The 1,088,413-nt window shown below is 43.5% G+C and overlaps 3 protein-coding genes across 6 annotated transcripts; 1 reads left to right on the top strand and 2 right to left on the bottom strand.

Annotated features, from left to right (window-relative positions):
• Nucleotides 1-69,750: 69,750 nt before the first annotated feature.
• Nucleotides 69,751-210,118, bottom strand: sec22a (SEC22 homolog A, vesicle trafficking protein). 2 transcript variants are annotated; one of them, XM_072260945.1, is made up of 7 exons: nt 209,840-210,118; nt 197,028-197,221; nt 146,157-146,320; nt 142,825-143,004; nt 123,810-123,928; nt 99,504-99,569; nt 69,751-73,065 (listed from the first exon to the last, which is right to left on the bottom strand). In XM_072260945.1, exons 2-7 carry the CDS (start codon nt 197,207-197,209, stop codon nt 72,865-72,867), a joined length of 912 nt encoding a protein of 303 aa, XP_072117046.1. In that variant the 5' UTR covers nt 197,210-197,221; nt 209,840-210,118; the 3' UTR covers nt 69,751-72,864. The 2 variants fall into 2 exon arrangements, with proteins under 2 accessions (XP_072117046.1, XP_072117047.1); XM_072260946.1 differs by lacking the exon at nt 99,504-99,569.
• Nucleotides 210,119-246,822: 36,704 nt separating this feature from the next.
• On the bottom strand, nt 246,823-466,298 carry pdia5 (protein disulfide isomerase family A, member 5). Of its 2 annotated transcripts, XM_072260944.1 has the most exons (18): nt 466,222-466,292; nt 446,451-446,667; nt 438,021-438,147; nt 434,948-435,035; nt 418,899-418,982; nt 407,497-407,542; nt 400,260-400,352; nt 390,307-390,367; nt 386,201-386,268; nt 383,092-383,183; nt 367,272-367,343; nt 359,575-359,711; nt 351,545-351,615; nt 351,152-351,315; nt 347,899-348,029; nt 271,517-271,587; nt 258,273-258,407; nt 246,823-247,526 (listed from the first exon to the last, which is right to left on the bottom strand). In XM_072260944.1, exons 2-18 carry the CDS (start codon nt 446,478-446,480, stop codon nt 247,455-247,457), a joined length of 1,542 nt encoding a protein of 513 aa, XP_072117045.1. In that variant the 5' UTR covers nt 446,481-446,667; nt 466,222-466,292; the 3' UTR covers nt 246,823-247,454. The 2 variants fall into 2 exon arrangements, with proteins under 2 accessions (XP_072117045.1, XP_072117044.1); XM_072260943.1 differs by lacking the exon at nt 446,451-446,667 and having other exon boundaries at nt 466,222-466,298.
• Nucleotides 466,299-466,753: 455 nt separating this feature from the next.
• On the top strand, nt 466,754-1,006,345 carry sema5ba (sema domain, seven thrombospondin repeats (type 1 and type 1-like), transmembrane domain (TM) and short cytoplasmic domain, (semaphorin) 5Ba). Of its 2 annotated transcripts, XM_072260942.1 has the most exons (24): nt 466,754-466,896; nt 604,266-604,318; nt 648,410-648,475; nt 652,912-653,105; nt 754,031-754,130; nt 764,213-764,258; nt 824,788-824,850; nt 833,444-833,542; nt 836,016-836,229; nt 838,638-838,923; nt 861,544-861,679; nt 863,627-863,834; nt 864,922-865,129; nt 885,247-885,364; nt 901,704-901,885; nt 925,059-925,202; nt 939,906-940,053; nt 965,498-965,723; nt 970,149-970,367; nt 971,099-971,269; nt 996,273-996,422; nt 997,704-997,742; nt 1,000,028-1,000,236; nt 1,005,209-1,006,345. In XM_072260942.1, exons 4-24 carry the CDS (start codon nt 652,964-652,966, stop codon nt 1,005,359-1,005,361), a joined length of 3,261 nt encoding a protein of 1,086 aa, XP_072117043.1. In that variant the 5' UTR covers nt 466,754-466,896; nt 604,266-604,318; nt 648,410-648,475; nt 652,912-652,963; the 3' UTR covers nt 1,005,362-1,006,345. The 2 variants fall into 2 exon arrangements, with proteins under 2 accessions (XP_072117043.1, XP_072117042.1); XM_072260941.1 differs by lacking the exon at nt 648,410-648,475.
• Nucleotides 1,006,346-1,088,413: the final 82,068 nt, after the last annotated feature.

The raw sequence follows: 1,088,413 nt of genomic DNA, 5'->3' as shown, positions 1-1,088,413 counted from the left end.
TGTGCTGTGTCGTATGACATGGACAGTCATGGTCAAATCCATGTCCATGATTGTTTTTGGCAAATTTTTCTACAGAAGTGGTTTGCCATTGCCTTCTTCTGGGGAGAGTCTTCACAAGATGGCTGAGTCCAGCTGTTATCAACACTCTTCAGAGATTGTCTGCCTGGCATCAGTGGTTGCATAACCAGGACTTGTGATATGCACCAGCTGCTCATATGACCATTCACCACTTGCTGCCATGGCTTCACATGACCCCTTGATCAAGGGGCTAAGCAAGTGCCACACCTTGTCCAAGGGTGACCTGCAAGCTAGCGGAGGGAAGAAGCAGCTTACACCTCCTTTGGTAGAGACATACCTCCACTCTGCCACCCAAGACTTAATAGAAGTATACAGAATGATGAGGGGTATAGGTAGAGTAAAAATGCAAGCAGCCTTTTTTTTACTAGGTTGAGTGAGACAATAACAAGAGGTCATAGGTTAAGGGTGAAAAGTGAAAGGGGAACCTGAGTGGGAACTTCTTTTCTCAGAAAGTGGTGCAAATGTGGATCGAGCTGCCAGCAGAAGAGGTGGATGCAGGTTCAATTATACCATTTAGATTATGAAGACACGTAGTCCTCTTTTAGATTTTCGGAGAAGTTTTGATAAGTAAGTGGATGGGAGGGGTATGGTCCAGGTGCAGGTCAATGGGACTAGGCAGAATCATAGTTTGGCACAGACTAGATGGGCTGAAGGGCCTGTTTCTGTGCTGCAGTGCTCCATAACTATAGGCAGAACACAGCATGGATTCCTTAAAGGAAAATCCTGCCTGACAAACCTATTACAATTTTTTGAGGAAACTACAAGTAGGCTAGACAAGGGAGATGTAGTGGATGTTGTATATTTGGATTTTCAGAAGGCCTTTGACAAGGTGCCACACATGAGGCTACTTAACAAGATAAGAGCCCATGGAATTACGGGAAAGTTACATACGTGGATAGAGCGTTGGCTGATTGGCAGGAAACAGAGAGTGGGAATAAAGGGATCCTATTCTGGTTGGCTGCCGGTTACCAGTGGTGTTCCACAGGGGTCCATGTTGGGGCCGCTTCTTTTTACATTGTACATCAATGATTTGGATTATGGAATAGATGGCTTTGTGGCTAAGTTTGCTGACGATACAAAGATAGGTAGAGGGGCTGGTAGTGCTGAGGAAACAGAGAGTCTGCAGAGAGACTTGGATGGATTGGAAGAATGGGCAAAGAAGTGGCAAATGAAGTACAATGTTGGAAAGTGTATGGTTATGCACTTCGGCAGAAGAAATAAACAGGCAGACTATTATTTAAATGGGGAAGGAATTCAAAGCTCTGAGATGCAACCAGACGTGGGAGTCCTCGTACAGGATACCCTTAAGGTTAACCTCCAGGTTGAGTCCGTGGTGAAGAAGGCGAATGCAATGTTGGCATTCATTTCTAAAGGAATAGAGTATAGGAGCAGGGATGTGATGTTGAGGCTCTATAAGGCGCTGGTGAGACCTCACTTGGAGTACTTGTGGGCAGTTTTGGTCTCCTTATTTAAGAAAGGATGTGCTGACGTTGGAGAGGGTACAGAGAAGGTTCACTAGAATGATTCCAGGAATGAGAGGGTTAACATATGAGGAACGTTTGTCTGCTCTTGGACTGTATTCCTTGGAGTTTAGAAGAATGAGGGGAGACCTCATAGAAACATTTCGAATGTTGAAAGGCATGGACAGAGTGGATGTGGCAAAGTTGTTTCCCATGAGTTACATCTGAATCCTCGGGGGACCAATATCCTGGCGGGGAGATTTGCGAGGGCTACTGAGGTGACTTTAAACTAGAATGGTTGGGGGGTGAGAATCAAATTAAAGAGACTAGGAGAGAGGAGGTCAGTTCACAAGAGGGGGATGGGAACAAGTGCAGAGAGACAGAGGGGTGTAAAATGAGGGTAGAAGCAAAAAGTAGTAAGGTGAAAAGTAAAAGTGGCAGGCCGGCAAATCCAGGGCAAAAATCAAAAAGGGCCACTTTTCAACATAATTGTATAAAGGCTAAAAGTGTTGTAAAAGCGAGCCTGAAGGCTTTGTGTGTCAATGCAAAGAACATTCGTAACAAGGTGGATGAATTAAAAGTGCAGATTGTTATTAATGAATATGATATAGTTGGGATCACAGAGACATGGCTCCAGGGTGACCAAGGATGGGAGCTCAACATTCAGGGATATTCAATATTCAGGAGAGATAGACATGAAAGAAAAGGAGGTGGGGTAGCATTGCTGGTTAGAGAGGAGATTAACGCAATAGAAAGGAAGGACATTAGCCGGGAGGATGTGGAATTGATATGGGTAGATCTGCTTAACACTAAGGGACAGAAGACGCTGGTGGGAGTTGTGTACAGGCCACCTAACAGTAGTAGTGAAGTTGGGGATGGTATTAAACAGGAAATTAGAAATGCGTGCAATAAAGGAACAGCAGTTATAATGGGTGACTTCAATCTACATATAGATTGGGTGAACCAAATTGGTAAGGGTGCTGAGGAAGAGGATTTCTTGGAATGTATGCGGGATGGTTTTTTGAACCAACATGTCGAGGAACCAACTGGAGAGCAGGCTATTCTAGACTGGGTATTGAGCAATGAGGAAGGGTTAATTAGCAATCTTGTCGTGAGAGGCCCCTTGGGTAAGAGTGACCATAATATGGTGGAATTCTTCATTAAGATGGAGAGTGACAGAGTTAATTCAGAAACAAAGGTTCTGAACTTAAAGAAGGGTAACTTTGAAGGTATGAAATGTGAATTAGCTGAGATAGACTGAGATAGACACTGAAAGGGTTGACGGTGGATATGCAATGGCAAGCATTTAAAGATCGCATGGATGAACTACAACAATTGTTCATCCCAGTTTGGCAAAAGAATAAATCAAGGAAGGTAGTGCACCTGTGGCTGACAAGGAAAAATAGGGATAGTATCAATTCCAAAGAAGAAGCATACAAATTAGCCAGAAAAAGTGACTCACCTGAGGACTGGGAGAGATTCAGAGTCCAGCAGAGGAGGACAAAGGACTTAGTTAGGAAAGGGAAAAAAGATTATGAGAGAAAACTGGCAGGGAACATAAAAACTGACTGTAAAAGCTTTTATAGATATGTGAAAAGAAAAAGATTGGTTAAGACAAATGTAGGTCCCCTACAGACAGAAACAGGTGAATTGATTATGGGGAGCAAGGACATGGCAGACCAATTGAATAACCACTTTGGTTCTGTCTTCCCAAAGAAGGACATAAATAATCTTCTGGAAATAGTAGGGGACAGAGGGTCCAGTGAGATGGAGGAACTGAGGGAAATACATGTTAGTAGGGAAGTGGTGTTAGGTAAATTGAAGGGATTAAAGGCAGATAAATCCCCAGGGCCAGATGGTCTGCATCCCAGAGTGCTTAAGGAAGTAGCCCAAGAAATAGTGGATGCATTAGTGATAATCTTTCAAAACTCTTTAGATTCTGGACCAGTTCCTGAGGATTGGAGGGTGGCTAATGTAACCCCACTTTTTAAAAAAGGAGGGAGAGAGACACCGAGGAATTATAGACCAATTAGCCTAACATCGGTGGTGGGGAAAATGCTAGAGTCAGTTATCAAAGATGTGATAACAGCACATTTGGAAAGCAGTGAAATCATCGGACAAAGTCAGCATGGATTTGTGAAAGGAAAATCATGTCTGACGAATCTCAGAATTTTTTGAGGATGTAACTAGTAGAGTGGATAGGGGAGAACCAGTGGATGTGGTATATTTGGATTTTCAAAAGGCTTTTGACAAGGTCCCACACAGGAGATTAGTGTGCAAACTGAAAGCACATGGTATTGGGGGTAAGGTATTGATGTGGATAGAGAATTGGTTGGCAGACAGGAAGCAAAGAGTGGGAATAAACGGGACCCTTTCAGAATGGCAGGCAGTGACTAGTGGGGTACCGCAAGGCTCAGTGCTGGGATCCCAGTCGTTTACAATATGTATTAATGACTTAATGATGAGGGAATTAAATGCAGCATCTCCAAGTTTGCGGATGACACGTAGCTGGGCGGTAGTGTTAGCGGTGAGGAGGATGCTAAGAGGATGCAGGGTGACTTGGATAGGTTGGGTGAGTGGGCAGATTCATGGCAGATGCAATTTAATGAGGATAAATGTGAGGTTATCCACTTTGGTGGCATAAACAGGAAAACAGATTATTATCTGAATGGTGGCCGATTAGGAAAAGGGGAGGTGCAACGTGACCTGGGTGTCATTATACACCAGTCATTGAAAGTGGGCATGCAGGTACAGCAGGCAGTGAAAAAGGCGAATGGTATGCTGGCATTCATAGCAAGAGGATTCGAGTACAGGAGCAGGGAGGTACTACCGCAGTTGTACAAGGCCTTGGTGAGACCACACCTGGAGAATTGTGTGCAGTTTTGGTCCCCTAATCTGAGGAAGGACATCCTTGCCATAGAGGGAGTACAAAGAAGGTTCACCAGATTAATTCCTGGGATGGCAGGACTTTCATATGGTGAAAGACTGGATCAACTAGGCTTATACACGTTGGAATTTAGAAGATTGAGGGGGGATCTTATTGAAACTTATAAAATCCTAAAGGGATTGGACAGGCTAGATGCAGGAAGATTGTTCCCGATGTTGGGGAAGTCCAGAACGAGGAGTCACAGTTTGAGGATAAAGGGGAAGCCTTTTAGGACCGAGATTAGGAAAAACTTCTTCACACAGAGAGTGGTGAATCTGTGGAGTTCTCTGCCACAGGAAATAGTTGAGGTCAGTTCATTAGCTATATGTAAGAGGGAGTTAGATATGGCCCTTGTGACTAAAGGGATCAGGGGGTATGGAGGGAAGGCTGGTACACGGTTCTGAGTTAGATGATCAGCCATGATCATACTGAATGGCGATGCAGGCTCGAAGGGCCAAATGGCCTACTCTTGCACCTATTTTCTATGTTTCTATGTTTCTATGATGGGGTAGTCTAGTACAAGAGGGCATGACTTAAGGATTGAAGGGCGCCCATTCAGAACAGAAATGCAAAGAAATTTTTTTAGTCAGAGGGTGGTGAATCTATGGGATTTGTTGCCACGGGCAACAGTGGAGGCCAAGTCATTGGGTGTATTTAAGGCACAGATTGATAGGTATCTGAGTAGCCAGGGCATCAAAGGTTACAGTGAGAAGGCGGGGGAGTGGGACTAAATGGGAGAATGGATCAGCTCATGATAAAATGGTGGAGCAGACTAGCCGACTTCTGCTCCTTTGTCTTATGCTCTATGATCTTATAAATATTATGTGGAGATTTGTGACAAATATGGCTATATGATATATATGTACAGTATCTGAAATACATCTTATGGAAAGTTTTGTTTGATGATGAATTTCAATAAAAAATAAATTACAAAAAAAAGGAAGGAAATTGAGAAGGACCATAAAAGTAGCAATCTCGGGATTACTGCCTGTGCCACGTGACAGTGAGTAGTATTGGAATAGAGTGAGGTGGAGGATAAATGCGTGGCTGAGGGATTGGAGCAGGGGGCAGGGATTCAGATTTCTGAATCATTGAGACCTCTTTTGGAGCAGGTGTGACCTGTACAAAAAAGACGGGTTGCATTTGAACCCCAGGGGGACCACTATCTTGGCAGGAAGGTTTGCTAAGGCTACTGGGGAGAGTTTAACTTAGAATTGCTGGGGGGGAGTGGGAAAACTGAACTGAAGAGATGGAGGAAGAGGCGGGTGGTTCACAAATAGAGAAAGCTTGGAGAGAGTGCGAGAGGGAGAATAGGCAGGTGATAGAAGGGACGCGCTCAGACCGATGGTTTGAGACATATCTATTTTAATGGCAAGGAGTGCTGTGAACAAAGTGGATGAGTTTAGAGCGTGAATCAATAGTTGGAGCAATGATATTGTGGCCATTACAGAGACTTTGTGATGGCTCGGGGACAGGAATGGTGACTTTGAGTGCCAGGCTTTAGGTGTTTCAGAAAGGACAGGGAGGGAGGCAAAAGAGGTGAGGGCGTGACACTGCTCAGCAGAGATAGTGTGACGGGTGCAGAAAAGATCATAAGACAAAGGAGTAGAAGTCGGCCATTTGGCCCATCAAATCTGCTCTGAAAAGGAGGAAGTCGTGGAGGGATTGTCTACTGAGTTTCTGTGGCTGGAAGTTAGGAACAGGAAGAGGTCAATCACTCTACTGGGTGTATTTTTTTATAGACCTTCCAATAGTAACAGGGACATCGAGGAGCAGATAGGGAAACAGATTCTGCAAAGGTGTAATAATAACAGGGTTGTCATGGTGGGAGATTTTAATTTCCCAAATTTCGATTGGCACATCCCTAGAGCAAAGGGTTTCGATTGGGTGGAGTTTCTTAGGTGTGTTCAGGAAGGTTTCCTGATGCAATATGTAGATAAGCCTACAAGAGGAGAGACTGTACTTGATCTGGTATTCGGAAATGTACCTGGTCAGGTGTCCGATCTCTCAGTGGGAGAGCATTTTGGAGACAGTGATCACAATTTTATTTCCTTTACCATACCATTGGAGAGGGATAGGAACAGACAAGTTAGGAAAGCGTTTAATTGGAGCAAGGGGAAATATGAGGCTATCAGGCAGGAACTTGGAAGTATAAATTGGGAACAGATGTTCTCAGGGAAATGTGCAGGAAGAAATGCGGCAAATATTCAGGGGATATTTGCATGGAGTTCTGCATAGGTACGTTCCAATGAGTCAGGGAAAGGATGGTAGGGTACAGGAACTGTGGTGTAAAAAGGCTGTTGTAAACCTCGTCAAGAAGAAAAGTTTACGAAAGGTTCAAAAAACCAGGTAACTATACAGATCTAGAAGATTATAAGGTTAGCAGGAATAGCTCAAGAATGAAATTAGGAGAGCCAGAAGGGGTCATGAGAAGGCCTTAGCGCACAGGATTAAGGAAAACTCCAAGGCATTCTACAAGTATGTGAAGAGCAAGAGGTTAAGATGTGAAGAGAATAGGACCAATCAAGTGTGACAGTGGAAAAGTGTGTATGGAACCGGAGGAGATAGCAGAGGTACTTAATGAGTACTGTACTTTGCTTCAGTATTCACTACGGAAAATAACCTGGGCGATTATAGGGATGACTTACAGTGAACTGAAAAGCTTGAGCATGTAGATATTAAGAAAGAGTATGTGCTAAAGCTTTTGGAAAGCATCAAGTTGGATAAGACACCAGGACTGGATGAGATGTACCCCAGGCTATTGTGGGAGTCAAGGCAGGAGATTGCTGAGCCTCTGGTGATGATCTTTGCATCATCAATGGGGAAAGGAGAGGTTCCAGAAGATTGGAGGGTTGTGAATGTTGTTCCCTTATTCAAGAAAGGGAGTAGAGATAACCCAGGAAATTATAGACCAGTGAGTCTTACTTCAGTGGTTGGTAAGTTGATGGAGAAGATCCTGAGAGGCAGGATTTATGAACATTTGGAGAGCATGATATGTTAAGGAATAGTCAGCATGGCTTTGTCAAAGGCAGGTCGTGCCTTACGAGTCTGATTGAATTTTTTTGAAGATGTGACTAAACACATTGATGAAGGTAAAGAGGCATGGGATCCAAAGGGACATTGCTTTGTAGATCCGGAACTGGCTTGCTCACAGAAGGCAGAGTGGTTGTAGACGGGTTATACACTGCATGGAGGTCGGTGACCAGTGGTGTGCCTCAGGGACCCATTCTGGGACCCCTACTCTTCATGATTTTTATAATGACCTGGATGAGGAAGTGGAGGGATGGGTTAGTAAATTTGCTGATGACACAAAGGTTGGGAGTGTTGTGGACAGCGTGGAGGGCTGTCAGAGGTTACAACAGGATATTGATAGGATGCAAAATTGGGCTGAGAAATGGCAGATGGAGTTCAACCCAGATAAGTGTGAAGTGGTTCATTTTGGTAGGTCAAATATGATGGCAGAATATAGTATTAATGGTAAGACTCTTGGCAGTGTGGAGGATCAGAGGGATCTTGGGGTCCGATTCCATAGGACGCTCAAAGCTGCTGCGCAGGTTGACTCTGTGGTTAAGAAGGCATACAAGCCTTCATCAATCGTGGCATTAAGTTTAGGAGCCGAGAGGTAATGTTGCAGCTATATAGGACCCCGGTCAGACCCCACTTGGAGTACTGTGCTCAGTTCTGGTCACCTCAGTATGGGAAGGATGTGGAAACCATAGAAAAGCTGCAGAGGAGATTTACAAGGATGTTGCCTGGATTGGTGAGCATGCCTTATGAGAATAGGTTGTGTGAACTCTGCCTTCTTTCCTTGGAGTGATGGAGGATGAGAGGTGACCTGATAGAGGTATATATGATGAGAGGCATTGATCATGTGGATAGTCAGAGGCTTTTTCCCAGGGCTGCAATGGCTGGCATGAGAGGGTACAGGTTTAAGGTGCTTGGAAGTAGGTACAGAGGAGATGTCAGGGGTAAGTTGTTGTTGCTGTTGTGTTTTTTTTTTAAAAACGCAGAGAGTGCGTGGAATGGGTTGCCAGCGACAGTTGTGGAGGTGGATATGATAGGGCCTTTTAAGAGAGTCCTGGCCAGGTACATGGAGCTTAGAAAAATAGAGGGCTATGGGTAACCTTCGGTAATTTCTAAGGTAAGGACATGTTTGGCACAGCTTTGTAGGCCAAAGGGCTAGTAGGTTTTCTATGTTTCTTGGTTTCCATCTACGTGAAACATGAACAGACAGACCAGCTAAACTGGGCATTCTCCAATTTTGTTTAAAAAAATAATGCTTTCAAAACATGTCTAACCCTCCCCCTCTGAAATAATTCATATTTCAACTATCCATAAGACAGAACACCTTTTTTTAAAAACACTGACAAAGCACTTACTCAACCCTCTGCACATATTTTTTAAAAAATAAAATCAGTAAGACTTGTGAAACATTCACAGAAATCTCAACAACAGAAACAAAAGGCAACTCTTGAAATTTAAAGTACCTTTTCATAGTCTTCATTAGTGCAGAGGTGAAGCCTGACGAAGATGGGGGTCATTCTGTTGTTGTTGATGGCCCATGGAGATTCTGACAGGGTACTCTCTGCTATAAAACTTTCCACACCTGTCTTTTTTAATCAGGTAACCTTCTGTTTCTTTGATTAACTCTCCACTGTCATCTGTTAGATGATCTTAAGTTTTCCTGTCTCCCTTCTTTCTTTGTATCTTTCTTTCTCTTTCAGGGTACTTCTAATATTTCATTGAGTCTTTAATTGGTTCTGTAGTTTTCTTTGATCGGTTGCTGATGATTTTGGGGCCATCTTGGCAACTTGTGTGATATTAAAGACATTCTCATTTTTTAAAGAAAAAGTTGGCTCAGAGTCACACTTGCTAACTGGACCAGATAGCTAGCTTGTAAGAGGAATTTAAATATACAGAAATAAAGTGGTGCTTTATGTCTCAGTTAAAATACTCAAATGGTAACTCTTCTGGTAATGAGATGTATGGTCAGATCAGGAGGTATAAATCTTTAAATTACTCACAATTCTGGACATCAAAATGTCAGTCCTCGGCCACGTGCCCCCACCACTTCTCATTTCCATGGCAACCATAACCATAAGTTTGAATTTGGTGTAAAGTCTGTTGCCTGTTGGTAATGACAGAAGTGCTGGGGGCAGCAGTTCTTTCCCATTTAAAAAAAAACGTACAAATTGTATAAAAAAAATAACATGTTTTAAAGTTCTTGTGAGAAAGTACAAACTAAAAGCTTTATCAATATGTATTATTACTTTATTTTGAAGACAAAGTTAGAATCTGGGTAGGGATAAGCCCAAAATAATGAAATGCTGGCACATTAAAGGTTTTTTAATTCATTTAAAAATTAAGAAAATATTATTTATGAAGCATACTGAAAAGTTTTGAGTTACTATTTCCTAACTTTTGAAACTACAGTACCTGTTCTTGTAAAAACCTTTCTCTTGAAAATCTATCCCAGGGATAGAAAAGTTGCCCTAAATCACCCTTATATTTGAACATTGATGTGAACAAATAACATGGGAACGTGACCAAAAAACAATCAAAATATGTCTTGCAATTCATATACTTAACTTTATATTTGAATATTTAACATATTAAGTACATATTTAAATAACATGCTTGAACACATATAAATGTATTGAATATAGATCAGCAAATTGTAAACTAAAGGAACACTTAACATTTTATAATATCGTAACGTAAATGGTGTGTTTATAATTGCTGACTATACACTCTGGACGCACCGGGCGGCGGAGCTTGAGGATGTTCATTGTGCGGGCGGTCGAGGCGGCTCCAGACACGGCGGGAACCAACGGCCGCGACCGTTCAACGGACGCTGCCCCGCCCACACAACCCTCCGCCCCGGGTGCGAGCGCACGCGCCTGGTGGGGGTGGGGGTGGGGGTGGGGGTGGGGGGGGCGGGAGTTGTTCACGCGCTCGCACTTACCCCCTCCCCTCGCCTGATTGGCTGCCGTTGTCGTTGATGTCGCCCCTCAGACCGTCCCAGCCAATTGCCCGCGGCCGAGCATGTGCCACGTGTTTTTTTGTTAATAACTTTATTTTGTAAAATTTCTGAATAAGGTATATTTTTGGGAAAAAAGTGCCACTGGTGTGAAGCCGCCTTCCCACTTTTCATCACTCCCGTAGTAATAAATACTGCATCTATTTTAGTAAGTACATAAAAGGATAAAAAAATATAAAAAGCATAAATAAATTTACTTTGAAAATGGAAAACAGAACACTATGCACAGTACAAGCCCCGTCTCACGATATTGGGCAGATGTTTTAACCTACTCTGAGATCAATCTAACCGGTTATTCTGTCTGTCTGTCTGTATCTTGTTTTACGGCGGTTGGCATCCAGCTTAATGGTGCATTACCGCCACCCTCTGCTCCAGAATGTGCACTAGACATACATTCTAAATCCCTTCACCCAATCACACATACACACACACACACACAAACCTACACTTCACCCTCCCATCTTTGACCATCCTAGTATCCTATTCCTGTTTATTCGTCATATTCTATAAAAAACCCCTGTACCCCTTAAAAACGCTAAAAATACCCAGACTTGTGCTCTCTCACCCATGCCCAACAACCCTTTTAATGTGAATTCCTGCATCCCCAACTCCCTTAATTTATTTCTCATCATCTCTCTCTGTATCCCATACTTCCTGCAACACAAAACTACATGTTCTACTGACTCCTCTTCCTGACATTCCTCACACAATCTTGTCTGGTGTTTCCCTATCATTTTCAATGTTTTGTTTAATGCACAATGCCCCAGCCTTAACCTAGTCCACACAATTTCCTCTCTTCTGTTTCCATTACCTACCCTAGTAACTGCAACACTCTTTTGTATTTGGTATAAATGCCTCCCTTTTCCCTCCCTGTCCCATCTTCCTTGCCACATTCGGTTGACTTCTTCCCAGATTACACACTTAACCTCTGCTTTACTGATACTAATGTGCATTTCCACATTTTCTTTCTTTAACGCCCTCTTTGCCAACTCATCCACCCTCTCATTCCCCTTCACCCCTACATGTGCTGGAACCCATAGAAATTTTACCTGACCTCCCTGATTTGCAATTCTTGTAACTAACTGAAGGACTTCATAAAGTACATCTTGCCGACTGTTTGTGTGAAAAGACCTTAAACTTGCTAGAACTGAGGATGAATCTGAACATATCAATGCTTTGGCTTGTCTGGCTTTCTGCATCCATTGCAACGCAACCAACACCGCCAGCATCTCCACTGTAAACACTCCTAACTTATTAGATGTTCTTCTGCTGATTCCAATTTCTTTTGCTGGTATTACCACCCCAAACCCTGTCACTCCTGTTTCAGGTTCCTTCGCACCATCCGTATAAATGTGAATATAATCAGTATACTTTTCCATCACATGACGGTTAAATGCATTTACCAAATCTGTTTTATATCTTTCTTTCCTTTTTACCTCTAACAAATGCCAGTCTATGTCAAGCCATACAAGCTTCCATGGAGCTACAACCGGATAAACTACTGAAGGACTTATCCTCAGATCAAATACTCCACATTCTTTCGCGATATCATTCCCTACCCGACTAAAGGTATCCCTCTGAAACCTCCCATTTTCCCAGCACTCCTGCAACACTCCTTTAGTAGGGTGAGAATCATTGTGCCCCTGCAAGTTAGCCCAGTAGTTTGCCATCAGTTGCATCCTTCTTAGTTCCAAAGGCATTATTCCCATTTCTACCTGTAGGGCTGACACTGGTGACGTTTTAAAAGCCCCACTGCACACTCTCAAGGCCTGAGCCTGAATCACATCCAGTTTCCTTATAAGAGACCTAGCTGCTGATCCATATACTATATTTCCATAATCCAATACAGATCTAACTAAAGCCACATACATTCTCTTCAAAGCTGAACAACTTGCTCCCCATTCCCTACCAGTCAAACATCTCATCACGTTTATTACTTTTTTACATTTCTCCTCAACTTTCCTGATATGGTCTGCCCATGTTAATCGTAAATCAAATATAACTCCCAGAAATTTAAATGATGCAACCCTTTCTAATTCAACCCCATACATCCTTAACTTCTTCCCTACCTCAACCCTTTTCCTGGTAAAAAATACAGTTTGAGTTTTGTCTACTGAAAATCTACATCCCCAATCATAACCCCACTCCACCACTTCATCAATTGCTTCTTGTAGTTTCCTGATTATATGGTCCATGTTCCTGCCTCTTTTCCACAAGGCCCCATCAACCGCAAACAGTGACCTACCTATATCCACTGGCACCTTTGTGAAGACATCATTGATCATAATGATGAAAAGTAACGGGCTAATCACACTACCTTGAGGTGTGCCATTTTCCACTATGTACTGTTTTGATAATTCTGATCCAATCCAAACTTGAATTTTTCTACCAAACACAAAATCTTTAATCCAATTAAAAACTCTCCCACCAACCCCCATCTTGTGCAGTTTAATTAATAATCCTTCCTTCCACATCATATCATAGGCTTTTTCAATGTCAAAGAACACTGCCACTACTGACTCTTTATTTGCCTGGGCCTTCCTTATTTCAGTCTCTAACATAATCACTGAGTCCATGGAATTCCTTCCCTTTCTAAAACCACTCTGATAACTTGCCAGCATTCCCCTTTTCTCAAGCTCATATGATAACCTTTCTGTTATCATCCTTTCCATTATCTTACATATACTTGATGTTAATGCAATTGGTCTGTAGCTAGTGGGTTTTGACAGATCCTTGCCAGGCTTCCTTATTGGAATTACTACTGCTTCTTTCCATGCACTTGGTAATCTTCCCTCCTCCCACACTCTGTTATAAAAATGCAGCAACTTCAAGAGCGCTCCTTCTCCTAGATTTTTTAGCATCACAGAGCATATCAGATCTTTCCCTGGGGAGGTTGGTCTCGATCTCTTTATTGCTCTCATCATTTCTGCTAATGTAAATGGATCATCAATTATATCATCTGTTCCTTCCCTCCTGCTTAACACACCTGGGTGTTGGCTCATTATTCTTTCCCTTCTTCAGACAAATTTTCTGAACTGTGTATCAGTACAAATGACTTGGCCATGACCTCAGCCTTATCCCTACTGGAGACTGCAGTTTCCTCCTCAGATATCATTACTGGATATTCCCATTCCCTTCTATCTCCTCCCATCCTCTTAATCATTCCCCATATCTCTCCCACAGGTGTTGTTCTTCCTACCTTGTCGCAAAAACTCCTCCAACTTGCCCTTTTAGCTTGACGTATAGTTCTTCTCACCACTGCCTGTGCTTTCTTATATTGAACCAAATGCTGCATATTATGGGTTCTTTTAACTAGCCTGAATGCTCTATTTCTGTTTTTTACAGCTTGACAACATTCCTCTGTCCACCATAGTACCAGTTTTCTATTCATCCTATTTTTACTCCTAGGTATAGATCCTTCTGCTGCCATGATAATTGCTGAAGTCACCTGACTGTTTAATTCATCTACATTTCCAGAAATATCAATCTTTGTCAACCCTTCTTCACTCAACTTCTGGAACTTAACCCAATCAGCTTTTTCAAACACCCACTTTGGGGTTCCGCCACCTGGTCTTACTTCAACTCTTTCACCCACTGAACACAAAACTGGGTCGTGATCACTGCCTACTGTTGAAGCAGTCCAAACTCCCCAGTTACTAATGCCAGCCAAGGTATTAGACACTAACGTAATATCTAACACTGACTCAGTTCCTGTTGTTATATCTATCCTTGTGCCGCTACCATCATTCATACACACCAAATCCCTTTCTTCCATCAATTCTTCAATTACCTTTCCATTTGGATCTGTAATCTGATCCCCCCCATATTGTGCTATGAGCATTGAAATCTGCACACCACACTACTTTATGTCTGTTTTGTCCTTGTATCTTTAATAGGCTGTCCAAATCCAACCTTTTACATGGATTGTAGTAGTTAATTATAACCACTCCCTCTCCTCTCTCCCACACTTCCACCACTATGTATTCCTGATCATCTCCTTTTTCCAGTACCCTATATGGTATACCTTGCTTGATTAACATAGCACAACCCCCTCCTCCCCCTAGATTTCTATCTTTCCTTATCATTGTATACCCATATACCACAAAGTCTAAAGTTGGTTTTAACCAAGTTTCCTGAATACACACTACGTCCGGTTTTACAACCATTTCTTTAATAAAGTGCTTGAATTCCTGGCTATTGGCCAGTAAGCTCCTTGCATTCCATTGTAAAAGAATCACCATAAGTAGTATTAACCAACGCATGACACTTCCTGGCTTGACTGATTACTGAGGTTCTCCCTCACTTCCTCCCATGTCAGTCCTACTAACCCTAAATGGTTTACTGCTGCTTTTACCACCAGCTGAATTTTGTCACTTTTTGACGTTACCTCAGCCGTACTATTAATCACTCCTGCAATGAATGTTACTAGAGCCTTTTTGTCTACATAAATCCTGTCATTTGTTCTTTGTTGCATCTCTCGTATCCCTATTGCTCCCTGTTCATTAGGAGCATTATTCTGTTCTCTTGACATTCTTACAGCTTCTGCATAAGTGATCTTTCTTTTCACTCTTATTTCTTGAATTTTAATCTCCCATCTGACAACCTCACACCCACTATATGCAACATTATGAGCTCCTCCACAATTGCAGCATTTTGGTTGAACACCTGTTCCGCACTTTCCATATTCATGATCACCCCCACATCTAGCACATCTCCTCTGCCTTTTACAGTTTTTAGCCTTTGACAATTATAGCACCTCAGTGGTTTTGGCACATACACCCTTACTGGGTAACTCATGAAACCCAGGAACACCTTCCTTGGCACTCTTTCTTCTTCAAATTCAATCAATACAGATTCACTTTCCTTTTTCACTCCCTCCTTTGTTGTTTTCAGTCTTTGAACATTCATTACTTTCCCCCGTTTGATATTCCTCTTTATCTCCTCCATAGTTATACTCATTGGTATCCCCGTGATCACTCCTTTACAACCACTATTTTGTGCTCCCACCCTCCCAGTGTATTCCACCTTGCATTTTCCTATCTCTTTTAGCTTGAGTGCTTTCTCAAGTTGTTCCTCATTCGCACATCTTACCTGTAAGTTGCCATCATTAAGGACTTTTGCAAATACTATTTCCCCTATCTTATTTGTCAGAGTTGTTGTTAGCACAAATGGGTTAATTTTCTTCATATGTCCCTGAGCCTTCTCATTAAACCTAATTATGACAACACCTCCTCTCTGAGCTTGTTCATCTTCCTCACTTTCAGAGCTTTCTCCACTATCATTTCTTATTCTTTTATTCCCTTTGTCTTGGTTTTTATTCATCCGACCCCTCACTACCTCCTCATTCCCTTTATTTCTCCCTTCACAATAATCCACCTCTCCCCAGCTGCCTACCTCTGGTCCCAAGTCTCTATCCCTCTCCTTCTCCACTTTCTTTCCCTCAACCCCACCTCTTGTCCGCCATTACCGGACCCACACTACCCCCTCCCAGCAATTTCCGTTCCTTCCCCACTCTCTTTCCCTCAACAGGTTCCAAACCACATTCACGCATCAAGCAAAACACAGCCAGCTTCCAGTCGAGCCAACCAGTTCCGGGATCGAGCCAGCAGCGGCCCTAACCCGTTATTCTCACATCAATGTGCCTATATATGAGTTTCTTATATATCTCTAACCACCACCTCACCCACCAATCTTTGTGTAAAAAGACTTAACTCTTACAGCCCCTTATACTTTCCTCCAATCAATATAAAACTATGCCCCTTCATATTAGCTACTTTAACCCTGGGTAAAAGTCTCTGATCTATGCCTCATCACCTTATACACCACTGATTCTTGAGACTTCGGCAAAAACATGCCCCACTAAGAAAAGTGCTAATTCCATTGAAAATGAATAACATTTTCTTATTTAAAATAATCGGGGTTGATCTGTCATGGTCCGGTCCATGAAGTCCGCATTCCGGTTCACAGTCTGTTCCGTCGATCCGTATTCCAAGTTTTCCGGTTTTCCATTGTTCTGTTGGGTGCTCTAATTAAGGCACTTGATTCTCGTTTGGGCAGACACATAAATACCTCTGGAGAGCAGGGCTTGGCTGCTGGATTGTTCCTGTCAAGTTCTCTTCTCTGTTCCTTCTGTCTGAAGCCATGCCATGTGCTGCCAAGTTCAATGGCTGGAGCAAGATAAGGAACTGTCTATTGTTGTTTTGAACTGTCTCTGTGTCCACACCTTTGCTGGGTAGTTCTGGCTGTTTGCTGCTACCTAGTGTTGGGAACTGTCTTGTTGTGTTCAGCATTCTGTGTAGAGCCCCAGCCCCAAGTCCTGTTCCCAAGAAGGGATACTGGCTCTGTGTTCTGCATTCCTGTCTCCCAGGACCAAGGCTCTGTGTTCTGTGTTCCTGTCTCCCAAGACCAAGTCAAGGCTTCAGGGTCTTGTCCTGTCCTTGTACCTTGCCCAGCCTAGTGCTGGGGTCCCCTCATCCTGTCCAGGAGACTCTTGTCCTGTCTAAGTCATGTCCAAGAACCTTGTCCTGTCCAAGTCAAGGCTTTGTGTTCTTGTCCTGTCCATGTGCCTTGTCCTGTGCAGGAATTCCATGTCCTCTTCGGTAGCCATGTCCTGTTCTTGCCAAGATCCTAGTCCTGAGTTCTAGTCTAGACCTGGGTTCTGGTTCTGAGTCAAAACCCAGGTTCAGAGTCCCAACCAAGGCCCAGGTTCAGGGTCCTTGTCCAGGCTCTGGTTCTGGAGTTCTGTGTCACTAATCCAGGCTCCTTATTCCTAGTTCCTTGTCTGGGTTCTGTGTTTCTTGTCCATGTCCTAACCCAGGCCCTGCATCCTAGTCTTGTCCAGGGCCTGTGCCAATGTCCATTCTTCCCCACTTCCCTTGCTTGCTTAACTCTAGCCCTAGTCCTGTTCCTGGTATGTCAGTGTCAGTGCCAGTGTCTTGCATTTGGGTCTGCCACCAGTGTTACGGAATGATCATCTGAGGGTCTTTTGCACAAGTGCAACATTTTTTCATATGTTTGTTTTAATTTTATAAATTGTGATTATATGATAGCCCAGTACCCACAAAATCAGTTGTCCTCAGACAAGAGATTATCATTTCAATTTGATAAAGTGTGAAAAAATCATTTAAAATGTGTAATATATACCAGATGAAAGAGAGTGAAAAACCTCTTTAAAACTAAAAGCAGTGAATTTTCAACAATATTTACTCTTATTTTGTGGTTGCTCAAAATGTGTCCCAAGTTTTTGTCAACACTGTCAGATGTTTATAAAAAATGCAATAAAATCAGGCAACCACATGATCAACTATATTCCTGAGGATGACCCCCCCCCCCCCCTTCCACCCTCCACATCTGTTAAATACAACAAGGTCAAACAAGCTCTTGTAAGTTTGCTATTTTTTCCAATTATTTTTACATACACCCTATCCTTGTTATATGCGGGGGACATTCCTTGCAGTTGATGCATAGTATGGAAAATGCATAATGCGAATAATTTTTTAAATGGAGAAAATAGGGATGCGTTCTGGAGGGCTTCCTAAATATGTTTTATCTGTAATTTATTCACGTTTTCATACCAATATGATACAAAAGCTGTACCACAAGGCAACATTCCTATTATATTTCATCAATTTAATGTAATAAATGTATTATCAATTTAAAATAATAAAGTATTCAATGTAATAAACGTAGAAAGTTAACATACTAGGGTGTACAATACTCATCAACAGTGGTAGGTGTGTTGGCTCTGGGAGATGAGCGGTTGTTGTGTTGGGCAGCTTTTCATGGATAAGGTGGATAGTTGTGGGTCATCAGGATCAGCAAGGGTTGAAGGAAGACTCTCAGAGCTCTTAGAACTGCTGGCAGCAGGAGATGACACTGGTTTGAAAAAAGTGGTGAGGGTTGTTTGCTTGGCAGCATTTTGCTTTTCAGCATAAATTTGCTTGTAGGGAAGAAGGATTGACTGCAGGGAATGACTGAAATTCTGATTCTGTTCTAAACTCAGGTCCTTGTCCATTGCCATTTGTGCCAAGTATTCTGCAGCCTTTTTTAAAAAATTCTGCCAGTTGCTTCACCGTAAAATCCTTCACCTGCAACTCGATACTTTCTTCTTCATCGTTGTTATCACCTTCAGAGATAGTTCGCCATAAAAAAATTAGATTAGATTATGAGGACAATCTAATTAAGAAATGATACAATATTCCTCTGGTGTGATATCACAGAAACACAGGACAGACCAAGACTGAAAAACTGACAAAAAACCACATAATTATAACATATAGTTACAACAGTGGAAGCAATACCATAACTTGATGAAGAACAGGCCATGGGCACGGTTTAAAAAAAAGTTAGTCTCTCGAAAGTCCCACATCTCATGCAGACGGGAGAAGGAAGAAAACTCTCCCTGCCATGTCCGACCACAGTCCAACACCTTGAATGTGGATATCATACCTTGGTCGAGTGGTTGAATCAGTGATGTTGTGTTAGGATGAATGCTGTCCAAATGTTTAGTTTGGGCTGGCAAATCATCAAGCAAAAAAAGAACTTTAAAGGCAAGATTCTGTTCCCGGCAGTAGTGTTCAGCCTTAACAGCAAAATGATTAGCAAACCAATCTTCAAAGATTTGACCAGTGACCCATGCTTTCTTGTTAGCTGCCCAGTGGACAGGAAGCATATTCTTACTCAAACCCTTAAGAGCATGGGGGTTTAGTGAATAGTAAACGAAGGGAGGCTTCATCTTACAGTCTCCTCCAGCATTGGAACACAAGCAGAGTCAACCTATCCTTTGCTGCCTTGAAACCTGATAGTCTTTTCATCCTTACTTACGTAAGTGCATTTCAGCATACACTTCTAAAAAAGCCCAGTCTCGTCTACAGTAAACACTTGCTTTGGTGTGATGCCTAACTCAGTCATCATAGCCTGCAACTGAAAAGGGTAGTGTTCAGCAGCTTCGTGGTCAGCACTAGCTTGCTCACCACGCACATGTGAAGCCTGTGATGATTAACAAACTTAGAAAACCATCCCCACTTGCATCAAAGCTAAATATTTCAAGCACAAAATCAGTGCACTGTAGGTAATAACAACAAAAGTTTAAGAGCGCAAGATCACACATCCATATGCTGCCAAAACCAATGCGAGACTGGCGGGAGTGAGACTGTGAGGTGTGCGCATGTGACTTGTATTGGCGGGAAAGCGGTGCTTCTCATCCCAACAGCCTCGCATAACTGAGTTTTGGATGCATATAAGGAGAAGTTGGTAGAAATAGGTTTGACGCATAACTGTGAATCTGCACTGTCTGAAAATGCAAATAATGAGGATACGGTGAATTTATGGATGTTGCAACTGTCGCAACCATGATGCGTCAACACTGTCTCTTTTGTATCGAAATAATTATTTTAAATTATGACATAAATTTATGCATTTTAAGTGGAGGCCAGAGGCAGCTAGCAACAGAGGGAAATCAAGATGGCTCCTGTATACAACTCATGCATGTCATGTAAAAAAGTGTGTTTTTATCACCACCGTCAGACGTCAACACCCTCAGGTTTTCTGTCTGATGGTGGTGACACATAGTTTGACGGTGTTGACAAAAACATCCAAATCATCCTCAATGGAGGCTTGAATATAATTTATGATCACAATAAATAGTAATATGGCTTGTAATGTTTCATTAACCTCTTTATTTATAATATACATAATTTCCCCTTTAGATTAGATTATGAAGACACTCAGTCCTCTTTTATTGTCATTTAGTAATGCATGCATTAAGAAATGATACAATTTGTTCCTCCAGAACGATATCACAGAAACACAAGACAAACCAAAACTTAAAAAAAACTGACAAAAGCCACATAATTATAACACATAGTTACAACAGTGCAAAGCAATACTGTAATTTGATGAAGAACAGACCATGGGCACGGTAAAAAAAAAAGTCTCAAAGTCTCTCGAAAGTCCCATCATCTCATGCAGACGGTTGAAGGGAGAAACACTCCCTGCCATGAGCTTCCAGTGCCGCAAACTTGCCGATGCAGCATCCTGGAAGCACCCAACCACAGTCTGACTCTGAGTCCATTCGTAAACTTCGAGCCTCCGACCAGCCCTCCAGCACTGAGCACCATCTCTGCTGAGCGCTTCGACCCCAGCCCTTAAAGCTCCAACTATGGCCTATTTCAGTGCTATGCTAAGCAGGGAGGAGTGTTGTATGTTTAATATTTCAGTAGTATTTGCATAATATTGTAAATAAATTGTTTGATTAAACATTCTTGTTCATTTAAGTAATTCCTTATGGGCTAAATGTAAAAATAAGTGAATTGCAGACGTCGTGACATCTTGCAGGCTGATTTACTAGAGCTGTTGGGAGTGGTTTAAACTAATATGGCAGGGGGATGGGAACCAGTATGATAGAGCTGGGGATGAGCCAACAGGTTTACAAGTAGATAATGGACATAACTTGAATGTAAGGAAGGACAAATCAATGATTAGGACAAATGCAGAGACAGCAAAGAGTTAAATTGTACCACAGAAGTAAAATTCAAAAAGGTGAAGAACGCAGGACTAAAGGTGCTGTACTTAAATGTGTGTAGTGTTCAGAATAAGATGGACCAACTCGTTGTGAAGTTAGAGATTGTTTGGTATGACATTGTGGACATCACTGAGTCGTAACTGAAATAGGCCATAGTTGGAGCCTAACGTCAAAGGATATACTTTGTATTGAAAGGACAGGCAGGAAGGCACAGGCGGTGGTGTGGCTCTGTTGGCAAGAGATGGAATTACATCTTTAGAAAGAGGTGACAAAGGGCCAGAGAATGTTGAATCTTTGTGGGTGGAGTTAAGAAACAGCAAGGGTAAAAAAACCATTATGGGAATCATACATAGGCCTCTGAAAAGTAGCCAAGATGTGGGGTTGAGATAGCAAAGGGAGCTGGAAAAAGCATGTGATAAGGGTAATGACACAATTGTAATAGGGGACTTCAATATGCAAGGGGATTGGGAAAATCATGCTGGTGTCAGATCACAAAAGAGAGAATTTATTGAATGCTACGAGATTGCTTTTTAGAGCAGCATGTGCTTGAGCCTACTAGGAGAAAGGCTATCTTAGATTGGGTGTTGTGTAATAACCCAGATCTTATTAGGGAGCTGAATGTAAAGTAACCCTTAGGAGGGAGTAATCACAATATGATTGAATTCATATTGTAGTTTGAGAGGGAGAAACATAATTCACATGTATCAGTATTGCAATGCAATAAAGGGAATTACAGAGGCATGAGAGAGGAACTTGCCCAGGTGGATTGGAGGAGGATAGGCTATTTGGCCCATCAAGTCTGCTCCGCCATTCAATCATGGCTGATCCAATTCTTCCAGTCATTCCCACTCCCCTGCCTTCTCCCCATACCCTTTGATGCCCTGGCTAATCAAGAGCCTATCTATCTCTGCCTTAAATGCACCCAATGACTTGGCCTCCACAGCCGCCCGTGGCAACAGATTCCACAGATTTACCACCCTCTCACTAAATTAATTTCTCCACATTTCTGTTCTAAATGGACGTCCTTCAATCCTGAAGTCGTGCCATCTTGTCCTAGACCCCACTACCATGGGAAATAACTTTGCCATATCTAATCTGTTCAGGCCTTTTAACATTCGGAATGTTTCTATGAGATCCCCCCTCATTAAGGACTGCATAAAAGCTAAGGAAAGGTAGCAAAAGTGAGTGGAAAGTTGGATGATTGGAAACCTTTTAAAATCCAACAAAAGGAAACCAAAAACACTATAAGATGGGAAAAGATGAGATATGAGGGCAGACTAGCCAATAATATAAAGCACGATATCAAAAGTTTTGTCAGTTATATAAAGAGTAAAAGGGAGGTGACAGCATTTTGGCCTGAAACATCAACTGTATGCCTGTACATAGATGCTGCCTGGCCTGCAGAGTTCCTCCAGCATTTTGTGTGTTGCAGAGGAGGTTCAAAATGCAAAACATACACAGCACATTCAAAATAGCCAGCAAAAAAATAGTCATGCAAAAAAACATATACTTATATAGCCAAGTTCCTGAGCGACATGTTCCACAGATTGATGGTACAGTTCCTGACAGTCACATATGTACACAATTCAGCCTGTCATTCCACCAAACTTCAGCCTCCCTGACGGCCACATCTGCACCAGGTGCACCGAGATGCAGCTCCTCAGAGACGGTGTTAGGGATCTGGAGCTGCAGCTTGATGACCTACTGCTTATCAGGGAAAGCGAAGAGGTGATAGACAGGAGCTACAGGGAGGTAGTCATCCCTAGGCTACAGGGGTCAGAAAACTGGGTCACTGTCAAGAGAGGGAAGGGAAATGCCCAGATAGTGGAGAGCACACCTGTGGCTATCCCCCTCAGCAACAAGTATCTTGTTTTAGATGCTGATGAGGAGGATGACCTGACAGGGGATGCCCACGGTGACTGGATCTCTGGCACTGAGCCTGGCGCTGTTGTGCAGGAGTGAAGGTGGGAGAAGAGGAATGCGATAGTCATAGGGGATTCCATAGTCAGGAGAACGGACAGGAGATTCTGTGATCCTGATAGAGATACCCGCATGGTGTGTTGCCTCCCAGGTGTCAGGGTACGGGATGTCTCGGATCAGGTCCAGAATATTCTGAAGGGAGAGGGCAAGCAGCCAGCTGTCTTGGTACATGTTGGTACCAAAGACAGCTAGGAAAAGGGAGGAGGTCCTGAAGAGAGATTTCCGGGAGTTAGGAAGGAAGCTGAGAAGCAGGACCTCCAGGGTAGTAATCTCAGGATTACTACCTGTACCACGTGCTAGCAAGGGCAAGAATAGTAGGATCAGGCAGATGAATGCGTGGCTGAGAGACTGGTGTAGGGGGCAGGCCTTCAGATTCTTGGACAATTGGGATCTCTTCTGGGGGAAGTATGACCTGTTCAAAAAGGACAGGTTACACCTGAACCCGAAGGGGACCAATATCCTGGCAGGAAGATTTAATGGAGCTGGGGGATGGGAACTGGAATGATAGAGCGGAGGAGGGAAAAAACAGAAATAAATCTAAGATAGTGAGCAGTAAAGATGTCAGGAAAGACAGGCAGGTGATGGGGCAAATTTGTAGCCATTGGGATGAGTTGCAGTGCAATAAAGTTGCAGTGAAATCAAAGCAAAAAGTATCAAATACTGGTCTTAAGGTGTTGTACTTAAATACACGCAGCATAAGAAATAAGGTGGATGATCTTGTTGTACAGCTACAGATTGGTAGGTATGATATTGTGGCCATCACTGAGACCTGGCTAAAGGTTGCATGTCTCTGGGAGCTGAACGTCCAAGGATACACAGTGTATTGGAAGGATAGGAAGGTAGGCAGAGGGGGAGGTGTGGTTTTATTGGTAAGAAATGATATTAAATCATTAGAAAGAGGTGATATAGGATTGGAAGGTGCAGAAACTTTATGGGTTGAGCTAAGAAATCGCAGGGGTAAAAGGACCCTGATGGCAGTTATATACAGCTCTTCTAACAGCTGCAGGGATGTGGACTACAAATTACAACAGAAAATAGAAAAGGCTTGCCAGAAGGGCAATGTTATGATAATTGTGGGGGATTTTAACATGCCAGTGGATTGGGAAAATCAGGTCGGCACTGGATGTCAAGGGAGATAATTTGTAGAATATCTATGAGATGGCCTTTTAGAACAGCTTATTGTTGAGCCCACTAGGGGATTGGCTGTACTGGATTGGGTATTGTGTAATGAACCAGAGATGATTAGAGAGATTGAGGTGAAGGAACCCTCAGGAGACAGTGATCATAACATGATTGAGTTCACTGTGAAATCTGAGAAAGAGAAGCCGGAATCTGATGTGTCGGTATTTCAGTGGAGTAAAGGAAATTACAGTAGCATGAGAGAGGAACTGGCCAAAGTTGACTGGAAAGGGACACTGGTGGGAAAGATGGCACAGCAGCAGTGGCTGGAGTTTATGCGAGAAGTGAGGAAGGTGCAAGACAGATATATTCCAAAAAAGGAGGAATTTTCGAGTGGAAAAAGGATGCAACCGTGGCTGACAAGAGAAGTCAAAGCCAAAGTTAAAGCAAAGGAGAGGGCATACAAGGAAGCAAAAATTAGTGGGAAGACAGAGGATTGGGAAGTTTTTAAAAGCTTACAAAAGGAAACTAAGAAGATCATTAAGAGGGAAAAGATGAACGATGAAAGGAAGGTAGCAAATGATACCAAAGAGGATACTAAAAGCTTTTTCAAGTATATAAAGAGTAAAAGACAGGTGTGAGTAGATACAGGACCGATAGAAAATGATGCTGGAGAAATTGTAATGGGAGATAAGAAGATAGCGGAGGAACTGAACGAGTATTTTGCATCGGTCTTCACTGAGGAAGATATCAGCAGTATACCGAACATTCAAGGGTGTCAGGGAAGAGAAGTATGCACAATCACAATTACCACAGAGAAAGTACTCAGGAAGCTGAATAGTCTAAGGGTAGATAAATCTCCTGGACCAGGTGGAATGCATCTTCGTGTTCTGAAGGAAGTAGCTGTGGAGATTGCAGAGGCATTAGCGATGATCTTGCAAAAGTTGATGGATTCTGGCATGGTTCTGGAGGACTGGAAGATTGCAAATGTCACTCCACTATATAAGAAGGGGGCAAGGAAGCAAAAAAGAAATTATAGACCTGTTAGCTTGATATCAGTGTTTGGGAAGTTGTTGGAGTTGATTGTCAAGGATGAGGTTATGGAGTACCTGGAGGCATATGACAAGATAGGCAGAACTCAGTATGGTTTCCTTAAAGGAAAATCCTGCCTGACAACCTATTGCAATTTTTTGAGGAAATTACAAGTAGGCTAGACAAGGGAGATGCAGTGGATGTTGTATATTTGGATTTTCAGAAGGCCTTTGACAAGGTGCTGCACAGGAGGCTGCTAAACAAGATAAGAGCCCATGGAATTACGGGAAAGTTACATACGTGGATAGAGCATTGGCTGATTGGCAGGAAATAGAGAGTGGGAATAAAGGGATCCTATTCTGGTTGGCTGCCGGTTACCAGTGGTTTTCCACAGGGGTCGGTGTTGGGGCTGTTTCTTTTTACGCTGTACATCAATGATTTGGATTATGGAATAGATGGCTTTGTGGCTAAGCTTGCTGACGATACGAATACGAAGTGGCAAATGAAGTACAATGTTGGAAAGTGTATGGTTATGTACTGCGGCAGAAGAAATAAACAGGCAGACTATTATTTAAATGGGGAGAGAATTCAAAGTTCTGAGATGCAACCGGACTTGGGAGTCCTCGTACAGGATACCCTTAAAGTTAACCTCCAGGTTGAGTCAGTAGTGCAGAAGGCGAATGCAATGTTGGCATTCATTTCTAGAGGAATAGAGTATAGGAGCAGGGATGTGGTGTCGAGGCTCTATAAGGCACTGGTGAGACCTCACTTGGAGTACTGTGGGCAGTTTAGGGCTCCTTATTTAAGAAAGGATGTGCTGATGTTGGAGAGGGTTCAGAGAAAATTCACTAGATTGATTCCAGAAATGAGAGGGTTAACATATGAGGAATGTTTGTCTGCTCTTGAACTGTATTCCTTGGAGTTTAGAAGAATGAGGGGGCACCTCATAGAAACATTTTGAATGTTGAAAGGCATGGACAGAGTGGATGTGGCAAAGTTGTTTCCCATGGTGGGGGAGTCTAGTACGAGAGGGCATGACTTGAGGATTGAAGGGCGCCCATTCAGAACAGAAATGTGATGAAATGTTTTTAGCCAGAGGGTGGTGAATCTATGGAATTTGTTGCCACGGGCAGCAGTGGAGGCCAAGTCATTGGGTGTATTTAAGGCAGAGATTGATAGGTATCTGAGTAGCCAGGGCATCAAAGGTTACAGTGAGAAGGCGGGGGAGCGGGACTAAATGGGAGAATGGATCAGCTCATGACAAAATGGTGGAGCAGACTAGCCGACTTCTGCTCCTTTGTCTTATGGTCTTGTCTTGTCTTATGGTCAAATGAACACTAGAGAGCAGCACCAACAGGAAAGACCAGCTCCCAACCAACACAGACGCCATGCTACACTGCCTCCAGTGTCTCCTTTCCTGGATTGCAGTAGCAGGCAAGTCTGTGGCTTCCGGCCTAGTCCTTGCTACAACTGAGGCCACGCAGCTCCCCCACTGTATGTTGGCCACCAATCAAGGGAAACAAGCCTGAGGCATCTTACATTATCAATGTCCAACAGTGTCTTGCGATTGCAAGAGAAACATCCAAGACAATCACCCATGGTTACGCTGCACGCTGTCATCGCACACCAACTCCGATGCCTTCCTGAAGCAAGCAGTAACATGGCCTGCACCCTGTCCAACAGCTCTGCCAACGAGCAACTCAGTGATGGGGTAGACCTGCAGTACCCAAAGTTCCAGCATTTCTTGTGATCATGAAAGAGACATTTAACAAAGAAAAAAACATTTTTTGTTGGACCCCAAGAGGTTGCTGCATCCGAACATGCTGCCATCTTACCAGAAGTCACCAGACACCAGAACAGTTAAGACTGTATGAAATGTGCATTCATTATACAGAAGTACAGAGTACAAGGTACAGGTTGACACTTAACTGTGAAGTGTGTGAGATAGAATTTATGAGGAATGTGAGATACTGCAAGACGGCCAGAAATGAGAAGTAAATAGACTTTGTGAAAAGGTTTACCGAAAACAGGGAACTTGATAGTGAAGGAGTACTATCTCAGGGGCAATTGAAGACAGGCAATAAATGGTACCCTTCAAAGTTCAAAGTAAATGTACAGTATTATCAAAGTACATATACCATATACAATCTTGAGATTCATTTTCTTTCAGGCACCCACAGGAGGATAAAGAAATACAAAAGGATCAATGAAAACCATATATAATAGAGGTAGCATCCCTGAAAGTGGCTGTCGGGTTGTGGAGTCAGTTCAACCCTGGGGCGAGCACAGAAAAAGAATTTCCGGACATATAGTGTACACATTTCTCTGACATTCCAGATGTATAGTGTACACATTTCGCTGACATTCCGGATGTATAGTGTACACATTTCTCTGACATTAAATGTACCTATTGAAACCTTTGAAACTGTCCCAGGAACCTGATGGTTGTAGGGTAACAACTGTTCCTGAACCTGGTGACACAAGACCCCTGCACCTCCCACATAAAAGTAGTAGCAAGCAGAGAGGGTGACAGGCAGGCAGACAGGATGAGGTCAGGTGGGGCAAGCTCGGCTGGCATGGAATAGTAGAGCTGAGCACTGGTTCATTTCCCACTCTTGGGCCTCAACGCTTTAATTTGACTTGAAGTCCACCCTGGCAACTTTTCTTCCAGCAATGGCCTTACCAGCACTCTAGGGAGTCATTTGCCGAATCCTCCAGGAGATTGTAAAGTCACTGGATTGTTTAGATGATTCAAACATTTGTTTCTTAAAGGGAAATTACAGGATGCAGATTGCAGTGATCATAGTTCAGAAGAGGTAAACGTAGTAGAATGGCATTCCCTGTCATTTATACCAACACTCCATGCATGAATAAATTGGGTGGTAAATTGGATTAGTAAGTATGCAGATGATACTAAGATAGGTGGAGTTGTGGATAATGAAGTAGGTTTTCAAAGCTTGCAGAGAGATTTAGGCCAGTTAGAAGAGTGGGCTGAAAGATGGCTGATGGAGTTTAATGCTGAAAAATGTGTGAGGCTGCATTTTGGTAGGACTAATCAAAATAGGACATACATGGTAAATGGTAGGGCACTGAAGAATGCTGTAGAACAGAGGGATCTAGGAATAATGATGCATAGTTCCCTGAAGGTGGAATCTCATGTGGATAGGGTGGTGAAGAAAGCTTTTGGTATGCTGGCCTTTATTAATCAGGGCATTGAGTATAGGAGTTGGGATGTAATGTTGAAATTGCGTAAGGCATTGGTAAGGCCAAATTTGGAGTATTGTGTACAGTTCTGGTCACCAAATTATAGGAAAGATGTCAATAAAATTGAGAGAGTACAGAGGAGGTTTACTAAAATATTGGCCTGGGTTTCATCTCCTAAGTTACAGAGAAAGGTTGAACAAGTTGGGTCTTTATTCTTTGGAGTGTAGAAGGTTGATGGGGGACTTGATAGAGGTATTTAAAATTATAAGGGGGATAGATAGAGTTGATGTGGATAGGCTTTTTCCATTGAGAATGGGGGAGATTCAAACAAGAGGACTTGAGTTGAGAGTTGAAGGACAAAAGTTTAGGGGTAACATGAGGGGGAACTTCTTTACTCAGAGAGTGGTAGCTGTGTGCAACGAGCTTCCAGCAGAAGTGGTTGAAGCAGGTTCGATGTTGTGGTTTAAAGTTAAATTGAATAGATATATGGACAGGAAAGGAATGGAAGGTTATGGGCTGAGTGCAGATCAGTGGGACTAGGTGAGAGTAAGAGTTCGACACGGACTAGAAGGGCCGAGATGGCCTGTTTCCGTGCTGTAATTGTTATATGGTTATATAATAACCAGTGTGGAAATGTGTCTGTCATTCTTGTCAAGGGCACTGACAGCATGCGAGAATGCTGTTTCTGGATTTCACTTTGGCACTAAACACTATCGCCCTGCTGACCTTGCTCCTGTTCCTTGATCTAAATGCACCAATGTGCAGCTGGGTGTTGGATCTCCTAAAGAGCAGACCTCAGATGGTCAGAATACACAACCGCTCCGCCCTCCCATCATCCTGAACAGGGGTACACTCTGCTCACACACAACTGCACCCATTAATGACATTGTCAGGTTTACTGATGACACAACAGTGTTGGGCTCATCACCAACCACAATGAGATGCTTACAGAGAAACTGACAAGTCGGAGTTTATTTACCAAGGTCTGTGGGACAATAGTGTTGAATATTGAACTGAAATACAGAAACAGCATTCTGGCATAGGTGTCCTTGACAGACAGGTTTTCATATTATTTGGAAGAGCTTGAAGCCTAATGCCAGGCAAATAAACTCTTCCTTAATGTCAACAAGACAAAAAAGATGGTTATCGACTTCAGGAGAACTCACCCCACTCACAACCCTCTTTACATTGGCAGCACAGCAGTGGAAAGTGTGAGCAGTTTTAAACTCCTGGGAGTGCATATCTTGCACAACACGTCATGGTCTCAGAACACATTATACACAGTCAGGAAAGCTCACCAGGGATTTTACATTCTGAGGAGGCTGAAGAGAGCTGGACTTGGCACACCAGTACTCACATTGTTCTACAGTCGCGAGCATCCTGACAAGCTGCATCTCTGCTTGTTACAGCAACTGCACTGTCTTGGATAGGAAGCTCTGCAAAGGGTAGACACAACTGACCAATGCATCACTGACACCAGCCTACCCGCCATCAAGGACATAGATACAGAAAAGTGCCCGGAAAAAAACCAGTAGCATCACAAAGAATCCCACCCACCCTGCTCATGGACTGCTTGTCCCACTCCCATCAGGGAGGAGGCTATGTAGCATCCACACCAGGACCCCCAGACTCAAAAACATTTGCTTTCCCTGAGCAGTAAGGCTGATCAACTCCTCCACCCACTAGCTCCACCGCTACGTTATTATTTCTCATCAGTCACCTTACGTGTACATAGAATAGTACAGCACAGTAGAGGCCCTTTGGCCCACAATGTTGTACTGACCCTCAAACCCTGCCTCCCATATAAGCCCCCACCTTAAATTCCTCCATATACCTGTCCAGTAGTCTCTTAAACTTCACTAGTGTATCTGCCTCCACCACTGACTCAGGCAGTGCATTCCACGCACCAACCACTCTCTGAGTAAAGAACCTTCCTCTAATATCCCCCTTGAACTTTTCACCCCTTACCTTAAAGCCATTTCCTCTTGTATTGAGCAGTGGTGCCCTGGGGAAGAGGAGCTGGCTATCCACTCTATCTATTCCCCTTAATATCTTGTACACCTCTATCATGTCTCCTCTTACTCTCCTTCACTCCAAAGAGTAAAGCTCTAGCTCCCTTAATCTCTGATCATAATGCATACTCTCTAAACCAGGCAGCATCCTGGTAAATCTCCTCGGTACCCTTTCCAATGCTTCCACATCCTTCCTATTGTGAGGCGACCAGAACTGGACACAGTACTCCAAGTGTGGCCTAACCAGAGTTTTATAGAGCTGCATCATTACATCGCGACTCTTAAACTCTATCCCTCGACTTATGAAAGCTAACACCCCATAAGCTTTCTTAACTACCCTATCCACCTGTGAGGCAACTTTCAGGGATCTGTGGACATGTACACCCAGACCCCCAGATCCCTCTGCTTCTCACACTACCAAGTATCCTGCCATTTACTTTGTACCCTGCCTCGGAGTTTGTCCTTCCAAAGTGTACCACCTCACACTTCTCCGGGTTGAACTCCATCTGTCACTTCTCAGCCCACTTCTGCATCCTATCAATGTCTCTCTGCAATCTTTGACAATCCTCTACACTATCTACAACACTACCAACCTTTGTGTCCTCTGCAAACTTGCCAACCCACTCTTCTACCCCAAAATCCAGGTCGTTAATAAAAATCACGGAAAGTAGAGGTCCCAGAACAGATCCTTGTGGGACACCACTAGTCACAATCCTCCAATCTGAATGTACTCCCTCCACCATGACCCTTTGCCTTCTGCAGGCAAGCCAATTCTGAATCCACCTGGCCAAACTTCCCTGGATCCCATGCCTCCTGAATAAGCCTACTGTGTGGAACCTTGTCAAATGCCTTACTAAGATCCATATAGATCACATCCACTGCACTACCCTCATCTATATGCCTGGTTACCATCTCAAAGAATTCTATCAGGCTTGTTAGACACGATCTGCCCTTCACAAAGCCATGCTGACTGTCCCTGATCAGACCATGATTCTCTAAATGCCCATAGATCCTATCTCTAAGAATCTTTTCCAACAGCTTTCCCACCACAGACGTAAGGCTCACTGGTCTATAATTACCCGGACTATCCCTACTACCTTTTTGAACAAGGGGACAACATTCGCCTCCCTCCAATCCTCTGGTACCATTCCCATGGACAACGAGGACATAAAGATCCTAGCCAGAGGCTCAGCAATCTCTTCCCTCGCCTCGTGGAGCAGCCTGGGGAATCCGGGGACTTATCCATCCTAATGTATTTAAACAACTCCAACACCTCCTCTCCCTTAATATCAACATGCTCCAGAACATCAACCTCACTCATATTGTCCTCACCATCATCAAGTTCCCTCTCAATGGTGAATACGAAGAGAAGTATTCGTTGAGAACCTCGCTCACTTCCACAGCCTCCAGGCACATCTTCCCACCTTTATCTCTAATCGGTCCTACCTTCACTCCTGTCATCCTTTTTTTCTTCACATAATTGAAGAATGCCTTGGGGTTTTCCTTTACCCTACTCACCAAGGTCTTCTCATGTCTCCTTCTTGCTCTTCTCAGCCCCTTCTTAAGCTCCTTTCTTGCTTCCCTATATTCCTCAATAGACCCATCTGATCCTTGCTTCCTAAACCTCATGTATGCTGCCTTCTTCCTCCTGACTAGATTTTCCACCTCACTTGTCACCCATGGTTCCTTCACCCTACCATTCTTTATCTTCTTCACTGGGACAAATTTATCCCTAACATCCTGCAAGAGATCTCTAAACATCGACCACATGTCCATAGTACATTTCCCTGCAAAAACATCATCCCAATTCACACCCGCAAGTTCTAGCCTTATAGCCTCATAATTTGCCCTTCCCCAATTAAAAATTTTCCTGTCCTCTCTGATTCTGTCCTTTTCCATGATAATGCTAAAGGCCAGGGAGCGGTGGTCATTGTCCCCCAGATGCTCACCCACTGAGAGACCTGTGACCTGACCTGGTTCATTACCTAGTACTAGATCTAGTAGGGCATTCCCCCAGTCGGCCTGGCCACATACTGTGACAGGAATCCATCTTGGACACACTTAACAAACTCTGCCCCATCTAAACCCTTGGAACTAATCAGATGCCAATCAATATTAGGGAAGTTAGAGTCACCCATGATAACAACCCTGTTATTTTTGCACCTTTCCAAAATCTGCCTCCCAATCTGCTCCTCTGCATCTCTGCTGCTACCAGGGGGCCTATAGAATACCCCCAATAGAGTAACTGCTCCCTTCCTGTTCCTGACTTCCACCCATACTGACTCAAAAGAGGATCCTGCTACATTACCCACCCTTTCTGTAGCTGTAATAGTATCCCTGATCAGTAATGCCACCCCTCCTCCCCTTCTTCCGCCCTCTCTATCCCTTATAAAGCACTAAAATCCAGGAATATTGAGAATCCATTCCTGCCCTGGTGTCAGCCAAGTCTCTGTAATAGCCACTACATCATAATTCCATGTATCTACCCAAGCTCTCAGTTCATCACCTTTGTTCCTGATGCTTCTTGCATCAGACATTGAGGTACAGACATTTCAGCCCTTCTATCTTACTGTCTTTACACCGTTTATTCTGCTTCTCTTTCCTCAAAGCTCTCTATGTTAGATCTGGCTTTACTCCATGAACTTCTTTCACTGCTCTATCGCTCTGGGTCCCGTCTCCCTTGCAAATTAGTTTAAACTCTCCTGAATCATGCTAGCAAACCTACCTGCAAGGATATTGGTCTCCCTCGAGTTCAGGTACAACCCATCCTATCTGTACAGGTCCCACCTTCCCCAGAAGAGATCCCAATGATCCAAAAATCTAAAACCCTGCTCCCTGCACCAACTCCTCAGCTACGCGTTCAACTGCCATCTCCTCCAATTCTTACCATCACTGTCACGTAGAACTGGCAGCAATACTGAGAACGCCACCCTTGAGGTCCAGTTCTTCAGCCTTCTGCCTAGTTCCTGAAACTCACACTTCAGGACCTCATCCCTCTTCCTGCCTATGTTGTTGGTACTAACATGTATCACGACTTCTGGTTGCTTTCCCTCTCGTACCAGGATGTCGTGCACCCGGTCAGAGACATCCCGGACCCTGGCACCTGGGAGGCAACAAACCATGCGGGTGTCCTTCTCACATTCACAAGATCTCCTGTCTGATCCCCTGACTATAGAGTCTCCAATGATGACAGCTCTCCTCTTCTCCGTCCCACCCTTCTGCACCACCGGGTCAGACTCAATGCCGGAGGCCCTGTCACCGTGGCTCACACCTGGTTGGTCACCCCTGCCAACAGTATCCAGGACGGTAAACTTATTGTAGCCTAGAGACACTTCATGGGCATATAATCAATCCGTGTATGTAAGCCATTTTATATATTTAAGTTCATGCTGTGTTTACTAATGTTGTTTTCTTTATCTTTTGTGTTTTTTTTGTGCTGTATCGGATCTGGAGTATCAATTATTTCATTCACCATCAGGGAGGTGTTCAGGAAATGACATTAAACAATCGTGAATCTTGAATCTTAATTTGTTTTACATTATTGCACTGTCAGAGACATCTCATAACAAGTTAACTCCCAGAGCTATACTGAATTTTGTTTTAGCATTATAACAGAGTGATATGGCAAATGGAGGGTCACCGATAATTGTGAGAGTTAATTGAGAAATAATGGAAATTGTTCATCAAGCACAATTTCAAGCTTTTCACTCAAGGTGATGGATTAGTTCCTAGAGAATATCAGACAGGCCAGCAATAAAAGCATTTATTTTTGGAGGTTACTGCAAGGCTGAAGCAATGGGAAGACTTTAGGGACTCGTTAGCTAAAATTGGGAAGTATCATGGATGTAACTTGATGGAACAAAAATAAGGGCAACTTTGGATGTACTTTTTCCACTAAGGTCATTACATAATTCAAAAATAAATTGCTTCTCAAGTCCACTTCAGGCAGAAACTTGTGGGTTGCATTTATTTCTCTCACTAAATGTACATCAATATTTCACTTTGAAAAGGCCTAATTTCAAGTGTCAACATTAATGCTCCAGCATTAAAACTGATGAAAACGAGGTCTGCAGCTTAGAAAATCAGATGGCCAATTACACTTCCAAAGCTTTGAGCCAGATATGATTAAGCAAATACAATAGTTTCTGCAAATTTCTCGCTGACTGTGCACAAAATTATGGGAGACCCAGAATGAGAAATAGGAAAGGCTCATTGCCTGAAAGGAAGGCAAACACAGGAACTCTCATCGCTGAAAAAAACACCAAGATGAACACCAGATATATCATTGGGCAGAAGTACATGAGCAAAAATTATGTAAGTCTCTCCGTTAAGCATGTTGTTGTTTTGAAAACAGTTACATCATCTCATATATTAACATTTAAAGAACTGGGGTGCATTCTTTATTTCCATGCCAAATACTTCAAAGGAGAATCTTATAATGGGAAGAGGAGAAGACTATGAAGTGTACAAAAAGTAGTGTCTGTGGCTCAACTATGACAGGAAAAACACTCACCGTAAATGAGCACATCTATACAGAACACTGTCACAAGAAAGCAGCATCCATCATCAAGGACCCCCACCATCCAGGCCATGCTCTCTTCTCCCTGCTGCCAACAGAAAGGAGGTGCAGGATCCTTAAGTCCCACACCACCAACTTCAGGAACAGTTATTGCCATTCAACCGTTAGACTCCTAAACCAGGGCTCACTCACCTTAGCAATGAACTGTTTCACAGTCTCTGGACTCACTGTCACAGATTCGACACTGAACTGTTTCACAGTCTCTGGACTCACTGTCACAGATTCGACACTGAACTGTTTCACAGTCTCTGGACTCACAGTCAAGGATTCGACACTGAACAGATTCACAATCTCTGGACTCAATGTCATTGATTCGACAGTGAACTGATTCACAATCTCTGGACTCACAGTCACGGATTCGACACTGAACAGATTCACAATCACTGGACTCACTGTCATTGATTCAACACTGAACTGATTCACAGTCTCTGGATTCACAGTCATTGATTCAACACTGAACTGATTCACAATCTGTGGACTCACAGTCACAGATTCGACACTGAACAGATTCACAATCTCTGGACTCACTGTCGTTGATTCGACACTGAACTGATTCACTGTCTCTGGACTCACTGTCATAGATTCGACACTGAACTGTTTCACAACCTCTGGACTCACAGTCATGGATTCGACACTGAACTGATTCACAATCTCTGGATTCACAGTCATTGATTCGACACTGAACTGTTTCACAATCTCTGGACTCACTGTCATTGATTTGACACTGAACTGATTCACAATCTCTGGATTCACAGTCATTGATTCGACACTGAACTGTTTCACAATCTCTGGACTCACTGTCATTGATTTGACACTGAACTGATTCACAGTCTCTGGATTCACAGTCATTGATTCGACACTGAACTGTTTCTCAATCTCCGGACTCACTGTAAAGTATTCAGTACTGAAACGTTTCCCCAATGTATGGATTCACAGTCATGAATTGACACAGAACTGGGTCCACAATCCATGGACTCACAGTCAAGGACTCTACAACTCATGTGGTCAATATTATTTGTTTATTTGTTTGTTTGTTTATTTATTTAGCAATACAGCTCAGAGTCGGCCCTTCTGGCCCTTCAAGTCACACTGTCCCAGCAACCCTGCAATTTTGATTAACTATAAACTAATCACTGGACAATTTACAATGACTAATTAACCTACCCAGTACATCTTTGGACTGTGGGAAGAAACCAGAGCACCCAAGGAAAACCCAGCCATTCCACGGGGACCACGTACAGAGACCCCTGAAAGAATGGTGGCAGAATTGACTCCAAACTCTGGAATTCCCTGAGCATCTCACCAAGTGCTCTGCAACCACGGCGCCTACATTGCACATCGGTAGCTTGTCAGTCTTGTTTTGTCTGTAGTTTCTCTTTCATTTTATTGTATTTCTCTGTTCTACTGTGAATTCCTGCAAGAAAATGAATCTCTAGGTAGTATATGGTACCATATATGTACTTTGATAATAAATTTGCTTTGAACTATCACAGGATTTTTTTTTGAAGTCTGTCCTGAGTCTTGTGGCCTATCAGGCCGGTACTTATGCCGGTCTCTGTGGCATGAAGCAACTGAGAGTACAAGACCACCCCCCTGGATAGGACGCCAGTCTATCGCGAGGTTAACCCCCAGCATTCGCCAGTACCCGTTTTCAGCTGGGTGGACTGAAGCAGTGTGTGGTTAAGTGCCTTGCTCAAAGACTCAACATGCTGCCTTGGCCGAGACTTGAACCCACAACCTTCAGATCGTGAGCCCAATGCCCTAACCATTTGGCCACGCATCACAGGATATACCACCATGTATACCTGGTTCCGTGCTGATCTTTCCCAGAATATACAGTATATTTATTCTCACCACATTCCCATCATTGCCCCCAGAATTTTACCACTCAGCAACACAATAGGGGCAAATTAGGGTGGCCAGTTAACCCATCAACTGGCATGACCTGGGATATGGGAGGAAAGCCACGTGGTCACAGGGAGAATGTGTAAGTTCATACAGACTGATGCAGAGATCAGGATTGGACACAGCCCTTCAGAGCAGTGAGGCAGCAGCTGCTCTAGCTGCTCCACTGTGCTGGCTATTCAAAGACCACAAGATATAGGAGCAGGATTAGGCCATTTGGCCCATCGAGCCTGCTCCTTCATTTCATCATGGCTGATCCATTTCCCTCTCAACCCCATTTCCCTACCTTCTCCCCATAACCTTTCACGCCCATACTAATCAATAACCTATCAACCTCCACTTTAAATGCACCCATTCACCTGACCTCCAGGGCTGTATGTGGCAATGAATTCCACAGATTCAACACTCTTTGGCTAAGGAAATTCCTCCTCATCTCTGTCCCAAATAGACATCCCACTATTTTGAGGCTGTGTCCTCTGGTCCTAGACTCTACCTCCAAAGGAGAAGTCCTCTTTACATCCACTCTTTCAACATTTGAAATGTTTCATGAGATCTCCCCTTATTTTTCTAAATTCCAATGAGTCTCAGAGCCTTCAATCACTGCACATGCGATAACTAACAATAATACCCTGGAATCATTCTCGTGAATCTCCTCTGAACTCTCTCCAATGTGTAGCTCCCTGGTAAGCCTCAGGTTAGCAAATGAATACAATTCTGTTATAATTATAACCCAAAACCAGCTGCGAGAGAGAAGCACTTTCTCAGCAGTTAACATAACGAAGAAGCCATTTTATTCTAACATAACAAAGAAGCCATTTTTATTAGCCTTAGCAGTAACATAAAAGAAGAAACCCCTTACAAATGTCAGCATATTCTTTCTTAGATAAAGGGTCCAAAACTGCTCATGATACTCCAAGTGAGGCCTCACCAATGTTTTATACAGCCTCAGAATTATATCCTTGCTTTTAAATTCCAGTCCCCTTGAAATGAATGCTAACGTTGCATTTGTCTTCCCCACCACAGATTCAACTGCATGAGGACTCCCAAATCCCTTTGCACCTCAAATTTTTTGAATTTTCTCTCCATTTACAAAACAGTCTATGATTTTACTCTTTCTACCAAAGTGCATGACCATGCACTTCCTGACACAGTATTCCATCTGCCACTTCATTACCCATTCTTCTAATCTAAGTCCTTCTGCAGCCTCTCTGCTTCCTCAATAGTCCCTGCCCCTCACCAATCTTCATGTTGTCCACAAACTTGGCCACAAAGCCATCAATTTTGTCATTCAAATCGTTGATATGCAACGTAAAAGGAAGCAGTCCCAACACAGACCCCTGTGGAACATCACCAGTCACTGACAGCCAGTCCAAGAAAAATCCCTTTATTCCTACTTTTTGCCTCCTGTCAATCCATGTCACTGACCAAATGTCTTTTAAATATCTCAGATGGAGGGACGTTCATTTAGAACAGAAATGATGAGGAATTTCTTTGGCCAGAGGGAGGTGAATTTGCGGAATTCATTACCACAGACAGCTGTGGATATATAGAATGTGGAGGTTGATAGGTTCTTGATTAGTCAGGGCGAGAAAGCTTACAGGGAGAAGACAGAAGGATGGGGTTGAGAGAGTAATAAATCAGCCATGATTGAATAGCAGATCAGAGACAATGGGCTGAATCGGAAAGACACAGTAGATGGGTTTGATTGCTTAAGAGATAACTGGATATTGTATGCTGAATGAATTGAGCTGTATTTTGAAGCAAATGAAATAGCCAATGAAAAGCGAGTGTCAGTTTTTCTGAGTGCATTGGGTGGAAAATCATACAGCTTGCTTAGAGGTTTGACGACTCCAACCAAACCAGATTAAATAAGGTTTGCTGATATCGTAGAAGTAATGTGGGAACATTTAGAACTAAAATGTGTTGATTGCAGAACATTTTAGGTCTCAAAAGCGGAATCAAAAGGAAGGGGAGTTCATTTCAGTGTACGTAATTGAATTAAGGTTGTCTGAGCATTGTCGTTTCAGTGATGGGTTTAATGATGCACTGAGAGATTGCTTTGTTTGTGAAACCTTACAAGAAAGCATTCAAAACAGGTACTAACTGAAGCACACCTCACATTTAAAAGACCACCTGAAATCACTGTATCAATGGAAACTTCAGCCAAGATGCAATTGAGTTGTAGTCAGGAATGAAAATGAGTGTGAACAAAATGATAACATCCAAACAGAAACCGGCCTGGCAGAAGAAATTGTGTTACTGCTGTAGCAGGGGGTCACATGCACCACACCAATGCAGGTTTAAAGGTGAAACTTGCAGAAAATGCAAACAAATAACACACACACAACGAGCATATTGGGCAGATAAATGGACTGTACAGGGAAGAGAAAAAGATTTTAAAAAAGCAAATTGCAGTTTTGAAAAGAATACTAATCTGCATGCTTGGTTAACTGGATCAGAAAACTTGTGGATTACACCAAGATTTAAGGTGTAGTGGACAGTGAGGAAGGCAATCATGGCCTTCAGCTGGAAAAATGGGCTGAAAAATGGCAGATTGAATTTAATGCAGGCAAGTGCGAGGTTTTGTACTTCGGTAGGACCAACCAGGTAGGTCTTACACAGTGAACGGTAGGGCACTGAGGAGTGCTGTAGAATAAAGGGATCTGGAAGTACAGATACATAGAAACATAGAAACATAGAAAATAGGTGCAGGAGTAGGCCATTCGGCCCTTCGAGCCTGCACCGCCATTTATTATGATCATGGCTGATCATCCAACTCAGAACACCGCCCCAGCCTTCCCTCCATACCCCCTGACCCCCGTAGCCACAAGGGCCATATCTAACTCCCTCTTAAATATAGCCAATGAACTGGCCTCAACTGTTTCCTGTGGCAGAGAATTCCACAGATTCACCACTCTCTGTGTGAAGAAGTTTTTCCTAATCTCGGTCCTAAAAGGCTTCCCCTCTATCCTCAAACTGTGACCCCTCGTTCTGGACTTCCCCAACATCGGGAACAATCTTCCTGCATCTAGCCTGTCCAATCCCCTTAGGATCTTATACGTTTCAATCAGATCCCCCCTCAATCTTCTAAATTCCAACGAGTACAAGCCCAGTTCATCCAGTCTTTCTTTATATGAAAGTCCTGCCATCCCAGGAATCAATCTGGTGAACCTTCTCTGTACTCCCTCTATGGCAAGGATGTCTTTCCTCAGATTAGGGGACCAAGACTGCACACAATACTCCAGGTGTGGTCTCACCAAGGCCTTGTACAACTGCGGTAGTACCTCCCTGCTCCTGTACTCAAATCCTCTCGCTATAAATGCCAGCATACCGTTCGCCTTTTTCACCGCCTGCTGTACCTGCATGCCCACTTTCAATGACTGGTGTATAATGACAACCAGGTCACGTTGCACCTCCCCTTTTCCTAATCGGCCACCATTCAGATAATAATCTGTTTTCCTATTTTTGCCACCAAAGTGGATAACTTCACATTTATCCACATTAAATTGCATCTGCCATGAATTTGCCCACTCACCCAACCTATCCAAGTCACCCTGCATCCTCTTAGCATCCTCCTCACAGCTAACACTGCCACCCAGCTTCGTGTCATCCGCAAACTTGGAGATGCTGCATTTAATTCCCTCATCCAAGTCATTAATATATATTGTAAATATAATTCATTAAAAGTGTCATCACAGGTAGATAGGGTCATAAAGAAAGATTTTGGCACAAATAAATTAAAGTACTGAATACAGAAAATGGGATGTTATGCTGATGTTATGTCTTATGTTATAAGACATTGGTTAAGCCTAATCTGGAGTATTGTGTGCAGTTTTGGTCACCTATCTACAGAAAAGATGTAAATAAGGTTGAAAGAGTACAGAGAAAAATTAGAAGGATGTTGCCAGGTCTGGAGGACCTGAGTTATAAGGAAAGATTGAATAGGTTAGGACTTTATTGAGGAGGCTTGATAGAGGTATACAGAATTATGAGTATAGATAGGGTAAACGCAAGCAGGCTTTTTCCACTAAAGTTGGGTGGGACTACAACCAGAGGTCATTGGTTAAGGGTGAAAGGCAATGTTTAAGGGGAACATGAGGGGAAACTTCTTCACTCAGAGGGTCACAAGTGTGTGGAATGAACTGCCAGCACAAGTGGTGCATGCGAGCTCAATTTCAATGTTTAATTGTATTTTGGATAGTTACATGGATGGTTAGCTATGGTCCGGTGCAAGTTGATGGGAGTAGGCAGTTTAAATAGCTCAGCACAGACTAGATGGGCCAAAAGGCCTGTTTCTGTGTGGTAATTTTCTACGACTCTGTGACTCTGTGGAAGTTTCCCTATTACGGCACAGATGATCCATAGGGAAAAGACTGCCCCAAGTGTATCTAGCAATACAAAATGACTGGAATGTGCAGCAGAAATCCCAGTTCCCTAATTGTTACCAGCACCAGGATTAACTTACCCTTTATAGATGTTGCCTTATGTGGAGATTGAAAGTTGGTGTATAATCCAGGTTTATAGCTAAAGTTTTGAAGGAGCTACATGCCAATCATGTAGGCATGGTTAGAATGAAAGGGTTGGCTCGAAACCTTGTCTGGTGGCATGGAATAGATCCGCAGATCAAGCAGCTTACATCGCACTGTTTGGGATGCCAACACGTGTAGAGGAAAGGACTGGCAGATCCACTTCTTGCAGTTCCAGGCTCAGCTCCTACAACCACCATGGAGGAGGCCCCACAACCTGAGATTGCTTCACAGCCACAAGTCTCACCTGCCAAGCAGAGAGACCACAACCCCCCTACCCTTTCAGGATAGATGTTATCCCACAAGAGTAAGAAATCCTCCACAGCGCTTAAATCTTTAGGCTTGACTGGGACAACTTAAAATTTACTATGCGATGCATGTCTATATAGTGGTTGTATTCTATAGTACACTGCATCTGTATGTGACTAGAAAACAATATGTTATAGATTTTAGTTGAGATGCATTCCACATTGAGTTGGAGTTTATAGCTAAGTAGGGAGGAGTGTTGTGTATTTAATTTTCAGAAATACTTGCATAATCTTGCAAATATATTGTTTGATTCAGCATTCTTTGTTTAATTCATCACAGGTCATATGTAAAAGTACATGGATGGCATACGTTATCATGCCACCATATCATAAAGGCACACCTCAATAAAAGAACAAATGAAGAGTATAAGTTTATCCTGGTCTCCCAGTGTTTTCCTTTCAATTAGTTTTATGTTTGTATTTCCAAAACATAACAGCTGGATGTTTGACTATCTTTGTGGTTGTGTGTATTTTATTAATGGCTCTATTGCGTTTCTTTGTTTCATGCTTTCCTGCAAAAAGTCGATCTTCAAGATTATAGAAACATAGAAACATAGAAAATAGGTGCAGGAGTAGGCCATTCGGCCCTTCGAGCCTGCACCGCCATTTATTATGATCATGGCTGATCATCCAACTCAGAACCCCGCCCCAGGCTTCCCTCCATACCCCCTGATCCCCATAGCCACAAGGGCCATATCTAACTCCCTCTTAAATATAGCCAATGAACTGGCCTCAACTGTTTCCTGTGGCAGAGAATTCCACAGATTCACCACTCTCTGTGTGAAGAAGTTTTTCCTAATCTCGGTCCTAAAAGGCTTCCCCTCTATCCTCAAACTGTGACCCCTCGTTCTGGACTTCCCCAACATCGGGAACAATCTTCCTGCATCTAGCCTGTCCAATCCCCTTAGGATCTTATACGTTTCAATCAGATCCCCCCTCAATCTTCTAAATTCCAACGAGTACAAGCCCAGTTCATCCAGTCTTTCTTCATATGAAAGTCCTGCCATCCCAGGAATCAATCTGGTGAACCTTCTTTGTACTCCCTCTATGGCAAGGATGTCTTTCCTCAGATTAGGGGACCAAAACTGCACACAATACTCCAGGTGTGGTCTCACCAAGGCCTTGTACAACTGCAGTAGTACCTCCCTGCTCCTGTACTCGAATCCTCTCGCTATAAATGCCAGCATACCATTCGTCTTTTTCACCGCCTGCTGTACCTGCATGCCCACTTTCAATGACTGGTGTATAATGACACCCAGGTCACGTTGCACCTCCCCTTTTCCTAATCGGTCACCATTCAGATAATAATCTGTTTTCCTATTTTTGCCACCAAAGTGGATAACTTCACATTTATCCACATTAAATTGCATCTGCCATGAATTTGCCCACTCACCCAATCTATCCAAGTTACCCTGCATCCTCTTAGCATCTTCCTCACAGCTAACACTGCCACCCAGCTTCGTGTCATTCGCAAACTTGGAGATGCTGCATTTAATTCCCTCATCCAAGTCATTAATATATATTGTAAACGACTGGGGTCCCAGCACTGAGCCTTGCGGTACCCCACTAGTCACCGCCTGCCATTCTGAAAAGGTCCCGTTTATTCCCACTCATTGCTTCCTGTCTGCTAACCAACTCCCCACCCACCCACCAATACCTTATCCCCAATACCGTGTGCTTTAAGTTTGCACACTAATCTCCTGTGTGGGACCTTATCAAAAGCCTTCTGAAAATCCAAATATACCACATCCACCGGTTCTCCCCTATCCACTCTACTAGTTACATCCTCAAAAAATTCTATGAGATTCGTCAGACATGATTCTCCTTTCACAAATCCATGCTGACTTTGTCCGATCATTTCACCGCTTTCCAAATGTGCTGTTATCACATCCTTGATAACTGACTCCAGCAGTTTCCCCACCACCGACGTTAGGCTAACCGGTCTATAATTCCCCGTTTTCTCTCTCCCTCCTTTTTTAAAAAGTGGAGTTATATTAGCCACCCTCCAATCCTCAGGAACTAGTCCAGAATCTAACGAGTTTTGAAAAATTATCACTAATGCATCCACTATTTCTTGGGCTACTTCCTTAAGCACCCTGGGATGCAGACCATCTGGCCCTGGGGATTTATCTGCCTTCAACCCCTTCAATTTACCTAACACCACTTCCCTACTAACATGTATTTCGCTCAGTTCCTCCATCTCACTGGACCCTCTGTCCCCTACTATTTCTGGAAGATTATTTATGTCCTCCTTAGTGAAGACAGAAACAAAGTAATTATTCAATTGGTCTGCCATGTCCTTGCTCCCCATAATCAATTCACCTGTTTCTGTCTGCAGGGGACCTACATTTGTCTTTACCAGTCTTTTCCTTTTTACATATCTATAAAAGCTTTTACAGTCCGTTTTTATGTTCCCTGCCAGTTTTCTCTCATAATCTTTTTTCCCCTTCCTAATTAAGCCCTTTGTCCTCCTCTGCTGAACTCTGAATTTCTCCCAGTCCTCAGGTGAGCCACTTTCTCTGACTAATTTGTATGCTTCTTCTTTGGAATTGATACCATCCCTAATTTCTCTTGTCAGCCACGGGTGCACTACCTTCCTTGATTTATTCTTTTGCCAAACTGGGATGAACAATTGTTGTAGTTCATCCATGCAACCTTTAAATGCTTGCCATTGCATATCCACCGTCAATCCTTTAAGTGTCATTTGCCAGTCTATCTTAGCTAATTCACGTCTCATACCTTCAAAGTTACCCCTCTTTAAGTTCAGAACCTTTGTTTCTGAATTAACTATGTCACTCTCCATCTTAATCAAGAATTCCACCATATTATAGTCACTCTTACCCAAGGGGCCTCTCACGACAAGATTGCTAATTAACCCTTCCTCATTGCTCAAAACCCAGTCTAGAATAGCCTGCTCTCTAGTTGGTTCCTCGACATGTTGGTTCAAAAAACCATCCCGCATACATTCCAAGAAATCCTCTTCCTCAGCACCTTTACCAATTTGGTTCACCCAATCTACATGTAGATTGAAGTCACCCATTATAACTGCTGTTCCTTTATTGCACACATTTCTAATTTCCTGTTTAATACCATCTCCAACCTCACTACTACTGTTAGGTGGCCTGTACACAACTCCCACCAGCGTCTTCTGCCCCTTAGTGTTACGCAGCTCTACCCATATCGATTCCACATCTTCCCGGCTTATGTCCTTCCTTTCTATTGCGTTCATCTCTTCTTTAACCAGCAACGCCACCCCACCTCCCCTTCCTTCATGTCTATCCCTCCTGAATATTGAATATCCCTGAACGTTGAGCTCCCATCCCTGGTCACCCTGGAGCCATGTCTCTGTGATCCCAACTATATCATAATCATTAATAACAATCTGCACTTTCAATTCATCCACCTTATTACGAATGCTCCTTGCATTGACACACAAAGCCTTCAGGTGCTCTTTTACAACTCTCTTAGCCCTTATACAATTTTGCTGAAAAGTGGCCCTTTTTAATGCTTGCCCTGGATTTGTCGGCCCGCTACTTTTACTTTTCTCCTTCGTACTTTTTGCTTCTACCCTCAGTTTACACCCCTCTGTCTCTCTGCACTGGTTCCCATCCCCCTGTTGTGAACTAACCTCCTCACGCCTAGCCTCTTTAATTTGATTCCCACCCCCTAACCATTCTAGTTTAAAGTCACCTCAGCAGCCCCCGCTAATCTCCCTGCCAGGATATTGGTCCCCCTAGGATTATATACATACTTTGATAATAAACATACTTTAAACTTTGATTAAGACAAGCATACCAAATGCCCTTTTCACCATCCTACCTACCCTTTCTGCACTTTCAAAGAACTATGTGAAAGTCAAAGTAAATTTATTATCAAAGTATGTATATATCACCACATACAAACTTCAAATTAATTTTTGTAAGCACTTACAGGAAAATAAAGAAATACAATAGAATTTATGAAAACTACATAAAAAGACTGACAAACAACCAATGTGCAAAAAGTGGCAAATTGTGCAAATGCAAATTTTAAATAAATAATACTGAGAATCTGAGCTGTCGTGTCCTTGAAAATGAGTCTATAGGTTGTGGAATCAGCTCCGTGTTGAATTGAGAGAAATTATCCATGCTCTATGAGGAACCTGAAGGTTGCAGAACAATAACTGCTCCTAAACCTGGCAGTGTGGAACCTAAGGGTACAGAGTCCCTCCTGCCTAATGATAGCTGTGAGAAGAGTGGATTGTGGGGGCCCTTGATAATGGATGTACCGTACCTGCACCCCTTGGTCTCTTTGTTGAAAAGCCCTCTGTGGCTCTGTAATTTACAATATAAATCCTGCCTTGTGTTGTCTTACTAGAATGCAATACTTCTTATTTGTCAGAATTAAACCCCATCTGTCAATTCTTAGCCCACAGTCCCATTTGATCAAAATTCCATTGTAATCTTTGCTGTCCACTATACCACCATTTTCATGTCATCTGAAGATCTACTAACCATGTCTCCAAGATTCACATCCAAATCGTTTATATAATTAATGAACCACAGTGAACTCAGCACCTATCCCTGCAGCAATCTCTCACTGGCCTCCGGTCTGAAAAACAACCCTCTACCACTACACTCATTGTTAAGCCAATTTTATATGCTAACTTAGATCCCATGAGATCTCACCTTCTGGACCAGCTTGGAATGAGTACCTTATCAAAGACCTTGCTAAAGTCCTTGTAGACAACATTTTACCACATTTCCCTCATCTTCCCATATAGAGAGGTCGTTATACCCAAGGTGCAGGACACAGGAAACTGGATGACTGTCAGGAGGGGGAAAAGGGTTAAACAACCAGTGCAAAGTGCCCCTGTGGCCATCCCCCTCAACAACAGGTATACTACTTTTGTTACTGTTGGGAGGGATGACCTAGCAGAGGAAACTCACAGTGATTAAGTCTCTGACACTGGGTCTGGCTCTGTGGCTCAGAAGGGAAAGGGGGAGAAGAGATTGTAGGGGATCTGTTAGCTAAGGAACAGAAAGGAGGTTCTGTGGATGAGAACAAAATTCCCAGATGGTATGTGGCCTCCCAGGTGCCAGGGTCAGGGACATTTCAAATTGAGTTCTCAGCATTCTTAAGTGGGAGGGTGAGCAACCAGAAATCATGCATGGTCCACATCAGTATCACTGACATAGGTAGGAAGAGGGACGAGGTTCTGCAAAGTGAGTTCACGGAGTTAGGTGCTAACTTAAAGGATAGGACCTCCAAGGTTGTGATAATAGGATTGCTACCCATGACGTGTGCCAGAAATATGAAAATCATATAATTTAACACGTGGCTAAAGAGTTGGTGTGGGAAGGAGGACTGAAGATTTTTGGATCATTGGCTCTCTTCCCAAGAAGCTGGGATGCTGGGACCTGCAGAGAAGGGACGGTTTGCATCTAAACTGGAGGAGGACGTATCCTAGTGGGAAGGTTTGCATGGGGCTGGGGGTGCAGGGTGGGATTAAACTAGAGTTGCAGAGGGATGGGGATCAGAGTGCCAGAACAAATTGCAGAGTGGTGTTAAGACAAAACATGGATGTTAAGATCTCAGACAAAGACAGGAATCAAAAGATTGAGCAAGGTGTGACTAATGTTCTGAGTTGCATATATTTCAATGCAAGAAGTATCGTAGGAAAGGCAGATGAGCTGGATCAACACCTGGAATTATGATATTGTAGGAGAGGCAGGACCAGAAGCTCAGTATTCCAGTGTTCCACTGTTTCATACGTAATAGAGTGGGAGGGATTAAAGGGCAAAGGGTGGCATTACTAGTCAGGGAAAAATGTCACAGCAATGCTCAGTCAGCACAGACTGGAGAATTCACCTAGTGGGGATCTATGAGTGAAACTGAGGAATAAGAAAGGTATGAACACATTAATAGAACTATATTATAGATCACCAACAGTCTACGGGATTTAGGGGAACAAATTTGGAGAGAGAACGCAGACTGTTGCAAGAAACATAAGGTTATTATAACCATATAACCATATAATAATTACAGCACGGAAACAGGCCATCTCGGCCCTTCTAGTCCGTGCCGAACTCCCACTCGCACCTAGTCCCACCAACCTGCACTCAGCCCATAACCCTCCATTCCTTTCCTGTCCATATATCTATCCAATTTAACTTTAAACGACAACATCGAACCTGCCTCAACCACTTCTGCTGGAAGCTCGTTCCACACAGCTACCACTCTCTGAGTTATAGTAGGTGATTTTAACTTTCCACACACTGACTGGGACTGCCATACTGTAAAAGGACTAGATGAGATAGAGTTTGTCAAATGTGTTCAGGAAGGTTTCTTTAATCTGTACATAGAAGTCCCAGTGAGAGAGTGTGCAGTGTTAGATTTTCTGTTAGGGAGTGAGACACGGCAGGTGACAAAAGTTTGTGTAGATGAACACTTTGCATCTAGTGATCATAATGCTATTGGTTTAAAGGCAATTATGGAAAATGGTAAATCCTTGGGTTGAGATTATAAATTGGAGAAAGGCCAATTTTGATGGTATCAGAGAGAAATAGGCAAATATGTATTGGGGAAAACAGTTTTCTGGCAAAGGAGTACTTGGTAAGTGGGAGGCCTTCAAAAGTGAAATTTTGAGAGTACAAAGCTTGTATGTGCCTGCTAGAATAAAAAGCAAGAGCAACAGGTTTAGAGAACCAAGGTTTTTGAGAGATATTAAAGACCTGGTTAGGAAAAAAAATTATGTGCATAGCAGGTTTAGGCAGGTAGGAACAAATGAGGTGATTATGGAGTGTAAGAAATGCAAGAGAAAACTTTGAAAGAAATCAGGAGGGCTCAAGGAAGGCAAGATTAAGGAGAATCCCAAGAAATTCTACAGATATGTTGAAAGCAAAAGTATTGCAAGGGACAAAATTGGTCCTTTGAAAGATCAGTATGGTAGTCTATACGTGGAGCCAAAAGAAATGGGGGAGATCTTAAATAGACTTGTGCGAGTGCATTTACTCAGGAGATGGACACAAAGTCTATAGAATTGAGGCAAAGCAGCAGCGAGGTCAGATGATAGAGGAGGAGGTATTTGCTGGTGCGAGGCAAATCAGGATGGACAATTCCTCAGGTCCTGACAAATTGTTCCCTGGACCTTGTGGGAGGCAAGTGCAGAAATTGAAGCAGCCCTAGCAGAGATATTTAAATTATCTTTAGTGGCAAATGAGGTACCAGAGTATTGGAGCATAACTGATGTTGTTCTGCTGTTTAAGAAAGGCTTTAAGAATAAAACAGGAAATTATCATCCAGTGAGCCTGACATCAGTAGTGGGGAAGTTATTGGAAGGTATACTAAGGGACCAAATATATGAGTATTTGGATAGACGGGAGCTGATTAGGGATAGTCAGCATGGCTTGGTGTCAACCAATCTTATAGAATTTTTTGAGGATGTTACCAGGGAAGTTGATGAAGACTTGGCAGTGGAAGTTGTCTACATGGACTTCAGCAAGGAACTTGACAAGGTCTCACATGGGAGGTTGGTCAAGCAGGTTCAATCGCATGGCATTCAAGATAAGGTAATAAAGTGGATTAGACATCGGCTCTATTCTGAGGCTGTGCCCTCTGGTACTAACTCACCCACTGTCCTCTCACATACACTCGGTCGAAGAATTTTGATAGGTTTCACTGAGATCCATCTTCATTCTTCTGAACTCCAGTGAGTCCAGGCCAGAGCCATCAATCGCTCCTCATGCGTTAACTTTTTCATTCCCAGAATCATCCTTGAGAACCTCTTCTGGACCCTCTCCAATGGCAGCACAACTTTTCTTAAATAAGTGGCCCAAAACTGCTCACCATACTCCAAGTGTGGTGTGATCAATGCCTGATAAAGCCTCAGCATTACATCCTTGCCCTCATATTCTGGTTTAACCATCTAGTCTAGTAATGCTGACATTGCATTTGCTTTCTTTACCTCCAACTCAACCTGCAAGGTAACCTGATTTTGGGACTAATTATTCAAAATCAGTCCTTGTCTATCCAAATACTGGTAGATCCTGCCTCTCACAATAGTATCCAATAACTTACCCATTACTGATCACTTTTTTCCACCCAGAAAGCTGTGAATCTCGGTTATTCTCTACCCAAGAGTTTATTCAAGAGCTTTTCCAAGGATCGTCTCGAGGTGGAGAAGCTTGGGAGTTCCTAGAACCCATGAGTGATGCCATCTGGAGCTTAGCTTCCGGTAGGGTCACCCATGGCAGTAAGGTCAAGCGGAGATTCCAGATCAAGATCTCAAAGATATCAAGATGTCATGATAATAACATTTCACAAAGGCAGTGAATGGTCCTCAGTCATTCTGGATGCTATGTCACTGACCTTGACCCCGATCTATCAAGAAATATGTGGCTTTGACATCATCGGCCTCTTTACATAAAATAAAGTCTCGCACTGGTGTTCTCCATTAAGGAAATAACCCACTGAGAAAACATCATACTCAACTCAAGTCATCTCACAATATTCAAGAGAGATTTTGGGAATCAATGGATTTGGGGTTACTGCTGGAAAGGGAGTGCAGGAACTAGGGTGCAGTCAGTTGAAAGATAGACTGAGAACTGAAGGTGGGGAGTAGAGGAGAGTGGGGGAACTGGAGTGTGGTGAGTGGGCGGAAGGGATGTGTGTGGGAAGGGAACTGGGGTCCACTGTGTGGAGAGGGAGAGTAGCAAATAACACCAAGATACCAATCCATAGGATCCAGAGAGTTGGAGAGTGAATTATCAGAATTTTAATTTAATAACATATTTGCTTTTAAATGAAATTTAGTAAAAACCCACTTGAGAGCATTAATGTGTAACACCGTGATAAGCTCATCCGCAATACAGTCAGTTACAGGCCAAAAAACTGCTCTTCTTTTTTTCAACTGATGGGAGTCAAGGATTGTTACTGTAGCTGATATTTTCTGGAGTGGAGGGGTCGAGGATTGCATTGTCGCTGTTTTTTCTGCGGGTGGGGGGTTGTGGATGAGTTGTTATTGTCGCTGCTTTTTTTTGCAGAGAGGAGATGGAAATTTGTTGCTTTTGTTGCAGGTTTCCTTCTGCAGGGAGGGTGGAGGACTTTGGAGACCTGCGAGTTTTGTTTCTTTTTCTTTTTTGAGCAGTGGAGTTGATGTTTGTTCTTTCTGTATTTCATGGCTATCTGGAAAAGACAAGTATCAGAGTAGTATTTTGCAAAACTGAACTCCGATACAGATTTGTTGATCACATTGCGGAATTCCTTCAAGCATTCTATAAGACCAGTACAGGTGCTGATCTTTTTAATTCCCCTTCCCATTTCCACTGAACTCCTCGGACAAATTCATTGCACCAATGAAACTCAGTGTAAACACCAAGCAGAACAGTTCATTCACCGTGTGCGCACAGGGTAATTTTTGGGTTTATATATTGAGTCCAACATTTTTAGAAAACTTATCTTTTCTCTGCTCTCTGTCTGTGTCAGAAGTGGCGGGTTTTGATGTTACGTTAACTGACCATTTCTTACTCCACAGATGCTGCTTGACGTGGTGAGTGTTTTTAGGATTCTCTTTTATTTTATGTTTCCCCCAGTTTCTGTTTTGCATGACACTTTTTGCAATGATCTATTTTTTACACATTTACCCTTTAATTTTATCTCCTCTACCCTCATTCATCTCCCTTTATTTATGGTCCTCAAGCAGATTAGCTATGATTACTATGTAACACACATAAAAGTTGCTGGTGAACGCAACAGGCCAGGCAGCATCTGCGTTCACCAGCAACTTTTATGTGTGTTGCTTGAAATTCCAGCATCTGCAGATTTCCTCGTGTTTGCATGATTACTATGTAGTCATTTCATGTGGTTACATACGTACACCTGTTTGTTAATGCAAATTTCTAATCTATCAATCAATTCAGACATGGTCAAAAGATTTAATTGTTATTTGGATCAAACATCAGAACGGAGAAGCAGTACGATCCCAGGATATGCAGCTGTGTGCATCTGTTTCTGTAATACGTATGATCATCACATATACACTCAGTGGCCACTTTATTAGGTACATCTGAGAGAGAAGTCGGCATCTTTTGGCAGTTAAATAAAGAATCGACCTTATTGAGTCTTCGTTGGAGTAGTAGCTACCCGCATCGAGATAACTCTTGCAAAAGGGCAATGAGTTCTATTATCCTTTTCTCCCATTCCAAAACACAGAATGGGCCATTGCAAGGGGGCCTAAGGGGATGTTGTTGTGCATTATAGCAGACAAAAACAGACAAGGCAGAATGTGAGTCAACAGGAACCCAAGAGTGCTCTAACCAATGATGAGAGACAGGAATAGGTGCAAAGGAATTGAATTTACTGAGGATGGAATGCCATTGAGAGGCCAACTAGGCGGTTGTGCTGTTAGGAATAAAATCATCTGACATTCATAATGGCTGTCCATATACCATCTCAGCCACAGACAAGTGCAGGTCCTCTTTTGAGCTGCTCTGAACAGGACCCATGGGAGACGATCATGCCAACACTCATCTGTCAGGGAAGCCCTCAGAGCAACCTTTAATGAGCGGTGAAACCAATCACATAGGCCATTGGAGCCCAGAGGTCTGATATGAACTAGGGGCCGCAGTTAAAGGAAACATCAGAAGGGGTGCCAAACTGAACAACCCGGGTGCTGACGAACGGCTGAGCCACGTCTGCGGCTGTCATCAATGCTAGAGGGACAACCTCTGGCCACCTGGTGGTCCAGTCCAGCATCCATGAAACCATGGGGGGGAGAGGACCAACAAGGTCCACATTGACATGGTCAAACTCTCTCACAGGGACATGAAAAGGTGCCAGTGGTGCCTGAACATGACAGTTAATTTTTGTTTGCTGGCACTCCACACAGGCTGCAGTCCAATCATGCATGTCCTCTCTAAGACTGTGCCACACAAACTTTCTTGCAACCAGTTTCTGTGAGGCCTTCCAGCCCAGATGTGAGAGGCCATGTATGGAGTCAAAAACAGTCCATCTCCAGTTAACGAGAGCAGCCGACTGAGATATCACACAGGAGAGAAACCCCGCTTCCTGAAACTTAATGCAGCCAACCGGAGGCCCGTGACTGCTGTTCGGTGAGCCTGGGCCTCTGGGTTAGTAACTTGGTCAGCTGCCATACCGTCATAGTCAACCCCTACGTGCACGGCCTCAATGGCTGGCCGCAAGGGGCAACTGGCCACCGTGTTACGTTTCCCCCTTGATGTGTTGTGTATCAGTTGTGAACTTTGATAAGTAGGCCAGGTGGCGTGCTGTCATCCAGACTTGATAGTTTGGACATCGCGTGCATGAGGGGTTTGTGGTCAATGAATGCTGTGAAATGGCGACCCTCTAGGAGACAATAGAAATGGCAGACAGCCAGACAAAGACCAAGAAGTTCACGGTCAAATGTGCTAAATTTCCTTTCAAGGGACAGAGCACTGGCGAAGAAGGCAATCCGTTCCTACATGCCTCTGACCAACTGTTTCTGCACAGCGCCCACAGCATAGTCTGAAATGTCAGTACTGTTACGTGCTCAAGGAGATCTCTTTTTTTGTGAGAATGATGTAATGGTCTTTTGGAGGTCACCTGATGTGATTTTCCCGCTGATGTGAGGTCACATGATGACATGTGCCCCCCCCCCCCCCGTGACTCAGGTCGACCCAGGTGACGCAGTTAGTTTTTGAGTTTGTAGATTTCCAGGTAGAAAGTGTTGTGCTTCCGTTTCTGTTGAGTGTTTGTTTTTGTGACACAGTTTCATTTTTAAAACGGAAGGTGCGTTCTCTTACAAGATATTGTATTTGGACTGGGAATTTGTGGCTGGAAGTGCCAATTTACTCAATTCTGACAGTTTTGAAGGGAGAGTGAAGAATTCATCAAAGTGGAGGATCGAGAGAAGTCGGCATCATTTGCCAGTTTAATAAAGGATCGACCTTATTGAGTCTTCGACTGAGAGAACCTGCATCGAGATAACTCTTGTAAAAGGGCAATGAGTTCATGCAAAAAGGTGCTCTCTCTCTTGCTCTAAAGGAATTTAAGGTCAGTCGATTTAAACTGTTTCTTTTCGGCATTGGGAATCCTGTGGACAGAACCAGCAGTAAAGGTGTGTCTATGAAGAAATCCTTCTCCAGAGAAGTCTCTCCCAATTGAATGTGTAAAACTGTTGGACTTTCGAAGTTATCGTTTTAAGAACTATATCTGACTATCGCTTTAACTGTTTTCGCATTTAACACTTTAAGAACCAGAGCCGAGTGGAGTTGATGAACGGCTGCGTACCTGTTAAACTCCAGTTAAAGCTTTCCTTTGTTTCTTTTTCTTATCGTTTATACGTGTTTAATAAATGTTTGGTTGTTTTTATATAACCTGTCTCCATTAATATTCATTGTTGCTGGTTACGTAACAGTAGTAACGGCTATAGGTGCATTGGGGAGCGGGTGTGCCAGTAGGGTGGCATTGGAAAGAGCTTGTTTAGTGTCATCAAATGCCCTGGGAATGTCCGCTGACCAGTCAAGTACGTGATTAGGTTATTGCCTTTAAGCACACTATACAGGGAAGCATAAGTTCAGCAGCTCGCAGAATGAAGGGGTGATAGAAATTCACCAGAACTAAAACCTTCTGTGTTTTTTAGTAGTGTGAGGCAGTGGGAATCGATAATAGTGGCTACTTTTGATGGGAGGGGTTCACTCCTTCTGTGGAGATGCGATGCAAAGAAAGTCAATAGTTGACAACACACCAAGCCGTGTTGGCTTAAGCACTTGAAATGTGTGTGGAGATGAGGTACGTGTTCATGTTTGGATGCACTGGTGACAAGTATGTCATCCAGGTAAAAAAAAATGTTTTTGAATACAGAGCTTACCAGCTGTCTGTGCTGCATTTTTCAGTGTGAATGACATGCACAGAAACTCAAAGAGGCCAAACGGGGTTTTCACAACTGTTTCTGGGAATGTCCTCTGAGCACACAGGCACTTGATGGTAGTGCCTAACTAGATCAACTTCGGAAAAAATTAACTTTCCAGCTAAACGTGTCAAAAAGTTCTGGATATGTGGGATCAGATAACGATCGGGGTGGTGGCCTCGTTAAGGCATCAGTAATCACCACATGAGTGCAACCATCATTGAACTTAGGGAGTTATGGAGGGCAAAGCCCAGGAATTATTCAACTGTCATACAGTACCAAGTCTTTCTATGCTGGCAAGCTCAGCCTTTGACAGAGTCATTGTGGGGAACTTTCTGGGGAGCAGGGGGACCCACAAGCTGGCAGTTCTTAAGATCGACTAATAGTTCTTGGGCACACAGAAAATCTGAACCGAGCAGAGATCTAGTGACTTTAACAAGGACAAGGTCCCATATGTAATGTTGCCCGCTAAAGCAGAGTGTCACCCAGTGAGTCTGGGACTTCCTACCAATGGCAGCCTCCAGTGAGGTTTGTTGCTCATCGCCTTCTCATCAATAGGTGATGCTGGCAGCACACTCACTTGAGCACCTGTGTCAAACCGAAGTGAGCACGGACCCGGTGATGACTGTTTCGCAGTCACAGACATCCTTATTGGGGGGTTTGCTGGCCGGGTTTACTGAGGCAGGGAAAGGAGGAGGAAATGATGCTCTGCTGCCTGGCTGAGTGTAGACTATGAGTCATTTTAGCAAGCTCCCCGTAGTCCTTCACGGGTGCATTTGCAAGGGTGCTGCAAACGATCAGGCATTTGTTGCATGAAGAGTTCTTTAAAAATAAAAGAAGGATGGTGATTTCCCAGGAGAAACAGCCTGTTGTCCATTAGCTCCGATGGCTTAGCATCGTGGAGGCCAGGTAGGAGAGCAACTGTTTGGCGCACTCAGACTCCGATAGTCCGAACATCTGTAAAAGGTGAGTTTGCAGTCATCAGTATTTCTCATTTTCAGTTCTAGTAGACTCACCACTCTCCAGCCATGGAGTTGCCAAGCAACACTACCACACAGTAGAATTGTGTGTAGTCTGCAGTGATTTTTTGCAATGCAAGTTGGACCTCAGCTTGTACAAACCAACCAGCTGCATTTTTCTCCCAGAACTCTCGCAGTTTCAAAGTGACTGTGTTGGCCAACATGTTCAATAATTCTGGAATCATCCCAGAGCATCAGGGTCACCAACGTAGGTTTTTGCAAATAAAACAATCTGTGAAATTTCACATTTAAGAAAAATTGTAACAACTCATTTATTGCACTCCAAACATTGTGTACAAAGCACAGTAAAACTACTTTATCTACCATCAAAACAGGCCTACAGTGTTCATCATCACACTGGCCCTCCACTCATCACTGGAGCATCTGGACAACAAACATATCAACGTTGAACTATTGTTTACTGACTACAGCAGCACTCTCAGTACTCTTGATTCCAAGCAAATACATCTTTCAAGCCCCTAGACCTGAGACTCAGCACCTACCTTTGCAACTGGATTCTTGACTTTCTGACTAACAATAGGCAGAAAATATCTGCCAGGATTATTCTCAATACTGGGACCGTAAAAGTCTGCATCCTCATCCGCCTTCTCCCTGTACACTCATGTCTGTGCGGCCAAAATCTGCTCTAACCATCTACAAATTTGCAGATGACACCACTGCAGTGGGCTAAATAAGGTATTGGTCAGACTGCACTCGGAGTATTGTGAGCAATTTTCGGTCCCTTACCTAAGAAAGGATGTGCTAGCATTGGAGAGGATCCAGAAGAGGTTCATAAGAACGATGCTGGGAAGAAAAGGTGGGGCGGGGGGGAATCTCATTGAAACCTATCAGATATTGAATAGCCTAGATCAGGGGTTTATAACCTTTTAATGCCATGGACCAATACCATTAAGCAAGTGGTACATGGACCCCAGATTGGGAACTCCAGGCCTAGATAGAGTGGATGAGGAGAGGACATTTCCTATAGGGGAACGTCTAAGATCAAACGGCATAGCTTCGGAGTACAAGAATGTCCCTTTAGCTCAGCGATGAGGAGGAATTTCTTTAGCCAAAGCTTCGTGAATCTGTGGAATTCATTGCCAAGTTACTGGGTATATTTAAAACGGGGGTTGACAAGTTCATCTTTGTACTCTGAGCCTGTGCGTGCAGCAAACAGTTCGGAAGACAAACAGCATGCCTGCCATTTTTCAAGAGGGTTTGACTACAGAAGTAAAGAAGTCTTACTATAATTGCATTGCAGCCTGGTGAGACCCCAAATGGAGTATCATGTCAGGGGTCCTATCACAGCAAGGATATACTGCGATAAAGGGCAACACATGCTCATCAGATTGATTCTTAAGATAGAGGCTGGGCCTCAAAAAAAGATAAAGCAGACTAGACCTACACTTTCAAGAACTTCACTGAACACACAAATCTTCTGTGTGACTTCACATACGGGGATGAAGTTTCTCCTAGATGGAGCATCTGGAGCCAAGAGTAACAATCTCAAAATAAAGGATTCACCGTTCAGGATAGAAATGAGATGAAATTCTTCACTCAGATGGTGGTGAATTCTTTGACCTCTCCAGCCAGGAGGGCTTTGGAGTCTCAATTACAGAGTATTTTTAAGACAAGGATCTTAAGAATATTGACAGAATCAAGGGATATAGAATCAAAGTTACACAGAATAAAATCAAACCTTTCTAACGTGTCCATGGTTGGGGGGAGGGGGGAGAGTAGATATTGTTATTCCATGTAATCAAGTTTGAAAACTTAATAAAAATTATATATGAAAAAAAAACATGTCCATATCAACTGAGGTATCTGCCTGAGCTAGTCGCACTTGTCTGTATTTAACCCATATCCTTCTAAGCATTTTCTATTCATGTACCTGTGTAAATAGAATTTAAAAATTGCAAATTTTTACAACTTCCTCTAGCAGCTTGTTCCATATATCCATAAACTGAGAAAGATTTCTCTAAGACCACTTTGAAATCCCTTCTCACCTTAAATCTATATCCCCCAGATTTAGGCTGCACTATCCCAGTTCCTTATAGCCCTGATTGAATAAAGTCACCCTTCTGCACACCAGGGAAAAAAGCCCTGGCTTATCCAGCCTCAAGTCTTCCAGTCCTGGTAGAACCCTCATGAATCTTTTCTACACCTTTTCCAGCTTAATGACATCTTTCCTATGGAGGGACACCAGAAATGCACATAATCCTCCACTTGTGGTCTCACCACACCTCATGCGGCTTTGATAAAGAAGCCAACATTATCAAAGACCTCACTCCACCCTGACATTTGCTCTTTGCCCCTTACTCTTGGACAGGAGATACAAAAGCTTGAAAGTACATACCACAGGCTCCCGAACAGTTCCTATGCCACTGTTACATTGCAGTCTTCCGGTATAATACAATGGATTCATGAGTCAATCTACCTCACCATCACCCTTGCATCTTATTGTCTACCTGCACTGCACTTTTTCCCATAACTGTAACACTTAATTTTGCATTCTATTTTTATTTGACCTTGTAGAATCATGATACAGCAAGGAAACATGCCCTTGGGCTAATTAGTCCATGCTAACCACAGCACCTCCCTGTTAGTTCCCAGTTGGATGCAGTGAGACCATAACTCTTCATGTACCTATACAAATGCTTCTTAAATGTTGCAATTGTGTCTGTCACAACCACTTCCTCCAGCAGCTCATTCCAGGTACTCAGTACTCTCCGGGAGGAGAAGATGGTGGCCCGATGCAGCTCGCAGTGGCCACTCCGGTGGTGATATCTGTTATCTGTCAAGTAGGGTGCCGTGCACAATTCTGATTTGATGGAGACAGACGTGAGAACATGGAGGAACATCTGGTGAAACTTCTGAAATGCCTGCTTTGCTGCAGCTGCTACTGTGTGATCCAGAATCTCCAGAGGAGAAGGCCCCGAGTCCTCAGCTTTGCTTGTTGCTTGGCGGCTGGGGCGGGGTCAAAGCGCTCGGCAGAGGATGGTGCTTGGTGCTTGGTATCGGAGGGCTGGTCGAAGACTCGAAGTTTTTGGACAGACTCAGAGTCGGTTGCGGTCGGGTGCTTCCAATGCATTGGCAAGCCTGCGGTGCTTGGAGGTTCATGGCAGGGAAAGTTTCTCCCTTCTGCCACCTGTGTGAGATGATGAGGCTATCGGAACTTTGAGATTTTTTTTTACCATGCCCATGGTCTGCTCTTTATCAAATTACTATAATTATGTGGTTTTGTCAGTTTTACTCTTGGTTTGTCCTGTGTTCTTGTGATGTCATTCTGGAGGAACGCTTGTATCATTTTTTAATGCATGCATTTCTAAATGACAATAAACGAGGAGTAAGTGTCCTCATAATCTAATCTAATCTACCTCTCAGGTCTCTTTTAAACCTCTCCTTTCTTATTAGTGCTCTCTACTTTTGGAATTCCCATCCCTGGGGAAAGACTATGACTGCCCAACTTATTTACATTCCTCATGAATTTATAAGCTTCAGAGGTTACCCCTCATTCTCCTGCACTCCAGGGAATAAAAATCTAGCATGGCCTACCTCTCCTTTAGACCAGGCAGCATCCTCATAAATCTCTTGTGTACCCTCTCCAGCTTGACAGTGTCTCTCCTGTAAACAGGGTGACCAAAACTGTATCCAGTACTCGAAGTGTGGCTTCCCCAATGACTTATATGACTGGAATGTAATGTCCCTACTCTGAAACTCAGTGACCTGACTTATGAAAGCCAATATGCTAAACACCTTTTTATCACCTTGACAATTTGCACAGACACTTTAGGCACAAGTATTCCCAGGTGTCTCTGTTCCACAACACTCATTAATGCCCAGTCATTGACTGTACAGGCTGGACTGTTGAAATCTAATGCTGCCATTCCTCAGCCCATCTCCCTAACTGCTCAGGAACTCTTTGTAACTTATTGTAACCCATTTCACTATCAACAAGACCCCCTCATTTACTATCATTAGCAAACTTGCTAATTGTGCCATGTACATTCATATCCAAATCATTTACGTAAATAGTAAATAACAGAGGTCCCAACATTACACTGGTCACAAACTGCCAATCGGAAAATCAACCTTCGGCCATCACTCTCTGCTTCCTAACCTTGAGCCAGTTCTGAAACCTCCGCCACTAGCTCCCCTTGAATTCCATGCAACCTAACAATCCAGATCATCTTGCCGTGAGGGGCCATAAAAAAGGTTTTACTAAAATCTATATAGGCAACATCTACTGCCCAAACTTACTAATCTTTGCATCCACATTTTCATTCAGGTCATTTATGTATCACAAACATTTGAAGTCCCAGGATGGATCCCTGTAGAACACCTCTAGACACAGACTTCCAGCCAGAAAAAGTCCTACTAACTATTCTCTATCTTCTGTAGACAAATCATTTTTGAATCCAAATAGCCAAGTTACTGTGGGTCCCATGAGCCTTAGTCTTCTGGGTAAGACTTCAGATTATACTCAAAGCCTTGAGCACTGTGAGGGTCATGTTTTTTGACTTCTCCAGTGCATTCAACACCATCCGCCCTGCTCTGCTGGGGGAGAAGCTGACAGCGATGCAGGTAGTTGTTTTCCTGGTGTCATGGATTCTTGATTACCTGACTGGCAGACCACAGTACGTGTGCTTGCAACAGTGTGTGTCCGACAGAGTGATCAGCAGCACTGGGGCTCCACAGGGGACTGTCTTGTCTCCCTTTCTCTTCACCATTTACACCTCGGACTTCAACTACTGCACAGAGTCTTGTCATCTTCAGAGGTTTTCTGATGACTCTGCCATAGTTGGATGCATCAGCAAGGGAGATGAGGCTGAGTACAGGGCTATGGTAGGAAACTTTGTCACATGGTGTGAGTAGAATTATCTGCAGCTTAATGTGAAAAAGACTAAGGAGCTGGTGGTAGACCTGAGGAGAGCTAAGGTACTGGTGACCCCTGTTTCCATCCAGGGGGTCAGTGTGGACATGGCGGAGGATTACAAATACCTGGGGATACGAATTGACAATAAACTGAACTGGTCAAAGAACACTGAGGCTGCCTACAAGAAGGGTCAGAGCCGTCTCTATTTCCTGAGGAGACTGAGGTCCTTTAACATCTGCCGGACGATGCTGAGGATGTTCTACGAGTCTGTGGTGGCCAATGCGATCATGTTTGCTGTTGTGTGCTGGGGCAGCAGGCTGAGGGTAGCAGACACCAACAGAATCAACAAACTCATTCGTAAGGCCAGTGATGTTGTGAAGATGGAACTGGACTCTCTCACGGTGGTGTCTGAAAAGAGGATGCTGTCTAAGTTGTATGCCATCTTGGACAATGTCTCCCATCCACTACATAATGTACTGGGTGGGCACAGGAGTACATTCAGCCAGAGAATCATTCCACTGAGATGCAACACAGAACCAATAGGCTGGTCCTGGACTTATTTCCTGGCATTATTTACATATTACTATTTAACTATTTATGGTTTTATTACTATTTAATTATTTATGGTGCAACTGTAACGAAAACCAAATTTCCCCCAGGATCAATAAAGTATGACTATGAGTATGACTATGACTATGACTAACAAAAACAAGGATGCCAAATGTCTTCTTCACCACCTTGTCTACTAGCGTCACAACTTTATGGGAATATGTATTTATACCAATAAGTCTTCCTATTCGAAACACTCCCCAGGGACTTTCCATTTATAGATAAGGCTGAATTTATGACTGAATTTGACAACTTCACATAATCAATATTTTAGCAGACTAGGTCAGTTCTGATGAAAGGTCATCAACCTACATTAATGTTGTCTATCTCCTTCGACAGATGCTGTATGACCTGCTTTTCTCTTGCAACATAGTCCTTTTATTTGCTTTTAGCAAGTGCTTTGTAATTCATTGCTTTTCATTCTCTTTCCTCTGCGTTCATCTCCTTTAGCCAGATCATTTGCAATTAATGGGCTTCAGCTCTCTTCAGGTGTACAAGGTATTGGAGCGACCACGCTGTGCTGTTCTGGTTTCCTGGGAATAAGAAGGATGTCATTAAGTTGGAAAGAGTTCAGAAAAGATTCATGAATCTGCATATTTGGAATGGAGGGCTTGGGCTGGACAGTTAGGGACTGCCTTCCCTGGAGTGTGGAGATTGAGGGATATAAAATCATGAGAGGAACAGATAAGATGGATGGTCAGTCTTCCTCTCCTTCCTCAGGGTGAAGAATATAGGTTCGGGGTGAAAGAAGACAAAGGAGAAAAATTAAAAGGGGACCTGAGATGCAGCTTTTGTCCATACAGAGGGTAGTAGGTAAATGGACTGAGCTACCAGAAGAGGTGATAGAGGCAGGTACAATTACAATGTTTAAGCTGGTTAACACTTCATCGTTGTGTGCCCGCCACTCTCTCCTACAATTTAAAGTAGTCTATAGGGCCCATATGACTAAGGATAAGTTGTCTCATTTTTATTTAGATACATCTCCGTATTGTGATAAATGTAATAATGGAGAAGCTTCACTCATTCATATGTTTTGGACATGTCCGAGTCTTGGAAATATTGGAAATAAGTATTTCAAACTTTCTCAGTACTTTTCAAAGTAAACTTTAAGCTTAATCCTTTGACGCTTTATTTGGTATTGTTGGAGGAAAGGATATTAATTTGGAGTCATCTGACTTGCACATTTTGGCTTTTATGTCTCTTATGGCCAGAAGAACGCTCTTGCTTAAATGGAAAGATGCGGCCCCTCTTATTCATGCTCAATGCTTACGTGATGTGACGTCATGTTTAAATTCAGAGAAGATTCAACGTTCAATCCCTGAATGTAGCCAAGACTTTCAAACATTGTGGGGACCTTTTTTTGAATTATTTTCAAAACCTTTGATTTGCTGTTAAAGCACAGATGATGACTAATATTTTTTTTTCCTTTTTTTCTTTACCAATCAGCTTTGGTCTTGGTAGTGGGTTAGATTTTTTATATAATAAAATTACTATATTTCAATGTTACGAATGAATTAATCTGTATGAATATAGGGTAAGGAGTCTTTATATGCAATTTAGTATAATGTATTGATATATTTTTTTCTTGTACTCTGTATTCTTATATGTAAAATTAATAATAAAAATATTGGAAAGAAGAGATATTTAGACAGGTAAATAGATAGGAAGGATTCAGCGGGATATGGGCCAGACATGGGACAATTGGATCTGCATGGATGAGTTGGGCCAAAAGGCCTGTTTCTGTGCAGTATGACTAACTATGACTCCCTCTCTCTCAATCCTTTGCCACTCTTAGTTCTCCGCAGTTTCTCCCCCCTTTGCAACTTAAACCATGCTTGTTTTAAGACTTGGGAGTCCTCGTACAGGATTCCCTTAAAGTTAACCTCCAGGTTGAGTTGGTAGTGAAGAAGGCGAATGCAATGTTGGCATTCATTTCTAGAGGAATAGAGTATAGGAGCAGGGATGTGATGTTGAGGCTCTATAAGGCGCTGGTGAGACCTCACTTGGAGTACTGTGGGCAGTTTTGGTCTCCTTATTTAAGAAAGGATGTGCTGACGTTGGAGAGGGTACAGAGAAGATTCATGAGAATGATTCCGGGAATGAGAGGGTTAACATATGAGGAACATTTGTCCGCTCTTGGACTGTATTCCTTGGAGTTTAGAAGAATGAGGGGAGACCTCATAGAAACATTTCGAATGTTAAAAGGCATGGACAGAGTGGATGTGGCAAAGTTGTTTCCCATGATGGGGGAGTCTAGTACGAGAGGGCATGACTTCAGGATTGAAGGGTGCCCTTTCAGAACAGAAATGCAAAGAAATTTTTTTAGTCAGAGGGTGGTGAATCTATGGAATTTGTTGCCACAGGCAGCAGTGGAGGCCAAGTCATTGGGCGTATTTAAGGCAGAGATTGATAGGTATCTGAGTAGCCAGGGCATCAAAGGTTATGGTGAGAAGGCGGGGCAGTGGGACTAAATGGGAGAATGGATCAGCTCATGATAAAATGGCGGAGCAGACTCGATGGGCCGAATGGCCTACTTCTGCTCCTTTGTCTTATGGTCTTATGTTTTCTAATTCTGCTTAGTTCTGTCAATAGGTCAACAGCTTGAAATACTATGTTTGTTTTTTCTCCAAAGACACTGCCCAGCCTGCTGAATATTTCTAACATTTTCTGTCTAGGGATGCTAGACTAGCACAAGTAGAAGATCAATTGTGATGGAACAGGGACAATAGATCAAATGGCTTAACTGCTGCTTTTACTTACTTTCTTAGAGTTAAAATGCTTTGCCTACATTACTGATTTAATCTTCATCAGTCATGTGTTGAGTCTGCAAGCCATTGATTCTGGTATATTGAACAGATCAATAGTTTATTCTGCATCAGCTTATCCAGAGATTTTGCTTCTGTCAGCATCTGTCATGTTTCTGATGCACTTCAAAACAGGCAGAAATTAATATTGTCAGCGAATATACAAAAAACTACTTTAAACACAGATTGGGAATTTTGCATCAGGGCAAAGGCATTCTGTCCATCAAGACAAAGATCAGGCTCAACCAACTTATAGAACATACTGTATAGAAATCTGTAAATTACTTTGTAAGCAAATATCAACGATTACCCACTACCACTGAACTGGCCATGTTGAGTCCATTGAATGAGATGGCAAAATTTCTCTGGAATAGGATCAAGAGGCTCTGTCCACCTCTCTCAACTCGGCTGTACTCCAGCGCCCCACTGAAGTCATGGAGCATTTAATCCATGTCTAACTGTAATGCATAAAACTGGGCACCAGGGGGCACCACATAGCAAAGTAGTCAGCACAAGGCTTGACAGTGCTGGCTGTAAGACTGAGCTTTGATTCCCGCTGCTGTCTGTAAGGAGTTTGTGCATTCTCCTTTCCTCCCACAATCCAAAGATGTACACCTTAGGGTTAGTGAGTTTGTGGGTGTGCTGTGTTAGCAATATAACAACAGTTGTGGGCTGTCCAGCACAATCCTCGCTGATTTTATTTGATGCAAACAACATATTTCACTGTATGTTGTGATGTACGTGTAACAAAGCTATTCTTTAATCTTTACCTTAATTTGGTGCTGGTATACTTAACCTCCTTGCAGCATAATGTCCTTATTGACAAAAATATATTGTTATCTGCTTGATCCATTCTATTTACGAGTTACATTCTACTATTACCAAGGCTGGTGCCTTAGCACACTGCTTTCTTGAATCATCTTCCCTATCAGGAAGTAAGCTTACTTAACTGTGGAAATTAAATTGATGTCCTTATCTCTCAGCTTTGGGAAATAGCAAAGCAGACTCAAAGGGCTGAATGGCCTAATCGTGCTTCTACGTCTAAATAAATCCTCCATGTTTATCTTACCAAGGCTTCCCCATAGCTTTTATGTGTTATTAACTCTCCTCTCAAGTTTTATGTATGCTCCATGGAGAGCCATCATGAGAGTGAAAAAGCAATTCTATGTGAAGTTAGAGACACAATTGGATGCAGGACAGCTGTTTGCATGCTATTACTTCCTATATGGTGAAACATAACAGTGTAGAAAGCTGTGATGTTTCACTCCCCAGTGAGCTCAACAGCTTTTGTATATGCTTTGAAAAAGAGAATCTACATAGCACCTGGTAATCCTCTGCTCTCTGTTTTGGAGGCTGACATCGAAGTGTCTTTCAAAAGGTGAACCCTCTCAAGTGATGTACCCTAGCAGGACACTGAAAACCTGAGCGGAGCAACTGGGCAGAGTGTTCATGGACATCTTCAACCTCTCACTTCCACAGTCAGAGGTTCCCATCTGCTTCAAAGGGACATTAATCAGCTTTGAAAGCTTCAATGACTATAGCTTGGTAGCACTCAAGTCTACTGTGATGAAATGGTTTGAGAAGTTGGTTATGGCTAGAATTAACTCCTGCCTGAGCAAAGACCTGAACTTGCTGCAGTTTGCCTACTACTGTAGACACAATCTCATTGGATTTCCAATCAGCTTTGGAGCATGTAGACAATAGTAAAGCTGCTGTTTGTTGATTGCAGCTCAGTGCTCAACACCATCAATCTCTCAGTACAAATTAACAAGCTTCAAACATGGCCTCTGTAATTAGATTCTTGACTTCCGTATCAGGAGACCACAGTCAGTGTGGATTGGTAATAGTATCTCATCTTTGCTGACAATCAACATGGGTGCACTTTGGGGATACATGCTCTACTCTCTCCGCACTCTCGACTGTGTAGCTGTTCACTGCTCAAATGCCATCTATCTGTAAATTTGCCAATGACTCTCAGATGGCGATAAGGAAGCATGCAGGAGTGAGATGGATCAGCTGGTTGAGTGGTGTTGCAACAACAACCTTGCACTCAGCATCAGCAAGACCGAGGAATTGTGGACTTCAGGAAGGGGAGGTTGCACATTTCTGCAAATATTCTCTGGCTGTCTGCATTACAGCTTAGTATGGAGGCTCCAATTGTCAAACCGTGCAACCTGTTCCATCACGGCACAACCCATCCACCATCACGTACATCTTCAAGAGGTGGCACTTATGAGTAAAGACCTTCATCATCTGAGATATGCCCTCTTCACATGGCCATCATAGATGAAGATGATACAGGAGCCTGATGATCTGGACTCAATATTTTAAGAACAATTTCTTCCCATCTACCATCAGATTTTTGAACAGTCCACAAGCCTATGAACACTGAGTTGTTATTTGTTTTTGAACCATTTATTTATTTTTGCAACTGATAGCAATTTTAATGTCTTGCACTGTACTGCCTCCACAAAACCATCGAAATCAGTGATAATAAACCTGATTCTGAACCTCATTACTACTTTTTTCCAATTCTGTGAATCTCCACTGTGTTCTTGCTTGGGCGATCAAATACTAGTGACCAGACCAACAGAGGGTAAACAAGCTGTGACTTTGTTAGTCTAAATACAACACTAACATAAGCTTTGCCAATAAATGAAATACTTTGTATGTCGTCTTAACAGCTTACCTAACTGCCCTGCTACCTTCAGCTACTGTATATAAAGCACAAGATCTTTGTTGAGAATTAGCTACATTTCTCTTCATTGAATTCTTCTTTGGACTAAATGTACAATATTTGCTCAATACATTTCTCTGTACAAGTTTCTGAGGGTCTTATGAGACTACTTGCATAAAACAGTGAGCATGCCCATTGTCTATCGAGGCAATAGATGACTTCAGGTGCTTGCAACAGGTAGACCAGATTGATTCCTGTGATGGTGGATCTGTTCTTTGAGGAAATATTAGAGAGGTTAGGCTCACTTTAAAAGAATGGAGGGCGATCTTACTGAAACTTACCAGTTTTCTTTTTGGGCTCTTGAGAGTAGGTGCCAAATTGATTCCACCCAAGGCTCGATGGGGAGTGAATGGTGATGGTCAAGACCCAGGGGTTACAATCTCAAAATAAAGGGTCAGCCATTCATGACACTGATGAGAAGAAATTGCACAATTTGATAAGGTGCTTAACAAGGCATTATAGTGTGTTGACCTTCATTAGTTGGGGATTGAGTTCAAGAGCTGTGAGATGATGTTGCAGCTCTATAAAACTATGGTTAGACCACATTTGGAATACTATGCTCAGTTTCAGTTGCTTTAGAGGGTACAGAGATTTACTAAGATGCTGACTGGACTAGAGAGCGTGTCTTGTGAGGATAGGTTGCATGAGCTAGGGATTTTCTCTTTGAAGAGGAGGATGAGAGGTGACTTGATAGATGTATACAAGCTGATAAGAGGCATAGATTGAGTAAAGGACCTTGCTTTGTGAATCCAGAATTGGCTTACCCACAGAAGGCAAAGAGTGGTTGTACAAGGGTCATATTCTGCATGGAGGTCTGCCACCAGTGGCGTGCCTCGGGGATCTGTTCTGGGAGCCCTACTCTTTGTGATTTTTATAAATGATCTGGATGAGGAGTGGAGGAATGGGTTAGTAAATTTGCTGATGACACAAAGGTTGGGGGAGCTGTGGATAGTGTGGAGGGCTGTCAGAGGTTACAGCGGGACATTGATAGGATGCAAAACTGGGCTGAGAAGTGACAGGTGGAGTTCAACCAAATAAGTGTGAGGTCAAATATGATGGCAAAATATAGTATTAATGGTAAGACTCTTGGCAGTGAGGAGGATCAAAGGGATCTTGAGGTCCAAGTCCATGAGACACTCAAAGCTGCCTGGAGTGGTGGAGGATGAGAGGTGACCTGATAAAGATGTAAAAGATGATGAGAGGCATTGATCGTGTGGATAGTCAGAGGCTTTTTCCCAGGGTTGAAATGGCTAACACGAGAGGGCAGAGTTTTAAGGTGCTTGGAAGTCGGTACAGAGGAGATGTCAGGGTTATGTTTTTTTATGCAGTGGTGAGTGTATAGAATGGGCTGCCATCGATGGTGGTGGAGGCGGATATGATAGGGTCTTTTAAGAGACTCCTAGACAGGTACATAGAGCTTAGAAAAATAGAGGGCTATGGGTAACCCTAGGTACTTTCTAAAGTAAGTACATGTTTGGCACAGCAGTGTGGGCCAAAGGGCCTGCATTGTGCTGTAGGTTTTCTGTTTCTATTGCCAGGCTGCTTCTCAGGGCACAAATGGTTAATATGAGGGGGCATAATTTTAAGGTGATTGATAGTAGAGGGGACGTTATCGGAGTTTTTTTGACACAGAGCATGATGGGCGCATGGAATGCCCTGCCAGGGGTGGTAGCAGAGGCAAATACATTATGGGCTTTAAAGAAACTCTCCGATAGGCATCTGGGTGTTAGGAAAATGGAGGGAGGGTTGTGCACGGATATCCATAGTAAAAATAAGGTGATGGGTGCCAGGGGGCTTGAAATTATTGAAAAGATCCAGAGCGCGTGAAGTGTCATGGATGTAAGTAGGATAGGACTGAACTAGGAAGGATAAAGCAAAGTCAAGGTATGCCGATATGAGTTCAGTGGGGCAGGAACAAGCTGAAACAATGGGTCTATCTGGACAAGTGGGTTTGTGGACTTTGGGTAGGAGGGGGTAGAAACAGGAGGTGCAGGTTTAGGGAACTATGAGGTTGATGGCGATGGATGGGAGATCCCCAGAGTCAATAAGGTTGGTGATGGTGTGGGAAACAATGGCCTGTGGTCCTTAGTGGGGTCCTGTTCAAAGGGTAAGAGAGGAGCTATCTGAGAGTTGATGCTGAGCCTCGGCAAGGGAGAGGTCAGTACACCACACCACTACAGTACCCACCTTATCTGAGGGTTTGATGGTGAGGTTAGGATTAGTGCAGAGGGAGTGGAGAGCTGAGTGCTCGGAAGGAGTGAGGTTGGAATAGGTGAGAGGAGTGTTAAAGTCTAGATGGTTAATGTCCCATCTGTGGTTGGCAATGAAAAGGTCCAGAGCAGGGTGTCCAGGAAGAGGAGGGTTGAAGACGGGAGAAGGGGTCATAGATGTGGGGTGGGGAGTCCTTGCCAAAGAGAAACACTGGGAAACGGAGGCGGCGGAAGGAGACATTGTAGGCACGAAACTGACCTGACTGCGGTGTGGACACGGGGACAAAGGTGAGGCCCTTACTGAGGACAGAACATGCTGCCTAGGAGAGGGGAAGGTCGGAGGGAATGGTAAAATCCCAGCACAGATGACAGCTGGGATTGGAGGGGGGAAGGTGGTTGGTAGTGTCAGAGTTGAGGGGAGGGTTGGGAAGAAGGTGGAGTCTCCGAGCGCCCAAGGGCTGTCGGTGGGATGTGAGAGAGATGGGATTGCCGAGTGGCAGTGGGGGAAGCAGAGACGGGGGTTTCAGCAGCAGCACATGAAGACCCGGCCTGGAAGTCAAGGCCGGAGTTGGAGTTGGAAGTTGCACAACTGGCACTTTGGAGATGTCCGAGGTCGTTGGAATCTGCATTGATGGCGGGGGAGTCCGGGTTTTGAATTTGCTCTGGGTTGTTACAGCCGTCGAGATCAGCAACAGGTATCGCAATGTGGAGGCATCCAGGTTCTGTGGTCTGTAGACAGGCGATCTTTGCAGGACGTGAGAAAGTCAAAGAACCGACGATTGAAAGCCTGGAGCCGGCGGAGGATAAAGTAGTGTACAGATTATCAGTGCCAGTTTAGAAGATAAATTATTCCCCCAACAAATGTAGCCTGCACATCGTATTTTGTATTGGTGGAAACCATTTGGGCTTGCTCGATTCTCTAAATATATGCATTACATATTTTATTTCTTACCAATTTCCTACAAAATGTTGTAACACAGTCACATAAATGTATATCGATATTAGCATGTTACAATTCTCATAAAATAAATACTCAATTATGGAAACCGAAATGGGAAAACATTCAGATCCCAAAAGGCAGCAGTGTGACACTGAAGTATGGTCTGGAAGCAAGAAAATTCATTCTTGCATTCTCTTACAAATTGAAATTCCCAGGCACAGGCATAGTTACAAAACAACTAATCCCTACTGTGTCAGTTTTAAATATTATTGATGAGGCACAGCAAACACTTGCATTCAACTTCCTTTATAGTTAGTTAGCAAAGGTCCAAAACACTGCAAATACTGGAAAATCTGAAATGAAGATTGATGCTAGAAATCTCAGGCCAGGCAGCATCTATGGAAAATAACCGGAACTTCAATCAAAATTAGCGTTTTGAACATTAATACAGATTTTCTCTCCATAGATACTGGATAATTGCTAAGTATTTGCAGCTTTTCTGCATTTTTTTGTTGCAAAATACAAAAGAAGTGGCAACCGTTAAGACGCAAAGCAACAACCATCCCTCTGCTTCCATGGATGTTGCCAGACCTGCTGAGTTCCTCCTGTGATTTTTTTTATTGTTAGCAACAGTTCCAATTTGGAATTTGGGAGAAAGGAGGAAGGGGAGAAAATTTTAAATGAGAAAATAATATCTTAGGAAAATTCAAGAGATGAGGGGTGTAAATAGGGTAAATACAAGCAGGCTTTTTCCAATGAGATTGAGTGAGACTAGAACTAGAGGTCATGGGTTAAGGGTGAAATGATTAAGGGGAACATGAGGAGGAACATCTTCATTCAGAAGGTGGTGAAAGCGTAGAACATGCTGCCAGCGCAAGAGGTGGCTGTGGCTTTGATTTCAACATTTAAGAGAAGCGTGGATCGGTACTTGTATGGGAAGGGTATGAAAGGCCATTGTCTGGGTGCAGGTGGATGGAAATAGCTTCAGAATCAGAATCAGGTTTATTATTACCAGCAAGTGACTTGTGCATCGAAGACAGAATAGTGGTTGAAGGGATTTATTTGAGCTGGGGACTGAGTTCCACAGGGATCTGTGCTGGGATCTCTGCTGTCTGTGATGTATTTAAATGAACTGGATGAAAATATAGATGGTGGGTTAGTAAATTTGTAGATGATACCAAGATTGGTGGAGTTGTGGATAGTGCAGAAGACTGGCAAATAATACAGCACGACACAGACCATTGGCTGAGAAATGGCAGATGGAATTTAAGACAGATAAATGTAAGGAGTTGCACTGCGTTAGGGCAAATGCAAGGACACAGTACACAGTTAAGGGCGAGATCCTTAACGATGTTGCTGAGCAGAGATATCTTGGGATCCAAGTTCATTGCTCCTTGAAAGTGGCTACACAGGTCGATAAGGTGGTTAAGAAGGCTTGTGGAATGCTTACTTTCAAAATTAGTCAAGGCACTGAGTTCAAAAGTCCGGTGGTTATGTTGCAACTTTATAAAGCTCTGGTTCGGCCACACATGGAGTATTGTGTGTAGTTCTGATTATCCACTATAAGAAGAATGTTGAGGCTTCGGAGAGGGTGTAGAGCGGCTTACCGGGATGTTGTCTGGTTTAGAGGGCATGTGCTATCATAAGAGGCTGGATAAACTTGAGTTGTTTTCTCTTGAGCGCCAGAGACTGAGGGGAGATCTGATAGAGGTTTACAAGATTATGAGAGGCATAGGTAGAATGGACAGAGAGTATCTGTTTCCCAGGGTTACATTGAAGGTGAGAGGGGGTAGGTTCAAGGGAGTTGTGAGGGGTAAGTTTTTTTACTCAGAGTTGTGGGTGCATGGTATGGTGGTAGAGGCAAATACATTAGAGGCTTTTAAGAGGCGTTTGGATAGGCACATGGATGTGAGGAAGATGGAGATATATGGACATGAGGTAGGAGGGATTAGTATATCAGTGCTTCTGATTTGCTTTTTAGCTAGTTTGGCACAACATTGTGGGCTGAATTTCCTGTTACTGTGCTGTACTGTTCTGTGTTCAAAGAACACCAAAGCAACTCTCCCCTTCTGCATCAAGTCCAGCACTGCTAGACTGGGTAACAGATTCTTCCCTCTGGCTGTGAAACTTACGAATACCCTGGAACCAGCGTGCTCTCTTCACTAAGACAGCGATCTGTTTTCTCTACTGTTTACCTGTGTTGTGTTGCACTTCACTACATTCATTTTGAACTATATTTTATTAACTTATTTATGGTATAATATTTTGGTTTATGTGCTGTGTATGATTTATGTATTATGGGTGCACTGTGGACTGGAGGAACGTTGTTTTGTCTGGTTGTATATATCCACAGTCAGATGGCAATAAACTAACTTGAACCTGAATTACTGGAACTGTCCAGCAGATTCTGCTTTTATACTTTATAATTGCAGGCTGCCTGAAAGTTTGAAAATCAATTAAATACTTCAGGGTAAAAAAATGTAGCTTCTATTGTAATGCAGGAAACAGAGCAAATTTCTGCATAATAGATGACCAAGTAAAGTATTTTATGGCTAAAAAGTACTTGGTGAAATGTAAATACTAACGAGAAGTAGGAGGAGAATTTCAATTTCCATCCAGATGGTGACATGGATCTCAAGTGAACAGTCCCATATTGGGAGTGTCAATTCAATTAAAGTGGTCAAGTCTATGAAGTTGTACACGAAAACAGAGCCTTGTGATTTCACTGTACTCTGCACTCAAAATACAAATCATTGCCTTTTGAACCAAAGAGAAATAAACCTTAAACAAAAATTTGACAAAAGAATTTCATATCAATTGAATCCAAATAAAGAGCTAACAAGGTATCTGGAATTTTCCAGCCTCATGTCTAGTGCCCAAATAAGTACCCCATACATTGCAGCAATAAGGAATTAACTGCAGGAACTCATCTTCACAACCTTGATTAGTAGCTTCGAGTGTCAGCATTGTGCCACAGTGTTTCCAAGAAAGTCAAATAAATTTCATCATTTGGCCCATAATGGACATGGTTCTTTCGCTTTGTCCCAAGTCATTCTGTGCTTTCGATGGAACTGTTCTCTATAGTCCGACACTCAGACGTTGTAGTCGGGGGCCTTTCCCTGTGGCTGTCTCATCCATGTCTGCAGAGTTGAAAATGCAGCCACTGCCACATGAAATAGAATCTGCCAAATATTACGATGTTCATGCAGGTAGAGGTTACAGAGACAAACAACACCAAACATCAGGAATGATTTCAAATTCCTCTGTCCACTGTAGCATGCTAACAAGTAACACTGAAAGAAAACAAAGTTAAAATATAGTTTAGAATTTCAGATAATGTAAGCAATGGGTGAAGCACATCTCTACAGCCTTTCATCAGTAATAAACTGTGCTTCTTCACTTCAAGGGAAGAGGTGATCAGCCTAAAAACTAACCACTCTAAATGAGCTGAAGTGAGAAAAACAAGTTACAAGGGGAGAATGAAGCCGGAAATGTTCATGCTGGGGAAAAGAGCTATCAGGTACCTTCATTCAATCTTTTCAAGATTCAAGTGCAATTGCATATTATTAAACTTACTGACATAACCACCAATTAATTAACTGGTGGCAGTGATTGAGGCCAGAAGAAGGAAGACAATAGTACACACTCTAGAGACATTATTAATAAAGAGTTTGTTTACAATTCAATGGGTGAGCTGCTTACAATGGCTTTTTAGGTGAGATTTTTCATATGGTCCATGGACGCAAGTTGTGTCCTTCAGAGTCTTAGAGAAATAGGCCTTTCGGCTTAAATCATTCATGCCAGCTAAGATGTCTATCTGATCTACAAGACCAATAGACACAGGAGCAGAATTAGGCCATTTGGCCCATTGACAGTGCTCTGCCATTCGATCATGGCTGATTTTTCCCTCTCAAGCCCATTCTCCAGTCTTCTTCCCAACACAACTGATGCCATTACGAATCAAGAACCTATCAACTTCCGCTGCCTGCATTTGGCCTACATCTCCATCTAAACCTCTTCTATCCACATATCTGTTAAATGTATTTTAAACAACCCACCTCTACAGCTTCTTCTGGCAACTTGTACCTTAAGTAAGCTTCCGGTTTAAGATGGCACTTCTCTAGTTGTGCGACAGCTTACTGGTAAGTTCAGAAGGCAAGAAATACGACTAAAAACATCATTAATAACACTTTTTACGAGGTAAATGGTGGTAGACTATCACTGCAAACAATGAAGAGGTGAGCGGAGGTGAAGCTGACTCGTGGGATGATGAGTCCTGCTGGTGTATTGCAAAGTCAGGGCACAACATGTTTGAGGTAGTTTCGGAGACTGAAATGGATTTGGGATGATCTACTTGAAGAGGAGTCGAGGCAGAGCAGTTTTGGTGCCCATCTACCTAAGCCAGGTGCGAGGTTGGATCACTCTAAGCGATGAGCTGATTTGGAGAAATCAGGAACAGCTTTGGACTGGGCGGTGAAGTCTAGGCACTGCACGTTTATAGACAATTTATACACCAACCCAGAGAGACTGGAGGCAGGGTGCTGGGACCAGAGGTGGGGGTCGAGCCGATTTTGCTCGCTCTGCCATGATGTTCCCTCCTCTCCCCATGGTGCTGAGGCTTTGAGTCTGCTCCCACTGCTACACACTTCACATCTGCGAGCTTCATGGCAGCTTATGATGAACTTGAGACAGAGGCTTTGGGCCACTCCACCTGCTCTAGGAATTCGGGTCTATAGACTTGATTTTGTTTCAGAATGCTGTTGCTTGGTTCTGTTGTTTGCATGATTTGTGTTCTTTTCCTCTTTCTTAGGACACATAGGTTGTTGGTCTGTTTTTTTAAATTGGGTTATTTTGGGTTTCTTACTTTGTGACTGCCTGTAAACATACAGATCTCAAGGCTGTACAATTTATACATGTACTTTTAATCTTTGAATATACTCATCATCGTCTGCATGACAAAGTTTCCCCACAGGTTTTTTAAAATCTTTCTATCTCACCTTAAATCTAGGTCCTTTAGTTTTAAACTCCATCTATCTTAACTACACCCATCTTAACTACATCCCTAAGGTTAGATCTCCACCTCCTACACTCCAAGAAAAGGTCCCAATCTATCTGGTCTCTTATTATAACTCAAGACCTCACCACAAAACCTTAACTACAGATTGCTGCACACGACCACAAATCTCAGGCATTTCTGATGCAATCCGAGGGCAGCACATATCTTTGTACAAGAGTGATGAATGCTCATGAACTGACAACATTAAAAACTGGGAGCGGTTGACACAGAGTTAATTGAGGATATGGAGGTTGGCATTTGGCAGAAAGGTGAGTTTAAGAAAAGATTTTATTGAATGTAAAGCAGCCTCGAATTATCAAGTGACTTACGTCATCTATCAAACAGACCCTGTCCGTGCTGATCATGTTGACTAATCTAAAGTAATTCTATATGCCTGCAGATGGTCTCTATCCCTTTATTCCTTGCCTGCTCATGTCTATCAAGATTGTTATCTTATCTACTTCCACCACCTGCTCAAGCACCATGTTCCAGGCACCTACCAATCTCTCTATAAAAGAACTTGCCTCACAAATTCATAGAGTCATAGAAAAGTACAGCACAGAAACAGGCCCTTCAGCCCATCTAGTCCATGCTGAAACCATTTAAGCAGCCTACTCCCATCGACCTGCACTGCAACTATAGCCCTCTATATAAAAACTAACAATGTACCTATCCAAACTTCTCCTAAACATTGAAATCAAGCTTGCATGGACCACTTGTGCTGAAGGCTGCTTTGACACTCTCACGACCTTCTGAGTGAAGAAGTTTCCCCTCATGTTCCCCTTAAACTTTTCACCTTTCACTCTTAAGCCGTGACCTCTGGTTGTGGTCCCACCCAACCTCAGTAGAAACAGCCTGCTTGCATTTACCCTATCTATACCCCTCATAATTTAATATGCCTCTATTATATCTCCTCTGAATCTTCTATGTTCTAAAGAATACAGTCCTAACCTATTCGATCTTTCCTCTCAGGTCCTCCAGATCTGGTAACATCCTTGTAAAATTTCTCTGTACTCTTTCAACCTTGTTTACATCTTTCCTACAGGTAGGTGACCAAAACTGCATACAATACTCCAAATTAAGCCTCACCAACGTCTGACATAACACCCCATCTTCTGTACCCAATACATTGATTTTGAAGGCTAATGTGCCAGAAGCTTTCTTTATGACCCTATCTACTTGTGATACCACTTTCAATGAATTATGTATGTTCACTGTGTAAGACCTACTACCATGGTTGGTCATAAAGTGCAAAACCTCACACTTGTCTGCATTAAATTCCATCTGCTATTTTTCAGCCCATTTTTCCAGCTGATGCAGACCCCTGATAGTCTTCCTCGCTGTCCACTACGCCCACAATCTTGGTGTCGTCCTCATATAGATAATAAACAACAAAGGATCAGCACCGATCCCTGTGGCACACCACTAGTTACAGGTTTCCAGTCAGAGAGTCTACCCTCTGGCTTCTCCCACAAAGCCAATGTCTAATCCAATTTACAACCTCATCCTGAATGATAAGCAAATGATAAGATTACTTGACCTGCCTTCCATGTGGGACCTTGACAAATGTCTTACTAAAGTCCATATAGACAACATCCACTGCCTTCCCTTCATCCACTTTCCTGGTAACTTCCTTGAAAAACTCTATAAGATTAGTTAGACATGACCTACCATGCACGAAACCATGCTGACTATCCTTAATCAGTCCATGTCTATCCAAGTACTTATATATCTGGTCCCTTAGAATAGCTTCCAATAACTTTCCCACAATTGATGTCAGACTCATGGGCCTACAATTCCTGCTTTCTGCTTAGAGTCTTTTCTAAACAGCGGAACAACATTGGCTATCCTCCAATCATCTGGTACTTCTCCTGTTGCAAAGGATGTTTTAAATATCTCTGTTGGGCCCCGGCAATTTCTGCATTTCTCTCCCGTGGGGTCCGAGGGAACACCTTGCTAGGCCCTGGAGATTTATTCACCCTGATTTGCCTCAGGATAGCAATCACCTCTGCCTCTGTAATCTGTACAGGATCCATAAAATTGACGCCACTTTGCCTCACTTCTATAGACTCTGTATCTGTCTCCCGAGTAAATATAGATGTAAAGAATTCATTTAAGATCTCCCCCATCTGTTTTGGCTCTGCACAGGGACTACCATTCTGGTTTTCCAGATGACTAATTTTGTCCCTTCCCATCCTTTTGCTCTTAACATACCTGCAGAATCCCTTAGGATCCTCCTTTACCTTGTCTGCTAGAACAACTTCATGCCTTATTTTAAAAGACTTCCTGATTTCTTTCTTAAGTGTTCTCTTGCATTTCTTGTACTCCATAAGCACCTCATTTGTTCCTATTTGCCTATAAACTGGGCTTGAAAACCAAGCTTCCCTACACTTGTAAACTTTACCTTTCATTCTAACACGCACATACATGCTTTGTACTCTCAAAATTTCATTTTTGAAGGCCTCCCATTTACCAAGTATATCTTTACCTGAAAACAGCCTGTCCCAATCCATTTCTGCCAGATCATTTCTGATACCATCAAAATTGGACTTCCTCCAATTTAGAATCTCAACTAGTGGTCCAGACCTATCTCTATGTACATTTACTTTGAAACTAATGGCATTGTGGTCACTGGATGCAAAGTGTTCCCCTACACAAACTTGTCACCTGCCCTGGCTCATTCCCTAATAGCAGGTCTACTATCGCACGCTCTCTCGTTAGGACTTCTACGTACTGATGAAGGAAACTTTCCTGAAGATATTTGACAAACTCTATCCCATCTAGTTCTTTTACAGTATGGGATTCCCAGTTAATATGTGGAAAGTTAAAATTAACTACTATAACAACCTTATATTTCTTGCAACAGTCTGCAATCTCTTTACAAATTTGTTCCTCTAAATCCCTTGGACATCTTAAGCACATCCTGTATAAACGCTTTTAGTGATAGCTTCGTCAAAATACAACCTATGCGCTCTCTCGCTCCTCACAACTTAGTAGCATAGAATACAAGCAGCCAAAACTAGTAATTATTCACCCCAGGCATTAGAGGTACATATAAGCAGACACAAGAGGATATACTGCAAGTTTGAGGATTTTTAATTTTCAAAAAACATGGGATAGACTAGGTTATTTTCAACAGAATGGCCAAATGCAGTTTTAGCGAGACAAATCACAACATCAATAATCGTGCTGCTGATAATTATGCTTTGAGTTTATTTTGAGTCTGAGCACAAGTCATCATCAATGTACACCAATGGGCCAGACATCATTCATCAGCAAAACTAAAGGCTTTTAGCAAGTTGCATCTGCTATACAACAACACTGTCCTCTAGCAAGAAAGGTTCATGGTAAGATTGTGGATCCATACCTTGGGGAAACAACTCTCAGTGAAGGTAAACAATGGAGCTGGAGTGGACCATTCAGCTCTTTAAGCCTGTAAGGCTTCTCATTAAGACAATGTCAGATCTTCAATCTCAATACTATTTTCGTACCATATCCCTTATCCTAGATTTCTCTTTCCAAATAGATTACAGGCCCTTCAGCCCACGACATTTTAACCTACCCATCTCTCCTACACAGCTCTCTATTTCCCTATCAATCATGTGCCAATGTAATGAATTCTTAAATGCTCCTAATACATCTGCTTTTACACCCATCCCTGGCTGGGCATTCCAAGCACCCACCACTTGCTGCATAAAGAACTTACTTCTGATATCTCCCCTATATTTTCCACCAATCACCTTAAAATTATGCCCACTTGTATCAGTCATTTCTACCCAGGGAAAAAGAAATCCATAAATTCACCATCCTTTGAGTAGGGAGATGAAATTACCTGACTCCAGATTCCCTTGCTTTAAACTCCTTAGCTAGGGGAAACCATCCTACCTATATAGAACATACATAGAACATAGAATAGTACAGCACAGTACAGGCCCTTCGGCCCACAATGTTGTGCCGACCCTTAAACCCTGCCTCCCATATAACCCCCACCTTAAATTCCACAATATACCTGTCTAGTAGTCTCTTAAATTTCACTAGTGTATCTGCCTCCACCACTGACTCAGGCAGTGCATTCCACGCACCAACCACTCTCTGAGTAAAAAACTTTCCTCTGATATCCCCCTTGAACTTCCCACCCTTTACCTTAAAGCCATGTCCTCTTGTCTTGAGCAGTGGTGTCCTGGGGAAGAGGCGCTGGCTGTCCACTCTATCTATTCCTCTTAATATCTTGTATACTTCTATCATGTCTCCTCTCATCCTCCTTCTCTCCAGAGAGTAAAGCCCTAGCTCCCTTAATCTCTGATTATAATGCATACTCTCTAAACCAGGCAGCATCCCGGTAAATCTCCTCTGTACCCGTTCCAATGCTTCCACATCCTTCCTATAGTGAGGCGACCAGAACTGGACACAGTACTCCAAGTGTGGCCTAACCAGAGTTTTATAGAGTTGCATCATTACCTCGCGACGTCTTAAACTCTATCCCTCAGCTTATGAAAGCTAACACTCCATAAGCTTTCCTAACTACCCTATCCACCTGTGAGGCAACTTTCAGGGATCTGTGGACATGTACCCCCAGATCCTTCTGCTCCTCCACACTACCAAGTATCCTGCCATTTACTTTGTACTCTGCCTTGGAGTTTGTCCTTCCAAAGTGTACCACCTCACACTTCTCCAGGTTGAACTCCATCTGCCACTTCTGCATCCTATCAATGTTGCTCTGCAATCTTCGACAATCCTCTACACTATCCACAACACCACCAACCCTTGTATCGTCTGCAAACTTGCCAACCCACCCTTCTAACCCCACATCCAGGTTGTTAATAAAAATCATGAAAAGTAGAGGTCCCAGAACCAATCTTGTGGGACACCACTAGTCACAATCCTCCAATCCCAATGTACTCCCTCCACCATGACCCTCTGCCTTCTGTAGGCAAGCCAATTCTGAATCCACCTGGCCAAACTTCCCTGGATCCCATGCCTTCTGACTTTCTGAATAAGCCGACCATGTGGAACCTTGTCAAATGCCTTACTAAAATCCATGTGGATCACATCCACTGCACTACTCTCATCTATATGCCTGGTCACCTCCTCAAAGAACTCTATCAGGCTTGTTAGACATGATCTGCCCTTCACAAAGCCATGCTGACTGCCCCTGATCAGACCATGATTCTCTAAATGCCTATAGATCCTATCTCTAAGAATCTTTTCCAACAGCTTTCCCACCACAGACGTAAGGCTTACTGGTCTATAATTATCCCGACTATCCCTACTACCTTTTTTGAACAAGGGGACAACATTTGCCTCCCTCCACTCCTCCGGTACCATTCCCGTGGACAACGAGGACATAAAGATCCTAGCCAGCGGTTCAGCAATCGCTTCTCTCACCTCGTGAAGCAGCCTGGGGAATATTCCATCAGGCCCCGGGGACTTATCTGTCCTAATGTATTTTAACAACTCCAACACCTCCTCTCCCTTAATATCAACATGCTCCAGAACTTCAACCTCACTCATATTGTCTTCACTGCCATCAAGTTCCCTCTCATTGGTGAATACCGAACAGAAGTATTCACTGAGGACCTCGCTCACTTCCACAGCCTCCAGGCACATCTTTCCACCTTTATCTCTAATCGGTCCTACCTTCACTTCTGTCATCCTTTTTTTCTTCACATAATTGAAGAATGCCTTGGGGTTTTCCTCTACCCTACTCGCCAAGGCCTTCTCATGTCCCCTTCTTGCTCTTCTCAGCCCCTTAAGCTCCTTTCTTGCTTCCCTATATTCCTCAATAGATCCATCTGATCCTTGCTTCCTATACCTCATGTATGCTTCCTTCTTCCACCTGACTAGATTTTCCACCTCACTTGTCACCCATGGTTCCTCCACCCTACCATTCTTTATCTTCCTCACCGGGACAAGTTTATCCCTAACATCCTGCAAGAGATCTCTAAACATCGACCACATGTCCATTGTACACTTCCCTGCAAAAACATCATCTCAATTCACACCCGCAAGTTCTAGCCTTATAGCCTAATAATTTGCCCTTCCCCAATTAAAAATTTTCCTGTCCTCTCTGATTCTATCCTTTTCCATGATAATACTAAAGGCCAGGGAGCAGTGGTCACTGTCCCCCAGATGCTCACCCACTGAGAGATCTGTGACCTGACCCGGTTCATTACCTAGTACTAGATCTAGTATGGCATTCCTCCTAGTCGACCTGTCTACATACTGTGACAGGAATCCGTCCTGGACACACTTAACAAACTCTGCCCCATCTAAACCCTTGGAACTAATCAGGTGCCAATCAATATTAGGGAAGTTAGAGTCACCCATGATAACAACCCTGTTATTTTTGCACCTTCCCAAAATCTGCCTCCCAATCTGCTCCTCTGTATCTCTGCTGCTACCAGGGGGCCTATAGAATACCCCCAATAGAGTAACTGCTCCCTTCCTGTTCCTGACTTCCACCCATATTGACTCAAAAGAGGAGCCTGCTACATTACTCACCCTTTCTGTAGCTGTAATAGTATCCTTGACCAGTAATGCCACCCCTCCTCCCCTTTTTCCACCCTCTCTATCCCTTTCAAAGCACTGAAATCCAGGAATATTGAGAATCCATTCCTGCCCTGGTGCCAGCCAAGTCTCTGTAATGACCACGACATCATAATTCCATGTATGTACCCAAGCTCTCATTATGAATATAAAAAGAAATTGAATGTTATTTATGCAGAGGGTAGGAAGAAGAAAGAAGCTGCCAAAGAAAGTATTGAGAAGGCACCATGTACTTGGACAGGAGTAGAGAGATACAAACCTACTGTGGGCACACGGGATCAATGTAGATGGACATCACAGTCAGCTCAGATGATATGGGCTAAAGTGCAAAATACAGATGTAATTTGAAACAATATACTTGTATACTTAAGGAGGTGGAGTTGTTTAATCTTATAGCCACAGGGAGAAAGGATCTCCTGTGACGTTCAGTGGTGAAACTCGGTGGAATCAGTCTGTTACTAAAGGTGCTCCTCTGCTTGCCCAGTATGCCATGGAAGGAGTGAGAGGGGTTCTCCATAATGTTCCATAGCTTCTGCAGCATCCTCTAAACAACTGGGGTCCCAGCACTGAGCCTTGCGGTACCCCACTAGTCACCGCCTGCCATTCTGAAAAGGTCCCGTTTATTCCCACTCTTTGCTTCCTGTCTGCTAACCAACTCTCCACCCACACCAATACCTTACCCCCAATACCATGTGCTTTAAGTTTGCACACTAATCTCCTGTGTGGGACCTTGTCAAAAGCCTTCTGAAAATCCAAATATACCACATCCACTGGTTCTCCTCTATCCACTCTACTAGTTACATCCTCAAAAAATTCTATGAGATTCGTCAGACATGATTTTCCTTTCACAAATCCATGCTGACTTTGTCCGATCATTTCACCGCTTTCCAAATGTGCTGTTATCACATCCTTGATAACTGACTCTAGCAGTTTCCCCACCACCGACGTTAGGCTAACCGGTCTATAATTCCCCGTTTTCTCTCTCCCTCCTTTTTTAAAAAGTGGAGTTACATTAGCCACCCTCCAATCCTCAGGAACTAGTCCAGAATCTAACGAGTTTTGAAAAATTATCACTAATGCATCCACTATTTCTTGGGCTACTTCCTTAAGCACCCTGGGATGCAGGCCATCTGGCCCTGGGGATTTATCTGCCTTCAATCCCTTCAATTTACCTAACACCACTTCCCTACTAACATGTATTTCGCTCAGTTCCTCCATCTCACTGGACCCTCTGTCCCCTACTATTTCTGGAAGATTATTTATGTCCTCCTTAGTGAAGACAGAAACAAAGTAATTATTCAATTGGTCTGCCATGTCCTTGCTCCCCATAATCAATTCACCTGTTTCTGTCTGCAGGGGAACTACATTTGTCTTTACCAGTCTTTTCCTTTTTACATATCTATAAAAGCTTTTACAGTCCGTTTTTATGTTCCCTGCCAGTTTTCTCTCATAATCTTTTTTCCCCTTCCTAATTAAGCCCTTTGTCCTCCTCTGCTGAACTCTGAATTTCTCCCAGTCCTCAGGTGAGCCACTTTCTCTGGCTAATTTGTATGCTTCTTCTTTGGAATTGATACTATCCCTAATTTCTCTTGTCAGCCACGGGTGCACTACCTTCCTTGATTTATTCTTTTGCCAAACTGGGATGAACAATTGTTGTAGTTCATCCATGCAACCTTTAAATGCTTGCCATTGCATATCCACTGTCAATCCTTTAAGTGTCATTTGCCAGTCTATCTTAGCTAATTCACGTCTCATACCTTCAAAGTTACCCCTCTTTAAGTTCAGAACCTTTGTTTCTGAATTAACTATGTCACTCTCCATCTTAATGAAGAATTCCACCATATTATGGTCACTCTTACCCAAGGGGCCTCTCACAACAAGATTGCTAATTAACCCTTCCTCATTGCTCAAAACCCAGTCCAGAATAGCCTGCTCTCTAGTTGGTTCCTCGACATGTTGGTTCAAAAAACCATCCCGCATACATTCCAAGAAATCCTCTTCCTCAGCACCTTTACCAATTTGGTTCACCCAATCTACATGTAGATTGAAGTCACCCATTATAACTGCTGTTCCTTTATTGCACATATTTCTAATTTCCTATTTAATATCCTCTCCGACCTGACTACTACTGTTAGGTGGCCTGTGCACAACTCCCACCAGCGTCTTCTGCCCCTTAGTGTTACGCAGCTCTACCCATATCGATTCCACATCTTCCCGGCTTATGTCCTTCCTTTCTATTGCGTTAATCTCTTCTTTAACCAGCAACGCCACCCCACCTCCCCTTCCTTCATGTCTATCCCTCCTGAATATTGAATACCCCTGAACGTTGAGCTCCCATCCCTGGTCACCCTGGAGCCATGTCTCTGTGACCCCAGTTGTTTACATTATATATTAATGACTTGGATGAGGGAATTAAATGCAGCATCTCCAAGTTTGCGGATGACACGAAGCTGGGTGGCAGTGTTAGCTGTGAGGAGGATGCTAAGAGGATGCAGGGTGACTTGGATAGGTTGGGTGAGTGGGCAAATTCATGGCAGATGCAATTTAATGTGGATAAATGTGAAGTTATCCACTTTGGTGGCAAAAATAGGAAAACAGATTATTATCTGAATGGTGGCCGATTAGGAAAAGGGGAGGTGCAACGTGACCTGGGTGTCATTATACACCAGTCATTGAAAGTGGGCATGCAGGTACAGCAGGCGGTGAAAAAGGCGAATGGTATGCTGGCATTTATAGCGAGAGGATTCGAGTACAGGAGCAGGGAGGTACTACTGCAGTTGTACAAGGCCTTGGTGAGACCACACCTGGAGTATTGTGTGCAGTTTTGGTCCCCTAATCTGAGGAAAGACATCCTTGCCATAGAGGGAGTACAAAGAAGGTTCACCAGATTGATTCCTGGGATGGCAGGACTTTCATATGAAGAAAGACTGGATGAACTGGGCTTGTACTCGTTGGAATTTAGAAGATTGAGGGGGGATCTGATTGAAACGTTTAAGATCCTAAAGGGATTGGACAGGCTAGATGCAGGAAGATTGTTCCCGATGTTGGGGAAGTCCAGAACGAGGGGTCACAGTTTGAGGATAGAGGGGAAGCCTTTTAGGACCGAGATTAGGAAAAACTTCTTCACACAGAGAGTGGTGAATCTGTGGAATTCTCTGCCACAGGAAACAGTTGAGGCCAGTTCATTGGCTATATTTAAGAGGGAGTTAGATATGGCCCTTGCGGCTACAGGGGTCAGGGGGTATGGAGGGAAGGCTGGGGCGGGGTTCTGAGTTGGATGATCAGCCATGATCATAATAAATGGCGGTGCAGGCTCGAAGGGCCGAATGGCCTACTCCTGCACCTATTTTCTATGTTTCTATGTTTCTATCCTCCTCTCAGATAGGGAATCCAGTTCCACCACCAGAACAGAACCAGTCTTCCTGATGAGCTTATTGATCTTCTTGGCATCAGCTGCTCTCACCCTGCTGCCTCAGCATAGAATGAAGTGCTGGCCACCACTGAGTTGTAAAACATCTGCAGCATAGTACTGCAGATGTTGAATGACTGGAGCCTCCACAGCAAGTACAATCAGCTCTGTCCCTTCTTGTACAGAGCATCTATTTTTTGTCCAGTTCAGTTTATTGTCCAGGTGAGTTCCCAGGTATTTGTAGTCTCGGACAACTTACACATCTGTTTCTTCGATGAAGAATGGGAATGCAGGGTATTTTCACCTTCCTGAAGTCCACCACCAACTCCTTTGTCTTAGTGATGTGGAGGTGCTGATGATTCAACCCACACCACTCAACAAAGTTGTCCACCACTCTTCTATACTCAGCATCTTGACCCCAGAGTGAGATTATAAACTTCATAGACTGGGGGGGGGGGGGGGGTTAGTGGGAATAAGCTACTGCTACCTATTAAGTGCTTCAAATGGCATGTGTCTCAAGTGGCCTCTGACAACCAAGTCCACCTGCTAGTCTTCAAGTGTGGCTTAGGTACTAAGCCCAGTGGAACCGTATCTACTGACAGAAGGGGCAAAAGTGGGCTACTGATGCCTTAAAACAAGTCACTTTGGGCAGATGGGGCACGTCAATCATATTGACAGCTTATTTAGAAGAAGGAAAACTATTATCTCAAACCTCCGCTGCCCTGCGGCTATACCCACTCATGGGGAAGGTTTCAGCAATAAACGCCAAGAAAAAATCTGGAGCTGGAGTCCTGAAGGCAGTCGTACGTTGAGTACAATGCTGACTGGCAATTGCTGTGACGCCAAACTGTATTGGTCTTTGCCGTTCCTTTGGATTCATCAGCTACATGGAAAGGGGGAGCCTGCTGCACGGGCAATAGTTTGCTCTCCATATCATACTGCCCTGGCTTATGTGTAACGTAGCCAGCTGTGGCGCAACATCCATGGTTGACCCTGACCAAGAGAGGGCCTCTCTAAAATCATGTGGCAGCAAATCAATGCATTAAACGCCTTGTTAATGAGTGGTCAGAGGAGAATGGCCAGACTGGTTCAGGTTGACAAGAAGACTGCAGCAACTCAAATTACCATGCGTTACAACAGAAGAGCATCTCTGAATGCACAACATGTCTAATGTTGAAGTGGATGAGCAATATCAGCAGAAGACAACACCAGGTTCCACTCCTGTACCTAATAAAGTGGCCACTGAGTGTCTGTTCTAAGGAACTCCAGCTAGATATGCACTATCTAACTGCAGTTATTTCACACTTCTGTTTTGCATTATTCACATCGGGTACCTCAAGACATTGCAGAGATACCTCCAATGTTGTCTCTGCAATGTCCTCCAAATCCAGTGGAAGGAAGAGAGGGCAGCATCTGCATGCTGTCATACCAACACCCCCAGGATTGAGACCCCAAGTAAACAAAGATGGCTCTCACCCTCTTGCCCCATTATAGAATAAAATGCTGGCCACCACTGAGTCGCAGAACATCTGCAGCATAGTACACAGCATTGTTCATGAGCTAGACACCTAACTCCTCTAGCAGGGTTGACACGCCATTCCCAGTTTGTCACGACATGAAATAGCCAGACAGGCAGAGGAAAAGTTCTAAGGATGTCCTCAAAATTTCTATGAAAAATGCAGTATCTAAACAAACTCAGAGGAAATCCTTGCCAGGACCATTAAAAGAAAATGTTAAAATACTTTAAAAGAGCATTGGGAATAGTGTTGAGAACTTAAGCACATACTGTAGATGTTCAGTATAAAAGGTGGAACATTCCATGAATATAAGACATAGGAAGAGAATTAGGCCATTCGCTCATCAAGTCTGCTCGGCACTCCATCATGGCGGATTTGTTACTCCTCTCAATCTCATTCTCCTGCCTTCTCCCTGTAACCTTTGACACCCTTACTAATCACAAGCCTATCAACCTCTGTTTTATTGTAGTGGATCAGCAGTGGAAAGAGTGAGCAATTTCAAGTTCCTGAGTGTCAACATCTCTGATGATCCATCCTGGGCCCAGCACATCAATGCAGTTACAAAGAAGGCACAACATTGGCTATATTTCATTAGGAGTTTGAGGAGATTTGGTATGTCACTAAAGACACTTGCAAATTTCTACAGATGTACCATGGAGAGCATTCTAACTGGCTACATCGCTGTCTGGTACTGGTGGGGGAGAGGGCACTGCACAGGATTGAAATAAGCGGCAGAAAGTTATGAACTCAGTCAGCTCCATCATGGACACTAGCCTCCCCACATTTTCAAGGAGCAATGCCTCAAAAAGGCAGCATCTATCATTAAGGACCCCCATCACCCAGGACATACCCTTTTCTCATAGCTACCTTCAGGAAGGAGGTACAGGAGCCTGAAGGCAGAACTCAACGATTCAGGAATAGCTTCTTTGCCTCTGCCATCCAATTTCTGAATGGACATTGAACACTACCTCACTACTTTCTTTCATCCTTATTTAATTTTCCTTTTTAAATATAAATATTTGTAATTTACAGGTTTTTATTATTATGTATTGCAAACCCAACGAGCTGCACTGCCCAGGAACCCACCAATTTAACCAATTGCCCAATCACAGGATAGTCTGCAATGACCAATTAACTTCCTTACTGGCACAACTTTGGACTGGGAGGAAATTGGAGCAGCTGGAGGAAACCCATGTGCTCATTGGAGGACATACAAACTTCTTACAGAGGGTGTCTGAATTGAAATCCAATCTCTGGAATGCCCCGAGCTGCAATAGTGGCATGCTAATTGCTATGTTAATGTGGCACCCAAATAAATAACTCATACACAACACATAGTAATATTACCACAAATAAATTGACAAATATTAAGCTAAGTTCCAGAAAGTTTGGTCTCCTTATATTCTGAGGGGATCATCAGGTTCTCTATTCCACTTAGCAGGGATATATATCAGGAATGCTGTGTACACAGGCCTCGTAGCATTGTCAAGGATCCCTCCTATCCATCCAACTATCTCTTTGACACCCCCCCCCCCCCCCATCATTAGGCAGGAGGTACTGAAGCATTAGGACAAGGATTGTTAGGATGGGAAACAGCTACCTCCCCCAAGCTGTGAGACTACTGAACTTCTTGCCACCACCCAGGTCTCATCACATATGAAGTGCCAGTAGGATTATCATTTTTACTTTTTAACTTATGTCGGTAATGTATCTTATGCTAAACGTCAATCTTCTTGCACTTATTTTATTAATTGTTAATTTATTTGTTGTAATATTACCTATGTGTCATGTGTGAGTTTTATGTATTGTGTTCCACATTTTGGTCTGGAGGAATGGTGTTTCATAGAAACATAGAAAACCTACAGCACAATACAGGTCCTTTGGTCCACAATGCTGTGCTCCTCATGGCCCCTTCTGGCTCTCCTAATTTCATTCTTAAACTCCTTCCTGCTAGCCTTATAATCTTCCAGATCTCTATCATCACCTAGTTTTTCAAACCTTTCGTAAGCTTTTCTTTTCTTCTTTCCTAGATTTTTTTAACAGCCGTTGTACACCACGGTTCCTGTACCCTACCATCCTTTCCCTGTCTCATTGGAACATGCCTATACAGAATGTCACGCAAATATCCCCGAACATTTACCACATTTCGGCTGTACATTTCCCTGAGAATATCTGTTCCCAATTTATGCCTCCAAGTTGCTGTCTGATAGCTTTATATTTCCCCTTACTCCAATTAAACACTTTCCTAACTTGTCTGTTCCTATCCCTCTCCAATGCTATGGTATAGAATTGTGATCACTATCTCCAAAATGCTCTCACACTGAGAGACCTGACACCTGACCAGGTTCATTTCCCAGTACCAGATCAACTATAGCCTCTCCTCTTGTAGGTTTATCTACATATTGTGTCAGGAAACCTTCCTGAACACACCTAACAAACTCCACCCCGTCTAAACCCCTTGCGCTAGGGAGATACCAATCAGTATTTGGGAAATTAGAACTTCCCACCACAACAACCTTGTTATTATTATACCTTTCCAGAATCCGTTCCCTATCTGCTCCTTGATGTCCCTGTTACTATTGGGTGGTCTATAAAAAACACCCAGTAGAGTTATTGACCCCTTCCTGTTTCTAACTTCCACCCACAGAGACTCAGTAAACAATCTCTCCATGACTTCCTCCTTTTCTGCAGCCGTGACACTATCTCTGATCAACAGTGCCACGCCCCACCACTTTTGCCTCCTTCTTTACCCTTTTTGAAATATCTAAAGCCTGGCACTCTAAGTAACCCATTCCTGCCCCTGAGCCATCCAAGTCTCTGTAATGGCCTTAACATCATAGCTCCAAGTACTAATCCACTTTGTTCATGATGCTGCTTGCATTAAAATAGACACATCTCAAACCATCGGTCTGAGCGCATCCCTTCTCTATCACCTGCCTATCCTCCCTCTCACACTGTCTCCAAACTTCCTCTATTTGTGAGCCAACCGCCCCTGCCTCCATCTCTTCATTTCAGTTCCCATCCCCCAGCAATTCTAGTTTAAGCTCTCCCCAACAGCCTTAGCAAACCTCCCTGCCAGGATGTTGGTCCCCCTCAGATTCAAGCGCAACCCGTCCATTTTGTACAGGTCACTCCTGCCCCAAAAGAGGTCCCAATGATCCAGAAATCTGAATCCCTGTCCCCTACTCCAATCCCTCAGCCACGCATTTATCCTCCACCTCACTCTATTCCTATACTCACTGTCATGTGGCACAGGCAGTAATCCCGAGATTACTACCTTTGAGGTTCTGCTTCTCAACTTCCTTCCTAACTCCCTGTAGTCCGTTTTCAGGACCTCCTCCCTTTTCCTACCTATGTCGTTGGTACCAATATGTATTATGACCTCTGGTTGTTCACTTTCCCACTTCAGGATATCACGGACATGATCTGAAATATCCCGGACTCTGGCACTTGGGAGGCAAACTACCATCCGTGTTTCTTTCCTGCATCCACAGAATTGCCTGTCTGACTCCCTAACGATAGAGTCCCCTATTACTGCTGTCTTCTTCCTTTCCCTACCCTTCTGTGCCAGAGGCGCAGCCACTGTTGCTTCCCCCAGGTAGGCCATCCCTCCCAACAGTAGTCAAACAGGAGTACTTATTGTTCAAGGAGGCAGCCACAGGAATACTCCCTAGTATTTGGCTCTTGCCCTTCCCTCTCCTGTTACCCACTTATCTGTCTCCCGAGGCTCCAGTGTGACTACTTGCCTGTAGCTCCTATCTATCACCTCCTCACTCTCCCTGACCAGATGAAGGTCATTGAGCAACATCCCCAGTTCCCTAACCCGGTCCCTAAGGAGCTGCAGCTCAATACACCTGGCACAGATGTGTCCATCCGGGAGGCTGGGAGTCTCCCAGGCTTCCCGCATCTGACACCCAGTACAGAACACTGGCTTCACAGACTTAATACCTGTTTCTATCCCTCACCGGTAACTTGCCTCGCCTCGACTGTTATTGCCGAAGCCCGAATGAGCCAAAGTCCTACCACTCTGCCTCAGATCACTCCGTCGATGACTGTTCCGCTAGGCAGTGTCTCCCTTTTATGCCTGAACCTTCCCTGCTATCTAACTCACGATTGGTGCTCCAGTTATAGCCGCTGTGATAGGCCACATACAATGGACAAATGCTCTCAAAGCTCCCTTTTAAAATAACCACCCCCGACCTGCGAGAAATCCCACTTGGTAAAGCTCTGTTGATAGGCCATGTACATGGAGGTGTACAAGTACATGGCTGAATGACATTGAACTTGAACTTGGTTGGCATAGACACAATGGGCTGACAACAGGAATTCTGCAGATGCTGGAAATTCAAGCAACACACATCAAAGTTGCTGGTGAACGCAGCAGGCCAGGCAGCATCTCTAGGAAGAGGTACAGTCGACGTTTCAGGCCGAGACCCTTCGTCAGGACTAACTGAAGGAAGAGTGAGTAAGGGATTTGAAAGTGGGAGGGGGAGGGGGAGATCCAAAATGATAGGAGAAGACAGGAGGGGGAGGGATGGAGCCAAGAGCTGGACAGGTGATAGGCAAAAGAGATACGAGAGGATCATAGGACAGGAGGTCCGGGAAGAAAGACGGGGGGGGGGGGGGACCCAGAGGATGGGCAAGGGGTCTGTCCCTCTGAATATACCCCTTGCCCATCTTCTGGGTCCCCCCCCCCGTCTTTCTTCCCGGACCTCCTGTCCCATGATCCTCTCATATCCCTTTTGCCTATCACCTGTCCAGCTCTTGGCTCCATCCCTCCCCCTCCTGTCTTCTCCTATCATTTTGGATCTCCCCCTCCCCCTCCAACTTTCAAATCCCTTACTCACTCTTCTTTCAGTTAGTCCTGACGAAGGGTCTCGGCCTGAAATGTCGACTGCACCTCTTCCTAGAGATGCTGCCTGGCCTGCTGCGTTCACCAGCAACTTTTACACAATGGGCTGAATGGCTTTCTGCTGTGAAGTCAGTTTGATCATGTGAATGGTCAATGAAAGACAAAAATCTGTGTAAACTAGCTGTAAGCTTACTCGCCACTGCAAAGGAAATGCATGGGTTTGTAAGGACTCTGGGAGATAGTACGAAAATGAAGAGCATTTTGTAAATGTTAATTCCAGCAGCAAAGAATGCAGTACAATTTAGCTGGCAAGAGTAAGATTCATAAAGTTTAGCAGAGAATTATTTGTTATTGATGTGCCAAGAAACTCCCTCAACCCATAAAAGTAAAAGAGATTACAATCAGTGATGTAATAGCATCATGAACTATACTTGCAAGGAAGACAAATCTTTGACTCTTTTAATTTCATACTTCCAGACAGGGCTTTTCCATTATAGCTTCTAACTATTCAGGTTTATCACCCAGTTCTTCCTGTCAAGCTTTTCAACCACTGCTTGAGGTTAGAAAACTAAAGTAAATCTGTTATTCCACTAAACTTGTGTGGATTTGTTCCCACTTTCCAGATACGTCTTTCAGACAAAAATCCCAATTTACCATGTACTATAATTCTTCTCTCAGCATTTGGAAATCGTCCATACATTCCAGCATACTGCTGTAAACTGTATATTCTACGATACAGGAGCAGAATTAAGTCATTTAGCCATCTGCTCCGTCATTTCATCAGAATCAGGTTTAATGTCTCCCACGTATGGTGTGAAATCATGGCTGATTTGAGTCACAGTTCAAGTAAATTTATTATCATAGTAGATGTCATCATATACAATCCTGAGTTTTGTTTTCTTGTGGGCATACTCAGTAAATCCAAGAAACATAATAGAATCAGTGAAAGACTGCACCCAACAGGACGAACAATCAATGTGCAAAAGACAACAAGTTGTACAAATACAAGAGGAAAAAGGAAATAATAAATAAATAAATAAATAATAAATATCAAGAACATGAAGAATTCTTTAAAGTTGATTGGAGGCAGCACAGATGCAGTAGAAGTGCTCCCGCACAGGTCTGGAACAGAGCTTGAACAAGCAGCCAGTTTTCAGTGGGAGTCTTTGAGTGGATAGCAGCACAGACATAGTAGAGGTGTTCCCACGCAGATCCAGAGCAGAGCTTGAAAAGCCCGGTCTTCATAAAAGAGAGGTACTGTTTAGTGGAGTGGCCATTGTCAGAGTGACAAGGCTTTGGCTCAATAGGTTTTGGTGAGCAAGTAGGTAAGTTTATTTCTTGTTTTAATTTAACTCTTGAAAGAATGGGGGCATGTCTGCAGGGCCAGTGTTCTCTTCTGGGTGTCAGATGTGGGATTTCTAGGAGAGTTCCAGCCTCCCCAATAGCCACATTTGCACCAGGTGCATTGAGATGTAGCTCCTTAGAAACCATGTTAGGGAACCGGAGCTGCAGCTCGATGACCTTAAGCTTGTTAGGGAAAGTGAGGAGGTGATAGACAAGAGCTACAGGGAAACAGTCACCCCAAGGCTACAGAAGACAGATAACTGTGTGACTGTCATGAGACGGAAGGGCAAATGTCAGATACTGCAGTGTAACCCCGTGGCCCACCCCCTCAACAACAAGTACTCATTCTGATTGCTGTTGAGGGTGGGAGACCTACTTGGGGGAAGTGCAGCGGCCATGTCTCTGGCACTGACTCTAGCCCTATGGCTCAGAAAGGTAGGTAACTGAAGAGGATGGCGGCAGTAGTAGGGGACTCTATCGTCAAGGAGACAGATAGGCAAGTCTGTGGACTCAAAAAAGAAGCATGGATGATAGTTGGCCTCCCAGGTGCCAGGGACGCAATGTTTCTGAATGCATCCATAATATCCTGAAAAGGGAGGGTGAGCAGCCAGAAATTGTGGTACCTATTGTACCAATGACACAGGTAGAAAAAGGGAGGAAGTCCTAAAAATTTGATTACAGGGTGCTAGGAAGGAACTTGAAAAGCAGGACTCACGATGGTGATTTTCCGGTTATTGCTGATAGCACACTTGATCATTTTTATACTTGTTCCTTACCAATTCAAATATTGCATTCCAGTGTCATTGACTGTAGGTCATCTGATTGACCCTTAACAGCTTTTTATTGGTTCTGCTGCAAGCCAGCATCCATTTATTGCCCTCTTCCCATCAAGTGACAGTCGATAATTTATGGCTCTTCATTCTCTTCAGTAACCAGCTCGAATCACTCCAGACAGGCACCAACCCAAACATTCACAAACCTGCATGCTTTGTTATATCAAATAACACTTCACAAATAACTTCTTATTTGGAAATGATTGCTAGTCTTGCAAATTACCTGAAGCATCATTGTGTCTTCTTTAAAACACTGAAAGCAAAGCAACTTCATCTCACAAAATGGAAAAACAGTTCTATAAAATGGCAGCCTCCATCTCCAAGCCCCCATTCAAGTTCACCTTTTACTTCTATATTTTAAATCCACCATGGCCAACAATGGAAACCAGTACGAAGGAGTTGAGAATGAGCCAGCAGGGTTACAAGTAGTCATGGGTGTAATATGAATGTAAGGAAGGACAAGCCAATGATTGGGTACAAATGCACACAGTGCAAAGAGTTAAATTGCACCACAGAGGCAAAATTCAAAAGCGCAAAGAATCCAGAACTGAAGGAGCTGTGTTTAAATGCACATAGCATTTGGAATAAGGTGGATGAACTTGCGGCGAAATTAGAGATTAGTATGACGTTGTGACATTCACTGAGTTGTGACTGAATGAAGCTCATAGTTGGGAGCTTAATAATATCAAAGGATATACTTTGTATCAAAAGGACAGGTAGGAAGGCATAGGTGGTGATGTAGTTCTGTTGGTAAGAGGTGACATAGGGTCAGAGAATATTGAATCTTTGTGGGTGGAGTTAAGAAATTGCAAGGGTAAAAAACACCATTATAGAAATCATATATACAGTTAGGCCTCCAAATAGTAACCAAGATGTGGGGTTGAGATTGCAAAGGGAGCTGGAAACGGCATGTAATAAAGGGATTGACACAATTGTAATGCAGCACTTCAATATGCAAGGGAATTTGGTAAATCACGTTGGTGTCAGATCGCAAGAGAGGGAATTTGTTGAATGCCTACGAGATGGCTTTTTAGAGCAGCTTGTGCTTGAGTCTACTCAGGGTAAGGCTACCTCAGATTGGGTGTTGAGTAATAACCCAGATTTTATTAGTCAGTTTAAGTAAAGGAACCCTTAGGCAATGATCATAATATGATTGAATTCATACTACAATTTGAGAGGGAGAAGCACAAGTCACATGTATCAGTATCACAATGGGATAAAGGGAATTACGGAGGTGTGAGATTGGAGCTTGCCCAGGTGGATTAGAGTAGAATACTGGCACAGATGATGGCAGAAGTTTCTGGGAATAGTACACAAGGCGCAGGAGATATATATCCCACAGAAGAAGTAGTCCTCAAATAACAGGGTAAGCCAACCTTGGCTGACAGGGGAAGTTAAGGACAGCATAAGAGTTAAGGAAAGCGCATATAATCTAGTAAAAGCGAGTGGGAAGTCGTATGATTGGGAAGTTTTTAAAATCTAACAAAAGGTAACTAAAAAGGCCATAAGAAGGGAAAAGATGAAATATCAAGGCAAACTAGCCAATAATATGAACTAGGATACTAGAAGTTTTTTTTCAGTTATATAAAGAGTAAAAGAGAGGTGAGAGTTGCTATTAGACCACTGGAAAATGATGCTTGCAAGGTAAAAATGGGGGACAAAGAAATGGCAGATGAACTCAATAAGCACTTTGCATCAGTCTTCACTATGGAAGACACTAGCAGTGTGCCATAGATCCACGAGTATCAGGGAGCAGGAATGAGTCGTTATTATTCCAAACGGAAAAGTATCAGGCAAACTCAAAGGTCTTAAGGTGGATAAGTCACCTGGACCAGACCATCTACATCCTAGAGCTCTGAGAGAGGTTGCTGAGAGACAGTAGATGCATTGGTTATGATCTTTCAAAAATCACTTGATTCTGGCATGGTTCCAGAGGAATAGAAAATTGCAAATGCCACTCCATTCTTTAAGAATGGTGCAAGTTTTTGGCCAGTTAGCTTAACCTCGGTAGTTGGGAAAGTGTTGAAGTCTGTTATTAAGAATGAGGTTTTGGGGTACTTGGAGATGAATGATAAAATAAGTCAAAATCAGCATGTTTTCTGGAAAGAGAAATCTTTACTGACAAATCTGTTAAGAGTTCTTCGAGGAAGTAACATGCAGGGTAGCCAAAGGAGAGGCAGTGGACACTGTTTACTTAGATTTCGAGAAGGCATTTGATAAGGTGCCTCACATTAGGCTGCTTAACAAGGTAAAATCCTATGGTGTTACAGGAAAGATACTGACCTGGATAGCGGAATGGCTGATAGGCAAGAGGCAGCGAGTGGGAATAAAGGGGGCTTTTTCTGTTTGGCTGCCAGTAGCTCGTGGTATTCCTCAGGGTTCAGCATTGGTACCTCTACTTTTCACATTTAGATAATGATTCAGATAATGGAATTGATGGCTTTGTGGCAAAGTTTGCAGATGATACAAAGATCAGGGGAGGGGTAGAGAGTGCTGAGGAAGCAATGCGATTGCAGCAGGGCTTAGACAAATTGGAAGAATGAGCAAAAAAGTGGCAGATGGAATAGTGTTGGGAAGGTATGATAATGCATTTTGGTAAAAGGAAGAAACATGCAAACTATTATCTAAATGGGGAGAATATTCAAACAACAGAGGTGCAAAGGGACTTAAGAGTCCTTGTGCAAGACTCCCAGAAAGTTTATTTACAGGTTGAGTCTATGATAAAGAAGGCAAATGCAATGTTGACTTCCATTTCAATGGACTAGAATATAAAAACAAGGAAATAATGTTGAGGCTTTATAAGACACTAGACAGGCTGCACTTGGAGTATTGTCAATGGTTTTGGGCCCCATATCTCAGAAAGGATGTGTTGTCATTGGAGAGAATCCAGAGGAGGTGCACGAGGATGATTCCGGGAATGAAGGGGTTAACATATGAGAAGCATTTGCTTTCCGCCTGTACTCACTGGAATTTAGAAGAATGTGGGGGGGTATCTCATTGAAACCTACTGAATGTTCAAAGGACTAGATAAGGTGGATGTGGAGAGGATGTCTTCTATGGTGGGGGTTTCCAGAACTAGAGGGCACATCCTCAAAATTGAGGGGAAACCCTTTAGAACAGAGAGAGATAAGGAGGAATTTTTTTAGCCAGAGAGTAGTGAAACTGAGGAATGCTCTGCCACGGACTGCTGTGGAGGCCAAGACTGGGGGTATATTTAAAGTGAAAATTGATATTTTCCCGATTGGTCAGGGCGTCAAAGGTTATGGCGAGAAGGCAGGTGTATGGGGTTGAGGGGGATCTGGGATCAGCCATGATGGAATGGTGGAGAAGACTTGATGGGCTGAATGGCCTAATTGTGCTCCTATGTATTATGGCCTTATAGGTTGTGGGAACAATTTAGTGATGCAGCGAGTGACATTATCTCCAGTGGTTCAAAAGCCTGATGGTTGGGGTGTAATAGCTGTCCCTGAACCTGGTGCTGAGGGTCCTGAGGTTCTTGTATCTTCTTCCTGGTAGCAGCAGCATGAATACAGCATGGTTCATTATCCCTCTCAAACTCATTCTCCTGTCTTCTCCTTTTAATGTTTGATACCCTTACTAATGAAAATCCTATCAACCCTTGTTTTAAATATAGTCAATGAATTGGCCTCCACAGCTGACTGTGCAGTGAAGTCCAGGTTCACCACCTTCTGGCTCATCTCTGTTCTAAAGGGAAGTTCTTGTACTCCGAGGCTTTGCCCTCTGGTCCTAGACTCCCCCACTATAGGGAACATCCTCTCCATGTCCACTCTATCTAGACCTTTCAATATTATCAATGTATGCCTAATGTGAAACTCAACTGATTTGTACAATCCTGTTTATAACTGCTAAGCAACTTTCAATCACTGTATTGTAAGCAAGAACACCAACTAGCTTGTACACTAACAATGCTGACCAGAAACTCTCACTGTGTTTGGTAGTGTCTCTGAGGTATAACTGGAAGAATTTCTTTCCTTTTTTGAATAATGTTGTGGTACAATTAAAATCCAACTTAAATGAAAGACAAGGCCCTGGTTTTGTATGTCATCCAAAATATGGTGCCCCAGATAAAAGACTGCTAGCTGGCAGCACTCATTAAGAAGCAGTCAAGTTTTAATTCTAGTTAAACGTATCTTCTTTGCATAAACTTGTGATCCAAAACTCTGGTGTTTTGGTGTCTCTGGTGTCTTTGTGCTTTCCAACTCACTCAGTCTTATCCGTCCATTACATTTGAGCTCAATAACCTATAGTGGCACCTGGTTTGGCAATCTGTTCAAACATTTTATTCCTTTGTTATCTGCCTCAGTCTTATCATTTCCCTTGCCTGTAGAACTCTCTGAAACATCAGCACCTCTCCGATGATGACCTCTTATGTATTCCTGATTTTAATCACTCCACCACTGGCAGCCATGCATTCAGCTGCCTATGCCCAAAGTATCTATCTTATCTTTACCTCCACATCGCTGATGTCCTTTAAGAAATGACTACCATATCATCATATGGATCGGTGTCATTGATGTGTTTAGTACTATGCTATATGCTATAATACTATGAGACATTTTACAACATTCTATTACATTAAAGTTCTTTTATAAATGTACACTGCTGTGGATACTGGATTAACAATGATAAACTATTATATGCAAATCTGTTATATAGTTAGCAATCTAAGTAGTGAGTTGGCTATATGTGGAACAATGAAAAGGAGACAGATGCAACAAACTCTACAAGAAATCATGGCTCTGATCTATGGCAGGGTCCGCTCTCTATCAATGTATCTACCTATCTTTCTATTTACAGTCAGCCCTCCTTATCCGCGAGGGATTGGTTCCGTGACCCCTCGCGGATACCAAAAAACTCGGATGCTCAAGTCCCTTATTCAACCTGTCTCAATACGGTGGACCTTAGGACCCTAGGACCCAGCGGAACCCTGGACCTTATTTAACCTATCTCAGTGCGGTGGGCATTAGGACCCAGCGGCAGATCTCTGAATCCGCAGTGTTTCTGTTCACGAAAATAATCACGATCGCGATTTAAAATAAAGTGGAAATAATAAAGCAATCAGAAAGAGGTGAAACGCCATCGGTCATTGGAAAAGCGTTAGGCTACAGTCGGTCAACAATCGGAACAATTTTAAAGGATAAAATGAGAAAGGCCCTGCCCGATTAAAACTACAATTATTACCAAGCAACGCAGTAGTTTAATTATTGGGTTTTGGGGTTTTGAGTTTTTGATCCTTCACATCAACCCGGCAGGGATGGACAGCACGCTCGGGAGCGACCTGTCACTGGGACTGGATCGAACTCGGGAATTTCCGCTCCTGAGTCCGGCGCTGAAACATACGTTTCTTAAGTATTTTATATGCATAGAAGGGTAAAATATATACTATATACTAAGACAAACGTTTCACTAACTGACGCTAAATAATACCGGCTGTACCTGTTCCAACTTACTTAGTAAGAGAACTTCTGATTTTTTCCGATCTCGATCGCACATCCTCCCGTATACTTTAAATCATCTCTAGATTACTTATAATACCTAATACAATGTAAATACTATGTAAAATAGTTGTTATACTGCATTGTTTAGGGAATGACAGGAAAAAAACTCTGTACATGCTCGAAAAGCAAGTGCTAGAAGAGCACTTCCGGGTTTTCTCGATTCGCGGTCCGTTGAATTTGCGCATGCAGAACTCGCGGACAAGGAGGGCCGACTGTATTTATCTATTGAGACACACCATGGAATAGGGCCTTCTGGCCCTTTGAGCCATGCTGCCCCACATCTACCAATTTAGCCACAGCTAAATCATCAGCACTTAGAGAAAACCAAAGGAGGGCATACAGACTCCTTACAGATGATGTGGAATTGAACTCTGAACACTGACACCCCAAGCTGTAACAGCGTTGTGGTAACAACTACGCCTCCTTGGCACTATTTCTTTGCCAAATGGCATCCAAATATTGAAGCTAATAAAATAGGATACATCTCCATGACAGGTATGCGCATGAAAAACCTTAAGATGTGAATTCAAGAAAACAATCTGAGGGAATTCTCAAGAAATTATGGAATTAAAGAACAAGAAGTTTCCACATATCAGATGATTTCTAATCAGCAAAAAATACTTCCTCAAAAGCTACTTATCAACCAAGAACCCACCTGATACAAACTTGCAGCAATTCCAATGAAAAATACAGCAGCAGTATTCAGTTCCTCCTCATCGTCCTGTTTGGTTTAAAAAAATGCATTATTAAAAGCATTGAAAATCAATATAAAATGCGGTTATTGGAAATCTGAAATAAAAACAGAAAATGCTGAAAACACTCAGCAGGCCAAGCAGCATCTGCAGAAAAAATAGAAACAACGACTGTTTCTTCTTTCACATTCACTATCTAACTCATATGATTTTTTGTTCTTAAATTGCAACATTCACATTCAGATTCTTCCAAGATTCAAGATTGTTCTATTGTTATTTTTCAGGAGAACGAAATGATCGTTAACATAAACACAAGCTGCTGGAAATCCAGAGTAACACATACAAAATGCTGGAGGAATTCTGCAGATCAAGCAGCATTTTTGGAGGAGTCTTGGAAACATCAACTTTCCATAGATGCTGCCTAGCCCACTGAGTTCTTCCAGCATGTGTATGTGTTATATGAAATGATTTTACTTCAGATCTATTTCAGCATAAGCAAATGCAATAAGCATATAAAACACAATAAATATAAATACATAAATAATTCAATTATACAATTCATACGTAAGGAATAAGTTATTAACTTAACTGAGTAAAAATTATAGTTAGAATTTTTTGCTTTATTTAGTGTATATTTCTATATAAGACCAACCAAATCAAGGAAATAAGAGGCAAAGGTACAAGATATCAATATTATAAACACGAGAATATCTGCAGATGCTGGAAATCCAAAGCAACACATACAAAATGCTGGAGGAACTCAGCAGGTTAGGCAGCACCTATGGAAATGAATAAACAGTCTAATGTTTCAGGCTGAGAACCTTCTTAAGGACTGGAAAGGAAAGCTGAAGGTGCCAGAATATTAAGGGTGGGGGAAGGGAAAGAGGATAGCAGAAAAGGTGATAGGTGAAGCTAGGTGGGTGGGAAAGTAAAGAGCTGGAGAAGAAGGAATCTGATGGGAAAGGATAGTGGATGGAGGGTACCCAGATGGAATATAAGGTGTTGCCCCTCCATCCTGAGGGCAGTCATCGGGAAATTCCACTTTTGGTGGATGGAATGGAGATTCCCTAATTTATGACAGGTCTCACCAATATATAGCAGGCTGCATCGAAAGCACTGGACACAATAGACGCCCCAGCAGATTCACAGGTGAAGTGTTGCCTCACCTGAAAGGATTGTTTGCGGCTCTGAATAGAGGTGAGAGATAAGGTGAATGGGCAGTTGTAACATTTTGGCTGCTTGCAGGGAGGTTAGTGGGGAGGGACAAATCCCTGCAGAAAGTGGAGGGGGGGCAAGGTAAAGATATGTTTGGTAGTAGGATCCCTTTGGAGGTGGTGGAAGTTGCAGAGGATGATGTGTTGGATGCGGAGGCTCATGAAGTGGACAAGAGGAACTCTATCACTCTTAAGCCAGCAGGAAGATGGAGTGAACACAGATGTTCGGGAAATGGAGGAGACATGGGTGAGGGCAGCATCAATGGTGGAGGAAGGGAAACTGCATCCTGGGAACGGATGCTGCTGAGGAAGAGCTGGGGAGCATTACTGGGGAAGACTTAGAACATGACCTGTTCTACATAGCCATAGGCATAGGTATGGCCCATGTTGGTGCCCATGGCAATCCCTTGAGTCTGGAGAAATTGGGAGAAGCCACAGGAAAAATTGTTGAGGGTGAGGACCAGTTCTGCCAGAAGAAGGGTTGTGGTAGTGGAGGGGAACTGGTTGGTTCTGTTATGAGGGAAAAAAAGATGAGCTTTAAGGCCTTCTTGACAAGGGATAGAAGTGTATAGGGACTGGACATCCATGGTGAGAGTGAGGCGGTCAGAGCCAGGGATTGAAAGTTACTGAGCAGATCGAGAGAGCTAGTGAAGTGTCGCAGATGTAGGTGGGAAAGGAATGGCCAACGGAGACAGGATGAAGCTGAGGTATGAGGACTTGAATTCAGTGGTGCAGGAGCAAGTGGAGACAATGGGCCTATCCGGACAGTCAGGTTTGTGGATCTTGGATAGGAGGTAGAAGCGGACAGTGCTGGGTAAGGGAACAATAAGTTCAGTGGCAGTGGACAGGAGTTCTCCAGAACTGATGAGGTCAGTGATGGTGTCAGAGACAGTTTTCTGACGGTCTGGAGTGGGGTCCTTTTCAAGGGGTAGGTATGAGGAGGTGTCTGAGAGTTGCTGCCTGGTCTAAGCAAAGTAGAAATCAGTCTGCCACACTACAACAGCACCCTTTTCGTCTGTGGGTTTGGTGGTAAGGTTGGGATTGGTGCGGAGAGAGAGCAGAGCACTGCATTCAGAGGAGCTAAGGTTTGAGGAGGAGAGAGAAGTGCTGGTCTCATTTGCAATTCGGGATGAAAAGATCCAGAGCAGGCAGAGAACTAGAGTGGGGTGTTTAAGAAGATGGGGAGGGTTGGAGATGGGAGAAGGGGGTCATCAGTGTGGGGTGTGGAATTCTTGCCAAAGAAGTGAGCTCTGAAGAAGAGCTCGACATCGTGGCGGGCACAGATCACACTGAGGTGCAGGCAAAGGGGGACAAAGGTAAGGCTCTTGCTGAGGACAGGACGTTCTACCTCAGAGAGGTGAAGATTGGAGGGAATGTTGAAGTCCCGGCAAGGATTAAAGCTGAGATCAGAGGGTGGGGAAGACATTTGGTGGCATCAGAGAGAGGTGGTTTGGGGTATTCAGTGAAGGTAGGTTGGGAGGAAAATGGAGGCTCTGAGAACCCGAGAGGTGACAGTGGAGCCTGAAAGACATGGGGTTGGAGAGTGATTGGAGATATCAATGTCAATGAGTTTTATTTCAGAAAAAAATTGATGGGAAACTGTTGGGGTAGCACAGGTGCCCTTTTACCAGATGCTAACATTCTCATTTGGCTCCAAGGATCCTATGTAGAGGGTCTTTAGTATTCCTATTGGCCATAAACCTAAAAGCAAATTTAGCCTCCCTTTCAAACAAACCCCAATATGAAATAGTCAATAGTCAAATAGTCATGCAAAGAGATTTGAACAAGTTATAAGTGCATTCCTCTGAAGTCAAAAGAATGAAGTTAGTTTTCTTCAGATAGCTTTGCATTATCTATTTTGAGTACTTGATACCAACATAGTTCACTGAGTGGGACAGTGTTCCACAAAACTCACGGACTATAAACTAAACTATGAGCAAAAAAATAAGCTGCTGGAGGAACTCACCTGGGGTCAGACAGCATCTGTAGAAAGAAATGGACAGGCAACATTTAGGGCTGAGACACTTGATCTGGACTATGTCAAGCTGAGGGGTCTTGATCCAAATTGCTGACTCTCCATTCCATGTACAGACATTGTCTGACCTGCTGAGTTCCTCCAGCAGTTTGTTTGCTTGTTCCAGATTCCACCACCTGGCAGTCTTCTGTGCTCCCAAAGTAAATCATGAGTTTAGTATTGGCAATGCTAACTAAGAACCATTAGGAAGCTTCCCTACTTTCAATAATGTATTACACTGATTTTCTCAGTATATCTTCCATCAGTACCAGGATGGAAGGAGAGTTTAGTTTCCTTGAGTTTGAGTGACACGGTTTTTGAATGATATGCAATGACTTTGATATAACATGTGTGGCAGGCTCAACTCTGTTGCCCATGACAATATATCACTGCTTTATGTTCAGAAGTAAAACAGTCATTATGTCAGTGCAAATTAAGTTCACTGCTGGCCTCAGGGTGGACCTGCCTATTGGCATATCACTGAAAACAGAAAAGAGAAAATAGAATCATAGAGTCATATAGCACAGAAACAGGTCCTTTGGCCCATCTTATCCATCGTGCCCCACCAAGTTAGTCCCACTTACCCATGCTTGGCCCATATACCTTTAAACTTCTCTTATCCACAGTCTTAAACGTATGACTTTTTAACTGCATCAAATATTTCCTCTGGTAACTTATTCCATATACATACCACCTTCTGCATGAAGACGTTGCCCCTCAAGTCCCTTTTAAATCTCACCCCTATCACCTTAAGCCTATATACCCTCTCGTTATTGATTCCGTTTTCCCGGGGAAAAGACCATGTACATTCACTCTACCTATAAACCTGGTGATTTTATACACATGTAATCAGTAAAAGAAACGTAATATACATATGGTATATCATGCCAGCAGAGGGCCTCATTCATCACCTATACAAAAATTTTTATCTGAAATGAGTGAAAACATTACAGATTACATTGCATAAGCCTTAAGAATTTATCTGGCTTACAACTAAGTTGTTTTAAGTTCTAAAACAGCAGAACAGATTTACTTGCATCCTTCGAAGGCAGCAACAGCATACTACTAAAATCAAAGATCATACATATGTGTTTTGTAAACAACAGGAATTCTGCAGATGCTGGAAATTCAAGCAACACACATCAAAGTTGCTGGTGAACGCAGCAGGCCAGGCAGCATCTGTAGGAAGAGGTGCAGTTGACGTTTCAGGCCGAGACCCTTCGTCCTGACGAAGGGTCTCGGCCTGAAACGTCGACTGCACCTCTTCCTACAGATGCTGCCTGGCTTGCTGTGTTCACCAGCAACTTTGATATGTATTTTGTATCCCAGTGCAATGTAATGTGAAAATGCAGAATGTTTCATAGATTTAGGGTGCACTCAACAAGTCCAAGTTCCCTTGAACTGTGTAACAACATACCAGATGCCAACATGCTGAAGCTCAAGAGTGGTGCCAATAATTTTATGCATGACTAAGTTTGGATTGACTGCAAAAACCCTTGGGGAATGGCACTGAGCCAAGCACTTCTCTCCAGTGAGGAAAGGAAATAGTGCTGGCAAATGATTGTAATGGATTTGCCTAGTGGCCAGTTACAAAGACATGTCAAGGACAGTATACTTGGCTGCCACCCCAGTCAGGGGATTACAGAGCAGCACAGGTGGCAGAGAAACTAACAACTACTCTGCTAGAACGGTCTCACCCAGCTCTGTCCTCAGATTCTCCCATTCTAACTTGTCATAGATGAATTATTTTTCAGGACTATACATGCCATGAAGCTCACATCGTCACCTGAACTGGCCCAGTTATGAAATTTACTCCATTTAATTTAACCCATAGCGAAAAAGTACAGTACAAAGGTAACTAAAATAAATCATTTAAATTTCTGAATGATCTGTGCAATGCCAGTAATACAAGATTAACTATGAATTATATAACCTTAAAACCATTTTTCAACTAACAAGTTAAAAGTAATTTTAAAGATTTACAGCTGGTAAAATGAACTTAGGAAATGAGTTCATGAATTGAAAAGCAACTTTTACAGCTCATGATGTCCTAAACCTTTGTAGACATTGAACTTCTGAAATGTAATCAGTGCAGTAATGAAGTAACAGAAAGCCAATTATTTACAACAATATTCTATATAGACAATGCAATAACCAGGACAATTACTTCCCCCCCCCCCCACCAAGCAGTAAAGCTGATCAACCCTTCAACTCTCCCAACCACCACGACATTATCATTTCCTGTCAGTTTCCTTATGTACAGGCACTTCTGTGCCTGTCTTATGTATTTATATGTAATATGTTCTTTTTTATTATTATTGTATTCTTTATCTTATTGTGTATTTTCTGTGCTGCATCGGAGTGGGAGTAACAATTATTTCATTCTCCTCTACACTCGTGTACTGGAAAAGATATTAAACAATCTTGAACTTGAACAGAAAATCTGTAGAATTTCCAAAACACAATTAAAGTAACATTTGCTTAGAGAGGAATAGTTAATTAATTGGCTGAGCAGGACTTCAATATGCTTTGGTCCATGTCATGTGATCTTTTACAACACCCAAAATGCAACAGCTTAGTGTCACATCAAACTGATATCACCTCTGAAGGGTCTCTATCACTGAAATGCCATCCTGCTTTACCAACTGGTGTTACTGAACTGCAATTTGAAATAATAATCTTCTGACATAGAGAGAAACATGTTGCCACTGAGCTAAATATTTAATCAACAGAAAGCATCCCAGGATCAAGAATCATTGAATCATTTAGCATGTTTCAATGGCTCACTTTTCAATAAACCACACCCTACTGTGTCCATTTTAAAACTACCACAATAAATCTGAAAAATCTTTGTAAAGGTTTAAGAAACTACTTTTTTTGAATTTGTTTACTTTTCCTGTTATGTGAAGGTAAAAACAAAATCACCTAAATTTCTGTAATAACCTGAAGATATTTTTGGAGGTCGTATTGCAAACACATTGTTGGATACTCCAAAGAGTACAATAAATAGCAGTTACAGAAGAATATGAAACTAAAATAACCAATCTTGCCCAGAACTACAGGTTTTCCCGGCCATCCGAAGGTAGAGCGTTCCTATGAAACGGTTTGTAAGCCGAAATGTCGTAAAGTGAAGAAGCAATTACCATTTATTTATATGGGAAAATTTTGTGAGCGTTCGCAGACCCAAAAATAACCTACCAAATCATGCCAAATAACACATAAAACCTAAAATAACAGTAACATATAGTAAAAGCAGGAATTATATGAGAAATACACAGCTTCTATAAAGTAGAAATACTTTTCCACAATCATTACTGCACTGTTGTCCGTAGCGAAAATCTCACGCAAGCGCTGTTGGCAAAAACACAGTGCAAGCGCTCTCCAGTAACCTTTAAGCAATGAAGCTTCCAAATCATACCAAATAACACGTAAAAATACACAGCCTATATAAAGTAGAAATAATGTATGTACAGTGTAGTATCACTTACCGGAATCGGGACAGCGCCAAGCACACTGATGACGGTGTGTTAGGCTGAGTCGTTGCAGGTTGGGGTGGTGCAGTGGCCCCCACCCTCCGGCCACCAACCGATACCGATCCGCAAAGCAGGCAGAGGTGCAATGGTAGCCAAGGGGCACACAGTACATCTTTAAGAAAAAAGCTGAAACAAACATGCTAATTAATTAGGTGCTGCCTGGCACCTAATTAATTAGCATGTTTATTTCGTTTTTTTTCTTAAAGATGTGCTGTGTGCCTCCCGGTTACCGCTGCATTCTCCGCGAATTGGTATCTGTCCATGGCCTGGGGGTTGGGGTGGTGGGACACTGGGGGGTCTGTTTCCATTAGAGCAGGGAGGTCATCTTCTATCTCTGCCCACCTCGATATGGAAGGTTGAGGTTCGTCGTCTGCTGTGGCTGATGTGGAAGGCTTGCTTGACTGCTGAGCCTCGCGCATTTTTCTATCACACAGTTATTTGTAAGGACTCAAACCATCTTGCAAATATCCCCTAAACCTACATACCCTTTCAAAATTAAAGTCGTACTTTATCATTGCAGCGAAAATCTCATGCAGTTGCTTCACGTTCATTTCGCTACTGCATTTGGTTTCGATTGTTATCCTTTTTTCTTCCAATTGCATCAGCTCTTCATCTATCAGAGCTTGGTCATGGGATGCCAAAACCTCTTCAACATCATCTTCGTCAACTTCCACAAGCCAAACTCACGTTGTCCTTACTTCATTCACCACGATTGAAACACTTAATTAAGTATAGTTTTACGCTAACTGTAACACCCTTACGAGCTCTTTTAGGCTTTTCCAATACCATAGAGCTCATCTTGCAAACGACTGCTCACAGGTATGTGTTTAAGCAATGCCGGCGAGAATGCCGTTCCGAATCTAGGGGAGAGTGGCTGCTCAGGGCCCGCGCTCCCTTTTATCGCGTGCTGATTTTTTCGCGCGCTGATTGTTTATCGTGCGCTGATTTTTTTTCCGTAACGGTGAAAACACCTTCTGAAAGCAAAAACAAAACACCTTCTGAAAGCAAAAACAGGGTACTAATGTAGGTCTATCATAACAGTAACGTTTCGTAAAGCGAATGTTCGAAAAGTGGGGGACACCTGTGTAACCTCACAATGCTTCTCCCATTTTTCCATTTCTCCCCAGAACCAAGAGGAGCCATTAAGATAATTCCTCAGTTTGTAGGAGAACTGAGTAGCTCACTTACCTCTTGTAGACCCATTCTAATCCAGCAATTATTGTCCAAAGATCTAGGAGAGGGCGGTCCTTCGATGAGATATTAAACCAAAGCCCCATCTACCTCCATATATAGTTCAAAAGATCTCATCACATTAGAAATTAAAGGGGGAAACATCTCTGTTCCCTTGGCCAATATTTCTCTCCCAATTTCTGAAACAGACTAACTGATCAATATTATATTCCTGGCTGCAGACATTTGCTTTCAGTTAAGTCATCTTATTTATTTGTTCACTCGTTTTCAGGAGGTGGATGCTGTTTGACAGGGCAGCACTTAATATCGATAGTTTCAGTAGGTACATTTAATGTCAATGAATGTCCATGGTGATCTTCTTGAACTGCTACAGTCCTAGTGGTATAAGTGCTGTTGGAGAATATACTACTGAATAAAGGTGACATTCCTCTTGGATTTGCAGGTATTGGTGCTCCAGAGTGCCTGTGCCCTTGATAATATAAACTGCAGGTTTGGGAGGTGTTGTTGTAGTCTAGATGAATCACTTCAGCTAACATGTGTCCCTAATTGTTTGGAAAGGTTCAATGACCCAAAATATTAGGTTGTTTCTTGTTCCTCAGACACTGCCGACTTGTTGAGTGTCGGAAATTTTGAGCATCTGCAGATTTTTCCATTTTCATTTTCTGGAACAGGAGTTGGCCATTCAGCCTCATGAATCTAATTCAACATTCAAGAGTATTATGGATGATATGAGGCCCAACTCCACATTCCTGTCTTTGCTCCATGTCCATCAACATACTTAAATAACAAAAATCTACAAACTTAGATAATCATTTTGCTTCATTATACATTGCATACTAATTAACTTCTAATACGCAATAGTCCATGCATTGGATGCTACTTGTATCAGCTGCACTCTATAAAAAGGCAGTGAAAACATTATTTCTGCTCGACTTGGTGTGAATAATGTAGCTACATTAGTGATTGAAATTAATATTATTCAGGTGATGGAAATATCCGTAAGGCTATAAGGCACAGAAGCTCACTGAGTCTTCTCCATCATGGCTGATATTTTTCCCAATCTCAGAAACAGATTAACCGATCAATATCATAATCCTGGCTGCATAAATTTATTTTGTATTGTCATCTTATTTATTTGTTCATTTTTTTGGAGGTGAATGCTGCTGGCAATGGTAGCATTTAATGTCCATGCTTGTCTTCTTGAACTGCAAGACCTAGTGCTAAAGGGTGATCATAACACCATAAGAACATAAGATCTTAAGATCACAAAAAAAGGGGTAACAGAGAGTTATACAGTGGGCAGTGTAGTTTGCGGGCTGCAGAGTGAGCCGGGAGCAGAGTGAAAGCTTAAGGGCTTCGGCTCAACGGGCTTAGGCGGAAACAGGCGAGGCAAAGAAGGTTTGGTTTTCATTTTTTCCTGTTATTTGAGGAGAGCGGAAGTATGAGTGTGAGGGCAGCTTGTTGTTCTCGGTGCCGGATGTGGGAGGCCCTGGAGTCTCCAAGCCTCCCGGATGTCCACATCTCTGCCAGGTGCGCCAAAATGCAGCTCCTAAGAGACCGCGTTAGGGAACTGGAGCTGCAGCTCGATGAACTTCGTCTGGTCAGGGAGAGTGAGGAGTTACAGGCAGGTGGTCACACCGGGGCCACGGGAGTCAGACAAGTGGGTCACGGCTAGGAGGGGGAAGAGGAAGAGTCAGGTAATAGAGAGTACCCCAGTGGCTGTGCCCCTTGACAATAGGTACTCCTGTTTGAGTACTGTTGGGAGGGGACAGCTTACCTGGGGGAAGCAACAGTCCGGCCCTGTAGCTCAGAAGGGTAGGGAAAGGAAGAGGAGGGCAGTTGTAATAGGGGACTTGATAGTAAGGGGGTCAGATAGGCGATTCTGTGGATGCAGTCCGGAGACCCGGATGGTAGTTTGCCTCCCTGATGCCAGGGTCCAGGATATTTCTGATCACGTCCAAGATTTCCTGAAGTGGGAGGGAGAGGAGCCAGAGGTCGTGGTACATATTGGTACTAATGACATAGGTAGGAAAAGGGGAGAGGTCCTGAAAGGAGAATATAGGGTGTTAGGAAGGGAGTTGAGAAAAAGGACGGCAAAGGTAGTAATCTCGGGATTACTGCCTGTGCTACGCAACAGTGAGAGTAGGAATGCAATGAGGTGGAGGATAAATGTGTGGCTGAGGGATTGGAGCAGGAGCAGGGATTCAAGTTTTTGGATCATTGGGACCTCTTTTGGCGCAGGTGTGACCTGTACAAAAAAGACAGGTTACACTTGAATCCTAGGGAGACCAATATCCTGGCGGGGAGATTTGCGAGGGCTACTGAGGTGGCTTTAAACTAGAATGGTTGGGGGGGGGGGTGGGAATCAAACTAAAGAGACTAGGAGAGGGGAGGTTAGTTCACAAATAGAGAAAGAGAGACAGTGTGTGAGGGAGGATATGCAGGGGACAGAGATCAGAAGCACTCAGACTAAAGATGTAGGGGACAAGGAAGAAAAAGATAACAAAGTTGTTTGCTCCATTAGGGATAAAAAGAGAGTAAGAGGTGGAGAATTTCTTAAATGCATCTATTTTAATGCTAGGAGCATTGTAAGGAAGGTGGATGAGCTTAGAGCGTGGATTGATACCTGGAAATATGATGTTGTAGGTATTAGCGAAACGTGGTTGCAGGAGGGGTGTGACTGGCAACTAAATATTCCAGGATTTTGTTGCTTCAGGTGTGATAGAATAGGAGGGGCAAGAGAGGGAGGTGTTGCATTGCTTATCAGAGAAAATATAACAGCGGTCCTCTGGCAGGATAGATTAGTGGACTCGTCCAGGGAGGCTATTTGGGTGGAATTGAGGAATAGGAAAGATGTAGTGATGCTTATAGGGGTGTACCATAGACCACCTAATGGGGACCGAGAACTGGAGGAGCAAATTTGTAAGAAGATAGCAGATATTCATAGTAAGCACAAGGTTGTGATTATGAGAGATTTTAATTTTCCACACATAGACTGGGAAGCCCATTCTGTAAAAGGGCTAGATGGTTTGGAGTTTGTCATATGTGTGCAAGATAGTACCAACTAGAGAAGGGGCAGTGTTGGATCTCCTGTTATGGAATGAGATAGGCAGGTGACGGAGGTATGTGTTGGGGAGCACTTCGGGTCCAGTGACCACAATACCATTAGTTTCAATATAATTATGGAGAAGGATAGGCCTGGACCTAGGGTTGAGATTTTTGATTGGAGAAAGGCTAACTTTGAGGAGATGTGAAAGGATTTATAAAGAGTGGATTGGGACAATTTGTTTTCTGGGAAGGATGTAATAGAGAAATGGAGGTCACTTAAAAATGAAATTTTGAGGGTACAGGATCTTTATGTTCCCGTTAGGTTGAAAGGAAAGGTTAAAAGTTTGAGAGAGCCATTGTTTTCAAGGGATATAGGAAACCTGGTTCGGAAAAAGAGAGGGATTTACAATAAATATAGGCAGCTTGGAGTTAAGGAGGTGCTCGAGGAATATAAAGAATGTAAAAAGAATCTTAAGAAAGAAATTAGAAAAGCTAAAAGAAGATACGAGGCTGCCTTGGCAAGTAAGGTGAAAATACATCCAAAGGGTTTCTACAGTTATATTAATAGCAAAAGGATAGTGAGGGATAAAATCGGTCCCTAAGAGAATCAGAGTGGACGGCTATGTGCGGAGCCAAAAGAGATGGGGGAGATTTTGAACAATTTCTTTTCTTTGGTATTCATTAAGGAGGAGGATATTGAATTGTGTAAGGTAAAGGAAACGAGAAGGGTAGTTATAGAAAGAATGACGATTAAAGAAGACGAAGTACTGGTGCTTTTAAGGAATATAAAAGTGGATAAGTCTCTGGGTCCGGACAAGATATTCCCTAGGACCTTGAGGGCAGTTAGTGTGGAAATAGCAGGGGCTCTGACAGAAATATTTCAAATGTCATTAGAAACGGGGATGGTGCCGGAGGACTGGCGTATTGCTCATGTGGTTCCATTGTTTAAAAAAGGTTCTAAGAGTAAACCTAGCAATTATCAGCCTGTGAGTTTGACGTCAGTGGTGGGTAAATTGATGGAAAGCATTCTTAGAGATGGTATATATAATTATCTGGATAGACAGGGTCTGATTAGGAACAATCAACATAGATTTGTACGTGGAAGGTCATGTTTGACAAATCTTTTTGAATGTTTTGATGAGATTACTAGGAAAGTTGACGAGGGTAAAGCGGTGGATGTTGTCTATATCGACTTCAGTAAGGCCTTTGACAAGGTTCCACGCGGAAGGTTAGTTAGGAAGGTTCAATCGTTAGGCATTAATAGCGAAGTAGTAAAATTGATTCAGCAGTGGCTGGATGGGAGATGCCAGAGAGTAGTGGTGGATAACTGTTTGTCAGATTGGAGGCCAGTGACTAGTGGTGTGCCTCAGGGATCTGTACTGGGTCCAATGTTGTCTGTCATATATATTAATGATCTGGATGATGGGGTGGTAAATTGGATGAGTAAGTATGCAGATGATACTAAGATAGGTGGAGTTGTGGATAATGAAGTAGGTTTTCAAAGTTTACAGAGAGATTTAGGCCAGTTAGAAGAGTGGGCTGAAAGATGGCAGATGGAGTTTAATGTTGAAAAATGTGAGGTGCTACATTTTGGTAGGACTAATCAAAATAGGACGTACATGGTAAATGGTAAGGCATTGAAGAATGCAGTAGAACAGAGTGATCTAGGAATAATGGTGCATAGTTCCCTGAAGGTGGAATCTCATGTGGATAGGGTGGTGAAGAAAGCTTTTGGTATGCTGGCCTTTATTAATCAGAGCATTGAGTATAGGAGTTGGGATGGAATGTTGAAATTGTATAAGGCATTGGTAAGGCCAAATTTAGAGTATTGTGTACAGTTCTGGTCACCGAATTATAGGAAAGATGTCAATAAAATTGAGAGAGTACAGAGGAGGTTTACTAAAATGTTGCCTGGGTTTCATCTCCTAAGTTACAGAGAAAGGTTGAACAAGTTAGGTCTTTATTCTTTGGAGCGTAGAACGTTGAGAGGGGACTTGATAGAGGTGTTTAAAATTATGAGGGGGATTGATAGAGTTGACATGGATAGGCTTTTTCCACTGAGAATGGGGGAGATTCAAACAAGAGGAGATGAGTTGAGAGTTAAAGGGCAAAAGTTTAGGGGTAACATGAGGGGGAACTTCTTTACTCAGAGAGTGGAGGCTGTGTGGAACGAGCTTCCAGCAGAAGTGGTTGAGGCAGGTTCGATGTTGTTGTTTAAAGTTAAATTGGATAGATATATGGACAGGAAGGGAATGGAGGATTATGGACCGAGTGCAAGTCGGTGGGACTAGATGAGAGTAGGAGTTCGGCATGGACTAGAAGGGCCGAGATGGCCTGTTTCCGTGCTGTAATTGTTATATGGTTATATAAGATATAAATGATCATCATGAAAATCTACATAAGTTTAATTTATAATAATACACAGCAAAATAAATAAACACTTAGCAATTTGCACTCCTTTCCCTATACCCATATTTGCTCTGAAAGATATCCAATTATTTTTATCTCTTCAAGGAAGGAAAGTTTCTTCCCAACTCTTGTTGTTAAATAAAGGTTAACAAAAACAAAATTTCCACACCACTCCCACATATCACATTATCCGTCTTGGATCAGTAAACATACATCCCATTGTATCAGAATCGTGCCAATAAAGAAACATTAACAATTTCTGATCCTTATAATACTTTCACAAATCACATAGTTTGATTTAAAAGTGTTAATGATTTTGCTGTTAACTGGAATTACTCATAGAATTTATCAAATATGTTAATTACTGTGGAGGGATTCAATATTTTTACACTTCCAGTCTTCAGCCCTATTTTAGTTTTATTAGCCTTTATTGCAATTGCATACAAGTATTTTTTTTAATTAGTTCATTTTAGAATTTGAAATATCTTAATCATAGCACTCGAAATATGCTCACTGTAGAAATCTGTTTTTCCGGTTCCAATATACTTGGACTGCTGAGAGCCTAAAATAACACTGCCTAACTGTAGCTGCAGCAATTATGACTATAGGGTTAGAATAACTTCCTTTAATCACTCAAACGTCAAGTTGCACCAGTCATGAACTGTACTTCACCCCATTTTTTCCCCATTGTGCCTCTACTCCCAAATAGTTTCTGCGAGGCTAAAATTACTCTCCCACCCCAAGGAATCAGCTTGATTGCGTGTAGTCTCTCCTTACTTAAACATCTAATGTCATCTTGATTGTCAAATATCTTATTCATCTTACCAAGACAAATTTCTACTCAGAATGCATCATCTCTCTTTACTCCTGTTAGACTATAAGACACAGGAGCAGAATTAAGTCATTTGGCCCATCACGTCTGCTCTATCATTCCATCATGGCTGATCTCGGATCCCACTCAACCCCATACACCTGCCTTCTCACCATATCCTTTGATGCCCTGACCGATCAGGAAATTATCAACTTCCACCTTAAATATACCCACAAACTTGGCCTCCACTGCAGTTTGTGGCAGAGCATTCCACAGATTCACTACTCTCTGGATAAAAATATTCCTCCTTACCCCTGTTCTAAAGGGTCACCCCTCAATTTTGAAATTGCGCCCTTTAGTTCTAGATACCCCAACCACAGGAAACATCCTCTCCAAATCCACTCTATCTAGTCCTTTCAATATTTCGTAGGTTTCAATGAGATCACCATGTGTTCTTCAAAATTCCAGTTGAGTAGAGGCCCAAATTTGCCAAATGCTCCTCATTCGTTAACCCCCCTGGACTCTCTCCAATGACAACACATCCTTTCTGAGATATGCAGCCCAAAAGCATTGACAGTACTCCCAAGTGTGGTCTGACTAGTGTCTTATAAAGGCTCAGCTTTGTCTCCTTGCTTTTATATTCTATTCCCCTTGAAATAAATGCCAACATTGCATTTGCCTTCTTTACCAGAGACTCAATCTGTAAATTAACCTTCTGGGTGTCTTGCACGAGGACTCCTAAGTATCTCTACACCGCTGATGTTTAAACCTTCTCCCCATTTGGATAATAGTTGGCACTATTGTTCCTTTACCAAAATGCAGTATCATACAATTCCTAACACTGTATTCCATCTGCTACTTTTTTGTCCATTCTTCCAATTTGTCTAAGACCTGCATTGCTTCCTCAGCACTACCTACCCCTCCTCATATCATAGAAGCGTAGAAAACCTACAGCACAATACAGGCCCTTCAGCCCACAAAGCTGTGCCAAACATGTCCTTACCTGAGAAATTACCTAGGGTTACCCACAGCCCTCTATTCTTCTGAGCTCCATATACCTGTCCAGGAGTCTCTTAAGAGACCCTATCGTATCCGCCTCCGCCACTGTTGCCGGCAGCCCATTCCACACACTCACCACTCTCTGAGTAAAAAACTTACCCCTGACATCTCCTCTGTACCTATTTCCAAGCACCTTAAAACTGTGCCCTCTTGTGCTAGCTATTTCAGCCCTGGCTAGATATGATACATAGCTTTGTATCATCTGCAAACTTTGCAACAAAGCCATCAGCTCCATTACCTAAATCATCAACAAACAATGTGAAAAGTAGCGCCCCAATATTGACCCCTGAGGAACACCACTAGTCACCGGCAGCCATCCAAAAAAGGCACCTTCCTCTATACATACTAGTATCTTTCCTGTAACGCCATAGGATTTTATCTTGTTAATCAGCCTCATGTGTGACACCTTCTGAAAATCCAAGTAAATGACATCCACTGCCTCTCCTTTGTCCACCCTGCTTGTTACTTCCTCGAATAACTCTAACAGATTTGTCAGGCAAAATTTCCCTTTACAGAAACCATGCTGACTTTGATAATAGACTCCAACACTTTCCCAAGCACTAGCCTATAATTTCCTTTCTTTTGCCTTTCTCCCCTCTTACACCACCCTCTGGCTAAAGAAATTCCTCCTCATCTCTCTTATAAAGGGACATTCTTGTATTCTGAGGCTTGCCTCAGTGCATCAATGTCTCAATTACAAATTACAAACTGTGGTGGATGACAGTGATGTCACAAAAAGTATCAGGTGTTTTGAAGTACTCCTGTGTTTAGCAACTTCCTTACATTGGTAACATTGCACTTTGAAAACAGTCTTCTCTTATTTAGAGTCATAAAGTACTGCAGTGTAGAAACAAGCCCTTTAGCCTATCTAGTCCATGCCAAACTGATCTTCTGCCTAGCCCCACCTACCTACACCCGGACCATATCCCTCCAAATCTCATTCATCCCTGTACCTATTCAAACTTCCTAACCTTTCAAACTAGCGTGGATAACTTTACTCACCTCAGCACTGAACTGATTCCACAGCCTATGGATTCACTTTCAAGGACTTTAAACTCAAGTTCTCGGTGTTACTTATTTATTATTTGTATTTATACAGTTTGTCTTTTGTGCATTGAGTGTCAATCTTCATTTGTGTTTAGTTTTTCATTGATTCTATTGTATTTCTGCAGGAAAATGAATCTCAGAGTACCCTACTGGAGGCAAATGCAGAAATTGCTGGGGCCCTAGCAGAGTAATTTATATCATCCTTAGTGACAGGAGAGGTACCAGAGGACTAGAGGGTAGCCAATGCTGTTGCGCTGTTTAAGAAAGGCTCTAAACATAAACCAGGAGATTACAGGCTGGTGAGTCTGACATCAGTAGTGGGAAAGTTACTGGAAGGTATTCTAAGGGACTGTATATATAAGTATTTGGATAGACATGGACTGGTTAAGGATAGTCAACATAGCTTTGTGCATGGTAGGTCATGTCCAACTAATCTTATAGAGTTTTTTGAGGAAATTACCAAGAAAGTGGATGAAAGCAAGGCAGTGGACATTGTCTACATGAACTTCAGACATTTGACAACTTCCCATATAGGTGGTTGTTCAAGAAGGCTGTTGCTCGAAATTCAAGATGAGGTAGTAAATTAGATTAGACATCAGGTTTGTGGGAGAAGCAAGAGAGTGGTAGTAGTTGCTTGCCTCTCTGACTGGAGGCTTGTGACTAATGGAGTGCTGCAGGGATCGGTACTTGGTCTGTTGTTGTTTGTTATCCATATCAACAATCTGGATGATAATGTAGTTAACTGCATCAGCAAATTAGTGGATGACACCAAGATTGGGAGTGTAGTGGACAATGAGGAAGGGTATCATGGCTTGTGGAGAGATCTGCATCAGTTGGAAAAAGGGGCTGAAATATAGCAGATGGAATTTAATGTAGACAAAATTTTGCACTTCAGTAGAACCAGTCAGGCTAAGCCTTACACAGTGAATGGTCGGGCACTGAGGAGTGTGGTAGAACAAAGGGATCTGGAAATACAGGTCCATAATTCATTGAAAGTGGAAGCACAAGTAGATAAGGTCATAAAGAAAGCTTTTGGCACATTGGCCTTCATAAATCAGAGTACTGAGTACAGGAGAAGGGATCACAAACGAGAAAATCTGCAGATGATGGAAATCCAAGCAAAATGCTAGAGGAACTCAACAGGCCAGGCAGCATCTCTGGAAAAGAGTACAGTCGATGTTTTGGGCTAAGACCCTTCAGCAGGACTGGAGAAAAAAAATGAAGAGCAGATTTAAAAGGTTGGGGGAGGAGTGGGAGAAACAACAGGTGACAGGTGAAACAGGGAGGGGGAATGGTGAAGTAAAGAATTGGGAAGTTGATTGGTGAAAGAGATACAGGGCTAGAGAAGGGAGAACCTAATAGGGGAGGACAGAAAGCCAGGGAAGAAAGAAAAGGGGGAGGAACATCAGAGGGAGGTGATAAGCAGGTAAGGGAATGGGGAATGGTGAAAGGGGGCGGGGGCTTTCCTCTGTTCCTTCTTCACCTTTTCTGCATATCCCCTCCCCCACCCTTTTATCTTTCCCCTTACCTGTTTTTCACCTGGGACCTACCAGCCTTCTCCTTCCCACCCTCCCCCCACCTTCTTTATAGGGCCCCTGCCCCACCCTCTTCAGTCCTGACGAAGGGTTCCAGCCTGAAACGTTGACTGATCGTTTCCATGGATGCTGCCCGACCTGCTGAGTTCCTCCAGCGTGTTGTGAGTGTTGCTTTGACCCCAGCATCTGCAGATTATTTTGTGTTTAAGATCAGTGGGCATGTTATGTTGAAGTTGTATAAGACATTGGTGAGACCTAATTTGGAGTATTTTGTGCAGTTTTGGTTACAGACCTACAGGAAAGATGTAAATAAGGTTGAAAGAGTACAGAGAAAATTTACAAGGATGTTGCTGGGGCTGAAGGACTTGAGTTATAAGGAAAGATTGAATAGGTTAGGACTTCAATCACTGGAACATAGAAGACTGAGGAAAAATTTAATAGAGGTATACAAAATTATGAGTATAGATTAAAAGTAAGCAAGCCTTTTCCACGGAGGTTGGGTGGGACTACAACCAGAAGTCATAGTTTAAGGGTGAAAGGTGAAAAGTTTAATGGGAATACAAAGGGAAACTTCTTCACTCAGAGGGTAATGAGGGCGTGGAACAAACTGCCAGCAGAAATGATGCATCCAAGCTCGATTTCAATGTTTAAATGAAGTTTGGATAAGTTAATAGACAGTAGGGGAATGGAGAGTATAGTCCCAGTGCAGTTCGATGGGAGTAAGCAGTTTAATGGTTTCAGCATGGACTAGATGGACCGAACAGCCTGTTTCTGTACTGTACTTTTCTATGACTCTATGACTTTAGTATATGGTGACATACAGTAGCATGCAAAATTTTGGGCACCCCTGGTCAAAATTTCTGTTACTGTGAATATCTAAGGGAGTAAAAGATAATCTGATTTCCATAAGGCAAAAAGTTAAAGGTGACACATTTCTTTAATATTTTAAGCAAGATTACTTCTTTATTTCCATCTTTTACAGTTTCAAATTAACAAAAAAGACAAAAGGGCCCGAAGCAAAAGTTTGGCACCCTGGATGGTCAGTACTTAGTAACACCCCCTTTGGCAAGTATCATAGCTTGTAAACGCTTCCTGTAGCCAGCTAAGAGTCTTTCAATTCTTGTTTGGGGGATTTTCGCCTATTCTTCCTTGCAAAAGGCTTCTAGTTCTGTGAGATTCTTGGGCTGTCTTGCATGCACTGCTCTTTTGAGGTCTATCCACAGATTTTCGATGATGTTTAGGTCAGGGGCTATGAGGGCCATGGCAAAACCTTTAGCATGCGCCTCTTGAGGTAGTCCATTGTGGATTTTGAGGTGTGCTTAGGATCATTATCCTGTTGTAGAAGCCATCCTCTTTTCACCTTCAGCTTTTTTACAGACGGTGTGATGTTTGCTTCCAGAATTTGCTGGTATGTAATTGAATTCATTCTTCCCTCTACCAGTGCAATGTTCCCCGTGCCACTGCCTGGAACACAAGCCCAAAGCATGATCGATCCATCCCCATGCTTAACAATTGGAGAGGTGTTCTTTTCATGAAATTCAGCACCCTTTTTTCTCCAAACATACCTTTGCTCATTGTGGACAAAAGGTTCTATTTTAACTTCATCAGTCCACAGGACTTGTTTCCAAAATGCATCAGGCTTGTTTAGATGTTCCCTTGCAAACTTCTGACACTGAATTTTGTGGTGAGGACGCAGGAAAGGTTTTCTTCTGATGTCTCTTCCATGAAGGTCATATTTGTGCAGGTGTCCCTGCACAGTAGAACAGTGCACCACCACTCCAGAGTCTGCTAAATCTTCCTGAAGGTCTTTTGCAGTCAAACGGGGGATTTGATTTGCCTTTCTTGCAATCCTACGAGCAGTTCTCTCTGAAAAGTTTTCTTGGTCTTCCAGACCTCAACTTGACCTTCAACCTTCCTGTTAACTGCCATTTCTTAATTACATCACGAACTGAGGAAACGACTACCTGAAAACGCTTTGCTATCTCCTTATAAGCCTTCTCCTGCTTTGTGGGCATCATTTATTTTCATTTTCAGAGTACTAGGCAGCTGCTTAGAGGAGCCCACGGCTGCTGATTATTGGGAAAAGGTTTGAGGAGTCAGGATATTTATAAAGCTTTGAAATTTGCATCACCTGGCCTTTCCTAACGATGATTGTGAACAAGCCATAGCCCTAACAAGCTAATTAAGGTCTGAGACCTTGGTAAAAGTTATCTGAGAGCTCAAATCTCTTGGGGTGCCCAAACATTTGCATGGTGCTTCTTTCCTTTTTTTTCCACTCTAAAATTGTACAAAACAAGAATAATACACTAATCTTGCTTAAGATGTTGAAAAGAATGTTTCATCTTTAACTTTGTGACTTTTGGAGATCAGTTCATCTTTTACTCACTTAACTATTCACAGTAACAGAAATTTTGACCAGGGTGCCCAAACTTTTGCATGCCACTGTAAATGTACTTTTTCCCTGTAACTCCAGTCCTCAAGTCCTAACAACATCATTGCAAATTTTCTCTGCACTCTTTCAATTTTATTGATATCTTTCCTGTAGGTAGGAGACCAGAAATGCACACAATTCTCTATCAACCTAATGGTCTTGCTTGTGCTCACCTCTTCAAATCAAGGTCAAAAGCCTATTTGATTGCTAATGGGAAATCATTCTAAATACATTTGCAATTTAGAATTGCTTGCCCTATTCAACAACTCACAATACCTCTCTGTGAAAGGTTGCATTTAAAACCGTTAAAAAGTCAATACATTTGTTTACTGCCGACTTGCTTCAAATGGATTGACAATGTTGATCAATTTAGTTTCTATTCAAGCCAATATATTAAGAAGGAATAAATGATCAAAAGCTCAATGTAAAACAGGCTTGGGTCTGGAGTACAGTTTTAGAAACATAGAAAACCTACAGCACAATACAGGCCCTTTGGCACACAATGCTGTGCCGAACACGTACTTACTTTAGAAATTACCTAGGGTTACCCATAGCCCTCTATTTCTCTAAGCTTCATGTACCTATCCAGGAGTCTCTTAAAAGACCCTATCGTATCCGCCTCCGCCACCATCGCTGGCAGCCCATTCCACACACTCCCCCCTCTCTGCATAAAAAACTTACCCCCGACATCTACTCCATACCTCTGTCTAAGCACCTCAAAACTGTGCCTTCTCGTACTAGCCACTTCAGCCCTGGCAAAAAGCCTCTGACTATCCACATTTTCACAATATACATTACATCTCAGGCATTCACCTTGAAGTAGCATATAGAACACTGCCACTGCTTTACAAATTATTTACTGCACCCATCACTGCTAGAAATGTATTTGATTAGAGTTGTGTCACAATCACAAACCCCTTGAAGAATTAGAAGAGAAAGCTGATAAATATACACTCAGTGTCCACCTTATCAGGTATCCCCGTACCTCAATAATTGGCCAGTGAATGTCTTCTGCTGCTGTAGCCCATTCACTTCAAAGTTCGACGTGTTGTGCATTCAGAGTTGCACATCACAATTGTAATGTGTGGTTCTTTCAGTTAATGTTGCCTTCTTGTTACTTTGAACCAGTCTAGCCATTCTCCTTGGCTGTCATTAACAAGGCATTTTTTTCCTACAGAACTGTTGCTCACAGATGTATTTTGTTTTTCACACTATTTACTGTAAACTCTAAAGACTGTTGTGCGTGAAAATCCCAGGAGATCAGCAGTTTCTGAGATACACAAACCACCCTATCTGGCACCAACAATCATTCCACAGTCACTTACTTCAGCGGCCCCAACCACCGGGTTGCAAAGCATGTGCTACCGGGCCGCGAGGAAACGATATGATTTGGCGATAGGAGTCAGCTGCAACTTTCCTCATTCCCTGTCATGGCCACTGTTGAGCTTGAACTCACGTGAGGTCATTACCCGCGCATCATCCATGTCAGCGCGGGAAGGAGATCAACTCCTCAAACTTGCAAATGACAGCAGGCTGAAAAGTATGTTTGGCATAACATCTCTGCCGGCATTCTGGATCAAAGTCAAGGCTAAATATCCTGAGATAACCATGAAAGCACTGAAAACGTTGCTTCCATTTCCAACATATCTCTGCAATGAATGCAATGAAAACTAAACTGCGGAATAGACTGGACATAAGGAACCCCCTTCGAGTATTGCTGTCTCCCATCACCCCTCGATGGCACTGTCTTGTTGCAGGGAACAAGTATTCAGCCCAGGGCTCCCACTGATTCAGCGATATTGGTGTGTTGCAATGATTTTATATGCTCATACGGGGAAAATATGTGCTGTGTGTTTAATATCCCAACGTTACTTAAAATGTTATGGTGCTATTGACTTATAAGTGACTTATATAACCATATAACAATTACAGCATGGAAATAGGTCATCTCTGCCCTTCTAGTCCCTGCCGAACGCACTCTCACCCAGTCCCACCAACCTGCACTCAGCCCATAACCCTCCATTCCTTTCCTGTAATATACCTATCCAATTTTTCTTAAAATGATAATATCGAACCTGCCTCTACCACTTCTACTGGAAGTTCGTTCAACACGTACTTCAAGCTCCCGTCCTCCCCTGATAATTGACTTATCACTATATTCATGTGAGGAGAATATGTGCTGTGTGTTTAATATTAAATTCATTAGATAAACCCTTTTAGAAACGAAACTGAGTGTATCAACCACTTATCACCTATATTCTGGTCGTGATTAACACCCCCGCCCCCAAACAGAATCGCCAAAAATGATTTGTAGAAAAAAAATCGGCACGTACAAGCATGCACACACAGGTACCCGCGCAGGGCTTCATGTCAATGTAGTCTTTCTCGGGGTAAACACAACGTATTTGACTACTCCTCTTGTCCATTGGCAACCCTACCCTTCCCCGGTCGGCTGGTCCACAAGAATATTGTCAATAATAAACCGGTCCGCAGTGCAAAAAAGGTTGGGGACCCCTGACTTACTTAGATCACATGATGGTAAAGAACAACAACTAAACCTCTTAACCATGTTTGCATGCTTTTATGCGTTGAGTTACTGCCACATGATTGGCTGATTAGATATTTGCATTAACGAGCAGATATACAGGTGTAGCTAATAAAATGGGCACTGAATGTATATGTAATGATCACACAGCTGCATATCCTAGGGACAGCAATTCACCTTGATGTTGACTGAATAATGATTGTTTTTGCAGAACCAAGACAGGTTATAACCTACACTTTCCATATTATGCTATTTCTTCTTAAAACAGGCTCAACACACTCACATATTTTTGGAGGTGAATGAAGACAATTGCTCAATGTGCTTAGAAGTAATTGCATCAGAACGATTTAACCTAATGTCATACTCAGTTGCAGTCATCAACCATAGCCTGCCTCCACTTAATAAGGTTCATTACTTGAGCTCAGAACTTAATGAGAATTCTCTTTTTTCTAGGGTTTATTAATATCCTTTGCTCTATACCACTTAAAAGCAGAAGTAAGGACTCTGCCAATTCTATTCTAGATCATAAGAAATAGGAGCAGAATTGGGCCATTCGGCCCATTGAGTATGCTCCATCATGGCTGATTTATTAACCCTCTCGACCTCATTCTTCTGCCTTCTCCCTGTAACCTTTGACACCCTTACTAATCTATAACCTATCAACCACCATTTTACATATACTCAGTGACCACTTTATTAGGTACACCTGTATACCTGCTCATTAATACATGGTCAAGAAGTTCAACTGTTGTTCAGACTAAACAGCAGAAGGGAGAGGGAATAGGATCTGAGTGATTTTGACCGTGGAATGATTGTTGGTGCTAGTCTCAAGAGCTTACAGGGAATGATGCAAGAAGAAATCCAATGAGCATCAGTTCTATGGGTGAAAACACCTTGTTAATGAGGGAGGTCAGAAGAGAATGGCCAGACTAGTTCACACTAACAGGAAGGTAACTGTAACTCAAATAACTGCGCATTACAACAGTGGTGTGCAGAAGAGCATTTCTGAATGCACAACACTTTGAACCTTGAAGTGGATGGGCAACAGCAACAGAACTCAATAAACATATACTCAGTAGCTAACAAGTGGCCACTGAATCTCTACCCAATGTCCTGGCCTCAAGGTCCGTCTGTGTGATGAATTTCACATATCCACTGCCCTGTGCCTTCTATGGATTATTCTGTGGCTGACAACTGCATGGGTCAGCTTAGTCTCAGATTCTGATTCTGCCAGTGCTACAGAGCACTGTTGGTCACCTCTCAGACAAGACTGAAAACATTTGCATTGGGATTGAGAGATGGGAAATTAAAACAAAACGATCTGTATTTACATTGATCCTTAAACATGACGCATGAAAGACTGAAATGCATTTAATTTGAAATTTAATTAAGAAAGTAAACACACGACTCGAGGAAATACTGTACATCTCACCTGAAATAAATTTTCCACTGCATGAAATCCACGGATTAGATTTAAAGCTGCACAAAGCAGACTTAGTAAACAAGATATAACTCCTGGCAGCTTCACTGGTTCCAGTCGCTGATTGGGAGCTGTGGCGACAAAACGAACAGTAAAAAAGCAGCACCATGAATTCGGATGCATATTACAGCTTCTAACATATTTGTTGACACCAACATTTGTTCAGCTGGAAATATCTGTCAGCCCCTAATGATCACTACACGTGTTGATATGAAACCACATCTTGGACCCAATGATCAGTCCATGAGTACCATATCCTGGATTTCCAGTTTTCCCACAGCAACTGCCCTTGATCAGAAGAGGAAAAGAAGTGTTACAGAAAGGCAATAACATCTTGCTTTGTGGGAAATTTTATCAAAAGGCCATTTTGAAGAACTGCAATGTGATTTCTTCAAAGCTGTAACTGCTAGCTAACCCAGCAAAACAGTTCAGGATTTTTAAGTAGAGGTACAGTCGATATTTCAGGCCGAGACCCTTCGTCAAGACTAACTGAAGGAAGAGTTAATAAGAGATTTGAAAGTGGGAGGGGGAGGGGGAGATCCGAAATAATAGGAGAAGACAGGAGGGGGAGGGATGGAGCCAAGAGCTGGACGGGTGATTGGCAAAGGGGATATGAGAGGATCATGGGACAGGAGGTCCGGGGAGAAAGACAAGGGGCGGGGGGAACCCAGAGGATGGGCAAGGGGTATAGTCAGAGGGACAGAGGGAGAAAAAGGAGAGTGAGAGAAAGAATGTGTGTAAAATAAATAACGGATGGGGTACGAGGGGGAGGTGGGGCCTTAGCGGAAGTTAGAGAAGTCGATGTTCATGCCATCAGGTTGGAGGCTACCCAGACGGAACATAAGGTGTTGTTCCTCCAACCTGAGTGTGGCTTCATCTTTACAGTAGAGGAGGCCGTGGATAGACATGTCAGAATGGAAACGGGATGTGGAATTAAAATGTGTGGCCTCTGGGAGATCCTGCTTTCTCTGGCGGACAGAGCATAGGTGTTCAGCAGAGTGGTCTCCCAGTCTGTGTTGGGTCTCACCAATATATAGAAGGCCACATCGGGAGCACCGGACGCAGTATATCACCCCAGCCGACTCACAGGTGAAGTGTCGCCTCACCTGGAAGGACTGTTTGGGGCCCTGAATGGTGGTAAGGGAGGAAGTGTAAGGGCATGTGTAGCACTTGTTCCGCTTACAAGGATAAGTGCCGGGAGGGATATCGGTGGGGAGGGATGGGGGGGACGAATGGACAAGGGAGTCGCGTAGGGAGCGATCCCTGCTGAAAGCAGAGAGCGGGGGGAGGGAAAGATGCGCTTAGTGGCGGGATCCAATCACCTGTCCAGCTCTTGGCTCCATCCCTCCCCCTCCTGTCATCTCCTATCATTTTGGATCTCCCCCTCCCCCTCCCACTTTCAAATCTCTTACTAACTCTTCCTTCAGTTAGTCCTGACGAAGGGTCTCGGCCTGAAACGTCGACTGTACCTCTTCCTAGAGATGCTGCTTGGCCTGCTGTGTTCACCAGCAACTTTGCTGTGTGTTGCTTGAATCTCCAGCATCTGCAGAATTCCTGTTGTTTCAGGATTTTTAAGTTTTCAGTTCTTGTTAAGTATTTTTATTTCTAGTTGGTTGCATCACCATCTAGTATGGAAGTGACAATTCACTGGACTGGAAAAAACTGCAGAGCGTTGTTGTCTCAGAGAGCTCTATCATGGGCACTAGCCTCCACACCATTGAGGATATCTTTAAAAGGTAGTACCACAAAAAGGCAGCATCCATCATTAAGGACCCTCTCCACCCAGGACATGCCCTCTTCTCACTGCTATCATCAGGGAGATGATACAGGAGCCTTAAGAAATGCACTCAATGTTTTAGGAGCGGCCTCTTCCTCTCCTCCATCAGAGCTGTGAATGGACAATGAAACCATGAACACTATCTCACTAACAACACGCACAAAATGCTGGAGGAACTCAGCGGGCCAGCCAGCATCTATGGAAAAGAGTATAATTGATGTTTCAGGCCGAGACCCTTCAGCAGGAATGGAGAAAAAAAGATGTGGGGAGTGGAGGGAAGGAGAAACACAAGGTGATAGGTGAAACTGGGAGGGGGAGGGGTGAAGTAAAGAGCTGATTGCCAATTCCATCGCCTCTGATCTGGGCTGACAATTACGTGCCGGGCAGCACCTAATTAATTAGCATGTTTATTTTGGCTTTTTTCTTAAAGATGTGCTGTGTGCCTCCCGGCTACCGCTGCATTCTCCGCGAATTGGTATCTGTCCGCGGCCTGGGGGTTGGGGTGGTGGGACACTGGGGTGTCATCTCATCGTCCTCTGTTTCCATTAGGGCAGGCAGGTCATCTTCTTCTATCTCTGCCTGCCCCGATGTCGAAGGTCGAGGTTCGTCGTCTGCTGTGGCTGACGTGGAAGGCTTGAAAAACGACAGTATGCTGGACTGCTGAGCCTTGCTCATTTTTCTATCATACAGTTGTTTGTAAGCACTCAATCCATCCTGCAAATATGCTTTAACCAACATACCCTTTCAAAATTAAAGTCGTACTTTATCATTACTCTTTCGATTTCGACTGTTATCATTTCCTCTTCCAATTGCATCAGCTCTTCACCTATCAGTTCTTGCTCATGGGATGCCAAAACCTCTTCAACATCATCTTCGTCAACTTCCACAAGCCAAACTCACTTCGTCCTTACTTCTTTCACCACGATCAAAATGCTTAATTATGTCTAGTTTTACGCTAAGTGTAACATCCTTACGAGCTCTTTCAGACTTTTCTGATACCTTAGAATTCAACTTGCAAACGCCTGCTCACAGGCACGTGTTTAAGCAATGCCGGCTAGAATGCTGTTCCGGAGGAGAGCGGCTGCTCAGGGCGTGCGCTGCTTTTTTTCACGCGCTGCCTTTTTTCGTAACAGTGAAAACACCTTCTATTAGTGAAAACAGGGAACTAATGTAGGTCTTTCATAACAGTGAGGTTTCGTAAAGTGAACGTTCTAAAAGCGGGGGACACCTGTACAAGGGAGAAGGTGCTCAAAAAGCTGAAAGACCTAAAGATATGCAAGTCACCCGGACCAGATGAACTGCACCCTGGGGTTCTGAAAGAAGTAGCGGTAGAGATTATGGCAGCATTAGCAATGATCTTCCAAAAATCATTGGACTCCGCATGGTGCCAGAGGACTGGAAAATTGCAAATGCCACTCCACTCTTTAAGAAAGGAGAAAGGCAGCAGAAAGGAAATTATAGACTATTTAGCCTGACTTCAGTGGTTGGGAAGATGTTAAGAGTCATTTGTTAAGGATGAGGTGATGGAGTACTTGGTGACACGGGACAAGATAGGACAAAATCAGCATGGTTTCCTTGAGGGAAAATTCTGCCTGATGAACCTGTTGGAATTCTTTGAGGCGATTACAAGTAGGATAGATAAAGGGGATGCAGTGGACGTTGTATATTTGGATTTTCAGAAGGCCTTCGACAAGGTGCCACACATGAGACTGCTTACGAAGTTAAGGGCCTGTGCTATTACAGGAAAGTTACTAACATGGTTAGAGCATTGTCTGATTGGTAGGAGGTGGCGAGTGGGAATAAAAGGATCCTTGTCTGGTTGGCTGCCAGTGACTAGTGGTGTTCCGCAGAGGTCGGTATTGAGACTACTTCTTTTTATGCTGTATATAAATGATTTAGATGATGAAATAGACGGTTTTGTTGCCAAGTTTGCAGATGATACAAAGATTGGTGGAGGGGCAGGTAGTGCTGAGGAAACAGGTAGGATGCAGAAGGACTTGGACAGATTAGGAGAATGGGCAAGAAAGTGGCAAATGAAATATAATGTTGGAAAATACATGGTCATGCACTTTGATAGTAGAAATATATGTGCGGACTATTTTCTAAACGGGGAGAAAACCCAAAAACCTGAAATGTAAAGGGACGTGGGAGTCCTTGTGCAAAAGACCCTAAGGGTTAACTTGCAGGTTGACTCACTGGTGAGAAAGGCAAATGCGATGTTAGCATTTATTTCAAGAGGTCTTGAATACAACAGCAGGGATGTGATGTTGAGGTATATTATAAAGATAAGGCACTGGTGAGGCCTCACCTTGAGTATTGTGAATAGTTTTGCGCTCCTCATCTAAGAAAAGATGTGCTGGCATTGAAGAGGAGGTCCAAAGGAGGTCAAACATAGAAAAAAGGTGCAGGAGTAGGCCATTCGGCCCTTCGAGCCTGCACTGCCATTCAGTATGATCATGGCCGATCATCCAACTCAGAACCCTATACCAGCCTTCCCTCCATAGCCCCTGATCCCTTTAGCCACAAGGGCCATATCTAACTCCCTCTTAAATATAGCCAATGAACTGGCCTCAACTGTTTCCTGTGGCAGAGAATTCCACAGATCCACCACTCTCTGTGTGAAGAAGTTTTTCCTAATCTCGGTCCTAAAAGGCTTCCCCTTTATCCTCAAACTGTGACCCCTCGTTCTGGACTTCCCCAACATCAGGAACAATCTTCATGCATCTAGCCTGTCCAATCCCTTTAGGATTTTATACGTTTCAATAAGATCCACCCCTCAATCTTCTAAATTCCAATGAGTATAAGCCTAGTTCATCCAGTCTTTCATCATATGAAAGTCCTGCCATCCCAGGAATCAATCTGGTGAACCTTCTTTGTACTCCCTCTATGGCAAGGATGTCTTTCCTCAGATTAGGGGAACAAACCTGCACACAATACTCCAGGTGTGGTCTCACCAAGGCCTTGTACAACTGCAGTAGTACCTCCCTGCTCCTGTACTCAAATCCTCTCGCTATAAATGCCAGCATACCATTCGCCTTTTTGCACCGCCTCCTGTACCTGCATGCCCACTTTCAATGACTGGTGTATAATGACACCCAGGTCTCGTTGCACCTCCCCTTTTCCTAATCGGCCACCATTCAGATAATAATCTGTTTTCCTGTTCTTGCCACCAAAGTGGATAACCTCACATTTATCCACATTAAATTGCATCTGCCATGAATTTGCCCACTCACCTGACCTATCCAAGTCACCCTGCATCCTCTTAGCATCCTCCTCACAGCTAACACTGCCACCCAGCTTCGTGTCATCCACAAACTTGGAGATGCTGCATTTAATTCCCTCATCCAAGTCATTAATATATATTGTAAACAACTGGGGTCCCAGCACTGAGCCTTGCGGTACCCCACTAGTCACTGCCTGCCATTCTGAAAAGGTCCCGTTTATTCCCACTCTTTGCTTCCTGTCTGCCAACCAATTCTCTATCCACATCAATACCTTACCCCCAATACCGTGTGCTTTAAGTTTGCACACTAATCTCCTGTGTGGGACCTTGTCAAAAGCCTTTTGAAAATCCAAATATACCACATCCACTGGTTCTCCCCTATCCACTCTACTAGTTACATCCTCAAAAAATTCTATGAGATTCGTCAGACATGATTTTCCTTTCACAAATCCATGCTGACTTTGTCCGATGATTTCACCGCTTTCCAAACGTGCTGTTATCACATCTTTGATAACTGACTCTAGCAGTTTCCCCACCACCGATGTTAGGCTAACCGGTCTATAATTCCCCAGTTTCTCTCTCCCTCCTTTTTTAAAAAGTGGGGTTACATTAGCCACCCTCCAATCCTCAGGAACTAGTCCAGAATCCAAAGAGTTTTGAAAAATTATCACTAATGCATTCACTATTTCTTGGGCTACTTCCTTAAACACTCTGGGATGCAGACCATCTAGCCCTGGGGATTTATCTGCCTTTAATCCCTTCAATTTACCTAACACCACTTCCCTACTAACATGTATTTCCCTCGGTTCCTCCATCTCACTGGACCCTCTGTCCCCTACTATTTCCGGAAGATTATTTATGTCCTCCTTAGTGAAGACAGAACCAAAGTAATTATTCAATTGGTCTGCCATGTCCTTGCTCCCCATAATCAATTCACCTGTTTCTGTCTGTAAGGGACCTACATTTGTCTTAACCAATCTTTTTCTTTTCACATATCTATGAAAGCTTTTACAGTCAGTTTTTATGTTCCCTGCCAGTTTTCTCTCATAATCTTTTTTCCCCTTCCTAATTAAGCCCTTTGTCCTCCTCTGCTGAACTCTGAATTTCTCCCAGTCCTCAGGTGAGCCACTTTTTCTGGCTAATTTGTATGCTTCTTCTTTGGAATTGATACTACCCCTAATTTCCCTTGTCAGCCACGGGTGCACTACCTTCCTTGATTTATTCTTTTGCCAAACTGGGATGAACAATTGTTGTAGTTCATCCATGCGATCTTTAAATGCTTGCCATTGCATATCCACCGTCAACCCTTTAAGTGCCATTTGCCAGTCTATCTTAGCTAATTCATGTCTCATACCTTCAAAGTTACCCTTCTTTAAGTTCAGAACCTTTGTTTCTGAATTAACTATGTCACTCTCCATCTTAATCAAGAATTCCACCATATTATGCTCACTCTTACCCAAGGGGCCTCTCACGACAAGATTGCTAATTAACCCTTCCTCATTGCTCAATACCTAGTCTAGAATAGCCTGCTCTCTAGTTGGTTCCTCAACATGTTGGTTCAAAAAACCATCCCACATACATTCCAAAAAATCCTCTTCCTCAGTATCCTTACCAATTTGGTTCACCCAATCTATATGTAGATTGAAGTCACCCATTATAACTGCTGTTCCTTTATTGTACACATTTCTAATTTCCTGTTTAATACCATCCCCAACCTCACTACTACTGTTAGGTGGCCTGTACACAACTCCCACCAGCGTTTTCTGCCCCTTAGTGTTATGCAGCTCTACCCATATCGATTCCACATCCTCCCGGCTTATGTCCTTCCCTTCTATTGCATTAATCTCCTCTCTAACCAGCAATGCTACCCCACCTCCTTTTCTTTCATGTCTATCCATCCTGAATATTGAATATCCCTGAATGTTGAGCTCCCATCCTTGGTCACCCTGGAGCCATGTCTCTGTAATCCCAACTATATCATATTCAATAATAACAATCTGCACTTTTAATTCATCCACCTTGTTACGAATGCTCCTTGCATTGACGCACAAAGCCTTCAGGCTCGCTTTTACAACTCTCTTAGCCCTTATACAAATATGTTGAAAAGTGGCCCTTTTTGATTTTTGCCCTGGATTTGCCGGCCTGCCACTTTTACTCTTCACCTTACTACTTTTTGCATCTACCCTCATTTTACACCCCTCAGTCTCTCTGCACTGGTTCCCATCCCCCTGTTGTGAACTAACCTCCTCTCTCCTAGTCTCTTTAATATGATTCCCACCCCACAACCATTCTAGTTTAAAGTCACCTCTGTAGCCCTCGCTAATCTCCCCGCCAGGATATTGGTCCCCCTAGGATTCAAGTGTAACCTGTCCTTTTTGTACAGGTCACACCTGCGCCAAAAGAGGTCCCAATGATCCAAAAACTTGAATCCCTGCCCCCTGCTCCAATCCCTCAGCCACGCATTTATCCTCCACCTCACTGCATTCCTACTCTCACTGTCGCGTGGCACAGGCAGTAATCCCGAGATTACTACCTTTGCAGTCCTTTTTCTCAACTCCCTTCCTAGCTCCCTACACTCTCCTTTCAGGACCTCTCCCCTTTTCCTACCTATGTCATTGGTACCTATATGTACCACGACTTCTGGCTCCTCACCCTCCCACTTCAGAATATCTTGAACACGATCAGAAATATCCCGGACCCTGGCACCAGGGAGGCAAACTACCATCCGGGTCTCTGGACTGCGTCCACAGAATCGCTTATCTGACCCCCTTACTATTGAGTCCCCTATCACAACTGCCCTCCTCTTCCTTTCTCTACCCTTCTGAGCTACAGGGCCGGACTCTGTGCCGGAGGCACGGCCACCGTCGCTTCCCCCGGGTAAGCTGTCCCCCCCAACAGTACTCAAACAGGAGTACCTATTGTCAAGGGGCAGAGCCACCGGGGTACTCTCGATTACCTGACTCCTCCCCTTCCCCCTCCTAACCGTGACCCACTTGTCTGCCTCCTGTGGCCCCGGTGTGACCACCTGCCTGTAACTCCTCTCTATCAACTCCTCACTCTCCCTGACCAGACGAAGGTCATCGAGCTGCAGCTCCAGTTCCCTAACGCGGTCCCTTAGGAGCTGCATCTCGGCGCACCTGGCGCAGATGTGGACGTCCGGGAGGCTTGGAGACTCCAGGGCCTCCCACATCCGGCACTGAGAACAACAAACTGCCCTCACACTCATCCTTCCCCTCTCCTCAAATAACAACAAAAAATGAATACCAAACCTTCCTCGCCTCGCCCGTTTCCGCCTAAGCCCGGTGAGCCAAAGCTCTTTAGTCTTCACTCTGTTCCCGGGTCACTCCGCAGCCCGCAAACTCCGCTGCCCGCTGTATAAGGCTCTGTTCCTTTTAAATCTTCCCTGCTTCACTGCCCAACGTCACACGCCTGCGCAGTCCCGTCTCTCTGAACACCCATGGAAAAAAAAATGAAAAATTCAAAATTCAAAAATGGCTTCCTCCGCACTCCCGCTCCGATTCTCAGACTTCCTTCTTCGAAGGTTCACAAAGTTGATTCCAGGAATGAAAGGGTTATCATACGAGGAACATTTGATGGCTCTGCGTTTTTACTTACTGGAATATAGAAGGATGAGGAGGGACCTCAATGAAACCTTTCAAATGTTGAAAAGCCTAGACAGAGTCAATGTGGAAAGGATGTTTCCCATGGTGGGAGAGTCCAGGACAAAAAGGCACAGCCTCAGGATAGAGGGGCGTCCATTTAAAACAGAGATGCGGAGAAATTCCTTTAGCCAGGGGGTGGTGAATTTGTGGAATTTGTTGCCACATGCTGCTGTGGAGGCCAGGAAATTGGGTGTGTTTAGGGTAGAGATTGATAGGTTTTGATTGGAAACTGGCATCAAATGTTACAGGGAGCTGGGAACTGGGGTAGAGGAGGAGAAAAAAAAAAGGATCAGCCATAATTGAATGGCAGAGCAGACTCAATAGGCCAAATGGCTTAATTCTGTTCCTATGGCTTATGGTCTTATGATGTTGAAAGACCCAAAACACCCAATGACTGCAAGTTACATCACTGATGATGTGTTCATTGCATTGTGAGATGTATTCTTCAAAACAAAATGATTGTTGCTACCTTCAAATTCTGCATAGTTCCTAACTTGCTAAGGAGATGAAATTGTGTCATTTCACTCTAGGTCATTTCTTGCATTTCCAAGCCTGAATGCTTGAAAAGACAGTGAGAAAACAGTTCTGAGTTGTCTTACTGCTTATTTCTCACCAACTAATAGTGACAAAAATCACTGCTTTTTGAACAAAAACACATACTATTTAAGGACTGTTTGCTCTAAACACAGTATAGTACCTAACAGCCACACAAGTGCAAACTGTTTAGCAATAGTCTCCTGCCCCAATTGTGGCATAGTGTCCCAAATAAACGAAGGGAATCCCAGCTATTTTCTCGAATAGTTTTTGCTCTTTAAGAGTGGCCCAAGTTTCCCACCCATGAAGAACATTTCATTGAACAGAGAGCTAGAGCGTTATAATTCAGCAAGTGGCTATGCCTTCAAAGCATAAAAGTAGAAAATTGATTTATTATGGTTGCACATGATGTACGTTTTTGAGTAATGGTTGAGTAAAGAAACAATGTTGTCTGGTACAGTGACAAGGAGAAACTTTCTACTGGAAAGAGGGTCAGTAACTAGACACTGATTTAAGATAATTAAAGAAGCTAAAAAGACAGTCTGTCACAACACTTTAGCAAAATACGACTTCAAATATTTTCTAGGTTTATTATTTTTAATAGTATTGCACTTGTAAATAAAATAAAACTAGTTGTCTGAGATGCATAGGGTGCAGCTACATAATGGCTATGTTCTTGTTAGATGTGTTGACAATGTTGGGTGGGGAGGGATTTCATTGAATCCTAGTGAATATTGAAAGGCCTAGGATGGAGTGGATGTGGAAAAGATATTTCCTTTCATGGGGGGAAAGTCTAGGAACACAGGGCACAGATTAGTTCTTAATTAGTCGGGGATATGCAGGAAAGGTGAAGAAGGAATAGGGGAAAACACGATGGGTAGTAGAAGGAGGCAGAAACATGAACGAGGTGATAGGCAGCTGGGGGAGGGGGCAGAGTGAAACAGGGATAGAGGATAGGGGCCAACACCTCATATACCGTCTGGGTAGTCTCCAGCCCCTTGGAATGAACACAGAATTCTCCAACTTCCGGTAATTCCATCCCCCTCCCTTCCCCTACCCCTATTTCATTCTGCCCCCTCCCCCAGCTGCCTATCACCTCCCTCATGGTTCCTCCTCCTTCTACTACCCATTGTGCTTTCCCCAATTCCTTCTTCACCATTCCTGCATATCACCTCCCTGCTTCTCCTCCCCCACTCCTTTATCTTTCCCCTTACTGGTTTTTCACCTGGAACCTACCAGTCTTCTCCTTCCCACCCTCCCCCCACCTTCTTTATAGGATCTCTGCCCCTTCCCTCTTCAGTCCTGACGAAGAGTTCTGGCCCGAAATGTTGACTGATCGTTTCCATGGATGTTGCCCTGACCTGCTGAGTTCCTCGAGCATGTTGTGAGTGTTGCTTTGACCCCAGCATCTGCAGAGTATTTTGTGTTTATGATAAAGGATGCTGCTTTCTTGTGGCAGCGCTCCTTGTAAATGTACTGAATGGTGGGGTAGTCTTTGCCTGTAATGGACGAAGCTATATAGATCATTATCTGTAAACTTTTCCATTCCTGAGCAATGGTGATTTCACACCAGGCTGTGATGCAACCAGTCAGGGTACTCTCCACTGTGTATCTATAGAAGTCTGTCAGAGTTTTAGATGACATTATGAATCGGTGCACACTTTTAATGAAACAGAAGTGTTGTTGCGGCTTCTTTGTGGTAGACCCAGGACAGATGCTCTGATATTGCAATACCAAGGAATTTAAAATTACTGACCCTTAAGCCCTACAGCTTACGCTAAAGCTTAAGAGCCCATGCTGTCATCTACAAGAACTAGTTTCATTCTGCATAATATCTTTTTCAATAGATTCTGATTAAAGTTTATCAAATCCAATTTAAAAAGATGGAACAGCAGTTCAGAATGTCATGCCCATTAAATCCACTGACAAGGTGTTTGCTTATATTAAGAAAAAAAAACACTTCACACTGTCAATGTACTCTGGAACAAACTACCAACACATAGTGAGCACGAGGAAATCTGCAGATGCTGGAATTTCAAGCAACACACATAAAAGTTGCTGGTGAATGCAACAGGTACAGTCTGCATTAGGACTAACTGAAAGAAGAGCTAGTAAGAGATTTGAAAGTGGGAGGGGGAGATCCAAAATGATAGGTGAAGACAGGAGGGGGAGGGATGGAGCTAAGAGCTGGACAGTTGATTGGCAAAAGGGATATGAGAGGATCATGGGACGGGAGGCCTAGGGAGAAGGAAAGGGGGAGGGGGAAGCCCAGAGGATGGGCAAGGAGTATAGTGAGAGGGACAGAGGGAGAAAGGACAGAGAGAGAAAGTATATATATAATAAATAAATAAATAACGGATGGGGTACGAGGGCGAGGTGGGGCATTAACGGAAGTTAGAGAAGTCAATGTTCATGTCATCAGGTTGGTTCACGCACATCTGCTCTCACTCCATCCTCCCGCCACCCCACTAGGAATCGGGTTCCCCTGGTCCTCACCTACCACCCCACCAGCCTCCGGGTCCAACATATAATTCTCCATAACTTCCGCCACCTCCAACGGGATCCCACCAACAAGGACACCTTCCCCCCCGCACCGGCTTTCCGCAGGAATCGCTCCCTACGCGACTCCCTTGTCCATTCGTCCCCCCCATCCCTCCCCACCGATCTCCCTCCCGGCACTTATCCTTGTAAGCGGAACAAGTGCTACACATGCCCTTACACTTCCTCCTTCACTACCATTCAGGGCCCCAGACAGTCCTTCCAGGTGAGGCGACACTTAACCTGTGAGTCGGCTGGGGTGATATACTGCGTCCGGTGCTCCCGATGCGGCCTTCTATATATTGGCGAGACCCGACGCAGACTGGAAGTTCGTTTCGCTGAACACTTACGCTCTGTCTGCCAGAGAAAACAGGATCTCCCAGTGGCCACGCATTTTAATTCCACGTCCCATTCCCATTCTAATCTGTCTATCCATGGCCTTCTCTACTGTCAAGATGAAGCCACACTCAGGTTGGGGGAACAACACCTTATATTCTGTCTGGGTAGCCTCCAATCTGATGGCATGAACACTGACTCCTCTAACTTCCGTTAATGGCCCACCTCCCCCTCGTACCCCATCAATTATTTATCTATCTATCTATTTATTTTTTTTTATATTCTTTCTCTTTCTCTCTCTCTCCTTTTTCTCTGTCCCTCTCACTATACCCCTTGCCCATCCTCTGGGTTTCCCCCTTCCCCCTTTCTTTTTCCCTAGGCCTCCCGTCCCATGATCCTCTTATATCCCTTTTGCCAATCACCTGTCCAGCTCTTGGCTCCATCCCTCCCCCTCCTGTGTTCTCCTATCATTTCGGATCTCTCCCTCCCCCTCCCACTTTCAAATCTCTTACCAGCTCTTCTTTCAGTTAGTCTTGACGAAGGGTCTCGGCCCGAAACGTCGACTGTACCTCTTCCTAGAGATGCTGCCTGGCCTGCTGCCTTCACCAGCAAATTTTATAAGATATAGTGAGTACCATTTTGATAATTGTTTAAAGGAGAACTTCTGAAGTTGGTGAACAAAAGGAATATTTCCAATTAAAATTGAGGAATTGTTAGTTGAAACTCTGATAATTTGTAGCTAATTGCAGTCAAGTGAACATTCTTATCCAGGGTAGTTCCTCTATATAATTCTTCCTGAGGGTAATAAACTGAACAATGTGAATTACAATACAAACAGGGTAGAGCAAAATTAGACACTAGACACTAGAATACTACAGCACAGTGCAGGCCCTTCGGCCCTCGATGTTGTGCCGACCCATGTATTCCTAAAAAGAAAGTACTAAACCCACACTACCCTGTAACCCTCTATTTTTCTTTCATCCATGTGCCTATCCAAGAGGCTCTTAAATACCCCTAATGTTTTAGCCTCCACCACCATCCCTGGCAAGTCATTCCAGACACCCATAACCCTCTATGTAAAAGACTTATCCCTGATGTCTCCCCTAAACTTCCATCCCTTAACTTTGTACATATGCCCTCTGGTGTTTGCTATTCGTGCCTGGGAAACAGGTACTGGCTATCCACCCTATCTATGCCTCTCATAATCTTGTAGACCTCTATCAAGTCCCTTCTCATCCTTCTACGCTCCAAAGAGAAAAGTCCCAGCATTAGGTTTGCAGTATAAGACCTGTTTTCAAATCCAGGCAACATCCTGGTAAATCTCCTCTGCACCCTCTCCATAGCTTCCTATAATGAGGAGACCAGAAATGAACATAATACTCTTTAAGCAACACACATCAAAGTTGCTGGTGAACGCAGCAGGCCAGGCAGCATCTGTAGGAAGAGGTGCAGTCGACGTTTCAGGCCGAGACCCTTCATCAGGACTAACTGAAGGAAGAGTGAGTAAGGGATTTGAAAGTTGGAGGAGGAGGGGGAGGGGGAGATCCAAAATGATAGGAGAAGACAGGAGGAGGAGGGATGGAGCCAAGAGCTGGACAGGTGATTGGCAAAAGGGGATACGAGAGGATCAAATAATACTCTTTAAGTGTGGTCTCACCAGAGATTTGTAGAGTTGCAACATGACCTCTCTACTCTTGAACTCAATCCCCCTATTAATGAAGCCTAGCATCCCTAACTATCCTATCAACCTGTGTAGCAACCTTGAGGGATGTATGGATTTGAACCCCAAGGTCCCTCTGTTCATCTACACTCTTAAGTAACCGACCATCAACCCTGAACTCAGCCTTCTGGTTTGTCCATCCAAAATGCATCACCTCACACTTATCCGGATTGGACTCCATCTGCCACTTTTCTGCCCAACTCTGCATCCTGTCTATATCCTCTTGTAACCTTTGAGAACCTACAGCTCCATCCATAACTCCTCCAATCTTCGTGTCATCCGCAAACTTACTCACCCATCCTTCCACCTCTTCATCCAGATCATTTATAAAAATCACAAAGAGCAGGGGTCCCAGGACAGATCCTTGCAGCACTCCACTAGTCACCAACCTCCAGGCAGAATACTTTCCTTCCACTACTACCCTCTGCTTTCTTCCTGTAAGCCATTTTTTTATCCAAACAGCCAAGGTTCCACTGATCCCATGCCTCATGACTTTCAGGGTGTCTCTCTCATGGGGGTCCCTGTCAAATGCCTTGCTAAAATCCATGTAAACCACATCTACTGCTCTACCCTCATCAATTTCCTTTGTTACCTCTTCAAAAAACTCAATTAGGCTCGTGAGGCATGACCTTCCCTTCACCAAGCCATGTTGACTATCCTTGAGTGGACCGTACTTCTCCAAATGCTCGTAGATCCTATCCTTAAGGATCCTTTCCAATAGTTTGCAGACCACTGACCTAAGACTCACTGGTCTATAGTTCCCAGGATTCTCCCTATTACCTTTTTTAAACAAGGGAACTACATTTGCCATTCTCCAATCCTCCAGCAACCCCCCTGCAGCCAAACGGGATTCAAAGATCATAGCTACTGCTCCAGCGATCTCTTCTTTCACTTCCCACAGCAACCTGAGGTATATCTCGTCCAGCCCTGGGGACTTATCAATCTTGATGTTTTTAAGAAGATCCAACACTTCTTCTTCCTTAATCTCCACATTGTCCAGCACACAGGCCTGTTCTATTTCAACACCACCCTGATCAAGGTCCTTTTCACTTGTGAATACCGAAGCAAGGTATTTATTTAGGACGTCCCCAACCTCCTCCGCCTCCGGGCATATGTTGCTTTCTTTACCCTTTAGCGGACCCACCTTCATTCTTGTCATCCTTCTGTTTTTCACATACGCATAGAACGCCTTGGCGTTCTCCTTAATCCTACATGCCAAGGCCTTCTCATGACCCCTTTGAGCTCTCCTAAATCCTTTCTTAAGCTCCTTCCTGGCTACCCTATATTTCTCATGAGCCCTTCCTGCTTCTTATATCTAACATATGCTTCCTTCTTCCTCTTGACGAGTTACCTCACGTGTTTCGTCAGCCACGGTTCCCTTTTCCTACCATCTTTTCCTTGTCTCAGTGGGACAAACCTATCCTGAACCCAGCACGTGGTCCCTAAACTTCCTCCACATTACTTCTGTGCTTTTACCCTTGAACATCTGTTTCCAATTTATTCTCGCTAATTCCTGCCTCATCCCTTCATAGTTAGCCCTTCCCCAGTTAAGCACTTTCCCATTTTGTCTGTTTTTATCCTTTTCCATAGCTATGCTGAAGCTAAGGGAGTTGTGGTCACTCTCACCAAAATGCTCCCCCACCAAGAAGTCTGCCACCTGACCAGGTTCATTACCCAGAACTAGATCCAGTATGGCCTCTCCTCTCATTGGCCAGTCCACATACTGTGTCAGGAATCCTTCTTGAACACACCTGACAAATTCAGCCCCATCTATCCCCCTTGCAGTCAGGAGGTGCCAGTCAATATGAGGGAAGTTGAAATCACCCATAACTACAACCATGTATTTCCTGCACCGTTCTAAAATCTGCCTGCTTATCTGCTCCTCGGTGTCCCGAGGGCTATTTAGGGGCCTATAGTGATTGATTCCTTCCTAAAATGGAACCATTAATGTCCTATTTCTGTTTGCATGCACTTCAATGCATGAAGGGATAATATATAGAGAAGCAACAGATGATCTTGGTGATTTTGGGGGAAAAATCACTGATGGTATGAATATTCTCTGGATATGACAGTAAAAAAGGCCTCAATAAAGGACAAAATGCAATGGGAGAGTCAAGTTCCAGTCAAATATTAAAAAGATTGAGAAGGAGGTTTCAAAAACTAAACTCACAGCTGGAAGTACAAGGAGAGTTGAAACAAGGCCTTTTAAAGTTAGATGAGATTGCCAGCTGCTTGTAAAGGTAAGATAAAATATAGAACATAGAACACTACAGCACAGGACAGGCCACAATGTTGGGCCAACCTTATAACTTATTTAAGAACAATCTAACCCTTCCCTCCCACATAACCCTCTGTATGTCTATCTAAGGGTCCCTTAAATGTCCCAATTGTAATATCCTCAACCACCCACCACCCCAAGTAGCGCATTCCACATACCTACCATTCTCTGTGTAAAAAATCATCCTCTGACATCCTACTATACTTTCCTCCAAACATCTTAAAGTTCCTTTGAATTCACTATTACCACACTGGGAAAATGTCTCCACTGTCCACTTTATCTATGCATTTTATTAACTTGTACACTATATACAGTTGCAAGAAAAAGTTTGATCCCTTTGCAATTACCAGTTTTTCTGCATTAATTACTCATAAAATGTGGTCTCATCTTCATCCAAGTCACAATATTAGACAAACACAATCTGCCTAAACTAATAACACACAAACAATTGTACTTCTCGTCAATACTGAGTACACCATTTAAACAGCATCTAGGTTCAAAAAACATATGCAAACCTCTGGGGTCATGCATCTACAAAAGCTATTTGGAGTCAGCTGTTCCAATCAATGAGATGAGATGGAAGGTGTGGGCTGTAGAGGTGTCCTGCCCTATAAAAAAGACACACAAAGTCAGGTTACTGAGAGAGCTTTGCTCTTCTCAAGAAGAATCTGTTCATGCGCACCATGCCTTGATCAAAACAACTTTGAGGCCCTTAGGAGATGAATGCATGAAGCTGGAAAATGCTGCAGAAACAATTTTTAAGATGCAAGTGTCCATCAGTCCACAGTAACAGAAACTGTCTACAACTGGAGGAAACTCAGTACTGTTGCTTCTTTCCCTAGAAGTGGGCTTCTTGTAAAGATCAGAATGCACAATACTGAAGGAGCTGAAAAAGAGCCAAAGGTAAGGGCAAAAGACCTACAGAACTCTCTAGAACTTGCTAAAGTCTCTGTTCATGTGTCCACTATAAGAAGACACTGAACAAAAGTGGTGTTCATGGAAGGACACCACAGAGGAAACCACTGTTCTCCAAAAAATTGCCTCATGTCTCAAGTCTGTAAAAGACCAGCTGGATGTTCCATAACACTTCTAGGACAATGTCCTGTGGACAGATGAGTCAAGTTCTTGGCAGAAATGCACTCTCCTGTGTTTAGAGGAAAAGGTGACTGCACACCAACCCCAAAACCTCATCCCAACTGTGAAGCATGGTGGAAGGAGCATCATGGTTTGGGGCTACTTTGCTGCCTCAGGGCCTGGACAGCTTGCAATCATTGAGGGAACAATAAATTCAAAATTGTATCAAGACATTTTACAGGAGATTGTCAGGATAGTGGTCCATCACCTGAAGCTTAATAGAAGTTGGATAATGCAACAAGACAATGATCTGAAACACAAGAGTAAATCAACAACATAATGATTTGAAAAGAAGAAAATTAACTCAACTGAGATGCTGTGGCATGACCTGAAGAGGGACGTTCATGTAAGGTATCCCAGAAATGTGGGTAAACTGAAAATTTTGTCTGGAGGAATGGTCTAAAAATTCCTCCTCACCATTGTGCCTGTCTGGTCAGCAGCTACTGGAAACATTTGGTTGAGGTTACTACTGTTAAAGGAGGTTCTACCAGATATTAAATACACATGCTTTTCCCAGCCTGAACTGTGAATGATTAAAAATGTGTTCAATAATGACATGAAAAGTACAATGCTTGTGTGTTATTAGTTTAGGTAGATTGTGTCGGTCTATTATTGTGGCTAAGATGAAGATCAGACCACACTTAATTAACGCAGAAAACCAGGTAAATGCAAAGGGTTCACAAACTTTTTCTTGCAACTCAAAAACATCATATGAATAATGTCCTTAATGCAATAAAACATACCAAGCCATGACTTGACTTTAAGAACACAATGATCTATCATGACAGATGATCAAAAGGTAGGCCTGAAGAATATGGTCAATGTCAATTATTACAGTTTTTTTCCAGTAAAGCCACTAATCAAATGCAAGCTGTTGCTACTAAGACATAGACAAGGAATGGAAGGTAAGATGGGTCAAAACCATTCAGGTCACAAAACATGGTAACATTTCTGTTGATGACCCTTTAACGGGGCTAGAATTGGATTAACATCATAAGCATGTCTTAATATGCAGAGAAGAAGAAATACAAGAAAAGTGGAAGGGAAAGTGAGATTAAACAGTAAGAATGGTGATCAAGGCAAAAATAGCAATCATGAATAAAATATGGAACTGGTGGAGTGCTGCCACAAGAAAGCAGCATACATCATCAAAGGCCCCCCATTATTCAGTCCATGTTCTCTTCTTGCTGCTGCCATTGGGAAGGAGGCACAGGAGCCTTAGGTCCCGCACCACCAGGTTCAGGACCAATTATTAACCTTCAACCATCAGGTTCCTGAACCAGCATGGATAACTTAACTCACCACAACTCTGAAATGATCTCACACTTTGTGGACTCACTTTCAAGGACTACAACTCATGTTCTTGGTATTATTTACTGTATCATTGATTCTGTTGTATTTCTTTGATCTACTGTAAATAACTTCAAGAAAATGAATCTCAGGGTAGTGTATGGTTACATATACATACTTTGAAAATAAATTTATTTTTAACTTTTGAAATAGGAATATCCAAATCAAAAATTTAAATTGCTTATCTCACTGTGGAGACCAGAAGGATGTAATGGAAGGATATAACATGCCTATCTGAGATGAACTGATACTCACAACACGCATCTGCAGAGTATTTTGTGTTTGAGATGAACTGATGTTTCTTCAAAAGGTGATAAATCTTAGCAGAGAAAGTGAAGTTGCTGGGTCAAGTTGGAGCAGTGAATGGCTTTTTGATATGTTTTTATTAAGTTTGCTAGAAGTAAAAGAGTCTCACCTATTCCCTTGTGGGGGGAAGAACGTGGTTGTAAGCTTCCATTTGCTGCTCCAAGATCATGTACTGTAAGCTGATGGGCTGGCCTCAATTTGATCTCAGTCTGCATGTCAGCAAGGTTTATCTTCGTAGACAAAGACCGGGGGTTGTTAAACCTCTGCTTGGTTTTCTGGATAAAATTATCTAGAGATTTAAAGAAAACACAGTTTAACAAATAGAGATCAAAAGCAAAATACTGCAGATCCTGATATGCTTAAATAAAAACAGAAACTATCAGAAACACTCAGCACATCTGACAACACCATAGAGAGAGAAAAACTACAGTCAGTGGCCACTTCATTAGGTACACGCGTACACCTGTTCGTTAATGCAAATATCTGATCAGCCAATTATGTTATAGTAACTCAATGCATAAAAGCATGCAGACATGGTCAAGAGGTTCAGTTGTTCATACCAAGCAGCAGAATGGGGAAGAAATGTGATCTAAGTGACTTTGACTGTGGAATGATCTCCTGGGATTTTCAAGCATAACAATCTCTAGAGTTTACAAAAAATAATGTGAAAAAAAATTCAATGGTCAGCAGTTCTATAGACAAAAAGGCCTTGATAAGGAGAGAGGTCAAAGGAGAATGACCAGTCTGGTTCAAGCAGACAGAAAGGTGACAGTAACTCAAATAACCCCACGTTACAACAGCGGTGTGAATAAAAGTTGTAGAAAAGTACAAAACAGAAACAGGCCCTTTGGTTCATCTATTGCATGCTAAACCATTTAAACTGCCTACTCCCATTGATCTGCACCAGGACCACAGCCCTTCATACCCCTCCCATCTATATACCTACCCAAACTTTTCTTAAACGTTGAAATCAAGCTCGCATGCACCACATGCGGTGGCAGTTTATTCCACATTCTCATGACCCTCTAAGTGAAGACGTTTTCCCTCATCATCCTCTTAAACTTTTCACCCTTAACCCATGACCTCTAGTTGTATTCCCACCCAACTTCAGTGGAATCCCTGAATGAGAAGAGCATCTCTGAATGCACAACATGTCAAACCTTGAAGCGGATGGGCTACAGCAGCAGCATACACTCAGTGGCCACTCTGTTGGGTACCTCCCATATCTAATAAAATGATGACTGAGTGTAAGTTAACATTTCAAGTGGATGAAATTTTGAAAAGTTAAAAATTCAGCAAGTTTTAAGTTAGAGAAAGAGGACAGGGAAAAAGTAAACTAAAGGTCTGTGAAAAGAGTGGAGACCTCAGAGACTGAATAACACAAGTGGCAGAGATGCCAGCTGAATGAGCTGGAGCCTGGTGAGGATGAGGCATTAAAGCATCATCTAGCACATAGCACACATGGAATGGAAATAAATTTCTGAAGGCAGCCTAATGTGTAAAGGATTCTGCACAATCCCTCTTGACTGATGGGAGTCAAAGGATTTTGCAAGGACAAGAAAGGGTATCTATGGTTGTTGATGTTTGCAGTTGTTGTGCATGAAAATCACATTCATTATACCTGAAATGGCCGGAATCTATAAAGGAATTCAAGAAGCAGCTCCTCAGACAGGTGAAGCATGGATTAAGGAGGATAATTCCTTGGTTATTTATTTGTTTATTTATCCATCCATTATTTTAGCAATTCAGCATAAAGTAGGCCTTTCCAGCCTTTTGAGCAATGCTGCCCCAGCGACCTCTGCTTTAACCTTAACCTACTCATGGGACAATTTTACAATGACCAATAACCTACCCAGTACATCTTTGGACTGTGGGAGGAAACTGGAGCACCCAGGGAAAACCATGGGGAGGACATACAGAGGCTCCTTACAGAAAGGTGCCACAATTGAACTCCAAACTCCAGAAAGTCCTGAGCTGTAATAGTGTTGTGCTAACCTCTACACTACCTGTCTCCCTGATGTATTTATCCTTGTGGTACAAACCAGGGAGACTCCTACTATAGTTAGCCTGTAATCTTAAAAAAGCTTAAAACTTCAAGAAACTTAAAAGAATTTTTCTACAAATTCTAACCTTGACACCAGTGCCTCTGACTTCACCCCAAAGCACACTATCTGGTCCAGTGTTGCTACTTTTCTAGATTAATAAGATGTTAACTCAGCCAGTTCCATCATGAGCTCGAGCTGCTCCAACAAAGAGGACTCCCTCAATATATACGGTAATACATATCATTTTTTAATGTATTACATTGAAAATGTTGCCAAAAACAATAAATTTGATGGCCTATGTCACTGATATTACACCTTTGATTCTGAAGTTGAAAAGGACACAAGTCAAGTGAGAGAAAGAGCCCCTGGTGTAGATGGCACCTCTGCTGAAGTTCTAACATTCGAGAGCAACTTTAGATACAAATTCACAGCCTCATCTCCAATTCATAAGGGGAAGAGATGGTTGAATCTTCAAGAAAGGAGAAAAATCCTTTTGAGGAAAGTTAACCTATACAACAAACATGTTATAGCCATCATTCAAATTGTTTATCTCATTCTAAAAAGAATCAAAGATCAACTTTATTCACCATATACATTTATATGTATTAGGAATTTGCTGTGGTGTATTGATCAGGCCGCAGTAAGCAACAAAAAAACCCCCACAACATTCAGAGAATAAAGAATTACATAAAAATAAGTTAGAGCTTAAGGTACAGGTATGAAGTATTATGTGTATAAGAAGTGTTTACAGTGCAGTGCAGTGATTGAGGCAATTAATAGAGTGGGTGGGGAGCTAACTAGAATGATTGAACAGATTAACTGTCTGGGGGAAAAAGTTTTTAAGATGACATTAAGTTTTTGTTTTAATAGCCCTATAGCTCTTTGCAGAAGCAGGCTTTTGGAAAAGGTAGTTTGAAGGGGTGGGGGGGGGAGTGTCCATATTAATTTTTCCTGCCCACTTTGTCCTGGACACATACAAGTCCTGCTGTGATGGTGGACTGCAGCACTACTGCTAAACTCCTTGTTGCATAACTTAAATGATTGGCTATTAAAGAGACATTATATATTGCTTATTATTCAGAGTACATTATTACACACTTTATCAGAAAATGATCAACTGCCTTCTGGTCTCAATTAAACAAGAATAGCCTAAATCACCTCCAAATTTCCATATAAAAGGTTTGACTAATACACAAAACTTTTGAGTGGCAAAATGACAAATGATAGTCCATGTAATAAAATTAGATTAACATTTTCCAAAGTGTATCATCTTTCTCTCAGTAATATGTAATTAACACTTTTCAAGTCTTTCCACTCCACAAATTAGTACTTTAGAAAGCAAATTATCATTACTTCCATCATCAAACTAGCAATTTATAAAAGCCTGGAAGCTCACCAAATTCGATGAAGGAGTATGGTCTGACAGCCAAGTTAATCCTCATTGTATCATATAAAGTAATGAATTCTCGTTGTAGTTCATCCAGGAAACAAAAAGCGAGCACGTTTGGATAATTTTCAGAGCAGATCATCATATACCCCACTCCTAATGAACTTATAAAACTAAGGAGAGAAAGGGCAATTTAATTGGTTCTGCAATAAAGAAAATAATGAAATACTATTACTTTGATGGAATAGTCATGAGTAATTTAGCAAAATGAACATTACAATAAATTACACTATTGTACAATTTGTTGATTATATTAAACACAATCAATTCTTTTGAAAAAGAAAAACAGACATATTTTAGACAAACTCCAAACTTTACTGACCATGCATTTAAATGCAACAAACCAATAAAATATTCACAGTAAACATCTCATTTAATCTAATCTAATGCTAAACTCATTATCACGTGTAAAATAATTAAAAAATTTTACTTCAATAGTTTGCAACATCCTTTTCACAAAAGAGAAAAAGCATCCTCACTGTTAAAATATATTTCAAACTCCCAAACTATTTTCTTGTGATTATCTTAACTTGCAACAAACTTGCTATAACTTCCACTGAGTGAGGAAATAATCAAAATACCACTTAATAATGCTCTTAAAGAGCACAAAGTCTTCTTCAACTTTCTCAGTACCAGTGAATCCCCAAAATTATGTCTCTTTGTAACCACAGTGAATCTTGAGGTCTTGTTCATACGTGGAATTTTAATGCCAATCCCTAATTACTCGAGCAGAGATTTTAACCTGTGTTCTAGAATTGTAACAGTCCTTCTGTAGACAGCACTCCAGCAGTCTATGCTGTATCTTTTTCATTGCCATTATGGCATTACAACATTCTTCAACAATGCTCCAAGAGCTTAATGTAGAAGCAAACCTTAATGTTAGAAAAATAACAAATCAACTCTGATCAAGCATTTCAAATACATGTTGCTAAACTTCAAGAAAAACTCAGATTGCATAAAAACAAGGCTAGTTTTACTGCACTGTGCCAGCTATAAAAGTAAAATTCATTGAAAGGCTTAAAGGAAACAGGTTGTATTGTTGTTCATTACCAATAATGAAGAACAGCAAGTCACTGCTGTAGCAATAGAAGTACATGATTGTGAACAGCCCTCCCAAGGCGTGTAAAATGGAAGAAAGTTTTTCTTTGCCATCGCTCTGATATTAAAAAAACTACATCATCCTTTACTCTGGCTTTGTGAGATTATACACAACTGAAAACAGGCTCATATGGCTTCAGCTATTCTGGATGAGATAATAAATGGATTGAAGAAAACTCTCCCCCGATATCTGCTCCCAGTATTTATCACTTCTAAACTGTCATATGGCTGGGTAGTTTGTGGGTATTAAAACCAAGCCAAGCCTAACATCTTAATTTACAAATAACAATATTTGCATGATTGATTGATACATTTTAAAATGACCTACAGTAAACCATTGTTGCTTCAGCCTGTATCAGTAGGGCTGAATATACAATGAAGACACAAGAAACTGCGGATGGTGGAATCTGGAACAAACAATCTACTGGAAGAACTCAGTGTGTCAAGAAAGGAATGAGACCATAAGACGCAGTAGCAGAATTGAGTCTGTTGTGTATTTAACATTTCAGTCATATTTGAGTAATCTTGTATATACATATTGTTTGATTAAGCATTTTTGTTCATTTAAGTAATTCATTATCAGTTATATGTAAAGCATATGAATTGCATACATCATCACAATACCACATGATGTGTGTGCGCCTTGCTTAAAGTAAGAAAAAACTTACATTCGAAACTCTGTCTTTTCCAGCAATTGGTTTACTGTTTTGGAGTTACAAATCATAACATGGCAACAAGTAATTTTTAAAATGAACCCAAGTGGCTACTGTCTTGTTGAAGCACAGTGAGACATTTGAGTTTAAAAAAAAGCAGTGCAGCATGTGTTTTTTGAACAGTAAGGCATGATCAAGTTTTAAAAAAAACATAAAAATTGAAGAATTCACGGATTCATAAACAGTGAGTAACAGGGGAGAATAATCACAAAAAAAGAGCAGAAATGTTTGATTACATAGTGGATAACTGGATTTTATATACTGAGAAAATTGAACAGTATTTTAAAGCAAATGGAATTGCTGATGAGAAGCAAGTGCCAATTTTACTGAGTGCATTGGATTTAAAGGAAATGTTTGCTAAAGAGTTTGACTGCTCCAACCAAACTGGCGGAAATGAGCTTTGCTGATATCATGAAAGTAAAGCAGGAGCATTTAGAACCAACACCATTGTTGATTGCAGAATGCTTTAGGTTTCATAAAGAAAGGGAGTCCAGTTCAACGTATGTGGCTGAATGAAGAGATTGTCTAAGCATTGTCAGTTTGGTAATGGGCTTAATGATACCCTGAGAGATCATTTATTTTGTGGAATCTTACAAGAAAGCATTCAAAAATGGCTCCTAACTGAAGCACAACTAACATTTAAAAGGGCAGTTGCAAATTGCTTTATCAACGTAAACAGCAGACAGGTGTGATTGAGTTGCAGTCAGGAATGAAAGTGAGCATGAACAAAACTGCAACGTCTAAACAGAAACCAGCCTGGCCAAACAAATTGTGGCAGGGGCTCACATACACCAAACCAATACAGACTGGTGAAATGCAGAAAATGTAACAAAGTTTGACACATATGAAGAGCATGTTGGGCAGAAAAAATTAATGAACTACCCAGAGAAGAGAAAAAGATAAAAAGTCAAATTCCAAATTCAAATTGAGCAGGCTGGTGATGAAAAATCTGATAATGATGAGAGTGACACAGGATTGTGTAGCCTTGAGATTTGATGATGATGATGACGATGACGATGTTGACTCAGACCTGAGAGGCCAGCATCAGGCATTTTCATTCCTTACAAGGCGCAGTTCGAAAGGCTGTGTGGGCCGCCACTCCTTGCACAGAGATTTCACAGTATTAGTTTACGAGGCCGAGTTGTGAGCTCCACATCAACCCAGCGTGGATGGAGAGCACGTACGGGGGCAGTCTGTCACTGGATCGAACTTAGGAACCTCCGTTCTCAAGCCCGGCGCTGATCTCACTGTGCCACCAGCCGACCTAAGAGGCCTTGAGATTTACAATGTGAAAACTAACAATATTGACAAGTAATATGGCTAATGACAGATATGTTTCAATCATTCCACAAAATGAGTTTGAATGGCTTTTCAAAGATACTAAACTGAAGCCTACAGATATCCAACTGAGAACTTACACTGGAGAAAAAAAGAAAACTCAGTGAAATACAACAACCAACAAGACACATTGGGCTTGTATGTGGTAAAAGCAAGACGGTCAGCATTGTGGGGGCATGATTGGCTGAGACAACTACAACTTGATTGGAGATCCAACCTCTATTTGCATGTAACATTCCCTGTATCAAGAGTCAACTGAAAGTGAATTTAAAAAAGTACTGGATGATGCCACAACTGTCTTGATGCTGTACACCATGAACCACTGTCCAAGAGGGGAACCAGGTGTTGGTGCCAACCTTTGTGCCTCCATTTGGAAAGCATACTGGGCCGAGGAAGGACCATGCTGCTCAGAGGAATCGTGAAAGAGATGAAAGCTGTTATCCGACTACAACAATTTTTGTAAGTATCATTTCTGAGAAAGCTTCTGATATGTTAATCAAGCAGTTACTCGCAAAATGCAGCTTGGTTTTAAGCTGGAAGAGAGTTCATGGAGCATCAGGAAAGTTGCAAGCATCTGGCTTTTGTGAAAATGAAGAACCAGAAGCTACCCTGCATGCACTTAGGTTATTGAATGAACTTCAAGTGTGAGACAAGAAGCTGCTTGTAAAAGTATATGCAAAGACCAAAGCCCAGCTGGATGAATGGAAGGACAAAAAGAAAGGAGTCAATGAAGATACGAAAACAGAGAATTTGTCAAATGATGCTGTGGATGAGGAAACCATGGGGAGAGATCAGATCGTAAGGGGGCAATAGAAGGATTAATAAGGGAACACTCCAGTGAACTAAATACACCTTCCCTTGATCAAGATGCACATCCCAGAAAAAAAGAAGAAAATGACATAAGTGCTATGGAAATGCAAGAGGATAAACAAGACATTATTTTTCAAGAAATTAGCAAACTCAGCAAGACAAGAAACTAGAAGAAAAAGAAAGACAAGAACTTGAAAAGAAGTAAGAATTGAAGTAGATTCAGAGAACCAATTCCTACAGTCTCAGAATCAACGCCTACAACTACCTTGGAGGAGACCCCAGAACTTGAGATTGTTTTACAGCCGCAAGTCTCTTCTGGCAAGCAAAGCCATCCCCCTTGTCAGGAAAGACGTTATCCCACAAGAGTAAGAAAGCCTCGAGAGCAATCAAATCTTTTGGCCTAACTGGGACAATTTAAAATTTACTATGCTGTGTATGTCTGTATGGTAGTTGTATTACTTTACTTTATACTTTATTGTCGCCAAACAATTGATACTAGAGCATACAATCATCACAGTGATATTTGATTCTGCTCTTCGTGCTCCCTGGAGTACAAATCGATAGCAAATATTAAAAATTTAAATTATAAATCATAAATATAAAATAGAAAAGGGAAAGTAAGGTAGTGCAAAGAAAACCAAGAGACAGGTCCGGATATTTGGAGGGTACGGCCCAGATCTGGGTCAGGATCCGCTCAGCAGTCTTATCACAGTTGGAAAGAAGCTGTTCCCAAATCTGGCCGTACGAATCTCCAAGCTCCTGAGCCTTCTCCCAGAGGGAAGAGGGACGAAAAGTGTGTTGGCTGGGTAGGTCGAGTCCTTGATTATCCTGGCAGCACTGCTCCAACAGCGTGCGGTGTAAAGTGAATCCAAGGATGGAAGATTCGTTTGTGTGATGTGCTGGGCTGCGTTCATGATCTTCTGCAGCTTCTTCCGGTCTTGGACAGGACAACTTCCATACCAGGTTGTGATGCACCCCAGAAAAATGCTTTCTATGATGCATCTATAAAAATTAGTGAGGGTTTTAGGGGACAGGCCAAATTTCCTTAACTTCCTCAGGAAGTAAAGGTGCTGGTGGGCCTTCTTGGCAGTGGACTCTGCTTGGTTGGACCAAGTCAGGTCATTTGTGATTTTTGACCCCGAGGAACTTAACGCTTTTGATCTGTTCCACTTGCGCACCACCAATGTAAATGGGGTCGTGCGGTCCACTACTCCATATATATATCATGTATATTGTTGAAATGCTTTGTATATTGAGTTGGAATTTACAACTAAGCAGGGAGGAGTGTTGTGTATTTAATAATTCAGTGATATTTGAGTAATCTTGTGTGTGTGCGTGTGTGTGTGTGTGTGTGTGTGTGTGTATATATATATATATATATATATGGTTTGATTAAGTATTCTTGCTCATTTAAATAATTCATTACGGATTATACATAAAATATGTGAATTGCATACATCATTGTGCTACCACGTGATATGTGCACGCCTCACAAAGTAAAACAGGATGTTAAACTCACATTTCAGACTATCTTTTCCTTTTAATTAGTTTAACGTTTTCGAGTTATAAAGCATAAGAGTCTACTCCACCATTTGATCAGGGCTGATTGACACTCCAGCTCAACCCCATTCTTCTACCTTCTCTCCGTATCCTTTGGTGTGCTTAAGAACCTGTATGCTTCAATGTAAATGTGATAAATAAATCTGAATCTGAAGCATCCATTTCTTCTGTGATTTGGATGACCCACACGTTAATAGATGAGCTCTCGATCTAACAATCTCCCTCAATGTGGCCATTGCACTTTATTTGTCTAACCTGCACACACTCTCATTTCTGGTTCAAATTCTGAATGAAGTAAAACCTGTAACAGTTCTGAAATGTCAACAATTCCTTTCCTCCACAGATGCTGCTTGACCCCTGAGTTCTTCCAGCATGTTGCTTGTTATCCTAGATTTACAATACTGGCTTACAACACTAAACGTAACTCTTAAAAGCACAAGTAACTGCATTCTGATAACAAACTCAGATGCATTTATATTGTCTGAAATAAAATCATTTCACAATACAATTGTATTATTAGATTCTATTATTATTCTATTATTAGATTCCATGCTAGAGTCTCCGATCTAGATTGTTGCAGTATTTCAAAAAAGCGTTATTACATGAGAGAGTTTAAAGTATGTGTGCACTGTACAAGACAGTAGAAAATAATATGAGCTACAGGCAGAATGCAGAATGGCAAAATTCTTTGTAAGATTCTGCCCTTTTTTCTGAAGGGGCTGAGTTTAAGGCTTGCTAGGAATGGAATAAACACCTCATTTCCCTAATGAAAGGAAGTATCAACTAGTTCCAAGTCGGCATGGAGTCCCACCAGAAAAGGATCCATAATGAGAGATAGTCTGGGGATACAAGAGACTGCAAACGTTGGAATCTGGAGCAAAAAAAAATCAAGATGTTGAAGGACCTCAGTGAGTCAGGAAGAATCTGCGGAGGGAAATGGACAATATAAGTGTGGGTTGAAACTCCTCACCTGGATCCAGATGTCAACACAACCTGAAATGTTAACTGTCCATTTTCCTCTACAAATGCTGCCGTTGAGTTCCTCCAGCAGTTTTTATTTTGCCTGAGAGACGATATAGTCATTCTGCTCCAAATTGCTAGAGTTGTTCAGTATCAAATGTTTTTGAGGCTATGAGATATATTGCTATTGAAAAGTAGTTGGGCCTTCCCTTTAATGTGGGAGTGTTACATGGAAGACAAAAATAGAGATAACCAAACAATTGGCAAGTTTTCTATTTGGCAAACCCATCCTAAAAAGAAAAAATACTATAAGAAAGTTACAAATAGAGCTAATTCCTTCACTGTGTTAACAGAAAAATATTCCCGTGACCTCTTGTTCTTCTGCTATCTATAAATCTTTGTCTTTTGGTGAATAATCCTCATACCATCTGAAATACATTATTCCATACAAAACATTCCTCCAACTAATTTCTTTGAACCACAGAGAACAATCTCAGTGTGTCTTGTATGCAACCCCAGTACCTAACTAAGGGTTTCACATTCTTCCCAATGTGTGAAAAGTAGTTATGAAAATACTACTTAAACTGAAGCCTCACCAGTATATAAACTACATATAATTTCTTTTATAACCTGTACCTCCATTAATCAAGCCAAAAATGACAAGGTCACAAGAAAGACATATGGAATGGATTGGTTGATACGGTCCTAATTAAGTTCAAGTTCAGGCTTAATTGTCATTTAATCATACACATGTATACTGCTAAACAGAACAGTATACCTCCGGAGCCAAGGTACAAAACGCAGTACACATAGTCACATGCAGCACACAGCACCTATAGTTTCAATAGCATATGCAGTGGACTAGCAAAGGTGTCAGAAGTTACAGGGAGAAGGCAGAAAAATGGAGTTGAGAGAAATAATAAATTCAGTCATGATGGAATGGCAAAGCAGGAACAATGGGCTAATTGGCTAATTGGGCTCCAATGTCCTATAGTCTTATGATTTTATGGAATAAATTTCAGGGACTTTAGGAGCACTGATGCAGAGAGACCTTGAGATGCAAGCTCATTGCTTCCTGAAAGTGGCAACACAGGTGGATAGGAGAGTAAAAAAGGCACTTGGTGCGGAAGACTGTATGTCATAGCAGGGCTGCACAAAGCATTTGTTAGAGCACACTTAAGAATATTGTGTGGCAGCAAGAGAGAGAATTCAGAAAAGATTCACCAGGATGCTATTCACTAAATTGGTGAGGGTGCTGCGGAAGAGGATTTCTTGGAATGTATGCGGGATGGTTTTTTGAACCAACATGTCGAGGAACCAACTAGAGAGCAGGCTATTCTAGACTGGGTTTTGAGCAATGAGGAAGGGTTAATTAGCAATTTTGTCGTGAGAGGCCCCTTGGGTAAGAGTGACCATAATATGGTGGAATTCTTCATTAAGATGGAGAGTGACATAGTTAATTCAGAAACAAAGGTTCTGAACTTAAAGAAGGGTAACTTTGAAGGTATGAGACGTGAATTAGCTAAGATAGACTGGCAAATGACACTTAAAGGGTTGACGGTGGATATGCAATGGCAAGCATTTAAAGATCGCATGGATGAACTACAACAATCGTTCATCCCAGTTTGGCAAAAGAATAAATCAAGGAAGGTAGTGCACCCGTGGCTGACAAGGGAAATTAGGGATAGTATCAATTCCAAAGAAGAAGCATACAAATTAGCCAGAAAAAGTGGCTCACCTGAGGATTGGGAGAAATTCAGAGTTCAGCAGAGGAGGACAAAAGGCTCAGTGCTGGGACCCCAGTTGTTTACAATATATATTAATGACTTGGATGAGGGAATTAAATGCAGCATCTCCAAGTTTGCGGATGACACGAAGCTGGGCGGCAGTGTTAGCTGTGAGGAGGATGCTAAGAGGATGCAGGGTGACTTGGATAGGTTAGGTGAGTGGGCAAATTCATGGCAGATGCAATTTAATGTGGATAAATGTGAGGTTATCCACTTTGGTGGCAAAAACAGGAAAACAGATTATTATCTGAATGGTGGCCGATTAGGAAAAGGGGAGGTGCAACGAGACCTGGGTGTCATTATACACCAGTCATTGAAAGTGGGCATGCAGGTACAGCAGGCGGTGAAAAAGGCGAATGGTATGCTGGCATTTATAGCAAGATGATTCGATTACAGGGGCAGGGAGGTTCTACTGCAGTTGTGCAAGGCCTTGGTGAGACCACACCTGGAGTATTGTGTGCAGTTTTGGTCCCCTAATCTGAGGAAAGACATCCTTGCCATAGAGGGAGTACAAAGAAGGTTCACCAGATTGATTCCTGGGATGGCAGGACTTTCATATGATGAAAGACTGGATGAACTAGGCTTATACTCATTGGAATTTAGAAGATTGAGGGGGAATCTGATTGAAACGTATAAAATCCTAAAGGGATTGGACAGGCTAGATGCAGGAAGATTGTTCCCGATGTTGGGGAAGTCCAGATCGAGGGGTCACAGTTTGAGGATAAAGGGGAAGCCTTTTAGGACCGAGATTAGGAAAAACTTCTTCACACAGAGAGTGGTGAATCTGTGGAATTCTCTGCCACAGGAAACAGTTGAGGCCAGTTCATTGGCTATATTTAAGAGGGAGTTAGATATGGCCCTTGTGGCTAATGGGATCGGGGGTATGGAGGGAAGGCTGGTACAGGGTTCTGAGTTGGATGATCAGCCATGATCATACTGAATGGCGGTGCAGGCTTGAAGGGCTGAATGGCCTATCCCTGCACGTATTTTCTATGTTTCTATGCTATCATTATAAGGAGAGATTGGATAAACTGGGTTTATTCTCGTAGGAAATGAAGCCGAGGGATGACACTATAGAGGTACATATATTACAAAATGGGTACAGATAGAATAGATAGTGAGAGGAAAACACAAACAACTGCTGACACAGGAAACTGGAGAGAAAAAAAAACAAACTGCTACAGAACTCAGTAGGCCGAGTAGCATCTGTGGGGTGTGGGTGGGGGAGGTAAGGAATAGTTAATGTTTTGGGTTGAGATTCTGTATGACCTGAAATGTCAGCAAGTTTTTCTACACCACCCCATCCTTCACAGATACGAAGTCAGAATCTTTTTCCCAAGGCAAGGGAGTCTATAAGTTACAGCTATAGACTTGGCTTTAAAGTGAGGGGGAGAAATTTAAAGATTTCAGAGGTAAGCTTTTCCACAGAGTGGCGAATACCTGTCATGAGCTTCCTGAGGTGGTACTGGAGGCAGAAACTATTAAAACATTCAAAAGATGTTCCGTCAGGTACTTGGAAAAGAGAAGTGTAGAGGGAGAGTGGTCTATAAGAAAACCATTGGATTTCTAACGATTCATGTTCCAATGGACACTGTCAAAAGGTTATATACCAATACCTAGTAGTGCCTCAGTTCCTCCATTCTTTAGAACTGTATATCAGCATTACATTGCCTCTTCTTATTGTTCTTACTGGAAGGTATCACTCCATATTTTAATTAAATTGAATCTACCACATGCCTTCCATTTTTAGACTTTCAATACCCTCATGAAGTCGGTTACTTGTGATATACTATATTTACAAGCTGAGTCAGGTTATAAGCTTTGAAATTATGCTGTTTAACCAAAATCTGACTTGCATATCAAGAAAGCAGAGGTTCTAAAATCAACTTCTAAGTTATCTTCCAGCTTTTAAAAACAAATGTTCACAATCTTTATTTTCTGCTTCTTGGACAAATTTTCTTCTACCCTTTTAATCCCATGGTTTTTAACTTTGCTAACAAGTATGGTAGCATAGCAGTTAGAGCAATGCTTTACAGCACCAACTATAACATCTGGGTTTGATTCCTGCCGCTGACTATAAGTAGCTTGTACATATTCCTTATAACGGCATGGGCTTCTTCTGGGCTCTTCAGCTACCTCCCACATTCCAAAGAAGTACTGTCAGGGGCATGTCATTGGCACACATGTTGGTGCTGGAAATGTGGCAACGTTTGCGGATTACAGATTTGCAATAAATGATGCATTTCACTGTATACTTCAATACACATGTGACAAATAAAGCTAATCTTTACATAGTAATTAGCCTAAAGCTATTTGGAAGTTCACACATGTATCTTAAGTACAGTAACAAAAAGTCCAGTAAATAGTCAGGTAGTCACGTAACAGTTGGAGAGAAGAGTAGATGATCTAGGTATTCTCTGCAGGTACTGTCTAAACTGCAAATAGGAACAGCTTCTTCCCCCTCCACCATTGGATTTCTGAATGATTCATGAACCCATAAACACTACTACATTATTCCTCTTTTGCACTACTTTTGTAAGGTATGGTAATCTTTATGTCTTGCACAATACTGCAGTCATAAAATCAACACATTTATGACATATTTCAGTGATAATAAAAATGATTTTGAAACAAAGCACCCTCATTACTCATAAAGAACTTAATCTAAGTTGATATAACATTATTTTATTCTAACAAATCATAGGCAACAGCAGACAGAAACAGAAGCAGCAACAGGCCAACTGGCCCTGATCATGCCCTAATACAGGTCCACAATTCCTTATCTGAAATCCTTGGGGTCAGTTACATTTCAGAATTCAGAATTTTTCAGATTTCAGACCCCCTCCCCCCGCCGATACCAAAAAACACGTATGCTCAAGTCCCTTATTTAACCTGTCTCAGTGCGGTGGGCTTTAGGACCCGGCAGCACACCAAACCTACGCACATCCTCCCGTATACTTTAAATCATCTCTAGATTACTTATAATACCTAATACAATGTAAATGCTATGTAAATAATTGTTATACTGTATTGTTTAGGGATTAATGACAAGAAGAAATTTTATTTCCAACAAAAACATTCAATAAAACATAAAAATATACAGCTTTAAACGAACCGAATCAAACTTATTGGAATAAATGTAGAACGTCACTGTCACTGTCACTATAAAACTTCAGTAACTTGTCTTTCTGTTTATTTGAAATTCTGTTTATTTGTAGTTCTGACACTATTTTCTTCAGTAAGATGCCACACAGACACACCATGATCAAGCTTCTGCAAAAACTCCACTTTCTGCGTTATTGATAGAGAAGATTCCTTCTCTTTTTCTCATTGTTACCCATAGGGGTATCTGCAGCTCTTCTTGACATTTTCAGAGTGAAATTAAAGAAAACGTTAACAGTGAACACAAAATATCAGCGAATAGCAAATGCACGTGTAACCAGTACGAGTGCTGAGCCACAATTGACATCTGGCGGCCCCTGCTAGTGCTGCCACATCACACCTGAGTGACGTTAGCTGTTGGCAAAAAAAACTTCTGTTTTCGGAGCTTTCTGGATTTCAGAATTTCGGATAAAGGAATGTGTACCTGTATTCAATAGGACAGGGACTTGTTCAATATTGGCCCTAATATCACTTTTCTACTCTCCCATACTTCTAACTTGTGGTTCAAATATCCACCTTAAATATATTCAGTGACTCTGTATCTAAAACCCTCTGGGCAAAGAAATTCAAATTCTCAACCCTCATAACTTTCACAAACACGAGAAAATCTGCAGATGCTGGAAAACGAAGACAACACACAAAGACGCTGGAGGAACTCAACAGGTCAGTTAGCACCTACGGAAAGGAATAAACAGTTGATGCTTTGGGCCAAGACGTTTTACCAGGACTAGAATAAAGATGAGAATTAAAACATTCAATGATGAGAAGTAAGAAGGTGGGGAGAGGGGAGGACCATAACTTTCATCTTGGAATCATTCTCGTAAACCTTTTCTAAGCCCTCTCCTACACAAGCATTGCTGACTATACTCTTTTTCAAAGATGCTGCCTGGCCTGCTGAGTTCCTCCAGCAGTTGTGTGTGTTGCTTGGATTTCCAGCATCTACAGATTTTCTCTTGTTTGTGATTGGATTGCAAGCACATCCTTTCTTAGATATAGGGCCCAAAACTGCCCATAACCTAGTGAGTAGTTCTCTACACTGCCTCCAAAAGAAGTACATATTTCTTATATGTGACGTTCAACATTGTTTGCAGTGTTCCAGGCACAGTTTCAATAGAAACATAAAGTTTTACAGCATGGAAACAGACCCTATCACGCAACTCATCCAATGCCAACAAGGTCCATCTCTCTCTAAATTTTTCCCATTCATGAAACTGTTTAAATGCTGTAATTGTACCCACCTCTACCATTTTCTCCGACACACTATTCCATATACCTACCACCCTAGGTGTGAAAAATGTTGCCCTTGTGGTTCTCTTTCTTTTAAATCGAAACCCTCTAGTTTTAGGAAGTCCCAGTCCATCCAGCCTCTCCTCATAACTCAAGCCCTCCAGTCTCGGTAGCATCCTCACGAATCTTCTGCACCCTCTTCAGCTTAGTCATTTCACTGCTATAGAATGGCAACCAGAATTACACAAAATATTTCAGGCGCAGTCTCAACCAACATTTTGCCCTCAATATGCAAACCAATGAAAGGAAGCATGCCACACACCTTCTTCACCACCTGGTCAGTGCCACCACTCTCAGGGAATTATGTACTTGAAATGCTTGGACTTTCTGCTCTACCACTCTGCCCAGGGCCCTAATATTTACTGTACCTGGTTGAACTCTCCAAAGTAACACCTAGAAAAATTGCATTAACACTTCCTGCTTATCCTCCATAACCCTGGCAATAAAGGACATTCTATTAGCTTTAACTATTCATGCACCAGGGACTCCAAATACTTTTGCACCACAAAGTTTGCAATCTCACTCTATTGGAATAATTTTCTTTTTCATTTTTCCTCCCTAGTGGATAACATTTTTCATACTATATTTCATTGGCCAACTTCTTGCCCACTTAATCAATCTTAGCTGTATGTGTTCTCCATGTAACCTGCTAACCTTTGTAACAGCAAATCTGGCCACAGAGTATTCACATCCTTCATCCAAATATCAATAAAGTTTATAAACAACCAAATCCATCTGACCACTTCCTGTGACACCTCACTAGTTACTGATTTGAAAATTACTCATTTATTCCATAGTTAGTTTGCCAATCCCCATCTATGCCGATATATTACAGTCAATTCCATACACTCTTACCTTACATGATAACCATTCACTTTCCTTGTCGAGAATTTTTCAAATGCCAATTATTTTCTACCCCTAGATTACATTATCTATAAGTTCTAAACACTCACACTTAGCTGAAAGATAACTGCCAGCTTGGTCCTTTTTTGTCTGAACACAATTAAGACAGTTGAAATCCTCAACTCCATATACCTCAAGGACTAGATATTTTTAATCAAGCTTTAATAGTATTAACTCCTACTCCCTCCAGTGAACTAGGATGCACAACACCTAGACTGAGCTTTCTTCTAAACTGGTTCTTAATCTTGCATTGGGAAAGCATAGGCTTATTAGTGAGTAAGGATTTAAAGAGTTGTGGACACAGCTTAGCACATCACAAAAACCAGCATGCACTGTCTACATTGTTTGTTGACTCGGAAAAGCATCCAACCTAATCAAGGACCCCACCCACTCTGAACACTCCCTCTTCTCCCCACTTCCTCAGGCAAAAGTCCGAAAGCACACACCACCAAACTCAAGAACAACTTCTATCCCACTGTTCGAAGATTATTGAACAATTCCCTAGTATGATAAGATGTACTTGTGGCCTCACAATTTAGCCTGCTATTCCCTTATGTCTTATTGTCTGCCTGCACTACACTTTTTCTGTAGCTGTAACATTTTACTCTGTTGCAACACACACAAAATACTGGAGGAACTCGGAAGGGAAAGACAGGTGTAGCTCTTTGGCTGCTTGCTGGGATAAGTGCTAGGAGGGAGATTAGACAAGGGAATCACAGTCAGAATCCGTGAGGAGATGGCAAAAACTGTGGAGGATGATGTGCTCGAATCAGAGGTTCATGGGGTGGTAGTAAGGACAAGAAGAACTCTCACTGTTAAGGCAGCGGAAGATGGGGTGAGTGCGAATGTCTGGAAAATGCAGGAGATCTGGGTGAGGGCAGCATCAATGATGGAGGAACAGAAACCCCGTTCTGTGAAGGAGGAAGACATCTCTGATGTCCTGGAAGGGAGAGCCTCATCCTGGGAATAGTGCAGTGAGGACAAAGGAACTGAAAAAAGGGAATAGTTTTTTTTACAAGAGACAGGGTGGGTAGAGGTACAGTGAAGGTAGTCGAAAGAATTGTTAGGTTTATAAAGGATATCAGTCAACAGATGGTCTCCAAAGATGGAGACAGAGAGATCAAAAAAGAGGAGGGCAGTGTCAGAAATGGACCAAGCAAAATTAAGGGCAGGGTGGAAGCTGGAGGCAAAGTTGATGAAATTGATGAGCTCAGCATGGGTGCAAGGAGCAGCACCAATGTAGTCATCAATGAATCTGAGGAAGAGTTAGGGAACCTTCTGTTATGACCTCAGTGTACTGATGTGATGAAATGATCCATATGGCTGGCATGCAAAACAAAGTTTTTCACCATTCATTAATTTATTATTTTTGCTTTGCATGTCATAGGCATGTCTAAATAACTTGATAAAGTTTATCAAGTTGATAAAAATGACTGATGAGGTTAGATTAGTGCAAGTTGTTTATATGGACTTCGGTAACTAACAAGATTGCTTATTGTAAACTAACCGAGAAGGCTAAAAAACATGGAGTTCCTGGTGACATGGGAGATTGAATTCAAAAATGACAAGGTCATAGTAATAGAGATAGTAATAGAGAGATGTTTCTCTGACTAGAAGTTTTATAGTGGTGTTCTTCCGGGACTGATGCTGGGACCTCTTATTTGTGATTGATACAAATTCTTCAGATGAAAATGTAGATGCGGTGATCAGTAAAATTACAGACTACAGAAAATCAGGTGGAGTTGTAGGCAGCAAAAAAGGTTGTCAAAAGATTCAGCTGGATTGGATGTATAGGCAGAGAAATAGTGGTCCTGCACTTTGGAACTATACACTAAATAGCTTAACTTTTAGGAACACTGATATGCAGAGGGATCTTGGGGTTCAAGTCAATAGCTTCCTGAAAGTAACAACACAAGCAGTTAGACTACTTGCTTTGAGGACAGATTGGACAAACTTGGATTGTTTTCTCTAGTACGCTGTACCCTGATATACTGTATAGTAGTATTAAAGCAGACATGAGAGGGTAGGGAATGGAGGGGTATGGCTTATTAGCAGGCAAATAGGATTATTTAATTTGCCATCATGCTTGGTACAGACATCCTAGGCCAAAGGGTCTATTCCTGAGCTGTTGCTATTGTTGTTGTTCAGTTGTTAAGTCAAGTCCGACTCTTCGTGACCTCATGGACCACAGGATCCATAGGGTTTTCATGGCAAGATACGGAAGTAGATTGCCGGGCCTTTCTTCTGCACAGATACTGTTGCTGCCCAGGTTGGGACCCGGCTGGGTTTGAACTCAAGATAATCTGCCTTGAAGTCCAGTGTTGATGCCACTGCACCACAGCTAGCCCACTGTACTGTTCTATTTATGTATTGTAGTCCATCTGTTTACTTCTGAATGGCAAAATGTAATTCTAGAAGCAGGGATATACTTCAGCATATGCAAATATGCTGTTCACCTAAAGACCAACAATGTCATTTAGGACTGAGTAATTCATGCCAACAAACTATATTTCTTCCTATTTCCTCACTGCACCTGCAGGTCAGGTTTTCATGATGTGTCAGCCAAGTCCAGCACAGAAACAGGCCCTTTGGCCCATCTATTGAGATGTTCTCACAACCAATGATCTCACTTTAAGGACTCTCTATCTTGTTATCTCATGTTCTCATTGTTTATTGCCATTTATTTATATTTGCATTGGTACAGTTTGTCTTCTGCACTCCCATTGATCTTGTTATAGATACTATTCTATACAATTGCAGAGTATGGTCACAGGAAAATGTCAGAGTTGCATATGGTGACAAATATGTACTTTGATAATAAAATTTACTTTGAACTTTGAACTGCCTGTCCCACCAACCTGCACCCTGACCGTGACCCGCCATACCCATACCATCCACGTACTTATCCACACTCCTTGTTGAAATCGAGTTCGCACGCACCACTTGCATTGGCAGCTCGATCCATGCTCTCACGATCCTGAGTAGAGAAGCTTCCCCTTATGTTCCCCTTAAACACTTCACTCTCACCCTTCACCTCTAGTTGCAGCCCCACCCAACCTCAGTGGAAAAAGCCTGCTTGTACTTACCTTATCGAAATCCCTCTAAATTTTGCATATCTATCAAATTTCCCCTCAGCCTTCTTTGTTCCAATCAATTAAGTTCTAACCTATTCAATCTTTCCTCATAATACAGGTCCTCCAATCTCAGCAACATCCTTGTGTTAGGGGTTTCTTCTTTTATATTACTGCTGAGGCTAATCAAAATGGCTTCTTTGTTATGTTAGAATAAAATGGCTTCTTTGTCATGTTAACTGCTGAGAGAGTTCTCTCTCTAGCAGCTTGTTTGGGTTATAGAACATAGAATAGTACAGCACAGCACAAGCCCTTTGGCCCACAATGTTGTGCTGACCCTCAAACCCTGCCTCCCATATAAGCCCCAAACTTAAATTCCTCCATATACCTGTCCAGTAGTCTCTTAAACTTCACTAGTGTTTCTGCCTCCACCACTGACTCAGGCAGTGCATTCCATGCACCAACCACTTGCTGAGTAAAAAACCTTCCTCTAATATCCCCCTTGAACTTCCCACCCCTTACCTGAAAGCCATGTCCTCCTTTTGAGCAGTGGTGCCCTGGGGAAGCGGCGCTGGCTATCCACTCTATCTATTCCTCTTACTATCTTATATACCTCTATCATGTCTCCTCTCATCCTCTTTCTCTCCAAAGAGTAAAGCCCTAGTTCCCTTAATCTCTGATCATAATGCATACTCTCTAAACCAGGCAGCATCCTGGTAAATCTCCTCTGTACCCTTTCCAATGCTTCCACATCATTCCTATAGTGAGGAAACCAGAACTGGACACAGTACTCCAAGTGTGGCCTAACCAGTTTCATAGAGCTGCATCATTACATTGCGACTCTTAAACTTTATCCCTCGAATTATGAAAGCTAACACCCCATAAGCTTTCTTAACTACCCTATCCACCTGTGAGGCAACTTTCAGGGATCTGTGGACATGTACCCCCAGATCCCTCTGCTCCTCCACACTACCAAGTATCCTGCCATTTACTTTGTACTCTGCCTTGGAGTTTGTCCTTCCACCTCACACTTCTCCGGGTTGAACTCCATCTGCCACTTCTCAGCCCACTTCTGCATCCCATCAATGTCTCTCTGCAATCTTTGACAATCCTCTACACTATCTACAACACCACCAACCTTTGTGTCGTCTGCAAACTTGCTAACCCACCCTTCTACCCCAACATCCAGGTCGTTAATAAAAATCACGAAAAGTAGAGGTCCCAGAACATATCCTTGTGGGACACCCTAGTCACAATCCTCCAATCTGAATGTACTCCCTCCACCACCACCCTCTGCCTTCTGCAGGCAAGCCAATTCTGAATCCACCTGGCCAAACTTCCCAGATCCCATGCCTTCTGACTTTCTGAATAAGCCTACTGTGTGGAACCTTGTCAAATGCCTTACTAAAATCCATATAGATCACATCCACTGCACTACCCTCATCTATATGCCTGGTCACCTCCTCAAAGAACTCTATCAAGCTTGTTAGACACGATCTGCCCTTCACAAAGCCATGCTGACTGTCCCTGACCAGACCATGATTCTCTAAATGCCCATAGATTCTATCTCTAAGAATCTTTTCCAACAGCTTTCCCACCACAGACATAAGGCTCACTGGTCTGTAATTACCCGGACTATCCCTACTACCTTTTTGAACAAGGGGACAACATTTGCCTCCCTCCAATCCTCCGGTACCATTCCCATGGACAACGAGGACATAAAGATCCTAGCCAGAGGCTCAGCAATCTCTTCCCTCGCCTCGTGGAGCAGCCTGGAGAATATTCCGTCAGGGCCCAGGGACTTATCCGTCCTAATGTATTTTAACAACTCCAACACCTCCTCTCCCTTAATATCAACATGCTCCAGAACATCAACCTCACTCATATTGTCCTCACCATCATCAAGTTCCCTTTCATTGGTGAATACCGAAGAGAAGTATTCATTGAGGACCTCGCTCACTTCCACATCCTCCAGGCACACCTTCCCACATTTATCTCTAATCAGTCCTACCTTCACTCCTGTCATCCTTTTTTTCTTCACATAATTGAAGAATGCCTTGGGGTTTTCCTTTATCCTACTCTCCAAGGCCTTCTCATGCCCTCTTCTTGCTCTTCTCATCCCCTTCTTAAGCTCCTTTCTTGCTTCCCTATATTCCTCAATAGACTCATCTGATCCTCGCTTCCTAAACCTCATGTATGCTGCCTTCTTCCACCTGACTAGATTTTCCACCTCACTTGTCACCCATGGTTCCTTCACCCTACCATTCTTTATCTTCCTCACAGGGACAAATTTATCCCTAACATCCTGCAAGAGATCTCTAAACATCGACCACATGTCCATAGTACGTTTCCTTGCAAAAATATCATCCCAATTCACACCCGCAAGTTCTAGCCTTATAGCCTCATAATTTGCCCTTCCCCAATTAAAAATTTTCCTGTCCTCTCTGATTCTATCCTTTTCCATGATACTGCTAAAGACCAGGGAGCGGTGGTCATTGTCCCCCAGATGCTCACCCACTGAGAGACCTGTGACCTGACCTGGTTCATTACCTAGTACTAGATCTAGTAGGGCATTCCCCCAGTCGGCCTGGCCACATACTGTGACAGGAATCCATCCTGGACACACTTAACAAACTCTGCCCCATCTAAACCCTTGGAACTAATCAGGTGCCAATCAATATTAGGGAAGTTAGAGTCACCCATGATAACAACCCTGCTATTTTTGCACCTTTCCAAAATCTGCCTCCCAATCTGCTCCTCTGTATCTCTGCTGCTACCAGGGGGCCTATAGAATACCCCCAATAGAGTAATTGCTCCCTTCCTGTTCCTGACTTCCACCCATACTGACTCAAAAGAGGATCCTGCTACATTACCCACCCTTTCTGTAGCTGTAATAGTATCCCTGATCAGTAATGCCACCCCTCCTCCCCTTCTTCCGCCCTCTCTATCCCTTATAAAGCACTAAAATCCAGGAATATTGAGAATCCATTCCTGCCCTGGTGTCAGCCAAGTCTCTGTAATAGCCACTACATCATAATTCCATGTATCTACCCAAGCTCTCAGTTCATCACCTTTGTTCCTGATGCTTCTTGCATCAGACATTGAGGTACAGACATTTCAGCCCTTCTATCTTACTGTCTTTACACCGTTTATTCTGCTTCTCTTTCCTCAAAGCTCTCTATGTTAGATCTGGCTTTACTCCATGAACTTCTTTCACTGCTCTATCGCTCTGGGTCCCGTCTCCCTTGCAAATTAGTTTAAACTCTCCCGAATCATGCTAGCAAACCTACCTGCAAGGATATTGGTCTCCCTCGAGTTCAGGTACAACCCATCCTATCTGTACAGGTCCCACCTTCCCCAGAAGAGATCCCAATGATCCAAAAATCTAAAACCCTGCTCCCTGCACCAACTTCTCAGCTACGCGTTCAACTGCCATCTCCTCCAATTCTTACCATCACTGTCACGTAGAACTGGCAGCAATACTGAGAACGCCACCCTTGAGGTCCAGTTCTTCAGCCTTCTGCCTAGTTCCTGAAACTCACACTTCAGGACCTCATCCCTCTTCCTGCCTATGTTGTTGGTACTAACATGTATCACGACTTCTGGTTGCTTTCCCTCTCATACCAGGATGTCGTGCACCCGGTCAGAGACATCCCGGACCCTGGCACCTGGGAGGCAACAAACCATGCGGGTGTCCTTCTCACATTCACAAGATCTCCTGTCTGATCCCCTGACTATAGAGTCTCCAATGATGACAGCTCTCCTCTTCTCCGTCCCACCCTTCTGCACCACCGGGTCAGACTCAATGCCGGAGGCCCTGTCACCGTGGCTCACACCTGGTTGGTCACCCCTGCCAACAGTATCCAGGACGGTAAACTTATTGTAGCCTAGAGACACTTCATGGGCATATAATCAATCTGTGTATGTAAGCCATTTTATATATTTAAGTTCATGCTGTGTTTACTAATGTTGTTTTCTTTATCTTTTGTGTTTTTTTTGTGCTGTATCGGATCTGGAGTATCAATTATTTCATTCACCATCAGGGAGGTGTTCAGGAAATGACATTAAACAATCGTGAATCTTGAATCTTAATTTGTTTTACATTATTGCACTGTCAGAGTCATCTCATAACAAGTTAACTCCCAGAGCTATACTGAATTTTGTTTTAGCATTATAACAGAGTGATATGGCAAATGGAGGGTCACCGATAATTGTGAGAGTTAATTGAGAAATAATGGAAATTGTTCATCAAGCACAATTTCAAGCTTTTCACTCAAGGTGATGGATTAGTTCCTAGAGAATATCAGACAGGCCAGCAATAAAAGCATTTATTTTTGGAGGTTACTGCAAGGCTGAAGCAATGGGAAGACTTTAGGGACTCGTTAGCTAAAATTGGGAAGTATCATGGATGTAACTTGATGGAACAAAAATAAGGGCAACTTTGGATGTACTTTTGTACTGGACACACGTAACAAACTCTGCCCCATCTAAACCCTTGGAACTAATCAGGTGCCAATCAATATTAGGGAAGTTAGAGTCACCCATGATAACAACCCTGTTATTTTTGCACCTTTCCAAAATCTGCCTCCCAATCTGCTCCTCTGTATCTCTGCTGCTACCAGGGGGCCTATAGAATACCCCCAATAGAGTAACTGCTCCCTTCCTGTTCCTGACTTCCACCCATATTGACTCAAAAGAGGATCCTGCAAGATTACCCATCCTTTCTGTAGCTGTAATAGTATCCCTGATCAGTAATGCCACCCCTACTCCCCTTTTTCCGCCCTCTCTATCCCTTTTAAAGCACTGAAATCCAGGAATATTGAGAGTCCATTCCTGCCTTGGTGCCAGCCAAGTCTCTGTAATGGCCACTACATCATAATTCCATGTATGTATCCAAGCTCTCAGTTCATCACCTTTGTTCCTGATGCTTTTTGCATTGAGGTACACACATTTCAGCCCTTCTACCTTACTGTCTTTACACCGTTTATTCTGCTTCTCTTTTCTCAAAGCCTCTTTATATGTTAGATCTGGCTTTACTCCATGCACTTCTTTCACTGCTCTATCGCTCCGGGTTCCATCCCCCTTGCAAATTAGTTTAAACTCTCCCGAACCATGCTAGCAAATCTACCTGCAAGGATATTGGTCCCCCTCGAGTTCAGGTGCAACCCATCCAATCTGTACAGGTCCCACCTTCCCCAGAAGAGATCCCAATGATCCAAAAATCTAAAACCCTGCCCCCTGCACCAACCTCTCAGCCACGCTTTCAACTGCCAACTCCTCCAATTCTTACCATCACTGTCACGTAGCACTGGCAGCAATCCTGAGAACGCCACCCTTGAGGTCCTGTTCTTCAGCCTTCTTCCCAGTTCCCAAAACTCACATTTCAGGACCTCATCCCTCTTCCTGCCTATGTCGTTGGTCCCAACATGTATCACGACTTCTAGTTGCTTTCCCTCTCGTACCAGGGTGTTGTGCACCTGGTCAGAGACATCCTGGACCCTGGCACCCGGGAGGCAACAAACCATGCGGGTGTCCTTCTCACGTCCACAAGATCTCCTGTCTGATCCCCTGACTATAGAGTTTCTAATGACAACAGCTCTCCTATTCTCCATCCCACCCTTCTGCACCACCGGGGCAGACTCAGTGCCGGAGGCCCTGCCACCGTGGCTCACACCTGGTTGATCGTCCGCGCCAACAGTATCCAGGACGGTAAACTTATTATTCAGGGGAATGGCGATAGGGGTGCTCTGCACTACCTGTCTGCTCACCTTCGCTTTCCCCCCTCCGACTGTCACCCAACGACCTGCTTCCCACAGCCCAGGTGTGACTACCTCCCTGTAGCTCTCATCTATGACTGCCTCATTCTCCCTTATGAGTCGAAGGTCATCCAGCTGCTGCTCCAGATTCCTTACATGGTCTTCCAGATCACCCAGCCGTATGCACTTCTGGCAGATGTGACTCTGGGAGGGGGCGCTCTCCCAAGAATGCCACATCTCACATGAGAGGCACATCACCATCTCAGGAGGCATCGTAAGGACTAACTGCGAGCAAGCTTGTCCTCCGCCTCTTCTCATCGAAGCCTCTCGAGTCAAAGCCTCAAAGCTCCACTCCTTCACTGGCCGCTTCACTTGAGCTATCCCTCTATTTATCTGTTTGAGCTTTCCAAGATGCTTGGTCACCTGACCTCCATTGCCCAATCAGCTGCTTTCTGCTGAGTCTGAGCTATTCAAATCTTGATTGACTTGATTGCACAGACCAACTGCCAAAACTGCCAGAATCTCTCCAGTCAAAGCCTCAAAGCTCCACTCCTTCACTGGCCCACTCACTCACTGGCCGCTTTCCATTCTTTTTTTATATTACTGATAAGAGCATTGTATTCATTTGCTAACCAATTGGGATAGATGTTATTCTTTCTTGTGTGTCTGTAAGCTATCATTTTTCGCGGGCTTTGGGGTAGAAGGTGGATGGGGACAGAGAGAGGAGACGCGATGCTGTAAGCTGGGCATTGGGACGGACCCCAAGCGGGAGTCCAAGGCCCAGGGTTTTCGGGAGGAGAATCAAAGTGGACCGGACGTGCTGAACGCGCTCTGGTCGACCACCGTGGTTGGTCCCAGGCGGCCAGTCGAGGAGATCGGAAGGGATCGAATGGTGGAAAGATAACTCCGTTCATGGAGCTCCAACTGTGTGCATGAAGTGGTTGTACTTTGATAAGTTTGGTGCCTTTTATTTTCTTTTTATATTTTATCTCTATTAATTATATAGTTCCAGTAAGATCTATAAAGTGTAATCATTTAATCGCATATGGTGTACTGTCTGTTATTTGGCGGGGTGGGGTACATCACACAGCATCCACACAAAGTTGATTACCCAGTTTGGCAGGGCTGAAAGCTGCTCCCACTAGACGAAAGCAAGCTGAGCGAACCTGAGGCTTACCAAGGGGCTACACTTGGAAATTTTCTCTGTACTCTTTCAACCTTATTTACATCTTTCCTGTAAGTAGGTAAGTAACACTCTAAGGCTACGTCCACACTAGACCGGATAAATTTGACAACACCAGTTTCACGTAAAAACAATAGGCATCCACACCAGGCGTTTTTGAAAATACTTCCGTCCACACTAAAACGAGTATTTGGGTGAAACTCCTCCTACTGGGCATGCGCAGGACACATCTACAGAAAACAAGCGAAAAGGAAACGGTATGCTATCTCCATTTCCGTGGCGGCGTACTATTTCCATTGGTCAAAAACTAAAGTACCTACAACAACAGCAAAAGAAAGTTTTCAACAATGTCTTCGAGGAATACAAAGAAAACCTCAGCTGGAAAAAGCAGACCGGACTTCGTTTGGACAGACGATGATATGCTGCCTGTACGTGGTAGATAGCTATGTTTAACTCCAAACAAGCTATTAACGTAGACGAAGTAAACAACACACGCATGAAGCCGTCAGCCATTGTGGTTGTGGTGTTGGAGGTTGCGTTCAAGAAAACAATGAAATGCCGCGCTGCCACCACCGTCTGTCATGACAGCGTTTTTAAAAAGCTCCGGTTACCCCGTACACACTACACCGCCCAACCGGCGTTTTCAGATTTACACACTCTGGAGGGCATTTTAGAAAAGCTCTGTTTTCGGCAGAGGAAAATGCCGTTTCAGTGCGGATGGAGGGTCAAAACAAAGAGAAAAAACTTCGGTTACAGATTTATCCGGTCTAGCGTGGACGTAACATAAATTAGGCCTCACTTAACACCTCAAATAACGTCAACATAACATCCCATCTCCTGCATTCAACACCTCATACTTAACTGCATTAAAGTTCCATCTGCCATTTTTCAGCCCATTTTTCCAGCTAGTCCAGATCCCATTGCAAGCTCTGATAACCTTTCTTGTTGTTCACTACACCCCCATTCTTGGTATCATCAGCAAATTTGCTGATCCAGTTAACTACATTATCATTCAGATCATTGATATAGATGACAAACAACAACAGACCCAGCACCGATCCCTATGGCACTCCACTAGTCACAAGCCTCCTGTCAGAGAAGCAACCATCCACTACCACACTCTGTATTCCCCCACAAAGCCGCTATCTAATCCAATTTACTACCTCATCTTAAATGCTAAATAACAGTCTTCTTTACCAATCCTATCCAATGCCTTCCCTTCATCAACTTTCCCAGCAACTTCCTCGAAAAATTCTGTAAGATTGGTTAGACACGACCCACATATAAACCCCATGCTGATTATCCCTAATTAGTCCATGTCTATCCAAATACTCATACATCTGATCCCTTAAATATTTTCCAATAACTTTCCCACTATTGATGTCAGGCTCACCGGCCTATGACTTCTTGGTTTACTTTTAGAGCCTTTCTTGAACAGTGGAACAACTTGAGCTACCCTCCAATCCTCCGGTACCCCACCTGTCACTAAGGAGGAGGTATCTCTGCTAAGGTCCCTGCAATTTCTGCACTTACCGCCCACAGGGTCCAAGAGAACATCTTGTCAGGCCCTGGGGATTTATTCACCCTAATTTGCCTCAAGGCAGCTAACACCTTGTTCTCTGTAATCTATATAGGGTCCATAATCTTACTACTGCTTCGTCTCACTTCCATAGACTGTGTCCATCTCCCATGAAAATACAGATGCAAAAAATCCATTTAAGATCTCCTCCATCTCTTTTGGCTCCATGTATGGATTACCATTCTGATCTTCTAGAGGACCAATTTTCTCCCATGCAGTCCTTTTGCTCTTAACATATCTATAGAATCTCTTAAGAATCTCCTTCACCTTCACTGCTAGGGCAACCTCATGCCTTCTTTAAGACCTCCTGCTTTCCTGCTTAAGTGTTATCTTGCATGTTTTATACTCCATAAGTGCCTTATTTGTTCCTAACTGCCTATACCTGCTATGCACCTCCTTTTTTTTTTCTTAATCAGGGCCTCAATATCTCTTGAAAACTAAAGTTTGCTAAACCTGTTACTTTTTATTTTGACAAGCACATTCAGTACAAGCTTTCAACTCTCAAAATTTCACTTCTGAAGGCCTCCTACTTACCATGTACACCTTTTCTAGAAAATATACTGTCCCAATCAATACTTACCAGATTCTTCCTGATACCATCAAAATTAGCTTTTCTCCAATTTGGAATCTCAACCCGCAGACAGACCTATATTTTTTCATATTTTCTTTGAAACTAATGGCATTATGATCACTAAATGCAAAGCGTTCACCTGCATGAACTTCTGTCACCTGCTCTGTCTCATTCTGTGATAGGAGATCAAGAGTTGCACACTCTCTCGTCTAGACTTCTATGAACTGATTAAGGAAAATCTCCTGAACACATTTGACAAACTCTATCCCATCTAGTCCTTTTACAATATAGGAATCCCAGTCAGTATGTGAAAAGTTTAAATCACCTACTATAACTATCTTTATGCTTCTTGCAGCAATCTGCAATCCCTTAACAAATTTGTTTCTCTAAATCCTGCGGACTATTGGCCTATAATATAGCCCCATTAACGTGGTCATACCTTTCATATTAGATTAGATTCAACTTTATTGTCATTGTGGCGAGTACAGATACAAAGCCAATGAAATGCATTTAGCATCTGACCAGAAATGCACAGAATAGTGTTATTTACAAAATAACTGCGAATAACAGGAGTGCTACAGCACACAAATATAAAAGTACTGAGACAGTACAATACGGATGCAATACTGCTTAGTGCTGTGATGAGAGGTTCAGCAGTGTCACAGCCTCAGGGAAGAAGCTCTTCCTGTGTCTGCTGGTGCGGGAGCGGAGGCTCCTGTAGTGCCTACCGGATGGGAGGAGAGTAAAAAGTCTATGGATAGGATGAGATGCATCCCTGATAATGCTTTTCGCCCTGCCCAGGCAGCATTTATGATGGATGTTCTCAATGGTGGGCAATTGGATGCCGATAATCCGCTGGGCAGTTTTCATCACACGCTGGAGTACTTTGCGGTCCGATACGGGACAATTGCCATACCACACTGAGACGCAGTTGGTGAGTATGCTCTCAACGGTAGAACGGTAAAAGTCCATCAGTATCCTGGGACAGAGGTGAGCTTTCTTCATGCTCCGCAGGAAATAAAGGCGCTGTTGCGGCTTTTTGATCAGGATGAAGGAGTTCAGGGACCAGGTGAGATCCACGCGGAAAGCCTCACTAGACGATTTTTCCAGTCTGTTCCGATGGAGCACTGCTGTGATATTTTCCCTGACTAGCAATACCACCCCTTCCCCTTTAATTTCTCCCGCTATGTTGCATCTAAAACAACAGAACACCAGAATATTGAGATGCCAGTCCTCTCCTCCTGCACCAAGTCTCACTAATGGCAATAAAATATCATAATTCCATGTGCTGATCCATGCCCTAAGCTCATCTACAATATTTCCTGCATTGAAATATACACTGCTCAGAATATTAGTTGCTTCATGCTCAATCTTTTGATTCCTGATTTTGTCTGAGGTCTTAACATCTGGCTCCTCAACCTCCACTATCTGTTCTGGCACTCTGGTTGCCATCCCCTTGAAACTCTATTTTAACCACCCCTGCTCCATGCAGCACTAGCAAACCTTGCAGCTGGGATCTTTGTCTCCTTCCAGTTCAGGTGCTAACTGTCTCTTCTGTACAAGTCCCATCTTCCCTGGAAGACAGCCCAACCTTTCACCATTGTGTGGAACCAAAGGAAATGGGGGAGATCTTAAATAGGTTTTTTGCATCTGTATTTACTAAGGAAACTGGCATGAAGTCTATGGAATTAAGGGAAACAAGTAGTGAGATCATGGAAACTGTACAGATCGAAAAGGAGGAGGTGCTTGCTGTCTTGAGGAAAATTAAAGTGGATAAATCCCCGGGACCTGACAGGGTGTTCCCTCGGACCTTGAAGGAGACTAGTGTTGAAATTGCAGGGGCCCCGGCAGAAATATTTAAAATGTCGCTGTCTACAGGTGAGGTGCTGGAGGATTGGAGAGTAGCTCATGTTGTTCCGTTGTTTAAAAAAGGATCGAAAAGTAATCCGGGAAATTATAGGCCAGTAAATTTAACATCGGTAGTAGCTAAGTTATTGGAGGGAGTACTAAGAGACAGAATCTACAAGCATTTGGATAGACAGGGTCTTATTAGGGAGAGTCAACATGGCTTTGTCCGTGGTAGGTCATGTTTGACCAATCTATTGGAGTTTTTCGAGGAGGTTACCAGGAAATTGGATGAAGGAAAGGCAGTGGATATTGTCTACATGGACTTCAGTAAGGCCTTTGACAAAGTCCCGCATGGGAGGTTAGTTAGGAAAATTCAGTCGCTAGATATACATGGAGAGGTGGTAAATTGGACTAGACATTGGCTCAATGGAAGAAGCCAAAGAGTGGTAGTAGAGAATTGCCTCTCCGAGTGGAGGTCTGTAACTAGTGGTGTGCCACAGGGATCAGTGCTGGGTCCATTGTTATTTATCATCTATATCAATGATCTGGATGATAATGCGGTAAATTGGATCAGCAAATTTGCTGATGATACAAAGATTGGAGGTGTAGTAAACAGTGAGGAAGGTTTTCAGAGCCTGAAGAGGGACTTGAACCAGCTGGAAAAATGGGCTGAAAGATGGCAGATGGAGTTTAATACAGACAAGTGTGAGGTATTACACGTTGGAAGGACAAACCAAGGTAGAACATACAGGGTTAATGGTAAGGCACTGAGGAGTGCAGTGGAACAGAGGGATCTGGGAATACAGATACAAAATTCCCTAAAAGTGGCGTCACAGGTAGATAGGGTCGTAAAGAGAGCTTTTGGTACATTGGTGTTTATTAATCAAAGTATTGAGTATAAGAGCTGGAGTGTTATGATGAGGTTGTATAAGGCATTGGTGAGGCCGAATCTGGAGTACTGTGTTCAGTTTTGGTCACCAAATTACAGGAAGGATATTAATAAGGTTGAAAGAGTGCAGAGAAGGTTTACAAGGATGTTGCTGGGACTTGAGAAACTCAGTTACAGAGAAAGGTTGAATAGGTTAGGACTTTATTCCCTGGAACGTAGAAGAATAAGGGGAGATTTGATAGAGGTATATAAAATTATGATGGGTATAGGTAGAGTGAATGCAAGCAGGCTTTTTCCACTGAGGCAAGGGGAGAAAAAAACCAGAGGACATGAGTTTAAAGGGAACATTGGGGGGGGCTTCTTCACACAGAGAGTGGTGGGAGTATGGAACGAGCTGCCAGAGGAGGTGGTAAATGCGGGTTCTTTTTTAACATTTAAGAATAAATTGGACAGATACATGGATGGGAGGTGTATGGAGGGATATGGTCCGTGTGCAGGTCAGTGGGACTAGGCAGAAAATGGTTTGGCACAGCCAAGAAGGGCCAAAAGGCCTGTTTCTGTGCTGTAGTTTCTATGGTTTCTATGGTTTCTATTTTAGAAAACTCAACAGTTCTGTTTTGTTCTTTCATCTAAGTGGATAAACTGACATTCTTAAACATTATACTCCATTTGCCAAATTGTTGCCTATTTAGTTAGCTTGTCTATATTCCTTTTGAAGCATTGCGATCATTACTCATTTTCTGACTTGCCATCAGCAAACTTAGAGAAGTTATAAACAAATGATCCCCTCAGCCAAATGGTTGATATAGAAACATAGAAAATAGGTGCAGGAGTAGGCCATTCGGCCCTTCGAGCCTGCACCGCCATTTATTATGATCATGGCTGATCATCCAACTCAGAACCCCGCCCCAGCCTTCCCTCCATACCCCCTGACCCCCGTAGCCACAAGGGCCATATCTAACTCCCTCTTAAATAGACAGTTAAGGAAATTATAAAGCACATTTAAAATATTACATTGCAGGTCAGGAGCTAGTAAAAATAGTATGCTAATACCAGGAAAACATGCTTTATTTATAGTAATCAATGTATGGTATAGATCAAGGAAAGACAAGGGAAAAGAATTAGCCAGTTATTATATGAGTGTCAGTTTCATTCAAAGTATAGATGGGTCTTCAGCAGCATTGTTTGAATTAACAATTCTTGCTAGAGATGGGGTTCCAACCTGGGGTCCACAGACCTCTCGGTTAATAGTAGGGGTCCATGGCATAAAAAGGCTGGGAACCCCTGCATTAGAGGAATAGAAATTAAATAAACTCACAAGGATTAGTCTACAAAATGTAAAAATGAAAAGAATATATATATAATGTACTTTATAAACCAAGTCCCTTAAGGCCTAGGCAATGAATTACTTGTGGATTAAAGATGACATCTTTCATCACATTCATTCATTTCCCTGATTGACCCCTTGGCTTGGTAAGACCGCATTATAAGGTGGTAGGGGCCAAGCTCAGATTGTGTTAGGATCTGCAGAAACACGATGCCATTAAGTTGATTAATGAAAAATGCAAAATGGTTTCAGGAGGCATGACCCTCCTAAACAATAGTTAAAGCTGGCTTTGTTTCATTTTAAGGCAGTTTCAACCAGAATAGCAAACAAAAGCAACTTTAACATAAATTTTACACAAGTGCCAAACAACAAGGGGTCAACTTGACATTTCCAGTTCTCTGCCAACTATTATTTTATATATGTAATTTACAAAAGACAGTGACAAATCCAAGCACTATAAAAGCACAGCTGACCCCTGGGCTCACTCTCACCCATATTTCAAGCCTGAACAAAGTGGTTTACAGAACACATTAATCTCCATTTAATTTAGTAAAAACACATTGCAGTTAATTTTGCTTTCATGAGAATAAGCAAATGCAAGGAATATTGTTAGGTTACAGAACAGTAGAAGACTTACAAAGATTTTTTTCATGATGTGCAACAGGGCAGGAGGTACAGGGGTCTTGGGTCCCACGTCATCAGTCTTGGTAGCAGTTTTGCCTTGCGATCATTGGGCCCCTGGACTGGCTTCACTCGTCTCTGCATGAAACTGGCTCAGCAAATGTGGACTGACTTTTGTGGACTTGATGGTTCATGTTCCATGTACTATAAGCTTACTTTTTTTTTAAATGTTTGTGCAATTTGTCCTCTTTTGCATTATTTTATATGTGGCAGTCTTTGTTGCGCGTGTTTTTTTTAAAGAGTCATTAAAAAGAACAACACAGAAACAGGTCCTTCAAAGAAACAGGTCTTGTCTATGGTGAACCATTTAAACTGCCTACTCTCAATGACCTGCCATAGCCCTCCAGGCACTTACCTTCCAAGTACCTAATCAAACTTCTCTTAAATGTTAAAAACCAGCTTACATGCACTACTTATGCTGGCAGTTCATTCCACACTCACCGCCTCTCTGAGTGAAGAAGTTTCTCCTCATGTTTCCCTTAAACTTTTCACCTTTCAGCCTTAAGCCATGACCTCTGGTTGTAATCCCACCCAAGCTCAGTGGAAAAAAGCCTGCATGCAATAACCCTATCTATATCCCTCATAATTTTGTATAACTATATCAAATCTCCCCTCAATTTTCTACATTCCAAGGAATAAAGTCCTAACCTATTCAATCTTTCCTTACAACTCAGGTCCTCCTATCCCAGCAACATCCTTGTAAATTTCCTCTGTACTCTTTCTTTTTTTTTTAATTTTATTTTTATTTGGATAAGGAATTCACAAATATCATGTACTTTTTTCACACATATAATCTTTTCCATTTTTTTTATATGTATAAAACTACAATTATTTATACATTCTTAAGTACACATTGAGATGATATAAAAGGAAAATAAACATTTAAATAGATAATTATGTACTGTGGTAAATCTAACCTATTAGGCTAAGTAATGAAATTAGTTGTTAAGAAAAATGGTAGTAATAGTTTCCACACAACCCTTCTGGACCATTTCCACTGGTCCAAAATGTTGTATACAAGCCTATATACCAACCATTGTAGGTGTTTATATCCTAATTTGTTCATGCTTGCTCCTGCCCGCAGACATAATTATCCAATCCCTATGTACTTATTTACTTAATTTTTTCATTTTTTTATCCCTTTCCCAAATCTTTCCCTTTACTTGTGTTAATTCTCTATTTTCCAAAAAAAAACAAAAAAAAAACAAATATTTAGACCGGGGTGCTTACGTTAGCAATATTACTGTGTTGATGAGAAGAGCAATATAAATCATTAGGAGAGTCATCTAAAGTCTGCTCGCATTGGGGTTATATATTCAATCCATTTATTCCAGATTTGATAAAATTTTTCTTTTTGAGTTCTCAGGGAGTAAGTCAACTTTTCCATTTTAAATATTTCCAAGATAATTTCGTACCAATCTTCTAATGTAGGTGGTATTGGATTTAGCCATTTTCTAGTGATTGATTTCTTACTTGCCGCTAAGAGGGCCTGCAGCAACTTTATATCTTCCTTCTGTTCAAGGAACAATACATGCCCCAAATAGAGCGTCTCAAAGTTCAGAGGTATCTGGGACCTAAGTACCTTAACTAATGTTCTATGAATACCTTCCCAAAATAGACTTAATTTAGGGCAATCCCAGAAAATATGAAAATGATTTGCCTCCTTGGAGCCACACCTTCTCCAACACATCACATTTGTATCTTTATATTTTTCCTGATATGGGGTCTTGAAGTATCTTATAATGTTTTTCCAACAATGTTCTCTCCAAGTCAAAGAATTAGTCGAGGACCATTGAAAGCTGCAGATTTTCCCCCAAGCCTCCTCTGAAAGTACCAACCCCGCTTCTTTCTCCCACTTCTCTTTAATATACAGTGTATTTACATTTTTAGCATGGGAGAGTGCATTATATAGGCAAGAAACTGATTTACTAGGTATTGAACTGCAAGCCGAATTCAGAATCTTGAAAAATTCTAATTCTACTGTTGATAGGTCTGTATATCTACAACTCTGGTTAACATAGTTTCGTATTTGAAGGTACCTAAAAAAGTCATTATGTTCTAGGCCATGTTTGTCCTGCAGGATTTGGAAACTTTGTAATACTCTTTTATCTATAAATGAGAGGTAGGTTGTAAGACCTTTCTTTATCCATAGCTCAAATCTTTTATCTCCTCTGTTGGGAAGGAATTCGGTATCATATGCACACCATCTAAAGAGTTTTAACATGTTGTTAATTCCACATGAATTAACCACCTTCTGCCATACTTTTAATGTAAGATTTATCCAAGCGTTATTAAATTTTTCCAACTGGGCCATCAATCCTTTGTCAGCTATTGAGGCCTGAAGAGGAAAACTGTCAACTAATCCAAATTCTATTTCCTTCCATCTAGCCTTATATTCCCTATTACACCAATATAACAGAGGGGTTATCTGTGAGGCATAAAAATAATTTCTCAGGCAAGGAAGAACCATACCTCCTCCTTCCTTCTCTAACTGTAAGGTGTTATATCGAATTCTAGGTTTCCTTCCTTGCCAAATGAACCGGGAAATCCATTTGTCCCATTCCCTGAATTGATTATTATCCACCTCCACCAGTAAAGTACGGAAAAGATACAATAACCGAGGAAGAATATTCATTTTTATAGTATTTATCCTTGAATTTAAACTTAAAAAGGGGCTAAGATTCCATCTATGCATATCTGCCTTTATCTCTGAGATTAATGGCCCATAATTTACCTGTGACAGTGTTGAAAGATCCTTCGGCAGGGTTATTCCTAAATATTTTAATGATTTAGCTTCCGACTTAAGATCATATGTATCCTGCAATTTTTTGGATGGTGTATAATTTAGGGACATAACCTGCGTTTTCTTTACATTTATTTTATAACCTGATATTTTCCCAAAGTCATCCAACAGTGTAAACAATCCTATAAATGATTTTTCTGGTTCACTCAGATAGACCAAAACATCATCTGCGAATAACGCTACTTTCTGTTCAATCCCTGCCACCTTGATACCTTTTACGATTTCGCTCTGTCTTATTAGTTGGGCAAGTGGTTCAATATATAGCGCAAAAAGGAGAGGAGAAATTGGGCATCCCTGTCTAGTGCCTCTCTCTAAGATGAAGGAGTCAGAGAGGTCCCCATTTATCTTAATTCGGGCTGTAGGGCTGTCATATAGAGTCTGAATTACTTTAATAAACCTTTCTTGAAAGCCGAATCTTCCTAACACTCTGTATAGGAATGCCCAACTAAACGAATCAAAAGCTTTCTCAGCGTCCAATCCTACTACCATTGTCTCTGTCTTGTTCTTATTAACCTGTTCTAATATGTGCAGAGTTCTTCTTATGTTGTCCTGTGTTTGTCTTTGTTGAATAAATCCAGTCTGGTCTAAGTGGATTAGGCCAGGTAAAAGCTTTTCCAATCTGCGCGCTAATATAGATGTAAATAGTTTGTAATCTAAATTAAGAACACTAATTGGCCGATAATTGCCACATTCTAGTTTATCTTTACCCTCTTTAGGAATAACTGAAATAATCGCTTCTCTCCAGGAAGGTGGAGTTTCTCCTCTCTGCAAGATCCAATTAAAGGTGTTTAGTAGTAATGGGGCTAACTGTGTCTTCAGGGACTTGTACCACTCTGAGGTAAACCCATCAGAACCCGGGGACTTTCCAGCCTTTAACCTAGAGATGGCCACATTCAGTTCTTTGACAGTTATTGGTTCTAATAAACTTTCATTTTGTAAATCTGTAAGTTTAGGTAGATCTAAAAAATTCAATACACTGTCTACATAGGGCTCATTGGGGGCCCGGGGTTGGGAGTACAGCTCTCGATAATATGTTTCAAAAATCTCTTGAATTTTCCCTATTGTACTCTCCACAAGCTTTGTCTTTGGATTCTTTATTTTATGAATTGTATTGTCTGCTTGTTGTTTTCGTAATTTATATGCTAATAATCTAGCTGATTTACCTCCTACTTCATAATTCTTTTGTCTCAGGTAAAGAAAATTTCTTTGAGTTTCCAACGTATAAATATTGTCAATTTCACTTTGCAATTTCCTAATTTACTGTTTTCGATTTGAATTACTTTTGTTGCTATCTACAACTTGAAGTTGTTTTAATTTTCCTTGAAGGTCTGCTAATTTTTGTGCATTGATTTTTTTCATGTGAGTAGTAATGGAAATAATTTTCCCTCTCAGTACAGCTTTCAATGTATCCCATAAAATCACTGGTGATGTTTCTCCCGTGTCATTAAGGTCTAGATATTCTTTGATTTCTCCCCTTAATCTCTCAATTACTTTCGGGTTATTGAGTATATGTGAGTTTAGCCTCCATAGTGTTTTCCTCATTTTCCTTTCCAGGATTAGAGACATAGAGACTGGGCTATGATCCAACAGAACAATTGTTGCAATACTGCAGTTTTTTATCCGGAGTCTATCTGTATTAAAGATAAAGAAATAGTCTATCCTTGAATAGGCTGAATGAGGGAAAGAGTAATATGTATAAACTTTACTAGTAGGGTGTAATTCCCTCCAGACATCTATAATTCCCAACTCCTCCATCAATGAATTCACTTTCCGAGTCAGAGGTTTATTCTGAGTAACTATTCTTGAAGAATCTAATATAAGATTTAATCTAATATTAAAATCCCCTCCACAAATTACTACCCCTTGAGAACTGACCTTTAGGTCAAAAATGTGTCTATAAAATGACCATTCACAACCTGGAGGAGCACAAACATTCAGCAATGTTATTTCTGTACCTTCCATTCTTCCTGTGATTTTTACAAACTGTCCTTCTTTGTCTCTAGTCTCTGAAATATGTTCATAATTAAGAGTACTTGATATTAAAGTAGCTACCCCTCTTTTGTGACTCAATTTATATGATGAATAAAATACATGCTTAAAGCCTATTCTTTTTAATTTTCCATGTTCAGATTGGCTCATATGTGTTTCCTGGAGGAAAGCTATTTGTGCCCTCTCTTTTTTCAATTTAGACATAATCTCATTTCTTTTAATTGGATTCAAAACCCCATTAACATTATAGGAAGTTATTTTTACCAATTCAGTTTGCATTTTTCTCTAGTAGCAAAAAAAACACTCTCCTTTTCTAACCAAACAGTAAGCAATCCCTTCTCAACAGTAAACCAAGACATATAACCACACCCTAGACATTTTTGAACGTGTAACATTTGAAAATTTTTCCCGACTTCCCACAGTGAGGCCTGAGCACCGACCCGCCTCAGTTCAGAGGGATAACCTCTATCTTCACCCTGTGTTAGAGGGCCCTCAGCAGTTTGAATAATCATAGAGAATTTTCTCCTATTTATGTCTCGACCAAATTGCTATCGTTCAAGTTATTCCGCCTAGTTTATTTTCAGTTACCAGTTTTCATTTTACTTTTAAGTCCGATTTACTCTTTTCAGTCATTTCTCTTAATTAATTTGTATTCTCTGTACATTCGCGTCTGAATATTTGCAGCTTTTCCTTGTAGTTTGACACTCTGGTTCGAGTGGAGCGTCCTCGCCCCACTGACTGCCACGACTTCTGCCGAATCCTCTCCAGTAGCAACTCCGGTTGGGTGATAACTTTAATATGTAGTCCCCGGTCCGCCAGGTCCAATGTTGCCTCCTCCACCGTAGCGTAAGTTTTTGTCCCTTCATTGTAAAAGACTCTCAGCTGAGCTGAATACAGGGTCTGGAATCTGATGTTGTTTTCCTTCAGGACTCTCCGTGTTTCCGTATATTCCTTCCGTCTGGCAAGAATCCCCGGTGTGTAGTTGTGGTCTAAACTGATTTTACAGTTGTTCCACATGAAACCTTTCTTTTGCCATGCCCTTTTAAGCACCTCTTCCTTCGTTCTGTAGCTGAGAAATCTGACCAGAATCGATCTGGGCTGGGCGCCTGCCGGGGGCTGTGGTGCCAACGCGCGGTGAGCCCTTTCTATCCGTAGGTCTTTTGCGGCCGGTATATCAAGGTTCTCTCTAAGTAGCTTCTCCACGAAGGGAATCATCAATCCGGGTTTACCTTCGGTTCCTTCGGGAACTCCGTAGATCCTCACATTTTCCCTTCTCAAGCGGGCTTCTTGATCTATTAGTTTCCACTGGAGCTGGTCTTGTAGCTTCAGCATTTCTGCTATCACCTCCTCTGTGTTTTGTAGCTTCTCTTCAATTCCAACAATCCTCACTTCGGCTTCATCTATCCGCGAGTTAGTTTTTACTATTTCTCCTTTAATATCTTCCAGCTGTTTGCTGTTATCTTGTCGGAACTCGCGAATCTCTCCGAGAATCAAAGACAGAGTCACCGATTCCCCCTCATTATCTCCGTCCTGGCTTGCCGTGGGGGAGCTAGGCCCGTCGCCTTGCTGCGTCTCTTTACGTTTATCAGCCTTCTGAGCGGACTTTTTAATCTTGTTCTTAGACATCATCCTTGCCCCTTTTATTAATATAGTTATGCAATATTAAGTATTTGTCTAAATTCGATTTTGGGGCAGTTTACCTTCTTTTTTGTCGAGAGACCTTTTCCTTACGCTGCCATTCCCTTGATGACCCGGAAGTCCTCTTCTGTACTCTTTCAACATTATTTACATCTTGACTGTAGGTAGGTGACCAAAACTACACACAATACTCCAAATTAGACCTCACCAATGTCTTATACAACTTCAACATAACATTCCATTTCCTGCACTCGACACTTTGATTAACAAAGGCCAACGTGCCAAAAACTTTTGTTACACATCTACCTCTGATACCACTTTCAATGAATTATGTATCTGTATTTCCAGACCCCTTTGTTCTATAGCACTCCTCAGTGCCCTACAGTTCACTGTGTAAGTCTAAGACCTACTCTGACTGGTCCTAGCAAAGTGCACACCTCATACTTGTCTGCATTAAATTCCATCTGCCATTTTTCAGCCCATTTTCCAGCTGGCCCAGATCCCACTGTAAGCTGATAGTCCTCTCTGCTGAACACTACACCCCCCCAATCTTGGTATCATCCACGGATTTGCTGATCCAGTTAACCACATTATCGTCCATGTCATTGATATAGATGATAAACAACAACAGATCAAGCACTGATCCCTGCAGCACTCCACTAGTCACAGGCCTCCAGTCAGAGAGGCAACCATCTACTATCACTCTCTGGCTTCTCCCACAAAGCCAATGAACCAAAGTCCTAGGGGGAGCGTTTGCTACTATTGTTCAGGAGGATTTAAACTAATGTGGCGGGGGCTGGGAACAAGTGCAGAGAGACAGAGGGGTGTAAAATGAGGGTAGAAGCAAAAAGCAGTAAGGTGAAAAGTAGAAGTGGCAGGCTGGCAAATCCAGGGCAAAAATCAAAAAGGGACATTTTTCAACATAATTGTAAGAAGGCTAAGAGTGTCATAAAAGCAAGCCTGAAGGCTTTGTGTGTCAATGCGAGGAGCATTCATAACAATGTGGATGAATTGAATGTGCAGATGATTATTAATGAATATGATATAGTTGGGATCAACATGGCTCCAGGGTGACCAAGGATGGGAGCTCAACATTCAGGATATTCAATATTCAGGAGGGATAGACATGAAAGAAAAGGAGGTGGGGTGGCATTGCTGGTTAGAGAGGAGATTAATGCAATAGAAAGGAACGGCATTAGCTGGGAGGATGTGGAATCGATATGGGTAGAGCTGCATAACACTAAGGGGCAGAAAACGCTGGTGGGAGTTGTGTACAGGCCACCTAACAGTAGTAGTGAGGTTGGGGATGGTATTAAACAGGAAATTAGAAATGCGTGCAATAAAGAAACAGCAGTTATAATGGGTGACTTCAATCTACATGTAGATTGGGTGAACCAAACCTTACGGGTGCTGAGGATGAGGATTTCTTGGAATGCATGCGGGATAGTTTTCTGAACCAACATGTTGAGGAACCAACTAGCGAGTAGGCCATTCTGGACTGGGTATTGAGCAATGAGGAAGGGTTAGTTAGCAATCTTGTCATGCGAGGCCCCTTGGGTAAGAGTGACCATAATATGGTGGAATTCTTCATTAAGATGGACAGTGATATAGTTAATTCAAAAACAAAGGTTCTGAACTTAAAGAAGGGTAACTTTGAAGGTATGAGACGTGAATTAGCTAAGATAGACTGGCAAATGATACTTAAAGGTGGATATGCAATGCCAAGCGTTTAAAGATCGCATAGATCAACTACAACAATTGTTCATTCCAGTTTGGCAAAAGAATAAACCAGGGAAGGTAGTGCACCCGTGGCTGACAAGGGAAATTAGGGATAGTATCAATTCCAAAGAAGAAATATACAAATTAGCCAGAAAAAGCGGCACACCTGAGGACTGGGAGAAATTCAGAGTCCAGCAGAGGAGGACAAAGGGCTTAATTAGGAAAGGGAAAAAAGATTATGAGAGAAAACTGGCAGGGAACATAAAAACTGACTGTAAAAGCTTTTATAGATATGTGAAAAGAAAAAGATTGGTTAAGACAAATGTAGGTCCCTTACAGTCAGAAACAGGTGAATTGATCATAGGGAACAAGGACATGGCTGACCAATTGAATAACTACTTTGGTTCTGTCTTCACTAAGGAGGACATAAATAATCTTCCGGAAATAGTAGGGGACCGAGGGTCCACTGAGATGGAGGAACTGAGGGAAATACATGTTAGTAGGGAAGTGGTGTTAGGTAAATTGAAGGGATTGAAGGCAGATAAATCCCCAGGGCCAGATGGTCTGCATCCCAGAGTGCTTAAGGAAGTAGCCCAAGAAATAGTGGATGCATTAGTGATAATTTTTCAAAACTCTTTAGATTCTGGATTAGTTCCTGAGGATTGGAGGGTGGCTAATGTAACTCCACTTTTTAAAAAAGGGGAAACCGGGGAATTATAGACTGGTAAGCCTGACATCGGTGGTGGGGAAAATGCTAGAGTCAGTTATCAAAGATGTGATAACAGCACATTTGGAAAGCGGTGAAATCATCGGACAAAGTCAGCATGGATTTGTGAAAGGAAAATCATGTCTGACGAATCTCATAGAATTTTTTGAGGATGTAACTAGTAGAGTGGATAGGGGAGAACCAGTGGATGTGGTATATTTGGATTTTCAAAAGGCTTTTGACAAGGTCCCACACAGGAGATTAGTGTGAAAACTTAAAGCACACGGTATTGGGAGTATGGTATTGATGTGGATAGAGAATTGGTTGGCAGACAGGAAGCAAAGAGTGGGAATAAACGGGACCTTTTCAGAATGGCAGGCAGTGACTAGTGGGGTACCGCAAGGCTCAGTGCTGGGACCCCAGTTGTTTACAATATATTCCTTAGACAAGGGAATTAAATGCAGCATCTCCAAGTTTGCGGATGACACGAAGCTGGGTGGCAGTATTAGCTGTGAGGTGGATGCTAAGAGGATGCAGGGTGACTTGGATAGGTTAGGTGAGTGGGCAAATTCATGGCAGATGCAATTTAATGTGGATAAATGTGAGGTTATCCACTTTGGTGGCAAGAACAGGAAAACAGATTATTATCTGAATGGTAGCCAATTAGGAAAAGGGGAGGTGCAACGAGACCTGGGTGTCATTGTACACCAGTCATTGAAAGTTGGCATGCAGGTACAGCAGGCGGTGAAAAAGGTGAATGGTATGCTGGCATTCATAGCAAGAGGATTCGAGTACAGGAGCAGGGAGGTTCTACTGCAGTTGTACAAGGCCTTGGTGAGACCACACTTAGAGTACTGTGTACAGTTTTGGTCCCCTAATCTGAGGAAAGACATTCTTGCCATAGAGGGGGTACAAAGAAGGTTCACCAGATTGATTCCTGGGATGGCAGGACTTTCATATGATGAAAGACTGCATCCACTAGGCTTATACTCTCTGGAATTTAGAAGATTGGGGGAGATCTGATTGAAACGTATAAAATCCTAAAGGGATTGGACAGGCTAGATGCAGGAAGATTGTTCCCAATGTTGGGGAAGTCCAGAACGAGGGGTCACAGTTTGAGGATAAAGGGGAAGCCTTTTAGGACCGAGATAAGGAAAAACTTCTTCACACAGAGAGTGGTGAATCTATGGAATTCTCTGCCACAGGAAACAGTTGAGGCCAGTTCATTGGCTATATTTAAGAGGGAGTTAGATAAGGCCCTTATGGCTAAAGGGATCAGGGGGTATGGAGAGAAGGCAGGTATAGGGTTCTGAGTTGGATGATCAGCCATGAAGGCCTATTCCTGCACCTATTTTCTATGTTTCTAATCCAATTTACAAGCTCATGAAACATGGTGGAAGGAGTATCATGGTTTGGGGCTGCTTTGCTACCTCAGGGCTTTTTTAAAATTATTCATTTATGGGATGTGTGTGTCATCAGGTCAGCTAACATGTATTGCCCATCCCTTGGACAGCTTGCAATCATTAAGGGAACAATGAATTTAAAATATTGTATCAAAACATCTTATAAGAGAATGTCAGGATGGCACCTGAAGCCTATTAGAAGTTGGATAATGCAACAAGACAATAATCTGAAAGATGAGTAAATCAACAATAGAATGGTTTAGAAAGAAGAAAATTCATACTTTGGAATGGCCAAGTCAAAGTCTTGACCTTAAATCTACAGAAATGGTGTGGAAGGACCTAAAGTAAGCAATTCATGAAAGGAAGCCCACCAGAGTTGAAGCAGTTTTGTAAGGAGGAATGGCTTAAAATTCCTTCAAGCTGATGTGTACGACAGATCAGTAGGTACCAGAAATGTTTGGTTGAAGATTTTACTGTACAAGGGGATCATATCAGTTACTGAAAGCAAAGGTTCACATATTTTTTCCAACAAATATTGAATCATTTTTCTCAATAAATAAATGAAAAAGTATAGTGTTGTGTTATTTATTAATTAAGTTCATTTTTATCTAGTTTTAGGACATGTGAAGACCTGATCACATTTTAGGTCATATTTATACAGAAAATTCTACAGAGTTCACAAAATTTCTAGCACCACTGTATCTATAGGATTCTCCTTCACCTTGTCTGCTAGGGCAACCTCATGCCTTCTTTTAGCCCTCCTGATTTATTTCTTAAGTGTCCTCTTGCATTTCTTATACTCCATAGCTTGTTCCTACCTGCCTATACCTGCTTTGTAACTGCTTTCCCTAAACGTGTTATCTTTTCCTTTTATTCTGATAGGCACATATTAACTTTCTACTCTCAAGATTTCACATCTGAAGTCCTCCCACTTACCAAGCACACTTTGCCAGAAAATATCCCGTCCCAATCCACATTTACCAGATCATTTCTGATACTATCAAAACTGGCCTTTCTCCAGTTTAGAATCTCAACCCCCAGGCCAGACCTATCTTTTTCCCTATTTCCTTTGAAACTGATGGCATTATGATCACCAGATGTTCCCCTATACAAACTTCAATCATCTGCCCTGCCTCATTCCCTAATAGCAGATCAAGTATTGTACATTCTTTCATTAGGACTTCTACATACTGATAAAGGAAACATTCCTGAACACATTTGACTCTATCCTATCTGCCTCTTTTATCCCTACTTTCATAAGTTAAGTGTGTGTTATGTCTGTTACGTATATTACAGTGCTTTACACCCCGGTTTGGAGAAATGTTGTCTCGCTGACGGTATACATGTATATAGTTAAATGACAATAAAATTGACAAGACTTTAACAGTATGGGAGTCCCAGTCAATATGTGGAAAGTTAAAATCACCTACTATAATACTTATAAAACTTATGTTTCTTGCAACAGTCTGCGATCTTTCTACAAATGTGTTCCCCTAAATCCTGTGATCTGCTGGGTAGTCTGTAATAGAGCCCCATTAACGTGGCCATGTCTTTTGTATTCCTGAGTTCCACCCATAATGCCTCACTAGATGAGTTCTCCAATCTGTCCTGACTGAGCACCACCATGACACTTCCCCTGACTTTAATCTCTCCTGCTCTGTCGCATCTAAACCAATGGAAACCCTGGAATATTGAGCTGCCAGTCCTGCCCCCTCCTGCAACCAAGTCTCACTAATGGCCACAATATCATAATTTCATGTGTTGACCCATGCTCTGAGCTCATCTGTCTTTCCTATGGTACCTCTTGCATTGAAATATACGCAACTCAGGACATTAGTCGCACCATGGTCAACCTTTTGGTTCCTCACTTTGGCTGAGGTCTTGAAACATCTTTCTCCAAAATGTCTCCACTATCTGTTTTGGCACTCTGGTTCCCATCCCCTTGCAACTCTAGTTCAAACCGTACCGTGCAGCATTAACAAATCTTCCTGCTAGGATATTAGTCCCTCTCCAGTTCAGGTGCAAACTATCTCTTCTGTACAGGACGATTGGATCTGTACAGGAAGAGAGCCCAATGGTTCAAAAATCTTACGTCCTCCCTCCTACACCAGCTCCATAGCCACGTGTTAAACTGTATAACCTTCCTAGTTCTTTGCTCACTAGCACGTGGTAGCAATCCTGAGTTCACAACCCTGGAGGTCCTGCCTTTTAACTTGGCACTTAAATTGCTGAACTCACTTTGCAGATACTCATTACTCTTCCTACCTATATCATTGGTATCTACAAGGACCACGACCTCTAACTATTCACCCTCCCACTTCAGAATGCCGAGGATATGATCCAAGATATCTTGGACACTGACACCCGGGAGGTAACATATCATCCCTGAATCATGTTCTCGTCCACATAATTTCTGTACCCCTAATTAATAAATCCCCTATCAGCACAGTTCACCTCTTCTACCCCTAACCATATAACCATGTAACAATTACAGCACGGAAACAGGCCATCTTGGCCCTTCTAGTCCGTGCCAAACTCTTACTTTCACCTAGTCCCACCGACCTGCACTCAGCCCATAACCCTCCATTCCTTTCTTGTCCATATATCTATCCAATTTAACTTTAAACGACAACATCCAACCTGCCTCAACCACTTCTGCCTACCACCCTCTGAGTAAAGAAGTTCCCCCTCATGTTACCCCAAAACTTTTGCCCTTTAACTCTCAACTCATGTCCTCTTGTTTGAATCTCCCCCACTCTCAATGGAAAAAGCCTATCCATGTCAACTCTATCAACCCCCCTCATAATTTCAAACACCTCTATCAAGTCCCCCCTCAACCTTCTACACTCCAAAGAATAAAGACCTAACTTGTCCAACCTTTCTCTGTAACTTAGGAGATGAAACCCAGGCAACATTTTAGTAAATCTTTTCTGTACTCTCTCTATTTTGTTGACATCTTTCCTATAATTCGGTGACCAGAACTGTACACAATACTCCAAATTTGGCCTCACCAAAGCCTTATACAATTTCAACATTACATCCCAACTCCTATACTCAATGCTCTGATTAATGAAGGCCAGCATACCAAAAGCTTTCTTTACCACCCCATCCACATGAGATTCCACCTTCAGGGAACTATGCACCATTATTGCTAGATCCCTCTGTTCTACTGCATTCTTCAATGCCCTACCATTTACCATGTATGTCCTATTTTGATTAGTCCTGCCAAAATGTAGCACCTCACATTTTTCAGCATTAAACTACATCTGCCATCTTTCAGCTCGCTCTTCTAACTGGCCTAAATTTCTCTGCAAGCTTTGAAAACCTACTTCATTATCCACACCACCTATCTTAGTATCATCTGCATACTTACTAATCCAATTTACCACCCCATTATCCAGATCATTAATATATATGACAAACAACATTGGACCCAGTACAGATCCCTGAGGCATACCACTACACACCGTCCTCCAATCTGACGCACAGTTATCCACCACTACTCTCTGGCATCTCCCATCCAGCCACTGCTGAATCTATTTTACTACTTCAATATTAATGCTTAACAATTGAACCTTCCTAACTAACCTTCTGTGTGATACCTTGTCAAAGGCCTTACTGAAGTCCATATAGACAACATCCACTGCTTTACCCTTGTCAACTTTCCTAGTAACCTCATCAAAAAATTCAATAAGATTTGGCAAACATGACCTTCCATGGACAAATCCATGTTGACTGTTCCTAAACAGACCCTGTTTATCCAGATAATTATATATACCATCTCTAAGAATACTTTCCATCAATTTACCCACCACTGACGTCAAACTCACAGGCCGATAATTGCTAGGTTTACTCTTAGAACTCTTTTTAACAATGGAACCACATGAGCAATATGCAAACCCTCCGGCACTATCCCCATTTCTAATGACATAGCCGTCCACTCTGATTCTCTAAGGGACCAATTTTATCCCTCACTATCCTTTTGCTATTAATATAACTGTAGAAACCCTTTGGATTTATTTTCACCTTACTTGCTAAAGCAGCCTTGTATCTTCTTTTAGCTTTTCTAATTTCTTTCTTAAGATTATTTTTACATCACTTATATTCCTCGAGTACCTCATTAACTCCAAGCTGCCTATACTTATTGTAGATCCTTCTCTTTTTCCGAACCAAGTTTCCTATATCCCTTGAAAACCATGGCTCTCTCAAACTTTTAACCTTTCCTTTCAAGCTAACAGGAACACAAAGATCCTGTACCCTCAAAATTTCACCTTTAAATGACCTCCATTTCTCTATTACATCCTTCCCATAAATCAAATTGTCCCAATCCACTCCTCAAAAAAAAAATAGGAAAACAGATTATTATCTGAATGGTGGCCGATTAGGAAAAGGGGAGGTGCAACGAGACCTGGGTGTCATTATACACCAGTCATTGAAAGTGGGCATGCAGGTACAGCAGGCGGTGAAAAAGGCGAATGGTATGCTGGCATTCATAGCGAGAGGATTCGAGTACAGGAGCAGGGAGGTACTACTGCAGTTGTACAAGGCCTTGGTGAGACCACACCTGGAGTATTGTGTGCAGTTTTGGTCCCCTAATCTGAGGAAAGACATCCTTGCCATAGAGGGAGTACAAAGAAGGTTCACCAGATTGATTCCTGGGATGGCAGGACTTTCATATGAAGAAAGACTGGATGAACTGGGCTTGTACTCGTTGGAATTTAGAAGATTGAGGGGGGGATCTGATTGAAATGTATAAAATCCTAAAGGGATTGGACAGGCTAGATGCAGGAAGATTGTTCCCGATGTTGGGGAAGTCCAGAACGAGGGGTCACAGTTTGAGGATAAAAGGGAAGCCTTTTAGGACCGAGATTAGGAAAAACTTCTTCACACAGAGAGTAGTGAATCAGTGGAATTCTCTGCCACAGGAAACAGTTGAGGCCAGTTCATTGGCTATATTTAAGAGGGAGTTAGATATGGCCCTTGTGGCTACGGGGATCGGGGGTATGGAGGGAAGGCTGGTGCAGGGTTCTGAGTTGGATGATCAGCCATGATCATAATAAATGGCGATGCAGACTCGAAGGGCCAAATGGCCTACTCCTGCACCTATTTTCTATGTTTCTATGTTTCCTTCTAAATCCTTTCGCATCTCCTCAAAGTTAGCCTTTCTCCAATCAAAAATCTCAACCCTGGGTCCAATCCTATCCTTCTCCATAATTATATTGAAACTAATGGTATTGTGATCATTGGACCCGAAGTGCTCCCCAACACATACCTCCGTCACTTGCCCTATCTCATTCCCTAACAGGAGATCCAACACTGCCCCTTCTCTAGTTGGTACCTCTATGTATTGCTGCAAAAAACTATCTTGCACACATTTGACAAACTCCAAACCATCCAGCCCTTTTACAGAATGGGCTTCCCAGTCTATGTGTGGAAAATTAAAATCTCCCACAATCACAACCTTCTGCTTACTACGAATATCTGCTATCTCCTTACAAATTTGCTCCTCCAGTTCTCGGTCCCCATTAGGTGGTCTATAATACACCCCTATAAGTGTTACTACACCTTTCCTATTCCTCAATTCCAACCAAATAGCCTCCCTAGACGAGTCCACTAATCTATCCTGCCAGAGCACGGCTGTTACATTTTCTCTAGCAATGCAACACTTCCCCCTCTTGCCCCTCCTATTTTACCACACCTGAAGCAACGAAATCCTGGAATATTAAGTTGCCAATCACACCCCTCCTGCAACCACATTTCACTAATAGCTACAACATCATATTTCCAGATATCAATCCGTGCTCTAAGCTCATCCACCTTTCTTACAATGCTCCTAGCATCAAAAGAGATGCATTTAAGAAACTCTCCACCTCTTACTCTCTGTTTATCCTTAATGGAGCAAACAACTTTGTGATCGTTTTCTTCCTTGTCCCCTACATCTTTGGTCTGAGTGCTCCTGATCTCTGTCCCCTGCATATCCTCCCTCACACACAGTCTATTAGCTTTCTCTATTTGTGAACTAACCTCCTCTCTCCTAGTCTCTTTAATTTGATTCCCACCCCCCAACCATTCTAGTTTAAAGTCACCTTAGTAGCCCTTGCAAATCTCCCCGCCAGGATATTGGTCCCCCTAGCATTCAAGTGTAACCCGTCCCTTTTGCACAGGTCACACATGCGCCAAAAGAGGTCCCAATGATCCAAAAACTTGAATCCCTGCCCCCTGCTCCAATCCCTCAGCCATGCATTTATCCTCCACCTCATTGCATTCCTACTCTCACTGTCGCGTAGCACAGGCAGTAATCCCGAGATTACTACCTCTGCGGTCCTTTTTCTCAACTCCCTTCCTAACTCCCTATATTCTCCTTTCAGAACCTCTCCCCTTTTCCTACCTATGTCATTGGTACCTATATGTACCATGACCTCTGGCTCCTCTCCCTCCCACTTCAGAATATCTTGGACGTGATCAGAAACATCCTGGACCCTGGCACCAGGGAGGCAAACTACCATCCAGGTCTCCGGACTGCGTCCACCGAATCGCCTCCCTGACCCCCTATCGAGTCCCCTATTACAACTGCCCTCCTCTTCCTTTCCCTACCCTTCTGAGCTACAGGGCCGGACTCTGTGCCGGAGGCACGGCCACTGTTGCTCTCCCCAGGTAAGCTGTCCCCAGCAACAGTACTCAAACAGGATTACTTATTGTCAAGGGGCACAGCCACTGGGGTACTCTCTATTACCTGACTCTTCCTCTTCCCCCTCCTAGCCGTGACCCACTTGTCTGCCTCCCGTGGCCCTGGTGTGACCACCTGCCTGTAACTCCTCTCTATCAACTCTTCACTCTCCCTGACCAGACGAAGGTTATCGAGCTGCAGCTCCAGTTCCCTAACGCAGTCTCTTAGGAGCTGCATCTCGGCGCACCTGGCGCAGGTGTGGACGTCCGGGAGGCTGGGAGACTCCACGACCTCCCACATCCGGCACTGAGAACAACAAAATGCCCTCACACTCATACTTCCCCCTCTCCTCAAATAACAACAAAAATTGAATACCAAACCTTCCTTGCCCCACCCGTTTCCGCCTAAGCCCGTTGAGCCAAAGCCCTTAAGCCTTCACTCTGCTCCCGGCTCACTCCACCGCCCTCAAAACGACGCTGCCCATTGTATAAAGCTCTGTTCCCTTCTGAGTCGCAGAGCCAGAGACCTGACTGTTGTGACTTTCCACTGCTAGGTCATCCTTCCAACACTATCCAAAGTGGAAAACCTGTTGCTGAGGGGGATGGCCACAAGGGCACTCTGTACTGGCTGTTTAACCCCTTTTCCCTTCCTGACAGTCATCCAGTTTCCTGTGTCCTGCACCTTGAGTGTAATTACCTTTCTATAATCCTACCTATAACCCACCACCTAGTCTCCCGAATGATCTGAATTTCATGATTGTGTTTCTTTGTTTTGTGAGTGCCTGCAAGAACATGAATCTTGAGTTTGCTTATGGTATACATACTTTGATAACAAATTTGAACGTTGAAGAACAAGGACAGTAAGAGTCGGGAAAACTAAGGAAATAAAAGAAGGCATCAAAATAAAAGCTCATGCATACAAAGACTAGTGAGAAAATGGAAGATTTGGAAAGCTTTAAAAATCAACAAATAATCACTAAGCAAACAATATAAAAGGGGAAGCTAGATAATGAGAGTAAATTAGAATGAATTACACAGATAGCAAAAGATTTTTTAAAGTGGAAAAGAGTAGGAAGATGCGCAGGGGAAATAAATATCAGGTAATAAGGAAATAGCCGAGGCCTGGAACAACTATCTTCTGTCAGTCTTAACAGTGGAGGAGACATCTAACACACCATAGAGAGATGTTATGGATGCGATGGAAGGTGAGAACTTTGATACAATTGCTGTCACTAAAGAGGTAGTGATGAGCAAACTAGTGGGCCTAAGATAGATAAGTTCCCTGATCCTGATGGGATGCATCACAGGGTACTGAAAGAAATGCCAGAAGTTATAACAGACAAGTTTGTGATAATTTACCAAAATTCTCTGGACTTTGAGCCAATCCCAGTGAACAGATTCATTCATCATTATTTCCATTGATTCTATGACCTACAGCCTCACTTTCAAGGACTCTTTTACAACTTATACTCTCAGTTTTATTTTTATTTGCAATTTGTCTTCTTTTGCATGTTGGTTGTTTGTCAGTCTTTGTTTATGTATAGTTTTTTTAATAAAATTTCTATTGTATTTCTTTTTTCCTGTAAGTGCCTGCAAGAAAATAAATCTCAAGGTAGTATGCAAATTCAAATTTATTGTTGTAATAGGCATACATGCACAGGGTATAAATGCCACGAAAATTAGCTTTTTGCAACAACATGGCAAACATAAGAACAAATTTAAATAAACATAAATTATACATAACGCAGAACACAAGGCAGATTAGTAAATTTGCACATAACACCAAAATGGGTGGTATGACAATGAAGATGTTTATCTAAAGTTACAACAGAATACAGATCTGCCAGTGCAAGAGATTAGCAGATGGAATAAACTCGGACAAGTGCAAAGTGATGCATTTTGGGAAGTTAAACCAGGGCAGGACATGCACTGTAAATGGTAAGGTCTTGGAGATTGCTGTTGAACAGGGACTTGGAGTACAAATAATGCTCTGTAAAGGGAACCCCTATCTGATTTGTTCACCAGCTGAAGCACTGAGTACAAGAGTTGGGATCTGATGTTAACAGCTGTGTAAAGCCCGCTATATTGTACTTGAGAATACTGTGTGTAGTTCTAATACTATAGGAAGAATGTAATTTAGATAAATGTTCACAGGGATGTTGCCTCAGTTGGCAGATTTGAGCCTGGACAGCTTAGGTCTGTTTGCCCTGGAGCAAAGGAAGCTAGAGGTGACATAATAAACACATATAAAATTAAGAAAGGGATAAATAGGGTAGGTAACCAGTGTCTATTTCCCCATGGTAGGGGTGTCCACAACTGCATGTTTAAAGCAAGAGGGAGGATGTTTAAAGGGTATCTGAGGGATAAACATTTCACACTAAGAGTAGTTGGTACCTGGAGTGTCAGAGGTGGTCGTATAAGCAGCAGGAACGTTAATAACATTGATGAGACTTCTGGTCAGGTATTTGAATCAAGCAAGGCATAATACAGAAAAGTGGGATTAGTAAAATTAGTATATACTGAAAAACATGGGACTAGATGGGCTGAAGGATCTGTTTCGGTGCTTCAATGCTCTGACTTTAGTACAGATAGGCAAGATGGTCAGCATAGACCAAAGGACTGAAGCGCCCATCTCCATGCTATACAACTCTATGACTCAATGAAACACTATATGTAAAGTGTGGTAGAAATTTGGAACTCACCTTCGCAAACAGTAAGATTGATAGTTTCTTCAGGGAAAATAATGTATCGATCATATTTGGGACTAAATGCCTAATCTTGTTCCTGCAAGTAACATCCATAAAATGAGATTAACAATTTCCTCTGGCACTTTGTGTCTGGATTTCTGCAAAACCTTTGTTTATGATTTGCTCCTCCATTGCAAAGTCTCTTCAAGGTATGCCTACCCTGAAGGAAGTTTAATTCTTCTCTTTGATGGGAGTTCAGAGATAGCCTCTATCATGCACCCCCGTGATCTCTGCTGCTCTCCAATTCTGACCTTGCGCTCACTCAAACAGCCACATATCCTTCTTCTTACTTCCTCAGTCCCCCCCTTCCCCACCCACCTACATCCCCTCACTTGGTTTTACCTATCACTTGCCGGCTTATATTCCTCTTTCTCCTCCCCCACCATCTTACTCCCGCTTCCTTTCCAATCCCAATGAAGGGATCAGCCCAAAACAGCCAGTGTTTATTCCTCTTCATAGATGCCTGATTTGCTGAGTTCCTCCAGCATTTTGTGTTTGCTGCTCAAATTTGCCTGATTACTTGTCACTTTGCTTGATAAACAAAAGTGATACAACTTTACAAAACATTTAATACATTCACCATATCCTCCTAAAGTAAAGAGGAGACGGGAATATCAATAACTTACTGTACATTGTAGTCTACATCTTTCAGAGTACATCGATCAGGCAGATGCCCCAGTTTTTTTGACAGAACTTTAAGATGCTTCTTGCTCTCCTGCACTCCTTTATTGTGTTCATAATCTGTAGAAGCAGAGAGTGGAAGGCCATCTCGAACACGCACCACTGAAGCAAACAGGACCATGGACATTTCTGACAGCCCCTAGGATGGTGAAAGACAATTAGAGAACTGCTTTTTGGCAAATTAGTGCATATTAATCGTTACATCCAAAACACATTCAACAATAAGCATACACTTAGCAGCCACTTTATTAGGTACACCTGTTCATTAATATCTACTCAGCCAATCATGTAGCAACAACTCAATACTCATCTGTACACCACCATTGTTGTAATGCGTGGCTAAATGAGTTACTGTTGCCTTCCTGTCAGCTTGAACCAATCAGCCATTCTCCTCTGACCTCTCTCAATAACAAGGCAGTTTTGCCCACAGAACTATCACTTACTGGGCGTTTTTTGTTTTCCTCACCATTCCCTGTAAGCTCTAGATATTGCTGTACAAGAAAATCCCAGGAGGTCGGTAATTTCTGAGATACTCAAACTACCCTCTCTGGCTCCAGCAATCATTCCACAGTCAAAGTCACTGAGATCACATTTCATAGTCATACTTTACTGATCCTGGGGGAAATTGGTTTTCGTTCCAGTTGCACCATAAATAATTAAATAGTAATAAAACCATAAATAGTTAAATAGTAATATGTAAATTATGCCAGGAAAATAAGTCCAGGACCAGCCTATTGGCTCAGGGTGTCTGACCCTCCAAGGAAGGAGTTGTGAAGTTTGATGGCCACAGGCAGGAATGACTTCCTATGACGCTCTGTGTTGCATCTCGGTGGAATGAGTCTCTGGCTGAATGTACTCCTGTGCCCAACCAGTACATTATGTAGTGGATGGGAGACATTGTCCAAGATGGCATGCAACTTGGACAGCATCCTCTTTTCAGACACCACCGTCAGAGAGTCCAGTTCCATCCCCACAACATCACTGGCTTTACGAATGAGTTTGTTGATTCTGTTGGTGTCTGCTACTCTCAGCCTGCTGCCCCAGCACACAACAGCAAACATGATTGCACTGGCCACCACAGACTCGTAGAACATCCTCAGCATCGTCCGGCAGATGTTAAAGGACCTCAGTCTCCTCAAGAAATAGAGATGGCTCTGACCCTTCTTGCAGACAGCCTCAGTGTTCTTTGACCAGTCCAGTTTATTGTCAATTCGTATCCCCAGGTATTTGTAATCCTCCACCATGTCCACACTGACCCCCTGGATGGAAACAGGGGCCACCAGTACCTTAGCTCTCCTCAGGTCTACCACCAGCTCCTTAGTCTTTTTCACATTAAGCTGCAGATAATTCTGCTCACACCATGTGACAAAGTTTCCTACTGTAGGCCTGCACTCAGTCTCATCTCCCTTGCTAATCTTCCCCCAGTCTGACGTTTGGTGTGAACAACAATTAAACCTCTTGGCCATGTCTAAATGATTTTATGCATCGAGTGCTGCGCATGATTGACTGCTTAGATATGTATCTAATAAAGTGGCCAATGTACTTGGATAATAAGTTTACTTTGAACTTTGAAATTCACTGAGTTCCATCAGCAATTCCTCAAATTTTACATTCAGGCATTGAAATATGCTACCCATGGTAAATGCTGCTCAGAAATTGTCAGCTGCTTCCAATTTATCCTGCAGATGTCCCAGTGATTTTCCACAAAACTGTACAATAAAGAAGGTGCCACATTCATCATTTTGTATATACTGAAGCAGCTACTGTCAGCAGCACTGATGATTTGACAGTACAACAATTGATACTGCTGCATTCCCAAAAGTCAGACAATAGACATGAAGTGAACATGTCCCTTGTCACCCAGGTTAGAACAGAGGCATTATTCTACCTTCCCACTCAAAAGGTACCAGTAACAACATATTCTGTATTTGTTTCAGATTTCCAACACATGCAGTCTTGTTTTAAAACTGCAGAGAGGTTACTTGATATTGCTATACAAGACGATAAGAGGCTTAGATTGAGTGGGCAGCCAGACACTATTTTCCCGGTGCAGAAATAGTGAATATCAAGGGCATAATTTTAAGGTGTTTGGAGGAACGTATATGTCAGAGGTAAGAACTTTACACAGAGTGGTGAGATAATGGAATGCCCTGCCAAGGGTAGAGTTAGAGGCAGATACATTAGGAGTATTTAAGAAACTCTTAGACAGGCACATGGATGATAGAAAAATAGAGAGCTATGTAGGAGAGAAGCATTAAATTGGTTAAAAGGTTGACACAACATTGTGGGCCAAAAGGCCTGCATTATGCTGTACTGCTCCATGTTCTGTGAACTATCTTTGGCCTCACGACCCCAATGAGAGAAAGAAACCCTTTTCTAATCAAGACACCTCAGATAAAGGTTTCAGCAATCAGCGTGAGAAGCAAAGCTTTAGGTTTTGTGGCAACAGATCCTGATTAGATGGTCAATCAATGTTTGCCATTCTGGCTTATAAACAAGAGGAATAATTAGAGAAAATAATTGTCAACTACAGCATAGGTTATCATAGCATTAAGGATGTACGATAGTGTAGCAGTCCGCGCAAAGATTTACAGCACCTGCTGTAAGATTAAAGTTTAATTCCTGCCTCTGACTGCAAGGAGTTTGAGCTCTGGTTTCCTCCTATATTCCAAAAAGACATACAGGTTATAGTTAGTGAGTTGTGCGCCTGCAATGCTGGCGCTGGAAGCATTGAGACACTTGCAGACTGCCTAGTACAATCCTCACTTATTTGATTTGACATAAACAACACATTTTCCTCTATGCTTTGACGTATATGTGATAAAGATAGCCAATTTTTAAATCTCTATGGTCCAAATTATTTCTCTGCACAGTAGAAATACTGCAACAATTGTTTAATAATACTGCAAAAATTTTGTCACTAATTAAGCTCCTTAATTGGTTTATCTTTTAGCAGACTCTTAAATTAACACCATCTTTAAATTAATCAATAAGAGAAGTTTTACAACTTTTCATAGCTCTGGGCTACATTTTTATAAGCTATAACAACCTCAGAATAAATCTGGATTCCAGTTGTGTGCCATGTGGAAATCTGTGTCTTTATTAATCACCCACCATATAAAAAAACAATTTTGCTGCTTTGTTGTCAAACTCAAATTTATCACTTGAAATTTTGTACAGCAAGAACAGCTGGCAAATTAAGATGTGAGGATTTAAAATGTAGTTGAATTAAAATGATAACAGCCATTGTCACAAACTTTATTGCCATGTCACCAAGTCCACTTCTGGATCTTTCAACGACATAAGAACTTTGTAGTTCTATGTTGAGTTTCCTATTCAATCCCCACTAAGGCCATTCACTTACACCTCCATACACATCATCGACCCTTGCCCTGCTTCAGTTTATAACATATAACATAGACATAGAAAATAGGTGCAGCAGTAGGCCATTCGGCCCTTCGAGCCTGCACCGCCATTCAGTATGATCATGGCTGATCATCCAACTCAGAACCCTGAACCAGCCTTTCCCCCATACCCCCGATCCCATTAGCCACAAGGGCCATATCTAAACTCCCTCTTAAATATAGACAATGAACTGGTCTCAACTGTTTCCTGTGGCAGAGAATTCCACAGATCCACCACTCTCTGTGTGAAGAAGTTTTTCCTAATCTCGGTCCTAAAAGGCTTCCCCTTTATCCTCAAACTGTGACTCCTCGTTCTGGACTTCCTCAACATCGGGAACAATCTTCCTGCATCTAGCCTGTCCAATCCCTTTAGGATTTTATATGTTTCAAAAAGATCCCCCCTCAATCTTCTAAATTCCAACGAGTATAAGCCTAGTCGATCCAGTCTTTCATCATATGAAAGTCCTGTCATCCCAGGAATCAATCTGATGAACCTTCTTTGTACACCCTCTATGGCAAGGATGTCTTTCCTCAGATTAGGAGACCAAAACTGTACACAGTACTCTAGGTGTGGTCTCACCAAGGCCTTGTACAACTGCAGTGGAACCTCCCTGCTCCTGTACTCGAATCCTCTTGCTATGAATGCCAGCATACCATTCGCCTTTTTCACCGCCTACTGTACCTGCATGCCCACTTTCAATGACTGGTGTACAATGACACCCAGGTCTCGTTGCACCTCCCCTTTTCCTAATCGGCCACCATTCAGATAATAATCTGTTTTCCTGTTTTTGCCACCAAAGTGGATAACTTCACATTTATCCACATTAAATTGCATCTGCCATGAATTTGCCCACTCACCTAACCTATCCAAGTCACCCTGCATCCTCTTAGCATCCTCCTCACAGCTAACACTGCCGCCCAGCTTCGTGTCATCCGCAAACTTGGAGATGCTGAATTTAATGCACTCATCTAAGTCATTAATATATATTGTAAACAACTGGGGTCCCAGCACTGAGCCTTGCAGTACCCCACTAGTCACTGCCTGCCATTCTGAAAAGGTCCCATTTATTCCCACTCTTTGCTTCCTGTCTGCCAACCAATTCTCTATCCACATCAATACCTTACCCCCAATACCGTGTGCTTTAAGTTTGCACACTAATCTCCTGTGTGGGACCTTGTCAAAAGCCTTTTGAAAATCCAAATATACCACATCCTATCCACTCTGCTAGTTACATCCTCAAAAAATTCTATGAGATTCGTCAGACATGATTTTCCTTTCACAAATCCATGCTGACTTTGTCCGATGATTTCACTGCTTTCCAAATGTGCTGTTATCACACCTTTGATAACTGACTCTAGCATTTTCCCCACCACCGATGTCAGGTTAACCGGTCTATAATTCCCCGGTTTCTCTCTCCCTTCCTTTTTAAAAAGTAGGGTTACATTAGTCACCCTCCAATCCTCAGGAACTAGTCCAGAATCTAAAGTGTTTTGAAAAATTATCACTAATGCATTCACTATATCTTGGGCTGCTTCCTTAAGCACTCTGGGATGCAGACCATCTGGCCCTGGGGATTTATCTGCCTTTAATCCCTTCAATTTAACCAACACCACTTTGTTACTAACATGTATTTCCCTCAGTTCCTCCATCTCACTGGACCCTCGGTCCCCTACTATTTCCGGAAGATTATTTATGTCCTCCTTAGTGAAGACAGAACCAAAGTAGTTATTCAATTGGTCAGCCATGTCCTTGTTCCCCATGATCAATTCACCTGTTTCTGACTGTAAGGAACCTAGATTTGTCTTAACCAATCTTTTTCTTTTCACATATCTATAAAAGCTTTTAGTCAGTTTTTATGTTCCCTGCCAGTTTTCTCTCATAATCTTTTTTCCCCTTCCTAATTAAGCCCTTTGTCCTCCTCTGCTGGACTCTGAATTTCTCCCAGTCCTCAGGTGAGCCAGGTGAGTTTACTTACTTATTTAGAGATACAGCAAGATAATAGGCCCATCCAGCCCAAATTATACCAATATGATCAATTAACCTACTAACCTGTACGTTTTTGGAATATGGTAGGAAACCGGAGCACCTCAAGGAAAGCCACACAGTAATGGAGAGTATGTACAAACTCCATACAGACAGTGGCAGAACTGAACCCAGGTCACTGGCACTGTAGCAGCATTATGCTAACCGCTAGACTACCATGCCATATCATCTGGTGCTGATAAGCCTGTCTGCATACTATTCAAGCACAAGATACAAGGAGTAGTGCCATAGGGATCAGCGCTTTATAATTTATGTAAATGACCTGGATGAAAGCACTGAAGGTAAGATTGCTAAATTTACTGATGATACTAAGATAACTAGGAGAACAGGTCCAAGGCAGAACTGAAATTCTTGCAAGGCAAAGTGAAAGATTGCTGGGCAGGTGAGAATGCAGGGCTGAACAGGGAACAGAGCTTTGCAGACTGGTGACCTACTCCTGTTCATAATTTCCATGTATTTTCACATTTGCTCTAAATTAGTCTTCCATATGCATCTGTTATTAAACTCAACAACGTTCAAAACACTTCTATTCATGCCCTAATATGTAACAAATCCTATTAACCAAAAGGGCAGCAGATGGTCTCAGATTGAATTCCAAGCCATTGTTAACTTGTTCCATAAGTGTACAAACAGAATAAGCCCTACACCAACCACCTGTAAAATAACAGTTCTCTACAAACAAAAAAAGTAGTGCCAAAAGAGAGCAAAAGAGTGAAGTAGTGCTCAGAAGTGGGCCATTTAGATATCTGATGGCAGAGGGGAAGAAGCTGTTCTTAAAACGTTGCGTGTTTATCTTCAGGCTCCTGTACCTCCTCTCTGATTGCAGCAACGAGAAGAGGGCATGTCCTGCATGGTGGGGGGGGGGGTTCCTTAGTGATGGGTGCCACCTTTTTGAGGCAAACTCATTGGAAGATGTCCTCAGTAGTTGAGAGGCTTGTGCCCATGATGGAGTTTGCCGAGCTTACAACCCTCTGCAGCTTCTTCCGATCCTGTGCAGTAGCTCCTCCAAACGGTTCAAACCGCTTTGCAACTAGAATCCTCTTTACAGTACAACTTAGAAATTTGCTAGGCATTGGGTATACTTAAAGCAGAAGTTTGATAGGTTCTTGATCAGTTAGGGCGGAGTGGAGTTACGAGAAATAATATATCAGTCATGATGGCAAGGTTCCTAAGGTTGTCATAGCCGGGATGGTAGTGGGGATAAGCTCTTACTACCTATAAAGTGCTCTAAATGGCATGCATCTCTAACGGCCTCTGACAACCAAGTCCAATTCTTGGCCTTTATATGTGGTTCAGCTACTAGGCCCGGTGGAAATGTTTCTACCGACAAGAGAAGGGGCAAAGGCGGACAACTGGCGCCTCAAAACCAGCTGCTTTGGGCTGGTGGCAGCCCGCCTAGGAGAAGGAAAACTCTGATTTTAAACCTCCACTGCCTTGCAGCCATACCCACCCATGGGTATGGGAGTAGATCCTGAGGAAGAAATCCGGTGCCTGGGGTCCCTGAGGCAGTTTGATGTTGTTTACAACTTCACTCTGGCAACCTCTGTGACGACACTGGTGCCAAGCTGTATCGGTGCTTGCCCTTCCCTTGGACTACATCAGTGACATGGAGAGGGGGAACCCACTGCATGGGCAACAGTTGGTTCTTCAAATCACCCAGGGTTCGACAGACTACTATTATTACTGCTACTGATAGGCAGAGCAGACTTGATGGGCCAAATGGCTTAATTCTGCTCTATGTGATATGGTCTTATCATCCTCAACACTGAGGGGCTGCCATAAAGAAAATAAATCCATCAATATGAAAAAGACGCTCTTCATGGTCTTCAACATGGAAATTGCCAGTGTTAAGGACCAGAACAACTCCAAGTCCATTTATTTCTCACTGCTGTCTGTGAAGAGTTTTTAAGTTCTCCCTGTGACCACGTAGGTTTCCTCCAGATGTTCCAGTTTCCTCCTACAGTCCAAAGACAGACCAGTTGTTAGGTTATTGAAAATTAGGTGAGGGTTAAATTGGAGGTTGCTGGAGGACGTGGCTCGAGGGGCCAGAAGGGCCAATTCCACACTGTATCTCAATAAAAATAAAATAATATTGTTTGGAGGGAGCCAATAAGATACAGGCAGTTTCTTCATGATGATATTTACAGATTATAGTATGGATGTAAGATATTATTCATTTTTAGTATCACGAGAGTGATTTGTTTGGTGACACCGCTTTATCATCTGCTTATAGTCTTCATTCAATATCCAAATCCAAGTAATTTCTTCAAGTTTTTGTTTAAACTTTCATTCATTTTTGAATGTAACATCCATTTGGGAATGGTTTTCTTTAAACTATTCCAAAAAGCATCAGAAAAGCAATGAAAGGTTTTCATGTTGCAATACTTGAAATAATTTCTATTGTAGAACCAGCTGTAAGTTACACTGTAAAACTGCCAAACCTATGAAGGCCAACAGTCTGGAAACTCCCATAGAAACAAATCTTTGAAACGTTTTTTCTAAAATATTCAAGGATCATTAACACTATGCACATACACATAAAACAATAACAAATATGTTGATGAATGATCTTTCCTGTTCACTCAACCACATTCCTCCATTTGAATGGATCAAGGTTGATTTCTATCCTATCTGAAACTCCACCTATCCATCATACCTCGTACCAAAGATCTGTCAGTTTCAGTTGGACATAGGACTAAGGAAAACAAATGCAATGTTAACATTCATTTAGAGAGGACTAGAATATAAAAGCAAGGATGTAATGCTGCACATGGGCTGTATATCTCTAAACCCTGCCAATTCACCTGTCTAGCCATATGCCTAGCAGATATACTTCATCAGTTCGACCACACTTGGGAGTATTGTGAGCAGTTTTGGGCCCCTCATCTAAGAAAGGATACGCTGGCATGGGAGAGTACAGAGTTCATGAAAATGACTCCGGAGGCGAAGGGGTTATCGTATGGGGAGCACGTGATGGCTCTGGTCTGTACTCACTGACGTTTAGAAGAATGACAGGAAGTCTCATTGGAACCTATCAAATATTGAAAGGGTGAATGTGGATAGGATTTTTTTCAATAGTGGGGGGAGTACACTGCCATCTGTGGCAATGAATTCCAGATTCACTAACCTCTGGCTAAAGAAATTTTGTGCTTTATTGTTCAATCTTCTACTTATATTGTGGTCCACCTGTTTACTTTTGCACAGCAAAAGATAATTTTGTAAAACAATATATGAAAATACGGATAGGGATGAAAGCAGGGATGTACCTCTGCATATGCAAATATACCGCTCACCCAATGGCATACTTCTGCTACGCATTTAAATAGACACACAAACTGGTAGGCAGCCGATGTGCAGGTATACAGGATTACTTGAGATGGGTGTCACTGTGGATCTAAAGGGCCTGCTCTTGCACTGTCCTGTTCAATGTTCTAAGAATACCTTTATCATTTAATAAGCCTCAATCAGATAATGAAAACCTTCTAAACTGCAGAAAGTACATTCAGAATCAATTGGTTTCAAATACAAACTTCACTACCTTCTCTATGTGGCTATTATTCTTATCAGGTGACCCTAGACGGTGGGTGTGACAACCTGAGGCTGCATGGTTCAAAGGTTCATTTTATTATCAAAGTATGCATGTTCAAAGTCCTGGGTACGACTCTAAACTGCAAACAGTGATGAGGCACTGATTGGGGACTTTCAGAGCTTTGGGGAAAATGGAGTTACCCCTTAGTCATTCATTGCTTCCAGGGCCACTCTGACCTGGAACGGGAGCACCTGCAAGGGTTCCTGCTCAGGATACGAGCGAAGGCCAAAGGCAGATCCGGCAGGTTCAGTAACTGAAATTATGACGGAGAAGGCGGATGAGCTAGGACCTCAAATGTCAACGGCTATAGTACAGGCGGATGAACATTTGGGAAGAGAAATGGCAATTTCTTTAGTTGACCAACAGTAGGCAATAGCAAACCATCGTTGCTAGATACTAGGTTTCCTAGACTCTACTTGCTAAGAAAACCATGGTCAAACTCACAAAATGTATCACACAACAACAGCGTCAAAAGGATCTTCAACACAATTCTGAAGTTGCTTCACTCGGTAGGGTTGATTCTGGTCAGCAGGGGATCCCCGACTGTCATAAAGTTCAAAAGAAAATTATTGCCACTTGGAATGTAAGAACCCTATATCAAGCAGGAAGATTGAACAATTGATAAATGAAATGGAAAGACTAAAGATTAACATGATGGGAATTAGCGAAGTTTGTTGGATAGGTGCTGGAACATGTCAGAATAGAAATAAAACACTAATTTATTCTTGTGGAACATCCCATACTAATGGCATAGGAATTCTTATGGATGAGAACATGGCAAAAAGTGTTTTAGGACATTGGGCAATATCAGAAAGATTGCTCCTTGTTAGATTCAGAGAACAACCATTTGACTTAGCAATTATACAGGAATATGCACCAACAACAGATGGAACAAATGAGGATATAGATAAATTCTATGAACAGCTTGAACAAGCAAAGAATGGATGCAAATCTCAAGATATTGTTATTGTCATTGGAGATCTAAATGCTAAAGTAGGACAAGGAGCTGATAGAAATACCATAGGAAAATTTGGACTAGGGGAAAAAAATGAGAGAGGTTAGAAATGGGTAGAATGGTGCAAGATAGTCATTATGAATACCTACTTTAAAGACCATCCAAGATGCTTGTGGACCTGGAAAAGTCCAGGTGATAACACTAGAAATCAAATTGACTTTATTACTATAAACCAAAGATTTAGAAACTCAGTGACTCAATGCAAAACATATCCAGGTGCAGACTGTAATAGTGACCATAATCCAGTAGTATGTCATGTAAAAGTAAAACTATTGTTGCTCATTTAATGAAATTATTGCCCGTCAATTTGTTTAATGCAGCCAGACCAGAAGTCAGAGAAGATCGGGTGTTATTATCGTCAGGCTCAATTGAGATATACAATTGTGTATCATCTGCATAAACGTGGATATCAGGTCTCCTAAAGGCAGCATGTACAAAGAGAAGAGTAGGGGACCAAGACAGCTTCCTCAAGCAACACTATAAAGTACAATGTATCTCTTAGAAAACTGGTCTAGAAAACAGACAAAATAATTTCTCACTAAGATATATGAACAAAACCAATTAAGAGCACTACCAGAGAGGCCAACTCAGCTCTTAAGGCGATTGAGAAGAATGTTGTGGTCAATTGTGTTGAAGACAGCACTTAGGTCTAGAAGAATTAAAACTCTGATGGCATCAGTGCTGAGCCTAAGGTTGCTGACAATTTTGATAAGGGCCGTCTCTGAGCTGTGGTTTGCTTTAAAACCTGACTGAAACTTTTCTAGAATATTGTTCTCATTTAGAAAGTTGATGAGTTAGTTGAAAATTACTTTCTTAAGAATCTTGCCCAGTAAGGAAATATTTGATTTTGGCCTGTAGTTAGCTGGTACCTCACACCAAAGTTTGGATTTTTAAGAGATTTGACAGCCACAGTTTTGAAGGCATTTGCGTTAAAATTTTCCTAACAGAATTTAAAACACTATTAAGAGTCCTTAAAAATGTGGTAGGCTCAGGATCATGACAGCAAGGAAACGGTTACTTCTTGTTACAATCTATAATAGAGTTCTAAATCAGAAATATTTGTAAATGTTAACATGGTTGCCGGTTTTTTTAAGAGGTTGGCTGTAGAGATCTTAAGTATCTGTAGCTATACAAGCCATCATGGAGGTAATTTTGTTGATATAGTTACAATCCAGCACACAGAATCACAAAATAATATTAACACAAGTCCCTGAGTGGCACACCCTGAAGATTAACAGTTCGACATAAAGTGCGAGGGGCATGTTTATGTAAGACAGTACAAAATTACTGGCACTATTAAGATAAAACAAGCAGCAGTATATGTGAAACAGCAGCAATAAAAGATAAAAGGTGACCAGTGGAAGATAAGAGTGTGTCTCTGAGTTGGGGAGTGCAGCAGGGTATTGTGTGCTGGGTGGCAGAATGGTGTCGGGGGAAAGATGCTGTTACCCAGCTGCACGTTTCTGGCTCTTGTGCTGCGGCAGCTTCTGTCTGACAGCAGGGAGGAGGAATAGGGAATGTAAGGTAGGTATGGGGGATAAGGCCAGGTGGAGAATAACAGTGAAGACACAAAGTATGGTTTGAAGGGTGCAGGATAGGGGTGGGAATAAAGTGTGTAACAACAGGATATTAAACTAATACATGGACTTTGGTATTGGACTTTGTTTCTCCTTCCACAGATACTGCCTGATCTGCTGAATATTGCAGCATTTTCTGTTTTTATTATATTGAGGCCCTCTGTTGCAACATGCATCCCATAATATGCAAGCCTGGGCAGTATGATATGGAGAGCAAGCTGTTGCCCATGTAGCAGGCTCCCCCTCTACACAAAGTTGATGAATCCAGAGGAACAGTAGAGACGGATACAGTTTGGCACCAGTGGTATCACAGGAGTTGCCAGTCAGCATTGAACTCAACACAGGACTGCCTTAGGGACTCCAGTTCCGGATTTTCCTCAGGGTTTACTCCCACAGCCTTCCCTATGAGTGGGTATAGATGCAAGGTTTGAGATTAGAGTTTTCCTTCTCCTAGACGAAGTGCCAACTACGACTGACAAGCCCCAACTGACCGAAGCTACAGGTTTTAAGGCGCCAGTAACCCACCTCTGCCCCTGCTGCTATCAGTAGGAACGATTCCGCCGAGCTTAGTGGCAAAGCCACGTGATGACCAGGAGCTAGTGGTTGTCAGGGGCTATTTGAGAGGCACGACATTGGGAGCATTTAAAAGTTTGTGGGAGCTTATCCCCACTATCACCCCCTCCTATAGTAACCATTATTATAACATATATACTGTATATGTGCAGCTGGGATATTCCGGCGTGTGGAGCAAGGAGTGGATTGGGGAGAGGGTTTGTGATGGTCAGTGTGGGGGGAATCAGGGACGAGACAGGGCGCAAGAATCTGGGTAAAGGGGTAGGGTAGGGGTGAGTTCTAGGGTTCAGGCAGATATCAGGAAGGGATGGATCTGGGAGCAGAAGAGATGTGAGACGGGGCGGGGTACAGGAGGAACTTGGGGACCGGAGAGCTGAGATCAGAGATCAAGGATCTGGGGCGGGGTTGGGGTGGTATAGCGGTAACAGAGTCAGATTGTGCAGAGCAGCAGGGACTGCGTCGGCCAGAGATTCACCGGGATTCCCAGTGCCGCCAGCTCCCCTCGCTTCCTGAATGTGTAGGCGGGCGCCCACGCTCCGTGCCCCCTGCCCTTACCCAGTGGTTCCCCCTCCGCCGGTCCGTCGGGGCAGCGCGGAACCGATCCGAAGCTTCCGGGAAACGGGCCTCTCGGCCGAAGCCTTGTCGTTACCCCAGCAACCGACGGCGCCGCTGCGACCAGGCAAGACGCTCCCCGCAGCAGGCTTCCGCGCGGTATCTGCGACTGCTGTGGCACTGGCCGTGCGGCGGAGTGGTCAGCCGGTTACTGGGCGCAGCGTCCGTCGGGCCCCCCCACAAGCCCACCTCCTTCCACCGGCCTCAGATGCGCGCTCCCGCTTCCTCCAAGCGCAGACGCACTGTCTCTCATGACAGCCACACTGGAGCGCGCATGCGTCGTTAGCTCCCAAACCCCAGCGCGCATGCGTCTCGCGCGGCTCAGCGATGTCGCTGTTCCAGTCCCCCCTCTCTTCGGCAGTCGGAACCCTTTGCACATGCGTGCTTTTCTCACGGGCAGAATCTGGGGCGCATGCGCAACCATGGAACACCGACCTGTCAAATAATGTTTACGTGGCACGCGCGCCCTTGGTACTGTGCCGATTGCATGTAAGCAGGTTGTTAGCATATAACATTACAGCACAGTGCATTCTCAGCTATTAACCTATCAATCTAACATTCCCTCCTAACATAGCACTCCATTTTTCTTTCATTCATGTGCCTACCTACGAGTTTCTTAAATGTCCCTAAAGTACCTAGCAGTATGGCAGACGGAATTTAATGCAGACAAGTGCCAAGGGACTGAGGAGTGGTGTAGAACAAAAGGATCTGAGAATAAATGTCCATAATTCATTAAAATGGCGTCACAGGTAGACAGGGTTGTAAAGAAAGCTTTTGGCATATTAGCCTTCATAAATCGAAGTATTGAGTGCAGGATGTTAGGTTGAAGCCATATTGTAGGGTAATCTAATTGGTGGGAATGTACATAATTCACAACCACCGACATTTAGTTGGGGTTTCACCTTTAGGGGCTGGTCTGACGAGGTGAAGTTCTGTTGCCATGCTTTTTGTGTCAGTGTTTGGAATTCAATAAATGAGTTGTTATGGTTTTTCTTAAATACAAAGTGCTGTACGATGTTTTATTTGTGAAAACCTACAGTACAAGACTTGGTTTCAAAGGTACATTTAATGTTAGAGAAACATATACAATATACATGCTGAAATGCTTTTTCTTCACAACCATCCACGAAAACAGAGGAGTGCCCCCAAAGAATGAATGACAGTTAAATGTTAGAACCCCAAAGTCTTCACACAGAGGACTGTGAGAGTCTGGAATATGCTTCCAGCACAAGTGGTGCATGTGAGCTCGATTTCAACATGTAAGCGAAGGTTGGATGGGTAGGGATACGGAGTGCAGGTTGATGGGAGTAGGCAGGTTATAAGGTTTGGCATGGACTAGATGGACTGAAGGGTCAGTTTCTATGTTGTACTTTTCTAGGACTCTACCACTCTCTGTAAAAAAAAAAGACCTCTGAGTGAAAAGCTTTCTCTTGCATTCTATTTATACTAATCTAATCACTGCACCGTGTTTTGAGGTAGAAGAAGGTAAAAGAATAGCAGGGTAGAAAAAGTATAACAGCCACTGAGAAAGTGCAGTGCAGTCAGACAATAAAGTGTTAGATCATAATGAGATAGTTTGTGAGGCCAAGAGTCTGCCTTAGCACACTTGGGAACCTTTCAACATTCACATCCACAAAATGCTGGAGGAACTCAGCAAGTCAGGCAGCATCTATGGAGGGAAATAAACAATCAGTGTTTTGGACAGAGATTCTGACAATGGATCTTGTCGTGAAACATCAACTGCTTATTCCCCTCGATAGATGCTGCCTGACTTGCCGAGTTCCGCTGGCATTTTGTTTTGTTGTTCAAGATTTCCAGCATCCGCAGAATCTCTTAAGTCTTATAACAGCCATTACTTTTGCAACTATTGAAGTATTATATGGATACAAAATTGTGCTCTAGTAGGAATGGAAGATACTGTAATATTTTGGTGCTGAAGAGAGAGGGTGTGTAGGAATGAACAAAGATAATATTGGCAGGGAAATTATGCTTTGCAAAGGCCTGAAAGCATTGAAAATAAACTATGAACATATAAAATGAGTTGATCACCACAAGAGCTGCTATGTAAGGGCAATAAGTGCTGGTCTTGCTTGCCTGTGATTCCCACATCCCATAGATAGATAAAAAAGAAAATGTTCAAGAGAACTTAATCAGTTGATACATTTGGAATTGGAATTGGTTTATTATTGTCACGTATAGCAAGAGGCAGTGAAAACCCATAAATATAATTTCAAAACAAGTACATTGAGGTAGTAATCTCAAGAGTTTCTGCAGGTCCTGACAGCCCAAAGTAACCCCCACACAAAATGCTGGAGGGGCTCAGCAGCTCAGGTTGTATCTGTAGTAAGGAAGGAAGAGTCAATGTCTCGGATTGAAATATCAGCTTTCTTTCTTTCCATTGATGCTGCCCGACCTTCTGAGTTCCTCCAGCGTTTTGTGAGTGCTACATTGAGGTAGTACTAGGAAAAAAACAACAGGATGCAGTTCATGGTGTTATAGTTACGGAGTACGTGCAGTGTAGTTAGACAGTAACATGTAAGAGCCGTGGGAAGGTAAATTGTGAAGTTAAGAGTACATCTTTAATGTATAAGGGGTCCATTCATGAGATTTATAACAGCAAGATAGAAACTGTTGCAACAAACAATCTGCTGGAGGAATTCAGCAGATCATGCAGTATCTGCGGAGGGAACGGACTTGTCAATGTTTCTGTTTGGGAATTGACTGCATTCACAATTGACTGCCCTCCCACAAGTCCTTGATAATAAAGGACTGTTGGGAACATGATTGAAGGTCAGCTATATTGTGTGGTGAGCCAAAACAACCAACGCCTGTATTATTGATGTAACTCAGACACCGCTGTAGATTGAACAACCACTTTTATTCACCAGACTTCCATTTTACTTCTCCCTGTCCTGACGTCATACGCACTCTGACCTTACGAATACTCACACAATACATTACATCCCCCTTCTCAAGAGTTTCTTTACAACACTGAATTATCAAAACAATGCCTCTAGGTGTGCCCTTCTTACAGCGCAACAACCATGACATAAACCAAAAAAATCTTACCTTCTTGTACTGTATTCTGCATTGTATCTTACAATACTAACAGCAGTGTATTTTCTTTTACTAACGTAGACCTAATAATAGACATAATAACATAATAAACCTTTTATTACAAACTTTGGATCTTATAACATGTGTGACTTTGCCTCAAACTGTGTGAGACTGTATGTATGTCTAGTCTCTGTATCTAGCTGGAAGTTTGCCTTGTCTCCCAGACCGTGTGTGATACAACTGTGACTGTGCTTGACCTTCATCCGTGTCAGTCTCTCGAGTGACCTCTGTGTCTTTGCGGTCTGCATCATTCTTGGTGTCGTTTGTTCCCATGTCTGTATATGTGGAAATGTCCCGTGCATCTGTACGTGGAAACTCCCTCTTGCCTGTCTTCAGCAGATGCTTCCTGCTCCTCCTGTAGACTCTTCCATCCGGCGTGTGAACTATGAAGGATCTCTTGGTTGCTGATGTCTGTTCACAACCACAGCTGGTTGCCGAATGTCTCCTCTCTGTATTCTGACATTTTCACCTGTATGCAGATCTGGCAACCGTCTTGTATGTCTGTCATAGTAGCTCTTTTGCTTTATTTGCTTGTACTTTTGCTTGTCATGTACTTGAGCATTACCTTCAGGAGTCAGTAGAGTTGTGGATGTTGGCAGTTTGGACTTCAGACAACGTCCCATCAATAGCTGCGCAGGAGAGAACCCCACACCCTCAATCGGTGTGTTGCGGTATTCAAGCAGAGCAATGTAAGGGTCACCGTTGCTGCTATGTGCCTTCTTGAGCATGTTCTTGACAGTTTGTACAGCTCTCTCTGCTTGTCCATTAGACTGAGCGTGCCCTGGACTGGAAGTAACATGTTGAATTTCTGAGAACCCTCTGAACTCACCACTGGCATATTGTGGACCATTGTCACTAACGACAATATCTGGAACACCATGTCTTGCGAATGTCGACTTCATTGCGGTAATGACCGGACATGTCACTTAACTTGGTGATCTCTGGATATTTTGAATAGTAGTCCATGCAAAGCAGATATTCTGCACAATTGTAGTGAAAGAGATCTGTGCCAATCTTCTCCCATGGTCTTCCTGGTAGTGGGTGGGGAAGCAGAGGCTCTCTTGGATTGCTGTTTTTGATTTCATTACAGACAGCACACTGAGACATAATGTCCTCTATCTGAGTTGACATGCCTGGCCAATAGAGAATGTCCCTTGCTCTTTCTTTACATTTCACTATCCCCAGATGTGATTCATGAATTCTGTTGAGCATTTCCTGTCTCATTTGGTTTGGTACAATGAGTTTTGCCATTTTGAACATTAGTCCTGATGCATAGCTGATTTCCTCTTTAAATGCTCAGTATTTCTGCATTTCCTTGGGAACATCTTTTCTTTCTGTTGGCCATCCATTCATGGTAATGTCTCTTAGCATTTACATTTCAGGATCATCTGCAGTCGCTTTCCTAAACATGTTCAACTTCTCCTCAGAGATGGTAGCTGAGGTGTAACCCAATTGACCTCCAGCTCTCCTCTTAGCAACTCTTCTTTTTGCTCTTTGAGGTAAGCACAGCACAAAGCATCAGCGATGTACAGTTCTTTTCCTGGCTTATAGGTGACTGTGAGAGTGTACCTCTGTAGCCTGAGAAGCATCCTTTGCAGCCTCATAGGAGCTTGGTGGAGTGGCTTTTTGAAGATGCTCTCAAGTGGTTTTTGATCACCCTCAACCTGGATTTCTTTGCCATGTACATATTAGTGGAACTTCTCACACCCATAAACTATGGCGAGTAATTCCTTCTCAATTTGAACATATTGGCGTTGACAGTCTGTAAGTGCTCATGATCCATACACCACAGGCCTCCCATCCTGCAGTATAACAGCTCCTATTCCCTCCGAATGGGCATCCACAGACATCGTCACTGGTTTATTGACATCATAGAACTTGAGTGCTGGTGCATTGGTAACCAACTGCTTCAATGTGTCAAAACTTTTCCTTTGTTCATCTTCCCAATGCCATTCAGTGTTGTTCTCTAGTAGCTTTCGGAGTGGAGCGCTGACCTCTGATAAGTTGGGAATGAATTTGGCAAGATACTGTATCATGCCCATGAACCTCAATAGTTCTTGCTTGTCTTCGGGTGGTGGTAGCTGTACCAAAGCTCTGACCTTTTCATCATCTGGTTTTAGCCCATCAGTGCTGAGTACATGACCTATGTATTTGATCTCTGTAGTTCTGACCTTACATTTACTTTTGTTCAGTTTTAGGCTGTACTCATGTGCTCTCTCCAGGAGCTTCCTCAGTCTCTGATCATGTTCCTCAATTGTGTCACCCCATATCAGCAAATCATCAGTGATGTTGACCACCCCGTCCAGGCCTTCAATCATTTGTGCCACGGATCTCTGGAATACTTCTGATGCAGAAGAAATCCCAAAGGGTAGATGCAGGAAACGATATCTCCCTATGGGCGTGTTGACATAATTTGGAACTTTCTTCATCCAACTTGATCTGCCAGAAACCTTGATTTGCATCTAATACTGAAAAGTATTTCACATTAGGCATGCGGGAGACAACCTCTTCAACCGTGAGCAGTGGATAGTGCTCTCTTTTGATGGCTTGGTTGAGATCTTGTGGATCCATGCAAATCCTCGTCTTTTTTTCTGTGACCACTGTCACCATACTATTCACCCAGTCAGTCGGTTCTATTTGTCTTGTTATGACTCCCATCTGTTCCATTCTGTGTAGCTCCTCCACTACTCGATCCCTGAGAGCTACTGGAATCTTTCTCGGGGCATGCACGACTCGTGCAATAGTTGGATCAATCTGGATATGGTGTTTCCCTGATAAACATCCTAATCCAGAAAACAAGTCATCAAAGTCTTTGAGAATGTCATTTTCTTTTTCAACACCAGGCCTAGCTTCATGCATGTTGCTTTGCCCAGTATTGCTGGAACATGTTGCTGTACCATTTCAAACTCGATCTTGTATTGTTGACCTCTGTACACACAGGTGAGTGTTTTTTGCCCAGAGCTGTCTTGTGGCCGAAATATGCAACAAGCTTGCAGGTGGATTTTCTCAGTCTTCCTCTGATATCCAGTGAGTTGAATGTTTCTGCTGACATTACATTGCACTTTGCCCCAGTGTCAAGCTTAAATGTCACATTCCTCCTGTTCATTATCAGATCTTGAGTCCAATCATCTTCATCCTCCATCTCTGCATTGTCACTATTCTTGATGCATACCTCCTGTTCCACTCCAACTGTGCCAATGAACATGTCATTGTTGCCCTCACTCTGTTCCACGGCATGCATTTTCCTTGCGTTCTCCTTCGATTTGCACACCTTTGCAAAGTGATTTCTTTTCTGGCATAACTTGCATGTCTGACCAAAGGCTGGACATTTTCTGTATCCATGTTTATAACCACATCTGTTGCAGTTAACTTACTTTTGATCATTCTGTGGAGCTGGCTTTGTCCTACTCTTGTCAGTTTTCACAGTTTTTATTTTGTGCACTTCAATCTCTTCATTGAGCACTTTAACCTGACTTGACATGATCTCGCTGGCATGGCAAACATCAATCACCTTTTCTGATGTAAGATCCGCCTCTCTCAATAGCCTGCCGCTCACTTGATCATCTCCTATGCCGCATACAATCCTGTCACGTATTAAAGAGTCATGCAGTTGTCCGAACTCACAGTCTTTTGCCTTGTTCTTCAAATCTGTTACATAGGCATCTATGGTCTCTATTGGTCCTTGAGCCCTCGTGAAAAACCTGTGTCAGATGTACGGTAGGTTTTTTCTTGGTTCGCAGTATCTTGAAACTTTTTCTTCAACACTTCAGTTTTGTCTTGCTCATCATCTTGGAAGACAAACGTGTTGCAAACCTTTATTGCCTGTTCCCCCACCACATGCAGAAACGTAGCACATTGCACTTTCTCCGTCTTTTCAGCTAGGCCGCTAGTGGTGCAAAGCAGCTCAAACTTCTGGATCCATATTTTCCAGTTTTCAGTAAGATTACCTTGTAGGCTTAAACTTGACGCTGGCCGTAACAGTGACATCTTTTACGTGTCTTCTCTTCCTTTTTTTTTGCGATTTCTTCTGACACCATGTAATATTGACGTGACTCGGACACCACTGCAGATTGAACAACCACGTTTATTCACCAGACTTCCATTTTACTTCTCCTGGTCCTGACGTCATACACACTCTGACCTTAGAAATACTCACACAATACGTTACAATGCCTGCTGGTTAACTGACAACCAGGATGACTTTCACTAATTGATCATTGTTCCAATCACCATCTTGAAAGTTCTTTGGGTAAGCCATTGAAGAAGTCATGCTTTAGAATGTACAGCTGAGCTTTGAGATTTGTAGTTTTGTGGTTTTTACTGAAAAAAGGAATATTTTGAGTTGCATCTTTGTTCTGTCTCCTGGCTTCAGGTCTCATCGGTAGTTATAGGTGAGGGAACACAACAAATAGGCTATGAGGTGCTGTATTATATCGACATGGCAATTTCAGCGGAAGACTTGTATGCAATTCTACAACAGCAGCAAGCTCAATTTCAGCAAGCCCAGCTGAAGTTAATTGAAACCTTGACCAACAGGTTATCAGTGGCCAACAATGTCAGTGATCAAACAATGAACTGAAACAACAGGAATTCTGCAGGTGCTGGAAATTCAAGCAATACACATCAAAGTTGCTGATGAACGCAGCAGGCCAGGCAGCATCTGTAGGAAGAGGTGCAGTCGACGTTTCAGGCCGAGACCCTTCGTCAGGACTAACTGAAGGAAGAGTGTGTAAGGGATTTGAAAGTTGGAGGGGGAGAGGGAGATCCAAAATGATAGGAGAAGACAGGAGGGGGAGGGATAGAGCGGAACAAGTGCTACACATGCCCTTACACTTCCTCCCTTACCACCATTCAGAGCCCCAAACAGTCCTTCCAGATGAGGCAACACTTCACCTGTGAGTCGACTGGGGTGATATACTGCGTCTGGTGCTCCCGATGTGGCCTTTTATATATTGGCGAGACCCGACACAGACTGGGAGACCGCTTTGCTGAATACCTACGCTCTGTCCGCCAGAGGAAGCAGGATCTCCCAGTGACCACACATTTTAATTCCACATCCCATTCCCATTCTGACATGTCTATCCACGGCCTCCTCTACTGTAAAGATGAAGCCACACTCAGGTTGGAGGAACAACACCTTATATTCCATCTGGGTAGCCTCCAACCTGATGGCATGAACATCGACTTCTCTAACTTCCGCTAAGGCCCCACCTCCCCCTCGTACCCCATCTGTTACTTATTTTTATGCACACATTCTTTCTCTCACTCTCCTTTTTCTCCTTCTGTCCCTCTGAATATACCTCTTGCCCATCCACTGGGTCCCCCCCCTCCTTGTCTTTCTTCCCGGACCTCCTGTCCCATGATCCTCTCGTATCCCCTTTTGCCTATCACCTGTCCAGCTCTTGGCTCCATCCCTCCCCCTCCTGTCTTCTTCTATCATTTTGGATCTCCCCCTCCCCTTCCCACTTTCAAATCTCTTACTAGCTCTACCTTCAGTTAGTCCTGACAAAGGGTCTTGGCCCGAAACGTCGACTGTACCTCTTCCTACAGATGCTGCCTGGCCTGCTGCGTTCACCAGAAACAATGAACTGAACTCATTGGAGTCAGTTGGAAATCCATTACCACTTTCCAGTTCAACATTGCTTTGTGCATTACATTTGAAACATGGCTTAAACGTTACAAAGGTATACTCTAGGTTAAGTTCGCCAGTAAAGAGTGCTCATGGAATACACACACTTTGTTCTGAAAATTGGGTACTGCTGAACATGGGCATAATTTCAATTTTATTGTGCCTAAGAACCTGCGTGAGCTATCGTTTAACTAAACTGTCCGACAGCTAACAGGCATTTTTCTCTACCAGTCACTAACAATGCCTTAAACTTGTTAACCACGGGACCAATGATTTCATCACATCCAGTGTTGTCAATCAAGAACGTGAAAAGTTCACGCCTTATAAGATGACTGAATCACAGTTTAAATGTTTGAGTTTTATTTGTGGCCTTCAGGCATCAAATGATGCAGACATTCTCAAATGGCTCGTGGCCGGGCTGGAGCAAGATCCTGATATGACTCTACAAGCTGTCACTCAAGAATGTCAGTGTTTGATCAACTTGAAACACAATTCCAACCTGGTTCAATAGGACCATGTTAATGCAGTTTCCAATGGCCCAGATGTCATTACTCAGCAGGTCTCCAAGTGGCCAAACACAACTTGTTAGAAACTGCCAATGCAAAAACACATTTGCAGCAAATGCCAACACTATGGACACAAAGAATAGGTAGATAGATAGATAGATATACTTTATTGATCTCGAGGGAAGGTGGGTTTTGTTACAGCTGCACCAACCAAGAATAGAGCGTAAATATAGCAATACAAAAACCACAAACAATCAAACAACAAATGCAAACTATGCCAGATGGAAAATAAGTCCAGGACCAGCCTATTGGCTCAGGGTATCTGACCCTCCACGGGAGGAGCTGCAATTTCAATGGCCACAGGCAGGAACAACCTCCCGTGCCGCCCAGTGTTGTATCTCGGTGGAATATGGCCGAAGTCCAATAGTAAAAAGTTCAATATCCGGTCTACAAACACGTTCCTCGATCGTAATATGACCAGGATTGCACCAAAAGAAGGCTTTTGCTGTCCTTTGTTGTTTTCTAGGCCAGTGAAGCACAAGGTCAAGAAGTTTCAAAAGCCATCAAAATCTACAAAGAGTTTAATGGTCACATTCAACGTTGACTTCAGTCCCAGGAGAAGGTATGTCAACGTAATTATCAGCAATCAGTTGGTCAAGCAACAATTCAGTATGGTGTCAGACAGCACTATCATCTCCAAGCGCAAGTGGCAGGCACTTAGGTCCCCACCAGTCAAATCAAATCATCATTTTGCCTACAGTGCATCAGGTGGAACACTCCAGCTGATTGGCGATCTGCACTGCATGGTAACCAAGTCAATGGTAGGTGACCAGCTAGATCTGAATGTCCTTGGCATTGACTGAATGGACAAGCTTGATCTTGATCCCCATACCACCATAGGTATGTGAGACCATACAGCAACAACCGCAACAGCACTATGCAGCAGTGTTTCAAGAAGATTTAGGTTGCTGCACCAAACTGCAAGCAGAACTATACCTCCATCCAGATGCAAAGCCAGCCTTCTGTCCCAAAAGACTGTACCATACGCTGCCTTACCAATCATAGAGCAAGAGCTAGATCGTCTGCAACAAGCTGGTGTGATCAAAGCTGTCAACTCCAATAGTCATTATCAAGAAAGCCAATGCTAAACATGAGGAATTCTGCAGATGCTGGAAATTCAAGCAACCCACATCAAAGTTGCTGGTGAACGCAGCAGGCCAGGCAGCATCTCTAGGAAGAGGTACAGTCGACGTTTCGGGCCAAGACCCTTCATCAGGACTAACTGAAGGAAGAGCTAGTAAGAGATTTGAAAGTGGGAAGGGGAGGGGGAGATCCAAAATGACAGGAGAAGACAGGAGCGGGAGGGATGGAGCCAAGAGCTGGACAGGTGATTGGCAAAAGGGATATAAGAGGATCATGGGACAGGAGGCCCAGGGAGAAGGAAAAGGGGGAGGGGGAACCCAGAGGATGGGCAAGGGGTATAGTCAGAGGGACAGAGGGAGAAAAAGGAGAGAGAAAGAAAGAATGTGTGTATATAAGTAAATAACGGATGGGGTTAGAAGGGGAGGTGGGGCATTAGCGGAAGTTTGAGAAATCAATATTCATGCCATCAGGTTGGAGGCTACCCAGACGGAATATAAGGTGTTGTTCCTCCAACCTGAGTGTGGCTTCATCTTTACAGTAGAGGAGGCCATGGATAGACATATCAGAATGGGAATGGGATGTGGAATTAAAATGTGTGGCCACTGGGAGATCCTGCTTTCTCTGGCGGACTGAGCGTAGGTGTTCAGCAAAGCGGTCTCCCAGTCTGCGTTGGGTCTCATCAATATATAGAAGGCCACATCGGGAGCACCGGACGCAGTATATCACCCCAGCCGACTCACAAGTGAAGTGTTGTCTCACTTGGAAGGACTGTCTGGGGCCCTGAATGGTGGTAAGGGAGGAAGTGTAAGGGCATGTGTAGCACTTGTTCCGCTTACAAGGGTAAGTGCCAGGAGGGAGATCAGTTGGGAGGGATGGGGGGAACGAATGGACAAGGGAGTCGCGTAGGGAGCGATCCCTGTGGAAAGCAGAGAGAGGAGGGGAGGGAAAGATGTGCTTAGTGGTGGGATCCCGTTGGAGGTGGCGGAAGTTACGGAGAATAATATGTTGGACCCAGAAGCTGATGGGGTGGTAGGTGAGGACCAGGGGAACCCTATTCCTAGTGGGGTCCCGGAGGCTGGTGTGGTGGTTGGTGAGGACCAGGGAAACCCTATTCCTAGCGGAATTAGTCCTTACTCTTAATAATTTCTCCTTTGGCTCCTCCCATTTCCTCCAAACTAAAGGTGTAGCCATGGGCACCTGTATGGGTCCTAGCTATGCCTGCCTTTTTGTTGGCTTTGTGGAACAATCTATGTTCCAAACCTATTCTGGTATCTGTCTCCTACTTTTCCTTCGCTACATCGACGACCTCATTGGCGCTGCTTCCTGCACACATGCTGAGCTCGTTGACTTCATTAACTTTGCCTCCAACTTTCACCCTGCCCTCAAGTTTACCTGGTCCATTTCTGACACCTCCCTCCCCTTCCTAGATCTTTCTGTCTCTTTCTCTGGAGACAGCTTATCTACTGATGTCTACTATAAGCCTACTGACTCTCACAGCTATCTGGACTATTCCTTTTCTCACCCTGTCTCTTGCAAAAATGCAATTCCTCTGTCTCTGCCGCATCTGCTCTCAGGATGAGGCTTTTCATTCCAGGACGAGGGAGATGTCCTCCTTTTTTAAAGAAAGGGGCTTCCCTTCCTCCACCATCAACTCTGCTCTCAAACGCATCTCCCCTATTTCACGCACGTCTGTTCTCACTCCATCCTCCCGCCACCCCACCAGGAATAGGGTTCCCCTGGTCCTCACCTACCACCCCACCAGCCTCTGGGTCCAACATATTATCCCCCGTAACTTCCACCACCTCCAACGGGATCCCACCACTAAGAACATCTTTCCCTCCCGCCCCCCCCCCCCCGCTTTCCGCAGGGATCGCTCCCTACGCAACTCCCTTGTCCATTCGTCCCCCCCATCCCTCCCCACTGATCTCCCTCCTGGCACTCATCCTTGTAAGTGGAACAAGTGCTACACATGCCCTTACACTTCCTCCCTTACCACCATTCAGGGCCCCAGACAGTCCTTCCAGCTGAGGCGACATTTCACCTGTGAGTCGGCTGGGGTGATATACTGTGTCTGGTGCTCCCAATGTGGCCTTCTATATATTGGCGAGACCCGACACAGACTGGGAGATCGTTTTGCTGAACACCTACGCTCTGTCCGCCAGAGAAAGCAGGATCTCCCAGTGGCCACACATTTTAATTCCACATCCCATTCCCATTCTGACATGTCTATCCACGGCCTCCTCTACTGTAAAGATGAAGCCACACTCAGGTTGGAGGAACAACACCTTATATTCCGTCTGGGTAGCCTCCAACCTGATGGCAGGAACATTGACTTCTCAAACTTCCGCTAATGCCCCACCTCCCCCTCGTACCCCATCCGTTATTTATTTATATACACACGTTCTTTCTCTCTCTCTCCTTTTTCTCCCTCTGTCCCTCTGACTATACCCCTTGCCCATCCTCTGGGTTTTTTTCCCCCCTCCCCTTTCCTTCTCCCTGGGCCTCCTGTCCCATGATCCTCTCGTATCCCTTTTGCCAATCACCTGTCCAGCTCTTGGCTCCATCCCTCCCCCTCCTGTCTTCTCCTAACATTTTGGATCTCCCCCTTCCCTCCCACTTTCAAATCTCTTACTAGCTCTTCCTTCAGTTAGTCCTGACGAAGGGTCTCGGCCCGAAACGTCGACTGTACCTCTTCCTAGAGAAGCTGCCTGGCCTGCTGCGTTCACCAGCAAGTTTGAAGCCAATGCTCAGGTGAGGTTGTGAGCAGACTTCTCAACTGGTCTCATTGATGCTCTGGAGACACACCTGTACCCACTACCGGTACTGGAAGATTCACTTTGCAAAACTGAACAGTTTGCAAATTTGGACTTGGCTGAAGCTTACTTCCAGGTAGAAGTGACAGAAAGTTCACAGGAACTTCTCACCATCAGAACACTTAGGGGGTTGATTTCCTTCCTCTGTCTGTCTTTCAAGGTAAAGGCGGCTCTTTCAATTTTCCAACAGCTTATGGACACCCTGCTGAGTGGTATTGATGGTGCTCACTTCAATGACATCATTGTGAAGGGCATGGATCAGACTAGATCATGTTTTGAGCAGGATTTTGGATTGTGACTTTGGGCAGAAAAATATAGTTTCCTGCATCCCAAGTATCTGGGATTCATCATAGATGAGATGGTCATTGCCCAGATCCTGAAATCATCACTGCTATCTTAAAGATGGCTCCACCATCAGATGTCAGCACTTTACGATCAGTTTTGGGCATAATCAATCATTATTCTGCAATGCACTGGCTGGAGGAACCGTTTAATTCCTTGGCCAACAAGGGTGCTACATGGAAGTAGTCCAAACAATGCCACAAGGCTTTTGATCAGGTGAAGAATATACTGTCATCCAACCTTCTCTTGATGCATTTCAACCCAGAGTTGCTAACTGTCGTTGCGACATTTGTATCCAACTACGGGATGGGAGTTGTCATATTTCATATTTTCATGCACAAAATGCTGGAAGAACTCAATCGGTCGGGTAGCATCCGTGGAAACAAACAGTCAACATTTCCACGGATGCTGCCTGACCTGCTGAGTTCCTCCATCATTTTGTGTGTGTTGCTTTGATCCCAGCATCTGCAGGATATTTTGTGTTTACGATATCCCATATCTTCCATGATGAAGGAAAAGCTGTCATGTAAGAAGTCAGATCACTGACCGCAGCAGAAAGGAACTATGGACAAATTGAGAAGGAAGATTTGTGAACCATCTTTGCTGTGAAGAAATTCCATAAGCTATTTTATGGTAGGTGCTTCACTCTCCTTACTGATCAGAAGCCATTGTTCATCTTTGGGTCTAAGAAAGGCATCTGGTGTATATAGCTAACAGTCTACAAAGGTGGGCAATGATGTTATTACTCTATGATTTTGAAATCAAGTACACATCAACCCAGGAACTTGATCAGGCAGATGCCCTCTCCAAACTTATGAATCAGCAGGTTACTGAAGGGAAAATGAAGACTCAGTCATAGCTGCAATTTGAGTGGATTGTGAAGTCCACTGGGTTGTATGGGATGTTACTGAAGGTCTCCCCGTCAAGGTCAACAAGATCAGAGCAGAAACAGCTGAAGATCATCCTCTTCAGCCTATCTCCAGATACCTTGTTGACAGATGGCCAGTCAAGGTTGAAGAAGATGCTGTACCCTTTTACTGACATCATATGTCGCTCTCAACTGTGGCCTCCTGCCTAATGTTTGGAGACAGAATAATGATTCCACAAACACTTGGACAAAAAGTACTGAAACAAAATTCCATTGTGGTCACTTGGGCATCAATCGACTTAAAGACCTGGCAAGAAGCTTTGTGTACTGGCTGGGCATAGATGAAGATATCACATCTGTATGCAAGCAGTGTACCCAATGCTCTTTGGCAGCAAAGAATCCAACTAGAGCTGATCAACAACCATGGTCTCAGGGCTACCAGACCTGGGAGTCAGTACAAATTGACTTTGCTGGCCCAATCAATGGGTGTACCTACTTTGGTCTGGTTGACGCCTATTGCAAATGGCCAGAAATAGTATTTATGAAGTCAACAATGACAGATGCTACCATTCAACAGCTACTGCAGATCTTTAACCAGAAACACTTGTTTCTAACAATGGCACTCAATTTAGTTCACAGCAGATTGCTGCGTTCTGCCAGAAGAGTTGAATTATCCACATCTGCTCACCCCCATATCATACATGGTCTAAAAGCCAAGCAGAGAGGTTTGTGGATACCTTTAAAGGGCCACTTCTGCAATCAAGAGGAGAAGGAGCATTGGTCGAGGCCCACAACACATTACTGCTGACACATTGAATTACACAGCTTCTCAGCCTAGAGGGGAAGTCACCAGCTGAAACGCTTCTGGGAAGCAATGCCGCCACAGCGTCTAACATCAATGTTCAGGTGCAATGTTCCCTCTAAGGGGTGTGTGTGTGTGTGTGTGTGTGTGTGTGTGTGTGTGTGTGTGTGTACACAGATCTTTTGCTACGAGCGCACTGTCATGTGTGAAGCCAAGCAGAGCTGCAGAATGGGTGATGCTAATGAGAGAGATAACGAGAGACCATGGACAGCCATTCAAAATGCTAATAAGAGAGAAGAGAGAGATAATGAGAGAGAGACACATAATTCAGATGTTGGCATCTGCCACAGACAGTTTTGCTTTGAACCTGAACTGTTCATTAACCATCCTGCTGAGACAATAGGAAGTGTGAAGTTTGATGGACAGGTGATACCTCATCAGGGGGATAAAAATAACGGGTTTGCTAAGGCACGGGACACACGCCACGAGACCCTGGAAAGAGTATTGTGCCCCACAAGTTGGTGGGAGTTGGAGGACCGATTAGCGGGAGTCGGCCAGAGGCTCACAGGGTGTAAAGGTACGACCGGTGGGGACCTGTTGTGTGTCCGCCCTTGCCTGGATGCCGGGTTCACCACGGAAGAATGGTCACATCTGGAACGGAAGGGTCACAGTCGGTCAGAAGGCATGGAGAGGTTTGCCTGAAACCAACTGTATCTCTCTCTCTCTCTCTCTCTCTCTCTCTCTCTCTCTCTAATGGTACAACAGCGATTACTTCGATCTATACTAGACTGAACTGAACTCTGCTTCACCTTAAGACTGATCACCTTACCCCTAGACTGCGATAGAGCTTGGTTGATTCCTATTACCCTATTTCTGTGTATATGTGTATACTATCATTGCTAACCTGTTACATTTATATCCTTGCAGTTAGTGTACTGTATTACTTATTTTTATTAATAAAACTTTAGTAGTTTCTAGTAATCACAGACTCCAACGAGTGTTCCATTTCTGCTGGTTTGACAACCCAGTTACGGGGTACGCAACAGCACAAAGGAATTTAAAAGGTTGTCATCTCTATCCCGTTAGCATGTTAAATAAATTTCATGATCGTACACAATCACATTTTCTTTTCTGGTTTTTGATGCAGACGATGTTGACAACGTTGAGTTTGTGGTGATTTATCTACAGATTTTAGAACTGGCTGATTTATACTGTTTTTATTGAAGGAGTGATTGATTCACAACATCGAATTCCAAAGAAGCAAAGGGCATGAAGTTCAAAAGAACTGCTCGTTCATTGAAGTGGAATGGCTGAATGAAAGAGTAGAAACTGCTCCACAGAAAGCTCATGAGGTCAGGAATGTGCAGTTATGAGAAATATTTCTGTAAATACAGAAACTGGTGTTACCTGAGTGTATTGTCCTGATGCAAAAGTTGCTGCAGGATTTACAAGTGGGAAGAAATGGTGTGATATTTGGAAACTTGACTTTTGAAAGCATCATTTAGCAAGCAAGTCACATGTGGATGGTGTGCAAAAACGCCAGTGAGAAAATCCCTCATTACCCACTACAGGCCTGCCATGTATTTTTTGTGAGTGTGCAGATGAACGAGAGTGAAAACAATCAAACCCAGAGGAGATCAAAGTTTTTATTGAGAATGTTTTGCTAGCTGTTAAAATGAATACCTCTATTTATAAAATTCAGTGTGCGCACATTGTTGTCACTAGGCAAAAGTTTGCACAGCATAAGATTTTTGTGCACACTGGTCATTACAGATTAGAGGGAACATTGGTCAAGTGCACAGAGGCAGCCACAGAGACCTTGGTTGATGAGTGAGGTTATGTACGTCCAGAGATGCAGTGTGGGTCAAACAGTATCATAATGTCCAAGACCCCTTGGTACCAAGTGAGATTGTCAAACCAATGGGGAAAGTACTCTACGAAGTTATTGTAGATGGACATTGCAGGCATCAGCACATCAACCACATACTTCGAAAGCACAGCAAGTTCATCAGGCAAATCATCAAACACAGAGCTAGACATTCATCTCCTCCTGGAGGGGTTTGATTTACCCCAACCAAACCAAACCTTCCACCACTACCAGCACTGCCACATGCAACACTGTGACAAAGTGACAGCCTGCAGCCACTAAAGACTGATTGCCTGTTGATCCAACCCAAATCAACTCTTGCTTAAAATCCTGCAGGTAATCATCTTCCAGAGGGAGGTGTTACAGTGAGCTGAAACAACTAACACTTATTGATCAGCTGACAACCAATCCCAGGCTGACTTCACGAATTGATTGCTTTTTCAATCTACGTCTTGAATGTTCTTTGTGTATATCATTTAAATAATCGCACCTGGCAATGTACAGTTGAGCTTGAGATTTTGCAGTTGCATGGTTTTACTGAACAAAGGAATACTTTAAGTTGCAGCTTCATTCTATCTCCTAGCTTTGGGTCTCATCAGTAGTTATAGGCGAGCGAAAACATCAAGGAATTGACAGCATCAACAATTCCTTTCTTCCCACAAATCCCTGATAATACAGGACTGTTGGGAACATGATCAGAGGTTGGGTCAGCAGGGGCTGAGAAAGCCAGTGATCCCCTGGTTTGCACGATCTAGCTTGGAGGTCCATACTGACAGGAGTCAGAACAGTTGATAACCCCCTCCACGCCCCTAGGACACCAGGGTCGGAGGTCTGTGCAAGTCCAGAAATCAAGGCAAGTCCAAAGGGTGAAGTCCGGAAGTAGAAGTCCAACAGTCGAAGACCAAAGTCAGTGTGTCAGGAGGTAGAGGCCCAATGGTCGAAGACCAAAGTCAGTGTGTCAGGAGGTAGAGGCCTGAAGGTCAAAGATCAAAGTCAGTGAGTCCAGAGATAGAGGCCCAGTGGTCGAAGATCAAAGTCAGTGAGTCCAGAGGTAGAGGCCCAGTGGTCAAAGATCAAAGTCAGTGAGTCCAGAGGTAGAGGTCCAGTGGTCGAAGATCAAAGTCAGTGAGTCCAGAGGTAGAGGCCCAGTGGTTGAAGATCAAAGTCAGTGAGTCTGGAGGGAAAGGCCCAATAGTTGAAGATCAAAGTCAGTGAGTCTGGAGGTAGGGGCCCAGTGGTCAAAGATCAAAGTCAGTGAGTCTGGAGGTAGAGGCCCAGTGGTCGAAGATCAAAGTCAGTGAGTCTGGAGGTAGAGGTCCAGTGGTGGAAGATCAAAGTCAGTGAGTCTGGAGGTAGAGGCCCAGTGGTCGAAGATCAAAGTCAGTGAGTCTGGAGGTAGAGGCCTGAAGGTCAAAGACCAAAGTCAGTTAGTCCAGAGGTAAAGGCCCAATAGTCGAAGATCAAAGTCAGTGAGTCTGGAGGTAGAGGCCCAGTGGTCGAAGACCAAAGTCAGTGAGTCCAGAGGTAAAGGCCCAGTGGTCGAAGATTAAAGTCAATGAGTCTGGAGGTAGAGGCCCAGTGGTCGAAGACCAAAGTCAGTGAGTCCAGAGGTAGAGGCCCAGTGGTCGAAGATTAAAGTCAGTGAGTCTGGAGGTAGAGGTCCAGTGGTGGAAGATCAAAGTCAGTGACTCTGGAGGTAGAGGTCCAATGGTCGAAGATCAAAGTCAGTGAGTCCAGAGGTAGAGGCCTGAAGGTGAAAGACCAAAGTCAGTTAGTCCAGAGGTAAAGGCCCAATAGTCGAAGATCAAAGTCAGTGAGTCTGGAGGTAGAGGCCCAGTGGTCGAAGATCAAAGTCAGTGAGTCCAGAGGTAGAGGCCCAGTGGTCGAAGATCAAAGTCAGTGAGTCTGGAGGTAGAGGCCCAGTGGTCGAAGATCAAAGTCAGTGAGTCCAGAGGTAGAGGCCCAGTGGTCGAAGATCAAAGTCAGTGAGTCTGGAGGTAGGGGCCTGAAGGTCAAAGACCAAAGTCAGTTAGTCCAGAGGTAAAGGCCCAATAGTCGAAGATCAAAGTCAGTGAGTCTGGAGGTAGAGGCCCAGTGGTCGAAGACCAAAGTCAGTGAGTCCAGAGGTAAAGGCCCAGTGGTCGAAGATTAAAGTCAATGAGTCTGGAGGTAGAGGCCCAGTGGTCGAAGACCAAAGTCAGTGAGTCCAGAGGTAGAGGCCCAGTGGTCGAAGATTAAAGTCAGTGAGTCTGGAGGTAGAGGTCCAGTGGTGGAAGATCAAAGTCAGTGACTCTGGAGGTAGAGGTCCAATGGTCGAAGATCAAAGTCAGTGAGTCCAGAGGTAGAGGCCTGAAGGTGAAAGACCAAAGTCAGTTAGTCCAGAGGTAAAGGCCCAATAGTCGAAGATCAAAGTCAGTGAGTCTGGAGGTAGAGGCCCAGTGGTCGAAGATCAAAGTCAGTGAGTCCAGAGGTAGAGGCCCAGTGGTTGAAGATCAAAGTCAGTGAGTCTGGAGGTAGGGGCCCAGTGGTTGAAGATCAAAGTCAGTGAGTCCAGAGGTAAAGGCCCAGTGGTCGAAGATCAAAGTCAGTGAGTCCAGAGGTAGAGGCCCAGTGGTCGAAGACCAAAGTCAGTGAGTCCAGAGGTAGAGGCCCAGTGGTCGAAGATTAAAGTCAGTGAGTCTGGAGGTAGAGGCCCAGTTGTCGAAGATCAAAGTCAGTGAGTCTGGAGGTAGAGGTCCAGTGGTGGAAGATCAAAGTCAGTGACTCTGGAGGTAGAGGTCCAATGGTCGAAGATCAAAGTCAGTGAGTCCAGAGGTAGAGGCCTGAAGGTGAAAGACCAAAGTCAGTTAGTCCAGAGGTAAAGGCCCAATAGTCGAAGATCAAAGTCAGTGAGTCTGGAGGTAGAGGCCCAGTGGTCGAAGATCAAAGTCAGTGAGTCCAGAGGTAGAGGCCCAGTGGTCGAAGATCAAAGTCAGTGAGTCCAGAGGTAGAGGCCCAGTGGTCGAAGATCAAAGTCAGTGAGTCCAGAGGTAGAGGCCCAGTGGTGGAAGATCAAAGTCAGTGACTCTGGAGGTAGAGGTCCAATGGTCGAAGATCAAAGTCAGTGAGTCCAGAGGTAGAGGCCTGAAGGTGAAAGACCAAAGTCAGTTAGTCCAGAGGTAAAGGCCCAATAGTCGAAGATCAAAGTCAGTGAGTCTGGAGGTAGAGGCCCAGTGGTCGAAGATCAAAGTCAGTGAGTCCAGAGGTAGAGGCCCAGTGGTCGAAGATCAAAGTCAGTGAGTCCAGAGGTAGAGGCCCAGTGGTCGAAGATCAAAGTCAGTGAGTCCAGAGGTAGAGGCCCAGTGGTCGAAGACCAAAGTCAGTGAGTCCAGAGGTAGAGGCCCAATGGTTGAAGATCAAAGTCAGTGAGTCCAGAGGTAGAGGCCCAGTGGTCGAAGACCAAAGTCAGTGAGTCCAGAGGTAGAGGCCCAGTGGTCGAAGATCAAAGTCAGTGAGTCCAGAGGTAGAGGCCCAGTGGTCGAAGACCAAAGTCAGTGAGTCCAGAGGTAGAGGCCCAATGGTTGAAGATCAAAGTCAGTGAGTCCAGAGGCAGAGGCCCAGTGGTCGAAGATCAAAGTCAGTGAGTCCAGAGGCAGAGGCCCAGTGGTCGAAGATCAAAGTCAGTGAGTCTGGAGGTAGAGGCCCAGTGGTCGAAGACCAAAATCAGTGAGTCCAGAGGTAGAGGGCCAGTGGTCGAAGACCAAAGTCAGTGAGTCCAGAGGTAGAGGCCCAGTGGTCGAAGATCAAAGTCAGTGAGTCCAGAGGCAGAGGCCCAATGGCTGAAGATCAAAGTCAGTGAGTCTGGAGGTAGAGGCCTGAAGGTCAAAGCCTCTGGGTCATTTCTATCAGTGAGTGGCCTGATGTCTGCGAGTCTGAGTCTAAGGATTGGAGGCCTTTCTTGGGGCGGGAGGCCTAATGTTGTGTGGATTAGGTGGAGTGTGGGAAAGGGGCAGGTGCCTTGTTTTGTTGTTGTAGCTGTTACTGCTTTTGTTGTACGGCTGAACACCGTGAGCATGCTATATTAGAGCTGGAATGTATGGCAACACTTGTGGGCTGCCCCCAGCACATCCTTGGGTGTGCTGATAGCTAAGGCCACACTTCACTTTACCTTTCAATGTTCATGTAATAAGTAAGTCTGAAGATCACATTCTGATTAAATTAAAAGTCCCATGGCAATATTTCATTGGGGAATTATTCCAAGAACATTGAATGGGTGATAAATATTATTAATGTCATGACAAAAAAAAAATCTCAGGTGGTCTTACAATGAATCCATCATCATTCTCTGCACAAGCACATTGCTTGTAAATAGCTGTTTTAGGCTCTTAAGTGCTTTCAGGTGTTCTGGGCTCATGAATGGCTTTTGTAGATGAAATATTTTTAAATACAATATAGTTCTGAAATAAAAATTGAATGCTTCTGAGCAGAATATCTGTATTCATTATCTCACTGATGTCACTCTGCATATTTTGCACACCTGACATGCAGCAATTCGGCCTTGACTGATTTTTTCGCACATGCTGCCAGTATTATTTCACGCCACTGAGGTAAACAAGATTGTATTGCTCTGAAAATAATAATTACCAGCACAGCCATATGCTGTCCTCTCTCTGCCACTAAGTAATCGTTAAGGGTTAAGCACCAACGCACTGCAGAATGCAAGAATCTCTCAGGGGCCCTTATCACTCAGGGACAAACGTATCTCAGGCAAGAATATGGACGATAAGATTAGATAAGCTTTACCTGTCACATGCACATCTGAACATAAAGTGAATTGTTCCGTGTCCTGAGGATGAGCCCTGAAGTGTCACCACACTTCCAGCTCCAGTATAGCATGCTCACAACTTACTAACCCGAACCCCGAAGTCTTTTGGAATGTGGGAGGAAATTGGGGAGCCTGAAGGAAACTCACCAGTCATGGGAAAGCATACAAACTCCTTACAGTCAGCAGCAGAAATTGAACCCTGATCTTCTGATCACTGGCATTGTACGGCATTATACCAACCACGGGTACCAAGCAGGGAGATTTTCATTCATAACTTGGATGTATGAATTATTAGGAATTGTGTCCCATTCCTAACTACCCCTGAATTAAGTGGCTTGCTGGATCATTTTTAAGAGCTGAATGTTGCGAGTTAAGCATGTCACTGTGGTTCTGGACTTACATTCAGGTGTGTTTGGCAAAAAATGGTAGTTTTCCATTACTAATTCCAGCTTTTTGATCCAGATTTATTTAATAAACAAAGTAAATTCCACAGCTGTTCTGGTGAGATTTGCAATGCTGTTCAAAGTTCAAAGAAAATTTATTATCGAAGTACATATAGATCAGCATATAAAACCCTGAGATTCGTTTTCTCTTGGGCATACCCAGTAAACACAAGGAACAATAGAAGCAATGAAAGACTGCACCCATCAGGACAAACAACCAATGGACAAAAAACAACAAAAACTGTGCAAATAGAAAACAACTAAGCAATACGCATTGAGGTCATGAGATGAAGAATCCTTGAAAGTGAGTCCATGGTTTGTGGGAACAGTTCAGTGAGTTTATCAGGAGCCTGATGGTTGGGGGGGGGGGGGGGTAATACTTCCCAGCATCCTATTGTGCTCAACAGCCAATGAATCTCTGAAGCACAGTTCCCTCTATGCTACGCAGCTCCACAGTAACTGAAATGCTCCCACTCACATAGCCCTTGTGCCGCACAGCTAGAATTTTCTTTTCTATAATGTTAATATAATTTTGAAATCTATTTTAATAATTTTGAAAAGCCCTTTAATTATGTGTTAATGAATATAATCCATAAATTTTCTAAATAATAAACATACCAGAACTTTTACTTTGAAACATTTTAGAGCTTCAATGTATTTATATTGTCAGTGCTTCAAGTTACAACACTGTTACAAATTGTAACAATAAATACAGAATGGAAGTTGGTATACCACAAATACTGTACAAGGGAGACTGCAGATGCTGGAAATCCAAAGCAATACACACAAAATGCTGGAGAGACTCAGCAGGTCAGGCACCATCTATGGAATTGGATAAACAGTCAACGTTTCAGGACGAGACCTTTATACATGACTGGAAAGAAAGGGGAAGGTGCCAGAATAAAAAGGTGGGGAAGGGAGGGAAGATAGCTAGAAGGTGATATGAAGCCAGATGGGTAAGGGAAGCAAAGGACTGGAGAGGAATGAACCAAGGTCAAATAGAAAAAAGGCAGGGCAAGTGGAGTGGCTATTGTTGGAGTGGGCCAGTGTTAGAGTGGGGAGACTTTTGGCTTTGGTTCAATAGGCTTGGGTGAACAGGTGTGGGTGACATAAGTATCTGGTAAGATTTTTCTTGCTCATTTTTCATCTGTAATTAAGACAGTAAGGATGGGTCCGGGGGCAGTGTTTTGTTCTTTGTGTAGGATGTGGGAATTCTGGGAGACCTCTTGCCTCCCGGATAACCTCATCTGCAGCTGGTGCACCGAGCTGCAACTCCTCAGAGAATGTATTAAAGAAATGGAGCTGCAGCTTGATGACGTTTGACTCATGAGGAGAACTGTGGAAATGCTGGATTGGAGATCGAGGGAACAGTCACCCCAAGGTTGCAGGAGGCAGGTGAATGGGTGACTGTCAGAAGAGGCAGCAGATATAGAGTACCCATGTGGCCGCTCCCCTCAATAACAAGTATATCATTTTGGAGATGGTTGGGGAGTGGGTGGGAGATCTTCTGGTGGGGAGCCACAGTGACTGGTGTCTGGCATTGAGTCTGGTGCTGAGGCTCAGAAGGAAGGGGGCAGAGCAGGAATACAGTGCTGACAGGAGACTGCATTGTTGGAGGGGTAGGTAGGAGAGTCTTCGGGTGTGACAGAGAGACACAGATGGCTGCCTCCCAGGTGCCAGGGTCCGGGGCATTTTGGATTGTGGTCACGACAGTCTAAAGGAGGAGGGTTGCAGCCAGAAGTCTTGTTACGTATTGGCGCCAATGACGTGGGTAGGAAAAGGGAGGAGATTCTGAAGAGAAAATTTAGGGAATTAGGGAAAAAGCTGAAAAGCATGACTTTCAGGGAAACAAGGGTAAGGATAGGATGATTTGGTAGATAAATGCATGGCTGAGGAATTGGTGCAGGTGGCAGGGTCTCAATTTTATGGATCATTGGGATCTCTTCTAAGCAAGGTATGACCAGTACAAAAGGGATAGTCTGCACTTGAACCTGAGGAGGACCAATATCCTTGTGGAGAGTTTTCTCCTTGCTGCTCAGGAGGGTATAAGCTAATCTGGCAGGGGGACGGGAACTGGAGTGATAGGGCTGAGAATAGGGATGTTGGTTTACAAGCAGAGGTAGTGTATAGAGAGACTGAAGGAAAGGCAGATGATAGAGCAAAAGTGCAGTCAGTGGCATGGGTTGCAGTGTAAACTGCACAAAATTGACAGAATTCAAAAAGGGAATGAATACAGGACTGAAGGTGTTATATTGGAATGCACGCAGTATATGAAATAAGGTAGATGGTTTTGTAGCGCAGTTAGAGATTGGCAGGTATGACATTGTGGGCAGCATGAAGTCATAGCTAAAAGATAATTGTAACTGGGAGCTTAATATCCAAGGATACACAATCTATAGTAAGAACAGGCAGGTAGGCAAAGGAGGAGGAGTGGCTTTGCTGGTAAAAACAATGAAATCAAATCTTTAGAAAGAAGTGACAAAGGATCTGAAAATGCAAAGTCCTTGTGGGTAGAGTTAAGAAACTGCAAGGGTAAAATGACCCTGATGGGAATTACTTACAGGCCTCCAAACAGTAGCCAGAATGTGGTCAACAAGTTACAGTGGGAGATTGAAAAAGCATGTCAACAAGGCAATGATACAATAGTCATGGGGGATTTTAATATGCAGATAGATTGGGGAAATTTTGAGTTGGTGCTGGATCCCTGGAGAGAGAATTTGTGGAATTCTGAGATGGCTTTAGGGAGCAGCTTGTGGTAGAGTACACCAGGAAATCAGCAATTCTAGATTGGGTGTTGTGTAATGAACCAGATATGATTAGGGGGAGCTGACCAAAGTTGATTGGATGGGGATATGAGCAGGAATGATGCCAGAGTAGCAATGGCTGAAGTTTCTGGGGGCAATTTGGAAGGCACAGGATAAATACATCCCAAAGAAGAGGTATTCTAAAGGCAGGATGTTGGTACCATGGCTGAAAAGGGAAGTCAAAGCTAACATAAAAGCCAAAGAGAGGACATATAATAGAACAAAAATTAGAGGGAAATTAGAGGATTTGGAAATTTTAAAAAAACAACAGAAGAACATGGATGGGAGAGACAAGAGTAGATTTTGGACTGCTGGAAAATGACACTGGAGATAGTAATGGGGGACAAAGAAATGGCTGATGAATTAAATAAATATTTGCATCAGTCTTCACTAAGAACAACACTAGTAGTATGCTGGAAGTTCAAGAGTGTCAAGGGGCAGAAGTGAGTGCAGTTGCTATTACTAGTTCCTGGGAAACTGAAAGGTCTGAAGGTAGATAAGTCACCTGGATCAAATGGTCTACACCACGCAATTCTAAAAGAAGTGGCTGAACAGATTGTGAAGGTATTAGTAATGGCCTTTCAAGAATCAATAGATTCTGCATAGTTCTGTTGGACTGGAAATTGCAAATGTCACTACATTCTTCAAGGAGGGAAGGATACAGAAGAAAAGAAATTATAGGCCAGTTAGCCTGACCTCAGTGTTTGGGGAGACGTTGGAATTTATTGTTAAGGATGTAGTTTCGGGTACTCGAAGGGACATGATAAAATAGTCCAAAGTAAGCAAGATTTCCTGAAGGGAAAATCTTGTCTGACAAATCTGATTGAATTTGCTGAAGAAATAATAAGCAAATAGACAAAGGAGAATTGATGGATGTTGTGTATTTGGATTTTCAGAAAGTCTTTGACAAGGTGCCACACATGAGGCTGCTTAACAAGATAAGAGCCCATGGAATTACTGGAAAGATACTAACTTGGATAGAGCATTGCATGATTGGCAGGAGGCAAAGACTGGGAATAAAGAAGAGAAAATATGCAGGTGCTGGACACCCAAGCAAAATGCTGGAGGAACTTAGCAGGCCAGGCAGCATCTATGGAAAAGAGTACAGTTGATGTTTCAGGCCGATACCCTTCGGCAGGACTGGAGAAAATCGATGAGGAGTCAGAGAACGAAGGTGGGGGAGGAGAGTAAGAAATACAAGGTAGTAAGTGCAACTGGGAGGAGGGAGGGGTGAAGTAAAGAACAGGGAAGTTAATTGGTGAAAGAGATACAGGACTGAAGAAGGTGGAATCTGATAGGAGAGGACAGAAGGCCATGGAAGAGAGAAAAAGGGGTGGAGTATCAGAGGGAGTTGATGGGCAGGTAAGGAGATAAAGTGAGAGAGGGAAATGAGAATGGGGAATGGTGTAGGAGAGGAGGGAGGACATTACCGGAAGTTTGAGAAGTTGATGTTCATGCCATCAGGTCGGAGGCTACCCAGATGGAATACAAAGTGTTGCTCCACCAACCTGAGTGTGACCTCATTGCGGCAGTAGAGGAGGCCATGGATTGACATATCAGAAAGGGAATGGGAAGTGGGTGGCCACTGGAGGCTGAATCGGTGTTGAGGAAGGCGAAAGCAATGTTAGTACTGTACTCATTTCAAGAGGACTAGAATATAAAAGCAAGGATGCAGTGTTGAGCCTGTATAAGGCACTGGTGGGGCCTCACTTGGAGTACTATGAGCAGATTTGGGCTTCTTATTTAAGGAAGGATGTGCTGACGTTGGAGAAGGTTCAGAGGAGGTTCATGAGAATGATTCTGGGATTGAAAGGGTTATCATATGAAGAGCATTTGAAGGCTCTGGGCCAGTACGCACTGGAATTTAGTAGAATGAGGGGAATCTCATTGAAACCTCTCAAATTTTGAAAGGCCAAGATAGAGTGGATGTGAAGAAGATGTTTTCTTTGTTGGGAGAGTTTAAGACCAGAGGACACTGCTTCAAGATAGAGGGAGATCCAATTAGAATGGAGATAAGGAGAAATTTCTTTAGCCAGAGGGTCGTAAATCTGTGAAATTCATTGCCACAGGTGGCTGTGGAGGGCAGGTCATTGGGTGCATTTATGATGCAGGTTGACAGGTTCTTGATTGACGTGAAAGGTTCAGGGGAGAAGGCAGGAGAATCGGGTTAAGAGGGAAATGGATCAGCTATGATGAAACGGTGGTGCAGAATTGATGGGCTGAATAGCCTAATTCTGCTCCTCTGTCTTATGGAATCTGATAGGAGAGGAGAGTGGACCATAGGAGAAAGAGGAGGAGGGGACTTAGGGGGAGGCACAAAGAGGTGAAAAGCCACTGTGGGGAACAGAAGAAGAGCAGTGGGGAAGGAATTATTTTTTAACTGGAAGAAGAAATCATTAAACTGTCATCAGGTTGGAGGCTATACAAATGGAATATAAGATGTTGCTACTCTACCCTAAGGGTGGTTTAATCGTGCTACATGGGAGGCCATGGGCCAACATGTTGGAATGGGAATTAAAATATTTGGCCACAGGGAAGTTGCACTTTAAGTCATTGTTAATAAACTGTTTCTAAGAAAGTTAAGACTGGTTCAATTAAGACATTCACCGATATGTTGAACGATGTGCTTATAAACGAAGACTTTGAAGAACTGTCAATTCTTGTTGACATTGTTGGAACATTTCAAGCTTCTAGTGCTGACTGCGAATATGAATTCAATCAGATGTAAATCCAGAAACATATTAGAAGTGGAACATTGAGATCATCTAATGAAGATTTAGAAGTAGCTTTCATCTGGATGTGAAATTTATCTGGACAGTGATAATAGACAATAGATTTGTAATAAAGACAGATGAGAACAAGTTTACAAAGCATGAAAGGTTTTCTTTGTTGTGCAGTATTTCATTATACCCTTCAATTAATAAATCCTAAAGTATGTGAGTTTTCAATTTTCATAGCATGCATATTACAAAAAAAATCTAAAAGGCTACATAGTTTTCAGGTCGTGTAACAATTTCCTGCTCAGAGCAATGGTCTGTCCATGCAGTTGTAAATAAAAATTAGAGGAAACATTGTTGAAGTATAGACACTTGGGGGCTGTGGTAGCCAAATTATCCATATAGCAAGGCCAAATTGAGCTGGTGACCTTGACTGGGGGTGAATATTGGGCAGGACCCCTGCTGTTCTCTACATTCATGTTAATGGAACCTCCTGCTTTGGTAGTCCAAAAAGAAACACTTCTATGAGAGTAGCACTCCCCCCAAGCTCTACATGAGGAGATTTGGTCCTAATGAAGGCTCTCAGCCAAAATGTTGACTGTCCTGACCTGCTGAGTTCCTCCAGCACCTTTTGAGGGATGCTTTGTTATGAAAACTTATCCCTAAAATGGTGGTCAAAACAAATTCAATAACAACTTGCAAGAAAGGTAGAATAGAAAGGCAAGGATGTAATGCTGAAGCTTCATAAGGCATTGGTAGGACAGCACTTGGAGTATTGTGAGCAATTTTGGGCCACTTATCTGGCCTTTGGAAGAGGATCTGGAGGAGGCTCAGGAGAATGATTCCAGGAATGAAAGGATTAAGGTATGAAGTGTGTTTGATAACTCTGTGGCCCTGCTCACTGGAGTTTAGAAGAGTCAGGGGAATCCCATTGAAATCTAATTAATATTGAAAGGCCTTGATAGAGTGGATGTGGCAAAGATGGTTCCTATAGTGGCTGAGTTTAGGATCAGAGGATAGAGCCTCAGAATAGAGGGACGTCCATTTAGAACACAGATGAGGAGGAATTTCTTTAGTTTGAGGGTGGAAGAAATGTGAAATTCATTGCCACAAATGGTTGTGGAGGTTGTCATTGCATATATTTAAAGTAGAGGGTTGATAGGTTCCTAATTTGTAAGGTCCACAAAGGTAATGGGTAGAAGGCAGTAGAGTGGAGCTAAGAGGGAAAATAAATCAGCCATAATAAATGATGGAGCTGCCTCAGTGGGCTGAATGGTCTAATTTTGCTCCTACATCTCAGGGTCTTATAGTCCATGGCATAAGGTAGGTGAATTCATACTTGGAAGAGAAAGATTCATCTCCATGAGGAAAGAGTCAGGGTGAGTGCAAGTAACTGGAATGTTTTTTGAGTTCTTGGAGGCAAAATAGGCCAAATGACCTTTGTCTCTGTTGCTTCTTTCATTTGTGTCACTGAAGGAAACAACAGGGCAAGTAGGCAGTTGGTGTTGGGTGGGTGAAGTAGTCCTGTAAAAACATTGTGAGAAAGACAGAGTTATAAGCTGTGAAATCATTCTAGTAGAAATCAATGCAAGTACAATGATAGCAGAGAGAAAGCTAGGGCTTGATGAGGGCTTTAAAGGCCTAGATCGAGTGGATGTGGGAGAGTCTAGGACTGGAGGCCACGACCTCAGAATACAAAGACATCCCTTTAGAAGATGGTGATGAATCTGTTGAATTCATTGCCACAAATGGCTGTGGAAGCCTAGTCACTGGGTGTATTAATTTAATTTAATGTAGTGATACAGTGTGGAGAAGGCACTTCCAGCCCTTGGAGCCAAGCCGCCCCAGTAACCCCTGACAAAGCAGGTCAACCGAAATCTAATCACTACCTCATTTATAGTGACCAATTAACCTGCCTGGTACATCTTCAGACTGTGGGAGCTGAACGCAAAGTTGATTTATGAGGGCAGTTGAAAGATTATGGGGAGAAGGCAGGAGAATGGGGTTGAGAAGGCAAATAAATCAGCTGTGATTGATTGGTGGAGCAGACTCGTTGGGCTAAATAGCCTAATCCTGCTCCTATGACTTATTGTCTAATGTGACTTTAGATCCAAATTTGTTCTTCTCTGTCCAGTAAAGGTAAAAAGACTTCTAGATTAATGAAAAATTAGGTTGGCACTTTAGCAAAAGATTCACAATTGGGCAATCTGTTACTCATCCATAAAAATCCTTATTCAAGAAAAGACTATCGACTCAAGTGAACCTGGGACGTTTTATGTTGCAGATCATCCATCAGCTAGATGCAAAGAATTAAGCATAGATGAATTTTGAAGATAGATATTATTTGATCGCCGTTTGTAAACAGGGTGTTGTCATGAAGGAGACAAGGATACCTCTGACGCTTTGGCTTTCAAAGCCTCAGATTAAATGGCTCTGCTCTGAATAAATAAATATAGTAAGTAATGATGCTGTGTGGAACAGCTCCCGAGAAACACTTTAGATGTAACCCGTGCGTCATTCACTGAGGACCTCAGCCTGTCAGCAGGCTTTATCTCTAAAGATTTTAAAAATAAATGATTTTAAAGTCTTTGTGGTTTACTCAATGTCCTTTGCATTTTTTTTGAAGTGAGCCAGACGATGGTTGCGGGAGAATTCTAAACGTATGTGTTTGATCAGTCAGGATATTGAGTATAGCAGTTGGAACATTATGCTGCTCGAGGGACTCAGCAGGTCAGGCAGCATCTATGGAGAGAAGCAAACAGTTGACATGTCGGGCTGAATCAGGGTCTTGGCCCCAAATGTTGACTGTTTATTCTCCTCTATAGATGCTACATGACCTACTCAGTTCCTGCAGCAGTTTGTGTGTGTTCCAGTATCTGCAGAATCTTTTGTGTTTATGTTATATTGCTGTTCTACAAGGTATTAGTGAGGTTGCATTTGGACTATTGTGTTTGGTTTTGGTCACTCTACTAGAGGAAAGATATCATCAAGTGGGAAAGAGTGTAATGGAAAGTTACGAAGATGTTGCTGGGATTGAGGAACTGAATTGTGGAGAGTGGTTAACACCATAGGAGCTGAATTAGGCCAGTCAGTCCATCTAGTCTGCTCTGCCATTCCATCGTGGCTGATTTATTATCCTCTGACCCGATTCTTCTGCCTTCTCCCCATAACCTATGGTGCCCTTACTAATCAAGGACCTATCAATCTCCACTTTAAATATTCACCACCTTCTGCCTAAAGAAATTCCTCATCTCTGTTCTAAAGGGACATCTTTCATTTTAAGGCTGTGCACTCTGGTGCTAGACTCCCCCACTATAGGAAACATCTTCTCTACATCCACTCTATCTTGGACTTTCAATATTTGATAGGTTTCAGTGAGATCTCCCTAAGCTCCAGCCAGTACAGCTCCAGAGCCTTCAAAAGGTTGAGGAGGTTAGGGTTTTTTTCATTGAAGTATAGAATGAAGGGTGATTTGACAGAGGTGTAAAAAATTATTTAGTTTTAGTAAGAGGCTCAACTGGTCCAATAAACCTGGGGTGCCCAAATACACCAATGCAACCACTTAACCTACTAGCCCATACCTATTTGGAATGTGGGAGGAAATTGGAGCACACAGAGGAAACCCACATGTTCATGGTGAGAATGTATAAACTCCTTACAGACAGCGGCAGAGTTGAACCCAGGTTACCGGCACTGCAATAGTGTTACTCTAACCACTACGCTACCGTGCCGCTTATGAGGGACATAAATGGGGTGAATGTGCAGTCTTTTTCCTAGGATTGGGGAAACCAGAAATAGGTGAGAGGGGAAAGATTGAATAGAATCCCCAGAGTCAACTACTTCAGCAGAGGTGGTCTGCATCTGGAATAAGCTGCCAGAAAAGGTGTTTTAACAGCATTTAAAGGTACTTGGACAGGTACATGAATAGGAAAGTTTTGAAGGGCCTAACATGGGCAAGTCAGAATAGCTTTGGTGGGAATCTTGGTTGACAAAGACTAGCTGGGCTGAAAGGCCTGTTTTCATGCTGTTTGACTCTATGTCTGGGGAAATGGGCAGATATTCAAATCAGGGATATGTAGGCCAGAATGGGAAGATCGCAGAAGATTGCTAGACTGTAAGAGATGCAGGAAAGGAGTTCAACTCTTTGAGTGATTATGCAGAAAGTTTGAAGTTAATAACTCATCAGGGGTGATTGACAAATTCGTGGCCTAAGGAAGAAGGAGATGAGTTATTAATTTCAAACTTTCTGCATAATCACTCAAAGAGTTGAACTGCGGGTGCATGTAACGAGAGCTGTATAACTCATCTCCTTCTACCTTAGGCCACGAACCTATCAATCACCCCTCATAGAAAGTAGTATACACAAATAAACTCTTCTTGGGCTTCAGTTGGCTGAGCTTGCCATCAAAACGTCAGGGTGGATGCTTTCCTGGTATCATGGATTCTTGATTACCTGACTGGCAGACCACAGTACGTGTGCTTGCAACAGTGTGTGTCCAACAGAGTGATCAGCAGCACTGGGGCTCCACAGGAAACTGTCTTGTCTCCCTTTCTCTTCACCATTTACACCTCGGACTTCAACTACTGCACAGTCTTGTCATCTTCAGAAGTTTTCTGATGACTCTGCCATAGTTGGATGCATCAGCAAGGGAGACGAGGCTGAGTACGGGGCTACGGTAGGAAACTTTGTCACATGCTGTGAGCAGAATTATCTGCAGCTTAATGTGAAAAAGACTAAGGAGCTGGTGGTAGACCTGAGGAGAGCTAAGGTACCGGTGACCCCCGTTTCCATCCAGGGGGTCAGTGTGGACATGGTGGAGGGTTACAAATACCTGGAGATACGAATTGACAATAAACTGGACTGGTCAAAGAACACTGAGGCTGTCTACAAGAAGGGTCAGAGCCGTCTCTATTTCCTGAGGAGACTGAGGTCCTTTAACATCCGCTGGACGATGCTGAGGATGCTCTACCAGTTTGTGGTGGCCAGTGCTATCATGTTTGCTGTTGTGTGCTGGGGCAGCAGGCTGAGGGTAGCAGACACCAGCAGAATCAACAAACTCATTTGTAAGGCCAGTGATGTTGTGGGGATGGAACTGGGTTCTCTGACGGTGGTGTCTGAAAAGAGGATGCTGTCCAAGTTGCATGCCATCTTGGACAATGTCTCCCATCCACTACATAACGTACTGGTTGGGCACAGGAGTACATTCAGCCAGAGACTCATTCCACCGAGATGCAACTCAGAGCGTCATAGGAGGTCATTCCTGCCTGTGGCCATCAAACTTTACAACTCCTCCCTTGGAGGGCCAGACACCCCGAGCCAATAGGCTGGTCCTGGACTTATTTCCTGACATAATTTACATATTACTATTTAACTATTTATGGTTTTATTACTATTTATTATTTATGGTGCAACTGTAACGAAAACCAATTTTCCCCAGGATCAATAAAGTATGACTACGACTATGACTGACTTATAATCGATATCTGTACCCACTTGATTTTAAAATTAGAATTTATTTAAATCTTACATCCAGCTCACAATGTGAGGGCGTAAAAATATTTGCGTTATGACTGCGTCGCAATGTACAGCCATGTGAATTTATGTCCAATGGCTTGTATAAAGAAGCTGTTCCTTAGCCTGTCCATCCTGGTTTTAATGCTGTGATATCATTTGCCAGACGGAAGAAGCTGAAACAGTTTATGGTTGGTGTGACTGGTGAACCTGATGATCTTCCAGGCCTTCTTTATACACCTACTGCTGTAAATGTCCTCAGTGGAGGGAAGTTCACATCCACAGATGCGCTGGGCTATCCGTACCACTCTCTGCAGTGCCCAGTCATCAAGGTTGGTGCAGTTCCCGTACTAGGCAGTGATACAGCCAGTCAGTATGCTCTGTGGTGCCCCTGTAGAAGGTCCTGAGATTTGGTGACCCATGCCGAACTTCTTCAGTCGCTTGAGGTGAAAGAGATGCTGTTGTGCTTTTTTGCCACAAAGCCAGTGTATACAGTCCAGGAGAGATCTTCGGTGATGTGTATACCGAGGAACTTGAAACTGCTCACCCTGTCAACTGCAGTCCCATTGATGTTGATCTCCGTTCCTCCTGTAATCCACGATCAGCTCTTTTGTTTTTTGGACATTGAGGTTGTTATCTTGGCACCGCTGTATCAGGGTATTAACCTCTCCTCTGTAGGCTGTTGCATCACCGCTACAAATAAGGCCGATCAAAGTTGTGTCATCTGTGAATTTGATCAACATATTGGAGCTGTGTGTGGCACAAAATGGGTGCAGGCTGAGGTGGCTGAACTTCCTGTCAAGTTTGGAGAGAATTATGGTGTTGAATGCTGAACTGTAGTCCAAGAACAGCATTCTCACATAAACATCCCCCTTCTCCAGGTGAGTGAGGACAGTGTTTGGTGTTGTGGCTATGGCGTCATCGGTTGACCAGTTCCATCAGTAGGCTATTGTAGGGGGTCCAGTGTGGGTGGTAGCATGCTGCAGATGTAGTCTTTAACCAGCCTCTCAAAGCATTTGCTTATAATTGAGGTGAGTGCGACAGGACACCAATCGTTCAGGCATGCTACCTTGTTTTCTTATGTACAGGAACAACGAAGGAGGATTTGAAACAGGAGGCACTACACATGGGGAGAGGGAAAGATTAAAAATATCCATTAACAAACCAGCCAACTGTTTAGCACACACTTTGAGGACACACCCTGGGATACCATCCAGCCCCACAGCCTCATGGCTGTTGACGCATTGGAATGCTCTATGTACCTCAGTCTCAGAGATGACCGAGGAGCAGGTCTTGTCGGCAGCTCTCCTTGGAGGCTCAGTCCCATCAACCTTGAATTGAGCATAAAGAATATTTAGCTCATCCAGGAGAGAGGCGGCAATATTAGCTGTACTGCTGTGTTTCCTCTTGAAGTCCGTGACGGTGTGTAGTTCTTGCCAATCTGTGTCATTGCCGCAGAGCTGTGACTACATTTTGTCCCTGTGTTGTAGTTTTGCCACCTTGATGGCTCTACGTAAATGACAATGGCATCTGTTGAGCTCCTGTTGGCGAAGGCTTTATCCCTCGTACTGAGAGTAACACGCACTGAACTATTTATCCAAGGCTTCTGGTTTGGGTAGACCTGGACAGATTTTTGGGGAATAATGTCTTCAGTGCACTTCTGAATGAAGCTTGTGACCACCTCCAAATATTTGGAGATGTTCTCAGCTCAAAATACCTCCAGGCGACACTATCAAAGCAGTCTTGTAATATTGAGTCTGATTGGTTGGACCAGCAGTGAATCATTTTTTCTATGGCCACTTCTTGTTTCAATTTCTGCCTGTAGGAACAAGATGGAGGAATGGTCAGACTTTCCAAAAGGAGGGAAGCGAAGTGTTTTGTAGGTGTTGTGGAAGGGAGAGTAACAGTGGTAGAGTATGCTTCCTCTCCGTGTGCTCACCTCGATGTGTTGGCAGAACTGTGAGTAAGCTCTGGTCAGCGTCGCTTGGTCAAAGTCTCCAGCGATGATGAAAGCAGCTTCTGGCTATGTGGTTTCGTAAAGTTCATTGAGGGCCCAGTTGATATCAGCCTCTGATGGGATGTACACAGCTGTAATAACTGATGTGAATTTTCTAGGCAGCCAGAAAGGTCAACATAGCAGCATAAGGTACTTCAGATCAGGGGAGCAAAAGGATTTGAGGGTGTGCGCGCTACCTGGGCTGCACTAAGCATTGTTCACCACAAAACATACTCGCCCACCTTTACTTTTCCCCGACAGGTCCGCTCAGAACACAGAGAACCCAACGGGCTTCGATGGCTTGGTCTGGTATTTCCTCTGACAACCAGGTTTTGGTAAAGCATGTTACAGTGCTTTGTTTCCCATTGGTAGGAGATTCTAGCTGTCAGCTCACACAGCTTGTTGTGCAAGGACTGTATGTTAGCCAGGAGTATGGTAGAGACCGGTGGCCGGTTTGTATGCCGTCTTAACCTAACTAAAATGCCGCTCTTCTTCCTCGCCTCCGATGATGCTTCCTCGGTAATTCTGGTGTAGTGAATGAACCTGCCGTGGTTCGTGCGAGCAGGAGGGTTCCAGTGGCAGAAAGGCATATGTTATTATTGAATGCCATCTTTCCAATGTTCAAAAGAGTCAATCAATCATACCTGATGTGACTTTCGGCTCTTGGAAGAGAAGTGCAGAAAGAAGTAGAGAGAAAAGCAGAAAATTATAATGCTAATTTGGAGTACACAACACGGCTGCTGTAAATGGTGCCATCTTGGGCCTTAGTCACATACTCCAGGAAAGCACTAGATTCATTTTTAATAGGCTACATCTTTATTCCTTCTACCAAAGTGCATGCATACACTTCCCTACACTATACTCATCTGGCACTTCTTTCTGGTCACCCCTCATTCTTCTGAATTCTAGTGAATACAGGCCCAGAGCCATCAAACGTTCTTTATATGACAAGCCATTCAAACCTGGAATCATTTACTTGAGAAACAATGGAATGAAACAGAAGGTAATACATTGACTCAAGCAGAGGATGTGTACAGAGAAAGTTGGAAATTTTAAGAGACTTGAACATAACTAATATCCCTAATAGTTAATCGATGTCAACCAAGAAGGAAAAGTAACATAAGATAAAACCTTGTGTTTGGAGTTCTTTGCCTTTTTAAACTTGTGATGATAATCAGATATATAATCCATGAAATCTTGGACAGCAATGGAATTTATAAAATGAGCGCAAGTAAAACACAAAAAAATCACTTTATTAGATTTCTTCAATAGGTTAAATTTTCCATATTTGAACATGCAATCCAAAAATAGTTGGTCATTCATGGACTAATATCCAAGGCTTGAAATCATACAGATAACTTATCCATTTTGTTTAACTTTCTACTTACCAAATCTGTAGCAAGTAATCCTGACATCACGTGTAATCATGGAATTCAAACTGAATCACATCTAACTTGCTGCATTTGGACCTTACTTCCATCATCCCTGAGCAGTTTGATTAAAACTTGAAACCGCTTCTGATTCAGCACCCCACCCCGCCCCGCCCCACAACCATTACCCCCACCCTCTAAATAAAAACCCAGCAATCTCAGGCAACCTGATCCAAATTTATGGACCTTATTGTAGAAAATCTGCAGCTACAAAACATTTGCATAGAACACGAGCTAGAGCTTGACTGATGCAGTCCAACTGTAACGTTTCTCTGTTGGTATGCAAGAATGGCTCAGTCCAGTCAGGTAAATAAGGCAGATGGATGCTTCAGCCTGGCTCCACATTGTGCACACGCGTGTCTTCAAACTGTCTGAAGGAATGGCTTTCTCCTGCATTTATTGAACCCCATTTTGAATCCTTTGAAAAATGATCCCATAACTGGGATATTGCAGACAGCAGGGGTGAAAGTCTGGAAATATTGGCACAGGTTAAATTATACCAGTTGGTCACTAGTTACAAACTTTGTACTTGGACACAAGGGTGGATAAGGTGACATTCAAATTCTAATTAGACTTTTCTTGTAACACTATGCTGTCCTTTTTTTAAAGGAGCTGCAAGTGATCCACTGTTATAATTATTTTTATATAAATTGTTTACTCTTTATTTTTCAAAACCCCTTAGTCCTTGGAAAGTGTGAAGATTCAGTACAGTAGTGATGGAAACAGGGTTTTGTCGCAGTGCAGTGACAAGTGAGGTATGCAAGGTTACAACTCCTCCCTTGCCTTCACGTAGTCTTGTCCCTTCATTCGTCTGATGTAACTGATAAATCCGTCTTCCTGAAATAAAGAAATAAGAACACATTGAAGGAGCAGTGAATATTTTCATTTAAATACTTCTGTAATTGCTGACAGACTTTGTTGTGAACGCTTCAGTACACTGAAGGGCAGCACAGTAGTGTCGAACCATAGAACATTACAGCACAGAAACAGGCCTATTGGCCCTTCTTGGCTGTGCTGAACCATTTTTCTGCCTAGTCCCACTGACCCGTACCTGGACCATATCCCTCCATACACCTCTCATCCACGTACAAGTTTTTCTTAAATATTAAAAGTGAGCCCGCATTTACCACTTCATCTGGCAGCTCATTCCACATTCCCACCACTCTCTGTGTGAAGAAGCCCCCGCTAATGTTCCTTTTAAACTTTTCCCCCTTCAACCTTAACCCATGTCCTCTGGTTTTTTTCTCCCCTAGCCTCAGTGGAAAAAGCCTGCTTACATTCACATTGTAGTGGCTAGTGCCCCAGCTTCAATTCTGCCACTGCCTGTATGTACTCCCCGTGACCACGTGGGTTTCCTCTGGGTGCTCTGGTTTCCTCCCACATTCCAAAGGCATGGGTTAGTGTTGTGGGTATGCAATGTTGATGCTGGAAGCTAACGGTTGTAGGCTGCCCTCAACATCTCCTTGGACTATGTTGGTTGTTGACACAAACATTTCAATGATTTCACTCTCTGTTTTGATGTACATGACAAATAAAGCTGATCTTTAATCTTTAAGTATTGACAGAGACTTGCTATTGATGCTAAATTCCTACAAAGACCATACAAGTGAAATGTTCATCTCATCTTTCCAAGAGGTTTTTGTTTTTCTGTGATCACCTGCAGTGATGTAGCAGGATTGAATGCAGAAGGAAGTGGTAGGAGAGAAAAAGATCAGCTGGTCGAGTAGTGTCACAACAACAATTTTACACTCAATGTCAGCAAGACCATAAGATATAGGAGCAGAAACAGGCTATTCAGCCCATCCAGCTTTCCCCATGGTTGATTTATTATCTCTCTCAACTTCATTCTCCTGCTTTCTCCCCATAATCTTTGACATATTTACTAATGAAGAACCTATCAACTTGCACTTTAAATATACTCAATGACTCGGCCTCTACTACCATCAGTGGTGATAAATTGCACAGATTCACCACCTTCTGGCTAAAGAAATTCCTCCTATCTAAAGGGATGTCTTTTAGAATCCAAGGAAAACCAAGGAATTGATTGTGGACTTCAGGGAGGGAAAGTTAGGAGAACATGCACCAGTTCTCATGAAGGGGTCAGTGGTGGAAAGGGAGAACAACTTCAAGTTCCTCTGTGGCTTCGTGGTAAAGTTTGCTGATGATGCAAAGTTAGGTGGAGGGGTAGGTCATGCTGAGAATGCAATAGCAGAATGACTTAGATAAATTGGAAGAATGGGCAAAAAAGTGGTAGATGGAATATAGTGTTGGGAAATGTATGATAATGTATTTTGGTAAAAGGAACGATAGTACGGACTATTATCTAAATGGGGAGAAGGTTCAAACATCAGAGTTGCAAAGGGACTAAGGGATCCTTGTGCAAGACTCAGAAGGTTGAGTCTGTGGTAAAGAAGGCAAATGCAATGTTGACAATTCATTTCAAGGAGAATAGAATTAAAAACAATTAGATAATGTTGAGGCTTTATAAGTCAGGTCATAGTTGGAGTTTTGTCAACAGTTTTGGGCCCCATATCTCAGAAAGGATGTGTTGTCATTGGAGAGAGTCCAGAGGAGGTTCATGAGGATGATTTTGGGAATGAAGGGGGAAGGGATTAACATATGAGGAGTGTTTGGCAGCTCTGGGGCTGTACTCACTGGAATTTAGAAGGATGTGGGGGGGAGGGATCTCATTGAAACCTACCAAATGATGAAAGCATTAGATAAGGTAGCTGTGAGGAGGAGGTTTCCTATGGCTGGTTGTCCAGAGGGCACAGCCTCAAAATTGAGGGTGACCTTTTAGAACAGAGGTAAGCAGGAATTTTTTTTAGCCAGAGAACAGTGAATCTGTGGAATGCTCTGCCACAGACAACTGTGGAGGCCAAGTCCGAAGGTATATTTAAAGCAAAAATTGATAGTTTCCTGATTGGTCAGGGCATCAAAGGTTACGGTGAAGCAGACTCAATCGGCTGAATGACCTAATTCTGCTCCTATGTCTTATGATCTTATAGTACCTATCCCAGGGCCACATATTGATTCAATCATGATGAAGGCACACCAGTGGCCATACTTCATTAGGAGTTTGTGGAGATTTGGTATGTCACCAAAACTTTTGCAATACAGATGTACCATGGAGAGTATTTAGAGTACTGCATCACCACCTGGTATGAAGGCTCCAATGTACAGAATCATAAGAGGCTGAAGAGGGTTTACAAGGATTTGGATACAGCACATTTAGTTTCTTTAAGGAAACTCTGCAGCTGGCAGGTTTTTCTGGATTCACGCTCAGTGCCTAATCCACAGCATCAACTGGTAATTTTCTGAAACACAAGATATTCTTCAGATGCTGGAAATCCAGAATAACACACAGAAAATGCTGGAGGAACTCAGCATGCCAAACAACATCGATGGAGAAGAATGAATAGTTGACACTTTGAGCCCAAAACTGCCTGAACACTGGTATATTTTTCTCCACGTTTTAGGAACAACCATTAGGTGTCTGAATGGTCCATGAACCCAGCTCACTATTTTTGACCTATTTTTGCACTATTTATCTTTTCATATTTCTTATTGTAATTTGTAGTATATTTTATGTATTGCTGCCACAAATTAACAAACTTCATGATATACGTCAGCGAGAATAAACCTAATTCTGATTCTGATATAGCTGAGAGTTATTATGTGGTATTTTGTAGTATTTTGTTATAAGATCAGCATGGGTGCTCCCCCACCCCTTCGGGGATTCTACACACAGATTTGTTCTTACTTCCTTATTAAAGATAAAGTTTCATTTGTCACATGTACATCAAAGCTTGCAGTGAAATGCGTTGTTTGCATCAACAATCAACAGTCTGCAGACTGTACTGGAGCAGCCCACATGTCCATAACTCACTCATCCAAATCAGTAGAATGTGGGGGGAAACCGGAGCACCCAGAGGAAACTCACACAGTCACAGGGAGAATGTAAAGACAGCAGTAGAAATAGAATTCTGAATTTTCTACAGCTCTTTTCCAGATTCCCGAGATGCCAGAAACAGAGAGAGAACGCAGTAGGGATGCACAAGAAGATCTGAGCAAAGTGCATTCCTTTTCTACCAGTGCAACTGTGTAGAGAAGATTTATTTAGTGTCCTAATTTTGTAGAAATTTGGATAAAATTTCAATTTCAGTTTTGGTGAGTTCAATAAGAAAAAACTATCCGCTGAGAGGATCATCAGGATCTGAGATATCTGTCAGGAGCGCTGCATATGTAGGGCCCTTAGTATTGTCAATGATCCCTCCCATCCATCCAACAATCTCTTTGACCCCTACCATCAGGCAGAGGTACTGTAGCATTAGGATAAAGACTGTTAGGATGGGAAACAGCCTCTTCTCCCAGGCTGTGAGATATTGAACTCCCTGCCACCACTCAGGTCTCATAACGTATGAAACATCAAAAGTATATACTGTTTACCTTTTGACTTGTGTCCTAAATGCACCTTACAGTTTGTTAATTTATTTGTGGTGCAGTATTATCACTTGCTGTATTGTGTGTGAGCTGCATGTACTGTGTTGAGCACCTTGGTCCAGAGAAACATGTTTTGTTCGGCGGTAGACATGTATATGGTTGAATGGCAATAAACTTGAACCTATTTTCATTACTCAGTATTTTTTATTTAGTGATACAGCACGGTAATAGGCCCTTCCAGCCCAATGTTACCCTATTACAACCATGTGACTAATTAACCTACTAATCCTTACGTCTTTGGACTGTGGGAGGAAACCAGAGCACCCGGAGGAAACCAACGCCGTCACGGGAGAACGTGAAAGTTCTTTAGAAACGGCAGTGGGAATTGAAACATGAGGAAATCTGCAGATGCTGAAATTTCAAGCAACACACATAAAAGTTGCTGGTGAATGCAGCTGGCCAGGCAGCATCTCTAGGAAGAGGTACAATCAACGTTTCAGGCCAAGACCCTTTGTTAGGACTAACTGACAGAAGAGCTAGTAAGAGATTTGTGGGAATTGAACCTGTGTCATTAGCACAGTAATGTTGTTAAGCTAACCCTACACCACCATGCCTCACTGGACAAAATTTGACCTCACTTTGTGAAATGAAAGGATAAAATTGAGATCATTTTGATAAGATGAAAGGAGACTTTTAATCTTCTTAAAGAGAAACAGTGTTCAACTAGAAGCTGAGAAACAAGCAGTATTTACATTTGTATTTTAAAAAGTTGAAATAAATGAGCACTTTATGAAAAAGTAGTTTTTACAAAAATGTGCCTATTTATTTAAGTGTAATGACCTTGTGTGGGATTTGATGCACACTTTTAGAGAGCTGCCTCAGGGGATTGGGCTTCATGTCCTGATTCTCTATTGTAACACATTCTGATCCTGTTTATAATCTCCTCAATATAACAATAAGGTGAGATGCATCATCTCCTCCCAACCCTCTCAGGACCGGTCCTCCCTGGATGGTCTGGTTCACTTTTCCATCTATATCAACTCACGGCCCCCTCTCACTGTAGCAGCTGCAGGGATAAAGCACCTGCTCATATGCCTCCTCTGCACTATCCTGGGCACCGAATGTTTCTTCCAGGTGAAGTGTTGATTGCAATGTGGTGCATCTCATTCAGAATCAGATTTATTATCATAGAGCATCACAACAGCATCAGACTGTCTATTCCGTGCCAAGCTGTTATTTGGCCTAGTCCCATTGACCTGCACCTGGACCATAGCCCTGCACACCCTCATATCCATGCACTCATCCAAACTTCTCTTAAATGTTGAAATGGAACCAGCATCCACCACTTCTACTGGCAGTTTGTTTGACTGATACTTGTGAAATCTATTGCTTTGCGGCAGCAGTACTGTGTAATACATTAAAAAATTATTATAAGTTACAATAAAAAATTTAAAAATAATTTTGCAGTGCAGAAAGAGAGCGAAATTGTGAGTGACTGTTCATGAACCATTCAGAAATCTGATGGTGGAAGGGAAGAAGCAGTTGCTAAAACATTGAATGTGTCCTTCAGGCTCCTGTACCTCCTCCCTGACGGTAGTAATGACAAGAGGGTGTACCCAAGATGGTGAGGGTCCTTTGTCATCAATGCTGCTTTCTGGAAGCACCAGTTTTTGAATACGTCCTCGACTAGGATTGGGTGCCTATTCTGCAGAGCCTTTCTGTGTGCAAGGCTGATGCTGGTCTTCGGTTGCCTTTCACATTCATTCCCAGTTATACTTTCACTCTCTGCATTTGCATCCTACACCATTCCAACAAATCTTGCAAGTTTGGGAACCAGCAACTCTTCATGAAAGTTTTCTGAATGTAACAGTGACTTCAATTTCAGGTAGTGACTTCAACCATTCCAGTCAATACACACACAATGCTGAAGGAACTCAGCATCTATAGAAAGGAGTACAGTTGACGTTTTGGATTGAGACCCTTCTGTAGGACTGGAGGAAAAAAGATGAGGAGAAGAGTCAAAAGGTGGGGAGTGAGGGGGTAGGGGAGGGAGAAACACAAGGTGATAGGTGAATCCGGGAGGGGGAGGGGAGAAGTAAAGAACTGAGAAGTTGATTGGTGAAAAAGATACAGGGCTGGAGAAGGGGGAATCTAGGAGAGGACAGAAGACCATGGAAGAAAGAAACCAGGAACCAGAGCACCAGAGGCAGGCAGTGGGCGGGCAAGGTCAGAGAGGGAAAAGGGGATAGGGAATAGTGAAGGAGAGGGGGCCATTACGAGAAGTTTGAGAAACAGATGTTCAAGCCATCAGGTTGGAGACCACCCAGACGGAATATCAGGTTTTATTCCTCCAACCTGAATGTGGCCTGATCGTGACAGTCAAGGAGGCCATGATTGGCATATTTGAATGGGAATGGGAAGTGGAATTAAAATGGGTGACCACTGGCAGATCCCGCTTTTTCTGGTGGGTGCTTGGCGAAGCAGACTCCCAATCTATGTCAGGTCTCACCGATATACAGGAGGCCACACCAGGAGAACCGTATACAGTTTATGACCCCAATAGACTCACAGGTGAAGTGTCGCCTCACCTGGAAGGACTGTTTAGGGCCCTGTATAGTAGTGAGAGAGGAGTTATAGGGGCAGGTGTAGCACTTGTTCTGCTTACAAGGATAAATGCCAGGTGGGAGATCAGTGGGAAGGGACGATTCAGCAAGGGAGTTATGTAGGGAGTGATCCCTGTGTAAAGTAGAAAGTGGGGGTAGGGAAAGATGTGCTTGGTGGTGCAATCCCAATAGAGATGCTGAAAGTTGTGGAGAATTATGTGCTGGACACGGAGGCTGGTGGCATGGTAGGTGAGGGCAAGAAGAACCCAGTCCCTGGTGGGGTGGCAGGAGGATAGAGTGAGAGCAGACGTGCGTGAATTAGACGAGATGTGGTTGAGGGCAGTGTTGATAGTGATGGAAGGGAAGGCCCTTTCTTTAAAGGAGAATATCTCCTTCATTCTGAAATGAAAAGCCTCATCCTGAGAGAGCAGATGCAGCGGAGACAGAGGAATTGAGAGAAGAGATGGCGTTTTTACAAGTGACAGGTTGGGAGGAGGTATAGTCCAAGTAGCTGTGAGAGTCAGTAGGTTTATAATAGACATCAGTGAATAAGCTGTCTGCAGAGATAGAGACAATGAGATTGAGGCGTCGGAAATGGACCAGATAAATTTGAGGGCAGGATGGAAGTTGGAGGCAAAGTGGATGAGGTCAACAAGTTCCTCATAGGTACAGGAAGCAGCACCGATGCAGTCGTTGATGCAGCACAGGAAAAGTGCGGGATGGCCACCAGTGTAGGCGTGAAACACAGACTGTTCCACGCAGCCGACAAACAAGCAGACATAGCTGGGACCCGTGGGAGTGCCCATGGCTACACCGTTTGTTTGTAGAAAGTGAGAGGAGCCAAAGGAGAAATTATTAAGAGTAAGGATGTTCTGCTAGACGAAGGAGAGTGATGGTGGAGGGCAGCTGATTGGGTCTGGTGTCTAGAAAGAAACAAAGAGCTTTGAGGCCATCCTGGCGAGGAATGGAGGTGTATAGGGACTGGATATCCATAGTAAAACTATGCTGATGTGGGCCAGGGAACTTGAAATCATTGAAGAGATCCAGGGTGTGTGAAATGTCATGGATGTAGGTAGGAAGGAACTGAACTGGGGGGGGGGAGGGGGGTTAAAACATAGCCGAGGCATATAGATGAGTTCAGTGGGTCTACCTGGACAATCAGGTTTGTGGACCTTTGGTAGGAGTAGAAATGGGAGGTGTGGGGTGTGGGGACTATGAGGTTGGTGGCAATGGATGGGATATACCCAGAGTTAATTAGGTTGGTGGTGGTGTGGAAGACAATGGCCTGGTGTTCCTTAGTGGGGTCCTGTTCAAGGAGTAAGTATGAGGAGATGTCTGAGAGTTGGCGCTGGGCCTCAGCAAGTAGAGGTCAGTATACCAGACTTCTATAGCATCCCCCTTATATGAGGGCTTAATGGTGAAGTTAGGATTGATGCGGAGTGGAGAGCTGAGCCTTTGGAAGGGTGAGGATGGAATTGGAGAGAGGAGTGTCGAGATTGAGACGATGTCCCATTGGCATTTGGCAATGAAAAGGTCCAGAGCAGGCAGAAGACCAGCGCGGGGTGTTCAGGAAGAGGAGGAGGGTTGAAGATGGAAGAAGAGGTCAATGGTGCGGGGTGGAGAATCCTTGCCAAAGAAGTAGGCACGGAGACGGAGGAAAGAACAACTCGCATCCTGGCGGGTGCAGAACTCGCTGAGGTGTGGGCACAGGGGGACAAAGGTGAAGCCCTTACTGAGGACAGAAAATTCTGCTTCAGAGAGGGGAAAGTTAGAGGGAATGGTGAAGACCTGGCACAGATGAAAGTTGGAATTGGAGGGGTAGGGGGTTGGTAGTATCTGAGGAGAAGGGAGGTTTGGAGTGTTCAGAGGTAGTGGTGTGAGAGGAAGATGGAGTCTCCGGGAGCTGGTGGTGGGACCTGAGAGAGACTATCCCAGTCTTGCGCCTAACATTTCCTTCCTTCAGTTTTATTTCTCTCCTCTGGTATTTGTTCATCTCTTTTGTTCTTCTCCTCCACACATCCATTTACTACCCTCTTTAACAGCACCACTTGTCTAACTCAATTCCTCTTGGTCTTCCCCTCATCTCCAACAATAAAGTGCAAAGCCATAGGAGGTGATGTCAAAGAGTCCATCAATAGTCTTAAAACAGAGGGATAGAAGCTGTCCTTCAGCCTGGTGGTATGCGCTTTCAGATTTTTAAAAAATCTTCTGCCTGATGAAAGAGTGAGAAGGCATCATCACAGATATTCCCTTTTGTTCTATCATTCCCTTTACCTGCAACTTGAAACTTGTTTCATTTTGTTGGATCTGGTGATTTTGTGATGTAAAAGTTCTTTGGAAGTTAAGAATGAAGTGTCAAAGGTTATGGAGGGAAGGCAGAAGAATGTAGGTGAGAGGGATAATAAAACAGCTATGATGGAATAGCAGAGGAGACTGAATGGGCCAAATGGCCTCATTCTGCCCTTCTGATTGATGGTCTTGTTGGATATGGCTGTTTATTAAGCTTAATAAGAACGAAGAATAAAAGAAATAAGAAAAAGAGATAAGAAGTCATGTGGGCCAATACTAAAATCTAGTTCAGACTGTACTAGGTCAGATGTAGAATCCATGCCAGGACCAACCAGACTCAAACACAGTTACTTTCCCTAAGCAATAAGGCTGATCAACGTCCCCTCCCCTCCACACACTCAACCACCAGTATTTTATCATTTCCTGCCAGTCACCTTTAGACTGTCCTGTGCCTAGTATCGTTTTATGCACATACCAATCAATTTATATAAACCATTTTATGCATTTATATTTATTGTTTTTTTAAAAAAAATCATTCTTTATCTTATTGTGTTTCTTTGTGCTGCATTGGATCCAGAGTAACAATTATTTTGTCTCCTTAGCACTAGTGTACAGGAAATGACATTGAACAATCTTGAATCTGGAAATAACAAGACATTCCAGCTGTGAGAATAACATATGAAACAGCCAGATTCAGTACCGTAAAAATGTAGAAAAAGCGTATGAAAAGTTAAAACTATGAGAAAAATATCCAGTTTACACTCTAATCTAACGGTTTCTAAAGCTGGAGGAAATCAGCATCTGTGGAGGGAAAAGAACGCTGACACTTTGGGCTTAAACCCTAATCACTTGTGGCTGTCTTCAGCACATATACAGAGTGTGTTGAACGTTTCTATGCCCCTCACGATTTTTATACTTACATAAGGTCATTCCCCAGTCTTCTATGCACTGAGGGATACAGACTAGCCTACCCAACCTCTCCCTGTAATTCAGGTCCTTGAGCCCTGGCAACACTCTCTTAAGAACACCTTTTGATCCTCAGCACAGTCTTTTGTTTCCAAGAGATTTAATTTTGGTCCATGAATGGCATTATCTCTGCTCTTACCACCCTTTTGGTGTTCACATATCAGCAGAGTATTTTGGATTTATTTTTTGCAGTCATGATCTTGTCTGAAAGCACCACAAGCCAGAAGGATCAGACTACTGACTTTTGATCTTAATATTTATGTTCCTACATTTAACGCTCACCAATTGTTATTGAAGAACCATAGAAAGCAACCTATCCAAATGCATGAACACAAGCAATTCTGCAGATGCTAGAAATGCTGGAGGAACTCAGCAGTCAGGCAGCATCTATGGAGGGGAATAAAGAGCCAATGTTTTAGGTTGAGACACTTTATTGGGAGTGGAAAGGAAGGGGGAAGAAGCCAGAATAAGAAGGTGGGGGGGGGGGGAGGAGAGGAGTACAAGCTAGCAGGTGATAGGTGAGACCAGGTAAGGTGAACATGGGTGGAAGAAGGGCAATGAAGTACGAAGCTGGGGGGTGATAGGTGGAAGCAGCAAAGGGCCAAAGAAAAAGAAATCTGATAGGAGAGTGAGTGAACCATGGAAGAAATGGAAGGAGGAGGGGCGCCAGACAGAGGTGATGGACAAGTGAGAAGGGAAGGGGTGAAAGGATAGCCAGAATGGAGAATGGAAAAAGAGAAAAGGGTGGGACAATTCCTCCAGCATTTTGTGTTTGTCCTTCTGGATTTCCAGCATCTGCGGAATGCCTTGTGTGAATGTGATAATGGTGTTTTTTGAGGCAAATTTTAGCCAGGACATCAGGAAAATCATTGCAGTTCATTTAAAATATCTGAATGCACACCTGGAGGGTTTAAAGATGACACCACTAAGAACACAATGCTCCCTCAGTAATAGCACTAGAGTGTCAGACTGGAATCTGAGCTCAAGTACCAGATGTGGGGCTTGAACCCACACTCTTCACTGAGATACAGCTGACACTTTATTAGAGTGTTGACACATCAATCTTGAGTCCAACAGGAAGCCCCCAGCAGCTGTGAACTTTTCCAGCTTACACTGAATTATCCTGTGATTGACGCATGCCTTGAAACACAATGGACCTCCCACTTGCACAGAGGGCTGATATTTCTGAGAAGCACCATCAGTACATCATCTCATGGACACTCTGAGTCCCAAGAGGACTCAAACACTCCAAAGCACAGAATTATTCAGCAGCCGCACTTACCGATCGTTCCTCACTGTACCTCTCCATGAACTTGCCGTAGTTGTAATAACTGACCATAGGGTAGCCTTCCACTCCTTCCTGCTTGCATAGCTCATGATTTGTTCCTTTCGTGCAGTCTACTGCAGCAAAGGCAACCTGCAGGATAAAGTAATAAAGTAAGGATAAAATATCTATGTTCCTAAACTGTGGAATTCAATGCCTAAAACTAAAAGGGATGCAAACTCAGACGACATTTTTAAGTGCCAGTTCAAAACCTATTTATTTAAGTTCAAAGTAAAGTACATTTATTATCAAAGAAAGCATACTATATACAACCTTGAGATTTGTCTCCTCATGGGAATCCACAAAATACAGAAACCCAACATAACCCATAAACAAGATGAGCCATCAAACACCCAGTGTGCAAAAAAAGAGAACAAATCGTGCAAACAATAAATAAGCAAATAACATTCAGAACTAAAATTTATGGAAGTGACCCAGTCACGGCCGATCCAGGAGCCTATTGGTTGCAGGCCACAGCCTCAGTTCAATACAGAGATGAGCAAATCTCACAGAGCAGTCCTGTCCCTCACCTCTGACCCTAACATCCTGATCTTTTCAATCCGGCACGGCATTTAAATCAACCAAACTTTGTTGCATCTCTCTTGGGCCTGAGCTCTACCACTTCGATATGGCCCATACTTGTCCTTTCCAATATGGCTTGGCACCTAAACCGGTCAAACAACGGCACACTCTTTGCTCTTGGATTTGCCGCTTTGAATTGGCTCCAATTCCACTCCAGTAATGGCCATACATTGGCTCGTTTCTCACTCAGGCCCAGGCCCCATCACTTTGATTTGCCCCTTACATGCCATGCCACAAACATCCTGTACCTTCAAGACTTCAATTCACACCACAAAAATGTCAGGTTCTGCAGACGGTTCAAAAGGGAAGCTATTGATAGCAGAGATTGTTTTTCCAGAAAAATTGTGATTAATAAAGTAGTAGGTTTGTTTGCTGCCAGTAAGTCATCACTGTGCTTCACCAGTACCATCTTAAACCTTGCTTTAAACAAACATCATTTTGTTTTTTATTTTCATGTTTGTACTTTATCCAATTGTAACTTTGAACTCCTTCCCTTTCTCCCCTGGTCCAGTGTCCTCTCCTATCAGACTCCATCTTCTTCAGCCCTTTATCTCCTCCCAGCTTCTCACTTCATCCCACCCACCTTCCCCATCACCTGGTCTCACCTATCACCTGCTAGCTTGTACTCCTTCCCTTCCCCCCACTTCTTAATTCTGGCAGTGAAATGCGTCAACAACAAAGCGTACCAGTGTCACCATGCTTGCAGAGCCAACATAATATGATCTGGTACTGTAATACCTTACACTACTGTGTCACCGCAGTTTGAAAAGGAGCCACCTTTCCATCTTCAAAGTTAAATGTAAGAGGAAAAATGTGCATTAATTCTGCTCTGTTATAGAAAGATGCAAAGTGAAAGGGGCGCTGGAAAGAGTTGACGGCAACTAAAATGCTATTGTTTGGACTCATAAACAAAGCTGGGATAACATCAACTTTTTAATTCAATACTTAGTTAAAAGAATTCATGATAATGCACGTGTATTACATGTATCTCATACATGTATTATTAAAGGGAATAACACACAAAATGCTGGAGGAACTCAGCAGATCAGGCAGCATCTATGGAGGGGAATAAACCATCGACATTTTTTGGATTCAGATTCATTTATCATATGTGCTGTACATCAAAATATGCAGTGAATTGTGTTGTTCATGTTAACAATTAGCACACCCAAGGATGTCCTGGGTCGCCACACATTCTGAGGGCCTCCATCAGAACTGCAAAGGAAGGAGGAAGAAGCCAGAATAAGGTGGGGGTAAGGGTACCTCCAGCAATTTGTGTGTATTATTTTACAAAGCTTGGCTATGGATACTGTTTGGATCTGGGCATCACACCTTTTAAAGGATCTTTTAGCCTTGGAAGAAATTGAGCATAGATTTATCAGAATGCAGACATTTACTGGGTCTCTGATGTTAAACTATGAGGACAGATAACATAAACTAGAGCATTCTTCCATAGAATTTAAAAGATTAAGAGGTGATATGATTCATGATTCCAACCGGGAGGGGAAGTGGAAAGGTGGATAGAAATTACTTCTCATTTTGATTTTCTACGAAATCCTATTCAGGACAATTCCTTTTCTTCCACATATGCTGCTCAATCCCCTGAGTTCCCCAGCAGATTGCTTGTTACTGCAAATTCCAGATTCTTGCATCTCTCCAGAAATTCACTGTGCTTGGAGGATCTACCAATAGGCTACATGGCCCAGAATTCGGGTCCAAACTTTTCAAAAGTGATGTCAAAGAACACAATTTGACACCAGAAAAGGCTTCTAAAATATGAGACTCTGTTGCAGATAGCAAATAATGCCAGATCATTAAATTAAATCAGGGACTAGTCCTGGTTTTTATTGAAAGGAAGAAGGAACTTGGGGAATGGTAGAGGAACTAAACGATCAATTTGCACGGCACAGCTCTAATGCAAGGTTTCTCTTCTCTCATATGACAACAGAAGGTAGTTTTTTTTTTCATCACTGATGGGGGGAATAAGTGAGAACAAGTTGCTGAATTTGCGTAACAATACACTGGTACAACAGCATATAATTTCTGTGATATTGATGAAGAACGTGCATGAGAGAAATGGGAAGAGTGAGAGAGGATTTCTCCTTTGGCCATCAGGGCAACATGGTAGTGTAGAGGTTAGTATAATGTTTTACAGTGTCAGTGGTCAGATCGGGCTTCAATTCCCACCAATAAGGCATTTGTATATATAACCCACTCACCGGGGCTCATATACAAATGTGGCTTGAAAGCTAACTCTGCTAACAGCTATGTAACTCAGCAGTGAGAAGGCTGCCTTTCATAAACAATACATGTCTAGGGTCGGTATAATTTTGAGTTCAACCAACAGAAAAGCTGCGATGTTCCAAAATTTAGTATCAGTGATTGTAGCGAATGCTGTGTAAATACTGCTGACACACAAGAAATGACAGATCATACACCAGCATCAAATTATAAAGAAAATATATTTACTAAATTTTCAACTTCATCAAACAGTTAACAGGAAAAGAAAAACAAGGGCCAATCACAGTTAAACAAGTCTAAATGTGCACATAAATGTTGGAGCTCGTTTCTGTAGTAGCTGGGCATATCGTTTTACTCACGGCGCTGAATCTCCATCATCAAGCACAGTTAGACCTTCCTTTCTTGGAATCTTTTGTGTCACAAAGCAGTCCTTGCATTAGGGTCTCCCCTACGGATGGGATCCTCCCAGGCGTCTTTTCTAGTGCTCTTCTCTCTGCACCTCCAGCCATAAGCTCCCAAACAAGCCTACTATCCTTCAGAAATCTTCTGCCTAGCTCTCTAGAACCTTCTCTTGCATCCCACTGGGAAGAAAGTTACAACATGTACCCAGACAGTCCTGATTGGCTGATACAACATTCCTAAATTGGACAACATGGCTCCTTACCTTTAGCTGAAACCAAAACAACCTTACTCGCAGGATACACTGCTTTACAGAAGACTACTAAAATAAAATACCTCACAGTAGAGCAGTAGAAATCTTACCCAGGGCATTACATATATTTTTCCCATGACCACATGGATTTCCTCCCACATTCCAAGTGGGTCAGGGTCAGTAAGTTGTCAGCATGCTATGTTGCTGCTGGAAACATGGTGACATTTGTGGGCTGCCCCCAGCACATCTTTGGCTATAAATGATGCATTTCCCTGTGTATTGATGTGCATGTGAAGATAAAGTTAATCATTAAATTTTAATGCATGCTGCCATTATTTTCATTATTTTAATGCTGCTATCTTAACTTCACATGACACGACTGGATATTGTCATGTTCACACTATGTCTTGACATGGAATTTGATGCTGTGATTGATTAAAAAATAATTTGCTGTGGAAGATGCCATGTCATTTAATCTGTGTGCACCAAGCATATTAAACTACAGTTCACTGCAACTTAAAAACAATAAATCAGCAGGCGGTAGAGATTCAAATATTACTAAAACCTACCTGACAACCAATTAAATGTCTAGGCACTTGCCTCCAGTAACCGTGCAAAATGCACAGGGCAGCAAAATAATCTCAGGTAAAGAGACTATGACATGTTAAGATTAATCATTTTAAATCAGACAGGTAGCTATTTGATGATTATTTTATCCTGACAATATTTATTTCTCCTTCCCCATAATCCTGGAAAGAAATATAGAAAATACAAGCACTAGCAGGCTATTTGGCCCTTCAGCTTCGTGATCAGCATTTCCCTACATATACCAATGTTATTTAGTTCCTCCCTCTCTCTAATCCAGTGTTCCACAACATTTCTAGATTACTTGCATGTTCCTTTGTTAATACAGAACCAAATTATAATTTGCCTGCTCATTATTATAAAATCTTCTGTTGAGGCCTGTACATTTACTTTCATTAACTTTTTTTCTCTTTACATATCTATAGAAGCTTTTACTTCTATGCTGTGTTCAGCTCTGGTCACCTCGTTATAGGAAAGACGTGGAAGCTTTAGAGAGGGTGTAGAGGAGATTTACCAGGATGTTGCCTGGTTTGGAGAGCACGCCTTATTGAGAGAATTAGGAGGATGAGAGGTACTTGATAGAGGTGTACAAAACGATAAGAGGCAAAGATCAAGTGGACAGCCAGAGACTTTTCCCCGGGGTCAAAAGAGATAACATGAAGGGCATATTTTTAAGATGATTAGAGGAAAGTATAGGTGGGATGTCAGAGGTAGGATTTCTACACCGAGAGTGGTACTTGCGTGGAATGCGCTGTCAGGGGTGGTGGTAGAGGTAGATACACTAAAGACATTTAAGTGACTCTTAGATAGGCACATGGATGAAAGAAATATTCTTCCTATAATGAGGTGACCAGAATAGAACAGAATGTTCCAAGTGTGGTCTAACCAGGGTTTGTTGTAACATTACCTCATGGCTCTTGATATTTCAAAACAAAAATAGAAAGGGGTTTTGCGTTTGAATTGAACACATAGACCTTATAGTGTTCTGACTATATCTGAGTGCTAGGAAAATCCGGCTGATGACAAAGTAAGAAGCTGTAGCAGGAAAACTTGGAACTCTTCTCTTGTTCTCAGATCAGCTAATTCAGCTTAGGGTAGCTAGTGGGACATTCCTAAAGTGCTGATCGATCAAAGGGAGTCTGACATCACATTTAAGCAGCCTGAAGTGACTTAGATCCTTTATGAGTACAAAATCCTGTTCACATAACTGGTTTATTGGCAAAAAGGAATGGGCTTAATGGAATTGTTATTGACAGTCATTTGGGAAAAGAAGGAAAGCGAACAAAGCAGCATAAAGCTAATTGATTTTTTTGCAATGTTTGCAAGTCCTCCTGCATGAACAGCATTAGAAATGGGCATGTTTCTTTTCATTAACGCAAGTTGCTGATTAATATATACTCTGCAAAGCAAGGTTGTGGAGTAGCAGAAGTCAATATGTCAGTTTCTACTTGTGTAGTGCTCAGTTTGGCTGTTTAGTATTGGAAGTTCAGTAACTCATTGATAAGGTAACTTCAGCATAGCGTTTGAAAGGAGTAAAAGGTTGCATTGACCAGGTGTGTATATCTTCAGGTACAGAAGGTGATCTCTCATAGAGCGGACTGAAAGATTAGACAGGATAAATTAAAAACTATTCCCTCTGGTCAATGGACAATAACTTTAAAATTAGAAGCAGGTTGTTATGATTTTTTTCATAAAAAGTGTAGTGGAATTCTGGAATTGGTTCAAAAAAGTGGGCAGAATTTTCAACTAGCAATTTCAGAATGGATTTAAAGATTACTTTTGGACAAGATTATAGAGATTTATGGAAGCATAAGTGTACAAATGGCATTAAAAGCAGCCATCATTTGATTGAAAGATCGTACATGCTTGACTGACTAATGTTTTGTGATGTGCTATTGGGTCACATGGATTATCACCAAATCTTCTTTACCTCACTTTTCATGCTTCTAAGATTGTCAGGATTAAAGGCAATAAAGGTTTATTTGGATTAATATAAGAGCACATATAAAGTCAAAGGGTGATGAGTGAGGAAAAATGATAGAAACAACATATTTCACTGTATATTTTGATGTATGTGTGATAAATAAATCTGAATCTGAAAGAAGAAAAAGATTTAGACATAAGTGGCACACATCAAAGTTGCTGGTGAATGCAGCAGGCCAGGCAGCATCTCTAGGAAGAGGTACAGTCGACGTTTTGGGCTGAGACCCTTCGTCAGGACTAACTGAAAGAAGAACTAGTAAGAGATTTGAAAGTGGGAGGGGGAGGGGGAGGGATGGAGCCAAGAGCTGGACAGGTGATTGGCAAAAGGGATATGAGAGGATCATGGGACAGGAGGCCTAGGGAGAAAGAAAAGGGGGAGGGGGGGAAACCCAGAGGATGGGCAAGGGGTATAGTCAGAGGGACAGAGGGAGAAAAAGGAGAGAGAGAGAGAGAGAGAAAGAATGTGTGTATATAAACAAGTGCTACACATGCCCTTACATTTCCTCCCTTACCACCATTCAGGGCACTAGACAGTCCTTCCAGGTGAGGCGACACTTCACCTGTGAGTTGCCTGGGGTGATATACTGCATCCGGTGCTCCCAATGTGGCCTTCTATATATTGGCGAGACCCGAAGCAGACTGGGAGATCGTTTTGCTGAACACCTACGCTCTGTCCACCAGAGAAAACAGGATCTCCCAGTGGCCACACATTTTAATTCCACATCCCATTCCCATTCTGATATGTCTATCCACGGCCTCCTCTACTGTAAAGATGAAGCCACACTCAGGTTGGGGGAACAACACTTTATATTCCGTCTGGGTAGCCTCCAACCTGATGGCATGAACATTGACTTCTCTAACTTCCGCTAATGTCCCACCTCCCCCTCGTACCCCATCTGTTATTTATTTATATACACACATTCTTTCTCTCTCTCTCCTTTTTCTCCCTCTGCCCCTCTAACTATACCCCTTGCCAATCCTCTGGGTTTTTCCTCCCCCTCCCCCTTTTCCTTATCCCTGGGACTCCCATCCCATGATCCTCTCATATCCCTTTTGCCAATCACCTGTCCAGCTCTTGGCTCCATCTCTCCCCTTCCTGTCTTCTCCTATCATTTCGGAACTCCCCCTTCCCTCCCGCTTTCAAATCTCTTACTAGCTCTTCCTTCAGTTAGTCCTGACGAAGGGTCTCGGCCCGAAACGTTGACTGTACCTCTTCCTAGAGATGCTGCCTGGCCTGCTGCGTTCACCAGCAACTTTGATGTGTGTTGCTTGAATTTCCAGCATCTGCAGAATTCCTCGTGTTAGACGTAAGTGGACTCAGACTAAAATAAAAACTCAGGAAATAAATGGAATCTTTTTATAAACGTCACACTTGGAAGGATAACCAAAGTCTTCTTGGTTTGATCTTCTTGGTAAGATGGGCTAAGTTTTCTTATTTTATGATGGAAAAGATACCTGAATATAAAATAAGTCCCATACCTCTGGATAGCTTAAAGTGATTACAATCCATGAACTACTTTTCGACCTGTAGCTATGTAGTGAAGATAATGGCAGCCAGATAGAGCACAGTGAGTCTCACACAATAATCCATATTTCAGTAACATTGACGATAAGTATTGAAAGGATGTTGGAGAAGACTCAAAGTCCTGCAATGGTCATCCTTTCTGAAAGACAACATCTCTACCAATGTATACTTACTGACAGATGCACTAACACCAGCGTACTGGAGGAGGCCAACATGAGCAGCATCCCCACTATGATAAGGCAACACCAACTCTGATGGATAAGTCATGTAATTTGGATACCTAACTCTTGTCTCCCCAAACCAAGCCTTCACTCCCAGTTGAAGGAAGGTCAGTGAGCACTCTCAAAGATAACATCAAATTCAGCCTGAAGAAATTCAACATTACTTCTAAAAACTGGGAAGACATTACACTCAATAGATAACACCTGAAGGAAATCTGCTCAAGAGGGAGCTGTGCTATGTGAGAGTGACTTCTGCTGTGCTGCAGAAAACAAGTGGCTGCTGTGAACAACCAAAAGACCCAAACATTAACCACAGCTACCACTTAGTCGTGTCCATACTGCACCAGAATATGTTGATCCTGGAACAGCCTCTGTAGCCACCTGAGAACCGAACAATAGACAATCCCTTAGGAGGACATCTTACTTGACTTGAGAGATCGCACCACTACTTACTGAGCAGCACCAAATAGCAAGAGCCAGGAGTTGTTGCACGCTCTCCTGGATAGGGAACTGAACCTCCGACCACTGAGCAATGGCTGACACCTAGCTGATAATGCAGCACTTCTTCGGCATGGCTTTGAATTCTAATCTCAGATTCACTTTGTGTTTTGCTACCAGCAGGTTTTTAGGGGTCAAAGACAGGGTAGGTGGAGGACACCAGCATGCAGTTGAGATGATAACTGACGAAACAAAAGGAACTCAAAAATCTGACCCAGTCTGAGCAGGAATTGCTGCTTCATCCACTGATACAGCTCTGCATCATCTATTGCTCAGCTAAGTGCTCCTGAACTCAATGAAATGTTAATTCCTTCCAAGTCAGCAGAGTCATCAAAATGTAGACAAACTGTGATCAGAAGGACTGTAGTGATGTGAATTACAACAGTCAGAAAGGAATGGGACTGTTTCTCTCGAGTTTCAATTTCAAATGGGTGAATATATCCAGTCATACAGTACTACAACACAGAAGCAGAACCTTCAGCAATATAGTCTGCACCAAACTGTAATTCTGTCTGGTCTCATTGATCTCTCCATACCCCTCCTGTCCATGTACTTACCCAAATTTCTCTTAAACATTGAAATCAAACCCACATCCACCATTTCTGCTGGTAGCTCGTTCCACACATTCACCAACCTCTGAGAGAAGTAGTTCCTCCTCAGGTCCCCTTAAATATTTCACCTTTCACCCTTAACCTATAACTTTCAGTTCTAGTCTCACTCAACTATGGCAGAAAAAGCCTGTTTGCATTTACCCTATCCATACCCCTCATAATTTTGTATATCTCTATCAGATTTCCTCTCACTCTCCTGTGCTCTAGTCCTAAATTATTCAATTTTTCTCTGTAACTCAATTCCTCAAGTACCAGCAATATCCTTGTAAATTTTCTCTGCACTCTTTCAATCTTATTCATATCTTTCCTGTAGGTAGGTGACCAAAACTGCCCACAGTACTCCAAATTAGGCCTCACCAATGTCTTATACAACTTTAACATAACATCCCAATTCCTGTACTCGATTTATGAAGGCCAATGTGTCCAAAGCTCTGCTTATGAACCTATTTATCTGTGACGGTATTTTCAAGGATTTATGGATCTATATTCCCAGATCTGTAGTCCTATCTGAAAAGGAGGGAAAAAGTATGGATTTCAAGATGGGATGAATAATCCATTTCTATCCTGTGCTTCAGTAGTGAGCTACTGTTTCAAGATATGAGGCTTCTGTTCAGGAAAGTGACATTGTGTCACCAATCTGGTTTCACCTGATGTATGTTTTCGAGAATAGGTAATTATTGGGACTGGATATGTGTCCAAATTTTTCTCATTCATACAAAAATATTGCTGAGACCAACTGCAACTTGGATAATCGTAAACACAAAATAATCTGCAGATGCTGGGGTCAAAGCAACACTCACAACACGCTGGAGGAACTCAGCAGGCCGGGCAGCATCTGTGGAAACGATCAGTCAACGTTTCAGGCCGGAACCCTTCGTCAGGACTGAAGAGGGAAGGGGCAGAGGCCCTATAAATAAGGTGGGGGAGGGTGGGAAGGAGAAGGCTGGTAGGTGCCAGGTGAAAAACCAGTAAGGGGAAAGATAAAGGGGTCGGGGAGGGGAAGCGGGGGAGGGTAGGCAGGAAAGGTAAAGAAGGAATAGGAGAACGCAGAATGGGTAGTAGAAGGAGGCGGAACCATGAGGGAGGGATAGGCAGCTGGGGGAGGGGGCAGAGTGAAACTGGGATAGGGGAAGGGAGGGGGAGGGAATTACCGGAAGTTGGAGAATTCAATGTTCAACCAAGGGGCTGGAGACTACCCAGATGGTATATGAGGTGTTGCTCCTCCAACCTGAGTTTAGCCTCATCATGACAGTAGAGGAGGCCATGAATGGACATATCCAGATGGGAATGTGAAACAGAGTTGAAGTGGGTGGCAACTGGGAGATCCTGTCTGTTGTGGCGGATGGAGCGGAGGTGCTCGATGAAGCGATCCCCCAATCTGCGTCGGGTTTCACCGATGTAGAGGAGGCCGCACCAGATGCAATAGATGACCCCAACAGACTCACAAGTGAAGTGTTGCCTCACCTGTTTGGGGCCCTGAATGATGGCAAGAGAGGAGGTGTAGGGACAGGTGTAGCACTTACGCTTACAGGGATAAGTGCCGGGTGGGAGATCCGTGGGGAGGGACGTGTGGATCAGGGAGTTGTGGAGGGACCAATCCCTGTGGAAAGTGGAGAGGGGTGGAGAGAGAAAGATGTGTTTAGTGGTGGGGTCCTGTTGAAGGTGGCGGAAGTTGCGGAAGATAATGTGCTGGATCTGGAGGCTGGTGGGGTGGTAGGTGAAATCCACTTTACTTCAAACTTCCACTCAGCCCTCACATTCACTTGGTCCATCCCGGACACTTCTCTCCCCTTTCTCGATCTCTCAGTCTCCATCTCTGGAGACAGACTGTCCACTGATATCTTTTATAAGCCCACTGACTCTCATAACTACCTCAACTATACCTCTTCCTACCCTGCCACATGCAAAAATGCCATTCCCTATTCCCAGTTCCTCCGTCTCTGCCGCATCTGCTCCCAGGATGAGGCTTTCCATTCCAGGACATCTCAAATGTCCTCTTTCTTTAAGGATCGTGGTTTCCCTTCTACCGTCATCAATGATGCCCTCACCCGCATCTCCTCCATTTCCCGCACTTCGGCCCTCACCCCATCCTCCCACCACCACAACAGGGACAGAGTTCCCCTTGTCCTCACCTACCACCCCACCAGCCTCCGGATCCAGCACATTATCCTCCGCAACTTCCGCCACCTTCAACAGGACCCCACCACTAAGCACATCTTTCCCTCTCCACCCCTCTCCACTTTCCGCAGGGATTGGTCCCTCCATGACTCCCTGATCCACACGTCCCTCCCCACAGATCTCCCACCCGGCACTCATCCCTGTAAGCCTAAGTGCTACACCTGTCCCTACACCTCCTCTCTTGCCACCATTCAGGGCCCCAAACAGTCCTTCCAGGTGAGGCAACACTTCACTTGTGAGTCTGTTGGGGTCATCTATTGCATCTGGTGCTCCCGGTGCGGCCTCCTCTACATCGGGGAAACCCGACACAAATTGGGGGACCGCTTCATCGAGCACCTCCGCTCCGTCTGCCACAACAGACAGTATCTCCCGGTTGCCACCCACTTCAACTCTGCTTTACATTCCCATTTGGGTATGTCCATACATGGCCTCCTCTACTTCCATGATGAGGCTAAACTCAGGTTGGAGGAGCAACACCTCATATACCGTCTGGGCAGTCTCTAGCCCCTTGGTGTGAACACAGAATTCTCCAACTTCCGGTAATTCCCTCCCCCTCCCGGTTTCACTTTGCCCCCTCTCCCAACTGCCTATCATGGTTCCGCCTCCTTCTACTCTCCATTGTGCTTTCCCCTATTCCTTCTTCACCTTTCCTGCCTATCACCTCCCTGCTTCCCTTCCCCCACCCCTTTATCTTTCCTCTTACTGGTTTTTCACCTGGAACCTACCAGCCTTCTCCTTCCTACCCTCCCTCCACCTTCTTTATAGGGCCTCTGCCCCTTCCCTCTTCAGTCCTGATGAAGGGGTCCGGCCCGAAATGTTGACTGATCGTTTCCACGGATGCTGCCCGACCTGCTGATTTTCTCCAGCGTGTTGTGAGTGTTGCTGCAACTTGGATAAAATGCCAAGAATGGTTTCAGGTTCAAACCCAGTCTATGCAGAGTTCCACATGATCTGTGGCAGAGAAACTTATACAGATCACCAGGTTTATGCCTGTAGGAGACTTCTTGAAACCATCTTCATCTAGTTTCATCAACATAACCTTCCAATTGCTTCTCCCTCATATTTGTCTACTCTGCCCTTTGATTATATTTTTTCAAGTATTTCTAGTAGTAGGAAGGTCCACTTTTCCACAGAATTTCCTACATAAAGCAAGGAAACAGACCTTTCGACCCACTGAGGCCATGCAGACTATCAATCACCCACTTACACTAATCTTACATTTTCACTATTTTTACTCTCTCCACATTCCCATCAATCCCACCCCATCCAGATTCTACCACTCATCACACACAAAATGCTGGAGGAACTCAGCAGGTCAGGCAGCATCTACGGAAAAGAGTACAGTTGATGTTTCGGGCCGAGACCTCTACCACTCACATCCATTCTAGATGGATGTGAGGGTAGAGGTCTTACAGCAGCCATTTAACTGGCAAACCTGTGAGTCTAAACATTGTGGGTGAAAAACCAGGGTACCTGGAGAAACCCAGTAGGTCACCAGGAGAACTTACAAACCCCCCTCAGACAACACTCAAGGTCAAGTTTAAAATATCTCCCTAGTGCTGATGCAGCAGCTGTGCTGGTTATTTATGTCATTGTACTTCTCCTGAATTTCCTACTGAATTGAGTAGGAAATCTCCCTCCATCTTGCCTGCAAGCAGAAAGACGAGGCGAAACAAAGATATTCTAATGTGGAGACATGAGACTATAGATGTCACAAGCTGAAGCAACACACATCACGTTTATAACAAATTTCACACTATATGTCAGCAAAAATAAATCTGTTTCTGAAATGTCAAATGCCATTTCCTTCCATTAATGCATCCTGATCTGCAAAGTTGCTCCAGCTTTTTGTGTAATATTCCAGAATCCTGGTTCTCTCTAAGTGTACCCCTAGATCTTCTCATAATCTTGTATCTCTCTGCCTTTTCATCACCCTTCTAAACAAAACCTTGTTCATTTTTTTTATTTACAGTGCAACTACTCGAGTTAAATTTCTAATTCCATACTTGGGGCATCCACCAATAAGCCATGGGGGACATATTTGTGCAATTTCATGCTAATGAAAAGCTGAATTGTTTTGCATAAAGCTTAAGAGACAGCAACAGTCCCTTAAGGCATACAATTACCTTTCGCTCCTCCTTAAAGTGGTCAGCAGCTGCTGCGAAATGCGGGATAGTGTTCTTACAGTGAGGGCACCCTAGAATGAAAAATAATGAAAGAGCTGTTCATTTTTCACATTGATCACAATCAGAAAGCTTGATCGTTAATATCTGAAAAGGCCATCAAAAAAAGTGAAGGAATTAAAAAACTAAATTAATCTTTCATTATATCTTCCAAAGCTGGTGGCATAATGTACAATGCTGCGTTTGTTCTTCTGATGTTATTATGATCATGCATAATCCTCATGGGAGCTACTTATCCTAACTGTTTATGTATGGAGATAACTCTGTGACATTACTGAAACAAATCATTTTCATTCTCCAGCCCTGTGTGTGGTATTGGCAGAATAAATCAGATGTGACATCGATCCCACATGTACACAAGGTCTTCATTATCCATAAATGTGGATGATGGACAGCGAGGAAGGCTTTCAAAGCTTGCAGAGGGATCTGGACCAACTGGAAAAACGGGCCAGAAAATGGCAGATGAAATTTAATGCAGACAAGTGTGAGGTGTCGCATTTTGGAAGGACAAACCAAGGTAGGACATACACAGTAAATGGTAGGGCACTGAGGAGTGCGGAGGAACAAAGAGATCTGGGAGTTCAGATACATAACTTCCTGAAAGTGGCGTCACAGGTAGACAGGGTTGCAAAGAGGCTTTTGGCATCCTGGCACTCATAACTCAAAGTATTGAGTATAGGAGTTGGGATGTTATGCGGAGGTTGTATAAGACATTGGTGAGGCCAAATTTGGAGCATCGTGTACAGTTCTGGTCACCTAACTACAGGAAGGATATCAGTAAGATTGAAAGAGCGCAGAGAATATTTACTACGATGTTGTCGGGTCTTCGTAAGTTGAGTTACAAGGAAAGGGTTAGGACTTTATTCCTTGGAGCGTAGAAGAATGAGGGGAGATTTGAAAGAGGTTTACAAAATTGTGAGGGGTATAGACAGAGTAAATGTGAATAGGCTCTTTCCACTTAGATTAGGAGAGATAAATACAAGAGGACATGGCTTTAGGGTGAAAGGGGAAAGGTTTAGGGGGAACATTAGGGGGAACTTCTTCACTCAGAGAGTGGTGGGAGTGTGGAACGAGCTGCCATCTGACGTGCTAAATGTAGGCTCCCTCTTAAGTCTTAAGAATAAATTGGTTAGGTACATGGATGGGAGAGGTCTGGAGGGCTAATGGACTGGATGCAGGTCAATGGGATTAGCGGAATAATGTTTCGGCACAGACTAGAAGGGCTGAATGGCCTGTTTTCTGTGCTGTAGTGTCCTATGGTTCTGTGATAAAGTGTCTGTAAGACATGCACTGGCTAGCTGTTTGGGATCTTCTGCTGAAGGATGGGTTGCCTCAGATTGGCCGTCATCTACCCACACAACGTGGTGATACATGGAACAGGTCTCTGGATGGAGTCCTGGGTTGAAAGTCACCTGACTAGGTTGGAATATTACATATTTTATTTGAGATTAGCTCAAAAAAAATTAGCTTTATTTGTCACATACAGTGGCATGTAAAAGTTTGGGCATCCCTGGTCAAAATTTCTGTTACTGTGAATAGCTAAGCGAGTAAAAGATGACCTGATTTCCATAAGACAAAAAGTCAAAAGTGACACATTTCTTTAATATTTTAAGTAAGATTATTTTTTTTATTTCCATCTTCTACAATTTCAAATTAACAAGAAAAGAAAAAGGGCCCGAAGCAAAAGTTTGGCACCCTGCATGGTCAGTACTTAGTAAAACCCCCTTTGGCAAGTATCATAGCTTGTAAACACTTTCTGTAGCCAGCTAAGGGCCTTTCAAATCTTGTTTGGGGGATTTTCACCCATTCTTCCTTGCAAAAGGCTTCTAATTCTGTAAGATTCTTGGGCCGTCTTGCATCCACTGCTCTTTTGAGGTCTATCCACAGATTTTCGATGATGTTTAGGTCGGGGGACTGTGAGGGCCATGGCAAAACCTGCAGATTGTGCCTCTTTAGGTAGTCCATTGTGGACTTTGAGGTGTGTTTAGGATCATAGGATCATTATCCTGTTGTAGAAGCCATCCTCTTTTCATCTTCAGCTTTTTTACAGACGGTGTGATGTTTGCTTCCAGAATTTGCTGATATTTAATTGAATTCATTCTTCCCTCTACCAGTGAAATGTTCCCCATGTCACTAGCTGCAACACAAGCCCAAAGCATGATCGATCCACCCCCGTGCTTAACAGTTGGAGAGGTGTTCTTTTCATGAAATTCTGCACCCTTTTTTCTCCAAACATACCTTTGCTCATTGCGGCTAAAAAGTTCTATTTTAACTTCATCAGTCCACAGGACTTGTTTCCAAAATGCATCAGGCTTGTTTAGGTGTTCCTTTGCAAATGTCTAATGCTGAATTTTGTGGTGAGGATGCAGGAAAGGTTTTCTTCTAATGACTCTTCCACGAAGGTCATATTTGTGCAGGTGTCGCTGCACAGTAGAACAGTGCACCACGACTCCAGAGTCTGCTAAATCTTCCTAAAGGTCTTTTGCAGTCAAACAGGGGTTTTGATTTGCCTTTCTAGCAATCCTAATAGCAGTTCTCTCAGAAATTTTTCTTGGTCTTCCAGACCTCAACTTGACTTCCACTGTTCCTGTTAACTGCCATTTCTTAATTACATTACGAACTGAGGAAACGGCTACCTGAAAACGCTTTGCTATCTTCTTATAGCCTTCTCCTTTGTGGGTATCATTTATTTTAATTTTCAGAGTGCTAGGCAGCTGCTTAGAGGAGTCCATGGCTGCTGATTGTTGGGACAAGGTTTGAGGAGTCAGGGTATTTATAAAGCTTTGAAATTTGCATTACATGGCCTTTCCTAACGATGATTGTGAACAAGCCATAGCTCGAACAAGCTAATTAAGGTCTCAGACCTTGGGTAAAAGTTATCTGAGAGCCCAAACTTTTGCATATTGCTCCTTTCCTTTTTTTTAAACTCTAAAATTGTACAAAACAAAAATAATACACCAACACGAGGAATTCTGCAGATGCTGGAAATTCAAGCAACACACATCAAAGCTGCTGGAGATTTGAAAGTGGGAGGGGGAGGGAGAGATCCAAAATGACAGGAGAAGACAGGAGGGGGAGGGATGGAGCCAAGAGCTGGACAGGTGATTGGCAAAAGGGATATGAGAGGATCATGGGACAGGAGGCCCAGGGAGAAAGAAAAGGGGGGGGGGACCCAGAGGATGGGCAAGGGGTATAGTCAGAGGGACAGAGGGAGAAAAAGGAGAGAGAGAGAGAGAGAGAGAGAGAGAGAGAGAGAGAGAGAGAAAGTGTGTATATAAATAAATAACGGATGGGATACGAGGGGGAGGTGGGGCATTAGCGGAAGTCCATGTTCATGCCATCAGGTTGGAGGCTACCCAAATGGAATATAAGGTGTTGTTCCTCCAACCTGAGTGTGGCTTCATCTTTACAGTAAAGGAGGCCGTGGATAGACATATCAGAATGGGAATGGGGCATGAAATGTGTGGCCACTGGGAGATCCTGCTTTCTCTGGCAGACAGAGCGTAGGTGTTCAGCAAAACGATCTCCCAGTCTGCGTCGGGTCTCGCCAATATATAGAAGGCCACATCGGGAGCACTGGATGCATTATATCACCCCAGCCGACTCACAGGTGAAGTGTCGCCTCACCTGGAAGGACTGTCTGGGGCCCTGAATGGTGGTAAGGGAGGAAGTGTAAGGGCATGTGTAGCACTTGTTCCGCTTACAAGGTTAAGTGCCAGGAGGGAGATCGGTGGGGAGGGATGGGGGGGATGAATGGACAAGGGGGTCATGTGGGGAGTGATCCCTGCAGAAAGCAGAGAGATGGGGGAGGGAAAGATGTGCTTAGTGGTGGGATCCCGTTGGAGGTGGCAGAAGTTACAGAGAATAATATGTTGGACCCGGAGGCTGATGGGGTGGTAGGTGAGGACAAGGGGAACCCTATTCCTAGTGGGGTGGTGGGAGGATGGAGTGACAGCAGATGTGCGTGAAGTGGGGGAGATGCGTTTGAGAGCAGAGTTAATGGTGGAGGAAGGGAGGCCCTTTTCTTTAAAAAAGGAAGACATCTCCCTCGTCCTGGAATGAAAAGCCTTATCCTGAGAGTAGATGCGGCGGAGACGGAGGAATTGTGAGAAGGGGATGGCATTTTTGCAAGAGACAGGGTGAGAAAAGGAATAGTCCAGATAGCTGTGAGAGTCAGTAGGCTTATAGTAGACATCAGTAGATAAGCTGTCTCCAGAGATAGAGACAGAAGGATCTGGAAAGGGGAGGGAGGTGTTGGAAATGGACCATGTAAACTTGAGGGCAGGGTGAAAGTTGGAGGCAAAGTTAATGAAGTCAACGAGTTCTGCATGCGTGTAGGAAGCAGCGCCAATGCAGTCGTTGATGTAGCGAAGGAAAAGTGGGGGACAGATATCAGAATAGGTTTGGAACATAGATTGTTCCACAAAGCCAACAAAAAGGCAGGCATAGCTAGGACCCATATGGGTGCCCATAGCTACACCTTTAGTTTGGAGGAAGTGGGAGAAGCCAAAGGAAAAATTATTAAGAGTAAGGACTAATTCCGCTAGACGGAGCAGAGTGGTGGTAGGGGAAATTGGTTAGTTCTGGAATCCAAAAAGAAGTGGAGAACTTTGAGACCTTCCTGATGGGGGATGGAAGTATATAGGGATTGGACATCCAGGGTGAAAATAAAGCGGTGGGGGCCAGGGAACTTAAAATCATCGAAAAGTTTAAGAGCATAAGAAGTGTCATGAACATAGGTAGGAAGGGATTGAACAAGGGGGGATAAAACCGTGTCGAGGTATGCAGAAACGAGTTCGGTGGGGCAGGAGCAAGCTGAGACAATAGGTCTGCCAGGACAGGCAGGTTTGTGGATCTTGGGTAGAAGGTAGAAACGGGAAGTGCGGGGTGTGGGAACTATAAGGTTGGTAGCAGTGGATGGGAGATCCCCTGAGCAGATAAAGTCGGTGATGGTGTGGGAGACAATGGCCTGATGCTCCTTAGTTGGGTCATGATCGAGAGGTAAATAAGAGGACGTATCCGCAAGCTGTCGCTGTGTCTCAGCAAGGTAGAGGTCAGTACGCCAGATTACAACAGCACCCCCCTTATCGGCGGGTTTAATAATAAGGATAGGATTAGTGTGGAAGGAGTGGAGAGCAGAGCGTTCGGAAGGAATGAGGTTGGAATGGGAACAAGGTGCAGTGAAGTTGAGATGGTTGATGTCCCGTCGGCAGTTAGCAATAAAGAGATCTAGAGCAGGCAGAAGACCAGAGCGGGGTGTCCATGAAGAGGAGGATGGTTGAAGACGGGAGAAGGGGTCATCAGTGGGGGTGGAAGAGTCCTTGCTGAAGAAGTAGGCTTGGAGAAGGAGACAGCGGAAGAAGAGTTCTGCGTCATGGCGAACGCGGAACTCGCTGAAGTGTGGACGAAGGGGGACAAAGGTGAGGCCCTTACTGAGGGCCTAATCTTGCTTAAAATGTTGAAAAGGATGTTTCACCTTTAACTTTATGACTTTTGGAGATCAGCTCATCTTCTACTCACTTAACTATTCACAGTAACAGAAATTTTGACCGGGGTGCCCAAACTTTTGCATGCCACAGTAAACACTGAAACATACAGTGAGATGCATAGTTTGTATCAAATCAAATCAGAAAGGAATGTGGTGAGCAGCCCACTAATGTCATCACGTTTCTGGTGCTAACATAGCATTGCTCACAACTCACTGACAAAGTCATATATCCTTGGAATACAAGAGGAAATTGGAGCACCCGGAAATTGCGTCACAGCGTTATGCTAACCGCTTTGCTACTGTGCGAAGCAACAAAAATCTGGTTCCCAGCTGATTAGTGAGGCACAACACAAAGCTTTACCAATCCATGAGAAACAGAAGCAGAATTAGGCCATTCAGCCCATCCAGACTACTCCAACATTCATTCATGGCTGATTTTATTTTCAAATCCTATTCTTCTGCCTCTCCCGTAATCTTTCTCCCCATGACTGATCAAAAACCTATCAATCTTTGCTTTAAATACACCAAATGACGGCTTCCACAACTGTCTGTGGCAATGAATTCCACAGATTCACCATCCTCTGGCTAATGAAATTCCTCTTCATCTCAGTTCTAAAGGAAAATCCCTATATTCTGAGACTATGCCCTCATATCCTAGACCGCTCTTCTAACAAAAACATCCTCTCTACATCCACATTATCCACGCCTTTCGGTATCTGGTTGGTTTCAATAAGTTCTCTCTCATCATTCTGAACCCCATCGAATGCAGGTCCTGAGATATCAGACTGCAAATAAAACTTACAAGGATGTTGTCAGGTCTTGAGAACCTAGGTCACGGGGACAGTTTGAATAGATTAAGACTTTATTTTTTAAAGTGTATGAGAATGAAGGGAGATTTTATAGAGGTATATAAAATAATGAGGGTCATAGATAGGGGAAATGCAACCAGGCTTTTTCCACTGAGGATGGGTAAGACGAGAACTAGGAGTGAAAGGTGAAATATTTAAGGGGAACTTTAGGGAGAACTTCTTTACTCAGAGGGTGGTGAGTGTGGAATGAGCTCCGGTGGAAGTGGTGGATGTGAGTTCAATTTCAAAATTTAAGTGAAATTCAGATAGGTACATGGATGGGAGGGGTATGGAGGGTGTGAGTCAATGGGACTAGGCAGAATAATAGTTTGGCACAGACTACTGGCATAGAAACATAGAAACATAGAAAATAAGTGCAGGAGTAGGCCATTCGGCCCTTCGAGCCTGCACCGCCATTTATTATGATCATGGCTGATCATCCAACTCAGAACCCTGTACCAGCCTTCCCTCCATACCCCCTGACCCCCGTAGCCACAAGGGCCATATCTAACTCCCTCTTAAATACAGCCAATGAACTGGCCTCAACTGTTTCCTGTGGCAGAGAATTCCATAGATTCACCACTCTCTGTGTGAAGAAGTTTTTCCTAATCTTGGTCCTAAAAGGCTTCCCTCTATCCTCAAACTGTGACCCCTCGTTCTGGACTTCCCCAACATCGGGAACAATCTTCCTGCATCTAGCCTGTCCAATCCCTTTAGGATCTTATACGTTTCAATCAGATCCCCCCTCAATCTTCTAAATTCCAATGAGTACAAGCCCAGTTCATCCATTCTTTCTTCATATGAAAGTCCTGCCATCCCAGGAATCAATCTGCTGAACCTTCTCTGTACTCCCTCTATGGCAAGGATGTCTTTCCTCAGATTAGGGGACCAAAACTGCACACAATACTCCAGGTGCGGTCTCACCAAGGCCTTGTACAACTGCAGTAGTACCTCCCTGTTCCTGTACTCGAATCCTCTCGCTATAAATGCCAGCATACCATTCGCCTTTTTCACCACCTGCTGTACCTGCATGCCCACTTTCAATGACTGGTGTATAATGACACCCAGGTCACGTTGCACCTCCCCTTTTCCAAATCGGCCACCATTCAGATAATAATCTGTTTTCCTGTTTTTGCCACCAAAGTGGATAACTTCACATTTATCCACATTCAATTGCATCTGCCATGAATTTGCCCACTCACCTGACCTATCCAAGTCACCCTGCATCCTCTTAGCATCCTCCTCACAGCTAACACTGCCACCCAGCTTCGTGTCATCCGCAAACTTGGAGATGCTGCATTTAATTCCCTCATTCAAGTCATTAATATATATTGTAAACAACTGGGGTCCCAGCACTGAGCCTTGCGGTACCCCACTAGTCACCTTTGGCGCCAAAGGGCCTGTTTTTGTGCTGTCATGTTCTATAACTCCATGACTTATCGAGGAAACACTTGAGGGAGGGGGGCTGTGGTCTTGAGTCGTTTCAAGTCTGCAAAAGATCTTCACAACAAATGACATCAATACAGTTTTGGAGATTCAACCTGGAGCACAGTGGAGATCATATAGAGGTATACAAAGTGATATGGAGTATAGATAGGTGAAAGCAAGCTGGCTTTCTTGCCTCAGATTGGGGGAGACTAGGTCATAGGGTTAGAGATTAGCTTTATTTGTCACACATACATAGTGAAATACATATTTTGTTTGAAATCAAATCAGTGAGGATTGTGCTGGGCAGCCTGCAAGTATTGTCATGCTTCCAGCACCAACGTGTCCACAATTCATTAACCCTGACTCATATGTTTTTGGAATGTAGGAGGAAACAGGAGCCCCCGCCCCGGAGAAACCTGCACAGTCATGGGGTGAATGTACAGACTCCTGACAGACAGTGGCATGAATTGAACCCTGATCTTCCAGCTAGTGCACTGTAAAGTATTGTGCTTACCAATACACTATCATCTTTAGGGAGAACGATGACATATTTAAGAGGAACTGGTGGGGTATGTTTTCACTCAGAGAGTGGTGCAAGTGTAGTACGAGCTGCCAGCGGAAGTGGTAGGTTGGTAAATATGGGTTCAATGATGACATTTAAGAGAAATCTGGACAGGTACATGGACGAGAGGGGTACAGAGGGCTGGGTGCAGGTAGTTGGGACTAGGCAGAAGCTGGCACAGACCAGATGGGCTGAAGGGCCCGTTTCCGTGTTGACATCTCAGTGAAGTTTAATCCATCGTTTGTAATGTGCATATTGCATCAGGAGCACAGCACCAAGTGTAAAGGAGAACAAAATAACTATTACTCCGGATCCAATGCAGCACAAAACTCCCCCAAAAAAGATAAAGGACAAATATAAATACATTAAGATTAGCTCATACACATAGATTGATTGTACATTTATCAAGTGACGCTACACTGTAAATAAGGTGACTGATAGGAAGTAGTGGTGGAGTTAGTGGGTGGAGGAGTTGATCAGCCTTACTGCTTGGGGACGTAACTGCTGTTCCTGGCACAGATGCTCTGTAGCCTCCTCCCTGATGGGCATGGGACAATCAATCCATGAGCAGGGTGGAAGGGATCCTCCAAGATGTTACTGGCTCTTTCCCAGCATCTTTCTGTACACAAGTCCTGGTGTTGGGTAGGCTGGTGCCGGAGATGTATTAGGAAGTTTTCACTACCCATTGAAGAGCCTTTCTGTCTGCCACTGACCAGTTTCTCTACCAAGCACCGATGTGGCTTATTAGGATGCTCTCTACTGCACCATCTGTAGAATGGCGGGAGTCTGGATGTGCAAAGGCAAACTCTCTACAGTCTCCTCAGAAGGAGATGTTTCTTGACTGTGTAGGATGTGTCTTGAGAGGTTGTGTGTGATGTGTATGCCCAAGAGTTTGAAACTGCACAGTTTCCACTACTGTGTCACTGATGTAAAGGAGGGTGATAGTGCTGCAAGTTCTCCTGAAATCGATAGCCATCTCCTTTGTATTGTTGACATTAAGGAAGACAACAGAGATTTGAATCACTTCTGATAGGAACTGCCAACCGGAATAATCCTGGCCAAAATACAAAAGCCTGAATCATCAGCTCATGGGGTTTTCTATATTCATATTACAACTGAAATTAATAGACAGTGTCAATGGAGACTTTTCTTCCTCAAACCCTTTAGAGAATATGCCAAGTCTGTGTTGTGTTGATCAGTAATCCCTACAATTTGCACTTTTTATACGTCCACGGTGATGAAAGACAGAAAATGGTGCAGTTTACTGCTCCACAGGGTGCATGCAGGAACCATAGAAATTTATAGCACAGGTAGGAGACTAGCCAGCAATCATAGAAACATAGAAAATAGGTGCAGGACTCAGAACCCTGTACCAGCCTTCCCTCCATATCCCCTGATCCCTTTAGCCACAAGGGCCATATCTAACTCCCTCTTAGATATAGCCAGTGAACTGGCCTCAACTGTTTCCTGTGGCAGAGAATTCCACAGATTCACCGCTCTCTGTGTGAAGAAGTTTTTCCCTAATCTCGGTCCTAAAAGGCTTCCCCTTTATCCTCAAACTGTGACCCCTCGTTCTGGACTTCCCCAACATCGGGAACAATCTTCCTGCATCTAGCCTGTCCAATCCCTTTAGGATTTTATACGCTTCAATAAGATCCCCCCTCAATCTTCTAAATTCCAACGAGTATAAGCCTAGTTGATCCAGTCTTTCATCACATGAAAGTCCTGCCATCCCAGGAATCAATCTGGTGAACCTTCTTTGCACTCCCTCTATGGCAAGGATGTCTTTCCTCAGATTAGGGGACCAAAACTGCACACAATACTCCAGGTGTGGTCTCACCAAGGCCTTGTACAACTGCAGTAGTATCTCCCTGCTCCTGTACTCGAATCCTCTCGCTATAAATGCCAGCATACCATTCGCCTTTTTCACCGCCTGCTGTACCTGCATGCCTACTTTCAATGACTGGTGTACAATGACACCCAGGTCTCGTTGCACCTCCCCTTTTCCTAATTGGCCACCATTCAGATAATAATCTGTTTTCCTGTTTTTGCCACCAAAGTGGATAACCTCACATTTATCCACATTAAATTGCATCTGCCATGAATTTGCCCACTCACCTAACCTATCCAAGTCACCCTGCATCCTCTTAGCATCCTCCTCACCACTAACACTGCCGCACAGCTTCGTGTCATCCGCAAACTTGGAGATGCTGCATTTAATTCCCTCATCCAAGTTATTGCATTTAATTCCCTGATCCAAGTCCATGCTGTCAAAAAGAAAAGGAGCTATTTATGCACAACAGAGTCAGGCAGGCAAGGCAGATCCCAGATCTGAATGACAGCTTGCATTGTTCTCAGGGAGAACATCATGGTATCTAGTCCAAGGCCTCAGACTTAGCGAAGAATAATCAGCCTTGAATTGTTTCTGAAAGTTGTTCTTCAGAACATTCCCACTTAGAAAAGAACCATAGAGTAGCACAGTGCAGAAGTAGGTACGTTGGTCCATCTAGTCCATGATTACCTGTTATCCTGTTTAGTGACCTTGACCTGCATCTGAACCACTTCCCTCTAGACCTGTCCTATCTATGTACCAATCAAGTTCCTGCACAATGGTGCAATCAACCCACATTCATCATTTCCACAGGCAGCTTGTTCCAAACTCATTCCACTCTCTGAGTGAAGGAAATCCCCCTCAGCTTGCCCTATTAAATATTCTACCTTTCACCCTAAACTTCAACTTCCAGTTCTAGTCTCGCTCAACCTCCAGGAAAAACACTTGCATATATTCACCTACTCATAATGCTGCATAACTCGATAAGATCTCCCCTCATTCTCTTACACCCTAAAGAATAAAGTCCTAACAAATTCAATCTTTCCCCATAACTCAAGTCCTCAATTCCTGGCAGTTTCCTTGTAAATTTTTTCTACACTCTTTCGATCTTATTGATATCTTTCCTGTAGGTAGGTGACCAAATCTGTACACAATGCTCCAAAATGAGGATTTCAGTTGCCAAGTTTAAATAAGTTACTAAATGCACTAACTACTTTTAATAAAAAATAATCCTTAGGGGAGTAGTCCTTAGAGTAAGTAGTCAATGAATAGGAGTCTGGCACACACACGAAATGCTGAAGGAACTCAACAGACCAGGCAGCATCTATGGAAAAAGAATACAGTCTATGTTTCGGGCCAAGACCCTTCAGCAGGATGTACTCTTTTCCATAGATGCTTTTTAGTGTGCCAAGTTCCTCCAGCATTTTGTGCGTGTTGCTTGGATTTCCAGCATCTACAAATTTTCTCATGTTTGTGGTAGGAGTCTGGCACAGGACTTTGTTGTCTAGGTACTCCAGAAATAAGAGTAGGATCAAGGAGATTCTGTCCACCCTGAACCTGTTTCAGTCATCTGTCCTAATGATGTGTCTCAGCCTGAAACATTGACTGTTTATTTCTCTCCACAGATTCTACCTGACCTCCAGATTTCTTTTCTTTTCTTCCTTAGATGAGTAGATGTGGAAACTACTTTGGCTTTCCTCTTATTCCTGAGTAAGTTCAGGAAAAAAGGGGGTGGAATTGGAACCAAAAGTACAGATGAGGGATATATGCTACTGCAAATCACATACAAACATGTACTTTTGGTGCTGGCCACGGCCTGTTGTATTGAGTGAGTCCTGTAAGTAACAGAGGTACTGCACTAATGAAGGCCCCTTTATTCACTTGAGTGGATTTAACAGATCCTGTACTGATTGCAGTCTGTTGGTGAGGAAGTTAAGAATCCAGTTGGAGAGGGAGTTTGGAAATGAATTTGGAGGGGGCATAATTTTAAGGTGATTGCAGGAAGGTATAGGGGGAATGTCAGAGGTAGTTTTTTTTACACAGAGAGTGGCAGGTGCCTGGAATGTGTTGTCAGGAGTGATGGCAGAGACAGATACATTAGACACATTTAAGAAACTCTTAGATAGGCAAATGGATGACAGAAAAATCAAGGGTTATGTAAGAGGGAAGGGTTAGATTGATCTGCGTAGGTTACCAGGTTGCACAACTTTGTAGGCCGAAGGGCCTGTACAGTGCTGTAATTTTCTATGTTCAAATAACTTGTATAGAATTATGGTATCAAAGACGGAGCTGCAGTCAATGAATAGGAGTCTGCTGTAGATATCGTTACTGTCTCGATGCTCCAGAAATCAGTGTAGGATCAGAGAGATTGTGCCAACTGTGCATGTGTTTCAGTGGTAGGCAAAATGCAGTGGGTCGATATTGTCTGGGAAGCTGGAATTTACTTTGAAAAGCATGGGAGCTTATCCTGCAGACAATGTTTATCTTTCATCATTAAAACTGGCCATCTTTACTGCCCATGATGCTGCAGAAAATAAGTTTAATATTACACAATAAATTCTACCTTTGTTTTTGACTTTTTGAACTGGTCCCCATTACAATGCCATTCTGTGGGAGCAGTGTTTCTGCAACAGTGACTACATTTTAAAAATTATTGTAAAGAATTGTTGTCATGAAGAATTCTATGTAAATATAAATAATTTTTACCCATAGAATACATAGCTGCATATGGAAAGATGAATGAAATTTCAATCAATACAAGCACTGCCATATTTTTAGTCTCACCATTCATGGGTCTTAAAGAAGCAGCTATCTTTTACTCTCAACTCTTAAGGATAAATGACTAATATTCTTGAAATTGGAATAATTTATTATTGTCACACGTACCGAGATACAGTGAAAAGCTTATCTTGCATACTGTTCACACAGATTGAGGTAGAACAAGTTAAACAATAACAGAATGCAGAATAAAGTGTAACAGCTGTAGAGGAAGTGCAGTGCAGGCAATCAATAAGGGCAAGATCATAATGAGGTAAGATTGTGAAAAAAAGAGTCCAACATATTGCATATTGCACTAGGGAACTACTTAACAGTGTTATAACAGTGGGGTAGCAGCTATCCTTGAGCCTTGTGGTATGTCCGATGGGAGAAGGGAGAAGAGGGAATGTCTAGTGGTGGGTGGGGTCTTTGATTATACTGGCCGCTTTAATGAGACATTGGGAAGTATAGACAGAATGCATAGTGGAGGCTGGTTTCCATGACGTGCTGAGTTGTGCTGCTCTTGATGGCAAGTACAAACAGTGGGGCAATACCACCCTCATTAAGTAGTCAGCACTTGGAGCTGGCTTTTCTGGCAAGCAAAAAGAGCAGTGACTCACTTCATACTGGAGCTCAGCTTCTCTCATCGAACAGAGGGTCAAAAGTAAAACTTTCTTTGTCCTCCAAAAGTCAGTTATTTCAGAGTCGTGAGGTTCTCAGGTTGAATTACCACTATATTTTAGAGTGAACATGTCTCCAAAGTAAGATTCTACTATCACTTGTGGCAAGCTACTGTATATGTTGTAGCATATCACTTCCACCAGACATTTTAAACGTTACAGGATAAGGCTGGAAGCTGCCAAAAATGCATCCATCGTGTCAAAGTAGCACTTCTGGAAGCTCAAGGTCCTTGTTGTTTTATGTGGGAGTCCATATGCTTTTGTTCTTTGAATTACCAACTCCTCATTTCTAATCTAGCAAACACTAATTGCACCCATCCAGCAAAAGCCATATGTGCAATCTGCAAACACATTGATGGAATTGCTCTGAGAGCTCACATATATTTGATGGAAAATAACTCTTGTACTGTAAGGAAGGCACCAGACCTCCACCTCTGCAACCAACTGCTTTCACCTTGGGATACAGCAGGAAAGAAACCATTATTCAAAATGCTGGAGAATCTCACTGAGGAAACTTCTACTCCCAGCCAGAGTGGATGCTCTTCATATGGCTGGCCTTCTGAGTTGTTTTCTGCAAAGCACTTTTTAACTGCAAGAACACTTCACTTTCCTCATTGTGTTATAATGGACTTTAATATAAATTAGCTACCACGCTGGGTCAGGTCACCCAAACACAAGCACACAGCATTTTTTTTTAACATAAATACAAGTTAAATCAGAATGAAAGATGGGCCAACCCAATGCAAACCATTTATCAGAAAATATCTTACCATCTAGCTCAGTACGTCAATTTTAGTGATTTATTCTTTAAAAACACAATATGCACATTCAACAGCTATGTAGAGATGAGCTTTATTTGTCACACATACGTTGAAGCAAACAGTGAAATGCATTGTTTGAATCAACAACCAACACAGTCTGAGAAGTGCTGAGAGCAGCCTGCAAGTGTCGCCATGCTTCTGGTGCCAACAAAAGTGGCCCACAAATGACTAATTGTAACTTGTACATCTTTGGAATGTGGGAGGAAGCCGGAGCACATGGTCACAGGGAGAACGTTGGATAGCAGCAGTTATTGAATGCTGGCTCTGTAAAGTGCTATGATAACTACTTTGTTACCATATCACCCCATACCTCCAGAGCTAAGCTGTATCTGTGTTTTCATTGTTCCCAAATGTGGACATCATTCTGAACTAGTTACCAGTTCTAGTTAACTATTAACTAATTCATTATGTGTGTTGCAGTGACCTGATCCAGTCTATTAACTAGTTGGACTGGGTCAGGACACTCCAATACACACATACACACGCTTGCACACACACACCGACACAGACTCTGTGACAATGACACACACAGCAGTATAGCCAACATTGCTGCCTCGCTCCTCCACTCAATTTGAGGTTGACAGAACTGAACCCCCGAGGAGAGCCGCCAACGAGACCTGCTCCTTGGTCATCTCTAAGGCTGAAGTACGTAGAACATTCCAACGTCTCAACAACCGTGAGGCAGAGGGGCCGAATGGCATCCCAGGGCAGATTCTCAAAGTACGTGTGGAACAACTGGTTGGTGTGTTTACAGACATTTTTAATCTCTCCCTCTCCGGTGAGTAGTGCTGTCCTGTTTCAAATCGTCCATCATTGTCCCTAAACTAAGAAAACCAAGGTAGCATGCCTGAATGATTGGCGCCCTGTTGTGCACACCTCAATTATAAGCAAATGCTTTGAGAGGCTGGTTAAAGACTACACCTGAAGCATGCTACCACCCACATTGGACCCCTACAACTTGCTTACCGACGGAACCAGTCTACTGATGATGTCATAGCCACAGCACTACGCACCATCCTCACTCACCTGGAGAAGAGGGATGCATGCGTTAGAATCCTCACTCACCTGGAGAAGAGGGATGCATGCGTTAGAATGCTGTTCCTGGACTACAGTTCAGCATTCAACAGCATAATTCCCTCCAGACTTGACAGGAAGCTCAGAGACCTTGACCTGCACACTGCCTTGTGCAGCTGGATCTTAGACTTCCTATCAGATTGCCCACAGGTGGTAAGGATGGGCTCCTTCACCTCAGTCCCTTTGACCCTCAACACAGGTGCCCCCCCCCCACGGTTGTGCCCTGAGTCCCCTCCTCTACTCCCTTCACAGCCACAACTGTGATCAAATTCGCAGGTGACACAGTGATCTGCCTTATTTCTAGCAATGACAGTCAGCCTACAGAGGAGAGGTCAATACCTGACACAGGGGTGCCAAGATAACAACCTCTCTCTCAATGTCCAAAAAAAAACAAAAGAGCTGATCATGGATGACAGGAGGAACAGAAACTGGTTCGCTCCGATCAACATTAATAACAGTTGAGAGGGTGAGTAGTTTCAAGTTCCTTGATACCAAAGATCTCACCTGGATTGTACACACTGGCTGTGTGGTGAGAAAAGCACAACAGCGTCTCTTCCACCTCAGACAACTGAAGAAGTTTGGCATGAGCCCCCCAGATCCTCAAGACCTTCTACAGGGGCACCACTGAGAGCATCTTGACTGGCTGCATCACTGCCTGGTACGGGAATCGCACCAACCTTGATCACTGGGCACTGCAGAGAGTGGTAGGGAGAGCCCAATGCATCTATGGATGGAAATTTCCCTCCACTGAGGACATTTACAGCCGCAGGTGCAGAAAGAATTTTGGAAAATTATCAGGGATACCAAACATAAACTACTTCAGCTGCTTCCATCTGGCAAACAATACCACAGCATTAAAACTAAGACCAATAGGCTACGGGACAGCTTCTTTCTACAAGCTATTAGACTTATAAATTCACATGTCTGTATATTGCGACGTCATCTTAATGCAAAGATATTTACTCCCTCACTTTGTAAGATGGATGTATGATTTAAATAAATTCAAAGATGCATCAACAACTTTTTAGCCTATTCACTTCCCATGGCTACCTGCACCACACATCTTTGGATGCTAGTTAACTCACTCAGGTTTTCTAAGCAATGTAATTTGTGCTTTAGAATTGATGACAAAACTGACTTCTCCAATGCTGTTCAAATATGAATGCCAAGCTTCATAGCAAACTGAAAACTAAGCGTTGGACAGACCTACTGTTCTGGGCTTATGCTCTGTCACCCATGCAGGCATCTGAGCAAACCAAAATTGACCTGACACTCCACTGAACGGAAGCCCAAACTTTCAGATCAGATGAGTGCTCACATTGAACTGCTTGCAGTCATAGTTGGTGGTCATAGATTGAGGAACCTGGGAGGTCAAACAAATAGGCATTGTTTCTGAGAACAATTCCCCTTTTCACAGAAGGCACGGATGTTGACAGAGTCCCCGATTCCCTCGTGCAGGGAAAATGAACTGAATATTCCTCAGGTCTGTAATTCCCAAGTGGAAATTCCAATTACTATTAAGGACCTCTTGCAATCTGAAATCCCCATGAGGTTCAAGGATTTCATAAGCAGAATACATTTTTCTGCTCCGGTGGAACAAAATGACCCAGCTGTGTGTTCATGAAATAGAAGCACACTTATGGAAAACACGTGAATACTAATAAGAAAACGCACAGTGGTCACAAGTTACCACTGATTTATGGCAACACACACACAATACTAGAGGAACTCAGCAGGCCAGGCAGCATCTATGGAAAAGAGTACAGTCAATGTTTCAAGTTGAGACCCTTCAGCAGGATTTTCTCTTGTTTGTGATTGAATTATGGTGTTTATTTAAAATGTAAAACTTGTCTAAAATCATGAAGCATCCCACTGCTTATGGCCTGATTGTCCCATCCTATCAGGGGAGGCATTACATAAAACCCATGCCTTTGGAACAGAGATGAGGAGAGAGAAGTTTCTTTAGCCAGAGGGTGGTGAATTATTGGAATTTATTGCCAAAGATTGCTGCAGAAGCCAAGTCATTGGCTATATTTAAAGCTGAGGTTGACAGGTTGTTGATTATTAAGGGTGTCAAAGGTTACAGGGAGAAGGCTGGAGAATGTGGTTGAGGGAGATAATAAACCAACCATGATAGAATGGCAGACCAGACACAATGGGCTGAATGACCTAATTCTGTTCCTATGTCTTATGGACTACTAGCCTCAAAAACAGCTACTTCCTCCAGACCATCAGGTTGATCCACACCTCCACCCATTAACCCACCCCACCACCACTACACCATATCAGCTACTCCTCTCCACAGCACCCTTCGTCCCCTTATGCATCACCACTTTATGCTTACACTCCTCACCTCATACTTACACTGTCATCTGCCCTGCTGCTACCTAGAACAGTTCCTGTTGCTGAGAGTCACATTGTCATCTGATCATTTCCTGTCAGAGTCACCTTACATTCAGATACTCCTGTACTTCACTTTATGTACATACAGTCTATGTATACAGTATAAGCTAATCTTATGTATATACTGGCACACTCATCAGTTACTGGTACATTGTGTTTTACTGTGCTTTTTTAATGCTGCATCGGATCCAGGTAACAATCATTTCATTCTCCTTTAAATTTTTGTACTGAAGAATGACAATAATAATCTTGAATCTTGAAATTGTATTTGAGACTGCAGCTGCAAACTAGTTACCTCTGTATATGATTGGTCTTTCAAGCACTTTAAGATTCAACCTCAGCTGAATCACCAATCCTGTGTTGCAGGAGGGAGAGGGAGAGGGAGAGGTGGAGGGGGAGTGTGTGTGTGTGAGAGAGAGAGGGAGGGAGGGGGAGGGGAGAGAGAGAGAGGGGAGGGGGAGAGAGAGTGTGAGAGGGAGGGAGGGAGAGGGAGAGTGAGGGGGAGAGGGAGGGAGTGTGTGTGTGTGTGAGAGAGAGAGGGGGAGGGGGAGAGAGAGTGTGTGTGAGGGGGGAGGGGGAGAGAGAGTGTGTGAGCGAGAGAGAGGGAGGGAAGCGGGAGGGGGAAAGTGTGTGTGAGGGGGGAGGGGGAGAGAGAGTGTGTGAGTGAGACAGAGGGAGGGAAGGGGGAGGGGGAGAGGGAGGGGGAGCGGGAGGGAGAGTGAGAGAGAGAGGGGGAGGAGGAGAGGGAGAGAGAGAGAGAGTGTGGGGGGGGGGAGAGAAGGGGCTTGTTTTGCTGTTATTCTGCTGAGCATTGTGTGCAGTATGTGTGACGAAATTTGTGGACTATTCCCAGCACATCTTCAGATTGTGTTGGTGGTTAATGCAAACGAAGCATTTCACTGTATGTTTCAATAAATAATTGAATCTGAATCTGGGTTCCTGGAAAATAGGTTTTGGTGGCCAGCATTACTCTCCAGAGGAAACAATATATGTCATCTATATCAACAATCTGGATGATAATGTAGTAAATTTGATTAGCTAATTTGCAGATGACACCAAGATTGGGGCATAGTGGACAGCGAGGAAGGCTCTGCAAGGTTACAGCAGGAAGTTAAATGCAGACAACTGCGAGGTGTTGCATTTTAGGACTTGCACGATGAGCAGTAGGACACTGAAGTCTTATTTGACAAACTTACTGAAGTTCTTTGAGGATATAACCAGCACAGTGGACAGAGGGGAACAAGTGGATGTTATTTACTTGGATTTCCAGAAGGTGTTTGATAAGGTGCCACATAAAAGACTTATTCAGAAGATAAGGATGCATAGACTTGGGGGTGATCTATTAGCATGGATAGAGAATTAGTTAACCAATAGAAAGCAGAGTAGAAAGCAGGATACATGGGTACTTCTCTGGTTGGCAATCAGTGGTGAGCAGTGTGCTTGCTCTGCAACTGCTTAGGATATATATTAATGATCTGGAAGAGGGGATTGAGTGCAGTGTATTTAAGTTTGCTGATGATATTAAATTTAATGGAAAAGCAAATTGTGCAGAGGATATGGACAGTCTGCAGAGAGATATAGATAGGTTAGGTGAGTGGGCAAGGGTCTAGTAGATGGAGTACAATGTTGGTAAATATGAAGTCATCCACTTTGGAAGGAAAAATGAAAGAACAGATAATTATTTAAATGGTAAAAGATTGCAGCATGCTGCTGGCAGAAGGACTTAGGAGTGCTTGTGCATGAATCACAAAAGATTGGTTTGCAGGTGCAGCAGGCTATCAAGAAGGCAAATGGAATGTTGGCCGTCATTGCCAGAGGGATTGAATTTAAGAGCAGGTAGGTTATGCTGCAACAGTATACAGTACTGGTGAGGCCATATCTGGAGTACTGCATGCAGTTCTGGTCTCCTTCCTTAAGGAAGGATATACTGGCTTTGGAGGCGGTGCAGAGGAGATTCACCAGGTTGATTCCAGAGAAGAGAGGGTTAGACTATGAGGAGAGATTAAGTCGCCTGGGACTGTACTCGCTGGAATTAAGAAGGAAGAGAGGAGGTCTTATAGAAATATATAAAATTATGAAAGGGATAGATAAGGTAGAGGCCGGTAAGTTGTTTCCACTGGTAGGTGAGACTAGAACTAGGGGACATAGCCTCAGGATTCGGGGAATGAAATTTAGGACGGCAATGAGGAGGAACTACTTTTCCCAGAGGCTGTTGAATCTGTGGAATTCTCTGCCCAATGAAGCAGCAGAGGCTACTGCAGTAAATATATTTAAGACAAGGTTGGATAGATATTTGGTAGATGGAGATGAGTCCATGGCCAGGTCAGCCATGATCTTATTGAATGGCGGAGCAGGCCAACGAGCTAGATGGCCTACTCCTGCTCCTATTTCTTATGTTTTTATCTCAATTGGGTTAACCTCTGGACTCTGTCTTGGCCATTTCAAAACAAGAATTTACTCTTGTGTCTTGTTGCATCATTCACCTTCTACTAAGGATTCAGGTGACAGACCACAACCCTGACATTCTCCTATAAAATGTCTTGCTCCAATTTTGAATTCATTGTTCCCTGAATGATTGCAAGCTGTCCAGGCTCTGAGGAAGCAAGGCAGCCCCAAACAATGATGCTCCTTCCACTATGCTTCACAGTTAGGATGAGGTTTTGGTGTTGCTGTGCAGTGCCCTTTTCTCTCCAAACATAGTGGTTTCTGCCAAAATGTTGAACTTTTGTCTGATCTGTCCACAGAACATTGTCACAGAGTGTTGTGGAAAATCCTGGTGGTCTTTTGCAAACTTGAAAAGAGCAACAATTTTTTTTTTGGAAAACAGTGGTTGCCTTGGTCATGTCCTTCCATGAACACTATTCTTGTTCAGAGATTTTCTTATAATGGACACATGAACAGAGACTTTAGCAGGTTCTGGAGATCTCTGCAGACCTTTTGCTGTTACCCTTGGGTTCTTTTTCACCTCCTTCAGAAATAAACTTTGTGCTCTTAGTGTGATCCCTGAAGGGCGCCCACTCCTAGGGAGAGTAGCAACAGTACTGAGTTTCCTCCATTTGTAGACAACTTCTCTTACTGTGGACTGATGAACACTCTGGTCTTTGACATTACCATCAGGTATGAGGCCAACCATCAATCCCTAGAAAGAGCGTGGAAGGAGAAGGAGGGAAAGTACAAACACCTCACACGCCAGATAAAAGAGCTTACAGGTGCGGAGTCAGTAGCCCTTTCCAGCTTCGTGCATTTCTAAAATTCTTCTTCTGAGGACTTTTAAAGTTGTTTTGATCAAGGCATGGTGTACATAAACAGATCTTCCTTGAGAAGAGCAGGCTCTGTCAGTAACCTGACTTTGTGTGTCTTTTTTTATATATAAAGGCAGGGCACCTCTACAGCCCACACCTCATTGATTGGAACACCCGACTCCAGATAGCTTTTGTAGAAGGCATTACCCCAGAGGATCACATGCTTTTTTGAACCTAGACTGTGTTTAAATGGTGTACTCAGCATTGATGAGAAGTACAATTGTTTGTGTGTTATTAGTTTAGACAGATTGTGTTTGTCTAGTATTGTGACTTAGATGAAGATCAGACCACATTTTATGAGTAATTAATGCAGAAACCAGGCAATTGGAGAGCGGAAGCATTGGAAAGGGTACAGAGGAGATTTACCAGGATGCTGCCTGGTTTAGAAAGTATGCATTATGATCAGAGATTAAGGGAGCTAGGGCTTTACTAGCTTGAGGATGAGAGGAGACAATGATAGAGGTATACAAGATATTCAGAGGAATAGATAGAGTGGACAGCCAGTGCCTCTTCCCCAGAGCACCACTGCTCAATACAAGAGGACATGGCTTTAAGGTAAGGGGTGGGAAGTTCAAGGGGGACATTAGAGGAAGGTTTTTTACTCAGAGAGTGGTTGGTGCGTGGAATGCACTGCCTGAGTCAGTGCTGGAGGCAGACACACTAGTGAAATTTAAGAGACTACTAGACAGGTATTGGAGGAATTTAACGTGGGGGGTTATATGGGAGGCAGGGTTTGAGGGTCGGTACAACATTATGGGCCGAAGGGCCTGTACTGTGCTGTACTATTCTATGTTCTATGTTAATTCCAAAGGGTTCACAAACTTTTTCTTGCAAATGTATGCATCTTTGCTGTCTAGATATTCCAGGGTTGAGTGAAGAGCCAACTGGATGGCATCTGCTGTGGGCCCTGTTACTCTGATGGGAACGGATCCAAGTTGCCTATCAGGTAGGAGCTGATAGGTTTCATCACCAGCCTCTCAAAACACTTCACCACGATGGATGTAAGTGCCACTGGGCAATAGTCATTGAGGCAGGTCACTTCTTAGGCACAGATTTAATTGAAGCAGGTGGGTACCACACGCTGTCAAAGGAGGAGGTTAAAGATGTCAATGAACACACCAGTCAGTTGGTCAGCACAGATCTTTAGTACATGGCCAGGTACACATCTGGTCCCGATGCTTTCCTTGGATTCAGCCTCCTGAAGGCAGCCCACACGTCAGCTTTAGGTACTGAGTTCAAAGGATCATCAGGAGATGCGGGGGTTTGCAATGGTTCCTCCGTGTTCTGACAGACAAAGCCAGCAGAAAAAGCACTGAGCTCACCTGGAAGTGAAGCCCTACCGTCTCCCATGTTGCTTGATTTAATTTTGTAAGAGGTGATAGCATTCAAGCCCTGCCACAACTCTCAAGCTCTCATTGATTCAAGACAATAATGAACTAATTACCAATCTGTGATACTGTTTTTACCAAATGCAAACTCTGCGAACTGCCAGAATCAACAAGGGCTATGTGTACTTTCATCAGAGGCTGAAGGTTGGAGTCTCTAGAGACTTCATAAGAACAGTAAATGTTGATGTGCTAAGCATCACAATTATAGCCTCAGGCCTTTGAAGTGGAGCTTCAACCCACAACCTGTTCCTTAATCAAAGAACATAGGATAGTACAGCCCACAATGTCGTGCTGACATTTTAATCTACTCCAAGATCAATCCAACAATTTCCTCCCACCTAACACTCCATTTTTCTTTCATATATATGCCTATCTAAGTCTTTAAATGTCCCTAGTGTATCTGCCTCTACCACCACCCTTGGCAGTTCATTCCACACAGCCACCACTCCCTGTGTATAAAAAAAACCTCTGACATCCTCCCTTAGACACAAGAGATTCTGTAGATGTTGGAAATCTCGGGCAGCACACACAAACAAAATGCTGGAGGAATTCAAAAATCAGCAAGTCAGACAGCATCTATTGATCCTGATGAAGGATCACAACCCGAAAAGTGGATTGTTTATTCCCCTCCATAGAAGCTCTCTGACTCGTTGATTTTTTCCAGCTTTTTGTGTGTTTTGCTTTTACACCCCTCCCTACACATTCCTCCAGTCACCTTAAAATTATGCCCACTTGTATTAGCCATTTCTGCACTGAGGAAAAAGTACAGGCTGAAGAACAGTTCTGATATTACCCTCCCTAAGAGAAGGTAGCACCAGTCTCTCCATAAGACGGCACAAAGCAGATTATAAAACCAAATACAAAAATGAGATTGTTGTATACATTCAAAAAAGGAATAAAATAAACCAACTAATCAGAAGATAGAATCTCTGATCCAGATGGATTACATTCATGAAATTTGAAAAAAAAATCTGATGAAGATGTAGCAAGACATTATGACGCATTTAGAAATTTGTTACAGAAATCCAAAGTGCTAAAGGACTGACAGTAGTTTTTAAGGAAAGGAGTATATGGCCACGAAATGGCAGACCAGTCAGCTGAATACCAATGGTAGGAAAATCAATGAAAACCCCATTAACAGAAAGAACACATAGCTAGAAAGGAGGAGTGTAGTAATGAATGGATTTTGAAAGCAAAGCTTTTGCTCAAACAATTTTATTGAATTTTGAAGGGGTGATGGGGATAGAATGCATTAGTAATGGAGTAGAGATAAGATAATTTATGCAGATTTTTAAAAAGTCTTTGATAATTTTATTCCATAATAGACCAGAGAATGTAAAATTGATTGCAATGTGCTTCAAGATAGAAAGAAGAGAATGGAAGATTCCACAAAGGTCAAAGTTGGGACCATTGCAGTTTATAACTTCATTTACAATTTATATTTTGAATACAAGGCAATTCTTATATGATACTAAATATTGGGACAGGAAAATAGTTAATATTAAGGAGAACACCAAAAATATTACAAAAGGATGTTAACAAATGTGCAGAATTACCAGGATTTTGTGTGTGTTGCAGAATTACTAAATAATTGGCAGTCAGTGAACACATTTTTGTTGGAATAATAGAAAGGTCACTAATTATTACTTAAAAGATACAACTCCATGCGGGGTGGAAGGGAAAAGGGATCTCGGAATACAAATATATCAGTCTTTAAAGCTGTGCCACAGGTTAGCAAGATCATAGAAAGAGTAATACAAGCACTAGGGACAAGATAAGAAGAGTGCGCATTTAAGCTTGAAAAAATGAACAGGAATGCAAGAAGCTATCAAGAGTAATGGACTCTGCCCTCCCTACCATATGTAGTATTTACAAGAGGTGCTGCCCCAAGGAAGCAATGTTCAAAGATCCCAACCATCCTGGCCATTCCATCTTCTTGCAGAAGGTACAGAATACTAAAGTCCCACACCTCCAGATTTCAGAACAACTACTTATCTTCAACCATTCAGTTCTTGAACCAACCAGCAAAACCTTAATCTTCATATGAACACATAACACTACGACCACATTCATCAACTGCAGTGGATGTGTTGTACTTGGATTTTCAGAAGGCCTTTGACAAGTTGTCGCTCATGAGGCTGCTTGGCAAGATAAGATCCCATGGAATTACAGGGGAGTTACTAGCATGGGTGGAGCATTGGCTGATCGGCAGAAAACAGAGAGTGGAAATATAGGGATCCTATTCTGGCTGGCTGCCGGTTACCAGTGGAGTTCCACAGGGGTCGGTGTTGGGACCGCTGCTTTTCACGATGTACGTCAATGACTTGGACTATGGTATTAATGGATTTGTGGCTAAATTTGCCGATGATACAAAGATAGGTGTAGGAGCGGGTAACGTTGAGGAAACAGAGAGCCTGCAGAGAGACTTAGATAGTTTAGGGGAATGGGCAAAGAAGTGGCAAATTAAATAAGATGTTGGAAAGTGTATGGTCATGGCACTTTGGTGGAAGAAATAAACAGGCAGACTGTTATCTAGATGGGGAGATAATTTAAAGTGCAGAGATGCAAAGGGACTTGGGAGTCCTTGTGCAGGATACCCTAAAGGTTAACCTCCAGTTTGAGTTGGTGGTGAAAAAGGCAAATGCAATGTTGGCATTCACTTCTAGAGGCATAGAATATAAGAGCAGGGATGTGATGTTGAGGCTCTATAAGGCACTCATGAGACACTCATGAGACCACACTTGGAGTACAGTTGGCCCGTTTTCCAAACGTTCACTTTACGACACCTCGCTGTTACGAAAGACCTACATTAGTTACCTGTTTTCGCTAACAGAAGGTGTTTTCACTGTTACGAAAAAAGGCAGTGTGTGAAAAAAGGCAGCACGTGCCCAAACAGCCAAGCTCCTCCCCCAGAACTGCATTCTAGCCGCCACTGCTTAAACATGTGCTTTATCTGGATTTATTTTGTGCATCCGTTAAGCAAGATGAGTTCTAAGGTATCAGAAAAGCCTAAAAGAACTCGTAAGGGTGTTACACTTAGCGTAAAACTAGACATAATTAAGCATTTCGATCGTGGTGAATGAAGTAAGGACACTGTCTGCGCGTTGAACTTGCCTGCGTCCACCATTTGCACTATTTATACGTAGAGAGAAAGAATTTTGAAAGCTGCCGATGTTACTGTTGGTTTTGCTCGTAGCAAGGTGGTCTCTCTTAGTTGGCATCCAATAATGGATAAAATAGAAAGTCTATTGCTTGAGTGGATTGATGGGTGTACAAAGCGTGGTGTTCCGTTAAGTTTTCTTATACTTTAGGAGAAATCAGTCTTTTTAATAAGCTGAAACAGAAAGCACTGGACGATGGTGATGAAAGTGTTATGAAAGTGGAATTTAAAGGTAGTCATGGGTGGTTTGATCGGTTTCTGAGGCAAGGGCAGCTTCATAGTTTAACGTTTACTGGAGAGAGTGCTTCGGCTGATACTGAAGCTGCCAAAAAGTTCCCAGCAGAACTGAAGAAAATAATTACAGAAGGTGGTTATTCATATAAGCAATTGTTTAACTGTGACGAAACTGCAATTTATTGGAGTCTTCCCTATTCCGGTAAGTGAAACTACACCGTACATACATTATTTCTACTTTATATAGGCGGTGTATTTTTATGTGTTATTTGGTATGATTTGGCAGCTTCATAGCTTAAAGGTAACAGGAGAGAGTGTTTCTGCCGAGAGCACTTCCACGAGAGTGCTGCTGTGAGATTTTCACTACGCAAGACAGTGCTGCAGAAAAGTATTTCTACTTTATATAGGCTGTGTATTTCTCATATCTTTCCTGCTTTTACTATATGTTACTGTTATTTTAAGTCTTATGTGTTATTTGGCAGATTGTGTAGGTTATTTTTTGGTCTGGGAACGCTCAAAAATTTTTCCCATATTAATAAATGGTAATTGCTTATTCACTTTACGATATTCCAGCTTACGAACCATTTCATAGGAATGGTCTACCTTCGGATAGCGAGGGAAACCTGTATTGAGTGCAGTTTGGGGCTCCTTATTTTAGAAAGGATATACTGACATTGGAGAGGGTTCAGAGAAGATTCACGAGAATGATTCCAGGAATGAAAAGGTTACCATATGAGGAACATCCGGCAGCTCTTGGGCTGTATTCCCTGGAGTTCAGGAGAATGAGGGGGATCTCATAGAAACATTCCTAATGTTAAAAGGCCTGAACAGATTAGATATTAGTTATTTCCCATGGTAGGGGAGTCCAGGACAAGAGGGAACGACTTCAGGATTGAAGGACGTCCATTTAGAACCGAGATGCAGAGAAATTACTTTCATCAGAGGATGGTAAATCTGTGGAATTTGTTGCCACGAGTGGCTGTGGAGGCCAAGTCATTGGGTGCATTTAAGGCAAAGATAGATAGGCTCTTGATTAGCCAGGGCATCACAGGGTATGGGGAGAAAGCAGGGGAGCGAGGGTGACTGGAAGAATTGGATCAACCCATGATTGAATGGTGGAGCAGACTCAAAAGGCCAAATGGCCTACTTCTGCTCCTATATCTTATGGTCTAACTGGCATTAAATATACTTTTGCTCTCTAATTGTGTCCTTTCTTGCAAAAATTATGTTTATGCTTAACTTACATTTTTCTTGTGAATAATATTTATATGCAGTAAAGGATTCTTAGCAATGTGGAGGAACAGAGGGATCTTGGGGTGCAAGCCCACATATCCCTTAAAGATGTTGTGCAAGTTGATAGAGTTGTTAAGGTGGCATATGGTGTGTTTGCTGCCATTATGCAGGGGACAGAATTCAAGAACAGTGGGGTAAAGTTGCAGCACTATAAAACTCTGCTTAGACCACACTTGGAGTATTCTGGTCGCCTCAATATAGGAAGGATGTGGAAGTTTTAGAAATGGTGCAGAGGAAATTTAACCAGTATGCTGTGAGTTAGGGATATGTCCCATGCAGAAAAGTTGAATGAGCTGGGACATTTCTCTTTGGAATGAAGGAGGATAACAGGTGACTTGATGGAGGTGTATAAGTTTATAAGAGGCATAGATAGAGTTGACAGCCAGCACCTTTATCCCAAGCCGACTAACCCAGAAACATCCACCTTAGATGAGTGGAGAAAGTCAGAGGGTGACTTTTAGAACGTCCATTTAAAACCGAGATGCAGAGAAATTACTTTAGTCAGAGGGTGGTAAAACTGTGGAACTTGTTGCCACAAGCGGCTGTGGAGGCCAAGTCATTGGGTGCACTTAAGGCAGAGATAGATAGATTCTTGATTAGCCAGGGCATCAAAGGGTATGGGGAGAAGGCAGGGGAGTGGGGATGGCTGTAAGAATTGGATCAGCCCATGACTGAATGGTGGAGCAGGCTCGATGGGCTGAATGGCCTACTTCTGCTCCTATATATCAGCGGTCCCCAACCACCGGGCTGCGGACTGGTACTGGGCCGCAAAGCATGCGCTACCGGGCCGCGAGGAAACGATATGATTTGGCAATATGAGTCAGCTGCACCTTTCCTCATTCCCTGTCATGGCCTATGTTGAGCTTTACCCACGCGTCATCCATGTCAGCGCCGGAAGGAGATCAACTCCTCGAGCTTGCAAATGACGGCGGGCTGAAAAGTATGTTTGACATAACATCTCTGCTGGCATTCTGGATCAAATTCAAGGCTAAATATCGTGAGGTAGCCACGAAAGCACTGAAAATATTGCTTCCATTTCCAACATTTTTCTGCAATGAATGCAACAAAAACTAAATTGCAGAATAGACTGGACATAAGGAACTCCCTTCGAGTATCACTGTCTCCCATCACCCTTCGATAGGACTGTCTCGTTGCTGGGAAACACGCCCAGGGCTCCCACTGATTCAGCGATATTGGTGTGTTGCAATGATTTTATATGTTCATACGGGGAAAATATGTGCTGTGTGTTTAATATCCAAACGTTACTTAAAATGTTATGATGCTATTGATTATAAGTGACTTATATAACCATATAGTAATTACAGCACGGAAACGGGCCATCTCTGCCTTGCTAGTCCGTGCCGAACGCTACTCTCACCTAGTCCCACCGATCTGCACTCAGCCCATAACCCTCCATTCCTTTCCTGTCCATATACCTATCCAATTTTTCTTTAAATGATAATATCGAACCTGCCTCTACCATTTCTACTGGAAGTTCGTTCAACACTTACTTCAAGTCCCTGTCCTCCCCTGATAATTGACTTATCACTATATTCATGCGAGGAAAATATGCAGTGTTTAATATTAAATTCGTTGGAAAAACCCTTTTAGAAACGAAATTGATTGTATTAGACACTTATCACCTATATTCCGTTCGTGATTAACAGCACCCCCCCCCCCCGCCGAACTGAATCGCCGAAACTATCAGATTCTTGAACTTCACTCATCATATCACTGAACACAATTTCCACTTTTAGGAACTACAATTCATGTTCTCTATATTTATTTATTATTCTTATTTTCTTTTTGTTTCTCCTTCCATTGTCGCAGTTTTTCTGTCTCTTGCACAAAGATCATTTGTCCATTTTTGTTCACTGATTCTATTGTGTTTCTTTGTATTTACTGTGAATGCCCGCAAGAAGAGTCGTAGTCATTAAGCACTACAGCACAAAACAGGTCCTTCAGCCCATCTAGTCAATGCCAAACTATTAATCTGCCTAATCCCATCGGCCTGCACCCAGGCCACAGTCCTCCCTACCCCTCCCATCCACGTACTTACACAAATTTCTCTTTAATGTTAAAATCGACCCTACATTCACCACCTGTGCTGGTAGTTTGTTCCACATTCTCACCACCCTCTGAGTGAAGAAGCTCCCCTTAAACATTTCAACTTAATCCATGACCTCTAGGTGTGGTCTCACCCACCTTCAGTGGAAAAAGCCTGCTTGCATTTACCATATCTACACCCCTCATAATTTTGTAAATCTCCCCTGAATCTTCACTGTTCCAGGAAATAATATCCTAACCTATTCAATAATTCCCTATAATTCAGGTCTTGAAGTCCTGGCGACATCCTTACAAATTTTCTCTGCACTTCTTAAATTTTATTTATGTATTTCCTGTAGGTAGGTGGCCAAACCTGTACATAATACTCCCGATTATGCCTCACCAATCACTAATACAATTTCAACATAACATGCCGACTCCTGTACTCAATATATTGATTGTGCCAAAAGCTTTCTTCACAACCCTATGTACCCGTGATGCCACTTTCAAGGAATTATGGATCTGTATTCCCAGATCCCTCCATGGTATTGCACTTCCTCAGTGCCCTACTGCTAATCGTGTAAGACCTATGCTGGTTGGTCCTCCCAAAGAGCAACAGCTCACACTTGTTTGCATTAAATTCCACCTGCCGACTGTACCTCTTCCTAGAGATGCTGCCTGGCCTACTGCGTTCACCAGCAACTTTTATGTGTGTTGCTTGAAATTCCAGCCTCTGTAGATTTCCTCGTGTTTGTATTTTTCAGCCCAATTTTCCATCTGGTCCAGATCCCACTGCAAGCTTTAGCAGTCTTCCTCGCTGTTCACAACACCCCCAATCATGGTGTCATCCGCAAATTTGCTGATCCAGTTAGCCACATTATCATCCAGATCATTGATATAGATGACAAACGATAATAAACCCAGCACTGATCCCTGTGCCACTCCATTAGTCACAGACCTTCGGTCAGAGAGATAATCATTTACTACCACTCGCTGGCTTCTTCCATAAAGACAATGTCTAATCCAAACTACCACATCTTGAATGCCGAGTGACTGAACATTCTTGACCAACTTCCCATGGAGGACCTTATCAAAGTCCATGCAGACAACATCCACTGCCTTGCCTTCATCAACTTTCCTGGTAACTTCCTCGAAACACTCCAAGATTGGTTAGACACAGCATAACATGCACAAAAGCATATTGACTATCCCTAATCAGTCCCTGTCTATCCAAATACTATATATCCAGTCCCTTAGAACACTTTCCAAAAACTTTCCCACTACTGATGTCAAGCGCACCGGTCAATATTTTCCTGGCTTATTTTTAGAGCCTTTCTTAAACAACGAAACATTAGCTATCCTCCAATCCACCAGCACCTCACCCGTGGCTGAAGATGTTTTAAGTATCTCTGCTTGGGCCATTGTAGTTTCTGCACTAGCCTCCCATAGGGTCCAAGGGAACACCTTGTCAAGCCCTAAGGATTTATCCACACTAATTTGCCACAATGCAGCAAACACCTCATTTTCTTTATTCTGTATAGGGTCCACGACTTCATTACTGCATTGCCTCATATCTAAAGACTGTGTACATCTCCTGAGTAGACACAGATACAAAAAATCCATTTAAGATAAGACCATAAGACATAGGAGCAGAATTAGGCCATTTAGCCCATTGAGTCTGCTCCGCCATTTCATCATGGCTGATCCATTTTTTCCCTCAGCCGCAATCTTCAGCATTGCCCCATATCCCTTCATGCCCTGACTAATCAAAGATCTATCAACCTCTATCTTAAATATAGACAAAGAGACTTGGCCTCCACAGCTACCTGTACCACCTCTGGCTGAAGAAATTCCTCCTCACCTCCATTCTAAAAGGAACACCCTCTATTCTGAGGCAGTGTCCTCTGGTCTTAGACTCTCACATCATAGGAAACATCCTCTCCACATCTACTCTATCAAAGCTTTTCACCATTTGATAGGTTCAGTTCGGTCACTCCTCATTCTTTTGAATTCTAGTAAATACAGGCCCAGAGCCACCAAACACTCTTCATATGACAAGCTATTCCATCCTGCAATAATTTTTGTGAACCTTCTTTGAACCCTCTCCAGTGTCAGCAGATCCTGTCTAAGATAAGGGGCCCAAACTTGCTCACAATACTCTAAATGAGGCCCCACCAGTACTTTATAAAGTCTCAACATTACATCCTTGGTTTTATATTCTAGTCCTCTTGAAATCATTGCTAACATTGCATTTGCCTTTCTCACGCAGACTCAACCTGCAAATTAACCTTGAGGGAATCCTGCACAAGGCCTCCCAAGTCCCTTTGTGCCTCAGATTTTTGTATTTTCTCTCCAATTAGAAAATAGTTAACCCTTTCATTTCTTCTACCAAAATGCATAACCATTCAATTCCCAAAACAGTATTCCATCTGCCACCTATTTGCCCATTCTCCTAAACTGTTTAAGTCCTTCTGTAGCCTCACTACTTCCTCAAAGCTACCTGCCCTCAAAGCAATCTTCATATCATCTGCAAACTTTGCAACAAAGCCATCAATCCTATTATCCAAATCATTGACACATAATATAAAACAAATTGGTCCCAACACAGACCCCTGTGTAGTACCACTAGTCACTGACAGCCGACCAGAAAGGCTCCCTTTATTCCCACTCTTTGCCTTCTGCCAATCAGCCACTGCTTTACCCATGAAAGAACCTTTCCTGTAATACCATGGGCTCATAGCTTGCTAAGCAGCCTCATGTGTGGCACCTTGTCAAAAGCTTTCTGAAAATCCAAGTATAATACATCAACTGATTCTCCTTTAGCTATCTTGCTTGTTATTTCTTCAACGAATTCTAACAGATTTGCCAGGTTAAGATTTTCCTTTGAGGAAACCATATTGACTATGGCCTATTTTATCATGTGCCTCTAACTACACTGACACCTCATCCTTAACATCAGCATTCCGAATGTTGAAAGGACTAGATAGGGTGGATATGGAGAGGATGCTTTCAATATGGAGAGAATGTCATATCCAGAATTAGAGGGCACGGCCTCAAAATTGAGGGGCGACCTTTTAGAACGGAGCTAAAGAAGAATATTTTTTTTAGCCAGAGAGTGGTGTATCTGTGGAATGTTCTGCCACAGACTGTGATGGATGCCAAGTCCATGGGTATATTTAAGGCAGAAGTTGATAGTTTCCTGATCAGTCAGGGCATCAAAGGATATGGTGAGAAGGCAGGTGTATGGGGTTGAGTGGGATCTGGAATTCGCTATGATGGAATTGTGGAGCAGACTCAATGGGCTGAATGACCTAATTCTGCTCCTATGTCTTAAGGTCTTATGGACTCCAATATCTTCCCAATCACTGAGGTCAGACTAACTGGCTTATAATTTCTTCTCTTCTGCCCTTCTTCCTTCTTGAAGAGTGGAGTGACATTTGCAATTTTCTAGACTTCCAGAAGCATTCCAGAATCTAGTGATTCTTGAAAGGTCATTATTAATCCCTCCACAATCTCTTCAGCCACCTCCTTCAAAACCCTATGGTGTACACCATCTGGTCCAGGTGACTTATTTACCTTCAGACCTTTCAGTTTCCTAAGAACCTTCTCCCCAGTAATGCTAACATCACATACTTCATGACCCCTGACACCTGGAACTTCCACCATACTGCTATTGTCTTCCACAGTGAAGCCTAATGCAAAATACTTATTCAGTTTGTCCGCCATTTCCTTGTCCCCCATTACTGCCTCTCCTGCATTGTTTTCCAGCGGTCCGATATCCACTCTCACCTCTCTTTTACACTTTATGTACCTGAAGAATTTTTGGTATCCTCTTTTATACTATTGCCGAGCTTACTTTTGTATTCCATCTTTACCTTCTTAATTACCTTTTTAGTTGCCTTCTGTTGGTATTTAAAAACTTCCCATTCCTCTAACTTCCCACTAATTTTTGCTCAATTATATGCCCTCTCTTTGGCTTTCACGTCGACTTTGACTTCTCTTGTTAACCACAGATGAGTCATCTTGCTTTTAGAATAGTTCCTCTTCGGGATGTATATCCCAGAAATTCTAGCCATTACTGATTTGCCATCATCCCTGCAATCAATTCTGGCCATCTCCTCTCTCATGCCTCTGTAATTCCCTTTATTCCACTGATACATCTGACTTTATCTACTGTTTCTCAAATTTCAGGGTGAACTTGATTGTATTATAATTACTTGCTTTTAAGGGTTCTTTTACCGTAAGCTCTCCAATTAATTCCCATTTGCACAACAGCCAATCCAGAGTAGTTGATCCCCCAGTGGGCTCAACCATGAGCTGCCCTAAAGAACCAACTTACAGACATTCTAGAAATTCACCCTCTTGGAATCCAGCACCAATCCAATTTTCCCAATACACCTGCATTTTGAAATCCCCCATGATTATTGTAACATTGTTGTTTTGGCATGCATTTTCTATCTCCTGTTGTAACTTGTTGACCACATCCTTACTATTGTTTGGGGGGGTCTGTATATAACTTCCATGAGGGTCTTTGTTCTGTCCATAACAATTCAACATATTCCGACCCTGTCATCTCTTTCTAAAGATCTGATTTCATTTTTTACAAACAGAGCAACGCCACCATTTGCCCCATCTCTTTTAGCTCTACAGATAGATCACCACTCTGATCTTTCAGAGGAACAATTTTATCCCGTACTATCCTTTTGCTCTTAATGTATCCGTAGAAGTCCTTAAGATTCACCTTCACCTTGTCTGCTGGAACAACCTCATGCCTTCTTTTAGCCCTCCTGCTTTCTTTATTACATTGAAACTAATGGCACAGTGATCACAAGGTGCAAAGTGTTCCCCCACACAAACTTCTGTTATCTGTCGTCTCATTCCCTAATCTGGTACTGCAGTCTCTCTGGTTGGGACCTCTATGTACTGATTAAGGAAACTTTCCTGAAAAATAGGGTCATATACAGTGACATATATGTAATTTGATAATAAATTTTACTTTGAACTTTGATGTGCCCGTGATGCTACTGCAAATAAATAATTAATTACACCTATGTATACATGTACTTGTGCATATGGCAATGAACTTAATGTCGACTTTGAAGAACTCCTGTGTGTTCTAACTTCATTACAAAGTACCTGTAACAAGTGTTGTGAATAACAAGTCAGGGAATTTGCCACATCTCCCTCCAGAAAGAATCTAGAGGCAACCATGGAAATGAGTTGTGAATTTTAAAATTAATTTAGAAATTGCTCTTCTCCCCAAGTTAAAGACAGAGTTAATTTGAAAATGATTTTCACATTGCAGGTTTAAAAACAACTTCAGCTAATGACAGGGAAGTATTAAGGAGCATAAGTGTATATGCATTGATATGTTTATGAATTCAGCTGTTTGCTGGAGTCACCTTCTCCAACTGAATTCATAAACACATGTATGCATATTGTCCATGAAATTGATGCAGAACATTGATTCTTAGAAAAAAAAATGTGATGCTCAAACACTTATCCACATGGACATTGTGTTTACTGATGTACCAAGAGAGTGACTATTGGACAGCTGTGTTTAACTGTGCTATTCTAAACACAAAGGGAAAGAGCGGTAATACATCTGCAAAAAAAAACCAAACACCTTTCTATCAATATCAAAATGACAAACAGAATTACACAGGATAGACTCAGGGATTAAAAAAATCTCTGGAGGCAAAGGGCACAACTTTCTTTCACCAGAGGTTGTGAATCTGTGGAATTCATTGCCACGGATGGCTGTGAAGGCATGTCATTGGATGTACTTAAAGCAGAGGTTGACAGGTACTTAATGAGTAAGCACATCAAAGGTTATGGGGAGAAAGCGTTGAAAGGGAAAATAAATCAATCATGAAAGAATAGTCCAGGCAGACTTGATGGGCTAAATGGTCTAATTCTGCTCCTATGTCTTAAGGTCTACAGGAGGGAAGAGACACTTGTAACCCCTGGTATTGCTACTGGAACCACCACAAGCAGAAGAGATTAGTGTAAGAAGAGCTCACTAGCTTAATTAGTTCAGAACAACATCATAGGCCAAATGGGTCTGTTCCAATGCTAATTTCTATTCTATGGGTGGATCAGAGGGATAAATTAGCAGTTACAGGCTTGTCAAATTTAATGACTGTGTGGGGGCAACACTTGAGGAAAATCATCTGAGGAAAAAAGTGAAAAATTGTGGGATAATAAATGAGAGTCAGTAAAAACAGGTGTGAGCATCAATTAAGTTCTTTGGGAATGTAAGAGATAGAGTTGATGAGCATTATGCAGCTGATGTCTTATCTGTGTATTTGTCAAAATTCACTACAAAGGATGTTAACAAAACTGGAGAATTTGGAAGTAAAAAGACTGTGACATCATGGGACTTGCATTGGCTAAGGGACAGAAAGCTGACTGCAGTGCTATAATACTATAAATAAAGTGTTTATTAGACAGGAGGGAAGACACACTGGTAATCCCTGGAACTGCTACTGGAACCTCTTCCCTTTCTGATGTACATTTGTGACCTCTCCTTGGGCATTCAGGACATAATTTCAAAATTTTCAAAACTTTAATGAATGAGGGAACCAGTAACAGATTTCAGGACGGCCAGTAGATGGTGACGTCCAAGACACTTAGGCTATTCTTAGCTTTGAGAAGCTGAACAGAAAATTTGTTAAGAAAATGAATTTTGTTAAGAGTGAACAATGACAAACTGTTTCTATGCATCAGAAACAAAGGGCTGGAGGAACAGAGCAAGTCAGGCAGTGGAGGTGAATACACAGTTAATGTTTCAGGACGAGACCCTTCAAGAGGAATGTTTGTATGCTCTGTCTATATCCAATCTGACTTTACATCTCCTACTGTTTCACCTCATTTCTTCTTTTGATTGCACCACATTGTATTTTCATTTTAAGACAATGGTTTTACTTTTTACAGTAATATCACATCTGGAGCCAATTTTTAAAAATACTCATCAGTCCTACCACCTTCACCTTAGATTCTTTTCTCTGCTTCCCTTTGCCCTGCACCTTAAAGCAAACAGATACAATTTTTCTAGTTCTAACTTTAAATGCAGACACTGTTACTTCAACAGATGCTCACTAACCTGCTGAGATTTTCAGGACTGCAGTACTTCTGTATTGATTCCCTTTGATGCTGCAAGGTTCTGGAATACTACTTCAGACATCCCACCCTGCAAAAACTCATTTCAGGGAGGCAGCACCATCAATTTGCGGGAGACTCCCATAACTTCTGGGAGAGGTGGGATGTCTGCAATAGCTATGCCTCCTTAGCAGCTAACCAGCTAGTTTAAATAACGTTAGCTATGCTAATGAACGAATGACAGCTGTTAAACTCACCTCAGCGTGTCTTTTACAGTCTTAATCCAGCATGGGCAATAGAAAAGTCACTGTTGCAAACAGTGCAGCGAGCAACACTGTCGTTATTTTGACTCCTATTAGTCAGGGGCACACTTTAGTGTAGTCTGGAGTGATGTATGTTTTATATTTTCTTTTTTTGGAACACTCTCCCATGGCTCGCTCTCGCTTGCTCTCGCTCTCTCGCGCGTTCTCTTGCTCGCTCTCAAAAAAAAATTGATTTCCGTGATATTGTATATAATTTGCGGACATCAGGGAGCCGCTATTAATATGCGGGAGACTCCCGGAACTTCCGGGAGAGGTGGAATGTCTGCCACTTCTTACACCTCCTTCCTCTTCCTCAATCTCTCTGTCTCCATCTCTGGAGACAGACTGTTGACTGCCATCTTTTATAAACCTATCAAATCCCAGTTATCTTCACTATACCTCTTATCACACTGTTTCCTGTAAAAATACTACTCCCTTTTCTTAGTTTCTTCATCTCTGCAACATCTTTTTCCAAGATTTGCATTCTAGGACATCAGAGATACCCTCTTTCTTCAAAGAACAGGGCTTCCCTTCCTCCACTATTAATGTTGCCCTCACACGCAACTCCTCCTTTCCTGAACATCAGCTCTCAGCCCACATTCCTGCTGCCTTAACAGTCATAGAGTTCCTTTTGTCCTAACCTGCCACCCCATCAGCCTCCATATCCAACACATCATTCTCTGCAACTTCTGCCATTCCTAAAGTGATCCTACCACCAAACCTATCTTTACCTCCCCTACCCCCTCCACTTTCATCTCCATTCAGGACCCCAAATAGTCCTTCCAGGTGAGGCAACACTTCACCTGTGAATCTGCTAGGGCCATCTATTGTGGACAAACATGACGGTTCTGTCCAAGTCATACTCACCTGACCTGAACATCACGCAATCAAGTGTCATTCATTTTATCTACCATGGGAATCTTCAGTCATCATCCTGGTAGTGGTGTACATTCCACCTCAGGCCTGTCTCAAATAACCTCTTGACTAGGGATTCCCAACCTTTTTTTAAGCCGTGGACCCCTATCTTTAACCGAGGGGTCCGTGGACCTTAGGTTGAGAACCCCTGCTCCAGATGAACTGAGCGACGTAACCAACAGGCATGAAACAGTGCCTCCTGATGTCTTCCCTATCATTCTGGGGGATTTCATCCAGGCCAGCTTGAAAAAGTTTCTAAGTAATTATCAGCAACAAATCACTTGTAGAACTAGAGGAGCCAACAAACTGTTATACTACCATCAGGAACACTTACCATGCCATCCCATGCCCCACACTGAAGACCGCAGCACCAGGAGTGAGGAACAAGAAGGTATGGATAAGGGAGGCTCAGGAGGGCTTACAGGACAGCTTTGAGTCAGGGGACTGGACTATATTCAGGATTCATCTTCGAGCCTGAATGAATACGCCACAGTTGTCACTGACTTCATTCCAACCCATGTGCCTACGAGAAGATGCTGTACATACCCCAATCAAATGCAGCGGATGAACTAGAAGATTCATAGTCTGTTCAGGGCTAGATCTGTGGCAGTCAAGCCTGGTGACCCAGGACTATATAAGGTCAGCTACGACTTACGGAGGGCTATCTCAGAGCAAAAGAACAATTCCGATTGAGGTTAGAGGCGAATCGAATGCACGTCAACTCTGGCAGAGCTAGCAGGTCATTACTTCCTACAAAGTGAAACCTAACATCATGGGAGCTTCACTCCCAGATAAGCGCACGTCCTTTATGCGCGCTTTGAAAAGGAGAATAAAACTACAACCATGAGGACCCCTTTGGCACTAGGTGACTCTGTGATCTCTGTCTTGAAGGCTGACATCAGAACATCTTTCAAGAGGATGAACCCTCACAAGACAGCAGGCCCTGATGGAGTACCTGGTAAGGCTCTAAAAACTTGTACCAATCAGCTGGCAGGAGTATTCAAGGACATTTTCAACCTCTCACTGCTACAATTGAAAGTTCCCACCTGCTTCAAAAAGGCAACAATTATACCAGTGCCTAAGAAGAGTAATGTGAGCTGCCTTAATGACTATCACCCAGCAGCACTCACATCTACGGTGGTGAAGTGCTTGAAGTGTTTGGTTATGGCTAGAATCAACTCCTATATCAGCAAGGACCAGGACCCACTGCAATTTGTCTATCGCCACAATAGGTCTACAGTGGATACAATCTCATTGGCTTTTCTCATGGCCTTGGATCACATGAACAATACTTATGTCAGGCTGCTGTTTATTGATAATAGCTCAGTATTCCTAAAAATACTATAGAACTGTATTCTTACAGTTCTGACAAAAAAGGTCCACAACCTGGGCCTCTTCACCTCCCACTGCAACAAGATTCTCAATTTCCTCACTGGAAGACCACAATCTGTGCAGAATAGAAATAACAGCTCCACCTTGCTGTCAATCAGCACTAGCACACCTCAGGGATGTGTGCTTAGCCCACTGCTCTATTCCTTCTAAACTGTGTGGCTCGGCACAATAAATTTGCTGACAACACAATTATTGCTGGCAGAATTTCAAATAGTGACATCCTGTATTTTAGGCTAAATTGGTTTGTCCCATATGGGACCGCCCTTGTCCCATATTTCCCCCACTAAGGTAGAGCGTTCCTATGAAACCTTTCGTGCCAAAGTGGAAGCAATTACCATTAATTTATATGGGAAAAAATTTTCAGCGTTCCCAGACCCAAAAAGTAACCTATCAAATCATACTAAATAACACATAAAACCTAAAATAACACTAACATATAGTAAAAGCAGGAATATGATAAATACACGGCCTATATAATGTAGAAGTAATGTATGTACAGTGTAGTCAGGAAGATTAAGCCAAAACCGATTTGTGGGGAAAAGAAATCAGCACCTACGCGCATGCGCACACAGGTGCCCGCGCAAGGCTTCATGGTCATGGTAAACAGAAGTGTCCCGTATTTGACTGCTACTTTTGTCCCTTGTTTGGGAGTGAGAAAGTTGGCAACCCTAACTGTAAAAGATGTTGAGTTGAGTTTAACCCTACTTGAACACCCCCCCTCCCCCCCCCCCCCCCCGGTCGGCCAGTCCGCAAAAATATTGTCAATATTAAACTGATCCGCGGTGCAAAAAAGGTTGGGGACTCCTGCACTAAAATACCGACACACTGGATTTTATTTTTTCCCTCTCAAGTTTGAACATTGAAAAATATTGTCTCTCAGGTTCCGATTAAATCTCTTCTCCCTAGCCCTAAACCAAGGTCTTCTCATTCTTGACTTCCCAGCTCTAGGGGAAAGACAGTGTGCATAAAGACTATGAATAGAAAATGTGAAAATCATTACTTCATGACTGATCACCTGGCTGTAATTCTACTCTCAGTGTACAGGCAGAGACTAAAGACTGCAGCATCAGTGGTAAGGACCAAGAAGGTATGGTCAAGGAGTGCTTTGAGTCAGTGGACTAGACAATATTCAGGGATTCATTTTTGAGTCTGGAATGAGTATGCCACAGTTGTCACTGAATTCATCAAAACCTGTGTAGATGAGTGTGTGCCTTTAAAAGCGTACCAGACATAGCCCAATCAGAAGTCATTGATGAACCAGGAAATTTGAAGTCTGCTGAGAGCTAGATTTGTGGCATTCAAGACTGGTGATCCAGAACTATATAAGAAGTCCAGGTATAACAACAATGTGCTAAATAGTAACTCCTTTGATTGCATTTTCGGAAACAGTTCTATTTCTATTTTTGATATCTCCTGTTTTTCTTTTCAAGATTCTTTTGAAGGCCCTGACGTGCAGTTACACTCTAACTTCGGTTCTTTGCGGGAATGGGACCCACTCTCAGGACCGCCGCTTTTTGATATCTCAAAGACGCGGCTTGGAAGACTAGCGTGTCTTCAGGGTGCTGGCTTTTTATGGCTCTGGAGACGGGCTGGTTCAAGGCAGGTGCCCCTGACTGAGGCATAATTGGAGAACACGGAACATCAGGAACAGTGGTTTGGCTGCCGACTGTGTGTCCAGAGATCTGAGCCTTTCCAGGGCTGATTCCCTGGGTGCAGAGCTCAGAAAAAGTGACACAACAGACTTTTAACATCATAAATCAGCAAGTTAGGTCTTCCCTCTCACTGTGAAATGGAGACATGTCCTTTTCCCTTATTAGCGAGAGAGAGAGCCTGTGGTATGTCGAATACCGGGTGAACGAGTAGTCTTTGGGATACTGCACGTCTGTGTCTTTATTCATGCTTTGCTGCATTTTTGAGTGTTTGGTGGGGGTGCTGATGCTTTTTTGGTGGGGCGGGGGTTGTTGCCTTGCTGCTGCTTGTGTGTGGGAGGTGGGAGGTGGGAGCTGGGGGTGGGCTTCGGGGTTCTAATGTTTAACTGTCATTCATTCTTTGGGGCACTCCTCTGTTTTTGTGGATGCTTGCAAAGAAAAAGAATTTCAGGATGTATACTATATACATTTCTCTGACATTAAATGTACCTATAACCTACAGAAGGCTATTTTAAAAGCAAATAATAATCCCCTTTGAGGTTAGAGACTGAACTGGATGCACATCAGCTCTGGCAGGTTTTGCAGGTCGTTACTTCACTCCCAGATGAGCTCAACACCTTTTATGCACACATTTAAAGGGAAAGTAAAACTACATCTATGTGAACCCCTGCAGCATCCGGTGACCCTGTGATCTGTCATGGCAGCTGATATCAGAACATCTTTAAAAGAGGATGAATCCTCGCCAAGTGTCAGGCTCTGATGGTGTACCTGGTAGGGCTCTGACAACCTGTGCCAACCAACTGGTGGGAGGGTTCAAGGATACCTTCAATCTCTCACTGTTACAGTCAGGAGATCTCACTTGCTTCAAAAGGGGAACAATTATACCAGTGTCCAAGAAGAGAAGGGTGAGCTGCCTCAATGACATTTGCCCAGTAGCACTCACATCTAGGCTAGAATCAACTCCTGCCTCAGCAAGGACCTGGACCCACTGCAATTTGTCTGTCGCCCCAATAGATCTTACAGTGGATGCAATTTCCTGGCTCTCCATTTGGCCTTGGGTCATATGGATCATAGTAATACTGACATCAGGCTGCTGTTTATTGACTCAAGCTCAGCGTTCAACACAATCATACCCTCAGTTCTAATCAAAAATCTCCACAGCATAGGCCACTGTACCTCCTTCTGCAAACGGATCCTTGACTTCTTCAATGGGAGACCACAGTCTGCGCGGATTGGAAATAACCTCTCCTTCTCACTGACAACCAACACCGGTGCACCTCAAAGATGCGTACTTAGCCCACTGCTCTACTCTCTCTATATTCATGACTGTGTGGTTAGGCACACCTCAAACACCATCTATAAATTTGCCGAAGACACAACTATTGTTAGCAGAATTTTAGGTGGTGGTGAGGAGGCGTACAGGAGTGAGACAGATCAGCTGGTTGAGTGGTGTTGCAGCAACAATCTTCCACTCAATGTTATTAAGACCAAAGAAATGATTGTGGACTTCAGGAAGGGTAAGTTGAGGGAACACATACAAATCCTCATCGAGCGGATCAGAAGTAGAAAGGGTGAGCAGTCTCAAGTTCCTGGGCCCAACGTATTGATGCACTTTCAAGGAAGAAATGACAGGAGCTGTATTTCATTAGGAGTTTGAGGTACAGTATGTCATCAATGACACTTGCAAACTTCTGCAGATGTACCGTGAACAGCATCTTAACTAGTTGCATCACCATCTGGTATGGAGGGACCACTGCACAGGATTGGAAAAAGCTTCAGAAAGTTGTTAGTTCAGCCAGCTCCATCATGTTTATTAACCTCTCTAGCATCCAGGACATCTTCAGAAGATGATGCCTCAAAAGGTTGGCATCCATCATTAAGGACCCTTGTCACCAACAATATGCTCTCTTCTCATTGCTACTGTCCAGGATGTAGTACAGGAGCCAGAAGACACACACTCAACGTTTCAGGAACAGCTTCTTCCCTTCTGTCATCAGATTTCTGAATGGATATTGAATGCATGAACATTTCCTCAGTAATTTTTTCTTCTTTATTTGTACTCCTTACTTTTAATATGTACTTCTTATTGCAACATATAGTCTTTATTATTATGTATTGCAATGTACTGCTGCTGCAAAACAACAAATTTCTTTACATATGCTGGTGATATTAAATCTGATTCCTTCCCGGAGGCAGTAAATTTGATCAACCATTCTAGTTAGCTCCCCTCCCCATCATCCTCTGTTTATCACCTCAGTTCCTGCACTGCAAAAAGTTGTGGATTCAGCCCAGTCCGTCACAGAAAAAGCACCATTGAGTACTTCCACAAGGAGCACTGCCATAAGAAAGCAGCATCCATCATTAAGGACCCCCACCCACCAATCCAAGCCATTCTCTCTCATGCTGGTGTCATCGGGCAGGAGGTACAGATTCAGGAACAGTTATTACCCTTCAACTATCAGGCTCCTAAACCAGCATAGATAATTTCACTCACCTCAACACTAAACTGATTTCACTTCCAAAGTGAAGTGGACTCACTTTCAATGACTGTACAATTTTTATTCTCAATGTTATTTATTATTATAAAATTTTAAAAACATATTTTCACAGTTGTATTTTTTGCACATTGTTCATCTTTGTGTGTAGCTTTTCTATTGTATTTCTATATATCTACCATGGTAACATACGTGTACGTACTTTGATAATAAATTCATTTGTACTTTGAATATAGTCAACTGCATGTAATGGAATCACAAAGTGGCATCCCACATTAGCAAATGGACACAAACTCTATGAATGGGATTGCTCTTCTATGTTGTATAAAAATAGGAAACGTGAACTGAGTCATACAGAGCAAAAGATATCAGATTCAGTCAGCCGGCTTTGTCAATTCAGTGCTGCTATTAGGGGTTAAGCTGCCCTCAGTAATTTGAACTGCAGAGCTCAAATGAACTAATATCTTAGGTTACCATTCACCGTCTATCACTCTTTCCTCAGAGTGACCGAGTTGGGTTTATTAATAGTCATTAAAAGTTCAGTCACCAGCAGATTTTTTTGACCAGCAATCAAATTCTTTTATTTATCGCATGTACATAGAAACATACTGTGAAATGTGTTGTTTGCGCTAACAACCAACAGATCCTAAGGATGAGATGAGGGCAGTCTGAAAGTATTGCCACACATTCTAGCATCAACACAGCATGCCCACTATGTTCACAGAATAACATATGCAACAGCAACAACAATAAGAGAACAAGAGCAACAAAACAAGCCACTTTCCTCCCTCCCACTTATCCACCTGCACACAGACAATCTTCCAACCCTATGACAAGCCTCTGACACCTCCAGTGGACTAGCAGACTAGATCAAGGGCTTTGGCGTCTGGACACCTGATTGACCTTCGGGCTCTGATCTTCAGTATCAACACCAGGACTTGCTGACAACAGGACTCCAAACTCCAGGACTTGAATGTTGTACTCACTGGCATACTTAGGGGGTCACTAACTCTCATTCTTTCTTTCTTAATGTAAGCAAAACAAAAGAGTTGGGCATTGACTTCAGGAAAGGGAGTAGTGCACATGCTCCTGTTTACAACAGCAATGTTGAGGCTGAGAGCTTCAGGTTCCTTGGAGTGAACATCACCACTAGCCTGGTCTAGTCTCAGCACACTGACATCACAGCCAAAAAATTTACCAGTGCCTCTACTTCCTCAGGAGGCTAAAGAAATTTGGGATGTTCTCTTTGACCTTTACCAATTTTTATCAATGCACCATAGAAAGCTCCTATCCAGATGCATCACCACTCGGTATGGCAACTGCTCTACCCATGACTGCAAGAAGCTGCTGAGTTGTGGACACATCATGGAAACCGGCCTCCCCTCCTTGGACTCTGTCTATACTTTTCACTGCCTTAGTAAAGCATTCGCCATAATTAATGATCCCACCCAACCCAGATATTCTTCCTTCTCCCCCCTCCCATTGAGCAGAAGATACAGAAGCCTGAAAGCATGCACCATCATGCTCAAGCACAGCATCTCTCCTGCTGTTGAACACTTCCCCAGTATGATAAGATAGACTCCACCCCACTGTCTACAGCAGGGGCCCCAACCTTTTTTGCACTGCGGACCAGTTTAATATTGGCAATATTCTTGCGGACCGGCAGACCCGGTTGGGGGGGGGTGGGGGTAGGGTTGCCAATGGACAACAGTAGCAGTCAAGTACGTTGTGATTACCCAGAGAAAGACTACAATGACCATGAAGCCTTGCGCGGGCACCAGTGCTCATGCGTGATACGTACCGATTTTTTTTCTGTAAATCGTTTTTGGCGATTCTGTTCGGGGGCAGGGGTGTTAATCACGACCAGAATATAGGTGATAAGTGGCTAATACACTCAATTTCATTTCTAAAAGGGTTTATCTAACGAATTTAATATTAAACACACAGCGCCTATTCTCCTCGCATGAATATAGTGATGTCAATTATTGGGGAGGACAGGGGAGCTTGAAGTAAGTATTGGACGAACTCCAGCAGAAGTGGCAGAAACAGGTTTGATATTATCATTTAAAGAAAAATTGGATAGGTATATGGACAGGAAAGGAATGGAGGGTTATGGGCTGAGTGCAGGTCAGTGGGACTAGGTGAGAGTAAGCGTTCGGCATGGACTAGAAGGGACGAGATCGTCTGTTTCCATGCTGTAATTGTTATATGGTTATATAAGTCACTTATAAGTCAATTGCATCATAACATTTTAAGTAACGTTTGGATATTAAACACACAGCACATATTTTCCCCGTATGAACATATAAAATCATTGCAACACACTAATATCACTGAATCAGTGGGAGCCCTGGATTTGCTTTCCTGCAACAACACAGTCCTATCGAGGGATGATGGGAGACAGCAATACTCGAAGGGGTTTCTTATGTCCAGTCTATTCTGCAATTTAGTTTTCGTTGCATTCATTGCAGAGATATGTTGGAAATGGAAGCAATGTTTTCAGTGCTTTCGTGGCTATCTCTGGATATTTAGCCTTGACTTTGATCCAGAATGCCGGCAGAGATGTTATGTCAAACATACTTTTCAACCTGCCGTCATTTGCAAGCTCGAAGAGTTGATCATCTTCCCGCGCTGACACGGATGATGCGTGCATTCAAGCTCAACAGCTGACTCCTATTGCCAAATCATATCGTTTCCTCGCGGCCCGGTAGCACATGTTTTGCAGCCCGGTGGTGAGGGACAGCTGGTCTACAGCTTACCATCTACCTGTGTTGCACTTTCTCTGTACTATAGTACTTTAGTCTGCACTATATCTTATTATTGTTTTACCTCAATGTACTGCTGTAATGTATTGACATGTATGCATGACATGCAAGACCTGTTTTTCACAGTAGCTCAGTATAGATAAACCAATTTATAAATTTACACTGTTGCTTCATACTAGCACAAGTCCTCAGATCAGGGAATGACTGCTGAATAAATTAATTTACAGATATGGATAGCCGAGGTGCGACATGTTAGTTTAGTAGTTAGTGTAAATATTTTACAGTGCCAGTGATCATCGATCAGAGTTCAATTCCCACTGCTGTCTGCAAGGAGTTTGTATATTCTCCCCATGACTGTGGGTTTCCTCTGGTGCTGTGGTTCCTTCCCACATTCCAGAAGTATCCGGTTAGGGTCAGTGAGTTTTGGGAATGCTATGATAGTGCTGGAAGTATGGTGACACCTGCAGGGCGTGTCAGACCCATCCTCGGACAGAGTTGGTCATTGACGCAAAACAGCACATCTTACTGTACGTTTCATGTTTTGTTGTACATGTGACAAATAAAGATAATCTTTATCTTTAATCTTTGAAAATGTCAAGACTTCTTTAAAAAAAGGCAGCTGCTTTGTTTAGAATTACTGTGCATGGAAGGATATTTTAGACCGCACTTTAGATCCACTGTCTGTGATTATACAGCACAAAGGAACACCAATTGATTCTTCACACTCGTGGTAGTTCTTCGAATGAGCTATTCTATGGTCTGCTCTATATGTCCCTTTTCAAGTATTCATCTCATTTTCTTTTGAAAGCATAACTGGATTATAGTCATTTCAGGGAATACATAATTCAGAGTACTTGGGGTAAAAAACAGCATCTCATAGAAACATAGAAAATAGGTGCAGGAGTAGGCCATTCGGCCCTTCGAGCCTGCACCGCCATTCAGTATGATCATGGCTGATCATCCAACTCAGAACCCTGCACCAGCCTTCCCTCCATACCTCCGATCCCTTTAGCCACAAGGGCCATATCTAACTCCCTCTTAGATATAGCCAATGAACTGGCCTCAACGGTTTCCTGTGGCAGAGAATTCCACAGATTCACCACTCTCTGTGTGAAGAAGTTTTTCCTACTCTCGGTCCTAAAAGGCTTCCCCTTTATCCTCAAACTGTGACCCCTCGTTCTGGACTTCCCCAACATCGGGAACAATCTTCCTGCATCTAGCCTGTCCAATCCCTTTCGGATTTTATACGTTTCAATCAGATCCCCCCTCAATCTTCTAAATTCTAATGAGTATAAGCCTAGTCAATCCAGTCTTTCATCATATGAAAGTCTTGCCATCCCAGGAATCAATCTGGTGAACCTTCTTTGTACTCCCTCCATGGCAAGGATGTCGTTCCTCAGATTAGGGGACCAAAACTGCACACAATACTCCAGGTGTGGTCTCACCAGGCCTTGTACAACTGCAGTAGAACCTCCCTGCTCCTGTACTCGAATCCTCTTGCTATAAGTGCCAGCATACTATTCGCCTTTTTCACCGCCTGCTGTACCTGCATGCCCACTTTCAATGACTGGTGTATAATGACACCCAGGTCTCGAAGCACCTCCCCTTTTCCTAATTGGCCACCATTCAGATAATAATCTGTTTTCCTGTTCTTGCCACCAAAGTGGATAACCTCACATTTATCCACATTAAATTGCATCTGCCATGAATTTGCCCACTCACCTAACCTATCCAAGTCACCCTGCATCCTCTTAGCATCCTCCTCACAGCTAACACTGCCGCCCAGCTTCGTGTCATCCGCAAACTTGGAGATGCTGCATTTAGTTCCCTCATCCAAGTCATTAATATATATTGTAAACAACTGGGGTCCCAGCACTGAGCCTTGCGGTACCCCACTAGTCACTGCCTGCCATTCTGAAAAGGTCCTGTTTATTCCCACTCTTTGCTTCCTGTCTGCCAACCAATTCTCTATCCACACCAATACCTTACCCCCAATACCATGTGCTTTAAGTTTGCACACTAATCTCCTGTGTGGGACCTTGTCAAAAGCCTTTTGAAAATCCAAATATACCACATCCACTGGTTCTCCCCTATCCACTCTACTAGTTACATCCTCAAAAACTTCTATGAGATTCGTCAGACATGATTTTCCTTTCACAAATCTCCTCTTTGAACTTACTCAAATGAGTTCACTGGCCATTGTTCATCTGGCAACACTTTGAGCAACGGCATTAATTACCCCTTTAATTTTCTCTGTACTCATGGAGGGTATTCCCAGTTTCAGTCTTTTACAAGAAATTTCAAGCAGCTCAGTCATTTTTCTCTTTAACTAAATTAGCTCTCTGGTGTATTAGGAGAACAAGTCATTCAGTACTACAGCATAGACAGAGGTCTATTGGCCCATTTAGTCCATGCCGAACTATTACAGAACACTACAAGCACAGAAGCAGGCCTTTCGGCCCATTTAGTCTGTGCTGAACAATGTTACTCCCATCCAAGTCTCATCGATCTGCACAGTGCTTCCACCATTTCCTCTGGCGCTGTGTTTCAGGCATGTATCACACTTCGTGTATAAAAAAACCTGCCTCGTAAATCTTCTTAAAACTCCTCCCCCATATTAAAGCTACACCCTCAAGTATTTAACATTTTCACCCTGAGAATACATCAAATAATTTCAGAGTTGCACTAGTTTTGACAATAATTTCAGATTCTTGTTGCTTTAGAAAGATACCTGCCTGCAACTTAAAAATACTCTTTAGTCAGTACAATTTATAGTTAACTATACTGTACAGATGGATATGATTTAACGTACCCGCTTCAGCTTGATTCACCTGAGAATCACAACTGCTGGGGTTTGTACAGTTAATAAGTCATAGTCGTACTTTATTGATCCCAGGGAGAAATTGGTTTTCGTTACAGTTGCAACATAATAATAAATAGTAATAGAACCATAAATAGTTACACAGTAATATGTAAATTATGCCAGTAAATTATGAAATAAGTACAGAACCACCCTATTGGCTCAGGGTGTCTGACCTTCCAAGGGAGGAGTTGTAAAGTTTGATGGCCACAGGCAGGAATGACTTCCTGTGATGCTCTGTGTTGCATCTCGGTGGAATGAGTCTCTGGCTGAATGTACTCCTGTGCCCAACCAGTACATTATGTAGTGGATGGGAGACATTGATCAAGATGGCATGCAACTTGGACTGCATCCTCTTTTCAGACACCACCGTGAGAGAGTCCAGTTCCATCCCCACAACATCACTGGCCTTACGAATGAGTTTGTTGATTCTGTTGGTGTCTGCTACCCTCACCCTGCTGCCCCAGCACACAACAGCAAACATGATCGCACTGGCCACCACAGACTCGTAGAACATCCTCAGCATCGTCCGACAGATGTTAAAGGACCTCAGTCTCCTCAGGAAATAGAGACAGCTTTGACCCTTCTTGTAGACAGCCTCAGTGTTCTTTGACCAGTCCAGTTTACTGTCAATTCATATCCCCAGGTATTTGCAATCCTCCACCATGTCCACACTGACCCCCTGGATGGAAACAGGGGTCACCGGTACCTTAGCTCTCCTCAGGTCTACCATCAGCTCCTTAGACTTTTTCCCATTAAGCTGCAGATAATTCTGCTCACACCATGTGACAAAGTTTCCTACCGTAGCCCTGTACTCAGCCTCATCTCCCTTGCTGATGCATCCAACTATGGCAGAGTCATCAGAAAACTTCTGAAGATGACAAGACTCTGTGCAGTAGTTGAAGTCCGAAGTGTAAATGGTGAAGAGAAAGGGAGACAAGACAGTTCTCTGTGGAGCCCCAGTGCTGCTGATCACTCTGTTGGACACACAGTGTTGCAAGCACACGTACTGTGGTCTGCCAGTCAGGTAATCAAGAATCCATGACACCAGGGAAGCATCCACCTGCGTCGCTGTCAGCTTCTCCCCCAGCAGAGCAATAAAGATGTTTCAATGCGATTGAACAATCTATCACTGCTTAAAACCGACGGAAACAATGTCAATTGTGGCTGAGTCCTCAAAGGAAATGTGGCTGCCAATCACGGATACAGGTGCGTTTAAGAAAACGGGGTTTTAGACTCCCAATACCAACTATCATGCTGGCAAATGTACAGCCTCTAGTAAATAAAATCGAAGGTCTCAGAGCTAGGGTGCCACTTAGTAGGGACATTAGGACTGCTTGCATCATTTAATTCACAAAATCCTGGTTAACCCCTTGAGTACTGGACGCAGCCATTCAGCTTGACGGGTTCACTATACACTGTTAGGATAGGACTGTCGAGTCTTTCAAGAGCAGAGGCAGAGGTGTATGTCTCATGATCAACTCCTCTTGGTGCACAAATGTAGCAGTGTTATCCCAATTCTGTTCACCGGACCTGGAATTTCTCACAATTAAGTGCCGTCTATTTTACTTACCATGGCAGATTTCAGCGATCATTTTGGTAGTGGTGTACATTCCACCTCAGGGCAATGTCAAACAGGCTCTAGATGATCTGAGCAATGGGATCAACATGTAGGAAACAACACACCATAAGACCATAAGACAAAGGAGCAGAAGTCAGCCATTCGGTCCATTGAGTCTGCTCCACCATTTTATCATGAGCTGATCCATTCTCCCATTTAGTCCCATTCCCCCGCCTTCTCACCATAACCTTTGATGCCCTGGCTACTCAGATACCTATCAATCTCTGCCTTAAATACACCCAATGACTTGGCCTCCACTGCTGCCCGTGGCAACAAATTCCATAGATTCACCACCCTCTGACTAAAAAAATTTCTTCGCATTTCTGTTCTGAATGGGCGCCCTTCAATCCTTAAGTCATGCCCTCTCGTACTAGACTCCCTCATCATGGGAAACAACTTTGCCACATCCACTCTGTCCATGCCTTTCAACATTCAAAATGTTTCTATGAGGTCTCCCCTCATTCTTCTAAACTCCAAGGAATACAGTTCAAGAGCAGACAAACATTCCTCATATGTTAACCCTCTCATTCCTGGAATCATTCTAGTGAATCTTCTCTGTACTCTCTCCAACGTCAGCATATCCTTTCTTAAATAAGGAGACCAAAACTGTCTACAGTACTCCAAGTGAGGTCTCACCAGCGCCTTATAGAGCCTCAACATCACATCCCTGCTCCTATACTCTATTCCTCTAGAAATGAATGCCAACATTGCATTTGCCTTCTTCACTACTGACTCAACCTGGAGGTTAACTTTAAGGGTATCCTGTACGAGGACTCCCAAGTCCCGTTGCATCTCAGAACTTTGAATTCTTTCCCCATTTAAATAATAGTCTGCCTGTTTATTTTTTCTGCCAAAGTGCATAACCATACACTTTCCAACATTCTACTTCATTTGCCACTTCTCTGCCCATTCTTCCAATCTATCAAAGTCTCTCTGCAGACTCTCCATTTCCTCAGCACTACCGGCCCCTCCACCTATCTTCGTATCGTCAGCAAACTTAGCCTCAAAGCCATCTATTCCATAATCCAAATGGTTGATATACAATGTAAAAAGAAGCAGCCCCAACACAGACCCTTGTGGAACACCACTGGTAACCAGCAGCCAACCAGAATAGGATCCTTTTATTCGCACTCTCTGTTTCCTGCCAATCAGCCAATGCTCTATCCACGTATGTAACTTTCCTGTAATTCCATGGGCTCTTATCTTGTTAAGTAGCCTCATGTGTGGTACCTTGTCAAAGGCCTTCTGAAAATCCAAATATACAACATCCACTGCATCTCCCTTGTCTAGCCTACTGGTAAATTCCTCAAAAAATTGTAATAGGTTTGTCAGGCAGGATTTTCCTTTAAGGAATCCATGCTGAGTTCTGCCTATCTTGTCATATGCTCCAGGTACTCTGTAACCTCATCCTTGACAATCAACTCCAACAACTTCCCAACCAACGATGTCAGGCTAACAGGTCTATAATTTCCTTTTTGCTTCCTTGCCCCCTTCTTAAATAGCGGAGTGACATTTGCAATCTTCCAGTCCTCCGGAACCATGCCAGAATCTATCGACTTTTGAAAGGTCATTGCTAATGCCTCCGCAATCTCCACAGCTACTTCCTTCAGAACATGAGAGTGCATTCTATCTGGTCCAGGAGATTGGTCTACCTTTAGACTATTCAGCTTTCTGAGTACTTTCTCTGTCGTAATTGTGACTTCGCACACTTCTCTTCCCTGCCACCCTTGAGTGTCCGGTATACTGCTGATGTCTTCCTCAGTGAAGACTGATGCAAAATACTCATTCAGTTCCTCTGCCATCTCCTTATCTCCCATTACAATTTCTCCAGCATCATTTTCTATCGGTCCTATATCTACTCTCACTTATCTTTTACTCTTTATATACTTGAAAAAGCTTTTAGTATCTTCTTTGATATTATTTGCTACCTTCCTTTCATAGTTAATCTTTTCTCTCTCAATGACCTTCTTAGTTTCCTTTTGTAAAGTTTTAAAAACTTCCCAATCCTCTGTCTTCTCGCTAATTTTTGCTTCCTTGTATGCCTTCTCCTTTGCTTTAACTTTGGCTTTAACTTCTCTTGTCAACCACGGTTGTATCCCTTTTCCACTCAAAAATTTCTTCTTTTTTGGAATATACCTGTCTTGCACCTTCCTCATTTCTTGCATAAACTCCAGCCATTGCTGCTCTGCTGTCTTTCCCGCCAGTGTCCCTTTCCAGTCAACTTTGGCCAGTTCCTCTCTCATGCCACTGTAATTTCCTTTACTCCACTGAAATACCGACACATCAGATTTCAGCTTCTCTTTTTCTAATTTCACAGTGAACTCAATCATGTTATGATCACTGTCTCCCTAGGGTTCCTTCACCTCAATCTCTCTAATCACCTCTGGTTCATTACACAATACCCAATCCAGTACAGCCGATCCCCTAGTGGGCTCAACAACAAGCTGTTCTAAAAAGCCATCTCACCCCCTGACACCTTCACCATCACTTTAGGGATTTTAACCAGGCCAGCTTGAAAAAGTCACTAAATAATTACCATCAACAAATTACTTGTAGTACCAGAGGAAACAACACTCTGGACCACTGTTACACCAACATCAAGAGTGTTTACCATGCTAGTCCACATTCACACTTCAGAAAGTCTGACCACCTGGCTGTACTTCTACTCCCTGAGTACAGGCAGAGACTGAAGACTGCACCACCAGTGGTGAGGACCAAGAAGACACGGATAAGGGTAGCACAGGAGCACCTACAGGATTGCTTTGAATTGGTGGACTGGACTGTATTCTGGAATTCATCTTCGAATCTGGATGAGTATGTTGCAGTTGTTAACCAATTTCATTAAAACCTGTGTGGATGAGTGTGTGCCTATGAAAACTTGATGTACATTCCCAAAGCAAAAGCCATGGATGAACCAGGAGGTTTGCCATCTGCTGAGGGCTAGATCTGTGGCATCTCAGTCCGGTGACCCAGCTCTACACAAGAAAACCAGGTATGATTTGCGGATGGCTATTTCAAGACCAACAAAACAATTCCAAGCAACATTGGAGGTAACATTGGATGTATATCAATTCTGACAGGATTTGTAGCACATTACTTCCTACAAAGCATGCTTCATTGCCAGATGAGCTCAATGCCTTCTATGCCCGTTTTGAGAGGGAGAATATAACTACAGCTGTGAAGATCCCTGCTGCACCTGGTGACTCTGTGATCTCTGTCTCAAAGGCTGTCTTTCAGGAATGTGAACCCTTGCAAGGTGGCAGGGCCCAGTGGAGTACCTACCTCAGCAAGGGCAATCTCAATGACTCTTCACACAGCCTTAGATCACCTGGACAATACAAACACCTATGTCAGGATGCTTTCATTGACTTAGCTCAGCGTTTAGCACCATCATTCCCACAGTCTTGATCGATAAGCTACAGAACCTGGGCCTCTATACCTCCTTCTGCAATTGTTTCCTCAGCTTCCTAACTGAAAGACCACAATCTGTGCGGATTGAAGATTATAACTCCTCCTCACTAATGATCAACACTGATGCATCTCAGGGGGTGTGTGCTTAGCCCACTGCTCTACTCTCTCTATGAATGTGTGACTATGCATAGCTCAAATGCCATATATAAATTTGCCAATGATACAACTATCGTTGGTAGAATCTCAGATGGAGATGAGAACGCATACAGGAGCGAGATATACCAGCTAGTTGAGTAGCAACAACAGCCTTGGACTCAACGTCCGTAAGACAAAAGAGCTGATTGTGGACTTTAGGAAGGGTGAGATGAGGGAACATGAACCAATCCTCATAGAGGCATCAGAAGTGGAGTGAGTAAGCAATTTCAAGTTCCTGGGTGTCATTATCTCTGAGGATCTAACCCACTCCCAACATACTGATGCAGCTATGAAGAAGGGAAGAAAGCAGATATATTTCAACTGGAGTTTGAAGAGATTTGGTTGTCACCTAAAACACTCAAAAATTTCTATGGAAGGCATCAGAAGTGGAGAGCATTCTGAAAGGCTGCATCACTGTCTGGTGTGGGGTGGAGGGGGACGGGGAGGCTAGTGCACAGGACCAAAAGAAGCTACTGGAAGTCATAAAATTAGTCAGCTCCATCATAGATACTAGCCCCCATAGCATCCCAGGCATCTTCAAGGAGCAGTGCCTCAGAAAGGCAGCATCCATTATTAGTGACCCCCATCACCCAGGGCATGCCCTCTTCTCATTGATACCATTAGGAAGAAGGTGCAGAAGCCTGAAGGCACACACTTTGCAATTCAGGAACAGCTTCTTCCCCTCTGTCATCCGATTCTTAAAATGGACATTGAACCCAAGAACATCACCTCACTTTTTGTTTTTAATACATATACAGGTGTCCCCCGCTTTTCGAACATTTGCTTTACGAAACCTCACTGTTACGAAAGACCTACAATAGTACCCTGTTTTCGCTAACAGAAGGTGTTCTCAATGTTACCAAAAAAATCAGCGCGTGATAAAAGGCAGCGCACACCCCGAGCAGTCGCTCTCCCCCGGATTCGGAACGGCATTGCTTTAACACATGCCTGTGAGCAGCCATTTGCAATATGAGTTCTGAAGTATTGGAAAAGCCTGAAAGAGCTCATAAGGGCGTTACACTTAGCGTAAAACTAGACATAATTAAGCATTTTGATCGTGGTGAACGAAGTAAGGACAACATGAGTTTGGCTTGTGGAAGCTGACGAAGTTGATGTTGAAGAGGTTTTGGCATCCCATGACCAAGAACTGATAGATGAAGAGCTGATGCATTTGGAAGAGGGGAAAGGATAACAGTCGAAACCGAATGCCGTAGCGAAATGACCGTGAAGCAACTGCATGAGGTTTTTGCTGCAACGATAAAGTATGACTTTAATTCTGAAAGGGTACATAGGTTTAGGAGATATTTGCAAGATGGTTTGAGTCCTTACAAAGAACTGTACGATAGAAAAATGTGCGAGGCTCAGCAGTCAAGCAAGCCTTCCACATTAGCCACAGCAGACGACGAACCTCGACCTTCGACATCAAGGCGGGCGGTCATAGGAGAAGCTGAGCCGCCTGCGCTAATGGAAACAGGCGACGAGATGACACCCCAGTGTCCCACCACCCCAACCCCCCGGGCCACGGACAGACACCGATTCGTGGAGAATGCAGCAGTAGCCGAGAGGCACACAGCACATCTTTAAGAAAAAAGCCGAAATAAACATGCTAATTAATTAGGTGCCGCCCCACGCGTAAATGTCAGCCCAGATCAGAGGCGATGCAATCGGCACTTGATGTTTTCCACTCTCTCCACTGTGGAGCGGCTGATGCTGAGGGGTGTGTGCTCAGGCTGAGACTGTCTGAAATCGACCATCATCTCCTTGGTTTTGGTGACATTAAGCATCAAGTTGTTATCACTGCACCAGCTCTCTAGGTGCCTGACCTCCTCCCTGTACATAGTTTCATCATTTTTGCTGATGAGCCCCACCACTGTGGTATCATCTGCAAATTTAATGATCAGGTTCTCCTTGAATTTGGCTGCACAGCCATGTGTTAGCAGTGTAAACAGCAATGGGCTAAGCACACAGCCTTGTGGGGATCTAGTGCTCAGTGTGATGGAGTCAGAGATGTTCCTGCCAACACGGATTGACTGTAGTCTCTCTGTCAAGAAATCCAGAATCCAGCAACACATGGCAGTGCTAAGGCCAAGCAGCGACAGTTTCTCCACTCGTCTCTGCGGGATGATGGTATTGAACGCTGAATTGAAATCAATGTACAGGATTCTGGCATAAGTGTCTTTGCTGTCCAAGTGAGAGAGAACTGTGTGCAGTGTGTGGATATTGCGTCCTCCGTAGAGCGATTTGGACGATAAGCAAACTGTAAAGGATCCAGCGATGAGGGGAGGCTGGCTCTGATAGGAGGCTTGACAAGCCGTTCAAAACATTTCATCACTATGGGGGTCAGTGCAACGGGATGGTAATCGTTCAGACAGGCTACAACTGATTTCTTTGCTACAGGGATGATTGTGGAGGGTTTGAAGCATCTGGGGACAATAGCTTGACTAAGGGAGATGTTGAAAATGTCTGTCAGGACATCTGCTAATACATCAGCACATTCCTTGAGCACATGTCCAGGGATGTTGTCGGGACCTCCCGCTTTTCGTGGGTTGACCCTGGCAAGGGTCCTCCGTGTTTGCTCTGGATCAATGATTGGAGCCAGCTGGTCAGATGGTAAAAAGGGACTGGCTCTCCCCCTTGCTGTTGTGTTTGATGCTTTGAAGAGGGCAAAGAAATTGTTAAGCCTGTCTGGTAGAGAGGTGTTGCTGTCATCAGTTTTCTGCCTGATCTTGTAGTCTGTCAGAGCTTTAATTCCCTGCCAAATCCGTCTGGTGTCACCTGTGTCACAGAAGTGTCCATGTATTTTGCCCGGGTAGGCCCTTTTCACTTTCCTGATCCCTAGTGAAAGCGCAGACCTGGCTGAGCGAAGCGCACTCCTTTCCCCCGATCTGTAGGCTGTGTCACGGGCCTTCAGTAGTGAACGCACCTCTGTTGTTATCCATGGCTTTTTATAACCACGTGCGGTGAAGGTTTTCATCACAGTGACATCCTCCGTGCGTTTGGCTATGTAGCTGATTACTGCCTCCGCATACTCCTCAATGTCTGTATGGTCATCATAGGAGGCTGCTGTTTTGAATATGTCCCAGTCTGTGTGCAAAAAACAGTCTTGTAGTGCTGAGTCTGCTCCTTTCGGCCAGACCCTTATCTCTCTTTTCTCTGCTCTCACACGTTTAAGCAGTGGTTTATATGCTGGTGTTAGCATGACAGATATGTGGTCAGAGTGGCCAAGATGGGGGCAGGAGGCTGCTTTGTATGCCTGTGGTGTGTTGGTATAAACCAAGTCCAGTGTGTTGTCTCCCCTGGTTTTGAAATCCACATATTGCCGGAATTTGGGGAACACAGTCTTTAAGCTGGTGTGGTTAAAGTCCCCAGCAATCACCACAAAGCTATCAGGATGTGTAGTCAGTAGCTCACTGATGGCTTCATGTAGGCCTTCCAGTGCTTCGTTAGCATTAGCCTTAGCATTGGCACTGGGAGCTACGTAAACAGCTGCCACAAACATGATGGTGACTTCCCTCAGCAGATAGAACGGCCGGCATTTCACAATGAGAAATTCAGCCAGTGGTGAGCAGTGTTTAGCAGCTACTGTAGCGTTCACACACCAGTCTTTGTTTATATAAACACACAGACCTCCTGCTCGGCTCTTACCGGAGCTAGCTGCCTCTCTGTCCGCACGAAACGATGTCATTCCCTCTAGCTGTATCGCCACGTTCCGTATGTTGTCATGGAGCCAGGATTCCGTTAAGCACACACAGCGGTCTTTAAATTCCTTGCATGTTTCTCTCAGCAGACGCAGCTCATCCAGCTTGTTGTCAACGGAGCGGACATTTGAGAGCAGGAGGGACGGTACTGCTGGCCTGGTGGGGTTAGCTTTTAGCCTAGCATGGATGCCGGCCCTCTTACTCCTCCTCTGTCTTCTCTCACAGCGCTTTCGCTTCCTCCTCCCTCAGGAAGCAGCCGGCTTGGTAGCGGATAGTAGTCCGTAGCGGCGTAAACTGTCCACGTCACACCAGAACTCGTCAGTTTTTCCGACATAGTATGCCCTGATGTTAACAAGCATATTTCGACTGTATGTTATGTGTCCAGGACAAACAGAACAAACACTAGATACACTTATCACTCCCCGAGGGGCCGCTGCGTCCATGCGCCACCATCTTAAAACCACCAACTTAACTACTCGGTGGTTAGTAGTTTCGCACTACTTTTAATCGAATTATTTAACATTGAATTGAATTGCCTTTATTACTTACATCATTCATATATATGGAGTAAAAATCTTCACGTTACATCTCCATCTAAATGTGCAATGTGCAATTTATAGTAATTTATAGTAAATAGTATGTACAACAGGACAGTCAATATAACATAGAAATACAATTGTATCAGCATGAATTAATCAGTCTGATGGTCTGGTGGAAGAAGCTGTCCCGGAGCCTGCTGGTCCTGACTTTTATGCTGTGGTACCATTTCCCGGATGGTAGCAGCTGAAACAGTTTGTGGTTGGGGCAACCCAATGATCCTTCGAGCCTTTTTTACACACCTGTCTTTGTAAATGCCCTGAATAGTGGGAAGTTCACATCTACAGATGTGCTGGGCGGTCTGCACTACTCGCTGCAGAGACCTGCGATTAAGGAAAGTACAGTTTCCATACCAAGCAAATCATTATGCTCTCAATTGTGCCCCTGTAGAAAGTCCTTAGGATCTGGGGGCCCATACCAAACTTCTTCAAATGCCTGAGGCAAAAGAGGACAGCTGGCATGTACAGACCACGTGAGATCCTCGGTGATGTGTATGCCGAGGAACTTAAATCTGTTCACCCTCTCAACCCCAGATCCATTGATGTCAATAGGAGTTGGCCTGTCTCCATTCCTCCTGTAATTCTCAACAAGCTCCTTTGTTTTTGCGACATTGAAGGAGAAGTATATAGATATATGCTGGTGATAATAAACCTGATTCTGATTCTGATTCTGTTCAGCATGAGAATGAGACTCAAGACAGCAGAGTCTTGAGTCCTGTACGAACACTAAGTTAGGACTACAATAATTACAAATTGTCCACATTTGAGAAATAGCACAGCTGTCTCAGGTTTCCTCTTTCCCAAGCTGGACGTACTGTCAGCACATCATGAGAAAATTACTGTACGTTTCCTAGATACAATTCCAGTCAGGAACATTCTGGTTGCTAAAATCATGCACATTCCTACCTCCACAAAGTACATTGCTTCACACTGATCTCATAGGAAAGCATTGGCATTTTTGGTGCTGCAACACGTACACAGTGTGTGGAACAACTACCTGCCTTGATGTGATTGAAGCTAAGGTAGATTGTGTTGAAAACTATTTCCCTGATTCATCAAAAATCAGATTATCTGGCTCCAAAGATTGTAACAAATACCAGAAGGGGCAAGACCTTCCTTGGTAACTAGACTTTCATTGGAACCAAACACAAAGAAGTTGATACTCGAGGGCAAAATGAGGAAATGGTGCAGAGCTGAAAGTGCTCCATCTCAAAAAGGATTAAACAAAGGCCCTCTCTCAGGTAAACTGAAAAGATCTCTCCTACACTGTTTCTTTTTTTTTTGGCGTGTGCGTGCATGTGTGCGTGTGCGATGTTGGCGGGATGATGTCTTTTTCATGCCTTTACAAGGCGTGCCACAGACATTTCGCAGTATTTTTCCCTTTATTTTACAAGGTTGAGTTGCGATCTCGACCCTCAACCCGGCACTGATGGAAAGTGTACTCGGGAGCGGAACTGACTGGATTCAAACCCGGGAACCTCCGTTCCAGAGTCCGGCGCTGATGTCATTGCGCCACCAGCCGGCCCTCTCCTACACTGTTTCAAAGAAGGCAGGCATTATTCAGGCTCTGATTAATAATATTTATCTTTCAAATACTCAAAGGCATTGCAGGCTATAATGCGTGTGTGGAAGTTTAAGGCATTTAAATTAGCTGCAGCGTTTCCTACATATCAACCCAATTCTCCCGCATAATGTCCATACCCTTTGACTCTCTTACTGATCAAGAGACTATCAACCACCTTTATAAATATACCCAATAACTTGGCCTCCACAGCCATCTTTGACAATGAATTTCACAGATTAACCAGCATCTCGCTAAAGAAAGATGGTAATTAAAAGCAAATGTTGCCGCATGTTTCATTCCTCTGTTTTTGGAAGAATCACGGATGAGATGACTTACTGTTCATGGCCTTCCAGCTTTACAGTTCGTACAAAGGGCCCTACCAATAATATACCTTTGGCTTCTATAGAAACTACTTGCAGATATAGACTCAAAGCTACATGAAGTTAACTCTAGATGAAAACAGAAAAACTGAAGGCGCTAAAAATCTGAAATTAAAACAAAAATTGCTAGAAATACTCAATAGGTCAAACAGCACCTGTGGAAAGAGGGAACAGGCAACATTTGAGTCTGGGAAAGAGAGAGGTGCAAGTTAGATGATTTCCGTGGGAGAGAAGTTGGGTGGAGGGATATGTAGAACAAAGAGAATGTCTGTGATAGGATGAGTCCAAGTGGCTTGAAGGTGGCCCATGCAACATTAAGAGTAAAGTAGTGGAACCTGCTGGGTAGCCTGGCTTTATACATGCAGGATTAGTAAAACCAAGGCAACATGGAATAAAAACAAGCAATAAAAATGCTGGAAAAGTTAAGCATGTCAGGCAGAAAAGAGAAATTCTATAAAAAGATAAACAGTTGATATTTCAGAAGAGACACTCTGAGAGAAAGTCAGCAACTAACTGGTGCTGTTACTTATTGCAACAGTCAATTACAGCAGCAGTCCCCAACCACCGGGCTGCAAAGCACGTGCTACTGGGCCGCGAGGAAACGATATGATTTGGCGATATGAGTTAGTGGCATCTTTCCTCATTCCCTGTCACACCCACTGTTGAGTTTGAATGCACGCAAGGTCATTACGCACATGTCATCCATGACAGCGCGGGAAGGAGATCAACTCCTCGAGCTTGCAAATGACGGTGGGCTGAAAAGTATGTTTCACATAACATCTCTGCCGGCATTCTGGATCAAAGTCAAGGCTAAATATCCTGAGACAGCCACGAAAGTACTGAAAACGTTGCTTCCATTTCCAACATATCTCTGCAATGAATGCAAAGAAAACTAAATTGCCGAATAGACTGGACATAAGGAACCCCCTTCGAGTATCGCTGTCTCCCGTCACCCTTCGATGGGACCGTCTTGTTGCAGGAAAGCAAATCCAGGGCTCCCACTGATTCAGCGATATTGGTGTGTTGCAATGATTTTATATGTTCATACGGGGAAAATATGTGCTGTGTGTTTAATATCCAAACGTTACTTAAAATGTTATGGTGCTATTGACTTATAAGTGACTTATATAACCATATAACAATTATAGCACAGAAACAGGTCATCTCGGCCCTTCTAGTCTGTGCCGAACGCTACTCTCACCTAGTCCCACCGACCTGCACTCAGCCACAACCCTCCATTCCTTTCCTGTTATACCTATCCAATTTTTCTTTAAATGATAATATCGAACCTGCCTCTACCATTTCTACTGGAAGTTCATTCAACACTTACTTCAAGCTCCCCTGTCCTCCCCTGATAATTGACTTATGACTATATTCACGCGAGGAGAATATGCGCGGTGTGTTTAATATTAAATTCGTTAGATAAACCCTTGTAGAAAAGAAATTGAGTGTATTAGCCACTTATCATCTATATTCTGGTCGTGATTAACACCCCCCCCCCCGACAGAATCGCCAAAAATGATTTGTAGAAAAAAAATCAGCAGTACTGGTGCCCGCACAAGGCTTCATAGTCATTGTAATCTTTCTCGGGGTAAGCTCAACGTATTTGACTGCTACTCTTGTTCGTTGGCAACCCTACCCACCCTCCCCCCGGTCGGCCAGTCCGCAAGAATATTGTCAATATTAAACCAGTCCACAGTGCAAAAAAGGTTGGGGACCCCTGAACTACAGGACCAAGCGTCTTACTATGTCACTCCTCCCCCATCCACTCACCTATCACCTGCCATCTTGTACTCCTTCCCCTCCAGCCATCATCTTATTCTGGCTTCTTTACCCTTCCTTTACAATCCTGATGAATGGTCTTAGCCTGAAATGTTGACCATTTATTCCTCTCCATTGATTCAGCCCTGATCTACTGAGTCCCTTCAGCATTTTCAGTGCGTTGTTCAAGATTTCCAGCATTTGCAAAATCTCTTGTATATAACTGATATTTGCATCTATCTGTAAAGACCTGTGCAAAGTTTTAACTAAAAAGCTTTAATATGTTGCAATATATTATGCAACCATTATGCCATAAAATCTATACTTGAAAGGAAGCATCTGTGTTCATGAAATTCATACCCTGAGGACATTCCATATAGTTTAAGGCAAATTAACTAATTTAAACACTAATGTTGCTACATAAGAAATAAAGCAAGCAATTTGTACACAGCGAGACCTTAAAGACATGAACAAGATAATGGTAAGATCATCTGTTACAGTAATGCTGGGTTGAGAGATGTCATCCTGCAAATTGCAGAGAGCACTTCAATTAGCAAGAGGTTCCTTCAATTTCATCTTGCAAACCTAGATGTGACCTCTGCTTAACATCTCACCTGCAGACAGCATTCCATCAATATTGCTCTCACTCAGGACTGCATCAGTACAAGCCTATATTTAGTTGCAGTAATTTCACTATTGGGTCTTCAATCTGCAAATTTTCTTACTCAAATCTAGGAGATTTTTATTTATTTACTCATTGATCTTTTAAGACAACCATTTATTGTCTATTGTGAATTGCCTTTTTGAACAATAATGTATTTCCATGCCAGGACAGCATGCAAACTCAAGCAGCACTTACAAGGGGTGGTGCTGCTGAAGCCCTTGTTCTTTTTATTGGTGAAGATGCTGGGTTTGGAGGGCGCCAAGCAGTTTAGGCCAGAAACTACTGAAAGGCCTAGAGTGGACATGAAGAGAATGTTTCCTATAGTGGGAGAGTCTCGAACCAGAGGGCACAGCCTCAGAATACAAGGACGTCCCTTTAGAACAGAGATGAAGAGGAATACTTGTAGCCAGGGAATGGAAAATCTGTGAAATTCATTGTCAAAGCCAGCTGTGGTGGCCAAGTCATGAGGTATATTCAGACATCCCGCCCTGCAAAAACTCATTTCAGGAAGGCAGCACCATCAATTTGCGGGAGACTCCCGAAACTTCCGGGAGAGGTGGGATGTCTGCAATAGAGTAGCTCCTTAGCAGCTAGCCAGCTAGTTTAAATAACATTAGCTATGCTAATGAACGAATGACACCTGTTAAACTCACCTCAACATGTCTTTTACAGTCTTAACCCACCATAGACAATAGAAAAGTCACTGTTGCAAACAGTGCAGTGAGCAACACTATCATTATTTTTGACCCCTATTAGGCAGGGGCACACTTTAGTGTAGTCTGGGGTGAAGTACATTTTATATTTTCTTTTTCTGGAACACTCTGCCATGGTGCTCTCTCTCACTCTTGCACTCGCTCTCTCTCAAAAAAATCGATTTCTGGGATATTGTATATAATTTGCGGGCATTAGGGAGCTGCTATCAATATGTAGGGGACTCCCGGAAGTTCTGGGAGAGGTGGGATGTCTGGGTATATTTAAAGCAGAGGTTGAAAGGTTCTTGATTAGTAAGAGCATCAAAAGTTACAGGGAGAAGACAGGAGAATGGGCTGGAGAGGGTAATAAATCAGTCAAGATGGAATTGACTCAACGGGCCAAATAGCCTAATTTTGCTCCTATGTCTTATGGTAACAATATTACCAAATAAACCATGGTCAAATTTTGTGAATGTGCATTTTTCATCCTTCTCCATGAGAACATTACTTCCCTACTGCTCTCACCTATATTTGGCAAACCTCAAAAAAATTGAAAATTATTATTTCTTCAAGATGTGAATCCTCGTAGCAACTAAGGGATTTCTTGGACATTCTTTTCGATAATGCCACTCAATTACTTTCTATCTTAATTACACAGAATAGATTAAAGTTCTTCTGCAGAATGGAGCTTTTTAGCTTTGAATTTACACTTTGCTGCAACTATTCAATCTTTATTCCTTTTAGCCCTCAAAGATTGTTGGATAGAGCTAGAGAGCAGGATATGAATGGAAATTGGACATAAAGTGCTATGAAGTTTGAAAGGGATTTCACTACAGTTGTTTTATAAGCCTTATCTTTGGAAACAAGTAAAACAAGTAATAGCCACACTTATAAAAGGTAAAGTTTGTATATTCCAGTTTTGCCTCTAACTCGTTCATAACTGCAGGACTTGAGACAATACCAAAATTCCAATGCTCTGCTTTGCAACAGACTTCAAGAAATTGAAAGTGGCACAAGGATTTGTAACTTACAGTTGCAAGAATGACTTTGTGAACCCTTTGCAATTATCTGGTTTTCTGCATTCATTACTCATAAAACGTGGTCTGATCTTCATCTAAGTCACAGTAATAAGCAAATACAATCTGCCTAAACTAATAACACACAAATAATTGTACTTATCATGTCTTAATTGGACACATTGTTTAATCATTCACAGTCCAGGCTGGAAAAAGTATGCAAGCCTTTGCATTTAATAACTGGTAGTACATCCTTTGACAGCAATAATCTCCACCAAACATTTCCTGTTGAGGTTGATCAGACTTGCACAATGGCAAGGAGGAATTTTAGACCATTCCTCCATACAAAACTGTTTCAGTTCATCAATATTTCTGGGATACTTTGCATGAACAGCCCTCTTCAGGTCAGGCCACATCATCTCAATAAGATTAAGATCTGAACTTCGACGTGGCAATTTCAAAACAAGAATTTTCTTCTTTTTAAACCATTCTGTCATTGACTTACACTTGTGTTTCGGACCATCATCCAACTTCTATTAAGCTTCAGACCGCTACCCTGATGTTCTTCTGTAAATTGTCTTGATACAATTTTGAATTCAAGCTGTCCAGGCCCTGAGGCAGCCCCAAACCATAATTCTCCTTCCGCTATGCTTCATAGTTATGATGAGGTTTTGGTTTTGGTGTTGATGTTCAGTGCCCTTTTTCTTCCAAACATAGTGATGCACATTTCTGCCAGGAACTTCAATTTTTATCTCATCTGTCCCAGAAGCTTTGTGGAACATCCAGTTGGTCTTTTTTTGAAATTTGAGGCATGCAGTGGTTTCTCCTGTGGTGTCCTTCCATGAACACCATTCCTGTTCTGTATTTTTCTTATAGTTGCCTCATGAACAGAGACTTTAGCAAGTTCTAAGATTTCTGCAAGCTTTTTGCTATTATCCTTGGATTCTTTTTCACCTCCTTCAGCTTTGCACATTGTGCTCTTGGTGTGATCTTTGCAGGTTGCCCACTCCTCGGGAGAGTAGCAACAGTACTAAATTTCCTCCATTTGTAGACAATTTCTCTTACTGTGGACTGTTGAATTCTCAGGTATTTAGAAATGTTTTCTGTAGCCTTTTCCAGCTTCATGCATCTCTACAACTTTTCTTTGAAGGTTCTATGAAAGTTGTTTTGATTGAAGCATGGTGCACATAGACAGTTCTTGAGTAGAGCAGGCTCTGTCAGAAACCTAACTTTGTGTGTCTTTTTTATAGGGCAGAGTACCTCTAAAACCCACATCTCCAATCTTATCTCATTGATTGGAACACCTGACTTTAGATAGCTTTCGTAGAAGGCATTACCCCAGAGGTTCACATACTTTTTTGAACCTAGACTATGATCGTTTAAATGGTGTACTCAGTATTGACAAGAAGTAGTACAACCATTGGTGTATTAGTTTAGGCATATTGTGTTTGTCTATTATTGTGACTTAGATGAAGATCAGACCACATTTTATGAGTAATTATGCAAAAAAGAACAGGTAAAGGGTTCACAAACTTTTTCATGCAAACATAGATCAGGTTATAGGCCGATCACAAACAAGAGAAAATCTGCAGATGCTGGAAATCCAAACAACACACACAAAATGCTGGAGGAACTCAGCAGGCCAGGCAGTATCTATGGAAAAAGACCACAGTCGATGTTTCATCAGGGCTGGAAAAAAAAGATGAAGAATCAGAGTAAGAAAGTGGGAGAAGGGAGGAAAAACCACAAGGTGTTAGGTGAAATAGGGTGGGAGGGAGGGGTGAAGTAAAGAGTTGGAAAGTTGATAGGTGAAAGAGATATAGGGGGAATCTAATAGGAGAAGATTGAAGGCCATGAAAGAAAGAAAAGGGGGGAGGAGCACCAGAGGGACGCAGATAGGCAGGCAAGAAGATGAAGTGAGAGAGGAAAAGGTAATGAGAAGTAGAATTAAAATGGGTGGCCACTGGGAGATCCCACTTTTTCTGGCAGATTGAGCAAAATAGTCTCCCAATTTACATCAGGTCTCACCGATATACAAGAGGCCACACCGAGAGCACCGGACTCAGTATATGGCCACAACAGACTCACATGTGAAGTATTGCCTCACCTGGAAAGAGCTCTGAGGGAGGAGGTGTAGGGGCAGGTATAGCACCGGTTCCGCTTGCAAGGATAAGTACCAGGAGCAAGATCAGTGGGGAGGGATGAATGGACAAGGGAGTCGCATAGGGAGCAATCCCTGTGGAAAGCAGAAAGTGGGAGGGAGGGAAAGATGTGCTTGGTGGTGGGATTTGGAGATGGCAGAAGTTACAGTGAATGATATACTGGATGCAGAGGCTGGTGGGGTGATAGGTGAAGACAAGAGGTTATAGGCAGTTATTTGAGAAAGTCTCTTGCTTTACAAAGTCACTGCAAGGACAAGCTTGCTACATTTTTTCATATGTTTTTTCATTTTTTCATTACAAATACCTGGAGATATGAATTGACAATAAACTGGACTGGTCTAAGAACACTGAGGTTGTCTACAAGAAGGGTCAGAGCCATCTCTATTTCCTGAGGAGGCTGAGGTCCTTTAACATCTGCCGGACGATGCTGAGGATGTTCTACGAGCCTGTGGTGGCCAGTGCTATTATGTTTGCTGTTGTGTGCTGGGGCAGCAGGCTGAGGGTAGCAGACACCAACAGAATCAACAAACTCATTCGTAAGGCCAGTGATGTTGTGGGGATGGAACTGGACTCTCTGACGGTGGTGTCTGAAAAGAGGATGCTGTCTAAGTTGCATGCCATCTTGGTCAATGTCTCCCATCCACTACACAATGTACTGGTTGGGCACAGGAGTACATTCAGCCAGAGACTCATTCCTCCGAGATGCAGCACAGAGCGTCATAGGAAGTCATTCCTGCCTGTGGCCATCAGACTTTACAACTCCTCTCTTGGAGGGTCAGATACCCTGAGCCGATAGGCTAGTCCTGGACTTATTTCATAATTTACTGGCATAATTTACATATTACTATTTAACTATTTATGGTTCGATGACTATTTATTATTTATGGTGCAAATGTAATGAAAACCAATTTCCCCTGGGATCAATAAAGTATGACTATGACTATGTGGTTAACACAGGCCTTTTAAAAGTGATCACCTGTTTCTGAAAAATCTTCAGGTTTTGTCCAGAGCTGAAAACTGCCTTACTTTCAGATCAGTTGATATCATACGCTTTGTAACTCACAAATGAATGCAAAATATCACACAAAATAACTCACGTTGAAAATATTATAAGCTAAGGAAAATCTGCTGAATGTTGCACCAGGTAACAGTTGTTTACAGGTCCTCAATTAGACAGAGCACAGAATAGTACAGCACAGTCCAGGCTCTGCAGCCCACAATGTAGTGCTGACCTTTTAACTGTCACACTCCGAGATCAATCTAACACTTCCCTCCCACATAGTCCTCCATTTTTAACCATGACCCCATCTAAGAGTCTCTTAAATATCTCTAACTGCCTCTACCACCACCCCTGGCAGAGCGTTCCATGGACCCACCAGTCTATGTGTAAAAAAACATCTCTGACATTCTCCTATACTTCCCTCCAATCACCCTAAAATTATGCTTCTTGTATTAGCCACTGGGAAAAGGGTGTTGGTTGTCCACTCTATCAATGCCTCTTAACATCTTGTAGACCTCTCTCTGGTCACCTCTCATCCTTCTTTCCTCCAAAGTGAAAGGCTGTAGATCACTCAAGCTTTCCTCATCAGGCGTGCTCTCTAATTTAGCATCCTGGTAAATCTCTAAACTTCCACATCCTTCCTAATTATAGCCAACCAGAACAGAACACAATTGACCTTCTGACCAACTAAATAAAGCTGGAATTAAATTGTCGCTTATTGGTGATATTTCTGTTGCTTTATTTTGGGAGTATCAAATAGAAACAAATTCCCAAAGGCAATGTTGTAAACTCAGCAGTTTCATAGTGTGTGACAACATTTAGATTTTCATATTTCACAACATATACAGTAGATCAGTGATAATAAACCTGATTCTAAATAAGATCAACTTCTGAAGCAATGAGAAGCGTCAATAAAAGCAAACTGGAAAAACTAAAGCGAATGGGAACAGATAACGCTGAGCAGGTCCCATATGACATCTGAGAAAGATGTTTTTCAGTTGTCCCTTTTGAAAATATCATTTTATACCTAAACAGCAGTTCCATTATTATTACACACTGACTGACATTACAGCTTTTCATTAATACTTTAGAAATAAGAACCAAAAATGATGGAAATAAAAAAACTGAGTAAAGGTTTCAGTTCAGTAACATTCCATCAGTACTGGTTCTTACGAATTCTCACTGATATGAAAGGATAACCTTGTTTTTCTCTCCCTGATTCTGCTTGACAGGCTGAGTATTTTCAAAAAATTTGGCACCTTTCCAGAATTTCTGCAACAACAGCATTTTGCTTTGAATCATTAGGAATGCCAGAGGGTGATTTATTTCTCCTCTACAACTCCACAATGTTTAATCTTTGCTAGTGTGTTCAAGTTAGTGCTACATCAAAAATTGTGAAGGGATGGCAATGTGAAAAGAGATGTATGCGAGAGACAGTGTTTAAGCACAATGTGTAGGCAGCACAGCCATAGCAGAAGATGCATTTCCATTCTCCATGCTCAGAATAGGGCATATTGTTGAAGTACCTGTCTCACCGAAATAGAGAGTACAGTGGATTCCAGTTAATTAGGACATATCAGAACCAGTGCATTTTGACCCAATTAAGTGGCTGCTCCAATTATCTGAAATTTCATGGAAATAGTTAAAAAGTATCAAAAAGCCAAACTACTGTTTAACTGAGTAAAATATTATGTACTTCAATGAAATACAGAATAAATTAGAACACTATAAATACTATTACACTATAAAACTGTGTATTAATTCCAAATAGTTATGATGGAGAAAGTCAGCTTTTATTGACCGTAAATGAACAAAATCAGCACAGACACCTAGCACAGATAAGACTGCCTTCATACAATGCTTTCAATGATTGCATCCTCCAAATCTTCATTCTAATTGTAACATTCAAGGTGACTGTCCATACGTTCAAACTAATTGTATTTTCCAATTTGTTGAAGTTGTGAAATTGTTTCATTTTCACTCCCAGACATTTCTGGCATCTCCAAGCCTGAATGCTTGAAACTTCAGTGAGCAAAAATCACTACTTTTTGAACACAGATATGTGCAACCGGTGCTACTTAAACATTGTTCACTCTAAGCACGGTGTAGTGTCTAACAACCAAACAAGAGCATGCAACTGACACTAGTTAGAAACTGTTTGGCAACAGTCTCCAGTCCCAATTAAGTGGCATAATGTCCCAAATAAACTAAGAGAATCCCGGCTATTTTCTTGATTTGTTTTTGCTATTTAAGAATTGTCCCAAATAAATGGCTGTCCCAATTAACCAGAACCCACTGTCTATCACACAGGTCAACTTTTTGGCTACTTCAGTCAATGCTGGCTGGTTCTTTGTTAAAAGAGGTTAGCTTTATTTGTTACAGGTACATCAAAACATACAGTGAAATGCATTGTTTGTATTAAATCAAAATCAATGAGAAGTGTGCTGGGGGCAGACTTCAAAAACCACCATGCTTCTGGCGCCAGCAAAGCATGCCTATAATTTACTAACCGTAACTCATCATTGGAATGTGGGAGGAAAGTGGAGTCCCCAGAGGAAACACACATGGTCACGGGGAGAATATACAAACTTTTTACAGACACAATGGGAACTGAACCCTGATTAGTGATCACTGGTGCTGTGAAGACAACAGTGCTAACCACTACGCTACCGTGCTGCCCAAAACAACCCAGACTAGTCCCACTAAACTATCATCTAAGTCTCAGTATAAAATTCCTCTCTTCTCTTTAGTTCAATTTTCTCAGCTGTTTCAGGATCTCATCCACCTTTCCTTGAAAAGTTACAACGTTTTCTTCCTTGTACAACTTCTATGGTAAAGCATCATACCTGCAACATCCATTTGTGTGGTGAAACACCTTCTAGTTGGTGCTCTCAGTAAAATTTAATATTAAAGCCTGCTTTACGAGAACTCAACCATTAAATCTCTGAGCATTCCTGTCCCATTCCTCTTAAGCTCAAATGCAATACCTTCATAGTCCACAAATGTTCAACAGTTTAAAAAATAAAGGTTCAAGAAAGCTTTTTCTTCCCTTGTGCTTAAGGCAATAATAACATAGGAGGCTTGCTTTCCTGTCAATTAATACAAACCATGAGATGACTTGGAGCTCCCTAAACTTTCATTTCCCCTGAACGCTAGTTCTAAATAAGATCATTTTAAATTTAATAACCTATATCAAGAGTCCATTTATGATTCTTTTGCACCAATCTCGTCCTCTGCCCTCACTTTTAAAACATATTAATCTATTAACAGCCTTTGACAACAGTTTTCCACTGCACAATATTTGTAATTTCTCCACAATTCATATATTCTTCCTTCAAAAAGACATCAATACAGCCCCCATTTATAAACTGTCAATTCACCCCACATTTTCTCCAGAAGCTATTCCTTATCCAGCTTCTTCTATTTTTAAGACGATGCACTGCACTGACCCATTTTTATCCAGAAGACCAAAAGATGTAACAGCAGAATGGGGTTGCTTGGCCCATCCAGTCTGTTCCGCCATCTCTGTTCTGAAGGGACGTCCTTGTTTTATGAGGCTGTGCTTTCTGTCCAAAACTTCCCCACTATTACAAACATCTTCTTCACGTCCACTCTTTCTAGGCCTTTCAATATTTAAGGGGTTTCAATGAGATCCCCCTCTCATTCTTCTAACCTCCAGCGAGTACAGGCCCAGAGCCATCAAACGTTAATCATACATTAACCCTTTCATTTCTGGGATCACTTTTGTGAACCTTTGCTGGACTCTCCCAAATCCAGCACATCCTTTCTTAGATAAGGGTCCCAAGACGGCTCACCATATTCCAAGGGTGGTGTGACAAATCCACAAAGAAACATGCTTAATTTATATCCCATTTGCCACCTGAAAAATTCACTCTTCCATCACTAGTAAACTGTGGCTGTTGTGTGCACCAATCAATAAAACAATGTAAGTTACTCATCAAAAGTATTCCCAAATCAGCAAACTATATAAAAACATAGAAAACCTACAGCACAATACAGGCCCTTCGGCCCACAAAGCTGTGCCGAACATGTCCTTACCTTAGAACTACCTAGGCTTACCCATAGCCCTCTATTTTTCTAAGCTCCACGCACCTATCCAGGAGTCTCTTAAAAAACCCTATTGTTTCCACCTCCACCACCACTGCCGGCAGTCCATTCCTTGCACTCACAACTCTCTGCGTAAAAAGCTTACTTACCCCTGACACTTCCTCTGTACCTACTTCCAAGCACCTTAAAACTATGCCCCCTTGTGCTAGCCATTTCAGCCCAGGGTAAAAGCTTCTGATTATACACACAATCAATGGGACTCATTATCTTGTACACCTCTATCAGGTCACCTCTCATCCTCCGTCGCTCCAAGGAGAAAAGGCCGAGTTCACTCAACCTATTCTCATAGGGCATGCTCCCCAATCCAAGTAACATCCTTGTAAATCTCCTCCGCACCCTTTCTATGGTTTCCACGCCCTTCCTGTAGTGAGGCGACCAGAATTGAGCACAGTACTCCAAGTGGGGACTGACCAGGGTCCTATACAGCTGCAACGTTACCTCTTGGCTCTTAAACTCAATCCCACGGTTGATGAAGGTCAATGCACCGTATGCCTTCTTAACCACAGAGACAACCTGTGTAGCAGCTTTGAGTGTCCTATGGGCTCGGACCCCAAGATCCTTCTGATCCTCCACACTGCCAAGAGTCTTACCACGCCCTTACATCCTCCTGTTTGGACTACTCCAACTCCCTGTATACTGGGATTGTCAGTCATTCCCGTCCCACCTGCAACTGGTCCAGAATGCCGCAGCCAGGCTCCAGGCAGGTGCCTGGAAGAGGGACCATAGTACTTCTATCCTGGCCTCTCTCCACTAGCTACTAGTATGGTTTAGAACTGATTTTAAGGTTCTCCTGTTTGCTTATAAAGCCCTAAATGGGCTGGCCCCTCCTATATCGCGGACCTTCTAACCCCTTATTCTACTTCCAGGTTCTTCAGGTCGGCTGACCTGGGGCTCCTGGCTGTCCCGCAAACTAAATTTAAGTTCAGGGATGTCCGTGCCTTTGCTGTTGTAGCCCCTAGACCGTGGAACGGCATTCCCCTCTCTATCAGATCTGCTCCCTCCATTGACTCTTTTAAGTCCAGGATCAAAGCTTACCTATATTCACCAGCGTTTGAATCTTCCTAGTGGGCACGTGGCCAATTGGACTAGCAACCTGAAGGTTGTGAGTTCGAGCCCCAGTCGAGACAACATGTGTTGTGTCCTTGAGCAAGGCACGTAATCACACATTGCTTTGCGACGACACTGGTCCTAATGCCCTGTTTGGGTCCTAATGCCCTTCCCTTGTACAACATCGGTGTCATGGAGAGGGGATACTTGCAGCATGGGCAACTGCTGGTCTTCCATACAACCTTGCTCAGGCCTGCGCCCTGGAGAGTGAAGACTTTCCAGGTGCAGATCCATGGTCATGCAAGACTAACGGATGAATCTTCCTGATGTGGCTGATTTTTGGCTTCTGCCTAGGCTCATTTTGTTGTTTATTTTGTGCCTATAAGCTGTGTGCCTTGTTGTTTATATCCGTGTTTCTTGTATTTGTGATTTTAGCTACCTGTTATGGTACAGCACTTTGGCCAACATGGGTTGTTTTTAAATGTGCTTTATAAATAAATTTGACTTGACTTGACTTGACTCTGACGGTGGTGTCTGAAAAGAGGATGCTGCCCAAGTTGCATGCTATCTTGGACAATGTCTCCCATCCACTACATAATGCACTGGTTGGGCACAGGAGTACATTCAGCCAGAGACTCATTCCACCGAGATGTAACACAGAGCGTCATAGGAAGTTATTCCTGCCTGTGGCCATCAAACTTTACAACTCCTCCCTTGGAGGGTCAGACACCCTGAGCCAATAGACTGGTCCTGGGCTTATTTCCTGGCATAATTTACATATTACTATTTAACTATTTATGGTTTTATTACTATTTATTATTTATGGAGTAACTGTAACGAAAATCCAATTTCCCCCGGGATCATTGAAGTATGACTATGACTATTAATGTTATATTCTGCCATCATATTTGACCTACCAAAAGGAACCACCTCACACTTATCTGGGTTGAACTCCATCTGCCACTTCTCAGCCCAGTTTTGCATCCTATCAATGTCCTGCTATAACCTCTGACAGCCCTCCACACTATTCACAACACCTCCAACCTTGTGTCATCAGCAAATTTACTAACCCATCCCTTCACTTTCTCATCCAGGTCATTTATAAAAATCACAAAGAGTGGGGGTCCCAGAACAGATCCCTGAGGCACACTACTGGTGACGGACCTCCATGCAGAATATGACCCGTCTAGAACCACTCTTTGCCTTCTGTGGGCAAGCCAGTTCTGGATCCACAAGCAATGTCCCCTTGGATCCCATGCCTCCTTACTTTCTCAATTACCTTGCATGGGGTACCTTATCAAATGCCTTGCTGAAATCCATATACACTAGATCTACGGCTCTACCTTCATCAATGTGCTCAGTTACATCCTCAAAAAATTCAATCAGGCTCGTAAGGCATGACCTGCCTTTGACAAAGCCATGCTGACTATTCCTAATCATATTATCCCTCTAAATATTCATAAATTCTGCCTCTCAGGATCTTCTCAATCAACTTACCAAACACTGAAGTAAGACTCACTGGTCTGTAATTTCCTGGGCTATCTCTACTCCCTTTCTTGAATAAGGGAACAACATTCGCAACCTTCCAATCCTCTGGAACCTCTCCCGTCCTCATTGATGATGCAAAGATCATCGCCAGAGGCTCAGCAATCTCCTCCCTCGCTTCCCACAGTAGCATGGGGAGCATCCTGTCCAATCCCAGTGACTTAACTACTCAACGCTTTCCAAAAGCTCCAGCACATCCCCTTCCTTAATGTCTACATGCTCAAGCTCTTCAGTCCACTGCAAGTCATCCCTACAATTGCCAATATACTTTTCTGTAGTGAATACTGAAGCAAAGTATTCATTAATTACCTCTGCTATCTCCTCTGGTTCCATACACACTCTTCCACTGTCACACTTGATTGGTCCTATTCTCTCACGTCTTATCCTCTTGCTCTTCACATACTTGTAGAATGCCTTGGGGTTTTCCTTTATCCTGTTTGCCAAGGCCTTCTCACGGCCCCTTCTGGCTCTCCTAATTTCTTTCTTAAGCTCCTTCCTGCTAGCCTAACAATTTTCTAGATCTCTATCATTACCTAGTTTTTTGAACCTTTCATAAGCTCTTCATTTCTTCTTGACTGGATTTACAACAGCCTTTGTACACCAAGGTTCCTGTACCCTATCATCCTATCCATCTCACTGGAACGTACCAATGCAGAACCCCACACAAATATCTCCTGAACATTTGCCACATTTCTTCTGTACATTTCCCTGAGAACATCTGTTTCCAATTTATGCTTCCAAGTTTCTGCCTGATAGCCTCATATTTCCCCTTACTCCAATTAAATGTTTCCCTAACTTGTCTGTTCCTATCCCTTTCCAATGCTAAAGGAGGTAGAATTGTGATCACTATTTCAAATAGACTCTGGCAACCAAGTCCAGCATCTGGCCTTCACGTGTGGTTTAGCTGCTCATCCTATGTGAATTGTTTCTACTGATAAGAGAAGCAGCAAATGCAGGTTACTGGTGCCATAAAACTAGTCACTTCAGCAGATGGGGCTCATCAGCTGTGGTTGGCAGCTCACCTATGAGAAGGAAAAGTCTGATCTCAAATCTCCACTGACTTGTGGCTATATCTACTCATGCGGAAGGCTTCAGGAGTAAACCCCAAGGAAAAAATCTGGAGCCAGAGTTTTTAAGGTGAGTTCAGCTTTGAACTCTTGTGTGGACAGGGGAAGCCTAATTCATGGGCAGCAGCTTGCTCTCCATATCATTCTGCTCTGGCAGCTAAGTTACAATATCCACGTTCAATGGACAGCCTCAGTAAGACACAGAAGCAGTACTAGGCTATTCAGCCTATCAAGTCTGCTCCACCATTCCATCATGGTTAACTTATTATCACTTTCAACCCTATTCTCCAGCCCTTTTCCTGTAATCTTTGACGTCCTTACCAATCAAGAACCTAACGACTTTCACTTTAAGTCTACCCAATGACTTGGCCTCCACAGCTGTCTGTATTAATGCTGACCACAGATTCACCACCTGCTGGCTAAAGAAATTCCTCTCCGTCTCTGTTCTAAACGGACATCATTGTATTCTGACGCTGTGCCCTCTGATCCTAGACTCTTCCACTGTAGGAAACATCCTTATAAGTATCATAACTTTGCTATAAGTGGGTCTTAATCTTGAACTAGCTTCCAGCAGAAGTGGTTGAGGCAGGTTCGATGTTGTCATTTAAAGTAAAATTGGATAGATATATAGACAGGAAAGGAATGGAGGATTATGGGCTGAGTGCAGGTCGGTGGGACTAGGTGAGAGTAAGAGTTCAGCATGGACTAGAAGGGCTGAGATGGCCTGTTTCCATGCTGTAATTGTTATATGTTATATGGCTAACTTTTTTACTCAACTACAATGTCACCAGAAGGACTGCAAGGGTTCAGGAAAGTTGTTCACCATTAAGGATGAATATACACTTGCATCTACAAGTGAATAAATAAAAGAACATATCAAATCCGTGCAACAGTTCACTCCTAGACTCCCTCTTCAGAATTCTAGTGGCAGAGAAAGTAATAGGTTCAAGAACTCATCTAAGGTTAGAAAAATGCAAAACTTACAGGGGGCATAGAACATGACCAGAGCTTGTTTCTTTTTCTTTAAAAACTCTTTAAAATCTTCGACACTGAGATGGATGACATTGGTTTCCTGTTCATCCCAAGACTGTTCGGGCGGTGGAGGAGCTTGTGGACTGGTAGGAAGGAAAAAGGAGAAAATGGAAAAGAACATTGCAACAAACAGAACTTAAATAAGCCATGCTGCAGCATCTTATGTAAATAATCTCTTTTGCTACCATCAGCGAGGAGGTACAGGACGGACTCTCAAAGTTTGAGGAATAATTTCTTTCCCTCTACCATCAGATTTCTGAATGGACCATAAACACTACCAAACCTTTTGCACTTCTTGCTTATTTTTTAATATATTTCTTATTGTAATTTATAGTATTTTTATGTAATGCACTGTACTGCTGCCACAAAACACATTTCATAAGTCAGTAATAATAAACCTGATTCTGAGTTAGCTTAAGGATGAGACAATGAGAGCCAGAGAATTGGAGGCTGTTAAAATGGTTGTGAGCACGAGGTGTCCCAGATCTATGAAGGGACTGGATCTCCTCTAGATATATATGTGTTCATTGGCCCTGCCCTGCAAGTAGCTCCTCATCCCTTCAATAACCTCTGCCTTACAGTCTGGATGGCAGCTCTCGGACACTTTCTCATACCCATCTTGGAACCACAGTTCCACCAAATATCATCATATACCATCACTTCAGCAGATCTCTCCTTCGAAACCTCAAACATGACAGTTTCTGAATCCCACGATGACCATTTTCATTTCCCTCCCGAGATTCACAATGAAGAATGCCATGGTAGGCCTATTGTTTCTGACTGCTCTTGCACTACTGAACTTACAACCCATAGGCAAATCCAACTTGTCCTCCTGTGTTGCCCCTTCGCACCTACAGAACACCTCATACCAAATCAGTTTCCAATTCACTGGCCCCCCATCACCTTGTCATTAATTAGTACAGATGAAAAGTCTCGACCTGAAATTTCCACTGTCTATTTCTCTCCACTGATGCTGCCTACCCACTGAGTTCCTCCAAAATATATTTGATCAAGTTTTCTTCACCCATCCTAAAAGATCCTGAAGACTTTGGTGTCGTTTGATAATCAGTCCTATGCAGGCTACTGAACTTGCTTAATGACCACACAAAATGATGGAGGAACTCAGCGAGTCAGGCAGCTTCTATGGAAGAGAATAAACGTTTCAGGCTGAGACCCTTCATCAGGACTGGAAAGGAAGCAAGCAGAAACCAGGATTAAAAGGTGGGGGGGAGAGAGAGAGGAGTACAAGGTAACAGATGGTAGCTGAGTGGGGAAGGGGGATGAAGTAAGAAGCTGGGAGAGGATAGATGGAAGAGTAAAAGAGGAGGAGGAGAGGAACCAAAGAGAAGTGATGAGTAGGTGAGGGGAAGGAAAGGGAAGGAATGAGAGGGTAACTCAGGTTGGAGGAGCAACAACTTATATTCGGCCGGGGTGACCTTCAACTTGATATCATGAACATCGATTTCTCCAATTTCCAGTAATTTCTCCCGTATCTCGTACAGCGACAAGAAGGCATGCTATATTTCATTCGGAGTTTGATGAGAATTGGTATGTTCTGGTCGCCTCACTATAGGAAGGATGTGGAAGCACTGGAAAGGGTACAGAGTAGATTTATCAGAATGCTCCCTGGTTTAGAGAGTATGGACTATGATCAGAGATTAAGGGAGCTAGGGCTTTACTCTTTGGAGAGAAGAAGGATGAGAGGAGACATGATAGAGGTATACAAGATATTAAGAGGAATAGATAGAGTGAACAGCCAGCGCCTCTTCCCCAGGGCACCACTGCTTAGTACAAGAGGACATGGCTTTAAGGTAAGGGTTGGGAAGTTTAAGCAGGATATTAGAGGAAGGTTTTTTACTCAGAAAGTGGTTGGTGCGTGGAATGCACTGCCTGAGTCAGTGGTGGAGGCAGATACACTAGTGAAATTTAATAGACTACTAGACAGGTATATGGAGGAATTTAAGGTAAGGGGTTATATGGGAGGCAGGGTTTAAGGGTCGGCACAACATTGTGGGCCGAAGGGCCTGAATTGTGCTGTACTATTCTATGTTCTATGTTCTTACCAAAGACACTTGCAAATTTCTACAGAAGTACTGTGGAGAGCATTCTGACTGGTTGCATCACTGTTTCGTATGGAGGGGCCACTGCACAGGATTGGAAAAAGCTACAGAAAGTTATAAACTTAGCCAACTCCATCATGGGCGTTAGTCTCCCCAGCAGAGGCCATCTTCAAAAGGTGATGCCTCAAAAAGGTGGCATCCATCATTAAGACCCGTCACTCAGGATATACCCTCTTTATTTTATTTATTTATTGAGATACAGCACAGAACAGGCCCTTCTAGCCAACGCTACCCAGCAACCACCAATTTAACCCCAGCCTAATTACGGGACAACTTACAATAACCAATTCACCTACTAACCGGTATGCTGTTGGACTGTGGCAAGAAACTGGAGCAAACGGAGGAAACCCATGCGGCCACAGGGAGAACGTACAAACTCCTGACAGACTGCGGTAGGAAATGAACCCAGGCACTGGTACTACAAAGCATGCTAACCACTACACTGCTGTGCTGCCTTTTCATTGCTACCATCAAGGAGGTGGTACAGGAGCCTGAAGACACACACTCGATGTTTCAGGGTCCGCTTCTTCTCCTCAGCCATCAGATTTCTGAATGGACAATGAATCCATGTATACTAACTCACTTCTGTTATTATTTGATCTCTTTTTGCACTATGCTTTTATATTTTATATGTATTTCTAGTTGTAATTTATAGTTTTTAAAAACAATGTATTGCAAATTATTATATACTACTGCCACAAAACTACAAATTTCACAACATATGCCAGTGATATTAAAACTGATTCTGATTCTGAGTTCCTCCAGCATTTTATGTGTGTTACTCAAGACTTCCAAATCTGCAGAATTGTATGTTCTTAAACTTGTTTTATTGCTTTAAAGGAATTCCATAAATATGATCCACTTTGGTGGCTAAATGCATTTTCTCTGTAGATCTAAAGAGAGAAGCAGGCGAGCTGCACCTCTCAGGAGTGCAAGTTATTAGTCAAATACAGGTCTACTTTCCGTACCTAATCACTGCACCATCTTCCCAACGTCAAGCAATATACTTTATCTTGCACTCTGTGCAACCCATGCAAGTTATATGGAAGCACAGGCTACGATGTTTAGTCAGCAACAGTACATACTTGTGCAGCCATTCGATGATTTTGTCCTTGGTTCGTAGGTGCGGAAGTGTCCACTTCTCTTCTGCATTTTCAAAGTACTTGAGTGTTGGGAAGCCAGTAATTTGGTACTTCTCTCCCAAGTTCTTGTGGGTTGTCACATCCACTGCAGCCAACACACCTGGGCTCTAGGATGACAATGGAAAACAGTGACTGGAAGCGGGGGGAGAGAGCAAGGAGGGCGGGGACAGAAAGGGAAGAAAAAAAGGGGTGAAATTCAACAAGTATCTTGAATTTTGAAAGAGAGGAAGAAGCTATGGGATAAATAGTTCTCCCTTCTTGCATGTATCTATTCAATTACCACAAGTTTGGCTAAACAGAAACAAGTGTTGGGAAAGAACAGAAATATTTCCTTACATTATTGTTGTTGTTCAGCAATTCAGCAGCTTCTTCATAATCTGGCTTCATCTTTTTACAATGCCCACACCCTGAGTTGAAAAGAGAATGAAAATTAGATGCACTTACTGGAAGTAGCTTTTGACCTTCAGCTCCATACAATATTGTACTGTCAAAAAATTATACAGGACAGGTGGAGGCCATTTTACGCTTCACATCTATTATTTACACTTGCAAGAAAAAGTTTGTGAATCCTTTTCAATTACCTGGCTTTCTCCATTAATTACTCAAAACATGTGGTCTGATCTTCATCTAAGTCATACTCTACTGATATCTCGTGATCTAGCACAGTTCAAAGAAAACAGGATGGTATTAATTGGTTAATGCACAAAGAAAGTGGTGAGAAACTACCAGCATTGGAGGTCAAAGGAGGCAAAGAGGTCTGTGCCCATAAATCATCAAAATTCTATGGACAGGGAGAGAAAGTAAAAATAAAACAATTGCTGGCCAAAATTGCTTTACATCCGCTTAAAGATTGGCTTTATCACATGTACATCAATAGGGAAATGTGTTGTTTGTGTCAAATCAAATTAGCACAGATGTGCTGGGGCAGCTCGCAAGCGGAGCACCTGGAGGAAACCCACGTGATCACAAGGACAACATGCTAACTCCTTACAGCCAACAGCAGGAATTGAACCCTGATTGGTATTAGTTGACGCTGTAAGAGTATTATGCTAACCACTTTGCTACTGTGCCGCCCCTCCCCCGAAGTGCTGAAGTACTTCGTAAAGAAAACTAATGGAATAGTTACTTTTACTGACACTGCAGACATTTTGTACAAGGAATAACCTTGTCATTAGATGAAGGTAATCTGCAATCCAGGTGTTAATCGAGAGTTGAGTATAAGGCAGGAGAGAGAACTCTCCTGATCATTAAATTTTCAACTTACATCACTCTTTTAAGCTTTCACCAATTAGCCAATATCCAGTGCCAGAAAAAAAAGGACAAAATGGTTGGTGAGTTGTGAGCTAAAGAAGGTGGAAACTGAGAGACTGGACAAAGGATGCACAACTTCAGGTCAGTTCTATCAATAAACTAAACAGAGACAGAGGCTAAAATATTGCAACTCATCACTGACTCTCTGTAATTGATGGTACTTGAATTGGTTAACTAAGTGATGACTTAATTTGTGGCTTAATTTGTGAGCAGTAAGTAGCAGCAAACAAGGCCAAACCACTCTGCTTGAGCAATAAGCAGACAGGACATGACAGGGTTAGTCCTTAGCTATTATTTTCATGTTTAATAACTTCCTGATACTGTGACTGTTACCAGCTGCTGCCTCAGCAATGAATACAGCTTTACTCATGCACACCTGTCAACAATCAGAATCAGGTTTATTATCACCAGCATGTAATGTGAAATTTGTTAACTTAGCAGCAGCAGTTCAATACAATATATAATCTAGCAGAGAGAAAAAAATAATAAATAAAAAAAGATAATAAATAAACAAGTAAATCAATTATGTATATTGAAAAGTTTTAAAAAACATGTTAAAACAGAAATACTGCATATTAAAAAAATGAAGTAGTGTCCAAAGCTTCAATGTTCATTTAGGAATCGGATGGCAGAGGAGAAGAAGCTGAGTGTGTGCCTTCAGGCTTTTGTATCTCCTACCTGATGGTAACAGTGAGAAAAGGGCATGCCCTGGGTGCTGGAGGTCCTTAATAATGGACGCTGCCTTTCTGAGACACTGCTCCCTAAAGATGTCCTGGGTACTCTGTAAGCTAGTGCCCAAGATGGAGCTGACTTGATTTACAACCTTCTATAGCTTCTTTCGGTCCTGCGCAGTAGCCCCTCCACACCAGACAGTGATACAGCCTGTCAGAATGCTTTCCACAGTACAACTATAGAAGTTTTTGAGTTTATTTGTTGACATGCCAAATCACCTCAAACTCCTAATGAAGTGTAGCCGCTGTCTTGCCTTCTTTATAACTACATCGATATGTTGGGACCAGGTTAGGTCCTCAGAGATCTTGACACCCAGGAACTTGAAGCTGCTCATTCTCTCCACTTTTGATCCCTTTATGAGGATTGGTATGTGCTCCTTCGTCTTACTCTTCCTGAGGTCCACAATCAGCTCTTTTGTCTTACTGACATTGAGTGCCAGGTTGTTGCTGTAGCATCATTCGAAGTGTTGGCATATCTCATTCCTGTATGCCCTCTTGTCACCACCTGAGATTCTACCAACAATGGTGGTATTGTCAGCAAATTTATAGATGGTATTTGAGCTATGCCTAGCCAGACAGTTATGGGTATATAGAGAGTAGAGCAGTGGGCTAAGCACACACCCGAGGTGCGCCAGTGTTGGTCATCAGCGATCCACACAGACTGTGGTCTTCTGGAAAGGAAGTCGAGGATCCAATTGTAGAGGGAGGTACAGAGGCCCAGGTTCTACAACTTCTCAATCAGGATTGTGGGAATGATGGTATTAAACGCTGAGCTGTAGTCGATGAACAGCATCCTGACATAGGTCTTTTTTGTTGTCGAAGTGGTCTAAAGCCGTGAAGACAGCCATTGAGATTGCGTCTGTCTATTGTGGCGATAGGCAAATTGCAATGGATCCAGGTTCTTGCTGAGGCAGGAGTTCAGTCTAGTCATAACCAACCTCTCAAAGCATTTCATCACTGTTGCTGTGAGTGCTACCGGGCGATAGTCAAGAGAACCTGAATTTAAAACCTCTTTACAGAGGACAAGGTATATTTATCTCATTTTAATAGATACCTCAGTAGTTATAAAATATATTCAGCCTATTAATTAGCAGATAGAAGAAAATATATATCATAATATGAGGTTACGTCTGGTTCTATGAAAGCTATCCATTTTGAACTTATTTATCTCTATTTTCACACCCTTTTCTGCAATAGAATCAGTATTGAATCTGCTTCAATTATGTCTTCACATTGCACAGGTCATAATTTGCTACGTGATCACATTTCACTTCAAACTTTCCTATCAATTTTTCTTGACTGTGTCCTTCTGTTGCTGATCATTCTCTGACCCATATCATTGGGAGTTTCTTACTGTGTATGGTTACATAATACATATATTAAATAAAAGAAGATCAGCCTTACTTGTCATGCGCACATCGAAACATACAGTGCTTGCGTCAATGACTCTGAGAATGTGCTGGGGGCAGCCCACAAGTGTACCCATGTTTCCAGTGCTAACATAACATGCCCACAACTTACCAACGCTAACCCATATGTCTTTGGAGTTTTTGAGGAAACCTGAGCACCCAGGGGAAATCTACACAATCACAGGGAGAACATATAAACTCCTTACAGACAGTGGCAGAAATTGAACCCAGGTCGCTGCAATGCATTATGCTAACTGCTATGCTACTGAGCCCCGCCATCCAACAGAATAAACCTTGCTTCTTCAGTCCCTCCAGAGAACATTTAATTCCTTTCTTCCTGACACAGTCCTTTTCTTCGGCATCATCTGTTTTTTTGGGGAGATTCAATGTGCCTCTATGTGGGCAAGTTACAGGTGATTGTCATTTCTCTGTTGATTATTTTGCTGTGGTCAGTAGTTTGATTTCCTCACTCAGAGAATGTACTTCTTTGCAGAATGTTGTTGACAATCATTGAGTGCATTCAAGACTGAAATCAAGAGATTTTTAGAGCAAGTGTAACAAAGTAATTGGGCAACAATTTAGTGAAAACTTGCTATTATATACAATCAGCCAGGGAAGACTGAAAATGATCACTAGTGCATGGCACCTAACTTCTTTGCATCTTCATTGCCACATTTGGGATGGAGGAAACAGCTTTGTGTAATGCCTGCCTTCCTGGAAAGCCTCAAAAACTCATTTCACTTGGCAACCACAATGCGCAGAATGTGGAAATAATAGCTGGCGAGGACTAAACCTGTTAGATTTTATCAGCTCCTCGCTGAGGAAGAGGCTCGGTCTGACGTCACTTCTTGCTGAAATGTGACTAAGCCACAAACTGTGCTGCTGTTTAGCTCCCATTGTCCCTAATTCAAGTACTGCCAATAACGAGTGTTGTATTGATTAACTCACGATTTCAGTACCTGACTTTGTTTAGCTTTCTGGCACAGCTCCAAGACACTGTGGATCGCTGCCATCTAGTCTCTTTTATTGTTAAAATGACACCATGCAATCAAGACCCAGTAATATTTATTTCACTTATTTAGAGATACAGCGTTGAACAGGCTGGCCCAACGAGCCATGGCTCTCAGCAACCTACCAATTTAACCATAGCCTATTCACAGGACAATTTACAATGATCAATTAACCTACGAACTGCCTCTGGATTGTGGGAAAAACTTGGAGGAAACCCATGTGCCCACATGAAGAAGATATAAATTTTCATACAGAGGACACTAGAATTTAACTCCAAACTCCAACGCCCCAAGCTGTAATTGCGTCATTCAAACTGCTACGCTACTAATGCACCTGTATGTGGAAGCTGAGGTTCCAGCATTAGTGGCAGCAGCCAGAGTTTGCAATCTTGCCTGATCATTTATAACTCTTTTTGAGAAGGGGTAAGAGTACTGGAAAATGCAAAGTAGACATCCTTTTCCTTTCATTGGTCTGGGATTTGGTAAGAGGCTTAAGGCTCTGGGTAAAGGTCAACTGATCTCTCCAACCTGTCCATTCATAAAGAAAACAGATCACAGCACAATGGAAACAAGCATTAAAAAATTTGATAGGTTTCAATGAGGTCAACCCTCATTCTTCAGGATTTCAGCGAGTAGAGGCCCAGAGCCATCAAACACACCTCATATGATAAGCCTGTCAATCCTGGAATAATTTCGTCAACCTCCTTGGAACCATCTCCAATGTCATCACAACCTTTCTTAGATAAGGGGCGCAAAACTGCTCTCAATACTCCAAGTGAGGCCTCACTAGAGCTTTATAAAGCCACAAATTACATACTTGCTTTTATATTCTAGTCTTCTCAAAATGAAAGCTAAATTCACATTTGCCTTGCGTACCACTGACACAACTTGCAAATTAATCTTTAGTGATCCTGCACAAGGACTCCCAAGTCCCTTTGCACCTCAGATCTTTGAATTGTCTCTCCATTTAGAAAATAGTCTACGCTTTTATTTCTTCTACCAAAGTCAATGACCATACACGTCCCAAAACTGTATTTCATTTGTCACTTCTTTGCCGTTTCTCCTAATCTGTCTCAGTCCTCTGTAGCCCCTCTACTTCCTCAAAACTACATGCCCCTCCACCCATCTTTGTGTCATCTGAAAACTTGCCCACGAAGCCATCACTTCTGTCATCCAAATCATTGATATATAATGTAAAAAGAAGCCGCCCCAACAGAGACCCCTGAGGAACACCACTAATCACTGGCAGCTAACCAGAAAAAACCCACTTTATTCCCACTCTTTGTCTCCTGCCAGTCAGACAATGCTCCATACATGCTAGTACTTTTCTTTCAATAGCATGGGCTCTTAACTTTTTAAGACTCATGTGTGGCATCTTGTCAAGGGCCTTCTGAAATTACAAGTACACACATTCACCGATTCTCCTTTGTCTATTCAGCTTGTTATTTCTTCAAAGAATTCCAACAGATTTGTCAGACAATATTTTTCCTTAAAGAAGCCATGCTGTCTATAGCTTATTTTATCATGTGCTCCCAAGTATCTCAAAACCATATCATTCCCACACCTTCCCAACGACTGAGGTCAGACACACTGGCCAATAAGTTTCCTTTCTTCAGTCTCTCTCCCTTCTTGAAGAGTGGAGATACATTTGCAATTTTCCAGTCCTCCAGAACCATGCCAGAATCAACTGATTCTTGAAAGATCATTACTAATGCCTCCATAATCTCTTCAGCCACCCCTTTCAGAACCCGGGAGTGTAGACATCTGGTCCAGGTGTCTTACCTGCCTTCAGACCTTTCAGTTTCCGAAGAACCTTCTCCCTGGTGATGGCAACTTCGCATACTGTCTGCCACCTGACACTCTCAAACTTCTGGCTACTGCTAGCACCTTTCACAGTGAACTTATTCTGTTCATCTGCCGTTTCCTTGTCTTCACAGCACAATTACTACCTTTCCAGCATAATTTTCCAGCAGTCCAATATCTACTTTTGCCTCTCTTTATATATCTGAAGAAACTTTTTTTTTGTATCCTCTTTAGTACTATTGTGGTGTGGCGCATGGCCAAGTGCTCTGCGATGACACCGGTGCCAAGCTGTATGGGTCCTAGTGCCCTTCCCTTGGACAACATCGGTGGCGTGGAGAGGGGAGACTTGCAGCATGGGCAACTGCTGGTCTTCCATACAACCTTGCCCAGGCCTCAGTCAACATCGAAAATCGATGGACAGCCAAAGAAGAATACTATTGTCTAGCTTACCTTCATATTGCATCCTTTCTTTCTTGATGACTTCAATTGCCTTCAGTTGTTTTTCAAAAGCTTCCCATTCTAAATTCCCACTAATGTTTGCTTTATTGTATGCCCTCTCTTTGGCTTTTATGTCTGCTTTGACTTCTCTTGTTAGCTATGGTTCCTTAAGAATACATTCTTCCTCTTTGGGATGTATATATCTTGTGTCTTCCAAACTGCTTCCAAAAATTTTAGCCATTGCTGCTCTGCCACCATCCCTGCCAGTACTCTTTTGCAATCAATTCTGGGCAAGGCCTCTTTCATGCCTCTGTAATTCTCCTTACTCCACTGTAATACTGATACATCTGACTTTAGCTTCTCCTTCTCAAATTGCAGAGTGAATGCTGTCATATTATGAGCACTGGCCCCTAAGGGTTCCTTTACCTTAAGCTCTCCAATTCAAGTTCATTGCACAACACCCATTCCAGGACATCCAATCTCCTAGTGGGCTCAACCAAAAACTGCTCTAAAAGCCATCTTGTAGGCATTTTACAACTTCACCCTCTGCACCAACCTGATTGTCCCAATCTACCTGCATACTGAAATTCCTCATGACTATCATAACATTGCCCTTTTGAGATGCATTTTCTATCTCCCATTTTAAGTTGTAGACTACCTTTTTAGTACTGTTTGGGATTCTGTTTATAGCTCCCATCAGGATCTTTTTAACCTTGCGGTTTCTTAGCTCTATCCACAACGATTCTACACCTTCTTCTAAGTATTTGATTTCACTTTTTAACCAACAGAGCCATGCCTACCCCTCTGCCCACCTACCTGTCCTTTTGATACATTAAAAAATCCAGTTAGACTTGATTCTACAGAATTCATTGTAGAAAGCAGAGACTTCTGTTGCAAGTACAAATTGGAGAAACCCATAGTTAAATTCTATTCGTGAGCTGATTTCGCCAATTAAAGTGATACGGAAGATTGAAACATCAAGGTGAATGCGGAAGGTGGAAGGTGAACAAGGGTTCAGCACCTATTCTGCTGTGTACGAAGAGCCTGTATAGCCTATCGCTGTGCCCGAAAGGTAGATCTCTGCACTCGAGATATGTCTCTCTCTTTCCATTTGTTGGACGATATCACAGAGGTTCTGTGTTTATGGATTTGGACTACGGCTATGGACTTTTTCAGTTTTATGATTTTTATGTTGTGTTGTTGCCCATTCTTTCTCATTGATTTTTGAGTAGGGGGAGGGGTTTTGGGGATTGATGTCCCTTTTGCACTTTTGTTAGGTTTTCTTGAACAGGGGTTGGGATGATTGAAGTTCTTGTTGCGTTTTTTGTTAGTTTTTTTGTGCAAGGGAGGAGAGTTTGGGGACCAATGTTCTTGTTGCGTTTTATGCGAGGGGAGGGGGTTTGGGCCATTGATGATCGTATTGCTGTTTTTTTTGTGGGCGGGTTTGCTGTTTCTCTTTTAACTTAATTCCATAATATTCTTTGTTTCGCAGCTATCTGGAGAAGAATCCCGAAGTTGTATATTGCATACATACTTTGATAAAAAATGAACCTTTGAACTTTGAACCTTAAAAACAAGCAACTAATGCTCAATTTCCATAACTCTTACAGACATGCGTATAGGCGACAAAGAAAAAGACTTATTAAACTCAAGCTGTAACTTACAGGGGGCATAAAACATGACAAGCACTGATGAATGTTCCTTCAAGAAGTCATCGAAGCTATCGTCTGTCAAATGGAACACTGCAGAGTCTTGCTCTGCCCACGTGACCTCTGGAGCCTTTGGTTGTGGAGCCTGCGGGCTGGTGGAAAAAGCAAATGCAACTGCATTAAGTAAATGTATGCACAAGATAAATCATAGTCATACTTTATTGATCCCAGGGGAAATTGGTTTTCGTTACAGTTGCACCATAAATAATAAATAGTAATAGAACCATAAATAGTTAAATAGTTATATGTAAATTATGCCAGTAAATTATGAAATAAGTCCAGGACCAGCCTATTGGCTCAGGGTGTCTGACCCTCCAAGGGAGGAGTTGTAAAGTTTGATGGCCACAGGCAAGAATGACTTCCTATGACGCTCTGTGCTGCATCTTGGTGGAATGAGTCTCTGGCTGAATGTACTCCTGTGCCCACCCAGTACATTATGTAGTGGATGGGAGACATTGACCAAGATGGCATGCAACTTAGACAGCATGCTCTTTTCAGACACCACTGTGAGAGAGTCCAGTTCCATCCCCACAACATCACTGGTCTTACAAATGAGTTTGTTGATTCTGTTGGTGTCTGCTACCCTCAGCCTGCTGCCCCAGCACACAACAGCAAACATGATAGCACTGGCCACCACAGACTCGCAGAACATCCTCAGCATCGTCTGGCAGATGTTAAAGGACCTCAGTCTCCTCAGGAAATAGAGACGGCTCTGACCCTTCTTGTAGACAGCCTCAGTGTTCTTTGACCAGTCCAGTTTATTGTCAATTCGTATCCCCAGGTATTTGTAATCCTCCACCATGTCCACACTGACCCCCTGGATGGAAACAGGGGTCACTGGTATCTTTGCTCTCCTCAGGTCTACCACCAGCTCCTTAGTCTTTTTCACATTAAGCTGCAGATAATTCTGCTCACACCATGTGACAAAGTTTCCTACCGTAGCCCTGTACTCAGCCTCATCTCCCTTGCTGATGCATCCAACTATGGCAGAGTCATCTGAAAACTTCTTAAGATGACAAGACTCTGTGCAGTAGTTGAAGTCTGAGGTGTAAATGGTGAGGAGAAAGGGAGACAAGACAGTCCCCTGTGGAGCCCCAGTGCTGCTGATCACTCTGTTGGACGCACAGTGTTGCAAGCACACGTAATGTGGTCTGCCAGTCAGGTAATCAAGAATCCATGATACCAGGGAAGCATCCACCTGCATCGCTGTCAGCTTCTCCCCCAGCAGAGCAGGGCGGATGGTGTTGAACGCACTGGAAAAGTCAAAAAACATGACCCTCACAGTGCTTGCTGGCTTGTCCAGGTGGGCGTAGACACGGTTCAGCTGGTAGACGATGGCATCCTCAACTCCTAGTCGGGGCTGGTAGGCGAACTGGAGAGGATCTAAGTGTGGCCTGACCATAGGCCAGAGCAGCTCCAGAACAAGTCTCTCCTGGGTCTTCATGATGTGGGAGGTCAATGCCACCAGTCTGTAGTCATTGAGACACAGGACAAGCTGTTGTTTGACCTTTTGATGTGGCCAATACCCTCCACATCACAAGAGCATCCATTTTTAACATTATCAGCAAATCTTCTTAAGTTTGAATGGATACAGCTTGTCCAGATTAACATTCACATGGACAGAAATAAAAGATAGGTGCAAGATAAAAATAGGTATACAAAATTATAAGGGGTACAGATACAGCAAGTGCAACCAACACACATCAAAGTTGCTGCCTGGCCTGCTGCGTTCACCAGCAACTTTGATGTATGTTGCTTGAATTTCCAGCATCTGCAGAATTCCTCGTGTTTGAGTAAATGCAAGCAAGCTTTTTCCACTGTGCAAAAGGTGAGACTAGAACTAGAGATAATGGGTTAAAGGTAAAAGGTGAAATGTTTAAGGGGAACATGAGGGGGAACTTCTTCACTCAGAGGGTGGTGAGAGTGTGGAATGTGCTGCCAGCGGAAGTGGTGGATGCAGGCTCAATTGTAACATGGAAGAGAAATCTGGATAACTACATTGATAGGCAGGGTATGGAGGGCTACACTCAAGGCGCAGGTTGATGGGACCAGGCAAATTAACGGTTCAGCATTGTCTAGACAAACTCTGCCATGGACAGTCCCAAACCCAGCTGCCAAAGGGAGAGTGTTGGGCATGGGGCTAGCAACCTTTCCTGTAAAAACTCAGAGCTACTGAAATGCCAGCAGAAGCTCCAAAGTCCTCATTCCTGGGAGAGGAAAGATCGTCAAAGAGGGGCTAAGCCTTGGGACAATTTGAAAGACTGACCCAGGACAGAGAACACTGGTGTTGCCTGTACGCAGTCGCCACAGTGAGGAGACAAAAGCCGCTGCTCTTCACCGGAGTGATGTGTTGCAGCATCCAGAACGAAGGCGATGCTGCCCTCCCAGGGTTTCGATTGGCAGAAGACAAGCTCTATTGAGGCCGACTGCAGATTGCTTTGGTGGCATTCAATGGACTTGGGCCTCAAGCTGAGGGGTCGCTTGCTTTTCAGCCACTGGGGAGAGGAGTCAGAGTAATTGTGCTCTACTGGGGGTGGCACACTGCAGTTGTGGTCGACTGAAGATTTCAACTGGACTGATGGGTTTGGACTATATACATATATATTTGTTTGGTTGTGTTTTTACTAATATTCTATATGTGCCTGTATGGGCCTCTAAGTCACAGTATTGCCTAGCAGATGCCGGGGTGGGTGTTGGGGCTGGTGGAGAGATGACCCTGGTGGGTTGGGAGGTCTGATATTCTATATAGGTTTGTGTGAGGGCTCAGCGTCAAGCCACGGTGTCAAGGCGGCGACAAAACTCTTTTATTCAATAAATGTGCTCTTGTGTGACAGTTGGTACGGTGTTTTGCACCTTGACCCCAGCGTAATGCTGTCTCATTTGGCTGTATTCATGCATATTCATGTATGGTTGAATGACAATTAAACTTGAATTTAATTGAATTGGACGGAGTTAAGGTGGCACCAAATAGCTGCCTCTTTCAGCTCATCTGCGGAAACAGCTTAAATTCATCTCTTTAATGTCTCTTTTTCCTTTTCAGGGTGGCTGATGTCCCTGATTTACAAAAGCACTCAAGCTGCGTTTTGTTCATGGCGATCATTTCCTGCTCTTGGAGCTCACCGACCGACAAGCCGTTTTCTGACATTCTCCAGGTGCGGCTCTGCGGACGACTGATTCCAGGCCACTGGTGACGCAGGAGAAGGAACATCGGGATTTTGTGGCGTAGATGCTGTAGACGGAGGTCTCTGTCGTCAAACAACCGCTTTCTCTCGATGGTGGGGAGAGTTTGCTGCCGATCTCAAGTCAGAGAATCTCAGAATAAAAAAAGCTGCGGCAGACTGCAGCATCATAACAGTGACTGTTAGTCTCCCCCTTTCACTGTAAAATGGGTGACACATCTCTGTCCCTTGTTAGTGAGAAAGAGCCTGTGGCATGTGGTTTGACAGTTTGGTTGGGTAAACAATAGTTTTTGTTGACTGCAGATCATGGTCTCTCTTTGGGTGCTTTGTAGTTGTTTGGTAAGTGGTGGGTGCTGAAGTAGGTGGGGGAAGGGGGAGGTTGATGCTTGCTGCTGCTTGTATCGAGGGAGGGGGAGTGGGGAGCTTTGCGGTTAGAAAACAGAAAAACATAGAAAACCTACAGCACAATACAGGCCCTTCAGCCCACAAAGTTGTGCCAAACATGTCTCTACCTTAGAAATTAATAGGGTTAACCATAGCCCTCTATTTTTCTAAGCTTCATGTACCTATCCAAAAGACCCTATCGTATCCACCTCCACCACCGTTGCCAGCAGCTCATTCCACGCACTCACCACTCTCTGAGTAAAAAACTTACCCCTGACATCTCCTCCGTAACTACTCCCAAGCACCTTAAAATTGTGCCCTCTGGTGTTAGCCATTCCAGCCCTGGGAGAAAGCCTCTGACTATCCACACGATCAATGCCGCTCATCATCTTATACACCTCTATCAGGTCACCTCTCATCCTCCGTCACTCCAAGGAGAAAAGGCCGAGTTCACTCAACCTATTCTCATAAGGCATGCTCCCCAATCTAGGCAACATCCTTGTAAGTCTCCTCTGCACTCTTTCTATGGTTTCCACATCCTTCCTGTAGTGAGGCGACCAGAACTGAGCACAGTACTCCAAGTGGGGTCTAACAAGGGTCTTATATAGCTGCAGCATTACCTCTCGGCTCCTAAATTCAATTCCACGATTGATGAAGGCCAATGCATTGTATGCCTTCTTAACCACAGAGTCAACCTGCGCAGCTGCTTTGAGCGTCCTATGGACTTGGACCTCAAGATCCCTCTGATCCTCCACACTGCCAAGAGTCTTACCATTAATACTATGTTCTGCCATCATATTTGACGTACCAAAATGAAGCACATCACACTCATCTGGGTTGAACTCCATCTGCCACTTCTCAGCCCAGTTTTGCAATGTAACCTCTGACAGCCCTCCACACTATCCACAACACCCCCAACCTTGTGTCATCAGCAAATTTACTAACCTATCCCTCCACTTCCTCATCCAGGTCATTTATAAAAATCACAAAGAGTAAGGATCCCAGAACAGATCCCTGAGGCACACCACTGGTCACCGACCTCCATGCAGAACATGACCCGTCTACAACCACTCTTTCCCTTCAGTGGGCAAACCAGTTCTGGATCCACAAAGCAATATCCCCTTCGATCCCATGCCTCCTTATTTTCTCAATAAGCCTTGCATGGGGTACCTTATCAAATGCCTTGCTACACCTACTGCTCTTCCTTCATCAATGTGTTTAGTCACATCCTCAAAAAATTCAATCAGGCTCGTAAGGCACGAACTGCCCTTGACAAAGCCATGCTGATTATTCCTAATCATATTATATCTTTCCAAATGTTCATAAGTCCTGCCTCTCAGGATCTTCTCCATCAACTTACCAACCACTGAAGTTTGGCTCACTGGTCTATAATTTCCTGGGCTATCTCTACTCCCTTTCTTGAATAAGGGAACAACATCCACAGCCCTCCAATCCTCCGGAACCTCTCCTGTCCCCATTGATGATGCAAAGATCATCTCCAGAGGCTCAGCAATCACCTCCCTCGCCTCCCACGGTAGCCTGGGGTACATTTCATCTGGTCCCGGAGACTTATCCAACTTGATGCTTTCCAAAAGCTCCAACATATCCTCTTCCTTAATATCTATATGCTCAAGCTTTTCAGTCCGCTGCAAGTTATCATTACAATCACCAGGATCCTTTTCCATAGTGAATACTGAAGTAAAGCATTCATTAAGTACCTCTGCTATTTCCTCCGGTTGCTTACACACTTTCCCACTGTCACACTTGATAGGTCTTATTCTTTCATGTCTTATGCTCTTGCTCTTCAAGTTCTTGTCAAATGCCTTGGGGTTTTCCTTAATCCTGCCCTTCAAGGCCTTCTCACGGCCCCTTCTGGCTCACCTAAATTCCTTCTTAAAACTCCTTCCTGTTAGCCTTATAATCTTCTAGATCTCTAACATTACCTAGCTCTCTGAACTTTTCATAAGCTTTTCTTTTCTTCTTGACTAGATTTACTACAGCCTTTGTACACCACGGTTCCTGTACCCTACCATAACTTCCCTGTCTTATTGGAACATACCTGTGCAGAACTCCACACAAATATCCAGAACATTTGCCACATTTTTTCCGCACCTTTCCCTGAGAACATCTGTTCCCAATTTAACTTCCAATTTCCTGCCTGATAGCCTCATAATTCCCCTTATTCCAATTAAACGCTTTTCTAACTTGTCTGTTCCTATCTCTCTCCAATGCTATTTTAAAAGAGATAGAATTATGATTACTATGTTCTAATATTTTTCTGTCATTCATTCTTTTGGGGTTCTTCTGTCGTTCGTGGATGTTTGTGAAGACAAGTATTTCAGGTTGTACACTGTATACATTCTCTGATAATAAATGGAACCAATCAGCCATTGATTTGATTTGATTTGAATTGAATTGAAGAGGTATAGTCAAGATAGCTGTGGAACTGGTAGGTTTATAAAAGATGGTGGGTGACAGTTTGCCTCCAGATATGGAGACAAGTGATCGAGAAAGGGGAAGGAGACATCAGAAATGGACCAAGTGAAGTCAAGGGCAGAGTGGAAGTTGGAGGGACAAGGTTGATGAAATTGGCATGAGCTCTGCAAGGGTGCATGAAGCAGCCCCAATGCAGTTGTCAGTGCAGTGAAGGAAGAGTTGGGGAGCATTACCAAAGAAGACTTGGAACATGGAGTGTTCTCCATAGCCAAAGAAAAGGTTTCAAAGGTACATTTAATGTCAGATTTACAATATACATCCTGAAATGCTTTTTCTTTGCAACCATCCATGAAAACAGAGGAGTACTCCAAAGAATGAGTGACAGTTAAATGTTAGAACCCGAATGATCCCCCCCACCAGCTTCCCTCCCTCCCACGCGTAAGTGGCAGCAAGCAACAATCCCCCCCTCTCCCCACCAGCAAAAAAAATCATCGGCACCCACCACTGAGCACTCAAATGTGAGCAAAGCAACAGTAAAGACGTGCAGTACTCCAAGGACAACATTGTTCACCCGGCATTCGACATACCACAGGCGAATGCTAAGGGAGAAAGAAATGTCTCCGTTTCACAGCGAGAAGGGAGACATAACAAACAGCTTGCTGGTTTAGTCCTCTATGTCGCTTTTTTCAAGCTCTGGGGCTGGGGCCATGCGTGTGCCCATGGATCTGGAGAAAGTGGGAGGAGCTGAAAGAGAAATTCTTGAGGGTGAGGACCAGTTCTGGCAGACGGAGGAGGGCAGTGGTGGAGGGGATTTGGTTGGTTCTTTTATTGAGAAGGAAGCGCAGAGCTCTAAGGCCTTCTTGATGTGATATATAAGTATACAGGGTCTGGATATCCATTGTGAAAATGAGGTGGTCAGTGCCAGGGACAGTAAATTGAAAGTTAGCAAAATCGACAGCATGAGAAATGTCATGGATATAGATGGGAATGGACTGAAGCAAGGGGGATAGAATGGAGTAGGGTGTGAGGACACGAGTTCAGTGGGCAGGAACAGGCAGAGACAATGGGCCAACCCAATATACACTAACTGGACACTTTATTAGGTACAGAAGTGCAACCCAGTGTAATGTGTGGTTGATTTGAGTTACCATCACCATGAACCAATCTGGTCTGACCTCTGTCATTAACATTTTTTTGGCTCACAGAACTGCCACTTATTGATTTTTTTTTTCCACACCATTCTATGTAAACCCTAGAGACTTTTGTGCATGAAAATCCCAGAAGGTCAGCAGGTTCAGAGATGTTCAAACCACCTCGCCAGGCACCAACAATCATTTCATGGTCAAAGTCATTTAGTTCATACTTCTTTCCATTCTGATGTCTAGTCTGAACCACAACTGAAACTCCTGACCATGTCTATATTCTTTTTTTGCATTTAGTTTCCGCTACATGATTGTCTGATTAGATATTTGCATTATTAAGCAGATTTACAAGTGTACTTAATGAAGTGGCTATTGAGTGTAGTTAGACCATCACCAAAGGTAGGTTTGTAAATTTTAAGCTGTGAAACATTTATTATTGTAAAAAAATAAGCTGGAAAAATTAGTGTGATTATTTATAGGCATGAGTACTGCTCAAAGATTCAGCACTTACTTTTTCATCCATTCAACAAAATCTTGGGCTGTAGCTCCATAGTTTTCAAAATTAAAAAGGAACTTCCCCTTCCTTTGAAAGAAGCCAGAGAATAAGACAAATGTCATGTCAACCAGTTCAAGATTGCTTAACATCAATTCCAGTACACAAGTGCAAAGAAGCATGAAATAATTGTTACTGCAGATGCCATTCGGTAAATAATAGAATAAGATAGAGAACACAATAAATACATAAAACATAGACTGATTACGTATATTGCCATACAGTATAACGTGAAAAGCAGTGACAGCAATACTGAAGACCGCAGACCACTAGTCACTGGAAGCCAACCAGAAAAAGCCGCTTTTATTCCACTCTTTGCCTCTGGACAGTCAGCCAATGTTCTAACTATGCTATTATTTTTCCTGTTATACCATGGGATCTTATCTCGTTAAACAGCTTCAGGTGCAGCACCTTGTCAAAGGTCTTCTGAAAATCCAAGTAAACAATATGCACTGACTCTCCTTTGTTTATCTTGCCTGTTATTTCCTCAAAAAATTCCAACAGATTTGTCAGGCAAAATTTTCCCTTAAGGAAACCATGCTGACGACCTACTTTATCATGCACCAAGCATCCTGAAACCTCATCCTTATAAATGGACTCCAGTATCTTCCCAATCACTTAAGTGAGGCTAACTGGCTCACAATTTCCTTTCTTCTTAAGGAATGGAGTGACATTTCAATTTTCCAGTCCTCCAGAACTATTTCTAAACCTAGCGATTCATGAAGGATAATTTCTAATGCCTCTACACTCACTTCAGCTACTTCTTTCAGAAGCTTGGGGTGCAATTCATTCATCCAGGTGACTCATCTACCTTCAGACCTTTCAGCTTCCCAAGCACCTTCTCCTTAGTAACAGCAACTACACTCACTTCTGCCCTGTGACACATTCTGCATACTGCTGGTGTCTTCTGCAGTGAAGACTGATGCAAAATACTTATTCAGTTCATCCGCAATTTCTTTATCAATCCACTACTACCTATCCAGTATCATTGCCTAGTGGTTCAATATCCACTCTTGCCTTTTACTCTTTATATCTTTGAAAAAAATTTGGTATCCTCTGATATTATTGGATATCTTACCTTCATCTTTCATCTTTTCACTCCATATGTTATTTTTTAGTTGTCTTCCATTGGTGTTTAAAAGCTAACCAATCCTCTAACACCCCAGTAATTTTTGCTATATGTCTTCTCTTTTCCTCTTCTGCTGTCTTTGACTTCCCTTGTCAGCCAAGGTTGCCTCATCCTCCTTTTAGAATACTTCATCTTTGGGATGTATCTATCCTGCACCTTCCAAATTGTCCCCAGAAATTCCAGTTCTGCCGTCACCTCTAATAGTGTACCATTTCCAATCAACTTTGGCCAGCTCCTGTCTCATGCTTCTATAACTCCCTGATACACCTGACTTTATTTTCTCCCTCTCAAACTGCAGGGTGAATTCTATCTTACTATGATCACTGATTCTTAAGAGTTCCTTTACCGAAAGCTCTCTAATCAAACCTGGTTCACTACACAATACCCAATCCAGAATTATCTTTTCCCTAGCAAGCTCAACTACAAGCTGCTGTAAAAAGCCATCTCAAAAGCAATCTACAAATTCCCTTTCTTGAGATCCAGCACTAATCTGAGCTTTCCAATCTATCTGCATATTGAAAACCCCTTGGACTATTGCAACATTGCCTTCATTACATGCCTTTTCTAATTCCCATTGAAATTTATATGCCTCATTAACCAATTTCCCCCAGGATCAATAAAGTATAACTATGACTACTTGGCTACTATTTGGGGGCCTGTATATACAGTGGCATGCAAAAGCTTGGGCACCCCTGGTCAAAATTTCTGTTATTGGGAATATTTAAGCGAGTAAAAGATGACTTGATTTCTAAAAAGCATAAAGTTAAAGATGACACATTTCTTTAATATTTTAAGCAAGATTACTTTTTTATTTCCATCTTTTACAGTTTCAAAATAACGAACAAGGAAAAGGGCCCAAATCAAAAGTTTGGGCACCCTGCAAGGTCAGTACTTCGTAACACCCCCTTTGGCAAGTATCACAGCTTGTAAACACCTTCTGTAGCCAGCTACGAGCCTTTCAATCCTTGTTTGGGGAATTATCGCCCATTCTTCCTTGCAAAAGGCTTCTAGTTCTGAGAGGTTCTTGGGCCGTCTTGCATGCACTGCTCTTTTGAGGTCTATCCACAGATTTTCGATGATGTTTAGGTCGGGGGACTGTGAGGGCCAGAGCAAAACCTTTAGCTTGCACCTCTTGAGGTAGTCCATTGTGGATTTTGAGGAGTGTTTAGGATTATTATCCTGTTGTAGAAGCCATCCTCTTTTCATCTTCAGTTTTTTTTTTACAGAAGATGTGATGTTTGCTTCCAGAATTTGCTGGTATTTAATTGAATTCATTCTTCCCTCTACCAGTGAAATGTTCCCTGCGTCACTGGCTGCAACACAAGCCCAAAGCATAATCGATCCACCCCATGCTTAACAGTTGGAGTGGTGTTCTTTTCATGAAATTCAACACCCTTTTTTCTCCAAACATACCTTTGATCATTGCGGCTGAAAAGTTTCTATTTTAACTTCATCAGACCATAGGATTTGTTTCCAAAATGCATCAGGCTTGTTTAGATTAGATTAGATTAGATTCAACTTTATTGTCATTGTGCCGAGTACAGATACAAAGACCAGAAATGCAAAGAATAGTGTTATTTACAAAATAACTGTGAATAAAAAGTAAGTGCTACAACACACAAATATAAAAGTACTGATACAGCACAATATGGGTGCAATACTGCTTAGCGCTGTGATTTGAGATACAGCAGGGTCACAGCCTCAGAGAAGAAACTCTTCCTGTGCCTGCTGGTGCGGAAGTGGAGGCTCTTACCGGATGTAGTGCCTACCAGATGGGAAGAGAGTAAAAGGTCCATGGTTAGGGTGAGATGCATCCTTGATAATGCTTTTCGCTCTGCCCAGGCAGCGTTTATGGTAGATGTTCTCAATGGTGGGCAATTGGGTGCCGATAATCTGCTGGGTAGTTTTCACCACACACTGGATTGCTTTGCGATCCGATACAGGACAATTGCCATACCACACTGAGATGCAGTTGGTGAGTATGCTCTCAATGGTACAGCGGTAAAAGTCCGTCAGTATCCTGGGACAGAAGTGAGCTTTCTTGATTGCAAACTTCTGACGCTGAATTTTACAGTGAGGACGCAGGAAAGGTTTTCTTCTGATAACTTTTCCATGAAGGTCATATTTTTGCAGGTGTTGCTGCACAGTAGAACAGTGCACCACCACTCTAGAGTCTGCTAAATCTTCCTGAGGGTCTTTTGCAGTCAAACAGGGGTTTTGATTTGCCTTTCTAGCAATCCTATGAGCAGTTCTCTCGGAAAGTTTTCTTGGTCTTCCAGACCTCAACTTGACCGCCACTGTTCCTGTTAACTGCCATTTCTAATTACATTACAAACTGAGGAAACGGCTACCTGAAAATGCTTTGCTATCTCCTTATAGCCTTCTCCTGCTTTGTGGGCATCATTTATTTTAATTTTCAGAGTGCAAGGCAGCTGCTTAGAGGAGCCCATGGCTGCTGATTGTTGGGACAAGGTTTGAGGAGCCAGGGTATTTATAAAGCTTTGAAATTTGCATCACCTGGCCTTTCCTAACGATGATTGTGAACAAGCCATAGCCCTAACAAGCTATTTAAGGTCTGAGACCTTGATAAAAGTTATCTGAGAGCTCAAATCTCTTGGGGTGCCCAAACTTTTGCATGGTGCTCCTTTCCTTTTTTCACTCTAAAATTGTACAAAACAAAAATAATACACTAATCTTGCTTAAAATGTTGAAAAGGATATTTCATCTTTAACTTTATGACTTTTGGAGATCAGTTCATCTTCTACTCACTTAACTATTCACAGTAACAGAAATTTTGACCGGGGTGCCCAAACTTTTGCATGCCACTGTAACTCCCATCACAGTCTTTTTTACTCCTGCAGTTTCTCAATCTATCCACAACTATTCTACATTTTACAATCCTATGTTCCATCTTTCTATGGATTTGATTTCATCTTTTTTTAACCAACAGAGCCAGCCCATCCCCTCTGCCGACCTTCCTATCCTTTCGATACAATGGATGTTAAGCTCTGAACTATGATCCCCTTTCAGCTATAACTCAGTAATGCCCACAACATCATACCTGCGAATCTGTAACTGTGCTGCAAGTTCATCTATCTTATTTTGTATACTGTGTGCATTCAAACATCACACTTTCAGTTCTGTATTTGTCACTCTTTGCAATTTTGTCCCCGTTACACTGCAACTCATTCCACTGACTGCAATTTTGCCCTGTCATCTGCCTGTCCTTCCTGACATTCTCACTACACACTGCATCGACTTGTATACCAATTGCCCCATCCTCAGCCCTATCACTCCAGTTCCCATCACCCCACTAAATTAGATTAAATCCTCCCAACAGCTTGAGCAAAGCTGCCCGCAAGGATATTGGTCCCCCTCGGGTTCAGGCGTAATAAGTCCTTTTTATACAGGTCATACCTTCCCCTGCAGAGATCTGAATGATCCAGAAATCTGAAACCTTGCACCGTGCACCACTCCCTCAGCCACTCATTCATCAGTACTATTACTATTTCCCAGCTCTGACTAGGACAATGCATTGGGAGTAAGTAATCCAGAGAAAACTACCTTGGAGGTCCTGTTCTTCAGCCTCCTCCTTAACTCACTGCGCTGGAAAAGGGAGGGTGAGTAGCCAGAACTTGTGGTACATATTGGTACCAACGACATAAGTAGAAAACAGAATACAGGGAGTTAGAAAGCAAACTGAGAAGCAGGTCCAAAAGGGTAGTAATCTTGGGATTGCTGCCTGTACCAAACGACAGTGAGGATAGGAATAGAATGAGGTGGCAGATAAATATGTGGCTGAAGAATTGGAGCAGGGGACAGGGATTCAGATTTCTAGATAATTGAGACCTCTTCTGGGGCAACTATGACCTATACAAAAGGGACAGGTTGCACTTGAATTCGAGAGGGACCAATATTCTAATGGACAGGTTTACTAGAGCTGTTGGGAGTGGTTTAAACCAATATGGCAGGGGAATAGGAACCAGTATGATTGAGCTGAGGATGAACCTGCATGGTTACAAGTATATGACGGGCGTAACATGAATGTAAGGACAAGCCAATGATTGGGTACAAATGCAGACAGAGCAAAGAGTTAAATTGTACCACAGAGGCAAAATTCAGAAGGACGAAGAATGCAGGACGGAAGGAGCTATATTTAAATGCACGTAGCATTCAGAATAAGGTGGATGAACTTGTGGCAGAATTAGAGTTTGGTTAGTATGAAGTTGTGGGCATCACTGAGTCATGGCTGATAGTAGGTCATAGTTGGGAGCTTAACATCAAAGGATATACTTTGTATTGAAAGGACAGACAGGAAGGCATAGACGGTGGTGTGGGTCTGTTGGTAAGAGATGGAATTACGTCTTTAGAAAGAGGTGACATAGGGTCAGAGAATGTTGAATCTATGTGGGTGGAGTTAAGAAACTGCAAGGGAGAAATAACCATTATGGGAGTCATATATAGGCCTCCAAATAGTAGCCAAGATGTTGGGTTGAGATTGCAAAGGGAGCAGGAAAAGGCATGTAATAAGGGTAATGGCACAATGGTAATGGGGGATTTCAATATGCAAGAAGATTGGGAAAATCAGGTTGGTGTCAGACTGCAAGAAAGGGAATTTGTTGAACACCTATGAGATGGCTTTTTAGAGCAGCTTGCGCTTGAGCCTACTCAGGGAAAGGCTATCTTAGATTAGGTGTATGTAATAACCCAGCTCTTATTAGGGAGCTTAATGTAAAGGAGCCTTGAGGAGGCAGTGATCATAATGATTGAATTCATACTGCAATTTGAGAGACAGAAGCATAAATCACATGTATCAGTATCACAATGGAATAAAGGGAATTACAGAAGCATGGGAGAGGAGCTTGCCCAGGTGGATTGGAGAGGGACACTGGTGGGGATGACAGCAGAGCAGAGATGGTTGAAGTTTCTGGGAATAGTTCGCAAGGCACAGGATAGATATGTCCCACAGAAGAACTTGTTCTCAATTGGCAGGCTAGGCAACCATGACTGACAAGGACTGCATAAAAGTCAAGGAAAGGTCATATATGGTAGCAAAAGTGAGTGAGAAGTTGGATGATAATGAAGCTTTTAAAATCCAACAAAAGGCAACTAAAAAAGCTATAAGGAAAAAGATGAAATATGAGGGCAAACTAGCCAATAATATAAAGCAACAAATAAAAGTTTTTTCAGTTATATATAGAGTAGAACAGAAGTGAGAGTTGACATTGGACTACTGGAAAATGCTGGTGAGGTGGTAATGTGGGACAAAGAAATAGCAGATGAACTTAGTAGGTACTTTGCAAGTGTCTTCACTGTAGAAGACACTAGCAGTATGCCAGAGGTCCGTGAGTGTCAGGGAGCAGGATTGCAATTGCTATTACAAAGGGAAAGTGCCAGGAAAACTGAGAGGTCTTAAGGTGGATAAGTCACTTGGACTAGATGGACTACATCCCAGAGTCCTGACAGAGGTTGCAGAAGAGACAACAGATGCATTGGCCATGATCTTTCAAGAATCACTTGTTTCTGGTATGGTCCCAGAAGACTGGTAGATTACAAATGTCATTCCACTCTTTAAGGGAGGAAGGCAAAAGAATGGAAATCACAGGCCATTAGGCCTAACCTCAGTGGTTGGAAAGTGTTGGAGTCTATTAATAAGGATGAAGTTTTGGGGTACTTGGAGATTAATGATAAGTCAAAGTCAGCATGGTTTCTGTAAAGGGAAATCTTGCCTGATATATCTGTTATCGAGTTCTTCAAGGAAGTAACAAGCAGGGTGGACAAAGGAGAGGCAGTGAATGCCATTTTCTTGGATTTTCAGAAGGCATTTGATAAGATGCCACACATGAGGCTGCTTAACAAGATAATTCCTATGGCACGGATAGAGGAATTGCTAACAAGCAGAAGGCAGCGAGTGGGAAGAAATGCTTCTTCTATTTGGCTGCCAGTGGTGTTCCTCAGGGGTCAGTATTGGGACCGCTACTTTTCACATTGTTTGTCAATGCTTTAGATAATGGAAGTAATGGCTTTGTGGCAAAGTTTGCAGATGATACCAAGATAGGTGGAAGGGTAGGTAGTGCTGAGGAAGCAATGCGATTGCTGCAAGACCTATACAAATTTGAAGAATGGGCAAAAAATGTGGCTGATGAAATACAGTGTTGGGAAATGTATGACAATATATTTTGGTAAAAGGAACAATAGTGCTGACTATTATCTAAATGGGGAGAAAATTCAAACATCAGAGTGGCAGAGGGACTTAGGAGTTTTCATGCAAGACTCCCAGAAGTTTAATTTGCAGGTTGAGACTATGGTAAAGAAGGCAAATGCAATGTTGGCATTTATTTTAAGGGGAATAGAATATAAAAGCAAGGAGAAAATTCTGAGCCTTTATAAGAAACTAGTCAGGCCACACTTGGAGTATTGTCAACAGTTTTGGGGCCTGTATCTCACTGGATGTTTTGAAGCGAGTCCAGAGGAGGTTCATGAGAACGATTCCAGGAATGAAGGATTAACATAAGAGGAACGTATAGCAGCTTTGGGGCTGTATTCACTGGAATTTAGAAAAATGTGGGGGGCGGGGATCTCATTGAAATCTACTGAATGTTGAAAAGACTATATAGGGTGGATGTGGAGAGGATGTTTCCTTTGGTGAGGGTATCCAGAACTAGACAGTACAGTCTCAAAATTGAAGGGCGACTTTTTAGAACAGAGGTAAGGAGGTATTTTTTTAGCCAGAGAGTAGTGAATCTGCAGAATGCTCTGCTATAGACTACGGCGGAGGTCAAGAGCCTGTAGGTATACATAAAGTGGAAATTAATAGTTTCTTGATTGGTCAAGGCTTCAAAGGATATGGCGAGAAGGCAGGTGTATGGGGTTCAGTGGGATCCGGGATCAGCCATGATGGAATGGCAGAGCAGACTCGATGGGATGAATGGCCTAATTCTGCTCTTATATCTTATGGTCTCATGGACCTCTTCCCCTTTTCTACCTTTGAATTGTGCATCATGACTTCTGGCTGCTCACCCTCCCTCTTCAGAATCTTCTGCAGCCACTTTGAGACATCGTGGACCCTAGCACCTGGGAGGCAACACACCATCCTGGCTGCTCTTTAGGGGGTTGTCAGTCCTTCTAACCTTTGAGTCTCCTATCACTAGCTTGGTGTCACCCTTCCTTGCTGAGCCTCAGAGTTCTGGCCTGGCTGCTGCGCCCTGTTAAGTCATCTCCACCCCCCCCCCCACCCCGACCCCTAGCAATATCTAAAGTTATATACTTGTTGTTGAAGGGATTGGCCACAGTAGAACTATGCACAAACTGTGTACTCCCCTTACTTCCTGGTCGTCACCCATCTACTATCTGAAACCTATATTCTAGGTCAATAGAAGTCTCATCTATGAGGCTTTTCGCCTCTTGGAAGATCCTGAGTACATCCAGCTTGAGCTCTAATTTCTTGCACAAAGTATCTACCAACTACTATTGTCACTATCTCAAACTTCTTCTGTTCATACAGCATAGGTGATCATTGCCTTTATAAATAAACCCCAAAAATGCAAAGTTGAGGTATCAATGTTTATAACTTGACCTCAACTGGTATGCACTACACTTTAGGAAAGATGTCAAACCCTTGGGAAGCTCCAAAGTCTTGTTAAGTAGAATGGTTCTTGGAACATGCGACTTCAATGACTTAAGAGAGTCTCGTATTCTTCATCTTGACCAGGGAAAATAAACAGAGGTATTCAACATTAATGATAACTCTTGAATAAATGAATATTAACTGCCTCCACCGGCAAAAGTATTAATAACTATGTGACACAGATTCAAGATAATTGGCTAAAACACTTAAATGTGGGGGACATGAGGAGAAATAGAAGCTTTTTTTTTAAATGGCAAATTGTAATTAGGAATGTACTGCCTGCAAGGGCTGTGGAAGCAAATTCAAGAACGATTTTCAAATGGGAATTGAACATATGCATTAAAAAGACAAATGTGCAGGACTAAAGGGAAAGATGATTTGGTGATTGGGTCTAATTGGTAGCTCTTTCAAAGAGCAGTATAGGCACAATAGGCTAAATGGCCTCTGCAATACTGTAGGATTCTGTAAAAATAATTAATTCCCACGAGCATGCTACTTTGAAATGCTGACATTGGCCTAAACTCTCTGACACATGCAGAATGGAAGCCAGAATTTCCATTTGTGAACGTATTAGTAGAATACACTTAATGGAAATGCATATTTGTCAACATGATGAGAGAGATAATCAAGATCGTCTCTACTGCACACAGACAATCCGTCTATTAACGAGAGGAAAAATGTACTTAAGTACTGAGGTTAGCCAAAAGCTTGCACAATTAGTAACTCTAAACAAACCCCATGCCCTTATATGTGGGAAGTGAGAACATTTGCCAGGGAAAAGTATATTAAATACTTTTCAGCTTCTTCATTTTCCTATTTCACTAACTGTCTTACATTTTGAGTGAAGAATAGATTTAAAAATGACTTGCTAAACTGCACAAAAAAAATGAGCTGAGGTGACAGTATGGTAGCATAGGGACCGGGGTTCAATTCCCGTCACTATAAGGCATTTATACGTTATCCTTGTGATCATGTGAGTTTCCTCCAAGTGCTCTGGTTTTCTCCCACATTCCAATGGCGTGCAGATTAGCCACATAGGTTTAATTGGATGGTGCAGGCTTGCTGGACCAGAAGGGCCTGTTACCATGCTGTATCTCTAAATAAATTTTTTTTAAATTACATTATGAGCTGCAATATCTTTGATTAAGCGAAATCCCTTATGCTCTTAAAATACACCTCAGGTTGGGTATTGCTGCTTCCTCAGCAAGTATTTTCAAGCAGTGGGTAGCTCTGCAGCAAGTCCCAGGCCAATTTGAGGTTGTGACCTTTCCCATTTTGGAAAGTAAATGATGTAATCCAAACTGGCAATTCTCCTTGTCAGTGATATCACTGAAGTGAGCCAGAGAGAAGGAAATATTAAACAGAGAAGAAATTTACTTTAAATAGTCAAGTGTATCAGTAGAATCTTCCTCATTATTTTTGACCTCTGATAAAGGTCCAACTCCTAAAAAATAGAGTAATAGAAAGCAAGGTTTTAGCTGATGGGATTGCACAGTCTGATAAGATCCAAAAGTAATAGAAATTTACAAAACATGAAGCCATTTGGCCCACCGCATGCAAGTCAACTCATAGGTATCAAAATTAAGAGAACAGTGAGATAATGGATATGCTACTGGAAGATCATTCACAGGATTGAACTACTGATCATAAACACATTGTTTGCTCTGTGTGTGACTCCAGACTTACTAAAGAGATTGACTTATAACATCCTCCTCAGTTAGACCATAAAACATAGAAGCAGAATTAAGTCATTTGACTCATCAAGTCAGCTCTGCTATTTGATCATGGCTGATTTACTTATCCTCTGTTCCTATGTCTTATGGTCTCACGCCATTTGCCGTTACTCAGCTAATCAAGATCCCGCTGCTACTCTTGATGCTCCTCTCCATTGTCACCTATTATGTGTCGTCTGCAACCCTAAAGAAACTATTCCTCATATATTCTCATCCAAATCATTAATATAGATGACAAATGTTGGGGATCTTATTGAAACCTATCCAATATTGAAAGGCCTGGAGAGAGTGGACATGGACATTTCCGATGGTGGGAAAGTCCAAGAACAGAGGGGACAATGTCAGAATGAGGAGGAGTTTCTTTAGCATAGTTACCGTAAATTCCAGTGTATAAGCCGAGAATTTGGTCCTAAAATTAGGGGGCCTGCTTATACAGAGGGTGCCAACTTTGGAAAAACGAATACATAGATAACAGGTCGTATTTATTGGCTGTTTCTGAGTCAAATACAAAAGAAAATACAAATGCTTATGAAATCTACACAAAAGAAAAGATCTGCAAAACACATTCTGTTTCTCAATTTACTTGTACACTGTTATCGTCAAACGTTCAGAGCTTGAAAATCTCACACTCTTCATTATCTGACCCTCCGAAAACCGCGTCCCATTCTTCGGCAGTCACCATATCATCATAAGGATTGTCAACATCTGCTTCGACGTCGTCATTTGCAGCTTTACGGGATGCCAAATCTCCATCGTCTTCTTCCCAAAGCAAATAATCCTTCAGTGCCATCCAAAGCATTGCTGATGCTGCACTTCTTGAAGGCCTTCACAACGCACTCGGCCTTCATTTCCTCCCACAATTGCACTACCCACTCGCAAACTGTAGCTAAAGATGCGGCCCTCATATTTCCCACTGGAGTGAATGACTGATTTCCAGATATCATCCATTTGTTCCACTGTTGATGCATGAATTCCTTGAATGGTTTGTTTAAACTCACATCTAGTGGCTGGAGCACGGACGTCAAACCACCAGGGATGACTGCAATGTCCGTATTTTCAGCTTTCAATGCTGCTTTTGTCTCACCTGACAAGTGCGCTTTGAACATGTCCCAGACAAGTAGCGACTTTTCCTTCCTGAAACCTTCGGGATGTCGACGCCACACCTCTTTAACCCACTTCAAGCAACCCGCTTCGTCCATCCGTTCTTGAATGTAAACAACACCACCCTTCTGGAATTTTTCTTTCTTTGGGAATGTTTTCCTCTTAAAAATCACCATTGGTGGTAGTTTGGTCCCATCAGCCATACACGTTAACACGACAGTAAAATGGTGCTTCTCGTGTCCAGTTGTTTTGACAAGGACTGTTTTCTCCCCCTTCTGATTGACAGTGCGGTTGCCAGCAAAATCAAAGAACATTGCTGTCTCGTCCATGTTACCAATCAGTGAGAGCGGGTAAGAATGTGCCTTTCGATGCTTGATTACAAACGATTGGAAGGCTGTAATCTTATTCTCAAGGTCGCTCGGCAACTTCTGAGCAATCTTTGTTTTTTGTCTCAACACAAGATCACGTCTATTCATCAATCAGGTGCACCAACTTCGCATAGCTCTGAAATTTTCACTGACCTCACGATGTTTTTCGGCCCATTACAACCCTTGAACTCGAATCATTTCTCTGGTAACAATGTATCCAGACGATCGCTGGTGATTCACCCACTCTAAAACTTTTTCTTTCAGTTCTGACCACTGGCATGTTTTCCCGCGGTTTGCACATTTCGTCTTTGGCATTTCCCTCAGCGGGTCCTCTGCCTTTCTTCACTCTCTCGCTTGTTTCTCGTTTACACTAATCTTCTTAGCAGCTGCAGAATTATTCATTCCATTAGCAAAATCAGCAACCTTCAGCTTGAAGCCAGCATCATATCGCATTCATTTTAATCTTTTGTACATGGTGGTCGCAAACTCAATACCGAGTACATGTACTGATCCCGCCACCCCGTGTTATGTTTTAACGAGATTACAATGGGCTCTAAATGGTTTCATGGGGCTTACATTTCAGAGGATTCTTTACCATTGGGAACCTAATCCAAAACTTCCCTCCCTGATTTATTTATTAAGAATTCGCTTATAATGCTCTACAACGTGTAGGCCTGTTTTCTTAGCAGGTACTGGTTCACAAAATTTCCAGGTTCTGGATCCGGCCAGCAAAGCAGAGTACTGGCATGTGAGATCTTGTGATCTTTTCTGGTTAAATCAAAAACCTCTACAAAAGGGGTCGGCTTATACAAAGGTAACATGAAAAACATTTTTTTAACCTTGAAAAGGGGCGGGGGGGGGGTCGGCTTATACACCGGAATTTATGGTAATTGCCACAGACGGCTCTGGGGGCCAAGTCACTGGGTGTATATAAAACATAGCTGGATAGGTTGTTGATTAGAAAGGGTGTCAAAGGCTATGGGTAAAAGGCAGGAAATGAGGTTGAGAGCCATGATGGAATGGCAGTGCCGACTCAGTGGGCTGAATAGCCTAATTCTGCTTCTATATCTTATGGTCTCAATGGTTAATATAGATGACAAATAACAAAATGCCCAACACTAACCCCTGGGGTACACTATAATCAACAGATCTCCTGTCTGAGAAACATCCTTCCACCATCACCCTATGTTTCCTACCATCCAGTCAATTTTGTACCCGGTTTGCTAACTTCAGAACATCACTGCATGCCATTTGCTCTAACCTCCCAGAGCAGCCTACCACACAGAACCTTGCTCATCTGCTTTAATGAATCCGGTAGAGTTTCTGCCTCCGTTATGTCCCCAGACCCCACCGTCAACGGGTGGAAAGATTTTGCATCAACTCCTATTAATCCTTCTGTTAGCTTAAACCTATGGTCACTAATTGCTGCTGTAAATAAATCCTTCCTGCTCACCACCTGCCTCTCAGCTTCATATAATTCAATCAAATGTCTTCACAGACTTCAGAGGACAAGAATCTCAAATTTGCCAACATTTCCTCATCATTAAGCCTCAGCAGGTCTGGCAAAATTATTGTAAATCCCCCTCCTCCACCATCAAGATTATCTGCTATGCAGTGGCTGATGTGATTATAACCTTGACTATATTCCCGCCTACCTGCAGTAATCTTTCACTCAGTTTGGTTATTACAAATCCACCTACTGCTGCCTTAAAAATATTGAAACAATCTCCATCCACTATCTTTTGAAGAGTGCTTTAAAGACTCAAAACAATGAAGAGAAAGAATTGCCACAAATAACAGATCACAACCCAAGAACCATTCCCTTATTTTCTTGGCATCTCAGATAGAATTATTTACATTAGACTGTGAGTAACTCCTCTTCTCCACCAAGAGTGCAGTAATAGTGGCTGACAAACTCAAGGTTCCGCAAATGCTGAAAATCTTGAGGAATGCACAAATTGCTGGAGGAAATCAACAGATCAGGCAGTACCTATGAAGAGGAATAAGCAGCTGATTTTTTGGCTGAGACCTTTCAGCAGGTCTGGAAAGGAATGGGACAGAAGCCAGAATAAGAATTTGGGGGTGGGGGGGAGGGGAGAGGGAAAGGAGGACATGCTAGCAGGTGATAGGTGAGACCAAGTTTCTGTGGGGGGGGGGGAGAAGGTGAGTGGATGGGGGAAAATGAGTGGGTGGGTGAAGGAGGGACGAAGAAAGAAGCTGAAAAATAATAGGTAAAAGAGATAAAGAATTGAAGAAGAAAGAATTCGATAGGACAATGGACCATGGGAAACAGGGAAAGAGGAGGGGAACCAGAGGGAGGTGATGGGCAGGTGAAAAGAAGAGAAGGGGTGAGAGGGCAGCAGGAATGGGAATGGAAAAAGAGAGAAGGGGAAGGGTTATAAATTACCAGAAGCTATTGATATTAATGTTCATGCCATCGGGCCGGAGGCTACCCAAAAATAATATGAGATGTTACTCCTCTATCCTGAGAGTGGCCTCATCATGGCAGCACAGGAGGCCATGGACCAAAATGGTGGAATGGGAATGGAGTGTTCTTGTCCATCTGTTGTTGAAACACTCACCTGTACCTTCATCCTTAGCGCCTTTGGCCCATAAGGTTGTGACAAACTATTAAATGCCTAACTAAACAAACCATGTTTGTTTACACAATGTTCACATCTCTTTGTTCTCTGCTGTCATGTGCTTTTCCCTAACCATTATCCCATCCTACATTATTCAACAATTCCTAGTGAGTCAGATTTAAAGATCTCATCGTCTTGTTTGCCTTGCTCCTCCTCACATGTAACACATTGAATTTCATTTGTTCCAATGATACTCTAATCCTATCTATGCCTCAGTATATACCTACTAAATATTGAAAGTCCTAGATAAAGGGGACGTGCAGAGGATGCTTCCAATAGTGAGAGAGACTAAGTCAGAGAGTACAGCCTCAGAATAGAATGTCCCTTTAAAATACAGATGAAGAGGAATTTCTTTAGCCAGAAGGTGATAATCTGTGGAATTCATTGCCAGACAGCTGTGGAGTCCAAGTCATTGGGTATATTTAAAGCAGAGGTTGATATGTTATTGATTAGTAAGGGTATTAAAACTAATGGGGAGAATGCAGGAGAATGGAATTGAGGGAGAAAATAAATCACCTATAATCAAATGGCAGAGCAGACTCGATGGTCCAAATGGCCTAATTCTGCTTTATGACTTATGGTCTTTTAGTTTTTCTTCAAGCATCTTCACTTTCCTGTTTCTTTATGCTTCTTTAAGCTCAACCTGATTTACAGCAGTGACAATGGAGTATTTTATTCCCGATAAAGCACATGATTTCCTTGTCATGTTCTACAGCTACATTTTTTTCTTTAGTTTGGTTTGTCTGACCAATATTTTGGGAAACAACATAATTAATATCTCGATTCCTGTCAGTCATTTTTTGTCTCATTATACTTCTGTCAAGGGTCTTAGAATGTTTACATGGAAGATTCCAAATGGAAGGTAATATACATCCATAAACACAATGATATCCTGATGCAGGGTCTCGGCCAGAAAGGTGCTGCCTACTGGCTGAGTTCCTCCAGCATTTTGCGTGTGGTCATAAGCGTCCATTAACATCGTGCCATAGAATGGAGCTAGCCGCAGCACAAAAACAAACATAAGAGGGTATCTGAGGTCAAACTGCTGCACCACATGAAACACCAAACCACATGGTGTTGTGTTACCTATGATAGCAAAACCACAAAGCCACACAAGATTACTTGGACTTGATTATTAACCTCACCGTTTGCTCTGTGGATAATAAATCATGACTTACTCAAAATAACAGAAAGTTGGATATCCTTTAACATTAAATTCCTGTTTGATTTCATCAAATTCAGCTGGATGGACATTCATCCCGGCCATTACCTATTCAGAAAACAATGCATATTAGTCCAGACATGCCAAACAAAACATCGTCAATGAAAACTAGATGAATTTAGTTAACTATTCAACCCTTTATTTACTTATTTAGAGATACAGCGCAGAACAGGCCCTTCTGGGCCAATGAGCAACCCACTCATTTAACACTAGCCTAATTACAGGACAATTTACAATCATCAATTAATCTATTAAGTGGTAGGTTATTGAACTATGTGAGGAAACTGAAACACGTGGAGGAAACCCATGCACTCACGGGGAGAACTTACAAACTCCTTACAAAAAACACCAGAACTGAACTTCAACCTCTGGAAGGCCCCAAGTACTAACCGCTATGCTACTGTAGCACTTTCATATTCCAGTAGCTTGCACTACCCTTAGTATCTAAAGCTTCTATTCAATTCTGAATCCCAAGGCTGTCCCTTCACTTTAAGAAATGAAGGCTCCATTTGGTCCTGGCTAAATCAACAAATAAAATCTCTAATTGTTTATTTTGCTTCAAATCTGAACAGATAGGGTGAATCAACAAGTCCCAGCACGGAAAAGACCAGATCTAATCAAGCGTTCATAGGAAGTTGTGAATAGAACAGTGACAAGAGGCAGCTGTGGAATTTGGCAGTAGGAAATTTAGCATTTAGTGGTTGTGGTCTTGTGGTTTTTAATGGCAGCATTCTCCTGACCACTAATACAAGTCTAATTCTATGCCACCTTATCAGCAACTTTCTCCAGAATGGAAAGGGGGCATAAAACCAGCACCTAAGCCCATTTTTATTACTAACTATAAATGATATGGTTCCAAAGTTAGCCCCCCTCCCATCTGTTACCCCTGTCACAGCACTGCACTGTGAACACTTTAAACCACTTTTTATGATGTTTACATAAGCTGGTATTTATGTATATTTTATTCTATATCCTTCCCTTAGCCTCTAACAATACTTTTTTATTTAATTCTTTATAATTGTTGAATGCTATTACATTTTTGTTGCATGTCGCATCCTGAACAACACACCACAGCAAATTCCTAATCTGGTGGTTTCTGGTTAGTTTGGCCATCAGTTAATTGGGCAGCTGCTTATTTGGGACAACTCTAAAAGAACAAAAACTAAGTGATAAAATAGTCTGGTTTCCCTATGTTATTTGGGACATCTTGCCACTTAATTGGGACAGGAGACTGTTCCGAACAGTTTTTAACTAGCACCAATCGTATGAACTTGTGTGGCCATTACATACTACACTGTACTTACAGCAAACAGCTTTTAAATAGCGTAATTTGTGTTCAAAAAGCAATGATCTTTGTCCCTGATAGTTGGTGAGAAATAAGCAGTAAGACCATTTAGAGTTGTTTTGCTCACAGTGGTTTCAAGCATTCAGGCTTGGAGATGCCAGAAACAGCCAGGAATGAAAATGAAACAATTTCACTACTTCAACAAGCTAAGAACTATGAAGAAGTTGAAGGTATCGATAAGCATCTTGAATATTACAATGAAAATGAAGATTTGGAGGATGCAATAATTGAAAACATTGTCTGAAGGTCATTACCTGCACTGATTTTGTTCATTTACAGTCAATCAAAAAAAGCCTATCATATCCAATGACAACACTGAAACCTGTGCAGGGGGAGCTTCTAAAAGCCATTGCACTGGGACAGTTCCACACTCTTGACCTTGGAAGTTGAGATTCAGTGAAATGAGTCGTCATCACCAACTTGGGTCTTCCTTAGTTACAATGAATAACCATGACTTCTGTGCCTTATCGTGCCTTCGCTCTCTTTGAAGCTTTGCAGAACTGCCTTCTTAGCTGTTAGATCTCACTATTGACCTTATCCAACCAGTCCACCGGAGCCGACTTCACATGGTAGGACAGGCGTGTCCCTATTTCACAGGTGGGCTACTTTCACCTTGTTTAGCCTGCCTGTCAAAGCGGTAGAACAAGGTGTGGCTACCTGGAATATTGGAATCCACTGTACATTCAACTTGGTTTTGAATGCATCAATCCAGTGTGCATTCAACTTAGTAGACTGCAGTCATTCATTAATTTTAAAAAATCATTCTGGAATGTGAGCATCACTAACTTTTACTACCAAATTCCATATGCCACATGAAGACTATGCATTTGTAGTAGTCCATTTGTTTATAGTACTATGAGCAACAGTGGAAGAATAATGATTAAGTGGTATCTGGCATGCAGGGCACTTAAAGGTAATGAATGCGGAGCCTGCTACCAATAGTGTGTCCTGTGAACACACAGACACAAACACACAGATACACACAAGTGTGCGTGTACACACATACAGTTAGATGAGAGAAAATATCTAACAGAGCCTATTTTTCAGACATAGACCAGATGCCGGAATCTGGATCAAAGAATCAAAATACAGAAGGAACTCAGTGGGTCAGCTAACATCTGTAATGGGGAATGTGATATGCACAGACGTAGGGCCTCGGCACAAAATGTCAACTGCCCATTTCCCTCTACAAATGCTCCCCAACCCACTGAGTTCCCTCAGCTCATGTTTTGCTTTAAAACCCATTATGCATTTTCATAAAACAAGTGAATGATTTCAGATAAGGGTTTATAGGCAATCAAAACAGCACAATGAATTAACAAGGTTGTGCACTGTTTCTCCACAGATCCTGCCACTGAATGTTTCCTGTATTTATTTATCCGTGTAGATATACTTATATAAACACACATTGTCAGATTTCCAGCAATGGTTTGTTTAGTCCATGATTTAGTAAGTAGCTAATAATTTAATTTTAAAGGAAATTTGGTTTAATAATTCAAGTTGTTTAACCAAGTTTATAAAATGAAATAATTTCCACAATATTTTTTGGGCATCAGGTTCACTTGATTTCATTATCATAACTTTCTATTAGAATTTAAAGCAAATGAGAAAAACTGTACAAGATAATAAGATCAGGACTGAAACCTGATTAAGCTGAATTATGAAGAAGAAAACCAATTATGTTACCTTTTAATAGGACAAATGAAACTGTGATACTTACATAATTGCCCTTCAATTCTGTGGCAGCTTGCTCAAAGGCTGGCATTATCCGCTTGCACACTCCACACCCTGACCCCAGGATCAAAAGTCAGGTCAAAGGCCATGGCAGAACAACAAACAGAAGGAGAGAGAGACAGAGACAAACACTGAACTCAATAAATCAGTGACAGCTTTGACAAAATCATTTCACCTGATGCCATTCCAAAGACATCACAGCACCGTGAACACCAGCTCTTTCTCAAACTATTCCACCTAATCCTTTCTCCTAGACTACACTTCATATCATTTTTCAAATAGCTACACAATTTCCACTTTAAATACTATTGGGGTATTGCTGCATGAAGGGGCAGGGAGGGGGGAAGGAAAAGTAAGAGCTCTTGGAGTTGATGCAGAGATGGATCAGAATCAGATTTGATGTTACATGTTCACATTTGTTTTTAGATTAATACCAAATACAACTAACTAGTATATATTTAACTTCCTGGTGAGGTTTGGGACAGAGCTACGATGGCGCTTAACAGCGACTCCTTTGAGTTTATCTGTGGAAACAGCTTAATTTCTATCTTTGATGTCCCTCTTTTCCCTTTTCAGGGTGAATGGGGTTCTGTTGAAGATCCTGACCTGGAGTTACCTTGGACTGTGGTTCTTTGAGTTGATGGGACCCCTCCTTGGGGCTCACAACTGGCCGCTTTTCAAAATCCCAAGGACCCGTCCCAGAAGACGAGCGGGTCTTCAGGGCTCCAAGGCTTCATGGCCCTGTAGATGAGCCAATTCTACGCCAGTGCTGCCAACTGAAGTGTCGTGGGAGAAAACAAAACATCGGAAACAGAGGAATGGCTGTCAGGGGGCTCTGTGTTTGGCGAATCGCACAGTCTCTCTCTCTCTTGTTGGTGGGGGAGAGTTTGTTGCCGACTCTTGAGTCGGAGAACTCGGGGGGGAAAAAGCGATGCAGCAGACTTTATCATCGCAAATCAGTGAGTTGGTTTTTGTCTCCCTTCTTGCCGAGGGGCACCTCTCTGCCTCTTTATTAGGGAAAGTGAAAGAACCTGTGGTATGTTGGATTTGTTGGGTGAAAGATGAGTTTTTCTTGTACTGTAGATCATGGTCTTTTTGAAGGCTTTGCTATTGCTTGCTTGGTGGGTGGAGGGCATTGACACTTTTTGCTGAAGTAAGATGGGGAGGGAGAGTGTCATTGCTTTGCTAGTGCTTGTGCATGGGAGGGGTAGTAAATGGGACTTTGGGGTTCTAATATTTTTACCGTTACTCTTTCTTTTGGGGCACTCTTCTGTTTTTGTGGACGTCTGTAAAGAACAAGAATTTCGGGATGTATATTTTATACATTTCTCTGATATTAAATAGAACTATTGAAACTATTGAAGGTTACTCTTAAGCTCTTAATATGATATGATCAACAAGGTTTAATATTTCAAAGGTTCAAAGGTCCAATTTAATGTCAGAGAAATGTATACAATATACATCCTGAAATGCTTTTTCTTCACAACCATCCACAAAAACAGAGGAATGCCCCAAAGAGTGGATGACAGTTTAATGTTAGAACCCCAAATTTTCACTGCAACCAAATTTTAATGATGGAGTTGAACCCACAAATTTTACCACATCATTCAGGGTGTAAGTCATGACCCCAGCTTCATTCAGGAGTCAGGCATAGTAAATCAATAGCTTTTTAATGTGTGCCTGAAACTTTTAACATCAGTTCTCCCTCATGCGCTATCTAACCCTGTACAGTTCGATAAGACATATGAGCAGAATTAGGCCATTCCGCCCATCAAGTCTGCTCCACCATTCCATCATGGTTGATTCATTATCCCTCTCAACCCCATTCTGCTGCCTTCTTCCCCGTAATCTTTTATGCACTTATTAATTAAGACTTATCAACCTCTGTTTTAAATATACCCAATGACAGTCTCCACAGCCATCTGTGGCAATGAATTCCACAGATTTCACACACAGTGCTGAACTGAACTGAATATGTCTGGACTCTATCGATTCTGTGTTTTACATTCTGTGTTTTCTGCTAATTTTTCCCCCTTTACTTGCCTTTTGTGTGATTTTGTTTTCACGCATTGGGGGTGACAATGATGTTTTTCCTTGAACAGGTTCTAAGGTTTTCTTTGTTTTGTGGCGGGTGAATCTCAGGGTGGTATACTGCAAGCACATTTAGATAATAAATGTACTTTGAATCTTTGAGATTCACCATCATCTGGCTAAAGAAATTTCTTCTCATCTCTGTTCTAAAGGGATATCCATATCCATCTATTCTGAAGCTGTGGCCTGTGGTCTGAAACTCCTCCACTATCGGAAACATCCTCTCCAAGTCCACTCTATCTAGACCTTTCAATATCTGATAGGTTTCAATGAGATCCTTCCCCCTCCCATTCTGCCAAACTCCAGCAAGAATAGGCCCAGAGCCATCAAGTGCTCCTCATATGCTAGTTATATACCTTTTGCTTTTACTTCAAGATTTCAGAGAATTGTCTCATTGTTTTGTTATTTCAATGGAGCACAGTTACCCTAAATTCACAGCTAGATACTGGGGAATTACTAATTATTGTTTCTTGTGAATTATTTAAGTATTGGTGCAATGGAAATGCAAATAGAATAAATGCATCCTGCAGTTGCAGATGCAGACTAATGCTTGGAATCATTAATATAACAGATTCTCAACCAGAGTGTGACAGGAACACAAGGATACCCAGGTCTTTTCTCACCACAGAGTGAAGGGGTTATGAAAGTGACAACTAGGTTTAGAAGCCAAATCTATCACTGGTCACTTAGCAGAGAGGGGAGAAAAAAATAGGCAAGAAGCAACACATTGCCTGCATAATTTTTGGATTGCACAGCAGCGTAGTGGTTAGGGCATCGCTGGTACAGCGCCAGCAACTTGGGTTCAATATGCAATGCTGGCCATTCGGAGTTTGTATGTTCTCCCCATGAATTCACATTCCAAAGATGTAACTGGGCAGAGTGGGCTGGTGGTCTGAAAAAGGCTGTTCCTGTGCCATATTTCTAAATAAAATCCAAGTATTATTGCTATTTCCAAAAAAAATCTGAATACTTCAAGTCCTGGTAATATTTATTTAGTTTACATATGAGGTATGCAGGTCTTAAAGAAGAATAAACACACACATAAAAGAACTAACAGCAATTCTAAAATGAAAATAGGCCACAAAGCAATGAACACTGACTGAATAACAGAAGGTCGAGAAATCTTGCTGCTTCATTATCATCAGGTGTTACAACAGAGAAAACGGTGTAAAAAGCATTCACTGCAACAACAGCAAGCAACATTTTTCTTAATCTGACTAATCTGAGGATGCAATTTCTATCTCCAGTTTGACTCTCCTGTCCTCTGGTGGAAATCCACAGTTGGAAGGAAGCAAGGCCTCACCACCACCACCACCACTTAGCTACCTCCTGCAACATGGCCAAGTGCCTGCTCATGCTTTGTTAATGGATGGAATGTTGCAATACATTCAGCCTGTCAAGCTTGTTCTACCCATCATAGAGTCAAGCACCACAAAACAGGCCCTTTGGCCCACTTCTATGCTGATCAAATACTCATCTATACTAATTCTATTGATCAGCATGTGGGCTGTAGTCTTCTATGCCTTTAATTCAAGTGCTTGCTGGGTATCTTATAAGTGAGAGTTAAGTTGTATTACTTTGTCTGCCAGAGAGTCCAATAACTCATCAAATCTAATTTCCACTGTGCAGCCATCAAAGGGACCTTCTTTCCTGCCCCTATCCTCCCTCCCTTTTGCAATCTCTGTAGCTCTTGTGAATACTTTTTTGACACAAGGAGGTTCCAATTAAATATGCAGAAAATCCAGTATCTTTTGTACCAGATCAATCCTATCTCTAGAAGAGACAATGCATTGGCTCTATTGTGTTTCTTTGTATTTACTGTGAATCCTTGCAAGATAATGAATCTCAGGGTAGTATATAGTGACATATATGTACTTTAATAATACATTTACTGTGAACTTTGAATCCCTCACTTACTCAGCTGTGGTTGGTATACAGAGGACATGCATGCAATACAACCAACAGGCTTGGCACATCAATACATACACAGAGAAAACTTACATGGTGCATAGAATATCATGAGAATTGGTCGCTCCTCCTTCCTTATTAGCTTCCTGAATTCCTAAGGAAAAGTTAATTGAAACAGAGAATTATCAAGGCTTGTTACAAAGCAAAAGCAAAAAGCTGCTAAAATATAATGAACACTTCAGGAGACACGAGAGACTGCAGATGCTGGAAATTGGAGCAACACATGATCTACCGGAAGAACTCTGTGGTAACACGGAGCATAGCGGTTAGTGCGAAACTATTATGGTTCAGGGCGTTGAAGTTCGGAGTTCAATTCTGGCTCCATGTGTAAGGAATTTGTAAATTCCCCCCATGAACCATATGGGGTTCCTCCGGGTGCTCCAGTTTCCTTCCGTAATCCAAAGACGCACCGCTTAGTAGGTTAATTGGTCATTGTACATTGTTCTATGCTTAGGCTAGGGTTAAATAGGCGAGTTGCTGGGCAGTGCAGCTCGTTGGCCACTATATCTGTAAATAAACAAATAAATAAATAAAGTGTGGGAGGAACTCAGGTCAAGTAGCATTTGTGACTGTGGGAAGAGTGTGGGGGCGGAAACGTCAACTACTTTTGGTTGAGACCCTGCACTGCGACTTTAGGGAAGTACCAAGGGAGTGCTGCACTGCCCTCTCCCTGCTACCCTCTAGTTAAAACATTAATCAGAGTTGCTTGCTCAATGATGCAACTGGTATAGGCAATGCCTCACAGCGCCAAAGACTGCAAGTTCAATCCTAATCTTGGGGACTGCATGGAGTTCACATGTTCTAAGACTAAGGGAATTTTCTCTGAATGTTCTGCCTTGTTCCCGCATCCCAAATGTATGATGGTCGGTAGGTTGATTAGTCACCTGTAAACTGCCCCTAATGTGTAGGTAAGTTGTAGAATTTGGGGGGGGGGGGGGGGGAGTGGAAGAGGAGAATTGGAGAGAATAAAAAATGGGGTTAATGTAGGATGAGTGCAAATAGGTGTTGATGACCAGCGCAGAGCAGATGGGCCAAAAGGTCTGCTTTCTTGCTGCATCTCTTGACTCCGCGCAAAATAGCCCACGGTAGCAAAGTACCTGAACCCACAGCAGGGGAGCACTGGCATTGCCAATCATCCCTTATTGAATACCACTGAAATAATTACATAGTCATTTCTTACAGTGCTGCTTGTGGGACCATGCTAAGTGCAATTTGGCTGCTACACTTGGCAGCAGTAAACCGTGACGACACTTCAAAAAGTAATTCAATCGGCTGTGAGCCGCTTTAAGATGTCCCGAGGAGGTGAAAGCATTCTATAAAAACAAAATGCAAATTCGTTCTTTATTAGGGGGAAAAAAAGCACTTCAAAAGATTTCCACATTCTTTTCTACCCTGCAATCAGAAAGATTTATCATGAATGGAAAAGAAGCTGCAACATTATTCGATGTATTTCTCTGGATGCCTCCTATTTAAAATGAACAAGTTTTCAGCGCTGATGAAGGGTCTTGATCTAAAAGCATCAACTCTTTATTCCCCTCCAACATTTTGTGTGTGTTACTCTGGATTTCCAGTATTTGCAGAATCTCTCACGTTTTCAGCTCTTGGTATATAAAGAGCTGCATCAGTTGCTCAAAATTATTCCCTTTTTTACTGAACAAAAATATTACTGGGTGCAAGGCATCCCAGAATCTCAACTTTTGTCTGTGCTTTGCAGTTGACTGAACGTGGCTACAACACTGTATTCTGGATGTCTTAGAAGGGTGTCCAGAGGGTGGAATGCTCTAGCCACAAGGATAGCCTATAAACACTAGGTCACGGTAGCAACATCCCTGAAACAGGAATCAGTTTCTAGCTGTTTCTTTGTTCCTGATACAACACAGTAGGTGGTCTTACACTGTGTCCATAACCAAGGCTCCATCACTAATGCTCCACCAATTTGGAGAATCTCTAGGATGCAAAGTCCTAATAACCTTCAGAGTCTGGTTTATATTTGTCATGATGAGTTAACAATAAAAGTAAAAAGTTCTTGCAGCATTTGGTAAAGTTCCATTTTCGCTAGAAGATACCGGTGCAATTCTACTCTGCCATAATATTCTCACATCAGCCACTACCGTCTGGCTCGGTGCAGCATCCTCCCACAATACAAAAAAACCACAGTGAACTGTCAGGTCAGTAGAAAAGGTCACTGGCTGTACTCTATCATCATTGCAGGATTTCTATGTAACCAGGACAAAGAAGCAGACAAAACTCATTGTGGACATTACCCAATGCTGCGAACTGCCTTTGCCAAAAGCTCACTTCTGGAAAATGCTATAGGGCTATTAAAACAAGTACTTGAAGTCATCTTAAGTTTCCATTAACCATTCTAGTTAGTCACCCCCACCCACTCTATCCATTACCCCCGTCACTGCACTGCACACACCTTATATCACTTCTTATAATAATGCTTACATTGTAAATACATGCTGGTATTTTTGTGTCTATGCACATTTATTCCGTAACTGTCCTTTAAGCTCTAACTTTTTTTGTATAATTCTTTATTTTTTTATAATTGTTGAGTATTTTGTGTTGCATGTCACGCCCTGACCGACACACCACAGCAAATCCCCAATACATGCAAGTGCATATGGTGAACAAAGTTGATCCTTGAAGTAAAGAGATGTGATTGGAGGGAAGTATTGAGGGGTGTCAGAAATATGTTTTTTTAAAAAACAGAGAGTGGTGGGTGCATGGAACGTGATGACAGGGTTGGTGGTAGAGGCAGATACATTAGAACATAGAGCACAGAACAGGTTATTCTGTCCAAAGTGTTGTGCCAAACCATATAAAGAGAAAATCAAAAGCACCACTTCACTAATACCTCCTACCTACACAACATTCTACCTCCATTTCCCTTCCATCCATGTGCCTATCCAAATGTCTCTGAAAAGCCTCGAATGTATTTGCCTCTACCACCACCCGTCAGCACGTTCCACTCACCCACCACTTTCTGTTTTGAAAAAAAGCATATCTCTGACATCCTCCCCCCCACATACTTCACAAATGCTGAAGTATTTATAATACAACTGTTTGGACTATACCTTTACAATTCACTGTCTGTGCATTACTACAGTTCTGCACAGAAACCTATGTGCCACATTTCTAAGATGCTTAAGCACCGTCTAAACTCATAATGGGATCCCACAATTTGCTATTAAAGCCAACTCACCAACTCAGGATGCAGCTCATAGGTTGTATATTTGCCTGCAGTACTCCCAATAAGCCAATAAATATACATACAAGTCAAATCAAAAAGTGTGAGGACATCATCTTAATGAGCAAGATTTACATCAGAAATTTTCTTCCTTGAACAGAGAAGTTCAAATAGTGAAAATTATAGAGCAAGTGAATCGAATGTCTGGGGTCACAAAATTTAAAAAAAAACTATTAGCAGAGAAGCTGATAACCATATAATAACCATATAACAATTTCTGCACAGAAATAAGCCATCTCGACCCTTCCAATCCGTGCCGAACTCATACTCTCACCTAGTCCTACCGACCTGCACTCAGCCCATAACCCTCCATTCCCTTCCTGTCCATATATCTATCCAATTTAACTTTAAACGACAACATTGAACCTGCCTCAACCACTTCTGCTGGAAGCTCGTTCCACACAGCTACCTCTCTGAATAAAGAAGTCCCCCCTCCTATTACCCCTAAATTTTTGCCCTTTAACTCTCAACATGTCCTCTTGTTTGAATCTCCCCCACTCTCAATGGAAAAAGCCTATCCACGTCAATTCTATCAATCCCCCTCATGATTTTAAATACCTCTATCAAGCCCCCCCCTCCCTCAACCTTCTACGCTCCAAAGAATAAAGACCTAACTTGTTCAACCTTTCTCTGTAACTTAGGAGATGAAACCCAGGCAATATGATGGAAACAAAGAAAAATTCTATCCCTCATAAGTACATCCGAACTCATCTAATTGGAAAGGGGAAACACCTAATTTTAAGATCATAAGACATAGGAACAGAATTAGGCTGTTCAGCCCATTGAGTCTGCTCCACTATTTGATCATAGCTGACTCTTAACTCCAATCTCCTGCCTTCATTCCAAAATCTTGGACACCGTTACTAATCAAGCACATATAACTTCCACTTTAAATATATCGAATGACTTGGCTGCCATGGCCATCTATGGCAATGAATTCCACGGATTCACCACCACTAAAGAAAATCCTCCTCAACTTTGTTCTAAAGGGACGTTATAATATTCTGAAACTATGCCCTCTGGTCCTACACTCTCTGGCCTTATTTTAAAATGGTAAGATCCTGACATAACTATGGACATATCCAAATCTTCAATCTCCCTGAATTTGCATGTCTTTAGCAGTAACTAAATTTTAACATCTCCTCCTTTTATTCATTATGGTCCTAGCTGTGGTTCTTGGAGGCACTTTGCACATAACAGTCGTGCCTTTAGTGGATGGCACAGAATACAGCCACATTGTGCTGGTGATGAAATGAATGATTAGAACATTGGATAGATGTCTTTTTTTCTGACTACACTTTTGAAGCATGTTCAAACATTTTACTGCATTACAGGCACTAAATAAACACAATAATTATATCAAAATAGTTGGATAGATTTTTCTACAATTTCATTAGAATTATTTGTCCTCAGTTGGAATAATGACACTTCTCAGAAGGTAATAATTTTATATTAATAATTGAGGGCTTCACTATCACAGTCAATTTTTAATTGCACCTTAAGAATGTGCCGATGAGCCACGACACAGAACATTACAGCACGAGACAGGCCCTTCGGTCCATGTTGTGCCAACCTTTTGATCAATCTGACCCTTCCCTCCCACATAGCTCTCCATTTTTCTATCACACGTGTCTTCTTAATTGTCCCTCATATATCTGCCTCTACCATACTCTTGACAGGGCATTCTACACACTCACCACTCTCTATGTAAAAAACTTACTTTTGACCTATGTAAAGAACACCTCTTTTCTATAATCACCTTAAAATTATGCTCCCTTGTATTAGGCCTTCAGATAGTGAAAAGGAATTTTTTAAACTTAATGATGGAGGAGGGGCAAAAGCCAATTAGTAGAGAAGTCGAGGACTAGCAGGAACAGCCTCAGAATACAAGGATGTCCCTTTAGAACTGAGATGAGGAGGAATTTCTTCAGCCAGAGGGTAGTGGATCTAGCTTTTTGTCTTTCTTGGTGGCAGAGATCTCGAGTTTGGAAGGCAATGAGAGAGTGGCATCAGCAAATAAATGCAGTCCATAAAACATAGGAGAAGAAATAAGCCATTTTGTCCATCCAGTCTGCTCTGCCATTCAACCGTGACAGATTAATTTTTTTAACCCCATTTTCCCACCTTCTCCCCGTAAATCAAAACACAGTCTTAAACACAGGGGACTGTCTTGTCTCCGTTTCTCTTCACCATTTACACCTCTGACTTCAACTACGACACAGAGTCTTGTCGTCTTCAGAAATTTTCTGATGACTCTGCCATAGTTGGATGCATCAGCAAGGGAGATGAGGCTGAGTACAGGGCTACTCAGGGTAGGAAACTTTGTCACATGGTGTGAGCAGAATTATCTGCAGCTTAACGTGAAAAAGACTAAGGAGCTGGTGGTAAACCTGAGGAGAGCTAAGGTACTGGTGATCCCTGTTTCCATCCAGGGGGTCAGTGTGGACATGGTGGAGGATTACAAATACCTGGGGATACGAATTGAGAATAAACTGGACTGGTCAAAGAACACTGAGGCTGTCTACAAGAAGGGTCAGAGCCGTCTCTATTTCCTGAGGAGACTGAGGTCCCTTAACATCTGCCGGACGATGCTGAGGATGTTCTACGAGTCTGTGCTGGCCAGTGTGATCATGTTTGCTGTTGTGTGCTGGGGCAGCAGGCTGAGGGTAGCAGACACCAACAGAATCAACAAACTCATTCGTAAGGCCAGTGATGTTGTGGGGATGGAACTGGACTCTCTGACGGTGGTGTCTGAAAAGAGGATGCTGTCCAAGTTGCATGCCATCTTGGACAATGTCTCCCATCCACTACATAATGTACTGGTTGGGCACAGCAGTACATTCAGCCAGAGACTCATTCCACCGAGATGCAACACAGAGCGTCATAGGAAGTCACTGCTGCCTGTGGCCATCAAACTTTACAACTCCTCCCTTGGAGGGTCAGACACCCTGAGCCAATAGGCTAGTCCTGGACTTATTTCCTGGCATAATTTACATATTACTATTTAATTATTTATGGTTTTATTACTATTTAATTATTTATGGTGCAACTGTAACGAAAACCAATTTCCCCCGGGATCAATAAAATATGAGTATGACTATGACTATGACTATCATGGCTCCACAGCCCTCTGTGGGAATAAATTCCACAGATGCACCACCCTCTGGCTGAAGAAATTCCTCCTCATCTCAGTTCTAAAGGGACGCCCTTGCATTCTAAAGCTTTGCCCCCTGGTCCTAGACAGAAGAAAACATGCATTCCACAGCCACTCTATTGAGGTCCTTTAATATTCCCCCGATTCTTCTCAACACCAGCGAGTACAGGCCCAGAGCCATCAAACCTCCCACAGGTTATCCCTTTCATTCCTGGGGTTATTCTCATGAATCTGCTCTCCAATGCCAGTAAATCCTTTCTTGGGGTGCAAAACTGCACACAATACTCTTATAAAGCCTCGGTACAGGTTTCCCCCGCCATCCAAAGGTAGAGCGTTCCTATGAAACGGTTCATAAGCCGAAATGTCGTAAAACGAAGAAGCAATTACCATTTATTACCATTCCTGCACCCATGTGTTTTCCCCTATTCTTTCTTCACCTTTCCTGCCTATCACCTCCCTGCCTCCCTTCCCCCACCCCTTTATCTTTCCCCTTACTGGTTCTTCACCTGGAACCTACCAGCCTTCTCCTTCCCACCCTCCCCCCACCTTCTTTATAGGGCCTCTGCCCCTTCCCCCTACAGTCCTGACGAAGGGTTCCGGCCCGAAACGTCGACCGATCTTTTCCACGGATGCTGCCCGACCTGCTGAGTTCCTCCAGCGTGTTGTGAGAATTACCACTTATTTATATGGGAAAATTTTGTGAGCGCTCGCAGACCCAAAAATAACCTACCAAATCATGCCAAATTACACATAAAACCTAAAATAACAGTAACATATAGTAAAAGCAGGAATGATATGATAAATACACAGCCTATATAAAGTAGAAATACTTAAATACTTTTCCACAATCATTACTGAACTGTTCTCTGTAGCGAAAATCTCACGCAAGCGCCGTCGGCAGAAAATCTCACGCAAGCGCTGTTGGCAAAAACACGGCGCAAGCGCTCTCCAGTAACCTTTAAGCTATGAAGCTGCCAAATCATACCAAATAACACGTAAAAATACACAGCCTATTTAAAGTAGAAGTAATGTATGAACAGTGTAGTATCACTTACTGGAATCGGGAAGACAACGCCGAGCACACGGATGATGGTGTGTTAGACTGAGTCATCGCAGGTTGACTGCTGCAGTGGCACCCACCCTCCTGGCTGCCGAGCGATACATTGCCGCGAAGCATGCAGGGGTGCAGCGGTAGCCGGGAGGCACAGAGCACATCTTTAAGAAAAAAACCAAAACAAACATGCTAATTAATTACGTGTCAGCAGCACCTAATTAATTAGCATGTTTATTTCGGCTTTTTTCTTAAAGATGTGCTGTGTGCCTCCCGGCTACCGCTGCATTCTCTGTGAATCGGTATCTGTCCATGGCCTGGGGGTTGGGGCACTGGGGTGTCATCTCGTCATCTGTTTCCATTAGAGCAGGCAGCTCATGTTCTCCTATGACTGGTTGCCTCGATGTCGAAGGTCGAGGTTCGTCGTCTGCTGTGGCTGATGTGGAAGGCTTGCTTGACTGCTGAGCCTCGCGCATTTTTCTATCACACAGTTCTTTGTAAGGACTCAAACCATCCTGCAAATATCCTCTAAACTGACGTACCCTTTCAAAATTAAAGCCGTACTTTTTCATTACTCATTTGGTTTCGATTGTAATCCATTTTTCTTCCAATTGCATCAACTCTTCATCTGTCAGTTCTTGGTCATGGGATACGAAAACCTCTTCAACATCATGTTCGTCAGCTCCACAAGCCAAACTCAATTTGTCCTTACTTCGTTCACCACGATCAAAACGCTTAATTATGTCTAGTTTTATGCTAAGTGTAACACCCTTACGAGCTCTTTTAGGCTTTTCCAATACCATAGAACTCATCTTGCAAACGGCTGCTCACAGGCACGTGTTAAGGCAATGCCGTTTCGAATCTAGGGAGAGCGGCTGTTCGGGGCACGCGCTTTTTTTTCGTAACAGTGAAAACACCTTCTGAAAGCGAAAACAGGGTACTAATGTAGGTCTTTCGTAACAGACAACAGGAATTCTGCAGATGCTGGAAATTCAAGTAACACACATAAAAGTTGTTGGTGAACGCAGCAGTCGACGTTTCAGGCCTAGACCCTTCGTCAGGACTAACTGAAGGAAGAGTAGGTAAGGGATTTGAAAGTTGGAGGGCGAGGGGGAAATCCAAAATGATAGGAGAAGACAGGAGGGGGAGGGATGGAGCCAAGAGCTGGACAGGTGATAGGCAAAAGGGATACAAGAGGATCATGGGACAGGAGGTCTGGGAAGAAAGACAAGGGGGGGGGGGCCCAGAGGATGGGCAAGGGGTATATTCAGAGGGACAGAGGGAGAAAAAGGAGAGTGAGAGAAAGAATGTGTGTATAAAAATAAGTAACAGATGGGGTATGAGGGGGAGGTGGGGCATTAGCGGAAGTTAGATAAGTCTTTCGTAACAGTGAGGTTTCGTAAAGCGAACGTTCAAAAAGCGGGGGACACCTGTATTGCATTTTGCTTTTATATTCTAGTCCTCTTGAAATGAACGCTAACATTGTATTTGTTTTCTTTACTAATAACTTAACCTGTAAGTTCACTTTGATAGATTGGGAGAGAGATGAAATGCTCTCTACTCTAGATGAGCCTGTTCGCTTTTTAATGGAAGCACGGCTGATCTGCAGCTTCATTCTGTCCAGCCATGGTAACCTTCCACCCTTCACTGTTTGATGGCTCTAGCATGTAGAACAAAGGTGAGGAGAAATTTTTTTAGCCAGAGGGTGGTAAATTTGTTGAATGGACTAATTCTGTTCCTAGGTATTATGGATTCCAGATAATGGAAAGGGTTTGGGGAGTCACTCAGCCTCTGACCTGCTATGCAGACACAGTACTCACACAGCTGACCTAATTAAGTCTCTGGTCAACAGACTCCCAGAATTTTCATGCCAGAAGGATTCAACTACCATCATTCTGTTGAATATGATGAAAAGTGGTCAGAACTTATAAAAACTCCCATTTTATGTTTTACTACATTGTATGGGAAAGCTTACAGGTCAGGCAGCATTTAAGGAGAGGAATAAACAGTCGATCATCAGGACTGGAAGAAAGGAGATAGAAGCCAGAATAAGAAGGTGGGGAGGGGAAGGAGTACAAGTTAATAGGTGAGGGAGGGAGAGACTGAAGTGAGAAGCTGGGAAGTCTTAGGTGAAAAAGGTAAAGGGCTGAAGAAGGAGGAATCTGATAGGAGAGGAGAGTGGAACAAGGAGGAAAGGGGAGGAGGGGCACCAGGGGGAGATGATAGGCAGGTGAGGAAAACAGAAGCAGTGAGAAGGAAGCCAGAATGGGCAATAGAAAAAGTTTAACAGCATTAAAACTATTCCTTTAAAAAACCTTTTAGAAAGTACACCCACAAATAAAAAAATTAGCCATAATAAAAATGGCTAGAGAAATAACAACGGAAGGCCGTGTTGTGCTCTGTGCATCTTTTACGCTATGTTTCCAAACATCTTACAATATTTGTATCCTTGTGCACACAAGTGAAGTAAAGCAGCATTACTGTGTATGCTTGAGCAGCCAATTTCCCAGCAAGTTATAGCATCAAACCTTTTCACTGTCTATGTGAACCACATCCTTTGCTGCAGGGTTCTCTTCCCACAATGGAGCACCTTCCGGATCCCTCATAAATGCCACCATTGACTGCAAAACAATAAAAAAAACAATGCAAAGTTCATGAATTTCCATGTTCAAGAGCACAACTGTCAGTTGTGACACAAAATATTTGTGGCCGTACATAGATGAAATGTAAAGACTACTTTCACCTAAAAATTCCTGAGCTAATCAAAGATGTTACTACTATTCCAGACTGATTGAAAACAGGATTCCCAGTCTAGCAGAAGTGGAGGAGGTGACATGAAAAATGGAATGTTAACCACTAAAGCACCTCATTAGCAAGAAATGTACCTCAGATTTTAAGCCACATGAAACACTTGGGGGGGGGGGGGGCGGCACTGTAGAGTAAAAGTTAACAGTAATGCTTTACAGCACTAGCATTTGCAATCGGGGTTCATTTCCCACCACGTCTGTAAGTAGTTTGTACAGTCTCCCCATGACCACGTGAGTTTCCTCTGGATGCTCTGGTTTCCTCCCACATTCCAAAGGTATATGGGTTAGTAAGTTGTGGACATGGTATATTGGTGCCAGAAGCGTGGTGACACATGTGGCCTGTCCCCACATCCTCAGACAAGTAACACGTTTCACTGAATGTGTCAGTGGACACATGACAAAATAAAGCTAAGCTTTAGTCTTTTTTCTTTTGAACCCTTTTCAAGAGATTCTGATTAGAACTCAGTTCATAATTAAAAAGTTAAGCAACGTAAGCAATTGATTTCCTTCACATCAGTAATCAGATACACTTAGGATGAAACAAAAAGAAATGGCTCTGATTTGCTGCAATGATTACTGTCCTGTAGAGTACTCCAGAACCTGAACATTACTCTACCATGATGCATGATTGTACTGATGAGCCAAACAGACGACACTGCATGCACAACCTCAGATACGTAAGAGAGTACCGGCTCACACAGCTGATGATTAATTCTGCAGCTCAGATGACAGCAGATTGGCTCCGTCATTGCTTCATTTTACTGTTTAAAATGCTCACTTTTCTCTAAGGGAGTTGGGATTGGTTTATTATTGTCACACTGAAATACAGTGCGAGGTTGGGAATTAAGTAGATCATAAGCTTGCACAACGTTGTGGGCCAAATATGCTGTAATATTCTATGCTCTAAAGCTTGTCTTGCATACCGTTCATGTAAATCAAATCACTGCACAGTGATAGACAAGGTAAAGCAAAAACAGAATGCAGCTTGAGAAAAAGGGCAATGCAGATGGACAATTATGAACGAGATCATAATGAAGTGGATTGTGAGTCAGGAGTATGTCTAATTGTATTAGAAAACCAATCAATTGTCTTATACCAGTGGGGTAGAAACTATCCTTGAGTCTGGGGGTACATACTTTCAGGCTTTTGTATCTTCCGTCCAATGGAAGAGAGGCAAAAAAATGTATGGGGTGGGAAATCATAAACACAAGAGATTCTGCAGAGGTGGGAAATCCAGAGTAACACACATAAAATGGTGGAACTTAGCAGTTCAGACAGCATATATGGAAAGATTAACATTTCAGGCCAAGACCCTTCATCAGCACTGGAAAGGAAGGGTGAAGAAGCTAGAATAAAGAGGTGTGTGTGTGGGGAGGAAGGTAGAAGATGATAAGTAAAGTCAAGTGAGGCGGAGCGTAGCAAAGGTCATAGAGGGAGAGAAGTGAGAGAAGATCTCACTGAACACCTGTCAAAGGGAAGATTTAAACTTATTCAGGTTAGGCACACCTCAAAGACACTTCACAGCGCATCAGCAAATCATAAACTCAAGAGATTCAGCAGATGCAGTCTTTGAGGATGGTCAAATATGGCCTGTTGGAATCACGTAAAGTATTTGTGCTAATGTTTCCATTGGTAGAAACATGAAAGACTGAAGACAAATAATATAAGTCAACAAGAAATCAAGTGAGGAATTCAGAGAATTCTTTATCTAGAGAATGATGAGAAGTGAGGAGCAATGGGACAGAGGAACATGCTAAGAATTACAGAAGGATGGGAGGAGACTCAGGTCAACTATTTATACCAACCTCAACCCAAAGGACTAAAAACCCTATTTCAAGGACAATAGTTTATCTTTCTTAGAGGTTTCTTCAGAGCTTAGAAGTTTAGAAGTTCTACTTCCTTGAAGTTTACAAAGATTCGTCATATCTCCTATGCAAAGTTTTGATAAACTTCTATAAGTATGTGGTGAATATATTGACTGGTTGCAGCTTGGCCTTGTATGGAAACACCAATGCCCTTGAGCAGAAACGACTACAAAACGTAGTGAATATAGCCCAGTCTGTCACCGGTAAAGCCCTCCCTACCATTGTGCACATTTACATGGAGTGTTTTCCCAGGAAAACACCATCCATTATCATGGACCCCGACCATCCAGGCCATGCTCTCTTCTTGCTGATGCCATCAGCAAGAAGGTACAGGAGCTTCAGGACCCACACCACCAGGTTCAGGAGCTGGTTCATGGCTGGTTCAGGTTCATGGTTGAGTTAATACTCCTCAACCATCAGGCTCTTGAACCAGAGGGTAAAACTTCACTCAATTTCACTCTCCTCATCACTGAACTGTTTCTGCAACCTCACTTTCAGGGAGTCTTCATTTCATGTTTTCAATATTTACTGCTTGTTTATTTGTTTGCTTATTTATTTATTTACATTTGTACTTGCATTTTGGTATCCTTTGCACATTAGTTGTTGTCCGTCTTGTTATGTATGGTCTTACATTGATTCTAATTTTTTTTGTTTTTCCAGTGAAAGCCCACTAGAAAATGAATCTCAGGTTGTTTATAGTGACATAGATGTAAATTTAAAATCGATAATAAATTTATTTTGAACTTTGTATTCTTAAAATACTACATAAATACCGTAATAAGTTTCTAAAAACGTCTAGAATAATTACTTAGGGCAGCAGTCCCCAACCACCGGGCCGCGAGGAAACGATATAATTTGGCGATATGAGTCAGCTGCACCTTTCCTCATTCCCTGTCACGCCCCGCGCATCATCCATGTCAGTGCGGGAAGGAGATCAACTCCTCGAGCTTGGAAATGACGGCGGGCTGAAAAGTATGTTTGACATAACATCTCTGCCGGCATTCTGGATCAAAGTCAAGGCTGAATATCCTGAGATAGCCACGGAAGCACTGAAAACGTTGCTTCCATTTCCAACATATCTCTGCGATGAATGTAACAAAAACTAAACTGCGGATTAGACTGGACATAAGGAACCCCCTTCGAATATCGCTGTCTCCCATCACCCCTCGATAGGACCGTGTTGTTGCAGGAAACAAGCCCAGGGTTCCCATTGATTCAGCAATATTGGTGCGTTGCAATGATTTTATAAGTTCATACGGGGAAAATATGCGCTGTGTTTAATATCCAAACGTTACTTAAAATATTATGATGCTATTGACTTATATAACCATATAACAATTACAGCACAGAAACAGGCCATCTCTGCCCTTCTAGTCCGTACCGAACGCTACTCTCACTTCGTCCCACCGACCTGCACTCAGCCCATAACCCTCCATTTACTTTCCTGTCCATATAGCTATTCAATTTTTCTTTAAATGATAATATCGAACCTGCTTCTGACACTTCTACTGGAAGTTCGTTCAACACTTAGCTCCCCTGATAATTGACTTATCACTATATTCATGCGAGGAAAATGCGCTGTGTGTTTAATATTAAATTCGTTAGATAAAGCCTTTTAGAAACGAAATTGAGTGTATTAGCCACATATCACTGATATTCCGGTCGTGATTAACAACCCCCTCCGAACAGAATCGCCAAACACGATGTGTGGAAAAATAATCGGCAGGTGCACGCATGCGCAAATCACCCATGCGCACTGGTGCCCGCGCAAGGCTTCATGGTCATTGTAGTCCTCTGGGTAAACGCAACGTATTTGACTGCTACTCTTGTCCGTTGGCAACCATCCCAACCCCCGCCCCCCCGGGTCGGCCGGTCCACAAGAATATTGTCAACGTGAAACCGCTCCGCACTGCAAAAAAGGTTGGGGACCCCTAACTTAGGGAGTTGGAAAGAATTTCACCTGATCTTAAATACTGAAAGATGAATGCCAAGAGCTACCAGGGATGATAAGCATAAAACAAAATTACCACCACTGTAATACCATATTGTTTTTCATATGATCAGATATTATCTTAAAGTTCAAAAATACTAAGTAAATTTATATATATACTACCTTGAGATTCATTTTCTTGCAGGCATTTACAGGAAAGAATACAACAGAATTTTAAAAAAATCTATATACATATAAACAAAGACTGAAAAACAACTAACATGCAAAAGAAGATGAAGTGGGCAAATAAAAATAATACTGAGAACATGTGGTCTTGTAAAGAGTCTTTGGGAGTGACTCTTCATGTTGTAGAATCAGTTCAGAATAGCAAAGTCATCCATACTGGTTCAAGAGCCTGATAGCTGCATGGTAATAGATGTTCCTGAAACTGGCGTTGTGGTACGTAAGGCTTCTGTACTTCCTGCTTGATGGCTGTGGCGAAAAGAGGGCATGGTCTTCATGGTTGGGTGGGGGGGGTGTTATGTTGCTTTCTTGTGGCAGCACACCTTGTAAATGTTCTCAATGGTGCAATGGTGGGGAGGGTTTTGCCTGTGATAGACTAGGCTGTATCCACCGTTTTCTGCAACCTTTTTCATTCCTAGTCATTGGTGCTTCCATTCCAGGCTGTGATGCAATCAGCTTGAATACTCTGCACTGGACATCTATACAGAGTTTTTAACAGACATATTTGTAACCTTCTCAAAAAGTAGGGGTGCTGCTGTATCTTCTTTGTGATAACACTTAAACGTGCTGGTCCCAGGACAGATCCTCCGATACTTTGATGCCAAGGAGTTTATAGTTACTGACCCTCTCTACCTCTGATCCCTCAATTAGTACTGGCTCATAGACCCCCATCTATGTACTACTGTCATCAATAATCATTTCTTTGCTTCTGCTAACATTGGTTAAATGGTGCCACAACAACCTTCACACAGATTTTCAATCTCCCTCCTGTAACTGTATGCGGAGAAAACAGGGATTTTGGATGGATTAAATTTGAGTTGTTTGAAGAAACTTTATAAGAGAGCCTGTCTGTCTCTCTCACATACAGTTTGTAAATCTAGCACCATTCAGGAACTCAGCAGGCCAGGCAGCATCTATTGAGAGGAGTAAAGAGCATAGGTGTCGGGCTGAAGCACTGATGAAAGATCTCAGCCCAAAACACTGGCTTTTAATTCCTCTCCATAGATGCTGCCTGATTGGTGAGTTCGTCCAGCATTTTGTGTGTTACTCTGTATCTGCAGAAGCTCTTGGGTTTATAGGGTTAACATGCTCAGGTTTTAGATCTTTGTATCAATCACCTCCCATATAGAAGTTTCCTTATTTCATATTACTGAGTAAAGCAATATGTATTAAGTCTGCCTTGGTTGGATCTCCTTTGTACATTTTGGAATATTCCTTTTTGCATAAAAGTGGCAATATATTATAATTAGCTGATTTGAGCCTACACAATAATTGGCTTCTCTGAGTCAGGGCTACGGGGGAGTCATGAAAGAAAAAAAAAACTTAATCCGCTTTCTTTATTCTATCCAGAGATTCCTTCTCTGGATGCCAGGGAACAGGCTCAGAGGCAGCCCAATCACAGCTGAATAGTTGCCTTAGTCTCCTGTTGTGGATTCACAAAGAATGGATCAGTCATTGAGATGTGAGGATGCAAACATCTACAAATGAAGAGAAACTGCACAATACTTCCATGTACTGGATACAGTGCAGGCCTTGTGCATCTTTCATCTCATTGAAGGAGAAACATTGGCCAAGGGATTTATTATCCTGTCCTCAGCTAAAGACTGTGTTATTGGATTAGCAGAAAAAAAGAGAAGTTCATGACTGTTCCTTGTATGCCTGTGGTCTATGTGTAATGCCCTGGTTAAGCTTTTACTGCTAATACTGAAGGGTATTTCATTTAGTAGTTTTCTGTAGAAGCAGTGTGTTCTGCTGGTAGTGTTTGGGTAACAGGGTTTGTGATGTTCAGCTTAGGAATGTCGGGTCAGCCAGTCAGGATGGTGGAATTGGCAGAAGGTTCTAGAGAAAACTGGGCGGAGAGGTTTTGTAATGGACACTAAAGGGGTGGAGGTCCTTTTCAGAGGAAGATGGAGAGAGACGATTGAGAGAACCGGTGGTAGGATTCGATACAACTGGAATGTACAATTCCATGGAGTCCAAGATGGAAAGTTCTTCCTGGGATCGGTGAACAGGAGTTGGTGCCGTGACTACAAGGACACCTCTAGTTTTTGTAAGATTTGAACTCCAACTTGTGCACATTTGACTGTTTTAATTATAATGGGCCCTTCTATGTTTTTACCTTTTTGCTTTCTTCTTTAGCAACTATTTGATTAAGTTGATATTCATAAATGCATCTTGCTTATAGTTATATGCGATATAGGATCTGTTATTTCTGACTGACAGGTAATCGCTCAGATTGGGGGGTAGGCTGTTGAAACATCCTGGCTCTCCTGGTCTGGTGGGATCCAAGTCATCTCAGCCCGAAAGTTCGATACAGTTGATTTTCTCACTGCTGAGTTCATTGGCTTGTTAGCGAGGGGTTAACCAGCCGTGTTTCTGGAGACGCTCGGTAAAAAGGGGTTTCATATGAAACAGACTGTTTGCCCGGCCACCAACTATCTCAAAGAAACCTCTTGGCAACAACGTTACTCCATTATGCTTTTACTAGAATGATATGTGCAGAATCATATACTGAAGCACAAAACCAAATGGAATTAAAGTTACTCATAAGAATCTATTTAGAGATACAGCATGGTAACAGGTCCTTCCAGCCCAACGAGTCTGTACCACCTAATTAAACCCAGCTAACCTACAAAGCTGTGTGTCTTTGGAATGTGGGAGGAAACTGGAACGCCCAGAGGAAACCCACATGGTCACAGGGAGAACATACAAATACCTTTACAGACAGTGGCAGAAATTGAACCGAGGTCGCTGGTGCTGTAATAGTGTTGTACTAACCACTACGCTACTGTGCCCACCTAAGGGAAATTGAACCTTGGGTACAAACCTCTCAAGCAAAACACAGTAATGAAATGTACTATTTAAGTAATCATATAGAAACCAGGGTTGACCATGAAGATTTTGCCATAGCATTCATTACCTTGAATGTTTCAGGTCTTTCATACTCAACATGGAAAGCACCATCCCTAAAAGCCAAATGCAGATTGTTAGTTACTTCGTTCAATAACAAAAATCATTTCAAGCATTAATAAACATTAATAATACTATCTCTGCCACTACTCCTGTCAAGCTGACAGAATAATACAATAGGCAAAAAAACTGGCATGAAATGAATCAATCAATTTCTCAAACTAGTAAGACAAGATAGCCTGAACTGTGTTGTAATAAGATCTGACACAAGCACCAAGAAACTGGCACCAGTTAGATTGGCCACAATGGCAATACTGCATTCCCTATGATTCCGATCCTGGGTACATGGAAAAAAAGCAGGATTTACCCAGCCTTATTTACTAAGCCACAATACTTTTGTTACTACATAGGCATTGAAGTCAGGACACAGTAGCATTGTTTCTTAAATATCTCTGAAGTATTAGGCTCTACCACCATTCCCAGCAGTGCATTCCAGGGACTCACAACTATCAGTGTAAAAAAATCTACCTCTGACATCTGATAATAAACTTGATTCTGATTCCTCTGAACTTTCCTCCAGTCACCTTAAAAGGATGTCCTCGAGTTTTAGTCATTGCCACACTGGGAAAAACGTGCTGGCTGTCCACTCTGTCCATGCATCTTAATCTTATACACCTTTCAAGTTTCACTTCTGGTCAAGATGGCGCCAGCAAACAACAATTCCTTGGGCGACATTGTCTGGATAGCCAACCTCTTCCATTATTTCACATTTTCTATGCCTTCTGCTTGTTGGGGAGTATCCTGACAGGCTGCATCACTGTCTGGTATGGAGGGGGGAAGCTGCTGCACAGGATCAAAAGAAGCTACAGAAAGTTGTAAAATTACTCAGCTCCATCTTGGGTGTTAGCCTCCACAGTATCCAAGACATCTTCAAGGAGTGGTGTCTCAGAAAGGTAGCTTCCATTATTAAAGACCCACATCACCAAGGACATGCCCTCCTCTCATTGTTACCATCAGGAAGAAGGCACAGAAGCCTGAAGACACACACTCAGCGATTCAGAAACAGCTTCTTCCCCTCTGCCATCCGATTCCTAAATGGACATTAAACCCAAGAACACCACCTCACTTTTTTTTATATTATTTCTGCTTTTGCACTAATTAAAATTAATTAATTTAATATATATATATATATATATATATATATATACTTAGAGTAATTGATTTACTTGTATATCTTTTTCTATATTATCATGTATTGCAGCGGTGTGCCACACACAGCGCTAGAATAACCACACGGAGTCGGTGAGTTGGAGTTGCGATAAAAGAGATTTATTCAAACTTCGCGGTCTCCTTTAAAGCCTTCCCGTTCCTGCCCTCCCCGGGCGGGACTGCTGTGGGGAATGCATATTCCCAGACCCTTTCTGCACGCGGGATTTTCCCCCTGCTGGTGAAGATGGCCTGGCACCCTTTCTGGGGCCGCCCTCTCTGCTGGCGCGCGCCGTTTTGTGAGCCGGTTTGTGTGCACTGGAAAGTGGGTTGCTACATAACCCCCCTCCCCACCCCCCAAGAACCGGCGATACATCCCCCAATGTCCACAGCCTGGATCGGCCTCTGTTTGGGAGGTCTGCCCCTGCGCCATGGTGCCTGAGCCTGGACTGGTTGCACCAAGTCCACATGGGCCGGTTTGAGTTGGTCCACCGTGAATACCTCCTCTCTCCCCCCAATGTCCAGCACGAACGTGGACCCGTTGTTCCTGATCACCTTAAACGGCCCTCGTAGGGCCGCTGTAGCGGTGCCTGGTGTCTGCTCTGTCGTACAAAAAGAAACTTACAGTTCTGCAGGTCTTTGGGGACGCAGGTCGGGCTCTGTCCGTGCTATGAAGTGGGTATGGGGGCCAGGTTACCGAGCCTCTCACGTAGTCTATCCAGGACTGCTGTGGGTTCTTCCTCTTGCCCCCTTGGGGCTGGTATGAACTCTCCTGGGACTACCAGGGGCGCGCCGTACACCAACTCGGCTGACGAGGTGTGCAGATCCTCTTTGGGCGCCGTGCGGATTCCGAGCAAGACCCAGGGAAGTTCGTCCACCCAGTTAGGCCCTTCCAGGCGGGCCATGAGAGCCGACTTTAGGTGATGGTGGAAATGCTCCACTAGTCTGCTTGACTGTGGGTGGTAGGCAGTTGTGTGGTGTAGCTGCGATCCTAAAAGGCTGGCCATAGCCGACCACAGGCTGGAGGTGAACTGGGCGCCCCTGTCGGAGGTAATGTGGGCCGGTACCCCGAAGCAGGCTACCCAGGTTGCGATCAGTGCTCGGGCGCAGGATTCGGAGGCGGTGTCGGTGAGCGGGACTGCCTCTGGCCATCTGGTGAACCGGTCTATCATAGTTAGGAGGTACCGCGCTCCTCGCGACACTGGCAGGGGCCCCACGATATCCACATGGATGTGGTTGAACCTCCGGTGCGTGGGTTCGAACTGCTGCGGCGGAGCCTTGATGTGCCGCTGCACCTTGGCTGTTTGGCACTGCATGCACGTTTTGGCCCATTCACTGACCTGCTTATGAAGTCCATGCCACGTGAACCTGCTGGCGACCAGCCGGACGGTTGTCCTGATGGAGGGGTGCACTAAGTTGTGAGTGGAGTCGAAAACTCGTCGCCGCCAGGCTGCCGGGACGACGGGGCAGGGTTGGCCGGTAGCTACGTCACATAGTAGGGTCCTCTCACCTGGGCCTACAGGGAGGTCTTGGAGCTGCAAACCGGAGACCGCAGTTCTGTAACTAGGGGTCTCATCGTCTGCCTGCTGTGCCTCCGCCAGTGCTGCATAGTCCACCCCCTGGGACAGGGCCTGTATGGTAGGTCTGGATAGTGCGTCCACCATGACGTTGTCCTTTCCCGAGACATGCCGGATGTCTGTCGTGTATTCGGAGATGTAGGACAGATGTCGTTGCTGGCCGGACAACCAGGGGTCGGACTCCTTAGTGAACGCAAAGGTTTGTGGTCCGTGAATGCGGTGAAGGGCCTACCTTCTAAGTAGTATCTGAAATGCGGGATTGCCAGGTATAGTGCCAATAGCTCCTGGTCGAAAGCACTGTATTTGAGTTCGGGTGGTTGTAGGTGTTTGCTGAAGAACGCCAGGGGTTGCCAGCGACTCTTGATGAGTTGTTCTAGCACTCCACCGACTGCTGTGTTGGATGCGTCCACCGTGAGGGCAGTAGGAATGTCTGTTCTGGGGTGCACTAGCTTCATGGCGCTTGCCAAGGCTTCTTCGGTTTTAACGAAAGCGCCAACAGCTTTTTCATCCCAGGTAATGTTCTTGCCCTTACCTGACATCAAGATGAACAGGGGGCGCATGATTCGGGCTGCTGAGGGGAGGAAACGGTGGTAGAAATTCACCATACCCACGAAATCCTGCAGGCCTTTGGTTGTGTTGGGTCGGGGGAAGTGGCGGACCGCGTCTACCTTGGCGGGCAGAGGGGTTGCCCCGTTTTTAGTAATCCTGTGGCCCAGGAAGTCGATGGTGTCGAGCCCGAACTGGCATTTGGCCAGGTTAATTGTAAAGCCGAATTCGCTCAGTCGGGCGTAGAGTTGACAGAGGTGGGACAGATGCTCCTGACAACTACTGCTGGCTATGAGGATGTCGTCCAAATAGATGAATGCAAAGTCCAGGTCGCGTCCCATCGCATCCATTAGCCGCTGGAACGTCTGTGTGGCATTATTTAGGCCGAATGGCATTCGGAGGAGTTCGAAAAGGCCGAACAGGGTAATGAGTGCTGTTTTGGGGATGTTGTCCGGATGTACCAGGATTTGATGGTATCCCTGGACGAGGTCTACCTTGGAAAAGATCCTTGCGCCGTGTAGGTTTGCTGCAAAGTCTTGAATGTGCAGCACAGGGTAGCGGTCTGGCGTTGTGGCCTCATTCAGCCTGCGGTTGTCGCTGCATGGTCTCCAGCCTCCCGTTGCCTTGGGCACCATGTGCACGGGGGGAGGCCCATGGGCTGTCGGACCATCGTATGATCCCCAATTCCTCCATCTTCTTGAACTCCTCCTTCGCCAGTCGGAGCTTGTCCAGGGGGAGCCTTCGAGCACGGGAGTGGAGGGGTGGTCCCTGGGTCGGGATGTGGTGCTGTACTCTGTGTCTGGGCATAGCTGCCGTGAACTGCGGTGTCAGAACTGATGCAAAATCTGCCAGGACCCTGGTGAATTCATCGTCGGACAGCGTGATGGAGTCCAGGTGTGGGGCTGGCAACTTGGCTTCACCCAGGGAGAACGTTTGAAAAGTCTTGGTGTGGACTAGTCGCTTCCCTTGCAGGTCGAACAGCAGGCTGTGAGCTCGCAGAAAATCCACCCCCAGGAGTGGTTGGGCCACGGCAGCCAGTGTGAAGTCCCACGTGAACCGGCTGGAGCTGAACTGTAGCTGCACCGTGCGGGTGCCGTAGGTTCATATTGTGCTGCCATTAGCGGCCCTCAGGGGGTCCCGGTTCTCTGTTGCGGGTATCATAACTCGTTGGAGGTAAAACGCTGATCTCTGCTCTGGTGTCAACCAAAAAGTGGCGTCCCGACTGCTTGCCCCAGACATACAGGAGGCTGTCCTGAAGGCCAGCCGCCGTAGCCATCAGCGGCAGATGGCCCTGGCGTTTCCCGGGAATTTGCAGGGTGGTCGACAGCAGGGGGCCTCTGTACCCCACCGCTGGTGGTAGAAGCACCATTGTTCGTTGGGCTCCTCACTCCCGTCGCTGGGTTTTGTAGGCTCTGCTGCTGGGCCTGGTCTGGTCTGCCGTTGGGCACGCGGCTTGGTGATCTGTGCAACGGACGCCCCCCTCTCCTTCCTGGCATTCCACAGCACACCTGCCCGGGCCGCCACCTCCTGGGGGTCGCTGAAATTTGCGTCGGACAGCAGCAGGCATATGTCCTCGGGCAGTTACTCTAGGAACGCCTGCTCAAACATGAGGCAGGGTTTGTGTCCTTCAGCCAGGGCCAGCATTTCGTTCATTTCGTTCATTAATGCCGATGGCGGCCTGTCTCCCAAACCATCCAGGTGCAGTAAGTGGGCAGCCCGTGAGAGTCCAAAAGTCCTTATGAGCAGGGCTTTGAATGCTGTGTATTTGCCGTCCTCCGGGGGCGACTGTATAAACTCCTCAACTTGTGCAGCTGTCTCCTGGTCGAGTGAGCTCACCACGTAGTAGTAGCGAGTGGACTCCGAGGTTATCTGCTGAATGTGGAATTGGGCTTCGCTTGTCTGAACCATAAGCGGGGTCACAGCGTCCAGAAGCTTGGCAGTTTTAACAAAGCTGCATGAACAGATGCAGCATCGGTCATCTCTGGTCCAAATATCGTTTGGGCTGTCGGGGTCACCAATTGTAGCGGTGTGCTACACACAGCGCTAGAATAACGACATGCAGTCGGTGAGTTGGAGTTGCGATAAAAGAGATTTATTCAAACTTCGCAGCCTCCTTTAAAGCCTTCCTGTTCCCCTGGGCGGGACTGCTGTGGGGAATGCATATTCCCAGACCCTTTCCGCGCGCGGGATTTTCCCCCTGCTGGTGAAGATGGCCTGACGCCCTGTTTGGGGCCGGCCTCTCTGCCGGCGCGCGCTGTTCTGTGAGCCGGTTCGTGTGCGCTGGAATGTGGGTCGCCACAGTAGTGCATTGTACTGCTGCCACTAAGTGAACAAATTTCATGACATATGCTGATTCCAATTGTACATTTTGTCTTGATTATGCTTCGCAAACTGTTGGACCATGTGACGTGCAGTTTGGAGTTTGATCAAATGATCTAGCACTTTGCTGTCCCTGGAGGGGACTGAGAACTGCCTCATGGAGAAGACCAGTGATGGGGTGCAGGGCCATGATCGACTTCATTTTGAAGCGTTGAGGAAGATTGAAGCACCAAGGCGAATGCAGAGGTCGTCAGCGGTCGCTCTCCATGGAGGTCACGGGTCGACCGTGTCCAGAAGGCCACAGTGATTGCTCTTCACGGAAGGACTGAGTTTGATTCTGATGGGAGGATGTTTTCTAAATTCTAAGATTTAAGTGATTACCAGATTGTAGTTTATATTGCTGTCCTTCAGTTTTCTGTGTTTCATTTCTTGTTGCCAATTGGCAGGTTGGGGCTCCTCTGGGTGGGCAATATGTTAGTTTTTGTGAGAGGAGGTGTTGGGCATTTGGGGTTTGATGTTCTTGTTGTTTTTCTGTGTGGGAGATCTGTTAGTTATTGTGTGTGAAAGGGGGTTGAAAATTTGACGCTATTGTCGCTGTTCTTTTTGTGAGTGAGAGGGTTGGAGGTTTGATATTATCATCACTGTTTTTTGTGAGGGAGGGGGTTGAGTGGCTTGATGTTTCAGCCTCCATTTTCCGTGTGGGTGATCTGTTAGTTTTCGTGCGAGGGAGGGGGTGGGGGTTTGGGGTTTGCGAGTTTTGTTCCTTTTCCTTTTCATGCAGGGAAGGGGTTGATGTCTTTTCTTTCAATAACACCCGTGGGTTTTTTTCTGTACTTCCTGGCTATCTGGAGAAGATGAACATCAGAATTGTATTGTACATGCACACTTTGACAATAAAATGAAGCTTTGAACCACTAGCTTGCTCAACCTTTCCTCGTCAGAAAATAAATGACTATAGAGTCAAAGAATTATATAGCATGGAAACAGGCCCTTAAAGAGACCATCAAAGAGGAGGAGCTTAGGAGGAGACAATCGCACCTATCGGTGACTCTTTTGCTTGCAACTTCGGGAACAGCTCTATTTCCACCTTTAATATCTCTATTTTTCCCTTTCAGGGTTCTTTTGAAGACCCTGACCTGGAGTTACACGCTGACTTCAGCTCGTTGCTGGAATGGAACCTGCTCTTGGGGTTTCATGACATGCCAAGGGCACGGCCTAAGAGCTCAGCTCGCCTTTGGGGGGCCGAGATTTCATGGCTCTGGAGATGGACGGGTTGAAGGTCGTTGTCCCGGCAGGAGATCAGTGTGTTGTGGGAGTCAGAAGATCTATGGCTGTGTGCCCAGAGCTTGGAAAAAGCGACGCAACAGACTTTTAACATCGTAAACCAGCAAGTTGTTTGTTATTCCTCCCCTCTCGCTGTGAAATGGAGACACCTCTTTCTCCCTTATTAGGGAGAGAGAGAGAGCCTGTGGTATGTTGAATACCAGATGAACAAGTAGTCTTTGGGGTACTGAAAGTCTGTGTCTTTGCTGTATGCTTGAGTGCTCAGTGGAGGGTGCCGATGTCTTTTTTTTTTGCTGGTGGGGGGACTTTGGGGTTCTAACATTTCACTGTCATTCATTCTTTGGGGGCACTCCTCTGTTTTCATGGATGGTTGCAAAGAAAAAGCATTTCAGGATGTATATTGTATACATTTCTCTGACATTAAATGTACCTTTGAAACCTTAATCTCAATGGCTCTCCACATGGCTTAAGACCACCTGGACAACACAAACACCTACGTCAGGATGCAATTCATCAACTATAGCTCAGCATTTAATACCATCGTTCCCATAATCCTGATTAAGAAGTTGCAGAACCTGGGCCTCTGTACCTCCCTCTGCAATTGGATCTTTGACTTCTTAACCGGAAGACCACAATCTGTGTGGATCCTTCCTTGCTGACTATCAACAGTGGTGCACCTTAGGGGTGTGTGCTTAGCTCACTGCTCTACTGTCTATATACACATGACTGCCTGGCTAGGCATAGCTCAAATACCATCTACAAATTTGCTGACAATACAACCATTGTTGGTAGAATCTCATGTGGTGACAAGAGGGCGTACAGGAATCATATATGCCAACTAGTGGAATGGTACCGCAGCAACAACCTGATACTCAACGTCAGTAAGACAAGAGAGCTTCAAGTCCCTGGGTGTCAAGATCTCTGAGGATCTAACCTTGTCCCAACATATCAATGTAGTTATAAAGAAGGCAAGACAGCAGCTACACTTCATTAGGAGTTTGAAGCGATTTGGCATGTCAACAAATACACTCAAAAACTTCTAATAGTTGTACTGTGGAGAGCATTCTGACAGGCTGTATCACTGTCTAATATGGAGGGGCTACTGCACAGGACCGAAAGAAGCTGCAGAAGGTTGTAAATCAAGTCAGCTCCATCTTGGGCACTAGCTTACAAAGTACCCAGGACATCTTTAGGGAGCAGTGTCTCAGAAAGGCAGCGTCCATTATTAAAGACCTCCAGCACCCAGGGCTTGTCCTTTTCTCACTGTTACTGTCAGGTAGGAGATACAGAAGCCTGAAGGCACACACTCAGCGATTCAGGAACAGCTTCTTCCCCTCTGCCATCCAATTCGTAAACGGACACTGAATCTTCGGACTCTACCTCACGTTTTTTAAAATAAACAGTATTTCTGTTTTGCACATTTTTAAAAATTTATTCAGTATACCTATACTGTAATTGATTTACTTATTATTTTTTTTAAATTTTATTTTTTATTATTATCTTTTTTTCTCTGCTAGATTATGTACTGCATTGAACTGCTGCTGCTAAGTTAACAAATTTCACGTCACATGCTGGTGATAATAAATCTGACTCTGATTAAACCCAACTCATTGATGCTGACCCAAGTTACCTACCTGAGCTAGTCCAATTTAAGTCCATAAGACCCAGGAACAGAATTAGGCCATTCAACCCATTGAGTACACTCAGCCATTGACTTGGCCTCCACAGCCATCTGTTGCAACGAATTCCACAGATTCACTACCCTTTGGCTGAAGAAATTGCTCCTCATATGTGTTCTAGTGGTATCCCAAGGCCGTGCTTTCTTGTCCTAGACTCTCCCACATTTGGAAACATCCTCTCCATGTCCACTTTATCTAGAACTTTCTGACTGAGTTTGGCCCATACCCCTCTAAAACGTTTACAATAGCTGTACTTGTCCTTTAAATATTATAATTTTACCTGATTCCATTAGTTCCTCAGACAGCTCATCCCAAATACCACCACCCTCTCTGTGAAAGATTTGCCACTCAGATCCCCTTGAAATATTCTCCCGCTCTCCTTAAACCTAAAACAGCAGAGATTCTACAGGTTCTGGAAACCCAGAGTAACACACACAATATGCTGGAGGAACTCAGAAGGTCAGGCAGCATCTATGGAGAGGAATAAAGAGTTGATGTATCAGGACAAGACCCTTCATCAGAACTGGAAAGGAAGGGGGAAGAAACCAGAATAAAAAGATGGGGGAGGAGGGAAAGGAGTACAAGCTGGAAGATGATAAGTGAAGCCAGGTGAGGGAAAAGGTAGACGGGTTCACTCCTACCACAGGGATTGTTCTCTCCATGATTCTCTTGTCCATCTGTCCCTCCCCAGTACTGGCAATCATCCCTTCAAGAGGATTAAGTGCTACACCTGCCCATTCACCTCCACCCTCACTAGTGCCCCAAACAGTCCATACAGGTAAGGCAACTCTTCACCTGCAAGTCTGTCGGGGTCATCTACTGTACCTTGTGTTCCTGGTGCAAACTCCTCTACATCAGTGATACCCAATGTTGGTTGGGGGACCATTTTGTCCAGCACCTTCACTCTGTCTGCAATGGGGAGGATTTCCCAGTGGCCAACTAATTTAATTCTACTCCCCATTCCTCATTTCCATATGAGCTTCCTGTACTGCCACAATGAGGCCACTCTCTGGTTGAAGGAGCAATACCTTATATTTCCTCATAGCCTTCAGTCTTTGTCATGAACGTCAATTCCTCCAATTTCTGATAATTTGTCCCTCCTTCCCCTTCTCTCCTTTTCCATTCCCCTTCTTTTCTCCTTAACTGCCTATCAGCACTCTCTGAATGCCCCCTTCCTTCCCTTTTTCCTATGGTCCACATTCCTCTCTTATCAGATTTCTTCCTTTCCAGTCTTTTTACCTATAACGCGCTGTAAGGTTTCACTGCTAATGTAATGGCCTCTCTGTAATGTTTCTCTGCTAAGGTAATGGTTTCTGAGTCGCAGCAGTGTTTGGGTGATGACTAGAGATAATGATGACTATGGAATATGCGCTATCCAATGAGAGGCATGTTGTTCTTTCTTGTGGGTCTGGGACCAGGGATTCCTGATGTTTTGGAGAGAGATGAAAAGGGAAGACGCAAATGGAAAGAGCTGGTAGACTGGCAGATGGAGTGGACTCGGAGCGAGGGTCCGACGGTCAGCAATGCTTGGAGAAGGTCAATGGGGAATGAATCGACTAATCTGTGAGCTCCAACGTGCACGTTACACTGTTTCATTAAAATGGGCCTTTCTCCTTTTTATTTTCTTTACCAACCCTATAGTCAGATTAAGATTTATAAAGTTCAATCGTTAAATTGCATATGGTGTACTGTCTGATATTTTGCGGTTGGGATTTGTAACAGGGCAACGCATCATGCAGCACCCACACAAACGAGATTTCTCATTTTGGCTGGGCCAAAGGCTGACTTCCTCTAGACAAACGCATGTTGGCCGAACCTGAGGGTCACATACTATTTCCGCCTATCACCGCCATGCTTCTCAATTCATCCCCCTCCCCTGTCCACCTACCTTCCCCACAACTGGCTTTACCCATCACCTTCCAGCTTGTACTCCTTGCCCTCCCCCCACCGTATTCAGGCTTCTTTCCCCTTCATTTGCAGTCCTGATGAAGGGTCCCAACCTGAAACATTGACTCTTTATTCTTCTCCATAAATGCTACCTGACCAGCTGAGTTCGCCCAACATTTTGTGTATGCTACCTTAAAGTTATGCTCTCTAGTTTTAGACTTCCCTACTGTGGGAACAAGACTGTGACTAGATGATCCATTTTATCTTTGCCTCTCATGATTTTACAAACCTCAATAAGGTCAGCTTTACAAGACCATTCTGGTCTCACCTTGGGGGGAATTTAAATTAAATTAAATTTGGAGTTAATTTGAAATAAAGATCTAGTATTGCCAATCATGACCATTTAAGTACTAGTATCTCGATCTCCTTGCCAACATTTATCCCTTGGCTAACTTCAAACTGGGTAATTTTGTTGTGGCATCTATAAACAAATTGGCTGCTATGATTCCTACATTTGAACTGTGACTGAATTACAAGATACATTGGCTGTAAAGCAATTAGGGACCATGGATGCACACAGAAGTGTGTGATCTTTCCCTTCCCCTCAGGCTGCTACTACTCAAAAACAGCATCCATGCTGGCACCTTCATAATGCAAAGAGAAAGCAGCACAACAGATTACACTCTCAATGAGCCATGCTGATGCAAGAGAAGTCACATGCAGGGAAGGCAGTGGGAGAATTAGAAGCAACAGCCAGCTTCAGAAGGGCACCTGCAAAGCCCCTGCAGCAGTCTATCTGCTGCTCTCGTTCTGAACATGATCTGTGGCCTGCAAAGAAAACTGTGTGCAATAGTAACCAAGCTGTTAAAAAAAAATCTGAGACCCCAGTCTTTAATAGATATCACTCTGCTTACTTGTAATGCAACAATTCAACACCGTTTTTCTTTGAAGCTGGATCCACCTTCACTTTCTTGCATAACTTTCTGCTTTCATTGTTCCTGTAAGAAGACAGCAAGTGTGAGATGACTACAAATCAGAATTATTCTTTAGGTTCTGCATATGACCATATATGAGCAGAATTAGGCCTTTAGGCATACCAAGTCTCCCCCAACATGGCTGATTTATTATCCCTCTCAACCCCATTCTTCTGCCGTCTCCCCATAACATTTAATGTCCTTACTAATCAAGAACCTATCAACCTCCACTTTAAATATACCACGGACGCCCTCCACAGCCATCCAGGGCAATGAATTCTACAGATTCACCACCCTGCGGCTGAAGGAATTCCTCCACATCTCTGTTCTATAGGGACCTCAGTCTATTCTGAGGCTCTTTCTAGACTCCACCAATACTGAAAACATCCTCTCCACATCCACACTATCTAGGCCTTTCAATATTAGATTATGAAGACATGCTGTCCTCTTTTATTGTCATTTAGTAATGCATGCATTAAGAAATGATACAATGCTCCTCCAGAAAGATTTCACAGAAACACAAGGCAAACCAAGACTAAAAAAACTGACAAAAACCACATAATTATAACATATAGTTACAACAGTGCAAAGCAATACCGTAATTTGATGAAGAACAGATCATGGGCACGGTAAAAAAAAAGTCTCAAGGTCTCTCGAAAGTCCCATCATCACACGCAGACGGTAGAAGGAAGAGAAACCCTCTTCCTGCCATGAGCTTCCAGCGCCACAAACTTGCCAATGCAGCATCCTGGAAGCACCCGACCACAGCCGACTCTTGAGTCCGTCCGAAAACTTCGAGCCTCCGACCAGCCCTCTGACACCGAGCACCATCTCTGCCGAGTGCTTCAACCCTGGCCCCGGCAATAGGCAAAGCCGAGGATTTGGGGCCTTCCCCTCCGGAGATTCTCGATTGCACAGTAGCAGCAGCAGCGAAGCAGGCATTTCAGAAGTTTCTCCAGATGTTCCTCCGTGCTTCTCACGTCTGTCTCCATCAAATCAGGATTGTGCACGGCATCCTACTTCACAAATACGATATCATTTCAGAGCGGTCGCGCGCACTGCATTGCACTGCCATCTTCTCCTCCCCTCCCCTATTTGATATTTGATAGGTTTCAGTAAGATCCACCTCTCCATTCTTCTGAACGTCAGTGAGTACAGGCCCTGAGCCATCAAACACTCCTCATATGTTAATCCTTTCATCCCTGTAATCATTCTTGTGAACCTCCTCTAGATACTTTCCAATGCCAGCACATCCTTTTGTTAGAAAAGGGACCCAAAACTGCTCACAATACTCCAAATATAGTCTGACTAATGTCTTATAAAACCTCGGTGTTACATCCTTGCTTTCGTATTCTAGTCCTCTTGAAATGAATACTAACATTGCATTTGTTTTCCTTACCACCAACTCAACCTGCAAGTTAAGCTTTAAGGAATCCTGCACGAGAACTCTAAAGTCCTTTTCCACCTCTTACTTCTGAATTTGCTCCCCTGTTTAGAAAATAAACATGCAACAACTGCAATTCCTCCATCCTTTAGGATTTCCAAAAATTGTTTGTCAGGATCCTTATACATTACCACAGATTAAACTGATGTTAGGGCTTAATCCATTCCAGGTCACCAGCAAGTGGTGTTCCCAAGTTATCTTGGCAAGCACTTGATCATCATGAAAGCAAAACAATCAACATTTTTCTGGTTAAAAGAAAATACAGGATCTGGAAAGCACCGATATGTGAGCCTTTCAATCTCTGAGAAACAATAGAGATAAAGTTACTTGCCAGCTCATTCAATTGAGAAACAAATTTCAATCGTACATTACTCATCCCGCACATTTTCTCATCAAACCCCCGAAAACCTGCACCGTCAGGCTCAAGGACAGCTTCTATCCTGCAATTATCAGACTCTTGAACAGACCACTTGCACGATAAGATGGACTCCGGGCCTCACAATCTACCTCGTAATGATTTTGCACTACTGTTTACCTACAGGGCAGTTTTTCACTTTATTCTGCAATGTTATTGTTTTACCTTATTCTATCTCAGTGCACTGTACAATGATTTGATCTGTATCAACAGCATGCAAGACAAACTTTTCAGTGTATCTTGGTACATGTGACTATAATAAACCAACACCAGTACTACAGGTGGTTTCTTTCCATTTCCATTTCTGAGGAGCAACACTCTGATTTCACAAATTACAAATACTTAAAATTGTTGCCAAGTGTTCAGAGCACAGGATCAAGCTATTCATCCTAACAGTAATACACTCCTCATGATCCTCCTCTCCTCCAAATATCCATCATTATCCCTCATATGCACTTCTGCTATTATGTTTAACTACTCTTTCAAACAGACAGTGAATTCCACATCTTATCCATACTCAGGGAAAAGTTTCTCTTGAATTCTCTACTAAACTTATTGATCATCTTTTATTAGTAAGGTCAGTTACGGTTTTTTCTGATGAAATTATTCCTTCTACTGTTACATGCTCAAGGAGATCTGTTTTTTTGTGAGAATGATGTAATGGTCTTTTGGAGGTCACCTGACGTGATTTTCCCGCCAATGTGAGGTCACGTGATGACGTGCCCCATGACTATATAAAGGTCGACTCAGGTGACGCAGTAGGTTTTTGAGTTTGTAGATTTCCAGGTGGAATGTGTTGTGCCTCCGTTTCTGTTGTGTGTATGCTTTTGTGATGCAGTTTCATTTTTAAAACGGAAGGTGCATTCTCTTACAAGATATTGTATTTGGACTGGGAATTTGTGGCTGGAAGTGCCAATTTACTCAATTCCGACAGTTTTGAAGGGAGAGTGAAGAATTCATCGAAGTGAAGGATCGAGAGAAGTCGGCATCGTTTGGCAGTTTAATAAAGGATCGACCTTATTGAGTCTTCGACTGAGAGAATCTGCATCGAGATAACTCTTGTAAAAGGGCAATGAGTTCATACAAAAAGGTGCTCTCTCTAAAAGGAATTTAAGGTCAGTCGATTTAAACTGTTTAATTTCGGCACTGGGAATCCTGTGGACAGAACCGGCAGTAAAGGTGCGTCGGTGAAGAAATCTTCCTCCAGAGAAGTCTCTCCCAATTGAATGTGTAAAACTGTTGGACTTTCGAAGTTATCACTTTAAGAATTATATCTGACTGTATCACTTTAAGAACTGTTTTCAGCATTTAACGCTTTAAGAACCAGAGCCGAGTGGCGAATTGGTGAACAACTGCGTACCTGTTAACCTCCGGTTAAAGCTTTCTTTTGTTTTTTTTTTCCTTATTGTTTATACGTGTTTAATAAGTGTTTGGTTGTTTTTATATAACCTGTCTCGATTAATATTCATTGTTGCCGGTTATGTAACATAATTTTGTGGGGGCTCGTGGGATATGTTCCAATTTTGAGTTTAAGTGCTGGTAATTGCCATTTTGATTTGGTAAAAGGGAATACCTGATTTTTGTTTGGTTTGATTGGTGTGTGTGTTGTATTCGGCAACAATGGATGTTGACGGGTTTTTAAAGACGCCTGACTCGGGATTTTCAGAGACTGCAAGAAAACCTGCCGTACTGGAGATGGTTAAGAGTTTGGATATTAAAGGGATTACGAGAAATTCCACCAAGGCTTTCATACAAAGAAAAATTGCTGAACATTATATTAATTTGGAATTGTTTGATCAGGAGGTGTTAGGTAAGATTCCACTGAGTAATCTGGAAATGCAGTTGCATCTTGAATAGTTAAAGTTTGAAACATTTAAAGTGGAAATGGCCGAAAGAGAAGCTAATAAAAAAGGGAATTTGAAGAATGAGAAGCCCTTAAAAAAAGGGAATTTGAAGAAAGAGAAGCTCTTAGGAAGCTCTTAGTGTTTAACAAACGTTTGGTTGTTTTTATATAACCTGTCTCGATTAATATTCATTGTTGCCGGTTACGTAACACTACGCATGCTGAAACAATACTCTTCTGTAACCCAAGACACAAGAACTTGAGTAATAGAAGCTGTAGACCTTGAGGCCTGTCAATAACATTTTGGCGGACCTTTCACCTCAGTGGCATTTTCTTGCAATGACCCATATCTCTTGATTCTCTAATAGCATAATTATGGCCCTGCTCAATTTACACAGTTCTAGAGAAAAAGAATACCATCTTGTTTAACCTCTAGGTTTGGCTAAAAGAGGATGTTTTTGTGGACATAGAACACAGCACAGGAGCAGGCCCCTTGGACCATGATGTCTACACCGCACACTACGCTAAATTAAACTAAATCTCTTCTGCCTGTAAATGATCCATAAAGATAAGCTTTATGTGCCACATGTACACCAAAACATGGAAACATACAGTGAAATACATCGTTTGTGTCAACGACCAACACAGCCTGAGAATGTGCTGATCCTACAAGAGCTTCTTACTAACCGTAAGCCATACATCTCTGGACTCTACCACAGCACCCACAGGAAACACACACAATAATGGAGAGAATGTACAAACTCCTTACAAGTAGCAGTGGGACTTGAATTCGGGTCGCTGGCACTGTAATAACATGCTAACTGCTACACTGCCATGCCACCCTATCCCTTCATTCCCTGCATATTCATTTGTCTAACAGCCTCTCAAGTGCCACTATTGAATCTATTTCTAACACCCCCTTTGGCAGCCCATTCCAAGCACCTACCACTCTCAGTGTAAAAAACTTGCCGCACACATCTCCTTTAAACTTTCTCCCTCTTGTCTTAAATGCATGCCTTCTAGTACCTAACATTTCTACCCTAGAAAAATATATTCTCATAATTTTGTAAACTTGCATCGGGAGCTTATAACTCCTGATAGAATTGTTCATCACAAACAATGGAATAAACCGTTGGGGCCCTGTGGAATTCAGAGGGCAGTAATGAATGGCCTTTTCCTCAGAAAAAAATCTGAATAAGTTGTCTCATTGTTTTATAAATTGCAGAAACTGCCCTTGAAACTTAAGTACAGCCAAATGATGTTTTGAACAGGAAAACTATACTTAATTAAGAAACAGTGCTATTAAGGGATAGAAAGAATGACAGAAAATTAGGATGAGCAGTTGCTCACAAACTAGAAATTTCCAGGGCCCAATTTCTATATCAGGTCCTACGCCACCGAATGAGATACAAATCACATAAACATGGAATTCCATTCCTGATGAATGCTGACTTTAGTTACAAGGGCAACAAAGGAACATCAAATTACTTTACTGTACACAGCCCAGGAGATCATGGAATAAAATGTCCACCATCCATTCCTGATCATATACTGGCCTATGTCCATAATCAACCATGCTACCAATATTTATTCTTTCAGTTTAAGCATTACTTGGTCAAAATATTTATGATTTTAGCAAAAAGATGACTGCTAAACAAAAGAACCAATTTGCATGACAAATTAATTGCTACTCCCTCCTGTGCTGTATGAAAAGAAGAAATTATCCTCTGTACAATCTAAAAACACAACGATGGAACCACAAAAATGCATTTGAATTTCTGCTGTGAATTTTCCCCCCACTGCTGCTGATATCTCATTGAGGTTTCCATTATTTAGCAATGATCTTGGGCAGTTACTGTTGGCTGACTATCAAACTATCAGGAGCTTTCGTGCCACTGCCTCACCCAGTGCCGACCTGTACTTTTACAGCATAGGTTACTGATTAACGACTGAAAGCACAAACCAGGGACTCCATGACAGACAACACCCCAGGACCCTTGCCAGTGCTGCAATATTAGAGATGCCTTATTTTGGGCAGGAGATTTGAGTGAGACTCAATCTGCTCCCTCAAGTGGATGTACAAGAGCAAGGCAGTTTCCTTAACCAGCATCACAAAAATAAAATATCCCATCACTGACACATGGCAGCTTTTGCCAATTTTTCTGCACAAACTGGCTGCTGTATTTCCTATATTGCAACAAAAAATTCACTTCTGAAGTAGTTCATTGATTGTAATGCATGCATTACTAAATGACAATAAAAAGAGGACTGCGTGTCCTCATAATCTAAAGAACCCTGGGATATTCCGAGAGAGATATAAAAAGTTTATCTTTTACAGCTCTATGTAATGTTGGTTAGACCACACTTAGAATATTGTAAACATGAGGAATTCTGCAGGTGCTGGAAATTCAAGCAACACACATCAAAGTTGCTGGTGAACGCAGCAGGCCAGGCAGCATCTCTAGGAAGAGGTACAGTCGACGTTTCAGGCCGAGACCCTTCGTCGGGACTAACTGAAGGAAGAACTAGTTAGAGATTTGAATTTCAAATCTCTTACTAGCTCTTCCTTCAGTTAGTCCCGACGAAGGGTCTCGGCCTGAAACGTCGACTGTACCTCTTCCTAGAGATGCTGCCTGGCCTGCTGCGTTCACCAGCAACCTTGATGTGTGTTCTTAGAATATTGTGTTCAATTCTGGATGCAGAAGCTTTAGAGAGGGTGCAGAGGAGATTTACCAGATGCTGTCTGGACTAGAGGGCTTGGCTTATGAAAATAGGTTGAGCGAGCCAGGGCTTTTCTCTTTGGAGCAAAGGAGGATGAGGTGTGATTTGACAGAGGTGTACAAAAAGATAAGAGCCATACATTGAGTGGATAGCCAGAGACTTTTTCACAGGGTGGAAGTGGCTAAAGCAAGGAGGCATAATTTTAAGGTGATTGGTGGGAAGTACAGGCTGGATGTCAGAGGTGGTGGGTGTGTGGAACACCCTGACAGAGGTGGTGGTAGAGGCAAATACCTTAGTGGCAGTTAAGAAACTCTTAGATAGGCAAACGAATGATAGAAAAATGGAGGGTTATGAAGGTGGGAAAAGTTAGATTGATCCTGAAGAAGATTAAAGGACTGGCAGAACATCATGAACCGAAGGGCTTATATTATGCTGTAATGTTCTATATTCTAAGTACGCTTAGAAATTGCTTTTCGCTTTCGCGGCATCAGCTTGCTCTTCTACGTGCCCATAATTCCTTTCCATCATTTACCTCCTAAGTACTTTTCAGGTCATACCATTTGTGCACATGCATATTTTACATTTTGTCTGATTTCCCTTTGTTTTGCTCCCTTTTAAAGCTGTCTACCTGGGCTACCTTCCAAATCATGCAAAAGAATCTATTCCTGAAACTAAAAAGATTCTTCAGATGCTGAATGATGTGTCGTTTTGAGTACTTTCTTTCTAGGGTTTTAGGATTCCAGCTGTGAAATGCCCAGCACAGGAGGTCATTCAGGACATTGCTGGGTTTAGCTTTGAAAGGGCTATCCAATTAGTCCAGTCCAATTCCCTCCCTATTTCCCCTTAAACTAGCATATTTTCCTCCCCAAGTATTTATGCATTTCCTTTTGATAGTTATTACTGAACCTGTGTCCACCACCCTTGTATACTGGGATTCCAGATTGTAACTGGCTGAATATTCTCATCTCCTGTTTTTTTTTATTTCAGCCAATTATTTTAAATCTGTGTCCTTTGGGTACTTATCAAACCTGCCAGCAGTAATAATTTCCACTTATTTACTTTCATACCCTTTTCTTTCTGATTCCTTGTAGCAGAAGTTTACCAAAATCTTCAACATTAAATAATTTAAGTTTATTGTACAGTATTCATTTAGAACTCAAAGGACAAAGGATTTAGTAAACCTCTGTAGAATCAAGGCTGAAAAAGACAGGGCAATTATTTAGGAATGGTAGCACAGTGGTATGTTAATAGCAATCCAAACTCCTAGTGTAATCACCCAGAGACATATTGGAATAGCAATATATCAGGTGGAGAAGTTAAAATCAGTGAGATTATGAAAAAAAGACTTTTAATCGTGATCATGAAAATTCCTGTTAAGCAGGTAATGAAGCTGCTTAAGATCTGCTCTGCAATTCACTGATTTCAGCTGAACAATACATCCACTCTTCTGCTTAATTCCTTAACATTCCTGTACAGAATGAACTGAGAGATCGAGCATCCACACCTTTCTAAGATAGAAACCTCCAAAGGCTTAAAGTCTTTTCACTAAGAAGATTTTCCTCATCTTAGTCATAGGAATCCTAAAATTGTGGCATGTTAGCATAACACTATTAAAGTGCCAACAACCTGGGTTCAATTCTGCTGCTCTCTGTAAAAAACTTGTATGTTTTCCCTCTGACCCCATGCATTTCCTCCCACATTGCACATTCCAAAAACATTGGGGTTAGTGAGTTCTGGGCATGCTATGTTGGCCGGAAGCATGGTGACACTTGTGGGCTGCCCCCAGCACATATCTGTACCATGATGGTCATTGACGAAAACGCACATTTCACTGAATATTTCAATGTACGTGACAAATAAAGATAATCTTATTTTATATAAAACTAATTATATCTGTTCTACTCTACAATTAGAGGCAGCAGCCTCTTATCACCTAGCTTGAGAATTCTTCCAAGAATCTGACAGGTCTCATTCTTATAAACTCAACTAAGGTGCCAATCTATCTCTACTCCCTTCAAAGGACTTCATCATCATCCCAAGAATAGATTGAGGAAAACTAACTTTTTGCAAAGGCTCTAATCTAGATGAAGTCAAGCTTATTCCTCCTTGTCCATGAGTATCAAACCTACACACAGGACTGTAACAAAGCATTGTACAATTGCAACAAGAGTTCTTTACTGTGTTCTTCAACTTGCTGGTGATAAGTGTCATTATAGAAACATAGAACATAGAAAATAGGTGCAGGAGGAGGCCATTCGGCCCTTCGAGCCTGCACCGCCATTTATTATGATCATGGCTGATCATCCAACTCAGAACCCCGCCCCAGCCTTCCCTCCATACCCCCTGACCCCCGTAGCCACAAGGGCCATATCTAACTCCCTCTTAAATATAGCCAATGAACTGGCCTCAACTGTTTCCTATGGCAGAGAATTCCACAGATTCACCACTCTCTGTGTGAAGAAGTTTTTCCTAATCTCGGTCCTAATAGGCTTCCCCTCTATCCTCAAACTGTGGCCCCTCGTTCTGGACTTCCCCAACATCGGGAACAATCTTCCTGCATCCAGCCTGTCCAATCCCTTTAGGATCTTATACGTTTCAATCAGATCCCCCCTCAATCTTCTAAATTCCAACGAGTACAAGCCCAGTTCATCCAGTCTTTCTTCATATGAAAGTCCTGCCATCCCAGGAATCAATCTGGTGAACCTTCTTTGTACTCCCTCTATGGCAAGGATGTCTTTCCTCAGATTAGGGGACCAAAACTGCACACAATACTCCAGGTGTGGTCTCACCAAGGCCTTGTACAACTGCAGTAGTACCTCCCTGCTCCTGTACTCGAATCCTCTCGCTATAAATGCCAGCATACCATTCGCCTTTTTCACTGCCTACTGTACCTGCATGCTCACTTTCAATGACTGGTGTATAATGACACACAGGTCTCGTTGCACCTCCCCTTTTCCTAATCGGCCACCATTCAGATAATAATCTGTTTTCCTATTTTTGCCACCAAAGTGGATAACTTCACATTTATCCACATTAAATTGCATCTGCCATGAACTTGCCCACTCACCCAACCTATCCAAGTCACCCTGCATCCTCTTAGCATCCTCCTCACAGCTAACACTGCCACCCAGCTTCGTGTCACCCGCAAACTTGGAGATGCTGCATTTAATTCCCTCATCCAAGTCATTAATATATATTGTAAACAACTGGGGTCCCAGCACTGAGCCTTGCGGTACCCCACTAGTCACCGCCTGCCATTCTGAAAAGGTCCCGTTTATTCCCACTCTTTGCTTCCTGTCTGCTAACCAATTCTCCACCCACACCAATACCTTACCCCCAATACCATGTGCTTTAAGTTTGCACACTAATCTCCTGTGTGGGACCTTGTCAAAAGCCTTCTGAAAATCCAAATATACCACATCCACAGGTTCTCCCCTATCCACTCTACTAGTTACATCCTCAAAAAATTCTATGAGATTCGTCAGACATGATTCTCCTTTCACAAATCCATGCTGACTTTGTCCGATCATTTCACCGCTTTCCAAATGTGCTGTTATCACATCCTTGATAACTGACTCCAGCAGTTTCCCCACCACCGACGTTAGGCTAACCGGTCTATAATTCCCTGGTTTCTCTCTCCCTCCTTTTTTAAAAAGTGGAGTTACATTAGCCACCCTCCAATCCTCAGGAAATAGTCCAGAACCTAACGAGTTTTGAAAAATTATCACTAATGCATCCACTATTTCTTGGGCTACTTCCTTAAGCACTCTGGGATGCAGACCATCTGGCCCTGGGGATTTATCTGCCTTCAATCCCTTCAATTTACCTAACACCAATTCCCTACTAACATGTATTTCGCTCAGTTCCTCCATCTCACTGGACCCTCTGTCCCCTACTATTTCTGGAAGATTATTCATGTCCTCCTTAGTGAAGACAGAACCAAAGTAATTATTCAATTGGTCTGCCATGTCCTTGCTCCCCATAATCAATTCACCTGTTTCTGTCTGCAGGGGACCTACATTTGTCTTTACCAGTCTTTTCCTTTTTACATATCTATAAAAGCTTTTACAGTCAGTTTTTATGTTTCCTGCCAGTTTTCTCTCATAATCTTTTTTCCCCTTCCTAATTAAGCCCTTTGTCCTCCTCTGCTGAACTCTGAATTTTTCCCAGTCCTCAGGTGAGCCACTTTCTCTGGCTAATATGTATGCTTCTTCTTTGGAATTGATACTATCCCTAATTTCTCTTGTCAGCCACGGGTGCACTACCTTCCTTGATTTATTCTTTTGCCAAACTGGGATGAACAAATGTTGTAGTTCATCCATGCAACCTTTAAATGCTTGCCATTGCATATCCACCATCAATCCTTTAAGTGTCATTTGCCAGTCTACCTTAGCTAATTCACGTCTCATACCTTCAAAGTTACCCCTCTTTAAGTTCAGAACCTTTGTTTCTGAATTAACTATGTCACTCTCCATCTTAATGAAGAATTCCACCATATTATGGTCACTCTTACCCAAGGGGCCTCTCACGACAAGATTGCTAATTAACCCTTCCTCATTGCTCAATACCTAGTCTAGAATAGCCTGCTCGCTAGTTGGTTCCTCGACACGTTGGTTCAAAAAACCATCCCGCATACATTCCAAGAAATCCTCTTCCTCAGCACCTTTACCAATTTGGTTCACCCAATCTACATGTAGATTGAAGTCACCCATTATAACTGCTGTTCCTTTATTGCACACATTTCTAATTTCCTGTTTAATACCATCTCCGACCTGACTACTACTGTTAGGTGGCCTGCACACAACTCCCACCAGCGTCTTCTGCCCCTTAGTGTTACGCAGCTCTACCCATATCGATTCCACATCTTCCCGGCTTATGTCCTTCCTTTCTATTGCGTTCATCTCTTCTTTAACCAGCAACGCCACCCCACCTCCCCTTCCTTCATGTCTATCCATCCTGAATATTGAATATCCCTGAACGTTGAGCTCCCATCCCTGGTCACCCTGGAGCCATGTCTCTGTGATTCCAACTATATCATAATCATTAATAACAATCGGCACTTTCAATTCATCCACCTTATTACGAATGCTCTTTGCATTGACACACAAAGCCTTCAGGCGCTCTTTTACAACTCTCTTAGCCCTTATACAATTATGCTGAAAAGTGGCCCTTTTTAATGCTTGCCCTGGATTTGTCGGCCTGCCACTTTTACTTTTCTCCTTAGTACTTTTTGCTTCTACCCTCACTTTACACCCCTCTGTCTCTCTGCACTGGTTCCCATCCCCCTGTTGTGAACTAACCTCCTCACGCCTAGCCTCTTTAATTTGATTCCCACTCCACAACCATTCTAGTTTAAAGTCACCTCAGTAGCCCCCGCTAATCTCCCTGCCAGGATATTGGCCCCCCTAGGATTCAAGTGTAACCCGTCCTTTTTGTACAGGTCACGCCTGTGCCAAAAGAGGTCCCAATGATCCAAAAACTTGAATCCCTGCCTCCTGCTCCAATCCCTCAGCCACGCATTTATTCTCCACCTCATCGCATTCCTACTCTCACTGTCGCGTGGCACAGGCAGTAATCCCGAGATTACTACCTTTGAGGTCCTTTTTCTCAACTCCCTTCCTAGCTCCCTATATTCTCCTTTCAGGACCTCATCCCTTTTCCTACCTATGTCATTGGTACCTATACTATTTTCCTAATTCTGGTTTCTGTATACAGGTTTCCCCCGCCATCTGAAGGTACAGCGTTCCTATGAAACGGTTCGTAAGCTGGAATGTTGTAAAGCGAAGAAGCAATTACTATTTATTTATATGGGAAAATTTTGTGAGCATTCGCAGACCCAAAAATAACCTACCAAATCATGCCAAATAACAGCTAAAACGTAACATAACAGTAACATACAGTAAAAGCAGGAATGATATGATAAATACACTGTCTATATAAAGTAGAAATACTTTTTCACAATCATTGCCGGCACTGTTCTCTGTACCGAAAATCTCATGCAAGCGCTCTCGGCAGAAAATCTCACACAAGCGCTGTTGGCAAAAACACTCTCTCCTGTAACCTTTAAGTTACAAAGTTGCCAAATCATACCAAATAACACATAAAAATACACAGCCTATATAAAGTAGAAATAATGTATGTACAATGTAGTATCACTTACGGGAATCGGGAAGACAGCGAGCACACTGATGATGTTGTGTTAGGCTGAGTCGTTGCAGGCTGGGTGGTGCAGTGGCCCCCATCCTCCGGGCAGCGACCGATACCAATCCGCGAAGCATGCAGGGGTACAGCGGTAGCTGGGAGGCATACAGCACATCTTTAAGAAAAAAGCTGAAATAAACAAGCTAATTAATTAGGTGCTGGCCGGCACGTAAATGTCGGCCCAGATCAGAGGCGACGCAATCAGCAATTGTCTCTGATCTGGGCCGACAATTACGTGCCGGGCGGCACCTAATTAATTAGCATGTTTATTTCGGCTTTTTTCTTAAAGACGTGCTGGATGCCTCTCGGCTACCACTTCATTCTCCGAGAATCAGTATCTGTCCGCGGCCTGGAGGTTGGGGTGGTGGGACACTGGGGTGTCATCTGTTTCCATTAGGGCAGGCAGCTCATCTTCTCCTATGGCTGCCCTCCTCGATGTCAAAGGTCGAGGCTCGTCGTCTGCTGTGGCTGATGTGGAAGGCTTGCTTGACTGCTTAGCCTCGTGCATTTTCTATCATACAGTTCTTTGTAAGCACTCAAACCATCCCACAAATATGCCTTAAGCCGACGTACCCTTTCAAAATTAAAGTCCTACTTTATCATTACTCATTTGGTTTCAATTATTATCCTTTCCTCTTCCAATTGCATCAGCTCTTCATCTATCAGTTCTTGGTCATGGGATGCCCAAACCTCTTCAACATCATGTTTGTCAGCTTCCACAAGCCAAACTCACTTTGTCCTTACTTCATTCACGACGATCGAAACGCTTAATTATGTCTAGTTTTACGCTAAATGTAACACCCTTACGAGCTCTTTCAGGCTTTTCCGATACCTTAGAACTCACCTTGCAAACAGCGGCTCACAGGCACGTGTTTACGCAATGCCGGCTAGAATGCCGTTCTGAATCCGGGGGAGAGCGGCTGCTTGGGGTGCGCGCTGTCATTTTTATTGTGCGCTGATTTTTTATCGCGCGCTTTTTTTCCCGCGCGCTGCCTTTCTTCGTAACAATGAAAACACCTTCTGTTAGCGAAAACAGGAAATTAATGTAGGTCTTTCGTAACACTGAGGTTTCGTAAAGTGAACGTTCAAAAAGCGGGGGACACCTGTACTTATATATTTAATGTATATATTTAATGCTTCACAAACATGCACACCGAACCTTCTCTGGAGAACACTTATTGATTTCTCAACTTTGAGTTAATGGAGAAACAATTTCAATAGGTTGATTTTAGGGTTGACAAACCTCTATAACAGGGTGTGGGGCAGAAAAGGAAGGACTAGGATTGTGGGCAGTGTAGAGAAGATTGGAAAACAATTGGGGAATGGGTGGGGGGGGGGAGAGACTTCTTGTTACTACTATCAGGCAGGAGCTACAGGAGCCTTAGGTTCCACACTATCAGGTTTAGGAACAGTTAGTAACCGACCGTCATCAGACTCCTGAACCAGCATGGATAATTTCATTCACCTGAATTCTGAATTGATTCTACAAACTATAGACTAAATTTCAAAGACTCTACAACTCATTATTTATATAAATAAATAATATAAATGAACTCAGTTTTACTTATTTCTTTTAATTTCACAATTTGTCTTCTTTTGCACATTGGCTGTTTCTCAGTCTTTATGTGCAGTTTTCATAAATTCCTGTCTCTATTTTCCTGTAAATACCTGCAAGAAAATGAACCTCAAGGTGGTATATGGTGACCTACACGTACTTTGATAATAAAATTACTTTACCATGACTTTGAGAGATAGAGGGAAATTGGGGAAAGATTGAGAAGCACAGTTGATGAGAAGCACAGTTGATGTTAAGTTGATTGGCAAAAGAAACAAAGGTGACATGTGGAAATAAATCTTTGTGCAACAAATTGCTAATATCTAACAGGCTTAGCTGTATGAGGCAACAGAGGCTCATTCATTTGTGGCTTTCAGAGGGCTTGAAGCAGCTGTAAGGAAAAGAAAACTACAGGGTCACAAGAAACAACAGAGAAATTGGACTAATAACATTGCAGGAGTCAGCAGAAGCTTAAGTGTTCAAATTCTATCCTTCTGTAAGACTACAGGAGTAAAATTAAGCCATTCAACCCATCGAGTCTCCTCTGCCATTTCATCAAGGCTGATCTATTATGCCTCTCAACCCCATTCTCCTTCCTTCTCCCCGTAACCTTTGACGCCCTTACTAATTACCTATCCACCACTTTAAATAAACCCAAAGACTTGGCCCCCATGGCAGTCAGTGGCAATGAAGTCCACAGATACAACAATCTGTGGCTACAGAAATTCCCCTTCATCTCTGTTCTAGAGGGACGTCCTTTTATTTTGAGGCTGTACCCTGTGGTCCTAGACTTTCCTACTATAGGAAACATCCTCTCTGCGTCCACTATCTAAGCCTTTTAATACTCAATAGGTTTCAAAGCGATTCCCCCTCATTCTACCAAACTCCAGTGAATATAGACCCAAAGTCATCACATGTTCCTCACAAGTTAACCCCTTCATTCCCTGGATCATTTTTGTAAACCTCTTCAGAACCCCCTCCAATGCCAGCACATCCTTTCTTAGGTAAGGGGCCTGAAACTGCTCACTATACTCCAAGTGTAGTCTGATCAATGCCATTCTAATATCGCAATTTGGGAATGGAGATGAGTTGAAAGGAACCAGAAATTAAAAATGAATAGCTCACTGGAACATACATCATAAACACAAGAGATTTTTGCTGAAAGATCCATAGCAAAACACACAAAATGCTGGAGGAACTCAGCAGGTCAGGCAGCATCTAGGGAAAAGAATAAAACCGTCAACATTTCAAACATTTATATGCACTTTTTCAGTATTTTGTATGAATTGCTTTGGAGTTTATGATTTTCTGTTCCACTGAGGAATCTTTATAAGGTATGCCTATCCTGAAAACTTTAAATCTATTCCCTGAAGGGTCTCATCCTTAATCATCGACGGTTCATTTCTCTCTATAGATGCTTCACAAACTGCTGAATTTCTCCAGCACTTTATGTGTGAAAACTCATCAGCTCTGAATATTAATGAATGATTACTTCCAGTATCCTTTAATTTTATACAGGTTACAAAAATAAAATTGCTGTAATCCAAAATCTAAGACAAAGCCATTTGTAAGATAAATCAATAAATAATGTTAAGAAACAAATCTTGTCCAAAGGGTTGTCAATGTTGGCATAAGTAGACGATAGGAGGGAGGATGCTAGGAATTTATGACTCTAGTTGTACTGAGAATGGAGAATGCTTTGGAATATGTGGCAAAGATCTTTTACGATGACACAGAGTGAAACGGGTTAAATCAAATATATTTGCAGAGTGATTATCAATTTCTTATTGAATGTTAAACAATTACTTACCCACAATCTACCCAGGCAATGGTGCCCTGCCCTTTCACTGCTTCTGCCACGTCAGACAGCAGCTTAAGTGGTCGTTCAGCAGTAGCAGCTATCATGCAATAAGAAAGTAAACATGGGTGTTACTGGGCAATTCCTTATCACCACTGGGCAGTGCTGCTCAATCAACAGATAATCAAAGCAACTCCATTGCTCCCATGCAAAAATGGCTGAGTACAATATTGGGTCTGACAAGGAAAAAAAGAATTCTGATTGATCGCATGGAGGCACCAATGCACAGGATCAGAAAAAGCTGCCGAAGAGTTGTAGACTCTCCCAGCTCCATCATGGGCACTAGACTCCCTACCATCGAGGACATCTTCCAAAGGTGATGCCTCAAAAAGTTGGCATCCTCAGCATCCAGGAATGCCGTCTTCTCATTATTGCTATCAGAGAGGAGGTATGGGAGCCTGAAGACACACACTCAACGTTTTAGGAATAGTTACTTCCCCTCTGCTATCAGATTTCTGAATAGTCCACGAATTCAAGAACACTATCTCAACATTTTGCAGCAACATACACAAATTGCTGGAGGAACTCAGCAGGTCAGGCAGTATCTATGGAAAGGACGTTTTAGGCCGAGACCCTTCTTCAGGAATGAGAAGGAAGAGGGACAACGCCAGAATAAAAAGGTGGGGGGGGGGGGAGAGGAAGGAGGTGAGCTAGAAAGTGATAGGTAAAGCCAGATGGGTGGGAAAGGTCAAGGCTGGAGAAGAAAGAGTCTGATAGGAGAGGAGAATGGACCATAGGAGAGAAGGAAGGAGGAAGGAGGAGGGGACGGGGGGGGGGGAGTAGGGGAGTAATAAAGTAATAGCTAGGAGAGGAGAGCAAAAACGGGGAATACAGGAAAGTGGGGGGGGGGGGGTGATGGTTGCAAAGAATGGTTTACCAGAAGGAAAAATCAGGATTCATGCCATTAGGTTGGAGGCTAACCAGACAGAATAAAAGGTGTTACTCCTCCACCCTGACGGTGGGTGCAAGAGAGGGCCCTGGACTGACATGGGAATGGGATCAGAATTAAAATGTTTGGCCACCAGGAAGCCCCACTTATCCACTTGTGGGGGGTGGTGTGGAGGTGCTCCCCAATTTAGAGCAGGTCTCAATTCTATACAAACTTCAGGAATGGACAGACAGGTGTTAAAATCTAAAAAAAAATAATGCTAACGAAAGGGTATAATGGTCTGTCACGGGGTTAGAGGTCTGTCTGTGTATCTGAGTGAGAGGGTGGGAGGGAGGCAAGGGCTTGTTTTGCTGTTGTTCAGTTGCTGTATTTCTTGTTGTTGCTTTTGTTCTGTAAACATGGTGGGCATGCTATGTTGGCGCCAGAATGTGTGGCAACATTTGTGGGCTGCCCTCTGCACATCCTTAGGTTGTGATGATTGTTCATGTAAATGACGCATTTCACTGTATGTATTGATGTACAGCTAATGAATAAGTATATCTGAATCTAACTGCAAAAACTTTCTTAAAAGCCATTTGTACCTGGTCTCACTAAGAGAACAGACACTTGTCTGAGGGGCTAAAGGACAAATTTGCCCCTATTATCCTTCTATACCACTACTTTGCCAACCCAACAGCACATCTGGGTAACAGTACCAATCTAATTTAAAAATGCTGGATTGATGCTTATAGAAAACAATGTTCTACTTAATATTTTTAAGTTAGTGACAGTTTAACAGTTTTATCTTTCAACACCTGCATAGGTTCCAAGAATATAAAGTGACTCATGCCACACCTCATTATAATCAGAATGCTAATGATATTAAAATATTAGTTCATAAAGAAAAATATTAGCTTTATTTGTCAGATGTACGTTGAACCATCCAGTGAAATAATGCATCATTTGCATCAAGAATGTGTTGGGGGCAGCCTGCAAGTGTTGCCATACTTCTGGTACCAACATAGCACATCCACATCTTACAGTACTATCCTTAACCCGTTATGTCTTTGGAATGTGGGAGGAAACCAAAGCATCCAGAGGAAACCCAGGCAGTCACAGGGAAAACCTATGTATAGACTCTGATTTTCCCAGTAGAAAAAGTTTACAGAGATTGGGTCAGGAGACTAGCTTAGATGGGCATCTTGGTCAACATAAATGAGTTGGGCTGGAGGGTTTATTTTCGTGCTGTATGACTCCATGAATGTTTTAAAATACATTATCAGGGAGTGGAGAATCACTGGCACAATTGTTCACTCAAAGTTGCACTGAACTGGTGCAATTTTTCTTTGTAGAGCTATGGAATGGACTAGGCCAATGGCACTAGAAGAGTTATATATACACAGTATAGGGATCATGCATTTCCTTCCTAAATGGTTTCAGTGAATCTGATATATTTTTTTAACAACCTGATAGCTTCAACTCACTCTTACAATTCTTCAAAAATAGGCTTGCAGACTGGAATGTATGTTGCTCCAACAAGCTATAAGAGAAGTAATTTCTTCACAAAACCCAACTAATTTAAAGGAATTGGAGGAGGATTTCATTGGAAGAGGAAAAGGAATTCAAAGGAATTGGAGGAGGATTTCATTTCAAGGGCATGAAATCTTCACATAAAAAAGGCACATTTACAACTGGCCTTTCTCCAAACCAGGATAGAGGGATAGAGGCAGGCATATTATGATGAGGTCTGAATTTCAACATTGGGTGAAAAAATACACCTGATGTCAGGAAGAGGGATGGAATTGGTGGCTTGGTAACAGTGTGTGGTAGGGACTGAAATAAAGCTTTAGATCTTCTTTATATCTAATAGGAAAATAGTTGAACACTGTCCAGTACAAGATGACCAGCCCATATGACAATTTAGAGGATACCAGGTGTTCGAAAGTGGAGGGCCAAGGCTGAGCGCTATCACTGAACAGAAACATGGCAGGTAATTTGAGGTGAATGTTCTCAAAAGATGTCGTGCAGGACAGCATGCAGGCAAAACAGCACAAGGACATAAAAAAATTATATTGGTACATGACCCTTCAACATGACTCGAAAGTAGGACTTTCAAAGTGCATGTGCTGAACTAGAGTGAATATACAATTTTCTCACCTGATTTGGAGTACAGGATCAATACATTGTTTCTTGTTCGGGTAAGCTTTTTTAGCTCTTTTTGGTCATCAATCTTCTCAATCAGTGGAGATACCTTGGCTGCCAAGAGACACGTAAACAACAGCACCTAAGAAAGAGGTAAGAAGAAAGATCAACCATCTAGAACAGAAAGGTCTACAGACTAAGTAAGTGAATGAGAGTAATAACGAGAGAGGATTAGAGGGCGGATAAGAGGGAGCACAAGAGAGCCCATGACAGTGAGCTACAGAGTGTTTGCATGGGGGAAGAGAGAGAGAGAGCGTTTGCGCGCAGGAGTAAGAGGGAGAGCGTATGTGGGGAAGGAGAGCTGGCAGGTGCAGGTAGGGGAGGGGGGTGGTAGAGCTGGCGAGGTGGGGGGGGGGAGAGAGCCGGCAGGGGTGGTGGGGGAAACATAGAGAGAGAGGAGAGAGTGAGTGAGAGAGAGAAAGAGAGAGACCGTTGGAGAGAGTCAGCGAGAGAGGGGGTAGAATTGGCTTGAGAAGAGGTGTGTTCCGGGGTCTGCCCGAGGGTTGGGGGTGGGTAGTCTGCCCGAGGGGGGGAAGGCGGAAGTTGGCCTGAGGGGAGACGATGGGGGGAGTCGGCCCGAGGTGGGGGACGATGGGGGGAGTCGACCCGAGGGGGGGGGAACGATGGGGGGAGTCGGCCCGAGCAGGGGGGGGGGAAGTCAGCATGAGGGGGGAGGGTGGATGGGGGTAGTCGGCCCCGGGGGGAGGGGGTGCAGGGGAGCTGGCTCTGGGGGGAGGGGGGAAAGGGGTAGTCAGCAGCTGACGGTAGTTAGCAGGTGTGGGTAGGGGAGGGGGTTGGTAGAGCCGGCAAGGTGGGGGGGGGAGAGCCGGCAGGGGCGGTGGGGGACAGATAGAGAGAGAGGAGAGAGTTAGTGAGTGAGAGAGAGAAAGAGAGAGATCGTTGGAGAGAGTCAGCGAGAGAGGGCGTAGAATTGGCTTGAGAAGAGGTGGGTCCCGGAGTCAGGAGATGTATGCAAGAAAATTTCCAAGTCACTGAATATCCCTTGGATTACAGGCAAGTCAATCATCAAGAAATGGAAAGAATATGGCACAGTTGCAAATCCGCCTAGAGCAAGCTGTCCTTAAAAACTAAGTGACCGTGCAAGAAGGGGACAAGTGAGGAAGGCCACCAAGAGACCTATGACAACTCTGGAGGAGTTACAAGCTTCACTGGCTGAGATAAGAGAGATTGCGCATACAACAACTGTTGCCCGTGTGCTTCCCCAGTTGCAGCTTTATGGGAGACTGGCAAAGAGAAAACCATCGTTGAAAAAAACTTGCATGAAATCTTGGCTAGAGTTTGCCAGAAGGCATGTGGGAGACTCTAAAGTCAGCTGGAAGGTTTTTGGTCTGATTAAACTAAAATGGAACTTTTTGACCAAATACCATGTTTGGCATAAACTAAACACCACACATCGTCAAGGACACACCATTCTTACTGTGAAGTATGGTGGTGGCTGCATCATGCTGTGGGGATGCTCCGCTGCAGTAGGCCCTGGAAGGCTTATGAAGGTAGAGGGTAAAATGAATGCAGCAAAATACAGGGAAATCCTGGAGGAAAATCCGATGCAGTCTGCAAGAGAACTGCGACTTGGGAGAAGACGTGTTTTCCAGCAAAACAATGTCCCCATGCACAAAGCCAAAGAAGCAACACAGGCATGGCTTAAAAACATCAGAGTTGCCAAGTCAGAGTCCAGACCTCAATCCAATTGAGAATTTGTGGCTGGACTTGAAAAGGGCCATTCACTCACGATCCCCATGCAATCTTGCAGAGTTTGAGCAGTTTTGTAAAGAATGGAGAAAAATTGCAGTGTCCAGATGTGCAAATCTGATAGAGACCTCTCCACACAGACTCAAGGCTATAATTGCTGACAAAGGTGCATCTACTAAGTACTGGCTTGAAGGGGTGAGTAATTATGCAATCAATTATATTGTGTTTAATAATTGTAATAAATTGAGACCAATTTGATGAAATTTGTTTTCACTTTTGACATGAAAGTCTTTTCTATTGATCAGTATCACAAAGTCAAACTAAATCTACTGTGATTCAATGGTGTAAAACAATAAAACATGAAAACTTCCAAAGGGAGATGAGTACCTTATACAGGCACCCAGCAATCTTACTGAACTGGCTGCTTTTATTTAATAAGAGCCCATTGCTATTGCTGGAGAAATCACTGAACAGTTGAAGAGCAATTAAGAAAAGCTCTCTAAAATCAAATATGAAGATTAAACAAAGTGAAATTGGTTTTTAAAGTGAACATATGAAGCTCTTTCAATATAGAGATTTGTATATAAATATTCAGCTTAACGATCACTCCAGTAAGTGACCTTGCATGATTAACAACTTGCATTAATCTTGGGACTTTAATGTAACAAAATGCTCCATAGCAATTTTTTTTAACTTACTCTTTCAATATTTAAATGTCATTGGGTAGACCATAATTTATTGTTCATCCCTAAATGCTCTGAAGAAGAAACTAGAGAAGGCTAGGAAGCTCCTGGATTTTCACAGAGAACAAATCAGGCCCTTTGGATGTTGTAACGAGCTTTTAACCTACTCCAAGATCAATCTAACCCTTCCATTTTTATATAGTAACCATTTCTACATAGCCCTCCATTTTTCTATCATCGATGTGCCTATCTTGGTTTTTCTTAAAAGTTCCTAATGAATCTACCTCTATCACCGCAGAGTGTTTCATGCACCCACCACTATGTGTTAAAAAAAAGCTTAACCCTGACATGCCCCCTATACTTTCCTCCAATCACCTTAAAATTATGGCCCCTGGTGTTAGCCATTTCCGGACTGAGAAAAAAGTCTCCGGCTAACCACTCAATCATCCTGTAAACCTCTATCAAGCAATCTCATAATTTCCATCACTGCAAACAGAAAAGCCCAAGCTCACTCAACTAGAAAAAGTGACAATGAAAGAATGGCAGATTTCCAAATCCGGATGCTGTGCAACTTGGTTGGGATAGTGTTTCCCAGTACTTACTACCTCACCTTTCTTGGTGGTAGAGTTGTGGTTTAGGAGTCATCAGAGCAGCACAGGCACACATGCAAACAAACACCGTGCATCACTGTTGGATGGAATGAATGTTTAGGTCACTTAGACTGCTTTATACTGAGTGGTGTCAAACTTCCTGCCCTTTGTTGGAGGCGCTCTTACCCAGGTAACTGAAAGGTATTCCACTGTCCACCTAAATGTGGACCTTGAAAATAGCAGAAAGGCTTTGGGACCCAACTTTTCAAGGGTCTTTACAAAACATAAAATGAAAACCAAATCACAAGAAATGCTCAATTTACTGAAAGGATGGCTAAAAAGAAAGTTTGTGGCAGGGAATTCCAGAGCTTAGAGCCTAAGCTGCTTAAAATCCAATCACAAACAACCTATCCATATCAAGATAGTAATGGACTATCGAGATTTGGAAAAGCATTAAGGCTGCCAGGTTGAGAAGCAAGATAATTTGAAAGCAAACTGTGAGAATGTTAAACCTAAGGCTTTTTGAGAACTGGAAGGTTTTGTAGATGAGCATGAACAGGATTAAGGCTAAATACAGTGTACCTCGTGTTATAGATGGGTGGTGTTCCTAGAAACCGTCTGCATCGGGATTTTCCACAATACGAATTCCTGACAGAAATTGATAAATTTTCTTGTTTCTTCCCATTATGTTTAGTTGTTTTACTCATGTTAATTCAGTAAGAACTAATTTTTATTCTGTATTCCAAATCTTTTGGTAGTGATGTTATGAATTTCATTAGGGGATACGTCCATTACCCGAGCTGCTGTAATAGAAAGGTACACTCTAAATCACTGCAAGTTAGGTTAATATTCAAGCAGCAGAGTTCTGGCAATGTTAGCTTTACGAGGAATGGAAGATGTGAAACTGCCTGGAAGACATTGGATTAGTTATGGTCTAAGGTCACTTCATTACAGGAAGGATGTAGAAGCTTCATAGAGGGTGATTTACCAGGATGCTGCTGGGATTAGACAGCATGTCTTATGCGGATGTGCTGAGTGAATTTGAACTTTTTTTTTGAAGTGAAGGAGAATGAGTGGTGACTTGATAGAGTTTTACAAGATGATAAAAGGCATAGATTGAGAGGACAGTCAGAGACTTTTTCAAGGATGGAAATGGCTAATACACGAGGCCATAATTTTAAGGTGATTGGAGCAAAGTAAAGGGGGATGTTAGAGGCATTAGGGCCATTTAAGAAACTCTTATCTAGGCACATGGATGATGGATAAACAGAGGGCTTTGTAGAAGGAAAGGGTTAGAATAATCTTAGAGTAGGTTAAAAGGTCGGCACATATCATGGGCTTAAGGGCCTGTAATGTGCTGTACTATTCTGGACTTGCTGTGTTCTAAGGAACAAGCTCTGAGGTATGTGCAGATTCATGAGACATTGCAGAGATGGAGGTATTCTTACCCCCACCATCAAAATGGGAATGTTTTTAACATACCCTATATTCAAGTAGATGATAGTAAGGTTAAATACTGCGACAGTGTTCTAACTTTTTATAAATATATCATACCTTATCTTGCTGACAGGTGAATACATATGAACTTTAGTATGCAAATTTAGTATGGATTTTGTTTGGCAATTATCAGGTATATAAACAGCAGTACTTTATTTTCTCTCAAACTGTTTGTCAAGTCCAAACAAAAATATTTCTGCTGTGCTAACCAACTTTGAGCTTTGAAAAAGAGTGTTCATTTCTTCAGATGCTAGGAGACAGCCATTGATTTAGCTCAAATATATCTGTAGTTTGACTGCCAGCTTTCTTGAGGACAAAAAGAGATTATTCAATGTCTTTCAAGAAAGACATTCTTGCCATAGAGGGAGTACAAAGAAGGTTCACCAGATTGATTCCTGGGATGCCAGGACTTTCATATGATGAAAGACTGGATCGGCTAGGCTTATACTCTCTGGAATTTAGAAGATTGAGGGGGGAGCTTATTGAAACGTATAAAATTCTAAAGGGATTGGACAGGCTAGATGCAGGAAGATTGTTCCCGATGTTGGGGAAGTCCAGAACGAGGGGTCACAGTTTGAGGATAAAGGGGAAGCCTTTTAGGACCGAGATGAGGAAAAACTTCACAGAGAGCGGTGAATCTGTGGAATTCTCTGCCACAGGAAATAGTTGAGGCCAGTTCATTGGCTATATTTAAGAGGGAGTTAGATATGGTCCTTGTGGCTAAAGAGACCAGGGGGGTATGGAGAGAAGGCAGGTACAGGGTTCTGAGTTGGATGATCAGCCATGATCGTACTGAATGGCGGTGCAGGCTTGAAGGGCCGAAAGGCCTACTCCTGCACCTATTTTCTATGTTTCTAATATCATATCTGGTTAACAGCCGTTCACAGCTTGACAATTGTCAAAGGTGTACAGAGCCAATTTTAAATACATTGCTCAGGACACTAATTCTACCTTGAACAAAGAGTCACAGCATACTGGATAGACTGAATAACTTGATCTGTATTCAAGATCCCACCAGGTTTTCATGCCCGTATAACAAAACATATGCTGTTGACAGTGCGGAAGGAAGAGTTAGAATGTAAAAGGTACAAATTGCTTGGACAGAAAACAGGAAAATGGAATTCAGTCCAGGGAGAAAGAAGGAAATGTGTTTAGACTGACACAATAAATATGGAAAAATAGAAGAACATGATTGTCTGGCCACATCCTTAAAAGTAGCAGGGTTGATCAACTGGTAGTTTAAAAAGGTATACATCATGTATTCCTTTGTTTAAGAATTCAAGCAGGAAGATTATCTTCAAACTTGCACAACACTAGTCAGGAGACACCAAAATTATCACATACAATTTTGCTATAATTCATGGCAAGGAATGTGAATGCGGGTGCGGATGAGATTTACAGGGATATTGCAAGGTCAAAAAAAAAATGTAGCTGAGGAAAAAATCGGTTCAGATTCAGACACCCGATTTACTTATCACATGTACATCGAAATCTACAATGAATTGCGCCATTTGTATTAACGGCCAACACACCCAAGGATGTGCTGGAGGATGCCTACAAGTGTTACCATAAGCAAGCATGCTCACAATGCTTGGCAGAACAACACAACAAAACAGAACAGTTGTGCACCAAAATGACTTTTTCCTTCTTTCCATTTCCATAATCAAAAGCAAGTTTAGTATCAATGATTATTATCATGAAATTTGCTGTTTTATAGCAGGACAGTGCAAGGCATAAAAAGTTACTATCAGTTACAATAAGAAAGATATTAAAAATAATTATGTACTGTAAAATGAGAGAAAATTTGTGAGGTAGTGTTCATGGATTCATGGACCATTCACAAATCTGATGGCACAGGGGAAGAAGTTGTTCCTATAACATTGAGTATTTCAGGCTCCTGTATCTCCTTCCTGTGGAAGTAGTGAGAAGAAGGCATGTCCTGTGTGGTAGGGGTCCTTAATGATGGATATCACCTATTGAAGATGTCCTCGATAGTGGAGAGCCCATTACCCACTATGGAGCTGGCCGAATCTACAACCCTCTGTGTCTTTTTCCAATCTTATGGATTGGCACTTCCATTCCAAATGGTGATGCAATAGTTAAAATGCTTTCAACAGTACATCCATAGAAACTTGCTAGTCTTTGGTGGCATACTAAATTTCCTCAAACTCCTAATGAAATATAGCCACTTGTGGGCCTCCTTTGTTACTGCATCAACATGTTGCGCCCAGGATAAATCATTCAGGAACTTGAAACTGCTTACTCTCTCCTTTCCTGATCCCTCGATGAGGACTGGTGTACGTTCACCCTACTTCCCCTTCCTGAGATCCACAATCAATTCCTTGGTCTTACTGACGTTGAGTGCAAGGACAGCACTCAACCAGCTGATCTATCTCACTCCTGTACGTCTCCTGGTCAGCATGTGACATTCTGCCCACAAAAATTTATAAATGGCATTTGAGCTGAGCCTAGTGAATAGAGCAGTGGGCTAAGTACGTATCCTTGAGGTGAGTTGATTGTCAGCAAGGTGATTCACACTCACTGTAATCTCCCAATAAAGAAGTCAAGGATCCAGTTGCAGAGGTGGATCGTGAGTATCTTCCACAAAAAATAGATACAAAACTGAAAGTATGTAGACATGGTGTTCTCAGCTTCAGCCCTTCATCTTTAGATTCAGTGAATGAAGAAAGCTTAAATAGTAATTAACATTAACTGCAATCTTGAGAATGAAACATTCTTTCAGTTTGGGAGAGCATCACATCCTAAACAAACATTCACAAACAACATTATCAAATGTATCACACACAAAATGCTGGAGGAACTCAGCAGGTCAGGAAGCAGCAACAGAGGGGAATAAAAAGTTGATGTCTTGGCCCGAAACATCAACTGCTTCTTCCACTCCATAGATGCTGCCTGACCTGCTGAGCTCCTCCAGCATTTTGTGTGTGTTGCATCTGCAGAATCCCTTATGTTCAACACATGTATGCTAAATTTATAAGATAGCATAGAATGTGGCAGAGTGCAGACCAGTTTCAGCATTGTGGTGGCATGGTAGCGCCAGCGATCACTGTTCGGGGTTCATTTCCTGCTGCTGTCTGTAAGGTGTTTGTACATGACCCATGACTACGTAGGTTTCCTCCGGGTTCCCCTGTTTCCTCCCACAGTGCAAAGATGTATGGATTACGATTAGGCAGGTAAGTTGAGGGCATGATATGCTGGCGGTGGAAGCATGGACAACACTTACGGGCTGCCCCACCACACCCTCAGAATGTGTTGTGTCATTGATGCAAACGGTATGTTTCGATGTAGTACATGAGACAAATAAAGCTGATTTTTAGCTTTTGTGCCATCTAGGGACTCCAACTCAGTTCAACACTAGCAACACCTTGAAAGCATCAAGACTGATGACTTGACTGTCAATTTTGCGTCTGATTTCCCAAATGTCATAGTAGAAATGATGCGTTACAGTGTTCTATATAGCTTGCATTGTTCCGGGGCTATCTTTTGAAAGAGCAATTGAAAGTAATGTGGCCATCCAAGCTCTCTAGCGTATTTCAACATCCAATTAGGTGATGAGGCATCTATTCTCAACTCCATTTACCTGCTGTGGCTTTATAATTGCTTAACAGAGTTCTATCAATTTTAGTTTTTATTATTTTTTAATTGACCAAGATTCAACAGCTTTTGGGAGGTGCAAAATATCTCTATCACCCTGTAATAAGATGTGCTTCATAAGATTACCGTTGAATGGCTCAGCTCTCCAATTAAGGCAGGTCTTAAGGACTTCTTCCTGCAGTTTTTTTTTCCATTTACCTAATAAAATCCTTTAATTCTATCACTCAGAACATTAAAAAAATAAAGGAATACAAAACAAATGTTTGCTAGCAACACTTTAAAAATTTAACCTTTGTTTTGGTATGGTGCTGATGAATCATGCTAAAAGAAATGTAGTCCCAGTAATGCAGATCTTCTCATGAAACTACGTGGAGTTTGTATGTTCTCCGTGTGAAAACATAGATTTGCTGGTGGTGTGTCAAGTTCATCCCACATCCTGAAAACAGGCTGTATGTTACTGCCAATGTAGATGGAAGCTTCAGAATTGAGCATTTGAGAATGGATGGGCTGCAGGGAAATAAAAAGGATAAGATGGACTAATGGGAAAGCTCTGAGACTTTGCTTAGACTCTATGGGCTAAAATACATTCTCCTATGTCAAAGCAAATATGACAAATATTATGATGGATTCAAATCAGTTTAACCAAAAATGCCATGCCTGTTGAGGCAGCCACCAAAGACATTTAGTGTTATTTGCAGAGCATCGTCTCACAGGATCCTAGCCAACAGATCAAGATTAGTTAACATCATTTCCGGCACAAAAGTGCAAAGAAGAATGAAATAACTATTACTTTATTTTTGATGCAGCACAAAAAAGCACAATAACATAAAGAACTCAATAATAAAACACAATAAATATAATACATAAGATAGATTATATACAGATTGATTGTATATCCATAAAGTGACACTAGGCAGAGGAGAGTCTGTACATAAGGTGACTGACAGGAAACAACAAAGTTGTGGTGGTGGCTTGTGTGGAGGTGTTACTGCTTGGGGAAAGTAACTTTTTTGACTCTGGCGGTCCTGATGTGGATGCTACATTGACTCCTCTCTAATGGGACAAACATTCCATGAGCAGTGTGGGTGGGATCCTTCATGGATCCTCACTGGCCCTTTTCCAGCACCCTTCTGTATATACTGTATGTCCTTGATCGTGGGTAGGTTGGTGTTGGTGAATCAGCGGGCAGTTTTGACTACCTGTTGGAGAGCCTTAAAGGATACTCCTTTAATTTGAGGCTGCATCCTCTGGTCTGACATTCCCGCCACAGGAAACACCTTTTCCCCGTCCACTCCATCAAGGCCTTTCACCAATTCATAGCTTTCAATTAGGTCACCCCTCATTCTTCTGAATTCCAGTGAATACAGGCCCAGAGCCACCAAACATAGAAATCTACAGAACGTTACAAGTGCTTTGGCCCACAACATTGTGCTGACCATTTAAATATTTACTCTACAAACTGCCTAGAATTACCCTACCTATGTAACTATTTAAAAAAATATATATATACACACACTTACTGTAATTCACCTTGTTTCTATTATTACGTATTGCAACATATTGCTGCCGCAAAGCAAGAAATTTCATAACATATGCCGGTGATATTAAACCTGATTCTGATTCTTTTTATGAGTTTGCTGGTGCAAATTGATTCATATTGAGATGGTTACACTTCAAAGCTAAGTTATTGGCTCTAAAGGATTTGAGGCATCATGAGGTTGTGTAAAGCATTTTAATCTAAGTAATTCTATCATGCATTGCGAAAAGGTAAGTGCCAAAGTAGTACAATACTGAATTTTAGCAAATCATACTGGGTGATGATTGGGCTGTAGAAATCAACAGACCACTATTAAATGCTCTTGAAATGATGAGGCATTCAATCTTAGAATCATTTTCATGATCTTCTTTTGAACCCTCTCCAGTTTTAGCATATCCTTTCTAAGATAAGGGGCCCAAAACTGTTCACAGTTCTCCAACTGAGGCCTCAACAGTGCTTCATAAAATCTCAACATCCCATCCTTGCTTTTACATTCTAGTCCTCTTGAAATGAATGTTAATATCACATTTGTCTTCCTCACCACAGATTCAACCTGCAAATTAACCTTTGGGAATCCTGCACAAGGACTCCTAATTTCCTTTGCGCCTCGGATTTTTGTATGTGTCCATTTAGAAAACAGTCAACCCTTTCATTTCTTCTAGCAAAGTGCATGACCATATACTTCCCAACACTATACTCCATCTGCCACTTCTTTGCCCATTCTCCTAATCTATGTCCTTCTGTAGCCTCTCTACTTCCTGAAAACTACCTGCCCCTCCACCTATCTTCTATCATCTGAAAACTTTGCAACAAAGCCATCATCCAAATCATTGACATGTAACATAAAAAGAACCGATCCCAACAGACCCTAATAGAACACCACTAGTTACCGGCAGCCAACCAGAAAAACTTCCCTTTATTCCCCACTCTTTGACCCTTCAAATTAGACATTGCTTTATCCATGCTAGAATTTTTCTTGTAATACCATGGACTCATAGCTTGATAAGTAGCTTCAACTGTGGCACCTTGTCAAAGACCTAGTGAAAATCCAAGTACACAACATCAACCAATTCTCCTTTGTCTATCCTGCTTGTTACTTCTTCAAAGAATTCCATCAGATGGTCAGGCAAGTTTTTCCTTGAGGAAACCATGTTGACTACGGCCTGTTTTATCATGTGTCTCCAAGTACCCCGAAACCATATCCTTAATAATCAACTTCAACATCTTCCCAACCACTGAGGTCAGACTAACTGGCCTATAGTTCCCTTTCTTCTGCCTCTCTTCCTTCTTGAAGAGTGGAGTGACACTTGTAGTCTTCCAGAAATATATTCTATAATCAATTGATTCTTGAAAGATTATTAATTATGCCTCCACAATATCCTCAGCCACTTCTTTCAGAACCCTGGGGTGTACACTATCTGGTTCAGGTGACTTATCAACCTTTCAGTTTCCCAAGAACCTTCACACACTTCACGACCCATGACACCTGGAAATTCCACCATAAGGCTAGTACAGTGACGACTGATGCAAAATACTTATTCAGTTCGTCCACTATTTCCTTGTCCCCCATTATTTCCTCTCCAGCATCATTTTTCAGCATTCCAATATTCACTCTCGCCTCTCTTTCACACTTTATGTATCCGAAGAAACTTTTGGCATCCTCTTTAATATTACTGGCTAGATTACTTTCGTAATGCATCTTTACCTTATGAATTACTTTTTTAGTTGCGCTCTGTTGGTATTTAAAAGCATCCCACTCCTTACTTCCCACTAATGTTTGCTCTATTATATGCCCTCCCTTTGGTTTTTATGTTGGCTTTGACTTCTCTTGTCAGCCATGGTTGCATCATCTTGCCTTTATACTACTTCCTTATATATCCTGTGCCTTCCAAATTGCCTCCAGAAATTCAAGCCATTGCTACTCTGCCATCACTCCTGCCAGTGTTCTTTTCCAATCAATTCTGGCCAACTCTTCTCTCATGCCTCTGTAATTCCCTTCACTGTAATACTGATACAGCTGACATTGACTTCTCCTCCTCAAACTTCAGGATGAATTCAATTAAATTCCCCTAAGGGTTCCTTTACCTTAAGCTCTTTTCAATTCTGGTTCATTGCACAACACCCAATCCAGAATAGCAGATCCCTTGGTGGGCTCAACCATGAGCTGCTCTAAAAAGTCATCTTGCAGGCATTCTGGAAACTCCCCCTTTGGAATCCAGCAGCAACTTTATTTTCCCAATCTACCTACATACTGAAATCCCGAATGACAATTTTAACATTGCCCTTTTGGCACACATTTTTGATCTCCCATTGTATCTTGTAGACCACATCTTTACTACTGTCTGGTGATCTGTTTATAACTCAAATCAGGGTCTTTCTACCCTTGCAGTTCCTCAGCTCTATCCACAACGATTCAACACCTTCTGACCTGATGTTACTTCTTTCTAATGATTTGATTTCATTTTTTTTAAACCAACAGAGTAACACCACTCTGCCTTCCTGTCTGTCCTTTCAATACAATGTGTATTCCTAGATATTAAGCTCCCAGCTATAATCTTCCTTCAGCCATGATTCAGTGACGCCTACAACATCATACATGTCAATCCGTAACTATGCTACAAATTCATCTACCTTATCACATATACTGCATACATTCAAATATAACACCTTCAAGTATTCACCCTTTTCGATTTTGTCCACCTTTTACATTGCAACTCATCCTGTTGTCTGCAATTTTGCCCTAACATCAGCCTCTCCTTGCTAGGAGTCTCAGTGTACATGGTCTCTATCTGTAAAGCAACTACCTCATCCCCAGCACTATTACTTTGGTTCTCATCACCTGGTGAATTAGTTTAAAACATCCAAACAACTCTAGCCAGCCTGCCCACAAGGGTAGTGTACCCCTCGGGTTCAGGTGTAACTTGTCCCTTTTGTATGGGTCATACTTTTCCCAGAAGTGATCACAATGATCCGTAAGTCTGAACCCCTGCCCCCTTTCTTCTGCCACTCATTCACCAGCCAAATCATTCTATTCTTAGCTTCACTGGCAGGTGGCACAGGCAGCAATCCAGAGATCAGTACCCTGGAGGTCCTGTTTGTCAGCTTTCTACTGAGCTCCCGAAAATCTCTCTTTAGGGCCTCCTCGCCTTAAGTACCTGTGTCATTGGTGCCAATATGTACCGAGACTTATGGCTACACCCATTGAACCTTGTTTCTGTTCCTCTGACTATGGAATCTTCCTATTAACACTGCACTCCTCTTCACCTCTCAGACTCAGTGCCAGAGACCTGATCACTGTGGCTCCACCCCCAGTAGGTCGTCTCCCTCAGTAGTATCTAAAGTTGTATACTTATTATTGAGGGGAACAGCCACAGGTGTACTCTGCACTAGCTGTGCATTTCCCCTCCTTCTCCTGACAGTCACTCTGCAACCTAGGGGTGATTACCTTCCTATAGCTCCAGTCCATTAGCTCCTTGTTGTCCCGTATGAGTCGAAGGTCATCGAGCTGCAGCTTCAGCTCCTTAATACATTCTCTCAGGGGCTGCAGCCCGCGTGCCTGGTGCAGATGTGTTCACCTGAGACAGTGGAGATCTCCCAGAATTCCCACATCCCACACAGTACAAAACACTGCCCCTGGAGCCATTCTCACTGCACAACTGTGCCCAAATAGATGAGGAATGAACAAATGAGAACAGAGAGTAACTTACAAGACAATTTACCTCACCCAAGCCTGATGAGCCAAAGCCACTCTAAAGACTGGCACACTCCAAAAGAATGGCCACTCCGCTTGCACCTGAATTACTTGTATTCTCCTTTTCTATTGAATCCCTCTTGCTGATTGGTCACTCCTCAACTGAGAGAAACTGCTTCAAAACTCTGCCTTTACAATCTCAATCATTGTCCTGATTAAAAGGTAGCTGTTTTTATGCACCCTGGTGTGGATTGTCTAACTCAGAGAAAACTGACTCAAAGGTCTGCTTTTTAAATCTTGAACGTGGATCTGAAAGGTAGCCCTGCCTCTTGCTGATTGGTTATTCTCAAGTCAGAGAAACTGTTACAAAACTATGCCTTTGAAATCTCAATCGTCAACCTGATTAAAATGTAGCTCCTTTTTATGCAGCCTGAAATGGATTGTCTAACATGTTGGGATGTTCTCTACCGTGCATCCGTAGAATGACCTGAGTATAGCTGGGCATCGTCCCGCTCTCTCTTTAGCCTCCTCAGAAACTACAAGTGTTGGTGAGCTTTCCTGATTATGTAGAATGTGTTCTTAAACGATGAGAGGTTGTGCAAGATGTGCACTCCCAGAAGTTTGAAATTACTCAGTTTCTACTGCTGTGCTGCCGATGTAAAGAGGGGTGCGAATTCTCCTGAAGTCAATAACCATCTCCTTTTCTTGTTGACATTGAGGAAGAGTTTATTTGCCTAGCACCAAGTATTGAGCTCTTCTACCACTGCTCTGTAGGCCATCTCATTATTGTTGGTGATGAGGCACACCACTGTTGTGTCATTGGTGAACTTAGCGATGTGATTAGTCATAGTCATACTTTATTAATCCCGGGGGAAATTAGTTTTCGTTACATTTGCTCCATAAATAATAAATAGTAATAGAACCATAAATAGTTAAATAGTAATATGTGTGACAAAAGACCAAGTCATCAGAAGATTGAGGCCGATAAGAAAGACAATGGGGGAACATTCAGAAATGTTAATGGGAGACGAGAGAGATTAACGAAAAGGAGACACGAAAAGGGGTATTGTCAGAGACCGGTTACTTTGAACCTGAACTGTTTCAAGTTTGATGGACAGGCAATACCCCAGCAGGGGGATAAAAGGAACAGGTTCGCTAAGGCAAGACACCACAACACCACCAGATAACGAGACCCTGGAAGTGCGGTGTGCCCCCACAAGTTGGTGGGAGTTTTGAATGTCTGGTCGTGGGACCAACCATAGACGCACAGGGTGAGACGGTACGATTGGCGGGAACCTGGTGTGTGTGTCCACCCTTGCCTGGGTGCCGGGTTCACCGCAGAAGAACGATAGTATCCGGAACGGAGGGGTCACAGTCGGTGACCTCAGAAGACATTAAAAAGGGCTTGCGCCGAAAGCTAACTGCGAGGAATATCAAAGGTCTGATTAATCCGATTTGAATATCAACATCCGCTCTCTCTCTCTCTCCCCAATGGCACGACGGCAATTACTGCGAACTGAAACTGAACTGAACTCTGTGTCACTTGAGACTGATCATTTTACCCCTAGACTGCGATAGAGCTTGATTAAACCTATTATCCTAGTTCTGTGTACATGTGTGTTTATTCATTGCTAACCTGTTCCATTTATATCCTTACTATTAGAGTACTGTGTTACTTATTTCTTTAATAAAACTTTCTTAGTTCCAGTAATCCAGACTCCAACTAAGTGGTCCATTTCTGCTGGTTTGGCAACCCAGTTACGGGGTACGCAACATAAGTGGGGTTCTCGTCCGCGATTTTGAACGCTAAATTTGGGATGGGGTAATTGATTGGGTTAAAATTCCCGAAAGAAAGAAAGGGCAAACAGCAGAAATGGAGATTGAGGAACTTCTAAAGGCGCTGACCTTGGAGGCATTAGAGGATGCCAGGAAAGTAGAATTGGCAGCTGTGGCCAAACGGTTGAATCTTTTTAAGGGGAAGTCGACAATGAGGAGAGAGGAGATGCACAGAGCTATCATAGAGCATTATGTGTCTAAAGGTGTGTTTCCCCAAGGGGAGCTGGAGGTGATATCTATTGGAAAACCTGGTGGAGACACAGTACAGGTGCAGCTTGAAAAATTGAGACTCGAGCACAAGTTCTGGGTAAGGCAGCTAGAACACGAAGAGAAACAGTTAGAATGGCAACGAGAAGAGAGAGAGAGACAGTTAGAACGGCAAGAGAGAGAGAGACAGTTGGAGCGAGAAGAGAAACAGAGGGAAAGGGAATTCGAGCTGGAGAGGATAAAGATGATGGCAGGGGCCAAATGCCGAACCAAGGTAGAGGGTTCAGGGCGACCCAGGAGGTTAGGCTGGTTTCCCCATTTGACGAGACCGATGTTGATCGGTACTTTCTACATTTTGAAAAAGTTGCTGTAAGTCAGGACTGGCCGAGGGATAAGTGGGCTGTTTTGCTTCAGAGTGTACTTAAAGGAAAAGCCCAACAAGCTTACTCGGCTTTGTCCGCAGAAGATGCCCAGAGGTATGAGGTGGTGAAAGAGGCCATACTCAGGATTTATGAGTTGGTCCCGGAGGCATACCGGCAGAGGTTCCGAAATGCGAGGAAGTAGTGGGGCTGCACGTATTTAGAGTTTGCCCGTAAGCTGCAGACATATTGTGAGCGTTGGTGCGCCTCAAAAGGGGTCAATGGGGATTATGACAGACTGCTACAGCTAATCCTGGTTGAGCAGTTTAAAGGTTGTGTCCCTGAAGGTATGAGACCCTACCTAGATGAGAAAGAGGCAGACACTTTAGCCGCAACTACTAAGTTAGTGGATGAGTACGCGTTGACACATAAAATGAAGTTTGCCCCGAATAAAGGCTACCAGAAGGGCAGTCAGGACGGTGGGGAGAGTCCGCCAGAGAAGTCAGAAAGTAAGCCGGGGACTAGTGAGAAGGATAAGGTAGACCGGGAGCAGTTTGGTAGGAAGTCTCCTGGGGTCGTATGTTATAATTGTGGGAAAGTCGGACACTTTGCGTCCAGGTGCTTTGCCCCAAAGAAGGAGACGGGAAAAGGAAAAGCGGCAGTTCCGACTGGCTGTATTGAGCTGGTAAGCAAACCGCTAGGAGAGAAGAGGTCTGACAAAGTTCAGGAAGGGCGCGAGAGGTTTATCTCGGCCGAATGGGTGTCGGTGAAGGAGGGGTTAAACCCAGTTCCAGTACGGATCTGGAGAGACACGGGAGTGTGTCAGTCATTGATATTAAAGGGTGTGTTAGACTTTAGTTCAGAGACCCAGACTGGGGAGGTCAGGGTCATAAAAGGCATTGGGAAAGGGACTGAGGCAGTACCTCTGCACCAGATACACCTAAAAAGCGACTTGGTCTCCGGACTGGTTCGATCAGGGTGAGGCCCGAACTACCGATGAAAGACGTGGAAGTCTTACTCGGTAATACCTCGTCGGCGGAAATGTGTTCTCAGCAGTAAAACTGACAAGCTAGCCTGCCAGGATGGAGGCCCCGCCCATGGACTCACAGGTTTATCCCGTTTGCGCAGTGACTCGGCGTGTGTCCAGAAAGGCTGCCGAAGTAACTATAGAATTGGCTGAGACGTTTTTACCAGCCTTGTACTGGGGGGGTTAGAAAGTGAAAAGAAGGAGCGTAGTGGAACAGGAGGAAGTGAGGGAGCTGAGGCAGACTTAGCATTAGCCAGGAAGGACTTTGTACAGGCACAGGAGCGAGACGAGGAGCTGATGGTTTCGGCGGAGACAGCTCTCTCTGACGCAGAATTAAAAAGGGAGCCAGTAGGCTATTGTGTGGAGGAGGGAGTACTAAGGAAGAAAGGGAAACCAAGTACCGTGCCCGCAGATGAGGAATGGGGGATGGTGCCAAAAATTTATGGGGATGAGATTCTTAACCTGGCCCACAAAATACCACTCGGTGGACATTTTGGGGGGAGGAAAACAGTCGGTGGAATCATGAAAGAGTTTTACTGGCTGCACAAGAGGAAGGATGATATTGACTATTGCAGACATGAGCTGACACAGTTACAGGCTTTTGATATGCTAACAGCTTGCCACGACAGGTGAACAAACTTAGTCGGTGTTATCACGAAAATTAATGAGGCTAGGGTGCCACCTGATAAGGGGAAAACCCACTTTGAAAAGATAAGTATGGGGCCGACCAGATGGGAGATGTCTATTGTTTTGACCAGTTTTGCTGATAAGGTCTCTCCCTTAATCCCTGAACAAAGCGACCCGTTAAGAGAGCTAATTAAACGACACACACACGTAGGTCCAGATGTCCCGAGGCGATGCAAAGAGCTGGGACATGGAGTTGTTGTCACATCAGGTCAGCCTAGTGAGCAACACCCCTATAAAATGATTAATTCAGTGACAAAAGGGATAAAGAACACAGAAGCGTATATTGGCGATGTAGTGGTCTGGAGTGACACGTGGGAAGAGCACATTGTGGCACTGTTTAAACGGCTGTCTAAAGCCAGCCTGACAGTGAACCTCGCAAAAAGTGAATTCGGCCACAGAAAAATCACTTATCTGGGATTTGTGGTAAGACAGGGGCAGCTGGCACCGATGCAAGTTAAGGTGCGGGCTATCTCCGATGTCCCAACCCCGACAGACAAGAGAGCCCTGAGAAGGTTCTTGGAGATGGAGGGGTACTATCGGAAGTTTTGCAAGAACTTTGCGGATATTACCCACCCTCTTACTAAGCTTTTGCCAAAGAACGCTAAGTTGGTATGGGACGACCCTTGTTATCTTGGTCTGGGACAAAACTCACTGAGAAGTTACACTGATCACAACTCATTAGTGTTTTTGGCCACTATGAAGTTTGCTAAATTGGAGCCTGGTTTTAGAGGATTATTAAAATAACACATATAAAAGGAACAGAAAATGTGATTGCTGACTGTCTGTCAAGGTGTTGACAACTTAAAGTTCTCTGTATCAGCCAATAGCTGATGAACATGTATACTTGTGTTTGTATATATTTGTATATTTGTATCTAATAATGTATTCATGCCTATAATTTTTACCCCGGTAAAAATCCTTTGAAGGATAGGGGTGTGACAAAAGACCGAGTTATCAGAAGATTGAGGCCGATAAGAAAGACAATGGGGGAACATTCAGAAATGTTAATGGGAGACGAGAGACATTAACAAAAGGAGACACAGTTCCGAGTATTGTCAGAGACCGGTTGCTTTGAACCTGAACTGTTTCAAGTTTGATGGATAGGCAATACCCCAGCAGGGGGATAAAAGGAACAGGTTCGCTAAGGCAAGGCACCACAACACCACCAGATAACGAGACCCTGGAAGTGCGGTGTGCCCCCACAAGTTGGTGGGAGTTTTGAATGTCTGGTCGTGGGACCAACCATAGACGCACAGGGTGAGACGGTACGATTGGCGGGAACCTGGTGTGTGTGTCCACCCTTGCCTGGGTGCCGGGTTCACCGCAGAAGAACGATCGTATCTGGAACGGAGGGGTCACAGTCGGTGACCTCAGAAGACATTAAAAAGGGCTCGCGCTGAAAGCTAACTGCGAGGAATATCAAAGGTCTGTTGAATCCGATTTGAATATCAGCATTCGCTCTCTCTCTCTGTCCCCAATGGCACGGTGGCAATTACTGCGAACTGAAACTGAACTGAACTCTGTGTCACTTGAGACTGATCATTTTACCCCTAGACTGCGATAGAGCTTGATTGAACCTATTATCCTAGTTCTGTGTACATGTGTGTTTATTCATTGCTAACCTGTTGCATTTATATCCTTACTATTAGCGTACTGTGTTACTTATTTCTTTAATAAAACTTTCTTAGTTCCAGTAATCCAGACTCCAACTAAGTGGTCCATTTCTGCTGGTTTGGCAACCCAGTTACGGGGTACGTAACAATGTAAATTATGCCAGTAAATTATGAAATAAGTCCAGGACCAGCCTATTGGCTCAGGATGTCTGACCCTCCAAGGGAGGAGTTGTAAAGTTTGATGGCCACAGGCAGGAATGACTTCCTATGACGCTCAGTGCTGCATCTCGGTGGAATGAGTCTCTGGCTGAATGTACTCCTGTGCCCACCCAGTACATTATGTAGTGGATGGGAGTCATTGTCCAAGATGGCATGCAACTTAGACAGAATCCTCTTTTCAGACACCACCGTGAGAGAGTCCAGTTCCATCCCCACAACATCACTGGCCTACGAATGAGTTTGTTGATTCTGTTGGTGTCTGCCACCCTCAGCCTACTGCCCCAGCACACAACAGCAAACATGATAGCACTGGCCACCACAGACTCGTAGAACATCCTCAGCATCATCCAGCAGATGTTAAAGGACCTCAGTCTCCTCAGGAAATAGAGACGGCTCTGACCCTTCTTGTAGACAGCCTCAGTGTTCTTTGACCAGTCCAGTTTATTCTCAATTCGTATCCCCAGGTATTTGTAATCCTCCACCATGTCCACACTGACCCCCTGGATGGAAACAGGGGTCATCAGTACCTTAGCTCTCCTCAGGTCTACCACCAGCTCCTTAGTCTTTTTCACATTAAGCTGCAGATGATTCTGCTCACACCATGTGACAAAGTTTCCTACCGTAGCCCTGTACTCAGCCTCATCTCCCTTGCTGATGCATCCAGCTATGGCAGAGTCATACTCAGACGTTTGGCTGTGCAGTCATATGTGAGCAGTGGGCTCAGCACACAGCTGGGGGGGGGGGGCACCTGCATTGGGAATGATGAGGAACTATCTGTCTGTTCCGTAGGAAGTCCAATACCCAGTTGCACAGTAGTGTATTTAAACCAAGAAATAGGAGTTTGTTCACCAAGGTCCGTGGGACAAGTGTTGAATGCCAAACTGAATTCCGGAAACAGCATTCTGGCATAAGTGTCCTTGTTTTCTCAGTGTGTCATGGCCAGGTACACGACAGATACTATAGCATCTGTCGTAGAACAATAGCGTCAGTAGGCATATTGGTGAGTGTTCAATGTGGCAGGAATAGAGTTTTTGATGTGTGCCATTCAATGAACTTCAAGATGATAAGAGACAGTACCACTGGGCTATTGTCATTTAGCTCTGAAGGTGTGGAATTCTTTGGTACTGGGATGATGTAGCTGATTTGAAGTATGTGGGGTCAGTAGCCTGGATGAGTGAAGTGTTGAAGATGTCCATGAAGAGTTAACACAAAATACTCTGCAGATGCTTGGGTCAAAGCAACATGCACAACACATCCTAACAAAGGGTCTCGGCCCGAAACATTGACTGTTCGTTTCCACGGATGCTGCCCGACCTGCTAAGTTCCTCCAGTGCGTTGTGTGTGTTTCCATGAAGAGTTGGTGTGCACACTTCCTGAGTACTCAGCCTGGAATGTTGTCTTATAGGGGTAGACTCTCTGCAGAGTCTTTCTTATGTCTGCTGCTGTTACAGTGTCTGCTACCTGGCAGGGGATTGGCTTTTGAGGCTGGCATTGTGTAGCATGCCTTGAAATGTGAATTTAAGTTGCTTAGAGCATCAGGGAGGGAGGTACCACTGGTACAGTCAATGTTGTTTTTCCTTGCATGGTCAAAAATGCTCAACGCCCAGCCATATATGCATCAAATATATTATTTGACATCTCACTTGTTGCATAACAATATAAGGCCTTGGTAATACTAAATCTAGAGTAATTTTGAACTAAGGAAAGTTGCTTAACAGCAGATCACTAGATTACATGACAAAGACCCTTATTCTATACAATTCAGATGGTGAACATATAGATGTTAAAAGACTGCTTCTCTGTACGCAAGAGACAGTCAGAAAAGGGGTCAACCATTAGGAAGAGGGGATTCTTCTTCACATTGAGAGGTGCGAATCTTAGGAATTGTTGGAGCATACTTACTGAGACTGGAAAGTTTTGAAAGGGGGAAGAAAACCCTTCTTGGTGCAATTCTACACTGCCATCAGAACATCAGCCATTACAGTCTGGTTTGGTGCAACATCCTCTCACATTCAAAAACTACAGCGAACTGTCATGTCAGCAGAAAAGGTAACTACCCGCAATCTATCATCACTGCAGGACTTGTATATGCCCAAGAAAAAGCAGGCAGGAAATATTATTGTGGGCACTACCCATCTGCAAGCTACCTTTGCCAATAGCTCCCTTCTGAAAAGCACTGTAGTTCTATTAAAACAAAAGCCTCAACTCGAAAGTTTCTTCTCCTAGGCAGCTAATCAGATCAACTATTCTAGTTAGCCCCTCACCTCCCTCTATCTGCATTGCACTGTAAACACTTTAAACTACTGTTTATAACACAGTTTACATTGGAAATACATGCTGGTATTTATGTGTTTATAAATATTTTATTCCTTAACCTCTAACTTTATTCTTCTGTTATTATTTTTATTGTGCCCTGACCAACACACCACAGCAAATTCGTAATACATGTAAATGTACATGGCAAATGAAGGTGATCTTTGAATGGGAAGCAGTGCCTGGTGTAGCTGCTCAACACTTCCACCATTTTGATGGTACCAATACCTCCTGGATCACTTGTCTATCTCAGGTTCCAACAATATTCACTTCCCATCCCAATGCAACTGAGGAGATGTGATACCTACCCTTTTATGTTCTTTCTATGCTGTCCAGAGACCAAAACATATGTTTTGAAGCAGCAATTTGCTTGTACATCCTCAAATTCAAAGTATAGTACATGCTGCTCTGTGTGTCTTTTCTAATCTGCTGAAACCAAATGCATTTTTGCAGAACATCTCCATTTGTTTTTAAAAGAGAATCCTGGTCTTCCACTTAGTTAACTTGTTAACTCTCTTACTTGTGTCTGAGAAACAGAATTTCACTTTCTGACTGACTATATTACAAACTTCTAGGTCAACACCGAACCGAAAAATTTAACGTATCAGAATCAGGTTTAACATCACTGACATATACCATGAAATTTGTAGTTTTGTGGTAAAAGGGAACAAAAAGAGCAAAAATAGTGAGATAGAGTTCATTGTCCATTCAGATGGTGGAGGGGAAGTTGTTGTTCCGAACATGTTGATATGTTTGCTGAGGCTCGAGTACCCTCTCTCTGTTGGTACCAATAAGAAGTGGGTGTGTTGTCCTCAGTGATGGGGGTCATTAATGATGGAGCTGCATTTTGAAGATATCCTTAATGCTGAGGAGGATGCTGGACACATAACCTACAATCCTAGCTTTATTTCCACTATTAGATTTCCAAATGGTCCATGGACACTACCTCACTATGCTTCTTTTGCACTCCTGTTTTTAATTGTAACATAGTATTAATGTGCTGCCACAAATCAACAAGTCTCCCAAAACACATCAGTAATAAACCTGATTCTGATATTTCCAACAGTTTCCTTTTTTCCCTCTTCCCTTTTCACTTTCAAATTGAAAGTACACACCTGACATGTGGTAGGAATCTATTTATTTTGTGATCCAGTGCTGAGTATATCCTCCCGGCCCTTCATACAGCACCACCTCAGCAACCCCAGGCAACCGAATTAAACCTAACCGAATCACAGGACAATTAACTAATCTGGTACTTCTATGGATTGTGGGAGGAAACTGCAGCACCTGGGGAAAACCTATGCATTCCACATACCCTTACAAAGTGGACTCCTTACAGAGGACTCCCTAAATGAAGATTTGATCAACATGTTTTGCATTAATGCTTCTCATGCTATCAAAACAATGAACCCATCAGTTTTATTAGTAAACTGATATCATAATTTATTTAACAGACCAAAGTTGGTGGGGTTGTAGATAATTCAGGACAGCGTCAGTCACCACAGACATTGATAGGATGCAGAGCTGAGCTGAGATGTGGCAGATGAAGTTCAATGCACAGCAGTGTGAAGTGATTCACTTTGGATGGTCAAATCTGAAGGCAGAATACAGGGATAATGGTAGGATTCATACCAGCATGGAAGAACAGAGGGATCTTGAGGTTCACATCCAAAGATCCTTCAAAGTTTTAGTGCAAGCTGATAGGGAGTATGGTGTATTGGCCTTCATTAGTCAGGGGATTGAATTCAAGAGCTGCAAGATAGCGTTGCAGCTCTATAAAACTCTGGGTCGTCTCATTATAGGAAGGGCATGGAAGCTTTAGCGAGGGTACAGAGGAGATTTACCAGGATGATGCCTTGATTAGAAAACATGCCTTATGGGGATAGGTTGAGTGAGCTAAGGCTTTTCTCTTTGAAGAGGAGGATAACAGGAGACTGATGATAAGATGCATATATTGAATAGACAGCCAGGGTGGAAATGGCTAGTACAAGGGAGCAAAACTTTAAGGTGTTGGGAGGAAAGTATAGGAGGGGTGTCAGAGGCATGTTTTTTTGGTGAGTGTGGAGTGCACTGCCCACGGTGATGAAGAAGCCAGGCACATTTAACAGACTCTTAGATTGGCACATGAATGAAAGAAAAATGGATGGCTAAGTAGGAGGGAAGGGTTAGAATAATCTTGGAGTAGGTTATAAGCTTGGCACAACATTGTGGGCCAAAGGGCTTCCACTGTGCTGTTGAATATTCTATACTCTATAACTAAATGCTGCGAACAAGGCAACTGCTTTTTATTGACATACTGTAGTTCCAAACTGCCTGAAGTCCATTATTGCCATCCAAGCACAAAATGATATTTAAATGTCAACAATCCCATTAAAGTTTGTCTTTCTTCTTCACAATGTGAATATTGCATATAAAGGTAGTATTTATGACCTTAGTTATCTCTGATATAGTTGAGTGGTTAGCTAAGTCACTTCAGAACGTAGTGAAGAGTTGGCTTCAGTGGCATGTAACTGGAATAATCCACAAGCCAAATCATCTTTAAATAAAATAACAAATGAAATGTTGGTGGTATTTTGACAGATGCAGAGACAGTTTTACTCATTCAGTTTTTAAGTATTTGTCCTTGACAATAACAGTCAAGCTCATGTTTGATGGAATTTCAGTAAAGTCCTTTGAATTATAGGTGTTGGAGCAAACTGCATAACTTTACCTTTTACGTTCTAAAATAATTCTTTGAAACATAACGAAATGAGTCTTTTCCTGGAGTTTAAACGCAAACAACAGGAATTCTGCAGATGCTGGAAATTCAAGCAACACACATCAAAGTTGCTGGTGAATGCAGCAGGCCAGGCAGCATCTCTAGGAAGAGGTGCAGTCGACGTTTCAGGCCGAGACCCTTCGTCAGGACTAACTGAAGGAAGAGTTAGTAAGGGATTTGAAAGTGGGAGTGGGAGGGGGAGATCTAAAATGATAGGAGAAGACAGGAGGGGGAGGGATGGAGCCAAGAGCTGGACAGGTGATTGGCAAAAGGGGATACGAGAGGATCATGGGACAGGAGGTCCGGGAAGAAAGACGGTGGGGGGGGGGGGGTGGACCCAGAGGATGGGCAAGAGGTATATTCAGAGGGACAGAGGGAGAAAAAGGAGAGTGAGAGAAAGAATGTGTGCATAAAAATAAGTAACAGATGGGGTACGAGGGGGAGGTGGGGCCTTAGCGGAAGTTAGAGAAGTCGATGTTCATGCCATCAGGTTGGAGGCTACCCAGACGGAATATAAGGTGTTGTTCCTCCAACCTGAGTGTGGCTTCATCTTTACAGTAGACAAAGCCGTGGATAGACATGTCAGAATGGGAATGGGATGTGGAATTAAAATGTGTGGCCACTGGGAGATCCTGCTTTCTCTGGCGGACAGAGCGTAGATGTTCAGCAAAGCGGTCTCCCAGTCTGTGTCGGGTCTCGCCAATATATAAAAGGCCACATCGGGAGCACCGGACGCAGTATATCACCCCAGTCGACTCACAGGTGAAGTGTTGCCTCACCTGGAAGGACTGTTTGGGGCCCTGAATGGTGGTAAGGGAGGAAGTGTAAGGGCATGTGTAGCACTTGTTCCGCTTACACAGATAAGTGCCAGGAGGGAGATCAGTGGAGAGGGATGGGGGAGACAAATGGACAAGGGAGTCACGTAGGGAGCGATCCCTGCAGAAAGCGGGGGGGGGGGCGGGAGGGAAAGATGTGCTTAGTGGTGGGATCCTGTTGGAGGTGGTGGAAGTTACAGAGAATAATATGTTGGACCCGGAGGCTGATGGGGTGGTAGTTGAGGACCAGGGGAACCTTATTCCTAGTGGGGTGGCGGGAGGATGGAGTGAGAGCAGACGTACGTGAAATGGGGGAGATGCGTTTAAGAGCAGAGTTGATAGTGGAGGAAGGGAAGCCCCTTTCTTTAAAAAATGAAGAGATCTCCCTCGTCCTAGAATGAAAAGCCTCATCCTGAGAGCAGATGCGGCGGAGACGGAGGAATTGCGAGAAGGGGATGGCGTTTTTGCAAGACAGGGTGAGAAGAGGAATAGTCCAGATAGCTGTGAGAGTCAGTAGGCTTATAGTAGACATCAGTGGATAAGCTGTCTCCAGAGACAGAGACAGAAAGATCTAGAAAGGGGAGAGAGGTGTCGGAAATGGACCAGGTAAACTTGAGGGCAGGGTGAAAGTTGGAGGCAAAGTTTATAAAGTCAACGGGTTCTGCATGCGTGCAGGAAGCAGCGCCAATGCAGTCGTCGATGTAGCGAAGGAAAAGTGGGGGACAGATACCAGAATAGGCACGGAACGTAGATTGTTCCACAAACCCAACAAAAAGGCAGGCATAGCTAGGACCCATACGGGTGCCCATAGCTACACCTTTAGTTTGGAGGAAGTGGGAGGAGCCAAAGGAGAAATTATTAAGAGTAAGGACTAATTCCGCTAGACGGAGCAGAGTGATGGTAGAGGGGAACTGATTAGTTCTGGAATCCGAAAAGAAGCGTAGAGCTTTGAGACCTTCCTGATGGGGGATGGAAGTATATAAGGACTGGACATCCATGGTGAAAATAAAGCGGTGAGGGCCAGGGAACTTAAAATCATCGAAAAGTTTAAGAGTGTGAGAAGTGAAGGTAGGAGGTAGAAACGGGAAGTGCGGGGTGTAGGAACTATAAGGTTGGTAGCAGTGGATGGGAGATCTCCTGAGCGGATAAAGTCGGTGATGGTGTGGGAGACAATGGAACTCGTTGACTTTATAAGCTTTGCCTCCAACTTTCACCCTGCCCTCAAGTTTACCTGGTCCATTTCCACCTCCCCCTCGTACCCCATCTGTTACTTATCTTTATGCACACATTCTTTCTCTCACTCTCCTTTTTCTCCCTCTGTCCCTCTGAATATACCTCTTGCCCATCCTCTGGGTCCCCTCCCTCCTTGTCTTTCTTCCCGGACCTCCTGTCCCATGATCCTCTCGTATCCCTTTTTGCCAATCACCTGTCCAGCTCTTGGCTCCATCCCTCCTCCTCCTGTCTTCTCCTATCATTTTGGATCTCCCCCTCCCCCTCCAACTTTCAAATCCCTTACTCACTCTTCCTTCAGTTAGTCCTGACAAAGGGTCTCGGCCTGAAACGTCGACTGCACCTCTTCCTACAGATGCTGCTTGGCCTGCTGCGTTCACCAGCAGCTTTGATGTGTGTTGCTTTTCCTGGAGTGATACTCCAGGATTGTTTCAAACAGCTGTCTTCCTCAGATTTCAGTCTAGCTTTGTTTTGGCACTGCTTCACAGAACTTGTTTTCTGATTTTTAAAAAAAGGAGCTATTTCTGAATCAGAGTTCAACATAGCATAATGTGAATATGGAATGTGTGTGTCAAAAAGACCAGATGTTAGCTTGATCTCTTGTGGGTACAATGAGCAGTAGCTATGGTCTTATATGAGTGAATAAGAAATTTGGATTCAAAAATAGATGAACAAGTTAACAATGTTAGTGTAATGTTTAAAAATAATTTTTGTAAACAAATGCCACATGGTATTCATATAGCAAGTAGAATATCATGCATATTCATTGTAACAGATTCTCTGATAAGAGACACAAGTCACAGATGACCTGAAATATTCTGAAAAACACTGTTCTTCTGCATGATAGTGCATGTGGTGGGAGCTGGGAATGGGTTAGCTAATGAATTCCAATATTATTTACACAATTTATTATTTGACTAAGCATAGTACAAACATTTACCCTGGTCAAACAAATCAACCATGTGACATTTACCTGCCAGACCCCAAAAAACTGTTGAGATTTAAATTAGTGAACGGCGACTGACTCATAAAAAGGATTTGCATTTCTGGAGAGTCTTTCACGGTCTCAGGATGTCCAAAGCACTATGATCTTCACTGATTGTTGCAATGCAGCAACCACGATCTAACTGCGGGCTGCAAACTTTCTCAAACAGCCAATTGATTTGGTCTGCTTAGGTGACTCTGATGGAAGGACAGCTACAATAACTCTCCAGCTCTCCTCTCAAACAATGCAATGTTATTTTACACTAAAACTTACCAACTCCTCCGTAAACCAAGAGATCAAACTATACTACCACACCTCAATATTACACTGGAATGCCAGCTCGGATTTCTGGAACGGTATTTGAACTTTTGAAGCGACCTGCCGAGGCATGGTTAACACATTCACAATGATTCCTTAAAGATCGGCGAAGTGGGGGTGGGGGAAGTTTTGTCAGGGGTTGTCATGCGGCGGGGGGGGGGGGCAAGGACAGGGACGTCAGGTTGCTATATCTGCTTGTCATGAGTGCGGTGGGGGAGGGCGGGAGGTATGGGGTAATCTGGTTGCTTAACACGGGGGAGGGGGTTAATGTCTCGGTGACCGCCGCCGGCAATCCCGACCAGAGACCCGAGCCAACCCCTAACGATCTGCTCACCGGCTGTCAATCCCTCTCAGCATAGACTAAATATACTCTTGACTGGCTTCAGCCTTCCCCTTCCTCCACACAAACAACCCTCCCTCTGTCCCTCAACGCCTGCTGCGGGGAATAGAACCGCTGACAACTCACCAACAACAAGAAACAAGTAGCTTGAGAGTCCCAAGCCCTGCGCAGCGCCATATTGCCACGGTGGTCCTCTTGTACATGCGCACACCCATTCGGGAAAGGTGGGGGAAGGGTGCAAAGCGTGGCTGGGGCCGCAGCGAACCTTGGGAATTGTAGTCACCAGCGACCTCTTTCCAAGTTCAGAACCAGGAAACTACAAATCCCGATAAGTAAGATAATGCGCATGCGTATTATCGATCAGTGGATCAATCCAAGAAAGCCGGGTGGCTACACAGGAGTTGGGGAGGAGTAGATTTTAAGAATGTTCATATAAATCAAAGAAGTTCGATTTTAACCAATATTAAGCATTGGAATTATTAAATGAAAATTATATTTGATAATAAAATCATAAATAATTGCTATTCTTGTACAGAAAGCCGTAATTGTATATTTATATAAAGTTCTTTTAGAGCATTGTCACCCTTTGTCAGTTACTAATTAAAATATCCCTGTTAGTGGTTCTGGCTGCCCTGTGGGAATATGATTTCGGTGAGAGAGCCGTCACTTTGCAGATTAGTGCCTGTGGATAGTGTAACCACTGCGTGCTGGAAAGACGCTTTTTAAATGCAATCGGGATTAAAGCGAGGCGGAAAACAGAACACATTTCTTCCTTAAATAAACGGGACGACCATTTTTATGGTGAGCAAAAACGATGTTTTGATTTTGTAACTTCTGTTTTTTTATAAAAAGTTTTAAAAAAGTTTTATAAACTTTTAATGTAACTTTTAATCAGTGCATATTGAACTTCAGGACAAAAATAGCGCGAGACCTGTAATAGTATTAGCTCCGCTTTCATACAAATAGATTACATTTTATGTATATATAAAAGATGAGCTTGTATTAACATAATGTGAATATCTTTTGGAAAGTGAAGGTTTTTATATTTCGCTGAGCTGTTTTACATTTATGGTTCTGTTACTGAAATACTGAATATTTTGTGGTTAAATTCTCTGTGAAATTTATATCCAGCTGTTTGCTAATGTTAAACTCGATATGTGTTTGGTGTTTTTTAAAAAAATATTTACATGTTTTAGCGAAAAGCCGGACTCTGTCGTGTTGTGCGATTTTCGCAATGTTGTAACTAAGTCGGTGCAGAATTGTGTCGGATCAAGTAGATAGGAGTTCGTAGCGTAATAGTTAAATGCTCAACATGCATGCGAATTCTTGATAAATTGTATGACTTTTTAGAAAAGCTGGGAGTGAATCCTTTTCAAGTGCACATTGAAATAATATGACAAGGACCATTAAATAATGCAACCAGCGGATGAGATCAGAAGGCTGATCTGATATTTGCAACCGTTTGTGTCTTACAATTGATGAGCATACAAGAATTCACGTTGTTACTACTCCAATTGTATTCCAGAAACTTAGTTTTTAAAAAAGGAACATATATTTAATATTGGATTTATTTGTTTAGGTAACGTATTTTAACATGTTTGCATATTTTTGGACCTGCCGTTTGATTGTACGATCTGGTCGATCGCAAATGTCTCGCTTGAGTGAACCGACTTAATGCTTTGCTCACGAGCTGCTGAAAAGTTCTAAGGTGGGAGACCGTTCCTCCTTCGTAGTATTCTGTAGGGGGTCCCGAGGTGGCTTGTGGTCTGCGGCTACATTCTCTGTGTAATCCGCTGTTACTGTGTTAGGGTCACGTTTCTCTTGGCTATTGTACGCAGAGCGTTGCGCGGACAGGGAGATTTAAACAAAAAAAAACAAAACATTTAATACAAAGCTTCGTTTTCGCCCTCAACTGGAAGCCTGGAGGTGATTAAAAACTTTAGCCTACAAAAATAAAGGCGACAGACACTTCGGGTATTTTTACGGCGGTTCCAAGATTCTGGTATCTGTTCAGGAATATCTGTTTATAAACGGAGGGGGAGGTGATTTGCTGGATATACTGTATATTGGCTATTTCTAATCTACCTGTGTACCTTGTACAGCAGGCAATTAAAACAGCAGTGTTGTGGCAATCTAGTTGTCGTAACTGCCAAAAAAATTCTTTGAATCATCTTGTGCAATAACTTACAATGTTACTATGTGTACCATAATTGATTGGGGTCAAAACGGAGCCAAAACGTTATTATTCCTCGCTCATATTAGGTAGTGCCGGGTGGGTGGATGGGTGTGTGTGTGTGAGAGAGAGAGAGAGAGAGAGAGAGAGAGAGAGAGAGAGAGAGATCGAGATCGATCAAGTCTGTGTCTGTCTTTTCTTCCCTGTGGGGAGTTAGCAAAGTGATGTATGAGGAGCGTTTGGTGGCTCTGGGCCTGTACTCGCTTGAGTTTGGGGGGGGGGGAGAGAATCGCATTGAAACATATCGAATATTGAAAGGCGTAGACAAAGTGAACGTGGAGAGGAAGCTAGCTCCCTATAGCAGGGGAGTCTAGGACAGCCTCAGAATAGAGGGACATCCCTTTAGAACAGAGAGGAGGAGGAATTTCTTTAGCCAGAGGGTGGTGAATCTGTGGAATTCATTGCCAATAACGGCTGTGGAGGCCAACTCAATGGATATATTTAAAACGGAGGTTCTTTATTAGTAAAGATGTTACGGGGAGACGGCATGAGAATGAAGTTGAAAGGGATAATAAATTAGACGTGATGGAATGGCGGAGCAGACTCGATGGACCGAATGGCCTAATTCTGCTTCTATGGTCTCATGACGGCATTGGGACGGTACTCCCCCTCCATTCCCGTAATCCGCATACAGAGGGCTGGTGAGAGTAGAAATGTGTCCTGCTGAAAGTGCTCCCGTCTTTTTCACTGGTGGGGCGGGGGTGGGGATGGAATGCAATTAACCAGGGTGTCCACGACCCGGTAATGTTGGTGGGTTTTTTTTGCCTGGGGGAGAACGTCCGCTCTCTCGACAAGGTGCCTCCAAGCGAGACAGACATCGAGAACTCTTCAGTTTACACTAGGGACAATAGCTTTTGTTAGAGACCTCGTTCCAGGATTCAGATGCCACGTCGTGCATTGTACATTGGCAGAGAATTAAAATGATAAATCTCGGTTTGAAACCGGTACTCCCATCGCCCGAGTGTGTAGATCCGAGGGACTGAGTACATGATGTAGACTAATGCCTTTCACGTAGAACGATGGACACTCTTCTGAGGATATTTAATGGCACCGTTCAGGCAGTACTGTAATGAGTTCTCTCAGTGCTCTGCCCAGTACTTAACTCTCAGTACGACCAGAATCAAACTAATTAAATAACGACAATACAGGCGGCTGCAAATGCTGAGACCCAGAGCAACACACAAACCTGCTCAGAAACTCAGCAGGTTGGGCAGCATCTGCGGAAGGAGGTCGAGACCCTTCATCAGGACCTAAATAGCGAATCGCGTGGAATAGTTCGATGGTAGGGCTGCGTTGGAAGTTTGTGAAGGAAGTATACGCGGGAATCGCGTTCTTAAAGCGAGGTCATAGACACAGTAGGCAGAGTCGCTTATTTGCGTGAAATTCGGTGACCCTACAGAGGCCGCGAATCTCTGAATGACATATCAATGACATTCCGTGAAATTTGTTGCTTTGTGGCAGCATTACAATGCAATACATAAAATATACTCTAAATTACAATGGTAAATAAATTATATATATGTAGTACGAAAATAGTGAGGTCGTGTTCACGACTTCGTAGTCCGTTCAGAACTCTGGTGGACGGAAGAAGCCGTTCTTAAAACGTTGCGTGTGTGCCTTCAGGATCCTGTACCTCCTCCCTGATGGTAGCAATGAGAAGGGGGCACGTCCTGGGTGATGGGGGTCCTTGATGGTGGACGGCATCGTTTTGAGCATCGCGGCTGGGGAAGCCAGTGCCCATGATAGAGCTGATTGAGTTTACAACTTTCAGCAGTTTATTTCAATCCTGAGCAGTGGCCCCTCCACACAAGACAGTGACGCAACCAGTCAGAATGTCCTCCGCAGTACATGAGTAGAAATTTGCTAGAGTCCAAATCTCCTTTCCAAGTCTTTGGAATTCTCTTTCGTGGAAAGGCCATGGGTGACAATACATAAAGAAATGAGATGACTGAGGGTGGTGGTGAAAATTGGGCTTTCACTCCGTTAAAAGTTGGAGGCAGAACCGCTCTGCCCAAGACCACAGGAAGTTGCAAAGAGTTGTGAAGGCATCACACTAACCAGCTTCCAACACCACCCCCCCACTCTGCACTTTCAATTGCCTCAGTGAAACAGCAACCATAACACTGAACAGCAAATTTTTCTAAAGTGTTACTTCCTCAGAATTTGTGATTATGATAGACCATTTGAAGCTGAACACCAATATATTTTCAGACAATTTGTATCACGTAGGAATTTGGAGGAATAAGAAATTAACTTTTATCGAATATAATGTGTTAAATTGCATAATGGTGCTGATGCTTTGCTGTTTGCCGGAGCTAAAAATGTTTTGTTGATGATTTTATTTGTACTCAGTGTCCATGTTTCTTTGTACTAAGGCTTCTTCCTTAAGTGTCTAACAATAATCAGCTTGTATTGATAGATTCCAGTTGCCCTAATACTGTTTCTCCATGATGGCAATGTCTTGGTGAAACCTTTCACTGTGCTCATCACTGACAGCGCCAAGATCCGCAGGGAAGAAGGCTAAATGGGAATGCAGAAAATGAATCGTTAGTGACCTGTTACTCTTAGTGGTTTTGTATGCTTGAAACATGTTGTCAACCAGCTGTACATAGTTTTGTGCTCTGTAGTTGCCATGAAGATTTTCAACAACATCCTTGAATGCCTTCAGTGTGTTTTTCTCTGGTCCCACTAGAAGTTCTTCCAATTGCCTGTCATCAATGACCTGTTTGACTTGTGGACCAACAAAGATGCCTTCCTTAATCCGGGCATCAGTTATTGTGGGAAAACATTTGTCTCAAATATTGAAATCCTTTACCTTCCTTGTTCATCATTTTCACAAGCTTTTCACATGGCCCAGTTTTATATGAAGAGGAGGCAAAACTATCTTTATTAGGTCTACAAGTGACTTCTGTGCCTCACTTTGCTGCCCGAGAACCAATTGCTTACAGAGTGGCCAGTCTTTTTTTAACGTAATGAGATTCTTTAGTGTGGCTGTCCCACTTGCAAATGAAACAACAGTACTTGGTGTATTTCTAGTAGCAGTGTTTCTACTTTCAGATCACCACAGATGTTCCAGATGTAGTCGCTGTACTCTACGTGTTTCAACAAGACTTTCCAAATTTTGGTAGTTTTGTGTCATGTGTACTGCATAGCCGCTTAGCACTGAAGGGAGGACATTGCTTTGGTGTAGCAGCTCAGCTTTCAGATCAACTCGGAATAAGACACCATTGTTGGGGGTCATGCTAGCAACCCAAAACATGTCCAGGCTTGCATGGACAAGATAGAAAACTTCTCAGCTTGCATTGTGGGCAACATTTTAATTAACTTTTGAATTATGAATTGACATAACAAATATAGGCAATTCCAGAAAATGGTGCATGCTGGGGAAATTTCATGGTGATTTCCATGATCAGTAACCCAAAATCCATAAGATTCACCCAAAAGTATTCAGAAAGCAAAATCTCTGTTGTCTGGTGTAATCAAAGACCCTTCCCACCCTGGTCATACTTTCTATAGAGACAACCTACTGAGGATGCCAGAATTGATCCCCGAACTCCAATGTCCTGAACTGTAATAGTGTCATGCTAACCACCATGGTGCCCCAGCTTGGAGGTTAACCAGATGGAACGTGAGGTGGTGCTCCTCCAGCCAGAGAGTGGCTGTAGGGGAGGGCATGGACCAACATGTTGGAATGGGAATGGCAATAACTTAAAAAATATATTAAGGTGCCCTAAGGGATCTGGTTAATCTTTAAAATACCTTATTAGGGTCATGGAGTTGTATAGCATAGAGAAAGGCTCTTCAGACCGACAAGGAAAATATTTATGCAAGCTGTCATTGAATATCTTTACTCCATCTGCAACAACAGGTGAGATTTCCTGCAGGTCACCCATTTTAATTCCACTTCCCATTTTCATTCTGACACATTGCCCAAGCCTTCCTCTACTGCCTCTCTCTGCTGGAGGAGAACCACCACCTATTCCATCTGTGTAGCCTCCACCCTGGTAGTGCAACACCAGACCAGCTCAGGGCACTGGAGTTCAGAGTTCAATCCCAGCGACCTCTGTAAGGCTGTCTCCCCATGGAATGTGTGGGTCTTCCCAGATACTCCCACAGGCCTACAGGGGAGGTCAACTGGTCATTGTAACTTGTCATGCGAGGAAGTTAGGGTTACATTGGTGTTGGGGTTACTGGGGGGGGGGTTGCAGCTGAAAGAGACGGAAGAGTGGGGATGCAGTTCAAAGAGACGGAAGGGTGGGAGGTGCAGTTCAAAGAGACAGAAGGGTGGGGGTGCAGTTCAAATAGACGGAGGGGGGTGCAGTTCAAAGAGATGGAGGAGTGGAGGTTGCAGTTCAAAGAGATGGGGGGGTGCAGTTCAAAGAGACAGAAGGGTGGGGGGTGCAGTTCAAAGAAACGGAAGGGTGGGGGGTGCAGCTCAAAGAGACGGAGGGAGCTGCTCCACACTGCATCTCCAAATAAAAACAATCCTGACAATATGAACATTGATTTCTCTGAACTTCTCTCTTATTTCATTCTCCATTCTGTCTCCCTCTTATCTCTTCTCTTCAACTGCCCAAAGAACGCACTCTGGTTCCCCTCCCCCTTCCCTTTCTCCTCTCCTATCAGAATAATTCTTTTTAAGCCCTTTACTGCTTCCACCTATCACCTCCCAGCTTCTCACTTCACTCTCCCCCACCCATCCACCTTTCCCCTCACCTGTTATCACCTATAAGCTATGAGCTTGTTCTCTTCCCCTCTCCTACCTTCTTAGTCTGACTTTGCCCTCTTCCTTTCCAGTCCTGATGAAGGGTCTCTGCCTGAAATATCAACAATTGATTCCCCTCCACAGTGCTACCTGACCTGCTGAGTCCCTCCAGAAGTTTGTGTGCATTGCTCTGGATTTCCAGCATCTACAGAATCTCTTGTGTTGATTAACCAAGCTAGTCCCAGTTGCCTGTGTTTGACCTATATTCCTCTAACCCTTTCCTATCCATGTACTTGTCCAGAAGACTTTTAAGTATTGTAATTGTAGCTGCCTTTAATTGTTGGAGATAGTAGAACATTTTCTCTTTTTGTAGCTGAATGGAACTGGATAATCTGTACATTCTGGAGGTTTTGCTTAACAGGATCATTAATGGGCCTGTCCTTTCTCTGGGTAAATTGATATAGTAGGTGTTCCACATGGGATATAAATACATATTATTACATCAAGTTAGGTCTTGTTGTGACCTTCAGATTCTGACTGTGGTTTAGCTACGCTGAAACTCGATTTTTGCAAAAGGGAGAGAATCACTGGTGTACTGTTTCTCCAGAGATATCTCACCTGGAGTTAACCTCATTATGAATTGAACAGAATCTCAAAGTGTCTCAAATACATTTGGAGTTATATCTTCATACCCACATTTTATAATAGATTTTCACCTGAATTGCTTCAAAGTGTCAAGCACAGACCATCATAAATAACAGCAGTTGATTAAACACCAGAACAAAAACACCTATCTTCTGCCTTCAGTTGGGAGCTGAGCTATGAAGTCAGCCTGGAATATACTTTATTCTCTCTCTTCCTATTTGTGTGCCTGTGACAGCTGCAGACCATTGGGTAACACTTTCATTTCTAAATGAGAACATTGTGGATTCAAAATCCAAAGTTTGTAAAATCACCCACAGGAATTTGGTCTGGGCCTTACAGTGCACTGCTGAGGGAGTCCTGTGTTGGGCATTATTTTATTTTATTTCGAGTTACAGCACAGAAACCGGCTGTTCAGGCCCAATGAGCCAGCACTGCCCAAACTGGAGCATCTGGAGAAAAGCCATGAGGTCACGGGGAGAATGTACAGACTCCTTTCAGACAGTGGTGGAAATGAACCCAGGTGTGGGGAGGGGATCAAGGACAAGCTGGCAGGTGACAGGTGGGACCAAGTTGAGGGGATGGTGGCACTGTGATAGCGTTACACTAACTGGTACGTTACCATAGCCACATTTTTTCAGGATTTAGCTTTTGAATGAGGCTTTACTTGAATGTGTGGGGAATTGACTGATATGGAATTAATGCAGGAAAATAGGATTAGTATGGACGTAGTGGGATCTACTGTACAACAATATGATAAACTCTGTGACTATGATGCAATTTTAAAATATCTCATGACAGCTGCTATTTCTGGGAAAGGTAAACATGGTTTACCCTTTGACTAAAAGGATGTCAAAAGTTGTGAGGGAGAAGGCAGGAGAATGGGTTTGAGAGTGAAAATAAATCTGCCGTGATAAAATGGCAGGGCAGACACACTGGGCTGAATGGAATTTTAAAGAGGCATTTAGAAGTTTGCCACACAGAGGTGATCAAAATATGTTCCTCAACAAATCATCATCATTCAGGAAAACCAAAGTGGTTTGAGGTGTTTTGGGACTAATGTATGTAAATTGGCTGCTACATAACAAAATTACAGAAGGCACTACACAAATGTAAAAATGCAAGACAACAAGTGCACAGGTGGGCCACATAGTCTCTCCAGTCAATACAATTGTGACTGATCTGCCCTAGTCCTTCACTCCTGTGCTTTGTCAGCTTCCTACTGCCCTCAGTTTCATGATCACCTCAGTCTCCTTGGTCCAAAGAGTCTTACTGAAATATAGGAAAGAAAATCTTACATTGTTTGGGGCAACTACACGAAACACAGATTTTTCAATTTTGGCTTCCAGATCACTTGAGCTAGCATTTCAGAGGGGAACAAACGATAGCAGTGGACATCATTCATGCAGGAGGTGTAATTGATTGTGCTTGTGCATTTATTAAACTTTTCCATTTGTTGTTTACTATTGGAAACTCCCCCTGAATCACAGCCTCGTGTTTATGGTGGTGTATGTACTAGGACAAAGGCCATTAGCATTTTACAACTAAACCTTAATCTTCACAGGTCAAAGTAGATTCATTATCAAACTCTGTATACCATCTACAACCTTAAGATTCGTTTACTTGCAAAAAACAACAGGAAAATGAAGAAATACAATAGAATCCATGAAAAACCATATGTAACAAGGGCAGAGGAACCCCATTCTCCTGCAAGTGAGTCTACAGGCTGTGGATTCTGCCTTAAACATTGTAGCATACCTCAAATGATCCAGTTTTAGTTTTGTGTTTACACAGAGGACACAATGATATACCAATTACAATTATATATTTATGCTACAACTGTATTTTTCCAATACGCTAATGCAGGTTACTGCTCATAGGTCCCACACTGTATAAAAATGTGTTTTTGTTTCTGTCTGGAAAGTAAAGCAGTTGTTTTCTGTATTTTTGTTCTAACCTTGAGAAGAGAAAGCTTGGCATCTTCCCAAGGATATACCAAGCTGCATTTTGAACAGCAACAATAGTTAGTGAATCATTTGCCATGATCTGTAATGTTAAATCCCACTGCTAAAGTAAGGAGTTTGTATGTTCTTCCATGACTGCATGGTTTCCTCCAGGTGCTCGGGTTTCCTCCCACATTCCAAAGACGTACATAATAGGTTATTTGGTCACATGGGTAGAACTTGGTGGTGTGGGATCATTGGGCTAAAAGGGCCTGTTACTGTTCTGTATGTCTAAATTAAAAATAAAATGCAAGTTACAAGTTCAAGTTTATTGTGTTAGGTATGCAGACACAGAGTATAAATGCATGAAAATTAGATTTTTTCATCAGTACATTATATCACAAGCACAATAAATACAAGTTAACATAAAAATAAATTAACATAAATTGCACAAAAAGGTAAATATAATAATGATACTAGTGGAAGTTGAGGGAGAGAAAAATAAATGAAGTCCAAGTTGTAGTTCGAGTTTGTCAGGTTCTGACAGCAGTGGGGAAGAAACTGTTGTTGAACCTTGAGGTGTGGGTCTTCAGGCTCCTGTACCCCCTGTCAGGTGGCAGAAATGAGAAGGGGGCATGACCCAGATGGCAGGGAATGGGGTGGTGTGGTGTGGGGATGCGGTTGCTTCCTGATGATGGATGTCACCTTCCTGAGACATTACCTCTTTTAGACAAGACCATAAGTCATAGGAGCAGAATCACGCCATTCAGCCCATCGAGTATGCATCGCCATTGTGTCCTGGCTGATTTATTATCCCTCTCAACCCCATTCTCCTGCCATCTCCCTGTAACATTTGACACCCTGACTAAGCAAGAACCTATCACCCTCCACTTTAAATCTGCCCAATGACTTGGTCTTCACAGTCATCTGTGGCAATGAAGTCCACATATTCCCTATGCTCTGGCTAAAGAAATTCTTCTTCATTTCTGCCATAGATGGGCATTCTCTATTCTGAAGCTGTGCCCTCTAGTCGACTCCCCCACTAGAGGAAGCATCTTCTCCATATCCACTCTAAATGTGTGTCATTGTGGGGAGATCTTTACCCATGATTGGACTGGTTGAGTCTATCTCTCTCTGTAGCCTCTTACCTTTCTGTGTATTGGAGTTAGCTTGGATGCTGGACCAAGTCAGTGCTGTGGGTATTTAGCAGTCTCCATGATTAAAAGCCTGAATTTGCATGGAAGTGCCTGGTACATTGAAGCCACAGCCTGAAGATTGCTCAGCATGTCAGGCAGCATCTACAGAGAGAAGTGAACAGTCGACATCCATTTCAATGCTTCAGATTGAGTGCCTTCACTTAGTCCAGGTGAATGTTCTTGACTCAAAATGTTGACTGTCCATTTCTCTCATTGGATGTTGTATGAGACTGAGGGGTAGTTTACGAGAGTTTCATCACCTCTTGCAGAAAGGGGCAGAGGTTATAATTACAAAACCAGATGGTGTCAGCAATACCCTGGAGCTTGGGCAGCATTTTCAGAAAGAAAAATGTGAGTTAATGCTTCAGCTTGAGCACCCTTTGTCAGAGCTAGGTAACAAAATGTTAACTCTATGTGCTTTTCCGTTGATTTCTTCTGTCACCTGCTAGTTCTGTTCTTTTTATTTCAGATTTCCAGCATGTGTAGTTTTTTTTTAGTTTTCAAAGATGCAAGTTAATTGGTAGAAATAATGGAAAAATGTTGAAAATATAGTTCAGTCAACTAATGTTGAGGATTTGAAACTCACTGTCTTAATGGGTGGAGAAGGCAAAAATTCCCATTGTGTTTAACAAGAATCTTGATGACCAGTTAAAGAAACCACAACCTGCAGGGCTATAGGCCAAAAAATTAGGGTGTGAATCTCATCTCAAATCCATTTTTGCCCAGTATGGAAACATTGGGGTGAATGACTCTTCCTGTACTTTACATTTCAATGATTCTCTGGCCTTTTCAAAATGACTTGCTGTCAGAATTCATTTGATCATCTACTTGTCAAGCAGCTTGAGATATTTTGCCCCATTAAAGGGATTATGTAAATACATGTTATTGCTGAATTTACACTGATTCAAGGTGACTTCAACACCATTAGAAAAGGTTGATTTTACAAATGTGGCGCTTGCTTGTTTTTGGTGATAAAATATTTTTTGTCTTCCACCTATCACAGTATCTTCCCCCCCGCCCCCGTTTCCCTATCTCCCATTCCCCTTTCCACGTCCCCATCCCTCTCTATCTCTCTCTATCAGGGGCCATTCAGAACAATACGCCTTCCAACTACCACTGCTAGCAGCTCACAGCTGACTTGTATCTCAACTTCATCCTTTCACCATCTTGTGTATCTGATCAAAATCCAACATCCAACATCCTTAAAGTCTTCAACTGGCCATAAGCTTGAACAGTTTTTGTAGGAGGGAGTTTTAGATGTCAATCACCTTTGGTATGAAAGTATATTTTGCATGGCCAGCATTTATTGTCTATGGTTAGTGATCCATAACCTTGTGAAATGTGTTTCTTTTGTGTTTTTCTTGTAAACGCTACTTACCCGATGCTCTGTGCCCACGATGCTGCTGCAGGTAAGATTTTCATTGCACCTGTGCATATCAGTACTTGTGGAGATGACAATAAACCTTTGGCTTTGGACTTCGGACTCAATTAACAACTTTATTAGCAACAGTCAATCTGCTGGACCAACTCACTGGGTTGAGCTGTTTCTTGGCATGGAGAGGAATTGTTGATGCTACAGGACAAAGGTTGCTGACAATATTGTTAGGCCTGCAATTGCATATCGTCTAGTCTAGGTAAGGAAGATGGATTCCCTTTCCTCAAGAACCTGAGCAAACCTCATGTGTTTTTAGTTACAGCCTAGTACCATCATATTTACCAATTTGATATCTGCTTTTTAAATCCTGATTGATTTAATTGTCTGAATTTAAATTCCCAGCTACTCTGGTGGGAACTAAATACAAATCAAGTTTAATGGTCCATGTCTCTGGATACATGTCCAATGACTTAACCACTCACCCAACATCATTCTACAGTCCCTAGTTCTCACTTTACTCACTTTAAACTTGAACCTTTCCATTTTGTACCCTTGCCTCTGTCAACGGGGGAAATACTGTATATTAGATATACTTATTATATTGAGTTTCAAAGTTCAAAGTAAATTTTTTTTGTCAAAGTACATACAGTCAGCCTTCCGTTTCCATGGATTCAACCATCCGCGGATCGGGATAGAAAAAAACCCCGGAAGTTCTCTCTCCAGCACTCATTGTTTGAGCATTGTTCGCCTTGCATCTCGTTTGTTCGCTACTTGTGTTGTGAGCAAGGGGAAGGAGTTTAAGGCTAGTAAGGGATGGCTGGCTAGCTATGTAAAGCGCTACAGCCTCAAGAACTTAAAGATCACAGGAGAATCGGCATCGGCTGATGCCGAGGCAGCACCAGCGTTCCCAGAAGAGCTACGATGGTTGCGTCTGTACTGAACATGTGCAGACTTTTTTTCTTGTCGTTATTCCTGAAACAATACAGTATAACAACTATTTACATCGTATTAGGTGTTATAAGTAATCTAGACATGATTTAAAGTATACAAGAGAATACGCGTAGGTTATACGCAAATACTACGCCATTTTATATATGGGACTTGAGCATCCGCGGAATTTGGTATCCGCGGGGGGTCCCGGAACCAAACCCCCGTGGATACGGAGGGCCGACTGTATATATCATCATGTACTACCTGGAGATTCATTTTCTTGTGGGCATTCATAGTGGAATCAATGGCGATGCCATTACAGCTCAGGGCATCAGAGTTCGGAGTTCACTTCTGACATCCTCTGTCAGAAATTAGTGCGTCCCTCCTGTGAACACGAGGGTTTCCTCTGGGAGCTCAGTCTCCTCACAAATTCCCAAGACGTACTGGTTAGTAGGTTAATAGGTCATTGTAAATTGTCGTGTGATTAGGCTCGTGTTGAATAAGGGGTTGCTGGGTGTTGCAGCTCGTTGGGCCAGAAGGGCTTGTTCTGTGCTGTCTCTCTAAATAAAGCAAAATAAAGCTTCTTCCCCTCCACTGTCAGATTTCTGAAGGTCAATGAACCCATGAATACCACCTCACTATTTCGCTCACTTTTTGCACTATTTATTATTTTAATCTTTCTTTTTGTAACTTGATGTGATTTTTAAAATGTTTTGCATGGTACTGCTGCTGCAAAACAAAAATTTTTGAACATACAGTGATAACAAACCTGGTTTTGATTTGGCCCCAGTTGGGAAAAACTAAATGAGTTATAATTTGTAAAGAGGGTCAGCCATTTGGATAAGCTGTGTCAGAAGGTTATGGGTTCATTCCACTCCAGAGACCCGAGGACAGCAATTAATACTGACATTCCAGTCCAGTAATGAGAGAGTAATTAGGCTTAAAACTGTGAATGAGACATTAGACTATGAATAAGACGTAAACCTGTCTCCCTATTTGCTCTTAGTGTTGGATATTGAAATAGTTAAGACAGCATTCTGAAGAAGAATGGGTTAAGTTATTTCTCCTGGTTCAATACTTGTCCCTCAATCAAAATTATCATACCACAAGACATTGGAGCAGAATTAGGTCATTTAGCTGATCGAATTAGCTCTGCTATTCATCATGGCTGATTTATTATCCCTCTTAACCCCATTATCCTGCCTTCTCCCCATATCCTTTGAGACTCTTTCTAATCAAGACCAATCAATCTCAGTTTTAAATATGTCCAAAGACTTGGCCTCCACAGCCATCTGTGGCAATGAATTCCACAGATTCACCATCCCGTAGATAAAGAAATTCCTCCTTGTCTCTGTTCTAAAGGGATATCCTTGTATTCTGGGGCTTCCCTCTGGTCTTAGATTCCTCCACTATAGGTAACATCTTCTGTATGTCCACTCTATGGTCATCACAGCATTGTGGGCTGGAGGGCCTGTCTGAGCTGGTCTCAATTGCCAACATCCTATTAAATCTTTCCTATCCATGCACTTGTCCAAGTATTTTTAAAATGTTGTTAGTGTTCCTGTCTTAACACTTCCTATCAAATCTCCCCTCAGTCTTCTATGTTCCAAGGAATAAAGCCCTAACCTATTCAATCTTTCCACATAACTCAGGTCCTCCCATCCTTGTTAACCTTCTCTTTACTCTTTCAACCTTGTTTACATCTTTCCTGTCGGCAGGTGACCAAAATTGCACACAATACTCCAAATTAGGTCTCTCCAATGTCTTATACAGCTTAAACATAACCTCCCAGTCCCTGTACTCAGAATCTTGATTTAGGAAGGTCCAGGTGCCAAAAACTTTCTTTACGCCTATCTACCTACGACTCCACTTTCAATGAATTATGGACCTGTATTCCCAGAACCCTTTGTTCTATTGCACACCTCAGTACCCTATCGTTCATTGTGTAAGACCTACCCTGGTTGGTCCTACACCTTGCACTTGCTTGCATTAAATTCTATCTGCCCTTTCTCAGCCCACTTTTCCAGCTAGTCCAGATTCCCCATGCAAGCTTTAATAGTGTTCCTTGCTGTCCACTACTCCTCCAGTCTTGGTGTCATCCGCAAATTTCCTGAACCAGTTAATCACGTTATCATCCAGATCTTTAATATAGATGACAAACCACAACGGACCCAGCATTGATCCCACTGGTCACAGGCCTCCATTCAGAGGCAAACATCTACTACCACTCTCTGGCTCCTCCCACAAAGCCAACATCTAATTCAATTTACTACTTTATCCTGAATGCCAAGTGACTAAACCTTGTTGACTAGCCTCCCATGTGGGACCTTGTCAAGTGCCATCCCTTGTCCATGTAGACAACATCAATTGCATTACCTTCATCAACTTTCCTATAGACCAAAAAGCTCTATAAGATTGGTTAGACATGACCTACTACGCACAAAGCTATGCTGACTATCCCTGATTGGTCCATGTCTATCCAAATGCTTATACAGTAAATCTGATTCCTTAGAATACCTTCCAATAACTTTCCCACCGCAGATGTCAGACTCACGGGCCTATAATTTCCTTGTTTATTTTTAGAACCTTTCTTAAACAGTGGATCAACATTGAATATCCTCCAATCCTCCGGTACCTCATCTGTTGCTAATGATGATTTAAATATCTCTGCTAAGGTCCCTGCAATTTCTGCACATACCTCCCACAGTGTCTGAGGGAACATGTTGTAAGGTCCTGGGAATTTATCCACCCTAATTTGCCTCAAGACAGTAAACACCTTCTCCTCTGTAATCTGTAGAGGGTCCATGACCTCGTTGCTGCTTTGCCTCACTTCTATAGACTCTGTGTCCATATCCATTTAAGATCTCCCCATCTCTTTTGGCTCCTGCATAGATTACCAGTCTGATCTTCCAGAGAACCAATTTTGTCCCTTGCAATCCTTCTGCTCCTAACATATCTATAGAATCCCTAAAGATTCTCCTTCACTTTGTCTGCTAGGACAACCTCATGCCTTCTTTTAACCCTCCTGATTTCTTTCTTGAGTGTTATCTGGCATTTCTTGTACTCCATAAGTACCTCATTTGTTCCTACTTGCCTACTACCTCCTTTTTTTCATTAACCAGGGCCTCAATATCTCTTGAAAACCAAGGTTCCCTAACCTGTTACCTTTACCTTTTATTCTCACATACATGTATAAGCTCTGTACTCTCAAAATTTCACTTTTGAAGGCCTCCCACTTACTAACTACACTTCTGTTTGAAAGCAGCCTGTCCTAATCCACACTTGCCTGATCCTTTCTGATATCATCAAAACTGGCCAATTTAGAATCTCAACCCATGGACCAGACCTACCTTTTCCCAAGCAACACACACAAAGTACTGGAGAAACTCAGCAGGCCAGGCAGCATCTATGGAAAAGAGTAAACAGTCAATGTTTTGGGCTGAGACCCTTCATCGGGACTGGAGAACAATCTGAGGAGTCAGGGTAAGAAGGTGGGGAGAGGGGAGGAAGAATTACAAAGTAGTGATTGATAGGTAAAACCGGGAGAGGGAGAGGGGTGAAGTAAAGAGCTGGGAAGCCACAAAATGCTGGAGGAACTCAACAGGCCAGGCAGCATCTACTTTGAAACTAATGGCATTATGGTCACTAGATGCAAAGTGTTCCCCTACATAAAATTCTGTCACCTGCCCTGTCTCATTCCCTAATAGCACAAGAAGTATCGCATACTCTCTCATTGGGACTTCTATGTACTGATTGAGGAAACTTTGCTGAGCACATTTGACAAACTCTGTCCCACCTAGTCCTTTGATAGTATGGGAGTCCCAGTCAATATATGGAAAGTTAAAATCACCTACTATAACAGCTTTATGTTTCTTGCAACAGTCTGCGATCTCTCACCAAATTTGTTCCTCTAGATCCTGTGGACTGTTGGATGGTCTACGTTATATCCCCATTAACATGGTCATACCTTTTTAATTCTTCAGTTCTACACCCTGCCCCTCCCTCCTGCAAACAAATCTCATTGATGGCTACAATATCATAATTCCATGCTTCTGTCTTTCCTACAATACTCCTGACATTGAAATAGACGCATCTCAGAACATTATTCGTAGCATGCTCAACTTTTTGATTCCTGACTTGGTCTGGGGTCTTAACAACTTCTCCACGATGTGTTCTGGCACTCGAGTTCCCACCCTCCTGCAACTCCAGCTTGACACCTTCCCCTTCCCATGCAGCACTAGCAAACCTTCTCGCTAGGATATGTCCCCCTCTGTTTCAGGTGCAAACTCTCTCTTCTGCACAGGTCACACCTTTTCTGTCAGAGATTCCAATGATCCAACAGTCCTCTAACCCCAGGAAAGGCTGTCTTTGGCCTCTAGCCTCCAACAGACTCATGGATTTGCAGACATTGGGCTTTTTGAATTCCCCAGTGGACTACCTGAGATTCGCAGAATTGAAGCTCTGCTTATCTGGCCTTGACATCTGGATCTCCAATCATCCTTTGGGCTTTAATCTGATCTTCTGATTGCCCTCAGGAGTTGATCTTTGGTATTGACCCAGGAATCACTGATGATGATTAAATAGGACCCTAGATGAGGACCCGAACTCCAGGCCTCAAATTCTGGACTCAACAATAGCACCAGAGATCAATCCAGGTCATTGGAGCCATAAGACAGCAGCTCTATGACCTGTCCCACTGATGCTAAATCTGATTGATGTGTAACCTAGTTAGTGTGTCCTAGTGCATGACAAAAAGAGAGAGTGGGCAAACTGAAAATTAATGCTGGAAGGATGACGAGTGTGAGGCTTTTGCTTTTAATGACTTGTCGGGAGAGACAGGATTGCAAATCTCTGCTGATGCCAGAAAGCACCTGGTTACTGTTGATTTGAATAGGGGATGGCATGCTGTCAATACAGCTGTTAGCTGTTAATGACTGTGTTTAACAATTAATTCAAGAATCTGGAATACAGGGACACATCAGACACAGCAGAAATAAAAGTGATAATAGGGGGAATTGTGGCATGTGTATAGAAACATAGAAAATAGGTGCAGGAGTAGGCCATTCGGCCCTTCGAGCCTGCACCGCCATTTATTATGATCATGGCTGATCATCCAACTCAGAACCCTGCGCCAGCCTTCCCTCCATACCCCCTGATCCCCGTAGCCACAAGGGCCATATCTAACTCCCTCTTAAATATAGCCAATGAACTGGCCTCAACTGTTTTCTGTGGCAGAGAATTCCACAGATTCACCACTCTCTGTGTGAAGAAGTTTTTCCTAATCTCGGTCCTAAAAGGCTTTCCCTTTATCCTCAAAATGTGACCCCTCGTTCTGGACTTCCCCGACATCGGGAACAATCTTCCTGCATCTAGCCTGTCCAATCCCTTTAGGATCTTATACGTTTCAATCAGATTCCCCCTCAATCTTCGAAATTCCAATGAGTACAAGCCCAGTTCATCCAGTCTTTCTTCATATGAAAGTCCTGCCATCCCAGGAATCAATCTGGTGAACCTTCTTTGTACTCCCTCTATGGCAAGGATGTCTTTCCTCAGATTAGGGGACCAAAACTGCACACAATACTCCAGGTGTGGTCTCACCAAGGCCTTGTACAACTGCAGTAGTACCTCCCTGCTCCTGTACTCGAATCCTCTCGCTATAAATGCCAGCATACCATTTGCCTTTTTCACCGCCTGCTGTACCTGCATGCCCACTTTCAATGACTGGTGTATAATGATACCCAGGTCTCGTTGCACCTCCCCTTTTCCTAATCGGCCACCATTCAGATAATAATCTGTTTTCCTATTTTTGCCACCAAAGTGGATAACTTCACATTTATCCACATTAAATTGCATCTGCCATGAATTTGCCCACTTACCCAACCTATCCAAGTCACCCTGCATCCTCTTAGCATCCTCCTCACAGCTAACACTGCCGCCCAGCTTCGTGTCATCCGCAAACTTGGAGATGCTGCATTTAATTCCCTCATCCAAGTCATTAATATATATTGTAAACAACTGGGGTCCCAGCATTGAGCCTTGCGGTACCCCACTAGTCACTGCCTGCCATTCTGAAAAGGTCCCATTTATTCCCACTCTTTGTTTCCTGTCTGCTAACCAATTCTCTATCCACATCAATACCTTACCCCCAATACCGTGTGCTTTAAGTTTGCACACTAATCTCCTGTGTGGGACCTTGTCAAAAGCCTTCTGAAAATCCAAATATACCACATCCACTGGTTCTCCCCTATCCACTCTACTAGTTACATCCTCAAAAAATTCTATGAGATTCGTCAGACATGATTTTCCTTTCACAAATCCATGCTGACTTTGTCCGATGATTTCACCACTTTCCAAATGTGCTGTTATTACATCTTTGATAACTGACTCCAGCAGTTTCCCCACCACCGACGTTAGGCTAACCGGTCTATAATTCCCCGGTTTCTCTCTCCCTCCTTTTTTAAAAAGTGGGGTTACATTAGCCACCCTCCAATCCTCAGGAACTAGTCCAGAATCTAATGAGTTTTGAAAAATTATCACTAATGCATCCACTATTTCTTGGGCTACTTCCTTAAGCACTCTGAGATGCAGACCATCTAGCCCTGGGGATTTATCTGCCTTTAATCCCTTCAATTTACCTAACACCACTTCCCTACTAACATGTATTTTGCTCAGTTCCTCCATCTCACTGGACCCTCTATCCTCTACTATTTCTGGAAGATTATTCATGTCCTCCTTAGTGAAGATGGAACCAAAATAATTATTCAATTGGTCTGCCATGTCCTTGCTCCCCATAATCAATTCACCTGTTTCTGTCTGTAGGGGACCTACATTTGTCTTTACCAGTCTTTTCCTTTTTACATATCTATAAAAGCTTTTACAGTCAGTTTTTATGTTCCCTGCCAGTTTTCTCTCATAATCTTTTTCCCCCTTCCTAATTAAGCCCTTTGTCCTCCTCTGCTGAACTCTGAATTTCTCCCAGTCCTCAGGTGAGCCACTTTTTCTGGCTAATTTGTATGCTTCTTCTTTGGAATTGATACTATCCCTAATTTCTCTTGTCAGCCACGGGTGCACTACCTTCCTTGATTTATTCTTTTGCCAAACTGGGATGAACAATTGTTGTAGTTCATCCATGAGATCTTTAAATGCTTGCCATTGCATATCCACCGTCAATCCTTTAAGTGTCATTTGCCAGTCTATCTTAGCTAATTCATGTCTCATACCTTCAAAGTTGCCCCTCTTTAAGTTCAGAACCTTTGTTTCTGAATTAACTATGTCACTCTCCATCTTAATGAAGAATTCCACCACATTATGGTCACTCTTACCCAAGGGGCCTCTCACGACTAGATTGCTAATTAACCCTTCCTCATTGCTCAATACCTAGTCTAGAATAGCCTGCTCGCTAGTTGGTTCCTCGACATGTTGGTTCAAAAAACCATCCCGCATACATTCCAAGAAATCCTCTTCCTCAGCACCTTTACCAATTTGGTTCACCCAATCTACATGTAGATTGAAGTCACCCATTATAACTGCTGTTCCTTTATTGCACACATTTCTAATTTCCTGTTTAATACCATCTATGACCTCACTACTACTGTTAGGTGGCCTGTACACAACTCCCACCAGCGTTTTCTGCCCCTTAGTGTTACACAGCTCTACCCATATCGATTCCACATCTTCCCGGCTTATGTCCTTCCTTTCTATTGCGTTAATCTCATCTTTAACCAGCAACGCCACCCCACCTCCTTTTCCTTCATGTCTATCCCTCCTGAATATTGAATATCCCTGAACGTTGAGCTCCCATCCTTGGTCACCCTGCAGCCATGTCTCTGTGATCCCAACTATATCATAATCATTAATAACAATCTGCACTTTCAATTCATCCACCTTGTTACGAATGCTCCTTACATTGACACACAAAGCCTTCAGGCACTCTTTTACAACTCTTTTAGCCCTTATACAATTATGTTGAAAAGTGGCCCTTTTTGATGCTTGCCCTGAATTTGTCGGCCTGCCACTTTTACTTTTCTCCTTACTACTTTTTGCTTCTACCCTCACTTTACACCCCTCCGTCTCTCTGCACTGGTTCCCATCCCCCCTGTTGTGAACTAACCTCCTCTCGCCTGGCCTCTTTAATTTGATTCCCACCCCCCAACCATTCTAGGTTAAAGTCACCTCAGTAGACCTCGCTAATCTCCCTGCCAGGATATTGGTCCCCCTAGGATTCAAGTGTAACCCGTCCTTTTTGTACAGGTCACGCCTGCGCCAAAAAAGGTCCCAATGATCCAAAAACTTGAATCCCTGCCTCCTGCTCCAATCCCTCAGCCACGCATTTATTCTCCACCTCATTGCATTCCTACTCTCACTGTTGCGTGGCACAGGCAGTAATCCCGAGATTACTACCTTTGCGGTCCTTTTTCTCAACTCCCTTCCTAGCTCCCTATATTCTCCTTTCAGGACCTGTGAGACAAGCAGCTAATGGGGGTCATGAGGGGGCTTCTTGGTAGGAGTATTAATCCATTGGCAGCACTTTGCTAAGATTCAAGATTCAGATTTATTTATCATGTGTAGATCAAAACATAGAGTGAAGTGTGTTGCTTGTGTTAACCAACACACCCGAGGATGTGCTGGAGGCCGCATATTCCGATGTCAACATAGCATGCTCGCAATGCCCCACAAGCCCCTTTCTACCTCACCCGACAAGCTTGTAAACCCAGGACAGGCTGCCTTTCTGTCTCACTGTCCCTGGATTCTTAGGCTCGCAGTCATTGGGTCTCAAACTTCAGATTTACACTAGGATGCCAATCACCGGTTTGACTTTCGGGTCTCGCATAGATTTTCAACAGCAGTAACCAAGACTTTCATGACACCTTTGGGCCTTTACCTTCAGCCTTCAGGTTTTGGCCTTCTGCTTTGCCCTCTGAACTTGCCAGGACTGACCTTCAGGCTACTTACGTACTTGAATTGACTCAATGTACAGACCTCCGTCTGCAGTGACCTGGGGAGGGTCACTTGTGACTCTTGCCCATATCCAGGACTCACCAGTACCCAACCAGCGATTCAAACTGAAGGCACATTTCCTTAGATCAGAATATTTTGAACAGCTCTTTATTGATCTAATTTCTGTATTTGTCCCTGATTTCTGATTTGATTTTTGATACTTCTCCTCTCACTTTGCCTTTAGCTGAATAAATACAAATGCATATCATAAAGAACAATTTCAATCAGCAGGCTGGAAAGGTAATTAGATTGGCCAAGTTTGATTAAACCTCAAGCCCTCCTCCTTTGGGAAGGAGTTGGAATGCATTATCTTTCTATTTTGATTTGAGGAAAGGCGGGGGTAGGGAAAAAAATTCCTCATGATTAAAGCCTTTCTGCAGCTTGTCAAATTAGAGACAAAAGGGAAGAGGTGTTGATTTTCTTCAAGTGCACACCCCTCCCCTGCCCCTCCATCATGTCATTGCCTTCTCTGAGACTCATATAATGATCACCCAACTGGGCTGCCAGCCCTTTGAGTGACATGCTTGCCAATATTCAGGGAGAAGGCAATAATGCGTTCTATTATCCCTCTAGTGAAGGGAAGGAGTCCAAGATTGTAAAATTGTACAGACCAAGCAACTACAGGGTGGATGCTCTTCTCATTGTGAACTCAAGTGACTTTTAACACAGTGTCCCTACCAACTGAACAGAATGCAGCATTTTCACATTCTGAAGCTAATTATGTGTGTATCACACTGAGAAACAATAATCTCTATTCCCTCCAGATCCGCATTTTAAAACATCTTCTATATATCGAACACTTGGACACATCTGCATATTGTCTCTTTTGAGACCTGACCTGCTCAGGTTTTGTCAGTGTTGCTTAAAGATAATTTACAAGTGTGCTTGGTTTGAGTGTTATATTCTTTATTTTCATTTGAGTTTTTTTCTCTCTATTCTTTAAATACAAACGTTTGTAAATGTATGTAAATTTTCTTTAAATTTGAATCTGCCATAGTGTAATGAGGTTGATGCAGGGCTAGTTTTCGCGTGCGTGTGTAAAATACAAACTGCAGTCTATGAGTCTCAGAGATTCTGTAATGTAGTTATGTTCCAGCAAGGGACCTGTGTGGTATTAAGCAGTCAGAATTCCATTTCATGTGCCTGTGATTAAAGGTGTTTGGGTTATATTTTACAAATTGGTTTACCTTTCAAAGTGGAATTCTCTCAAAAATTGAATAAATTGGTTTACTTAATAATAAAATGCTGAAATGGGAATAAAATTGTCATAACTTTTTTTATGAAACCCTTTAGCCTCTCCAATACTGAAGCCAACAATCTTGTTCATTCTTGTGAGCTGAATTAACCACGTAGCACTATACAGACAGCCCGAATCATTGTTACTAGTACACTCAGGGACCACTTTATTAGCTACAGGGGGTAAATAATAAAGCGGCCACTGAATGTATTTCTGTATGTTGGTGGCCTTTTGCTGTTGCAGCCCATCCACCTCAAGTTTCAACGTATTATACATTCGGAGATGCTCAACTGCACACCACTGTTGAGACGTGTGGTTAATTTGAGTTTCTGTTGCCTTCCTGTCCAGCCATTTTCCTCTGACCTCTGGTTAACAAGGCATTTTCACCCCAGAAATGCCACCCATTGGATGTTTTTCGCACCATTCCTTATAAGCTCTGAAGCCTGTGTGTGTGAACATCCCAGGAGATCAGTAGTGTCTGAGATGTTCAAACCACCAGGTTTGGCCCCATAAATCATTCCATGGTCAAAGTCACTTAGAACTCATTTCTAAGATAGGTGGAGTTGTGGATAATGAAGGTCTTCAAAGCTTGCAGAGAGATTTAGACCAGTTAGAAGAGTGGGCTGAAAGATGGCAGATGGAGTTTAATGCTGATAAGTGTGAGGTGCTACATTTTGGTAGGACTAATCAAAATAGGAAACACATGGTAAGTGGTAAGGCATTGAGGAATGCAGTAGAACAGAAGGATCTAGGAGTAATGGTGCATAGTTCCCTGAAGGTGGAATCTCATGTGGATAGGGTGGTGAAGAAAGCTTTTGCTATGCTGGCCTTTATTAATCAGAGCATTGAGTATAGGAGTTGGGATATAATGTTAAAATTGTACAAGGCATTGGTGAGCCAAATTTGGAGTATTGTGTAGAGTTCTGGTCACCGAATTATAGGAAAGATGTCAACAAAATAGAGAGAGTACAGAGGAGATTTACTAAAATGTTGCCTGGGTTTCATCTCCAAAGTTACAGAGAAAGGTTGAACAAGTTAGGTTATTATTCTTTGAAATGTAGAAGGTTGAGGGGGTCTTGATAGAGGTATTTAAAATTATGAGGGGGATAGATAGAGTTGACATGGATAGGCTTTTTCCATTGAGAGTGGGGGAGATTCAAACAAGAGGACATGAGTTGAGAGATAAGGGGCAAAAGTTCAGGGGTAACATAAGAGGGAACTTCTTTACTCCAAGAGTGGTAGCTGTGTGGAATGAGCTTCCAGTAGAAGTGGTAGAGGCAGGTTCAATATTGTCATTTAAAAAAAAATGGATAGGTATATGGACAGGAAAGGAATGGAGGGTTATGGGCTGAGTGCAGGTAGATGGGATTAGGTGAAAGTAAGCGTTTGGCACAGACTAGAAGGGCCGAGATGGCCTGTTTCCATGCTGTAATTGTTATATGGTTATATGGTTCCACATTCTGGTGTTTGGTCTGAACAGCAACTAAACCTCTTGACCGTGTCTGCATGCTTTTATGATCTGAGTTGCTGCCACATGATTGGCTGATTAGATAGCTGCATTATTGAGCAAGTGTACCTAATAAGGTGGCCAATGAGCACATCTACTGTCAGATTTATGATAGAACACAAGTGTGACGGGGTCCTGAATTACCCCTATGAACTGTGCTTTTGAAAAGAGAGAGAGAGTGATTTAACACTGACATTTTGATTTTGAGAGAGAGAGAGACGAAGATAGCTTTGGATGATGTTATGGGTTTTCTGCAGTATGTTTACATTTCTACAAGGACACTGCTTGCTTGGAAATTCTTACAGACAGAAAAGGGAGGAGCTGTTTGATTGACAGCTAGTATTCGACATGGTGAAATAAATAGAAGGTCAGATGATAAACGGATAGGCACATGGTTTTGGACACTGAAAGAGCTTTGTTGTGCCCACAGAAAAAATGGGTTTTGGAGGATCGATCAGTGGCTCTTGCAGTGTGAGAAGGGAGTGATCGGTGGGGAGTTGTTTATGTACCAACCCTCACCTGGGTTGATAATTCCACCACAGAAGAGCAGTCCCCTTTGTTTTGGTCACAGTCGGTGACTTCTAAAGGATTTCGAAGGACAACGGAAAGATTGACAGCGTCAGCTCACCCGAAGAGTCAAATCTCTCCCTCTCTCTCTCTCCATCATTACTCAACTCAATACCATGAACTGAACTGAACTTTACTCATCATTGTAAGACTATCTATTTACCCCTAGACTTGAAGAAGCTTGGTTTTCATATATTTCCACACTTAATTACATATAATCATTGCTAACCTGTTTGATATATCTGCATTTATATTACTGTATTGCGTAGTTACTAATAAATACCATTAGTTAATAGCAATACTGGACTCCAAAGTGTTTTCCATTTCTGCTGGTTCTTTAACCCATCACGGGGTACGTGACACAAGTCAGTCCTTATCCCTTAAGACATTTTTATAAATTTATGAAGGTTAAGGCACTAAAAAGGGGGGAAGTGGATTGCATATTTTAGGGACAGAAGGAAGGGGATCTGAGGAAGATGAGAGAGAATTTTTATGGATGTTGCCGGGACTTGAGGACTGAGCGATATTAAGGAATTTATCCTCTGGAGTGCAGAACAGAGAGGGGAGATCATTGAAGAATGAGAGGTATATAAAATGATGAGGGGTATAGATTAGGTGAATGCATGCAGGCTTTTCCCTGATATTGGGAAAGATTCAAAGTAGAGGTCATAGGTTTAGGGTGAGAGGTGAAATATTCAAGAAGAGCTTCTTCACTAAGAAGGTGGTGTCAGTGTGGAATGAGCTGCCAGCAGAAGTGATGGATATGGGGTCCATTACAACATCTAAGAAAAATATCGATAGTTACATGGATGAGAAGGCATGGGGGGATATGGTCCTGGTAGATGGCACTAGGCAGAAGATCTGGTTGCATGAACTAGATTGGCTACACAGCACCTCACCTCAATCATTTGTAATTTTCTTTCTCTCCCTGTTGTGCCTTCAAATCATGGTTTGATATGGCAACTTCTCTACACCTAACCACAAGAAATATCAGAGAGTTGTTGATACAACCCAACACGTCACAGGAACCAACCTCTCCTCCATGGACTCTGTCTATAGTTTTTGCAGTTTCAGTAAAACACCTGTGTAATCAGAGACAAGAGCACAGGGGGACTGGATCCTGGAGACTGGGATGGGAACAGGGGGAGCGAATCCCAGAGACTTGGATGGGAAAAGGGGAACTGAATCCTGGAGACTGGAATGGGAACAGGGGGACTGTATCCTGGAGACTGGGTTGGGAACAGAGGGACTGGATCCCGGAGACTGGGATGGGAACAGGGGGACTGTATTCTGGTGAGTGGGATGGGAACTCCTTAGAACAAGTGGTTTTGATGGAGTGGAGTTTGTTATGTATGTCCAGGAAGGTTTCTTGATGCAATATGTAGATAAGCCAACTAGAGGACAGACTGCACTTGATCTAGTATTGGGAAATAATCCTGGTCAGGTATCAGATCTCTCGGAAGGAGAGAATTTTGGAGATAGTGATCACAACTCTATCTCCTTTACCATAGCACAGGAGAGCGATAGGTGCAGACAATTTGGGAAGATATTTAATTAGGGTAGGGGGAAACATGATGCTATTAGGCAGGAACTTGGGAGCAGATGTTCTCAGGGAAATGCACAGCAGAAATGTGGCAAATGTTTAAGGAACATTTGCAGGGAGTTTTGCATAGGTATGTTCCATTGAGGCAGGGAAAGGATGGTAGGGTAAAAGGACGTAGAAAATCTAGTTAAGACAAAAAGAAAAGCTTATGAAAGGTTCAAGAAACTAGAAAATTAGAGCTCTAGAAAATTACAAGGCAGCCAGGAAGGAGCTCAGGAATGAAATTAGGAGAGCTAGAAGGGGCCATGAGAAGGCCTTGTTGAGCAGGATTAAGGAAAACCCCAAGGCTTTCTACTAGTGTGTGAAGAGCAAGAGGATAAGCTGTGTGAGAATAGGACCAGTTAAGAGCGATAGTGGAAACATGTGCATGGAGTTGGATGAGGTAGCTGAGGTACTTAATGAATACTTTGCTTCAGGACCTTGGCAATTGTGGGAATGACTTACAGTGGACTGAAACACTTGAGTGTATAGTCATTAAGAAAGAGGATGTGCTGGAACCTTTAAAAGGTATTAATAGGTTCAATAGGTACATTTAATGTCAAGAGAAATGTGTACAATATGCATCCTGAAATTCTTTTTCTTCACAAACATCCACAAAAACAGACGATTGCCCCAAAGAATGAACGACAGTTAAATGTTAGAACCCCAAAGCAACCCCCCCAGCTTCCCCCTCCCATGAACAAGCCAGCAGCAAGATGACGATCTCCACCATCAGCAAAAAAGCATCAGCGCCCCCCACCGAGCACTCAAGCGTGAGCAAAGCATCAATAAAGACACAGTCTTGCAGTAACCCAAAGACTACTCATTCACCCAGTAATTTGACATACCACAGGCTCTCGCTCTCCCTAATAAGGGATAAGGAGACGATCTGTTTCACAGTGAGAGGGGAGACATACTAAACAAGATATTAAAGTTAGAAATTGAGCTGTTTCCAAAGATGCAAACAAAAGAGTCGCCGTTTAGCACCATCTTAACTTTGCTCCGCACTCCATATATCACCATGACTGGACAGGGTATATGCCAGGCTACTGTGGGAAGTGTGGGAGGAGATTGCTGAGCCTCTGGCAATGATCTTTGCTTTCTCAATAAGGACGGGAGAAGTGCCAGAGGATTGGAAGGTTGCAAATGTTGTTCCCTTGTTCAAGAAAGGGAGCGGAGATAATCCAGGAAATTATAGACCAGTGATGGGCAAGTTGTTGGAGAAGATCCTGAGAGGCAGGATTTCTGAGCATTTGGCGAGATATAAACTGATCAGGGATAGTCAGCATGGCTTTGTCTTACAAGCCTGATTAAATTCTCTGAGGATGTAACAAAACACATTGATGAAGGTAGAGTAGAGAATGTAGTGTATGTGGATTTCAGTAAGGCACTTGATAAGGTTCCCCATGTGAGACTCATTCATAAACTAATGAGGCATGGTATCCAAGGAGACCTTCTTTGTGGATCCAGAATTGGCTTGCCCACAGAAGGGAAAGGGTGGTTGTAGATGGTTCGTATTCTGCATGGAAGTTCCACAGGGATCTGTTCTGGGACCCCCCTGTGATTTTTATAAATCACCTGGATGAGGAAGTAGAAGTAGATGACACAAAATTTGGGGGTGTTGTGGATAGTTTGGAGAGTTGTCAGAGGTTACAGTGAATAGGATGTAGAACTGGGCTGAGAAGTGGCAGATGGACTTCAACCCAGATAAGTGTGAAGTGCTTCATTTTGGTATGTCAATATTGAAGACAGAATATAATATTAATGGTAAGCCTGTTGGCAGTGTGGAGGATCTGAGAGTTCTTGGAGTCCATGTCCATTGGACACTCAAAGCTGCTGCACAAGTTGACACGAGGAAATCTGCAGATGCTGGAAATTCAAGCCACACACATCAAAGTTGCTGGTGAACGCAGCAGGCCAGGCAGCTACTCTAGGAAGAGATACAGTCGACGTTTCGGGCCGAGACCCTTCGTCAGGACTAACTGAAAGAACAGCTAGTAAGAGATTTGAGTGGGGAGGGGGAGATCCAAAATGATAGGAGAAGACAGGAGGGGGAGAGATGGAGCCAAGAGCTGGGCATTTGATTGGCAAAAGGCATATGAGAGGATCATGGGACAGGAGGCCTAGGGAGAAAGAAAAGGGGGAGGGGGAGAAGCCCAGAGGATGGGCAGAGGTCTCGGCCCGAAACGTCGACTGCACCTCTTCCTAGAGATGCTGCTGGCCTGCTGCGTTCACCAGCAACTTTGATGTGTGTGGCGCAAGTTGATAGTGTTGTTAAGAAGGCGTATGGTGTGATGACCTTCATCCACCATGGGATTGAGTTCAAGAGCCGTGAAGTAATGTTAAAGTTATATAAGATCTTAGTTAGACCCCATTTGGAGTACTGTGTTCAGTTCTGGTCACCTCACTACAGGAAGGATGTGGATACTGTAGAGAGAGTGCAGAGGAGATTTACAAGGATGTTGCTTGGATTGGAGAGCGTGCTTTATGAGAATAGGTTGAGTGAACTCAGCTTTTTTTACTTGGAGCAACAGAATGAGAGGTGACCTGATGGAGATGCATAAGATGATGACCAATTCTCATAGAGGGATCAGAAGTGTAGAGAGTTAGCAGTTTCAAGTTCCTGTGTGTCAAGATCTCTGAGGATTTAACCTCTTCCCAACATATTGATGTAGTTATAAAGAAGGCCAGACAGCAGCTATACTTTATTAGGAGTTTGAAAAGGTCTGGAATGTCAACAAATACACTCAAAAACTTTTGTAGTTGTACCATGGAGAGCATTCTGACAGGCTGCTCTATGCTCTGGTGTGGAGGGGCTACTGCACAGGACCGAAAGAAGCTGCAGAAGGTTGTAAATCTAGTCATCTCCATCTTGGGTACTAGCCTACAAAGTACCTAGGACATCTTCAAGGAGCGGTGTCTCAGAAAGGTAGTGTCCATTATTCAGGACCTCCAGCATTCAGGGCATGCCCTTTTCGCACTGTTACCATCAGGTAGGAGATTCAGAAGCCTGAAGGCACACACTCAGTGATTCAGGAACAGCTTCTTCCCCTCTGCCATCCGATTCCTAAATGGACTTTGAAGCTTTGGAGACTACCTCACTTTTTAAAAAAAAATATACAGTATTTCTGTTTTTGTTTGTTTGTAAAATCTGTTCAATATATGTATACTGTAATTGATTTACTTGTTTATTATTATTATTTTTATTTTATTTATTTTTTTTTCTCTCTCTCTGCTGGATTATGTATTGCATTGAACTGTTGCTGCTAAATTAACAAATTTCACGTCACATGCCGGTGATAATAAACCTGATTCTGATTCTGAGAGGCATTGATTGTGTGGTTAGCCAGAGACTTTTTCCCAAGGCTGAAGTGGCTAACATGAGAGGGCATAGTTTTAAGGTGTTTGGAAGCAGGTATAGGGGGATATCAAAGATAAGTTTTTCATAGACAGCTGTGGGTGTTTGGAATGCACTGCCAGCAATGGTGGTAGAGGCAGATACAATAGGGTCTTTTAAGAGACTCCTAGATAGGTACATGGAGCTTAGGAAAATAGAGGTCTATGCAGTAGGGAAATTCTAGGCAGTTTCTAGAGTAGGTTACATGGTCGGCACAACATTGTGGGCCGAAGGGCCTGTAATGTGCTGTAGATTTCTATGTTCTATGTTCTAATTCCCTTTACTCCACTGTTATATTGATATATCTGACTTCAGTGTCTCCTTCTTAAATTGCAGGATGAATTTTATATGATGGTCACTCCTCCCTGAGTGTTCCTTTATCTTAAGCTCCCTAATCAATTACAGTTCGTTCCACAACACCCAATCCAGAGTAGCTGATCCCTGAGTGGGCTCAAGCACAAACTGCTCAAAAAAGCCATCTCATCGACATTCTACAATTTCCCCTCTTGGGATCCAGCACCAACCTAATTTTCCCAATCTATCTGCGTGTTGAAATCCCCCATGACTATTGTAACATTCCCCCTTTTACTTGCCTGTTTTTTTCCTCCATTGTAATTTGCAGCTCACATCCTGGCTACTGTTCAGAGTCCTTTTAGTTTCCTTGCTCTACCCACAAGGATTTGACACCTTCTCATCATAGGTCACCTCCTTCTAAGGAGTTGATTTCATTTTTTTACCAACAAAGCCACCCACCCCCCTGCCTACTGTCTGTCCTTTTGATACAATGTTATATCCCAACTATAATTGTTTTTCAGCCACAACTCAGTGATGCCCACAATATCATACCTGCCAATGTCTAACTGTGTTACAAGTTAATGCATATATACTGCATGTATTCAAATATAACACCCTTCATCCTGTACCTGTATCTATCACTCATTTCAATTTTGTCTCCCTTTTACATTGCAACCGACTGCAATTTTGCCCTCTCATCAGCCTGTCCTTGCTTGCTGTCTGACTACACGTTACACCTGTTTGTAAACCAACAACCCCATCCTCAGCCCAGTCACACCCTCTCTGAGGAGCTGTATCTCGGTACACCTGGTGCAGATGTGGTTACCTGGGAGGCTGGAGGTCTTTCACAAAGAACGCACCATACCCCTAGAGTAATTCTCACTGCTCTATGTATACCCTAACAGACAAGGAATGAAGAATAAAGGAGTAGTAACTTAGCAGATACTTACCTTGCCCAAGCCTGATGAGGCAAAGCTAAAGCCTCCCTACTCTAACACTGACCCACTCACACAATGGCCATTCTATTTGCCCCTGCCTTATGTTTATTTGTCCTTGCTAATAAATCCCATTCACCGATTGGCCAAGTTCAAACTCTGAAGACTTCTGAGAAGTGCTGTTTTGTTAATCTTCAGTTGGGGACCTGCGTGAAGCTGGCTCTTCTTCTCGTGTACCCATCCACTGATTGGCTGCAGTTCAAACTCTGCTGACCTCTCTCATTAACAGGGCGTCTTTTGCCCACAGAACTGCTGCTCACAGGATTTTTTTTTGCACCATTCTCTGTAAAAACCTGGAGACTTGTGTGAAAATCCCAGGAGATCAGCAGTTTCTGCAATACTCAAACCACCTTGTCTGGCACCAACAGTTATTCCATGGTCAAACTAACAGATCACATTTCTTCCTGTTCTGCTGTTTGGTCGGAACAACAACTCAAAGTCTGCATTCTTTTTTATAGTGAGTTTCTGCCACATAACTAGTTGATTAGATGTTTGCATTAACGAGCAGGTATACATGTGTACTGAATGATGTGGCCAGTTTGTTAAATTACTTTGTTTGGGAGCAAATAAAATGAAGGGATCAGTGGAAATGCTTATCCTTCTAACTTGGTCCTCCTATAACAACTTCATAAGTCATAATATGTAGAATTTAACAACATTTAGGCCACAATACGATGTATAAGACTTTGACCATACAGACACCACACTGGGGATATTGTTAATGGGGAGAAACGGAGTCAATGAAATTTATTCCTCTTTTCAAAACACAACCCTTTTTTAAAACAAATTAATAATATAAATTATTATTCAGAACAAAATTTGCAGTTACCAACCTGGGTGATTTTAATTGTGTGCTGACTTAAAGTGGAACAATCCAATCCACATGGCAGACTAATGATCCTTTTAATGAAGGAGTTTGTGCTGCTTGGCCAAAAGTGGCCATGTTTATACAGGTGTGAGCGTGCAGATGTTCCTGTCCACATATTTACAAAGTGATTTATCTATCCTAACCTCCATAGGTACAAAGAAAACATTTTTTTTTGTAAATTGAAGTATTTACTTCAAAGACTTTCAAGTCACAGAGGGAGCCCACTTAGTTTACCATGTATGTACCTACTTTCTAATAAGTTCACTTCCTTGTTCTTGCCTTGCTTTTCTTTGCTGTACTTAATCATACACTTCTCTTTCGAGAATTACTACTGAAACAGCTTCCAAGAACTTTACAAAAAGTTAATTCCAGATAATTTAAAAATCAAATTCTCCTAATCCCTTCTGACCACTCTCCCCAGTCCCTTGGCTAACTATTGATTAAAGATTAAGATTAAATATTAGTTTTATTTGACACACGTATATTGAAACATCAAAACATAAAGTGATTTGCATTGTTTGTGTCAAATCAAATCAACGAAGATTGCCTAGGAGCAGCCTGCCAGTGTTGCCACACTTCCAGCATCAATATAATGTAATATACCTGCAACTCCCTAGTCCTAACCTGTCCATGTGGGTGGAATAATTATCATCATTATGTGCCATATTGTATGACGTGGGCAATCATGGCCTTTGATGATTTATCTTGGCAAATTTTTCTACAAAAGTGGTTTGCCATTGCATTCTGGGCAATGTCTTTACAAGATGGGTGACCCCAGCCATTATCAATACTCTTCAGAGATTGTCTGCCTGGCATCAGAACTTGTGATAACCGCGTAAATGGAGGAAACCCACATGGTTGTGGAGAGAACGTACCAACACGTTGCAGACAGTGGTGGGAATCGAACCCTGATCGCAAGATCTGGCACTGTGAAGCAATGGCGCTAACCACGAAACTATTGTGTCCCCCATCACTTTAATCTGTGACCTGTGATTATCGACACTCTGTTGGGGTGTGGGCGGAGCAGTTGGACTCTGATTAAATATTGGTTTTCTTAGCTGCAGGACATCTTCAGATGTTAACATCTCTGGTAAGACCAGCACTTATTTCCTGTCTTTACTTGACCTTAAGAAGGTGACAGTTACCTTTGTCCTTGAATAGTGGTAATCCTTCTGGTGATGGTGCTGTCATAGTAGCATTGGATAAGGAATTCTAGGGGTCAGACCCAGTGATGAATGGTAATATATCTCTGCCTGTGGGTTCAGTTTTCCCAGTCTGTAAGTGGATCAGCCAATCAATCAGGGAAACTGAATCCTTGGGGTAGCTTTAAACATAGATTAGCTTTAGTTGCCTTTACATATACATCAGAACATACCGTGAAATAAATGCATTTTTTTTCTGTGTAAATGACCAACACAGTCTGAGGATGTGCTGGGGGCAGCCCACAAAAGTCGCCATGTGTCTAGCTCCAGCATAACATGGCCACAATTTACTAATCCTAACTGGTATAGTAGGTCTTTGGAATTTGGGAGGAAACTGCAGCACCTGGAGGAAACCCATGTGATCCTGGAAGAACATTCAAACTCCTCACAGACGGTGGCAGGAAACAAACCCCGAATGGCGATTGCTGATTATAGATGCTGAAGCTCATTTCCAGTTTTGGGCTTTGAAATGCACAAGGGTCTAACTGAGTAGAGCTGGAGGACTGAATTGTAAGTCCAATTTTCCAATTCAGTTCAGCCTCCTATTTGAGCTTCCTCACGGTTTTCTTTTGGAATCACATTATCCCTTTTCCTTTATTCCATCTTGTTTCAAGTTGAAGGTTTTATCCTCTGATAAGACACTATTTATAAGAGGCATAGAGAGAGTGGGCAGTTAGTGTCTTTTTTCTTGGGGGGGGGTACCAGGGGACAATCTTTGTAAGGTGAGTGGAGTAAAGGTTTGGGGAGATGTCACAGGTAGTTTTTTTTTCCCCATACGGTGAGCCTGGAAGGTACTGTAGGGGGTGAAGATAGAGGCTGCTCTATTAGGGATATTTAAATCACTCTTCAAAAAATGGTATGGGCTTCGTAGGAGGGAAGGGTTAGATTGATAGTGGAATAGGTTAAAAGGCCAGCACAGCATCATTGGGTGCAGGGCCCACACTGTGCTGTACTGTTCCGTGTTCTGTGTTTGATTTTGTCTAAACAAAATGCAGACATTGAAACTCCCTGAAATAGAAATAGTAAATAATAAATCCACATCTGAAAAGGCAGAATGTGTGAAGATAGAAACTTCAGTATCATTTCAGGTCAATGACCTTCTATCAGAATATATCAGAGGCAATGCTAAAGATGCAGGGAAATGGGGAGTTTTAAATTCTTCAAAGTGGAGGCAGGAGAGATCAAGTTACAAAAAGTGGTGGAGGTGCAAGAGGTTGGTAGTAGGGCATGTGGGGCATTGAAGATTGGGTCTAGAGGAGGAGTAAATGGCAGAGTAATCATTTAAAACTTTACGTCGAACCTGGAAGATTGTAATATGCCTAATTGAAAGACGAAGTGCCTTGGTTTTATGTTGAACTTTGGAATCAAAATCAGGTTTTTTATCACTGACATATGTCATTGTTATTTTGTGGCGGCAGTACAGTGCAAGGCATAAACAGTTACTGTAAGTTACAATAAGAAATGTATATCAAAATAAATAGTGCAAAAAGAGAGCATGATATTAAGGGAGAGTTCATGGGGTCATGATCCATTGGGAAATCTGACGACAGAGGGGAAGAAGCTGTTACTGAAGTGTTGAATGTGTGTTTTTCGGTTCCTGGAACTCCTCTCTGATAGAAGTAATGAGAAGAGGGCACTCCTAGATCAAACTTCAAAGTTCGGAGTAAATTTATTACCAATGTCACCACATTTTCTTGCAGGCATTCACATTAGAGCAAAGAAATACAATGGAATCAATGAAAATCTACACTGACAAACTACCAATGTGAATGTGTGATAGTGAGAGTCTTCAGTGATTGGGCTGATCAGGTTTACAACCCTCTTCAGCTTTTTTCCATGCTCTATATCGGAACCTCTATAACAGGTGGTGAAGCAACCAGTCAGAATGCCAAGAATAGAATGGGAGTGGGAACAAGATTTGGAACTGAAGTGGATGGTTAAAGGTAGCTGGGTGTCTTGCTGGTGGACTGAACACAGGAGCTTGTCAAAGAGGTCATTGATTCTTTGTTCTGCCACCCAGAACCTTTTCTGTCTTGGTCTACCTCTGCTCCCATCCCCCGCAAGTTTGCAGCTTTTTCTTGCCCATCTGCAGTTGTGATTTTGATGTGAAATAATGTTCCAGATTGATCATTTCAAGCAGTGATGTATAAATACAAGCCAGATTGTGAGATTAGTCTGACATCCACACAAAGAGCATTATCCCACAAAAATAATTGTTAATCTGCATTTTAAATTGTGCTTGAAGAACTGTTCTTTCTAAAAAGCATCAGGATGGCCCAGACTGTTTGACATCTTGCCTATTCAAAACAATTCATTCTGTCCCGCCCACTGCCGTCTTCTCAGAAACTGGCTTTCATTTCTCACAGGGCACTCGCAACACATAGCTACTGGACATTAATCTTTCCAATGAGTAAATCATTGATGCTCTCTCTCAGAACGACCAGTGTTAGCCAACTGAGTGTTACCGTGAAAAATGAAGCTCAGCCTTCTTTCCTCCCACCACCCCTCCTCATTTGATCCCGCCTCTACCACCTTCTCCCTCATTCCTTTCAGGGTGTGCTTCTATCCGTAACAATTTTTTCAGCTGAGTACATCTATACATCAGTTTGCGCTTCGGAATATGTTTTGCTTGCTGGCACTTGCTGCCGCGCCTTCCCTCTGTTGTCTGGAAGTAGTGCAGCTTTCGAAAGGTTATTAATTTTCCATCCACTGTTTTTATTCTACCATCCCTCCCCCAACCCTAAGAGATTTAGCTGCTGTAGTGACCTATTTGCTGCTGCTCTGTTTACATTCCCAGACAGAGGCCTTCGAGACAGTTTTAAAAAAAAACATAGCATGGGTTGCTGCTCCTGTGATGTATTGCCCTATTAATGGAGGTACCAGGTCAACTGAACTGTGAGCCTATTGACCACGAAATGGAGACACAACTGTCAGCTAAGAACATGGGCTAGGATCTCCAACTGTTGATAAGAAAAGACTCTTATTTCTGTAGCGAAGTTATTGTACCTTTAAGGATGTCCCAGAGAATTCAACAACCATTGAAGAACAACAGTGAAAATCTAAAAGCTACAGATGTTGGAAATGTAAAACATAAACAAAAGGAGATTTTCAGAACAAGAGTAAAGATATACGATCTTGCTGTGTCCAAATGTTCCACCATTAAAGCAGCAACCATTTCAAAAGTATGCTCACTTTATTGTGTACCTCCTGTGCCTGATACAGAGGCCACGGAGTGTATGTTCATGGCCTTCTGCTGCTGTAGCCCATCCTCTTCAAGGCTGGTTGTGTTCTGCATTCAGAGAATCTTTTCTGTGTGCCACTGTTGTATCACGTGGGTCTTTGAGTTACCGTCGCCTTCCTGTCAGCTTGAACCAGTCTGGCTATTCTCCTCTGACCTCTCTCATTAACAAGATGTTTTCACCCACCGAACTGCTGCTCACTAGATAACTTTTTGTTTTTTGCACCATTCTGTGTAAACTCTGGAGACAGTTGCATATAAAAATCCCAGGACATCAGCAGTTTCTGAGATACTCCAACAAACCTATCTGACACCAACAATCATTCTGTGATCGAAGTCACTTAGATCACACTTCTTTCCCATTCTAATGTTTGGTCTGAGCAGCAAATGAACCCCTTGACAATGTCTCCATGTTTTTATGTATTGAATTGCTGCAACATGATTGGCTAATTAGATATTTGCAGTAAGCAGGTGTTCAGGTGTATCTAATAAAGTGGCCACTGATGGACATCGAAACATACAGTGAAAAGTACCATTTGTGTTAAAAAGCAACACATCTGAGGGCGCGGGCACATCTAAGGGTGTGCTACGGGCAGCTGAAAGTAACAGTCCACATTCTGGTGCCAGAATAACATGCCCACCATGTTCGGCAGAGCATGCAGGCAACAACAACAGAACAACACAACAAAGTAAGCCCTTTACCTCCCTCCCTCCCTTCCATGCAAATACAAAGACAGTCACAGACAGGCTGTCTCCGAGTCTCAACCTCCAGAGACGGGCTGACCCAACCATTGGCCATGGGATCTCGATGCATTTACTTGTATTTGGCCTATGTTCCCCTAAATCGTTCCTGTTCGTATATGTGTGCAAATACAGTTTTAATGCTGTTAAAGTCCCGCCTCCTCTGGCAGCTCATTGCATGCACGGACAACCCTCTGGCTAAAAAAAGTTGCCCCTCAGGTTCTTATTAGCCCTTCCTCCTTTCACCTCAAACCTTTACTCTGTAGTTTTTGATTTCCGAGCCCTTGGAAGAAGTCTGGCCAAGTTGATCTGTTCTGTGTCCGTCATGATTTTATACACTTCTGTATGATCACCCCCAATCCTACTCTCCAGTGAATAAAATCACAGCTCATGCAACTGAAGCACCTTCAATTACTCCAAAAGACTGAGGTTTGGTAAAATACTGAAAGGCTTTTATTCACTGTACAATACGACCTCCACAGTGAGTGTCTGCCCCGGACTGAGGGGGAGGGGCAAGGCGAACACCTTTATACAGGACACTATGGGAGGAGCCACAGGGGCAGTCAGCAGAGGGGTGTGTCCAGACAGGTAACCGAGTTACAACATATATACATGGTTTACAACATTCACCCCTCCTTTTTTTTAAAAAGAGTCCCACGGGGTGAAGTGACTGACAATACTTACAAGAAGTATATTTACAGGTTAAGTCTATCAGGCGGTCGAGTCCGTCGCTGTGATCTACATAGCACCGGCGATGGCGGTTGTGTTGGCTCCGGCCTGACCTCAGGTGCCAGCACATTAGGCATCAGTAATCCCTCGTGCGTGTGCGTCGCGCCCGGTATGGGAGTGTTGTGTGGTGTCTGTATAGGGTTTGGGGTGCACGGTGTCTCATAGGTACATACATTGGTGGGTACGGGGTCAATAGTCACCACGGAGTGTTCAGGGTAGAGGCCCGGAGCTCCTGCGGGCACCAGGTCGCGGATGGAGACCGTGTCCTCCCGCCCATCAGGTAAAACCACGTAGGCATACTGGGGGTTCGTATGAAGTAAGTGAACCCTCTCGACTATCAGGGAGTATTTATTGCTCCTTGCATGTTTCCGGAGCAGCACTGGCCCTGGGGACGTCAGCCAAGTTGGTAGGGTGGTTCCAGTGGTCGATTTTCTGGGAAAAGAAAAGAGCCGCTCATGAGGGGTGGCATTGGTGGCCGTGCATAACACGGAGCGGATGGAGTGGAGTGCCTCGGGAAGGACCTCCTGCCAGTGGGAGACCGGCAGTCCCTTTGACCTGAGGGCTAAGAGTGTGGCTTTCCACACTGTGCCATTCTCCTTCTCTACCTGTCCATTCCCCCCGGAGATTATGGCTCGTGGTCCTACTGGTTGCAATTCCCCTAGCCAGTTGATATTGGCGCAGCTCGTCACTCATAAACGAGGACCCTCTGTCACTGTGGATATAGCATGGGTATCCGAACAGAGTGAAGAGCTTGTGCAGGGCTTTTATAACTGACGTGGTAGTGGTGTCGGGGCAGGGGATGGCGAAGGGGAACCGCGAATACTCGTCAATTACGTTAAGAAAGTACACATTGCGGTCGGTGGAGGGAAGGGGGCCCTTAAAGTCAACACTCAGTCGCTCAAAGGGGCGGGTGGCCTTGATGAGTTGTGCCTTTTTGGGTCGGTAGAAGTGCGGTTTGCACTCTGCGCAGACTTGGCAGTCCCTGGTCATCGTCCTGATCTCCTCAAGGGAGTAAGGCAGGTTCCGGGCTTTCACGAAGTGGAATAGCCGGGTGACCCCCGGGTGGCAAAGGACTGCATGTAGGGCGTATAGTGGGTCGATCTGCGCGCTGGCACGTTCCCCGGGATAGGGCATCGGAGGGCTCGTTGAGCTTCAGGCATGTACATGATGTCATAGTTGTAGGTGGAGAGTTCGATTCTCCACCTCAGAATTTTATCATTTTTGATTTTGCTCCGCTGCTGATTATTAAACATGAACGCGACTGAGCGCTGGTCAGTTAGCAGGGTGAACCTTTTCCCGGCAAGATAATGCCTCCAGTGCCTTATAGCTTCCACTATGGCCTGGGCCTCTTTCTCTACTGCAGAGTACCGAATTTCAGGGCCTTGAGGAGTACGGGAGAAGAACGCCACTGGTCTTCCCGCCTGGTTGAGGGTAGCAGCCAGCGCAAAGTCAGAGGCGTCACTCTCTACTTGGAAGGGAATGGCCTCATCCACCGCATGCATTGCTGCTTTGGCAATGTCCCCTTTTATGCGGTTGAAGGCCGTGTGGGCCTCGGCAGAGAGGGGGAATGTGGTGGACTTGACCAGGGGGTGGGCCTTGTCTGCATACTTAGAGACCCATTGGGCGTAATATGAAAAGAAGCCCAGGCACCTTTTGAGGGCTCTGAGGGTGTTGGGAAGAGGGAGTTCCAACAAGGGGCGCATACGGTCGGAGTCAGGGCCAATTACTCCATTCTCCACGACACACCCAAGGATAGCAAGTCGGGTGGTCCCAAATACACACTTGTCCTTGTTATAGGTGAGGTTGAAAGATTTGGCCGCTTGGAGAAATTTTTGGAGGTTGTTGTCGTGATCCTGTTGGTCGTGACCGCAGATGGTGATGTTATCCAGATATGGGAACGTGGCCTTCGGTTGGCACTGGTCCACCATCCGGTCCATTGCCCTCTGAAAGACAGATACACCATTCGTGACACCAAAGGGGACGCTCAGGAATCGATAAAGCCTGCCGTCCGCCTCGAAGGCAGTGTAAGGGCGGTCCTCCCGGCGGATCAGGAGCTGATGGTAAGTGTATTTTAGGTCTATGGTCGAGTACACCTTGTACTGTGCTATCTGATTGACCATATCCGCGATGCGGGGTAGAGGGTACGCGTCGAGCTGCATGAACCTATTGATGGTCTGGCTATAGTCCACGACCATCCTATTCTTCTCCCCGTTCTGAGCAACGACAACCTGCGCCCTCCAAGGACTTGTGCTTGCCTCAATGACCCCCTCCCTGAGCAGCCGCTGCACCTCCGACTTAATGAAAGCTCTGTCCCCGCGCTGTACCTCCTGGTTTTAGTTGCCACGGGTTTACAGTGGGGGGTCAGGTTGGCGAACAGCGGTGGGGGAGGGATCCTGAGGGTGGAGAGGCCGCAAGTGGTGTCGGTAGTGTGGCAGTTGGCATGGTGTTGGGTGGGATGCGCGGGTCGGTGTGTGTGTGTGGTCAGTAGCGGGGCATGTGACATATCTCTACAAAACAGGGGATTTATGACAGTAATTGGCGGGAGGGGCCCATCATACTTCATTGTCACGCTTTTCAGGTGGCTCTGGAAGTCCAACCCCAACAGCACAGGGGCACACAGTTGAGGCAAGACCAGTAACTTAAAGTCCCGATATTCTGTGCCCTGCACCACTAGTGTCGCTACACAACCCCCCCGGATGTCTGTTGTATGCGACCCGGAGGCCATGGTGACCCTCTGACTTACCGGCCGTATCATGAGTCCACAATGCTGCACCGTGGCCGGGTGGATAAAACTCTCCGTGCTGCCTGTGTCAAACAGGCAGCTTGTCCTGTGCCCCTCCACCAGGATGTCCATCATTGACCTTGCAAGCTGGTGGGGAGCACTTTGGTCAAGGGTCACGGAAGCCAGGGTGGGGTCGCTGTCTTGGTCCGGCGTGGTGGGGTGGCCCGTGAGCACTCGTTGGTCGTAGGCGGTGGGAGGTGGCGCCAACCAAGATGGCCCCCCCATGTCTCGCACGTGGTGGCGGCGTGCAGGGAAGATGGCGGCCCCCATGTCTCGCACGTGGTGGCAGTGTGCAGGGAAGATGGCGACCCCCACGTCTCGCACGCGGCGCTGCTCTATCCCGCTCGCGGTTTTGACTTACAGACCTTGGCGAAGTGGCCCTTCTTTCCACAGCTGGAGCAGGTAGCTTGTCGGGCCGCGCAGCGTTTCCGGGGGTGCTTCTCCAGTCCGCAGAAGTAGTACTTCGCGGACTCACGACTGGCGGTAGCCGAGGTCGATTTGCCGGCGGGTTGCGGGGTCTGCAGCGCCCACGAGGCCATCAGGGGATTTCGTGCCTGGAGAGCCTCGGAGTTATGCAAAGCGGCCTCCAACGTATCAGCCAGCTCGATCGCCGAACTTAGGGTAAGATCGGCTTTTTCCAGCAGCCGCTGGCGCACGTACACTGACCTGGTCCCCGTGACGAAGGCGTCTCTCACTAGGAGTTCTGCATGCTGCGCCGCCGTCAGCTCCTGGCAATTGCAGGCTCGCACGAGTGTCCGTAGGGCCTGGACGAACTCAGCACTCGATTCCCCGGACCGTTGTTGCCATGTCGCTAAGCGATGCTGAGCATAGACGCTGTTTATCGGCTGCAGGTATTGTCTTTTGAGTGCGTTCATCGTGCCATCGTAGTTCGGCTGGTCTCTGATCAGCGAATAGACCCGTGGACTGACCCTGGAGAGTACAACTCTGTGCTTCGCTACGGGGTCGGTCGCTTTAATCTCCTCTAGATACGCTTTGAAGCAGGCCAGCCAGAGTTCGAAAGCATTTCCAGCGTCAGGCATTTGCGGATCGAGGTCTAATTTTTCTGGTCTCAGGGCCTGTTCCATGTTTTAAAACGTACAGTGAATAAAATTGAAGCACCTTCAATTACTCCAAAAGACTGAGGTTTGGTAAAATACTGAAAGGCTTTTATTCGCTGTACAATACGACCTCCACAGTGAGTGTCTGCCCCCGGACTGAGGGGGAGGGGCAAGGCGAACACCTTTATACAGGACTCTGTGGGAGGAGCCACAGGGGCAGTCAGCAGAGGGGTGTGTCCAGACAGGTAACCGAGTTACAACATATATACAAGGTTTACCACAGCAACCTCTCTCCGTAATCCTGTCCCTTGAGACATGGCATCCGCCTCAGAAATACGGGACACATTCTTTTCGGTTTAATGTCTCCTTTCCTACAGCAGGTGATCAAATCTCCAAATGCAGCCTCACCAACGGTCCTATACAATTGCAGCAAAAGCTCCTGCAGAATATTCCTGCTTCAACATCAGCTCATTCAAAGAGAAGATTGCTTGTTGTATCCGGGGCACAACTATAAAGGAGAACAAAATAATTTTTACTCTGTATCTGATGGAGGACAGAAGAAAACACACTAAGATAAAGAGCACAATAATAAAAGAAAGCACAATAAATATAAATACATAGGAGAGCTTATATACTGTACATTGACTGTATGTGTGCATAAAGTGACGCTAGGTACAGGATTGTCTATACATATGTTGACTGACAGGAAGTGACAAAGTAGTGGTGGCTGGGGGTGTGGGAGGTGGGTTTAGTGGGTGGAGGTGTTGATCAGCCTTACTGCTTGGGGAAAGTAACTGTTTCTGAGTCTGTTGTTTCGGACATGGAGGCTATGAAGCCTCCTCCCTGATGGGAGTGGGACATATAATGCATTAGCAGGGTGGATGAGATCCTCCATCATATTGCTGGTCTTTTTCTGCCACTTTTCTAGAAATATGTCCTTGAATGGCAGGTAGGCTGGTGCTGGTGATGTTGGGCAGGTTGAACTTCCCATTGTAGTGCATTCCGCAGTGCAGTTTCCATACTGTGCAGTGATGCAGCTGGTCAGGATGCTGTGTAGCTGTGAGTATTTATGTGCAGAGTCCCGTTCTCTTCAGCTGCCTCAGAAAGTAGAGGTGCCAATTCCTGTTCGTCCACCACCTCCAACCTGTAATGGCTACATCACATTTAAGAATCTCATCCTTCTGTTCAGAGGTCCTTTCTCAGTGTTGGGTTAGAGTGTAAAATTGTTTTTGTTAAAAGGTATTTGTTGAGAGCTTCAGAAGAGATTTGAGGAAATTTCACCAGAGAGCACACTGCTGAAGAAATGATTGTGGCCAGTACACTCAGTTTCAGAACTATCTAGATCAGTAGCTGAAATGCTAAGGCATGAAAAACTCAATGAAGAAAAGTGAGCGTAATGTAATGGTGGCACAGTAGCGTAATGGTTAGCATAATGCTTTTCCATCATCAGCGACCTGAGTTCAATCCCTCCGCTCTCTGTAGGGAGTTCTCACTCCTTATGGGTGGTGTATATATGAATACTTCCCCCAATCTCAGGTTTTCTACCAGAGGCCTGGGAGCTTGAGGGTTTGGCACAGTGTCCTTGCTATTTCTAGAAGTGCACTCTTCAACAGGTGCTTCAACAACATGAGCAGCACTCGGCGACTCAGGAACAGCTTCTTCCCCTCTGCCATCCGATTCTTAAGTGGACGCTACCTCACTTTTTTTAACATACAGTATTTCTGTTTCTGGACATTTTTTAAATAATCGATTCAATATATGTAATTGATTTACTTGTTTATTTGTTATTTTCTATTTTATTTATTTATTTATTATTTTTTCTTTTTCTCTCTCTCTCTCTCTCTGCTAGATTATGTATTGCATTGAACTGCTGCTGCTAAGTTAACAAATTTCATGTCATATGCCGGTGAGAATAAACCTGATGCTGATTCTGATTCTGAGTTGGGTATTAGATCACTTCGAACTAAAAATTTTTATATTAAATTTAAATGGAAAATGCAGTGCTTTTGATTGCTTGGCAGCCACAGTGCAACTATTGGAGCAGTGTGATGGTGAGGACTAGCTGCTTTTGGAACATACAGCTGAGGAGGGAAATAATTTTGGGATCAATATCTCGGGGCGTCATAGTAGCATTGCAGTTAGTGTAATGTTATTGTAACTCAGTTTGAATTCCTGCAGGAGTTTGTACATTTTCCCCACGACTGCATGAGATTCCTCAGGTGCTCCACTTTCCTCCCACCCCACATTCAGAATGTATACGTGTTAGCATTGGTAAGTTGTGGCCATGCTATGTCAGCACTGGAAGCATGCCAACACTTCCGGGCTGCCCCCAGCACATCATTAGACTGTATTGGTCATTGACGCAAACAGACAATGATCTGGTTGCTTTCATCCATGTGCCTATCTAAGGATCTCTTAGATGTCCCTACCACCACCCCCAGCAGTGCACTCCAGACACCTACCACTCTATGTGAGAAAACACCTACCCCTGACATCTCACATAAACATTCCGCCACTCAGCTTCAACGGATGTCTCTGATATTAGCCATTGCCACCCTGGGAAAACGTTACTGTCTATCCGCACTTTCTATGCTTCTCATAATCTTATACAACTTTATCAAATTGCCTCTCACCCATATCATCCTAATGAATATAAAACATAGGGTAGGCCCTTTGGGCCACAATCTTGTACCGACCTTTTAACACTCTAAGATCTAACCTCCCCTTCTCTCCCACATGGCCCTCCATTTTTCTTTTGTCCATGTACTTATCTAAGAATATTTTAGATGTCGTTAATGATTTGGCGTCTATCATCACTGCTGGTGATATGTTATGTAGAGCACTGTTAAGTTTTGTCAATTCAAAACATAGAATTAATTGAAAGAAAAACATGGGAGCTCAGGGGATAACTCGTGTACGATTGGTTTTACTTTAACTGAGGTGCGCATGCATGTATGACGTGGTGACATAATGACGTATGCCGTTCACATACTTCTACATGTAACCTGTAATGAATTCTGTAAACAGCATAAAAATGCTTAAACAATGTTTTTATTGAACAATATTATTCAAATATTACTGAAATATTAAATTCACAGCAGGAGAGACTTGTGGCAGTGAAGCAATTTCAGGTTCTGGAGCTTTCTCTGTGGTTTTTGTAGGAGTTGACGCTGAGACTGTAGGAGGTGGTTCTGACAGCTCCAACAATTGACTGCTCTCCTCAACTGATCCATGTGTTGTCTCCAGATGACATCAGGTGCAGTCTTCAGTGTGTAGATGCTCTGGACATGTTGGCATCCCGAAAGTGCAAGCTCAATTTGCTCATCCCAGGCCCCCAAAACTTCGAGCCAACACTTTCGCTTTGACTACATTTAAATGACCGACATGTAGCTCCTCCAACACTTTAACTCTCAAGCTGGGATGGTACTGCAGATTTTCACAAATAAAGCAATGTGAGGCATTTTATGTTAATGAAACCTGTAACACATTTTATTGAACTCCAAAACCTAATTACGAAAGCACAATAAAAATCCTTACACAACAACGATATCGTGTCAGATCAGCCTTTCAAACTCAATGTTGGTGGTTCTGAATTATACACATTTCTCCCAGTTACATTACCCTACTGTGTAATAACACTCAATCCTCACATCTGGCAACCCCCGTCAAGGGCAAGCTCAACATAGTGCTGGTAAAAATGGGGGAACTGGAACTTTTGCTGCATTTTGGTGGCCATGTAGACCTGAGACCATGTGGGGTCTTTTCTGGTTTCCCTTTGGATGATCTCTGCCGTAATAGGGAGACTTTTGATTTGCGTTAGGGAGAATAAGTCAAGAGGAGTGTCCTCTTTCGTAAATTTTTCAGGTATTTCCATTTCCAAAATGGGACAATCCATCAGCATTTCTATGATTTGTTGTCCTCTTGAATTCGATCTTATTATTGTGTCCTTCAAGAAACAGAGCCCAAGCTGCATTCCTGCTGCTGCTGTCAGTGGAGCACCCTTCTGTGGATGAAAATGGACACTAGTGGTTGATGATCAGCAATGAGTGTAAACTCTCTCCCATATGTTCTACACCCCAAACCAGACTCTAGGCCTCTCCGTTGATCTGTGTGTAATTTTTCTCTGCAGTGGTAAGGGAATGTGATGCAAAGGCAATGGGGCGTTCACATCCATCACACATAACATGTGACATGTTTGCAGCTAAAGTGAAAGTTCACAAGCAAACTTCACTGGACGAGGTGGATCATAATGTGCAAGTACAGCACCTAAAATCACCATTTGTTTTCCTTTTTGGAAAGCCACCGCATACTGCTTTAACCATCACCGTTTCTTCTTGATCTATAATAATGAGTTTAAGGGATGGAGCACAGTAGCTAGGGTTGGCTGGAACCTATTATAGTCAATGATAAATCCTAAAAAAGACACATTCTTTGGCCTTGTGGAATTCACCACAGCTTGAAATTTTTCAGCACACTTGTGTAATCCTTGTGCATCAATAGTGTAACCACTGTAGGTGATGCTTGGTTTAAAGAATTCACACTTGTTGTTGTGTCATGCTCTGAGTCCATAATCTTCTAATATTTTTAACACTTGAGATTTTGGAGATGTTCTTTGTCACCTTAACAGAAACAATGATGTCATCCAGGTAGCACTGAGTGACTGGGCAGCCTTGCTGCACCTGGTCCATAGCTTTCTGCCAGAGTGCAAGTGCAGATGATACACCAAAATAAGCCTATTATAACGATAAAGCCCTTTGTGAGTGTTGATGGTGAGGAAATCTTTGGACTCTTCTTCCATCTTCATCTGTAGATAGGCCTCAGCTTAAAATCACCAGAGATCCTGATAGACCCATTCCTCTTGGCTACTGGGAATACTGGCTTTGCCCATGGCTCTATTCAGCTTTGGAAAGAACTCCTTCAGCCTCCATGTGATCTAGCTCACCTGCTACTCTGTCATGGATGGTATAAGGAACTGGACGGGCTTTGTAAAACTTGGGTGTGGTATCTTCATTTAACACTATTTTAACCTTGTTATATTTGAGTTTTCTAATGCCATCCATGGACACTGCTGTGGCATCATCCAGTACCTTTCTTGATTCACTTTCAGATGGCTTCATTACAGGGGATGTGGCATGCAAATGGTGGATGGATCTCCAATCAAGTTGTAGTTGTCTCAGTCAATCACATCCCCACACTGTTGGCCCTCCTGTTTTTACCACATACAAGCCCAATGTGGCTTGTTGGTTGTAACAAATGTCATTCCCACAGGGATGATCTTTCCTCCTGCGTAAGTTCTTAGTTGGATATTTGCGGCTTCATTTCAGTATCTATGAAATGCCATTCAAACACATTTTATGGAATAAGCCGAACTAAAGTCCAATTCCATTTGAATTAGTTTGCCGTTCACTTCTAGTGTAAGCCATATTGCTTGCCTCTTGTTAGTTTTCACATTATAATTCTCAGGGCTACCCAGATCTGTGTCACTCCCATCATTATCAGATTTTTTCATTAACAACATGCAGATTAGAGCTCTTTTTGAAACTGCTACTTCTAATCAAACTGTATGCTCTTCCTTCTATTTCACTCGGCAAATCTAGCACTTGTTTCTCATCGGCTATTCCACTTGCTGTAAAATACAGCTGAATTTGTTTGGTATACATCAGCCAGTTACCTACTGTGCAATTGAACGTGTTGATCTTTCCAATGTAGCCAGCCATTTCTGCTTTTTATTTATTTATTATTATTATCACTAGTAGTCACTGATTGTGAACCTGTGACCTTCATTCATTTTCTGCCATCTTTTATGACTTGACCATCTCTGTCCACTTCCAAAGAGATGTGTTGTGCTTTTTTTAAATTCTCTGTTACTATTTGTAACTCCAAAGCAAAAAACTAATTGAAAGAAAAACACGAGAGCCTGCGGGATAACTCGTGTACGTTTAGTTTTACTTTAAGTGAAGTGTGCGAATATGACATGGTAGTGTAATGGCATATGCCATTCACATACTTCAACATATAATCCGTAATGAATTAGGTAAACAACAAAAAACGCTTAATCAAAGAATATTTTTACAATATTACTGTAATCTTAAATACATAGGAAACACCATTAACTCCATGTAAGAAAATAGGGACAGTTTCAATCCAATGTAATGTCTGAAAGATCCATCAATGATGATAGAAAAAATTCTCCTGGTAAAGACAGGAGAGCGGTGGCATGCTCAAACACCATACAATTAGAAAAGCCAACAGAATGTTTTTAACATTTACCTGGAGGATTAAATATAAAATAGGAAGGTCATGCTTCAGTTATATAGTGCAATGAATACACCTTATCCAGAGCACTGTGTAGAGAACTGGATGTAAGTTTAAGAAAGGATGTTAGTACTGCAATTGGTTACGATGTTTACTGGATGAATGACTAGAGTGGACAGAGTATTTAAAAGTTCAAAGTAAAGTTTATTCTCAAAGTACATATAGTTTCAATATATTACAGGAAAATAAGGGAATAGCACAGAATTTACAAGAAAACTATACATACTATAAATGTAAACAACAGGAATTCTGCAGATGCTGGAAATTCACACTCAGGTTGGAGGGAACAACACCTTATATTCCGTCTGGGTAGCCTCCAACCTGATGGCATGAACATCGACTTCTCTGACTTCCGCTAATGCCCCACCTCCCCCTCGTACTCCATCTGTTACTTATTTTTATGCACACATTCTTTCTCTCACTCTCCTTTTTCTCCCTCTGTCCCTCTGAATATACCTCTTGCCCATCCTCTGGGTTCCCCCCCCTTGTCTTTCTTCCCGGACCTCCTGTCCCATGATCCCCTTTTGCCAATCACCTGTCCAGCTCTTGGCTCTACCCCTCCCCCTCCTGTCTTCTCCTATCATTTTGGATCTCCCCCTCCCCCTCCAACTTTCAAATCCCGTACTCAGTCTTCCTTCAGTTAGTCCTGACGAAGGGTCTCGGCCTGAAATGTCGACTGCACCTCTTCCTAGAGATGCTGCCTGGCCTTCTGCATTCACCAGCAGCTTTGATGTGTGTTGCATACTATAAATGTCACATGTGCATGTTGTCTACATCGTGGGCCTGTTCTATGCTGTTATGTTCTATGTTCTGTTCTAAATAAAGACTGGCCATCAGCCAATTGCAAAAGAAGACACTGTGAATAAAAAAAATACATATAATAAAAATAACATTGAGATCATGAGTTGCAGAGTTCTTGAAAGAGAGTCTGTATGTTGTTGAATCAGATTAGAGTTGTGGTGAGTGAAATTATCCACTTCAGTTCAGGAGCCTGATTGTAGGATCTTAGCTGTTCCTCAACCGGGTGGTGTGGGACCTAAGACCCCTATACTTCCTGCCAGATGGTTGGAGTGAGGTGCACATGGTTTGGGTGGTGAGAGCGTCTTTGATGATGGATGCTGCTTTTTTGTGGCAGGTTTGTTAGAGCTGTTGGGGAGAGTTCAAACTAATTTGGCAGGGTGGTAGGAACCGGAATGAAGGGATTCAGGAAGGGCAGGCAGATGATTGGACAAAATTGTAGCCAGCAGTGTGAGTATCAGTGCATCATGGATGCAGAATCAAAAAGGGTAGCAAATACAGTAGTCTCAGTGCCCGGAGTATAAGAAATAAGTTGGATGATCTTGCTGCATTTTTACAGACTGTTGGGTACGATGTTGTGGCCATCACTGAATTGTGACTGAAGGATTGTTGTAGTTATGGGCTGAATATCCAAGATTACATGTTGTATCAGAGGAATAGGAAGGTAGGCAGAGGGGATGGCATGGCTCTGCTGGTAAAGAATGGCATCAAATCATTAGAAAGATGTGAAGATGTAGAATCCTTGTTGGTTGAGTTAAGGAACTACAAGGGTGAAAGGACCCTGATGGCAGTTATATACAGGTCTCCAAACAGTAGCTGGGATTACAATGGGAAATAGAAAAGGTGTGTCAAAAGGGTAATATTATGATAGTCATGAGAGATTTTAACATGCAGGTCGATTGGGAAAATCAGATTGGTAATGGATCTCAAGACAGTAAATTTGTTGAATGCCTACGAGATGGCTTTTTAGAGCAGCTTGTCATTGATCCTTCTAGGGGATCAGTTATACTGAATTGGGTGTTATGTAATGAACTGGAGGCGATTAGGGAGCTTAAAGTAAAGGAATCCTTAGGAGAAAGTGATCATGAAATGATTGAGTTCAACTTGAAATTTGATAGGGAGAAGGTAACGTCTGACATAGTAGTATTTCAGTGGAGTAAAGGAAACTACAGTGGTATGAGAGAGGAGCTGGCCAAAGTAAATTGGAAGGAGATGCTGGCAGGGATGTCAGCAGAGCAACAATGGTGTGTGTTTCTGGGGAAAAATGAAGTTGCAAGATCGATGTATTCCAAAAACAAAGAAATACTCAAATGGCAAGATAGTACAACTGTGGCTGACAAAGGAACTCAAAGCTTATGAAAAAACAAAAGAGAGGGCATACAACAAAGTAAAAATTAGTGGGAAGATAGAGGATTGGGAAGCTGTTAAAAATCTATTGAAAGGAACTAAAAAAATCATTAGGAGGGTCAGATGAAATATGAAAGCAAGCTTGCAAACAATATCAAAGTGGATAGCAAAAACTTTTACAAGTATGTAAAAAAAAATAGAGATGAGAGTGGAATATAGGACTGCTAGAAAATGAGGCTGGAGAAATAACAAGGGACAAGGAGATGGCAGATGAACTAAATGAGTGTTTTGCATCAGTCTTCACTGTAGAAGACACTAGCAGTGCACCAGGTGTTGAAGGGTGTGAGGGAAGAGAAGTGAGTACAGTTACTATTACAAGAGAGAAGATGCTGAAAAAGCTGAAAGTACTAAGAGTACAAAAGTCGCCTGGACTTGATGAACTGCACCCTAAGGTTCTGGAAGAGGTAGCGGTAGAGATTGTGGAGGCATTAGTAATGATTTTTCAAGAATCATTGGATTCTGGCATGGTTCCAGAGGACTGGAAAATTGCAAATGTCACTCCACTCTTTAAGAAAGTAGGAAGGCAGCAGAAAGGAAATTATAGACCAGTTAGCCTGACCTCAGTGATTTGGAAGCTGTTAGAGTCAACTGTTAAGGATGAGGTTATGGACTACTTGGTGACATAGGACAAAGACAGCATTGCTTCCCTAAGGGAAAATCTTGCTTGACAAACCTATTGGAATTCATTGACGAAATTACATCAGAATCAGAATCCTTTATTATCGCCAAGTATGTGGACACATACAAGGAATTTGATGTTGGTTTCCCTGAGCTCTCGCTGTACAGAATCAAACAGCAAACAAAACAATAGTGCAAATAATTATGAACTATATACAATGGTATACCTGAGTATGTACAGGTGGACTTGGTTTATAATAGACTAAAATTCAAGTGTTCAATAGACTGATGGCATACGGAAAGAAACTGTTCTTGTACCTATTTGTCCTGGCATACAGTGATCTAAAGCGCCTAGCAGAAGGAAGGAGTTGGAACAGGTGATGTCCAGGGTGTGACATGTAGGATAGATAAAAGAGATGCAGTGGATGTTGTATATTTGGACTTTCAGAAGGCCTTTGACAAGGTGCCACACATGAGGCTGCTTACCAAGTTAAGGGCCCATGGTATTACAGGAAAGTTACTAGCATGGTTAGAGCGTTGGCTGATTGGTAGAAGGCAGCGAGTGGGAATAAAAGGTTGGCTGCCAGTGACTAGTGGTGTTCCACAGGGGTCAGTGTTGGGACCGCTTCTTTTTATGCTGTATATCAATGATTTAGATGATGGAATAGATGGCTTTGTTGCCAAGTTTGCAGATGATACGAAGATTGGTGAAGGGGCAAGGTAGTGTTGAGGAAACAGGAAAACTGCAGAAGGACTTAGACAGTTTAGGAGAATGGCCAAGAAAGTGACAAATTAAATACAATATTGGACAATGCATGGTCATGCACTTTGATAGTAGAAATAAATGTGCAGACTATTTTCTAAATGGGGAGAAAATCCAAAAATCTGAGATGCAGAGGGACTTGGGAGTCCTTGTGCAGATCACCCTGAAGGTTAACTAGCAGGTAGAATTGTTGGTGAGGAAGACAAATGCAATGTTAGCATTCATTTCAAGAGGTCTAGAATAAAAGAACAGGGATGTGATGCTGAAGCTTTATAAGGCACTGGTGAGGCCTCACCTTGAGTACTAAGAACAGTTTTGGGCTCCTCATCTAAGAAAAGATATTCTGGCATTGGAGGGGGTCCAGAGGAGGTTAACAAGGATGTTTCCAGGAATGAAAGGCTTATCATACGAGGAATGCTTGTCGGCTCTGGATCTGTACTCGTTAGAATTTAGAAGGCTGAGGGGGGATCTCACTGAAACCTTTCAAATATTGAAAGGCCTAGACAGAGTAAATGTGGAAAAGATGTTTACCATGGTGGGGTAGTCTAGGACCAGAGGGCACAGCCTCAGGATAGAGGGGCATCTATTGAAACAGATGTGGAGAAACTACTTTAGCCAGAAGGTGATTGATTTATGGAAGTTGTTACTACAGGCAGCTGTGGAGGCCAGGTTGTTGGGTGTGTATAAGGCGGAGATTGATTGGTTATGATTGACCATGGCATCAAAGGTTATGGGAAAAAGGTTGGGAAGTGGAATTTAGGAGGGGAGAAAAGGATGAGCCATGATTGAATGGCAGAGCAAACTCGAAGGAGTTAATGGCCTAATTCTGCCCCAATGTCTTATGGTTTTATGGTCACTCCATTTAAGTCTGTTCAATGGTCAGGAGGGCTTTGCCTGTGATAGACTGAGCTGATTCCACTACTTTCTGCAGACTTTGTTGTTACTGGCCATTGTTTTCCGTACCAGGCTGTGATGTAATCAGTCAGGATACTCACCACTCTGCATCTACACAAGTCTGTCAAAGACATGCTGAATCTGTGCAAACTGGTAAGGAAATAGAGGTGTTGCCATGCTTTCCTTGTGATGGCACTTACATGCTGGTCCCTGAACACATCCCAAAACAAGATGGTGCCATTGAACAACGCGACCAAGGGTGACAACCACTGAACTTTGAGATCCTATAATATGATAACACCAAGGAATGTAAAGTTATTGGCCCTCTCCACCTCTGATCCTGTAATGAGGACTAGCTCATTGACCTCCAGCTTCTTCCTCCTGTTGTCGATAATCAGTTTTTTGGTTTTAGACTATAAAACATAAATCATAGGAGCAGAATTAGCCCATTTAGCCCATTAAATCTTCTCTGCTGCACACAATGACTATCTCCACAGCTGCCTGTGGCAATGAATTTCACAGATCCACCACTCTCTGGCTAAGAAGATCCTCTTATTTCTGTTATAAAGAGATGTCCTTGTATTCTGAGGCAATTCCCTCTGATCCGAGACTCCCCCACTATTGGAAGCATCCTCGCCTACCCTAACACTTAACCAGATAGTGTCTGATCTGACTGTGACCTCAGCTTCAGGATTAAAGCAGGAGACTGGGGGTGAGAGGGAAAATAAACCAGCCATGATCGAATGGCGGAGCAGACTCAATGGGTCGAGTGGGCTAACTCAGCTCCTTTTTCTTGTAGTCTTATGCTATGCAGTGAGCATAAACCAGCACTGCCACCAACACACAAAATGCTGAAGGAGCTCAACAGGCCAGGCTGCATCTGTGATGAGAAATAGGCAGTCAACATTTTGGGTCAAACTCTTTCATCTGGACTGAAAGGCAGAGGGAAGAATCTGTAAGAAAATGTGGAGGGGTGGGATAGGGCCAGTTGACGTAGAACCCAGAACAGTACAATACAGGAACAGGCCCTAAGTCCCACAATGCTGTAATGAATTAATTAAACTCGTTAGTAAATGCCTAACTGAATGAGTCCCAAACAATATCGATACCCTTCCATTCCCTGCATATTCGTGTGCCTATCCAGGAGCCTCTTAAATGGCTCTGTTATTCTTGCCTCTGCTACCACCATCTCAGGCAGCACACTGGAGGCCATCAGCTATCATTCTCTGTGTAAAATAAAAGCTTGCCTCTGCTGCTCCAGAAAAAAACCCCCAGTTTTTCTTTTCATAGCACAAGACCCTCTATTTTAATAAACCACTTCTGCACCCCCTCCACATCGTTCCTATAATGGGGCAACCAGAACTGAATGCAGTACTCCAGATGTGGCCTAATGAGAGTTTTATAAAGCTGCAGCATGACTCTCTGACTATTGAACTCGGTGCCACAATTAGTAAAGATAAGCATGTTGCTGTAGCATTATGTGTGTTGCTCCAGACTGAAGCTTCTGCAGTCTCTTGTGTCTCCAGCATGGACACGGAGCAGAAGGAACGTGCAGTCCCTGCCTGTGTTGCTCAATTGAAACAGTATTGCTGGGAAGATAATCCAGTCAGTTGGCTGGTTTTCAGCAAAGCCAGACTCTGTCAGAGTGATGGGTTCTCCAGAGATCTTCCTCCTAAGTTATTTTTTAACAGCCCTCACCAGCACAGGGTGGGATCTTATCAGTTAATTACATGCAGATATGGCCGAGTGAGGGAGTTTCACCTGGGCCGTACCTGGGCTGCCGAGGTTCAGCAAGGCATCAGGGGTCCTCAACTTTGCAGAAATGATCTTTGGCAAGCAACATCACATTTGGCAAAAAGTTCTTGCACTCAGCCCCACGTGCCTCTCCCATAGCAGCCCGTTCGGAGAAGCTGCTGTGGCTGGTTTCTTCAGTGTTCTTCAATAGCCAGAGCCCAGCCCAGCTCTCTTAATTAAGGACCAAGCGTCAACTTTATTTGCCATATACACTTACATGTCTCAGGAATTTCCTGTGATATGTTGGCACAATATGCAACAAAAAGCAACATTCAACAACTCTAAAGAATAAAGAATTGTATATAAAAAAAATAAAGTTAGAGTTTAAAGTGGCATGGGAAAATGTGGATAGAAACCAGCATGTAGTTACAATGTAAACAGAACTAAAGGGTCAATGTAAGTTTACTATTGCCACCATATTCTACCCTGAGATTCATTTTCTTGTGGGCGTTCACAGCAGAACAAAGAAATACAATAGAATCAATGAAAAAAATATGCACAAGCAAAGACTGACAAGTAACCAATGTGTGAAAGAGGAAAAACTGTACAGTGCTGAACAGTGACTGAGGTAAACACAAAGAGTGTGGCTTTCAGTTCAATTGGGTGGTTATATTAATTGCCTGAGGGGAAAAACCTGTATGGGTCTTTATTAATTAAATAAAAGCCTTTCCTGACCTGTTTTCTTGACCAACATCAATGTGCTGAGAGTCAGGAGGAGATTCACGAGAATGATTCCAGGAATGAAAGGATTAATATATTATTTGATGGCTCACTGCAGTTTAGAAGAATGAGGGGGTATCTCATTGAAACCTATTGAATATTGAAAGGTCTAGGTAGAGTGGATGTGGAGAGGATGTTTCCCATAGTGAGGCAGTCTAGGATCAGGCGACACAGCCCAGAATAGGAGGACAAGGAGAAATCTCTTTAGCCAGAGGGTGGTGAATATGTGAAATCCATTGCCACAGACAGCTCTGGAGGCTATGTCATTGGGTATATTTAAAGTGGAGGTTGATAGGGTCTTGATTATTAAGGGTGTCAAAGCTAACGTTGAGAAGGCAAGAAAGTGGGGTTGAGAGCGATAGTAAATCAGCATGATCAAATGCTGCTGCAGACTCAATAGGCCAAATAGCCTATTCTGCTCCTGTCTCTGGTTCAACCTTGACCAGGTTCTACAACATGGGCAGCTCACGACCTTGTGACATTGTAATAAACTTTATGAACTAGAATGACTTTTGAAGTGTAGTCACTGCTCTGATGAGGATTACAATGAAAGTTAGGAGAGGTGCTGTTGAATATATTAGTAGAGCTTTGAGCTCACAACAGGATTTTGACGTAATCTACCTTGCATATGTAGAATTCCTGAACACTACCTTTAAAATGTAAATAAACAGAATTGGGGATTTTTGCTTCCTGAGTGTTCACCTCTTGCCTGATTTCTTAGACAAATGACAGGTGAATTTTCCCCCACTGAAGGCATTAAATAAGTACAATTTATCACCCTCTCAACTCGGGGTACAGTGGATTCCAGTTAATTGGTTCATCAGTTAATCAGAGCAGCCACTTATTTGGGACAATTCTTAAAGAATAAAAACAAATCAAGAAATTTATTTGGGACACGATGCCACCTAATTGGGGCAGGAGACAGATGCTGGCCATGTGGCCATTAGACAGCACATTGTGCTTAGAGCCAACAGCAGTTAAATAGTATCACTCACATGTTTGTGTTCAAAAAGCAACGATTTCTGTCACTGTTTGTTGGTAAGAAATAAGCAGTAAGACAATTCAGAACTCTTTTGCTCACTGTGGTTTCAAGTACTCAGGCTTGGAAATGCCAGAGATGGCTGGGAGTGAAAATGAAACAAATTCACTATCCATTTATTTATTTATTTACTTTCTTACATCCAAGGGAATAAAAATCTTCATGTTGCATCTCTGTCACAATGTACAAACAATAAGGAAGGGAAATGTGGGAGGATATTGCCCAGACACTAAGATTGTATACATAATTGTTTTGTATATGTGTATGCAGTCAGATATGAAATCGAATCAATGTGTATTGATAAATCTGATGGCCTGGTGAAAGAAACTGTCCCAGAGCCTGCTGGTCCTGGCTTTAATGCTGTGGTACTGTTTGCCAGATGGTAGCAGCGGAAACAGTTCGTGGTTGGGGTGGCTGGAGTTCCTGATCGCCTTCTGGGCCCTTTTTATACACCTGATTCTGTAAATGTCCTGAATAGGGGAAAGTTCAGTTCCTGTACCTGGCAGTGACACAGCTAGTCAGGATGCTCTTGATGGTGCCCCTGTCGAAAGTTCTGAGAACCTGGGGACTCGTGACAAACTTTTTCAGCCGTCTGAGGTGAAAGATGCTTTTTTTCTCCACACGGCCAGTATGTACAATCCAGGTGAGATCCTCAATGATGTGTATACCGAGGAACTTGAAACTGCTCACCCTCTCAACTACAGTCCCATTGATGTCAATAGGGGCTCGCCTATCTCTGTTTAGAAACTACGAGGAATTTGAAAGTATCAACAATCATGTTGAATATTACAATGAAAATGAGGATTTGGAGGATGCAATCATCGAAAGCACTGTTTGAAGGCAGTCTACTAGGTGTCTGCGCTGATTTTATTCATTTACAGTCAATCAAAAGAAGATGTCAACATACACTGAATAAATTCCTCTGTCAATAACTATTAGGAACTACTACATAGTTCTATAGTACTGTAGTAATATTGGTAGTGCAGGTTGGTAGTGCAAGCTGCAGGTTTCCAGACGTGACTGGCAGCCTTTCACTGGATGCTGTTACGTGAAGTAACATCTCTATTGGAAGCCAGAGCGGCTGACAGGCTTGCTCCTCAGGACTGGCGACTTTACTGAGGGTTGTTAATCTAATCACAAGTTCTCAGACACAGCTGACATTGACTGGCATTCAGGTTGCACTGACCCACTGTGGGAATGGCTCCTATTATTTTCGTCCAGGTTTTCATCCTTTCACCTTTTTGGTGCCCTGTCTGAGAATCAGAATCGATGAACAATGGAATTGCATGAGGGAAGATCTGGTGAGGTTCCCAGAGTGACTGGTGACTGATGGGTTGAACATTAATCTGTTACCTGCTCAGTAAAGTGGCTGGTCATGGCCTGAGCCTAAGCACTGCTGGGTAATTTATGTGGGAGGACAGAGACATCTGAAACATTGCTGGCTGCAGGTAACTATTGTTGGCCAGATGATGGGATAAGAATAAATGGGGGAGGCAAGAGATTCTGCAGATACCAGAAATCTTGTGTCACTGCAGGAACTCAGTAGGTTGGGCAACATCTGTGGAGATGAAGGGCCTCGCCCAAAGCGTTGACTGTTTACCCATGGAGGGAAATTAACAGTCTATGCTATTTCCTCAATAGTTGTTGCCTGACCTGCTAAGTTCCTCAGTGTAAGTGGGTATTTGATAGTTGGCCAAATCTCTCTAATCCTTTCCTATCCATGTACCTGTCCAAGTGCTTTTTAAATGTTGTTAATGTACCTGCAATATATACAAAATGATGGGAGGAACTCAGCAGGTCAGTCAGCATCTATGGAAAAGAGTACAGTCGACATTTCGGGCCAAGACCCTTCATCAGAACATACCTGCATGAATGTGCAGCAAACAGAAGAATATGGACTTTGTATAGACAAAAAGGATAAGTTACATGGGGCATTCGATTGCTAATTTTATTAGTTTAATTGTGGGCCAAAGGACCTGATCCTGTGCTGTACTGTTCTATGTTTTAAATGTTGCCTTGTGATTTAATAAGCCGTGACAAGGTGTTGAAGAGAACTTGGAAGATCATCATAAGGCATAAGATGTCCAAACGAGCACCTGAATTATACCTGGAGTGAAGGTGGTGCACAGAGGAACATCAACTTATTTACACATTTGATACGAATGTATAAATATGGTAGCTATCCACTCAGTCCTTAATCCTGTAGCATATAGTTTCTCATTTAAAGTTCAGTTTAAAATAGATTTTAGCTTATTACAGTAAAAATTATATCTCTGCACTTTCTGTTTATTATGGTTTTAAATAGGTGTTACATTGAAGTCGTATAAGATGTTGGCGAGGCCTAACTTGGAGTTAGGTCCATATGCAGTTATGGTCACCTACCTACAGGAAAGAAATCAATTAAATTAAAAGAGTACAGAGAAAATTTATAAGGATGTTGCCAGGACTTGAGGATCTGAGTTATAGGGAAAGGTTGAATAGGTTAAGATTTTATTCCCTAGCGCATAGGAGAACTTGATAATTGTACAAAATTATGAGGGATGTAGAAAGGGTAAATGCAAGCAGACCTCTTCTGGCTGGGACTACAACCAGAGGTCATGTGTTAAGGGTGAAAGGTTAAGGACAACCTGATGGGATTATGGACAATATGTGGTTAGTGGAGTATCCAAGGAAAGTTCAGATCTCAACACGGAACATATGGTCAAATTTAAATTTTCACTAAAAGGGTGGTGAAAGTATGGAATAAGCTGCAGCAGAAGTAGTGGATGAGGGTTCGATCTCAACACTTAAGAAAATTTTGGATAACTACATGGATGGCAGGTGAACGAAGGGCTGTAGGGTAATGTAATTGGTGGAAATGTACAGAATTCACAAGTACTGACATTGAGATGGGATTTACTTTAAGTGACGGGTTTGATGTGATTGCATGATTACATAAAAGTATTTTTACTGTGCTTGGTGTTCAGTTTTTTGGAGTAACAGAATTGGAGTTGGAATTGGTTTGTTATTGTCACATAGATTGAGGAAAAGTGAAAAGGTTTTTTCTTAAACATAAAATGTCTTACGTTGTTTTATTTGTGAAAACCAACAGGGCCATAGTCTGGGTGCAAATTGATGGGATTAGGCAGTTTGGCTAAGACTAGATGGACCAAAGGGCCTGTTTCTGTGCTGTATTACTTTGTGACTCTAAATACTGCCCTTGACAGAGTTCCTGTACTGTTACAGGGAACTACTGGTGACATCATTGTCGGTAACATGGTCAGTGGAGTGGCCAAGGAAAGTTTAGATCTCAATATGAAACATATGGTCAAATTTGAATGTTCAAAGACTATAAGCATCTACAGAGTGGAATAAACAGGACTGGAAAGGATGAGGGAAGAAGTGAGTAATAGAAGGCCGCAGTAAGGGAAGGAGAACAAGCTGGTAGGTGATAGGTGAGACTGGGTGAGAATGCAGGTAGGTGTGAGGGGGTTCAGGGATGAAGTAAGAAGCAGGGTAATTTCTTATTCTACTTATTCTGACTTCTGCCTCTTCCTTTCCAATGCTGATGAAGGGTCTCAGCTGAAATATCGACCTCTATAGATACTGCCTGACCTGATGAGTTCCTTTCAGCAATTTGAGGGTCTTGCTTTCGATTTCCGCCATCTGCAGAATCTCTTCTGCTAATGTTATTTTGATTTGATTTCCAACTGGAGCAGTGGCAAATGATCTAAAATGAAAATTAAAAGTGGAGCAAAGTTAGCAAACAAGAGCTGTGCACAGTTGGTATAATTTCAAAAAGTGCATGTTGTTGACTAAACAGAACCTTTGAGTTATTCAAGAATTAATTACAAATAACCATAATTTTTTGCATGATGCAGCTGAAAGTGCTTTACCATAGTAAGTGCTAATGATTCTGATTCCTAGACAATTTAAGATTCACGTTGTATTCATATCTCTCCGTGGACTTCTCCCATATCCATAGTCTCTTCCACTCCATTAACTCTCAGTTTGTCTTGTCCACTGCTTGCACATATCCTTTTTTTTTGTTTCTCCCCAGTACCAGTGACCTCTACCAGTGATCAGTACTAGTGATCATTATCAACTAGGCTGGTTACCCTTACAGCAAGGTTTGCACAATGTGGATTAGAGTTAAAGAGTTCTTATCATGCAAAGAGAAAAAACAAATATTCTAGTACTGAAGGGCATTTGGTGGGCATCTAGTAGGGAATAAAATGCAGGGATGTAGGACAGTGGGAGAAGGGAATATGTGACTGATGAGATCAATCATGGGCCAAGTGGTCTCCTATGTTGTAACAGAATTGGAGTTGGAATTGGTTTGTTATTGTCACATAGATTGAGGAACAGTGAAAAGGTTGTCTTGCATACTGTTAGACAGGTTAATTCATTGTACAGTACAAGGGAAAACAATAACAGAATGCAGAATAAAGTGTAGCAGCTACTGAGAAAGTGCAGCACAGGCAGTCAATAAGGTGCAAGGTCATAGCAAGGTAGATGAGTCCATCTTGTATGGCACTTTGTATCTGGCTCTATGTATCATCTACCAGTCTTTGTTCCAACCCCTGCTGTAGCTTTTTCCGTCTGCCCATCATCCCTTTCTCTTCTGGTTTCACTAATCACCTACCAGTCTCTGTCCTACCCTCCCACTCACCCATACTGACCATTCCTCTTCCCTCTCAGTCTTGATGGAGGTTCTTGACTCGAATCTTTGACCTGCTCCTTTTGCTTCCACAGATCCTGCTTGACCCACTGGTGTTTTTTCTGCATCCTATCGATGAAAGTAGAGCAGTGGATGTAGCATATATGGATTTCAGAAAGCATTTGATAAGGTTCCCCATGCAAAGCTCATTCAGAAAGTAAGGAGGCATGGGATCCAAGCAGACCTTGGTTTGTGGATCCAGAATTGGCTTGCCCACAGAAGGCAAAGGGTGGTAGTAGATAGTTTGTATTCTATATGAAGAAGTGGTTCATTTTGTTTGGTCAAATTTGAAGACAGAATATAATGCAAATGGTAAGACTCTTGGCAGTGAGGAGGATCAGAGAGATCTTGGGGTCCATTTCCATATGGTACTCAAAGCTGCTGCGCATGTTGACAGTGTTGTTAAGAAGGCATAAGGTATGTTGGCTATTCTGTAACCCATGCAAAATTCTAGAGGAACTCAGCAGGTTAATATTCAGTAGAAGAATAAACAGTCAACATTTCAGGCTAAGGCTTGGCCTGCTGAGTTCTTCAAACATTTTGTGTGTGCTACTCTGGATTTCCAGCATCTCTTATGTTTACTATATTCTGCATTCTGTTTTCCTCTTAATACTTAAATATAATTATGTATGGCATGATCTGTCTGGAAAAATAAGCTTTTCATAGTATCTCAGTGTATACAACACCAATATATTGGTAAATTACTTTCTTATTGTCACATGTGCTTACTGCATGTGACTGTTGATAATATGTTTTACACCATGACCCCATAGTTACGCTGTCTCGTTTGCCTGTGTTCATGAGTTTTCATATATGGTTAAATGACAATTAAATTTGAAATGAATTGAATTGAATGAACCAAGATACAGTGAAAATATTTGTTTTGCATGCCATTCACTCAGATCATTTCATCACATCAGTACATTGATGGGAAAAAGCAGAGTGCAGAATGTTTTGTTACAGAGAAAGTGCAGGCAGACAATAAGGTGAAAGACTACAATGATATGGATTGTGAGATCAATAGGGCAAGTTGATACGGTTGTTAAGAAAATGTATAATGTATTGGAGAGAGGTAGGTGCATAGAAAGTCTTGCCAGGAGTGTTGGTGGAGACAGATACATTAGGGACATTTAAGAAACCACAGATTTGAAAGTGGAAGTCTATGTAGGAGGGAAAAGATAGATTGATCTTGGAGTAGGTTAAAAGTTTGGTCCTACATTGTGGGTCATTGGACTGGTTCTGCATTCTACGCTCTATGTTCTATGATTCCATTTTATCATGTTCTGGTAAAGGACCATCCAATAGAGTCATAAAGAAGCACAGCACAGAAACAGGCCCTTTGGCCCATCTGGTGCATACTAGTACCATTTAAACCGCCTATTCCTATCTACCTGCTCCAGGACCATAGCCCTCCTTATCCCTGCCATCCATGTATCAATCCGGACTTCGCTTAAGCATTGGAATCAACCTCTCATACAGCATTTGTGCTGGCAGCTCATTCCACACTCTCACAATCCTCCGAGTGAAGAAGTTTCCCTTCGTGTTCCTCTTAAATTTCTTGCATTTCACCCTTAAACCATGACCTCTGGTTGTAGTCCCACCCAACCTGAATGGAAAATGCCTGCTTGCATTTACTCTATACCCCTCACAGTTTAGTATACCTCTATGAAGTCTGCTCAGTCTTCTATGCTGTAAGGAGACAGTCCTAACCTATTGAATCTTTCCTTATAATTCAATTCCTCCGGACCCGGCAGCATGCTTGTATATTTTCTCTGTACTTTTTCAATCTTGTTTACATCTTTCCTGCAGGCAGGTGACCAAAACTTCACCCAATACTCCAAACACAAAATAATCTGCAGATGCTGTAAAAGATCAAAGCAACACTTTTCAGTACGCTGGATGAACTCAGCAGGTCGGGCAGCATGTCAGAAACGATGAGTTGACATTTTGGGTGGGAACCCTTCTTCAGGACTGAAGAATGACAGATGTGGAATGGATTTGAAGAATGCTTGTAGCTCAGTAATTTGAAAGACAAAGGGGTGGGGGAGGGGAAGCATTGACATCATAGCCCTGAAAACAATGGGTGGCAGAACAAGGAGGTGGAACCATGAGGGAGCTGGGGGAGGGGGTAGAGTGAAATAGGGATAATGGAAGGGAGGGGGAGGGAATTACCGGAAGCTGGAGAATTCTATGTTCATACCAAGGGGCTGGAGACTACCTAGACGGTATATGAGGTGTTACTCCTCCAACCTGAGTTTAGCCTCATCATGGCAGTAGAGGAGGCCGTGTATGGACATATCTGAATGGGAGTGGGAAGCAGAGTTGAAGTGGGTGGCTACTGGGAGATCCTGCCTGTTGTGGCGAACAGAGTGGAGGTGCTTGACGAAGCGGTCCTCCAATCTGTGTCGGGTTTCACTGATGTAGAGGAGGCCGCACCAGGAGCACCGGATGCAATAGATGACCCCAACAGACTCACAAGTGAAGTGTTGCCTCACCTGGAAGGACTGTTTGGGGCCCTGAATGGTGACGAGAGGAGGTGTAGGGACAGGTGTAGCACTTACGCTTACAGGGATAAGTGCCAGGTGGGAGATCAGTGGGGATGGACGTGTGGATAAGGGAGTCGCGGAGGGACCGATCCCTGTGGAAAGCAGAGAGGGGTGGAGAGGGAAAGATGTGCTTAGTGGTGGGGTGCTGTTGAAGGTGGCGGATGTGGCGGAAGTTGCGGAAGATAATGTGCTGGATCCGGAGGCTGGTGGGGTGGTAGGTAAAGACAAGGGGAACTCTGTCCCTGTTGTGGTTGTGGGAGGATGGGGTGAGGGCCGAAGTGCGGGAAATGGAGGAGATGCGGGTGAGGGCATCATTGATGACGGTAGAAGGGAAACCATGATCCTTAAAGAAAGACGACATTTGAGATGTCCTGGAATGGAAAGCCTCATTCTGGGAGCAGATGCGGTGGAGACGGAGGAACTGGGAATAGGGAATGGCATTTTTGCATGTAGCAGGGTGGGAAGAGGTATAGTCGAGGTAGTTATGAGAGTCAGTGGACAGTCTGTCTCCAGAGATGGAGACCGAGACATTGAGAAAGGAGAGAGAAGTGTCCAAGATGGACCAAGTGAATTTGAGGGCTGGGTGGAAGTTTGAAGTAAAGTTGATGAAATTGACGAGTTCAGCATGGGTGCAGGAAGCAGCACCAATGTAGTCGTCAATGTACCGAAGGAAAAGTTGGGGAGCAGTACCAGAATAGGTTTGGAGTACAGACTATTCCGGCCCAAAATGTCGACTCATCATTTCTGACTGATGCTGCCTGACCTGCTGAGTTCATCCAGCATACTGAAAGTGTTGCTTTGACCCAATACTCCAAATTAGGCCTCACCAATGTCCTGTACAACTTCAACATAACATCCCATCTTCTGTACTCAATACATTGATTTATGAAGGTCAATGTGCCAAAAACTTTCTTTATGACCCTATCTACCTAATCAATAGTCCTATAACCGTGTGGTAGAAATGGTCCTTGAGCCTGCTGATGTTCTTTAAGATTTTTGTATCTCCTCCCCTATGTGGAGGGGTGGGAAGGTGAAGAGAGAATGCTTGGTGAATATAAACTAATACCAATACCAGTGGCTTGCTTCTGCCCCTATTTTCAACACGTCCTTGGAGTAATAGTGTGATAGCAGGAGTGTCTTCTAGTCCCAAGCTTGTTTGGTAAAGAGGAAATTCTGGAGAGTGTCAACTTGACAGATGGCTGCTCTTTTGATGGGGCATTTGAAAATGACCCTGAGGCACTTGCCCATGCATCTCCTTCAGGTGTCTTGGAGAGAACTGGCAGGAATGTGAACAGAATAAATAACATGAAGTGGCTGTGGGTTGATGGATTTCTCTGTAGCCACAGGTTAGGGAGAGATGAAGTGTTCAGACTTTTTCTTGGCATAGTCCACTTATCCAATCTGCAGGAAAGCTGCTTGTAATCTGTCATTTCACAGAGGCAGGCGCAAATGTGCCAGCAACTGAGGCTTTCAGAGAGCCTGTGCTTGGTGATGAATAATGTAATTAAAATGAGGTGATGATACGGTCTTTGCAAATAAACATTCTGCAGGATGGTGACAGCCAGTCCTCGAAGGATCTTTTCTGAGGAGAAAGATGAAGAGGAGCTATGTTTGTTTCTTAAATCCCAACATTGAACTGATTCACAGGGGAACAGTTAGAAGATTACAGCACAGTACAGGCCCTTCAGCCCGCAATGTTGTGCTGACTTTTTAACCTACCCTAAAACCAACCTGACCCTTCCCTCAGAATCAGAATCACATGTAATATCACTGGCAAACATTGTGAAATTTGCTGTTTTGTGGCAGCATTGCAAATTTAATAAAAATGATAAATTACAATAAGATATATATATTAAAAATTCAATTAAATATGTAGTGGAAAAAGAGAGCAAAAGTCAATGAGGTAGTGTTCATCGGTTGGCTCATTGTCCGATCAGAAACCTGATAGTCTCCTACGTAGACTTTCATTTTTCTATCTTCCATGCGCCAAAGAGTTTCTAAAATGTCCCTAATGTGTCTGCCTTTACCACCACCCCCGGCAGGGCATTCCACACACCCACCACTCTCTGTGCAAAGAACTTGCCCATGATATCCCCCCCACCTATACTTTCCAATACTTATGCCCCCTTTGTATTAGTCATTTCAACTCTTGGAAAGAACCTCTGGCTATCCACTACTAGATCTATGCCTCTTATCATTTTATACATCTCTATCAAGTTACCTTTCATCCAAATTCACTTCAAAGAGAAAAGCCCAGGCAGGTGCTGCTTTACTGCTGACATCTTGGGTCATTTTGATGAACGGTTTTGGGGCAATTAATATTCCATATTGGTGGGAGAGTTTTGCTGAATGACTGTTACCAGTCAACCTCACAGCCTTGTTGAACCTGAGTTCATCCCTAAACTCCTCTGCCCATTTCAAAATGAAAGTAAAATTTATTATCAATGCATGTAAATATATCAAGAAGGGAACTAGGAATAGCCCTGGAAATATAGACTGGTGAGACTCTCATCAGTGGTAGGGAAGTTGCTGGGGAGAGATCTTAGGGATAGAATTTATGAGCATTTGGAAAACCATGGCATAACTAAGGACAGCTATCATGGCTATGTAAGGGGCAAGTCATGTCTTACTAACTTGATTGAGTTATTTTGATGAGGTGACAAGGGTGATTGATGAGGGGAGAGCTGTGGATGTTGTCTACATGGATTTTAGTAAGACTTCTGACAAGGTCCTTCACGGGAGGCTGATCCAGAAGATTAAGATACATGGGATCCAGGGTGAACTGGCTGTTTGGATTCAGAACTGGCTTGCATAGAGGAAATAGAGGGTAGTGGACCTATTCCAGATGGAGATCTATGAGTAGTGGTGTTCCACAGGGATGTCTACTGGGAGCTCTGCTGTTTGTGATGTATATAAATGACCTGGATGAAAATGAAGAAAGGTGGGTTAATAAATTTGCAGATGATATGAAGATTGGTGGTGGTGTAGAGCATAGAATACTGGCAAAGAATACGACAAAATATACATTAGTTGCAGATGTGGGTGGAAAAATAGTGGATGGTGAGGTGGGGTGGAATCTGCTAAGGTGTTAAATTCTTAATAGTGTTGATGAGCAGAGGGATCTTGAGCTCCAGGTTCATAGCTCCCTGAACGTTCCTACACATGCCGATAGGATGGTTGAGAAGACGTCAATGGCATGCTTGCCTTTATTAGTCGAGGTACAGTTCAAAAGTCAGGAAGTTTGAAGAAATCTCTGCCCAAATATAATCAACATATAACCTGCAGCTCCAGGGATCCCAACACACTCGACCACTGGTGTACTGTGATTGAGAATGCCTACTTTTCCATCCTTAGACTGCATTTTGGGAAATCTGATTATTTGTCAGTCCCCGTCCTGTGCTCCTCAGGAAACAGGCGAAGCTAAAGAGTAAGGACAACAGAGAGGTGGTCATAGGAGGCAGAGAAGCAGCTGCAGGATCGCTTCGAGTTGGTGGTCTGCGACATGTTCAAGTCGCTTCGAGCCGGTGGTCTGTGACATGTTCAAGAACTCAGCAGAAGATTTGAATGAATATAGCACGGTTGTCAAGGATGTTAGTTGTAGATGAGTGTGTCTTCACAAAATCATTCCAAGTGTTCTCCAAGCTGAAGCCCTGGATGAACTATGACATCTACAATCTGCTGAGGGTCAGATCAGTGGCAGTCAGATCTGGGGATAAGTAAAATACAAGAGGTCTAGCTGTGATCTCCAGAAAGCCATCTCACATGTGAAGTGGCAATTCACTGAAAGATATTCGACAGCTGGGCAGGGCTTGAATGCTATCATCTCTTACAAAATGAAACCAAGTGACATAGGCTTCGCTCCAAGATAAGCTCAATGCCTTCTAGGCTTGCTTTGGCCATCAAAACATGAAGAAACATTCACAAACTCCCACAGCCCCTGATGACCCTGTAAGTCTCTGAGGCTGCTGTGAGAGCATCCTTTAGGAGGTGAACCCACATAAAGCATCTAGCCCAGATGGGGTACCTGGCCAAGTACTACAGACCTGTGCAGATCACCTGGCTAGAATGTTCACCAATAACTTTAATCTCTCACTTTGGCAGTATGAAATACTCAGCTGCTTCAAGCAGCCCTCAATTATACCACTACCTAAGAAGAACATGGTAATCTGCCACAAAGAATATTGCCCAGTAGCGCTTGCATCCACTGTGTTGAAGTGCTTTGAGAAGTTGGTAATACTACTGCTACTACTACTATTACTACGTCGACTCAGGCCTTGGGGGCCGGCGTCGGGCACGATGATGGACTCTCCACTTCTCCCTCTCCCTCATCAGTGTGTTCAGTTTATCTACATTAGCTGCACCGCCGTCTTCTAGGAGCATGTTGACCATAGTCTTGGGCGGGCGCCCAGGGTTCATCCTCCTGTGCTTGGGCTCCCATATGATGACTAGGCTGGCAGGTAGCTCGGGGTGGTGTAGACAATGCCCTGCTAGATGCAGTCTTCTCGCCTCGATTTTAGTGGTGAGCATCGGTAGGTTGTCATAGAGCTCAACGTTCGTCATGTGCTGTTGCCAACTCACGTCAAGAGCCATCCGGAGCATTCGTGTATAGCAACTGTTACGTACCCCGTAACTGGGTTGCCAAACCAGCAGAAATGAAACACTCATTGGAGTCTGGATTACTAGAAACTAATAAAGTTTTATTAAAGAAATAAGTAATACAGTACACTAATCATAAGGATATAAATGTAACAGGTTAGCAATGATAATGCACACATATACACAGAACTAGGGTAATAGGAATCAGCCAAGCTCTATCGCAGTCTAGGGGTAAAATGATCAGTCTTAAGTGAAGCAGAGTTCAGTTCATTTTAGTGCAGTTCGCAGTAATCGCTGTTGTTGTACCGTTGGAGAAAGAGAGAGATGCAATTTAGTTTCAGGCAGACCTTTTGATGTCTTCGCAGTTGGTTTCAGGCAGACCTTTTGATATCTTCTAATCCCGCTGTGGTCACGGACTGTGACCCCTCCGTTCCGGATGCCATTGTTCTTCCACGGTGAACCCGGCACCCAGGCAAGGGTGGACACACACAACAGGTTCCCACCGATCGTACCTTTACACCCTATGAGCCTCTGGTTGGTTCCCGCGAACCGGTCCTCCAAACTCACACCAACTTGTGGGGGCACACTGCCCTTTCCAGGGTCTCGTGGTGTGTCTCGTGCCTTAGCAAACCTGCTCCTTTTATTCCCTTGCTGGGGTATCACCTGTCCATCAAACTTTAAACAGTTCAGGTTCAAAGCAATCGGTCTGTCAATATCTGAATTGTGTTTCTTTCTCGTTAATCTCTCCCTTCTCTCTTATTAGCATTTTGAATGTTTCTCTATTGTCTTCCGTTATCTCTCTCATCAGCATCATCAGTCCGGTAACTCTGCTTGGCGTCACACATGACACCCCCACCCTTAAAAGGATTTTTACTGGGGTAAAAATTATGGGCATGAATGCACATTATTAGATACACATTAATATACAGGTAGTCATCAGCTATTCAGTTAATACAGAGAACTTTAAGTGTTAACACCTTGACAGACAATCAGCAATCACATTGTCCGTTCCTTTTATATGTTTTATTCTAATATCAAATTCCTGTAAGACCAGGCTCCAACTTAGTAAGCATTTGTTTTTATCCTTCATTGTGGCCAAAAGCACTAATGGGTTTTGATCAGTGTAAATTATCAGTGGTTTCCATGCCGGACAAATATAAACCTCAAAATGTTGTAATGCTAGTATGATTGCCAGTAATTCCTTCTCCACAGTGGAATAATTTCTCTGATGGACATTAAACTTCTTAGAAAAATAAGCCACTGGGTGGTCAATCTCCTCTTTGTCTGTCTGCAACAGCACTGCCCCGGCCACTTTGTCGCTAGCAACTGTTGCTAGGGAGAAGGGTTTTGAAAAGTCAAGCGCATTCAATACAGGGTGGTGACACAGAATCGCCTTCAGATTCTCAAAGGCTTGTTGACAAAGGTTGTTCCACACAAACTTCGCATTCTTCGGCAAGAGCTTAGTAAGAGGGAGGATAATATCCGCAAAGTTTTTGCAAAGCTTCTGATAGTACCCCACCATCCCCAAGAACCTTCTCAGGGCTCTCTTGTCCGTCGGGATGGGAACTTTAGAGATAGCCTGCACCTTAGCCTGCAATGGTGCCAGCTGCCCCTGTCCAACCACATATCCCAGATAAGTGACCTGAGCGTGGCCGAACTCACTTTTTGCCAGGTTCACTGTCAAGTTGGCTTCAGACAGCCGTTTAAACAGTTCCTCTACTGCCACAATGTGCTCCTCCCACATGTCACTCCAGACCGCTAAATTGTCAATATACGCTTCTGCGTTCTTTAACCCTTTTATCACTGAATTAATCATCCTTTGGAAGGTCCCTGGGGCGTTCTTCATGCCAAAAGGTAAAACATTATACTCGTACAACCCGGATGGAGTGACAAATACTGAGATTTCTCTAGCCCGGTCAGTTAAAGGAAGGCACCAGTACCCTTTTAGCAAATCGATCTTTGTGATGTACTTAGCTCTCCCCACTTTATCGATGCAGTCGTCTACCCTTGGGATGGGGTAAGCATCAGTTTTTGTGATGGCGTTCATTTTTCTGTAATCTGTACAGAATCAGATGCTCCCAACGACTTTCAGGACAACCACACAGGGAGACGCCCATTCCGATTTGGATGGCCTGGTAATACCCATGGCTAGCATGTGTTCAATTTCTTTCTCCACTAGCTTGCCCTTCTCCAAGTTCATCCTATGGGGGTGTTGTTTAATAGGCTGATCTGATGTGACAACAACATCATGTACTGTCCCCTTGCATTGCCTCGGGACATCCGGACACACATCGGCATGCCGGTTAATTAGCTTTATCAGTGGCTCGCTCTGTTCGGGGGTTAAGTGAGAGACCTTATCAGCAAAGTTGGCCAAAACAATAGAGTTCTCCAATCTGGTCGGCACCATATTTATCTTTTCAAGATGGGTTTTCCCCTTATCATTTGGCACCCCAGCCTCATTAATTTTCGTGATAACACCGACTAGATCTGCTTTCTGATCGTGGTAAGCTTTTAACATATTAATGTGTACTAATTGGGTTGGCTTACGCCTGTCCGGCGTTTCAATAACATAATTCAAAGAGTCTATCTTTTTAATCACTTTGTACGGACCGTGGAATCTCGCCTGAAGGGGGTTGGTTACCACTGGAAACAGAACTAAGACCGCATTGCCCACTTGAAACACTTGTTCGCGGCACGTCTATCACACCACTGTTTCATTTTAGTTTGGGATTGTCGTAGACTTTCTTTGGCAAGGTCACAGATCCTTTTAAGCCTCTCATGAAATTTTAAAACATAGTCAATCACATTGACTTGTACTGCCGGACTGGACCATTGCTCTTTCAGTAAGGTCAGGGGTCCTCGGGGCCGATGACCAAAGACAAGCTCGAATGGGCTGAACCCCAATGACTCCTGAACCGTGTCCCTTACAGCAAATACCAGAAGAAGCAAGGCATCATCCCAGTCCCTAGCATTCTCTTGACAATAAATTTTAATCATGGTCTTTAATGTTGCGTGGAATCTTTCCAACACCCCTTGGAACTCTGGGTGGTACGCGGAGGCCAAAATCTGCTTTGCTCCCATCTCATCCAACATCCGTCGGAATATGTGAGATGTGAAGACACTCCCCTGATCTGACTGGATTTCCCTTGGCAGCCCCACTGTAGTGAAAAATTTCACAAGCGCCTTTACCACTGCGGGAGCCTTGGCGCTTGCCAGGGGCACAGCCTCCGGAAACCTGGTGGCGGCGCACATCATAGTCATCACATACTCTCGCCCACTCAGTTCTGGGCAGGGGACTGACAAAATCCACAATTATTCGGGAAAAAGGTTCCCCGAAAGCGGGTATCCATCGAAGGGGCGATAGGACCTGATTCGGCTTTCCTACCACCTGACATAAATGGCACCGTCTACAACATTCAATAATATTCTTCCTCATGTTCGGCCAGTAAAACTCTTTCATAATTCTATCGACTGTTTTCCTCACCCCAAAATGTCCACCGAGGGGTATCTTGTGGACCAGGTTAAAAATCTCGTCCCTATAAATTTTCAGCACTACCACCTGGTGCACCACCCCCCACTCCTCATCTGCGGGCACAGTACTTGGTCTCCACTTCCTCATCTGTACTCCCTCCTCCACATAATAGCCCACTGGTTCCCTTTTTATTTCTGCTTCAGAGAGAGCTGTCTCCGTCAAAACCATCAGCTCCTCGTCTCGTTCCTGTACGCTAATGATAAATCTACCTCAACTCCCTCACTTCCTTCCGCTCCACTATGCTCCTTCTTCTCACTTTCTAACCCCTCCTGGTACAAGGCTGGTAAAAACGTCTCAGCTAAATCTACATTCGCTTCGGCAGCCTTTCTGGATATGCGCTGAGTCACTGCGCGAATGGGATAAACCTGTGAGTCCATGGGCGGGTCCTCAGTCCTGGCAGGCTTGCTCGTCAGCTTTACTGCTGGGTACACATCTCCACCCGCAAGGTCGTTACTGAGTAAGACCTCCACGTCTTCCATTGGTAATTCGGGCCTCACCCCTATCGTGACTGGTCCGGAGACCAAGTCCCTTTCCCAATGCCTTTTATCACACTGACCTCCCCAGTCTCGGTCTCTGCACTAAAGTCTAACACCCTCCTTAAGATCAATGACTGACAAGTCCCAGTGTCTCTCCAGATCTGTACTGGAACTGGGTTTGACCCCTCCTTCACTGACACCAATGCAGCTGAAATGAACTTCCCGCGCCCTTCCTGAACTCTATCAGGCCTCTTCTCCCCTAGCGGTTTGTTTGCCGGCTCAATACAGCCAGTTGGAGTCGTCATTTTTCCTTTCCCCGTCTCCTTCTTTGGGGCAAAACACCTGCATGCAGTGTGACCGGCTTTCCCACAATTATAGCATACGACCCCAGGAGACTTCCTACCAAACTGCTTCCTGTCTTCCTTATCCTTCTCACTAGTCCCCGACTTACTTTCTGGTTTTTCCGGCAGACTTTCTCCGCCCTCTCGACTACCCTTCTGGTAGCTCTTACTCAGGGTAAACTTTGCTTTGTGTGTTAACGCGTACTCATTCGCTAACTTAGCAGTTGCGGCTAAGGTTTCTGCCCCTTTCTCATCTAGATAGGGCCTCATACCTTCAGGGACACAACTTTTAAATTGCTCAATCAGTATTAGCTGTAGCAGTCTGTCATAATTCCCAGTGACCCCTTTCGAGGCGCACCAACGCTCACAATACATCTGCATCTCACGGGCAAACTCTAAATACGTGTGGCTCCACTGCTTCCTCACATTCCGAAACCTTTGCCGGTATGCCTCCGGGACCAACTCGTAAATCCTGAGTGTAGCCTCTTTCACCACATCATACCTCTGGGCATCTTCTGCGGACAATGCCGAGTAAGCTTGCTGAGCCTTCCCCTTAAGTACGCTCTGAAGCAAAACAGCCCACTTATCCCTCGGCCAGTCCTGACTTGCAGCGACTTTTTCAAAATGTAGAAAGTACCGATCAACATCGGCCTCCTCAAATGGGGGAACCAACCTAACCTCCTGGGTCGCCCTGAACCCTCCACCTTGGTTCGGCATTTGGCCTCTCTCTAACGTCATCCTTAACTTCTCCAGCTCAATCTCCCTTTCCTTCTCTTTCTCTTCTCGTTCTAGCTGCTTTACTCAGAACTCGTGCTCAAGTCTAATTTTTCCATCTGCAGCTGCACTGCTTCTCCACCAGGTTTGCTCATAGACTCCACCTCCAGCTCCCCGTGGGGAAACACACCTTTAGATACATAATGCTCAACGATAGCTCTGTGCATCTCCGCTCTCCTCATTGTCGGCTTCCCCTTAAAAAGATTCAACCGTTTGGCAACAGTCGCCAATTCTGATTTCTTGGCATCCTCTAATGCCTCCAAGGTTGGCGCCTTTAGAAATTCCTCAATCTCTATTTCAGCTGTTTGCCCTTTCTTTCTTTCGGGAATTTTAACCCAATCAATTTACCCAGTCCCAAATTTGGTGTTCAAAATCCCGGACAAGATCCCCACTTATGTTACGTACCCCGTAACTGGGTTGCCAAACCAGCAGAAATGGAACGCTCATTGGAGTCTGGATTACTAGGAACTAATAAAGTTTTATTAAAGAAATGAGTAATATAGTACACTAATTGTAAGGATATAAATGTAACAGGTAGGCAATGATAATACACACATATACACAGAACTAGGGTAATAGAAATCAGCCAAGCTCTATCGCTGTCTAGGGGTAAAATGATCAGTCTTAAGTGAAGCAGAGTTCGGTTCAGTTTAGTGCAGTTCGCAGTAATCGCTGTTGTCGTACCGTTGAGGAGAGAGAGAAAGAGGGAGAGATGCAATTTGGTTTCAGGCAGACCTTTTGATGTCTTCGCAGTTGGTTTCCGGCAGACCTTTTGATGTCTTCTAATCCCGCTGTGGTCACCGACTGTGACCCCTCCATTCCGGATACGATCGTTCTTCCGCGGTGAACCTGGTACCCAGGCAAGGGTGGACACACACCGCAGGTTCCCTCCGATCGTACCTTTACACCCTGTGAGCCTCTGGTCGGATCCCGCAAACCGGTCCTCCAAACTCCACCAACTTGTGGGGGTACACTGCTCTTTCCAGGGTCTCGTGGTGTGTCTCGTGCCTTAGCAAACCTGCTCCTTTTATCCCCCGCTGGGGTATCACCTGTCTATCAAACTTCAAACAGTTCAGGATCAAAGCAACCGGTCTGTCAATATCTGAATTGTGTTTCTTTCTTGTTAATCTCTCCCTTCTCTCTCATTAGCATTTTGAATGTTTCTCCATTGTCTTCCGTTATCTCTCTCATTAGCATCATCTGTCCGATAACTCTGCTTGGCGTCACACGTGACACAACCGACAAGAGACTTTCGCATAGTCTTGGTGAGTGTCCACATCTCGCACCTGTATGTGAGAATGGACTCTATGACTGCTATGAAGATCCTCTTTTTAAGTTTTCTTTTAAGTTGGTACATCTTTCCCTCCTCCCCCCTCCCCACTTTTAAGTTGGCACATCTTTCCCTCCTCCCTCCTCCCCACTTTCTGCTTTCCGCAGGGATCACTCCCTCCGTGACTCCCTTGTCCATTCGTCCCTCCCCACTGATCTCCCTCCTGGCACTTATCCTTGCAAGTGGAACAAGTGCTTCACCTGCGGAATCTCCCAGTGGCCACCCATTTTAATTCCACTTCGCATTCCCATTCCGATATGTCCATCCATGGCCTCCTTCACTGTTGGGTTAAGGCTCCACTTAGGTTGGAGGAACCTTATATTCTGTTTGGGTAGCCTCCAACCTGATAGCATGAACATCGATTTCTCAAACTTCCAGTAATGACTCCACCATCCCTTCTCCCTTCACCATTTCCCATCCCTTTTCCCTTTCCCTCTCTCGTGTTATCACCTTGCCCACCCATCACCTATCACCTCCTCTGGTGCTGCCCCTGCTTCTTTCTTCCACAGCCTTCTGTCTCTTTCACCAATCGACTTCCTAGCTCTTTGCTTCATCCCTCCCCCTCCAAGTTTCACCTATCACCTGGCATTTCTCTGTCCCCTCCCCCCACCTTTCAAATCTACTCCTCAGTGTTTTTTCTTCAGTCCTGCCAAAGGTTTTCGGCCCAAAACATCGACTGTACTTTTTTCCATAGATGCTATCTGGTCTGCTAAGTTCCTCCAGCATTTTGTATGTGTTGCTCGGATTTCCAGCATCTGCAAATTTTCTCTTGTTACAGATACGGCCCAGTACATCATATATAAAGTCTTTCCCACCATTGAGCACATCCACATGGAGTGCTGTCCCAGGAAAGCAGCATCCGTCATCAAGGACCCCATCACCCAGGCCATGCTCTCTTCTTGCGGCTGCCCATAACATATGAACTGTTCCCATAACCTGTGGACATTGCCTGGGTGGTGGTAGAGGAATGAAGTGTTAGAGACATTTAAAAGATGTCACATGAATTTGAGGAAAATGGAAGGATGTGAACATGGTGTCAGCACAAGAGATTAATTTAGTTAGCTGTTTGATTGCTAATCCAATTGGTTTGGTAGACATTGTGGGCGAGGGCCTATCTGTACTGTTCAATATTCCATTGCCATATCCTACCTTGAGATTCATATTCTTGCAGGCACTTACAGGAAAGTAAAGGAATATGATGAAATTTATGATAAATTATATATAAGCAATGACTGACATACAATGCACATAAAGTACAAAAGAAGACAAATTGTGCAAGTAAAATTAATAATACTTAGAACATGAGCTTTAGTGTCTGTCGGTTAAAGCAACACACACAAAATGCTGGAGGAACGCAGCATCTATTGAAAAGAGTAAATAGTTGAAGTTTCGGGCTGACTCGGGAGCTTGATGGTTGAAGGGTAAGTGGTTGATAGCTGCAGCCTTCTTGAGGCAGCATCTTATGTAGTTAACACTAACTGTTCTTGAACCTGGTGTGTGGGACCTAAGGCTCCTGTATTTCCTACCCGATAGCAGTAGCAAGAGGAGAGCATAGTCTGGGTAGTGGGAGACCTCGTTGCTGGATGCTACTTTCATGCAGTAGTGCTCTTTGCAAATGTGCTGAATGGTGGAGAGGGCTTTGTGTGTGATGGACTGGGCATTCTTTATGTGAGTATATACCAAAGAAGATGTCATTTATCCCTTTGTGGCTGTGACACTTCTCTGATTGAGTTACTTATTTCTTCCATGTTAATGAAGGGCATTGTTGACAATGATTAAATTATTGATTTTCAATAAATGGAAGATTGAATTGAGGGTCTGGAGGAATGACTTCAAACATCATCAGTGCAGTTTGGGAGTTCAACCTGAGATGATTAAATGCTGCTATTAATATGATGAGGGTTATGATTCAAGACTCAACTTGATTCAGATTCACATGCACATCGAAACATATGTGAAATGTGCTGTTCATTTTAACGACACATTTCATTGCTGTTGGTTTCTACAGGGGCACAATTGAGAGCATCCTGACTGACTGCATCACTGCCTGGTATGGGAACTATACTTCCCTCAATCACAGGACTCTGCAGGGAGTGGTGCGGACAGCCCAGTGCATCTGTAGTTGTGAACTTCCCATGATTCACGACATTTACAAAGACAGGTGTGTAAAAAAGAGTGTGTAGGATCATTGCGGACCCAAGTCACCCCAACCACGAACTGTTCCAGCTGCTACCATTCAGGAAACGGTACCGTGGCATGAAAGCCAGGACCAACAGGCTCTGGGACAACTTCTTCCACCAGGCCATCAGACTGATTAATTTACACTGACATAATTGTATTTCTAAGCTATATTGACTGTCCTGTTGTATATCTTACTGTAGATACTATTTATTATAAATTACTATAATTTGCACATTGCACATTTAGACGGAGATGTAATGTAAAGATTTTTACTCCTCATGTATGTGAACGACGTAAGAAATAAAATTAATCCAATTCAATTCAACCTAAATGCTTGCGACACACAATAAAGTTGCTGGTGAACGCAGCAGGCCAGCATCTCTAGGAAGAGGTACAGTTGATGTTTCGGGCCGAGATCCTTTGTCAGGACTAACTGAAGGGCGTTGCTTGAATTTCCAGCATCTGCAGAATTCCTGTTGTTTGCAACCTAAATGCTTGCTGGGGGCAGCCTGCAAGAGTCACCACACACTCTGCACCAACATTGCATGCCCGGCATTTTCAACAGAACAGCAATGAAACAACAACATCAAAACAAACCTCCTTTCTTCCTCCTATCCACCCACTCAGACACAAATACCTCAGGGCAGTCTGCCTCTAGGCCTGGAGACGCCACTGGATTTGTGGCTCATGCCTTATGGAGAAGGAAGTGTGTTGCCTTTACCAGAATGTACAGTTCTCAAACTAAAATAAGTCAGTCAATCCTTAACTATCTTGCAAGGAGCCAAGTTGAAGGGAAATGAAGAATGGAGATTGGAAGATTCTGCAGTCTATTTTTTTGTAAAGATTAGCTTTCTTTGTCACATGTACGTTGAAGCATCAAAAGCACACAGTGAAAAACAACACCAAGCAAGGTCAGATAATGGTCTGCATGTGTTGTCATGCTTCTGACGCCAACATAGCATGCCCACAACTTACGAAGCTACAAGTCTTTGGATTGTGGGATGAAACCCATGCCAACATGGGGAGAATGTACAATCTTACAGACAGCCACAGGAACTGAAAGCAGATCAGTGATTACTGGTGCTGTGAAGCCACTGGGCTACTGTATGCTTCTCATGTTGTCTTGTTAGTTATTCTCTATCCACCAATCTGGTATCATACTGAAGATGACCACTGAAACTTTTTCCTTTCAGGGATGTTATTCTACTTCACAGAAACTCATTGTGCAACAGATGGTTTCCTTTATTGCCAAACTTTATTTATTGGAAGTTCTTTTCTTAAAGACTTAGATGTTTGAGGTAGTGTATCAGAAGTTGATCAAAACGATTTCTTGATCCTGATTGTGACCCCCAGAATTGCCTGAAATCAATAAGAATTCCCAGAACCTTGATCTCTGTGTGCCATCAAAGTAGCTTCCATCATTGATTGCCATCACCTTGTACATGCCCTCTGCTCATTCCTACCATCAATGAGAAGGTACAAGAGCTTGAAGATACACACTCAATATTTTAGAAACTACTTCTTCCCCCTCTGCCAGCTGAGTGGCCCATGAACCTATGAACACTACCTCACTAATTTGAGATTTATATTTATTGTGTAATTTTCTTTGTTTTTAAAATTTTATTCTTTATGCTTATTGTGTTTATTGTTTATTGCTGCATCGGATCTGGAGCTACAATCATTTTGTTCTCCTTTACACTCGTACTGAAAAATGACAATAAACAATCTTGAATCTAATTTAGATAATTTTTTAAGTTCTTTTCCTCCATTCTCTCTCCAAAGTTGTCTAGAATATTCAAGGAAGCAATCAGTTTAGGTAAATTACCACAATCGTTTTATGAAGCCTCTATTTTTCTAATTCTTAAAAAGAATAAAGATCCTACTGATCGTGCATCATACAGACCGATATCTCTTTTGAATGTAGACTCAAAAATTTTTTCAAAAATTCTAGCAACTAGGTTAGAGAAGGTGTTACCTCAAATTATATCTATGGATCAAACCGGATTTATTAAAAATCATTATTCATCCTTTAATATTAGGAGGTTAATGAATATTGTTTATACCCCCTCACTTACTACCCCGGAATGTATTATCTCATTAGATGCTGAGAAAACCTTTGACAGAGTTGAATGGCCTTACTTATTTAATGTTCTTGAGAAATTTAATTTTAGTTTGACATTTATATCTTGCATTAAATTGCTATATTACTCCCCGGTAGCCTCGGTTTGTACTAATAATCATAGATCTCCTTTTTCTCGTCTTTTTCGTGGTACTAGGCAAGGTTGCCCTCTTAGTCCTTTACTATTCAATATCGCCCTGAACCTTTAGCAATTGCTATCCGTGACTCGCCCAATATTTTTGGTATCACCCGCGGAAATGAAATACATGAATTATCATTATATGCAGATGATTTGTTGTTATACACCTCTAATCCAGAGAAGTCAATTCCTGCTATTCTAGGTTTGTTGGCTCAATTTAGTAACTTCTCTGGTTACAAATTGAATCTTAATAAGAGTGAATTATTCCCTTTAAATAAGCAGGTACCTATTTATGGACGTTTACCATTTAAATTGGTTACTGATTCATTTATATATTTAGGGATAACAATTATGAAAAAATATAAAGATTTATTTAAAGCTAACTTTTTACCTCTAATTGATCAGATTAAACTTTTGTTTACTAAATGGTCACCAATCTCCTTGTCTTTGATTGTTCGGATTAATGCTATTAAGATGATCATTTTGCCCAAATTTTTGTATGTATTTCAATCGGTTCCAATTTTTATCCCAAAATCTTTTTTCGATAATGTAGACTCAAAAATTTCCTCATATATTTGGCAGAACAAAAATCCTAGGTTAGGTAAAAGGTATTTACAGAAATCTAAAAAGGAGGGGGGGGCTTGCCGTCACGAATTTTAGATTCTATTATTGGGCAATTAATATTCGATATTTAAAATTTTGGTTACAAGATTTGGATGTATCTTTAAACCCACATTGGGTAAATCTTGAATGTAATTCATTACAAAGGTTTTCCTTGGGTTCGATTTTAGGAACTTCGCTTCCTTTTACTTCTTCTAAATTGTATAAACAAATGAATAACCCAATAGTTAAGCATACTTTACGTATATGGTTTCAATTTCGGAGATTTTTTGGGTTTAATCAATTTATTCTAGATAATTAGAAATATTCATTCAAATTGAGTAAAGTTGGAGATGAGATATTTTCAAGTTTAATTATTAACAGTTATCATCTTATAAGAGAGGAGACAATGGGTTCTGGTGTTGAATTGAGGGTTGCCAATTCTGTGTTTAAATACACTCATTTATAAATGTATTGTGTGTATATCAGACTCTCAATCAGGTAACAGAGATTAACTGACTTCTGATTGTCCAGAGTAGGAAGTGATAATCTCTTCTAGTAACGATTAGTTAGGTAGAGACGCGCAGAGTTTTGGCTCAGGAGAGATGAAGAAACTTCAAACATAAGCTGAAGTCGGGGTGGTGTATGGCTTAATAGAAAATATAGTCATGAAGTCTGAATGCATCTGTTGTCTTCTCATAATTATTTGAGGTCATAGGTTTGAGAGGTACAACAGAATGAGTCTTGGGACTTGCTGGAGTTCTTTCCGCAGATGATTCAGATTCAGATTTATTATCAAGTTCCTCAAAATACACAGTGAAATGTATCAGTTGTGTTAACAACCAACAACCCAAGTGTCACCATGAATTCTGGTGCCCATAATTTTCAGCACAACCTCAGCAACAGAATCAGAATCGGGTTTATTATCACTGACAAATGTCATGACATTTGTCGTTTTGCGACAAATAAAAGTTACCACGAGTTACAGGAAGAAGTATATTAAACAGGAATAAACTGTGCAAAAAAGAGAGCAAGGTAGTCGGTCATGTTCATGGGTTTGTGGGCCCTTCAGAAATCTGATGTTGGAGGGGAAGAAGCTGTTCCTGAAATATTTGAATGTGGGTATTCAGGCTGTTGTACCTCTTCTTTGATGGTAGTAATGAGAAGAGGGCATGTTCAGGATGGGGAGGGTCCTTAATGATGCCTTTTTTGAGGCATCACCTTTTGAAGATTTCCTTAATGGTGGGAAGGGTGGTGCTCAGTATGGAGCTGGCTGAGTTTTCAACATTCTGCAGCTTTTTCTGATCCCGTGCAGTGGCCCCTCCATACCAGACTGTGATGCAACCATTTGGAATGCTCTACAATGTACCTGTAGGAATTCGCTAGAATCTTTGGCTTCATATCAAATCCCCACAAACTCCTGGTGAAACATAGTTGCCAGTGGGCCTTCTTTGTATTTGCATCAATATGTTGGGCCCAGGATAGACCTTCAGAGATGTTGACACCCAGGAGCTTGAATCTGTTCACCCTTCCCACAGCTGATGTCCCAAAGAGGACTGGTGTGTGATCCCTCGACTTCCCCTTCCTGAGGTCCGCAATCAAAAACATCAGCAAAACAAACACCTTTCCTACCTTCTCACCCACCCAACCTCATTCACAGACAGACAGGCTTCTAACTCCTGGATATTCCACCTCCAGACCTCTAGTCTGTGGGCCTAGACTAACAGACATCGAACTCCAACTTCCGATCTCTAGCCCAGACTCACAACCTTGGCCTTCAGGCCTCCGTCTCCAGACTCATCGAGTTCTGGAGTTTGACCTTCAGGTTTGCCCTCTGGACTTCACTGACCTCCGGGTATTGACACTAAAACTCACTAATCATAGGTTTAACCTTCAGGCCTCTACTCCAGGACTCACTGATCTTGGGTTTGACCTTTGAGCCTGGACTTCTGGAATCGCACGGTCCTCCAAACATTGTGGCCTCAGGGTGGGGGGGTGGTGGAGTGGGGTGCAGTGATTCATAGGCCTGTATGGTCCTCCAACTTGGGATTCACCAACCTGGGGATCTTCGGAAGGGCTTATTACTATGATGTATCTCTAAATAAAATGTAACTGGTCGCATCACTCTCTGGAATGGAGGGGCAATGCACAGAATCAGAAAAAGTGACCGAGTCTGAATGTTCTCCCCGTGACCATATGGGCGTCAGTCTCAGAATCAGAATCAGTTTTATTATCACTAACAGGTTGTGGAAGTTGATGTTTTGTGGCAGTACATAAAATATACTATAAATGACAATAATCAATATATTTTTAAAATAAATAAGTAGTGCACAAAGGGAGCAAAAATAGTGAGGTAGTGTTCATAGTTCCATGGACCATTCAGAAATCTGATAGCGGAGGTGACGAAGCTGTTCCTAAAACATTCCTGTTGACCTGACCTCTGGGATCGCTGGAGGTTGGGGGGGGGGGTGGTGCGGGGTGGAATCGGATGCAATGCTGATCATAGAGATTTCTTTATCCTGCTTAATGACAAGAATTGCTGGAAATTAGCAAGAGCTGCCAGATCTTTGGACCGCGTGTGAAGAGTTACAAGCTGCACTTGACTACTTGTGGTGAGAAATAGCAGAACATAAAAGGCAGCACTTCAGGTTGACAAGGTCATAAAAGAAAGCTAATGGAATCCACAATTTTATCAAAAGAGCTGTTCAATATTGGAGCCAAGAGATAATGGGGAGCTAATATATTACTCCAAAAAGAGCTCAATTAGAGAGCTGCATGCAATATTGACTCCGTACAAGATAGAGGATATTGTGCATTGAAAAGGAAGATTTGATCGAGTTAAGAAGGGAAGATAAGGCCCCTCGTTTTCTTGCAACTTTTCTCCAAGAAGGCCATGGCTAATCAGGTCTTGGTCTCAGTTGCACCCTCCCTGTGCATTAACTTCAGTCTTTCCTTCTTAATTGGCCAAATGGCGACATGGTTCTGTAGCAAATACTGTCGTGCAATTGCTCTTCAGGGCCAGTGAGGTTCGTGTCCCACCATTGTCTGTAAGGAGTTTGTATGTTCTGTCATGAGCACATGGGTCTCCTCTAGTGCTGTGATTCCTCCCATATTCCAAAGATGTATCGGTTAAGGTTGTAAGTTGTGACCACACGGTGTTGCCACCGGAAGCATAGCAACACTTGCGGACTGCTCCCAAGCACAATCCTCAATGATTTCATTTGATGCAAACAATGCTTTTCACTATATGTTTTGATGTACAGTTGACAAATAATGCTGGTCTTTATCTTTAAACCTTTTTTACTGCTGACTGTATTCAACAATTCAGCTTCCCCAGCTCTCTGCAATGAAGAGTTCCAAACTGGGTGGTCTCTTTCCAGAAACTCTACCTCCCAATCCTAGGTGCCATTTGAGGGCAACCTTCTCTTAACCTTGTTGAAACCCCTCAGGATCAAGTTGGCAGTGAGACGAGGATGATGCGGATGTACCAGTGAGACGAGGGTGAAGGGGATGTACCAGTGAGACAAGGATGATGAGGATGTACCAGTGAGACGAGGATGATGGGGATGTACCAGTGAGGCGAGGGTGATGGGGATGTACCAGTGAGACGAGGATGATGGGGATGTACCAGTGAGACGAGGATGATGAGGATGTACCAGTGAGACAAGGATGATGGGGATGTACCAGTGAGACGAGGATGATGGGGATGTACCAGTGAGACGAGGATGATGAGGATGTACCAGTGAGACGAGGATGATGGGGATGTACCAGTGAGACGAGGATGATGCGGATGTACCAGTGAGACGAGGTTGATGGGGATGTACCAGTGAGACGAGGATGTACCAGTGAGACAAGGATGATGGGGATGTACCAGTGAGACGAGGATGATGTGGATGTACCAGTGAGGCGAGGATGATGGGGATGTACCAGTGAGACGAGGGTGAAGGGGATGTACCAGTGAGGCGAGGATGATGGGGATGTACCAGTGAGACGAGGATGATGCGGATGTACCAGTGAGGCGAGGATGATGGGGATGTACCAGTGAGGCGAGGATGATGGGGATGTACCAGTGAGACAAGGATGATGGGGATGTACCAGTGAGACGAGGATGATGTGGATGTACCAGTGAGACGAGGATGATGAGGATGTACCAGTGAGACAAGGATGATGGGGATGTACCAGTGAGACGAGGATGATGTGGATGTACCAGTGAGACGAGGATGATGGGGATGTACCAGTGAGACGAGGGTGAAGGGGATGTACCAGTGAGGCGAGGATGATGGGGATGTACCAGTGAGACGAGGGTGAAGGGGATGTACCAGTGAGGCGAGGATGATGGGGATGTACCAGTGAGACGAGGATGATGCGGATGTACCAGTGAGGCGAGGATGATGGGGATGTACCAGTGAGGCGAGGATGATGGGGATGTACCAGTGAGACGAGGATGATGAGGATGTACCAGTGAGACGAGGTTGATGGGGATGTACCAGTGAGACGAGGATGTACCAGTGAGACAAGGATGATGGGGATGTACCAGTGAGACGAGGATGATGTGGATGTACCAGTGAGACGAGGATGATGGGGATGTACCAGTGAGACGAGGATGATGGGGATGTACCAGTGAGACGAGGGTGAAGGGGATGTACCAGTGAGGCGAGGATGATGGGGATGTACCAGTGAGACGAGGGTGAAGGGGATGTACCAGTGAGGCGAGGGTGATGGGGATGTACCAGTGAGACGAGGATGATGTGGATGTACCAGTGAGACGAGGTTGATGGGGATGTACCAGTGAGACGAGGATGTACCAGTGAGACGAGGATGATGAGGATGTACCAGTGAGACGAGGATGATGAGGATGTACCAGTGAGACGAGGGTGATGGGGATGTACCAGTGAGGCGAGGGTGATGGGGATGTACCAGTGAGACGAGGATGATGGGGATGTACCAGTGAGGCGAGGGTGATGGGGATGTACCAGTGAGGCGAGGGTGATGGGGATGTACCAGTGAGGCGAGGATGATGGGGATGTACCAGTGAGGCGAGGATGATGGGGATGTACCAGTGAGACGAGGATGATGGGGATGTACCAGTGAGACGAGGATGATGAGGATGTACCAGTGAGGCGAGGATGATGTGGATGTACCAGTGAGACGAGGATGATGGGGATGTACCAGTGAGGCGAGGATGATGGGGATGTACCAGTGAGACGAGGATGTACCAGTGAGACGAGGATGATGCGGATGTACCAGTGAGGCGAGGATGAAGGGGATGTACCAGTGAGACGAGGATGATGTGGATGTACCAGTGAGGCGAGGATGATGCGGATGTACCAGTGAGGCGAGGATGATGGGGATGTACCAGTGAGACGAGGATGATGCGGATGTACCAGTGAGACGAGGATGATGCGGATGTACCAGTGAGGCGAGGATGATGCGGATGTACCAGTGAGGCGAGGATGATGGGGATGTACCAGTGAGACGAGGATGATGGGGATGTACCAGTGAGACGAGGATGATGCGGATGTACCAGTGAGGCGAGGATGATGGGGATGTACCAGTGAGACGAGGATGATGGGGATGTACCAGTGAGACGAGGATGATGCGGATGTACCAGTGAGGCGAGGATGATGCGGATGTACCAGTGAGGCGAGGATGATGGGGATGTACCAGTGAGACGAGGATGTACCAGTGAGACGAGGATGATGTGGATGTACCAGTGAGACGAGGATGATGCGGATGTACCAGTGAGGCGAGGATGATGGGGATGTACCAGTGAGGCGAGGATGATGGGGATGTACCAGTGAGACGAGGATGTACCAGTGAGACGAGGATGATGCGGATGTACCAGTGAGACGAGGATGATGCGGATGTACCAGTGAGACGAGGATGTACCAGTGAGACGAGGATGATGGGGATGTACCAGTGAGACGAGGATGATGCGGATGTACCAGTGAGACGAGGATGTACCAGTGAGACGAGGATGATGGGGATGTACCAGTGAGGCGAGGATGATGGGGATGTACCAGTGAGACGAGGATGTACCAGTGAGACGAGGATGATGGGGATGTACCAGTGAGACGAGGATGATGGGGATGTACCAGTGAGACGAGGATGATGCGGATGTACCAGTGAGACGAGGATGATGCGGATGTACCAGTGAGGCGAGGATGATGCGGATGTACCAGTGAGACGAGGATGTACCAGTGAGACGAGGATGATGGGGATGTACCAGTGAGACGAGGATGATGGGGATGTACCAGTGAGACGAGGATGATGGGGATGTACCAGTGAGACGAGGATGTACCAGTGAGACGAGGATGATGGGGATGTACCAGTGAGACGAGGATGATGGGGATGTACCAGTGAGACGAGGATGATGGGGATGTACCAGTGAGACGAGGATGATGGGGATCTGGAATTGCAGATGCTGCTCTGTGAGGGTGCGCCTCCTGTCGATGTTGTCAGCCATGAGGAGGGCTGTGTCTGTGATGGATCGGGCTGTGCCCACTACCCTCTTGTATGTTGGAACTGATGTGCCAGCTCATGATGTAACAAATCGAGGTATTGTCAATCTTGTTTCAAGTATGATCATGACTCTTTATTTGAAATTCTAATGAGCATAGGTCCAACCTTTCCTTATTGACAACCTCCTTCCTTCCAGAAGTCGACCTGTGAACTTTCTTCATTTTTTTTGTTCATAGGAATGACAGTGTTATCATTTGAGGAGCGTTTGATGGCTCTGGGCCTGTACCCGCTGGAGTTTAGAAGAATTAAGGGATATCTCATTGAAACTGATCGAATATTAAAATACGGGGATAGAGTGAACATGGAAAAGATGTTTTCTCTGGTGAGGGGAGTTTAGGACCAGAGGGCACGGCCTCAGAATAGAAGGGCATCCTTTTAGAGTGGAGATAAGGAGATATTTCTTTAGCCAGAGAGAGGTAAGTCCATAGAATTCATTGCCACAGATGGCTGTGGAGGCCAAGTCACTCGGTATATTTAAAACACATGTTGAGAGGTTCTTAATAGTGGCATCAAAGGTTATCAGGAGAAGGCAAGAGAATGGGGTTAAGAAGGACACTAAATCAGCCATGATGGAATGGCAGAGCAGACTCGATGAACGATCGAATTTTGCTCCTATGTTTTATGGACTTCTATTGCTTACTGTACAATTTAAACGAGACTATGTGATGACAGGTTAGAATGGTTTAATAGTATAAATGGGTTGTTATAGAAGTAATTTATTCCAGTGGTTGATGTTTGCATTGATATACTGTAAATGCATTCAATGTTCACACCTAATAGTACATGGGAGAAAGGACAGTGGATTCTAGTCTGCTTGAGAACTGATTGGAGTCAAGGGTTGTTGAATCTTCTGGAGGTTTCAATGCAGAGATATAGACATTAGGGTGTCATATTGGTGTAGTTAGCAGAGCTGCTACAGCAAAGCTCCCACCACCTGGTTCGATCTTGTCTTCTACTGCTGTCCATATGGAGTTTGCATGTTCTCTTTGTGACTGCATGGATTTCCTCCCACATACCAAATACATGTGAGTTGGCAGGTTGGTTGTCACTAAATTACTGATATTGAATAGTTAGAACATAGAACATAGAATAGTACAGCACAGTACAGGCCCTTCGGCCCACAATGTTGTGCCGACCCTCAAACCCTGCCTCCCATATAAACCCCCACCTTAGATTCCTCCATATACCTGTCTAGTAGTCTCTTAAACTTCATTAGTGTATCTGCCTCCACCACTGACTCAGGCAGTGCATTCCACGCACCAACCACTCTCTGAGTAAAAAACCTTCCTCTAATATCCCCCTTGAACTTCCCACCCCTTACCTTAAAGCCATTTCCTCTTGTATTGAGCAGTGGTGCCCTGGGGAAGAGGCGCTGGCTATCCACTCTATCTATTCCTCTTATTATCTTGTACACCTCTATCATGTCTCCTCTCATCCTCCTTCTCTCCAAAGAGTAAAGCCCTAGCTCCCTTAATCTCTGATCATAATGCATACTTTCTAAACCAGGCAGCATCCTGGTAAATCTCCTCTGTACCCTTTCCAATGCTTCCACATCCTTCCTATAGTGAGGTGACCAGAACTGGACACAATACTCCAAGTGAGGCCTAACCAGAGTTTTATAGAGCTGCATCATTACATCGCGACTCTTAAACTCTATCCCTCGACTTATGAAAGCTAACACCCCATAAGCTTTCTTAACTATCCTATCCACCTGTGAGGCAACTTTCAGGGATCTGTGGACATGTACCCCGAGATCCCTCTGCTCCTCCACACTACCAAGTATCCTGCCATTTACTTTGTACTCTGCCTTGGAGTTTGTCCTTCCAAAGTGTACCACCTCACACTTCTCCTGGTTGAACTCCATCTGTCACTTCTCAGCCCACTTCTGCATCCTATCAATGTCTCTCTGCAATCTTTGACAATCCTCTACACTATCCACACCACCACCAACCTTTGTGTTGCCTGCAAACTTGCCAACCCATCCTTCTACCCCCACATCCAGGTCGTTAATAAAAATCACGAAAAGTAGAGGTCCCAGAACAGATCCTTGTGGGACACCACTAGTCACAATCCTCCAATCTGAATGTACTCTCTCCACCACCACCCTCTGCCTTCTGCAGGCAAGCCAATTCTGAATCCACCTGGCCAAACTTCCCTGGATTCCATGCCTTCTAACTTTCTGAATAAGCCTACCGTGTGGAACCTTGTCAAATGCCTTACTAAAATCCACATAGATCACATCCACTGCACTACCCTCATCTATATGCCTGGTCACCTCCTCAAAGAACTCTATCAGACTTGTTAGACACGATCTGCCCTTCACAAAGCCATGCTGACTGTCCCTGATCAGACCATGATTCTCTAAATGCCTATAGATCCTATCTCTAAGAATCTTTTCTAACAGCTTTCCCACCACAGACGTAAGGCTGACTGGTCTATAATTATCCCTACTACCTTTTCTGAACAAGGGAACAACATTCGCCTCCCTTCAATCCTCCGGTACCATTCCTGTGGACAACGAGGACATAAAGATCCTAGTCAGAGGTTCAGCAATCTCTTCTCTCGCCTCGCGGAGCAGCCTGGAGAATATTCCGTCAGGCCCCGGGGACTTATCTGTCCTAATGTATTTTAACAACTCCAACACCTCCTCTCCCTTAATATCAACATGCTCCAGAACAGCAACCTCACTCATATTGTGCTCACCATCATCAAGTTCCCTCTCATTGGTGAATACCGAAGAGAAGTATTCATTGAGGACCTCGCTCACTTCTACAGCCTCCAGGCACATCTTCCTACCTTTATCTCTAATCGGTCCTACCTTCACTCCAGTCATCTTTTTTTTCTTCACATAATTGAAGAATGTCTTGGGGTTTTCCTTTACCCTACTCGCCAAGGCCTTCTCATGCCCCCTTCTTGCTCTTCTCAGCCCCTTCTTAAGCTCCTTTCTTGCTTCCCTATATTCCTCAATAGACTCATCTGATCCTTGCTTCCTAAACCTCATGTATGCTGCCTTCTTCCACCTGACTAGATTTTCCACCTCACTTGTCACCCATGGTTCCTTCACCCTACCATTCTTTATCTTCTTCACTGGGACAAATTTATCCCTAACATCCTGCAAGAGATCTCTAAACATCGACCACATGTCCATAGTACATTTCCCTGCAAAAACATCATCCCAATTCACACCTGCAAGTTCTAGCCTTATAGCCTCATAATTTGCCTTTCCCCAATTAAAAATTTTCCCGTCCTCTTTGATTCTATCCTTTTCCATGATAATTATAAAGGCCAGGGAGCGGAGGTCACTGTCCCCCAGATGTTCATCCACTGAGAGATTTGTGACCTGACCTGCTTCATTACCTAGTACTAGATCTAGTATGGCATTCCCCCTGGTCGGCCTGTCCACATACTGTGACAGGAATCCATCCTGGACACACTTAACAAATTCTGCCTCATCTAAACCCTTGGAACTAATCAAGTGCCAATCAATATTAGGGAAGTTAAAGTCACCCATGATAACAACCCTGTTATTTTTGCACCTTTCCAAAATCTGCCTCCCAATCTGCTCCTCTGTATCTCTGCTGCTACCAGGGGCCTATAGAATACCCCCAATAGAGTAACTGCTCCCTTCCTGTTCCTGACTTCCACTCATATTGACTCAAAAGAGGATCCTGCTACATTACCCACCCTTTCTGTAGCTGTAATAGTATCCCTGATCAATAATGCCACCCCTCCTCCCCTTTTTCCGCCCTCTCGATCCCTAGTTGAGTGGCACACAGTAGCATAGCGGTTAAATAACACTATTACAGTGCCACAGTGCCAGGTTCCATTCCCGCCATTGACTGTATGTTCTCCTTGTCATTGCTTGGGTTTCCTCCAGATGCTCTGGTTTCCTCCCTCATTCCAAAGATGTATGGGTTAGTAGGTTAATTAGTCACATGGGTGTGATTGGGCAACGTGGGCTTGGGCTGGGAGAGCCTGTTACTATGGTGCATCTCTAAAAGTAAGAACTAAAACGAAATCTGGAGGGAATTGATCAGAATGAATGAAGAGTATGGGATGAAGGTAGGATTAGAGTAATGAGTGATTGATGGTCATGTGGGCTTGGAGGGCTGAAGGGATTGTTTCTACGCTGTGAGACTCTGTGATTCTACGTGTGATTGAGCAGAGATAACAAGGGATTCTTCTTTCCACAGGCATGCAGTAATGTTGCAGCCGTTAGTACTGCTAACTTGCCGCTATGGTGAGCAATGTTCAGTCCTAACCTCAGCTTCTATCTCGTTGCAGTGTGCGTGCTCTCCTTGTGACTGTATGGGCTTTCCTGGATGTTCTCTGTTCATCCGGTATCCTAACGATGTGCTGCCGGCTTAATTTGCTGCTGTGAATTATCCCCAGCATAGATAAGTGGCAAATGAATCAACTGCCATCAGGGAAGAGGCTACGCAGCATCCACACCTGGACCACCAGACTCCCCCAAGCTGCCAGGCTGATAAACCCCTGCACCCGTTAACCAAATCCACCAACACTACCTTATCATTTCCTGTCTGAGGCACCTAATGCAGAGATACTCCTGCACGTAGTGTCACTTTATGTACTGTAGATACAATCAAAGTATGTATATAAGCTAATATTTATTTTATTTTTTATTGTGCTGCATCTGATCCAGAGTAACCATTATCTTGTCCTCAGGAGAGAGGGTGAGCAACCAAATATCGTGGTCCACATGGGGACCAATGACATAGATAGGAGTAGGGATGAGGTCCTAAAGAAGGAATATAGGGAGTTAGGAAAGAAATTAAAAAGCAGGACCTCAAGGGTGGTAATCTCGGGATTGCTGCCTGTGCCACGAGACAGAGAGTGTAAGAACAGGAAGTTATGGCAGTTGAATGTGTGGCTGAAGAGTTGGTGCAGGGGGCAGGGGTTCAGATTTCTGGATCATTGGGATCTCTTCTGGGGAAGGTCTGACCTGTACAAAAAGGACGGGCTGCACCTGAACTGGAAAGGGACCAATATCCTGGTGGGCATGTTTACTAGAGCTGTTGGGGAGGGTTTAAACTAGTTTGGCAGGGGGGTGGGAATCAGAATGTGAGTGCAGAGATTAGGGTAGAAGGACAAGGGCATGATGCTGTGTGTTCTGAGTTGGTGAGGAAGGACAGGCAGGGGACAAAACATAAATGTAGCCAGTTAGAGGGGTTGAAATGTGTCTATTTCAATGCTAGGAATATTAGGAATAAAGGGGATGAACTTAGAACATGAATCAGTACGTGGAACTACAATGTTGTGGCCGTTTCTGAAACTTGGCTGGAGGAGGGGCAGGATTGGCTGACGCAGGTACCGGGGTTTAGGTGTGTTAAAAGGAATAGGATAGGAAGTAGAAAAGTTGGGGGGAGTAGCATTACTGGTCAGGGATAGTATCACGGCTATAGAAAGGGAGGACGCTGCAGAGGGAGTGTCCACTGAGTCGGTGTGGGTGGAAGTCAGAAATAGGAAGGGATCAATCACTGTGCTGGGAGGAGTCTATAGGCCTCCAAATAGCCCTCGAGACACCGAGGAGCAGATATGCAGGCAGATTTTAGAATGGTGCAGAAAATACAGGGTTGTAGATATGGGTGATTTCAACTTCCCTCATATTGACTGGCACCTCCTGACTGCAAGGGGGATAGATGGAGCTGAATTTGTCTGGTGTGTTCAAGAAGGATTCCTGACACAGTATGTGGACCAGCTGACGAGAGGAGACGCCATACTGGATCTAGTTCTGGGTAATGAACCTGGTCAGGTGGCAGACCTCTTGGTGGGGGAGCATTTTGGTGAGAGTGACCACAACTTCCTTAGCTTCAGCATAGCTATGGAAAAGGATAAAAACAGACAAAATGGGAAAGTGCTTAACTGGGGAAGGGCTAACTATGAAGGGATGAGGCAGGAATTAGCGAGAGTAAATTGGAAACAGATGTTCAAGGGTGAAAGCACAGAAGTAATATGAAGGAAGTTTAGGGACCACGTGCTAAGTTCAGGATTGGTTTGTCTGACTGAGACAAGGAAAAGATGGTAGGAAAGGGGAACTGTGGCTGACGAAGCACGTGAGGCAACTCATCAAAAGGAAGAAGGAAGCATATGTTAGATATAAGAAGCAGGAAGCTGGAGGGGCTCATGAGAAATATTGGGTAGCCAGGAAGGAGCTTAAGAAAGGACTTAGGAGAGCTCGAAGAGGGCATGAGAAGGCCTTGGCATGTAGGATCAAGGAGAACCCCAAGGCGTTCTATGCGTATGTGAAAAACAGAAGGTGAGGCCGCTAAAGGATAAAGAAGGCAACATGTGCCTGGAGGCAGAGTAGGTTGGGGAGGTCCTAAATGAATACTTTGCTTCAGTATTCACAAGCGAAAAGGACCTTGATCAGGGTGGTGTTGAAATAGAACAGGCCTGTGTGCTGGACAATGTGGAGATTAAGGAAGAAGACGAGTTGGATCTTCTTAAAAACATCAAGATTGATAAGTCCCCAGGGCTGGACGAGATATACCTCAGGTTGCTGTGGGAAGTGAAAGAAGAGATCGCTGGAGCAGTAGCAATGATCTTTGAATACTCTTTGACTGCAGGGGAGGTGCTGGAGGATTGGAGAATGGCAAAAGTAGTTCCCCTGTTTAAAAGAGGTAACAGGGAGAATCCTGGGAACTATAGACTGGTGAGTCTTACATTGGTGGTCTGCAAACTATTGGAAAGGATTCTTAAGGATAGAATCTACGAGCATTTGAAGAAGTACGGTCTACTCAGGGATAGTCAACATGGCTTTGTGAAGGGAAGGTCGTGCCTCACGAACCTAATTAAGTTTTTTGAAGAGGTAACAAAAAAAATTGATGAGGGTAGGGCGGTAGATGTACGAGAGACTCATCCAGAAAGTCATGAGGTATAGGATCAGTGGAACCTTGGCTGTTTGGATAAAAAAATGGCTTACAGGAAGAAAGCAGAGGGTAGTAGTGGAAGGAAAGTATTCTGCCTGGAGGTCGGTGGCTAGTGGAGTGTCGCAAGGATCTGTCCTGGGACCCCTGTTCTTTGTGATTTTTATAAATGACCTGGATGAAGAGGTGGAAGGATGGGTGAGTAAGTTTGCGGATGACATGACAATTGGAGAAGTTGTGGATGGAGCTGTAGGTTCTCAAAGGTTACAAGAGGATATAGACAGGATGCAGAGTTGGGCAGAAAAGTGGCAGATGGAGTTCAATCCGTGTAAGTGTGAGGTGATGCACTTTGGAAGGACAAACCAGAAGGCCGAGTACAGGGTTAATGGTTGGTTACTTAAGAACCAGAAATGCAATTTTCATGGTACAGATGATCTGTGAACGAGCCATCCAGGTACAAAAAGACATCTACCTTTGTTTTGTTGACCATACAAAAGCTTTTGACACTGTCAGACAGCAAGATCTTCTGGAAATGCTTCAACACCTTGACATAGATGGGAAAGATATACATTCCTTAAGAAACTTATACTGGAACCAGACAGCATCCATCAGAATAGAAGGAGAAGTGAGTGAGTATGTGAATATCATGAGAGGAGTCAGGCAAGGTTGTGTCTTTTCGCCAGACTTATTCAACCTGTATAGTGAAAATATCTTGAGAAGTATCAAAGACATCAAAGGATTCACAAATGGAGGCCATAATATAAATAACATTACATATGCTGATGACATCGTACTAGTAGCTGACTCAGAAACAAAACTTCAAGAACTACTCACTGTAGTGGCAGCAGAAAGTAAACACAGAGGCCTCTCAATCAACACCAAGAAGACAGAAAGCATGGTCATCTCCGGAAAGACAAACATCCCAAATTTGTGATCAAGATCAGAAATACAAACATCAAACAAGTCAACAAATTCAAATATCTTGGCAGCCTAATAACAAGTAATGGCAGGAATGACACAGATATTAAATAGAGAATAGCAATGGTGAAAGAATTTTTCCAAAAAATGAAGACTATATTAACAGACAGAAACATGAGCATGTACACTAAAAACAGAACACTGCAGTGCTACATTTATTCTATCCTGACTTATGGAAATGAATGCTGGACCATTTCTTGAGCAATGGAAAAGAGACGAGAAGCAGCTGAATTATGGTTCTACAGGAGAATGTTAAAAATATCATGGACCACACACACATCAAATGAAGAAGTTCTCAGAAGAGCCCAAGCAGTTCGATCACTCATACCAACAATAAGAGAAAGACAACTCAGATTCCTAGGACGCATCATGCGGAAAGATGAACTAGAAAATCTCATACTCTCTGGAAAGATTGAGAGGAGCAAATCTAGAGGAAGACCTTGGCTTATGTACATCAAAAGCATAGCCAGATAGGAAATGGAAATCATCCAAAAAACGAAGGATAGATCTATATGGAAAACCATGGTCACCAAAGTCCACATCGGATATGGTACCTAGACAGACAGACAGACTTAAGAGTGTGCATGAACAGAGGGACCTTGGGGTTCAAGTCCATACATCCCTCAAGGTCGCTGTACAGGTTGATAGAATAGTTAAGAAGGCTTATGGGATGCTAGGCTTCGTTAATAGGGGGATTGAGTTCAAGAGTAGAGAGGTCATGTTGCAACTCTACAAATCTCTGGTGAGACCATGCTTAGAGTATTGTGTTCAGTTCTGGTCACCTCATTATAGGAAGAATGTGGTAGCTATGGAGAGGATGCAGAGGAGATTTACCAGGATGTTGCCTGGATTGGAAAACAAGTCTTATAAGGCATGGTTAGCAGAGCTGGGACTTTTCTCTTTGAAGCGTAGAAGGATGAGAGAGGACTTGATAGAGGTCTACAAGATTATGAGAGGCATAGATAGGATGGATAGCTAGTATCTGTTTCCTAGGGCATGAATAGTAAACACCAGAGGACATATGTATAAAGTTAAGGGAAGGAAGTTTAGCGGAGACATCAGGGTTAAGTTTTTTTACACAGAAGGTTGTGGGTGTCTGGAATGACTTGCCAGGGATGGTGGTAGAGGCTAAAACATTAGGGGTATTTAAGAGCCTCTTGGACAGGCACATGGATGAAAGAAAAATAGAGGGTTACAGGGTAGTGTGGGTTTAGTACTTTTTTTTAAGGAATATATGGGTCGGCACAACATTGAGGACTGAAGGGCCTTTACTGTGCTGTAGTATTCTAGTGTCTAGTGTCTTTGCACTCGTAATGCAGTCTAACGGGCAGTAAGTAAGTGAGTTTCACTTGTGTCTTGAAGAATGACAATAAACAATCTTGAATCGTGGAAAAAGGAATTAATGGGGACGGGAGAGAGAAGTTCAAAGTAAATTTATTATCAAGGTACATATATGTCACCATATACAACCCTGAGATTCATTTTCCTGTGGATGTATTCAATAAATCCATAGAATATCATAGAAGATCATGATGTAAGACTACACCAAATGGGTGTTTAACCATTGCGAAAAAGACAACAAGATGTACAAATAAGAAAAGAAAGAAATCATATAAATAAATAAATAAGCAGTAAATATCAAGAACATGAGCTGAAGAATCCTTGAAAGCAAGTCCAAAGGTTGTGGGCACATTTCAATGATGGGGCCAGTGAAGCTGAGTGATGTTGTCCCCTTTGTTCAACACCCTGATGGTTGAAGGGTAATAACTGTTCCTGAACTTGTTGGGTGGTGGGAGTCCCTGATGATGAATGCTGTTTTCCTGTGATAACATTCCATGTAGCTATGCTCAATGGTGGGAAGGGCTTTACCTGTGATGAACTGAGCCATATCCACTACTTTTTGTAGTATTTTCCATTCAAGGGCATTGGTGTTTCCTTACCAGGTTGTGATGCAGCTGGTCAATATACTTTCCACCACACAGCCATAGAAGTTTGTCAAATTTTTAGATGTCAGTATCTTTGCAAACTCCTAAGGAAGCAGAGGTGCTGCCATGTTTTTTTTTGTAATTGTACTTACATGCTGGGCCCATGGCAAGTCCTCTGAAATAATAACACCAAGGAATTTAAAGTTGCTAACCCTCACCACCTCTGATCCTCTGATGAAGACTGGCTCATGGACCTCTGGTTTTCTCCTCTGGAAATCAATAGTGAGCTCCTTGGTCTTGCTGACGTTGAGTGAGAGGTTGTTGCTACAGCACCACTCAGCCAGATTTTCAATCTCCCTCCTATGTGTGGATTCGTCACCACCTTTGATTCAGCCTATGACAGTGGTGTTGTAAAAAAACATGAATATGACATCGGGGCTGAGTTTAGCTACAGTGATGAGTGTAAAGTGAGTAGAGCAGGGGGCTAAGCACACAGCCTTGTGGTGCATGTGTGCTGAAGGTGATTGTGGAGGAGATGTTGTTGTCAATCTGAACTGACTGGGGTCTGCAAGTGAAGAAATTGAAGATGCAATTGCACAAGGAAGTATTGAGGCCAATGTCTTGGAGCTTATTGATTCATTTTGAGGGGATGATGGTGTTGAATGCTGAGCTGTAGTTGATAAAGAGCATCCTGATATATGCATCTTTGCTGTCTAGATGTTCCAGGTTGAGTTAAAGAGCCAATGAGATGGCATCCGCTGTGGACCCGTTGCTCTGGTAGGCAAAATGGAGCGGATCCAAATTGTTTCTCAGGCAGGAGATGATATGTTTCATGAACAACTTCTCAAAACACTTCATCACTGTGGATATAAGTGCTACTGGATGACAGCCATAAAATAAGCTGCAGGGCTACAAGGAAGCAGGAATGAAGGGGCGGTGGCATTAGTGCCAGTGGGGTTGATCTGTTGGGAGTTAGCATGGTCCTGGTATGGCCAAGTAGCCTCCTTGCCTCCTTCTATGCATGAATTCCATGGCCTCTCAGCTGTATTACAACACAGGAGTGATGACAAAAGAAAAATCAATGTATTGACGGCGTTTTCCTAGCTGTTAAAATGAATACCTCTATTTACAGTTGAAGTCAGAAGTTTACGTACACCTAGGTTGAAGTCATTAAAACTCGTTGTTTAACCACTCCACAGATTTCATATTAGCAAACTATAGTTTTGGCAAGACATTGAAGACATCTACTTTGTGCATGACATGAGTAATTTTTCAAACAATTGTTTACAGACAGATTATTTCACTTTTAATTGACTGTATCACAATTCCAGTGGGTTAGAAGTTTACAAACAAAATCAAAAAAAATCAGCCAAGATCTCAAAAAAAAATTGTGGACCTCCACAAGACTGGTTCATCCTTGGGAGCAACTTCCAAAAGCCTGAAGGTGCCACATTCATCTGTACAAACAATAGTATGCAAGTATAAACACCATGGGATCACGCAGCCATCATACTGCTCAGGAAGGAGATGCATTCTGTCTCCTAGAGATGAACGTACCTTGGAGCGAAAAGTGCAAATCAATCCCAGAACAACAGCAAAGAACCTTGTGAAGATGCTGGAGGAAACAGGTAGACAAGTATCTATGTAGTCTCATGAGACCATGGATTTGCGCCTTGGAAGGTTTCCAGGGTGCAGGCCTGGGCAAGGTTGTATGGAAGACTGGCAGTTGCCCATGCTGCAAGTCTCTCCTCTCCACACCACCGATGTTGTCCAAGGGAAGGGCATACAGCTTGACACTGGTGTGGTCGCAGAGCAATGTGTGGTTAAGTGCTTTGCTCAAGGACACAACACGCTGCCTCAGTCAAGGCTCGAACTAGCGACCTTCAGATCACTAGATGAACACCTTAACCACTTGGCCATGCGCCAACACAGACAAGTATCTATACCCACAGTAAAACGAGTCCTATATCGACATAACCTGAAAGGCTGCTCAGCAAGGAAGAAGCCACTGCTCCAAAACCGCCATAAAAAAGTCAGACTACAGTTTGCAAGTGCACATGGGGACAAAGATATTACTTTTGGGAGAAATATCCTCTGGTCTGATGAAACAAAAATTGAACTGTTTGGCCATGACCATCGTTATGTTTGGAGGAAAAAGGGTGAGGCTTGCAAGCCGAAGAACACCGTTCCAACCATAAAGCATGGGGGTGGCAGCATCATGTTGTGGGGATGCTTTGCTGCAGGAAGGACTGATGCACTTCACAAAATGATGTGTGTTCCATAATATGGTTCTTTTTACAGTTGCAAAAAGATCCTGGGCATTAGATAAATCACTATTACCTCCAGCAATGTTTGAAGCAGTAGCATAAACCATGGGAGATGTTGAAGTTTATCATAATCCGACTGTCCTGATGAAAGGTTTTGCCCGAAATATTGACTGTTTATTCCTGTCCAAAGAGTTACAGCTTGGATGTATTAATGGCCAGCGTGGATTAAAGACTCTTCCCTTTCCCTTCTGGAGTTCTTTGCCTCCATCTCAATGGATAAGTTAGACTCCTGAACCAACTCCTTGGGCAATAGTGATGAACTCTTGATCTCCCAATCTACCATGTCATAGACTTGCAGCTTATTATTTGCCTGCATTGCACTTTCTCTGTAAACTGTAAATATTCTTCATTCTGTTTTTTAAATTTCATTTTATACTGCCTTCATATATGTCTGGATGACATGCAAACAAAAGCTTCTCACTCTATCCTGGAATATGTCTCAATATTAAAGGAAATACAAGTTATTAAACATCATTACAGTTCACAGATTCCCATAGCTGCTTTGACTATACTTTCTTCTATCCTGCTTTCTGTAAGGATTGGATTCGATTCCACTCCCCTAGATTCTCTTTCACCACCATATCCGATGACAAACCTTTTCTTTAACCAAAGCACAGATTGGGATGTCTACTCATCAGTTAGACTCTCTTACTGTCTTCACCACCAGGACCATAGTAACTAAGGGCATAATTTTATTTAAGGGTGTTCAGGATAGATAATAAATCTTAGATCTGGCAGTGGTAATCTGTCGTAGAGTTATCGATTTGTATGGTACTGAAATAGGGCTTCAGCCCACTATGTCAATTCCAACCTTATATACCCGTCTACATTAATCCTATTAGTCCACTTTAGAACCATAGGACCATACCTCCTTCTTGCTACTACCTTTGGAGAGAAGGTACAGGAGTTGGAGGACCCTTGCTCAATGTTTTAGGAACAGCTTCTTCCCCTCTGCCATCAGATTTCTGAGCAGACCATGAACATGTGAACCACTTTTGTATTTTTTTTAGTTTATTCATTTTTTGCACGATTTATTATTATAATTTATTGTGATCTTATGTATTTGCACCATAGTGCTGCCCCAAAACAACAAATTTCAGTTAATCTGCTCATTAATGCAAATATCTAATCAGCCAATCATGTGGCAGCAGCTCAATGCATAAAAGCATGCAGACATGGTCAAAAGGTTCAGTTGTTGTTCAGACCAAATCAGAATGAGGAAGAATATGATCAAATTGGCTTTATAGAGGATGGTGCAAAAAATATCCAGTTACCGGGAGTTCTGTGTGTGAAAAAGCCTTATTAGTGAGGGATGTCAGTGAAGAATGGCCAGACTGGTTCAAGCTGTGAAGGTGACAGGACCTCAAATAACCACGCATTACAACAATGATGTGCAGAGAGCATCTCTGAATGCACAACATGCTGAACCTTGAAGTGGATGGGCTACCACAGCAGAAGACCACGAATATACACACAGTAGCCACTTTATTATGTACAGGAGATACCTCAAAGCAGGTACAAGAGGTACCTAATAAAGTGGGCACCGAGTGTACATTTATTCTGATTCTTATTCTTTTTCCAAATGTCTTTCTAAATCCCTCTTAAACGTAGTAATGATATCATGGCATTCTAAGGGGGAGGGTGAGCAGCCAGAAGTTGTGATGCATATTGGCACCAATGACATAGGGAAGAAAGGTGAGGAGGTCCTGAAGAGAGATTTTAGGAGCTGGGTAGAAAGTTGAAAAACAGGAACTCCAGGATAGTAATCTCTGGATTGCTGGCCGTGACATGTGCCATTGAGGGTAAAAGTAGATGAATGTGTGGCTGAGGAACTGGGGCAGGGATTCAGATTTATGGAACATTCGATTAGATTAGATTATGAGGACACTCAGTGTTCGTTTATTGTCATTTAAAAATGCATGCATTAAGGAATGATACAATGTTCCTCCAGAGTAATATCACAAAAAAAATACGGGACAAACCAAAGACTAACACTGACAAGACCACATAATTATAACATATAATTACAGCAGTGCAAAGCAATACCATAATTTGATAAAGAGCAGACCATGGGCACGGTAAAAAAAAGTCTCAAAGTTCTGATGGACTACCGATAGTCCGGCTAGCAGGCAGCAAAAGGGAGAAACTCTCCCTGCCATAAACCTCCAGGCGCCGACAACTGCCGATGCATTGGAAGCACCCGACCACAGCCGATTCTGAGTCCATACGAAAACCTCGAGCCTCCAACCAGCCCTCTGACACCGAGTACCGAGCATCATCTCTGCAGAGCGCTTTGACCCCGCCCCGGCAGCCGAGCAACAAGCAAAGCCGAGGACTCGGGACCTTGTCCTCTGGAGATTCTGGATCGCACAGTAGCAGCGGCAGTGAAGATGGCATTTCAGAAGTTTCTCCAGATGTTCCTCCGTACTCTCACGTCTGTCTCCATCAAATCAGGATTGTGCACGGCACTCTACTTGACAGATAACAGATATCATTCACCGGAGTGGCCGCTGCGCACTGCGTCGCGCCGCCATCTTCTCCTCCTCCTTTGGGAACATTGGGATCTATTCTGGGGGAGGTACAACCTGTACAAAAGAGACTGATTATACCTGAACCCGAGAGGGACCAACATCCTCACGGGCAAGTTTGCTACAGCTCTTTGGTGGGTTTAAACTAATTTGGCAGGGGGATGGGAACTGGAGTGATAGGGCTGAGGATGAGGTTGTTGCTTTACAAACAGAGGCAGTGTGTAGTGAGACTCTTAGCAAGGAGAGGCTGATGAGAGGGCAAAATTGCAGTCAACTGGATGAGTTGCAATGTAAAAGGCAGACAAAAATCGAAAAGGGTGAATACAGGACTGAAGGTGTTATATTTGAATGTGACAGTATTCGGAATAAGGTAGATGAACTTGTAGCACAGTTACAGATTGGCAGGTATGATGTTGTATGCATCACTGAATCATGACTGAAAGAAGATTATAGCTGTCCAAGGATACATATTGTATTGAAAAGACAAGCAGATAGGCAGAGGGTTGGTGTGGCTCTGTTTGGAAAAAATGAAATTAAGTCATTAGAAAGAGGTGACATAGGATCGGAAGGTGTTGAATCATTGTGGGTAAAGTTAAGGAACTGCAAGTGTAAAAAGACCCTGATGGGAGTTAAATACAGACCCCCGAACAGTAGTAACGATGTGGTCTACAAATTACAAGGGAGATAGAAAATGTATACCAAAAGGGCAATGTTACAAAAGTCATGAGGATATCAATATGCAAGTAGGTTGGGAAAATCAGGTTGGTGCCACATCCCAGGGTGGGGAATTTTTGAATGCCTTCGAGATAGCTTTTTAGAGCAGCTCATGATTGAGCCCACTAGAGAATCAGTTATTTTGGAATGGGTGTTAACCATATAACCATATAACAATTACAGCAGGGAAACAGGCCATCTTGGCCCTTCTAGTCCGTGCCCAACTCTTACTCTCACTTAGTCCCACCAACCTACACTCAGCCCATAACCCTCCATTCCTTTCCTGTCCATATAGCTGTCCAATTTAACTTTAAATGACAACATCGAACCTGCCTCAATCACTTCTGCTGGAAGCTCGTTCCACACAGCTACCACTCTCTGAGTAAAGAAGTTCCCCCTCATGTTACCCCTAAACTTTTGTACTTTAACTCTCAACTCATGTCCTCTTGTTTGAGTTTCCTCCACTCTCAATGGAAAAAGCCTATCCACGTCAACTCTATCTATCCCCCTCATAATTTTAAATACCTCTATCAAGTCTCCCCTCAACCTTCTACACTCCAAAGAATAAAGACCCAACTTGTTCAACCCTTCTCTGTGACTTAGGTGATGAAACCCAGGTAACATTCTAGTAAATCTCCTCTGTACTCTCTCAATTTCGTTGACATCTTTCCCATAATTCGGTGACCAAAACTGTACACAATACTCCAAATTTGGCCTCACCAATGCCTTGTACAATTTCAACATTACATCCCAACTCCTATACTCAATGCTGTGATTTATAAAGGCCAGCATACCAAAAGCTTTCTTCACCACCCTATCCACATGAGATTCCACCTTCAGGGAACTATGCACCATTATTCCTAGATCCCTCTGTTCTACAGCATTCTTCAATGCCCTACCATTTACCATGTATGTCCTATTTTGATTAGTCCTACCAAAATATAGCACCTCACATTTATCAGCATTAAACTCCATCTACCATCTTTCAGCCCACTCTTCTAACCGGCATAAATCTCTCTGTAAACTTTGAAAACCTTTTTCATTATCCACAGCTCCACCTATCTTAGTATCATCTGCATACTTACTCATCCAATTTACCACCCCATCATCCAGATCATTAATGTATATGACAAATAACATTGGACCCAGTACAGATCCCTGAGGCACACCACTAGTCACTGGCCTCCAATCTGACAAACAGTTATCCACCACCACTCTCTGGCATCTCCCATCCAGCCAGTGCTGAATCCATTTTACTACTTCAATATTAAATCTAACAATTGAACCTTCCTAATCACCCTTCCATGTGGGACCTTGTCAAAGGCCTTACTGAAGTTCATATAGACAACATCCACCGCTTTACCCTCGTCAACTTTCCTAGTGACCTCTTCAAAAAATTCAATAAGATTTGTCAAACGTGACCTTCCACGCACAAATCCATGTTGACTGTTCCTAATCAGACCCTGTCTATCCAGATAATTATATATACCATCTCTAAGAATACTTTCCATTAATTTATCCACCACTGATGTGTGGTGCAATGAATTAATTAGGGAGCTTAATGTAAAGGAACCCTCAGGGGCCAGTGATCATAATACAATGAAATTCACCCTGCAATTTGAGAAGGAGAAGCTAAAGTCAGATGTATCAGTATTACAGTGGAGTAAAGGGAATTATAGAGGCATGAGAGAGTAGCTGGCCAAGATTGATTGGAAAGGAACACTGGCAGGGGTGATGGCAAAGCAGCAATGACTGGAGTTTCTGGGAGCAATTTAGAAGGCACAGGATATAGATATCCCAAAGAGTAAGAAGTATTCTAAAGGCAGGATGACACAACTATGGCTGACAAGATAAGTCAAAGGAAAAGATGGAATATGAAGGTAAGCTAGCCAATAATATTAAAGAGGATACCAAAAGTTTCTTCAAGTACATAAAGATTAAAGATCATACCGCTGGAAAATGATGCTGGAGAGATAGTAATAGACAATAGACAATAGGTGCAGAAGTAGACCATTCGGCCCTTTGAGCCTGCACCGCCATTCTGAGATCATGGCTGATCATCTACTATCAATACCCGGTTCCTGCCTTGTCCCCATAACCCTTGATTCCCCTATCCATAAGATACCTATCTAGTAATGAGGGCAAGGGAATGGCAGACAAAGGGAATAAGCACACTATTTATTTATCAATGGACTGATCAATTTATTTATTTAGCTATTTATTTATTCATTGAAATATAGCCCTTTAAGATACATCTCCCATCAATCCCCCAATCTAGTCCTGGCCTAATCAATGGACAATTTACAGTGACCAATTAAATTAGTCTTTGGACTGTAGGAGGAAACTGGAGCACCCAGGGGAAACCTACGTGTTCATGGGGAGAACGTACAAACTCCTTACAGTCAGGGGTGGGAATTGAACCCAGGTTGCCTGTATTGTAAAGTGTGTGCAAACCACTACACTATCGTTCCACCCGAATACATCATTCTTCACTATGGAAGACACTAGCAGCACACAGAAGTTCGAGAGTGTCAAGGGACAGAAGTATGTGAAGTTGTCATTACTAGGGAAAAAGATCTTGGGAAAATGAAAGTTCTGAAGGTTGTTAAGTCATCTGGACCAGATGGTCTACACCCCAGGGTGCTGAAAGTGGTGGCTGAAGATATTGTAGAGGCTTTGGTAATGATTGTTCAAGAATCAATTGATTCTGGAATGGTTCAGGAGAAATGGACAACTGAAAATATCACTCCACTCTTCAAGAAGGGAGAGAAGCAGAAGAAAAGAAATTATAGGCCAGTTAGTCTGACCTCAGTCATTGCGAATATGTTGGAGTCAATTGTTAAGGATGTGGTTACGGGGTACTTGGAGGCACATGAGAAAATAGGCTGTAGTCAACGTGGTTTCCTCAAGGGAAAATCTTGCCTGACAAATCTGTTGGAATTCTTTGAAGAAATAGCAAGCAGCATAGACAAAGGAGAATTGGTTGATAATGTGTACTTGGATTTTCAGAAGGCCTTTGTCAAGCTGCCACACATGAGGCTGCTTAACAAGTTATGACCCATCCCATGGTATTACAGGAAAGATTCTAGCATGGATAGAGCATTGGCTAATTGGCAGGAGGTAAAGAATGGGAATAAAGGGAGCTTTTACTGATTGGGTGCCTGTGACTAGTGGTGTTCCATCAGGATCAGTTTTGGGACTACTTCTTTTTATGCTACATGTCAATGATTTGGATGATGGAATTGAAAGTTTTGTGGCCAAGTTTGCTGAAAATACGGAAATAGGTGGAGGGGCAGGTAATGCTGAGGTAGTAGAAAGGTTATAGAAGGACTTGGACACATTAGGAGAATGAGCAAAGAAGTGTCAGATGGAAAACAATGTCAGGAAGTATATGGTCATGCACTTTGGTACAAGAAATAAAAGCATAGTCTATTTTCTAAATGGAGAGAAAATTCAAAAATCTGAGGTGCAAAGGGACTTGGGAGTCCTCATGCAAGATTCCCTAAATGTTAATTTGTAGTTTGAAGCTGTGGTGAGGAAGGTAAGTGCAGTGAAGGCAAATTCATTTCAAGCAGACTAGAATATAAAAGCAAGGATGTAATGTGGAGGCTTTATAAAGTACTAATGAGACCTCACTTGGAGTATTGTGACTCCCTTACCTAATAAAGGATGTCCTGTCATTGGAGAGGGTTCAAAGGAGGTTCACAAAAATTATTCTGGGATTGAAAGGTTTGTCATATGAAGAGCATTTGGTGGCTTTGGGCCTGTGTTTACTGGAATTCAGAAGAATGAAGGGTGACCTCATTGAAACCTATTGAATGTTGAAAGGCCGCAGTAGAGTGGATGTGGAGAAGATGTTTCCTATGGTGGGAGAGTCTAAGACCAGGGGACACAGCCTCAGAATAGAGGGGAGTCCTTTTAGAACAAAGATGAGGAGGAATGTCTTTAGACAGAGAGTGGTGAATCTGTGAAATTCGTTGCTGCAGTTGGCTGTGGAGGCTAAGCCTTTGGGTATATTTGGAAGCATGAAGCGCAAAATGAAATATCGCTGTGATGATTGTACGCTCTAGTATCAATTGTTTGGCGACAATAAAGTATAAAGTATAGATAAAGAAGAGGCTGATAGATTCTTGATTAGTCAGGGCATAAAGGGATATGGGGAGAAGGTAGTAGATTGGGGTTGAGAGTGAAAATGGATCTCAACCCTAATAGAGTAGTGGAGCAGACTCGATCGGCCAAATGGCCTAATTTTGCTCCTATGTCTTATGGTCTTATGGTCTGATTCCACCACTTTCTATCACATCACATTACAGATATCAACCATTCTCTGTGTAAAAAAAGAAGTAACTTTTAAAATCTCAGTTTAAGATGATAGAGTCATAGAGCACTACAGCAGAGAAGGCTTAATCTGGGACATTAAACCAACTGCTCTGTGCCAAGCTATTTTCCTTCCTGGTTCCATTGTCATACACTAGGTCTAGAGCCCTCCATTTTCCCCTCTCATTCATGTAGTACTTATCCAAACATCTCTGAAATGTTACAATTGAACCACTTCCACTGGCATCTCACTCCAGACTCTCACTACCCTCTGAGAGAAGACGATCCCCCACTTAAACATTTCACCTTTTTTTGCTCTTGTCTTGTTTCTGATGTGAAAAAGATTTGGACTATCCACCCTATCTGTGACCATCATAATCTTACACACTTATTAGTCAACCCCCCAGTCTCCTTCTCTCCAGGGAAAAGAAACACAGCCCAACCAAAGCAACACACACAAAATGCTGGAGGAACTCCGCAGGTCAGGCAGGGTCTATAGAAATGAATAAACAGTTGACATTTTGGGCTGCAACCTTTCTTCAGTCCTATGCAATCCAATTAATCCATCCCATCCAATCTCTCCAATCCTGGCAACGTCCTGGCAAATCTCCTCCGCACTCTTTCCAGTGCATCATGTGAGCTGTAAAAGATATTAATAATATTTAAGTTCAAAATGTACGTGTGACCTTGCAAGCAATCAAACTGAGGAGCAGTGTTGACTGAGGTGAGAGGTTATTGTGTATTATCTGAAGCTGAAATCTTGTGATAAGGAGCCTTTAATCCGAGGAGCTCAGACTGGTATTTGTCACTCTGTGCTTCTATTTAATTTATATCAGGAACAGCTTGTCCTGGAGGTTTTGGCTGCAGATAGCAAACAATATCAAACCATAAGGTTAGGGAATAGGGTCTGTTGATCTTAGGATCATCACCTTTTCATGGTTGAGAGGCTCATGAGCTCCTGTAATCCCGAGTTTGATGTTGTCTGGAGTTTAGCCATCTGGTGCTTAGCTCCTGGTAGGTTCACACATGGTGGTAAGGTCAAGTGGGGGTTCCAGACGTAGAGCAATGCAATCAAGACCTCAGCAATGAGACTGGCACATCAGAGGAGCAGGTTATCCCTTTAGAGAAGGGGAGGGTTTTTTTAGCCAGATTGTGGTGAATCTGTAGTACTCATTGCCACAGATGACTGTGGAGGCCAAATCTTCAGGTATATTTAAAGTGAAAGTTGATCAGTTCTTGCTTAGTCAAGTTATGAAAGTTCACAGCAAGAAGGCAGGAGAATAGGGTTGAGATGATAGAATGGTGGTGCAGACTCAATGGGCAGTGCTTCCATTCTACAGCCGCCTGAAGACCCACCAATGAGCAACCCCTTAGCAGAACATCACACTTGACTCAAGTAATTGCTCCACTACTCCTTGTGAAGCTTAGTGCAAATTCAACAAGGTGGTGTGTGGGCTGGATTATAAAGTGTGGTCTTTGTGTTCCCAAGAGTTTAGGAGGTGAAAATGGGACATAGATACACTGGAGATGAGCAAGCAAGTGGCTGATGTGATTTACTCTACTGAAGGATGAAGCAGCCACTTAGTGAGAAGAAAGAATGGCATAAGAGACTATACACACAATGGACAATTTATTTGGTACCACCTGTTGCTATAACCCATCCACTTCAAGATTCGACATGCTGTGCATTCAGAGATGCTCTTCTGCACACCACTGTTGTACGTGTTTACTTGAGTTACTGTCGCCTTCCTGTCAGTATGATCCAGTCTGACTATTCCCCTCTGCTGTCTCTCAATAACGAGGCATTTTCAACTGCAGAACTGCTGTTCACTGGGTGTTTTTTGTTTTCTGCACCATCCTCTGTAAACTCTAGAGACAGTTGTGCATGAAAATCCCAGAAGATCAGCAGTTTCTGAGATACACAAGCCACCCCTCCTGATACCAACAACAATTCCACGTTCAGAGTCACTTAGATCACATTTCTTCCCCATTCTGATGTTTGGTCTGAACAACAACTGAACCTCTTGATCATTTCTGCGGGCTTTTATGTATTGACTTGATACCACTCCTCTTTGTGATTTTTATAAATGACTTGGATGAGGAAGTAGAAGGGCGTGTTAGTAACTTCATTATTGACACAAAAGTTGAGGGCGTGTTGTGGATAGTCTGGAGGATTGTCAGAGGTTACAACGGGACATCGATAGGATACAGAACTGGGCTAAGAAGTGGCAGATGGAGTTCAAACCCAGATAAGTGTGAAGTGGTTCATTTCGGTAGGTCAAATTTGAAGACAGAATATAATATTAATGGTAAGACTCTTAGCAGTGTGGAAGATCAGCAGATCTTGGGGTCCATGTCCAAAGCTGCTGTGTAGGTTGACAATGTTGTTAAGAAGGCATATGGTGTGTTGGCCTTCATCCACTGTGGGATTGAGTTCAAGAGCCGTGAGGTAATATTACAGCTATACAAGACCTTAGTTAGACCCCATTTGGAGTACTGTGTTCAGTTCTGGTCACCTCACTACAGGAAGGATGTGGATAATATAGAGAGAGTGCAGAGGAAGTTTACAAGGATGTTGCCCAGATTGGAGAATGTGCCTTATTAGAATAGGTTGAGTGAATTTGGCCTTTTCTCCTTGGTGTGAAGGAAGATGAGAGGTGACCTGATAGAGGTGTATAAGATGATGACAGGCTTTGTCATGTGGATAGCCAGAGGCTTTTTCCAGGGATGAAATGGCTAACACAAGGGGGCATAGTTCTAATGTACTTAGAAGTAGGTACAAGAAGGATATCAAAGGTAGTGAGTGGGTGCATGGAATGCACTACCAACGAAGGTGGTAGGGGTGGATACAATAGGAGACTCGGGTACATGGGGCTTAGAAAAATAAAGGGCTATGCGGTCAGGAAATCCTAGGCAGTTTCTAGAGCAGGTTACCTGGTTGGCACAACATTGTGGGCTGAAGGGCCTGTAATGTGCTGTAGATTTTCTATGTTTTCTATGTTCTATGATGGGTTGATTGTATATTTGCATTAATAGATAGGTGTATTTAATAAAGTGGCTGCTGATTGTAGATTAAATGACGCAGTTCTGAAGGATATGCATATATGAAGGGAGCTAGTATGCATGGTCCTAAACACTTGGGAATGGTTGGACTTACTAAACGTGATTTTGGGATATTGAGAGTCATAAATTGAGGGACAAATAACAAAAGTAAGCAGAATTTGTGTAACCTGTACATAATGTCACTCCGGCTATGGTTGGATTGTTGTAACCAGTTCTGGCTCCAGAAGACTGTACTGCTGCTGAAAAACAAACAAGGTTTCACATTGTAAAAGTCAGTGATAATAAATCTGATTTTGATATTCTGCAGAGGCTGCAGAGATTTATGGGTCTTCTCACGGCTACCCTTGAGCAGGAAGTACAGAAGCCTGAAGTCCCACACCATCAGGTTCAAGCACGGCCTCTTTCCTTCAACTATTCAGCTCTTGGAACAACTGCCAAACCCTAATCACTACTGTCTAGCAACACTATAACCTCTTTGATCACTTTGCATGGACTAGATGGGATGAAGGGTCTTTGCTGTAGTGCTCTATTACTCTATGGTAGCTGAATGGCTTTAATACTTGCATGGATAAGGCAGTTAAAATGCTCACCACACTTGGTGAGGGGAATCAAGTTTGGGGGATCTTTGCCCCTCAGTGTTCTATGTTTTAGGGGTGATAACATTTATTCCAAAGGTTGGAGGAATTTGACACTCCCTGAACTAAAGAGGTGGTGAATGCCCAGGGAGATTGGAAATAGAATCTTGAGCAAACCATGAAGGTGTTGTTGAAACCTGAGGTCCCACACACCAGGTTCAGGAACAGTTATTACCCTTCAACCATCAGGTTCCTGAACTAGCATGGATAACTTCACTCACCTCAACACTGAACTGATCCCGAAAGCCATGGACTCAATTTCAAGTACTTGACAACTAGTGTTCTCAGTATTATTTATCTATTCATTAATTTATACTTGCACATTAGTTGCTTGTCAATCCTTGTGTTTAGTCTTTCATTGATTCTGTTGTAATTCTTTGTTTTTTGGTGAGTGTCCGCAGGAAAATGAAACTCTGGGTAGTATATGGTGACATACTATCAAGTTTGCTTTGAACTTGACTCTATTTCACTGGCTGTGAGCATTGCTGATGAGATAGGTGCTTATTAACCCTGAATCGGGGAGCCTATTCCAGAGCATGGTTAAGGGTCAGCCACTAACAAACTAGCAAGGTTTTGCAACGACCTGGCAGCCTCGTGCTTTGATACATTATGATGGAATGATTTATTTAAATGTGTGTATTTAATTTTCTCATTTCCAGCTTATGAATCTGTTTGGAAAACTTGAGGGGGAGCTTCTTCACTGAGAGGGTGGTGTCAGCTGCCAGCGGAAATGTTGGGCTGAATGCAACATTTAAGAAAAATTTGGATAAGTACATGGATAGGAGCAGTATGGAGACTATGGTCTAGGTGAGAGTCGATGCAGCTAGGTGGAGTAGCAGTTCAGCATGGACTAGACGGGCCAAAGGGTCTGTTTCTGTGCTGTAATAGTCTATGACTCTATTAGCATAAGTTTCAAGATTTAAGATTGTTTATTGTTATTTGTAAGGAGGTCAAGATGATTGTTACTACAGACACATCAGTAGGGTGGGTGATATTGCTGGCACCTTTCTTAGTAAATGTCCTTGTTGGCAGATACACCTTTCTTAATAAATGTGCTTGTTGGCAGATAGACTAGTGCCAGTGATGCACTGGGTAGTTTTAACTACCCGTTGCAGAGCCCTCTTGTCCACTGCATTGCAGTTTCCATACCACACAGTTATGCAGCATGTTATAATGCTCTCAACACAGATGGGAAACTTTTACTGGGATACAGGACTAGGTTAGGTTGGCACAATGGCTGATGTAGACCAAATGGCTTGTTTCCACGATGTATTACTTGAGCCTCCTAGTTCCTAGCTAAAGGTTACCGAAGAAACCATAGGAAAAAGTTTCTAATTATCAGAAGGTCTTTAACAGGAACTTGCTATGATTGTTATGTGAGTTGTATCGAACTAATTGAACTTAGTAGGGGATGTTTGAACCGACGATAGGGATATTTGAATTGACCTAGGGGATTTGGAAAAACAAGTATCTGCCTTTGACTTGGATTCTGTGACGTCCCATGGAAAGACATAAATGTGGAATTGGGTTGAGGATGGATATTGGCTCAGCTCTGACAGCTGCCACTGCCTGTGCACTGGAGAGTGAGAATCAGGGATGAGTTGGAGAGAGCCCTGCTATTTAGTGTGTGAAAGAGCCAAGCCCCATTTTTATTATCACTGATATATGGCCTGACATTTGTTGTTTTGTGGAAGCAGTACTGTGCAATAAATTAAAAATTGGGATAAGTCACAATAAAATATATATAAAAAAGTGCAAAAAGAAAACAAAACAGACGTCATGTGGTCAAGATGCACAACTGCTCCTCCCTCCTCATCGTCCTCAACACGGGTATCCCCCAGTGCTGTGTAGGGAGCTCACTGCTGTGCACTCTGCTCACATGTGACTGCATGGCCAAACACCCAAGCCTTTATTTTCCGAGGAGGCCATGCACACTCGTGACTTTCTACAAATGTGCAGTGGAGAGCATCACTGTGTGCTATGGAAACTGCACTGTGGCAAACAGGATGACTCGACAACCGGTAACTAAAACTGCTCAACACATCACCAGCACCGGCCTAACCTCCATCAAGGACATATATACAGAAAGGTTCTGGACAAAGGCCAGCAATATCTTGAAGGATTCCACCCACACTGCTTATGGACTGTTTGTCCCCATCGCATCAGGGAAGAGGCATCGTAGCATCTATGCCAGGACCTTTTTTCCACGGATGCTGCCCAACCTGCTGAGTTTCTCCAGCATTTTGTGCGTGTTGCTTTGACCCCAGCATCTGCAGAATATTTTGTGTTTATGCCAGGGCCACCCCCAGACTCAGAAAAAATTACTCCCCATGGGTTCATGGACTATACAGAAATCTGGTGGCAAAAGAGAAGAAGCTGGTAGAGATGGTTCTGTTTACAACCTTCCGCAGATTTTCCTAATCCTGTGCAGTGCTCTCTCCATACCAGAGGATGATGCAAGGAGTCATAATGCTCTCCATGGTATATCTTTAGAAATTTGCAAGAGGCTTTGGGACATACCAAATCTCATCGTTCCTAATGAGTATACCCACTGCTATGCCTTTTTCATTATTACATCAATATGTTGGGCCCAAGTTCCTGGGTGTCAACATATTGACAACCAGGAACTTGAAACTGGTCTTCCTTACCACTGCTGACTCCTTGATGAGGTATAGTATGTGTTCCCTTGACTTCCCTTTAGACCATAAGACATAGAAGCAGAATTAGGCCATTCAGCCTATCGAGTCTGCTCCGCCATTCCATCATGGCTGATCCCAGATCCCTCTCAACCCCATACACCTGCCTTCTCACCATAACCTTTGACGCCCTGACCAATCGGGAAAATATCAATTTTCACTTTAAATATACTCATAGTTTTGGCCTCCACAGCAGAACATTCCAGATTCACTACTCTCTGGCTAAAAAAATTCCTCCTTACCTCTTTTCTAAAAGGTCACCTCTCAATTTTGAGGCTGTGCCCTCTAGTTCTGGATACCCCCACCACAGGAAACATTCTCTCCACATCCACCTTATCTAGTCCTTTCAACATTCGGAGAGTTTCAATGAGATCCCCCCGCATTCTTCTAAGTTCCAGTGAGTACAGGCCCAATGCTCCTCATATGTTAACCCCTTCATTCCCGGAATCATCCTCGTGAACCTCCTCTCTCCAAAGATCTGGGGCCCAAAACTATTGACAATACTCCAAGTGCGGTCTAACCAGTGTCTTATAAAGCCACAGCATTGCAGACATCCCACCTCTCCCAGAAGTTCCGGGAGTCTCCCACATATTGATAGCGGCTCCCTGATGTCTGGAAATTATATACAGTATCCCGGAAATCAATTTTTTTGAGAGCCAGCGAGCGGGGGTGGGGGGGGGTCAAGGAGGGGAGGAGGGTGGGGGAGAGCAAGAGAGAGAGAATGAATGAGAATGAGAACCCTGATTGGTCTCTCTTTGTGCTAAGTAGACCTATCAGTTTTCTCTGTGGGCGGGCTTTACAGTCGACATCTCCCTCTCTTTCATTGTCCATCAGTTCAGTTTAGTGTGAGCAGCGCCATGGCAGAGTGTTCCAAAAAAAGAAAATATAAAATGTACTTCACCCCAGCCTACACTAAAGTGTACCCCTGCCTAATAGGGCTCAAAAATATGACAGTGTTGCTCGCTGTACTGTTTGCAACTGTGACTTTTCTATTGCCCATGGTGGGTTAAGACTGTAAAAGACATGTTGAGGTGAGTTTAACAGGTGTCACTCATTCATTAGCACAGCTAATGTTATTTAAACTAGCTGGCTAGCTGCTAAGGAGCTACTCTATTTATGTCCTACGTGATGAGGCCAAACTTCCTATAGACTTGCTTAAAGTTGTAATAGAATAAAAAAGACTCCATGATAATATAATATAATATAAGTACGTATTTGAATTTCAGAGCTCTGCCAGTTGATGAAGCTGCTTTTGGTGCTGCCAAATTCTAGTTGTGATGTAGAAAGGGCATTCAGCATGGTGCGTCACGTTTAGACAGAATTCAGAAGTCAGCTGTCTCACAAAACACTGGTGAATCTGATGTCTTGCAAAATTAACAAAGTCAGTGACACAGACTGCTATGAGGTTGAGACTTCCGGCAAAATGCTCAAATCTGCCAAGCAAGCCACATCACGGTACGAGGAAAGTTTGCAAAAGAAATAGAAAAGCTATTTGCATTAGCATTTAGCTATTAGCATTGAAACTGCCAACAAAATACTCAAAAAGGAATATATATATGTGTGTGTGTGTGTTTGTGTAAGTAGTTTCAATATGTGATCAAAATAAATTGTTGTTGTGTTCTATCATAATCAAATGTCCTGTATACATACACGATTGGAGGTCGACGGGGGGGGGGGGGGGCGGGGGGTGGTGGTGGTGCTACCTCCCTGAAATGAGTTTTTGCAGGGTGGGATGTCTGGCATTGTCCCCTTGTTTTCATACTCTATTCCCCTTGAAATAAATGCCAACATAACATTTGCCTTCTGAATCTGTAAATTAACCTTCTGGGACTCCTAAGTCCCTCTGATGTTTGAACCTTCTCCCCATTTAGATAATAGTCTGCACTATTGTTCCTTTTACCAAAATGCATTTTCATACATTTCCCAACATTGTATTCCATCTGCCACTTTTTGTCCATTCTTCCAATTTGTCTAAGTCCTGCTGCAATCGCATTGCTTCCTCAGCACTACCTACCCCTCCACCTATCTTCGTATCATCCGCAAACTTTGCCACAAAGCTAATAATTCCATTATCTAAATCACTAACAAACAATGCAAAAAGTAGCAGTCCCAATACTGACCCCTGAGGAACACCACTTGTCACTGGCAGCCAACTAGAGAAGGCCCCCTTTATTCCCACTCGCTGCCTCTGGCCTGTCAGCCATTCCTCTATCCATGCCAGTATCTTTCCTGTAACACCATAGAAGTTTATCTTGTTAAGCAGCCTCATGTGCAGCACCTAATCAAATGCCTTCTGAAAATCCAAGTAAATGACATCCACTGCCTCTCCTTTGTCCACCCTGCTTGTTACTTCCTTGAAGAACTCTAACAGCTTTGTCAGGCAAGATTTCCCTATACAGACACCATGCTGACTTTGACTTATTTTATCATTAGTCTCCAAGTGCCCTGAAACCTCATCCTTAATAATGGACTCCGACACTTTCCCAACCACTGAGGTTAGGCTAACTGCCCTTAAATTTCCTTTCTTTTGCCTTTCTCACTTCTTAAAGAGTGGGGTGACATTTGCAATCTTCCAGTACTCTGGAACCATGCCAGAATCAAGTGATTCTGGAAAGATCATAACCAATGCATCTGCTATTTCACCAGCAACCTCTCTCAGGACTCTGGGATGTAGTGCATCTGGTCCAGGTGATTTATCTACCTTAAGACCTTTCAGTTTGCCTAGCACTTTTTTCCTTTTGTAATAGACACCCACTCCTGCTCCCTGACACTCACTACTCGTGTCTGCCACAGTGATGACTGAAGCAAAGTACTTATTAAGTTCATCCAGCATTTCTCTGTCCCCCATTACTACCTCACTAGCTTCATTTTCCAGTGGTCCAATATCAACTCTCACTTCCCTTTCATTTTTTATATAGCTGAAAAAAAAGTTTAGTATCCTGCTTTATATTATTAGCTAGTTTGCCCTCGTATTTCATCTTTTCCCTTCTTAAGGCTTTTTTTTAGGTGCCTTTTGTTGGATTTTAAAAACTTCCCAATCATCCAACTTCCCACTCACTTGTGTTACCTTATATGCACTGTCCTTGGGTTTCATGAAGTCTTTAATTTCCCTTGTCAGCCACAGTTGCCTTCCCCTGCCATTTGAGAACTACTTCTTTCAGGGCACAAATCTATCCTGTGCTTTGTGAAATATTCCCAGAAATTTCAGCCACCACTGCTATGCCGTCATCCCCACCAATATCCCCCTCCAATCCACCTGGGCAAGCTCCTCTCTCATGCCTCTGTAGTTCCCTATATTCCATTGTCATGCTCATACATCTGAGTTATGCTGCTTCCTCTCAAATTGCAGTGTGAATTCAATCAAATTATGATCACTGCCTTCTGAGGGTTCCTTTACATTAAGCTCCCTAATTAAATCTGGATTATTACATATACCCAATCTAAAATAGCCTTTCCCCGAGTAGGCTGAAACACAAGCTGCTCTAAAAATCAATCTCATAGGCATTCAACAAATTCCCTCTCTTACACCTAACACCAATCTGATTTTCCTAATCCCCTTGCATGTTGAAGTCTCCCATTACTATTGTGAATTTACCCTTATTACATGCCTTTTCCAGCTCCCCTTGCAATCTCAACCCCACATCTTGATTACCATTTGGAAGCCTATATATACTTCCCGTAATAGCTTTTTTTTTAGCCTTCTTAACTTCACCCGCAAAGATTTGACATTCTCTAACACTTTGTCACCTCTTGCTAAAGATGTAATTCCATTTCTTTCCAGCAGAGCCACACCACCGCCTAAGCCTTCCCGCCTGTCATTTCGATACAAAGTATATCCTTTGATATTAAGCTCCCAACTATGACTTTCTATTAGCCACGACTCAGTGATGCCCTAACGTCATACTAAACAAACTCTAATTGCGCCACGAGTTTGTCCACCTTATTCCGAACGCCACCCGCATTTAAATACAGCACCTTCAGCCCTGCATTCTTCACCCTTTTGAATTTTGCCTCTTTGGTACAACTTAACTCTGCACTGTCTGCATTTGTACCCAATCATTGGCTTGTCCCTTCCTTAAATTCATATTACACCCATGATCTACTTATAAGCCTCGTGGCTCATCCTCAGCTCTATCATACCATCATACTCCCATCCCCTGCCATGTTAATTTAAACTACTCCCAAAAGCTCTAGCAAACCTGCCCACAAGAATATTAGTGCCCCTCAGATTCAAGTGCAGCTCGTCCCTTTTGTACAGATCACACCTGCCCCAGAAGAGGTCCCAATGATCCAGAAATCTGAATCCCTGCCCTCTGCTCCAATTCTTCAGCCATGCATTTATCTACTACCTTGTTCTATTCTTATCCTCACTGTCGTGTGGCACAGGCAGCAATCCCTAGATTGCTATCCTTGAGGGCCTCTTCTCAGCTTCCTTCCTAACTCCCTGTATTCTTTTTTCAGGATCTCCTCTCTTTTTCTCCCTATGTCGTTGGTACCAATATGTACAATGACTTCTGGCTGCTCACCCTCCCTTTTCAGGATACTGTGGACGCGTTCAGAGACATCATGGACCCTGGAACCTGGAAGGCAAACTACCATCTGTGTTTCCATTTTGCATCCACAGAATTGCCTGTCTGTCCTCCTGACTATAGAGGCCCCTATTACTGATGACGTCGTCTTCAGTTCCTTACCCTCCTGAGCCACAGGATCAGACTCAGTGCCAGAGGCACGGCCACTGTTGCTACCCCAGGTAGGTTATCCCCCCCAACAGTACTTAAAATGGAGTACTTATTGTTGAGGGGGATGGCCACAGGGGTGCTCTCCACTATCTGATGTTCTCCCTTCCCTTTCTTGACAGTCATTCACTTATCTGTCTCCTGTAGCTTCTATTGCGTCTGCACCGCTGTCCCTTCCTGAAGTTAAGAACCGATCTCTGTTCTCATTAGTATTGAGTACAAGGTGGTTGTTGTGACACCATCCACCCAGCCGATGTAACTCACTCGTGCCCACTAGTGCCCATGATGAAGCAGGCTGAGCTTCCTAACCTCTGCAGCTTTTTCTAAAGGGAACTGTTGCAAATGAAGCGAAGGAAGGGGTTGTCTTGGGAAAGTGAGAAGTAGCTCCAGATGGTAGACAGTGTGTGAAGAACCTGGCAATAACATTGGAATCGAACCACACCCCATCCCTATGTGCTGGCTGCAGGAATCATCCTTCGCCTAGCAAGTGGTGCCAACTGTCTTGCTGTTTTGTTGCACCGGATATCCACTCTAACAGTGCTGAGGGGCCAGGCTGTAGATGGCCCACCCCCTGCTCGGACAGGGCAGATGGTTCTTCCTATGCTTCAGTGTCACCTTTTCTCCCCTTCACACGTCACTTCCCAGCACGGCCCTGATGTCTGTCCTGGATTTCAAAGCTAAGAAGGCTGTGCCAAGAGTCTTGGCAGTACCTCCTGCCAAATGCTGTCATGTAATTAAAAAGCAAAATTGAGCTGATGCTGGTGTTGTCAAATACTGCAGCAAAGGTCTCCAATTCCTAGTGCATGTGCTTGTAACTTTCTTCCTTTCGCTGTCACAGTGGGGGGATTTCACTCAGCTCGTGTGTATCACTGAAAAGGTACAATTTTTTGTGCTTTCCTTTCAGTGTCAAGATTAAAGATACAAGTTTATTTATCATGTGTACATTGAAACATACAATGAAATACATTATTTGTATTAACAACCTGTTTTGTTTCAATTACAAAACGTTAAACCAATTGAAAGGAAAGCAAGGGAGCCGGGAATACGAGTCTAACTTTGTTTTTACTTTAAGCGAGGCACACGCAGATGGCAGGGCACTGTAATGACATATCCTATTTACATACTTATACATATAGCCCACAATGCATTGTGTAAGCAATATTCTTACAATATTACTGAAATATTAAATACAAAAAATTCCTCACTGCTTTTTTAATTTATGACATGCATTATGACATGCATTTGATGTTGCCTCCAACCTCACTTGGAATTGTCTCTTCATTCTTGAAATAGCCCTTTGCCGGTTTTCTTGTACAGACCTGGGTCACCAGACTTAAAGGCCACAGATCTGGCCCTGAACAGACGACAAACCTCCTGGTCAAACCCCGGAATGCCCCGAGCTGTAATAGTGTTGCACTAACCACTACACCACCACTTAATCCCTGACACATAGAAAAATGAGGAGAGATTTGACTGAGGTATAAAAATTATGAGCGGCAAAGGTAGAGTAAATGCAAGCAAGGTTTTTACCACTGAGTTTGGGTGGGATGAGAACTAGAGGTCTTGGGTTAAGGGTGAGAGGTGAAATATTTAAGAGGACCATGAGCAGGAACCTCTTCGCTCAGAGGGTAATATGAGTGTGGAATGAACTGCCAGCAGAACTGGTGGATGTGGTTTTCACTTCAACATTTAAGAGAAGTTTGGATATCTACATGGATGGGAGGGGTATGGAGGGCAATGGGCCAGGTGTAGGTTGATGGGACTAGGCATGATCTACAGTAGATGGGCAGGAGGGCCTGTAAGTATACCGTAGGGTTCTATGACTCCATATTTAGCTATAGAGAAAGTGCACCAAAGGTAAATAATATGATGCAAAATCATAATGAGTTAGATTGTGTGTGATTTCTAGCAATCCGTTAAGAATTTCATATGTTTTAATGAGATCAGCTCTTATTATTCTTTGGGATCCTTGCCTGTCGCACTGAAGACATAGGTTTAATTCAAAGTTTGGAGTCCAGAGCACTTTGTTCAGTAGCACTTATGTCCACTGTGTTTGAGGTCTCTTGAGTTGCTCATGAAACACGTTAACTCCTGTCTGAGCAGTGACTTTGATCCACTCCAATTTGCCTGCCAAACAGGTCAACAGCAGACACCATCTCCAGAGACAGCTTATCTACCGATGTCTATTATAAACCAACAGACTCTCACAGCTACCTGGACTATACCTTGTCCCACAATGCTACTTGTAAAAACGCCATCCCCTTCTCTCAATTCCTCCATCTCCACTGCATCTGCTCTCAGGATGAGACTTTTCATTTTAGAATGAAGGAAATGTCCTCCTTTTTCAAAGAAAGAGACTTCCCTTCCTCCACTATCAATGGTGACCTCAACCGCATCTCTTCCATTTCATGCACGTCTGCTCTTACTCCATCCTCCCACACGCTACCAGGTATAGGGTTCCTCTTGTCCTCACCTACCACATCACCAGCCTCCATGTCCAGCACATAATTCTCTGAAACTTCTACCACCAACAATGGGATCCCACCACCAAATACATCTTTCCCTCCCCCCTATTTTCTGCTTTCCGCAGGGATTGCTCACTACGTGATTCCCATGTCCCTTCGTCTCTCCACACCGATCTCCCTCCTGGCACAAGTGCTACACCCATCCCTATACCTCCTCCCTCACTACCTCTTGTATATCGGTGAGACCCAATGTAGATCGGGAGACCGCTTTGCCGAGCATCTACGCTCCACCTGCCAGAACGAGAGGGATTTCCCAGTGGCCACACATTGAAAATCCACTTCCCATTCCCATTCCGATCTGACCATCCATGGCTTTCTCCACTGCTGGGATAAGGCCCCACTTAGGTTGGAGGAACAACACCTTATATTCCGTTTGAGTAGCCTTCAATCTGATGGCATGATAATCGATTTCTCAAGCCTCCAGTAATGCCTCCACCCCCCTCACACTTCACCATTTCCCATCCCCTTGTCCTTCTCTCATGTTATCTCCTTGCCCGTCTCCCCCTGGTTCTCCTCCCCAACCCCTTTCTTCTTTCTTCCATGGCCTTCTGTCTCTTTCACCAATCAACTTCCTAGCTCTTTGCTTCTTCCCTCTCCCTCCAAGTTTCATCTATCATTTAGCGCTTCTCTCTCCCCTCCCCCACTGTTTAAATCTACTCCTCGGCTTTTTTTTCTCCAGTCCTGCCAAAAGATTTCAGCCAGAAACATCAACCGTACTTTTTTCCATAGATGCTGCCTGGCTTGCTGAGTTCCTCCAGCATTTTCTGTGTGTTGAGCAGATGCCATTTTATTGGCTGTTTATTCAGCATTTGAACATCTGGAAATTGAAGATGCATACATCAGGAGTCTCCTGATTGACTACAGCTCGTCATTCAACACTATCATCCCCTTGAAACTAACCAATAATCTCGAAGACCTGGGCTTCAATATCTCCTTGTGCAAATGGATCCTCGATTTCTTCACTTGCAAACCCCAGTTGGTTCAGATTGTCAACAACAGCTCCTCCAGAATCACCATCAGCGCAGGTTCACCACAAATCCATGTGCTTAGCCCTCTGCTCGACCTGCTTTATACTTAAGACTACGTGGCAATTTCCGTGACCCTTCAAAGTTCACTTAATTGCAGGCATTCACACAAGGCAACGCAACAGAATCAATGAAAAACTACACACAACAAATGGACAAACAACCAATGTGCAAGAGAAGACAAACTGTGAATACAAAAAAAATCATAATAATAATGAATAAATGAGCATTAAATAATATTGAGTACGAGCTGTAGAGTCCTTGAAAGTGAGTCCATCGTTGAGAAATCAGTTCAGTGTTGGGGTGAGTGACGATATCCACTCTGGCTCAGGAGCCTGATGGTTGTAGGGTAATGACTATTCCTGAACCTGATGGTTGTAGGGAAATGACTATTCCTGATGGTTGTAGGGTAATGACTATTCCTGAACCTGATGGTTGTAGGGTAATAACTATTCCCGTTGGTTGTAGGGTAATGACTATTCCTGATGGTTGTAGGTAATAACTATTCCTGATGGTTGTAGGGTAATGACTATTCCTGAACCTGATGGCTGTAGGGTAATAACTATTTCTGACGGTTGTAGGGTAATAAATATTCCTGATGGTTGTAGGTAATAACTATTCCTGATGGTTGTAAGGTAATAAATATTCCTGATACTTGTAGGCTAATAACTATTCCTGAACCTGATGGTTGTAGGGTAATAACTATTCCCGATGGTTGTAGGTAATAACTATTCCTGGTGGTTGTAGGTAATAACTATTCCTGATGGTTGTAGGGTAATAAATATTCCTGATGGTTGTAGGGTAATAATTATTCCTGAACCTGATGGTTGTAGGGTAATAACTATTCCTGATGGTTGTAGGTAATAACTATTCCTGATGGTTGTAGGGTAATAAATATTCCTGATGGTTGTAGGGTAATAATTATTCCTGAACCTGATGGTTGTAGGGTAATAACTATTCCTGATGGTTGTAGGGTAATAAATATTCCTGATGGTTGTAGGGTAATAATTATTCCTGAACCTGATGGTTGTAGGTAATAACTATTCCTGATGGTTGTAGGGTAATAAATATTCCTGATGGTTGTAGGGTAATAATTATTCCTGAACCTGATGGTTGTAGGGTAATAACTATTCCTGATGGTTGTAGGTAATAACTATTCCTGATGGTTGTAGGGTAATAAATATTCCTGATGGTTGTAGGGTAATAATTATTCCTGAACCTGATGGTTGTAGGGTAATAACTATTCCTGATGGTTGTAGGGTAATAATTATTCCTGAACCTGATGGTTGTAGGGTAATAACTATTCCTGATGGTTGTAGGTAATAACTATTCCTGATGGTTGTAGGGTAATAAATATTCCTGATGGTTGTAGGGTAATAATTATTCCTGAACCTGATGGTTGTAGGGTAATAACTATTCCTGATGGTTGTAGGGTAATAATTATTCCTGAACCTGATGGTTGTAGGGTAATAACTACTCCTAAACCTGATGGTTGTAAGGTAATAAATATTCCTGATGCTTGTAGGGTAATAACTATTTCTGAACCTGGTGCAATGGGACCTAAGACTTGGACCTCCTGCCCGATTGCAGCCGCAAGAAGAGAGCATGGCCTGGATGGTGAACTTAATGTCCAAGCCCTTCCCAATTCACAAAGGTTCACAGACAGTCCCCCCCCCACCCACCCCCACACTCTTCTCAGCCCGAGATGGCTGATGCCTTAAGTGTTAGACTCACCATCTTGAAGAAACAGCTTTTTATCGTCATAGTGAAGAGGCAAAAGGGGAGAATTCCTGAGTCTGGTGTCTGGGTGACTGACTATGGTTGGGGGTGGGAAAGGGGGAGGGGTAAAGGCATTATGGCTGATGTTGGAATTAGAAAAAGCATAGAGTTGTTGGGACTGGAGGTAAGCTGGGGTGGGATTATGGTGATGTTTTAAAAACAATTAGTTGCTATACTGATATCTAATGCAAGGGGAAGGAGCTGAGTAAGTGTAGGGTGCAGGCTTTCAGGCTAAGTCTGCAGATAGGTGGAGGGGCATGTAGTGTTGAGGAAGCACCGAATCTGCAGAAGGACATATGGGCAGAGTTAGGCCATTCGGCCCATCGAGTCTGCTCTGCCATTCCATCATGTCTGATTTATTAACCCCATTTTCCTGCCTTCTTCCTGTAACCTTTGATGCTCTGACTAATCAAGAACCTATCAACCTCTGCTATCAATATACCCAATGACTTGCCTCCCCATAGCTGCCTGTGGCAATGAATACCACAGACTCACCACCCTCTGGCTGAAGAAATTCCTCCTCATCTTTGTTCTAAAATGATGTTCTTGTATTCTGAGGCTTTGCTGTCTGGTCCTAGACTCTCCCACTATAGGAAACATCCTCTCTATGTCCACTCTATCTAGGCCTTTCAATATTCCTAAGCTTCAATGAGATACCCACTCATTCTCCTAAACTCCCAGTGAGTACTGGCCCAAAGACATCAAATGCTCCTCATGCGTTATCCCTTTAATTCTTGGGATTATCTTTGTGAACCTTCTCTGGATCCTCTCGAATGCCAGCACATCCTTTCTTAGATAAAGGGCCTAAAACTGCTTACAATACTCCAAGTATGATCTGACTAGTGCCTTATAAAGCCTCAGTATTACATTCTTGCTTTTATTTTCTAGTTCTCTGGAGATGAATGCTAACATTGCATTTGCCTTCCTTGAGTGTTGGAAGCAGCAATCACATCATTGTACAAGTTTCTCCGTTCCTCTGATTGCATGGCCAATTTACGTAATTACTCTCTATAATTCAATCTCCCCGTCTCCTCAATCAATTCAGTCTGTATCTCTTCAGTTACTGCAATATCCTTTATGTACTTCGGGGACTGGAACTACACACACCATTTCAAGTAATGATGTATTACTGTCCTCCCTGTCACCTTTTTTGCATACATCACGGGTGTATGTCATTAAAATCTCAGCTAACGTCTCTACTTGCAGCATTTAGTAGTCACTAGTAGGTTTCAGTCTGTAATTCCGCCTCCACGACGCTTGGAAGATCTTCAAGGCTGATGGTCATAATTTAGGCTTGCCATTGAAACTACTGATCAGGATGACAGTCTTGAACTGCTCATTTACTGTCTTTTAATCTGTGTGTTTGAGACTCAATTTATTGCTGAAAGATTATTGTAGAATATGAACCACGTGATGGAAGTCACAGAGGCAGCAAGGGAATGGGATTAGTTTGGGGGCGGCGCGGTAGCGTAGTGCTTAGCACAATACTTTTCAGCACCAGCGACATGGGTTCAGTTCCCACCGCTGCCTGTAAGTAGTTTGTACATTCTCCCTGTGACTACGTGGGTTTCCTCCGGGTGCTGTGGTTTCCTCCCACAGTCCAAATACGTACTTGTTGGTAGGTTGTAGGTTGTTGCATCATTGTAAATTGTCCCATGATCAGGCGAGGATTAAATCAGGGGATTGCTGGGTGGCGTGGCTCGATGGGCCGGGAGTGCCCTGCTCCACACTGTATATCATTATACACCAGTCATTGAAAGTGGGCATGCAGGTACAGCAGGCGGTGAAAAAGGCGAATGGTATGCTGGCACTTATAGCAAGAGGATTTGAGTACAGGAGCAGGAAGGTACTACTGCAGTTGTACAAGGCCTTGGTGAGACCACACCTGGAGTATTGTGTGCAGTTTTGGTCCCCTAATCTGAGGAAAGACATCCTTGCCATAGAGGGAGTACAAAGAAGGTTCACCAGATTGATTCCTGGGATGGCAGGACTTTCATGTGATGAAAGACTGGATCGACTAGGCTTATACTCATTGGAATTTAGAAGATTGAGGGGGGATCTTATTGAAACGTATAAAATCCTAAAGGGATTGGACAGGCTAGATGCAGGGAGATTGTTCCCGATGTTGGGGAAGTCCAGAATGAGGGGTCACAGTTTGAGGATAAAGGGGAAGCCTTTTAGGACCGAGATTAGGAAAAACTTCTTCACACAGAGAGTGGTGAATCTGTGGAATTCTCTGCCACAGAAACCAGTTGAGGCCAGTTCATTGGCCATATTTAAGAGGGAGTTAGATATGGCCCTTGTGGCTAAAGGGATCAGGGGGTATGGAGAGAAGGCAGGTACAGGGTTCTGAGTTGGATGATCAGCCATGACCATACTGAATGGCGATGCAGGCTCGAAGGGCCGAATGGCCTACTCCTGCACCTATTTTCTATGTTTGTATGTCAATGATACAACACACACTCCCTCTCACACACACACTCACTCTTCCAGTAATAAAAAAGTAATTGGATCATTCTCTGAAGGGTTGGCACAGCCACAACAGACTAAAAGTAGCTGTCTCAGCTAGAACAAAAACATAGCACAGTCCAGGCTCTTCAGCCCATGATGTGCTGACCGTTTCTGTGACCAGTCTAACCAATCCCTCTGAAAGGCCCTCCATTTTTCCTTCAACCATACACTTATCTAAGAGTCTCTAAAATATCCCCAGTGTACCTCCACCCACATGGATTTACCACTCTCTGGGCAAAAAAATGACCACAGTCATTCTCCCCTATACTTCCCTCCAATGCATGTCCTTGTATTAGCTACTCAGCTGCTATCAGACTCTTTAATGAACCTCTTATATTTTAAAACAATATATCCTAGATGGACTTCTGACCTTACATTCGACCTTGATATGACGTTACACTTTATTGTTTACCTGCCCTGCACTTTCTCTGTAACTGCTACAGTTTTTTCTCCACTCGGTTATTGTTTTACCTTGTTCTACTTCAATGCACTGCGTCCTGATTTGGTCTGTACGAATACTGTAGTACGCAAAACAAACTTTTCACTCAGTAAAACAATGTGAATGCCAGAATGTTAGCCTGTAGTTTCTGGAGTTGGACTTAAACCCACAGCCTTCTAGCTGGGAAGTAAGACCACTGTCTGCAGATCTTCCCCAGCTCCCCATCATTTCCTGGTAAACACAAGAGATTCTGCAGATGCTGGAAATTCTGAGTAACACACACACAATGTTGGAGTGACTCAGCAGGTCAGGCAGCATCTGTGGAAAGGAATAAAGATTTCTTTGAATTATGGTAATTTCTCCACCTCTCCTCTCTTTTTCCATTCCCCATTACCCCTTCTGTTCTCCTCACCTGCCTATCACCTCCCTCACGTGCCACTCCTCCTTCCCCTTCTCCCATGGTAACTCTCCTCTACTATCAGATTCCTTCTGAGCACTTTCCACTTTCCACCCATCACCTCCCACCTTCTCGCTTCATCCTCCCTCCTCCACCCACCTTCCTTCTCACCTGGTCTCACCTATCACCTGCCAGCTTGTCTTCCTTCCCCTCCCTCCACCTTCTTATTCTGGCCTCAAGCCCTATCCTTTCTGTCCTGACGAGCGGTCACAGCCGAACTGTCCCATAACACATGGGAGCAGAGTTAGGGTTAGGCCATTTAGCCCATTGAGTCTGTTCTGCCATTCCATCATGGTTGATTTAGCATCTCTCTCAACCCCACCCATAACATTTGAAGCCCTTACTGATCAAGAACCTGTCAACCTCTGCTCTAGACCCTCTCCAATGCCTGTACATCTTTTCTTAAAGAGGGATCCAAAACTGCTCACAGTTTTCTCTTTCAACAAGTACTGCCTGGCCAGCTGAATTCCTCCAGAATTCTGTGTGTTACTCTTATTTCCTGGTATTTAAAATTTCAGCCATTCAACCAGCAAGCAAAGAGAAATTATCAATGAATGCTGGAATGAAGATGGAATCAAACCATAACACTTCCAAGAGATGTTAGTACAGTTGTTTCCCTAAGCTGTGTAATTAATCATCTGGTCATTACTCATTCCATCGAGGAAATGTAGTTGGGATGGTTTAGATAAATCTTGTTCTAGCCAAGGATCTGACTGAGCTGTGGTTTACAGGGCATTCCAGCAGCTCAAACTCAGTCCTATTGAAGCTGAATTAGGAGCAATAGATACCAGTTTATAAGTATTGCAGAGGACCTGATTGTTATCCCAGTAAAGACGACAGCCAGCGAATCTGCGCTATCTCTGTTACCGGGTCCCAGTATTTCCCCCCTTCTCTCTCCCCACTTCGTTCCATCTCTCTTGCCACCTTGCCTGCCTCTGTCACTTTCCTTCTCTTCTTTCCTTTTCCCCTCCCTTCTCCCTTTCTCCACCCTCTCTCTCATTAGAACATAGACCATTACAGCACAATACAGGCCCTTCGGCCCACAATGTAGTACCGTTCTTTTAACACACTCTAAGATCAATCTAACACTTCCCTCCCACATAGCCTCCATTTTCATCCATGAGCCTATCTAAGAATCTCTTCAATATTTCTATTGGTAGTGTGGTCCATGCACTCACCACTCTCTGCGTAAAAAAAAAAAACCTGTCTCCAACATCTCTCCTATACTTTCCTCCAATCGCCTTAAAATTATGCTCCACGTATTAACCATTTCTGCCCTGGGAAAGAAAAGAATCTCTGGTTCTCCACCCGATCTATACCTCTTATAATCTTGTACACCTCTCTTATCCTCCTTTGCTCCAAAAGGAAAAGTTCTAACTCACTCAACCCATACCCTCTAGTCCAGGCAGCATGCTGGTAAATCTCCTCTGCACCACTCTAAAGCTTCTATATCCTTCCTAGAGTGAGGTGACTAGAACTGAACACAAAGTGTGGTCTTTCTCCGTGTCACACAACAGAGAAACTGGCTCTTTGGCTCACCAGGTTCATGCTGACTAGTTTATCATTCCAACAATGAGCCCATTTTATTCTCTAAACTTCCCCCAGCCCCAGAGTCCAGCACTCACCTTATATCCTAGGGGAATTTTTATCTTTTAGAGGTATGGTGACATAATGGTTAAATTACTGGATGAGTACTCCAGTGCTGTTGGCTAATAATGAGGAGACGAGTTTTAATCCCACCATGTTAGTTGGGCAATTTAAATTAATTTAAGTTGTAATAAATAGCTATGTTCAGTGATGTTCACCGCAGACTGACTGATCCATTATAAAAATCAATCTAATGCTCTTCAGGAGAGGAAATCTGTCGTCCTTTCCCTGTTTGGTCTCTTGTGAGATTTAGAGCTGCAGCAAAGTCGTTAGTTCTTCTCGGTCCCAGGAAAAGCCCCACAACAGTCACTCAAGGGTAATAAGTGAAGGTTAGGTAAAAGAAAAATGGAGGCTGTGTGGGAAAGAAGGGTTAGATTGATATTGAAGTAGGTTAAAAGTTCGGTGCAACATCGTGGGCCCTAAGTCCTGTACTGTGCCGACCTGTTTCTATGTTCTATACTCTGATCTTTAGTTTTTTTGTCTCTCCGATCTTTTTCCTGTTTACCCATGGCGGTGAGGGGCTGGGGAAGCACTTGTTGGTAAAACCTGTTTGATTTACCAATATCCAACGGAGAAGGAAACCTACCTTACCCGGGCCATGCCTTCAGTGGACTCCTGCTGGCCTCCTGAAATGACCTAACACACCACTTGGTTTATGAGTGATGGACACCTACACCTTGTGAGAACAGAGAACGTTCAAGTGAAAGGCACGTGGATGAAAGAAAGTTGGAGAGCTATGGGGTAGGCACATGGATGAAAGAGAAATAGAGGGTTGTTAGGGAGGAAAGGATTAGATTGATTTTAGAGCAGGCACAATGTCATGGGTCATAGGACCTGCCCCGAGCTGTATTATTTTTCGTTCTGTCACCCTTCACAGCAACTCTGACATTTCCTGAATGAGTAAAGTACGAAAGGGTGAGATGGTTTTCTTTTCTTGAGGTGGGTGAGCAAGAGGGAGTCACAACAAACTGCAGATGCTGGAATAGAGAACAAAAAACCAAACTGCTGGAGGAACTTAGCAGATCGGGCAGTAAGGGAGGGAAGGGGTGGGGGGTGGTGTCGGGGAGAATGATGGTAAAAGACGAAATAGGCAGAGGAGTGAGAAGAGGGACAGAGGGATGGGCTACAACCATAGATTTACACAGCATGGAAACAGCCCTTCCAGCCTAACTGATCTATGTTGACCAAATTTCCCATCTAAAATATGCATTCGTCCCATAATTTTCTCTACTCCTTTCTTACCCATGTACCTGTCCAAGTGCCATTTATATATCGTTTAAAGTAGCTGCCTCAACCACTTCCTCTGGCAGCTCACTTCATATATGATCCACTCTCTGGGTGAAAAGTTGCCCCTCAGGTTCGTATTAAATCTCTCTCCTCTCTCCCTAACCCATGGCCTCTAGTTGTTCAATCCCTAACCCTGGGAAAAATTGTGTGTATCACCCTGTCTATGACTCTCATTATTTTGTTCACCTCTGTAAGATCACCCTCATTCTCCAATGCTCCCATGAGTAAAGTCCCAACTTGCATAATCTCCCTCCATAACTCAGTGCCTTAAGCCCTAGCACCATCCTTGATAATCTCCTCAGCACTCTTCCCTGCTTAATGACATCTTTCCTTTAGCAGGGTGACCAAAACTGAAGACAATATGATAAGTATAGCTTCACCAATGTCTTGTACATCTCCTACTCAGTGTAGTGACCGATGAAAGCCACTGTGCCATTAACCTTCTTCACTACCCTTTCTATCTGTGTTCCACTTTCAAGGAACGATGTACTTGTTTTCCTATGTTACTCTGTTCTCCATTCACCGTGGGTGCAAGCGGGCTTTATCCACTGAGACTCGAACTAGACGTCATGGGTAGGTAAAAGGTGAAATATTTAAGAGGAACATGAGGGAAAACTTCAATCAGAGGGTAATGAGAATATGGAACGAGCTGCTGATGGAAGTGGTGGACGTGGGTTTGATTTCACCTTTTAAGAGAGATTTAGATGAGAGGGTTATGGAGGGATATGGTCCAGGTGCAGGTCAACGGGACTCGGTGGAATAATAGTTCAGCATGGACTAAATGGGCCAAAGGGCCTGTTTCTGTGCTGTAGTGCTCTATAATTTTCTGACTATTGAAGCCCTATCCTGATTTATCTTGCTAAAATGCACCACCCTGCTCTCAGCTGAAATAAGCTCCATTTGTCATTCCTCGGCCCACGTACCGAACAAATCAAAATCTTGATGACTGTGTATTACACCTCCTATTCTGGTGTCATCTGTAAACTTGCTAATCGTACCTTGTACATTCTCATCTAAATCATTGATGTGGATGATGTGAGCATATGAGGGTTGATGCAGACAGTATCTGTGATAAGGTGATGGATGTGGGAGGAGCTGTGGCTGACACAAGGGGGGGTTTTGTCTTGTTGGCTGGAGTGTTGCAACCAGCCATAACAATCAGACGTAGAATCAAAAGGCAAATGTGGTGAATTGTCAGAGAGTGAGGCAGAGTCATGAAGATGGTGGGAGGCAGCAGATAATATCACCAGGGATTGGTGGGCAGCCGTTAGATATTTGTATATAGCAATGCTTTCTTTCCACAGTTCTGCGCCTTCCAGGATGTCCTGTTGTAGGAAAGACGTCATTAAGCTGGAAGGAATATAAAGCAATTATAAGATGATATTGCCAGATTTCAAGGCCCTGAAGAGAGGACTTCATTCCTCGGAGCCTAGGGAACTGAGGGTGTGACTGTGTAGGGGTGTGAAAACACAGGGAGGATGAATACACACACTCTGTTTCCTGGGAAAAAGAATTTTAAAAACTAGAGGCATTAGGTTTAAGATGAAAAGAAAAGGGGCAAAAAAAAAATATGCAGAGGGTGGTGGGTATTTTATTTTATTATTTATTGAGAGATACAGTGAGGAACAGGCCCTTCTGGCCCAGCAACCCACCTACTTAACCCTACCCTAATCACAGGACAACTTACAATCAGCAATTAACCTACTAACCAGTTCGTCTTTTGAAAGTGGGCGGGGACCAGAGCACCCAGAGGAGCCCACATGTTCACTGGGAGGATCACCTTACGGACATCATCGGAATGGAACTTTGAACTCCACCCTGAGCTATATTAGCGATGCTCTAACCGCTACGCTGCAGTGTTGGAACAAGCTGCTGTGGAGTTGGTTAGGGCAGGGAAAATGACAGCATTCAGAAGATAGAATGAAGAACACTACAGTACAGTAAAGGCCCTTTGGCCCACAATTGTGCTGACCTTTTAGCTCACTCAGTCTAACCTTCCTCTCCTGCACAGCCCTCCATTTTTCTATCATTGATGTGCCTACAGTGGCATGCAAAAGTTTGGGCACCCCGGTCAAAATTTCTGTTACTGTGAATAGCTAAGCGAGTAAAAGATGACCTGATTTCCAAAAGGCATGAAGTTAAAGATGACACATTTCTTTAATATTTTAAGCAAGAAAACTTTTTTGTTTCCATCTTTTACAGTTTCAAATTAATAAAAAAAGGAAAAGGACCCAAAGCAAAAGTTTGGGCGTCCTGCATGGCAGTACTTAGTAACACCCCCTTTGGTAAATATTACAGCTTGTAAACGTTTTCTGTAGCCAGCTAAGAGTCTTTCAATTCTTGTTTGGGGGATTTTTGCCCATTCTTCCTTGCAAAAGGCTTCCAGTTCTGTGAGATTCTTGGGCTGTCTTGCATGCACTGCTCTTTTGAGGTCTATCCACGGATTCTCAATGATGTTTAGGTCAGGGGACTGTGAGGGCCATGGCAAAACCTTCAGCTTGCTCATCTTGAGGTAGTCCATTGTGGATTTTGAGGTGTGTTTAGGTTCATTATCCTGTTGTAGAAGCCATCCTCTTTTCATCTTCAGTTTTTTACGGAAAGTGTGATGTTTGCTTCCAGAATTTGCTGGTATTTAATTGAATTCATTCTTCCCTCTACCAGTAAATGTTCCCCGTGCCACTGGCTGCAACACAAGCCCAAAGCATGATCGATCCACCCCCATGCTTAACAGTGGGAGAGGTGTTCTTTTCATGAAATTCTACACCTTTTTTTCTCCAAACATACCTTTGCTCATTGTGGCCAAAAAGTTCTATTTTAACTTCATCAGTCCACAGGACTTGTTTCCAAAATGCATCAGGCTTATTTAGATGTTCCTTGCAACCTTTTCAGTATACATGTAATGAAGTAAGATAATGTTTATATTTTTATTTTGAAATATCGTCAATTCCCTCCTCTTCCTCCGCAGATGCTGCTTGACCCGTGGAGCTCATCCTGCAGATTGTTCCCTGCTCCAGATTCCAGCATCTGCAGTCTCTTGGGCCTCCACTATCCCACAGTGCTTTAGGTCAATCACTACACTCCCGAGTGTCCCTGTGAGAACTTTCACTGTGACTTGTGTTGTGTGGAGGTTGGTGGGGTGAGGGGTTTAAACCCCGGGGAGTCCTACTCAGCATTGCAGAGCATGCCTGCTCCCAGAGCCTTCGTTCCAGCTGCTGGTTTAAGTTATGTTTTGACACAGACTGGGTTAATTCCAATCCAAGACAACATCAGCTCATTATTATTTCAAATTAAACCTGCTAATACCGTGTAACCTTCTTCACCTGCGACTGATGAGAACACTGGAAGGTTCGGACTCTGGAGCCGCAGTGTTCCTGAAGGGCAGGGCTCACAGCTACACACTTGAGAAATGGAATGCAAATTAGTGGAACCTCTGTATTCCAAGCACTCCCTTCCCTGCTTCCTAATGCTGGGAAGTGTGTCCATGACACACGAGTCTGCATGACTAGCACGTAACTAGTTCAGACTGGGGGCTGTTGTTCATCTGCAAATTTCACCTGTGAAAGCATGGGTGCACATTAATTTTCATAGAATCATCTAACATGGTAGCCTAGCAATTAGCACAACACCCTATAGTAAGATTGGAGTTCAATTCCCGCCGCTGCTTGTAAGGAGCTTTTATGTTCTCCCTGTGACTGTGTAGGTTTCCTTCGGGTGCTCTGGTTTTCTCCCACACTCCAAACATGTGTGGGTTAGGGTCAGTGAGCTGTGGGCATGCTACGTTGGTGCCAGAAGCGTGGCAACATTTGCACTGCACAATTTTGATTTGGTCTGACGCAAATGACACATTTCACTGTATGTTTCTATTTACAAATGCAGTTTATCTTTAACTTAAAGTTAATCTTAATCTTTTGGAAGTGAAAAAAAAGAAATGCTGAAGTGACAATAATGGAAGAGGTAGAATTAGGACCATAAGATATAGGAGCAGAATTAGGCTATTTGGCCCATTGAATCTGCTCCACCATTCCATCATTGCCGATTTATTATTCCTCTCCTGCCTTCCCCCTGTAACCTTTGACGCCCTCTCTAATCAAGAATTTATCAACCTCCACTTTAGTTATACCCAATGATTTGACCTCCATAGCCATCTGTGGCAATGATGGCTACAGATTCACCCATCCTCTGGCTCAAAAATGTCCTCCTCACCTCTGTTCTAAAGTCACATCTATGTATTCTGAAGTTTTGCCTTCTGGTCTGAGACTCTCCCACAATTGGAAACATCCTCTGCACGCCCACTCAATCCAGGCCTTTCAATATTCAATGAGTTCCCCTCTAAATTCCTGTGAGAACAGGCCAAAAACCTTCAAATGCTCCTCATACACTAACCCTTTCATTTGCATGTGCATTCTTATGAACTCCCTCTGGATTCTCTCCAGTGGCGTCACATCCTTTCTTAGATATGGGGCCCAAAACGTGTCCTGCATATGGCACACACAGCTGACATGGTATGCTGGCATGCAGGGAGAGTGCACAGGGGTTGCTTTGACGTGACAGTGTTGAGTGCTTCTGGAGCTCCATTCGTCCAGGCCACTGGACAGTGTTCCATCACACTTTTGGGCCGTGCCATTGTGGAAAGGCTTTGCAGTGTCATGGGGTGGATCGATTGCCAGAGGCTCAGGGCAGTAGAACTACTGAGAACACAGTATTAAAGCCAGCACCAACCCAATGGGCAGAAACATAACAGATATAATAGTTCTGCTGCTGCTCTAACAGCCTGGAGCTGTGCACTTGTCGTCTCACCATGGTAAATCAATAAACCCAGTTCAATAAAATAAATTTGCTTTCCCAATAGAAGGGCTTCAGGGAACAGAGGCTGTTTGTAAGTCCCGCATACCGCGATGATGATAACTCTGAAGTAGCAAGGCAAGAGGGACTCAACAGGTGAGTTTGTCCCACCCAAGAGGGAGCAGGCTAAGGTGCTTTCTGTGGCTCCTGCATTCCAAAGTGCTTTACATAGCTTTACGCAGTGCTTTTTGTGGCACAGAGGCATAGTGTAGCAGTTAGCTAAAATGGAGAGGCATAGTTTTGAGGTGATTGGAGGAAAGGATAGGGCGGATGTCAGAGTAAGGTTTTCTGCACAGGGAGTGGTGGGTGAGAGAGGCAGATACAGTAGAGGTTTTTAAAAAGCTCTTAGATAGGCACATGTAGGACGGCTATAGAGGAGAGAAGGGTTAGATTAAAAGGATAAAACATCATGGTGGGTTGAAGGGCCGGATTATGCTGCATTATTTTATGTTCAATGCAACATTACTACGGTAACTGTGGAGGCCAGGTCTTTATGTATATTGAAGGCAGAGGTTGATAGATTCTTGGTTGGTCAGGGCAGGAAGGGATACGGGGAGAAAGCAGGAGACTGAGGCTGAGAGGGAAAAATGGATCAGCCATGATAGAAACATAGAAAACCTACAGCACAATACAGGTCCTTCGGAACCTCAAAGTTGTCCCTATAACATGTCCCTACCTTAGAAATTACTAGGCTTACCCATAGCCCTCTATTTTGCTAAGCTCCATGTACCTATCCCAAAGTCTCTTAAAAGACTCTAACGTATCTGCCTCCACCAAAAGTGGAAATTGAGTGCAATAAAGTTGGACTTCACCTAAACGCTAAAAAGACAGAGTACATGGTGTTTAACTGCGACGAAGGTACTCTCAAGACTGTAAAGAATGATACCATTAAGAAAGTCTTTGACTACAAGTACCTCGGGTCAAGAATAATGAGTTCGGAGAAGGACATAAAGATACGGAAGGCACTGGTGTGGAGGGCTATGAACGACATGAAGGAAATCTGGAAGTCGAACCTGACCAGAGGGCTTAAAAAGAGGATTTTCATAGCAGTCATAGAGTCCATTCTCACGTACGGACGTGAGATGTGGACACTCACCAAGACGATACGAAAGTCTCTAGATGGTTACTATACACGAATGCTCCGGATGGCTCTTGACGTGAGTTGGCAACAGCACATGACGAACGTCGAGCTCTATGACAACCTACCGATGCTCTCCACTAAAATCGAGGCGAGAAGACTGCATCTAGCGGGGCATTGTCTACACCACCCCGAGCTACCTGCCAGCCTAGTCATCATATGGGAGCCCAAGCACAGGAGGATGAACCCTGGGCATCTTCCCAAGACTATGGTCAACACGCTCCTAGAAGACAGCGGTGCGGCTAATGTAGATGAACTGAACACACTGAGAGGGAGAGGGAGAAGTGGAGAGTCCGTCATCGTGCCCGACGCTGGCCCCTGAGGCCTGAGTTGCCATAGTAGTAGTAGTACCATTGCCGGCAGCCCATTCCATGCACTCACCACTCTCTGAGTGAAAAACTTACCCCTGACATCTCCTCTGTACCTACTCCCCAGCACCTTAAACCTGTGTCCTCTTGTAAGAATCATTTCAGCCCTGGGAAAAAGCCTCTGACTATCCACATGATCAATGCCTCTCATCATCTTATACACCTCTATCAGGTCACCTCTCATCCTCTGTCGCTCCAAGGAGAAAAGGCCGAGTTCGTTCAACTTGTTTTCATAAGGCATGCTCCCCAATCCAGGCAACATCCTTGTAAATCTCCTCTGCACCCTTTCTATGGTGGAACGAACTCAATGGACCAAAAGGCCTAATTCTGTTCCTATATCTTATGGTCTTATGGTAACATTAGCCAGGTTCAATTCCCTCTGCTGCCTGTATGGAGTTTGTCTGTCTCCGCGTGACCACATGGGTTTCCACTAGGTGCTCTAATTTCTGCCACACTCCACAGGGTACGGGTTAGTAGGCTAATTGGTCACATGGGAGTAATTGCCTTTTACCGTGGTATATCTCTAAAAAAGATCTAAGTGACCTGTTTTTGAATAGTAGTCCTTGTTGTAATTTGTGAAAGGCAACCTCCTTAAAAGCAAACAGTTTGATTTGATTGGATGATCTGTGGATGAGTTGTAAAGTCAAGATGAAGGTCGACACCACCACGGGACAGGTAATGATGAGGGGTTGTCTGAAGGTGTGCTGGGGTTACGGAGGACTGATGGCAAAGAGTGATGGTAGAAGTCCGAGAGAGGTTGACGTGGAGAGCCTGAAGACTATATTACAAAAGGTCATCGAGTCTGTGTGATGTCAGCAGAGGGATTTCTGACTGTGCAATTCTCAATGCTGGGGTACACTGTCAAAGTGTAAGTTGTGGCTTGTGGATGTAATGAGTCACCGGATGTGGAAAACAGGCATGAAAGTGTAAGATCAGGGTTCTGCTATCTGTCAGGAGTGTGTATATTCTCCCAGTGACCGTGTGGGCTTCCTCCAGGTGTATGGTTTCCTCCCACATTCCAAAGACATATAGGTTAGGGTTAATAAGCTGTGGGCATGATATGTTGGTGCCTGAAGCATGGTGACAACTTACAGGCTGCCCCCAGCACAATCTTAGACTGTGTTGGTCTTTGGCATGAATGAGGCATTTCTCTCTGTGCTTCGATTTTCAATGTACATGTGACTACTAAGGCCAATCTAGTCTATTCTGGTGGAACGTTTGAGAGTAGTATGGCCTCCTTTACTTCAAGTATGAGGTTGGAGGCGTGTATGTTCTGAAAGAATATTCTCTCTTTATTTCAGCCTAGCTCATGATGATGAGGATTGGTTCATATGTCTGATGGCATTGGTAATGATGTGGAAATGGCCTAATTATGCCCCTCCATCTAATGTGTTCTGGGAAGGGTCTGATCATTGAGCCTTCGAGCTCTTGTATCTTCTTCCAGAAGGGAGAAGATTAATTTGGTAAATTGGTAAAAAATGGTTTATTATTGTGACATACAGAAAACGCTGGAGGAATTCAAGAAGATTTTAACTTCTTCAGGTGTGGCATACCTCAATGATATTTGCAGTGGCGCATCAAATCATAGATACAAGATGTTCTGCAGATGCTGGAAATCCTGGAGATCAGTGGCCCGATTTCAATGAGGGTTGGCAGAGTGTCACAGCTAGTGACACTGCCTCTCAGCTCCAGGGATTGTTTTGACCTCGGACACCATTAGTGTTGAGTTTGTAAGTTCTCCCTATGGATTTCCTCCGGGTGCTCCGTTTCCTCCCACATCCCAAAAAGGTGTAGGTTGATAGGTTAATCAGGCACTGTGATGCTTCAGCCAAGCTCACCAATGTCTCTACTTAAGGAATCAGGTATTTCCTCAATGATCTTCACCAATTTGTACAGGTGCATCATGGAAATCATCTATCTGGGTGCATCACAGCTTGGTAGTGGAATTGGAATTGGTTTATTATTGTCACATGTACGGAGATACTGGAAAAGCTTGTCCTGAATACAGATCTGGCTACTACACAGAGGATTGAAGTAGAATCAGCCGAAACAGTAACAATGCAGAATAAAGTATAAAAGATACAGGAAAAAGTGCAGTGCAGGTAAACGATAAAGTGTAAGATCATAACAAAGTGAGCTGTGCTATCAGAAGCCATCCTTGACCCTGGTGGTACATGCTTTTGGGCTTTTGTATCTTCTGCCCGATGGTAGGGGGAGAAGAGAGAATGCCCAGTTTAGATAGGGTCCTTCCTTATGCTGACAGCTTTACTGAGCAGTGAGAAGTGTAGACAGAACTCATGGAGGGGAGGCTGGTTTCTGTGATGTGCTGAGCTGTGTCCACAACTCTCTGCAGTTTCTTGTGGTCTCGTGCAGAGCAGTTGCCGTGCCAAGCTGTGATGTACCTGGGTAGGATGCTTTCTGTGGTGTAGGGATAAAAGTTAGTGAGGATCAACGGGACACAAGAACGATCTTGGGAATGTTTGGTGGCTGTGGGCCTGTACTCTACCCGCTGGAATTCAGGAGAATGAAGGGCAGGGGGATCTCATTGAAACATATCAAATATTGAAAGGACTAGATAGAGTGGATACGGAGAGGATGTTAGGATCAGAGGACTCAACCTCAGAATAGAAGGAATTCCATTTGGAACAGAGATGAGGAAGAAGTTCTTTAGCCAGAGGGTGGAACAGATTTGATAGGCTGAGTGGCCTAATTCTGCTGCTAGGGCTTCTGGTCTAAGAAATATCTTCAGAGAGGGATGGTGGCCAAGCTAATGAAGCTCTGTTAAACCACATCCCAAGTCAGTTGCTAACATTGACAGTTGTGGGTTGATATTGAAAGGTCCTTTTCAGTGGGTGCCCCACTCCTTTGGTCTGATTCATTAAATGAACCATTTTACCCAAAGGCTCCCTCCTCTTTCTCTTGCAGGTTCCACGGGAACATAGAGACAAGAGTTGCAACACGCTTGTGATGCAGCCACGGTAAGTATTTAAAATCCTTTTCATTTTTGTATGTTAGTAAGCTGAGTCTTGGTTCCATCCACCATCATTAGTCATCCTAATTCACGATGCCCCTTTGTGGCCAAGACATGGTGAATCAGATGCCTTTTTTTTTCTGGTCACATTGCTTCCATTGATTTGTAAAAGAGGGCCTCAGCAGCAAACCACTTGGCAGATCGGACACAGAGGATATTCATGGAGTCAGGATCAGAATTAGGTTTGCTACCACTGACAAATGTCATGAAACTTCTTGTTTTGCGGCAGCAGTATGGTGCAATACATAAAATATAATTTATATATATATATATATATATATATATATAAAATTAAATGTCATAGAAATAGAGAAGAAGTAGGGGTCATGGGCTCATTATCTATTCAGAAAACTGATGGTGGAGGTGACAAAGCATTGAGTGTGCATATTCATGGTCCTCCCTGACGGTAGCAATGAGAAGCAGGCGGTAAGGATCCTTAATGATGAAAGCTACCTTTATGAGGCATCACCTTTTGAAGATGTCCTCAGTGCAGGAGAGGCTTGTGCCCATGATGGAGTTGGCTACACTTGCAAACTTCTGCGCCTTTTTCAAATCCTTTGCAGTGGCCCCTCCGTACCAGACAGTGATGCAACCAGTTAGAATGCTCTCCATGGTACATCTGTAGAAATTTGCTAGAGTGTTTGGTGCCATACCAAATTTCATCAAAGTCCTAATGAAATATAGCTGGCATGACTTTGTCATAATTGCTTCAACATGTTGGGCCCAAGTAGAACCTTCAGAGATGTTGACAGCCAGGAACTTGAAAATGCTCACTGCTGACTGGTGCGTGTTCCTTTGACTTCCCCTTCATAGAGTCAAAAAATCATACGACACCACCACACAGAGACAGGCCCTTTGGCCCATCTAGTCCATGCCGAATTATCAACCTTCGACCTGCACCTGGACCATAGCCCTCTATATCCCTCCCATCCATGTACTTATCCAATTTTTTCTTAAATGTTGGAATCAAACCCAAATCTCACACTTCCATTGGGAGCTCATTCCACACTCTCACCACCCTCTGAATGAAGAAGTTTCCCTCATGTTCCCCTTAAGCATTTCACCTTCCACCCTTAACTTATGATCTCTAGTTTTTGTCTCACCCAACCTCAGTGGAAAAAAGTCTTCTTGCATTTACCTTATCAGTACCCCTCATAATTTTTTATACTGTACCTCTATTGAATCTCCCCTCATTCTTCTACACTTAAGGGAATAAGGCCATAACCTTTCCCTATAACTTAGGTCTTCAAGTCCTGGCAACACCCTTGTGAATTTTCTCTGCACTTATTGACATCTTTCCTGTAGGTAGTGACTAAAGCTGCACACAAAACTCCAAATAAGGCCTCACCAACATCTTACACAACTTCTACAAAACATGTTAAATCCTGTACTCAGTGCTTTGATTTAAGAAGGCCAACGTGCCAAAAGCGTTCTTTACTAATCTATGCACCTACAATGCCATTTTCAAGGAATTAGGGATCTATATTCTGAGATCCCTTTGCTCCCCTGCACTCCTTACCCTACTGCTCCCTTAGAATACCTTCCAATAACTTACCCACTGATGCCAGGCTCACTGGCCTATAATTTCCTCGCCTTTCTTAAACAACGGAACAAAATTACCTATCCTCCAATCCTTTGGCACCTTATCCATGGCTAAGGATGCTTTAAATATCTCTCCCAAGGTCCTTAGAATTTTTGCACTTGCCTCTCATAGGGTCCGAGGGAACACCTTGTCAGACCCTAGGGATTCACCTTAATTTGCCTCAAGACAGCTAACACCTTTTCCTCTGTAATCTGTATAGGGTCTATGAAGTCGATGCTGCTTTGCCTCATTTCTATAGACTCTGTGTCCATCTCCTCAGTAAATAGAGATGCATAAAAAGATCCATTTAAGATCTTCCGGCTTCACTGCAGAGATGACCACTCTGATCTTCCGGATGACCAATCTTGTCCCTTGCTATCCTTGTGCTTTTAATATACCTGCAGAAGTCATTGGAAATCTCCTTCATCTTGTCTACTGGAGTAACCTCATGTCTTCTTTTATCCCTCCTGACTTCCTTCTTAAGTGTTCCCTTGCATTTCTTATACTCCTCATGTCCCTTACTGAAGTCCAGATTCAGTTCCTTGGTCTTAAGCAATGTGAGTGCAGCGTTGCAACGTTGTGTGCAAAGTTGTTATTGTGACACCACTCAATCAGGCGATCTATCTCATGGGGAATGGGAAAAGTGACTCAGCTTGGAAGGGCGTAGCTGTGTGTGAGGACTTTGGAAGGTCAAGTAAATCTTGTGGAGTAGTCAGACAGGGCCAAGTAGATTGACAAAGGGTTGGTAGATTTACATTGAGATATACCTCCTGTACATAATTAAGTGGCCATTGAGTGTATGCTAGTGATCTTCTGCTGCTGTAGCCCAGCCACTTCAAGTTTTGACAAGTTCTGTATTCAGAGATGCTCTTCTGCACACCACTGCTATAACCTGAGTTATTGTCACCTTGAACCAAACTGGCCATTCTCATGAATTCTCCTGACCTCTCTCATTAACAAGGTGTTTTCATCCTCTCAATGGCTACTTTCTGGATGTTTCTTTTTTGTTTTTCACACCATTTTCTGTAAACACTAGAGACTGCTGTGTGTGAAAATCCCAGGAGATCAGCAGTTTCTAAGATACTCAAACCACCCCGTCTGGCACCAACAATCATTCCACGATCAAATTTCTTCCTCATTCTAATGCTTAGTTTGAACAACATCTGAACCTGTTGACCATGTCGGCATGCTGTTGTGCATTGAGTTACTGCCACATGGTTGGCTGTTTAGATATTTACATTAACAACAGGTGTACCTAATGAAGTGGCCGCTGAGTACAGTTTCATGGGGACATTGAACTGTGTGGCAAGGTTTGTGAAGTGGGGCGGACAGGGCCTGATAGACTTACATTGAGAAATACTGTATCTATCCTTCTGTCATTTATCTTTCTCTGAGCTGCTTGCTGGCTCAGAACCCGGAGCCCTCACCCTTCACACCTACCCCGTTCCCTTGATGTGAGTGATTGAAGGGGTGCAGCAATGGGAAGACAATTCTACCTAATCCAGCTTTCCTGAAGTCACAGAGTTGTACGGAAGGGGAACATGCATGCCGATCTTTTCAGCTGGTATACACTAATCCTGTTTGCCTACATAAAGGCTGTATCCTTATACCCCTGTCTAAATATCTCTCATACTTAATCATTGTATCACAATTTCACCTCAGACGGTGTGTTCCAGATTTCAACCTCCTGTTGTGTAAAAACATAACTTCCCCTCAACCCCCCCTTCAAAACTCCTTCCTCTCATCTCATGAGCATACTTCTTGCTGCCTTGGTAAAGCAGTTAGCATAATCAAAGACCCCACCCACTCTGTATATTCTCTTTTCTCCCCTTGCTCTCATCATCAGTAAGACAAAAGAGCTGATTGTGGACTTCAGGAAGGGTAAAATGAAGGAATACATACCAATCCTCATAGAGGGATTAGAAGAGGAGAGAGTGAGCAGTTTCAAGTTCCTGGGTGTCAAGATCTCTGAGGACCTAAGCTGGTCCCAACATATCGATGTATTTATAAACAATGGAAGACAGTGACAATACTTCATTAGGAGTTTGAAGAGATTTGGCATGTCAGCAAATACACTCAAAAACTTCTATAGGTGCACCGTGGAGAGCATTCTGACACAGGACCAAAAGAAGCTGCAGAGGGTTGTAACTTTAGTCAGCCCCATCATGGGTACTAGTTTACAAAATACCTAAGACATCTTCGAGGAGCATTGTCTCAGAATGTCCATTATTAAGGACCTCCGACACCCAGGGCAAATCCCTTTTCTCACTGTTACCATCAGGCAGGAGATACAGAAGCCTGAAGGCACACACTCAGCGATTCAGGAACAGCTTCTTCCCCTCTGCCATCCAATTCCTAAATGGACATTGAACCCTCAAACACTACCTCACTTTTTTAATATGTATTATTTTTGCTTTTGCATGACTTAAAATCTGTTCAATATACATATACTGTGATTGCTTTATTTATTTATTATCTTTTCTTCTTCTTCTTCTATATTATGTATTATATTGAGCTGCTGCTGCTAAGTTAACAAATTTCACGACACGTGCCGGTGATAATAAACCAGATTCTGATTCTTCCAATGGCAGAAGATATAAAATCCTGAAAGCATATATGTCTAAACTGCAGGACAGATTCTATGCCATCATTATCAAATGCATCTCTTGTGTGATAAGATGGACTCTTGGCTTCATGTTCTACCTTGTTATGATCTTGCATGTTCACCTGCACTGCACTTTCTGGTAGCTTTTACACTGTATTCTGCATTGTTAGTGTTTCACATTACTTTCTCCGTATGCACTGTAAAATGATCTGATCTGTATGAACAGTATGTGAGGTTTCTTTAAATGTTTTAGTTGTCACAAATACATCGAAACATACAATGAAATGTATCGTTTGCTTCAGCAGCCACACAGTCTGAGCATGCAAGACAAGCCTTTCACTGTATCTTGGCAAATGTGACAATAACAAACCAATCCCAATACTTTGCAGTCAGAGACAAAACACTGGCTTGTTCTGTTCATTCTGTTCATTTAACCCCTCACCAGAAATTAAACTGGGGAATTAACAGGTACACTAGGCGTTGAGTCAACATCTGAATTCAGCTTGTTCAGTAAATTGTCAATTGGTTTCATTAGTAATTGCCACGCAACAACTGAGTTGTTAGTGAAAATTCACTTGTCTAGCAGTTCCCTTTTATCATCAGCTGGATTCAATGGGTACCTCTTCAGAAGCATTCCAGAGGTTTGAGAACAAACATTCCAATCCCGTGCTGAGGGGAGCTGCTGTGTTGGTAAATTGGCTTAGTATGGTCACATGTAACAAGCTACAATGAAGAGGTCCTGATGAAAGGTCTCAGCACAAACTGTCGACTGTTTGTTCCTCTCCATAGATGCTGCCTGACCTGCTGTTTCTGCAGCATTTTGTGTGTGTTACTGTGGATTTCCAGCGTCTGCAGAACCCCTCGGGTTTATTACAGTGAAAAGGTTTTGTTTTGCATGCCAGACAGACAGATCACTTTCGTACATTGAGGCAGTAGAAGGAAAAGCAATAACAGGTTGCAGATTAAAGTGTTACAGTTACAGAGAAAGTGCAGTGCAGGCAGGAAACAAGATGCAAGTTCATATTGAGATAGATTCTGAAGTCAAGAGTTCATCTCATCATGTTTACAAACCATTCAATAGTCTTATAACAGTGGGATAAAAGCTGTTTTTGAGCCTAGTGGTATGTGCTTTCAGGCATTTGCATCTTCTGCCTGATGGGATAGGGGAGCTGAGAGAGCATCCGAGGCAGGTGAGAGGGTCTTAGATTGTTTTTTGTTGTCCGAGAAATTAAACTGAAGATTCAAGATTCAAGTTTATTTACCGTGTGTACACTGAACCATAGGGTGAAATGTGCTGCTTGTGTTAAGAACTAACACACCCTCCAGGTTGCTTAGGGCAATCCAGAATTATCAGCACACATTTTGGAGCCAACAAAGAATACCCACAATGCTCAGCACAATAACACAGAACACACACAACAAGCAATAAAATAACTGCATTCCTCCCTCCCACCCACGTACCCCGGGACAGGCCTTCTGCCTGCTGTCTTGGACGCAAATTTCTGGTGGAAATCTGAAGATGCTGGCAATGGCATCCCGGATGATAACTATTCTTCTTTCAGCATCAGTAAGGCAGACTATCTAGTCGTCAGTACATTGCTGTTCATGAAGTCCAGATTGGCTGCCACGTTCCATACATTATAACGTCATAGTAGCTATGTTGGGAAACACAATAGCTATACAATTAACATAAATGTACCCAATGTACACGACATAATAAATTGAAACAAAGATAATATATTGGAATTTCCTCTCCTATCAGATTTCTTCTTCTTAAGACCTTTAGCTTTTCTACCTATCACATCTCAGCTTCTTAATTGATCTCTCCACCCCCCACCCACTTGGGTTCACCTAACACCTGTGAGTTGTACTCCTTCCCCTCCCCCCACCTTCTCATTCTGATCTCTTCCCCCATCCTTTCCAGTCCCAATGAAGGGTCTAGGCCTGAAATGTTGACTGTTTATGCCTCTCCATAGATACTGGTTGACCTGCTGAGTTCCTCCAGCATTTTGTGTGTATTGCTAATGATATTATTACAAGCTGAAAGAGAAAGGGAATATAAAACCAACACGATGTGGAAGCAGGATCTTTAACCCGACTGGTTCCTGGTGGCCAAAGTGCCCATTTGTCTGCATTTGCCCTATAACCCTCAACCTTTTCTATCCGTATTTTAAAAGTTGTTATTATACTTTCCTCTGGCAGCACATTCCATATGCGCTCCACTCTCTGTGAAGATGTTGATGTTCAGGTCCCTTTTAAATCTTTTACCTCTTACCCTCCAGTTTTTTGTTCCCTTTTTCTGGGAAAAGACTCCATCCACACCCCTCATAATTGTATACATCCGGATTAGATCACACCTCAACCTCCTGCATTTCAAGGACTAAACATAAGTTCCAACCTGTTTGAAGATGACACCACCATAGTGTGCCAAATGTTAAATAATGATGAGTTGGAGTTTTGGAAGGCGATCGTGAGATGGTGCCTGAAAACAACCTTTTGCTCATGTCAGCAAAGCAGAAGAGCTGATTTTTGGATGGTATACAGTGTTGTGAAGTGTATACAAAAACCTGAGGCGCAAAGGGACTTGGGAGTCTTCGTGCAGGATTCCCTGAAGGTTAATTTGCAGGTTGAGTCTGTGGTGAGGAAGGCAAATGCAATGTTAGCATTCATTTCAAGAGGACTAGAATGTAAAAGCAAGAATGGAATGTTGAGGCTTGATAAAACACTGGTGAGGCCTCACTTGGAGTGTTGTGAGCAGTTTTGGGCCCCTTATCTCAGAAAGGATGTGCTGACACAGAGAGTTCAGAGGAGGTTCACGAGACTGATTCCAGGATTAAACAGCTTGTCATATCAAGAGGGTTCAATGGCTCTGGGCCTGTATTCACTGGAATTCAGAAGAATGATGGTGACCTATTGATAGAGTGGATGTTGGGAGGATGTTTCCTATGGTGGGAGAGTCTAGGGCCAGAGGACACAGCCTAGAGGGGCATCCTTTTAGAACAGAGATGAGGAAGAATTTCTTGAACCAGAACGTAGTGAATCTGTGGAATTTGTTGCTGTGGACGTCAAGCCACTGGGTATACTTAAGGCAGGGGTTGATAGGTTCGTGATTAGTCAGGGCATGAAGGGAAGGCAGGAGATTGGGGCTGGGAGGGATAATGAATCAGCTGTGATGAAATGGTGGAAGAGACTTGATGGGCCAAATGGCTGAATTCTGCTCCTGTATCTTATGGTCTTATGGCCTTATTGACACACAATCCACCTTGTTACGACCTTGGATTGTATTGTCTCCCTATACTGTACTGTCTCCATAATAGTAACACTTTATTCTGTATTCTGTTATTGTTTTCCCTTGAGCTACGTCAATGTACTGATGCGATAAAATGATCTGTATGGATGGCATGCAAAACAAAGAATTCACTGTACCTGTGACAACAATAAACAATTTACCAATTTAAATATAGTCTGAACTAATATTAGTGCTTTCCGGGTGAGTTCGAGAACGTGATGGCAGTGGAGAAGAAGCTGTTAGTGAACATTCCGGCTCCTGTACCTCCTGCCTGATGGCTGCATACAGAGGAGGATATGGACAAGATAGTGGGGGTCCTTAATGATGGAATTCACCTCCCTGAGACATTGCCTCTTCTCTTCTAAAGAGGGTGTTGCTGCGAAAGGGTTAACTGTCATCAGGGTGTTACATGCCCCTGGTTCTCTGTGGCCTGACAAAGCGATGCAGTCGGAGTTGAATAGGCATAGATTCAGCAGACAGTGGGAATAATGAAAACTATTCACAATTAGACAAGGACACAAAGAGTAATTCTGGGCAGTCGCACACACATATGGAAATCTCCCAGACAAAAGGGCAAATCCAGTTTCTACTGCTATTCTTGCAGACAGGGTAGACAGTGTCATCCTGTCCTGATGGCTTTCTCTGAGCTGAGGTCAGGAATCTGCCACCAGACATCAGCAGCTGAATCTTTCATCGAGTGAACACACAAACATAGGAATGAGGGGCACGAGGAGCCATTCAGCCCCTTGAGCCTGTTCTGTCGCATAATATATATGCTGCATTCCTGCTGGCCTATGGGAAACTTTAACCCCTCTTATTATGCAAAATATCTAACAACTGTTAGCTTGTCCAGAGGAAGTTCATGAAAGTGATCCTGGGAATGAAAGAGTTAACGTATGAATTGTTTGATGGCTCTGGGCCTGTACTCACTGGAGATTCAAATGAGGGCAGATTTCATTGAAACTTATCGAATAGTGTAAGGCCTCGATAGAGTGGACGTGGAGAGTTTATTTCCTACAGTTGTGGTGGGGGGGGGGGGTGGTTCTAGGACTAGAGGTCATAGCCTCAGAATACAAGAATATCCCTTTAGAACAGAGATGAGGAGGAATTTTTTATCTGGAGGGTGGTGAATCTGTGGAATTCATTGCCACAGATGGCTGTGGAAGCCAAGACATTGGGTATATTTAAAGCAGAGGTTGATAGGTTCTTGATAGGTAAAAGTGTCAGGGAGAAGGCAGGAGGATGGGTTTGAGAGGGATAATAAATCAACCATGACAGAATGGCGGAGTGGATTCGATTGGTCTGCCTAGTTCTGCATCTATCGTATCGTCTCATGGTCTTTTCGAAAACTATGATAAACATGTACATATATACAGTGGAAAACACTCTTGACCAGGTGCATCGTGGCCTGGTTTGGAAACTCCAATTTGGAAGAATGCAAGAGGCTTCAGTGACTGCCAGACACAGTCAGCTCCATCATGGGTACAGTTCTGCACACCATCAAGAACATGGACAAGAGGCCATGTTTCAACACCAGAGATCCCACCATCTGGCTATTCCCTCTTCTGATTCCTGCTATCAGGTAAGAAGTACAGGAGTCTGAAGTCCCACACCTCAATAATCAACAACAGCTTCTTCCCCATTGCCATCAGGTTCTTGAAATGACCTGAAAAATTGTAACACTACCTCCAAATATATTTCTTTGTTGTCCTTTTCATGTTATTACGCAACTCCCACAAAATGCTGGAGGACCTCAACAGGTCAGGCAGCATCTACAGAAGGGAATAGACAGTCGACATTTTGGGCAAAGATTGTTCATCAGGACTCCTGGCCGGAAATGTCAACTACTTATACCCCTTCATTGATGCTGCTTGACCTGCCGAGTTCCTCCAGCATTTTTGAGAAATTTTGAGAGTGCAGAGCTTGTATGTTCCTGTCAGGATTAAAGGCAGGGTGAATAGGAATAAGGAACCTTGGTTCTCAAGGGATATTGCAACTCTGATAAAGAAGAAAAGAGAGTCGTATGACGTGTATAGGAAGCAGGGAGTAAATAAGGTGCTTGAGGAGTATAAGAAGTGCAAGAAAATACTTAAGAAAGAAATCAGGAGGGCTAAAAGAAGACATGAGGTTGCCTTGGCAGTCAAAGTGAAGGATAATCCAAAGAGCTTTTACAGGTATATTATGAGCAAAAGGATCGTAAGGGATAAAATTGGTCCTCTTGAAGATCAGAGTGGTCGGCTATGTGCAGAGGCCAAAGGAAATGGGGGAGATCTTAAATAGGTTTTTTGCGTCTGTGTTTACTAAGGAAATGGCCATGAAGTCTAGGGAATTAAGGGAAACAAGTAGTGAGATCGTGGAAACTGTACAGATCGAAAAGGAGGAGGTGCTTGCTATCTTGAGGCAAATTAAAGTGGATAAATCCCCAGGACCTGACAGGGTATTCCCTCGGACCTTGAAGGAGACTAGTGTTGAAATTGCAGGGGCCCTGGCTGAAATATTTAAAATGTTGCTGTCTACAGGTGAGGTGCCGGAGGATTGGAGAGTGGCTCATGTTGTTCCGTTGTTTAAAAAAGGATCGAAAAGTAATCCAGGAAATTATAGGCCAGTAAGTTTAACGTCAGTAGTAGGTAAGTTATTGGAGGGAGTACTAAGAGACAGAATCTACAAGCATTTGGATAGACTGGGACTTATTAGGGAGAGTCAACATGGCTTTGTGCGTGGTAGGTCATGTTTGACCAATCTATTGGAGTTTTTCGAGGAGGTTACCAGGAAAGTGGATGAAGCGACGGCAGTGGATATTGTCTACATGGACTTCGGTAAGGCCTTTGACGAGGTCCCGCATGGGAGGTTAGTTAGGAAAATTCAGTCGCTAGGTATACATGGAGAGGTGGTAAATTGGATTAGACATTGGCTCGATGGAAGAAGCCAGAGAGTGGTGGTAGAGAATTGCTTCTCTGAGTGGAGGCCTGTGACTAGTGGTGTGCCACAGGGATCAGTGCTGGGTCCATTGTTATTTGTCATCTATATCAATGATCTGGATGATAATGTGGTAAATTGGATCAGCAAGTTTGCTGATGATACAAAGATTGGAGGTGTAGTAGACAGTGAGGAAGGTTTTCAGAGCCTGCAGAGGGACTTGGACCAGCTAGAAAAATGGGCTAAAAAATGGCAGATGGAGTTTAATACTGACAAGTGTGAGGTATTGCACGTTGGAAGGACAAACCAACGTAGAACATACAAGGTTAATGATAAGGCACTGAGGAGTGCAGTGGAACAGAGGGATCTAGGAATACAGATACAAAATTCCCTAACAGTGGCATCACAGGTAGATAGAGTCGTAAAGAGAGCTTTTGGTACATTGGCCTTTATTAATCAAAGTATTGAGTATAAGAGCTGGAATGTTATGATGAGGTTGTATAAGGCATTGGTGAGGCCGAATCTGGAGTATTGTGTTCAGTTTTGGTCACCAAATTACAGGAAGGATATAAACAAGGTTGAAAGAGTGCAGAGAAGGTTTACAAGGATGTTGCCGGGACTTGAGAAACTCAGTTACAGAGAAAGGTTGAATAGGTTGGGACTTTATTCCCTGGAGCGTAGAAGAATGAGGGGAGATTTGACAGAGGTATATAAAATTATGATGGGTATAGATAGAGTGAGTGCAAGCAGGCTTTTTCCACTGAGTCAAGGGGAGAAAAAAACCAGAGGACATGGGTTTAGGGTGAGGGGGGAAAAGTTTAAAGGGAACATTAGAGGGGGTTTCTTCACACAGAGAGTGGTAGGAGTATGGAATGAGCTGCCAGACGAGGTGGTAAATGCGGGTTCTTTTTTAACATTTAAGAATAAATTGGACAGATCCATGGATGGGAGGTGTATGGAGAGATATGGTCTGTGTGCAGGTCGGTGGGACTAGGCAGAAAATGGTTCAGCACAGCCAAGAAGGGCCAAAAGGCCTGTTTCTGTGCTGTAGTTTCTATTTTGTGTGTGTTACTCTGTATTTGAAGCATCTGCAGAATCTCCTTTGTTTATGACTAATGTTATGTTTATTTTGTCATGTAACTTATGCATAATTTATGGTAATTTCAGATAACTGGAATGTTTGTCACATTTGTAGGTACAGTCCTGCACTGTAAAAAACTGATTTTCATTGCATTTATTATGTGTGCCTGACAATCAACAATAAATATAAACTTGAAACTTTAGCCTTAAAAATATTCAGACTCTGCTACCTTCCCCATCTGAGAGAGAGTGTTCCAAAGACTCCTGACCTTATGAAAGACAAAAAAAAGCTTTACCTCCAATGAACTAGCCCTTTGCACTAGTCCTTTTACCTCCAAAGAACTAGCCCTTTTATCTCCAATGGACTAGCCCTTTTATTAATGGGCTCTTGTTCAGAATTTATCTCCAAGAGGAAATATCCAGTTTGTAAAAATCTCTCAGGATCTTACATGTTTCAAGAAAATCTCCTTTCACAGGTATATTTACAATATTTAAAAGGCACTTTGACAGGTACGTTGAGTTGAAAGTTTCGAGGGATAAATATTAAAAATTAGCTTCAGCTTTATTTGTTACAAAACATCAAATTCTAACAGTGAATGCATTGCTTTGCATCAATGACTCAAACAGTCCAAAGCAAGTGTTAGAAACACAGAAACATAGAAAGTAGGTGCAGGAGTAGGCCATTTGGCCCTTCGAGACTGCACCGCCATTCAGTATGATCATGGCTGATCATCCAACTCAGAACCCTGTACCAGCCTTCCCTCCATACCCCCTGATCCCTTTAGCCACAAGGGCCATATCTAACTCCCTCTTAAATATAGCCAATGAACTGGCCTCAACTATTTCCTGTGGCAGAGAATTCCACAGATTCACCACTCTCTGTGTGAAGAAGTTTTTCCTAATCTCGGTCCTAAAAGGCTTCCCCTGTATCCTCAAACTGTGACCCCTCGTTCTGGACTTCCCCAACATCGGGAACAATTTTCCTGCATCTAGCTTGTCCAATCCCTTTAGGATTTTATACGTTTCAATCAGATCCCCCCTCAATCTTCTAAATTCCAACGAGTATAAGCTTAGTTCATCCAGTCTTTCATCATATGAAAGTCCTGCCATCCCAGGAATCAATCTGGTGAACCTTCTTTGTACTCCCTCTATAGCAAGGATGTCTTTCCTCAGATTAGGGGACCAAAACTGCACACAATACTCCAGGTGTGGTCTCACCAAGACCTTGTACAACTGTAGTAGTACCTCCCTGCTCCTGTACTCGAATCCTCTTGCTATAAATGCCAGCATACTATTCGCCTTTTTCACCACCTGCTGTACCTGCATGCCCACTTTCAATGACTGGTGTATAATGACACCCAGGTCTCGTTGCACCTCTCCTTTTCCTAATCGGCCACCATTCAGATAATAATCTGTTTTCCTATTTTTTGCCACCAAAGTGGATAACTTCATATTTATCCACATTAAATTGCATCTGCCATGAATTTGCCCACTCACCTAACCTATCCAAGTCACCCTGCATCCTCTTAGCATCCTCCTCACAGCTAACACTGCCACCCAGCTTCGTGTCATCCGCAGACTTGGAGATGCTGCATTTAATTCCCTCATCCAAGTCATTAATATATATTGTAAACAACTGGGGTCCCAGCACTGAGCCTTGCGGTACCCCACTAGTCACCGCCTGCCATTCTGAAAAGGTCCCGTTTATTCCCATTCTTTGCTTCCTGTCTGCCAACCAATTCTCTATCCACATCAATACCTTACCCCCAATACCGTGTGCTTTAAGCTTGCACACTAATCTCCTGTGTGGGACCTTGTCAAAAGCCTTTTGAAAATCCAAATATACCACATCGACTGGTTCTCCGCTATCTGCTCTACTGGTTACATCCTCAAAAAATTCTATGAGATTCGTCAGACATGATTTTGCTTTCACAAATCCATGCTGACTTTGTCCGATGATTTTGCTGCTTTCCAAATGTGCTGTTATCACATCTTTGATAACTGACTCTAGCAGTTTCCCCACCACTAATGTTAGGCTAACCGGACTATAATTCCGTGGTTTCTCTCTCCCTCCTTTTTTAAAAAGTGTTGCTGTGCTATGGGCCAAATATGTGCAAAGTGGACTAGGATCTTGTGCAAAATATGTGCAAAGTGGACTACGATCTTGGCCGGCGCGGATCAGTTAGGCTGAAGGGCCTGTTCCTGTGCAATACGACCCTGAAACTCCATGACTCATGTATGTTCCTGCTGATACAAGCTTGGACTGTTTAATCTTTCTTTTTGAACAGCCACCCACCATTCCCATCTTCTCATATGAAAGTCTAGGATCCAAGGATCAAGTGAAGGGACCATAAAACCATAAGGTTAAGACATAGGAGCAGAATTAGGCCATTCAGCCATTAGAGTCTGCTCCTCCATTCCATCAAGGCTGATCCCAGATCCCACTCAACCCCATACACCTGCCATCTCACTATATCTTTTGATGCCCTCACCAATCAGGAAACGACCAACTTCCATCTTAAATATACTCACGGACTTGGCCTCCACCACAGCCTGTGGCAGAGCATTCCACAGATTTACTACTCTCTGGCTAAAAATATCCTCCTTACCTCCATTCTAAAAGGTCGCCCCTCAATTTTGAGGCTGTACCCTCTATTTCTGGATAGCCCCACTTTAGGAAACATCCTCTCCATATCCACCCTATCTAGTCCTTCCAACATTTGGTAGGCATTCTTCTAAATCCCAGTGAGTACAGGCCCAACGCTGCTAAATGCTCCTCATATGTTAACCCTTTCATTCCTGGAATCATCCTTAGGAACCTCCTCTGGACTCTCTCCAATGCCAACACATCATTTCTGAGATATGGGGACCAAAACTGTTGACAATACTCCAAGTGCATCCTGACAAGTGTCTTATAAAAGCTCAGCATTATCTCCTTGCTTTTGTATTCAATTCCCTTTGAAATAAATGCCAACATTGCATTTGCCTTCTCATTTACAGACTCATTTTGTGAATTAACCTATTGGGAGTCTTGCATGAGGACTCCTAAGTCCCTCTGCCATTCTGATGTTTGACCTTCTCCCCATTTAGACAATAATCTGCACTATTGTCCCTTTTACCAAAATGTGTTATCATACGTTTCTCAACACTCTATTGAATCTGCCACTTTTTTGCCCATTCTTCCAAATTGTCTAAGTTCTGTTGCAATCACATTGCTTCCTCAGTACTATCTACCCCTCCACCTATCTTTGTATCATCCGCAAACTTTGCCACAAAGCCATCAATTCCATTGTCCAAATCACTGACAAACAATGTGAAAAGTAGCCGTCCTAATACTGACCTGTGTGTAACACCCTAGTCACTGGCAGCCAACCAGAAAGGGCCCCTATTGTCTGATTTATCCCATTCCTTAAAGCCCTTTACTATTCAGTAATTTACCACACCAATTCTAATATGGTCATAATGGGGACAAATGGGATCAACAAAGATGGACCAAAATGGCAGTATGGCTGTGATGGGCTGAAGGGCCTGTTTCTACCCCCTCTTTGACTCTATGACTTTTATAAAACAGAAATAAGATATTTGGTGAGGTTGTGAATTAGTTGTGACCACTGATAACAGTTGGGTGACTGAACATAATTCACTCTGATTATGTTTGCTAAGCTTATGGCAGCTGTGCAGTCTCTATGCAAGAACACAGTCTCACTGCGTGTTTGTTCTCTCCAAAGCAAGTATTGTGTACAGCAGTGCATATGGGTGTATGCATGCACTTGAGTATGTGAGAGCATGTGTGTGCGCACGCACATGTGTGAGGGTGTGTTTTTGTGTGCTTGTATGTGAGAGCATGTGTGTGTGTTTGTATGTCTGTATGCGCGAGCAAATATAGTTGTGTGTGTGTATAAATATGAGATTGCGTGTGTATGTGTTTATGAGTGTAGACATGTGAGCCTGCGTATCTGCATCTATGATTAAGAGTGTGTGTGCGTGTGTGTGTATATTTGCAAATGCACACACATATGTGCATTTGCAAATGTGCATGGAGGGAGAAACTGACATCACTGTGAACGAATTAGAAGTTTGTTATTGCTGTAAGCTATCTTTAATTCTTCCTTCATGCCCATCAAGTGCCCGCCAGATTTTGCTGCTCGCCTACACACCAGGGCATTTTAAGATAGCCATTTAATGGACATCATTGCTGACTCAGGATATGTATCTGAAGCACTGCACACACTGTGCATCTAGCATTGTCAAAGCCCCCTCCCAACCTTCGCATCCTTCCCATCATTCCCATCCTTCCCCTCCTTCCCACCCTTCCCACCCTTCCCGTCATTCCCATCCTTCCCACCCTTCCCACAGCCTCCTGGACCTCCCGCTGTCAGGCAGAAGGTACTGCAGCAAATGAGCCAGAGCTGCCAGGCCTCTTCCCCTAGGCTATTAGACTTCTTCACAGCCTGCTGCCACCCAGCAGACATATACACCCTGTCTGAATGCCCTTCCCTCCCCTACCCCACTCCCCACTTTCATCCTGCACTGGTCTCTTTCATCTTTTATTGCTGCTGTTTCACATTTTATACTACTATATGTTTTATGATAATAGTGCCAGGAACATTATACTGTCTTATATAAACATGCACCTTGCATATTATGACAACGTAGCAATCTTCAGGCCATGACACTCGGGGACCAATGCCAATAGTATTTTGTGACTGTATGTGCTAGATTGTAATTATATGTACCCTGTGTGACTGTAAGCTCTTTGGCCCCAGAGGAATACTCCTTCATTTAGCTGGTGAATGACAATACACTTGAACTGAAAGTACACAATACACTTGAGTCTACACTTGACAATACACTTGAGTCTGAAAGTGGAGTACCAGTGTACCAGTATACAGGAGGAACGTGCAAACTCCCCACAGACAGAGCCCAGGGCCAGAAGCAAATCCTGGTCTCTGGCACTATGAGGGCATCAGGTGTGCTTGCTGTGCTATTTGCTGCTAGCTGTTAGCACACTGCAGACGCTGAGAAAAGTTTAACAATACTGTGGTAAACAGTGATCAATGGTGTTGAATATGAGAGCATTATAACATGAACGCCTCGCACTGTGGCATGTAGGGATATCGGAAAGAGCTGCTCAATAGGCGCCCTACCGTCGCAAGCTTGTACACAATGGCAATCTGTCATAGAGGCAAAAGTAAAATAAATTTTCAAAATTGCTGCTTGTTCTGAAATGTAAGTCTTTTCAAAAGATGAAGTAAATAGTTAACATCCGGTACATCTGTTTCGTGACCTTTCTTGATTTCTCTTGGGAAGTATAAGATTCCTTTTTTTTTGATAATTTTCCCATTTGGATCACAGTCAGCTCTTCCTGAATGTACATAAACTAAAGTGAAACTTCTCTCTGTGATGCCTGCCGAGAATTCTGATTACCTCCCTTTCCCATTCCTGCTTGACCCAGGGAAAGTACTGGGAAATTAATTGGAAGAAAGGAAAACTACCATCATTATGGAATCAAGGTCCAGTGTGCTTTATTGCCTGTGAAGTGCGTTTATTGTGAAGTAGTGGGCAGTGTATTCCACAAACAGAAACATGTCAATGGCCAGTCTGTTTCCGTGAAGGAGACTGGGGAATAAACGTTGTACCAGGACAGATCCCGCAAACAGAAACATGCCAATGGCCAGTCTGTTTCCATGAAGGAGACTGGGGAATAAACGTTGTACCAGGACATCGTAACAGTGACAGAAACAGAAGCTGACCCTTTGGTGCATTGAGTCCCTGCTGACCACTGACAAGTAAAGGATTAAGTGAGAGAGGCTGCAGAAAAGATTCACAAGGAGGTTGCTGTGACTGGAGGGCTTGAAGTGAAAGAGGCTGAGGGATGACTCAGGTGACCAAGGAGGCAAACGGTATAAGCCGATATTTTGTTTTAAAGAATCACTATTTTTCCCCCCGTCGGCATTGCCTCTGCTTATCTTGTTTAACAACCTTGAGACATTTAGGAGACTCTTGGATAGGCACATGGATGATTGAAAAATAGATGGCAGTGTGAGATGGAAGGGTTATGTTGATCTTCGAGTGAGTTATAAGGTCGGTACAACATCGTGAACTGAAGAACTTGCACTGTTTCTATGAGTGACGGAGGGTGAGAGGTGACCTGATGGATAGGTACAAGATGATAAGGGGCATAGATAGATGGTTAGACAGAGGCTTTTACCCAGGGACGAGATGCCAAATACCAGGGAACATAACTTGAAGGTGATTGTAGGAAAGTATAAGAGGGTTCTCAGAGGTAAGTTCTTTACACAGAGAGTGCTAGTTCATGGAATGCTCTGCCAGGGGTGGTGGTAGAGGCAGATACATTAAGAGACAGATAGACACATGGATGTTAGAGAAATGGATGAGCTATGTGGGAGGACAGGGTTAAATTGATCTTAGAGTAGGATAGAAGGTCAGCATAGCGTTGTGGACTGAAAGGCCTGTACTGTGCTGTAGAGTTCTACATTCTATGAATTCCTGGAACTGCTCTTGTGAGTCGAGCCTTCACTGGTGCCAGTGTTTTATCATTTGCTATTAAAGTCTGCTTGATCTGAGTGACAGGACCACAACACACCACTTCAGAAAATGCCTGGAGGCCGGGTGATTTAATAGCTCAACTCAGGAACTGCATCACTAGTGCCAGCTTCTTGGATTACTTTTCTTCTAACTGAGAGTCGAGTTTGACTCAGGGTTCTTTTAAAATTGGATTTATATTGAGTTAATACCTAAGCGACTTCAGCTCATCGCCTGTGTCTGTCTACAAGCTGAAGTTGAGTATGGCCTGGGGTGGGAGAGAGCAAAGAAGAAACACAATAAGACACTAGTCTGGCTGCCGCTGAGAGTTTTGTACTGAATAGAACAGAAAACGTGGAACAATACAGCACAGTCCAGGCCTTTGGCCCACGAGTTGTGCTGACCTTTTAGATCAATGTAACTTTTCCTGCTAAATAACTGTCACTTTTCTAACATCCATCTGCCTCTCGCAGAGCGTCTCAAATTCCCCTAGTGATTTGCCTCTACCAGCAACCCAGGGTGCTGTCAAGGGTAGTGAAGAGAGGGATTAGAGTACTGCTGTTGGATTGGGCTGCGCGTTTGAAATCACTTTACATCGTCAGCTGTAAGTTCGGGGTTCGATTCCTGCCGCTGTCTCAAAGGAGTTTCATGTTCTCCTCGGGCTTCTCTGATTTTGCCCAACATCCTAAAGACATACATTTCGGGTTAGTGAGTTCTGGGTATGCCACAGTGTGTTGGTGCCAGACAGACGGTTAGGATTAGTGAGTTCTGGGTATGCCACAGCGTGTTGGTGCAGGACAGATGGTTCGGGTTGGTGAGTTCTGGGTATGCCACAGTGTGTTGGTGCCAGACAGACGGTTAGGGTTAGTGAGTTCTGGGTATGCCACAGTGTGTTGGTGCCAGACAGACGGTTCGGGTCGGTGAGTTCTGGGTATGCCACAGTGTGTTGGAGCAGGACAGACGGTTCGGGTCGGTGAGTTCTGGGTATGCCACAGTGTGTTGGTGCCAGACAGACGGTTCGGGTTAGTGAGTTCTGGGTATGCCACAGTGTGTTGGTGCAGGACAGACGGTTCGGGTTAGTGAGTTCTGGGTATGCCACAGTGTGTTGGTGCAGGACAGACGGTTCGGGTTAGTGAGTTCTGGGTATGCCACAGCGTGTTGGTGCCTGACAGACGGTTCGGGTTAGTGAGTTCTGGGTATGCCACAGTGTGTTGGTGCCAGACAGACGGTTCGGGTTAGTGAGTTCTGGGTATGCCACAGTGTGTTGGTGCCAGACAGACGGTTCGGGTCGGTGAGTTCTGGGTATGCCACAGCGTGTTGGAGCCGGACATACGGTTCGGGTTAGTGAGTTCTGGGTATGCCACAGCGTGTTGGTGCCTGACAGACGGTTCGGGTCGGTGAGTTCTGGGTATGCCACAGTGTGTTGGTGCCAGACAGACGGTTAGGGTTAGTGAGTTCTGGGTATGCCACAGTGTGTTGGTGCCGGACAGACGGTTAGGATTAGTGAGTTCTGGGTATGCCACAGTGTGTTGGTGCCAGACAGACGGTTAGGATTAGTGAGTTCTGGGTATGCCACAGTGTGTTGGTGCAGGACAGACGGTTCGGGTCGGTGAGTTCTGGGTATGCCACAGCGTGTTGGAGCCGGACATACGGTTCGGGTCGGTGAGTTCTGGGTATGCCACAGTGTGTTGGTGCCAGACAGACGGTTTGGGTTAGTGAGTTCTGGGTATGCCACAGTGTGTTGGTGCCAGACAGACGGTTTGGGTTAGTGAGTTCTGGGTATGCCACAGTGTGTTGGTGCAGGACAGACGGTTCGGGTCGGTGAGTTCTGGGTATGCCACAGCGTGTTGGTGCAGGACAGACGGTTCGGGTTAGTGAGTTCTGGGTATGCCACAGCGTGTTGGTGCCTGACAGACGGTTAGGGTTAGTGACACTTGCAGGCTACCCAGCACAATCCTTGCTGATTTGATTTGGCACAAATGACACATTTCAATGTATGTTTCAATGTACATGTGACAAATAAAGCTAATGTTTATAATACAACTTTTTTTTGTTTATTATATGTACCGAGATACAGTGGAAAGCTTGTCTTGCAAACTGTTTATATAGATCAAATTGTTACGGTGAGTTCCAACAAGGGCAAAGAATAACAAAGTGTTACAGCTACAGAGAAAGCACAGTGTCGGCAATCAGTAAGGTGCAAGGTCATAATGAGGTAGATTGTGAGGTCAAGAGTCTATCTTATTGTACAAGAATCTGATGACAGTGGGATTGAAGCTGTCCTTGAGCCTGGTGGTACATGCTTTCAGGCTTTTGTGTCTTCTGTCTGATGGAGGGTGGTGGGTGAAGAGAGACTGTCTGGGGAGGGTGGGTCCTTTGATTGTGCTGACTACATTACTGAGCCAGTGAGAAGTATTGACAGAGTCCATGGAGGGGAGGCAAGTGTCGTGCTGAGCTGTGTCCAGAAATTCTCTACAGTAAGCATCAAAGAGTCTGTAGATGCTGGAAGTCTTGAGCAAAATACAAAAAATGCTGGAGGAACTCAGCAGATCAGGCAGCATCTATTGAGGGAAATAAATGGTAGACGTATTGCACTCAGACCCTTCATCAATGCCATGGAAAGCTGTGGGGGGGTCAGGTCACTGGGTATACTTAAAGCAGAGATTGTTAGGTTCTTGATCAGTCAGGGCATCAGAAGTTACAGGGAGAAGGCAGGAGAATGGGGTTGAGAGGGAAAATAGACCAGACGTGATTGAATGCTGGAGCAGACTCAAAGGGCCAAATGTCCTAATTCTGCTGCGGCATCTCATGGTCTTATGGGTTTTACTCACAGAAAATGGTTGAAGTTTGCAGTGTGCTGTGTGAAGAGGTGGTCGTGGCAGAGACATTTCAAGTTGAAATTTAATGTCATTCAAACATACACCTGAATAGATCAAAGGAAACAGCATTCTTCCAGGGTGAAGCTGCAAAATACAACACCAACAGTTACACACAGCACAAGGCACACGTAGCACATATAGTTACAACAACAGAGAAACATAGTCACAGAAAGTTATATTAATACAGCCAAGTCCCTGAGTGTCATGGTCGATGGTGCATGGGATGTTAGCCTGGAGCTGTGTTTCCGCAAGAACAAGCATGTAGCAGTTCTGCATCTTGCATGAGTGCAGCTGCGGACAAATCCAAACCTGCTTGTCTTCCACCAAATGCATACGGCAGGGCAGTGCCATTGGCGAGGGGCCAGCCCCAATCCGGCAAGGACGCCGGTATATCCACCATGCCTCTGCCCTCTCCCACGCCATTCCTGGCATCTCCTCCCCTGGGCAGCTGCAACAGGTGACCCCGCGGCATCAGGGCCTGGTCTGCGCATCAACTGAAGCCGTGCACCTCTCCCACCAATGAACCTATAAACTGGACTTGCAGTGCTCTACATTACCAATGTACAACAGGGAATTACCGTCACACAAAAAATATCAAAACAGTCATTTGCACCAACTTTTGGACCGCGCATCACCTCTGACACTGTAACACGGCTTGCAACAAGTCCATCTTCACTGCTATCGAGTAACTCGCAGTAACAAGAGGATAATCTTTCCTCTATTAGTTTCGACCTGAAGTACTTTGCCTAAAAAGATGATGGAAGCAGATTCAATCTCCCTGTGGTGGTAGGTGAAGTCGAATTAATTGTATTGGACAAATCCACAGTGAATATGGTATCTGTAATAGTGACTTTGATCTACCAGATTGTCAGTGAAGTCTATCTGGTTTATTATTCTGCTCTGTAAAAGAAATCTTGACTATTGACTGTGTGGATAACCAGAGGCTTTTTCCCAAGGCTGAAATGGCTAACACAAGGGGGCATAGTTTTAAGGTGCTTGGAAATAGGTACCGAGGGGACGTCAGGGGTAAGTTTTTCACACAGAGAGTGGTGGATGTGTGGAATGCACTGCCGGCAACAGTGGTGGAAGCAGATACAGTAGGGTCTTTAAGAGCCTCTTAGATAGGTATATGGAGATTAGAAAAATAGAGGACTATGCGGTAGGGTAATTCTAGGTAGTTTTGAGAGTAGGTTGCATGGTCGGCATAACATTGTGGGCCGAAGGGCCTGTAATGTGCTGTAGATTTCTATGTTCTATATTCTACTTCAGACCCATCATTGTGGCTAATTACAAAGTCAGAGTGGCAACATTTGTGGCCTGTTACAGGCACAATTCTCCATGATTTGATATACCACAAGTGACGCATTTCACTGCATGCTTCAGTGTAGAAGTGACAAATAAAGTTCACCTTTATCTTTACATATGAACTAGGAGCACGCCTCTTGGCCCCTCGAGATTGCCCCACCATTTAATGAGGACACGGACAATCTGGTTGCAGTCTCATCTCTACCTACTCCGATGATCTTGCACTATTAGCTTGTTAAGAATCTTTTACCTTAAAAATATGCAAAAACCGCTCTGAGGAATTGAGTTTCAAGGATCAACTTTACTCATCATATAGAAATTTGCTGTGGTGTGTTTTTATGTCATGCAATAAAAAACAATTATAAAGAATAAAGATTTGCTCTCAGAGGCAACTTATTAGGTACACCTGCTCGCTAATGCAAATGTCTAATCACTACATAAAAGCATGCAGACATGGTCAAGAGGTTCAGTTGTTGTTCAGACTAAACATCAGAATAGGGAAGTAATATGATCTAAGTGACTTTGACCATGGAATGGTTGTTGGTGCCAGATGGGGTGGTTTGGATATCTCAGAAACTGTTGCCCTCTTGGGATTTTCATGCACAATAGTCTCTAGAGTTTACAGAGAAAAGTGTGGAAAAACAAAAAAAATCCAGTGAGCATTCTGTGGGTGAGAATGCCTTGTTAATGGGGTGGTCAGAGGAGAATGGCCAGACTGGTGACATGAAATATAAAAATAAAGTAATAAGCACAGATATGGAATTAAATGTGCAAAAATACATTAATACTGAACTGTATTTACAATGTAAACAGCATTATAAAAAGAGTATGAAAAGTGATTGTAATACAGTGAAAGAGGGTTTTCGGGGTTGCTAATTGGAAAGATTGATCAGGGTAACTGTCTGGGGAAGATGGTGTGAAGTTTTTGCATTAACCCTATTACGCTTTCCAGAGGGGAGCTTTTGGAAAAAGCAGCTTGCAGCTGGATAGTGTCGCAGTGATTCTTCCAGCCTGGACACGTACATGTCCTGTGAATTTTAAAATTCTCATGACCCTCCTGAGAGACTTTGCTTCATCCCGTTCATGAATAGGAACCACTTATTTGTAAAGAGTGTCCCTTGTTTCAAATTCTGCCACTTGAGGTGACATCCCCTCCACATCCACCCTGCCTTAACTTCTTTCAGTTGTGCACTCTCACTCTCACTCTCCTGAAGTCCAGCAATTGCAAATGCATCTAATTCTCTGATCAAAGTTGCCATGCAAGTTAAGAAGGTGTATAAAAGAGGAGAGAGCCTTTGGGTAAAATCAGACCACAGGACCCAATGAAAAGGACTTTTCAAAATCAACCTGCAACAGTCAACTTGATTGAGACATGGTTTACCAGTGATTCACTAGCTTTGACACTGTCTCTTCTCTGAAGATAGACGAAAGTGGTAGGTTGTTGAGGGTTACTGCGGGACATTCATATGATGCAGAGCTGGGTTCAGAAGTTGCAGAACTGAATTTGAAATGTGTGAAGTCATTCATTTTGAATCTGAAATGTGTGAAGTCATTCACTGAATCTGAAATGTGTGAAGTCATTCATTTTGGAAGGTCGAATTTGAAGGCAGAATACAGGGTTAATGGCAGCATTCTTAGCAGTGTGGAGGAACAGAGGGATCTTGGGGTCCATATCCATAGATTAGTCAAAGTCACGTGCAAGCTGATAGGGTTGAAGGCATCTGGTGTGTTGGCCCACATTAAGTGGGGGATTGAGTTTAAGAACCTTGGGGTAATGTTGTAGCTCTATAAAACTCTGGTTAAATCACACTTGGACTACTGTGTTCATTTCTGCTTGCCTCATTATAGGAAGAATGTGGGAGCTTTAGAGAGGGTGCAGGGGAAATTTGCCATGATGCTGCCTGAATTTGAGAGCATGTCTCATGAAGACAGGCTGAGCAAGCTAGGGCTTTCCTCTCTGGACTGAAGGGGAATGAGCCAAAGACCTTTTCCTAGGGTGGAAATGAGGACTGTGTGGGGGCATAATTTTAAAGTGATTGGAGGGAAGTATGGGTGGGATGTCTGAGGTAATGTTTTATGACACAGAGAGTGGTGGGTACATGGAACATGCTGCATTACATTAGGGTCATTAGGGGCATTTAAGAAATACATTATGTTATATTAAGGCCATTTAAGAAAGTCTTAGATAGACATGTGAATGCTAGAAAGTGGAGGGCTATGAGGGAGGGAGGGTTAGATTGATCTTACAATGGGTATAAGTTCTGCAGAATCTAGTGGGAAAAGTGCCTGTACTGTGCTGACGTGTTCTATATTTGATGTTCCATCAGACAACCCACGTATATCAATGCAGAAAATTCACAAGAGGGTTTTTTTTATCAATACATCTTTCTGCATACATTTTTCTTCAAGTATGTACCAATGAAGCAAAGAAGCCAGTCTGGCAGTGAAATTATGAAAGCCGATGAAAAACAGTAAAAGATTAATGCCACTTGTTGATGGCGTGGATTGTTTAACTAAGTGGAAGTTGCACTGACCTATGGCATTGAGTGATGGATATCTTCGGCCTGATCTCCAAGATCTGCAACCCGCCAAGCATCTCCATGTTTTCTTTGTGGTTACCAGTCTGGCTCACTGCTTCCCCCTCTCTGCCCTGCCATCTGTACACAATGACTGGTGATGAGTGTGTCTGCTCTTCTCTGCTGGTGCTCGCTCTAACCTGTGGAGAGCTGGAGAAATGAAAGTCCATTGGACTTCACACAAGACAGGCCAGGTGGTGCTGGCACACTCTTTGTGCAAAGCAGCCATCACAACCCAAATCCAATGTCCGCAAAGAGCTTTAACCAGAGGATGGTGAACCTGCGGAGTTTATTATTCCAGACGGCCGTGGAGGCCAAAGCATTCAGTATATTTAAAGCAGAGGCTGATGGATTCTTAGTTCGTAAGGGTGTCCAGGGTTCTGGGAGAAGGCAGGAGAGCCTGAGTAGCAACATATTCACACAGAGCAGAGTAGATATATGGAAATAGGTGCCAGAAGAAGTGTTTGAGGCAGGTACTTTAGATACATTTAGAAGTGTGTGGGCAGGTACATGGATGGCAAGTGATGTGGTCCAAGTGCTGTGAAGTTGGATTAATTTAAATATACGTATTAGTTGGCATGGATGAGTATAGGATGAAGGCCTTTTTCCGTGCTATGTAACTATGACTCTGTAAGTTAACATATTTCAGTATCTGGATGCAGGGTGTTAAGATAGCAGAAGGATTGATTTGAATCAATTCTTGTGGAGCAAGCAAAATAAAAAATCTGAGAAACTTATGGTATCAAAAACAAAAGGGGGTCTATATGGGCTTAGAACATAGAACACACAGCGCAGTACAAACCCTTTGGCTCAACTCTTAACCTATCCCAAGATCAAACTAACCTTTCCCTCCATTTTTCTATCATCCATGTGTCCAAGGGTATCTTAACTGTCCCTAAAGTGTCACCCCCTGACAGGGTGTGACACACTCTGTGCAAAAATTTACCTCTGACATCCCTCCTCTACTTTCCTCCAATCACCGAGAAGTGATGTCCCCTCATATGAGCATTTGTGATTGTCCCCTGTCCTGGGGGAGGCTGAGAAGCTCTGCTTGTGGTCCATCCAAACAGAAGTACATTGAGGTAGTAAAAGAAAAAAGAATGCAAAATACAGTGCAGCAGCTACAGAGAAAGTGCGACAACATTATCACAGATTTTGACAGACTTTAGGACAGAGATTTAATCGAAGGCCTCATCTATCCCAAACATTCTCTCTTCTCCCTTTTCCCTTTGGGCTGAAGATACAAAAGCCTGAAAGCATGTACTACCCAGCTCAAAGATGGCTTCACTGTTGTCAGACTCTTGAACAGACTTCTTGTATGATAAGATAAACTTTTGGCTTCACAATCTACCTAATTATTGTTTCCCTACACTGCCTTTTTCAGTAGCTTTTACAGTCTATTCTGCGTTATCGTTTTTCGTTATTCTAGCTCAATGCACTGTGTAATGATTTGATCTGTGTGAACAGTACACAAGACTGTGACAATAATAAACTAATACCAATTTAAAATAGTCAAATAATTATGATAAATATAATGAGAGGATCTGCTGGGATCAGACCATGAAGCATCGGAGCAGAATTAGGCCATTCAGCCCATCAAGTCTGCTTCACCATTTCGATCTGGCTGATCCATTTCCCTCTCAACCCCATTCTCCTGCTTTCTCCCTGTAACCTTTCATGCCCTGACAAATCAAGAAACAATCAACTTCCACCCTTAATACACCCAGTAACTTGGCCTCCACAGCCGCCCGTGACAATGAATTCCACAGATTCAACATCCTCTGGCTAAAAAAATTCCTCCTCATCTCCATTCTAAATGGACAGGCTCTGAGGCTGTGTCCTCTGGTCCTAGATTCCCCCACCACAGGAAACATCCTCTCCACGTCCATTCTATCTGTGCCCTTTGGTCCTGGACTCCCCCACCACAGGAAACACCCTCTCCACATCCACTCTATCTAGGCCTTCCAACATTCGATAGATTTCATTCTTCTAAATTCCAGCAATAAAAAGCTCAGAGCCATCAAGTGCTGCTCATATGATAAACCTTTCATTCCCAGAATCATTCCTGTGAACCTCCTCTGAACCCTCTCCGACGTCAGCACATCTTTTCTTAAATAAAGGGCCCTAAACTGCTCACAGTACTGCAAGTGAGGCCTCACCAGTGCCTTATAAACCTCAGTATTACATCCTTGCTTTTATATTCCAGTCCTCTCAAAATCAGAATCAGCTCATCAACAATTGATGCACTCCTGTAAAGGTGAGAGGAAGGAGTTTTTTAAAGGAGATCTGGAGGGGATGGGAGGGGGAGGGTGGATGTTTTTTACACACACACACACACACAGGCTGAGACTTGGAACACACTATCAGAGAAGATGGAATCATATTCTATTACTGCGAACCGGAGGCATTCAGACAGAAACAAGGCATAGAGGGATATATACCTAAAGCAGGCAAATATGATTGTTGTATCTGCTGCAGCTTTCACTGCTGACAGTGCATCCCAGTTCAGAAAAACTTGCCATGCAAGCATTCCGCATTTGCCAGTTGGATGGCAGCAGCTGTATTACTCAGATAACAGATCAATCTCTGGATGGGAACTGGCAGGAATGCTTGGATGTGTTGTACCTGGGCTAGTGAGCTGCAGAGCAAGCCAAGGTTCCCACTGCCTTTCCTGATCTGGAGATCGCTGCCAAGAGTTAGAGTAGGGAAAGTTTTGCCCTTGGTGACTGGAGGACTGCCAACTCTGATTGGATGCTTTCTGGAGACTTCATCACGTAGCTTCCAGTTCCTGTTATCAAAGAGCTTTTAAAACATTATTAATTTTTTTTATTGAGAGATACAACATGGAACCGACCCTTTTGCCCCAACAAGGCAGCAACCCATTGATTTAACTCTAACAGGACAATTTACAATGACCAAGTAACCTACTAACTGGTATGTCTTTGGACTGTGGGAGGAAACCAGAGCACCTGGAGAAACTCGTGCTCATGGGGAGCACGTACAAATTTCTTACAGAGGACGCCGCAGTTGAACTCTGAACTCCGACACCCCGGGCTGTAATAACATCACACTAACCATTATGCTTCCATGGCTCCCTAATTAGCCCTCTCAGACAGAAATATCTTTAGAATTAAGTAACAAAATTTAGACATTTTTAATCTCTCCCTCTCCCAGTTTAGAGTGCCCTCCTGCTTCAGAACATCCACCATTGTTCTGGTAACTAAAAAGACCAAGGTAACGTGTTTGAATGAACTGGCGTCCTGTCGCACTCACCTCAATGATAAGCAAATGCTTTGAGAGGCTGGTCAAGGACTACATCTGCAGCATGCTCCTACCCAAACCGGATCCCCTACAATTCGCCTACCAACACAACTGATCGACAGATAATGGAATAGCCACAGCTCTACACACCGTCCGTACACATCTGAAGAAGAAGGATGCTTATGTGAGAATGCTGTTCTTGAACTACAATTCAGCATTCAACACCATAATTCCCTCCAGGCTTGACAAGAAGCTCAGAGACCTCGGCCTTCAGCCTGTCTTGTGTAGCTGGATCCTGGACTTCCTGTCAGGTCACCAGCAGGTGCTAAAAGTGGGTTTCCTCACCTCTACCCCTCTGCCCCTCTGTCCTTCAACACAGGTACCCCTCAGGGCTGTGCCCTAAGCCCCCTCCTTTACTCTCTGTATGCCCATGATTGTGTTGCCACCTGCAACTCCAATCTGCTAATTAAATTTGCTAATGATACTACATTGATTGGCTTAATCTCAAATAATAATGAGGCAACTGACAGAGAAGAAGTCATCACCCTGACACAGTGGTGTCAAGAAAACAACCTCTCCCTCAAAGTCGCAAAAACAAAGGAGCTGGTTGTGGACTACAGGAGGAATGGAGACAGGCTAATCCCTATTGACATCAATGGAGCTGGGGTTGAGAGGGTGAACAGCTTTAAATTCCTCAGCATACACATCACCAAGGATCTCACGTGGTCTGTACATACTGGATATGTGGTGAAAAAAGCATAACAACGCCTCTTCCACCTCAGACAGTTGTAAAAGTTTGGTATGGGCCCCCAAATCCTAAGAGCTTTCTACAGGGGCACAACTGAGAGCATCCTGACTGGCTGCATTGCTACCTGGTATGGGAACTGTACTTCTCTCAATCACAGGACTCTGCAGAGAGTGGTGTGGACAGCCTAGCGCATCTGTAGATGTTAACTTCCATCTATTCAGGACATTTACAGAGACATGTGTGTAAAAAGGACCCAAAGAATCACCAGGGACCCAAGTCACCCCAACCACAAACTATTTCAGCTGCTACCATCTGGGAAACGGTACTGTGGTATAAAAAGGACCAACAGGCCATCAGCCTGCTTAATTCACGCTGACGCAATTGTATTTCTATGTTATATTGACGAACCTGTTGTACAAAATATTTATTATAAATTGCTGTAATTGCACATTGCATATTTAGACAAAGACATAACGTAAAGATTTTTACTCCTCGCGTATATGAAACATGTAAGTAATAATGAAGTCAATATAAAGTCAAAAGACAACAGGGAAAGAGTCACTTTATTTAATGCCTTTAAGATTTAAATGGTAGAGTGATTGGTATTGCTTTATTATTATCATGTGTTAAGATACAGCGAAAAGCTTGTCTTGCATATAGTCTATACGAATCAAATCATTACACAGTGCATACAGACAGAATAAGGTAAAACAATAGCAATACAGAATAAAGTGTAAAAGTTACCGAAAAAGTACAATGCAGGTAAACGATAAAGTGCGAGATCACAATGAGGCTATTTGTGAGGCCAAGCGTCCATTTTATTGTTCATGTAGTTTTCATAAATTCTATTGTATTTCTTTATTTTCCTGTTACTATGTGCAAAAAATGAATCTCAAGGTAGTATATGGTGACATATATGTACTTGGATAATAAATTTACTTTGCCATTGCTCTGATTTTGGGGAGGTCCATTCAAGAGTCTGGTTCAGTGAGACAGAAGCTGCCCTTAAGCCTGTGGTAAATGCTGCAGTAGTCAGTGTTTGGTGGGCAAACGTATCAGCAATTGGTGCACAGCAAGATTCCACCACAAGCCAATACAGAGTCAATAAGTGACCCATTCACAAAAAGGAAGCTTGGTCATCAGATTTGGAGAAGAGTGAATAGGTTCAGTGATGACCCTTCATTGGAGCAGACCTATATATCCGACATTTAGGTGAAGGGATCAATGACAGTATGTATGTGGTGAAGAAATTACTCTCTACCTTGGGAGTAATTCCAAGTTTGTTGTAAATTTTTACAGGACATGTAGGAGCTCATCAAGAATGAATGCTAGGGCACTGACGAATGCAATAGAACAAAGGTGTCTGGGAATACCGGTCCACAGTTAAATGAAAATGGCACCACAGGTAGATAGGGTCATAAAGAGAGCTTTTGTCACTTTGGCCTTCATAAGTTGAAGCACTGAGTACAGGAGATGGGATGTCATGTTGAAGTTGTATAAGATATTGGAGAGGCTTAATGTGGAGTTCTGTGTGCAGTTTTGGTCACCTACCTACAGGAAAGATGTAAACAAGGTTGAAAGAGTATGGAGAAAATTTACAAGGATGTTGCCGGGACTGGAGAACCCAAGTTACATGGCAAGATTGAATAGGTTAGAACTTTATTCCTTGGAACATAGAAGCTTGAGAGGAAATTTGATAGAAGTATACAAAATTCTGAGGAGTATGATAAAAGCAAGCAGGCTTTTTCTACTGAAGTTGGGTGGGACTACAACCAGAGGTCATGGGTTAAGGGTGAAAGGTGAAAAGTTAAAGTGGAACATGAGGGGAAACTTCTTCACTCAGAGAATTGTGAGAGTCTGGAACAAGCTGGCAGCACAAGTGGTGCAAATGAGCTCAATTTCAACTTTTAAGAGACGTTTGGATAGTTACATGGATGGTAGGGGTATGGAGGGCTCTGTTGATGGGAGTGGGCAGTTTAAATGGTTTGGCACAAACCAGATGGGCTGAAAGGCCTGTATTTGTGCTATACTTTTCTATGACTCTATGTCTCCACTGAATGGTGATCTTATGAACAACAGGAATAAAAACAAGAGTAGATTATGCATGTGTGAGCACGTGGCCAAATGGTTAAGGCATTGGACTAGCTACCTGAAGGTTGTGAGTTCGAGCCCCAGCCGAGGGAACGTGTTGTGTCCTTGAGCAAGGCACTTAATCACACATTGCTCTGCAATGACACTGGTGCCAAGCCGTATGGGTCCTAATGCCCTTCCCTTGGACAACATTGGTGTCGTGGAGAGGGGAGACTTGCAGCATGGGCAGCTGCTGGTCTTCCATACAACCTTGCCCAGGCCTGCGCCCTGGAGAGTGAAGACTTTCCTAATGGATGCCTTTATTTAGATTATGCATCCTGTAAAATTTTCTCTGGCATGCAGTAAGATATTAGCTGACATGTAGGGGAAAAGCTGCTGGAGGAACTCAGTGGATTGGTGGAGGTAGAGGAATGATCAACGTTTCAGGTCGAAACCGTGCATAGGACCATAAGGCAAGAGAGCAGAATTAGGCCATTTGGTCTCTTAAATCTGCTTCACAATTTCTACTCTCCCTTTGTCCCCACAGTTACTGCCTGGCCCGCAGAGTTCCTCAAGCAATTTGATTCTTGCTCTAGATTCCAGCATCTGCAGTCTACTGTGTCTGGCTGATATGAATTTTAGCTACAACTCAACTTTAGTAAATTGGTTTATTATTGTCCTATGTAAGTAAAAATACTTGTTTTGCACACAGTCCCTACAGATGAATTCATTACGACGAGCATTGAGGTAGTACCAGGTAAAACAATAACAGAATTCAGAATAAAGTGTTGCAGAGAAGGTGAAGTGCAGGCAGATGATAGCTCAAAATTCAAAGTTCAAAGTAAGTTTATTATCAAAGTACATACGTATATTCACTTTCTTGCAGGCATTCACAGTAGAAGCAAAGAAACACAATGGAATAAGTGAAAAACTGCACACAGACAGACCAACAACCAATGCGCCAAACAAGAGAAATGGTGCAAATGCAAAAACAAGTAGTAATTTTAAATAGAGTTGTAAATAATACTGAGAATATGGGTTATAGAGTGCTTGAAACCGAGGCCATAGGTCCATAGGGTGCAAAGTCACAATGAAGTAGGTTACCAGGACAGGAGTCATTTCATTGTACAAGAAAAACATTGCAGCAATGGGAATAGAAACTGTCCTTGAGCCTGGCCAGCGGTGCTTTTGGGGTGTTGTATCTACTTGTTTAGTAGAAAAGCATTTCAGGATGTATATGGTATACATTTCTCTGACATTAAATGAACCTTTGAACCTTTTGAACCTTTGAGTAAGGGTGTCAAAGGTTAGGAATGGGGTTGAGAGGGATAATAAATAAATCAGCTGTGATGGAATGACAGAAGACGTCTCAAAGGGCTGAATAGCCTCATTCTGTTCCTATGTCTTATGGTACAGTGAGAAACTTCTCTTGCATACAGATCAATTCATTGCAATGGTGGGGCAGCCCAGTAGCAATACTTAGTGCAATACTTTACAGAGCCAGCTGCTAAGTTACGGGATGAACACCTGCTGCTGTCTGTAAGGAGCTTGTACGTTCTCTCAGTGACCAAATGGGTTTCCTCTGCGTGATCTGTTTTCTCCCACATTCCAAAAACGTACGGCTATGGTTAGTGAGTTGTGGGCAATAGAGCGACGACACTTGCGGGCTACCCAGCACAATCCTCACTGATTTGATTTGACACACCTTATGCATTTCACTATACATTACAATGTACATGTGACAAATAAAGCTAATCTTTATCTTTAACCTTAGTTTTAATAGTGCTTTGAAGCAGTACAAAGGAAAATAATAACAGTGCAAAAAATGCTGCGAAGAAAGATATATAGGTACAGGTAGATTTTTAGAGACATAGAAATTAGACTTAAAAGTTAGAATGATTATAACAGAAGTAATGAATCGATGTATGAAACAGCTTGCAATGAGTCGCATGTTCTGGTGCCTATCTATTTCTTTTAATCCCTAAAATCCACCCACCTCTCCTTTGAATATACTTAATGACTTCTTGCCCACAGCTCTCTCTATGAGAAAATTCCCAAGATTTATGGCCTTCTGAAAGAAGAAAACCATTTTTATTGCATTCTTAGTTTGGTTACTCTCCCCATTGCCCGACCCATCCTGAGTTTATGTTTTCTAGTTTATGATAACCCCAGAAAGGAAATGTCTTATCAGTATCCAACCTGTTCAATCCCTTCAGGATGTTTCATGTTTTAGTAAGGTCACCTCCACACCCTATCTACTCAATCTTTCCTCTCCCTCCCCCCAAGACAAACAATGAGAAACTTTGGAGAACCTTTTCTTTATGGTTTCCGAGAAAGGTATAAATAAGCAGGCCAAACGCATGCGGCACACAACTGTCGACTTTGTCTTGTTCTCCTCCCTTGCCCTGAAGCCCTGAAGCACTTTATTTATTTATGTAATTCCATTTTTTAAAGTTATTGTGGAATCTTCTTTCTCTGTTCTTTCCGGATAGGAATTGTTGGTTGTATTGACACACTGAAAAAAGCAGTAACATTCTTTATATAATTCCTGTGTTTCTGTCAATTATCTTAAATCTTCTTGTGGTTAGCGATTTGGCTGATCATCTTTGTCTAAACCACGCATATCTTGAATGTGGTTATTAAATCCTAATTGATCACTTCTGAAAACAATCCCGGTATCTAGCCTCAGTCTTCCCGTAAGATCTCAAGACATAGGAGCAGAATTAGGCCGTACGGCCTGTTGAATACAGCCATTGCATCCTGGCTGATTTATTTTCCCTCTCAAACCCATTCTCCTGTCTTTTCCCCAGAACTTTTGACACCCTTACTAATCAAGAACCTATCAACCTCCACGGTAAAGACATGTTCGGCACAACTTTGTGGGCTGAAGGGCCCGTATTGTGCTGTAGGTTTTCTATGTTTCTATGTTAAATATACCCAATGACTTGCTCTTCACAACCCTGTATGCCAATGAATTCCACAGATTCATCACCTTCTGGGTAAAGAAATTCCTCCTCACCTCTGTTCTAAAGGGATGTCCTTTTCTTCCGAGGCTGCACCCATAGAACATGGGATATAGTCTAGTATGGGCCCTTCACCCCACGAGTTGTGTCATCCCTTTAAACTACTCGAGGTCATTCTAACCCTTCCCTCCTACACAGTACATAACCCTCCATTTTTCTTTCATCTATGTGCCTATATATTGGAGTCTCTACCACCACCCCACCAGTGCTTTACATGTACTTACCATTCTCTTGTTAAAAACCCACTTCTCATAACTCCCCTATATATTTCCCTAATCACTTTAAAAGTATGTCCTCTGGTGTGAGCTATTGTTGCCCTGGGGGAAAAAAAAGCACTGGCTGACCTCTTAATCAATGCCTCTTATTGTCTTATACACCTCTATCAACTCACATCTCATCCTCCTTTGCTCCAAAGAGAAAAGCTCTAGCACACTCAACCTTTTCTCATAAGACATTTCCTCTAATTCAGACAGCATCCTGGTGATTCTCCTCTGCACCCTCTCTAAAGCTTCCACTTTAAAAGCGGCGTGGTGACATTACCAGTCAGGGAAAATGTCATGGCAGTGCTCATCCAGTGAGGTGTAATGGGTGGAACTGAGAAGTAAGAAATGTTAATGGGGTTATATTACAGAGCACTCAACAGTCCACAGAATTTAGAGGAACAAATTTGTCGAGAGATTGCAGGTGGTCGCAAGACACATAAGGTTATTATAGGTGGCGATCTTAACTTTCCACATTTCTACTGGGACTCCCATACTGTAAAAGGACCAGATGGGATAGAATTTGTCAAATGTGTTCAGGAAAGTTTCCTTAATGCAAGTCCCAATGAGAGGGCACGATACTTGATCTGCTTTTAGGGAATGAAACAAGGCAGGTGACAGAAATTTGTGTAGGGGAACAACTTGCAGCTGGTAATCACAATGCCATTAGTCCTCAGGTTGAGATTCTAATATGGAGAAAGGCCAATTTTGATGGTATCAGAAATGATCTGGCAAGTATGAATTGGGACAGGCTGTTTTCTGGCATAGGGTTCTTAGGAGGCCTTCAGAAGTGAAATTTTGAGAGTACAAAGCTTGTATATTCCTGTTAGAATAAAAGGTAAAGATAACAGGTGTAGGGAACCTTGGTGTTCAAGAGATTTTGAGGCCCTGCTTAAGAGAAAAAAGGAGGTGCATTGCAGATATAGGCAGGTAGGAACAATTGAAGTGCATATGGAGTATAAGAAATGCAAGAGAACACTTAAGAAAGAAATCAGGAGGACTAAAAGAAGGCATGAGTTACCCCAGCTGACAAGAAGAAGGAGAATCCTAAAGGATTCTACAGATAAGTTAAGAGCAAAAGGACTGTAAGGGATAAAATTGGTCCTCTGGAAGATCAAAATGGTAATCAATATATGGAGCCAGAAAAGATGGTGGAGATCTTGAATGATTTTTTGTATCTATATTTACTCAGGGGACAGGGTGTACAGAAGTGAGGCAAAGTGGCTTCGACTGCATGGACCCCATACAGATTATAAAGGAGGAGGTGTTTGCTGCCCGGGGGCAAATTAGGGTGGATAAGTCCCCAGGGCCTGACAAGGCAATCCCTCAGACCCTGTGGGAGGCAACTGCAGAAATTGCAGGGGCCCTAGCAGAGATATTTAAATCATCCTTAGCGACAGGTGAAGTACCAGAGGATTGGAGGATAGTCTATATTGCTCTGCTGTTTAAGAAAGGCTCTAAAATAAGTCAGGAAATTACAGGCTGGTGAGTCTGACATCAGTAGTAGGTAAGTTATTGGAAAGTATTCTAAGGACGGGCTATATGAATGTTTGGATAGACATGGACTTATTAAGGATGGTTAGCTGGCTTTGTGCATGGTAGGTCACGTCAAACCAAACTATAGAGTTTTTTGAGGAAGTTACCAGGAAAGTGGATATTGTCTACATGGACTTTAGCAAGGCATTTGACAAGGTTCCACATGGGAGGCTGGTCAAGAAGGTTCAGTCGCCTGGCACTCAAGATGAGATAGTAAATTGGATTAGATATTGGCTTTGTGGGAGAAGCCAGAGATGGTAGTAGAAGGTTGCTTCTCTGACAGAAAGCCTGTGACTAGTGGTGTGCTGCAGATATCGGTACTGTTGTTTGTCACCTATATCAATGATTTGGATGATAATGTGTTTAACTAGATCAGCAAATTTGCAGATGATACCAAGGTTGGGGTTGCAGTGGACAGTGAGGAAGGCTATCATTGGCTTACAGAGGGATCTGGACCTGCTGGAAAGATGAGCTGAAAAATGACAGAGGAACTTAATGCATACCAGTGTGAGCTGTTGGACTTTGCCAGCCAGGGTAGGTTTTATGATAGGGCACTGAGGAATGGTGTAAAACAAAGGGGCCTGGGAAAATAGGCCATAATTTATTGAAAGTCGTGTCACAGTAGATAGGGTTGTAAAGAAAACTTTTGGCACACTGGCCTTCATAAATCAAAGTACTGGGTACAGGAGATGAGATGTTATGTTGAAGTGTATAAGACATTGGTGAAGCTTAATTTGGAGTATTGTGTGCAGTATTGGTCACCTACCTACAGGAAAGATGTAAATAAGGTTAGAAGAATACAGGAAAAATTTACAAGGATGTTGCTGGGTCTGGAGGACCTGAGTTACAAGGAAAGATTGAATAGGTTAAGACTTTATTCCTTGGAATGTAGAAGGTTGAGAGGAGATTTGATAGAGTATACAAAATTATGAGGGGTAGAGATAGAGTAAATGCAAACAGGCCTTTTTCCACTGAAGCTGGATGGGACTACAACCAGAGGTTATAGGTTAAGGGTGAAAGGTAAAAAGTTTAAGGGGAACATGAGGGAAATCTTCTTCACTCAAGAGGGTTGTGAGAGTGTGGAATGAGCTGCCAGCTCAAGTGGTGCAGGTGAGCTCGAGTTCTACGTTTAAGAGAAGTTTGGATAGGTACGTGGATAGTAGGGGTGTGGAGGCCTATGGTCCTGGTGCAGGTCGAAGATAGTAGGCAGTTTAAGTTGTTTGACACAGATTAGATGGGCCAAAGAGCCTGTTTGTGTGTTGTATTTTTCTATGACTCTATCCTTCCTATAATGAGGTGACCATAAATGAACACACTATTTCAAGTGTAGTCTAACCGGAGTGTTTTAGAGCTGCACTAACACCAAGATCTCTATCATTAGCATCCACCAAAATCTCAACTGAAATACCATGGCTTCAAGATGCTGCAACAAGTGACTCACTTCTTGACACTCCAAGACAAGACCCCACCCAGCCCAGACATTCTCTCTTCTCCCCATTCCCATCAGGCAGAAGATACAAAAGCCTACGTGCCATCAGGCTCACGGACAGCTTCTATCCCTCTGTTATAAGATTACTGATTTGTTCCCTAGTATGATAAGATGGAATCTTGACCTCATAATCTATCTCATTATGATCTTGTTTGCCTACACTGCACTTACTCTGTAGCTGTTAAACTTTATTCTGCATTCTGTTATTCTTTAACATGTACTACCTCAATGCACTATGCAACGATGTGATCTGTATACAAATCAAGCTTTCTGCTGTACCTCAGTACCATAAAGCTCTACAGGTCCTTTGCTCCACCTAGTTCATGCTGAATTATTATGCTGATTAGTCCCATTGAGCCACAGCTGGATGATATCCCTCTCATCCGTGTACTTATCCAAATTTCAAAAAGTGTGACCATAATAAACCATTTCCAATTCCAAATGCAACAGAAGCTTGATCACACACTCTCCACTTGCCCCACTAACTCTGAAGAACCTCAGCATCACCCATTTCACTTTATTTGTCTGTCTGCACTGCACTTCCTCTATAACTGTGACACTGTAGAACATAGACATTTACAGCACATTACAGGCCCTTCACCTACAACGTTGTGCCAACCATGTAACCTACTCTAGAGATGACTTAGAATTACCCTACCGCATAGCCCTCTATTTTTCTAAGCTCCATGTACTTGTTTAAGAGGCTGTTAAAAGACCTTACTGTATCTGCTTCCACCACCGCCATTGGCAGTGCATTCCACGTACTCACCACTCTCTGTGTGTAAAACTCACTCCTGACATTCCCTTGGTACCTATTTCCAAGCACTTTAAAACTATATCCCCTCATGTTAACCATTTCAGCCCTGGGAAAAAGCCTCTGGCTACCTACATGATCAATGCCTCTCATCATCTTAAACACCTCTGTCAGATCACCTCTCATCCTCCATCGCTTCAAGGAGAAAAGGCCAAGTTCATGCAACCTATTCTCATAAGGTATGCCCTTCAATCCAGGCAACGTCCTTGTAAATCTCCTCTGTACTTTCTCTATAGTATCCACATCCTTCCTGAAGTGAGGTGACCAGAACTGAACACAATACTCCAACTGAGGTCTGACCAAGGTCTTATAGAGCTGTAACATTACCTCATGGCTCTTGAACTCAATCCCCTGGATGATAAATGCTAATAAACCATACACCTTCTTAACAACACTGTCAATCTGCGCAGCAGCTTTGAGTGTCCTATGGACACAGACCCCAAGATCACTCAGATCCTCCACACTGCCAAAAGTCTTACCATTAATATTATATTCTGTCTTCAAATTGGACCTACAAAATGAACTACTTCACACTTATCTGTGTTGAACTCCATCCGCCACTTCTCAGACCAGTTCTGCATCCTATCAATATCCCGCTGTAACCTGTGACAACCCTCCAGACTATCCACAACACCCCCAACCTCTCTAAGTAAATAAATAATATCAACTTCCAATAGATCCATGAAGATGTTGACACCCAGGAACTTGAATCTGCTCACCCTTTGCACCATTAACCCCTCGATGAGACTGGTGTCTGGTCTCCTGACTTCCCTTTCCTGAAGTCCACAACCAATTCCGTGATCTTACTGACGTTGAGAGCAAGGTGGTTTGCAACACTACTCAACCAGCTGATTGATCTGTCATAACCCTGTACTCGACGACGTGTATTTGTAACGGTGACTGATTTGTACAGAATAAGATCCCACAAACTGCGATGGTAATCTGTGCTGGTGCTGTCACTGGAGGGGTTAACATAAAGTTTTGGGATGAGGTGGGCACTGAGTTCATTGCTGGTGTAGTGCTGCTGACAGAATTGGCAGTTGATTGGGCAATAACAGTGGGACATTAGTTTCTTGGTGAAAGCCACTGACCAGACTCTGACAGTGAAGCTTTGCTGATGGCATCCCTCAAGTGTTGCCACATTTCTGGCATCAACATAGCATGCCCATAGCTCACTAACTCTAACCGTACGTGGCAGGAAACTGGAGCACCAGGAGGAAGCCCACATGTTCACAGGGAGAGCATGCAGACTCCTTACACAGAACAGCAGGAATCAAACCCTGATCTTACTGTTACCTACTGTAAAGCATTGTACTACTGTGCCCACGTCCTTAGATGCCTGCAACTGTTAGTGCAGGATACGATCAGGTCCCTGAGCTCTCTGGGTTAGTGAGGAGACAGAAAAGGATAGAAACATAGAAACATAGGTGCAGGAGTAGGCCATTCGGCCCTTCGAGCCTGCACCGCCATTTATTATGATCATGGCTGATCATCCAACTCAGAACCCCGCCCCAGCCTTCCCTCCATAGCCCCTGACCCCCGTAGCCACAAGGGCCATATCTAACTCCCTCTTAAATATAGCCAATGAACTGGCCTCAACTGTTTCCTGTGGCAGAGAATTCCACAGATTCACCACTCTCTGTGTGAAGAAGTTTTTCCTAATCTCGGTCCTAAAAGGCTTCCCCTTTATCCTCAAACTGTGACCCCTCGTTCTGGACTTCCCCAACATCGGGAACAATCTTCCTGCATCTAGCCTGTCCAATCCCTTTAGGATTTTATACGTTTCAATCAGATCCCCCCTCAATCTTCTAAATTCCAACGAGTACAAGCCCAGTTCATCCAGTCTTTCTTCATATGAAAGTCCTGCCATCCCAGGAATCAATCTGGTGAACCTTCTTTGTACTCCCTCTATGGCAAGGATGTCTTTCCTCAGATTAGGGGACCAAAACTGCACACAATACTCCAGGTGAGGTCTCACCAAGGCCTTGTACAACTGCAGTAGTACCTCCCTGCTCCTGTATTCGAATCCTCTTGCTATAAATGCCATTATACCATTTGCCTTTTTCTCCGCCTGCTGTACCTGCATGCCCACTTTCAATGACCGGTGTATAATGACACCCAGGTCTCGTTGCACCTCCCCTTTTCCTAATCGGCCACCATTCAGATAATAATCTGTTTTCCTATTTTTGCCACCAAAGTGGATAACTTCACATTTATCCACATTAAATTGCATCTGCCATGAATTTGCCCACTCACCCAACCTATCCAAGTCACCCTACATCCTCTTAGCATCCTCCTCACAGCTAACACTGCCGCCCAGCTTCGTGTCATCCACAAACTTGGAGATGCTGCATTTAATTCCCTCATCCAAGTCATTAATATATATTGTAAACAACTGGGGTCTCAGCACTGAGCCTTGCGGTACCCCACTAGTCACTGCCTGCCATTCTGAAAAGGTCCTGTTTATTCCCACTCTTTGCTTCCTGTCTGCTAACCAATTCTCTATCCACATCAATACCTTACCCCCAATACCGTGTGCTTTAAGTTTGCACACTAATCTCCTGTGTGGGACCTTGTCAAAAGCCTTTTGAAAATCCAAGTATACCACATCCACTGGTTCTCCCCATCCACTCTACTAGTTACATCCTCAAAAAATTCTATGAGATTCGTCAGACATGATTTTCCTTTCACAAATCCATGCTGACTTTGTCCGATGATTTCACCACTTTCCAAATGTGCTGTTATCACATCTTTGATAACTGACTCCAGCAGTTTCCCCACCACCGACGTTAGGCTAACCGGTCTATAATTCCCCGGTTTCTCTCTCCCTCCTTTTTTAAAAAGTGGAGTTACATTAGCCACCCTCCAATCCTCAGGAACTAGTCCAGAATCTTAACGAGTTTTGAAAAATTATCACTAATGCATCCACTATTTCTTGGGCTACTTCCTTAAGCACTCTGGGATGCAGACCATCTGGCCCTGGGGATTTATCTGCCTTTAATCCCTTCAATTTACCTAACACCACTTCCCTACTAACATGTATTTCGCTTAGTTCCTCTATCTCACTGGACCCTCTGTCCCCTACTATTTCCGGAAGATTATTTATGTCCTCCTTAGTGAAGACAGAACCAAAGTAATTATTCAATTGGTCTGCCATGTTCTTGCTCCCCATAATCAATTCACCTGTTTCTGTCTGTAGGGGACCTACATTTGTCTTTACCAGCCTTTTCCTTTTTACATATCTTTAAAAGCTTTTACAGTCAGTTTTGATGTTCCCTGCCAGTTTTCTCTCATAATTTTTTTCCCCTTCCTAATTAAGCCCTTTGTCCTCTGCTGAACTCTGAATTTCTCCCAGTCCTCAGGTGAGCCACTTTTTCTGGCTAATTTGTATGCTTCTTCTTTGGAATTGATACTATCCCTAATTTCTCTTGTCAGCCACGGGTGCACTACCTTCCTTGATTTATTCTTTTGCCAAACTGGGATGAATAATTGTTGTAGTTCATCCATGCAACCTTTAAATGCTTGCCATTGCATATCCACCGTCAATCCTTTAAGTGTTATTTGCCAGTCTATCTTAGCTAATTCACGTCTCATACCTTCAAAGTTACCCCTCTTTAAGTTCAGAACCTTTGTTTCTGAATTAACTATGTCACTCTCCATCTTAATGAAGAATTCCACCATATTATGGTCACTCTTACCCAAGGGGCCTCTCACGACAAGATTGCTATTTAACCCTTCCTCATTGCTCAAAACCCAGTCTAGAATAGCCTGCTCTCTAGTTGGTTCCTCGACATGTTGGTTCAAAAAACCATCCCGCATACATTCCAAGAAATCCTCTTCCTCAGCACCTTTACCAATTTGGTTCACCCAATCTACATGTAGATTGAAGTCACCCATTATAACTGCTGTTCCTTTATTGCACACATTTCTAATTTCCTGTTTAATACCATCTCCGACCTCACTACTACTGTTAGGTGGCCTGTACACAACTCCCACCAGCGTTTTCTGCCCCTTAGTGTTACGCAGCTCTACCCATATCGATTCCACATCTTCCCGGCTTATGTCCTTCCTTTCTATTGCGTTAATCTCATCTTTAACCAGCAACACCACCCCACCTCCTTTTCTTTCATGTCTATCCCTCCTGAATATTGAATATCCCTGAACGTTGAGCTCCCATCCTTGGTCACCCTGGAGCCATGTCTCTGTGATCCCAACTATATCATAATCATTAATAATAATCTGCACTTTCAATTCATCCACCTTGTTACAAATGCTCCTTGCATTGACACACAAAGCCTTCAGGCGCTGTTTTACAACTCTCTTAGCCCTTATACAATTATGTTGAAAAGTGACCCTTTTTGATGCTTGCCCTGGATTTGTCGGCCTGCCACTTTTACTTTTCTCCTTACTACTTTTTGCTTCTACCCTCACTTTACACCCCTCTGTCTCTCTGCACTGGTTCCCATCCCCCTGTTGTGAACTAACCTCCTCTCGCCCAGCCTCTTTAATTTGATTCCCACCCCCCCAACCATTCTAATTTAAAGTCACCTCTGTAGCCCTCGCTAATCTCCCTGCCAGGATATTGGTCCCCCTAGGATTCAAGTGTAACCCGTCCTTTTTGTACAGATCACGCCTGCGCCAAAAAAGGTCCCAATGATCCAAAAACTTGAATCCCTGCCCCCTGCTCCAATCCCTCAGCCACGCATTTATCCTCCACCTCATCGCATTCCTACTCTCACTGTCGCGTGGCACAGGCAGTAATCCCGAGATTACTACCTTTGCAGTCCTTTTTCTCAACTCCCTTCCTAGCTCCCTATATTCTCCTTTCAGGACCTCTTCCCTTTTCCTACCTATGTCATTGGTACCTATATGTACCACAACCTCTGGCTCCTCACCCTCCCACTTCAGGATATCTTGAACACGATCAGAAATATCCCGGACCCTGGCACCAGGGAGGCAAACTACCATCCGGGTCTCTGGACTGCGTCCACAGAATCGCCTATCTGACCCCCTTACTATCGAGTCTGCTATCACAACTGCCCTCCTGAGCTACAGGGCCGGACTCTGTGCTGGAGGCACGGCCACTGTCGCTTCCCCCGGGTAAGCTGTCCCCCCCCAACAGTACTCACACAGGAGTACCTATTGTCAAGGGGCACAGCCACCGGGGTACTCTCTATTACCTGACTCCTTCCCCTTCCCCCTCCTAACCGTGACCCACTTGTCTGCCTCCTGTGGCCCCAGTGTGACCGCCTGCCTGTAACTCCTCTCTATCAACTCCTCACTCTCCCTGACCAGACGAAGGTCATCAAGCTGCAGCTCCAGTTCCGTAACGCGGTCCCTTAGGAGCTGCATCTCGATGCACTTGGCGCAGATGTAGACGTCCGGGAGGCTTGGAGACTCCAGGGCCTCCCACATCCGACACCGAGAACAACAAACTGCCCTCACACTCATACTGCCCCTCTCCTCAAATAACAACAGAAAATGAATACCAAACCTTCCTCGCCTCGCCCGTTTCCGCCTAAGCCCGTTGAGCCGAAGCCCTTAAGTCTTCACTCTGCTCCCGGCTCACTCCACCGCCCGCAAACTACGCTGCCCGCTGTATGAGGCTCTGTTCCTTTTAAATCTGCAGCGCTGCACTGCCCGACGTCACACGCCTGCGCCTGAGAGACACTACTCCTCTCCGTCCCTCCTGCATGCAAGTACAATGCTGTTTGAAGGTCCCTACAAATATTCAGTCTTCCTGCATCTCAGTTACTTTTTGCAGTGATTTGATTAATGCGATTAAAATTAACTTGATCAACCTTGAGAGCCTGACGCAGTATTAACACAACAAATTAATAAATGGGTAACATTTCAGGTGAATTAACTGGAGAGTTTTTGAACTGAAAGGTTTCAAATAGATGCGTGACCTACTCTGACCTTCTGGGAGATTGATCCAGGGTCTCAATGGCTGATGGAAGGCCAGATTAAGTATTAATAGCGCAGCATGTCCTGTTTGTTTCCTCTGTCTAGCCACGTCTTCTTGCCGATTGGCATCACAAACTGTTTGCACCTTACAGAGCAATGCATTGACTGGGGAGTCAAAGGAAGAATGAAACCATTGAATCAGCATTTGAGATGATCAGGTATTGAACGAATTTAGTGCCTCACTTTGTAGATAGGTGGAGAGAGTGTCTTTTTAAATGCAAGAGTTTCTGTGGTTTCCTCTATATTGGTGAGACCTGATGTACAGTAGATTAGGGTACTGTTTGGTCAAGCACCTTTATTCCATCTGTAGCAAGCAGAATTTAGTTTTACCATTTTAATTCTAATCCCCATTCCCATTTTGACATGGCCTGCTCTATACAACATGAAGAATACCTGAGTAACCTCCAACCTAATGGCATGAATATTGATTTTTCTAACTTCCAGTAATTTTTAACCCTCCCCTTCCCTCTTTTTCCATTCCCCACTTTTTCTCCCATCTTACTTCTTCTCTTCTCCTCACCTGTCAGTCACCTCTCCCTGGTACCCCTCCTTCATACCTTTCTCCCATGGTCGACTTTCCTCTCCTATCAGATGCTTTCATCTTCAGCCTTTTCCACCTATTACCGCCTAGCTTCTCACTTCATCAGCCCTCCCCCACCCACCAGGCTGCACCTATCACCTCCGAGCTTGTACTCCTTCCCCCACCCCACCTTCTTATTCTGCTTCCCCCCCCCCTTCCTTTCCAGTCTTGATGAAGGGTCTCGGTCCGAAATGTTGGCTCTTATTTCTCTCTGCAGATGTTGCCTGACCTGAGTTCCTCCAGTACTTTTTGTGGGAATGACTTTTTGTTGGTTCGGGAGTCTAAGACACACACACTCAACTTCTGCTATAAGATTTCTGAACGGGCAATGAGCCCGTGAACACTAACTCACGACGTTTTTGCTCTCATTTTGCTTGAATTATTTATATTTTTCTTTGTGTATTTCTTACTATAATTTCAGAATCAGAAACAGATTTATTATCTTCAGCATGCGTTGTGAAATTTGGTAACTTAGCAGCAGTGGTACAATGGAATACATGATAATATAGAAAGAAAATAAGTACAGCAATTACACAATTACCGTCTAGCTTCTCACTTCATCAGCACTCCCCCACCCACCAGGCTGCACCTATTAAATAGATTCACAATAGAGCAAAAACAGAAGTAATATACTGTATATTAAAAAACATGAGGTAGTGTTCCTGGGTTCAATGTCCATTTCAGAATTGGATGGCAGAGGGAAAGAAGCTGTTCCTGAATCGCTGAGTGTGTGCCTTCAGGCTTCTGTACCTCCTACCTGATGGTAACAGTGAGAAGAGGGCATGCCCTGGGTAGTGGAAGCTGCTTTCTGGAAGCATTTCCCTTTGAAGATGTCTTGGATACTACGGAGGCTAGTACCCATGATTCAGCTGACTAATTTTACAGCTCTCTGTTGCTTACTTTGATCCTGTGCAGTAGCCCCCCCCCAATTCTAGACGGTGATGCAGCCAGTCTGAATGCTCTTCACAAAATTTTCAAGTGTTTTAGCTGCTAAACTAAATCCCTTCAAACTTCTAATGAAATATAGCCATTAAAACGCAAACAACCTGACGAAGGGTCTCGGCCTGAAACGTCGACTGCACCTCTTCCTAGAGATGCTGCCTGGCCTGCTGCGTTCACCAGCAACTTTTATGTGTGTTCCATTGTCTTGTTCTTCATAACTGCATCGATATGTTGGGACTAGGTTAGGTCTTTAGAGATTTTGACACCCAGGAACTTGAAGCTGCTCTCTCTCTCCACTTCTGATCCCTCTATGAGGATTGGTTTGTGTTCCTTCATCTTACCCTTCCTGAAGTTCACGATCAGCTCTTTGGTCTTACTGGTGTTGAGTGCCAGGTTGTTGCTGCAACACCACTCAACCAGCTGGTATATCTTGCTCCTGTACGCCCTCTCGACTCCCTCTGAGATCCTGTCAATCATGGTTGTGTCATCAGCAGATTTATAGATGGCACTTGAGCTAAGCACACACCCCTGAGGTGTGCCAGTGTTGATCATCAGCGAGGAGGAGATGTTATCACCAATCGACACAGAAGTTATAAAGAAGGCAAAACAGTGACTATACTTTATTAGGAGTTTGAAGAGATTTGGCATGTCAACAAATACACTCAAAAACTTCTATAGTTGTGCTGTGGAGAACATTCTGGCAGACTGCATCACTGTCTGGTATGGAGGGGCTACTACACGGGACCGAAAGAGGCTGCAGAAGATTGTAAATCTAGTCAGCTCCATCGTGAGCACTAGCCTACAAAGTACCCAGAACATCTTTGAGGAGTGGTGTCTCAAAAAAGCAGCGTCCATTGTTAAGGACCTCCAGCACCCAGGGCATGCCCTTTTCTCACTGTTACCACCAGGTAGGAGATAACAGAAGCCTTGAAGGCACACACTCAGCGATTCAGAAACAGCTTCTTCTGCTCTGCCATCCGATTCCTAAATGGACATTCCAGCTTTGGACACTACCTCATTTTTTATAATATACAATATTAATGTTTTTGCACATTTTTAAAAACTATGCAATATATGTAATTGATTTACTTGTTTATCTATTATTATTATGTTTTATTCTATTTATTATTATTATTATTCTCTCTGCTAGTTTATGTATTGCATTGAACTGCTGCTGCTGAGTTAACAAATTTCATGTCACATGCCGGTGATAATAAACCTGATTATGATTCTCTTCTGAGATTGTGGTCTTCGGGTTGGGAAGTCAAGAATCCAATTGCAGAGGGAGGTACAGAGGCCCAGGTTCTGTAGCTTATCGATTAGGACTGTGGGAATGATGGTGCTAAACGCCGAGCTATAGTCAATGAACAGCATCCTGACATAGATGTTTCTATTGCCCAGTAATGTTTCTAAGGCCGTGTGAAAAGCCATTGAGATTGCGTCTGCTGCAGACCTAATGTGGCGATAGGCAAATTGCAGTGGTTCCAGTTCATTGCTGAGACAGAAGTTGATTCTAGCCATGACAAAGCTCTGAAAGTACTTCATCATCGTAGATATGATTTACAGTCTGTTTTATGTACTGCTGCTGCAAAACAAATTCATAATATATGTCAGTGATAATAAACAGATTCTGATTCTGGCTGTGGGATTTTAAAACTTACAACCAGGTATTTCAAGATGGAAAAATGGAAGCATCTTTATATGCAGGAGGTCATAGAGTCCAGAGCACTGCAACACAGAAACAGGCCCTTTGGCCTGTCTAGTCTGTGCTGAGCTGTTATTCTGCCTTGTTCCATTGACCTGCACCTGGACCGTAGCCCTCCAGATCTATTTCATGCTGCTGCATAAAGATAAAAAGAAAGATAAAGGTTAGCTTTATTTTTCATGTCCATTGAAACACACACTTTGCGTTGGTGTCAAAACCAACAGAGTCGGAGGCTGTGCTGGGAGCAGCCCACAAGTGTTGGCATGCTTTTGTGGCCAACATAACGTGCAGACTCCTAACCCCTAACCCGTACAGCTTTGTGGAATGTGGAAGGAAATTGGAGCACCTGGAGGAAGCCCACATGTCTGCAGGCTGAGCTTCCAAACTCCTTACAGACAGCGTCGCAAATTAAGCTCCAATCTTACAACTGCCACTGTAAAACATTTTGCTAACTGCAGTACTCCCATACTGCCCATCCAGCATTCTCCTTCCAGCTCTTCCCCTTCAGAATTCCAGCATGCAATGTTTCCCATTTGTGTTTTCAGCCCCCACATTCCAAGGAATTTGCAGCAGAATTTTGGATTTGAGGTTGTTAGCCTGAGGTGTTCAGATTGTGAGACTGAGGACCCCAGGCTTGAACTGAGCTCCACAGGGACACTGGAGGAGCTCAATATCTTATGTGGAAGAGAACTGTTTATTAGATGAAATGTAAATGAGCTTCAACCTACTGACACAACGTTGGGCCTGTACTCACTGGTGTTTAGAAGAATGGGGGGGGGTATCTCATTGAAACCTATCAAATATTGAAAGGCCTAGATAAAGTGGATGTGGAGAGGATGCTTCCTATTGTAGAGGAATCAAGGACCAGAGGGCACACCTTCAGAATATAACAGTCCCTTTAGAACAGAGATGAAGGGAAATTTCTTTAGCTAGAGCAAAGGTTCCCAACCTGAGGTCCACGAACCCCTTGGTTAATGGTAAGGGTCCGTGGTATTAAATAGATTGGGAACCCCTGAGTTAGAGGGTGGCAAATCTGTGGAATTCATTGATGGAATGGTGAAGCAGACTCAATGGGCTGAATAGCCTAATTCTGCTCCTATGTCTTATGGTCTAACCCTATTCATTGCAGTTTAGCAACACTATGGCCACTCTAATCACTTTGCATTAAAATTGACTTAGCATTTTCTTCTTGTTCTAATTCTGTTCTTGTGAACATTGCTTACCTGATGCTGTGTGTCTGTGATACTGTTTTCCATTGCACTTGTGTGTGCAAGTACTTTTGATGTGACAATAAACGTGACTTTGAATTTGACTGCCAGCAAGTTTGTGAATGTGCACAGTGGATAATCTAATCTGTTTCCTTTCAGACACATCTCCCAAATCCCACCACCTTGGTAGCCAGGAGGATTGACAGCTACCATGGGGACCTGGCGACTGGTGACCTGCTGTCTGTCTATCCCATGTTTCCTAATCCTCATCAGTGGTAACGGCCTCGTTTTCATGAGTGCACAGCACCTCGCGCAGTGTGGCAGGAAGGAGCATCCCATGGTCCTCTTCAGAGGTGAGGAATGGAACCACTAGCTCAGCTCATTTCTGAAAGTGAAGCATTTTACATTTGCCTCTGTCCTCTTTGAATTCCATCTTATAAAGTCTTTTTTTGAGTTTTTGGTTTTTATTGTCACATGTACCAAGATAAAGCATATTGTTTACACAGATTAAATCATCTGGAGTCTGAACCTTATTGAATTGAATTGACTTTATTTCTTACATCCTTCAAATACATGAAGAATAAAAATCATTATGTTACGTCTCCTTCTAAATGTGCAATGTGCAATAGTAATTTATAATAATTTATAGTAAATAGAACAGTCAATGTAACACAGAAATACACTCAAGTCAGCATGAGTTGATCAGTCTGAAGGTGTGGTGGAAGAAGCTGTCCCAGAGCCTGTTGGTCCTGGCTTTGATGCTGTGGTACCATTTCCCAGATGGTAGCAGCTGGAATAGATTGTGGTTGGGGTGACTCAGGTCCCCAGTGATCCTTCAGGCCCTTTTTCACACCTGTCTTTGTAAATGCCCTGAATCATGGGAAATTCACAACTACAGATGTGCTGGGCTGTTCACACCACTCTCTGCAGAGTCCTTTTGAGGGATGCCTGACCCTGAGAATAAAGTCATAATCCATTTTCAGAAACCTTGCATCCCACCCAACCAAATTTCTAGCCATGCCGTAGTTGTGTTTAATTCTGAGATATGGTTATTTGCTCTTTGCACTCAAGATTCAAGATGCAAAATTGTTTGTTGTCATTCTTTTGTGTAAGAGTGTAGAGAAGGAAATGATTGTTACTCCTGATCTGATGCTACATAAAAAAATAACAGTAAGCATAAAGTACACAATAAAAATCAAATAAGCCACAATAAATATAAATATAAAAACAATCCTATGTATACTTCAACACTGATGGGAAATGACGAAGTGACTTTTGGCAAGAGGAACTCTTCAAAGTGGCAGCAGTGACTGTGTCAGTGTACATATGGGATGCGGGGTCTTAAGTGTAAGGTGACAATGCATCAGGGGATTCAGGGTGCTGGGGAGCTGTGCGGGAGAGTGGCTGATGTGGATGTAGGATGGTGGTGGTGGAAGTGTTGATCACCCTGTTGTTGATCAGAACACCCCTAAATCCTGGACCAAACTGCAGTTGTGGGACACATTTCCTCATCCAAGGAGAGCACCCTCTATATCATCTCTTTCTTAGAAAAGCAATCACTGTATCACCGTGCCTCATCCAGCAGTCCCTAGTGACCTGCGACCAAATGTTATGGCCACAGGAAGGGTCAAGGAGTTGGGTGTCCCGTGGTAAGAGACTCGAAGTTCAAGGTAAGTTTACTATCAAAGTATGTATATGTCACCATATATTACCTTAAGATTCATTTTCTTACAGGAATTCACAGTAGAATCAAGAAATACAATACAATAGAATCAATGGAAACTGCACACAAAGATTGACAAACACCCAATATGCAAAAGAAGGCAAACTGTGCAAATTTAAAAAAGAGTAAATAAATAACACTCATCCGCTCAGGGGATCTCCCATCCACTGCTACCAACCTTATAGTTCCCACACCCCGCACTTCCCATTTCTACCTTCTACCCAAGATCCACAAACCTGCCTGTCCAGGTAGACCCATTGTCTCAGCTTGCTCCTGCCCCACCGAACTCATTTCTGCATACCTCGACACTGTTTTATCCCCCCTTGTTCAATCCCTTCCGACCTATGTTCGTGACACTTCTCATGCTCTTAAACTTTTCGATGATTTTAAGTTCCCTGGCCCCCACCGCTTTATTTTCACCATGGATGTCCAGTCCTTATATACTTCCATCCCCCATCAGGAAGGTCTCAAAGCTCTACGCTTCTTTTTGGATTCCAGACCTAATCAGTTCCCCTCTACCACCACCCTGCTCCGTCTAGCGGAATTAGTTCTCACTCTTAATAATTTCTCCTTTGGCTCCTCCCACTTCCTCCAAACTAAAGGTGTAGCTATGGGCACCCGTATGGGTCCTAACTATGCCTGCCTTTTTGTTGGGTTTGTGGAACAATCTATGTTCCGTGCCTATTCTGGTATCTGTCCCCCACTTTTCCTTCGCTACATCGACGACTGCATTGGCGCTGCTTCCTGCACGCATGCAGAACTCGTTGACTTTATTAACTTTGCCTCCAACTTTCACCCTGCCCTCAAATTTACCTGGTCCATTTCCGACACCTCCCTCCCCTTTCTAGATCTTTCTGTCTCTGTCTCTGGAGACAGCTTATCCACTGATGTCTACTATAAGCCAACTGACTCTCACAGCTATCTGGACTATTCCTCTTCTCACCCTGTCTCTTGCAAAAACGCCATCCCCTTCTCGCAATTCCTCCGTCTCCGCCGCATCTGCTCTCAGGATGAGGCTTTTCATTCTAGGACGAGGGAGATGTCTTCCTTTTTTAAAGAAAGGGGCTTCCCTTCCTCCACTATCAACTCTGCTCTTACACGCATCTCCCCCATTTCACGTACATCTGCTCTCATTCCATCCTCCCGCCACCCCACTAGGAATAGGGTTCCCCTGGTCCTCACCTACCACCCCACCAGCCTCCAGGTCCAACATATTATCCTCCGTAACTTCCACCACCTCCAACGGGATCCCACCACTAAGCACACCTTTCCCTCCCCCCCCCCTCTGCATTCCGCAGGGATCGCTCCCTACACAACTCCCTTGTCCATTCGTCCCCCCCATCCTTCCCCACTGATCTCCCTCCTGGCACTTATCCGTGTAAGCGGAACAAGTGCTACACATGCCCTTACACTTCCTCCCTTACCACCATTCAGGGCCCCAGACAGTCCTTCCAGGTGAGACAACACTTCACCTGTGAGTCGACTGGGGTGATATACTGCGTCCGGTGCTCCCAATGTGGCCTTTTATATATTGGCGAGACCCGACGCAGACTGGGAGACCGCTTTACTGAACATCTACGCTCTGTACGCCAGAGAAAGCAAGATCTCCCAGTGGCCACATATTTTAATTCCACATCCCATTCCCATTCTGACATGTCTATCCACGGCCTCCTCTACTATAAAGATGAAACCACACCCAGGTTGGAGGAACAACACCTTATATTCCGTCTGGGTAGCCTCCAACCTGATGGCATGAACATCGACTTCTCTAACTTCCGCTAAGGCCCCACCTCCCCCTCGTACCCCATCTGTTACTATTTTTATGCACACATTCTTTCTCTCACTCTCCTTTATCTCCCTCTGTCCCTCTGACTATACCCCTTGCCCATCCTCTGGGTTCCCCCCCCACTTGTCTTTCTCCCTGGACCTCCTGTCCCATGATCCTCTCGTATCCCCTTTTGCCAATCACCTGTCCAGCTCTTGGCTCCATCCCTCCTCCTCCTGTTGTCTCCTATCATTTTGGATCTCCTCCTCCCCCTCCAACTTTCAAATCCCTTACTCACTCTTCCTTCAGTTAGTCCTGACGAAGGGTCTCGGCCTGAAACGTCGACTGCACCTCTTCCTAGAGATGCTGCCTGGCCTGCTGCATTCACCAGCAACTTTGATGTGTGTTGGATAAATAAATAACACTGACAACTTGAGTAGTAGGATCCATGAACGTGAGTCTGTGGGTTGTGGATGTTCAGTGCTGAGGTGAGTGAAGTTAACTGCTCCAGTTCAGCAGCCTGATGAACCAGAATCTGGTCTATTATCACCGACATATGTTATGGAATCCGTTGTTTTGTGACAGCAGTAGAGTGCAAGGCATGAACAATAAACAAATAAATAACAATGCATACATTTGTATACATAGTGAGCAACACAGTCCGAGGATGTGCTGGTGGCAGCCCACAAGTGTCACCAGCACCAACAGAGCATGCCCAGAACTTACTAATGTGAACTTTCATTGTTTTGGAATGTGGGAGGAAGCTGGAGCACCCAGAGGAAAGCCACACAGTCACAAGCAGAACGTACAAATTCCTTAAAGGCACCAGTGGGAATTGAACTTGGGTCTCTATAAAGCATTATACTAACTGCTATGCCTCAAGTTTTTGTTTCATATCATTCAGACAGAGCATTCCATACAATTGACACAGAGTTATACGTGATTCACACAGAGTGCGTATCAAGATAGTACAAAAGGAAAGCAGCACGCAGAGCATAGTTATTGCCAAAGTCAGGTAGACAAATAAGGTGCAGGAACAACAATGAGGTAGACGGAGATATTGAGAGTTTACTTTTATTGTATAAGAGGTGTATTCAAAGGTTTGAGAGGCTATATAGTGTACTGTTCTCTGTGTAGAAAATCAACTTTCCAACACAGACCAACACATGAAATGCAGCAGAAACCCAGCAGTTCAAGCAGCATCTATGGCGGGGAATAAATAGTGAAAGTTTCGAGCTGAGGCCCTTCATCGGGACCTCCATGGGTGCAGCTGGACCTGCTGATGTCCTCCAGCATTTTGTGTAGTTGCCTTGATTTCCAGTGTTTGCAGAATCTCGTGTTTCTGATGCAGACATTGAGCAGCATCAATAGCCTATTTGAAAGAGTGCTTGCAGCTTATGGGTAGGTCATGCAGAGGATGTACCTGATTGTACCTGGATAACAATTTGTATGGTGACCACTCTACCACCATCAGGCTCCTGAACTGCATCTACTGTAAACTCACTTTGAAGGACTCTGCAACCCTCTAACATGTATTTACTTTTTAATTATTTTCATTATTTGCACTCTAGTATTTTGTATAGGTTTTCATAAATTAGACTGAACTTCTTTATTTTTCAGTGACAAGAAAGTGAATCTCATGGTAGTATTTGGTGACATACAGTATATGTAGTTTGATAATAAATTTACCTTGAGCTTTGAGCTTTGAAGGCAGCACTTTTTCCCTCTGCTGGAGGTGAGAGGTCCAATAAAAGTTACCTAACTGGGTTCTCTAATCCTCAGTGTGCCACAAGGCAAATTCCTCTTTTGCGGGTCCAGATGATGAACCACAGGTCACATAGTTGCAACAAAAGCAGATGCTCTCTGATGTAGCCAGTATCTCACTACATCAACTCTTCTCACCACTTCATCTGCACCTGGATGTCTTGCTCCCCCTCTGGGCTGCAGATGCTATCTGTAAATAGCACTACCTCTATAGATCACACTCGGGGTTTCTCTCTTTGTCAGATCAGATCCAGTTAGTTTATTGTCAGGGGGAAATGAATTTCCTTGATCATGTGAAACTCATGGAGTAAACAGTATGTGTGGTAATAATAAATACAACAATGAGCATAATACACCAGAATATTGTGACGGGCATCATCTGAGATAGTGCAAAAAAGAAATGCGGAAGCCATAGTAACGGAATAACTGAGCGAGTCCATGAACCTGGCAGTGCCATGTTCATTAGTCTGGTCATCCGAGCTTTCAGGCTGCAGTACCTTCTCTCAGAAGGGAGAAGAGAGAAAATGGAATGGCCAGTGTGGCAGGTGTACTGGACAATACTGTTAGCCTTTCTGATGCAATGCACTGTGAAGGGAGACAGGATAGGAAGAAGCGACAATCCTGTTATGGACTGGGTAGTATTTACCACTGTGCAGGTTCTGTCAGATTAGAGCTGAGCCGTTGTCACACCAGGATGTTTCCTGTAGAAGTTGGAGAGTGGTAGCATAGCTTTACAGTGCTAGTGATCACTCAGCCATCGTTGTCTGTATGTTCTCCCTGTGACTGTGGGGAGGGGATTTCTCCTCAGTGCTCCAGGTTCCCCCCACATTCCAGAAGATGTACAGTTAGGAGTTGGTTTAGTAAGCTATGGCCATGCTATGTTAGTGCTGGAAGCTTGCCAACATTTGTGGACAGCCCCAACAGAATTTGAATTGACGCAAAATGACAGATTTCACTGTATGTTTCGATGTGCATGTGACAAATAAAACTCATCTTTAAAATCCCCATTGACAAGCCAAGTCTTCTCAGATGCCTAAGGGAGCACATACACTGATGTGCTATCTTGATCACCATGCTAAATACGTGGCTAAGGAGATGGTGCAGGAGGGAGGGCTTCTTGTTTCTAGACAATTGGGCTTTGCTCCAGGGAAGGTGGGACCTGTTCCAACAGGACGATTTGCACCTGAACTGGAGGGGGACTAACATCCTTGCCGGAAGATTTGCTAGTTCTGCTCAGCGGGGTTTAAACTAGATTTGCAGGGGAAGGGAACCAGAGTGTTAGGGCAGATAGTGAGGTGGAAGAGGATAAAGGTCATGCGAGGACTGCATGTATAAGGTTTATACATGATAGAAATGTTCTCAGGTGCATCTATTTCAATGCAAGGAGTATTGTAGGTAAGGCAGATGAGCTTAGGGTGTGGATTGACACATGTGATTACGACATTATTGCTTTTAGTGAGACTTGGTTGCAGGAGGGGCAGGACTGGCAGTTTAATGTTTCGGGGTTCAGTTGTTTCAGACGTGACAGACGGGGAGGGATGAAAGGAGGAGGAGTGGCATTACTAGTCAGGGAGAATATCACAGCTGTGCGTAGACAGGACAGCCCGGAGGACTCGTCTACAGAGGCCATATGGATGGAGCTGAGGAACGGGAAGGATGTGACCACACTAATCGGATTGTATTATAGACCGCCCAATAGTCAGAGAGAATTGGAGGAGCAAATCTGTAGAGAGATAGCAGACAGATGTAAGAGACAGGAAGTTGTAACAGTAGGGGATTTTAACTTTCCACATATTGACTGGGACTCCCACACTGTGAAAGGGCTAGATGGCTTGGAGTTTGTCAAATGTGTTCAGGAAAGTTTTCTAAATCATATAGAGGTACCAACGAGAGAGGATGCAATACTTGATTTCCTATTAGGGAACCAGACAGGTCAGGTGACAGAAGTATGTGTAGGCGAACATTTTGGGTCCAGTGACCATAATGTTATTAGTTTCAAGTTAATTATGGATAAGGATAGGTCTGGTCCTTGAGTTAAGGTTCTAAATTGGAGAAGGGCCAATTTTGAGGAAATGAGAAAGGATCTAGGTAGAGTGGATTGGGATAAGTTGTTTTCTGGCAAGGATGTGTTCAGTATGTGGAAGGCCTTCAAAGGTGAAATTTTGAGAGTGCAGAGTTTGCATGTTCCTGCCAGGATTAAAGGCAATGTTAACAGGCATAGGGAAACTTGGTTTTCAAGGGATATTAGCGATCTGGTTAAGAAAAAGAGAGAGGTGTATAGCAGGTATAGGCAACAAGGAACAAATGAGGTACTTGAAGAGTATAGAAAATGTAAGAAAATACTGAAGCAGGAAATCAGGAAGGCAAAAAGAAGACATGAGGTTGCTTTGGCAGATAATGTGAAGGTAAACTCAAAGGGCTTCTACAAGTATATTAAGAGTAAAAGGGTAGTAAGGGACAAAATTGGTTCCCTAGAAGATAAGAGTGGTTGTCTATGTGTGGAGCCTCACGAGATGGTGGAGATCTTAAACAATTTTTTTGCATCAGTATTTACTCAGGAAACTGGCATAGAGTATATGGATGGAAGGGAAACAAGGAGCAGTGTCATGGAACATATAGAGATTAAAGAGGAGGAGGTGCTTGCTGCCTTACGGCGAATAAAGGCAGATAAATCCCCCAGGCCTGACATGATATTTCCTTGGACCTTGAGAGAGACTAGTGTAGAAATTGCAGGGGCCCTGGCAGAAATATTTAAAATGTCCTTAGCCACGGGTATGGTGCCAGAGGATTGGAAGGTAGCTCATGTCGTTCCGTTGTTTAAAGAAGGCTCCAAAAGTAAACCAGGTAATTAGAGGCTGGTTAGCCTGACATCAGTAATAGGTAAATTGGAAGGTGTTCTGAGAGGTCGGATATACAAGTATTTGGCCATCCAACGGCTGATTAAGAATAGTTAGCATGGCTTTGTGCGTGGTAGATCGTGTTTAACGAATCTTGTAGAGTTTTTCAAGGAGGTTACCAAGAAAGTAAATGAAGGAAAGGCTGTGGATGTTGTCTACATGGACTTTAGTAAGGTCTTTGACAAGGTCCCACATGGGAGGCTAGTTCAGAAGGTTCAGACACTAGGTTTCCATGGAGAGGTTGTAAACTAGATTCAAAATTGGCTGTGTGGGAGAAGACAGAGAGTGGTAGTGGATGATTGCTTCTCAGACTGGAAGCCTGTGACTAGTGGTGTGCCTCAGGGATCTGTGCTGGGACCATTGTTGTTTGTTGTCTATATCAATGATCTAGATGATAATGCGGTAAATTGGATCAGCAAGTTTGCTGATTACACTAAGATTGGAGGGGATATGGACAGCGAGGAAGGCTTTCAAAACTTGCAGAGGGATCTGGACCAACTGGAAAAATGGGTCAGAAAATGGCAGATGGAATTTAATGCAGACAAGTGTGAGGTGTTGCATTTTGGAAGGACAAATCAAGGTAGGTCATACACAGTAAATGGTAGGCACTGAGGAGTGCGGAGGAACAAAGAGATCTGGGAGTTCAGATACATAATTCCCTGAAAGTGGTGTCACAGGTAGACATGGTTGTAAAGAAGGCTTTTGACATCCTGGCATTCATATGTATAGTGTATAGGAGTTGGGATGTTATGGGGAGGTTGTATAAGAGGTTGTATGAGGCCAAATTTGGATTATTGTGTACGGTTCTGGTCACCTAACTATAGGAAGGATAGCAGTAAGATTGAAAGAGTGCAGAGAAGATTTACTAGGATGTTGCCGGGTATTCAGGAGTTCAGTTGCAGGGAAAGACTATACAGGTTAAGACTTTATTCCTTGGAGCGTAGAAGAATGAAGGGAGATTTGATAGAGGTTTACAAAATTATGAGGAGTATAGACAGAGTAAATGTGAATAGGCTCTTTCTACTTAGATTAGGAGAGATAAATACAAGAGGACATGGCTTTAGGGTGTGTACGGGGTCTTTCTTTTGTTACATTTAAAATGGTGACTTTGTTATGTTAATCTGGGGAATGCGGCTTTGTTGTGCTTTAACGCTGAAGAGAGTTTGCGCTAACAGTTTGTTTTACTTTAAAATGAGATAACAGGGTTCTATTAGCCAATGGGTGGTTATGTATCGTTTTGTTTTTGGATACCATGCTGTATGATATGACTGTGGACTGAGTTTTGGCGGGGAGTCGGAGGAGAGACGAGGAGGACCGTGGACGTGTGGAGAGGCTCCGGTCGATCACTCAGGGTGGTCCCCAGCTGTGAGTCGACGGAATTCGAGTGGTCGTCTGAAGTCGAATTGAGCTCCAACGTAGCGCACAAAGAACTTGGACTTTGATAAGTGTTGGCGCCTTTTTTTTTTCATTACTTTCCTCTCTGTATCAAATGTATATTAATGTCATAGAATTAGTAATATCTATAAAGTGTATATGTTAAAATTTACTGGGTGTGCTGGCTGATGATTGATGTTTGGGATTGATTTGGGCAGCGACCGACACTGTGGGGAGTGTTGAGGCAGGTGCTGGGCGGGATTTCCCCTAGACATATACGCGCCAATATAACGGAACGTTACAGGTGAAAGGGGGAAGGTTTAGGGGGAACATTAGGGGGAACTTCTTCACTCAGAGAGTGGTGGGAGTGTGGAACGAGCTGTCATCTAACGTGGTAAATGCAGGCTCACTCTTAAATTTTAAGAATAAATTAGATAGGTACATGGATGGGAGAGGTCGGGAGGGCTATGGACTGGATGCAGGTCAATGGGACTAACGGAATAATGTTTCGGCACAGACTAGAAGGGCCTGTCTTCTGTGCTGTGGTGTTCTATGGTGCTATGGTTCTATGTCAGAACGGAGGGAACTGGAGAGGTTACTGGTGAGATGGATGCCTGGGAACCATCTTTACAGCAACCCCACTGATGAGGACAGAGTTGTGTTCATCACCCTGCTTCCTTAGGTCTACACCCAACTCCCTTACCATGTCCAGGTTGCTGTTCCAACACCATGTACTTCCTATACTCACTCTCATCATCATTGTTGATTTGACTGATTACTGTGGAGTCATCAGCAAACCTAAAGATTGAGCTGGTTTTGTATTTCTGCACATTGCCATGGGGATACAGGGAGCAAATCCAGGGAATGAGAATCTAGCTCTGGGGAGCACCTCTGTTGAAGTCAGGGTGAATGAAATGATATGACGAATTCTAGATGGTCTGCATCCCAGAGTGCTTAAGGAAGTAGCCCAAGAAATAGTGGATGCATTAGTGATAATTTTTCAAAACTCTTTAGATTCTGGACTAGTTCCTGAGGATTGGAGGGTGGCTAATGTAACCCCACTTTTTAAAAAAGGAGGGAGAGAGAAACCGGGGAATTATAGACCGGTTAGCCTAACATTGGTGGTGGGGAAACTACTAGAGTCAGTTATAAAAGATGTAATAACAGCACATTTGGAAAGCGGTGAAATCATCGGACAAAGTCAGCATGGATTTGTGAAAGGAAAATCATGTCTGACGAATCTCATAGAATTTTTTGAGGATGTAACTAGTAGAGTGGATAGGGGAGAACCAGTGGATGTGGTATATTTGGATTTTCAAAAGGCTTTTGACAAGGTCCCACACAGGAGATTAGTGTGCAAACTTAAAGCACACAATATTGGGGGTAAGGTATTGATGTGGATAGAGAATTGGTTGGCAGACAGGAAGCAAAGAGTGGGAATAAACGGGAGCTTTTCAGAATGGCAGGCGGTGACTAGTGGGGTACCGCAAGGCTCAGTGCTGGGACCCCAGTTGTTTACAATGTATATTAATGACTTGGATGAGGGAATTAAATGCAGCATCTCCAAGTTTGCAGATGACACGAAGCTGGGTGGCAGTGTTAGCTGTGAGGAGGATGCTAAGAGGATGCAGGGTGACTTGGATAGGTTAGGTTAGTGGGCAAATTCATGGCAGATGCAATTTAATGTGGATAAATGTGAAGTTATCCACTTTGGTGGCAAAAACAGGAAAACAGATCATTATCTGAATGGTGGCCGATTAGGAAAAGGGGAGGTGCAACGAGACCTGGGTGTCATTATACACCAGTCATTGAAAGTGGGCATGCAGGTACAGCAGGCGGTGAAAAAGGCGAATGGTATGCTGGCATTTATAGCAAGAGGATTCGAGAACAGGAGCAGGGAGGTACTACTGCAGTTGTACAAGGTCTTGGTGAGACCACACCTGGAGTATTGTGTGCAGTTTTGGTCCCCTAATCTGAGGAAAGACATCCTTGCCATAGAGGGAGTACAAAGAAGGTTCACCAGATTGATTCCTGGGATGGCAGGACTTTCATATGATGAAAGACTGGATGAACTAGGCTTATACTCGTTGGAATTTAGAAGATTGAGGGGGGATCTGATTGAAACATATAAAATCCTAAAGGGATTGGACAGGCTAGATGCAGGAAGATTGTTCCCGATGTTGGGGAAGTCCAGAACGAGGGGTCACAGTTTGAGGATAAAGGGGAAGCCTTTTAGGACCGAGATTAGGAAAAACTTCTTCACACAGAGAGTGGTGAATCAGTGGAATTCTCTGCCACAGGAAACAGTTGAGGCCAGTTCATTGGCTGTATTTAAGAGGGAGTTAGATATGGCCCTTGTGGCTAAAGGGATCAGGGGGTATGGAGGGAAGGCTGGTGCAGGGTTCTGAGTTGGATGATCAGCCATGATCATACTGAATGGCGGTGCAGGCTCGAAGGGCCGAATGGCCTACTCCTGCACCTATTTTCTATGTTTCTATGTTTCTATGTCTGCCAGTCACTGGAGTCATAGAGTTATGGAGTTACATAGCACAGAAATAGGGACGTTGGCCCAACTGGCCCATGCTGACCAAGAACAAGATTCATACGTAAGTTAATCCCATTTGTCTCCCTTTTGTCAATATCCCAATGAACTTTTTCTATCTACGTACATGCCCAAATACCTTTTAAATGTTAATGTGCTTTCATTAATGATTTCCTCTGGCAGCTCATTTCATATAATGAAAATTCCCCAGTCTGGGTGAAGGAGTTCCTGTTTAACCTGTCCCTCTCATGCTAAACCTCTGGTCATTAATTCCCAAACCTGGGAAACAAGACTCAGTGCAGTCACGCTGTCTTTGCCTCTCCTGACTTTATACACCTCTATAAGATCACCACTCATTCTCCTATGTTCCAATGAATATAGTCCTAACCTGTTCAAACTCTCCCCATAACTCAGTTCTTCTAGTCATCGTAAATTGCTTCTTCACTCTTTGAAGATTAATAACGGCTCCCCTGTAGCAGGGTGACCAAAACTGGAGATAGTATTCCAGATGTGGCCCACTAATGTCTTGTGCAACTGCAACATAACATCCTAACTTCTACCTGGGTCCTGACGAAGGGTCTCGGCCCAAAACATCATCTCCACCTCTTCCTAGAGATACTGCCTGGCCTACTGCGTTCCAGCAGCATTTTGTGTGTGATCCTAACATCTATACTCAAATGCCTTGTCTGATGAAGACCAATGTGCCAAAAGCCTTCTTCACTACCCCATCTTCCACATTACATCAGGGAATCTTCACTACCCCATCTTCCACATTACATCAGGGAATCTTCACTACCCCATCTTCCACATTACATCAGGGAATCTTCACTACCCCATCTTCCACATTACATCAGGGAATCTTCACTACCCCATCTTCCACATTACATCAGGGAATCTTCACTACCCCATCTTCCACATTACATCAGGGAATCTTCACTACCCCATCTTCCACATTACATCAGGGAATCTTCACTACCCCATCTTCCACATTACATCAGGGAATCTTCACTACCCCATCTTCCACATTACATCAGGGAATCTTCACTACCCCATCTTCCACATTACATCAGGGAATCTTCACTACCCCATCTTCCACATTACATCAGGGAATCTTCACTACCCCATCTTCCACATTACATCAGGGAATCTTCACTACCCCATCTTCCACATTACATCAGGGAATCTTCACTACCCCATCTTCCACATTACATCAGGGAATCTTCACTACCCCATCTTCCACATTACATCAGGGAATCTTCACTACCCCATCTTCCACATTACATCAGGGAATCTTCACTACCCCATCTTCCACATTACATCAGGGAATCTTCACTACCCCATCTTCCACATTACATCAGGGAATCTTCACTACCCCATCTTCCACATTACATCAGGGAATCTTCACTACCCCATCTTCCACATTACATCAGGGAATCTTCACTACCCCATCTTCCACATTACATCAGGGAATCTTCACGACCCCATCTTCCACATTACATCAGGGAATCTTCACGACCCCATCTTCCACATTACATCAGGGAATCTTCACTACCCCATCTTCCACATTACATCAGGGAATCTTCACTACCCCATCTTCCACATTACATCTGGGAATCTTCACGACCCCATCTTCCACATTACATCAGGGAATCTTCACGACCCCATCTTCCACATTACATCAGGGAATCTTCACGACCCCATCTTCCACATTACATCAGGGAATCTTCACGACCCCATCTTCCACATTACATCAGGGAATCTTCACTACCCCATCTTCCACATTACATCAGGGAATCTTCACTACCCCATCTTCCACATTACATCAGGGAATCTTCACTACCCCATCTTCCACATTACATCAGGGAATCTTCACTACCCCATCTTCCACATTACATCAGGGAATCTTCACTACCCCATCTTCCACATTACATCAGGGAATCTTCACTACCCCATCTTCCACATTACATCAGGGAATCTTCACTACCCCATCTTCCACATTACATCAGGGAATCTTCACTACCCCATCTTCCACATTACATCAGGGAATCTTCACTACCCCATCTTCCACATTACATCAGGGAATCTTCACTACCCCATCTTCCACATTACATCAGGGAATCTTCACTACCCCATCTTCCACATTACATCAGGGAATCTTCACTACCCCATCTTCCACATTACATCAGGGAATCTTCACTACCCCATCTTCCACATTACATCAGGGAATCTTCACTACCCCATCTTCCACATTACATCAGGGAATCTTCACTACCCCATCTTCCACATTACATCAGGGAATCTTCACGACCCCATCTTCCACATTACATCTGGGAATCTTCACTACCCCATCTTCCACATTACATCAGGGAATCTTCACGACCCCATCTTCCACATTACATCAGGGAATCTTCACGACCCCATCTTCCACATTACATCAGGGAATCTTCACGACCCCATCTTCCACATTACATCAGGGAATCTTCACTACCCCATCTTCCACATTACATCAGGGAATCTTCACTACCCCATCTTCCACATTACATCAGGGAATCTTCACTACCCCATCTTCCACATTACATCAGGGAATCTTCACTACCCCATCTTCCACATTACATCAGGGAATCTTCACTACCCCATCTTCCACATTACATCAGGGAATCTTCACTACCCCATCTTCCACATTACATCAGGGAATCTTCACTACCCCATCTTCCACATTACATCAGGGAATCTTCACTACCCCATCTTCCACATTACATCAGGGAATCTTCACTACCCCATCTTCCACATTACATCAGGGAATCTTCACTACCCCATCTTCCACATTACATCAGGGAATCTTCACGACCCCATCTTCCACATTACATCAGGGAATCTTCACTACCCCATCTTCCACATTACATCTGGGAATCTTCACTACCCCATCTTCCACATTACATCAGGGAATCTTCACGACCCCATCTTCCACATTACATCAGGGAATCTTCACTACCCCATCTTCCACATTACATCAGGGAATCTTCACTACCCCATCTTCCACATTACATCAGGGAATCTTCACTACCCCATCTTCCACATTACATCAGGGAATCTTCACTACCCCATCTTCCACATTACATCAGGGAATCTTCACTACCCCATCTTCCACATTACATCAGGGAATCTTCACTACCCCATCTTCCACATTACATCAGGGAATCTTCACTACCCCATCTTCCACATTACATCAGGGAATCTTCACTACCCCATCTTCCACATTACATCAGGGAATCTTCACTACCCCATCTTCCACATTACATCAGGGAATCTTCACTACCCCATCTTCCACATTACATCAGGGAATCTTCACTACCCCATCTTCCACATTACATCAGGGAATCTTCACTACCCCATCTTCCACATTACATCAGGGAATCTTCACTACCCCATCTTCCACATTACATCAGGGAATCTTCACTACCCCATCTTCCACATTACATCAGGGAATCTTCACGACCCCATCTTCCACATTACATCTGGGAATCATGTACTTGGCAAACTTCAATAGATGTGTGGTGGAAAGTGTGCTGCCTGGCTGCAGTACAGCCTGGTATGGGTACACCAATGCCTCTGAGTGGAAAATCCTACAATAAAGGTAATGGATTTGGCCCAGTACATCGCGGGTAAAGCCCTCCCAAATGTTGCCATAGAAAAGCAGCACCCATCATCAAGGATCCTCACCACCCAGGCCATGCTCTTTCTCACTGCTGCCATGAGGTAGAAGGTGCAAGTGCCCCAGGACTCTCACCACCAGGTTCAAGATCAATTACTACCCTTCAACCATCAGGTTCTTGAACAAGAGGGGATAACTACACTTTTATTTGTGGTGTTCCCACAACTGTTGGTCTCACTTTAAGGATTCTTTTATCTTGTTATTTCATGCTGGTTATTTATATTTGCACTTGCACAGTTTGTTGTTCATTGATCTTGTTTACAGTTACTATTCTTTTGATTTGCTAAGTATGCCCTCAGGAAAAAGAATCTCAGGGTTTGTATATAGTGATATGTATGTTCACCATTTTCATTGCGACAATCATCCACATTATCAAGGACGACCTACCCCCAGGAATCGAAATTGTCTACAGAACAGATGGCAGACTTTTCAATCTTGCCCATCTCAAATCCAAAACGAAGACATCCACGAGTTCCCTCATCGAGTTCCAATACGCAGATGACAACAGTGTTGCAGCTCTTTCAGAAAACCACCTACAACAGACTCTGACTGCCTTCAACCGTGCATACACAAAATTTGGACTTACCATCAATTCCAAGGAGACTCAGATCATCTATCAACCGTCACCAATTGAGGCAAATCGGTTAGAACCATCATTTCAACTTGGCAAAACAACCCTGAAAAACATGGACCACTTTCCATATCTTGGAAGTCACCTCTCCTCCAAAGTCGACCTTAATGACGAGATCCAACATCGTCTTAAATGTGCTGGAGCAGCTTTTGGATGACTCCGAACAAGAGTCTTTCATGATCGTGACATCCAAACAGACGGCAAAATATTAGTGTACAAAGCAGTGGAAGTCCCACCGCTCCTGTATGCATCAGGAACCTGGACAACATACCGATGATATCTGAAGGCACTTGAAAAGTTCCATCAACACTGTCTTCAAAACATCTTAAATATCAGCTGGGAAGATAGAAGAACCAACGTCAGTGTGCTAGATGAAGCAAAAACAACAAGCATTGAAGCCTACATCATCAAGAACCAACTAAGGTGGAGCGGTCATGTTGTTCCGATGAAAGACGAACGTCTGCCGAAACAAATCTTCTACTCCCAGCTTAAAGAAGGCAAACGTAAAAGAGGCGGACAACAGAAGAGATTCAAAGACGTCTTAAAAGCCAACATGAAGAAATGTAACGTCGACATCAGCAATTGGGAAACCAATGCCAAGGACAGGAAACTCTGGCAAGCCATCATCCGAGAATGAACAGCAACTTTCAAAGCCAACAGATGTGCAGAGTTAGAAGAAAAGGGAAGAAAATGGAAAGAGAGGCAACAACAACCAAAGCCCGATCTGCCATCTGGAACTACCTGTCCTGAATGCGGAAGAACTTTCAAAGCCAAGATTGGACTCATAAGCCACTTGAGAGCCCATAAGTAGATCAACAGAACGAAGACCATCATCCTCAACCTCGAGGGATAGTCATGACGATGTACTGTACTCTGTCAGTGAATTTTACTTTGAACTTGTGCTCCTAGGTGTCTCTGTTCTACAACTCCCCAGGGCCCTAATGTTCACTGTGGAAGTCCAATCCTCACTTACCTTCTCAAAGTGCACCACCTTGTACTTATCCAAATTAACTCCATATGCCATTCCATAGCCCACTTCCTGAGCTGATGAAGATCCATCTGTAAATCCCGATAAACATCTTCACTGACAATGTCACCGCTTCTTTCATGGGCATGGGAAGTTCATGTTCGACAGATCTGTTTGAGCTCTTTGAAGAGGTAACCAACAGGGTAAATGAGGGTAGGGCAATGTAGGTTGTCTATTTGTCTTTAGCAAGGCCTTCAACAAAGTCCCACATTTATTTATCTTATTTTATTTAGGGGTATAGTGCAGAATTATTTAAGGCAGAGATAGATAGGTTCTTGATTAGCCAGGGCATCAAAGGGTATGGGGCAAAGGCAGGGGAGTGGAGATGAATGGAAGACTGGGATCAGCCCATGATTGAGTGGCAGAGCAGACTTGATGGGCCTACTTCTGCTCCTGTATCTTATCACAAAGACTGACAAACAACATATGTGCAAAAGATAAACTGTGCAAATACAAAAAAATGAATGAGTGAATGAATTAATATTCAGAACAAGAGTTGTAGAGTCCTTGAAAATGAGTCCATAGGTTGTGGAAGTTCTTCAGTGTTGAGGTGAGTGAAGTTATCCATGCTGGTTCAAGAGCCTGATGGTTGAAGGGTATGAACTGTTCCTGAACCTGGTGGTGTGGGACCTAATGCTTCTCCCTCCTGATGACAGCAAGAGGAGAACATGGCCTGGATGGTTGGGGTCCCAATGATGGATGCTGCTTTTTTTTGGCAGCGCTCCTTGTAGATGAGCTCAGTGGTGGGGAGGGCTTTCCCTGCGATGGTCTGTGATTTACAGAGTGTGTTTATTTTGAAAGCCTGTCCTTTCAGCCCTTTACATCCTGTTCCATCCCACTGAAGGTTGCAGAATACATGATGCAGTTTAACGTGCACAAAATACTGGAGGAACTCAGCAAATCTAAGTGCAGCATTGCAATGGGGAAGATTCTCATTTCCACTCGTGGGAGAATCTCAAATGAGGGGACACAAAGTTAATTTTAAACTGAGTTGCAAAGAAACTCCTTACAGAGGGTCAACGTACACAAAATGCTGGAGGAACTTAATGGGTCAGGCAGCTTCTATGGAGAGGAATATGCAGTTGATGATTTGGGCCAAGACCATTCATCAGAATACAGCTTGTTGTATCTTCCTGCTCAGCTTTTGGAAGAAATTCCAGCATCCAGAAAAAGAAACTCTGGAAATTTCGGAAGCATGCAGCCCTGCAGAAATAAATGTGCCAACATGGGATCTGCAGAGTTCTGGAATAGTGCAGTATCAAGAAAGATAGGATCCACTTTCCTTACCATCAAGTGACTATTCTCTGTTTAAAGATATTCTTTGTTTCAGTGGTCGGAGCTGTCTGCTTTCTTTGCTTTCCATTCATCTTGTAAAGAAAGGAGTGTGTGTATGCATTATATGTACTGGGCACCGATTCAGAAGTCTGGACTATTGATCTAGAATACTGACGTCAAATTCCATCACCCGATTGGGTCTGCTATGTTGCTACAGAAGAAACTTTATTTCATTGGCTAAAAGCACTTTGTGTGTGTGGGGAGAGGGAGGTCCTGAGTTTCTGAAAGGTGCTATGTAAATTTAGCATGAAATGTCAACTTTTTATTCCTCTCCATAGATGCCCTCTAACCTGTTGAGTTCCACCAGCATTTTGTGTGTGTTGCTCTGGATTTCTGGCATCTGCAGAATCACTTGTGTATATAAATGCAGGTTTCCCTTTTGCCCATGCTTTTGAGTGAGCTTGCTGTCCTCTCTGGACAGGTGTGAAGGGAGAAGGACAGATGAAAGGGAAGGAAGTGTGAGATTGCACGTCTGACCTTTCGAATCGTCAGGCTCCTCAAGCAGCTTGGTTAACTTCACCCACCACAACACTGAACACAGCCTGTGGACAACTCTACAACCCATGTTCTGGGTATTTTTTCTTTATATATTTGCATTTGCGTAGTTTGTCTTCTTTTGCACATCGGTTGTTTGTCAATCTTTGTTTTAGTGTAGTTTTTCCTTCATTCTATTGTATTTCTTTATTTTTCTGTAAATGCCTGCAAGAAAATGAACCACAGGGTTGTATATAGTAAAATATATGTACCTTAATAACAATCACAAACGCGAGAATTCAGCTTGGCCTGCTGAGTTCCAGCGTGTTGTGTGTGTTAATTTGATAACAAATTTACTTTGAACTTTGAACCTTTGAAGGAAGGCTTAAACCATTCAAAGCCTCTGGCTGTAAAACTGCAACACTTCTCATCCACTTAGGAGTTTTCGGACCAACTTCAGTAAATACTTCTGGTCTTGGCCTGAGCTTTGGATTCCTTTACAGGAATTTTGTATGACCCTGCAATAGTGGAAAGAGCTGAGATTGGTATTGGATTAGTGAAGATGGGTAAAAATGTTATTTCAGCCCTCGATAAAAGTACAGTTTCTACAGTAACATCTTCTGGTTTATATAGGCAAGGTATTAGCATTACACATAGTGGTAACAACTGAACTTTTTGACTTCATTCCCTTGGTGTTTCCTGACGTGTTTACAGAGACTTACTATGCTGAAAGCAGTCTTTTATGTGTGAACTGAGTGTGGGGAGTGAGAGAGATTAAGAGAGACAGAGAGAGAGAGAGAGAGAGAGAGAGAGAGAGAGAGAAGGAGGGAGGGAGGGGAGGAGGGAGGGGGAGGGAGAGAGAGGGGGAGAGAGAGAGAGAAAGAGAGAGAGAGAGAGAGAGGAGAATTGATTGAGCTTGTGTATGCGAACATAGTAGGGAATAAGGAAACAGGCTATTCAGCCCATCCTGCATGATAGATTTTGTGTGAGCCATATCATTTTAGTGCTTATGTGTATATGTTGAAATTCAATGGTGTAATATAGTTTGAGCTCCTGTGAAAGTGCCTGTGAGAATGTGATAGTTTGAATTTGGGTGAGTCTATATATGTTGTGTGAGCATTTGTGTGTGGAATGAATTACTGGCATGTGCATGTGAAGGGTGTGTGTGCCATCAAATGTATGTGTTTGTGCTGTAGATTTTGTTCATGATGAAAGTATATGTGTGTGAGAGTGTATGTGGTAGATGATAGAAATTGTGTTTATATGAATAAGTTTGATAAGTTTTTGTTTTTGTGAGATGGTGAGTGAAGGAGTTGATGTGTGTGTGTCTCTATGAGTGTGAGTATATGTGTGTGTGTGTTTATGTGTGTGTGATGGGGTTTATGCTCTCTCTCCCAGCTCTTGGTGTCCTTTACTGAGTACCATAACTGTGTGTATTCACACTCCACGTGTGTCTCGCGGGGTGGAACAGTAGTGTAACTATTAGCAGAACACTATTACAGCATTAATGACCTGGGTTCCATTCCAGCTGCTGTTTGTATGTTCTCCATGTGACCGCGTGGATTTCCTCTAGATGCTCTGGCAGACCACAGTACGCGTGCTTGCAACACTGTGTGTCCGACAGAGTGATCAGCGGCACTGGGGCTCCACAGGGGACTGTCTTGTCTCCCTTTCTCTTCACCATTTACACCTCGGACTTCAACTACTGCACGGAGTCTTGTCATCTTCAGAAGTTCTCTGATGACTCTGCCATAGTTGGATGCATCAGCAAGGGAGATGAGGCTAAGTACAGGGCTACGGTAGGAAACTTTGTCACATGGTGTGAGCAGAATTATCTGCAGCTTAATGTGAAAAAGACTAAGGAGCTGGTGGTAGACCTGAGGAGAGCTAAGGTACCGGTGATCCCTGTTTCCATCCAGGGGGTCAGTGTGGACATGGTGGAGGATTACAAATACCTGGGGATACGAATTGACAGTAAACTGGACTGGTCAAAGAACACTGAGGCTGTCTACAAGAAGGGTCAGAGCCGTCTCTATTTCCTGAGGGGACTGAGGTCCTTTAACATCTGCCGGACGATGCTGAGGATGTTCTACAAGTCTGTGGTGGCCAGTGTGATCATGTTTGCTGTTGTGTGCTGGGGCAGCAGGCTGAGCGTATCAGACACCAACAGAATCAACAAACTCATTTGTAAGGCCAGTGATGTTGTGTGGATGGAACTGGACTCTCTCACGGTGGTGTCTGAAAAGAGGATGCTGTCCAAGTTGCATGCCATCTTGGACAATGTCTCCCATCCACTACATAATGTACTGGTTGGGCACAGGAGTGCATTCAGCCAGAGACTCATTGCACCGAGATGCAACACTGAGTGTCATAGGAAGTCATTCCTGCCTGTGGCCATCAAACTTTACAACTCCCCTCCCTTGGAGGGTCAGACACCCTGAGCCAATAGGCTGGTCCTGGACTTATTTCCTGGCATAATTCACATATTACTATTTAACTATTTCTGGTTTTATTGCTATTTAATTACTTATAGATCAACTGTAACGAAAACCAATTTCCCCCGGGATCAATAAAGCATGACTATGACTATGACTATGCTCTGATTTCCTCCCATGTCCCAAAGACGTGTGGGTTAATAGGTTACTGGTATCATGGGAGTACTGGGACAGCACAGTCTCATTGGGCCAGGAGGATCTGGTACTGTGCTGTATCTCTAAGTAAAAGAAAGCGGCCATTTCACGTGAATTAAGATTGCCTCCGATCCTCCCTTGCTCATCATTGCACAGAGGCAGGTTTGTCGTTGACTAACACTGACTTCAAGACCCATACGGTGGCAATCAGGAAGCACTAATGGTCTGCTTCTTTTTATTCTTGGCTTTTCCATCGACACAGTCTCAGCCAGGTCTTACAGCAAGCTGCATCTATTTACAGCTCACCCACTCTATTTAAATCGTGTCTCCATGTACTTGTATTGCACTGAGCCTATTTAAAAAGAGTTTCCATGAACAGCAGTCATTAAAAATCAAGACTCAAAGTCTACCAACTAAAAAGAGGATTGTTTCTTAAGCACAACACAGTAAGTGGAGGATAGTTACACAGACCAGATCCCATGCATAAAATCAATCCTAAAACAGATTGATTCAGACCAGGAGTGATTCAGTCATCTCCATTCTGCCTGGAGTTCAGGAGTTACTTTGTACTCCTATATTTCTTCCTGTGCTTTCCCTCCCACTCCCAAACAGCACTGGCTTGGAACCGATTGTGAGATCCCCTGTGCTTGCAACTGAGTCGTTGTGAGGTCCAGTCTGAAACAATAGTTATAGCGGCTGATTCCCCAGGTCCAAATGCAGCCAGTACGTAGCCCTGCCCTGTAAACATCTGAAAGATTTCTGCTTGCAGAAATGAATTGTATTCAGATTAGTTACCGATTCTGATTCAGATTGGTTTCTTAACATACTCACCAAGGTGCAATGAAATTCTTTGAATGAAGAGTGAATGATGTGCTGGATATAGACTTGAGCCTCCAAAACCACCACATTGTTCAAGGATTGAGACACCACAGTAATGCGATGCCATTACAGCTTGCAGCTTCCGGAGTTCGGAGTTCAATTCTACAAGGATTTTCTATGTCCTCTGCATGGGTTTCCCCAGAGGCTCCGGTTTCCTCCCACAGTCCAAAGGTGCTCAGTAGCTTAACTGGTCATTGTGAATTGTCCTGTGATAAGGGTAGTGTTAAATAGGTGGGGTGCTGGTGGTATGGCTCGTTGGGCCAGAAGGGCCTGTTCAGTGTGTTATTGAACACAGAGTGTAGAAATTTACAGCTCATGACAGGACCTTTGGCCCACAATGTTATGCCAACCATGTAACCTACTCTAGAAAGGTCACAGTAAGCTTCTCATAATGCACACCCTCTAATCCAGGCAACATCCTTGTAAATCTCCTCTGCACTCTCTCTATAGTATCCACATCCTTCCTGTAGTGAGGAGACCAGAACTGAACACAGTACTCCGTGGGGTCTAACTAAGGTCTTATACAGCTATAACATTACCTCACAGCTCTTGAACCCAATCCCACGGATGATGAAAGCCATCACACAATGCACCTTCTTATCAACACTGTCAATCTGCGCAGCAGCTTTGAGTGTCCTATGGACACAGACCCCAAGATCTGTCAGATCCTCCACACTGCCAAAAGTCTTACCATTAATATTATATTCTGTCTTCAGATTGGACCTTCAAAATGAACTTCACACTTATCTGTGTTGAACTCCATCCGCCACTTCTCAGACCAGTTCTGCATCCTATCAATGTCCCGCTGTAACCTGTGACAACCCTCCAGACTATCCACAACACCCCCAACCTCTCTAAGTAAATAAATAATATCAACTTCCAATAGATCCATGAAGATGTTGACACCCAGGAACTTGAATCTGCTCACCCTTTGCACCATTAACCCCTCGATGAGACTGGTGTCTGGTCTCCTGACTTGCCCTTCCTGAAGTCCACAATCAATTCCGTGATCTTACTGACGTTGAGAGCAAGGTGGTTTGCAACACTACTCAACCAGCTGATTGATCTGTCATAACCCTGTACTGGACGACGTGTATTCGTAACGGTGACTGATTTGTACAGAATAAGATCCCACAAACTGCGATGGTAATCTGTGCTGGTGCTGTCACTGGAGGGGTTAACATAGAGTTTTGGGATGAGATGGGCACTGAGTTCATTGCTGGTGTAGTGCTGTTGACAGGATTGGCAGTTGATTGGGCAATAACAGTGGGACATTAGTTTCTTAGTGAAAGCCACTACCAAGAACTGACATCGCCTTTTTTCCCTATTGCCACGGTAACCACCAAAGAATCTATCTGAATTACAATCCCCTGCCCCCTTCCTTCAGGATAAAGGCAAGAAGTTATGCATTGGCTTTTTGTTTCAGTTCATTTGATTTTAAACTGTGCCATTGACAGTTTGCAGACAGAGATTCCCACAGCCCATGGGAGCAATAAAACTCATGGCCACAGAGGCTGGACTTTCATGGGTAGATTGAGTTCTGTTAGAAATTAACAGGGAATTTCAAACTTTAAGGAAGTTTCCTCTCTTCAGACGGTACAGTCAGGTAGATGTAGATTACAAAGTTCAAAGTAATTTTTTTTTATCAAACCATGTATATGTCACCATTTACTACTGAGAGATTGATTTTCTTGCAGGCATTTATAGGAAAATAAATAAATTCAATAGAATTTATGAAGAAATGTACACAATAAATATTGACCAACAACTATTGTGCAAATAATTTATTAAAAAAGTAAATAAATAATAGTGAGAACATGTTGTAGAATCTTTGAAAGTGATAGTTCAGTGTGGAGGTGAGTGAAGTTATCCATTCTGCTTTAAGAGCCTGATAGTTGTAACTGTTTCTAAACCTGGTGGTGGAGGTCCTAATGATAGTAGCGAGAAGAGGATGTGGTTTGGATAATGGGTGTCCTTCATGATGGGTGCTTTCAGATTGCAGTGCTCCTTATAAATATTGGTTGACAAGGAGCACTGAGGTGCTGTACAATAGACACTGTGCACAGTACAATAGACACTGTTGCACTGTACAATAGACACTGTGCACTGCACAATAGACTCTGTTGCACAGTACAATAGACACTGTGAATTGTATAATAGACACTGTGCACAATACAGTAGACAATGTTGCACAGTCCAATAGACACTGTTGCACTGTATAATAGGTGCTGTTGCACTGTACAATAGACACTGTGCACTGTACAGTAGACACTGTTGCACTGTATAATAGGTGCTGTTGCACTGTACAATAGACACTGTGCACTGTACAGTAGACAATGTTGCACTGTACAATAGACACTGTGCACAGTCCAATAGGTGCTGTTGCACAGTACAATAGACACTGTGCTCAGTACAATAGACACTGTTGCACTGTACAATAGACACTGTGCACAGTACAACAGACACTGTTGCACACTACAATAGACACTGTTGCACAGCACAATAGACACTGTGCACAGTACAATAGACACTGTGCACTGTACAATAGACACTGTTCACAGTACAACAGACCCTGTTGCACTGCACAATAGACACTGTGCACAGTACAACAGACACTGTTGCACTGTACATAGACACTGTGCACTGTACAATAGACACTGTTGCACAGTACAATAGACACTGTGCACAGTACAACAGACACTGTTGCACACTACAATAGACACTGTTGCACTGTACAATAGACACTGTCGCACAGTACAATAGGCACTGTTGCACTGTACAATAGGCACTGTGCTCAGTACAATCGACACTATTGCACTGTACAATATACACTGTGCACAGTACAATAGACACTGTGCACAGTACAAAAGACAATGTTGCACAGTACAACAGGCACTGTTGCACTGTACAATAGACACTGCACACAGTACAATAGACACTGTTGTACAGTACAATAGACACTGTTGCACAGTACAATAGACACTGTGCACAGTACAATAGACACTGTGCACAGTACAACAGACACTGTAGCACTGTACAATAGACACTGTGCACTGTATAATAGACACTGTGCACAGTACAATAGACACTGTTGCACTGCACAATAGACTCTGTTGCACAGTACAATAGACACTGTACACAGTACAACAGACACTGTTGCACACTACAATAGACACTGTTGCACTGTACAATAGACACTGTCGCACAGTACAATAGGCACTGTGCACTGTACAATAGACACTGTTGCACTGTACAATAGGCACTGTGCTCAGTACAATCGACACTATTGCACAGTACAATAGACACTGTTCACATTACAATAGACACTGTGCACAGTACAATAGACAATGTTGCACAGTACAACAGGCACTGTTGCACTGTACAATAGACACTGTTGCACTGTACAATAGACACTGTGCACAGTACAACAGACACTGTTGCACTATACAATAGACACTGTTGCACAGTACAATAGACGCTGTTGCACAGTACAATAGACACTGTACACAGTACAATAGACACTGTTGCACTGTACAATAGACCCTGTTGCACTGCACAATAGACACTGTGCACAGTACAACAGACACTGTTGCACTGTACAATAGATACTGTGCACTGTACAATAGACACTGTTGCACTGTACAATAGACACTGTGCACAGTACAACAGACACTGTTGCACTGTACAATATACACTGTGCACAGTACAATAGACAATGTTGCACAGTACAACAGGCACTGTTGCACTGTACAATAGACACTGTGCACAGTACAACAGACACTGTTGCACTGTACAATAGACACTGCACACAATACAATAGACACTGTTGTACAGTACAATAGACACTGTTGCACTGTACAATAGACACTGTGCAGAGTACAACAGACACTGTTGCACTGTACAATAGACACTGTACACAGTACAATAGACACTGTTGCACAATACAATAGACACTGTGCACAGTACAATAGACACTGTTGCACAGTACAATAGGCACTGTTGCACTGTACAATAGACACTGTGCACAGTACAATAAACACTATTGCACAGTACCATAGACACTGTGCACAGTACAACAGACACTGTTGCACTGTACAATAGACACTGTACACAGTACAACAGACACTGTTGCACTGTACAATAGACACTGTTGCACAATACAATATACACTGTTGCACTGTACAATAGACACTGTCGCACAGTACAATAGGCACTGTACTCAGTACAATCGACACTATTGCACTGTACAATAGACACTGTGCGCAGTACAATAGACACTGTTGCACTGTACAATAGACACTGTGCACAGTACAATAGACACAGTTGCACTGTACAAGAGACACTGTACACAGTACAATAGACACTGTGCACAGTACAATAGACACTGTTGCACTGTACAATAGACACTGTGCACTGTACAATAGACACTTGCACAGTACAATAGGTGCTGTTGCACTGTACAATAGGTGCTGTTGCACTGTACAGTAGACACTGTGCACAGTACATTAGGCACTGTGTACAGTACAATAGACACTGTGCACAGTACAATAGACAATGTTGCACAGTACAACAGGCACTGTTGCACTGTACAATAGACACTGTTGCACTGTACAATAGACACTGTGCACAGTACAACAGACACTGTTGCACTATACAATAGACACTGTTGCACAGTACAATAGACGCTGTTGCACAGTACAATAGACACTGTACACAGTACAATAGACACTGTTCACAGTACAATAGACCCTGTTGCACTGCACAATAGACACTGTGCACAGTACAACAGACACTGTTGCACTGTACAATAGACACTGTGCACTGTACAATAGACACTGTTGCACAGTACAATAGACACTGTGCACAGTACAACAGACACTGTTGCACTGTACAATAGACACTGTGCACTGTACAATAGACACTGTTGCACAGTACAATAGACACTGTGCACAGTACAACAGACACTGTTGCACACTACAATAGACACTGTCGCACAGTACAATAGGCACTGTGCACTGTACAATAGACACTGTTGCACTGTACAATAGGCACTGTGCTCAGTACAATCGACACTATTGCACTGTACAATATACACTGTGCACAGTACAATAGACAATGTTGCACAGTACAACAGGCACTGTTGCACTGTACAATAGACACTGTGCACAGTACAACAGACACTGTTGCACTGTACAATAGACACTGCACACAATACAATAGACACTGTTGTACAGTACAATAGACACTGTTGCACTGTACAATAGACACTGTGCACAGTACAACAGACACTGTTGCACAGTACAATAGACACTGTGCACAGTACAATAGACACTGTGCACAGTACAACAGACACTGTAGCACTGTACAATAGACACTGTGCACTGTATAATAGACACTGTGCACAGTACAATAGACACTGTTGCACTGCACAATAGACTCTGTTGCACAGTACAATAGACACTGTACACAGTACAACAGACACTGTTGCACACTACAATAGACACTGTTGCGCTGTACAATAGACACTGTCGCACAGTACAGTAGGCACTGTGCACTGTACAATAGACACTGTTGCACTGTACAATAGGCACTGTGCTCAGTACAATCGACACTATTGCACTGTACGATATACACTGTGCACAGTACAATAGACACTGTGCACAGTACAATAGACAATGTTGCACAGTACAACAGGCACTGTTGCACTGTACAATAGACACTGTTGCACTGTACAATAGACACTGTGCACAGTACAACAGACACTGTTGCACTGTACAATAGACACTGTGCACTGTACAATAGACACTGTTGCACAGTACAATAGACACTGTGCACAGTACAACAGACACTGTTGCACTGTACAATAGACACTGTGCACTGTACAATAGACACTGTTGCACAGTACAATAGACACTGTGCACAGTACAACAGACACTGTTGCACACTACAATAGATACTGTTGCAGTGTACAATAGACACTGTCGCACAGTACAATAGGCACTGTGCACTGTACAATAGACACTGTTGCACTGTACAATAGGCACTGTGCTCAGTACAATCGACACTATTGCACTGTACAATATACACTGTGCATAGTACAATAGACAATGTTGCACAGTACAACAGGCACTGTTGCACTGTACAATAGACACTGTGCACAGTACAACAGACACTGTTGCACTGTACAATAGACACTGCACACAGTACAATAGACACTGTTGTACAGTAGAATAGACACTGTTGCACTGTACAATAGACACTGTGCAGAGTACAACAGACACTGTTGCACTGTACAATAGACACTGTACACAGTACAATAGACACTGTACACAGTACAATAGACACTGTTGCACAATACAATAGACACTGTGCACAGTACAATAGACACTGTACACAGTACAATAGACACTGTGCACAGTACAATAGACACTGTTGCACAGTACAATAGGCACTGTGCACAGTACAATAAACACTATTGCACAGTACCATAGACACTGTGCACAGTACAACAGACACTGTTGCACTGTGCAATAGACACTGTACACAGTACAACAGGCACTGTTGCACTGTACAATAGACACTGTTGCACAATACAATATACACTGTTGCACTGTACAATAGACACTGTGCACTGTACAATAGACACTGTTGCACTGTACAATAGACACTGTCGCACAGTACAATAGGCACTGTTGCACTGTACAATAGGCACTGTGCTCAGTACAATCGACACTATTGCACTGTACAATATACACTGTGCACAGTACAATAGACACTGTGCACAGTACAAAAGACAATGGTGAACAGTACAACAGGCACTGTTGCACTGTACAATAGACACTGTTGCACTGTACAATAGACACTGCACACAGTACAATAGACACTGTTGTACAGTACAATAGACACTGTTGCACAGTACAATAGACACTGTGCACAGTACAATAGACACTGTGCACAGTACAACAGACACTGTAGCACTGTGCAATAGACACTGTGCACTGTATAATAGACACTGTGCACAGTACAATAGACACTGTTGCACTGCACAATAGTCTCTGTTGCACAGTACAATAGAGACTGTACACTGTACAACAGACACTGTTGCACACTACAATAGACACTGTTGCACTGTACAATAGACACTGTCGCACAGTACAATAGGCACTGTGCACTGTACAATAGACACTGTTGCACTGTACAATAGGCACTGTGCTCAGTACAATCGACACTATTGCACTGTACAATATACACTGTGCACAGTACAACAGACACTGTTGCACACTACAATAGACACTGTTGCACTGTACAATAGACACTGTCGCACAGTACAATAGGCACTGTTGCACTGTACAATAGGCACTGTGCTCAGTACAATCGACACTATTGCACTGTACAATATACACTGTGCACAGTACAATAGACACTGTGCACAGTACAATAGACAATGTTGCACAGTACAACAGGCACTGTTGCACTGTACAATAGACACTGTTGCACTGTACAATAGACACTGCACACAGTACAATAGACACTGTTGCACTGTACAATAGACACTGTGCACTGTACAATAGACACTTGCACAGTAGAATAGGTGCTGTTGCACTGTACAATAGGTGCTGTTGCACTGTACAGTAGACACTGTGCACAGTACATTAGGCACTGTGTACAGTACAATAGACACTGTGCACAGTACAATAGACAATGTTGCACAGTACAACAGGCACTGTTGCACTGTACAATAGACACTGTTGCACTGTACAATAGGCACTGTGCTCAGTACAATCGACACTATTGCACTGTACAATATACACTGTGCACAGTACAACAGACACTGTTGCACACTACAATAGACACTGTTGCACTGTACAATAGACACTGTCGCACAGTACAATAGGCACTGTTGCACTGTACAATAGGCACTGTGCTCAGTACAATCGACACTATTGCACTGTACAATATACACTGTGCACAGTACAATAGACACTGTGCACAGTACAATAGACAATGTTGCACAGTACAACAGGCACTGTTGCACTGTACAATAGACACTGTTGCACTGTACAATAGACACTGCACACAGTACAATAGACACTGTTGCACTGTACAATAGACACTGTGCACTGTACAATAGACACTTGCACAGTAGAATAGGTGCTGTTGCACTGTACAATAGGTGCTGTTGCACTGTACAGTAGACACTGTGCACAGTACATTAGGCACTGTGTACAGTACAATAGACACTGTGCACAGTACAATAGACAATGTTGCACAGTACAACAGGCACTGTTGCACTGTACAATAGACACTGTTGCACTGTACAATAGACACTGTGCACAGTACAACAGACACTGTTGCACTATACAATAGACACTGTTGCACAGTACAATAGACGCTGTTGCACAGTACAATAGACACTGTACACAGTACAATAGACACTGTTCACAGTACAATAGACCCTGTTGCACTGCACAATAGACACTGTGCACAGTACAACAGACACTGTTGCACTGTACAATAGACACTGTGCACTGTACAATAGACACTGTTGCACAGTACAATAGACACTGTGCACAGTACAACAGACACTGTTGCACTGTACAATAGACACTGTGCACTGTACAATAGACACTGTTGCACAGTACAATAGACACTGTGCACAGTACAATAGACACTGTTGTACTGTACAATAGACACTGTCGCACAGTACAATAGGCACTGTGCACTGTACAATAGACACTGTTGCACTGTACAATAGGCACTGTGCTCAGTACAATCGACACTATTGCACTGTACAATAGGCACTGTGCTCAGTACAATCGACACTATTGCACTGTACAATATACACTGTGCACAGTACAATAGACAATGTTGCACAGTACAATAGACACTGTGCACAGTACAACAGACACTGTTGCACAGTACAATAGACACTGTGCACAGTACAATAGACACTGTGCACAGTACAACAGACACTGTAGCACTGTACAATAGACACTGTGCACTGTATAATAGACACTGTGCACAGTACAATAGACACTGTTGCACTGCACAATAGACTCTGTTGCACAGTACAATAGACACTGCACAGTACAACAGACACTGTTGCACACTACAATAGACACTGTTGCACTGTACAATAGACACTGTCGCACAGTACAATAGGCACTGTTGCACTGTACAATCGACACTATTGCACTGTACAATATACACTGTGCACAGTACAATAGACACTGTGCACAGTACAAAAGACAATGTTGCACAGTACAACAGGCACTGTTGCACTGTACAATAGACACTGTTGCACTGTACAATAGACACTGCACACAGTACAATAGACACTGTTGTACAGTACAATAGACACTGTTGCACAGTACAATAGACACTGTGCACAGTACAATAGACACTGTGCACAGTACAACAGACACTGTAGCACTGTACAATAGACACTGTGCACTGTATAATAGACACTGTGCACAGTACAATAGACACTGTTGCACTGCACAATAGACTCTGTTGCACAGTACAATAGAGACTGTACACAGTACAACAGACACTGTTGCACACTACAATAGACACTGTTGCACTGTACAATAGACACTGTCGCACAGTACAATATACACTGTGCACAGTACAATAGACAATGTTGCACAGTACAACAGGCACTGTTGCACTGTAAAATAGACACTGTTGCACTGTACAATAGACACTGAGCACAGTACAACAGACACTGTTGCACTATACAATAGACACTGTTGCACAGTACAATAGACGCTGTTGCACAGTATAATAGACACTGTACACAGTACAATAGACACTGTTGCACTGTACAATAGACCCTGTTGCACTGCACAATAGACACTGTGCACAGTACAACAGACACTGTTGCACTGTACAATAGACACTGTGCACTGTACAATAGACACTGTTGCACAGTACAATAGACACTGTGCACAGTACAACAGACACTGTTGCACTGTACAATATACACTGTGCACAGTACAATAGACAATGTTGCACAGTACAACAGGCACTGTTGCACTGTACAATAGACACTGTGCACAGTACAACAGACACTGTTGCACTGTACAATAGACACTGCACACAATACAATAGACACTGTTGTACAGTACAATAGACACTGTTGCACTGTACAATAGACACTGTGCAGAGTACAACAGACACTGTTGCACTGTACAATAGACACTGTACACAGTACAATAGACACTGTTGCACTGTACAATAAACACTGTGCACAGTACAATAAACACTATTGCACAGTACCATAGACATTGTGCACAGTACAACAGACACTGTTGCACTGTACAATAGACACTGTACACAGTACAACAGACACTGTTGCACTGTACAATAGACTCTGTTGCACAATACAATATACACTGTTGCACTGTACAATAGACACTGTCGCACAGTACAATAGGCACTGTACTCAGTACAATCGACACTATTGCACTGTACAATAGACACTGTGCGCAGTACAATAGACACTGTTGCACTGTACAATAGACACTGTGCACAGTACAATAGACACTGTTGCACTGTACAAGAGACACTGTACACAGTACAATAGACACTGTGCACAGTACAATAGACACTGTTGCACTGTACAATAGACACTGTGCACTGTACAATAGACACTTGCACAGTACAATAGGTGCTGTTGCACTGTACAATAGGTGCTGTTGCACTGTACAGTAGACACTGTGCACAGTACATTATGCACTGTGTACAGTACAATAGACGCTGTTGCACTGTATAATAGACACTGCACACAGTACAATAGACACGGTTGCACTGTACAATAGACACTGTGCACAGTACAATAGACAATGTTGCACTGTACAATAGACACTGTGCACAGTACAACAGACACTGTTGCACAGTACAATAGACACTGTGCACAGTACAATAGACACTGTGCACAGTACAACAGACACTGTAGCACTGTACAATAGACACTGTGCACTGTATAATAGACACTGTGCACAGTACAATAGACACTGTTGCACTGCACAATAGACTCTGTTGCACAGTACAATAGACACTGCGAATTGTATAATAGACACTGTGCACAATACAGTAGACAATGTTGCACAGTCCAATAGACACTGTTGCACTGTATAATAGGTGCTGTTGCACTGTACAATAGACACTGTGCACTGTACAGTAGACAATGTTGCACTGTACAATAGACACTGTGCACAGTCCAATAGGTGCTGTTGCACAGTACAATAGACACTGTGCTCAGTACAATAGACACTGTTGCACTGTACAATAGACACTGTGAACAGTACAACAGACACTGTTGCACTGTACAATAGACACTGTGCACAGTACAACAGACACTGTTGCACTATACAATGGACACTGTTGCACAGCACAATAGACGCTGTTCACAGTACAATAGACCCTGTTGCACTGCACAATAGACACTGTGCACAGTACAACAGACACTGTTGCACTGTACAATAGACACTGTAGCACTGTACAATAGACACTGTGCACTGTATAATAGACACTGTGCACAGTACAATAGACACTGTTGCACTGCACAATAGACTCTGTTGCACAGTACAATAGACACTGTGAATTGTATAATAGACACTGTGCACAATACAGTAGACAATGTTGCACAGTTCAATAGACACTGTTGCACTGTATAATAGGTGCTGTTGCACTGTACAATAGACACTGTGCACTGTACAGTAGACAATGTTGCACTGTACAATAGACACTGTGCACAGTCCAATAGGTGCTGTTGCACAGTACAATAGACACTGTGCTCAGTACAATAGACACTGTTGCACTGTACAATAGACACTGTGAACAGTACAACAGACACTGTTGCACTGTACAATAGACACTGTACACAGTACAACAGACACTGTTGCACTATACAATAGACACTGTTGCACAGCACAATAGACGCTGTTGCAGAGTACAATAGACACTGTACACAGTACAATAGACACTGTTCACAGTACAACAGACCCTGTTGCACTGCACAATAGACACTGTGCACAGTACAACAGACACTGTTGCACTGTACAATAGACACTGTGCACTGTACAATAGACACTGTTGCACAGTACAATAGACACTGTGCACAGTACAACAGACACTGTTGCACACTACAATAGACACTGTTGCACTGTACAATAGACACTGTCGCACAGTACAATAGGCACTGTTGCACTGTACAATAGGCACTGTGCTCAGTACAATCGACACTATTGCACTGTACAATATACACTGTGCACAGTACAATAGACACTGTGCACAGTACAATAGACAATGTTGCACAGTACAACAGGCACTGTTGCACTGTACAATAGACACTGTTGCACTGTACAATAGACACTGCACACAGTACAATAGACACTGTTGCACTGTACAATAGACACTGTGCACTGTACAATAGACACTTGCACAGTAGAATAGGTGCTGTTGCACTGTACAATAGGTGCTGTTGCACTGTACAGTAGACACTGTGCACAGTACATTAGGCACTGTGTACAGTACAATAGACACTGTGCACAGTACAATAGACAATGTTGCACAGTACAACAGGCACTGTTGCACTGTACAATAGACACTGTTGCACTGTACAATAGACACTGTGCACAGTACAACAGACACTGTTGCACTATACAATAGACACTGTTGCACAGTACAATAGACGCTGTTGCACAGTACAATAGACACTGTACACAGTACAATAGACACTGTTCACAGTACAATAGACCCTGTTGCACTGCACAATAGACACTGTGCACAGTACAACAGACACTGTTGCACTGTACAATAGACACTGTGCACTGTACAATAGACACTGTTGCACAGTACAATAGACACTGTGCACAGTACAACAGACACTGTTGCACTGTACAATAGACACTGTGCACTGTACAATAGACACTGTTGCACAGTACAATAGACACTGTGCACAGTACAACAGACACTGTTGCACACTACAATAGACACTGTCGCACAGTACAATAGGCACTGTGCACTGTACAATAGACACTGTTGCACTGTACAATAGGCACTGTGCTCAGTACAATCGACACTATTGCACTGTACAATAGGCACTGTGCTCAGTACAATCGACACTATTGCACTGTACAATATACACTGTGCACAGTACAATAGACAATGTTGCACAGTACAATAGACACTGTGCACAGTACAACAGACACTGTTGCACAGTACAATAGACACTGTGCACAGTACAATAGACACTGTGCACAGTACAACAGACACTGTAGCACTGTACAATAGACACTGTGCACTGTATAATAGACACTGTGCACAGTACAATAGACACTGTTGCACTGCACAATAGACTCTGTTGCACAGTACAATAGACACTGTACACAGTACAACAGACACTGTTGCACACTACAATAGACACTGTTGCACTGTACAATAGACACTGTCGCACAGTACAGTAGGCACTGTGCACTGTACAATAGACACTGTTGCACTGTACAATAGGCACTGTGCTCAGTACAATCGACACTATTGCACTGTACGATATACACTGTGCACAGTACAATAGACACTGTGCACAGTACAATAGACAATGTTGCACAGTACAACAGGCACTGTTGCACTGTACAATAGACACTGTTGCACTGTACAATAGACACTGTGCACAGTAGAACAGACACTGTTGCACTGTACAATAGACACTGTGCACTGTACAATAGACACTGTTGCACAGTACAATAGACACTGTGCACAGTACAACAGACACTGTTGCACTGTACAATAGACACTGTGCACTGTACAATAGACACTGTTGCACAGTACAATAGACACTGTGCACAGTACAACAGACACTGTTGCACACTACAATAGATACTGTTGCAGTGTACAATAGACACTGTCGCACAGTACAATAGGCACTGTGCACTGTACAATAGACACTGTTGCACTGTACAATAGGCACTGTGCTCAGTACAATCGACACTATTGCACTGTACAATATACACTGTGCATAGTACAATAGACAATGTTGCACAGTACAACAGGCACTGTTGCACTGTACAATAGACACTGTGCACAGTACAACAGACACTGTTGCACTGTACAATAGACACTGCACACAGTACAATAGACACTGTTGTACAGTAGAATAGACACTGTTGCACTGTACAATAGACACTGTGCAGAGTACAACAGACACTGTTGCACTGTACAATAGACACTGTACACAGTACAATAGACACTGTTGCACAATACAATAGACACTGTGCACAGTACAATAGACACTGTACACAGTACAATAGACACTGTGCACAGTACAATAGACACTGTTGCACAGTACAATAGGCACTGTGCACAGTACAATAAACACTATTGCACAGTACCATAGACACTGTGCACAGTACAACAGACACTGTTGCACAGTACAATAGACACTGTGCACAGTACAACAGACACTGTTGCACTGTACAATAGACACTGTGCACTGTACAATAGACACTGTTGCACAGTACAATAGACACTGTGCACAGTACAACAGACACTGTTGCACACTACAATAGATACTGTTGCAGTGTACAATAGACACTGTTGCACAGTACAATAGGCACTGTGCACTGTACAATAGACACTGTTGCACTGTACAATAGGCACTGTGCTCAGTACAATCGACACTATTGCACTGTACAATAGACACTGTGCACTGTACAATAGACACTGTTGCACAGTACAATAGACACTGTGCACAGTACAACAGACACTGTTGCACTGTACAATAGACACTGTGCACTGTACAATAGACACTGTTGCACAGTACAATAGACACTGTGCACAGTACAACAGACACTGTTGCACACTACAATAGATACTGTTGCAGTGTACAATAGACACTGTCGCACAGTACAATAGGCACTGTTGCACTGTACAATAGACACTGTTGCACTGTACAATAGACACTGTGCACAGTACAACAGACACTGTTGCACTGTACAATAGACACTGTGCACTGTACAATAGACACTGTTGCACAGTACAATAGACACTGTGCACAGTACAACAGACACTGTTGCACTGTACAATAGACACTGTGCACTGTACAATAGACACTGTTGCACAGTACAATAGACACTGTGCACAGTACAACAGACACTGTTGCACACTACAATAGATACTGTTGCAGTGTACAATAGACACTGTCGCACAGTACAATAGGCACTGTGCACTGTACAATAGACACTGTTGCACTGTACAATAGGCACTGTGCTCAGTACAATCGACACTATTGCACTGTACAATATACACTGTGCATAGTACAATAGACAATGTTGCACAGTACAACAGGCACTGTTGCACTGTACAATAGACACTGTGCACAGTACAACAGACACTGTTGCACTGTACAATAGACACTGCACACAGTACAATAGACACTGTTGTACAGTAGAATAGACACTGTTGCACTGTACAATAGACACTGTGCAGAGTACAACAGACACTGTTGCACTGTACAATAGACACTGTACACAGTACAATAGACACTGTTGCACAATACAATAGACACTGTGCACAGTACAATAGACACTGTACACAGTACAATAGACACTGTGCACAGTACAATAGACACTGTTGCACAGTACAATAGGCACTGTGCACAGTACAATAAACACTATTGCACAGTACCATAGACACTGTGCACAGTACAACAGACACTGTTGCACTGTGCAATAGACACTGTACACAGTACAACAGGCACTGTTGCACTGTACAATAGACACTGTTGCACAATACAATATACACTGTTGCACTGTACAATAGACACTGTGCACTGTACAATAGACACTGTTGCACTGTACAATAGACACTGTCGCACAGTACAATAGGCACTGTTGCACTGTACAATAGGCACTGTGCTCAGTACAATCGACACTATTGCACTGTACAATATACACTGTGCACAGTACAATAGACACTGTGCACAGTACAAAAGACAATGGTGAACAGTACAACAGGCACTGTTGCACTGTACAATAGACACTGTTGCACTGTACAATAGACACTGCACACAGTACAATAGACACTGTTGTACAGTACAATAGACACTGTTGCACAGTACAATAGACACTGTGCACAGTACAATAGACACTGTGCACAGTACAACAGACACTGTAGCACTGTGCAATAGACACTGTGCACTGTATAATAGACACTGTGCACAGTACAATAGACACTGTTGCACTGCACAATAGTCTCTGTTGCACAGTACAATAGAGACTGTACACTGTACAACAGACACTGTTGCACACTACAATAGACACTGTTGCACTGTACAATAGACACTGTCGCACAGTACAATAGGCACTGTGCACTGTACAATAGACACTGTTGCACTGTACAATAGGCACTGTGCTCAGTACAATCGACACTATTGCACTGTACAATATACACTGTGCACAGTACAATAGACACTGTTGCACTGTACAATAGACACTGTGCACTGTACAATAGACACTTGCACAGTATAATAGGTGCTGTTGCACTGTACAATAGGTGCTGTTGCACTGTACAGTAGACACTGTGCACAGTACATTAGGCACTGTGTACAGTACAATAGACACTGTGCACAGTACAATAGACAATGTTGCACAGTACAACAGGCACTGTTGCACTGTACAATAGACACTGTTGCACTGTACAATAGACACTGTGCACAGTACAACAGACACTGTTGCACTATACAATAGACACTGTTGCACAGTACAATAGACGCTGTTGCACAGTACAATAGACACTGTACACAGTACAATAGACACTGTTGCACTGTACAATAGACCCTGTTGCACTGCACAATAGACACTGTGCACAGTACAACAGACACTGTTGCACTGTACAATAGACACTGTGCACTGTACAATAGAAACTGTTGCACAGTACAATAGACACTGTGCACAGTACAACAGACACTGTTGCACTGTACAATATACACTGTGCACAGCACAATAGACAATGTTGCACAGTACAACAGGCACTGTTGCACTGTACAATAGACACTGTGCAGAGTACAACAGACACTGTTGCACTGTACAATAGACACTGCACACAATACAATAGACACTGTTGTACAGTACAATAGACACTGTTGCACTGTACAATAGACACTGTGCACAGTATAACAGACACTGTTGCACTATACAATAGACACTGTTGCACAGCACAATAGACGCTGTTGCACAGTACAATAGACACTGTACACAGTACAATAGACACTGTTCACAGTACAACAGACCCTGTTGCACTGCACAATAGACACTGTGCACAGTACAACAGGCACTGTTGCACTGTACAATAGACACTGTGCACTGTACAATAGACACTGTTGCACAGTACAATAGACACTGCACAGTACAACAGACACTGTTGCACACTACAATAGACACTGTTGCACTGTACAATAGACACTGTCGCACAGTACAATAGGCACTGTTGCACTGTACAATCGACACTATTGCACTGTACAATATACACTGTGCACAGTACAATAGACACTGTGCACAGTACAAAAGACAATGTTGCACAGTACAACAGGCACTGTTGCACTGTACAATAGACACTGTTGCACTGTACAATAGACACTGCACACAGTACAATAGACACTGTTGTACAGTACAATAGACACTGTTGCACAGTACAATAGACACTGTGCACAGTACAATAGACACTGTGCACAGTACAACAGACACTGTAGCACTGTACAATAGACACTGTGCACTGTATAATAGACACTGTGCACAGTACAATAGACACTGTTGCACTGCACAATAGACTCTGTTGCACAGTACAATAGAGACTGTACACAGTACAACAGACACTGTTGCACACTACAATAGACACTGTTGCACTGTACAATAGACACTGTCGCACAGTACAATATACACTGTGCACAGTACAATAGACAATGTTGCACAGTACAACAGGCACTGTTGCACTGTAAAATAGACACTGTTGCACTGTACAATAGACACTGAGCACAGTACAACAGACACTGTTGCACTATACAATAGACACTGTTGCACAGTACAATAGACGCTGTTGCACAGTATAATAGACACTGTACACAGTACAATAGACACTGTTGCACTGTACAATAGACCCTGTTGCACTGCACAATAGACACTGTGCACAGTACAACAGACACTGTTGCACTGTACAATAGACACTGTGCACTGTACAATAGACACTGTTGCACAGTACAATAGACACTGTGCACAGTACAACAGACACTGTTGCACTGTACAATATACACTGTGCACAGTACAATAGACAATGTTGCACAGTACAACAGGCACTGTTGCACTGTACAATAGACACTGTGCACAGTACAACAGACACTGTTGCACTGTACAATAGACACTGCACACAATACAATAGACACTGTTGTACAGTACAATAGACACTGTTGCACTGTACAATAGACACTGTGCAGAGTACAACAGACACTGTTGCACTGTACAATAGACACTGTACACAGTACAATAGACACTGTTGCACTGTACAATAAACACTGTGCACAGTACAATAAACACTATTGCACAGTACCATAGACATTGTGCACAGTACAACAGACACTGTTGCACTGTACAATAGACACTGTACACAGTACAACAGACACTGTTGCACTGTACAATAGACTCTGTTGCACAATACAATATACACTGTTGCACTGTACAATAGACACTGTCGCACAGTACAATAGGCACTGTACTCAGTACAATCGACACTATTGCACTGTACAATAGACACTGTGCGCAGTACAATAGACACTGTTGCACTGTACAATAGACACTGTGCACAGTACAATAGACACTGTTGCACTGTACAAGAGACACTGTACACAGTACAATAGACACTGTGCACAGTACAATAGACACTGTTGCACTGTACAATAGACACTGTGCACTGTACAATAGACACTTGCACAGTACAATAGGTGCTGTTGCACTGTACAATAGGTGCTGTTGCACTGTACAGTAGACACTGTGCACAGTACATTATGCACTGTGTACAGTACAATAGACGCTGTTGCACTGTATAATAGACACTGCACACAGTACAATAGACACGGTTGCACTGTACAATAGACACTGTGCACAGTACAATAGACAATGTTGCACTGTACAATAGACACTGTGCACAGTACAACAGACACTGTTGCACAGTACAATAGACACTGTGCACAGTACAATAGACACTGTGCACAGTACAACAGACACTGTAGCACTGTACAATAGACACTGTGCACTGTATAATAGACACTGTGCACAGTACAATAGACACTGTTGCACTGCACAATAGACTCTGTTGCACAGTACAATAGACACTGCGAATTGTATAATAGACACTGTGCACAATACAGTAGACAATGTTGCACAGTCCAATAGACACTGTTGCACTGTATAATAGGTGCTGTTGCACTGTACAATAGACACTGTGCACTGTACAGTAGACAATGTTGCACTGTACAATAGACACTGTGCACAGTCCAATAGGTGCTGTTGCACAGTACAATAGACACTGTGCTCAGTACAATAGACACTGTTGCACTGTACAATAGACACTGTGAACAGTACAACAGACACTGTTGCACTGTACAATAGACACTGTGCACAGTACAACAGACACTGTTGCACTATACAATGGACACTGTTGCACAGCACAATAGACGCTGTTCACAGTACAATAGACCCTGTTGCACTGCACAATAGACACTGTGCACAGTACAACAGACACTGTTGCACTGTACAATAGACACTGTAGCACTGTACAATAGACACTGTGCACTGTATAATAGACACTGTGCACAGTACAATAGACACTGTTGCACTGCACAATAGACTCTGTTGCACAGTACAATAGACACTGTGAATTGTATAATAGACACTGTGCACAATACAGTAGACAATGTTGCACAGTTCAATAGACACTGTTGCACTGTATAATAGGTGCTGTTGCACTGTACAATAGACACTGTGCACTGTACAGTAGACAATGTTGCACTGTACAATAGACACTGTGCACAGTCCAATAGGTGCTGTTGCACAGTACAATAGACACTGTGCTCAGTACAATAGACACTGTTGCACTGTACAATAGACACTGTGAACAGTACAACAGACACTGTTGCACTGTACAATAGACACTGTACACAGTACAACAGACACTGTTGCACTATACAATAGACACTGTTGCACAGCACAATAGACGCTGTTGCAGAGTACAATAGACACTGTACACAGTACAATAGACACTGTTCACAGTACAACAGACCCTGTTGCACTGCACAATAGACACTGTGCACAGTACAACAGACACTGTTGCACTGTACAATAGACACTGTGCACTGTACAATAGACACTGTTGCACAGTACAATAGACACTGTGCACAGTACAACAGACACTGTTGCACACTACAATAGACACTGTTGCACTGTACAATAGACACTGTCGCACAGTACAATAGGCACTGTTGCACTGTACAATAGGCACTGTGCTCAGTACAATCGACACTATTGCACTGTACAATATACACTGTGCACAGTACAATAGACACTGTGCACAGTACAATAGACAATTTTGCACAGTACAACAGGCACTGTTGCACTGTACAATAGACACTGTTGCACTGTACAATAGACACTGCACACAGTACAATAGACACTGTTGCACTGTACAATAGACACTGTGCACTGTACAATAGACACTTGCACAGTAGAATAGGTGCTGTTGCACTGTACAATAGGTGCTGTTGCACTGTACAGTAGACACTGTGCACAGTACATTAGGCACTGTGTACAGTACAATAGACACTGTGCACAGTACAATAGACAATGTTGCACAGTACAACAGGCACTGTTGCACTGTACAATAGACACTGTTGCACTGTACAATAGACACTGTGCACAGTACAACAGACACTGTTGCACTATACAATAGACACTGTTGCACAGTACAATAGACGCTGTTGCACAGTACAATAGACACTGTACACAGTACAATAGACACTGTTCACAGTACAATAGACCCTGTTGCACTGCACAATAGACACTGTGCACAGTACAACAGACACTGTTGCACTGTACAATAGACACTGTGCACTGTACAATAGACACTGTTGCACAGTACAATAGACACTGTGCACAGTACAACAGACACTGTTGCACTGTACAATAGACACTGTGCACTGTACAATAGACACTGTTGCACAGTACAATAGACACTGTGCACAGTACAACAGACACTGTTGCACACTACAATAGACACTGTCGCACAGTACAATAGGCACTGTGCACTGTACAATAGACACTGTTGCACTGTACAATAGGCACTGTGCTCAGTACAATCGACACTATTGCACTGTACAATAGGCACTGTGCTCAGTACAATCGACACTATTGCACTGTACAATATACACTGTGCACAGTACAATAGACAATGTTGCACAGTACAATAGACACTGTGCACAGTACAACAGACACTGTTGCACAGTACAATAGACACTGTGCACAGTACAATAGACACTGTGCACAGTACAACAGACACTGTAGCACTGTACAATAGACACTGTGCACTGTATAATAGACACTGTGCACAGTACAATAGACACTGTTGCACTGCACAATAGACTCTGTTGCACAGTACAATAGACACTGTACACAGTACAACAGACACTGTTGCACACTACAATAGACACTGTTGCACTGTACAATAGACACTGTCGCACAGTACAGTAGGCACTGTGCACTGTACAATAGACACTGTTGCACTGTACAATAGGCACTGTGCTCAGTACAATCGACACTATTGCACTGTACGATATACACTGTGCACAGTACAATAGACACTGTGCACAGTACAATAGACAATGTTGCACAGTACAACAGGCACTGTTGCACTGTACAATAGACACTGTTGCACTGTACAATAGACACTGTGCACAGTAGAACAGACACTGTTGCACTGTACAATAGACACTGTGCACTGTACAATAGACACTGTTGCACAGTACAATAGACACTGTGCACAGTACAACAGACACCGTTGCACTGTACAATAGACACTGTGCACTGTACAATAGACACTGTTGCACAGTACAATAGACACTGTGCACAGTACAACAGACACTGTTGCACACTACAATAGATACTGTTGCAGTGTACAATAGACACTGTCGCACAGTACAATAGGCACTGTGCACTGTACAATAGACACTGTTGCACTGTACAATAGGCACTGTGCTCAGTACAATCGACACTATTGCACTGTACAATATACACTGTGCATAGTACAATAGACAATGTTGCACAGTACAACAGGCACTGTTGCACTGTACAATAGACACTGTGCACAGTACAACAGACACTGTTGCACTGTACAATAGACACTGCACACAGTACAATAGACACTGTTGTACAGTAGAATAGACACTGTTGCACTGTACAATAGACACTGTGCAGAGTACAACAGACACTGTTGCACTGTACAATAGACACTGTACACAGTACAATAGACACTGTTGCACAATACAATAGACACTGTGCACAGTACAATAGACACTGTACACAGTACAATAGACACTGTGCACAGTACAATAGACACTGTTGCACAGTACAATAGGCACTGTGCACAGTACAATAAACACTATTGCACAGTACCATAGACACTGTGCACAGTACAACAGACACTGTTGCACTGTGCAATAGACACTGTACACAGTACAACAGGCACTGTTGCACTGTACAATAGACACTGTTGCACAATACAATATACACTGTTGCACTGTACAATAGACACTGTGCACTGTACAATAGACACTGTTGCACTGTACAATAGACACTGTCGCACAGTACAATAGGCACTGTTGCACTGTACAATAGGCACTGTGCTCAGTACAATCGACACTATTGCACTGTACAATATACACTGTGCACAGTACAATAGACACTGTGCACAGTACAAAAGACAATGGTGAACAGTACAACAGGCACTGTTGCACTGTACAATAGACACTGTTGCACTGTACAATAGACACTGCACACAGTACAATAGACACTGTTGTACAGTACAATAGACACTGTTGCACAGTACAATAGACACTGTGCACAGTACAATAGACACTGTGCACAGTACAACAGACACTGTAGCACTGTGCAATAGACACTGTGCACTGTATAATAGACACTGTGCACAGTACAATAGACACTGTTGCACTGCACAATAGTCTCTGTTGCACAGTACAATAGAGACTGTACACAGTACAACAGACACTGTTGCACACTACAATAGACACTGTTGCACTGTACAATAGACACTGTTGCACAGTACAATAGGCACTGTGCACTGTACAATAGACACTGTTGCACTGTACAATAGGCACTGTGCTCAGTACAATCGACACTATTGCACTGTACAATATACACTGTGCACAGTACAATAGACAATGTTGCACAGTACAACAGGCACTGTTGCACTGTACAATAGACACTGTTGCACTGTACAATAGACACTGTGCACAGTACAACAGACACTGTTGCACTATACAATAGACACTGTTGCACAGTACAATAGACGCTGTTGCACAGTACAATAGACACTGTACACAGTACAATAGACACTGTTGCACTGTACAATAGACCCTGTTGCACTGCACAATAGACACTGTGCACAGTACAACAGACACTGTTGCACTGTACAATAGACACTGTGCACTGTACAATAGAAACTGTTGCACAGTACAATAGACACTGTGCACAGTACAACAGACACTGTTGCACTGTACAATATACACTGTGCACAGCACAATAGACAATGTTGCACAGTACAACAGGCACTGTTGCACTGTACAATAGACACTGTGCAGAGTACAACAGACACTGTTGCACTGTACAATAGACACTGCACACAATACAATAGACACTGTTGTACAGTACAATAGACACTGTTGCACTGTACAATAGACACTGTGCACAGTACAACAGACACTGTTGCACTATACAATAGACACTGTTGCACAGCACAATAGACGCTGTTGCACAGTACAATAGACACTGTACACAGTACAATAGACACTGTTCACAGTACAACAGACCCTGTTGCACTGCACAATAGACACTGTGCACAGTACAACAGGCACTGTTGCACTGTACAATAGACACTGTGCACTGTACAATAGACACTGTTGCACAGTACAATAGACACTGCACAGTACAACAGACACTGTTGCACACTACAATAGACACTGTTGCACTGTACAATAGACACTGTCGCACAGTACAATAGGCACTGTTGCACTGTACAATAGGCACTGTGCTCAGTACAATCGACACTATTGCACTGTACAATATACACTGTGCACAGTACAATAGACACTGTGCACAGTACAAAAGACAATGTTGCACAGTACAACAGGCACTGTTGCACTGTACAATAGACACTGTTGCACTGTACAATAGACACTGCACACAGTACAATAGACACTGTTGTACAGTACAATAGACACTGTTGCACAGTACAATAGACACTGTGCACAGTACAATAGACACTGTGCACAGTACAACAGACACTGTAGCACTGTACAATAGACACTGTGCACTGTATAATAGACACTGTGCACAGTACAATAGACACTGTTGCACTGCACAATAGACTCTGTTGCACAGTACAATAGAGACTGTACACAGTACAACAGACACTGTTGCACACTACAATAGACACTGTTGCACTGTACAATAGACACTGTCGCACAGTACAATATACACTGTGCACAGTACAATAGACAATGTTGCACAGTACAACAGGCACTGTTGCACTGTAAAATAGACACTGTTGCACTGTACAATAGACACTGAGCACAGTACAACAGACACTGTTGCACTATACAATAGACACTGTTGCACAGTACAATAGACGCTGTTGCACAGTATAATAGACACTGTACACAGTACAATAGACACTGTTGCACTGTACAATAGACCCTGTTGCACTGCACAATAGACACTGTGCACAGTACAACAGACACTGTTGCACTGTACAATAGACACTGTGCACTGTACAATAGACACTGTTGCACAGTACAATAGACACTGTGCACAGTACAACAGACACTGTTGCACTGTACAATATACACTGTGCACAGTACAATAGACAATGTTGCACAGTACAACAGGCACTGTTGCACTGTACAATAGACACTGTGCACAGTACAACAGACACTGTTGCACTGTACAATAGACACTGCACACAATACAATAGACACTGTTGTACAGTACAATAGACACTGTTGCACTGTACAATAGACACTGTGCAGAGTACAACAGACACTGTTGCACTGTACAATAGACACTGTACACAGTACAATAGACACTGTTGCACTGTACAATAGACACTGTGCACAGTACAATAAACACTATTGCACAGTACCATAGACATTGTGCACAGTACAACAGACACTGTTGCACTGTACAATAGACACTGTACACAGTACAACAGACACTGTTGCACTGTACAATAGACTCTGTTGCACAATACAATATACACTGTTGCACTGTACAATAGACACTGTCGCACAGTACAATAGGCACTGTACTCAGTACAATCGACACTATTGCACTGTACAATAGACACTGTGCGCAGTACAATAGACACTGTTGCACTGTACAATAGACACTGTGCACAGTACAATAGACACTGTTGCACTGTACAAGAGACACTGTACACAGTACAATAGACACTGTGCACAGTACAATAGACACTGTTGCACTGTACAATAGACACTGTGCACTGTACAATAGACACTTGCACAGTACAATAGGTGCTGTTGCACTGTACAATAGGTGCTGTTGCACTGTACAGTAGACACTGTGCACAGTACATTATGCACTGTGTACAGTACAATAGACGCTGTTGCACTGTATAATAGACACTGCACACAGTACAATAGACACGGTTGCACTGTACAATAGACACTGTGCACAGTACAATAGACAATGTTGCACTGTACAATAGACACTGTGCACAGTACAACAGACACTGTTGCACAGTACAATAGACACTGTGCACAGTACAATAGACACTGTGCACAGTACAACAGACACTGTAGCACTGTACAATAGACACTGTGCACTGTATAATAGACACTGTGCACAGTACAATAGACACTGTTGCACTGCACAATAGACTCTGTTGCACAGTACAATAGACACTGCGAATTGTATAATAGACACTGTGCACAATACAGTAGACAATGTTGCACAGTCCAATAGACACTGTTGCACTGTATAATAGGTGCTGTTACACTGTACAATAGACACTGTGCACTGTACAGTAGACAATGTTGCACTGTACAATAGACACTGTGCACAGTCCAATAGGTGCTGTTGCACATACAATAGACACTGTGCTCAGTACAATAGACACTGTTGCACTGTACAATAGACACTGTGAACAGTACAACAGACACTGTTGCACTGTACAATAGACACTGTGCACAGTACAACAGACACTGTTGCACTATACAATGGACACTGTTGCACAGCACAATAGACGCTGTTCACAGTACAATAGACCCTGTTGCACTGCACAATAGACACTGTGCACAGTACAACAGACACTGTTGCACTGTACAATAGACACTGTTGCACTGTACAATAGACACTGTGCACAGTACAACAGACACTGTTGCACTATACAATAGACACTGTTGCACAGTACAATAGACGCTGTTGCACAGTACAATAGACACTGTACACAGTACAATAGACACTGTTCACAGTACAATAGACCCTGTTGCACTGCACAATAGACACTGTGCACAGTACAACAGACACTGTTGCACTGTACAATAGACACTGTGCACTGTACAATAGACACTGTTGCACAGTACAATAGACACTGTGCACAGTACAACAGACACTGTTGCACTGTACAATAGACACTGTGCACTGTACAATAGACACTGTTGCACAGTACAATAGACACTGTGCACAGTACAACAGACACTGTTGCACACTACAATAGACACTGTCGCACAGTACAATAGGCACTGTGCACTGTACAATAGACACTGTTGCACTGTACAATAGGCACTGTGCTCAGTACAATCGACACTATTGCACTGTACAATAGGCACTGTGCTCAGTACAATCGACACTATTGCACTGTACAATATACACTGTGCACAGTACAATAGACAATGTTGCACAGTACAATAGACACTGTGCACAGTACAACAGACACTGTTGCACAGTACAATAGACACTGTGCACAGTACAATAGACACTGTGCACAGTACAACAGACACTGTAGCACTGTACAATAGACACTGTGCACTGTATAATAGACACTGTGCACAGTACAATAGACACTGTTGCACTGCACAATAGACTCTGTTGCACAGTACAATAGACACTGTACACAGTACAACAGACACTGTTGCACACTACAATAGACACTGTTGCACTGTACAATAGACACTGTCGCACAGTACAGTAGGCACTGTGCACTGTACAATAGACACTGTTGCACTGTACAATAGGCACTGTGCTCAGTACAATCGACACTATTGCACTGTACGATATACACTGTGCACAGTACAATAGACACTGTGCACAGTACAATAGACAATGTTGCACAGTACAACAGGCACTGTTGCACTGTACAATAGACACTGTTGCACTGTACAATAGACACTGTGCACAGTACAACAGACACTGTTGCACTGTACAATAGACACTGTGCACTGTACAATAGACACTGTTGCACAGTACAATAGACACTGTGCACAGTACAACAGACACTGTTGCACTGTACAATAGACACTGTGCACTGTACAATAGACACTGTTGCACAGTACAATAGACACTGTGCACAGTACAACAGACACTGTTGCACACTACAATAGATACTGTTGCAGTGTACAATAGACACTGTCGCACAGTACAATAGGCACTGTGCACTGTACAATAGACACTGTGGCACTGTACAATAGGCACTGTGCTCAGTACAATCGACACTATTGCACTGTACAATATACACTGTGCATAGTACAATAGACAATGTTGCACAGTACAACAGGCACTGTTGCACTGTACAATAGACACTGTGCACAGTACAACAGACACTGTTGCACTGTACAATAGACACTGCACACAGTACAATAGACACTGTTGTACAGTAGAATAGACACTGTTGCACTGTACAATAGACACTGTGCAGAGTACAACAGACACTGTTGCACTGTACAATAGACACTGTACACAGTACAATAGACACTGTTGCACAATACAATAGACACTGTGCACAGTACAATAGACACTGTACACAGTACAATAGACACTGTGCACAGTACAATAGACACTGTTGCACAGTACAATAGGCACTGTGCACAGTACAATAAACACTATTGCACAGTACCATAGACACTGTGCACAGTACAACAGACACTGTTGCACTGTGCAATAGACACTGTACACAGTACAACAGGCACTGTTGCACTGTACAATAGACACTGTTGCACAATACAATATACACTGTTGCACTGTACAATAGACACTGTGCACTGTACAATAGACACTGTTGCACTGTACAATAGACACTGTCGCACAGTACAATAGGCACTGTTGCACTGTACAATAGGCACTGTGCTCAGTACAATCGACACTATTGCACTGTACAATATACACTGTGCACAGTACAATAGACACTGTGCACAGTACAAAAGACAATGGTGAACAGTACAACAGGCACTGTTGCACTGTACAATAGACACTGTTGCACTGTACAATAGACACTGCACACAGTACAATAGACACTGTTGTACAGTACAATAGACACTGTTGCACAGTACAATAGACACTGTGCACAGTACAATAGACACTGTGCACAGTACAACAGACACTGTAGCACTGTGCAATAGACACTGTGCACTGTATAATAGACACTGTGCACAGTACAATAGACACTGTTGCACTGCACAATAGTCTCTGTTGCACAGTACAATAGAGACTGTACACAGTACAACAGACACTGTTGCACACTACAATAGACACTGTTGCACTGTACAATAGACACTGTTGCACAGTACAATAGGCACTGTGCACTGTACAATAGACACTGTTGCACTGTACAATAGGCACTGTGCTCAGTACAATCGACACTATTGCACTGTACAATATACACTGTGCACAGTACAATAGACAATGTTGCACAGTACAACAGGCACTGTTGCACTGTACAATAGACACTGTTGCACTGTACAATAGACACTGTGCACAGTACAACAGACACTGTTGCACTATACAATAGACACTGTTGCACAGTACAATAGACGCTGTTGCACAGTACAATAGACACTGTACACAGTACAATAGACACTGTTGCACTGTACAATAGACCCTGTTGCACTGCACAATAGACACTGTGCACAGTACAACAGACACTGTTGCACTGTACAATAGACACTGTGCACTGTACAATAGAAACTGTTGCACAGTACAATAGACACTGTGCACAGTACAACAGACACTGTTGCACTGTACAATATACACTGTGCACAGCACAATAGACAATGTTGCACAGTACAACAGGCACTGTTGCACTGTACAATAGACACTGTGCAGAGTACAACAGACACTGTTGCACTGTACAATAGACACTGCACACAATACAATAGACACTGTTGTACAGTACAATAGACACTGTTGCACTGTACAATAGACACTGTGCACAGTACAACAGACACTGTTGCACTATACAATAGACACTGTTGCACAGCACAATAGACGCTGTTGCACAGTACAATAGACACTGTACACAGTACAATAGACACTGTTCACAGTACAACAGACCCTGTTGCACTGCACAATAGACACTGTGCACAGTACAACAGGCACTGTTGCACTGTACAATAGACACTGTGCACTGTACAATAGACACTGTTGCACAGTACAATAGACACTGTACACAGTACAACAGACACTGTTGCACACTACAATAGACACTGTTGCACTGTACAATAGACACTGTCGCACAGTACAATAGGCACTGTTGCACTGTACAATAGGCACTGTGCTCAGTACAATCGACACTATTGCACTGTACAATATACACTCTGCACAGTACAATAGACACTGTGCACAGTACAAAAGACAATGTTGCACAGTACAACAGGCACTGTTGCACTGTACAATAGACACTGTTGCACTGTACAATAGACACTGCACACAGTACAATAGACACTGTTGTACAGTACAATAGACACTGTTGCACAGTACAATAGACACTGTGCACAGTACAATAGACACTGTGCACAGTACAACAGACACTGTAGCACTGTACAATAGACACTGTGCACTGTATAATAGACACTGTGCACAGTACAATAGACACTGTTGCACTGCACAATAGACTCTGTTGCACAGTACAATAGAGACTGTACACAGTACAACAGACACTGTTGCACACTACAATAGACACTGTTGCACTGTACAATAGACACTGTCGCACAGTACAATATACACTGTGCACAGTACAATAGACAATGTTGCACAGTACAACAGGCACTGTTGCACTGTAAAATAGACACTGTTGCACTGTACAATAGACACTGAGCACAGTACAACAGACACTGTTGCACTATACAATAGACACTGTTGCACAGTACAATAGACGCTGTTGCACAGTATAATAGACACTGTACACAGTACAATAGACACTGTTGCACTGTACAATAGACCCTGTTGCACTGCACAATAGACACTGTGCACAGTACAACAGACACTGTTGCACTGTACAATAGACACTGTGCACTGTACAATAGACACTGTTGCACAGTACAATAGACACTGTGCACAGTACAACAGACACTGTTGCACTGTACAATATACACTGTGCACAGTACAATAGACAATGTTGCACAGTACAACAGGCACTGTTGCACTGTACAATAGACACTGTGCACAGTACAACAGACACTGTTGCACTGTACAATAGACACTGCACACAATACAATAGACACTGTTGTACAGTACAATAGACACTGTTGCACTGTACAATAGACACTGTGCAGAGTACAACAGACACTGTTGCACTGTACAATAGACACTGTACACAGTACAATAGACACTGTTGCACTGTACAATAGACACTGTGCACAGTACAATAAACACTATTGCACAGTACCATAGACATTGTGCACAGTACAACAGACACTGTTGCACTGTACAATAGACACTGTACACAGTACAACAGACACTGTTGCACTGTACAATAGACTCTGTTGCACAATACAATATACACTGTTGCACTGTACAATAGACACTGTCGCACAGTACAATAGGCACTGTACTCAGTACAATCGACACTATTGCACTGTACAATAGACACTGTGCGCAGTACAATAGACACTGTTGCACTGTACAATAGACACTGTGCACAGTACAATAGACACTGTTGCACTGTACAAGAGACACTGTACACAGTACAATAGACACTGTGCACAGTACAATAGACACTGTTGCACTGTACAATAGACACTGTGCACTGTACAATAGACACTTGCACAGTACAATAGGTGCTGTTGCACTGTACAATAGGTGCTGTTGCACTGTACAGTAGACACTGTGCACAGTACATTATGCACTGTGTACAGTACAATAGACGCTGTTGCACTGTATAATAGACACTGCACACAGTACAATAGACACGGTTGCACTGTACAATAGACACTGTGCACAGTACAATAGACAATGTTGCACTGTACAATAGACACTGTGCACAGTACAACAGACACTGTTGCACAGTACAATAGACACTGTGCACAGTACAATAGACACTGTGCACAGTACAACAGACACTGTAGCACTGTACAATAGACACTGTGCACTGTATAATAGACACTGTGCACAGTACAATAGACACTGTTGCACTGCACAATAGACTCTGTTGCACAGTACAATAGACACTGCGAATTGTATAATAGACACTGTGCACAATACAGTAGACAATGTTGCACAGTCCAATAGACACTGTTGCACTGTATAATAGGTGCTGTTGCACTGTACAATAGACACTGTGCACTGTACAGTAGACAATGTTGCACTGTACAATAGACACTGTGCACAGTCCAATAGGTGCTGTTGCACATACAATAGACACTGTGCTCAGTACAATAGACACTGTTGCACTGTACAATAGACACTGTGAACAGTACAACAGACACTGTTGCACTGTACAATAGACACTGTGCACAGTACAACAGACACTGTTGCACTATACAATGGACACTGTTGCACAGCACAATAGACGCTGTTCACAGTACAATAGACCCTGTTGCACTGCACAATAGACACTGTGCACAGTACAACAGACACTGTTGCACTGTACAATAGACACTGTAGCACTGTACAATAGACACTGTGCACTGTATAATAGACACTGTGCACAGTACAATAGACACTGTTGCACTGCACAATAGACTCTGTTGCACAGTACAATAGACACTGTGAATTGTATAATAGACACTGTGCACAATACAGTAGACAATGTTGCACAGTCCAATAGACACTGTTGCACTGTATAATAGGTGCTGTTGCACTGTACAATAGACACTGTGCACTGTACAGTAGACAATGTTGCACTGTACAATAGACACTGTGCACAGTCCAATAGGTGCTGTTGCACAGTACAATAGACACTGTGCTCAGTACAATAGACACTGTTGCACTGTACAATAGACACTGTGAACAGTACAACAGACACTGTTGCACTGTACAATAGACACTGTACACAGTACAACAGACACTGTTGCACTATACAATAGACACTGTTGCACAGCACAATAGACGCTGTTGCAGAGTACAATAGACACTGTACACAGTACAATAGACACTGTTCACAGTACAACAGGCCCTGTTGCACTGCACAATAGACACTGTGCACAGTACAACAGACACTGTTGCACTGTACAATAGACACTGTGCACTGTACAATAGACACTGTTGCACAGTACAATAGACACTGTGCACAGTACAACAGACACTGTTGCACACTACAATAGACACTGTTGCACTGTACAATAGACACTGTCGCACAGTACAATAGGCACTGTTGCACTGTACAATAGGCACTGTGCTCAGTACAATCGACACTATTGCACTGTACAATATACACTGTGCACAGTACAATAGACACTGTGCACAGTACAATAGACAATGTTGCACAGTACAACAGGCACTGTTGCACTGTACAATAGACACTGTTGCACTGTACAATAGACACTGTGCACAGTACAACAGACACTGTTGCACAGTACAATAGACACTGTGTACAGTACAATAGACACTGTGCACAGTACAACAGACACTGTAGCACTGTACAATAGACACTGTGCACTGTATAATAGACACTGTGCACAGTACAATAGACACTGTTGCACTGCACAATAGACTCTGTTGCACAGTACAATAGACACTGTGCACAGTACAACAGACACTGTTGCACACTACAATAGACACTGTTGCACTGTACAATAGACACTGTCGCACAGTACAATAGGCACTGTTGCACACTACAATAGACACTGTTGCACTGTACAATAGACACTGTCGCACAGTACAATAGGCACTGTGCACTGTACAATAGACACTGTTGCACTGTACAATAGGCACTGTGCTCAGTATAATCGACACTATTGCACTGTACGATATACACTGTGCACAGTACAATAGACACTGTGCACAGTACAATAGACAATGTTGCACAGTACAACAGGCACTGTTGCACTGTACAATAGACACTGTTGCACTGTACAATAGACACTGTGCACAGTACAACAGACACTGTTGCACTATACAATAGACACTGTTGCACAGTACAATAGACACTGTTGCACAGTACAATAGACACTGTACACAGTACAATAGACACTGTTGCACTGCACAATAGACACTGTGCACAGTAGAACAGACACTGTTGCACTATACAATAGACACTGTTGCACAGTACAATAGACACTGTTGCACAGTACAATAGACACTGTACACAGTACAATAGACACTGTTGCACTGCACAATAGACACTGTGCACAGTACAACAGACACTGTTGCACTGTACAATAGACACTGTGCACTGTATAATAGACACTGTTGCACAGTACAATAGACACTGTGCACAGTACAACAGACACTGTTGCACTGTACAATAGACACTGTGCACTGTACAATAGACACTGTTGCACAGTACAATAGACACTGTGCACAGTACAACAGACACTGTTGCACACTACAATAGATACTGTTGCACTGTACAATAGACACTGTCGCACAGTACAATAGGCACTGTGCACTGGACAATAGACACTGTTGCACTGTACAATAGGCACTGTGCTCAGTACAATCGACACTATTGCACTGTACAATATACACTGTGCACAGTACAATAGACAATGTTGCACAGTACAACAGGCACTGTTGCACTGCACAATAGACACTGTGCACAGTACAACAGACACTGTTGCACTGTACAATAGACACTGCACACAGTACAATAGACACTGTTGTACAGTACAATAGACACTGTTGCACTGTACAATAGACACTGTGCAGAGTACAACAGACACTGTTGCACTGTACAATAGACACTGTACACAGTACAATAGACACTGTTGCACAATACAATAGACACTGTGCACAGTACAATAGACACTGTACACAGTACAATAGACACTGTGCACAGTACAATAGACACTGTGCACAGTACAATAGGCACTGTGCACAGTACAATAAACACTATTGCACAGTACCATAGACACTGTGCACAGTACAACAGACACTGTTGCACTGTGCAATAGACACTGTACACAGTACAACAGGCACTGTTGCACTGTACAATAGACACTGTTGCACAATACAATATACACTGTTGCACTGTACAATAGACACTGTCGCACAGTACAATAGGCACTGTACTCAGTACAATCGACACTATTGCACTGTACAATAGACACTGTGCACAGTACAATAGACACTGTGCACAGTACAATAGACACTGTTGCACTGTACAATAGACACTGTTGCACAGAAGTAGCTCCTTTGGCCAATCCAGTCCATGCCATACTGTTATTCTGCCTAGTCCCATCGATCCATACCCCATCTGTCCATGTACCTATCCAAATTTCTCTTAAATGTTGAAATTTACCCCATATCCACCACTTCTGCTGGCAGCTCACTCCACACTCTCACCACCCTCTGAGTGAAGAAGTTCCTCCTCATATTCCCCTTAAACATTTCACCTTTCACCCTTAACTCATGACCTGTAGTTCTAGTCTCACCCAACCTCAGTGGAAAAATCTAGCTTGCATTTACCACATGTATCCCCCTCATAATTTTGTATACCTCTATCAAATAATCTTCCTTTAGGCTTCTACCCTTCAGGGAATAGAGTCTGATCCTATTGGACCTTTCCCTATAACTCACAAGGAAGAAGTTGCCCCTCAGATTCCTCTTAAATATTTCACCTTTTGCCCTAAACTTTTGATCTCTAGTTCTAGCCTCACCCAACTGAGGGAAAACAGGCTGCATGTTTTCACCCTGTCTTCACTCTCTATGCTGTATTTATTGCACTCTGACTCTAAGCTTGGAAATACAATTTTTTTTTGTGATAGATGGGTCCCTGTGACATCTCACTGGCAGCACCCTACTAGCAGCCAACACTTGATATTCTGGTGCAGGATGGGGAAAGTGCCACAACTTCGGAGTTGCTGTCTTTCGGGGGGGGGAGGGGGGTTGTAAACTGTATGGCATGGCAGCAGAGTGCTTTGGGGTTTGATTCCAGTTGCCGTCTGTAAGGAGTTTGTTTCCTCTGAGTGCTCTGGTTTCTTCCTTATCCCAAAGACGTACCGGTTCGGGTTAATGAGTTGTGGTCCCGGAAGTGCGATGACACTTGTCCCCACCACATCCTTGCTGATTTGAGTTCACTATATGTTTCAATATACATGTGCTAAGTAAAACTGATATTTATCTAATCTGTTGACCTTGGTGGATATACATTCAGTGGCTAATTTATTAGGTACACCTGCATGTTAATATAAACATCTAATCAGCCGATCATGTAGCAGCAACACAATAAATAGAAGCATGCAGACATGGTCAAGAGGTTCAGTTGTTGTTCAGACCAAACATCAGAAGGGGGAAGAAATGTGATCTAAGTGACTTTGACTGTGGAAAGATTGGTGGAGCTAGATAGAGTGGTTTAAGTATCTCAGAAACTACCAATCACCTGGGATTTTCATGTACAATAGTCTCCAGAGTTTACAGAGAATGGTACAAAAAAAAACAAAAAAAGAAAAACTGGGTGAGCGAAAAGCTGTGGGTGAAAATACATTGTGAGAGGCGTCAGAAGAGAATGGCCAGACTGGTTCAAGCTGAGAGAAGGGTGACAGTAACTCGAATAAGCACGGGGGTGTGCAGTACATTGAACCTTGAAGATGATACGCTACAGCGGCAGAAGACCATAAACATACACAAGTGGCCACTTTTGACGTGAAAGATGCCGTATCAACTCAATTGCAGCTATTTGCTATGTATGAATCAACAGTGATGGCTTCCCAAGAGTAAACAGTTCAAGCATTTGCTTTGATTAGCCTCTATTCTCACCCATTAACCTTGTTAGCAACTTTCATTTGCTCTTATTATCCTAATTAAGCAGGCATTTACATTCTTTTTGCTTCTTTGAGGCTCTGCACTTATTTTTTTCTCAAATGTGAAGATAACGAGTGTAGAGAACCTTAGTTTTCAAGCCCTGCTTAGGAGAAAAAAAGGAGGTGCATAGCAGGTATAGGCAAGTAGGAACAAATGGGGTTCTTATGGAGGACAAGAAATGCAGGCGAACACTTAAGAAAGAAATCAGGAAGTCTTTTAAAAGAAGTCATGAAGTTGCTCTCGCAGACAAGGTGAAGGAGAATTCTAAGAGATTCTGCAGATAAGTCAAGAGCAAAGGATTGCAAGGGACAAAATTGGTACCTTGGAAGATCAGAATGGTAATCTATGTGTCTTGACATCAGTAGTGGGAAAGCCGTTGGAATGTCTTCTAAGAGACTGGATATATAAGTATTTGGATAGACATGGTCTGATTAAGGATTGTCAGTATGGCTTCATGTTGGGTAGGTCATGTCTAACTAATCCCACAGGAAGTTACCAAGAAAGTTGATGAAGGCAAGACAGTGGATGTTGTCTACATGGCAAGGTCCCACATGTGAAGCTGGTCAAGAAGATTCAGGATGAGGTATTAAATCAGATTAGACATTGGCTTGTGGGAGAAGCCAGACAGTGGTAGTAGGGGGTTGCCACTCTGACTGAAGGTCTGTAGCTAGTGGTGTGCCACAGGGATCAGTGCTGGGTCCTGTGTTGTTTGTCATCTATATCAATCATTTGGATGGTAATGTGGTTAACTGGATCAGCAAATTTGTGGATGACACCAAGATTGCGGGTGTAGTGGACAATAAGGAGGGCTATCATGGCTAGCAGAAGGATCTGCATCAGCTGGAAAAGTGGGCTGAAAAATGGTCGATGGAATTTAATGCAGACAAGTGTAAGGTTTTGCATTTCAGTAGGACCAACCAGGGTAGGTCTTACACAGTGAATGGTAGGATACTGAGGAGTGTGCTAGAACAAAGGGACCTGGGAGTAAGTACATAATTCATTGAAAGTGGTGTCACAGGTAGATAGAGTCATAAAGAAAGCTTTTGGCACATTGGTCTTCATAAATCACTGTATTGAGTACAGAAGATAGGATGTTATGTTAAAGTTGTATAAACATTGGTGAGGCCTAATTTGGAGTATTGTGTGTAGTTTTGGTCACCTACCTACAGGAAAGATGTAATTACGGTTGAAATAGTACAGAGAAAATTTACAGGGATGTTGCCAGGTCTGGAGGACCTGAGTTATAAGGAAAGATTGAATAGGTTAGGACTTCATTCTTTAGAATGTAGAATATTGAGAGGAGATTTGATTTACATGTACAAAATTATGAGGGGTATAGATATAGTAAATGCAAGCAGACTTTTTCTACTGAGGTTGGGTGGGACTACAATCAGAGGTCATGGGTTAAGGGTGAAAGATAAGAAGTTTAAGGGGAACATGAGGGGGAACTTCTTCACTCAGAGGGTCGTCAGAGTGTCAGTGCAAGTGGTCCATGTGAGCTCGATTTCAACGTTTATGAGAAGTTCGGATAGGTGCATGGACAGTAGGGATATGGAGGGCTGTGGTCTCGGTGCAGGTCATTGGGTTAGGCAGTTTACATAATTTTTTTGGCATTGCCTAGATAGGCCGAAGGGCCTGTTTCTGTGCTGTACTTCTTTATGACTCTATGTCTTTTTGCATCTTTCTAACCAAAGGGGACTGTGTGTTGCATGTTATTACCCCCGAAACCATCAGGCTCCTGAACCAGCATGGATAATGTCATTCAACTCAACTCCGAACACAACCTATGGACTCACTTTTAATGACTCTAGACTCATGTTCTCAGCATTATTTATTTACTCTTTTGCATGTTGACACAGTTTGTCTTCTTTTGCACATTGTTGTTTGTCAGTCTAAATGTAGTTTTTCATTGGTTCTATTGATTTTCTTTGTCCTACTGAGAATGCCAGCAAGAAAGTGAATCTCAGGGTAGTAGATGGTGACATTTATGTACTTCGATAATAAATTTATTTTCAACATTGAATGTTCGAGCCTAAGCCGTTAAGTTCTTCCAGTTTTTGTTTGTTAACCTAGCAAGACATGGATGAGGTCATCTGAAGGGCCTTGTTTCTGTTTCTGTACATGGATGAAAGATTCTGAAGGCCCTGTTTCTGTTTCTGTACATGGATGAGATAGTTTAAAGGGCCCTGTTTCTGTTTCTGTACATGGATGAGAGAGTCTGAAAGGCCCTGTTTGCACTTGCGTTTCTGTTTCTGTACATGGATGAGATAGTTTGAAGGCCCCTGTTTCTGTTCCTGTTTCTATTTCTGTTTCAGTTTCTGTACATGGATAAGAGTCTGAAGGGCTCTGTTTGTGTTTCTGTTTCTGTACATAGCTGAGATAGTTTGAAGGGCCCTGTTTCTGTTTCAGTTTCTGTACATGGATGAGGTAGTTTGAAGGATCCTGTTTCTGTATGGTTTGGTGCTATGATGATAAATTTATTTTGAACTTAACTTTGAACCAATGAAATTTGAATTGAATGATAAAACTATATTTTTGTGGCTTTTTCAAGTCAGATTCAAGATTTCATTTTACTTAGATCGAAACGTACAGTGAAATACATTTTTTGCACTAAGAACCAACACTAGAGGGTGTGTTGTGGCAGCCTCCTGTGGTCAGCACATTTTGTGGTACCAACATTGCATGCCCACAATGCTCACAGAACAACACTGAACTCAATGAAATCGAGCTGAACCAGCAACAACAAAACAAGCATCATTCCTCCCTCTTATCCATACACGTACACAGTCCTCTTCAGCTTCCACCCTCCAGCATGCTCAGATTCGGACTTGGACACATTGAGATTGGGTCCTCGACTGCCCCAGCAGTCTCGCAGAGATGAGCTGACCCAGGGATCCGGCCAACAGGCCTTGACTTCTGGACTTCTAATTCGTCCTTCAGGCCTTGGTATTCCATATCAACCCTAAGACCTGCTGATATAAAGACTTTCCAGCTAATGAAAGCTGTGGGCAGTTCTGAGATATGGAAAACATAACAGCCAATTTACACACAGCAAGTTCTCACCAAAAGAAATGTGTTAATCACCCAGAATTTAGCCTGTACATGGAAAGTAGCTGTCTCTGAGTTCCTGAGTGTGGTAGTCTGTAGACGATTATGTGACATGAGAGCACGGCTATGCCTCTAGGGGTGGGGTAGGAAGGAATTGGGTGGTCAACTGCAATTATAACAACGCAAGAAAAGAGAAGCAGGAATGGGCCACTTGGCCCATTAATTCCACCTCACCATTCAATGCCATCGTCACTGATGTGCCCCAGGAAATCAGTACCAGTTCCCGAAAGCCTACCCTTTAAATCACTGATATTTCAAAAATATAACATGGAACATCACGGACCAAGCCCTTTAGCCTGGTGCAATACATGAAGTATACTATGAATTATAATAATTCTAATAATACACAATAAATATTGCAAAATGACATCAAGAAGAGGGAGGAAGTGGTGTCCATTTGCACATAGAAGACAGAAAATTGTGGCATCAAGTCTCACTTTGTTTTAAGGATACAATCCAGACTGACACTTCAGCAGTCTGACAATAGGTTCTACACCTAGTAGCTACTTTATTAGGTACACCTGTACACCTGTTCATTAATGCAAATATCTAATCAGCCAATCATGTGGCAGCAATTTAATGCATAAAAACATGCAGACATGGTCAAGAAGTTCTGTTGTTGTTCAGACCAAATATCAGAAAGAGGAAGAAATATGATCTAAGTGACTTTGACCATGGAATGATTGTGGTGCCAGATGGGGTGGTTTGAGTATCTCAGAAACTGCTGATCTCTTGGGATTTTCACAGACAATGGCCTCTAGAATTTACAGAGAATGGTGTGAAAAACAAGAAGCCTCCAGTGAGCAGTAGTCTGGGGGTGAAAATGCCTTGTTAATGTGAAAGGTCAAAGGAGAATGGCCATTCTGGTTCAAGCTGACAGGAAGGTGACAATAACTCACATAACCATGTCTTACAACAGTGGTGTGCACAATAGCATCTCCAAATGCACAACATGTCGAACCTTGAAGTGGATGGGCTACAGCAGCAGAAGACCACAAACATACACTTAGCAACCACTTTATTAGGTACTATTTGCCCGCTTAAGGATGTTCACAATCCCAGGTTACTACTTAAAGAACAAAGTTTAATTTATGTGCTGGACAAGACCTTTCTCTCAGTAAAACAGATGATCTCTTTCTTTGTCTCAGTGCTGCTTGTAGGATTTCACTGTAAATAGCTGCTCAGCATGAACAGTGGTGACTGTCTTTGAAGACTAACTGTAATACATAGGGAAGTTCATGCTCAAATGTTCCTGGCATACATGAAATGGTGGATGAATAAATATCTTTGTTTATAGTTTTCTCCAGCAAAGCCCGATCCTAAATTCGAGTCTGGGTTTAGCCTCTAGCATTTTAACATTCTGCTTTTACACTTGAAGCTATTTGCTCAGACAAGGTAGTTTTGACCGAGATCACAGACCCATGTTCAGTGTGCTTCAGGATAGTGATCTTGAATGGTAACACAAGCATCTGGAGATACTGGAGTCATAGAGTCACAAAACACTACAGCACATAAACAGGCCCTTTTGCCCATCTTGTTCATGCTGAGCCATTAATCTGCCTAGCTCCATCGACCTGCATCCAGATCATACCCCTCTCATCCATGTATCTATCCAAATGTTTCTTAAATGTTGAAATCGAACCTGTATTCACCACTTCCACCAGCAGCTCATTCCACACTCTCACCATACTCTGAGTGACGATGTTCCCCCTCATGTTCCCCTTAAATATTTCACCTTTTACTCTTAACCCATGACCTCGCGTTGAAGTCTCACCCAACCTCAGTGGGAAAAGCCTGCTTACGTTTACCATATTTATAACCCTCATAATTTTGCATACCTCTATTAAATAATCTTCCCCAGTCTTTTACATTCTGCAGAATAAAGTCCACACTTATGCAATCTTTCCCTATAACTTCGATCCTCAAGTCCCAGCAACGTCCTTGTAAATTTTCTCTGCAATTTAATGTACATCTTCTCTGTAGGTAGGTAATCAAAACTACACATAATAATGCAGATTAGGCCTCACCAACATACGATTTCAACATAACATCCTAACTCCTGCGCTCAATAAGCACACACAAAATGTTGGAGGAACCCAACAGGCCAGGCAGCATCTATGAGAAAGTGTCTTGTCGACATTTCGGGCTGAGACCCTTCATCAGGACTGGGAAAAAAGATGAGGAGGCAGAGTTAGAAGGTGGGGGGAGGAAAGGAAGAAACACAAGGTAATAGATGAAACGGGGGTGGGTGAATTAAAGAACTGGGAGGTTGATTGGTGAAAGAGATACAGGGCTGGAGAAGGGGTTATCTGATAAGAGAAGGCAGAAGGCCATGAAAGAAAGAAAAGGGGGAGAAGAACCAGAGGGAGGAGGTGTTGGTTGGTAAGGAGGTAAGGTGAGAAGGAAAAGGAAATGATGAAGGGTGGGGGGGCAATTACTGGAAGTTCGAGAGATGGATGTTCATGCCGTCAGGTTGGAGGCTACCTAGATAGAATATAAGGTGTTCCTCCAACCTGAGTGTGGCCTCATTGCGACAGTAGAGGGGACTAAGGATTGACACGTTGGAATGGAAACGCCAGATCCAACCACTTCTGCTCCACCGCCACTGTCCTCCATCTAGTGGAACATCTTCACTCTTAATAATTTATCCTTCAGCTCCTCCCACGTCCTTCAAACTAAGGGTGTAACCGTGGGCAGTCCCATGGGTTCCAGCTGTGCTTGCCTGATTGTCGGCTACGTGGAACAGTCGATGTTCCAAGCCTACACTGGTATCAGTCCCCAACTTTTCCTACAGTTACATCTATGTTACGACTGTGTTGGTGCTGCTTCTTGCACCCATGCGGAGCTCATCAACTTCATCCACTTTGCCTGCAACCTCCACCCAGCTCTCAAATTTACCTGGTCCATTTATGACACCTCCCCCTCCTTTCTCGATCTCTGTCTCTATCTCTGGAGACAGCTTGTCTACTGATGTCTTTCATAAATCCATAGACTCATGGTTACCTGTTATAACTCTTTCCACCCTGTTACTTGTAAAAATGCCATCCCCTTCTCTCAATTCCCCTGACTCTACTGCATCTGTTGTTCGGATGAGGCTTTTCATTCCAGGCTTTTATTTCTGCTACCTTCGCAGGGTTCGCTCCCTATGTGACTCCCTTGTCCATTCATGCCTCCCCACTGATCTCCATCCTGGCACTTATCCTTGCAAGTGGAACAAGTGCTTCACCTGCCCCAACACCTCCTCCCTCCCTTCCATTCAGGGCCCCTAACAGTCTTTCCAGGCGAGGCGACACGTCACCTGTGAGTCATTTGGGGTCATATACTGTGTCCAGATTAGGAGACCGCTTCACCAAGCACTTACGCTCCATCCACCAGAAAAAACAAGATCTCCAAGCGGCCACCCATTTTAATTCCACTTCCCATTTCCATTCTGACATGTCATTCCATGACCCCTCTACTGTTGCGATGAGGCCACACTCAGGTTGGACGAACAACACCTTATATTCCATCTCGGTAGCCTCCAACCTGATAGTATGAACATTGATTTCTTAAACTTTCAGTACTGCCCCACCCGCTTACCATTCCCCATTCCTATTTCGATCTCATCTTATCTCCTTACCAGCCTATCACCTTCTTCACTCTGGGGCTCCTCCCCTTTTTCTTTCTGTCCTCTCCTATCAGCTTCCCCCTTCTCCAGCCCTTTATCTCTTTCATATATCAACTTCCCAGCTCTTTACTTCATCCCTCCCTCGCCCCACCTCCGGTTTAATCTACCACCTTGTGTTTCATCCTCCCCTCCACCTGCTTTCTTACTCTGACTCATCTTTCTTTCCAGTCCTGATGAAGGGTCTCAACCCAAAATGTCGACTGTACTCTTTTCCATAGATGCTGCCTGGCCTGCTGAGTTTCTCCAGCATTTTGTGTGTGTTGCTTGGACTTCCAGTATCTTCAGATTTTCTCGTCAGGTGCTCAGTACATTGATTTATGGAGGCCAATGTGCCGAAAGCTTTCTTTAGATCCTATGTACCTGTAGTGCCATTTTCAAGGAATTATGGATCTGTATTGCCAGATCCCTCTGCTCTCCCACACTCCTCGGTGCCCTACTGCTCACTGTGTAAGACCTACTCTGGAGACATAGAGAAGCACAGCACAGAACCAGGCCCTTCAGCCCATCTAGTCCATGCCAAAACTATTTAACCAGCCTCCTCCCAATGACCTGCACCTGGACCATAACCCTCTAAATTCTTACCTACCCAAACTTCTCTTAAATGTTGAAATCGAGCTCACAAGGATCACCTGTGCTGGCAGCTCATTCCGCACTCTCATGACCCTCTGAGTGAAGAAGTTTCCCCTCGTGTTCCCCTTACACTTTTCACCCTTCGCCATTGAACCATGATCTCTGGTTTTAGTCCCACACAATCTCAGTGCAAAAAGCATGCTTGCATTTAGCCTGTCAATGCCCCTCATAATTTTGTATACCTCTATCGAAGCTCCTCTCAGTCTCCTACGTTCTGAAGAATACATTCCTAGCCTCTTCACTTTCCTATAACTCAGGTCCTCCAGACCCGACAGCATCCTTGTAAATTTTGTCTGTATTTGTTCAACTTTGTTTGCATTTTTCCTGTAGGTAGATGTATTTTATTCTGACGGGTACATACAGCTTTGTACTCTCAAAATTTTATTTTTGAAGTCTCCCACTTACCTAGTACACCTTTGCCAGAAAACAGCCAGTCCCAATCCACACTTCCTAAACTCTTTAAAATTGGCCTTTCTCCAACTTGAAATCTCAACCCAAGGACCAGACCTATCCTCTTCCATAATTATCTTGAAACTAATGGCATTATGATCACTAGATGCAAAGTGTTCTACAGAAACTTCTGTCACCTGCCCGGTCTCATTCCCTAATAGAAAATCTAGCATTGCGCTCTCTCTACCTGGGATTTCTATGTACTGGTTAAGGAAACTTTCCCGAACACATTTGACAAACTCTATCTCATCTAACCCTTTTACAGTATGGGAGTCCCACGATTTTTGCAATGGTCTACAATCTGTCTACAGATTTTCTCCTCTAAATCCCATGAACTGTTGGGAGGTCTATAATATAGCCCCATTAACGTAGTCATACCTTTCTTATTCCTCAGTTCTACCCATAAAGCCTTATTAGACAAGATCTCCAGTCTGTCCTGATCGAGCACTGCCCTGGCTAGTAAGGTCACCCCTCCCCCATCCCCGCTCTATCACATCTAAAGCATAGAACCCCGGAACATTGAACTGTCAGTCCTGACTCTCCTGCAACCAAGTCTCTCTGATGGCTACAATATCATAAGTCAACGTGCTGATCCATGCCCTGAGCTCATTTGCCTTTTCTACGCTACTCCTTGCATTGAAATATACGCAGCATAGAACATTAGTCCCACCATGTTCGACCTTTTAATTCCTGTCTATGGAATCTGGAGCAACAAACAATCAGCTGGGGAAGACAGTGGCTCACTGCAACACTGAACGGATTCTACAACCTATGGACTCACTTTCATGTTCTCAGTATTATTTATTTACTGTTTATTATTATAATTTTTTTGTACTTGCATAGTTTGTCTTCCTTTGCAGATTGGTTGTCAGTCTGTATATAGTTCTTCATTGAGTCTATTGATTTTCTTTGCTCTACTGTGGATGCCTGCAAGAAAATCAATCTGATCGTAGTAGATGATGACATACAGTATGTACTTTGATAATAAATTTATTTTCAACTTTGTAGCAGTCTCTGTACACCCAATTTGTGCAAGCTGTTGCTTCCTTGGCCATTTCTTCCTTGAATAAGCATGTTCTAAATATGTGTTTCCTTAGTAGCTTGTTTATTTTAGGGTGTTTTTTTCTTTGTAAATTCCATAAGCACAGACATCAAGCTTGAAGAAATTAATTTTGATGCTGCAGAGATTTGATGTTTCATGTCTTACAATGTCTGTACAGCATTTTGGTGAGAGCATGTTGGAAGTTTTATCCTCTTTGTTCATGTAGCTATAAGGCCATAAGATAGAGGAACAGAATTAGGCCATTGGAGACTGGTGCAGCATTCAATCACATTTTATATTTTTTTCAATCCCATTCACCTCGCCTTCTTCATGTAACCCTTAATCCCCTTACCAACTGAGAACCTATCAATCTCTGCCTTAAATACATCTTGTCTGTAAAATTCATTGGTGTCTGTGGCAATGAATTTTACAGATTCAGCACCAAATGGCTGAAGAAATTTTCCCCATCACAGTTTCAAAGGAATCCATTTATTCTGAGGCTGTGCCCATGGATCCTAGACTTTACTGGCTTTTAAGACCCTCATGAAAGTTGATTGTTGATCCACCTGTCTACTGTGCTATATTGTCCTATGTTCTAGTACCTGCCTCCTATTCTGCACCACCTCTAAAGCCTCCACATCCTTCCCTTAAAGTGGCAGTCAGAACTGATTGTAGTACTCTTCCACTCTCTACAACTTTTTGCAGCCTTGGTCAGAGCAGTTTCCACACATCCTGTGATGCATTGGGATAGGATGCTTCCTATAGTGCACCTGTCTTTCCAGGTTGAGATGACACACTGGGAAGCATGAGTCTCTAAAAAAGTTTAAAGTAAATTTTATTATCAGAGCACATATACTGTATGAAATCACATACAACCCTGAGATTCTTTTTCCTGCCGGCATACTCAGCAAACCTACAGGATAGTAACTATAACAAGGTTCAGTGAAAGATCAACTAGAGTGCAGAAGGCAACGAACTGTAGAAATGCAAGTATAAGTAAATAGCAATAAATAACAGGAACATGAAATAACAAGATAAAGGGTCCTTAAAGTAAGATCATAGGTTGTGGGAACATCCCAATAGATGGTCAGGTGAATGTAGTTATCTACTTTTGTTTAAGAGCCTGATGGCCATTAGTTTGAATGTGGATGCACTCATTAATGGAATGACTCTGGTATAAAGAATTCAATAGATTCACACTGTACAAAACCCTTACATTATCTTGCCCCCAACTGAAGCCTCTTCAAGTAAAAAGCTAATTTCTAGTCATTGGTGTCATTACAGGGAACTTCCACCCTCAAGGTGTGTGTCTGTTTTTCAAAGTTAAAAACTTTTTCAAAGTGGTTGGCACAACACTATTACAGCTCGGGACATCTTGCAGTTCAGAGTTCAAATCCTACGCCATCTGTAAGCAGTCCATTCTTCCTGTGAACTGCATGGGTTTCCTCTGGGTGCTCTGGTTTCCTCCCACAGTCCAAAGAAGTACTGGTCAGTAGGTTAATGGGTCATTGTAAATTGCCCTGTGATTAGGCTAGGCTAGAAGGACCTGTTCTGTGTTTCTAAATAAATAACAAAATGGACCTCATTTGGTACAGATATTCCAGCCAATATCAAATGTTATGAATTTCAAAGATTTAGCATTAACTTCCCGAGTGTTTGCCAGTCTGTGACTATATTTACTATTTTTTCTCATATATTGCAGAAGTCTCATTGCCAACAGATAGACTAGATTAATCTCTGATTTTCCTGTCTGCCATCAATCTGTGTTCAATATGCTGAGTTATTGGTTCTGATCTCCACATGCTTATCATTGGTCTCCATTGCACCACAGCAATGCAATTCATTAGAACGTTTTAATTTGCATCAGTCACTGCAGTAGACGACTGCCGATAAATATCTCCTGGATTCTATAATTAATCAGTATTGCTCAGAGTACAATCATCGCATTTCAGTGAGCCATGATTGCTTAAAGTGAGTCCTGAACATTTGCTAATTAATCTCTGTTGGGCAATGAAAACAAAATGATGAAGGGTCTCAGCCCAAAACATCGAAAGTTTATTCCCCTCCATAGATGTTGCCTGAGTTCCTCCAGCAGTTTATGTTGAAAACAGCTGGCAGTTTCTTTTATTTTTATCCTTCTCTTGTAAGGACAATCTTCTTTTGAAAGTTATTGTTTCCCTCAGTGTACCTCATGTAGACCCCAGGTATCAAGTGTCATAAAGCTGTGCAGCCACAGGGAGTGGTGACCATTAGATCACAAGATATAGGAGCAGGACTAGGCCACTTGGCCTATCGAGTCTGCTCCACCATTCCATCATGGCTGATTTATCATCCCTCTCAATCCCCATTCTCCTGCCTTCTCTCCATAACCTCTGGATGCCTTCACTAAACAAGAACCTATCAACTTCTGCTTTAAATATACCCCATTGAGTTGGCCTCCACAGCTGTCTGCGGCAATGAATTCCACACATTCACCACCCTTTGATGAAAGAAATTCATTTTTATCTCTGTTCTAAATGGATATCCCTCTATTCTGAGGCTGTGCTCTCTGGTCCTAGACTCACCCACTACAGGAAAAACCCTCTCTACATCTAACCTGTCTAGGCCTTTCACTATTCAATGGGTTTCAATGAGATCCCCCCCTCCTTCATTTTTCTAAATTCAGGCCGAGAGCCATCAAATGCTTCACATACAGTAGCTCTTTCACTTCCAGAATCATTTTTGTGAACAACTTCTGGACGCTCTCCAATGCCAGCAAATCTTTTCTTAGATGACAGGCCCAAAACTGCTCACAATACTCCAAAGTTCCTTTGCGCCTTTGATTTAATTTTCTCCCCTTTTAGAAAAAAAGTTTACGATTTTAGTTCTTCTCTCAAAGTGCATGACCATACACTTCCCTACACTATATTCCATCTGCCACTTCTTTACCCATTCTCCCAATCTGTCCAAGTTCTTCCAATCTGTCCAAGTTCTTGTTGCTTCCTAACATTACCTTCCCTTCATCTTTGTATCATCTACAAACCTGGCCACAAAGCCATCAATTCCGTTATTAAATCATTGACATATAATACGAAAAGAAGCAGTCCCAATACTGACCCTGTGGAACAGCACTTTTCATCTGCAGCTACCAGAATAGGCCCCTTATATGCATTGGCCTTCATCCACCGTGGGATTGAGTTAAAGAGCCGAGAGGTAATGTTACAGCTATATAGGACCCTGGTCAGACCCTACTTGGAGTACTGTGCCCAGTTCTGGTCTCCTCACTACAGGAAAGCTGTGGAAACTGTAGAAAGGTTGCAGAGCAGATTTACAAGGAAGTTGCCTGGATTGAGGAGCATGCCTTATGAGAATAGGTTGAGTGAACTTGGCCTTTTCTCCTTGGAGCGGCAGAGGATGAGAGGTGACCTGATAGAGGTGTACAAGATAGTGAGAGGCATTGATCATGTGGATAATCAGAGGCTTTTTCCCGGGGCTGAGATGGCCAGCACGAAAGGGCACAGTTTTAAGGTGCTTGGAAGTAGGTAGAGAGGTGATGTCAGGGGTAAGTTTTTTATGCAGAGAGTGGTGAGTGTGTGGAATGGGCTGCCAGCGATGGTGGTGGACACAGATATGATAGAGTCTTTTAAAAGACTCCTGGATAGGTACATGGAGCTTAGAAAAATAGAGGGCTTTGGGTAACCCTAGGTAATTTCTAAAGCAAGTACATGTTCGGCACACCATTGTGGGCTGAAGGGCTTGTATCGTGCTACACACATAAAAGTTGCTGGTGAACGCAGCAGGCCAGGCAGCATCTCTAGGAAGAGGTACAGTTGATATTTTGGGCTGATTCCCTTCGTCAGGCATTCTTGCTGCATACCCTTCGTGCTGCGTTCACCAGCAACTTTTATGTATGTTGCTTGAAATTCCAGCATCTGCAGATTTCCTTGTGTTTGTATTGTGCTGTAGGTTTTTCTATGTTTCTATATTCCCCCACTTTGCCTCCCGCCAGTCACCCAATCTTCTGTCCATGCTGGTATCTTTCCTGTAATACCATGGGCTTTTACCTTGTTAAGCAGCCTCATGTGTGGCACCTTGTCAAAGATCTTCTGAAAATCCAGGTACACAAAATCCACGTATTCTCCTTTGTCTCTCCTGCCTGTTATTTCCTGAATGAATTCCAACAGATGTGTCAGGCTAGGTTTATCGTGTGCCTCCAAGTACCCCAAAACCTCATCCTTAATAATGGATTCCAGGGACTTCAGAACTCTGGGGTGTAGTCCACCTGGTCCACCTTTCAACCGCCCAAGCACTTTCTCCCTAGTAACAGCAACAACACTCACTTCTGCCCCCTGACACACTTGAATTTCTGGCACACTCCTAGTGCCCCCCACAGTAAAGAAGTGCATAATACTTATTAAGTTCATCTGTTATTTCTTCATCTCCTTTTGCTACCTCTGCAGCATCATTTTCCAACAGTTCAATATCCTCTTTCACCAAAACTTCTGGTATTCTCTTTGATATTATGGGCTAGTTCACCTCCATATTTCATCTTTTCTCTTCTTGTTTTTTCAGTTGCCTTCTATTAATTTTTAAAATTCTTCAAATTCTCTAACTTCTCACTAATTTTTGCTATATTATATGTTCTCTCTTTTTGTTTATGTTGTCTCTGACTTCCCTTGTCAGCCACAGTTTCCCCATCCTCCCCTCATCATCTTTAGGATGTATCTGTGCTGTGCCCTTTGAATTCCCCAAAAAGCTCCAGCCATTGCTGTTTTGCCATCATCCTTCATGGTGTCCCCTTCCTATCAACTTTGTCCAGGTCCTCTTTCATGTCTCTGTAATTCCCCTTACTGCACTGTAATACTGATACATCTGACTTTATCTTCTCCCTCTGAAACTGCAGGGTGAATTCCATCATATTATGATCACTGCTTCCTAAGGGTTCCTTTACCTTAAAGGTCCTGAATCAAATTCAGTTCATTCCACAACACCCAATCCAGAATAGCCCTCCCCCCAAGTGGGCTCAATCACAAGCTGTTCTAAAAAGCTATCTTACAGGCATTCTATAAATTCCCTCTTTTGTGTTCCAGAAACAACTTGATTTTCCCAAATTATCTGCATATTGAAATTCCCCTTGGCTATCGTAACATTGCCCTCATTACATGCCTTTTCTATTACCCATTGAAATTTATATCCCACATCCTGGCTACTGCTTGGGGGCGTGTATACAATTCCCATCAGGGTCATTTTACCCTTGTACTTTCTTAACCTTACCCACAAGGTTTCTACATCTTCCTAAAGATGGCACCACTTTCTAAAGATTTGATTCCATTTTTTACCAACAGAGCCACCCCACTTTCTCTGCCTACCTGTCTTCCTTTCAATACAATGTGTATCCTTGTATGCTAAGCTCCCCACTATGACCATCTTTCAGCCATGTCTCAGATGCCTACAATGTCATACCTACCAATCTCTAACTGCACTCCAAGATCTACCTTATATGATATACTGCATGCTTTCAAATACAACTCCTTCAGTCCTGTATTCATCACGCTTTTCAATTTTGTCCTCATGTTACACTTCACCTTACCCACTAACTGTAATTTTGCCCTGTCATCTACCTGTCCTTCCTGACATTCTCACTACACACTGCATCGACTTGTATACCAACTGCCCCATCCTCAGCCCTATCACTCCAGTTCCCATCCCCTGCCAACTTAGTTTAAAATAGTGATGATTGTCCTGACTTATTGGTGATCAGAGCTGCAGAACCAATGAAGCAAGGAGGCAAGGCTGCTCAGTTTCAATATATTATGAGTTCAATACAAGTTTCGTATACGGTCACAGGGTGCCTTTTTAAAGTCCATGTAGACAACATCCACTGCCTTGCCTTCAATCACTTTCCTCAAAAAACTCTGAGATTAGTTAGACATGACCTACCACGCACAAAGCCATTCAGACTACCTTCTACATCATTGCAGAAGAACACCTCTCAGAGAGCCAGTGTGGCTTCAGAGCCAACAGGAGCACCACTGATATGGTATTTGCTCTCAGGCATCTCCAAGAGAAATGTAGAGAATAGAACAAGGGATTGTATGTGATGTTTGTCGACCTTACCAAAGCATTCGACACTGAGCAGGGGAGGCCTGTGGCAAATCATGGAATGACTGGGATGCCCCCCAAAGTTCCTCAGCATCGTCAGCCAGCTACATGAAGAGTGGCCAAGTCAGACACAACAACGACCTCTCAGAACCCTCCCCAATAGGCAATAGAGTAAAGCAAGGCTGCGTCCTCGCGCCGACTCTCTTCACCATCTTCTTCAGCATGATGCTCGAAAGGACCACAGAAGACCCTGAGGACGAGGATGGTGCTTACATCCGATACCGCACTGATGGCAGCCTCTTCAACCTGAGGCGACTACAATTCCACACCAAGACATTGGAGCAACTCATCTGAGAGCTACTCTTCGCCGACAATGCTGCTCTTGTTGCTCACACAGAGACAGCCCTGCAGCGTATAACATCCTGCTTCGCAGAGGCTAACAAGCTCTTCGGACTGGAAGTCAGCTTGAAGAAGACAGAAGTTCTCCATCAGCCCGCACCTCAGGAAGGTTACCACCCTCCCTGCATCACCATCGGTGAGGTAGAGCTGAAGACAGTCCACCAGTTCAGCTACCTGTGGTGCACCATCTTGTCAGATGCCAAGATCGACAAAGAGATTGACAACAGACTGGCAAAGGCAAACAGCGCATTCGGCAGGCTGTACAAAAGAGTCTGGAACAACAAGTATCAATGTGTACAGAGCTGTTGTACTGTCCACCCTCCTGTACAGCTCCTGGTACAGCTCCGATACAAATTCCTAAGACTGTTGGGTGGTCTGTAATATAGTCCCATTAATGTGGTCGTGCCTTTCTTAGTTCTCAGTTCCTTCCATAATGCCTCAATAGACGAGTTCTCCAGTCAGTTGTGAAGGAGCAGAGCCATGACGTTTTCCCTGCCTAATAACGCCACCCCTCCTCCTTTAATCCCTCCCACTCAGTTACTTCTAAAACAATAAACAAAGGAATATTGAGCTGCTGTTCCTGCAACAAGTCACACTAATGGCTACAATGTCATAATTCCAGGTGTTGATCCATGCCCTGAGCTCATCTGCCTTTCCTACGATACTTCTTGTATTGAAATGTACGCAGCTCAGAACATTAGACCCACCATCCTCAACCTTCTGATCCCTGACTTTGTCTGAGATCTTAACAAGATCCTCTCCACTAACTGTTCTGGCTCTCTGCCTCCCATCGCCCTGCAGCTCTAGTTTAAATCCCACTCTGCAGCATTTACAAACTTTCCTGCTCCGATATTAGTCCCCCTCCAGTTCAGATGCAAACCGTCTCTTCTGTAAAGGTGCCACCTTCTCTGGAAGAAAGCCCAGTGATCCAAAAATCCGATGACCCCCTCCTACACCAACTCCTTAGTGTTAAACTGTATGATCTCCCTAGTTCTGGCTTCACTAGTATGTGACACGGGTAGCAACCCTGGAGGTCCTGCCCTTTAACTTAGCACCTAACTCCCTGAAATCCTGATACAGAACCTTATCACTTGTCCTACCCGTGTCATTGGTACCTGCATGGACCATGACCTCTGGCGGTCCACCCTCCCACTTAAGGATGCTGAGGGCCTGATCCGAGATGTCCTGTACTGTAGTACCCGGGAGACAACATACCATCTGGGAATCTTGTTCTCGCCCACATGACCTCCTTTCTGTTCCCCTAACTAATGAATCCTCTATTCTCCCCCCTTCCCCTCCAAGCCAGAGACCTGACCACTGTAACTTTCCCATGCAAAGTGATATACCTGTTGTTGAGGGGGATGGCCACAGGTGTACTCTGCACCGGCTGTTTAACTCATTCCCCCTTTCTGACTGTCACCCAGTCTCTGTGTCCTGCAGCTTGGGTGTAACCACCTCTCTATATGTCCAATTTGTCACCCCCTCATTCCCGAGTGACCCGGAGCTCATCCAGTTCTAGCTGCAACTCCTTAATGTGGTTTGTTAGGAGCTGCAGCTAGATACACTTCTCATAGTGCAGTCGCCAGGGTCTCCCTGCCTTCCCACATCCTGCAAGAGGAGGATGGCATTTCACTCTCCTGCCGGGCATCTCTCCTGTCCTAACCGAGTAAATGTAAATAATATCTCTCTCCACTCTCAACGATGGCTGCTGCGCTTGCCCCTGCCTTCCTTTAATTTGCTCTTGCTAATCGATCCCAAACTCCAATTGGTTACTGGTTAAACCTCTAAAAAACTGCCACCAGTTGCTACCTTTTATACTTGCTCAGTAGACCTGAGTGAATTACGTCCTCTCAAGCTTTTGATCTCCTGATTGGTCGATAGTCAGAATTCTGATGATGGAGGGGAAGAGGCAGTTCCTAAAACATTGAGTGTGTATCTTCAGGCTTCTGTACCTTCTTTCTGATCGTAGCAATGTGAAGAGGGCATGTTCTGGGTGGCAGGGTCCTTAATCGTGAATGCTGCCTTTTGAAGATGCCCTCAGTGCTGGGGAGGCTACTGCCCATGATGGAGCTGGCACAGTTTACAACCCTCTACAGCTTTTTCTGATCCTGTGCAGTGGCCTCTCCACACCAGCCAGTGAGGAAACCAGTCAGAATACTCTCCATGGTACATGTGTAGAAGTTTGCTTGAGTCTTTGGTGACATGCCAAATCTCCTCAAATTCATAATGAAATATAGCCAGTGACACGCCTTTATAATTGCATCAAAGATCCACCCAGGATAGATCTGAGATGTTGACATCCTGGAACTTGAAACTGCTCCCCCTTTCCACGGCTGGCCCATCAATATGTGTTCCTGCAACTTCCCCTTTCCGATCTACAATGGTCTTACTGATGTTTGGTGACAGCAAACACTGAAACGGGATCATAAGATCACAGGTACATGAGAAAAGAGAGTAGAACCAGGCTGTCTGGTTTTGCTGATTAATAAAGTAATCAGAGATCTTTTACCTCAGCATCACTTTTGTCCTAAAAATTTGACAATTTTGACCAGCCCGAGAATTGAAGGCTGAGCTTACTTAATCTTTCCTCATGAAATGGTATTTCACTCCCAAAAGCTAGATTGGTGAATCTTTGGTTATTATTGTCACATGGACTGAGATACAGTGAAATGCTTTTTGTCTGCATGCCACAGATCAGATTTCTGTGCAGTCCATGAACCCATGAACACCACCTTGTTATTCCTCCTTTTGCACTATTGATTTTGTAATTTATAGTAGTTTTATGTCCTTTCACTGTACCTCTGCCGCAAAACAACAACATCACATCATGTAAGTCAGTGATATAGATCTGAATCTGATATATAACAAGGGCACTCAGGTAGGGCAAAACTGTGTTACGGTTACAGAGAAGGTGCAGTTCACGTAGTCAGTAAAATGCAAGGTAGAGAGAGAGACCAAGAGCTTACCTGTTGCACTCCGTTTATTCTTCCTTTGGTAAGGAAACCAGATAGTACAACTACTCCAGTTGTGATCTAACATAACTGGAATGATGCTACACACACAGGTAGTATACTATTTGCCTTCCTAATTGCTTACTACAACTCAAGTTAGCTTTCAGTGATTTCAAGGATACCTGTATAGTCATGAACAACAGTATTTTTAATGCATTTAGAATATACTCTGCATTTCTGTTCCCTCTTAGAAAAATAGAGGGCTATGTGATAGGGAAATTCTAGGCAGTTTCTAGAGTAGGTTACAGGGTCGGCACAACATTGTGGGCCGAAGGGCCTGTAATGTGCTGTAGATTTCTATGTCCTACGTTCTTTCTGCAATCTGTAATGTGTGATGTGGGGGACTGACCTTTACCTTGCTGAGGTCTGGTGGCTAGTAGCACCCCTTGAAAAGCACCTCACTGAGGAGCATCAGGCCATTGTTTCCTGCACCATCTCCAACATCACCAATCACTTTTAGTCCTGATGAAGGGGTTCGGTTCAAATTGTGAACTTTTTACTCCCTCCGTACCTGTAGCTACTGCCTGACCTGCTGAGTTCCTCCAGCATTTTGTGTATGTTTCTCGGATTTCCAGCATCTGCAGAATCTCTTGTGTTTATTCCCGCTCTTTGTTTTCTATCTGCTAATCAACCTTCAAGCCACACCGATATGTTATCCACAATGCCAGCACTCTTAGCTTGTTCAGCAATCTTCCCGTGTGTGAGTGTGTGTGTGTGTGTGTGTGTGTCCGTGTCCGTGTCCTTTGGCATAATATTTCTTGTTACATCAGACAATAGTGGGAGATGGTTAATGGATTCGGAGAAGGTTGTGCCATTGGAACATGGCCATCAGGCACCTGAAAGGGGAAATGCAGGCAGGAGAACAGGCCCCTTGCTCCATCCCAGACTGCTCCTGTTCATGACCGGATGGTGTGGTTTGAAACTGGGTTCCTTGCGGTTTGAGATTGTCCATCAAGGCAAGCAAGTTGGTGTCTTGCATCTTCATCCAGCAGTGTGCAGAATCCATTTTAAAACCCCAGACCGTAGGACCTTAAGACATAGGAGCAGAATTAGGCTATTTAGCCCATCGAGTCTGCTCTGCTATTCCATCATGGTGGATTTATTATTCCACTCAACTCCATTCTCCTGCCTTCTTCCTGTAACCTTTGATGCCCTTACTAATCAAGAGCCAATCGACCTCTGCCTTAAATGTACCCAATGACTTGGCCTCCACAGCTGTCTGTTTCAATGAATTCCACAGATTCACCACCCTCTGGCTAAAAAAATTCCTCCTCATCTCCGTTCTAAAGAAACATCCTACAACTCTGAGGCTGTGTCCTCTGGTCCTAGTCTCCCCCACCACAGGAAACATCACAGAGCACAAAACATAGAAATCTACAGCACATTACAGGCCCTTCGGCCCACAATGTTGTGCCAACCATGTAACCTACTCTAGAAACTGCCTAGAATTTCCCTAGTGCATAGCCCTCTATTTTTTTTAAGCTCCATGTACCTATCTAAGGGGCTCTTAAAAGACTCTATTGTGTCTGCCTCCACAACCGCTGCTGGCAGCCCATTCCAGTCACCCACCACTCTCTGCATGAAAAACTTAACCCCTGATATCCCCTTGGTACCTATTTCCAAGCATCTTAAAACTATGACCCCCCCCCCACCCCGTGTCAGCCATTTCAGCCCTGGGAAGAAGTCTCTGACTATCCACACGATCAATGCCTCTCATCATCTTATATATCTCTATCAGGTCACCTCTCATCCTCCGTCGCTCCAAGGAAAAAAGGCCAAGTTCACTCAACCTATTCTCATAAGGTACACCCTCTAATCCAGGCAACATCCTCGTAAATCTCCTCTGTACTCTCTCTATAGTATCCACATCCTTCCTGTAGTGAGGTGATCAGAACTGAACACAGTACTCCAAGTGGGGTTTAACCTTAGTTTTAACTTTATAGCAGACAGACCAGAGAGAAGAACTGCACTGGTTGCAAAAGAGCTAGCTCGCTACAATGTGGACACAGCAGCTCTCAGCGAAACGTGCCTCGCACACAAGGGCCAGCTGACAGAACGTAGTGGTGGATACACGTTCTTCTGGAGCAGTCGCAGCAGCACTGAACGACGAGAAGCAGGCGTGGGATTTGCCATCAATTCTAACCCCGCCCGTAAACTCACCAAGCACCCAGAGAGCATCAACGACCGCCTGATGACACTTCAGCTCCCACTTGCAAACAAGAAGAGTGCTACGCTGATTAGTGCCTACGCTCCCACCATCACCAACCCAGATGACATTAAAGACAAGTTCTATGAAGAACTCGACGCCCTCATCTCAGCAATCCCACAGTCAGAGAAGCTCATCGTTCCCGGGGACTTCAATGCCAGAGTAGGGACAGACTACCAAACCTGGGAAGGGATCATTGGAAGACACGGCACTGGCAAGTGTAACGACGACGGCCTTCTGCTCCTCAAGACATGTGCCACACACGACCTTGTCATCAACCCCTGTTCCGCCTACCCACCCATAAGAAGACGTCATGGATGCACCCACGCTCGAAGCACTGGCACCTGATTGACTACATCATCACCAGGAAGAGGGACAGGCTGGATGTCAGAGTGACAAGAGCCATGTGTGGTGCCGACTGCTGGACCGACCACCGCCTCATTGTGTCCAAGTTCAGGCTTCGCATTCTGCCCATGAGAGGGCCCCAAGGGCAGAAGACTGCAAAGAGGCTGAATGTCTCCAAGCTGAAAAGCAGCAGGGTTGCAGAAGAATTCGTCGATGACCTTGAAGGCAGACTGCCAGACACACCATAGGAAGACGGGACCAGCATTGAGGAACAGTGGACGGCCTTCAGAGACGCTGTCTACACTACCGGCCTCGAACATCTCGGACCAGCAACCCGAAGAATGATGAGAATGATGAAGAAATACAGGCACTACTAACGGAGAAACATCAACATTACAGAGCACATCAGAACGACCCCACGTCACTAGCCAAGAAAGATGCCTTTACCAACGCAAGAAGAAAGATGCAGAAAAAACTTCGCGAGATGCAGGACAGCTGGTTCAGCAAGAAGGCCGATGAAATCCAGGGCTATGCAGACAGCCATGACATAAAGCGCTTCTACGATGCGCTTAACGCTGTATACGGACCCCAGTCCTCCAGCTCCTCACCCCTCCTCAACGCAGATGAGACGCAGCTGCTGACAGAGAAGAAGCAGATTCTGGATCGGTGGGCTGAGCACTTTAACAACATCCTTAACAGCCCTGCCGACATCAACAACGAGGCCATTGCCCGCCTGCCCCAGGTGGAGATCAACAAGAACCTCGACACCCTCCCCACAGTAGATGAAGTCAGGAAGGCAGTGAAGCAACTCTCCTGTGGCAAAGCGCCAGAACCCGAGGCAATCCCTGCTGAGGCCCTGTCATGATGCAAAAGCTGACTGTACTCTTCCAGTCCATATGGAAAAAGGGACAGGTCCCGCAACAGCTGAAAGATGCCAGCATAGTCCACATCTACAAGAGGAAAGGCAACCGCCAGTCTTGCGACAACCACTGAGGCATCTCCCTCTTGTCCATTGCGGGGAAGATTCTGGCCCGCGTCCTGCTCAACCGCCTTCTCCAACATCTTGAGCAAGGTCTGCTCCCAGAAAGCCAATACGGCTTCCATGCTGAACATGGGACCGTGGACATGATTTTTGCTGCGCGCCAACTCCAGGAAAAATGCCAGGAGCAACACAGCGACCTCTTCGTGACCTTTGTCGATCTAACCAAGGCTTTCGATATGGTCAGCAGAGAAGGCTTGTGGAAGATCATGGAGAAGTTTGGCTGCCCCAGCAAGTTCATCACAATCGTTCGGCAGTTCCACGACGGTATGATGGTGAAAGTTCTAGATGACGGCAATGAATCGGAGGCCTTCCCAGTGACAAATGGAGTCAAACAAGGCTGCGTTCTTGCCCCGACTCTGTTCAGTATGGTATTCTCTGCCATGCTGACAGATGCCTTCCGTAACTACAAAGAAGGAATCCACGTCAGGTACAGGACTGATGGCAGGTTGTTCAACCTTAGGCACCTGCAGGCAGTTACAAAGGTGCGAGAGACTGTCATCAGAGACTTCTTGTTTGCTGATGACTGCGCACTCAATGCCAGCACAGAGCAGGAGATGCAGCGTGAAATGGACTGCTTCTCACAAGCCTGCGACAACTTCGGTCTCACTATCAGTACCAAAAAGACCGAAGTTATGCACCAGCTTGCCCCAGGAAAGCCATACCAGGAGCCGCGCATCACGGTGAAGGGCCAGAACCTCCAGGCAGCCGACAACTTCACCTACCTGGGCAGCACACTCTCTCGCGCAGTGAACATAGACGCTGAGGTCAACAGGATTGCCAAAGCCAGCGCCGCCTTTGGGAGACTCCGTGAGAACGTTTGGGAGCGGAGAGGACTCAGCCTTACCACCAAGCTGAAGGTCTACTGTGCAGTGGTCCTTACCACCCTCCTTTACGCCAGCAAGACCTGGACTGTCTACAGCAGACACGCCAAACAGCTCAACCGCTTTCACCTGAGCTGTCTCCGCAGACTCCTCCACATCAGGTGGCAGGACAAAGTCCCCGACACGGAAATCCTGGAACGAGCTGGGCTCTGCAGCGTCTACACCCTCCTGCTGAAAGCCCAAGCCAGGTGGGCTGGACATGTGGTCAGAAAGCCAGACAGCCGATTGCCTAAGCAGTTGCTGTACGGAGAACTGTGTCAGGGCAAGTGCTCAGTCGGGGGGCAGAAGAAACATTACAAAGACTGCCTTAAAGCGTCCCTCAAAGGCCTGGGTGTCGACATCAACACGTGGGAGACGCTTGCCCTGGACCGTCCAGCTTGGCGCAGCAAGATCACCACAGGAGCCCGTGCAGCTGAAGTCAGGCGCATCATCGAGGCACAATGAAAGCGTGCTGTGCGCAAGGCCTGAGCAGCATCCACTGCCACGACAGCACCCACCCACTTGTGTCCCACATGTGGGCGAGCCTTCAGAGCCCAGATTGGCCTCATCAGTCACCTCCGGACCCACAGCCACCAATCTCCCATTTGACTTTGAAGCCATGGTCATCTTCGACTACGAAGGACGAACAACAAACAACAACAACAACTTTATAGCTTTAACATTACATCACGGCTCTTGAACTCAGTCCCATGGTTGATGAATGCCAACACACCATACACCTTCTTAACAACACTGTCAACCTGAATAGCAGCTTTTAGTGTCCTATGGACACAGATCCCAAGATCTCTCACATCCTCCACACTTCCAAGAGTCTTACCATTAATACTATATTCTGTCTTCAAATTTGACCTACCAAAATGAACCACTTCACACTAATTTGGGTTGAACTCCATCTGCCACTTCTCAGCCCAGTTCTACATCCTATCAGTGTCCTGCTGTAACCTCTGACAACCCTCCAGACTATCCACAACACCCCCAACCTTTGTGTCATCAGCAAATTTACTAACCCACCCTTCTACTTTTTCATCCAGGTCATTTATAAAAATCACAAAGAGGAGGGGTCCCAGAACAGATCCCTGCAGAACACCACTGGTCACTGACCTCCATGCAGAATACGAACCATCTATAACTACCCTTTGCCTTCTGTGGGCAAGCCAATTCTGGATCCACAAAACAAGGTCTCCTTGGATTCTATGCCTCCTTACTTTCTGAATGAGCCTTGCATGGGGAACCTTATCAAATGCCTTACTGAAATCCATGTACACTACATCCACTGCACATCCACTCTATCTAGGCCTTACCCTATTCAAAAGTTTTCAATGAGATTTCCCTTCCCCACTTTATTCTTCTAAACTCCAGCAGGTACAAGCCCAGAGCTATCAAATGCTCCCCATATGTTAACCTTTTCATTCTCTGAATAATGCTCGTGAACCTCTTCTGGACAGTCTCCAGACAGTACGAAAATATCCATCAAGGGCATCAAGATGGTGTCGCATATCCCACTGTGTGCAGGACCCATTTTGAAACTCCATGTTTTGGAATGTGGGAGAAAAGCTACACGGTCACAGGGAGGATGCACAAACTCCTTACAAGGCACAGAGGGACTGAATCCTATTGGGTGATCGCACGCTGTTATGCTAACTGCTTCCTGTCCAAAGCTAGAAGGCAGAGGTTTAAGATGAGAAGGGAAAGATTCAAAAGGGGCAACTTTCCAGGCAGAAGGTGTGGAATGAGCTGCCAGAGGAAGTGGTGGAGGCAGGTAGAATAAAAACACTTAAAAGACAGTTGACAGGTTATGAAAGATTGAGGGGGATACTGACCAAATACAGACTGATGTGACTGGGCATATTAGTCAGAAGGGATGATTTGGGCCAAAGGGCCAGCTTCTGTGCTGTATTACTCCATCCATCTAATGTTTACCATGATCCAGACTTAATATGGTGATGTGTTGATTTTGTAAATTTAGCTCCAACGTGGCTACTCTGCTTCAGATGGTTGAATTTGTCTCCTGAGTCAGATTGCTTGTGAGCTGAACTCTCATTCTGGAAGATAAGAGCAAAATCTGTTAAGCTCAAGCTTGGATATGCAATTATTAAGTGCATTCAAGAACAATACTGAGAGTCCGTTAGAACCAAAGGGCAGGACATAAGCAATAAAGTGGAATTGAAGTAAAAAAGGGCTATGGTCTTATTGAATGGCGGAACAGTTTTGAGGGGCTGTGATCCATTCAGGTACTTAGGTACTTAGATTTTAAAATGAAAGGGAAATGAAAAAATAGAAATGAATACAGCTGCCTTGGAGGAGATGCTGTATAATTACCGCACTAGTTCCTGCCATGAGAAACAGAGATGAGGAAGAATTTCTTTAGCCAAGGGTTGGTGAATCTGTCGAATTCATTGCCATAGACGGCTGTAGAAGGCAAGTCATTGGATGTATTTTAGTGGAGGCTGATAGGTTCTTGATTATTTAGGGCATGAGAGATTATGGGAAGAAGGCAGGAGAATGGGATAATAAATCAGTCACAATGGAGCAGACTCATTGAGCCAAACATCCTAATTCTGCTCCTATGTCTTATGATCTTGTGAAGAGGTTTGTTATTTATTTGGTTCTTTTAGGATTTGGGTATCACTGACAAAACTAGAATTTTGCCTATAAAGCCATAGAGCACTACAGCACAGAAACAGGCCCTTCAGCCCATATAATCTATGCTGAACTGTTATTCTGCCTAGTCCAATTGACCATAGCCCTCTTTACCCCCCTCATTCATGTACTTATCCAAACTTTGCTTAAATGTTGAAATCAAACCTGTAGCTATCACATCCACTGGCAGCTCATTTCTGCGTATCCCGAATCCCCATTGAGAAGGTTGTGGAGAGACCGTGTCTCAAGCCCTCACACATTGCTGTTGGGAGGGAATTCAGTGGTGGTAAATGTACAATGGTAAATTTGTAATGTGGGGTTCTGTGTGACTTTGGTAAGGTAGAGAGTTTGAAACACTTTCCCATGGTGCAAGTGACATATATTTAAGATGAGAGGGGGAAAGTTTAGAGGAGATGGGAGGCACAAGTTTCTTGACACAGTGAGTAGGTGCTTGGAATGGGCTGCCAGGGGTGGAAGTAGAAGCAGATGCAATAGTGACATTTAAGTCTGCAACCACCCTCTGTTCCCAATTACTTTGACCAGTTCCAGATTCAGAAACTATTCCTCAGCATCTCCTCTTCCAATCTTCCTCAGAATCTTTTCTTATAAACTCTGGTGAGTAGAAGCCAGTTTAGTTCTCAGTTCATTGATGATTGCTTGATTGACACTTTGTCAACCACAGAGACTCCGCTGACTACTGGCAGACAATGGTTGCAGAGTGCAGCATCTACACTGTGGCCACTTTGTTAGGTACACCTGTACACCTGCTTGTTAATGCAAATATCTAATCAGCCAATGATGTGGCATCAACTCAATGTATAAAAGCACGCAGGCATGGTCAAAAGGTTCAGTTGTTGTTCAGACCAAACATCAGTATGGGGAAGAGATGTGATCTAAGTGAACTTGACCATGGAATGATTGTTGGTGTCAGATGTGTGGTTTGAGTACCTGAGAAACTGCTGATCTCTTGGGGTTTTCACACACAACAGTCTCTAGAATTTATAGAGAACGGTGCAAAAAACAACAACAGTGAGTGGCATTCTGTGGGTGAAAATGGCTGGCTAATGAGAGAGGACAGCGAAGAATGACTAGACAGGTTCAAGCTGACAGGAAGGCGACAGTAATTCAAGTAACCACACATCACATCAGGAGAGCATCTCTGAATGTCCAACGTGTCAAACCTTGAAGTGGTTGGGATACAGCAGCAAAAATGCAAGAACACCCACTCAGTGGATGCACAAAATGCAATGCAATTACTTGCTTGGGTTACTCCATCTGCACTTCCCAAACTAAGCTCGACCACAATCTGCAGCAAGGGCAGTGGCCTGCCTTTCAATGACAGGTTGCCCTGCACAAAACATAGAACATTCTGGTCAATTCTGGTCTTTGGCATGTTGGTTGGTTGTAAATTTTAGTTTGTGTGTTGATTTCATTGACTCTATTGTATTTCTATTGAATGCCTGTAAGACAATGAATCTTAGGGTAGTAGTTGGTGACATGTACATTCTTTGATAATAAATTTACTTTGAACTTTGAAGATTTTTTTTTCTTTTTGAAATCTGGAACACTGCTTGAAGACAGAGACATTTTAGGAGTATCCAGATGAGCATTTGAATCATTAACCTTCAAGGCTACAGTCCAAGTACGAATTAAGTTCAAAGTACATATATGCCAGCATATCTGCCCTGAGATTCATTTCCTTGTGGGTACTCGCATACAGGAAACACTATACAATCAATGAAAGACCGCCTCAAAAGGACAGACAAAAAACAAGTACAAGGGACAACAAGCTGTGCAAATACAACATGAATGAATGAATAATTAAATAAATAAACAATACATATTGAGAACATGAGTTGTCGAGTCCATGAAAATGTGTCCATTAGCTGTGGGAACAGTTTAGTGATGGGGCAAGTGAAATGAGTGAAGTTCAAGAGCCTGGAGGTGTGCATTCTGAGGCTCCTGTACCTCCTTCCTGATGGCAGCAGTGAGAAGAGAGCATGGCCTGGATGGTGAGGGTCCCTTATAATGGATGCTGCTTTCCTGTGATAGTACTCTGTATAGATGTGCTCAATAGTGGGCAGGCCTTTACCTGTGATGGACTGGACTGTATCCGTTACTTCTTGTAGGCATTTACATTTAAGAGCATTCCTGTTTCTATACCAGGCAGTAGAGCAACCAGTGAATATACTCTCCACCACACATCTGTAGAATTTTGCCAAAGATGACATGCCGAATCTTCGCAAAATTCGAAGAAAGTAGACGTGCTGCTGTGCTTTCTGCATAATAGCATGTAAATGCCAGACCCAGGACATATCCTTTGAAATGATAACACTGAAGTTTTCGAAGTTGCTGACTCTTTCCACCTCTGATCCCCTGATGAAGGCTGACTCATAGACCTCTGGTTTCCTCCTCCTAAAGTCAATAATCATCTCCTTGGTCTTGCTGACATGGAGTGAGAGATTGTTGTTGTGGCACCACTCAGCCAGATTTTCAATCTCCTTATATACCGATTCGTCACCACCAAAAACAGTGGCGTTGTCAGCAAGCTTAACTATGTCATTGGAGCTGTGCTTAGTCTCACAGCCAAAGTATAAAGCCAGTAGAGCAGGGGGTAAGCACAGCCTTGTGGTGCACCTGTGTAGATGGAGATTCTGAAGGAAATGTTGCCAATCTGAACTGACTGGGGTCTGCAAGTGAGGACATCAAGGATCCAGTTGCACAAGGAGGAATCGAGGCCTAAGCCTTGAAGCTTACTCACAAGCCAGAGAAAATCTGCAGATGCTGGAAATCTGAGTCACAGAGGGGGAGCAGAGAGAGAGAGTTTCACTGTACTCCCGTCAAAGGGAAGAGTCCTGCCGAAGGGTTTCGGCTCAAAATATTGACTGTACTCTTTTCCTTGAAGCTTACTGATTAGTTTTGAGGGGAATGATAGTATTGAATGCCAAACTATAGTCAATGAAGTCAATAATGTGTGCATTTTCAAATCAAATCAAGTTTAACTATCATTCAAACCATACATAGATACAGCTGAACAAGACAGTATTCCTCTGGGGTCAAGGTACAAAACATTCACAATAGCAAGCAAACATTCAAAAATAGTGAGTAACTCTCTGTCTGTCTAGGTACCATATCCGATGCCGACTTTGGTGACCATGGTTTTCCATATAGAGCTATCCTTCGTTTTTTGGATGACTTCCATTTCCTCGATGTGTAGCCACCTGGCTATGCTTTTGATGTACATAAGCCGAGGTCTTCCTCTAGATTTGCTCCCGTCAATCTTTCCAGAGAGTATGAGATTTTCTAGTTCATCTTTCCGCATGAAGTGTCCTAGGAATCTGAGTTGTCTTTCTCTTATTGTTGGTATGAGTGATCGAACTGCTTGGGCTCTTCTGAGAACTTCTTCATTTGATGTGTGTGTGGTCCATGGTATTTTTAACATTCTCCTGTAGAACCATAATTCAGCTGCTTCTCGTCTCTTTTCCATTGATGGAGAAATGGTCCAGCATTCACTTCCATAAGTCAGGATAGAATAAATGTAGCACTGCAGTGTTCTGTTTTTAGTGTACATGCTCATCTTTCTGTCTGTTAATATGGTCTTCATTTTTTGGAAAGCTTCTTTCGCCATTGCTATTCTGTATTTAATATCTGTGTCATTCCTGCCATTATTTGTTATTAGGCTGCCAAGGTATTTGAATTTGTTGACTTGTTTGATGTTTGTATTTCTGATCTTGATCACACATTGTGGGATGTTTGTCTTTCTGGAGATAACCATGCTTTCTGTCTTCTTGGTGTTGATTGAGAGGCCTCTGTGATTACTTTCTGCTGCCACTATAGTGAGTAGTTGTTAAAGTTTTGTTTCTGAGTCAGCTATTAGTACGATGTCATCAGCATATGTAATGTTATTTATATTATGGCCTCCAATTGTGAATCCTTTGATGTCTTTGATACTTCTCAAGATATTTTCACTATACAGGTTGAATAAGTCTGGCAAAAAGGCACAACTTTGCCTGACTCCTCTCATGATATTCACATACTCACTCACTTCTCCTTCTAATCTGATGGATGCTGTAACATAATTCAAAATAGTGAGCAAAAAAGCATATTCACTCAAAAAAAATAGTCCAAGACCCTGAGCGACAATGCCCAGCAATCGATGGTACAGTCTCCTGGCAGTGTACAGTCGCACGCAATCCAGCCTGTCATTCCACCGCTCGAACACAAGAGAGCCGCACCGACAGGTGAGGCCAGGCCTCAGCCCAGCTCAGATGCCACACTGTAAATGTTTCCACTTCTCTCTCTTGGTCTGCAGCGGCAGGCAAGCCCGAGGCTTGAGACCTAGTTCTCACCACAACCAAGGCTACACAGCACTCATGTCACCTGTCCCTCCACCAGACAAGGGTAACAGGCCTGCAGCAACTTAAGTGATCACTGTCCAATGGAACTTGCGATTGCATATGAAATGTCCGAGACAATCTCCCACAGTTATATTGCACCAACTTCGATGCTTCCAATTATCAGGCAGCGACACAATCTGCAGTCAGGTCAGCTCCTCCAAGTCCAAACTGGCTCCTCTGACATCCAGGCAGGCTCCTTCAATATCCTGATTGGCTTCTTTGACACCTTGCCAGCCCCCTTGACACCTTGGCCATCTCTGTCTCCACCATCCCGGCCAGCCCCTTTGACACCTCGGCCACCTCTGTCTCCATATCCCAGCCAGCCCCTTTGACCCCTCGGCCACCTCTGTCTCCACCATCCTGGCCGGCCCCTTTGACACCTCGGCCACCTCTGTCTCCACCATCCAAGCCGGCCCCTTTGACACCTCGGCCACCTCTGTCTCCAACATCCCAGCTGGCTCTGCTGCTGACACCAGTCCAGCTAGTCCAATCAACAAACAGCTCACTGATGGAGTAGCTTGCTACCTAAAGTTCTTTGAGTAGAATTGTCTTTGGAACATAAAAAACAAATTTTACAGGGAAAACAAGCACCTTTGCTTGGCCCCTGAGAGGCTGCTGCATTTGCATGTGCTGCCATCTTGCTGGAAATTCAGAGTCCAGATGTTCCTCTGTAATGGCATCTGCTGTTGACCTGTTGTGACAGTAGGCAAATTGCAATGGACCCAAGTCGGTGGGCATGGACAGAGTCAGCAGAAGGGACTGCTTCTGTGCTCTAGTCCTTGTTCTTGTCACAAGATGAAAAGTCCTCCATTTAAGTCTGTGATGAGGAGAAATTTTTCCCAGAGGAATTCTACACCCCAGAATGAGTTTGATGGCTTAGTGCTTTTAAGGAGGATATTGATGGATATTGAGGGAATCAGAGACTAGTGGACCTGAGGTACAAGGTGAATTTTGGAACAAATTCATTGTGCATATTACCAACCCCTAGTTCTATTACTGTTTAAAATCTAGGCAGACCCTGTGAGGATAACACTGAAGGAAGGGGCAATAGGAGGCATTAAACTGAGACTCCATCAAATGCACTATTTACTTTAATTCTTGGAAGCAGTGAGCACCAATTGAAAGGCTGAGGCTAAACCTGAATCACTGACAATGCAACAGTCTAGCACTTAAATGTGTTGACAATAAAAGATCCTCATTATACTAACGAGCACAGAGGTTTATTGCTGGTTTTGTCTTGTGTGATTTACAGTCTTGTACGTTGGAGTTGGGATGAGATGTGCATTGTATGCCACAGGGACATGCCGGGCTATACAGGTTTACAGCATGAGAGAAAATATGCTGTCCACTCCCCTTTATCCATCATAATTACTTGGTTCCCTTCACAAATCCTTCAAATATTCATGGAGTCAAAATAAATATGATATATACTGGAACATACAAGCTGATGAAAGGGGCAGCAGACTTTGACTGAAATCCTGCTGGTTGTAATTTCACCACACTGAAATGCCACAGATCTCAGCAGACAACTAACGTCCTGGTTCATCCATGGCTTTTGGTTTGGTAATGTGCATCAAGTTTTCATAGGCACACACTCATCCACACAGGTTTTAATGAAGTCAGTAACAACTACAGCATAATCATCCAGATTCAATGATGAATCCCTGAATACAGTCCAGTCCACCGATTCAAAGCAGTCCTGTAGGCACTCCTGTGCTTCCCTTGTCCATACCTTCTTGGTCCTTGCTACTAGTGCTGCAGTCTTCAGTCTCTGCCTATACTCGGGGAATAGAAGTACAGCCAGGTGATCAGACTTCCCGAAGTGAGGGTGTGGAATAGCACAGTAGGCATTCTTGATGATGGTGTAGCAATGGTCCAGTGTGTTGTTTCCTCTGGTACTACAAGTGATTTGTTGATAGTAATTATTCAGTGACTTTTTCAAGCTGGCCTGATTAAGATCCCCCAAAACTATGATGAGGGCATCAGGGGGTGCTGTTTCGTGCATGTTGACCCCATTGCTCAGATCCTCTAGAACCTGTCTGACATTGGCCTGAACTGGAATGTACATCACAACCAAAATGATTGCAGAAATTTCCCGCTGCAGGTAAAATGGACGGTACTTAATCGTGAGATATTCCAGGTCTGGTGAGCAGAATTGAGACAACTGTGATACATTTGTGCACCAGGAAGAGCTGATCATGAGCCATACACCTCCACCTCTGCTTTTGAGAGGCCACGATCGGCATTGTTTCTGTTGGTTTTAAGCAGCAATGATATCTTTATTAACCATACAGACCTTGGAAGCAGTTGTAATTTTTTTGCTTTATCAGGGTGAAATGGGAATATTTAATCATATCTATTGACCTGTGCTGCACAAGATTGCCGTCTTCAAGGCACCCTGGAAATAATGGTGTGCTGGCATTGGAGAGGGTCCGAAGGCAGTTTAAAAGAATAATCCTGGGAATGAAAAGGTTAAAGTATGAGGAATGTTTTTAATGGCTCTGGCCTGTATTCACTGGAGTTTAGGAAAATGAGGAGGGTATCTCATTGAAACCTATTGAATATTGAAAGGCATAGATGGACTGAATGTGGATGTTTTCTATAGTAGAGAAGTCTAGAACCAGGGGTACAGCTGAAGAATACAAGAACTTCCTTTTCAAACATGGATGAGGAGGAATTTCTTTCGCCAGTAGGTGATGCTGTGGAATTTATTGCCACAGGCAGCTGTGGAGGCCAAGTCATTTGGTATATTTAAAGTGTAGATTGATAGTTCTTGACTAATAAGTTGTGCTGGAGAGAGTTCAGAAGAGATTCACCAGAATGGTGTCAAGGATGATGTCTGGATTTTGCTTATTGCTCACGATTTCTGTGTCTCTGGATTGGAGGACTTCATTGTGGGGAGCTATTGGATAAGCCGGGCTTGTTTTCCTGGAATGAAGAAGGCTGAATTGTGATCTGATATGAGAGGCATAGGCAGAGTAGACAGTCTGATGTTTTTCTCCTATGGTAGGAGTATCAAAAACAAAGTTAAAGGTGAGAAGAAGTTGTAAAGGGAATCCTAGGGATATATTTTTTAAACAGAACATGGCTGATAATCTAGAAAATGCTGCTTGAGGAGGGGGTGGAATCTGAAACGAACACCACATTTAAGGATATTTGGCTAGAAACTTAAATAGGTAAGATATAGAATGCAGGAAATGGGATTAGTGTAGGCAGGCAAAATTGTTGGCAAAAGACATGCTAACGTTTGTGCATTAGGTGTGTTTGAATTTCTGGACCCATTTTGCATGGGACCTCAGTGCACGAGAAGCAGCCTCTCAGTATCGACCCTGTCAGTGCAGAACCTTCTAACATGCAGCCAGTGCCAGTGTTTCAGTGACGATTGCTCTCCTTCAGCCTGTGCCAAGTTTGTTCTCCTGGCTGAACTCACAGCCTCCCCTCAATTCTTGCTACCTTAGTAAAGCTGCTTCCTTACTTAGACAAAGGACCAAAAATGATCAGTGTTTGTTTTGTAAAATGGAGGACACACCCAGTATAAAGATTCAAAGGAATGTGTTTTTGTGGCACTAAAATTGTTCGAGAATTTAAATTTTTTGGAAATGAAAAATAAAAGCAACTGAGGCAATCAAAGACCCCACCCACCCACTCTGGAATTCTCTCTTCTTCCCTCTGCCATCAGGCAGAAGATACAGAAGCCTGAAGGCAAATACGACCAGGCTCAAGGACAGATTCTATATCACTGTTGTAAGATGATTAAATAATTCCCTAGTACCATAAGATGAACTCTTGACATTACTATCTGTCTCATTATGATCTTGCACCTTAATTTTTATCTGCACTGAAATTTCCCAGTAGTTGTTGTACTTTATTCTGCAATTTGTTATTGTTTTACCTTGTTCCATCTCAATGCACTATGTTCTGTATGAACGTTATGCAAGACCAGCCTTTCACTGGACCTACAAGTACCTGGATGACACCTTTGAGTGGAGCACCATCACAGAGTACAAGTGGGCCAGAGTCGCCTCTACTTCCTGAGGAGACTGAGGTCCTTTGGAGTGTGTAGGCCTCTCCTTCACAGTCTGTTGTCGCCAGTACAATCTTCTATGCGGTGGTGTGCTGGGGCAATGGCATCAACATGGTTAATGCCAGCAGGCTCAATAAACTGATTAGAAAGGTTGGCTCTGTAGGAGTCAAACTGGATACATTGGAGACGGTGGTAGAAACAAAGGAAAATCCTGGCAATTCTGGACAATGTTTCTCACCCTCTGCCTTGGCTGAACAGAGGAGCACTTCTAGTAATAGACAGACAACTGCACTGCTCCATAGAACGCTATATGAGGTCATTCTTACCCTCAACATTAGGCTCTATAATGAGTTAACCTATAGCCGGGGAAGTGATGATCTCCTCCTGTTAGACTGCTTAAGGTAACTTATTTTTTACTTTCTTACTCCTCCTCTAATATTTTTATATATGTGCCCTTGTAATGCTACTGTGACACTCTAATTTCCTTTGGGATCAATAAAATATCTATCTTTCTATCTTCCTTGGTACATGTGACAATAATAATAATTAATGTAGGTCGCATCCGGAATTTTTCCGGGTCGTGGACGTCTCCCTGCCACGGCGTTCTGACTTAGTTGGAATTCGCGTACGAGGCAAGTTACAGCAGTGGTTTGCCATTGCCTTCTGCCGGGTGAGTTATTTCCCCTCAAAGAGATCACCAGCTCGTAACCCCGCACGGATGGAAAGTGTGCTGGGGGGAGCCGGCTGGGCTTGACCTTCGGAACCTCCGCCCCGCAGTCCAGCGCTGATGCCACTACGCCACCAGCTGGCTCAGATTCCAGTAATAAACCAATTCCAATTCCGAATTCATTCTAATTGGCCTCCAAGCTCTTGAAAGTGGTGACTGAGAGGGTGGACTGAGGGACAAAATACTCAGTGCCTCAGATTGCCTCCGTCAGCTCCAGCAGTGGCCAAACATTGGGCTGATCCTCCACTCCTGGGCCCGGGCCCGGGCCCCACGGCCTTGATTTGACTTGTGCATGTTACGCCACAACCATCCTGCACCTTTGAGACTTCAGCTCACACTTTAAAAATGCCAGGTCGAACAGGTGGTTCAAAAGCTCAGCTCCGAAAGGGAAATTACGGGCTATTGATTTCACTGATCATTTCTGAGAAAAGGGTGATTAATAAGGTAGTTAATAGTTGTTTTTGCTGTCACTGTGCTTCACCAGCACCATCTTAAACCAGAAGAGTTACATGGATAACCAACTGAAGGAGAACATATTGAGGATTTGATGGTACAGTGATATTTACATGACTAGCCTGGTATAAAGACTCAAATCACTGATTGTGACTTCAGGATGGTACGTTGCCTCCCAGGTGTCATGTTCAGGGATGTTTCAGATCTGGTCCTCTGAATTACTAAGGGGGAGGGGGAGCTTCCAGAAGTTGTGGTGATGTTGCTACCACTGACATGGGTAGGAAAAGGGAGAAGATATTGAAAAGAGAGTATGAGGCATTTGGTAGAAAGTTGAAAAGCAGGATTTCAAGGGTAATAATCTCTGGATACTTGCCTGTGGTGCCACCTTCCAGTGAGGATAAGAATAGGATGATGTGGCTGAAGGGTTTCAAATTTGTGTATCAATGGGATTTTTCTGTTGAAGGTGCCCCATTAACCCATTTGCATCTCTTACCCAGCTCTTCCCCAACATCTCCAGTCCTTTACATTCCACAGGAGTTACCCAAAGAGACCATCTAGCAGTTTACTGTTTGTGGGGTCAGCTAGCCCAAAGTTTTGGTGCAGCCAAGTCCACTCAACAAGGGCAACAAAGTTATGTAGCTGTGGCAGCGTCACAGATTTCCCAAGTGCAATCCAAGAGCGTAGAACATAGGACACTACAGCACAGAACAGACCCTTCAGCCCACAACCTTTCAAACTACTCTAAGAACAATCTAATACTTACCCCTAGCATAACATTCCAGTTTTCTTTAATCCATGTGCCTCTCTAAGTCTGTTAAATGTCCCTAATGCATCTCCACCATCTACTACTCACTGTGTAAGACACCTAACTCAGACATCCCCCCCATGCTCTCCTCCAGTCTCCTCTTGTATTAGCCTTTTCCATCCTGGGAAAAAGGCACTGGCTGTCAATCTCTCTATGCCTCTTATCATCTTATACAGTATAATTCTGTCAAGACACTCTCATCTCATCTTGTACACCTCTATCAAGTCACTCTCACCTTCCTTTGCTGTAAAGAGGAAAGTCCAAGTTCGCTCAGCCTATCCTCATGGGCCGTGCGAAGGTTGTAATGGTTGTAACAACCTTCTGATATATATACAACCAAGGGTGTTGTCCACCAGCGCAGAAATCCCATATCAGGAGTGGCCATATGAGCATGAGTGAGAATATCATTTTGTGCATTTCTTCTCCTCTTCTCTTCATGCAGGTATTCCCAAATAAAGAAAGAATTCTAATCGTGCCAGATGCTGCTTGTGACACCACCAAGATCTAAAACCATTTGTCACATAAGGCAATTTAAAAGGCCTATTGAATATTTGCCTCATTTCTTTACTTCTCTAATCTCCTTCAGTTCTTCTACCCAGTGAGATCTCTGCACTTCACTAATTCTGCCCCCACACATTACCATGTTTATTTAGAGGATCGAGCACAGAATGTACAATGTTGTGTTGACTTTTTAACCTAGTCTAAGATCAATCTAATCCTTCCCTCCCACATAGCCCTCCATTTTTCTATTATTCATGTGCCTATCTAAGAGGCTCTTCAATGTCCCTAATGTATCTGTCTCTGCCACCACCCATGCACCCACCACTCTGTGTAAATACCTACCTCTAACATCCTCCCTATATTTTCCTCCAATTACCTTAAAATTATGCCCCCCCCCCCCTTGTGTGAGCCATTTCCACCCTGGGAGAAAGATTGTGGGTGTCCATTCTTTCAGTGCTTCTTATCATCTTATACACCTCTATCAAGTCACCTCTCACCTTACTTTGCTTTAAAGTGAGAAGTCCTAACTCACTCAGCCTTTTCTCATAAGTGTCTTGTATTTAATATTTCACTAATATTTGTGATATTGCGTATATATTGTTTGATTAGCATTCTTGTTCATCTAATTATGAGTTACATGTAAAAATAAGTTAGTTGCATAGATCACCATGCTTCAAGTGATATGTACACATCTTGATTAAACTAAAGACCATATTATGCCTGTATTTTGGACTTACTGTGTCTTCCTTTGAATTAGTTTAATTTTTTGAAGTTAGAAAACAACATTGGTGATGAGGTATTTTTAAAAATGAACCCAACATAGCTACTGACCTATTAAAGTGCAGCGAGACATTTGAAATAAAATAAAATGCAGCAAGAACAGCACGTGTTCTTTACAAGGTAAAACATGATTGAGTTAGAAAAACAAAGCAGTAAACAGAAGAATTCAGGGTTCATAAAGAGAGAGTAGTAGGTAATAACTATCAGTTAAAAAGATCAGAAATGGTTGGCTATGTTGGAAAGATTGACGAGCTTGATTACACAACGGGTAATTGGCTGATGTATACTGAGTTATTGGAACAGTATTTTGAAGCAAATGAAATAGCCAATGAAAAGTGAGTACCAATTTTAGTAAGTGTTTTGGGTTTAAAGGCATACAGTTTGCTTCGAAGTTTCACTGATCCAACCAAAGCAGCAGAAATGAGCTTTGCTGATATTGTCAAACTAATGCAGGGGCACTTAGAACCACAGCCATTATTGATTGCAGATCCCTTTAGGTTTCAGAAGTGGAATCCAAAAGAATGGGAGTCCATTTCAGCATACATGGCTGAATTGAAGAGGTTGTCTGAGCATTGTCAGTTCAGTAATGGGCTTAGTGATACACTAAGAGATTGTTTAGTTTGTGGAACCTTAAAAGAAAGCATTCAAAAATGGCTCCTAACTGAAGCCCAGCTTACATTTAAAACAGCAGTGGAAATTGCAGACAGAGACTCAATTGACTTGCAGTCAGGAATGAAAGGGAATGTGAACAAAATTGCAGCATCTAAACAAAATCTTGGAAACTTGTTGCTTGGATTTCCAGCACTGATCAGCATGCTGTTGATAAAAAATCTGATGATGATGCTGGAGGTGACGCAGGACGTAGTAGATGAGATTTACTATTTGGAAACTAACAGGAGACAAGCAATATGGCTTATACCAGAAGTGAATGGCAACTTAATTAAAATTGGTTGGGCTGTTTCAGCCATTCCACAAAATGAATCTGAATGGCAATTCAAACATACCAGACTGAAGCCTGCAGATTTCCAACTTAAGAAATTACACTGAAGAAAAGATAAGTCCTGTGGGATTGACATTCATGACAGTGAAATACAACAACCAACAAGTCACATTGGCTAAAAACAGGAAGGTCAGCATTGCAGCACGTGATTGGCTGAGACAACTACAACTTGATAGGAGATCATCCAGCATTTACATGCCACATTCCCTGCAATGATGCTATATGAAAGCAAATTAAGAAAGATACTAGATAATAACGTAACTGCTTCCAAGCCAAACACTGAACCATTGTCCATCAGAGGACAAACAGGAGTTGGTACCAACCTGTGTGCCTCTGACTGGAAAGTATATTGGAACAAGGAAGGACCATACTGCTCAGAGGAAGTGTGAAATTGGTGAAAGCAGTGGTCCCACTATAACATATCTGAGAAAGCTTCTGATATGTTAATCAAACAGTAACTTGCAAAACGTGGCTTGGTTTTAAGCTGGAAGGGAGTTCAAGGAGTTTCAGGAAAGTTGCAAGCATTCGACTTTTCTGAGGACAAAAACCAGAACCTACTCTGCATGCATTAAACATGAACTTCAAGTGGGAGACAAAAAGCTGCTCATAAAAGTAGGTGCAAAGGTGAAAGCCCAGCTGGATGAATGGAAGGCCAAAAAAGAGTCAAAAGCAGAGGGTTTGTCAGATGATAAGGAAACCAAGAGAAAAGATCAGATCGTAAAAGGGAGCAATCGAAAGATTAATAAGAGAATATTTCAGTGAACTAAATGCACCTTCTCAAGATCATGATGCACAAACTAGAAGAAAACGGAAGAATATGAAAGTTGCCTACTGCTGTCAGAATCACTTCCTGCAGCCCCAGAGTTAACTCCTACAACCACCACGGAGGAGGCCCCAGTACCTGAGATTGTTTCACAGTCAGAAGCTTTACCTGCCAAGTAGAGTGACCCCTTGTCAGGAAAGACGTTATCCCAGAAGCATAAGAAATCCTCCATAATAATTAAATCTTTAAGCCTGAATGGGACAATTTAAAATTTACTATGCTGTGTATGTCTGTATAGTAGTTGTATTATATAGTATATTGTGTATATAGTTGACATGCTTTCTGTATTGAATTGGAGTTTATAGCTAGGCAGGGAGAAGTGTTGTCTATTTAATGTTTCATTAGTACTTGAGTAATTTTGTATATGCAGTGCCTATAAAAATATTCACTCCCCTTGGAAGTTTTCATGTTTTATTGGTTTACAACATTGAATCAAAGTGGATATAATTTGGCTTTTTGACACTGATCAACAGAAAAAGATTCTTTCGTCTCAAAGTGAAAACAGATCTCTACAAAGTGATCTAAATCAATTACAAATATAAAGCACAAAATAATGGATTGCATAAGTATTCACCCCCCCCCCCCCAACAATATGACACACCAAATCATCACTGGTGCAGCCAATTGGTTTTAGAAGTCACATAATAAGTTAAACGGAGATCTGTTTTTGGAGACCTGTGTGCTGTCAAGGTGTTTCAATTGAGTGTAATAAAATATACCTGTATCTGGAAGGCCCAGCTGCTGGTGGGTCAGTATCCTGGCAAAAACTACACCATAAAGATAAAACAACATTCCAAACAACTCCACAAAAAGATTATTGAAAAGCACAAGTCAGGAGATGGATACAAGAAAATTTCCAAGTCACTAAATATCCCTTGGAGTACAGTTAAGTCAATCATCAAGCAATGGAAAGAAGATGGCACAGCTGTAAATCTGCCTAGAGCAGGCTGTCCTCAAAGACTGAGTGACTGTTCAAGAAGGGGACCAGTGAGGGAGACCACCAAGAGTTCTGTGATAACTCTGGAGGAATTAAAAGCTACAGTGGCTGAGATGGGAGAGACTGTGCATACAACAACTGTTGTCCAGGCGCTTCACCAGTTGCAGCTTTATGGGAGAGTGGCAAAGAGAAAGCCACTGTTGAAAAAACTCACACAAAATGTTGGCTAGAGTTTGGCAGAAGGCATGTGGGAGACTCTGTAGTCAGCTGGAAGAAGGTTCTATGGTCTGATGAAACCAAAATTGAGCTTTTTGGCCATCAGACTAAACACTATGCACATAATTACAAACACACCATCCCTACTGTGAAACATGGTGGTGGCTGCATCATGCTGTGGGGATGCTCCGCTGCAGCAGGCCCTGGAAGGCTTGTGAAGGTAGAGGGTAAAATGAATGCAGCAAAATACAGGGAAATCCTGGAGGAAAACCTGATGCAGTCTGCAAGAGAACTGTGACTTGGGAGAAGATTTATTTTCCAGCAAAGCCAAAGCTACACAGGAATGGCTTGAAAATAACAAAGTTAATGTCCCGGAGTGGCCAAGTCAGAGTCCAAACCTCAATCCAATTGAGAATTTATGGCTGGACTTGAAAAGCCACAATCCCCTTTCACTCACAATCCCCATGCAACGTGACAGAGCTTGAGCAGTTTTGTAAAGAAGAATGAGGAGAAATTGTAGTGTCTAGATGTGCAAAGCTGATCGAGACCTATCCACACAGACTCATGTAATTGCTGCCAAAGGTGCTTCTGCTAAATACTGACTTGAAGGGGGTGAATACTTATGCAATCAATTATTTTGTGTTTATGTTTGTACTTATTTTCTATCAGTTCGTAGAGGTCTGTTTTCACTTTGATACCAAAGAGACTTTTTCTGTTGATCAGTGTCAAAAACGCCGAATTAAATCCACTGTGATTCAATGTTGTAAAACAATAAACATAAAAACTTCCAAGGGGTTTGACCCATATTTCGGACTCCCCTTTGAATTAATGTTTTGAAATTACAAAACAAAATAATTTGACAAGCTCTTAAACTGAGGCAGCATCCTGGTAAGTCTCCGCTGCATCGTCTGTAAAGCTTGCTTCCACGTCCTTCCTAGTTACAAAATACACTTGGACTAAGATGTTAACTGTCCTGTGCTATCACCAGGGGGATCACCAGTTGATCTGCCACCTGTCTTCAGGAGTTTCGGCCCACTTATGATCAAGACTCCCTTGAGGTGGTGGGCCAGCAGTGCTAAAGCACCACCTCCCACTGGTGAGCTTAAAAACTTGATATCTGCCTCTATCAGAGTTGTTGGTCACTTCCATCCAACAGATAGTCTACTCTTCAGGTGTCTATGCAACTACTGAAGGGTTTGCAAGATATGTATACACTGTCTGACTATCTGCCCCTCTGGACATACTTGAACTGGAACTGAACACAATACTTAAGTGTGGACAAACTAGCATGGTACTGTATAAATCTGCAATCATTTATTTGCTCCACCATTGCTAGGTATTCCTTCAAGCTGCTAAGCCCTTAAGTTCCAAGATTCCCTCCCTAGAACTGTCAACCTGCCTCTTCTCTGAAATACCCCTTAAATATTAACCCATTGATTAAAACTTCTCTCACTCACCCTAATACCTTCATATGTTTTTTTAGTCTTAAATTAGTTAGATTAGCATTCCAGTGAAATCCCGCAGGGTAATTCACAGCATTAAAAGTCACCATTTGTTGATGCTCGATAAGCATTTTAATGACTTTGTCACCTTTCTCTCTTTCTCCAACAGATTTGAGTCCATGGGTATCAAATTTTAGCTTTCCAGGAGTCTCTGACTATTCTCAGCTGGCTATTGATCTAAGCAGAAACCAACTGATAATTGGAGCCAGGTATGGACAACTTCCATTGGAGTTGCGTTCCTGAGTTTTACTTCTGCTTGGTTCCATTTACAGTGTCAGATTCACTCTTTCACTGCAATATGCATTGCAATTAAGATGTATGAGTGGTAATTATGAGGGATACAGATAGGTTAAATGTGTGCTGGTTTTTCCCCCACTGAGATTGTGTGAGACTGGAACTGGAGGTCATGGGTTAAGGGTGACAGGTGAAATATATCAGGGGATCCAGAGAGGGAACTTCTTCACTCAGATGGTGGTACAAGTGTGGAATGAGTTGTGAGTGGAAGTGGTAGATGCAGGTTTGATTTCAGCATTTAATACAAGTTTGGACAAGTACCGTGCATGAAATGGAGATAGAAGTTCGGACAAGTACGGTACATGAAATGAAGATAGAAGTTCGGACAAGTACAGTACATGAACTGGAGATAGAAGTTTGGACAAGTATGTGAAATAGAGAGCTGTAATCCAGGTACAGGTCGATGGGTCTAGACAGAATAACAGATGGGCCAAAGGACCTTTTTCTGTGCTGTAGTGCTCTATGACATTATGTAGCCTGGCTTGTCCTTTTCCCTACCAGAATTATTTCATGCAATTTATCCACTCCTGTCTGCTGCCCTTTGACAAGAACACAGCAAATAGTATCAGGAATTGGCCTTCAGACCCCTCAAGTGTAGTCCACCATTTAATGATCATAATATGCTGGTTGCAACTCCTTTTCTAGACCATTTCTCTCTCCCCTCTGTCAATCGATCTTTCAAAGGTACATCTAGTTCTACTTTAAATATTTCTGATGATCGAAGGTCCATTACCATCCTACATGGTAGCCTAGTGGTTAGTGTAACACAATTTCAGTGCAGGACATCACTGATCAGGGTTCAATCCCTGCCACTGCCTGTAAGAAGTTTGTACATTCTCCGTGACTGCATGCTCCCGTTTCCTCCCACATTCCAAAGATGTCCGGTTACAGTTAGTGTGTTGTGGACATGCTGTGTTAGCACCGGAAGCGAGCCAGCACTCTGGGATATCCAGCAAAATCCTGATGGTTTGATTTGATACAATTACAGTTTACTGTATATTTCAATGTTTTGATGTACCAATAAAGCTAACCTCATCTTGTAGAAACAGAAGAGTACTGGTAAACTGTTTCATTCACTCACTGTCAATGGAAAATGATAAAAAAAATAGCATGTTGTTTTGATTTCTATACACCTCAAAATGGCCATTCCATCCCAAGGGTCTAGGCTCCAGTTATCACTCCTTTCAACCCCTTTATATCAGTCAGTTGGTATAGCTTTTAGTTCAGTCTCCTTTCATCGGGGCTAGGAACAGTTGGAATAAAAGCAGAAAGTGTTGGAAATAATCCACTGGTTGGGCAGCTTCTGTGGGGAGAAAATGCAGTTGGTGTATCGGGATCATGACCTTTCAGCGGAAAAGGGAGAAGTTACAAGTCAAACAGGTTTTAAGTTGCAGAGCAGGTGAAGGAGATGCAGAGAATGAAGGAAGTTCTATGTTAGGATGGAGTCCAAAAGGGACATAATAATGTGCACATTGATGGCAGCTTCAAAGTTGAGTTTAGCGTCATCTGCACGAGTACATGAACAGGTGCATTGAAAAACTGTTGTGCCGCAGCATCAGAGAAGCAGCATTCACAAATAAGGCATATACATTATGCAAAAATGTTACAGGAAGTACACAATTTGAACAAAATAAAGTCCGTTTTAGTTCAAGGTGGTCAAGTCTTGTTAACGCATAGAACCTAGAACATTGCAGCACAGAGTCTTTGGCACATGATGTAGTGCCAACCTACTGTCAGATCAAACCAACCGTTCCCTCCTGCACAGCCCTCCATATTTCTATCATCCATATACATATCTAAGAGTTTCTTAAATGTCCCTGATGTACCTGCCTCTACCATCACCCATGGCAGGCATTCCACACAGCCACCACTCTCTATGTAAAAAACCTACCTCTGACATCTCCCACTACACTTTCCTCCAATCACCTTAAAAGTATGACCACTCATGTCAGCTAATGGTCCTTTCAGAATACCGAAAAGGAAAGAAGAGCTATCACTGTGATATCACTAGCTATGCCACTGTGCCACCCCAAATTCTACTCAAGTTGCTGTTAATGGCACAACGTGTAAGACAGCAGTTAGGTATCAAATGGAGTGGTGTGAGGATAGGATACTACACACACACAACATGCTAGAGGAACTCAGTGGGTCAGGCAACAGTTTGCGTGTTCTGCTCTGTATTTCCAGCATCTGCAGAATCTGTGGTGTTTAAGATGCAAGGCTGTGGTCAGAACACATTTAAAGTATCCAAGGGAATGGGAACATTGACTCAGACCATAAGAGGCCTGTGTCGGACATATTCATGCCATACAAGGTGCAGATTGGAGGTCTGTGTGGGGCGCCACTCCTCGCACAGACACTAGAGCAATGTGTGGTTAAGTGCCTTGCTCAAGGACATAAACGCGCTGCCACAGCTGAAGCTCGAACTAGCGACCTTCAGATCAGTAGACGAATGCCTTAACCACTTGGCCACGTGCCCAACACAGGAGAATGGTGAATCTGTGGAATTCATTGCAACAGACGGTGGTAGAGGCCAATCATCTGGTATATTTAAAGAGGAGGTTGAGAGGTTCTTGATTAGTAAGAACATCAAAGGTTACAGAGAAAAGGCAGAACAGGATTGAGAGGGATAATAAATCAGCCATGATTGAATGGCAGAGCAGACTCAATGGACCAACTGGCTTAATTCAGCTCCCATGTCTTATAGTCTTTTGATATTGTGAGCAATTTTGGGCTTCATATCTAAGAAAGGATGTGCTAGCACTAGCGATTTACAAGAATAATCCCAGAAATAAAAGGATTTACATTTGAGGTGTTTGATGGCTTGGCCTGTAAATTCTAGAGTTTATATGACTTAGTGGAATCTCAGTGAAATCTACCAAATATTGAAAGGCCTAGACAGAGTGGATGTGGAGAGGATGCTTCCTATAGCGGGAGAGTCTAGGACCAGAGAGCACAGCCTCAGAATACAAAGACAGCTATTTAGAAAAGAGACAAGGGCATTTTCTTTAGCCAGAGAGTGGTGAATCTGTGGAATTCATTGCCACAGATGGCTGTGGAGGCTAATTCATTGGGTATATTTAAAGCTTGCTTGCTTGTTTGTTTGTTTATTTATTTATTTGGAGCTAAAGTGCCGAATAGGCCCTTCCAGCTCTGAGCTGTGCTGCCAGCAACCTCCGATTTAACTCTAGACTAGTGACAGGACAATTTACAATGACCAATTGAGCTACTGACCAGCTGAACAGTACGTTGTTGGACTGTAGCTGGGGGAGGGGAGGGGGGGGGAGAGAGCTGGAGCACTGAGAGGAAGAATACACTTTCAATGTGGAGGACGTACAAACTCCTTACACAAGATGTCAGGGCTGAACTCCAATTCCAATGTCCCTGAACTGTAATAGTGTTGTGTTAACCGCTAAGCTTCCGTGGTTCCCCTCAGTACCTGATAGGAACTTGATAGGAAGGGCATTGAAGGAAAGCAGGAAAATGGGGTCGAGAGAGAAAATAAATCTGCCATCATTGAATGGCATAGCAGACTCAATGGGTCAATGGGCTTGATTCTGCTCCTATGTCTTATGGATAAGGATGCAATTACACTGGAAGGGGTTCAGAGTTGATTCACTAGAACACTGAGTGGGATAAAGCATTTCAGTTACGAGGAGAGATTGGCCAGGCTGGATTTGTAATCAGAATATAGAACAGAGAAAAACACCACAGGAATAGGTCCTTCGGCCCACAGTGTGGTGCCAAACTAATTAAATGCTCAACTAAACTAATCCTTTCTGTCTATAAAATGTCCACGTCCTTCCACTTCCTGCACATCCATGTGCCTATCCGAGAGCCTCTTGAATGCCCTTCCATCACCACCCAAGGCAGCTCATTCAGGCACTAACTGCTTTGTGGAAATAAACTTGCCTCCCACACCTTCCCTGTCATCTCAAACGCATGCTCTCTGCTATTGGATATTTCAACCCAGGAAAAAAGGTAGTGGCCCTTTACTCTGTCTCTGCCCCTCATAATCTTATAAACCTTTTGTCAGATCACTTTAGCAGAGGAGATTGGGGGTGTATAATATCCCCATTAGCAGGTCTGTCTATGACTAGAATGTACAGGTTAAAGTTAAGGGGTGGGACATTTAGAGGGAACATGGAAAAAATTTATATTCAAGAGCTGAAATCTGGAACACTCTGCCTGAGGAGAAGATGGGGCAAGGTACACTCACTACATTTAAGAAATACTCAGATGACTAAATGAACTGTAGGGATCAAAGAGCAACATACTTAACAGGTCAGGCTGCATCAATGGAGAGAAATGAACAGTTGATATTAAGATTGGAAAGAGGAGCAAAAAGACAGAATAAGAAGGTGGGGGAGAAGGAGTACAAGGTTGCTGGTGATAGGTGAGACCAGGTGAAGAAGGTGGTGGGTAGCTGAGGAGGTGGGGGGAGGATGAATGTAAAGGGCCTATTCCTGTGCAAAACAATTCAATAATTGTTATTCCAGGCAACTCTCTCCACCATCTTTGCTGCTGCATTTTATAACAAGACCGGCACAGCACAGTGAATTGTGGCCCTAGGGTCAGGGGAATTTTTCATCTATCTAAGATATTTGACAGAACATCACTGACAAAATAATTTCAAGAGACATCTCTGACAAAAGTAGTCACCAGGGGAGAAATTTGAATAAAATGATTCCCTTCTCACAATTGTTTCCCCATTGTTAAGAAGCCTCTTAAAAATAAGGAGCCACTTTCATCCATTGATACCAGAACCAGGAAACCTGCCAATTACATAGGCATCTAATCGTCAACTTCATCAGATGGTGATTCCACTTTTCTGAGTGGTTTATCTTTCCGTAATGATCCCGGGAGCTTTATTATCAGATGGCCTAGTTTAATTGGTGCTGTTTGAACATGTCTGTTCTCATTTCCTGACAACTTAATTTACTGTTTGATATCTTTCTTTCTCTATTTATTCTTCGGTCTTTCTTTATCTCTGCCAGTTTGATTGCTTTCTCTCCCAATCCCTCTGCAGATCAGGCACTGTTGCTTACTTTCTGTTTCTCCCACTGACCCCATCTTTCATATCTTCTTGCTCCACTTCTTCCTCTTTTTTTTTTAAGAACATAGAACAGTACAACACAGTCCAGGCCTTTCGGTCCATGATGTTGTGCTGACCTTTTAAACTGCTCTAAGATCACGCAACCCTTTCCCTCTCACATCGCCCTCCAACTTTCTTTCATCCATGTGCTTATCTGAAATTCACCTAATGTATCTGCCACTACCATCAGGAAATTCCATGTATCTACCACTCTGTGTAAAACCTTACCTCTGACATCTCCCCTATAATTTCAACCTGTCACTTTAACATTATGCCCCTCATATTAGCCACCTGCTGGAAAAAAAGTCTCTGGCTGTCCACTCAGTCTATGCCTTTTATCATCTTGGTCACCCCTATCAAGACACCTCTTATCCTTCTTACGTATATAACCACACAATAACCCTGGCTCCTTCAACCTATCCTCATAAGACATGCTCTCTAATCCAGGCAGCATCCTGGTAAATCTCCTCTACACCTTTTCCTCCACATCCTTCTTGTAATGAGGTGACCAGAACCAAGCACTTCATTCATTTCTTTCTGCTGTGCTTTTGGGCAGTTCTCTGCTTTTCTTCTTCCCACTGCTGTGGGCACACTCTCTCACTTGCTCATTCCAATCATGTTACTTCCTTGTACTTCCCTGTATTTCATGGCCTGGTATAGGAACACCAGTGCCCAAGAATGAAGTGCATACAGCCCTGACATCACCATTCCCACCACTGAGCACTACCACAAGAACGTAGCAGCTATCATCAAGAGCCCCCATCATCCAGGCTATGCTCTCTTCTCACTTCCATCATTGGAAAGGAGATACTGGAGCCTTTGGAACAGTTATTACCCTTCAACCATCAGGCTCCTGAACCAGAGTGGACAACTTCACTCACCTCAACTCTGAACAGCCTATAGACTCACTTCGAAGGCTTCTACAACTATTATTATTCATTTACCTATCCATCAGTATTGTTTATTTATCTATATATTTATTTGTTTTTTTTGTATCTGCACAGTTTATCTTTTTTGTATCTTGGCTGTCAGTCTTTGTAGTTTTTCATTGATTCTATCATTGATTTTATCATTGGTACTACTGCAGTTGTATAGGCCTTGGTGAGACCACACCTGGAGTATTGTGTGCAGTTTTGGTCCCCTAATCTGAGGAAAGACATTCTTGCCATAGAGGGAGTACAAAGATGGTTCACCAGATTGATTCCTGGGATGGCAGGACTTTCATATGATGAAAGACTGGATTGACTAGGCTTATACTCGTTGGAATTTAGAAGATTGAGGGGGGATCTTATTGAAACGTATAAAATCCTAAAGGGATTGAACAGGCTCGATGCAGGAAGATTGTTCCCGATGTTGGGGAAGTCCGGAACGAGGGGTCACAGTTTGAGGATAAAGGGGAAGCCTTTTAGGACTGAGATGAGGAAAAACTTCTTCACACAGAGAGTGGTGAATCTGTGGAATTCTCTGCGACAGGAAACAATTGAGGCCAGTTCATTGGCTATATTTAAGAGGGAGTTTGATATGGCCCTTGTGGCTAAAGGGATCCGGGGGTATGGAGAGAAGGCTGGTACAGGGTTCTGAGTTGGATGATCAGCCATGACCATACTGAATGGCGGTGCAGGTTCGAAGGGCCAAATGGCCTACTCCTGCAACTATTTTCTATGTTTTTATCACATTTGTGAACTACTGTGAATGCTTGCAATATTATGATTCTCAAGGTAGTATACAGTGACATATATGTACAGTATTCCAAAATTAAATTTTCTTTGAACTTTTGTTTAATATTGTTCTCTCCCAGGTATCTTCCAAAATTCTATGGATTTCCCTGTCCTCTGCACCCTTGACTTCCCAGACACCTCACCCCATCAACCCTCCTCCTACACCCCATCCATTGCTCTTCAACCACTACTTTCTGTTAATCTTAACTGTTTCCCTGTTATAAACACTTGTTCATTCACTGGAACTCACAACTCTGTAATTTGCATAATTAAAACCTCTCCATCTCTCTCTCTCCCTTCCACTGAGACCTAGCCTTTTCAGATCAGTTCTTTGGTAAAGATAAAGATTAGATTCATTTGTCACATGTACATTTCAAAATTCAAAGTAAAATTTATTATCAAAGTACATATATGTCACCATATACAACCCTGAAGTTCATTTTCTTGCGAGCATACTCATTAAATTAATAATAGAATAACCATAATAGAATCAGTAAAAGACCTCACCAACTTAGGCACTCAACCAGTGTGAAAAAGATAACAAATGTGCAAATACAAAAATAAGAATAATAATAAATAAATGAGCAATAACTATTGAGAATATGAGATGAAAAGTCCTTGAAAGTGGTTGTGGGAAAATTCCAGTGATGGGGCAAGTGAAGTTATCCCCTTTGGTTCAAGAGCCTGATAGTTGAGGGATAATTGTTTCTGAACCTGGTGGTGAGAGTCCTGAGGCTCCTGTACCTTCTTCCTGATGGCAGCAATGAGAAGAGAGCATGACCTTGGTGGCGAGGGTTCCCGATAATGGATGCTGCTTTCCTGCGACAATGCTCTGTATCGATGTGCTCAATGGTGGGGAGGGCTTTACCCGTGATGGACTGAGCCTTCCACCAATTTTTGTAGGATTTTCTGCTTAAGGGCATCGGTGTTTCCATACCAGGCTGATGATGCTCTCCACTACACACCTGTAGAAATTTGGCAAAATTTTAAATGATATGCTAAATCTTGGCAACCTGCTAAGGAAGTAGAGGCGCTGCTATGCTTTCTTCATAATTGCACTTACCTGCAGAGCCCAGGACAAGTTCTCTGAAATAGTAACACTGAGGAATTTAAAGTTGCTGACCCTCTCCACCTCTGATCCTCCAATGAGGACTGGCTCATGGACCTCAGGTTTCCTGCTCCTGAAGTCTATAATCAGCACCTTAGTCTTGCTGACACTGAGTGAGAGGTTGTTGTTATGGACAGATTTTCAATCTCCCTCCTACACGGTGATTCATCACCACCTTTGATTTTGCCTACAAAAGTGGTGTCATCAGTATGTCATATGTCATACAGTCAGAAGTGGACACACTGTGCTTAGTCACACAGTCAGAAGTATGTTTAAACATCAAAACATGCAGAATTGTGCAGGGGACAGTCTGCAAGTGTCAGAGCACTTCCTGTATCAACGTTGCATGCCCACTAACTTATTAACCCTACCCCATCAAAGTTGCTGGTGAACGCTAATGCCCCACCTCCCCCTTGTACCCCATCCGTTATTTATTTATATACACACATTCTCTCTCTCTCTCTCCTTTTTCTTCCTCTGACTATAACCCTTGCCCATCCTCTGGGTTCCCCCCCACCCCCCCGTCTTTCTCCCCGGACCTCCTGTCCCATGATCCTCTCGTATCCCCTTTGCCAATCACCTGTCCAGCTCTTGGCTCCATCCCTCCCCCTCCTGTCTTCTCCTATCATTTTGGATCTCCCCCTCCCACTTTCACTTTCAAATCTCTTACTAATTCTTCCTTCAGTTAGCCCTGATGAAGGGTCTCGGCCTGAAACGCCAACTGTACCTCTTCCTAGAGATACCGCCTAGCCTGCTGCATTCACCAGCAACTTTGATGTGTGTTGCTTGAATTTCCAGCATCTGCAGAATTCCTGTTGTTAACCCTACCCCATAGTCTTTGGAACGTGGGGAAAAAACATGGGGGAAACCCACATGATCACAGAAAGAATGTACAAACTCCTTACAGACAGGGGGTGGGAATTGAACCCTGATTAGCAATTGGTGGCACTGACTGCTATGCCACTGTACAGTCCCAATATTATCTTTATATAAATTGAGTAATAAACTGATACTACATGGAATCCAGCTCTTCTGTCCGCCAAGTTCATACTGAAATCATTTTACACTAATGTGACATAAATGCGGTTTCATTCTCCCTGCATTCCTTTTAATTAGGTCACAAGACCATAAGCCATAGAGCAGAATTAGGGCATTTGGCCCATCGTGTCTGCTCAGCCATTCGATTGTGGCTGGTTTAGTTTCCCTCTCAAACCCATTCCCCAGCCTTTTGTCCATAATCTTTGCTGCCCTTAGGAACTGTAACCCCTTCCACCCAGATTCTACTGTTTGATTACAAGAGCAATTTAGAGTGGCTAATTAAACTGCCAGCCCAGATGTCCTATGGATGTCGGAGCAAATTGAAGCCTGGAGAATTTGCAACAATTACACAAAAATCACACATTTTCAGGATTGAACATGGGTCATTGGATTTGTAAGGCCAGAGCTCCAAGTACACCATTGTGCTGCCTTATCCTCTGGGTGAAATGTTATCCAATTATCATTTGATAAGAATCTTGTGTCTTTTGAGTGTATTACATGAGAAATATTTTGAGTGCAAGTATTCTTGTACATCAAAAATCTTTCTTTCTCTTGCTATATTGTTTAATGAGCTACAATTTCACTTGCTTTTGCACAGAGTGAATTTTCCAGTACAACTTCAATGTTATATTTTAGACAGCTCAGATTTTCCTATACTGATTGTAGAATTTCAGCTTCGGGCAGCACAGTAGAGTTGTGGTTAGCATAATGTCGTTACCACACCAGTGACCAGGTTCAATTCCCATCACCACCTGTGGAAGCTTATAGTTTTGATGCTCCATGAGTGGGTGGGTTCCCCCCCCCCAGGTGCTCTAGTTTTCTCCCACCTTCCAAAGAAGTACAAGTTGGTAGGTTAATTTTCAAATAGGTATGATTGGACAGCATGGGTTGATTGGGCCAGTAGGACCTGTTACCATGCTATATTTCTAAATACTGTAAAATAAAATTTTAAAAAATTGGGGAAAGCTGTGAATAATCATTAAATATCAGGTGATAATCTGATTTTCCAGTAGGCTGATGTGTCACTGTCTTTTTCAGAAACTACCTCTTCCGTCTCACACTGGACAATGTCTCTCTTATACAGGTAAGTTCCATTTACTCTCAAAGACTCATAGTTGGTTTAAGGTTTTGTAGATTAAAAGGGAAAATCCCTTCATTTTCTGCCTCACCAAAACAATGACTGAATTAAAGGGATAGTTGGAATGTTTGCATGGGGTACATTCAAGGGCCTCAAACATGTATGGTACCTTTGGAGCACAGTTATCAATGAGCCACACTGGTGAGGGAGGGCTCAGGTTCGATGGCTGGTCCCAACTTTGCTCAGACCACAAGACGTCGGAGCAGAATTAGGCCAATCAGCCCATTGAGGCAGCTTCTACATTCTATCACAGAATATTTATTATCCCTCTCAACCCTATTCTCCTGCCTTCTTCCCACAACCTTTGATGCCTTGACTAATCAAGAACCCATCAACCTCTACTTTAAATATATTCAGTGACTTGACCTACACAGCTATCCGTGGCAATGAGTTCCATAGATTCACTACCTTCTGGCTAAAGGAATTCCTCCTCATTACTGTTCTAAATGGACATCCCTCTAATCTGAAGCTGTACACTCTGATCCCTGACTTATCCACTATAGGGAACATTCTCTCCACATCTACTGTCTAGCCTTTCAATGTTTGATAAGTTTCAATGAGGATTTCCACCCCCCCCCCCCCCGCCCCCAATCCTTCTAAACCCAAGTACAGGTCCAGAGCCATCAAACATGTTAACCCTTTGAGATCATTCTCATGAACCTCTTCTGGACCCTCTGCAATGCCAGTATGTCTTTTCTAAGATAGGGGCCCAGAACTGCTCACAATACTCCAAATGCAGTCTGCCCATTGCCTTATAAAGACTCAGTATTATATCCTTGCATTTATATTCTCATCTTCTCTAAGTGAATGCTAGCATGGCATTTGCTTTCCTTACCACCCATTCAGCTTGCAAGTTAATCTTTAGGGGATCCTCGTGCAGTTCTGCCAAGTTCCTTTGCACCTCTGATTTATTATATATATATAAAAATTGTCCCCATTTAGAAAATAGTCTACATCTTTATTCCTTTCGTCAAAGTGCATGACTATATTCTATCCACCACTTCTTTAGCCATTCCCCCAAATCTATCTACAACCTTCTACAGGCTGCTTCCTTAACACTACCTGCCCTTCTATCCACCTTTGTATCGTCTGCAAACCTGACCACAGAGCTACCAATTCCTTCATCGAAATCACTTTTTTTTTTTTTTTTTTTTTTATAAATATAAAATATGTAAAAATAATGTGAACAGAAATGGTCCCAACACCAACCCCCGTAGCACACCACCAGTCACTAGCAGGCAACCAGAAAAGGCCTGCTTTATTTCCACTCTTTGCCTCCTGCCAGTCAGGCAATCTTCTATCCATGCTAGTATCTTTCCAGTAATACCTTGTTAAGCAGCATTATGTGCAGCACCTTGTCAAAGGCCTTCTGAAAATCCAAATAAACATCCACTGACTTTATCTATTCTGCCTGTTATTTCCTCAAAGAATTCCAAAGGGATTTGTTAAGTAAGATTTCCCCCTTGAGAAAATCTGCTGGTTTTTGGCCTATTTTATTATGCACTACCAAGTACCTCAAAAATCACATCCTTATTAGACTCCAATATCTTCCCAACCATTGAAGTCAGGCTATCTGACCTGCAATTTCCTTTCTTCTGCCTCCCTCCCTTGAAGAATGTTGTGACATTTGCAATTTTCCAGTCCCCCAGAACTATTCTAGAATCCAGTGATCCTTGAAAGATAATTACTAATGCCTTCACAATTTCTACAACTACCACGTTCAGAACTCTGGGATGTAGTTCATCTGGTCCAGCTGACTTACCTAGTGAAGACCTTCCAGCTTCCCAAGCACCTTCTCATTAGTAAGAAGCAACTACACCCACTTCTGACCCATGACATTCTCAAATTTTTAGCATGCAGTACTGCCAAAATGAAGACTGAGCCAAAATAATTGCTTGCCCACCATTTCTTTGACCCCATTACTACCTTTCCATCATCATTATCCAGTCTAATATTCACTCACTTCTCTTTTGCTCTTTGTGTATCTGGAAAAAAAAAATGGTATTCTCATATTATTGGCTAGCTTACCTTCCTATTTCTCTATTCTGCTCCTTATGGCTTTTTTAGTTGCCTTCTGTTTTTAAAAGCTTCCCAATCCTTTAACTTCTGAATATTTTTGCTATATTATATACCTTCTCTTTACCTTTTATGCCATCTTTGACTTCTCTTGTCAGCCACAGTTGTGTCATCCTCCCTTTAGAATATTTCTTCATCTTAGGAATGTATTTATCTTGCATCCTCTGATTTGTTGTCAGGGCATTGGAGCAGGGATCCAATCACAGACCCAGTACTATGCACACAGTGATATTAATTGAGTAACAAATCCCAAGGTACAAACAAAACCAGCATCAAAGTTCAGGCTGAGATCAAAACATCCAGAGAAATCCAAAAACCAGAATCAGAAAGCAGGCAGAGTCAATATTCAAATAGACAAAGTACAAGTATAAGCTACTCATATACTTCTAGAGTACAAACTAGAAAGGCTCAGGAAAACTCACTGACACAATCTGGTGAAAACACAGGACTGAAATACACTGAGCAATAAACAGAGAGGCAGATGATAAGTGGAGCACAGTGAGACACAGGTGGCAGCAATACAGGTAATAATGAGCAACAGATGAGAGACAGAGTACTCAGTATTGCAGGAGCCGGAGCAGAGCAGGAACGGGGATCGGAGCACATGGCAATACAAAACCACAGACTGACAGCTAGGGGGAAACACACAAAAAGACAGAGTTCAACTGGAAGTATTGACATTTGCTTCTAGAAACCCCAGCCATTGTTGTTCTGCCATCATCCCAGCTCATCTCTCATGCTTCTGTAATTCCCTTTATTCCATTGTAACATTATCTTCTCCCTCTCAAACTGCAGGGTGAATTCTATCAAATTATGATCACTGCCTCCCAGGAGTTCCTCTACCTAATCAAATCTGGTTGATCACACAGCACCCACTTCAGAATAGCCTTTCCCGTAGTTGTTCAACCATAAGCTGGTCTAAAAAGCCATCTTGTAGGCATTCTGCAAATTCTCTCTTGGGATCCAGCACCAACCTGATTTTCCCAATCTATCTGCATATTGAAATCCCCCATGGCTATCAGAACATTGCCCTTATGACATATCTTTTCCATTTCCCATTGAAATTTATATCCCACATCCTGGCTTCTGTTTGGGGGCTGTATATAACTCCCATTAGGGTCTGCAGTGAACTCTACCCACAAGGGTTCTATAACTTTTGATCCTATGCCCTTTCTTAGGATTTGATTTATTTTTTACCTCTTTGTCCTTTTGATACAACGTGTATCGTTGGATTTTAAGCTTCTAGCTGTGATCTTCTGTAGGCCATGACTCAGTGATGCCTACAATGTCATACCCGATAATCTCTAACTGCACTGCAAGATCATCTGCCTTATTCCATACACTGCATGCTTTCAAATATAACACCTTTAGTCTTGTATTCATCCCCTTTTCGATTTTACTCTCATGTTACACTTCAACTCATCCCACTGACTGCAAATTTGCCCTATCATCTGCCTGTCCTTCCTCACAGTCTCACTACACATACAACTGCCCCACCCTCAGATCTATTGCTCAGGTTCCCATTTCCCTGCCAAATGAGTTTAAATCAGAGGTTGACCACCTGGAATCCATAGACCCCTCGCTTAATGGTAGCGGTCCATGGCATAAAAAACGTTGGGAACCCTTCCCAATAGCTCTAGCAAATTTGCCTGCAAGGGTATGGCTGTTGGGAAAACTGTTGCCGGACTGTGTGAATAACATTACAAGGGTTCATTGCAAATAAACAGTGATTCCCCGATACTCAGAAGGTTCAGGGATGAATTGAGTGGAGTTTCCAAAACACTGTAAACATAGAGACAAAACATAGAACATAGATCAGGAAATAACAGGAAGGGTGGAGAAAGGAGAGTCAGTGGATGTTGTTTACTTGGGCCTTCAGAGAGCCTTTGACAAGGTATTGCACCAAACAAGATAAGGGCCCATGGTACTTCAGGAAAGATACTAGCATGGACAGAGTATTGGCTCAGAATCAGAATCAGGTTTAATATCACCAGCATACAGTATGTTGTGAAATTTATTGTATTGTGGCAGCAGTACAGTTAAATACTTAAAAACTATAAATTACAATAGGAAGTGTTTGTGTGTATATATAATATATATAAATTTATTTAATATATTTAATATATATTAAATTTTTATATATATAAAATAAATAGTGGAAAAAGAGAGAGAAAAATACTGAGGAAATGTTCATGGGTTTATTGTCCATTGAATGTGTGTCTTCAGGCTCCTGTAGCCTCATCCTGAATGGGAACAATGAGATGAGGGCATGTCATGGGTATTGGGCTCCTTACTGATGGATGCCAACTTTTTGAGACGCTGCCTTTTGAAGGTATCTTGGATGCTGGGAAGGCTGGTGCCCATGATGCAGTTGGCTGAGTTTACAACTTTCTGCAGCTATTTCTGATCCTGTGCAGTGGCCCCTCCATGCCAAGTGATGATACAACCAGTTAGAATGTTCTCCATGTTCTGTAGAAATTTGTGTGTGACTTTTGTGACATATCGATTCTCCTCAAGCTCCTAATGAAATTCATTAGCACAGTTCTTTGTAATTGCATCAGTTTGCTGGGTCCAGGATAGATCTTCAGAGATGTTGACACCCAGGAACTTGAAACTGCTCACCTTTTCCACTGCTGATCCCTTGATGAGGACTGGTGTGTGTTCCCTCAACTTACTCTTCCTGAAGTCCAAAAATAATTCCTTGGTCTTAATGACATAGAGTGCAAGGTTGTTATTGCAGCACCACTCAACCAGCTGATCTATTTCACTCCTGTATGCCTCCTTGTCACCATCTGAAATTCTGCCAACAATAATTGTGTCATCAATAAATTTATAGATGGTGTTTGAGTCATGCCTAGCCACAATGAGGTACATGTAGAAAGAGTAGAGCAGTGGACTAAGCACACATTCTTGAGGTGTGCCAGTGCTGATTGTTGGTGAGGAGGAGGTGTTATTTCCGATCTCCATAGATTGTGGTCTCCTGGTGAGGAAGTCAAGGATCCAGTTGAAGGAGTTACAGAGGCCCAGGTTTTGGAGCTTTTTGATTGGAACTAAGAGTATTATTGAGTTGAATTCTGTGCTATAGTCAATTAAAGTTCAGGTGACCCAAGGCCAAGTGGAGAGCCAGTGAGATTGCTGACTGGAAGGAAGCAAAGTGTGGGAAAAGAGGGGGCCTTTAAAGGTGACTAGTGGTGTTTGGAGTTGCGACTGCTTCTTTTCACATTATATATCAATGATTTAGATGATGAAATTAATGGCTTTGTGGCTAAGTTGTGGATGATGTAGAGGGACAGATGGAATATAGCGTAGGGAAGTGTATGGTCGTATACTTTTGTAGAAGGAATAAAAGCGTACACTATTTTCTAAACAAGGATAAAATTCAAAAATCAGAGGTACGGAGGGATTTCAGAGTCCTCATGCAGGATTCCCTAAAGGTTAGCTTGCAAGTTGACTCAGTGGTAAGGAAGGCTAATGTAATATTAGCATTCATTTTGATAGGACTATAATATAAAAGCATGGATGTAATGCTGAGGCTTTGGAAGGCATTTGTCAGACTGTACTTGACTGCACTTGGAGTATTGTGAGTAATTATGCGCTCCTTATCTCAAGATATACTGGCACTGGAGAGGTCCAGAGGAGGTTCATGAGGATGATTTCAGGAATGAAACAGTTATGAGAAGTGTTTGACTGCTCTAGGCATGTGCTTGCTGGGGTTGAGAAGAATGAGGGTGGATCTCATGAAACCTATCGAATATTGAAAGGTCTAGATACAGTGAGTGTGAAGAGGATATTTCCTATCCTGGGTATGTCTAGGACCAGAGGGCACAGGATCAGAATAGAGGGACATGCCTTTAGAACAGAGATGACAAGGAATTTATTTAGCCAGAGGCTAGTGAAGCCGTAGAATTCATTACTGCAGAGGGCTGTGGAGGCCAAATCATTGGTAATTTTTAAAGCAGAGGTTGACAGTTTCTTGATTAGTAAGGGCATCAAAGGTTACAGGGAGAAGGCAGGAGTATTGGGTTGAGAGGCATAATATATCAGCCTTGATAGAATGGTGTGGCAGACTCAATGGGCTGAAAGGGCCTAATTCTGTTCTTATGGTTTCAATGGTCTTCCAAACACGTGCATGTCAGTAGGCTAATTCACCACTGGAAGTTGCCTGTAGTTTGTGTAGTCTCCTGTCCCAATTAAGCAGCATAGTGTCCAAATTCCTAGCTATTTTCATGATTAATTGATGGACCAAACAGCTGGAATCCATTGCATTAGTATTTGCTGTGGTGTGTTGGTGTGTGACAGGCAACAAAAAAAACGTCTATAGAGAGAAAAGAATAAAATAAAAAAAAAGCTTAGAGGTTAAAGTACAGATATGGATCAAAATATACATAAGTACATAGATTTACAATGTAAATAGCAGTATATAAGTGGTTTAAAGGGTCTTTAGTGCAGTGACTGAGGGGGGTAACAGATAGGATGGTTAGGAAGGACTAACTAGAATGGTTGATTAGATTAACTACCTGGGGGAAGAAACTTTGGAGAGAGTGTGAAACTTTTGTTTTAGTAGCTCTATAGCACTTTCCAGAAGGGAGCTTTTGGAAAAGGTAATTTGCAGGGTGGAGAGTGTCCTCAACGATTTTCCTGCTACCTTCTTTGTCCTGGACACATCAAGTCCTCCAGCAGACTGCAGCCAATGAATGGATGAAGTTTTAAAACAAGTCTCCACCTGCCTCCCCAAGTAGGTTTAAGGTCCCATTGCATCATTTCAGAGAAAAGTAATGATGCTCTCCATAGTCTCCTGCTCAACATTTACACTCAATTAACATTGTTAGGCAGGCCCTGGACTCACAGATGACTTGCTTCCAATTCAGTCCTATGAGCATTGAGGAGACTGGTGATAGAATCATACAGTCATGGGACATTACTGTACAGAAACAGGCCCGTCGGTCCACTCAGTCTGTGCTGAAATACTATTGTGCCTAGTTCCATCACCCCACATCTGGACCATCTATGAACTTATCCAAACTTCTCTTAAATGTTTCAATAGAAGCCACATTCACCACTTATGCTGGCATTCCATGGCATAGTGGAATCACCCATCACCCTCTGAGTGAAAAAGTTGCACCTCAGGTTATAACCATATAACCATATAACAATAACAGCACGGAAACAGGCCATCTCGGCCCTTCTAGTCCATGCCGAACTCTTACTCTCACCTAGTCCCACCGACCTGCACCCAGCCCATAACCCTCCATTCCTTTCCTGTCCATATAGCTATCCAATTTAACTTAAAACGACAACATCAAACCTGCCTCAACCACTTCTGCTGGAAGCTCGTTCCACACAGTTACTACTCTCTGAGTAAAGAAGTTCCCCCTCATGTTACCCCTAAACTTTTGCCCTTTGACTCTCAACTCATGTCCTCTTGTTAAGGTTCCCCTTAAATGTTTCACCTTTCACCCTTAACTTATGACCTCTAGTTCTAGTGTCAACTAACCTCAGAGGAAAAAAGCCTGCTTGCATTTACCTTTAGTCTGATAATTTTGTACGCCATCAGATCTCTCCTCATTCTCTGTGCTCGAGGGAATGAAGTCCTAACCTGTCGGTCCTCAAGTCCCAGCAACATCCTTGTCCTTGTAAAATTTCTCTGTATTTTTTCAATCTTTCATATGCTGCACACAATATTCTAAATTAGGCTTCATCACTGTGTTATACAATTTCAACATAACATCCCAACTCCTGTACTCTGAATTATGAAGGTCAGTCTGCCAAAAGCTCTCTCTAGGACCCTGTCTACCTCTGACACCACTTTTAAAGCTATGTGAGATCTGTTAGCTCTGACTTGATGATCAATAGAGTGAGTGAGATGTTTGCGAGGTGGAGTGCCCCGTATACTGTTAATGCTGTGGTTCTGTGTTCTTCTGACACGTGAACGAGGTATGTATGTGCTCAAGTTCACTGAAAGCAGCATTACAGAAAGTGAAAAACATTTGTCACGGCATTGAGTGTCGGGGTTGGGATATCATGTTACAGTTGTACAAAATGTTGCTGAGATGGCACTTCAAGTATTGTGTACAATTTCGGTCGCCCTTTTTTAGGAAAGGTATTATTAAACTGGAAGGAATGCAGGGAAGATTTCTACAATGCTGCCAGGACTTGAGAGCCTGAGTGATAAGGAGTGGCCGGACAGGCTAGGACTTTATTCCTTGGAACATAGGCGACTGAGGTGTATAAAATCATGAGTGGTATAGATAGGGTAAATGTACAGTCATTTTGTCAGTGAAGGGGAACTGAAAACAAAAGGGCATAGGTTTAAAGTGAGTTAAAAGCAGCAACTTCTTCATGCAGAGTGCGCATATGGATTGCACTAACAGAGGAAGTGGTTGAGGGAGATTTGAAGTATACCTGGATAAGAGGAGTTTAAAAATTTAAAGTTTAGCTTTATTTGTGTCATGTATATTAGAAGGGGTGGGTATTTGAAGACTGATATTAGGAGGTGTTTCTTCAGTTTGATGGCTGTTAATTTTTGCTTGCAGGGAAGGGGGTAGTCAGGAGTTGGAGATTTGCAAGGCTGAAATGGTTAGACTTTGGACACAAAGGAAATCAAGGGATACAGAGACAGAATGGGAATGGGCGGAAGATTGGCTGCAATAGTACACGTAATGTAGAACACAGAACAGTATAGCTCACAGATAGGGCCTTCAGTCCTTGGTGCTGTGCTGAACTAATGAAACTAGTATGAAGAGCTTGTTCTTATTTCTCATGTTTTCATGTTTAAGTCAATTTTCTTCTTGGGCTCTTAGTTTACGGGAATCATTATTCCAGGATTGTTTTCCCTTTCTTTGTCCCCTTATCTACTGAATCTAAAGGACCTTCTTGTCCATCCTCAAAGCTTTCCACCGTATTGTTCATATCCACAATCATTAACCTTGTGCTGATTGCAGATTGTGTTCCCTTGTGTGTAGAAACTTGCTCTTCCACAGGGTGTTCTGATGAGTGGTTGCATCAAAGAGAACGATGGAGCAATATGCTCTGCTGAGGAACCTTTTATTCCTTTTCTTTTCCAAACGATAAAGACTTGCTTTTTCTTACAGTAATGATTCATTGCTTTTGAAATGAATAAGATGCAAATTCTAACTGGTATTTTCTTGTACAAGAGTATATGGACCCATTTCCATCAAACTGGCAATGACCAACATAGGCTTTTCTGTATTTTTCCAGTGTAAGAGAGAATTAGACTTTTTTTTTAGATTAGATTATGAGGACACGCAGTCTTCTTTTATTGTCATTTAGTAATGCATGCATTAAGAAATGATATAATATTCCTCCAGTGTGATATCACAAAACAGACCAAGACTGAAAAAAACTAACAAAACCACATAATTATAACATATAGTTACAACAGTGCAACAATACCATAACTTGATGAAGAACAGGCCATGGCACAGTAAAAGTTCAAAGTCTCTCAAATGTCCCACATCTCACGCAGACGGGAGAAGGAAGAAAAACTGGCCTTGCCATGCCCGACCACAGTCCGACTCTGAGTCGTCCGAAAACTTCGAGCCTCAGATCAGCCCTCCGACACTGAGTACCGAGCACCATCTCTATCCGAACGATTTGACCTCAGTCTCGGTCGCCAGCAGCAGACAAAGTCGGGGATTTGGAGGCCTTCCCTCCGGAAGATTCTTGATTGCTCAGTAACAGCGGCAGCGAACTGGCGTTTCAGAAGTTTCTCCAGATGTTCCTTTGTCCTTTCACGTTTGTCTCCATCAATTATATTAGTTTTTCTCTGCACACAAGTACCACATTTGTGTTTGCTACTTCCAAATATGTGGGTGTGAAAATAAAAACAAACAGCAGATGCTGAAAGTCTGAAGTAAAAACAGAAAGTGTGTGCAGTTTTGGTCACCCACCTACAGGAAGTATATCAATAAGATTGAAAGAAGGCAAGAGAATTTACAGCGATGTTACTGGGATTTGAGGACCTGAGTTATAGGGAAAGGTTGAATAAGTTTGGACTTTATTCCCTAGAGTGTAGGAGAATGAGGGGAAATTTGATAGCATACAAAATTATGAAGAGTATAGGTAAATGCAAGCAAGTTTTTTCACTGACGTTGATTGAGACTAGATCTAGAGGTCACAGGTTAAGGATGAAAGGTGAAACATTTAAGAGGAATATGAGGAGGAACTTCACTGAGAGGGTGGTGAGAGTATGGAATGGGCTGTCAGTGGAAATGTGGACATGGAACATCTAGGGGTCAAATGTCATCCATTTTATCTGCCAAGGGTGTTTTCCTCCATCAGGCACAAAATTGCACACCCTGATGCCTTCCCTACCATTGCAGGAGATTCAAAAAGGCCATCTTGAAGAAGTCTCTGAACATTTACCACCAATATATCACCTGTAGAACCAAAGGAGCCCACACACTTGACTACCATTATACCACCATCAGCAATGCTTACTGTGCCATCCCACGCTCACACTTTGGAAAGTGCGATCAGCTGGCTGTACTTCTACTCCCAGCGTATAGGCAGAGACTAAAGACTGCAGCACCAAGATGGCATGGTCATGGGAGGCAGAGGAGAGCTTACAGGACTGCTTTGAGTCAGGGGACTGGATGTTATTCAGAGATTCATCTTCAAGTCTGAATGAATGAGCCACAGTTGTCACCAACTTCATCAAAACCTGTGAGGATGAGTGTGTGCCTTCGAGAACATACTGGACATACCCAAATCAAAAGTTGTGGATGAACTAGAAGATTTGTAAGCTGCTGAGGGCTATATCTGCGGCATTCTAGACCGGTGATCCGGAACCTGCTGAGGGCTATACCTGCGGCACTCTAGACCGGTGATCTGGAACCTGCTGAGGGCTATATCTGCGGTACTCTAGACCGGTGATCCGGAACCTGCTGAGGGCTATATCTGCGGCACTCTAGACTGGTGATCCAGAACCTGCTGAGGGCTATATCTGCGGCACTCTAGACCGGTGATCCAGAAACTGCTGAGGGCTATATCTGCGGCACTCTAGACCGGTGATCCAGAACCTGCTGAGGGCTATATCTGCGGCACTCTAGACCGGTGATCCAGAACTGTACAAGAAGTCCCAGTACGACCTATGGAAGGCTGTCCTTATCCAATTGAGCTTAGAGATAGAATTGGATGCACGTCAGCTCTGGCAAGGTTTGCAGGGCATTGCTTTCTACAGAGTGAAACCTAACATCATGAATGGCAGTGATACTTCCCTCCCAGATGAGCTCAACACCTTTTATACACGCCTTGAAAGGGAGAATAAACTACATCTATGCAAATCCCTGCAGCTTTCTTTGACCCTGTGACCTCTGTCTCAAAGACCAATATCAGATAATCTTTCACGAGGGTGAAGTTTCACTCGGCATCAGGCCCTGACGGTGTACCTGGAAGGGCTCTGAAAACCTGTTACAACCTACTGGTGGGAGTGTTTAAGGACATCTTCAGTCTCTCAGTGCTGCGGTTGGATGTTCCCGTCTGCTTCAAAAGGGCGACAATCATACCAGTGCCCAAGAAGAGCAGGGAGAGCTGCCTTAACGACTACTGTCCAGGGGCACTCACATCTATTGTGATGAAGTCCTTTGAGAGATTGGTCATGGCCAATCAATTCCTGCCCAAGCATGGATCTGGATTTTATCTATCACCACAATTTGTCTACAGTGAATGCAACCTCACTGGCTCCTTGCTTGGCCTTGGATGACTTAGATATGTCACATAAGCATGTCACACATGCTGGTAATATTAAACCTGATTCTGATTCTGGATGAAAGTTCAATCTCAAACTTTGAGAGAGGTTTGCTTATGTACATGGGTGGGTTGGGTATGGAAGGCTATAGTCCAGGTGCAGGTCGATGGGATGAAGCAGAATAATAGGTCAACATGGACTAGATGGGCCAAAGTGCCTGATTCTGTGCTGTAGTGCTCTGTGACTCTAAAATACTGGAAATACTCAGCACGCCAGGCAGCATCTGTGGGAAGAGAAAGAGGGATATTGGTATTGGTATAGATTTATTAAAAACAGGAGAAGTTCTGCAGATGTTTGAAATCCAAAGCAACGCACACACACAGCATGCTGGAGGAACTCAGCAGGTCAGGCAGTGTCTATGGAAATGAATATTATAGTCACCTGTACCAAGATGTAGTGAAAAGCTCATCATACGTACTGTCCATACAGATCAAATCATTACTCATTGCATTGCCGGAGAACAGTAACAATGCAGAATAAAGTGTAACAGCTATAGAGAAAATGCAGTGCAGGTAATAAGGTGCATGATCATAACAAAGTAGATTGTGAGGTCAAGAGTGCATCTTATTGTTCAAGAGATCCATTCAAGTGTTTGATAACAGTGGGATACAAGCTGTCCTTGAGCCTGGTGGTAAGTACTTTCAGCCCAGGGAGAGAGGAGAGAAGAATGAATGTCTGGGATGGGTGGGTCTTTCATTACTGAAGCAGCAAGAAACATAGATGGAGTCCATAGGGGAGAGGCTGGTTCCTCTGATGTGCTGAGCTGTGTCCACAACTCTCTGCAGTTTCTTGCAGTCACTTGCAGAGCAGTTGCCATGCCAAGGAATGCATGCAGATAGGATGCTTTCTATGGTACATCAGTAAAAATTGGTAAGGGTCAATGCGGTTGTGCCAAATTTCTTTGGCCTCCTGAAGAAGTGGAGGCATTGATGGACTTTCTTGGCAGTTACATCAATGTGGCTGGTCCGAGACAGTGTAAAAGTTGTAATTGTACTCATTTCCAATACTTCCTCTGGCAGATTGTTGCATATACCACCACTCTGTGTGAAGTTGCCCTCAGTTTCCTTTCAGTAGACAGGCTCAAGGATAGCTTCTATCATGCTGTGATAGACTATTTAATGGACCTCTTGTGTGATAAGATAGACTCGACCTCACAATCCATCTCGACATGACCTTGCACCTTATGGTCTGCACCTGTACCACAAAGCACTGATGTGATGAAATCATGTGTAGCATGCAATGGCAAGCCTTCCACCGTATCTCAGTACATGTAGCAATAATAAATCGATTCCCAATTCCTTTCTGAGGGGGCTGAAGAGAGCTGGACTTTGCACATCTATACTCGTGTCCTACAGGTGCAGAGTTGAGAATATCCTAACATGCTGCATCACTGCACGGTACAGAAACTGCACTGCAGTGGACAGGAAGGTTTCGAAGCTGCCCAGTGCATCACTGGCACCAGCCTACTCGCCATCAAAGACAAATATTCAGAAAGGTGCTGGAGAAGGGTCAGTAACATCATGAAAGATCCCACCCACTCTGCTCATGGACAATTTGTCCCACTCCCATCAGAGGGGAGGCTAAGTAGCATCCAAGCAGGACCACCAGACTCAAAAACAGTTACTTTCCTCAAACAGTAAGGCTGATCAACATCTCCACCCAGTAACCCACCACAACCACCACCATGACTACTTTATCATTTCCTGTCAGCGTCACCCCACTAAGTACAGATACTCTTGTGTTTAGTGTCACTTTATAGACATAAAAATAATTTGCTGTATGTACAGTATATAAGCTATCTATAGATATTGTGTTTTTAATTGTTGTGTTCTTTAGCTTATTATGTATTTTTTGTGCTGTATCAGATCCAGAGTAACAATTATTTCATTCTCCTTTACACCTGTGTACTGGAAATGACATTAAACAATCTTGAGTCTTGAATTTTGAATCAATTTTAATCTTCCAGCTCTCAGATTAAACCTGTGCCCTCTGGTTTTTTATATGTCTTCCCTGCGAAAAAGGCTGTGTGCATTTACCCTGTTTTTACTCCTCGTGTGTTGATGCAACTTAGGTCAACATACTCCGAGAAAGGAGTGTGGTGGTGAATTAATGTGGAAGGCAATGGGATGCAAATGTCATCACTGTGGTGGGCTTGTCTTTTTTCTTTGTCTTTCCCTCTGTTCCCATCTGTTTCCTACTTTTCTCCCACACTTTTGCTCTTTATACAAATGTCAGCTGTCTGGGTGCCAGATTTTTTTTAGGAAAGTTGTGAAAGCTTTAGAAGTGATGTAGAAGAGATTTACATAAAGTTTTCAGAGATGTGAATGGACTGCAGAAGCTGGGACAGGAATGATGAGACAAAATCCAAGAGAGGTCAGGTACCAGATACGGTACAGACAGTACAGTGATGTAATGGTTAGTGCAATGGCTTTACAGATATCAGATACGATACAGACAGTACAGTGATGTAACGGTTAGTGCAATGGCTTTACAGATATCAGATATGATACGGACAACACAGTGATGCAGGGGTTAGTGCAATGGCTTTACAGATATCAGATACGGTACAGACAGTACAGTGATGTAACGGTTAGTGCAATGGCTTTACAGATATCAGATACGGTACGGACAACACAGTGATGCAGGGGTTAGTGCAGAGGTTTTACAGATATCAGATATGATACGGACAGTACAGTGGTGTAGCAGTTAGTGCAATGGTTTTATAGCGGCGGTGATCACTGATCAGGGTTCAATTCCCACTACTGTCTGTAAGGAGTTTGTGCATTCTCCCTGTGAGCTCTGGATGCTCCGGTTTCCTCCTACATTGCAAAGGTGCATGGCTGGGTTAATAAGTTGTTGTCTTACTATGTTGGTGCCGAAGTGTGGTGCTGCTTGCCCAGCACAATCCTTATAGATTTGATTTGATGCAAAATGATGCATTTCACTTATGTTTCGATGTACAGGTGACAAATAAAGCTAATTTTTAATCTTTAATCTCAACTTTACAAATTGGATTTTGGGAGCTTCCTGGTTACAAATTGGCTGAAACAAATCTTAAGTTGTAAACCACATTTCCAAAAAGTCTTCATTTGTTGTAAAATGCCTTAAAACAAAGCTTTATCCCACTAATATCCCAAAACAATATGGAGGTCAATGTGACGAGAATGAATAACAGTTTGGCATGGACTAGATGGACGCAAGGACCTGTTTCTGTGCTGTAGTACTCCATGATTCCGTGACTGTAGATGCTGTAGAATTTTCAGGCACTTGCTGATCAAAATCATCTGGTTTTATCTTTGCCATCTCACCACCCCAAATTTTTGGAAACAGAATTCAGATCTCACTAATTTCACCTTCCCTCCATCCTGCCATCTCTCCAACCCCTGCAGTTTTTCCATGACTGCACGTGCTTAGATAGGGTAGGTAGTAAGAGACTTTCCCATGAATCTGAGGAAACCTAAGCTAGAAGGCATTGGTTTAATGTATGGGGTAGCAGGTCCAAGGGAGAATATTTTCCCATAAGGAGGGTGGTTTGAAATTGGAGGGCACTGCTTCTTTTGAGTGGTGGAGGCAGAGATGCTCATGACATTGAGACAAATCTGGACAAACATTTGAATTGCCTAAGTATCAATGGCTATAGACTGCATGCTGGTAAGTGGTGTGTACTGCAGTGGATATTTGATGGTTGGAATGAACAAGGTGTTCCTGTGCTCTGTAACTGCCTGACTATGATTCCAAAATGCTTTGGGAAGTTCAGAGGAAGCCACTGTAGTGCTGCTGCCTCTCAGCTCCAGCGACACAGGTTCAATCCTGACCTTGGGTGCTGTCTGTGTGGACTTGGCACACTCTCCTTGGGACCATATGTGTTTCCCCCAGGTGCTCTGTTCCCCTCCCAAATCCCAAAGATGTCCTAGTATTGGAATTGGTTTATTATTGTCTTGCAGACTATGGTATGGATCAAATAATTACACCATGCATTGAAGTAGAATAAAGTAAAAAATGCAGAATAATGTGTAGCAACTACAGAAAAAGAGAAGTGCAATAAGGTGCAGGATCATAACGAGGTAGATTGTAAGGTCAGGAGTCCATCTTATCATGCAAGGGAACTATTCAATAGTCTTACAACTGTACAGTAGAAGCTGGGTGGTACGTAGTTCCAGGCTTTTGTGCCTCCTGCCTAATGGGAGAGAGGGGAGGGGAGAAGAGAGAATATCCAAGGTGTGGGGGCGGGGGGTGGTGTTAGGGTCTTTGCTTACACTAGCTGATTTACTGAGGTGGCGGGAAGTGTAGATGGAGTCCAGGGAGGGGAAACAGGTTTCCACAAAGTGCTGAGTTACGTCCACAACTCTCTGCAATCTCAAGCAGCACTCGCCATACCGCGGTTTCATGCATCCAGATAGGATGTGTTCTATGGTCAGCAACTGAAAGTAGTAAGGGTGGATGGAAATGTGCCAAGTTCCTAAGGAAGAAGAGGTGTTGGCGAACTTCCTTGGCCATAGTAGGTTATTTGGCTGTAAGTGGCAAAAGGAGCTGGTGGCCAAGTGAGAGAGTGGGTTTCAGAACAGGAAGGCAATAAGGAGATAGGAGATGGGATTACATTGCAAGGAGTCAGCAAGGACACATTCTGCATTATAACCCACGCAGACACCTTCCTGTCACAGATCACGCAGACACGTTCCGTTTCACAGATCACACGGACACATTCCATGTCACAGCCCACGCAGACTTGTTCCGTGTCACAGCCCACGCAGACATGTTCTGTGTCACAGCCCACATACAGAGAGAGCAGCAACAGCTTGACACTTCACCTGCATTCACTATTTCATCATTTCTAGTCAGTCAAAAGCCTAATTTTCTCAAGTGGAGCAGCAAGATAAGTTCACTAGTGAGGGTAAGAATAGGATGATTTGGCAGATGAATGTGTGGCTGAGGAACTGATGCACAGGGGCAGGGCTTCAGATTTCTGGATCATTGGGATCTCTTATTCTGGGGGAGGAATGACCTGTACACAAGGGATGGGTTACACCTGAGCCCAAGGGGGACCAATATCCTTGCAGGCACGATTGCTAGAGCTTTTGAGGAGGGTTTAGATTAATTTGGCAGGAAGATGGGAACTGGAGTGTTAGGGCTGAGGGTGGGGCAGTTTACATAAAAGTAGATACAGTGTGTAGTGAGGCTGTCTGAAAGGATGGGCAAATGATAAGGCAAAACTGAAGTCAATGGGATGAGTTGCAGTGTAACGTTAGGACAGAATTGAATCCAGGACTGAAGGTGTAATACTTGACTGTACACAGAATATGGTAGAATGTAGCACAGTTAGAGATTGGCAGGTATGAGCTAGTGGTCATCACTGAGTCACGGCTGAAAGAAGATTGTAGTTGTGAAGTTAACATCCAAGGATACACATTGTATGGAAAGGACAGACAAGTAGACAGAGGGGATGGGGTGGTTCTGCTGGTAAAAAATTAAATCAAATCCTTAGAAAGAGGTGACATAGATCAGAAGATGTAGAATCATTGTGGGTAGAGTTAAGAAACTTCAAGGATAAAAACACCCTGATGGGAGTTATATAGAGGATTCAAACAGTAGCTGGGATGTGGGATACATTTACAACGGGAGATAGAAAAGGGCATTGTTATCTTAGTGATGGGGGTTTCATATAGAGGTAGTTTGGGAAGATCAGGTTGGTGCTGGATCCCAAGAAAGCAAGTTTGTAGAATGCCTATGAGATGAACTTTTAGAGCAGTTTGTGGTTGAACACACTTGGGGAAAAGCTATTCTGTATTGTGTGTTGTGTAATGAACCAGATTTGATTAGGGATCTTAAGGTAAAGGAACCCTTGGGAGGTAGTTATCATAATATAACCATATAACAGTTACGGCACTGAAACAGGCCATCTCAGCCCTTCTAGTCTGTGCTGAACTCTTCCTGCACTCAGCCCATAACCTTCCATTCCTTTCCTGTCCATATATCTATCCAATTTAACTTTAAATGACAACATTGAACCTGCTTCAACCACTTCTGCTGGAAGCTCGTTTCATACAGCAGAAGCTGAATTGAATTCAACCTGCAATCTGAGAGGGAGAAAATATAGTCAGATGTACCAGTGTTATAGTGGACACATGAGAGAGGAGCTGGCCAAAGTTGATTGTAAGGGGACACTAGCAGGGATGATGGCAGAATGGAATGGCTGGAGTTTCTGGGGACAATTTGGAAGGTGTGGGATAGATACATCCCAAAGAAGGAGTATTCTAAAGGAAGGATGATACAATTATGGCTGACAAGTGAAATCAAAGGCAACATAAAAGCAAAAGAGAGGGCATATAATGGAGCAAAAATTAGTAGGAAATTAAAGGATTGGGAAGTTTTTAAAAGAAAACAAACCAAAAACAAAAGAACAATGGTGTTCAGTTTTGGTCACCAAATTACAGGAAGGATATTAATAAGGTTGAAAGAGTGCAGAGAAGATTTAGAAGGATGTTGCCGGGACTTGAGAAACTCAGTTACAGAGAAAGGTTGAATAGGTTAGGACTTTATTCCCTGGAGCGTAGAAGAACGAGGGGAGATTTGATACAGGTATATAAAATTATGGTGGGTATAGATAGAGCGAATGCAAGCAGGCTTTTTCCACTGAGGCAAGGGGAGAAAAAAACCAGAGGACATGGGTTAAGGGTGAGGGGGGAAAAGTTTAAAGGGAACATTGGGGGGGGGGGGCTTCTTCACACAGTGAGTGGTGGGAGTGTGGAATGAGCTGCCAGATGAGGTGGTAAATGCGGGTTCTTTTTTAACACTTAAGAATAAATTGGACAGATACATGGATGGGAGGTGTATGGAGGGATATGGTCCGTGTGCAGGTCAGTGGGACTAGGCAGAAAATGGTTCGGCACAGCCAAGAAGGGCCAAAAGGCCTGTTTCTGTGCTGTAGTTTTTCTATGGTTTCTAACAAAAGAAAAGAAAAGAAAACCTCCACAAGGAGGAAAAGGTGAAATATGAAGGTAAGTTAGCCAATAATATCAAAGAGGATGTCAAAAGTTTTAATCAGATATATACAGAATAAAACAGAGGCGAGAGTAGATCTTGGACAGCAGGAAAATGATGTTAATGGCTAACAAGGAAAGGGCAGACGAACTGAATAAGTATTTCGTATCAATCTTCTCTGTGGAAGTATGCTAGAAGTTCGAGTGTGTTAAGGGCCAGAGTGATTGCAGTTGCTATTAATAGGGATGCTGAAGGTGGATCAGTCACCTGGACCCAATGGACTACATGCCATCTGAAAGGGATCTGAAAGAGGTGGCTGAAGAGATTGTGGAGGCATTAGTAATCAAGAATCACAAGATTCTGGCATGGTTCCGGAGGACTGGAAAATTACAAATGTCACTCCACTCTTCAAGAAGGAAGAGAGGCAGAAGAAATTAAACTTTAGGCCAGTTAGCGTGACCTCAAGGGCTAGGAAGATGTTGGAGTCGATTGCTAAGGAAGAGGTTTCGGGGTACTTGAAGGCACATGATAAAATAGGCCAAAGTCAACATGGTTTCTTTAAGAGAAATATTGCCTGACAAGTCTTTTGGAATTTTTTTGAGAAAATAACAAGCAGGGTAGACAAATGAAAATTGGTGGATGTTGTGTACTTGGATTTTCAGAGGACCTTTGACAAGGTGCTGCACGTGAGTTGCCTTACAAGATAAGAGCCCATAGTATTACAAGAGAGATACTATAATGAATAGAGAATTAGCTGATTGGCAGGAGGCAAAGAGTGGAAATAAACCTTTCCTGGTTGGCTGTCAGTGACTAGTGGTGTTCCACAGAGGCTGTTGGGACCACTTCTTTTTATGTTATATGTCAATTACTTGGATGGCAGAATTGATGGCTTTGTGGCCACGTTTACATACAAAGATAGTGGAGGTAGTTTTGAAGAAGCAAGGGGATACAGAAGAACAGACAGGTAAGAGAATGGGCAAAGGAGTGGCAGATGAAATACAGTGTCGGGAAATGTAGGGTCATTGGGAAAATTCAAAAATCCAAGGTGCAAGATTCCCTGGAGGTTAACTTGCAGGCTGAGTTGATGGAGAGGAAGGCAAATGCACTGTTAGCTTGCATTTTGAGAGGACTAGAATATAACAGCAAAGATGTAATGCTGTTACATTGGTGAGGCCTCACTAGGAATACTGTGAGCAGTTCTGAGTGCCTTATCTAAGAAAGTATGTGCTGACATTGGGTTCAAAGGAGGTTCATGAGAATGATTCCAGGAATGAAAATGTCATCATATGAAAAGCATTTGATGGCTCTGGGCCTGTACTCACTGGAATTTGGAAGAATGAGGGGTAGATCTCATTGAAACCTATCAAATGTTGAAAGGCATAGCTAGAGTGGATGTGGAGAGGATGTTTTCTATAGTTGGGGAGTCTACAACCAGAGAGCGCAGCCTCAGAGTAGAGGGACATCCATTTAGAACGGAGAGGGTGAGGAATTTCTTTAGCCAGAAGATAATGAATCTGTGGAATTTGTTACCACATTTGGCTGTGGAGGCCTATCACTGGGTGAACTAAAGTTGAAGTTTGATAAGTTCTTGATTAATGAGGACATGAGAAGGCAAGAGAATGGAGCTGAGAGGGAAAATGGATCAGCCATGATGAAATGGTAAAGCAGACTCGATGGACCAAATGGCTTAATTATGCTCATATGTCTTCTGTTCTTATGGTTGAACCTACAGGCTGTTATAAAACTCTCCTAGAGCCGCATCTGGAGTATTGCATAGAGTTCCGGTTGCCCCATCATAGGAAGAATGTCGAGACTTTGGAGAGGGTGCAGAAGAGGTTCCTTAGTAGAGGACATGCACTGTAATGAGAGGTTGGACAAACCTGGGCTGTTTTCTTGGAGCAGTGGAGGCTATGGGGGAAATCTGACTGAGGTTTATAAGATGATGATAGGCATAGTTAGAGTAGACAGACAGCATCTTTTTCCCAGGTTTGAAATGTCTAATACCATAGGGAATGCATTTAAACTGAGGTTCAAAGGACATGTGAGGGCAAGTTTTTTTACACAGAGAGTGGTGGAAGCCTGGAATGCACTGCCTGGAGTGGTGGTAGAGCCAGATGTTTTCGAGATTTTTAAGAGATGTTCAGATAGACACATGAATGTGAGGGAAATGGAAGGTATGAACATTGTGGAAACAGAGGGATTAGTTTAGTTGGCCAAGCAACGCACACAAAATGCTGGAGGAACTCAGTAGGCTAGGCAGCATCTATGGAAAAGAGTACAGTCGACGTTTCGGGCTGGGACCCTTCAGCAGCACTGGAGGAAAAAAATGAGGAGAGGAGTAGATTTAAAAGGTGAGGGGGGTGCAGGGGAGGGAGAAACACAAGGTGATAGGTGAAACTGGGTGGGGGTAGGAGTGAAGTAAAGAGCTGAGAGGTTGATTGGTGAAAGAGAAACTGGGCTGGAGAAGGGGGAGACCTATAGGAGAGGACCATGGAAGAAAGAAAAGGTGGGAGGAGCACTAGAGGGGATACAGGGAAAGAGATAATGTAAGAGAAGGAAGAAGGTATGGGGAACGGTGAAGTGCAGTGTGGGGCAATACCGGAAGTTGAAGAAATCAATGTGCATGCCATTAGGTTGAGGCTACCCAAACAGAATATAAGGCGTTGTTCCTCCAACCTGTGTGTGGTCTCATTGTGACAGTAGAGCATATTGAAATGGAAATGGGAAGTGGAATTAAAATGGGTGGCCACTGGGAGATCCGGCTTTTTCTGGCGGATGGAGCATAGGTGCTCGGCGAAGTGGTCTCCCAATCCACGATGGGTCTCACCGATATACAGGAAGCCACACCGGGAGCACCAGACACAGTATAAAACTCCAACAGACTCACAGGTAAAGTGTCACCTCACCTGGAAGGGCTGTGTGGGGCCCTGAATGGTATTGAGGGAGGAGGTGTTGGGGCAGGTGTAGCACTTGTTCCACTTGCAAGGATAAGTGCCAGGAGGGAGATCAGTGGGGAGGGATGAATAGACAATGGAGTCATGTAGGGAGTGAGATCCCTGTGGAAAGCAGAAAGCGGGGGGTGGGGAGGGAAAGATTTGCTTGGTGGTGGGATCCTGTTGGAAATGGCAGAGGTTTTGGAGAATTATGTGCTGGACACGGAGGCTGGTGGGGTGGTAGGTGAGGATCCGTGGTAGGGTGGCAAGAGGATGGGGTGAAGGCAGACACGTGTGAAATAGAAAAGATGCAGTTGGGGGCAGTGTTAATGGTGAAGGAAGGGAAGCCCTTTATCAGTGAGACCCGATGTAGATTGGGAGACCACTTTGCCAAACACCTATGCTCCGCTCACCAGAAGAAGTGGGATCTCCCAGTGGCCACCCATTTTAATTCCACTTCCCATTCCCATTCCAATATATTAATCCTTGGCCTCCTCTGTTGTTGCGATGTGGCCACAGTCAGGTTGGAAGAACAACACCTTATATTCCGTCTGGGTAGCCTCCAACGTGATGATATGAACTTCGATATCTTAAACTTCTGGTAATGATTCTCTACCTCTCTTTCACCATTTCCCATCCCCCTTTCCCTCTCTCACCTTATCTCCTTGCCTGCTGATCACCTCCCTCTGGTGCTCCTCCCCACTTTTCTTTTTTCCATGGCCTTCTGTCCTCCTCTATTAGACTCCCCCTTCTCCAGCCCTGTATCCCTTTCACAAATCAACTTCACCCCTCCCCCTCCCGGTTTCATCTTTCACCTTGTGCGTGTCTCTCTCCCCTCCCTCCACCTTTTAAATCCACTCCTCAGCATTTTTTCTCCAGTCCGGCTGAAGGGTCTCAGTTTGAAACGTCGACTGTACTCTTTTCCATAGATGCTGCCTGGCCTGTTGAGTTCCGCCATCATTTTCTGTGTGTTACTCAGATTTCTAGCACCTGCAGATTTTCTCCTGTTTGTGATTGGCTTAGTTAGCCACTTGATAACTAATTTAGTTGTTTTGGCATGACATTGTGGGCTGAAGGATCTGTTCCTGTGCTGTACTCTTCTATGTTGACACGATCAAAAGCTCTTTACTACTCATGTTCTCAGTATAATTTATGACTTCATTTGCACAATTTCTCTTCTTTTGTACATTGGGCTGTTGGCCAGTCTTTGTTTACGCACAGTGTTTCATAAATTATATTGAATTCCTTTACTTTCCTGTAAATGCCTGCAAAAAATGAATCTTTAGGTAGGATTTGATGACATATCTGTGCCATCCCACAGCCCAAATACATACCAGTTGGTAGGTTAATTAGTCATTGTAAATTCTCTTGTGATTAAGTTAAGGTTAACTTGGCAGTTGCTGGGTAGCGCAGCTCAAAGAGCTTGAAGGACCTATTCCGTGCTGTATCTCAATAAATAAATACATTGATTTTGACTTTGAGTTTGACCAATCACCCTGGGTTTCTGTCTCACGCTATTCCTCTCTCCCCTCTGGTGCTACTTGACTGTTAAGGTCTTCCAGTGGATGTTTGTTGCTCCAGATTCCAGCATCTGAAATCTCTTGTGTCTTCATTCCCCAATCCTCCAAATGAAGACATCTCAGTCCCAAGTGGTTAATGCATCATCATGTGACCATGCCTTCATCTTTTGCACTCTCAAGCCAGGAGAAAAAACTCACATTTCAGGTTCATTTATTTATCTCAGGTACATTGAAATATGCATTGAAAAGCGTTGTTTGTGCTAATAATCAATGCAACCCAATAATTTGTCCCTGTACCCCTTGTCTCTTTTTCCATTTCCCATTCTGGTTCCCCTCTTTCCTCCTCTCTTCTCCTCCCTCTGGAGTCCGTCCTCCTTTCCTTCCTCCCATGGTTCTCTCCACTTTCCCACCAGATTCTTTCTCCCTCAGTCCTTTACCTTTTGCACATATCACCTCCCAGCTTCTAACTTCACCTCACCCCCCCACAGCCCAACACACCAACCTTCGCCCTAGCCTGGTTTCACATATCATCTCCCAGCTTTTGTGTGGAGTTAATGTGTAGGGGCTTGCTGTATATAAATTAGATACTCAGAAGAAACAGGAAAGCAGCATCCTTCATCAAGGACCCCACCATCCAGGCCATGCTCTCTTCTCGCTACTGCCATTGGGAAGGAGGTAGTGGAGCCTCAGGCTGCACACCACCAGGTTCAGGAATAGTATATCCCACTCAACCTTCAGGCTCCTGAACCAGCGTGGATAACTTCACTCACATTGAACTGATTCCACAATCTGTGGACTCACTCTCAAGGACTCTACAACTCATGTTCTCAATATTATTTGTTACTTATTTATTGTTATCATTTTTTTCCCAGCTCAAGCTGGTAAAACCTGAAGTACAGATTTAGCCAACCACTCTCATTTCTCATTTGCTTGGAACTTTTGGAAATTCTAGAGCTGTTTAGTATTGTGGCTTTCTGGAGATTTGCATAGATAGTGATGTGTAAACTGAGTTGTTTAATGCTATAGTGTACTGACTTTGGGGTGACATCAGCAGGTATTACCATTGGGAAAATGTCCACCCTGTTTATGTTCCACAGTCTTTCAATTTCCTCTTTTAATTCAGCATATTTCTTATGTTTTTCACTTAGAAATATAGAAACATAGAACAATATAGCACAATACAGGCCCTTCGGCCCACAAAGCTGTGCTGAACATGTCCTTACCTGAGAAATTTCCTAGGGTTACCCATAACCCTCTATTTTTCTAAGCTCCATCTACCTGTCCAGGAGTCTCTTAAAAGACCCTATTGTATCCGCCTCCACCACCATTGCCAGCAGCCCATTCCATGCACTCACCACTCTCTGCATAAAAAAACTTACCCCAACATCTCCTCTGTACCTATTTCCAAGCACCTTAAAACTGTGCTCTCTCGTGCTAGCCATTCCAGCCCTGGGAAAAAGCCTCTGACTATCCACACGATCAATGCCTCTCATCATCTTATACACCTCTGTCAGGTCACCCCTCATCCTCTGTTGCTCCAAGGAGAAAAGGCTGAATTCACTCAATCTATTCTCATAAGGCATGTTCCCCAATCCAGGCAACATCCTTGTAAATCTCCTCTGCACCCTTTCTATGGTTTCCATATCCTGGTAGTGAGGTGACCAGAACTGAGCACAGTACTCGAAGTGGGGTCTGACCAGGGTCCTATATAGCTGCAACATTACCTCTTGGCTCCTAAGCTCAATCCCACAATTGATGAAGGCCAATGCATCATATGCCTTCTTAATCACAGAATCAACCTGAGCAGCAGCTTTGAGTGCCACTTCTCAGCCCAGTCTTACATCCTATCAATGTCCCGCTGTAACCTCTGACAGCCCTCCACACTATCCACAACACCCCAAACCTTTGTATCATCAGCAAATTTACTAACCCATCCCTCCAGTTCCTCATCTAGGTCATTTATAAAAATCACGAAGAGTAGGGATCCTAGAACAGATCCCTGAGGCACACCACCCGTCACCGACCTCCATGCAGAATATGACCCCTCTACAACCACTCTTTGCCTTCTGTGGGCAAGCCAGTTCTGGACCCACAGAGCAATGTTCCCCTGGATCCCATGTCTCCTTACTTTCTCAATAAGCCTTGCATGCAGTACCTTATCAAATGCCTTGCTGAAATCCATATATACTACATCTACTACTCTACCTTCGTGGCATAGGGTGTTGGTAGAGACAGATTTGCACAGAGGGTGGTGGGTATGTGGCATAGGGTGTTGGTAGAGGTAGATTTACACAGAGGGTGGTGGGTGTGTGGCACAGGGTGTTAGTAGAGACAGATTTACAGAGGGTGGTGGGTATGTGGCACAGGGTGTTGGTAGAGGCAGATACTTTAGCAATATTAAGATCGGCACTTGGATCAATGTTCAGAGTAAAATTTGTTATCACCACATTCCACCCTGGGATTCTTTTTCCCGTGAGCATACTCTGCAAATCTTTTAAATAGTAACTGCAAACAGAATCCGTAAACTGTAAACATCAGGAACCGTTACCTGTAAACAAACTGTACAACTACAGATAACAAATAAATAGCAATAAATAATGAGCATGATATAACAAGATAAAAGAGTCATTTAATGACGTAGCTTTTGTTCAAGGGCCTGATGGTTGAGGGGTAGTAACTGTTCTTGAGCCTGCTGGTGTGTTAGGTTGATCTTGATGAGATTGATTAGGCTACATTGTGGGCCGAAGGGCCAGTACTGTGGTGTACTGTTCGATGTGCTGTGTAAGGGTTTGAGAACGTGGCAATACCACTGAGAAAGGGATTTGTTTACCGGTCTGACAGCGGTGGGAAAGCAGCTTTTCTTGAGTCTGGTTGGGCTTTTAAACTCCTGTATCTTCTTCTCAAAGGTAGAAGATAGAGCAGCGAATAAATCCAATGACTTAATCATAAGTTCCCTTCCAAAACTTCTCCTGATTTTAAGGGACTCCAGCACCATTAAATTAGTGTAGGTAAGGCTGGCGGGTGTGTTAGTAGTTAATACAAATGGCACATTTCATTGTATGTTTTAACATCATAAGACACAGGAGCAGAATTAGGCCATTCTGCCCATCAAGTCTGCTCCACCATTCCATCATAACTGATTTATTATCTCTCTCAACCCCATTCTCTTGCCTTCTCCATGTAACCTCTGACACTCTGAATACTCAAGAAGCTACCAACCACCTTAAGTATACTTAGTGGCTTGGCCTCACCGCTAGTGACATTTAATTCCACAGATTCACTACCCTCTGGCTAAAGAAATTCTTCCTCATCTCTAAGTGGACATCTCTCGAGTCTGAGCTGTGCCCCCTGGCTTTTGACTTAACCACTATAGGAAATATCCTCCTTACATCGACTCTATCCAGGCATTTTAATATTCAATAGCTTTCAATGAGATCCTTCCTCATTCTCCTAAGCTCCAGTGAGTACCGGCCAGGGCCATCAAATGTTCCTCATACAATAACCCTTTCATTCCTGGGATCATTCTTGTGAACTTCCTCTGGACTCTCTCGAATGTTAAGGCAGCCAGAACTGCTCACTATACTCCCAGTGCACTCTGACCAATACCTTATAAACCCTCAGCATTACATCCTTGCTCTCAAAATGAGTGCTAACATTGCATTTGCCTTCCTCATCATCGGCTCAACCTTCAAGTTAACCTTCAAGGAATCCTGCACAAGGATTCCCACGACCCTATGTACCTCTGAGATTTGAATTTTCTCCCCGTTTAGAAAATAGTCTGTGGCTTTATTTCTTCTACCAAAGTGTATGACTATACATTTCTCTGCACTGTATTCCATCTGCCACTTCTTTGCCCATTCTCATAAACCAACTATCCATCTGCAGAGTCCCTGCTTCCTCAACACTACTTTCCCCTCCAACTATCTTTGTGTCAACCACAAACTTGCCCAGAAAGCTATCAATTCCATCATTCAGATCACTCACACATAACATGAAAAGAAGTGGTCCCAACACAGACCCCTGTGGAAAACCACTAGTCACTGTCAACCAACCAGAAAAGGCTCCCTTTATTCCCACTCTTTGCCTCCTGCCAGTCACCTAATCTTCTATCCATGCTAATATCTTTCCCGTAATAACATGGGTTCTTATCTTGTTTAGCAGCCTCATGTGTAGCACCTTGTCAAATGCCAATTGAAGTAAGCAACATCCACTGATTTTACTTCGACTGTCTTGCCTGTTAATTCCTCAAAGAATTCCAAAACATATACATGTAATCTGAATCTGAATTCACTACTACTCTGATTTGATTCTACCACAACCAAACTCATTTTCAAGGCCTTTGTTCAACTAATCTTCTCAGTATTAGGTTTTTATTTGCACATTTGATGTTTGTCAATTTTTGTCTGTCCATGAATAGTTTTTCATAAATTCTGTTGTATTTACTTTTTCCCCTGTAAATGCGCAAGAAAATGAATCTCAAGGTGGTATCTGGTAACATATGTGTATTTTGATAATCTCTCTCTGGCTATCCATCCCATAGGATGATGATGGTTCCTTTCAGCCAGTTAGTGGGGTTTGAATTGATACCCCACTCCTCAGAAAGGAACAGCGTGTGCGTGAGTGGATTTTAGGTGAGTAGGGGGTTGCACAGGTCCAGACTCATCCTCTCGACATCCCCTCCCGGATCCAGCGGCATGGTGGGGTCCAACACGGCTGGGGGAAGTTCTGTTGCAGTGAATGGCCAGACCAGGCTTTGATGCAGGGGATATCCTTTCTGCGCTTCACGGCACGTGTTTGCTAGATGGCTGTTGACCCTACGAGAGGGTTCATCCGCCCTTTAGCAGGTCTTATTTTTGATCCTGCAGGGTATCTAGCCACCCTCCTCACCAGACAAGCCTGGTGGGGGAGCCAGTTTAGTCGCCGACCACCTGACCATGCGACAGGTAGTCCTGGGTTACATGGTACCAGTAGCACTCAGACGAGTGACCTGACATTTTGATAATAAGTTTACTTTGAACTTTGTGAAAGCCTAACTCTCTTCCTGATGTGCCTGATCCATTTTGTTTGTTTTTTTTGTGTGGGGGGAGGGATTTGGGGGGGGTCGATGTGCTGGATCCATTTTGTTTGTTTTTTTGTGCAGGAGGAGGAATTTGTGGGTTGATGTGCTTGATCCATTTTATTTGTTTTATTTTCATGGAGAGGGGTGGGACCTGAGGGTTGATGATCGTGCTGCCTTTCCTTCCTTTCTTGTTTTTATGGCTACACAGAGGATTGAAGAAATTTAGAGTTGTTTACTTTGATAATAAATGAACCTTTGAAACTTTGAGTATTGCTGGAGCTGGGCTTGGCACTGCTGTGCTTGGACAGGTTTCTGCTAAGCACTGACTGGGAAACAAGCACTGCCAGGCAGCAGTCCAGGGAAGCAGCTGGGTGAGGGTGGGTGGATAAACAACATGTCGCAACTTATTACTGGCTTCATACAGAACTGACTTCAAGAAATGCATGAAAGTTATTGTTGCTAAATTTGCTCATATCACAAGGTTGGAGAATAATTTGAAGAGGACATAGGCAAGTAATAAGGGCATGTAGATACAAAAAGTGTGAGTGTTCAAAGTTCAAAATAAATTTATTATCAAAGTACATATATGACACCACATACAACCCTGAGATTCATTTTCTTACAAGGATTTCACAGATTGAGTATCTTAGAGTAGTATATGGTGACATATAGTTTGTGAATACTCCAACTTTACATACTCTTTTTAATCTCTATCAGAACTGGGTATTTCCTCCTTCCTTGTTTGTCTTAGTGTTTCTTATTTTAGCTCAGTGAAAGGGCCATGCGAGTAGATAAAGGTTTAAGATGCCCAACGGCAGTGCACTGGGAATTCAAAAGGCAAGAAATTTGACCAATAACACCTTTTCTGAAGTGAATTGTAGTAAATTATTACTGCAAACAATGAAGAGGTGAGCGAAGGCGAAGTGAATTTGAGGGATGAACCATAAGAGCATAAGACATCGGAGCAGAATTAGGCCATTCAGCCCAACACACCTGCTTCACCATTCTATCATGGCTGATCCCGGATCCCACTAAACACCATACACCTGCCTTTTCGCCATATCTTTTGTTGCCCTGACTGATCAGGAAATGATCAACTTCCACCTTAAATATACCCATGCACTGACTTGGCCTCCACTATGGCAGAGCATTTCACTGATTTACTACTCTCTGACAAAACAGCTTCCTCCTTAACTCTATTCTAAAAGGTTTGAGGCTAGTTCTGGATACCCCCACCAGAGGAAACATCCTCTCCCCATCAACCCTATCTAGTCCTTTCAACATTCGATAGGTTCCGATAAGATCCTCACGCATTCTTCTAATTTCCAGTGAGTACAGGCCCAAAGCTGCCAAATGCTCCTCATATGTTAACCCCTTAATTCCTGGAATAATCCTCGTGAACCTCCTCTGGACTCTTTCCAATGACAACATTTCCTTACTGAGATATGGGGCCCAAGACTGTTGACAATACTCTTAAGTGTGGCCTGACTAGTGTCTTATAAAGCCTCAGCATTATGTCCTTGCTTTTATATTCTATTCCCCTTGAAATACATGCCAACATTTCATTTGCCTTCTTTATCACAGACTCAATCTGTAAATTAATCTTCTGGGAGTTTTGCACGAGGACTTCTAAGTTCTGTACCTCTGATGTTTGAACCTTCTCCCCACTTAGATAACAGTCTGCACTATTGTTCCTTTTACCAAAATGCATTATCATACATTTCCCAACACCATATTCCATCTCCCACTTTTTTGCCCATTCTTCCAATCTGCCTAAGTCCCATTGCTTCCTCAGCACCACCTACCCCTCCACCTATCGTCATATCATCCACAAACTTTGTCACAAAGTTATCAATTCCATTATCCAAATCACTGACAAACAATGTGAAAAGCAGCGGTCCCAATACTGAGGATCACCACTAATCACTGGCAGCTAACCAGAAAAGGCCTCCTTTATTCCCATTCTCTGTCCCCTGCCTTGCAGCCATTCCTCTATCCTTGCCAGTATCTTTCCTGTAATGGCATAGAATTTTATCTTGTCAAGCAGCGTCATGTGTGGCACCTTATCAAATGCTTTCTGGAAATTCAAGTAATTGACATCCACTGCCTCTCCTTTGTCCACCCTGCTTGTTACTTTCTTGAAGAACTCTAATGCTGGTCCTTTGCAGAATCACTGCAGATGGAGAGGAGAAGCCATGGCAGAGGAGTTCCCATGCCCATACAATTGGCCTGGGTGCAAAGTTGGATTCCTCTGAGCACCAAGCCAATTTGAAGATTTGGTCTGGGCGACAAAATCTGACTCTGGACCGAGTTGCTGGGTGGCGTATTCTAGGCCTGGAGCCTTTCACTGCAGTGGTGCCTGGGTCCTAGTGTGAGGTGCAAAACACCATTCGGACAATTTAAACAATATACTGGAGAGACAGGGTGTTGGGATCAGAGGCAAGAGCCAATTTTGCTCACTCTCCCATAATTGTGACTCCTCTCTCCATGGCACTGAGGTTATGAAGACTGCCCCCCGGCTGCTGTGCTCTGATATGATGGACTGATTCTGAGGCTAGGGCCTACTCCTGGTTGCTCTGGGGTTCAGACCTAAGGACTCAATTTGGGTTGGAATGTTGTACTTCACTTCTATTGTTTGATTGATTTCCGTTTCTTTTCCCTTTCTCTGCACATAGGGTGTTGATCTTTACTTTTTTTAATTGGGTTCTTTAGGGTTTCTTGCTTTATAGCTGTCTGTAAGTAAACAAATCTTAAGGTTTATAATTTTTACATTCTTTGATAATAAATGTACTTTGAAATCCTTTGAAATACGGCATGCTTGTCATGATTGGTTGCTGTCGAGTATGAGGAAGGAAGTCAGCTATATAAAGCCACACTTGTGTAATTCTGGCTGCCCTATTACAGAAAGCACATGAAGGCTTTAGAAAGGGAGCAGAAGAGGTTTTCTGGGATGCTGCATGGATTAGAGAGTATGAACCTTAAGGAGAAGTTGGACAAACTTAGGTTGTTTTTCTCCCTCTCTGAAGTGTCAGAGGCTAAGAGGAGCCATCAGACCATATGATATAGGAACAGAATTAGGCCGTTTGGCCTATTGAGTCTGCCCTGCTGGAAATTCATAAAATTAAGAGGCATAAATGGGGTAGATAGTTGGAATCTTTTCTTCACGATGGAAATGTCAAGTTCTAGTGGGTATGAATATAAGGTGAAGGAGGAGGGGAACATTTAAAGACAATGTGTGGCAAGTTTTTTACCCAGATGGCTATTGGTGCCTGGGGGAAGGGTAGTGCTGGATGCTGTTATTATAGTGGTGTTTCAGAGGCTGTTGGACAGAACCAGGAAAATTCGCGAAGTGGGAGGATGTGGATCACGTGCAGGTAAAAGAGAATTAGTTTAGTTCAGTGTCAGGTTTGGCACAGACAGAGTGGGCCGAATGGCCTGTTCCTGTGCAGTGTTCTGTTTGTACAGTCTGGTCTGCTGGACAGGTCACATAGCCTTACTACCAACAACGTATTACACAAAGAGGCACAACATGCCCATAACTGCCCACCAATAACCTACTTAGTCTCACTCCATCACAGGTATTCCCTTTTCTCTCCGCAACTTCACCGCTGCCTAAGACTAACTTGTTTTTCTCACTTTCCCAGTTCTGATGAAGTGCCCAAGCATTAATTCTGCTTCTCTATTGCAGATGCTGCCAGACCTGCCAGGATTTTCTGTTTTTATTTCAGATTTCCAGTATCTACAGGTTTTTAAATTTTCATTTACAAAGAGACATGTGATGGGTTAAATTCTGGGGCAAAAATCTGCAGCATAGTGCATAAAAATGTAACAAAGTAGAGTATAGAACTTTCCCAGATTACAACAGGGTCCCGTTGCTGAGAACAGTTTGTAATGCTGCAGCCTACCACTATAACGACATAAAAACATGGGCAGTGTGTAATTAAACTCATCCAGTCAGATTTTGCCATGAATTGAGTTCACACCAAGCAGAAGATAGCTACAGCCTGCAGTGTCGGGCAATTCCATACCTCAACTACTCACGTGCTAAACTAAACTGGGGGGAGGCTGTATCTCAGTAGTGAGAGGTTTCACAACACTGAGATCGGGGAGGGTCTGTATCTCAGTATTGAGAGGTTTCACAACACTGAGATCGGGGGGTCTGTATCTCAGTATTGAGAGGTTTCGCAACACTGAGATCGGGGGGGTCTGTATCTCAGTATTGAGAGGTTTCACAACACTGAGATGGCGGGGTGGAATCTGTATCTCAGTAGTGAGAGGTTTCGCAACACTGAGATTGGGGGGGGCTGTATCTCAGTATTGAGAGGTTTCACAACACTGAGATCGGGGGGGGGGTCTGTATCTCAGTATTGAGAGGTTTCACAACACTGAGATCGGGGGGGGGGGTCTGTATCTCAGTAGTGAGAGGCTGCAGCATATTGAAAAGCTCGAGCATGTAGGTATTAAGAAAGAGGATGTGCTGGATCTTTTGGAAAACATCAAGTTGGATAAGTCACCGGGACCAGACGAGATATACCCCAGGCTACTGTGGGAGGCGAGGGAGGAGATTGCTGAGTCTCTGGCGATGATCTTTGCATCTTCAATGGGGATGGGTGAGGTTCCAGAGGATTGGAGGGTTGCAGATGTTGTTCCCTTATTCAAGAAAGGGAGTAGAGATAGCCCAGGAAATTATAGACCAGTGAGTCTTACCTCAGTGGTTGGTAAGCTGATGGAGAAGATACTGAGAGGCAGGATTTATGAACATTTGGAGAGGTATAATATAATTAGGAATAGTCAGCATGGCTTTGTCAAGGGCACGTTGTGCCTTACGAGCCTGATTGAATTTTTTGAGGATGTGACTAAACACATTGATGAAGGAAGAGCAGTGGATGTAGTGTATAAGGATTTCAGCAAGGTATTTGATAGGTACCCCATGCAAGGCTTATTGAGGAAGTAAGGAGGCATGGGATGCAAGGGGCACTCACTTTGTGGATCCAGAACTGGCTTGCCCACAGAAGGCAAAGAGTAGTTGTAGATGGGTCATTTTCTGCATAGTCATAGTCATAGTCATAGACATCCTTATTGATCCTGGGGGAAATTGGTTTTTGTTACAGTTGCACCATAAATAATAAATAGTAATAGAAATAGTAATAATAATACTACTATTAGTAAATATTAAATAGTAATAGTCATGGAAATAATAACTAGTAATAGAAAAATAGTAATAAATAGTTAAATAGTAATATGTAAATTATGCCAGTAAATTATGAAATAAGTCCAGGACCAGCCTATTGGCTCAGGGTGTCTGACCCTCCAAGGGAGGAGTTGTAAAGTTTGATGGCCACAGGCAGGAATGACTTCCTATGACGCTCTGTGCTGCATCTCGGAGGAATGAGTCTCTGGCTGAATGTACTCCTGTGCCCACCCAGTACATTATGTAGTGGATGGGAGACATTGACCAAGATGGCATGCAACTTAGACAGCATCCTCTTTTCAGACATCACCGTGAGAGAGTCCAGTTCCATCCCCACAACATCACTGCTCTTACGAATGTGTTTGTTGATTCTGTTGGTGTCTGCTACCCTCATCCTGCTCCCCCACCACACAACAGCAAACATGATAGCACTGGCCACCACAGACATGGAAGTCAGACCAGTAGTGTGCCTCAGGGATCTGTTCTGGGACCCCTACTCTTTGTGATTTTTATAAATGACCTGGATGAGGAAGTGGAGGGATGGGTTAGTAAATTTGCTGATGACACAAAAGTTGGAGGTGTTATGGATAGTGTGGAGGGCTGTCAGAGGTTTCAGCGGGACATTGATAGGATGGAAAACTGGGCTGAGAAGAGGCAGATAGAGTTCAACCCAGATAAGTGTGAAGTGTTCATTTTGGTAGGTCAAATCTGATGGCAGAATATAGTATTAATGGTAAGACTCTTGGGAGTGTGGAGGATCGGAGGTATCTTGGCGTCCAAATCCATAGGACGCTTAAAGCAGCTGTGCAGGTTGACTCCGTGGTTAAGAAGATATACGGTGTATTGGCCTTCATCAATCGTGGAATTGAATTTAGGAGCCGAGAGGTTTGCAGCTATATAGGGCCCTGGTCAGACCCCACTTGGAGTACTGTGCTCAGTTCTGGTCGCCTCACTACAGGAAGGATGTGCAAGCCATAGAAGGGGTGCAGAGGAGATTTACAAGGATGTTGCCTGGATTGGGGAGCGTGCCTTATGAAAACTGGTTGAGTGAACTCGAATTTTTCTCCTTGGAGCGACAGAGGATGAGAGGTGACCTGATTGAGGTGTAGAAGATGATGAGAAGCATTGATCGTGTGGATAGTCAGAGGCTTTTTCCCAGGGCTGAAATGGTTGCCACAGGAGGACACAGGTTTAAGGTGCTGGGGAGGAGGTACAGAGGAGATGTCAGGTGTAAGTTTTTTACACAGATAGTGGTGAGTGTGTGGAATGGGCTGCCGGCAACAGTGGTGGAGGTGAATACGGTAGGGTATTTTAAGAGACTTTTGGATAGGTACATGGAGCTTAGAAAATAGAGGGCTATAGGTAAGACTAGTAATTGCTATGGTAGGGACATGTTTGGCACAAGTTTGTGGGCTGAAGGGCCTGTATTATGCTGTAGGTTTTCCATGTTTCTATAGAGTGGAGGTGGAGATGTTTCATTCAGTCTAGGGCCAAAGGGCAGAGTGTCAGAACAGAAGCATGTCTCTTTGGAACAGAGATAAAGAGGAACTGCTTTAGCAGTTTATTACTATTTATTAATTATTTACTATTTATTTATTTATTTATTATTACTATTTATTTATTACTATTTTTCTATTACTAGTTATTATTTCCATGACTATTACTATTTAATATTTACTAATAGTAGTATTATTATTACTATTTCTATTACTATTTATTATTTATGGTGCAACTGTAACAAAAACCAATTTCCCCCAGGATCAATAAGGATGTCTATGTCTATGACTATTCATTGCCACAGATTGCTGTGGAGGCCAAGTCATTGGGTATATTTAAAGTGGAAGTTATTGATTAGTAAGCGCATCCAAGGTTGCGGGAAGAAGGCAGGAGAATAAATCAGACATGATAGAATGGTGCAGGAGACTCACTGGGCCGAGTGGCCTAATTCTGCTTTTACTGTATGTCTTTTGGTCAAGAGACCTGAATGTAGATAAGGTGAGTAATTAGGAAGGAAAACATAATCTTATTGTTCATTGCCAAGAGAAACTGGAAAACCATACAGCTGTAGCTGATGGATTTTGAAACAAAAATAAAAAGATTCCGGAAGAACTCAGTGGACCAGCATTTGCAGAAGGTGACGCTTGCAGGCTGCACCCAGCATGTCATCGGACTGTGTTGATCTTAGAGACAAAATGACACATTTCACTGTTTGTTACAATGCACATGTGACAAATAAAGATCACCTTTGTGCGATTGTATGCTTAGGCAATTTAAGGAAAGATGTTACTGGATTGGAAGGAGTTTTGTTTAATATGTGGCAAGGTTGGTTTGCCTAATGAAGAAAAGCTAGAGTGATTATGATCCGATCTGCTGGGGTGATTACGCTCCGATCTGCTGGAGTTCATAAAAGTGAGATGGAACTTCAAATCAAAGCGTCTACAGCCTGCAGAATGGAAACATTTCCTTGGGCCAACTGGACCAGCATTAGACATCTGAGGCCTTCCTATCCATTCACGTACCTGGAATTGGGATAGGAATTAACTTATTACTGTCACATGTACCAGATACCGTGAAAAACTTGTATACTGTTCATACAGATAAAATTGTTGAGGTAGAACAAGGTAAAACAGTAACAATGCAGAATAAAGTTTAACATCTACAGAGAAAACGCAGTGCAGTTAATGAATAAGGCACAAAATCATAACGAGGTAGACTGTGAGGTCAAGAGTCCATCTTATTGTACCAGGGAACATTTTAACGGTCTTAGATCTGTTAGAGCAGCTGTCCTGGAGCCTGGTGGTACATCCTATCAGGCATTTCTATCTGTTTCCTGATGGAAGAGGGAAGAGGAGAGAATGTGTGGGGTGGATGGGGGTTTTAAATATGCTGTGAGAAATGTAGACAGAGTCCATGGGGGGACTTTCCATTGCGCTGGGTGTGTCCACAAATTTCTGCATTTGCTTGTGTCATGTCCATACGAAGCAATCCTGCATCCTGATAAAATTCTTTCTTCTGGCATCTCCCCTTGCAGTCCTGATGAAGAGACTTGGTCCAAAACATCGACTTTCTTTCTATTTCAACATTCCTTTGTCTTGATGCTGCCTGACCAGCACAATTCTCCAGTATTTGGTGTGTGTGTTACCCTGGACTTCCAGCATCTACTCATCTCGTGTTTAGTAGAATTTCTACAGTGCATTGATAAAAACTGGTCCAGGTTGACGGATCCATGAAAGTTTTTTCAGCCTCCTGAGGAACATAGAACATGGAACATAGAAAACCTACAGCACAATACAGTCCCTTCTGTATTGCTGTGCCGAACATGTCCTTACCTTAGAAATTACCTAGACTTTACCCATAGCCCTCTATTTTTCTAATCTCCATGTAGCAATCCAGAAGTCTCTTAAAAAACCCTATCGTTTCCACCTCCACCACTTCGCCGACAGCCTATTCCACGCACTCACCACTCTCTGCGTAAAAAACTTTCCACTGACATCTCCTCTGTACCTACTTCCAAGCACGTTAAAACTATGCCCTCTTGTGCTAGCCATTTCAGCCCTGGGGAAAAGCCTCTGACTATCCACACAATCAATGCCTCTCATCATCTTATACACCTCTATCAAGTCACCTCTCATCCTCCGTTGCTCCAAGGAGAAAAGGCCGAGTTCACTCAACCTATTCTCATAAGGGATGCTCCCCAATTCAGGCAACATCCTTGTAAATCTCCTCTTCACCCTTTCTATGGTTTCCATGTCCTTCCTATAGTGAGGTGACCAGAACTGAGCACAGTACTCCAACTGGGGTCTGACCAGGGTCCTATATAGTTGCAACATTACCTCTCGGCTCTTAAACTCAATCCCACGATTGATGAAGGCCAATACACCATATGCCTTCTTAACCACAGAGTCAACCTGCACAGTAGCTTTGCGTGTCCTATGAACCCGGACCCCAAGATCCCTCTGATTCTCCATACTGCCAAGAGTCTTACCATTAATACTATATTCTGCCATCATATTTAACCTACCAAAATGAACCACCTCACACTTATCTGGGTTGAACTCCATCTGCCACTTCTCAGCCCAGTTTTGCATCCTATCGATGTACCGTTGTAACCTTTGACAGCCCTCCACACTAACCACAACACCCCCAACCTTTGTGTCATCAGCAAATTTACTAACTCATCCCTCCACTTCCTCATCCAGGTCATTTATAAAAATCACAAAGAGTAGAGGGTCTCAGAACAGATCCCTGAGGCACACCACTGGTCACTGACTTCCATGCAGAATATGACCTGTCTACAACCACTCTTTGCCTTCTGTGGGCAAGCCAGTTCTGGATCTACAAAGCAATATCCCCTTGGATCCCATGCTTCCTTACTTTCTCAATAAGCCTTGCATGGGGTACCTTATCAAATGCCTTGCCAAAATACATATACACTACACCTACGGCTCTACCTTGATCAATATGCTTAGTCACATCCTCAAAAAATTCAATCAGGCTCATAAGGCACAACCTGCCTTTGACAAAGCCATGCTGACTATTCCTAATGATATTATGCCTCTCCAAATATTCATAAATCCTGCCTCTCAGGATCTTCTCCATCTACTTACCAACCATGAAGTAAGACTCACTGGACTATTATTTCCTGGGCTATCCCTACTCCCTTTCTTGAATAAGGGAACAACATCCGCAAACCTTCAATGCTCTGCAACCTTTCCTGTCCTCATTGATGATGCAAAGATCATTGCCAGAGGCTCAGCAATCTCCTCCCTCGCTTCCCACAGTAGCCTCGGGTACATTCCGTCTGGTCCCAGTGACTTATCCAACTTGATGCTTTCCAAAAGTTCCAGCACATCCCCTTCCTTATTGTCTACATTCTCAAGCTTTTCAGTCCACTGCAAATCATCCCTACAATCACCAAGATCCTTTTCCGTAGTGAATACTCTAGCAAAATATTCAATAGGTACCCCCGCTATTTCCTCCGGTTCCATACACACTTTTCCATTGTCACACTTGATTGGTCCTATTCTTTCACGTCTTATCCTCTTGCTCTTCACATACTTGTAGAGTGCCTCGAGGAAGTAGAGGCATCGATGAACTTAAATCTTGTTAATGTACTTGCCTCAACCACTTCCTCTAACTTAATTGAAACATAAATGAACTTGAGCAGTGTTAACAGAATAGAATTGGAATGATGTTTCTTCTTGGTAGAGAATTTAGAAGTAAGGGCCATAGTTTAAAAAACTTAAGATTGTCCATTTAGATTTTTTTCCAATCGGAGGGTCATGCATGCTTAGAACTCTCTTTAACAAAGGTAGATGGATGCTTGATCAGCAGGGTGAAGTGATGAAATTTAGTGCAATAGGCATGTTTGGATTCAGATCTTATTAAATGTATGAATAAGTTTGAGGGGCCAAGTGGCCACACCTGCTCCTGGTTGTATGTTCAGATGTTGGTATACTGCCAGGTAGTTGCAGGCAGGCCTGGACAGGAAGAGCAATGAAATGCCTGACTCCTGGGCTGTCAACTCTGAGACTTGTTTTAACCTGAAAAGGCTGGAAGCAGGAGGTCAGGAAGGGGGAGGGTGGCTTCTGGGAATCAATCATTTGGATCTCAAAGTTGGCCACTCACCACTGACACCGTTGCGAAAACAAAAGCAGGGGAGAGAATGTAAGCAGCTAAGTGAAAGTTCCTTAGTGCAACTGGTGCCCATGTGTTTGGAGGAAGCAATCACTTTATCCCCCTCCTCACTTCTTGCACCTATGCAGTCAGTCTCCCTTCATACAAGATATTTGTTTGCATACCTGATTGTGTTATATCCTTCACTCTCTACTTGCTTTTACTCACCTCTCCACCCATTCAGTTAGTGAAGGAGTGTGTTACCGTCAGTCAGTTATCCTGGGATGCACACCTCAGCCCTTTCCCTGACAACCACTCTCTGCCTGCCCACAACCTCACTACCATGGACAGTTTGGTAGTGGCTAACGTAATGCACAGTGATCGGCGTCCACTGTGTGTAAGGAGTTCGCATGCTCTCCCCGTGACTACGTGGGTTTCTCTGGATCCCTCCCACTTTACAAGGACGTACGAGCTGGAGTTAGTAAATTGTGGGTATGCTATGACAATGTTGGAAACGTGGCAACACTTGCAGCTGTGTTCACTGTTGACGCAGAAACACACTTTACTGTATGATTCGATGCTTATATGTGACAAATAAAGATACTCTTTAATAAGCTATACTTTGCCACCTTCTGACCAAGTGCCCTTACAGTGAACAATTCATTGTTTAACCACTGAGAAAAAGCAATAACCAGATGCCTGGTTTAGAGCATGCAGTAGGAGAAAGAGCAAGCTCGGGTTTTTCTCTTTAGTGTGAAGAAGGATGGAATTGAGACCCTGACTGTGCATGTAGGATCTGAAGGGGAGGGCATGTCTCGCTACCAGCCAAGCAAGATCTTGCAAAAATAAGCACAGATGTTGGAACCCTAAAATAAAAAGAATAGAAAGTGCTGCAAATACTCGGCAGGTCAAGCAGCATCTGTGGGAGGAAAAACAGTGCTAATGTTTCAGGTCAAAGACCCTTCACAGAGCTGGGAAGGAAAAGAAAGAAGCGGGAGAGCTTGAAGATGGGGGAGTGAGGGTGGGGGGGGCAGGGCAGTTACTTGGTGTGTTCAAGAAAGGAATCAACTGATTTTAGGATATTAAAGGAATCAAAGCACGGAGTTAGTGAAGGAATGTGTCCCAAAGTAAAATATCAATCATTGAACATGAACTCATTAGAGGAGACAAATAATCTATTTCTGCTGCTGTTCCTCATGTTTTATAAAGATTAGCTTTATTTATCACACGTACATTGAAACATTCAGTAAAATGTGTTGTCTTCATCAAAGACCAACACGTTCAAAGGATGTGCCGGATTTTCACTTGGGTCACACGGATAAAGCAGTGGGAGGCCAGCTTTCACTCCTGCTGAGAGAATGAGGTTGGGGTGGCACGGTAGAGTAGTGGTTAGCACAATGCTTTACAGTACAGGTGACCCAGGTTCAATTCCTGCTGCTGCCTGTAAGGAGTTTGTATGTTCTCCCCATGACTGTGTGGGTCTCCTCCGGGTGTTCCAGTTTCCTCCCACAATCCAAAAAAACATAATGGTAGGTTCTCAACCTGCAGCATTTGTCCTATGATTAGACTAGGGTCAAATCGGGGATTGCTGGGCGGCATGTGTGGCTCGAAGGGCTGGTAGGGCCTACTCCATGCTGCATATCAATAAATAAATTTTAAAAAAGGGAATAGGCTTCTAAAGAAATTGCGCTAAGTCTTTGGAGTGTAGGAGGAGATTAAAGGAGAGAAACCCTTTTGGTTATGGATTGGTCAGCATGCTGGGCTGAGTGGCTTGTTCCCGATTCTATAACCATGTGTCTCTAAGACCATAAGACATAAGGCATAGGAGCAGAATGAGGCCATTCAGCCCATTGAATCACTCCACCATTCCATCATGGCAGATTTATTATCACTTTCAACCCCCATTCTCCTGCCCTTTCCTTGTAACCTTTGCTGCCCTGACTACTCAAGAACGCTGGGTGCAGACAACCCAGCACATCTGTAGATGTGAGCTTTCCACTCTTCAGGACATTTACAGAGACAGGTGTGTAAAAAGGGCCGAGTCACCCCAACCACAAATAGTACCACAGCATAAAAGCCAGGACTAACAGGCTGCAGGACAGCTTCTTCCACCAGGCCATCAGAGTGATTAATTCATGCTGATACAATTGTATTTCTATGCTATATTGACTGTCCTGTTGTACATACTATTTATTACAAATTACTATAAATTGCACATCGCACATTTAGACAGAGACATAACATAAAGATTTTTACTCCTCATATATGTGAAGGATGTAAGTAATAAAGTCAATTCAATTCAACTTCTGCTTTAAGCATACTTATTTCCTCAGCCTCCACAGCTGTCAGTGGCAATGTGTTATACAGATTCACCACCATCTGGCTAAAGAAATTCTTTTCATCTCTATGCTAAATGGACATCCCTCTACTCTGAAACTGTGCCCTCTGGTTTGAGACTCATCCACTGTAGGCAATGTCCTCTCCACATCTGCTCTACCTAGCCAATAGTCAATGAGATCACCCCTCATTCTTCTAAACTCCAGGGAGTACAGGCCCTGAGCCATCAAACACTCCTCATACATTAACCCTTACATTCCGGAATCATTCTCGTGAACCTCCTCTGGACCCTTTCTAATGCCAGTACACCTTTTCTTAGATAAGGGGCACAAAGCTGCTCACAATACTCCAAGCGTGATCTGACCAATGCCTTATAAAGTCTCAGCATTACATTCTTGATTTTATATTCCAGTCCTCTTGAATTAACACTCACAACACGCTGGAGGAATTCAGCAGGTTGGGCAGCATCCGTGGAAACGATCAGTCAACGTTTCGGGCCGGAACCCTTCGTCAGGACTGAAGAGGGAAGGGGCCTATAATGAAGGTGGGGGGAGGGTGAGAAGGAGAAGGCTGGTAGGTTCCAGGTGAAAAACCAGTAAGGGGAAAGATAAAGGGGTGGGGGAGTGGAAGCAGGGAGGTGATAGGCAGGAAAGGTGAAGAAGGAATAGGGGAAAACACAATGGGTAGTAGAAGGAGGCAAAACCATGAGGGAGGTGGTAGGCAGCTGGGGGAGGGGGCAGAGTGAAACTGGGATAGGGGAAGGGAGAGGGAGGGAATTACCGGAAGTTGGAGAATTCAATGTTCATACCAAGGGGCTGGAGACTACCCAGATGGTATATGAAGTTTTGCTCCTCCAACCTGAGTTTAGCCTCATCATGGCAGTAGAGGAGGCCATGTATGGACATATCTGAATGGGAATGAGAAGCAGAGTTGAAGTGAGGGGCTACCGGGAGATACTGTCTGTTGTGGCGGATGGAGCAGAGGTGCTCGATGAAGCGGTCCCCCAATCTGTGTCGGGTTTCACCGATGTAGAGGAGGCCGTACCAGGAGCACCGGATGCAACAGATGACCCCAACAGACTCACAAGTGAAGTGTTGCCTCACCTGGAAGGATTGTTTTGGGCCCTGAATGGTGGCAAGAGAGGAGGTGTAGGGACAGGTGTAGCACTTACGCTTACAGGGAGATCCGTGGGGAGGGACGTGTGGATCAGGGAGTCATGGAGGGACCAATCCCTGCGGAAAGCGGAGAGGGGTGGAGAGGGAAAGATGTGCTTAGTGGTGGGGTCCTGTTGAAGGTGGCGGAAGTTGCGGAGGATAATGTGCTGGATCCGGAGGCTGGTGGGGTGGTAGGTGAGGACAAGGGGAACTCTGTCCCTGTTGTGGTGGCGGGAGGATGGGGTGAGGGCCGAAGTGCGGGAAATGGAGGAGATGCGGGTGAAGGCATCATTGATGATGGCAGAAGGGAAACCACGATCCTTAAAGAAAGAGGACATTTGAGATGTCCTGGAACGGAAAGCCTCATCCTGGAAGCAGATGCGGCGGAGACAGAGGAACTGGGAACAGGGAATGGCATTTTTGCGTGTGGGGGGTGGGAAGAGGTATAGTCGAGGTAGTTATGAGAGTCAGTGGGCTTGTATAAGATGTCAGTGGACAGTCTGTCTCCAGAGATGGAGACCGAGAGATTGAAAAAGGGGAGAGAAATGTCCGAGATGGACCAAGTGAATTTGAGGGCTAGGTGGAAGTTTGAAGTAAAGTCGATGACATTGACGAGCTCAGCATGGGTGCAAGAAGCAGCACCAATGTAGTCATCAATGTAGTGAAGGAAAAGTTGGGGAGCAGTACCAGAATAGGTTTGGAGCACAGACTGTTCCACATAACCAATGAAGAGGCAGGCATAGCTGGGGCCCATGCGAGTTCCCATAGCTACACCTTTAGTCTGTAGAAAGTGGGAAGAGCCAAAAGAGAAGTTATTGAGTGTGATTACCAGTTCCGCCAACTGGAGGAGGGTTGTGGCGGTGGGGGACTGGTGAGGTCTATTGTCCAGAAAGTAGTGGAGGGCTTTGAGGCCTTCTTGATGGGGAATGGAGGTGTATAAGGATTGGACATCCATAGTGAAAATGAAGCGGTCGAGACCGGGGAACTGGAAGTTATTGATGAGGTGGAGGGCATGGGATGTATCCCGGATGTAGATGGGGAGGGACTGAACTATGGGTGACAAAATGGAGTCCAGGTAGGCAGATACAAGTTCGGTGGGACAGAACTCATAATTCCCACGTCCTGTACTGCTCAATTTTACCTCCTCCCCAAGATCCACAAGCCTGACTGTCCCGGTAGCCCCATAGTTTCTGCCTGCTCCTGTCCCACCGAACTTGTATCTGCCTACCTGGACTCCATTTTGTCACCTAAAGTTCAATCCCTCCCCACCTACATCCGGGTGTAGCTATGGGAACTCGCATGGGCCCCAGCTATGCCTGCCTCTTCGTTGGTTATGTGGAACAGTCTGTGCTCCAAACCTATTCTGGTACTGCTCCCCAACTTTTCCTTCATTACATTGACGACTACACTGGCGCTGCTTCCAGCATCCATGCTGAGCTCGTCAATGTCATCGACTTTACTTCAAACTTCCACCCAGCCCTCAAATTCACTTGGTCCATCTCGGACACTTCTCTCCCCTTTCTCGATCTCTTGGTCTCCATCTCTGGAGACAGACTGTCCACTGACATCTTCTACAAGCCCACTGACTCTCATAGCTACCTCGACTATACCTCTTCCCACCCCACCACATGCAAAAATGCCATTCACTATTCCCAGTTCCTCCGTCTCCGCCGCATCTGCTCCCAGGATGAGGCTTTCCATTCCAGTGCATCTTAAATGTCCTCTTTCATTAAGGATCGTAGTTTCCCTTCTGCTGTCATCAGTGATGCCCTCGCCCGCATCTCCTCCATTTCCCGCACTTCGGCCCTCACCCCACCCTCCCGCAACCACAACAGGAACAGAGTTCCCCTTGTCCTCACCTACCACCCCACCACCCTCTGGATCCAGCACATTATCCTCCGCAACTTCCGCCACCTTCAACAGGACCCCACCACTAAGCACATCTTTCCCTCTCCACCCCTCTCCACTTTCCGCAGGGATTGGTCCCTCCATGACTCCCTGATCCACAAATCCCTCCCCATGGATCTCCCACCTGGCACTTATCCCTGTAAACGTAAGTGCTATACCTGTCCCTACACCTCCTCTCTTGCCACCATTCAGGGCCCCAAACAGTCCTTCCAGGTGAGGCAACACTTCACTTGTGAGTCTGTTGGGGTCATCTATTGCATCTGGTGCTCCCGGAGCGGCCTCCTCTACATCGGTGAAACCCGACACAGATTGGGGGACCGCTTCGTTGAGCATCTCCACTCCGTCTGCCATAACAGACAGGATCTCCCCGTAGCTACCCACTTCAACTCTGCTTCCCATTCCCATTCAGATATGTCCATACATGCCATGATGAGGCTAAACTCAGGTTGGAGGAGCAACAGCTCATATACCATCTGGGTAGTCTCCAGCCCCTTGGTATGAACATAGAATTCTCCCACTTCCGGTAATTCCCTCCACGTCCCTTCCCCTATCCCTATTTTACTCTGCACCCTCCCCCAGCTGCCTATCACCTCCCTCATGGTTCCTCCTCCTTCTACTACCCATTGTGCTTTCCCCCTATTCCTTCTTCACTTTTCCTGCCTATCACCTCCCTGCTTCCCCTCCCCCACCCCTTTATCTTTCCCCTTACTGGTTTTTCACCTGGATCCTACCAGCCTTCTCCTTCCCACCCTCCCCCCATCTTCTTTATAGGGCCTCTGCCTCTTCCCTCTTCAGTCCTGACTGATCGTTTCCACGGATGCTGCCCGACCTACTGAGTTCCTCTGGCGTGTTGTGAGTGTTGCTTTGACCATCTGCAGATTATTTTGTGTTTACTCTTGAATTAACAACTGGATGTTCATTCCCATACAATACCTTCTTTCTCTTGAGCAGTGCTGGAGGAAATCAGCAGACCAGGCAGCATCTATGCAGACGAATAAACAGTTGATGTTTCAAGCCACCCAGTGAAGGTCTCGGGCAGAAACGTCGATTGCTTATTCAACACCGATGTCTGACCTGCTGAGTTCCTCCAGCACTTTGTGTGTGTCAGTTTGGATTTCCAGCTTCTGCAGAATCCTTTGTGTTTACCTTTTTCTCTTTCTTTCCTGTTTCTCTCTCACACACTCAGACACACACAGGCTCACATAGACACACACAAACACACCGAGAGGCACACACAGACATATACAGGCACATACAGGTGCACACACAGACAAACACAGGCGCATACACAGACAAACACAGGCGCATACACAGACGCACACACAGGCGCACTCACAGGCACAAACACAGGCGCACTCACAGGCACACACAGACACGCACAGGCGCACACATAGAATGTCTCACTTTTTCACTTTCACATCTCTGTCCTTTTCCTGTCTACCTATCACTCTTGCGCAGTCTCCATCACCCTGTGATCAGTTGAGTAGAGGATTGACTGTCTGTTGGTCTGTAGACAGAGTCAGGTGATTTATGTGGATAACACACATGCAGAATGCTGGAGGACCTCAGCAGGCCAGGCAGTATCTATGGAAAAGAGTACAGTCAACGTTTTGGGCTGAGACCTGCTGAAGGGTCTGGGCATGAAATGTCGACTGTACCCTCTTTCATAGATGCTGTCTGGCCTGCTGAGTTCCTCCAGCATTTTGTGTGTCTTGTTTGGATTTACAGCATCTGCAGATGCGATTTATGTGGACATTAAGTTTTTATCACTAACAGTCTGCTGGCGTCAGTCAACCGGCCCTGCCTTGAGGTGTTTGAGAGAGGTATGTGGCTCCCACTCCAGTGTTAACTATCCTATCAGCAGCCTACCATTTCTCCTTTTACCCAGATCCTGGGTGCGTTAGACTCTAGTGATATTCTGTGTTGGGTTCTACTTTGCTGCTTATAACATCAATGTAATGGAGAGCTAATACTTTTGTCATGTGGATAAGGTGACATTTTAAGTGTTATGGGGTTAAGAGGTCAGAGAGTACCCGACAGGGCTGTCACCAGCAATGAGTAACACTAGGAGTCCTGCCAGTACATACTACCCATCCCCCACCCATCACCCTTTCCTTCCAGAGCCTCAAGGCAGCAGACTCCAACGGAGTACCTGGTAAGGCTCTGAAAACTTGTGCCAACCAACTGATGGGAGTATTGAAATCCATTTTCAATCTCTCACTTCTGTGGTCAGAAGTATCCTCCTATTTCAAAAGGGAAGCAATTATGCCAGTGCCCAAGAAGAGCAGTGTGGGCTGCCTTAATGACTATTGTCCAGTCGCACCACATCTATGGTGATGAAATGCTTTGAGAGGTTGGTCATGGCTAGAATCAACTCCTGCCTCAGTAAGGACCTAGACCCACTACAATTTATTTCAATTCCTCCGTCTCCACTGCATCTGCTCTATGTATGAGGCTTTTCATTCCAGAACGAAGGAAAGGTATTCTTTCTTCAAAGAAAGGGGCTTCCCTTCCTCCACTGTCAATGCTGTCTTCAACCGCATCTCTTCCATTTCACTCATGTTGGCTCTCACCCCATCCTCCCGCCACCCTGCCAGGGATAGCGTTCCTCTTATCCTCACCTACCACCCCACCATCCTCCACATCCAGCACATAATTCTCCGCAACTTCCGCCATCTCCAATGAGATCCCACCACCGAGCACCCCTTTCCCTCCCCACCACTTTCTGCAGGAGTTGTTCCCCCTGTGACTCCCTTGTCCATTTGCCTGTCCTCACTGATCTCCCTCCTGGCACTTATCCTTGCAAGTGGAACCCAAACAATCCTTTCAAGTGAGGCGGCGCTTCATCTGTGAGTCTTTTGGGGTCATATACTGTGTTCGGTGCTCCCAGTGTGGCCTCCTGTATATCGGTGAGACCCAGTGTAGGTTGGGAGACCGCTTCACCAAGCACCTACACGCCATCGACCAGAATAAGTGGGATCTCCCAGTGGCCAGCCATTTTAATTCCACTTCCCATTCCCATTCTGATATGTCTATCCATAGCTCCCTCCACTGTCCTGATGAGGCTACACTTATCTTGGAGGAACAACACCTCATATCCTGTCTGGGTAGCCTCCATCGATTTCTCAAACTTCCAGTAATACCCCTCCCCCCTTCACCATTCCCCATCCCCCTTTCCCTCTCTCACGTTATCTCCTTACCCGCCTGTCGCCTCCTTCCCTTTTCTTTCTTCCATGGCCTTCTGTCCTCTCCTATCAACTACCCCTTCTCCAGCCCTGCATCTCTTTCACGAATCAACTTCCCAGCTCTCTACTTCACTTTTCCCCCTCGTGATTTTACCTATCGACTTGTGTTTCTCTGTCCCCTCCCCCCCACAATTAAAATCTACTCCTCAGCTTTTTTCTCCAATCCTGCCAAAGGGTCTTTGCCAAAATGGCGACTGTTTACTCTTTTCCATATATTCTGCCTGACCTGCTGAGTTCCTCCAGCATTTTGGTGTGTGTTGCCTGGATTACCAGCATCTGCAGATTTCCTCTGTTTGTGATTGCCTATCGTCACAATAGGTCTACAGTGAACGGGGTGTCAATGGCTCTCCACAGGTCTTGGATCACCTGGATAATACAAATACCTATGTCAGGATGCTGTTTATTGACTATAGGTCAGCATTTAACACCATCATTCCTACAGTCCTGATTGAAAGTCTACAGAACATGGTCCTTTGTACTTCCTTCTGCAACTAGATCCTTGAATTCCTAATCGGAAGACCACAGATTGGTAATAACGTCTCCACCTCACTGACAATCAACACTGGTGGTCCTCAGGGTGTGTGCTTAGACCACTGCTCTGCTCTCTCTATACCCATGACTGTGTGGCTAGGTATAGCTCCAATGCCATCTATACATTTGCTGATGATACAACCATTGTTGGTAGAATCTCAGATGGAGATGAGAGGGTATACAGGAGTGAGATATACCAGCTAGTTGAGTGGTGTCACAGCATCAACCTTGCACTCAACACCTGTAAGACCAAAGAGCTGATTGTGGACTTCGGAAAGGGTAAGACAAGGGAACACAAACCAATCCTCAGGGGGATCAGAAGTGGAGGGAGTGAGCAATTTCAAGTTCCTGAGCATTAGGATCTCTGAGGATCTAGCCTGGCCCCAACATATTGATGGAGCTATAAAGAAGGCAAGGCAGCAGCTATATTTCATTAGCAGTTTGAGGAGATTTGTTTTGTCACATAAAACACTTGAAAACTTCTACAGATGTACCGTGGAGAGCATTCGGGCAAGCTGTGTCAGCATTCTGTCTGGTATGGGGGGTGGGGGGGGGGCTACTGTACAGGACCGAAAGTAGCTACAGAAAGTTGTAAAATTAGTCAGCTCCATCTTGGGTACTACCCCCTGTCATATCCAAAATACCTTCAAGGAGCGGTGTCTCAGAAAGGCAGTGTCCATCGTTAAGGAGCCTCATCACACAGACAATGCCCTCTTCTCATTGTTACCATCAGGAAGGAGGTACAGAACTCTGAAACCACGCACTCATTGATTGAGGAACAGCTTCTGTCCCTCTGCCATCTGATTCCTAAATGGGCATTGAACTCATGAACGCTACCTCACTACTTCTTCAAAAATTTCTCTTTTTGCACTACTTTCCTTAATCTAACTATTTTATATATATACACACACTCTTTTTCTATATTGTATTGTACTGCTGCTGCAAAGTTAATAAATTTCACGATATATGCCAGTGATATTAAACCCAATTGTGATTCTGACTGTGCTCCTGTCATTCCCCCTTACAACTCCCACCAATCCTGACCTGTGCTCTCCCTGGTCTCCTCTCTCTTTCCTTATAGTTCTCTTTAGCCTCTCCACAAGTAACCAGCATCCATTATCTAGGACCTCTGATGTTGGAGAGAGTTCAGAGAAGATTTACAAGGATGATTCCTGGAATGCAGGGGCTAACATATGAGGAGCGTTTGTCAGCTTTTGGACTGTATTCATTAAAGTATAGAAGAATGACAGGGGATCTCATAAAAACATTTTGAATGTTGAAAGGGTTGGACAGAGTAGATGTGGAGAGGCTATTTCCCTTGGTGGGTGAGTCCAGGACAAGAGGCCACAGTCTTAGAATTAGGGGGTACCCATTTAAAACAGAGATGAGGAAAAATTCTTTTAGCCAGAGGGTCGTGGATTTATGGAATTTGTTGCCACATACAGCTGTGGAGGCCCGATCATTGAGGGTGTTTAAGGAGGAGATTGATAGGTATCTAATTAGTCAGGGTATCAAGGGATATGGGAAAAAAGCTGGAAATTGGAACTAGATGGGAGAATAGTTTAGCTCATGGTGGAGTAGTAGAGCACACTTGATGGGCCGAATGGCCTACTTCTGCTCCTTTGTCTTGTGATCTTGAGATCCCTACCATCTAGGCCATGCTCTCTTCTTGCTACTACCATCGAGCAGGAGGAACGGGGTCCTTGGGTCCCACACCACCAGGTTCAGAAACAGCTATTATCCTGCAACAATCACTTGAAATAGTGTGGATAACTTCACTCACCTCAACTCTGAAGTGACTCCACAACCTACAGACTCAAGAAATCCACAGCTCATATTCTCAGTATTATTTATTTATTTGCATAATTTGACATTTTTTCCACATTGATTTTTTGTCAATCTTTGTTTATGTATAATTGGATTGTTTTTCTTTCTTCTGCTGTAAACGCTAGCAAGGAAATGAATCTCAAGGCAGCATATACAGTACCTTAATAATACATTTGTTTTGACTTTTGACCACTTTCCACTGGAAGTTGTAACTTTGTGTATAAGTTGTGTTCTGTGTATTGTCTGCACCTCCGTCCCTGTGGTGCTGCAGTGAGCAACGTTTTCATTCTACCTGTACCTCACCAAACAACAAACTCAGCTTGAATGGAGACTCCAACCCACAGCCCTTTGTGGCCATTCTAGTGACCATCTCCCTTCTCTGCGCACTGCATTCAGTGCTTCCTTCTCACATTGTCCAGCCCTAACCCTGCCTGGTTTCTCCTGCTCCACCACGTTACATGTAAGCCTAATGCTTACATTTACCCTTCAACCCCCAACTCTGTCCTTCCCAGTCAGAAAGCATGGTGCCCACTGGAGGCAGCTGAGACCCAGACAGAATGATAAGTGATGGGAGCTCTTTGCATGCCGAGGCCTGCCTGCCGTTGCCAGGGGCGACTGGAGACAAAGCCTGGGGCCTTTGTTTCCCATGACTGAATAGCTTGGCTGCCCATTCAGTCGGGGAAAATGACCCTGTCGTTTGGTTGCTGTGCCGAGCGCGGTTATGCGAGCTGTTCCTGCTCTCGCACAGACTGGACTTTACTTTTTGTCTCTGAGTTTCTTTTATCCACCCAGTCCTCAAAAACAATCAATACATTCCCAGCAAATAACTAGTGGAGAGGAATACAGTGCCCACTGCAAAGCATTGCAATAATTGTCAATAGTTGTCCTCTCCTTACCCCGCCCACCTACCTTGCTGCTGGTTCCTGGGGTGGAGATTAAAAGTAAAATTCCTTAGAAAATGAGGACATGAATGCAACAATGGGAACACACAGCAGATCTGCATTTCTAAAGGTTAGGAAGCTGAGCCAACATCTTGTAGAAGAATTCTTAGCTGCATAGGATTAATTTATTTTCAGTTTGTGACAGTCACCCCAGGATTCGCAGATTTAGAGCATTGTAAAGTAAACTGATCGGAATTGCTATCATTCCCCCTTCCTCCTTCCTGTCCAAACTCTCCTCCTGCAGTCAGCACCAGTGATTCCTATCGTTGTCTTTATGAAGTTTGTACATTCTCTCCGCCATTCCTCCCACATTCCAAAAACCTGTGGGTTAGGGTTAGTGAGTTGCAGGCATGCTATGTTGACACTGGAAGCATCCTTCCTCTCCACTCTTTAACCCCAATATCCCTTTTATCATGTTGCATCAATGTAAGACTTTGGTTTTGCCGCACATGCGGCATTGTATGTAGTTCTGAGTGTCTCACTGCAGGAAGAATGTGGAGGCTTGGAAAGAGTGTAAAGAAGGTTTACCAGGGTGTTGCCTGGATTACAGGGTTTGTGCGAGAAAAGAGTTTGGACAAAGTTGGGTTGTTTCCCAGCAGCACTGAGGGAGACCTGATTATGAGAGGCATTTCTAATGCCTTGGTTTAGATCTTTACTGCTAATGCTGCAAGGTATTTCATTGAGTAGCTTTCTGTAGAAGCAATGTGTCCTGTTGATAGCATGCTTGGGTTTCAGGAAAAGATAAGGGGCTGTGAAGTTCAATTTAAGAATATTGTGACAGCTAATCAGGATGGCGGAATTTGGAGAAGATTCTAGAGAAAGCTGGGTGGAGAGGCATTTGTGATGTGACAGAAACTGGTGGAGCTTTTGGTCTTTTTGGGGGAGAGCCAGAGGGAAGATCTGGAGAAATGGCCGTAGGATTTGATCCGACGGGAAGATGTGATTGCAAAAAGTGTTTCGCAAGTCGAAGGATTCCAAGATGGGAAGTTCTACTGGTGATTGCTGCTAAGATTTTGGCACCGTGAGTAACGGGCATACCCAGCTTTTGGACAAATATGAACTCCACTGATGTGCACATTTAGATTGGTTTAACTGGAATGGGCCCTTTAATTTTTTTTTCCTTTTCTTTTCCTCTTAATAACTGGTTGATAAAGGTGAAATTAGGAAATACACTTTCTTTATAATTGTATGCGGTGTATGATCTGTTATTTCTTGCCAATGATAATTGTGCATGGGCAGTATTTACACAGCATTCGTTCAAATCGTGTCTCGTAAATCGAAACAGCCCAAATTTCCTGTTTGGTTGGACTCAAATCATAGACATATATTGTTTAAGAAAGGTGGCCTTCTCGCTGCTAAGTCCAGTGACTGTTGGCAGAGCTGGCTAACGAGTAAAGTTTCCATACGAGCCCGGTAAAGGTTCTTCATTGTAGGGGGCTATCAGCCAGTGATTCGCAAATTGCTGTAAGAATTGATTTAGTGGCTTGTGTGTTTAAGCCTGTGTTTGAACTAGTGTCAGGGAAAATGATTAAGGTACTTTATTATGGACATCGTAAAGATTAAGTTTAGGTGCGATTCAAAGAGATTACCCACAAATAATGGTTACGTTTGAGTGGGGGTGGATATCCAAAGCCCGGATGAATTGCTAATTAGAGTGCTGAGTTCTGTAAAAGTATTGGGGAAAGTTACGCTGGTTGAACTGTGGTTTGATCAAATCAGCAGGTAAGGATATCATGTTAGGGAGACAGCTGCATTGCTTGCGCCTGAAAATGTAGGCAGAAAGTATATCCCTTTTCTCCTGGAATATGTGCCTGAAGCTCAACTGAAGCTCCACTGCGCTGTCTGTTGTGCCAAAAACACTTTCATAAGCTTACATGTAGCCTACGGTCATGACCAACAAATTCTCTGCCCTTAAGGACCTCACCACCTCAGCCGCTGGACCTTTCAGACTCTCTACTAGTCGCTGCCACCAAGCGTGACGAGTCCGATACAAAACCAGACCCACCGGTAAGCCGTACCAAGCAGAGGGCCTTTGCTGACAGGGGTCTCTTGACAAGGGAAGTGATCGGTATTTTCTGCCACAACTGTAGTGAGGACGGACAAATGCGTGCAATAAAGGAACAGCAGTTATAATGGGTGACTTCAATCTACATATAGATTGGGTGAACCAAATTGGTAGAGGTGCTGAGGAAGAGGATTTCTTGGAATGTGTGCGGGATGGTTTTTTGAACCAACATGTCGAGGAACCAACCAGAGAGCAGGCTATTCTAGACTAGGTATTGAGCAATGAGGAAGGGTTAATTAGCAATCTTGTCATGAGAGGCCCCTTGGGTAAGAGTGACCATAATATGGTGGAATTCTTCATTAAGATGGAGAGTGACATAGTTAATTCAGAAACAAAAGTTCTGAACTTAAAGAAGGGTAATTTTGAAGTTATGAGTTGTGAATTAGCTGAGATAGACTGGCAAATGACACTTAAAGGGTTGACGGTGGATATGCAATGGCAAGCATTTAAAGATTGCATGGATGAACTACAACAATTGTTCATCCCAGTTTGGCAAAAGAATAAATCAAGGAAGGTAGTGCACCCGCGGCTGACAAGGGAAATTAGGGATATTATCATTTCCAAAGAAGAAGCATACAAACTAGCCAGAAAAAGTGGCTCACCTGAGGACTGGGAGAAATTCAGAGTTCAGCAGAGGAGGACAAAAGGCTTAATTAGGAAAGGGAAAAAAGATTATGAGAGAAAACTGGCAGGGAACATAAAAACTGACTGTAAAAGCTTTTATAGATATGTGAAAAGAAAAAGATTCGTTAAGACAAATGTAGGTCCCCTACAGACAGAAACAGGTGAATTGATTATGGGGAGCAAGGACGTGGCAGACCAATTGAATAACTACTTTGGTTCCATCTTCACTAAGGAGGACATAAATAATCTTCCAGAAATAGTAGGGGACAGAGGGTCCAGTGAGATGGAGGAACTGAGGGAAATACATGTTAGTAGGGAAGCGGTGTTAGGTAAATTGAAGGGATTGAAGGCAGATAAATCCCCAGGGCCAGATGGTCTGCATCCCAGAGTACTTAAGGAAGTAGCCCAAGAAATAGTGGATGCATTAGTGATAATTTTTCAAAACTCTTTAGATTCTGGACTATTTCCTGAGGATTGGAGGGTGGATTGTAACCCCACTTTTTAAAAAAGGAGGGAGAGAGAAACCGGGGAATTATAGACCGGTTAGCCTAACATCAGTGGTGGGGAAACTGCTAGAGTCAGTTATCAAAGATGTGATAACAGCACATTTGGAAAGCGGTGAAATGATCGGACAAAGTCAGCATGGATTTGTGAAAGGAAAATCATGTCTGACGAACCTCATAGAATTTTTTGAGGATGTAACTAGTAGAGTGGATAGGGGAGAACCAGTGGTTGTGGTATATTTGGATTTTCAAAAGGCTTTTGACAAGGTCCCACACAGGAGATTAGTGTGCAAACTTAAAGCACATGGTATTGGGAGTAAGGTATTGATGTGGATAGACAATTGGTTAGCAGACAGGAAGCAAAGAGTGGGAATAAACGGGACTTTTCAGAATGGCAGGCGGTGACTAGTGGGGTACCGCAAGGCTCAGTGCTGGGACCCCAGTTGTTTACAATATATATTAATGACTTGGATGAGAGAATTAAATGCAGCATCTCCAAGTTTGCGGATGACACGAAGCTGGGCGGCAGTGTTAGCTATGAGGAGGATGCTAAGAGGATGCAGGGTGACTTGGATAGGTTAGGCGATTGGGCAAATTCATGGCAGATGCAATTTAATGTGGATAAATGTGAGGTTATCCACTTTGGTGGCAAAAACAGGAAAACAGATTATTATCTGAATGGTGGCCGATTAGGAAAAGGGGAGGTGCAACAAGACCTGGGTGTCATTATACACCAGTCACTGAAAGTGGGCATGCAGGTACAGCAGGTGGTGAAAAAGGCGAATGGTATGCTGGCATTCATAGCAAGAGGATTCGAGTACAGGAGCAGGGAGGTACTACTGCAGTTGTACAAGGCCTTGGTGAGACCACACCTGGAGTATTGTGTGCAGTTTTGGTCCCCTAATCTGAGGAAAGACATCCTTGCCATAGAGGGAGTACAAAGAAGGTTCACCAGATTGATTCCTGGGTTGGCAGGACTTTCATATGATGAAAGACTGGATCGACTAGGCTTATACTCATTGGAATTTAGAAGATTGAGGGGGGTCTTATTGAAACGTATAAAATCCTAAAGGAATTGGACAGGCTAGATGCAGGAAGATTGTTCCTGATGTTGGGGAAGTCCAGAACGAGGGGTCACAGGTTGAAGATAAAGGGGAAGCCTTTTAGGACCAAGATGAGGAAAAACTTCTTCACACAGTGAGTTGTGAATCTGAGGAATTCTCTGCCACAGGAAACAGTTGAGGCCAGTTCATTGGTTATATTTTAGAAGGAGTTAGGTATGGCCCTTGTGGCTAAAGGGATCAGGGGGTATGGAGGGAAGGCTGGTACAGGGTTCTGAGTTGGATGATCAGACATGATCATACTGAATGGCGGTGCAGGCTCGAAGGGCCGAATGGCTTACTCCTGCACCTGTTTTCTATGTTTCTATGAGTGTAAAGGACAGGAAAACCTTTGGAAAGTGACTCAAAGGTTACTCAAACAGAAAAGAAAGTCGTGAAACTTTGAAGAGACTCAATGAGGGCCTGGGATCTCGGAGAGAACACGTTCCAATCAATGTGTCATGGAAAACACTAAAGTGCAAAACCTTATTCCTGAAGGCCTAGTGGGGCAAGCTCTGGAGTATCCATACAGTTTGAGGGTTTATATGCTAGAACCATACTTGATACAGGGTTACTCAGGTTACTCTACTCTACAAATCCTGTTACAACCGGTATTTGACACCCCTAGAAATTTGGGGCCTTAGTACTGATGATTACCTGTATGATGGTTACTTGTCATTGAAGCTTGTATTTTCAAAAGCAGATGTTGGAGTAGCTGAGGCCATTGATACATTAATGTTGGTCTGTCTGGACCCAGATGAAAAAGGTGAGGCTTCCATTATTGTGGGAACAAATATTTCCATAGTGAGAAGGCTTGTAGAAGCCTGCAAGGAGAGAAATGGAGAGAATATTTTGAAAACCTTGTCCATTCACCTGGCGTTCAGAGCTGTTTTTGACAAGGTGCAAGTTCACCCAAAGCAAGATGGTGATCATAAATGAGGAACGCGTGGCACATCCAGCCAAAACCCCTCACGTTACATCATTGGGAAGTAGCTAGAGTGACGGGAAACCCTAAATTCCCCGGAAGCCTGATGCTGACACCCTCCGGATGGGTGCTCTAGAGGATCACAAAGAGGAGTTACGGCGACCTGTTGAGATGCTGGTCAGACCTGAACTGCAGACACCTTGATGTTTCTGATGACAAGTGCTGTATGTCAGTGATCTGGATTATGGGATTAATGGATTTCTGGCTAAATTTGCCGATGATACAAAGATACGTGGAGGAATGGGTAGTGTTGAGGAAACAGAGAACCTGCAGAAAGACTTAGATAGTTTGGGGGAATGGGCAAAGAAGTGGCAAATGAAATACAATGTTGGAAAGTGTATGGTCATGCACTTTGTTGGAAGAACTAAATGGGTAGACTATTGTTTAGACGGGGAGAGAATTCAAAATGCAGAGATGCAAAGGAACTTTGGAGTCCTTGTGCAGGATAGCCTACAGGTTAACCTCCAGATTGGGTTGGTTGTGAAGAAGGAAAATGCAATGTTGGCATTCATTTCTAGAAGTATAGAATATAAGAGCAGGGATGTGATGTTGAGGCTCTGTAAGGCACTCATGAGACCACACTTGGAGTATTGTATGCAATTTTGTGCTCCTTATTTTAGAAAGCATATACTGACATTGGAGAGGGTTCAAAGAAGATTCACAAGAATGATTCCAGGAATGAAAGGGTTACTGTATGAGGAACGTCTGGCAGCTCTTGGGCTGTATTCCCTGGAGTTCAGGAGAATTAGGGGGATCTCATACAAACATTCCGAATATTAAAAGACCTGAACAGATTAGATATGGCAAAGTTATTTCCCATGGTAGGGGATTCTAGGACAAGAGGGCATGACTTCAGGATTGAAGGACGTCCTTTTAGAACTGAGATGCGGAGAAATTACTTTAGTCAGAGACTGGTAAATCTGTGGAATTTCATGGCATAAGTGACTGTGGAGGCCAAGTCATTGGGTGCATATGAGGCAGAGATAGATAGGTTCTTGATTAGTCAGGGCATCAAAGGGTATAGGATGAAAGCAGGGGAGCGGGGATGACTGGAAGATTTGGATCAGCCCATGATTGAATGGTGGAGCAGACTCGATGGGCCGAATGGCCTACTTCTGCTCCTATATTTTATGGTCTTATGGAATGAAGCCTGGTTGAGGAGTGCTGTAAGCACTGTAAGTCGTGCACTCGATGTATTCGGAGGAAGTCCCTGCCTGTGAGAGTTACTCCATTATCTCAATTACAGAGTGTGGGGTTACTTGATTTCATATCTGTGGATTTCCTTTCCATAGAGCCTGATTCCAGCGAAGATGTGAATATCCTGGTCTCACTGATTACTACACCAGATATGCTCAAGGCTTCCCCATACAGTTACAGAGGATACCCACAGTCCCCAAAGTGTTATGGGAGAAGTATTTTGTTCATAATGGCCTCCAAGAAGAATACACAGTTATCAGGGAAGGGACTTTGAGAGTCAGCTCATACATGAGTTACTGAGCATGATTGGAGTCAAGAAGTCGAGGACCACATCCTCAGGTGATCCCCAGCCTGTAAGGTTCAACCTGACATTGCTAGGCATGCTTGGAACCCTGGTTATCAGCAAGAAGAACAAGTGGAGTCAACATATTAGGCATTTGGTCCACCACTACAACTCTACACAGAATGAAGCTACCAGATACTTGCCATAATATTTGATGTTCAGGCGCAAAGCAAGATTGCATGTAGATCTCTGTTTTGGAGCCAGTGGTGAAGACTTGCCACAGAAGATTATCTTAAGTATGTGTCTGACATGGGGAAAGAACGGCAAAAGGCTTATAAGCTAGCAGCGGTCTTTGCTACCAAGCAAAATCATGGAAAAAAGAGGAGATATGATCAAAAGATTAGGCTTTCTCAACTGATGCCTAAGGACAGAGTTTCAATAAGGAATTTGGGGCTAGCAGGGAAGCATAAGTTGGCTGACCATTGGGTGTCTACACCTTATGTAGTTGAGAGCCAGATGACAAATGTACCAATTTTCCAAGTGAAACCAGAAGATAGGAATGGCCCTTTCAAAATTTTCCATTGGAATCACCTTCTACCCCTAGGGCAGGAGGTACGAGTTGACCCAGAACCTGACTTGGAACCTACACTTGTAGGAGAACTCTGCTCAGAAGGAGAAGAAGAGAAAGGCAATCGGTGGAAAGACCTGAAAAAGACTCAACCACTGAATATTGTATGGACTCAGAGGATGAGGAAATGGGGATGTGGTACACGTTACCTCATGCAAACTCCGCAAGAACTGATGTAAGTTCCTGAATCTCCCAGCCCTGGACAGGAAGGGAAGCTGGGCTCCAATGTAGTTGGGAATGAAGCTGAACTCAGTCAGGTGGTAGAGGACCTGAGTTGTTAGAAGGCATGAGTAATGGACAGGAAAGATCCCAAGGATTGCTTGAGGTTGAAGAAGCTGAAGATGAGATCAGAAGCTGTCAGAGAGTGAGGAAACCGCCAGATAGGCTGGCATATGGATGCACCAGGGAATCAGTGTTGCATCTATCCCTTATTTGAATACTGTGTTATTAATAATAGTTTGATTACTTTCAAAGTCATGAGGAGACTGTAATGCCCTGGTTAAGATTTTTACTGCTAATGCTGTAGGGTATTTCATTTAGTAGCTTTCTGTTGAGGCAGTGTGATGACTGGTGGTATGGTTTGGTTTCGGATAAATATATGGGGCTATTGTGTTCAACTTAGGGATGTTGTGTCTAATTGGCTAATCAGGATGGTGGAAATGGGAAAAGGTTCTAGAGAAAGATGGACAGAGAGAGATTTGTGACAGACACTAGTTGGGTTCATGGTCTTTTTGGAGGGAGATGGAGAGAGGTGAAGATCGGGAAAGACAGCCATAGGATTCGATCTGATGGGAAGACCTGATTGCAAGGAGTACTTCGCGAGTCGAAGGAGTCCAAGATGCAAAGTTCTACTGGTGATTGGTGATGAGAATTTGGCGCCATGAGTAACGGTCATACCCACCTTTTAGACAATACGAACTCCAATGATGTACACATTTAGACTGATTGAACTGGAATGGACCTTTTATTTTCCTTTTCTTTTCTTCTTAATATCTGGTTGATAAAGGTGAAATTAGTAAATACACTTCCTTTATAATTGTATGCGGTGTATGATCTGTTATTTTTTGCCGATTGTGTATGGGCAGTATTTACACAGCATTCGCTTGGTTCCATTAATTGAAACATCCCAACTTTCCTGTTTGGTTGGACCCAAATCATACTGATGCTAGACATATGCTGTTTAAGAAAGGTGGCCTTCTCACTCTGAGTCCAGTGTCTGTGAGCAGAGCTGGCTAACGAGCCAAGTTTCCACACGAGCCCAAGGAGAGGGCTTCACATAGATAGGGTAAATAAATGGAAATTTCAGATCTTAGAGGACATGCATTTATGGGGAAAGGGCAGAGCTTTAAGGAGATGTGCTAGGCAAATTTCTTTTTACAAAGCATGTGATGGTAGGCACTGCCAGGTATAGTGGTGGAAGCAGATATGATGGTGTTGTTTCAGGAACTGTTAGATAGATACATGAATATTCAAGAAATGGAAGGATGTAGACTTAGATTAATTTGTCACCGTGTTGAGCACAGGCATTGTGGGCCAATGGGCCTGTTTGTACAGTACCATTCTCTGTATCCGTTCTCCTGTATCACCCTCCTCTTACTCCCTCAGCCCTTCTTAACTATTCTCCACTTCCTTATCATTTCCCTCCCCATGCTCTTTTTTCCACTACAATTCTCCTCCCGATTCCTCCTTTTCCTTCCTTTCCCCTCACTCTCTCCTTTCCCCTTCCCTTTCCTCTTCTTGACCCATGCCTTTTGTTTTCATTTTCATCTCCCTTCTGCTGTAAAATTCTCCTCCCTGCCCCCCCCCCCCCCATTCCTGTCCTGGAGAATAGAAGTCTGAGGAGCGGGGCTAGAGAGCCTTGGGGAGGGAAATGGAAATGAAAACAAAAGGCATGGGTCAAGAAGATCTCTCCTAATCCGGTCCATTTTTCTTACAGTTCAGCCAGAGGTGCCAGGTGGAGGTTATTCAGTGCAAGACATGTAACATGTTCACTCTTGCTTCACAGGCAATGGAGTGGGGACCAGAGGAAGATACCAAGAGGGCTTGTCAAAGCAAAGGGAAGACAAAGGTAAATACTTAAACCATTCTCATTACAAAGTTACTTTTTAACTATTCTATCAGAACCAGACAAAGACTCTGAATCCATGTCATTCTGTGGTCAGAACTTACAAAGGAATCTCATGTTGTTACCCTTCACTGAATGGGTGTTCCTTAAATTGAAAAATTAGGATATTGTCGGTATCCACTTTCTGACTTAGATTCATTTCTTTGTCACAAGTACATTGAATCTTACAGTGAAAAGTGTCATTTCTGTTAACAACCAACACAACCTAATCACAAACAAGAGAAAATGTGCAGATGAGCAACACGCACAAAATGCTGGAAGAACTCGGCAGTCCTGCCGAAGATTTTTGGCCTGAAACGTCAGCTGTGCTCTATTCCTAAGTGCTGAGTTCCTCGTGCATTTTGTGTTTGTTAACACAACTTAATGATGTGCTGAGGACAGCCTGCAAGTGTCACCACACACATGCCCATGCACACGCAGGTACATAGCATGCCCACAATGTTCGCAGAGCAACACAAGCAACAACAACAAAAATAACAGAACAACTGCGACAAAACAACCACAGCAAAACAAGTCCTGTTACTCTTTACAATATTTCTAGGCACTTGTTACTAGGCCCAACCTAGTACACTTTGAGTAAGCAGTTCTGACCTGCTGGATGCCAGACCACTAACCCAACCATTGTACCCCTATGCTTGATAAACGTTGCTTAGAATTGTCCAGGACATCTCAGATCGAGTCCTCAGCAGCGGAAAGGTGAGCAGTAGAGGTCGTGGTCCATGTATGTACCAATGACATAGGGAGGAAGAGCGACGAGATTCTGCAACGAGAGTTCAGGGAGTAAGGTGCTTAGTTAAATGGCAGGGCCTCCAGGGTTGTGATCTCAGGATTGCTACCCATGCCATGTGCCAATGAGACCAAAACTAGGAAGATTATACAATTTAACATGTGGCTAAGGAGTTAGTTGTAGGAGGAAGGGCGTCGGATTTTTGGGTCATTCAGCTGTCTTCCAGGGAAGGTAGGACCTGTACAGAAGAGACACTTTGCACCTGAAGGGGGACTAATATCCCAGCAGGAAGGTTTGCTAGTGCTGCACAGTAGCGTTTGAACTAGAGTTGCAGGGGGGATGGGAATCAGAGTGCCAGAACAGATAGTGGAGAGGTTGTGGAGAAAGATGTTGTTAAGACCTCAGACAGTCAGGAATCAAAAGGTTGAGCAGGGTGTGACTAGTGTCCTGAGCTGCGTATATTTCAATGCTGGAAGTATTGTAGGAAAGGAAGATGAGCTCAGGGCCTGGAAAAACACATGGGATTCTGATATTGTAGCCATTAGTGAGACGATTGCAGAAGGGGTAGGACCAGCAGCTCAGTATTCCGGGGTTCTGTTGTTTCAGGCGTGACAGAGCAGGAGGAATTAAAGAGGGAGGGTGGTGTTACTAGTCAGGGAAAATGTCACGGCAGTGCCCAGTCAGGTCAGACTGGAGAACTTGTCTAGTGAGGCTTTATAGGTGGAACTGAGGAATAAGAAAGGTATGACCATGATAATCGGGCTATATTGTAGACCACCCAACAGTCTGTGAGATTCAGAGAAACAAATTTGTTGAGAGATTACAAACTGTTGCAAGAAACATAAGGTTGTTATAGTAACACACACAAAAAATGCTGGTGAATGCAGCAGGCCAGGCAGCATCTATAGGAAGAGGTACAGTCTACGTTTCGGGCTGAGACCCTTCTCGAGTTGAATTTCTTGCTTGAATTTCCAGCATCTGCAAATTTCCTCGTGTTTGAGGTTGTTATAGTAGGTGATTTTAACTTTCCATATATTTACTGGGTCTCCCATACTGTAAAAGGACTAGGTGGGAGAGAGTTTCTCAAATGTGTTCAGGAAAGTTTCCTTAATCAGTACAGAGAAGTCTCAATGAGAAACTGTGCAATACTGGTTCTGCTATTACGGAATGATACAGGGCAGGTGACTGAAGTTTGTGTAGGGGAACACCTTGGATTTATTGATCATAATGCCATTAGTTTCCAAGTAAATAAGGAAAAAGATAGAATTTTAGTGTGGTTGGCAGGTTAAGATTCTAAACTGGAGAAAGGCCAATTTTGATGGTATAAGAAATGATCTGGGAAGTGTGTCCCCAGTTAGTGGCCGATGAGGCAATTATCGAGGTAGATGAACTGATCATTCAGAGGCTCTAAGTTGTCTACATGCTTTCCGAAAACAATGGCATCTTTCAATTTACTCAGAGTCTGGGTGGTACAGAATGGTCAAGGCCTCCCTATTCCAGCTACACTCCTCGGCCAAAGTCTGAAACTCAATTGCATAGTCAGTGACTGACCGACTACCTTGACACATCTTTATCAGATGGTCTGAGGCTCTGTTAGCTCCGGCGGGTCAATGGAACACTTTCTTCCTGAGGTTCATGAATTCTACCAAATCTGAGCAAATCTCCGACCTCAGCTCCTAATGCACAGTGGCCCAGGCCAGCCAGAGCTTTCCTGGTCATGATGGCCACCTTTCCACGCTCTGTAGGAAACCAGGATGGCTGGAGTTCAAATGCAAAAGGAGCAAAGTGTGAGGAAGCTACGGGTTATCAAGGAGCCTCTCCAGAGTTGGAAGATGGACTGACTCCGCAGTGTGACAGACGGTCGCAGCCAAGTGATTCTGGCTTCCTCCTTGTGACAGTTGGTGCATGGCGACTTGGATGTCATGTATTTCCAGGCTCAGTCTTGAAACCTGGCCACAGCCGACACGAGGCTCGGATACTCCACTGGCTCCATGTTAGGCTCAGTTATACTGTGATGCGAGGCCTAGGCGAGGATGGCAGGGACCCAAATGATGGAGTATCTGAGACTAGAATCGAGGCGCGATTTTGAGACAGGCACAAGAACCAGGGTCTAGATGAAAACCTGATGTGACTAGATGAGAATCCGAAGGACACGGAAATCCTAAAAGCAATCACTGATTGAACGAAAGTCGAGCTGATGAATGAGCACTGAACCTAAGTTCAGGTGCTCTTTAAATATCCAAATCCTGGTGCCAAAACATGGCTGCCAATTAGTGGAGTGGGCTTGAATCTTTAAAGGGTCCATGTCAGTTACCCAACTCCAGAGAATTAGAGTAAACCTAGGAGGCTAGCGCAGTTGGATGCATGCCGTAACAGAGTACAGGAGTTGGCATGTTATTTTGTATAAGATACAGTGGCATGCATAAGTTTGGGCACCCCTGGTCAAAATTTCTGTTGCTGTGAATAGTTAATTGGGTAAAAGATGAACTGATCTCCAAAAGTCATAAAGTTAAAGATGAAACATTCTTTTCAACATTTAAAGCAAGATTAGTGTATTATTTTTGTTTTGTACTATTTTAGAGTGAAAAAAAGGAAAGGAGCACCATGCAAAAATTTGGGCACCCCAAGAGATTAGAGCTCTCAGATAACTTTCACCAAGGTCTCAGACCTTAATTAGCTTGTTCAGGCTATGGCTTGTTCATATTTATTGTTAGGAAAGGCCAGGTGATGCAAATTTCAAAGCTTTATAAATACCCTGACTCCTCAGACCTTGTCCCAACAATCAGCAGCCATGGGTTCCTCTAAGCAGCTGCCTAGCACTCTGAAAATTAAAATAAAAAATGCCCACAAAGCAGGAGAAGGCTATAAGAAGATAGCAAAGCGTTTTCAGGTAGCCATTTCTTCAGTTTGTAATGTAATTAAGAAATGACAGTTAACAGGAATGGTGGAGGTCAAGCTGATGTCTGGAAGACCAAGAAAACTGTTTGGAAGATTGCTAGAAAGGCAAATCAAAATCCCTGTTTGACTGCAAAAGACCCTCAGGAAGATTTAGCAGACTCTGGAGTGGTGGTGCACTGTTCTACTGTGCAGCGACACCTGCACAAATATGACCTTCATGGAAGAGTCATCAGATCCCAAACAAGAATCAAAAGACTCTTAGCTGGCTACAGAAAGTGTTTACAAGCTGTGGTACTTGCCAAAGGGAGTGTTACTAAGTACTGACCATACAGGGTGCCCAAACTTTTGCTTCGGGCCCTTTTCCTTTTTTGTTATTTTGAAACTGTAAAAGATGGAAATAAAAAAGTAATCTTGCTTAAAATATTAAATAAATGTGTCATCTTTAACTTTATGCCTTTTGCAAATCAGGTCATCTTTTACTCACTTAGCTATCCAAGTAAAAGAAATTCCCTAAAAATGGCGTCACAGGTAGAAAGGGTCGTAAAGAGAGCTTTTATAATCAAAGTATTGAGTATGAGAGTTAGAATGTTATGGTGAGGTTGTATAAGGCATTGGCAAGGCTGAATTTGGAGTATTGTGTGCAGTTTTGGTCACCAAATTACAGGGAGGATATTAATAAGGTTGAAAGAGTGCAGAGAAGGTTTACAAGGATGCTGCTGGGACTTGCGAAACTGAGGTGCAGAGAAAGGTTGAATAGGTTAGGACTTTATTCCCTGGAGCGTAGAAGAATGAGGGGAGATTTGATAGAGGTATATAAGATTATAATGGGTATAGATAGAGTGAATGCAAGCAGGCTTTTTCCACTGGGGCTAGGGGAGAAAAAAACCAGAGGACATGGGTTAAGTGTGAAGGGGGAAAAGTTTAAAGGGAACATTAGAGGGGGCTTCATCACACAGAGAGTGGTGGGAGTGTGGAATGAGCTGCCAGATGAAGTGGTAAATGTGGGCTCACTTTTAACATTTAAGGAAAAATGTTGGACAGATACATGGATGGGAGGTGTATGGAGGGATATAGTCTGTGTGCAGGTCAGTGGGACTAGGCAGAAAAATGGCTCGGCACAGCCAAGAAGGGCCAAAAAGCCTGTTTCTGTGCTGTGCTATGGGTGCCCAAACTTTTGCATGCCACTATAAGTTGTATTAGACAAAAGTTGCCTAATTTGGAGTATTGTGTGCAGTTACTACAGGAAGGATGTAAATAAGGTTGAAAGAGTACAGAGAAAATTTACAAGGATGTTGCTGGGACTGGAAGACATGAGTTATAAGTAAAGACTGAATAGGTTAGGACTTTATGCCTTGGAACGTTGAAAATTGAGAGGAGATTTGCTAGTGGTGTACAAAATTATGAGGAGTATAGATACGGTAAATGCAAGCAGGCTTTTTCTACTGAGATTGTGTGGGACTTCAACTAGAGGTCATGGGGTAAGGTTAAAAGGTGAAAAGTTTAGGGGAATATGAGGGGAAACCTGTTCATTCAGAGGGCTGTGAGAATGTGGAACAAGCTCCCAGTGCAAGTGGTGCATCCAAGCTCAATTTCAACATTGAAGAGGTACATGGATGGTAGGGAAATTGAGGGCTATGGTCCGAGTGCAGACCGATGGGAGTATGCAATTTAAATGGTCTGGCATGGACTGAATTGGCCAAGGGGCCTGTATCTGTACTATACTTTTCTATGACTACAACTAAGCTGACGGAAATCTTCTTCAGAGATTTGGAAGGCTTGTGTCTCAGAGTCTATTCTAGACTGAGATTAAAGATGTTAATGTCAAAGAAATCAATGAATACAGGGACAGAAATTGGAAAGGATGCAGAAGGCGAACTATTTAAGGCATTCATTTGAGGGTCTGAAGGCATTGGTCAGACCACATTTAGATTATCATGAACAGTTTGGGATCCTTATCTAGGAAAAGATGTGCTGGTATTGGAGGGGGTCCTGATGAGGTTCCTAAGAGTGATCCTGGGAATGAAAGGATTAATATATGAGAAACGTTTAATGGCTCTGGGTCTGTACTTACTGGAGTTTAGAGAAATGGTCGGGGGGGGGGTGGAATAAGCTGAATGTTTTCCATACTGGATTTGACCATTTGATTGATGTGACATCGAAGAAAACCCCTCTTTTCCTGAGGAACAGCCTGTCTGGCCACAGTTGAAGTGAGGAGGACCCTAGCCAGGGTAAACTGACGCAAAGATGCAGGACAACAAACTTGGTCAGGTGTTGAGGCACTGTGCAGCCCAGCTAACAGAGGCCTTTAATAGACATCTTCAATATCTCTCTGAAACAGTCCACTGTCCCTTCAGGCTTCAAGGCAGCCACGAAGAGACCAAAAGTAACTGACCTAAATGATTGCCACCCTATGGCACTGACTTCAACAATCATGAAGTGCTTTTAGCAATTGGTACTTGGTCATATAAAATCCCACCTTTCAGCTACATTGGACCCTTTCCAGTTCACTTACTGCTCAAACCAGTCCACTGATGATGCCATAGCCTTGGCCCTCCACCCTATTCTCTCCCACCTAGAAAATGATGCCTCGTATGCCAGGATGTTCATTGACTTCAGATTGGCATTTAACACGATTGTCCCTCAGAGGCTGGTGGGTAAACTTTGTGGGAATCCTCTCTGTAACTGGACCTTGGACTTCTTGATGGAAAGACCCCAGTCAGTCCAAGTTAGTAGCAACATCTCCAGCTCCATGATGCTGAGCACTGGTGCCCCCCAGGTTTGTGGGCTCAGCCTTCTGCTGTTCATGCTATTGACTCATGACTACACTATCAGATTCAGCTCAAACCACATCATCAAGTGGCTGGCTTCATCAGCAACAATGATGAGTCTCATACAGAGAGGAGGCGGAGAACCTTGTCAAACAGTGTGGAACAACAACCTGAGTTTCAATGTGGACAAGATAAAGGAGATGATCGTGGACTTCAGAAAGGCAAAACTTGACCATCTTCCAATGCATTTCAATGGCTCTGTTGTGGAGAGAGTGAACAGCACGAAGTTTCTTGGTGTGTACATAACGGACAATCTAATCTGGACTCACAACACCTCCTCGCTATTCAAGAAGGCACAGGAGTTTCTGAGGAGATGAGGTGTGCAAGGCTCCCCACCCCATTCTAACAACTTTCTACAAGAGCGCCATGGAGAATGCCCAGCGTGCTGCATCATTGTGTGGTACGGAAGCAGTGGGGCATCGGACTGCAAGACCCCACAGAGGACAGTAAAAACCGCTGAGATCATCGGGGTCAGGGTCTCCCTCCCCCCATTTGTGGCATTTACCAGGAGCATTGCAGACAAAGGGCCCGAAATTGAGGGGCAGTACTACCACCCATCCCACAATCTCTTTGACGCACTACTGTCAGGAAGGAGGTACAGAAGCATCAGGACTAATACTGGCAGACTGGGTAACAGCTCCTTCCCTCAGCCTGAGAGACTAATGAATACTTTGCCACCACTGAGGTCTCATCACTAGAAAAGTGATCTATTTACTGCTTACTGTTTACCTGTGCTGAGTTTTACTACATGTACTTTGAATTATATTTTATTAACTTATTCATCATATACTGTTATGGTTTATGTGCTGTGTGTGATATATGTTATGTGGGTGCACCGTGGTCCAGAGGAACATTGTTTCATTTGGTTGTATATATGTACAGTCAGATGACATTAAATTAGATTATGAGGACACACAGTCCTCTTTTATTGTCATTTAATAATGCATGCATTAAGAAATGATACAATGTTTCTCCAGAATGATATCACAGAAACACATGACAAACCGACTGAAAAACTGACAAAAACCACATAATTCTAACATATAGTTACAACAGTGCAAAGCAATACGTAATTTGATAAAGAACAGAACATGGGCATGGTAAAAAGTCTAAAAAGTCTCTCGAAAGCCCCATCATCTCACGCAAACGGTGAACCTCCAGCACCGCAAACTTGCCGATACAGCATCCCGGAAGCACAGTCCGTCCGAAAACTCCGAGCCTCTGACCAGCTCTCTGACACCGAGCACCAAGCATCTCTGCCGAGCGCTTCAACCCTGGCCCCGGCAACAGGCAATAAGCAAAGCTGAGGATTTGGGGCCTTCCCCTCCGGAGATTCTTGATCGCACAGTAGCAGCGGCAGCGAAGCCAGCATTTCAGAAGTTTCTCCAGGTGTTCCTCCATGCTTCTCACGGCTGTCTCCATCAAATCAGGATTGTGCACAGTACCCTAGTTAACACATACGATATCGTTTGGAACGGCCGCGTGCGCTGCGTTGCACCGCCATCTTCTCCTCCCTCCAACTGCTCCCCTGCTCCCCTTAAACTTGAATAAACTTGAATGTGGATCTCATTGAAACATATTGAATATGAAAGGCGAAGATAGATTGGATATGGAGCAGATGTTTCTGTAGTGAGGTAGCCCAGGACCAGAGGCCACAACTTCAGAAAAGAAGGACATCCCTTAGGAAAAGAGATGAGGAGGAATTTCTTTAGCTAGAGGGTAGAGAATCTGATAATCCATTGCCACAGATTGCTGTGGAGGCCAAGTCACTTGGTATATTTAAAGCAGAGGTTGATAGGTTCTTGATTAGAAAGGGCGTCAAAGGTTATGGGGAGCAGGGGAGCAGGCAGAAGAATGAGGTTGAGGGGGCTAATAACTCTGCAATGATGAAATGATGGAGCCACCTCTTTGGGCTAAATAATTCTGCTCCTATGTCTTAGATGATTACTTGAGGGGTGCCGTGCTTCATTCTGCCTCTTTCTTTGGAAGATCTTTGAAAGTTTAGAAACATAGAAAACCTACAGCACAATACAGGCCTTTTGGCCCACAATGTTTTTTAAACACTTTCTTTACTCTCTTCCAGGAGGAATGTCAGAATTTTATCCGAGTCCTTCTCATCAATGGAAAGAAAATCTTTGCTTGTGGAACTAATGCATTTTCCCCAACCTGCACCAATCGACAGGTAAATACTTGTTATCCTGTTCATGCAATAAATGATGCAATTTCTAACCTTAGGGGGACCATGTGGGTTTTCAACAACTTTCTGACTGAAACACTATGTGCGTGGAATTATTGTCATATGTACCAAAACACAGTGAAAGGCTTGTCTTGCATACTGTTCATACAGTTCAAAATCACTACACATTGTATTGAGGTAGAGCAAGGTACCAGGCCACTTTTCAGTGGATCATTAAGAGTAGCACGCCGCCATGAGGCCATTCAGCACATTGAGTCTTTGCTGATGTTTTTAATAAGCAGGTGAGCTGTCACTCATGGGGGCCATTCTTGGCTCTCCATTAGTATGCTGGTGGCTTCTAGTTCTATGCCTGAAAATTGAAGGAGGTGAAGGGAGTGGACCCGCACTGTCGACTGTCCATTTCCCTCCATAGACTGACTGAGTTCCATCAAAACACTGTGTATTGCACAAAGGTCCATTCTGTTGATGCCAGTGTACCACGACGGAAGTTGTGCACTGCTGGGGGTGGGATCTCTCCAACCGGAGCAAAATGGAGATATTGTTGTTAAAAGGCTCCATGGCTACTCTACTTTGATGGAGACCAGGAAGGCTATGATTGGAACCCTGGATGAAGTTTATCTCTTAACCAGTATTGAAAGCTAAATTGAACAGTCCAGAGGAAGTTCACAGGAATGATTCTGCAAATGAAAGGATTAATGTATGAGGAGCGTTTTTAGGCTCCGGGCCTGTACACGTTGGAATTCAGAAGGATGTCCTCTTGTGTGAGCCATTGCCGTCCTGGGAAAAAGGCTTTGGCTGTCCACCCTATCCATGCCTTTTATCATCTTATACATCAGTTTACCTCTCATCCTCCTTCACTCCGAATGGAGAAGGTCTTTCCTTATAAGACCTGTCCTCTAACCCAGGGAACATGTTGGTAAGTCTCCTTTGCAGCCTCCCTAAAGCTTCCACATCCTTCCTATAATGGGGCAACCAGAACTGAAGACAACACTCCATGTGTGGTCTAGCCAGAGTTTTATAGAGCTGCAACATTACGTTGTGGATCTTGAACTCAGTTCCCTGACTAATATGCCTTCTTAACCTCCCTATCAACTTGTGCAGCATCTTTGAGGGGTCCATGGACTTAGACATTAAGATCCCTCTGTTCCTCCACACTGCTAAGAACTCTGCCATTAACCTTATACTGTCTTCAAGTTCAGTCTTCCAAAGTGAATCACTTCACACTTTTCTGAAGTGAACTCCAATTCTGCATCCTGTCTATGTCCCACTGTAACCTACAACAACCTTCAACACTGTCCTCTGTACCACCCACCTTCATGTCATCTGCAAACTTATGCACTCACCCTTCTACTTCTTCATCCAAGTCATATGTAAGAATCACAAAGAGCAGTGGTACCAAAATTGTCATTCAAAGAAGTTACAAACTTATTGCATTGATTCAACTATTTAAAAGAACAAAAATATTTTTGTTAAAAATTAACAGACCTTAGAAATAATTTAAGGGCCAAATAAAATATTCATGCAATAGCATACTCTCCCCTGGCCAGAGTGGTTTTTTGCTAGCAGAGCCACTGCCTCACAGCTCCAGAAACCCAGATTCAATCCTAACCTTGCGTGCAGTCCATGTGGAGTTTGCATGTTCTCCTTGTGACCGCAGGGAGCTCATGTTTCCTCCTACATTTGAAATATGTGCGGGTTTAAGTTAATTGGCCACTGTCAATTGTCCCAAGTATGCTGCTTAGTGGTTAACGTTAGGGAGAGTTGAAGAGAATGACAGGAGGGTAAATTGGGATTAGTGTGGGGTTGCCGTAAATGCGTAGTTGATGGCTGAACCCAAGGGGCTGTAGAGATGGTTCCTCTGCTGCCTCACTCTGGGCACTATGATTCTGAGTCTAGAAATCTTATTCCATGTCAGTGTAGTGTGGACACCATCCCAGAATCCCACCACTGCCTGTAAGGAGTTTGTACGTTTGCCCCGTGACCACCTGGGTTTCCTCCCCAGAACAAAGATGTACTGGTTTATAGGTTAATTGGTCACTGTAAATTGTCCCGTAATTCAGCTGGGATTAATTGGGTGGTTGCTGGGCAACATGGCTTGAAGTGCTGGAAGGGCCTATTCCATGCTATATCTCAATAATAATAATAATAATAATAATAATAATATAATAAATCCCAGAATGTTGCCTTCATACATTGGTGGTGATATAGGGCTGGGGGGGTAGGATGCAGGGGAGAGAGAGAGAAATGAGGTGGCTAGAGAGAGATCGATGCAGAGAGGGAGGGAGAAGGAAAGGGAGTGGGAAATCAAAGCATTTTCACACAACATAAGGTGTGATGTCAAAGTAAAGATGGCTGATTATGCAAGTTAAAGATGGTTGAAAACCAAGACAGGAAATGTAAAATAAAGGATTTTTTTCTGCAACAGCTGTGATTGTCTGTGTCTATCTGCTCTCTATAGCTGGGAAACCTGAGCAAAATCTTCGACAAGATTAATGGTGTGGCGAGGTGTCCCTATGACCCCAAACACAATTCCACCGCTGTGATTACGTCACGAGGGGAGCTGTATGCAGCTACTGTGATAGACTTCTCAGGTCGAGACCCTGCGATCTATCGAAGTTTGGGAACCGGACCTCCACTTCGAACTGCACAATACAACTCGAAATGGCTCAATGGTAACCAACAAGCTAGTCTTTCTCAGTGTGAGAGAGTGTGTGTGTGTGTGTGTGTGTACGCGTGCATGTGTGTGTGCGCGCACGCGCGTGCGTGTGTGTGTGTGCGTGCATGTATGTGCGTGTGTGCGTGCATGTGTGCGTGTGCGTGCATGTGTGCATGTGTGTGTGCATGTGTGCGTGTGTGTTTGTATATGTCTGTGTGCATTGGAGTGGTAGTGGCAGGAGATATGATAATAGCATTCAGAAGGCTATCAGATAGGCATGTGGATATGCAGGGAATTATAGGACTATGGATCATGGGGATGTAGAAGGGATTAATTTAGTTTAGCATTGAACTGCGCTGTACTGTTATTTTCTATGAGTGTGACAGGAATACTTGGGAAGGGATGATGGGATGATTTTCATTGAGTGAGAATACCCGTGTTTTGGGTTTGTTGGATCTGGTGATATTGATCCCAAGTTTCTTCAAAAGTTTGGTGATTACAGCCATTTTATTCAGTGTTAGAAGAACAAAGAGCAAACAGAGAGAGAGAAAAAACAAAGAAAAGCACATTTCATTGATAAGATGTAACCTAGAAATAGCCAGATTCATGTGGTCTGACAGCTTCTGCAGAAAAGCTGAGAAGCTTCTAGAAAACACATAATCAGCTATAGTGCAATTACTAGAAAGTTTACTGAACAACTACCATAAGACTATAAGACATTGGAGCAGAATTAGGCCAGCTGGCCCATCGAGTCTGCTCCACCATTCAATCATGGCTGATCCTTTTTTCCTATCTCCTCCTCAACCCCAGTTCCCGGCCTTCTCCCCGTAACCTTTGATGCCCTGTCCAATCAAGAACACCCAGTGACCTGGCCTCCACCACTGCATGTGGCAACAAGGTCCACAAATTCACCACCCTTTGGTTAAAGAAATTTCTCCGCATCTCTGTTTTGAAAGGGCACCCCTCTATCCTAAGGCTGTGCCCTCTTGTCCTAGGCTCTCCCACCATGGGAAACATCCTTTCCACATCTACTGTCTAGGCCTTTCAACATTCAAAAGGTTTCAATGAGATCACCCCTCATCCTTCTGAATTCTAGCAAGTACAGACCCAGAGCCATCAAATGTTCCTTGTATGATAACCCTTTCATTCCTGAAATCATCCTTGTAAACCTCCTCTGGACCCTTTCCCATGCCAGCACATCTTTCTAAGGTGAGGGGCCCAAAACTGTTCACAATACTCAAGGTGAAGCCTCAGCATCACATCCTTGCTCTTGTATTCTAGACCTCTTGAAATGAATGCTAACATGGCATTTGCCTTCCTTACCACTGACTGACCTGCAAGTTAACCTTCAGGGTGTTCTGCACAAGGACTCCCAAGTCCCTTTGCATCTCAGATTCCTGGATTTTGTCCCCGTTTAGAAATTAGTCTGTACATTTATTTCTACTACCAAAGTGCATTACCATTCTTTTTCCATCACTGTATTTCATTTGTCACTTCCTTGCCCATTCTCCTAATCCGCCTAAGTCTTTCTGCATCCTACCTGTTTCCCCAACACTACCTGCCCCTCCACCAATCTTTGTATCACCTGCAAACTTGGCAACAAAGCCATCTATTCCATCATCTAAATCATTTATATACAGCATAAAAGGAGGCGGTCCTAACACCGATCCCTGCGGAACACCACTAGTCACTGGCAGCCAACCAGAAAAGGATTCTTTTATTCCCACTCATTGAGCTGATGCTTTAGCCATGTTAGTAACTTTCCTGTAATACCATGGGCTCTTAACTTGGTAAGCACACATACAGGTAATTACATAAAAATTATAAGCAAGCATAGGAAAATTAAACTATAAGAAAAATACAAGGATCATCTTTATTCACCACGTTTTAGGAATTCGCTGTGGTGTGTTGGTCAGGGCATAACAAGCAACAGAACAAACCCAGCCATTAGCAATTAAAATAATAAAGAATCATATAAAATGTAACGTTAGAGGTTAAAGTATGGATATGGAATAAACTGTGCTTAAATACATAAATACCAATTTGTACTTACAATGTAAACAGTATTATAAAAAGTGGTTTAAAATGTTTACAGTGCATTTCAGTGACTGAGGTTATAGAGGGAGGTGGAGGGGACTAACTAGAATGGTTGATCAGATTAACTACCTTTGAGAAGAGACTTTTAAGATGGCATGAAACTTTCATTTTAATAGCCCTATAGTGCTTTCCAGAAGAGAGATTTTGAAAAAGGCGGTTTGCAGGGTGGGTGGTGCCTGCAATGAAGGGGACACCCTAATCCAATGAATTTCCTTTTGTTATATAAGGCAGGAAAACCTAATCATGCCAAAGTATCCTGGCTGGCACAACAGATTAGCTTCCCATTTGCCTCATAGGCTTTTGGCTTCTTCTCCCTTTCCTCCCCAGAACCTAACTTCATCTCAGCCTATGACATTGGTCTGTTCATCTACTTCTTCTTCCGGGAGAACGCCGTGGAGCACGACTGTGGCAAAACCGTCTACTCTCGGGTTGGACGGGTGTGTAAGAGTGACATTGGTGGCCACTTTCTGCTGGAGGACACGTGGACAACCTTCATGAAGGCCCGGTTGAATTGCTCCCGCTCAGGAGAGGTCCCCTTCTACTACAATGAGCTGCAGAGCACATTTTACCTTCCTGAGCAGGACCTCATCTACGGAATTTTCACCACCAATGTGTAAGTTTTCATTGACCATGTTGTACATCAGTCTCCTGTTTCAAAGGAGTCCTGGGAATCATGACCAAAGGCGATACACAGGCTGGGTGGAGTTGTGATGTTTGAACTAGTTGCCTCATCATTTGAAAGAAAAAGAATTTAATTTCTGTAATGATGTAGAAGAGTAGAAGTAGGCCACATGGCCCCTCTCATCCATCCCACCGTTCAATGTGATCATGGCTGATCTGCCCCAGGCTCATCTGCCCAGGTTAGTAGTAGATAGAGAGTATTCTGTCTGGAGGTCGGTGACCAGTAGCGCTCTGCAGGGATCTGTTCTGGGACCACAGCTCTTTGTGGTTTTTATAAATGACTTGAATGAGGAAGTGGAACGGTGGTTTAATAAGTTTGCAGATGACACAAAGGTTGTGGATAGTTTAGAAGATTGTTATAGGTTACAACAGGACTTGGATAGGATGTAGAGCTAGGCTAAGAAGTGGCAGATGAAGTTTGTAGGTCGAAGGCAGAATGCAGGTTTACTGGTGGGATTCTTATCAGTGTGAATGAACAGAGGGATCTTGCAGACAATGTCCGTAGACCCTAAAAGTTGTCATGCAAGTTGACAGATGATAAGGAAGTTGTATGGTGTGCTGGCCTTCATTAGTTGGGTACCGATTTCAAAGTCACAAGGCAATGTTGCAGATCTATAAAATCCTGGTTAGACCAAAATTGGAGTATCGTGTTCAATTCTGGTCACCTCTTTATAGGAAGGATGTGGAAGTCTTAGGGTGAAGTGGAGATTTACCAGGATAATATCTGGATTGGAGAGCATGTCTTATGAGGATAGGTTAAGCAAGATAGTGTTTTTTCTTTGGAGAAAAGAAGGATGAGAATTGACTTAATGGAGGTGTACAAGATGATAAGAAGCATAGATAGAGTGGGCAGCTAGAAACTTCTTCCCAGGCAGAAATGCCTCGTACGAAGGGGCTTAATTTCAAGGTGATTGGAAGAAAGTAGAGGGGGATGTCAGAGGTAGGTGATGGAATGATGGAGCAGACTTGATGGACTGAATGGCCTAATTATGGTCTTACAGACTTAAGTGCCAGAATACAAGTAGAGAGAATCACTTTACAGCCGCACTCTGCCCACCTTCCCTCTGCCAAATCTTCTCACCACATCAAGAAAGAGCTTGTCTGTTTGTCTTGGTGCATGAATCTCTTTGACTTTGAAAGCCAGCGAAAGACTGCAAATGCTTTCTGTTCTTCCCCAACTAATCTGTTGCGAGTGGAGATGGAGGGATTACATGCACTTGAAAGGAAGCCAGCAGCTGCCTTGGCAGTCACCTCTAATGCCTTTTACTTGCAGTTGCAATGTTTTACAAGGAACTGCTGTCGCCTTTCTCTCTAAATGCTCTGAACATAATGTAAGCGCTCGCAGTCCGTGTGATGAAATACTTCACTAGCCACAGTGGGACAGCGACCAATTTGGCATCAGTAACCCAGTGTATTCTGCTGCTCAGTGGTAGAAGGAGCGAAGCATGTTAAGATTATGAAATGAACTGCTGGAGGAACTCTGCAGGTCAGGCAGCTTCTGTGGAGGGAAATGGGCACTCATCATTTCTGGTTGAGATCCTTCATTATTAGCGATTAGCGTTACTCTATTAGCACCAGCAAACTGGGTTCAATTCCCACTGCTGTCTGTAAGGAGTTTGTATGTTCTCCCCGTGACCACCTGGGTTTTATCCAGTTTTCTCCCACATTCCAAAGAGTTTGGGTTAGTAGGTTAATTGATCAAATGAGTATAATTGAGCTGGCATGGGCTCAACGAGCCAGAAGGGCCTGTTATGTCTTCTATCTCCAAATAAAATAAATCTGGACTGAAAGATGGTGGAGAGACAGCTACAATAGGGAACTGAGAGGAAGGGCCGAGCAGGGGCTGGAAGGTGATAGGTGGATCCAGGTGAGGAGGGGTGATTGGCAGGTAGAGGGGGGATCAATAGAATTAGCAACAAAGGAAGTGGCAAGTGACAATGACAAGGGCTGAAAATGATGGAATCTAGCAGGAAAGGAAGGTGGACTATCCCTGTAACCATTTGTAGATCTCTAACCGTCCAAGATCTCTGAATGCCAAATCTGGCCCTTGATCATTTCCGACATTGATTGTGCCCACAATGCTGAACTCCTAAGGTCTGGAATTCCCTCCTTAAGCTTCACATTTAGATTTTCCTTGATTTACCCCAGCCTAATCACAGGACAATTTACAATGACCAATTGACCTACTGACTGATATGTCTTTGGAGTATGGGAGGAAACCCACACGCTCATAGGAAGGACATACAAACTTCCTACAGACAGCATCAGAATTGAACTCCAAAGTCCAACCCCTCAAGCTGTAACAACATCACGTTAACCACTATGCTACCATGGTTCAGTTGGTTAATTGGTCACAGGGGTGTAATTTGGTGGCGAGGGCCTGTTACTGTATCTCTAAATAAAAAATAAAAAATAGTTTGAGCTTCTGTTTATGTGGGAATGAAACCCCAATGTTCGTTAGTGTTCCTGGTCCATGAACCAGGTAAACAGTAATAAATTTTGCTTATGATGCCAATCGCAGGGATTCTCTCCCAATGGTCCTGTGATGAGTATGATCTGAGCTAAGTCCCTCGGGTAACTGTAGATCATCAACATCCTGAATCATCAGTTGAAATGCTGGCAGATCTTGGTGAGGTCATTGAAGGTGCTACGTGAATGTAAATTTTAGTTTTGGAGGTGACAACAATAATAATGACTTGATAATGTTGAAATAGCAGGCTTAGTCAGTTATGTGACCTACTCCTTTAACAATGTTTTCTTTTATCTTACATACAGCTCATGGTTTGGACATGTGAACCAATTCTGAAAGTGTTAAGCTGACTTTTATTCAGCCAAATTATGTGACAGGGAATGCGGGTGGGGTTGGTTGAGCTAGGGCCTGTGTGAAGTTGTACTTCCTTGTGTGAGTCGTGTTGAAACAGGAAGATGTAGGGATGGAGGGGAGGGCTTTGAAGAAGGTATTTGTCATGCTTGCCTTCTTCAGTCATGGCACTGAGTACAGGAATTGGGATGTCTTATTACATTGGGAGATTTGATAATAAGATACAAAATTATGAAGGATGATTAAGATAAATGTAAGCAGGTGTTTTCACTGAAATTGGGTAGACTAGAACTAGAGGTTATAGTTTAAGGGTGTAAAGTAAAATATTTACCTGAGAGGGGATATTCCTCAGGTTCCTGAGAGGGAAGCTCTTCACTCAAGGGATAGTATGAATGTGGAACAAACTGCCATTGGAAGTGGTGGGTGCCAGTTTGATTGCAACACTTAAGAGAAATCTTAAATGTTTTCAGAGAAGTTTTAAGAGGCCCAGTCCATCATGCATGAAGCCCTCCCAACCATCGACACAAAGTGCTGTCGCAGGAAACCAGCATCCATTGCCAGGGACCCATACCACCCAGGCCATGCTCTCTTCTCACTGCTGCCATCAGGAAGAAGATACAGGCGCCTCAGGACTCACACTACTACCAGGTTCAGGAACAGTTACTACCCCTCAACCATCAGGCTCTTATACTAAAGGAGATAATTTTTTTCAACTTCACTTCCCCTTTCATTGAAATGTTCCCACAACCTATGGACTCACTTTCAAAGACTTTTTATTTTTTGTTTTCAATGTTATTTATTTTTGTATGTATGTATGTATGTATTTATTTATGTATGTTTGTATGTGTCTTTCTCTTCACCATTTACACCTCGGACTTCAACTACTGCACAGAGTCTTGTCATCTTCAGAAGTTTTCGGATGACTCTGAGTACAGGGCTACGGTAGGAAACTTTGTCACATGGTGTGAGTAGAATTACCTGCAGCTTAATGTGAAAAAGACTAAGGAGCTGGTGGTAGACCTGAGGAGAGCTAAGGTACTGGTGACCCCTGTTTCCATCCAGGGGGTCAGTGTGGACATGGTGGAGGATTACAAATACCTGGGGATACGAATTGACAATAAACTGGACTGGTCTAAGAACACTGAGGCTGTCTACAAGAAGGGTCAGAGCTGTCTCTATTTCCTGAGGAGACTGAGGTCCTTTAACATCTGCCGGACGATGCTGAGGATGTTCTACGAGTCTGTGGTGGCCAGTGCGATCATGTTTGCTGTTGTGAGCTGGGGCAGCAGGCTGAGGGTAGCAGACACCAACAGAATCAACAAACTCATTCGTAAGGCCAGTGATGTTGGGATGGATCTGGACTCTCTCACGGTGGTGTTTGAAAAGAGGATGCTGTCTAAGTTGCATGCCATCTTGGTCAATGTCTCCCATCCACTACATACTGGGTGGGCATAGGAGTACATTCAGCCAGAGACTCATTCCTCTGAGGTGCAGCACAGAGCATCATAGAAAGTCATTCCTGCCTGTGGCCATCAAACTTTACAACTCCTCCCTTGGAGGGTCAGACACCCTGAGCCAATGGGCTGGTCCTGGACATAATTTACTGGCATAATTTACACATTACTATTTAACTATTTATGGTTCTATTACTATTTATTATTTATGGTGCAACTGTAACGAAAACCAATTTCCCCCAGGATCAATAAAGTATGACTATGACTATATATGTATGTATGTATGTATTTGCACAGTTTGTGTCTTTCACACTGGTTGAACACCCAACTTGGTGTGATCTTTCAGTGATTCTATTATGGTTATTGTTCTACAATGGATTTATTCAGTATGTCTGAAAGAAAATGAATCTCAGGGTTGTATATGGTGACGTATATGTACTTTGAGAATAAATTTACTTTGAACCTTTTTTTTTTAACTTGGACAGGTACCTGGATAGAAAGGGTATGAAGGAATACTTTCCAGGGGTGGATCAATAAGACTAGGCAGAGGAACAGTTTGGCATGGATTACATTGGCCAAAATGGCTGTTTGTGACTTAAAGTCTATGACTTTAATTGTACAAGATGTTGGCGCATGTCTGCTGTTTTGCTTGACCAGCTATAGGAAGGATATCATTAAGCTGGCCAGGATGTTACCAGGACTGAGAGCTTGGGTTATAAGGAGAGGCTAGATAGGCTGGGACCTTTTTCCTTGCAGCGTGTTTGGCTGAGCTGTGACCTATACAGGTATATAAAATCATGAGGGCGTTGAGGGTTACAGTCTTTGCCCAGGATAGGAAGTCTAAAACTAAAGGGTATACATTTGAAGTGAGAGTGGAAAGAATGTGAGGAGAAGGTTTTTCACATGTGGGACAGTGGATAAATGGAATGAACTGCCAGAGGAAGCGGTAGTGGCATGTATAGTTGCAAAATTTAAAAGATTGTGGTAAGTGGATAGAAAAATTTCTAAAGGTTGTGGGTCAAATGCAGGCAGCTGGGTCCAGCCCAGATGTATCTTGGAGGGCATGGATGAATTAGGCTGGAGGGCCTGTTTACATGCTGTATAACATAATAACTCTATGGCTTATCACTCGGTAGTCTGTTCTAAACAAAACAGTGGCCACGTACCTTGCATTTAGGAAATGGCTAATTAGTTTTGAATCTTTGGCCACTCCAGATGCAAATGTCACAACAGCATCAATTTTGTATATTTATTATTAACCTTTGCTCTTTGGCCTCAGAACTATAGTTCCTGAGATTGGCAGGAAGTAGGAGTTGAAGAACATAGGTCATCATGGTCAGTTTACAAACTGAAACTTAAGCTTCCACTGGTCAATCTCTACTGCCAAAAGGCAAATAAGAAGGTAGTTGGTTTAATTTATTTTTGGAGGATTTTTGTGGTTATCATCATATTGACAACTGTGAGACCTTGCTATTCAGCTTTTTCTTCATTGACTGCCTTACATTGGCTGTGAAACTCACTTGTCACTGAACGTTTGAGAGACAGTATTTTCATTAACTAAGCTAGGAAGTGTTCCACTGAATTCTAATGTACATCTCTCTCTTACTGACTAAGGGCCTCAGTACTGAACCATAAACAGTTTTTCTTTCAACAGTTGCTGCCTGACCTGCCATTTTCCAGCCCTCCTTGTTTTTGTAACAGATTTTGTATTTGTTGTTTTATTTTCATAGACTTAGAAATTAAATATTTTTTCCTTCGAGTCCTAGAGTTAAGCATTATAGAAACAGGTACTTTGGCCCACAGAACCCGTTCTATCTATCATGCACAGCAGTGTAGTAGTTAGCGCAATGCTTTACAATGCCAACGATCGCTGATTCCTGCCGCTGTCTGTCAGGATTTTATATTGTGACGCTGCGGGGGGTGCGGTGTAGTCGACAGTCCACCCCTGCATTTCTAATGACCAGCACTGTTTATTGTTCAAGTGTTAAAATGCTTTTGTGGGATTCTGGTGGGAAGTTCCAGATCATTTATTGTTACATTTTAGCTTGGGTTTTACAGTTATTCGCTTGTGTATTTGTGGGTCACCCTAATTGTAACCGGGGTGTGTGATGGTCACCTCCCCCGTCGTGTGCGTCTGGTTGGGTTCACTTTCTAGGTCGTGGTGCCCAGTCTGTTTGTATTTATCACAATAAGATGTTTGTTGAGTGAAAGACCTTCATCGTCTGTCATTATGGACCAAATGCTCGCCACATTGGTGTTGGGAGTGGGATGTGATATCGACAAGGAGAGTGAAAAGCTACAACGGTGGATAGAGTGCCTTAAGACCCGGGGAATAAGACGAGGGACCGAGCAGTATGCCTCTCTGCACCCATGGGCAGGCTCATGAAGACGAGACCCGGAGGGAGGACCTGGGAACCGACGGAGCGAGTGTACCCAGGCTCCCCAACCCGGGAGACAGAGCGGAGCGCATCACTCGCCTCTGTCGCAACCTGCACCGGGGAACCCAAGACGCCATCGTCATGGGGGGGATGGGCACCATGGCAGACGCCGCCAGAGCAAGAGGAAGGCCAAAGGGCCTTGATGATCTGCACCATAAGGCATACCCTGAAGCTCCCCAGATATGACAGTACCAGCGGCCTGGAGTCTTACCTGGTACAGGTCAAACTTGCTGCATGGTACAATGGGTGGTGCCCCACCGAGGCAGTGGTGCACCTTGCCCCGGCACTGGAACGAGATGCCCTGCGGACCTTCCTCGACCTAACGCCGGCGGAACTGCATGACTACAGTACCCTCGTTGTGGTGCTGGAGCAGCGTTTCGAGTGGAGGCCGTTGGTGGAAGCAATGAGGGAAGATCTGTGCAGCAGATGGTGCCATATGGGAGAAAGCCTGGGGGGCCTTAGCAGAGAATCTCAGCCACTGTACTTGGCATGGCCAGCCCCAGTTCCCTCCCGCGGCCCAGGAAGAGCTTGTCCTCCACGCCTTTGTAAAAGCGCTGATGCCGGAGTGCCTTCGGCAGCATGTTCGCCTGACATTACTGGAGGAGGCGGAGAGGGCGGAAGCAAGTTTAGCCCCTCAAGGTGTTCCAGCATTGTCCCGCATGCCCCCAACACATCCACACAGGCCCTCCAGTGGGACCGTAGGTCCAGGCCAAGGATGCAGGACTCTCGGATGTCGGCGAGCCACACGTCGTGCTCCACTGCGATGCGCAGCCTCTTCTTCCCTCGCATCGCCGCACAGTCACCGGTGACCGTCTCCAGTTGGACCATCGTCGTCGTCCACCCAGGCAGAGATGGCCGGCCCATGTTGAGGAGAACACCGGGACGGATGATGGTGATGGTCAACCTCGTGTCCACCAACGCACAGCATCTGATGCCCTCCACCACGCAGTCCACGTAAAAGCCTTGCTCTTCCCCAAACGGCAGCTCTAGGAAGCAGACCCAGCGGGGGCAACAACCACCACCGGTTTCACAGCGGCCCGACACAACACCGCTGAACCACAGGCGAGTGACGGTGACGGGTCGGCGCTTCAGGTGACGGGGTGACTCGCCTGGACGGGTCGGCACGTGACCGTGTTGCAGGTTGGCGGCTTCTTGCTCAGAAATATTACCAACACTGACCAAAACACATTTTTCTTATAAGGAAAATGTTCTAGAAAAAGGATGGTATGTAATTTTCGTGCAGATAATCTTAGCATGTAGAAAAGCCAGGAAAAAGCCAACAAATTAAATGAATTTTCTGATGCCAACCAAATTAGAAAAAAGCCATATTTCCAGAACTTGACGCCACACAGAAACAATCTGGTAACCCTGGGCAGCCAGCGACGACCTCCCCACCGTGGACCAGCAGCTGCCGCAGCGAACAGGTGAGCAATCCCGTGTTGGCCCGGGTGAGGGAATGGCTGAGTGTGGGATGATGGCCTGAGTGGGCAGAGGTCTCCGCCCTGAACCCAGAGACAAAGATGCTATACTCGCAGTGGGGAACGCTGGAGGTAGGTAACGGCTTGCTGTTGTCCGATGGTGACAGACTCCTGCAGATGGTGGTTCCCCAGGGGCTCCGCGCCACAGTGCTGCGGTCGGTGCACCGGCTGGTGGGGGCTGGCCATCTTGGAGTTGCTAAGACGTTGGGCAGGCTGCGTGAACGCTTCTACTGGCCTGGGTACAGGCAGGACATGTAGCTGTCCATGCACAGCTGCCACACTTGCAAGTCCCAGAAGGGGCCTGGCTGCCAGAATGGAGTGCCAATGCAGCAGTGCATGGTGGGGGCCCTAGTATGGGTCTACTGCCCCTCCTGGACGAAGGGAATATCCCCCAGGCTTGTAGCCACTGGAAGGGGCCTGGAGAGGGGCTTGACCGCATCTCCAATATGGTATATTGGGTGCAGTTGCCTGAGCGGTGGAAAGCAGTCCTGCTGCACAGTGTCAGTCCTTGGCCACCACTAACCCAGCGAGGCTGAAGGAAGGAAGTGACACTCTGGGTGCCCTGCCTCTTGCCTCACAAACAGGTGACAGTGTCAACCCCACCAGGACTTTTGGACTTTGTTATGGACTCTGGGTTTGTCGGGGACGGCTGACCCCTAAGGTAGGAGCAATGTGACACTCCGGGGGGGAGGGGCGGGCGGTGTAGTTGACAGCCCGCCCCTGCTGTAACCCTTCTTCAAGACTGGAAAGGAAGAAGGAAGGCACCAGAATAAAAAGGTGGGGAAGAGGAAGGAGGACTAGCTAAAAGATGATAGGAGAAGCCAGGTGGGTGGGAAAGGCAAAGGGCTGGAGAAGAAAGAATTTGAAAGGAAAATTGAATGGACCATGGGAAAAGGGAAGAAGGAGATGGACCAGTGGGGAGAAGGTAGGTAGGTGGGGATCAGACTTAAGAGGACAGAGCAGGGAATAGAAGAAGAGATAAGAAGAGTGGGCTGAAAGATGGCAGATGGAGTTTAATGCTGAAAAATGTGAGATGCTACATTTTGGTAGAACTAATCAAAATAAGACATACATGGTAAATGGTAGGGCATTGAAGAATGCTGTAATCATAGTCATAGTCACAGTCATAGTCATACTTTATTGATCCCGAGAGAAATTGATTTTCGTTACAGTTGCCCCAACCAAGAGTAAATAAATAATAATATGTAAATTATGCCAGGAAATAAGTCCAGGACCAGCCTATTGGCTCAGGGTGTCTGACCCTCCAAGGGAGGAGTTGTAAAGTTTGATGGCCACAGGCAGGAATGACTTCCTATGATGCTGTGTTTTGCATCTCGGTGGAATGAGTCTCTGGCTGAATGTACTCCTGTGCCCAACCAGTACATTATGTAGTGGATGGGAGACATTGTCCAAGATGGCATGCAACTTGGACAGCATCCTCTTTTCAGACACCACCGTCAGAGAGTCCAGTTCCATCCCCACAACATCACTGGCCTTACGAATGAGTTTGTTGATTCTGTTGGTGTCTGCTACCCTCAGCCTGCTGCCCCAGCACACAACAGCAAACATGATAGCACTGGCCACCACAGACTTGTAGAACATCCTCAACATCGTCCGACAGATGTTAAAGGACCTCAGTCTCCTCAGGAAATAGAGACAGCTCTGACCCTTCTTGTAGACAGCCTCAGTGTTCTTTGACCAGTCCAGTTTATTATCAATTCGTATCCCCAGGTATCTGTAATCCTCCACCATGTCCACACTGACCCCCTGATTGGAAACAGGGGTCGCCGGTGCCTTAGCTCTCCTCAGGTCTACCACCAACTCCTTAGTCTTTTTCACATTAAGCTGCAGATAATTCTGCTCACACCATGTGACAAAGTTTCCTACCGTAGCCCTGTACTCAGCCTCACCTCCCTTGCTGATGCATCCAACTATGGCAGAGTCATCAGAAAACTTCTGAAGATGGTAAGACTCTGTACAGTAGTTGAAGTAGTAGAACAGAGGGATCTAGGAATAATGGTGCATAGTTCCCCGAAGATGGAATCTCATGTGGATAGGGTGGTGAAGAAAGCTTTTAGTTTGCTGGCCTTTATTAATCAGAGCATTGAGTATAGGAGTTGGGATGTAATGTTGAAATTGTATAAGGCATTGGTAAGGCCAAATTTGGAGTATTGTGTACAGTTCTGGTCACCGAATTATAGGAAAGATGTCAATAAAATTGACAGAGTACGGAGGCGGTTTACTAAAATGTTGCCTGGGTTTCATCTCCTAAGTTACAGAGAAAGGTTGAACAAGTTAGGTCTTTATTCTTTGGAGCGTAGAAGGTTGAGGGGGGACTTGATAGAGGTGTTTAAAATTATGAGGGGTACAGATAGGGTTGACGTGGTTAGACTTTTTCCATTGAGAGTGGGGAAGATTCAAACAAGAGGACATGGGTTGAGAGTTAGAGTTAGGGATAAAATGAGGGGGAACTTCTTTACTCAGAGAGTGGTAGCTGTGTGGAATGAGCTTTCAGCAGAAGTGGTTGAGGCAGGTTCTATGTTGTCGTTTAAAGTTAAATTGGATAGATATATGGACAGGAAAGGAATGGAGGGTTATGGGCAGAGTGCAGGTCGGTGGGACTAGGTAGGGTAAGAGTTTGGCACGGAATAGAATGGCCGAGATGGTCTGTTTCCGTGCTGTAATTGTTATATGGTTATATGGTTATAAGAGGGAGGTAAAAAAAATACACTGGAAAGAGAAATCTCCTCTCGATGGAATATAAGGTGTTGCTCCTCCACTTTGAGAGTGGCCTCGTTGTGGCAAATGAGAAAGCCATGGACTGACATCTTAGGACAGGGATGGGGATAGGAATTACTGGGAAATTCCACTTTTGGTGGATGGAGTGGATGTGCTTGACAAAGCAGTCACTCAATTTACGACCGGTCTCACCAATGTAGAGGCCTCTCTGGGGGCCCTGGATACAAAAAAACCACCCCAAATGATTCTCAGGTGAAGTATTGCCTCACTTGGAGGACTGTTTGGAGGTGAGGTAGGAGGTGAATGGACAGGTGTAGCATTTCTGTGGCTAGCAGGAATATGTGCCGGGAGGGAGATGAGTGGGGAGGAATGGATGAACAAGGGAATCATGGAGGGAATGATCCCTGTGGAAAGCAGGGAGTGGAGGGGAAGTAAAGAAGTGTTTGATGGTAGGATCCCATTGAAGATGGAAGAAGTTGTGGAGAAAGATTGCTGAATGCAAAGGCTCATGGGGTGGTCAGTGAGGACAAATGGAACTCTATCTGGATTAAGTCGGTGGGAAAATGGGGTGAGTGCGGATATCTGAGAAACTGAGGAGATATGGGTGAGGTCAGCATCAATGGAGGAAGGGAAATCCTGTTCTTTGAAGAAGGAGGATATCTCTGATGTCCTGAAATGGACAGCCTCATCCTGGGAACAGATGCGGTAGAGATGAATGATCTGAGAAAAAGGAAAGGCATTTTTGCAGGAGACAGGGTGAGAGGAGGCATAATTAAGATAGCCATGGGAATCAGTAGGTTTAAAAGATGTCAGTAGACAGCTTGCTTCCAGAGGTGGAGACAGAGAGATTTCCCTGTTAATGCTCCCCAACTCTTCCTGCCTCTTCTCACTCAATCTCACCCCATCTTCCCGCCACCTTAACAGGGATAGAATTACACTTGTCCTCACCACCCCATGACACACCACATCCAACAAATCATTTTCCGCAACTTCTACCAACTCCAGCTGGATCCTATCTTTACCTCCCCCTCCCCCCCACCCCAACTCTCTGCTTTCCACAGCGATTCACTAGTCCATTCACTAGTCTTCCTCTTGGCACAGATCACTGCAAACAGCAAAAATGCTACATCTGCCTGCATTCACCTCCTCCATTGCCAAGGGCATCAAGCAGTCCTTCCATGTGAGGCACACTTCACCTGTGAGTCTGCTGGAGTCATCTATTATATCCCAAAGTGGCTCCTCTACATTGATGAAACCTGACGTAAATTGGGCACACCTGCTCCACCCACCAAATGCAGAATTTCCCAGTGGCCAACCATTTTAATTCCTATTCCGTTCTGACATGTTGGTCCATGGCTTCCTCTTTTGCCATGATGAGGCCACTCTCAGGGTGGAGGAGCAACACCTCATATTCTGTCTAGGCAGCCTTTAGTCTGATGGCATGAACATCAATTTCTCCTTCCCCTTCCCTCTTCTTCTGTTCCCCACTCTGGGCTCTTACCTCTTCTCACTTGTCTATCACCTCCACTGGTGCCCTTCCTTCTTCTCTTTCTCCCATGGGCCACTCTCCTCTCTTGTCAGCTGCCTTCTTCTCCAGCCCTCTATCTTTCCCACCCACCTGGATTCACCTATCATCATCTAGCTGGTCCTCCTTCCCCTCCCCCTACTTTTTTATTCTGGCATCTTCCCCCTTCTATCCCAATCTTGAAGAATGGTCTCAGCCAGAAACGTTGACTGTTTGTCTCAATCCAAAATGTCAATTGTTTGTTCATTTCCGTGGATGCTGCCTGACTTGCTGAGTTCCACCAGAATTTTGTGTGCGTTGCTCTGGATTTCCAGCATCTGCAGATTCTCTTATGTTTACCTATCTATATATCTTTACAATAATCATACATTAGTCCCATTTTTCATTCTCACCACATCCCCACATATATTAGTTCACTTCCTATGGATAGGGAGGAATCTTACCGGTCACAGCATGTACCTTCCTTTCAATCCCTCACTTTCTGACCTGGTGCTCTGGTTCCCATCTCGCTCCCAAACTAGTTTAAACCCTCTGTGTAGCACCAGTGAACCTTAGGGCCAGAATATTGGTTCCCCTCCAATTAAGGTGAGTGGGTCCCTCTTTTACAGCTCACCTGAAGAGATTCTAAGGATCCAAGAACCTGAAGCCCTGTCCCTTTTTAATCAGGGAGAGAGTGTTTATTGTGAGGAAGACTCTGAATTCAAAAGTCAACCACATGTTCAGGCTACCATTTCCAAACAATGACACCCTACCCCCACTGCTCCCTCCCCCATTATTTCTTTTCCCTCTTTGGAATACTTACGGCTGATGGATGACCAGTATGTCATTTATTCGTAGCTGTCAGTTGGTACTTAATCAGAGTTTACTGCAAAATTATTGGTGAACCCATCAAGCAGCCTCATTTATTGTGGAGTCGATACCCTCCCAGAGTTATTACAGTTTGAGAAGTGGGACATTGGATCCACAATGATAAAGACACTTTTTTTCATGTTCAAGTTTATTGTCACATACAGGGTATAAGTGCCATGAAAACCAGCTTTTGCAGCAGCAGCACAGTACATTCCAAACATGACAGACGTGTTATCATGAATAAATTAACATAGATTATACATAACCTACTCAACTAAATAAGCATAATAACATTAGTGCAAAGAGAGAGACAGAAAGAAAGAAAGAAAGAGAGTACAGGGTACTGGTAGAGTTTCTTAGAACCTGACAGCAGTGGGGAAGAAGCTGTTGTTGAACTTTGAAGTGTGGATCTTCAGGCTCCTGTATATCCTGCCTCATGCCAGCATCAAGAAGAGGACATGACCAGGGTGGCGGGGTGAAAGAAGTAGAATGTCACCTCCCTGATACATCATCACGTTCAGTAGAGGAGAGAACTGTACCCATGATGGGACTGGCTGAGTCTACGATCCTCAGTAGCCTTTTGTGTCTCTGTGAATTGGAGTTTCCATAACAGGTCATGATGCAACGAGAAAACCCTCCCAAGCAATACTAGCAAACCTCCCGGTCAGAATATTGTTCCCTTCCAGTTAAGGTGGATGGGATCCTCTAGTGCAGGTCTAAAAATCACTTAAGCCCCACTTTCTCCTTCTATCCCTTCTCTGTTCTAACTGGGACGTCCAGTTAGAACAGGAATGAGGAGGAATTTCTTTAGCCAGAGGATAGTGAGACTGTGGAATACATTGCCACAGACAGCTGTGGAGGCCAAGTCACTGGGTGTACAGGTGTCCCCCGCTTTTTGAAGGTTCGCATTACGAAACCTCACCGTTACAAAAGACCTACATTAGTACCCTGTTTTTGCTTTCAGAAGGTGTTTTCACTGTTACGAAGAAAAAGCAGCACGCGGGGAAAATCAGCGCGTGAAAAAATCAGCACGCGATAAAAGGTAGTGCGCCCCCCCCCCCCCCCCAGCAGCCACTCTCCCCCGGATTCGGAACAGCATTCTAGCCGGCATTGCTTAAACACGTGCCTGTGAGCAGCTGTTTGCAAGATAAGTTCTAAGGTATTGGAAAAGCCTAAAAGAGCTCGTAAGGGTGTTACACTTAGCGTAAAACTAGACATAATTAAGCGTTTCGGTCATGGTGAACGAAGTAAGGACTAAGTGAGTTTGGCTTGTGGAAGCTGATGAACATGATGTTGAAGAGGCTTTGGCATCCCATCACCAAGAACTGATAGATGAAGAGCTGATGCAATTGGAAGAGGATACGAAAACAATTGAAACTGAATGCAGTAGCGAACGGACTGAAAGTGAAGTTGTCCAGGAACTGAACGTGAAGCAACTGCATGAGATTTTCACTGCAATGATAAAGTACGACTTTAATTTTGAAAGGGTACTTAGGTTTAGGGGATATTTGCAGGATGGTTTGAGTCCTTACAAAGAACTGTATGATAGAAAACTGCGCGAGGCTCAGCAGTCAAGCAAACCTTCCGCATCAGCCACAGCAGACGACGAACCTCGACCTTCGACATCGAGGCAGGCAGTCATAGGAGAAGATGAGCTGCCTGCTCTAATGGAAACAGATGATGAGATGACACCCCAGTGTCCTACCACCCCACGATTCGCGGAGAATGCAGCGGTAGCCAATAGGCACACAGCACATCTTTAAGAAAAAAGCCGAAATAAACAAGTTAATTAATTAGGTGCTGCCCGACATGTAAATGTCGGCCCAGATCAGAGATGACGCAATCAGAAATCGGCACTGATCTGGGCCGACAATCACGTGCCGGGCAGCACCTAATTAATTAGCATGTTTATTCCAGCTTTTTTCTTAAAGATGTGCTGTGTGCCTCCCAGCTACTGCAGCACCCCCACATGCTTCGCGGCAATGTGTCGGTCGGTGGCCTGGAGGGTGGGGGCCACTGCACCACCCCAGCCTGTGACGACTCAGTCTAACACACCATCATCTGTGTGCTCCGCATTTTCTCAATTCCGGTAAGAGATACTACACTGTACATACATTATTTGTACTTTATATCGGCTGTGCATTTTTACGTGTTATTTGGTATGATTTGGCAGCTTCAGAGCTTAAAGGTCACTGGAGAGCGCTTGCGCCGTGTTTTTGCCAACAGCGCTTGCGTGAGATTTTCACTACGGTGCTTGTGTGAGATTTTCGCTACGGAGAACAGTGCAGTAATGATTGTGGAAAAGTAATTCTACAGACGTACTTTATATAGGCTGTGTATTTATCATATCATTCCTGCTTTTACTATATACTACTGTTATTGTAGGTTTTATTTATTTGGCATGATTTGGTAGATTATTTTTGGGTCTGCGAACACTCACAAATTTTTCCCATATAAATAAATGGTACTTGCTTCTTCGCTTTATGACATTTCGACTTACAAACCATTTCATAGGAATGCTCTACCTTTGGATGGCGGGGGAAACCTATCTTTAAAGTGAGGAATATTATCCTGCCTAGTCCCATTGATCTGCACCTGGACCATAGACCTCCATACATCTCCCATCCATGTACTTATCCAGACTTCTCTTATGTGTTGCTGTCAAACCTGCATCAAGCATGTTAAAAGGTTTTTGATTAGTAAGGGTGTCAAAGCTTATGGGGTGAAGACAGGAGAGTGGGGTTGAGAGGGATAATAAATCAGCCGTGATGGAATGGTGAATCAGACTTGATGGGCCAACTGGTCTAATTCTGTTCCTATGTCTTATGGTCTCTTGCACATATCAGTGATGGAACTAACATCTCTCTCAGGTGGATGTGAGTGAATCTGTAGGAGAGTAATTCAGATGTTAGATTAATTTATTTTCCACTTGTACATCAAAACATACAGTGACATGTGCCATATGCATTAACAACCAACACAGCCCAAGGACGTGCTGGGAACAGTCTGCAAGTGTCACCACATATAGCAGCACCATGGCCAATGTGACCAGAACACAAGAAGCAACAAAAACAACAGAACAACATCAACAAAATAACAACAGCAAAACAAGCTTCTTTCTTCTCTCCGATTCGAGCCTCTGACTTGCACAGTGTACTTTCCTCTGTCAATGATCTCTCATGTGTTGTTCAAACTCAGATCGTCTCGATCTTATCACACTGCCAGTTGTGGGAGCTTACACTGCACAGCTTTGGTACCACGTTACCTGCAGTGCGACTGGAATTCAGAGTACTTTAGAATGACTTAAAGTTGGAGAATGGTGTTATATAAATGAAAATATTTTAGTTTCTTAGGGAGACAGGGAGAGATTTTAAGGATGAGGAGTTTGACTGTGTCTTCAAGTAACTGATGTACTAAGGAATGAAACGTGAGTACTAGTAAATATATAATGTTATAGACGTATTTTAATTATACTCTACATTGTTCTATAGTAGTCAGTCTCAACAACTCTGTTCAGTCCCCGGGGTACTGTAAATGGATTAGTCCTACATCACCTGTCTGGCACATAAGCAGCATGTGCCAGTATTTTTAAACACTGTCTCCAGTGATTTATTATTTTCTTCTCCTTTGAGTTTTCACTCCTCTATGGTTGCCAATCTACCTCACGCTGAGGTACATTTGCAAGGAAGGTGGCAGGGTTCCAGCACCTCATCAATTATCTTGAGTGAATTGAACAATAAAGCACTGGCTGATGTTCAAACTGGAGAGGAGTAGGGAGGGGAGGTGCGAAGTGGAGGGGATACAGGGTTTGGGAGATCCATGACAGCGAGCTCTGAAGTGCTAATTGCTGGACCTGAAGGAGATGGAATTGGGGAGTGTTGGCAGGGACTGAATCTTCAGCCAAACTCTATATACCCTTGCTGACCAGTTGCACTATTGGGCTTGTGGAATCCTATCGAGCCCTCTACACTACTCCCTGTATACTCATCACTACGTGGCCAGATATTGCTCCAACTCTAAAAGTTTGCAGATGTCATGTCATCTCAAAAAAACACGTCAGAGGAGTCCAGGAAGGAGATAGAGTGCTTAGTGACATGCTGTCATGACAACAACCTCAATGTCAACAAAACAAAAGAGCTGCTCATTGGCTTCAGAAAGAGGGGTTTACATGCAGTGGTGATCCATGATCTCTCTCTCAGGCAAAATGTTTCAGGAACTCACCACTCTCTGGGTGAGAAGGTTCCTAGCTGGATCCCCTCTAACTCCCATTAAACCTATGACCTCTAGGTTTATTTTTCCCTGACCTGAGGAGAGGTTTCACTGCAGCCACCACTACTCTATAACCCTCATAATTTTATTTGCATACTTCAATCATACCCCGTCTCAGCCTCTTCTAGTCCAGAAAACAAATCCTCCCTATTCTCATAGGATCATAGAGAACTAAGCACAGAAACAGGCCCTTCAACCCATCTCTCCATGCAGGACTGTTTTTCTGCCTAGTCCTATCTACTTGCACCTGGACCTCCATAACCATCCCATCCATATACCTGTCCAAACGACCTGTATAATAGAACCTTAGAGGCATTGAATGTTCTTGGTAATGAATAATATCACTACATTCGGATATGGCCCAAGTGACACTGACACAGGTCGATAGATCACAGCCTTTAATGTGAACAGTGTTAGAGAGAAAACAGCAGGGATGACAGTGGAACAGCAATGGCAGGTATTTCTGGGAATAATACAGAAGATGCAGGATCAGTTCATTCCAAAGAAGAAGAAAGATTCTAAGAGGAGTAAGGGGCGACCGTGGATTACAAGGGAAATCAAGGACAGTATAAAAATAGAAGAGAGGAAGTATAACATAGCAAGGATGAGCGGGAAGCCAGAGGATTGGGAAACTTTTAAAGAGCAACGGAAGATAACTAAAAAGGCAATATGGGGAGAAAAGATGAGGTACGAAGGTAAGCTAGCCAAGAATATAAGGGAGGATAGTAAAAGCTTCTTTAGGTATGTGAAGAGGAAAAAATTAGTTAAGACCAAAGTTGGGCCCTTGAAGACAAAAACGGGTGAAATTATTATGGGGAACAAGGAAATGGCAGACGAGCTGAACAAGCACTTTGGATCTATCTTCACTAGGGAAGACACAAACAATCTCCCAGATGTAATAGTGGCCAGAAGACCTAGGGTAACAGAGGAAGTGAAGGAAATTCACATTAGGCAGAAAATGGTGTTGGGTAAACTGATGGGACTGAAGGCTGATAAATCCCCAGGGCCTGATGGTCTGCATCCCAGGGTACTTAAGGAGGTGCCTCTAGAAATCATGGATGCATTGGTAATCATTTTCCAATGTTCTATAGATTCAGGATCAGTTCCTGTGGATTGGAGGGTAGCTAATGTTATCCCATTTTTTAGGAAAGGAGGGAGAGAGAAAACAGGGAATTGTAGACCAGTTAGCCTGACATCAGTGGTGGGGAAGATGCTGGAGTCAATTATAAAAGATGAAATAGTGGCACATTTGGATAGCAGTAACAGGATCGATCTGAGTCAGCATGGATTTACGAAGGGGAAATAACGCCTGACTAATCTGGAATTTTTTGAGGATGTAACTATGAAAATGGACAAGGGAGACCCAGTGTACCTGGACTTTCAGGAAGCCTTAGATAAGGTCCCACACAGGAGATTAGTGGGCAAAATTGGAGCACATAGTATTGGTAGGGTACTGAAGTGGATAGAAAATTGGTTGGCAGACAGGAAACAAAGAGTAGGGATTAACGGGTCCCTTTCAGAATGGCAGGCAGTGACTAGTGGGGTACCGCAAGGTTCGGTGCTGGGAACACAGCTGTTTACAGTATACATTAATGATTTAGATGAAGGGATTAAAAGTAACGTTAGCAAATTTGCAGATGACGCAAAGTGTGAAATGTGAGGCGGATGTTATGAGAATGCAGGGTGACTTGGACAGGTTGGGTGAGTGGGCAGATGCATGGCAGATGCAGTCTGATGTAGATAAATGTGAGGTTATCCACTTTGGTGGCCAGAACAGGAAGGCAGATTACTATCTGAATGGTGTCAAGTCAGGAAAAGGGGAAGTACAACGAGATCTAGGTGTCCTTGTTCATCAGTCACTGAAAGTAAGCATGCAGGTACAGCAGGCAGTGAAGAAAGCTAATGGCATGTTGGCCTTCATAACAAGGGGAGCTGAGTATAGGAGCAAAGGGGTCTTTCTGCAGTTGTACAGGGCCCTGGTGAGACCACACCTGGAGTATTGTGTGCAGTTTTGGTTTCCAAATTTGAGGAAGGACATTCTTGCTATTGAGGGAGTGCAGCATACGTTCACGAGGTTAATTCCCGGGATGGCGGGACTGTCATATGCTGAAAGATTGGAGCGACTGAGCTTGTATACACTGGAATTTAGAAGAATGAGAGGGGATCTGATTGAAACATATAAGATTATTAAGGGATTGGACACGCTAGAGGCAGGAAACATGTTCCCGATGTTGGGGAAGTCCAGAACCAGAGGCCACAGTTTAAGAATAAGGGGTAGGCCATTTAGAACGGAGTTGAGGAAAAATTTTTTCACCTGGAGAGTTGTGGATCTGTGGAATGCTCTGCATCAGAAGGCAGTGGAGTCCAATTCTCTGGGTGACAAGTGAGGTGGAAAATCTAGTCAGGAGGAAGAAGGCAGCATACATGAGGTTTAGGAAGCAAGGATCAGATGGGTCTATTGAGGAATATAGGGAAGAAAGAAAGGAGCTTAAGAAGGGGCTGAGAAGAGCAAGAAGGGGGCATAAGAAGGCCTTGGCGAGTAGGGTAAAGGAAAACCCCAAGGCATTCTTCAATTATGTGAAGAAAAAAAGGATGACAGGAGTGAAGGTAGGATTGATTAGAGATAAAGGTGGGAAGATGTGCCTGGAGGCTGTGGAAGTGAGCGAGGTCCTCAATGAATACTTCTCTTCGGTATTCACCAATGAGAGGGAACTTGATGATGGTGAGGACAATATGAGTGAGGTTGCTGTTCTGGAGCATGCTGATATTAAGGGAGAGGAGGTGTTGGAGTTGTTAAAATACATTAGAACAGATAAGTCCCCGGGGCCTGACGGAATATTCCCCAGGCTGCTCCACGAGGTGAGAGAAGAGATTGCTGAGCCTCTGGCTAGGATCTTTATGTCCTCGTTGTCCACGGGAATGGTACCAGAGGATTGGAGGGAGGCGAATGTTGTTCCCTTGTTCAAAAAAGGTAGTAGGGATAGTCCGGGTAATTACAGACCAGTGAGCCTTATGTCTGTGGTGGGAAAGCTGTTGGAAAAGATTCTTAGAGATAGGATCTATAGGCATTTAGAGAATCATGGTCTGATCAGGGACAGTCAGCATGGCTTTGTGAAGGGCAGATCGTGTCTAACAAGCCTGATAGAGTTCTTTGAGGAGGTGACCAGGCATATAGATGAGGGTAGTGCAGTGGATGTGATCTATATGGATTTTAGTAAGGCATTTGACAAGGTTCCACACGGTAGGCTTATTCAGAAAGTTAGAAGGCATGGGATCCAGGGAAGTTTGGCCAGGTGGATTCAGAATTGGCTGCCTGCAGAAGGCAGAGGGTGGTGGTGGAGGGAGTACATTCAGATTGGAGAATTGTGACTAGTGGTGTCCCACGAGGATCTGTTCTGGGACCTCTACTTTTCATGATTTTTATTAACGACCTGGATGTGGGGGTAGAAGGGTGGGTTGGCAAGTTTGCAGACGACACAAAGGTTGGTGGTGTGGTAGATAGTGTAGAGGATTGTCAAAGATTGCAGGGAGACATTGATAGGGTGCAGAAGTGGGCTGAGAAGTGGCAGATGGAGTTCAACCCGGAGAAGTGTGAGGTGGTACACTTTGGAAGGACAAACTCCAAGGCAGAGTACAAAGTAAATGGCAGGATACTTGGTAGTGTGGAGGAGCAGAGGAATCTCGGGGTACATGTCCACAGATCCCTGAAAGTTGCCTCACAGGTGGATAGGGTAGTTAAGAAAGCTTACGGGGTGTTAGCTTTCATAAGTCGAGGGATAGAGTTGAAGAGTCGCGATGTAATGATGCAGCTCTATAAAACTCAGGTTAGGCCACACTTGGAGTATTGTGTCCAGTTCTGGTCACCTCACTATAGGAAGGATGTGGAAGCATTGGAAAGGGTACAGAGGAGATTTACCAGGGTGCTGCCTGGTTTAGAAAGTATGCATTATGATCAGAGATTAAGGGAGCTAGGGCTTTACTCTTTGGAGAGAGGGAGGATGAGAGGAGACATGATAGAGGTGTACAAGATAATAAGAGGAATAGATAGAGTGGATAGCCAGCGCCTCTTTCCCAGGACACCACTGCTCAATACAAGAGGACATGGCTTTAAGGTAAGGGGTGGGAAGTTCAAGAGGGATATTAGAGGAAGGTTTTTTACTCAGAGAGTGGTTGGTGCGTGGAATGCACTGCCTGAGTCAGTGGTGGAGGCAGATACACTAGTGAAGTTTAAGAGACTTCTAGACAGGTAAATGGAGGAATCTAAGGTGGGGGCTTATATGGGAGGCACAACATTGTGGGCCGAAGGGCCTGTAATGTGCTGTACTATTCTATTTTCTATGTCCTATGTTCTGTGCTTTCAAGAAAGAGTTAGATAGAGCTCTTAAAGATAGTGGAGTCAAGGGATATGGGGAGAAGACAGGAACGGGGTACTGATTGTGGATGATCAGCCATGATCACAGCGAATGGCGGTGCTGGCTCGAAGGGCCGAATGGCCTACTCCTGCACCTATTGTCTATTGTCTATTGAAAAGAAAACAATAAACGCTGGGCCAAACAGGGCTGTTAACTAAAACTCTCAAATGGAAAACTAAGCCAACACCGTAGCTGAAAGGAATAACTAAATATAAAACGAATACCGCTAGTCTTCAGAGTCAGTTGACTCGACAGTCCAGTTTCTCAAGGCCAAATGCAAACAGGCAGCAAAACGTTGCTGTGCTTTGTTCAAGTCTTCACAAGCATTATGATAGAAAGCATGGAGTTAAATGCTATCACAATGAAATAATTAGCTGATGCGTGCATATTCATGAGCGCAATTGCCGTATCTGCTGTGCTGCCGAATCGGTGATTGTGACAAATAATGAGGGAGGTGGGGCCTGGTCATGGGAGTGAGGTGGAACGTGATGGGTAACAAGTCAGAAAATGGAATAAAAGCCAAGGTGGTGTAGGTCACAACTTTCACCCCTGTACTCTGTTTCCCAGGAACAGCATTGCAGCCTCAGCAGTCTGTGCCTACAACCTTAGCGCCATCACACAAACCTTTAATGGACCCTTCCGATATCAGGAGAACCCCCGGTCAGCTTGGTTGCCTGCTTCAAACCCCATTCCCAACTTCCAGGTAAGAAACTATTCGAAGAACATGGAAAAGCATCTCTTTGCTTTCATTGGACCAGATCATCTAGATTTTGAATGAACCCCTGGTACATTTCTTGTCCCCTGGGAGATAGCTCATAGTACTTCATCATGCATTGATTAAATGACATCCTACCATCCAACTGGCACCTACAATCCAATTTGTGGGTTCAAGCTGCAGCTGAGAGACTTGGGCATAAAAGTCTAGCATGACACTCACAAGTTTGCATTGTTGAAGGTGCTGATTTTTTGGATGAATGCTAACCTGAAGTCCTTTCTACCCTTAGTGAGGCAGCAATCTGGAGGAAAACATTTCAGGTTGAGACCCTTCATCTGGATTGCATCTCCAACATAGATGAAGGATCATGACCCAAAACTTCTGCCCATTTCCCACCATAGGCCCATTGAGTTCCTCTAGCAGATTGTTCGATGCTCCAGATCCCAGGACAGCATATTGCTAAAGTGAATGGGAGAGCTCCCTTAAACACCAAACTAGTCTAATGTGGCTGGATTACCCTGTCTGTGAGCTTCATGCAGTTCCAAATATCTAGAAATTCAATTCAATAATGCTCATGGTTTTCTCCGTACTAAACAACTGAAAATGGATGGAAGGAATCTGGAATTATGGCATAGTTTCAGAAAAAGGAGAGGGAGGTAAACTGGAAATTTTTCTCTCGGGGGTATTATTTACCCCAAAGACCCTTGATGTCAGATATACAGAATATATACAAGGTTCACGTGATAGCAGTGGGGAAGAAGCTGCTGCTGAACCTTAAGGGCCAGGTCTTCATGCTCCTATAGTTCCTGCCTGATGGCAGCATCGAGAAGAGGGGATGTCCTAATGACGGGGATCCATAATGTTAGATGTTGGCTTCCTGAGCCATTGGCTTATGTAGATGTCCTTGATGGTAGGGAGAGAAGTACTTGTGATGAAACTGGCTGAGTTCACTGCTTTCTGCGGCCTTTTGTGTTGCCTTGCATTGGAGTTCTCATACTGGGCCATGATGCAATCATGCTTCCCCAAATCCTTGTGTCACTTTCTTTCCTGACCTTTTACTGTGGGAATAGCTGTGGGAGGGCATTAGACTGTAAGACATTAAAACATAGCAGCAGAATGAGGCCATTCTGTCCTTGAGTCTGCTCTGTCTGACCTTCAGTCTGATCATGATAGATTTATTTCCCTTCTCAACATCATTCTCCTGCCTTCTCCCCATAACCTTTGATAACCCTAGTAATCAAGAATCTACGAAAATTCACTTTAAGTATACCCAATGATTTGGCCTTCACGGCCAACTGTGGCAATGAATTCCATTGCTTCATCATCCTCTGGCTAAATAAATTCTTCCTCATCTTTGTTCTAAAGGACTGTTCTAACTTGTGCTCTCTGGTTCTAGGCTCTCTCACTATTGAAAACATCCTCTTCATGTCCACTCTATCTTAACTCTTCAATATCTAGTTACAGTGAGATCCCGCTACATTCTTCTAAATTCCAGTGAATTCAGGCCCAGAGCCATCAAATGCTCCTAATACGTTAACCCTTTCATTCTTCGGATCTTTCTCATAGAAATCCTCTGGACCCTCTCCAATGCCAGCACACCCTCTCTTAGACAAGAGGCCCAAAACTGCTCACAATTGCAATCTGACCAATGCCTTCTAATTCCTCAGCATTACTTTCTTGATCTTATATTCTAGTCCTCTGGAAATGAATGCTAACATTGCATTTGCCTTCCTCACCACCGATTAAACCTGCAAATTAACCTTTAGGGAATCCTGCCCGAGGACTCACAAGTCCCCTTGCACATCCAAATAGTCTATACCTTTATTCCTTCTATCTACGTGCATGACTATATACTTCCCTACACTGTTAAGTTGAGAGTTAAGGGCCTTGACACAGGAGGAACATTTAACTGTGTTTTTTTAACCCACAATGCAGTGTGGCTCACTTGGTGACCATGGGCCCAATGAGAACCTTACCGAACGCAGCCTCCAGGATGCTCAGCGTTTCTTCCTCATGAACGATGCAGTGCAGCCAGTCTCCGTTGACCCGCTGGTAACGCATGACAACATGCGTTTCTCAAAGCTGGTGGTGGACATCGTGCAAGGGAGGGACACGCTCTACCACGTGATGTACATCGGTACAGGTAGGTCACCGAGGGCAATGTATGCCCTACTTCTTCATCTACCTTCCCTCTCCTCAGCTGCTGGGGGCAACTGCGTGGGTCCACTGACAGCCCTGGATCTGATAATCATTTCAAACACAGAATAGCACAGGAACAAACTCCGCACAGTCAACACCCATGGTCAGGATCAAACCTGGGTGTCTGATGCTCTTGAGCAGCTTCTCTACCAGCTGTCCAACTTATTCAAAAGTGACTTCATTGAGTGTAGTTCTTGCCAATGATCTCTTTGGTGAACAAAGCAAATTACAGGTGGCTGATCAAACTTCTGCACCCTGCTTCTCTTACCATACTTATGAGTCAGTACAATAGCATAGCAGCTCGTGTAACTCTTTACAGCACCGCTGAGCATGGTTTGATTCTCACCACTGTCTGTAAGGAGTTTTATGTTCACCCCTTGACCATCTCAGCGGTTTGATTCTCACCACTGTCTGTAAGGAGTTTTACGTTCCCCCCTTGACCTTGTGGATTTCCCCCAGATGCTCCGGTTCCCTCCCATTTTCCAAAGATGTACAGATTAGTAAGGGTTTGTAAGTTATGGTGCCAGAAGTGTGGGAACACTCGTGGGCTGTCCCCAACACACATTTATACCGTGTGGTCATTGATGCAAATTATTTATTGCAGTGGTCCCCAACTGGGCGGCACTTAATTAATTAACTTGTTTATTTCGGCTTTTTTCTTTAAGATGTGCTAGGTGCGTCCCGGCTGCCACTGCAGCCCTGCATGCGTCGGGGCCCGGTAACGGTCCACGGCCCAGAGGTTGGGGACCACTGATTTATTGCACTGTTTGTTTTGGTGTTTCAATGTACGTGTGACAAATAAAGGTAATCTTTATCTTGAGTAATACACACAAAATGTTGGAGGAACTCAGCAGGTCAGGCAGCATCTATGGAAGAGAATAAACAGAAGACATTTTGCAGTGAGGCCCTTCATCAGGACTGGAAAAGAAGGGGAAATGTCTGTGTTGCTCAAGATTTTCAGTGTCTATAGAATCTCCTGTGTTTAACTTTCTATAACCCTTCAGTTCTTATTCTTTGGTTTTTGAATGTAGAGCATGGCACCATTCTGAAAACCCTCTCGTCTGAGAACAAGAGTGTGGGGAGCTGCTACTTGGAGGAACTGCAGCTACTTCCACCTGGTCGGCAAGAACCCATCCGCAATTTGCAAATCCTGCACAGTGACCGGTCCCTGTTTGTGGGACTCAACGGGCAGGTACTGAAGATCCCACTGGAGCGATGCTTCTCCTACAAAACTGAAGCGTAAGTGTCTGTAGATGAACTGATTTTTACTTGCCCCTTCTGAGTGGACTGAGCTGAGGTTCCATAGAACCATAGAACCATAGAAACTACAGCACAGAAACAGGCCTTTTGGCCCTTCTTGGCTGTGCCGAACCATTTTCTGCCTAGTCCCACTGACCTGCACACGGACCATATCCCTCCATACACCTCCCATCCATGTATCTGTCCAATTTATTCTTAAATGTTAAAAAAGAACTCGCATTTACCACCTCGCCTGGCAGCTCATTCCATACTCCCACCACTCTCTGTGTGAAGAAGCCCCTCCTAATTTTCCCTTTAAACTTTTCCCCCCTCACCCTTAACCCATGTCCTCTGGTTTTTTTCTCCCCTTGCCTCAGTGGAAAAAGCCTACTTGCATTCACTCTATCTATACCCATCATAATTTTATATACCTCTATCAAATCTCCCCTCATTCTTCTACGCTCCAGGGAATAAAGTCCTAACCTATTCAACCTTTCTCTGTAACTGAGTTTCTCAAGTCCCGGCAACATCCTTGTAAACCTTCTCTGCACTCTTTCAACCTTGTTTATATCCTTCCTGTAATTTGGTGACCAAAACTGAACACAATACTCCAGATTCGGCCTCACCAATGCCTTATACAACCTCATCATAACATTCCAGCTCTTATACTCAATACTTCGATTAATAAAGGCCAATGTACCAAAAGCTCTCTTTACGACCCTATCTACCTGTGATGACACTTTTAGGGAATTTTGTATCTGTATTCCCAGATCCCTCTGTTCCACTGCACTCCTCAGTGCCTTACCATTAACCCTGTATGTTCTACGTTAGTTCGTCCTTCCAACGTGCAATACCTCACACTTGTCAGTATTAAACTCCATCTGCCATTTTTCAGCCCATTTTTCCAGATGGTCCAAGTCCCTCTGCAGGCTCTGAAAACCTTCCTCACTGTCTACTACACCTCCAATCTTTGTATCATCAGCAAACTTGCTGATCCAATTTACCACATTATCATCCAGATCATTGATATAGATGACAAATAACAATGGACCCAGCACTGATCCCTGTGGCACACCACTAGTCACAGGCCTCCACTCAGAGAAGCAATTCTCTACCACCACTCTCTGGCTTCTTTCATCGAGCCAATGTCTAATCCAATTTACCACCTCTCCATGTATACCTAGCGACTGAATTTTCCTAACTAACCTCCCATGTGGGACCTTGTCAAAGGCCTTACTGAAGTCCATGTAGACAATATCCACTGCCTTCCCTTCATCCACTTTCCTGGTAACCTCCTCGAAAAACTCCAACAGATTGGTCAAACATGACCTACCACGCACAAAGCCATGTTGACTCTCCCTAATAAGCCCCTGTCTATCCAAATGCTTGTAGATTCTGTCTCTTAGTACTCCCTCCAATAACTTACCTACTACTGACGTTAAACTCACCAGCCTATAATTTCCCGGATTACTTTTCAATCCTTTTTTAAACAACGGAATAACATGAGCCACTCTCCAATCCTCTGGCACTTCACCCGTAGACAGCGACATTTTAAATATTTCTGCCAGGGCCCCCGCAATTTCAACACTAGTCTCCTGCAAGGTCCAAGAGAACACTCTGTCAGGTCCCGGGGATTTATCCACTTTAATTTTCCTCAAGACAGCAAGCACCTCCTCCTTTTCAATCTGTACAGTTTCCATGGTCTCACTACTTGATTCCCTCAGTTCCATAGATTTCATGACAAAGTTCTCTCCACTGCCCCATTTTATCTGACCACTGACAGATATATTGTCTGACCCCATTTCTACTTAATTGCCAGGTCAGCCATCTCTGTAACATTGTCTTCTATCCCATGATTCTCTCTCACTCTCTCAGCCCTCCCTCCCTTCAGTCCTTCCCTCCTCCTCTCCCCACCCTACTCCTCTCATCCCTTCCACCCTCTCTCACCTCTTTACATCTTTCTTCCCTCTCCCTCTTTTCCCTTTCAATTTCTCCCCTTCTGTTCCCTATTCTCTCTCATTCCTCTTTTTCTCTCACTCTTTCCCTTTATATTTTTCCTTCTCCTTTCTCGTTTCCTCTTTGTCCCTCTCGCTCTGTCTCTCAGTTTCTTCCTCCCTCTTTCCTATCCAATTTGGTCTCTCTCGCTCTTCACTCTCTACACTCAGTCTTTCTGTTTTTTTCTTTCTCCATCCCATATCCTTGGGTACATCAAAAACTCAAGCTCATACTGTTGTCTCATTGGTGTTAGCACTGGGTAATGTTGTGTCCTGGTGAAACAGCACATTTATTTAACATTTAAATCCAAACCAAGTCTTTTCCTCCCCATCTATGAAATTTTCTCCAATGCTTTATCAGTCCCACCCTGCAGCATAGGATTTCCTCCAATTAAAGCCTTTGATTCCCTTACTCAACGGGTTGGATCCCAAGCTTTTGAAGAGGCATTCCTTTTGGAGAATGGAGAGTTGAATTTTGGGTTAACACTGTATTGTTGTGTGCCATGCCAGATGTCCATTTCCTTCATAGGTGCTGCCTGACCCGTTGTATTCCTGCATCACTTTGTGTGTTGATCCATAATCCAGTATTTCACTCTCTAAACATGGGAATCTGCAGACGCTGGAAATCGAGCCGAACACAAGATGCTGGAGGAATTCAGCAGGTCAGGCAGCATCTATGGAGAGGAATAAAGAGTTAACATTTTGGACTGAAACTCCTCATCAGTACTCTGCACTCTCTCGTGTTTTCACGTAGAGTTATGTTCCTTCTTTTGAAAATCCGTAACAACCTCAGTTGCTGGAAATCAGAGAGGGATACAGTATAGACACAGACCCTCCAGCCCATAATCCACACTGGCCATCAATCACCTGTTTACCTCAGCACAGTAACAGGTCCTTTCTACCCAACAAGCCCGCATCACCCAATTACACCCATCTGACCAATTAACCGACTAACCTGAAAGTATTTGGAATGTGGGAGGAAGCTGGCACGCCAGAAGAAACCTGCACGGTCACGGGGAGAACGTACAAACTCCTTGTAGACAGCAGTGGGAAATGAACCCAGGTAGATGGTGCTGTAATAGTGTTACACTAACCATTATGAACCCAGGTAGATGGTGCTGTAATAGTGTTACACTAACCATTATGAACCCAGGTAGATGGTGCTGTAATAGTGTTACACTAACCGCTATGAACCCAGGTAGATGGTACTGTAATAGTGTTACACTAACCGCTATGAACCCAGGTAGATGGTGCTACAATAGTGTTACACTAACCATTATGCTACCATGTCATTTGCAAATATGGATTCCATTTTTTTATTCCCACACTACTATCATCTCCTCACCTCTCAGATACTACCGCTCAATATCCATGCTAGGGGCAATTTACAGTGGACTGTTAACCTACCTACCCAAATAATTTCGGAATGCAGGCAAAGCCAGAGCGTTGCACAGGATCACAACAATTTGCAGACTTAGCCAGCTCCATCATGGGCACTAGCCTCCCCACCATTGAGGACATCTTCAAAAGACGATGCATCAGAAAGGCAACATCCATTAATAAGGACTCCCATCACCCAGGACATGTCTTCTTCTCATTGTTGTCATCAAAGAAGGGGTATAGGAGCCTGAAGACACAAACTCAACATTTTAGGAACAGCTTCGTCCCCTCTACCATCAGATTTCTGAAAATCCCCTGGACCTATAAGTATGTGTATATATGTATATGTGTGTGTGTGTGTGTGTGTGTGTGTGTGTGTGTGTGTGTGTGTGTGTGTGTGTGTATTTATTGCAATTTATAGTATATTTTATGTATGCCTCAAGAAAAAAAACACAAATTTTACGATTTCTGATTCTGATTGGAGAAAATAACTACAGCTGCAGGGGAAATGAAGAAACTTGACCCGGACAGCACCAAAGGTTAGAATTGAACCTGGGTCAATGGAGACATAGAAAAAGGATGTGGACAGCACCAGAGGTTAGAATTGAACATGGGTCATTGGAGACATGGAGAAACTGACATGGACAGCACCAAAGATTAGAATTGAACATGCGTTGATGGAGCTAGGAGGCCGAAACCTGATCAAGTGCCACAGTGTCACAGGAACAGAGAGAATATTTCAGGAGTAAGATGCTTCACCAGCCGATAATATTAACTCTGTTCCTCTTTCAATAGGCACTGCTTGACCTACTGAGTGTTTCCAGCATTTCCTGATTTGATTCTTTTCTTGAAAGATGTCAGAAAATAAGATTGTCGTTTTCTGCAATCCAGCTACTCTTGTGACTGGGTTTGAAGACAGCCCACGGGAGAATCAATTTATTCAATAGAAGTATGTGAATTACGGGCAAGAAAGGATAGGTCAGACCCTCAATCATGTCCTGCTATTTATTATCATGTCTGATTTCATTATTATTGCATCTCTGCACCACCCCCCCCCCACCCCCGACCATCCCTGCCCCTCCACTTGCTTATCAAAAATATTCTGACTTTCCTTCTGGATCAAAGAGTATTAGGTAAAAAAAAAGGTTGGACAATCTTGGCCACACATACAGTGCTGGCTGAAGTCAGCAGGCCAGGTTGCATCAGTGGAAATAAATAAATCATTGACTTTTCAGGCAGAGACGCTTCTTCAAGACTGGAAAAAGAAGGTGGAGGGAGGGGAGAAAGAAGTACAAGGTAATAGGTGAAACCGGAGGGGGGGAGTGCTAAAATAAAGAGCTGGGAGGTTGATTGGTGAAGGAGATACAGAGCTTGAGAAGGGGGAGTCTGATAGGAGAGGACAGAGGACCATGGAAGAAAGGAGAAGGGGAGGAGTACCAGAGAGAGCTGATGGGCAGGTAAGGAGATGAGGTGAGAGAGGGAAATGGGAATGGGGGAGTGGTGAAGGGGGAGGGAGAAATTACCAGACATTGGAGAAATCAATGTTCATGCTATCAGGTTGGAGGCTACCCAGACAGAATAAAAGGTGTTGCTCCTTATGTAGAGGAGGTTGTGGACAGACATGTCAGAATGGGAATGGGAAGTAGAATTGAAATGGGTTGCCACCGGAAGCGCCAACTTTTTCTGGTGGAGAAGTTTTTCTTTATAGCAAAATAGGCAGAGCATACAATTGTATAGCACAGGCCCTTCAGCCTTCAATGTTGTGCTGACCTTTAAACCAACTCTAAGGTCAATCCAGTCCTGATGAAGGTTCTTAGCCTGAAATATTGAACCTAACCTGGACCCAACATATTGATGCAGCTATAAAGAAGGCAAGACCACAGTTATATTTCATTAGGAGTTGTCACCAAAAGCACTCGCAAATTCCTACAGATGTACCACAGAGAGCATTCTAACTGGCTGCATCACCGTTTGGTATGGCCGGGAGGGTACTGCACAGGATTGAAGTAAGCTGCAGGCAGTTATTAAATTAGTCAGCTCCATCATGGGTACTAGCCTCTATAGTATCCAGGACATCTTCAAGGAGTGGTGCTTCAAAAAGGTGACATCCATCATTAAGGAATCCCATCACCCAGGTCATGCCCTCTTCTCATTGTTACCATCAGGAAGGCACACAATCAATGATTCAGGAACAGCTTCTTCCTCTCTGCCATCTGATTTTTGAATGGACATTGAACCCATGAACACAACCTCATTAAATAGATGTATACTTTATTGATCCCAAAGGAAATTACAGTGTCACAGTAGCATTATAAGTGCACAGATATCCAAATATAGAAATATTAGAAGGGAAGTAAGAAAGAATAAAAAAGAAGTTATCTAAACAGTCTAACAGGAGGGGGGGATCATCACTTCCCCAGCTATAGGTTAACTCATTATAGAGCCTAATGGCCGAGGGTAAGAATGACCTCATATAGCGTTCTTTGGAGCAGCGCAGTTGTTTTAGTCTATTACTAAAGATGCTCCTCTGTTCAGCCAAGGTGGCATGCAGAGGGTGAGAATTGCCAGGATTTTCCGTAGGGTCCTTTGCTCTACCACAGCCTCCAGTGTGTCCAGTTTGACACCTATAATAGAGCCAGCCTTTCTAAGCAGTTTATTGAGCCTGTTGGCATCACCCAAGTTGATGCCATTGCCCCAATACACCATTGCATAGAAGATTGTACTTGCACAACAAACTGATAGAACATGTGAAGGAGAGGCCAAAATACTCGAAAGGAGCTTGGTATCCTCAGGAAGTAGAAGCGATTCTGGAACAAGGGAAAATCTGCAGATGCTGGAAATCCAAGCAACACACACAAAAAGCTGGAAGAACTGAGCAGGGCAGGCAGCATCTGTGAGTACAGTCGATGTTTCGAGCTAAGACCCTTCATCAGCACTGAAGAAAAGAAAGGAGGCTGCATAGGGAGCGATCTCTGTGGAAAGCAGAAAGTGAGGGGGGCTGTGCTTGGTGGTGAGATCCTGTTGAAAATAGCGGATGTAATGAATTATGTATTGGATGCGGAGGCTGGTGGGGTGGTAGGTGAGGATGAGGAACCCTATCCCTGGTGGGGTGGCAGGAGGATGGGGTGAGGGCAGACATGCGTGAAATGGAAGAGATGCGGTTGAGGGCAGCATTGATGGTGGAGGAAGGGAAGCCCTTTCCTTTGAAGAAGGAGGACATCTCCTTCGTTCTGAAATGAAAACCATCATCCTGAGAGCAGATGCGGCAGAGACGAAGGAATTGAGAGAAGGGGATGGCGCTTTTACAAGTAACATGGACAACTGTATTGTGGATGTTTCCTGCACCCATGCAGAGGTCATCGACTTCATCAACCTTGCCTCCAATCTCCACCCTGCCTTCAAATTTACCTGGTCCACTTCCATCACCTCCCTCCCCTTTCTCAATCTCTCTGTCTCTCTCTCTCTCTCTGGAGACAGTTTATCCACTGATGCTTATTATAAACCAACGGACTCTCACAGCTTCCTGGACTATACCTCTTCCCACCCTGTTACTTGTGAAAGTGCCATTCTCTTCTCTCAATTCCTCTGTCTCTACCACATCTGCTGTCAGGATGAGGCTTTTCATTCCAGAACAAAGGAGATGTCCTCCTTTTTCAAAGAAAAGGGGTTTCCCTTCCTCCACCATCAACGTTGCCCTGAACCGCATCTCTTCCATTTAGCACTCGTCTGCCCTTACCCCATCCTCCTGCCACTCCACCAGGGATAGGGTTCCTTGTCCTCACCTACCACCCCACCAGCCTCCGCGTCCAGCACATAATTCTCCATAATTTTCACCATCTCCTACGGGATCCCACCATTAAGCACATCTTTCCTTCCCCCCCTCACTTCCTGCTTTCCGCAGGGATCTCTCCCTGTACAACTCCCTTGTCCATTCATCCCTCCCCGGTGATCTCCCTCCTGGCACTTGTCCTTGTAAGCGGAACAAGTGCCCCTGCAACTCCTCCCTCACTACCATTCAGGGCCCCAAACAGTTCTTCTAGATGAGTTGGCACTTCACCTGTGAGTCTGTTGGGGTCATCTACTGTAACCAGTGCTCTGGGTGTGCCACTGTGGCCACCTGTACATCAGTGAGATCCAACGTAGATTGGGAAACCGCTTCACCAAGTAGCTACACTCCATCCAACGGAAAAAGTGGGATCTCCCAGTGGCCACACATTTTAATTCCACATCCCATTCTCATTCCGACATGTCTATTCATGGCCTCCTCCACAGTGGCAATAAGGCCACATTCAGGTTGGGGGAGCAACACCTTATATTCCGTCTGGGTAGCCTCCAACCTGATGGCATGAACATCGATTTCTGGAACTGCTGGTAATGCCGCCCCCCCCACTTCACCATTCCTCATTTCCTTTTCAGTCTCACCTTATCTCCTTACCAGCCTTATCACACCCCTCCCTCTAGTGCTCCTCCCCCTTTTGTTTCTTCCATGGCCCTCTGCCTTCTATTAGGTTCCCCCTTCTCCAGCCCTGTATCTCTTTCGCTTATCAACATCCCAGCTCTTTACTTCACCCCTCCCCCCCCAGTTTCACCGATCACTTTGTGTTTCTTCAGAGATGAAGGGTCTCAGCCTGAAACATCAACTGTACTCTTTTCCATAGATGCTGCCTGGCCTGCTGAGTTCCTCCAGCATTTTGTGAGAGACATCTCTGACCCTTCTTGTATATAGCCTCTGTGTTGGTGCTCCACTCAAGTCTGTCATCTTGGTGCACCCCCAGGTACTTGTAGGTCCTCACACATCCATGTCCTCACAATCAATAGTAACAGGGAAGGGAGCCGTGCAGGCTTAATCTTCCTAAAGTCCATCACCATCTCCTTTGTCTTACTGATGTTGAGCTGCAGATGATTCAGCTTGCACCATTTGACGAAGTCCTCCACCAGGGTCCTGTATTCATCCTTCTGTCCTCCCTTTATACACCCGACTATTACTGAGTCATCACAGAATTTCTGCAGATGATATGACTCAGTGTTGTATCTAAAGTCTGAGGTACACAGGGTAAACAGGAAGGGAGCCAATACAGTCCCCTGTGGGGCCCAGTGTTGCTTATAGCCATGTCTGACACACAGCTCTGAAGCCACACAAACTGTGGTCTGCCTGTCAGGTAGTCCATTATCCAGGATAAAATGGAAATGCCAACCTGCATTGAACAGAGCTTTCCCCTCAGCAATGAGGGGCGGGGGCGTATGGTATTGAACAGGGGTCCCCAACCTCTTTTGCACCGCGGACCGGCTTAACATTGACAATATTCTTGCGGACTGGCCGACCCCGGGGGGGGGGGGGGCGTGTTCAAGTAGGGTTAAACTCACCTCAACATGTCTTTTGCAGTTGGGGTTATCAACTTCCTCACTCCCAAATCAGAGACAAAAGTAGCAGTCAAATGCCGGGACACTTGTGTTTACCCCAAGAAAGACTACCATGACCATGAAGCCTTGCGCGTGTGCGCATGCGTGAGTGACGTGCACATGCGCGTATGTGCCGATTTTTTTTTTTACACAAATCGATTTTGGTTTAATCTTCCTGACCACGCTGTACATACATTACTTCTACATTATATAGGCTGTGTATTTATCATATCATTCCTGCTTTTACTATATGTTAGTGTTATTTTAGGTTTTATGTGTTACTTGGTATGATTTGGTAGGTTATTTTTTGAGTCTGGGAGCACTCAAAAATTTTTCCCATATAAATTAATGGTAATTGCTTCTTTGCTTCACGCCATTTCAGCACGAAAGGTTTCATAGGAACGCTTTACCTTAGCAGGGGAAATATGGGACAAACCAATTTAGCCTAATATACGGGATGTCCCGGCAAATATGGGACAGTTGCCAACCCTATGTTCAAGCTCAACAGTGCATGACAGGGAATGAGGAAAGGTGCAGCTGACTTATATCGTTTCCTCGTGGCCCGGTAGCACATGCTTTGCGGCCTGGAACCAGTCCGCGGCCCGGTGGTTGGGGACCGCTGGTATTGAAGGCACTTGAGAAATCAAAAAACATAATCTTCACAGTGCTGCCCTGCTTATCCAGATGGAAGTAGGCTCTGTTTAGCAGGTAGATAACAGCATCGTCAACTCCAATGTGCTGCTGGCAGGCAAACTGCAGGCAAAAATAAACTTCTTATTTCTATTTTTTTGCACTACTTATTCAATTCAACTATTAAATACATACATTCATACTGCAATTCACACTTTTTTCTCTAATATTATATATTGCATCGTACTGCTGCTGCAAGGTTAACAAATTTCACAACATAGGCCCCCGATATTAAACCTGATTCTGATTCTCCAATTATTCTGATGACTATGCCATCCAAGTAACTGTTCCTTCCTCACTGACTGTCTGTGCTTGGAGCATGAGTACAGCAAGGGGAGGAAGCCAGTGCTCTCCCAACCATCTAGGCTTGTCGGTTAAGGAATGTCACTCAGGCAGACCGCCAGGGATATCCCTGGATCTACATCCTTTTACCAAGAATCAGTGTTGTCAGGAGGAGCCATTTTGTGAATGGTGTCTCAGCTGTCACGGTTGCCTCAGCAACATCTCAGGGATCTTTGTATTGTCGTTTAGACAACCGTGAACAAAGATCTTACAAAAGGGAGCTCAGACCAGTGGAGCGTTACCATCCTGAGGTTTCATTTAGTGATGAATGGTGGATAAACTCACACATTATGTCCACTTGAGAAGAACAATTATGCATTCTGCCTTTCAGTTCTCCATCGTTTCTGGCAGCCATGATTTCACTGCGGTAGGGTTGTCATTTGGAGCTGGTGATGGGCAGCAACTCAGAGTGATGAATGACAACTATTACGAAGAAAGTGCATTGGTATCACATTCACGTGTTGAACGCAACTATATTATCTCAGCTTGTATTGCTGATGCCAGCATCTGATGACAGAACTGGAGGAGATTCAAGATTCCAGATTCCAGGCTGTTTATTGTCATTCGTCAGTACACAAGTGTAAAGGAGAACAGAGTGATTGTTACTCCAGATTTGATGCAGCATAAAAGAACACAATAAGCATAAAGATCACAACAAAATGTAACTACATAAGAGTAACTTTCATACTTTGATTGATTGTATGTACGTGCCTATAAAAAGTATTCACCGTTTCCCCCCACCCCAACCCCTGGAAGTTTTCATGTTTTATTGTTTTACAGCATTGAATCACAGTGGATTTCATTTGGCTTTTTTGACACTGATCAACAGGAAAAATACTCTTTTGTGTCAAAGTGAGGACAGATCTCTACAAAGTGATCTAAATTAATTTCAAATAATTAATTGCATAAGTATTCACCCCCTTTAATATGACACACCGAATCATCACTGGTGCAGCCAATTGGTTTTAGAAGTCACATAATTAGTTAAGGTGTCCTAGCTATATATAAACCTGTGTGCAGTTCAAAGTGTTCCAATTGATTGCAGTAAAAATACAACTGGATCTGGAAGGTCCATGGGCTGGTGAGACAGTATCCTGGCAAAAACTACACCATGAAGACAAAAGAATACTCCAAGCAACTCTGCAAACAGGTTATTGAAAAGCATAATCAGGAGATGGATACAAGAAAATTTCCAAGTCTCTGAGTATCCCTTGGAGTACAGTTAAGTCAATCATCAAAAAATTGAATAAATATGGCACAGTTGTAAATCTTTCTAGAGCAGGCTGTCCTCAAAAACTGAGTGACCATGCAAGAAGTGGACTAGTGAGGGAGACCACCAAGAGACCAATGACAACTCTGAAGGAGTTACAAGCTTCAGAGGCTGAGATGGGAGATACTGTGCATATAACAGCTGTTGCCCGGGTGCTTCACCAGTCACAGCTTTATGGGAGAGTGGCAAAGAGAGTGCCAGTCGAAAGAAAAAACTCACGTGAAATTTTGAAATCTTGGCTAGAATTTGCCAGAAGGCACGTGGGAGACTCTGAAGTCAGCTGGAAGAAGGTTCTATGGTCTGATGTAACCAAAATTGAGCTTTTTGGCCATTAGACTAAACACTATGCACATAATTAAAAAACACACCATCCCTACCATGAAACATGGTGATGGCTGCATCATGCTGTGGGGACGCTTCACTGTACCAGGCCTTGGAAGGCTTGTGAAGGTAGAGAGTAAAATGAATGCCGTAAAATACAGGGAAATCCAGGAAGAAAGCCTGATGCAGTCTGCAAGAGAACTGCAACTTGGGAAAAGATTTGTTTTCCAGCAAGACAATGACCCCAAGCATAAAGCCAAAGCTACACAGGAATGGCTTAAAAACAATGTCCTGGAATGGCCAAGTCAGAGTCCAGTCCTCAACCCAATTGAAAATTTGGGGCTGGACTTGAAAAGGGCTGTTCACTCACAATCCCTATGCAATCTGACAGAGCTTGAGCAGTTTTGTAAAGAAGAATGGGTTTAAAACTGCAGAGTCCAGATGTGCAAAGTTGATAGAGATTTATCCACACAGACTCATGGCTGTAATTGTGGCCGAAGGTGCATCTACTAAATACTGACTTGAAGGGGGTGAATACTTATGCAATCAATTATTTTGTGTTTTATATTGGTAATTAATTTAGATTACTTTGTAGAGATCTGTTTTCACCTTGACATGTAAGAGGCTTATTTTGTTGATCAGTGTCAAAAAAGCCAAATTAAATCCACTGTAATTCAATATTGTAAAACAATAAAACATGAAAACTGCCAAGGGGAGGGTGAATACATTTTATGGGCACTCTATATAAAGTGACACCAGGTACTGGAGTATCTGTACATAAGGTGACTAACAGGAAGAGATAAAGTAGTAAGCACAAAATAATCTGCAGATGCTGGGATCAAAGCAACACTCACAACATGCTGGAGGAACTCAACAGGTCGGGCAGCATCCGTGGAAAAGATTGGTTGATGTTTCGGGCTGGAACCCTTCGTACGGAACCTTCCTGACGAAGGGTTCCGGCCCGAAACATCGACCGATCTTTTCCATGGATGCTGCCCGACCTGCTGAGTTCCTCCAGCATGTTGTGAGAGATAAAGTAGTGGTGGTGGCTGGGTTACTGGGTGGAGATGTTGATCAGCCTTACTGCTTGGCGAAGGTAACTGTTTTTGAGTCTGGTGGTGCTGGCAATGATGTTTCATAACCTCTTTCCTAATGGAAGTGGAACAAACAGTCCATGAGCAGAGTATGTGGGAACTGTCATGATACTGCTAGCCTCTTCTAGCCACCTTTCTGTACTTAATAAAGTGGCCACTGAGTGTATATTCGCGGGCTTCTGCTGCTCATCCACTTCAAGGTTCGATGTGTTGTGCATCCAGAGATGCTCCTCTGCACACCACTGCTGTAGCATGTGGTTATTTGCATTACTGTCACCTTCCTGTCAGCTGAACCAGTCTGACCATTTTCCTCTGATCCTCTGATTAACAAGGCATTTTCACCCACAGAACTGCTGCTCACCACGCACCATTCTCTGTAAACTCTAGAGACTGTTATGTGTTTTTGAGATACTCAAACCACCTCATCTGGCACCATCGTTCCACGGTCAAACTCACTTGGATCACACTTCTTCCCTATTTTGATGCTTGGTCTGAACCTTTTGACCATATCTTCATCCTTTATGCATTGAGTTGCTGCCACATGATTGTCCAATTAGATATTTGCATTAATGTGCAAGTGGTACAGGTGTACCTAATAAAGTAGCCAGTGACTGTTTCTCCTTGATAATGGAGACAAATCATGGTTTCAGTGTTTTCTAGGGAGCTCTTGTATGCAGCAAAATGACTTTAAGTTTGTTGTGTGTGATAACGCAGCCTGTTGAAACCCTCTCTTTCCCTGGCCACTGAAGAGGATGAGGTTGTTTTGTATGGCTAGCTAGTCTCCACTGGAACAAGTTCCTATCAATCCTGATTCCCACTCTCCTCACTCATCATTCCTACTCTTCTGTTGGTAAATAGATGCCTCCATTAATGTGAGAACCCTTTGCCTGCTCTGTTTGAACGTTTCTCAGTTTTGTTGCTATTTGGCAATCTGTTGCTGAAAGTTAGTAGCCAGGTGATCACTTGAGTTGAGTATGAAGTTTTCCAAAGGGTTGTCAATTGGTGGATCCTCTGGTGGCTGTGCAGACCACTTACTGGGATTCCCTTAATGGAGAATGACTTTGTTTAATGTGGGGAGGCTAATGCACAGGCAGGCAAAGGTTAACAGTTGTCCTGGTCAAATCTTACTCAGTGTTGCTGCAATGGACTGTGTGGTGGTTGTTTTCTTTGGTCTTTTGGAATCTTGCACATAATCGCTGTGGGAGTTCCAGATAAAACAGCCTTTGTGTTAGAATTAGAATCAGATTTATCATCAGATATAGAATATAGAACACTAAGGCACAGTATGGACCTTTGGCTTACGATGTTGTTCTGACTTTTTCACCTACTCTGTGATAAATCTAACCCCTCTCTCCTATATATCCTAAAAAAAACACTCAACTTTTTTTACATCCAGCTTCCTATCTAAGAATCTTTTACATGCCTCTATTTTATCAACCATTATTACCACCACCCTCAGCAGTACGTTCCATGCACCCACAACGCTCTCTGTAAAAATAGCCACCTCTGACATCTCCCCTAATCTTTCCTCCACACCTTAGAGGTTGCCCTCTGCCACCCTGCCCACCCTCTCTGTGCTTCTCATAATTTTATACACCTCTATTATACAATGTGAAATGTGCTGCAATGCAAAAATCAATAAATAGAACAAAAAGCCAGCAGTGAGGTAGCATTGATGGACCATTCGGAAACCTGATGGGGGAGGCGAAGAAGCTGTTCTTAAGATGTTAAGAATATCTCTTTAGGCTCCTGTTCCTCTTCCCTGATTGTAGTAACAAGGAGAGGGCATGTCCTGGATGGTGATGGTCCTTAATGATGGATGCTGCTGTCTTGAACCCTCGATGGTGGGGAGGGTTCTGCCTAGGCTAGAACTGGCCGAGTCTACAACCCACTGCAGCCTGTTGTGAACCTGTGCGTTGGACTCTACAAATCAGGCATCTTGGTACTTCATTGATTCCAAAGCATTTTCAGGATTCCTTGAAAGAATGAAAGGTCGTAAAGAAATAGTCTTATCTTTCATTATTCTAATTTTCTTGTGTAATGCTAGAATCGTGTGGTGTGTGGCCAAGTGGTTAGGGCTTTGGACGAGCAATCTGAAGGTCGTGGGTTCGAGCCTCAGCTGAGGCAGTGTGTGTCCTTGAGCAAGGCACTTAACCACACAGTGCTCTCGTCTACCCAGCTGAAAACCTACTGGCAAAAATGCTGAGGGTTAACCTCGTGATAGACTGGTGTCCTATCCGGGGCAGGGGGGAGTCTTGTACTCTCCATCGCTTTATGCTATGGAAACTGGCATAAGCACTGGCCTGATGGGCCACAAGGCTCGTGACAGACAAAAAAAGCGCTAGAGTCGGTATCACGGTAGTGTAGCAGTTAACATAGTTCCATTATGTGGCCAGAAACCCAGGTTCAATTCCTGCCACTGTCTGTAGGAGTTTGTATATTCTCATGGATTTCGTCCAGGTGCCCCAGTTTCCTTCCACATTCCAAAGGCATACATTTATGCTCCACCTACTCCCCACTCCAACCCCATGTTTCTGGATTAAAGCAGTCGTATCCAATTCCCCTCAAATCCTTCTGCTTTAAGTCGATGTCCATTAAGTGGTAGAATCCAGGGAGAGTTCAAAGTCAAGTTTATTGTTATTTGCATGTGCATATGTACTGTATGTGCCAAAATTCACAAGAAAACCTAAACTACATGTACAAAATTATACAAAGAGCACAATTAGAACAAAGCAAAGTCCATTGTAGTGCAAAGTGATCGAAATAGTCACAGTATTGATACACTGAGGTGGTGATTAGGGTTATGCAGATTGGTTCTAGAGCCAAATGATTGAAGGGAAGTCACTGTTCCTGAACCTGGTGGTGAGAGACTTCAGGGTTCTGTATCTCCTGCCCAATGGTAGCTACAGAAGATGACATGCTGCAGATGATGGGCTCTTCGGTGATCTTCGGTTGCCGTCTTGAGATAACGTCTCAAGTGATATGATATTGATGGTGGATAGCGATGTGCCTGTGATGTATTGGGCTGAGTCCACCGTTCTAGCTTCTCGTGCAAGAAGACTGTGTCGGATTAGCACAAATGGGTGGAAGCGTTGACCTCACAATTTATCTCACTGCGGCCTTGAACCTTGTCTGCCTACACTGCTCTTTCACTGTCCTTTCTGCATTCTGTTCTTGCTTCCACCTTATACTTCCTCAATGTACTAATGTGCAAAAATGATCACAGAGTTGCCACCAATATTTTTGTAGGTTAGCATTGACTTGGTGGGCTGAAGGGCCTTCTATACTGTATAACTGTAGGGGCTTGCTCAGGTGTAATGGCACTCAGTTCCATATGATGATGAAAAGATGTTATTCTATATTGGGAAAGGTGGTGTTGTGGATGTCTTGTTATATAAAGATTAGATTTATTTGTCACGTACATATACAGTGAAATGCGTCTTTTGTGTCAAACCAGATCAGTGAGAATGGTACTGAACAGCTTGCAAGTGTTGTCTTGCTTCCAGCACACATGTAGCATGCCCACAACTCACTAACCCTAACCTGTACGTACAGTATTTGCAATGTGGGAGGAACCGTAGCTCCTGGAGGTGACCCACATGGTCATGGGGAAAATGTACAATCCCCAAACTTGCAGATGGTACTGTCATAGTGTTATGCTAACTGATATGCTACCATCAGAAATTAAAGATGTATCTAAAAGAGTGAGCATCATCTGCTTACCACGTGTGGTGTCTGACAAACTACATACATGTCATCTATACTACACTTGCGATTGCTGCAAGTGTCACTGCGTCTTCCATTGTCAGCATAGCATGCCCGCAGTGCTCAGCAGAACAGTACAGAACACAGCAAACAACAAAACAAGCTCCTTTCCTCCAACACACACACACACACACACTTGTCCAACCCCAGGAAAGGTCTCTAGGCTCCCAGTCTCCAATCTGGTAACATATACGTACTTTGATAATGAATTTACTTTGAATTTTGAACTTTACTTCTGTTGCATAAGTATACATCATGGCTCTGACCATTCTCTCCCATCATGAAGTTCATAATACAAAGGTACATGCCTTGCAGCATTCCTCAGATGTACACTGACATAAATGCAAGTCTTCTTTTTCAACCAGACTCTTGCAGTGCAAAAGTAAAGAAGAAAAAAGTGGCACACTCTCTGCATTTATTTAGAACAGTAGGAGTGATTTTCACTTGTTCCTTTGAATTTTCTTCGTGATTGTTCTCACTGTTTATCTCTGCAGATCTTGTGCCCCATTCTGCCTTGTGCTCTTTATTTGATTCAGAGATACAGCACAGTAAAAGGCCCTTCTGGCTCAACGAGCCCGTGCTGCCCAGTTACACCCATGTGATTAACCTACTAACCCATACGTCTTTGCAATGTGGGGGTGAAAACAGAACACCCAGAGGAAACCCATGCAACCATGGGGAAAACTTACAGACTCCTTGTGGACAGGGGCGGGTTTGATCGCAGGTCGCTGGTGCTATAATAGCATTACACTGTCCTCTGCACTACAATGATGCCCCAGAGTCAGGAGTGTGATTTGAACCCATGTCCTCAGATGGAGACCATTCTGTTTTCTGTCTCCGCTCCCACTGCCGACTCTCACCTCTCTTTCTCTCTACCTGCCTCTGCCCTTGCCTTGACAGGTTCGTTCTGGCAAGTCACACATTCAAATTGGCTGCCACGCTGTGATGAATTATATAAGCCTCAGGCAGTGCAAGTTAGAAGGGCATGAGCTGCAGCTGGATAATTTTGTAACATCTCACAGCAACCACTGAGATATTGGGACTCTAGTGTTTTATTCCATTTCATTCACCTATAAATCTATAGGTGCTTCTAACATAGAACATAGAACATAGAAAGCTACAGCAAAACATCATTTCCATTAAGGAAAACACGGTGGAGCAGGAATAGGACAGGTTACTCTGCCTGTCCACTTCCTTCAATGAAACTGAATTTAGAACATAGTACTGTACAGGAAAGTTCAGGCCCTTCAACTGTTCTAAGAACAATCTAACCCTTCCCTGCACTTAGTCCTCCATTTTTCTATCATTCCTGTGCCTATGTAAGAGCTTTTAAGATGCCTCTAATGTATCTGCCTTCACCACCACTACTAGTAGTGCCTTCCACATACTCACTACCCTCTGCACAAAGAATACACTTCTAACATCTCCCCTGTATTTTCCTCCAATCACCTTAAGTTACACCCCCTTATATTAGCCATTTCTGCTCCATTGCAGAAAGTCTCTGGCTGTCCAGAGACTTATGGCTGTCCTATGCCTCTTATCATCTTGTATACCTCTTATCATCTTGTATACCTCTATCAAGGCACCTGTCATCTTCCTTAGCTCCAAAGAGAAAAGCTCTAGCTTGCACAATCTATCCTCATAAAACATGCTCTCTAATCCAGGCCGTATCCTGGTAAATCTCCTCAGCACCCTCTCTAGAGCTTGCACATGGTTCCTATAATGAGGCAACCAGAAGTGAATGTGTGTTGAAAACCATTTAAAAACCTCCATTGCATCTGCAGCTCTTCTTCATTCTCATTTACAAGTGAGGGCTTCACTGGACATTATCCGCTTAACAGTCTAGAGCACAACAGGCATTTGTACACCACACTTTTGAAAGCTCTTTGCAGAAGAGTTATCAAACTAGATTTTGTGCAATAGACGCAATTAGGGCAGGCGATCAAAAATCTGAATAAAGAGGTTTAAAGTTTTAACAAGTATGCAAAATGAAGCAAGGGAGAGGGAGCAGTTTAGAGAGTTTTAGGACTTCGTTTTCAGGTAGTTGAAGGCATGGCTATCAATAGGGAGATAATAGAAGTCAGAATTAGAATGGCAGAAGCAGACACGGTTCTCCTGGGAATCCCAGTTATCACAGGAATTAAAGGTTTAATTTAAGAGGAGCATTTGATGGCTCTGGGGCTGTACTCTACTTGCTGGAGTTTAGAAGAATGGGGGGTGGGATCTTATTGAAACCTATCGACTATTGAAAGGCTTAGATAGAGATGTGGGGAGGATGTTTTCTATGGTGGGTGAGTCTAGGGCCAAAGGGTACAGCATTAAATTACAAGGATGTCCCTTTAGAACAGAGATGAGGAGGAATTTCTTTAGCCTAGAGTGGTGAATTTATGGAGTTCATTGCTACAGACAGCCGTGGAGGACAAGTCATTGCGTATATTTAAAGTGGAGGTTGTTAGGTTCTTGATTAGTCAGGACATCAAAAGTTATGGGGGGAAGGCAGGAGAATGGGGTTGAGAGGGATAATAAATCACCCATGATGGAATGGTGGAGCAGACACAATGGGCTGAATGGCCTAATCCTGCTCCTATGTCTTATGGTCTTCTTGGAAGAGGGTACAGAGAGAGAGGTGAGCCACGGAGGGATTTGAACACAACCCATATTGAGTTCTTGCCAGAAGAGGAACTAGTACAGGTCAGTGAGCAGTGGGCGCCAAGTGAATGAGTTTGAAACTGCCTCTTCAAGACTGGGCGAGAAGCTGCTTGTTTTGAGAATTAAGAAAAGGGCAAAAAAATATAAAGCTCCTCATGGCATATATGATTGATGAAAGACAGCACAGCTGATCAAGCTGACAATCTCCCTTTCATTACCCACTGGTTCATCCTTCTGTCCCTAATACAATGGGAAGAATGAAGAAGAGTGAACTCACCAAATGTTCTATGAGATTTCATTTGCCCAGCTCTTGTTGTTACTGTGTCTGTCAGAAGCTGTTTGGTCACCTTCGGTTGCCATGGTGTTACCCTATCCTTTGACTCCATTATCAACCATGCCAAGTATGAGCAAATTCGACCTTGCATTGATTCTGTAATGACATAGTTTACAGATCTCTCGACTAAGGCCAGCTCATTGCCTCTTGAGAGCTGTTTTCCTTTCCCCAGCAATGAGAGTACTTATTTAAATATACGGTCAGTGAGCACTTTTTCAGGTACAGGACTGGAACCGTTGTAGCTCACCCACTTCGAGGTTCAATGTGTTGCACATTCAGAGAAGCTCTTCTGCACACCACTATTATAATAGAACATAGAAATCTACAGCACATTACAAGCCCTTCAGCCACAATATTGTGCCAACCATATGACCTACTCTAGAAACTGTCTAGAATTTCCATAATGCATAGCCCTCTATTTGTCTAAGCTCCATGTACCTAATGCATCATTATTACAGTTTCTGTTGCTTTCTTTTTGCCTGAACCAGGCTAGCCATTCTCCTCTGACCTGTCTCATTTTCACCTACAGAACTGCAGCTCACTGGATGATTTTCACACCTTTCTCTGTAAACTCTGGAGACTGTTGTGCATGAAAATCCCTGGAGATTAGCAGATTCTGAGATACTCAAACCACCTCATCTGGATCCAACAATCATTCCAAGGTCAAAGTCACTTAGAACCCATTTCTTCCCCATTCTCATGTTTGATATGAACAGCAAGTGAACCTCTTGACCATAATTGCATCCTTTTATGCTGCTATATCAGTGGCTGAATAGATATTGCATTAACAAGCAGGTGTACCTAATGAAGTGACCATGGAGTGGCCGTAAATAATGGAACCTGTCTGTTAATTATTCATGTCTGTGTGTGATTGGCAGGTCTTGTCTTGGGGCCAGAGATCCTTACTGTGGCTGGGACCTGAGGCAGAAAAAATGTACCACCATCGAAGACAGCTCCAACATGAGTCTATGGAGCCAAAACATCACTGACTGCCCGGTACGTGCTTTACATTTCATTCTTGTAAATGCCTTGCACAGTATTTACAGTTGGCTATATTTTGTCTTTGCCTTCAATATGTCACTCCTCTCTGCCTCTGTAATTTCCTGTAACTCCCACTTCCTTCAAAATCTCTACTCCCTTCATCAGCATCACAAACTTTATTTCTCCAATTTGGTGAAGTATAATTTGTAGAATAAAAGCAATGGTGTAATGTTAAGGCTTTGTAAGACATTGGTCAGACTACACTTGGAGTATTGTGAGCACTTTTGAGCCCCTTATCTATGAAAGGATGCACTGGCATTGGAGATGGTCCAGAGGAGGTTCACAAGAATGATTCAGGGAATGAAAGGGTGTTTAATGCCTCTGGGCCTGAACTCACTGGAGTTTAGAAGAATGAGCATAAGTCTCATTGAAACCTATTGAATATTGAAAGGCTTAGATAGGGTGAATGTGGAGAGGATGATTCCTGTAGCAGAAGAGTCTAGGACCAGGGGGCACAGACTCAGAATAGAAGGGCATCCCTTTATTATAGGGATGAAAAGGAATTTTCTTCAGCCAGAGGGTAGTGAATCTGTGGTGTATATCCAATGACTTGGCTCCCATAGCTATCCTGCACAGAGGGCAGTAGAGGCCAAGCCATACTTAAAGTTGAGGTTGACAGGTTCTTGGTAATTCAGGGCATCAATGGTTAAGGGGAAAAGGCAGCAGAATGAGGCAGATGGGGATAATAAATCAGTCATGATGGAAATTAGGAGCAGACTCCATGGACCAAGTGGCCTGATTCTGCTCCTATGTCTTACGGAAGTGTCTACAACTGCCGAACACCTAAGATCTGGAGTTCCCTAAGCTTCTTCACTTCTCTTTACACACATGAAAAAGTGGTAGAAACAGATCGAGTAGTGACTTACTAAAGGGAGTTTAAGGTTAATGATTAGTTTTATTTGTTACATATATACCAAAACTTCCAAACATACAACGAAATGTGTCATTCATGTCAACAACCACAGTCTGAGATGTGCTGGTGGCAGCCCACAAGTGTTGCCAAGCTTCCTGCGCCAACCTGCTAATGCTAGCCCATACAGCCTTGGACTGTGGGAAGGAACCCACACGGTCACGGGGAGAATGAGAATGTACAAACTCCTTACAGGCAGCATGTCATGGTCCAGTCCATGAAGTCCGCATTCCGGTTCACGGTCCGGTCCGTGGACTCAGGACTCTGGGTCTTCCAGCTGTCCCTTGTTTGAATTAATCATAGGCACCTGATTCCCATCTTTGGGCTTGCAATATAAGTAGCCTTGGGGTTGAGTGTGGGCGGCTGGTTTGTCTTGTCACTTCCCCTTGGAGCAACCTGCTGGTGGAAGGCTAGAGTGGCCACCTGTCATCTTTAGGCTGTGTTGGAGAACCATTGCTTCATGGAGCCTTGCTGTCAGTAATCGGAGCTGTCTTTGTGGTATAGATTCAGCTGTTTCCTGGGCCAGCTGAGTGGCTGCCAGCCATTCCAAGCTAGGTAGGGATCTGGCTGTTTCCTTAGCCAGCTGAGGTTGCTGGCTGAACTGAGACTCGGAGCTTCCCTGGAGCAGAGAGAGATGGAACTGTCTGTTGTTCTTTCGTGTTTGTCTCTTCTTGTCCTTGCCTCTGTGGGGTAAGCCAGGCTGTTTTGCTGTTGCCCTGCAGGAGGATCTGTCTTGTTTTGTCCTTGCCTCTGTGGGGTAAGCCAGGCCGTTTTGCTGTTGTCCTGTGGGGGACCTGTCTTGTCCTTGCCTCTGTTGGGTAAGTCTGGTCGTTCTGCCATTACCTGATGGAGAGCCCTGTTCCACCTTGGTGTGGAGATGAAGTTGAGTCCCGGCTTGTCGTAGGATAAGTCCTGGCTCTATGTTGATGTTCAGTTCCAGTCTGTCTCTCAGCTCCAGTCTCCGAGTTATCAGCCTCCGCATTTCAAGATGAAGATCCCAAGCCAAGCTCCAAGAACCCAAGCCTCGAGGATCCCAAGCCAAGCTCAAGACCCAAGACCCCAAGCCTCGAGGATCCCAAGCCAAGCTCAAGACCCAAGACCCCAAGCCTCGAGGATCCCAAGCCAAGCTCAAGACCCAAGACCCCAAGCCTTGAGGATCCCAAGCCAAGCTCAAGACCCAAGACCCCAAGCCTCGAGGATCCCAAGCCAAGCTCAAGACCCAAGACCCCAGCCTCAAGCCATGTCATGTCCTTGCCTGGCTCTGGGGTCCGAGCCCGAGGCAAGACCCAGATTCTGGGTCCTTGTCCACTCTCGGGCTCGGAGTCCAAGCCTTGTCTCCTAGTCCATGGTTCCTAGTCCTGGTCCTGCTTTCCCTAGCCCAAGTCTGCATTCTTGTCCCTGCTCCTGGTCTGAATCCTGTCATGTCCCTACTCTAGTCAAGTCCTGTTCCTTGTACTTCAGTGTCTGTGTCTTGCATTTGGGTCCGTTCCCAGCACCCCCTTGTGACACAGCAGTGGGAATTGAACCCATGATCTTACAGCTGGCACTATAAAGGATGATGCTCGCCACAATGCTTGGATAAGTTTTCATGAGGAAAAAATTATAGCATAATGGGAACACAATATGAAGCACCAGGGTGCAGCTAATAGACCTGTATCAGTGTCCCAGGTTCAGTCCTGACTACGGTACTGTCTGTGTGGAGTTTGCACCTTTCCTTGGGCACTCCAGTCTTGCCTCCTGTTTCTTAAACAAACGTGTATGGGCCGGTAGGTTAATTTGCCACTGTAAATTGCCCCTAGTGTATAGAATTATTGAGAGCTATAAGGAGAATTGATTACAGGGGATATTAGTGGAGGATTGGGATTCAATGGGTGGAAACCCTCGCTGGCCACCTTCTGTGATACTGTGCGGTGTGAGAATAATGATAGAAAAGATTTGGCAGAGACGCATTGAGCTGAATGGTACCTCTGCATGCTATAGTATTCTATCTGTCATTCTTCCTGCCACCCCTTACTTTAAAAACTAGTAAGTGTCAAATTTATAGAAATAGTTCTGAGAGATGATCTATCAGGCTCAATTTAAAAAGGAGAGCCTTTGGATCCAGTAATTTTGTTCTGAAGTGCAGTCACAGTTGGAATATAGGAAACATGGCAGCTAATTTATCTGCAGTAAGCTTTGTAAAACAGCAATTAATAATAAAGGCTTTGGAAGGTATTTTTTAATGATCGGTATTTCCTTTAACTTCAGGGCAGTACTCTTTGTGAATGTCTTGGAATCTTTTAGACCAGAAGACCACAACGCATAGCAGCAGGACTGGGCCATTCAGCCCATTGAGTCTGCTCTACCCTTCGGTCATGGCTGACCTATTATCCCTTTCCCGCCTTCTCCCCTTAACCTTTGACACCTTTACTAATCAAGTACCTATCAACCTCTGCTTTAGATACACCCAATGACTAGGCCTCCACACCATCTGTGGCAATGAATTCCATAGATTCATTGTCCTTTGGTTAAAGAAATGCTTTCTCATCATGGTTCTAAATGATATCCTTGTATTCTGAGGCTGTGCTGTCTAGTCCTAGACTCCCCCACTATTGTCACTCTATCTTCCTCCAGTCCTCTGGCCAGCATGGTAGCATAGGGGTTAGTACAACGTTATCACCAGCAATCAACAACTGGTGTTCAATTTCCACCACTGCCTGTCTGTTCTCCCTGTGACCGTGTGGGCTTCCCAGACATGTATGGTTAGGATTAGAAAGTTATGGGAATGTCAGGAGCATGGTGCACTGTACAGCATACTGGTGAGGCCGCACTTGGAGTACTGCGTACATTTCTGGTCACCTTGTTTGAGGAAGGATATATTGGCTTTGGAGGTGATGCAAAGGAGGTTCACCAGATTGATTCCAGAGATGAGGGGGTTAGACTATGAGAAGAGATTGAGTCATCTGGGACTAAACCCACTGGAATTCAGAAGGATGAGAGGAGATCTTATAGAAACATAAAATAATAAAAGAGATAGATAAGATAGAGGCAGGAAAGTAGCTTGCACTGATAGGTGACACTACAACTAGGGGACAAAGACTCAAGATTTTTGGGAGTAAATTTAGGACTGTGATGAAGAGGAATTGCTTTTCTCCAAAGAGTGGTGGATCTGTGGAATTCTCTGTCCAATGAAATATATTTAAAATGAGGTTGGACAGATTTTTGCATAGTAGGGGGAATTAAGGATTATGGGGAAAAGGCAGGAAGTTGGAGATCAGTCCATGGTCAGATCAGCCATGATCTTATTGAATGGCGGAGCAGGCTTGATGGGCCAGATGGCCTACTCTTCTTCCTATTCTTGTTCCTATGATAACATTTGTGGGCTTCCTTCAGCACAATCCTCACTGATTTGATTTAATCCAAAGGATTTGTTTCACTGTATTTTAGATATACATGTGACAAATGTATACCTGTCACATCTTTTCATCTGAGAGAATTCCACACCTTTCAATGCTAGTCTGTTGTGCACCACACTTCTTCTTGGACCCATTCATCATATTTCAGCCTTCAGTGTCTTGGCAATTCTATCCCTCACTCTGAATAGTTTCCTCTTGTTTACTGATCTGTTGTCTGGTGGGAACATGGCTCCCTTGCCTGGCTCCATTTCTTAGTCTTGTCCCACCTTTATTGGAATCCATCAGTACCAGCACAGCCTGGGCCAACATAGATCACCCTGAATGGCAGGGCAGGCCCAAAAGTCTAAACAGCTGACTCCTGAATCAACATGGTCAACATATTTCATCCAGGAAATAATCAGGAGTCCTGACAATAAGCACATTTTCCATTTCTTTCAATGAAAGAAACTCACTCAGTGAATTGTAGAACATTACAACATAGTATAGGCCATAAGGCCATCAATATCACCCGTGTGCCTCTCTAGGAATCTTAAATGTCCCTAATGTACCAGCCTGTCCCACCACCCCTGGCAGTGCACTCATCACTCTATAATAAACCTACTTCGTACATCCACCCATACTCTCCTCCAACCACCTTAAAATTGTGCTGTCTCATATCGGACAGATCCATTCTGGGAAAAAGTCTCTGGCTGTCCTCTTATCATCTTGTACACCCGTATTAAGTCACCAATCATCAGAACAGAAGAGCAAATTCTTTGAACTAACAGTCAACTGATTAATATCTTAGATGGGCACATGGATGAAAGTGAAGTCAATGGCGATGTGGGAGGGGAAGGGTAGTTTGATCTTAGAGTAGGTTAAGATGTCAGCACAACATCATAGGCCAAAGGGCCTGTACTTAAGAGGATAATGGTTTTGTTTGCAGAACCTCCCCTCAGCTTTTGAGTAAATTAAATAAATCAATACTGAATCACATTTCAGTTCTCTTGTTGACTTTCCCGGTAATACTTTGCCTCAGATGTCAATCGTTGCACGTTACCAATTGCTCTTTCAACAGGCCCTGTCTCTTCCAAGGATTTATGCATACTTCCATTCAGGTGCTTCTGTTGCAACACACCCTTCATGCTATGTTATTGACACAAAGTCGCAGCCTTCTCTGGTAGCTTGCTTCTGTTGACAGTATTAGTGCAGCTTACATGTGCTTTGTCAATCACAATCTGCAACATCACATATTCCTGATGGACTTGGGTGGGCTGTGTGCTCTGCATTGATCCCCAAAGTGAATAACAGCTGATCAGTTGCTTCAGAGTCAGGTTTATTATCATCGCCACACAAAAAGTTTGTTTTCCGGCAGCAGTGCAGTACAATATATAGTATTAAAAATACTACTAGTTACAATAGAAATATAAAACTAACTAAATGGTGCAAAAAGATCAAAATTGTGAGGTAGTGTTCATGAACCTCTCAGAGCTCTGACAGCAGAAGGGAAGAAGGTATTCCTGATTCGTTGAATGTGTCTTCAGGCTCCTGATGGTAGTAAAGAGAAGTCATGTACTGGGTGATGGAAGTCCTTAATGATGGATAGCACCTTCTTGAGACATTGACCTTTGAAGATATCCTTGATAATGTGGAGCCTGGTGCTCATGATGGAGCTGGCCAAGTGTCACCGAGTTCAGAGATGGCCAAGTGCAGAGCGAGAGCCACTGAAGCAGTCCATAGTCCACAGACTTTAAAGCGAACAGAGTTAGAGGGAAAAGAAAACAATAAACACTAGGCCAAACAAGGTCGTTAACAAAAAATCAAATGGAAAATGAAGACAACACTGTGGCTGAAAGGAATAACTAAATATAAAATGAATACCGCTAGTCTTCAGAGTCGGTTGATTTGACAGTCCAATTTCTCAAGACCAAATGTAAACAGGCAGCAAAAGGTTGCTGTGCTTTGCTTAAGTCTCGACAAGCGCTACAACGGAAAGAATGGAGTTAAATACCATCACAATGAAATAATAATTAGCTGACATTTGCATATTCACAAGCTCAATTGCTGTATCTGCTGCACTGCTGAATCCATGGTTGTGACAGGTTCCCCCCCACCCCCCCCCCAGCTCCCAGGTGCAGCCCCTGAGGTGGCACAGACCCGTGTCCGCTGGAAGTCCCGGATGAGCGACTTGTCCAAAACGTCCTTCGCTAGAATCCAAGTACATTCTTCTGGACCATACCCTTCCCAGTCCATAAGGTGCTGGACCTTATCACGTACCCGGTAAGATGCCAGGTGGCCCTGCACCGTATAGACAAGGGAGCCATCTACCAGGTGGGGAGGTAGGGTGACTGGGGCCAGGGGAGAGGTAGTAACTAGTTTGAGCTGGGAAACATGGAATACCAGTTGGATCTTCAGTGATGCTGATATATGCAATCTATAGGACACCTTGTTGACAGCCTTTTCCACCTCAAACCGTCCCACATAGCATGGTGCCAATTTGTGGCTCTCGGCTTTCAAGGGAAGATCCCTTGATGGCAGCCAGACCTCTCCTGGCATGAATAGCCGTACCTGTCAATGAAGCCGATCTGCCTGCCAGGATTGTTGTTTCTGCGTGTGCAGCAGAGAAGCCCTGGCTCGACTCCGGGTGGGTTTGTAGCGCTGGATCAGCTGTTCGGCAGCAGGAAATCCTACGTCGATCTCCTGATCAGGGAAGAGCGGGGGCTGGAATCCCTTCTGGCAAGGAGACATACCAGTGGAGGACGACTGGACGTTATTGTGGACGATCTCTGTCCAAACCAATTGGGAGCTCCAGGACGTGGGGTTGGAAGAGGCAAGACAGCGCAGCGTTGTCTCCAACTCCTGGTTCACTCTCTCAGTCTGGCCATCAGATTGGGGATGGAAGCCAGACGGGAGGCTGGCCGTGGCTCCTACAGGACAGCAGAAAGCCTTCCAAAAATGGGAAGTGAACTGTGGTCCACGATCAGATACTACGTCTTGAGGAAAACCCTGGAGCCTGAACACATGTTGAACCTCCGATGGGAGCTTGGGGAGGGCAATGAAGCGGGCAGCCTTGGAAAATCAATCCACAACGATTGCAATAGTAGTGTTTCCATTAGACAGGGGCAGCCCAGTGATTAAATCTAATGAGAAGTGGGACTAGGGGCGAAGGAGCACAGGCAGTGGACATAACAGACCCGCAGGACGCTGACGTGATGTCTTGTTCTGAGCACAGGTGGGGCAGATAGATACAAAGTCATGGACATCCTGGGACATAGATAGCCAGCAAAATCATGTCTTTATAAACTCCTGGGTCCATTCAATTGCTGGGTGGCCAGCCAAACGGGAGGAGTGACCCCATTCCAACACTGCGGAAGGCACCGCAGCAGAAAAGAACAGCCGGTTGGGAGGAACCCCATCTGAGCCTGGGTCTGACTGTTGGGTGGCGCTCACCTCTGCCTCTGTTCCCTCGTTCACTGGAGCAGCAATAAATGAGCGAGGGAGAATGGACTGTCGATCGGCAATGTCCTCAGATCCATCAAACCTCCGGGAGAGGGCGTCAGCTGCCAGGACATAGGCAAGGATGCAATTGAACCGGGTGAAGAAGAGAGCCCACCGGTCTTGACGAGAGTTGAGTCTCTTAATATCCTGAATGTAGGAGAGGTTCTTGTGTTCTGTCCAGACCAAGAATGGATGCTCTTCCCCCTCCAGCCAGTGTCACCATTCCTCCAGGGCCTCCTTGACAGCCAGAAGCTCCCAGTTCCCAATATCGTAATTCTTCTTGGCCGGAGTCAAGCGACGGGAAAGAAAGGCACGAAGCTATTCGCAGACGAGTGCTGAGGGAGGACAGCTCCAATGCCTATATCGGATGCATCCACCTCAACAATGAATGGCTGAGATGGGTCTGGGTGTTGCAGCAGTGGGGCAGTGGTGAAACACTGCTGTAGCTCGGAAAGTGCTTGGTTGGCATCATCCGTCCAAAGGAACCCTGTCGAGGTCTTCTTGATGAGTGCATTAATTGGAGCCGTGATAGAGCCGAAATTCCAGATGAAGTGGCGATAAAGGTTCTCAAACCCCATGAAGCGCTGTACCTGTTTGACTATAGACAGATTGGGACATTCTGCAACTGCCTGAACTTTACTAGGGTCCATTTGAACACTGGATGGGATAAGTATATAGCCCAAAAATGACTGCTGGTCTTTATAGAATTCACATTTTTTGAGCTTAGCGTATGGGTTAATTTCAAGAAGCTGTTTGAGTACTCCCCAGACATGCTGGATGTGCTCCTGTTGAGAGCAGGAATAGAGCAAGGTGTCATCTGAATACACAATCAAACTGGTTCAACATGTCCCTGAGCACATCGATAACTAAGGCCTGGAATACAGTGGGGCGTTGGCCAGACCAAAAAGCATCACCAGGTATTCATAGTGGCCATTAGAGGTGTTGAAAGCTATTTTCCACTCATCCCCTTTTCTTATGTGAATCAGATTGTAAGTATTGCGCAGATCAATTTTTGAAAGTATTGTTGCTCCCCGGAGATGTTAAAAAGCAGGCACCAGCAGGGAAGAGGGTAGCAGTTCTTCACAGTGATGTTGTTCAGGGGCCGATAGTTGATGCAGGGATGGAGCTTGCCATCTTTCTTGCTCACAAAAAAAGCCCGCTCCTGCTGGCAACGTTGACGGACTCATAAACCCCATGCTGGGTGCCTCCTTGATGTATTCTTCCATGGCCACTGTTTCAGGATATGAGGGAAAAGAGCCAGCCCTGGGGAGGACTAGTGCCAGGTAAGAGGTCTATGGCACAGTTGTGTGGCCGGTGTGGGGGCGGGTGGTGCCCTTTCTTTTATTGAAAACATCAAGGAGAACTGCATATTCAGCCGGAATCCCAGACAGGTCCACACCCTTAGCCTACTCGGGGGATTCATGGAATGGAGCTTGAGCTGGCCTCAGACAGGCATGCTGTTTCCCACTCTTGGAGTACTTTCAGTGACCAATCGATCCGTTGTTTAGGTCGGGATAACCAGATACCAGTGGCAGTTCAGGCGAATCAACCAGGTAGAAAGAAAGTTCTTCATGATGGTTGCCTTCGAGCACAAGTTGGAGTGGTTGGGTGGAAAAGTGGATCTGGACGATGCCCAGAGGTCGACCGTCCAGCGCCTTGACATTGATCTTCTCGTAATTCCCATGTCGGAACACCCCATCTTTGAGCTAGAGATGTCCGTGAGATTGCCAGCTGCACCAGAGTTGATAAATGCCTTAAGTTCATGGGTCTAAGACCTCCACGACAAGGAAGCTGCGAGCATTACAGAATGAGGGGAAACTGACTGAAGAGAGAACTGACCCGTCAGGATTCCCCTCCCTGCTGATGGGTATTCTCTTTTACTGGACACTAGGAACATGCCGCCTGGAAGTGTCCTGGATCACCACAATAGAGGCAGGAACCTGTTCTGCGCCGTTCTCATTCCTCCAGAGACAGGCGCATGTGTTCTACATGCATAGGCTCCTCCGTGGACTGGTGCTGGGTGGTGAGAGAGGGAGAGAGAGCGAGGAAAGACGGTGGTCAGACGGCACATAGGAAGTTCGAAACATTCTTTCCCTGTGCCACTCAGTTACCTGGTAAACCCGAATGCCAGATTAACCAGGTCATCCAGACCATTCTGCTCATCCCGGACAGAGATCTCATGTCAGACCCCTGTGTTTGGTCCACTCTGGAAGGCACTGATGAGAGATCTCTCATTCCAACCCGTCTCTACTGAAAGCGTGTGAAATTTGACTGCATAGGCTGTCACTGTTCCTCCGCCTTAGTACAGGTCCAAGAGTTGGTGGGCAGCCTCCTGACCCTGTACTGGAAGATCAAAACCCTCCTTATCTCCGCCACAGAATGTCAGAACGACTGGGCTATGGGGTATCCTTGCTCCCGTAAAGCATTGAACAGGCTGAGTGAGGGTCCATCTGGAAGGTTGACCATGTACGCCAGTCTTCACGCACCACCACCAAAGCGACCAAGCTGAGCTTGGAATGTTGACTTGCATCGGGCAATAAAATTCCTGCAGCCATCAGGATCACCAGAATATCTGCCTGGTGGTAGAGTACTTGATTCCTGAACAGATGCAGGTGTCTGTGCGGGTCTGAAGGCGGGAGTCAGTTCAGGTCCGGGAGCGGGAGCATTAGTAACAGAGATTGTCGAGCAGCAGAAATGGAAGCCCTGCGAGATGCTGGGAGTGGGACTGAGGTGGCCAGGAGCTACTGAATTGCGTTGGCAAGAACGTTAATGGGCATTGGCAGATGCTGGCTGTCCACAGTGAGCTCGTAGTCGGCGGCCATGAGTGACGAAATCGCAGACAACTAACTCTGATTGTCTGTGGTGATATAGTCACCGTTGCAGCTGGGGATGATACTGGACTTGTTGGCACGAGATTATAGACAATAGACAATAGGTGCAGGAGTAGACTATTTGGCCCTTCGAGCCAGCACCGCCATTCACTGTGATCATGGCTGATCATCTGCTATCAGTATCCAGTTCCTGCCTTATCCCCATAACCTTTGATTCCGCTATCTTTAAGAGCTCTATCTATCTCTTTCTTGAAAGCATCCAGAGACTTGGCCTACACAGCCTTCTGGGGCAGAGCATTCCACATATCCACCACTCACTGGGTGAAAAAGTTTTTCCTCAACTCCGTTCTAAATGGCCTACCCCTTATTCTTAAACTGTGGCCTCTGGTTCTGGATTCACCCATCAGCGGGAACATGCTTCCTGCCTGCAGCGTGTCCAATCCCTTAATAATCTTATATGTTTCAATAAGATCCCCTCTCAGCCTTCTAAATTCCAGACTATACAAGCCCAGTCACTCCAACCTTTCGACATATGACAGTCCCGCCATCCCGGGAATTAACCTCGTGAACCTACGCTGCACTCCCTCAATAGCAAGAATGTCCTTCCTCAAATTTGGAGACCGAAACTGCACACAGTACTCCAGGTGTGGTCTCACCAGGAGTACAGCTGCAGAAGGACCTCTTTGCTCTTATACTCAATTCCCCTTGTTATGAAGGCCAGCATGCCATTAGCTTTTTTCACTGCCTGTTGTAATTATCTGCCTCATTGTCTCCGTAACTTCACTCAGAACAGATTCCATTGCCTGTCTCTTACCTGACCAATGAATCTCAGGGCCAAGGTTAGTCAGTCAGTCAGTTTCTCTCTCTCTCTCTCTCTCTCTCTCTCTCTCCCTCTCTACCTCCCTCCCCCTCCCTCCCCCCTCTTCCCGCCCCCAGGTCCATCTTTGTGTGGGCGAGACTTGCTGTCACTGAGTTTGAATATGGCCCAAGCGCGGAGTGAGAGACACTGAAGCGGTCAATAGTCCACAGACTTTAAAGCAAACAGAGTTAGAGGGAAAAGAAAACAATAAACACTAGGCCAAAGAGGGCCGCTAACTAAAACTCTCAAATGGAAAACGAAGACAACACTGCGGCTGAAAGGAATAACTAAATATAAAACAAATGCCGCTAGTCTTCAGAGTCAGTTCACTTGACAGACCAATTTCTCAGGCAAGGCCGAATGCAGAGGCAGCAAAATGTTGCTGTGTTGGGTTCAAGTCTCCGCAAGCACCATGACAGAAAAAATGGAGTTAAATACTATCACAATGAAATAATAATTAGCTGACATGTGCATATTCACCAGCACAATTGCCATATCTGCAGCGCTGCCGAATCCATAGCTGTGATACTAAAATTACAATCTTCTGCATCTTTTCCTGATGCTGTGCATTGGAGCCTCTAAATCAGACAATGATACATGGAGTCATTGAGTCATAGAACACTATAGTACAGAACAGGCCCTTTGGCTATTCTAGACCATGCCAAGCTGTTAATCTGCCTAGTCCCATCAATCTGCACCCAGGCCAAAGCTCTCCATATCCCTTCCATCCATGTACTTAGATTTAATTTCTCTCAAATGTTGAAATCAAGCCTGCATCCACCACCTTGCTGGCAGTTCATTTAATACTCTCACCACTCAATGAGTGAAAAAGTTCCCCTTAATCATTTCACCTTTCATCCTTAACCCATGATCTCTAGTTGTAGTCTCACCCAACCTCAGTAGAAAAAGCCTGCCTGCATTTACCCTATCTAAACCCCTCATAATTTTGTATATTTCTATTAAATCTTCTCTTATTCTCCTACAGTATAGGGAAAGAAGTCCTAGCCTATTCAACCTTTCTCTATAACCCTGGTCCTCAGGTCCTGGCAACATCCTTGTCAATTTTCCCTGTATTTTTTCAATATTATTGACATCTTTCCTGTAGGATAGTGACCAAAACTGCACATAATACTTCAAATTAGGCCTCACAAGTCTTATACAACTTTCACGTAACATTCCAACTCCCGCACTCAATACTTTGATTTATGAAGGCCAATGTACCAAAAGCTTTCTTTACAGCCCTATTTATCAGTAACACCACTTCCAAAGAATTATAGATCTGTTTTCCCTGATCCCTCTGTTCTACCACATTCCTCAGTGTCCTGCCTCTCACCGTGTAAGCTCTATCCTGGTTTGTCCTCCCAAAGTACAGCACCTTACACTTGTTTGCATTAAGTTCCCTGCCATTTTCAGCCCATTTTTCTAGCTGGTCCAGGTCCCAATGCAAGCTTTGATAGCCTTCCTCACTTTCCACTACACCTCCAGTCTTGGTGTCAGCCATAAATGTGCTGATCCAGTTACCCACATTATCATCTAGATCATTGATATAGATGACAAACAACAATGGACCCAGCACTGATATACTAGTCACAGGCCTCCTGCCAGAGAGGCAACCCCCTACTACCAGTCTCTGACAGTATCCAACCAGTCAGAATACTTTCCACGGTACATCTGTAGAAATTTGCTGAAGCAAATTCTTCAAGCAAGGACAAGGATTATGTCTTTGTCACTGTATCTTGAAAACTATTTGTTGCAAGAGTAGACTTTAGTGACAGAAGAAAACTCATAAAGGAATATAACAATGAGTCTGTCAATCCCTATTTGATGGTAAACACAAGAGATTTATTCCCCTGGATAAATACTGCCCGATTTGCTGAGTTCCTCCAGCATTTTGCGTGTGTTGTTAGTTGAAGATTATGGGGACCTGGTACAGAAAAGGATTGAGGCAAGTGTAGATCAGCTATGAACACATGGAATCATGGGGCAGGCTTGAGGGCCCAAGTGGCTCAATCATAGAGTCATACAGCATGAAAGGGGCCTCTCAGCTTATCTGGCTCATGTCAACCAAGATATTCTTCTAAGCTGGTTCCACTTGCCCATATTTACTCATATCCTACTAAACCTTTTCACTTCATATACCTATCCAACGGTCTCAAAGATGTTGTTAATGTACCTGCCTCAGTCATCTCTTCTGGTAGCTTATTCCATATACTGACCATCCTCTATGTGAAAAATTTACACCTCAGGTTTCTGTTAAGTCTCTACCCAATCACCTTGTGCCCTCTAGTTCTTGATTCCCCATTCCTTGGGGAAATATCCATGTGCATTCATCCTGTCTATGCACCTCATGATTTTATCCAACTCCATAAGATCACTGCTCATTCTCCAACTCTCCAATGAATAAAGTCCCAGCCTGCTCAGCCTCTTGCCAATCTTCAGTACCTCGAGCTCCTATAAGGTCTTCATGAATCTCCTCTGCACTCTTGCTCCTACGTTCCTGTCTTTCTTTGATCTAACGTTTATTTTGATTATAATGTGTGAAGGTAGAATGTGATTGGTACCTTTTTACCATAGATAATCTATCACAATACTTTGGAGGAAATCTCTCTCCCCAGGGACTGGCTGATGCATAATATTGAATGATGAAGTTTAGTGCAGATAAATGCGAGGTGTTGCATTTGAGTGCGACAAACCAGGGCAGGACTTGCACAGTAAATCACAAGGTCCCGGGGAGTCTTGTAAAACAGAGAAACCTAGGTATGTGGTTTCATAAAAGTGACAACACAGATGGACAGCTTGCTAAAGGAGGTATTTACTAAAGAAGAATGATACAGAAGGCCTGCCTTTATTGGTTGGAATATTGAGTACAGGAGTGGGATGTCATGTTACATCTATACAAATCATGAGTAAGGCCACATGGCATTTGGAGTACTACATATGATTGTGTTCTCTCTGCTATAGGAAGGATGCCATTAAACTGAAAAAGGTGTAGAAAAGCTGCCAGAAGAAGAGGTAGTAGTGGGTACAATTATAGCACATATAAACCTTCAGTGGTTTGGAAAGGCTTAGAAGGAAATGGGCCAAATGTGGGCAAATGGGACTAGCTCAGTTATGGAACATGGTCAGTGGGGACAAATTGGGCTGAATAGCTTGTTTCCTTACTGCATAGCTTTATGGCTCTATGACTAACATAGATATGCTCCACTGATAACATAAAAAGAATCAAGTTTCAGAAGCAAGGTGCAAGAGAACGTTGCTACTTATGTCAATGGCATATCTCTGAAGGGTGTGTTGCAACAGAAGCACCTGGATGGAATATGCATAAATGCTTGGAAGCGACAGGACCTGTTGAGAGAGAGGTTTGTAATGCATATAGAATTTTGGAATTCATAAATAGAGGCACAGAGAGAAAGAGCTGTACGAAACAAAGGTGAAGCCAAGTGTGACAGTTGCATTCAGTTTAGGGAAATCTGAATGTCCAGCAAAGAATGAAGAAGAGATTCAACAGCACAGTTCCTGGAGGAAAGGTTTTAGCCTTAAGGTTAGATCAGAGAAGTTGGAATTGTTTCGCTTGACCAAAAAGAGATTAGAGTCATGTTTTATGGAAGTCAAAAAGTTTGTGACTAGTTTCAGAAGAGTGAATAAATGGAAAAGTTCAAAGTAACATTAAAGTTCACAGTAAATTTAATTATCCAAGTACATATATGTCACCATATATTATACTGTGATTCTTTTTTTTTGCAGGAGGTCACAGTAGAACAGAGAAACACAATAGAATCAATGAAAAAATTACACACATCTGCAAAAGACAAAATAAAAAAATACAAAAAAAACACAATAAATAGGTAAAATAAATAATTCTGAGAACATGAGTGCTTGATAATGAATCCATGGTTTGTGATCAATGATTATTTCGGTGTTGTGGTGAGTGAGTTATCCACTCTGTTTCAAGAGCCTGATGGTTGAAGAGTAGTAACTGTTCCTAAACCTGGTGATGTATGACCTAAGGCTCCTGTACCTCCTTCCTGGATGGAAGGAAATGGAAGCTGTTCCCATTAGCAGCTGATTACCATTACAGTTAAGAACCAGGAGTACAGATCTGGAAAAAGGTACAAGAGCAAACATGTAGGAAAAAAATGCTTTTAATCTGGAATTTAAATTGGTTTACTATTGTCACAGGTACCAAGATACAGTGAAAAGCTTGTCTTGCATACATACAGTCCAAATCATTCCCAGTGGGTAGAACAATGTAAAACAATAACAGAATGCAAAATGAAGTGTAAATTCTGCAGAGAAAGTACGGTGTAGGTAAACAGTAAGGTGAATGATCATAACAAGGTAGATTGAGAGGTCATGATCCATCTTATTATACTAAGGGACTATTTAAGAGTCTTATAACAGTGATGTAGATGTTATCCTTAAGCCTGGTGGTACATGCATTCAGGCATTTGTGTCTCCTGCCCATTGCAAGAAGCAGCAAGAAGTATCTCATGGAGAGGAGGCTGGTTTCTGTGATGTAATCCGGAATGCACTTTTGATCTTTAACTGACATTTATTTACAACATAATCAATTTATATCTTCAAAGGGCAATTGAATAGGCATTTGTGGAAACTAACTTGCCTGGGGAGAAAGTTGGAGAGTAGGACTGATGGGATTGCTGTAATAGCAGCCAGCACCAATTCTGTAGCTCAAATTTCTCCTTTTCTGTTTTAACAATTACATGTTTTCATGCACAGTGCAAGTGACCAGAGATGAATTTAAATGTTTTATTTATTCTTAAGTATATTTGGGCTATCTAACAATTGGGCTTCCTTGATTCAGATGAGAAACCTCACAGTGGATGGTGAATTTGGACCTTGGTCTCCATGGCAACTATGTGAGCATGCGGACAAGGAAGCTACGGGGTCATGCATGTGCCGTTCAAGGTCATGTGACAGCCCTGCTCCACAGTGCGGAGGGCACGAGTGTGAAGGGTCCAGGATTGAAGTGGCAAATTGTTCAAGGTATGAGGACTCCATTCTTATATTGGGTCAACTTGAGGAGGTTTGTGTAACAATGACAGTTTTTACATGCTTGGTGCAGTTGAGCATAGCCTCTTGGTTCAGATGCAAAGTATAGTCCATGAATATAGTCCACTGCCCTGACTTATTGTCAGAGGTTTCAACTTCCAGGTGATGTAACAAAACTCATCAAATGGAGTACTCTGTTCAGTTCTAGTTACCTCATTACAGGAAGGGTGTGGAATCTTTAGAGAGGGTGCAGAGGAGATTTACCAGAATGATACCTAGATTAGAGAGCCTATCTTATGAGGAAAGGTTGAGTGAAGTTGTTCTTCCCTTTGGAACAAGGGAGGATGAGAGATGACTTGATAGAGGTGTATATGATGATAAGAGACATAGATACTGTAAATGTAACGTGATTACAGAACCATTGACCCTGGTTCAATTCTGCCACTGTCTAAAAGGAGCTTGTATGCTCTCCCTGTGACATAGAAACATAGAAATCTACAGCACATTACAGGCCCTTCGGTCCACAATGTTGTGCTGACCACGTAACGTACTCTAGAAACTGCCTAGAATTTCCCTCAGCATAGCCCTCTATTTTTCTAAGCTCCATGTACCTATCTAAGAGTCTCTTAAAAGACCGTATTGTATCCACCTCCACCACCATTGCTAGCAATGCATTCCATGCGCCCAGTCTATGTGAAAAACTTACCCCTGATATCCCCCTTGTAGCTACTTCCAAGCACCTTAAAACTATGCCCCCTCATGTTAGCCATTTCAGCCCTGGGAAAAAGCCTCTAGCTATCCACACAATCAATGCCTCTCATCAATGTATACACCTCTATCAGGTCATTTCTCATCCTCCACTGCTCCAAGTAGAAAAGGCCAAGTTCACTCAATCTATTCTCATAAGGCATCCTCCCTAATCCAGGCAACATCCTTTGTAAACCTCCTTTGCACTCTTTCTATGGTTTCCACATCCTTCCTATAGTGAGGTGACCAGAACTGAGCACAGTACTCCGTGGGGTCTAACTAAGGTCTTGTATAGCTGCAACATTACTTCACGGCTCTTGAACTCAGTCCCACGGTTGATGAATGCCAACACACCATACGCCCTCTTAACAACAGTGACCATGTGGTTTCCTCCCACATTCCAAGGATGTATAGGTTGGTAGTTAATTGGTCACGTGTGTGTAATTGGACTGGAAGCTGCTGCTATTGTGCTGTATCTTTAAATAAAATAAAATCTATGTCCCTCCTGATTTTATATGCTTCTATGCACCACTGTTTTGAAAAATGGCTGTGTAATGCATTCCCCAGTGTCCCTATTAATTGTTAACTCACATCCAAAAAGATTACCTGGTTATTTTTCCATTCCTCTTGTAGTAGTGGATTGGGACAACCTGCTCAAACTATACTAGATGGCGTTTAGTATCTAGTGCAGTCTTGTAGCGGACTGATGTCCTTTCTATAATGAAATTTTGCCCTTCCTATTATGGACATACATTTTCTATAATTGACTGGTCAGCATGAACATGTAGGCTGAGTGACTTGTTCCTGTGCTGCATTATTCTATGACTCTAAGACCACCAGACCATAAGACGTAGGAGCAGAATTAGACCATCGAGTCTGTTCCACCACTCCATCATGGCTGATTTATTATCCCCCTCATGCCCATTCTCCTGTCTGCTCCCTGTAACCTTTAATGCCCTTACTGCACTTTGTAGTTAAGAACCTATCAAACTCCACCTTAAATATACACAATGACTTGGCCTCCACAGCTATCTGTGCAAATGAATTCCACACATTCACCACCCCCTAGCTAAAGAAATTCTTCCTCTGTTCTAAAGTGGCATCCTTCTATTCTGAGGCTGTATCCTCTGGTCCTAGACTTCCCCACTACAGGGAACATGCTCTCCACGTCCACTCTATCCGTGCCTTTTAATATTCAGTAGATTTCAATAAGAACTCCCTACTTTCTTCTGAAGTCCAGTGAGGTATCAAATGTATATGTTAACCAAATGTATACTTGCTACATGCAAATTGGTTAATACAGTTTCTACATCAGAACAGTGACAATGCTTCAGGAGGTATTTCATAGTATGTATGTACTGTACTTGTGATTATGAAAGATGCTCTTTAATGGAATTCTTGCTCTTTTTATTTTGTCCGGCATCCTGGAAAAGTTTGTGGTTGTCAAGGTCACATAACTGTCTCTCAATTTCATTAAATATCTTGGCATCTTCTATTACCTAATAGCCAGAGATTGATAGATTTCTAGATATATTATGTTAGGAACATTAGGGAGATTTAACAGACTCTTAGATGGGCACATGGATAAAAGAAAAATGGAGAACTAAGTGGGATTTATCTTAGAGTAGTTTAAAAGGTCAGCACAACACCGTTGAGCGAAAGAGCCAGTACGGTGTTGTTCAGTTCTATGTTGTATGTTTTATATTAGAGAAATGAAGGGCTATGGGGACAGTGCAGGGAAATAGTAGTGAAATGAGGATCATCTATAATCTCAGTGAGTGGCAGAACAGATCTGAGTTGCTTCCGGCACCGCCATTAGAATCTCTGCTAATTACTAATGCCAATCTTATGTCTTTGGAATGTGGGAGGAAACCAGAGCACCCAGAGGAAACCCACGTGGTCATGGGAAGGACGGACAAACTCCTTACAGACACGTTGGGAATTGAACCCAGCCAGCAGTCACTGACTAGCTGTAAAGTGGTATGCTAACCGCTAAGCTGCCATGCCACTCCAGTGCAGAGTGATCTCCTGCTTCCGGACATAAAAATATTGAGCCTCTATGTCGTGGAGACTCAGTTACTAGTTTGTTATTGGTTTAACAAGATGCAGTGGAAAATTTATCTTGCGTACTGCTTATACAGATCAAATCATTACACAATGCATTGAGGTAGAACAATAATGTTGCAGAATAAAATGCAACAGCTGTAGAGGAAGGCAGTGCAGGTAGACAGCAAGGTGCAAAATCATAGAAGGGTAGACTGCGAAGTCAAGAGTCCTTCTTATTATACTAGGGATCCATTTAATAGTCTTATAACTGCAGGGTAATGCTGCCTTTGAGCATGGTGATTTGTGCTTTTAGGCTATTGTATCTCCTGCCTGAAGGGAGAGGAGAGAAGAGAAAAGGTCCAGGGTGGGTTCAGTATTTGATTCTATTGCTCCTTTACTGGAGCAGTGAAAACTGGGACAGCATTATAGTGTAGTGGTTAGCATAATGCTGTTACCGCCCCCAGTGACCTGCTTTCAATTCCTGCTGCTGCTTATAAGGAGTCTGTATGTTGTCCACGTGACTGCATGGGTTTCCTCCTGCTGCTCTGGTTTCCTCCAACATTCCAAAGCGTATGGGTTAGAAGGTTATTTGGTCATGTGGATGTAGTTGAGTGGTGTGGTTTCACTGGGCCAGAAGGACCTGTTACCATGCTGTACCTCTAAATAAATAGAATGTCAACGGAGTTCGTACAAAACCCAGATCAATAGATTTTTGGATATTAGGGAAATGTCGTTATATGAGGATGGGGCAGGGAAATAAAATGCATATATAAGCTGCCCCATTTGCCTATATTTTGCCATTATTACTAGTAACCTTTCGTAGACATATATGGTGTATTCCTGCTCTGTTTCCTACATTCTATGTGTATGGTTAAGAATGCTGAGCACATACCTGAGATTGACAGGCTCAGACTCCGTGCTGTTCTAGTCAGCACAGCAGCAGTATTACACCAGGCGTTAGCCTCAGACTCTGGGAGAGCAGGACAAATCACTCTAGAGCGAACAACACAGCAAAGACAAGAGTTGCGGCTAGATTAGAAACTGTTCAATACTCTTCATGTTGCTGCAATTTAAATCTTGTGGAGGGATTTCCTTCAGTCTGTTTCCTGCCCTCAATAATTCCATGGTACATCTGGTAGTACTTCTGCCTAGTTTCACATATTATACCTGGGTTAATAATCACACCATTGAATGGCATTCTCCTAAGGCATTCTAGCTGCCACTGAGGACTGGTGTTGATCTAAACAGCATGAGATGTAAACATATGTTTTTAATTAGTCCCCCTGACACTACACAAACACAGTTTGGTGTACCAGGTACACTCCTGAATTCCAGGGCTGTCTGTGTGGAATTGCACATTCTTCCCAAGACTGCATGGAAATTTTTCCAGTTTCCTCCAGCATCCCAGGATTTGTTGGTTGTTATCTTAACTGGCTATTCTAAAGTAGCCCGTATGTAGGAATGTGGGAGAATCAAAGGGGTGGTGATGGGTATGAGCAAGTTAACAGGCTACAGGAAAGCAAGTGAGGTGATTGTCCAAGAGCTCGCATGTACTCAAAGGCTGAAGGGCTTTCTTCTACGAATAAACTCTTCTCGGACTTCCAGCAGAAAAAGAATTTTAACAAAGATGAAGGTCTCACTCTAAGTAAGGACTGGTATTCAATTGTAAACAAGGTAGGACATCAGAAACCCGATTGGATGAGGACTAACCAATCAGGAGGGATGGATGAAGGGAGTATATATACCATTGAACTAGACATGCCCAGGCATCATCCCTGATGAAGATGGCAGAATTTATTATCAAGATGTTGGTTAAAATCGATACTTGTACCCGATTGGAAGCCGGAGAAGCACTTATTTGTCATATATGCCGGGAAAGCTCGAGATCCTTTTTTGGCTTCCTTCTGCATTATAATGAATTATGAGAAATAATACAGCATGGAAACAAAACCTTTGATCCAACTCATCAGTTCTGACCAAGATGCCTATCTAAGATAATCCATGAAGTAAGAAGCTTGGAGGGGGTAGCACATAGAACATTACAGCACAGTACAGGTTCTTCGGCTCATGATGCTGTGCTGAAATTTCAACCTACTCTAAGATCAATCTAAGTTTTCCCTCCCACATAGTCCATTTTTTTCATCATCCATGTACCTATCTAAGAGTTTCTTTAATGCCCTGAGTATATCTGCCTCGACAACCACCCCTGGCTTCCACTCACTCATGTAAAAAGTGTACCTCTGACATCCCCGCTATACAATCAGTGACTACTTTATTAGGTGTATTTTGTGGTCTTCTGCTGCTGTAAACCATCCACTTCAAGGTTCGATGTGTTGTGCATTCGGGGATGTTTTGCACACCGCTGTTGTATCATGGGGTTATTTGAGTTACTGTCACTTTCCTGTCAGCTTGAACTAGCCTGGCTATTCTTCTCCGACCTCTCTCATTAATAAGGCATTTTCTCCTGCAGAACTGCCGCTCACTGGGTGTTTTTGTTTTTCACACCATTCTCTGTAAGCTTTAGAGACTGTTGTGCATGAAAACCCCAGAAGATCAGCATTTTCTGAGATATTCAAACCACCTCGTCTGGCACCAACAATCATTTCATGATATAAGTCACTTAGATCACATTTCTTCCCCATTCTGATGTTTCATCTGAAAAACAACTGAACCTCTTGACCATGTCTGCATGATTTTATGCATTGAGTTGCTGCCACATGACTGGCTAATTTGATATTTGAATTAACAAGCAGGTGAGCGAGTGTACTTTCCTCCAATCACCTTAAAATTGTGCCATCAGGTATTAGCCTTTTCATCTGGGAAAAGGTTTCTGGCTATCAATGCCTCTTAGCATCTTGTACACCTCCTATCAAGTCACTACTCATCCTCTCAGTTGACAGGTGGAATCATCTCCCTCTGGTTTCCCTCCTTCACTTTATTCCATGATCCACTGTCCTCTCTTAATAGAGCCTTTAACCTCTTTCGTAGTTCACCTTCCAGGTTCTTACTTCATCCCCCTCCTCAACCCATCTACCTTCCCTCTCACCTGGTCTCACATATCACCTGTTAGCTTGTACTTCTCCCCTTTCCCCCTATTTTCTTATTCTGGCTTCTACCCCCTTCCATTCCAATTCTGGTGAAGTGTCTTAGTCTGAAATGTTGACTGTTGATTCCTCTCCATAGATGCTGCCTGAACTGCAGGGTTCCTTCTGCATTTTGTAGGTGTTTCAAAAATTAAAATCTTGCTTGCAGCAACATCAGAGACATGTTGGTACAGACAACACACACAACATATATAATACAAGATGGTGAAGAGGAAGAAAGAGACTGTGCAATTAGAAGATATTAGTGCAAAAACAAAACACAATTGGAGACAAGTCCATGTTAGTGCAAGAACTGGTCTGTAGTGTTCCATTGCTGAAGTAAAGTTAGGTTTATGCAAGTTGGTTCAATAACCCGATAACTGTAGGAAAGTAGTGGTTCCTGAATCTGGTGGTGTGGGACTTCAAGCTATGTACCCCCTGTCTGACAGCAACAGTGAGATAAGACCATAAGACAAAGGAGCAGAAGTAGGCCATTCGGCCCATTGAGTCTGCTCCGCCATTTTATCATGAGCTGATCCATTCTCCTATTTAGTCCCACTCCCCCACCTTCTCACCATAACCTTTGATGCCCTGGCTACTCAGATACCTATCAATCTCTGCCTTAAATACATCCAATGACTTGGCCTCCACTGCTGCCCGTGGCAACAAATTCCATAGATTCTCCACCCTCTGACCAAAAATATTTCTTCACGTTTCTGTTCTGAAAAGGCGCCCTTCAATCCTTAAGTCATGCCCTCTCGTACTAGACTCCCCCATCATGGGAAACAACTTTGCCACATCCACTCTGTCCATGCCTTTTAACATTCGAAATGTTTCTGTGAGGTCTCCCCTCATTCTTCTAAACTCCAAGGAATGCAGTCCAAGAGTGGACAAACGTTCCTCATATGTTAACCCTCTCATTCCCGGAATCATTCTAGTGAATCTTCTCTGTACCCTCTCCAACGTCAGCACATCCTTTCTTAAATAAGGAGACCAAAACTGCCCACAGTACTCCAAGTGAGGTCTCACCAGTGCATTATAGAGCCTCAACATCACATCCCTGATCCTATACTCTATTCCTCTAGAAATGAATTCCAACATTGCATTCGCCTTCTTCACTACTGACTCAACCTGGAGGTTAACTTTAAGGGTATCCTGTACGAGGACTCCCAAGTCCCGTTGCATCTCAGAACTTTGAGTCCTTTCCCCATTTAAATAATAGTCTGCCCGTTTATTTTTTCTGCCAAGGTGCATAACCATACACTTTCCAACATTGTACTTCATTTGCCACTTCTCTGCCCATTCTTCCAATCTATCCAAGTCTCTCTGCAGACTCTCCGTTTCCTCAGCACTACCGGCCCCTCCACCTATCTTCGTATCGTCAACAAACTTAGCCACAAAGCCATCTATTCCATAATCCAAATCATTGATGTACAACGTAAAAAGAAGTGGCCCCAACACTGATCCCTGTGGAACACCACTGGTAACCGGCTGCCAACCAGAATAGGATCCCTTTATTCCCACTCTCTGTTTCCTGCCAATCAGCCAATGCTCTATCCACGTATGTAACTTTCCTGTAATTCCATGGGCTCTTATCTTGTTAAGTAGCCTCATGTGTGGCACCTTGTCAAAGGCCTTCTGAAAATCCAAATATACAACATCCACTGCATCTCCCTTGTCTAGCCTACTGGTAATTTCCTCAAAAAATAGTAATAGGTTTGTCAGGCAGGATTTTCCTTTAAGGAATCTATGCTGAGTTCTGCCTATCTTGTCATATGCCTCCAGGTACTCTGTAACCTCATCCTTGACAATCGACTCCAACAACTTCCCAACCACCGATGTCAAGCTAACAGGTCTATAATTTCCTTTTTGCTTCCTTGCCCCCTTCTTAAATAGCGGAGTGACATTTGCAATCTTCCAGTCCTCCGGAACCATGCTAGAATCTATCGACTTTTGAAAGATCATTGCTAATGCCTCCGCAATCTCCACAGCTACTTCCTTCAGAACACGAGGGTGTATTCCATCTGGTCCAGGAGATTTATCTACCTTTAGCCTATTCAGCTTCCTGAGTACTTTCTCTGTCGTAATTGTGACTGTGCACACTTCTCTTCCCTCCCATCCTTGAGTGTCCGGTATACTGCTGATGTCTTCCTCAGTGAAGACTGATGCAAAATACTCGTTCAGTTCCTCTGCCATCTCCTTATCTCTGATTACAATTTCTCCAGCATCTTTTTCTATTGGTCCTATATCTACTCTCACCTGTCTTTTACTCTTTATACACTTGAAAAAGCTTATAGTATCCTCTTCGATATTATTTGCTAGCTTCCTTTCATAGTTAATCTTTTCTCTCTTAATGACCTTCTTGGTTTCCTTTTGTAAGGTTTTAAAAACTTCCCAATCCTCTGTCTTCCCACTAATTTTTGCTTCCTTGTATGCCCTCTGCTTTGCTTTAACTTTGGCTTTGACTTCTCTTGTCAACCATGGTTGCATCCTTTTTCCACTCGAAAATTTCTTCTTTTCTGGAATATACCTGTCTTGCACCTTCCTCACTTCTCGCATAAACTCCAGCCACTGCTACTCTGCTGTCTTTCCCGCTTGTCCCTTTCCAGTCAACTTTGGCCAGTTCCTCTCTCATGCCACTGTAATTTCCTTTACTCCACTGAAATACCGACACATCAGATTTCGGCTTCTCTTTTTCAAATGTCACAGTGAACTCAATCATGCTATGATCACTGCCTCCTAAGGGTTCCTTCACCTCAATCTCTCTAATCACCTCCGGTTCATTACACAATACCCAATCCAGTACAGCCGATCCCCTAGTAGGCTCAACAACAAGCTGTTCTAAAAAAGCCATCTTGCAGACATTCTACAAATTCTCTCTCTTGAGATCCAGTGCCGACCTGATTTTCCCAATCCACTCGCATGTTAAAATCCCCCACAATTTTCATAACACTGCCCTTCTGACAAGCCTTTCCTATTTCCTGTTGTAATTTGTAGTCCACATCCCTGCAGCTGTTTGGAGGCCTATAAATAACTGCCATCAGGGTCCTTTTAGCCCTGCTATTCCTTAGCTCAACCCATAAAGATTCTGCACCTTCCGATCCTATATCATCTCTTTCTAATGATTTAATATCATTTCTTACCAATAAAGCCACGCCTCCCCCTCTGCCTACCTTCCTATCCTTCCGATACACCGTGTATCCTTGGACGTTCAGCTCCCAGAGACATGCATCCTTTAGCCAGGTCTCAGTGATGGCCACAATATCATACCTGCCAATCTGTAGCTGTACAAGATCATCCACCTTATTCCTTATGCTGCGTGCATTTAAGTACGACACCTTAAGACCAGTATTTGATACTTTTCGCTTTGATTTCACTGCAACTTTATTGAACTGCAACTCATCCCAATGGCTACAAATTTGCCCCATCACCTGCCTGTCTTTCCTAACATCTTTACTGCTCACTATCTTAGATTTATTTCTGTTTTCCCCTTCCTCCGCTCTATCATTCCGGTTCACATCCCCCTGCCAAATTAGATTAAACCCTCCCTAACAGCTCTATTAAACTTTCCCGCCAGGATATTGGTCCCCTTTGGGTTCAGGTGTAACCTGTCCTTTTTGAACAGGTCATACTTCCCCCAGAAGAGATCCCAATTATCCAAGAATCTGAAGCCCTGCCCCCTACACCAGTCTCTCAGCCACGTATTCATCTGCCTGATCCGACTATTCTTAGAGATAACTCTAAAACAAATTTCCTCTGAAAGAGATGTCATTATCACCACTTCAGGGGTCAGCTAAGAAGGAACAACACACACTGGCTTTGCCAGGAATGCCCGGATTCGGAAAGTTAAATTAAAAAGTGCTGAAGATTATTTCCTCCAATTGACATGTTTAAGATGATAAATAAATAAAGAGTGATCATTACGTCCAGTAGGGGGGATTCACTTCAATTAGTTGCTATCAGGAAGCACATCATGAACATCCAGAGTACCTTCCCCCAAAGAGGCTCCAAGGGCAAAATTGAAAATTTCATAGCCCAGCCTGAAAGGATTTGGCTAATAACGTAGGGCATGCAACACGAGCAAGGGGCAGAATGGTCTGCTTCTCTATAATTTCTTACAATTCTCCAGTTTCATTTTAAAAGCAAATTGCACAAGCCCATTTTCAAGCAAAATTCCGTAACCCAAATCTCTGCAGGTGAACTTTTGTGTCTTGAACTGAGTGGTTTTTTAACAAGGTTTTTGTTTGAGGTGCCTTTAAAGATAATGCTGCTAATTTAATTATTTGAAAGGTCTCCACAGTTGTTTTGAAAAAAAAAACAAATCCAATGGATTTCACACAAGTATTCCTCTGGATTGTGGCTGCACTTAGAACAGCTTGCAATTATTATATTGCAACACAAAATGCTGGAGGAACACAGCAGATCAGACAGCGTCTATGGAGAGGAATGAACATTTGATGTTTCAGTCTGAGACTCTTCATCAAAATGAGTACCTCCAGCACTTTGTATGTGTTGAACTGGAATTCCAGCATCTGATAAATAGAAATGATTAACAGAAGAGATCCTGAAGATGCTGGAAATCCAGGGCAACAAATGGAAAATGCTGAAACTCAACTGGTCAGGCATCTTCCACGGAAATGATAAACAGTCGGAGTTTTCAGCTTAGTCCCTTTATCAGGACTGAGTTCCAAAAACATTTTGTGTGTGTTACTCTGGATTATTATATTACAATCACTACATCTTACATCATATTCAACTGCCCTTTACAATACTGATGTGAATCTAAGAGAGCATCTTGGAGATAAATACAAATTGCACTTTCAAGTATCGTCAAGCCTTTGAGTTTATTATGATGTGCTCATGTTACATTACAATGTATCTGCAGCAGTATCACAAGCATGTAGAGTCATGCAATACACAAAACATAAATTATACATACATTTTTCAAGTCTGTGCAATATAAGTCATTAGTACAAAAGCACGATTAGATACAAGTATGTGTTATTGCATGAGATGGTCCATAGTGTTCTGTTGCTGAGGTAGGGTGGGGATTGTACAGGTCAGTTCAAGAACCAGTTGGTTGTAGGGAAGCAGAACTCCTGAACCTAGTGGTATGAGGGTTCAGGGTCCTGTTCCTGAAATTAGTGGTATGAGGATTCACATCACTGTTCCTGAACCTAGTGGTTCTCCGGGCCTGTGCAAGCGAGCTAGCTGGAGTGTTTGCTGACACTTCAACTGCTCCTTGCTTCAGTCTGAGATCCCCTCATGTTTGAAGAAGGCAATGATAATCCCAGTGCCGGAGAAGAGCAAGGTGGCATGCCTGAATGACTATTGACCTGTGGCTCTGACGTCAATTGCTATGAAGTGCTTCGAGAGATTGGTTATGGCACATATCAACTACAGCCTACCGGTCAACCTCGACGCTTTGCAATTCGCCTACTGGAGCAACAGGTCAACGGCAGATGCCATCTCTCTGGCCCTACATTCCTCCTTAGAACACCTGGAGAATAAAGACGCATACATAAGGCTCCTTTTCATTGACTACAGCTCTGCCTTTAATACCATCATTCCAAATAAACTGATTCCTAAGCTCTGGAACCTGGGCCTTAGCACTCAGATCTGCAGCTGGATCTTCAACTTCCTCACAGACAGAACCCAGGCTGTAAAAATAGGGGACAAGCTCTCCTCTACAATCACTCTGAGCACCGGTGCCCCACAAGACTGTGTACTCAGCCCCCTGCTGTACTCACTGTACACCCATGATTGTGTAGCCATGTTTCCATCGAACTCAATATATAAGTTTGCTGATGACACAACAATTGTAGGCCATATCTCGGGTAATGATGAATTTGAGTACAGAGAAGAAATTAAGAACCTGGTGGCATGGTGTGAAGACAATAACCTATCCCTCAACCTCAGCAAGATGAAGGAATTGGTTGTTGACTTCAGAAGGAGTAGCGAACCGCACAACCCAATTTACATTGGTGGTGTGCAAGTGGAACAGGTCAAAAGCTTTAGGTTCCTTGGAGTCAATATCACAAGTGACCTGACTTGGTCCAACCAAGCAGAGTTCACTGCCAAGAAGGCCTACCAGCACCTTTACTTCTTGAGAGAACTAAAGAAATTTGGCCTGTCCTCTAAAACCCTCACTAATTGTTATAGATGCATCATAGAAAGCATTCTCCTAGGGTGCATCACAACCTGGTATGGAAGTTGTTCTGTCCAAGACCAGAAGAAGCTTCAGAAGATCGTGAACACGGCACAGCACATCACACAAACCAATCTTCCGTCCTTGGACTCATTTTACACCGCATGCTGTCGGAGCAGTGCTGCCGGGATAATCAAGGACACAACCCACCCAGCCAACACACTTTTCATCCCTGTTCCCTCCAGGAGAAGGCTCGGGAGCTTGAAGATTTGTACGGCCAGATTTGGGAACAGCTTCTTTCCAACTGTGATAAGACTGCTGAACGGATCTTGGCCCGGAGCTGGGCCATACCTTCAAATATCCGGACCTGCCTGTCAGTTTTTTTTGCACTACCTTACTTTCCATTTTTCTATTTTCTATTTATGATTTATAATTTAAAGTTTTGATATTGACCGATTTTTACTATTTTTAATATTTTTATATATAATATTTATAATCCAGGTAGCGGGAAGCACAGAATCAAATATCGCTGTGATGATTGTACGTTCTAGTATCAATTGTTTGGCAACAATAAAGTATAAAGTATAAGGATTCACATCACTGTTCCTGAACCTCGTGGTATGAGGATTCAGATCACTGTTCCTGAACCTTGTGGTATGAGGATTCAGATCACTGTTCCTGAACCTTGTGGTATGAGGGTTCAGATCACTGTTCCTGAACCTAGTGGTATGAGGGTTCAGATCACTGTTCCTGAACTTAGTGGTATGAGGGTTCAGGGTCCTGTTCCTGAACATAATGGTATGAGGATTCAGATCACTGTTCCTGAACCTTGTGGTATGAGGGTTCAGATCACTGTTCCTGAACCTCGTGGTATGAGGGTTCAGATCACTGTTCCTGAACCTCGTGGTATGAGGGTTCAGATCACTGTTCCTGAACTTAGTGGTATGAGGGTTCAGGGTCCTGTTCCTGAACATAATGGTATGAGGATTCAGATCACTGTTCCTGAACATAGTGGTATGAGGATTCAGGGCCCTGTTCCTGAACATAATGGTATGAGAATTCAGATCACTGCTCCTGAACATAGTAGTGTGAGGATTCAGGGTCCTGTTCCTGAACGTAGTGGTGCGAAGATTCAGATCACTGTTCCTGAACGTAGTGGTGTGAGGATTCACATCACTGTTCTTGAACATAGTGGTGTGAGGATTCAGGGTCCTGTTCCTGAACGTAGTGGTGTGAGGATTCAGATCACTGTTCCTGAACGTAGTGGTGTGAGGATTCACATCACTGTTCTTGAACATAGTGGTGTGAGGATTCAGGGTTCTGTTCCTGAACGTAGTGGTATGAGGATTCAGATCACTGTTCCTGAACGTAGTGGTGTGAGGAGTCAGGTTATTGGGCCTCCTGGCTGATGATATAGCACAAAGAGGGCATGGCCTGGATGGTAAAGATTCTTTCTGCCTTCTAGATACCGCATCTCATAACATTGTCAATAAACTTTTCTACCTGTCTGAAAAACTCTTTGTCCCCTACTATCAGGCAGGGGATACCATAGCATAGAACTGTTAGAATGAGAAACAGCTTCTTCTCCCAGGCCATGAGACTACTGAATTCCCTGCCACACCCAGGTCTCATCACTCGTGAAGCACTAGTAGTGTTATACTCTTTACTTTTTAACTTGTTTCGTAAATGCAACTTATTCTCTGTTAAGTTATTAGTGGTAACACTACTTTATGTGTTGTGGCTGAATGATACGTATGGTATTGTGCACCTTGAACGCTTCTCCATTTGGTGTTTTACATGTATATGGTTGAATGAGAATAAACTTGAACTTGATTGAAGTCCTGGTGGTGTAGGAAGCGTGCAGGAGTACATTTGTATCATAGACACATAAAGAATGATTTACAAAACAATATAAAAATAAACTGCATTAAATATTGGCAATTTGTATTTTTAATTCCCAATGGGTTTGGAATGTGGACAGTATTGTTAGGGACAGTATTTCTTGTTCACTCCTCATTGCCCTTGAACTGAGTGGCTTGTGAGGCCATTTTGAAGGGCAGTTAAGAGATAATCACATTACTGTGAACAAGAGTGGGTAAGGGAGCACTTCTATTTATATACATTATGCATATTTGGTCCCCATATCTAAGGAGAGGATTTAGAGGAGGTTTACAAGAAAGGTCCTGGGAATGTGATGGCTTTGGGCCTGCACTTGCAAAGTTTGGAAGAATGAGGGGGAGAAATGATTCCAATAGTGGGAGAATCTAGGACCTGAGGGCACAGCCTCAAGAGCATTTCTTTATAATAGCCATGAGGAGGAATCCCTTCAACCAGAGGGTGGTGAATCTGTAGACTAGTCATTGGGTAGATTTAAAGCAGAGTTTGATAGGTACTTAATTAGAAAGGCTGTCAGAAGTTATGGCAAGAGAATATGTTTGAGAGGGGTCGAATAGCAGAGTGGACTCAATGGCCTAATTCTGTTCCTGTGTCTTATGCCTTATTCACAACAACTTGCACTAATAGCAAAAAACAAATTGTTGGGAAGATTCAGCAGATCAGACAGCACCTATGGAGGCTAAGTGAGTGGTCGAAGCTTTGTGTTGAGATCCTGTATTCTAAAGGGAAGATGAGGCAACAGTAGCTGATGAGGAAAGTTAAAGACAGCATAAAAGCAAAAGAGAGGTCATATAATATAGCAAAAATTATTGGAATGCTAGAGGATTGGGAAGATTTTAAAAGCCAACAGAAGTCAACTAAAAATACATAAGGAGAGAAGAGTTGAAATAGGAAGGTAAGGTAGCCAATAATATCAAAGAAGATACCAAGCGTTTCTTCAGATACATAAAGAGTAAGGGAGAGGTGAGAGTGGATATTGGACCACTGGAAAATGACACTGGAGAGCTAGTAATGACGGACAAAAAAATAACAGACGAACTTAACAGGTATTTTGTGTCTGTCTTCACTGTGGAAGATATAATCAGTATGCCAACAATTTAAGGGTGTCAGGGACAGAAGTGAGTGAAGTTGCTGTTACTAAGGAGACGGTGCTTGGGAAACTGAAAGGTCTGAAGGTAGATAAGTCACCTGGACCCAATGGACTACACTCCAGGATTCTGAAAGAGGTAGCTGAAGAGATTGTAGAGGTATTAGTAATGATTTTTCAAGTATCACTAGATTCTGAAATGGTTCCAGAAGACTGGAAAATTGTAAATGTCATGCCACTACTTAAGAAGGGAGGGAGGCAGCAGACTGCAAATTATAGGCCAGTGAGCCTAGATTCAGTGTTGATGTTGTAGTCCATTATTAAGGTTGACTTTTGGGGTACTTGGAGGCATAGGCCAAAGTCAGCATGATTTCCTCAAAGGGAAATCTTGCCTGAAAAAATTGTTGAAATTCTTTCAGGAAATAACAGGCAGGATAGAGAAAGGAGAGTCAGTGAATGTTGCTTACTTGGACTTTCAGAAGTTCCTTGACAAGGTCATGTACATGAGGCTGCTTAACAAGATAAGACCTCATGGTATTACAGAAAAGATCCTAGCATGGTTGGAAGATTGATTGACTGGCAAGAGACAAAGAGTGGCTGCCAGAAATGAAAGAGTTAATGTATGAAAACGTATTAAAACTATTGAGTATTGAAAGGCCTAGCTACAGTGGATGTGGACAGGATATTTCCTATAGTGGGTGATCTGGGATTAAAGGGCACAGTCTCAGGATAGAGGAAAGTCCATTTAGAACAGAGATGATAAGGAATTTCTTTAGGCAGAAGGTGGTGTATCTGTGGAATTCATTGTCATGGACAGCTGTGGAGGCCGAGTCATTTGGTATATTTAAAGCGGAGATTGATTATGTTCTAGGTTAGTCAGGATACCAAAAGGTTACAGGGAGAAGGCAGAAGAATGGGGGTGATAGAGATAATAAATCACTCATTATGGAATGGCGGAGTAGACTTGATGGGCCATGTGGCCTAATTATACTCCTTTGTTTGATTGTCTTATGGTGCACTGTAGGAGGGATATTTTTCTTAAGAGACATTAAACCAATTGTTTGATTGTGCTTCGAGAAGTTGCCAAAAGAACTGTGGCAGTTGGTTTAAAGGATACAAGGATAATTCTTCCTGCTGTCTGAGTGAATTTTTGCACTTGAAACAACATTACTAAAAGGAGTAGGTCTGGTCATTAATTATGTTGCTGTGATGGATTGTTGGTGACTCTACTAGGGGCTAAACTCCAGAAACCATTGCATCTTGGGATCACAGGAAGTCACAAGCCTCTTTGCCATGACAAGTTAATAATCCTCAGAGAAGAAGGGTACAACTCAGCATCTGTGGTGGGAAGTGATCAGTTGATATTTTAGGTCAAGACCCTTCATCTGTTCCCTAGTGTGTATTTGGTGGTTAGCTTGGACATTGTGGACTGGAGAGCCTGTTCCTGTGTTGTACGACACTTAGGCCAACGGAAGTTGCCACAAGAGTAAAGATATTAACAGCACACACAAAATGCTGGAGGAACTCGGTAGGTCAGACAGCATCTGTGGAGGGAACTAAACAGTTGATGCCTTGGGCCGAGACCCTTCATCAGGAATAGGGACATTGCCTTGTGTGAAGTATAGTGTCCCACTGCTAAAAGTACAGTGAGATGTCTCAACTGAGAAACCAAGCACTGGTGATAAATGCAAGGCATTCTGCAGATGTTGCAACTCTTGAGCCACACACACAAAATGCTTTAGGAACTCAGCAGGTCAGGTGGCATCTATGGAGGGGAATAAACAGTCAATGTTTTGGACCACTAAGTCCTGATGAAGGGGCACAGCCTGAATCATCAACTGTTTAGTTCCCTGACAGACCTGCTGAGTTTCTCCAGTATTTTGTGTGTGCTGCTCACAGGTAGGCAGGGTGTTGAAAAGGCACTTGGCACACTGGCCTTTATCATCAGGCCAACGAGTATAGGAGTTGGGGTGTTATGTTGCAATAGTACAAGATGATGGAGAGGTCGCTCCTGGAATATTGTGAATAATTTTGGTTACCTTGTTATAGAAAAGATAACATTAAGCTAAAAAAAACTGCAGGGCAGATTTACGAAGATGTTGGCAGGACGTGAGGGCCTGAGTTGTAGGAAGGGTTGCCAACTGTCCCGTATTAGCCGGGACATCCCGTATATTGGGCTAAATTGATTTGTCCCATACGGGGCCGCCCTTGTCCCGTATTTCCCCCGCTAAGGTAGAGCGTTCCTATGAAATCATTTGTAAGCCGAAATGGCGTAAAGCGAAGAAGCAATTACCATTAATTTATATGGGAAAAATTTTTGAGCGTTCCCAGACCCAAAAAATAACCTACCATATCATACCAAGTAACACATAAAACCTAAAATAACAGTAACATATAGTAAAAGCAGGAATGATATGATAAATACACAGCCTATATAAAGTAGAAATAATGTATGTACAGTGTAGTTTCACTTACCAGAATCGGGAACATTAAGCCAAAACCGAGAAGCACGTCACGCATGCGCACACAGGTGCCCACGCAAGGCTTCATGGTCATGGTAGTCTTTCTCAGGGTAAACACAAGTGTCTCGTATTTGACTGCTACTTTTGTCCCTTATTTGGGAGTGAGAGAGTTGGCAACCCCAGTTGTAGGGAGAAATTGAACAGGCTAGGATCTTATTCATTGGAGCACAGAAGACAAGGGATGTGATCTTACAAAGAGGAATATATCATGAGGGGCATAGATAGGGTGAATACACTCAGTTCCCCCCCCCCCGCCCCCAAAAGTTTGGAAATCAAGAACTAGAGGACATATAAAATGCTGGAGGAGCTGAGTTCCTCTAGCGTTTGTCTGTGTTGATTGGACTGTCCCAGCCTGGTCAACAGAGGGGAGAAAATAAAATGAGACAGGGATAGAATATCCTCATTATCGAGCACATGGCTTCAGTGAAAGAAGAAAGAAAAATAAACACCAGGTGGTTTTCATTCTGAATTGAAATGTTTTCTGTCTGTAGCAAGCTCAGCGGACACCTTCAATTAAGTCTGTACCATGCATCTGCTGACAATTATGGCTGATGTCAATCATATTACATTTATCACCAGTAACCAAAATAAGTTAAGGGACTTGTAAAAAAATTGTTAATTGCTGTAACAGCCAATGAAATCCTCACATATCTTTTGCTGCTGAGTTTCATCCTTAACTGGGAATTTGTGTGCACAATAGCCTCCTTGCGCCCCTGCTCCCTCCCCCCACTGTGTCCAGCATGAAAGAGTGTTCAGCCCCATAGCCCTCCTCTCTTTGGCACAGGCAGAATGGAGCCTTGCACTGGCTGGGAGCGACATCTCGCTGGTGAAGCTCTCAATAATCCTGTCAGGTGTGCATTCAGCAAATTGGCATCTATTCTCTAGATGGTGATTGATAGCACAGACATCAAAGGGAAATTGTGTGTGCAGCTTTTGGAGGGTTTGCTCGGGATGATTATTCAGTCTTCTGTTTGACGTGTGGAGGCAGGCTCCATCAGCAAGAGGGAGAGGAGCCCAATTAGTGAGCCCATTGCTGCAGAAGGAATGAAAGAACCTGCACTTAGTTGCAACTTTGGGGTATTCAATAATGTTTTGCAGCCAATTACCTGAGCAGCAAGGCTGATCAATACCTCTATGCATTAACCCAACCCACACCCCCCACCACTACTTTATCATTTCCTGTTAGAGTCACCCTATGTACAGACACTCCTGTGCCTAGCATCAATTTATAGACATACAATCAATCTATGTGTATTTAAATTTATTAGTCATAAAGAAGTAGGCCCTTTGACCCATCTAGTCCATGCTAAAACCACTTAATCTGCTTAGTCCCATCAACCTGTGCCAGCACCATAGCTCTCCACACCCCTACCATCCATGTACTTATCCAAACTTCTCTAAAATGTTGAAGTTGATCATGAATGCATCACTTGCACTAGCAGCTCATTCCACTCTCTCTCAACCCTCTGAGTGAAAAAGTTTCTCCTCATGTTCCCCTTAAACTTTTCAATTTCACCATTAACCCAGGATCTATGGTTACAGTCTCACCCAACCTCAGTGGAAAAAGCCTTCTTGCATTATCGTGCTTCTTGCATTGCCTATCTATACCCCTCATAATCTTAGCAACATAGAAACATAGGAAACCTACAGCACAATACATGCACTTTGGCCCACAAAGCTGTGCTGAACACGTACCTAAGCTCCATGTATTCATCCAGGAGTCTCTTAAAAGACCCTATCATTTCCGCCTCCACTGCCACCACTAGCAGCCCATTCCATGCACTCACCACTCTCTGCATAAAAAACCTACCCCTGACATCTCCACTGTACCTACTTCCGAGCACCTTGAAAATATGCCCTCTTATGCTATCCATTTCAGCCCTGGGGAAAAAGCCTCTGACTATCCATGCCTCTCATTATATTGTACACCTCTATCAGGTCACCTCTCATCCTCCGTCGCTGCAAGGAGAAAAGGCCAAGTTCACACAACCTATTCTCATAAGGCATGCTCCCCAATCCAGGCAACATCCTTGTAAATCTCCTCGTAAATCCTTGTAAATCACCCTTCCTGTGGTTTCCACATCCTTCCTGTAGTGAGGTGACCAGAACTGAGCACAGTACTCCAAGTGGGGTCTGACCAGGGTCCTATATAGCTGCAACATTACCTCTCGGCTCTTAAACTCAGTCACAGGATTGATGAATGCCAAAGCACTGTATGCCTTCTTAATCTCAAAGTCAATCTACGTAGCAGCTTTGAGTGTCCTATGGACTTGGATCCCAAGATCCATTTGATCCTCCACACTGCCAGGAGTCTTGCCATTAATGCTATATTCTGCCACCATATTGGACCTACCAGAATGATCCACCTCACACTTATCTGGGTTGAACTCCAACTGCCACTTCTCAGCCCAGTTTTGCAACCTACAATGTCCCGTTGTAACCTCTGACAGCCCTCCACACTATCCACAACACCTCCAACCTTTGTGTCATCAGCAAATTTACCAACCCATCCCTCCACTTCCTCATCCAGGACATTTATAAAAATCACAAAGATCCCTGAGACACACCACCAGTCACCGGCCTCCATGCAGAATATGACTGGTCTACAACCACTCTTTGCCTTCTGTGGGCAAGCCAGTTCTGGATCCACAAAGCAATGTCCCCTTGGATCCTATGCCTCCTTGCTTTCTCAATAATCCTTGCATGGGGTACCTTGTCAAAAGCCTTGTTGAAATCCATTTACACTACATCTATGGCCCTACCTTCATCAATGTGTTTAGTCACATCCTCAAAAAATTCAATCAGGCTCGTAAGGCACAACCTGCCTTTGACAAAGCCATGCTGACTATTCCTAATCATATTATGCCTCTCCAAATGTTTATAAATCCTGCCTCTCGGGATCTTCTCTATCAACTTACCAACTACTGAATTAAGACCCACTGGTTTATAATTTCCTGGGCTATCCCTACTCCCTTTCTTGAATAAGGGAACAACATCTGCAACCCTCCAATCATCCGGAACCTTTCCAGTCCTCATTGATGATGCAAAGATCATTGCCAGAGGCTTAGCAATCTCTTCCTTGCCTGGGTCCCGATGACTTATCCAACTTGATGCTTTCCAAAAGCTCCAGCATATCCTCTTCCTTAATATTTACATGCTCAAGTTTTTCAGTCTGCTTAAGTCATCCCTACATCCTGACCTGGATCTGGGCCGTACCCTCCAAATATCCGGACCTTCCTCTCAGCCTTTTTTTGCACGGTCTTACTTCCCATTTTTCTATTTTCTATTTATGATTTATAATTTAAATTTTTAGTATTTATTATCGATTTGTAATCCAGGGAGCAGGAAGTGCAGAATCAAATATCGCTGTGATGATTGTACATTCTAGTATCAATTGTTTGGCGACAATAAAGTATAAAGTACAATCGCCAAGATCCTTTTCCATAGTGAATACTAAAGCCAAGTATTCATTAAGTACCTCTGCTATCTCCTCTGGTTCCATACACACTTTTCCACTGTCATACTTGATTGGTCCTATTCTCTCACGTCTTATCCTCTTGCTCTTCATATACTTGTAGAATGCCTTGGGGTTTTCCTTAATCCTGTCCGCCAAGGCCTTCTCATGGCCCCTTCTGGCTCTCCTTGTTTCAATCTTAAACTCCTTCCTGCTAGCCTTATAATCTTCTAGATCTCTATCACTGTGTAATTTTTTTGAACCTTTCATAAGCTCTTCTTTTCTTCTTGACTGGATACAACAGACTTAAGACACCACGGTTCCTGTACCCCACCATCCTTTCCCTGTCTCACTGGAACATATCTATGCAGAACCCCACGCAAATATCCCCTGAACATTTGCCACATCTTGTATACCTCAGTCAAATATCCTCTGAATCGTCTAAGGAATACAGTGCTAACCTTTCAGTCTTTCCTTATAACTCAGTTCCTCCAGCAACAGCTTTGTAAATTTTCTGTGTACTCTTTCAACCTTGTTCACAACTTTCCTGTAGGTAGGTGACCAAAATTGTGCACAATACTCCAAACTAGGATTCACCAATGTCTTTTGCAACTTCAACATAACATCCTATCTCCAGTACTCAGTACTTTGATTTATGAAAGTCAATGTGCCAAAAGCTTTCTTTACCACCTTATGTATCTGTGAAGCCACTTTTAATATATTGTGGACCTGTGTTCTCAGACCCATTTGTTCTAGCACACTCCTCAGTAGGCTGCAGTTCACTGTGTAAGACCTACTCTGACTGGTCCTACTGAAGTGCAAAATGTTACCCTTGTCTGCATTAAATTCTATCTGCCATTATTGGTGTTCTTTAAAATTATGTTCCTTATCTTATTGTGTTCTTTTGTGCTGCACTTGATGCACAGTAACAAGTATTCTCTTTTATTGTGTACTGAAAATGACATTAAACAATCTAGAATCTTGAACCTTTAGAATTGTAGCAATTGCTTTGATTTGGGGAATCTGGTGGCCACTTTTGTGCATAGAAAGGCCCCACTAATCGACATTTTGACATTGTGCAGAGCGGAGAGGAAATTTTCCCTGATATACAGGCCCTGTCTGCTGCTGGTGTTGACGATTTAAAGACGAGCTTTATTTGCCACACGTACATCGAAGCATCAGTGAAATGTGTCATTTCCGACAATGACCAACACAGTCTGAGAATGTGCTGGAGGAAGCCCACAATTTGGTCACACTTCTGCTGCCAGTGTAGCACGTCCACATGCCAAAGTAGCTAACTCTTACTAACCTGAAGATGAGGCTTCATTCATTGTTTTGCCATATCATGCTGGGTAAATAAGTCAGACAAAAAGAGAGCAAAATTGTGAGGTTCTGACGAAAGGTCTTGCCCTGAAACATCAAATATTTATTCACTTCTGTAGATGTTGCCTGACCTGCTGAGTTATTCCAGCATTTTGTGTGTGTTTCCCTGGATTTCCAGCATCTGCAGTATCTGGATTTTAATCCTGTGTTTAAAATAGTGAGATGGTGTTCATGGGTTCATGGACCATTCAAAAATCTGATGGCGAAGGAGGAAAGGCTGTTCCTTAAACACTGAGTATACATCCTCAAACTCCTCTTCCCTGATGGTAGTAACAAGGAGAGGGCATATCCTGGATGGTGAGGAGCCTTAATGATGGAAGCTAACTTCATGACACACCACCTTTTGAAGATGTCCCTGATGGTGGAGAAGCGTGTTCCTGTAATGGAACCGGCTAAGTTGACAGACTCTTGTGGTCCTGTGCATTGGAGCCTCCCACCAGGCACTGATGCAGCCAGTGAGAGTGCTCTCTACGGTACATCTGTAGAAATTTACCAGAGTTAAACGTATGCCCTCCAGTACAAGACATTTCAACTTGGGGGAAAAAGATACTGGCTCTCCACTCTGTGTTTCTCATAATTGTATAAGCTTCCATCAGATCTCCTCTTGGCCTCCACCACAACAGAGAAAACAACACAAACTTTCCTTATAGCTTGTGCTCTCTAACAACGTCTTGCTGAACCTCCTCTGTACCCTTCCAAAGCTATTGTGTGGGTGTGTGTTTACATGTGTATCCTCAAATTTTCACTGAAGCTCCTCAGACCTAACGATGACCTTTCTGTGCTCTTGTGCTTTCTCTAAAGAAATGGAGGTTGGACGTCCTGGGCGTCCTGGGCTCCGTGCAGTACCACCTGTGGAATTGGATTCCAGGTACGCCAGCGTTCCTGCAGCAATCCCACACCACGTTATGGAGGACGAGTGTGTGTTGGACAAAGCCGGGAAGAGCGGTAAGGTTTACAAATTCCGAGAGGGAGGGAGGGAGGGAGGGAGGGAGAGAGAGAGAGAGATAGAGAGAGGGAGAAGAAAAGAGGGGAAAAGAAGGAAAGAAAGGGGATGAGAGGGAGCAGTGACTGAAGGAAGAAAGGATAAGAGAATTTGGGAGAAGAGAGATAGAATCAATAGAATGGATGGAATGAGATGGGAGAGAGGGCAGAGCGAGAGAGAGGAGAATGGAAGGGGAGGAGGGGGAGAGAGGTGGAAATGGGGAGAGATGGAGTGGTGAGAAGTTACAGAAAAAGAGGAAATAAGGGAAAGAGAGATTCAGAGGATAAAGAGAAAGGCTAGGTGAGGAAGGACAGGGGAAGATAAGATTTGAGACAGAGTGGGCAGAGGAAAAAGACAGTCGCTCAATTGCATTAATTGTTCCTTCCAGTAGTTCTTGTTCACTGCTGATTTAGGTGAATGAACATAATTAATATCTGTGTCTTGCCATGGAACTGTGCCCATGGCCTTCATCCAGAGAACTGACTGATAGTCTGATAATGCACAATCAGCAGATTGGAGCTAAGAACTGCTTGAACACTCCCTGGGTTACTGCTGGTCTGACCATATTGGAATTGAAGTTGGTTTATTATTGTCACATGCACCAGTAAAAGCTTGTCTTACATACTGTTCATACATCAGATCAAATCGTTACAACAGTACAATAACAGAATTCAGAATAAAGTGCAACCACTGTAGAGAAAGTGCAATGCAGACAAACAATGAGTGCAAGATCATAATGAGGTAGACTGTGAGGTCAAGAGTACATTTTATCGGACTAGGTTCTATAACAGCTAAAGAAGCCTGATGGGGCGTGGCTTCAGTATCTTGTTCCCACTGGGAAATGGGAGAATGGTGAATGTCTGGTTGTGTTGGCTGCTCTACTGAGGCAGTGAGAAGTATGTAGGCAGAGTTTGTGGAGCAGGGCTGCTTCTGAGATATGTTTTGCTGTGTTCACAATCCTGCAGTTTCTTGCAGTCACGTGCTTATAGATAGGATGCTTTCTCAGTTGTCGGGGACTTACCTACCAAATTCCTTTAGCTTCCTGAGGAAGTACAGGTGTTAGTGTGCTTTTCTGGCCTTGGACCAGGTGATGTTCTCTCCTAGGAACCTGAAACTTTCAACCCTCTCCACCTCAATACAGGAGCATGTGAACCACCTTACCCTTTTGAAATCAATGACCAACTCTAATGTTTTGGTGGCATCGTTGTTGGCATGATACAATTTCTCTAAGCTCCTTCCTGTACTCCAACTCATCATTATTTGAGAAACAGCCCACCATGATGTTGTTATCTGTAGACTTGTAGATGGATTTAGAGCAGATTCTGGCCACACAATTTTGCATGTACAGAGAGTAAGGTGGGGGGGGGGGGGGGGCTGAAGATGCAACTTGTGAGGCATCAGAATTTAGATTAATCATGTTGGAGATGTTGCTGCCACCGGAGGCCAGAGTATGTGTGCTTGTGTGATGGAAATGGTGGTAAATGTTTGAATAATGTATCACGTCCCCCGTGACAGGCTAAAGAACCAGCAGAAATGGAAAACACTTTGGAGTCCAGTATTGCTATTAACTGATGGTATTTATTAGTAACTACGCAATACAGTAATATAAATGCAGATATATCAAACAGGTTAGCAATGATTATATATAAGTGTGGAAATATATGAAAATCAAACTTCGAGTCCAGGGGTAAATGGATAGTCTTACGATGGTAAGTAAAGTTCAGTTCAGTTCATGGTATTGAGTTGAGTGATGACGGAGAGAGAGATAGAGAGGGAGAGATTTGATTCTTCAGGTGAGCTGACGCTGTCGATCTTCCTGTTGTCCTCCGAAATCCTTGAGAAGTCAGCGACTGTGACCACAACAAAGGGGACCGTTCTTCTGTGGTGGAATTATCAACCCAGGCGAGGGTTGGACACACAAACAACTCCCCACCGGTCACTCCCTTTTCACTCTGCGAGAGCCACTGATCAATCCACCTGATCGATCCTCCAAACCCCACTTTTTCTGTGGGCACAACAAACCTCATTCAGTGTCCAAAACCATGTGGCTCCAGTACTATTATCCGACCTTCTATTTATCTCCCCGTGCTGAATACCAACTGTCTCTCAAACAGCTCCTCCCTTCTCTTTCTGTAAGAATACAGAAGCTGAAACCAGTGTCCTTGTAAAAATGTAAACATGCTGCAGAAAACCCATAACATCATCCAAAGCTGTCTTCATCTCCCTCTCTCTCTTAAAAACAAGATGTCGGTGTTGGGTATTGGGTATTGGTATTTGATCCTCCACAATATTCCATGTAGGAATTTAAACTGGAGGTGGCAGGTTTTTTTCTTAACGAGGTCGAGTTGTGAGCTCGACATCAACCTGGCACGGATGGAGAGCACGCTCGGGAGCAGTCTGTCACTGGATCGAACTCGGGAACCTCTGTTCTTGAGCCTGGTGCTGATCTCACTGTGCCACCAGCTAACCTGGTCTCTCTTTCTCTTTTCAAAAACACAGTTCATAGGGGTAATTCAGGATCCCGTCACAAATGTAAGTGGAGGCTGATGTAAGATGGCAGTGTGTTTGTACAGAGTGGTCTTTACGGGGGCAACCAAAGGTGTTATTGTCTACTTTCAATGTCTTTTTTATGACTGCAAGATATTGTTGGACATTAAGAACTTCAAGTACTGCAGGTCTATGCCATAAGCAAGTTGCTGATTGGTGGAAGAGCTGTAGGAGATGGACTTGGTGTGGACCCCCTGTTGCATCGGAGTTGATGTGCAATGTACCAGCGGGTGATTGTCCTAATCATTTTTCTTGTGATCGCAAGATCTTGTTGGATATTGATAATGTGGAATACTGCAAGTCTGGTTCACTGGTTTATCGGCAGGACCAACGGGGGGAGCTGCGTGTCATTAATTGTAGCATGGACTGGGCTTCCAGCCATGGTGTTGCCTGTTCACAGCTGCCCAGGAGAGAGACATCAGAGTTGGTGCCCAGAGGTGCTGGTGTCAGTGCTGCCCCCCAGTGTTCACTGGTGGAAGGCAAGCTGGATTTCATTCATCTGCAGACTGCTGCGGGCTCAGTCTTACCAGCAACATTCACAGACTCGGGGACTTGGGCTATATGTTTTTTATGTGACTGCATGTTTACTGCTATCTTATATGGGCTATATGTGCCTTACGCTGTGTATGACTGTTGGTACTGTGTCCTGCACCTTGGCCCCAGAGGAATCCTGTTTTGTTTGGCTGTATTCGTGTGTGGTTAAATGATGACCAAACTTGAACTTGAACTTGTGAAATCAAGGCTCTGAACCACAGATGAAAATAGTAGAACTAAAGTCACTTACAGCAACAAGTGCGTAAAAAGGGCCTGAAGGATCATTGGGGATCTGAGTCAACCCAACCACAAACTGTTCCAGCTGCTACCATCTGGGAAACAGTACTGCAGCATAAAAGCCAGAACCAACAGGCTCCGGGACAACTTCTTCCACCAGACCATCAGACTGATTAATTCATGCTGATACAATTGTATTTCTAAGCTATATTGATTGTTCTGTTGTATATCATACTGTACATACTGAGTGTGTGTGTGTGTGTGTGTGTGGCCTCCATCGGTCGTGGTGGACCATGGGTACTGCGCCTCTGGTAGTCACTGGTTTGTCGAGCAGCCTCGACTGTGGCTATTGAGGCCGAACCTGGAACGGCAGACTCTGTCACAGTTGCTGCATGTGTAGGGCGTTGTGGAATTGTTGTTTGCTGTCCGCTGTGCTCTCCGTTTAGCTCTCCGCTCCTCAAACTGACTCAGGATCACTCTTTCGCCTTGCTCTAGGTGTTGCTGAAGAGTACCTCGCCATTTGTTGCGGTCATCTGCTGTATTCTCCAACACTCTGTGCTGATTTTTAAGGCTTTCATGTTGCGCTTGCAGAGCTCCTTGAAGTGAAGCTGTGGTCTACCAATGTTCCTCTTGCCTGTTCATAGTCATAGTCATACTTTATTGATCCTGGGGGAAATTGGTTTTCATTACAGTTGCACCATAAATAATAAATAGTAGTAAGACCATAAATAGTTAAATAGTAATATGTTAATTATTTATGCTGGAAATAAGTCCAGGACCAGCCTATTGGCTCAGGGTGTCTGACCCTCCAAGGGAGGAGCTGTAAAGTTTGATGGCCACAGGCAAGAATGACTTCATATGACACTCTGTGTTGCATCTCCGTGGAATGAGTCTCTGGCTGAATGTACTCCTGTGCCCAACCAGTACATTATGTAGTGGATGGGAGACATCGTCCAAGATGGCATGCAACTTGGACAGCATCCTCTTTTCAGACACCACCGTGAGAGAGTCCAGTTCCATCCCCACAACATCACTGGCCTTACGAATGAGTTTGTTGATTCTGTTGCTAGTTCTCTGTATAGGATGTCCTTTGGCAGTCTACTATCCTTCATACGATGGATGTGGCCCAGCCAGCGCAGTCTGCGTTGTCTTGAAAGTGTGAATATTGTGGGAAGTCCAGCGCGGGTGAGGACCTCAGAGTTTGGGACTTTGTCTCTCTAGGTGATACCGAGGATGCGGTGAAGGCTGCGCAGGTGAAAACTATTGAGTTTCCTCTCCTGCTTGGAGTAGATGGTCTAAGTCTGGCTACCATACAGGAGGGCGCTGCTAACGCATGCATTGTACACAGCAGACTTGGTCTTTGTAGCGAGTTTTGGATTCTTCCAGACCTGCGAGGAGAGTCAAGCAAGGATCGATGCTGCTTTGCTGCTGATACACCTATTGATTTCAGCATCAAGGGAGAGAGTGTCACTAATGGTCGACCCCAAGTATGTGAACATCTAGACCGTAATTGTCAATGGTAATGACTGGTGTCTCCACCATGTTCCAGGCAAGGACATTTGTTTTCTTTGATTACAAATTACTATAATTTGCATATTGCACATTCAGATGGAGAAGTAATGTAAAAATTTTTACTCATATGGAGATGTAATGTAGAGATTTTTACTCCTTATATTTGTGAAGGAAGCAAGTAATAAAGTCAATTCAGATCAATTGTAGCAAGTGCTCGGAATACTCACAGGTTAGGCAAAGCCCAAGGAAGGGAGTGAACGTTTCATGTCCATCAACCCTCATCCTTGAAGCACAATAGCACTGTTTCTCTCGCCACAGATGCTGGCTGACTTACAAGGTACCTGGAGAATTTTTCTCGGAGTATTTTAGATTTGCAGCAATATTGCTTCAAACATAGAACAGTAAGAGAACAGAAGCTTTGTCCGACAATACCCACAGTATAATGCCAAATAAAATTAATCACATGTGATCCATATCCCCATAATTCCCTGCATATTTATGTGTGGATCTAAATGATTTTTGAATGCCACTGTTGAGCCTGTTTCGACCTCCAACCCTGGCAGCATATTCTAGGTGCCTACACTTCTTTGTAAAAAACACTTATACCACACTTCTTCAAATTTTCCCCCTCTCACCTTAAAGCTATGACCTGTAGAATATGACAGTTCCAACCTGGGAAAGACTCTATCTCCCCTCATCCACCAATACTGTTAACATAGGAACATAGAAAACATACAGCACAATACAGGCCCTTTGGCCCACAAAGCTGTGCCAAACATGTGCCTACCTTAGAACTACCTAGGCTTTACCCATAGCCCTCTATTTTTCTAAGCTCCACATAGCCATCCAGGATTCTCTGAAAAGACCCTATCGTTTCTGCCTCCATCACCATTGCTGGCAGCCCATTCCATGCACTCACCACTTTCTGCGTAAAAAACTTACCCCCGACACCTCCTCTGTACCTACTTAAATTGGGCAGAAGAAGCATTTGACAGAAGAAGAGCATTTGATATCTTTGGGTCTATATTCAAAGGAGGAATCTCTGGTGAATCTGAGGAATTCTTGCCACAAACAGTTATGGACCTTTAAGACGATAAGACATAGGAACAGAATTAGGTAATTTGTCCCATTGAATCTGCTCCACCATTCAATCGTGGATGATTAATTTTTCCTCTTAACCCCATTCTTCTACGTTCTCCCCGTAACCTTTGACACCCTGATTAATCAAGAACCTAGCAACCTCCACTTTAAATATACTCAATGACTTGGCCTCCATAGCTGCCTGGGGCTATTAATTCCACAGATTCACCACCCTCTAGCTAAAGAAATTCCTTCTCATCTCTTAGAATGAAGATGCCCTCAAATCAGATGCTGTGCCCTCTGGTCGTAGACTCACCCACTATAAGAAACATCCTTTCCACATCCACTCTATCTAGGCCTTTCAATATTCAATAGGTTTCAATGAGACCCCCCCCTTCATTCTTCTAAACTCCAGTGAGTATAGGCCCAGAGCCTCCTCTTGTGAACCTCCTCTGGGCCCTTTCCAATGCCAGCACACCTTTTCTTTCAAAACAAGAGGCCAAGTCATTGGGTGTATTTAGACCGGGGGTCCCCAACCTTTCTTGCACTGTGGACCGGTTTAATATTGACAATATTCTTGCGGACTGGCCGATGGGGGGTGGGGGTGGGTGTTAATCACGACCGGAATATAGATGATAAGTCAGCTATAAGTCACTTATAAGTAGCTAATACACTCAATTTTGTTTCTAAAAGGGTTTATCCAATGAATTTAATATTAAACACACAGCGCATATTTTCCTCCCATGAATGCAGTGATAAGTCAATTATAAGTCACTTATAAGTCAATAGCATCATAACATTTTAAGTAACATTTGGATATTAGACACACAGCACATATTTTCCCCATATGAACATATAAAATCATTGCAACACACCAATATCACTGAATCAGTGGGAGCCCTGGGCTTGTTTCCCTGCAACAAGACGGTCCCATCGAGGAGTGATGGGAGACAGCGATACTCGAAGGGGGTTCCTTATGTCCAGTCTATTCTGCAATTTAGTTTTCGTTGCATTCATTGCAGAGATATGTTGGAAATGGAAGCAACGTTTTCAGTGCTTTCCTGACTATCTCAGGATATTCTGCCTTGACTTTGATCCAGAATGCCGGCAGAGATGTTATGTCAAACATACTTTTCAGCCCACCGTCATTTGCAAGCTCGAGGAGTTGATCTTCTTCCCACGCTGACATAGATGATTCACCAGGGACATTCACAAATGCGTCACGGACCCATTCCTTTGCACGTCTTGGGTCATTTACAGTTGGGAAGTAACTCTCGAATTCTGGCGACAGCGAAGTTAGGTGATCGCGCACCAGTTGTGAGTAGGATGGTGCAGCAGTTTCTCCCAAAATTCCAAATAATATTGGGAATATGTCAAATATGCCCCTGTCCACTTGCCATCCCCACAGTTCCAGATTGGCTTTGAAAGCAGACACTTTATCTGCCAAATTGAAGACAGTTGTCATTCTCCCCTGAAGTGACAAATTGAGTTCATTGAGCAGATTCAAGATGTCACACAGATAAGCAAGTTTTGCTATCCACTCCTCGTCACTGAAGTATGCTGCCAGTGGTGACTTTTTTCCTGAAAGAAATCTCTGTAACTGCTCTCTTAACTCAAAAACCCTGGACAGAGCTCTCCCCCTTGATAGCCACCTGACTTCAATGTGTAAGAGAAGGCGTTTGTGGTCTGCATCCACTTCCTCGCAAAGCTGCTCAAACAGATGTGAGTTAAGGGCTTTTGCTTTGATGTGATTGATAACTTCAACGATGCCACTCAATACGCTGTTAAGATCAGGTGACATTTTTCGGCTAGCCAGCATTTCCCTGTGTACGACACAGTTTGTAGACTGGCATTCAGGAGCAACCTCTTTGACTCAGGTAGTGAAACCAGACAGCTGTCCAGTCATAGCTGCAGCCCCGTCTGTGCATATTCCAACACAGAATGACCAGTCCTGTTTGCCTGATATGTTGTCACTCAAATACTTGAATAGTTCTGCCCCAGTTGTGTTAGTTGGCAGCAGCAGTGCACACAACATATCCTCGTGCATATCGTCTTGAAATATATATCGCACATAAACCAGCAGTATTGCCTTGTTGTCGACATTGGTAGAGTCGTCGATCTGGATAGCATACCATGGTGACTCGTTAAGCCGTTCCAACAGCTGTGCTTCGATGTCCTCCGCTATGTCATTGACTCTTCTTGAAACCGTGGTAGCTGAAAATTGTGCCATCTTGTTAGCTGCAGCTTCTCCCAACAGTTCACAGCACATGTCCTTGGCAGCAGGCAGAATCAATTCTTCACCAACGGTGAAAGACTTCTTAGCAATACAGCTAGCCACTAAGTACGACGCTCTCAGAGCAGCAGCATTTGTGGAGGTGATGGCTCTCAGCACTTGCTTCTGTCCCGCTAGATCACATTTTTTCCACTCAAAAAACTCAACGAGTTTGTCCTTAAGTGCAGGGTGCTTGGACTCAAGGTGCCGAAGCAGTTTTGGGGTCTTTATTGCCTCATTAGACAGCTTGTCTCCACATATCACACACAGGGGGCTTGGAGTGTGTGAGTCACCGGTCGTAATAAAGCCATATTTTATGTACGACTCGTCGTATTTTCTGTTGAAGGAAGCTTTCGTTTTTTTCTGCAGTACCGGCCTCTGCTGTCTCTGCATTATCATCATCGTCAGGCCTTTTATGTCCCCTACCACCTCTTCCAAAGAAACTCAATCGATGTTTGTTTTTTACTCATCGAGTAGTTGTAGGTTATACCGACTGATGACCTCACGTGGGTTCAAGTTCAACAGCGGGCATGACAGGGAATGAGGAAAGGTGCAGCTGACTCACATCATTTCATATCACCAAATCGTATCGTTTCCTCGTGGCCTGGTAGCACGTGCTTTGTGGCTCGGTACCGGTCTGCAGCCCGCTGGTTGGGGACCGCTGATTTAGACCATAAGCCCAAAAGACATAGGAGCAAGATTAGGCCATCTGGCCCATCCAGTCTGCTCCGCCATTCAATCATGGACGATCCTTTTTTCTCCTCCTCAACCCCAGTTCCCGGTTTTCTCCCAGTAATAACCTTTGATGCCATGTCCAATCAAGAACCTCTCAACCTCTTCCCTAAATACACCCAATGACCTGGCCTCCACAGCTGCATGTGGCAACAAATTCCACAATTTCACCATCCTTTGGTTAAAGAAATTTCTCCACCTCTCTGTTTATCCTAAGGGTGTGCCCTGCTGTCCTAGACTCTCCCACCATGGGAAACAGCCTTTCCACATCTTCTCTGTCTAGGCCTTTCAACATTTGAAAGGTTTCAATGAGATCCCCCATCATCCTTCTGAACTCTAGCGAGTACAGACCCAGAGCCATCAAATGTTCCTTGTATGATAACCCTTTCACTCCTGAAATCATCCTTGTAAACCTCCTCTGGACCCTTTCCCATGCCAGCACATCTTTCTAAGGTGAGGGGCCCAAAACTGTTCACAATACTCAAGGTGAAGCCTCAGCATCACATCCTTGCTCTTGTATTCTAGACCTCTTGAAATGAATGCTAACATGGCATTTGCCTTCCTTACCACTGACTGACCTGCAAGTTAACCTTCAGGGTGTTCTGCACAAGGACTCCCAAGTCCCTTTGCATCTCAGATTCCTGGATTTTGTCCCCATTTAGAAATTAGTCTGCACCTTTATTTCTACTACCAAAGTACATGACCATGCATTTTCCATCATTATATTTCATTTGCCACTTTCTTGCCCATTCTCCTAAACTGTCTAAGTCCTTCTGCAGCCTTCCTGTTTCCCCAACACTACCTGCCCCTCCACCAATCTTCGTATCGTTTGTGAACTTGGCAACAAAGCCATCTATTCCATTATCTAAATCATTTATATACAGCATAAAAAGAAGCTGTCCCAACACCAACCCCTGCAAAACACCATTAGTCACTGGCAGCCAACCAGAAAAGGATCCTTTTATTCCCACTCGCTGCCTCCTGCCAATCAGCCACTGCTCTAACCATGTTCGTAACTTTCGTGTAAGGCAGAGAATGATAGGATCTTGATTGGTAAGGGGGTTAAGGATCACAGAGTGAAATTGGGAGAATGGTGTTGAAAAACAGAATCATCCATGATTGGATGGTGCTACAAACTCTATGTCCTGAATGGCCTAATTTTGCCCTCATGGAGCAGTGGCTAATTGGATATCAGAAGCTTGAGAAGACATAGCTCATTCAGGTCCACTAATTGAGCAGAAAATGTAGCAACTCATAGCAGTTTAGTGTTTGAGCAGCAGCCAGTCACCATTGGGGACTGACTGGCAAAAACAAGTTAAGGTAAGCTATGGGCAAGTGGGGGGGTCATCATTGGAGTGGTCAGAGTTAGAGTGGGGATTTTGAGGCTTTAGCTCTTCGAGGCCTCAGCAAGGAGAAGCAAAAAAATCTGTAGGTGGAATTGTGGGGAATTTCTCTCCCTCCCCACAAGTTATTGTTTTTCCTTCTTTGTATTTGCTCAGTTAGAACAGTAGAGATGCCATGCAGGATAGTAGAATGCTCCTGTTGAGGGATGTGGGAAGGCAGGGAGACCTCCAGTGTCTCTGATGTGTTCACTTGCGAGAATTGGATTACGCACGGGGGAGGGGTGGTTAAAATAGAGTTTCAGGGGGATGGCAACCAGAGTGCCAGAACAGATAGTGGGAGGTTGAGGAGCCAGATGTTAAGACCTCAGACAAAATCAGGAATCAAAAGATTGAGCATGAAGCAACTAATGTTCTGAGCTGTGTATATTTCAATGCAGGAAATATTGTAGGAAAGGCAGATGAGCTTAGGGCATGGATCAGCACATGGAATTATGATATTTTATTGCCATTGGTGAGACTTGGTGCAGGAGGGGAAGACTGACATCTCAATGTTCTGGTGTTTTAGATGCAACAGAGTGGGAGGGATAAGGGGTGTAGGGGTGGTTTTGCTAGTCAGGGAAAATATCACAGCAGTGCTCCATCAAAACAGACTTGAAAAATCATCTATTGAGGCTTTCTGTGTGGAACTGAGGTATACGAAAGGTATGACCACATTAATGGGGCTATATTATAGACCAATAGTCCGCAGGATTTAGAGAAACAAATTTGTAAAGAGATTGCAGTCTGCTGCAATAAACATAAGATAGTTATAGTAGGTGATTTTAACTTTTTACATATTGACTGGAGCTCCCGTACTGTAAAAGGACTAGATGGAATAGAGTTTGTCAAATGTGTTCACAAAAATTTCCTTAATCATATTGTAGAAGTCCGGACGAGAGAGTGTGCAATACTTTATGTTCTGTAAGGGAATGCAAAAAGGCAGGAGACAGAAGTTTGTATATGGGAATGCTTTGCATCCAGTGATTACAATGCCATAATTTTCAATGTAAATGTGCAAAAAGATAGGTCTGGTCCATGGTTGAGATTCTAAATTGGAGAACAGCCAATTTTAATGGTATCACAAATGGCAAGTTGGATTGGGACAGTTCGTTTTCTGGCAAAGATGTACATGTCTTCAGAAATGAAATTTTGAGAGTGCAAAGCTTGTATGTGCCTGTCAGAATAAAAGGTAAAGATAACAGGTGTAAGGAATCTTGGTGTTCAAGAGATATTGATGCCCCAGTTAACAGAGAAAACGAAGGTGCATAGCAGGTATAGGCAGATTGGAACCAATGAGGTAATTAGGGAGTTCCAGAAATAAGACCATAAGACATGGGAGCAGAATTAAGCCATTCAGCCCATCGAGTCTGCTCCACCATTCCATCATGGCTAATCCCAGATCCAACTCAACCTATCGTTCACTGTGTAAGACCTACCTTGGTTGGTCCTACCGAATTGGAACACCTTATACTTGCCTGCATTAAATTCCATCTGCCATTTTTTCAGTCCATTTTTCCAGCTGGTCCAGGTCCCACTGCAAGCTCTGATAGTCTTCCTTGCTATCCACCACGCCCCCAATCTTGGTGTCATCCTCAAATTTGTTATCCACATTATCAACCAGATTGTTAACATAGGTGACATACAACAAAGGACCAGATCCCTGCAGCACACCACTAGTTACAGGCCTCCAGTCAGTGAGGCAACCTTCTACGACCATTCTCTGGCTTCTCCACAAAGCCAATGTCCAATCAAATTTACTACCTCATCCTAAATGCCGAGTGATTGTGCCTTCTTGACCAATCTCCCATGTGGGGCCTTGTCAAATGTCTTGCTAAAGTCCATGCAGACAATGTTCGCTGCCTTGCCTTCATCAACTTTACTGGTAACTTCCTCGAAAACCTCCATAAGATTGGTTAGGCACTATTTATCATGTACATTTTTATAGGATTTGCCTCATCTTCTATATTGCAAGGAATAAAGACCTGTCCAAGCCAACCTCTCCCTATAAATCCAGCCCTCTAGTCTTGGCAACATCCTTGTAAAGCGTTTCTGTGCTCTTTCCAGTTTAACCAGATCTTTCCTATTACAAGGTGACTAAGTTGTACTCCATACTCCGTGCAGCTTCACCAATGGTATATATGACTGCAACGTAATGTCCCGACTCCTAAGCTCAGTGCCCTGACCAATGAAGGCCAGCGTGCCAAACATCTTTTTTTGACCTTCCTGTCTACCTGTGATGCTGCTTCAGATTCAGATAACTTATCATACACTTGCATTAACAACCAACATAACATAAGAATGTGCTGAATGAAGCCCGCTAGTGTGACCGTGTATTCAGGTGCCAACATAACATGCCCACAATGTTCAGCAGGCCACCTACAGGCCTCTGGGTCTCCAGCAGACTCGCAGATCCCGTGCTTTGGCCATCAGGCCATGACTTCCAGACTTCCAATCTACCTTGAGCTTCAATATTTGGTATCGACCCCAAGCACCCTGAATTCCAGTCCTTTAACTCCGGACTTGTCAGTGACAGGACCCGAAACTCCAGGCCTTGAATTCCGTATTCCGGGTGCATTAAAGAATCCTTTATGACCTCACTGGTCTAAAATGCTTTAAAGATTGTTTTATCATCACACAGACATGGGCTAAATTAGGTGTCCAGAAAGTGGAAACCACTCTTATTAACCCAAATGATGTCGAGGTCACCACTGCTGCAGGAGCTCACCTAATCTCAGCTTCTCAGTGTATAGAACAGCACATGGGGAGTGAACCATACATTAATCTTCAGCCCTGGACTCATGATCTGCAACTACGAGATCAAATCCCAGGGCCTCTGGGGAATCTGAATTCAATTAGTTAAATGATGTGGAGGTAAAATTGAGTAAAGTAGCTATGGATTATCATTAAAACCCCACTAAGCACAGAGGAACATCTGGAGAAATTTCTGAAATGCTCGTTCGTTGCTGTCGTTACTGCATGGTCGGGAATCTTCCGGAGGGAAGGCCTCAAAACCCCGGCTTTGCCTGCTGTTGGCGACCGAGATTGAGGTCGAATCGTTCGGACAGAGATGGTGCTCAGTACTCGGTGTCGGAGGCTGATCAGAGCTTGAGGTTTTCGGATGACTCTGAGACGGATTGTGGTCGGGCATGGCGGGGAGAGTTTTTCTTCCTTCTCCCGTCTGCGTGAGATGTGGGACATTTGAGAGGCTTTGAACTTTTACTGTGCTCATGGACTTCTTCATCAAGTTATGGTATTGTTGCACTGTTGTAACTATATGTTATAATTATGTGGTTTTGTCAGTTTTTTCAGTCTTGGTCTGTCCTGTGTTTTGTGGTATCACACCGGAGGAAATATTGTATCATTTCTTAATGCATGCATTACTAAGTGACAATAAAAGAGGACTGCGTGTCTTCATAATCTAATATATTAGTGTTCTTCAGAGAAGAAAGTCTGCAATCTTCCCATGGATATGTGAGACAATGCAGAATGGGATCGTGTCTACACCATCCTCTGAAGTTTATTTTATTTTATTTAAGGATACAGCAGAAACAGGCCTTTCCAGCCCAACACTCCTGCACCAGCCATTACATTCATGTGAATAATTAACCTACTAACCTGTATGTCTTTGGAATGTGGGAGGAAACCAGAGCACCCAGAGGAAACCCATGCAGTCACAGGGAGAACGTACAGATGGTGGAAGTGAACATGGTTTGCTGGCACCAGTAGCTTTATGCTCTCTGGAAATGGTCCAGAGAGATAGTTTGCAGGACCATAAATGCAGTGTTGCTGTGGAGTCATAGTCTGAATCATTTTTTATCACTTACTCCCATGACATGAGATTTGTTCTTTTGTGGCAAAGGCATAAAATCACTATAAATTACAAAATAAATAAATAGTGCAAAAAAAAAGGAATATGGGTTCATGGACCATTGTAAAATCTGATGGCTGAGGGAAAGAAGCTGTGCGTCTTCAGGCTCCTGTACCTCCTCCCTGATGGTAATAAGGAGATAGGGCAGAAATGGCTAATACGAAGGGGCATAATTTTTAAGGTGGTTGGAGGAAAATATAAGGGGTGGGGTGCCAGAGACTAGTTTTTATGCAGAGTGGTGAGTACGTGAAATGCCCTGCCAGGGGTAGTTGTACAGGCAGATATTTTAGGGCATTTAAAAAACTTATGGAGGAAAGGTTAGATTGCTCTTAGAGTAGGTTAAAAGTTCAGCACGACATCATGGGCCAAAGGGCCTGTACTGTGCGGTAATATCCCATGTTCCAAACTAAATTAGAGGCTAAGCCATTGTTAGGATCCATGAGATTTATGGGAACCAAGGTTTAAAAATGCAATTTGTAAAATCAGTCTCCTTCCTTTTCAGGTTTTGCAATGAGAACACTGCCTGTCCGTCGCCCATCTTCTGGTCCATTTGGGGCCCCTGGACCAAGTGCAGTGCTGACTGTGGTGGAGGGATGCACCTGAGACAGAGGACCTGCCAAAATGGGAATACCTGCCCAGGTTGTGCAGTGGTATGTAGCAAGCACCTCCTCAGTGGAAAGTGTTCAATCCATCATTGTCTAGCCACGTCCTCACCAATCCCATCTCCTGAATTGTCAGAGCTGCCACCTCAGCTGTTGGGACAATAGTCTACAGAAAGCAAGGCCGTAGACTGGGTGCCAGGAGTAGCCAGCAAGAAAATGGACTAAGATATTGGTTGAGGAAGTAAAATCACCATCTCGCTAGGAACTTTCAACATGTCCAATTGCTCTAATAGAAACATAGAAAACCTACAGCACAATACTGGCCCTTCGGCCCACAAAGTTGTGCCGAACATGTCCCTACCTTAGAAATTACTAGGGTTACCCATAGCCCTCTATTTTTCTAAGCTCTATGCACCTACCCAGAAGTCTCTTAAAAGACCCGATCGTATCTGCCTCCACCACCGTTGCTGGCAGCCCATTCCATGCACTCACCACTCTCTGAGTAAAAAACTTACCCCTGACATCTCCTCTGTACCTACTCCCCAGCACCTTAAACCTGTGCCCTCTTGTGGCAGCCATTTCAGCCCTGGGAAAAAGCCTCTGACTATCCACACGATCAATGCCTCTCATCATCTTATACATCTCTATCAGGTCACCTCTCATCCTCCGTCACTCCAAGAAGAAAAGGCCGAGTTCACTCAACCTGTTTTCATAAGGCATGCTCCCCAATCCAGGCAACATCCTTGTAAATCTCCTTGGCACCCTTTCTATGGTTTCCACATCCTTCCTGTAGTGAGGCAGCCAGAACTAAAGTACATTCGAAGAGTAGTGATGTATAATCTATTTTGTAGGGCAAACTTGATGTACATTTAAGGCAGGGAATAAAAGGTTCTTGACTAGTAAGGGAGTTTAGGGTTATAAGGAGAAGATGAGAGGCATCCCCTTCTCGCAATTCCTCCGTCTCCGCCATATCTGCTCTCAGGATGAGGCTTTTCATTCCAGGATGAAGGAGATGTCCTCCTTTTTTAAAGAAAGGGGCTTCCCTTCCTCCACCATCAACTCTGCTCTCAAACGCATCTCCCCCATTTCACGCACATCTGCTCTCACTCCATCCTCCCGTCACCCCACTAGGAATAGGGTTCCCCTTGTCCTCACCTACCACCCCACCAGCCTCCGGGTCCAACATATAATCCTCCGTAACCTCCGCCACCTCAACGGGATACGGGGTCCCACCACTCAGCACATCTTTCCTCCCCCCCCCCCCCGCTTTCTGCAGGGATCGCTCCGTACGCGACTCCCTTGTCCATTCGCCCCCCCCCCCCCATCCCTCCCCACTGATCTCCCTCCTGGCGTTTATCCTTGTAAGCGGTCCTCCCTCACTACCATTCAAGGCCCCAGACCGTCCTTCCAGGTGAAGCAACACTTCACCTGTGAGTCGGCTGGGATGATATACTGTGTCCGGTGCTCCTGATATGGCCTTCTATATATTGGCAAGACCCGACGCAGACTGGGAGATCGTTTTGCTGAACACCTACACTCTGTCTGCCAGAGAAAGCAGAATCTTCCAGTGGCCACATATTTTAATTCCACGTCCCATTCCCATTCTGATATGTCTATCTACGGCCTCCTCTACTGTTAAGATGAAGCCACATTCAGGTTGGAGGAACAACACCTTATATTCCGTCTGGGTAGCCTCTAACCTGATGGCATGAACATTGACTTCTCAAACTTCCGCTAATGCCCCACCTCCCCCTCGTACCCCATCCATTATTTATTTATATACACACATTCTTTTTCTCTCTCTCCTTTTTCTCCCTCTATCGCTCTGACTATACCCCTTGCCCATCCTCTGGGTTCCCCCCCCCCCGCCTTTTCTTTCTCCCTAGGCCTTCTGTCCCATGATCCTCTCATATCCCTTTTGCCAATACCTGTCCAGCTCTTGGCTCCATCCCTGCCCCTCCTGTCTTCTCCTATCGTTTTGGATCTCCCCTTCCCCCTCCCACTTTCAAATCTCTTACTAGCTCTTCTTTCAGTTAGTCCTGATGAAGGGTCTTGGCCCGAAGCGTCAACTGTACCTCTTCCTAGAGATGCTGCCTAGCCTGCTGCGTTCACCAGCAACTTTTATGTCTGTTGCTTGAAAAAATATCTGTCATGATTGAATGGTGGAGCAGACTAAATGGGCAAATGGCCTAATTCAGCTTCTATTTCTTATGGTCTTACATCAGCAGCAAAAGGGCCTTTTGTTGTAAGAGATAAAGCATGGTAACAAGCCCTTCCAATGCCCAGTTGCACCCATGTGACCCAATAACCAATTAGCTTTTACGTCTTTGGAAGGTGGAAGGAAACCAGAACAAACCTACATGGTCACAGGGGAAAACCTAAGGACTCCTTACAGACAGTGACAGGAATTGAACTTGCGCTGTAATAGAGTTATGCCAACTGGTACAGTATGGTTGGCTGGATACCTTCCTTGTGGTGAGATGGGACATGTAAACCTATCTCCCTCTATTTTAATTTAGAACACAGAGCATTACATCACAGTACAGGCCCTGAAGCCCACCATGTTGTGTTGATCTTCTAACCTACTCTAAGAGCTCCCTCCTCCCTCCCCCTCCCCTTCTCTCTATGTCTATCTCTCTTTCTCTCTCTGTATCTCTCTCTCTGTCTCTCTTTTTCTGTCCATACACTTTCAGGAACAGGTCAGCTGTCCTATCATTGCAGTTGGCTCTTGTTTATGTTTGTTGGACAAAGACCTACACTTCTCATGGGCTTGACAATGTCTCCCCTCCCAGCTGAGAACTCTGTCTGTTTCTGGTCCAATCCCATGGAACTGTAAGAGATACCTTGACTTCCATTTCATAGGAGCTAATTATCCTTCTGCAGGCAAATCTGTGATGGATTTTTATATCCAAACCTGACCCAAAAGGTTTTAAGTTTGGAATTTTGGCCTTTATTCACCTAAAGTAAGAATGATGTGATTTAAGGAAGAAAATTCAGAGAAGTCAGGTCGCTAATCATGCCCGGAAATGCCCGGATAGTGGAGAGCACCCCTGTGGCTATCCCCCTCAACAACAAATATCTTGTTCTGGATGCTGTTGAGGGGGATGACCTAACGGGGGACGCCCATGGTGACTGGGTCTCTGGCACTGAACCTGGCGCTGTTGTGCAGGACAGAAGGAGGGAGAAGAGGAATGCGGTAGTTGTAGGGGATTCCATAGTCAGGAGAACGGACAGGAGATTCTGTGAGCCTGACAGAGATACCCGCATGGTGTGTTGCCTCCCAGATGCCAGGGTACGGGATGTCTCGGATCGGGTCCTGAATATTCTAAAGGGGGAGGGTGAGCTGCCAGTTGTCTTGGTACATGTTGGTACCAATGACATAGATAGGACAAGGGAGGAGGTCCTGAAGAGAGATTTCCAGTAGTTAGGAAGGAAGCTGAGAAACAGGACCTCCAGGGTAGTAATCTCGGGATTGCTACCTGTGCCACGTGCTAGCGAGGGCAAGAGTAGTCGGATCAGGCAGATGAATGGGTGGCTGAGAGACTGGTGTAGGGGGCAGGGCTTCAGATTCTTGGATAATTGGGATTTCTTCTGGGGGAAGTATGACCTGTTCAAAAAGGACAGGTTACACCTGAACCCGAAGGGGACCAATATCCTAGCGGGAAAGTTTAATAGAGCTGTTAGGGAGGGTTTAAACTAATTTGGCAGGGGGATGGGAACCGGAATGATAGAGCGGAGGAAGGGGAAAAACAGAAATAAATCTAAGATAGTGAGCAGTAAAGATGTCAGGAAGGACAGGCAGGTGATGGGGCAAATATGTAGCCATTGGGATGAGTTGCAGTGCAATGAAGTTGCAGTGAAATCAAAGCAAAAAGTATCAAATACTGGTTTTAAGATGTTGTACTTAAATGCACGCAGCATAAGGAATAAGATGGATGATCTTGTTGTACAGCTACAGATTGGCAGGTATGATATTGTGGCCATCACTGAGACCTGGCTAAAGGATGTATGTCTCTGGGAGCTGAACGTCCAAGGATACACGGTGTATCGGAAGGATAGGAAGGTAGGCAGAGGGGGAGGCGTGGCTTTATTGGTAAGAAATGATATTAAATCATTAGAAAGAGGTGATATAGGATCGGAAGGTGCAGAATCTTTATGGGTTGAGCTAAGAAATAGCAGGGGTAAAAGGACCCTGATGGCAGTTATTTATAGGCCTCCAAACAACTGCAGGGATGTGGACTACAAATTACAACTGGAAATAGAGAAGGCTTGTCAGAAGGGCAGTGTTATGATAATTGTGGGGGATTTTAACATGCGAGTAGATTGGGAAAATCAGGTCAGCACTGGATCTCAAGAGAGAGAATTTGTAGAATGTCTGCGAGATGGCTTTTTAGAACGGCTTGTTGTTGAGCCTACTAGGGGATCAGCTGTACTGGATTGGGTATTGTGTAATGAACCGGAGGTGATTGGAGAGATTAAGGTGAAGGAACCCCTAGGAGACAGTGATCATAACATGATTGAGTTCACTGTGAAATTAGAAAAAGAGAAGCCGAAATCTGATGTGTCGGTATTTCAGTGGAGTAAAGGAAATTACAGTGGCATGGGAGAGGAACTGGCCAAAGTTGACTGGAAAGAGACACTGGCGGGAAAGACAGCAGAGCAGCAGTGGCTGGAGTTTATGCGAGAAATGAGGAATGTGCAAGACAGGTATATTCCAAAAAAGAAGAAATTTTCGAGTGGAAAAAGGATGCAACCATGGTTGACAAGAGGAGTCAAAGCCAAAGTTAAAGCAAAAGAGAGGGCATACGAGGAAGCAAAAATTAGTGGGAAGAGAGAGGATTGGGAAGTTTTTAAAACCTTACAAAAGGAAACCAAGAAGGTCATTAAGAGAGAAAAGATTAACTGTGAAAGGAAGCTAGCAACTAATATCGAAGAGGATACTAAAAGCTTTTTCAAGTATATAAAGAGTAAAAGACAGGTGAGAGTAGATATAGGACTGATAGAAAATGATGCTGGAGAAATTGTAATGGGAGATGAGGAGATGGCAGAGGAACCAAACAAGTATTTTGCATCAGTCTTCACTGAGGAAGACAGCAGTATACCGGACACTCAAGGGTGGCAGGGAAGAGAAATGTGTGCAGTCACAACTACGACAGAGAAAGTACTCAGGAAGCTGAATAGGCTAAAGGTAGATAAATCTCCTGGACCAGATGGAATGCACCCTCGTGTTCTGGAGGAAGTAGCTGTGGAGATTGCGGAGGCATTAGCGATGATCTTTCAAAAGTCGATAGATTCTGGCATGGTTCCGGAGGACTGGAAGATTGCAAATGTCACTCCGCTACTTAAGAAGGGGGCAAGGAAGCAAAAAGGAAATTATAGACCTGTTAGCTTGACATCAGTGGTTGGGAAGTTGTTGGAGTCGATTGTCAAGGATGAGGTTACAGAGTACCTGGAGGCATATGACAAGATAGGCAGAACTCAGCATGGATTCCTTAAAGGGAAATCCTGCCTGACAAACCTATTACAATTTTTTGAGCAAATTACCAGTACGCTAGACAAGGGAGATGTAGTGGATGTTGTATATTTGGATTTTCAGAAGGCCTTTGATAAGGCGCCACACATGAGGCTACTTAACAAGATAAGAGCCCATGGAATTACAGGAAAGTTACATACGTGGATAGAGCGTTGGCTGATTGGCAGGAAACAGAGAGTGGAAATAAAGGGATCCTGTTTTGGTTGGCTGCCGGTTACCAGTGGTGTTCCGCAGGGATCAGTGTTGGGGCCGCTTCTTTTTACATTGTACCTCAACGATTTAGATTATGGAATAGATGGCTTTGTGGCTAAGTTTGCTGACGATACGAAGATAGGTAGTGCTGAGGAAACGGAGAGTCTGCAGAGAGACTTGGATAGATTGGAAGAATGGGCAGAGAAGTGGCAAATGAAGTACAATGTTGGAAAGTGTATGGTTATTCACTTTGGCAGAAAAAATAAACGGGCAGACTATTATTTAAATAGGGAAAGAATTCAAAGTTCTGAGATGCAACGGGACTTGGGAGTCCTCGTACAGGATACCCTTAAAGTTAACCTCCAGGTTGAATCAGTAGTGAAGAAGGCGAATGCAATGTTGGCATTCATTTCTAGAGGAATAGAGTATAGGAGCAGGGATGTGATATTGAGGCTCTATAAGGCGCTGGTGAGACCTCACTTGGAGTACTGTGGGTAGTTTTGGTCTCCTTATTTAAGAAAGGATGTTCTGACGTTGGAGAGGGTACAGAGAAGACTCACTAGAATGATTCCGGGAATGAGAGGGTTAACATATGAGGAACGTTTGTCCGCTCTTGGACTGTATTCCTTGGAGTTTAGAAGAATGAGGGGAGACCTCTTAGAAACATTTCAAATGTTGAAAGGCATGGACACAGTGGATGTGGCAAAGTTGTTTCCCATGATGGGGGAGTCTAGTACGAGAAGGCATGACTTAAGGATTGAAGGGCGCTCATTCAGAACAGAAATGTGAAGAAATTTTTTTAGTCAGAGGGTGGTGAATCTATGGAATTTGTTGCCAGCAGTGGAGGCCAAGACATTGGGTGTATTTAAGGCAGAGATTGATAGGTATCTGAGTAGCCAGGGCATCAAAGGTTATGGTGAGAAGGCAGGGGAGTGGGACTAAATAGGAGAAAATGGATCAGCTCATGATAAAAATGGCGGAGCAGACTGGATGGGCCAAATAGCCTACTTCTGCTCCTTTGTCTTATGGTCTAATCAGGTGGGGATGTCTATAATGAATCCACACTTCTGTTCTGGGAAATGTGTAATAAACCCCAGAAAGCAAAAGTGAAAGGATCTTTGAAGGAAGTGCTGGCAGAATTCCAAAAATACATCCATTATAAAAATGTGCTGGATTGGATAGTAAAGGTTAGTGATGTTTTCTGGGAGAAGAGAAATTGATAAAACAGGGAGTCATTCTGGAATATTTTTCCCAAGATCTTTGCTAAACCTGTTTTGGCTTTTACATTTAAGGTAACTGGAATGCTTTTACACACAGATCACCTGTAAGAAAGATTTTTTTTTCACCTACATTCTTTTTAAAATAGCACACAGAAACCCCTGCAGGAACTCAGCAGGTCTTGCAGCATCAGTGGAAATGAATAAACAATTGATGTCTTGGGCTGAGACCCTTCTTCGGAAACCCTCTTTTTAAAAACTTATTTATAGAGCAGTATGAATTCTCAGTACAATATATTTGCAAATGAGAAGGAAACAGAATGTTGTTTTAAAAGAATAAAGAGGTTTTTGGGAGGGCATGATGCAAATTATATGTTATACAATAAAATCTCATATCTATATGTACAACTTAATCACCTTTTGACTTGAATCTTACACTTGATTTTTCCCATAATAATCCAAAACTCAGAAACAACAACTGTTTGAAATCAAACATGAAATGGACTAGGTTAGAAACGGAGTGACATTCAGTTGGATCTTGTTTATAATTGTTGGACAAAGACCTACACATTCATTTTCAGATCTATTGATCACACATACACTCAGTGGCCACTTAATTAGATACACGTATACACCTGCTCGTTAATGAAAATATCTAATCAGCCAATCATGTGGCAGAAACTCAGTGCATAAAAGCGTACAGACATGGTCAAGAGCTTCAGCTGTTGTTCAGGCCAAACATCAGAATGAGGAAGAAAAGTGACTTTGGTTGTTGGTTCCAGATGGGCTGGTTTGAGTATCTCAGAAACTGTTGATCTCCTGGGATTTTCACACACAACAATCTCTAGAGTTTGCAGAGAGTGGTGCAAAAAAGAAAAAATAACATCCAGTGAGCTGCAGTTCAGTGGTTGAAAATGCTTTGTTCATGAGAGAGGTCGGAAGAAAAAACTGGTTCAAGCTGACAGGAAGGTAACGGTAACTCAAGTAACCATGCATTACAACAGTGGTGTGCAGAAGAGCATCTCTGAATGCACACGTTAATCCTTGAAGTGGATGGGCTACAGCGAACACACACCCTGTACTGGAGGTACCTAATAAAGTGGCCATTGTGTGTACCTCAAAACATACAGTGAAAAAAGTCATTTACTTTGGCAACCCATGCACCCAAGGGTGTGCTGTGGGTAACCTGAAAGTGTCGCACAAATTCTGGCACCTGCCTAGCGCACACACTCATCTGTTCATGAGCCAATCATAGAGAGAAAGAAAATAGTTTATGTGTTTGTCCTTTCATCAGAACTGGAAATAGATAATAAAGCAAGTGGCTTTTGGAAGAGTAGAGCAGGGCTAGTGAAAAGGTGAAGAGAAGGGAAGATCAAATGAGATGTTGCATCCAAGTGAAAAGGCAAGAGTGTAGAGAAAGTTTACAAGGATGTTGCCAGAACCTGAGGACCTGAACTACAGGGAAAGTTTGAAAAGGTTAGGACTTTATTCCCTAGAGTTTAAGAACGGTGGGAGATTTAATAGAGATATATAAAATTATAAGGGGTATAGACAGGGTAACTGTGAGCAGGCTTTTTCCACTGAATGGGTGAGAATAGAACTAGAGGTCATGGATTAAGGGTGAAAAGTGAAATGTTTAAGGGGAACATTTGGGGGGAACCTCACTCAGAGGCTGGTGAGAGTGGGAATAAACTGCCAGTGGAAGTGGTGGATGTGGGTTCGATTTCAACATTTAAGACAAATTTGGATAAATATATGGACAGGAGGGGTGTGGAGGGCTATGGTCCTTATGTGAATTGATGGAATAAGGCAGAATAATAAGTTGGCATTTACTAGGTGGACCACAGTTCCTGTTCTTGGGCTGTAGTAATCTATGGAGGAGGGTGGTAGAGGTTGTGAACAACAAAAATTGTTCTTGAGGAGTTGTGAAAATGAATAAATATCTAGAATTCAGAAAATTGTACAAAATTATGCAGACAATTTGTGGACTATGTCCATGCCCGCTAAAAAGAGGCTAAATTAATCCCATATCCTACTTTTGGTAAGTACCTGACCAGTCAAGTTGCACCTTTTAAAGTTCACATCCAAATTCTTCTTAAATAGGCTGAGGAATTTTGCCTCCTTGAGACCTGAACCTCTCCCACTCACTGAGTGAAATAATGTTTGACAAATCCATAAGACTGTAAGATTTAGGAGCAGAAGTAGGCCATTCGGCCCATCGAGTCTGTTCTGCCATTCAGTCATGGGCTGATCTACTTCATTCAGTCATCCCCACTCCCCTGCTTTCACCCCATACCCCATAATCCCCTCTAAGTGTTGCACTAATTAACAAATCTAGCACCCCTGTTGTTGCTGCTTGGGGAAATTCTTTCTCTCATCATTTCTTGAAAAACTTTAAATCATATTTGTCTAATTGTCAGCAGGGAAAATCATACAGTAGCCACTTTATTAGGGTTTAGGAGTGGGACCCATATGGTCTTCTGCTGCTGTAACCCATCTGCATGAAGGTTTGAAGTGTTGTGCATTCAGAGATGCTCTTCTGCACACCACTGTTGTAACAGTGAGTTACTGTCTTACTGTCAGCTTGAATCAGTCTCACCATCCTCCTCTGACCTCTCTCATTAACAGGGTGTTTTCGCCCACAGAACTTCTGCTCACTGGATGTATTTTGTTCTTCACACCATTCTCTAGTCGGTTGTGTGTGAAAATCCCAGGAGATCATTAGTTTCTGAGATACTTAAAATACCCCGTACGGCACCAACAATCATTCCACGGTCAAAGTCACTTAGATCACGTTTCTTCCCCAATCTGATGTTTGGTCTGAACAACAGAACCTATTGTTCTTATGTGCATGCTTTTGTGCATTGAGTTACTGCCTCCTAATTGGCTGATTATCTATTTACATTAACGAGTAGGTGTACCCAATAAAGTGGCCACTGAGTCGATCAACGCTCTAATTAAATAAAAACAGGTACTAGAATTGCTGATGATCTGACATTTCTGAATTCAGCGTTGAGACACCATTGAGACGTCTTGGCATAATAATTTTCCAGTATAATTCAAATGTTCATATTCACAATAGGATTTGCCCTTCTAAACTTGCTTCTGTTTTTATTCTGGTCACATTCTATGTAAATTACTTTTTGATAGTTTTTCATTTGCCATTTTTCTTCAGTAATTGAAATGTCAAATGTTCCAAATAAAGGATTAACCAAATTTAAAAATGACTTCTTTTGCAACAATACGATTACATATATTCATTGAATTTCCCTTTGAATCTTTTCGTGCCTTCATTAGCATCTTAAATTGCAGGTATTAACAACCACAGAAAGCTTATCCTTGGATTTGATACTTGAATTTCAAATTGTATTTAATTTCTTTGAATCATACTCAAACTTAACATAATACAGAATGAGGTGATTTGATCAAAAGACCATAAGACAAAGGAGCAGAATTAGGCCATTTGGCCCGTCGATTCTGCTCCACCATTCCATCTTGGCTGATTTATTATCCCTCTCAACCCTGTTCTCCTACCTTCTCCCTGTAACCTTTGACCTCTTGAACCCATCAACCTGTGCCTTAAATATACGCATTGACTTGGCCTGCACGGCCATCTGTGGTATGAATTTCACAGATTCTCCACCTTTTAGAAAAGAAATGTTTTCCTCATCTCTGTTCTAAATGGATGTTATTCTATTCTCAGGTGTGATTTCTGGTTGTAGACTCTCCCACTGTAGGAAACATCCTCTTCATGTCCATTGTATCTAGGCCTTTCAACCTTCAATAGGTTTCAATGAGATCCCCCCCCCATTCTTTAAAACTCCAGTGAGTACAAGCCCAGAGCCATCAAACACTCCTCATATATTAACCCTTTAATTCCTTGGATCATTCTCGTGAACCTCTTCTGGACTCTCTCCAATACCAGCATATCTGAATGGTGGCTGATTAGGAAAAGGGGAGGTGCAACGAGACCTGGGTGTCATTATACACCAGTCATTGAAAGTGGGCATGCAGGTACAGCAGGCGGTGAAAAAGGCGAATGGTATGCTGGCATTTATAGCGAGAGGATTCGAGTACAGGAGCAGGGAGGTACTACTGCAGTTGTACAAGGCCTTGGTGAGACCACACCTGGAGTATTGTGTGCAGTTTTGGTCCCCTAATCTGAGGAAAGACATCCTTGCCATAGAGGGAGTACAAAGAAGGTTCACCAGATTGATTCCTGGGATGGCAGGACTTTCATATGAAGAAAGACTGGATGAACTGGGCTTGTACTCGTTGGAATTTAGAAGATTGAGGGGGGATCTGATTGAAACGTATAAGATCCTAAAGGGATTGGACAGGCTAGATGCAGGAAGATTGTTCCCGATGTTGGGGAAGTCCAGAACGAGGGGCCACAGTTTGAGGATAGAGGGGAAGCCTTTTAGGACCGAGATTAGGAAAAACTTCTTCACACAGAGAGTGGTGAATCTGTGGAATTCTCTGCCACAGGAAACAGTTGAGGCCAGTTCATTGTCTATATTTAAGAGGGAGTTAGATATGGCCCTTGTGGCTACGGGGGTCAGGGGGTATGAAGGGAAGGCTGGGGCGGGGTTCTGAGTTGGATGATCAGCCATGATCATAATAAATGGCGGTGCAGGCTCGAAGGGCCGAATGGCCTACTCCTGCACCTATTTTCTATGTTTCTATGTTTCTATATCTTTTCTTAGATAAGGGGCCCAAAACTGCTCATAGTACTCCAAGTGCAATCTGACCAATGCCTCAGCCTTACATCCTTACTTTTATATTCTAGTCCTCTTAAAATGAATGCTAACATTGCTTTTGGCTTCCTTACCACCAAATCAACCTGCAAGTTCGCATATCATGGATAAGCAACACACACAAAATGCTGGAGGAACTCAGCAGGCCAGGCAGCATCTATGGAAAAGAGTACAGTTGATGTTTCGGGCCAAGACTCTCCAGCAGGACTGGAGAAAAAACGCTGAGGAGTAGATTTAAAAGTTGGGGGGTGGGGAGAGAAACACAAGGTGATATGTGAAACCTGAAGGGTGAGGAATGAGGTAAAGAGCTGGGAAGTTGATTGGTGAAGGAGATAGAGGGCTGGAGAACTGGAGTAGGGGGAGTCTGATAGAAGGCCATGGAAGAAAGAAAAAGGGGGGAGGAGCACCAGAGGGAAGTGATGGGCAGGGCAAGGAGATAAGGTAAGAGAGAGAAAAGGAGATGGAGAATGGTGAAGGGGGGGGACTCCACATATTATGGTGTCTTTCATGAGGACTCCTCAAATCTATTTACACCTCTGATTTTTGAATTTTTCCCTGATTAGAAAATAGTCTATGTCTTTATTCCTTCTACCAAAGTGCATGACCATACACTTCTGTACACTATATTCTGTCTGCCACCTCTTTGCCCATTCTCCCAATCTGTCTAAATCTTTCTGCGGACTCCCTGTTTCCTCAACACTACCCACCATGTAAGATACATTCATATGGATAAGATACACTTATCTTTGTATCATCCACAAAATTGAAAAGAATCGGTCCCAACGCTGACCCATGTGGAACACCATTAGTCACCAGCAGCCAACCAGAACCAGCTCCCTTTATTCCCACTCTTTGCCTTCTGCCAGTCAGCCAATCCTCTATCCATGCTAGTATCTTTCCTGTAATACCACAAATTCTTATCTTGTTCAACAGCCTGTGAACCCTGAGTGGCACCCTGTCAAAGACTTCCTGAAAATCCAAGTACACAACATCCACTGATTCTCCTTTGTCTATCCTGCCTGGTATGTCCTCAAAGAATGCCAACAGATTTGCCAGGCAAGATTTCCCCTTAAGGAAATCATGTTGACTTTGGCCTATTTTAATATGTGCCTCCAAGTTCCCTGAACCCCATGGCCTATAATTTCCTTTTTTTTGCCTCCCTCCCTTACAAAGTGTGGAGTGGCATTTGCAATTTTCTATTCCTCTGAAATCATTCCAGAATCTAGTGATTTTGAAAGATCACTGCTAATACCTCCACATCTCTTTAGCAACGTATTTCAGAACCTGGGGTGTACACCATCTGGTCCAGGTTATTTTATCTATCTTCAGACCTTTCAGCTTCCCAAGCATCTTCTCCTTAGTAATAGCAGCTATGTTCACTTTTGCCCCCTGACACTCTCAAATTTCTGGCATACTGCCAGTGTCTTCTATAGTGAAGACTAAAGCAAAATACTTATTAAGTTTGTCTGCCATTCCTTTGTATTGGAAAATAATTATGCCAAGATGTCTCATTGCTGAATTCAGAAATGTCAGATTATCAGCAAATCAGAAACTGTACAGCTCAAGATTTTTGCGCGCAGTGGTCATTACAAATTAGAGGGAACATTGGAACATATGGTTATTTGAGCTACTGTTGCCTGTCTGTCAGCTTGAACAGTCTGGCCATTCTCCTCTGAGTTCTGTCATTAACAAGGCTATATTTGCATATAGAACTTCCATTCACTAGATTTTTTTTGCATCATTTTCTGTAAATTTGCACTATTGTGTGTGAAAATCCCAGGAGATCAGCATTTTCTGAGATACTCAAAACACTGATCTGAACCCAACAATCATTCCACAGTCAAAGACACTTAGATCACATTTCTTCACTATTCTGATGTTTGATCTGAACAACAGTTGAACCTCTTGGTTCATATGTGCATGCTTTCATACATGAGTTACTGCCCCTTAATTGGCTGATTACCTATTTACATTAACGAGTAGGTGTATAGGTCGGGATAAGGCCACTCTTAGGTCGGAGCAACAACACCTTATATTCCGTTTGGGTACCCTCCAACCTTTTGGCATGAACATTGATTTCTCAAACCTCCTGTGTTGCCTGCCCCCACTTCACCATTTTCCATTCCCTTGTCCCTCTCTCATGTTATTTCCCTGTACACCCATTGCCTCCCTCTGGTGCTCCTCCACCACCCCCCCACCCTTTTTTCTTTCTTCCATGGCCTTCTGTCTCTTTCACCAATCAACTTCCTAGCTCTTTACTTCATCCCTCTCCCTCCAAGTTTCACCCATTGCCTGGTGTTCCTCTCTCCCCTATTCCCACCTTTCAAATCTACTCCTCAGCTTTACTTCTCTGGTCCTGCTGAAGGGCTTCAGTCCAAAACGTCGACTGTACTTTTTTCCATAGATGCTGCCTGGCCTGCTGAGTTCCTCCAGCATTTTGTGTGTGTTGCTCATATTTCCAGCACCTGCAGATTTTCTCTTGTAGGTGTACAGGTGTACCCAATAAATTGGCCACTGAGTCTATAAGAAGAATGCAGTAGAACAGAGGGATCTAGCAATAATGGTGCATAGTTCCCTGAAGGTGGAATCTCATGTGGATAGGGTGGTGAAGAAAGCTTTTGTTATGCTGGCCTTTATAAATCAGAGCATTGAGTATAGGAGTTGGGGTGTAATGCTGAAATTGTACAAGGCTTTGGTGAGGCCAAATTTGGAGTATTGTGTACAGTTTTGGTCACCAAATTATAGGAAAGATGTCAACAAAATAGAGAGAGAGTACAGAGAAGGTTTACTAGAATGTTACCTGGGTTTCATCACCTAAGTTACAGAGAAAGATTGAACAAGTTGGGTCTTTATTCTTCGGAGTGTAGAAAGTTGAGGGGGGACTTGATAGAGGTATTTAAAATTATGAGAGGGATAGATAGAGTTGACGTGGATAGGCTTTTTTCATTGAGAATGGGGGAGATTCAAACAAGAGGACATGAGTTGAGAGTTAAAGGGCAAAAGTTTAGGGGTAACATGAGGGGTAACTTCTTTACTCAGAGAGTGGTGGCTGTGTGGAACGAGCTTCCAGCAGAAGTGGTTGAGGCAGGTTCGATGTTGTCGTTTAGAGTTAAACTGAACAGCTATATGGACAGGAAAGGAATGGAGGGTTATGGGCTGAGTGCAGGTCGGTGGGACTAGGTGAGAGTAAGAGTTCGGCACAGACTAGAAAGGCCGAGATGGCCTGTTTCCATGCTGTAATCATTATATGGTTATATGGTTATAAACACTGGGACTAAACAACAACATGTGTGCACTGAGCTTTTAAGTGGAAGTAAACCTGACTCTATTCTAAGGATGATACGCCATTCTGTTTTATAAGAAATAGCAATTCTTTTGTGCTTCACGCCCTTTGCTTCTTTGCAATTCAACAGTGAATCAATAATTTCTTCAATAAAAAACAGTATAAATAAGCAAGTTCTAAAATCTGCAGACAAGTTATCACAAATGCCATGTTGTCGACACTGTCTGCATCAGAAACTGGAGAAGGAAATGTGATTGTGTATGATCATGAAATATACTTAACCTGCCAACGGGGTAGAGGGTGACAACATCTGGTGCACAGTGTAAATTCATTTGTGCGCTTGTAGCAAAAGATGTGTGTGTGAGCACAACGTGCACACCTTAGAGGGAACATTGCTTACAACAGTGGTGTGCAGAAGAGAATCTGTATGCACAACATTTCAAACCTTAAAGAGGATGGGCTACAGCAGCTGAGGACCACATGGGTTCCTCTCCTGTCCCTAATGAAATCCTATTGTATGTATTTTCCCTGCTGACAGTTAGACAATTATGTCTAGAAAAGCTGAAAGAAAGAGCTTCCCTGAGCAGTAACAACAGGAGATAGTAGTAATAGATTTGTAAATTAGAGGGGATTTAACAAACATTATCTCACTCAGTGGGAGAGGTTCAGGCCTTAAGAAGGCAAAAACCCTCAGCCTATTTGAGAAGTATTTGGATGTGAATTCTAAAAGGTGTAACTTGATTGGTCAGGTATAGACCAAACCTAGGATATGGGATAACGGGTTCCCTGATGACTATATCTGCAGGAAGTGCACCCAATTTCAGCCCCTGACTGACAAGGTTAAGGAACTGGAGCTGGAGCTGGATGCACACAGGACCATCAGGGAGGCAGAAAACCTTGTAGATGAGACTTTAACTGAGGTGGCCACAGCCAATGTGCGGGCTTCAGATAGTAGATGGGTGACCAGCAGGAGAAGTAAGGGTATAAACAGTTAGTGCAGGGTTCCCCTGTGGCCATTCACTTTCCATCTGCTAGCCTATCAGGACATGGCAACAGCAGCCAGACAATGGTATAGTGGCCAGCTCTGAGCTTCAGCAGGGAAGAATAAAGTTAGGTAAAGTCAAGTGATAAGAGACTCAGTAGTCTGAGGAACAGACATGAGACTTTGTGGTCCAAAAGAGACGCCAGGATGGTGTGTTGCCTCCCAGGTGCTAGGGTCAAGGATGTCTCAGAATGTTCTCAAGAGGGAGGGTGAGCAGCCAGAGATCATGGTGCACGTTGGCACCAATGACATAGGTAGAAAGGGGGAAAAGGTCCTGTGCAGTGAGAATCGGGAGTTAGGGAAGAGGCTGAAGAGCAGGATCTCCAAGGTAGTAATCTCCAAATTACTCTCAGTGCCATGTACTAGTCAGAGTAGGGATAGGATGAATGGGTGGCTGTGAATTGGTGTAGGGTTCAGGTTTCTGGATCATTGGGATCTCTTTTGGGGAAGGTATGACCTGTATAAAAAGACGAGTTACTCCTGAAATCGAGGGGGACCAATATCCTTGCGGGCAGATTTTCTAGAGCTGTTGGGGAGGGTTTAATCTAAATTGGGAGATGGTTGGAAACCAGAGTGATAGGGCTGAGGATGGGGCAGTTGGTATACAAGTAAGATGCAGTGAGACTGAGGAAAGACAGGCAGATGATAGGGCAAGGTTGCAGTTAGTGGGATAAATTGAAGTATAACATGGAGGCAAATCAAAAAGTGTGATGAATACAAGAAAAGGTGTTATATTTGAATGTATGCAGTATACGGGATAAGGTAGATGTTCTTGTAGTGCTGTTTGAGATTGGTACGTATGACATGGGCATCACTGAGTCAAGGCTGAAAGAAGATCACAGTTCGGTGCTTATCATCTAAAGATACACATTGTATTGAAAGAACAGGCAGGTATTCAGAGGGGGTGAGGTGGCTTTGTTGGTAAAAAAATGGAAACAAAATTGTTAGAAAGAGGTGATGAAGGATCAGAAGATGTATATACCTTATTCAAAAAAATGTATGGGTAAAAAGACTGATGGGAGTTATATACAAACCAGCATGTTTGTATATACATTTTTGTAATCACATGTTTGTAATCACATTGGGAGATAGAAAAAGGCAATATATTACGGTAGTCATGGGAATTTCAATATACAGGTATAAGGGAAAATCAGGTTGGTGCTGGAACCCAATAGATGGAATTTATAGAATACCTAGCATGTAGAGATTTTTTTTAATGCCAGCTTGCATTTGAACCCATTACGGGAAAGACAATTTTGGATTGGGTGTTGTGTAATGAACCATATTTGATTTGGGAGCTTAACATAAAGGAAGCCTTCGAAGGCACTGCTCATAATATAATAGAATTCACTCTGAAGTTTGAGAGGGTTAAGTTAAAGTCAGATATATCAGTATTACAGTGGAGTAAATGGAATTACAGAGGCATGGGAGAGGAGCTGGCCAAAGTTGATTGAAAGGGGATACGAGCAAAGATGATGGCAGAACAGGAAGAGCTGGAGTTTCTGCAGGCAATTGGGAAGGTACAGCATAGATACATTCCAAAAATGCAGAGGGAGGATGGGGCAACTGTGCCCAGCAAGGGAAGTCAAAAGCACCATAAAAGGAAAAGAGGCAGCATATAATATAACAAAAATTAGTGGGAAGTTAAGATTGGGAAGCTCTTAAAAGTCAACAGAAACTGTAAGGAGAGAAAAGATGAAATATGAAGGTAGCAAGATAATAATATAAACGAGGATAGAAGAATTTTTTCAGATATATAAAGAGTAAAAAACAGGTGGGAGTGGATATCAAACCACTGAAAAATGACCCTGGAGAGGAGGTAATGGGGTCAAAGTGCAGGATCTCCCACTCCACAGACAAGTCCCAATAGGGTCCACTACCTTTTTAAACCCGGTGCGTAAAGTTCATAAGGAACTGTCTCCAACTCACTCCACGATTTCCTACTCCATGGCTGGGTGTACAACCCTCTACAGCCAATTGTGACCCTGTATATCGGAGTACCAGGCAGTGACACAACTAGTCAGAATGCTCTGCATTATAATTTTGTGGACATTTGAAAGAGTCTTCGATGACATATTGTATCTCCTCAACTCCAAATGAAGTAAAGCTGTTGGTGCGCCTTCATCTGATTGCATCTCAATGTGTTAGGCCCAGGTTAGATCCTCTGAGATCTTTACACCCAGGAAGTTGAAACTGCTCACCCTTTCCACCACTGACCCCTCAATGAGGATTGGTATGTATTCACCTGGCTTACTCTTCCTGAAGTCCACAATCAATCCTGATCTTGCGGACATTGAGTGTGAAGTTGTTGTTGTGACACAACTCAACCAGCTGATCTATCTTACTCCTGTATGCCTCCTCATCACAATCTGAGACTTTGTCAACAACGAAAGTGTCATTGATGTATTGAAAGATGGTGTTTGCTTGAGCTAGGAAGGATGCAGGCAACATTCACAAGGATGTTGCCAGGACTGTAGATCTTGGGTTATAAGAAGCGACTGAACAATCTGGGACTGCTTTTACTGGAGTGTAGGAGTCTGAGGGGTGACCGTATAGAGATTTATGAAATCATGGTTGCTGAACAGATGATGTAGCATGAGAGATGAATGAAGGATCTGCTTTGGTTGGAGGGTTAGCAGAATGTCACGTGTTCTGGCTACTTCACCAATGTGCAGATTCACATGTGTTTAGTATTTCCTTCAACTGTGTTGTTATTCAGCCCACAAAGCATAATCCAATTTGTATGTTTTGTCCCTGAGCTGGATAGGCAACTCTAGTATGCTTGAAAAAAATCAGAATGTAATTGAAATCATGTTTCACACCTTCTAATCAATTGTATTTTGAATAGTCTGGAATGTTTGCTTTCAGAGAAATGATGGGCAATTATGTTAATTATCCAATATGGGTTTAAAAGTTATAATTACAATGAATATTCTGATATGACTGAATTATGATTAAAATCCTCTTGGTTTTGGAAATATCAATGGAGGAGAATATTGATAGTGCAGAGTGGTTTGTTTCTGTGTTGGGGAAGGAAGATAGAGAGATAGAGTCATAGAGCAACGCAGCACAATATAGGCCCTCAAGCTAAGCTGACCATATTGCCCACCCAGTTGGTCCCTATTTCCTGTGACTTGCCCTTCCTGTATGAACAGTCTACAAGACAAGTATTGACATGGAGGGGAGGCTGGTTTTTGTAATGTGCTGAGCTGTGTCCTTCTTAATTTCTTACATCACTTGGTTCTTTGCTGAATCCTGCAAAGAAAGATTACAGCTTCAAAGATTCAAATGTTTTAAGTTTAATTTTATTGTCAAAGTATGCATGTACAATACAGCTCAGATATTCGTCTTCTCCAGATAGCCATGAAATACAGAAAAAAATATGGTGGTTGTTGAAAGAAGGGGCATCACTCCCCCCCCACATGAAAAAGAAAAAGAATCAAAACGCACAAACACCAAACCCCTCACCTCTCCCTCGCACAAAAACTAACAGATTGCCCACATGGAAAACAATGGCTAGAACTTCAAATCCCAAATTTCAAACCCTGTTCCTGAGAAAAAAACAGCAATAATAACAGCAAACCTCCAACACCTTCCCTCTCAGAAAAAAACAGCAATAATAACATCAAACCTCCAACACCCTCCCTCACAGAAAAAAGCAGCAACAATAACATCAAACCTCCAGCACCCTCCCTCACGCACAAATCTAACAGGTTGCCCACACAGTAAAACACCAATAAGAATGTCGGATTCCAAATCCCCAACTCCTCCCTCACACAAAAACTAACATATCATCACCCGCCAATTGGCAACAAGAAAGAAACACCGAAAACTGAAGGAGAACAATTTAAACGACAGTCTAATTATCACATAAAGCTCAGAATTTTAAAAACATCTTCCCATCAGCATCAAGGAGTGTGGTCACACGAACTAGGTCCTTCTGTGATGAGCAACCCCCACACTGGGTCTGAACGCCGCTGACTGGCTACCAACCTCTGGGGCAATTAGGAGATATCTTGCAGAGGTTTTTAAGCTGGTGTGCATAATGGCAAATGTTAATGTGGAATACAGGATATGTACAATAACTTCCAAATTTAAAGCATCTGAGTCTTGTCTTTTGACAGGTTTACAGTGGGCTTTTATGGACTAGCAAGAACATATAAAGTCTGATGTGCAATTATAAAGCAGCTTTCTTCTTTAATTAATATATTCGCTTCTTTTGGCATAAGGGTAGTAAGAAAACCCATTACAAGTTAATGAGAGAGGATGGGCTAAGAGTTCAATCAATAGCCCATCAAATTCTGCAGCCTTCAGTCTTGAGGCGCTCCTTTTAGTCTATCAACCTTCGGTGCATAAAGCTTCTGCAGTGGAAAAGAGCTCAGCTTTCCTGCTGTCTCAGAGATGTTGACTTAGAATTATATGAGCAAAGATTATTTTTATTTGTCATATCTATATTGAAACATCAAAATATACATGGAAACACACACAAAATGCTGGAGGAACTCAGCAGGCCAGGCAGCATCTATGGAAAAGAGTACAGTGGATGTTTTGGCCCGAAACCCTTCGGCAGGACTGGAAAAGTAAAGATGAGTAGAGTTAAAAGGTGGAGCGAGAGGAGGGAGAAACACAAGGTGATAGGTGAAACTGGAAGGGGGAGGGGTGAAGTAAAGAGCTGGGAAGTTGGTTGGTGAAAGAGATTCAGGGCTGGAGAAGGGGAAAGCTGATAGGAGAGGACAGAAGGCCATAGAAGAAAGAGAAGGGGGGAGGAGCACCAGAGGGAGGTGATGGGCAGGTAAGGAGATAAGGTGAGAGGGAAGTGGGAATGGGGAATGGTGAAGGAGAAGGAGCCATTACAAGAAGTTCGAGAAATCGATGGTGTGGGATGACTGGACTAGGGAGTCGTCCCTCTCCACTGATCTCCCTCCTGGCATTTATCCTTGCAAGTTGAACAACTGTCCCTACACCTCCTCCCTCACTACCACTCAGGGCCTCAAACAGTCCTTCCAGGAGAGGTGACACGTCAATTGTGAGTCTGTTGGGTTCATCTACTATATCCAGTGTGACCTCCTGTATATTGGTGAGACATGACGTAGATTGGGAGTCCACTTCACCAAGCACCTACACTCCATCTGCCAGAAAAAGTGGGATCTCCCAGTGGCCACCCATTTTAATTTCACTTCCCATTTCCATTCCAACATGTCCAGAGTCCAGAGAATTTTGGTAAATTATCATCAAAGCCTCCACTAAAACCTCTGCCATTCCTTTCAGTACCCTGGGATGCATTCCATCAGGACTAGGGTACTCATCTATCTTCAGGCCCACAAGTTTGCTCAGCACTACCTCTTTAGTGATAGCTATTGTATTGAGGTCTTCACCTCCCATCGCATCCATAGCATCTCTCGTTGACAGCAAGTTCCAGTGATCAACAACATGCTTCATAGATTGCACAACTCTGTAGGCCGACGGGCATGCACTCTGCTGTACTCTTCTATGTTATGTGCAAAAATCTTACCTCTGAGTTTGCCTTTGACACAGCTCCCCTCTCACCTTAAGCTTATGCTAACACTATCATGGGAAAATTTTTGACTATCTACTGTTTACCTTTCATAATGTTACATTCCTCTATCAAGAAACCCCTTAGCCTCATTCTCTCCAGGAAGGACAATCTCAGCCTCTCCCAATCCCAAGCTCTCCCCATAATAAATGTCATCCAATGCTGCCAACATCTTGGTCAACCCTTATTATTTTTTATCAATAGACTATAGAAAGAATTCTGTGTGGATGCATAATGGTTTGGTACAGTAACTGCTCTGTACATGACTGCAAGGAACTACAGAGAGTTGTGGACACAGCTCAGCACATCACAGGAACCAACCTCCCCTCCTTGCACCCTATGGATAATTCTTAAAACATACAAGAGATACGAATATTCAAAGTACATTTATATCAATGAATGTATGAGTTATACAACCTTGAGATTTGTTTGCTTAACAGGTAGTCGCAAAGCAAGGAGCCTGAACGAACCCAATTTAAAAAAAAGACCAACCCCAGTGCCCACAGAGAAAGAAAGAGAAAAAACACAAAACACGTCATCGAAGTGAGCAGCAATAGTGTCAGTCTGGACCAAACTGATTCCTTAGATCCAAATGCCTGGAGTAGGCCTAAAGCCTCGGTAATCAGATAATCATATTAGTGGGGCAAGTTGCCACAAAGTTGGCAGACACGAAGCACGGCAGCCAGGGGTAGTCTCACAGCCTCAGCTTCGCAGAGAGAGGAGCCCCCAGACTATCTGAGCCGGTATTTAAATTGTTCGAACTTCACACTAGGAACGGGACTCGCTGTGACGAATCATTCCAGGCCTCAGTAAAGCAGCCAACATTATCAAAGACTGGTCCTGGACACTCTCTCTTTTCCACTCTCCCATCGGGTAGAAGATGCAAAAACCTGAAAACACATCCCACCACTGTTATCAGATACTTGAACAGATCTCTTGTATAATAAGATAGACTGACAATCTACCTGGTTATGCTCTTACACTTTATCATTGACATACTTACTTATTTACTTACTGCCCATTGCACCGATAACATTTAGGGCAACAATAAAAGTCCTCCAACTCTGGCAGTATTCAGGGTGCCAGCAGCTTCCTCTTGGTTTTCAGTGCTGTCAGCCATGCAAGTCTCAGGTGGAGACTCAGGATTAATGTCACAGTCAGATGTAGGAGGAGTCTTCATTGTTGTTTCTGTAACCATTTTGATTTACCAGTTAGGGTTGCTAGCCCTGAGCTGAATGCCTGAACCTAGAGAACTGGTGGATCACTGTCAGTCTAGCTTCTACCCTTTGACCTGTTTGGCATGGTTGGCCCTACCAAGAGCCAAAGCTAGAGACCTGATTCCAGCCAACATAGATCTCCAGGTCATTGAAGCACACAAGCCTCCAAACCCTGACAAGGTTTGCATGCACTGCATGAAAAAGTTTTCAGTAACTTTTACACTTTGCACTGCATTGTTATTGTTCTTCCTTATTCCAGCTGAATGCACTGTGTAATGATCTGATCGGAATGAATAGGTATGCAAGACAAGCATCCCACTGTATCTCAGTTCACTGTGACAGTAACAAACCAGTACCAATACCAATACCTCCTCTGTGCTCTCTCCTGTACCACCACGTTCCTCCTGTAGTGTGGCGATCAGAAACCCAAGTGTGGTCTAACTAGTGTTTTGTAAAGTTGCAACATAACTTCTCAGTTTGGATATTCTGTGCCCTGATCAAACTTACTGACCTGTCCTTAGCTCATTTTTGTCTCTTAAATAAAGAGAAAAAATTACATATATGATATCTTTCATAACTTCAGTGTTTGTTCAACACTGTATTTTGAAGTGTTGTCACTGCTGTATCTAACTTTCAGTGGATCAATCCCATAAATCCCTTTCCCCGTGACTGTCTATTTTTAGAGTACATCATCTTCCCTCAAGAGCCTATCCAATTCTCACAATGAGGGAATCCATTCTTGTTTGGTTGGAGAGATTTTTGGCAATCTAATGAGAAAAGAATTACATGTCTTGATATTGGGTGCTCCTGTCATGAATTAATCAGAATCCGAATCACTGACTTATGTGATGTGAGACTTATTGTTCAGCAGCAGTGTTACAGTGTTGTTCTGTGGCAGCAGCACAGTGTAAGATTACTATGAATTTCAAAAATAAATTAATAGGGCCAAAAAGGAATAACAAGTCTGTGCTCATTTGGCAATCTGATGGTGGAGGGGAAGAGGCTGTTCCTGAGTTGTTGGGTGTAGGTTTTCAAGCTCCTATACTTCCTCCCTGATAGTAATAATGAGCAGAGGGAATATTCTAGAATTTGAGGGTCCTTGGTAATTGATGCTGGCTTCTTGAGGCACCACCTGTTGATGGTGTGGAGGGTTTTGGCCGTGATGGAAATGGCTGAGGGTTATGATCCCATGCACTGGGGCCTCTGTACCAGGCTGAGATGCAACCAGTCAGAATGCTGTCTGCCATAACTCTACAGAAATCCATAAGGAGCTTCGGTGACATACTAAATCCCCTCAAACTCCTAATGTACTTCATTAGGTGTGAGCCTGCCTTCTTTGTGAATGCATCAATATGTTGGGTTCTCTGACATGCCTCCTCCCAGGAACTTGAAGCTGCTGCCTTTCTAGTGGTGACCCTTCAATGAGTATTGGTCTGTGTTCTCCCAACTTCACCTCCCTGAAGCCCACAATCAATTCCTTTGTCTTGCTGATATTGAGTGCAACTCCACCCAACCAGTTATAAAAAATCCAAGGAGAATTGACAAGAATGTTACCTGGAGTTAAGGACTTGAGTTACAGGGAGAGGGTAGGCAGTCTCAGACTTTACTCATTTGAGTGTAGGAGACCCAGGGGTAAAATTATGTATAAAATCATGGGGCGTAGACAGGGTGAATGCACTCAGTCTTTTTTTTCCAGCGAAAGGGTATCAAAACCGAGAAGGCATCAGTTTAAGTCCAGAGGGGAAATATTCAAAAGAAACGTGAGGGGCAACTTCTTCAAGCAAAGGGTGGTGTGTAAATGGAAGGAACTACCAGAGGGAGTGGTAGAGGTAGCTGCAATAACAACATTTAAAAGACATTTGCACAGGTTCATGGATAGAAGGGTTTGGAGGGATTTGGGCCAAATGCAGGCAGATAGGACTTGCTTAGGCGGACATTATTGTCGGCATGGGTGAGTCGGGCTGAAGAGCATGCTTCCATGTTTTTCTAACTCAAAATAGATCTGAGACTTGTAGTCTCAGTGGTCATTACAGTGACACAAGTGATTCCGCAAACTCTGAGCAACATACCCAAAACCTATTCCATGCTGTATCTCAATCAATTAATCAATCAATCAATAAATAAAATGCTGGAGGAACTCACCAGGTTGGGCAGCATCTATGGAGGGAAATTGTTGACATTTCAAGTTGAGACCCTTCATCAGGACAGAACCCAGAATAAGAAGAAGGGGAGGGAAATGAAAGAAATACAGGCTGGCAGGTGATAAGTGAAACCAGGTGGGGGAGGTTGAGGTGGGTGGGTGAAGGGCAAGGGATGAAGTAAGAAGCTGGAAGGTGGAAAATGTAAAAGGCTGAAGAAGGAATCTCATTGGAAAGGACAGTGTACCATGAAAGAAATGGAAGGAGGAGGGAAACCAGAAGGAGGTGATGGGCAAGGGAGGAGTAGCAAAGAAATGATGGGATAACCAGAATGCAGAATGGAAAGAGGGGAGGGGAGTGTTAGAGAAATCGATGTCTATGCAATCGGGTTGGCAGCTACCCAGACAGAATATGAGATTTTGCTCATCCAACCTGAGTTTGGTGCATCGTGGCAGCTGTTTATTCTAGTGAAGTTTTTGGATTAGAATCATACTGAAATGTAGTGGAGGTGTGCTCAATGATTCCTCACACCTGGTCTGTTCCTTTCTCCCTCTTGCAGGAACACCGAGCCTGTAACGTGGACTCGTGTCCCGAGGTGCGCAGGAACACACCCTGGACACCCTGGATGCTGGTCAACATCAGCCAGAATGGAGCCCGTCACGAGCAACGCTTCCGCTACACCTGCCGGGCGCCGCTCTCGGACCCTCATGATCTCCAACTGGGGAAAAAGAGGGTGGACAGCCGGTTCTGCCCTGCAGATGGGAGCTCAGCCTGCCCCACTGATCGTAAGTCAACAGGGGCACTGAACCACCAATGCTCACAGTGTAGAACTGGGCTGGAGGAAGTAGAAAGCAACACACACAAAATGCTGGAGGAACACAGCAGGTCAGGCAGCATCTATGGAAATGAATAAACGGTGAGCATTTCAGATTGAGACCCTTCATCAGGACTGGAAAGGGAAGGGGAAGATGCCAGAATAAGAAGATAGGGGAAGGGAAGGAGTACAAGCTAGAAGGTGATAGGTGAAGTAAGGTGTGTGGAAGAGTGGGGAGTGAAGTAAGAAGCTGGGAGCTGGTAGGTGGAGAAGATAAAGGGCTGGAGAAGAAGGACTCTGATAGGAGAGGAGAGTAAACCATGGGAAAAAGCAAAGGAGGAAGGGCATCAGGGTGAGGAGATAGGCAGCTGAGGAGAAGAGTGGGGAAATACAACATTAATCAAGCTTAAGAGTCCAATCTTCCTTTCCCCACTTCTGTTGTCATCTGTTTGCTATGAGGTAGTGGGGTCCAGCAGGCAAGACTACTGCCCAAGATGACACAAGGGACGGTAGATGCTGGAATCTGGAGCAATCTCTGCTGGAGAAGCTCAGCAGGTCAGGCAGCACCTAGAACAGTACAGCAGAGCACAGCATTCAAAGCTCAAAATAAATTATTATCAAAGTACGTACATGTCACAATATACTATTCATTTCTTGTGGGCATTCACAGGAAAACAAAGAAATACAATAGAATCAATGAAAAACTTCACATAGAATCAATGAAAAATAAAGACTGAGACAAGCAATGACAAACTGAGCAAGCGATTAAATGAATAAACAGATTCAAAGAACATTTATTATTAAAGTATGTATGACCCTGAAATTCACCTTCCCCAAAAACCAACCCATACAAAGAAAAGCATCAAATCTCCTCTCCCGACGCACAAAAAAATCGCGCAAATGGCAACAAAAAAAAGAGTGAAAACACGGAATATAAAGGACAAAATGAAAAGGCATATTTCAGTTCAGTTCCGCTCAGTGTTCATTATCGGTAGGCTGCCTCAATTCAAAAATCAGCCAAACGTAGTAACAAAAAAAGTGATCTGAGCTAGAGCACATGATAAACCTTAATTAAAGTTCAAATCTACAATCGGAATTGACTAGACCTTGTTCTGGCATCATCTGCCAACATCAGGGGAGAGAGAGATCACTCAAAAGCAAGGATCTTCCCTTGAAACGCAAACACGAGGAATTCTGCAGATGCTGGAAATTCAAACAACACACATAAAAGTTGCTGGTGAACGCAGCAGGCCAGGCAGCATCTCTAGGAAGAGGTACAGTCGACGTTTCGGGCCGAGACCCTTCGTCAGGACTAACTGAAGGTAGAGCTAGTAAGAGATTTGAAAGTGGGAGGGGGAGGGGGAGGGGGAGATCCAAAATGATAGGAGAAGACAGGAGGAGGAGGGATGGAGCCAAGAGCTGGACAGGTGATAGGCAAAAGGGATATGAGAGGATCATGGGACGGGAGGCCCAGGGAGAAGGAAAAGGGGGAGGGCGGCAAACCCCAGAGGATGGGCAAGGGGTATTGTCAGAGGGACAAAGGGAGAAAAAGGAGGGAGAGAGAAAGAATGTGTGTATATAAATAAATAATGGATGGGGTACAAGGGGGAGGTGGGGCATTAGCAGAAGTTAGAGAAGTCAATGTTCATGCCATCTTCCCTTGAAAGCAGTGAGCAGTAGGGAGAGAGAGAGACCACCTTTCGCAGACACCTCCTCTGGCAGCAGTGAGGGAGAGGCTGGTAGACAGCACTGAACTCTCACACCCACCCCGATGATTTCAATCTTCCTCGGCACTTTAATTGGCAAGAGATGGAGTTGATCATGGGCTCACGCCCCATCTCCTGGCTTACTGGCCCCATCTCCTGGCTTGCTGGCCCCATCTCCTGGCTTGCTGGCATGCTTTGGTTGCAGACTTGTGGAGCCAGATTGCCCGAAAGGTCTGAAGTCACACTGCCAGAATATAGATAACAGGCTTGAACAGTAGCAGAACCATATCTGAAATAAAAAGATGTTAAGAACTGCCTTGAGCTGTCACCTTCTGTAGCATTGTTCACTGGTGCCATCTTCTTCCAGAATAAGCGAATTAATGGATAGATAGACAGATAGATAAATACGTACTGTACGTACATACATACGTACAGACTAAGAACAAGAGTTGTTGAATCCTTAAAAGTGAGTCCATAGGTTATAAAATCAATTTAGTGTTGTGCTGAGTGAAATTGCCCACATTGGTTCAGAAACCTGATGGTTGCAGGGTAATAACTGTTCCTGAAAATGGTGGTGTGGGACCTAAAGCTCTTGTACCTTCTTCTTAATGGTGACAATGAGAAGAAAGCATGGTCTAGATGGTGGGGTCCTTGATGATGGATGCTGATTTCTTGTGGCAGCTCTCCTTGTAAATGTGCTCAGTGGTGGGGAGGGATACATCTGTGATAGACTGAGTTGGAATCACCACTTTTTCCAGACTTTTTGGATCTTGCGTATCCATAGTAGGCTGTGATGCAACCAGTCAGGATACTCTCCACTGTGCACCTACAGAAGCCTGTCAGAGTTTCAGATGACATGCTAAATCATGCCTTCTTTGTGATGACATCTATGTGCTAGTCCCAGGATATAATACCAAGGAATTTAATGTTACAGATTCGCTCCACTTCTGATCCCCTACTGAGGACTGGCTCATGAGCTAGTTGACCCAGACTTTTGGGGAAAATGGGACAAAGCTTTTCATCTGCCTTTTGTTTATGCTTCACAAGACGCACCCCTGCCTCTTCTAATATCACTTTGTCAATGCATCCTTCTTCCTTATCTCAGAGTACCTCTGATATTTGCCCCAATCTCTCCAGTTCCTTAGCCAGCTCCACATTCAATGGGTGTAGAGAGTTTGTCAAAAGTGTCTACTGTAATAAGGGAACAGGAGAGAGGAGCTAGGTGATTATTCCCAGTGTCCTGATCAACACCTAGCCGTTAACTAGCCCAGATTAGCTGGCGACTGGAGAGACGACAGATGCTGGGACCGGAGCAAAAACAAACTGCTGGAAGAACTCAGTGGGTCAGCCAGGACCTGTGGAGAGAAATGGACAGTCAATTTTTGACAATGAGACCTTTTATTTGGACTGATATTTATCTCTCAGCACATACCATGAGACCAATTATCAATGCAGTACCTGTGTGTAAATAGCTTCTTCTGCATTTGAGTGAAGTAGTTTGTTGGCTGTCATGCCCTTTGGGATGTGCTGAAAGTGATTTGAAAAACATTAGTGATTAGTATCCACAGCATAATAGCATACGGTCAACAAACTAATCCAGCTGGATAATGGAGAAGGGACTGAGACATTCAAATTTAAGAGGTTACCCTTATTCAATGGTAAGGACCTGGTCTAGGCTTGTGAGTTCTGACTCCTGAGGATCTTCAGTATTGCCTGAACTCTTAGGAAAGAGGATCCCCACCATTTGGGCTATGCTCTCTTGTCACTGCTACCATCAGGAAGCACAGAAGCCGGAATCCCCACATCACCAGGCTCAGGAACAACTACTTTCCTACAACCATCAACTTCTCAAACCATATGAACAACCCCAGCCATACCTCAGTAATGCAACACTATATACCACCTCTTGCACTACCATAGACATATTCTTATATATTTTATGACTGTCCATTGTCTCTACGCATCATGCTGCTGAAAGCAAATTTTCGTTGTACCTGTACCTTGCTGTACTTGTGTCCATGTCAATAAACTTGACCTGAGCTCACAGAAGCTCTCATGGTGAACCTTTTCAGCATCCCCTCCAAAACATCCCCATTATGGTAGCACAACGCTTTACAGTACCAGAAGCTTGTGTTCAATTTACATCATTGTCCGTACGTTTTCCCTGTGACTGCGTGGGTTTCCTCTGGGTGCTCTGGTTTCCTCATACAGTCCAAAGATGTACTGATTGCTAGGTTAATTGGTCTTTGTAAATTATCCCATGATTAGACTACTGTTAAATTGGGAGTTGCTTGGCAGCTTGGCTTGCGGTGCTGGAAAGCCTGTTCTGTTTTATATCTCAATTAAAAAAATCTTTCCTCTAATGCAATGATCAGAGCTACACACAATACTCTAAATGTGGCCTAACTAAAGTTTTATACAGTTTTAGCAATCCATTTATTGAAAAAGTATCTGAGAACAGGAGAACAAAACAAATGTTATTTCAGATCTAAGGCAGCATTAAAATACACACACACACAATACAGAACATGAACACAAAATTAAAAAAATCACAGTCAATATCAATATGAAAACAATCCTATAAATATTCACTGCTATATACTGAAATCAGGTGGTATCTCTGGGACAGTAGCCAGTGCACCATGATATTACTTATCCTGTTACATAACCATCGTCTGTCTCCTCTGCAGATGTGATTGATGACCTTTTGAAGTTTAGCCACCAAGCTCTCCGCAGGATCAATGGTGGATGGTCAGCATGGATGCCCTGGTCATCCTGTTCCCGAGAGTGTGAGACAGGATTCCGCTCCAGGAGGAGAAGCTGCACCAACCCAGAGCCCAAGAACGGGGGGCTGCCCTGCCTGGGGTCCCCCATTGAGTACGAGAACTGTAACCAGCAACTTTGCCCAGGTAACTCAAGCTCAGAGTCCCAAGTAGGCTTTCAGAATCTCTGAACGGTTCTATTTCAGGAATACACTCAACACGATAGCCAACATGGACTATGTGGATCGAGGGGCCTGTTTCCATGCTGATGTGCTCCGTAGCTCTATGACTGTAAGCTACAAGGTGATGTTAATATACTTCAGAGACGAGTGTGTGTCATAGAGCACTATAGCACACAGATAGGCTCTTTTCCTGTCTAGTCCGTGCCGAACTGTTATTCTGCCCCTTCCCATCAACCTGCACCTTTCAGGTTGGGTAAGACCAGAACTAGAAGTTGTAGGTTGAAGGTGAAAGGTGAAATATTTAAAGGGAATCTGAGGGGGAGCTTCTTCACCCAGAGGGTGATGTGGCTGTGGAACACGATGCCAGTGGAACTGGTAAATGTGGGTTCAATTGTAACGTTTAAGAGAAATTTGGACAGCTACATAGATGAGAGTAATATAGAGGCCTGTGATCCAGGTGCACGTGGATGGGACTAGACAGAAGACCAGGTCGGCATGGATTTGATGGGCCACAGGACCTGTTTCTGTGCTGTAGTGCTGTATGACTTTAAGACAAGAATTCTTTGACAGTGTAACTCTGGAGTGGGACTTGAAGTCATGCACATGAAGCATGGCCAAGACTGAACCAAGGGTATATGGTTGTTGATACCTAGGCTTCAGGCTAAACCCTACTTTTCCTTTCAATCTTGATTACAGTTAAGGGAGCTTGGTCCTGCTGGTCACCCTGGTCCCTATGCTCTGCAACATGTGGAGGTGGACACTACCAGCGTACACGGACTTGTACGAGTCCAATGCCAGCAAACGGTGGGGACATCTGCATTGGGCTACATTCTGAGGAAGCTCTCTGCAACACTCAGGCTTGTGAAGGTGAGCTCTCTATTCGGTCTTAGGTCGATAAATTGGCTTATGATTGTCTCATGTACCAAGCTCAGTAATAAACTTTGTTTTGCACGCTGTGTATACAGACCCTTTCATTGCATCCTTGCATTGAGGTACTGTAAGAGAAATCAGAACACAGTGTAGGCAGACAGTAGAGTACAAGGCCATGATGAGGTACAGTAGGAGTCCATATTATCAATGCAAGATTTTGAAGACATATTGTTGTCTATTAACCGAGTTCTACTCCCTGATGAGCTGTCAGCAGACAGGTCTCTCTATAGCTAGTATTATCACCACTGCTCTATTGAAGTATATTAATGACTGAGATTTGGGAATATGATGTATGATATTGCTTATTTATTATTATTATTATTATCATCATCATCTTTATTTGCAGTGTTTGTTGTTTTTTGCACACTGGTGTTTTGTCCGTCCTGTTGGGTGAGGGTCTTCCATTGATTCTATTGTGTTTCTTGTATGTATTGTGACTACCCGCAAGAAAATTTACCTCAGGATTGTATATGGTGACATTTTTGTACTTTGATAATAAATTTACTTTGAACTTTGAAAATTTGTGGTAGCACCGTTGCTCAACGGTTAGCATAATGCCATTACAACACCGGTGACCCAGGTTCAGTTCCTGCTGTTGTATGTAAGGAGTTAGTATGTTCTCCCCATGAGCAAGTGGATTTCCTCTGGGTGCTCTGGATTCCTCCCACATCCCAAAGGCATACCATTTAGTAGGTTAATTGGTCACGTGTGCATTTGGCTGGTGCAGGCTCATTGGGCCAGAGCCTGTTACTGTGCTGTATTATATAAATACTGTATAATTAATACAGTAGTATCAGAGGCACAGGAAAAACATCAGGGAATACAGTCTGGTCTGGAAAGCCTCTCCCTATACAGTAAACCCTCCTTTCCTGATACCAGTTGAATGAATCTGCCCTCTGACCTTTGGTCTGAAAGTCCTCTCCTGTGTCACGTCTTCCTTTGTTTCTGTGATCATCAAAGATCAACTTTACTTGCCATTTCCAGTACATGTATTAGGAATTTGTGTTGGCATGACGTATCAAAAAATAACAACATTCAACAATTATAAAGAATAAAGAATTATATAAAAAAGTAGGAGGTTGAAAAGGTTCAAAGTTTCATTTTATCAAAGTATGTATGCAGAATACAACTCTCAAATGTGTCTTCTCCAGGTTGCCATAGAATATAGAAAACCATATAAATAATTGAAAGATATCATGAAAAGAAAAAGAAGCAAAACCTCACAAACCCCTAACATCCCTAACCCCTCCCTCGCACAATAACTAACAGATCACCCAAACCCACCAACCTGCCAATCGGCAACAAGAAAGAATTGGCAAGAATTTTAAAAAAACATTGAACTGAATAAGGCCAGAATGAACTACGGTCCCATTCATAAGTCTCAGATTTTCAATAACATCTCTGAGAGCATCAAGAACCTCCGAGGGCAGGGACTCGAACCAGCAGCCCCTCTGAGGGCAGCGACACGAACCAGCAGCCCCTCCGAGGGCAGGGACTCGAACCAGCAGCCCCTCCAAGGGCAGCAACTCAAACCAGCAGCCCCTCCGAGGGCAGTGACTCGAACCAGCAGCCCCTCCGAGGGCAGGAACTTGAAACAGTGGTCTCTCCGAGGGCAGGGACTTGAACCAGCAGCCCCTCCGAGGGCAGCGACACAAACCAGCAGCCCCTCCGAGGGCAGGGACTCGAATCAGCAGCCCCTCTGAGGGCAGGGACTCGAATCAGCAGCCCCTCCGAGGGCAGTGACTCGAACCAGCAGCCCCTCCGAGGGCAGGGACTTGAAACAGTGGTCTCTCCGAGGGCAGGGACTTGAACCAGCAGCCCCTCCGAGGGCAGGGACTCAAACCAGCAGCCCCTCTGAGGGCAGGGACTCGAACCAGCTGCCCCTCTGAGGGCAGTGACTCGAAGCAGCAGCCCCTCCGAGGGCAGCAACTCAAACCAGCAGCCCCTCCGAGGGCAGCGACTCGAACCAGCAGCCCCTCCGAGGGCAGGGACTCGAACCAGCAGACGCTCCAAGTGCAGCAACTTGAACCAGCAGCCCCTCCGAGGGCAGGGACTCGAATCAGCAGCCCCTCCGAGGGCATGGACTCGAACCAGCAGCCCCTCCAAGGGCAGCGACTCGAACCAGCAGCCCCTCCGAGGGCAGGGACTCGAACCAGCAGACGCTCCAAGTGCAGCAACTCGAACCAGCAGCCCCTCCAAGGGCAGGGACTCGAATCAGCATCCCCTCCGAGGGCATGGACTCGAACCAGCAGCCCCTCCAAGGGCAGCAACTCGAACCAGCAGCCCCTCCAAGGGCAGCGACACGAACCGGCAGCCCCTCCGAGGGAAGGAACTCGAACCAGCAGACGCTCCAAGGGCAGGGACTCGAACCAGCAGGCGCTCCAAGGGCAGGGACTTGAAACAGTGGTCTCTCCGAGGGCAGGGACTCGAATCAGCAGCCCCTCCGAGGGCATGGACTCGAACCAGCAGCCCCTCCAAGGGCAGCAACTCGAACCAGCAGCCCCTCCAAGGTTAGCGACACGAACCAGCAGCCCCTCCGAGGGAAGGGACTTGAACCAGCAGACGCTCCAAGGGCAGGGACTCGAATCAGCAGCCCCCCTGAGGGCAGGGAGTCGAACCAGCAGCCCCTCCGAGGGCAGTGACTCGAACCAGCAGCCCCTCCTAGGGCAGGGACTCAAATCAGCAGCCCCCCTGAGGGCAGGGACTCGAACCAGCAGCCCCTCCGAGGGCAGCGACACGAACCAGCAGCCCCTCCGAGGGCAGGGACTCGAACCAGCAGCCCCTCCGAGGGCAGGGATTCGAACCAGCAGACGCTCCAAGGGCAGGGACTCGAACCAGCAGACGCTCGAAGGGCAGCAACTCGAACCAGCAGCCCCTCCGAGGGCAGCGACACGAACCAGCAGCCCCTCCGAGGGCAGGGACTCGAACCAGCAGCCCCTCCGAGGGCAGCGACACGAACCAGCAGCCCCTCCGAGGGCAGGGACTCGAATCAGCAGCCCCTCCAAGGGCAGCAACTCAAACCAGCAGCCCCTCCGAGGGCAGTGACTCGAACCAGCAGCCCCTCTGAGGGCAGGGACTCGAACCAGCAGCCCCTCCGAGGGCAGGGATTCGAACCAGCAGACGCTCCAAGGGCAGGGACTCGAACCAGCAGATGCTCGAAGGGCAGCAACTCGAACCAGCAGCCCCTCCGAGGGCAGGGACTCGAATCAGCAGCCCCTCCAAGGGCAGCAACTCAAACCAGCAGCCCCTCCGAGGGCAGTGACTCGAACCAGCAGCCCCTCTGAGGGCAGGGACTTGAAACAGTGGTCTCTCCGAGGGCAGGGACTTGAACCAGCAGCCCCTCCGAGGGCAGGGACTCAACCAGCAGCCCCTCCAAGGTTAGCGTCATGAACCAGCAGCCCCTCCGAGGGAAGGGACTTGAACCAGCAGACGCTCCAAGGGCAGGGACCCGAATCAGCAGCCCCCCTGAGGGCAGGGACTCGAACCAGCAGCCCCTCCGAGGGCAGTGACTTGAACCAGCAGCCCTCCGAGGGCAGGGAGTCGAACCAGCAGCCCCTCCGAGGGCAGGGACTCGAACCAGCAGCCCCTCCGAGGGCAGTGACTCGAACCAGCGGTCCCTCAGAATGCAGCAACTCGAACCAGCAGGCTCTCCGAGGGCAGCGGCTCGAAGTACAGATACGGAATAAAATGTGCATAATTGCATAAATACCAGCAGGAATTTAATGTTTTACAATATTAAAATTAGCATTATTGAAATTGTTTAAAGTGTTTTAAGCATCTTCCTAAGAGTTTCTTCCGCAAGGCAGTTAATCTAATCAACAATTCTAGTTACCACCCTCTCACATCTCACTATTACCTCAGACACTGCATTGCACTGTAAACATTTTCAAGAAAAAGACTTGAAAGACCTTTGAGCGGAGTTTGATGGCTCTGGGCCTGTACTCACTGGAGTTCAGAAGAATGAGAGGGGATCTCTTTGAAACCTGTCAAATATTGAAAGTCCATGTGGATGTGGAGAGACTGTTTCCTGTAGTGGGGGTTGGGTGGGATGAGTGTTCTGAGAGCAAAGGGCTCTGCTTCAGAATGGAAGGACATCTGTTTAGAACAGAGATGAGGAGAACTTTCTTTAGCCAGAGGATGGTGAATCTGTGGAATTCATTGCCACGGATGACTGTGGAGGCCAAGTCACGGAGTGTATTTAAAGCAGCAGTTGATAGGTTCCTGATTAGTAAGGGTGTCAAAAGTTATGGGGAAGAGGCAGGAAAGTGCAGTTGAGAGGAATAATAAATCAACCATAATGGAATGGCAGAGCAGACTCAGCGGGCTGAATGGCCTAATTTTGCTCCTATGTCTTAGATGTTTCGGTCTAAGCAGAGTACAATGTCTCCTGGTCTAGGAATGCTCTAAGTAGTCTGGAGACACAAGGATCTACAGAAGCTGGTATATGTCTCAGTAAACAATCTGCTCGAGTGGGTCGAGGAGCACACATGGGGAGGAGAGGAAGAGGTCATGGTGCAGGGTTTCAACCCAAAGACTCCATAATTCCTTTCTTCCTACAGATTCTACTCCATGTGCTCAGTTCCTCCGCAAGACTGTTTTACCCTTCAGGCAGTCATTCAGGTCACTACAGATTCTTCATCTGAGGAGGAACACTTGTTACACTTGTTGGATGGGCTGTAGAATTGTTATTTTTCTTGTAGTTTAACTTTGTTATGCTTATTTGTATTTTTATATTATCACCTCCAGTATATTCATTAAGTTTCCCTGTGGGTACAATTGCCTCTGTATTTTTCTGGAAACTTCTTAGTTACAGTGGCGAGTGTCATAGTCCTTGAATCTGGCTATCTGATTGGTTAACTGTGATCAATGGAGTTTCTATTATCTCAAAGTCCGAAGTAAATTTATTATGAAAGTACACATATGTCACCATATACGACCCCAAGATACATTTTCTTGCGGCATTCACACGAAATATGAAGAAACACAATAGAATCAATGAAAAGTACACACAAACATAAACAGACAAACAATCAAGGTGCAAAATAATACAAATTGTGCAAATACAGAACAAATAATAAATAAATGAATGAATGAATGAATAAATAAACAAATATGTTGAAAACATGAGTTGTGGACCACTTGAAAGTGAGTCTATAGGTTGTGGAATCCATTCAGTGTTGAGGTGAATGAAGTTATCCATGTTGGTTCAGGAGCCCGATGGTCTGCTTTAAGAAGACCACACTACATTTTTAGTCTGCTCTTCTCCTCCCTTTGTTCTCTCTCTCTATGCTTTGTCCTTTCTTAGCTCTTGTCACAATTAATAGAACAATCATAGGTAACAAGTTTTAGATTATTAGATTAGATTATAGTCATAGTCATAGTCATAGTCATACTTTATTGATCCCGGGGGAAATTAGTTTTCGTTACAGTTGCACCATAAATAATAAATAATAATAAAACAATAAATAGTTATATAGTAATATGTAAATTATGCCAGGAAATAAGTCCAGGACCAGCCTATTGGCTCAGCGTGTCTGACCCTCCAAGGGAGGAGCTGTAAAATTTGATGGCCACAGGCAGGAATGACTTCCTATGACGCTCTGTGCTGCATCTCGGAGGAATGAGTCTCTGGCTGAATGTACTCCTGTGCCCAACCAGTACATTATGTGGTGGATGGGAGACATTGTCCAAGATGACATTCAACTTGGACAGCATCCTCTTTTCAGACACCACCGTCAGAGAGTCCAGTTCCATCCCCACAACATCACTGGCCTTACGAATGAGTTTGTTGATTCTGTTGGTGTCTGCTACCCTCACCCTGCTGCCCCAGCACACAACAGCAAACATGATAGCACTGGCCACCACAGACTCATAGAACATCCTCAGCATCGTCCGGCAGATGTTAAAGGACCTCAGTCTCCTCAGGAAAAATAGAGACGGCTCTGACCCTTCTTGTAGACAGCCTCAGTGTTCTTTGACCAGTCCAGTTTATTGTCAATTTGTTTCCCCAGGTATTTGTAATCCTCCACCATGTCCACCCTGACCCCCTGGATGGAAACAGGGGTCACCGGTACCTTAGCTCTCCTCAGGTCTACCACCAGCTCCTTAGTCTTTTTCACATTAAGCTGCAGATAATTCTGCTCACACCATATTGTTTACAATATATATTAATGACTTGGATGAGGGAATTAAATGCAGCATCTCCAAGTTTGCGGATGACACGAAGCTGGGCAGCAGTGTTAGCTGTGAGGAGGATGCTAAGAGGATGCAGGGTGACTTGGATAGGTTAGATGAGTGGGCAAATTCATGGCAGATGCAATTTAATGTGGATAAATGTGAAGTTATCCACTTTGGTGGCAAAAACAGGAAAACAGATTATTATCTGAATGGTGGCCAATTAGGAAAAGGGGAGGTGCAACGAGACCTGGGTGTCATTATACACCAGTCATTGAAAGTGGGCATGCAGGTACAGCAGGCGGTGAAAAAGGCGAATGGTATGCTGGCATTTATAGCGAGAGGATTCGAGTACAGGAGCAGGGAGGTACTACTGCAGTTGTACAAGGCCTTGGTGAGACCACACCTGGAGTATTGTGTGCAGTTTTGGTCCCCTAATCTGAGGAAAGACATCCTTGCCATAGAGGGAGTACAAAGAAGGTTCACCAGATTGATTCCTGGGATGGCAGGACTTTCACATGATGAAAGACTGGATCAACTAGGCTTATACTCGTTGGAATTTAGAAGATTGAGGGGGGATCTGATAGAAACGTATAAAATCCTAAAGGGATTGGACAGGCTAGATGCAGGAAGATTGTTCCCGAAGTTGGGGAAGTCCAGAATGAGGGGTCACAGTTTGAGGATAAAGGGGAAGCCTTTTAGGACCGAGATTAGGAAAAACTTCTTCACACAGAGAGTGGTGAATCTGTGGAATTCTCTGCCACAGGAAACAGTTGAGGCCAGTTCATTGGCTATATTTAAGAGGGAGTTAGATATGGCCCTTGTGGCTAAAGGGATCGGGGGTATGGAGGGAAGGCTGGTACACGGTTCTGAGTTGGATGATCAGCCATGATCATACTGAATGGCGGTGCAGGCTTGAAGGGCCGAATGGCCTACTCCTGCACCTATTTTCTATGTTTCTATGTGACAAAGTTTCCTACCGTAGCCCTGTACTCAGCCTCATCTCCCTTGCTGATGCATCCAACAATGGCAGAGTCATCAGAAGACTTCTGAAGATGACAAGACTCTGTGCAGTAGTTGAAGTCCAAGGTGTAAATGGTGAAGAGAAAGGGAGACAAGACAGTCCCCTGTGGAGCCCCAGTGCTGCTGATCACTCTGTCGGGCACACAGTGTTGCAAGCACAGGTACTGTGGTCTGCCAGTCAGGTAATCAAGAATCCATGACACCAGGAAAGCATCCACCTGCATCGCTGTCAGCTTCTCCGCCAGCAGAGCAGGGTGGATGGTGGAGAAGTCAAAAAACATGACCCTCACAGTGCTCACTGGCTTGTCCAGGTGGGCATAGACACGGTTCAGCAGGTAGATGATGGCATCCTCAATTCCTAGTCGGGGCTGGTAGGTGAACTGGAGGGGACCTAAGTGTGGCCTGACCATAGGCTGGAGCAGCTGCAGAACAAGTCTCTCCAGGGTCTTCATGATGTGGGAGGTCAATGCCACCGGTCTGTAGTCATTGAGACCGCTGGGGCGCGGTGTCTTCGGCACAGGGACGAGGCAGGATGTCTTCCACAGCGCAGGAACCCTCTGGAGCCTCAGGCTCGGGTTGAATACAGGCGAAGTACTCCACATAGCTGAGGGGTACCGGCTTTGAGCACCCTGGTACTGAAACCATCTGGTCCTGCAGCCTTGCTTGGGTTGAGACGTTTCAGCTGTCTTCTCACCTGTTCAACTGTGAAGCCCACCGTGGTGGTTTCGTGTGGGGAAGGGGTATAGTCATGAGAGCAGGGTGGGGGACTGTGAGGAGGGGTAGGGGGGAGAGTGGAATATGTGTTACTTGGGGGCCGACAACAGATGACTCATGTGTGGGATGGGCAGGGGTCACAGTGTCAAATCTGTTAAAGAACAGGTTAAGTTCATTGGCCCTGTCCACACTGCCTTCAGCTCCTCTGTTGCTAGTTTGCCAGAACCCAGTGATGGTCCTCATCCCCCTCCAGACCTCTCTCATGTTGTTCTGCTGGAGTTTTGCACTCAAGCTTCCTCCTGTACCTGTCTTTAGCCTCTCTGATCCTGGCTTTCAGGTCCCTCTGTATTGCCCTCAGCTCCTCCCTATTTCCATCTCTAAACGCCCTCTTTTTAGCGTTCAGGATGTCCTTAATGTCCTTTGTCACCCATGGCTTGTTATTTGAATAACAAAGGACAGTTCTTGTCGGAACATTGCAGTCCACACAGAAGTTGATGTAATCAGTGATGCACTCTGTGAACCCATCAATATCCTCTCCATGTGGCTCACAGAGTGCCTGCCAGTCTGTCACCTCAAAACAACCCTGGAGCGCCTCATAAGCCTCCTCCGACCATTTACTCACTGTCCTTGAGGTTGCCGGTTTACTCTTCACCAGAGGCACGTAGCAGGGTTTTAGATGCACCAGGTTGTGATCTGACCTTCCCAGTGGGGGTAGGAGAGAGGAGCTGTATGCATCCTTAACGTTAGCATACATCAAATCCAGAGTCCTCTCCCCTCTGGTTGTACAGCTCACATACTGCATGAGGTTGGGCAGCGTTCTAGCCATGGTAACATGGTTGAAGTCACCCGAGATGGTAATGAGGGCACTCGGGTGCTGGGTTTGTAATCTGGCTATGATGGTGTAAATGATGTTACACGCCGACGTCGGGTTGGCAGAGGGAGGGATGTACACAACAACCACAATTGCATGCGAGGTTTCCCTTGGCAAATAATATGGCCGGAGTCCAACAGCAAAAAGTTCAATATCCGGGCTACAAACACGTTCCTTGATCGTAATATGCCCAGGATTGCACCATCTGTTGTTTACCAGAACCGCAAGCCCCCCTCCTTTACACTTACTGCTGTCAGTGCAATTCCGGTCAGCTTGAATGGTCTGGAAGCCCTCTATAGAAACACTTTGATTAGGTATGTTCTCGTGCAGCCACGTTTCAGTAAAACACATGACACTGCTCTCCTGAAATGTTCTCTGACTCCTGACAAACGCCATCAATTCATCCATTTAATTCCCCAGCGATCTCACATTTCCCATGATGAGAGAGGGGAGACACGGCTTATAACTTCTCTTCTCCATAAGCCTCTGTTGTCTCGACCCGGTCCCCTTCCTTCGCCTTTTTGATCCCCCTCTGCATCCTCTGTGTGTTTTTCTCCAGATTTCAGCTGGGATGTCCACTGCTCTGTTCGCTAAGCCGGCCAGCATGAGCGCAATCAGCTGGTCCCTGGAATAAACAATGCAGCCAAATTGCTGCCACGCTAACGAGACGTGTCCGAATGTAACTATTTCCAGTGCTAAAAAATCAAATAAAACTCTCTCCACCAGCATGTTAGAGAGGGTGCAGCTTCAACGTGTTACCATAAGAAAAAAATATAACGAATAACCTAAGTTAAGAAGTTTAAAAAGTAAGAAACTAAACAGAGCAACTGTAACAGGCTGCATGCACGAATGGCGCATGCGCACTTTGAAGACATGCCGTCCTCTTTTATTGTCATTTAGTAATGCATGCATTAAGAAATGATACAATATTTCTTCCAATGTGATACCACAAAACACAGGACAGACCACGACTGAAAAAACTAACAAAACCACATAATTATAACATATAGTTACAACAGTGCAACAATACCATAACTTGATGAAGAAGTCCATGAGCACATAAAAAGTTCAAAGTCTCTCAAATGTCCCACATCTCACGCAGACGGGAGAAGGAAGAAAAACTCTCCCTGCCATGCCGACCAGTCTGACTCTGGGTCATCCGAAAACTTCGAGCCTCCGATCAGCTCTCCGACACCGAGTACTGAGCGCCATCACTGTCCAAACGATTCGACCTCAATCTCAGTCGCCAACAGCAGGCAAAGCCAGGGATTTTAAGGCCTTCTCTCCAGAAGATTCCCGACAATGCAGTAACAACAGCAGCGAACTGGCGTTTCAGAAATTTCTCCAGGTGTTCCTCTGTGCTTTCACATCTATCTCCATCAAATGAGAATTGTCTACAGCCCCTATTTAACGGATATGATATCAATTTTCACCGGAGGGCTGCGTATGCGTGGTGCGCTGCTCTCTCTCCTCCCGCATATTATGCCTCATTTTTGATTTCTGAAGAACCCTTTGGTGTGCAAAGCCATCATGGGCCAGCACAGTAGCATTATTGCCGATGTGTCAGTCTAGGTAACCTGTGCTCCAGTCTCTCAAGTGGGTCTTGAACTCCCAGCTGTCCAACTCAGCAAAATCCTTTCCCAATCTGAACTGCTATCGCTACTTGTCACAGTGTTAAGGTTTAATCAAAGGATAAAATTAAACACCTCTGGATTGGAATTAAACACCTCATGAGGAGTGTGATTCTCCTATGTATGTGATCAGTCCCCAGTGCAACTCTTTCTCAACACTGGTATCACAACCAGCCTATTATTGTCTCACCTTAACTTTTCCAACCAAATTACAGTATTTCGTATAAGGAATTTTCATACAACAAGGGGCAAGAAGACTGATCAGTTTTAACCCTTGCTCACCGATGTCAGTTTTCCTCTTGTCCTCTCTGACAGGACTGGGGAAGTTTTTACTCACATGCAAGATGCTGAAGGGACTCATCAGGTCGGGTGAAATCTATGGAGGGGAATGAACAGTCAGTGTTGCTGGTTGAGACCCTTCACCTAGACTGGAAATAAAGAGACAAGATAACCTGTATTGGAGGAAATGGGTGGTACAAGAACTGGCAGATGATCCAGCTGAGGAGGGGTGATAGGCAGAGGGGAGAGTGGGATTAGTGACAGAGGCTGAGAGCAACACTCCCTCTCATTTATTTTACAGAGGCATGGGCCAACCATTGCTCTGAGCAGGAAATTGTAAACAGCCTGAAAACTGCATGGAACATTGAATGTTTAAATGTTAAGAAAATTCCAGCTGTGTGCCAACAAAGGCTATGTGCACGGGGGCATTTCTGTTACTGTGCAGCTGCACAGCTTTGAGGGTACAACGGCTGAGAGGTGATCGGTGGAGGTGATGAAGATGATGAAATCTGATAGGAAAGGAAGGTGGAACATGGAATAAAATAAGGGAAGTCATAAGGAGAGATGGGAACAGAGGGCGAGGGGACACAGTGGGAGGAGTGTGTGGGTGATGCGCTGATGAAGCCGATCGGGTAGGGGAAAGAAACATGATTATTGTGGGTGGGGGTGAGTATGGGGGGAACAAGATAGAATTCAGTGTGCACACTGATTGGTTTGTAGACTACACAGGTGGAATATGAGATAAAGAGTTCTTCCATCATATTGTGTTCTACTCCAGATTCTAGCATCTGCAGTCTTGTTATTACCATCAGACCAGAATCAGCTTCTTAAGTGACATGAAATGTATTGTTTTGTGGCAGCAGTACAGTGCTAAGACATAAAACTACTTTAAATTACAAAATAAATGCAGTAGATAGTACAAATGAGGTAGTGTTTGGTGATTCATGGACATTTAGAAATCTGATGGTGGAGGGGAAGAAGCGGCTCCTGAACAAGTGTGGTCTTCAGGCTCCTCTACCTTCTCCCCTATGGTAGTAATGAGAAGAGGGATAGTGAGGGTCCTTAATGATGGATGCCACCTTCTTGAGGTAAAACATCTTTAAGATGTCCTCAATGTTATTGAGGCTTGTGCCCATGATGGAGTGGTTGACTCCAGAAGAACATAAGAACTAGAAGCAGGCTTAGACGATCTGCTATTCAATTAGATCAGGGCTGACTTGGTTGTTGGATCAGCTCCACCAACTTGCCTTTTTCCCATAACCCTTAATTCTCCTGTGGTCGTGTAGTGGTTAGCGTAAGTATTAACAGCACTAGCTCTAAGATTATCGTCACAGCGGCCGTCGTCAGGTTGGACAGAGTCAGAGTGGTGATCTTGAGGCTTTTGCTCTTCATGGCTCCAACAAATAAAGGCTTCAGTCAGAGGAAGCAAAGGAAGGAAAAGCTCAAGGTTAGGTTTCTTCCCTTCCCTTCTTTATATCTGCTCAACTAGCACAGGAGAGATGCCAGGCAGGATAGTGGAATGCTCCTCTTATGGGATGTGGGAAGGCAGGGAGACCTCCAGTGTTCCTGCGAGAAGTGCATGCAGATGTAGCTTCTAACAATCCACATTAAGGAGTTGTAGCTGGAATTGGATGGACTCTGAATCATTCAGGAGGCTGAGGGGGTGATAGACAGGATGTATAGAGAGGTAGTTACACCTAAGGTGCAGGACACAAGAGATTGGGTGACAGTCAGGAAGGGGAAAGGGGTTAAGGAGCCAGTGCAGAGTGTCCCTGTGGCCATCCCCCTCAACAACAGGTTTTCCCACTTTGGATGCAGTTGGGGGGGTTGAGCTAACAGAGAAATGTCACAGTGGTCGGGTGTCTGGCACTGAGTCTGCCTCTGTGACTCAGAAGGAAGGGGGGAGATGAGGCATGCTGTGGTGATAGGGGATTTGTTAGAGGAATGGACAGGAGGTACTGTAGGCGAGAACGAGATGGTATGTTGTCTCCCGGGCGCCAGGGTCCGGGATATCTCAGATCAAGTCCTCAGTATTCTTTAGTGGGAGGGTGAACAGTCAGAAGTCATGGTCCATGACATGGGTAGGACGAGTGATGAGGTTCTGCTTAGGCAGTTTAGGGTGCTAAGTTAATGGGCAGGACCTCCAAGATTGTGATCTCCAGTCTTGCTAACCATGCCACATGCTAGTGAAGACAGAACTAGGAAGATTATACAGTTTGATACATAGCTAAGGAGTTGGTGTAGGAGGGAGGGCATAAGATTTTTGGATCATTGGGCTCTCTTCCAGGGAAGGTGGGACCTGTACAGAAGGTACAGTTTGCACCTGAACTGGAGGGGGACTAATATCCTAGCGGGAAAGTTTGTTAATGCTGCATAGTGGGGTTTGAAATAGAGTTGCGGGGGGATGGGAAACCAGAGTGCCAGAACAGTTTGTGGAGAGGTTATGGAGGCAGATGTTGGTAAGACCTCAGTCAAAATTAGGAATCAAAAGATTGAGCATGGTGTGATGAGTGTCTTGAGCAAGAAGTATCGTAGGGAAGGTGGATGATAGAACTGAAGATGAGGCAGCTGGTTTACAAACAGAGGCAATGTATAGTGAGGAGAGGCTAATGATAGGGCAAAATTGCAGTCAACAGGATGAGTTGCAACATAAAAGGCGGACAACATTGAAAAGGGTGAATATAGGACTGAGGTGTTATATTTGAATGCGCGTAGTATATGGAATACTGTAGACTAGGGGTCGCCAACTCATCAATTGCGATCGACCGGTCGATCTTTGAGACTTTCCCAGTAGATCCCGAAAAAAATCTAAAATAAATACACAAATACTGTTGTAATGTGAGCATTATAAAAATAAGTAATACTAATTAGGATAATGGTAATGTAGCAATACTTTTGCTACAAAGCTGTTTGTAAAGAGAGATTGTTTCCAGGTTGCGGGGTTTTAGTTCCGTTCTTTCTGCCCAGTGCGTATGTGTGTAGCACCCCCGTCGTGAACTGCGTTTTCAGCGTAGCTTGTGCTGCATCAAAGTGACCAATTAAATTAGATATGCAGTGGTCCCCAACCACCGGGCCGCGAAGCATGCAGCGGTACAGCGGTAGTCAGAACACACCCAGCACATCTTTAAGAAAAAAGCTGAAATAAACAAGCTAATTAATTAGGTGCCTCCCAGCACGTAAATGTCGGCCCGGATCAGAGGTGATGGCCGATTGCAATTAGCTTGTTTATTTCGGTTTCTTTTCTTAAAGATGTGCTGAGTGCATTCCGGCCTCCGCTGTACCACTGCATTCTTCGTGGCCCGGAGGTTGGGGGCCACTGGATAAGAGTACAGACTGTCGCAAACATCAATATACGGCACTTGCTTATGATATCCTGATAGCATGGTGGAGGCTCCACGAAAGAAGGCGAAAACATACAAATTCCATTCAGAATGGGAAGAGGAATTTCTATTTACGTCGGTGAAAGACAAGTGTGTATGTATGTTGTGCCACCAAACACAAGCACTGACGAAAAGAGGGAATCTGGAGTGGTACCACAACACCAACCATCAGAAATTTAAAGACACCAAAGAAGGCAATTCATGCCAGGAAAGTTGAGGAGTTGAAATCAGGGTTGAAGGCCCAGCAATCGTTTTTCATAAAACATGCTGCTCAAGATAAGGCTGCTATTGAAGCATCATTTCATGTAAGTCACCTTTTGGCTAAACACAAGAAGCCTTTTACAGATAGCGATTTATTCATGGAAGCAATGGCTATTACTGCAGAGACTGTTTTTAATGTCTTTAAAAACAAAAATGACATCACAACCGCAATACGTAATATTCCGCTTGGCCCTGCAACAGTGACAAGGAGGGTAGAGTCACTGTCAGAGGACGTGAATATTTTTCACTACAATTCGATGAATCCCTGGATGTAATGCAAACAGCTCAGCTTGTTGTATTTGTCAGAATGGCTTTCCAGGATTTTACAACAAAGGAGGACTTCCTCACTCTTTTGCAGAACGAGAGGTGAGGATATTTACAATGAGTTTAAAAAATATGCCTGTGAAAATGACAACCCCATTCATAAACTGGTGGCAGTTACTACTGATGGGGCCCAGCAATAGTTGGTTTCATAGCACTAAAAGTCAGTGCCTACTTCGGGTTAACTTATCTATGTGAAATTGCATTTTCACAGATGAAAAATTATTAAATCTAAATACAGGAGCTGTCTTACTGACAGACACCTCACAGACTGTCTCACACTGGCTGTCTGTAGTTATGAGCCAAATTTCTGGGAACTAGCAATAAGTATTCAGCCCCAGTCATCACACTGAGTGCAACAGTTAATTTTTATTCATTTATTTTTCGTGTTGAAATAAAATTAAATAATGAAACTTAGAATTAAATGTGTGAAGTATTGTAATATTCTTAAAGAAAGATATGCTAGTTATAGTCGCAAACACGAGGAATTCTGCAGATACTGGAAATTCAAGCAACACACATCAAAGTTGCTGGTGAATGCAGCAGGCCAGGCAGCGTCTCTAGGAAGAGGTACTCGGCCTGAAATGTCGACTGTACCTCTTCCTAGAGATGCTGCCTGGCCTGCTGCGTTCACCAGCAACTTTGATGTGTGTTGCTAGTTACAATGTTTTCTTGTTTGAATTAATTTGAAAGTTTGACAGAAGTATTTTGTGTACTTCAAATACAATTAGCCCAAATAAAAGGCCTCAAATTGGCAGTACAATCTGAGCTGTTTTTTCTCTAAACGATTTAGTAAGTAGATCTTGCCTTTCACTAAGGTCGAGGTAGGGGATCTTGGGCTTAAAAAGGTTGGTGACCACTACGGGTAGATGAACTTGTAGCACAATTGCAGGTTGGCATGTATGGTGAAGGCATCACTGAATCATGGCTGAAAGAAGATTATAGCTGCGAGCTTAACATCCAAGGATACACAGTGTATCGAAAGGACAGGCAGGAAGGCAGTGGGGGCAGCGTTGCTCTGTTGGTAAAAAATGAAATCAAATCATGAGAAAGAGGTGACATAGGGTCAGAGGCTGTTGAATCTTTGTGGATAGAGCTAAGGAACTGCAAGGGTTAAAAAGACTAATCGGAGTTGTATATAGACCTCGAAACAGTAGTAAGGATGTGATCTATAAATTACATTTGGAGATAGAAAATGCATGCCAAAAAGAGAATGTTGCAATAGTCATTTGGGATTTCAAAATGCAGGTAGATTGGGAAAATCAGGATGGTGCTGTATTCCAGGAGGGAGAATTTGTAGAGTGCCTACAAGATGGCTTTTTAGAGCAGCTTGTGGTTGAGCCCACCAGGAGTATCAGCTATTCTGGACTGAGTGCTATGCAATGAATTGGAATTGAAAGACCTTAAGGTAAATGAATCCTTAGGTGAAAGTAACCATAATATGATCAAATTCACCCTGAAATTTGAAAAGGAGAAGCTAAAGTCAGATGTATCAGTATTACAGTGGAGTAAAGAGAACTACAGAGGCATGAGAGAGGAGTTGGCCAGAATTGATTGGAAAAGAACACTGGCAGAGCAGCAATGGATGGAGGTACATCTCAAAGAGAAAGAGGTGTTCTAAAGGCAAGTTAACACAACAATGGCTAACAAGAGAAGTCAAAGCTGACATAAAAGCCAAAGAGAGGGCATATAATAGAGGAAAAATTAGTGGGAAGTTTTTAAATACTAACAGAAGGCAACTAAAAAGTAATTCAGAAGGAAAAGATGGAAGACAAAAGTAAGCTAGCCAATAATATTAAAGAGGATACCAAAAGTGTCTTCAAATTCATAAAGTGTAAAAGAGAGGATATCAGATCACTGGAAAACAGTGCTGGAGAGGTAGTAATGGGGAACAAGGGAATGGTGGATGAACTGAATAAGTATTTTGCATCAGTATTCACTGTGGAAGGCACTAGCAGTATGGTGCAAGATCCAGGTGTCAGGGGTCATGAAGTGTGAGAAGTTACCATTACTAGAGAGAAGGTTCTTGGGAAACCGAGAGGTCTAAAAATAAGTCAGCTGGACCACATCATGTGCACCCCCAGGGTTCTACTCTCTTCAAGAAGGGAGAGAGGCAGAAGAAAGGAAACTGTAGGCCAGTTAGTCTCTCAGAGGTTGGGAAGAAGTTAGAGTCAATAATTAAGGACAAGGTCTCAGGGTACTTGGAGAAATATGATAAAATTGGCCATTGTCAGCATGATTTCCTCAAGGGAAAATCTTGCCCTTTTGATAGGTTTCAGTGAGATCCCCTGTTATTCTTCTGAATTCCACTAAGTACAGGCCCAGGGCCGTCAAATGTTCCTCATACGACAAGCCTTTCAATCCTGGGATCATTTTTGTGAACCTTCTTTGACCACTCTCCAGTGTCAACACATCTTTTCTTAGATGAGGGCCCCCTTAACTGCTCACAATACTCCAAGTGATGCCTCACCAGTGCCTTATAAAACCTCAACATTACATCCTTGCTTTTATATTCTAGTCCTCTTGAAATGAATGCTAACCTCACATTTGCCTTCCTCACTACAGATTCAAGCTGCAAATTAACCTTTCAGGAATCCTGCACGAGGACTCCCAAGTCCCTTTGCACCTCGGATTTTTAAATTTTCTCTCCTTTTAGAAAATTGTCTATGCTTATATTTCTTGTACCAAAGTGCATGGCCATACACTTCCCGACACTTTATTCCATCTGTGACCCTTTTGTCCATTCCCCTAATCTGTCTAAGTCCTTCTGTAGCCTCTCTACTTCCTCAACACTACCTGCCCCTCCATCTATCTTTGTATCATCCACAAACTTGGCCAGAAAGCCATCAATTCCATCATCCAAATCATTGAGATGTAGTGTGAAAAGAAATGGGCCTAACACAGACCCCTGTGGAACATCATTTGTTTCCAGCAGCCAACCAGAAAAGACCCCTTCATTCCTACTCTTAGCCTCCTGCCAATCAACTAATGCTGTATCCATGCTAGTATCCTTCCTGTAATACCATAGGCTCTTAACTTGTTAAGTAGCCCCATGTGTGGCATCTTGTCAAAGGCCTTTTGAAAATCCAAATGCACATATGCACTAACTCTCCTTTGTCTATTCTGCTTGTTATTTCTGCAAAGAATTCCAACAGATTTGTGAGGCAAGATTTTCTCTTAAGGAAACCATGCTGACTTCGGCCTGTGAGGCGAAGGTTGAGATTAATGCTTTTTGTTCCCTCGCTACTGAGCTAGGGTCAGCAAAGATCAAAACCGTGATCCCATTATACTCCAATCAATGGTCATCAACTGAACTGTAGAACTTTAGGAACTGACTTTAACAGGAACCTGAACGCTGTGAGTTAACAGCTGTGGTACTCCCTCGTCTAAGTATGTCATTAAAAATAATGAAATGCTTTTCCAAATTACCCTTGCTAATTAAAATTTATGTACAAGAAACTCCCCTCTTATACCTGCTGTGCAAGGCTTGTAATTGGATAAATGGATAACTTCCTACATATTCTCTGTGTTCATAAAATATAATCCAATGAGCAGTGTGGCTGCCAAAAATCAATTCTGATTAATTTCTGTGGCACCACATTCCTCAATTTGTTATTTCTACTGAAGCGGGTTATGACTTGATTGTGAATCTTTCTGTGAACCTGGAATGAATGGTGACAGGAGTAACAACTCTGCACACATTGGGGTAAAGATTAAATATGGCAAGTGGTCTCCTTTTCCTCTGTTTTGTTATGATTTTCCCAACAGCTTCTTGCTCTGTGTTGGTATATGTCACTGCCTGTATATTTTAGTTTTACTGTCAATCCTCTCTCTCACTGCTTGTGTCGCATTGTCTCTCTCTCCCTCTCCCTCTCTTTCTCTGCCCCTCTCTCCTTCCCCCTCACTCTCACTTCTCTCTCTCTTTCTCTTTCTTCCTCTCTCTCCGTCTCTCTATCTCTCTCTTTCACTGTCTCTCTGTCTCTCACTGTCTCTTTCTCTCTCCTTCCCTGCCTCCCTTTGACCACTTTCCCTCTTTCTCACTCACTTACTTTTCTTGCTCTCTGTCTTACCTTCTATCACTTTCTATTTTGGTTGCTCACTCTGTCCATGACTTTGGATCTTTCCAACATTCTTTTTCTCTCCTTATTCTTTACTCCATGAATCGATTCTCCTCTCTGTTTCTGCCTTTCTCTTCTGTTTCCCTGATATTATTCTTTCTTTATCACTTTCTATCTTTTTCTGTCTCTCCCTCTCTCATCGCAGTGACTTTCTGTTGCTGCCTCTCTGTTTCTCTGATTAAGTGGCCTCTGGATATTTGCATATTTATCTCTTACTATGCATCCAGGTATCTGTCTTTCTGTTGATCTGTCATTCTGTCTGTCACTCAATCTGAACGGCAGTCCTTTTTCATTCTCTCTTTTATTTACCTTTGTACTTCACTTTTTCTTTCTCCTCTGTGCATTACAGCACAGAAACAACCCCTTTGGCCCATCTAGACAACACCGAATTATTGAATTGCCTATTCCCATTGACCTGCACCGGACCACAGCCCTCCGCACTCCTCCCATCCTCGTACCTATCCAAGTTTCTCTTAAGCCTTGAAATTGAACCCGCATCCACCACTTCCACTGGCAGCTCATTCCACACTCCCACCACCCTCTGAATGAAGAAGTCCCACTCACATTCCCCTGAAACATTTCACTTCTCATCCTTAACCCATGACCTCTACTTCTAGTTCTAGTCTCACCCAAATTCAGTCAAAAAAGACTGCTTGCATTTACCCTCTCTATACTGTTCACCTTCATTCTCCTATGCCCCGATCTACCTCTATGCTCAAATCTCCCCCATGCCTCAGTCATTGTTTGTTTCATGAAATAGGGTACTTAGATTCATAAATCCATAGAGTGATGCAGCACAGAAGCAAGCCTTCCAGCCTATCTCTATTATAGAGACTGAGTTTTTAAAGTTGTTCACCAGATCTGCGAGGGAAAACTTCTGTTGTGTCTGCGCAGTACTCCAACCTCTGTGGCGAAGACAGTCCCACAGTATGATGGTGCAAAGACTTTCCAGGCTTTAACCCAGTGGCAACACTATTTAAAGAGGCTATGATTGAATAATAATGATCTCCCCCCCAGCCCCCAGAATATTGTTGGCAAGGGGGAGGTGCTTAAACTCATGATACATCATACCCTATGGATTTATCTTCTTAGTCTATTAACACTGCTCTTGTTGTTTCCTGTCTGAACCTTGTTTCATCTGGAGACATTGATATTAATTTTTGATGATATTTTACTTAGCTACATTATGGTTATTACCATAAGGCCATAAATAGAACTAGAATTAATTAGAAATAGAAATACAAAGGGGTGATTGATAAGTTTGTGGCCTACGGTAGAGGGACTGAATTTTAGAAAACCTAGCACATTTATTTTTCCTACATTTACACACTTAGTCCAGCAGTAGTGGAACATACGGATCCCTTCTTTGTAGAAGTCAGTGTCTTGGACCTCCAGAAGTGGTCCACAGCAGGGGTGATTGATAAGTTAGGAGATGAGTCATCAACTTCAAACTTTCTGCATTTTCACTCAAAGAGCTGAACTGCATGTGCATGTTTTAAAAGAGCTGTATAACTCATCTCCTTCTACCTTAGGCCATAAGCTTATCAACACCCCTCCTGTGGACCACTTGGAGGTCCAAGACGCTCTCGTTACATGCACGTGCAGTTCAACTCTTTGAGTGATAATGCAGAAAGTTTGAAGATAATAACTCATCTCCTTCTACCTTAGGCCACGAACTTATCAATCACCCCTGCTGTGGACCACTTCTACAAAGAAGGGATCTGTATGCTCCAGGACCGCTGGACTAAGTCTGTAAATGTAGGAGGGGACTATGTTGAAAAAAAAATAAAATAAAGTCTAAAATTGACTGCTTCTACCTTAGGCCATGAACTTATCAATCATCCCTCATGGAATTAGGCCATTCTGCCCATTCCTTCATGGCCGATTTATTATTCCTCTCAGACTCATCCCCGTGCCTGCTCCCCGTAACCTTTGACGTCCTTACTAATCAACAACCTGTCAAGCTTTGCTTTAAATATACCCAATGACTTGCTCTTCACGGCCATCTGTGACAATGAATTCCACCGATTCACCACCTTGTGGCTAAATAAATTTGATCTCATCTCAGTTCTAAAGGGACTTTCTCCATCACAAATGTATTTTTTTCAATCTCATTCTCCTGCCTTCTCCCTGTAAAATTTAACACCCTTATCAATCAAGAATCTATCATTTTATGGCCTAAATACACTCAATGACTTGGACTTGTCTTCCACAGCCGTGTGTGGTAATGAATTTCACAGACTGACCACACTCTATCTGAGGATTTTCCTTCTCTTCCTAGCCTCAGTCCCTTCATTCTGAGGCTAAGCCCTTGGGTCCTGGACTCTCCTATTAATGGAAACATCCTCTTCATGTCCACTCTGTTCAGGCCTTTCAGTATTCAGTGTGTTTCAATGGAATGCTGCCCCCCCTGCCCACACCATTCTTCTGAACTCAATATATTGAGCACGGGCCCAGAGACATCAAACTCTCCTTATAAACTAAGCCTTTCATCCCCAAGCTGATTTTTATGAACCTCCTCTGGACCCTATCCAGGGCCAGCACAGATACAGGGCCAAAAACATGGCAGCACAGTGGCAGAGTTAGTAGGGCCTGACAGCTTCAAAGACTTGGTTCAGTCCCGACCCTGAGGTTATTTGTGTAGAATTTGCACATTCTCCCTGTGACCACATGGTTTTCCTCCAGGTGCTCCAGTTTTTATCACACATTTCAAAGCTGAGCATGATGGTTGGTTTGAGTGGAACACCCTACAAAAGGTAGTGGATTCGACCCAGTAAAGCCCTCCCAACCACTGAGCACATCTACATGAAACGTTGCTGAAGAAAAGCAACGTCCATCATCAAAGATCCTCACCACCCAGGCCATGCTCTTTTCTCTCTGCTGCCATCAGGTAGAAGGTACAGGTGCATCAGGACTCGCACCAGCAGGTTCAAGAACAGGTACTACCCCTCACCCCTCAGGCACTTGAACAAAAGGGGATAACGACACTCATTCTATTTCTGGTGATCTCACTTTAAGGACTCTTTATCTTGTAATTTCATACTGTCCTTATTTATTGCTATTTCTTTATATTTGCATTTGCACAATTTGTTGTCTTCTTTGCTCTTGTTTTTTCATTGATCCTGTTTACAGTTACTGTTCTATAGATTTGCTGAGTATGCCCGCGGGAAGGAGAACCTCAGGGTTGTACGTGGTGACGTGAACGTGCTCTGATAATAAATTTTACTTTGAACTTTGTTACATCATTGGTGTGCAGAGGAGCATCTCTGAATGCACAACACATCAAACATCGAAGTGGATGGGCTACAACAGTAGAAGAACACAATGGGTTCCACTCCTGTTTCTAACACAGCAGCCACTGAGTGCATCTTGCAATTGTCATGAGAGTCCTTTAATCTCAGTGTCTTTTGTCATACAGGGAACTGCAACGCTGAACAACCTTATACCTTCTTCCAACACCCCAACTACCACAGCACCCCTCCTTGCTCAGCTGCTGCTCTCCTACACTATTTCTTCATCTCTTCTCTAATAATATTATATCATCTGGTTGACCACATTTGGAATATTGTGTTCAGTTCTGGTTGTTTCATTACAGAAAGAATGTGGAAGCTTTAGAGAGGGTGAAGAGGAGATTTACCAGGATGCTGCCTGGACTAGAGGGTATCTCTTATATGAGGGTAGGTTGAGCGAGCTAGGGCTTTTGTCTTTCGAGCGAAGGAGAATGAGAGGTGACTTGATAGAGTTGTATGAGATGAACAAGAATCAAAGATCAAGTGGATAGCCAGAAACTTTTTCCCAAGGCAGAAGTAGCTAATAAATGGGCCATAATTTTGAAGTGATCGGAGCGAAGTATAGTGGGGGCGGGGGGTGGTGGAGATGCCAGAGTTAAGCCTTTTACACAGAGAGGGGCAGGTATGTGGGATGCACTGCCAGTGGTGGTGGTAGGGGCAGATCAATTGGGGGCATTTAGAAAGCTCTTAGATAGGTGCATGGATGATAGGAAAAGAAAAGGCTATGCAGGAGGAAAGGGTTAGAAAGTCAGCACAATATTGTGGGCCAAAAGGCTTGTACTTTGCTGTAATGTTCTAAGTTCTATGCTCTAGTATTTCTTTATAGAGTTGCAGAGCTATAAAAACTGGCCCTTTGGCCCAACTGCACCATGCTGATGTTGCACCATTTGCCAATGTTTGGCCTGTATCCTTGTAAACTTTTCCATCTATGCACCTGACAGCAGTCTTTTAAATATGGTTCATGTACCTGCCTCTACCACTTCCTCGGACAGCTCATTCAATATACAGACCATACTCTGCCCCTCAAGTCTGACTAAATCTCTCCCCTCTCAACTTAAAACCTGTGTTCTCTTGTTCTTGATTCCCCAGCCCCGGGAAGAAGGCTGCGTGCATTCACCTATGTCTGACCCTCATGATTTTATACACCTCTAAAAGATCACCCCTCATTGCTCTAACCACTGTTATTAGACACTTTAACAGATAAGATGGGCACTTGACCTCACAGTCTATCCTGTTATGATCTTACAATTTATCACTTTCTCGGTTGTTTGTACACCGTATTCTGTATTGTTATTGTTTTACCTTGTTCTATTTCAATGCTCCGTGTAATGATTTGATCTGTATAAACAGATTCCTTTTGAGTGTTATAATTGCGGTGGTAATGGGTATCACTACCTATTAAATGCTGCCCATGGCATGCATTTCAAATAGCCCCTGACAACCAAGTCCAGCTCCTGGACATAGTGTGTCTTAGCTACTAAGCCCGGCGGAACCAGCTCTATTGACAGAAGGGGCAAAGATGGGCTACTGGCACCTTAAAACCAGTTGCTTCAGGCATACGGGGCTCATCAGCCATGGTTGGCAGCTCATCAAGAAGGAAAACTCTGATCTCAAACATCTGCTGCTTTCCAGCTATAGCCACTCATGGGATAGGCTTCAGAGTAAACCCCAGGGAAAAATTCAGAGCTCGATTCCCAAGGGAGGATCCTATCTTGAGTTCAATGCTGACTAGCAACTCCTGCAACGCTGCTGGTGCCAAACTGTATTGGTCTCTGCCATTCCTTTGGATTCATCAGCTGGGTGGAGAAGGGGAGCCTGCTACATGGGCAACAGTTTCCTCTCCATACCCTGGGTTACATACTGGTTTGCCTTTCACGTAAACATTTGGGACACAGCATCCATGGTCGGCGCTGACCAATGGAATACCTTCAGAGATGTATACATAGCGCGCAAGACATGTTCTTCATTGTATCTGGTACATGTGACTATAATAAACCAATGCCAATAAAGTAAAAGCTTGCTCAGCCTCTCTCCATCACTCAGTTCCTTGAGTCTCAGCACAGTAGTGTAGTGATTAACACAATGCTAATCACTACACTACAGGCGACCCTGGTTCAATTCCCAATGCTGCCTGTAAGGAGATTGGATGTTCTTCCCGTGACCATGTGGGTTTCCTCCGGGTTCTCTGGTTTCCTCCCACAGTCTGAAGACATACCAGTTGGTAGGTAATTGGTCATTGTAAATTGTCTCGTGACTAGGCTCGCTAGGCTAGTGTTAAATTTGTGGGTAGCTGGCAGCTTGGGTCAAAGGAGCAGAAGAGCCTATATCTGTATCCCAATGCTGTATCCCAATAAATCAATCCACAAATCCTTCCTGCACTCTTTCCAGTTTAATGGCATCATTGCTATCGAAGAGTAACTAAAACTGAACACAGTATTTCCACATGCAGTCTCAACATTATCTTGCAAAGTCATTATTTTCCAGGATTTCATACTACTTGGAGCAGTTTCAAACATCCCAGAGTGATGTGAAAACTTATAATTGGTGCCAAGTGACTGTTAAATAACATGTGCAGTTAAAGATTAGCTTTATTTATCATATGTACATTGAAACATACAGTGAAAGGGGTCAGTGAGCATCCAACAAGTGTCATCATGCTTCCGACGCCATTATAGCATGTTCTCAACTCACGAACCCTGACCCTAAGTGTATGTCTTGGGGAAGTGGGAGGAAATCCATGTGGCCACGGAGAGAACACACAAGTTCTTTAGAAATAGCAACAGAAATCAAACCCCAGTATTTACAACTGACAACAAAATAATGTTGAGCTAATGTTGATTGGAATGACTAATAAAAATATGCTCTTGTGTTTTGTAAGGTGGCTGGTCAGTGTGGACAGAGTGGAGTCTGTGCGATGAAGAAGGCACACAGTCCCGCAGACGTCAATGTGAGGTGTCCAATTCAGGGCAGAAGCAGTGTGTGGGAAACAGCACCCAGTATCGACCCTGTCTCTACAATGAAATCCCAGGTAACAGGCTGGTCAGCTAACTTGGGATATCTAGTGCAACTTCTAGGGAGCGTTAGGAACAGGGAGCAGTCTCCCTACCCATCATCTATGCAGAGAGCATAACAAAGAATGACGCCATAAAGAGCAAATAAGGTCAAAGACTGATGGTCCAGATCTCGTGTTCTGGAAATTAGTTTTTGTTATGGGTGGTATTGACCTAAGCTGTTTATGGATGGGGACATTTAAGTTACTCAAGTTGATAGGCTAAGGGAGCTAGGGTTTTTCTCTTTAGAGCAAAGGAGAATGAGGAGTGACTTGATAGAGGTGTGTAAATTGATAAGAGTCAGGGATGAAGTGGATAGTCAGCACTTTTTTTCCAGGGTGGATCTGGCTAAGGGGGCATAATTTTAAGGTGATTGGGTGGCATGGTAGCATGGCAGTTAGTGCGATGCTATTACAGCTCGGGGCGTTCTAAATTCAGTGTTCAAATTTCAATGCTGTCTGTAAGGAGTCTCTCTACATCCTCCCTGTGGAATGCGTGGGTTTTTTCAGGGTCTTCCGGTTTTCCCCTGCAGTCCAAAGGCAGGTTAATTGGTCAGTGTAAATTGTCCCGAGATTAGGTTAGGGCTAATCGGGTTTGTTGGGGGCTACTGGGTCAGTGTGGCTCCAACCCTACACAGTATCACTAAATAAAGTGTAGGGCGAGATATCAGAGGTGGGTTAGTCAAATGCTGCCAGGGTGGTAGTAGAGGCAGATACATTAAGGACATTTGAAACACTCTCAGATAGGCCATGGATGTAGACAAATGCTGTACTGTTCCATATTCTATGTAAGTTACTTCCTGATTGTTAGACTAGTTTTATAACATTGCACAACTCAGTAGTGGTAAAATAGAAGCAGATGCTGGAATCTGGAACAACATGCAAAATGCTGGAAGGCTTAGCAGGTCAGACAGCTTCTATGGAAGAAGATGGACCATCAACATTTGGAGTCAACGTATTAAGACTGGAGGTAGTGATAGCGGCTGGGAGGGGATAGGTGAGGCATCAAAGGGCATCAGATGGTGGAATCCGAATGAAAGGAAGACAGAGCACGGAACAGGGGGAGAGATTAGGAAATGCAGATGTTAACAGTTGGGGAGAGGAACTGGTGGGAAGGTGGGCAGATAGAGAGAGTGGAGGATGAGAAAGGGACAGGGTAACAGGGTCTGGGTAAATAAGGAATTATGTTGGGAATTGTTCTTAGGAGTAGCATTTCTGTTGACATCTCTGCTAATGGTGATTTCTGCCTCTCTCCTGCAGTGATTCAGCCTGCAATTGGAAGTGACACAAGCTGTGCAAGTAAGTCATGACATTTTCTCTGTGGAAAATGTTTTGTGAGAAAAGCCCTGTTGTGACCTGTGAACTTCAAGGTGTTTTAAAATCAAGTCCTATGACCTCTCTCTGTAACTCGCTCTGCATGATCATTGCAGCCTCACACAGCAGCATCTAGAAACAGAGTTTTATCATCTACAGCGAAATCACCGCGTCATCTACGGGGCTGCCCCCCAAAGGTGCACATTTTCCAGGCTGCTCTTGGAGATAGCGAAGCACCAAGCCACACAGTTAGTCCCAAGACTTACCGCTTGCGAAGAACCCTAGTTTGAGATGTAGATCACGGACTCTGACAGAATCCCAGCCACCTTAAAAAGAAAGGAGAGATGTAAGAGAAAAAGAATAAGCTAGTTTGTGGACGAACTGGAGGAAGTTGTCTGGGTCTGCAAAAACTGCTGGCACCATCCTTCCACGCTCCTTCTCCTAGATAAAGATAAAAGATGGGGGAGATCTTAAATGAATTTTTTAATCTGTATTTACTCAGGAGATGGACGCAGAATCTGTAGAAGTAAGGCAAAGCAGCATTGACTTTATGTTCCCTGTACAGATTACAGAGGAGGAGATGTTTACTGTCTTGAGGCAAATCAGGGTGGATAAATCTTCAAGGTCTGACAAGGTGTTCCCTTGGACCATGTGGGAGTCTAGTGCAGAAATTGCAGGGGCCTAGCGGAGATATTTAAAACATCCTTAACAACAGGTGAGCTTGATATAAATAGTGGAAGGTATTCTAAGGGACTGGATATATATGTTTTTAGATAGTCTGAGACTGATAAGGGATAGTCAGCATGGCTCTGTGAGTGGTAGGTCATGTATAACCAATTGTAGAGTTTTTCAAGGCAAGTTGATGAAGGCAGTGGATGTTGTCTACAAGGACTTTTAGCAAAGTATTTGACAAGGTCCTGCATGGAAGGTTGGTCAAGAAGAGTCGATCACTTGGCATTCAGGATGAGGTAGTAAAGTGGATTAGACATGATTTGCAGGAGAAGCCAGAGAGTGGTAGTAGATGGTTGCCTCTCTGACACTCACAACGTGCTAGAGGAACTCAGCAGGTCGAGGCCTGTGACTAATGGAGTGCCGTAAGGATCAGTGCTGGGTCTGTTGTTTGTCATCTATATCGATAGTCTGGATGATAATGTGGTGAACTGAATCAGCAAATTTGTGGATGACACCAAGTTTGGAGATGTAGTGGACAGCGAGGAAGACTATTAAAGCTTACAGTGAGATCTGAATCAGCTGGAAAAATGGGCTGAAAAGCAACAGAGAATTTAATGCAGACAAGTTGTACTTTGAGAGGACAAACCAAGATAGAACTTAGACAATGAGTGGCAGGGCACTGAGGAATGTGGTAGAACAGAGGGATCGGGGAATACAGATCTATAATTTCTTGAACATGCAGTCACAAGTAGATAGATTCATAAAGAGAGCTCTTGGCACATTGGCCTTCATAAATCAAAGTACTGAACACAGGAGTTGGGATGTTATGTTGAAGTTGTATAAGAAGGTGGTGAGGCCTAATTTGGAGTATTGTGTGCACTTCTGGTCATTTATCTACAGGAAAGATACCAATTGAAGGAGTACAGAGAAAATTGACAAGGATGCTGCCGGTACTTGAGGAACTGAGTTACAGGGAGAGGTTGAATAAGTTCGGACTTCATTCCCTAGGGCATAGGAGAATGAGGGGACATTGTACAGAGATATACCAACATTATAAGGGGTATTGATAAATGCAAGCAGGCTTGTTCCATTGAGATTCAGTGAGCCGTGGGTTCAGGGTGAAAGGTGAACTGTTTAAGAGGAATGTGAGGAGGATCTTCTTCACTCAAGAGGGTGGTGGAATGAACTGCCAGTGGAAGTGGTAGATTGGGCTTTGATTTCAAAACTTAAGAGAAAATTGGAATGGTACATGGATGGGAGGGGTGTGGAGGACTATGGTCCGGTGCAGGTCAATGGGACGAAGCAGAATAATTGCATAGATTAGATGGGCGAAAGGGCCTGTTTCTGTGCTGTAATGTTCATTCACTCTATGACTCTAAAATGCAGACTGCTGAATGTCTGGAATGATTTTTCCTTCCTGCTTCTTTCTCCTGGACACAGACTTCAGCCAGTGACCTGACAGTTGGCTGCAGTTTTTGGACATTGTAAGAAGATGTTGATATTGTGATGCCATTGTGCTGGTTCTGTGTCTGTTGCTTTGAAGGCTTCAGGACTGTATTCCCCAGCTTCTCTAAACGTCTAACCATTTGCCAATCCAGGTTACAGTATCTACCACCTGGTTGCCACCGGCATCGCCTCCTTCTTGGGCACGAGCCTTATTACCCTGCTGATCTACATGTACTACCAGCGATGCTACAGACAATCTCAGGAGTCCACAGTCGTTCATCCGAGCACTCCCAATCACTTAAGCTACAAGAGCAGCAGTCAGGCGAACAAAAATGAGCTCTACAATCCAATGGAAATCAAGGTAAATCAACTTACACACAGTGGGCCATTTTCTGTGTGAGAGGCTCCCACCCCTCTAAGTAAGAGGGTCGTGGGCACCCGTACCCCTTTAGGGACCTGACTATGGAAATATTGCTGACATTTGCATCATGAGGAGGAATTTCTTTAGCCAGGGAGTAGTGAATCTGTGGAATTCTTTGCCACAGGCTGTGGAGGCCAGGTTTAAGGCAGAGGTTGATAAATCCTTGATTGGTCAGGAGATGAAAAGATACAGGGGGAAGGCAGGAGATTGGGGCAGAGAGGAAAATTAGATCAGCCATGATGAAATGGTGTGACAGACTTGATGGGCCAAATGGCCAAATTCTGCTCTTATGGTCTTATTCCAGTGCACTGCTAAGAGACAGCAGCTCTGCCAGCAGTTCCATCAGTTAGATGGAATAATACCTGTAGATTTCACAACGGAAAGAGGACTCTTCCCAGGGCCCCTCTAACTTCTCAGAATCATTAGCATTATAGTACTGAATGCCACCCAGCGCCCATCTCTGCCACTCTGGATTCTATTTTCTGTATCCCTCGACCTTACCTGTTCATCAGGTGCAATTGAACTGCAGCAGTTAGTGCTGTTGTTTCTCAGCTCTAACAGCCTCAGTTTGATTGTGATCACCAGCACTGTGTGTGTGGAGTTTTCAAATACTCCCTATTTACCTCCTCATGATCCAGTTTCCTCCTACGTCCCATAGAAATGGAGAGTGTCTGCTGTAAAATCACCTGCTGTGGGAGTGGTTTGGAACGTGGGACAGAATCGCTTCAAGCTTCAAATGGGGAAAGAGAACAGGTCCTTAAGCCTGCATTGTCTGTGCCAGAAACTAAACCAAATCAATACCTTCTTTCAAGGCAGAAATGGCTAATATGAAGGAGCATAATTTTATGGTGATAAGAGGAAAGTATAGGTGGGGTGTCAGAGCTAAGTTCCTTAAACAGACACGAGAAAATCTGCAGATGCTGGAAATCTGAGCAACACACACAAACTGTTGGAGGAACTCGGCAGACCAGTCAGCATCTATGGAAAAGAGTACAGTTGAAGGGGTCGGCCCAAAACATTGACTGTTTACTTTTTTCCGTGGATGCTGCCTGGACTGCTGAGTTCCTCCAGCGATTTGTGTGTGTTCTTTACACAGAGAGTGGTGTATGGAACACATGGACCACTCTGCCAGGGGTAATGGTAGGGGCAGATACAAAAGCAGCTCTTAGATAGGTACACCATAATAGAAAACTAGAGGTCTAATAGGAGGGAAGGGTTAGGTTGATCTTAGAGTAAATTAAAGGGTTAGCACAACATTGTCTGCCCAAGGGCCTGTCATGTGCTGTATTAAAACATAGGCCAAAGCACAGTATAGGCCATGTTCTGCAATATGTTATATGTTCCAAACTGAATCCATTCTGCTTGCATGTGATCCATTCCCCTTCACTTTCTCCATATTCATGTACCTATCTAACTGCCTATCTAAATCTAAATGCCATCCTCACAAATTTACCCAAATCTATTGTGGGAGGCATGGTAGTAGAGCAGTGAGCCTAAAATTTAACAGCACCAACGGGTTCTATTCCTGATGCTGTCTGTAAGGAGTTTGTACGTTCTCAGTGAACGTGTGGGTTTCCTCTGTGTGCTCCAGTTTCTTCACGCATTCTGAAAATATACGGGTTGGTAGGTTAGTTGGTCACATGGGTGTAACTCGGCAACGTGGGCTCATTAGGCCAGAAGGGCCTGTTATCCTGCTGTATCTCTAAATAAAATAAAAATACAACATTGGCAATCTCAGCATCCATTCTCAGGCCAACATCCCCAGCACTGAATATCTAACTGTGCTCAGCTCATTCCTCAGGCAGGCCACATTGTCCATGTGCCCAGTTGCAGGTTCAGATTCATTTACTTATCACATACAACCTAATGATGTGCTGGGGGTAGCCTACAGGTGTTGTCACACATTCGACAGCTAACATGGTGTGCCCATAATGTTCAGCAGCAAAACAAGCCCCTTTCCTCCCTCCCACCCACACATTCACACACACAAACAGACAGTCCTCAAATCCCTGGACAGGCCAGGCCTCCAGCCTGCAGCGGACGGATGCGCAGACTCCTCCATTCACAGAATCAGGAATTCAGCCGTTAGGTCTTGACTTTCGATCGACCTTCGGACTTCGATCTCTGTATCGACCCAGACTTGCCAAAGACAGGGCTACTAGGACAAGCATACTGTTCTGAGCTCCCACAGGACAGTGGGTTTCCAGGAGGATAGCAAAAATCCTTCAAGGATATTGCCCTTAACAAGACTAAAGATTAGCTTTATTTGTCACATGTGCATCGAAACGTTGACACATACAGTGAAATGCGTTGTTTGTGCAACAAGGATGTGGTGGAGTAGTCTGCAAGTATTGCCATGCTTCCCGTGCCAATGTAGCATGCCTACAACTTAATCACCCTAACCATACATCTTTGGAATGTGGGAGGAAACCAGAGCACCCAGAGAAAACCCACAAGGTGATGGGATGAATGTACAAACTCCTTAAAGTCAATAGCGGGAGTTGAACCTGATCTTGCGTTGACTGCTACTCTACCATACTGCCCTCATCAGCTCATGGCTCTGGAAGAGACTCAGGGTAACCCAAACACCTGTTCCCCCCTTGCCAAATGTAAGTCTTATCCAACCACCATATAGCCCAGAGAACTAGAGTCATAGACCACTACAGCAGAGAAACAAGCATTCGACCTATCTAGTCTGATCCAAACTATTAATCTGTCTGTCCCAACAACCCACACCTGGACCATAGTCCTCCATAACCCTCCTATCCATGTACTTATCCAAACTTTCACTGGAAACTCATTCCACACTCTCACCACCCTCTAGTGAAAAAGTTCCCCCTTGTTCCCCTTAAATATTTCATCTTTCACCTTTAACCCATGACCTCTAGATCTAGTCTCACTCAACTCATGGAAGAAGCCTGCTTGCATTTACTCTACATCTTTACCCCTCATAATTTCTCCTACCTTTGTCAATTTTCCCCTAATTCTCCTATGCTCTAGGGAAAGAAGTCCTAACCTATTCAACCTTTCCTTATAATTCAGGTACTCGAGTCCCTTCAACCTCCTTGCAGTAATGGCATCATACGAGGGGTGATTGATAAGTTCGTGGCCTAAGGTAGAAGAAATCAATTTTAGAAAACCTAGCACATTTACCTTTCAACATAGTCCCCTTCTACATTTACAAACTTAGTCCAATGGTCATGGAGCATACGGATCTTGGACCTCCAGAAAGTGTCCGCTGCAGGGGTGATTGATAGGTTCATGGTCTAAGGCAGAAGGAGATGAGTTATACAGCTCTCGTTACATGCATGAGCAGTTCAACTCTTTGAGTAATTATGCAGAAAGTTTGAAGTTAATAACTCATCCTCTTCTACCTTAGGCCACGAACTTATCAATCGCCCCTGATGAGTTAAAATGGATTATGATTGAATTTTAATCTTCCAATCCTACCCTTGTCTCAAAGATTCTCTACCCTGGGATGTTCTGAGGTGAGCTAGACTCAGAGAGATCAGCACAGAAACACAATGCCACGGTAGCACAGCGGTTAGTGAAACACTATGATGGAGTTCAGAGTTCAACCCTTACCTCTGTAAGGAGTTTGTACATTCTCCTTGTGGAATGGGTGGGTTTTCTCCGGGTGCCCCGGTCTCATCCCGCAGTCCAAAGATGTACTGGTTAGTAGGTTAGTAGGTCATTGTAAATTTTCCCATGGTTAGGTGAAGGTTAAATCGGAGATTGTTGAAGGTGGCTGGGCAGCGTGGCTTGAAGGGCCAGAAGTGCCCATTCCCACTGTATATCTAAAATAAACAGGCCTTTCAGCTCAGTGATCTGCACCTATTAACAAATGTCCATTTTTACACCAATAGAAGACCATAAATCATTAGGTATAGGAGCAGGATTAGGACATTCAGCCTTTTGAGTTTCCTATACTAATCTATCATGGCTGATTTTTTTTTGTTTCAAACCTATTCTCCAACCTTCTCCCTTAGATCCCTTGTCAATGAAGATCCTATCAAACTCTACCGTAAATACCTCCAATGACTTAGCCTGCTCAGCCTCTGTGGCAATGAGTTCCTCAGATTCACCTCCTCATCTCATTTTGAAAGGCACGTCCCTTTATTCTGAGCCTGTGCCCTCAGATCCTAGATTAATGGAAATGTCCTTTTCACATTCTCTCTACCCAGCATATTTAATACCTGTGAGTTACAGTGAGATTCTCCCTCACCCTTCTGAATTCCTTTGAGTACAGGCCCAGAGACATCAAATGTTCCTCATTTGTTAAGGTCTTTCTTTTTCTGGGATCATTCTCATGAAATTCCTTCAAACCATCTCCAGAGCTAGCATATCTTTTCTAAGATATGAGGTCCAAAATTGCTCACAATATTCCAAATGTGGTATGACCAATGCCTTTTAAAACCTTAGCAGTTCATCCTTCCTTCAACATAGCTCATAAAACAGCACACAGTACAGTAAAAGGGCCCTTTGGCCCACAATGTTGTGCCAAACTAATTAAACAAATGCACCCAATCCCTCTACCAGCACATTATCAGCATTTCTACCCTCATCCATTGGTTTCTCCCCATATTCCTATCAACTCCCTCCCTCCAGATTCTCCCACTTGACTACGTGCCAGGTACATTTAACAGTAGCCTTTTAACCCAACGATATCTGCCCTTCTGGGATACCAGAGCAAATGCATATGGCCATCTACAGAAGGTGCAAATTCCATGCACACAGAGCCCAATGTCAGGATTGAGCCCGGGTCGCTGAAGTTTTGACTAGCTCGACTAGCTAAACCATAGATCACTTGCTGTGATGTACTAAAGAAACTCACGATTTTTTACCTTCTAGTTTGGTTAAATCACTTAATGTCACCACTAACCAAAACACATCTGACTTCTTTTTTCCTCAGACTCTGAACAAGAACAATTTGATTCCTGATGACAGAAGCAACTATCTATCCTCATTACAGCAGACGAATGTGTACACCACTACGTATTATCCCAGCACCCTGAATAAGTACGACTACAGGCCCGACTCGTCACCTAGCAGAACCTACACCTAAATCCCACGGTGCCGGTGCTTGGAGAATGGACCCCTGCGAGCAAACCATAATTATAGAAATGCTAGTAGGCATCATAGTATCAGCCAATCACAGTTCAATTTTGTCTTGAGATCGTCCATTAAAGATTTGCACTTCTTCAAGATCCACACTTCCAACCATCAAAACTTCTTTATGACTTGTGAGAAATCAGGACTTAATAAGCAATGGATTATATATATATAGACTTGCAGACGAAGAGGTATAATTCGTTTCTGATGGGAAAAGACTGAACAATGCCGAGAAAGTGATCGCCACAATGGCCAAACAGTTCAAATGTTACCATGGCAACCGGTCATCTCTATGAAGCTGTAGATTTGCTGAGGATTTCCTCATTGAGATTAATTGGTACTTTGAGAATGTGACTGTAGAACCAGGAAATACTCCTTCAAAAATAAGAGGGGAAAATTGCATTATTTTTGTTATTAATCAGAAAGGTTTTTTTTCTCTCTCTCTACCCCTTCAGTATTTCCTTTCAGTTGGATGTCCTGTGAAGCCTAACAGTAGCAAAGCATAGTCTTACATAGTATTTACTGTATAGAAATGGGCCCTGAAGCCCAACAGATCCAAGCCAGTGTTTATCTTATCAGTGTTTCCTCACATTTCATTCCCCCAGATGTAGGACCATCAGAATATTCCCTGTTTTTAAACTGACCTGTTGCTTGTAATGTGTCCTCTGTCCATGCATTCCTCCCTTTTCTCACTGTGAGCATGGTTTCTTTTAGCCGGGAAGTCAGTTGACTGATAACCAACTGTACATCATTGTAAATTTGTTGGATTTGACACTTGGGGAAATGAAGGAGAAGGAGAAAGCCAACATTTGTTTCTTTAACCAGGGACTTCCAGCAAATCAATTTATAGCATTGGAAATTAATGGTGAAATATTTAAAGCAACTGTATTTTTTCTGTTTTCAATTGATGAGATCAAACACGCTTTTTACCAAGAGATTACTGTAAATCCTGTTCTTTGTTTATTGGAGGGGAGGTGGAAAAGTGCAAAAGAGCTGAAGGTCATTCAGCCCAACATGGTTATGCCAGCTTATTTAAGAGTCTATCAAATTTCCTGGATTCTGTACAGAACACTGGTAATTTAACCATACAGCAAAAGAAAAACTGCTTGAGGAACGAAACGGGTTAACTAATCCAGAGCAATGTGTTGTGCATTCTTCCACATTCTAGTATCTGCAGTCTCTTGTGTCTCCATAATGCTTAAGGAACTCAACAAGTCAGCAAATGACATTAGTTTTGTTTACTGAAAGGTCTTAAGATAGATAAGTCACCTAGACCAGATGGTACGCACCTCAGAGTTCTGAAAAAGATGGATGAAGAGATTGTGGAGGCATTAGTAATGATCTTTGAAGAATCAATTTATTCTGGCATGGTTCTGGAGGACTGGAAATTGCAAATGTTACTCCACTCTTCAAGAAGGGAGAGAGGCAGAAAAAAGGAAATTACAGGCCAGTTAGTCAGCGTCAGTGGTTGGGAAGATGTTGAAATCGATTGTTAAGGATGTTGTTTCAGGCTACTTGGAGGCACATGATAAAATAGGCCGTAGTCAGCATAGTTTCCTTGAGGGAAAATCTCGCTTGACAAATCCATTGGACTTTTTTTGAAGAAATATAAACCAGGATAGACAAAGGTGAATCAGTGGATGCAATGTACATGGATTTTCAGAAGGCCTTTGACAAGGTGCCATAATTGAGGCTGTTGAACAAGTTAAGAGCCCATGGCTTTGCAGGAAAGATACTAGCATATGTTGGGACCGATTCTTTTTACATTACTGTATATGTCAATACATAGATAATGAAATTGATGGCTTTGTAGCCAAGTTTTCGGATGATACAAAAAGAGGTGGAGGGGCAGGTAGTTTTGAGGAAGTAGAGACACTGCGCAGAAGGACTTAGACAGATTAGGAGAATGGGCAAAGAAGTAGCAGCATCAGGAAGTGTATAGTTATGCACATTGGTAGAAGAAATAAATGCTTTGGCAATTTTCTAAATGGAGAGGAAATTCAACAATCTGAGGTACAAGGGGACTTGGGAGTCCTTGTGTAAGATCCCTTAAAGATTAACTTGCAGGTTGAGTTGGTGGTGGGGAAGGCAGATGCAATGTTAGCATTCCTTTCAAGAGACTAGAATATAAAAGCAAGAATGGAATGTTGAGGCTTTATAAAACACTGGTGAAGCCTCACTTGGAGTATTGTGAGCAATTTAAAGTCCCTTATCTAAGAAAAGATGTACTGAAGCTGGGCAGGATTCAAAGGAGGTTCACAAAAATGATTCTGGGATTGAGAGGCTAGTCATATGATGAGAGTTTGATGTCTCTGGGTCCGTATTCACTGGAATTCAGAAGAATAAGGTGTGATCTCATTGAAACCTATCGAATAGTGAAAGACCTTGATAGAATGGATGTGAAGACGTGTTTCCTATGGTGGGGGAGTCTAAGACCAAAGGACATAGCCTCAGATTAGAGAGGCGTCCTTATAGAACGGAGATGAGGAGGAATTTCTTTAGCCAGAGAGTGGCAAATCTGTGGAATTTGTTACCACAGGCAGCTGTGGAGGACAAGTAATTGATTCTTGATATATTCTTGATTAGTCAAGGCATGAAGGGATATGGGGAGAAGGCAGAAGATTGGGGCTGAGAGGAAAATTGGATCAGCCATGATGAAATGGTGGAGCAGCCTCAATTGTTCCTGTATCTTATGGTCAAGCAGCATCTGTGTAGAGAAATGGACAGTCGAAATCTCTGTCTAGATGAAGACTCTCAACCCAAAACATCAACTTTTTCCTCCACAGTTGTTGCCAGACCTGATGATTTCCTCTAGCATTCTGGAATCTGGAATAATAAACAAAATGCTGGAGGAACTCAGCAGATAAGGCTGCATCCATGGAGATAAAAAGAGAGTCGACATTTTAGGTCTTGATTTCAGTCCAGATGAAGGGTCTTGACTCAAAACATTTTCTTCCATTGGTGCTGCCTGACCTGCTGAGTTCCTGCAGCAATTTGGTGATCCATTCTGGTTCGTGTTGCGCTCGTTGGTTCAGGAACTGAATGGTTGAAGGAAAGTACAATAGCTGTCCTTGAACCTGGTGATGTGGAACTTCAGCCTTCTGTACCCTCTGCCTAATGGTAGCTGTGTGAAGATGGCACCTCCCCGATGCCATAACATATGTGTGATCTGAGATATCTTTCTTTCACAGTAATTCAGCATGTCGATGCACCATATCTTTGGCATCATTAGCTATGAATCCACATCACCATCACTTTGTCCATAGCTTTCTATCCCTTGTTGATTCAAACACTTTTGCAGATACTTCTTAAATATTGCGAGAACTCTCACTGATGAGGAGATCAATGGCACAGCCGTTTTTTTTTTGCCTTTATTAAATTGCTTTAATCAAGAGGTCGGTAAAAGCAATTGTATTGATGAGTCTCAGGTACAGTACAACAGGACATGGTAAGGACAGCAGATAGCAATAAGCTTGAAAGAGCGCAGAGAAAGTTTCCGAGGATGCTGTCAGGTGCTGAGGACCTGAGTAACAGGGACATGCTGACTTCACTCCCTGGAGTGCAGGCGGAAGAGGGGAAATCCTACAGAGGACTAACAAGTTACCAGTATACAAAATTACAGGGTGAATGCATGCAGGCTTTTTCTGCTCAGGATGGTATAGACCAGAACTAGATGTGGGGAAAAGGAGAAATATTAAAGGGAAGTATTTAAGCACTTGGAGTACTGTGTTCAGTTCTGGTCACCTCACTACAGGAAGGATGTGGATACTATAGAGAGAGTGCAGAGGAGATTTACAAGGATGTTGCCTGGATTGGGGAGCATGCCTTATGAGAATAGGTTGAGTGAACTTGGCCTTTTCTCTTTGGAGCGACAGAGGATGAGAGGTGACCTGATGGAGGTGTATAAGATGATGAGAGGCATTGATCGTGTGGATAGCCAGAGGTTTTTTTCCCAGGGCTGAATTGGCTAATATGAGGGGGCATAGTTTTCAGGTGTTTGGAAATAGGTACCAAATAGGGTGTCGGATAAGTTTTCCACACAGAGAGTGGTGAGTGCATGGAATGCATTGCCAGCAATGGTGGTAGAGGCAGATACAATAGGGTCTTTTAAGAGACTCTTACATAGGTACATAGAGCTTAGAAAAATAGAGGGCTATGTGGTAGGGAAATTCTAGGCAGTTTCTAGAGTAGGTTACATGGTCGGCACAATATTGTGGGCTGAAGGGCCTGTAATGTGCTGACATTTCTATGAAGTATGAGGGGGATCTTCTTCACTCAGAGTGGTGTGAATGTTCCCTCAAAACTAATCAATAAGTGTCCATGGCTTCAGTACCTACTTGTGCAACTGAATCTTCAATTTTCTCACTTGCAGAGCCCCATTCAGTTCAGATAAACAACATCTCTTCAGAATCACCATCGGCATAGGTGCACCACAAGGCTGTGTGCCTAGACCCCGCTCCACTCGCTTTACACCTATGACTGTGAGGCTAAGAACAGCTCCAACACCATCTTTAAGTTTGCTGATGACACCACTATCTTTGGCCAAATCAAAGGTGGTGATAAATCAACATAAAGGTGGAAGATTGAAAATCCGGCCGAATGGTTCCACAATAACAACTTTTCACACAATGTCAGCAAAACCAAAGAGCTGATTATTGACTAGAGAAAGAGGAAACGAGAAGTCCATGAGCCAGTCCGCATCAGGGCATTTGAGGATTTTCATTCTATTGTGTTTCCTTGTATTTACTGTGAATGCCTGCAAGAAAATGAACCTCAGGGTAGTATATGCTGACATATATGTACTTTGATAATAAATTATTTTCAACTGTGGAGCTTTGAACTTTGAGTGTGGATTGAGCTGTCAACAGAATTGGTGGATGGGGTTTCAATTGTAACATTAAAGAAAGATTTGTATGGGTACATCCAAACCTTTCTTTAATATTACAATTGAACCTTCATTCACCAACTCTGCTGAATATGGTCCTGGTGTAGATACATGGGACTAGGCAGAAGACCAGGTCAGCATGCACTAGATGGGCCAATGGGCCTTTTTTAATGCTGTAGTGCTCTATAACTCTATGTTCTATGTCCCTCTATGAAAGTTGTTAGTGAAGGCTTATAAGATTTAAGATTTGGTGAGAAATCAATGGTCTTGTGTCCTTCTCAACTTGTACCCATTTGCCCCCGTTTCGCCTGTATTCCTTTAAACCAGGGGTTCCCAACCTTTTTTATGCCATGGCCCCTAACGTTAAATGAAGGGTTCACGAACTGTGCAAATCCAGAAGTGGAAAAAAAAAGCAGTAAATATCAAGAACATGAGATGATGAGTCCTTGGATTGTGGGAACAGTTCAGTGATGGGTGAGTGAAGCTGAGTGAAATTATCCCTCTGGTTCAAGAGCCTGGTGGTTGAGGGGTAATAACTGTTCCTTAACTGGGGGTGTGGGTCCTGAGGCTCCTGTACCTTTTCCCTGATGTCTTGGCACCAGCGAGAGGAGAGCATGGCCTGGGTGGTGGTTGTAGGGGGCGGGGGGAGGTTTGATGATGGATGCTGCTGCTTTCCTGAAACAGTGATCCAAGTAGATGTGCTCAGTGGTGGGGAGGTATTTACCCATGATGGACTGGGCTGTGTCCATTGCTTTTTGGAGGATTTTCCATTCAAGGGGATTCATGTTTCCATACCAGGCCACAATGCAACCGGTCAATACACTCTCAACCGTACATCTATAGAAGTTTGTCAACATTTTAAATGTCATATAACAATTACAGCATGGAAACAGGCCATCTGGGCCCTTCTAGTCCGTGCCGAACTCTTACTCTCACCTAGTCCCACCGACCCGCACTCAGCCAATAACCCTCCATTCCTTTCCTGTCCATATACCTATCCAATTTAACTTTAAATGACAACATCGAACCTGCCTCAACCACTTCTGCTGGAAGCGCGTTCTACACAGCTACCACTCTCTGAGTCAAGAAGTTCCCCCTCATGTTACCCCTAAACTTTTGCCTTTTAACTCTCAACTCATGTCCTCTTGTTTGAATTTCCCCCACTCTCAATGGAAAAAGCCTATCCACATCAACTCTATCTATCCCCCTCATAATTTTAAACACCTCTATCAAGTCCCCCCTCAACCTTCTACGCTCCAAAGAATAAAGACCTAACTTGTTCAACCTTTCTCTTTAACTTAGGAGATGAAACCCAGGCAACATTTTAGTTGTGTCAAATCTTTGCAAACTTTTAAGAAAGTAGATGCGCTGCCATGCTTTCTTCGTGCTGGGCCTAGGATAGATCCTCAGAAATGGTAACCTTGAGGAATTTAAAGTTGCTGACCCTCTCCACCTCTGATCCCCAGTTGAGATCTGGCTCATGGACCTCCGGTTTCTTCCTCCTGGAATCAATCATCAGCTCCTTGGTCTTGTTGATATTGAGTGAGAGGCTGTCGTTGTGGCACTATTCAGCCAAATTTTCAATGTCCCTCCTATATGCTGATTCATCACCACCTTTGATTTGGCAATGACAGTGGTGTTGACAGCAAACTTAAATATGGCGTTGGAACTGTGCTTAGCCTCACAGTCATAAGTATGAAGTGAGTAGAGCAGGGGGCTAAGCACACAGCCTTGTGGTGCACCTATGCTGATTGAGATTTTGGAGGAGGTGTTGATGCCAATCTGGACCATCTGGGGTATACAAGTGTGCAAATTGAGAATCCAGTTGCCCAGGGGCTATTGAGGCCAAGGTTTTGAGGCTTATTCATTAGTTTTGAGGAGGTGATGGCATTAACTGCCAAGCTGTAGTTGATAAAAAGAATCCTGAGGTATGCATCTTTGTTCCAGGGTTGAGTGAAGAGCCAGTGAGATGGCATCTACTGTGGACCCGTTGTGATGGTAGGTAAATTGTAGCAGATCCAAGTAGCTTCTCAGGCAAGAGTTGATATGTTTCATCACTAACCTCTCAAAGCACTTCATTCCAGTGGATGTGAATGCTACTGGATGAGAGTACTGGACAATAAATTTTTTTGGAAGTGTTGCTTCCTCAGAAATTTACTTTGTTTATGACAGACTGCTTGAGGCTGAACACAAATATAATTTCAGAATACTTGTATTACATAGGAATTTGGAGAAACAGAAAAATTAACATTTATTGAACATAATGTGCACTGATGCTTTGCAGCAGTTCAACTAAGCTGAAAATGTTTTTTTTTTGCTGATTTTTGTTTGTACTCAGTGGCTGAAGCTTATCGCTTAAGTGTCCAAAAATGATTAGCCAGCATTATGGATTGCAGGTGCCCTGATACCATTTCTCCATGACTACAATGTCTGGGTGAAACCTTGAACTATGCTAGTCACTGACAACACCAGCATTTGCAGGGAAGTCTAAATGGGAACACAGAAAATGAATCAGTTGTGACATGTTGCACTTCATGGTTTTGTACGCTTGAAACATGTTGTCAACCAGTGGCACGTAGTTTGGTGCTCTGTAGTTGTCAAGAAAATTGTCAACAATATCCTTGAAAGTCTTCCATATGATTTTCTCTGGTCCCATAGATGAATTGCCTGCCACTGATGACCTGATTGATTTATGAACCAACAAAAAATGCCTTCCTTAATCTTGGTGTAACCCTCAGGTTCGGCCTCAGGTAGCAGTGAAATTTTCATAGTCATAGTCATAGTCATACTTTATTGATCCCGGGGGAAATTGGTTTTTGTTACAGTTGCACCATAAATAATAAATAATAATAAAACCATAAATAGTTAAATAGTAATATGTAAATATGTAAATTGTGCCAAGAATTAAGTCCAGGACCAGCCTATTGGCTCAGGGTGTCTGACCCTCCGAGGGAAGAGTTGTAAAGTTTGATGGCCACAGGCAAGAATGACTTCCTATGACGCTCTGTGTTGCATCTTAGTGGAATGAGTCTCTGGCTGAATGTACTCCTGTGCCCAACCAGTACATTATGTAGTGGATGGGAGACATTGTCCAAGATGGCATGCAACTTGGACAGCATCCTCTTTTCAGACACCACCGTCAGAGAGTCCAGTTCCATCCCCACAACATCACTGGCCTTACGAATGAGTTTGTTGATTCTGTTGGTGTCTGCTACCCTCAGCCTGCTGCCCCAGCAAACATGATCGCACTGGCCACCACAGACTCGTAGAACATCCTCAGCATCATCCGGCAGATGTTAAAGGACCTCAGTCTCCTCAGGAAATAGAGGCGGCTCTGACCCTTCTTGTAGACAGCCTCAGTGTTCTTTGACCCGTCCAGTTTATTGTCAATTCGTATCCCCAGGTATTTGTAATCCTCCACCATGTCCACACTGACCCCCTGGATGGTAACAGGGGTCGCCGGTGCCTTAGCTCTCCTCAGGTCTACCACCAACTCCTTAGTCTTTTTCACATAAGCTGCAAATAATTCTGCTCACACTATGTGACAAAGGTGCCTACCGTAGCCCAGTACTCAGCCTCATCTCCCTTGCTGATGCATCCAACTATGGCAGAGTCATCAGAAGACTTCTGAAGATGACAAGACTCTGTGCAGTAGTTGAAGTCCGAGGTGTAAATGGTGAAGAGAAAGGGAGACAAGACAGTCCCCTGTGGAGCCCCAGTGCTGCTGATCACTCTGTCGGACTCAACACATTACACTGGCATTATTATTTTGACTTTAATTACGAATTCAAATAATAAATATAGGCAACTTCAAAACAACGATGCGTGATAGGGAAATGGTGATTTTCATGATCAGCAGCCCAAAATCTATAAGATACACTCAAAAGTATTCAGGAAACAAAGTCTTTGCTGTCCAGCGTAGTCATTGAGGCAAGTTACCACATTCTTAGACCATAACGCCTGAAGCCCCATTCTTAGACCATAAGATAGGAGCAGAATTAAGTCATTTGGCCCATCGAGTCTGCTCTGGCATTTCATCATGGTTGATCCATTTCCCTCTCAGCTCCAAATTCCTACTTTCTCCCCATAACTCTTCATGCCCTGACTAATCAGGAACCTATCAACTTCTGCCTTAAATATATCCAGTGACGTGGCCTCTACAGCCTCCTGTGGCGATGAATTCCACAGATTCACCATCCTCTAGTTAAAGAAATTTCTCCTCATCTCCATTCTAAATAGACATCCCTCTATTCTGAGACTGTGCTCTCTGGTCATAGACTCCCCCATCATAGGAAACATCCTCTACACATCCACTCTATCGAGGCCTTTCAATATTCACTAGGTTTCATTAAGATCCCCCCTCATTATTCTGAATTCCAGTTAGTACAGACCCAGAGCCACGAAACTCTCTAGTAGGGGGAGCTTTGGTGATCCAACATTTTTACTGTCGCTCATTTTTTGGGGCACTCTTCTGTTTTTGTGGATGTCTGTGAAGAACAAGAATTTCAGGTTGTATATTGTATGTACTCGCTAATATTAAATGCAATTATTGAACACTCCTCATATGACAAGCCTTTCAAACTTGGAATAATTTTCTTGAACCACCTTTGAACCTTCTCCAATGTCAGCATGTCCTTTCTAAGATAAGGGGCCCAAAACTGTTCAGAATACTCCAAGTGAAGCCTCGCCAATATACCAGTATAAGGCTTCTACATTACGTTACACACTTGCTTTTACAGTATATTCTAGTCCTCTCAAAATTAATGCTAACATTGCATTTGCCTCCTTCACCACTGAATCACCCTGCAAATTAACCTTTAGGGAATCCTACACGAGGACTCCCAAGTTACTGTGGAATTTTGAATTTTTGAATTTTCTCGCCGTTTAGAAAATAGTCTATGTTTTTATTTCTTCTACCAATGTGCATGACCATGCACTTCCTGACCCTGTTCCATCTGCCTCTACTTTGCCCATTCTCCTAATCTAAGTCCTTCTGCAGCAATCAAAGCACCAGCATAATCGAAGCCTGCTTGAAGCACCTCAGACTACTGAAGCATGAGGTCAAAAATCTCAGTGAACACTCCAGCCAGTTGATCAGCACAGGTCATTAGTACTTAGCCAGGTTCCCATCTGGGCCAGATGCTTTCCATGGCTTCATGCTCCTGAAGAACGCTCTCACGTCGGCCTCAGTGACTGAAATCACCATGTTATTGGGGCTGTGGGAGTTTGTGAAGTTTTGATGGTCAAAGCAAGCATAGAAGGCATGAAGCTCATCTGGGAGTGAAGCCTTGTCACCCATGTTGCTCGGTTTCACTCTCTAAGAGGTAACAGCATTCAAGCCTTGCCACAGCTGTCGAGCATCCTTCAGTGGTTCAAGTTGGTGCGGAATTGCCACTTTAAATGTAACATGGCTCTCAGAAGATCGTACCTGGGCATCTTATATCTTACTTGGTCTCCAGACTTGAATGCCACTGATCTCAGCAGATTGCATATCTCATGGTTCACCCAGGGCTTCTGGTTAGCAAAGATTCTGAATGATTTTTTTTTGGGAAACATTGTTTTTATAAAATCCATTCCAACCACATTATATTCTTCATATCCTCTGCTATGTCCTTGAACACAGCCCAGCACCAACTCAAAGCAATTCTATCTGCCTCCCTCGACCATCTCCTTATTGTCCTTATCTTTGGAGCCTTGCTGCTCACCAAGGCTGACTTCTGGCAGCTCATTCCAAATATATGTCACCCTTTGCTCTGTGTTACCTCTCAGATCCCTTTTCAATCTTATCCTCTCACCTTAAATTTATACCCTCTATTTTTGTTTCCCTTTACGTGGGAATAAGACTATGTGCATTCACACAGTGAGAAGTCAAACCTGACCAGAGGGCTTAAAAAGAGGATTTTCATAGCAGTCATGGAGTCCATTCTCATGTACGGATGCGAGACGTGGACACTCACCAAGACTATGCAAAAGTCTCTAGATGGTTACTATACACGAATGCTCCGGATGGCTCTTGACGTGAGTTGGCAACAGCACATGACGAACGTCGAGCTCTATAACAACCTACCGATGCTCACCACTAAAATCGAGGTGAGAAGACTGCATCTAGCGGGGCATTGTCTACACCACCCCGAGCTACCTGCCAGCCTAGTCATCATATGGGAGCCCAAGCACAGGAGGATGAACCCTGGGCATCTTCCCAAGACTATGGTCAACATGCTCCTAGAAGACGGCGGTGCAGCTAATGTAGATGAACTGAACACACTGATGAGGGAGAGAGAGCAGTAGAAAGGCCGTCATCATGCCCAACGCCGGCCCCCGAGGCCTGAGTCAAAGTAGTAGCAGTAGTAGCATTCACACTATCTACGTCCCGTGTAATTTTATACACTGCTATAAGATCACCCTTCAGACTGCTATGCTGCAAGGAATAAAGCCTTAGCCTGCTCGACCTTTCCCTGTAAGTCAGAATCTTATCCTGACAACATCCTCATCAATTTCCTTTGTACTCTTTCCATCTTAATGACATTTTAACTCTAACAGGGTTTACTCCAAGAACTCCAGTTTCCTCCCACATCCTGGAGAAGTGTGGGTTCAGAGAACCTTATACAGTGCCTCCAATTTAGGCGGGGTTAGAATTAATAGGGATGTAGAGAAAGGAATTGGAGGATGAGATTACTCTATGAGCTGCCATCAGCTCAATGGGCTTTATGATCTTGTTTTCTGTTGTAGAGGCATTAATTACAGATGGACAGTAAGTATAGAAATATACATGGAAATAGTTCCAGAATTTTCTTCATGTGAATCAGAATCAGGTTTACGATCACTGCAGGATTTTGTGAAATTTTTTGTTTGGCGGCACCAGTACAAGAGACCCTCTGTTGGTCAGGGTTGACCATGAATGTTGTGTCCTTGCAGTCTAAGTGATACGCAAGCCAAGGCAGTACGATTGTGTCCTCGCATTAGACTGTCCCCGCAGTCTAAGTGATATGCAAGCCAGGGCAGTACGATTTGGAGAACAAGCTGTTGCCCATGCAGCACGCTCCCCTTCTCCATGCAACTGAAGAATCCAAAGGAACAGCAGAGACCAGCTGTTTGGCACCAGCGGCATTGCAGGAGGTGCCAGTCAGCATTGAACTCAATGTAGGCCTGCCTTAGGGACTCCAGCTCTGGATTTTTCCTCAGTGTTTACTCTCAAAGCATTCCCAATGAGTGGGTACAGCCGCAAGGCAGGGAGCTTTGAGATCAGATTTTTCCTTCTAGATGAGCTGCCAACCACAGCTGACGAGCCCCATCAGCCCAGAGCAACTGGATTTAAGGTGCCAGTAATCTGCCTTTGCCTCTTCTCTTGTCTGTAGAAATGGTTCAGCTGGGCTTAGTAGCTAAGGAAGGAACTGGACTTAGTTATCAGAGGCTATTTGAGATGCACACTATTGGTTGCAGCTAATACGTAGTAGGGGCTTATCACCGCTACCTTCCCCGGCTATGAACCCTTAAGCAGTGTAGTGCAAGACATTAAAAATTTACTATAAGTTATGACAACTAAATAAATAGTGCAAGAGAGGAATAATGAGGTAGTATTGGGTTCTTGGACTTCTCAGAAATCTGGTGGTGGATGGTTGTTATAAAGTGATGAATGTTGGTCCTCGGGCTCCCTGATGGTAGAAATGAAAAGAGGGCATGTCCTAAATCGTGATCACCCTTCAGGATTGATGCTTCTTGAGGCACTGCCGTTTGAAGATGTCCTCAGTGCTGGGGAGGGCTAAACCCATGATGGTGGCAGTAGAGTCTACACCCTTTTGCAAGCTCTTGTGATGCTGAGCATTGTCACCTCCATACTGTACATTGGAGGCTCCAAACCAGACCCTGTACGTTGAAGACTCCATACCAGATAGTGATGCAACCAGTCAGAATGCTCACCACCGTACATCCATAGAAGTTTGCTAGAGACTTTGGTTACATACCAAATCTCTTCAAACTCCTAATGATATGGGCCATTGGTGTGCTTTCTTCCTGACTGCATCAATTTGCTAGGTCCAAGATAGACGACTCAAGATGTTGGTACCAAGGAATTAGAACCTGCTTACCCTTTCAATGCCAATCCTTCAGTGAGAACTGGTGTGTGGTCTCCCAACTTCCCTTCCAGATGTCCGCAATCAATTCCTTGTGTTGCTGACACTGAGGGCAAGGTGGTTGTTGCTGATCTGTCTTATTGTTACTGTGTAGTGTGTTTTGTGCAAAAACAAAAGATAATGTCTAACAACAACATCTAAATTAACAATTCCACTGAAGTTTAAGTATAGGATGCTAACTTTTCTCTTGCTGGCTCAAAACTGTGTTCTCATCAACTCCTGACTTGTCGTCTGACTGTGATAGGATACAGGGATACTCTAGAATGAAGAACAGGCTAGTGATTAAGCTAAGGGATTGGATAAGTCTCTGAGACCAGGGTTGAGTTAAATTGATGTTGAATTTGTGCTGACTTGACAATAAGCTCAAAAAATTCTTTCCTTTATCCTTGCATTGCCTTAATCCAGATGACTTCAGTTACAACAAATAACATGGAACGATACTTTATATGTTTACTATAGCTCAATACAGAGCTTGTCACTAGCTATCGCTATTGGCATACTATTGTCAGATTTACTGAAATACAAGGAAAATCATGAGAACCAGCCTCCTCTCCATGGACTCTCTACTTCTTGCAGCCTCAGTTTTTTGGTTATTTTTGGTTAGTGTGGAGCAGGACGACAGAAGGGCTTGGTTCCATGTTGCTTTACTCTAAGATTGCATGACCTGGCAAGTTGACTGCACCAATGAATATATTGCTGACAGGGGGTCTTTCACATGAAAAATTGATTGTTAGGCTTTGTTATTTACAATTTTTCATAAACTTGATTGTACTTCTTTATTTTCTTGTAAATGCGTGCAAGAAAATTAATCTCAAGATAACTACTAAGCCCGGCGAAACTGTTTCTACTGACAGGAGAAGGGCTAAAGGATACTAATGCCTTAAAACCGGTCACTTCAGGCAGATGAGGCCTGTCAGCCATGGCTGGCAGCCTCCACTGCCTTGTGGCTATACCCACTCATGGGGAAGGCTTTGGGAGTAAACCCTGAGGACAATCCAGAGCTGGAGTCCCTAAGGCAGTCCTACTTTGAGTTCAATGCTGACTGGCAACTCCTGTGCCAAACTGTATTGGTCTCTGCTGTTCCTTTGGATTATTCAGCTGCATGGAGAGGAAAGCCTGCTGCATGGGCAATAGCTTGTTCTCCATATTGTACTGCCCTGGCTTGTGTTTAACAGCTAGAGTGCAACATCCATATTATACCCTGACCAATGGAGGCCTCTCTGGCAATTACTGAACATGATCTTTCTGACAATCACTGATTTCATTCTTAATACTGAAACTGGTCTTTTTGAAGAAGTACAGATAGCAAATTAAATCAAACTCTCTCAGCGACCATGTAGGGATTTGACTTCACACTTCAGATCAATGGCTTAGTCACCTGGGCTACTGTTAAGTAGAGAAGTCCCTTAGTAAGGGGTGAGGAGCAATATAGTGCCCAGGTACAGTTCCAATACACAGATTGAAGTGCATTGTAACCAGCTGAGAAACCACTCAAGTGCAACATCAAAGATCATTATGTCAGCATTTGCTTGAATGAGCTCGGTGTATGGAAGGCCATTGCATGGGAACATGAGGTAATATGAGAAAGGTAACTAAGACACATCTACATATCCAGCTATATAACAAATTGAAGCTCACTTCTTACAATCCCTGCATGCACAGGAAACATGAATTTTTACTTAGCAAAGAATTAACAGCACATTATGGATGTAAAAATAAATTTTAATTTTCCTCGCTTAATTAATTGTGACTATTGGAAAGACCCATTGTTCAAAGAGATGGACTCTTGATCTCACAATCTACTTGAGAGCACATGCGCCAGTCGTGCATGCAGCCTGTTACAGCCATTCCGACTAGTATTCTTACCTTTTACTTCTTATTTTTTTAACTTATGTTATTTGTTGTATTTTTTTTCAAGGTAACACGTTGAAGCTGCACCCTCCCTAACATGCTGGTAGGGAGAGTTTTATTTGGGTTTTTAGTGCTGGAAATAGTTTCATTCCGACACGTCTCATTAGCGGGGCAGCAGTATGGTCGCATTGTTTATTCCAGGGACCAGCTGCTTGCGCTAATGCCGGCCGGTTTAGCGAACAGAGCGGCGGACACCCCTGCTGAAATCTGGAGGAAAACACACAGAGGATGCAGAGGGGGATCACAAAGGCGAGGAAAGTGGACCGGGTCGAGACAACAGCGACTTATGGAGAAGAGGAGTTCGGTGGGTAATAAAATGGACGAGTTGACGGCGCTAGCCAGGCGTCAGAGAACATTTCGGGAGTGCAATGTTATGTGTTTTACTGGAACGGGGCTGCACGAGGACATACCCGATCAAAACTTTTCCATGGACGGCTTCCAGACCGTTCCGGCTGACCAGAAGTGCACTGAGAGTGGTAAGGGTAAAGGAGCTGGGGGCTTACTGTTCTGGTTAACAATGGATGGTGCAATCCTGGTCATATTACAATCGAGGAACGTGTTTGTAGACCGGATATTGAACTTTTTGCTGTTGGACTCCGGCCATATTCCACCGAGATACAACACTGGGCGTCACGGGAGGTTGTTCCTGCCTGTGGCCATCGAACTTTGCAGCTCCTCCCGTGGAGGGTCAGACACCCTGAGCCAATAGGCTGGTCCTGGATTTATTTCCATCTGGCATAGCTTGCATATTGTTGTTTGATTGTTTGTGGTTTTTGTGTTGCTATATTTATGCTCTATTCTTGGTTGGTGCGGCTGTAACGAAACCCAGTTTCCCTCGGGATCAATAAAGTATATCTATCTATCTATGTAATGGCATTGAACCTTATTGCACACACGCAATACATTTTCTTTGTACCAGTAACACTTTATTTTGCATCTGAGACACAAGGTTCTACAGATGCCGGGAATCTTAAGCCACACACACACACACATTCTGCATTCCATTAATATTTTCCACCAAGTATTACCTCAAGGCACTGATGCGATGAAGTGATCTGTTTGGATGACATGCACAACAAGGCTTTTCATTATACCTCGGTTTGTATGAGAATTAAAAAACAATTTGCAAATAAATCAATTTACTTCAACAATAGCTTGCATTGATATAGCACCATCAGTGTAGCAAGGGCTTTTAGCAAAATGGAACTAAGTCACTGAGGAAGTTTTTAGGAAAGTGTTAGGTAAAGGGAGAGAAAGCCTGTTCTGTTCTGCTGAATATTGTGGGTACGCTATGTTGGCGCTGAAATATGTGGTGACACTTGCAGGCCGCCCCCAGCACATCCTTGAATGTGCTGGCTATTAACGCAAATGGAACATTTTGCTGTCTCCTTCGATGTCCATGTGATAAATAAATCTGAATCTGCATCTGAAGTTGCGAAGATCCCTAGTTCAGTGACCGGATATTTAATGTAATGGTAAATCCATCATCAAAATAGCAGCACATATTTTTAAAAAGGCTGAGGGGACGAAAGTCTAGGGAAGATGTCAGTGGATATGTTCTTCACACGGTGAGTTGTAAATGCCTGGAATGCACTGACAATGTGGTGGTAGAGACTGATACAATTTAAGAGACTCTTAGGCACATGGATGTAAGAGAAATGGAGAGCTGTGGGCTGTGTTGGAGGGATGGTTTAGAGTGATCATGGGTTGAAGGACCTGTATTATTCTATGTTCTATAGTAGTATATTGAGGTAGTAAAAGGAAAAATTATAAAATAATTCAGAATGTAGCATTACGCAGAAAGTTCAGGCAGGCAGGTAGTAAGGTGCAAGGCCATAACAAGGTAGATGGGTAGGTCAGGCATACATCTTATCATACAAGGGAACCATTCAATAGTTTCACAACAGAGGGATAGAAAGTGTCTTTGAGCTAGGTAGTACATGCTTTCAAGCTTTTATATCTTCTACCTAACAGGAGGGGGGAGAAAAGGGAAGGTCTGAGGTGGGAAGAGTCTTTGATTTTGCTGGCTGCTTTCCTGAGGTAGTGAGAAGTGTAAACAGAGCCCATAGGGGCGTGACTGCTTTATGTAAAGTGACTCTTAGTTAATTCATTGACTCGGAGATGATGTGCAGTAATTTACAGCACTTCCAGTCAACACCATGTGAATGAGTTAGTAATAACAGTGAAACTTGATGAGAAGGTATTATGGCATTTGTCTCATACTTTGTCAGAGGAGGTGATTTATACACATGAAAATGCAAGAGACTGCATATTCCTCTTCATAAATGTTGCCTGACGCTGAGTTCCTCCAGCCACTTGTGTGTAATCCTCTAGCTTTGCTCATCATAGAACTGCACAGCTCCTGAACAGGCTCTTCATAGCCCTCCATCCATACTGTCTGTGGTCCCCATTAGGACTACCACAGCTGAAAGCTACAGTTACAGCCATGGGTACTGTAGAAAGCAACATCGCTTTAGGACAATTAAAAAATCTATCGATCCTCAAAATCATTGGACTCTGGTGTACAAACTGCCCTGCTGGGTGCAGTTCCCCTTTAAGACAAAAGAAGCAAGGAAGGTGCGCTGGGCTGCAGGTACGATTGAAATGCAGAGACCTTAGCCTCCCCCACCCTGATTATACTGCTGGCGAATGTACAGTCTCTGGAAAATAAAACCAAGTCCTCAGAGGAACATCATGGACTGCTGTGTACTTTGGGAACATGGCTCACTCCCATCATTTCAGACAAAGCATTGCAGCCCGAAAGCTTCTCAATCCACAACAAAGACAGGACAGAAGAAAATGGGGTATGTTTCATGATTAACTAATTGTGGTGCCCAGACATGGGGGGTTCTGTCTCAGTCCTGCTCCCCCAACCTGGAAGATCTAATGGCCAAGTGTTGTCCATTTTATCTGCCAAGGCAGTTTTCCCCTTTTAATCTGGTAGCAGTGTACATCCCAGCCCTGCCAACTTGAGGAGCTGAGCACTTTGATCATCAGGCACAAAACAGTGCACCCTACTGCCTTCCCTACTACTGTGGGGAATTGCAAGCCAGCTAACCTGAAGGGATTGTCTGCAGAGTCTCTGTGGGTGGAAGCTAGGAACAGGAAGGGGTCAATAACTCTAATGGTATTAATGGCAAGACTCTTGGCAGTGTGGAGGATCGGATGGATCTTGGGGTCTGAGTCCATAGGACACTCAAAGCTGCTGCGCAGGTTGACTCTGTGGTTAAGAAGGCATACGGTGCATTGTCCTTCATCAATCGTGGAATTGAGTTTGGGAGCTGAGAGGTAATGTTGCAGCTATATAAGACCCTGGTTAGACCCCACTTGGAGTGCTGTGCTCAGTTCTGGAAGGATGTGGAAACCATAGAAAGGGTGCAGAGGAGATTTACAAGGATGTTAACACAAAATAATCTGCAGGTGCTGGGATCAAAGCAACACCCACAGCACACTGGAGGAACTCAGCAGGTCGGGCAGCATCAGTGGAAACGATGAGTCAACAACCTGCTGCTGTGAGTGTTGTTTACAAGGACGTTGCCTGGAGTGGGGAGCATGCCTTATGAGAATAGGTTGAAAGATGATGAGAGGCATTGATCGTGTGTATAGTCAGAGGCTTTTTCCCAGGGCTGAAATGGTTAGCACGAGAGGGCACAGTTTTAAGGTGCTTGGAAGTAGGTACAGAGGAGATAGTTTTTTACGGGGTCAGTTTTTTACGCAGAGTGGTGAGTGCGTGGAATGGGTTGCTGGCGACAGTGCTGGAGGCTGATATAATAGGGTCTTTTAAGAGTCTCCTGGATAGGTACATGGAGCTTAGAAAAATAGGGGGCTATGGGTAAGCCTAGGACATGTTTGGCACAGCTTTGTGGGCTGAAGGGCCTGTATTGTGCTGTAAGTTTTCTATGTTTCTACGTTTCTAAGTCTCTGAACAATTATCAAAAGTCCTCTGTGGAACCAGAGAAGCTAACGCATTTGACCACTATTCATCATTATCATCATTGTGTGCCGTGTCGCATGATGTAGGTCATCGTGGTCTTTGACCATGACTGTTCTTGACAAATTTTTCTACAGACGTGGCTTGCCATTGCCTTTTTCTGGGCAGTGCCTTTACAAGATGGGTGACCCCAGCCATTATCAATACTCTTCAGAGATCGTCTGCCTGGTGTCAGTGGTCACATAATCAGGACTTGTGAACTGCACCAGTTGCTCATACGGCCATCCACCACCTGCTCCCATTCCTTCATGTGACCCTGATCAGGGGGCTAAGAAGGTACTACACCTTGCCCAAGGGTGACCTGTAGGATAGTGGAGTAAAGGGGCACCTTACATCTCCTTCGGTAAAGGTGGACTTCCACCCTGACACCCACTATATTTCTACCATAAGGAATGCTTACTGTGCCATCCCATGTCCTCTATAAAGTCAGATCACCTGGCTGTACTTCTGCTCCTGGCATACAGGCAGAGACTTAAGTCCACAGCACTCGTTGTGAGAAGAAAAAAAGTATGGTCGAGAAAGGTGGAGAAGCCCTTACAAGACTGCTTTGAGTCAGCGGACTAGATTCAGGAAATCATCTTGAATCTGAATGAGTGCACCACAGTGTCACTGACTTCATCAAGGCCCGTGTGGATGACTGTGTACCTTTGAGAACATACTGGACACACCCAATCCAAAAGCCAAGGATGAACCAGGAGGTTCATAGTCTGCTGAGGGCTAGCTACATTTGTGGAATTCAAGAACTGTACAAGATGTCCTAGTATGACCTATTGAAATTTATTTTAAGAAGGAAAAAATAATTCTGATTGAAGTTAGAGAAGAAATCAGATGCATGTTAGCTCTGGTAGAGTTTGCAGGTCATTATTTCCCACAAGGCAAAACCTAACGTGATAAATGGTTATGATGCTTCACTCCCAGATGAGCTGAATGCCTCTTATGCATGCTCTAACAGGGAGAATAAAAGTACATCTGTGCAAATCCTTGCAGCATCCGGTGATCCTGTGATTTCTTTTTTGAAAGCCAATGTCAAAACATTTTTCAAGAAGATAAATCCTTGCAAGGCTTCAGGCACTGATGGCATACCTGGTAGGACATTGAAAACCTATGGCAACCAACTGGCAGAGTGTTCAAGGATATCTCCAGTCTCTCACTGCTATGGTCAGAGGATCACATCTGCTTCAAAAGGATGACAATTATATCAGTGCCCAAGAAGATCAGGGTGAACTGCCTCAATGACTATGGCCCAGTTGCACTCATGTCTACTGTGATGAAGAGCTTTGAGAGGTTGGTCAGATGGCTAGATTCAACTCCTGACTAAGTAAGGACCTAGACCTATTGCAATTTGTCTATTGTCATAATAAGGCTACAGTGAATTCAATCTCACTGGCTCTCCTCTTGACCTTTGATCACCTGGACAAAAGCATTACCTATCAAGGTACTGTTTATTGATTACATCTTAGCATTCAACACAATCATACCCTCAGCACTAATCAACAAAGTCCAAATCCTGGGCTGCTGTACCTCACTCTGCAACTAAGTCCTTGACTTCTTCACTGGAAGACCACAATCAGTGCGGATCAGAAACAACATTTCCTCCTCACTGACAGTCAACATTGATGCATGCTTGGCCCACTGCTCTACTCTCTCCACACTTATGAGCCTGTGGCTAGGCACAGCTCAAACGCGCTCTATAAATTTGCTGATGATACACCTGTTGTACAGGAGTGAGACAGATCAGCTGTTTGAGTGGTGTTGCAGTAACAGCTTTGCAGTCAATGTCAGTAAGAACAAGGAGTTCATTGTGGGCTTCAGGAAGAGTAAGTGAGGGAACACACACCAGTCCTCATCGAGGGATCAGCAGTGGAAAGAGTGAGCAGTTTCCTGAGGGTCAACATCTTTGAAGATCTATTCTTGGCCCAACGTATTATTATAAAGAAGGCACAACAGTGGCTATTTTTCATTTGGAATTTAGGAGGCTTGGTATGTCATCAAAGGCACTTACAAATTTCTTCAGCTATACTGTGGAGGCCATTCTAACTGGCTGCATCACCATATTGAATGGAGGGGCCACTGCACAGGATTGGAAAACACTGCAGAAATTTGCAACCTCAGCCAGCTCCATCATGGGCACTAGCCTCTCCAGCATTGAGGACTCCTCCAAAAGGCAATGCCTCAAAAAGGCAACAAAAAATCATTATAGACCCCCATCACCCAGGACATGCCCTCTTCTTATTGCTACCATCAAGGTGAAAGTTCAGGAGCCTGAAGACTCCCATACCACCTCCTTGAACTGTTCCTCAATGTTTTAGGAACACTTTCTTCCCCTCTGCCATCAGACTTCTGAATGGACAATAAACCTGTGTACCCTACCTCACTTCTGGCCCAATGAGCCGTGCCACCCAGCAACTCACTTTATTTAACACCAGCCTAATCACAGGACAATTTACAATGATCTGTTAACCTACTAACAGGCACGACTGTGGGAGGAAACCAGAGCACCTGAAGGAAACCGATGAGCTCACAGAGGAACACACAAACTTTCTTACAGAGGACACTGGAATTGAACTCTGAATTCTGACACCCCAAGCCATAATAACATAGTGCTAACCTCAGGGTGATCAGCAGCACTGGGGCTCCACAGGGGACTGTCTTGTCTCCCTTCCTCTTCACCATTTACACCTCCGACTTCAACTACTGCACAGAGTCTTGTCATCTTCAGAAGTTTTCTGATGATTCTGCCATAGTTAGATGCATCAGCAAGGGAGATGAGGTTGAGTACAGGGCTACAATAGGAAACTTTGTCACATGGTGTGAGCAGAGGTGTCTGCAGCTTAATGTGAAAAAGGCTAAGGAGCTGGTGGTAGACCTGAGGAGAGCTAAGGCACCAGTGACCCCTGTTTCCATCCAGGGGGTCAGTGTGGACGTGGTGGAGGATTACAAATACCTGGGGATACAAATTGACAATAAACTGGACTGGTCAAAGAACACTTAAGCTGTCTACAAGAAGGGTCAGAGCCGTCTCTATTTCCTGAGGAGACTGAGGTCCTTTAACATCTGCCGGACGATGCTGAGGATGTTCTACGAGTCTGTGGTGGCCAGTGCTATCATGTTTGCTGTTGTGTGCTGGGGCAGCAGGCTGAGGGTAGCAGACACCAACAGCATCAACAAACTCATTCGTAAGGCCAGTGATGTTGTGGGGATGGAACTGGACTCTCTGACGGTGGTGTCTGAAAAGAGGATGCTGTCCAAGTTGCATGCCATCTTGGACAATGTCTCCCATCCACTACATAATGTACTGGTCGGGCACAGGAGTACATTCAGCCAGAGTCTCATTCCTCCGAGATGCAGCACAGAGCGTCATAGGAAGTCATTCCTGCCTGTGGCCATGAAACTTTACAACTCCTCCCTTGGAGGGTCAGACACTCTGAGCCAATAGGCTGGTCCTGGACTTATTTCCTGGCATAATTTACATATTACTATTTAATTATTTATGGTGCAACTGTAACGAAAACCAATTTCCCCCAGGATCAATAAAGTATGATTATGACTATGACTATGACTATGACTATGCTACAATGGCACCTCACTTTATTTGTTTCAACAGTGAGTTAGTACAAAGTAAAAGCAACAATAATGCTGAATAAAGTGTTACAGTTACAGAGCAGTGCAGGTAAACAATAAAGTGCAAGCCCATAATGAAGTAGATTATTGTAATGGAGACTATTTATTTGTTTTATAAGAGTGGGGTAGAAGGTGTCCTTGACACTGCTGGTACATGCTTTCAGGCTTTTTTATACCCTGCCCAACAAGTGAGGATGTCTGGGATTGTGCTGGCTGCTTTACTGAGGCAGCGAGAAGTAGAGGCAGAGTCCATAGAGGGAGAGGTTGGTTTCCGTGATGTGTGATAGGGCATTTGCTTCCATGGTTCTGAGGTGCAAAGTTGCATTGATACAATTGTCTCCAGCCAAGAAGCAGTACTTACTGGCTCATACCAGGGAATGGAAAAGTTTAACTCTGATAAATTGATCATTGGGACCTCTTTTGGGGCAGGTGTGACCTGTACAAAAAGGCGGGTTGCACTTGAATCCCAGGGGGACTAATATTCTGGTGGGGAGGTTTGCTGAGGCTACTGGGGAGAGTTAAACTAGAATTACCAGGGGGTGGGAACCGAACTGAAGAGACTGGGGAAGAGGTGATTTACTTTACTTTATAACTTTACTTTATACTTTATTGTTGCCAAACAATTGGTACTAGAACGTACAATCATCACAGCGATATTTGATTCTGCGCTTCCCGCTCCCTGGAGTACAAATTGATAGTAAATATTAAAAATTTAAATTATAAATCATAAATAGAAAATAGAAAATGGAAAGTAAGGTAGTGCAAAAAATCCGAGAGGCAGGTCCGGATATTTGGAGGTACGGCGCATATCTGGGTGAGGATCCGTTCCCTCCAAATTGGCTCACAAATAGAGAAAGCTTGGAGACAGTGTGTGAGGGAGGATAGGCAGGTGATCGAGAAGGGATGCGCTCAGACCAACAGTTTGAGATGTGTCTATTTTAACGCAAGGAGTATTGTGAACAAAGCAGATGAGCTTAGAGCGTGGATCAGTACTTGGAGCTATGATGTGGTGGCCATTACAGAGACTTGGATGGCTCAGGGCCAGGAATGGTTACTTCAAGTGTTGCGTTTTAGAAAGGACTGGGAGGGAGGCAAAAGAGGTGGGGGGGGGCGTGGCACTGTTGATCAGAGATAGTGTCATGGCTACAGAAAAGGTGGACGTCATGGAGGAATCGTCTACAGAGTCTCTGTGAGTGGAGGTTAGGAACAGGAAGGGGTCAATAACTCTACTGGGTGCTTTTTATAGGCTGCCCAATAGTAACAGGGATATCGAGGAGCAGATAGAAACAGATCCTGGAAAGGTGTGATAATAACAGAATTGTCGTGGTGGGAGATTTTAATTTCCCAAATATCGATTGGCATCTCCCTAGAGCAAGGGTTTTAGGTGGGGTGGAGTTTGTTGGGTGTGTTCAGGAAGGTTTCTTGACACAATATGTAGATAAGCCTACAAGAGGAGAGACTGTACTTGATTAGGTATTGGGAAATGAACCTGGTCAGGTGTCAGATTTCTCAGTGGGAGAGCATTTTGGAGATAGTGATCATAATTCTATCTCCTTTACAATAGCATTGGAGAGAGATAGAACAGACAAGTTAGAAAAGTGTTTAATTGGAGTAAGGGGAATTATGGAATCAGGCAGGAACCTGGAAGTTTAAATTGGGAACAGATGTTCTCAGGAAAAGGTACGGAAGAAATGTGGCAAATGTTCAGGGGATATTTGTGTGGAGTTGTGCATAGGTATGTTCCAATAAGGCAGGGAAAGGATGGTAGGGTACAGGAACCGTGGTGTACAAAGGCCATAGCAAATCTAGTCAAGAAGAAAAGAAAAGCTTCCGAAAGATTCAGAGAGCTAGGTAATGTTAGAGATCTAGAAGATTATAAGGCTAACAGGAAGGAGCTTTAGAAAGAAGTTAGGAGAGCCAGAAGGGGCCATGAGAACTCCTCAGCGGGCAGGATTCTACAAGTATGTGAAGAACAAGAGGATAAGACGTGGAAGAATAGGACCAATCAAACGTGACAGTGGGAAAACATGTACGGAACTGGAGGAAATAGCAGAGGTGCTTAATGAATACTTCTGTATTCACTATGGAAAAGGATCTTGATGATTGTAGGGATGACTTGCAGTGGACTGAAAAGCTTGGCATGTAGATATTAAGAAAGAGGATATGCTGGAGCTTTAGGAAAGCATGAAGTTGGATAAGTTGCTGGAACCAGATGAGATGTAAACCAGGCTACTGTGGGAGGCGAGGGAGGAGATTGCTGAGCCTCTGGCGATGATCTTTGCATCTTTGCTCGGACCCAGTGGCATTGACAAGCTCCTGCAACCCGGACCTGGAATACCTGTTGGTGAAGTGTTGTCACAAAAGTAGGTCCCCTACAGACAGAAACAGGTGAATTGATTATGGGGAGCAAGGACATGGCAGACCAATTGAATAACTACTTTGGTTCTGTCTTCACTAAGGAGGACATAAATAATCTTCCAGAAATAGTAGGGGACAGAGAGTCTAGTATGATGGAGGAACTGAGGGAAATACATGTTAGTATGGAAGTGGTGTTAGGTAAATTGAAGGGATTAAAGGCAGATAAATCCCCAGGGCCAGATGGTCTGCATCCCAGAGTGCTTAAGGAAGTAGTCCAAGAAATAGTGGATGCATTAGTGATAATTTTTCAAAACTCTTTAGATTCTGGACTAGTTCCTGAGGATTGGACGGTGGCTAATGTAACCTCGCTTCTTAAAGAAGGAGGGAGGTGCAACGAGACCTGGGTGTCATTATACACCAGTCATTGAAAGTGGGCATGCAGGTACAGCAGGCGGTGAAAAAGGTGAATGGTATGCTGGCATTTATAGCGAGAGGATTTGAGTACAGGAGCAGGGAGGTACTACTGCAGTTGTACAAGGCCTTGATGAGACCACACCTGGAGTATTGTGTGCAGTTTTGGTCCCCTAATCTGAGGAAAGATACCCTTGCCATAGAGGGAGTACAAAGAAGGTTCACCAGATTGATTCCTGGGATGGCAGGACTTTCATATGATGAAAGACTGGATCGACTAGGCTTATACTCGTTGGAATTTAGAAGATTGAGGGGGGATCTTATTGAAACGTATAAAATCCTAAAGGGATTGGACAGGCTAGATGCAGGAAGATTGTTCCCAATGTTGGGGAAGTCCAGAACAAGGGGACACAGTTTGAGGATAAAGGGGAAGCCTTTTAGGACCGAGATTAGGAAAAACTTCTTCACACAGAGAGTGGTGAATCTATGGAATTCTCTGCCACAGGAAACAGTTGAGGCCAGTTCATTGGCTATATTTAAGAGGGAGTTAGATATGGCCTTTGTGGTTAAAGGGATCAGGGGGTATGGAGGGAAGGCTGGTGCAGGGTTCTGAGTTGGATGATCAGCCATGATCATATTGAACGGCGGTGCAGGCTCGAAGGGCCGAAAGGCCTACTCCTGCTCCTATTTTCTATGTTTCTATGTCCATACTATCTGCCATAGGAATTCACAGCGGTCTACATTCCCCCCCAGGCGGACGTGGAGTGTGCTTTGAACATACTGTATACCAACATCAGTGAACTTGAGACCAGGTATCCGAAGGCTTCGCTCATTACAGCTGGGGACTTTAACCAGGCCAACCTCAGAAAGGCGCTGACAAAGTTATACCAACATGTCTCCTGCCCCACTAGAGTCCCGAATATACTTGACCACTGCTACACAGCAGTCAAGGATGCCTACCATTCCGTCCCACCTTACTCCTCCTCCCGCCTTACAAACAGAAACTGAAGTGGGAGGTCACGGTGTCAAAAGTGGTGTCGCGTTGGATGGAGGAAACGGATGAGGTCCTCCATGACTGCTTTGAATCGGTGGACTGGTTAACATTCAAAGACTCGGCAGCTAACCTCGATGAATATGCCTCAGCTGTCATGGACTTTATTTGGAAATTCACGGAGGACTGTGTGTCTCTCAAGACGATCCGGGTATTCCCTAACCGGAAACCTTGGATGAATTATGAGGTCAAGTCCCTTTTGAAGGCTAGAGCTGTGGCTTTTAGGTCCGGGGATACCAGTCCCTACACGGAATCCAGGCGTGAACTCCGGAAAGCCATTAAGAGTGCCAAGAGGCAATATCGAGCCAAGTTGGAAGTCCAGGCTAACCAGAGGGATGCCAGTAGACTATGGCAGGGTCTAAATGAGATCACTGGGCACAAAGAAAAGGCTGGGAATATCAGTAACTGTGGCGCTTCTCATCCTGACGAACTTAACGTATTCCCGCTCCCTCCGGATAAACCGGACCTGTGGCATCGCGATTCATCATCACCGAGGAGGACGTTAGAAGGGCCTTCCTGAAGATAAATCCAAGGAAGGCGATGGGCCCAGATGGCGTCCCGGGACAGGTTCTCCGGGCCTGTGCAAGCGAGCTAGGTGGAGTGTTTGCTGACATCTTCAACTGCTCCTTGCTTCAGTCTAAGATCCCCTCATGTTTTAAGAAGGCAACGATAATCCCAGTGCCGAAGAAGAGCAAGGTGGCATGCCTGAATGACTATCAACCTGTGGCTCTGACATCAATTGCTATGAAGTGCATCAACGATTGGTTATGGCACACATCAACCTCAGCCTACCGGTCAACCTCGACGCTTTGCAATTCGCATACCGGAGCAACAGGTGGATGGCAGATGCCACCTCTCTGGCCCTACATTCCTCCTTAGAACACCTGGAGAATAAAGACGCATACGTAAGGCTCCTTTTCATTGACTACAGCTCTGCCTTTAATACCATCATTCCAAATAAACTGATTCCTAAGCTCTGGAACCTGGGCCTTAGCACTCAGATCTGCAGCTGGATCTTCATCTTCCTCACAGACAGGACCCAGGCTGTAAAAATAGGGGACAAGCTCTCCTCTACAATCACTCTGAGCACCGGTGCCCCACAAGCCTGTGTACTCAGCCCCTGCTGTACTCTCTGTACACTCATGATTGTGTAGCCAAGTTTCCATCAAACACAATATATAAATTTGCTGATGACACAACAATTGTAGGCCGTATCTCCGGTAATGATGAGTTTGAGTACAGAGAGGAAATTAAGAACCTGGTGGCATGGTGTGAAGACAATAACCTATCCCTCACCGTCAGCAAGACGAAGGAATTGGTTGTTGACTTCAGAAGGAGTAGCAGACCGCACGACCCAATTTACATCGATGGTGTGCAAGTGGAACAGGTCAGAAGCTTTAAGTTCCTCAGGGTCAATATCACAAATGACCTGACTTGGTCCAACCAAGCAAAGTCCACTGCCAAGAAGGCCCACCAGCGCCTTTACTTCCTGAGAAAACTAAAGAAATTTGGCCTGTCCCCTAAAACCCTCACTAACTTTTATAGATGCACTGTAGAAAGCATTCTTCTAGGGTGCATCACAATCTGGTATGGAAGTTGTCCTGTCCAAAACCGGAAGAAGCTCCAGAAGATCGTGAACACGTGATCACACAAACCAATTTTCCATCCTTGGACTCACTTTACACCGCATGCTGTTGGAGCAGTGCTGCCAGGATAATCAAGGACACAACCCACCCAGCCAACACACTTTTTGTCCCTCTTCCCTCCGGGAGAAGGCTCAGGAGCTTGAAGCCTCGGGTCTTGTGCCAGATTTGGGAACAGCTTCTTTCCAGCTGTGACAAGACTGCTGAACGGATCCTGACCCGGATCTGGGCCGTACCCTCCAAATATCCGGACCTGCATCTCGTTTTTTTCTCACTACCTTACTTTCCATTTTTCTATTTTCTATTTATGATTTATAATTTAAATTTTTAATATTTACTATCGATTTGTAATCCAGGGAGCGGGAAGTGCAGAATCAAATATCGCTATGATGATTGTACATCCTAGTATCAATTGCTTGGCGACAATAAAGTATAAAGTATCAGTGGGGACGGGAGAGGTTCTAGAGGATTGGAGGGTTGCGGATGTTGTTCCCTTATTCAAGAAAGGTAGCCCAGGAAATTATAGACCAGTGAGTCTTAATTCAGTGGTTCGTAAGTTTGTGGAGAAGATCCTGAGAGGCTGGATTTGTGAACATTTGAAGAAGTATAATATGATTAGGAATAGTCAGCATGGCTTTGTCAAGGGCAGGTCATGCCTTATGAGCCTGATTGAATTTTTTGAGGATGTGACTAAACACGTTGAGGAAGCAAAAGCAGTAGATGTAGTGTATGTGGATTTGATAAGGTACCCCATGCAAGGCTTATTGAGAAAGTAAGGAGGCATGGGATCCAAGGAGACAATGCTTTGTGGATACAGAACTGGCTTGCCCACAGAAGGCAAAGAGTGGTCGTAGACAGGTCATATTCTGCATGGAGGTCAGTGACCAGTGGTGTGCCTCAGGGATCTGTTCTGGGACCCTTACTCTTTGTGATTTTTATAAATGACCTGGATGAGGAAGTGGGGGGATGGGTTAGTAAGTTTGCTGATGACACAAAGGTTGGAGTTGTTCTGGATAGCGTAGAAGGCTGTCAGAGGTTACAGCAGGGCATCGATAGGATGCAAAACTGGGCTGAGAAGTGGCAGATGGAGCTCAACCCCGATAAGTGTGAGGTTGTTAATTTTGGTAGGTCAAATACGATGGCAGAATATAGTATTAATGGTAAGACTCTTGGCAGTGTGGAGGATCAGAGGAATCTTGGGGTCCGAGTCCATAGGACACTCAAAGAAGCTGTGCAGGTTGGTTCTGTGGTTAAGAAGGCATGTGGTGTATTGGCCTTCATCAATCGTGGAATTGAATATAGGAGCCGAGAAGTAATGTTGCAGCTATATAGGACCCTGGTCAGACCCCACTAGGAGTACTGTGCTCAGTTCTGGTCGCCTCACTACAGGAAGGATGTGGAAACTATAGAAAGTGTGCCGAGGAGATTTACAAAGGTGTTGCCTGGATTGGAAAGCATGCCTTATGAAAACAGGTTGAGTGAACTTGGCCTTTTCTCCTTGGAGTGACGGAGGATGAGAGGTGACCTGATAGAGGTGTAGAAGATGATGAGAGGCATTGATCGTGTGGATAGTCAGGGGCTTTTTTCCAGGGCTGAAATGGCTGCCAGAAGAGGGTACAGGTTTATGGTGCTGAGGAGTAGGTACAGAGGAGATGTCAGGGGTAAGTTTTTTACGCAGAGAGTGGTGAGTGCATGGAATGGGCTGCCGGCAACGGTGGTGGAGGCAGATATGATAGGGTCTTTTAAGAGACTTTTGGATAGGTTCATGGAGGTCTATGGGTAACCCTAGTAATTGCTAAGGTAGAGACATGTTCGGCACAATGTATTGTGCTGTAGGTTTTCTATGTTTCTAAAAGGAACTAAAGCAAAAAACTCTGTAGCTGCAGGAGGTCAGCCAATATCTGGGGATAGAGAACAAGAGAACATTTTAAGTCAAAGGACTTCCAATAATAGTGGGAAAAGTTTGAGCTGAAGATTAGGCAAACGGCAGAACAACACAGGGAACATTAAAACAGAACACAGCAGACAATAAAACAACATTGACAGAACAAGCCCCTTTACGCCCTCCCACACACCCTCATACACAGGTGAAGAACTCCAGGCCGTGCTTTCATTCTCCAGACTTTGGCGATCAGGCTTCAAGTTCTGGACTTCTAGCTTCACTCTTCAGTATCGATCCTCGGACAAGCTGATGACAGGGCCCCTAACGCCAGGCCTGCCAACTGCCCGGCCCTTGTTCTCACACAGACATGCGATAGATACCAGGAACCGCTGACTTGGGACAGTCCAATATCCACATATGTCCTCTGTCAATAGACTGTGCCTAATCCCTGATTACCCCCAGCATTTTCTGCTTTTATCACAGAAGACATTTAATGATTACAACTGTAACAAACATGTTTGTACATGTTGGTCATTTCATCTGGGCTACTCCAGCAAGACCAGTATTTGTTATCCAAATAGTGAGCAGCATTCCTAAACAGCCATAATCCTGCTGCACAATGATACTGCCAACAGTCCTGTTGCAATAGGTGGCTCAGGATATACACGCAAAGGCGATAATAGGCTGGCAACCTGCCTTCAATTTAGATGATGCACTAATCATTTGAGTTCAAGAGCCATGAAATGCTGTTGCAGATCTATAAAACTCTGCTTTGACCATACTTCAAATATTGTGCTCAGTTTTGGTACCTTTGTTAAAGTGGAAGCTTTAGAGAGGATGCAGAGGAGATTGCCTAGACTAGAGGGCTTGCTGTAAGAACATAGGTTGATTGAGCTAGGGCTTTTCTGTTTGGAGTGAAGGAAAATGCGAGGCGACTTGATAGAAGTGTACAAAATGTTAAAAGGCACAGATAATGGAAGAGGAGAAGATGGCGGTGCGATGCAGCTCACACCGGCCACGCTGGTGGCGATATCTGTTATCTGTCAAGTAGGGTGCCGTGCACAATCCTGATTTGATGGAGACAGACATGAGGGCACGGAGGAACATCTGGTGAAACTTCTGAAATGCCTGCTTCACTGTCGCTGCTACTGTGTGATCCAGAATCTCAAGAGCGAAAGGCCCCAAGTCCTTGGCTTTGCTTGTTGCTCGGCGGCCGGGGTGGGGTTGAAGTGCTCGTCAGAGGATGGTGCTCGGTGCTTGGTGTCGGAGGGCTGGTCGGAGGCTCGAAGCTTTTGGAAGGACTCAGAGTCGGCTGCGGTCAAGTGCTTCCAATGCATCAGCAAGTTTGCGGTGCTTGGAGGTTCATGGCAGGGAGAGTGCCCATGGTCTGCTCTTTATCAAATTATGGTATTGCTTTGCACTGTTGTAACTATATGTTATAATTATGTGGTTTTGTCAGTTTTAGCCTTGGTTTGTCCTGTGTTTCTATGATATCTTTCTGGAGGAACATTGTATCATTTTTTAATGCATGCATTTCTAAATGACAATAAATGAGGACTGAGTGTCCTCATAATCTAATTTAATAGATTGGATAGACAGATACTTCTTCCCCGGGAGGAAATGGCATTGTTTTAAGGTGATTGGAAGACGGGGGTGGGGATGCCAGAGGTATAGTTTTTACACAGGGTTGTGGGTGTGTAGAATGTGCTACTGGGGTGGTTGTAGAGATGGCTACATTAAGGGAATTTAAGAAAATCTTAGATGATGAAAAAATGGTGGGCCATATAAGAAGGAAGAGTTCGATTGATCTTAGAGTAAGTAAAAAGGTCAGCACAACATTGTGGGCTGAAGGGCCTACACTCTGCTGCACTGTTCTATGTTCCATGTCCTGTAGTGCAACCTACAGCTGGTACCCCCTATACCTGCTGTTTTCCTTGTTGGCAGAGGAGGTTTGGGAAACGCTGTCAGAGTAGACGGAGTGAGTAACCACAATGATTTGTAGATGGTACACAGTGGTGAACTAGCGACGAAACGGGCGACTGTTTAAGGCGGTAAAGGGGTCGTCAGGAGAAGTCCTACTCCACTGTAACATTCCCACAAGCTCTCATCCTAGAACAAAAACAACTCTCGGCTCTGTACTCCACCCGTATTACAGCACATCTCTTGGGAGCCCTGCAGCTGTAAGTCTGCTCAATCAAGTAAACAGTAACCCCATTAAAAAATAAAAGCTGTCCACAATTTGTAGTGGTGCATGTTGTTAAAAGACATAAAATCAGAAATAAGAGTCAGGTTTGTTATCATTGACATATGTCTTGAAAGGTGTTTAGTGACAGCAGTACAGTGCAAAGCATTAAAAATTACTATTATTTCACATCAAAAATAACTCAATAAGTAATGAAAGAGGAATGGCGAGGTTGTGTTGGCAAACCATTCAGAGACCTAATGGCAGGGGAGGAAAAGCTGTTCCTTCAGGCTCCTGAACCTCCACCCTGATGGTAATAATGGGAAGAGGGCATGTCCTGGATGGTTAGAGTCCTTAGTGTTGGAAGCTGCCTTCTTGAGGCACTGCCTTTTAAAAATGTCCTCGAAAACAGGGAGGGTTTGTCCATGGACGAGCTGGTTGAGTCCACAACTCTCTGCAGTCTATTTCGATCCAGTGCATTGGAGCCTCCCCACCAGATGGGGATGCAACCAGTCAGATTGCTCTCTGACATCCGAAATTTCCTCAAATTCCTAATGAACTGTAGAGAGGGTATGTTGGTCACACCTTCAGATGAGTTTTTCTTTATATACACCATGCTCTAACTGAAAAAGGAAGAATGAAGTGTCTGAGAACATGGCAGCACAACTCAGGACGGGGATGTGAAAGAGTTGATCAGTTCAGGAGCCTGATGGCACTGTTCTTAAAGTTTGGTTGTATCTTTTCCCAGAAGGTTCATAGAATGGTTCCATGTTTGTTACTTTAATGACAATCCAAGCCAATTAGATCAGTCATTGAGTGAACAGTTTGTTTTGACCATAAAATGCTGGAGGAACTGAGCATGTCAGACAGCATCTATGGAGAGGACGGAACAGTCTACTTTATTGGGCCAAGACCCTTCATCAGAAGTGAGCCCAAAGTACTATCTCTAAATTTGTAGCATCTGCAGAATGTCTTCTGTTTCTGTTTTGACCATGAGGTTTTATGAATTACAAGTTCTCTAAGAGTTAACCCTGACCAGGACACTAAAGAGTATTGGTAATAGAATTGGTTTATTATTGTCACATGTACAAACATGCAGTAAAAAAACTTTTCTTGCATACTGTTTATACAGATCAGATCATTACACAGTGCATTGAGCTAGTTAAAGGTAAAACAATAACAATGGAGAATAAAATGTAAAAGCTACCAAGAAAGTGCAATGCAGGAAAACAATGAAGTGCAAGATCATAGCCAGGTTGATTGTAAGTCAAAGAGTTCATCTTAAATTTCAGAAATCTGTCAAGAGTTTTATAACAAAGTATAAAGGAATCAAGTCTGCTCTGCCAAATTTCATCATGGCTGATCCAGTTTTTTTTATCTCAGCCCCAGTCTCCTGCCTTTTCCCCATATCCCTTCATGCTCTGTCCATTCAACAGTCTATCAACCTCTGGCTTAAATATACATAAAGTTAGCCTCCACAGCTGCCTGTGGCAAAGAATTCCTCAGATTCACCACCCTCTGGCTAAAGAAATCCCTCCTCATCTCTGTTCTGAAAGGAGACCCCTCTATTCCGAGGCTGTGTCCTCTCCCACCATAGGAAACATCCTCTCCATGCTATCGAGGTCTTTCACCATTCGATAGGTTTCAATTAGGTCACCCGTCAATCTTTTAATTCCAGACCCAGAGCCATCACATGTTCTTCGTATGACAAGCTGTTTAATCCTGAAATCATGTTTGTGAACCACCTTTGAACCCTCTCCAGTTTCAGCACATCCTTTCTAAGATAAGGGGCCCAAAACTGCTCACAATACTCCAGGTGAGGCCTCACCGATCCTTTATAAAGTCTCAATATTACCTCCTTGCTTTTATATTCTAGTCCTCTTGAAATGAATGCTAACATTGCAGTCACCTTCCTCACCACAGCCTTAACCTGCAAATTAACCTTTAGGGAATCCTGCACAAGGACTCCCAAGTCTCTCACCACCTGTGATTTTTGCATTTTCTCCCCATTTAAAATATAGTCAAAATTTCTTCTACCAAAGTGCATGACCACACACTTCCCAACACTGTCCATTTGCCACTTCTTTGCTCATTCTCCTAATCTGTCTAAGTCCTTCTGTAGCCTTTCTGCTTCCTCAACACAACCGGCCACTCCACCTATCTTTATATCATCAACAAAGCCATCAATTCCATCATCCAAATCATTGAACGTAAGAGGAATCAGTCCCAACACGGATCCCTGTGGAACACGACTAGTCATGGCAGCTGACCAGAAAAGGCTCCCTTTGTCCCCATTCTTTGCCTCCTGCCAATCAACCACTGCTTTATCCATGCTAGAATCCTTCCTGTAATACTACAGGCTCCTAGCTTGTTAAGCAGCCTCATGCGTAACACCCTGTCAAAGGCCTTCTGATATTCCAAGTACACAACATCAACCAATTCATGATTGTCTATCCTGCTTGTTACAACCAACCCTTCCCCCGAATTTCAAAGATTCAGAACCCCAATAAAGAATGTTTTAAAGGTTATTGCATCGGGATTTAAAGTTCGAGTGAGAATCTCCTGATGAAGGGTCTCAGCCCAAACTGTCAACTGTTTATTCCTTTCCATTGATGCTGCCTGACCTCCAGCTTTTTGTGAGTGTTAGTGAGAAACTTTGTTGATGGAGTTTTGTGAGGTGCCAGAAGCTGAGCCTATCTTCAATGCGGTAACATTTGGGACAATTTCAACATTGTCATCTGGTAGTTAAGCAGTTTGCAAGCATTCATTTTTTGAAAGTGACGACTTGCTGTGTTTCTTCTGCATCTGGCCTCCCCATTCCCTGTTGTCATGGCTGAAATTACATTTTTTTCCCAACTTTAACTCAGCTTCACCTTGTTGTGGAGTAGAGGCCAGTGCAGCTGGAGCTGGGCAGGATGAAATCTCTGAAGTGTGGTTAGAATGTGCAGTACAAAACATCCCAGAAGCTCCTCTGCTGACCAAATGTAATTTTGTTCACACATACTTACTTTCTCAGATTATAAAGAAAAGTTGTACTGCTCTGCTCGTGGTGACACCAAACTAGCCAAAGAGGTAAACAACACTCACAACACGCTGGAGGAACTCAGCAGTCCTGGCGAAGGGTTCCGGCCCAAAACGTTGACCGATCTTTTCCACAGATGCTGCCCGACCTGCTGAGTTCCTCCAGCGTGTTGTGAGTGTTGCTTTGACCCCAGCATCTGCAGAGTATTTTCTGTTTACGAAGAGCTAAACAACCTCTTTGCTTGCTTTCATAAGGACTATAAGTGACCAGTGATGAGGGCTTTAGCACCGGATGGAAGAACTGAACATACAGGAGGTGAGGCATGTACTCCGTAATGTCAATGCACGCAGGCCAGCAGGACCCGATGGGTCCTCAGGGACTGCGCCAAGTTCTGACGGGTATTTACAACCACTTGCTGTCCCAGGCTATAGTTCCGGCATACTTCAAAGCAGCAACTGTCACACCATCCCCAAGATGCCAAGATTAGTCATGTCCCACATCAAGGATGTAATCCTGGCGACCATGGACCAGCACCAGTTTGCCTACTTTTCCTGTCCATATGCTTATCCAAATGTCTTTTACTGTAGTCATTATACCTGCCTCAACAGCTCATTCCATATATACACCACTCTCTGTGTAAAGAAGATGCCCTCCCAGGTCTCTTTTAAATCTTTCACCTCCCACCTTAACCCTATGACCTCTAATTATTACTTCTCCTTTTCTGAGAAAACAATGAGTGCATTCTCTCTATCACTTTACAGTGCCTGTGATTGGGGTTCAATTTCGGCTGCTGTCTGTAAGGTTTGTATGTTCTCCCATGACTGCCAGTGTTTCTTCCAGGTGCTCCAGTTCGCCCCACGTTCCAGAGGTGTATGTGTGCAAATGCTATGTTGGTGCCAGAAGCATCACGACACTCTGGCTAAACATTGACCTGTGCTGGTTGTTAGAAGTATAGAAACATAGTAAACCTGTAGCACAACACAGGCCCTTTGGCCCACAAAGCTGTGCCAAACATGTCCCTACCTTAGAACTACCTAGGCTTTACCCATAGCCCTCTATTTTTATAAGCTCCATGTACCTATTCAGGAGTCTCTTAAAATATGCTATCGTATCTGCCTCCACCACCGTTGCCGGCAGCCCATTCCACGCACTCACCACTCTCTGTGTAAAAAACTTACCCCTGACATCTCCTCTGTACCTACTTCCAAGCACCTTAAAACTATGCCCTCTCATGCTAGTCATTTCAGCCCTGGGAAAAGCCTTTGACTATCCACACAATCAATGCCTCTTATTATGTTGACGCAGGACAACGCATTTCACTGTGTGTTTCGATATTTGATGCACATGTGACAAATAAGGCTAATCTTTAAGATAATTTTTAATGAAGATCATTACTTTTGCCTCCTTCTGAGCTTGTCCCATTAGTGTGTACAATATATTGCTTGGAATCAGAATCATGTTTAATATCACTGGTAATTGTCATTAAATGTTTTGTTTTACTTAACCACTGAGAGAAAGCAATAACTAGGATGCATATATGAGAGAACATGCCTTATGGCAAAAGAGCAAACTAAGACTTTTCTCTTTGGACTGAAGGAGAATGTGAGGACCCTGAAGAGGATGTTATGGAGAGCCGAATAACAGCCAGCACCTTTTCCCCCTAGCCTGCCTAACTTCTAACTTCTCCACACTCTTTCCTGTTTACTGATGTCTTTCTATCAGTGTTAGAACAATGGGACTACTGCCCATTTCTACTTACTGTTGAGAAGGTGACGTTGAGGCAATGTCTTGAGCAATCCCCGTGGATGTGGTTCTAATTCAGTTCTGTGGTCTGTATTTCAGATCAGGGAGGAAAGTTGAATTTCTTTCCCGAAGAACATTGGTAATGAGATAGTCTCCTAACACTCTCCGATATTACACACTAACTTTTCATTCCAGGTTTCTTTAATTAACTGGTTTTATGTACCGCTGCTTTGATGGTATGATTGGAACCCAAGTCTCAAAATCATCAGCCCAGGCATTTGGGTCCTGTAACATAACCATTATGAGCAACACACACAAAATGCTGGAAGAACTCAGCACCCATGGAGAGGGCTGAGACTTTTATCAAGGACTAGAACAGGAGGGGGCAGAAGCCAGAATAGTAAAGAGGAGGGGAGCGGCAAGAGTACAAGCTAGCAGGTGATAAGATGAAACCAGGTGAGGGGAAAGGTGGGTAGGTGGAGGGGTGGGGGGAAATAATAAGCTGGGAGGGAAAAGGTGGAAGAAGTAAAAAGCTGAACATGAAGGATTCTAATAGGAGAGGACAGTGAATCATGGGAGAAATGGAAGGAGGAAGGAAACTAGACGGTGGTGATACGCAGATGAGAAGAAGAGAAGGGGTGAGAAGGTAACTGGAATGTTACAGGAAAAGGGGGGAAATTACTAGAAACTATTGGGTTAGAGGCTACCCAGACAGAATATGAGTTTGCTCCTCTAATCTGAGTTTGGACTCATCACAGCAGTAGGGGAGTCCATAGACAGACATGTCAGAGTGGAATGAGAAGTTATGTTGAAGTGTGTATCCACCAGGAGGTCCTGCATTTGCAAAGATGCTCAATAACACAGTCCCCAAATTTACATCGGGTCACATCAATGTAAAGGAGGGCTCACCGGGAGAAACAGACACAGTATATGAAACCAACAGACTCATAGGTGAGGTGTCGCCTCACCTGGAAGAACTGTTTAGGGTCCTAAATGGAGGTGAGGGAGAAGGTGGAGGGGCAGGTGCAACACTCGTCCTGCTTGCAGGGGTAAGTGCCAGGAGGGAGATCAGTCAGAAAGCATGAGTGAACAAAGGAGTCAGTCGTATATTGAATGATCTACGCAGAAAGTGAGGAATATCATCTTCCCTACTATTAAAATTTGCGATCTCTGTTCTTTCACACATGTTATCAGGGATGTTCCATTTCTTATGAGCGCAGTTTACCTTTAAAGTCCATAAGACAAAAGAGTAGAATTAGGCCATTTGGCCCATTTAGTCTGCTCCATCATTCTATCATGACTGACCTATTATCCCTCTCAACCCCATTCTCCTGCCTTCTCCCCGTAACCTTTGATGCCCTGACTAATCAAGAACCTATCAACCTCCACTTTAAATATACGCATTGACTTGTCCTCCACGGCTGTCTGTGGTAAGAAATTCCCCCTCATCTCTGTTCTAAATAGGTGTCCCTCTACCCTGAGACTTCCCACTATAGGAAACATCCTTTCCATATCCATTCTATAGAGTACAGACCCAGAGCCATCAAATACACTTCTTACATTAACCCTTTCATTCTTGGAATTATTCTAGTGAGCCTCCTCTGGGCCCTCTCCAAAGCCAGCATGTCTTTTCTTAGATAACGGGCCCAAAACTGCTCACAATAATCAAGTGTAGCCTGACCAATGCCTGACAAAGCCTCAGCATTACATCCTCGCTTTCATATGAAAGACTGATGATTTTAATTTTAAGATGTAATATTTATAGTGTAGCAACCTCAGAGAACCAAGTGAGAGAGTTTGAACAGAGACAGCATAAATGCCAGGCACCAATATACCAGCGAATCTTGCCAAGCTATTGGAGCTTCCTTAGACTATCTTCTGTTAAGCTTGCCAAGTAGACTTCCTTTTGGCATCAGGTATCATGTAAATAGTGGGTAATGGGCCAGTAATAGATTGGAAGATGTCCCTGTAGCTCTGAGATCACTGTAATCAGATTTAAGCCAAGTACTGCTGACATCAACAAGATCTGACCAAATAATGCCAAGGGATTGAAAGCTTACATCTTGCACTCATTAAAGCAGTTAGATTTTGGCTATCATTTTCTTTTTCTAGAGCATTTTTAGCATTTTTCTCCTTAGAAAATAATGAAGGGACTCTTGCATTCTCTCTGAGAAAACAGGATAGATATTCACAGGAGCCAAATTTCAGGAATGTTGTGTAAGATGTTTTGAATTTTGCATTAGTTGAAAATTTTCTACTATTATGACTTGTGATCAGCTTCTGTGCTAACATTGATGAGGCCTAATTTGGAGTATTGTGTCCAGTTCTGGTCAGCTACCTACAAGAAAGATATAAATAAGATTGAAAGAGTACAGAGAAAATTTAGGGTATTACTGGGACTTAAGAACCCGAGTTATAGGGAAAGCTGAATAGGATAGGACTTTATCCATGGAATATAGAAGAATAAGGGGAGATTAGCTACACAAAAATTCTGAGGGGTATAGATAGAGTAAATGCAAGCAGGTTTCTTCCACTGAGGCTGGGTGAGACTAGGTTAAGGGTGAATGGTTAAATATTTAGGAGGAACATGAGGGGGAACTTCTTCACTCAGAGGGTGGTGAGAGTGTGGAATGAGCTGCCTGTACAAGTGGTGGATGTGGGTTTGATTGCAACATTTAAGAGAAGTACATTGATAGGAGGGATGTGGAGTGCTATGGTTCAGGTGTGGGTCAATGGAACGAGGGAGAATTACAGTTCAGCACGGAGTAGGTAGGCAGAAGGGCCTGTTTCTGTACTTTAGTGTTCCATGACTCTCTTCTGTTGTATGGTTTTGTCCATTTACCTATCATGGAGTGGTGACTGGAGGGACACTGATCACAATCCAATTATGCTCTGCCATTCCATCAAATTCCACAGTTTCAACACTCTGTGGCTAAATAAATTCCTCCTCACCTCTGGTCTAAAGGGATGTCCCTCTATGCTGAGGTTGTTCTCTCTGGCCCTAGACTCCCCCTCTATAGGAAACATCCTCTCATCCTCTCCACATCTACTCTATCTGGGCCTTTCAATATTCAATAGGCTTAAATGAGATCTCCCCTCATTCATCTAAGCTCCAGCAAGTACAGCCCAAAGCCATCAAATGCACCTCTTACATTAACCCTTTCATTTCTGAAATATTTCTCGTGAACCTCCTTCAGACCCTCTCTAATGCCCGCATTTTTGAAAAGGGGCCCCAAACTGTTAACAATACTCCCAGTGCATTAATAATGTTCAATGCAATATAAACCCTCAGCATTGCATCCTTGCTTTCATTTGGTCCTCTCAAAGTGAATGCTATCATTGCATTTGCCTTCCTCACCACCGACTCAACCTGTAAGTTAACCTTTAGGGAATCCTGCACAAACACTCCCAGGTATCTTTGCACCTCCAACTTTTAAATTTTCTCCCATTTAGGAAATAGCTGGCAAGCAAATGTTGCATTTTATTGTTATGTTCTCCTTTTTGGTTGTTGATTCTGTTTCAAGGAAAGCTGTCCCCCTCGTCCTTGGGTCTTGATGAGGTCGCACCGCCATTGTGACATTGCTTGGTATAATAAAAGTGTTGATAGCTGCTATTTTGTATAGACTGTCTTTGTAGTGTGACGAAAGAGGGTTACAAAAGTACACCTAGACTAAGATGTTAACTGTCCTGTGCTGGCACCAGTGGGATCAACAGTTGATCTGCCACCTGTCTTCAGGAGAGAGAGATAAGTAAGACAATGGAGCAGCATTTGGAAATGTTAATGAAGAGACGAGAGAGTTTAACGGAAGGAGACACCAGTCTGAGTATTGTCAAGACCGGCTCCTTTTTAACCCTGAACTGTTTGAAGTGTGATGGACAGGCGATACCCCAGCAGGGGGATAAAAAGGGGCAGGTTCGCTAAGACAACACACACGACACCACGAGGTAACGAGACCCCGAAAGCGGTGCGCCCCCCACAAGTTGGTGAGAGTTTTGGAGGTCTGGTCGCGGGACCAGCCATAGATGCACAGGGTGGAAAGATACGGTCGGCGGGAACCTGGTGTGTGTCCGCCCTTGCCTGGGTGCCGGGTTCACCGCTGAAGAACGATCGTATCTGAAACGGAGGGGTCACAGTCGGTGACCTCAGAAGACATTACAAAGGGCTCACTCGAAAGCTAACTGCGAGGAATATCGAAGGTCTGTTTGGAATCCGATTTGAATATTCATTCGTTCTCTCTCTCTCTCTCCTACAGCACGACGCCGATTACTGCGAACTGAACTAAACTGAACTCTGTGTCACTTGTGATTGAACATTTTACCCCTAGACCGCGATAGAGCTTGATTGATCCTATTATCCTAGTTCTGTGTACATGTGTGTTTATTCATTGCTAACCTGTTGCATTTTTATCCTCACTATTAGAGTACTGTGTTGCTTATCTCTTTAATAAAACTTTCTTAGTTCTAGTAATCCAGACTCCAACTGAGTGGTCCATTTCTGCTGGTTTGGCAACCCAGTTACGGGGTACGTAACAGTAGTTACCTGGCCTGTTTCTTGTTTCTGTTCCTTGTTGCCCCCTATTCGTGTCTACCGGGAGGCCAGTCAGCATATCTGTCTGAGCATTTTGTTTACCCCTCAACTTGCCCTGAATCTGTCATTGTTGACATGAGCGTCACTGCCTTACTGTAAATTATTGCTTATTCATGTATCGCCATACTAAATAATGTCAATATAAGACAAGTAATTGCACTTGTAGTGAAGGGATGAACTGATAAGATGTTTGTTAGTGTTGTTCTGTCATTGTCATGTTTACTAAGAAGAGCTTGTTCTGTGTGCCATCCAGACAGCTCATTGCGTGCACAAGTACATTGAGGCAGTAAAAAGAAAACAAAATGCAGAGAAAGTACAGTGCACTCATGTCGATAAACAAAGTGCAAGGTCCATGATGGGCTGAATGGCCTAATTCTCCTCCTAAGGCTTATGGTCTTATGGGCATCCACCTCCTTACTGGACAAAGTAGGCAGGTTGATGTTAATTGTTGGCACAGCGCAGTTCCAGTGGGACAGATGAGCTGTCATTGAAGGTCACTGTACCTTCCCATGCAGCTTATCAGCAAAGTGGTATATAGAAAGTCTTCACTGTCTCTGTGCACACTTATCCTCCCCATGTATTTATTTTCTACATTGTTCATTGCAAAAGCCATTACAAAATCACACAAGGACATGCTAAGTTGACTGTTTCCGATCAATAATGTCGTCTCATTTATTTTGCCCTGTCCTATTTTGAGAAGACATTTGATGTAATACCACACGAGAGGTTATTGTGCAAAATCGAAATAATAACATACTGGAATGGATGAAAATTGATTGGCAGGGAAGAGATCGTACGAATAAATGGGTCATTCTCAGGATAGCAGCAGCAGCACCAAGCGGGATACAGCAGGGAACAGTGCTTGGGTCCCAGCTGCTCACAGTATAATCATTGATTTAGAGGAAAGGTTTTGCAAAGTTGCTGATGACTCAGAACTGAGTGCATTTGTGATTTAAGAAGGGCATGCAAAGAGCTTGCAGGTGATTTTGTGAGGTGAATTAGTGGGGAAATTCATGGATGATGCGGATAAGTTTCAGTAGGCAACCTCGGCTTTCCTGCTATAGGAAAGCCATTATAAAGATGGAAATAGAGCAAAGGATATTTATTCTACCTCAGTGCACTGTAGAATGATCAGATCTGTATAACTGTATGCAAGACAATTTTTTTTTACTGTACATGTGCCAATAATAAACTAATTCTATTACCAATGCTCTTTAGTGTCCTGGTGAGCTTCTCTTTTAGAAGCTTGTGATCCATTAGACCTCATGGTCAACACATATACATATAAGATTCTTCAGATGCTGGAAATCCAGAGTAACACACACCAACTGCTGGAGGCCTTCATCAGACTTAATGAAGTGTCTCAGCAACATCTGTCAGGCAGTGTCTATGGAGAGGAATAAACAGTCAACATTCTGGGCTGAGACAATTCATTAAGTCTGATGAAGGCCTCCAGCATTTTGTATGTGTTTCTAGGGCATAGGTTAAATTGAGGGGGGAGGATTTAAAAACGACATGAGGGATCCCTTCTTCAAATAGAGGGTGGTGAGTATATGGAACAAGCTGTCATTAAGCCTCCAACAAACTCAAATCAACAGGCCTCTGAGTACCCCAGTGCACTTCAGACTTGTAGGCCCAGAACTTCAGTATTAGGGTTCAACTTCCAGATTTCTGATCACGCTTCAGGCTTTGATCTTCGGTATTAACCCCAGGACCCACTGCTGATGAAATCCAGGAGTCCAGGTTATTATACAAGTGATACAGTCAAGAGTCTGAAATAGAAGCTGTCCTCGAGTCTGGTGGTACATGCTTTCAGGCTTTTGTATCTCCTGCCCGATGTCTGGGGTGGGTGGGGCCTTTGGTTATGACGGCTGCTTTACCGAGGCAGTGAGAAGTTGGGTAGAGTTCATAGAGGGGAGGCCGGTTGACATACTACACAGAGGCAACACCTGGAGTACTGTGTGTAGTTTTGGTCCTTTCACTGAGGACAGGATAAACTTGCCACAGACGGATCGTCCTGAAAGCCCACCAGACTGAATCCAGAGCCCACCACGTGTGGAGAATGAACTTTTAAAATTTATTACTGGTGGACTTAAGGAAACTTTGGGTTTGAAGGAATTTCTTAAAATGGAAAAAAAATGGGAGATAAGTTCAGGGAAGAAGTTCCTGAAATGGACTGGTGGCAGTTGTAAGCACAAATAGTGGGCAAAGGAAATTAGGGCGTACAGTAAGCTAAGATTAGAAGATACCTACCAGGATTCAAAAGGTTCTACAGATGCTAGAAATTTGGAATAAAAAGAGAAGATGCAGGAACTTATCAAACAAAATATTGAATACAGAAGTTGGGATGTTATGTTGAAGTTGTATAAGACGTAGGTGAGGCCTAATTTGAAGTATTGTAGAAACATAGAAAATCTACAGCACAATACAGGCCCTTTGGCCCACAAAGCTGTGCCAAGCATGTCCTTACCTTAGAAATTACCTAGGGTTACCCTTAGCCCTCTATTTTTCTGAGCTCCATGTACCTGTCCAGGAGTCTCTTAAAAGACCCTATCGTATCCGTCTCCACCACCATTGCCAGCAGCCCATTCCATGCACTCATCACTCTCTGTGTAAAAAACTTACCCATGACATCTCCTCTGTACCTACTTTCAAGCACCTTAAAACTGTGCCCTCTCGTGCTAGCCATTCCACACGATCAATGCCTCTCATTATCTTGTACAGCTCTATCAGGTCACCTCTCATCCTCCATCATCCAAGGAAAAACGGCCGAGTTCACACAACCCATTCTCATAAGGCATGCTCCCCAATCCAGGCCACATCCTTGTAAATCTGCACCCTTTCTATGGTTTCCACATCCTTCCTATAGTGAGGCGACTAGAACTGAGCACAGTACTCCAAGTGGGGTCTGACCAGGGTCCTATATAGCTGCATCATTACCTCTCGGCTCCCAAACTCAATCCCACGATCGATGAAGGCCAATCCATTGTATGCTTTCTTAACCACTGAATCAACCTGTGTAGCAGCTTTGAGTGTCCTATGGACTCGGACCCCAAGATCCCTCTGATCCTCCACACTGCCAAGAGTCTTACCAGTAATACTATATTCTGTCATCATATTTGACCTACCAAAATGAACCACCTCACACTTATCTGGGTTGAACTCCATCTGCCACCTCTCAGCCCAGTTTTGCATCCTATCAATGTCCCACTGTAACCTCTGACACTATCCACACTATCTACAACAACTCCAACCTTTGTGTCATCAGCAAATTTACTAACCCATCCTTCCACTTCCTCATCGAGGTCATTTACAAAAATCATGAAGAGTAAGTGTCCCAGAACAGATCCCTGAGGCACACCACCGGTCACTGACCTCTATGCAGAATATGACCTGTCTACAACCAGTCTTTGCCTTCTGTGGGCAAGCCAGTTCTGGATCCACAAAGCAATGTCCCCTTGGATCCCATGCCTCCTTACTTTCTCAATAATCCTTGCATGGGGTATCTTGTCAAGTGCCTTGCTGAAAACAATATACACTACATCTACAGCTCTACCTGCATCAATGTGTTTAGTCACATCCTCAAAAAATTCAGTCAGGCTCGTAAGGCACGACCTGCCTTTCACAAAGCCATGCCGACTATTCCTAGTTATATTGTACCTCTCCAAATGTTCATAAATCCTGCCTCTCAGGATCTTCTCCATCAACTTACCAACCACTGAAGTAAGACTCACTGGTATATAATTTCCTGGGCTATCATTACTCCCTTTCTTGAATAATGGAACAACATCCGCAACCCCCCAATCCTTTGGAACCTCTCCCATCCCCACTGAATATGCAATGATCATTGCCAGAGGCTCAGCAATCTCCTCCCTCACCTCCCACAATAGCCGGTCCCGGTGACTTATCCAACTGGATGCTTCCAAAAGCTCCAGCACATCCTCTTTCTTAACATTATATGCAGTTCTGCTCACCTACCTACAGAAAAAATATCAATAAGATTGAAAGATTATAGAGGAAGTTTACAAGTATTTTGCCAGGACTTTAGGACCTGAGTTATTGGCAAAGATTGAACAGGTTAGGACTTTATTCCATGGAGCGTAGGAGATTGAGGGGAGATTTGATAGAGGCATACAAATAATGAAGGTTATAGAAAGCATAAATGCAAGCAAGTTTTTTTTCACCAAGGTTGGATGAGACTAGAATTAGAGGACATTAGTTAGGGTGAAAGGTGAAATATTTAAGAGGAACATGAGGGAGAACCTCTTCAATCAGGGGTGATATGAGTGTGGAATGAACTGCCAGCAGAAGTGATGGATGTGGGCTTGATTTCAAAGTTCAAAGTATTCAAGGGCACTGGAGTTTCCATACCAGGCTGTGATGCAACCAGCACACATCTGGTAGTTTGTCAAAGCTTTAGATGTCATGTCAAATCTTCACAAACTTCTAAAGAAATTTCAACATTTAAGAGAAATTTGGATAGGTATATGAATGGGAGGGGTTTGAAGGGCTATGGTCCAGGTACAGGTTGATTGGACTTAGGAAGATTTATAGTTTGGCACAGACTAGATGGACTGAAGGGCCTGTTTCTGCAAAGTAGTGTTCACGAATCTCTGACAGAGTAGTGTTTATACATTTATGCACATTTTATTCCATATCTTCAATTCTAACTTTATTTTAATATCATTTTTATGCCTTCTAATTGTTGAATGGTGTTGCTTTTTTGTTGTATGTTGCACCAACACACCACTGCAGCCTCCTACTACATGCAGATGATGTAAATGTATATGATGATGAATGTTGATCCTTGATCCTTGAATTGAGTGCAGAGTTAAAATTAAACAGCTAAACATCAATCATTGGCTATCTGGCAAGGCAATGAATTTTAGACTTAATTTCCTATATCTCCCACTTCTTTCTCTCTCTCTCTCTCTCTCTCTCTCTCCTCTCTTGATACCCTACTGAAGACTACCATTTTGACAGTTCTTTGCCATCTACCCTGAATTTTTTAAGTCCTACACAGTACTTGCTGCCACAAATTTTATGACATGTCAGTGGTAATAGACCTGATTCTGATTTGGTTCTCCTCACACAGAAATATCCTCTTTGATAGTACTCCAGAGAAACACCTCAGAGGACTTTTGATAAGATATTATATTAATAAAATTTGCAGTCATTAATGTTGCTGTTGAAAAAACAGCACTGAAATATTCATTAATTCACGAATCCGGAACCAAGCTGGAAGATGTGAGCTAATGAAGAATTTCCAACATCGAGACGGAAGACAGGTGGAAATAAATGTGTGTGCTCTTGTTAATGATATTCATCCTTAATGATAGCAAGCTGTTTCTCTTGTGAACAAGATTTTTTTTTCTTCACATCTAATGCAGTGACTGTGATGACAAACCTTAGCGTGAGTGAGTTGTCAGAGTGATGACTGGGTGATAGATTGCCCTTCAACTGTTTAGCAAGTGTTTGCACTGAGTTTTTCTTTGGTTGATGGATTGTCCTGAACACCACCAGTTGCCTGAATATGCTGTCCACAGTGTCTGCCCTCAAGCACTGAGAGACCAAAGTGACTCTCCCAAAGTTGGAAGAAAGACACAACCATCATGCTTTGAATGAGGCCAGTGTCAAAATGCCCCTATGGCTTTCTGTCTGCAAAAGGTCTGCTAATAAGCTGTTTTTAAACATTGCTGGTGGTGGCAATGTAAAAAACTAAATCTGTTTAATTAACAAGAACAACATTTAAAAGCTCTGGGTAGGTGCATGGATAGAAAAGGTTTAGATTTAGAGGAATAGGAGACTAGTGTAACAGTCTTTGCCCCACTGACCCCTGTTGCCTAGGGTGAATAGCCGCCGACCCCGCCAAACAGTGCAAATGCTTTGGTGCGGATAAGGTGTGAGTCGCCCAATGATCAGCCACGACACAAATATGAAACAATATACAAATTGCGAGTAAAGAATTATACTTTATAGCAAATTTTTGGTGATGGGTTAGTAGCAACAACTACAAGAAAAGGCGCCACATAAGTAACTTATCAGTCTTGTGCGCAAAATATTTTAATACATTGGAACTCACGCCTCCGATTCCATCCACAACGTCCTTCCGAGACTCTGTCCACCCTCCGAACCCCCGAGGTCCGGTGTCCGCCGCCCTGGAACTGCAGTCCATTCCTCACATGTCCGTCCTCTCCACTCACCTCCCAAAAAAGCCCGCGCTCCTCAACTCAGCACAAATATTCAAGATAACAGAACATGACTTCCATTGGCTAACAAATGAATACATTTTCCATTATCTCACTGTATAACCCAAACACTGCTGTTACAGAGAACCCCTTGCTCAGCAGTTAACATTACAAGAAGCCATTTTAATATAACACTTGAGAGAAGCCATTTTGTTAATAAGCGATTAACAGTTAACAGTCCATCTAGTATTACTGAGAGCCCTACACTAGCTTAACTGAACATCTAGTTCACAGACAAGTTGGGCTAAAGGGCTTATTTTATTTGCTATAATTGACAGAATAATTTAAAAAAGTTATTTAACACATTGTAAATGATAACAAATTAAGTTCTGATTTAGAGTCATTGACCTGAAGTGTTGACTATTTCTTTCTCCACAGGTGCTGCCTGACTTGCTGATGTTTCTGACATGTTAGAGGACTAAGAGAGGGGTTATGGGAATGATCCCAGGAATGAAAAGGTTGATGTATGAGGAGTGTTTGACAGCTCTGGGCCTGTACTTGCTAATGTTTAGAAAAATGAGAGGGTACCTTATTGAAACCTACAGCATATTGAACTTCCAAAAAAGGCTGATAGTGTGTCTAATTCCAAAACTGGAGCACCAGCCCATCTAGAGCAGCACCCACAGATATACAACTTGCAAATGGCTTGTTCATGCCTCATTCATCTCCATTGTCCTTTTTGAAATGTTGTATTTGAATATCTGGCATACAAACAGATGGCTCTTCCTACACCAGCTGCTCTTCTTATTTGCTGTAAATGGTTTTGACATGAATTAGCACATTTTTTTTATTCAAGCAGTGTCATTAAGAGATTGTCACATGGACGGGTAAACAGCTATCTTAACTATTGCATTGTGGAGTTTTATGGATTAACCTAGACAGGGCTGTGCTGTACAATATTTAAATATAGTTAAGCTAGTGGGCCGAATGACCTGTAATGTTCTATGTTCTATAATGGCAGGATCCTCAGCAACGGTGAGGAACAGGGGGATCTTTGGGTTCAGGTCTACAGATCCTTCAAAGATGTCCCACAAGTTGACAGGGTAGTTAAGGTATATGTTGTGTTGGCCTTCATTCATCGATGTCTTTTTCAGTTCAAGGGCTGTGAGGTGATGTTCCAGCTCTCAAAACTCTGGCTCAACCACACTTGGTGTGCTGTATCCCATTCTAGTCACCTCATTGTAGGAAGGATGTGCAAACTTTAGGGAAGGTGCAGAAGGGATTTTCCAGGATGCTGCCTGGATTAGGGAAGATGTTTTATGAGGAAAGGCTGAGTATTTCTCTTTGGAGCAGAAGAGAATGGGAGATGACTCGATAGATGTGTACAATGTGATAAGAGGCACTGAAAGAGTGGACAACCTGAGCCTTTTTCCCAGAGTGGGAATGGTGAATATGAGAGGGTATAGTTTTAAGGTGATTGGAGTCAAGTATAGGGGGATGGGGATATCAGAGATAGCTTTTTTTTTTACCCAGAGAGTGGTGCAGGCAAGCTCAATTTCAACATTTAAGAGAAGTTTGGGTAGGTACATGGATGGTAGGGGTATGGAAGGCTATGGTCCCGGTGCAGGACGATGGGAGTTGGCAGTTTAAATGCCCTGCATGGACTAGATGGGCCGAAGGGCCTGATCCTGTGCTGTACTTTTCTATGACTCTCTGACTCTAAAAAAGATTGAATGGCAGAACAGACATAGTGGGCCAAATGACCTAATTCTGCTCTGATAAATTACATATACCCAGTTTCTCTTTGGTGCTCCTTTCAGAGCTGTGCCAGGGTATTCACTCTTTGTGCCTGATGATAACCTGCAAAAGGCTCAATAAATGTCTCTACATTTAGGAGAAGTGTGAGTAAGTACTTCAACAGGGCTTAACAAGAGGGTATGGACCAGGTGTGAGTCAACAGGACGAGGTAGGATAAGATTTTAGCACGCACTACTAGATAGACTGAAGGGCTGTTTCTGTTCTGCCACGCAATGTGACTATCTGACCCTAAAGAACAACAGGTGCTGAACAGTATTAAGGTATTTGACAGGCGATTATTGAGAGTCAAAGAAACTTTGTGAGGGTGATTCAAGAACCTTGTGCTCATGTGGCCAGCAATTTGTTTGACTGCAGGCAAGGCAATCAGAGCTTCCATGATAGATTAATTCAGTTTGAAAGCTTCTGCCGGTCTTATTTCATTATAGTTTTCTGTCAGAATTGTGATTTACTGTCAATTTTAATCTCCATGCACAAAAGAGAAATGAAAGAAAGCCCACAAGTTGGAAACAAAATAGAACCAGATGGAATTAAGGAAAACAAAATTATCTCAATAAAACCATGAGATATAGGAACAGAATTAGGCCATTCAGCCTTTTGAGGCTGCTGCAGCATCATGACTGACTTATTATCCCTCTCAACTCCACTCTCCTTCACATAACCTTTTATGCCCTTATTCATTAAAAACCAATCAATCTCCGCTTTTAATATACCCAGTGATTTGGCCTCTACAGCAATCTGTTGCAATGAATTCCAAAGACTCACCACCACATGGCTAAAGAAATTCCTCATCTGTGTTCTAAAGGGACATCCTTGTATTCGGAGGCTCTGCTCCCTGGTCCTAGACTCTCTCTCTATTGGGAACAGGTCTCCCCTCTCCACGACACCAATGTTGTCCAAGGGAAGGGCATTAGGACCCATACGGCTTGGCACCAGTGTCATTGCAGAGCAATGTGTGATTAAGTGCCTTGCTCAAGGACACAACACGTTCCCTCGGCTGGGGCTCGAACTCACAACCTTCAGGTAGCTAGTCCAATGCCTTAAACACTTGGCCACGTGCCCACTGAGAAGTAGGTATATGTTACTGTATACTACCTTAAGATTAATTTTCTTGCAGACATTTACAGTAAGATGAAATATAAGGGTAAGCTATCTAATAATATTGTGGTGCTTCAGGGGCATGGTTGGCAGCTCACCCCAGCATTCCTAGAGGCAGTGCTATTTATTGTTCTTGTTTTAAAATGAGTTGGTGGTGTGCTTGTCATGGTGAGATGTTCAAGTTCAATTATTTTAGTTTAGGTTATACAGTTGTTTGCATGTGTTTGTGGGCCATCATGAATGTAACCGAGGTGTGTAATAATCACCAACCCATCTGTTTGTGGCTGAGTTAGTTCTCACAAAGCGATGGCGCTGTCTGTTATCGTGCTTGTTGCAATAAAACTGGCTGTTGAGATAAACCAGCTCTTCTCCTCGGTCATTACGCTTGCCACATTGGTGTCAGGAATGCAATTAGAAATTGAAGAGCTATAACCTTAAGACCCGCAGAGTAAGTTGAGGGACCGAGCGGTATTCCTCACCCGCAGCCCTGGGATGGGCTCCTGAAGATGTGAGGCTGAGCCGGAGGGGGAACCTGGGAACCAAGCATCGTGCCTTCCCAGGGAACCGTGAAGGAGCAAGCGTACCCAGTCTCCCCAACCCGCAGTACACGATGGGGTGCGTCACCTGCCTCCCTTGCAACCCACACTAGGGAACCCAAAATGCCACAGCCGTGGGAGGACAGGCAACACTGTAGTTACCACAAGCGCCACCGGAGAAAGAAGAGACCAACTGGCCCCAGAATTAAGGTCCACCCTCAAGCTCCCCAGATACAATGGCACCCTGGACACCTGGAGCCTTATCTAGTGCAAGTCAAACGCCGCATGGCACAACAGGTGGAACCCACCAAGACGGCAGTGCAGCTTGCCCTGGCACTGGAGGGGGATGCTATCAGACATGCCATCTTCAGTTCCCTCCCTCATCCCAGGAAGAGCTTGCCCTCCACGCCTTGCGAAGCGCCTTCGTTAGCACGTGCGCCTGACATCACCATCATCACTGGCCGAGGCACTGACAGAGGCAATGGGGGCGGGGGCAAAGAAGGAATCTAGCCCCTCCCAAGGCGCTCCAGCGTCGCCCTGCACGCCGCGAGCCTGGGCTTGAGTCACTGAGGCGGACAAGGAAACAGACGAGGAGAAGCCCTTGAGACAGGTCCAACCACGGAGTGATCTCTGCTACTGTGGCAGGGCAGGCCACGTGGCCCAGGACTGCCCTTCACCAGCGCCACACCGCAGCCCAGCACAGCCATTGGGAAACAGCAAACGGGCAGCGTCACGAGGAAAACTCTGCTCGAGACCGCCAACAGAATCTATCCGGTGTCACCTCCCCAGGTGGGCTATTTGGCTGAAGTGCAAGGCTTATACATGAACTGCATGGTGGAGGGATCGGATGTCATGCGCTAGTGGACTGCGCAGTGGTCCAATGCAATGCACCATGCCAAAACCTGCGATGGGGCGATGAGCACCATTACCAGCCACCCCAGCGCTGCTCACCATACCTGTCATCAGCAACCATTTTGGCGTACTGCAACAACATTGGCAGCACTGCTGTGCTGCCCCGCCCTGCACTGAGACCACCCAGGTGGTGCAGGAGCTGCGGCAGTGGAGCAGCGAGGGCTTAGATCAGTATCGGCTGCGGCAGGGGACCAACAGACCTCGATCTGCTGGTGTACGCTGCCATTTTTGATAATGTTCTGCAGAACTTGGAAAAGATCTTTGCCGCCATCCACCAGCTGAACCTGCACCTCAACCCCACAAAATGCTGCCAGATGAAGTTCTTGGGGCACGTGGTGAATGCGGAAGGAATGGCGGTCAGGGAATCGCCCACACCCCACAATGTCTCCGAGCTTTACAACTTCCTGGGGCTGGCATCATACTACCACCCACTTATTAAGGACTCCACCACCATTGCCAATTCCCTGCATCAGCTCATCAAAAAGGGACACATCCACTCCCATTCCAGCTACCATTTCTTTACCTATTCTTGTAATCCGTTTAAGTCTTTCTGTAGCCTCTCTACATACTCAAAACTACCTGTGCCTCCACCTATCAAACATGGCCACAAAGCCTTTAATTCCATCATCCAAGTCATTGACATATAATGTAAAAAATGTCCCAACAGAGACCCCTGTGGAACACCACTAGTTACTTGGCTGTCAATTAGAAAAAGGCTCCACTCTTGCTTCCTTCCAATTAGCCAATACTTGATCCATGCTAGTATCTTTCCTGTAATAGCATGGACTCTTAACGTGGAAAGGAACCTCCTGTGTAACACCTTGGCAAAGGCCTCCTGAAAATCCAACATCACCCAATTCTCCTTTGTTTATCCTGCTTGTTATTTCTTCAAAGAATTCCAACAGATTTTTCAGGAAAGATTTTCCCTTCAGAAAACCATGATGACTATAGCCTATTTTATCATGTACCTCAAAATACCCCAAAAGGGCATTGTTAACAATCAACTCCCACCCATTGAGGTCAGACTAACTGGCCTATAGTTTCTTTCTTCTGTCTCCCTCCCTTCTCTAAGAGCAGAGCGACGTTTGCTCTATTAAATGTCCTTTCTTAGACTTTTATATTGGTTTTGCCTTCTCTTGCTAGCCACAGTTGTGTTATCTTTCTCTTAGAATACTTCTTCCTATTTGGGATTATATATCCTGAACCTTCTGTATTGCTCCTAGAAATTCCAGCCATTGCTGCTCTGCTGTCGTCCCTGCCAGTGTTCTTTTCCAATCAATTTTGACCAGATCCTCTCTCATACCTCTGTAATTGTCAGGGCACTGGAGCAGGAATCCAATCACAGACCAAGTACTGTGCACACAGTGATATTAATTGAGTAACAAATCCTGAAGTGCAAACAAGGTCAGCATTAAAGTGCAGGCAGAGATCAAAACGTCCAGAGAAATCCAAAAACCAGAATTGGGAAACAAGCAGAGTCAATATTCAGACAGATAGAGTACAGATACAAATGCTGGAAAGGCTCAGGAAAACTCACTAGCACAATCTGGCAACAAACAGGTGAAAACACAGGACTGAAATACACTGAGCAATAAACAGCGAGGCAGATGATAGGTGGAGCACAATGAGACACAGGTGGCAGCAAGACAGGTAATAATGAGAAACAGATTAGAGACAGAGTACTCAGTAATACAGGGGCCAAAGTAGAGCAGGAACAGGGACAGGAGCACATGGCAATACAAAACCACAAACTGACAGCTAGGGGGAAAACACAAAAAATCTCAACTAGAGATACTGACAATTCCACTGCCCCCCCCACCACGGATGCCTCCTGGCATCACAGCAGTTAGAGCTGGATGCTGGCGAAGAAAGTCCCTGATGAGAGAGGGGTCCATGATGTTATGGGCAGGGACCCAGCACCTCTCCTCTGGACCGTAGCCCTCCCAGTCCACAAGGTACTGGAGGCCATGGCCCCAGCGACCAACGTCCAGCAGTTGACGCATTGTGAAGGCCTCTGACCCATCGATGAGCCGTAGGGGCGGGGAGGTTTTGGGAGAGGACACAGGCTCATGAAAGGCTTGATCCGGGACACATGGAAGGTGGGATGAATGTGGCGGAGAGTGGAGGGGAGCTTGAGACGGACAGCAGCAGGGCTGATGACTTTAGCAATGGGAAAGGGGCCGACGAGCTTGCAGGAATTCACCTTGAGGGGCAGGACTCAGGTTGAAAGCCACACATGCTGTCCCTGGCGGTAACGTGGGGCCTTGGAGCAACGGTGGTCAGTTTGACACTTGATCCTAGCAGAGGCATGGAGAAGGGCAGAGTGAGTGCGCCTCCACGTCCGCTGACAATGGCGGATGAATGCCTCGGCAGATGGAACACCAACCTCCTCCTCCTGGGCAGGAAACAGTGGAGGTTGGTAGCCAAGGCAGCACTCTAAGGGGGACAGACCAGTGGATGAGGACGGATGAGAGTTCATGGCATACTCGGCCCAGGGTAGCTGCTGACTCCACGCGGAGGAGTTCTGGGAGACCAGACACCGCAATACAGTCTCTAGCTGTTGGTTGGCCTGCTCAGTCTGGCCATTGGTCTGTGGGTGGAATCCTGAAGACAGACTTGCGGAGGCACCCAGAAGATTACAGAATGCCCTCCAGAAGTTGGATGTGAATTGATAGCCCCTGTCTGACACAACATCTACAGGTAAACCATGTACTTTAAAAATATGCAGTACGAGTAATTTGGCTGTTTCTTTGGCTGAGGGGAGTTTAGGTAAAGGAATGAAGTTTACAGACTTGGAGAAATAATCAACTACTGTGAGAATGGTGGTATTACCATCTGATGGGGGAAGTCTGGTGACAAAGTCCAGGGTAATGTGGGACCAGGGTCTCTTGGGGATAGACAGGGGTTGTAACAGACCAGCAGGTGACTAGTTAGAATTCTTGCCTTGAGCACAGACCTAGCAGGCTGAGACAAAGTTGCAGGTGTCATCTCCCATGAAGGGCCACCAGAACCGCCAACTGACGAAGGTCTGAGTACGCTCGGTTCCAGGGTGAAAGGATAACCGGGAAGAATGACCCCACTGTGATTGGACAGAGCTGGGAACATAAACACGGTTAGTGGGGCATTGACTTGGGGCTGCCTGGCTCTGTTGAGCAGCTTGCCCAATGGATTCAATGTCCCATTGCGCTGCACCCATGAGACAGTGAGCAGGGAGGATGACATCAGGTACCTCTGGGGTCTCAGAGGAAAGAAATCTTCAGGAGAGGGCATCAGGTTTTCCATTCTTGGAACCGGGGCGGAAGGACAGAGTAGAATTGAATCTTGAGAAAAACAGGGACCAACGAGCTTGACGGGAGTTGAGACACTTGGCCAAACGGATATAATCCAGATTCTTGTGATCAGTCCAGACTAAGAATGGCACCTTTTCTCCCCCCAGCCAATGCTTCCACTCCTCTAGAGCTAGCTTTACAGCCAGCAGCTCCCGGTTTCCGACATTGTAATTCTGCTCCCTGGGAGTGAGACAGAGTTCAACTGGAGTTACTGACAGTAGTACCCTTTACTCCACTGTAGTACTGATACATGTGACTTTACCTTCTTCCTCTCAAATTTCAGGGTGAATTTGATCATTTTATGATCACTTCTCCTCAGGGTTCCTTGACCTTAAGCTCTCAAGTCAATTCCAGTTCATTGCACAACACTTAATCCAGAATAGATGATCCCCTATTGAGTGTCAACCACGAGCTGCTCTAAAAAGTCATCTCATAGGCATTCTAGAAATTCCCCCTCTTAGGATCTAGCACCAACCTGATTTTCCCAATCTAATTGTATATTGAAATCCCCCATGACTATTGTAACTTTGCCCTTTTGGCATACATTTTCTAACTCCTGCAGTAATTTGAAGACCATATCTTTACCACTGTTTGGGGGTCTGTATATAATTCCCATCAGGGTCTTGTCACCTTGCAGTTCCTTAGCTCTACCCACAACAATTCAACACCTTCCAACCCTATGTCACCTCTTTGTAATGATTTGATTTCATGTTTTACCAACAGAGCCACACCACCCTCTGTGCCTTCCTGCCAGTCCTTTCCATACAATGTGTATCCTTGGATGTTAAGCTCCCAGCTGTAATCTTCCTTCAGCCATGATTAAGGTACAACATCATACATGCCTATCTGTAACTGTTCTACAAGTTCATCTACCTTATTCCGCATACTGCACGCCTTCAGATACGACACCTTTAGTCCTGTATTCACCCTTTTCGATTTTGTCTACCTTTCACATTGCAACTGTAATTTTGCCCTAGCATCAGCCTCTCCTTTCTAGGAGTCTCACTGCACACTGCCTGTTTGTAAACTAACTACCCCATCCTCACCCCTATCACTCCGGTTCCCTTACCTCTTCCAAATTAGATTAAACCCTCCCAAACAGCTCTAATTGCATGTGGCACGGGCAGCAGATCTACCCTGGGGGTCCTGTTTTTCAGCTTTCTACCTAGCTCCATAAAATCTCTTCAGGACCTCCCCACCTTTCCTACCTAGTCATTGGTGCCAATATGTACCATGACTTCTGGCTACTCACCCTCCCCCTTGAGGATGCCGAGGACCCAATCCCAGACATCCCTGATCCTTCCACCAGGGAGGCAACATATCATCCAAGTGTCTCTAACGCGCCTTACGCATCTCATCGCTGCTCCTTTGACTGTGGAATCTCCGGTCAACACTGCAGTCCTCTTCACCTCTCATCTCTTCTGAGCCACACCAGCAGACTGAGTGCCAGAGACCCGGTCACTGTGGCTTCTCACTGAAAGGTCATCCCCCTCAACAGTATCCAGTGCAGTATATTTATTACTAAGGGGAAGAGTCACATGGGTACTATGCATTGGCTGTGCATTTCTCTTCCTTCTCCTGATAGTCACCTGGTTTAATGCCTCCTGCAGCATAGGGTGACTACTTCCCTATACCTCCTATCCATCACCTCCTCATTTTCCTGTATCAACCAAACGTCATTGAGCTGCAGCTCCAGTTCCCCAACACATTCTTTGAGCAGCTGCAGCTTGGTGCACCTGGTGCAAATGTGGTTATCCAGAAGGCTGGAGGTCTCCCAGAATTCCCACTGTTGTGTCTGTTCAATAACGTATCAATTAAATAAAGGCATGCAGATGTAGGTGGCTTTGACTGGTGTATGCTCATTGCAAACAGACAGAGAGAGAGACCAAAGAGCATGCATAGACAACAGATCAACGAGCATGCATAGATAACAGTCAATAACCAGTGCTAAGAGGAGTCATTCCATTAAAAGAAATAGATCCATACATTACACTTCCTTCCCCTTTAGATTAATGTAACATAAAATGGTTCAATTTCCCTTTAACAGACCATATTTAAATAACCATGCTTTCATGGTAACAGTCCATAACTAGCTTCACTGTACTAAAGATTCAGTCTTTTGGGTGGTGCTCTGTTTCTTTTCAGATAGCGTCTTTGGACCTTTGGAGTAGCATCTGGATTGGCAGGTGTCTTGTCAAACACAACTTTCTCTGTTACAGGTTGTCAAGTTGTTGTTAGTGACATGATCATCACTGAGAGGTATATCTGGTGCTTGTAATGTGTCTCTCTTATTGGATGCAGTCGATTCAGGTGTGTTCTTCATCTGAGCATCCAGTACCTGCTCCACATGATGTCTCCATGTATGATCTCAATATCCACTGTGTACATCAGTGATCCAGTTCTTGTCATTATCCTTCTGGCTGTCCACTTGTCTTCTCAGTAATCACGTGGTAGGACTTGCTGTCCAACCTCAAATTTCTTCACTAATTTACTTGGCAACTGGTTGAACTTCCCTCCATAGAGCTGGTTTCAGATTCCTGCTCATGAACAACATTGCAGGTGTTTGATTTGTCATCACATGAAAAGAGTTCCGATACACAAAATGAAGTTGTCCACCTTGTGCTATAGAGAAATATCCTCCTTATCCATCACTTTAATAGACCTTGAAGGTTTAAACAAATATTTCAGCTAAACATTTGCGGGGTAGTGAGGACCTGGATTGAAATGTTTGATGCCATTTTTCTTCTTGAATAGTCTGAATTCTTCTGACATGAATTGTGGTCCATTGTCATTCACAATTTGTTCTGGTAAGCCATTTCTTAGAGTGGAAACAGTCTTTTCTAAGATGGTTGAGTTCATTATTGTGACCTCTGGCCACTTCAAATGAGCATCCACAGCAATCAAAAACATGGAGTCCATGAATGGCCCAGCAAAGTCAATATCTACTCTTTGCCATGGTGAAGACTCCATTCATACAAGTAATGGTGCTTGTGGGGGTGCATTTTGAACTTTGTGGCATTGTGAACTGCTTTTGGTTAAGTCTTCAATCTGTCTATCTATTCACAATTACGTGACAAGCTATCAGGTTGGCTGTGTAGTTTGGTATCCCTGAGCTCTATGTCATAAGAGTAGGTTCCTAGGAAAAGTGCTCAACATTGCAACCAGGTAGCAGACATCACTGGAATTCCCTTCCTGAGATTGAAAATGGACACAAGGTCCTGGTGGTCTGTCACTAGAGTAAATTTTTGTCCTTGGAAGTAGGGTGGAACTTTGGATGATCTGTGCGTAGTGGCGTTCTGTGCTTGTCAGTGATCCTGATGCAAATGCAATGGGACGTTCAGATCCACCTTCATAGTGTGTGACAAAGCACTTCCAATGCCATAAGTGGACACATCGCACTGTTCTGATGGGCAGGGATGGGTCATAATGGGTGAGCAGTTCATCAGATGTTATTAGTCCCTTTGTTTCCTTGAATGCTCTTTCACAGTTTCTGGCCATTCCTAGTTTGTTCCTGTCTGTAACTGTGTGTTCAATGGGTACAACACTGTAGCAATGCTTGGGAGAAATCGGTGGTGGTAGTTTACAAGGCCCAAGTATGACCTGAGTTGCGACATTTTACGGTTTGGGTGCCTGCAGCGCTGCTTCAGTCTTCTCTTCTGACTTATGTAAGCCATGCTTGTCACTGACACGTCCACAATATGAGATTTCGTTCTTGAAAAAGTCACGTTTCTCTCTCTTTGCGTGCAAACTATACTCTCTCAGCCTGGTAAGCACTTTACCAATTTTTTGGAGGTGCTCTTTATGATTCTTACCAGTCACAATGATGTCATCACAGTAACATTGTGTTCCTGGGATATGAGAGCACTTGGTCCATTGCTCTTTGCCTAATAGATGCAGGTGCAACACCAGAGATGAGACGATTATACTGGAACAGTCCCTTGTGATTGTTGATTGTGAGGAACATGCTGCTTGACTCCTCAATCTCCATTTGCAGATAAGTTTGTGACAAGTCAATCTTTAAAAAAGCTCTCCTTGCCTCCCAAAGATGCAAAAATGTCTGCACAGTACACAGCACAGATTTGATGTTCACTTTGAAATCCCGCATATTGCAAATGGCTCTGGCCTTCTCTTTCTTGATCACTGGGACAATGGGCATGGCCCAATTGCTCCACTCAACCTTGGAGAGAGTTCCAGATGCTTCCAAACTCTGAAGTTCAGCATCTACTTTAGAACGTAGTGCGTAAAGCAGTGGATACACTTTATGGAATCTTGGTGTTGCTGCTCCATCCAGTTCAATTCAGACCTTCATGCTTTTGAGTTTACCAATACCCTTCTCAAACATATTTTCCTTAGAATTAAACAGCTGTGGTAGTCTCTGGTTAGTGCTACTGTTTGGGCTGCAGTTGCCTGTTCATGTCACACTGAGAGCTTTGATTGTGTGCTCATCTAGTTGGATTTTTCACAACCATTCACATCCAAAGAGTACTGTCCCTCCACTTTTCAACACATAAAGCTCTAACTGCTGTGTTTGCCGCCGTACGTCACATTTACTGTCTTTGGGAGGGACTTTTTCACCTGTGTAATGTTTTACCTGTGTTTGAAACTTTTCACTCTGTGTAGCTTTTCTCTTTGGTTGTGCTTTGTGTCTGACTTGCACACTCTCTATGTGACCTTGTCTGTGACACTTTCGACAAACTTTTCTTTGAACCAAAAACTATTTGCATCATGGGAAGATTTGCCACATCGATAACATTTTGGCTTTTTGCACCCTTCAGAGACATTTTGTGTGTTTCACATTCAATATTTTTTCTGTAGTTCTGCTGCATCCTTTGCTGCAGTCTCTAAAGGTATTGCAATGGTCTATTCCCGTTCTAAGGTTAGGTCTCTTTCTGGCAGTAGTCTCTTTAGACTATGCATGCCACATACAAGCTTGTCCCTTAATGCATTAGAAAGGCCATCTCTAAAGTTTACGCAGTTCTTCAATGTTTTCTGCTATTTCTAGACCCATTCAGCTAAGAAGTGTGGCGGCTTTCTTTTCCTCATCCATGTCATTCACATTACAATAGAGTTCACACCTCTCGGTATACCAGTCCTCATTAGTACTATCAAATTTGTCAACTTTCCCACTGAAGGCTATCGTCATATTACTTTTACTTTAACTCTGCTAGTTGTGCGCCTCTTGCTTTGTCCTGTGAACTATTACTCACACATCCCTTTGTTAGTGTCTTCTCCATACTTCATGCTTTCCTCTCGCTGTCTCTCTCCCTTCCACCGAAGTCTGTCATCCCGTAACTGTCGGTGCAGTTAGCGAAATCCGCTGACATCCACGTTCATACTTGTTGCCAATTTGTTGTGTCTGTTCCACTACATATCAATTGAATAAAGGCACACACGTGGAGGTGGCTTTAACTGGTGTATTCACATTGCAGAGAGACAGAGAGATCAATGTGCATGCATAGACAGGTTATATTTGTGTTCAACTTCACATGGTCTATCACAAACAAAAAATTCTGAGAAAGCAACACCTTTGAAAAAATTTGTTGCCTAATTTAATAATAATTAATAAATAGTAAATAAATAACACTGAGAACATGAGTTGTAAAGTCCTTGAAAGTGAGTCCATAGATTGTGGAATCAGTTCAGTGTTGAGGTGAGTTTAGTTATCCAGGATGGTTCAAGAGCCTAATGGTTGAAAGGCCAACATGGCTGAATGGGTGAATCTTGTGGCCAATTAATTGATACCAGTGGTCTAGGTTAACCCACTATTATTTTGAACAATTAAAATTATGTACTTTCTTTGGAGCACAGGATTTATAGTCATAAAGTCATTGTATCAAAGGCCAAAGGCCTTAGGTCAAAGGAGGTCAAAGAAGAATTTAATCAAACCTGTAAATTAAGTAGAGTGAACTGAAAGAGCAAAGTTCCTTAACAGGGAAGTCAATAATACAGGTACTAAGATTTAAGGTAGTACTGAAGGAAAGAGTGAGCAAGCTAGGGCTTTTCTGTTTGGAGTGAAGGAGGATGAGAGGCGAGTTGATGGAGGTGTATAAAATTATGAGGCATAGATAGAATGGACTGTAAGCACTTTTTCCCAGGATAGCAATGCAAATACAAGAGATCATCCTTTTAAAGTGAGGGGAGATGTCAGAAGTAGGGTTTTTACACAAAGGGTGGAAGTGCCTGGAATGCACTGCTGAGAAAGGAGCAGATAATTAAGGGCATTTAAGACAATCCTAGACAGGGCACATGGATGAAAGACAAATGTAAAGATTATGGTCTGCATAGAACGGATGGGTTTGATTGATCATGGAGTTGGTAAAAGGGTCAGCACTACAAAAGGCCTGTACTATGCTCTACTGTTCTATGTGGCATGTTCCAGAGGGAAAGTTTAAAAAGATCTCTTTTACTCAGTTAGCAAGAGTACTGAAATCAGTGTCTTCACAGGCAGAAACTCCTACCACATTTCATAAATAGCAGAATGACTACTTGAAGAGGGAAATATAGGGTAGTGGGCTAAGACCTAGGAAATGAGAGTCATCAAAGTTGTTGGGTAGTATAGGAACAATAAGCTGAATCGCATCTTTCTGTGGCTCCAGGCGTCTAAGATGTAAATTCATAGAGTCATTGAGTCATAGAACACAACGGTACAACCCTTTGGTTCATCTAACCTGTGCTGACCTGGTTTTCTGCTTCGTCCCATTTCCCTTCACCTGGACTATATTCCTCCAAAATCCTCCCATCTACGTATCTATCCTAAATTCTCTTAAATATTCCAATTAAGCCTGCATCCATCACTTTCACCGGTAGTTTGTTTCTCCCTTGCACCACCCTCTGAGTGAAGAAGTTCCCTTTCACTTTCCCCTTCACCATTTACTCTAAACCTATTTCCAGTCTCTCTCAACCTGAGGGGAAAAAGCATACATTCGTTCACTCTATCTATAGCCATCATAATTTTGTACTTTTCCAACAGATCATCGCTCATTCTCCCGCACTCTAGGGAAGTGTAACCTACACAGCTTTTCCCTATAACTCAGCTCCCAGCAACATCTTTATAAATGTCTAAATTTACACATTTGTATAAGATCAACCCTCATTCTCCTGCATGGCAAGGAATAAAAGTCTAATTATTCACTCTTTCCCCCAAATGAACGTTCCGGTTTCATACGCCACTGTCCTTGGAAATGTTTATCCAAGCAAGAGAACTCACCACCCTACAGGGGCATAGAACTGCCTGAGGCTCAGTTAATTACAGATCAGTCAGTAGGCAATAATAATTCCCAGCTTTGGACTTCACTCTGTGCCTAGTTAGTTGATCACAGCAGGAGCAGTAGCAGTTTTGATGTCCCAAACTGGAGATAATGAAAAACAGTCAGGATTCCTGCTTCTAATTGCTGACCAAAGGTTCAGTCTGCTATATAGGATTACTAAGGTCAAGTGAGACCAGATGGGATTGTGAAACCTCTCCCAGTGTTCACTAACTGGACACACACATGAATTATACTCTTTCCTCCCATTCTGACCTGACAACTGAATGCAGGTCACTCGATAACATGACTGTACTGTAGATCTCCCAACAATCTTAAGAAGCATTCATCAACTTCTTAAGCTCTGAAGTTGGTTGGGTTCACACAGGATTAGAGTTATACTTTGCTACACTTTTCACCGAAGTGCATGAACATAGAACAGGGAACATAAATCCGTACAGTACAGGCTGTTTGGCTCACGATGTTCTGCCAACAGTTTAACCTGCTCTAAGATCAATCTAACCCTTCCCTCTCATATCCTTCTATTTTTCTGTCATCCATGTGCTTATCTAAGAACCTCTTAAATGTCCCTAGTGTACTTATCTCTATCACCACCCCTGGCAGAGCGTTCCACCCACCAACCACTCTCAGTGTAAATAACCTACTTCTGAAATACCCCCCCCCCTTTACTTTCAACCAGTCATCTTGAAATTATGTCCCCTCGTATTAGCCATTTCTGCCCTGAGAAAAAGCTCTATACCTCTATAATCTCTATCTGGTCACCTTTCACTCCCAAGAGAAAAGCCCTAGCTCACTCAAACTATCCTCATAAGACATGCTCTCTAATTCCATACTAATGTAGAATGGTCTGCCTGGAGGCATGCAAACAAAGGCTTTTCACTATATCTTGGTCCATGTGACAACAATTAATTAGTTAGCAATTACCACCGTAAAATAGTGGAATCTGTACTTGGGAGTTGGGTTGTAGACTTGATGGGAATGTGGGAATGAAGACATTTACAGGAACAGTTTCAGTGATGAAGGGTTTCAGGCCATAAAATTACAATGGAGAAGTTGGAGCCTTTTGAGCCAAGAAGGTTAAAAGGAGGTTTGATAGCTGTGTACAAGACGTTCCTTTCAGCAGGTGGTCCGGACTTGGAGCAAATGGCACAAAGAGGATGTGAGGAAAAGGTTTTATTCGCAGAGAGTCTGGAACTTGCTGCTTGTAAGAGCAGCGGAAACAAGAACAATGAAAGCTTTTAAAGTGATAGGCATTTAAGAAAGATTTACTTACAGAGACAAAGAGAAAGAGCAAGGAAACGCAGCTGATGAGATTACTCTACTAAAAATAGGGACAGACTCAATAGGCTGAATGGCATCAGTTAACATTGGAATCAGTTCAGCGGTTTAAGCGGAAAAAAATTAAGGAGGTTCAGGGTAATTTGTGAAACCAGGATTTTTAAAAAAACATAACAATTTAGAAATGATTGTCAATGCATCAGCCTTGCACTGTCACAGATTTACTTGGCATCAAAAGGGTTAATTGGCTCTCCTTGCGCCAACTTTCTACAAGACATTCTCACCTTTTTCAGGTGAAATGTTTAAGCGTAACATGAGGGGACCTCCCTCACTTTAAGGGTGATGAGAATGTGGAAGCAGTGGTTGCAGGTTCGATTTCAACATTTAAGAGGAATTCGGATAGGTACATTGATGGGAGGGGTATGGAGAGTATGGTTCATATGCAGGTTAATGGGACTAGGTAGAATAATAGCTCAGCACAGACTAGGTGGGACAAAGGGTCTGTTTCTGTGCTGCTGAGTTCTATGAGTCTACTGTTTCGCTCTAGACACACAAATGCTTCTTTTTCAGTATTTACTCTATTCTAATTTGCAAGCTATCATTCAATCCACTCCCACTGCAACTTCAAGCAGTCTATTCTAGATCAGAAAAACTTGCTGAGTTGAACATACTCATCTTCTCTTTCATGGATAATTATTTAAAGTGGCGTTCTCTAGCTACAGGTAAAAACTGTTTCTCCCCACATTCTCCCTCACCTCATCCACATTCCTCTAGGTTGTCAATGTGCTTGTGAAATGCCCCTTAACTTTCTCTTGCTTCCATCTTCTTCATTCCCTCCACTGGAACAAAGATCTTGCTTCTAGGGGTTACAACAGAGCAACTGTAAAACGGTGTAAGGAAATTGGTGGCAAGGAAGGATGTAATGTTAGCATTCATTTAAAAGAAAGGATCAGACTTTAGAAAGCATTGGTCAGTCTGCAGTTTTGGCCCCCTTATCTAAGAAAAGATGCACTGGCATTGGAGAGGAACTGGAGAAGTTTCTAGTGAGTGATTCTAGGAATGAAGGGGTTATTGTATGAGGTGTGCTTGATGGCTCTGGGCCTTTACTTGCTGGTTTAGAAGAATGAGGAGGAATTTCATTGAAACCTATCAAATACTGAAAGGCATAGACAGAGGGAATGTGGAGAAGTGTTTCCTATAGTGGGAGCATCTAGGATTAGAGGTCACACATTCAGAGTAGAGGGACGCCCATTTAGAACAGAGATGAAGCGGAATTTCATTTGCCAGAGGATGGTGAATCTGTGGAATTCATTGCCACAGGCAGCTGTGGAGGCCAAGTCGCTGAGCATATTTAAAGTGAAGGTTGATGGGTTCTTGATTTGTTAAAGGTTACTGGGAGTAGGCTGAAGAAAGGGATAATAAATCAGCCATGATGGAATGGTGGAGCAGACTCAATGGGCTGAATGGCCTAATTCTGTTCCTATGTCTTATCGACAGTGCAGTTAGCAGGAACTCCTGATTAGAAAAGTATGAGGGAACATTACCCCCTTCAACCCATCCTTTACTACCTCTGCAGGGAGGGGAGTCCAAAACTAGGAGGCATAGGTCAAGGATGATAATTCAAAGATTTAAAAAGGACTTGAGTGGCCACTTTTTAACACAGAGGGTTTACAGAATGAGCTGCCAGAGGAAGTGGTAGCAGTGGGTTCAATTATATTTTAAAACACATATGGACAGGTAGACACAAGAGATAGCAGATGCTGGAATCTGGAGCAACAAACAATCTGCTGGAGGAACTCAGCAGGTCGAGCAGCATGTGTGGGAGGAAAGAAACTGTTTAAGTTTTGGGTCGAATATACAGTGAGGGGTTGCTGGCTGGTGGCATAGTGGCATCAGTGCCAGACTTCAGAGCGGAGGCTCCCAATTTCGAATCCAGCCGGCTCCCTTGCACACTTTCCATCTGTGCTGGGTTGAGCATCGAGCTAGCAACTCGGCCTCTTAAAAATAAGAAAGCCTGCTAAAAAAATGCTGTCATGACGGTGTCCCGATGACTCCACTTGGAGTTAAGGGCTTCCTTCTTCTTCTGTACAGTGGGGTTACAGTTATAGAGAAAAGGTAGAGTAGGTAGACAATAATGTGCCAAAGCTATGGTGAGATAGATTGACAGATCAAGAGTTAATCTTTATCGAATAAGAGACTGTTTGTGAATATTTTTAACAGTGGGATCGGAACTGTACTTGAGCCCGGTGGGACATGTTTTCAGGCCTTTCCACCTTCTCCCCATTAGGAGGGGAGAGAGAATGTCCAGGGTGGGAGTGGTCCCTGATAACGTTAGCTATATTTCCAAGACAGTGGGAAGGGCAGACTAATACAATAGAAGGAAGGCCGCATTGTGTGACTCACAGCTCTGCAATTAACTTGTGGTCTCAGGCAGAGCAGCATCAATAGACTGTCTTTGTCCAACCATGTTGATGTCATGGCCAGAAAAGCTCGCCAACATTTCTACTTTCTCAGGAGGCTAAGAAATTCAACACCTCACCATTGAGTGATGAAGTTTTATCAATGAACCATGGAAAGCGTCCTGTCTGGATGCATCCTGGTTTGGAATGGCAACTGCTCTGCACATGACCACAAGAACTGCTGAGAGCCCTGGACACAACTCAGCTCATCAGAGGAACCAACCTTCCCTCCATGGAGTCTGTCTACACTTCACACTGCCTTGGTAAAACAGCCAGCGTTATCAAAGACCCCACCCACTTTTTCTCTCTCTCCCTTCAGGCAGAAGATATAAAGGATGTATCACCAGGCTGAAGGATAGACTGTATTCCTCTGTTATCAGGCTCTTGAATGGACTCTTAGCTTCAAAATCTACCTCGTTGTGAACTTACACTGTACTTTTAACTTTACTCTGTATTGTTAATACTTTACCTTATTCCCACTCAATGCGCTGAGCAATGATCTGATCTATAGGAACGGTATGGAAGACAAGCTCTTCACACTATCTTGCTACGTAATAAATCAATACCAAAACCAAGCAGTGGCACATAGGATGATATCTATGATGCACCCGTAAAAATTAGGGAGCATAATGTCTGTACAACTACATATCAATTAAAATAAAAACATGCACGCAGGATGGCTTCAACTAGTTTCCTTTTTCCTTTAAACATTGTTCGTATTAAAGTCTGTGAAATATCGACCCACTTCAGTGTAGCTCACTCCGTTCTTGGGTCATGTCCGTACTGGGTGACAGCAAGTCTCGACAAACACGAAGATGGACCCAGCAGAGAGAGAGCAGCTGACCTTGGCCATGAGATTCATTGGTCAGAGTGATTCATCGAGGCAACAATGTTGCATTGGAATTCCTATGTATGAACTCTTGTTTCTGTCTCCATCGTGACTGAAGGATTTTGCAAGTAATGGACGCAGCAAAGTTTTGACGTTTTGACATTGGTGGCTTGAGGAGAGGGTGCCTTTATTCTCAGTGCAAGTCCTGACTCTACATTCCGAGAGTCCCGAGTCTACATTCGAGCTTCTCTAGTCTGTTTCTCTGGTATCCATTCCAAGCTTTGCAAGTCACAAGTACCCAGGTTCCCAGCATTGTGGTCCCGTGACTTACATCTGCTTAACAAATAAGCGCTCCAAGCAAGCTTATCAACTGATTCAACAAATCATCATTCAAGTCAATAGTATAAATTCTGGAAGAGCCTTTTTCCAAAAGCTGATCCCTGGCTGGAGTGTGAAATACACAAGTAAAGTAACCCTATCAAGAATATTTTAACCCCTTGATGAAAGTCATGGTACAGACTTGGAAAATTGAACTTTCATGTAGCAAATTAAATAGATCTACAGAGAATCATCTCTTTTAGCGGTGAAAGAAACCTGTCTATGCTGTCTTGATCTGTAAAATTGAGAATATATCCTAATTGTCTCTGGAAAAATTGTGAAAGATAAAATGCTTTGAATAAGATTTGAAAAGTTTCCTTCTCTAAGTTTCAAGTTTCATGGTTTCAAAGTTTCCCAAGGACTTTTCTCTGTGTTTCAAGGGTTTTCTTTTCCAATCGTTTCCAAGGCTTAATGTGTTTAGTTTTTCAATGTCCTCCCTATCTCGGACTTCCAGGCCTCCCACTCGGCCCCGACTGAGGTTTCTTGATCTATCTGTTGGGGTTCCCAGGCCCCTCAGGATTCCCCGGTCTTTGTCTGTTAGGGTTCCTGGGGCCCCTCAGGATTCCCTGGTCTCTGTCTGTTAGGGTTCCTGGGGCCCCTCAGAATTCCCCGGTCTTTGTCTGTTGGGGTTCCCAGGCCCCTCAGGTTCCCCGGTCTCTCAGTCTGTTGGGGTTCCTGGGGCCCCTCAGGATTCCCCGGTCTCTTCGTCTGCGAGTTTTCAGATCTTTCTGGGTCATCCGATGCCAGCTACGGGGTGGGGTCCTGTAGTGACTTCAGGCTTGTGCAGGGTATCAGAGAGCATTTAGGTTCTGAGGCTTTTAGAGCACCTGAATTGGTTAATTGTTGCTTAGTAGTTATTAATAGTTTTAGAGTTTCTTGTGTTTTACTCTAGTGACCTGCTCCTTGTAATGCAGTTTCCTGGTGCTAAAGACTGGAACAGACCCTTATGACCAAAAGCCAATAAGAGATAGGAGCTGAATTTAGCCATTCAACCCATCAAGTCTCACACACAAAATGCTGGAGGAACTCACCAGGCCAGGCCGCTATGTCGACTGTACTTTTTTCCATAGATGCTGAGGTACAGTCTGCTGAGTACTGTACCTCCAACATTTTATGAGGTTGCTTGGATTTCTGGTCTAGATGACTAATCTACTTTCAGATTTTGCAGTTTCCCAAGCAACTCGGCCTTTTCTCCTTGGAGCAACAAAGGATGAGAGGTGACTTGATAGAGGTGTACAAGATAATGAGAGGCATTGATGGTGTGGATAGTCAGAGGCTTTTTCCCAGGGCTGAAATGAGAGAGCATAGTTTTAAGGTGCTTGAAAGTAGGTACAGAGGAGATGTCAGGGGTAAGTTTTTTACTCAGAGAGTGGTGAGTGTGTGGAGTGGGCTGCCAGCTGCAGTGGTGGAGGCAAAAACGATAGGGTCTTTTAAGAGACTCCTGGATGGCTACATGGAGCTTAGAAAAATAGAAGGCTATGGGTAAAGCCTAGGTAGTTCTAAGGTAGGGACATGTTTGGCACAGCTTTGTGGGCCAAAGGGCCTGTATTGTGCTGTATGTTTTCTATGTTTCTAATTTCTCCTTAGTAATAGCAACTACACTTCTGCCCCCTGACACTCTCGAATTTCTGACATACTGCTAGTGTCTTCCACAGTGAAGACTGATGCAAAATACTTATTAAGCTTGTCTGTTATTTCTTTGACCCCATTGTTACTTCTCCAGTGTCATTTTCCAACAGTCAAATATCCACTCCCTCCTCTCTATTACCCTTTATATATCAGAAAAACTTTTGATATCCTCTTTATATTATTGGCTAGCTTACCTTCACATTTCATCTTTTCTCTCCTTATGGCCTTTTAGTTACTTTCTGTTGGATTTTAAAAGCTTCCCAATCCCTTAACTTCCCATGAATTTTTGCTATATTATATGCCTTTCTTTTGCTTTTATGCTGTCCTTGACTTGCTTTGTCAGGCTGGGTTCCATTATCCTCACTTGAGAATAATTAATCTTTGGGCTGTGTCTACCCTGAGCTTTCTGCATTGCTCTCAGAAACTGCAATGGCTGCTTGTTCTGCTGTCATCCCCGCTACAGTCACCTGCCAATCTACTTTGGCCAGTTCTTCTTTAACTCCCTTTACTCCACTATAATACTGATACATCTAACTTTAGCTTCTCCTGCTTAAACTGCAGGGTGAAATATATCATAATATGGTCGCTGTCTCCTAGCGGATCCTTTACCTTAAGCTCCTTAATCATTACACAACGCACAATCCAGAATTGTCTTTTCTTTAGTAAGCTTAACCACAAGCCGTTCTAAAAAGCCATCTTATAGGCATTCTAAAAATTCCCTCTTTTGGGATCCAGTACCAATCTAATTTTTCCAATCTACCTGCATATTGAAATCCCCCATGACTATCATAACATTGCTCTTTTTACACGCCTTTTCTATTTCCCATTGCAATTTGTACCTCAGCTCTTGGCTGAGGTATATAACTCCCATAAGGATATTTTTACCCTTGCAGTTTCTTAACTCAGTGATTCTACATCCTCTGTACCCATGTCACCTCTTTCTGAGGATTTGATTTCATTTTTTATCAATACAGCCACTCCATCCCCTCTCTGTCATTTTGACACAAACTATCTTCTTTCACCCATGACTCAGTGATCCCTCATCATACCTACCAATCTCTAACTGTGGATACAAGATCATCTACCTTATCCTCTATACTGCATGCATTCAGATAGAGGAAGGGTGCAGAAAAGGTTTACCAGGGTGCTGCCTTGATTACAGGCTATGAGCTATAAGGAGAGGTTGGATGGACAGGTTGTTTTCTCTGGAGTATCAGAGACTGAGGGGAGACCTGGTAGAAATTGATAAAATTATGAGAGGCAGAGACAGACAACCAGAATCCTTTTTTCCAGAGAAGTAATGTCAAATATTAGAGGACATACATTTAATGTTATAAGGTCACAGATCACTATAGCATAGAAACGAGCCCCTCAGCCCATCTAGTACAATCTAAACTATTATTCTACCTAATCCCTTCGACCTGCACCTAGACCAGAGCCCTCACATACTCCATATCCCAGCCATGCAAACATCTTTTAAATGTTGAAATCAAACCCACGTCCATCAATTCCACACTCTAACTACCCTCTGAGTAAAGAACTTCCCCTTAAGGTTCCCCTTAAACATTTCACCTTTCACCCTTAACCTGTGACTCAATCTACTTGAGCCAAACCTCAGTGGGAAACGCATGCTTGCATTTCCCCTCATAATTTTGTATACCTTTATCAAATATCCCCTCATTCTCATTATCTCCAGGAAGAGCAGAAAAGTTTAAAGGAGATATGGGAAGTTTTCCAGAGAAGTAATGTCAGATATGGGAAGCCAGAGGTCGTGGTACATATAGGTACAAAATGACATAGGTAGGAAAAAGGAAGAGGTCCTGAAAGGAGAATATATGGAGTTAGGAAGTTAGGAGTAGGAATGGAATGAGGTGGAGAATAAATGCGTGGCTGAGAGATTAGAGCAGGGGGGCAGGGATTCAAGTTTTTGGATCATTGGGACCTGCTTTTGGCACAGGTGTGACTTGTACAAAAAGGACGCGTTGCACTTGAATTCTAGGGGGACCAATATCCTGGCGGGGAGATTTGTGAAGGCTACTGAGGAGACTTTAAACTAGAATGGTTGGGGGGGTGGGAATCAAATTGAAGAGACTAGGAGAGAGGAGGTTAGTTCACAAATAGAGAAAGCTAGTAGACAGTGTGTGAGGGAGGATAGGCAGGGGACAGAGAACAGGAGCACTCAGACCGAAGATGTAGGGGAGAAGGAAGAAAAAGATAACAAAGTTGTTTGCACCATTAGGGATAAACAGAGAGTAAGAGGTGGAGAATTTCTTAAATGCATCTACTTTAATGCTAGGAGCATTGTAAGAAAGGTGGATGAGCTTAGAGCATGGATTGATATCTGGAAATATGATGTTGTAGCTATTAGTGAAACATGGAGGGGTGTGATTGGCAACTAAATATTCCTGGATTTCATTGCTTCAGGTGTGATAGAATCAGAGGCGCAAGAGGGGGAGGTGTTGCATTGCTTGTCAGAGAAAATATTACAGCGGTGCTCTGGCAGGATAGATTAGAGGACTCGTCTAGGGAGGCTATTTGGGTGGTATTGAGGAATGAGAAAGGTGTAATAATGCTTATAGGGGTGTATTATAGACCACTTAATGGGGAGCGAGAATTGGAGAGCAAATTTGTAAGGAGATGGCAGATATTTGTAGTAAGCACAAGGTTGTGATTGTGGGAGATCTTAATTTTCCACAGGTAGACTGGGAAACCCATTCTGTAAAAGGGCTGGATGGTTTGGAGTTTGTAAAATGTGCGCAAGATAGTTTTTTGCAACAATACATAGAGGTATTGTAAGGGGCAGTGTTGGATCTCCGGTTAGGGAATGAGATAGGTCAGATGACAGAGGTATATGTTGGGGAGCACTTCGGGTCCAGTGATCACAATATCATTAGTTTCAATATAATTATGGAGAAGGATAGGACTGGACCCAGGGTTGAGATTTTTGATTGGGGAAAGGCTAACTTTGAGGAGATGTGAAAGGATTTAGAAGGAGTGGATTGGGACAAATTGTTTTATGGGAATGATGTAATAGAGAAATGGAGGTCATTTAAAGGTGAAATTTTGAGGGTACAGAATCCTTCTGATCCTGTTAGGTTGAAAGGAAAGGTTAAAAGTTTGAGAGGGCCATGGTTTTCAAGGGATATTGGAAACTTGGTTTGGAAAAAGAGAGAGATCTACAATAAATATAGGCAGCTTGAATTAAATGAGGTGCTCGAGGAATATAAAGAATGTAAAAAGAATCTTGAGAAAGAAATTAGAAAAGCTAAAAGAAGATATGAGGTTGCTTTGGCAAGTAGGATGAAAATAAATCCAAAGGGTTTCTACAGTTATATTAATAGTAAAAGGATAGTGAGGGATAAAATTGGTCTCTTAGAGAATCAGAGTGGATGGCTATGTGCGGAGCCAAAAGAGATGGGAGAGATTTTGAAGAATTTCTTTTCTTCGGTATTCACTAAGGAGAAGGATATTGAATTGTGTAAGGTAAGGGAAACAAGTAGGGTAGTTATGGAAACTATGACGATTAAAGAAGAGGAAGTACTGGTGCTTTTAAGGAATATAAAAGTGGATAAGTCTCCGGGTCCTGACAGGATATTCCCTAGGACCTTGAGGAAAGTTAGTGTGGAAATAGCAGGGGCTCCGACAGAAATATTTCAAATGTCATTGGAAACGGGGATGGTGCCGGAGGATTGGTGTATTGCTCATGTTGTTCCATTGTTTAAAAAGGGTTCTAAGAGTAAACCTAGCAATTATCGGCCTGTGAGTTTGACGTCAGTAGTGGGTAAATTCATGGAAAGTATTCTTAGAGATGGTATATATAATTATCTGGGTAGACAGGGTCTGATTAGAAACAGTCAACATGAATTTGTGCATGGAAAGTCATGTTTGACAAATCACATTGAATTTTTTGAAGAGGTTACTAGGAAAGTTGACAAGGGTAAAGTGGCGGATGTTGTCTATATGGACTTCAGTAAGGGCGTTGACAAGGTTCCACACGGAAGGTTAGTTAGGAAGGTTGAATCATTAGGTATTAATAGTGAAGTAGTAAAATAGATTCAGTAGTGGCTGGATGGGAGATGCCAGAGAGTACTGGTGGATAACTTTTGGTCAGATTGGAGGCCAGTGTGTAGCGGTGTGCCTCAGGGATCTGTACTGGGTCCAATGTTGTTTGTCATATATATTAATGATCTGGATGATGGGGTGGTAAATTGGATTAGTAAGCATGCAGATGATACTAAGATAGGTGGAGTTGTGGATAATGAAGTAGGTTTTCAAAGCTTGCGGAGAGATTTAGGCCAGTTAGAAGAGTGGGCTGAAAGATGGCAGATGGAGTTTAATGCTGATAAATGTGAGGTGCTAAATTTTGGTAGGACTAATCAAAATAAGACATACATGGTAAATGGTAGGGCATTGAAGAATGCAGTAGAACAGAGGGATCTGGGAATAATGGCACATAGTTCCCTGAAGGTGGAATCTCATGTGGATAGGGTGGTGAAGAAACCTCTTGGTATGCTGGCCTTTATTAATCAGAGCATTGAGTATAGGAGTTGGGATGTAATGTTGAAATTGTATAAAGCATTGGTAAGGCCAAATTTGGAGTATTGTGTACAGTTCTGGTCACCGAATTATAGGAAAGATATCAACAAAATTGAGAGAGTACAGAGAAGATTTACTAGAATGTTACCTGGGTTTCATCTCCTAAGTTACAGAGAAAGGTTGAACAAGTTGGGTCTTTATTCTTTGGAGTGAAGGTTGAGGGGGGACTTGATAGAGGTATTTAAAATTATGAGGGGTATAGATAGAGTTGACGTGGATAGGCTTTTTCCATTGAGAGTGGGGGAGATTCAAACAAGAGGACATGAGTTGAGAGTTAAAGGGCAAAAGTTTAGGGGTAACATGAGGGGGAACTTCTTTACTCAGAGAGTGGTAGCTGTGTGGAACAAGCTTCCAGCAGAAGTGATTGAGGCAGGTTCAATGTTGTTGTTTAAAGTTAAATTGGATAGAGATATGGACAGGAAAGGAATGGAGGGTTATGGGCTGAGTGCAGGTCAGTGGGACTAGGTGAGAGTTAAGAGTTCGGCACGGACTAGAAGGGCCAAGATGGCCTGTTTCTGTGCTGTAATTGTTATATGGTTATATGGTTAAGTTTTTTACACTGAACGTTGGGTTCCTGGAAGCCTGGGGCTGCACTGAAAGCAGATACAATAGTGCTGTTTAAGAGGATGTTAGACGTGTGAATATTCAGCGAATGCAGGGATTTGGATCAAGTGCAGGCAGAAGGGATTGCGTTTAGTTTGGCGTCATGGTTGGCAGAGACTTACGACCATAAGACATAGTAGTAGGATTAGGCTATTTAGTCCATTGAGTCTGCTCTGCCATTCCATCACAGCAGATTTATTATTCCTGCCTTGTCCCGTAACCTTTGGAACCCTTACTGATTAAGAACCTATCAACCTCTGCTTTAGATATACCCAATGATTTGTCCTCCACAGCATCTGGGGCAATGAATTCCACAGATTCATCATCCTCTGGCTGGACAAATTCCTCCTCATCTCTGATCTTAAGGAACATCCTTGCTTCTGAGGCTGTGCCCTCTGGTCCTAGGCTCCCTCTCTATGGGAAACATCCTCTCCATATACACTCTATCTAGGTCTGTCAATATTTGATAGGTTTCAAGGTGATTCCCATTTAATAATCTAAACTCCAACGAGTGCAGTCCCAAAACCAGCTCACACTCCTTGTGTGTTAGTCAGTCGTTCCCAGTACATGGTGGGCTGAAGTGCTGTAATGGAAATCTAGCAGAGCCCCCAGACAGCGTTCACTCCTCAGACAATCAAGTGTATATTGCATTCTCTGGGAACTTGCTGTGCAAAATGCCCTGCTGACTTTCTAACAATAAAAATGTGCTCCAAAAATACTATTTTTGCTCAGTATCATCAGAAGTATAAGTCTATCTTGATTCCACCTCCTCTCTGCCCAGCACTGGATGGATGGAAGCCCCTTTGACTGATATTGCCCTCTCTCTACTCTTTCTCCTTTAATTCGATGCGTACAGCAGGACTGAGACCTTCTGCTTACAACACCTCGCTTAAGGCTGCAAATGAGTGTAATAAATTTCAGCATTTCTTCACAGTTGGACCTTTCTCAACAGCCTGCAGATAACTCATTATTTTTTTCACTTCACCTCAGTTGTCAGTCAGCCAATTTTCCTATCAGCTTATCCCTTGACCATCGGTATAATGAGCCTCCACCTTTGCTTTAAGACCTCTTGTGATGGATGCTGTTAAACTTGTAGGTTCATTCTGTGAAAAGGAAGGCAAATGTAACGCTAGAATGCATTTTGAGACAAATGGAATATAAGCTGAGAAGCAAGACCACCAGGGTAGTAATTCCTGGATTGCTGCCTGTGACACGCACCAGTGAGGGTAGTAGCAGGATGATTTGGCAGATTGTGCGTGGCTGGGAAGCTGGTGCAGGGGGCTGGGCTTCATATTCTTGGGTCATTGGGATCTCCAGCGAGATATGATCTGTACAAGAGGAACGGATTGCACCTGAACTCGAGGGGAAACAATATTCTTGTGGGCAGGTTTGTTAGAGCTGTTGGGGAGGGTTTAAGCTAATCTGGCAGAGGGGTGAGAACCGGAGTGAAGGGACTCAGAATAGGACGGATGGTAAAAAAGCAAAGATAGCATATGATACGAAGATTGGTTGATGGGCAGGTAGTGTTGAGGAAACAGGTGGGCTGCAGAAGGACTGAGACAGATCAGGAGAATGGACACACAAGTGGCAAATGAAATACAATGTTGGAAATACATGGTCATGCCCCTTGGTAGTACAAATAAATATGCAGACAATTTTCTAAACTGGGAGAAAATCCAGAAGATTGAGATGCAAAGGGACTTGGGAGTCCTTGTGCAGGACACCCCAAAGTTAACTTGAAGGTCAGTCAGTGGTAAGGAAGACAAATGCCATGTTAGCATTCATTTCAAAAGGTCTAGAATACAAGAGCAGGGATGTGATGTTGAGGCTTTATAACGGACTGGTGAGGCCCCACCTTGAGTATTGTGAACAGTTTTGGGCCCCTCATCTAAGAAAAGATGTGCTGGCATTGGAGAAGGTTCGGAGGAGGTTCACAAAGATGATTCCAGAAATAAAAGGGTTATCATATGAAGAATGTTTGATAGCTCTGGGTCTGTACTTGCTGGAATTTAGAAGGATGAGGTGACATCTCATTGAAACCTTCCGAATGTTGAAAGGCCTAGACAGAGTAGATGTGGAAAGGATGTTTCCCATGGTGGGGGAATCTAGGACAAGAGGGTACAAACTCAGGATAGAGGGGTGTCCCTTTAAAACTGAGATGAGAAGAAATTTGTTCAGCCAGAGGGTGCTGAATTTGTGGAATTTGTTACCACAGGCAGCTGTGGAGGGCAGGTCATTAGTTGTATTTAAGGCAGAGGTTGATAGGTTCTTGATTGGTTATGGTATCAAAGGTTACAGGAAGAAGGCTGGGGAGTGGGGCTGAGGAGAGGGAAAGAAGGTCAGCCATGACTGAAAGGTGGTGCAGACTCAATGGGTCAAATGGCCTAATTCTGCTCCTATCTCTTGTGGTCTTGTGGTCTTATACAAGCAAGTATGTAATGCTGAGGTTTTATAAGACATTGTTCAGTCTATATGGATTATTGTAAGCAGTTTTCCAACCCTTATCTAAGAAAGGATCTGCTGGCATTGGAGAGGGTCCAGAAGTTGTTCACAAGAATGATCCTGGCAATGAAAGGGTTAATGTAGGAGGCATGTTTGTTGGCTCCGGACCTGTACTTGCTAGAATTTAGAGGAATGGGAGTGGGGCATGAGCTCATTGAAACTTATTAAATATATATAGTGGGGGAGTCTAGGACCAGCGGGACATCCCTTCATAAAGGAGGAATTTCTTTAACCAGAGGGTCGTGAATCTGGGGAATCTATTGCTTCACATGATTGTGGAGGGAAAGTCTTTAATATAATTAAAGCAGAGGTTGATAGATTCTTGATTAGTAAGGGTGTCAAAACTTATATGGAGAAGGCAGGGGTTAAGAAAGAATCAGCCATGATGGAATGGTGTAGTAGGCTCCATGGGCTGAATTGCTCCTGTGTCTTATGGTCTTAAACACCTTCTGAAAGCCACAATGTACTTCTCTCATCCTCATCTGAATATCATCCTCAATACAAAATTCAAATAACACAACAGAGAATCATCAATCCAATCTGGAACCACACTAGCTTCACCGTATTAGTGTTCTCTTAGCTAATTCTGGACTCCAGAATTGCCAATAAATATTTGCCAGTGGACTGTCAGTTCTAGCCCCTTACACCACCCATGTACTTATGATATAATCACTTCTGATGTTTTTAGAGATACAGCATCATCACAGGTCCTTCCAGCCTAATGAGCCTAATGAGCACATTCTGCCCAATTACATCCATGTGACTAATTCACCTAATATCCTGTAGAATGTGGGAGGAGACTGGAGCATCTGGAGTACACCCACACAGTCACGGGGAGAATGTACAGACTCCTTACAGCCACCGGCAGGAATTGAACCCATGTCAATGGTGCTGTAAAGCATTTTGCTAACTGCTATACAACCATGTTGCCCCAACCAGTGGGTTCGCAATGGGCCAAACGTGTCATACACGTTTTTGATGATTCTGTATGAATTTAGTCTCTCCCAACCTGAGGGGAAAAGAGCCTTTAGGACAGAGATAAGGAGGAATTTCTTTAGCTAGAGTGTGGTGAACCTGTGGAATTCATTACCACAGAGGGCTGTGGAGATCAGGTCCTCTGGGTATATTTAATACTTGATTAATGAGGCTATTTAAGGTTATGCAGAGAAGGCAGGAGAATTGTGTTGAGACGGTTAATAAGTCAGCAAAGATGGGATGGGAGAGCAGAATCAATGGACAGAATGGCTGAATTCTGCTCCCATGTCCAAAGGTCTTATGATTCTGTCTATACAGTTCCTCTCCAGATTATGAACACCCAAATTATGAACACACTGTACATACAGTACAAGCAAGTGATGAATTTGGGAGATAGTAAGGATTCATTTGCTGACTGCTGAGCAAGCATTTTCTGCCATGTATTTGATAATGAGGCAGAGGAATGAAAGGTGGGGGAGTAGCATTGCTTGTTAGGGAAAATATTACAGCAGTGCTCGGGCAGGACAGATTAGAGGGCTTGTCTACTGAGTTCTTATGGGTGGAGCTGAGAAACAGGAAAGGTATGGCCACATTAGTGGGATTGTATTACATACCACTCAATAGTCAACGAGACTTGGAAGAGCAAATCTGCAGAGAGATAGCAGGCAACTGCAGGAAACATAAAGTTGTGGTGGTAGGGGATTTTAATTTTCCACATATTGATTGGGACTCCCATACTGTTAGGGGTCTAGATGGTTTAGAGTTTGTAAAATGTGTTCAGGAAAGTTTTCTAAATCAATATATAGAGGGACCAACTAGAGGGGATGAATTATTGGATCTCCTGTTAGGAAACGAATTAGGGCAAGTGACGGAAGTCTGTGTAGGGGATCACTTTGGTTCCAGTGATCATAACACCATTTGTTTCAATTTGATCATGGACAAGGATAGATCTGGTCCTAGGGTTGACGTTCTGAACTGGAAGAAGGTCAAATTTGAAGAAATGAGAAAGGATCTAAAAAGCGTGGATTGGGACAGGTTGTTCTCTGGCAAAGATGTGATTGGTAGGTGGGAAGCCTCAAAGGGGAAATTTTGAGAGTGCAGAGTTTGTATGTTCCTGTCAGGATTAAAGGCAAATTGAATAGGAATAAGGAACCTTGGTTCTCAAGGGATATTGCAACTCTGATAAAGAAGAAGAGGGAGTTGTATGAAATGTATAGGAAACAGGGGGTAAATCAGGTGCTTGAGGAGTATAAGAAGTGCAAGAAAATACTTAAGAAAGAAATCAGGAGGGCTAAAAGGAGACATGAGGTTGCCTTGGCAGTCAAAGTGAAGGATAATCCAAAGAGCTTTTACAAGTATATTAAGAGCAAAAGGATTGTAAGGGATAAAATTGGTCCTCTTGAAGATCAGAGTGGTCGGCTTTGTGCGGAACCAAAGGAAATGGGGAGATCTTAAATAGGTTTTTTGCGTCTGTATTTACTAAGGAAGCTGGTATGAAATCTATGGAATTGAGGGAATCAAGTAGTGAGACCATGGAAACTGTACAGATTGAAAAGGAGGAGGTGCTTGCTGTCTTGAGGAAAATTAAAGTGGATAAATCCCCGGGACCTGACAGAGTGTTCCCTCGGACCTTGAAGGAGACTAGTGTTGAAATTGCGGGGGCCCTGGCAGAAATATTTAAAATGTCGCTGTCTACGGGTGAAGTGCCGGAGGATTGGAGAGTGGCTCATGTTGTTCTGTTGTTTAAAAAAGGATCGAAAAGTAATCCGGGAAATTATAGGCCGGTGAGTTTAACGTCAGTAGTAGGTAAGTTATTGGAGGGAGTACTAAGAGACAGAATCTACAAGCATTTGGATAGACAGGGGCTTATTAGGGAGAGTCAACATGGCTTTGTGCGTGGTAGGTCATGTTTGACCAATCTGTTGGAGTTTTTCGAGGAGGTTACCAGGAAAGTGGATGAAGGGAAGGCAGTGGATATTGTCTACATGGACTTCAGTAAGGCCTTTGACAAGGTCCCGCATGGGAGGTTAGTTAGGAAAATTCAGTCGCTAGGTATACATGGAGAGGTGGTAAATTGGATTAGACATTGGCTCGATGAAAGAAGCCAGAGAGTGGTGGTAGAGAATTGCTTCTCTGAGTGGAGACCTGTGACTAGTGGTGTGCCACAGGGATCAGTGCTGGGTCCATTGTTATTTGTCATCTATATCAATGATCTGGATGATAATGTGGTAAATTGGATCAGCAAGTTTGCTGATGATATAAAGATTGGAGGTGTAGTAGACAGTGAGGAAGGTTTTCAGAGCCTGCAGAGGGACTTGGACCATCTGGAAAAATAGGCTGAGAAATGGCAGATGGAGTTTAATACTGACAAGTGTGAGGTATTGCACGTTGGAAGGACAAACCAACGTAGAACATACAGGGTTAATGGTAAGGCACTGAGGAGTGCAGTGGAACAGAGGGATCTGGGAATACAGATACAAAATTCCCTAAAAGTGTCGTCACAGGTAGATAGGGTCGTAAAGAGAGCTTTTGGTACATTGGTCTTTATTAATTGAAGTATTGAGTATAAGAGCTGGAATGTTATGATGAGGTTGTATAAGGCATTGGTGAGGCCGAATCTGGAGTATTGTGTTCAGTTTTGGTCTCCAAATTACAGGAAGGATATAAATAAGGTTGAAAGAGTGCAGAGAAGGTTTACAAGGATGTTGCCGGGACTTGAGAAACTCAGTTACAGAGAAAGATTGAATAGGTTAGGACTTTATTCCCTGGAGCGTAGAAGAATGAGGGAAGATTTGATAGAGGTATATAAAATTATGATGGGTATAGATAGAGTGAATGCAAGCAGGCTTTTTCCACTGAGGCAAGGGGAGAAAAAAACCAGAGGACATGGGTTAAGGGTGAGGGGGGAAAAGTTTAAAGGGAACATTAGGGGGGGTTTCTTCACACAGAGGGTGGTGGGAGTATGGAATGAGCTGCCAGACGAGGTGGTAAATGCGGGTTCTTTTTTAACATTTAAGAATAAATTGGACAGATACATGGATGGGAGGTTTATGGAGGGATATGGTCCGTGTGCAGGTCAGTGGGACCAGGCAGAAAATGGTTCCGCACAGCCAAGAAGGGCCAAAGGGCCTGTTTCTGTGCTGTAGTTTCTATGGTTCTATGGTTCCTCTCCTCTCCTCCCACCCCCTACCTCACCCCTAGGCCACCATAAACGTGCCAAGTGGAGCCGGGAGCACTGAGCACACTTGCCCACTGGGCAGCTGCTCTCCTCACGCCTGCTCACTGTCCCATCACTGCTGCTCTCTCCTACACTGCTTCTGATCACTCCTGAATAACATAGCCTTCAGGTTGTGAATAGCTGGCAGGAAAGGACGCCCGTCATAACTGGGAAAGTATTTCTAGAACAGTTCAGACAGGATCAGGCCCTTCAGTACACTCATTACAATATCAAATTCAACTCATTTTTTGTATCTGTGTAAGATCAGTATCCCTGCATTCCTTGAATATTCATGCATCTCTTAAACTAACAACCCAGGCAGCCCATTCCAAATACTTACCACTCTCTGTCTAGAAAATTTCCTTCCTTCACCTTAAATATAGTCTAGTATGTCTTTTAGACACTTCTACCCTGGGGAAAATGATTGTGACCATCCTATGCTGGATATTCTACCTTGTATGTCTACCCTTTCTGTTCCTCCTATAACTTTATCATCTTCTATCACATCCCCGTCAGACTCTGACATTCCAGAAAGAGCAACCCAAGTTAGTCCAACCACTGAAAGTGCATTCCTCTTTTTCATTCTTTTTCAATCTTTTTATTAGTTTCATAAAATATGTACATGACATAGTAGTAGTACAAAGTTATTGGGAATACATTGTTATAATTAACAAGAGTGATTATAAAGCCGAATAATACTTAATTGATAAAACTCCCAATAATATAGGATACCAATGAATAATATAGAACAAAGAAAAATATCTAGACAAAAATCATGAAAAAGGAAAAAAAAATACCCCCCCCAAAAAAAACTAATCTAAACAGAATTAGTCAACTTAACTAAAAAAAGACCTGGGCTGTTTTAACATCATAAAAAATGGGAGAAAAGAAAACCTTAGTGTCGACGACTCCGTTCCTCTCAACCAACATTACAGAGAAATAAAAAAAGTTTGGAAATGGTCAAATTACATCATATGAAAATGCTGAATAAATGGCCTCCAAGTCTTTTCAAATTTAACGGAAGGGTCATAAACAACACTTCTAATTTTTTCCAAATTTAAACACAACATAGTTTGTGAAAACCAATGAAATATAGTAGGAGGATTAATCTCTTTCCAATTCAGCAAAATGGATCTTCTAGCCATTAAAGTAAGAAATGCAATCACCCGACGACCTGAAGAGGTTAAATGATTTGATTCTATCATTGATAACCCAAAAATAGCAGTAATTGGGTGAGGCTGTAAAACCGTTCAAAACCGTTGAAATAATGTCAAAATAATATCAAAAATTTCTTTCCAATATTTTTTCAACAAAGGACATGACCAAAACATGTGAGTTAAAGAAGCTATCTCGGAGCGACATCTATCACATATAGGACTTATATAAGAGTAATAACGAGGTAATTTATCTTTGGACATCTGAGCCCTGTGCACTACTTTAAACTGTATCAACGCATGTTTAGCACATATAGAAGATGAATTAACTAATTGAAGAATTTTTTCCCATTTTTCAATTGGTACAGTAATCTTAAATTCTCTTTCCCAATCAGTTTTAATTTTATTAGATATATCAGGACGTAAATTCATAATTATATTATAAATAATTGCTACAACACCTTTCTGAGAGAGATTTAAATCTAAATTGTTTTCCAAAATATCCATTGGATATAAGTGTGGAAAATTAAAAAGTTTCTAACCTGTAGATATCTAAAAAAGTGAGATCTAGGTAAATTATATTTATTAGATAGTTAATCAAAGGACATATCCAAATTATCCAAAAATAAATCACGAAATCCTACTATACCTTTGATTTTCCAATCTAAATAAGCTTGATCCATAGTGGAAGGTTGAAAAAAGAAATTAGATATAATAGGACTTGCTAAAATAAATTGGTTCAACCCAAAAAATTTTTGGAGTTGAAACCATATACGTAAAGTATGCTTAACTATTGGATTATTCATTTGTTTATACAGTTTAGAA

Source organism: Mobula birostris, chromosome 6 (assembly GCF_030028105.1).
Source record: "Mobula birostris isolate sMobBir1 chromosome 6, sMobBir1.hap1, whole genome shotgun sequence".
NCBI lineage: Eukaryota > Metazoa > Chordata > Chondrichthyes > Myliobatiformes > Myliobatidae > Mobula > Mobula birostris.
Note: the sequence above shows the minus strand (reverse complement) of the source record. Positions and strands in the feature narration are given on the sequence as shown.

Coding starts and splice junctions, on each gene's coding strand:
- sec22a (XM_072260945.1), bottom strand. CDS start 197,209: ATGTCCATGGTCCTGTTTGCTTCAGTGGTGCGTGTTCGAGATGGCCTT. Junction 146,321..197,027: donor GATGTAGACTACAATGTACA/GTAAGTTATTGA, acceptor TTCTCTCCTTAG/TTTTATAAGTTCATTAGGAG. Junction 73,066..99,503: donor TTGCTGCAAGTTTGTATCAG/GTGGGTTCTTGG, acceptor GTTTTCTTTCAG/TGTTACTTGTTAGCATGCTA.
- pdia5 (XM_072260943.1), bottom strand. CDS start 466,272: ATGGCGCTGCGCAGGGCTTGGGACTCTCAAGCTACTTGTTTCTTGTTG. Junction 418,983..434,947: donor ATTGCCTGGGTAGATTGTGG/GTAAGTAATTGT, acceptor GTCTTCTTACAG/GAACAATGAAAGCAGAAAGT. Junction 351,616..359,574: donor TGTCATGTTTTATGCCCCCT/GTAAGTTACAGC, acceptor TTTTCAACTCAG/GGTGTGGGCATTGTAAAAAG.
- sema5ba (XM_072260941.1), top strand. CDS start 652,964: ATGGGGACCTGGCGACTGGTGACCTGCTGTCTGTCTATCCCATGTTTC. Junction 653,106..754,030: donor TCCCATGGTCCTCTTCAGAG/GTGAGGAATGGA, acceptor TTTCTCCAACAG/ATTTGAGTCCATGGGTATCA. Junction 971,270..996,272: donor CAACACTCAGGCTTGTGAAG/GTGAGCTCTCTA, acceptor GTGTTTTGTAAG/GTGGCTGGTCAGTGTGGACA.